Source organism: Pan paniscus, chromosome 16, assembly GCF_029289425.2.
Source record: "Pan paniscus chromosome 16, NHGRI_mPanPan1-v2.0_pri, whole genome shotgun sequence".
NCBI lineage: Eukaryota > Metazoa > Chordata > Mammalia > Primates > Hominidae > Pan > Pan paniscus.
In genome coordinates, this window is record NC_073265.2 from 66,316,644 (window position 1) to 67,470,076 (window position 1,153,433).

Below are 1,153,433 nucleotides of genomic sequence, written 5' to 3' on the forward strand. Positions count from 1 at the left end.
TCAATTTTACCTTCCACATTTTCTACTGTAAACAGGCATTATTTTTATAATCAATCAGAAAAAGCTGTTAAAAATTTTTTTAGATATGCCACCTTAGGTTATTTCTCTTGTTTCTAGAAAGCTTAAACATTTGGGTTCTTCTGTGACTTCTCTGTTCTCATCTATTAGTGTTTTATGTTCCTAATGATTTGTATCAGCTCTTTATAACTCAGAATTTTAATCCTATGTCTGTTATATGTGTTGAAATCTTTTTTCTGGGTTATTTACTTTTCAATTTTGTTTCTGCTGTTTTCCATGGACAAAGGTTTATCACCTTTAGTCAAACCTATTGATCTTTCCCTTTCAGACACCTTCCACCGTCTCTTAGCTTACAAAGTCCTTTCTCAACAAGAGATAAAACATGCATTGACTTGGCATTCTTCTAGTTCTTGAGATTTTTCTTTCCTTTGTGGCATGTAACTCTGTTTGATCTGTTTGGATTTGTATTAGCTTATAGTATGCAGATTAATATTTTCCAAATAGCTAACCAATTGTACCAGCACATTGGATAAACTTCCTTCCCTTCTCATATAGTGATGTCTTACTTATCCTATATTACATATACTAGTTTCATACTGATACTATTTTTAGGTTACCTATTCTATTACATTGATCTGTTTTTTCTTGTACCTGTATCACACTGTTTTATTGATCATAGCTTTTTCATATGCTCAATTATGCCTTCAATTTCAAGAATTTCTGGGTTTTTCATGTATTCGTTCCTCCAACTGACTCTGAAAACCATTTTGTAAAGTTTTTCACTCCAGAAAAAAAACCCATTGAGATTTAAAATTCAAATTTCACTAAAATTTGAGACAACCTGATAGTTCATCTCTGTATCTGTGCATCTCCTTTTATACTTCTCAGTAGTTTCTCATATTTTGTTGTTTAGTCATCCCTATGTGACTGAACACCTGAAGAAGTGGAAATAATAATAATAAAATTTGTATATATGTATGTTATGTAATGCTATTATTTTTAGTGCGAGAAGCTATCTTTTAAGAAATACTTTGTCCATGATTTTTTTGTTTTTGTTTTGAGACAGGATCTCACTTTGTTCCCCAGGCTGGAGTGCAGTTCACGGCTCACTGCGGCCTCGACCTCCTGGGCTCAAGTGATCCTCCCTCCTCAGCTTCCTGAATAGCTGGGACCACAGGTGTATGCTACCACACCTGGCTAATTTTTGTATTTTTTTGTAGAGATGGAGTTTCAACATGTTGCCCAGGCTGGTCTAACTTCTGAGCTCAAGTGATCCTCCCAAAGTGCTGGGATTATATGCGTGAGCCACCACACCTGGCCAATGATATATATTGTTAAGTAAGAAAAGCAATTTGCAGAGTATTGTACACAATAAGATCTAATGTTTGTAAGAGAGTGGAACCCTACAGCTATATGCGTATGTCTTGTATATATTTGCTCAAGCATAGAGCTCTTAGGGGTTGAGGACTTTACAACCCTGATTTACCATGACAGGGTGGGAGTGGAGGGGGTAGGTGAATGGAAAGCAGATTATTAACCAAAAAGAAAGAAAAAGACAAAAAGGAAAAGAAGGTTGTCAGTTGCTCTGTGGCAGCTGTTGGCCACTTAGTTGCCTTTGTGGTTCCAGAAGCAGTCCTGGGAGGCCCCTCTGTAGGGAAGATGGAGAGCAAACAGGCAAGTCTGCTCAGGGGCCTTGAGAGGAAACGTCTCAAAGACGGCCAGTGCTAATGCCTTGTGTTGGCCTGGCGATCCCATAGGAGTTCAGTGAAGGTCTGACAGGGAAAGGTGCTGGCCCTACAGGGAAGCTACAGATCTGACTGCTCAGCCTAGCCAGCGCTTTCTTCTCACTCACACTCTCTGCCCACATCAGGAAGCACTCCTTGGCTACCCCAGTCTGTCACAATTGGAGCAAACACCCATAGGCCTGGGCCTATCCGCTGGCACAAAAACAAGCCAATAGACAAAGACTCGTATGGTGGTGGGGAGAACTGGCTTCAAGCCTAGGTTTGAATCTCAGCTCTACCACTTACCAGCTATGCAGCTTTAGGCAAGTTTCTTACCCACTCTGAGTTTCCTCATCTGTAAAATGGCTGTAGTGGAGAGCAAATGAGGTTAATGTGTGGGAAAGCCTGGACCAGGGCCTGGCCCAGTGGAGCAGCCAGGGGTGGTTCTCTTCCTCCTCTCTTCCTGTTAGTTGAGTCAGACACCAAGGACAGCAGGCAGAGCAGCTAAAGCCATGGCCTCCCTGGAGGAGCTCACGAGAAGGGAGGTGCACACACACAGACACACACACACCAGGCCAGGAGCTGAAGCTGGGGAGTGAGTTGGTGATTTCAGATGGCTATCATCCCAAAAGCTTCTTGGCTGAATGGGGCCCTGAAGAACAGAGAGAAAAAGAACAGGAACGATGCGGGCGCAGTGAATTTCAATGCATGTCTCCCAGGCCAGCCTGGAGAGTGGGGCTGCTCCAACATCTGGTCATCAATAAGCATGAGAGGTGGAGGACACAGACTCAGCAATTGGATTTTTCTTCTTTGGACACCAAGAAGCCACTGATGATACTGGGGTGACAGCTAGAGAGTGAGGGAGGACTGTCCCTCACTCCAGGAAGCTGGGAGGTGGAGTATGGTTGCTGGATGACAAATCGTAGTTCCCTTACTAAGGATCTGGGGCAAACAAACCCTCTCTGGCTTGTTTTCACAAGGGTAAAATGGGGATAATTCTAGAAACCACCTCACCAGATTGTGAAGATAAAATTAAGCTGTTAAGCTAGTTCATGGGAAAGCACCCCCAGGGCTGGCTTTCTAGAGACAGACTCCTTCACCCTGGAAGAGGAGCATCTCAGCTCTTCAAGGCATTCAACTTTGCCCCTCCCTGGGGGGCCTGGTGACTTTATCCCTCCACATTCTCTTTACCTGAGGCACAATTTGCCTCCCATCCCCCAACCCTGGGCAAAGATGAACCATGGGCTTGGAGTTTTTTGCTCTATTTTTGACTCCAGCTCAAGTGTGGGCTGGTGAGCATTGGGTGGTCCTGGTGGGGAAAACCCAAGTCCCTATACCCCCCCTTCCTGCATGAGAGTTACTTCTCTAGAGGACCCTGGTCCTTATAATTGCAGATTCCTCAGAAGCCCTCACAGCATTATCACTCAGCTTTCTGGTTGCTTCCATGCACCTCCCAGAGGGCAAGGGAGCCATTAGTTGGTGTGTGTGTGTGTGTGTGTGTGTGTGTGTGTGTGTGCGCACATACCTGTACAGAGGTTTATCTGGGATCTCAAGGAAGTCAGTTTGTGTCCAAAAAGCCTATTTCCTTTTAGAGGTTTGCAAATTTGAGAGAACTGGATCTTGGCAACAAATTCCCTCCTACCCCCCCACCCAGTGTGAAATCCAATTTTTAAGTTTCAGCTGTAATTGCCTTGAGCTGCTCTTAACAACAACTTGTGATCTGCCAACTGCAGTTCTTGGCTCCTATGGCACTAATGAAGTTCTTTCCCTTGTAGAAGAGAGTGCGAACTCACTTAAAAGGAAGCATAATTTGCTAGGCCTTGGAGAGGAGGCAAAGAGTTCCTGGAGCAGAAGGTACACACTTACAACCCCAGGCAATGGAGAGCTCCCCATACCAATTCACTCCGGGCAGGAAAGAAATCAAGATTCTCTGTGGCTTAGGTTGAAAGACAACACTCTGCAGGCATGGAGCTGCCAAAGGCCCCATCCAACTGTCAGTGGCCCATCACCTCTGGACAACCCAGAGTCAGACAGGATGGCATCACTGAGGACCACTAATGGAATTCTCAGGAATGAATCCCACGCTGGGTGATGTGATGGGGAAGGGGAATAGGATAATTTATCTCCAGGCTCTCCAGTTACACCAAAGGACAAAGTGATCCCACTGAAGAATAGAAACTCAGTGTTTTTTCTGGCCTTGTTCCACCTCACCTGGAGTCTGGCTTGGGCAATCCTGAACTGGTCCCACCATCCACTGGCCTGTATCCTTTCAGGGCTCCGGGTGTTTCTGGACCAAACTGGGGGTCAGGCTGCTTATTTTTGCGGCCCAGTAACGAGATGCAGATGAACTGGGAGAGAAGGGAGTTTTTATTTCTGTAACCAGTTACAGGGAGAAGGCCTTGAAGTTATTGCCAGATCAACTCAAAATTACGGTTTCCCACATCTTATATACCTTCTAAGCTATATGTCTACGTGTAAGTGTGCATTCATCTAAAGACATAAGTGACTATTTATTTATTTATTTTGAGATGGAGTCTTGTTCTGTCACCCAGGCTGCAGTGCAGTGGAGCAATCTCGGCTCACTGCAAACTCCACCTCCTGGGTTCACGCCATTCTCCTGCCCCAGCCTCCCGAGTAGCTGGGACTACGGGTGCCCACCACCAAGCCCGGCTAACTTTTTTGTGTTTTTAGTAGAGACAGGGTTTCACCGTGTTAGCCAGGATGGTCTTGATCTCCTGACCTCGTGATCCGCCCGCCTCGGCCTCCCAAAGTGCTGGGATTACAGGTGTGAGCCACCACATCCGGCCAACTTCTTTCAATCTATAACTAAGGTCTGAGTCTTGAAGACCTTCCTCTGGAGCCTCAGTAAGTTTACTTAATCTAAATGGGTCCAAGTGCTGGGGTGATTACCCTTAATCTTGTCTCCTGCTAAATCATGGAGGTATGGGGAGTTCCTTCAGACCCCCGATAAACTTGTTTAATCCTAAACAGGTCCTGTTAAGAATTCCTTCGCTATTTTGTCATGCTTCAAGGCCCAGGAAAGGTCTAGGCAAAACTCCCAGTGGAGCTTTTGTTACATTTCAGCCTTCGTATAAGGGCACTGGCCCCTTCAGCTTTTAATATTTAATTTAATCACTCAGTCAGTACTGAAACAGTTGTTATGGAGTCCTGCGTTAGTGAGACCTGGCCTGGCACACAGGGTGACCACTCAGGCCAGCAGAGCTTCACACAGCAGCCCGGTCCTGGCATGCTCTGTTTCTGTGACCTCCCAACCCCAACTGCCTACTTTTTTCTTTGCTTCCTTTCCCCCAGAAGCCAGTGTGTTGTGCTGACAACTAGAAGGGAAGTTCCCTAGGCTCTTCTCCAGCAAGCAGGCTACACAGCTGCAGCAGGCAGGGCCTGTGTCCCTGGGGATTGTCTAGTCAGGCTTGCTGTTGACCCTTCCTCCTGGGCCCAGGCAACACACAGAGAGCTTTTGGGTCCACACCAACATGGGTTCTGTTATGTTGCTCCTCAGCAACATAAACCTCAAGTCTGGCAGCCACTCTTCTGGGGTATGCCTTAAAAATAGCATCTGCAAATTCCAGAGTGCTTGCTAGTGGAGAAGAGCAGAGACACTGGGTTGGAGACAGTGTCCACTGTAAAGGGTTTGGTGCTCTAAAATCTGCTCTAAATTTAGAATCTACATGTTTGCCTTTTCATCTATTCTCCTCTCATAATGCGGCAGTCGTTGCTACCACTGCTGACTCTTCCTGCTTAAGCCAGGAGGCCTCCTCTGCGCTGCTGAAGTGTCCACACATTAGCTTGTCTGCCTTTGTGAGGCCCCTGTGTATCACTGTGTCAAAGGCATGCGAATCTTGCAGATGATGCAGTACCAGGCCCTGCCCCCGCTCGTATTACCTGAATAGCTCTGATTTCCACGGAGAGGGTCAGCCAGAGCCAGCTAACCAAGCCTCTCAACACGCAGTACAAACCCAGGAAGCCTGCAGGTGACTGCTCACCAGGGGGCGATCTCACACAGCAAACCTGCAGCCTTCTGAGGTCTGGCAAAAGCAGAATGCCTTTGCTTTCTCTTTGGGGCCTGATTTCCTCAGATTAGACAGGGAATAAAGAGAAATATAATCCATGTCAGCAGGGGATGAGGACCCAGAGTGCAGAAGGCACACAGGCTGAAAGCCATCATTTCCTGCGTTATGGACAGGGCACCTACCCTGGGGGGACAAGACATAACCATGTCTGCAACCAAACCCTCCCCAGCATGTCAGTGTGGAAGAGTCGCCAAAAGGACAAGCATTTGTCTGTTTTTTAGTGTGTATTAAAATGAATTTATTTACACAGTAACATGATGCCACGGAGTACACAGCAAAGTACCACAGCAAACCAAAGGGTGGCACCACTGCTGGCAGAGGGGACCTTTCAATGATAGATTTATACAACTTTACAATATGTAAGTAGAGGGGTGAAGCTCCGGAAAGAGCAAAAACAAGATTTTCAAATATAGAGTGTGGGCAGGGCCAGAGAGAATTAAAGAGAGATTGGAATGAGGACTGTCATGATTCAAATCACCAAGTAGAATGAAATCTTGCTTCTGTATTTGCCTCATGCCAAAATGCCCTGCATATCCTCAACAGAAAATCCCAACCCAGTGCGTTCATACATCACACTCTTTAGTTCTAACTGGTAAAGGAAGGGATAACCAAGTAGTATTTGGAGCAAGTTCCTGAAACAGTGTGGTTTAACCTTTCAAAAATGAACCCTATGTCTGGTTCAACATTCAAGTTATCATGAGTGTGGACACACACATACTATCCACACACTAATGGGCAAAGTGGGTTTTCTGTACTACAACAATATTTGTAGCAAAATATATGACTCTGTACTTCTGCTAGGTTAAAAAATGTCCGACCTCTTTTGATTCCCTGAAACTTTCTTGATTTAAAAAACAAAACAAAACCAAACCAAACCATGGGGGTGGATGGGACACGTCAAGATAAAAAGCTGGAATAAACCCAGAGACTTTCTGGAGTGGGAAACATGTAATGGGATGTTGGGAATGCAGGCCCTTGCAGCCCACCTAGGTGGGGAAAGCTTCTAGCAGTGGGTGATGCAAAAATCTATTCTAATTTTAAACAGTTGCAGGGAGGGGGTGTTTAACGGCTGTATAGCACCTTGTACATTGTGGGCACTTACAGATATTAAATGATGGTGATGACGAATGGTACACAACTCTGTAGGAAGGTTTATAAAAACAATTACAATTTGTTAAGAAATTTCCCAAGAGTTCTTTAAACAAACCTATTTAAACTACCATATCTCTTTAAAAAAATCTTCCGCTCTCAGTATTATATGATGTTCTCAAGCTGAGGTTTGGGCAATAGCCACAGTCATGTCAAGGGGACATGGAAGAGACCCTTCTCCTTAAATACTGAGGAACTTTGTATCTGCCAGGGCTTTCTTCATCTTCATCATCATCATCTTCTAATATACAAAATGGACTTTTTAAAAAGGTGCTTTTCTGAGGATGGATTTATCAGCTAAATGCCTTGACATGGAATGTATGTGAACTCCCCTCCCACAGCATCTGTCACAGCTCACCCTCATCATCTTAGAAGCATCAGGATAAAAAGGCTTGATTTCTTTGGTATAATCTCTCCCAGGATCTTGCACCGCAACTCTTCTGGCTTCCCTTATGGCACCGTTTTTGGTCCATGGAATCCCCACTTTCGGCACTGCTGTAAGCACGGACAGCTGGACTTCAGTGCGCACTTCAGCAAGAGCAGCACTTGGATTTGTCTCGGCACAGCACTTCGGGCCTTTGAGAATATGAGCTTCGATGACATAAAGCTAATAACTTGGTTTTGTGGGCAGCCATCCTGTTCACTCATTAGGCTGGAGCAGAATTTTCAATCCTTATCAACTAGTGAGGAGAATGAAAAACATGCCAGGGTTGGCCCAGCAAGTCCAGTTTGTCTCACCCCTCTCCAAGAATGTTCATACTATATTTACACATCTAGAATCATTTGAAATATAGTGTAGTATCCTAAATCCATCTCTATTTCTGTGACTAGCCTGTACTTTTTCAGATCACTGCTGGTAAAATCTAGAAGAAATCCTAATTGCAGTCAAATCTAGCGAAAACCCTAATTCCAGCAAAACCAAATGTCAGGTTACTTCCCAGAACCAAAGTATTCATAACTCAAAATTGAGACACTTAGTAGGACCCAAAGATCTTTCCTGGAAACTTTTTTTTGAGACGAAGTTGCTCAATCTCCCAGGCTGGAGTGCGATGGCGTGATCTTGGCTCACTGCAACCTTTGCCTCCTGGGTTCAAGCGATTCTCTTGCCTCAGCCTCCCGAGTAGCTTAGATTACAGGTGCCTGCCATCATGCCCGGCTAATTTTTGTTATTTTTAGTAGAGATGGAGTTTCACCATGTTGGCCAGGCTGGTCTCAAACTCCTGACCTCAGGTGATCTGCCCACCTCGCCCTCCTAAAGTGTTGGGATTACAGGCGTGAGCCACTGCGCCTGGCCTGGGAACTTTATACTACTAGAAACTTTTAAGATATAATTTTTAGTAGTTTTACTCCCAGAAATGTCATTAATATTTCTAGAGCTTTAGATCTCTTGGCTTAGACTTTCCCATGTTTACAAACTTATTCTGAGTTTGGAAGCAAAACTGACCCCCACTTAATCTGATAATGGGAGGCTACTCCAACTGTTAAAATCCTAACCAATATGTTTTACTTCTAGCTCCTCAACAGCAGCAGGGTAGGTAGGATGAGTGCTTGTGCCCTCACCTCAACCCATACCTCACCCAGTTCATCTTCTGAGGGTAAATCTTGAAACTCATTGCCATATTCCTGGCTTCCAGTTCTAGCTCAGCCTAGGGGTTGGTGATTCTTACGTTGTTGTTCCACAGGTTACAGTGACTCTTTTTCTCATCCTGCTGTTATTCTTCATGAATTGGCTTCTAGGAAACCCAGTAGTGTACATATACCAAAAGGGCTCACCTCAGCCAGCACAGGAGGCTTCTTGAAGTTCTAGTCCTCTTTATGAAACATCCACTGAATTGCTTCCAAGACTAGGTTACCACTCTAACAAGGCACTCTGCTATACATTCAGTCTTGCTCTTGGCTACTTTAGCCACTGTTGTGTTTCTCTAGCACCCAAGTGTCACAGAGATTGTTCATGCTCATGTGGCTTAAGGAAAAGTTCCAATAGGAGCTTAATTGTTCAAACTCTCAATATAAATGGAAAACTCTACAGTATAGACTTCAATAGAAAACAATTTCCAATCAATATTGAAGGCAATAACTTCCTGTTACTTGAGAAAATGTAAAGTGCTATACTAGTCACAATTCAAACATTATATATATATATATATATATAAATGTGTGTGTATGTGTCTACAGAGGGTAGGATTTCTTTCCAGTTGATGAACAAATTCAAAGGTCCTACCACAATTAAAATGAAAAATATTTGTGATAATGTTAAACTGACTGAATTTCATTTTTTTTGGAAAAATATTCTGAAGACCAACTCATGTAGTACTTTTTGCCTAGAAATATAGTTTCTTTCTCTATTCTGCTCTAACCTGTAACACCCCCTTCCCTCTCTATCTCACATTCTTTGGCCATCACCCAGAGAAAAATTAATCTAGCCACCTGTCTCTGGGAAGCCTGAGGCTTTTCTCTGGCTAGTTTGCATTCATCTTTTGCCCTTAACAAATCTGAATATAAAAACAGTACTAAAAACATCTGATATGAAGAGGTGCTCGGTTTACCAGTGCTGTAAGATAATGGTAGTGGAGGTGTCCATGCTTATTATACCATAGAGTTAAAGTGAAGACTGGATCCAAATCATAACAGAAAAACAGAAAGAAAAAAAAAAGATAAGTAGAGACATAACAAATAGAGGGACCAGGAAACATTCGGCATTAAATATGTAACCTCATTAAATAGTCAACATTCAAATTTACATGGGCAAGGCACCACGAACATGACATTGAGAAGGTATATCTCAATATGCAAGACAATGCAAGATGGGAGGTGGGGGAGGTTAAGGGAATGTACTGGCTGACATGGTCAGTGGTCTGTGTGCTGCCCTTCAGTGCATAATCAGGCAAGGAGTTATGTGCACATGTTCTATGCTAAGATGAACCAAACACCAACCTTCAAGGCAAGGCGCGGCCATGCCACAAGACACCAAGAGCAGACTGCTGGCCTGCAGCAGCATGCCCACTCCATGGCCATTCCTAGGAGCAGAGCCCTGCACTCTGGCTAGAGGAGGCAAGACTCTTTGTGGGCTAACCAGCCTTCTTTCCTGTGAGTCCTATATTGCTGGCCAGGGGATAAGGGACATTCTCCAAATAGAGCCTCACATATTACAATCACTTAAAAAAGTAATAAGAGCACAATAAAATACATTATTTTCCTTTCCTGATCCTCTTTGATATACATGAATCACATGAAAAGCTGTTAAAAATGTTAAAAGTTTAGAAATTTCCAAGGCCACTAATGTGCTATGTAAGTAATACTGCACAGTCAGTCTTGGCTTTAAGGAAACTCTGCACTGGTAGATGAGGGGCCTCAGGGCTCACTCACTCACTAGGCACAGAGAACATGTCTGTCAACCCCGCCACAGGTTGCTTCTCTAGAGGCCTGGCCTCTACTTCCAGCATGCGTGTGCACGCACACATGGGCACACAAGTGTACACACACATTGTTCGAGTGACTCTTGGGATTTCAAGGTCAAAGTAAACACATACTCACAGTTTTGAATAAAACAAGCACAGGTGAACATGTGTATACATACACACACACACACACACACACACACACACACACAACCCCAGTGGAAGGAACGCTCATCTCTTAGCGCAAATATGTGCCAAGGGAAGAAGGGGGAAGGTTTCTGTAGACTCGCTTCAGGTGAAGTTGCAATATAAACACTATAATATACAGCTAAAAAAAAATACATACAAAAATTGCACATATATCCATAGAAGGGGAGCACAGGCTGCACACATGGTGAACAGCTCTCAATCACCCACCTCAGCAATCAGAATTCCTGTGAGCTGTCCTCCAGAGCCATTTTACAGAGAGTCAGAAGGAGCAATGAGCCACTTAAACACTGGGAGGCAGTCTCTCTAGAAGAGGTCAACATTCTGAGGAGGTCAGCAGTCTCATCAGTGGCCTTCTTCCTCTCCCCTGCCTACGGCCATCCCAACAGCCCACCTCACTGTGCCCTCTAAAGGAGATCTTAGAGCTCCACTGACAGCTATTTCATTCAGGGCAATTGTTTACAGCATTTGGTAAACTAGTTAACACTGGCTACTGATAGAAGGGAGCTGGCCAATTACTGCTCGGGGAAAACTGCAAATGCTGACAGTTCTGACAGTAATCAAAGGGTACTTTAAACTCTGTTTCCTGATGGCCCCTAGAGAATTGCACATGCAAGAAAATCATCTCCTCATGCCCTGCCAGCTATTTATAAGCTCTGAACTGCACTCCACCCTGCTGAGGCATTGGTGACACCACCTTGGGTCAGCTCTGTAATGGGCCACAAGTGGCTGATAAATCCAAACTTCACTGGCAAGTGGGGACAGAGTGGAGAATCAGGCAGTGGCAGCAGAGGGGAGACTATTAGGGCTGTCCTCCATGCAGTGCACATACTTACAGATAATGGCAATGAAAATGGGTCTATGACCCAAGGATGGGATCTCTCCTTTTCTTTCTACTCTCTCCTGGAACAAAAGATATAGTCCCTGGTAACCAAAACTGGGCTGATGCTAAGGATGGCAGTTCTGCCTAGTAAGTCAGTTGTTGACACCTTAAAGGAAGAGTCTGTTGTCAGAGTCTACTGGGTCATGGTAGAGACTGGTTAAGTCTGTCTACTCTTAGTGAGAATAAATACTTGGTGCTAAAAAGATAGGTGATATCCAGAATTATGGAGGAAATGGACACAGCTCACTGGCTCACTGAGTTCATACCAAAGAAGCTGTCCCTTCAAGAATATGGATTTTCATTTTTACCTGCATTTATGGGACTCTTAGGATAGAAGGTGTTTCAAGGGAAGGCAACCGCAAGTTTGTGCAGCTGAATTTCTGTAAAGTTAAGACAGACTCAGCTTCTCATTCAATCTGGGGCAGTGGATAACCTTTCTGAATGGACCCACTTGTTCATGGACAGGGATAGAGGTTTGTCTTTCTTCTTTCCTTGAATCTGGAGTGAGCACTAGGGAGGGGAAGTGCATGGGTGACATGAAGAAGGTGAAGATGTAGTAAAAGCATCATCCAGGTACACATTAACGGTGCTGCAGAATTTTCACAATACAACTGAGGGAGTCTGTAGTGGCAAAAGCCAAATACTGAGCACAAAGCCAGTCCTCAAGGCTGATTCCACCTTCCCTGTCCAGGGACTTCTCAGCAAACTTGATCATGAGCAGTGTTCGCTTGATGTCTAGCCAGTTTTGGAGCAGGGTGTTCCTCTGTACTAGGCTAGGGCAGGCGGTGAAAGTCTGGAAGAGATCTTCGCGGGGGCCCCAGAGCAGACACTGGAGGATGCCTTTGGCGTCTGAAATGAGGATCCGCTCAGAGGGGTTGGGATTCAGGAGGCAGCTGGCCAGCTGCTGCAGACCCCGGGAGTAGGGGGAGCGGAATGGGATGCGAGGCAGGTCTGCTCGTGTGTATTCCCTCTCCTTCAGCTCTGGGTTCTCATCAAAGGGGTTGGGTAGGTGCAGCATCTCATAGATGAGGATGCCTGTCTGGAACTCGTCACACTTTTTATACTGGGTAGCTGTTATGATCTCTGGGGCAAGGCGAGACTGGTCCCGGAGGATCTCGGGGTCCACCAGATGGCTCTTCTGCTTGGCCTGAGAGAAGTTGCTCACTATAAGCCTAGTGGGATAAGATGAGGTGGGGCTGGGCTCTGCAGGCCCAAAGCCTTGAGCAGTCCCCCCAGGCTGGTAGTGGGCAAGTAGCAGGTTCTCTAGGCGTAGATCGCAGTGAGTGACATGGTAGGGTTTGAGGTGCTCAAGACCAGAGCATAGCTGTAAGAGCAGCAGACACACCTGCCTCTCATACAAATCAGGGCTTTTCCCATGCTGGGCCAGAGAGTCTCGCACAAAATCAGCCACAGTAAGACATGGAACCTCCCTGGTGATGACCACAACATGGCTCCTCTGCTTCTTGCTCATGACTCCCTGATTCTCTTTCTGGGATGATGCTGCTTCAGAACAGGGCTTTGGGTTTTTCCCATCCATTTCTCCTCTGGCGTCTTCTTCAGTCTCTTCCATGTCATCCTCATCCTTTTCAGGGTCATCTGGATCCTCCCAGGGAAGCAGACGGTTAGGGACTTCAGCAAGGAAATGACCACAGTCCTGCTGAATGTTAAAATGGACAGCCAGACTCTGCCGGACAGCCAAGCTGTGATAATACTGCTGAGATTCTTTAGCTTTGCTCTTACAGATCTGAAAGATAATAAAACAATTCAAAACTCACACTCTCATAACCAGGTTTACGATGTATCAGGGAAGATTAACTGGAAGGTGACTGGTTAGGGACAAACGATCATATAGTAAAGTTGTTAGCAAGGCTTGCCCCATGTTAAGTGACAATAATAATGGTGGTAACCATTTCTCATGGTTGTCTACATGCCAGGCTGTGGTGAGCACTTTATGTGTACCATTTTTAGTCCTCACATTAACCTTTCAAAGTAGATTGAGGATCTAAGAATTTAAAAAAGAAAAAAAGCCCAGGGTTATGTGTGCAAACCTAAGTTTGTTTAATGCCAAAGCCTGCTCTTTCCACTATAACCTTGCACCTCATCAGAACAACAACAATGAAATAATTTTTCACTTACTTCTGTAGAGGTTTGTAGCCCAGAATGATACAGCAGGCCAATGGACTCAAAATGGAGACCAAAATACCTTATTTCATCACCCATTGCCCTTTGTGTCAACATCTCACAGCTTAGGAGAGTGATATAACATTGGCCAGGTAAACTGTGGGTTTTCCTAACTTTTCAATGAATGTCATTGTGATGGTCACAACACTGGCACTCATGGTTCACTGGTAGGGTTGAGAGAGTCATTGGTCTGACCTAGTCAGAACAAAGCCAACATTTCAATGGTGGTTTTCTGAGTTTTATGCTTTCTCTTAACAGGCCTCATTTAATACCCACTATTGAGGCAATAAAACCTTTCATAAAGAACTTTACTAAGTGGTTATGGATCAAGGAAGAATTTTTTGATCAAAAAAAGTTAGCCAAGAGTTCTACATACTGTGATGATTTTATTTCTACTCTTAAGGGGTTATCAAAGCAAAAAGTAAGTAAAACCACCCCCAAATGGGTTATTCTCATGCTATAGAGAGGCTGACCGTGGAAGACTGAGTCTCTAATACTAGTTCATGGATCATAATAGTCTGGTCTGGAGTCTGCTCCACAGCCCTGTTAACTGAGGGTCATTCTCTGCTCTCCCTCCTCAGCAGGGGCACACTGACACGTTACAAATATCAAAGGCTCCCAGGAACATGTACTCTCTGTAGTGTTTACACTGCGTGTTTATTACAATAATACAGAAAAGCAAAACTTAAAAAAGCAATTTCTAGTCATTTTTATTTAAAAAGAAAAATGTATACATTCTTAGGAAGATTCAGATAGGACCCAGTTCTGAGAAGCAGCACATTCTGATTTCCATTCAAATAGATTAAAAAAAAAAAAAAAAAGATCAAAGGCAAGGGAGTCTCAGCGGAGAAAAGCATCTCTCTCTCTCTTTCTCTTATTCTTTAGTTTATCATATTTATTACAGTTAAAGAAGCCTGATATCAGTGATCAGTGCCATGGAAATCAATCTATCTATCTATCTATCTATCTATCATCTATCTATCTATCTATACCTGAGCACAAGTTCCTTCAAGTCTTCTACTACCTATTTAATTCAGTTTGAGGATATACTAAGTATTTCTTTTTTAAGCAAACTTCTGGTCTTGAACAGACATCCCCAGCCTGAGTTCAAGTTCAAACATATATCTTTCAGAAAATATTATCTCTGGAAAGCTCTCGAAGTCTTAGTATATGCAGTATAATATATAATCCTATATGCTCATCAATCATAACATTTGTTATTTTTGTAACTGCACTGTTGGCAATATTTCACATTTAAGTGTTACCAGGTATTTAAAAATTCTATACTAGTCATTGTTTAGTTGTATAGGAGTTGGATCCAGCACATGGCACCATTATCCCCATTGCCAGTTAAATTTGCTCAATATTATATTGTCTTCTGGAATGAAAGCTCAAGGGTCTCAACTCTTCATACCACTAAATTTGGCTGAATCAGATTGGATGGTTAAACTCTAGCTGTTACATTATAAAAAAGGACACTCTCCAAGGGCTTGGGAGGCCTGGGATTTAGCTTTGCTACTAGCTGTATAACCTTGGGCATTTCACTAATTTCTCTGGGTCTCAGTCTCCCTATTAAAGGAGACAATATGAAGAACACTGAAATCTACTTCACAGGGCAGTTGTTAGGATTAATTGGGATCAAGTATATAGCGTACATCTGTAAACTACAAAGTTGTACAAATGCAACACTGATAATGACTAAAGCAGTTAACAACTTGCAAATGTCAAACTAATGCAATCTTAGAGAATCCTAATTTTTTGAAACAATGAGCAAAACAGAAAAATAGATCTTTATTTTGAGTCCCGACAGCCACCTGCCACAGCAGTGAGGCTCTCTGACCACAAATTTGATAGAGGACAGACAAAAAGAAACTGCTAACATTCAATACCTCCAAGCCAGGGTCAGCCCTGACAAACAAGTTAACACCAGCAGTATGTTAGAATCCAAGACAGGGCAACCTAAAGCTATGAGAGAGAATTATTTGGCCAAGTCTAGTTTTTAACTATGTCAAGTCAGGCTGGAAAAAAAAATTGTGACCTTGTAGTTTAATATTAGAAGCAGAGAAGGTATTCTAATTGTGACTCGTATTTTAATTGTGATATTCTAATTATATCTAGACATTCACACAGACATAAACATTTTTATGAGGTCCTCCAGAGCTTTGTGAGTAGACAAGAGTGTGGATACTACAATAAGAATTTATGTTTAGCTTCACAGATCTACTTGAGATAAAGGATCAAAGTGATTTATGAAGAAGAAATGATAAATTGTTTCACGATTTTGGATGCTCTAAAGGAAAATGGTCTCCCTAGATAGCTAACCTGAGTGGGCAGCACTTCCTTATCTCTTCATTTTATAATACATAGACAGGTTGAAGAATAATGAGTCACTCTAGCTTTAAGAGCAAAGGCAAAAGGGAGAAGACTAGAGTGTAAAAGAGGAGGGAAAAAGAGTGATTTTACTTGGTTCATAACCCTGAAAACAGTTACAACCCAAACACAGACCAATGGAGATTTCCATAATAGGATTTTGCTTGATGGGTATCTCATAAATCTTTATTATGGAGCCTGCAATGATGTTAATTTAGGTAGGAGTATTATATTATTCTAGGTACCACATTGTAGCCATTTTTCAAATATTAATAACTCCTTTAGTTAAAAAAAAAAAACTCAAAATGACCTGACTTCAGATAACAAATTTCTAGTTCAAAAGTTATTTCAGAAAACAAACCAATTTTTCAGAACAAATGGATAGGGTTCTTCCTGTCAAATTTTTTCCTTCTGCCCTTACCCAGTATTTTCTCTACCAGGGATTAAAGTAACTTCTTCTTGGCTCTCATTATCTTTCTTGAAAAGAATTCACATTCCTTCTTTATAAAGAGTAGCTGGCATCTCAAGAGTAGCAGGAGGAATCTCAAGAAAGATTCTACTTGTTCATGCCAGCTACTCTTTAATCTATAAATGATTACTTCAGGACTCCTCCTAGGACCCCCAAAATTTAAAAATAGGAATAAAAATAAACTAGAACTGGAATGGTCCCACATCTTCAATAAACATTCCCTTTTCTAATAGGGGAAAAATCACCTCATATTTGCCTTGGCTATGTTTGGGGAAATCTACTTAAAATGCTGTGAATTTGGCAGATTCTGTGCTGTCTATATTTTCTGAAAGGCAAGAAAAAATGCTATGAGAGCCTGAGCCACAGTGACACTAGAGGGAGCTGCAATATCAATATCCAGGAGTCATTTACTTATAAACTGTGCAGCAGGAGAACAAAACCAGGCTGCTGAAGGTTGAATCTTCTTGTAAAATACACCATAGGGCCTCTTTCTGGATAAGTTTTTGCTTCTATGATGCTGGCAATACCAAATGCATGCCAAGGGAACTCCTCGTGTGAAGAGCACAGACAGGAAGAGAAGCCCATCCTGGGCACAGTGACCCTCGCCCACTTGCCAGCTCACAGAAAATGCCCGCTTGAGCTATTCTCCAAAGGAGTCAGAGGAACATCAAAAGGGACAGCCAGTCAGCTAGTATATACATATGCACCAACATGAATAATCTACAGTTGCAAAAACAGGGGCTTGAAGGGAAACTGGGTGCTTGTCTGGGTTAATAAAGATCAGTGAGGACAGAGAAGGGAAAAATATTAATTCATTATCAATTGATCATTCAAACAAGTATCTCATGGCTCCTGAGCACTTCCCATCTGTAAGACACAGCATCCTGAAGCATTCTGACCAGATTCCTAAATACAGGGGGTGGGGACCCTTTAACCACTGATAAATCATCTGTTGGAAAACTGGGGTAGAGGGGAAACAACATATTGTCTTCCAGAATCATAGCCAAATTACCCTCTCCTGAGACCTTCTCAGACTCGGGTCAAAGAACCCAACATTTACAATTTTAGCAGGGAAACAGAGCTTGAAAATGGTTCATCATGCACAACCTGAAAAGTTTAATTCCAAACATACATTTCAGTTCAGGGGCTCATTTTCCATGTTGCTCATGACAACTGCCCTGCATACCTTTGAGGCAAATTTGTCATTAAAAAGCATTTATGTTTGTAGTAACTTCAACCTAGACAGCTAACTTCTAAAAAGTAGACCATCAGGGGCTTTGACTGTAAAGTCCCATTAAAAATAGCTGGGGAGAAGATAGTGCTGTCTAACACTACTGAACCTTTCAGAATGATCACAAAGCCTGGGACCTGTGAGAGGACATACCTCTTGATGCTCTCTCAACAACAGATACTCTGTTTAAGGCAACTAAGTCAGAGGGATAGGGGGAAAGGTGGACCTGTGCAAAACTGGATGATATGACTATGGAATTAATCTGTCGTTGAATGGCATGGTGTTACCCATTCTTCTTCATTGACCCTTTTTCCCAAAGGTTCTGTGAAGTGCTGGTGTTTGGAGTGCCTGCTCTCCATCCTAGTTTTTCATTGACAAACTCTCTTCAGCAAGCTTGCTCATAGCTTCAACCATGTCATATACACTACTGACTTCCGTGTCTACATTTGTAACGCACCCTTGTCTTTGGGCTTTAGGCTCATCTATACAATGACCTACTTGATTTCTTCCCATATATGTCCTAACCCATAGATTACTTAAACTCAACATAACCAAACCTGAACTCTTCGTCCCACCAAACTCACTGCTTTCCCAGTACTCCCTCTCTTGATGAATGGCTTTGTTACCTGGATGAGAAACCAAATTCACTTTGGATTTCTCCTGCATCTTCACTCCCTATGGCGAATTATCAACTCTCATTGACTTTTCTTCTAAATAACTTTCAAATTATCCTCTTTTCTCCATCTCTATTGCTACCTTCATCACTTGCCTGGACAACCACAAAAGCTTTCCAACTGGTCTGCCTGCCTCTAATGTGATCCCCTCAAATACATCTTCCACATGGCTACAGAGCCATTAAAAAACAACAGCTGGTATTTCCTCCTTATTTAAATTTCCTAGCGGCTCTGCTTTATCCTCATAGGAGAAAGTCCTGGCCTTGCCTCCCTTTCCAGTCCTACTTCCCACCTGTGTTCCATTTGCTCTTACTATATTGAGCTATCTGCAGCCGGCCACCCACTCTACCCTCCAGGTGTTCTCTCAGTTTGGGGCTCCTTGTCACCCCTCATCTGCCTGAGGGATTCCTACTTCTTTTAAAGCCCTTCTCAGGCATTACTTTTATCAGAGAGAGGAAGTGCTAAATACCCTAAACCCCCTTTCTGTGTTACTTCTATATCTTGTACATATCTCTATTATTGCAGTTATCACATTTTTTATCTTTAAAAAATTTTTGTTTTTTATAATTTTTTTCAATTTTATTTTAGATTCAGGGGGTACATGTGCAGGTTTGTTACCCGGGTATATCTCATGATGCTGAGGTTTGAGGTACAACTGATCCCATCACCCAGGTACTGAACACAGTACCCAACAGTTTTTCAACCCTTGTCCCCTTTCCTCCCTCCTCCGACATTTTTTTGTCTATCTTACAAGCAGATACTTGTATCTTTAGGGCCTAGCACAGAGCAAGACACGTAGTACTTGCTCCATATGTCTGTAAAAGATTCTGAGAAAAGGCAGCATCTGATCCAGTGCTGCCATAGGGCTTATTTACTCGGAACAGGTAGAATATATGAACAGCTTTTATGAAACAGATAAAAGTTGGCAAGGTGATGGGGTGGGGGCAACGGCAGATAAATCTGAATAATAAACACTCATGAATGACCTGACTACACAAATGAGTGAAATCTGATCAGTGAGGGCTGTCTGTTGAGTCCAGGCTGCCCTGGGGGCTTGCTGATTTTGTACTGCACAAAACTATACAAAACAACATGGCTCTCTGTCATTCGATTCAATTTTCTCTCCTTTGCCCCAAAGAAAGCAATAATTACAAAATATAAGATTCTTCAAAAATATTCTACATTAGCTCTGATTTTTCCATTATGGGCCCAGTATGCCTTCAGCCTACTTCCACTTTATCAGCAGGGAATCTCATTTCCATCTCACTCTATGCATTCTATAGTGCCTCAGTGAACCTTAAGTGAGATGGATGCTATAGGGAATGAATTGTGGAGGGACAAAAATGAGAAACATTAACAATCACACACATTACACCATCTGTGCCATTTTGTCATATCACACAAAAGTACAACTTCAAATGGGATTGAGCGTAGAATGAAACCCTGCAACTTCTAAATTGATATCCAGTATTTGGTATAACCCCACTCTAAGAATACAGGCTGATCAGTGATTGACCTCAATTCCTTGATCTGCCTAGGAGGAGTATTGCTATACTTGCTGCTACAGAGCTAAGACCCACACACACTCAATGCTGTTACAACTATATTCAAAATAGATTAAGTGTTTAATATATAAAACGCTGTGTGGGCCCAAAGTACTCAGGACTCCATGTTGTAGGAATCTGCTATGAGAACTGTTGGGTAGGCCAGATAATTTACAGCTTGAACTGCTGCAAAAATGTTCACATGCCTAAGAAAGTGATTTTGGATCCTAGAAGAGAAATTCAAGAAGGTAACTATGTAAGATTTCACCATTTTATTTGTGACTTGTACTCACCAAAGCTTTTCACTCTCCCACTCAGCATGTGTATCCAATGAAAATAACTTGTGTTCCTGAGCCAGTAATTTAGGCTGACAGAATGATGCCCAGGATGTTCACACTAGAGAAACTGAGGCACAGAGTAGTCCAATAACCAGCTCAGGGCCCACATTAGGAATTCAATTAACTTGAATTCCAACTTGTGATTCTCAACTATATCCTCTCACCTCATTAATTAAAGCCATGCTCCCTTTTCCCACCAGACAACTCATTTTGATTCCAGGTTTACACAAACATCCAAAACCTCTCCTTTCTTAATCAATTCCCAGTTGAGACTCAGGTGCTTCTGTATGCACTGAGCCTGAAACAAAATGGACACCAAACTAGGATGGCCATGAGTATGTGTAGTTGGCTGCTGATCAATCACTTTCTGTAAAGTTTCAATGTTAAAAATATTTATTTTGAATCATGAAAGTGGAAGTGGTTTCCCCTCTAGTTTTTTTCCTCACCACTAAGCCAGTAATTAATTGCCTGTATATATAGTCTGAACTAGTTGTAAATTCCTACCAATCATAGTTGTTCCTGTAATGCTTTTTCATTTAGTATCTTGTTTTGTCAGCATCCACCCAAATGAGATAAACGGAGACTCTGGAGTCAAAAATGCAGTAAAAGATGTTGGTCTCCACAGTTCACCTCTACATTATTACAAGCTTTTAACAAGATTCTGGCATAGCCGGAAGAAAGGAAGCAGCCCCACTTTTGTAACAGGGAAGTGTACATCTTTACTGAGTTTTGTGTGCTCTATCCTTGAGGACAAAGACTGGGACTACTTTAAAGATACCTACTATCCCAATTCTGGAACTGTTGGAAAATAACTAAAAAATTTATACTTTTTGCTTATGTGAAATTTTTAGCATCCTCTTCAAAGTAACTGCATCCAAATTTCCTCTGTGGTCTCGCATGGTAGTACTTTTTATAAAATGATCTCATAAGTGCAATGAAAAAACAATATCTCAGTGATACTAAGCCATAATTTTGCCAACTGTCCATCCTGATTCTAAGCAAAAGGCTGTCATTTTTCCATCAAGAAACAACACTGAGACACAGCAAGGTCAGTTTACTGCTTCAGGCATGAAATAATAGGAGAGGTTCTACCTAGGAGTCAGGAGGTAGCCTGCCACGAAGCTGGTGTCCCCATGCAGAAGTGATTGTTCCTCTCTGGCCTTAGTTTCCCACTGTGTAGAATGGTGAAGGCCCTTCTAAAATTGGCTTTAGTCTACTATGAGGATATGAGGGATTAGTCTACTATGGATTTAGATATGAGGATTTAGTCTACTATGAGGATATGAGGATTATGTACTTGGTCAGTGCTTACCCAGATTCTTTGAAAGGGAAAAAGCAAGGTAGATTTTTATTTAGAGAACAGGGAAGATAAGTTCAGGCTTAAGTTTATGTTAAGTTTTACTTTGCGAGCAGGAATATTTAAGTTAACGGCAGAAGGCCAGCCAATATATAGCCCACAGAGACAGACAATGCAATCTGGGTGGTGGCTCACCAAATGGGGAAGAGAGGATAAAAGAAGATATGGATGAAATGGAAAATGGGAGTTGAAAATTAAATATTGTTTGGAAATCAATTTGGCTCTTCTTTCACCAAAACATTTATTTAAAAAGTAGGCTGTGCTCACTGCCTCCACAGCTTCCTCTTCCTATTCGCTCTTTAACTCACTGTGTCTGGCATTCACCCCAATTATTACCAACACTGCATTTTCTTGAGGCTTACAAGACATTAAATTCTTGCCTTCTTCTGAGTCTTCATTCTGCACAAGCCCTCTGCAACCTTGGACTCTCTGGCCTGTAGGGCCCTGCCTTTTGCTACAGATTTTCCAATTGCTCCTGCTTTGGGTCACTTAGATGTGTGGGCCTTTTCCCACTTAGCAGACTCTTCCACTACAATCTCATGTAGTCCCACAGTTTCAACTAAATCAAGTCTATGACCACATTTCTAGGCTTGAGCTCTCTTCTGAGTACCAAACCCATATTTTTACCTGGATCCTGGGGTTCTTTCAACTTGGCTGCCCTATGGGCATAACCCATTGAGATCTCATCTTTCTGGCTTTTCTGATTCATATTTCAACTAATGGCATCACCATTCTCTTGGAGGTTGTTCTACCTTGAAATTTTAGCATCACTGCCCTAATCCCATACTCACCAGACATGGTCTACTGCCTTCCTCAGCTCTTTAGCCATCTGCCCCTTCTTTTCCTTTGCCTTACATCAGGTCTCATTTTACCTGGACTACTGCAATAGCATAATGACTGGCTTCCTTGCTGCCAGTCCTTCTGACCTCTCTTACCATAGTTGTCATCCAAAATCTTATGTTATTTCTGTTTAAAAATACTTAGTGGCTTCCCACAAAACACAAAATAAAGTCTAACCTCTTAAGCTCATCACTCAAATCTCTAAATTTATTCTCTAATCTCTCCGTAGCCTAATTTTCCATTATTCTCTCAATGTACTGCATTTACCACAAAGAATAGCAAAGTGGATACAAAAGGCCCTTTCTTATTGGCCCCAAGATAAGTGTTAATAACTTATTTCATTCATTAATCTTCATTTATCTTTACATCTCTGCATACCACTCTGAACTTTCATTATAATCTGTTTTAAGAGCTATTATTTATGCCTTTGTCTTTCTTACTGGAATATAAGCTTCTTGAGGGCAAGGCCTTTGTTTCATTCATATGTATTTCTGTAAACTACAACAAATATCACAATGTTTTATACAGTAAACATTTTTTGAAGGGTCAAGAAATATTTATTGAATGCCAGCTATGTACATGATATTATAATAGATGCTAAGGATATAAGAATTAATAAGCCATGGTCCCCGCCATGGAAAAGGTCAGGTATAATAGTGGGGAGAGGGGAGAGGAAGCATGTTTTTGTTTAATTATACAACTGTCTCATGATAATGCAATGATTAAGAAATCCAGTAGGTATAGTGTGCAACATGTGCTCAGAAAATTAAAGAAGAAAATTCAGAGCTGGATTCTTTAAGAATACATAGGAGCTTTCTAAGTATGTGAAAAGGAAGGAATAACCAACTTTTACTAAATGCTTAACTTTGTGCCAAATGATGCTCTCAGCACTGTATGTGTGTGTGTGTGTGTGTGTGTGTGTATATCACTACATACATATTAACTTCTGTGATTTTTTACAATGGTTTTAAGAAGACCTGAAGTATTTTTTCCATTTTACAGATAAAGACACTGGATATAGAAAAGGCAAGTAATGGCAAAGGTAACAGCTAATATGTAGCTAAAGCACAGATTTAAACCCAGGTCTGTCTGACTTAAAAGCCTAAATTCTTAGCCACTTTGTTAACAGTCCTCACATTTTGTACATAGGCACCACTTGGGGTACTTGCTACAAATGCAGTTTCCAAGGCCTTACTGCCAGCCATTCTGATTCTGTAGGAAATGACATTTTTAATGAGGATCCCTCAGGTGATTCTGAAATAGGTCACAGCAGATCACAATGCAGAAGTTCTTTATTGTATTATATTGCCTCCCAGGAGAAGAGCAGTCCAGAGAGAGGAACCAGAGTGTGCAAAAGCCGAGTAGCATTAAACAGGTGCTGGTTATAATTGGTACTAGAGGATGGGACTACAGAGATGAATAACTAAGGATACCTGTTTTTAATAAGCTTAGTGTTAAATGATCCAAAATCTGATTCTTGTTTTTTTAATTGAAAAGACATTAGGACATCATTTTTTAACTAATCAAAATAACTGTTACCACCTTGACATAGGAATTATTTGAGTATTACCATTTTGTAGGTCAATTTTCTTAAAGTTATGATCATGTTATTGGTATTCTGCTACTTTCATGTGACATTTAAAAAATGTTTTTCATAATTTTACATAGTCTTCATAATTACTGCTTTTAGCAGCTACGAACATTCCATTGGACTTATGTGCCATAATTTATTATATTGGTTCCTTAATGTAAGGTACTTAGTTTGTTTCCAATTTTTGGAAATATTTAAATTCTTGAAGCTGTCTGTAGCTTTCTCTCATAATTTTAAGGAAAAACAAAGATGTTTACATCTCTGAAGTAAAGAGAAAGAATACCTAAGTGCAGAACCTATCTAATATGCTCAAGCCAAAGCCTAATGTTAAGAAAGAATAATAGTGAGTGATCTATAAGATGTTGAGCAGCAATTTTCCATTATTGTTAATAACAATAATGCATTATTTTATATGTACTTTACAGTTTATAAAACTGTTTCACTACATAAACACATGTACTATAACAATCATCTGAGGTAAGTAGGGCAGTTAATATACACTGATGTGAAAACCAAGAGAGGCGCATGACTTGCATAAAAATACACAGTGATATCTTCAGAACTTGGACCCAGGTCAGCTGACTCCAAAGCTCTTTATTCAGTGCTGTGATGCCTTTTCATTTAAGACCAATACAAATAATAAAGCTAATCATGTTGAATGAAGATTAGAATAAATATGAAAGAGGAAAACCTTCAAATCCAGGAAAAGTCCTGAGTTAAAACCACTTACTTTATAACAAAGACAAACATGACACCTGCTATGGACAGAATTGTCTCTCTCCCCAACCTCTTCATATGTTGAAGCCCTAGCCCACAATGTTACTGCATTTTGGAGACAGGGCTAACAAGGAGGTAATTAATTAAAAGAGATCATAAGAGTGGGGCCATGATGTGACAGGATTAGTGTCCTTCTAAGAACAGACACTGGGGCGTGCTTGCACATGCTTCTAGTGTTCTCTCTTGCGCTCTCTCTCTCTCCCTGTCATGTAAGGGCACAGTGAGAAGGAGGCTATCTGTAAGCCAGGAAGAGAGCCCTCACTAGAAGCCAAATCAGCTAGAACCTTGATCTTGGGTCTTCCAGCCTCCATAACTGTGAGAAAATAAATTTATCCTTTTCAGTCTATGGTATTTTGTTATGGCAGCCTGAGCAGAATGAGATTTTGATAATGAGAAGTGGTGTGCTGTTGTAAAAATACTTTAAAAGGTAGAAGCAGCTTTGGAATTGGGTAGAGGCTAGAAGAGTTTTGAGATGCATGTGAGGAAAAGCCCAGATAACCATGAACAGACAGTTGCTAGAAATATGGATGCTAGGGGCGATTCTGATGAGGTTTCTGATAGTAACAACGAACATTATTAGAAACTGGAGGAAAGGGAATCCTTGTCATAAAGTGGCAAAGAACTTAGCAGGACTGTGTTTTGTAGAAGACAAAACTTGCAAGAGATGAAATTGAGATTTCTAAGCAAAGTGAAGGAGTGGCTTGGTTCCTCCTGACTGCTTATAGTAAATGTGAAAGGAGAGAGACGAACTGAAAAAGGAATTGTTGAGCAAAAAGAAACCAGAACGTGAAGACTTGGAAAATTTGCAGTCTATCCATACTGTGAAAACGGTGAGGCCAGGCGTGGTGGCTCATGCCTGTAATCCCAGTACTTTGGGAGGCTGAGGCGGGTGGATTATCTGAGGTCAGGAGATTAAGACCAGCCTGGCCAACATGGTGAAACCCTATCTCTACTAAAAATACAAAAAGCAGTTGGTGTGGTGATGGATGCCTGTAATACCAGCTACTTGGGGGGCTAAGGCAGGAGAATCACTTGAACCCGGGAGGTGGAGGCTGCAGTGAACCGAGATCGTGTCACTGCACTCCAGCCTGGGTGACAGAGTGAGACTCCATCTCAAAAAAAAAAAAAAAAAAAAAGGGAAAGCTTGTTCTAAGAGAATACCAAGGGTGTGGCTAAACAACTATTTGATAAAGAGAAGATGGATATGACTTATGGACTTAGCCAGCCATCTCAGCACAAGTCAGGGATAATAATGGGATTATACCAGCAAAGACATTGCCAATTTGAATTAAAAGGGACAAAGTGGGACAAAATAAAGGAAGGCTACTGAACTTGGATTCTACAGGACTAGCCCAGAGAGCTATTTGGCTGCAAACATGTACTGTTCTTCAAGGAAAGGGAAGAATGATCCTGAAAGTGATATAGAAACATCAGGGCTGCTTTTCCCACCAAAGGACCAGTAGGCAAGGCTGTTCCATCCTCAGTTTCAAAGGGTGAAGCTGCCTCTTGAGATCTGGTAGGCTAGGATAACCATGACCAGTGCCTCAGTATTGCGCCACTATGCAGAGCCATGGTGGTGATGGTGCCACCCCAGTGGGCTTGCAGGGGAGAGTATCAAACCAAAGAGGATTATTCTTGGGCCGAAGATTTAATAAAACTTGACTTGCCAGGTTTTGGAATTGCTCAGGATTTATCACTCCTTCCTTCCTTCTGATTTCTTTCTCTTGGAATGGGAATGTCTATCCTATGCCTGTTCACAGTTGTATTTTGTAAGCATGTAACTTGTGGTTTCACAGGTTCACAACTGGAGAGCCTCAGGACAAATCATACCTTGAATCTCACCCATATCTGATTTAGATGATATTTAGATGAGACTTTGGACTTTAGACTTTAGAGTTGATGCTGTCATAAATAAGACTTTTGGAGCTGTTGGAATGTGTTTTGCATGCTATAAGGACAGATATTCTGAGGCAGGATGGGTTAGAGGTAGAGTGCTATGGGCTAAATTATGTGTTCCCCACCACCAACTCATATGTTGAATCCTTAACCCCCAATGTGAGACAGTACCTACAAAGAGGTAATTAAGGCTAAATGAGGTCATAAGGATAGGGCCCTGATACAATAGAACTGGTGTCCTTATAAGAGATACCAGTGCATAGCCTCTCCCTTGCACTCTCTTCCTTCCTCTCTCCCTCACTCCTTGCCATGTGAGGACACAAAGAGAAGGTGGCTGGCTGTAAGCCAGGAAGAAAGCCCTACCCAGAAAGCAAATAAGTTGGAACCATGATCTTGAATTTTTTAGCCTCCAGAAATAGGGAAAATAAATTTCTGTTGTTTAAGTCATATAGAATATGGTGTGTTGTTACGCAACTTGAGCAAACTAAAATAACATACAGTTAGTACTCTATGACTGCAGTGGATTTGGTATTTAAGGAGGAGGGGTGATATCCTTTGGCTTTCAAGTTGCTAAATTCTACCACTGATTTTTTTTTTTTTTTTTTTGAGATGTTGTCCCACTCTGTTGCCCAGGCTGGAGTGCAGTGCCTCAGCTTACTGCAACCTCCGCCTCCTGGGTTCAAGCAATTCTCATGCCTCAGCCTCCTGAGTAACTGGGATTACAGGTGCCCGCCACAATGACTGGCTATTTTTTTTTTTTTTTTTTTTTGTATTTTTAGCAGAGACGGGGTTTTGCCATGTTGGCCAGGCTGGTCTCCAACTCCTGATCTCAGGTGATCCATCTGCCTCAGCCTCCCAAACTGTTGAGATTACAGGCGTGAGCCACCACGCCCAGTCTACCACTGACTTTTTGTTTGCAACATTTTAAAGAACTTTTAGTCTCTTTAAGAGACAGTTACACCCTTTAGACTATTATAAATTCCCTTAGTATGGGAAGGGAATTTAAGAAGATAAACAGAAAAAGTTGTTTGTGTGGGCCAACTGTTAGTGTCTTTTGCTTATCTCTGCAAAGACAGGGTTCACAGAGCCCTAATAGTACAATCAATTGGGCACTTCTGGAAATACCAGAGGGTCTTAAAAGAGACATTTATATTTAGCATTTAGTGTAAAATATCCTTTTCCAAACCTGCCAACAACTCCTAGTATATAACCACTTGCCATCTGTTCTTTGGAGATTGGTTTTACATCATTATAAGCAAAGAAATCAATACCAGACCACTGATTTGGGAAAGAGACAAGATTCCACGGCAATAATACATAAAGTTAGTCAAGTCCTACTTCTCAATTGTTTTGAAAGAACAGATAGTTCAATGTCCCTTTCTGAAACAGGTACTCATCCTGCATTGGTGATTTTGCAGCAATAAGGGCCCAAGATAGATAAGGCACCATAACCTCAATTTATATAACAGCTCTTAAGTGCTATATAGAATCTCAAAATACCTTTTTAAACTCAATAGTAATGTATTAACTTGAATCCAGATCCCCCTCCTTACAGTTTATCCCTCAGTTTAATTTAAAAAGTGTGGGCTGGAGCACAGGGTTACTCTGCCAGTGACATCAGACAGTCAACTGGTGTAGATACTGTAACTGCAGAGGGTAGCTAGCTGAAGGTCTGTTTCAAACATACATTCTGTCTTGACAGACAGGTAAGGCCAATCGTTTACCTTATCCATTAATTTGCTAAGATACCATCTGGTCTTTCTAAGCCTAATTAACATGTAAAAGTCATTTAGATATGTTAATTGGTTTTGAACCAGTGAATAGAATCAGTAAAAAGGGACTATGGGAATGGAGGACACTACCTTAAGTTTACATATAGGGCTTTGTGTTCTTCAAAAACCTTTCATATGCATTATCTCACTTGATCCTACACTCACTGTAAACATCTGAAAGAGGAGGAAATTGAGGCTCAAAGATTGTTACTCTCTTAAAGTAACCTAGGGAAGAAGCTAGTGGGTAGTTAATGAAATGAACAGTTATTAGGGACATTTTGTTTTCTTTTAACCAAACAACAGCTCCATAAGATGGGTGCCATTATTGACAAAGCTACTAAGAGGCAGAACCAGGATCTGAACCCAAATCTTTTGGACTTCAAAGTCCACATTTTATTTATTATATTGATGAAACCTATGGCTTTCTGTTACAGTGAATGTAACTGGGTAAGAATTCTTGATGTCAAGAGTTTAGCTGTCTTGAAGAAGTGGGTTATCTGAAATAAGCAATCTACATGTAAGAAATTGATAAGTGGCACAATGGACAAAATGCAGCTATGGAGTCAGAAATATTTGTGATTAAAACTCAGCTCTGGCCAGGCATGGTGGCTCACGCCTGTAATCCCAGCACTTTGGGAGGCCAAGGTGGGCGGATCACGAGGTCAAGAGATTGAGACCATCTGGCCAACACTGTGAAACCCCATGTCTACTAAAAATACAAAAATTAGCTGGGCATGGTGGTGCATACCTATAGTCCCAGCTACAAGGGAGGCTGAGGCAGGAGAATCGCTTGAACCCGGGAGGCAGAGGTTGCTGTGAGCCAAGATGCGCCACTGCACTCCAGCCTGGCAACAGAGTGAGACTCCATCTCAAAACAAAACAAAACAAAAACAACAACAAAAAACTCAGCTCTACCACTTGCTAGCTGTGTGATCCTAACCAAGTAAGCTTACTTCTTGGAGCTTCATTTTCCTCATATGTCAAATGGAGAAAAAGATCTTAATCTCATAAAGTTGATGTGAAGATTAAATTACATAACAAAAATAAAGTTCCAGGAACATCAATAAACATTAGTTATCCTCCTCTATAAAAATGTTTCTCTAGGGAGCAAAGGAGTTACAGAGCAGAGGTAGACAAGCATTTCTTAGCTGGTAAAGGGTAAAGTCAGAAACATAGACCAGGTATGGTGGCTCATGCCTATAATCCCAGCACTTTGGGAGGCCAAGGTGGGAGGATCACTGGAAGCCAGGAGTTTGAGACCAGCCTGAGCAACATAGTGAGACCACCACCTCTACCAAAACCAAAAAAATCAGTCATGTGGTGGCACACACCTGAGGCTGCAGTGAGCTATGATCATGCCACTGCACTCCAGCCTAAAAAAAAGACAGAAACATGCAGTGAAAGGTACATAACAGACCTCATATTTATAGGTAGCCCTTGCAAAAAGCAAAGCTCAAGGGTTACCTACTTTTTTTTTGAGACAGGGTCTCACTTTGTTGCCCAGGCTGGAGTGCAGTGACCCGATCATGGCTCACTTCAGCCCTGACCTCCTGGGCTCAGGTGATCCTCCCACCTCAGCCTCCTGGGTGGCTGGGACTACAGGCATGAGCCACTACATTTGGCTAATTTTTTCTATTTTTTTTTTAGAGACAGGGTTTCACCACGTTGCCTAGGCTGGTCTCGAACTCCTGGGCTCAAGCTATCCACCTGGTTTGGGCTCCCAAAGTGCTGGGATTATAGCCATGAACCACCATGCCTGGCCAGGTTACCTACTTTAAAAGGACTTCTTTGGCTGGGCATGGTGGCTCACACCTGTAATCCCAGCACTTTGGGAGGCCAAGGCGGGAGGATCACCTGAGATCAGGAGTTTGAGACCAGCCTGGCCAACATGGTGAAACCCCATCTCCACTAAAAATATAAAAATTAGCGGGGCGTGGTGGCAGGTACCTGTAATCCCAGCTACTCGGGAGGCTGAGGCACAATAATTGCTTGAACCTGGGAGGCGGAGGTTGCAGTGAGCCGAGATTGCACCATTGCATTCCACAATGGGCAACAAGAGTGAAACTCCATCTCAAAAAAAAAAAAAAAAAGACTTCTTTGACTTCTAGAGTTTGGGTTAAGGTATCTCCAAGATCCCATAGAATTCTTGTTTACCTCTATCTTTGCATGCAGTATACTGTTGTAATTCTGTTAAGTTACGTATCTGTTTTCTTTAAATAATAAATAAGCCCCCTGCTTAATCTAGTATCTGGTAAGAGGTAGATGCTCAATAATTTGCTGAATGGAGGAATGAAGGAAAGAAAGGAGAAAAGCAGAATGAATCCATCCCAGTAACAATGTACTGGTTAAGACTTAACATGAGATTTATAATATTTTCTTACCTTGACTGCATAGTTATTAAGTGGATCTTTTGCATATGAAGCAGTATAGTAAACCGCATCACCTGCCTCACAACATGGTTTGTCACTGGTTAGCCTGAAGTCTGACCAGCTGTCCACTCCAAAACGGAGCTGGTCTTTCTGCCCAGCCATGAAAAGGTCTTCACATTTAACAGCCAGTTTCTTCAAGGCATCTGTATGAAGGCTTCGGATTTTACCCACTACTTCCTCCCGATTCTCAAGTCCTCGATAAAGTGCTTGTCTCTGCGGCTTCTGGATGCCTCGGCCCTGTCTGCAAGAGGGCCCACGCCGGCTGGAGAGGGATTCCATGCTGTTGGAAAATCTATCCTTAATACTGAGAGTGGTTAAGCTGGAAATGCTGTTTGCTGCTGAGGGGACAGGTCTCTCCTTGCGCAAAGGCCTTTCCAAGGAGTCATAAGATTCAATGTCCAGTCCTTTGAGTTCATAGCTGATGGAAGAACCAGCACTGCTGGCATCCCAGTTGGGGTCGATATCATAGGTGGGATTAGCCATGACACAAAGACTACTTTCCATGGATTTTTGGAGGTCCTTGGAGATTGGTTCTGTATTGGCTCTTATGATCATCTTCTTTGGCAGTGGGGGTGGTGTAGGTTGGGAAGCATTGGGTGCTTCTTGGTCTGTTTTCCCTCCAAAGGCGATGGCATCGTCCACAGCTCCCTTGGGCTGTCGTGGCTGCTTGGGAGGTATCATGGCTGCTCTAGATTGCCCTGTATTGTTTTTAAAGCAATAAAAAGAAAAGAGTAAGTAAAGTTTTCAATCTAATTTTATAACTGAAACTTGAGCAGAAATGAGTGAGGTAGCCATGGGAATGTAAGAATAAGTCAACTCTTTAGTTCAAAATGGGAAAAGAGAACAACCAAAAAACAAATACCTAAACATTGAAGTATCCAAGCCTTGGTGGGAACGACAAATATGCATAATGTCTTGGCCTTGTCTAGGAACAGGGCACTGGTTTGGGTGATGAGTTTTGTTTTCAAAAAGGAAACCAGATTCTCCAGTCCCACCCTTCAGAGTGCTATATATTCACCACACCAGAATATTAAGGGATGACAGACACTCGAATATACTTGGATTGTGACAGAGTAGAGATGATAGCATTGTGGATAAAGAAAATACTTGGGAGCGTTATTACAAACAGAATTGAAACTAGCAATGTGACCATTAGACAGGGGCTCAGAAGATACTATTCTGTTCTTTTTATTCCAAAGTTACATTGTATCATATATAGCACTTGTCATGCATATAACATTTTCCAACACATGAATACAATTTCAAAAGCCATGCTATTTATTTTACTATAGAGATGGATTCTGACATTGCTTAAACTGGTCTACGTAAAAGATTCCTGTGATTGTGGTAAGGGGAACAGTGTATATGAGCAGTCAACTTCTGTTCTGAACACGAATTCCCAAACTCTTACGTGATTCTCTTTTATTCTGGTGGGCATATACATTGTGATTTGAGAGATACTATCTTTCAACATCTTTTATAAGCCCTAGTTAGAGAACCATTCATCTGTGCTTAGTTTCCAGCATTTATGATTAGAAAAAGATAAAACACATGTGTGTTTGAATATACCTTCAGGGCTTATTGTATAACAGAGAGAACACATTATTTTTTAAAGACAGAAAAATATACATGAAACTTCTATAAAGGCTATTAAAAATTAGTTCTGTTATTAAAATGAGGCCTCTACTCAAGATCTCAGAGTTATAAGGCTCTGTTATGGGTTGAATTATATCCCCCAAAAAGGTATGTTGAAGTGCTAACCCCTGGTACCTATGAATGTGACCTATTGGAAGTCTTTGTAGATTTAATAGTTAAGATGAGGTCATTAGGATGGGCCCTAATCCAATACGGCTGATGTCCTTATAAGAAGAAAAAACACCATGTAAAGACAGGGACAGAGAGGGAAAACACTACATGACATTGGAGGCAGAGTCTGGAGTGACACAGGTGCAGACTAAGGAATACCAAGCATTGATGGCCACTACCAGATGCCAGACAAAGGCAAGAAAGGAATCTACCCACTGTCTCAGAGGGAACACAGCCCTGCTGACACCTTGATTTCAGACTCCTAGCCTCCATAACTGTGAGAGAATACATTTGTGTTGTTTTAAGCCACCCATTTGTGGTACTTTTTTACAGCAGTCCTAGGAAACTCATACATTCTCCTACTATTGTTCATATAGAGTAGAAGGTGCTGGATGGTGCTGAGGATGACAATGAATAGGGGTGGTGGTTTGTTTTGTTAAAATCACGTCCTTGCAGCATGTCAACGGTAAGCACCAATATAATCTGGGATTGTAATAGTAAGTGTTGCTTATGACAGGGATAAGTTCTGAGAGAGTTAGGCAATCTCATCATTATGCAAAAATCATAGAGTGTACTTACATGAACCTAGATGGTACAGCCTACTACACACCTAGGCTATATGGTATAGCCCACTGCTTATAGGCTACAAACCTGTACAACATGGTACTGTACTGAATACTGTGGGCAATTATAACACAATGTTAACTACTTGATATGGTTTGCCTGTGTCCCCACCCAAATCTCATCTTGAATTCCCACATGTTGTGGGAGGGACCCAGTGGGAGGTAACTGAGTCAGCACAGGTCTTTCCCGTACTGTTCTCATGATAGAGAATAAGTCTCATGAGATCTGAGGGTTTTAAAAAGAGGAGTTCCCCTGCACACATTCTCTTTCTTTGCCTGCTGCCATCCACATACGATGTGACTTGCTCCTCCTTGCTCTCTGCCATGATTGTGAGGCCTCCCCAGCCATGTGGAACTGTTAAGTCCAATAAATCTCTTTCTTTTGTAAATTGCCTGGTCTCGTGTATGTCTTTATCAGCAGTGTGAAAATGGACTAATACAGTAAATTGGTACCAGTAGAGTGGGGTGTTGCTGAAAAGATACCCGAAAATGTGGAAGCAACTTTGGAACTAGGTAGCAGGCAGAGGTTAGAACAGTGTGGAGGGCTCAGAAGAAGACAGGGAAATGTGGAAAAGTTTGCAGCTTCCTAGAGACTTGTTGAATGGCTTTGACAAAAGTGCTGATAGTGATATGAACAATAAGGTCCAGGCTGAGGTGGTCTCAGATGGAGATAAGGAACTCGTTGTGAACTGGAGCAAAGGTGACTCTTGTTATGTTTTAGCAAAGAGACTGGAGCAATTTGGCCCTGCCCTAGAGATTTGTGGAACTTTGAACTTGAGAGAGAAGACTTAGGGTATCTGGCAGAAGAATTTTCTAAGCAGCAAAGCATTCAAGAGGTGACCTAGGTGCTGTTAAAGGCATTCAGTTTTATAAGGGAAGCAGAGCATAAAAGTTCAGAAAATTTGGTTTGGCGCAGTGGCTCATGCCTGTAATCCCAGCACTTTGAGAGGCTGAGGCGGGTGGATCACTTGAGGTCAGGAGTTTGAGACCAGCCTGGCCAACATGGTGAAACCCTGTCTCTACTAAAAATACAAAAATTAGCCAGGTGTGGTAGCAGACACCTGTAGTCCCAGCTACTCAGGAGGCTGAGCCAGGAGAATCGATTGAACCTCGGAGGTGGAGGTTGCAGTGAGCCGGGATCATGCCACTGTACTCCAGTATTGGTGACAGAGTGAGACCCCGTCTCCAAAAAAAAAAATAAATAAAAATAAAAATAAAATAAAAATCAGAAAATTTGCAGCCTGTCAATGTGATAGAAAATAAAATATCATTTTTCTGAAGAGAAATTCAAGCTAGTTGCAGAAATTTGCAGAAACTTGCATAAGTAACGAGGAGCTGAAGGTTAATCCCCAAGACAATGGGAAATATTTCTCCAGGGCATGTCAACGGTCTTCACGGCAGCCCCTCCCATCACAGGCCCGAAGGCCTAGGAGAAAAAAGTAGTTTCGTGGGCCAGGCCCAGGGTCCCCTTGCTGTGTGCAGCCTAGGGACTTGGTGCCCTGTATCTTAACCACTCCAGCCATGGCTGAAAGGGGCCACTTGTAGAGCTCAGGCCGTGGCTTCAGAGGGTGCAAGCCCCAAGCCTTGGCAGCTTCCATGTGGCGTTGAGCCTGTGAGTGCACAGAGGTCAAGAACTGGGGTTTGGGAACCTCTGCCTAGGTTTCAGAGGATGTATGAAAACACCTGGATGCTGAGGCATAAGTTGGCTGCAGGGGTCGGGCCCTCATGGAGAACCTCTGCTAGGGCAGTGTGAAAGGGAAATGTGGGGTCGGAGCCCCCACACAGAGTCCCTACTGAGGCACTGCCTAGTGGAGCTGTGAGAAGAGGGCCACTGTCCTCCAGATCCCAGAATGGTAGATCCACTGACAGCTTGCACCATGTGTGTGGAAAAGCCACAGACACTCAATGCCAGCCCCTCAAAGCAGCTGGGAGGGAGGCTATACCCTGCAAAGCCACAGGGATGGAGCTGCCCAAGACCATGGGAACCCATGTCTTGCATCATCATGACCCGGATGCAAGACATGGAGTCAAGGGAGATAATTTTGGAACTTTAAGATTTGACTGCCCCGCTGGATTTCGGACTTGTGTGGGGCCTGTAGCCCCTTTGTTCTGGCCAATTTCTCCCATTTGGAATGGCTGTATTTACCCAATGACTGTACCTGCATTGTATCTAGGAAGTAATTAACTTGCTTTTGATTTTACAGGCTCATGGGTGGAAGGGACTTGCCTTGTCTCGGATGAGACTTTGGACTATGGACTTTTGAGTTAATGTTGAAATGAGTTAAGACTTTAGGGGACTGTTGGAAAGGCCTGATAGGTTTTGAAATGTGAGGACATGAGATCTGGGAGGGGCAAGGGGTGGAATGATATGGTTTGGCTGTGTCCCCACCCAAATTTCATCTTGAATTCCCACGTGTTGTGGGAGGGACCTGGTGGGAGGTAACTGAATCATGGGGGCAGGTCTTCCCCATGCTGTTCTCATGATAGTGAGTAAGTCTCACAAGATCTGATGGTTTTAAAAAGAGGAGTTCCTCTGCATAAGCTCTCTCTTTGCCTGCTGCCATTCACATAAGATGTGACTTGCTCCTCCTTGCCTTCCACCATGATTGTGAGGCCTCCTCAGCTATGTGGAACTGTAAGCCCAATAAACCTCCTTCTTTTGTGAATTGCCCAGTCTTGGATATGACTTTATCAGCAGCGTGAAAATGGACTAACACACTACTTGTGTATCTAAATGTAGAAAAGGTACAGTAAAAATACAGTATAAAAGATAAAAAATGGTATGCTTGTATAGGGCACTTACCATGAAAGGAGCCTGCAGGACTGGAAGTAGCCCTGGGTGAGTCACTGAGTGAGTGGTGAGTGAATGTAAAGGCCTTGCATATTATTACCATACACTCCTGTAGACTTTATATATACTGTATACTTAGGCTATACTAAATTTATTTAAAAATTTTTCTCCAATAATAAATTAACCTTAGCTTACTTAACTTTTTAACTTTATAAACTTAAATTTTGTTTAACTTTATAAATTTTGTTTAACTTTTATAATAACACTTAGCTTAAGATACACTGTACACTATTTCAAAATATTTTTTCTTTGGGCCAGGCACAGTGGCTTATGCCTATAATCCCAGCACTTTGGAAGGCCAAGGTGGGTGGACCACTTGAGGCCAGGAGTTTGAGACCAGCCTGGCCAACATGGAAACTGTGTCTGTACTAAAAATACAAAAATTAGCCAGGCATGGTGGCGCATGCCTATAGTCCCAGCTACTCAGGAGGCTGAAGTAGGAGAATCGTTTGAACCTGGGAGGCGGAGGTTGCAGTGAGCCGAGATCATACCACTGCACTCCAGCCTGGGTGACAGAGCGAGACTCTGTCTCAAAAAAAAAAAAAAAATTGTTTTTTCTTTGTGTCTTTATGCTACAAATCTTTCCCTATTTAAACAAAACTTTTTTTTAAATAAACTTTTTTGTTAAAAACGAAGACACAAACACACATATTACTAGTCCTAACCCCTGGTACATGTGAATGTGACCTTATTTGGAAATAAAGTCTTTGTAGATGTAATCAAGTTAAGATGAGGTCATTAGAGTGGGCCCTAATCCAGTATGACTGGTGTCCTTATAAGAAAAAACACCATGTGAAGACAGGGACAATGATGACAAAGGCCTACACAGGGTCAAGAATATCAATATCACGGTCTTCCACCTCCACATCCTGTCCCAGTGGCAGGTCTTCAGGGGCAGTAACACACATGGAGCTGTCATCTCCTAAGATAACAATGCCTTCTTCTGGTATACCTCCTGAAGGACATGCCTGAGGCTGTTTTACAGTTTTTTAAAAAATAAGTAGGAGTACACTTTAAAGTTATGGTAATAGTACAGAAAATGCATAAACCAGTAACTCAGTAGTTTATCACCAAGTATTATGTACTATACATAACTGTATGTGCTATACTTTTATGACTGGCAGTGCAGTAGGTTTGTTTACACCAGCATCACCACAAACACGTGAGTAATGCCTTGCGCTGTGATGTCACAATGACTATGTCACTAGGTAACGGGAGTTTTTCAGCTCCATCATAATCCTATGAGACCAGTGTTGTTTGTGCAGTCCATTGTTGACCAAAACATCATTATATAGCACATGACAATATCCATTTCCCATGCACACTACTTTCTTCAAGAATATCTAAGAATTTATATAAGCTACAGCAATATATATTGCAAACTCAAGGACCTCTTTTCTCCACCCATGTCATGTAGTAATATTTTTATAAGTAATAGAACAATATTAAATATAAACAAACAACAACACACATATATATACACATATAATATATATATATAAATTGTGTCTATATATATATATATTTAGAGGGAGGGAGGGGGAGAGAGAGAGCAAGAGAGTAAGAGAAGAGAAAAAATATGAGAATGCTAAGCTTCAAGATGGCCAGAGCTTTTGTTTTATTCACTGCTGTAATCTCTGTGCCAAGAACAAGGTCTAGATAGAATCAACAATAACAACTTCTTGAATGAAGGAATAAGTATTTACTACTGACAGACAGAAAGTAGTAAAATTGTATAGATATCTATAATAAGGAAAGAAATTGAATTAGTATTTTAAAAAATTCCCACAAAGAAAAACCCAGGACCAGATGGCTTCACTGATGAATTCTACCAAATGTTTAAAGAAGTATTAATACCAATCCTTTGAAAACTTTTCCAAAAAATAGAACAGGAGGAAGGAATGCTTCCCAACTTGAATTCAATGGAGCCAATATTACCTAAATACTAAAACTAGACAAAGACATAAAAAGAAAACTAGAGACTAATGTCTTTTATGAATACAGATGTGAAAATCTACACAATATGCTAGCAAACCGAATCCAGCAACATATAAAAAAGGATTATACACCACAACAAGGTGGGATTTATTCCAGGAATGCAAGGTTGGTTTAACATCTGAAAATCAATCAATGTAATATACCATGCCAACGGAATAAAGGGGGAAAAAAGCTCACATAATCACCTTAATAGATGCAGAAAAAACATTTGATAAAACCAAACACCTTTCCATAATAATAACACTCAATGAACTAGAAACAGAAGAGAACATCCTCAACCTGATAAAGGAAAGGGCATCTTTGTAAAAGAGCTAACATCATACTTAATGATAAAAGACTGGAAATTTCTCCTGTAATATCAGGAACAAGACAAGGATTTGCGTTCTTGCCATTTCTTTTTTTTTCTTTTTCTTTGTGTCTTTTTTTTTTCCAGACAGGGTCTTGCTTTGTCACCCAGGCTGAAGTGCAGTGGCACAATCTCGGCTCACTGCAGCCTTGACCTCCCAGGCTCAAGTGATCCTTCTACCTCAGTCCCCCAAGTAGCCAGGACTACTATTTTTCATAGAGACAGGGTTTTGCCATGTTGCTCAGGCTGGTCTCAAACTCCTGAGCTCAAGTGACCTGCCTGCCTTGGCCTCCCAAAGTGATGGGATTACAGGTGTGAGCCACTGCACCTCACCCATTTCTATTCTACGTTGTACAGGAGGTTCTAGTCAGGGATATTAGGAAAGAAAAAGAGATAAAGACATCCAGATTGTAAAGAGGAAAGTAAAACTATCTCATCATTCACAGATAATATAATCGTGTATATTGAGAAGCATAGCGAATCCACACACAAAAAAACTATTAGAATGAATATACCAGTTCAGCAAGTTTACAGGATACAAGATCAACATACAAAAACCAATTCATTTCTAAACATTATAAATGAATGATCCAAAATAAAATTAAGAAGACAATTCTATTTACAACACCATCAAAAAGGATAAAGTAACCAGAAATAAACCTAACAAAACTAGTGTAAGACTTGTACTTTGAAAACTATAAAACATCGCTGAAAGAAACTAAAAAGCAAATGGAAAGATATCTTATGCTCATGGATCAGAGACTTTATATTGTTAAAAGGGAAATATTCCCAAAATTCATCTACAGATTTAATGTAATCCCTATCAAAATTCCAGTTAGACTTCTTGCAGAAACTGGCAGGCTCATCCTAAAATTCATATGGAAATAGAAGAAACCTAGAGTGGTCAAAGTCTTTAAAAAGAATAAAGTTGGAAAAGTTACACTTTCCAATTCCAACTTATTACAAAATTATAGTAATCAAGAGTATGTGGTACTGGCGTAAGAATAGAAATATAGATGAATGAAATATATTTGAGAGCGCAGAAGTGAACACTTATCTTTAAGGCCAACTGATTTTTGACAAGATTGCCAAAACAATTCAACAGGGAAAGAACAGTTTCAAGCAAAATAATGATATTGAATCCCTACCTCACACTATACACAAAAATTAACTAAAAATGTATGAAAAATTTAAATGTAAGAGCTAAAACTAAAAACTCTTAGAAAAAAAGTAGGAATAAATCTTTGCAACCTTGGGTTAGGTAATGGTTTCTTAGATATGATACCTAAAGTATAAGTAACAAAAGAAAAAGTAGATTGGAAGTCAATAAAAATTATAAACTTTTATGCTTCAAAGGACATCTTTAAGAAAGTAAAAAAGACAACTCACAGAATGGGAGAAAATATGTTCAAATTACCTATCTGATAAGAGACTTATATTCAGAATATATAAGGAACTCTTTTGAAAAAGATAAATAACCCAAGTAAAAATGGGTAAAAGATTTGCATAGCTATTTCTTCAAAGAAGATATATAAATGGCCAGTGTGTGTGGAAAGATGTTTGGCATCATCACTCATGAGGTAAATGCAAACTGAGACATCATTTCACATCTACTAGGTTAGCTGTAATAAAACACACAGGCAAGTGTTGGTGAGGATGTGGAGAAATTCAAATGCTTATACATTGCTAGTAGGAATCTAAAATGGTGCCACCATCTTGTAAAATATTTTGGTAGTTCCTCAAAAAGTTAAACATACAGTTACTATTTGACCCAGCATTTTGACTCCTGGGTATATACCCAAGACAACTGAAAACATGTCCACCAAAACTTTATATGCAAATGTTCATAAGCAGCAGCATTTATAATAGCCAAAAAGAAGAAACAAACCAGATGTCCATCACCTGATGAATGGATAAATTAAATTTGGTACACCCATACAATTGACTATTATTCAGGCATAAGAGGAGTGAAGTACTGATGTATGTATGCTAAAACATGGAAAAACCTTGAAAACATTATGCTAAGTGAGAGAAGTCAGTCAAAAATGACCACATATTATATGATTCCACTTATATGAAATTTCCAGAAATATATAAAGGCATAGAGACAGAAAGTAGATTAGCTGTTGTAAGGGGCTGGGGGAAGGGGAGAAGGGACAGTGACTGCTAATGGGTTTCTGTTTGGGATGATGAAAATGCTCTGAAATTAGACATTAGTGATGCTTGCAAAATTCTGTGAATATACTAAAACTAACTGAATTGCACACTTTAGTAGGGTGAATTTTATGGAATATAAATTATATCTCAATAAAGAAAATCAACAATCCATTCTTAGAAACAACCATCAATTCAGTTTCCAGTCTTATCTTCTCATTCCTCTGTGCCCTTAACTAAGGATGTAGGGGCTTGGCATTTACTGAATGTTTCCTGTGATGGTGGGGTCTCCTTCCCAAAGCTGCCCCAGCCCTATTTTCTCTTGGCTAATGTGAGACGTCAGACCATGGTTTATTTACAAGACAACAGAAGTATGCTTTGTAATAAGTCCTAATTTTTCAGTTACTTACCTAGACCTTTCAGAGATGAAGCACCACAGAGAAGGTTAGAAGCAGTGAATTGCACCAGCTGAGGCCCTATCATCCTTGCCTGACAACTGTGACAGTCTCCTATTATTGCTGTCTCCAGTTTTACCTCCCTCACCACACAAACCACTAGAGAGATGTTTTTCAAACGCCAAAGCATTTCATGACACTTCTCTGCTTTAAAAAATTCTGTCCTAAAGATCGTCTTCAAGCAAAGAAAGTGAGCCTTTCATGATCTGGCCCCGATATACCTGTTTCTCGTCGCATTTCCTCTTATATCCTAAGTCAGAGCCACCAAACTACTTGCGGTTTCTCCAGCACTCTTGGCCAATTTTACGCTTCCTTTGTGCTTTTTGTCTTTGCTCATGCTGATCCTCTTCCAGGAATAGTTTCCCACTCCTCTCATCTTTAAATATTCTGCTTCTAGGGAATATTTCTTACTCCACTCCCCAGAATTGACCTTTCTTGGGCCCTCAGATAGACCCTGTGAATATTTCTCTGTAAGCACTTACAACCCTTGACTTGTGTTCCGTTCTGAATTCCCTACTGGTTTGCTCATTGAGGAAATGGACTGTGTCTCATTTGTGTACCCAACACCAAGCAAAGAATCTGGGCTGAGAGCAGAATGGAATAAATAAGAAAACTAGAACATGAACCTATTCTTACCTATTCCAGTGTGGGCCCTATAAGAAGCTTTATGGGCAGCCATGTTCTACCCATTTCTCCAAATTAGAAGAAACAAAAATAATCACAGACATGAGAGAAATGGAGAATTCCAAAAGTACCTTTTTTTCTTTTATAACCTCAGAACTGACAAGGGAGAGAAGGTCTATCATCATCAGCAGCTCTTTAATGCTTATCAGAGGAGGTGAAGAACGGCTGATCGTGTGACTTTCTGCCAGCTAGAGAACGAAGTTCAAACTCCTCAGCAAGTTGGTCAAGGTTCTCTGTCTTATCTACCACTATTTCTCATCAACCCTTCCTATGAATCACTCATTTCCTGTTAATATGTTCCATATTTTTATTTTTACATTTTTGCCTTAGCAAGGGTGTCTGTCCTTGGCCTAGCTCAAATGGCACTTACCAAATGAAGCCTTCCCTACTCTCTACTCCTCCACCTCAAACTGGAAGCCATAGCTTCTTCCTCTGTGTTCTCTTAGCACTTTTTGCTTTACTAGAGCATTTTTAGCCTTTTATAAAGTGTGTGTTTTTACATCCCCTCAGAACCTGATGTGATGTAAGGCGCACAGCAGGTATGCAGTAAGTGGCTGCCTGACTGAGAGACAGAGTCAACAGAGTTGGTCATCAATTCAAAATGGAAATGGACAGCCAAGGTAGCAAGGAAATAAAGATAAGTAACGTGGCTTCTCTTCCCAAATAGCAGGATACGATCTCCTGGGAGCTAAGGAGATTTCCACATGAGAATGAGAAACTTATGCGTTCCAAATGAAACCACAAACATTCCACAGCCCGTGCAAGTAGGTCAAGCCATTCTCCTAAGTCTAAAACTGGTTTGTGCTTTTAGTTTTTTTCCTCCAAGAAAGACAAGTTCTCCTAACTGAATTCCAATCATTTGGGTCAATGTTTTAAAAGCTTGGTATCTTAGCTGTTTTTATTTTAAACTTTTAATCCTGTACATTCCTGTCAAGCCCCTGGGACCAGACACCAAGCTCAGCTTTCAGCAGGCCTAATATAACATCACATACTCTACATTTTTGTGGCATACCAGTGTTCTAAACAGAAAAAAATAGATTGTGTTCTAAATCTTGCCTTGCTATATGCTAAAAACATTCTTTTGGACAAATATGTTTGACTAAACCACACTCAAAACTTACTTTTCTCTTTTTCTGAGCTTCCATAATCTACCTCTTTACTTTCTCCCCACTTAAAAATGTCTTCAGGCTGGGCGCGGTGGCTCATGCCTGTAATCCCAGCACTTCGGGAGGCCGAGGTGGGTGGATCGCCTGAGCTCAGAAGTTCGAGACCACCCTGGGCAACATGGTGAAACCCCATCTCTACTAAAATACAAAAAATTAGCTGGGGGTGGTGGCATGTGCCTGTAGTCCCAGATATTCGGGAGGCTGAGGCATGAGAATCGCTTGAACCTGGGAAGTGGAGGTTGCAGTGAGCCACCATCATGCCACTGCACTGCAGCTTGGACTACAGAGTGAGATTCCATCTCAAAAAAAAAAAATGTCTTCAGACTGACGGGCCCTATATCATGTTCTGGAAAGCAAACAAATGTTTGCTTATGACCTGGTAGGTAATCATTACAGTCTTAGGGTGCTAGGGATAAAGAACACCAACAATGACCCACTTGTGCAGGAGTAGCATGATTTCCTGGTTGATCTCTCTGCCTCCTGTCATCTCATAGGTAGCTCACAGAATCTTTTAAAAAATCCTGATTGTGCCTCTATTCAAAATTCTTCAGTGGCTCTCCATTTGCTACAAGTAAAAGATATGCCTTTTGTGACCCTCTTCCAGACTCCTCCAGGCAAAGGCTTCCATTAAACCTTTAAATATCTGCATCACAGCAACTATCATGGTCCTAAGAGTCCAGCCCCATGTCTATCTCTCCCAAAGATCAGAAGTCCTTGAAAAATACATTAGTATTCCCAGCACTTAGCCTGGTACCAGGGAGATAGTTGGTGTTCAACAAATGTTTGCTGAATAAAAGCATTAAAACCCAAATAAATAGAACTTATCTTCCTATTTAAACTATAATTTCAATCTTCGTCCCTAATTTTCTCCCCAGGGCTCAAAACAAGTAATACAGATGAGAAAGAGAAGGGAGAACAAAATAAGAGACCATCACCTCCACTAGTGCATAGCGGGGAATATGAAGAGTTTATAAACCACACACCATCACTGTGCAACAGCCTTGTCAAATGAATAGGGTCTCTCACTGGCTGAACCTAGCCCTCAGTGCATCATCCCCCTCCAGCAGGCATCAGCAGCTTAGGAGGAAGAGGCCTAATCTACCTAGGCATTATTACTGTGCTGAGGCCTACCATAGTCAAATATAAGCAACAACTGGCAAATCACAGGGGATATCAACTTCATGCCAAACAATAAAACAAACCTGATTTCCAAAGAAAACTTTGGGTTTAGCCTCAAATAAACAGATATAAAGACCATTTTAAAGAATGTCAGTCGTATAGCAGCTGGCTGACTTAATTTTTGTAAGTCCTCATTAGTGGAAACCTCTCCAAAAACAGAGATTATTTATTTGGGGGTAATTTATCTACGTAATTTAAATACTGCACTCTCTCAACTAATCCTAGTATATGGAAAACTATTTTTAAATGGGAATGCAGCTAACTTCGGGACAGAGTGTATGATTTCTTTTTAAATAGAAATAATTACAATTTTAGGAAGTACAACTGCTCAAACAAATGTTCAAAGCTCTCAACCTCAGTTTTTTATTTTTTAAGCATCTAAATGATCTAAAACTGTGCAATTCTTTAGCCATTGGTTCAAATCATTAGCTATGCAGTGTGTGGAATAATGTCTGCTCAATAATTATTTGTTGAGTAAATGAGTGAATGGTAATGTAATCCTCAGAATAATTTTTTTTAAAAAGCTGGCATTTATAATGACATTATTCTATAATTACAACATCAAGGCCAGCAAGGTAATGACATTCTTTTAAGTATATCCACCCCGTAAAATTTAACACTAACAATCAATATTAATGCCAAAGGAAGTTCTGGAGACAGAAGACTTATGTGTTTTCTTTCAGTGTTTGAAGGATAAAGCCTAAAGGAGATGCTCAAAGTAAGTAAAATGAGAAAATGTGCACAGTTTCTTGTGTTGATCTATAGAAAGGAAACAGAGGCATGGTTTACATAACTCCTTAATTAGGAAACCTATGGACGAAGCCTCATATTAGAAAAAGAAAAGCCAGCTGATTAATGGAGCACATAGACTTGAAATTTTCCTAGATGAACTTTCCTGAGCAGAGCCAGATTTTCCTAATCTGGTAATCTTCTAAAGTCAAATCCAAAAGTCATTTTTAGCTCGTTCACTCAAACACATTCTTAGAACCTACTGTGTGTTTTAGATAATGCTCTAGGATGTTGGGATGCAGAAAGAGGAACAAGCCAAAAATCGGTTGAATAAAGGGAGATATTATAGATCTTTCTAAAAAGGAATGTAGAAGATATGAGTACTTGGTTACAAAGTGATTGAAGGAGAGCTATCTCATTACATGCTCCTGATTTTAGCAGTCTGATAAAGCAGTCATATATGCCACATTAAAAAAACAGTGATCTCTGTCTATTTTGAGATAAACACAGAAACACAGGGAAAATGTTCAAGGTCTGATTCAAACAAATTTTATTACTTCTTTGGGGAATCATTTTGGGGGACAGACACTCTATAAAATTCAGCTTGGGGTCAGTTAAGGTGTTACAGATCAGAGTTCATTAAGTGATCTTATATGATCACCACCCAGAGTAAAATCATCATTCTGTGAGGGGCAACCTTCTTAAGTTGTCAAGTTGCATAAAGACCAATGTGATTTTTGTGCAACATAGAAGACAATATAAATCCCCCAAATAACACATTCTTTAAAGCAGAGCTGTTCAATAGAACTTTGTGTAACAATGGAAATGTTCTATATCTTCACTGTCTAATGCAGTAGCTACTATCTACATGCGGCTACTAGGCATTTGAAATGTTGTTAGTGAGACTGAGGAAGTGAATTTTTATTTTTATAAATTTATATTTAAGAAGCCATATATGCCTAGTGGTGACTGTATTGAATAATAATTAATTCAGTTATGAACAAAATAAAGTTTGCATTATTTACATTAAGGACAAGAAGAATGACATCTGAATTAATCCTGGAGGTAGATGCCTAAAGTAAAAAAGAAAAATATATGGGTTGCATAAATCAGGAGCTCTTTGTGGGAATGGTTCAATCACAACTCCTATTGCACCACAGTGGAAGTAATAAGATGGCTGAGAGGGTAGAGGACTCACGGGAGATTCTGAAGGAGGGTAATCAAGGCCTATTCCAGTTGAGTTTTTTTTTTAAATGGAGTTTTTTAAAACTATATAAGAAATGTGAGAATTACACAACAAATTGTCCATGTCCCTTTGTTTTGTTATAATTGGCAGATCTTAAGGAACTGGATCTGCACAGCTGTTGCTATTTGTCACCTCTCCTCTGTTCCCTGTTAGCTACCTTGGGGATCCTGTAGTCTGTTTTTCATTTCACATCTTTGGTCATGAGTTGTGCAGGAAGCCCACAATATTTTAGATTTACATTTTGTTGTTCTGCTTATTTAAGCCATTTAATAAGCATTTTAAATCCTTTCCACTTTACATTTTCTGGCTACCATATCTAACATATTTAAAGGAGATGGAAGCCAGGTATGGTGGCTCACCCTTGTAATCCCAGTGCTTTGGGAGGCCAAGGTTGGAGGACTGCTTGAGGCCAGGAGTTTGAGACCAGCCTGGGCAACATAGGAAGACTCTATCTCTACAAAAAAAAAATTAAAAAATTAGCTGATCATGTGGTGCACGCCTGTAGACCCAGCTACTCAGGAGGCTGGGAAGGGAGGACTGCTTAAGCCCAGGAGTTTGAGGCTGCAGTGAGCTATGATAGTGCCACTGCACTCCAGCATGGGTGATAGAGCAAGACCCTGTCTCTAAGAAAATTTAAAATTTAAAGTATTTTTTTAAAAGGAAAAAGAAGAGTATATTTTTGGGGAGAAATAAAGGAATTCACAACTAGTAAGGACTTCTATGTACCAAGTACTTCTCTGCCACTAGCTCTATAAAGCAGATGTCACTATTCCTTCATTTTGGATGAGGAAATTGAAGCTCAGGGATGTTAAATAGCCAGCCCACAATCATGCAAGTGGGCAATGACACAGCTGTTATAGAAACCTAAATCCCATGGATCCGTCAAATCTATCTTTTCTCCTGCTATAGTACACTGCTTCCTAAACCTGCTTCACAATGTAATTTTCAGAAACAAATTCCACAGTAAAAACGATGGTAAGCCTTGAATTTTTCCCCCTTAGTTTCTTCCACATCTGTCAATCCATCCACTGCCTTATTAAAGAAACAAAGAAAAGGAAAAAGAGAAAGTGGTCTTTATGGACTGGTTCTGGAATATTTAAAAGGATCTAAAGCCATTGCGTTAGGAGGTTTTGCTGTCTTTTAGTTTTTAAACACACCATTTTTAAAAGTTATCAAGTCTTTAAATCATAAAACATTACTGAAAAGAGTAGTTTAAAACTGCATGCAAATGACTTGTTGAACGTATTAAAAAAGCAAATTTCCAAATGCCATCTAAAATACTTGTTTCATTAGGAAAAATAACAAAACAAAACCCCCTTAGCTTAGAACTATTGGAGTCAACTTTATTACCTTTCCAAAGAAGCAACCTTGTATCATAATGTATTATACCCTATAGAGTCAAGTATATAGACACTTGAGCACTTAAGGAAAACTGGACAATATCTTATTGGCATCACTTTTTTTTTTTTTTAAGACAGTGTCTCCCTTTGTCACCCAGGCTGCAAAGCAGTGGTGCAATCTCAGTTCACTGTGTCCTTGACCTCCTGGGCTCAAGGATAATCTTAACTCAGCCTCCCAAGTAGCTGGGACCACAGGTACGTGCCTCCACACTCGGCTAATTTTTGTTATTTTTTGTAGAGATGGGGTTTTGCCATATTGCCTAGGCTAATCTTGAATTCCTGAGCTCAAGTGATCTGCCCACCTTGGCTTCCCAAAGTGCTGGGATTACAGGCGTGAGCCACCGTGCCTGGCAGCATCACATACTTTTAAAAGGAAGGCAACAGGTAGAGAGAAAGCTATCTTTCTGATAGGGCATCTATAATCATTTTAAGTTTTTGAATGCAAAGTGATGATGATTTTTTAAGTCTTAAATTTTATGTCTGAAAGTACATGACTTCTTTTTTTAAAAAAAGGAAAACAGTAGGAGCCGTTCAGCATTTTACAAGAATTTAGTGATTAAGGACATTAAAGTCTAGTGGCTAAGATTGACTGGATTCCAGCTGGTTAAACTCCTACTGGTTCTGTGACTTTAGGCAAAGCACTCTGCCTCACTTTCTTTATCTGAAAAATGGGGAGAATAACTCTTAGGATGGTTGTGAGGATTAAAAGAGCTAATATATGTTAGGCACTTAGAATATTCACAGAGGCAATGCTTTATTTTTTTTCTACCGGTCTTCATAACTGAGAATACAATGAAATAAAATAATTATTTATTTATTTATTTTATTTTTATTACACTTTAAGTTTTAGGGTACATGTGCACAAAGTGCAGGTTTGTTACATATGTATACATGTGCCATGTTGGTGTGCTGCACCCATTAACTTGTCATTTAACATTAGGTATATCTCCTAATGCTATCCCTCCCCCCTCCCCCCACCCCACAACATTCCCCGGAGTGTGATGTTCCCCTTCCTGTGTCCATGTGTTCTCACTGGCCAATTCCCACCTATGAGTGAGAACATGTGGTGTTTGGTATTTTGTCCTTGCGATAGTTTGCTGGGAATGATGGTTTCCAGTTTCATCCATGTCCCTACAAAGGACATGAACTCATCATTTCTTATGGCTGCATAGTATTCCATGGTGTATATGTGCCACATTTTCTTAATCCAATCTATCGTTGTTGGACATTTGGGTTGGTTCCAAGTCTTTGCTATTGTGAATAATGCCGCAATAAACATACGTGTGCATGTGTCTTTATAGCAGCATGATTTATAGTCATTTGGGTATATACCCAGTAATGGGATGGCTGGGTCAAATGGTATTTCTAGTTCTAGATGCCTGAGGAATCGCCACACTGACTTCCACAATGGTTGAACTAGTCTACAGTCCCACCAACAGTGTAAAAGTGTTCCTGTTTCTCCACATCCTCTCCAGCACCTGTTGTTTCCTGACTTTTTAATGATCACCACTCTAACTGGTGTGAGATGGTATCTCATTGTGGTTTTGATTTGCATTTCTCTGATGGCCAGTGATGATGAGCATTTTTTCATGTGTCTTTTGGCTGCATAAATGTCTTCTTTTGAGAAGTGTCTGTTCATATCCTTTGCCCACTTTTTGATGGTGTTTTTTTTCTTGTAAATTTGTTTGAGTTCATTGTAGATTCTGGATATTAGCCCTTTGTCAGACGAATAGATTGCAAAAATATTCTCCCATTTTGTAGGTTGCCTGTTCACTCTGATGGTAGTTTCTTTTGCTGTGCAGAAGCTCTTTAGTTTAATTAGATCCCATTTGTCAATTTTGGCTTTTGTTGCCATTGCTTTTGGTGTTTTAGACATGAAGTCCTTACCCATGCCTATGTCCTGAATGGTATTGCCTAGGTTTTCTTCTAGGGTTTTTATGGTTTTAGGTCTAACATGTAAGTCTTTAATCCATCTTGAATTAATTTTTGTATAAGGTGTAAGGAAGGGATCCAGTTTCAGCTTTCTACATATGGCTAGCCAGTTTTCCCAGCACCATTTATTAAATAGGGAATCCTTTCCCCATTGCTTGTTTTTGTCAGGTTTGTCAAAGATCAGATGGTTGTAGATATGCGGCGTTATTTCTGAGGGCTCTGTTCTGTTCCATTGGTCTATATCTCTGTTTTGGTACCAGTACCATGCCGTTTGGTTACTGTAGCCTTGTAGTAACCAAAAACCTCTGTTCTTTTGGCTTGGCTTTTGACTTGGCAATGCGGGCTCTTTTTTGGTTTCATATGAACTTTAAAGTAGTTTTTTCCAATTCTGTGAAGAAAGTCATTGGTAGCATGATACGGATGGCATTGAACCTATAAATTACCTTGGGCAGTATGGCCATTTTCACGATATTGATTCTTCCCACCCATGAACATGTAATGTTCTTCCATTTGTTTGTATCCTCTTTCATTTCATTGAGCAGTGGTTTGTAGTTCTCCTTGAAGAGGTCCTTCACATCCCTTGTAAGTTGGATTCCTAGGTATTTTATTCTCTTTGAAGCAATTGTGAATGGGAGTTCACTCATGATTTGGCTCTCTGTTTGTCTGTTATTGGTGTATAAGAATGCTTGTGACTTTTGTACATTGATTTTGTATCCTGAGACTTTGCTGAAGTTGCTTATCAGCTTAAGGAGATTTTGGGCTGAGACGATGCGGTTTTCTAGATATACAATCATGTCATCTGCAAACAGGGACAATTTGACTTCCTCTTTTCCTAATTGAATACCCTTTATTTCCTTCTCCTGCCTGATTGCCCTGGCCAGAACTTCCAACACTATGTTGAATAGGAGTGGTGAGAGAGGGCATCCCTGTCTTGTGCCAGTTTTCAAATGGAATGCTTCCAGTTTTTGCTCATTCAGTACGATATTGGCTGTGGGTCTGTCATAGATAGCTCTTATTATTTTGATATTTGTCCCATCAATACCTCATTTATTGAGAGTTTTTAGCATGAAGCGTTGTTGAATTTTGTCAAAGGCCTTTTTTGTATCTATTGAGATAATCATGTGGTTTTTGTCTTTGGTTCTGTTTATATGCTGGATTACATTTATTGATTTGAGAATGTTGAACCAGCCTTGCATCCCAGGGATGAAGCCCACTTGATCATGGTGGATAAGCTTTTTGATGTGCTGCTGGATTTGGTTTGCCAGTATTTTATTGAGGATTTTTGCATCAATGTTCATCAAGGATATTGGTCTAAAATTCTCTTTTTTGGTTGTGTCTCTGCCAGGCTTTGGTATCAGGATGATGCTGGCCTCATAAATTGAGTTAGGGAGGATTCCCTCTTTTTCTATTGATTGGAATAGTTTCAGAAGGAATGGTACCAGTTCCTCCTTGTACCTCTGGTAGAATTCGGCTGTGAATCCATCTGGTCCTGGACTTTTTTTGGTTGGTAAGCTATTGATTATTGCCACCATTTCAGAGCCTGTTATTGGTCTATTCAGAGATTCAACTTCTTCCTGGTTTAGTCTTGGATGGGTGTATGTGTCGAGGAATTTATCCATTTCTTCTAGGTTTTCCAGTTTATTTGTGTAGAGGTGTCTGTAGTATTCTCTGATGGTAGTTTGCATTTCTGTGGGATCGGTGGTGATATCCCCTTTATCATTTTTTATTGCGTCTCTCTGAATCTCTTCTCTCTTTTCTTCTTTATTAGTCTTGCTAGCGGTCTATCAATTTTGTTGATCTTTTCAAAAAACCAGTTCCTGGATTCATTGATTTTTTGAAGGGTTTTTTATGTCTCTATTTCCTTCACTTCTGCTCTGATTTTAGTTATTTCTTGCCTTCTGCTAGCTTTTGAATGTGTTTGCTCTTGCTTTTCTAGTTCTCTTAATTGTGATGTTAGGGTGTCAATTTTAGATCTTTCCTGCCTTCTCTTGTGGGCATTTAGTGCTATAAATTTCCCTCTATGCACTGCTTTGAATGTGTCCCAGAGATTCTGGTATGTTGTGTCTTTGTTCTCATTGGTTTCAAAGAACATCTTTATTTCTGCCTTCATTTCATTATGTACCCAGTAGTCATTCAGGAGCAGGTTGTTCAGTTTCCATGTAGTTGAGCGGTTTTGAGTGAGTTTCTTAATCCTGAGTTCTAGTTTGATTGCACCGTGGCCTGAGAGACAGTTTGTTATAATTTCTGTTCTCTTACATTTGCTGAGGAGTGCTTTACGTCCAACTATGTGGTCAGTTTTGGAATAGGTGTGGTGTGGTGCTGAAAAAAATGTATATTCTGTTGATTTGGGGTGGAGAGTTCTGTAGATGTCTATTAGGTCCACTTGGTGCAGAGCTGAGTTCAATTCCTGGGTATCCTTGTTAACTTTCTGTCTTGTTGATCTGTCTAATGTTGACAGTGGGGTGTTAAAGTCTCCCATTATTATTGTGTGGGAGTCTAAGTCTCTTTGTAGGTCTCTAAGGACTTGCTTTATGAATCTGGGTGCTCCTGTATTGGGTGCATATATATTTAGGATAGTTAGTTCTTCTTGTTCAATTGATCCCTTTACCATTATGTAATGGCCTTCTTTGTCTCTTTTAATCTTTGTTGGTTTAAAGTCTGTTTCATCAGAGACTAGGATTGCAACCCCTGCCTTTTTTTGTTTTCCATTTGCTTGGTAGATCTTCCTCCATCCCTTTATTTTGAGCCTATGTGTGTCTCTGCGTGTGAGATGGGTTTCCTGAATACAGCACACTGATGGGTCTTGACTCTTTATCCAATTTGCCAGTCTGTGTCTTTTAATTGGAGCATTTAGCCCATTTATATTTAAAGTTAATATTGTTATGTGTGAATTTGATCCTGTCATTATGATGTTAGCTGGTTATTTTGCTCGTTAGTTGATGCAGTTTCTTCCTAGCCTTGATGGTCTTTACATTTTGGCATGTTTTTGCAGTGGCTGGAACCAGTTGTTCCTTTCCATGTTTAGTGCTTCCTTCAGGAGCTCTTTCAGGGCAGGCCTGGTGGTGACAAAATCTCTCAGCATTTGCTTGTCTGTAAAGTATTTTATTTCTCCTTCACTTATGAAGCTTAGTTTGCCTGGATATGAAATTCTGGGTTGAAAATTCTTTTCTTTAAGAATGTTGAATATTGGCCCCCACTCTCTTCTGGCTTGTAGAGTTTCTGCCAAGAGATCAGCTGTTAGTCTGATGGGCTTCCCTTTGTGGGTAACCCGACCTTTCTCTCTGGCTGCCCTTAACATTTTTTCCTTCATTTCAACTTTGGTGAATCTGACAATTATGTGTCTTGGAGTTGCTCTTCTCGAGGAGTATCTGTGGCGTTCTCTGTATTTCCCGAATCTGAATGTTGGCCTGCCTTGCTAGATTGGGGAACTTCTCCTGGATAATATCCTGCAGAGTGTTTTCCAACTTGGTTCCATTCTCCCCGTCACTTTCAGGTACACCAATCAGATGTAGATTTGGTCTTTTCACATAGTCCCATATTTCTTGGAGGCTTTGTTCATTTCTTTTTATTCTTTTTTTCTCTAAACTTCCCTTCTCGCCTCATTTCATTCATTTCGTCTTCCATCACTGATACCCTTCCTTCCAGTTGATCGCATCGGCTCCTGAGGCGTCTGCATTCTTCACGTAGTTCTCGAGCCTTAGCTTTCAGCTCCATCAGCTCCTTTAAGGACTTCTCTGCATTGGTTATTCTAGTTATCCATTCATCTAATTTTTTTTCAAAGTTTCTAATTTCTTTGCCATTGGTTAGAATTTCCTCCTGTAGCTCAGAGTAGTTTGATCGTCTGACGCCTTCTTCTCTCAGCTCGTCAAAGTCATTCTCCATCCAGCTTTGTTCTGTTGCTGGTGAGGCACTGTGTTCCTTTGGAGGAGGAGAGTGCTCTGCTTTTTAGAGTTTCCAGTTTTTCTGCTCTGTTTTTTCCCCATCTTTGTGGTTTTATCTACTTTTGGTCTTTGATGATGGTGATGTATAGATGGGTTTTGGTGTGGATGTCCTTTCTGTTTGTTGGTTTTCCTTCTAACAGACAGGACCCTCAGCTGCAGGTCTGTTGGAGTTTGCTAGATGTCCACTCCAGACCCTTTTTGCCTGGGTGTCAGCAGCGGTGGCTGCAGAACAGCGGTGGCTGTAGAACAGTGGATTTTGGTGACCTGCAAATGCTGCTGCCTGATCGTTCCTCTGGAAGTTTTGTCTCAGAGGAGTACCCGGCCGTGTGAGGTGTCAGTCTGCCCCTACTGGGGGATGCCTCCCAGTTAGGCTGCTCAGGGGTCAGGGACCCATTTGAGGAGGCAGTCTGCCCGTTCTCAGATCTCCAGCTGCGTGCTGGGAGAACCACTACTCTCCTCAAAGCTGTCAGACAGGGACATTTAAGTCTGCAGAGGTTACTGCTGTCCTTTTGTTTGTCTGTGCCCTGCCCCCAGAGGTGGAGCCTACAGAGGCAGGCAGGCCTCCTTGAGCTGTGGTGGGCTCCACCCAGTTCGAGCTTCTGGGCTGCTTTGTTTACCTAATCAAGCCTGGGCAACGGCAGGCACCCCTCCCCCAGCCTCACTGCTGCCTTGCAGTTTGATCTCAGACTGCTGTGCTAGCAATCAGTGAGACTCCGTGAGCATAGGACCCTCTGAGCCATGTGCGGGATATAATCTCCTGGTGTGCCATTTTTTAAGCCCGTTGGAAAAGCACAGTATTAGGGTGGGAGTGACCCGGTTTTCCAGGTGTCGTCTGTCACCCCTTTCTTTGACTAGGAAAGGGAACTCCCTGACCCCTTGCGCTTCCCGAGTGAGGTAGTGCCTCGCCCTGCTTCGGCTCGCGCACGGTGCGCCGCACCCACTGTCCTGCACCCACTGTCTGGCACTCCCTAGTGAGATGAACCCGGTACCTCAGATGGAAATGCAGAAATCACCCGTCTTCTGCGTTGCTCATGCTGGGAGCTGCAGACTGGAGCTGTTCCTATTCGGCCATCTTGGCTCCCGAAATAAAATAATTTTAACTAATGTCAGCTAATAAAAATTTATAGAGATGCCATCAAATATGGTACAATTAGTAAAAATTAAATATTTTACTGAGGCTATCATGAAAGAAATTTTGGTTTAATAAGAATGTCTAGAAGATATGATAATTTCTGATATATTATGCTGTCTGAGGGTATACAGTAAACAGTACATTTTCATTTTATAATATGCCTCACAAAATATCAAATAATGGGAAAAGTCCAATAAGCTGTTTGATGATAAAATCTGTTCCAACTTGAAAACGGTATCCAAGATAGTAGTTTAGGTAAACTATAGTATGTTTCCCCTACTCCCAAATCACAGAAAGCTTCTGGAACTTAGAATGGAAGTCTTCTTCTTACGAAATGTATTTTCAACTGCATATGGGTTGTTATGATTGAGTTTCCCAAAAAGAGATATTAAAGTATTATCTCCCACAGTGTTACCATAATCTTCTGGCCTTCTTAGGGACTCCTTTATTTCCAAGTACACTAGCTAGTGTTAGAATTATTTTTCCTTACAATAACCTGACAAAGGAAAAGGACAAAGAAGAAAGGAGATGAGAAATGAGGTAAAAAAAACTTCAATGATAGATGCCACTGGTTTCCAAACAGTCTAAGGATTGGTCAGTGGTTCATATGAATCTTGCTTGTGCTCTGCATGTAGTAGTCCAGGCTACTCACCTCTCTCCTGACTTCATGGAAGAAGAGCACTGAGAAATCCTTATTCTGCCTCAGGCTTTGCTTTTCAGAAGGAAGGAAAGTGTGTGGCACTCAAGGGAGACAGGTAAGAAGTCACTGAGCATTCAAGGAAGACGAGTGAAGATGATCAGAGAATTGCAGAATCTTTGCATTGGCAGGCACCTCTGAAGTAATTTAGCTCAACCCTCTTTGCAGTGCAGCATCCTCCTCACAATATCTCTGAGAGATGGTCCATCAGCCTCTGCCTATATACCTCCAATGACAGGGATCTTTACTTTTTTGAGTCTGCTTGATCCAAGCCAGAAATCTGGGATACATTATAGATTCTTTACATTATCCAATCTTGTGTATTTTTCGTCTTAAATATCTCTCAAATCTGTCTACTGTCCCCACTCCCACTATCTTAGTTGAGGCCTCCCTTTCTCATGCCTTTGTGTGATCCTGCAATAGTATCTAACTACCAAATTTCCTGCTACCAAATAATCCACATACACATGGCAGCCTGCAGGATGGATGTTTTAAAAAACAAATCTAATTGTGTTATTCCTCTGCTTAAAAACCTTTGATGGCTCACTAACATAAACAGCAAAAAGTCTAAGGTTTTAGCCTGAAATGCATGACACTGGCTAACTCTCCACTTCACATTTCAGCAACACTAAATGTTTGTGGTGCCTACATGCATCTCCATGATTTTGCTCATATTGTTGTCTCTGATTGGAATGTTCTTTCTCCCCTTTGTCAGCTAGTTAAATCAGTTCAGGAATTATCTCCAGAAAGGTATCTTTTGACACCCTCCTCTGTGTAATATTAAAAATATACCATGTATATATCTCTATCACTGTATTTATATTACACTGAAATAATTAACAAGTTCACCTCTTTCCCCCCAGGTGAGTCCCTCAAAGCAGTGTTAATAACCCTTAGCACTTGGCACAGGGCTCATGGGTGCAGGTGTTTAATACATGCCTAGTAAACATCAGAACGTTTTTCTGATGTAACTTAAAATTTGTAACTCCAATGGTCCAACTTCTGCTTCATGGAGCAATAAAAACCATCTCTCCAAGAAAACAGAACATTTGGCTAGTACAGAAAAAGGCAAAGTTTAAATACTACTTATTGGACATTTGCACTTACCTAAGTTGCTGTATGTTGCACTACAAGGGTTTGGGTCCATAGGATCTGAAATGTCTTCTTTTCCATCTTCCCTTTCCAGTTCAGGTAGGGACAATGCTGTTGTGACTGAAGTGCAGCCCCTGCCATCTTGCTTCCCAACAACAGTTCTTGGATCCCGAGGAGAAAAATCCTCTGTTACTTCATGGGTCATGTGACTGAAACAAATCAGACCACTTGTCACACTGGTATTGAAAGGTTATACTAAAATTTAGATTTATGGAAGGCATATACTTCCCATAAATGTAAATAACTGGTCCTATAGTCACAGTAATGGGTCATAAGCCCCAATACACTTGTCTGAACACAAGGCAGTACTTCATTTAGGCAGATACTTCTATTTACCTTGATTCACACATATTGAGAACCCAATTTGATAGAGCAGGTATGGTAGCCTGCAAGGGAACTTGAGAATAACAGTCAAAGAGTGAAACATTTTATTTAGGTGGGAGGTGGTGATGTTGGTGGTAGAAGGAGCTGAATGTTTAACTGGCTAAAGACAAATATACTCAAGTATTTAGTAAAGTATTTACTATACTTACTAATTATAGTATTCTAATACTATGGTAAATATCAAGTACTTTACTACATAGTTTTAATTTATATATAGTATTTAGAACACACTTTAGTGTGTACTAAATCAGGATCAGGAATAAAGTTGAGATTAAACTATCTGCATAAGGAAGTTAAGCCATTGTTTTAGTAGGTACACTGAGGCCAGGAAGGTCTTGTTGCCAAGAGAATAGAAGCATCAACCTTTGCCTGTCTGCATGCAGCAGGGAAGGCAAATGGAAAAGAAAGTTCGTAGTCTAGTTAATTTCATTTATTAAAATGAATCTGAAGCATCCTCCTGGCTGCATACCAGTATATGACCAATCTTGTTTTACCATTGCCTGCTCATATGCTTATAGCTACTTCTTCCCATCTTCCCCACTCCCCAATCTGCCTGAACTGTGCCAATTCTGTTGCTGGTGGAGAAAACTGGCCTAGTTAGAAAATCTCAATGGACTGGTCAATTAAATTAATTCAAAATCATGCATCTTTAAAGTTTGCTGGGCCCACTGAAAAGTATTCCTAGATTATCACACATTCATTAGCTATTTTTCCTGGTTTCTTTATGAAAAAAAGAAAGAAGGAAGGAAAGGAAACTTATATATGATTACAGGTTATTTGTGGATTTTCAATTGGCAGTGAGTCATGGTGACATTTACCAGTTTCTTTAAAGAGGTACTTTGTTTGATCGTGTGCCATCAGAACATATATCGCCTGTGGATTTAAGGGAGTAGATCTAAAGGCAAAGGAGTACCCTCTTATCAATTTTTCATTATGGAAATTATGCATGTGCCTGGACAGAAAAATAAGCCTTGATGTCTGCTGGATATACAACTTCAAAAATATCCTTTCAAAGTTGGCAGAGCCTGAGGTCTCTCTATACTGGGAATAAGCAATGAGCTGGAAGTTCCATTAGGGGATCTGGCTCTTGAGGACAGTGGTGAGGTTGGAAGGAATCACTTTTCTAGCAGTCAAGAGAGTAGTATATATAAAGGAGGCCTCACACAGTAAAGCATACTGCCTCTTCTCGATGGGCTGCCCTCGGTCATCAACCCAAAAGAGGGGCTCCACACAAAGCTGGTTTCTCATAATATGGAGCACCATAAAATCAAGGTAACATGGGGGATCTATCTCTACGCATTAGGGAAGACAAAACAAAGTGACACTTCCAAGACACTCAGGCACCACTTCGTGTCAAGAGTGTATATTACTGAGTAGTTATCAACATGCTTCAAGAAAGGAAAAATGTTTTCTGGCAAAAGTTAATAGAAACCGTTTCTAGTTTCAAAGCAATAAATATAAAGTCCCTTAAAAATATCAGCCCCCTGGCCAGGTTCAGTGGCTCGCACCTGTAATCCCAGCACTTTGGGAGGCTGGGGCGGGCGGATCATGAGGTCAAGAGATGGAGACCATCCTGGCCAACATGGTGAAGCCCTGTCTCTACTAAAAACACAAAAATTAGCTGGGCATGGTGGTGCACGCCTGTAGTTTCAGCTACTGGGGAGGCTGAGGCAGGAGAATCTCTTGAACCTGGGAGGTAGAGGTTGCAGTAAGCCGAGATCGTGCCACTGCACTCCAGTCTAGCAACAGAGTGAGACTCTGTCTCAAAACAAAATCAGCCCCCACACTTGAAAGAAAAAAAAAAATGTTAAAGCTCCAGACATTTCTTGCTCTAAAGTCAGCTTTAGAGGTTTCCTGAATAGCTGTTTCTTGGCTCCTAATCTCTTCAGACTTACTCCTGCCTTCTTTCTTTCTCCATCTCCTGGTTATTACTAAAAGAAAGTGTTCCTTCCCATTTGTCAAAAAGGGTTGGTGAAGGGTTCAGAAGCCACTTGCCTGTTTTCATCCTAGGCAATGGGCTATTAACAACAAAGCTCAGTTATAGTGAAAACCACAGAAAAAGCTGCTGCTATTAACCTATGAGGAACTCCCTGGGCCCGCTGCACATGTGTACATATAACACAGCTCTGTACTCTGAAGGGCTTCACAAAATAAAACATGAATACTTAAAAGCAAGAAATATTAGAAAACTCACCCGCTGTGCTCACTAACACAATTCCCCATTAAAGGAAAATTTCACAGGGCCTTCTCGAGTCTGTTAATCATGCTCTGAAACTCAGATAAACCATAGATTCCACTGAGTTCTGGAGAGCTACAAGTTAGGCAAACCATGAGAAAAGGCTTGATTCTGTTCCTTAATATCACTCACTGCACCTTGACCCTTACCTTACTGGTTTGGTCTGGGAAATGTGCCAAATTACCTTTGGGGAACCAAGCAAAGTGAAAGCTAGTTTTATTAACCCTTTGCAAACTAAGGCAGCACAGCCTATATTCCAGATAAAGATTGGTTTTTATGAGCACATTTTAAATAAGTGCACTGGAATATTAAATCATCAATTAAAGTAATTGTCAACTCTAAAGAACTACGCAAATAGAGTTGATAAAAGTAAAATCACATGGATTTGCAAATGGATGCTAAAACGTTTAATCTGCATTTACAGTGACAGCAGTCTCTAAAAGGAGTAAGAATTTTAAAAATGCATCAGTGATATGTCATGTCTTAATGCTTAAAGGAAGAATAGCTCTTTGTATGATTAAAATGATAAAAGAGGCCAGGCGCGGTGGCTCATGCCTGTAATCCCAGCACTTTGGGAGGCCGAGTGGATCACGAGGTCAGGAGTTCAACACCAGCCTGGCCAAGATGGTGAAACCCTGTCTCTACTAAAAATACAAAAATTAGCCGGGTGTGGTGGCAGTTGCCTATAATCCCAGCTACTCGGGAGGCTGAGGCAGGACAATTGCTTGAATTCAGGGGGCACAGGTTGCAGTGAGCAGAGATCACGCCACTGCACTCCAGCCTGGGTGACAGAGTGAGACTCTGTCTCAAAAAAAAAAAAAAAAAGATAAAAGAGAGACAGGGGAAAAGGGAGAGGTTCTCAGAGTTCAAGGTTAGATATAACAACATACTATGACTAAAAAATAAAAAAAATTGAGAAAAGTATCAGAGAAGGTTGATTCAGTCACTAAATATAAACAACATAAACAGACAAATCATTCAGGAAGAAAGAAAAAAAGGAAAATCTCTGATTAATTTATCATTAGGCACATTAATTTAGTAAGGGAATTTAAGGCTGGGTGCGGTGGCTTAAGCCTGTAATACCAGCACTTTGGGAGGCCGATGCAGGTGGATCACCTGAGGTCAGGGGTTCGAGATCAGCCTGGCTAACATGGTGAAACCCTGTCTCTACTAAAAATACAAAAATTAGGTGGGCGTGGTGGCGGGCGCCTGTAGTCCCAGGTATCGGGGAGGCTGAGGCAGAAGAATTGCTTGAACCTGGGAGGCTGAGGTTGCAGTGAGCCAAGATTGTGCCACTAACACTCCAGCCTGGTGACAGAGAAAGACTCCATCTCAAAAAAAAAAAAAAAAAAAAAAAAAAAGGATTTACCATTGATTTGTTCCATATTTGGACATAAAATCAGAAAACTCAAATACTAAAGTGATACTTTACAAATATCAGCTTTATCTCCTAACAAAATGTTTTACCACCAACATTTCATTAGGAGATGTTTAATGTGATGGAGAAAACTATAAAATGGGAATTCGAACCTGGGTACTGTTTCTCTATTGCTTTGATTTTCTGAACAAACTTGATGGCATCAAGAAAGAGTTAGTGGAAAAAATAAAAATTTCCCCCATTTCATCCATGAGACAGATGGTAAAAAAATTATTTAGAATGAAAATTACAAGAAATCTGTGAGAATTTCTTATATACTATATGTTAGCATGTCTTAAAATGGCAAATAATGACCAGTGTATCTAATTTTTTTTCAGCCTAAGTACAATTTGATATTGATTACTATAAAACAAAATTGTTAAGTGACAAATGGCCCACTAAGAGGAAGTTATGGTTTTTACATTTCTGCTATTTTAATTCATGCTGAAACACTCCTACTTCCGTAATAACTATGGTGTTGATATCTAGGTCCTTGATCTTCAGGTTGGGTCAAACTCTGACTTGGCCTACTTTTTGTCCTGAACCTTCAGCATTCCTTCTGCTTTCACAGACAGACAACATAGAAGACAACATATGTGTGACTATACTTTAAATTCTTCAACCAACTTTCCATTAATGACCAGTTTTTAATTGAGATTTGGTATGTCTGACCTAATACTTAAAAAACCATGTCATAATCTCCACAAAGACAAATCATTTTCTGAACATGCAGAATGAATACAAGGTGTTCAAAGGAAATAGTTACATTGTTACAGATTTGTCTGTTATATAAACAAATCCCTTGGAAGGTTATATCTCATCAGTCTGCCATATTCATACATAATTCAAAGCTGCAGAAGCAATCTCCTATGGGAAGCTCACTTGGTTTACCCAGGTGGTAGAGATTAATCATTACACCACCTAATGAAATAATCCTTTTTTTGTTTCTCTGGGATATTCGTTCAAGACAGATTTTTGTAAAAATTCTGTTAAATGTCTGAATGTACTTTTTAAAAAGGCAAATCAAATTCCACATTAGAACAGGTTAAAGGCCTTTAAATATCCAAGTATTTCCACAATTTCAGTTCAATCCTATCTTCAAATTCAACCACCTTCACTCAGCTTCAGATGGGACAATAAGTGAAATCTGACTTCTAGAGACTACCTGCCTCTTGGGGCAAATGTTATTCTGAATTCCATTTGTTAGCTCTGTTCAGCAGGTACACATGTCTCTAGTTGCCCATGACAGCCAATAAGCAAATGTGTGACTTTTAAAACCTCCTTTTACCCCGAAAAATCAGACTAAAGCACATTAGAAACAAAACGTCATGGTTTTGTTACTGGTTTCCAGAGCTGCGTATTTCTGGGGTTGCTGGGGATAACGCAACTCTGCAGATGTGGGATCTACATTAACACATGAAAAGGAGAGTTCAAAGTTATCAAATCTCACACCTTTGTAATCTACTGAAAGGGAGAAAAAACAAAACAAAACAAAACACTCCCATTTCTTTTTGTCTCTCTACCTTTAGGACCTCCTACGAATGTGACATTTCTTAATCTTTAGTTTCCAGCTCATCAACTTGATTTTGCCACACTTTCCAATCATTGACATTCTCAGATAGAGAAGTGTGTGTCTACTGATCACTATCTAGTGTCTCCAATTTTCTGCTAAGCCTTCTGTAGTCTTTAACTGAAAACGTTGAACTTCTTATCCTGAACTGAGATTAACCTTTATCTGATATCTGATGAGTTCTGCTAATATTTCTAACACAGTCTGGTCAAACAAAGGTAGCTCTTACTGGTGTGAATGAAGTAGCTAGGTCTCGAGATGGGGAAGACTGGCAGCAATGTGCAAGGTCTTGAATGAACTCTAATTTTCTGAAATTGTACAGATCCACTTTTTTTAAAAAACAGACTCAAATAGCAAATTAAAAGTGTCTTTAAGGCACCAGATTACAAGACAACAAAGCATATAAAAACACAGACCTCTGTAAATCACTGTCACTTTCACAATACTAAGAAAAATTACAGTTTTAAAATCCTATGAAATACAAAGTCAGAATGGCATCTGTGCAAATTAACAGAAAAGATCAATTAATTTTGGAAAACAGCAATAAAATATGGTTGCCATTCTCAATAAGAATAACATTCTCAATAACAGAAGTAGCTCCTTAGCATCATAATTTTGGCCTTGATTCACTCTAAAGAATGGGGTGAGATACTGATATGCATTTCCTGAAAAGGCAAGGTATTAGAAGAAAACACCCATAGCCTTCTCCAAGGGGACTAACCCAGGAAGGATGTTGAACAGGCTTTCTTTCTTTTTTTTTTTTTGAGACGGAGTCTCGCTCTTGTCGCCCAGGGTGGAGTGCAATGGCGTAATTTCTGCTCACTGCAACCTCTGCTTCCCAGGTTCAAGAGATTTTCCTACCTCAGTCTCCCGAGTAGCTGGGATGACAGGTGCCCACCACGCCTGGCTAATTTTTGTATTTTTAGTAGAGACGGGGTTTCACTGTGTTGGTCAGGCTGGTCTTGATATCCTGACCTCAGATGATCCACCTACCTTGGCCTCCCAAAGTGTCGGGATTACAGGTGTGAGCCACTACGCCTGGCCTTTTTTTTTTTTTGAGACAGCGCTCTGTGGCCCAGGCCGGAGTGCAGTGGCACGAACTCAGCTCACTGCAACCTCTGCCTCCCGGGTTCAAGCGATTATTCTGCCTCAGCCTCCCAAGTAGCTGGGACTACAGGTGCCTGCCACCATGCCCGGCTAATTATTTTGTATTTTTAGTAGAGACGGGGTTTCGCCATGTTGGCCAGGCTGATCTCGAACTCCTGACCTCAGGTAATCCGCCTGCCTCAGCCACCCAAAGTACTTGGATTACAGGAGCGAGCCATTGCGCCCGACCCTTGGAACAGCCTTTCTGGGGCCCTGGACTTTTTTTCCCGAATGCCCAGAAGCAATGGAGAAGCAAGTCAGTGCACCTTTTTTCACTTTCCTCTTATCTCCCTCTGCTCTTTGAGTCACAGTAGGGAGATGCTGAGAAATGATTACATACACTTAACTCCAAAAACACTGCAGGCTGACCGAGGAAATGGATGTAGGGCAGGAATGGGACCTATAGGTACTCAGAACACACAGCTACTCAGCACTGCATAAGCTGTGCATTTTTCCACTTAATTCATGAAAACTCTTCAGGAGGTAGATACAATAATTCTCATTTTACAGATGAGGAAACTGAGATTGAAAGAAGTTAAATCAATTGCCTAAAATTACATGGGTAGTAAGGTGGTGGTAGAGTTGGGATCTGAATAGATACCATGCAACTCTAACGTAAATGTTCCTTCCACCACACTGTTAAGATAAGGCAAGCTTGGCATACTGCAGAAACCCAGCAATAAATACTTGATTGTGAAGATGAAGAAATAAAACTGCTTTTACTTTTAGTTAGAAGAAAAAAACAGCTATTATTGAAAGGTAGGGTATTAATGATTACAGATGTATTTTACTTTTGAAAATCCTAAATAAACAAACCAAAAAAGTTAGTAATTTACATTTCCAAAAAAATTTTCCTTAAATTGAAGCTGCTCTAGCTATAGAATGACTGTGTTTCTAGATATTTGGCTTCCTAATAATAATCACTACCACCACTATCCCTACATTTACCGAATGCTAGGCACTGTGCTTAAATATCTTCAAACAATAACACTGAGTAAGGCTTATTATTCCCATAACAGCAAATAATAATAGTGGCCAAAATTTACATAGTGCTTATTATGTGCCTGTTTTAAGCCATGCTTATCAAAAGTGGGGCTATTGACATTTTGGGCCAGGTGATTCTTTGTTGTGGAGGGCTATCCACATGGCAGGATTATAACAGCGCTTCTTGCCTCTACCTGCTAAAGGCTGGATGTTGGAATTACCCCCTGCCTCCCAGTTGTGACAACCAAAAAAGTCTCCAGACATTGTCAAATGTGCCCCGGGGGGGAATCCCATCCCCCTTTAAGTCTCACAACAACTTACTAGGCAGGCTATTTTCTGTGTTTTATAAATGAAGAAATTATAGCCCAGAGAGATTAAGTTACTTGCTTCAGGTAACACAGCTAGTAACTGGTGGAGCTGAGATTCAAACCCTGTAGCTTAACTCTAAGTGTTTGTCCTTTAAGCAGTTACATTATTTGCTTCTCAGTTTCTAGATGAGAAAACTGGTAAGCAGAGCTCAAGTAACTTATCCAAGATGACACTAATGTGACAAAAGCAGGATTCAAACCCAGGTCTTGGTGACTTCAAAGTCTACGTTCTAAAATATTATGCCAATGGCTACCAAACTTTCATGTACCTAAGAATTACCTGGGGAGCTTGTTAAAATTGCAGGTTCTCAGCTCCCATCTCTAGGGATTGATTTAATAGCTTTGGGGCATTGCCCAGGAATCTACATTTATATACTCCAGGTGATGCAGTTGGTCCCAGGAACACATTCTGAGAAACTATTTTTCACTGCCTTCCTCCTCCAGAAAGAACACAAGAATAAGTATACAAGCAGCAAGGTGTGAAAAGTGAGTAGAAATATTTTCTTCAGAAGTGATATAAGCAGGAAAGGGCAAATAAAATAATTTGAATAGTCACAGATGAGAAATTCATAATGAACTATGAAAAAGCAGGGAGGGGGTAATAATTTGGAACCATTCCTAACCTTCTGAGGTTTATTCTTAGTCAGTTTACTTCTCTGGGATTATATTACCTCCCAAAAGGAAAAGAAACAAAGCTGTCTGAAGACTACCCCATTCTGGTACATATAAACATAACCATACTGTATCATTCCATGATTACGATAAAGTAAGACATTTATCAGTTTTCTCTAAAACATGATTATTTAAAAATTTAACAGTAAGGACTTCATGAACTCATCTTAACTTTAGGAAAAATGTGTCAGCAAATGTAGATGTGATTTTTATAAGTGCTGATAGTCCAGAAGTTTCTTTATAGCAAAATAACATGTGATCAGGAGAGAGAGCAGCTATTTTCAGCTTCTGTTTTCAATTATTTTCTCTTTATGAGAAGTAGAAGTTTGATCTTGGGGCCAGTTTCGTCCTAAGCATGAAAAGACAACTTTGATAGGATTCTCTTAGTAAAAAGGAGAGGTAATGCAAAATTTTTTTCTTTTTCATTATACTTTAAGTTCTAGGGTACACATGCTCAACGTGCAGATTTGTTACATATGTATACATGTGCCATGTCGGTTTGCTGCATCAATTAACTCGTCATTTACATTAGGTATTTCTCCTAATGCTATCCCTCCCCCATGCCCCCACTCCACGACAGGCCCCGGTGTGTGAGGTTCCCCGCCCTGTCTCCAAGTGTTCTCATTGTTCAATTCCCACTAATGAGTGAGAACATGCGGTGTTTGGTTTTCTGTCCTTGTGACAGTTTGCTCAGAATGATGGTTTCCAGCTTCATCCATGTCTCTACAAAGGACATGAACTCAAGGGAGAGGTAATGCAAATTAAGATATAACTGGAGCAAGCATTAAAACAATTGAAGCTTCTAACTGAATTTTCCAGAGAGAAGGATATGACATTTTACCAGTCTAAGAAGTGCTGGGATTTTCATTTTCCATACCATATGTACATGCACATATGCATGTGTGCACACATACACACACACACACACACATATTAATAGGCCTATACTGGTTACTATAGAGAGTACCAAACCTTTCCAGTATTTGGCTGGAATGGCTGTATGTCACTAACATGCCTGACAACCACAGACAAATCTGATATTATGGCTTACCAGGGGTAAGCGAACTTCTGTAAAAGGCCACATGGTAAGCATTTTAGGCTTTGTGGGCCATATGGTCTCCACTGCAATTACTCAACCCTGTTGTAGCTTGAAAACAGCCATAGACAACATGTAAAAGATGAGTGTGGCTATTTTCCAGTATAACTTATTTTACAGAAACAGGTAACAAGTTGGATCTGGCCCATCGGCCATAGTTTGCCAACTCCTGGTCTACACCCTTGAACTCTGGAGTGGATTAGGGGGCTCTCAGGATTGACTCCTGGATTACTGAGGAATACAGTTTAGCTATGTAAGGTCTTTGAGAAGATCCAAAAGGACTTGGAAGGGTAAAGGAAGGCTGATACAGATGTATAGCATTCCTAAGTGTGCAAAGAAAGGTATGTCAAATTCAGTCTGCCTGTCCAAACCAGAAGTTGGGGTTTGGACAGAATCCCAGCTGTGCTAGACATAGTTGAATTCCTGAGATGATTCTGGAAGTCCTAAAGAAACGACTTACATCGTATCCCAGATGTACATGCCGGGGGTCTTTGCTAATTAGCAGCATGAAATTCAGGGGTGGTAGATTTAGAAAGGTTAGCTAAAGGCCATTCAGGCAGCAAATGATACCCTTAACTTTGGCTGGAGTGTTACTTTTATTTTCTTAATGTCTACATTAGATTTTTCTCATTAGAAAAAAACTGTTTTAAATTTTAGTTCATATTTTAGAGATGGTGAGAAGGGGGCCTTGCTATGTTGCCCAGGCTGAACTTGAACTCCTGGGCTCAAGTGATCCTCCTGCCTTGGCCTCCAAGTAGCTGGAACTACAGATGCACACTACTAGGCCTGGTTGAACTGAAAATTTAAGCACAGATTGGCAATAGGTCTTGTCAACCAAGTATGAAAACAATTATTTACATAAGAGTGAGACTAAGTGTCTAAACTGGGCAATTTGTGTTGGGAGGTATTCTTACATTGAGGAACATAATTTGGACACAGAATTTATGCCTGAAAACTAAATTAACATGCAAGTAACTACGGCGCATTGGCCATAGTTTTAATCAATAACCAAGTGTTATTGGTTAAATAACACTAAGATAACCATGATTTTAGTCACTAACCAAGTGTTTACCACCACGGCTTATTGAAAGAACCACTAAAAATGGTATTTGTCAAGAAGAAGGAAACTGAACCCAGAAGGCAGGAGTAAAATGAAGAGGGTACTTGGCTGTTCTAAAGCGATTAGGTTACCAGGGGCAAGAGATTAGGCAGAGAGCTCAATCAGGAAATACATTAGTAAACAGGTCAGAGATGATGGTAGTTTGGACCAAGGTAGTAGAAGCAGAGGTTAGAGAGAAGTAGATAATTTGGAATATATTTTGGAGGTTGAATCATCCAACATTTTGGATGTTGAGGGTGAAGGAAACAGAAGAATCAAAGATGACCCCTAATTTTCTGGCTTGAGCAACTGAATGAATGGAGGGCCATTTACCAAGAAGGGAAGAGTTGTGATGGAACAGATTTGTAGGGAAAAATTAAGAGTTCTGTTTTGGATATGTTTCATTTGAAGTGGAGATATCAAGTGGAAAATTGCACATGATTCTTGGGGGAAGAGATCAGGGATGAAGATAATAGGGTCATCCGAATATTTATAGTTTAAAAATTTTTGATACCCGATGATGTTTAGCCAGGGGTTAGCTACTAGGGTTTAAAGAACCCCTTTTTCATATATGACTATAATGGAAAAAAAAAGTTGCTTCAAGATAATGGGGGGAAGTGAATAGAGGCAGAGACAGAACAAGATTGGTTATAAATTGGTAACTGTTGAAGTGTGGTTTTGTGGTAAACGGTGTTTTACTATACTAGTCTATCTACTTTTGTACATGTTTAAAATTTTCAATCATAAAAAGTTTAAAATAAAATGAAAAAAAAAGAGAGGACCAATTTTAAGATAGTCCCAATTAAAAGGTAATCCAGTAGAACTGATTGCAAAGTCAATATTATAAACAAGGCATTTAGAAGAAAAGGAAGCCAGAATAACTACAGGTTCATGAATAAGAAGATAAGATTAAGCCCAAAATGTTAGGATTAAAAGGTAGGCAAATGCCACATATGTAGGGCCTTCTTCAGTGTGGGGAGTGTGGGGATATAACTAGATTTACATTTAAGAAAGAGTAGGCAGCTGTTCTCAGAATATATATCAGGGGGCAAGATATTAAGCAAGGATGATATTAAATTCTGGTTCCTTAGGCATAGTTTTGTAATGAGGTCAACTCCTATTGCTAGATATTATGCTGACGTTTTACAGATATTATACATTTAGTACTCAAAATATGTCCGTAAGGTAGGTATTATTATTCTTATGGTATAGGTAGGGAAACTTTAGCTCAGAGATACTATGTCAAAAGTTACAACTACTCAGGGTAAGTCAGAATTCAAATCTTTGACTACAGTGCTGGCATTCTTCCCACTGTGCAGTATTATTCCCCCATGTGATGGACACCAAAGAGTTGCAGAGATGGTAGGTAGGTAGGTACCATTTTAAAAATGATAGTTGAGAAATTCCTAACTGGTCACAGACCAGGTTAACCACCAAATTAGTTTCTCTGAATCCAAACTTGCCACATAGAAATGATGCCTGGGTACACGTTCTTGAACTAAAATTTGACCCACTAGTGTCCCATCTTCTAACCTATTTTCAATATTAGTGCCAGAAAATATTTTATTTAAAAAATCAGCTACTTTCCTGCTTAAAAACTGTTTCCTCTACAAAATCTACAAGATAAAAGCCAAACATTTCAACATGTCATTTACAGCCTGTCTCAGCACTTCTCAAACTTTTTGGTCTCAGGATTGCTTTGCACTCTTAAAAATTGAGAATCACATGGACTCCTATTTGTACAGGTTATATCAACTGACATTTAAATGAGAAACTGGAACTGAGAACATCTGAAAATAATTAATCCATTTTTTTTAAAAAAAAACTTGTTTTGTGGCAACATAGATGGAACTGGAGGACATTATGCTAGGTGAAATAATGCCAGGAACAAATGTTAAACACCACATGTTCTCACTCATATGTGGAAGCTTAAAAAAAAAAAGTAGATCTCACAGGAGTAAAAAGTAGAAGAGAGAATACAACAGGCTGGAAAAATGGGGGAAGAAAAGGATAGGCAGAGATTTGTCAAAGGACACAAAATTACAGCTAGATGGGAGAAATAAGTTCTAGTGCTCTATGGCACTGTAGGATGACTATAGTTAACAGTAACATTATTATATAGTTTCAGATAGCTAGAAGGAGGATATTGAATGTTGCCAACGTGAAGAAATAATAAATGTTTGAGATAATGGATATGCTAATTTCCCTGATCTGCTCACTTTACATTATATGTATTGCAACATCACTACGTACACCATAATTAAGGGCATTATGTATAATTTAAGTATTAAATAAAAATTTAAAAATTAAGGAAATAAACCCAGTAAATAGTACCTAAATAATACTTTTTTCAAATCTTTTTAATATCTGGCTTAATAGAGGACAACTGAATTGCCTTATTTGCTTCTGCATTCAATCTGCTGTGATATGTTGCTTTGATTAAAGTATATGAAAAATATCTGGTCTCACCCAGATTCATAAGCGGAAAAAGGAGGAGTATTTTAATAGCTTTTTAGATAACTGTAGATATTCTTTGGTACCATACCAGAATTTGGTAAGTGGTAGTTTCTTAAAGGTTAGTTGCAATGTGAAATCTGAAACCATATCAATAAACTTTTTGTACTCAGTTACATTCAAAGCCATTGATCTATCTTGCAGTTTGAATGGATTTTACTCACGTATAATTTTATAATATCATGCATTGGGTTATTTGGAAATTATTGGTTTACTGAGTTAATGCAGATCCTCTAAATGTTGACATATTTCATTATACAATACTTTTAAAAGTTTGCAAATTCAACCATCAATCTCATCAGAAGAATGTTTAAGTATTAGGAAGCTGTTGAGGTCATGGTGGCAGATATAAGTTTTTAAAAATTCTTATTTCTGCTTGAAAATTTGGATTTTATATCACTGACAACAAATACAGTTAGTTGTTTTCCTTGAAGTAATAGGTTTGTTTTGTTCATTCTTAAGAAAATATCTGCCAAACACTCTCAGATTTGAATAACCACAGTTTGTCTGTCAGTTGTTCTTTCAAGGTGGTTCATGAAAGAGGGGGCTAGTTCAGCTTCACAACTCAAACTATTTCACAAGTATTTTTCTTTGAGAAAACCATCATACTTTGTTACACAGCAGAAGTATTCTACGTGTACTTCCCATTTAATTACGCAGAATTTTTAAGAAGACAGGTACTCCTGGGTTGAGATTTAATTTACTACATCACCAAGGGAATTCTTACAGGGTCTCACCCTGTCACCCAGGTTGGAGTGCAGTGGCGTGATTATGGTTCACTGCAGCCTTAACCTCCTGGGCTCAAACGATCCTTCCACCTCAGCCTCCTGAGTACCTGGGATCACAGGCACACACCACCATGCCCAGCTAATTTTTAAAATTTTTAGTAGAGACAAGGTCTCATTATGTTACCTAGACTGGTCTTGAACTCCTGAGCTCAGGTGATCCTCCTGCCTCAGCCTCCCAAAGTGCTGGGATTACAGGCATGAGCCACTGTGTCTGGCCCACCAAGGACATTAAGTGAAACTCACTTAAAAACAACAACAACAACAACAAACTCTCCTAGTACAACATGGTGCCATGGCTTTGATTTATGCTAAGATGCAAGTAGTTTTAACCACTATTGTTTATGCACCAACAATGCAACTGTCAACACAATGAAAAAGACAAGTGTCTTTGTATTATAAAAATAGTAATGTTGGCATGATCACTATTTGACCTTACATGGAACATACTTTAAGAACCAATGGACTATTTTTAAAATTTAATTTAAAAAATTTTAAATTAACAAATAATAATTGTATATATTTATGGGGTACAATGTGATGTTTTGATATATGTATATGCTGTAGAAGATTAAATAAAGTTATTAACAAATCTATCACCTTACCTATTTATCTTTTTTTTGTGGTGAGAACATTTAAAATCTACTTTTTTAGCAATTTTGAAATATGTACTATGTCATTATTAACTATGGTCACCATGCTGTACAATAGATCTTTAAAACTTACTCTTCCTGTCTAACTGGAACTTTGTACCCTTGGCAAACACCTCTCCTTTCCCCATCAACCCCACCTCACCCAAAAGCCTCTGGTTATCATTGTTCTATTCTTTCCTTCTGAGTTTGAATGTTTTACACCCACTGGATTATTCATTATCCTTTTCTAGCCACATGTCCTGCTTCTGTTTGCCACCACCCTCACCTCTGTGACTTTGCATATATTGTTCCTTTGGCCTACAATGTCTTTCCCAACCAGCTGGCAAAATCCTATTTGTCTTTAAAGATCTGCTTTGGATTTTATTCCTGAGAAGTCTGCATTAAGCTGAATTAATCACTCTGAACACATTGTTTTAGCATTTATCCATTGAGGGTAGAGGGCCTACTAACATTTTTAAGCACTCAATGTCTGCCAGACCCTGGGATAAGCTTTTTATATGTTTTCTAATGAAATTTTCAAATTACTTCTATGTGATAGGTATCTTTATAGCCTTGTACACTGAAGGATCAGACACATAGTTGAAGTTCAACCCAAGTCCGTTATTTCAGGATAATGTTTCCCCCTATTTGTTCCAGGGCCTGATGGCAAATACATGGCACAGTTAAGATACTCAATTTATATTTCCTAAACAGTTAAATAAATGAACTTAGTAACAATCTAATCCCATAATGAAGGGCTCTATAAAGTTCCTCATCTTTCAGAGCCTGGGGTCTGGCCTTTAGTACAGTATTTTTTCGTTTTTCATTCTTCATTTCTTATATACAGTTTAGACTTCAAATATTCATTTATTTATAGAAAAACTGTATTTTCATTTCTTTCAGCAGTGTGCTCCCAGCCGTGGGGTGGTAATTTAATGATCACACTGCCATCAAGCCTGAAACACAAATGTTGACATTTGATGGTAATGTTTTCCTTATCAAAGTTGCTTCAAGTAAATACCAATGGTGTATCCAAGTAAATGAGGCAATTATTGAAAACGCAAATGGTATATATTTTTCAATGTGCATATTCATGTTTTAAACTTTTCAAAAAGTTAAAAAAAAGCTACTGAATACCTCTTTTTCTACTTAGTCTGGGACATTATGAAATGTGAAAACTCCAATGTGCCTTAAAGAAAAGTTTAATATCTCCCAAGGTAATTTACAGATTCAATGCCATCCCCATCAAGCTACCAATGACTTTCTTCACAGAATTGGAAAAAACTACTTTAAGTTCATATGGAACCAAAAAAGAGCCTGCATTGCCAAGTCAATCCTAAGCCAAAAGAACAAAGCTGGAGGCATCACGCTACCTGACTTCAAACTATACAACAATGCTACAGTAACCAAAACAGCATGGTACTGGTACCAAAACAGAGATATAGATCAATGGAACAGAACAGAGCCCTCAGAAATAACGCCGCATATCTACAACTATCTGATCTTTGACAAACCTGAGAAAAACAAGCAATGGGGAAAGGATTCCCTATTTAATAAATGGTGCTGGGAAAACTGGCTAGCCATATGTAGAAAGCTGAAACTGGATCCCTTCCTTACACCTTATACAAAAATCAATTCAAGATGGATTAAAGACTTACATGTTAGACCTAAAACCATAAAAACCCTAGAAGAAAACCCAGGCATTACCATTCAGGACATAGGCATGGGCAAGGACTTCATGTCTAAAACACCAAAAGCAATGGCAACAAAAGACAAAATTGACAAATGGGATCTAATTAAACTAAAGAGCTTCTGCACAGCAAAAGAAACTACCATCAGAGTGAATAGACAACCTACAAAATGGGAGAAAATTTTCGCAACCTACTCATCTGACAAAGGGCTAATATCCAGAATCTACAATGAACTCAAACAAATTTACAAGAAAAAAACAAACAACCCCATCAAAAAGTGGGCAAAGGATATGAACAGACACTTCTCAAAAGAAGACATTTATGCAGCCAAAAGACACATGAAAAAATGCTCATCATCACTGGCCATCAGAGAAATGCAAATCAAAACCACAATGAGATACCATCTCACACCAGTTAGAATGGTGATCATTAAAAAGTCAGGAAACAACAGGTGCTGGAGAGGATGTGGAGAAACAGGAACACTTTTACACTGTTGGTGGGACTGTAGACTAGTTCAACCATTGTGGAAGTCAGTGTGGCGATTCCTCAGGCATCTAGAACTAGAAGTACCATTTGATCCAGCCATCCCATTACTGGGTATATACCCAAAGGATTATAAATCATGCTGCTATAAAGACACATGCACACGTATGTTTATTGCGGCACTATTCACAATAGCAAAGACTTGGAACCAACCCCAATGTCCAACAACAATAGACTGGATTAAGAAAATGTGGCACATATACACCACGGAATACTATGCAGCCATAAAAAATGATGAGTTCATGTCCTTTGTAGGGACATGGATGAAATTGGAAACCATCATTCTCAGTAAACTATCGCAAGGACAAAAAACCAAACACTGCATGTTCTCACTCATAGATGGGAATTGAACAATGAGAACACATGGACACAGGAAGGGGAACATCACACTCTGTGGACTGTTGTGGGGTGGGGGGAGGGGGGAGGGACAGCATTAGGAGATATACCTAATGCTAAATGACAAGTTAATGGGTGCAGCACACCAGCATGGCACATGTATACATATGTAACTAACCTGCACATTGTGCACATGTACCCTAAAACTTAAAGTATAATAAGAAAAAAAAAGAAAAATGCTAACAAATAAAGTTTTACATTTTTTTTTTAAAAAAGAAAAGTTTAATATCTCAATCACTGCTTTACTCAGACTATAGCATGTATCTTTATAATGGTGGTGAGACCAGCAGTTCTAAGTGTGACCCAAGGACCAGCAGCATCAGTATCACCCAGGAACTTATTAGAAGTGCAAATTATCAGGACCCACCCCAGACCTACTGAATAAAAAACTCCAGGGGTGGGGATCAGCAATCTGTGTCTTAACAGCTCTCTAGATGATTCTGGAACATGGTTAAATTTAAGAACCAATGGGCAAATGAACTGTGCTATTTGGATTCATGGATGTTAACTTCAAAAAACGGATACATTTTGGAAGACCTGACTGGCCTATGTATAACCTAATTGTGAAAATAAAAGCTGTATAGTAAGAGGTCTGCCAAGCCCAGGGCCTGGGCTGCCCTCAAGCCTATATACTGTGGCATGCAGCCAAAGGAGGGAGTCTCTTTCCTCAGAAAGAAGCCGAACATTTCTTGACTATGCCTTCTAAGATGTGGATAAATACACTACAGTGGTACTTAATCAGGAATGACACCATGTAAGAACTGTCTACCATTCCCTCCTACGTAACTCCAACCATTTACTGTTTAAGCTGCCTCTTTTCTAAATAAATCAGGCACCTGAAATACATGTTTTTTGTTTTTTTTTTTTTTTTGAGATGGAGTTTCACTCTTTTTGCCCAGGCTGGAGTGCAATGGTGTGATCTTGGCTCAGTGCAACCTCCACCTCCTGGTTCAAGTGATTCTCTTGCCTGAGCCTCCCAAGTAGCTAGGATTACAGGCGCCTGCCACCACACCCAGCTAATTTTGTATTTTTAGTAGACATGGGGTTTCACCATGTTGGCAAGGCTGGTCTCAAACTCCTGATCTCAGGTGATCCGCCCGCCTTGGCCTCCCAAAGTGCTGGGATTTCAGGTGTGAGCCACCACACCCGGCCCTGAAATACATGTATTTTATTACTACTGGAGTACATTCTGTCATTGAATACCTTACCATGGAATATAACATTCAACTACCAATGACAAGACTGTTCTTTCTAGGACTACCATCCTAGTTGCTTTGTTACTACATGGATTTAAGGAAAACAGAGACTTGTTAGCATTTTGACCACAATTTGGAGGTATGTAAAAAGCTCATTTTAGTAAAGAATGTGTATAAAACTTCCTAGCATTTTGCTAGGAAAAGTAAAAGCATTAAGTGTTCACTTCATTTTTTATTATACTTTTCTAAAGAAAAACGGGTAAATCTGCCCCATCCATCAGAATTTGCTATGTTTGTAAGAAAGAAGGGCAGGCCCTTCTTTCTTTACTTCTTACTTTAAGTAAGGAGGGAGAAGGACTCAGAATCAGATGAATGGAGTACTCAGGGCATATCTTTAAGAATAAAAAGGACAGGAAGCATAGGGAAATCATCCTATTAGTCACAAACTTGGGATAAAAGTTCCTTGTTTTTACTGGCAGTTAATTCATTTTGTTTACAATATAAATAAGAAAGAAAAACTTAGGCTTCCTAAACATATGTATTTATGTGAATGATTACAAGTGAGAATATAACAATTTTTATCGATCTTGTGTTTAAGAATGCAAAATTATAAGGAGGATACATGCTTTAGAATGAGAGATCGAGGTTTGAATTCCAGCTCTGACAAGCACTAGCTTTGTGACTCTGTTCAATTCTTAACTTCCCGGGTTTTCAGTTTCCTCATCTGAAGAATATAGCAAATTTATAAGGATTTGAGATAAATATTTATTATATACCTTGCACAGAATAGGTGATCAATAAATAGTTATTAAGGTATTCAAGAAAATGAATGCCTAGAGAACTGATTTGGGTATGCAATCTGTCTAGCTGATCTGAATATTATACTACTGGGTCTCAGTCTCAATACTCAACTTCTCCTATTTCACCCACATGCTAAATAATTATAAATTGCTTGCTTACCACCCTCCATTTTTTTCCACAACACTTGGAAGGAGGACAGAAAGAGACAGCAATAAAAAAACAAATATTCCCTTAAAACAAGTAATGCATATAGAGATAACACCTTCATAAAAAACAAAAAGAATTGCTGGAAGAGCTTTATTTCATTTACAGTGAGGGAAAGAACAGTACCACCATTTATTCATTTGATCCTGTTTCTTCCTCACACTACCATCACATTCCAAAACAACGTATTATTTATTGATATTAAGGTGTTATGGATTTGCTTTTCTATGCTAAAGTTCCTCTGCATTCACCAGAATGCAGTAGGCTACTTAAGCCAAAGATCCAGGGCTATAAACCTTGTTCAGTGCAGTAAGATCACTTTAATACTATTCTAATCTTGGAATGCAGTTATAAAGATAGATGATGGCCACAGAGTGCTACTTACAAACAGAAATGGTTCTTATGCAATCTTAAAAGATATAAAAAACTTAGCACCTGAAAATGTGTTAAAAAATTCCCATATTCTGCCAGTCTGTTTTACATACCTGAGAATCTTTTTAGGAATCTGTGATGGAGAAGAATGACTCTTCTTCTTCTCTGAGTCCTGTAGTAATGCATTCTCTGCTCTACCCTTCTCCATGACTGCTGCCTGGTCTGTCCTAGCCTTGCTCTGATCCACACTGAGCTGGCCTTGAGCAGGGTCGCACCTGTACATGAAGACAATGGCTGGTTTCTCACTGGACTCTCCTTTTGCCTCTGTGAACCAGTGATGGCGCTGAACTGGAGGAGGAGGCAGCATGTGAATGACTGTGCCATCCAGGCCCACCAGTTTCCCTTTCTCTCGCTCTTTCTCTTTGTCATCCTCCTCATCTGTTTTCCGACGGCGGAAGAAGCTTTTAAATGATATCCAGCGCTTAGGTTTTGCATCAGCTGCCCGCCTGCTGCCTTCAGAGTGCAAAACTGATTCAGCTTCTGTTGACCTGGTAGGGCTGGTTGGCTTGGTCCAGTTGGTGAAATGCCTCTGCAAAAGGTTACCTGCATGGTAAGGAGAAGAAGTAGAGCGTGGCGGGGGAAATGGAGGTGGTGGCTCACTTTGGGGGCTAGTCACTAATTTGGAGGGAGAGGGGGTGACTGGCTTTATGGATGGGTCTTTCTGTACTTTGGTGGTAGGACTGTCTGTGGTCTGAGGTGCTTCAGCCTCACCACTAGGCTGAGATGTAAAGAGAGATTTGGGCCGGACTGGCGTACTCTTAGGTGTGCTCTTAGCAACATCAGCATCTGGAGGAATGGCATAAAGCTCTTCCACACTGCAAGCTTTAGGGCCAGATTGAGGTGTTTCTGGAGGAGACTGTGGGGGTTGGATTGAAGCCACAATCTGAGAAAGCACTGTGCTTGCTTTCTCTCTGGTGCTGCTGCTGCCCACCATCTGAGACTCCTGAGTGCCTTCTATTTTGGCCACAGGCTCTTGAGTGGCTCTCTGGATCTTTGCTGGGGAGCTGTGGCTGGAACTATAGCTTCTCTGTGGTGAAGACTGACCTCTGTTGAGACAGTTGTTAAACTCTTGAACCTTCTGAGCCACTGAGCCCCTTTTATGCTCTGTGCTGTTTGAAAACCCTTTAGTTTGAAGACAGTCAGTGGTTTTGCTAGTGGTGTTATCAGGCACTTTGCTTTCTGTTTCTATTTCTTCATAAGTATGGCTTATTACGCTTGTGGTTTTTTCCTTCACTGAGAGTTCTCCACTTGTTCCCAGAAAACTTTTGTAGATAGCTAGATTGTCATATGCATTTGGATTGATAACAATGGGAACTTTGATAGCATTTTTGGAACTCCGAGCATAAGTTGGCTCGTCATGAATGATAATTGGAAAAGGTGGCATACCAGCATTGTTATAACTATTAAATTTTATTTCAGACAAATTAGGTGACTTAACAGGGATGGTTTTGGAGGAAATGTTTGTAGCTGTGGGTGATGTAGGTGCTGATTTGTGACAGTTTTTCCTTGGAGGAACATTTGGTCCAGTTCCACTAGTAATTAGTTCTACTTTAGGTATCTTTTGTCGTGGACTGGTGCTAGAAGTCCATACTTCTTGGTATCGAATTGCACTGGATTTTTGGAAATGGGCACTTATTTGTCCTGGTGTCAATGAAGATGATGTAACTGGAGAGTTTGGAGTAGAGGATGAGCTTTTCATCTTGGGGCTGTTAACAGGGCCCTCGAGGTGCTCACTGGCCATGGCTGCTGACACATCCACAACAGTATATGGCTTGCACAATGGCTGTTCCAGATTCACAACTCGGTAAGGTTTTGCTTGCTCTTCTGTGGGGACAAGGTTTATGGTTACTGCTTGCCCAGCAACATCTGTAGAGGCTTTACTTTCTTCCTTCTCAGTTTGTACAGCAATCTTGCCATCTTTCTCTTCTAATCGGAGAGCAAGGACTGCTTTGTGGGTCTCTGGAACTTTTATTGAGCTTTTGGAAGCTTGTGATGAATCTTCATCCTGATTATTACTAGAGGGACTTTCATAATTGGGCTCAATTTCCTTCATGTCCTTAGAATCTCCTGGGTTACCAGGAGATATTCCCCCATTACAAATCTTCTGGGATAAACTACTGGCTGTCTCAGAACGCGATTCTTCTGTTAAAGAAGAATCTGGTGATGTGGAGTCAGATGACACCATGCTCTGAATGCTTCCTTGTCCATAAGAGACCACAGAATTTTCCTCATAACCATTCAGGATTTCATCATAGCTGTCATCATAGTCCACAGCACAGATTCTCTGCAGAGACTTGTTTCGCAGGGGGATGGTATTCCATTTTTTGTCCACAAAGAATCGAACAGGAGACAAAGTGTTTGCTCTGAAGTTGGCAAAGCGAGGTTGCCCTCTCATGCGAATCTCCATGGCCAACAGCTCTTCATCACTCTCATCCCAACTCTCGTGCTCCTCCTCCATGTTACTGAAAAGCACATCCTCTTCACTCTCCTCGCCACTGGAAAACTCTGGGTAACAGAACCGGCCCCCTTCATTACTAATCACTTCTGTGCTCCCACTCAGAATAACATGCTTGCCCTGAGTTTCCTTTATCCCACCTATCATGCAACTTGGTGGAAGCTTTCTTTCCAATGATCGTTTATAGCAATCATTTATTCTTCCCAAGAATGTTTCTCTGGAGTTTGTTTCATTTCCTCTTATCTGAGGGGCAGTATCCAAGCCTGCTATCTCCTTTAACACTTCAGTTAGTCCATTATTGTTATTTGACATCTTCTTTGCACTATCATTATTGCCATAAGGCTTAGGAACATGGCTAATTCCTTCATCATCTTCATTATTATTGTTAAGTGGTTTCTGACTCAAGGCAGCTCTGTTTCGGTTCCACCCTATGATGACAGGTTTGTTCTCACAGTGTTCTTGGATGCTAAGCTCACCACATATACTTTGCCCATCTGCCACTATCATAGTGGGCTTCACAGCTATAGTGGGTTTTTTAGCCACAGGAGGCCGGAAATTGCCCGTGTTCCTGATGCGGTGGTTGTTACTGTGATTGGCATTAGTTTTCACATTGCCATGGGTGATGGGTGCCTTCTCAGGGTCTGGGGGAAGCTGGTGCAAACTTTTAGGTTTAAAGCAATTCTTGCATTCACCAGGTTTCCAAACATGTTCAGTAAAGGTGTTACAAGCAGACATTTTTAAAAATAGAACTTCACAGACAATGCTTTTCTTTCAGTGCATGACAAAACTTTCATCTGTTAGTTTTCACTTCCCCTATGTGTTACAGCAGCTCTTCTAAGAATGATCAATCTGTGGAGGGGAAAAGAAGACAAAAAATCTGAATGAAAAAGGCACATGAGACTTACCATTATTAGTGACTTGAAAAGACTGACTCCATTCCAAAATTTTTCCTTGAATTAAAAGACTGAGAGCTAAACTAATTTGTGTACTTTGTAATTTCCCTTTAGCCAATCAGCATTTGGAAAGTGAGCTTTTTAACTATAATTTTATGCACTCTTATCTATCCATACATAATCTTCAGCTTGATGTCTCTGTTGCAATGATTCTGTGACCTTCCCTCCCAGAAATGCCTTTGATACCACTCCTTCTGTTATCCACCAATTTCTCTAACACTTCCCAGCCCACTATAGATTCCTCTTCTTCCACCTACCCTTGAACGTTTTAGACATTTCGTAGACTCCTCAAACTCAATGCATTGAAAATGAAGCTTCGGGGCTGGGTGCAGTGGCTCATGCCTGTAATCCCAGCATGCTAGGAGGCAGGCCAAGGTGGGAAGATCCCTTGAGCCCAGGAGTTCAAGACCAGCCTGGCTAACATGATAAAATCCCATCTCTAAAAAAAATATAAAAATTAGCTGGGTGTGGTAGCACACACCTATAGTTCCAGATACTCAGGAAGCTGAGGCAGGAGGATTGTTTGAGCCTGGGAGGTGGAGGTTGCAGTGAGCAGATTGTGCCACAGTACTTCAGCCTGGGTGACAGAGTGAGACCTTGTCTCAAAAAAAAAAAAAAAAAAAAAAAAGGCTGAAAAGGAGACCAGGGGCCAGATCATGCAAGGCCTTTTAGGCTTTTAAAGATTATAGAGTTTATCCTAAGAGCAGTGGGAAGCCACTGAAGGGTCTTGAATAGGGGAAACAACATAATCCAATTTGCATTTTAAAAAGACAGCTCTGACCAAAACCCATGAAATTCTTAGGTATATAAGTCCAACAAAATATGTGTAAAATCTAGAATCTATATGAGCAAAACTATAAAACACTGATAGATGAAGGGGGGAAGAAGGGGGAAAGGTAAGCAAATTATAGCCCAGAGGCCAAATGTAGCTTATTCCTGTTTTTGTATCCCGAGGTTAAGGATGCTTTTTATGTTTTTAAATGGTTGGAAACAAATCAAAACGAGAATAATGTTCTGCAACAAGTGAAAATTATATGAAATTCTAAATTCAGTACCCACAAATAAAGCTCCATTGGAACGCCAGTCACACTCATTTGTTTACATACTCATTTGCCTATGGTGGCTTCTGTGCTACAATGGAGAGATGAGTAGCTACGAAATGTGTGACACACAGACTGTATGCTTCACTTTTACTGCTTTGTGGCACTCTACAAATTGCAGGATTTCCACTGGTGCATCTATCAGCTGTGTGAAATTACATTTTTCAAAGATAATACATAAAATTATAAAATAAAATTATGAAATACATAAAATTTCATTACAGATATGAATTAATAGATGAACATTTGTAATCAATTTTGATGAGAGGAAGTACTAACTTTGAACCCCCATCAAGCACAATGTTATCCTCCCCAAAATGGAATTTCATTCTTCTCACTAGCAAACCTCTGTTATAAAATATTGTACCTAAATATATTTTGCATTTTATCAAAAACATTTGCAAAAAAAAAAAAATGACAAGAGAATGAAGACAAACCCCAGAGTAGGAGAAATTATGTGAAACATTCATATCTGACAAAGGACTTTGTATCTGGAATATATAAAGAACTTTCAAAACTCAACAAAAAGAAAAACCCAATAAAAAACAGGTAAAAGATTTGAGCAGACACTTAACCAAATATATATGATTTTTGATCTTTTTTTTTGAGACAGGATCTCACTCTGTCACCCAGTCTGGTGTGTAGTGGTATGATCACAGCTCACTGCAGCCTCAACCTCCCTGGCTCAATCAAGCCTCTCACCTCAGCCTCTGGAGTAGCTGGGACTATGGGCACATGCCACTATGCCTGGCTAATTTTTCTATTTTTTTTTTATAGAGATGGGGTTTCTCCATGTTGTCCAGAGTGGTCTCAAACTCTTGGGCTCAAGGGACCCAGCTGCCTCGGCCTCCCCAAAATGTTGAGATTACAGGCATGAGACACTGTGCCCAGCCAAAGTTACATGGATTGCATTTAAACAATATAAAAATTGTAAATATAATTTACAATATTTATAATATTGTAGTAAATAAAATTTATAATATTGTAAATATAATTAGCCACATGGAAGTGCAAATTAAAACTACAATGTGCTACCACTACAAATTTATTAGAATGGTTAAAATAAAATTAAAACAAAAACAATTGATGCTAGCGAGGATGTGAAGCAATTGAAACTCATATATTGCTGGTGGGAATGTAAATGGTTCAGGTATTCTGAAAAACAGTTTTGCAGTTTCTTATAGAGTTAATCATAAACTTACCTTGGAGCCCAGCAATCCCACTCCTAGGTATTTACCCAAGATAAATAAAAACTTTTGTTTACACTAAAACCAATACACAAAGGTTTACAGCCAAAAGCTGGAAACAATCTAAATGTTAGGTGGCAGTGGTTACATAACTGCATACATTTGTCAAAACTCACAGAACCGGCAGGTAGGCTGGGCGCGGTGGCTCATGCCTGTAATCCCAGCACTGTGGGAGGCTGAGGCGGGTGGATCACTTGAGGCCAGGAGTTTGAGACTAGCCTGGCCAACATGGTGAAATCCTGTCTCTACCAAAAATGCAAAAATTAGCCAGGCATGGTGGTGTACGCCCGTAATCTTAGCTACTCAGGAGGCTGAGACATGAGAATTGCTTGAACCTGGGTGGCGGAGGTTGCAGTGAGCCGAGGTTGCATTGTGCCACTGCACCACAGTCCAAGACTCTGCCTTGAAAAACAAACAAACAACTCATAGAACTACACACTTAAAAAAAGTGAATTTTACTACATGTAAATTTACCCTCAATAAACCTGACTTTAAAAAGACAGCTCGCTGCTATGTAGAAAATGGACTCGGGAAGAACAGGACAGGAGGCTTAAAAGACTGACATAGGCAAACTAAGATCTGATGAGGATCTGGATTAGGATGTGGTGTCAGGGAAGGCAGAGAAAGATGCAGGAATGACTGGATTTTGAAGAGTAAAAGGTATTGAGGTTTTAGGTTTATGTATTCAAATGATTATGGAGCCATTTACTGAGATGACAACATTGGAGGAGGTGCAACTTTTGAAGGGAAGATTATGAGTCCATATTTTGTCACCCTGCATACAAGACAGTATACGAATTTAGGAGTCTGAAACATGGATGAGAATTCTGTGGTTCTCCTCTGCTTAGGAATTACTAGTATAGAGATATTTAGGCCGAAAAGAAAATAGTGAGCTGAGGAGGTGGCCTTGGTGGGTGAACCAGGGAGAAGGGGCTACTTCCTCTCCCCTAACTGAAAACTAACAGCCAAGGTGTGATGACACAGAAGCCAGATGAGGAAATGTCATGAAGGAGAAAGACAATAACTATTTCAAATGCTGCTGAGAGGTAACGGAAAATGAGGACTTACATACATGCCCATTGGACTTGGCAACATGAGCTCATCAGTGACCTTAGCATGAACTATTTGGTTCAGTGGTGGGGATGGAAACCAGACTGCAGTGAGTTGAAGAGTGAGATAATAGAGCAATGGTAGATAACTTTTGGAGAAGAGTAGGCAGGAAGGAGAAGCAAGAAGGAGCTAGGAGGATGGGGGTCCAGAAAGGATTTCCTTATTTTAAGATGGGAAGACCTAGATAATGTTGAATGGTAATATTGGGGAAAGATACAGGCCAGGGTGAGAGGCTGAAAAAACAAGAAAGAGGAAAGAATCACAATACTTAGAATGTTAAAACTGTGCAGGTTTCTAATTCAACTGTGTTTTATGGACAAAGGAATCGAAGCCTAGAAGAGAAAGTGACTTTCCTAAGGACACACAGTAAATAAGAAAGACCCAGAACTGGGACTCAAGGCTACAACTACCTACAATATGTTTTGTTTTTACCTTTTTTGGTAGATGTTTTTTTCTTTTGTTGTATATGCTTACTGTGGAAACTCAGAAAAGCATAAAGAAAATAGAAACCATATGTAAACTTATTATTCAGAAGTAACTTTTATTAACAGTTTGGGGGCAGTTCCTGTCAGTCACCAAGAATTTAAATTAAAAAATTCCCTGTGTACTTAGCACTATGCAGCACTGAATACAAAAAAGAATAAGGCATCTTGGCATAATATCTTGTTAACCAAGTTAAACAGACTCTGATAAGAGTGGGATTAAGTTTTCTCTTTGTAAGTAGTACAATATATTTGCTTTTTCAAAGACTAGTAGATAATAGTAAAAATAATTCCCCACTTTGAGTAAAAGTAAGTTAATTCAGTCAAAAGATGGCTAAGTTGATTAACAGCTATCACTTATCAACAGAATAGCCAAATGAGACTCACCAGGAACACCATTTGCTTATGTCAGTGTTGTGTGCACTAGAAACCCATGTTGCATATGACATTCGTTTACAAGTTTGTGTCCATCTGTATTCATCTGGTTTAAAACCGAGACACGTATACATATGTAACAAACCTGCACATTGTGCACATGTACCCTAAAACTTAAAGTATAATAATAAAAAACAAAAAACAAACAAACAAAAAAACCGAGACATGAACCAAGCAAACACCTTTAGCAAGCACCAGATGGAGCTGCTGTCTAAGCCACAAAACCTTAACCACGAGGGCTTCATTTTAAACACTAATTATATTTGGAGACAAAGAGGTGCACTTAAAGACACTGTCAAAACTATTTTAACCTACAACAGTCTTATAGAGGGGGAATCTGTACCAGATGCAGGTCTGTCCAAAGAGCAATCCTTGGGTTTTACAGCTTTTGTGAAATGACTTCAATGGCAATCAATAACTAGCAGCTTTCCCTGCTCAACACCAACGCTCCCCAAATGGGAAACTCCAGTCTCCAAAGTTATGCTTGAGAAATAAGAAATGTGTCTCCTGAGGCACTTACACAAGGAAATAAAACAGTCTATCCTGGTGTCTTCTATTTATTTGCCAGAACAGGTCTGATACAGAGCACCCAAATGGAATGTTTGATAAGAAAAGCTCATTTACCTCCACATTCCTTATAATCTCAAAGCAAATCTTCCAGATGAAATAGTCTATGGGAGAGTTTAATGGCTGAAGCTGCCCCTAGGAGGTAGCCAGGATTCCATGATCTAAAATCCTATTTCATATTTGACAGTTTTCAGGACCAAAGCCCTTCAGGCTATAGATGAAGCTATTCAAGAGTGGCCTATTTCACTTCAAGTCATGACAGCTTTTTAAGAACCTATTACTGTTTTTTATTCTCTCTACTGCCATACAATGACAATAATTAGTTTGCTTCTAGTCCAACAGTTTCAGGCAGATTTGATACCAAAAAAACCCCCACAAAAATACAAAAAAACAACAAACAAATCCACAATGGATTTCAATCTTGAAATAAACTGGCCAGCAGAAAGAGCTGGAGCTCCTCAAGCTGGATTCAATTTCCGTTAGTAAAGAAAAGGAAAGTGTGTAGGTGGGAGATTAAACACCATATATACAGCATTTCCTAAAGGCACCCAAGGAGAATCTGTTAATAATAAAGGAGGATGGAGAATGAACTGCTAAGCTCCTCCAATTCTGTGACTCCCGAAGCCCACCATCTCTCTCCATAAAATCTGTCACATTGCCATGGAGGCAGAGTCAAGAATCCTCACTGCTGTACGTGGGCTTTTAAGGACACTCTCAGTGAGGATCTATTGCCTATATGTCATCCCACATATTAGTCCATCTCCAGGATGCTAGGGGACAATTTACAAGTCAAGGTTCTCACTAGGCTTTTGTTAAAGAACATGTGGGTCACTTTAAAAAAAGGAAAGGAAAATGTGACAACCATACCCACGTCACTGTTCCCAACCTTTCCTTCTTCCACAGTGAAAAATGCTGACCTGACACCTCAACCAGCTGCCAAACTCTTCAGTATATGACTAAAAGGGTGGGGAGAGGAAGTGAAAGCAAAGCTGCAGGAAGAAGTTTTGCAGAAGATAAAACACAGCTTAAATTTGGTACACAAATGGAAATTCCATGAGTAAAAGGGACTTTCTTGAGATCTGACCGAAAAAAAAAATTATCATTCCTTGCTATCACAAGAACATGAGGTTCTCCTATCTAAAGAAGAAACCGAAGTAAAATCTGCTTAATTTTGGAAACTTAATGAAATCTCCAGAAGCCCATCCAGTTCCAATTGTTCTAACCACAACAGTTTTTCTAACAATTCACTGCTCCTGTCACATGGTAGTCATCTCAGGATAAGAATCATGTAACAACAAATGCACCCCTGCAAAGCAGCACTGCTCAGTTCCAACTAATTTTTAAATTCAAACTCTTTGACGAATCAGTTAACTACTACTAATAATAATTATTATAAACTTGGTAATAACTAGTTATAAGATTAGAAGTTCCAAAATGTTCCCTGAAACCACTTTAGACCCCTATTTAAGAAGGTATACATCAGAGAAGAAGTTAAAATATTATCTAATAACAGCCAAGACTCCATAGTCTTTTATAGTTTTATTTTATTCACGAGCTTTTTCTTCTGCTTGGAATGTATTTCCTCTAATGCTGTTCCATTTGTTGAAACCCTATTTATCCTTCAAGATGCAGTTTAAATTTTACCTCTGTGATGAAGTTTTGCCTAACTCGATTATACCACATTGTTTTGTAATTATGTAAGTCCCCAGAAGGCAGGTCTAAGTGCTTTTCCTCTCTATATCTCTTGAATTGTTTGGAATACATTGGATACTAAATAAATGCTTGCACTCAAGAATAATTCTAGTTAGCATTTACTACTAAGTACCAGGCCCTTTACCCATAAAAACTCGTAATTCGGCCAGGTGCGGTGGCTCAAGCCTGTAATCCCAACACTACATTTTGGGAGGCCAAGGCGGGCAGATCACCTGGGGTCAGGAGTTTGAGACCAGGCTGGCCAACATGGTGAAACTCTGTCCATACTAAAAATACAAAAATTAGCCAGGCGTGGTGGTGGGCGCCTGTAGTCCCAGCTACTCAGAAAGCTGAGGCAGGAGAATCACTTGAACCTGGGAGGGGGAGGTTGCAGTGAGCCGAGATCACGCCACTGCACTCCAGCCTAGGCAACAGAGCGAGACTCTATCTCAAAAAAACAAAACAAAACAAACACCTCATAATTCTCACAAAACTCTATGATAGACATACTATTATTTGCCCTACTTTACTGACGAAGAAACTGAAACTTGCCCAAGGTCACATAGCTAGTAAATGGCAGAGCCAGGATGAATGCATGCATGCACGTATGCATGCATAAATGGTATAGCTTCATGGCATCTGGAGGCTGCTTTAAACATAAACATGGCAGTGTCTGAAAGACAGTCCACACAGCAGCAGCAGCAGCAGCACTGTCCACCATAGTGGAATTCCACCATGAATGAAGAAGTGTAAGAAATAGGCACACCCACACCTTCCCCTCCTCAGCTCTAAGATGATCAGTCCAGGTGCTCACTGCAGAATAAGCCAGAAGGAAACAAACAGGCATAAACTTAGCTAGTAGGCTGTCTCAAAGTTGTGTTTTTTGTGTTTCAGAGTGTTGAGGAAGTAATATTACGAGGCAAATTAAGCATGATCTTTCATCCAGCTCTCCAAGTCAGGAACCATTCTGATTTGGAGGGGCCACTGAAGTGGCTGGTTGAGAGTGAGTTGGTGAGATGTTGCTATCAGTCACCTTGCTCTGTTCCTCCTCTCCATTGCCCTCAACCTCAGAGCCAACTGCCAAGTGAAGAAAGCTGGACTACAGGCTAAATTAGGGAGTCACAGCTGATTGAGATGTGAGAAGACAGGGAATAAGAAAGAGACTAAATAAGGGCAGAGCAAAATTCAAATAAGAGAAGGTGGGAAAAAGGAAATTGGGAAGGAAGGAGAAATAAGAAAATAGTTAATGATTCTAAGAAAAATCCTGCTTGAATGTTTATAGCCACATAATCAGAGTGAGCAATGTCATTTTCTACCACTCTTCACTCATTTTTGGAGGCTTTATTGTCTTGTGTTACTTTACGTTTGGCAGGAGGCATTATTTTTCCAATTAAAAGAAATTTTACCTTTCCCAGCTATAGAAAAGAGTGAACAATACATACTGTAAAACATTTATAATTTAGACTTTTAAAGGGAAAAAGTACTTCTAAATTAATGAAAGTCTGAATTACACAATACTTTGAAGAAGTATAGATTTATTGCTTTTGAGGAAATACCATAATAAACTAGTCTTTCCTAGTGCAGATATTTGGACCTGTTCTAATAAATAAGTTGGAATTATTTTCTTAATGGTTGTAAATACATAACTTAAAATGCAGTCAAAGAATACTTCTCACACTGGAATCCGGGATGTGTTTTCAAGGGTCTATGAGTTCTCCAAAAGAGCTGAATATTAAACTGAAAGTAAAGTTTACATCTAAAATAAACTAATGTAAACACAGGCAGGATCATTGCAATGGCCATATTAACTAAGCACAGCAATATAATTTCCAGGACTACAAATACCTTTCTGTTTCTAATATGAGCTGACACCAAGCACACTACTTTAACTGTAAGAAATAATGAGAAAAGAAAGGCTCACTTAATATGTAGATGATACAGTTCTACCAAGTAAAGACCAAAATGACATCATGGTGCAACCACTGTGTATTGTACCAATCTTGAATTTTCAATACCGTAGAAAGAAATGTGGCATAAGAAGACAGCCAATGGTAATGAAAACTGTAAAGAAAACTAGGGTGGCTGGCAGCTCCTTACCCACACAGTAAGCAGCAATTTAGTTTCAGCAAAACTTCATCTATTATATTAAATTGCTGTTAATTTGCATTTCATTAGTTTTGCAGGGTTTTTTTGTACTTAACTTTCAAATTTGTTTTATAGCTAAATGACAACTATAAGCATAAAGAATTTATACCTAACTTTATGTTTTTTGTATTTAAGTAAAATTATAATAATGTACGTCAACACTGACAGAGCACAGTTATTTTTTTCAGTTAAAAGGAGGTCTATAAATTACCAAAGTTTGAAAAGTAGTGCTTAAAAACAATAATCTCTTATGTCAGGTAAGCATTCCTCTTGTGATCTTATTCACATTACTAATTTGCTAAGAATCTGTTAAAGGAGTATAATAACTACCGTCAACAAAGCTCTTATGAAAATGAATTAAGATAAAATATATAAAGTGCCTAACTCGAAGGCTGATTCATGGTAAGCACTTAATAAATATTAGTTCTTTTCTCCTTTTATTAAATTTCTATATCCAGCGGAGGCCAGGAAGGGGTATGATCCCTCTAATCTCCTCCACACATAACCACACCCCATCTTGACATACCAATTGGGCACTTGGGAAGCTATTTCAATGGGAACACTGTTAACTATGCTTAGGTTAGACTTCAGTTATCACGGATGATTTAATTGAAAGTTTTAGCTGCCTTGTAAACCTGTTTAAGACTTATTGCTTCTACAGGGAAAACATACTCCAAGTTCTGAGCAAGTGACTTGCAAGGAAACTTTAGCATTCCATCTTGGACTTGTGTTTTGCATCAATTTCAAGAGATGCTGTCAGATTCTATCAGGAAGGAGTTGCTGAGCAATAAGGTTATGTGATACTATTGTGCTTTAAGAATTCAGGTGGAAATGGAAAGAATATATTGACAGGAGGCAAGGTGAAAGGTAATGTAGTTGTTTCAACTAGTATAATACTAGTCCAGAGAAGGCCCCAAACTAATATAGTGGCAGTGGGAATTAACAAGCAGGGGCTGATGTGAGAGGCTAAACTGATAATTTTTATCAACCAGTGGGATAATAAGAGTGACTAAAGATGACCCTGCGGTCTGTATAGATCAAAACCCAGGATCAGTTTCCCAGAGATACACTGAAATGTGGACAATCAAGCTAGCACCAACTGCACTACTTTAACTGTAGAAAATCATGAGACAGATGATGTCCGAATGGAAATAACAAACACATTCTAAAACAAAGTGTGTGATTTAAAATTCTTCCCATTGAGAAATATCCAGATCTTTAATTACTATTTACTTATGTAAACCTGACTCTAAACCTTGACTGCAAGTGGTTTAGTGAGAGCAGTAAAGAAGATGCAGGATGCTGAGGTGGATGGGAGAGAAAATGAAAAAGGCAAAGTGACAATTCTTTAGTTAGTTTTATTTTATTACAGAATAAAGTTAGAAAAATGAGACTTGGGTTTAGTAACTGAAGTGATGAGGCCAGTGATGGACCATGAAGGATGGGAACTGTGACCAGGGCATTCGAGAACTCCAGATGTGCATGAGCACATGACAATAGGTTTCCACAGGACTGTTCTCAAGAAAACAGCAGAAGCTCAGACTCTGGGGAGTTACTGGATATTAACATATAAGGAGACCGCAGTCTGACAGAGGAAAAACTAAACTATCCCCCAATAAAAATATGCTGGGTCTTAATTCTCCTCATCAGTGAGATATCTACCTGTAGTTTGTATCACTGGACTACTAAAGCGAGCCCAAACACCTCCCAGTGGAAAGTGAGAGGTGGAATGCCAGCCATTCTTGAAGAGGTGCTGGGCCCCTGGCCCTTGTGGGTGCCAGAGCACTAGGAGTATTTCCATTCCTATCGTAACCACTCACCAATTAGGAGAACCCTCAGAGGCACAAATGAACAACACTCAAGGCCATTGATAATAAGATTTGTAAAAACAGACAACTTACTCAAACTCTCTAGGCCGAACGGTCCTTACCTTTTTTTTTAAATGAAAAAAAAATTCTTTATATTATACAAGTAATCAGAAAATAAAAATATGCAAAAAGCAATGAAGAAACCCCCAAATCTGACTATACTCTCTTCTGTGTCTTTTTTCTGTACACAGATCAAGGTGTATACGCACAGACACACAGACATATTTCACAGAATGAACATGCTGTTTGGTAACAAGAGTACCTTTAAAGTCTTTCCCCAAATTTACAATCTATTCAAAACATTATATACATGCAAATTTGGGTTAAAATACCATTTTGAATTATTCAAACAAATTTAACGAGACAAATGAAGTTGGAGTCAGAGATCTTTAATAACCTGAAACAAAAATAATTCTCACATATAAGAAGAAACACCTCTTCTCTATGGATATAGTTATCTGGCAAGATTACCTATTCAGGATACAGCTGAAAACTGGACAAAGTAGGAAAGCACCTTTTATAGTTTCATTTATAGACTCATTTTACACACAAATTTAATTTGATCAGCTTAAATTAGTTTTATTGATCTTGTTTGTACAGAAATAAAGGTGAATGCTCTACTTATAATTTAATGAATTATAGCTGTCTCTCTCAGGCTGCCTTATTTGTATATCCCCTGTCCACTTTACTATGAACCAAATGAGACTCTAATGTTAATTTGAGTGGAGATACGTGTCCACCGCTCCTTTAAAAAAGGTACCCAAATGTCCTTTCCACAATTACCCTTTTAAAAAGACTGTCGACCAGGTGTGGTGGCTCACTTGAGGTCAGGAGTTCGAGACCAGCCTGGCCAACATGGCGAAACCCCGTCTCTACTAAAAATACAAAAATTAGCTGTGCATAGTGGTGCGCGCTTGTAATCCCAGCTACTTGGGAAGCTGAGGTGGGAGAATTGCTCGAACCTGGAAGGCAGAGGTTGCACTGAGCAGAGATTGCACCACTGCACTCCAGCCTGGGTGACAGAGTGAGACTCTATCTTAATTAAACTAAACTAAACTAAACTAAACTAAACTAAACTAAACTAAACTAAACTAACTCTCTAGCCATCTCTTCTGTGATCTTGTCTATTCCCAAATATTTAAGGGTGGAACAACTTTCCAGAGTTTGCCATATAACATATACTTTATAATCTATATTCCAGAATTATACCTCTTGCTCCTGTCGTCTGAAGCTCCAGACTTCGGCTGCCTACTAGACCTTTCCAAACACAACTAATTACATCTTTCCTCCAAAACACAGTATGCTCAACCTTTTTCTAGGTACCATAACAGTAAATGGTATCAAAACATGGGCAGACATTCAGACTGGGTCAACTTTTGACTCCTCCTGGTCCTTCTCATGCTATATCCAATCAATTGTCAGGTTTTATCTTTCCTAATCTGTCCTCTCCCTTTGACCCATCTAGCTATAACTTGAGTCCTGGATTTTCATTGCTCTTTGTCTGAAATACTGAGATAGTATATTTTGTGTCCCAGTTCCTCTAAAATACAGCTCCTTAACTACTTTAACTCTTCATAAAGCCATTAATTGTTCTCAGTTGCATATATAATACATTTAAACTCCTTAGAATAAAATTTAATGCTCTTTGTGATCTGCTACTGACTTACCATTTTTAAAGCAGCCATTACTCCTCCATGTCCACTCATATAGCAATTGTTCAAAATCCTATAGATCTTTTGATCCTCCAGTCAAATTTTAATTCCCCTGTGAAGTCTCACATCCTCCTCTTAGAATTAACTGCTCCCTTCCCCAGATTCCCATCATATGGCTTTTGCATACCTTACTCCACCCCCCGACCCCCACTAGTCTTAGCTCCTTGAGTGCAGAAGATATATCTTATTCAGTCTTGGCACTGTATGTTTCTTGAACAGATGAATAAATGATGCTCTGCTATCTGGTTTCATAGACCAAAATAACTTAGAAGGAGACAGCAGCATTCAGACAGAAGTGGCAAGTGACAAGTGACTACCTGACAGCAAAGGGGGAGAAAGAAAAATACAAGAACCAAACTTAAGAACTGAAAAAGCTTTTCCATGTGGGCAAATAGCCCTATATCCCTTAAGGGCATCACTATATTTTAGAATAGCACTGTAATTGATGTTGACACCAATTATAGCAAGATAGCAAGAAAATAGTAAATTATGTTCGGGGTTCTGTGTTTAAGAAGGGAAGCAAACAACTAAAATGTGAAATGTATTTTGGAAAGATTTTTAAACAACTTATTTTATTTACTATAAGTTTATTTAATTATAAAATAATTACTCTTTATAGAAAACTATAAAAATAAAGACAGAGAAAAAAAGCACCCTAAATCTTAGTATGCATTTTAAAAACAATTTAGGTCACATAAGCACCAAATGACTATTCAAACTAAAAATATTTTAATGCTTAAAGAGCTCAAACCCACAGTTATCCAGAAACTTCGGCCAACTAGAATTCATTCTTTCAAAGGAACATAGAGAACTAAAATTTTACTGTATCATTAAAGTTATTAACCCAACTCTCCTGTCTTAACTAGTGACTGGAAAATGATGAGGTGGGGAGGAGATGAGGAAGTGGGGAACAATAACAAAAGATAAAAAATAGAAGGTGAGAGAAAAAGAAATGAACCCAAAATAAATAAAAGGTAGGAGGACAATCAAGACAAGTGAGAGGAAGAATAGAAAAACAGAGAGAAAGCATAATATCTGAGCAGACACATTCAGAAAAAGGACAGCTCTTCTTTCATTTTCCCCTCTCTTGACTTCTTTTGTTCTAATTGACTTCAGGCTGATGTGTGTAACCTTAGATGCATGCTGAATTCCAATGAAGTCCTCCTACATGTATACTTTATACCAAAACAATTCAGTTAAAAGGATTTTAATTGGTGTGCACCATTCCCTGCAATTTCAACATTTTAAAAATGAATAGTCTCACTAAGTACCAGATGGTGACATGTACTAATTAATCAGGCCTATTCAATGAATGAGCATATTAAAATGAATGCACCTATTAGACATGTGTTGCCGACGCTCCATCCTGAGGAAGCCTCCCCTCAAATGAGTGCCCACGGAAGGTGCAGATTTACTGTGCAATACTCACAAGTGTCTTCTGCAATTATTTGCAGTAGCAATGCCATCACTCTTGTGTCTCCCTCCAGATACTCAATATTTCATGCTAAGCAGCTGGTGAGCCTTGCTATCCCTGTATAATCTGTTTAACCTTCGTAAGCAAGAGCCAGCTAAATATTGGGTCTATAGTGTTTCTACTAAAGAGAAGATCTTACAGACTCATCAAGGTCATTTGTTAAATGGACAGTGGGTGAAGGACAGATCAAATGAGGCTCTTGATCCAACTCCCTTCCTCCTCAATTTGTCTGTCAGCCGGTGAAAGCCTGAGCACTGCTAGCTGAAGGAATAAAATAGTGCAAATGGCAATCCTGCACGACAGGTTGCCATGCTCTGATTTTCCTCAAATGTTGTTAGCATTGGAGAGAAAGGTATATAATAACCTACTGGTAGGTCTCGGAATCCTACTAGGTACTCTTTTTTGAATGTGACAGAAATCTTAGAAGTCATTAGTTTTCTTAGCTCCTCATACTCATCACTCTTCTATTTTATACTATCTTGGATCAACATAATTTCAAATGTATTCTAATAGTAGGAAATTCCCCAAATCTCTCTAAATTTACTGAGAAACACTGGTTTCTTATTTGTTGAAGGCACTGAAAACTGAGCAGCTGATTAGGTAGGGAGACAGCAAGGCATACATAAAACATGGGCTTTGGAGAAAAAAGGGTGTTGTGAGACATGCATGTTAACTGGTATACAGCAAGCACTAACAAATGTTAGTGTTTTCCCCCAGATAATAGCAAATGGTAGGAAAAATAATCAACTTGGAAGGAAACATCACTGAATAACAGCCTAAATATGATTACTTTCAGAGAAACTGAGAGGTTATAATAGAAAATGTGATTTTTTGGTATACTTTAAAAATTAAAGACAATATACTTTAACCTTCTAAGACAGCTTAATTAATTAATTAATTAACTAATTTACAGACAGGGTCTCACTCTGTCACTCAGGCTGGAGTGCAATGGTGCGATCATGGCTCACTGCAGCCTCAACCTCCCCAGGGTCAGGTGATCCTCTCACCTCAGCCTCCTGAGTAGCTGGGACTACAGGTGTCTGCCACTATGCCTGGCTAATTTTTTTTTTTTTTTTTTTTTAAGATACAGGGTTTTGTCACATTTCCCAGGCTGGTCTCCAACTCCAGGGCTCAAGTGATCCACTTGCCTTGGCCTCCCATAGTGCCGGGATTACAGGCATGAGCCACCACACCCAGACTAAAACAGCTTGGAAGACAGAATTTTGAGACATTTGTGCTTGTTTCTGATACATGGCAATAGATATTGCTTAAAATTAGAATATCACCCAAAAGAATGCTTAGGGAAGGAAAGCCAATGACAGAAACAACAAAATTTGTAGTTACCAGAAAAGCCTCCTTCATGACAAAGGCCATTTTATTACTTTCCTTGGGATCTTGCCTAAAAACAAGAGGTGAAATTTATATATTATCCAAACAGAATTTAATTAATTTGACATAATTGAAAGTCCAAAATAGCAAGAACATATACATCAAGAGGTTTCTATGCAATGATTAAATAATCTTTTGAAAGTTTCTGATACTTTGGTCTAATAATTTTTGAAAGATTTCTGTTATTTTTAAATTTTTGGTTCTACCTTTACCTTTTTTCTACCTTAATAATATTTTGATACAGCATCTAGCATAGAAGTAGGTTTTTATAAGAGTCTTGTGTTCTGAGATAAGACAAAACCCAGGAAAACAAGACATCAAAACCAAGTGTAATTCCTAGCCCAAACATTTAAAAGAAACCATGTTAGGGAACTAAGAACTCTGACTAACTGAAAGGAAAGCAATGATTTATAATAATCTAAGTAGACCACGACAATTTTCAGACTACAGTTGACCCTTGAACAACATGGGTTTGAACTGCGCAGTTCAACTTACATATGGATTTTTTCAATAAATATATTGGAAAATTTTATGGTGATTTGTGACAATTTGATAAAACTCGCAGACAAACCATGCAACCTAGAAATATTAAAAAAATTATGAAAAAGTTAGGTATGTCATGAATACATAAAATATATGGATAGTATATTTTATCATTTACTATCATAGAGTATATACAAATTATAAAAAGTTAAAATTTATCAAAACTTAAATGAGAGAAATGTAAACAAATATAAAGATGTAGTATTAAATAACTGCATAAGTATATGAATAACCACATATTATAATACATACTATACTACTGTAATAATTTTGTAGCCACCTTCTGTTGCTACTGAGGTACACTCAAGTATTCTATCTCCTTAAAAGGCCATGTGATGCTAATCATCTCCACATGAACAGTTCATCTCTCCAATAAATTGTGTATTATAGTAAAAAGTGATTTCTTGAGGTTCTTGTGTATTTATCATATCATGTTTATTTTTAGTGCAATGCTGTAAACCTTAAATAACACATAGGACCCATATGAAATGCCACCAGTGATGCTGGAGGTGCTCCCAAGAAGCAGAGAAAAGTTATGACACTTTAAGAAAAAGCTGAATTGCTTGTTATGTACTGTAGTTTGAGGTCTGTAGCTTTAACTGCCCACCATTGCAAGATAAATGAATCTAGCCTAAGGACCAGTATAAAAAACAGAAAATGAAGTTCATGAGCCATCAATGCAGCAAGGCTAGCAGGCATGAAAATCTTGCACTTTTTGAGAAATACCTTTTTGTATCATATTGAAAACAGCATTTGTATGGGTGCAGGATTGCTATAAGAAAGGTATACTTAGAGACTGTAATATTATTCAAGAAAAAGTGAGGTCATTATATGACAACTTAAAGCAAAGGGAAAGTGAAGGAGCTAGAGAATTTAATGTCAGCAAAGGATGGTTTGATAATTCTAGAAAAAGATTTGGCTTAAAAAATGTCAAGATAACAGGAGAAGCAGCTTCTGCCAACCAAGAGGCAGCAGATAAATTCCTAGATGCTATTAAGAAAATCATTGAGGAAGGATATCTGCCTGAGCAGGCTTTTAGTGCAAATGAAGTGCCCTATTTTGTGGGGGGGAAAAAGCCACCAAGGACATTTATTTCATCTATTTGTATGGAAGAGAAGTAAGCACCAGGATTTAAGGCAGGAAGGGATAGGCTAACTCGACTGTTTTGCACAAATGTGGTCAGATTTATGATTGGGACTATCCCTATCTATAAAGCTAGTAATCCCCAAGTCTTGAAGAGAAATGATAAGCCCCAGCTGCCACTCTTGTTTATACAGCAAGAAGGTCTGAATGAGAACCCTTTTTCCAGATTGGTTCCATCAATGCTTTGTTCCTGAAGTCAGAAAGTACTTTGCCAGTAAGAGACTGCCTTTTAAAGTTCATTTGGTATTAGGCAATGTCCCTGGCCACCCAGAATACCATGAGTTCAACACTGTAGATATCGAAGTGGTCTACTTGCCATCAAACACAATGTCTCTAATTCAGCCTCTAGATCGGGGGCCATAGGACCTTTAAGGCTTATACAAAGTTCCATGTGGAAAGGACTGCCAACATTGTGAAAGAGAGCTCTGATAGAGAGAACACCATGAAAGCCTGGAAGGATTAAACTGTTGAAGATGACATTGTTGTTACAGAAAAAGTTGTGAAAGCCATCAAGCCCCAAACAATAAATTCCTCTGGAAAACTCTGTGTCCACATGTTGTATATGACTTCAAGGGATTTATGACAGAGTTAATCGAAGAAATCATGACAGAGACTGCGGATATGGCAAAAATAGTGTAGGGTGTGTGTGTGTAAAAGGTGTCGAGATATGGCTCTTGGAGACACTGAAGAGCTAATATACCTCACATCAGAAGAATTTACGGAAGATGACTTGATGGAGATGACTGCTTCCAAACCAGCGCCAGACAATGAAGATGAAGATGTAGAAGAAGCAGTGCCAGAAAACAGATTGAGGTTAGACAATCCAGTAGAAGGATTCGGACGATTCAAGACTGCTATTGACTTCTTTTACAACATGGTAGGGAAATGGTTAAATTTCTTCTTTCTTTCTATATTTTTCCTTCTAACTAATTTTAGATAGTTACTACATATAGACTCATACTTTACCATAACTTACCTCTGGAGTAAAATATGTTATTTAAAAAATTTCTTCATATACTGTGATGTGAGCTCTTTATCAACTATGTAGATGCTACCAAATGTTTTAGCATTTCTCCTAAGATTTACATGTCATACACTAAATGCATCAAGTTGAGTTCAAGCAACTCAAGATTAATGTTATTGATTTCAGGGAACAGATTAGTAAAAAGGGGTTCTACTACTCAATGTCTTTCCAACTTTAAGACATATATCAACCCTTAGTTTTATTGTATAAATTGATAAGCCTTTGTGTCTTTTTTTTTTTTTTTTTTTGAGATGGAGTCTAACTCTGTCACCCAGGCTGGAGTGCAGTGTTGAAATCTCAGCTCACTGCAAGCTCCACCTCCCGGGTTCACGCCATTCTCCTGCCTCCGCCTCCCGAGTACCTGGGACTACAGGCACCCGCCACCACACCCGGCTATTTTTTTTGTATTTTTAGTAGAGATGGGGTTTCAACGTGTTAGCCAGGATGGTCTTGATCTCCTGACCTCGTGATCCTCCTGCCTCAGCCTCCCAAAGTACTGGGATTACAGGAATGAGCCACTGCGCCCGGCCCAAGCCTTTGTGTCTTAATGCCACTGTTTTCCTATTTCCAAACATCATAGGCCAAAGTGGCTAATCAAGAAATTAAAGAAGATTTATCTCATAAAAAAATGATCATTTCTGCCTCCCTTTGATTAGTCAAAGGCTCTTTCTAGTGTTGATATGCTAGATATACTGCTTGAAGTTCTAGCATATCCCAAATATTGCTTTTTCATCATTTTGGTATATCATATGGGAAAAGCTAATTCAGAGTTTGTTTTTATGTTAATATATTTATGGCCACATTCCAAGGAATGCCTAGCACCTTGGAATACAGCCTGTCACTTAGCTAGGGGCATAAATGACTAACTCAGCATTGTAACTTAAAGACAGAAGCAGAAGCAGAATCTCCAACCCTAACTGTGTTAGATGTCATACTTAGATCACACTGGCTCCCTTTGTGCATCTGATTCATCTGCTTTTTGTCAAACTTGGTATTCATTTTAGACTCCAATATTGTTCCAAATCAGGCTAAGTTTTAATATTAAAGCAGTCTTCTAGTTAAAGCTGCCTGTAATCTAAGACTGGGTGCAGTCTTAGATGCAGTTTCACATTTAGTCTTTTGGATGCAGTTTCACATTTAGCTATTTAAAACCTCTATGTTCAAGAAGCATCATATTTTCTGCCTGGATTTGTGGGGTGTTGCTCAATTGTGTACCTTGCAATTTAGCACTAGATTATTTCTCAGATCCTTGAACAACATGGGTTAGGAGTGCCGACCCCTCATGTGATAAAAAATCTGCATATAACTTTTGACTACCACAGAACCTAACTACTAATAGCCTGCTGCTGACCAGAAGCCTTACTCATAACATAAACAGTTGATTAACACATATTTTGTACATTGTATGTACTATATACTGTATTTTTACAAAAAAGTAAACTAGAGAAAGGAAAATGTTATTAAGAAAATCATCTTTGGGGCTGGGTGCGGTGGCTCACGCCTCCTGTAATCCCAGCACTTTGGGAGTCCGAGGTGGGCGGATCACGAGGTCAGGAGATCGAGACCATCCTGGTTAACACGGTGAAACCCCGTCTCTACTAAAAAAAATACAAAAAAATAGCTAGGCATGGTGGTAGGTGCCTGTAGTCCCAGCTACTCAGGAGGCTGAGGCAGGAGAATGACGTGAACCCGGAGGCGGAGCTTGCAGTGAGCCGAGATCATGCCACTGCACTCCAGCCTAGGTGACAGAGTGAGACTCCATCTCAAAAAAAAAAATGAAAATCATCTTTGGGAGGCCGAGGTGGGCAGACTGCTTGAGCTCAGGAGTTCAAGAGCAGCCTAGGCAACATGGCAACACCCTGTCTCTACCAAAAATACAAAAATTACCTGGGTGTGGCGGTGCGCACCTGTAGTCCCAGCTACTTGGTAGGCTGAGGTGGGAGGATGGCTTAAGCCCAAGAGGCAGAGATTGCAGTGAGCTATGATCATACCATTGCACTCCAGCCTGGGCGACAGAGCCAGACCCTGTCTCAGAAAAAAAAAAAAAAAAGAAAAACATAAAAGAAAATGTATTTATGCATTAAGTGAAAGTGGATCATTGTAAGGGTCTTCATCCTCATTGTCTTAATGTTGAGTAGGCTGAGGAGGAGGAAGAAGAGTAGGGGTTGGTTTTGGTGTCTGAAGAGTGGCACAGGCAGAAGAGGAGGTGGAAGGGGAGGTAAGAGAGGCAGGCACTCACAGCATAACTTTTATTGAAAAACATCTGCATGTAAGTGGACCCACGCCGTTCAAACTGGTATTGTTCAATAGTCAATAAAACATAGAGACAATAAAAATCTGGGAAACAGTAGCTGTGAAAATTTAAAAATCATTTATATTATTGCTTGAATAGGTAGGCAAAGCAGAATACAATGATGAAGTTTTACTCTTGTGTTTTAAAATCAAGAGCACAACCCAAAGAATAAACACAATTTTGATGAAGAGCAAAATTGGAGGACTGACATTACCCAACTTCAAGACATACTATAAAGCTACAGTAATCAAGACAGAGTGATACTGGCAAAAGAACAGACAAATAGATCAATGGAACAGAACAGATAGACCAGAAACAGATCCATACAAATACAGTCAATTGATCTGACAAAGGAAATTCAGGGGAGAAAGCATAGACTTTTTCACAAATGGTACTGAAACAACTGGACATCCAAAAAAAAAAAAATCTCAATACAGATACTATATCCTTCACAGAAATTAACTCCCAATGAATCAATGGCCTCAATGTAAACCATAAAACAATAAAACTCCTAAATGATAACATAGGAGAAAATATAGATGATGGTGAGTTTAGTGATGACTTTTTAGATTTGACACCAAAGGCATGATCCTTGACAGAAAGCGCTGGTAAGCTGAACCTCATTAAAATTAAAAACGTCTACTCTGCAAAAGATACTGTGAAGAAAATGAGAACACAAGCCACATAGTGATACGAAATATTTGCAACACGTATCTGCAAAGGGACTGTTATTCAAAATACAAAAATAACTCTTAATTCTCAACAATAAGAAAATGAACAACCAATTTAAAAAGTGTGCAAAAGACCTGAAGAAACAGATAAAGACAATATACAGACAGCAAATAAAAAGATGCACCATATCACGTTATTAGGGAATTGCAAATTAAAACAGTAAGGTACCACTACACACCTATTAGAATGTATAAAATCTACAATAGTGACAAAACCAAATGACAGCAAGGATATGGAGCAACAGAAACTTATCCATTGCTATCGGGAATGCAAAATGGTACAGACCCTTTGGAAGACAGTATGGCAGTTTCTTGAAAAACAACATAACTCTTACCATACAATCCAGCAATCATACTTCTTGGCATTTACCCAAAAGAGCTGAAAACTTATGTCCAAACAAAACCTGCATGTAAGTGTTTATAGGAGCAGCTTGGGTGGTGAGAGGAGCAGCAGTGTCCAGGCAGCCCAGCTTCACAAAGGCTCTCATTGCGCCGCAGCCTGCAGGCACCAGGTCATACCCTCCCCACTGCCAAGATGCCCAACTGAAGGAAGAGCCCAAGGAGATTGGCCTGGTGGTCAGCTAAATCTGCTCCTGCAAAAGTGGAAAGGAAGCCAATCCCAGCACTTTGGGAGGCCGAGGCAAGTGAATCACAAGGTCAGGAGTTTAAGACCAGCCTGGCAACATGGTGAAACCCCGTCTCTTCTAAAAATACAAAAAAATTAGCTTGGAGTAGTGGCGAGCACCTGTAATCCCAGCTACTCAGGAGGCTGAGGCAGGAGAATTGCTTGAACCCAGGAGGCAGAGGTTGCAGTAAGCTGAGATTGTGCCACTGCACTCCAGCCCCGGCAACAGAGTGAGACTCTGTCCAAAAAAAAAGGCAGCAGGAAAGGACAAATCTTCAGACAAAAAAGTTCAAAAAAAGGGAAAAGGGGAAAAAAGGGAAAACAGGCCAAAGTGGCTAATCAAGAAACTAAAGATTTACGTGCAGAAAATGGAAAGACTAAAAACGAGGCATGTCCAGCCTTTGATGAAGCCAGAGAGAAAGAAGCCAAGTCTGATTAATATCTTATAACATGTCTTATCAGTGGTCACTATTTCTCTTCTTGTACAATCCAGAGGAATATCTTTATCAACTATTTTGTAAGTGCAAGTTTTTTTAGTAGCTCTAGACACATTTTCAAGAAGCATGGAATCCCATCTCATCCCATTTTTTTTTTAAGATCAAATGCTTTTTTAAAAAAAAAAAGTTAAATAATTTGCTAGTTAGTTTTTGGTACAACAGAAGATGGTGTAGGATATTGAGTTATGGGAGGCTCTGACTGTCTTGGGTTTCAGCTTAACATTCCATAGATGAAGGGTTAGTTTTAGGATATAGTTATATCCTATAATACAAAGCATACTAACTGGCAATATGGAGCCACAGTTCTGCATTTAATCTCTTGAACATTTTAAATTACTCCTATTCCCATGTTGTTTTATAGCAGAATTGATTCCTAAAGAAAAACACTCCTTGCTCATGGCTCTCCTTATCAGAATTGTGTGCACTCTGTAACATCTTTGGTTGTGGCAGTCCTGTTTCCCTAATAACTGTTAATGTGCTGTGAAAGACGAAAACTTTGAGTATATAGTGTATATGCTATTAAATTGTGAATTGGTAGGATGTATGTAACAGCTTATGAACATGTGAAGATGCTTGATAGCCAGTACTTGATAGCCATGTAAGGAGACTGCCTCCAAATTTTAAGCTGGGAAGTCACTGGAATAACTTTATTATTTTTTTATTATTATTTTTTATTATACTTTAAGTTTCAGGGTACATGTGCACATTGTGCAGGTTAGTTACATATGTATACATGTGCCATGCTGGTGCGCTGCACCCACTAACTCGTCATCTAGCATTAGGTATATCTCCCAATGCTATCCCTCCCCCCTCCCCCCACCCCACCACAGTCCCCAGAATGTGATATTCCCCTTCCTGTGTCCATGTGATCTTATTGTTCAATTTCCACCTATGAGTGAGAATATGCGGTGTTTGGTTTTTTGTTCTTGCAATAGTTTACTGAGAATGATGATTTCCAATTTCATCCATGTCCCTACAAAGGACATGAACTCATCATTTTTTATGGCTGCATAGTATTCCATGATGTATATGTGCCACATTTTCTTAATCCAGTCTATCATTGTTGGACATTTGGGTTGGTTCCAAGTCTTTGCTATTGTGAATAATGCCGCAATAAACATACGTGTGCATGTGTCTTTATAGCAGCATGATTTATCGTCATTTGGGTATATACCCAGTAACGGGATGGCTGGGTCAAATGGTATTTCTAGTTCTAGATCCCTGAGGAATCACCACACTGACTTCCACAATGGTTGAACTAGTTTACAGTCCCACCAACAGTGTAAAAGTGTTCCTATTTCTCCACATCCTCTCCAGCACCTGTTGTTTCCTGACTTTTTAATGATTGCCATTCTAACTGGTGTGAGATGGTATCTCATAGTGGTTTTGATTTGCATTTCTCTGATGGCCAGTGATGATGAGCATTTTTCATGTGTTTTTTGGCTGCATAAATGTCTTCTTTTGAGAAGTGTCTGTTCATGTCCTTCGCCCACTTTTTGATGGGGTTGTTTTTTTCTTGTAAATTTGTTTGAGTTCATTGTAGATTCTGGATATTAGCCCTTTGTCAGATGAGTAGGTTGCGAAAATTTTCTCCCATTTTGTAGGTTGCCTGTTCACTCTGATGGTAGTTTCTTTTGCTGTGCAGAAGCTCTTTAGTTTAATTAGATCGCATCACACTACCTGACTTCAAACTATACTACAAGGCTACAGTAACCAAAACAGCATGGTACTGGTACCAAAACAGAGATATAGATCAATGGAACAGAACAGAGCCCTCAGAAATAACGCCGCCTACCTACAACTGTCTGATCTTTGACAAACCTGAGAAAAACAAGAAATGGGGAAAGGATTCCCTATTTAATAAATGGTGCTGGGAAAACTGGCTAGCCATATGTAGAAAGCTGAAACTGGATCCCTTCCTTACACCTTATACAAAAATCAATTCAAGATGGATTAAAGATTTAAACGTTAGACCTAAAACCATAAAAACCCTAGAAGAAAACCTAGGCATTACCATTCAGGACATAGGCATGGGCAAGGACTTCATGTCCAAAACGCCAAAAGCAATGGCAACAAAAGACAAAATAACTTTAAAAAAGAACTGCAACACATAAGCTTTTTAGATTCTTGGTATGTATGTTAAGAATTGTGTACAAATTGAGATATCTGTGGACTGGTCCTCAACACAACCAACAAAATCTCAATTATGAAAGGAAAAATGCTTACAGTAGTTTTAGTCATAATTGCTAAAACTTGAAGTAAGGAAAGTGAATGGACAAACTGTGGTATACCCATACAACAAATACTATCTAATGACAAAAATGAGTTACCAAGCCAAGAAAAGACAAAGACATAGAAGAACCTTGGATGCACATTATTAAGTGAAAGAGGCCAATCAATCTGAAAAGGCTAGATATTGTATGATTCTAAATATATGACATTCTGGAAAATGCAAAACCAAATGTTGAGATAGTAAAAAGATCAGTGGTTGCCAGGAATAAGGGGGAACGGAGGAATGAATAGGTGGAGCAGAGGGGAATTTTAGGGCAGTGAAACTATTCTATATGATACTATAATGGTGGATACATTACACAGTTGTCATTATACATTTGTCAAACCTCATAGAATGTACAACAAAAAGAGAAAATCCTAATGTAAACTATGGACTTCGGTTGATAAAGGGGTTCTAACAAGAAAACCATGTTTTACATTTCCAGTTAGGCTTCCAATTTTTCTTTCAAGACTCTCACAGTGCTCCTGCTCAGCTCCAGGCTCATACAGGTCTAGGAACAGGTTGGGCTAAAAACGGATCCATGCTACTCTGAAATAAGGGACAAGGCTCTGAGTGTGGCTTTTCCCCAAGACTTTCAACAGAGTAGGTGAGAAAATCCAACATTAAGCAAACTGTGCTTTGCATCTGCCCGTCAACTTAAATCTGTTGCTTTTATCTTTACAGCTACTATATACAGTGCTTCAGGTACTACTATGTATGACGCATCTTTAATTCAATACAATAATCTTGAGGGGCAGTAACTATCATCATTTTAGTACACTTTAATAAAATGGCAGATTGAAGATATTCAATTCCTTGTGCAATGCTATACCACTTTTAAGTAGTATGCTGGGATTTGAACCCAGGCCTGACTCATTACAAAGTCCCACTCAACGCTATGCAATCATGCTGTTTCTATAATCTTTGGTAACCACATATCTTCTCTAGTTTCTGATCTCAGGACATCCCATTCCTCTCTGTACTTGACCACTCCCTTGTCTAGAGTCACTAGTATCTTTGGGAAAACGATACCGTCACTCTCAGTATTGTTTCCACAGGACTTATATCAGTGAGGCCAGCAACTTCCTCTTAGGGCGAATAGTATGTTCATCTTTTCCTCTACTTTCTTAATTACAATGCTTACATTAACTAGAAGAACTATGAATTCTAGGCAATGTTGTATAGGGAAAAAACACCATTCTTTCTGCCAAAGTAAAAAAGCTAGGAAAATGAAACAAAAAAACCAATCTTCTATTTAGAATAAAACAATATAAAATGATGGGTTATAAAACAGCTAAAGCCTAATGTGTGAAATGTGTGAAAATACCTGGTTTTGGTAAGACAGAAATACTTAACTATAGAGAACTAACTCACTGGTGAAAAACTGAAAGACTGGCCTCAGAAAAATAGGAAGTCATGACCAATTATTAAATAATAATATTTGTCTTTACCACCTCCATTACTGCTTTGTATAGCAGCAATAAAACATAGATGTTATCTAAAGGGTTTCTTTCCATTGTACTAATTTTTGAAGGACTATCTCCAGTCTGTTCTTAACTATTTTTGGAAGTTAGGGAAGATTTGTCTACAGACTAGCAAGTAAACTGACAGTATAGATTCAACTACTTACTGGCATAATGGAAAGCCAGGAAATGAGTGTTGAAAAAAGTTCTATACAAAGAAAATTGAAACCAGATCTAAAAAAGTCTAGTCTAAGATAACCCTTTTATGTCTCTTTTTTAATATAAAAGAAAAAAATTGTTTGTGACATATAAGAGAGGATATAGAAAGTCCAAGATTTCCATATATGTACCTTCAGCTATTGAGTCTAAACACTAGCAAACGGAGATTTTCAAAGTAACCCGAATGAAGTCAAGACACTGCATCCATTTTATCCTGGGCTTATTTCTTTATCCTTCAGGAAAAGATGTCTTTTATACCAGAAACTATCAAACAAGCTAACAGATGGCAAGGGCACTGAATCAAGTCTAATTTGGGTTGAATTCAAATTTGATTATCTAGAGACATGAAAGCAATATACCTATATTAGCATCAGATGCGTAATGCTGATAAAAATGTTATGGAAGTATGATACAGCAGAGAGCTTTCTGGACTTAAAAGATCCCTTTGGGCTAACTAGTTAGAAAACTCTGGCAAAGTCACAAATTCCTTCTGCCTCAGGATCCTTTACCTGCACAATGGGATGATAATAACTGGTCTTCCTTTCTGTGAGATGCTGAGAGGATACAATGGAATATTTTTAAAATTTTTTCTTCACTGGGTGTGGTAGGCAGAATAATGACCCCACAAAGATGTCCAAATCCCCAGAACTTGTGAAATTGTTACCTTATATGGATTCTCCCTTAGAGCCTTCTGAAGGAATGCAGCCCTGCCAAAACCTTGATTCTAGCCCAGTGAAACTTATTTCAGATTTCCGGCCTCCTGAATTCCAAGATAATAAATGTATTGTTTTAAACAATTACGTTTATGACAATTTGTTACAGCAGTAATAAGAAACTAACACACTGAGTTTGGTCTCAGCTCTGACACTTTCCCTTTCTATGTATCCCTGGGCCAGTTACTTATGTCTTTGAACTTTAGTTTCCTCATCTGTCAAATAAGAATTAACAATAGCAACTACCAGTTGTTACAGAGATCAAATAGGATAACTAAGTGCTATAGCATAAGTGATTAAAAATGGTAACTATCCTTATATTTACTTCTTATGTTACACTAAGGCAATATAATGCAATTATTTTTACACAACCTACATTCAACTTATACTTTCCATATATACCACAGATGTATATTAAAGCTTCTATCACTAAAGTTATTGGTAATATATTGATGGACAAGTCATTAGTTTGTTCTTGCAGATCATAAAGTTGAAGTTCTTTTAGATCTCAAAGTTCCCAAAAGGAAGAAGCAATATATATGTAATTCATTTGAAACCCAGCATTTTAAATCCAGTAAAAAGTCCATTTTAAATCCAGTAAAAAGTCAAGACTCTACACTGATTTTGTCCTTAGATTACCTCCATATCCTTCAGGAAAAAGTGTCTTTTAAACCAGAAAACTTTTGATGACCAAAGATAAAATTTAAATAGGAATCTGAAGGAATAGGAAGAGAAATCATTGATTAAGAAAATAAATTCAGGCTGGGCGCAGTGGCTCACGCCTGTAATCCCAACACTTTGGGAGGCAGAGGTGGGCAGATCACCTGAGGTCAGGAGTTTGAGATCAGACTGGCCAACATGGTGAAACCCCATCTCTAGTAAAAATACAAAAATCAGCCAGGTATGGTGACAGGTACCTGTAATCCCAGCTACTCAGGAGGCTGAGGCAGGAGAATCGCTTGAACCTGGGAGGTGGAGGTTGCAGTGAACCGAGGCTGCACCAATGCATTCTGGCCTTGTGTGCTCAGGGCGACAGAGCAAGTCTCTGTCTCAAAAAACAAAAACAAAATTCACAAGGAAGTTTAATGATTTGGTTTTTAAGCAATATTCAGCTAGTTTATGTCAGGAATGATTATCTCCAGGGTTTTCTACTTCTAGATCTGTGCTATTTTATTACAGTAGAGATCAGCAAACTATGTCCCATGGGTAAAATCTGGTCTGCCATCTCTTTTTGTAAAGAAAGTTTTATTAAAACAGGCAAACACATCCATTCACATACTGCCTATACCTGCTTTTGTGCTACAAAGGCAAACTGAGTAGTTGCAACAGACTATGCCCTGTAAAACCTAAAGTACTTAAAATTGGCCCATATACAAGAAGTATACTTTCCCTAGTGTTACAGCATATTACTTCACAAGGCATGTAAGCTTATTTTATCTTATAAGGTGTTTCAAAACAATAGATTTTTAAAATGAACTTTCAGCAAACTATTAAGTTTACACAAATAAAGGAATACTGTGGCTTGATGTACCATATAATATTAAACATGGATGAAATTCTGGGTAGTACAGGTTCTACGGCTCCACTAAGATACCATGGAGGTGAGTTCAATTCTGGCTAAATAATGTTGATTTATTAACAGCAAAATTACTCAGCATACAAATGCTGAGCAAAATAAAATAATGACTTATGACTGCTATAATTATTATTCAATGAAAGTGACTGTAGGCCAGGCACGGCAGTTCACGCCTGTAATCCCAGCACTTTGGGAGGCCGAGGTGGGTCGATCATCTGAGGTCAGGAGTTTGAGACCAGCTGGCCAATGTGGTGAAACCCCATCTCTACTAAAAATACAAACATTAGCCAGGCATGGTGGCAGGCACCTGTAATCTCAGCTACTCGGGAGGCTGAGGCAGGAGAATTACTTGAACCCAGGAGGCACAGGTTGCAGTGAGCCGAGATCACGCCACTGCACTCCAGCCTGGGAGAAAAGAGCGAAACTCCATCTCAAAAAAAAAAAAAAAAAAAAAAAGTGACTGTAAAGATGTTTGATCATAATTTATATTCAAAATTTATCATGATTAAAAATGCAAAATACTGTTTCCTTCTCTGGTGTTTTCATAAAACATTTATTCATTATTATTTACTGAGTTCCTCATCTTATCCTTTTATAAGACTCATACATTATGTTTTCTTTATGATCAAGTATGGGAAAGAACTAATAACTATTGGATATGAAGATGTTCTAGAAACTAAAATATATAATCATTGAATTTTCAAAATAAACTTATAAAGAAATATTTTTCATTTCCATTTTATAGATGAAGAAACAGACTCAGGGAAAGTGAACATTCCCTCCAAGGTTAAGCTATTAAAGCCATTAGGGTGCCTGAGCTGGGAATTCAGCCCAGGTTTTTTAGTGGCCAAGGTTCTCTTTTTAGTACTTTTCCTAATTCATAATATCTCAGATTCGATGACCTCTTTGGTATATTTGGTATAGAACTGTTGGTCCAGTTAACTACTTGTTCAAGTTATTTGGATTTAAAGCTCCTTTTGAGAAAATAAAAAATTAGCCTTGCTTACTTGGGGAAGTGGAATAGCCCTAACTTTCGGAAAAAAGGTAAGTCAGTCTCCCAAATTTTAAAATAAATATCAACTCTGCTATTTATACAATTGTGTCATCTAAAGCACATGGATCTCCTCTGGACTCAACAAGACAAAATACAGACATACCGGAAACTCATAACAGAATTTGATAAAGTTTTATTCAATCAATTTTCTTTCTAAAGTTTGCTTGTTCCTATTCAACATAGGCCAAAGGACATTTTATTTATCTGCTCCCTTCACTAAACTCTATACTTGTATGTAGGTCATCTATAAACAACAAACCAGGGCAATATTATCTCAAAAGTCCTATGAAAAAGTCATAAATTAATTCAGATTTAATGTTATGAGCCTGGCTTTTTATAGAGTGATATAAGAAACATCTCATCAGAGAGCATTTCTAGCTCTTTTACAAAATCCCAGCTTGAGATATCTGAATTCTTATACCTGATGTCCCTTATATAAGGATCAATGTAATACCTCCTAAAGTTCAGTGTTAGCAAAAGTGAATTTTTCATTTATTAGCAATAAACATCTTTTTAAAGGAACACATAAGCTTGAAATCTGAAAAAAAATCTTTTGAATAAAGAAAATTCAGAAAGATCATAATTCCCTAAGCTGAATGTATTCTGAAAGCAGTATGTTTGCAGTCAGAAAAGACTGAAATCCAATTAACTGGAACCCTTCATTAACTGGAATAATGTTCTATGCAATGCTTTTGAGAAAAGGAAATAGAAAAAGACATGCAAAAATCAGGCTTTGGGAGAATCAAGGTAAAATAAAAAATGGTCCCTATACACAAAGAAATTAGCCTAGTAGGGGAGTAGAAATATATACATAAAATGACAAAACACAGAAAATGATAATTAGGACCCTAAGATTTACAGATAAAGAGTTCTGGGAGTTCAGAGATCATTTCTACATGGCTTCCAGTAGAAAAAATAAAGGTTTTGAAAACAGATGGCAGCTGGACGCGGTGGCTCATGACTGTAATCCCAGCACTTTAGGAGGCCGAGGTAGGTGATCACGAAGACAGGAGTTCAAGACCAGCCTGGCCAAGATGGTGAAACCCCATCTCTACTAAAACTACAAAAATTAGCCAAGTGTGGTAGCAGTTGCCTGTAATTTCATCTACTTGGGCAGCTGAGGCAGGAGACTCGCTTGAACCTAGGTGGCAGAGGGTGCAGTGAGCCGAGATCGCATCACTGCACTCCAGCCTGGGTGACAGAGTGAGACTCTGTCTCAAAAAAACAAAAACAAAAACAAAAAATAGGTGGCACAAACCTGGGCTTACATGATGAACAGGATTTATTTATTTTCCTTCTTGTTTATTAAGACATTATTTACATAAAATAAAATTCACCAATTTTAAGTGTACAGTTTGATAATTTTTGTTATTTGTATACAATTGTATAACCAACATAACAATGAAGATATAGAACAATTCCCTCACTCAAAAAGTGTCCTTGTGTCCCTTTGCACTTGATCCCTTCTCCCTAACTCCTGGCCTCAATAACCACTTTAATCTGCTGTCAGTCACTATTGCTATTCCTTTTCTAGAATTTCATATAAATAGAATTATATACTACATAGTAGTCATGTTTGACTTGCCTCACTTACCATGTTGTTTTTGAGATACATTAATCTTGTGTGTATCATTATTTCGCTCCTTTTTATGGCTAGTATGATTCCATGGAATGGATACACCACAATGTATTCTTCACCAGTTTTCAGCTATCATGAATAATATTATTATAAACATTCATGAACACATTCCTGGGTGGGCATGTGTTTTCATTTCAGTTGGGTAAATACCTTTGTATCAGTCCATTCCCATAACTCTATAAAGACATACCCAAGACTGGGTAATTTATAAAGAAAAGAGGTTTAGGCTGGGCGTGGTGGCTCACATCTGTAATCCCAGTACTTTGGGAGGCTGAGGTGGGCAGATCACGAGGTCAGGAGATGGAGACCATCCTGGCTAACCCGGTGAAACCTCGTCTCTACTAAAAATACCAAAAAAAAAAAAAAAAAAAAATTAGCCGGGCATGGTGGCGGGCGCCTGTAGTCCCAGCTACTCGGGAGGCTGAGGCAGGAGAATGGTGTGAACCCAGGAGGCGGAGCTTGCAGTGAGCCAAGATCGCACCACTACACTCCAGCCTAGGCGACAGAGCAAGACTCTGTCTCCAAAAAAAAAAAAGAAAGAAAAGAAAAGAGGTTTAATTGGCTTATAGTTCTGCAGGCTGTACAGGTTTCTGTTTCTAGGGAGGCCTCAGGAAACTTACAACTGTGGCAGAAGGCAAAAGGGAAGAAAGCACATATTCATATGGCCAGCAGGAGAGAGAGAAGTGAAGATGAAGGTGTCACACACTTTCCAACAACCAGATCTCTCATGATAACTCTATCATGAGAACGGCAATGGGGGAGTCCTCCGGCCTCATGATTCAATCACCTCCCACCAGGCCTCTAACACTGGGAATTACAATTCAACAAGAGAATTGGGTGGGGACACAGAACCAACCATATCAACCTTAAAATGGAATCGCTAGGTCAAATGGTGAGTGGCTTAACTTTATATGGTATTACCATATTGTTTTTCAAAGCTGTGTACCATTTTTGCATTCCTACTTGCGATATATGAGAGTTCCAATTGCTCCATAACCTCATCAACACTTGGTATCGTTGGTCTTTTGCTAAAATTCACATTTGTCAGATAAGTGATGTTAAGCGTCTCCCCATGTGCTTACTGACCATTCATATATTTACTGTGAAGTTCATGTTCAAATCATTTGCCCATTTTAAATTGGGTTTGCTTACTGAGTTGTAAAACTTCATGTATTCTAGATACAAGATCTTTATCACATAGGCTTTGCAAAAATTTACTCCCAGTTTGTGGATTGCCTTTTTAATTGTCTTTCGAAAAGCTAGTTCCTAATTCTGATAAAGTATAGCTATCCCTCAGTGTCTGTGGGTGATTGGTTCTGGGACCCCTGAGGATGCTCAAGTCCTTTATATGAAATGGTACAGTAATTGCATATAACCTATGCACACTCTCGTATACTTTAAATCATCTCTAAATTACTTATAATACCTAATACAATGTAAATAATTGTTACACTGCACTGTTTAGGGAATGACAATAAAAAGTCTGTACATGTTCAGTACAGACACAACCAACCTTTTTCAGAAAAATATTTTCGATCTGTGGTTGGTTGGTTGAATCTACAGATGCAGAACCCATGGCTATAGAAGGCCCACTGGACATTTAAACGATAACTTCTTTTAGTTTGTGCTTTTGATTATCTTTTTCTTTTTTTGAGATGGAGTCTCGTTATGTTGCCCCTGCACCTAGCCAATGATCTTTTAAAGAAATTTTTGCCTAACACGTGTAACAAACACATTTCCATATGGTTTCATGTACAAGTTTAATAGCTTTAATTGTTACCTGTAGATTTATGATCGATTTTGAGATACATTTTATATTTATATTTATTTTTGTCAATACCAGACTGTTTTGATTACTACAGCTTTACAGTAAATCTTGAAATCAAGTAATTTGTCTTCCAACTTTATCAAAATTGTTTTAGCTATTTTAGGCTATCTTCCCATATAAATCTAAAAACAGCTTGTCCATATCTTCAAAATACCTGTTGCAATTCTGAATGAAACTGCAGTAAATTTATGTCTATTTGAGGAGGATTGCCATCTTAACAATTTTTGAGTCCTCTGATCAATGAAACAGTACACTGCTCCATTTATTTAGGTCTTCTTTAATTTCCCTTTGGAACATTTTGTATTTTCAGTGTGTAAGTCTTTAATATGAGGGATCTTCGAAAAGTTCATGGAAAATGTGTATTATGGAAAAACTGCATGGATTTCCAAATTTTTCTGCACCAAATAAACTCATACTAAGTTGTGATAGCATGTCTGAATGGGATCTAGTTTAAGGTGTTAAGAAGAATAAGACATCAGTTTGAAAAGAGTCCCTATCAGAGAAACATTAATTCTGCTAAAATTGAAGCAAGAACAAACATCAACTTTATAGTAAAGCTTGGGTGGAAGCATGGTGAAGTAACTGATGCCTTATGAAAGTTTATGGGGTCAATGCCCCAAAGAAATCAGTAGTTTACAAATGGATAACTTCTTTTAAGAAGCGACAACACGATGCTGAAGATAAAGCCTGCACTGGCAGTCCATTCACACTTATTTGTGAGGAAAAAATTAACCTTGTTCTGCCCTAATTGAAAAGGACTCATGATTAGCAGCAGAAACAATAGCCAATACCATAGACATCTAATTAGTTCAGCTTACACAATTCTGGCTGAAAAATTAAAGTTGAGCAAACTTGCCACTCAACGGGGGCCAAAACCATTACTCCTAGATCAGCTGCGGACAAGAGCAGAGATTTTAATGGAAATTTTAAACAAGTAGGATTGAGATCCTGAAGCGTTTCTTCGAAGAATTGTACAGGAGATGAAACATGGCTTTACCAGTATGGTCTTAAAGACAAAGTACAGGCAGGGTGCGGGGGCTCACACCTGTAATCTCAGCACCTTGGGAGGCTGAAGCGGATCATTTGATCCTAGGAGTTCAAGATCAGCCTGGGCAACATAGGGAGACCCTGCCTATACAAAAAAGAAAAAAAGAGCTGGGCATGGTGGCATGCACCTGCAGTCTTAGCTGCTCAGGAGGCTGAGGTGGAAGGATCACTTGAGTATGAGATGTCGAGGTGGCAGTGAGCTGTGCCACTGTACTCCAGCCTGGGTGACCAAGAGAGACTCTGTCTCAAAAAAATAAATAAATAAATAAAAGGGCAGGTTGTGGGGAGCACAAAGTACAGTTGAAGCAATAGCTACCAAGATGTGGAAATGGTCCATTCAAAGCAAAAGTGGGCTGGTAGACAGCAAAGGTCATGACAACAGTTTTTTGGGATGCTCAAGGCATTTTGCTTGTTGACTTTCTGGAGGGCAAAAGAATGATAATATCTGATTATTATGAGAGTGTTTTGAGAAAGTTAGCCAAAGCTTTAGCAGAAAAATGCTTGGGAAAGCTTCACCAGAGAGTCCTCCACCACAGCAACGTTCCTGGTTCATTCTTCTCATTAAACAAGAGCAATGTTTTGACAGTTTTCATTAGGCATCTACCTCATAGTTCTGGTTTGGTTCCTTCCGACTTCTTTTGGTTTCCTAATCTTAAAAAAATTGGGCAACTCATTTTTATTCAGTTAATAATGTAAAATATACCGCATTGATGTGGTTAAATCCCCAGGACCCCAGGTTCTTTAGGGATAGACTAAATGGCTGATATCACTGCTTATAAAAGTGTTTTGAACTGGATGGAGCTTTTGTTAATAAATAAAGTTTATATATTTTTTCATTTCCACAAACTTTTGGAAGTCTCTTCATATTTTTTGTTAAATTTATCCTAAATACTTTGTTTTTTGATGCTACTGTAAATGGAATTGCTTCTTAAAATTTCATTTTCCAAATGTGTATTGCAAATATATAGAAATGAAGTGATTTTTGTCTATTGACTGTGTATAATGCTACCTTGCTAAATTTATTTTAGTATCTTTTAAAAAATTCCTTAGCATTTTCTACATATATGATCACGTCATCTGTAAATAAGGCTAGTTTTAATTCTTCCTTTCCAATCTGTATGCCTTTATATTTTGCCTTATTGCACTGGATAAGTCTTCTAGAACAATGTTAAATAAAAGTGGTAAAAGTGGACATCCTTGCCTTGTTCCTGACATTAGATAGAAGGCACTGAGCTATTCATCATCAAAGATGAATATAATGCTATCTGTAGGTTTTTTTGGTAGATAACCTCAATCAGGTTGAGGAAATTTCTTTATAATATTAAAGTTTCCCCATTACTTTGATACAAACATTTTATCATGACAAGATGTCATTTGACTTTGTCAAATGTTTTCTCGCATTTATTGAAATAATCATGTTTTTTTTTTTGGTCTCCTATATTCTATTAAAATGGTGAATTATGTTGATAGATTGTCAGATGTTAAACCAACACTGCAACCCTGGGATGATTTTATTATTCATTTTATTTATTGTTGGATTTAGTTAGCTAACATTTTGTTAAGGAATTATGCCTCTATTTTCATGAGGAACGTTGGTCTTTAATTCTCTTTTCTTTTTTTTTTTAAAGAGATGGGGTCTTACTAGGTATCCTAGGCTGGAATACAGTGGTTATTCATAGGCACAATTATAGTGCACTAAAGCCTTGAACTTCTAAGCTCAAGTGATCCTCCTGCCTCAGCCTACTGAATAACTGGGACTAATGGCACACACCACTGCACCCAGGTATATTTTGCATTATTTTTTTTTCCCAGTTTCTCTTTTCTGATTCACTAGACCAGAAAGGCTATATGTTTTTCCATGTGTGGGCCATTGCTACCCATTTCACACTGCACAGACTGCACTTAGTTCCTGGTTGCAAGTGAGTGTGGGGGTGGTGTGGAGAAAGGAATGACATACTAAACTGCTCAAGGAAAGGTATGAAGGTAAGAAATCATATGAACAGTGAGATGCAGTGAGATGAACAATAATATAATTTGAAGTCAGGATTAAATCATGTAAATTGTTGAATACCAGCTAGATCTAAGAGTATGGCTAATGAAATATATATTTTAGACAGAATGATAATATAATCATATCTATATTCTAAATTAAGATTAATATATGTATACTGTATATAATGAATTGCAATACAGACAATGAATGGAGGTAGGAGAATAATAAAGAGGCAGTTCCAGAAGTGCAGGTGGGAGGTAATGAGGTTTTAACTAGGCTAGCGGCAGAAAGAATAGAAAGGAAGGATTGGAAATGAGATGATTCAGCAATGATTGATGACCCCGAAATTTTTCAATAATCTGAATTATCACAAAAAGATAAGATTTTTAAAGTTATTTGGAGGGAGTGTACACATTGTTTATTTAATAGTGAGGGCTATTATACAAGCAAATCAATGTAAAATAATCCCTTTATATGTATGAGCATAGTTAATTTGGTAAACAACAGACAATTACATACTGTGATCATAAGGACTTTAGTATCAGTTACCATATAGCAGGTACTCTTTAGTCAGGATATACCTATATAGGTGCTAAATTAAAAATCAACCTTATATCTCAAATTTACTTCCTAGTAGAGTGTAACGCTGCCATAATTGCAAGCCTAATTATGGGGTTGTCCATACTGCAGTCCCATCAGTACTCATACACCAAAGGGTCGGGCCTGTGAAGACTGGAAAAAGAATAAAATATCTTTTGATTGAGATACTACAAGCAAAAATGACTTTCTGGCTACCATTACTGCAAAGAACAAAACTCAACTGATAACTATATGTAGCAATTAAAAAATACTCATTATCTTCAAAACACACTTTTTAACTAATTGAGACTCTAAATTCATTGGTTCTACTATAATTTTATACCCTAGTAATTTTATATGCTAAAATTCATTTATTAATAGGCCATACTTTAGTTGAATAGTTGTTAGTTTTATTTTGACTCATATGCAAATTTTTAAATACATATTGAGAAGCATGCAGACATCAACATTTCCTCCCTCTTCCACAAAAAGAATTTACAGATGTTAGCAATTTAGGTATGACAAAAGCAAAAGATACTTTGTTTTTCAAAGTGGGGCAAGACGGGAGGAAGAAAAGATGGTCATAATTAGCTAGTAGATAAAAGAGTAAAAGTGTGCTCCTCAATGAAAAGACTGTCAGTTAAAATTCTTCATGAGAAACTTGGTAAAAAATGATGCAGTCTTGGTAAAATTATTTGGTTTTAGAGAGTTGATTAACAAAAATGTACTATGCATTGAGGTTTGATTTACTTAAAAGTTGCAACTTTTACTCAGAAGCTTCAAGGCATTTCAGAAAAAATTAAATGTCTTTTAAAAGTTGCCTTCTTACCACTTAGATGTTACTTGACTACGGAATACATCCCTTTTATCAACATATGATTGGAGCTGATAGGTATATGAGAAATTACCTGAGATACCTTAGTAAAAATAATTATAATGTTGCCAATACAATAGCTCACTACAATTCATACAAGCTAAAATTCAAAAAAAAAAAAAAACCGTGAGGAACCAGTTAATCATCTATCAAACTGCTTTTAAAATAGGCAATATGTATCAAAACATCCCCAGGCAAAAAAAAATGAAACAAAGTAAAAGCAAACAAAGTACATTAAAAATTCACATGTCTTTTCATCTTGCAATTAATTTCTAGGAATTTAAATTAAAGGAAGGCAATGATATGTTCAATGATTAATCTATATGCACGAATAAGTTTCCTCAGATATTTCTTATGTGTTTTTTATGACAGGGAAATGACAATCTATATGTCTCACAGACAGTATAGCAATAGGCGAGAATATTATATAGTTATTGAAATGGAGATGATTACTTAGTTGAAAAATGTTCATAAAATATTACTAGGTTTAAAAAGTAGATTAGAGACTAAATACAGAAAATCCTAGTTTTGCTAAAAACAATGTATATAAACAATAAAAAAGATTGAAAGACTAATAAATAACAAGATATTGAATGGAAATGTATGTCTTCCAAGTATTCTACTATGAGGATAGAATTCATTTAATATTTATTGTTTTCATAATCAGAAAAAATAAGTTCGAGTTACTAAAAAACTGTAGCATATGCCCTTTACCCACATGCAATGTACTCTAAATATTCTAGGTCTGATGGTTATACATAAACTTTCCACTCTGTCATTGCAGTCGTGAATGAGCCCAGCAAAGATCATTCTAACATCTATCACGTGGTCAGTCACTTGGGAGGGATTATATAAAATTATTATGAGTTTGGGGACCTAAATGATTGCCCTGTTGTAGACCAACACTAAAGTAAGACTATGGATGTCCTAGGCAAGATTTCTTCTCTAGAGGTGAGAGGGTAGTGCATTAACCAGGTTTTATATTAAATGTCTTCATCATTTGTGAGCAGCCAGATGGTTGGTAATACGTGTAGATATTTTGAAACATAGGCTGGCTGATTTCAATTAGCTTTGAAGTGAGACAAATGATAGTATTGCTAAGCCCAGGGGTACTGAGAGAATATTTTCTTACAGATGAATATCCCATCAACTAGAGTTCCCATTTATATAATATAGCTAATAGGTTATCCTGGAACACATGTGCTGTTGGAAAAAATCTCTTTTATGAAGCACCTAACTGGGCAAACATTTTAGGCACACTATAAGAAAACCAGTTAATGTGAGAGAGAAAAAGGAATTTAAAAAACCATTATAGCCTATATGCTTGCATTTCAGAATGTACTAAGAAGTTTTGTGAAGGGTTTTGGCTGCAAATAAAAATACTTCTATGATAATCTGCAGGAATTTTGGGCCGAATCAAAGGCTCTGCCTGAAAAGATTACTAACCGAACAAATGTTGGCTTGCCCAGGTTTAGCATGCAACTCCAATTTTAAGTCATGCTCCTCAAGGTGCCAGCTGTGTTCCTGATGATTCTCCTCTATACTATACTCAGAAAAAGAGTACAGTAAGAATGTCACTACTGGGGCATATCTTGGCCTCAAAAATTCAGGTGAGTTAGGATGGAATGGAATTAATTCTTTTTTTTCTTTTTCAAAATAAAGTTGAGGATCTAAAATTTTTCTGAATCACAGGAATTCTAACGGACATTCAGAAGAATGATTTGACTCAAGTTTTCCAAAGGAATCTAATGAATAATTTTTTAAAACATGAAGTAGAAACATAAAAAAATGAAAACATATGTTTAACCTTTTTCTTTCATAGAAAACAAATCACAAAATTTGTTTCTCCTTCTTTCTCTCTTCTTGTTTGCTGCCTTACAAATGAAATGCCTCACACTGAGAAAATTAAACAGTTTTTAATGCTTGTTTCATTCCACTCAGTGACAAGGATGCTTGTTATTAACTATTAAATGCCTACTATAATGCAGACAGTATACTATCCAAGTGTTTCATATATATTACTGCTAATCACTAATTATCCCAATGACCTTATGCATTTTACAGACTAAGGAATTTTCATTTTATTTTGATTTTATAGACTAAGGAATTGAGAGTCAAATAAATTAAGTAACTTGACCAAGGTCACACAGGTTCTACTGCAGAATCCACGCTCCTTTCACATAATGATAGTTAAGTGGGAAAATCTCTGTTAAACAACTGGTCTTGGTGATTGATTTTTCTTGCAAGCAGAAACAATGAAAGGCTCTTCTGGGTCCCTTCACTATAGCCCTCTGGACAAACTCCAGACAAAGCCTGCTGGAACTCCAGAGAAAGCATGGAGTTCCCACTAATAAAAGGGCATGTCTTCCAGAGGCTATTTTCTTTGCCATAGAAAGCATAGCATTATGAAATAGTTCAAAATGGCAAAATAAAGCGCAAACAGATTTAATCTTACAGGCGAAAAGTCAAACAGAGTAAGAAGACAGGTGACACAGGTAACAAGGACAACTCTTTAGACTTTTGCCACTCAAAATACAGTCCACGAACTAGCAGCATTGGTAATACCTGTGAGCTTGTTAGAAATGCAGTGTCTCAGGCCCCACTCCAGATTTAGAATCAGTCCGTGCTTTAGTATGTATATGAAAATTTGAGAAGCAATAATTTTAATTATAATTAAGTCACTAGTGACTAAATGACGGCCAAAACTGGTCTAAAGAGCTAGAAATTAGCCTATAGCCAACAAAGCTTCCAGAAACAAGATATTCTAATGCATTTCCCTCATTTGATTAATACTGTAAATTGTGAATTCACTTGCTAAGAGCGCTTTTGAAGCAAACTTGGAAGTCAGTATTCTATTATTTCAGTTCTACCTGGTAAGAACTTAGTTTCATTTGCACCTTTCACTCACTCACTCATAGCTTCCACCCAAGTATAAGCAAAGCAGCAGCACATGTTTAGTAGAGTTTTACCTTAGAGTAATCAGAGCCAAGATATGTTTTGTGGGGATAAAATGCATTTGTAAGCAAGAGCTGTCTTCATCAAAATTCAAGGTTTTCCACATGTTTTAACTATCATAGCAAGCAATCTGGATATTACCCCACAAAACACATTTGTGTGTGTGTCGACAGTAGTCTCTAATACTGTGGCTAGTGGAAAGGAGTTATGGATTATTTTGTCAAGACAAAAGGTCTTGTAAAAATAACTTACTTCTCTTAAATAGCAAGCCAATACTCAAACTATTAGACTAGTGGGAAGAATGGTAATGCATTTGACCATAGAGAGAATACTTAATTAAATCTGCTAAGTGATTGATGATACTACCACTGTCCTGTTATATAAAACTAAAACATCAAATCACTGTTGGATCCCTCTCTTCACTGAAAACAGTAGCTCTGCCAGATAGTTAAAAACAATTTCTGGAAATATCTGACCAGATGATGAGTTAATTTTGAAGGAAACCAATAGCCTCATTTGAGAGATTTTTTTTTTTTTTTTTTACTTATTTATTGCTTACATCTGTTAGGTTTAGAAAACACTCATATGGAACAACAATGAAGACTGCTGTCAAAATCTGTCCCTTTGGTTATATTTTAAGAGAATCCTCTTTTAAACAAATTTTATTCATTTTCATATTTTTTTGGACAGGGTTATTCTTTATCTCTCATAATAATTTAAAATATCTGAATCAAAATCCTCAAAATGTTTACAAAATAAGTAGTAGTTTTTTTTTTTTTTTTTCTACTTTAAGAATCTAACCAAAGGAAAACAAATTCAGACCAAAAGACCGAGATATTTTCTGGTTTCTAATTAGACTCTTCTACTTTATAACCTTGTAAACTAACATTCTTAACGTTCCATAACAAAAAGGGCTGAAAAAAGGTTGGTTCACACAGATACTATCATAATGCAGGAAAAGGATTTGTGATAGAATTCAATGTTCACATTAAATAAAATTTTCTTAATTATCTGGTTTTTACTAATACACTGTTCTTTTGTCTGATGGTGCCTTTCTTTCTGTGCTTTCTTTTCTCTTGCACTGACTGTCAACCTTGCTTAGAAGAGGACTGATTTGTCTCTGACTTATCAGATGGTTAAAGTCTGCCTTATTTGAGTAAGCTCTTTAAAAATGCTGTTTTAGAAAGGTCAATTAGTTCTAAACAAAGATATTCAGTTCAGTAAGCAACTCCTATAGAGACACTTCCTACAGAGATAAGCCAATATTTCCTGTTGTGCTCTAGTGTACAAAGGAGCAAAGGAAGCTGTAAGTGAATGCACACTGTATCAGCTGGAGTCCCCAGAATTTATAATTTCTCACAGCACTTACGGGAGATTTCCACTGAGCTGCTACACCAGCATTTTCTAGAATTTTGCTGAATTATTTCATTTGTATGGAGAGAGGTGTTTCAAAATACATCCAATCTATCATGAAATCTGGATGATTTTTTTTCTCTGTGGTGATTTTTGGTTTTGCCCATCTCTTTCCATTTCCACAGCTGCACCTTTCACGTCTAGTTTGTTCTGGTGGTCTCCTATCTAATGTCTTTTCCTCTAGGTCCTCCCACTCCATCCATATGCAATCACAAATACAATGTTCCTCAATTAATTTCATCATGTGACTTGCTTGTTCAAAAATTTTAAGTAGCTCCCTATTTTTCAGCATATCAAACCCACATTTCTTAGCTTAGGTTTCAAAATCCTCCACATTTCAAATCAATGGTTATTTTGCAGATAAGAAAACGGAGGCACTTTGAAGTAACTTGCCCAGGGTTACATAGTTAGAGGAATTGAGATCTCAGCTCAGGCAATCTGATTTCAGAGTTTAGGCTTTCAAGTATCACACTACATTATTCCTGTTAAGAGTCTGGTGTGTAACTGTTATGTTGCAATTGCATTGTATTTGTCTCCAGATATTTCCCCAACCACATTATTCTGAGACAGTACATTTCATTTGTATGTTCACACAAAACCTATATATAGCAGACAATTTATTTCATTAACTGGTGCTATACTAGAATAGTTTTTCAGATAAACCATAATGCCAAGCTTGCAACTGCTTGGAGTCAAAGATCGATAAAGATATAGGTGGTTAAAACTGTTTCCATCTATTTATATCCTCATCTGCTGCAGTTTCTGCTTAAAAATAGTTGTGACATGAAATTTTCCTATAAGGTGTTCTGGTCCAGAAGTAAGCGATGGTGAAATCTGAGCAAGACTTTCTATAGATATGTGTGTGTGTGTGTGTGTGTGTGTATAATTTATATATATATATATATGACAATTCTAGAAAGAAGTAGAAAGGGTACACCAAGCATGAAGTTATGTAATCTCTAACACTCGTAATGTTTACATTTGAAATAGTTAATATACTGTTTTTCAATATATGACGAAACACACAGTCATAAAGAAATGGCCCCTTCACTGAGAAGATATTGTGAATGTGTATTTCATAAGAGAATGCAGCTAGCCATAGTCTTGTTAAATGCTAGGCAAAGTTCATGTAAATGAAATGTTTATGCTGAGCATTACCCTCTAAGTATTTAATCGATCCTTAACCAAGAAAAAAAAATCAATGCTTTCTTTTTAATTCTGTCAAAGTCACAGCAACTGAAAATAAAGGGATATATATAATATATATATATTACACACACATACACACATATATATGTGTGTAATGTAATACAGACAGGAAAGACCATTACCAGGAAACAGAACAATAGTTCTCTTTTCTCTTGTGGCTTTTTGCATTACATTATCAGTTAAACATTCTAAAGATATTTCAAGAAAAAAAAAAAACCCTGTCTTTGATATTTGATCTGAGATGTTTGAAAAGAAAATCTGAAACATTATCATTTACAAATCCAGACACTGACAACATAAACATACAAAGATGAAGTTGCCATGATAACGAATTAGGTATTCATATGTTTCACTGACAAAAATCCATTGTTCTATGGTTTTGCAACTAGTAAGTTTATGTCCCAAGTTCATGATATACCAGTATATCTGTTCTTAATATAAGACAATGAATAACTTTGTAACAGGGTCCAGAAATAATTAGCCACTCCAGAGAGTGTTGTGGAATTTGAAAACCGAGATGCCATGTATTTTCTCTGACACTATTTTCTGAATAGTCCAAATAAAAACTTGGAGGAAAGTTCAAAGCCCAAAATAAATCTGTCTCACGAAAAGATAGCTTGAGAAGTTCTGCATATTCTTCTGGATGCAGAAAAGAGCTACTGTGAGAAACACCTCACTCTTCATAAGTCAAGATGAAAACTGAGGATAATGTCATGCTACCAGAATAACAATAGTTACCACTTAACATATGCCAGGCACTTTTTATCTACTGTTTCCTTTAATCCCTCTACTTCCTTATAAAGTATTACCACCCCTATTTTATAGACAAGGAAACTGAAGTTCAGAGAGATTTCGTGATTTGCTCATAGACCTAGGACTGGATCATACACTTAGATCATGGTATGTCTGAACTCTGGACTTAGATCTATCTAGCTCCAGAGTCTACAATTCTATTTTACAGTATGGCAGTTGTCCTCAACCTTTAGTGCCTGTCACAATCATCTGTAATCTTTATTAAAATACAGATGCATGAGTTGCATTCCCACAGATCCTAAGCCAGCAGGTCTGAGAGGGGGCTCAAACATCTGAAACAGTTCAGGTGCTTCTGATGCATATCAAAGGAAGAGAACTTGTATTTATTACTAGACTGGAAAAACAAAAATGGCAATCTAGAATAAGTTTATCATTTTGTAATTACTTGTTTTTCAGCAAATTTACCATTCTTATTACATATTTTGTAGGCATCCATTAAATCATCCCATTTTCTAACACATGATATCCCTAAACAAATAAGGGGGGTGGAGTAGTATAAGTAACACAGAGGCACATTGACTATAGTAGGAAGATCAAACAGGGGCTGATGGTTTTCTACCCATAATATGAAAATGAACAACATACAGACAGGAAAAGTAGAAGTAAGAGCAATATTGCTCTAATATATTAATATAGCACATACTTAGGATTAGACCAAGAAGAATAAAACCAAATAAATATACAGAAAACAACAATTTAGAAGAGTTCTGGGCTTAATCTTCAGAAGTTTACAATTTATAGAAATGAGATTTAAACACTTTAGATACAACCATCTCCAAAATGTTTTATGCTGTTTTGCTGCAGAGAATAAATAAGAAAAAAGTCCTATGATTTAATAATTTTTCTAGTAAATATATTTTTCTCTTAAGAAAATGAGGCTGGGCACAGTGGCTCATGCCTGTAATCCCAGCACTATGGGAGGCTAAGGCAAGAGGACAACTTGATCCCAGGAGTTCAAGACCTTCCTGGACAATACAGCAACGCTCCAGGTCTACTAAAAAAAAAAATTAGCCTGGTATGGTGGTGCTCACTTATAGTTCCAGCTACTTGGGAGGCTACTCAAGAGAATCACTTGAGCCCAGGGGTTCAAGGTTGCAGTGAGGTATGATCACATCACTGCGCTCCAGCCTGGGAGATACAGTGAGACACTGTCTCAAAAAAGAAAAAAGAAAAGAAGCTAATATTCTACATATATATTTTATCTATTCATAAATATTTGTTGGACACTTACAACATATAAGGTATTTTACTACTTCTTTTTTTATTATTTCTATTTTTTATTTATTATTATTATTATACTATAAGTTTTAGGGTACATGTGCACAACGTGCAGGTTTGTTACATATGTTTACATGTGCCATGTTGGTGTGCTGCACCCATTAACTCATCATTTAGCTACTTCTAATCTTTTACCAGTTGCATTATAATACCACGACTCTCATGTTCTAACATTTATGAACATGTACTTCCGAGTGGGCTCACAAAAATTATAGGGTGGCTAGCAGGCCTGTTCTGGGTCCCTATGGGTCATCAAAGATATGAGTTGACAATAAAATCATGTTAGATAATTTGCTTTGGCCTGGAACTTGTGCAGAGCTTCTGATGCAGGACTTCATTTAATAAAGTTTGACCTGCAAGGGCCCTTAATGTTGCCTGGTCCACAGTCCTCATCAAACAGATGAAGATATTAAAGTGTAAAGAGAGAGAACAACTGGATTAAAATATCACCTTTGCCCAGAACTTGCTGCTCTTTCACAGTCTAGCACAAACCCTGAGAGGATGGGTAGGTCCCAGGCAGGGCCCAATTATGACTTTTGTGGGCTTTTGATACTTGTCTTTTTGGTGCTTTCCCCATTAAAAAAATTAAAAACTATACTTTATGACTACTTTGGTATGAAGACAAATATATTAATGTTATATATTAAAATACTTTGTTCAACAGTAAAAGGTATTTTCCTTCTAATTTTAAAAGACATTAAGTATTTTCATGTGCCCCTGAAAGTATTGAGGACTCTAGGTTCTAATGGGATAAGCTAGCCCTGGTTTCAGGTCCTTCATTTGACAGTCTGAACAGCTTTACTCTCCTCTAGAAGACTTAGTTCTGCCATAGGGGACTCTTTATGTGGCTTCTCTATGACTCAGGATGTATTGGCCCTAGAAAGTTTGGCCTTTTATTATCAGGCTACTCCAGAGGTTCTCATTCCAGCAGCCAGTCAGGACCTACTTCCCCATTCTGAACCACGCAGTCCCCTAGAAAACCATTCCAAGAGACTGTGGAGTACTCAACAGAGATCAGGTACCAAGTCCCTGGGAAAGAAAACAATCTCCAGGGCCTCAAATAAGATATACCTTTCTTAAGGCCTTTCTACTACATTTGAAAAAAACATGAGGCAGAGTACTTCATTGAAGTTTAGCACCTTTCACAATGTGGCTAGTAATAACCTGCAGAGACATCCTTACTCTAAGAACACAATGAAGATTTTCTGCACTAGGTATGATTTTGTTTCCAATACATTCAACTGTGTGAAAGGCTGTATCATTCATAAAATGGCAAGCAGGGAAAAAATAAAATAACAAATTTCCTCTATTTACCCAATTTCAGAAAACTGCCATCTTAAAGCAGAATTTATTATTCTCATGGCACTCATCATTCTTACGGGTTTTACTTTAGGGTCCCCATTGCATGAGGCTCAGCTCAAGTCCTCTCCTCTCCAGTAAATCAACATTAATAACTTCTCTCATGACCAGAGGTATCTGATTCCCGACCATTTTTGTTACATACATTCCTCTTCTTTAGCTGTTTCTTTCTTTTCTTTCTTTCTTTCTTTTTTTTTTTTTTGAGATGTAGTTTCGCTCTTTTTGCCCAGGCCAGAGTGCAATGGCACAATCTCAGCTCAAAGCAACCTCTCCCTCCCGGATTCAATCTATTCTCCTGCCTCAGCCTCCTGAGTAACTGAGATTACAGGCGTCCACCACCATGCCCAGCTAATTTTGTATTTTTAGTAGAGACGGGGTTTCACCATGTTGGTCAGGCTGGTCTCACACTCTCAACCTCAGGTGATCCGCCGGCCTTGGCCTCCCAAAGTGCTGGGATTACAGGTGTGAGCCACGACGCCTGGCCTTTCTTTAGCTGTTTCTAACCTTTGATTCAACAAATATTATTTTGTGATTAATATGTGCCACCTATGACATGGTATATACAAAGATTAGTAAAACAAGACACCATTCTCAAAGAGATAATTTCAAGTGAGGGGGAGAATAATATAAAATATACCAATATTTAAGACAGGGTAAACATTATAAATGCTATTATAAAATACTTATTGGGTGAAGGAAGTGTCTGGAAAGACATCATGCAAGTGACAGCATTTGAGATAAGTCTTTTTTTTTTTTTGACACGGAGTCTTGCTCTGTTGCCCAGGCTGGAGTGCAGTGGTGCGATCTCAGCTCAATGCAACCTCCACCACAGCTGTTCAAGTGATTCTCCTGCCTCAGCCTCCCAAGTAGCTGGGATTACAGGTGCGCACCACCATACCAGGCTAATTTTTGTATTTTTAGTAGAGACAGGGTTTCACCATGTTGGCCAGGCTGGTCTCGAACTCCTGACTCAAGTGATCCACCCGCCTCGGCCTCTCAAAGTGCTGGGATTACAGGCATGAGCCACTGTGCCCAGCCTGAGGGGAGTCTTAATGAGGACAGATTACTCAGAATTGGAAAGAAGGTGGAAGAGAAACAGCACAGAAGAGACACAGAAACAATGAGTGGGATCTATTTATCAAACAACAAGAAGTGAGCTGGGCACAGTGGCTCATACCTGTAATCCCACCAATTTGGAAAGCAAGGTGGGATGACTGCTAAAGGCCAGGAGTTTGAGACCAGCCTGGGCAACACAATGAGATTCTGTCTCACTGTGGCGGGAGGATCACTTGAGTCCAGCAGTTTGAGGTTACAGTGAACTATGATTGTACCACTACACTCCAGCCTAGGAGACAGAGTGAGACCCTGTCTCAAACAAGACAAAACAAAACAAAAAACCAAACCAACCACAAAAACCCAGTAAGAAGCATAATTTGGTTTATAGCATGTAGTACTAGTATGAAGAAGTAAAAACCAAAAATTAGGGGATAATATACACATCTAAAAGGAAAAAAAAAGATCTGAGACTTTATTGTGTTTAGTTTGTATTCTCTATAGGACCAGCCCAGTGTTGGGTGTAATATATAATATTTGATGACTGATTTAAGCTGTCATAAAAAGCATCAACAATGTATACAATAATCCAAAGGCATCTAATAATCACAGTAAATAAACAGTGATATGAGGTACTTGAAAAAAAGGCCCCCACCAAATTCATAATAAAACAGCTACAGTTAATTGAGAATAGATGTGGGGGAAACCATTCTAACCTTTCTTGCAATATAAATTCAGTAGTTAAAAAAAGTATAATAGGCTCCACTAATTTCATGATGTTTCTTCAGTGAAGCTCAGAAATAAATGCTACATATAAGTGGGTTTCAATAAAAAAGGAATCTCTACTGGTTTAACCTACTCTGTCCACTTTTCATCAAGTCTTTCAAGACAGGTGCAAATTGAATTTAATAAGAAAATTGCAATAGCTTTGCAACAAAGGGAAGTAGCTAAAATTAGACAAAAGTTTTACTGAGAACAAGTTGCACTTGCAGAATTAGGTATAACTCAGGTAATTAAAGATGACATCTTCCCTTTGGTTAACTGCCCAAATGAAACTGAAAGATCAGAATTTTCTTGTAAGTAAAAAAAAGTTTTAGAGTATAATTTTCTTTTCAGATATGGTCAAAAACTTCAAATTTGAAAAATAAATACAGATTCAAACCTCCAGAAATAAATGACAGGTTAAATATTTGAGTAATTAATTGCATATGAAGTTGTAACATATGGAGGTAGAATGCAACAGCTGTTCATCTAATAATATATTTTAAAAGCTAAATTTATATGAGAATAATTGTTACACTCATTTCCTCCAAGCAGTAGTCTATTCACTTCTGAAGTCTTGATAATCAGTATCTTCCTACACACTCATACAAATTCATTTTCTTAAAAGTACTTCTGACTATGTTTAAATAGATAGACAGTGAAATTTGAAAAACAAAACAAAACAAAACACAGGTATTACTTTAATACTACTATTATGACCCAAAGCAATTCTGAAGGTTTCTTCAAGAGTGGCCCACAGCCCACAGGAATCACACTCACCTGAGATGTTTGCTTAAAATGTAGAGGCTTACTCCAACAATTCTTGGATCTCACTGAGATACAAAATCATTGCCCTTATCATTTTAATCAGTATTCTCATTTCGCTCTTTACCCATATTAAATGCCATGAACAATCATCATGTTTTCCATTTTGCAAACACTCTCTTGACTCTCCTTCCCTGTCTTTACTAGTAAAATGCCAACCCAACCATGAGCTTACACTAAGCCTGCTTCTGAGCAGATGAACAGTGTCAGGAAACACACACACACACACACACACACACACACACACACACACACACACACACTGTGCCAACTGTGCTCACTTAAAATTTATTATCACAAATCTCAAATGGGGATTTAACACTGTCAGATACAGAATCCAATCACTTCTTTCTATATATTTACCTTTCCATTTTGAGATAAGAGTTTCACCAACCTTCTAGTCTTCTCAAATCTCTAACATCCCTTCCCCAGGTCACTTGCTACTTAGCCTCATACTTCAGCGGAAAAATAGATCCAACCAGATGAATTTCATCTCATGTTCCCCAAAATTCTACCAAACTAACTGCATCTACTCTCACACACACTGCCTTTTCTACCTTTACAATGGAAGAAGTGTTCATGTTCTTCTTTAAGGATAACCTTTCTACTTGTGGCCAGGATCTCATCCACTTGTGACTTCTCAAGGAATGTTCTTGAAATACCTTTCTTCTCTCTCTCTTTGTTTTGTTTTTAGATGGATTCTTGCTCTTGTCACCCAGGCTGGAGTGCAATGGTGTGATCTCTGCTCACTGCAACCTCTGCCTCCTGGGTTCAAGCGATTCTCCTGCCTCAGCCTCCTGAGTAGCTGGGATAACAGGCACCTGCCACCACACCCGGCTAATTTTTTGTATTTTTAGTACAGACGGGGTTTTACATTGTTGGCCAGGCTGGTCTCGGACTCCTAACCTCAAGTGATCCGCCTGCCTCGGCCTCCCAAAGTACTGGGATTACTGGCGTGAGCCACCGCACCCGGTCCTTTTTTCTCTTTTGCATCATCAGTTTCTCCATTCCAGATAATTCCCACTAGTGTATGAATGTGCCATAATCCCATTCATCTTAAAAAACAAAATAACTTTCCCTTGTACTCCGGTTTCCCTCTAAGTACCACTGCATTTCTCCATTACCTTCGAAAGCAAAACTACTTAAAAAGAGTGCCCTTCACTTTCTACCTTCCATTTTCTCCTCAATCCACTTAGTTCAGGTTTTTGTTCCCATCGGTTCAACAAAACTCTGCTAATTAAGGTGTCCAAAGACTGTATTTCCCCTAAGACCACTGGCTAATTCTCTGTTCTCACCTTATCAAACCTTTTATTATCATTTCATATAGTTGATTACTCCATTCTTCCTGGAATATTTCCTTCTCTAGCTTCTGGGTTACCACACTTTTCTGGTTTTCTTTCCAACTCATTGTCCAGTTCCGTCTTAGCCTATTTCATTGGCTTCTTCAGTACTAGATTTCTCAGTGTTGGAGTGACCAAAAATATCCCTATCTTCCTTTTCCCATCTTTATCCATTCTCTTGCCCTAAGGGATTTTATCCAATCCTGTGTATATCATCTAATTTATATTCTTATTACTCCCAAATTTTATTTCCAGTCCATTTCTCTCTTTTGAACTCTAGTATTTTTTGTATAACCGTCTTCTTGACATCTCCACTTGGATATCACACTTAACAACAGTTCCTTCTTATAATTATTAATTCAGAGTTTTTACCATTCCTTATTACAATTTGAATAAAACATATTTTTCTGAAAACTACCCATTATGTCTAAGCATTCATGTTTATTTTATTAAACCTCTCTTTTTTTTGAAAGACATAGGGTCTCACTTTGTTGCCCAGGCTGAAGTGCAGTGGCATGATCATAGCTCCCTTCTGCTTCAAATTGCTGGGCTCGAGTGATGCTCCCACCTCAGCCTCCCAAGTAGCCATGACTACAGGTGGGTGTCACTGTACCTGGCTAATTTTTAAATTTTTTGTAGAGATGGGATCTTGCCAACTTGCCCTGGCTGGTCTTGAACTCCTAGACTTGAGTGATTCTCCCATCTCAGGCCCCTCAAAGTGTTGAAATTACAGGCGTGAGCCACTGTGCCCACACAGCATTCACATTTATTAGTGTAAAACTTACGCATAAAAGTTCTTATAATTTTACAAATGTCTGTAGTTTTAGTTATGCTTCCTTTTTAAATTACCAATATCAATTAATATATTTTCTTTCTTTTTCAGACTTGCCAAGATTTATCTATTTTATTTATCTTTTAATGAACACTGCTGTTGGATTTCTGCATTCATCCTTATTAATTTGGTCCTTTATTTTCTTTGAATTATTTTGTCATTCGTTTCAAAAATCTTTAACACAATTGTTTACTTATTTAAGCAAATAATTTAATTTTTATAAAATAAAGCATGCTTCCATGAAAAGTGTAAGAAATACATAAAAGCACAAAATAGTAAAAGGAATAAATCAACCAATGTCCCATTACCCAGAAAGAAAAGGTGTTAATATTAGTGGAGTACCATTCCACACATCTCTCTAAGTATACACAGAAATGAATGGATGAACACACAGAATTGGAGAGATACTGAGATTACAGAAAAAAATTTTTTTTAATATAAAAAAATTTGTATAAGATCATAGCTCACTGCAGACTTGAATTCCTGGGCTCAAGAGATCCTCCTGCTTCATCCTCCTGAGTAGCTAGGACTACAGGTATGGACCACCATGTCCAGCTAATGAAAAAAAAAAATATATATATTTTTGAGATAGGGTCTTGCTCTGTTGCCCAGGCTGGTCCTGAATTCTTAGCCTCAAGAGATCCAATCCTCCCTTGAGAACTGGATCAAGGGGCGGTTTCCTCCATGCTATTCTCATGATAGTGACTGAGTTCTCATGAGATCTGATGGTTTTATAAGCATCTGGCGTTGCCCTTGCTTGCACTTCCTCTCTCCTGTCACCTTGTGAAGAAGGTGCCTTGCTTCCCCTTCACCTTCCACCATGATTTTAAGTTTCCTGCAGCCTTCCCAGCCATGCAAAACTGTGAGTAAATTAAGCCTCTTTCCTTCATATATTACCCAGTCTCAGGTATTTCCTTCTAACAATGTGAGAACTGGCTAATACAATAAATTGGTACCAAGGTCATGGGGGACTGCTGTAAAGATACCTGAAAATGTGGAAGTGACTTTGGAACTGGGTAAGAAGCAGAGGTTGGAACAGTTTGGAGGGCTCAGAAGAAGACAGGAAGATGTGGGAAAGTTTGGAACTTCCTAGAGACTTGTTAAATGATTTTGACCAAAATGCTGATAGTGATATGGACAATTAAGTCCAGGCTGAGGTGGTCTCAGATAGAGATAAGGCTTGGGAACTGCAGCAAAGGTGACTCTTGTGCATTATGCCTGTCCTAGAGATCTGTGGAACTTTGAACTTGAGAGAGATGATTTAAGGTATCTGGCAGAAGAAATTTCTAAGCAGCAAACTGTCCAAGAAGAAGCAGAGCATAAAGGTTTGGAAAATTTGCAGCCTGAAATGTAATAGGAAAGACAAACCCATTTTCTGGGAATAAATTCAAGCCAGCTGCAGAAATTTGCATAAGTAATGGGCAGCTGAATGTTAATCACCAAGACAATAGGGAAAATGTCTCCAGGGCACGTCAGACCTTCAAGGCAGCCCCTCTCATCACAGGCCTGGAGGCCTAGGAGGGAAAAATGGTTTTGTGGGCTGGGCCCAAGGTCCCCCCTGCTCTATGCTGTGTTAAGACATGGTGCCCTGCGTCCCAGCTGCTTCAGCTCCAGCATGGCTAAAAAGGGCCAAAGTATAGCCTGAGCCATTGCTTCAGAGGGTGCAAGCCCCAAGCCTTGGTGGCTTCCATATGGTGTTGAGCCTGTGGGTGCACAGAAGTCAAGAAATGAGGTTTGGGAACCTCTGCCTAGATTTCAGAGGATGTACAGAAACACCCGGATGTCCAGGCAGAAGTTTGCTGCAGGGGCAGAGTCCTCATGAAGAACCTCTGCTAGGGCAGTGTGGAAAGGAAACGTGGGGTTGGAGTCTCCACACAGAGTCCCCACTGGGCACTACTTAGTGGAGCTGTGAGAAGAGGGCCACCATCCTCCAGACCCCAGAATGGTAGATCCACTGACAGCTTGCACTGTGCGTCTGGAAGAGCTGCAGACATTCAGTGCCAGCCTGTGAAAGCAGCTGGGACAGGGACTGTACCCTGCAAAGCTGCAGAGGCAGAACTACCCAAGGCCATGGGAGCCCACCTCTTGCATTAGCGTGACCTGAATGTGAGACGTGGAATCAAAGGAGATCATTTTGGGACTTTAAGATTTAATAATTGCCCTATAGATTCAGACTTGCATGAGGCCTATAGTCCCATTGTTTTGGTCAATTTCTCCCACTTGGAATGGGTGTATTTACCCAATTCCTGTTCCCTCCATTGTAACTTGGAAGGAACTAACTTGTTTTTGACTTTACAGGCTCATAGGCGGATGGAACTTGCCTTGTCTCAGATGATACTTTGGAGTCGGGCTTTTGAGTTAATGCTGGAATGAGTTAAGACTGGGGGACTGTTGGAAGGGTAAGATTGTCTTTTGAAATGTGAGGACATGAAATTTGGGAGGGGCCAGGGATGGAATGATATGGTTTGGCTGTGTCCCCACCCAAATCTCATCTTCAACTGTAGTTCCCATAATCCCCAGGTATCACAGGAGGGGCCTGGTGGGAAGTGATGGGATCATCGGGGCAGTTTCCCCCATGCTGTTCTCGTGATAGTGAGTGAGGTCTCATGAGATCTGATGGTTTTATAAGGGGGTCTTCTCCTTTCACTTGGCACTTTTCCTTCCTGCTGCCTTGTGAAGAAGGTGCTTTGCTTCCCCTTCGCCTTCTGCCATAATTGTTAAGTTTCTTGAGGTCTTCCCAGCCATGTGGAACCGTGAGTCAATTAAATCTCTTTCCTTTATAAATTACTCAGGTGTGAGCTGCTGCACCTGGCTAGAAAATAATTTTTTTTAAAGTGGGCTTATACTATGAATGCAGTTTTTACAATAAGGAGATTTAATTTTACATGAATTAAACAGAAGAAACAAGTAACACTGAAGATATTAGTTACTTTTGGATAAATGTTTCACTAAGAAAGATTGTAAATCCTAAAATATTTCTACAAGATAAAGTACAAAAAGTTATAAAAATGATTAAAAATTTAAATTTCTCTAATATTCTAAGAAATGCATTAAAAACTGTAAATTTCTTCTGAGTAAATTTTGACACCATCCCACAGGTTTTCATATGTAGGGCTCTTGGCATCATACATTTCTAAAATGTTTGTTATTTCCCATTTTTACTTTATTTTATTCCTGCTATTTAAACTTTTTTTTTTTTTTCAAATATCCAGTTTTACCTTCTGTGGTCTGTGAACATGGCGTCTATAATTTTGTTTCTTTTAATATTTGTTTACATTTTCTTGTGTTTTAATATTTGATCAATTTTTGTGACTGTTTCTTGTATATTGAATGTTTATCTCTATATATCAATTACATTAAGCTCATTAACTGCTCATGTTACATAAATATATGTATTTATTTTTTTCTACTTTGTTCTGTCAACTTCTGAAAGATGTGTGCTAAAATCTCCCACTATGATCTTGGTTTTTATCACATTAAAAAAAATTATTAGATTTCTTCTGTTTATGTCAAAGCTATATTGCTAAGTGAATTCATATCTATAAAACAATTTAGCAAGATGATAATGAAATATCTCTTCATTTCTTTTAACTGAATGAGTTTTTGCTTTGAATTCTCTTGCTATGCCTACTACTTTTTATTTGCCTGATTAATCTTTTTCTCAACCTTCTAGTCTATGTTTTATGTGCTCCTTGTAAACAGCAAACATTTTTCAAACCGATTTGAGAGGCTACCCTTTAATAAGTGAATGCAACCATTCTACATTGTATTTCTATTTCTCATGTTTTCTTATAGCTTCTGTATTTTCTTTTCCAGCTATATGTTGCCTTTACTGAATTTTCTATGTTCCATTTTTCTTTCTCCCTAATGGTTTTGAACGAAAATATTGTTTCTTTTCGTCTAGTAATTATGCTTATCATGAGTACTGCATGTCTAAAAAACGTCAGTTTTATAATTTGGGCAGGTATTGAACTCTTAAGTACAAAATTATTTTCCCAAAGAATTTTAAAATATACTATCCCACTATCTTTTTGCATCCAGCATTAGTAATTATAGGATTATTGCTGGTTGCTACTCTTTCTGTCTATCCTCAGTATCTCTCAACTCGCCTTTTTTTCTTCCTGTTTGTCCTTTCTTTTGAATTGCTAACTTCAAAAAGCTCTAAAGTTTTCTTTTTTGATGAATGCAGTGTCATCCTGCATGTCTCTGAGGACAGTAATTATATTTATTCTAAAACTCTTGTTTTGCTTTCTTTATTAACTCTTATCCCTTGGGCATTAGTTCTTCCATTTATATAGTTTGGTACTCTCCTTCATGATATTAGTTTTCTTCAAATATTTTGTGATTCTGGGTTGTGACCCTATCTTTGTTTGGACTTTAGAGATATCCTATTAGTCTGTGATGGCTGTATGTGATTACAGTAGCATGAGTCGGGGGAGAAAGATGTGCCACCGGGTAGTTAAAATGGATAGTTAGTGTTCTAGGGGTTTCCTATCTGTTCTGGATATTGACAGCATTGGGAGTACTCCCTTGGCTTTTAAATCACCCAAATTTCTTGTTTTTGCATGTCAAACACCAAGAAAAAACTGTAAAGGTAGGGAGAGGTAGTTCTACATGTCTCCTTGTCCAGGAGGCTAGACATAAAGAATCCCCAAATAGCCATTCATACCTTTTGCAGTATTCCAGTCCTACACATATTTTAGATTATAGTTCTTATCTGCATTCCAATGCCATTTATCAAGGGCTCTCCATGGTTTTTGGAAGTTTTGCTGTTTCCTATCACAGTTGTATTTAATTGGTACTATATATTCTATAGAGAGGGAGAGGAGGATTATTTTTAGGAATGTGTAGTAGCAAGGAGAGGCTGCAGCATGTTCTCAATGTACCATCTTGTACTGAAGTTTCAAATAGATATGTTTTGGCAGAGATAAATGGACAATATTGTACATACTTTTAAGGGAAAATGTGCTTTTTTACTATACATTCCCTTCTACTAAAATATGATCTCATAATAGTAAGAAGGGGGTGTTTATCCAGTAGTTTCTAACTCTAGATGCACATTACTCAAATATCAAAGTGTAACCCCAGAAATTCTATTTTAATTGAACAAGGGTAAGAAACACTGGTACAGTAGCAGAAAAACTGCAGGTTAGGGATCAGACTAATTTGAGTTCAATCACCACTTACTAATTATATGACTTTAGGCAAAAACAACATTTTGAGCCTTAGTTTCTTCAGCTGTAAATTGGGTTTACAAAATTGTGGTGAGGACTAGAGATAATATAAGAAGAGAGACTAGTATCATGCATGGCAAACAGCATATGCTTATTAAATGTTAGCTCTTCTAATGCTATGTATAAGTAAGTAGATGAAAAACATGGCATAAAGGAAGATCAAGTGAAATAGGATGTCCCTTCATACGTCAAAATCTTACAATGACTAAAATTTAATTCCAGATGTCACAGGAGCTGACAATCATTACCAGATTTACAAACTGAGCAAGATTATGGGATTTACAGAGTATTCCTGTCACATATTACATACCTCCTGGGCTCTTTTAACATTCTTTTTTCAATGCATCTTTCAAAGACCACTCTCTAGGAAATCACACAACTGCTCAATTCCACATTTCCAAATTTGAGAGAGTAAAATCTGTCAATAATAATGGCAACCTAATTATATGTTTCTGTTTGTATTTTTTAAAATACTATGACAAATAGATGAGCACTTTTAAGTTGCAGGAAATAAGAATAACTAGAAAGCTGTGGATCCCAGAAATTAAAGAAACTTTAGTGTCTTCCAGGCAGGAAATTATCCAAACCTAATTACAACCAGCTGGAGACAGCTCCATTTTCAGGAATGCTTAGATACTAGCAAAACACAGTGATGCCCATTTGCTGACAAGTAAATGCTCATATCTTTATCAACTGTGTCATTCAGAAACATTCATATGCCACTTGGCAAAACAACTTCTTAATAGGTAATATTCATTGAATTCTTATAAAAGTTTTAATTCATTTCCAAATACAACTATAATACTTCACTATTTCATCATTAGAGAAAAATTATTTTCTCTTGTTTCTTTACAAATGTTTTGTTTGGCTGGGTGTAGTGGCTCACACCTGTAATCCTAGCCCTGTGGGAGGCCAAGGTGGGAGGATCATTTGAGCCCAGGAGTTCAAGACAAGCCTGGGCAACACAGGAAGTCCGTCTCTACAAAAAATAAAAAAAAAATGAGCCTGGTGTAGTGGCTTGTGTCTTTAGTCTCAGCTACTTGCGAGGCTGAGGTGGGAGGACCTGCTTGAGCCCTGGAGGTTGAGGGTGCCGTGAGCCTGGGCAATAGAGTGAGACCCTGTCTCAAAAAAAAAAAGCTTGTGTTTATAAATTATTAATGATCATATACATTAAACAATATGGCCTCAGTTTTAAAAACTTTATTGTAAAAGTAAATCTACGGGTGTAATCATAGTAAAACTGACACCACCATCTTCATTTAGAGACCTAAACTAAACCTTAAGAGGGCCCAACTCTGGCTGAATTCAATATATATTAACATAGTAAGTCTGACACTAATCCTCAAAAACAAATTCTGTGGCCAATAAGCACATGGAAGAGTATTCAATGTCATTATTCTTCAGTGACATGCAAATTAAAATCTCAATTCTGAACAGTCTATTCCAGAAGAGGAAGATATACTTCCCATTCATTTTATGAGATCTGCTTCACCATGATGCTAAAATCAGGCAAAATGTTTGGTATAATTTGTTTGGCAGAAAAAAAAATTTAAAAGAGGCAAAACAGTACTAAAAAAATCAATAAAAACTATACACCAATATCTCTCATAAACATAAACACAAACATCTCAACAAAATGTTCCTGTTGTATGTAAAAAGCATAATGCATCACAACCAAGTGCGGTTCATCCTGGAATATACAGAAAGTCCAAAATTTTTTTAAAAATCCATAAATGTAAACTACTATATTAACAGCTCAAAAAATAAAATCCATATGATCATATCAATTGATATGGAAAATCTGACAAAATCCAACAGCTATTCATAATGAAAACTCTCAGCAAACTGGAAATAGAAGGGAACTTCAACATAATTAAAGGGCACCTACAAAAAAACTACAGCTAATATCATATTTAATAGTGAGACTGACTGCTTCCTCCTGAAAAGGGTGCAAGACAAGAATGCCTATACTACCATCATTCCTGTTCCACGTATCCTGAAAGTTTTAGTGCAATAGACAAGAAAAAGAAGTAAAAGGCATATATATTGGAAAGGAAAAAATAAAACTGTACCTATTTGCGTATGACATGACTATGTATGTGAAAAATCCCAAGGAATCTACAAAAAACTTCTTAGAATTAATACGTATTTTAAGATTGCAGGATACATGGTCAACATAGAAAAATCAATTGTATTTCTATATACAAGCAATGTACTAATAGAAACCAAAATTTAAAAAAATAACTTTCAGATCAGCTCCAAATAAAAAAAAATTTTAAATAAATCCTTGGGTATAAATCTAAGAAAGCCAAGTATAGGAGGGGTATGCTGAGAACCATAAAATGCTAATAAAAGAAATCAAAGACCAAAATAAATGGAGAGATAGACTATGTTCATCAACTGGAAGACCCAACATAGTAAAGATGTCAATTTTCTTCAAACTAATCTGTAGATTTAATACAATTCCAATCAAACTCCCGCTTTTTTTTCACTGAATAATATATAACAAATATTTTTCCACATCAATATTTTTCTATAATATTTCAAATAGCTATACACTCAATTTCTGGATTTATCCTAACATTAATTAACCATTCTTTTGTACTTGATGTTGAATTCTAGTATTCACAGTATGTTCCATATTTCTCTATTATAAACAGGGTTTAGTAAATATTCTCCTAATTCAGTATTTGCACACATCTTTATTTCCTTAAGGTAAATTGTTAGAAGTACATTTTTTGGATCAAACAGTATGCACATAAATACATATATATTTATGCATGTGTGTGTACATATATATTTTTAAAGTTTTGATAATACATGTTGTTAAAATGCCCTCTAGAAAGGTCTTTCACCTTTTAAATTTTGACTTAAAACTTAACTCCTCTGAAAAGCCTTCTCCAATTAGCCTTTTCCCACCAATCTCTATTTGGTCTTATTAAATTACTGTATCATTTATTGCACTATTTAAACAATTACTGCTTTAATAAGACATTAAGCCTCTAGGCTATCTGATCAAAGTGCATGTATTTGAGGAAATGTAACAGGAGAAAATACACAGGATGATAAACTGATGGGCTATGAAATCGCTAACAAAGGTGGCATGAAAGGATAAAGTATTAGAGTTAAGAGGGTATCACTTTTTTTTCCATGAAAGGGGTCTATTCTAATTGTTTTTAGATTTTCCTATTTTTAGTTTGTGTGCCCATTAAAAGGCAGTAGTTGCAGGTATGGTTTGCATTTTCTGTCTTATCCTTGGAATCAGTTACTGAAAAAAGTTCAAGCTATGGAAAATTTTGTCAAATTCTCCATATCCTCAAAATCCATGTATGCTTTCTCTAGAATTCTATCATGCCTCACTTATAACACATGAAATTGAAGTCAGCTGATGTCTTCCAACAGGAAAGTATAACAATCATTCAGAAACACTGCCTATTGTGCCTTACTCTACTTATGAAATGAAATCACATATATTAAATAAGAATAAACTATCAAACTATGCATATTCAGCATTTGACATCACTGACAATTAGCCTGTACCAATTAACTAGGCCCAACATTGTGAATATGTTTCAATTAAGAAAAATTAATTACCCCTGTTAATTATGAAAGTCACAATGGGATTGTGCTGCTATCTTTTAGGAATTATTTGCTGAGAAATGCTTTCCCTAGTTTATTTCTGTGCTTCCAGTATATGATTTTAAAACATGGCAGCCAGTATATTGCTAGATTCTTGCAAATATTAAGCAAATATACTAAAGCAGGAGCATATTTTACATAACCATATGTGTCAGACTAAATTTGAGCCAAGAACAAGAATGAATGCAACTCATATCTGATTTATATTTGACAAATACAGAGATATCATAAGCTCCTGTTTTGAATGCCTACATGTTGTTTCCATGGCAACTGCATAAACATTTTCCTCATAAAACACAGCCATCTTCATTCTTTACATCCGATTATTTATTTCTTTCCACTCTCAGGAAAAAGCCTAATTTATTCCCCAGGAAAAATCGATCAATGATTTTCTTAATCAGTAGCATTTGAACAGTAGGTGGCACAGTTATTTTTATGGAAAAACAATTTCCACCAACGCTCTTGCTATGTGATAGAAGGCCGAGGGAAAATAAAAGTAGTTCTTGCTTTAAGCAAAGTGTGACTACAAGCTGCAATGAATAATCCTTCAAAGAGGGATGAGAATGTGTATTAGAAACCCACAGATGGGCCAGGTGTGGTGGCTTACGCCTGTAATCCCAGCACTTTGGGAGGCTGAGGTGGGCAGATCACCTGGGGTCGGGAGTACTAGACCAGCCTGACCAACATGCAGAAACTCGTCTCTATTAAAAATACAAAATTAGCCGGGCGTGGTGGCACATGTCTGTAATCCCTGCTACTCGGGAGGCTGAGGCAGGAGAATCTCTTGAACTTGAGAGGCGGAGGTTGCGGTGAGCTGAGATCGCGCCATTGCGCTCCAGCCTGGGCAACAGAAGCGAAACTCTCAAAATAAAAAAAAAAAAGAAAAAGAAACCTACAGATGGTTGGCAAAAGCGATCACATTCAACTCCTACTTCTCTTTTCCACATCTGTGGAATATGATGAAGACTCCTTTATGAAAAAAATTATCTTTCATTCCTACAGAGTTTGGTAGTCTTAAAAAAAATACCTTTGCTGTGTGATAGAGACTGTATAGAATGGCTAGCAACTACAGGCAAGAGAAAGACTAGCCCACTTTAAATAGATCAAATGACAGCAAAAGGAGGAGAAAAAGAAACCACATCAGGTTGTTTCACTTTATCTATTATTTGAGACTGAGGTAATTATCACAGATTTCAGTGGCAGCAGATGGAAGAGATCCCATATTGGAGTTTAGCTATCAAATTAACAACAATTTCTCAAAGTCCTCAAAGGGACAGTGGATCTATTAACATTTTTCAGTGCTCAGAATACTCCAGCCTTTACTTCCCTTCTGCACTTGGAGCTCATTGGGCTAGCTAGGGAAGCCAATAGGGATGAATATAGGTATTTACTGCCCTCTCCTCTGGGCTCTCCTGGTCCAACTATAATAGCATTTATCAGTGTTTGTTATTACTTATATATGATTTCCTCAAGGGACTTTTCTTTTTCTTTTTCCTTTTTTTTTTTTTGAGACAGACTCTTGCTCTGTCACCCAGGCTGGACTGCAGTGGCACAATCTCGGCTCGCTGCAGCCTCCACCTCCTGGGTTCAAGCAATTCTCATGCCTCAGCCTCCCAAGTAGCTGGAACTATAGGCATGCGCCACCATGCCCAGCTAATTTTTGTATTTTTAGAAGAGATGGGGTTTCACCACATTGGGCAGGCTGGTCTCAAAACTCCTGATCTCAAGTGATCCACCTGCCTCAGCCTCAGATGTGAGCCACCATACTTGGCCTCAAAGGACCTTTATAACACCCTCCCAATCTAACAAAATGTTATGTGAATTGTAAGGTGCTGAATAAGCTAGTGGAATAAAAGAATATTTATTCATAATGTATACACATTTTCTACAATACATAATGCCTCTCAGTCAAAACACTGAACTGTCTTCCAATAATTCCCCCTACCACTTCAATGTTTCAATTCTCTTCACAGTCTTATTTCTTCCCCTACTTCTACAAAGTGAATCTCTTAATAATCTACTCTTTTTCATTTATTTCCAAGGCCTACATCAAGGTATAGGCCAAGTATCTTTCGTATGTTTTTGTTTTCGGTCTTAAATGGATGCCTATTACCTGGGCATGGTGGCACATGCCTGCCATCCCAGCTACTTTGGAGGCTGAGGTGGGAGGATCACCTGAGCCCAAGAAGTCAAGGTTGCAGTGAGCCATGATCATGCCACTGTACTCTAGCCTAGGCAACAAAGCAAGACTCTGTCTCAAATAATTGAAAAAAAAAAAAGGATGTCTAACTCTTCTTGTACCATTTCTTGAAAAAACTAATCTTTTTGGCCAGGCATGGTGCCTGTAATCCGAGCACTTTGGGAGGCCAAGGCAGGCGGATCGCCTGAGGTCAGGAGTTCAAGACTATCCTGGCCAACATGATGAAACCCTGTCTCTACTAAAAATACAAAAATTAGCCAGGTGTGGTGGCACACACCTGTAGTCCCAGCTACTTGGGAGGCTGAGGCAAGAGAATCACTTGAACCCAGGAGGCAGAGGCTGCAGTGAGCCAAGATTTTACCACTGCACTCCAGCCTGGCCTGGGAAACCGAGTGAGACTCCGTCTCAAAAAAAAAAAAAGAAAAAAGAAAAAACTCATCTTTTTTCATAGATTACCTCTGCATCTTTGTTAAAAATCAATTGAACATATGTGTGTGTCTATTTGTGGACTATTTATTCTGTTTTACAGATCTATTTACCCTTTTAACGACAATATACTGCTCAAGTACTGCAGTTTGATTAGTAAGTCTTGAATCAGGTAGTGTGAGTCTTCCCACTTTGTTTCTACTCAGAATTGTTTTTGGCATTCTAGTTCCTTTACCTTTCCAAAAAAATTTTAAAATCAGTCTGTTGACTCCTATAAAAAAATACCTGCTAGACTTTTTTTTTTTTTTTGAGAAAGAGTCTCACTCTGTCACCAGGCTGGAGTGCAGTGGTGTGATCTCGGCTCACTGCAACCTCCGCCTCCAGGGTTCAAGCAATTATCCTGCCTCAGCCTCTCGAGTAGCTGGGACTACAGGCGTGTGCCACCATTCCCAGCTAATTTTTGTATTTTTAGTAGACACAAGGTTTCATCATGTTGGCCAGAATGGTCTTGATTTCTTGACCTCATGATCCGCCTGCCTCGGCCTCCCAAAGTGCTGGGATTACAGGTGTGAGCCACTGTGCCTGGCCCCTGCTGGACTTTTGATAGGGATTTTATTCAATCTATAGAACAATTTGAGAGAGCTGACATCTTAATATTGACTAAGCATGGTGGCTCATGCCTGTAATCCCAGCTACTCAGGAGGCTGAGGTAGGAGGATCACTTGAGCCCAGGAGGTTGAGGCTACAGTGAGCGGTCTGGACCTCCAGCCCGGGTGGCACAGTAAGACTTTGTCACAAACCAAAAAACAACTCCAATATTGACTCTTCCAATAGTTGAGCACAATATCTCTTTATTGGGATTTTCTTTGATTATTTTCATGAGTGCTTTGTAGATTATCAGCACAGATGTTGCACATTTAAAAAAATGTATACCTATGTATTTGTGTTTCATGGTGCTATTATAAATGCTATTGTAAATTTTATAATTTCAATGTCCAATTATTAATTGTGTATAGAAGGACCAGGCATGGTGGCTCACGCCTGCAATCCCAGCACTTTGGGAGGCCGAGGTGGGCGGATCACGAGGTCAGGAGTTCGAGACCAGTCTGGCCAACATAGTGAAGCCTGTCTATACTAAAAATAAAAAAAATTAGCTAAGCATGGTGGTGGGTGCCTGCAATCCTAGCTACTCAAGAGGCTGAGGTTCAAGAATCATTTGAACTTGGGAGGCAGAGGTTGCAGTGAGCCGAGATCGTGCCAGTGAACTCCAGCCTGGGTGACAGTGTGAGACTCCGTCTCAAAAAAATATAGTGTATAGAAATATGATAGATTTTTATATAATTATTGTGAATCCTGTGACTTTACTAATTCACCAGTTATCATTAGTTCTAGTACACTTTTTGGTAGATTCTCTGGGATTTTGTGCATAGAAAATGATTTCATTTGCAAATACTGAGAGCTTACTTCTTCCTCTTCAATCTGCATTCCTTTGATTTCTTTAATTTTTCTTTTTTTGCTTAACTGAACTTGCTATGACTACCTTGTCTTGTTCTCAATTTTAGGAAGAAAGCATTCACTTTTTCACCATTAAGTGTTACATCAGCTCTATGATAGTTATCTTTGCCCTTTACTAGGCTGAGGAAATTCCTTCAATTCCTAGTTTGCTGAGATTATTTATTATGAATTAATGCAGTATCTAACCACTGAGTAATTATATGGGTCATATGGGGTTTTTAATTTTTTTTTTCTCTTTTTTCTTTTCTTTTTTTTTTTTTTTTTTTTTGAGACAGAGTCTCACTCTGTCGCCCAGGCTGGAGTGCAATGGCACAACCTCCACCTCCTGGGTTCAAGAGATTCTTGGGCCTCAACATGCCCCAGAGTAGCTGGGATTACAGGTGTGTGCCACTACGCCTGGCCCTGAAACAGATATAATTAAATAGGTACACTTAAATCAATAACAGAGAGACAGGGAAATCTGATCACTTTCTATGTATTATCTCACCTGCATAAGTTAACACTTAACACTTTAATTTCTGCAGTGTTTTAAAAGTTCCTTTCTTCAACAAAAAAAATTTTTTTTAAATAGTTGAGAACCAGAAAGAATTTACTGGATATTTTAGAAGGGTGAATGTGGCCACATGTCTACCAGTGACAAGGGCACAAAAAAGCTCCAATAATGCCACAAGTAGAGGTTTAACCCACAATTAGAGATTTTTTTTTAAAGAAATCACTGTTAAGACATATAGATATATACACATACATATATATATACATATATATACACATACATATATATATGTATGTGTGTATATATATATATATATTTTTTTTTTTTTTTTTTTGACAGAGTTTCACTCCGTCACCCAGGCTGGAGTGCAGTGGCATGATCTTGGCTCACTGTAACCTCTGCTTCCTGGGTTCAAGCAATTCTCCTGCCTCAGCCTCCTGAGTAGCTGGGATTACAGGCATGCGCCACCACACCCGGCTAATTTTTGTGTTTTTTTGTTTGTTTGTTTTTTGTTTTTTGAGACGGAGTCTCGCTCTGCTGCCCAGACTGGAGTGCAGTGGCGCAATCTCAGCTCACTGTAAGCTCCACCTTCTGGGTTCACGCCACTCTCCTGCCTCAGCCTCCCGAGTAGCTGGGACTACAGGTGCCTGCCACCATACCAGGCTAATTTTTTTTTATTTTTAGCAGAGATAGGGTTTCACCACGTTAGCCAGGATGGTCTCGATCTCCTGACCTTGTGATCTGCCTGCCTCAGCCTCCCAAAGTGCTGGGATTACAGGCGTAAGCCACTGCACCTGGCCTAATTTTTATATTTTTAATAGAGATGGGGTTTCACCATGTTGGTCAGGCTGGTCTTGAACTCCTGACCTCAAGTGATCCGCCTGCCTTGGCCTCCCAAAGTGCTGGGATTACAGGCCACCGTGCCCCATCCAAGATATTTTTAATCAAGGTTAATGTTAGTACAGGGAAGAATAATTAGAACATTCATTCTTTGGTATATAATTTCTCCTGTCTCATATTTATCAACATGAAACAGGTTCTGCATTCCTTAGAATTATTCAAACTAGAACATGATGCTATTTGATTGACTTTTCATATCTCCTGCATTTCAAAGCAAGAAACTAGTTTCGGTCTATCATACCCATTCACTATCAAGACATAGTGACTCAAGCAAACAAATGATTATCTCTCAAAATCAAATTAGTAGAAATCCAATGAATAAGAGTTATAATTGTTCACTAGGATTTCAAGTAAAAAATTGGAAATATTTGAATCTTTACAAAACATGCATTGAAATAATTCTGGTCTAGGACTAAGAGGATTTAAGAATGATAAAGGATCTTAAGCCTTCATATAATTGCTTTCTACACTACTTGAAATCAAATAGTATTTTCAATTTCACAAGAAGAAAAAATCTTATAATCCTTCAAAATTTCCCTCTCCTTTACTATTTTGTATTCTTGTCCATTTTATAACTCCCAATTCTTTCAAAATGATTTTCAAAAGGTAGAAAGAAAGAAAGGCAAAAGAGTAAATAAAGATTATATTAAAATAAGATCTCTAGAAACTAGATGTCAAGTAAGGAAAATAAAACAAGAAATAAAGTTCAAAAAATAACACCAAAAAATCCTTTGCATATTAAATAGGAACTACTACCTATGTTGCTTGATTATTTCTATGAAACGGAAAAATAATTGTTGAAGGATGTGAGGTAGGAGGCGGGACTTGACTCCAGAGGTGGGGCTCAGACACTGGACCAGATACAGGACTAGCTAAAATGGGGACGTCAGGGGGGACAGCAGCCTTCAATCATGCCATGTGAATGTACTGTTGCCATGGCAACACCCAGAAGTTACCGCCTCTTTCCATGGTAATGACTCAGTGATTACTACCCTTTCCCTAGAAATTTCTGCATAAATCATCCCTTAATCTGCATGCAGTTAAAGGAAGGTATAAATATGACTGCAAAACTGTCCTGAGCTACAAAGTACCCCTACAAAGTACCCCTGCTCTGCAGGAGCAGTCAAAGAGCTGTGATACCACTGGAGCTGTAACACTGCCTGTTCAGTAAAGCTGTTTTCTTCTACCTCTGGCTTGCCCTTTAATTCTTGCCTTCGCAAAGCCAAGATCCCTCATGGGCTAAGCTCTGCTTTAGGGCTCACCTGCCCTGCATCAGATGGACTTATAAATATACTAGTATTTTCCATATTCTTTCTCAAATAATCTTACATTTCTAAATTAAGTTTATAACTAGGGGAAAAAATTCTTTTGAGCAAACATTAAGGACCAAAGCCTGGTTATGCTAAATAAGTTATAAAATGTTCAGCTTTATCTATAGTTTGGCATTTAAGTTAAACATTTAAACTTAAAAAGAAATTCTTTCCAGTCATCTAAAATTCTTGGTGGAAATGTAACATGTTAGGAGAATTCTGCTTACTGTTTAAATCTGAAGCACTTCATTCATTCTGGTGACAAAGGTGGTTTTAGCAGCTAGCAAAACATTCCTTCCAAATTTCAAGGTGCTTTGGGTCTTTCCAAGATGAATGTCCTTTCTTCCTTGCCTCTCATTCCTTAATTTCTGAAGATAGCAATGTTTACTGCAAGAGAAAAAAAATAGAGCAAAACTGGAGAGTAATATAATTTCAAATATATTGGACATCTTTTCTTAGATATTTCTAATATCACCCTCACTCAACAGTTATAATTCATCTAATTCATTTAAGAAATATCTTTTCTACTTAGGTGGAGACACGCATAGAACCTCACACACTCAAGACCTCCCCATGGCATACCAAAGAACCAGAAACTTACAAGAACCGAAAGAGCACCGATGCACTTGAGATTTTCTAAGTCTTCATTTGATTGTTTTTGTAGAGACTTATTCTACTGGAAGTATATGAATACTAACTCAATGACAAGTCATTAAACTCAAACTTTATAAAAATATGATTCTAAGGGCCACAATGTCCAACTTCAGTATAACCTCTCTAAAATATTGAAAGCAGGTATCTCCAAATGTAAATATTTCACTAGCCACTTTGCAGTTTTAGTTTAGGCTCAAGTATGATTTTTAATTTCGTTTTTAAAAATATCACCCAAAATTAAATACATGTCTACCTATTTCTGATTCTTGAGCATCTATTTTATACATGTTCAAAACTGACCCAACCCCTAATTTGTTTCACTGTAACACCAAACACAAGAAAAATAACTGAGTTATTGTATACTATATACAAGAGGATGTATATAGATTATATGCAAACACTACATTTTATATAAAGAACCTGAGCATCTGTGAATTTTGGTATGTGTGTGTGGGGGAGGTGGTGGTCCTGGAGCCAATCTCCTGAGGACACATCAAGGATGACTGTAATTCCATTTATTATAATATTCTTTTGCTAGTGTGATCATATATTATACCTCTACATATATTACAAAACCTCATAATGATACCATTCAACTTTTGTTTTAAAAAGTCAGCTTTCTTTTAAAGAAAGTGACAGAGGAAAAACAAAAAGCCATTTGTATTTATCACCTTGGTGGTATTCATTTCTTCCTGTAGAACTGAGTTTCCATCTGATATCACTGCCTTTCAGCTTAGAAACTCTTAGTAGTTCTTATATTGTATGTCTATTAACAATAAATATCTAAGTTTTTAAAATGTGAAATTGTCTTACTTTACCTTCATTTTTGAATGATATTTTCATTGGATATTGCATTGTGACGTAAAGGTTTTGTTTTTTCTTCTTCCTTACAACTTTTTACTAATGTCATTCCATAATTTTTTGTCTTCGATTTTTCTGATAAGTCAGCTGTCAGTAATATTATTGCTATCCTGTATTTAATGCTTCTTTTGTTTTCTGGCTATTTTGAAGATTTTCTCTTTATCTTTGAACTTTATTTCTATTTTTTTGAGATGGAGTTTTGCTCTTTTGCCCAGGCTCAAGTGGCACGATATTGGCTCACTGCAACATCCACCCTCTGGGTTGAAGCGATTCTCCTGCCTCAGCCTCCTGAGTAGCTGCGATTACAGGTGCCTGCCACCATACTTGGCTAATTTTTGTATTTTTAGTAGAGACAGCATTTCACCATGTTGGCCAGGCTGGTCTCAAACTCCTGACCTCAGGTGATCCACCTGCCTTGGCCTCCCAAAGTGCTACAATTACAGGTGTGAGCCACTGCGCCTGGCCTCTTTGGACTTTAGTAGTACGACTATTATATGTCTAGATTTGATTTTCTTTGCATTTATTCTACTTGGAGTTTACTGACCTTCATTCTGTGAGTTATGTTTTTGCCCAATATGGGAAATTTTTAGCACTTATTTCTTAAAAAAAAATTGTTCTGTCCCATATTCTCCCTTCCTCTTGGGGATTCCAATATACATAAGTTTGACTGCTTATTATTTCACAGGTCATTGAGGATATGTTCTTTTTTAAAATTTTTTTCTCTTTATTCTTATTTTTTATTTTCTAACCAAGTAAGCAGCAATGAGTATTTATTATTTTTTTTGTTTGTTTAAAAGGCAGGGTCTCACTCTGTCATCCAGGCTGGAGTACAGTGGCATGATCACGGCTCACTGCATCCTTGACCTCCTAGGCTCAAGCAATCCTCCTGCCTCAGCCTCTTGAGTAGCTGAGACTACAGTCACATGCCACCACGCTCTGCTAATTTTTACATTTTTTGTAAAAACTGGGTCTCACAACATTGCCTAGGCTAGTCCTGAGCTCCTGGGCTCAAGCTATCTTCCCACCTCAGCCTTTCAAAGTACTAGAATTACAGGCGTGAGCCACCATGCCCGCTGACATACTTTTATTTATGCATCCTTCTAGTCAACCACATATGAATTATATACTTAAGAACTACTGTGTGAAAGGCAGTGTTCTAAGTACTAGAGAAACAATAAAAATGCAAGATCTCTGCTCTCACAGAGTTTACGTTTACCTTCTAGTACAGAAACATGGACAAATAATAAACTGATTTCAGAAATCTTCAATGCTCTGGAAAAAATAAAATTGAGTGTTACAAAGAGAATGGGAAGGTGAAGATGCTGTTTTAGATAGCATATAAACTAAAACTCTCTGAGGAGATGATGCCAAGTTGAAATTGAATAAAATGAGCCAGACATGTAAAGATTTAGGAGTAGAATTTTCCAGATATAGGGCACACATGTCATAAGATAGGAAGGAGTACCTAATGCTCCTAGAAAAAATGTTTCTAAATTATCAAAACAACGAATTAACAATTTGTGAGAAGATATCTTGAATATCATACCAGTACCATGCCCAAAATTTAAAAATTGGCCTGATTTTAAACCTACTAATTATTTATTCCTGTGTAATAACAACAATGAAATGACAATTATTTTAAATTGTTAACTTATTTTACTAACAATGGAAATTGTGTTTGGGTTCTGACTCTCCATTTATTCCAAGCTTCTGCCGGTACCAATCCTTATTTTTATTTCATATTTGAAAACAAAAGTTCTTCTCTCCCTGCATTAGAAAAGAAAGAAGTTACCTTTCTGTTTTATTTCTTGACAATGTTACAACGTTTTGGGAAAACATCATGAAGGCATGCAAACAAGAAAAATATTCCCAAAATATGCGGCCATATGCAACTATGTCACCAACCATTTATGATGCAATAGCAGCACTCACCTAAATTAAACCTAAGCCCTTTCTTCCAGAACATTCATAGTACTGGATTTTGGCTACTGGTAAAGAACAACATCAACTATACACCTTAAGGAGGAAGGAAAGAAAATACACTTATGGTTATAAACCATGAAATGCATAATAATTCTTCTAAACTAGGGACTGAATTAATGTTATGGATATAGCACCAAACAAAATAGTAGGGCATATATTTCAATCCTGCTTCAGATAGATATTAGATAACAAATTCTGAGCATTCTAACAGGGGACTGACCAGTATGCTAAGGCACATCAGGTAGAATAAAGAAAATATGCTTTGAAATGTATTTTGTGTTCTAACTGGGTAATAGGGTCATGTGAAAGACATTATAGACACACAGGTAATGCAGAAAAGAAGCTATTGTCTCAAGATTGTGAACTAAGAGGAAAAAAATTCAAGATCTTGTAGGTGGGGATAGCATGAAGTTAAATATAAGGTGAAGGGACTTTCTGTTCATGAGTACCCAGACAACTTCATCTAAAAATGACTAAATTCAGGATAAAGAACTATGTACTAATTTGGGAACACTAATAAGATAAGCATAATAAAACAAAAATAGGGAGGAAGGAATTAGCCCTGCATGACTGAAAAATATAAAATGTGCAGGCTTGATAGTAAGATAAATTAGACACTAGCCTCAACTCCCCAATTGGCTGAAGAAACTCAGACACTATAAATGATTTCAAACCTTTGACACTATATAATCTTTCAAAGCCCTACAGGCTAAAATTGGTGTGATCGTATTTACTCTGCTATTTAACTTAATAGTAGCGAATAGTTTCAGGTAAAAAAAAATCATATAGAATGGAAATACAAAGGTCTACTAGGAATCTGATAGCTTACTGAGGAGATTTTTAATCATAAAGTAGGGGTTGTCAAGCCTTTACCCATAGGTCAAATACAACCTGCCACCTGCTTATATATGGTTTGCTAGGTAAAAATAGTTTTTACATTTTTAAAGAGTTGAAAAAAATCAAAAGGAGAATATTTTGAGACATAAAAACTAGATGAAATTCAAATGTCATGGTCCATAAATAAAATTTTATCAGAACATAGCCAGTTCATTTGTTTATATATTGTCTATGGCTGATTTTTTTTAAATTTTATTATTATTATACTTTAATTTTTAGGGTACATGTGCACAATGTGCAGGTTAGTTACATATGTATACATGTGCCATGCTGGTGTGCTGCACCAATTAACTCGTCATTTAACATTAGGCATATCTCCTAATGCTATCCCTCCCACCTCCCCCCACCCCACAACAGTCCCCAGAGTGTGATGTTCCCCTTCCTGTGTCCATGTGTTCTCATCTTTCAATTCCCGCCTATGAGTGAGAACATGTGGTGTTTGGTTTTTTGTCCTTGCGATAGTATACTGAGAATGATGACTTCCAATTTCATCCATGTCCCTACAAAGGACATGAACTCATCATTTTTTATGGCTGCATAGTATTCCATGGTGTATACATGCCACATTTTCTTAATCCAGTCTATCATTGATGGACATTTGGGTTGGTTCCAAGTCTTTACTATTGTGAATAGTGCCACAATAAACATACGTGTGCATGTGTCTTTATAGCAGCATGATTTATAGTCCTTTGGGTATATACCCAGTAATGGGATGGCTGGGTCAAATGGTATTTCTAGTTCTAGAGCCCTGAGGAATCGCCACACTGACTTCCACAATGGTTGAACTAGTTTACAGTCCCACCAACAGTGTAAAAGTGTTCCTATTTCTCCACATCCTCTCCAGCACCTGTTGTTTCCTGACTTTTTAATGATCGCCATTCTAACTGGTGTGAGATGGCATCTCATTGTGGTTTTGATTTGCATTTCTCTGACGGCCAGTGATGGTGAGCATTTTTTCATGTGTCTTTTGGCTGCATAAATGTCTTCTTTTGAGAAGTGTCTGTTCATGTCCTTCGCCCACTTTTTGATGGGGTTGTTTGTTTTTTTTCTTGTAAATTTGTTTGAGTTCATTGTAGATTCTGGATATTAGCCATTTGTCAGATGAGTAGGTTGTGAAAATTTTCTCCCATTTTGTAGGTTGCCTGTTCACTCTGATGGTAGTTTCTTTTGCTGTGCAGAAGCTCTTTAGTTTAATTAGATCCCATTTGTCAATTTTGGCTTTTGTTGCCATTGCTTTTGGTGTTTTAGACATGAAGTCCTTGCCTGTGCCTATGTCCTGAATGGTAAGGCCTAGGTTTTCTTCTAGGGTTTTTATGGTTTCAGGTCTAACGTTTAAGTCTTTAATCCATCTTGAATTGATTTTTGTATAAGGTGTAAGGAAGGGATCCAGTTTCAGCTTTCTACATATGGCTAGCCAGTTTTCCCAGCACCATTTATTAAATAGGGAATCCTTTCCCCATTGCTTGTTTTTCTCAGGTTTGTCAAAGATCAGATAGTTGTAGACATGCGGTGTCATTTCTGAGGGCTCTGTTCTGTTCCATTGATCTATATCTCTGTTTTGGTACCAGTACCATGCTGTTTTGGTTACTGTAGCCTTGTAGTATAGTTTGAAGTCAGGTAGCATGATGCCTCCAGATTTGTTCTTTTGGCTTAGGATTGACTTCGCAATGCGGGCTCTTTTTGGTTTCATATGAACTTTAAAGTAGTTTTTTCCAATTCTGTGAAGAAACTCATTGGTAGCTTGATGGGGATGGCATTGAATCTATAAATTACCTTGGGCAGTATGGCCATTTTCATGATATTGATTCTTCCTACCCATGAGCATGGAATGTTCTTCCATTTGTTGGTATCCTCTTTTATTTCATTGAGCAGTGGTTTGTAGTTCTCCTTGAAGAGGTCCTTCACATCCCTTGTAAATTGGATTCCTAGGTATTTTATTCTCTTTGAAGCAATTGTGAATGGGAGTTCACTCATGATTTGGCTCTCTGTTTGTCTGTTATTGGTGTATAAGAATGCTTGTGATTTTGTACATTGATTTTGTATCCTGAGACTTTGCTGAAGTTGCTTATCAGCTTAAGGAGATTTTGGGCTGAGACAATGGGGTTTTCTAGATATACAATCATGTCATCTGCAAACAGGGACAATTTGACTTCCTCTTTTCCTAATTGAATACCCTTTATTTCCTTCTCCTGCCTAATTGCCCTGGCCAGAACTTCCAACACTATGTTGAATAGGAGTGGTGAGAGAGGGCATCCCTGTCTTGTGCCAGTTTTCAAAGGGAATGCTTCCAGTTTTTGCCCATTCAGTATGATATTGGCTGTGGGTTTGTCACAGATAGCTCTTATTATTTTGAGATACGTCCCATCAATACCTAATTTATTGAGAGTTTTTAGCATGAAGGGTTGTTGAATTTTGTCAAAGGCCTTTTCTGCATCTATTGAGATAATCATGTGGTTTTTGTCTTTGGTTCTGTTTATATGCTGGATTACATTTATTGATTTGCGTATATTGAACCAGTCTATGGCTGATTTTTTACCATAAAGGTAGAGTTAAGTAGTTGTTACAGGAACTAAATGCCTACAAAGCCCAAAATATACATTATTTGGCCCTTTAGAGATAACATTTACCAAATTTCTAATACAAACTACATTCAAGATGGCTATTTGCTAAAATTTTAGAATTCATATTTTAAATGACTAGATCAAATGGTTTATTTTAGTCCTTACACTCTGGTAATGCCATTCCTTCATATTTCTAATGAATGTTAATAATTTTATATTTAAAATTAGTATCTCATAATAGAGACGATTTTTATATTCTCAAGAAATCAATTTTCCTAATTCATAAAATTTATTAAGTATGATATATCCTTTTCTTCTGATCAGTTTCTGATTTAAAGTTTGTAATGGGCTCTCTGATTTGAAAAATAAATAATAGTTCCCATAGCAGACACAGTTCATTTATAACAATACTGAGAAAAAGTACATCAGTGGATAAGTGTTAGGAAACAATTTCTTGGGAGCTTCTGAATTCTGCAAAGGTGTTAGCCTTAAAACCTATTCTACAATAATTCAACTTCTGCTTCTGACCATGAGGGAGTAAACAGTTCCAGGATGATCCTCTCACCATAAACAATTAGAATACAGCATAAAATACTGGAAAGGACTATTTTCAGACACAGGCAATGCAGTATTATGATCCCTAAGAAAACAGAAATAAGGGGAGTCCTACCAGCAACTCAGGCTCTCAGCCAAAAAGAAATTTACCACTTCAGTAGAGGGAGGAAGAACTTAAACAGAGCCTGGCAATCTTGTTTACTTGGAGAGATAGAAAAAAGTGCAAGGAAGCCAAGAAGGCTAGAATTTATGGAGCAGAATTCCAGAGAAGAGGGAGACAGCTAAAGTAATCTGAATAAGGGTTCTCCTGAGCATTTAGCTAGATAAAAACGTTACATTAAGAAGGGTAAAATTTTTTTTGAGACCAGAAAAAGAAACTAAGGAAAAAATGTTACCAGATAGTTGCAATACAAAGATTCTCAGAGCTGACATAGGACCAAGAATTCAACAAGCTCCCTTCCGCAAGAAGAGAGAAACCCAAATATACAAAGCAATCAGCAGGGTCCCCAGAAGGGACAAATCACTGAGGGAGGGGCCCTAGAATAAAGGCCACTCTAGATATGCCTGAAAGAAATGTTTAAGCCTAGAACTGAACAAACTAATCTGTACTTAACAAAAATGCTTTTCAGGAAGAAGTCCAACATTCTTTAAAGATACAAAACAAGATTAAGGACTCAAATATTTAAATTCATAAATATTTATCATTTAATAAAAAAATTACTGGACACAGTAAGAATCAGGGAAATGTGGCCCATAACCAGAAAAATATCAATCAATAGAAAGAAACCCAGAAATGATAGAAATGATAGAAATGGAAGGCAAAGACATTAAAAGGGCTGTAATAACTATGCTCTATATTCAAAGACATAAATGAAAAAAGCAATATAATGGTGACAGAAATAGAGGATTTTCAAAAAGAACCAAAAAATAACTTCTAGAGATAAAATATATAGAGACAAATGAATATTTCACTAGATAGATAAACAGTAGTTCATACATAGCAGAAAAAGAGGTGGAGCCAAGATGGCCGAATAGGAACAGCTCTAGTCTACAGCTCCCAGCGTGAGCGACGCAGAAGATGTATGATTTCTGCATTTCCAACTGAGCTTTGAAGAGAGTAGTGGTTCTCCCAGCATGCAGCTTGAGATCTGAGAATGGACAGACGGCCTCGTCAAGTGGCTCCCTGATGCCCAAGTAGCCTAACTGGGAGGCACCCCCCAGTAGAGGCAGACTGACACCTCACATGGCCGGGTACTCCTCTGAGACAAACCTTCCACAGGAATGATCAGGCAGCAACATTTGCTGTTCACCAATATCTGCTGTTGTGCACTCCGCTGCTGATATCCAGGCAAACGGCATCTGGAGAGGACCCCCAACAAACTCCAACAGACCTGCAGCTGAGGGTCCTGACTGTTAGAAGGAAAACTAACAAACAGAAAGGACATGCACACCAAAACCCCATCTGTATGTCACCATCATCAAAGATCAAAGGTAGATAAAACCACAAAGATGGGGAAAAAACAGAGCAGAAACACTGAAAATTCTAAAAATCAGAGCGCCTCTCCTCCTCCAAAGGAATGCAGCTCCTCACCAGCAATGGAACAAAGCCGGATGGAGAATGACTTTGATGAGTTGAGAGAAGAAGGCTTCAGACGATCAAACTACTCCAAGCTAAAGGAGGAAGTTCGAACCCATGGCAAAGAAGTTAAAAACCTTGAAACAAGATTACAAGAATGGCTAACTAGAATAACCAATGCAGAGAAGTCCTTAAAGGAGCTGATGGAGCTGAAAACCACGGCACGAGAACTATGTGATGAATGCACGAGCCTCAGTAGCTGATTCGATCAACTGGAAGAAAGGGTATCAGTGATGGAAGATCAAATAAATGAAATGCGAGTTTAGAAAAAAAGAATAAAAAAAAAGAACAAAGCCTCCAACAAATATAGGACTATGTGAACAGACCAAATCTACATCTGATTGGTGTGCCTGAAAGTGACGGGGAGAATGGAACCAAGTTGGAAAACACTCTGCAGGATATTATCCAGGAGAAGTTCCCCAATCTAGCAAGGCAGGCCAACATTCAGATTCGGGAAATACAGAGAACGCCATAAAGATACTCCTCCAGAAGAGCAACTCCAAGACACATAATTGTCAGATTCACCAAAGTTGAAATGAAGGAAAAAATGTTAAGGGCAGCCAGAGAGAAAGGTCGGGTTACCCACAAAGGGAAGCCCATCAGACTAACAGCTGATCTCTTGGCAGAAACTCTACAAGCCAGAAGAGAGTGGGGGCCAATATTCAACATTCTTAAAGAAAAGAATTTTCAACCCACAATTTCATATCCAGCCAAACTAGGCTTCATAAGTGAAGGAGAAATAAAATATGTTACAGACAAGCAAATGCTGAGAGATTTTGTCACTACCAGGCCTGCCCTGAAAGAGCTCCTGAAGGAAGCACTAAACATGGAAAGGAACAACTGGTTCCAGCCACTACAAAAACATGTCAAACTGTAAAGACCATCGAGGCTAGGAAGAAACTGCATCAACTAACGAGCAAAATAACCAGCTAACATCATAATGACAGGATCAAATTCACACATAACAATATTAACTTTAAATATAAATGGGCTAAATGCTCCAATTAGAAGACACAGACTGGCAAATTGGATAAAGAGTCAAGACCCATCAGTGTGCTGTATTCAGGAAACCCATCTCACACGCAGAGACACACACAGGCTCAAAATAAAGGGATGGAGGAAGATCTACTAAGCAAATGGAAAACAAAAAAAGGCAGGGGTTACAATCCCAGTCTCTGATAAAACAGACTTTAAACCAACAAAGATCAAAAGAGACAAAGAAGGCCATTACATAATGGTAAAGGGATCAATTGAACAAGAAGAGCTAACTATCCTAAATATATATGCACCCAATACAGGAGCACCCAGATTCATAAAGCAAGTCCTTAGAGACCTACAAAGAGACCTACAAAGAGTCTCCCACACAATAATAATGGGACATTTTAACACCCCACAGACAACATTAGACAGACCAACGAGACAGAAAGTTAACAAGGATACCCAGGAATTGAACTCAGCTCTGCACCAAGCAGACCTAATAGACATCTACAGAACTCTCCACCCCAAATCAACAGAATATACATTTTTTTCAGCACCACACCACACCTATTCCAAAATTGACCACATAGTTGGAAGTAAAGCAGTCCTCAGCAAATGTAAAAGAACAGAAATTATAACAAACTGTCTCTCAGGCCACAGTACCATCAAACTAGAACTCAGGATTAAGAAACTCACTCAAAACCGCTCAGCTACATGGAAACTGAACAACCTGCTCCTGAATGACTACTGGGTACTTAATGAAATGAAGGCAGAAATAAAGATGTTCTTTGAAACCAATGAGAACAAAGACACAACATACCAGAATCTCTGGGACACATTCAAAGCAGTGCGTAGAGGGAAATTTATAGCACTAAATGCCCACAAGAGAAACCAAGAAAGATCTAAAATTGACACCCTAACATCACAATTAAAAGAACTAGAGAAGCAAGAGGAAACACATTCAAAAGCTAGTAGAAGGCAAGAAATAACTAAGATCAGAGCAGAACTGAAGGAAATAGAGACATAAAAAACCCTTCAAAAAATCAATGAATCCAGGAGCTGGTTTTTTGAAAGGATCAACAAAATTGATAGACCGCTAGCTAGACTAATAAAGAAGAAAAGAGAGAAGAATCAAATAGACACAATAAAAAATGATAAAGGGGATATCACCACTGATCCCACAGAAATACAAACTACCATCAGAGAATACTATAAACACCTCTATGCAAATAAACTAGAAAATCTAGAATAAATGGATAAATTCCTCGACACCTACACCCTCCCAAGACTAAACCAGGAAGAAGCTGAATCTCTGAGTAGACCAATAACAGGCTCTGAAATTGAGGAAATAATTAATAGCTTACTAACCAAAAAAAGGCCAGGACCAGACGGATTCACAGCCGAATTCTACTAGAGGTACAAGGAGGAGCTGGTACCATTCCTTCTGAAACTATTCCAATCAATAGAAAAAGAGGGAATCCTCCCTAACTCATTTTATGGGGCCAGCATCATCCTGATACCAAAGCCTGGCAGAGACACAACAACAAAAAAAGAATTTTAGACCAATATCCCTGATGAACATCGATGCAAAAATCCTCAATAAAATACTAGCAAACCGAATCCAGCAGCACATCCAAAAGCTTATCTACCATGATCAAGTGGGCTTCAACCCTCGGATGCAAGGCTGGTTCAACATACGCAAATCAATAAACATAATCCAGCATAAAAACAGAACCAACGACAAAAACCACATGATTATCTCAATAGATGCAGAAAAGGCCTTTGACAAAATTCAACAACCCTTCATGCTAAAAACTCTCAATAAATTAGGTATTGATGGGACATATCTCAAAATAATAAGAGCTATCTGTGACAAACGTACGGCCAACATCATACTGAATGGGCAAAAACTGGAAGCATTCCCTTTGAAAACTGGCACAAGACAGGGATGCCCTCTCTCACCACTCCTATTCAACATAGTGTTGGAAGTTCTGGCCAGGGCAATTAGGCAGGAGAAGGAAATAAAGGGTATTCAATTAGGAAAAGAGGAAGTCAAATTGTCCCTGTTTGCAGATGACATGATTGTATATCTAGAAAACCCCACTGTCTCAGCCCAAAATCTCCTTAAGCTGATAAGCAACTTCAGCAAAGTCTCAGGATACAAAATCAATGTATAAAATCACAAGCATTCTTATACACCAATAACAGACAAACAGAGAGCCAAATCATGAGTGAACTCCCACTCACAATTGCTTCAAAGAGAATAAAATACCTAGGAATCCAATTTACAAGGGACGTGAAGGACCTCTTCAAGGAGAACTACAAACCACTGCTCAATGAAATAAAAGAGGATACCAACAAATGGAAGAACATTCCACGCTCATGGGTAGGAAGAATCAATATCGTGAAAATGGCCATACTGCCCAAGGTAATTTATAGATTCAATGCCATCCCCATCAAGCTACCAATGAGTTTCTTCACAGAATTGGAAAAAACTACTTTAAAGTTCATATGAAACCAAAAAGAGCCCGCATTGCGAAGTCAATCCTAAGCCAAAAGAACAAATCTGGAGGCATCACGCTACCTGACTTCAAACTATACAACAAGGCTACAGTAACCAAAACAGCATGGTACTGGTATCAAAACAGAGATATAGATCAATGGAACAGAACAGAGCCCTCAGAAATGACACCGCATGTCTACAACTACCTGATCTTTGACAAACCTGAGAAAAACAAGCAATGGGGAAAGGATTCCCTATTTAATAAATGGTGCTGGGAAAACTGGCTAGCCATATGTAGAAAGCTGAAACTGGATCCCTTCCTTACACCTTATACAAAAATCAATTCAAGATGGATTAAAGACTTAAACGTTAGACCTAAAACCATAAAAACCCTAGATGAAAACCCAGGCATTACCATTCAGGACATAGGCATGGGCAAGGACTTCGTGTCTAAAACACCAAAAGCAATGGCAACGAAAGCCAAAATTGACAAATGGGATCTAATTAAACTAAAGAGCTTCTGCACAGCAAAAGAAACTACCATCAAAGTGAATAGACAACCTACACAATGGGAGAAAATTTTCGCAACGTACTCATCTGACAAATGGCTAATATCCAGAATCTAAAGTGAACTCAAACAAATTTACAAGAAAAACACAAACAACCCCATCAAAAAGTGGGCGAAGGACATGAACAGACACTTCTCAAAAGAAGACATTTATGCAGCCAAAAGACACATGAAAAAATGCTCACCATCACTGGCCATCAGAGAAATGCAAATCAAAACCACAATGAGATACCATCTCACACCAGTTAGAATGGCGATCATTAAAAAGTCAGGAAACAACAGGTGCTGGAGAGGATGTGGAGAAATAGGAACACTTTTACACTGTTGGTGGGACTGTAAACTAGTTCAATCATTGTGGAAATCAGTGTGGTGATTCCTCAGGGCTCTAGAACTAGAAATACCATTTGACCCAGCCATCCCATTACTGGGTATATACCCAAAGGATTATAAATCATGCTGCTATAACGACACATGCACACGTATGTTTATTGCGGCATTATTCACAATAGCAAAGACTTGGAACCAACCCAAATGTCCAACAATGATAGACTGGATTAAGAAAATGTGGCACGTATACACCATGGAATACTATGCAGCCATAAAAAATGAGGAGTTCATGTCCTTTGTAGGGACGTGGATGAAATTGGAAATCATCATTCTCAGTAAACTATCGCAAGAAAAACCAAACACCGCATATTCTCACTCATAGGTGGGAACTGAACAATGAGAACACATGGACACAGGAAGGGGAACATCACACTCTGGGGACTGTTGTGGGGTGGGGAGAGGGGGGAGGGATAGCATTTGGAGATATACCTAACGCTAGATGACGAGTTAGTGGGTGCAGCGCACCAGCATGTCACATGTATACATATGTAACTAACCTGCACATTGTGCACATGTACCCTAAAAGTTAAAGTATAATAATAAATAAAAATAAAATACAATAAAATTTAAAAACTAATCAAAGAACCAAATAATTTTACTCCTAGGTATTTACTCCACAGAGTGGGTATCATCAGAGGCCTAGTACGAAGCTGAAACTCCCAACTCGGCCCAGAACAGGAGCCTCCTGCCAAGTGTCACTGGAGGATGATTAGGACCCTGAACTTACTCCTCTACCTGACAGTAATGAGGCAACATCCTTTCCCCCTGCCAGGATACTATTTAAAGAGACCTGCCAAAACAGAAGACTTAAATGAAATGCAAAATCTCATGACATAATGTCCAAAATGTCTAGGTTTTGATTGAAAACCATTTGCCATATCAAGAATCAGAAAAATCATAACTTGAATGAGAAAAGACAATCAATGGATACCAACACCAAGATAACAGACATAAGAATTATTTTACAAGGGAGGAAAAATGGTAGATAGAAGGCAGGACTAACTTCAGCTCCCAATTGGATGGTTACAGCAGCATGTAGAGACCCATATCATGAACTTCTGCTCCAACAACTACCACAAGAACATACCAGGAAAGCCGAGATAATCCACAGACCCTTTGAAGGAGCTGGATTGCTGCTGTAGGCTCTGTGGGACAGCCAAGGAACTCTGAGTCAGCTTGTTTTCTCAGTGGGGAGGCTTGTAGCCTGGGGCAAGTTCTCAGCCCTCCTCACTGGTTGCCTGGAAATCAACTCTGTGTTGTTGGTGGGGGTGGGGGCAGGGGCACAGTGGGAGTGGGACCAGCCTTTTGGGCTGTGGGATGCATGGGAGCTGTGTGAGGACTCTGGCTGCCGGCATTCTCCACTTCCCTGGCAACCTGTGTGATGCAGCAGAGGCAGCCATAATCTTCCTGGGAACATAATTGGGAACATAATCTTCCTGGGAACGTAACTGCATTGGCCTGGGAAACACACCCCCATCCCCTACAGCAGCCACATCCCTGCCCAAGGAGAGTCTGAGTTCAGACACACCTAACCCTGTCCACATCTGATGGTCCTGCTGGTAGCTGAAGACGAAGGATATAGCCTCTTGAGAGGTCTATGGTCCCAACCTTCTCCTCATCCTCCCTATACTACCACAGCTATTATGCTCTTGAAAGCCCCACCTCCTATCTGAAGGCCAATCAACACAAAACCAGCTTGTGTAACAAAAATACAACCAGGAACCCTCATAGTATCCACTTCATGCCCCTGCTACCTCCACCAGAGCAGGTGTTGGTATCCATGGCTGAGAGACCTGAAGACAGATCACATCATAAGACTCTTTGCAGATACTCCCCTGTACTAGCCCAGAGCCTAACAGCTCTGCTGGGTGGCTAGATCCAGAACAGAAATAACAATCACTGCAGTTCGGCTCTCAGAAATTCCCATCTCTATGGGAAAGGGAAGAGCACCACAGGAAGGGAGCAACCCGTGGGACAAAAGAATCTGAATAGCAGCCTTTGAGTCTCAGATCTTCCCTTTGATATAGTCTACCCGAATAAGAAGGAACCAGAAAAACAATTCTGATAATAGACAAAACAAGGTTCTTTAACACCCCCAAAAGATCACACTAACTCACCAGCAATGGATCCGAACCAGGAAAAAAATCTCTGAATTGCCAGAAAAAGAATTCAGAAAGTCGACTATTAAGCCAATAGAGGAGGCATCAGAGAAAGGTGAAGTCCAAGAAATAAAAAAAAAATGATACAGGATATGAATGGAAAAATCTCCAGTGTGATAGATAGCATAAATAAAAACTAATCACAACTTCTGGAAATGAAGGGCATACTTAGAGAATTGCAAAATGCACTGGAATGTCTCAGAAATAGAACTGAACAAGTAGAAGAAAGAATATCAAGTTTGCAGACAAGGCTTTGGAATTAACCCAATCTGATAAAGACAACAAAGAAAAAAGAATTTTAAAAAAATGAACGAGCCAGACACAGTGGCTCATGCCTATAAGCCCAGCACTTTGGGAGGCCGAGGTGGGCAGATTACTTGATGTCAGGAGTTTGAGACCAGCCTGGCCAAGATGGTGAAACGCCGTCTCTCCTAAAATACACAAATTAGCTGGGTGTGGCGGTGTGTGCCTGTAATCCCAGCTACACAGAAGGCTGAGGTAGGAGAATCACTTGAACCTGGGAGGCAGAGGATGCAGTGAGCTGAGATCACACCATTCCATTTCAGTCTGGATGACAGAGCGAGACTCCATCTCAAAAAAAAAAAGAACAAAGCTTCCAAGAAGTTTGAGATTATGTTAAATGACCAAATTTAAGAATAATTGGTGTTTCTGGGGAAGAAGAGAAATCTAAAAGTTTGGAAAACATATTTGAGAGAATAATTGAGGAAAACTTTCTTGGCCTTGCTAGGGATCTAAACATCCAAATACAAAAAGCTCAAAGAACTCCTGGGAAATTCATTGCAAAAAGATCACCACCTAGGCACATAGTCATCAGGTTATCTAAAGTCAAGATGAAGGAAAGAATCTTAACAGCTGTGAGGCAAAAGTATCAGGTAACCTATAAAGAAAAACCTATCAGATTAACACAGATTTCGCAGCAGAAACCCTACAAGCTAGAAGGGACTGCAATCCTATCTTTAGCCTCCTTAAACAAAATAATTATCAGCCAAGAATTTTGTATGCAACAAAACTAGGCTTCATAAATGAAGAAAAGATATGGTATTTTTCAGACAAACAAATGCTGAAAGAATTTGCCACTACCAAGCCAGCACTACGAGCACCACTAAAAGGAGCTCTAAATCTTGAAACAAATCCTCCAAATACACCCAAATCGAATATCCTTAAAGCATAAATCTCACAGGACCTATAAAACAACAACACAATGAAAAAAAAAGGTATTCAGGCAATATATAGAACGATGAATAGAATAGTATCTCATATCTCAATACTAATGTTGAAAGTAATGGGCCGAAATGCTCCACTTAAAAGACAGAGAATGGCAGAATGGATAAGAATTCAGTAACTAAGTATCTGCTGTCTTCAAGAGACTCACCTGACACATAGGACTCACATAAAGCTAAGGTAACAGGGTGGAAAAAGATACTCCATGCAAATGGGCACCAGAAGCAAGCAGGAGTAGCTATTGTTATATCAGACAAAACAAACTTTAAATCAACAGCTGTTAAAAACGACAAAGAGGGATACTACATAATGATAAAAGGTCTAATACAACAGGAAAGTATCACAATCCTAAATACATATGCACCTAACACTGGAGCTCCCAATTTATAAAACAATTACTACTAGACCTAAGAAATTAGATAGGCAGCAACAAAATAATAGTGGGGGACTTCAATACTTCACTGACAGCACTAGACAGGTAATCAAGACAAAAAGTCAACAAAGAAACAATGGGCGTAATAGACATTTACATAACATTCTACCCAACAACTGCAGAATATACATTCTATTCAACACATGGAACATTCTCCAAGACAGACCATATGACAGGCCACAAACTCTCAACAAATTTAAGAAAATCGAAATTATACAAAGCACTCTATTAGACCACAGTGGAATAAAATTGGAAATCAACTCCATCTACACACTGCTTTAAATGTGTCCCAGAGATTCTGGTATGCTGTGTCTTTGTTCTCACTGGTTTCAAAGAACATCTTTATTTCTGCCTTCATTTTGTTATGTACCCAGTAGTCATTCAGGAGCAGGCTGTTCAGTTTCCATGTAGTTGAGCGGTTTTGAGTGAGTTTCTTAATCCTGAGTTCTAGTTTGATTGCACTGTGGTCTGAGAGCCAGTTTGTTATAATTTCTGTTCTTTTGAGGAGTGCTTTACTTCCAACTATGTGGTCAATTTTGGAATAAATTAGGTATTGATGGGACATATCTCAAAATAATAAGAGCTATTTATGACAAACCCACAGCCAATAGCATACTGAATGGGCAAAAACTGGAAGCATTCCCTTTGAAAACTGGCACAAGACAGGGATGCCCTCTCTCACCACTCCTATTCAACACAGTGTTGGAAGTTCTGGCCAGGGCAATCAGGCAGGAGAAAGAAATAAAGGGTATTCAATTAGGAAAAGAGGAAGTCAAATTGTCCCTGTTTGCAGACGACATGATTGTATATCTAGAAAACCCCATCGTCTCAGCCCAAAATCTCCTTAAGCTGATAGCAACTTCAGCAAAGTCTCAGGACACAAAATCAATGTGCAAAAATCACAAGCATTCTTATACACCAATAACAGACAAACAGAGAGCCAAATCATGAGTGAACTCCCATTCACAATTGCTTCAAAGAGAATAAAATACCTAGGAATCCAACTTACAAGGGATGTAAAGGACCTTTTAAAGGAGAACTACAAACCACTGCTCAACGGCTAAGTTCATAGGCTTAGGATTGACTTGGCAATGTGGGCTCTTTTTTGGTTCCATGTGAACTTTAAAGTAGTTTTTTCCAATTCTGTGAAGAAAGTCATTGGTAGCTTGATGGGGATGGCACTGAATCTATAAATTACCTTGGGCAGTATGGCCATTTTCACAATATTGATTCTTCCTATTCACAAGCAAGGAATGTTCTTCCATTTGTTTGTGTCCTCTTTTATTTCGCTGAGCAGGATGTAGGCATGGGCAAGGACTTCATGTCTAAAATACCAAAAGTAATGGCAACAAAAGCCAAAATTGAAAAATGGGATCTAATTAAATTAAAGAGCTTCTGCACAGCAAAAGAAACTACCATCAGAGTGAACAGGCAACCTACAGAATGGGAGAACATTTTTGCATTCTACTCATCTGACAAAGATTCTGTATCCAGAATCTACAATGAACTCAAACAAATTTACAAGAAAAAAACAAACAACCCCATCAAAAAGTGGGCGAAGGACATGAACAGACACTTCTCAAAAGAAGACATTTATGCAGTCAAAAGACACATGAAAAAATGCCCATCATCACTGGCCATCAGAGAAACACAAAACTAAACCGCAATGAGATACCATCTCACACCAGTTAGAATGGCGATCATTAAAAAGTCAGGAAACAACAGGTGCTGGAGAGGATGTGGAGAAATAGGAACACTTTTACACTGTTGGTGGGACTGTAAACTAGTTCAACCATTGTGGAAGTCAGTGTGGCGATTCCTCAGGGATCTAGAATTAGAAATACCATTTGACCCAGCCATCCCATTACTGGGTATATACCCAAAGGATTATAAATCATGCTGCTATAAAGACACATGCATATGTATGCTTATTGCGGCACTATTCACAATAGCAAAGACTTGGTACCAACCCAAATGTCCATCAATGATAGACTGGATTAAGAAAATGTGGCACGTATACACCATGGAATACTATGCAGCCATAAAAAATGATGAGTTCATGTCCTTTGTAGGGACATGGATGAAGCTGGAAACCATCATTCTCAGCAAACTATCACAAGGACAAAAAACCAAACACCGCATGTTCTCACTCATAGGTGGCAACTGAACAGTGAGAACACTTGGACACAAGAAGGAGAACATCACACACTGGGGCCTGTTGTGGGGTGGGAGGAGCGGGGAGGGATAGCATTAGGAGACATACCTGATGTAAATGACGAGTTAATGGGTGCAGCACACCAACATGGCACATGTATACATATGTAACAAACCTGCACATTGTGCACATGTACCCTAGAACTTAAAGTATAATAATAAAAAAAAAAGGAAATCAACTCCAAAAGGAACCTTCAAAACCATGCAAATATATGGAAATTAAACAACATGTTCCTGAATGATCACTGAGTCAAAAATGAAATCAAGATGGAAATTAACAGATTATTTGAACTGAACGATAATAGTGACACAACCTATAAAAACCTCTGGGATAAGCAAAGGCAGTGCTAACAGGAAATTCATAGCATTAAATGCCTACATTGATAAGTCTGAAAGAGCACAGACAATCTAAGGTCACACCTCAAGGAGCTAGAGAAAGAAGAACAAACCAAACCCAAGCCCAACAGAAGAAAACAAGCAACCAAGATCAGAGCAGTACTAAATGAAATTGAAACAAACAAAAAAATACAAAAGATAAATACAACAAAAAGCTGGTTCTTTGAAAAGATAAATAAAATTGATAGACCATTAGTGAGATTAACCAAGAAAGAAGAGAGAAGATCCAAATAAGCTCAATTAGAAACAAAATGGGAGATATAACAGCCAATACCAAAGAAATACAAAATATCATTCAAGGCTACTATGAACACCTTTATGTGCATGAACTAGAAAACTAGAGGAGATGGATAAATTCCTGGGAATATACAACCCTCATAGATTAAACCAGGAAGAAACAGAAACTCTGAACAGACCAATAACAAGCAACAAGCATGAAATGGTAATTAAAAAGTTACCGACAAAAAAAGTCCAGGACTAGATGGATTCACAGCTGAATTCTATCAGACATTTAAAGAAGAACTGGTTACCAGTCCTATTGACACTACTCCAGAAGATACAGAAAGAAGGAATCCTCCCGAAATCATTCTATGAAGCCGGTATCACCCTAATACCAAAACCGGAAAAGGACATAACCAAAAAAAGAAAACTACAAACCAATATCCCTGATGAACATAGATGCAAAAATCCTTAACAAAATACTAGCTAAACGAATCCAACAGAGATAAAAAAGATAATCCACCATGATCAAGTGGGTTTCATAACAGGGATGCAGGGATGGTTTAACATCTGCAAGTCAATAAATGTGATACACCACAGAAAAAGAATTAAAAACAAAAATCACATGATCATCTCAATAGATTGCAGAAGAAGCGTTTGACAAAATCCAGCATCCCTTTATGTATGATTAAAACCCTCAGCAAAATTCGTAAAGAAGGAACATACCTTAAGGTAATAAAAGCCATCGATGACAAGCCCACAGCTAACACTATACTGAATGGGGAAAAGTTGAAAGTATTCCCCCTGAAAACTGGAACAGGACAAGGATGTCCACTTTCACCACTTCTATTCAACATAGTACTGGAAATCCTAGCCAGAAAAATTAGACAAGAGAAAGAAATAAAGGGCAGCCAAACTGGCAAAGAGGAAGTCAAACTGTCACTGTTTGCTGATGACATAATCATATACCTAGAAAACCCTAAAGACTCATCCAAAAAGCTCCTGAACTAGTAAATGAATTCAGCAAAGTTTCAGGATACAAAATTAATGTATACAAATCAGTAGCCCTGCTACACATCAACAAGAACCAAGCTGAGAATCAAATCAAGAACTCAACCCCTTTTATAACAGCTGTTAAAAACAAAAACAAAAACAAAAACAAAGAACTTAGGAATATACTTAACCAAGAGGTGAAAGTGAAAGACCTCTGCAAGGAAAACTACAAAACACTGCTGAAAGAAATTATAGATGACAAAACAAATAGAAACACAACCCATTTTCATGGATGGGTAGAATCAATATTGTGATAATGACCATACTGCCAAAAGCAATCAACAAATTCAATGCAATTCCCATCAAAATACCACCACCATTCTTCACAGAACTAGAAAAAAAATCCTAAAATTCACATGGAACCAAAAAAGAGCCCACGTAGCCAAAGCAAGACTAAGCAAAAAGAACAAATTTGGAGGAATCACATTACCCAACTTCAAACGATACTATAAGGCCATAGTCACCAAAACAGCATTGTACTGGAATAGAAACAGGCAGAGAGACCAATGGAACAGAATAGAGAACCCAGAAATAAAGAGAAATACTTACAGTCAACTGATCTTTGACAAAGCAACAAAAACATAAAGTAGGAAAAGGAAACTATTCAACAAATGGTGCTGGGATAATTGGCAAGCCACATGTAGAAGAATGAAACTGGGTCCTCATCTCTCACCTTATACAAAAATCCACTTGAAATGGACCAAAGATTTACATCTGAGACATGAAACCATAAAAATTCTAGAAGATAACATTGGGAAAAGCCTTCTAGACACTGGCTTACGCAAAAGCTTCTGCACAGCAAAAGAAACAATCAGCAGAGAAACCAGACAACCCACAGAGTGGGAGAAAATCTTTGCAATCTATCCGACAAAGGACTAATATCCAGAATCTACAAGGAACCAAATTAGCAAGAAAAAAAAAAATCCCATCAAGTGGGCTAAAGACATGAATAGACAATTTTCAAAAGAAGATATACAAATGGCCAACAAACATATGAAAAAGTGCTCAACATCACTAATGATCAGGGAAACGCAAATCAAAACCACAATGAGATACTACCTTACTCCTGCAACAATAACCATAAAATAAAATAAATCATAATCAAAAATTAAAAAACCAAAAATAAAAAAACTCATAATCAAAAAATAAAAAAACATAGATGTTGGTGTGGATGTCATGAAAAAAGGAACACTTTTACACTGCTGGTGGGAATATAAACTAGTACACCACTATGGAAAACAGTATGGAGATTCCTTAAAGAACTAAAAGCAGATTTACCATTTGATCCAACAATCCCACTCCTGGATATCTATTCAGAGGAAAAAAAAAGTCATTATACAAAAAAGATACTTGCACATGCATGTTTATAGCAGCACAATTCAAAATTGCAAAAATATGGAACCAGCCCAAATATCCATCAATCAATAAGTGGATAGAGAAAATGTGGCGTATATATACCATGGAATACTACTCAGCAATAAAAAGGAACAAAATAATGGCATTTGCAGCAACCTAGATGGAACTGGAGACCATTATTCCAAGTGAAGTAACTCAGGAATGGAAAACCAAACATAGTATGTTCTCACTCATAAGTGGAAGTTAAGCTATGAGGATGCAAAGACATAAGAATGATACAACGAACTTTGAGGACTTGGAGGAATGATAAGAGGGAGGTGAGGGATAAAAGACTACACATTGGGTACAGCGTGTACTTCTAGGGTGATAGGTGCACCAAAATCTCATAAATCACCACTGAAGAACTTATTCATGTAACCAAACACCACCTGTTCTCCCAAAACCTATTGAAATAAGACAAAATTCCAAAAATAAAATAAATATGTACATCTTGGTAACGTACAGTCAATCCTTAAACAACATGGGTTAAATCAAGTGGGTCCACTTATACACAGATTTTAAGAAACAAATGAGGCTGGGCATGGTGGCTCATGCCTATAATCCCAGCACTTTGGGAGGCCGAGGCGGGTGGATCATGAGGTCAGGAGATTGAGACCATCCTGGCTAACACGGTGAAATCCCATCTCTACTAAAAATACAAAAATTAGATGGGTGTGATGGCGTGTGCCTGTAATCCCAGCTACTCAGGAGGCTGAGGCAGGAGAATCGCTTGAACCCGGGAGACGGAGGTTGCAGTCAGCTGAGATTGCAGTGCAGCCTGGGCGACACAGTGAGACTCTGTCTCAAAAAAATAAATAAATAAATAAAATTTAAAAATTTAAAAAAAGGAAAAAAGAAATAAATGTATTTTTTTAAAGAAAGAAAAAGAATTATCTCACAAGGATTTTAAGGCAGCCACCATTAAAATGCTTCAACAGGCAATTACCAACACGTTGGAAACAAATGAAAAAAACAGAAAGCCTGAGTAAAGAAAGTCTCAGCAAAGAAATACAGAATGTAAATAATTAAATTACAAAACCAAAATTACGATAACTGAAATCAATGTCAGTGGATGGGTTCAATAGCAGAATGGATGTGACAGAAGAAGGAATCAATGTACTAAAAATAAAACAGAAATTTGCCAGTCTGAACAATAGGAAGAAAACAAACTAAAAAAACAAACAGAACTTTGGTGACTCGTGAAACTATAATAAAAGATGAATATTCATGTCATCAGAGTCTCAAAAGGAAAGGAGAAAAAGGACAGAAAAATAATTTGAAAAAATATGAACTGAAAAGTTCTCAAAAGACATAAACCTACAGATTCAAGAAGCCAAGTAAACCCCAAACAGTGTAAACCCCAAATCAATCCAGGCCAAAACACATCAAAGTCAAACTTCTGAAAACTGAAGACATAGAAAAAATCTTGAAAGCAGCAACAGAAAAACAACATTTTCCCTAGAGGGGAAAAACAGTTTAATGACAGTAAATTTCTCATTAAAAACCACGGAAGCCAGAAGGAACTGGCAGGATATCTTTCAGGTGCTAGGAGAAAAGGCTTGTTAACTCAAGAGTTCTTTAACCAGCAAAAATATCCTGCAGAAATGAAGGAAAAAATAAAAATATTTATAGAGAAAGGAGAATTTCTCACTAGCAGATCTGCTCTAAAAGAATAAAGAAAATTCTCTAAACAGAAAGGAAATGAAAAAAGATCTCGGATAATCCAGGAATCATGGATAATGAGGAAGGAAGGATGACAGAAGGAGGAAAAATATGTATAAACACAACAGATTCCTATTCCACTTGAGTTCTCCAAATTATGTTTGACTGTTGAAGCAAAAATTATAATGCTGTATGATATGGTTCGAAATGTATGTAAAGAAAATAAAACCATTAATACACATAAAAATATATATAAACATGCATGTAATATACACATATACGTATATTAGAAACATATAAAAATGTTAAGATAATTAAATGGGGGGACTAAAGGGAGCAAAAGTTTCTATACTTTACTGGAAGTGATAAAATGTAGCATCACCAAGTAGCACTGTAGTCCAGCCGACTATGACTTGTTACATACAAAATGTAGTATCTAGAGTAAGGACAAAAAGGCCATACAAAAAGATATACTTTAAAACACTGAATTCTAAAAGGTATTCAAGTAACCTGCAGGAAAGCCAGAAAAACAAACAAACTGTGACACATCCATACCATGGAAAACTAACTATATCAGCAATAAATAGGAATGATTCTTGACATCTCAACTTAGATGGATCTCAAGGGCATTATGCTGAGTAAAAAAAGCCAATCTCAAAGATTTTATACTACATGATTCCATTTATATAACATTCTCAAAATGACAAAATTATAGAGATGGTTACCAAGGGTGAGGGATGGTGAAAGGGAGTGGGTGTGTGTGTGACTATAAAGAGGCAGCACAGGGATGTCATTGGGTTAAGGAATTCTGTATCTTGGTTGCAGTGTTGGTTACATGAATCTACACATGTGATAAAATACCAAAGAACGATATACTACTTGCTTTACACCAATGTCAATGTACTGGTTTTAATATTGTTCTATAGTTACATAAGATGGAACTAATAGGGGAAACTCGGTGAATGGTACAGTAAATATGGTACTTCTCTGTACTATGTTTTCAAATTCATGTGAATTTATAATTATTTCAAAATAAAAAGTTTAAAAAGTGAATTAATTCTGTGAATCATTTAAGAGCTCACTAATAGGATCACCATACCTGTAAGTAAATATTTTTGTTCTGTCTAATAGAAAAAAATTATAGCAACTTTATTCATAACAGATAAAAACTGGAATTAAGAAACCAATCTGAAAAGGCAGCATAGTGTATGATTCCAACTATATGACATTCTGAAAAAGTTAAAACCATGGAGAGAGTAAAAGGTTCAGTGGGTTGCCAGGGGCTGGAGAAGGAAAAGGGATGAATAGGCAGAATGCACAGGATTTTTAGGGCAGTGAAAATACTCTATATGATACTAGAATGGTGGACAGCTGTCATTATGCATTTATCCAAACCCATAGAATGTACAACACCAAGAGTGAACCCTAATGTAAACTATGGGCTTGGGGTGATTATGATGTCTCAATGAAGGTTCATCAATTGTAGCAAATCTACCATTCTGGTGGGGATGTTGATAATAGGGAATGCTATACGCTCGTGGGCACGAGGGTACGTGGGATATCTCTGTATCTTTTTCTCAGTTTTGATGTTGAACCTAAAATTGCTCTAAAAAAATGAAGTCTTTTGAAGAAACACTGGAAACGAAATGTTCATGAACAGGTGATTAAGTACATTGTGATATAGTCATACAATGGAATACTACTCAGCAATTAAAAGAATGAACTACTAATACACACAACATATGAATTTCAAAAAATTAAGCTGAGAGAAAGAAGCTAGATTCAAAAGAGTACATAATAATTCAATTTATAGGAGCAGTGTGAAGAAGAAGCAGGGAGAACGACCCCCAGACTGACCAAAGCCCACATAACACACCTATGTCCTACCACATCGCCAGCACCATGCCCAAGAGAAAGGCTGAAGGGGATGCTAAAGGAGATAAAGCCAAAGTGAGGGACAAACCACAGAGAAGATCTGCAAGGTTGTCTACTAAACCTGCTCCTCCAAAGCCAGAGATCAAGCCTAAAAAGGTCCCTGCAAAGAATGGAGAGAAGGTACTCAAAGGAGAAACGGGAAAAGCTGACACTGGCAAGGAGGGGAATAAGCCTGCAGAAAATGGAGATGCCAAAACAGACCAGGCACAGAAAGGTGAGGGTGCTGGAGATGCCAAGTGAAGCACGTGCATTTTTGATAACTGTGTACTTCTGGTGACTATACAGTTTGAAATACTATTTTTATCAAGTTTTATAAAAATGCAAAATTTTGTGGGTTTTTTTTTTTTTTTGAGACAGAGTCTCACTCTATCGCCCAGGCTGGAGTGCAATGGCATCATCTCTGCTCACTGCAACCTCCGCCTCCTGGGTTCAAGCCATTCTCTAGCCTCAGCCTCCTGAGTAGCTGGGATTACAGACACACGCCACCACAACTGGCTAATTTTTGTATTTTTAGTAGAGGTGGGGTTTCACCATGTTGGTCAAGCTGGTCTTGAACTGACCTCAAGTGAACCGGCTGCCTCAGCCTCCCAAGGTGCTCGTGTGTGTGTGTGTGTGTGTGTGTGTGTGTGTGTGTGTGTGTTTCAAAGCTATGCTGTTAGCACACAGAACACTTACTGTTGTTTTTGGGGGAAGGGGCATATGTCACTAATAGAATGTCTCCAAAGCTGGACTGATGTGGGGAAAATACCTTTCCCTTCTAGTTTTGAGAGACTTCTTGGATCTCAGGAGGAGGGATTCCCTGACTTAGATACACAGGGCCTCCTTGGCACAAAAGCCTGTGGGATGGAAAAACAAATTTGTTTTTATGTTCTTTTCTCCCTTTCCACCTTTCAGCATAGACTTAACTCCCTTTAACCCAGACATGTGCTGGGATCTGACCCCCAATAATTGGTTACCAGTGTGTCAGACAATCTGGATGTTCCAGTGATACCACTGAGATGGAGCCCCTCAAAGGAGCAGTGGTTCCATTTCCAGATTGTGGATCTTCAGATAAATTCTGTCATTTTCATTTCACTTCCTGAGTCAGGATCGGCTCGTGAAAAGTTGTTAAACAACATTCTAAATGTGAAATGTCAACCCTCACTCTAAACTTTCCCTGTTCAGAGCATCACATGAAGACTTCACTGGGTTTATAGTGGCTTTCTGATTTTTGGCAGTCCATTGAAGAAGGGAGTTTGAAAGTTGTTGTATGCTGTTAATGATTTTCTGCCCATGTCCTGCCTGAAATACCATGATTATTTATGGAAGGTATCTTTAATAAAGCTGGATACAGTTTAGCTAGGAAAAAAATTCCATTTATACAATATTCTGGAACAGGTAAAACTATAGTGATGAAGTACAGATCAGTAATTGTTAGATGTAGGGAGAGATTTTGACCAAAAAGGGAAAGCCAGAAGTTTTCTAGGGTGATGGGACTGTTTGTTTCCTGTTTGTAGTGGTAGTTATATGGATCCGAACATGTGTTAAAGCTCACAGAACTTATGTTAAGTCAGTTTTGGGCCGGGCATAGTGGCTCATGCCTGTAATCCTAGCACTTTGGGAGGCTGAGGTGGGTGGATCACTTGAGGTCAGGAGTTCGAGGCCAGCCTGGCCAACATGGTGAAATCTCAGTCTCTAGTAAATACACAAAATTAGCTGGGCATGGAGGCAGGCATCTATAATCCCAGCTACTTAGGAGGCTGAGGTACAAGAATCGCTTGAAAACGGGAGGCGGAGGCTGCAGTGAGCTGAGATCATGCCACTGCACTCCAGCCTGGGCAACAGAGTGAGACTCCATCTCGAAAAAAAGGTCAGTTTTACTGTATGTAAATCCTAAAAATTAACAACAAAATAAAATAATTTCCCATCAGAACTTTTCAAATTCTATCTTCAATTATTTAATAGATACATAAAGTGTATTCTAGTCTTAGTTCTGTTACCACCTATATAACACTTGAGGATGTAGCTTCACACCCTTAGTTTCACTTTGCAAAATGTAAGGGGATAATCAAATGATTTCCTTTTTTTTTTTTTTGAGCCTTTTCTTATTCTAAAACCTATTCCTATTCCATGTTTCTGTTAAATTTTTATTATTTTAGAATTAACAAGGAACACAAAATATTTTAATGTACTCAAGTTGACTCCACAAACTTCCTTCAAACAGTGTGGGCTGGCTTGCAATATTCTTCTTATTGGTTTTATGTGATCTTTTATGAGCTCTAAACATTTGACCTTACTTAGTAGCTTTGTTTAGATGATTATTAGATAGCACTCTCATCTTTAGAATAATCAGGCTTCTGACTATAAGAGCTGTACAAGATTTCTATTTCCTGGCTGGGCATGGTGGCTCACATCTGTAATCCCAGCACTTTGGGAGGCCGAGGCAGGTGGATCACTTGAGGTCAGGAGTTTCGAGACCAGCCTGGCCAACATGGTGAAACCCCATCTCTACTGAAAATACAAAAATTAGCCAGGTGGGGTGCCACCGGTAATCCTAGCTACTCACCTGTAATCCCAGGAGGCTGAGGTCAGAGAATCGCTTGAACCCAGGAAGCAAAGGCTGCAATGAGCCGAGATTCGCCATTGCACTCCAGCCTGGGCAACAGAGCGAGACTCTATCTCAAAAAAACAGTCTATTTCCTTTATTATATCAGACCATGTCTATATTTGCTGTAAAAAAGTATGTGAACTGCCATTTCTGCCAGCCAAATGATGCCTATTGTTATTAATGTTTATAAGACATGGTATTCATATTGCTGGAGAAAAGAAAGTAAGCCATTGTTACTGAATTCATTCAATATAATCAAAAAAAATTTTTTAACCCTACATAGAAAATCTGGAGTCCCCAAATCTTTTGCAAAGATCTTCATTTCTCCTATAGAAGAGCTGCAGACTAGCAATGTATTATACTACCAAATCTTATATTAAAATGTTCTGTTTATATATAAGAATAAGCAAAGCTATTGAGGAAGTTCATACAATTTAAGAATCAAATTTAATAACTTCATAGAAAACCCTCATTGCAATTAGCAACTTTTCATTTAAATTTTTTTGGAGATGGGTTTTCATAAAGGAAATAAAAAGACCCAAGAGCAAATTATTATCTCTTTCAACAATACTCTCAATTTTGTACAGGAGAATAATTTTTGAATATTTATGAAAATCATCCAAATTTCTCACATTGAGAATTAAGAAAAATAAACGTGGCATACAAAAGCTAATGAAATATTCAATAACTACTTGAATATTTATACTTACTTGGTACTATTTTTCTCCGATAAATTCAAATAACTGGGCAACTCAAAGTGGACTGATCTTACAAATGCAGGCCAACAGATTCTGTAATTCTCCTTTATTACCTATACTTCTATTTTTTAAAACTCTGAATCGACCCATTTAATTCTTTCAAATACAGCATGAAGAAATAAAACGAAGCCCTGAGCTACATCTAATCATTTAATTGCTAAGCAGCAATACACTTACAAAAGAAAAAACCAATCAATATTTCCATATAATTCTATCACCATGTTAAACTTTAAAATAACTTGGTCAAGAAGGAAGCTATAAATCAAATTTATTTCCTGTGTGTTTAGATCACACACCCATATATACACATACATACATATACACACAAATCAACAGCTCCATATTTCCCTTATTGCCATCCTGAGGTTTACTGAATATGACATCAAAGAGTTCCTTGAATTTCCATACATCTAAGAACTTATCTCATTTTTAGAAAATATCCTGGCACAGAAAGCAGACTACATAGAAATAAATCTACATTAAAACTAAATAATCAATGGCTAGGAAAAACACTTAATTTAATGCTAACGAATTTGTCAACATGACTCATTAAAAAAATTTACTGTTTCAGCAATTTCTTTATTGAAATAGTTTAAAAAGTTAAAAGGCTTTGTGTATTAAAACCATGCCTTCTGAATCACAAGGCCATCCACGTGTACAAAGGGAATGTTTTAATAAGAATGGGACACCAGCCTGGAAGCCTGGCTTGCTTGCAGTTGACTCTAGATCAGGAATTCTTTAAGCCTAAAGCCAAACAAGAGAAACTCACAAATCACAGGAAAAAGCCCAGTCATCTTGAAAAATTCTAAACCCTCAGTTAAATGTCATAACTTTTTTATGAACACTAAATCACAATGGGCCAATGAGAAACTAACAGTAGTCCTTAAAATGACTACAGTCTGGGTTAGCAAGACACAATCATATTATAATAGGTATAATTTAATGAAACTGTGTTAGGAGTTTGAAGTTTCCAGGAAACTAGCTCCTGAGTTATCTCAAAACAAAAACCAAAAAATTAATTACTATGAAGGGGCCTCTTCATCTTTTCCTTTAAAGCACCATTAAAAAGTGGCTGTAAAAAAAACCTTTGCATATGTTTTGAAGTCATACATAGAGCTGAGAATTAAAAACTAGCTCTATTCAAGTCTGCATCAAATATCATTTTGAATTCCATGGATCTGTGATGGCATGAAAATGGGTACGCAATAAGAGGTAGAGCTCTGGGCCGGGCGCGGTGGCTCACGCCTGTAATCCCAGCACTTTGGGAGGCCGAGGCGGGTGGATCACGAGGTCACGGGATCGAGACTATCCTGGCTAACACGGTGAAACCCCGTCTCTACTAAAAATACAAAAAAATTAGCCGGGCGTAGTGGCTGGCGCCTGTAGTCCCAGCTACTCAGGAGGCTGAGGCAGGAGAATGGCGTGAACCCGGGAGGCGGAGCTTGCAGTGAGCTGAGATCGTGCCACTGCACTCCAGCCTGGGCAACAGAGCGAGACTCCGTCTCAAAAAAAAAAAAAAAAAAAAAAAAAAAAGAGGTGGAACTCTGTAGGGCAGGGCATCAGGAAAGAACATCAGCAGCTAGGCAAGAGAATCTTATAATGGACTCTTAAGAAAACCAGACTTCAGAAAGGAGATAATACCTTTTTCTTCTCTAAAATAAGTCAAATCTCAAAATGTTGCTTTCAAATTTTGTTGTATATCAACGCCATCCTTTGCTGTTTTCCTTATTTGATTAGAACCATCTGGGAGATCCTCCTTTCTTTTATTAGTTCTACAGAAAACATGCAGTTAATCATCTTAAAAAACAGTTTTTAATATAGAACAACAACTGGAGACTGTATTAATGATCAAATTTTCATATCTGCAGAGAAAGCACCATCATACCATGTGGTCTAGAAAGTCAGTTTCTTTTAAAGGAAAGACAATTTAGAAAAAAAAATTGTACAAGAAAAACTGCTCATACCCACATACTAGTTTTAAAATTATTTTCTTTCCAATTAAAAAAATACTAAAAAGTTACACAGAAGTTGTAGCTCTACAACTACAAAGTGGAAATAAAAAAGAAAACCCACTTCAATAAAGGCAATGAAATAATTAATTTTACGTAGAGCTTAGCTTCCCATGCTTATTTATTCAAAGTATCCTTCTAAATTAACTGAAATTTTCCTTAGCTCACCTACAATTTATGAATACTTTATTATAAAGTATGATTTCTCTTTGCATTAGTCAGGATAACGTATGTGATTGATAAACACAAGGATATTAAAAGTCAATTATGCTTATTCTTAATCCAGGAATAAATGAAAACCAAAATTAAATCAACTCATAGACCTTATTACTTGCCACTTCCTTACCTCTTTGTTACTGTTATTTATATAGCTGTAGTCATTACTACTTTCATATTAGAAAATGTTTGTTTCTCCTTCTTGGATTTTTTCATAAATCACTGAATTCTCACTTTCTCACAAAATAGTACTTCATTGAAGGATGTAATTAGTCTCACTAAAGCCAGAAAACATGATAAACTTGGTTGAGAGTCACAGAGTCACTTAGTCTAGCCCAGCTATATGACCAATTCAATCTGGTCATGTAAACAATGAAGAGAATGATATTTAACCCACAAGAGTATGGTGATGAGGCTCACATGAGATTAATGTATGTAAAGAGCAAAGAGCTTTGAAACGTTTACAGTGCCATACAAATGCGAAGGTCTCAGTCTCACCATCTTCACATGGCAGGATTCAATGAAGTGATCTCTAAAGACTTATCTCGCAACCAAAAATTCTTAAGCTATTCACATGTGAAGCACATTTTAAAAATCTACTGATAGGATAATTGTATTACTGTAAGGGACTTGCGGAACAATGAAGTCAATCTTCTCATCTTACAAAATGTATGAAAACAGGTTAAGATACTTGTAGAGCACATGAGTCAGTAGGAAAGCTGGGAATTGAAAGAACCCAGATCTGAGCCCCACCTCAAAGTCCTTTCTATCATATGTTGCTGTTCACTATTCTGTGAATTTAAAATCTCTCTTCACCATAGGATCATGTAACCTAAATTACTTTTTCAAACTGGTTACAATGAAAAGCTTGTTAAGATGGAAATATTATTTTGGTGAGGCGATTTAACTGCTAATAGTTGAATTAAGAATGCTTACAAATGACACTAATAGCAAAAGGAGCTCAGACTAAATTGTCCAGCTATTTGTTTGGTTTGTGTAATATTAAATTTTAAGTCAGCTGGGTGTGGTGGCTCAAGTCTGTAATCCCAGTACTTTGGGAGGCCGAGGTGGGCGGATTACAAGGTCAGGCGATCAAGACCATCCTGGCTAACACGGTGAAACCCCATCTTCTCTACTAAAACACACACACACACACACACACAATTAGCCAGGTGTGGTGGCACGCACCTGTAGACCCAGCTGCTTGGGAGGCTGAGGCAGGAGAATTACTCGAACCTGGAAGGCAGAGGTTGCAGTGAGCCAAGATCACGCCACCGCACTCCAGCCTGGGCGACAGAGTGAGACTTGTCTCAAAAAAAAAAAAAAAGTAAGTCAATAGACATGGGTTTACAAACCCTATCTAACCTTTCCCAATACACGGTTTTGAATCTGCTTTTGGTACTTACTAGCTATGTGATCTCGGACAATTTGCTTATTTCTTTGTTTTAAAGATTAGTATGTCACCTGGCTGTCGTGAATTAAATAAGTTAGTTCACGTTAAGTCCTCACAATAGTGTCTAGCACACAGTAAGTGCTTATAAACGTTAGTTCCCATCTCTAATCTTCCAAACTTTTGAGGAATAGAGAATACTCTCCCCCTTTTTACTTCATCAGAAAGTAAATGAAATAAATTCCTTAAATGAAAGTAAATTCCTTATATGAAATACATATGTCCTCCACCCTCTACTTCAATAATCAGCAGTTGCACAACAACTAAACCTAAATAAAATAGGGAACATTGTGACATAATGGAAGGCAAATACAGTTTGGAGTCAACAGATATGAGTCTGAATCCCAACTTAACTCTTTAAGAGCTTCTGACCTCAAGCAATTTATCAAACCTCACAAAACTTTCCATGTTAAAATGAGATTGCTATCTAGCTGTTTATAATTTTGTCTTTCATATTCATAGTTAAGTTGCTAATCATTTGATATCCCCTATGTCATTTTTTTTTTATTGCATCTATTTGATTCTTCTCTCTTTTCTTCATTAGTCTGGCTAGCGGTCTATTTTGCTGATCTTTTCAAAAAAACAGCTCCTGCATTCATTGATTTTTTGAAGGGTTTTTCGTGTCTCTGCCTCCTTCAGTTCTGCTCTGATCTTAGTTATTTCTTGTCTTCTGCTAGCTTTTGAATTTGTTTGTTATTGCTTCTCTAGTTCTTTTAATTTCGATGTTAGGGTGTTGATTTTAGATCTTTCCTGCTTTCTCTTGTGGGCATCTAGTGCTATAAATTTCCCTCTATACACTGCTTTAAATGTGTCCCAGAGATTCTGGTATGTTGTATCTTTGTTCTCAAAGACCATTTGGTTTCAAAGAACATCTTTATTTCTGCCTTCATTTCGTTATTTACCCAGTAGTCATTCAGGAGCAGGCTGTTCAGTTTCCATTTGGTTGTGCGGTTTTGAGTGAGTTTCTTAATCCTGAGTTCTAATTTGATTGCACTGTGGTCTCAGAGACTGTTATGATTTCTGTTCTTTTGCATTAGTTGCAAATAGTTTGAAAAGGGCATGTCTTATTCACCTTTATCTCCTCCATACTACTATGGCAAGGTTTAAAATTATTAGATTTTTGCTGAAATAAGACAGGAGATTAATAAAAGAGATTTTAGACCAGAATAAACATGTTACATTATGGAAAGAAAAAGTACAAACCTGGTTTAATTGGCTCCAACTCTGGGCATTATGTTGTTGCTTCCTTTTCTTTCCTTACAAATGGATCTCAAGTATTCTTTTCCTATTAGAAGATGCAAAGTGGGGAAGATATATTAATAAAGGGCATTTGAATCACTCTTTAAAACTAAGCATTCTTTAATTCACCATAAGGCAGAATCAAACTCTTACTTATTCTATTTGATGAACTTATTTTTAAGCTATAAAATCACTAAGAGGTGTTTTAATTGGTTAATACAACAGAAACATTATAGGCTTAAGTAGCCAAAAAGTAAACATATATTATAGTGCATTAAAATAAATTTGTTCCTTACTTCAAAAAATTACTTTCAAAGAATAGCAGTACCTCTGTTAAAGATAACTTCACTATTCAGGGGTTGCATGAAACAGTGTAGTTTATTATAATACATTACACAAAAATACTTCTGGTTCCTACAGTTCTTAACCTTTTGGGTGGAAGGTGAGTGGTGAGTTATATAAAACTTTGATAATCCAAAAGAAGCTATAAATTGCATCTTCATAAAAATGTGTACATATGCATCATATCTTGCATATAATTTTAGTTGAGTCATGAAACCCAGTCATGTACCCTGTAGATCTCTAAAACCTGTTGGCAGACTCTGTTCTTGAGTTTCTAAAAATGAACAGACTTAAGAAAATGAAGAAATAGTGACCCAGAGAGATGAAAAAGATTAAAAGGGCCACACTGTACTCAGGAAGAGAAGGATGTTCAACTACCATATTAATCCACATAAGACTGACCATGCAAAATTTACTGTAAATCAGTGCCTTCGGGTCAGAGTAATTCTTACAACAAAACCAGAATAGGAGACTTCATGGTGCCTAGTACATAGCAGCTCATGAAATGATACGAATTAAAAAATATTTGTCAAGTAATGAAAATGGATAAAATATAAAAACGCAATTTCCAAGTAAATGAAATGTTTTCCAGCTGACCAAATAAGTGGCAAACTTAAACGTTTATTATCTACTACATAACATTATATAATATCCTACTATTCAAGAATGCTTAAATTGTGATTCAAAAAGGATAAAGTTGTCCTCCTTTTAACAGTAATTAGGCAAAGACATAGAACTTCTTCCTTCCCAGTTTCCTTTTTGGGTTCCTCTTTTTCCCTTTCCTCCTAGGGTTCAGTGTTTTGCCCACTTCACACTCTACTCACATTTTCTGTATTCCTCCAGGACTGGGAGGAACTCAAATGAAAACCCTGAATCCTAACCTTTCACCTGAGCCTCAGACTCCTACATCCAGTTGCTTGTTGGATGTTTCTAACTGAAGGTACTATAGGCAAAAACTCAATATATCCCAAACCGAGCTGTTCATCTTTTCCTAAAATCTGTTCCTTTTTAAAGTCCCTGTCACAGCAGAACAACAGCCCCTTAACTTCTCAAGCCAAAAGTCGGGCAATCATCTCACACTTCACCAGTCATCTTCAATTCTTATTGATTTCTACTTTAAACACTTTCCAAGTCTATTTCCTCAATTCCATCCCTATTAATAGTATCTAAATCCAAGTTATCTCTCAATATGACCAAATCAGTAACCTAACTCATCTCCCCATCTCTAATTTTATCCTACCTCAAATTTATTTACATACTTCTGCCAACATGATTGGTTTAAAATAAAAATTTTGCCACATCAAGCACTATCATATATCAAACCCTCATTATGCCAAACTCTTCAAAGCAACCCAGCACTAACAGAATAAAGTCCTTTATTCAAAGAATAAATGTCCAAGTATGACATATAAAGTCCTCAATGACCAGGCTCATACCTATCTCTTCAACTTTATTTCCTATCTCCCACTTTATTGCACCACTGACATACTGAACTATTTGTCAATCCCATATATTCTCATGCTGTTCTCTTTGCCAGTATATCTTTACCTACCTTCCACACATAGGAAATTCTTACTTATTCAGGTACAAGATCACTTTCTCTGGAAACCCTGACCACAGCATACTTCTCTACACCACCAAGCTCACATATCATTGCAACAAGCACTCAGGAGATATTTAACTGAATATTAACGAAACTACACAAACTAATGACAAAGCAGCATACAATTTATATACATAAAACCAGTGAGAAGGGAAACGAAATGGATTTTAGTAAGTCTTTTTGGAGAAAAGGTCTTAACCTGGTGGATCCAAGGAGTAATTGTTCAGATTGTTGAAGAGAAGAAATAAAAGTATTTCAATGAGGCCGGGCGCGGTGGCTCATGCCTGTAATCCCAGCACTTTGGGAGGCCGAGGCAGGCGGATCACGAGGTCAGGCGATCAAGACCATGGTGAAACCTCATCTCTACTAAAAAAGACAAAAATTAGCCTGGTGTGGTGGCGGGCGCCTGTAGTCCCAGCTACTCGGGAGACTGAGGCAGGAGAATGGCGTGAAACCAGGAGGCGGAGCTTGCAGTGAGCCGAGATAGTGCCACTGCACTCCAGCATGGGCACAAAGCAAGACTCCGTCTCAAAAAAAAAAAAAAAAAAGTATTTGAATGAGTAAAACAGAGATGGAAATGAAGACATTCATAGGAGGCTAAGAAGACATGTATTGCAAGGTTTGGAGGAACAGTAAACAGCAAATATAAATTAACAAATGCAGCTATCCCTATAAAGAGGGTTAGATACTATAACCAATAATTCACCAAAGACCTTCAAATATTTTTTCCTGAAAACATATGGCAAAGTTGACATTTAGGTACTATCCTGTACTTTCATTAGAGATATATTAGAGAAATATTTTCATCTTTTAGTCACTTCCCTGCATCCTTATAGGTTTAAGAAGGTATCCCCACTGAATTAGCACTTACTGAAGAACTTTACATAAAATTCTCAAATTATAACACATCTCTATATTGCATAATAGTTTATTGAAATTGGAATAAGGTAACATAAGACTCTATTTCAATTAGGTCAAGGGCTGGTTAATCTTACAAAACAGTCTTCAGTACTAGAACATTAGGTTGCTCCAAATAAGTAGGGAAAGTGAAAATATAGTATACTTGATGTTAAATTCACAGATGATTTCAACTGCAAACACTTTGCTTTCTAAATGCAATATAATTAAAAAGCATCAATCCTTAAACTTAAATACACGACCAGGTGCAGTGCCTCATGCCTGTAATCCCAGCACTTTGGGAGGCTGAGGCTGGCGGATCACCTGTGGTCAGGAGCTCGAGTCCAGCCTAGCCAACATGGTGAAATCCCATCTCTACTAAAAATATAAAAATTAGTGGGGCATGGTGGCAGAAGCCTGTAATCCCAGCTACTCAGGAGGCTGAGGCAGAGAGAATTGCTTGAACCCAGGAGGCGAAGGTTACAGTGAGCCGAGATCGTGCACTCCAGCCTGGGCGACAGAGCCAGACTCTGTCTCAAAAAGAAAGAAAGAAACCAAAACACCTAAGATAATACACTAGTCATAGTGCAGAAGAATAAATCTATGAGGTATTTCCATGTGAAGAGTGAATATTAAGGTCATCTACCAAAAATAAGGAGAAAAAGATGCTGTTATAATTACTTTTTTTTTTTTGAGACGGAGTCTCATTCTGTTGCCCAAGCTGAAGTGCAGTGGCATGATTCAGCTCACTGCAACCTCTGCCTCCCAGGCTCAAGCGATTCTCCTGCCTCAGCTTCCCGAGTAGCTGGGATTACAGGAGCCTTGCATCACGCCCAGCTAATTTTGTTTTGAGACAGAGTCTCACTCTGTTGCCCAGGCTGAAGCGCAGTCCACAATCTTGGCTCACTACAGCCTCCATTTCCCGGGTTCAAGCGATTCTCCTACCTCAACCTCCAGAGTAGCTGGGATTACAGGTGCCCAGCACCATGCCTGGCTAATTTTTGTATTTTTAGTAGAGATGGGGTTTCATCATGTTGGCTGGTCTCAAACTCCTGACCTCAAGTGATCCACCTGTCTTGGCCTCCCAAAGTGTGGGATTACAGGCATGAGCCACTGTGCCTGGCTAATTTTATATTTTTAGTAGAGACAGGGTTTCACCATGTTGGCCAGGCTGGTCTCAAATTCCTGACCTCAAGTGATACACCCGCTTCAGCCTCCCAAAGTGCTGGGATTACAGGCATAAGCCACCTTGCCCAGCTTCTTCTTTTTTTTTTTGCTCAGTTGCCCAGACTGGCAGACTGGAGGGCAGTGGCGTGATCATGGATCACTGCAGCCTCCACCTCCCAGGCTCAAGCAATCCTCCCACCTCAGCCTCTCTGGTAGCTGGGACTACGGGTGCACACTACCATGTCTGAATAATTCTTTTCTATTTTTTTTTGTAGAGATGGGGTTCTGCCTTGTTACCCAGGCTGGATAACTACTCTTGATGACATAAAATCTACTGTTTGCAGTAAAGACAGAAAGCATTCACCCTAATACCTTAGAAGACTACAGAATCAGTCAGAAGAAGATCAAGTCAGAAACATAAGCAGCACAAATAAATCAGCCACCCCAAACTGAAGAATCTCTAAATGTCGGTCTGTATCATTTTTATTTTAAGCGTTTAACTATATAGCCATATAAGACAATAACAAAGGCATATTTTCTATACCAAGGAACAAGATGATTAGGAAACAGATACATGCTAACAAGCACAGAATCACTTTGAAGTGTAACAGTCAATGCATGGGGTTGTATGATGGCTTGTCCTTGACTTTGTAAATGCCAATTCCCTGCTTTCAGATTTGCAGACAGTAAAACGTGAGATACAAAGCTGAATGTTAATTTTCAACATAACACTGATATGTCAGAAAGTAGGGGTAATTCTCATTCTCACATAATACCTGTCATTTTAAAACACCCCTACTGATATGAACCAACATTCGTGAATGAAAGGTTAAAAAATGCTTTTGAGCTGTCATATTCAAGCAAATTGACAGATATGAATGCACACACACACTAGTCTTCGATTATGAAATCTCCTCACACATAAACACTATTATAAAATAAATTTCTTTAAGAGAAAAGCGACTGATAATGTTACAAGCTTGCTAAAGAGAATAACATCAACCATAAAAGAAACTGGCGGCCCACCAATATGATGCTGACAACCACATTATGCTCAAGTGTGCTATAGAGGATCATTTAAATGCTGTCAATGTCACCTGTACTCCTTCAATATTCCATTTTATGAAAAACCTTCTGACTTAAGGAATATGGAATCATCCATCTGGTCTAAAACAGCAAACTGTTTTCATCTTGTATGCATTTATTTTTCACTAAAAAAGAGAGTTATGGCCAGGCGCGGTGGCTCACGCCTGTAATCCCAGCACTTTGGGAGGCCGAGGCAAGTGGACCACGAGGTCAGGAGATCGAGACCATCCTGGCTAACACGGTGAAACCCCATCTCTACTAAAAATACAAAAAATTAGCCCGGCATGTTGGCGGGTGCCTGTAGTCCCCGCTACTCAGGAGGCTGAGGCAGGAGAATGGCGTGAACCCAGGAGGCGGAGCTTGCAGTGAGCCGAGATTGTGCCACTGCACTTCAGCCTGGGCGACGGAGCAAGATTCCGTCTCAAAAAAAAAAAAAAAAAAAAAAAAAAGAGTTATATATTTCTTGTGATCACAATTTCAAGTAAAATTAGGACTAATGCTTACACTGTACAAATATAAGGGTTATTTGTAAAAGAGTAGCAGATTTTCTACACATGCACACACACACAATGATTCTTGTTATCTGTGGTAGTTATGGTCCATTAAATTGCCACAAACACTGAGTTAGTGAACACTGAACCACTGCTTCTAGGGAAAATGGGAAAGAAGGTTAGGTTTCTAGGAGCCTCTGGTCACAACATTTTCATCAACTAGCCAAGACATAACCTTGTTTTATCTGTATTTCTGTTTAAAGACACCTTACTTAATATATATTTACTCATTAACACTGAAATCATGGCTGAAAGCATAACTCATGATTGAGAGAAGCTTACTTAACATACATATTTCTTGCATAGATATATCACAGCTTTCTTGCACTTAGGAATATTACACAGCACTTTGGCACAACACTGGGGGCCATTTGCTTAAAAAAGCAAAATTACCAAAAAAAAAAAAAAAAAGCACAGAAAATGTGAAAAATGTGGCATTAAGTAGACTGCAAAAGGGATGTTTGTTTACAGTATAAGAACCGAAACAAGAAGGCAGAGTATCAAGAGTATCACCTTGTGCAACTACAGCTGAGAATTTGCACATCAGGTGACTCAAATTTTTTTACCACTCTGAGTGTGCCTGCAAATTATTACAAAAGCACCGTAAGTACTGATTTAGGGATTACAGATAAATTTTAGGAAGTAGGCCAATTTGGAAATACGCAGTTAGTGAATAATAAGGATTAACTTATGTATGTATATGAATGTATATGAATGCTTACATATATATAGTCTTATATATACGAACTTGTGACATATGACATACTTAGCAGGAAAGACAAGTTATAGAACTCCCTAGTGTGAGATTCTCTTATGATCCAGTTCTATATCTCCACTTGGCACAATGAATACTCTACCTGAATGACCTATCAGCACTTCAAACTTAAAATACTAAGCTCATCATATGCCCTTATTCCAAACCAGTCTTCTGCTGTATTACTCTAATCCTGGCATCATCACATCTATTCAAGTCATTCTATGACTATCTCCCTTCTCCACATCCTCGCCAGGCACCAAATCATGTTGATTCTTCCCCTGAATTATCTCTTAAACTTATCTCCCCCTGCCTAAAACCACTACTGTTATCACCAAATGCCTTTCTAATTACTTGAACCATTGGCAGTTTACTGCCTTCCCTCTTTATCTCATACTCCAAAAATGTTACTGCCACTGTTCTCTTTTAAAAACCCAAACCTAATCATATTCTTCATTTCCTGGTACCTATGTAATAAGCACCACATTTTTTGATATATATGTCCATTCATGATTTGGCACCAAGCCATCTTTTTAGAATCATACTGACACTCATACCTGATAATCACTATATTCCAGCCACAGTAATCTATTTCCCCCTCTTTGAATATGCCATGCTTTAAAAAACCCTTTATACATGTTAGTCCTCCCACTAGAAATGCTCTTTCCATTCTCTACTTGACCTTAAAGCTTCTGCCAATGCTACCTCCTCTTTGAAGCCCCTCCAACGCTGGCCACGTTAGTCAGTCTTCCATGTGCTTCCACAGTATTTTCACACACTTTTATTATAGAATTACTTAAACGTAGTTATAATTACTAAGAGAGAAAGTGCAAGAATGTAAAAGGTTAGCTAAATATTGATTACTATTATAACTAGGTGATGTGGATTTGTTATATTATTCTCTAGTCTAGTGTATGCTGAATTTCCATTATAAGGAAGTAAAAAATATAGAGACAGAAAATATTTGTCTACAATTAATTGAAGCTCTGATTTATGTATGACTTTAAAAAACAGGGCATTATTTTATTTCCCCCCCCACAAAATGTGCAGAGGTAGGTAGTCTAGGATTAGTACAGAGGCTGAAGGGGTCATCAAGTCCAAGGCTCTTTCTATCTTTTTGCTAAGTGTGTTGATTTGTTGCTTCAAAGCTGTTTGCTTTAGATATAAGCATTACCTCTGCATTCATGGCAGGAAAAAGGACAGTGCCAGTCACACATTTACCCCCAAAACAGGAGAAACAAAAGCATTTTTCCAGTGCCCTCAGCAAATTTGGCCTATATCACACTGTCCATATCTGCTGGATAAGACAACAGTGTCTTGATGGCCTGATCTCTGAAAGCTGAGACTGGCTTTGTGCTTTAGCAACCAATCCAGTACCTAGAACACACAGGTACTTTGTGTCTACTGAATGTATGAGTCTAATAAAGGAAACTACAGTAAATATATAACAGAAGAACTCTGCTTTTATAATTTTATTTAAATAATATAAAAGGTATTTTAAAAATTATAAGTACTATGCAAATAAAGATTTGTATAGCAGTTTGACATCTACGATTATGAAATAATATACCATTTTACTGCTCTCTGTAAAGATTCAGATAGAACATTAACAAGTTATCGAGAGGTCTGAATTTTTGTCTAGGCAAAACATTCAATCTTCCTGAACCTTGGTTTACCTAAAAGATAATGCTTATTTATTTCTCAGGGTTGTTCTGAGAATAAAGGAAATATAACAATATGAATGCACATTGAAATGTGTAAAATGCGATAAACACATGCATTATAAACACAACAGCCCTTTCAGGTCCTGAAAGGAAATTTGCAGTCTTATGTAGTATGCATAGAGCATCTGGCATACCAATAATATGAATTAAAAATTAAACACTATCAATACCTAGTATAGATGTTGGACATTATAATATGTATGGTTAGATGAGTTTTTGAACTTGATCTTTTTTCTTTCATTGCTATAGGAAACTAAACTAACTGTAACTGATATTTATACCTCATTAAGGAAAAAATGCTTTATAACATAAATCTGGTTTCTCATTGCAATGATATGATATATACAATTTAAAAAGGAGAATATGAAAAATAAAATAAATGGGTTAATACAGAACAGTTGACATCAAATCTCAATTCAACAATTAATATTTACTACCAATGGATGAATGGCACTGATGTAAGTCAAGGTCCTAAAGTACTTCTAAATTAAATCGAGTAATAAATAAAACAGTAGAAGCATTGAATATTAGTTTTCCTTTGGCTTTAATAACCTTGACTAAGCTTATAAAAAGTACCACTCAGGGTGACCTTATGGCTCATGTATATATGCACAGGCCACAGTGGTAGTCAGAACTAGTTCTATAAATGATAACATGATGGCCTGTTCTCTTGAGTTTTTACTAAGCTGTGTAGGTCTTCATTTATAAGAGTGTTATATTAAAATAAGCATGGTATATACAACATAAAACAGTTGCCAATACTAAGGAAGAGAAAAAAAGACATTTTAAAACAAAAAAAATCCTTATAGACTATTACAGTGAGAAGTGATCTTCACTTTTACTAGATTTGTGGACTACGGATGCTTTGAAGAACATGGTCTTTTCTCAAGTCTTTTAAATTAACTCTCACTTCTCAAATATTCAACTATCTCAACCTTATTAATAAAGTCTCATCATACTCTGATTCATTTAAGCAGAAACTCTTTTCCATGTAGGTTACCATGGAATTACTTGATACTGAAAACTGATTCATCTTAATGCAAAACACTACCTCAAGACTGTAGGCCAGTAAATTCCAACACAGTATTACATAATGCACTATCAACCGAAAAATTCCAAACAGTGGATCAGACTTCTTATCTTATAGTTGCGGAACATCTATTTCAACAAGAAGTAAAACATGTCCAAACAGTAAGAATGAGCTTATGTTTTATAGCTATATCCACCCAGTTTCAACTACATAGATTTTTGTTTATAAACGAGGGGAGAAAGAATGTTTCTCTTCCTGTTTTATCTGCTCATATAGCTTCATCAGCTGAAGCTTCAACAGTGAATATTTCTTCTACAAAGAAAATTTGGGGTACCTGGAATAAGCAAGAAATGATACGTCAATGTGCTGATGTTTCTAAAATTAAAAGATGTAAGTGGTATTTTAATATAAAGAGCTATTTCAAATATTTAACTTTGTAGATGGAAAAGGAAGTGTATTAATTTAAAGATTCACTGCTGTTTAAAATATTCCCCTTATTTTCTTTCAATAAAAACTAAAAAGAGGAGGGGAAAGAAAGGCACTAAGAGAGCAACCTAGACAGTGAAAATGAGTCACTAGGGAATAAAGAGGTAAGGATGCCTTATTTTCTTTGGCTCATGAATTACCCTTACCTAAAATGGTAAAGGAGATTTGATTATATGAATATTGAATTATTACATATGCCCTGAAATTATGTACATCTAATATGTATCAATAAAAATAAATAAATGGGACCAGGCAAGGTGGCTCACGCCGGTAATCCCAGCACTTTGGGAGGCCAAGGCAGGCAGATCACTTGAGGTGAGGAGTTCGAGACCAGCCTGGCCAACATGGTGAAACCCCCATCTCTACTAAAAATATAAAAAATTAGCCAGGTGTGGTGGCAGGCATCTGTAATCCCAGCTACTCGGGAGGCTGAGGCAGGAGAATTGCTTGAACTCAGGAGGCGGAGGTTGAAGTGAGCCAAGATCACGCCACTGCATTCCAGCCCGGGTGACAGAGCGAGACTCTGTCTCAAAAAATAAATAAATAAAATAAAATAAATGACAAATTGAAAAAAAAGTAAAATGCAGGTATCTAAATCTGAAAATTGAAATAAAATAAAATAAAATGGTAGAGGACAAGTTTATCCTAGGGCAGATTATTAACTATGATCTAGGATTGTTCTTAGGAGGTCTCATGTTTAAAGAGGCCCATATTTTTCTTTTAACACTGAAAAATTAAGAAAATATTAAAAATGAAGAAAGGGATATAGGGAGAGAATGAGACAAAGGAGGGACAAGCACACACACAGAACTTTGGCCCAAAGTACCAAGTACTACAGCTTAGAGAATGCCCCAGGAGATCAATCACTGTCACATTATGACATCAGAGATCGAAATTCCCGTTTAGTCTAAAATGACCAAAATTGGACTTAATCAGAAATAATCAGCTGTAAAATATGCAGATCTGAAAGGTTCAGACTATGCTCCACTGTCATTCCCAGTTAGGATATCAAATTGAATTTGCAAGTTTAGATGATTTGTATTTGCTAAAATTAGGTCTCAGGATACACAGAGAATGTGAAATGCTCCCTGAAGCAGCTGACTTGATATATGCTCTGAGGAAGTACTACTGCCATTCACAGAAAAAAGCATATGTTTCATAGCAGCTACTTTAAAATCAATGTTTTCACTGCCTCTGATAGTAACAGAAGTAAAATATTTGTATTTCAAACTCACTCCAAGCTGAAAATTTAAAAAATGAATCTTCTTATAAACTTGTGTTGGCAAAGTATATGCTACTAACACCTGTGACTGCCTCTTCCCCAAAGCATATGTCACTTCAGCTGACATAACAGCTTGTCCTCCTTGGAGGAATTCAATCACCTCATCAATAGTACTGGTCAAGCAGATGAAAATATTTCTCATGGGGCAGTTTATCTTAGTGCAATAAGATGTTTCTAAAACTCTTTAAAATCTGTAAGCATGTGAAATCTGGTGAAACCTCATTTCTACTAAAAATACAAAAATTAGCTGGGCATGGTGGCACGCACCTGTAATCCTAGCTACTCAGGAGGCTGAGGCAGGAGAATCGCGTGAATCCGGGAGGCAGAGGTTGCAGTGAGCCGAGATGGCGCCACTGCACTTCAGCCTGGCAACAGAGTGAGATTTTGCCTCAAAAAAAAAAAAAAAAAAAAAGATTGTCACAGTATTTTAGGTCAAGTCACAGCAAATAATCTGCCCTCTGATCTTTATTATTAATGAAAAAAAAAGTCCTATAGCTTCTTTTGTTTGGTATCCTTAATTTCTTTTCTTTTCTTTTTTTTTTTTTTTTTTGAGAGGGAGTCTCGCTGTGCCGCCCAGGCTGGAGTGCAGTGGCGCAATCTCGGCTCACTGCAAGCTCCGCCTCCCGGATTCATGCCATTCTCCTGCCTCAGCCTCCCGAGTAGCTGGGACTACAGGCGCCCGCCACCACGCCCAGCTAATTTTTGGTATTTTTAGTAGAGACGGGGTTTCACTGTGTTAGCCAGGATGGTCTCGATCTCCTGACCTCATGATCTGCCCGCCTCTGCCTCCCAAAGTGCTGGGATTACAGGCGTGAGCCACCGCGCCCGGCCGGTATCCTTAATTTCAACTTTGAGGAGACCCAACAACTATCTCTCACCACATTTCTTATCTAGCCTCAAATTGCTGGACGAAACATTATAAATTAAATGGTGCTTTAAAGATTATCCTTTCTAAAAATTTTTATTCACAGAGTCCATGTGCCTTGAGATGTCAAGGATCATAGTTTAGGGGTAGGAAATTAGTATACTTGGATTTATTCTATAAATTCTATTGTGTAATTTTCTTTTCCTCATCTCTGGCAGGTTCTCCTAAGTTAATGTACAAAATCAAGCTCCTTCTACACCTCCAAAAAACTGTCCCTCCTCTCCGTTTCCTTAGCGTTACCAGGGCCTAGCGGTAGCTAAACTTCCACTCCATCAAGCAGCACCTAGGCAGAGGTGCCTAGGTGGGGAGAAGGCCAACTGGCACTACCATATACCCTCTTGTGGGTACAAAGTGGTGCTAGTTGGCCCTCTGCCCTCTAATCCCTGTGAGACCCAGCTGGATGCTAAACTTTCACTCCCACACTTGGCAATGCAACAGGCCAACAAAAAGCAATAACTACCAAATCTCACCCAATATAAAGTTTCCAAGGTTATTTATAAGATTCTTACAATAATTCTTTCCACAATCTCTTTCTTCTAGAATTGATTTTTTATCATCAGTCTTTCCCTTTAATATCTTAATTTTCTTCAAGGTCTGGAGATATTTCATTGATCAGATGTATTCTTAATGAATGTCTCCTCTTATCCACTCAACTCACAATGGCTTTTATTGAAAGCTTTAAAAATTAATTTTAAAAATAATTTCAAACAGAAAAGTTCAAGAATGGTTTTTTCCCCAATTTGAAAGTTGCTGACATTATGTCCCATCATCCCTAATAACTTGTTTATAATTCCTCTAAAAATATTCTCCCAAATAACCATAATACGAACATCAAAATTGACAAATTAACAATGATACATTACTAGCCTGTGAAGTTTCACCAATTATTCCACTAATGTCTTTTGTAGCAAAGGCATCCAATAGGGTATTACGAGATGTATTTAATCGTCAAGTTTGTCTAGTCTCTTTAAATCTGGAATAGTTCTAAAGTTTTTCCTTGACTTTCATAATCTTTATAAATTTGAACGTTACACACTGGGTATGTTGTAGAAAGTCTCTCAACTTGGAATTCTCTTTTCTTCAAAATTAGATTTCAGTTATGCATTTTTGAAAGAAGTGTCATAGAAATGCTACTGTGTTCCCCACTGCATCCTATCAGCTAGGAATCATGGAATTAGAAAGATCACTGATTACAATAATTGGCAAATGGTGATCTTTCCATTATTCCTTTTCTTCTCCCCACTAATTTATTAGATCACTGTGGTCTCATGAGTTCCTATTTTATTCAAAGAGCTATGATTTGATAGTATGACTATTTAGTCTGATGCTCAAACTGTTCAAGAATTGGCCAGTGAGTGCCCCTTCAAGGTGGCTTCTGCATCCTTTAGATATAATCCCCTCATTCTTCGAGCTCTACTTTACTTTCTGGCACAGGGAGATGTGTCCAGCACATCTTGTCTTATGCTTTCCCTGTCCCAGCCCTAGAATCAGTCATTGTCCAAGAAACCCTAGCACCTACACCTTCCTGGGCCCTGTCTTAAAACTTTTAGACTGAATTATTCAGGAAGGAAGGTCAGTAATACGAAAGCCAAAGGGCTAATTTGTTTAGAATGAATAACTGCACTGATTTCTGCTGTAGCTGAAGAGGTCTGTTTTCCCAATGGTCTCATCTGCCTTGAACAGCAAGGTTGACTACAGGATGTTTGAGGAAGAGAGGAGTACTGTTAGTAGGCAGGCTTCCTCCAACAGATAATTGCCAAAGTAAGAAAACTCTTGCTTTTGAGGGGTGGAATATTCTGGTTTCATTTTATTCCCAGGAAAGGTATCTATTCCTTTTCTTTCTTTTTTTAAAAATACAACTTTTATTTTAGAACAGGTTTAGATGTATAGACAAATTGTGAAGATAGTACATAGAGTTCCCATGTATCCTACACCCAGTTTCTCCAATTACGAACATTTTACATTAGTATGATACCTTTGTCACGATTACTGAAACAATATAAATACATTATTAACTAAAGTCCATATTTTATTCAGGTATCTTCAGTTTTTCCTTAATGCCCTTTTTCTGTTTCAGGGTCCTATCTAGGGCATCACATTACATTTATTCTCCTTAGGCTAGTCTTGGTTGTGACAGTTTCTTAGACCTTCCTTGTTTTTTATGACTGTATTCGTTTCCTGTTGCTGTTATAACAAATTACCATAAATTTGATGGCTTAAAAAAACAGCAATTATTTATTTATTTATTTATTTATTTATTTATTTATTTTGAGATGGAGTCTCCCTCTGTCACCCAGGCTGGAGTGCAGTGGTGCAAGCTCGGCTCACTGCAACCTCCGCCTTCCAGGTTCAAGTGATTCTCCTGTCTCAGCCTCCAGAGTAGCTGGGATTACAGGCATGTGCCACCATGCCCAGCTAACTTTTGTATTTTTTAGTAGAGATGGGGTTTTGCCATGTTGTCCAGGCTGGTCTTGAACTGCTGACCTCAAGTGATCAGAAATTTATTTATTTTTATATGGTTCTAGAGACGAGAAATCAAAGAATCAAGTAATTAGCAGGGCTGCACTCTCTTAGAAGTCTCTAGGGGTGAATCATTCCTTGACTCTTCTAACTTCTCGTGGCTGTAGGGATCCCTTTGCTTGTGGCTATATCATTCTAATCTCTGCCTGACTTCACATGGCATTCTCCTCTGCCTGTTATCTTCTGTGTCTTATAAGGACACCCCTCATTGGATTTAGAGCCCAATAGATAATCCAGGATGATCATCATATCAAAATCCTTAATGTAAAGACATCTGCAGAGGCACTTTTTACAAATAAGATCACATTCACAAGTTCTAGAGGTTAGGATGTGGACATAATCTTTTAGGGGAGCGGGTATCATCATTCAACCCATCATTATGACCTTGACAGTTCTGAGGATTACTGGTCATATGTTTTGCAAAACTGTGATTTATTTGATTTCTCATTAGACTGGGATAATGTGTTTTGGGGAGAAAAACCACACAGGCAAAGTGTCATTTTCATCATATCTTATCAAGGACACACGACATCTCTGTTGATGCTGACCCTGATCATCTGGCTTGAGGTACAATTTATCAGGTTTCTCTATTGTAATGTTACCCTTTCTGTACTGCACTCATTGAAGGAAAGTCACTATGAACAGCCTAATGTATGGAGTGGAGAATTTTGCCCCACTCCATTGAGGGTGGAATGTCTAAGTAAATCATTTGGAATTCTTTTGCATGGGAGATTTATCTATTCCCTCCCAAGGTCAACATCAACCATTTGTTTATATCAGTAAAGATTCGTAGATATTTACTTTATACATTGGATTATGATCCAACAATACTTTTATTTTGTTGCTCAAACTGTTCCAGCTTTGGTCATTGAAGAACTTTCAGTTGGCTCCTGTGTCCCCTTGACATACTCCTATCATTGTGTCTTGTTTTGTTTTTTTGAGTACTTTCTTATTTTCTGTCACTCCGGAGGCTCCATACATCTTGTATATTTCCTACCCCAGGGCTAGAATCAGCCACTTCTCCAAGGAATCCTGATTCCTAACATTGGATAACCCTGACTTCTACTCCCCAAGATCTGAGGACTAGGTATGATAATTGCTACTGGAGTTTCATTGCTTCTAGTACACATTGACTTAGTGTACATTGTAAATATGTACACTAACCTGTGCATATACATATATCTATAAACATTTCCATATGCAACCATGTGTATCTATACATTAAGCTAAATGAGTTCATATCAATGTCTCCAACATGAATCCATTACCACATGGATCATTTTAGCCTCTCATTGCTTACCTGTAACCAACACTACAACAGTGAAAAACATGGCTTCTAACAACTGCCACCCATTTTCTTAATTGTTCAATTCCAGTATACATGCATGGTAATTTCAACATTATTAATCCATACCTTGTTCCCCATGGGACAGAACTTTATCAGTAGAGTACAGGGCTTATGCATAGTTCCTTTAGTTTAAAGTAAGTACGGTAAGACTAAACAGTCATACAGATGCCACTCATTTCCAAAGTTACTTAGATTAGCAACTTGTTTCTTCACTCCCTTCAGTGAGATTATTGGATACATTTATAATACATTTAGACTCTTTTGCCACATTTTGCATTCCATCCTGGAAACTCTGACCTCCTAAGTAAGTTTTCAAAAATTTGTACACATTAAGATCCACTCTTTCTGCTATAAAATTCTCTGAGTTTTGGCAAATGCTTAATATCTCATATTCATCATCACAGTATCATACTTATCACCCTAAAAAAGTCCTGGTTTTTCACCTATTCAACCTTCCCATCAACTCCTTGCTCCCGAGTCCCTGGCAACCACTGATCTTTTTACCAACTCTCTAATTTTGCCTTTACCAGAATGTCATATAACTGGACTCACAGAGCATTTTCAGGCTGATCTCTCTAACTTGGCAATGTGCATTTTTAAGATTCATCCATGTCTTTTCACGATTTCATAGCTCATTTCTTTTTAGTACTGATTAATATTTCGCTATATGAATGTACCACAGTTTATCCATTTACCTACTGAAGGACATCTTGGATGCTTCCAGTTTTGGTAATTATAAATAAAGCTGCTATAAACATTTGTGTACAGGTCTTGTGTGAACAGAAGTTTTCAAATTAGTTGGGTAAATACCTAAGAGCATAACTGCTGATTTGCATGCTATGATCATGTTTAGTTTTATAAGAAACTGCCACCAAAGTGGCTGTAACATTTTACATTCTCACCAGCAATGAATGAGAGTTCCTGTTACTCCTGTTACTCCACATCCTCACCAGAATTTGGTCACTGTTTTGAATTTCAGCCAATTGGTGAGTAGTGGTACCACATTATTGTTTTAATTTGCAATTCCCTAATGACACACAATGTTGACCATCTTTTTAAGTGCTAATTTTGCCACCTGCTTATCTTCCTTGATGGGGTGTCTCTTCAGATCTTCTGCCCATTTTTAAATTGGGTTATTTTCTCATTGTTGAGTCTTAAGAGTTCTTTGTATATTTTGGATTCAAGTGTTATATAGGTGTTTTACAAATATTTTCTCCCCATTTATAGCTTGTCTTTCCATTCTTTTCATAGAGTATTTCACAGAAGTTTTAAATTTTAACTAAGTCACAACTTACCAATATTTTTCTTTCATGTATCATTCTGATGTTGTATTTTAAAATCTTTTACCAAACCCAGTATCATATATGTTTTCCTCAATAAGTTTTATGTTGTATATTTAGGTCTATGCTCCATTTTGAGTTAATTATTGCATAAATTATAAGGTCTGTGTCTAGGTTCAGTTTTGGATATGGACATCCAATTGTTCCAGCACCATTTATTGAAAATGTCATCTTTTGTTAAAAATCAGTTGACTATATTCATGTGAATTTATCTTAGACTCTCCATTCTGTTCTATTAATCTATGTGTCTATTCTTTCACCAACACCATAGTATCTTGATTATCGTGGCCTTACAGTAAGCCAGGTAGTGTGAGTACTACAACTTTGCCAATTTTCTTCAGTATTCCATTGACTATACTATGTATTTGGCTTTCCTTATAAGCTTTAGAATCAGTTTGTTGACATCTACAAAATAGCTTGCTGGGATTTTGATTTGGGACTGTGTCAAGTCTATAGATCAAATTGGAAAGAACTGACATCACAACAATATTATTTCAATCCATGAACACAGAATCTCTCTCCATTTCTTTAGATCTTGTTTGATTAGTGCATTGTAGTTTTCCATCTATAGATATCTGTATGTATATTTTTTATCAGTGCCTTACAGTTTTCTAACTGTAGCTCCTGTATACATTTTTTTTTTTTTTTTTTGAGACGGAGTCTCGCTCTGTCTCCCAGGCTGGAGTAAAGTGGCATGATCTCGGCTCACTGCAAGCTCTGCCTCCTGGGTTCACGCCATCTCCTGCCTCAGCCTCCCGAGTAGCTGGGACTACAGGTGCCCGCCACCACGTCCGGCCAATTTTTTTGTATTTTTAGTAGAGCTGGGGTTTCACTGTGTTAGCCAGGATGGTCTCCATCTCCTGACCTCGTGATCCACTGCCTCGGCCTCCCAAAGTGATGGGATTACAGGCATAAGCCACCACACCTGGCCGATCCTGTATACATTTTCTTTCATTTACACCTAAATATTTCATCTTTGGGAGTGCTATTGTAAATGGTACTTCCTGGGATTAAAAAGTTTTAGAACAACTTTCATATACAAATCACCTAGCCTACTTGGACTTGAGGTTTCCTATCTGTACAATGTGGATCATTCCTGCATGCATTACTGTAAAGGGCACAAAGATGAAGTACAGCCTGGGCAACAGAGTGAGACCTCATCTCTACAAAAGGTAAACAAAATTAGTCAGGCATCTTTGTGTGTGCCTGTAGTCCCAGCTCCTTGGGAAGCTGAGGTGGATCTCTTGAGCCCAGGAGGTTGAGGCTATAGTGAGTTGAGATTGAGCCACTGCACTCCAGCCTGGACAACAGAGCAAGACCCTGTTTCAAAAAAAGGAAGGAAGGAAGGAGGGAAGAAGGAAGGAAGGAAGGGAGGGAGGGACGGAAGGAGGGAGGGAGGGAGGGTGGGAGGGAGAGATGGAGGGATAATATAACAATATATGGAAAAATTATGAATAAATTAGAAATCACTAAACAAATATAATGGCCATTAAATCCACTGTCCTCCATATAACAACAAGGAAACAAAAGAGCAGAGAAATTAAGTCATTTGATAAAATTTTATTAGGGGCATGGAACAACTGAAAGTCTACATAGCAGCTAAAGGATATTAAGGGAACAAAATTGGCCAGAGGCGAAGGTCTATAAAGAGGGGTGGAAAGGTATTTAGAGAACCAGAGCTCAGACTGAATTACATATGTAATGAGGAGCCACTAAAAGTTCCTGACCAGGACAAAAGAAGAGATAATTACTATGGAGTTTTTTGGAAATTAATCTGACTGGTGGATAGGGTGGAATAAAACAGAGAATGAGTAGGACATGGGGAGAACAGTACAGTCTCTGTGCTATAGTTATCTCTCATTATCTGTGGGGAATTGGTTCCAGGACCCCTGTGAACACTAAAATCTGCAGATGGTCAAGTCCCTTACATAAAATGGCATAGTATTTTATATAACCTGTGCACATCTTCCCGTATACTTTAAATCATCTCTGGATTACTTGCTATGTAAATAGTTGTGATACTGTATTTTTATTTGTGTTATTTTTATTACTGTGTTGCTATTTTTTATTTTCAAATATTTTTAATCTGTGGTTTGTTGAATCCACAGATATGAAACCCACGGACATGTAAGGCTGACTATTAGGTTACTGCAGAACCAATTGTGGCTTTTGCCATTACTTTTAATAATAGATTAGGGTCACGGCAAGAATTTCAGAACACGAAAGGTACTTAGACATATAAAACCCAAATTTTATATACACTGTAGGTTATTCTTACTAGCAAAGATTAGTACATATGGCACAACCCGTTTTGCTCTCCTTGTAACGGCAGTTAACGTGCATTTTTGCTTGGTCATTTCTCTTTTCAGTCCTGAATTTTTAAAAGTATATTAAGAAAGATGATGGAGGAAGACTAATTAGTCAGGAAGAGTTTAAAGGACTAAGAGTCAGGAAGAGTTTAAAGGACTAAGAGTTTAAAGGACTCAGTAAGACCTCTTAAACAATTCAAGTTCTAAACCCTCCTTTGGACATAACTATGGAAATTCTGAGAACACTTTTGTCCTTTCACTTTTATAACACTTGCATTGTTTTTCAGAAATTATTTGGTTTACCTGCATACACTATTTCCTGGATAAGGCAACTAGAAAAAGGCTGATAGTAGGTGCAGGATACTTTCCTATGCCAATCAGAATTAAAGTGTATTTCTAGTTCCAGAGAAAGAATAGTTATAATCACTTAAAATCCCAGGAAATGGCCATGTGATAAAATTTGGCATTTACGTTTTGAACTGCCTAATCATTCCTTTTATAGACTGGCTGAAGGTTACTTTGTCTTTGGCATTTTCTTATGTCTCAGCTGCTTTCCTCTGTCATCCAGGGCTCAGTTTCAAGGCAGAAATACATTATGATAATCACAGTCAACCAAAGGCATCCCAATTCCAAACTCTCCATAACTTGATGCTTTTCCCATCAATTTTCCTTCAGTTAAAAGGCCAGTTAAAGGAAGAATGTATGAATAAATCTGAGCTTACAAGTGCTATTGCCAACATTAGCTCACAGATTAAGGCTTTTTATTAAATTTGCTGTCTTTCCACTATATTATACATTAGAAACATAAACATGTACATAAACATCTTTTGAAATTAAGTGACTCCCCTTTAGAAAGCTGAACCTTCTGAATTAAAGGTTCCATATGTTTTACCTAAATAAATTATTGCCCATAAGACTATGTCAAATATTTCTATTACTTCATATTTCCTCAATCACTTCTCTCTTAAAGCCAATGAAGAAAAATAGCAAATGGAAACATAAATTATTTTTATTATTAAACCATACATAACCTTCATGCATTTTTCAACTAGAGATTCAGGACAGAAACCATGACTAATAGCCAAGCCAAGTCCCAGGTCTGATGCTTACTGTATCTGACATTAAGTGTATCACAGCTTATTTGGACCTTAGCTTCTCTATGTGTAAAATGAGGGGACTGGACACAATGTTTGGTTAAACCGTCTTAAGTAAGCATAAACAACTGAAACTTCTAAACTTCTAATGCTGACATTTTCACAAAGAACATAGAGTCCTTTTGAAAACATTACCAGAATAAAAGATCTACAGAGATCTACTGTCGTAGATAACAAAGGAAAGAGAAGCGTAATCAATCGATAGACACAAACATTTGGGTTAATAAAATTTTAGAATCATCACAAAAGCCTTCCCTTAGCTTCCTTACTAACCAGCTTTCGCCTTCTCTTAACAATCAGTTTATTTATAAAAACCACTCCTCTTCAGGAGGTCTTATGCTAACTACCTCCTCTAGCTTTCCACTGTATACAATTTCCTCTCTATCAAGGCATTTCAACAAGACTATAAACTCTTTCCTTATTTGTGCTTGTAAGCTGGATCATATAGAGTAAATTGGATTATGCATTTTAGCTTTTGCATGTACTTCCCCCTCTCAACAGAAGGGATACAATTTGGAAAGGATCTGGCAAATAGTCCAAGTACTGGAAAAGAGAACCCTGCTCTCTTTGATCCTGCTCTCAAATTTTGAGTATATAGGCTGGGGTATTATACCTGGTAAACTCTGAGGAGGAAGACTCAGTGGGAAGGAATCAATAAGACCTCTTCAACAATTCAAGTTTAAATCCTCCTTTAGACTTAACTATGGAAATTCTGAGGATACTTTTGTCCTTTATTTAGTTACAGGCTTCATAATACTTAGTGTTAGGAATATACTAGCTGCTTAACAAATGTTGAAAACAGAATAAATAAAAGGTTAAAAATTTAAGAATTAACACGGCACAATTGAGCTTTTCAGGTATACTAACAGATATTCAACAGAATAAATATTTTAAAGGCTTTTTAATATAAGCTTTCATCTAATAAGCAGTTTGAAGTACTAGAAAGAGCACAGGCATTATCATACACATCTATGTGACTTAATCTCTCTGAGCTTCCTTCCATGTCTTCATTTGTAAAACTGGAACCAACTTAGTTTACAGAGTTGCTATAAAGATTTAAGCTAATGGACAGGAAGCATCTATTAGTCCATGCCCATGTAGGCGTTTGAAATATATATGGCAATATTATGTGACTTATTCCTCAGGGTAACTTCAGGCTTAATAGAGATAAAACCTTTTCCTCTGTGCTTTACTTTCAACATACCCCTCATTTGTATTTAAGTCCCTTCTGATCTCATTCCAGTTAATAAATTTCAGTTACGTATGCTTCTCCCAAATGTCAGCTTCATTACAAGTTCTATTAGGAGGAAAGCTTTCCATACTTTAACAGTAGAGAAAAATCAGTTTTGATATTTCATTACTTTTCTGAAGTCCTAGAACAGTAATAATATTTATGACACTGAGCACCGAGGTTTACGAAGCAGTAAATAGCTTTTGTGGCTGATTAAGCATCTCTGTTTCACTTCACATACTCTGGTACCACAGGCATTACCCCTTAATTAAATGCTTGCTAATGTTGCACAAGGACTTTTCTTGGTCCTGTACCTTTCAACAGATGTTACAATGAGGGAGAAGAAAAAACAAGCTAAATTATTGAGATGCTGTGGATACTAAAACTTCTGCTCAAAGCTGGGTCAATAACATGACATCATGAAAAATGTTACTGTATACAATACAAAATCAAAGCCCAAAAAAATCCAAAAAAAGCAGTACTTTGGAAAGGTTCTATTTGAAATGTCTGCATTTCAGGAGTATGAGTAAAACCACAAACATCAGGTAAAAGGAGGAGAATATTCCTTTTCCAATGTTTGCTGCATATAAAATAATTAGTATAAAGTCATTTTATAATTTTCTTTGATATTAATACTTTAGCACCTGAGTGGCTAAAGATCAGAAAGGAACAAGTTTGTGCCATTACCAAAGATGAATATGTCTTTTCTCATTTATGGAGGTTTTATCCCAGAGTAAGATAAAGGAAAAGTAAAAAGAGAAACCTTAGAAACCCCTGACAAATTATGCTTAGGACTTTGAAGTTCATAGAAAGTTCGGCGGCCACCATTGCTTTTGACTCTCCTAATTGAAGCAAGTAGTAAATCTGTATTCTGCACAGACAGAGGAATGACATATAAGGCTGCCACAAGTTTTATAATTAATGACAGAATGTGCATTTTCCAGCAAGGGAAAAAAAAACACCTTTACAGCTTCCAGAAAATCAACAATCTACATGTGGTGGTTGCAAAATGCTGAATACATTGCATTTCTAAAATTAAACAGCTGATCACAGGTTGAAAATGATAGTAATCTGCAAATGTAATGGTGTAATAAAGTGAAGGAAGTGGTCACACATTACATAAATAATCACCTATTCCAGTTTCCTTCAACTATCCTCTGTCCCCACCCTTTATTTAATCCAACAAAAAAGCCTAAATAGCTTTTTAGATCTGTGAGCTAAACACCAAGTAGTATTTCAGTCTCACAACTAATTTGTCATTGCATATTTTTTATTTGCCATAAAAAACTATTAACTTGTTTTATATACAATCACCTTTATTATTTATACTAATAGAAAAGGACATAGTGGTGAGTAATCCAAAACATTCAAACAATCAAAACTTTAAATATTCAAACAGGACAATAAAAGAACCTTAAGTCATGACATATGAGGAACTGTGGCTATTCTTCCTGGAGAAAAACTGTTTAGGGAGAACATGGTAGCTGTCTTCTCATACCTGAGTTGTCATTTCACAAACAGTGCTAAGAACCCAAACTAGTGGACTAAATTTGTAAGGAGACAGGTTTCAGCTCACTACATGGAAGGAAGACAATCTCTTATGTATGGGTGGTAGAGAACACTCAGAAACCAACTGACATTGAATAGAGGTGGCTGGACTAAAACTCAGTAACTCTAAAGCCTCTTTGAATGCTTGAGCCTACGACTTTGTGATATATGTTTAAACTTATGGCCAAATCTGGATGTTTTTCAGGAGTTCATGAAGTCATACAAAAGTTTGAACTAATAGGTTTAAGTCTGGGGTCCCTGAGTCACTCCTTTTACAAGTCTCTTATGTTCCTAGCTTGGTCATAGCACTGTTTAAGCAGAACTTAAATTACTTAGAACTTTTCTGAACAAAGTAAACTGCTTTCTCTGCAGGTTTCATATCAAAGCACAAAAAATAAACCACAACTAAAAATTAGAGAACAAATGGCTTGGGCTGTAAAAAAGGTTTTGAGCAAAAGAACCTAGGGTGCTGACAAGAGCCACATTTAAGTAGTTTGCACCATGAAGTCCAAACAGGACAGGAGTCTAATGAGATGAGTGAAATGACCAGTTGCATACAAGTGAAGGTTTCTAGAAGGGCACATGCAGAAAAGCTACTTTTAGATGGGAGCTACAACCAATGTTGAAAATTAAATGCAACTATGTGCTTGTCAGCTTGCTCCACTATATAAGTTTATGCAAAAGACATATGGAAAGTAAAACATACAACAAAGGAATCTGACCTAGACCTGGCTTGGGGATAACTTAAAGAAGCGTTGAGATCTGAAGGATGAAATCTAACTGATAAATGTTTCAGACAGGGGAATAGCACATGCAAAGGTTCTGAGATGACAGGGAGCATAGTATGTTTAAAGAACTAAACAAACAAACAAAAACCCAATGAGGCTTGAGAAGTAAGTAGATAGGAACAAATCTATGCAGGACATTTTAGGTATTAAGTTTACAGCCTAAGATCATTAGGAAACCAGAGAACATTTTTTAAACACAGGGCCATAATGATCAGATCTGTAGTTTGAAAAATCACTGGATACTGGTTAAAGAATAGATTTCACAAGTTATTAAAGTAGGTGCAGACAGACCATTTAAATAGGTTATTATGATGGTAGCCTAGAACAAAGTGGTGGCAATGAAAATGGAAGTAGATGAATTCAAGAGGCATCTCCCATATGATAACTGCCAGAGTTATTATGCAATAACAGAGGCTGGGTACAGGAATTCTTGACAGGGATAGGTTGAGAATTCAGAAGTTTTCTGAATGACCAGCTCTAAGTCTTAATTAAGGTCTAAAAGGCATTGGGAGTAGTAAGAATTTCAGGGTTGAAGGAATGTTCAGAAATAAATGAGGACATAGAAAACTAAAGGCAGGCCGGGTGCAGTGGCTCACACCTGTAATCCCAACACTTTGCGAGGCAGAGGCGGGTGGATCACTTGAGGTCAGGAGTTCAAGTCTAGCCTGGCCAACATGGCAAAACCCTGTCTCTACTAAAAATACAAAAATTAGGCGTGCTGGCGGGCGCCTGTAATCCTAGCTACTCAGGAGGCTGAGGCAGGGAGAATTGCTTGAACCCAAGAAGCGGAGGTTGCAGCAAGCCAAGATTGCACCACTGCACTCTAGCCTGGGAAACAGAGCGAGATTCCAACCCCCCCAACCCCCACCAAAAAAAAAAAAAAAAGAAAAAGAAAACTAAAGGCAGAAGTTGTTAAACGTTTGGAATGAGATAAGGCGTGCGTCTGGTGGGGGGCACTGTGTAATGAGGACAGTGCCATAAGGTGGAGCTGGATAGCCAGGCAGGTTCAGATCCTGGAGGGCTTTCACAAGAGAAAAAATTTGAACTTTACACTAGAGACTACGCAGAGCCAATATACAATTTTACTGAAGAGAAAAACAAGATTTTAAAGTGCCTTTAGAAAGACTGCCTAGTTAGTAGTGTGGGGAGGGATGAACACTGGGAGTAGGGATACTAGGTATGAAGAGTTGTATGAATCATGTGAGAGAAATTTATGACAGTCATAATTAGTGCAGGAGTAAAGGAAATAAAGAAAACAGACCAAAAAATTTTTACAAGGTAGGAAAAACAGGGCGTGGGGAGTTAGAGAAAATAAAGGGACTAGTACTACTCCTGGGTTTCTGTTCTGAAACTAGGTAAATAGTGAAACTTTTTGCTGACACAGAGAATACAATAAGAAAAATAGATTACAGTAACAGATGACAGGTAACTGCGACCAACTAAGTGACACATATTACTATATTCCATTTTTAATTATAGTTACTCATGTAATTATCCTATTCTGTACATCATTATTAAACCTGGGTTCAGAGAGTACGGAGCCAATACTGACTGATAAGAGTTTCTTTGTGCTCCATTTTATGGAGGCTTACACATGGTAGGTCTTCAACAGGTATTTTATAAATAAACAAATAACAATTCTGCCAACCAAATAAATAACTGAATTGGCTAAGACTATGTGTGGGGCTACACTCACAGAAAAACCAGGTAACAACAATTTAAACACACAGGATTTTATTTTAGGCAATCAGCAGTCTGGGGCTGGGCAGACCAGGAATGGTTTGACTGCAGGTCATCAATGACATCACAAAACAAAGTCCTTCTATCCATCTGCTGTGCATTCCCTCGAATTTGTTTTCATACTCATGATGAACCTCCAGGCATCAGTTCCATATTCCTGGCAGGAAGAAGGCTGAAGGCCTAAAAATATCTCCCATAAGGTTTTGATTTTTGATTATGGAAAGAAAGCTCTCCCCAGTGGACTTGTACTTACATGTCCCTGGCCAGCACTGTGTCACAGGGCCAACCCTAGCTGAAAGATGTCTAAAGGGAGAAGGAAGGGAAGGACAAGGTAGTTAGAAATGGATAATCAATGAGCCAAAATACATTTAACATGGTAGAATTTATATTTGGCTTATCAGAAGCCTTTTAAAATAAAAGGAAAAACCAGAAGTAGGAATAGAATATTAAGCAAAAACAAAATAATATCTAGATTTTGGTTTCTTACACTATTCTCTAATAAAAGGAAGGCTCTTTGGCAAAAATTGCTATTTCTAGGGCTATCACAGGAAATACACAAGATAAACCTGGGGCATTTTGTAGTGTCAGAAAATTTTTTAAATGCTTAAATACACACACAAAATATTGTTGATATGGGTATGTCAAAGGGGTGCAGGAGGCAACTGAAAGAACTTCCAATGGTTAAAGCTGAAACAATATGAGCAATAAAATAAAGTAATACTGGATTAAAATCCAAAGTATAAAATAAGTCTTCAAGTTCATACCAATATAAATAATTGAGTAAGTAAATAAATGAGGAAGAATAAACAAATTTCCTAGGCAGAATAATCAAATAGTTTATTCACTTCTTCTAGGAAGTGCAACCTAACATAGGCTGTGCACAAATACTTCCTTTTATTTTATTTATTTATTTGTTTATTTTGAGATGGAGTTTCACTCTTGTTGCCCAGGCTGGAGTGCAATGGCGCGAACTCGGCTCACCGCAACTTCCACCTCCTGGGTTCAAGCGATTCTCCTGCCTCAGCCTCCCGAGTAGCTGGGATTACAGGCATGCACCACCATGCCCAGTAATGTATGTATGTATGTGTGTGTGTGTGTGTGTGTGTATGTGTATATATATATATATATATATATATATATATTTTTTTTTTTTTTTTTTTTTTTTTTTTTTTAGTAGAGATGGGATTTCTCCATGTTGGTCAGGCTGGTCTCGAACTCCTGACCTCAGATTACCCACCCACCTCGGCCTCCCAAAGTGCTGGGATTACAGGTGTGAGCCACCGTGCCCGGCCAAGACTTCCTTCTAAAGAGTAGTATATGGAAAGAGGGGAAAAGAATAACTTTACAATGGAGAAACCTGGCAAACACTACCTCAGCCAGTGAGCAAGGTTAACATCAACAGCGATAAGTCATGCTGACAGTATATACCCTTGATATGATGTGATGAGAATGGTACTTTATTTCTGTGGTCTTCCTTTCAAAACTTGTGTCACTGATGTATTTTAAAACTTTTGTTTAAAGCATTACAGTATTTTTCTGTGACCATCAATTAATATGAGGGTTTGTGTTATAAGAGTTAAAGCATATGCTATCACTGTATTCTTTAAGAACCTTATTTTGATAAAATGTAAATTTGTTGAACCCTGCCACATTTAGTATCCCCACCCTCAAATCCTGTTCCAATGAAAAAAGTAAAACCTGATACGAAAAAAAAAAAATTCAGTTAACCTATTTTGGGTCTGTAGGCTGACCTCAACCCTGTAATATAACCCATTAAAATGAATTTTCTTTTTTTTTAAGACAGAGTTTCTCTCTGTCACCCAGGCTGGAGTGCAATGGTGCGATTTCAGCTCACTGCAACCTCTGCCTCCCCGGGTTCAAGCGATTCTCCTGCCTCAGCCTCCTGAGTAGCTGGGATTACAGGCACATACCACCACGCCCAGCTAATTTGTGTATTTTTAGTAGAGGGGGGGTTTCACCATGCTGGTCAGGATGGTCTCGAACTCCTGACTTCATGATCCACCCACCTCGGCCTCCCAAAGTGCTGAGATTACACATGTGAGCCACTGCGTCCTGCCTAAAATGAATTTTCTAGATGATTGAATAACAGTAGTCCTCTGGTAGGAGATAATGACTTGGTTGATGGCCTTAATATACTACTTAATTACTTAAGATGTTTATTAATAGAATGATAAATGTACAGAGTAATGTATAAGCATGACATACTTTTGCTTTCCGTAGTTTCATGTAAAGAAAAAAACTTGAAAATAGTAATACCTGAGGACCCATGGGAATAATAGACACTGGGGAGGTAGGGTGTGGAGTGGGAGCAAGAGCTGAAAAACTACCTACTGGCACTCTGCTCACTACCTGGGTGACAGCATCATCCGTACCCCAAACCTCAACATCACACAGTATACCCAGCTAACAAACCTGCCCACGTGTTCCCTGAATCTAAAATAAAAATTGAAATAATTTTTTTAAAAAAGAAAAAGACAACAGTATTACCCATGGGACAAAATTTGTACTAATAGCAAGAATCATTTTGTGTCTCATTTAGAAACAATTTGACTTTTGTTCCAGTGTTTAAACTTTGACAAAAATGGTTTTGAATAGATCTTTATAACCTGATGCCATAAATACAAGATTCTCTGATACTTTCATTTAATATATCAATATTGGGCCTAAAACAGTATTCTGTAAAGCTTAAATTGGTATTAACTATGATCATCTTGATGTCTACGATAGATAATAAACAAGGTCATACATACCTTACTAAACAACTTTGGTTTTTCACCAACATTTTATTCTTTAAAAGATTCAGACTAACAGAATTACTTAGCATTTCGAGTTGTGTGCTTTATTTAGCAAGTGAGTAAAAATATTGGAATATTTAAGTATTTGCATAAAAAATCAAATGGTAGTGTTTTGTAATCTCTACTGTATTTCCTATTAAGGTTTTATATATTACTTTCCCATTGTTCCTGAATTTGTTATCCCATATATAAACAGAAACACGGATGAGTAAAAAAAATAAAATACAATAAAAAATAAAAAAATAAAAATCAACAACTATATATATTAAATATGTACAGGAAAAAAACCCATGAGTCTAATCATGAGAAAAACATTGGACAAATCACAAAAGAGGGACATTCTACAATATCCCTCACCAGTACTCCTCTAAATTGTCAAGAACATAAAAAATAAAGAATATCAGAGAAATCATCACAGCCAAGAGAAGAAGAAGAAGACCTGAAAACTAAATGTAAGTGTGGTATCCTAGATGGGTTCCTGGAACACAAAAATGATACAGGTAAAAACTAAGGAAATCTGAATAAACTATGAATTTTAGCTAATAATATCAATATTGGTTTATTTATTGTAACAAATGCACCATAAGATGTTAATAAATATGATAGGGTATGTGTGTATTGGGGGGAGGGCATATGGAAACTCTTGTACCATCTTCTCAATTTTTCTATAAATCTAAAACTGCTCTTAAAAAGCCTGTTTAAAAATTCAATAGCTAACTGTAATGCCACCACAGCATTAACACTGTGAGATATATTTTATCAGTTTTGTTTTTCTTTACGTGCATGTGTATTCACATACCCAACAGGTTTAGTTTTTCTATTTTAGTCAAATGATAAATACATGTTCAACATAGAAAAATTAGAAAATAGAGACTTTTAAAACTTCTGTAATGCCATCACCACAAATAAATATGATTGCCATTTTGACATACAGCCTTCCAGCTGTATATGTATATATCTATTTATCTATGTACTATTCCTTCATCACCCATTTCCTAATTCTTACATAAACATACTTAGATTTTATCACAAAGTTATTTTCTCTGGAAAATTCTCCCTGGTTCCCAAAGCAGGTTAAGTCTCTCTAATAAGCACTTACATAGCTCCCTGTACTGCTCTTTCCTAGTGCTTATAACATTTGTAATCAAATGGTCAATTGAGAAATTAATCATCATTAATGCCTGTCTTCCCACAAAAATGTAAGCTTCATATATTATTCATCGTAGTTTCCCCACCATGGTGCCTTAAACACAGCAAGTATTCAATGAATAATAGCTGACGAAATGAATGAATACTACATGTACACAGTGAAGTAACAATATAGCTATTAAAACTGTATGTATACCTATGGAAAAATGTTCAACATAGCTTAGTGAAAAGTAAGATGCAGCCGGGTGCAGTGGCTCACACCTGTAATCCCAGCACTTTGGGAGGCTGAGGCAGGCAGAAAACCTGAGGCCGAGAGTTTGAGACCTGCCTGGCCGACATGGCAAAACCCTGTCTCTACTAAAAAAAATACAAAAATTAGCTGGGCGTGGTGGCGTGCGCCTGTAGTCCCAGCTACTTAGGAGGCTGAGGCAGGAGAATTGCTTGAACCCAGGAGGTGGAGGTTGCAGTGAACCAAGATGGCACCACTGCACTCCAGCCTGGGTGACAGAGCAAGACTCTGTCTCAAATAAATAAATAAATAAGATGCAAAACAATATGCACAGCAAATTCTCATTTTCTGTTTCAATAATAACAAAAGCTTACTATGTGCATAGAAAAAAAATACAACAAAGAGTTCAAAATCGTTAAGTCTGGGTGGGGAATTTCAGTAAGTTTTTATTTCCTAGTGTAAATATCTGTCATGTTTCAATTTTTATTAAGTGTGCATTATTTTTATGAACAGAAAAACAAAGATAAAATATGCCTTCATTATGGAAAAATTAGAAAAGGCAATTCTTTTTAAAAAAACTAAACAACTTGTTATTATCAATCTCATTATACCAGACACAATCAGTTAATAATTCAGTATATTTCCTTTTAATTTGTACCTTGCACATTTATTTTTGTTTGACATACTATAGGTAAATTTATATTTTGACTTTTATGTCTCATTTCATCCTGACAATTACCTTATCAGGGAGACAACCCTTGGCCACATCAGCAGCAGCACAAATGAGTTGAATCATGAGCATGTGTTCCCAGAGCTGGTTAAAAACAGACAGAAGAATGGGGTCTCCTGACTCTCAGTCTTTCACTCCTCGTTAGCCCTCACAGTTCAGCAACAAATTATCAAAGTTGAGATATCATATGTACTATAAAATGACTGAATTCAAATTGAACAGCTCTACAAGTTTAATCACTTTTACAGTATTTCAAATGTTCATATAGTTAGGCAAATGTTTATTGTAGTCTTAGAAGGAAAGATATCTGTAATTATTAAAAAGAACACCAACCAGCATAACTATTGATATACGTAACAATTTGGATAGATCTCAAGGGAATCATGTTGGGTGTAAAAAGCCAATCTCAAAGGCTATATACAAATACTGTATGATTCCATTTATATAGCATTCTAAAAATGATGACATTTCAGAAATGGAAAGCAGATTAATGGTTGCCAGGGACCAGGAATTGGCAGGGGGAGGGAAGATTGAGGGTAACTATAAAGGGGTAGCATAAGGGAGATCTTTGTAGGTATGGAACAGCTTTGTATCTTGACTATTTTGATAGTTAGACAAATCTACACAGGTAACAAAATTGCATGCATGCATGCATACACACACACACACACACACAAATGTATATAAACTAGTGAAATCTGAATAAGGCTTATGGATTATATCACTGTCGATTTTATGGTTTTGCTATTATAATACAGTTTTGTAAGATGTTATGATTGGGGGTAACTGGTGAACAGCAGACAGGAGATCTCTGTATTATATTGGCAACTTCCTGTGAATATTTAACTTAAAAGTTTTCAAATGGGCAAAAAGGATAAATGACACAAAACCTCATAATTAACCCTTGCCAGAAACCCCTTATATTAGGGTTCCATAAATGTTTGAAACACACAGTAGTAAATGTATGGGAAGAAAAATACCACAGAGGAGAATTTCTAACAGAGCTGTCCAACGACAGAGTGGGATCTCAGGCAGGCAGTAAGCTTCTCACTGGAGGTATGTGAACAGAGAGAATGATTTTCTGAAGAGGGATATGGTAAGAATGACTCATTAATTTATAAGTTATAATTTATAAGTCATAAATTATAAATTAATGTATAACTTATAAAATATAATTTATAATTTATTAATTAGAATAAATACCTATTCTAATTCTCCTTTATGAATTTAGCAAACATGTGGTATAAGTAACACAAAACCCACTCCCTCTCTCCCCAGCTTGCAATCATGTCAGATGCTAATAGATGACACCCCTCCTTACCAAATGTCCCCTATAAACCTCCTAATTCTGAACAGGTGCTTCAGGTAGCTACTGCAGTCGGAGTTAGTATTTGCTTTCCTGAACCACGAACCACCTAACAACGTGGTCAATGTTCTACAAACTCTCTGAAGATGGCAAAAGTATAAAATGCTAATTCAAAAGTAAAGCTTTGCCACACCTTGCACTAGAACCAAGAAGACAACCTAATAGGATCCAAAGAAGACTGTCTCCAGCTGTAACAATATTCATAATCACTATGATATAATACTTTGAAATTTAGTAACTACTTTGATCTAATGTCCTACTAGCTCTTACCTTTTAAACTATTCTTACAGAAAAGGTGGAGAAATTATTCTGGTCTATAACAGGTGAAATTCTGGCAAGCAGAAGGTAAGAAATAATTTGCCCCAAATGTAGTTAAAAAAAAAAAAAAAGCGTGCCCTAGCACCACTTATAAAACTCAAGGCTTTAAATCTTTTCAGTGATCTACAAACACCTTTCTTTAAAAAGGAGCAAAATTATTGAAGAAAATATCAAATATAAGGAAAAATAAGTGTATACTGATTATACTCATTATCTCTGAAGTAACCAAAGAGTTAATCACTGATTTTTAAAGTTATTAAATAAAAGAAAGTAAACAAAAACTGGTTGTAACTGCCAGACAGGAAATTTCTGTTGGATGCAGAGAAGATTCTAGGAGTAGCTTGTGATGATAATGGAAAAGGGCACTTTGGCTAATAGACAGACCTAGAACACTGAGATAAAAGGTTCTCTGAAGTGTTTTACTTTTTAATAGGTTTTAAGGAATAAGAACACCAACCACTTCAACTAGCCAATATATAAAATAAAAATATTGAATGTAGACCACTGTTTTCTAATTTTGTGCACCATCAATCCCTCTTAAATAGTTCTACCCCACAAGGCTATCTGTTCTAATGTTATAGGCCTTCTAATACCAAATTTTTAGATGCACCCATTTAGAGCAGAGCAAATTCATCGCTGTTTCTGGCAATATCACTGTGGATGATCTTTTACTCTTTCTTTGTTTACTTTCTTCATTTGCAAAGTGGGAAGCTGCTCCCAATGAAAAATATCGTTAAAAGGTCAACTACAAAGCAGAACCAACATGAGATTTTATTATAAATAACAAAATGCCTTCTTTGTAACAAAGATATTCTTGTGCTTTAAAATTTACTTTTGTTTTTCTCTTAGTAATCATCACTGAAATTGCTAATATATGATGTAGAAGTAAAGAGCTTCTGAAAGATTCTCCTAGGCAGAACTGGCTGCCTCCTTCAGTCATCCAGGATTTTTGGCCTGGTGACCTTAGTTTCTCTTTATTGCCCAGTGTCCCTGTTACCTGACCTCCTTAGTTCCTCTGTACTCCCTAGTGTCACTCCTACCAACAGAAATCACTTGGTACAGAATTCAATAATAAAATGTCTATCCCCACCATACTGTAATTATTTGCATATATAGCTGTCTCCCCCACTGACCTCCTCAAGAATAAAACACTCTATCTCATATATTTTATATCCCTAGTGCTGATCATGATGCTTACAAACAGTAGACCCTGGGGAAAAGTTTATTAAAACATTGAGTAATGACTACCAAACTCTCTAAGGAGAAAAAATTCCACTGTTTACTAGAATCTTACTTTCAAGGTTTTCTAGACAAAATAAAATAGAATATCCACACCAACAATTTATGCCTTGCCTTGGTAGTTCATTGTTTTTCATATCTGGGAGTTAAATGACTTTATCTAGAGCAGCTAATTGAGCCTCACATTTCTCTGTGCCAAAGTTTAAGACTTTATTTATTTTTTTCCCCCAGCATTTTTTAAATTATACTTTAAGTTTTAGGGTACATGGGCACAACGTGCAGGTTAGTTACCTATGTATACATGTGCCATGTTGGTGTGCTGCACCCATTAACTCGTCATTTAACATTAGGTACATCTCCTAATGCTATCCCTCCCCCGTCCCCCCACAGCACAACAGGCCCCAGTGTGTGATGTCCCCATTCCTGTGTCCATGTGTTCTCATTGTTCAATTCCCACCTATGAGTGAGAGCATGCGGTGTTTGGTTTTTTGTCCTTGCGATAGTTCGCTGAGAATGACGGTTTCCAGCTTCATCTATGTCCCTACAAAGGACATGAACTCCTCATTTTTTATGGCTGCATAATACTCCATGGTGTATATGTGCCACATTATCTTAATCCAGTCTGTCATTGTTGGACATTTGGGTTGGTTCCAAGTCTTTGCTATTGTGAATAGTGCCACAATAAACATATGTGTGCATGTGTCTTTATAGCAGCATGATTTATAATCCTTTGGGTATATACCCAGTAATGGGATGGCTGGGTCAAATGCTATTTCTAGTTCTAGATCCCTGAGGCATCGCCATACTGACTTCCACAATGGTTGAACTAGTTTACAGTCCCACCAACAGTGTAAAAGTGTTCCTATTTCTCCACATCCTCTCCAGTGCCTGTTGTTTCCTGACTTTTTAATGATCGCCATTCTAACTGGTGTGAGATGGTATCTCCTTGTGGTTTTGATTTGCATTTCTCTGATGGCCAGTGATGATGGGCATTTTTTCATGTGTCCTTTGGCTGCTTAAATGTCTTCTTTTGAAAAGTGTCTGTTCATATCCTTTGCCCACTTTTTGATGGAGTTATTTGTTTTTTTCTTGTAAATTTGTTTAAGTTCATTGTAGATTCTGGATATTAGCCCTTTGTCAGATGAGTAGATTGCAAAAATGTTCTCCCATTCTGTAGGTTGCCTGTTCACTCTGATGGTAGTTTCTTTTGCTGTGCAGAAGCTCTTTAGTTTAATTAGATCCCATTTTTCAATTTTGGCTTTTGTTGCCATTGCTTTTGGTGTTTTAGACGTGAAGTCCTTGCCCATGCCTATGTCCTGAATGGTATTGCCTAGGTTTTCTTCTAGGGTTTTTATGGTTTCAGGTCTAACATTTAAGTCTTTAATCCATCTCGAATTAACTTTTGTATAAGGTATAAGGAAGGGATCCAGTTTCAGCTTTCTACACATGGCTAGCCAGTACTCTTCAGCAAATGTAAAAGAACAGAAATTATAACAAACTGTCTCTCACACCACAGTGCAATCAAACTAGAACTCAGGATTAAGAAACTCACTCAAAACCGCTCGACTACATGGAAACGGAACAACCTGCTCCTGAATGACTACTGGGTACACAACGAAATGAAGGCAGAAATAAAGATGTTGTTTGAAACCAACGAGAACAAAGACACAACATACCAGAATCTCTGGGACACATTCAAAGCAGTGTGTAGAGGGAAATTTATGGCATTAATGCCCACAAGAGAAAGCAGGAAAGATCTAAAATTGACACTGTAACATCACAATTAAACGAACTAGAGAAGCAAGAGCAAACACATTCAAAAGCTAGCAGAAGGCAAGAAATAACTAAGATCAGAGCAGAACTGAAGGAAATAGAGACACGAAAAACCCTTCAAAAAATCAATGAATCCAGGAGCTGGTTTTTTGAAAGGATCAACAAAATTGATAGACCGCTAGCTAGACTAATAAAGAAGAAAAGAGAGAAGAATCAAATAGACGCAATAAAAAATGATAAAGGGGTTATCACCACCGATCCCACAGAAATACAAACTACCATCAGAGAATACTATAAACACCTCTATGCAAATAAACTAGAAAATCCAGAAGAAATGGATAAATTCCTCAACTCATACACCCTCCCAAGACTAAACCAGGAAGAAGTTGAATCTCTGAATAGACCAATAACAGGCTCTGAAATTGAGGCAATAATTAATAGCTTACCAACCAAAATAAGTCCAGGACCAGATGGATTCACAGCCAAATTCTACCAGAGGTACAAGGAGGAGCTGGTACCATTCCTTCTGAAACTATTCCAATTAATAGAAAAAGAGGGAATCCTCCCTAACTCATTTTATGAGGCCAGCATCATCCTGATACCAAAGCCTGGCAGAGACACAACAACAACAAAAAAAGAATTTTAGACCAATATCCCTGATGAACATCGATGCAAAAATCCTCAATAAAATACTAGCAAACCGAATCCAGCAGCACATCAAAAAGCTTATCCACCCACCATGATCAAGAGGGCTTCATCCCTGGGATGCAAGGCTGGTTCAACATATGCAAATCAATAAACGTAATCCAGCATATAAACAGAACCAAAGACAAAAACCACACGATTATCTCAATAGATGCAGAAAAGGCCTTTGACAAAATTCAACAATCTTCATGCTAAAAACTCTCAATAAATTAGGTATTGATGGGACGTATCTCAAAATAATAAGAGCTATCTATGACAAACCCACAGCCAATATCATACTGAATGGGCAAAAACTGGAAGCATTCCCTTTGAAAACTGGCACAAAACAGGGATGCCCTCTCTCACCACTCCTATTCAACATAGTGTTGGAAGTTCTGGCCAGGGCAATTAGGCAGGAGAAGGAAATAAAGGGTATTCAATTAGGAAAAGAGGAAGTCAAATTGTCCCTGTTTGCAGATGACATGATTGTATATCTAGAAAACCCCATTGTCTCAGCCCAAAATCTCCTTAAGCTGATAGGCAACTTCAGCAAAGTCTCAAGATACAAAATCAATGCGCAAAAATCACCAGCATTCTTATACACCAATAACAGACAAACGGAGAGCCAAATCATGAGTGAACTCCCATTCACAATTGCTTCAAAGAGAATAAAATACCTAGGAATCCAACGTACAAGGGATGTGAAGGACCTCTTCAAGGGGAACTACAAACCACTGCTCAATGAAATAAAAGAGGATACCAACAAATGGAAGAACATTCCATGCTCATGGGTAGGAAGAATCAATATCGTGAAAATGGCCATACTGCCCAAGGTAGTTTATAGATTCAATGTCATCCCCATCAAGCTACCAATGACTTTCTTCACAGAATTGGAAAAAACTACTTTAAAGTTCATATGGAACCAAAAAAGAGCCTGCATTGCCAAGTCAATCCTAAGCCAAAAGAACAAATCTGGAGGCATCACGCTACCTGACTTCAAACTATACTACAAGGCTACAGTTACCAAAACAATATGGTACTGGTACCAAAACAGAGATACAGACCAATGGAACAGAACAGAGCCCTCAGAAATAATGCCACATATCTACAACCATCCGATCTTTGATAAACCTGACAAAAACAAGAAATGGGGAAAGGATTCCCTATTTAACAAAGTTTAAGACTTTAGAGACAGACAATGAGATCCTCAGGACAGGAAACATGTCTTATTTATCTCTGTACTCCTAATACTTGGTTATGGAATATGCGCTCAATAAATGTTTGCTGAGTGAATGCATTATTAAGTTGATCCACATTGCTGGGTGTGATGGCTCACGCCTGTAATCCCAGCACTTTGGGAGGCTGAGGCAGGCAAATCACTTGAGGCCAGGAGTTCCGAGACCAGCATGGCCCACATGGTGAAACCCCCATCTCTACTAAAAATACAAAAAATTAGCTGGGCATAGTGGTGGGTGCCTGTAAGCCCAGCTACTCAGGAGGCTAAGGCACGAGAATCACTTGAATCCAGAAGGCGGAGGCTGCTGTGAGCTGAGATCACACCACTGGGCGACAGAGTGAGACTCTGTCCCAAAAGAAAAAATAAAATACTGTTTTTATACCAGCTAAAAACAATGTATTAGGCTGTTCTCACTTTGCTATAAAGAAATAACCGAGACTGGGTAATTTATAAAGAAAAGAGGTATATTTGGCTTATAGTGCTGTAGGCTATACAGGAAGCACAGCAGCATCTGGTTCTAGGAAGGCTTCAGGAAGCTTACAATCATGGCAGAAGGCAAAGGGGGAGCAGGCATCACACATGGCAAAAGCAGGAGCAAGAACGGATAGGAGGTGCCACACACTTTTAAATGACCAGATCTTGCAAGAACTCTCTCACTATTGTGAAGACAGTACCAAGGGGATGGTACTAAACCATTCATGAGAAATTTGCCCCCATGATCCAATCACCTCCCACCAGGCCCCACATCCAACACTGATGACTACAATTCAATGTGAGATTTGGATGGGGACACAGATTCAAACCATAACAAACAACTTCTAATATCAGACCCACAATCCATGTAAAAAAAACTAGACATATTTGTCTCACTAGTGTTTATACAGTAATTTGAAGCAAACAGTGATGTATCAAATTGAATTCAGTTCTTAGGTCCCAAGTAGAGTGAAATATAAAGATAATGTGGAAAAGAAACAAAAACAAAAAAACAGCTAGAATACATTCTCTCAAAACCCTTCCCTTGGCTGGGTGTGGTGGCTCATGCCTGCAATCTCAACAATTTGGGAGGCCAAGGTGGGAGAATTGCTGAGACTGAGTTTGGGACCAGCTTGGGCAACATAGGGAGCCCTGTCTCTATAAAAATAAATTAGCCAGGTGTGGTGGCACACACCTGTATTCCCAGCTATTCAGAAGGCTGAGGTGGGAGGACAGCTTGAGCCTGAGTGGTAGGCTACAGTGAGCTTTGATCGTGCCATTGCACTCCAGTCTGTGTGACAGAGCAAGATCCCATCTCAATAAATAAATAAATAAATAAATAAATAAATAAAATAATTAATAAAACACTTTTTCCTTGGTGTGACTATGCCAAATAGGTGGAAGTCAGCTGTCAAGCGCTTTTATATAAAGAGGGTAAATTAGCAGTGATGGGGCCACTGAAAAGCCAGAAACAGTTCATCTCCTTGTAAAGTTTCCATTTTCTTGGCAAATGAAAGTTCCCAAGAGTAAGTGCTACCTTTCTATTTTGGAACTGATTTTAAAAAAGATGTTTGTGAGGTCTTTGGATTTAGTTTCTCTCAATAATATACAAACCAAATTTCTCAGCTGATATATTTAATGATGATTTTCTAACTGGGATCTGAAAATCCAGCTGTGCCATACCCACTGCTTCCTTATGCCTCTCCCTCTTAGTGACTAAGATTCTTTGATATGAATTTAGGTCATCCTGAAATATAATAAATTTTGGTTACCTTATATAAAGTTAAAGTTGGAGAATGGATTAAGATTTTAAAATAGCTACAAATGTAAGGTGACCATATAAATATAACAGAGAACTAGTACAAATTTAAAAAAAAAACATAACCATAGACTAATCTAACTTCTACAATTTAGAATCCAGCACCATATAGTTTGAATTTGTTTACTAAATGTTCTAAATTGTAAGAGAAATCTGATCTCAAATAATCTCCATAGACTATAAGCAGTTAAGTCTCCCCATTTGCTAAGCCATTTTAGCCATCTATCTTGAACAATTAACTTCCCCCTCCCGCTACTCCCTTCCCCCAACACACAGATTCATCTTTGGATTTTAAAGAATGACATAATGAACTTTCACATTAGGGTCTATTAACTTTGATAAAGGAGATGCTCAAAAACATCAATAAACACTTTCAACTACTATCTTGTGATGACAAACCATAATACTTGGTCTTGATAATCTTTCAAATAGGTAAGTAAAGCCAGAAATTTTAAATTAGGAGAAATAAAAGAAAGGACATAAAATACCTCCAAAGAAACAGAAATGCCAAAATCATTTTAAAACATTCATAAGAATGAGAATACACATTTTCTACTGTCATAAATCTAACAAAGCTAAAAAGCTCTCTTCTGAGACTCCCTCTCCTTATTTCAGTCTGCACTTTCCATCTGATGACAGCATTTTCTGGATACAAGGAATATTTCTCTCATCACAGAAACTGCCTGACTTGTAATCTAAGAGAAACAAAAATAATTCTTAGCTCTTAGACCCAATATCCTAGCAATGTTGGAAAAACAACTCCCTAAGATGTTAACATGTTTCTGAAACTGATTGTCTCTCATTTTCCACCAAACACAGAATTAATCAGGGTCTATATTCTTGATACTATTCTATTTAGGAAACAGCTTGACATGTGGGATATACATATATGAAAAAATACTGGTGACAAAGAGCTCGTGCTATAGGCAGGCAGACAGAAGAAAACCTATCTCATGTACCATATTTAAAATCTTCAGAAATTAAGTTTAGCAAGGTAAAATAATGCCAAAAGGGCCCACTATTATTTGCCTCAAGTAAACATATTCAACAACAAACCACATCCAAAAATACTTAGCAGCCTATGATGTTTGACTATCATTTAAAGCAAGGCTTTAGAATATGTAAAGAAAATCCAAACATTTCTGATACTTACCTGCTTTCCAAAGTAACTAATAATACCACTGGACAAACTACACTTTGAAAAGACCATAAATGAGTAACCTGGATTTTAGAAATAAGAAAATATTCAAAGTTTTCATACTAAAAAGTATTCCCAGATGATTGTCAACATGATGGTAATTAGTATATTAATGTTTTAATAACTACGAAATCAAATATTTGGATGTTAGGTTGAGGTTGTCTCTGCACTCATCAGATTATGGTTCTAAATAAAGTAAATCATTGTTGGGGCAAGGGTATGTTTAAACTGGAATCAGCCAGTTAAATAAAGAAACAACCCAATGAATCATTGTAAACTCCTATGCCAATAAGATAAAAACTCACACTTGGCACTAATGTATTCTAAACATCTGTCTGTATTTCTTTAACACTCATATTTCATGTAAATAACAAGCAGATAACTACGAAACAAGTTCTCTTTTATAATGTATATAAATATATATGACAAAAGATCAATATTAAGCATTAGTGGAACATTATATCAACAATAATAAAATATACTAAGACCTAATCTTCCTTTTTAACAGAAAAGAAGAACTAGTTATAGATCATTGTTGTTGTTGTTTTTTTAACGTGAACCCTGAAAAACTAAAACACTAAACCAAATGTAAAAAAAAAAAAATCCATACCCACGCTAGATTTTCCTTTTGATATAATTAGAATCATTAAAAATACTGTATAAGGGGGAAAAATGCAACGTTATTGCAATATCCAAAGATAAAGTGATGAAAATTAAGGAAGATACTCACATTTTGAAGATTTAAGAATTAATTGATAAGCCACATTATGGAAGAAGAAGGAAAAAAAATAAAAAAACCTTAGTCAAAGCACCCTGAAACAGTAACAGTGCATGCTGACTTCAAAGATGCCTCCAATATCACAAATAATAGCAGTAGCTCAACTCCCTCACAGCTTCTTGACAACCATTACTCTGAAGTCCCAATGGAGACTACTCTGATCTGATAATGGAACCTTCACTCTCCAATGGCAAAAGATCACTTTACAGTATACCACATGTATTTTAATCCATTGACTGGCCCATTAGTACATAAACATTTTTAAAAGCTTTCCTGATATGATCCTCAATTTCCCCTTCAATAAAAAAGAAAGTATATCTACCTTATATAGTTGTGAGGATTAGACAAGGTATACAAAGCTTCTAGCACAAGGATCTTGCAGGATGTTCTGGCACAAGTACTTATTTTGAATGTACCACAAAACTGTATAATAAGCATTTTTTGAAAGAATGGAAAAAAGCAAGGCCTCGACTGAAGCTCTGACACCATGCAGACCAAATTTAGTAACTGACATTCTTTTCATTCACCATTAAAAGTGCTCTTTATATAAATTACCTTAAACTGTATTAAAATTACCAAAGGTTCTATTCGATAAAGAAGACAAACAAAATATAAAGGAAGGAAAATAGAAAGAAGTAATACTTATTGGCTGTCTACCATATACTAGGCATAATGCTAGAGGAACACTGTAAGAAATCCATAATGTAGTCTGATTGGTGAGGAAACTGAGGCTCTCACAGCTATTCATGCAGCTATTACATGACAATGTTGGGATTCAACCTGGTCTGTGTGAAGGCAAAGTCTACTTTTCTTTCCACAGTGCCACACACAATTCACAGAAAAGTGATGGAAAAATTCAAAAAACATAAGCATTATAAACCACATAGTTGTTTTTGGAGCAAAGGAATTATTTTCACTGAAACATTCAGGAAGCAACAACAAACACATCCATCCTGGATCACTAAAAAACTGAACTGAAAATCTACATGCCAATTAGGTAAACAAAGAAAAACAAGTCAAACATGATAAAACATTTATCCACCATATAAATTGCTTAGTAGGCACAGAAAGATACAGAAGGTATAGAAAGCTTTATATTTAGTTCATGTATTACATTTCTTTAGAATCTACAGTCTAAGATGATATATACTTTCTCTATTTTCATGAAAATGAAACAAAGCACATTTGTTTTTAATTAATGGGCTAAGATACAACCAACAGGCCATGAAGTAATTTTGTTGTTTATAGAACAAGTCCCAATACAAATCTGCAATTTACTTGTAAAACATGATTCAGAATCAAAATGCAGAGCAAAACAAAATTTTATCTTGTCCTCTCTTCATGTCACCTGGAGGGGTTCTTCTGAGAGTAAAAAGCCAGAATCTCTATTTTCTAACTAATATTACAGGATTCAACCTTACCACTGAAAGCAAGGATTACTATTATTGACCAACAGAACACTCAAGTTAGGCTTCCAGATAATTAAGGGTTTTGTTTTGTTGATTCGTTGTTTAGGAATGCAATCAAATCCAGATTGTCTATAGCCATGTCTGAATTCCACCCTGACTTTTAATCCCCTCTCTGCCAACCAGCATGCTCTGGACCACTAGACCTCACACCTAAGTTAGAGTAAGCAGGTTTATGAGTGTCTTACTATTTGGTGTAATCAAGCAAATCAGAAAGATAAGTCAGAGGAAAAAAATCATATTTTCTAATAATACATACAAATGATTTTCAGGAAATCAATGATATACCTCTCATTCATTAGCAAGGATGACCTGGACATGACCATTCTGTTGAACTATATTGCACAGTTTTTCATCACTGAGCTATTCTGCATTAGTGATGAGGTAAGAACAGCAGAATACATAAGAAAAAATTGCTCCTTATGGCATTGAATTTATCAATATATGAAAGTGGGTTTCTAGAGTTTACAGAGGAAAACAAGAATGACAGGGAAAATGCTGAATACAGTCCTCTGTAGTGGGGGGAAAAAGTGTAATTTCCTTCCTTGATCAATTACACTAGTCAGTTAACTAATATCTTGGTTCTAATTTAAGAGCTGGACCTATTCACCCTCTGAATCACAAGACAGAAGTGACTGCCTAATAATAAAAAGAAAAAAAAATTCTTAAAATTTTAAATGCACATAATACTCTGAAATCAAGAAAAAAATACAAAAAAGTAGAAGTCATTTTAGTTTTTTTTTACTGCTTTTAAAAGTAATAATATAGAAATTTTGAAAAACATTGGTCTGTATAAAGAAACACAAATCACTAGCAATACTACCAAATAGAGATTAACTATTGACATGTTGATATACGTATTTCATTATTTCTTTTAACAAGGCTTTGTGGGCAAGAGTTGTAAATCCAGAATCAAACTACTTCTCATCATTGGTCTAAGCTACCATCATCTCTTGACAGGGTTATTACAATCACCTCTTATCTCCATGATTCCATAACAGCTCCTCTCCAGTCTATTCTACACCAAACCACTAAAAAGATCTTTTAAAATATCAGTCATATTTCATCCCTCTGCTCAAAACCCTACAATGGCTTCTCATCTCATCAATGTGTGAGTCCAAAGTGCTTACAAAGGTCCTACAAGGTCCTCCATTTTCACCCCTAACCTCCACTTCTCTCACCCTGTTTCCCATACATTCTCCTCCCTGGTTTAACTGTGCTGGTTAAGCTGACCTCCTTACTCTTGCTGGAATACACACAGTTCCCTCCACAAGGAATACTCTTACCCCAGATGTAAACATTGCTCTCTTCCTCCCTAACTTTCTTCAGGTCTTTATTCAAATATTTTTCAGACACTTCCCTGACCTACGGTATATAAAACGGCACTCTTTCCCTTTCCCTCCCTTGGTACACCTTATCACCCTACTCTGTTATATTTTTCTCCAATTATCACCAACTGACAAATTATTTGTTCACTGTTCTCTCTCTACTAACTAGAATGTACGTTCCATGAAGGCAAAGAAATGACCTGTTTTGTTTTTTCCTCACTCAATGCTCTATCTCTTGGTTCCAAAACAATTCCTGGGATACAGTAGGTACTAAGTATTTGTGAGTGAATGGCTGAGTAATTAGGATCAAAGTATATCTAAAATTTATACTCAACTTTTGTCATTTACTATTAGCATTTCTAATTATTGCATAGCATTCCATTATAGACATATACTATGTAGTAGATTGAATCAATTTTCTATTTTATTATGTTTAAAATTTTTACTTATTTATTTATTTTGAGACGAAGTCTTGCTCTGCTGCCCAGGCTGAAGTGTAGTGGCATGATCTTGGCTCACTGCAACCTCCGCTTCCTGGGTGCAACTGATTCTCGTGCCTTGGACTCCCCAATAGCTGGGACTACAGGCATGTGCCACCATGCCCAGCTAATTTTTGTATTTTTAGTACAGACAGGGTTTTGCCATGTTGGCCAGGCTGGTCTCAAACTCCTGACCTCAGGTGATCCACCTGCCTCGGCCTCCCAAAGTGCTGGGATTACAGGCATGAGCCACCATGCCTGGACAATTTTCTATTTTAAATATTTAGGTTGTTTCTACATTTACTGTATCATAAATATCCTTGTATACACAGAATATCTTTGAAATACATGTCTTCCTGCACAGCTCTGATAATTTCTCCAGGATAAATTATTTTAAGTACAATTGTTGGATCAAAAAGTATTTAGATCATGAATGCTTTTATTTATTTACTTACTTATTTTTTTTGAGATGGAGTCTCATTCTGTCGCCCAGGCTGGAGTCAGTGGCACGATCTCAGCTCACTGCAACCTCCGCCTCCTGGGTCCAAGCAATTCTCCTGCCTCAGCCTCCCGAGTAGCGTGGGACTACAGGCTCGTGCCACTGCGCCCAGCTAATTTTTGTATTTTTAGTAGAGACGGGGTCTCACCATATTGGCCAGGCTGGTCTTGAACTCCTGACCTTGTGATCTGCCTGCCTTGGCCTCCCAAAGTGCTGGGATTACAGGCGTAAGCCACTGTGCCCAGCACTCTGAATGCTTTTAATACATTTTCTAAACTGCTCTAGAGGCTGGGTGAGGTGGCTCACACCTGTAATCCCAGCACTTTGGGATGCTGAGCCGGGCGGATCACTTGAGGTCAGGAGTTCAAAACCAGCCTGGCCAACATGGCGAAACTCTGTCTCTACTAAAAATACGCCACTGCACTCCAGCCTGGGTGACACAGCAAGACTCCATCTCAAAAAAATATGAAAATAAACTAAAAAATAAGTTGCTTTAGAGAATAGCTAGTAATATAAGCTTACATTTCTCCTCACTAACAATGCATATGTGAGTCCTTTTTTGACAAAACACAAAAAGTTGATTTTTTTCCCCCTGAAACTAAACAGGAATACCTGGTCACCATATATTTTTTGTTTGTTGAAAAATTTTTTGGCCGGGTGCGGTGGCTCACACCTGTAATCCTAGCACTTTGGGAGGCTGAGAGGGGCGGATCACGAGGTCAGGAGATTGAGATCATCCTGGCTAACACGGTGAAACCTCATCTGTACTAAAAATACAAAAAAATTAGCCAGGTGTGGTGGCGGGTGCCTGTAGTCCCAGCTACTCGGGAGGCTGAGGCAGAAGAATGGCGTGAACCCGGGAGGTGGAGGTTGCAGTGAGCCGAGATTGCACCACTGCACTCCAGGCTGGGCAACAGAGCAAGACTGAGTCTCAAAAAAAAAAAAAAAAATTAATAGGAAAGTTAGAGGAAAATATAAATTTTATTAGTTAATGGACAGTGGTTGTTTCCAAGCACCCTGTCCCATGGTGGCATTATCATTTTTAAAAGCTTTACCAATCTGGTAGATTTTAAAAGGTACTTCATTTTTTTTTAACGGTACCTTATTGTTTTATTTTCCATTTCTTTGTTTACTAATGAGGTTGAGGATGCTTTCCCACATTTATCAGTAGATTTTAAAAGGCATTTCATTTTTTAATGGTATCTTATTGTTTTATTATCCATTTCTTTGTTTACTAATGAGATTGATGATGCTTTCCCACATTTATTGGTTGATTTTGTTTTCCATGACAAACTGCCCTATTCATGACTGCTCCTTTTCCTATTCAGGCATTCATTTCTTATTGACTTATAAGTGCTCTTCATACATTAAAGGTGTTAAATTTTTATCACATGGCATAAATATTCCTTCGTATTTGACATTTGCCTTTCAATTTTGTTGATGGTATTTGATACATAATTTTTTGTGCAACTAAATCACTTTATTTATTTATTTATAGCAAAGAGGTCTCACTTTATTGCTCAGGCTGGTCTCGAACTCCTAGGCTCAAGCCATCCTCCTTTCTCAGCCTCCTAAAGTGCTGGGATTACAGGCACGAGCCACTGTGCCGGATTCAATCACTTTTTGTGTGTTATTCTTCGTTTAATTTTGCATTTAGAAGAGCACTTCTATATACAACCAACATGCTATCAAGTTAGAAACCAATGGTGGTTTTGTGGTTTCTGACTGAGTAGAAGTCTGGGTATTTTTTCTTCTTTTTGCTTGTATATTTCTTTTCTCTAACAACTATATAAGCTTATCTAAGAATAAATATTTTCTTAAACATTAAAAATAGAAAATAATTTCTCCACTACTTGATTATATATTTACACACACACATTTCCTTATGTTTTTATTCTATTTTAAAATGTTTTCATTATTTCAACCATCTGAAATCTTAGCTCATGGCATGAAGTACAACTCTAGTTTTATATTCTTGTGATAATTTTAAGTCAATATTCTTACCACTTTTGTTTACTAATTCATTCTCCTAATGAATTGAAATGGCTTCACTATCATACATTAATCTGTATTTTTTAGGACTCTACCTTGTTCCATTCTTAGTCAATATCATATGGTTTTAATCATTGCAGATTTATAAAAATCTTCTAATATATGGTGGTGCAATTCCAACTTCATAATGCTACTCCTTCAAAAAGTTTCTTTTAAACTTATTCTAGAACAATTTCAGACCAATTTTGTTAAATTTCCCTATTTCATCCCACTTCTGAATCAAAAATGTTAATTAGATTTTGATTAGAATTGCATCAAATTCATAGATTTGGGAAGAATTAATATAAGACTGAGTCCTGCTTATTAGAAACATGTTTAATCTCTGTACTTATTCAACTCTCTTTATGTTATCCTGTAAGGTTTTTAAAAAATAATTTGTACTTGTTTTATTGTTTCTAAATACTTAAGAGATTTTTTTTTCTCCATTGTAGTTTCCAACTAAGTATTCCTTGAATATTGAAAAAGTACTGACTTCAGTACATTTAGACGTAACTAACCACATAATTTTAGTTCAAATAGGCTTGCAGGTAATTTTCCTAGATTTTCTGGTAGATAATCGATCACTTGTGCATAATAGTAATGCTGTCTTCTCTTTTGAAATGACTGCCCAACCATGTAGTGTTTCTGGTCCTGACACCAGAAGGAAGGCCTTTTATTATTCCAGGAAGAAGAAATATTTTCCAGATGAAGGTCTCCCATCTTGCCAGGCTTCTACTTGTACCTGCTTATCCTTGTTTCCGAGAAGTAGAGGAGATTTAGTCAGATTTATTCAGCATCTCTTCCACTAACGACCCAGGCAGTTTGCTCTTTCATGCGAGAATTTATGGGTTGGTTCTCTATACCTCCATCAACTCGGTTCCTTTCATATTGTCTCTAGCATAAATGCCTCCAATTACGAAAAGTCCAGCAGGAAATATTTTCATATTTTTATTTGTATTACTTTTGGATCAGCATCATTTCCATCTATTTTTTTAACAATGTGTGTGCTCCATCTCTCTCTTTCTGAAATTCTTGCTGTTTGTACAATACATTTTATCTCCTGTACAATACATTTTATCTCCTGACCTGTCTTCCTTTTGTCTTATTTTGTCATTTTGATTTATTTTTGCAGTGTCTAATTTGCTATTCACTGCATCCAGAGATTTTAATTTGGCAACTGTATTTTCATGCCTTCAGAATCCTGTCAGATTGCTTCCTTTTTATTACTGATATCCAGCTTCCCCAGGTTTAATGACTAAACCTTTTTGAGAACACAAATCTCAACAGATTGCTAGTTGAGCTATCCAGCAATCTGAACAGGGTTTGAGGCAGGAGGGTTGGTAGCTGGGAACTTAGTGACTAGGCCACCTATGTGGACAGGCTTCTTCTAGGGAGGTGCTATAAGCAAACTCTAGATCTATAAACAGTGTTCACAAATGCTTCTGGTCAAAGAGCCAAGAGAGGGATTTAAACACTGTGCTTTGTAGGAACATGCATTAAGTTTACTGTCCCTCCCAACTTAAGAGTCCTCTCTCAGAAAGATTCTCCTTGAGGGGCTCCTCCTCAATTACTTCTTTCATTCCAGGCCCATAAGCAATGCTGCCTAACAAAGATTATTCTGGGTTTTCTGGCGTGAGTGGCATTAAGCTCTAGCTTCTAATACACATGCAGTGTTTTTCCCATTCATCTATGTATCTAGTGGTCTTTTTAATGGAAATTTAGATGGGTGAAGATAGGAAACTGTTTTTTCTGCTATTTTGCCCAATACTGTTATCTGTATTCTTATCACTATACATCACGTTGATGCTTACTACTTTTTTTCAAGAGACAGGGTCTGGCTTGTTGCCCAGGTTGGATCACAGTGACATGATCATAGCTCACTGCAGCCATGAAGTCTGGGCTTAAGCGAACCACCTGACACAGCCTCCTGAGTATCTAGGACTACAGGCGTGCACTACCACATGCAGCTAATTTTTTGCTGCTGTTGTAAAGACAGGGTCTTGCCCAGGCTGACCCATGTTGCCCAGGCTGGTCTCAAACTACTGACCTCAAATAGTCCTCCCACTTCAGCCTCCCAAAGTGCTCAGATTACAGGTGTGAGTCACTGTACACAGCCCTCTCACTACTTTTAATTAATCCATGCTTCTAGGTAATAGTTTCCAATCTCCATTTTACCAATTCAAAGAGACTTGACAACATGCCATCCCTCCCACCCCAATCATTGCACTTCAGGAAACAAATGCCACAATAAGAACTCCTATCTCTTTCTGGGAAATCTTTTACCAGGTTAGGTATAATGATGGACTAGTAGGACTCCAAATGGTCAGAGTTAATAGACCCAGGTATCTCTGTGTCTTAATTTTTGAAGGTAAGATAACAAGAATAACAGTGCCATTAAAAGACTGCTATGAAAGACTAAACAGTGAGTGCCAACTTCTCTGAGAAGAAGCAAAGGGGTCTCTCCAAAAGACAGATGAGCACAAGACCTGCACCTACTTGTTCTACAACCACAGAGCTTCAGGGGCAGAGAATCAGCCTCATTCATGTTTGCATTCCAAGAACCACAATGGACACAAAGAATCTAATCATTTACATCTTGCAGAACTAAACTGTCCACATGGCTGGTAGGCAGAGTTACTTGCAACGAGGGCTCACCCTCATATTCTCTCACCAAAAAGTTCTCATTATAGAGACGTTTACTAGGAACCAAGGCAGCTTTTCCACTCAGGAGTCCCTTCTGAGTGAGGGGTTAATGGTAACCTACTTTGGTTTTATATTATTCACACATAAATAATTTGGCCGTTTGCTAATCATGTCTATAAAAGCAGCTCTTCAGTTGCTTGTTGCTTGTTGCCCACATGAAATACAGAGTCTGTGAATCCTCATGCACTGCTCAAAGCAGTAAAAACTATCTAGTCATCCTACAGAGCAATCTGGCAATACTTAGTGAACTTAATAATGGACATCCAACAACAGATCAATCACATTCTTGATTATATATCTCTATAAAATAAAATGAAGATTATCACTGCAACATTATTAATGGCACATGGAGTTGAATACACCCAAGTGCCATCAGAAAAATGTATAAATAAGACAAATACACAGTATACATGGATAAGAGTGTGTACATGATATAATACTGTAGAGCAGTCAGAAGTAATGAACCAGAATTGCATATAGCAACAAAAATAGATTGTTTAAATATAGGGCTAAATGAAAAAAAAAAAGAATAAAATGGGATGTACAGACCAAGGCCATTTGTGAAAATTAATAACCTATATATATATGTACGAAACACTATATAATATTTTCCAAAGATACAGAAATATCCAAAGACATAAATTAACTAGATTATAGTAGGTGTTTATGGAGGAAACAGAATGAGTAAAGATAGGAAAAAGAAAAAAAAGACAACAAAGTAACCAATCAAGATGCGGGGCTAGCCCTCAAGATGCCAACAGTAAGAAGCATCATTATATCCTACCTGTGCCCATGAAGTTTGAGAAGCAGGTAGAGGAGTAAAAGAAGTCCAAATAAACTCAGCCAAGACAAGATAATACAGACATGAAAGCTCCACTAGGGAAAAAAAAAAGGTTCTAAGTATGCCAAGACAAGAAGTTTATTTTGAAAGGTGCCAGGAATGGTATTTCATTTATTTGAGAGGAGAAACCATCAGTGAATATTTATTTTAAAAATCAAGAAATAATCATTGAAGATTATAATAATGTAAAGTAACTACATGATCAAACTAAGAATTTGATGATTTCTCTGAAATTAATAGGTCTGTAACATCATCCAGAGATTAATCTGAATTCATCATCCTGACATACAAAGATCCTGAACACAAAATACCAAACAGAAGATAAGACGTAGTCTGGCAGAGATTCCACACCAACAGAATTTTTAACTTTCACTTACCTCAGAGATATGCTACAAAACCTTTACCATGGATTAATTCCCATGAATGAGATGAAATCTAAAACCATGGCATATGCAAAAAATTAACCCGGAAAAGTCATTTGTCAGTAACCCTTTATTATTATAGCACAGTTATGAACATAATGTCACTAGAAGAAGAGCTGGGGAGACAAAATCTGGAACACATTTTATCCTTGAGGAAGACAGAATGGAAAACGCTACTTTAGCGTTTCATGCAATAGAGCTAAGAAGAGCAAGGACTTAAGAAAAAAATCAATTCCCTTGTCATATTAGTCTGTTCTCATTAAATTACAGCTGAATCTGTCAATAATTTGGGGGTGCTGATAGAAAAAAATAATCTGAATTGGAAGTACCATCATACCACTTTCTGGAACCTATAATAAATTATCTTGAGGTAAAAAGAGGTCATTATTTTTCAAATGTGTAAAGCAGTAAAAATTTGAGCTTTTTTAGCTATTGGACTCAAACTGTATACCAATGAAAGGGTAAATAAGCAATGATAATCAAATCAGCAGTGACAGATTAGCATGCACGATTAATACAGCAGACAATGGGAGTAGCCTTCTCTAAAGACTGCAATCCTGTATGGTTCAGATTTAATTTAGGCCACAGAAGATTCTGCAAACATCTGCTTTTGCTGGATGAAACTTGCTGCATTCATCAGCATAAATAATTAGGTTCAACTCATCCCATCCCAAGCAAAATCAAGTCACTTTCCTCTTGCTGAGGGAGGAAGCTATGCCTTTACCTCCACCTTGAATTGCACAGATTATCTGATTAAATCTATAAATTGTGCTCTCAGAAACTGATGCTTAAAGAAAATCTGTGACTTTAAAAAAGCCCCAGAAAGAAATCTACAAAAGGTACACTCCCCAACTAACAGCACATTTTGTAAAAATTAAGTATTTCTACAATAGCTTCTGTTGAGTATTCTTAACAGACTAGCTATGGAACAGCATATTAATCTAATCTCAATTGTATATACATTCTAAAAGACATACACCACATGAAAAATCTTTAAAATATATATATATATATATATATATATATATGTATCTAGCTATTTAGAACCAATTTAGTAAGGCTCTACAAAATGAATCCCACAATAAAATTTAAAGATATGTCTTTAAAGGATTGAAAAACTTAACCTTCAGGTCAGAACTAAATCATAGTAAATTCCAGAAAACCATGCATTTCTATCTAAGCTAATGTAAGAAACCATGATAAAATTAACACTTATAGTAAATTGATTATTTAACATTAAATTGCTTTAAATTAAAATGTTTTTCCTTACAGTAAAAAAAAGTGTCTAAATCTCAAAAACAATGCTGAATTTTGAAATAAACAAGTTGCAGAAATACATGTAATGTTAAGATGAAATTTTAAAATTTGTAAATTGGTTATTTCTGAGAAGGGGAGAGGGATGAGATAAGGAGGAATTCACAAGGGAGGGTCTCAACTGCATTGATTTTACAATCTGTAGATTAATAAGGTAAAATGTTAAGACTTTTTTTTTTTTTTTTGAAACGGTCTCATTATGTCGCCCAGGCTTGAGTATGGTACTGCAATCATGCCTCACTGCAGCCTCAACCTCCTGGGCTCAGGTGATCCTACCATCTCAGCCTGTGGGGTAGCTGGGACTACAAGCACATGCCACCACACCCAGCTAGTTTTTTTGTAGATATGGGGTTTCATCATGTTGCCCAGGCTGGTCTAGAGCTCCTGGGCTCAAGCAATCCACTGCCTTAGCCTCCCTAAAAGCAAGACTTGATAAAGCCATTTGGTAAGTACTTTAGATACAGGTCATTATATTAGTGTTTATATCTAATTGTATGTTCTAAATATTTTATAATTTTAAAAATGTAAAACAAAATTCACGCAAAATTAAATTCATACATAATTAACTCAAAATGGATTATACACCTAAATATAAAACATAAAACTATAAACATTTTACAAGGTAACACAGAAAAACATCTAGGTGACTTAGGTTTGACAATGACTTCTTAGATTCAACACCAAAAGCACTATCCAAGAAAAACAAACTGGTAAGTTGGACATCATTAAAACTTCTGCTCTGAAAAAGACATTGTTAATGAAAAGACAAGTCACATACTGAGAGAAAATATTTGCAAAAGACATATCTGAAATCAGGTTGTTATCTAAAATATACATAGAACTCAAACTCCACATTAAGAAAACAATCTGATTAAAAAGTGGGCCAGTGATCTGAGCAGACACCTCGTCAAAGAAGATATATATATGAAAAATAAGCATATGTTAAGAGGCTCAATATCATATATTATTAGGGAACTGCAAATTAAAACAAGGAACTACCATACCATACACTTATTACAATGGCTAAATTCAAAACACAACACCAAATGCTGGCAAAGACATGGGGCAACAGGATCTCTCATTCAGTGTTGCTGGGAATACAAAATGATGCAGTAACTTCGGAAGATAGTTTGGCAACTTCTCACAAAGTTGAACTTAGTCTTACTATATGATCCAGCCATTGCATTCTGATTTGAGAACCAACGTCCACACAAAAACCTGCATGCAAATGTTTACAGAAGTTTTATTTCTTAACTGTGAAAACTTGGAAGCAAACAAGATGTCCTTCAATAGGTATGGATAAAGTGTATTAAGTCCACTCATTGGGATATTATTCAGGAATAAAAATAAATGAACTATCAAACCACAGAACATATAGGAAGCTTGAACTAACACAGATAAGTGAAAGAAGAGACTACATACTATATAATTCCAACTACATGACAGTCTGAAAATGGCAAACTTATGAAAACAGAAAAGATGAGTGGTTGCCAAGGGTTCAGCGGCAAGGAAGGAGGAATGAATGAATGGAGCACAGATGACTTTTCCAGCAGTGAAAATATTCTGCTTGAATGGAATATCTACCATTACCACTGTAATCGCAGATAGATGCTATTATGAATTTGTCAAAACTCATGAAACTATACAATATAAGGAGTGAACCACAGTGTAAATTATAGACTTTACTTTAAAATAAGGGATCAATATTGGTTCATTAATTGAATGTACCACCATTCTGTTTCAACCGTAACAGTGTATACTGTAATTCAATTCTGGCACTAACCATCCAGTGTTAGTGTAGACCCTACAAGTTAAAGGGTATGATCCCAAACAATATTGCTCTTTACTTTAGAAACCAGCTGGACTTCAGGAGTCTCCAGACCACCTGCACTCTGACCAACTAGCCATAAATTCAGAGGTTTCCATGACTCCCTCAAGTTCAGAAATTGGCTAGAAAGATTTACACAACTCAGGAAAGTACTATACTTACAATTATAGCTTTTTTTTTTTTAATACAGGGTCTTGCTCTGTCACCAGGCTGGACTGCGGTGGCACAATCACAGATCACTGCAACTCTTGATCTCCTGGGCTCAAACAATTCTCCCACCTCAGCCTCTTGAGTAAGTTATAACTTTACTATAAAAAATACACATAGGGCAAGGTCTTAGAGGGTCCGAAGTGTAGAGTTTCTATGCCCTTTCCCCATGAGTTAGGGCACTTACCCTCCCAGTACACCAATGTCTTCATCAACCAAAAAGCTCTGCTTGGCTGGGTGTGGTGGCTCACGCCTGTAATCCCAGCACTTTGGGAGGCGGGTGGGTCATCTGAGGTCAGGAGTTTGAGACCAGCCTGGCCAACATGGTGAAACCCTGTCTCTACAAAAAATTAAAAAATCAGCTGGGCATAGTGGCACATGACTGTAATCCCAGCTCCTCGGGAGGCTGAGGCAGGAGAATCACTTGAACCCAGGAGGCAGAGGTTGCAGTGAGCTGAGATTGTGCCACTGCACTCCAGCCTGGGTAAGAGAGCAAGACTGCATCTCAAAAGAAAAAAAAAAAAAAGCTCCACTGAGCTTTGGTGTCCACAGTTTTTATTGAGGGGTTATTACATAGGCATGATTGTTCAAATCATTAGCCACACAACTGGACTCAAACCCTCCTACTCCCACCAGGTCAGGCTGGCCTAAAGTCCCAACCTTCTAATCACATGGTTGTTCTTTCTGGTGACAGCTCCCATCTTGAAGCAATCTAGGGGTCCACCATAAGTTACCAAGTTTACATAACAAAGATACACCTATCACTTCAGAAATTGCAAGAGTTATAATTTCCATGTAAAAAAGTCTAAGACAAAGACAAGACAAATTATTTATTGTACCACAAGCATATTAATGCAAGATGTTAATAAGGGAAACTGTGTATGGGGATGGGGAGGCTCTGTACTGTCTGAAGTGTTTGTAAAAATCTAAAACTGATCTAAAAATTAAGACTTTATTTTTTAGAACAGTTTTAGATTTTTACAATAAATAAAATTTAAGAAATAATAATATTACACCTCAATGCAGCTGCATTAAGTTACATTGATTTAAAGGACTTAAGGGCTTTTAGTAATCTTTATATCTCCTTAGCCCAGCAGTAGGCAGAACACAAAACAACCATTTAATGAACAGTTATTGAATGACTGGCTTCATTTCTTTCATTATGGTAAAAAAAACACACACACAACATAAAATCTTCACCATCTTTAAGTGTACAGTTCAGTAATGTTAAGTATATTCACATTGTTGTGAAACACATCTCCAGAACTTTTTTATCATGCAAATCTGAAACTTATACCCGTTAAGAATTCCTCTTCCCTCTCCCTTCAGCCCCTGGTATTCTACTTTCTGTTTCTATGAATTTGACTACTTCAGATACCTCATATAAGTAGAATCATACAGCATGTCTTTTTTTTTTGAGACAGGTTCTTGCTCTGTCACCTAGGCTGGAATGCAGTGACATGATCACAGCTCACTGCAGCTGCAATATCCGGGCTCAAGTGATCCTCCTGCCTCAGCCTCCTGAGTAGTTGGGGCTACAGGCAGGAGCCATCATGCTTGGCTAATTTTTAAAAATTTTTTTGTAGGAAAAGGGTCTCACTATGTTGCCCAGACTAGTCTAGAAGTCCTGGGCTTAAGCAATCCTCCCGCCTTGGCCTTCCAAAGTGCTGGGATTACAGGAGTGAACCACCACACCTGGCTTGCATATGTCTTTTTGTGACTGGATTATTTCACTTAGCATAATGTCTTCAAGTTCTTCCATTTTGTAGCATGTAACAGGATTTCTTTCCTTTCTAAAGCTAAATAATATCCCACTGTATGTATATACCTCATTTTGTTTATCCATTCATCTGATGATGGACATCTGGGTACCTTCCACCTCTTGGCTATTATAAATAGTGTTGCTATGAACATGGGTGTGTACATATGTCTTTGAGAATTTGCTTTCAATGCTTTTGAAAACTTACTCAGCAGTGGCATTGCTGGATCATATGATAGTTCTATTTTTACCTTTTTGAAAAAATGCCATACTGTTTTCCATAGCAGCTGCACCATTTTATATTCTCATCAACAACAATGCACAAAGGTTCCAATTTATCCACATCCTTGCCAATACTTGTTTTCTGTTTTGTTTTCTTTTTCCTTTTTCAATAACAGCTATCCTAATAGGTGTAAAGTGGTATCTCACTGTGTTTTGATTTGGATTTCCCTAATGATTAATGATGTTGAGCATCTTTTCATGTGGTCATGACTATTTATCTTTGGAGAAATGCCTTTGATCATTTTTTAATTGAATTGTTTGGTTTTTTGTAGTTGTGAGTTATAGGAATTTTTTTATATTCTGGATATCAATCCCTTATCAGATATGTGATTTGCAAATATTTTCTCCCATTCTTCATAGATTGTCTTTTCACTCTGTTAATAGTGTCCTTTGATGCACAAAAGTTTTTAATTTTAGTAAAGTCCAACTTACTTTTTTTTTTTTTGAGACGGAGTCTCGCTCCGTTGCTTAGGCTGGAGGGGAGTGGCACAATCTTGTCTTACTGCAACATCCACCCCCTGGGTTCAATGATTCTCCTGCCTCAGCCTCCCAAGTAGCTGGGGTTACAGGCACACACCACCATGCCCGGCTAATTTTTGTATTTTTAATACAGATGGGATTTCACCATGTTGGCCAGGCTAGTCACAATCTCCTGACCTCAACTGATCTGCCAGCCTTGGCCTCCCAAAGTGCTGGGATTACAGGTGTGAGCAATCGCGCTGGCCTTATCTATTTTTTCTTTTGTTACCTGTGCATTTGGTGTTACAACTAAGAAATCACTACAAATTCAATGTCATGAGGATTTTCTCCTAGGACTTTTAGTTTTAGCTTTTATGTTTAGGTCTTTGATCAATGTTGGGTTAGTTTTCTGTATGTGGAATAAGGTAAGACTCCAACTTCATTCTTTTTTCATATGGAAATATAGTTTTCCCAGCACGATTCGTTGAAAAGACTGTCCTTTCCTCATTGAATGGTCTCGCCACCCTTGTTGAAAATCATTTGACTATATAATCAAGGATTTAGTTCTTGGCTGTCCGTTTTTTTGTTTTTTTGAGATAAGAGTTCCACTCTGTCGCCCAGGCTAAAGTGCAGTGGCGCCATCTCCGCTCACTGCAAGCTCCGCCTCTCGGGTTCACGCCATTCTCCTGCCTCAGCCTTCTGAGTAGTTGGGACTACAGGCGCCAGCCACCACGCCCGGCTAATTTTTTGTATTTTTAGTAGAGATGGGGTTTCACCATGTTAGCAAGGATGGTCTCGATCTCCTGGTCTCGTGATCCACCTGCCCTGGCCTCCCAAAGTGCTGGGATTACAGGCGTGAGCCACCGCGCCTGGCCAGCTGTCTGTTTTATTCCACTGGTTTATATATCTGTCTTTATGCCAGTATCACACTACTTTGATAACCATAGTTTTTGCAGTAAGTTTTGAAATCAGGAAGTGAGAGACCTCCAACTCTGTTCTTCTTTTCAAGATTGTTTTGGCTATTTGCAGTTCCTTGAGATTCTACACAAATTTTAGGATACATTTTCTATTTTTACAAAGAAGTCATTGGGATTTTGATAGGGATCTAATTGAATCTATAAATTGCTTTGGGTAGTATTGACATCTTAACAACAGTGTCTTCCAACCCATGAACATGGGCTGTTTCCATTTACTTATGTCTTAATTTCTTTCAGTAATGTTTTGTACTTTTCAGTGTTCAGGTCTTCCACCTCCTTGGTTAATTTATTCATAAGTGTTTTATTCTTTTTGATAGAATTGTTTTCTTCATTTCAAAACCATTTTTGGATTAGTCATTGTTAATGATTAGAAATACAACTGATATTTGTGTGTTGATTTGTATCCAGAAACTTTGCTGAATTGTTTTAATTCGAACATGTTTTTATGAAATCATCAGGGTTTTCTACATATAAGATCATGTCATCTGCAAACAGAGATAATTTTACTTCTTCCTTTCTAGTTTTGATAAATTTTTTTTCTTTTTCTAATTGTTGTGGCTAGGACTTCCAATACTATGGTGAATATAAGTGGTGAGAGCAGGCATCCTTGCCTTGTCCCTGGATCTTAGAGAAAAACCTTACAGTTTTCCACCATTGATTAAGATGTTAGTTGTGGCTTTCCATATATGGCCTACATTATGTTGAGGTAGTTTTCTTCTACTCTTAATTTGTTGAGTGTTTTTTATCGTGAAAGGGTGTTAAATCTTGTCCAAGGTTTTTTCCACATCTATTGAGATACATTGTGTGTTTTTTGCCCTTCATTCAACTGGATAGCTTTGTAAGGCATATCTCATTCATTCAAAAACAAAACTAATACCCCCATTTTGCATAGTTTCTCTTAATTTTTGTAACAAAACATTTAAAACAGAATTTAGTGACACAAACTCTTTGAGTTTTATGAAAGACCAGAGGTTTCGAAAGGATAAAAAGGAGATATTGAGTAGAAGGCGGCTTTTAAAGGGAGAACATTGCACAACTAGCTCACACTGGGAATTACATCAGATAAAACCTACCAAAAAGGATCAAGGTGAACCAACACTTCATTTGATAACACTGCGGCATACATCAATATACAACCCAGAATTGGTATACTGTTTATATAACACCCATTGATTAATAGCACAGTAGGGAACTTAGAGTTAATAACAATTTACTGTATATTTCAAAATAGCTAAAATAATTTTTTTTGTATTCCCAACACACACAAAAAGATAAATGTTTGAGGTGATGGATATCCCAATTACCCTGATTTGATCATTACACATTGTATACAGGTATTAAAGTATTACATGTATCCCCAAAATATGTACAATAATTACATATCAATAAGTAATTTAAAAAAATCAAACTCATTTAAAGCCTACACATACATATTAATTATAGCACATAGCAATGGCAAAGGTCTATCATGGTCAAAAAGAATACAACTGAATAAATTAATACCTGGGGAAATGAAATGGAAAAGAAATCAAGTAGTATTCATTCAAAAATGCCTGTCCCTTTCCACAGAGTTAATTGAAGGCACAACGACTATGCCATAAACCAAAGTTCCAACCAAGAGTCAAAACTATATTTTATAGAATTGCCACTTTCCTCACCAATACCAATAAATAAATTATTAAATCTACCCTTTTGGCATAATAAAGTCATTTCAATAGAACTAAGAGTGCCACAGTTTCAATGTCATCTCTTCTGAAAATAAATGTTGCTGTCTTGACTCAGAATTCAAATTGCAGCAGCAGGTCATTATTTTGTTCTATTCTATTGACATATTTTAACTCATTTTGTAAACCTGGAACTTGTTCCTGTTCTATAATCCCAGACAGAAAAATGTTTATGAGAAGGCAATTTCATTTTGCTAGGATGACAGTGGTAGTCCCTTGGGGGAGAGGCCAACTCAAGCAGGACTGAAGCAGCTGTTAGAAGCCAATTTTCCTACCTGCTAATTGCTTTTATGACTAGGATGTACAGGCTCAGACACCCACCTGGCAAGCAGAAGATAGATGGAAACAGTCACATCTCAAGAGGTTTTTCCCTTCTTCTAAAAGAATTCAACTAGGAGACAAAACAGCAAAGAAACAGAAAAATGTCAAAAATACAAAAATATTAATTGCAAAAACATTAATTGTATCTTCCTGACTACCAAAAGGAAAATGAAAAAGAATGAAAAGACATTTGTACGAATAGCTGGTAGAAAAAATATTCATTCATTGGTCACTCAGTAAATATTTACTGAAATGCCTATTATGGCAGACACTACTGTAGGTGCTAGAGATACAGCAGTAAACTAGACACAATGTCCCTTTTTCCCCATCAGAGGAGATTAATGAGAAATAACAGCTACCAATTAGTGATCTGGTACTAAGAGGAAAACAAAATGCAGCCATGTAATAAAGTGAGTTGAGAAGCACCAATTTACAGTGAGTTGTCAAGGAAGCCTCTTTGAAGAGGGGACATTTAAGCTGAGACTTAAATGACAAGAAGAATCCAGTAAACCACCAGTCTGAGGAAAGACCATTCCTTGCAGAGGGACAAGGAGTAGAAGACTTGCAAGTTGGAATAAACTTGGTATATTCATAGAAGACAAAAGAAGGCCAGTGTAGCTGGAGTTTTGTGAACAACGTTAACAACGGCAGAAGATAAGATCTCTTCAAAGTGCCACGGCCATTTCAAAGTTATCTGCTGAGAAGATAAAAATAAAACTACGACCCATGAACTATTCATGGAAATTCACTTTTGGACTAGTAATGACCACCAGGAAACCTTCAACAAAAAAAAGATAAGCATGAGTTGAGAAATGCCACAGAGGAAGAGGTTTCTGAATCAGAAAGAATCGGCATCAGAGTACTGGCTGAATCAGTGCTGTCAGGAACCCCAAAAGCAATATTGTTCTAGATAAGATCAACATCTAGGGCTGGCACACCTGGACAAGGTGATATCTGAGGCTTATAATAAGAACTGTTAAAGCACAGCACTCATAAATGAACTCCAATCACAAAGGAATGTTTCTGGATGTATTTGTTCTAATACTTGTTTGACCTACACATTTGAGATAGCCCAGAGACTTTAAAAAAATGTTAATGTAAATAACAAATAAAACAACATAAAACAACACCCTCCTAAAACAGAAATTTTTAGAAATTACAGAAAATATTTCCATGTTTAAAACTCTTCCTAGGTTACAAAATAAATTAGGAGTTTTTTAAAAGAAAACAAATTTAGTGAGTATATAGATCATCCGTTTTCCTTCTATAGCAAGCACAAAACTGTGTTTAAGTTCAAAAGCATCTACAACATTAAACAATGCTACATTTAAAAATAAAATATACCTACTAAAAAAAAAAGTAGCTCACCTTAATTGAAGGATAAACTTTATTTTTAAGCACTGAATGATTCCCAAACATACTGTATATGTTGCATTATGCTAACAAGACATTTTGTAATAGTGCTATAATGTTAAAATTCCCAAACTATGCACATAGCTATCAAATATTTGCACTTTTCTACAAAAACATTTTGGTCAGACATTATTCATCTGGAGAAAAAAAGAAAGAAAAAACAATGGAGATCAAAAACTTGCTCTACATGAGGTATATGGCAATGTGTCTTCACTTAAGCCACATGCTAAAAAAAAAAAAAAAAAAAAAAAGAAGACTGGGATCAGAGACCTACCTGTACTGGAATACCACCTCTCACACTAATTAGCGTACAACATCCCTGAGTCTCAATTTTCCTCATCAGTAAAATGAGTCTCATGCCACCTACTCTTACAAGATTGATAGGAATATTAAATAAAACAGGTTAAATTTAAAGGAATCCCATCTTATTATTTGGTAATTATACTATAAGCAAGGGAAATGTCTTTAAAAAACAGCTGATTTTTTAAAAAGAAAAAATAATAAATAATAGGTTGTAAAAGCTAAACACAATGTAAACAATACTCAAGTTGAATATACAGGCCAAACTCCTTTATTTTACCTATGAAGAAATAAAAGCTTGGCAAGCTTAAGTGACCAGCCCAGAGTTGAAAAAGCAGGCAGAAAAAGGGCTAAAATCTTGCTTAATTCCTAAATGTGGTATACATTTTATAGAGCACTTTCATGTATAAGATCCAATTGATGTCCATGATAAAATAGTTAATCTGACTCATGGGAAAACCCAAGGCACCAAAGTCAGCCAGCTTCTTTAGTTATAGAACTGTGACTAAAACCCGATGATGAATATCTTTTTTTCTGTTTTGTTTTTGTGGGGGAGGGGGCGGGCAGGTGGGGGTAGAGTGGGGGTCTAACTGTGTTGCTCAGGCTGGTCTTGAACTCCTGGGCCCAAGCAATCCTCTTGCCTTGGCCTCGCAAAGTGCTGGGATTATAGGCATGACTTACCATGTATGGCCTATGTCTCTTAAAATCGAGATTTAAAGCCTTTCTTACTTATAATTTAACTAATACAAAAAAATGCCTTAGCAAGCAATCACAATTTTATTCAGTCAATATTTCTTTTTTTTGAGGCGGAGTCTCACTCTGTCGCCCAGGCTACAGTGCAGTGGTGTGATCTCGGCTCACTGCAACCTCCACCTCCTGGGTTCACGCCATTCTCCTGCCTCAGCCTCCCGAGTAGCTGGGACTACAGGCACCTGTCACCATGCCTGGCTAATTTTCTGTATTTTTAGTAGAGACGGGGTTTCGCCATGTTACCCAGGATGGTCTCAATCTCCTGACCTCACAATCTGCCCGCCTCGGCCTCCCAAAGTGTTGGGATTACAGGCGTGAGCCACCGCGCCCAGCCTCAGTCAATAATTAATTTTTAAAGTCACACTACAAAGACATAAATGTTTCCATGTTGTATTTAAGAGAGTCAATCAGCTTAACATAAAAATGTTCATAATAGGAGCAAATTAAATTGACAAAGACACATTTTTAGGCCTATTTCCCAAAGCTCAATTGATATTGGCTTAATATAATGTAGCAAGACTTACTTTTATTCTGTTTGTTCATAGATTATTTAAACCAGATAGTTGGGTTAGGGAGTCACTGAATATATGCTTGAGTATGATACTGAATCCACGTTTCTATCATTAATGACTCTAATATTCACGTACTTTAAAATTACTTAATCAATCCTTTACATTGTCCTTTCTTCACGTAGGATTTTCAAGCTAACCCTTCTATAAGTAGGTCAATCGTTCTTAGACTTAAGTTGAGATGATTCACTTTCACAAATAATTAGGTTACAAATACTGCATTGTTTTGCAGCTGAGGGGACAGCCAGGCTGGAAAACTAATTAAAAGAAAAGGATTCAAGTGGAGAGGAGCCAACTGAACAATATGGTATCTAAAAAACAGACACATTTACAATACATGTTTCTGAGTGTCACGAAGAAAATATACATCTGCTCCATATTCCAAATTCTTCCTTTAAAAAGGATCAAGCATTATAGGAAGATTTCTAGGTTTAAGAAGAAGACATAGAACAGCAATGTAGGAAGTCAGGGCTCAGCCACCATGATAGTTTTCAGATCATTTGTGCAAACATAATAAGAGCATACCCCCAAATAGGTCTCTGTTCAAAGCCACTTCGAAAGATGTGAAAATGCATGCACAAAAGTAGTCTCTGAGTTTTGCAACTACTAACTGGCAACACTGTTGTTGGGTAGGTGAGAACACAAAAGAACAATAAATCAATACACAAATTAACAGTAACCACTCACACTAATTTCATATGAATTAGAAGAATCAATATATAATTTGGGTGGGAATCCAGCACTCTTGAAATAGTCATGGCCAGAGAGTAGCATCAAATTAACCACTTAGCTCAGTTCACAAGACTTCATTTGTGCTCAGCAAGGACTATCACTGAATAGGGAACCGCCTGAATGTAGCAAGCTTTCCATTGAATTAAGATAGTGTATATACCTTAAGGTATGTTGCTTGTCTGTCTTCTAAGAATTTTTTAAGCTACATTTGAAAAAACATGATAATACAATTGTGAGTCTCCTTAGTGTTAAATTTATAATTAGATAAGCAAAATAGTAAGTGTACGTGTGTTAGAGATTCAAGTAAAAAAAAAAAAACAAGGCCCAGCTTGTGACAAAGCATCACTACAGATCCCCCTACAGCTCAGTTCCCTACAGCTTCCTCAGCCATAGCTCTAAACAAGCCACAGAAATCAGAATGATCATGCTGAAGCACCTTATGGATTAATAAAGACAGATCAATTCTGTATAACCTATTTTGTTTTTTATTCAAATTATCTAAAATTGATAATTTATAATTGGCTGTTAAGAAACATAATCAATTACTGGAGCACTCCATTTCTCAATCACCTTGGATACGCAGGCATTTACTACAAACATGGCCCTCTATTTAGAGCAATTCACATGTAAAGCACTCCATTAATTACACTCTTCATTCAATACACATCTATTAAGCACTATTGTGTACTAGGCACTATTGGTATTAGAGAAATACCATGCTGAATCAAATCAGCCCCTGCCTTCAGAGGCAGAAGGCTTTGCTTACAGACATGCAAACATTACATAATGAGACAAGTGCCATAACAACATGTATACAAACCACTATGGAAATACACAAAGGGAAGGACTTAATTCTTCCTGGGGAGGTGAAGAAAAAAGGCTTGTCAGACTACCTAATATTTAACTGAGTGTTAAAGGGTCAGTATAAGTTTGTTTGGTAGATATACTAGAGGTTGTTCATGAGAGAGGATGTGACAGACCCACAGCCTGTGCAAAGTTGGGAGGGCAGAAAAGAGTACTTGCTTGGAAAGACAATAGAGCTCGGTAATAGGTAAGAATGAAAAAGTAAGTATGATCAGAATGAGGCAGGAAAATATGGTCTGGAGGCAGGGAACATAAAGCCAATTTACACTTCAGCTATAACAGGAAATATCCTCTCCATAGGGTATATGCCGTAAATGACTTTGTAACTTTACTTCATCCTCTTCATTTACATAGGGCGCACCCCAAGTAAAGGGTATTTAAACTCATGAAAAACTCTGTAACAGGGCCTTTGAGCCCGTATGCTCAGGCCCACTCCCACACTGTGGCATGTACGTTCATTTTCAATAAATCCCTTCATTCCTTCCTTGCTTTGTTTGTGCGTTTTGTCCAATTCTTTGTTCAAGGTGCCAAGAACCTGGACACCCTCCACTGTTAACAAGAATAGGGCACAGAGGTTCTCCAACAGGCCATGTTAAGACTTTATCTTGATGAAAATGTGGAGCACTGAAAAGTTTTGAACACGGGTGTGGTAACAGTTTGAGTTTTAGACAATTATTTCCGGGCATACAAGAAAAGGACAGACCAGAAAGAATAAAGTCTAAAGGTAATGAAGTCTGGTAGACCTATTATAAGATTATTAAAATCAGCCAGGTGTGGTGGCTCATGCCTATAATACCAGCACTTTGGGAGGCCAAGGCGGGAGTATAGCTTGAGCCCAGGAGTTCAAGACCAGCCTGGGTGACATAAGGAGACCCCATCTCTCCAAAAATTTAAAAATTGGCCAGGCATGGTGATACATGCCTGTGGTTCCAGCTACTCAGGAGATTAAGGTGTAAGGATTGCTTTAGCCTGCAGTGAATTATGATCACCACTGCACTGCAGCCTCCAGCCTGGGTGACAGAGCAAACCCTGTCTCAAAAAATTATTAAAATCACTACTATCCTTAGATCCCTGTCTCAAAAAATTATTAAAATCACTACTATCCTTAGATCAAGGCAATAGGATTTGGTCCTCCTAGCCATACCTCTCCTCCAGGAAGTGAGCAGTGCAGAGGGCCAAATCGAAGTGCCTTACTCGATCTATCTCCAGAAATCACTTTCTATCTACCTGAAACCTCAGAACTCTGCTCAAATGGCCCTGTGTCCACTTCCAAGACAGGTCCTCATTCAGATACACGCACCACTAGGCCTGAAGGGGAGATGAGGGACAGCTGTTGAGAGGAAATGGGGGCTATGGAGAGAGCTTGGCCATTTTGCCAAAATTTAAAAATACATACATTTTAAATTTAAAATATATATACTTTAGAAATATGTCATATTTTTAATATATATAAAACTACAAATTGAGAATTAGCAACTTCATACCATACTCATGAATAACTGAATATTTGTGCCTAGAAACCTAAGGTTGTTTATGATATAGAGTATTAACCTGAAATTTTTAAAAATTTAATGTTTCAAGAAGATTTGAAATAATTATTTAACAGACAAAAAATATTTTCCCTATAAGACAGACATACAAAAGTCAGGATCAACTTCTCAGAAAGTCAAAGCAATTTGAAGATAGATGTGCCAAATAGGTGTTCATAACAGCTTTGTTAAAAAAAAAAAAAGACATTTAGTGAAGGATCAATGTGTGGACTAAAGGCACATATTTGCTATACACAAATGAGCTAATATATTGTACTGCTCTTCTCATTAGCTACAGAGATGCATTACCCTCACATTAAATACTCAGTGAGTAAAACACTCTGGCAAGCATCTGTTGGCTAATAACAAAGAAAACCATGAACCCTCTGAGGCCAATTTCCATCCAGCTGCAAGCATGGAAGCAGCAAACACATGCACTGCTTTTCAATATCAACCCCAAATAACCGTGAAAAAGAAACTCCTCGGCTATTCTGTGGCAAAGGCATTCCAAGTATCGATCGTGTATGCTAAACAAGACACTTGGAAAAAGTTAACTCCCTAAATCCAGGCTGGCATTTAACTTGCTTGTTACCAACAGACTGTGGTAGAAGTGACACTGAGTGACTTCCAAGGTTATGTCGAGAAAAGCCATGCAGGTTCTGGGACTAAGTTTGGGATGGCTGCTATACAGCAACGTTGCCAGACAGAATTTGGTATGTGAAACTGGGATGCTGACATAACAAAAACCTAAAAGATGCGACACTGGTTTCAAGACTGGGTGGTGGACCGAAGCTGGACCCTGGCTTGAAGAGCCTGGTAGAAACTATTGAAAAGGAATTAAAGGAGAGTTAAATGTTTTCAGAAAGACCTTGTTATGAAGTGGCAGAAAACTTAGCAAAACTGTTGCCTGCGGTAAGGTAAAAAAACAGAAAATGTTGGTAATGAACTACTACTTCTACCTAAGGCAATTTCAAAGCAGAATGTCCAAACTGTCAACTGGTTTCTTTTATATGTATAATATAAGGTAAAAAAAGACATGACCTAAAGAAGAAAGTACTTTTCCAGCAGAATTTGGGGGAAATACAAAGAAGTCAGCAATTGCTGGGTCCAAAAATAAAACTATTTCTCATCCACAATGTCTCCCAGCAGAGAATGCTCAAAGTAAGAAAAGGTCTGAGGACAAAGATCAAACGTAGGATGCAGAAAAGAAAAATCTCATCTCAAGGTAGAGACGAAAGCCAAAGGTGTTACTGTGAAATCCTTTGTTACATTTCTCTCCTGATTTCTTCTTCATGATCTTCTTCCCAGTTCCTTTTTCTGCACTTGTCCACTAAATCTAAATGTCCCTGAGGATTTTGTCCTCAATCCCGGGCAATTCCTTCTTCAATCACTCTCTAAAATCTATTAACCTCAAAAACTCTCTCTCCCTTTCAAGCCTCCACCTCCCTCTAAGAACAGCAGACAGATCTGTACATCTCCACTCAACTATCTCAGAGAAACATCAAACTAAATATTACAAAATCCTATCTTCCACTCCAAAAGTTCCTTCTCTACCTGAATACACACTGGAAAGGAATGACTGGAAACAAGTAGTGCCACACCCATTAAATTGCCCAACTTGAGAGTCATCTCTGATTTCTACACTTCCTTCTCCTCACCCAACACCAATATTTAATTAGTCACCAATTTCTATGAATTCCACCTGCTAAAGCTTTCTGGCATCTGCCCCTCTTCAAGTTATCTCCTATCTGGACTATATATAGCCTTCTAAGTGGTCTCTCCATTCCAAAATATCTTTCATACTACTCTCGAAACCATCTTCTTAAAATAAAATATTAGCCATGTTAATCTCCTGGTGAGAATCCTTCAAGAGCTCCCAATCAAAACCCTTTGATACAGCTTACAGGTAGGTACTTTGTGATCCGGCCTTTCCCTGCAAACTGTCCCCACATATCATTTATTCCAACCATGCCAAAAAACAGGACTTATACTCATGGTGGTTATGAATACATAGTTTTCTCTCTGCCTAGAAAGTGTTGTCTCCGTTATGAATACTAAGTACATTTTTGTCCATTAATTTAACAGTTTTAGAACACTTAGTAGGGCCGGGCGCGGTGGTTCATGCCTGTAATCCCAGCACTTTGGGAGGCCGATGGTGGAGGATCATGAGGTCAGGAGATCAAGGCCATCCTGGCTAACACGGTGAAACCCTGTCTCTACTAAAAATACAAAAAATTAGCCAGGTGTGGTGGTGGGCACCTGTAGTCCCAGCTACTCGGGAGGCTGAGGCAGGAGAATGGCATGAACCCGGGAGGCGGAGCTTGCAGTGAGCCAAGATAGCGCCACTGCACTCCAGCCTGGGCGACAGAGCGAGACTCCATCTCAAAAAAAAAAAAAACCACTTAACTCTGTGGCAAATCTGGCAGGCAAGTGAAAATAAATGAGAAACACTACCTGCCTCTTCTCTGGAAGCACACTGCCTAGAAAGAAAGAAAATAAGTACAACACAGGGATTTATAACGGAAAGTAGCATGGTATAGTGGACTGATTTCTTGCAGGAGGTGGAGAGATACGATTGACAGACAGTAAGCAAAACAATAGAATAAATACAATATGATCTCCTGGATCAGCAAGTTTCCTTGATATAAGTAATTTAAAACATTTTAATACTATTATACATACTTATTATAAGTAAAATACAAATTTACATGAAAGATGCAATAAAAGACTTAAAAATTCATGGGCCATTCTGGGCAAGAATGACTGTTCAGATTAGAATTTAAAGTAAACACTAAGCAGAAGAGGAGCGACTTTAAGTCAGAGAGACCCTTTCATAATTGCGCAAGTCACAACACATTTGAGTTGCACATTGAGTAGGCCCCGCCTACTCAAAAAGCCATCCCTAGTTCAGTTCAAGTTCAAATTCAGAGAAGCAATACTGAAAAATCAACAAGATTCTGTAGGACCCTTTGCTGCAGCCAGCTCATACCTTTATACGGCCCTCTATGAAGGGCTACAGACCTGGCATGGAAGAAGGCTTACTCATGACCAAGGAGTCTTGAACTCATCCATTTTGGGGGGTCCAGATTAAAGTTGCCTGTAATTATGTAAATCAGGTCTAAGAAGGCTGAGAAAAAGTTTACCTTGATTCCAATTCCTGTAGAATCGGAATTATAATAGAAAAACTGCTGACCCCCTCCCAGAATATCAGCCCTGGAAAAGTTACAACCCTGGAAAAATGGAGGGAACTCAGAAAAACCCCTGGGTTGACTAGGACCCCTATGTGTGGAATGGTGGCTTAGGCCTGAGACAAGAGGCAGTCCAGCAAAGCTGTGGGATAACAAACAAGAAAAAGAACTACTAAAGTTCTATTTTGCTTCTCTTTTATCCCAGCGCCCATGTGCACACGACCTGGCCCCAAATGTGCATTACTCAGTGATAAACATTCAGAACAGTTGTTCCCTCTGGTAAGGGATAAGAATGTCAAGGAAGAAGTCTGAAGGAACTTAAGGGGTAATAAAATGTTTTGAATTTTTACAGCAGAGTAGCTACATGAGTATATGCATTCATCAAGTCTCACTCAACTATATATTTAAGAGCTGAGTATTTTATCATAAAATTGAAATTTATACCTCAACTTTTAAAAGTTTTTCTTAAAAGATCACAATAGATACTACTTTAGATCATTCAACTGGCAAAATTTAAAAGTCTGAAAAAAAACAAGTATTAGAGAGGCTGTAAAACAACAGGATTTCTCATACATCGATGGTAGGAGAAAAAAATTGCATAAGCCCTTTGGAAATACACTTCGTATTATATCTTTAAGTTTAACATTCATTACACTATGACCCAGCAATTACATTCATAGGTGTATACTCAATAGAATCTCTTGCATACGCATAAGAGATTGACAAGAGTCATGGATAGTAATGTTTCTTGCAGCAATATTAAAAATTGCAAACACCTGAAAATAAGATTCTTATTCTTAATCCCAGGAATAAATTGAGCATGATCACTTTCAAATATTTAAGTTGTCTTTACATTTCAACAATAACCCAGTTTTTATACATATTATCGTTTGCTCAAGGTGTGCATATATAGAAATCCAAAATTAAGGCACAGAATTAAGGCATTATAATGATTTTGTATTTTTAAAAGATGGAATTTATCTATTCAACATGACTTTTACAGGAGTAAAGATAGAATTCATCTAAATGCTGGTTACATAAATTATACTATAACCACACACAAAATATCCTGTGGCTATAAACACGAATGAAGTAGATCTACATATATAGAAAAATCTCCAAGATACAGAAGTAAGTTTAAGAAGCAAAAAGTAGGCTAGGTCCAGTGGCTCACGCCTATATTCCCAGCACTTTGGGAGGCTGAGGTGGAAGGATTACCTGAGCCCAGGAGTTCAAGATCAGCCTTGACAACGTAAGAAGACCCAGTCTCTAAAAAAGAAAAAAACATACATCAGCAGCGCATGGTGGCACATGCCTGTAGTCCCAGTTACTTGGGAGGTGAAGTGGGAGGATCATGTGAGACGAGGAGTACGAAGCTGCAGTGAGCTGTGATCATGCCATTGCTCTTCAGCCTGAGCGACAGAGTAAGACACTGTTTTTGTTTTGTTTTCTTTTTTTAAATGAGACAGTCTTACTCTGTTACCCAGTCTGGAATGCAGTGGTGCAATCTTGGCTCACTGCAACCTCCGCCTCCAGGGTGCAAGCGACTCTCGTGCCTCAGCCTCCCAAGTAGCTGAGACTACAGGCATGTGCCATTACAACTGGCTAATTTTTGTATTTTTAATAGAGATGGGGTTTCACCATGTTGGCCAAGGCTGGTCTCAAAAGCCTGACATCAAGTGATCTGCCCACCTCAGCCTCCCAAAGTGCTGGAATTACAGGCATGAGCCAAGACCCTGTCTTAAAAAAAGTAAGAAGCAAAAAGTAGAACAGTAAATTCTCACAGATCAAAATAAACTCCATATATATTGATGCATATGTATGTTTGCAAAAATAATTTAAAAGTAAATAAACTGCTAATGTTAGTTTCTTTTGAAAATAGAGACAGAGGATCTAAGATGAAAGATTTAATTTTGTACATTTGCACTATCTATGAATCATTTTATACTATCTAAGTTTCTGACCACATAGCTTTTCTATTTTTTTAATTACAGAGAAGAAGAGACAGAGGCCCTCGAAAACTTTTTCTATTTCTAGTAAGCAAACTCTTCCATGACCCACAGTAGTTATTCCAAACCTTTACCGCTCCCCTCAAATCCCGTTATCTCAGTCCTGTCGCCTTTTCCCACATAGCCAAGCCAAGGACCTTGTCCTCTGCTTCAGAGGAAATGAAAACTCCCTAAATTTCCTAATTCACATCCACAAATTTGTCACTAGTTGCATCCATGAGCACTTCCTTCCCTCAGAAGAAAGAAGCCATTCCCGGCAAATCTTATGTTCTATCATGTGTTCTACATGCAATCTGCCATTTCTGCAAGGAGCCTGTTCTATTATTCTCCTCTCTCTCTCTACTTCCACAATTTTGCTCTTACCTGCTTCCTTTTTCCCCTACCTCTGTATATATGCATGTTCAAGCCTCTCCTATATTAAAAAGTACCCTATGTTCCCCTCTATCTAGCACCCTAAACTCATTCCTTCTGTTCACAGTTAAACTTCTCATGAGAGTAGTCTATACTCTTTGATAGTCTCTTCTTCATCTCCCATTCACTGCTCAACACACTAGAATCTGTCCTCTGTCTCCACTGCTACTAAAAACAAAAAACCAATCTTACTAAGGTCACTAAAAGACCAAACCAAAAGTCATGCTGTGAACTTTATTTTATTTGAACTTTCTCTGTAGCATCTGACACTAATGACCACTGCCACCCTTTTCGAAACACTCTAATCTCTTTGCTTCTGTGATATTTCTCTCTCCCGGCTCTCCACTGAGCATTGGGGGATTTAAAAATGAAAATGACAAAGTCCCTGACTTCAAGAAGCATAGTTTCTAAAATGAGAAAAACATATACAAACAATCACAACATAGTGAAAAAGTACAAAGTGCGGTGATAGCTTAGCAATCAACTATATATGGGGAAGCGAGAGAGCACTTTAGGAGGAGGAAACTAGCATGTACAAAGTAACATATAAATCAGTATGGTTTGTACAGAAATTTTAATGGATAATGACTGAACACACAAGTTTTGAAATAAACAATCTGGCTGTATCTATTCTATCTGAGGATAAAATAACAGTCTTTACCTCACAGGACTACTGTGAAGATTACATGAAATGCTAAATATAAACCACTTAGCATAGGGTCTGGCATATACAGAAAGATCTCAATAAGCGTTATCTCATATACTTTCTGACAAAAACATTCAACAAACTATGACTAAAAGAGAACTTCCTAAACCTGATATTGGGCAGTTATGAAATACCCATAGTTAACATCTTACTTGATCCTGAAAGACTGAATGCTTTCACCCTAAGATCAGAAACGAGACAAGGGCTGAGTACAGTGGCTCACATGTATAATCCCAGCACTTTGGGAGGCTAAGGCAGGAGGATCACTTGAGCCCAGGAGTTTGTGACCAGCCTGAGCAACATGGCGAAACCCCATCTCTTCAAAAAAAATACAAAAATAAGCTGGGTATGGTGGCGCCTGCCTGTAGTCCCAGCTACTTGAGGGGCAGAGGCAGGAGGATCACCTGAACCCAGGAAGTCAAGGCTGCAGTGAGCCATGTTCACACCACTACACTCCAGCCTGGGCAACAGAGTAAGACCTTGTCTCAAAAAAAAAAAAAAAAAAAAAAAACGGTTTCAGCCAGAGCAGTTAGAGACATGAAAGGGATCTAGATCAGAAAAGAGGTAAAACTATCACTATGACACGATGACATGATCTTACATATTAAAAAGCCCTAAGTAATCTATAAACAACTATTACAATTAACAAATAAGTTCAGCAAGGTTGTGTGATATAAAAATCAATTATATTTCTATATACTAGCAATGAATAATCCAAAAATGAAATTAGAAAAAAAATTTCACTTAGAATACTATTAACAAAATAAAGTACTTATGAATAAATTTAACAAAAGAATTATAAGACATACACTGAAAATTATAAAACACTGAAAGAAATTAAAGAGGCCTGAATAAATGGAAAAACATCCAGTGTTTACAGATTGGATGACTGACTGTAAAGTCCCCAAACTGATTTAAAGATTCCTGCCTCAGATTCAACGCAATCAAAATCTAGCTGGATTTTTTGTAAAAATTGACAAGCTAATCCAAAAATTCATATGGTAATATAAGCAATCCAGAAGAGCCAAAACAATCTTGAATAAAGTTGGAAGAACTTACACTGCCCAATTTCAAAACTTTATTACACAACTACAGCAATCAGGACAATGTGGTACTGACATAAGGAAAGACAAATCAATGGAACAGAATTGAAAGTCCAGAAATAAACCCCTACATTTATAGGCAATTGGTTTTCTTTAAGGGTGCCAAGATAATCCGATAGTCAGAGACAACTGGATATCTACATACAAATGAATGAAGTTGAACCCCTACATTACACCATTTATAAAAATTAAGTGAGAATGCATCACAGACATAAAAATAAGAGGTGGAACAATAAAACTCCTAGAAGAAAACATGAGTATTCCCCAGGACCTTGAATTAGACAATGGTTTCTTAGATACAACACCAAAAGCAACCAAAAAAAAAATAAGTAAACAAACACTTTTGTGCTTCAAAGGACAATATCAAGAAGTGAAAAGACCCACAGAATAGGAGAAAATATTTGTAAATCATTTCTCTTAAGAGATTTGTATCCAGCCAATATATATATACATATAAGTTGATCCTTGAACAACATAGGTTTGAACTGTGTAGGTCCACTTATATGCATTTTTTTCAACCAAACATGGATAAAAAAAGACAGCATTCATGGGATGTGACACTCACCTATACAGAGGACTGACTCTTCTTTATAGGTGGGTTAGTAGGACCAAATGCAGGACTTGACTATGTGTGAATTTTGGTATACACAAGGGTCCTGAAACCAATTCCCTGAATATACCAAGGCACAACTGTATTTCTATTTAATGTAAATATACATTTATATTATATGTAATATAAATAAACATATATATACAAATAACCTAATTTTAAAATGGCAAAGGATGAAAATAAAAATGTCTTTAAAGCCCCTACCTCTCACCCTATACAAAAATCAACTCACAAAGGGATCAAAGACCTGAAACAATAAAACCACTAGAAGAAGACATAGGGGAAAATGCTCCAGGACACTGGTCTGGGAAAAGATTTTATGATAAGACCTGAAAAGCGCAGGCAACTAAAGCAAAAGAAACAAACGAGATTACATCAAATTAACTTCTGTACAACCAATGACACAATCAACAGAGTGAAAAGACAGCCTGTAGAATGGGAGAAAATATTTGCAAACTACTCATCCCACAGGAGATTAATATCCAGAATATACAAGGACAAACATATCAAAAGCAAAAAAAAATCTGATTTAAAAATTGGCAAATGGGCTGGGCGCGGTGGCTCACGCCTGTAATCCCAGCACTTTGGGAGGCCGAGGCGGGTGGATCACGAGGTCAGGAGATCGAGACCATCCTGGCTAACACGGTGAAACCCCGTCTCTAATAAAAATACAAAAAATTAGCCGGACGTCGTGGCGGGTGCCTGTAGTCCCAGCTACTCGGGAGGCTGAGGCAGGAGAATGGCGTGAACCCGGGAGGCAGAGCTTGCAGTGAGCCGAGATCGCGCCACTGCACTCCAGCCTGGGCAACAGAGCAAGACTCCGTCTCAAAAAAAAAAAAAAAAATTGGCAAATGATATAAATGAACATTTTTCAAAAGAAGACATATACCAGCCTGGGCAACATAATTAGACTCCATCTCCGCAAAAAATTTTAAAAAATTAGCCATCGTGGTACATACCTGTAGTCCTGTCTACTTAGGAGGCTGAGGCAGGAGGATTGCTTGAGCCCAGGAGTTTGAGGCTGCAGTGAACTATAATCATGCCACTGCACTCCAGCGTAGGTACAGAGCCAGACCCTGTCTCAGAAAAACCAAAAACAATCAAAAAAAGAATGAAAAAATGCTCAACATTGCTAATCAAGGAGATGCAAATAAAAACCACACTGAGGTATCATCTCACCCCAATTAGGATGGCAGCTGTTATCAAAAGACAAAAAATAACAAATACTGGTGAAAATGCAGAGAAAAAGGAACTCTTATATACTGCTGATGGTAATGTAAACTAGTACAACCACTATGGAGAACAGCAAGGAGGTTCCTCAAAAAACTACAAATAGAATATCATATGATCCAGCAATTTCACTACAGTGAATCTATCCAAAGACAAGACTATCATTATATCAAAGAGACATTTGCACCTCCGTGTTTACTGTAGCACTACTGACAATAGCCAAGATATGAAATCAACCTAGATGTCCAACAAAGGATGAATGGATGAAGAAAATCTGGAATATATATATACCAGAGAATGCTATTTAGTCATGAAGAAAAAAAAAAAAAGAAATCCTGTCATTTGCAGCAACATGGATGAGACTGGGACGTTATGCTAAGTAAAATAAGCCAGAAACAAAAAGTTAAATAAACACTGCATGTTCTCACTCATTGGTAGTAGGGAGGGAGGGACAGGGAGAGATTTGTTAAAGAATAAAAAATTACCAATAGATACGAGGAATACGTTCTAGTGTTCTATACCACAGTAAGATGACTATAGTTAACAGTAATATGTAGTTTCAAATAGCTAGGAAGAAAATCTAAAGTTAACAGTAATATGTAGTTTCAAATAACCAGGAAGAGGATATTGAACATTCCCAACACAAAGAAATGATAAATGTCTGAGATGATGGATATGTTAATAACCCTATCTGATCACTAACATATATGTACTAAAACATCACTATGTACCTATGAATATGTACAATTATTATTGTCAATTAAAAACTAAAAAAAAAAGAAAAAGAAAATGTTCGAATGGTCAATAAGCATATTAAAAAAGTTCATAATAAGTCACTAGGGAAATACAAATCAAAACCACCATATACCACTTCACATCCACTGAGTGGCTATATTAAACAAAACAAAACAAACCCAGACAATGTTAAGTATTGGCAAGGATATGGAGAAATCAAAACCCTCATTCATTGCTAGTAGGAATGTAAAAAGGTACCGTCTTTTTAGAAAATAGTTTGGCAGTTCCACAAAATGTTAAACACGGAGTTATTAAATGACCTAGCCATTCTACTGTTAGGTATATATCCAAGAGACATGAAACCCTATGTCCACACAAAAACTTATACACAAATAAGTGTTCACAGCAGAATTTTCAAAATAGCCAAAAAAGTGGAAACAACCCAAATGTCCAACAACTGATAAATGGATAAATGAAATATGGCATATAGATATTGTGGATGAAAAAAAAGAAAAACAAGTGTGACTTTTTATTTTATTTATTTATTTATTTTTTTAGACGGAGTCTCACTCTGTCACCCAGGCTGGAGTGCAATAGTGTGATCTTGGCTCACTGCAACCTCTGCCTCCTGGGTTCAAGCGATTCTCCTGCCTCAGCCTCCCAAGTAGCTGGGATTACAGATGCTCACCACCACACCCAGCTAAATTTTGTAGTTTTAGTGAAGACAGGGTTTCACCATGTTGGCTGGGCTGGTCTCGAACTCCCGACCTCAGGTGATCCACCTGCCTCAGCCTCCCAAAGTGCTGGGATTATAGGCATGAACCACCATGCCAGACCACTTTTTTTAGCTTGATCATAAACAATTACAGTCTTTACCTGGCAGGCTTCACAGGAGAAAAATGCCCTCCCCACACCAGATTTGGTGCATACCTGGTGCACTGACATCTCTAAAGCAAGCTGCAGTCAAGACTCAGGTATTCCTAAATGGCCATGCTCTTTACCGTATCTACATTAGTAGCCCAGGTACCTTCATTCAGAAGTCTCTGTGGCCTTTAACTGAGGCCTTTCCTTAGGCAACTATGGAGAGGCCTCCTCAACAGAGGGACAACACTAAAAACACTTTCCTCCACTCTGATTCAGTACCTTCCTCCACTCCTAGCCTTTGCACCTTTTCCTCTAACCCACCCCAGATCTATAAAACAGCAGGAACCTTTTGCTGGGGGCTCCCTCAGCATTGAGAAAATCCCCACCTCTGTGTTGATCCACTTGACAGGAGGGAGCCTGCACTTTCTCAGCTTTAACTTCTTGCTTATCCTAATTCGGTAAGTGATTAAAGTAACTCAGCTCTGTGTCCCCAGCTAAGCTCCTGACACTATGGAATATTATTCAGTCATAAAAAGGAATCAAGGTTCATCCATGCTTCAACACGGATGAAGCTTAAAAACTTTATGTTAAATGAAAGAAATTAGTCACAGAAGACAACATATTGTGCAACTCCATTTACATAAAATGTCCACAATAGGCAGAAAATAAATTAATAGCTGAGGGGAGGGAGGAATGAGTACAGACTGCTAATGAGTACTTTTAAGAGTGATGAAAGGCCAGGCAGGTGGCTCACACCTGTAATCCCAGCACTTTGGGAGGCCGAGGTGGGAGGATCACTTGAGGTTAGGAGGTCAAGACCAGCCTGGACAACATGGTGGAACCCTGTCTCTATTAAAAATACAAAAATTAGCCAGGCATGGTGGCACACACCTGTAATCCCAGCTACTGGGGAGGCTGAGGTAGGAGAACTGCTTGAACTCAGGAGGCAGAGGTTGCGGTGAACCAAGATGTTGCCACCGCACTCCAGCTTGGGCGAAAGAGACTCCATCTCAAAGAAAAAAATGAGTGATGAAAATATTCCAAAATTAGACTGTGGTGATGGTTGCACATCTCTGTAAATATAATAAAACTATTGAATTTTACACTTTAAATGGGTGGAATTTATGGTATGGAAATTATTTCTCAGTAAAGATAAAATATTAATACATGATGTTAGTGTTCATATCATATCTAGACCACTATTGCTCTGTAAATGAGTTTGTAAAATCATCCTTAAGGAATGTAGATACTGAAGGACTCAGAGTAGTAGACTGACAGGCTGACATTTTTTTAAAGAAAAAAAAATCTGTTGACAATGATAAAAATGGCTGACAGAGCAGTCAGACTCAAGGTGGAGAGACTTAACAACGGTGTATTTGGAAAAATTTTAACAAGAAGAGGACTTGAGCCAAGACAGGTAAGAAACGGGAAAAGGCTATGATCCTACCTTTAGAGTGGAATGCTATCTATAGAAGCTTTCTGTAAAAGGGAAGCTTTCTATAGAAGGCAACTATTAACCTATATCCTTATTACAGAGGCTCCCAAACAGGGAACTACAGAAAGTCATCAAGTCCAAGAGAGTAGAGTGGTAGAAAGCTCTTAATAACGGCCCATTAAACTAGCAGTTGTTTTAATCTATGATTTAACTAATGGAAGACTTGTCTTCAAAAATATTAGATTATAATGCCAATATATTCTCAAGTGTATCAGAGAACAGTAGTATGAATTTCGTCTTTGAGTATTAAAGATAAAGAAAAAATTCACTCAAAAGTATTTTATCACTAGAACAAGTTTCATTTATTTCAAATGTCTTATAAACATGCTTAAAAGTAAGCATACTCTATATGTAGTTTTATAAGTTTCCTATTAAAACACTCAGAGGAAAAGATATTTGATATTGCCTTAATTTTTTTCAAAAACAATTCTTTCTCATTATAAAATATATATTAAAAGGCAAATGAATTAATAAATTATCTCACCTTTGGTTTTTAGATAAACCACAAAGAAATGTCTACAGCATAAGTTCCAGTTTGGGCAGATACCTGAATTGTAAAAAACAAACAGAAAAAGACATGGTCAATATGGTTGAATCTGAGTATGGAAATTTAATTATTTCAATAGAACCCTAACTTGATCATTTACCTCCTAAATTTTTATGTCCAAGCTGTTCTTTAGATATCTATAGAATGTCAAGAATTAAGAAATTCTCCTGGACTTTCTATTGCCTTTGATTAATGTTGGTATTTCTTGAAATTAAAAGTATATCAAAACAGGCCGGGCACGGCGGCTCACACCTGTAATCCCAGCACTTTGGGAGGCTGAGGTGGACGGGTCACCTGAGGTCAGGTGTTTGAGAGCAACCTGGCCAATGTGGCGAAACCCTGTCTCTACTAAAAATACAAAAAAATTAGCTGGACATGGTGGTGTGTGCCTGTAGTCCCACCTACTCGGGAGGCTGAGGCAGAAGAAACGCTTGAACCCGGGAGGCGGAGGTTGCAGTGAGCCAAGGTCATGCCACTGCACTGCAGCATGGGCGATAGAGCAAGACTCCGTCTCAAAAAAAAAAAGAAAAAAAAAGATATCAAAACATGTACTACATAAACAGGAGAAAAAATCAATCTCCTTCATCAACTCAATTCTTCAAAAGAAAATATTTTCTACAGTTTACACTCCCTATATTATGATTGCCCATCCTCATAGAAAATACAGAATTTAAAAATCTGGAAATGTAAAAGTAAATCAATAGCAAATGTTTATAAAACCTAAGCAAATAAGTAAATTAAATAAAACCAATGTCTACTAAGTATGAAAAATGGAAAAAATGTTCTCTACATTAGCAAAGAAAATAAAATTAAAATGAGATATCATCTTTGATCAATGAAATTATAATTGTTTTAAAAATAAGATTATAGTCATTGGCACCCTTCCAGTTCTTCTCCTTACCAGACTCATGGTAAGATTGCACCTCACTGCACTCTTTCAACTTAGGTGTAGAAACATGACTTGCTTTAGCCACTGAAATGTACACAGATGTGATGTTACACATTTCTAAGTATAAGCTTTAAGACCAACTACACAACTTACAGACCTCCCAGCTACTGCAGTCATTATGGAGTTCACTAAATGTCTCTGAAGAGAAAAAAACAACCCTGCTGACATGTATTAGACATGTAACATGAGCAAGAAATAAACTTTGTTGTATTATGCAACTGAGATTTTTTAGGACTGTTTGTTACTACAGCACAATCTAGGCTATACTGACAGCTACAAGTGATAACGTAATATAATAATATATATTATAATAATGTAATATAACAGGCATTTTTGTACACCGTTCATAGGAATTTAAATTGGTAAATTTGTTTTTGTTTTTTGGGTTTTTCTGAGACAGGATCTCACTCTGTCACCTAGGCTGGAGTACAGTGGCGTGATCACAGCTCACTGCAGCCTAGACCTCCCAGGCTCGAGTGATCCTTCTACCTCAGCATCCTGAGTAGCTGGGACTACACAGGTGCCCACCACCAAGCCCTGCTAATTTTTGTATTTTTTGTAGAGATGGGGTTTTGCCATGTTGTCCACCCAGACTGGTCTTGAACTACTGGGCTCAAGCAATCCACATGCCTCAGCCTCCCAAAGTGCTGGGATTACAGGCATGATCCATACGCCCAGCAATTGGTAAAATCTTTCTGGAATCCCAGCACTTTGGGAGGCCAAGGCAGGTGGATTATGACGTCAGGAGATGGAGACCATCCTGGCCAACATGGTGAAACCCCGTCTCTACTAAAATACAAAAAATTAGCTGGGTGTGGTGGTGTGCACCTGTAATCCCATCTACTCAGGAGGCTGAGGCAGGGAAATCGCTTGAACCCAGGAGGCAGAGATTGCAGTGGGCCGAGATCGCGCCACTGTACTCCAGCCTGGCAACCGGGCGAGACTCCATCTCAAAAAAGAGCTAGAAGCAAACTAAAACTACAAATGATTTGCTAAATAAGCTAGAATATTAAGCAATCATTAAAACTGCTTATCAAAGATGCTTAATGACTAACAGAAGAAACTGTGTAAAGGGCATACATAGGAACTCTCTGTACTGTCTACTCAATTTTTTCATGTATACGATTCAAGAACAGGTAAAACTAACTAATCTCCACTGACAGAAAGTAGGTAAGTTATTGCAGGAACCAAAGGTTGTATGAAAGAACTGACTGCAAAGGGGCTTAAGAGAAGCTTTTAAGAGTGATTAAAATGTTCTATATCTTGATTATGGCGGTTGTCAACAGGATATACACATTAGTCAAAACCCCTCAAACTGTACTGCACATAAATAATTTTACTAAAGTGGATTTTAAAAGTAAAATAAAAATGCTTAATGACAGGAAAATGCTCATCTGCTGGGTAATTTGAAATGTGTAATACATAAATTTGCATAGAAGAGGCTACAAATACATACAATGTTAATAGTGCTTTGCTTTGCATAAATATTACATAGGTAGTTTTCATTTTTCCTTAAGTTATGTACTTTCAAAATGCTCTAAGTAAGTACGTATTTTTATGTTTATTTGGTGGTATTTTATTGAGAACCAGAGCTTAAGCCTAGAATAAGCTTGAGGTTTTAATAATTTATTCATTCAGTATTCATTACATGCCTCCATGTACAAACAGCATTCTAAGTGGTAGAGGGATATCTCCAAGCTTGGGTATGTTTCTCCAAGGTTCAGCTAGATGGGCCTTTCAAGTGATCACCATTGCCAGTGAATGTGGAAGCATCAACTATCATCTGTAAACCACATCTGTTTATAATCTTTACGCTGGCAAATGACAGGTAAGTTGTGACTATAAAAACTGTTTGGATTCATGATTATCTGTTTACCTAATCTTCCTGAAAATAAGCTTAAATTTCCTACAGTGTTTAATATGTAATATATAACATATATTTAGAATGTATTATAATGTGTGAATGTTTATAAGAATCTGTATTGATAACTAATCATTTTAAAATGTTATGAGTTTTGAGCATTTATTTACTTAAAAAATTAAAAGTTTTGGGCCAGGCGTGGTGGCTCATGCCTGTAATTCCAGCAATTTACGAGGCCAAGGCGGGCGGATCACCTGAGGTCAGGAGTTCCAGACCAGCCTGGCCAACATTATGAAACCCCGTCTCTACAAAAATACAAAAAAAATTAGCAGGGCATGATGGCAGGTGCCTGTAATCCTAGCTACTAGGGAGGCTGAGGCGGGGGAATTGCTTGAACCCAGGAGGAGGAGGTTGTAGTGAGCTGAGATCACGCCACTGTACTCCAGCCTGGGCGACAGAGCAAGATGCCATCTCAAAAAAAAAAAAAAAAAAGAGTTAAAAGTTTTACCACTATAAAAACTGCTTGAGGGTTTAAAACTCTAAGAAATTGTAGAAAAATATAAATGAAACATAGAAAGCAATAAGTAAGACAATGGAGACAAAGCATTAAGCAAAGAGCAAGAAGTATTTGATTAATCAAATAGAAATACTGGATACATATCATTAACAAATTGTAATCAACAAGTAAAAATATAGTGAGAAAATACTTGTTTCGTGTTCAGCAGTGAGTGTAGCAATTCAAGATACTGGGCACAAGGGATTATGACTATATGCAGGGGACTATATGCACTAACTTCTCATGACAGAAAAATCTGAGATAACTACTCCATTATAGGGAATACACATGAAGCAAAAGAGAAGGAACACATATAGAAGAATCTAATCCAGAACTGATTTTAAACCAGTGATCACTGAAATTAAATCACTGTTTAATTATAACTATACAATATGTTGCCTTCTCAAGTTTGACATTTGCACTTACATGTTGTATTCAAAAAGTATAAAACTTCATAATTTACAATAAAATACAAATAAAATGCACTATTTATACTGATAACCATTAAGAAGCACTAAAATAATGTGTGCTAATCAGGTTACAGCTAGTAAAGATGAGTAAAATAGTCTCAGACATTAAGGATACAACACAGAAAATATGTGTATGTGAATCACGGTACAGATAGTAAAGATGAATAGACTCAGACACCAGGAAGTTTTCATAGCACTTAGAAAGATAGCACAAACCCAAAACACAAAATTGCCAACACTACAGGAATGCATATGGAGAGTTCTTGTTAATTAGCTTCTCGACCCTTAGAAAATACAACCTATGAGTCGTCACTGAAAATACAGACAGATGGGAAAACACCATCACCAAGTTGGTCTTGGTTTTCTAAATTCTAGAAACCATATGTGCAGGAACAAGTACCCTAATCAACTAAATCAGTGGTCAAACTATAGCCTAAGAGCCAAATCCAGCCCAGGGCCTGTTTTTGTCTGATTTATGAGCTAAGAATGGTTTTTACATATTTAAAGGGCCATAAACAAACAAGAATATGCAACAGAGGTAGTATATTGCCACAAAGTTTAAAAGTTTAAAGGGGATCTTTACAGAGGTCTGCTGACTTCTGAACTAAATAATTCATAAATGGATGAAACAGGTCTTAGTGGTGGCTCTGATGCAAAGATTTGAACTGTGCCATGGCATCATAGTATATTAGAACTGGAAGGAGGCATGAAGACCATCTTTCCTTCCCATGATATTGCAAAGGCGCTGACTATGGCTCATAGGTTTCCATCTTCTGGATCTACTGTATCCTGGGTCAAAAGTGCTTTACATCTCACCACAACACTGGCTCCCTTTTCCTTTAGTGAAGTAATCTGGGAATTAAAAAAAGAGGTACAACAGAGTAAGTACACTCTCCTCCAACTCTCCACTGAGCCTTTCCTACACACAACTAATCAACTAAAAGTGAAGTGCTGATGACCTTCGTATTTTACTAATTCAGCATCAAAGATCATTTCCTATTCTCCCCACTTCATCTCCCCACTTCATCTCCCTCTACTCTACTTAGATATACTCTAAACCAAGCAAATTAATCTACTAGCATTCCTGAAAAAGCATCTGTTTTGTCCTATGGACCTTGGTCTATGTGGTTTCTCTCCTATGGACATGACTTCCTTTCTCCACCTATCCAAATTCCTTCCATCCTTCATGGCCCAATTTGACATCCATGATACCTTCGGAAAGCTTATAATCCAATAGGAAACAGAGCTCAGGTACACACAAAAAAGTTTAAAAAATCTTGAAAGTTGTAATAAATAAAATGTTATAAAATTCCAAGAAGCAAAATGTCACCTCAGGGGAAAATGTTTAGGTACCACCTTGGGAAAGTCTTTGAGTAAGATATGAGAAAGAGCAGAGAAGAAAAAGGGACGTTCCAGGCAGTGGAAATGAGCAAAGGTATAAAAGGGATAATTTCTTATAGTAGTGATTCTCATGTTTTTGTTTCCCTAGATTTGCCTCTAACCAAGTGATGACACAGAGAATGCCCTCAATTTCTAAAGTCCCTTGCCTACCCATAATTTTGAATGTTACCAAAACCCACAGATTTAATGTGCTAATCAGTTAATCAAAATTCAATGGAGACAGTCTATTTCTGCATATGTCTTCAGATAACTTTTGTGAACATAAAAATCCAACACATCGAGCCAGGCACGGTGACTCATGCCTGTAATCTCAACACTTTGGGAGGCTGAAGCAGGCGGATAATGAGGTCAGGAGATCGAGACCATCCTGGCCAAAATGGTGAAATCCCAACTCTACTAAAATACAAAAAATTAATCAGGTGTGGTGGCCCACGCCTGTAGTCCCAGCTACTCAGGAGGCTGAGGTAGGAGAATCGCTTGAACCCAGAAGGCGGAGGTTGCAGTGAGCTGAGATTGCGCCACTGCACTCCAGCCTGGCAACAGAGCAAGACTCTGTCTCAAAAAAAAAAAAAAAGAAAGAAAGAAAGAAAGAAAAATCCAACACATCTACAAAATCAAATATAAATTCTGTGACTTTAAGGCTGAATTATGTTATTTTCATATTATTAATCAAACCAAAAGGGCTGAAAGTAAAAACTTCATTATTTTGGTTACCTTTTTACTAAGTAATTTTATTCTATGGATAGCAACCTTTCACATTCTGGTTCACTCCAAACCTAGGGCCTAGTAGATGCTACCTAAATACCTGTTGAATTAATGATATTGGAACATAATATATATTTCACTGAAAATATTCCTTCCTTTAATTATGCAGTATAATAGAAAGTAGAGAGAAGATAAGGAACATTAATTGAAAGTGTTGTAAAAGTGAAACCATCAAAAAACTTAAAACAATTATTTCAAAACCATCTTTGAAGCAAATAATCTATTCACATGTAACTCAGATATTTATTGTAGCCTTTGTTGTAACACTACACACATACCACCACCACCACCACCACCACCACCACCATCATGACATTTTTTTCTAAATACAGCTTGAGGAAGGAAACCATATAATTTGATTAACAGAAGCTGGGCGCAGTGGCTCACGCCTGCAATCCTAGCACTTTGGGAGGCCAAGGCAGGAGGATCACTCGAGGTCCAGAGTTCAAGACCAGTCTGGTCAACATGGTGAAATGCCGTCTCTACTAAAAATACAAAAATTAGCCAGGCGCAGTGGCACACACCTGTAATTGCAGCTACTCGGGAGGCTGAGACAGGAGAATTGCTTGAAGGAGGTGGAGGTTGCAGTGACCTGAGATCGCGCCACTGCGCTCCAGCCCGGGAGACAGAGCAAGACTCTGTCCGAAAAAAATAAATAAAACTAAAAACAAAACAGAAAACAGTCACTTATTCATCTTTGTATTTCACGTAATTCCTAGCACATAATGGGTATTTTAAAATCACTCATTGAGTTGAACAGTCATAGAGAAAATGTTTTCTCTGCTCTCCATGACTTCACTGTATTTCAAAGGTATAAGGCAACAACTCTGGCAATAAAAGCAGAACTTACACTACTATGAAAGCCTGACTTATTTCAAGAGTTCTCTGATACGAGAAGAGATATCCAATAGATGTGTTCCCTAATTACACAAGTATAAGAAGATGCATTGCTCCACTGTTGTCGATTTGCTATATTTAGTAGGCTCTGAATTGAATTATTCAAGCATGTACAAATATAACCTTAAAGGTGTCCACATACTTGCTCCTGACAATCTGGATACAAAAGCTGCCATTCAGATAAAAGATGACAGGCGACAAGAATCTGACAGGCCAGCAATTTACTGCATTTTCTGCACATTTGAATTTGTAGCCCTCCATAGCCATTAAGCAAAATTAGTTTCATGATGTCAGCCAAAAAGCCTCATGGGCAGCAGTTTTATGTCATTAAAAAAACTACCATCCTCAATCTGTTTGAATCTGTGTTTGCTCATTAGAAGCCTCTCAATGAATCAGAAGCGAGGGTTTAATCACACTCTTGCTCTATGAATGTTTAGTATAGCCCTGAACTACAACAAATTCCTATTCTACCTTTCCCTGTATCTAAAATAGTTTAGATATGGTTGAAGAACCTAAGTATCAGACAGGCTAGCAGTTCTCAACTGATATGGTTCGGATATGTGTCCCCGCTCAAATCTCATGTCAGACTGTAATCCCCAATGTTGGAGGTGGGGCCTGGTGGGAGGTGATTGGATCATGGGGGCAGTTTCTAATGGTTTAGCACCACCCCCTAGTACTGTTCTCATGATAAGAGTTCTCACAAGATCTGGTTGTTTAAAAGTGTGTAGCACCTTCCTCCTCTCTCTCTCTCTCTTTATGCCTGCTTCCCTTGGCCTTCCGCCATGATTATAAGTTTCCTGAAGCCTCACCAGAACCCTAGCAGATGGCCAGCTTCCTATACAACCCGAGGAACCATGAACCAATTAAACCTCTTTTCTTTATAAATTACCCAGTCCAGGTATTTCTTTATAGCAGTGCAAGAATGAACTAATACATCTATCAAAAATGGAGCAATTTCAAAACTATAAATGTGATCTTAATATGTATTTATCCAATTTAAAAAGCAAGTGTCAGAGAAAAACTTCATCCTCTCCTGCTCCTAACTGTTGATCTCTGAATCCACTATGCTCTCTTATGCCCCTATGCCTTTGAAATTGTTATTTTCCCCTTTGCTTGTTTAGAATCTCCTCCTTAAACCTGTCTGGCAAGTTTCTACTCATTATGGAAGTCTTCCCTGGTTTTCCCAAAAAAGATGCATGCAATCTTCCCCTATGCACATTTATATACTTACATAAGTACCTCTCAAACTATATCATAACTGTCTCTTATGGTTAGAGAACAGTAAGCTCTCTACAGGCAATGACTGAACACCTCTTGGCAGAACTAATATTGAACTGGTACACACCAACAGAGCCTGAAGGGTCATACTTAAGTACTGAAATACTTCCATAACATAGTCTGGTAAAGTGTCACTGCCTCAAACTCCACCAGTCCTAAGGTGCCTACTGATGGCCCAGTCTCCCCACCACCACTACAACCCAGCAGGTAAAACAAGAAAGCCTGACACAGCATAAAGGATGAAGGGGTTCTTCAAGATCGTGATCCAGTGCTACAGCCATCTTAACTGGTTGGTGCCTATTTTGTACTTACTGGTAAATACTTTAAATATCACTCCTGCCTCTTCATAGCCAAAGCACAGGACACTGCCTAGCTTATCACGCTTCTAATTCTTTGGCAAAATAATAAATGAAGACATACCAGGTTTATCAATGGCCCAGGGTCAATGGGCATGCTGTCAAAACTATGCAGACAATGATCAGTGATCAGACTGTCAAGAAAAATCCAGATACTAAAGTACTAGAAAAGAAAATGGCCAAGTCTGTCTATTCTCTGTGTTTGCCTTCAGCATTTGATAAAATAAATGCTTATCTTGATAATGTGCAAAAAAATCTTCAATGTGATGCTTTATAGAGAATATAACTCAAGTATTTTTAATGTTTTTAAATAAAGTTTAAAAGCAAAGTTTCTATAAAGTAAGTCTCCATAACATACCACAAACAGTGATCATTAAACTCTAATCAGTGTCTTGGATAGGAACACAAGTATCACTAAAGGAGGAGCACAGTGATTAATTCAAATGGAGAGGAAAAGGCAAGAATGAGAAGAGTCAGCTAATTATAAATGGCATGTCTAATTACAGATTTTGCTAGGGGCTACAGATACTTCTAATTAGTTTTACTAGGTATATTAATTATAAACAGAATACCATCAGAGAATTTTCTAATCACAGAAATGTACCTAGAACGTAAAATCAGAGTTTATCTTTATAATTTAATAATTAAATGTTCAATAATGTATAATTATTTTGAAAGTCATCAATAAAATACGTATCACACTAAAATCAAGTTACTCAGAATATTGCTAAGGTGGTGACAGCGTCTTTAAAACATCCATAGGGGAGCAAGTGTGTAGCTGAAGGAAGGATGAACATGTAGCTTCAATAATAAGAATTTTGAACTTATAAATGGTGATATAACCATCTTTTTAGGCTCCTTCCTTTCTGGTAAATACTTTAAATATCACTTTTTAATACTTTAAAATTTTCTGGTAGAAAAATTGTCTTTTATTCATGCTGTAGGCAGTTTCAGAGAGCCATATCATTAAAATGTTAAAAATAAAGATGGAAGGGATAAATAGCAGCAAGAGAAGCTTATCTAATTTCAACACTATCTCATTAAGATCAATCTTTAATTTAAAACAAAAACAAAACCCTGCTGTGCTATATACTATATTAATGAAAAATTCTACAAGGTGACAAAATCTCAAACAGGAAGCATAATGTGTTTAATACGGACAAATTAATAAAAACCATTCTGATTTTTTGGTATTTGTATTAAAGTAAAAACTTAGAAAAGAGGAGAAAAATTAAAGACCATGATGTATTTCAACTTTAAGAAAAGCTTTTAAAGTCCCACTAATCTTAAATTAAAACAATCAGGTAAATTATTTTGGTTATTAGCACTAACATGAATTTAAGCAGAAAATATATACAAAGAAAATGTAAGTAATAGTTACAGTATCTATCATTTATTGAACACCTATATACTATCCCAGGCAGAATGCAAGGTGCTTTACCTAAATTGTTAATTTTCACAACCATCTAACTTGGCAGATACTATCATCCCTACCTTACTGATGATGAGTTGGTATTAAAAATAATCTCGCCACAGTCGGCTAGTAAGTGGCAAAGATTCAAACTCATAGTTGACTACCCAACAGCCTCTGTGCTGGCCACTACACCCCACTAACTGACCAGATGGCCTCAATGTAGTTAAAGTAAGCCAAGGTAGCACTGAAGTTCCATGGTGTATAAGCTGTACTAGATGGATGAAGTTAAGGCTTCAATCTACTATTCCAATGAATGTGACTATCTGAATATCTAAGGAAAACAATATAATTTAGTAATTACACTTCTGACCCTGATTTGGGAAATCAAGGATGTAGCCAGTTAGCTTAAGAGCTATCACAAAATTCTATTTTCATTAAACTCACTTTGATCCAAAGATCAAAAATTAAGCACTTAGATCCACAAGTAAAAGGATTCAATCAGGACCGACATAAGTTAAAAATAAATGTAATAACAGGCCAGGCGCGGTGGCTCACGCCTGTAATCCCAGCACTTTGGGTGGCCGAGGCGGGTGGATCACGAAGTCAGGAGATCGAGACCATCCTGGCTAACACGGTGAAACCCCGTCTCTACTAAAAAAAACAAAAAAAAATTAGCCGGACGCGGTGGCGGGCGCCTGTAGTCCCAGCTACTCGGGAGGCTGAGGCAGGAGAATGGCGGGAACCCGGGAGGCGGAGCCTGCAGTGAGCCGAGATCGCGCCACTGCACTCCAGCCTGGGAGACAGAGCGAGACTCCGTCTCAAAAATACATAAATAAATAAATAAATGTAATAATAAAAATAAATGAGTTTGATTAACACTATTTAAAAAAACCTTTCTCCAACTTTTTTGAACACATATAACAAAAAAGAAAATGTACAGTTCACTTAAAGAAATCAGGCAACTTGAAACTCTTCTGAATAAATGAGCATGAATAAAAAAAATTACCATATACCTAACAAAGGCACACAACAAACATTTAACAAACAAGTTAATGACTTGGCTAAATGAAGATTAAAAAGTGAAAATGGGGAAAACAAGGAAAATTAAGGGAAGAGTTGATCTTTCTCCAAGTTCCTTCTCACATAAATACTACCTGCTCTATATTTCCCAGGAAGTTGGTTAAGGGCGGGGGGGCGGGAAGTACTTGCTCTTGAGGTTCTTTACTAAAAACAGTCCTTCAGAATATACCTACCCTAGCAGAACTCTCCTCCTCATATTGTGGCTAAGGAAATATCACCTCTCTCCTAAGAGAAGGTCTAACATCCAAAATAATATCCTTCCTTGCCCTGAACAGCCTCTTTCTGGAAACATTTTCAATCCCTCTACATCCCACAGCATATTTCAAAGATACACTTTTCTGGTTTTCTAAATTGAATATTATTTATTATTTAATCATCATAATGAAAAATTTAAAGAGTGGTTTATGATATACAGAAACTCTGACACAATAAGGATATTTGATAGTGCAAATATAATTCTCATTTTAAAAACACAAGCATCCTTCACAAAGATTGTTCCATTTGAAAAGAATTTTTTAAGCCCTTTTTATGTAAGCTATTTTCTACTTTTTTATTTGAAAGAAATCATGCCTTTAACAAAAGCTGTATTACAGTTACACATCTCTTACCAACAGGGATACATTCTGAGAAATTCATCAGTAGGTGATCATTGTGCAAACATCGTAGACTGTATTTACACAAACCTATATAGTATAGCCTACTATACCCACAGGCTATTTAATAGAGCCTATGGCTCCTAGACTACAAACCTGTACAGCATGTTACTATATTGAATACTGTAGGCAATAACAATGGTATTGGTGTATCTAAACACAGATAAGGGGCTGGGGGCAGTGGCTCATGCCTGTAATCCCAACACTTTGGGAGACCAAGGTGAGAGGATCACTTGAGCCCTGTTTGAGACCAACCTAGGCAACATAAGGAGACCCCATCTCTACAAAAATGTTTTAAAAATTAGCTGGGCATGGTAGCACACGCCTGTGGTCCCAGCTGCTCAGGAGGCTGAGGTGGGAGGATTGCTTAAGCCAGAAAGGTGGAGTCTGCAGTGGGCAGTGATTGAGCCACTGCATTCTAGCCTGGGGAACAGAGTGAGACTCTGTCTCAAAAAATAAAGTAAAACACAATTACAGATAAACATAGACAAGGTATGGGAAAAATACAATGTTATATATACTCTTTTTTTTTTTTTTTTGAGATGGAGTCTCACTCTGTTGCCCAGGCTGGAGTACAATGGCACGATCTCAGCTCACTGCAACCTCCAGCTCACTGCAACCTCCACCTCCCAGGTTCAAGCGATTCTCCTGCCTCAGCCTTCCAAGTAGCTGGGACTACAGGTGTGCACCATCACACCTGGCTAATTTTTGTATTTTTAGTAGAGATGGGGTTTTACCATGTTGGCCAGGCTAGTCTCAAACTCTTGACCTCAGGTGATCCGCCCACTTTGGCCTCCCAAAGCGCTGGGATTACAGGCATGAGCCACCATGCCAGGCCAACAATGTTATACTCTTATGTGGTCCTCGTTGACCAAAACTTTGTTATTCCATGCATAACTGTATTTACAACTCTTACCTGGTTAGTGCCTGGAATAACTTCCTGAATCTCATCTACTGCATCACCTGCTGATTCAAAAATCACCTTAGAGCCCAACTCCTTTACTTCACCTAATAAAACTTACTGAGCTTGGACATGTAAAAACCACATGTGGTATATTTTCTTCCAGTGCAACAATGCCTATGAGACTGGGCAAGTTGAGACCAAGAGTGATCTCTCCTCTTCATACCAAACGACTAGCCTATCATTTGAATATGCTATTATTTTACACATGAGTTTAAAAAGAAAACTATGCCTGACTATCACATTTCCTAAAACTGTAAGTTTCTAAGGACTGCACTGACTCTGTATAACAATATTATATATATATATCCCATAAAAATAAAGCAAGCAAGCATTTTGTAATTCTTATTTCACCTGTAAAACGGCCAACCACATGACAATTTTACGAAGCACCTCATTTCTTTAGTAAACTACTGAAAGATCATCTCCCTCTCTTTGACATACACGGACAGTGGAAGTCATAAGCAAAAGCTAAATGAAATGATCCTCAAAAATTCGTGCTTCTTACAGAGTACAGAATTCAATAGTCTAACTGCCAGGAATCTTGCTACTTCACGGTATTATTTACATATTACAAATTATATTTAATTACAGTTTGTTATTTGTTCCATTTTAAAGGTATTGGAAAATAAAATATTTCCCTTTGCTGACATACTAACACATTCTTTACTATATACTAAAACTTTATAACATTTTATGTCTTAGTGGTTTTTGGAAGGTCAATACCATTGCATACTTATATGCTGAAATAAATCCTTTTAAAAATCACATTGTCAATTCTCTTTGGCTTCAGAAAATAGACATGTCAAAAACTCAACTGGAAAGCAAATAAATCACAATACCTTTGAAGTGTTATTAAATAATCCTGAAGACGAAATCTGAGTCAAACTACAAAAAGGCCCTCAATCTCTGCTACCAAGAATTGTGTTGGATTCATTCATATATCATTTATAGAAAAGAAGTAATCAGCATGTCTTTAGCCAAGCACAAACATGTTTGTTGAGATGGACTGTGTAAGTCCGAGGATTTTGCTCGCCACCCCTATATTTCCTTGGTCTACAAGAAACAACTGTAGTTCAGCTGAGACTGTCTTTAACTGGTTTGTTTTTAAAGAGCTATATCTGCGGAAATGAGATTGCCTAAAAGCACTGCAATCCTCTCCAGTGGGATTACAAGTTATATTGGTAATAAATGTGTTCACTTAGGTAACAAGAAAGAAGAAAAAGGCAACCTACAAATAGTGCTGAAAATCTGAAGTTATACATTTTCTCCAATGAAATAAAAGTAGTTGAATACCATATATTTCAAATAGAAACTCAAAAATCTGGGGATGTCCACAGCAAGACCTTCCCATAAGGAGCAAAATTATCTAGCAGTCCTTCTAAGAGGAACCTGAATTAGCATTCTCTATTGAACTAAAAAGTCGTAAGAGAATGTGAGTCACCTTTGAAGAGCTCATTGAAGAATAAAATGAGACTTTAAGTCTTTAAAGAAACTATCTAGAAATATATACAAATCCTAAGTTGAATACAATGTAACAAAAATAACACTTATCAAACACCCTCATACTTACAATTCTATACCCTCTGGGAAGAACGGTATACATGGAGGGAAGCCATTTTCTAGCTGGACATACTAGGCTAGGGTTCCCGAAATCCAATATATAGAGATTCAGGGGTTTGCTGCAAATATTCTAGAAGTGTATATCCAGAGTAAGAACTGTTCACTGCCAACCCAAGGGCCCATCCAACATAGACTACACCAATAGGGACCCTTAAGAGGATTGGTTAGGTCCAGGACCTTCATAAGAGATCTAATTAGCTTTAGAAAAGGGGCCAGAAACTCTTGTAACAGGAAACTTTTCCGTTTACAGCAGGACTTGCCTACAACATACCAAGACTAAATGCTGTTTCACTAGAATGGGACTTATTTCAACCAATCATATACAGATCTATGAATTCATGCCATCCTATCCAAAATGCTGGTTTTCAATCCTTAATTTGGATAACTACCCGAAACCTACCCTAACCACTGCTCTTTTCTAGTACTAAAATCCAGACTTTTCTTCCTCAACAATTACTCAGTGAATTTCTTTACTATATTTCTTTACCTGGCAAATGTAAAATCCTTACTATATTTCCTTACCTGGCAAATAAATAAACTCAGCTTTGTTTTGTCTTGTTTTTTTAGCTCCATTGGTCTTTGTTATATTCTTTGACATACTGATTGTCAAGAATATTTTCATTCCTTTTCTTCCACCAAAAGCAAATCAATACTGGCCTGGGAGCTAGAATCGGTCAATAGCATGACCTGCCCTGGTAATCAATAATACAGGCTGGTTATGTAATAATACAGGCCGATGGTTAGGTCATGCCATTGGCGTACCTGAAAATCTGCCAGATAATTAGAATCACCCTTTCAGCAAAAACAGCAACTCTCTGAGTACTCTGGTGGTACTGATCAGTGCAGTTTTGGAAGGCTGGACATAACTGATCTTTAAAGGCAAGATCCCTTTTTATTCCTCTTTCTGCTTATTATGTACGTGGTCCACTGTCAAAGAGATATGAGAAAATCAGTTTTTTGAACTTTTTGACACAGGTTCTTACTCTGCTACCCAGCCTAGAATGCAATGGCACGATCACAGCTCACTGCAGCCTCGACCTCCCAGGCTCAAGTGATCCTCCCACCTCAGCCTCCCAAGTAGCTGGGACCACAGGCATGCAACACTATGCCCGGTTAATTTTTGTACTTTGTGTAGAGATGGGGTTTCACTATGTTGCCCAGGCTGGTTTCAAACTCCTGGGCTCAAGTGATCCACCCACCTCAGCCTCCCAAATTGCAGGGACTACAGAAGTGAGCCACCATGACTGGCCAAAAATCAGTTATTATGCAACAACTATTTGCTTGACAAGCATCCCCCTCTCTCCCAAATGGCAGAGTAAGTGTTGCTGGAAACCCTGGTATGTCACTTTCATCAACCCAAAACTATCTACATTTAATACACAATCTTTTAGGAGGGACTTATTTGTCAGGTAATTCCAGAGTGAAGCATAACTGCCAGGTAAAATAAGTTTTATTTAGACAATATGAGCTAATAATATGATTTGCCTTATTAGGTCAGCCTTGGCTCCCCAGCACTTCCCAAACCCTGCTCTCCCTCTTCACAGAGAATATCCCAGAGGCTCTGTGGAACCCAAACAGCAAAATGCTATTATGGAGTTTTAAATATGGAGTAACATGCTAAAAATCATGTTTTAAGATTAATAACCTAAAAAGCTAATCTAGGACTACAGTTGGGAGACAATGGAAGCAAGGAAACCAACTCAACATGACATAATTGATCCTTAAAGAATACAGCAATGGCCAGATGCAGTGATGTGTACTTGTAGTTCAAGTTACGTGGGAGACTGAGGCGAAAGCACTGCTTGAGGCCAGGAGTTAATGGCTGTAGCGCACTATGATGGGGCCTGTGAATAGCCACTGCACTTCAGTTTGGGCAACATAGTGAGACCCTCTCTCTTAAAAAAAATATTTTTTTCTTTAAAAGAATAAGGCAATGGCTCTAAGAACAGTAAAGAAGAACTGAATCTGACATTACCAACAAACTTTATCTTTTCCATTACAGATTCAATTCACTGAGTAAACAGAAAGGTTCACTTGTAAGGCATAGAGTCATTTTTATCCATCCAGGTTACAGAGTGCTGAAATTCAACCACCAGAAAATCATCCTTTTCAATTACAACACTCTACTCTCCCAACATTTTCTCCAAAAATATTCTAGAAGGAGCAATTTCAGAAGTACTCATTTAGCCATTATCGCTGCTTTGATGGCAATTAGCTTGCCTGCTTGCCTTCTCCAGGCACTTTCACCTCTACCCCAACCCCAAAGCACACCATAGTATCCCCCAAAGCCACCTTGATAAAAAGGGATAGGGCAAAAACAAGAATCTAAGAACCTAACTGTATCTGAACTGGAAGTGGGACTAAAAGAAATGAGATGCTTTGCCAAAATTTGGAATAAAACCAGAGTTAAGTTTTTAAAATTCTAATGTCAGGGTTCTAAGATAACCTTCATATTTTCTCTGCCTTTGGATACAATATATCAAAAACCAAAAATCCTTGTAAAATTAAAATTCACAGAAAAGTTTCAAGCTAGACTCCATCCATGTCTCTCTCTCTCTCTCTCACTCTCACACATACCCTCCCTCCCTCCTCTCTATCTATCTCTATCTCTATCTTTAACTTTAGTGGGGCAAGAGTGGTTAATAGAAACAGCTAACAAATCAAAGAGCTTCCTTCAGGGATTCCCTGCCACCATCAGGGCAAAGTTCTGACTTGACAGCCTGGTAACATAAGGCCCCTAATATTTGACACCCAACAGTCCTTTCCAATCTCATCCTTCACCATGCTACTTTCCATTTCCTCATTCACCAATCATTTCTACTGAATGTCTATAGATCCCCAGTCTTTAATGTTGTCTAATACTTCCATACCTTGGCTCATTCTTTCACCTTGTCTGATACTCTTTCGCCTTGTCTGTGTGGCTATGTGAGGCTCGAGTTCTTCTCTTAGAAATATTTCCTGACATCTTTCCTCTTGGGCCCTTCAATATACCCCTCCCTAACCCACACCAAATCTGCATTAGGCTCCCTCCTTCATACACACCTCTATCAAACTTCTTAGAGGGTACTGTCAATTCCAAAACTAGGGAATGCTTGCCACATTATAGGTACTAAAATGGTCATTAGTTTCCAGTTCTGTGTTCCTCCTAGAGCAGAGTCATTTTTCTTTCTCTTCTTTTCCTTCTATTTTGTCTAAGAATCCTCAGTATTGTTCCTATCAACTTGACAGTTTTATGCACATTTGGAATATGGCTATTAGCTTTTTAAAGGGGAATCCAAATGAAATTAAATACACAAGGAAGTTTTTCCATACTGGGTTCAATGAATCAATCTGACCCCAAAAATGAACTTTTATGAATATTCAGACTACTACTAAAACAAAGGAAAAAATAACTTTTCTTAAAATGTTTATTGATCTACTTTGAAAATGTATTAATACATCAGCTTCTGAATCATCAAAATGTTGAAATATGAAATCAGTTTGTATCTCCTTTTTTTTTTTTTTGACACGAAGTCTTGCTCTATTGCCCAGGCTGGAGCGTAAGTGGTATGAGCTCAACTCACTGCAACCTCCGTTGCCCGGGTTCAAGCAAGTCTCCTGTCTCAGCCTCCCAAGTAGCTGGGATTACAGGCTCCCACCACCACGTCCAGTTAATTTTTGTATTTTTAGTAGAGATGGGGTTTCACCATATTGGTTAGGCTGGTCTCAAACTCCTGACCTCAGGTGATCCACACCTCTCAGCCTCCCAAAGTGCTGGGATTACAGACATGAGCTACCATGCCCAGCCAGTTTATACCATTATTTTAAATAGAGAAGAATATCCACACTGCAATAGGAAATCTGCCTTGAGAAGAAACATCAGAGTTAAAACTTGCAACATCTGACTCCACGTTCCTTTGATCTTTTTAGGTAGGATAACTGTTAAAGGATACATAAAAATGTGATAACCCTACTTGTCAGAACTCTGTTCAAAATCTTCCCACTAGGGATTCAGATTGGGGACTGCATGACATCCTTATGCTATCAGTGTGAAAAACAAAAAGAAAGCTTTGAGCAAAAACACTACCCAAGGCTATACCCAGTTATAGCCTCAAACTGGCATCACCCCCATATACAACATCATTTTTATAATAATACTTACTAGATTTAGGAATTCTACCAAATTAATGGTTCTAATAAAAGCACAGAAATGTGATCTAATATAAAATACTCATGTGGGTCTTGCTTTGCTTTTTAGAATGACTTTGGTCAATCTAAACTTTTCTATTTCTTAAGCTCTAAGATGTAGCAATTATAAAGTCACTATTTTAAAATGTTTTCTAAGCTACCTGGTGCACTTTAACTCAGTTACTCTCTCTAGCTCTAAAAATCAAACTACCCGTTCACGGAAACATACTTAGGATTAAACACTGTAAAATATAGATTGCAAATAAAAACACCAGTCAACTTGAATCAAAAGATTAAACTCTAACAAAATGATTTACAATTATACCTCAATAATAAAAATGTAAGTGAATTCAATACTAATTGTAATACAGTGGGGTTTCCCTTATTTACCTGAGGGAGGGTATGGAATGTAGAAAATAAATTAGGTATTCTGAAGATCAGAGTAAAACAAAACATAACCTAGCTAGATCTGAAATTTAGTGCAAAAAAAAAAAAAACAAGCTCACAAACTATTATATTTTTGTCCTTTACCTTTACTCCTTCCCTGCTGCCAGCCACCTGTTTTAGATAATCTCATGCAGAGAAAATAGCAACAATGCCATTTTCCTTCCAAATGCAATCAGGTTTTGGCAAACTTCAGTCAGTATGTCAGTTAAAAACAGAAACAACCCAAAATGTGATTTGGCAAATAACTACTTAAGTATTGAGTAGTTCCTCCCCTGAATGGTACTGCACTTTCCATTTATCATTTTTAAATGTACAAAGAAAACTGAAAATCTGCACATGTAGCTGGACAAGTAATAGTTTCCAAATTAATAATACATTATGCATTACTCTATTAAGCATACATTAAGAGCAAAATTATGCCATTTGGGAAACAGAACTCCTTGTGAGAGTGGTCCTTACTGTTGTGGTATTTCAAACCACTGCTTTCATTTTTATATAAACCTTATTGACACCTTTTTAAGTTAGTATTCAAATTTGCCAGAAGTTTAAACAACTGTTTTCATCAACATGTGTGCCAACTGCCTTCCCTTGGCCCTCCACCAGATCCATTTAGGATTCTCAAACTAAGCCTGCCTAAATAAAGTTTTATTTTAATAGTCACACCCATTTGGTTACAAGTTGCCTATGGCTGCTTTTGCTGTATGTCAACAGTTGAGTAGTTGTGACAGATCATCTGGCTCTAAGGAAAAAGTCTGCCAGCCCAGGACTTTTTACAAATAAACTTGATAAAATCCCCTCACCACTGTCTTCACTGTTCATCTATGAAATAAAGGTGAAAGAGTGCTTACAGAATTTCTCAGAGCATATGCAATTAACTTTTTAATATTTATACTACTTGGAACCCATGTATAAGATACTTTCCTGAAATACTGAGTTGATTCAGCAACTCGGGTGAACCTAAAATCTTCTCAGATTCAAAATGTAAAATGCCTACACCCAAAACCACGCTAATTACTATTACTCAGCAATAAGTGTAACACCATCATAAGGAAGTTGAGTAATGACAGAAGCCTATTTGTCTGTCATTATTTCTGCTAAAGAATTTTCAAGTGAAAATAAAAAACAAAACAAAAATGGTTAGAGGTGGTTAAAACAAATGTTCTTTAAACTTTTGCAAATAGAAGACAATTGTTTTATTTTCAATGATGCTGTTTCACTCTAAAGCCATTCTAAAATTTTCCAGCAAAAAATAAAAGGACTAAACTTCAGATTAAAATGTCAGATAGCTAAATATTAAATAAATATCTGAGGAATAAAGAGAGCTATGGGGATGCTCTGGTTGTTAACTTCATTGCAATTATTTTGTGTATTACAATTTTCACTCTGTAAAGGTAAGGACATAGATATGGCAAAGGAGTCTTTTTTCTAACCCAGCCCAGATACTTCGAGACCACTATAAGGAAGGCTATCTGGGGACTGGGTGCCAAGGCTGCCTCAATCTGCAGAGAAGATGAACAAAAGGAAGTCACACTGTATGAAAATAATTCATGGAAAACCCTGAAGTCTGAAAGGCACATTTCTAAAGAAGAGTCACATCATTTTATCATGGTGATTAAGAGAGGCACTTATTTAGATGCCACCTGAGCCTTTGGTCTTCTAACACCAACTGCCTCCTGACTAGTTAAAAGCATTGAGAATTTCCAAAGGACCACGCTTAGGGCAGAATATATGAAGAAGGAAGGAGCCTTAGTTTTAGAATGAGTCAGATAAACCTGGTTTGAATCTAGCACCCATTTTATATGTGACCTTGGGCCAATTATTTAGCCTCTCTGAGTCTTGGTCTCTTCATGAGGATAAAAATGGTACTATTTTCATAGAACTGCTATGAGGATTAATGGAGCTATTATAGGAGGGACTGACTCCTGGAATGTAAAAATAATTAATAACAGCAGCTAAACATATATAGAACTAAAGGACAGGAATATATTCCTCAGCACTTATTCCTCAGAAAATCTATTTAGTAGGTATTATAACTTGTCCAAAGTCACAAAACAAGCAAGTTGCAGAACCAGATGTGGACCCACGAAGTACGTCTCCAACGTCTTTGTTCTTAATTACCTCTTATACTGAAGTTATTATTAGAATGAGCATCCCAAGTATTCCTAAGAATGGCTCTATGTACAACAAAGTATGTGAAGCCTTCTTCATCAATATTTGAATTTTCATAGATTTCTAGTTTGGAAACAATCCTGCTTTGTTGTTAAAATGCTGTTGGTAGCACAAAGCTATTAACATTATGGTCATAAATTCAGTATCTGTTTAGGTCACTTAATTACAATCAGAGGGAAAAAATTTTCCAAAACCCCAATCCATTTAGGCTGGCTTTGTTCATACCCATCAGAACAAGGACTACATTAAAAAAATAGAAAGGGCTATGGAACAAACACCTCTTCATGAGGAGCTCAGAAGGGATTCTGGTGGCATCATAAAATGAGAGACTCAGAGATAGAAGGACCTTGATTTAACTCCCTTATTTTACAGAGTGAGAAATGAAGCCAAGAGAGAAGTGTTGCTTTCCCCATGTCCCACAGTTGGTTATCCATCACATCAGACCATGTGCAAGAAGATCTTCCCACGACACCACTATGTCTAGATTCCTACTGAACTGCAAACTCATGCCTCGTTAATACCTCAATTGACAGGCATGCATAGCTGGCTACTACACAACAGAAATATATTGGAAATCAGCAGATGGAGAGGGATCCTCTTACCAAAGATCTTTAAAGAATTTCTCTAATACAATTATTGTGTATCCATAGTAAAAAAAAAATCTATTTAAACAAGACATAGTAAACTTGTTAACTCAATAAAGTGCAGACGTATAAGTTTGTAAACATTCCTAATACACTTCTGAACTATTTCTGTGTTCTCAACATAGACTAAGTCTCCAACAGAAATTATCTCCCTCCTTCTAGAATCTCTCACAAGAAAATTCCCATTAAGGCCTGATTACAATCTTGATAATCTTTTCTACAAAAACACTTGCTCCCTTAAATTAGTAAGTTATTAAATTCTCTCTTCCTGGACACAAACACATCAACAGACTTTTAAAATGGTAAGTTATTTGATGCTTTACTCTCTTCAAAGACTGGCTGTTCACTGCCTAGGTGTAAATATAATTAGCCTGCTCCTAAAATAATTTTGTAGGGTAAGAATTCCCTCATACTAGGTTACAAATATTTGTCTTTATGCACATCTTACCTTTTGTTTAAGGCAAAACAGATGGATTTGTTGTTCAAATTCAAAACAATCACATAAGGAAAGTGATTTGCTCACAGCTGATGCTTTCAACTCCTTTTATGACAAACCTAACTAATGTGTACGATATCCTCTCTTAGCAGAACTGAGAATTACATCTCCAATAGGGAAGTAGCTCTCCAGTGACATACCTAAGCAGCCAAACTAAGGTTACATAACTAAATTAAGCAAAAATGAAAAAGCATTACCCAGGAAAATGTGTTACAAAGTTACTTGAGGAAGTTATGAGAATTCCCAAAAAAACAAGCAATAATTATCTTTCCCTCTACAGCAAAAAAATTAAAAATTAAAAATAAATAAAATAGTGACAGTGATGGGAAAGGAACAAGCCATATATTCCAAAGGAAGAACTACCAGACTTGGTTAGATATAAAGATGAAGCACTCAATGAATAAAAAGTGACTTCAGCATTTTGGTATCTGGCCAACTATGTGGATGGCAGCCTTCTTGACAAACCCAGAAGTTAGAGGAGAGTTGGTTGGTAAGGAGGGGAGGTAGGGCCAGTTTTACCCTGTTGAAGTGAATGTTAGCAAGTGGGTATACTTAGTATGTTCTAAGTATAAATAGCTGAAATTAGCTGGGCGTGGTGGTGTGCACCTGTGGTCCCAGCTACTTCTGGGGCTTGAGGCAGGAGGATCACTTGAGCCCAGGAGGTAAAAGCTGCAGTAAGTCATGATAGCATCACTACACTCCAGCCTGGGCAACAAAGCAAGATTCTGTCTCAAAAAAATAAAAACAACTTGAAAAGTATATGCAACTGGATCACGCGTAAACTGAAGGTACAAAACTTGAGCCTCTTGTAGAAGTTTAAATGTGAAAATGTTTAATTACCAATGTGGGCTTCATAGGTAAAAGGTAAAGCCTCAGAGTGACAGATATGACATGCTAACATGCAGCTAATGAAATCTGTATCAGAACTTTTAGTGTATTACAACACTTCCTCAGATAGCTGCAGTTGCTATTCAATGTCTGCCTCCTTTTCCCCTGCTTAAACACTCCAAATAAAAGAAGACTCATACTGGCATCTCATTTACAGAAAAATATAATTTAATACTATGGCAACTAACTCAGGAAATATTAACTCCAGAATGCTTACCTGAATCTTCTCTCCGTGTATCAAACAATACATGCAATTTGCCTTCTCTGAACCATATCTACATATAGCTATCACTTAGAACATATATCTTCAACATTTCATGTTGATCATTGTTTTCTGTTAAATATACATAATGTTTCTATTTCTACATTTTCCTTTCAACTGCTAATATTCTCTTCATCCTCTCTTCTACAGTTTCAAGTATGAATTCTGGGTCTCCAAGTTAAAACTTCACACTACCAAAAAAAAAAAAAAAATACTCCATCAAACAGGCCTTATATGAATTGTTTACCAGAGATACTTGAATAAATTTGTTTCCATCCTATCTTTTATGTTCTACATTTATTAACTTAACTTTCTTCATACCTTCTTTCTGCCTGTCTACCTTCTTTTGCTTATTTATTTTTTTTTTTTTTGAGATAGGGTCTTGCTCTGTCGCCCAGGCTGGAGTGCAATGGTGCTATCTTGGCTCACTGCAACCTATGCTTCCTGGGCTTAAATGATCCTCCCACCTCAGCCTCAGCTAGGACTACAGACGTGCACCAACTTTGGCTAATTTTTAAATTTTTTGTAGACACAAGGTTTCACTATATTGCCTAGGCTGATCTCGAACTCCTGGGCTCAAAGTGATTCTCCTGTCTTGGTCTCCCAAAGTGTTGGGATTACAGGCATGAGCCACTGCATCCATTCTCTTTTTTTAGTTGTATCATTTACAAGTTTTTATAGGAAAAATTTTGACCCTAATTTTGGGATTCAGCTTTCTAATTCTGAGCAAAAAAGGAAAAAGCTGTAGAGTGAATCAACCCTGTGTGTCACTAGACAGGTGTGCAACCTTAGGCAAATTATTTGACCTTTCTGAGCCTTGCTTTCCTAATTTGTAAATGGGAGATAATACCATCTCTCATGGAGGGATGTTTTGCAAGTCAAAGAAAAAGAAACGTAACAAAGCTAGGATGATAACTTGTGGTTATACATGAAATTTTATAGGTTATTATGAAAGTAATTATCTTAGAGGCCATTTCAGAACTTAGCTACCAAACGTACTGGATGCACTTTCTAATTCTGTCTTCAATTCAAGGACAGAGTACAAATTAGATTACTGCAGTTTTATTGGAGGAGGCATCAAGGGGTGCATGTAATAGAAATCTAGGGTTACTACCTTTTTGTAGAAAGGCTAGAATACAAACACGGGAAAGCCAAATCTCAAGGTTTACTATGTTCCACCATCCCTGTATACCCTAGAAGGTAGTAAAATCGTGACTGCAATTGGAAGGTTTACAGTATATTTCAAGCAGGGAACTGCTACATTGCATTTAGACTCACAATTCCAAGCAGAAATGGGATTAGTGTAGTCTGTATTTCATTGCTGATTTGAAACAGAATGATGATAATGGATATATTAACTTTACAACTAATATTACATGCCACGTACTATGTTAAGTGTTTTGTATTCATCATTAATCCTCACAACAACCCTATGAAGTGGATACTTTTATCCCATTTGACAAATGAAAGAAAACTGAAGCTTGGGAGAGCTGGGATTCAAACCCAGATAACAGTAAAAATTTCAAAACAGTGAAAATGTCAATAACACAGCAACAAGTTATGTGCTGACAGTAAGATACCAATATTTCAGCAGTCAGAGCTATTTGAGTATCTGTGTGGGAAGTGGAGCATCATATTCACCTAACTGTGTAAGTAAGAGCAGGAAAGAGGAAGAAGAAAAAGAAAGGATTACATCCAGAGCAGCAATTCTGGAATTTTCAAATATTAAAAATCATGACACTGTCAAATTGAGCATAGCCTGCTTTGAGGATAATTAGGGCTTTCCAGAGCTAAAGTTCTCCACCTGCTTTCTACCTGACACATGGTGATGGGTGACGGCATTAGAAGCTGATGTTATGTGCTATCATATGCTCAACACACTTCCATGGGCACAGGTAGGCCTCTGTAAAATTCCCAGAACATCAGCTGCACCTCTGTGGCTTCTCATCTTCCTCAGGAAAGCATATTAGAATGAAAATGAGTAAAAGAGGTATGAATTTTATCTGTATCAAATATGTACATGTTAATATTTACTGAACATTGGTACTATGTGCCAGGCATGTTCTAAGCCCTTTGCCTCTATTAATCCACAAATGAGACTATAAATTAGATACTATTTTCATTTTAAAGATGAGATAACTAAGAAACAAAATAAGTAATTTGCTGAAGATCACAAATAAGGGAAATCACAGTGCCAGGATTTCAACAAGGTGGTCTGGTTGCAGATCCCCAGCTCTTAAACAGGACAATAAACTGTCAACTTTTCCTGGGGCACAATCCAGTAGACAGACGCCCTGGGAATTCCAGAAACTCCTTGCAAGATGACACAACCAAAAAGAAGAACTTTTGCCTCTGTAGAATAAGTTCAAAGGGCTCCCTAGGACTGTGAGGGTGCACTGTCCCCATCAGGATTTTAGTTTAAAGTCACAGAGACCTTGAATCCCAGCCCCACAGACTTAGAAGACTCTATTTATGACTCTCCTTATTCCTGGGTAAGCTGGGCAGTAAGAATCTTCTTAGTTACCCCAGCAAATGATACTGGTTGAGGCAGCCCAGACCCATGGTGCTACTGCTGAGCTACACAGTATCCACATAGTTTCACATAAAGAATAGGAATACAACTCCTTGCTCTGAAACAAGAACTGTGCATTAAAGATTCATTCAGTCTTCTGGGTAGCACTGTTCACATACCATTCATTCAACAGTATTTACTGCAAGCTGCTATATACCAGACACTATTCTAAGTGCTAGAATACCTCTGTGAACAAGAGGAACCCTGCTCACAAAGTTTATATTCTAGCGGGACAGAAATATAAAGGTTAGATTTAAATACAAGAGGAAAGGGTACTGGCACCAACCTAACTCATGGCAAAAAAAAAAAAAGAGATACCAGGGAAAGGGGGCACTATTTACTCTCTATGGTACAAATGCTAGAATCCTTTCAACTCGAGAACACCAGGCCAGACTACTGCACTGCTATTAAAGATGCTGCCAACTTGAAATGAAAAGCAATATCATTTGATGGCACTATTTCTGGCTCAGGCTAAGATAACAGTACCCACCAGCAAGTATCCAAAAGAAAAAGTGTAAAGCACAAAGATACAGAAGTCTGAATCACTGTTTTTTAGTATCCCTTCCCAAAAAAGGGAAGAGAAATCACTATCAAAGGATCCTAAATTCTGCCAACTCTTGACATTGTATACTAACAGTGTGCAAACTAATACAAGGAAATAAGATAGCAAACAAGCTAAAGAGTTCTCTCTTTAACCAAAAAATTAAACAGGGGAGAAGAGATGATCACATACATACTAATATCCGATTATTCACCTGTAAGTTCTTAAAAAGTGATAATACCAGAATGTGAAGCATGATGAACCATTAGAAATACTTTAAACTCTTAGCCTATAAACTATCTCTATATCAGAATGGTCAAATTAACACCAAAGTGCAAAACTATGGTCCTGTATATACCCCTATAATTGTAGTTGACACGTAGCATTGAAATTATCTTCCTGGGCAGTGAGATACAGGAAGGCCAGACTGTAGTTCATTCATTTTTGCACCCACAGCATTTAGCACCAGGCTTGTCACAAAGAAGGCATGCAGAAAATGTTCGCAAAACTGAACTAAAAATCAGAATCTTCAATATGGAAATAATAGAACCACTGGTGGGATACACACTAAACAATATTCATCACAGTTGTTCACTCTGAATGGTGTGGCCAAAGTTACCTGTGTAGCTTAGATCATAACTTAGATAATGATAATCTATGTGAAAAAAGAGTAATACCTCTAATAGAATAAAGTAAAATATAGCAAGAGAACAAAATAACTCAAATTTTGATAATATATCAAAGAGCTTAACTGCTCAGAATTACAGAGGTATTAAGACCAATGCAATTCAAGGCAATCTCTGCAGCCTTAACTGCCAGGTTATTTTCAACTCATGGCCCAAAGATTAATATGCATCATACATATGGCATTTATACATTCATCTATTCCTACATCTTCATGTCTATGCCATATGAGATATAAAGAGAGGTACAGGGGATCTAACTTTGAATAGGAAAACGCAGGTTTTCTACCCTCATGGACGGTCTTCTTTACTGCTCTCATTCATCAAAAAAGATCCAGGTCTTGTTGAAGCGGCGGCGGAGTAAGATGGTCAAATAGACGCATCCACCAATCGTCCTCCCTGCAGGAACACCAAATTGAACAACTATCCACACAAAAGAGCACCTTCATAACAAGCAAAAATCATCTGATTTTTTAACTTCATATCACTGAAAGAGGCACTGAAGAGGGTAGGAAAGACAGTGTTCAATTGCGGACACCATCCCCTCCTCCCTCCCCCATCCTGTGTGGCATGGAGAGGGAAGCTGTGCACTTGGGGGAAAGAGAGCACACCGCTTGTGGGACTTTCCATTGGACCTCAGTGCTGCCCTGTCACAGCGGAAAGCAAGACCAGGCAGAACTCAGCTGGTGCCCACAGAGGGAGCAATTAGAGCAGCCCTAGCCAGAGGGGAATTGCCCATCCCAGCAGCTGGAACCTGAGTTCCAGAGAGCCTTGCCACCATGGGCTAAAGTGCTCTGGGGTTCTAAATAAACTTGAAAGGCAATCTACGCCACAAGGACTGCAATTCCTGGGCAAGTCCTGGTGTGGTGCTGGGTTTGGAGCCAGTGGACTTTGGGGAGTACACAACCTAGTGAGACATGAGCCAGGGCGACCAAGGCAGTGCTTGAACTCCACTCCCCACACTGCCCCCCACAATCCCAGGCGATGCAGCTTGCAGTTTGGGGAGAGGCTCCTTCCCTCCTTTTGAGAAGAAAGGGAAGAGTAAAGAGGACTTTGTCTTGCAACTTGGATACCAGCTCAGCCACAGTAGGACAGGCCACCAAGCAGGCTCCTATTCCAGGCCCTAGTTCCTGGACCACATTTCTAGACACACTCTGGGCCGGAAGAGAACCCACTGCCTTGAAGGGAAGGACCCAGTCCTGGCAGGATGCATCACCTGCTTACTAAAGGACTCCTTGGCCCTGAATAATCAGCAGTGTTAGCTAGGCAGTACTTGCCAAGGGCCTTGGGTGAGACTTGGCTTCAGGCATGACCTAACACCTCATACATTCCCAGCTGTGGTAGCTACAAGGAGAGACTCCTTCTGCTTAAGAAAAGGAGAGGGAAGAGTAAAGGAGACTTTGTCTTACAGCTTACCAGTGCAGCCACAGTGGAATACAGCACCAAGGGGGATCTTGCAGGGTTCCCAATTTCAGGCGTTGGCACTTAGATGGCATTTTCAGATCTGCCCTGGGCCAGAGGGGAGCCCACTGCTCTGAAGGGAGAGTCCTGGGCCTGAAAGCATTCATCACAAGCTGACTGAAGGGTCCTTGGGCCTGAGTGAACATCAGCAGTAGCCAGGCAGTACTCACCACGGGCCTGGGACAATGATGGCCATGGGGACAGAATTCTCTGCTTGTGGAAAGGGAAGGGAAGAGTAGGAAGGACTTTGTCTTGTGGCTTGAGTGCCAGCTCAGCCGCATTAGAATAGAGCACCAGCTAGATTCCTAAGGTTTCCAACTCCAGGCCCTGGCTCCTGGATGGCATCTCTGGACCTACCCAGGGCTAGGGAGACCTTGCCACCCTGAAGGGAAAGACACAAACCTGGCTGGCTTTGCTATCTGCTGATTGTAGAGTTCTAGTATCTTGAGCAAACACAGGCAATAGGCAGGCAGTGGTTACCATGGGCCTTGAGTGAGAGCCGGTGCCATGCTGACCGCAGGTCTGACCCAGCACAGTCCCAGTAATGGTGGCCACAGGAGTGCTTGTGTCACCCCTCCTCCACTTCCAGGCAGCTCAGCACAGAAAGAGATTCCATTTGTTTGGGAGAAGGTAAGGGAAGTGACCAAGAGTCTTGGCCTAGTAACCCAGAGACTTCTTCTGAATCTTATCCAAGACCACCAAGGCAGCACCTCTATGAGTCTGCAAAAGCCAGTGTTACTGGGCTCAGGGTGCCCTCTAATGCAGACATGGCTGCAGTAACTAAAAACCTGGATTACAACACCCAAGTCCCTTCAAATACCTAGAAAGTCTTCTCAAAAAGAAGGGGTACAAATAAGCCCAGATTGCAAAGATGACAATAAATACCTAACACTTCAATGACCAAACACCAACGGACATCCAGAAGCATCAGGACCATCCAGGAAAACATGACCTAATTAAAACAAACTGAATAAGGCACAAGGAATCAATCCTGGAGAGACAGAGATAATGTGATATTTCAAACATATAATTCAAAATAGCTGTTTCAAAGGATAAATGTTTGAGGGATGGATACCCCATTCTCCATGATGTGACTATTACTCATTCTATGCCTGTATCAAAACATTTACTGTACCCCATAAATGTATATAACTCCTATGTACCCATAAAAATTAAGTTAAAAATTTAAACAAACTAAAATTGCTATTTTTGAGGAAATGCAATAAAAATCAAGATAAAATAGAGGATGAATTCAGAATCCTATCAGATAAATTTAACAGACTAAAATAATTTAAAAGAATCATGCAGAAATTCTGAAGTTGAAAAATGTAACTGACATACTGAAGAATGCATCAGAGTTTCTTAACAGAAGAAAGAGTCAGTAAGCATGAAGACAAGCTCTTTGAAAATACACAATCAGGGGAGAGCAAAGAAAAAAAGAATGAAAGACAATGAGGCACACTTAAAAGATCTAGAAAATAGCCTCAAAAGACCAAATCCAAGAGTTATTGGGCTTAAAGAGGAGGCAGACAGAGAGAGGCAGGGATAGAAAGTTTATTCAAAGGGGTAACAGAAGACTTCCCAAACCTAGAGAAAGGTATCAATATTCAAGTACGAGAATGTTATATAACACCAAGAAGATTTAACCCATGTAAGACTACCTCAAGACATTTAATCATCAAACTTTCAAAGGTCAAGGATAAAGAAAGGATCCTAAAGCAGCAAGAGAAAGGAAACAAATAGCATACAATGTAGCTCCAATAAGACTGGCGGGAGACTTTTCAGTGGAAACTTTACAGGCCACGAGACAAGAGGTACAACATATTTAAAGTGCTTAAGGAAAAAAAAACCTTTATCCTAGAGTAGTATATATCTAGTGAAAGTATCCTTCAAACATTAAGGAGAAATAATGGCTTTCCCAGACAAACAAAAGTCAAACAAAAGGGATTTTATCAACAACAGACCTCTCCTATGAGAAATGCTAATAGGAGTTCTTCAATCTGAAAGAAAAGGACTTTAATGAGCAAAAAGAAATAATCTAAAGGTACAAAACTCACTGCTAATAGTATATAGAAAAGCACATAATATTACAACACTGTAATTGTGGTGTTTAAATTACTCATATCTTGAGTAGAAAGACTAAGAGATAAACCGATCAAAAATAATAACTATAACTTTTAAAAACACAGTACAATAAAATATAAACAGAAACAACAGAAAGTTAAAAAGCAGGTGGGATGACGATAAAGTGTAGAGTTTTTATTAGTTGTTTTCTTTGCTTGTTTATGCAATCAGTGTTATCACCAATTAAAAATAATGGGTTATTTAAAACCCATTATCAAATATCTATCTATAGATAGGTAGGTAGATAGCTAGATAGATATTATATGCAAGCCTCATAGTAGCCTCAAACTAGAAAACATACAACAAATACACAAAAAATTAAAAGCAAGTAATTAAAACATAACACCAGAGAAAAATCACCTTCACTAAAAGGAAGACAGAAAGGAAGGAAAGAAGGAAGAGACGACCACAAAACAACCAGGAAACAAATAAAAATATGGTAGGAGTAAGTTACTTACTTATCAGTAATAATATTGAAAGTAAATGAACGAAACTCTCCTATCAAAAGACACACAGTGGCAGAAAAGATTTTAAAAAACAAACAAAAAAAGTCCCAACTATCTGTTGCCTATAAGAAACACACTTCATCTATAAAGACACACATACTGAAAATAAAGAAATGGAAAAAGATATTCCATGCCAATGGAAACCAAACAAGAGCAGGGGTAGCTATACTTATTTGAGACAAAACAGATTTCAAGACAAAAACTACAGACAAATAAGATGATTAAATAATGATGAAGGGGTCAATTCAGCAAGAAGATATAACAATTGCAAATATATATGTACTCAACACTGGAGGACCCAGATATATAAAGCAATACTAGAGCTAAAGAGCAAGCGAGCAAGCAAGCAAGAGAGAGAGAGAAAAGTAGAGTTAAAGAGAGATCTAGATCCCAAGATGCTAATAGTTGGAAACTTCAGCATCCCATTTTCAGCACTGGACAGATCATCCAGACAGAAAAGAAACATCAAACTTAATCTCACTTCTGTAACAAATGGACCTAATAGATCTTTACAGAACATTTTATCCAATGGCTGCTGCATACACATTCTTCTCCTCAGCATATGGATCATTCTCAAGGACAGGTCATATGTTAGGCCACAAAACCATTCTTTAAAATTCAAAAAAAATGAAATTATATCAAGTATCTTATCTGACCACAATGGGATAAAACCAGAAATCAATAACAAGAGGAATTTTGTAAACTATATAAACACATAGAAAGTAAACAATATGCTCCTGAATGACCAGTGGGTCAATGAGGAAATTAAGAAAAAATTTAAAACTTCTTGAAACAAATGATAATAGAAACACAACACACCAAAAATCTATAGGATATAGTGAAAGCAGTACCAAAAGGAAGATTTACAGCTATAATCACCTATATAAAAACAACAGAAAAATTTCAAATCAGCAAGCTAACAATGCAACTTAAAGAACTAGAAAAGCAAGAGCAAATCAAACCCAAAATTAGTAGAAGAAATAATAAAGATCAGAGAATAAATAAATAAAATAGAAACAAAAAAAATCAATGAAATGAAATGTTGGTTTTTTCAAAACATAAAATTGACAAACCTTTAGGAGACTAAGAAAAAAAGAAAGAAGACTCAAATAAATAAAACAAAAGATGAAAAAGAAGAAATTAAAACCAATACTGCAGAAATTCAAAGGATCATTAGAGGCTACTATGAGTAACCATATGTCAATAAATTGGAAAACCTAGAAAGTACAAATTCCAACACACATACAACCTACAAAGATTGAATCATGAAGAAACCCAAAACCTGAACAGACCAATAACAAATAATGAGATCAAGGCCAGGTGCAGTGGCTCACGCCTGTAATCCCAGCACCTTGGGAGGCCAAGGTGGGTGGATCACCTGAGGTCGGGAGTTTGAGACCAGCCTGACCAACATGGAGAAACCCCGTCTCTACTAAAAATACAAAAAAAAAATTAGCCAGGCATGGTGGCACATGCCTGTAATCCCAGCTACTCGGGAGGCTGAGGCAGGAGAATTGCTTGAACCTAGGAGGCGGAGGTTGCGGTGAGCTGAGATCGTGCCACTGCACTCCAGCCTGGGCAACAAGAGCAAAACTCCATCTCAAAAAAATAAATAAAATAAAATAAAACAAATAATGAGATGAATGCTATAATAAAAAGTCATCCAGCAAAGAAAAGCTCAGGACTCAATAGCTTCACTGCTGAATTCTACATAATATTTAAAGAAGAACTAACACGAATGCTACTCAAACTATTCTGAAAGATAGAGGAGGAGGAATGCTTCCAAACTCATTCTATGAGGCCAGTATTACCTTGATACCAAAACCACACAAAGACACATTTAAAAAAAAGAAAAAGAAAAGATACAGGCCAACATCTCTGATGAACATTTACGCAAAAATTCTCAACAAAATACTAGCAAACTGAATCCAATAACACATTAAAAAGACCATTCATCATGATCAAGTGGGATTTAACCTGAAGATGCAAGGATGGCTTGACATATGCAAATCAATCAATGTGATACATCATATTAACAGAATGAAGGACAAAAACCATATGATCATTTCAATGGATGCTGAAAAAGCATTTGCTAAAATTCAACATTCCTTCATGATAAAAAAAACATTCAAAAAACTAGGTACAGAAGGAACATACCTCAACACAATAAAAGCCATATATGACAGAACCACAGCTAGTATCATACTGAATGGAGAACAACTGAAAACCTCTCCTCTAAGGTCTGGAACACACGGATGCCCACTTTCACCACTGTTATTCAAAATAATACTGGAAGTCCTAGCTAGAGCAATCAGACAAGAGAAAGAAATAAAGAATATCCAAATTGGAAAGAAAGAAGTCAAATTATCATTGTTTGTAGATGACATGATCTTATATTTGGATAAACCTAAAGATTCCACCAAAAAACTATTATAACTAATAAATTCAGTAAAGTTGTAGGATACAAAACCAACATACAAAAAAAAGTAGCATTTCTACATGCCAACAGCAAAAAATCTGAAAAAAAAGTCAAGAAAGCAATCCCATTTACAATAGCTACAGATAAATAAAATACCTAGGAATTAACTTAACCAAAGAAGTGAAAGATCCTTACAATGAAAACTATAAAACATTGATGAAATAAGTGGAAGAAGACACTAAAAAATGGGAAGATATACCATGTTCATGGATTGGAAGAATCAATATTGTTAAAATGTCCACACAACCTAAAGCAATCTATAGATTCTTCATGGACTGGAAGAATCAATATTGTTAAAATGTCCATACTACCCAAAGCAATAGACAATTTAATGTCTATCAATATACCAATGACATTCTTCAGAGAAATAGAAAAAAAAATTCTAAAATTTATATGGAACCACAAAGACCCAAAATAGCCAAAGCTATGCTGAGAAAAAAAGAACATAACTGGAGGAATCACATTACCTTACTTCAAATTATACTGCAATGCTATAGTAACTAAAACAGCATGGTATTAGCATTAAAAATAAACTCACAGATCAGTGGAACAAAATAGAGAACCCAAAAACAAATGCATACATCTACAGTGAACTCATTTTTAACAAAGGTGCCAAGAACATACATTAGGACAGTCTCTTCAGTAAATGGTGCTGGGGAGACTGGCTATCCATAGGCAGAAGAATGAAACTAGACCCCTATCTCTCACCATACACAAAAAATCAAATCAAAATGAATTAGAGACTTAAATCTAAGACCTCAAACTATAAAACTACTACAAGGAAACACTGGGAAAACTCTCCAGGGCATTGGACTGGGCAAACATTTCTCGAATAATACTCCATAAGCACAGGCAACCAAAGCAAAAGTGGACAAATGGGATCACATCAAGTTTAACAGCTTCTGCACAGCAAAGAAAACAATCAATAAACTGAAGAGATAACCCACAGAATGGGAGAAAATATTTGCAAACTACCCATTTGACAAGTGATTAACAACCAGAATATAGAAGGAGCTCAAACAACTCTACAGGAAAAAATCTAATAATCTGATTTTAAAATGGGCAAAAGATCTCTATAGACATTTCTCAAAAGACATGCAAATGGCAAATAGATCTATGAAAAGGTGTTCAACATCACTGATCATCAGAGAAATGCAAAATCAATCAGATATCCTCTTACTCCAGTTAAAATGGCTTTTATCCAAAAGACAGGCAATAATAACTGCCGGCAAGAATGTGGAGAAAAGGGAACCCATGCACATTGTTTGGGGAAATGTAAATTAATTAGTACGATCACTATGGAGAAAGTTTTTGGACATTCCTCAAAAAAAAAACAAAAATAGAGCTACCATATGATCCAGCAATCCCACTCTCAGGTATATACCCATAACAAAGGAAATCAGTATATCAAAGAGATATCTCCACTCCCATGTTTACCGCAGCATTATTCACAATAGCTAAGATTTGGAAGCAACCTATGTCCATCAACAGAAACGGATAAAGAAAATGTGGTACATATACACAATGGAGTACTATACAGCCATAAAAAAGAATGAGATCTTGACATATGCAACAACATGGATGGAAATGGAGGTCATTATGTTATGTGAAATAAGCCAAGCAGAGAAGGAAAAACTTTGCATGCTCTCACTTACTTGTGGGATCTAAAAATTAAAACAATTGAACTCATGGAGATGAATTTATCAGGACATAATCCCATTATAAGTTGAGGAGCATCTATATTTAATACTGAGATAGGAGGTAGAATGTAAAACAACATATGCAATATATTAAAAATACAGACACAAAATAAAACTACATATATACACTACAATGCTTGGAAAGATATCATAGCTGACTGCAATGATTACCTCTGGAAGGTAAATAGAAAAATACTGAAGGAAGATTTGTCTTCTTTTTCAATATATTGTTTGAATTTTTCTGAGATATTATTCTTCTATCACTTGCTCAATTTAAAACATTTTTCTAATCTCTAAAATGAGATAAATAATCAAGATTTTGCATTTGGTCCTTACTATTTCAAACACTACATAACAATCTTGTGTATTGTTTATGTCAGAATAACTGACAAAACATTTAGATCCAACAAAACCCAATATGTACAATAAATGGCATAAATTTAGAAATCTTAAATTTTAAAAGGGGTACATCAGAAGAAAAAACTCTTACACTTTAAAAACTCACATTCTACCCACTAGAAGTAGGCTGGATACTATAAAAACTGCTTTCACACATACCCTGTAACTCATTTATAATAAATGTGTCTTACAGATTAATGGTTCACAATAATATCATCAAACTGCAAACTACTACCTCCAAAATAATCACCATATAAATGAGCAACTTTTCTTCTCCCTTGCTTTTGCTGTACATACTATTTCCTTTCCTGATAGATGTCTAATTTGCTGGCAATTTAAGCAGTGGTTTAATTTTAGCACTAATTAAGAATACTTTTTCTTGTTCTTTCAACATTTTCCTAGAAATGATACCCAAGGACCAGACACCATGACAGTCAATCTGCACTAGTCATAATACAATTTTTAAGGGTATAAGAAGAACAATACTCACCTAAAATCACATTTCTTTTGTTTCTTAAAAAACTCAACACAAAAATTGTAGCTCATAGCTCAATTAAATTCCCAAATCAGCTACGAACATATCTTTGTATTTTCCACAGAATGTTATTCATTAGAACTTCAATGGACATTGCCACGAAAGAACTCAAAATTAACCCAGAGCATAATGTCAAATGCATGAAATGCAATTTGGTATACATTAAAGGTGCCAGTTTTACTTTCTTAGAGAGCTTTTGCTGATCTGTATTGGAATTTTAAAGTTCCAATAAAAATTATTTACAACATGATTACAAGTAGCCATTAGGTACATCTTGCTTTATTATATTTTCTGTGCTAAGAATGGGCAGAAGCAAGATACAGAAGTAGCAAGACTAAAGAAAAGGAGGGCCAGGCGCAGTGGCTCACGCCTGTAATCCCAGCACTTTGGGAGGCCAAGGTGGGCAGATCACCTGAGGTAAGGAGTTCAAGACCAACCTGGCCAACATGGTGAAACCCCAGCTCTACTAAAAATACAAAGATTAACTGGGCGTAGAGGCACGCACCTATAATCCCAGCTACTATGGTGGCTGAGACAGGATAATTGTTTCAACCCGGGAGGCAGAGGTTGTAGTGAGCCAAGAGGGACACTCCATCTCGGAAAAAAAAAAAAAAAAAAAAAAGGGACCAGATTTCAATCCTCTTCCCTTGTGCCTAAGTACAACAACAAACAGTAAAATTCAGAATGGAACAGAAACAAGCAGAGGGTTTTCAGTAATAGAATTGCTTTAAAATGCATATCTAGACATCGGGGAGAAAAGGAGATCAAGGGAATAAATCAAGGGAAAAGAGGCAAGCTCCTTCTTCCCCTCTTTAAATGAGACCAATTATTTCATTCAATCAACATATCACCCATTTAGTTAGCCAAATGGTCTTCAATGTCACTGCATATCTTTTAGTAACGTGCCATATTTTCTCAATATTTAAAATATTACATGTTAAAATTATTAGTATATAATTATCATGTGAAGAAAAAGAAGAAAAAAATCAAGTTTAATCTGATTATCTTTCTGTCATCAAATAACGAAAGATATGCTCCAGTTGTGAATGAAGGTACAAAGTGGGGGAATATAATGAAAACAGAAAACTGTGCCAACTACTCCCATAGCGTATCGTTTAGTTAATGGTTCCTAGTACTCTGATAATATTCAACTGCTTTCTAAAGTTCTTCATTTATTCCCAGGAAACAATAAAGCAGACTTTCATACTGCACATGCCATTTTATATGAATCTTGCTTACTTCATTCAGGATAGATAAAAGCCACGTTGTATGAAAAAAAAAATACCCTAACGAATGGGAAATATCTAAACTTTCAATTGCTACAGATGACTCAGTGAGTGGGCAGTTGCAGAAACTCATAGCTGAGGCCAGAAAAAGCTTATGTTTTCATGAAGATCACTTTGAAATGCAGTTCTGGGTAGACATTATTTGCTCTTGCATTATGATTTTGTTATACTTCCACTCTAAGCAATGATGAAATGTTGCATCCCATTGCAGAAGAAAAAGATGGAGTTTCTCTCATCATTATAGAAATAAGAAACCCTTTCTAAATTGGAGCCTTTTCTGGTTACTAGAACCATATTACAGGATTTAAAATACTGCTACTTTGCCTCTATCATCTTGGTCTCCAATGAGATTGTATTTGTCTCTCAAACTGCTGATTGGGTATGGTGAAAGCAGTCAAGTCTATCTCCCAATACCAACAACAAGATTTCAAATTGTTTACTCTGAAGAAAAGCAGAGACATTTAAGTGCTAAACATGTCTTAAAATAAGATAGTAACATATTTTTAGAAATATATTTATTTACAGCCAAGATATAATGAATAAAATATTACGGGTAAGTAAAAATACAACGATGATAGGCAATCTTATATATTGATTGTAAGGGTAAATAATTATTAAAGAGTTCTCATATTCCAGTAGAGAACTTAAATAAGAAATAGTACAAATCAAGCACAGTAATAATAGCTTCCACTGGTAGCATATTTATTTATTTATTTATTTATTTATTTTTTTTTTTTTTTTTTTTGAGACAGAGTCTCGCTCTGTCGCCCAGGCTGGAGTGCAGTGGCGCGATCTCGGCTCACTGCAAGCTCCGCCTCCCGGGTTCACGCCATTCTCCTGCCTCAGCCTCCCGAGTAGCTGGGACTACAGGCACCCGCTACCACGCCCGGCTAATTTTTTGTATTTTTAGTAGAGACGGGGTTTCACCGTGTTAGCCAGGATGGTCTCGATCTCCTGACCTCGTGATCCGCCCGCCTCGGCCTCCCAAAGTGCTGGGATTACAGGCGTGAGCCACCGCGCCCGGCCCCTGGTAGCATATTTATTTAGAAAGTTCTTTCACATATATTCAGCCTCTGAGTCTAATATTTATTGGATGTTCATATATCATACCCTATACTAAGTCCTGGGGACATGAAGATGAATAAAACACATCCCTTTAGTTTCCATTCATCTCATTTGACAATCAAAACCATATTAAGAAAAAAGGGCAGGATTATCTCCATCTTACAGGAACAAAATAAAGCGTAAAATGTTAAGGAATATTTTTCACATGACCACAAACTCAATTTAAAAAAAAAGCTTATTCAATTCTATTCTATTATATCCCTAACCTTTATGCCCATGCCACATATTTATTACAATGCCACAAATTCATTTTAGAAACAGAATGACTTTTTTTAATTTCCAACTTTTAGGTTCAGGGGATACATTTACAAGTTTGTTGCATGGGTAAACTGCGTGTCACAAGGGTTTGGTACAGATTATTTTATCACTCAGGTAATGAGCATAGTACCTGGTAGTTAAAAACAGAACTTCAGAATATAGAATCAATTTTACTGACCATTCTGAGAGTTACTGCAAATAATATATCCAGTAGGCCTTTAGACAACTACAAATTTAACACTTGTGTGACACGAAGGTCCATAAATATAGAAATACCTAATTTTATTGAGGCAAAGGTTTAACATCTTGTGAGACAGCAAAGTGAGTGTTCAGGATCCATGGTGTAACTTGGCTTTGCTGTTTTCTTCTCATACACCTCTCCAGAATACCTGCAAAGTGATATTTTATTGCATCTTCTGGGGGGAAATTCCATGTTCTAGGATTGTGCTAATACTAGCCACCTGTGGCTACGAAGCATCTGAAATGCAGCCAGTCTGAAGTGAAATGTGCTTTAAGTGGAAAATATACATTGGATTTGAAAGACAGAAAAAACAGAACGTAAAATATCTCAATAATTGATTACATTGATGGCATGTTGCAATATACAATTTATAATAGAATAAAATATATCATTAAAATTAATTTCACCTGCTTCTTTGTACTTTTTAAAATGTGGCTACTAGAAAATTTGAAACTACATATGTGGTTTGCACTATTTCTATTGGACAGCACTGCTGTAAGATATACCCAAGAGATTTGAGACATATTCTTCGAGACTATAAAGAGTCTGCTCTACTAATATATTCGGAGAATGATCATAGGAGGAGTAGGAGGTAGGATTTATTAATGATAGTCTATGATATATTATCAGAAAAAAAGAGCAGGTTATCAGATTATTAAAGGTACTGCTGCTTCAATATGTATTCAACTTATCGAATGTAACTTAGCAAAATGAAAAAAAGAAAAATGCCAATACCTGCAGTGAACATAAATCTGCTCTCTCCTCAATCAGTCTCAGCTCCTGTATGCCTTTCACAGTGTGACCACTTTACTGCATTCATTATAACTGATACACAAACTACATCCCTACTATATGTAGTATAAGGTCAATTAGTTTTTGTTTTGTTTTGTTTTGTTTTGTTTTGAGACGGAGTCTTGCTCTGTCAGCAGGCTGGAGTGCAGTGGTGCAATCTCGGCTCACTGCAACCTCCGCCTCCCGGGTTCAAGCGATTCCCCTGCCTCAGCCTCCTGGGTAGCTGGGACTACAGGTGCACGCCACCACACCCGGCTAAGTTTTTGTATTTTAGTAGGGATGGGGTTTCATCATGTTGGCCAGGATGGTCTCGATCTTCTGACCTCGTGATCTGCCCGCCTCAGCCTCCCAAAGTGCTGGGATTACAGGCGTGAGCCACCACGCCCGGCTGAGGTCAACTAGATATTTTAAGATGTATATATACACAAAAAGGCTGAGGAGAAGGGCATTACATTATTAGCACTAGTTATCTCTGGATGGTAGCATGACAGATTTTCTCCTTTTTACTTATTCTACATTTTCCAACTTTTCTACAACAAAAATGAACTATATTCCTATCATAAAAGCTATTAATTTTTAAAAGATGTGCAGTATAATATGTAATATCAAACTCCACTTGAGATCTTCAGCCAAAAAGGACAGAAAAAATTAGAGGGAAATCGTTGCATATAGCAGGAGTCAGTCTCCTAGTAAGACAGCAAGCCCATAAAAATCCAGACGATGAAGGCCCATAGAAGATAAGAGAAGATCGGCATTCACATCTTAATAAAGCCCTGCCACTGCCTTTTACAAAAGAATACAAAACATATCCATTCCTAGGGACAAGATTTTTTGCTAGACAACTGACAACTACAAGTTGCATTTATGAGATTCAAATTTTATTTATATATTTAATTTTAAAATATGTGAATAAAATCTAAGTCAATAATTAAGGAATTCAGAGGTCTAACTCCCTAAAAATCTAAGTCAATAATTAAGGAATTCAGAGGTCTAACTCCCTAAATTAGAAACCATTGTATCTATAAATTATTTCTATGCTGCTTATGGTGTGATTTACATATTCACTGATAATATTTCACAAGCTGCGTTTGTATGGGCAGAGGTATATAAGACACCATTTAAATTTGCTGTTATGCTGCATAGAAGAAAATAGATTTTTATAGGTTTTTTGTCTTTCTCATCACTCTTAGATTATAATAAATTCCTCATTGAATCTGGAAACGAACAAGCTCTTTTAACTTCAGGAACAATAGCTGAATTAAGACCCAGCGGTTTACCTGAAGTCTTTAGTTTTGAGGTTTAGCAGTATGGATGCAGCCAGATTCCAAAAGGCAAATAAATGAAAAACAGCCTAGCCTAGCCAGAGCAACCAGATAAGAGAAAGAAATAAAGGGCATCCAAATTGGTAAAGAGGAAGTGAAACTCACTGTTCACTGATGATATAATCGTATACCTGGAAAACCCTAAAGACTCATCCAAAAAGCTCCTAGGTCTGATAAATGAATTCAGTAATGTTTCAGGATACAAAATCAATGTACACAAATCAGTAGCACTGCTATACACCAACAGCGGCCAAGCTGAGAATCAAATCAATAACTCAACCCCTTTTATAATAGCTGCAAAAAACAAAATAAAATACTTAGGAATACACCTAACCAAGGAGGTCAAAGTCCTCTACAAGGAAAACTATAAAACACTGCTGAAAGAAACCACAGATGACACAAATGGAAACACATCCCATGCTTGTGGATGGGCAGAATAAATATTGTGAAAATGACCAGAGTGCCAAAAGCAATCAACAAATTCAATGCAATTTCCATCAAAATACCACCATCATTCTTCATAGAAAAAATGATCCTAAAATTCATATGGAACCAAAAAAGAGCCCACATAGCCAAAGCAAGACTAAGCAAAAAGAACAAATCTGGAGGTGTCACATTACCCAACTTCAAACTATACTATAAGGCTACAGTCACCAAAACAGCCTGGTACTGGTGTAAAAATAGGCACATAGACCAATTTGAACAGAACAGAGAACCAAGAAATAAAGCCAAATACTACAGCCAACTGATCTTCAACAAAGCAAACAAAAAACAAAGTGGAAAGAGGATACCCTATTCAACAAATGGTGCGGGGTAATTAGCTAGCCACATGTAGAAGAATGAAACTGGATCCTCATCTCACCTTACACAAAAATCAACTCCAGATGAATCAAAGATGTACATCTAGGACCTGAAACGATAAAAATTCTAAAAGATAACATCGGAAAAACCCTTCTAGATATTGGCTTAGGCAAAGACTTCATGTCCAAGAACCCAAAAGCAAATGCAACAAAAACAAAGATAAATAGGCGGAACTTAAATAAACTAAAAAGCTTCTGCACAGCAAAAGAAATAACCAGCAGAGTAAATAGACAATCCACAGAGTGGCAGAAAATCTTCACAAACTATGCATCCGACAAAAGACTACTATCCAGAATCTACATGGAACTCAAACAAATCAGCAAGAAAAAAAACAATCCATCAAAAGTGGGCTAAGGACATGAAAAGACAATTCTCAAAAGAAAATATACAAATGGCCAACAAACATATGAAAAAATGCTCAACATCACTAATCAGGGAAATGCAAATCAAAACCACAATGCAATACCACCTTACTCCTGCAAGAATGGCCATAATCAAAAAATCAAAAAATATTAGATGTTGGCACGGATGTGGTGAAAGGGAACACTTTTTACGCTGCTGGTGGGAATGTAAATTAGTACAACCACTAAGGAAAACAGTATGGAGATTCCTTAAAGAACTAAAAGTAGATTTACCATTTGACCCAGCAAATCCCACTCCTGAGTATCTAGCCAGAGGAAAAGAAGTCATCATATGAACAAGACATTTGCACAGGCATGTTTATAGCAGTACAATTCACAATTGCAAAAAAAAATGGAGCCAGCTCAAATGCCCGAGTAGATAAAGCATGATATGTATATATATACACATATATATACACATATATATACATATATACACATATATACACATACATATACATATATACACACATATATACACATATACACACATATACACATATATACATATATACACATATATACATATATACACACATATATACACATATACACATATATACATATATACACATATATACACATACACACATATGTACACATATACACATATATACACACATATATACATATATACACATGCATATATACACATATATACATATATACACACATATATACACATATAGACATATAGACACATGTATACACATATATACATATATGCACATATATATACATACACACACACACACACACACACACACACACACCCTGGAATACTACTCAGCCATAAAAAAGAACAAAATAATGGCAGTTGCAGCAACTTGGATGGAATTGGAGACCATTATTCTAAGTGAAGTAACTCAGGAATGGAAAACCTGAGAACTTACAAGTTTTCACTTCTAAGTGGGAGCTAAGCTATGAGGATGCATAGGCATAAGAATGATAAAATGGACTTTGGGGACACGGGGGGAAGGGTGGGAGGGGGGTGAGCGGTACACATGGGGTACAGCGTACACTGCTTGGTGATGGGTGCACCAAAATCTCAGAAATCACCACTAAAGAACTTATCTGTGTAACCAACCACCACCTGTTCCCTGAAAACCTATGAAATAAAAATTAAAAAAAAAAAAAACAGTCTAGGAATACTGCTGCAGAAACAGTTTTTCAAATGAAGTAGAGAACTGGCATTAGGAAGATATTTTCTACTGTTTCTCCAATGCCTTAACTCTTCTTTCACACAAACCTCCACAATTAAAAAACTACTTCATACTCAAATAAAATCTACAAATATTGTAGCACGCCTAGAAAGAAGGCAGTTTTTCAGCATTTGAAATATTCAACTAATTATTCCAAAATACTTAAGAATTGAAGCAGGATGTGAAAGCTCATGCCTGCAATCACAGCACTTTGGGAGGCTGAGGAGGGAGGATCACCTGAGCCCAGGAGTTTGCGATCATCCTGGGCAACACAGGGAAACTGTCTCCAAAAAATAATTTTAAAAATTAGCCGGATGTGGTGGCATGCCCCTGTGGTCCCAGTTACTCAGGAGGCTTAGGTGGGAGGATCGTTTGAGCCTGGGAGGTCAAGTCTGCAGTGAGCCATGATCATGCCACTGCACTCCAGCCTAAGTAACGGAGTGAGACCCCATCTCAAAAACAAACAAACACAAAAATATTTAAGAGTGGTACCATGGCATCTTCCCTTGCGATAACAAAACTGAATCTACTTTGAAAATTAAGAGGGGACCCTAACTTTAAACAATGAAAGTGCTCCTGTCAATGTGGGTGAAAGTATAAATGTACTGGAAAATTAAAATCTTTATTTTTAAATGGAATATTTCTATCATCTTTTATATTATGTAGCACACACATGATACTATGCTTCAGGTATTATTTTAAGTACTTTTCAAATATGAGCTCATTAAAAACCCTCTGAGGTTGATGCTATCACTTCCCCCATTTTACAGATAAGAAAACTAAGCCACCAGGAAAGAAAGTGATTTTCCCAAGGTCACACAGCTAATAAGTGGTAAAGATGAGATTCAGCTCCAGGCAGTCTGGGTCCCAAATCCATGTTCTTAACCACAATGTTGCTTACTCTCAGAAAGTAACATGCTCATGAAAGCCCAGTGTTTGACTCATAGTTAAGCATTTAATAAAAATCTGTTCAACAAATAAAAGAAAAAATGGAGATGGCAAAAAGCAGAAAACCCATTACTCACTGTCTCAACATATCATTATGAGTATACTGGTACACTTTCTGTCAGTGTTTTTTCTTGTTCACAGAGGGATTTGTTTTCCTTTAACACTCAGCATACGCAATTTTGAGAAAATAAAAAACCTTAAGATACTAGCCTCTTAACATTTTTAGAATAACAGTTAAAAACTGAACACTTGTATATATGCATGACATATATTCTAATTTCACCTCACAACCCCATAAAGTAAGTACAAGTATTATCCTTATTTTACAAATGAGGAAACTGAAGCACAGTTAAGAAACTAACATAAAGTCATATGGCCAGGAAGTGGCTGAGCTGGTAAATTCAAATCCAGGCAGTGTGACTTCTGAACTAGAATTCTTGACTATTCTTGGAGGGCAGGTTATGAGCTACTTGAAAGACAGTAATCGTGGTTTTTTTGTTTTGTTTTGTTTTTTGGTGTGTGTGTGTGTGTGTGTGTGTGTGTGTTTTTTAGACAGAGTTTCGCTCTTTTTGCCCAGGCTGGAGTGCAATGGCATGATCTCGGCTCACCATGATCTCGGCTCACTGGAACCTCTGCCTCCCGGGTTCAAGTTATTCTCCTGCCTCAGCCTCCTGAGTAGCTCCTCAGCCTCCCGAGTGATTCTCCTACCTCAGCCTCCCGGGATTACAGGCATGCGCCACCACGCCCAGCTAATTTTGTATTTTTAGTATAGATGGGCTTTCTCCATGTGGGTCAGGCTGGTCTCGAACTCTCGACCTCAGGTGATCTGCCTGCCTTGGCCTCCCAAAATGCTGGGATTACAGGTGTGAGCCACCACACCTGTCCGTGATCATGTTTTTACAAAGTGGTATGATTTGTTTGGCTTGGCCTAAAATGAGGATGTTACCTTACAGATTTATTTTGTTTTACACTAACTCTGACTTAAACAATGAAAATTTTTAATATCTTCAGCTTTCTTGAACAAGCTAAATAAATCTTCATGTCTTAAATTTTATAAGGGTAAAGTACCTTATTGAAATCTTTCATTCAACAAATATTTGAATATCCACTACTTGTTAGGAACTGTGCTAATAAGATACAGTCTTTGCACTCAATGCATTGGCTCTTTCCACTCAGCATATAAATATGCTCAGATTTCTCACAACTAATAAATACAACACACTGGTCCATAAACCTGGATAATAGCTTTGTCAACTATTCGGAGGTAGAAATAAGAATGGAATCCTGCAATTACCTGCCCCCTATCCTACAAAGTAGATACACCTGTTATTTTTCTTGTAGTTCCTAAAGAGTGACTGACACTTAAATAATTACTAGATAGGTGCTATTTGCCTGCCTCATGCCATACTACCACCTCTTATCAGCTGGCAATGAAAGCCTACCTATTTTTAATGCAAAGGGGTTGAAATTAAAATGTTTTACTAAAACTTTGCCAGGCTACATGTTGTAATTATTTTTAAAATTCTAAAATTGTTATTTTGGGTTTGACTTTAATAACCAGATGATAAATGTGAATGTCTAAGACCACATGTGAAAGAAATAGTTAAAAAAAAAAAGGTGGGGCAAATTCACGGAAGATGGTAAGGCCAACCCTGCTTGATTTACAACCCTGCTTGTAAATGGAAACATTTGATTGTATGCAGTCTGAAGTTAACTCCTATTGATTGTGAAAAGGTAGCAGAGAGCCAAAAATTAAAAAGTCGAGGGCAGCAGAAACACTCCTCATCAGTTCACTGAGTGGCTTAATTGATAGCCAATGACTACAGGCACAATTAACAACCCAAGACCTAATAATGGAAAGGGAGTAAGAACAGAAACAACGTCCGAAACTAATGTTAACATATGGAGAAACTTCTACTGGTTGATAATTACTAGTGTGTACATAAAGCCTTGACAAGTTTCTTGACGGACACGTGCTTACATCGGTGTTTAAATATAGCTGACACATATTTGAGTTCATAGTTTCTTATGTCCACATTCTCTAATAAGCTTCATTAGTACTTCATACCTTTTTTTTTTTTTAATACAGTCTTGCGATGTCACCTAGGCTAGAGAGCAGTGGTGCGATCATAGCTCACTGCAGCCTTGAACTCCTGGACTCAAGTAATCCTCCTGCCTCAGCCACTTAAGTAGCTAAAACAGGCATGGGCCAGCACACCCAGCTAATACTTTTTTACTTTTTGTAGAGATGGGGGTTGGGGGTGGGTCTCACTACCCAGGCTGGTCTCAAATTCCTGGCCTCAAGTGATCCTCCCGCCTCATCCTCCAAAAGAGCTGAGATTACAGGCATGAGCCACCACACCCAGCCCCTAGTACTTTATATCTTTATCAGGTATGTGGCCTTCTACTGCTATTCTCTTTTTAAGTCTGTAATTTGTCTTATAAATTTATGGAGGGAGTGATGTTAACCCCAAACACAACTTGATATCTTGCAAATAATAGGTATTAAGTGTTTATTAATGATATGAAATCCACCCTATAACCACACCTCAGCCCTTATCATTATGTAGAACTGCTCCTCCTTATCTCTCTGACTGGAATGCCCCATGGGCCAGTCCTTAAATTTCTTCTCTTCTCTAGCTACCCTCACTCCTCAGGTGATCTAATCTATACTGACAAGTCCCAAATGTAACCTGGACCATTCTTCTCTGAACTCTAGATTCCCATGTTCAATTGCTGACTTAATATCTCTATTACTTAGCATGTCTATTAGACATCTCAAAAACTTAACCAGTCTAGAACAGAACTCCTAAACTCTCCCCAAAAACCTGCTCTGCACCGTCCTCAAGTCTTCCTCATTTCTATTAATGACAACTCTATCCTTCCAGTTGCTCAAGTCAAAAACCTTGGAGTGATCCATTACTCTTTTCTTTTCACATTCTACAACCAATCCATCAGTAAATCTATTTGTATCAAAACATATCCAGTTAGAGTCACAGACAATCAGTATATTTATATTTTTATATACAGAAATACAGATTTTTACATAATTGTACATGGATACGTGGATTAGTATACATACATGCATTTCCTAGTTCTTTCCACTGAGAAAGTCTAGGAGCAATGATACTCCACAGCAATGAGCACACTTGGCATTCCAGATCTTGGCTTCAAAATATCATCCTCCAATGAAAGGAACCAAGGTTCCTTAGAGAAATAATTGATTCTAGGGCTGAGGTAGGAAAAAAAAACAAGATGAACCTGAAGCATGTGGTAGTGTCAGAGAATAAAGAAGTGTGCATGTACATACGCATAAAAAAAGGATAGAAATATGCCAAAAGGTCACAGAAGTAGACCTAAAAGAGATCCCAAGGCCCAAAACTGGAATAATTTGAGCAACAAAATAATGATAGCATTTAATTCTAACACTAAGAATAAAATAAATATCTATGAATTTGAACTGAGATAAATGATTAGATAGAAGGGAAAACCTTCCTTATAGAAGAATTCTAATTAATAAATGTAGAAAGAATGAGGAAAATTTAAAAAAGTACCTTCAGAAGCCACAGCAATAATTGCTGCAGGCAAGATCCACTAATGAATGCTAAAATTAGTGGGCAGAAACAGGATACTGGCAAAGCCTCAAAGTAGCTCTCTCAAAATATTTACCAATTACTGTGGTGGTTTTAATATATGTCCACAAATTCTTTTATACTTCTCCCTCCAGGAAGTGGAGTTTAATTCCCATCCCTTTAAGTGTGGGCTAAACTTAGCAACCTGTTTCTAGTGCACGGACTATGGGAAAGGAAAAATAGTAACTTTACAGTGGACAAACCTAGCAGAAACCACCGTAACAGAGTGATCACAAGTGATAAATTATTTGATATCATGCACCTCCTGTATGAAATAACAGGGGCACTTCACCTTGCGGTACTCTCCCCCAAAATCCATAACCCCAATCTAATCATGAGAAAACATCAGACAAACCTAAACTGAAGAACATTCTACAAAATACTTGTGTCAAGGTTATAAAAGATAAGAAAAGACCAAGAAACTGCCACATATTGGAAGAGACAAAGAAGACAACTAAAGCAATGCAATATCAAGGTTTGGATAACAGAATGGAAAAAGAATACTAGAAAAACTGGTAAAATATTAAAGCAGTTTGAAGCTTGGTTGAAGCATCGTACCAATACTAATTTCTTAGCTTGATAAATGCACCATGGTTATGTAGGATGTTAACATTAGAGGAACCCAGGTGAAGAGTATATAGCAGCAGTTTTTCTGTTTGTTTCTTTGAGACAGGGTCTTACTCTGTTGCCCAGACTGGGGTGCAGTGGTGCAATCATGGCTCACTACAGCCTCTACCATCCAGGCTCAAGTGATCCTCTGACCTCAGCCTCCTAAGTAGCTAGGCCCACAGGCACATGCCACCACACCCGGCTAATTTATTATAGTTTTTAGAGATGAGGCCTCCCTATGTTGCCTAGGCTGGTCTTACTCCTGGGCTCACACCATCTTCCCACTTCAGCCTCCCATAGTGCTGGGATTACAGGAATAAGCCACCACACCCAGCCTGCATTTTCCTTCTTTTCTTTCTTTCCTTCCTTCCTTCTTTCTCTTTCCTTCCTTTCCTTCTGTCTTTCCTTCCTTCTTTCCTTCTTTTTTTTTTTTTTTTGAGACAGGGTCTTGCTCTGTCACCCAGGCTGGAGTGCAGTGGCACAATCACAGTTCACTGCAGATTGAACCTCCCAGGCTCAAGTGATCCTCCCACCTCAGCCTCCTGAGTAGGTGGGACTACAGGTGTGCACCACCATGCCTAGCTAATTTTTTGTATTTTTTTTTTTTGTAAGAGACAGGGTTTCACCATTTTGCCCAGGCTGATCTTAATGTCCTGACCTCAACCCACCTTGGCCTCCCAAAGTGCTGGGATTACAGGTATGACCCACTGTGCCAGGCCCAATTACTGTATTTTCTATCTTATCCTCTGACTTGAAACGAACATGGTTTGGACAAGAAAGAATGGGCTTTGAATCCTGGTTCCATCACTTGACAGGGTGTGTCTGAATATGTTATTTAACCTTTCTAATCCTCAGTTTCTTCATCTGAAGGAGAACAAAGGAAATAATATAAGGTAAATAACAACATTGTTGAGTTAGTGTTAGGATCAGAATTAGGTATTAAAGTGTCTAGCACATAGGAGGTACTCCACAAATAGAAGCTAGTATTATTTGCTCTTCATTTGCTCTACAGCTTCACACTGACTTCTAGCATTTCATGCTCCTCATTTTCTCCCAACTGGATCACCTCCTTACAGGCTTCCAGCTCATAATCCAGGAGGACTCCATAGTTCTTCAGTAGAGCTACAATACTCAATATCATTAATTCCCTCAACCAACTGTCCTTCAGACATCTCTACCAAACAGATATCTACAAAGCAGCAGATAACAGCCTGGGCAGAATTTAAACCCAAGCTGTTCGTCTTACAAACAAGGAGAGTAACAGTAACAATACATAACTCATAAGGTTCTTGAGAGTATTAAATAGTTTCTTCAGATAGTCTGATCACTCACTGCTGGAGAAAAATCAACCACGCAAATTGGTAATGTGAGGTCTACAATCTGAAATAAACAGGTCCTCAATGCTAACTAACAATCCTTCTTCAGTTTCCTAGTCATGTGTCTGTCTACCTCTCTCTCCCTTACCTCCACCCCATCCACTGTTAGCCATTCCCTTGGAAGCCGTTTACAAACAGTATGTATAAACTACAGACTATCTTTTTTTCCATTCCTTTCACAGGGGTGGATTAATTTTACCTGGCTTTTTTGTTTGTGTGTGTGTTTTTTAAGAGATAGGGTCTCATTATGTTGCCCAGGCTGGCCTTCAACTTCTGGGTTCAAGCGATCCTCCTGCCCCAGCCTACTGAGTAGATGGGACTACAGGCACATGCCACAGCACTTGGCCTCACATACATTGTTTAAAAACTCCTATTCTACCACGTTCCCTTTACTCTTAGCAGATGATCAAAAATTACACAAGACATGTCATCAACTCTTCCTTCCTGCCCTGTCAGTTACAAACTTATTTACATTGCCATCCATCTCCTTCCTTTCTGCTCACTGGAAAAGTGAGACTACCTTCTACTTAAGACCAACTTCTCTGCCTACGCCCTGGATCCCATTCCTTATTACCTTCAAATCCTTGTCTCCATCCACCAGCCAGTCTCCCACGCCCACCAAACACACACATATATACTCTTCTTCAGTTTCTCCTCTCCAGTGGCTCTTTCCAGGCTCACATTAAGCATGTCCAAGATTCTCTAAATCCCAAGTATCTCCCCCTGCTTACAGACTCCTTCAGAGTCCTTTGTTGAAAACATTGTACCCCTCTCAATTAGCTACACTTACAGTTGTCATTCACTTTTCAACACCCACCCCCATGCATTACAATGTAGCTAAGTGCTCTAGCTGAAGTTATAAAAGACATCCTAATCACCAAGTCTCAGAGACTTCATTCGGTCTTTATCTTACTTTTCCTTTTGGAGGCAGGATACAGTGTTGACCACTCCTAGCCCTTGAAATAATATTCTCCCTCAGCTTCCATGACAAATCTCTATTTCCTTTTTTCATCTTTGGTCTGTCTGGCACAGATGGTTGGCTTCTCTTCAGCTGCTTGCCCAATCTACTCAGCGGATCACAACAGAAATGTAGGAATCATCCAAAATCTTCAATCTTGCTCAATTCTATAATCTAAATAGATTTATCCTGTCCCATTAATAATACTTCCCAAATCTCTCACAGAGCCACTCCCTCTTCTACACTCTTCATCATTTCTCACCAGGAATAGCTTCCTAACTGGTCCTTGCTTCCAGTTTTGTCCCTCTCTAATTCAATATTCACTTCACTGTCAAAATGACAGGTCTAAAATACAAATCTGATTCTACCACAGCATAATTTTTTTTCCCCACTAAATCCCCGCAACTTTTGGAATTAAGTTAAAGTTATTAACTTGGTTCACAAGACAATCATTGATTTGGCTTATTACTTCATCCACCCCTGTTCTAAAGCTGTGCTGCTGCTGTCCACTCACCTGCAGCTATTGAGTATGTGAATGTAGTTGTCCAAATTGAGATGTGCTATAAGTGTAAATTACACACCAGATTCTGAAAACAGTAGAAAATTATGCACCAGATTCTGAAGACAGTATGAAAATGGAAATGTCATATTTCAATATTACTTTTTATACTGAATGCATGTTGAAATGATATTTTGGATATACTGAGTTTATATTATTAAAATTAATTTCACTTTTTACTTTTTAAAATGTGGTTACTAGAAAATTTTAAATTGTATATGTAACATATTTGTGGCTTGTATTAAATTTTACAGGACAGCACTGGTATAAGATGTACTTTCCCTCTTTCTGGACCTAGTTAACTCTTACCTATTATTGAAGATTAGCTCAGGTAACACTCTAAGATGCATTCTAGACACCCTCCACCCATCCCCCCAAGTCTGAGTCAGCTACCCCTCCTCTGTGCTTCCATCCATAGGAATGTGTGCACGCCCCTGTCATACTATAATTATTGGTTATCACCTATCTTCTCCTCCTCAACTGTAAACTCCTTGCAAAAAGGAATCTCATATTCTATAATACTCAGGTCCTACCTACCACCATGCCTGGCACTTAAAAGGTACTCAAACATTTGTCAAACAAATGTAAACTATCTATTCCTGGCCTGAAGGTTACTAGGATTTCTACTTCACTAAGGAAAACAAACCAGCCTTGAGGGAACCTAGAAAGTACCAGGAGCTTTAGTAATGAAAGGACTAGGAAGGAGAGTGGGGTGGGGGGATGCGGGGCCGGGGGGGAGAGGGGCAAGAGGTAGGAATCACAGTAAAGAGATCAGCAAATGACAGAATGACGCTCATCACACACATCTGCCTCTTACACTGAAAACAGGGATTTGCAACACTGATATGGAGCCTTGTACTCACACTTGGCATGCCAGGGGCCACAGTTTGGTTACTAAATTACTTAAACAACCCATCCAACAAAAGGGTATGATTTGGCAGGTATCAACAGAAATGGCTAGGGCCCAGCACCTGTTCCACTTAAACAGCACATCAGTACAGTTAAAAAGAACAACAAATCTCTCTCATGAAGCAAATGCTAATCTCATGATGCTTCACCACGGAACAATTTAGAAGAGTTATTATATGAAATGTGCCAAAGCATGAATTTATAGCTGATGCTTATTTGGCAAATATGGTTGGCACTGCTAGATGTTGAAAAACATGTATGCAAATAAGCAAATAAAAGTTTTTAAGCTCTCAGACTTAAATATTTACATTACCATAAATGTACAAAGATAAATGTTTATATGAGTACACGTTTAATGCATTCCAGGAACATATTTTTTAATGTGATTGTCGGCAAACAGTTATGAAGTGGCATTATTTCTTCATGGGCCTTCAGGGTAGACTCTTAAAAATGAATTTTGAATGTTAATAGGCTACAAACATTATTGTGAAAGTTTCTGTGTACTATCAACTGGATAAAACGAATAGTTGAGGTATCATAATAGTTCAAAGTGATCTTATCTTTTTCTTTCACCAAAACACTTCTCTTCCAACCCTAGAACACAGCCACACATAAATTTTAGCCTCTAAGTTGGGACAGGAGTGGGGGGGTAGTGAGGGAAAAGAAGGAACACACATTAAAAAGCCTTAAAGAAAATAATTTGACATTTTTTCCCACATAATGTAGTCATGTTAGAGAATCCAAAATAAAGACATGATAAAATATTTCCCTTTCCCCCCCTACAGCAATGAAAAGGGGATGTTTGTTTTTTCACATAGTTTGTGAGTTGGTCATATCCAAAATTCACTAGCAATGCTATGACTTCTACTTCCATTGTTCATCTCTGGGCTGAGGCTATAACCCTCAAATATCTGCCATTACAGTTTACTAATAAGTCACCAAAGAGAAGTCCCAGGCAAGTCAGAAAGTAATTAGGGTCGTCAGTGAATTGAGCTATCTAGAAATGCTCTGAGATTACGAGAGAAGCCATCATGAAGTGAGTATCCAAGATTGCTCATGGAAAGTTTTACCCCGGTGGATAATTCACGTTTTTCACTTCCACACTGCAGACAGCAATATGGGTTCTCTGACTACACACATCACTACATCACTTCATTTATCGGGGGAAAAAAAAAAGACGCTGTGGCTGAACAAAAATCAGTAAGTAGGCCCCAAAACAGAATCCTCAAGGCAATCCCAATTCAGGTGAAAAGCTGTTCACGTACATCATCCAATGACCTAAAAATAGTCTTTTATGTAAGTCTCTAAGTATTTAATTCAACGTATGATCTTACCACATTCAACAGAAGCAGAAAAAAAATGAATTAGGTTTTCTATAGCAAGGCCAATAAAGATGAAATCATAGTTTTCCTCTAACTCATCACTACCCCCTCAACGCCAGCCTTCCAATAACTCCATTCCACAGCTCTCAAATTCCTGAACTTGGATCTTTAAAAAACAACGAATCGCAAAAAGTAACATTTAACAGGCCAGAGGCAGGCGGGGGAGGAGGGTCTCTCCCGGTGCTCTCAGCAATCTTTAACGTAGCCAAAGGAGGAAAAAACGAAATCAAGCTCCCAGACGGATGGTGCATGCGACGAGAGGGGAGGGGGCAGACGCGGTTCAGACGGCAAGTCCCCATCGAAGGAGGAAAGAAAAGTTGCAAGAACGGATGAGTCAAAGGGCAGAAAAGAAAAAAACTGAGCAGCAGAACTACTCACAACCCCCAAACGACCCCGCCAGCCCACACGTTCGCGGGCTCCCCAGCTGCGGCGCGAAGGGAGCAGGCAGGGAGCCACCCGGCTCCGTCCCGACGCTGCCGGCGAGGCTGCGCCGATGCTCCCGGGTGCGGGAGCGGGCTGACCGTGTGGACCCGGCAGGAGCCAGAGAAGCCCTTCCTGCCCCGGCCTCCCCGCGTCCAGCTCCTCCAGGCTTCACTTTCCCCCGCAACCTCCCAGCCGCGCCCGGGGGCGTCCCTCGCGGCAGGTCCCAACTTTCCTTCCTCTGGGGGGCGTCGCGCTCCCGGGGCCGCCGCCGAGGGAGGGGGCAGGGGCGGCAGTGGGCGCGCGGCACCGGCGGGGCGCGGGGGTGGCCGGGGAGCTAGAGCCCGCGCCGGGCGGGACGCACCGGCCGCCAGAGCCTCGGCGGCGGCGCCACCCAGAACCCGCGCCGCCACCCAGAACCCGCGCCGCCCCGCCCGGATTCCCCCGGGTCAGCGCCCTCAACCCGCGGCAACCCTGGTCCCACAGCCGGCGCGTGAGTAGAAGACAACCGAGGGGACGCGGACAGCCGGGCCGCTGTTACCTGAGGGGCGCACACGCCGCCGCGGCGACCACCATCACCGTCCGTCCCGTCCCCTTCCTGGTGACCACGGCCGCCGCCGCCGAGCAACTGACACTGACTAACAACAACTAACTAACTACTCGCCGCGGCCGAGTCCACCGCGCGCTCCCGGCCGCTCGCCGCCCGCCCAGCCCACCAGCCTGCCCGCCTCCTCTCGGCCCCGCGCGCCGCCCCTCCGCGCGCGCCCTCGCCCGCTCGCCGCGCTCCTGGAGCCGTGAGCACGCGCGCGCTCACGGACCCCGGTCGTCTCCCAGGTCTCCCTCAGCCCCAGCGGGAGGAGTCACCGCCAGGCCCCTCCTCTCTGCCTTCCAACCCCCAGAGGACGAGACCTAAAGGGCGCCTGATTGGCTGCGGAGGGCGGGGCTAAGACAAGGGGCGGGGCTGCCGAGACCTTGGGCCCGCGTGAGGGAAAATTTGGGTTCGATTAAGCCGCAGAGGAAAAGACCAGGGGAGTCTGGGCCCATTTGGGCGTCGGGGCCCGCTAGATCAGCCGTCATCGAATACAGAATATGTTTTAGAGGACGCTAATATGTAGTCATGACCAATTTCAGTTCTTCTACTTTCTGCGGGCCTTCGCAATAAAAAAAAAAAAACTACATCTCCCAGAAACCTCCACGAAAATAAGGCTCACCTTGCGTAACCACGTAGTCCTTCGCCTCATTGGGGCAAAATAATCCCTTCATTTTTGTGAAGGTACCGTGGAAAATATATCATTTTTCTCCTCACCGGAGCAATTGTAAATGCTATGCGGTAAGAGGAGTTACCTGTGGAAAGGTGGTTAAGAGATTAGGTAAAGAAAAGGAAAGGACACCAAAATAAAGTGCTGCGGAAGAATTTTTGTCCAGCTGTGAGACGACGAGTGCGTGAAGTGAAGGCGATTGAGAGGGGCTGAGGGAATTGTCCTCTGTGCGAGGGACTTTCTTTTGGCCCTAGGCCCCTTCCTGCCCCTGTCGTCAGCAGGTCAGTAAGCAAGGCGAGCTTGGGGGTGGCCCCAGTCGAGATGCCCTTCACCCCTTGAAGATCACCCCTCTTTTGGTGGTGGTGGTACTGGTTTGTCTCGGTTGGAGGCCGGCTGAATGGGGGCGCCTCAACTTCCGGTTGGGGGAGGGGAGGAAGGCCGTCCTGGGGAGGGGGGACACCCTCACTTCCTGTGGGGGGGTGGTGATGGTTTGGGGGTGTCCAACCCACTTCCAGTGCTGGTGAGGGCTTGAAAAGGTGGTGCTTGGTGCCATTCGCGGAGACATTATCTTGCAGCTTGGGGATTGTGTTTTATGTGAAAAGTTAGATTATTCCAAGTTGTGCTGAACACCAACCTGCAGTCAGAATTTATGAGTTTGTTTCCACGTGGAAGATGGAGCATTTCCTCCCCAGCAAAATTGTCTGTCTTCTTCAAAGAATTCGAAAGCCCTTGTTAAAAATCTCTATGCACCTCTGCAAGACGACATAGCTTGTGTGACTGATGAATTGCCAACACCTGCACCCCTTCTCAAGTCCAGCCTTGGCTGGGTGAAGTGTGGTGCCCTCTGCCTTGACATGCAACAGGAAATCTAGCTTCTCTTTTAAGGAGATAACTTTTTATTTAGGGGACTGAATATTTTACATAAAATCTGGGGCATTTTCATCTTAGCAAAATGAAAGTATCACACTGAAGTACTCAAATTTGATGTTACCTTAACTGATAAAATTGACATCTTAAATTATTAGGCCTGTTGATTTTGGGCTACAGGTTTTGCCCTGTGCCTGAGAACAGCTTCTTCAGCCTTAAAAATTCTTATGTGTAGCTTACACGTAACATTTGTGAAAGTTGTATTTTATTACATTTTCCTCCTTTGTAATTTAATTCATCACTGATTTTTAAATGGTATCTGTTCTTTGTGGTTTTAAAGTATAAAGCAAGGGTCATGAGACTCAGCTCAGATTCTAAACAGGAAAAAGTTGGCTCACAAAGGACAAAAGATCAATAAGAACTTTCTGGTTTTCAGTAGCTCATTTTTAATAAACTATATGTGAGGCGGTAATAAACACTCAATAATTTTGATTCCTTGGCTTCTGTTGTCAGATAACACAATACTTAGAGGGGTGTGTGTCTGTGTATTGAAGGAATCAATCTATTTGAAGCTTACTTTGTGAAATCTGAATAATGTTAGTAATTTTAGGATATATATCAGTGAACCTAGAACTGTATTGTCTTGCAAGAATTTTTGAAGTAATAAGGCCTGTGTACTTTTTCTTTTGGGATTGTACTTAATCTAGCCTCAGACTCTGCGATTATTTTAATTCTATAATAGTTTTTTTAAAAAGCTGGTTGGTCACGCCTGTAATCACAGCACTTTGGGAGGCCTAGGCGGGCAGATCACAAGCTCAGGAGTTCGAGACCAGCCTGGCCAGCATGGTGAAACCCTGTCTCTACTAAAAATACAAAAATTAGCTGGGCATGGTGGCGTGCGCCTGTAGTCCCAGCTACTCAGGAGGCTGAGGCAGGAGAATTGCTTGAACCCGGGAGGCGGAGGTTGCAGTGAGCCAAGATCGCTCCACTGCACTCCAGCCTGGGCGACAGTGAGACTCCGTCTCAAAAATAGATAAATAAATAAATAGCTGTTTGGGTTAGAGTTCATTAGAAAATATGTTTTAAACCAAATATTACAGTAAAAAAAAAATACATGTTTTAATCTTCTGTGGTCACTTTTAAAAAAGAATCTAAGACCTTAAAATCAAGTATGATTTATATTTTGAAAGACCACACAACTGCTGCAGTAGTTGACTGAAAAAGCAAGACAAAACATTGTCTTTGTGGTTATTAATAGGTTAGGAACATGTAGACTGCCCGAAGTAAGAATTAATTGATTAAAGAAAAAGTGTTCACTATCTTCTATATTAATGTAATATAGAAGAAAATATAATATGGTCACCCTGACAAATGAAACTGTAGTGTTAGGAATTATTGAAGTATGGAAAGATTGTAGAACTAAATGAAAAAAATAGAGAATATCATGTTAAAATACTGATTGAGATAGAGTAATATTGCCTTTTGGAAACTGTCTTTATTAAATTGGTCTTTATGATACTCCATGGAAGAAATACAGTGTAATAGAAATAAGAAAAATTGCTGCAGCTGAAAGACTTGAGCAGCTTGAAGAACTATCTGTTTAGAAGAAAGCAATATATAAAGTACCTATCTGAAAGAAGATATTTTGTGATAAGTGGCAGTTATTCATTGGTTCCATCAAAGAAGAAATATTAGAAAAGCTTGTGAAAAATAGAGAGGGAAGGTCCATAGAACCTGTTTTTATTCTTTTTAAAAATGTTTCTTTAGAGAGGCTTGCTGTCCTCCAAAGGTTTTTTTTTTTTTCTTAATGCCCTTTGTGCAGTTTTCTTTGCATGTTGAATAGAAATACAGTATCAAAATTTAAAGAATTAATATTTTTGTACATGTACTGTTACTTCAAGTTAATGAATTTGAGATTTCATTCCATTACTTGCCATATATATAACAAAGAAAGTGTCAAATCTTTTTTTCAAATACTTGGATTAGATAACCATTTTCTTTTCCAAAGACAGTCATTGGATACACTGCTCACAGCAGTTTGAAATATTAAAACCGTAGGTCACAATTCTGGATTCCATCTGACTGAAATTCGATTATCCACAGAGATGTTATATACATAATACAGAAGTGTCTTTTCATTCTTTCATCTACTTTTCTTTGTAAAATCAGGCTAATGTTTTGCAACTGTTGCTTTCCTTGTTTGTCGTTTTGGTGGTGGTTTGTTTTTGTTGTTGTTTTTGGCGTAGGGTTGAGGATTAAAGAAAGTATCTTAAGAACCTGAATGGTTTTTCACCTTACTGCTTCGCTGTCTTTATTTCATAGCCTTCACAGGTATTCAAATGAGAATACCCCTTACGTGACTTTTCATTATTTAAGCAAAAGTTTAGAGTGTCTACTATATGCCAGTCACTGTTCTCAGGACTTTGAATACAGTAAATACAGCCAAATATTCATATTCTCTGTAGTTTACTCTCTAATTTACAAATTAAAACTAGAATTTTGCTCCCTTGGTATTCCTAAATAAGATCTATGTTATGATCGTTGTTCAGACTGGGTAAAGAAGCAGCCCTAAACTTGATCTCTCCTGGTCTTAATCTCTAAGCCATTCTAAACCCAGATTTGAATGTTTCAGCCTAATTTTTCTCCAGACCATAGAAGCCCCTGTGTTAAATATGCAGTCCCTTTCATTGATACATGTATCATTTTCCTACCATTCTAGCTTCTTTTGTATTGTGAAAACAAATGAGAGTGAACAGTGGGGAAAATATGGGATCAGATAGGCCCAAATTCAGCACTGGTCTCTGCATTTTACTGGCTGAGCTTACTAGCTTGGTAACCATGAGCAATTTATTTGACCTCCCTAAGCCTCAGTTTTCCTAAATCCAAATGGGGTTGTTTGGTGGAATCAGAATGTTGTATGTAAATCTCCTGGTCCAATGCCTGGTGCCAGAAGCTTCATTAATGCAATTATCTTACCCCCAATCTTGCTTCTGCTATTCTGGCTATTGTGATTTGCCCACATGTCTGTTTTAAGCTTTACATTTTCCCCACAGTATGGGATGCAGTGGTAGACTGACTGAACTTCAGCCTTGTCCCCCTATCAGCATGCTCACATAGTTGTCAAGATTTAATTTTTTTTCCTTGTGGGAAGGAGAAATCACTAATTTCCATGATTAGAAGATATACAAAATAGAAAAGTTTCAAGAAAAGGAATCTTAATCTTGGCACAAATCACTAAGGTAATTTGAATTGTTACAGGCAGACTTTCAACTCATTCTCCTAAACTTATTTAAATACGAAAACCAAAAATGAAGACCTTTCACACTATGATCATACCTCACATTATTCATCTACACATCCAAACGGGATCGCCTCTGGGGGGGAAAAAATCTGTACTGCACCCAGCATTAATTTTTTTTTTGCTCATGCTATTTTCTGCCTGAAACACTCTTTTTTCCTAGGAATCCCCATCTATCAAAATGCCACTTTCTTTGAGGTCGTTTCTCAAGTACCATATTTAAGAAATATTTTCTGATATCCATCCTCTTCTACACTCTCCCAAACTGTACATGTTCTGTCCATTAACTCTCCAGAGCATTACACCTTTCTTACAGCACTTACTGTCCAGTGCTCCTCTTGTTTGTTTTTATTGCGTTGTTGTAGGTAGAGTTTATGCCTTCCCTAAAAGGCTGCAGACTAGATCTTATTCCACTCTGTGCTGTCATACCTGGCACAAGACCATTCACATCATAGGTATTCAGTAAATATTTGTGGACGTGAGCTGGCTCTTGGAGTATGACAAAACTGATCAATAACTTTTGTCCACAATTATGCCCAGCATCAGCACAATGGCTACCATACATTAGACACTCAAATATCTATAAAATGAAAGAGTGAATAGTAAGTCATCATTCTCTCATTTGGGAGCTTCTTAGGGTGTCAGATAAGCATATATTAAGCACCTCCTATATAACTGGAGCTGTAAGAACTGATCTCTGCTCCTCAATTTAATTGGAAAAAAGTAAATTGTTACTAATATCTGCAGACTTTGAAGATGGTAGGTGTTTGAGTAGGGATGGCATGGAGAGCTTAGTATAGAATTGTTTGCATTGTGAGAGATACCCTCTGCTACCTGAACTCAGAAACCAAATAGATTTTTATATCAAATATTTGGACACTTAACTTGTATTTCCACCCCTAGGTGTATATCCAAGAGAACTTAAAACATGTTCACACAAAAACTTGCACACAAATATTTGTAGCAGCCTTATTTGTAAAAGGCAAACTCAAATGTCCATTAATTATTGGATGACTAAACAAAATGCGATATAGCCATACAATGGAATATTATTCAGCAACAAAGAGAAACAAAGTAGCAATACCTGCTGTAACATGGATAAAACTTGAAAATATTAAAGTGAAAGAAGTCACATACAAAAGGCAACATATTGTGTGATTCCATTTATTTGAGATGCCTAGATTAGGCAAAACTAATAGAGACAGAAAGTACTTTAGTGGATGGGAATGGGAGTGACTGCTAGTATGGAGTTTCCTTTGGAAGTGATGAAAATGTGCCAGAATTAGGTAGTGGTGGTGGTTGCATAACCTTATATACTAAAATATCTTGTATACTAATATACAGTTGACACCTGAACAATGAGGGGGTTAGGGGTGCTAACCCCTGTGTTGTCAAAAATCCATGTATAACTTCTGACTCCCCAAAAAGTTAACTACGTAAATAGCTTACTGTTGACTGGAAGCCTTACCAATAGCATAAATAGTTGATTAACACGTTTTATATGTTGCATGTACTATGTACTGTATTCTTACAATAAAGTAAGCTAGAGAAAGAAAATGTTACTAAGAAAATGATAAGGAAGAAAAAATATGTTTACTATTTATTATTCGTTAAGTGGAAGTGGATTATCATAAAGGTATTCATCCTTGTCATCTTCACATTGAGTAGGCTGAGAAGGAGGAAGAGGAAAGGTTGGTCTTACTGTCTCAAGTGGTGGAGGCAGAAGAAAATCAGCATATAAGTAGACTCATGCAGTTCAACCGATGTTGTTCAAGGGTCAACTGTACAAAAAAAATCCTGAAATATACACTAAAGGGGTCAGTTTTATGGTATGTGAATTATATCTAAAAGAGAGAGATACTTAGACTTGAAGAATAGAGAATTTTGAATGGGGCCAGAAGAAAGAAGCAAGAGGTGTGAAAGCAAGGAAATGATCATTCTTTCTCAGATCCTAGAGAGAAATATAAGCAGCTAGGTACAGGGCTAAAGGTATGTTAAGGATCAGGTGAGGATGGATATGAGGATAGCTTCTGGGTTTTTGTCTTAATGTAGCAGGGATTTTGGTAAATACTTAGACTACAGAGGTATTAACAAAGGAGAAAAACATCTTATGACCTTGAAGGAAGCTTCAGATTTCTTCTTGATTAGGTCAAGGATGTGGTATATGGTCTTTTTGGTTTCTGTGTTACGGTCAGCTGAGTTTAAAGAGTGGGAGTATTCTAAGGTAAGGAGTCTAGTAGCAATCAAAACAAAGTTACTGGGGAAGATGGGAGAATAGAGACTAGACAAAGATGTTAGAATTTGATTCTAAAGCTCTCCTCAGGTAATAAAAATAGATAAATCTTAATGAGAAGGAACCAAGGGCAGTGATTTGGAGAAGTCAGTACAAATAAAGGTATTCATTTGAAGAAATATTTGAGTGCCTTTTATGTGCCAGGCACTATTAAATAAAACTATAGCTATTTTCCTTATTTGACTTTTTTTCTGAAGATAAAATCTTATGAGTGTGATTAATGGTTCTACAAGCATGGGTAGTTCTAGATATGATACCTACATTTCCCTAAAAGATTGTACTGATTTTTAATGATAACAGCAATGTATAAGGATGTTGTTTTCACCACGATTTTACCAGCAAAAATATTTGGCTAGTTGAACACACATAAAATTATTGTTCTCTTTGCTTATAATCTGATAAGTGTTTCCATACCTTGGAACCTGGATCTGTTGGAACATGAAGGAATTCAGGACCCTTATACATGTTACCCCATATGACTTCTTTAAAGGATATGGATTTTTGAGGATCCTAGAAATCAAAATTCTCTAATTTTATTCAGCTCAAAAAAAACTTTTATTCAGTGCTGCTGTCCTTATTTTCTGAATAATATTCAGATTCAGACCACACTGAGCCATAATTCCAATTCCCACTTGACTAACATTTATGTAGTATTGTGCTAGGCACTACATGTTATCTTAATTCTAATAATTTGGCATTTTTCCATATGAGAAAAATAAGATTTAGAAAGATTAGGTTACTTGCCCAAAATCACTTAACCAGTAAGTGGTAGAGACAGGATTTGAATGCAGATCCTCTAAGGCCCGTGTTTATTCTCATACTGCATGATCCCTCAGTATCACTACTAAAATTTACTGGAAGATAATGGAAATTGGAAAATCTGAACTGGAACTTGGGACAATCAAGCACTGACTTACCTGTGTTCATAATGAAGCATTTAGCAGAGATGTTGTTTGTTGTTTTGTTTTGTTTTTACTGGGGAGGCTATAGTACATAAACAGAGCGAAAGATCTTGGTATAGTTAAACCCACATTTTCAAGGCCTTCTGTGTTCTCCCTGATGATCAGGTACCTACTACCCCAAAATCTGTGATGGTAACAAAGAAGGAGGAAGGCAGCTGTAGAAAAGCAACTGCCTTTGGGTATACCTAGTAAGATTTATGTGATTGTAGAAAGAGCAGGCAAATGGCTTGGCCTTCAGAGAATCCCACAAAGTAAAGTAACCTTTTAAAATAGTAACTTAAAGTCTGACATAAGATTCTTAACAGGATATTCATCACAAGATAAGATATTCAAAGCATAGCATGTAAGACATTCAAAGCATATCAGCAAAAAAGGAGAGATTCCTTCATTTTTATTGAAGTATGGTATACTCACAAAACAAATTTAATATCAGGAATATAAAACAAGAGATACGATGTTCCAATTCTGGCTTTAGTCGGATATTATAAAATTTAATCCCAATTTATAGATAAGGCAATTCAAGGCTCGAGATTACACACCAAATAAGTGGACTCTAGGCTGGGTGTGGTGGCTTCTGTAATCCCAACACTTTGGGAAGCCAAGGCAGAAGGATCGCCTTAGCTCAGGAGTTTGGGACCGGCTTGGGCAACATAGTGAGATGCTGTCTCTACAAAAAATAAAAAATAGCCAGACATGGTGGTATATACACATGTGGTCGTAGCTACTCAGGAGGCTGAGGCCAGAGGATCGCGTAAGCCCAGGAGTTCAAGGCTGTGAGCTGTTATCGAGCCACTGCACTCCAACCTGGGCTACAGAGCAAGACTCTGTCTCAAAAAAAAAAAAAGGAGGGGGGAGCCTCTAGAACATAGGCCTTTAATCTGTGTGGTTGTTTTGCAATTTATATGTATAATTTTTAAATAATATGTTGGCCAGGCACAGTGGTTTGTATCTATAATCTCAACACTTTGGGAGGCTGAGACAGGAGGATTGCTTGAGGCCAGGAGTTTGAGACTAACACAGGCAACATAGCAAGACCCCATCTCTACTAAACAAAATAATAATAATTTAATATGGTGGGTTTTTTTGTTTTTTTTGTTTTTTTGAGACGGAGTCTTGCTCTGTCTCCCAGGCTGGAGTGCAGTGGCGCTAGTGAGCTCATGCAATTCTCCTGCCTCAGCCTCCCAAGTAGCTGGGATTACAAGCGCTTGCCTGCTTCAAAAGAAATGATTTCCAGCACCCCATTTTTTCTTTTCCAGCCTCAAAATTCATATCTCCTTTTTTTTCCACCACGTCCACATGTCCTTCATTCCTATACTTCATAGCTTTAATTCCTGTTCTCTTGATACAAACCTTCATGTTTGTTGCTTGGTGGCATCATAATTATCATAACTTTTTGGCTTAATAACAGTAGCAGTTATATCAACAAATAATAAAATGTTCATACTTTTGAGCCAATAATTCCACATATAGAACTTTATTCTGAGAAAATACTTTAAATAAGAAAAATAGTTAAAGGCACAAAATGTTAATAGCACTGATATCTATACTGTCTAAAACTTGAAACCTTCTAAATATTCAACAGTATAATAATGCCTAAGCAAATTATTGCCTATCTACTCAGTGGGCTGTAAGACATTCATTTTTCACAATAGCGTCTTTAAGAATACATTGAAAGATGTTGTAAGAATGTTTTTGCAAAAATGAAAAAGAGAAACATCAGAAGAAAACAAAGTAGAAAAACTAATGTGATTGGTGTCTATTTCTGAAGCATTTATATTTTCTATATAATAATAATTTACATTTACTGACCACTTACTGGTGTCAGGAACAATATTCAAGCAACATTATAGAAGCAACAATTTGTAGTTATTGAAAACTGGTGTTCTAGAATCAAATCTGAGCTTCATCACTTACTAATATGTGGTCTTGAAAAGGAAATGGAGGATAACTATGTCTACATTAAATTATTAAATCTATATAAAGTATTTGGCACATAGAAAACCTACAATAAGAATGTTTTTGTTATCAGACATTTTATAAATATGTCTCATTTAATCTTCACATCCTCACAGTAACCTCATTAGATAGTGTTAACGTTCATTTTACATGAAAGAAAATTGAAACTTCAAATGTTTAAATACTCTAGGTTAAATAACTTGCCGAATCACTTAACTAATAAGCAGTAGAGTTCTTATTCAGAGCCCAAGCTATGGTTTCCACTTATGACTCTGAGAGATGAGGTTGCTGCAGACTAATGCTTTTGCTAAGAACAGGAAAGATGAGAATTAAAAAGAAAAGTGAAGGCATCAGAGACCTGCTGAGGCATCCAGGACTTAAGAAACCACAACCATAGAACCAAAGGAGCTTCAGAGAAGTGGGCTGATGTTCCGTGCTTCTCTTTTTTCCTAGGAATTTGCTAATTCTTAGAGCATGACAAGATGCTGTGAAACTTAGCAGAGGGTTTCTTCTAAAAGCAGAGAAGCTGTTAGTTTTATGGGGCGGAGCAGACAAAACTTGGATTTTAGAGATCCCCAGGTAGCTAGTTCTTGGGTCAAGATCCCTAGAGAAGGACAGTACCCAGAAACTATTTTTTAAAACTTGTTTTCCCCTCACAGTGTTTGCTAGGCAGAGTCTAGAACTGTAAGAAAGTTAATTTGTATTGCTTTAAGCCAATAGCTTTGGATAACTTGTTACAGCAACAATATGAAACTGTTACAGAGACATGAGGAAATGATGAAGAAGTCTAACATACATATGACTGGAGAAGAGAAAGTTAGAAGCAGTAATATTTTAAGAGACAGTGATTGAGAATTTTCTAAAACCGATGACAAATATCAAGCCATGGATTTGAAAAGTGCAAGAAACGACAAGCAGAATAAATACAAGGAGTACCACACTTTCATTCTTCATAGTAAAAATAAAACTATTGAAAGTAACCAGAGGAAAAAAGACACATCATCTTCAAAGGAACAATTAGACTGACATCTGACTTGTCAACAGAAATAATGGGGGCCAGAAAACAATACGATGTAACTTTTTGTTTGTTTTTTTGCTTTTACCTACTTGGTTTATTTATTTTTTATTTTATTTTGAGATGGAGTCTCCCTCTGTCACCCAGGCTGGAATGCAGTGGCGTGATCTCAGCTCACTGCAACCTTTGCCTCCTGTGTTCAAGCGATTCTCCTGCCTCAGCCTTCCAAGTAGCTGGGATTACAGGTGCATGCCACCACACCCAGCTAATTTTTGTATTTTTAGTAGAGACAAGGTTTCACCATGTTGGCCAGGCTGGTCTCGAAGTCCTGACCTCAGGTGATTTGCCCGCCTTGGCCTTCCAAAGTGCTAGAATTACATGCGTGAGCTACCATGCTCAGCTGGGTTTTTTTTGTTTTTTTAATTGACAAAAATTATATGTATTTATCATGTACAGCATGATGTTTTGAAATATGTATACATTGTGGAATAGCTAAATTGCGCTAATTAACATATGTATTACCTCACACAATTTATGTGGTAAAAACACTGAGCATCTACTCTCTTAGCAATTTTCAAGAATATAATACATTGTTATTAACTACAGTCAACATGTTGTACAATAGATATCTCAAACTTATTCCTCCTATCAAACTGAAATTTTGTGTCCTTTGACCAACATCTTCCCAGCCCCACCCCACCCCTGGTAACTACCATTCTACTCTATAGTTCCATGAGTTCAGGTTTTCTAGATTCCACATATGAGATCATATGGTATTTGTCAGTGCCAGGCTAATTTCACTTAACAGATAATGCCCTCCAGGCTCATTCATTTTGTTGCAAATGACAGGATTTCCTTCCTTTTTTTAAAGCTGAATAGTATTCCATTGTGCGTATATACCACATTTTCTGTGTTCATCTGTTGATGGATACTGAGGCTGATTCCATATCTTGGCTATTGTGAATAATCTGGCAATAACCCTGAGAGTGCAGATATCTTTTCAACATAGTGATTTCATTTCCCTTGGATATATTCTCAGAGAATGCAACCTTTAAGTTCCTTAAAGAAAATAACTGCCAATCTAGAAATCACGATGGCAATTAGAACGCATTTACAACAGCATGATTATGAAAATACGTGTGAATCAGTTAAAGATATACTCAATGAAAAATTTATAACCTTAAATGCATATATTAGAATAGAAAAAAGTAAAAAATCAGTTATCTGAATACCCATCAAGGTAGGAAAAGAACAGCAAATTAAACCCAAAGTAAGTAGAAGAAAGGAAATAATAAAAAATAGAAATCAATGAAATAGAAAACAAATTGTTGGCCAGTTGCAGTGGCTCACGCCTGTAATCTCAGCACCTTGGGAGGCCGAGGTGGGTGGATCACCTGAGGTCAGGAGTTTGAGACCAGCTTGGCCAACATGGCAAAAGCCCATCTCTATTAAAAATACAAAAATTAGCTGGGCGTAATGGCAGGTGCCTGTAATCCCAGCTACTCAGGAGGCTGAGGCAGGAGAATCACTTGAACCCTGGAGGCGGAGGTTGCAGTAAGCCGAGATCGCGCCATTGCACTCCAACCTGGGCAACAAGAGCGAAACTCCGACTCAAAAAAAAAAAAAAAAAAAAAAAGACAAATTGGCATTAGGAAATAACAAGACCAAAAGTTGGTTCCTTAAAAAGATTAGTAAAATGCGTAGACCTCTAGCAATATTGATAAAGAAAAAAAAAAGAGCATAAATTACCAATATCAGGAATGAAAAGGGAAAATTTCTTTACAGATTCTACAGATGTCAAAAAGGTAGGAAGATACTATGAACAACCTTATATAGACAGATTTGAAATTTTAGATGAAATGGACAAATTGTTAAATGCTTTATTAAAATTGGCATATAAAAAATTGACATGTGAAGAAATAGAATATCTGAATACTGTTTTTATCTGTTAAGTAAATTGAATTCAGTATTTAAAATTTTGGCTGGGCATGGTGGCTCATGCCTGTAACATCAGCACTTCAGGAGGCCAAGGCTAGAGAATCATTTAAGTCCAGGAGTTCAAGACCCTGTCTCTACAAGAACATTTTAAAAATTAGCTAGGCATGATAGCGTGCACCTATAGTCCTAGCTACTCGGGAGGTAGGAGGATTGGTTTAGGCTAGGAGTTCAAGGTTACAGTGGGCTGTGATTGTGCCACTGCACTCCAGCCTGGATGTTAGAGACCCTGTCTCTAAAAAAAAAAAAAAAAAAAAATTCTTCAAAGAAAACCAGGTCTACCTGACTTCACTGGTGAATTCTTACAAATATTTAAAGAAGAAATAACCCCAGTGTTACTCAAACTCTTCAATAGAATACAAGTCGTTTTATGAGATCATCTAAGCCTTAATGCCAAGAGCTGGCAGCGATATTTTGAGAGAAGATATTTACAGAGCAATCTCTTTCGTGAACCTAAATGTGTTACTTGGGAATATAGGAACTCTAAAAGAATCTATAGACAAACTATTAGAATTAATAAGCAAACTTATACGAGCAACCAACAGTTAGAAAGTGAAATTTTTAAAATGCCATTTACAATAGAATCAAACAAATCAAATTTAAGTCTTGTAAGATCTTTACACAGAAAACTATAAAACATAGAAACAAGATATAATAGGTAGTCATAGATTGGAAGACTTGGTATTGTAAAGATATCATTTCTCTCCAAATTGCTCTATAGATTAAATGGAATCCTAATAAAATCTCAGGTGATTTGTGTACATGATGGAAGGAGGGACTTACAAGTTGATTCTAAAATTCACATAGACATGAAAAGGACTAAGTAGTCAAGACAAACTTGAAGAACAAAGTTGTAAGACTTTATCAGATAACAGGATTTATTATAAAGCTACAGTAATTACAATGTGGTAATGGCGCAAGGATAGACAGATCTGTGGAACATAATTGAGAGCCCAGAAACGATCCCATATGTGTGTAACCAATTTATGACAACAGTAGCATCCACCACAGTAGGGGAGGGATGGATTTTTCATTGAATGGTGCCTGGTTGTGTGTGGAAGGGGCAGGGAATGAATCTTGACCCCTTACCTCACAACATACACAAAAATCAGGTCTAGTTGGATTATAGAGCTAAATGTGAAAGAAAAATTTAGGGAGAAACTGGAAAACACCTTTATGATCTTGGAGTAGGTAATGATCCGAAAAGGAAGGAGTTTATGAAATTTAAAACTTCATAAACTCATGAAATTGGAGTTTATGAAATTAAAAACTTATCTTCAAAAGACATTATTATGAGAGTGAAAACACTAGTCACAGAGTGAGAATACATATTTGTAATACATGTATTCAACAAGGGACTTGTAGAGCTCTTACAGATAAATAGGAAAAAACAAATAATCAAATTTTGAAAAGGACAAAATACTTCAATAGGCACTCCACAAAAGAAACTATCCAAAGGCCAATATGCACCCAGCTACTTTATTTACATCAAATAAGTGCATATTAAAGCCACAGTGAGATACTTGGGACCTCTCAGTATCTTGAGGCCTCTCACTACATCCCCACTGAAATGGCTAAAATTAAAAAGATTGAGAATATCAAGTATTGATGATGTGAAGACACTGAAACTCATATGTTTCTGGTAGGTGTGTATATTTTTACAGCCATTTTGGAAAACAATTTGGCCGTATATTCCAAAGGTGATCATACACCCTCTGACCCTCTGACCCAGCTGTTCCTAGGTATACACCCAACAGAAATTTATATGTTCACCAAAAGACACAAATGGACAAGAATGTTCATAGTAGCATCATTCTTAATAGCCCAAATGTCCATCGAAATAGAATGGGTAAACAAATGTTTCTTGTATCTACATGGATGATCACCAAGCATAATATCGAGCAAAAGAAGCCAGATAAGTGCATGTAAGTACAAATAATTACATAGTATATGAATAAAGTTCAGAAACAAGCAGAACAAATCTTAGAAGTCATAGTAATTACTTTTACAGGGATAGTGAATGGGAAGGGGCATAAGGTGGGGGATTTCTGCTTGTTGTAATATTCTGTTTATTCTGATAAGGCTACAGATGATACAGTCTATGAAAAGTTGTCAAGCTGTACACTTAAAATTTGCATAATTTTTGTTTTATAGTCTATTTATTTTGGAGACAGTCTTCTCTGTCACCCAGGCTGGAGTGCTGTGGCGCGATCTTGGCTCACTGCAGCCTCCGCCTACTGGGCTCAAGCAGTTCTTCTGCCTCAACCTCCCAAGTTGCTGGGACTACAGACGCGTGCCACCATGCCTGGCTAAATTCTTTTATTGTATTTTTTTTAAGTAGAGATGGGGTTTCACCATGTTGGCCAGGCTGCTCTCAAACACCTGACCTCAAGTGATCCGCCTGCCTCGGCCTCCCAAAATGCTAGGATTACAGGTGTGAGCCACTGCACCCAGCCATTTGTTTTGTACTTTAAGTTTACTTAAACCCTCCACTCCCTCAATGACTTGAAGGACTGTATTATTTTTCTCTACATTCCCTATACACAAACCATGTAGGTGGTATGCTTCTACCCCACCATTCCATCAAAAGGGCTCTACTAGGTTACTAATAACTTCCATGTTGTCGAAAAACTTGGGCATCTTTTACATTCTCATTTAATCTCAGTAACATGTAGGTGCATCTTTTTTTTTTTTCTTGAGATAGTCTGACACCACGCATTCCTGGCTCTCTGCCTACCTCTGTTCATGTCCTTTTTGCAATTCCTACTCTACTCATCTTCTAACTGTTGAGTTCCTCAGAACACAATTCTAACTCCTTTTAACCTATTATCTCTCCTGAGGTTATATCATACATTCATGCTTTAAAATACTATCTACTATACTTGCTGGAAACTCCTAAACTCCTGTCTCCATCTCAGACTTTTGTTCTGTATACAGAGTACAACTTGATATTTTATCTCAAAGGCATCTTAAAATGAACATGTCTAATCTTAATACTTTTTCTACTTCTACATCTCGAGTATTCCTTATCTCCATAAATGACAACTCAGTCTACTAATTTCTTCGTTAAAAATCTTGGGCTCATTCTTGAGACCTCTTACTAATCCCCTTACCCGTTCAACACACACACTTACACACACCCCTATCCAGACCACTGCAAGATTCTATTGATTCTACCTCCTAAATATATCTCAGATCCACTCTCTTTGCTACATCTCCACTGTTGTTATCCTTTTCTAAGCCACCATCATGCTATGGTGGACTGGTGGACTATTGCAGTAACTACTTCCCTACTGATCTTTATAGATCCATTCTCTTTTTTTTTTTTTTTCCTCCCCCAAGATGGAGAGTCTCACTCTGTTGCCCAGGCTGGAGTGCAGTGGCATGTTCTCGGCTCATTGCATCCTCTGCCTCCCAGGTTCTAGCAATTCTCCTACCTCAGCCTCCCAAGTAGCTGGGGCCATGGGTGTGCACCACCATGCCCAGCTAATTTTTGTATTTTTAGTAGAGACTGGGTCTCACCATGTTGGCCAGGCTTGTCTCAAACTCCCAGTCTCAAGTAATCCACCTGCCTCAGCCTCCCAAAGTGCTGGGATTCAGGTGTGAGCCACCACACCTGGCCTCTAGATCCATTCTTACACATCTATTCTTTACACAGAAGTCAGAATGAACCTTTAGAGAGCATAAATGTCACATCATGCCCCTCCTTAAAATTTCTCCTTAAAATTCCTCAGAGGTTTACTCTTATACTTTGGGGAAAACCCGGATTTCTGACATGGCCCCAGATTTGTTCTGGATTTGGTTCCTGTCTACCTGTCTTTGTTGCTTTCCTCTCTGGCTCATTTTTCTCCAGCCACAAGCCGCCTTTCACTTCCTCCAAAGCATCAAGTTCTCTCTCACCTCTGGGTCCTAATAAGCTAATTCCTCAGTATGCAATGTGCCTACTTAACATTTAGCTCTCAGGTTATGTGTTCCTTCTTCAAAGAGGTCCCCTGTCTAAATGAAATCTCCCCTGTTATTCTATAGCTTTCTGTTCTTTTCCTTCAGAGCATTTTAAACAAATTTAAGAGTTTATTTATTGGTATATTTGCTGAACGTCTTTCACCTCCAACTGTAGTTTTTCATGAGGGCAGAGACAATTTGTTCACCATTGTATTGCTGGTATCTTAACCATGTACCTGGTACATATTATTGAAAATATGTAATGAATAAGAAAATAGATCATGCCATCCTAGGTAAACTATAGGTAGGGAAGTACTTCATAGGTGTGTGCTGTGCCCTGAGAGCATGAAGGGGTTGCTTGTTTCCTCTGGTTTTTGATGTTTTTGAAGTTTTTGCTGATTAGTCTTCTCAGTGCTAAGCTAAATTGGCAGTGTGTGCAGATTTTATTTAAGCCCCCACAGAGGAATACACCTACCCACATTTTTTAGATTGAAACTTTTTTTTGTTTTTTGAGACGGAGTTTCACTCTTGTTGCCCAGGCTGGAGTGCGGTGGCGTGATCTCAGCTCACAGCAACCTCTGCCTCCTGGGTTCAAGCGATTCTCCTGCCTCAGCCTCCTGAGTAGCTGGGATTACAGGCATGCGCCACCACACTTGACTAATGTTTGTATTTTTCTAGTAGAGATGGGGTTTCACCATGTTGGCCAGGCTGGTCTTGAACTCCTGACCTCAGATGATCTCCCTGCCTCGGCCTCCCAAAGTGTTGGGATTACATGTGTGAGCCACCGTGCGCAGCCCTAAGTTGAAACTCTTTAAAAGTAAAGGTAGAGAGTTCTCAGTAGCAGTCTTGACTAAATAACTTTGTCTTCTTTTCTAGAACTACAATTTTGTTCGTTTTTTTGAGACAAGATCTGGCTCTGTGGCCCAAGCTGGAGTGCAGTGGCATGATAACTCACTGCAGCCTTGAACTCCTAGGCAAAAGTGATCCTCCCGCCTCAGCCTCCCAAGTAGCTTGGACTGCAAGCTCATACCACCACACCAAACTAGGTTTTTAGTTTTAATTTTTTTTTTTTTAGAGACAGGATCTTGCTATGTTGCCCAGGCTGGTCTCAAACTCCTGGGCTCAAGCAATCCTCCCACCTTGGCCTCCCAAAGAGCTGGGATTACAGGTGTGAGCGACTGGACCCAGCCAAACTACAATTTTAAAAAAATATATAAGGGCCCTACAAAGAAAAGTTAGTCTAATCGCATTTGGTTACTCCTGAGATTTACAATATTGTTTGTAAATATTATTAACTATCTTAGTCACATAAATATGCCATAATGCAACCACAGTAAGTATATGACATGTCTTTTAATCAGAATAATCAGAATAAAGCAAAAAATGACCATATTTCACAATATTAATGTATTCACGTGTTTTATAGGTTATACACATCTATTATGATTTGATATTACAAGATATTCTGCATTTTCTTATATAGCTTGGGTTTGCTTTCTCCATCTTAGATGTAGTTTTTAATTATTGTTTTTGAAGCTGGTTTTAATACAATAAGATGCTTAATTGTACGTTTGGTAGAAAATTATAAGCACAACAATTTGAAACAGCTTTCAGGCTACTAGCATTTCCCAAAATCCATGAAAAAATGCCTGTTTACTACCAATTTTAAACCAGATAAATTTCATTTCAAGAGAAAATGTTTTCAAGTTTCTTTTTTTTTTTTTTTTTTTTGAGACGGAGTCTCCTCTGTCACCCAGGCTGGAGTGCAGTGGCGTGATCTTGGCTCACTGCAAGCTCCGCCTCCCTGGTTCACACCATTCTCCTGCCTCAGCCTCCCGAGTAGCTGGGACTGCAGGCGCCTGTTACCACGCCTGGCTAATTTTTTTGTATTTTTTTAGTAGAGACGGGATATCACCGTGTTAGCCAGGATGGTCTCGATCTCCTTACCTTGTGATCCACCTGCCTCAGCCTCCCAAAGTGCTGGGATTACAGGCGTGAGCCACCACAGCCGGCCGTAGGTTTGGAGTTCATTATAAAGAAAAACTTTACAATTGTCAGAGCTATTGAGAAGTGGGAGTAGATATTCCCAAGAGAGACTTTCAGGTTGGGGGCTGAGCCTTGGTTGTATGATTGGACTCAGTGATCTTTGTGGGACCTTCTAATCTTGGAATTCTCATCTTAACCAATGCTGCTTTTTTTTCTTTTACTTTTTAAAACTGTGGTACATACAGTAAAGTACAAAAATCAATGAATTTTTACATAGATACATATGTGCCTGTGAATATTTTCGTCAGTCTAGGAGCCTCTTCAGTCATTACCTTCTCTCTCCCCACGAGAGATAACCACTATTCTGATTTCTGTCACTATACGGTTCTTTTACTTGTTATTGAGCTTCATATAAATATATTCATAGAATATTTATTCTCGTGGGTCTGGCTTCTTGGCTCATCATTATATCTATGAAATTCATCCATGTTGCATGTAGCAGTAGTTCAATCTGTATAGTATTCCACTGATTTCATTGTAGGACTATATCATAACATATCCATGCTACTGTTGATGGACACATGGGTTGGTTCCACTTTGAGGCTATTATTTAAAAAGCTGCTATGAACATTCGCATACATGTCTTCTGTTGGTTATATACACTCATTTCTCTATGATATATTACTAGGAATGGAGTTGCTGATTCATAGGATAGGTGTATTTTAACAGGTATTGCTAAATAGTTTTCCAAAGTGATTGTCCCCATTTAGATTCCCAGTAGCACCGTCAGAGAATTTCAGCTCCTCTCCATCCTTGCTATCACTGTGTATTGTCATTTTTTTTTTATTTTAGCCATTCTGGTGGGTATATAATACTGTCTCTTTTTCTATAGCTATTGATCATTTGGATAGTCTCTTTATGAAGTGCTTGCTTTGTATTTAGCCCCTTTTTTTAAAAAAATGGGTCATTTATTTTTAATCTTAGTGATATTTAGGAGTTCTTTGTATATTCTAAATATGAGTCTTTAGGGAATATATGTATTACAAATATAATTTCCCAGTCTGTGGCTTGCCTTTTTACTCCTTTAACATGATCTTCTGATGAACAGACATTCTTAACTATAGTGAACTCCAATTTGTCACTTTTCTCTAATGTGGTTAGTGCTTTGTCCTCTTTAAGAAATCTTTGCCTAGCCTAAGATCATGAAGACATTTAGACCAGCAATTCTTAAATTGTGGTATTAAACTAGATAATAGTGAACTTTTGTTGGTTTACACACACAAAAAGAAGTAAATGGATAGAAATGTACTGTTTTCTCCCATAATTTATTTTGAAACCTTGGGTATTAACTATAAATAAGTAGATAATGATGTTACTTAAATCTGAAATTTATTAACTGAGAAAGTGTCAGTTAGGATAGGCTAGGTTATTGCTATTTATATTGCTGTGGTAATAAACAACCACAAAATCTCAGTGGCTTTCTTTTCTCACTTATGCTATTTGTCCAAAGTGGTTCAACATGGGGCTATGCTATTTGTGGTCACTTAGACAACCAGGCAGATGTAAACTACATTATAATATATACTTCCACAGTCACTGTATTCAGGGGAAGGAAACATGGCAAATTGCTTATAGACTCATATTTTTTGCCCAGAAGAATCATATGTCACTCACTTTCATTGCCCATGAGTTACAGGGTCCTTGTGTCTTCTCTGAGGCAGTGAGGAAGTTTCCTCTTATGTTTCTGAAAGGAGATCAAAATATTTTTGAATAGCCATAGTGACTATCACAGTAAACATTTGTAAGTTACTTAACCCCTCTGTGGATCAATTTGTTCACTATAAAATAGGAGCTAATGATAATATCTACCTGATAGGGCAGATGTGAGGATTAAGTGGTATCATACACGCATAGCTCTTAAAATAGTGCCTGGTACTTAGTAAGCAATAAATTCTTGCTGCAATTATTGCTATCATTATTGTTATTAGGCTCTTACTATATGATGACACCATACTACCTGCTTTATTTACACAGATTACTTCTTGAGATAACTTCTATATAGTATGTACTATTACTCTTCTCATTTATAGGATAAGAAAACCTTGGTTTGGAGCTTTTGACTAGCTTGCCCAAGTTCCACAGCTAATACGTAAAAGATGAGATTGGAATCTAGGCAGTCTGACTCCAGAGCCCTCAGTATAAACTGAGACTCCCTCCCAGATAGCAAATAAATATGAACAGAATTCAGAAATGCATACCATGCTTAGAGAACTCTGTGTTTGTTTGTGTACATATATGTTTATGTTTGTGATTTTATATTGAATTTTTAATATATTCCTATTTTCTGCTAGTTTGTTAGTGTTTCTAGTTCATATAATTAAATATACTGTTTCTCAGTATTCTATGTAGTCTGACAGCTAAACAAATTTGAAGTTGATTTTGTTCTTCATGAACAGGTGAAAAAACTTGAGCCAGAGTCATTTAGTGATCCCAGAAACCAGTTAGTTGGTAGCATATCCTGAACTCAAAGTCAGATTTCCTGACTTCGATTCAGAGCTCTTCCTACTGCCTCAGGTTGTCTCCTTGTAGTTTATGCTGCACATCATCCTTTATCAAATATTTGAGATGCTTTTTGTCTCCAAATTTTGAGTGAATTTGTTGTAGAAATCACAGTTAAGCTTTTTTTCCCTCATAGCTCACATTACTACATCTTGATTGTAATTTATCAACTTTGTCTTTTAAATATTCTAATGTTACTAAACACCCAGGGCCAAATTAAATATTTGGACAGAGTTTCTAGTAAGAATAAATGCCGCCAGAGAAGCTTCTGTGGAAAAATATTGTAATGATGAGCTTGAGAGTACCAATAACTTTTCTTTTTCGTGTAAGGCAATTTAGAGTCCAATTTCTGAAGGCACAGAGATGCCAGTGGAATTAGAGATGAATCAAACACATTACATTTTAGGTTTATCTTAAGGTATATTGGCAAGAAGTAAAACAACAACTTACCAAAAGCTTGTTACTTTTCCTGCCAGTGACATAAGAATGTACATATAACAACCTCAGATATATTGTAATTTTCAGAGTTAAACCTCTTAAGGAAATGCTGAGCTCATTTTCCTGGTCTGTTTTCCCATAATTAAATGGTATTCTTGTTTGATAATTTCAGTGTATTTTCATGTAACTTATCTGGAAAGTTAACAGGACATAAATTGGGTTAGAACTTCTCAATATATTGCTATATAGTGGAGATATTCAATAAGGAAGTCACAACACTTTTTTCCCCTCAGTATCAAAATATGTCAGTTATCTGTCAAGAAAATGAACTGAATCTGTGCTGTGTGTTATTGCACTCATGGGGAAATACTGTTTTGAGGCTACATGATCCTTGTCCTGGCCTCGTGCAATTTAAAACATTAATTTTTGTGTTAAAATAAATACTGCTTTATAAAACTGACTGCAGAATTTAAGGGAATTTTTAATATAAAGCATGAGGTTTATAAATTGTGCCCTTACTCTCCCTGCTAGACATGCTTACTCTTCTCTGCCCTATAGTCCTAATTCTGATGAGAGAGAGAAAGAATATATCATTAGCAACTATCTTTAAGGCATCTTTCAGCAATAAGCTGGAAACTCTTTGTTTGTTTGTTTTTGAGATGGAGTCTTGCTCTGTCACTCAGGCTGGACTTAGAAATCCTTCTAATGGTGTTTTTCTGGAAAGGGGAGTATGGAGAGTCTGGCAAAAAGGGAATTTTAGCTCTACGTGTAGCCATATTTTTTTTACAAAAAAGAAACTAAGTATTGCATGTGAAATTAAAATTTAATTTTAAAACATCTGTGATCCTTGATGGCACTTTTCCTCTTTCTTTAAAGTAACAAAACCATACTGCTGAAGGTTGAGTTTAAAACAAAGATTGGAAAGTAATTATTCATAATTTCACCACCCTGACATAACTACTTTGAACTTTTTTTTTTTTGAGACAGAATCTCGCTCTGTAACCCAGGCTGGAGTGCAGTGGTGTGATCCCTCATCACTGCAACCTCCACCTCCCAGGTTTAAGTGATTCTCCTTCCTCAGCCTCCAGAGTAGCTGGGATTATAGGCTCCTGCCACCATACCCGGCTAATTTTTGTATTTTTAGTAGAGACAGGGTTTCACCATGTTGTCCAGGCTGGTTTTGAACTCCTGACTTTAAGTGATCTGCCCACCTCGGCCTCCCAACACTTTGAACATTTTGATGTGTTTCCTTCCAATCTTTGTTCTTATATATCTATTTTTGATGATGATGATGATGATGATGATGATGATGATTAGTATTATTATTGTTAGGGTCTCACTCTGTCACCCAGACTGGAGTGCAGTGGCACGATCTCAGCTCACTGCAACATCCACCTCCTGGGTTCAAGCCATTCTCCTGCCTCAGCCTCTAGAGTAGCTGGGATTACAGGCGCCCACCACCATGCCTGGCTAATTTTTGTATTTTCAGTAGAGACAGGGTTTCACCATGTTGGCCAGGCTCGTCTTGAACTCCTGACCTCAAGTGATCCACCCATCTCTGCTTCCCAATACTTTGAATATTTTGATGTATTTCCTTCCAATCTTTTTTCTTATGTATTTATTATTATTATTATTACGACAGGGTCTCACTGTGTCACCTAGGCTGGAGTGCAGTGGCACGATAATGGCTCACTGCAGCCTCAACTTCCTGGGCTCCAGCAATCTTCCCACCTCAGCCCAGCCTCCCTACTAGCTGGGACCACAGGCGCGTGCCCCCATGCCCAGATAATTTTTGTATTTTTGGTAGAGATGGGGTTTCGCCATGTTGCCCCGGCTGGTCTCAAATTCCTAAGATCAAGCAATTCACCTGCCTCAGCCTCCCAAAGTGTTGGGATTACAAGTGTGAGCCAACATGCCCGACCTGTATCTATTCTTTTAATATACTTATAATCCATATACTTTCTCATAAATGTTTCATCGATAACTTTGTAATATAATTTTTAAAATAGCTTTCACATTCTTTTATTGTATGCAGAGCTTGTAAAGAAATATTTGATCCTCACGGTATCCCTTTGAGGTAAATAGAATAAGTTTTAGCCCCATTTTACATATAAGGGTATTGAAGCAGATGCTCATATAACGCCTCTACTTGGTACTGTGGTAGACTTCTGTTCATGACAGAAGTACTTGCTAACACAGGCAAATGAGTGCATTTAATGTTGAAAGAACAAAACAAATCGTTCTGTAGATTCTGATTCCCTGGACTTAGTCCTTCCTTCCTGGGCTAAGTGAACCCTTGAACAGCACTAGGCAATGCTGAAAATACAGATTTTGTCAGATTTTAGTAAGTGCTCTAAACACCAAGAATCTTGAAGTGATATAATGAAAGTTACAGCTAATGTAGTTTTAAACTTGTTTTTTCTTTGTTATTTCACCTTGAAAAAAAGAAACAATCAGTAGCTTTTAAACAAAAAAGATTAAATCTAACCACTTGTTCTGAATTACTATGGTAGGGTGAGAACTGAGGCTCTGTGTATGGAAGTTGAAGTTTTATCATGTTGAGTAGGTTATCAAAGGAGAAATGTTCCTAGGAAACTGATCTTGTAGAGCTTAAATGTGTCAAATTTGAATTCTGTGGCTATGTGTAACTTTCTGAAGTCCTGAGCATTGTTATTAGGTTTCAAAGGCAAAATATAGCAAAATAATTCTGAGTTTTTCAATTTCTTTCTGTTTAAACTGTAAAGCATGTTACAGTTGTGCCTATTCATCTTGTGAAGAAAACTCTAAATTTCATCTTACTGTTCAGAGTAGTAAAGACCACTAACTGCTTCGCCTCCCTGTAACTAAAGTTTTCTGTCTTCAGCTTTTGGCTGAGGAAATTCCTCTGCTATCGAGCATCCTCTGTTTTTCTTTTAGGAAATCTTCCTAGGAAGAAAATTTAATTTGTAAGTCAGTTGATTAAAATGAAAAACACTTTGACGGGATTAGTTTCCATTTATTACACTATAGTTTTTATAAATGTTCTTCAATTTTCCTTCTCAAACATGTCATCCTTTACTTGCAGTTTTCATTGGCTTTTGAGAGGGTAAACGATTTAGGATTTATTGCCTGTAAAAGGAAGAAACATTCTTTCTACCTCCTCTCTTCAGCGTTGTCTCACAGCTGCAGGTTTGAGCTGAAGAGCTGTGTAAAATGTAAGAAAATAGAGGAGCAGTGTTCCTTGAACCAATAAGGACCCTTTCCCTGGAATTGTTAACTATGAATTTTATGTTTGGGTTCAGATACTAGGGACCTTTGTAACTTCTGCTTTCTCATACAGTAGTTCCCCTTTATCCATGGGGGTACATCCCAAGACCCCCAGTAGGATGCCCGAAACCATGGATGGTAACAAATCCTATACATATGGTACACATGAATTTCTCCTTCTTCACAATTTCACAGATTTATCTTTACTGTAGATCTTAGCAACCTCAGCATTTGTGATTTTTTTTTTTCCTTTTGTTAAGTCGGGAACTTTTACCTTTTCACTTAAAGAAGCACTTTACAGCTTCTCTTTGGCATATCCAAACTGGCAGCCTCACTTCTCTTCTGCTTTGGGGCCGTTGTGAAGTAAAATAACACCAGCCCTGCGATACTGCGACAGTCGATCCGATAACCTAGAAGGCTGCTAAGTGACTGATGGGCAGGTAGTGTATACAGCATGGATATGCTGGACAAGGGGAAGATTCACATCCTGGGTGGGATGGAGCAGGACAGCATGGGATTTCATCACACTACTCAGAACAGTGTATAACTTAAAACTTATGAATTATTTCTGAAACTTCCCATTTAATATTTTTGGACTGCAGTTGACCATGAGTTAACACACTGGCAAAGCAGAACCACAGATAAGGGGGGACTACCGTCTATGCTGATTGAGTTGCTTTTCGCAGACTCCAGCCTTGAATTATATTGTTTTAGAGCTACCTACCTTAGTATGAATCTGGATTTTCAAACGTGTAAGGACCCAGAGCTGTGTGATCCTTCTCAGGTGTTTTCTCAGCTGGTGTTTTCTGTTTCCTTCAGCTCTCCAGTGCATCTGTGAATGTATTAGGATAATTAACAATTACCTTAGCTGGTTACCCAACCCATTCAATTCTTCTTTCTCTGTTTTTCTCGTATATTTGAATAAATACCGTTATACACATCAGCCATTACCCTCTTTCCACGTCCCCTACTAGATTATGAACTGTAAAATAATAAGTGTTGTTGGGTTTTTTAAATCTTATTTACCTCTGTATCTTTGATGCCTAACATAGTGACATATGATAAACTGAAAAACATTGTTTTTCAGCTTTAAAAAAAAACTCGTGTCTCCTCTTGATAAATACATAAATTCCCTTTTCTGATATACCCTGCATGTGAATCACCAAGATGTGAGTAAAAAGTATACATATGTGGCCGGGTGCGGTGGCTCACGCCTGTAATCCCAGCACTTTGGGAGGCCGAGGCAGGTGGATCACAAGGTCAGGAGATCGAGACCATCCTGGCTAATACAGTGAAACCCCATCTCTACTAAAAACACAAAAAATTAGCCGGGCATGGTGGTGGGCACCTGTAGTCCCAGCTACTCAGGAGGCTGAGGCAGGAGAATGGCGTGAACCCTGGAGGCAGAGCTTGCAGTGAGCCAAGATCACGCCACTGCACTCCAGCCTGGGTGACGGAGCGAGACTCCGTCTCAAAAAAAAAAAAAAAAAAAGAGTATACATATGTGTCTTTACCAAACAAGAACATTAACTTTTTGTGCTTTGTGTACTTAAAACAAGCTTGGTTTTGTTTTTTGTTTTTTTCCTCCAAATAGAAAATTGACTGTCACTGAAAACACCTTTTCATATATCACAGGCCTTCTAGAGGGAGTAAGGCTTTACCAGCATTCCCCATCCCAGCTTATATGGACCCACCTTTTTACCGTTTCATAGTACACCCATGTCCCAGGAAATTGGGGAAGTACTCTACACTAAGGAAATAATTCCAGGTTTTATTGGATTACTTTAACTCTTAGTTCAGGCACTGGTCCAGAAGTTGTCTTACTTGGGCAATCACCTCCTTGTTTACTAATAATAAAAGCAGTGCTTAGATTGCCTCTGTAGGAGGGGCAACTTGGGACCAACAGGCACCATGAAAAAGCCAACGAGGTGGACTGTGACCTCAAAAGGCAACACTCTGCTTGTAAAATGACAAATTTTGCTTTGGAAGAGGAAGTGTTTTTTATTTTCCCTGCGTTATCACCGTGCTTTACAAAAACTGATATAAAATACTATTCTTAGATGTTTTGGTTTTGTGGAGTTTTTTTCTTCACAACACATTTTCCGTCCTAATATTGACAGTTCTCCATCAAGGTTCCATTGAGGGGGCAAAAGGCATATACAGTGATCCAATTGTCTAGCAAGAAATCTGAACTGTGCCAGTCTCTTTTGATGATCTAGTACTTCTGTGGTTTTTAAGAAGATATCTGATTTAAGTTTCTAAATTTTTACTTCAAAAAAACATGTACTATCACATAAGGAATTTGGAGAAAAAAATCATAACGATAGAAGATTAATTTTTGTTTCTAACTCTGGCCTCTTTTTCTCCCTTTTTATTTTTCGAAAACAGAGTCTCTACAAGGAAGATAACGGACTGTAAAATTCTATAAAGCAAAGCTACACATCACTTGACACCATACACCATCTTGGTTACATAATGAAGGTGATCAACAAATGTTTGTTGAAATATAAACTCTCTAGGCATTTGCATTAGATGGAGCCTGGATTATTTCTTTTGTGGCCAGAAAACCCCGCTATATTTAGCTTCAAAAAATTTGCAAGTAGTATATTGTTAGTACAAGTCACCCTTTTTTACTAAACTGATTACAAGACTACAGTTAAAGTATATGCAGGCCACAGTTTATAGATTCTAGTCCTGATGTTTTTTCCAGTTATTTTGAACTTAGAAACTAGCTTTACCTTCAAAATATATTAAGAATCTGACCACTTCTCACCATCTCTACTACTGCTATTCTGATCTAATTCTTCCAGCTGTTTTGTTGCAGTTGCTTCCCAAATGATTTCCTTACTTTCCCTTTTCCCTCTCCACCTTCATTCAGTCTGTTCTCAAAATAGCAGCCAGAATGATCCTATAAACATGTTAAATTTTATGCCTTATCTGCTGAAAACCTTCCAGTAGCCCCAGTTAGCTTTCAGACCTCATCTCCTTTTCCCACTAGTTCAGTCCAGCCACATTTGCCACCTCCTCAGTCACACCAGGTGGACTCCTTTGCACTAGTTGTTTCCTCTGCTAGGGCCACTCTTTCCCCACATACATGCATAGTTCTTTCATCTCCTTCTGGTCTTTTCCTAAAGATTACCTCAGTGAAGCCTTTCATGGCCTCTGTATATAAAATTGCAGACACCGCATTTCCTTGAACTGTTCCTAACCTCTTTCCCTGCTCTGTTTTTTCTTGGTACTTCAAACTATGTATCATTATTCATTTTACTTATTTTATCTTGTTTTTTGTCTGTTCCAGTACACTGTGAGCTCTATAAGGGCAAGGATCTTTCCCTGTTTTGGTCATTGCTGTATTCCCAATGCATAGAAAATGCCCAGGATAGTAGATAATATTTGTTGAATGAATGGATCAGTTTCTCTATAGTTTGGTTCCTAGGATAGCCTACCAACATTTTAAAAATCAATAATAAGGCCGGGCGCGGTGGCTCACGCCTGTAATCCCAGCACTTTGGGAGGCCGAGGTGGGTGGATCACAAGGTCAGGAGTTCAAGACCAGCTTGGCTATGATGGTGAAACCCCATCTCTACTGAAAAAAAAAAAAAAAAAAATTAGCTGGACATGGTGGCAGGCACCTGTAATCTCAGCCACTTGGGAGGCTGAGGCCGAGAATTGCTTGAACCAGGAGGTGGGGGTTGCAGTAAGCAGAAATCAAGCCACTGCACTTCAGCCTGGGCAACAGAGTGAGGCTCGTCTCAAAAATAAATAAGTAAATAATAAAATAAAGATCAATAATAGTCATAGGAGCCTGGGCTATCAATTTTAGGTCTAGAGAGCCATATTTTCTGTCCACCCCCACCCCAGTGCCCAGCCAAACACACCGCTCCTTATGCCCTTCTCTTGAAGCAGCAAGCCTTATGTTTAGACCCTAATTGCCTCTCCCTACCTCAACCCTCCCCTAAAACCTAAGTACTTAATTACTCCTAAATTGCCTCTTCTCTCTCCTCATCTTTTTCCCTCTCATCTCACATATAAAAACCTATGGTGAAAGAGTTTTTAACTGAATTTCACTTAACTGAACCCCAGTTAACTGCCTGGCAGGATTAGCCAGTGTTCTCATTCACACTGTAAAACATATTGATTAATGTCCACAGCCCACTGATTGCTTTTAGCTAAACGTTCACAGCTGGTAGACTACTCTCTAGTAAGCCTCTTTTCCTTCCTCCAGTTAAATTGTATGCATATCAAAGTCAGTTGTGTTTATTCCCAAACCTCTTTATACCAGTTCTCTGGCATAATAAAATACATAATTATAATATTCTAAATATATAATATGGCAATTTTAAAATGAATGAATGTTATATTTTAGAGCGCTTTTAGATTCACAACAAAAATGAGCAGAAAATACAGAGACTTCCTATATATTCCCTGTCCCCCCCCCACACACAGCCTCCCCAACTATCAATATCCCTGGCACCAGAATGCTACATTTGTTACAATCAATGAACCTATATTGACACATAATCACCATAGTTTAGATAGTGTCCATCACTCTTGGTGTTGGACAGTCTGTGAGTTTTGACAGATTTATAATGACATGTATCCACCATTGTATCACGTAGAAAGTTTCACTGCCCTAAAAATGCCGTGTTCCACCTATTCATCCTACTCCCCTGGCAACCACTAATCTTTTTACTGTCTCCATACTTTTGCTTATCCAGGATGTCAGATAGGTGGATGGATTCACAACATATGAGTTGAGTTTCCCTTATCCAAAATGCCTGGGACCAGAAGTGTTTCAGGCTTCAGATCTTTTCAGATTTATTTTTTATTTATTTATTTATTTTTTTGAGACAGAGTCTCGCTTTGTCGCCCAGGCTGGAGTGCAGTGGCACGATCTCGGCTCACTGCAAGCTCTGCCTCCAGGGTTCGCGCCGTTCTCCTGCCTCAGCCTCCCCGAGTAGCTAGGACTACAGGCGCCCACCACCACACCCGGCTAATTTTTTGTATTTGAGTATTTGCATACACATAATGAGATATGTTGGGGATAAGACCCAAGTCTAAACAGGAAATCCATTTATGGTGTATCCATTTACCTTACACATGGCTTGAAGGTAATTTTATAGCAATGATTTTATTAATTTTGTGTATGAAACAAAGTTTGTATACATTGAACCATGAGAAAGCAAAGGTGTCACTCAGCCACCCACATGTACAGTCTGTGATTGTTTGGCATCACCATTATTCCTCATTCAGAACTCATGTGCTACCAATAAGCAAATCATTCTCTTACACTTATTTGCACATAAGTACTTAACAGTAAAAAATGTGACATACCATTAATACAATGAAAAAATAATGTGTTCGGGGTAAGCAGTACAGTAGCATCACCAGTGCACCTGTGCGAGCTGTTAACAACAAACAATGGCAAGTTGAATAAACTAAGTATCGTGTTTTTATTGTGACCCATTACGTGAAGTCCCATGTGGAATTTTTGTATTTTGTATTTTCATACAATGAAGGAGAGCTCTTGTTCCACATCCTTGCCAGCATTTGGTGGTATCAGTGTTTGGGATTTAGGGCATTCTAATAGGTGTGTAGTGGTAGCTCACTATTGTATGAATTTCCTCTTGGGTCATCAAGTGGGCACTCAGGAAATTTCAGATTTTGGAGCATTTTGAATTTCTGATTTTCAGATTAGGGTTGCTCAATTTATATAGCCTTTTCAGATTGACTTCTTTCACTTAGTAATATGCACTAAGTTTCCTCCATGTCTTTCCATGGCTTCATAACTCATATCTTTTTAGCAGTGAATAATATTCTATTATCTGAATGTATCACAGTTCAGCCACTCACCTACTGAAGGACATCTTGGTTATGCCCAAGTTTTGGCAATTATGAATAAAGCTACTATAAACATCTGTGTGCAGGTTTTTGTGTGGACGTAAGTTTTCCATTCATTTGGGTAAATATTAAGGTAAGAAGTGCGGTTGCTGGATTGTATGGCAAGAGTATGTTTAATTTTGGAAAAAACTTCCTGTCTTTTGAAATGTCTGTACTGTTTTGTATCCCCACATAATGAAGGAGAGTTCCTATTGCTCCGCATCATTGTCAGCACTTAGTGGTGTCAGTGTTTGGGATTTTGGCCATTCTAATAGGTTTGTAGTGGTAGATCATTATTGTTTTAATTTGCAGTTATAGTTGGCCCTGTGTATCCTTGGGTTCTGCATCCACAAATTCAGTCAGTTTGGGGTGGAAAATACAGTATTCGAGAGACACAGAACCTATGGATACAGGGCCGACTTTTTGTAATCATGGGTTCTGCAGGGCCAATTGTGGGCATCTACAAATTTTGAGCTTGCAGTGTACTGGAACAGACAAAAAACAAGATAAAATAAGTAAAATGAAAAAAGATACATAGTTTGAAGTACCAAGAAAAAACAGAGCAGGGAAAGAGGTTAGGAACAGTTCAAGGAAAGGGGGTGTCTGCAATTTTATATACAGAGGCCATGAAAGGCTTCACTGAGCAAAATTGATGTTAAAGATTCAATACTTAGACATGAATATCTAACGTGAATGGAAAGTTGAAAATTCCAATACAGAATATACATCAATCGGCCATGTTCACTAAAGTAGACATGAACACTGACTCTATTGTTTGAAGATAGTCTCACTCCTTACAAATAATAAAGGAGAATGCATATATGAGGAAACATTTAGAGAATATATTGAGTGTCCCCCAGTTTCAGAGTTAATCCATTTAAAAGACACATAATCTGCAAAAGTGCCTTGCTTGAGCAATAAATAAATACTAATTGAATGAGGAGCCTCCTTCAGTTGAGGGGTAAGGTGTGGCTTTAGGCAAAGTCTGGCCACAATATTATCATGAAGCTGTGAAATACATAATTGTATTTGCTCATCAAATGCATATTTAACAAATGCCCATGATATGCTCAAAACCAGGCTGGGGGAAATTTAAAGGTAAACAAGGCACTGTTTATAACCTAACAAAACATATAACTAAGGGTTAGAAAAGACAAGTGTAGTACAGTGAGTCAAGTATTATGATGGGTGTTTAGTACAGAATGCTCTGGTAGTACATAAAAGGGGTATCTGATACATTCTTGATTGATCCAAGAACACATGCTGAAAGAAGACACATCTGAGATGAGATGTGAAGGATAAGAAAGTATAATTGGCCAAACAAGAGAGACTGGGGTACTAGGAAGTATTCCAACCAAAGACAACAAATGGCAGTTGCAGAGATGTAGAGGTCAGAGAATATGGTGCATTTTCTCAGAATGAATCAAAGACATAAATGTTAAGAGCTAAAATTATAAAGCTCTTAGAAGAACACATAAGGGTAAATCTTCACAACTTTGATTAGGCGGTAGTTTCTTAAATATGACACCTAAAGCACGAGCAACCAAAGAAAAAAAATAGATAATTTGTACTTTAAAGTTAAAAACGTTTGTATTTCAAAGACCACTATCAAAGTGAAAAGACAACCCAGAGAATGGGAGAAAAACATTTGAAAATAGTATATCTGATAAGTGTCTAGTATCTACAATATAAAAAGAACTCTTGCAATTTTGCAATAACAATACAGTTTTAACCCAGTTTTAAAAATGAGCAAAGGAGGCTGAGTGTGGTGGCTCACGCCTGTAATCTCGACACTTTGGGAGACTGAGGTGGGTGGATCTCTTGAGGCCAGGAGTTTGAGACCAGCATGGCCAACATGGCGAAACCCTGTCTCTACTAAAAATACAAAAATTAGCTGGGCATGGTGGTGCATACCTGTAATCCCAGCTACTACTTGGGAGGCTGACGCACAAGAATCGCTTGAACCCAGGAGGTAGAGGTTGCAGTGAGCCAAGATCACACCCGTGCACTCCAGCATGGACAACAGAATGAGACTCTTATCTAAAAAAAAATAATAATAATACAAAACACAATTTGAAATAGGATTTGAATAGACAGTTCTCCAAAACAGATAAACAAATGCACAATATGCATAAGAAAAAATGCTTAACAACATTACTCATTAGGAAAATATGAACCGAAATCACAATGAGATACCACTTCACATCTACTAGGATGGCTCTAATAAAAAAGACAATACCAAGTGTGCTGAGGATATGGAGAAATTGGAACCCTAATACGTTACTGGTATGAATGTAAAATGGTAGAGGTGCTTTGAAAAACAGTTTGATTTTCTCAAAATATTAAACATGGTGGTACCAGATGTTCCAGCAGCTCCACTCCTAGGTATATGCCCAAGAGAACTGAAAACATGTCCACACAAAAATTTATACACAAATGTTCATAAGCAGCAGCATTCATAATAACCAAAAAGTAGAAACAACCCAAGTCTATCAACTGATATGTGGATCAACAAAATGTGCAATAGCCATCCAGTATTAAATTATTCAGCCATAAAGCAGAATGAAATTCTGATACACGCTACAATGTGAACCTTGAAAACTTTATGCTAAGTGAGAGTAGCCAGACACAAAAGGCCACATATTGTATGATTCTATTTATATGAAATATCAGAATAGGTGCATTTATAAAGACAGAAAGTAGGCAGGCATGATGGCTCACGCCTATTATCCCAACAGTTCGGGAGGCTGAGGCAGGAGGATTGCTTGAGGCCAGGAATTCAAGACAGCCTGGGCAACATAGCGAAACCCTATCTCTACAAAAAAAAAAAAAAAATCAAAAATTAGCCAGGCGTGGTCCTAGCTACTCAGGAGGCTGAGGCAGAGAGATCACTTGAGACAAGCAGTTTGAGGCATCAGTGAGCTATGATTATGCCACTGCACTCCAGCCTGGGTGACGGAGCAGGACCCTGTCTCTTAAAAAAAAAAAAAAAACAAAGTAGATTAGTGGTTGCCCAGGCCTAGGAGGACTAGCAGGAAGGGAGAATGGGGATTGTTTGAATGGGGATTGTTTGCTAAAGGATATTGTGTTTCTTTTTGGGGTGATGAAAATGTTCTAAAATTGGTTAGGGTGTTGGTTGCACAACCTTGTAAATATATTAAAAACCACTGAGTTGTATGTAGTAAAGGGGTGAACTTTATGGTATATCAATTATATCTTCCAAAAAAAGCAATTTAGTATGCTTTTTGTCGTGAGTTGGGGTTGAGGAATGTGAAAAGATAATGCTGACTGAGTTGGAGGATTTGGGTGAGTTTGGTTGAAAAACTTTGACAGAGATAACATGGCAGTTGGGAAATATCCTAAGAACATACAAAGTGATTACTAAGAGCATAGACGGCCCAGTTGTGATTGGATACCGTACATTTATAGTAATACTCTTTATTTTGTCATTTTTTTCCTCCACCATCTTGAGCCAAAACTCAGCGTTGATCTACTTCTAGTGTATAGAAAGATGTAGTGCAAGGGAATTGAGTGTTGGCAAAAGAACATTTGCAATGTAGCCATCGAATCTAAGCTGGACAGAGAAGGGAAAATCAAGGGCCAATGAATAGAGGTTTGTATGGTTCAAGGTGAGTTGTAATAGGAGAATTAAGAGAGCTGAAATGATAGGAGATGGTGGCAAGAGATTTTTGGGTATGAGGTTGATATAACCAAGGAACCTGATGTTTTAAAGGAACCAAGGGTTTTGCATAAAGGCTGTAGTATGGAAAATGAGATTGAGATGGGCAGAATCCCACCTCTCAATTATGAAGTGTATGGTTGGAGAGGGAGTGGTGCAGAAAGAATATGCTGCATCTCTATGAAAAGACTTAGGGAAGTGGGGTTAGCATGTGTAAAGTAAGAAAAGGGCACTTGAAAAGAGCCAACCCCAGAAACCAGAAGTACAAATATGCTTCCAGCACTGTCCAACACATTTGGAATAACATAGTCACATTGGTGTGATCATCCCTATTATTGGGAAAGATTACTAGAGCAATCTTAGTTGAGGAACATTTCTTAAGTTCCACCTAATTTCCTTTGTTCTGGCCATATATTGACCATAGCAATGTTCTGATTATGATCTGGCCTACTAGATGACTACAGAGAGAAAATGTGTTCACTAGTTATTAAATATCTAGTACGCTTAATATAATTCTCATTACAATCTTTATAATCATCATTAAAATATTTTAAATTGGCACTCTTTTATATGTCAGGTTTTTTTCAGTGAGTGGTTAGTGTTAGAGGGAATTTTGGGATTTCCAAAGCTCAGGTCCAGACCCTGGTTCAAAGTGTTCTAAGTGGCAAAGTAATACCATTTTTGTGAGGCTTCCTGGTAGAAGCCTTCACTGGATAAGTCCCCTCTACTAGGAAACATCTGCATGATAGACCTGTTTATATAAAGTGCAGTGAAGAGCCAAACTTGTATATTGCTTTGCCTTTGAACAAATTTCTCCTTTCCTCATTTAGAGCAGCATTCATTACATTTCTTAAGTGCTTTGCATAAAATTTCAAAGTTCAGTGTGACCTCTGTACTGGGACATCATCAGGCACAGATGCTACATGTGAAGGGCTTTTGGCAATCAGTGGCTTGGTAGCCGTGATTCCTTTTGAATCACTCCCTCATGGACCATATGAAATGCATTCTCCCAGGATCCCAGACATATTCTTGGGAATCATTGTATTTTCCGACTTACTGGACTAGTTTAGAGGCCTTTGGGTTTCACTGCACTTTTCTTCATTTCCTTTTGTTGATCTTGGCCCCTTAACCTTCCACCCACTTTATTACTCATTTCTTAGGGACCTGACTACTCAGTAACACTGAGAAAATATATCTGAAACCATATGGGTTTGAATACAACAAACTTAAGAGAGGGAAAATAAAAAAGGAAAAAATGTGTGTTCTCTGAACTTCCTTTGTTTATATGATCTGTTTATATGTTGTTAAGGTTATGTTATCCAGCTGCCTCCCCACGTTTCAGAAATGACTAAAGATATCTGGAAAACACTCTAACAGGGTCATGTTGGCATAGTGGATGAAAAGACACTTCATTTGTCCCTCACCAGATAATATATCTTCTTTTGAGGCATGGGAGCAATGCCAGGAGCTTTAAATGCTGAATCTCAAGGTTCTTGAAAGGCCATTGACTTCTAGGGATACTTTTAGAAAGAAGCCAGTCAATCCCAGGCGTAGTGGCTCACACCTGTAATCCTAACACTTTGGGAGGCCGAAGTGGGTGGATCACTTGAGGCTAGGCGTTCAAGACCAACCTGGCCAACATGGTGATACCCCGTCTGTACTAAAAATACAAAAATTAGCTGGTGTGGTGGCACGTACCTGTAATCCCAGCAACTTGGGAGGCTGAAGCGCAAGAATCACCTGAACCTGGGAGGCGTGGGCAACAGAGCGAGACTGTCAAAAAAAAAAAAAAGAAGCCAGTCAAGTGAGTTCCTTAAGGTATATACCTGGCCATTTGAATGTTTGCTCACTATGGTTAGTCTGTATGGTATCTAACAGATATTACAGTTTTCTTTTGGTAAAATGAACATTGACATTGGTGTGAGGTGATGTTAGCAGCCCAGGCTTTAATCTGGCCTTTGTATTGTATAATGTGAATTAAAACTTAAGTACACTTGAGTCAGGGTTATTCAGTAAAACATGTGGAATGGAATTTTGTGGTATTTATTAGAGCTATTCCACTTGTAAACACCTTATCTTGAAGGAACTGAAAAGAGGTGGCAAGCATTCCTGCAGTAGAATAAAGTGCTTATGCTGGTTGAGTGAGAAGTTCCTCTCTACCTTCCATGCTCTACCTACTGTAATGGGTAATATTTGTACAGAGATGTATTTTTCCCATCAAGCTGTTTATGGAACTTGGCCTGCTAAATAACAAACTTAGAAGTGAGAATAAGTAAGAATAAGGAATAAAACATCAGTGTTATCTTTTGGAAATAAATCACTCCATTGAACATGGAGAATGTGGTCCTTGTGTCATCGGCATTTTCTTCATATTTCCACCTCAGTGGAGTGATCCTGGCTCTGCTTTGCTGCTGTGCTTTCCTTTTAATTGCTGTTTCACCAGGTCTCCTTAGCAGCAGCAGCGCCTGAAATAACTCCTGAGGAAGCTCCTAAGTGAATTCTCATAATTTGCTTCTCAATTCTCCCAGTTGATTGAGGCACTCTTTCTTGAGTGCTTTGCAGTTCTATGTAAGTGGCTGATGTTTGGGGTCACTGCTGAATGTTTTGTTTGAATATCCCTTTCATGATGAAGGGAAGACTGCTGCTTTTAACTACATGGGGTGATGCCCTTTGTGGTAAGCCTTGAAAGGCAAAAATCGTTTTTCATAGTGATATGCCGAATGAAATTATTTTCTTTGTCACTTTGTCCTTTTATCCTTTCAGTCTGATAACCTCAGTTCTTGTGATTTGTTTGTTTTCTTCAATTAAGCTTAGTTGTTTCCTGTACCCAGGTGCATGCTATTTCTGCTGTTGGTTATGATGGTGTGTGGAGCATATTTCTGACCTGGAAGTGTGGTTTCTTTGACTGAGAGCCACATCAGCATGCCTTCCATCCTCTACTCCCTTTGCATTATTTCCTTTTGGAGGGCTCAGTTTGCCATCATTTAATCTATAGATGATTCATCTGGGACTGAGAACTGGTAATGCTGTAATAACAATATCTTTCTTTATATAATACTCAATGCACTTACTACCTTAGATTTTCTCTGTTTATGGAGCACTTTCATTTTAATCTCTCACAATAACCCTTTGGGTTAAGTCAGCAATTTTGTCTTAGTCTAAGATGGTGAAATTGTAGCTCAAAGAGCTTAAAGAGCTTGCTCAGAGTGGCAGTGCTTCTGAGTTACCCTGCTTAACAATTTCTACAGGAAATGAATACTTTTGAAGATACTCTGGATAAATAAAAAGGAATTTTCCAAACCACATCCCATTTGTTAAAACCTAACTTGTTTTCAGTCTGGTCAGTTGATAAGACCAAGGTTAAAAGGCCCATTTACCATACAGTTTAAATTGATGTGTCCAAGTCAAGAAAATAAATATTTAGGTCAGTTTTTATTCTGTTGCTTATATGATAAAGTTCAAGAAGGCTGGCTCTTAAATTAGTGGAACTTGAAATGGAAGTAATTAAGCCATTAATTTTTTTTTATTCTCTTTTCCTTTCAGAGAGATGGAAAACTTGATGACTAGCTCCACCCTACCGCCCCTTTTTGCAGATGAAGATGGTTCCAAGGAGAGTAATGATCTGGCTACCACTGGGTAAGCAGCTGCTTTAGGACACTGGACTTCTCCATAGGCCTCAAAACAAAACTTCTAGCAAAGTAAGAGGTCCTAAAGAGGCAGTTTTATATCATAAGAATAGACGGTGCACTTGTTTCACTTTGCAAAGAGAGTGACAGCCATCATAAACCACTTTGTAATCTGCATTCAATTATCTTTTGCAGTGCTCTGGTTTTTGTGAACTGGTACAACAATATGTGGAATCTAGCAAACACTGGTGACTCCAGTTAAGAAAATTATATAGTCACCATTAAGGAAATACCTGCCACAGAGCTAGCTCTAAAAAACAAATGCATTTTTTCTGTTCAAATTACCACAGATATTAAAATAGTTTTTTCCCAAAGATCAGATTTTTTAATGTGGTTCTTTATTCAAGATGCTTAGTAAATTTAGCTGACTTCTGTTCCTTTCCCCATCCCACCCCCTTCTCCTTTCTGTGGGATCTTTTGACAAATATTTAAAGAGATATAGAAAAGGGTTAATAACAGTAGTCCACCTCTTCCCTTGAAAATCTCTGTTCCACTTGAATTTTTATCTTTTCTAGATGTTTAGAAGTTATTTGGCAAAGAGAAAGTGTGTTCACTAATAGACTGAAGTGCTAGCTAATCCCTAAGATGAATTATTTTAATATTCTTTAGAGCTCTTTAAAAAATAGGCTATACTTTGTAATTCTGTTTCCTTCCCTCACATTTATGTCTCACCTCGTTGATATCCGCCTTTGACCTCACTACTCAGATGAAAGTGTTCTCCAAGACTTTTCTAAAGACTGCTTAGTTGCTATATTTATTCAGTAAAAACTTTCTGAGTATCTGCTATGTGTCATTGTTCCAGGCATTAGATAGAAAGCATTGATCAAAATAGATAAAAATCATAGGCCTTTTAAAGTTCAAATTCTACTTGTTGAGTCAGACAATAAACAGGATAAATAAGTAAAACATATACTATGTTGATAAGAATTATAGTATAAAAAAAGAAAAAAGTGGAGAAAAGGGATAGGAAGGGCTTGGGGATGCAGTTTTAGACAGGATGGGCCAGAAAGTGTTTAATGAGAAAGTGACTTGAATAAAGACCTGAAGGAAATAAGGCAACTGGCATGCAGTTTTCTGGGGAAGATTATCCTAGACAGAGGGAGCAGTAGGTGCAAAAGCCCTGAGGCAGGAGAGTTTCCATCTTATCGAAATAGCCAGGAGGCCAGTGTGACTAGAGCAGCACATAGCAGCAGGAGAGGCAGTAGAGGACTACATCAGTCCTCCTCAAACATATGAATTGCCAAGAGAGCTGATGAAAATGCAGATTCTGATTTAGAAAATCTTAGGACCAGAGATTCTACATTTCTAACAAGCTCCCAGAGAATGCCAGTTCTGCTGGTATGAGGCCCATACTTTGGGTAAGAAGAGACTAGATCATAGGGATCAAAATATTTAGACATCAAAATAAACCCTTTAACTTTGAAGTGGAATAACATTGGAGGGTTTCACGCAGAATTATATGATCTGACTTACGGTTTTATAAGATCCCTCTGACTGTTGTATTGAGAATAGAGTGAAGGGAACAGGGGCTGGAACAAGGAGACCAGTTAGGGAGGCTCTTAAAATAATTCGAGAGACAGATGATAGCCTGAAGAACCATCATCTGGTGACTTTCACAAGAGTGTTTTTGGTGGAATAGTGGGGGTAAAAACCTCATTGGAGTGTGTTTCAAAGATAATGGGAATGAGGGGTAGTGAGAAGTATAGAATTCTAGATATATTTTGAAGGTATACCAAACAGAATTTGCCTGAAAGAAAGGATGAGCGCAATGTAAGAAGGGAGAAAAAAAGCAGTCAAAGGCAACTCAAAAGTTTTGGCCAAAGCAACTGGAGGGATGGAGTTGCCATTAGCTTAGATAGGGAAAACTGAACAAGTGTGGGAGGGAATTGTAGGAGCTCAGTTTTGGAAATTTTACATTAAAGATGCTTATTAGATATCTAAGTGGAGATGTCAAATAGGCACTTTGATATCAGGTTCTGCTATTAGGGGAAGTTTAGGCGAGACAGAGAAAGTTGGGACTTATCAGCATATAACATTCAAAGCCATGAGACTGAATGAGATCACCAAAGAAATGAGCACTCTGTAGATGGAAGAAAGAAGAGCTCTAAAGCCTGACCTCTGGGATACTCCATCATTTAAAAGTCAGACAGAGGCCGGGTGCAGTGGCTCACAACCTGTAATCCCAGCACTTTGGTAGACTGAGGTGGGTGGATCACTTGAGGTCAGGAGTTCGAGACCAGCCTGGCCAACATGGTGAAACCCTGTCTCTACTAAAAATACAAAAATCAGTCAGGTGTGGTGGCACGTGCCTGTAATCTCAACTACTCGGGAGGTTGAGGCAGGAAAATTGCTTGAACCCAGGTGGCGGAAGTTGCAGTGAGCTGTGATCGTGCCACTGCACTCCAGCCTGGGTGACAGAGCAAGCTCCATCTCAAAAAAAGAAAAAGAAAAAAAAGTCAGAAAGAATAGGAAGAATCAACAGAGTCTAAAGTGAGTTGCTAGAAAGGTCGCAGAAAAGCCAGAAGAGTGAAGGGTCCTAGAACCCAAGTGAAAAAAAAAAGAATTTCAAGGGAAGGGAAAAGATCAACTGTGTCAGATGCTTCTGGTACATCAGGTAAGATGGGGGCTGAGAAATGACACTGGATTTAGCATGGGTGTCATTGGTGGCTTTGACAAGAGTTACAAGCACATATCTCCTTTGAAGTGGACTTAAGGGAGGAGAAGTCAATAAGTATAAACAAGTTATTTCCAGGGGTTGTGCTATAAAGGAAAGGAGAAAAATTGGGACCTTAACTGGAAGTGGGATGGAGTTTTTTTCTTTTCATTTTGTTTTGTGTTAAGAGAATTAATATCATACGTATATGCTGATTGGACTGATCCTGTAGAGAGAAAAGAATTGGTATTGCCAGAAAGGACAGAATTGCTGAAAATCTGCCCCTGAGTAGGCAAGAGGGTGTGAGATCAAGGGTGCAAATAGAAGGGTTGTTGGCTTTAGCTAGGAACATGGATAATTTATTCATGGTAACAAAAGATCCCCCTTTTTTCCAGTCTTCATCCAACTTGTCATCAAGAAGGCATGTGATGCCTTTGGCCATTCCTGTCCACTTAAGTCAGGGATTCATGGGATTGTGAATTCCCATGTGAATTCCCAAGTGATTCCTGTCCACTGAAGTCAGGGATTCATAGGATTGCTACTCTTTCCCAAACCTAGTTCTCATATTTTACCAAAATAAGAATTTACAAGAATTAGTAACTTAAAAATTGATGGCACAGTTGAAATGAAAATGACAGTGAAAGAACAAGTTGCCTAACACATCTAAAATGATTGAAATATTTGGAAAACAGCACTGCAGAGATCAAACTGGATCTCGATGGTACCTCTTTTCAGAGAAAATGATTGGCATTGATTTCATAGCTTCTTTTACTTACTCTTTTTTAAAGGACCTCAAAAATGTAGGAACCTCCTGCTAAAATCATCTATTATGTTTCCTAGAAAGGGTCAGAAAAGTTTAATTTCTTTCAGTCCCAGGACAGTCTGCTTCCTGTTTTCATCCATTTCTCGGTCCACTATAATCTGGAATTTATTCTCATAATTCCACTAAAACTATACTTAACTAAAATTGCCAGTGACCTTCAGGTCTTCAAATTTAGCAGACACTTTTTGGCCTATCTTATTTAACATCTGCAACTTTTTACTTGATTAGCCACTACCCTTCTCAAAAGTCTTCCTGCCTTGGCCTCTGCAATCGTCTTCTCTCCAGTTATCTTAATGCCCTTCTCAGTCTCCTTTCCTAGTTTTTCTACCTTGCTCATACAATGATATTGCTTCAGCTGAGTTCTATCCTGACTTTTCCTTCTTCTCACTGTCTTTCTGGAGAATATCTAGCACTGCCCATTATTTCCATGGGCTAATGCTTCTCGAGTCTATCTTTATGCCCTTTTGTTCCACTTCTGTTCTCCTGGGGCATGTTTCCAGTTGTCTGTGGTACATTTCTACTTAATTATGCTACAGGTGTTTCAAATTTATCATTTTCTTGTGTGTCTGTCCACACACACACACACACACACACCCTGTTTTTACTTTGATTAATATTAAGTACATAATCATCAATTGGAAACCTCAGAATTATCTTTGACTCTTCTTTTCTTTCACTATTAAAGTCAATCGGTCATTAAATTCTCTCCATTCTACCTCTTTTTTCTTTTTCTTTTTCTTTTTCTTTTTTTTTTTTTTGAGACTGAGTCTTACTCTGTCACCCAGGTTGGAGTGCAGTGGCATGATCTTAGTTCACTGCAACCTCCCCTTCCCAGGTTCAAGCGGTTCTCCTGCCTCAGCCTTCTGAGTAGCTAGGATTACAGGCACTGCCATCATGCCCAGCTAATTTTTTTATTTTTAGTAGAGACGGGGTTTCACCATGTTGGCCAGGCTGGCTTTGAACTCCTGACCTCAAGTGATCCACCTGCCTTGGCCTCCCAAAGTGCTGGGATTACAGGCGTGAGGCACCACACCTAGCCATTCTGCCTCTTAAGTATCTCTTAGCTGTCCTTCTGCTCAGAATCCTGCCTGCCTTTGTCTCTCACTTAATCTATTACAGTAACCTCTTGATAGTCTCCCTTTCTCCTTTTATACCAAGTTCTTTCTATCTGGAATCGTGTTGTTTACCTTGATGAATACATACTCATCTTTTAGGACCTCCTCTATAAATTCTTTCTTAACATCCCTCCATACATATAAAATTCATCATACCCTCTACCATACCTCTATGGTACTTTTAACAAGCCTTTATTTTAGTACTTATGTTGCATTGTAATTATTCCCTATAACACTATGGGTTGTGCATTCTTTCAGAATAATGACTGAATATTACTCTATTATCCATCTTTCTACCGCTCTTGACTTCCCAACTCCTCCTTCGATCAAAAACAAAAACAAAAATACTCACTAGCACATGGTGTTACCTTTCCTTCTATTCCTTCGTCCACATGTAATAAGATAAGTCCATCTAAGACCCTACCATTATCTGTACCTTCTTGTGTTCACTCTTCAGAAGGGTGAGATCTGGTTTGCTAACTCATCTGGAATAGTATAGTGGGAGCAGGAAGTAAGTACATCTGTCTGATTTATTAACATGTATACCTGAACTTACTTAACTTGATAGTATTGTTCTTAGATGATCTGATTGTCACTAAATGCTATAATCCAAGAAGAAATAGCCAATGAAATGTACCGTTAAGAGATTTTTCTTACACCCTTTAAGAACTCTTTTGTGATAGTTGGCAAACTGCCTCTACAACTCCCATTGCTATTCACTTTTTTCATTAATAGTGTTTTCCCTTTACATTGGAGATACATGAAAGGTAGCATGTAAAAGTCAGATTCTACTGCATATTCAGAGCTAAAACATGAAGTCTGTGTTGAGAGGAGATCATCTTTTTGGAAGAAGATTATAGTTGTTTTTGGTAGGAGATGTCTCGATGGAACTGACCTGGTTTAATCAAGCACTGAAACCAGTTTTTTTAAAACGCCCTGTAACGTCTGTGAATACGTTGTTTACATTTATACAGATTATTGGGGGAATTAATTCAAGGACTGGCATGTGCTTTTGCTGGCAGGGAAATTTATCTAGAACCTTAGTAAATAGGTGGAGTTTTTGTGTTGTTGATACTTCTGCCTATTATTCAGGTTAAATCACCCAGAGGTTCCATACAGTAGTGGCGCCACATCCTCCACCAACAATCCAGAATTTGTGGAGGATCTCTCCCAAGGTCAGTTGCTTCAGAGTGAGTCTTCAAATGCAGCAGAAGGCAATGAACAGAGGCATGAAGATGAGGTAAGCTGAAGTATCTCCTTCTGTTCCTATCCTCTGAAACTTCTGAAGAAGCAGTCACAAGGAAGGTATGTTGATCAAGGTGTTCATATGACCTTCTTATATTCTTAGGCTGATACCTGCAAAATTTTGTTTTCTATTTCTTGTTTTATACGGAACCATATTAATAATTTTAATGACATAGACAGGTAGACTCTTTTTTCCCTGTTCCCTAAGAAATGTATACTTACCTCATATTAGATGTTGAACAAATACTTGTTGAATGAGTGAATGATTTAATCATTAATAAGTAACTAATGAGAAGTGTACATGCCCTTGCTCAAGGCTCTGCTCAGCAAGCCCTGCTGCATGGAGCCCTATGTGCCCAAAGGATTCATACTACTTACCAAATCTTTCACCCTCCCATAGGGGGTAACTTTCCTTAACTCACACAAAGGCGTATGAGCCTGGGCAGTCATGCCCTTGTTGGACTTTCAGTGTTTCTTACAAATAACTGATTACATTGTCAGTGTTTTAAGGCACTCTTTTTTTTTTTTTAAGCCAATAAAGAGTGCCACCATTGATATTTGTCTTTTTTCTTATTTTAAAAAAGCTGGCCGGCCATGGTAGCTCATGCCTGTAATCCTAGCACTTTGGGATGCCAAGGCAGGCGGATTACCTGAGGTCAGGAGTTCAAGACTAGCCTGGCCAACATGGTGAAACCCCGTCTCTACTAAAAAATACAAAAAATTAGCCAGGTGCAGTGGTGTGTGCCTGTAATTCCAGCTGCTCAGGAGGCTGAAGCAGGAGAATCTCTTGAACCCGGAGGCAGAGGTTGCAGTGAGCCAAGATAGCGCCACTGAACTCCAGCCTGGGCTACAGAGCGAGACTTCGTCTCAAAAAAAAAGAAAGAAGAAAACAACTAATATTTTTTTTATCTATCCTATTGGCATTTTTAAAGATTATAATGAATGCTTAAAGCTTCTTAAATACCTTGAAATTAAATTGTTTTGTTGTTTTTTTTTTTTTTTTTTTGAGGTGGAGTCTTATTCTGTTGCTCAGGCTGGAGTGCAGTGGCACAATTTCAGCTCACTGCAACCTCTGCCTCCCAGGTTCAAGCTGTTCTCCTGCCCCAGCTTCCCAAGTATCTGGGATTACAGGCGCATGCCATCATGCCCGGGCAATTTTGTATTTTCAGTGGAGATGGAGTTTCCCCGTGTTGACCAGGCTGGTCTCGAAATTCTGACCTCAAGTGATCCGCCTGCCTTGGCCCTCCAAAGTGCTGGGATTACAGGTGTGAACCACCGTGCCAGCCCACAGTAGCTTTAATGTAACTAGGTTGTAAAAAAGAAAAACCTATACCAAATACATAATTCGCCCAGTGGTGAATTATACCATTTTATATATATTTGGAGGAGTAGAGTACTACAATTAGTATTTAGATATTTTTGTCCTTGTTTATTTATCTTTCTCTTGTCTGAAATAAGAATTCTTGTATCCATGAAATATTAACTGATAGGGCTGTGTGTATTTGTAAAATTATGAAGTAAAAATATTATGTACCTTACATCTTATTTAAAGGGCCAAGAAAAAAGGCTGTGGTGAAACATCAGTGGTACCTCAGTCCTTTTCACTTCTTTAGTTTTTTTCAGAGGTGATTCAATCTTTTGATTTACCTGGTAACTCAACATATAAAGACCTCTGACTATAAAATGTACATCTAGGCTGGTGCAGTGGCTCACGCCTATAATCCCAGCACTTTGGGAGGCTGAGGCTGGTGGATCACCTGAGGTCAGGAGTTCGAGACCAGCCTGATCAACATGGCAAAACCCCATCTCTACTGAAAATACAAAAATTAGCTGGGTGTGGTGGCACATGCCTGTAATCCCAGCTACTTGGAAGACTAAGGCAGGAGAATCACTTGAACCTGGGAGGCGGAGGTTGCGGTGAGCCGAGATAGCGCCATTGCACTACAGCCTGGGCAAGAAGAGCAAAACTCTACCTCAAAAAAAAAATTAAAATAAAATATACATCTAAAGGAACAAATTGTCAAGCCAAAGACCTCGTCTTCATTTCAGATATATTATACTTACTGAAATTTTTCTGAGACTTAGATATTAATTTAGTATCTATCTGCTATGCTATGCTATCTGCTATCTGCTATGGGAAATAAGCTAGTCTTTGAAAGTTATCAATGAGCAACTCCCATTGTGAGTTATTTTTAATTTCTGCTACAACTTGTTTCTTCTTTTGCCTGGTGCACGTGACACCATCTTACTCTAATCTAACAACGTCTGCCTCCCTGCCACAATGCTGCATGTGCTGCTGTATTTCCCATTTGGATACTCTCCTGTCAGGAATCAGGACCTGACAGTTGTCTGTGGGACAGTCATATGCATATGAAGGTCAAAGCTGAGTGATCATGGCACCTCTTATTCTCATACATTGAGATTAGCACAAAAATAGCCCTTTAGTGTAACATTTTGTAGTGTGATACATAAAAGAGGTTGCAAGTGAAGCATCTGGAGTTCCTCGAAAATTGCATTGCTGTCATTTGTATATTACCTACAACAGATATGGAGAGCTTTGAATATCCAGGGCCAAATTGCAACTCTTAATCCTGTTTTGTTTGTTGTTGTTTGTTTTTGTTGTTGTTGGGTTATTTTGGGAGATGGTTGTTGTTTGGTTTTTGGTTTTTTATTTTGTTTTGTTTTGTAGCAACGAAGTAAACGAGGAGGTTGGTCCAAAGGAAGAAAGAGGAAGAAACCTCTTCGAGACAGCAATGCACCCAAATCCCCCCTTACAGGATATGTTCGGTTCATGAATGAGCGTCGAGAACAACTTCGAGCAAAGAGACCAGAAGTCCCATTTCCAGAAATCACAAGGATGTTAGGCAATGAATGGAGTAAACTGCCTCCTGAGGAAAAACAGGTAATTGTTCCTATTCCTGACTCTTTGTTTGGTTTTGATTATATCTCAGAAATAACTTATATAAGAAAAGCAAAGAGGATGGACAGTTGATTCTGCAATTTTGTCACAGTGCCTAGGAGACCAGAATAGCAGGGTCCATCATAGCAATTTTCTCTAGCCTAGTGATTTTTAAACTATTTGCTAGAGGGGTGTGAGCAGGGAAGGAGTCTAGGACTCCCCTCAACCAAAGCAGCACCACTTTTTATACGCTGAGTTCACATAAGATTGTTTTAAGTGGTTCAGTATTAAGAAATCTCTCAATAAAATGTATTCCACTGAGTTAAATGAAAAGTCATGAATTAAATGAGAAAAAGTCACTTGACACAATTCTGCAGTTCACATAAGATTTTTAAGAAAAAGTGTTACTGCTTTAATACTTTTTTTAACTAGAGTTCTGGCAAATTAACCTACTATTGAAAATAAAGCAAGAACAACTTGAATTCTTTCTCCTCTAAGACAGAAACTAACCTGATGGGCAAACTGAAATGAATCCGTTCATTAGAGAGATTTGAAAGGAATTAAGGACAAGATAGCCATGAGCTGGTTGAAGTACCACTAAAGCTGAGCAGTGGTCATGGTTGTGGGAGCTGCTTTGGGTTAAAAGTTCCCAGCATTCCCAGCATCTGAAAGATATCTGTATTTCTTTTACGTCTTAAACTATTTTATGACTTACACTTTTTAAAAAGGATTCCAGACACACTAAAACCAAATGGAGAAATACTCTCCTGGGAATTAATTGAATTCAGAAATTTTCAAAGAGATCAGATTCAGTTGCAACTTTTGAAGCTCTTTGTTTGTGGTAGCAAGCTAGTAGAAAGCAGTGAATATCATCCATTGTTTTGGCGCTACTGTATAAAAGGATAGTGGGCTGTACATACTATGCTATTCTTTTCTTTTTTATTTTTCTTTATTTTAAAATTAATATGTGCTCATTATTCTCTTTTCAGAGAATACAGAAATGTATAAACAAAAATGTAAAAATAACAGTGCTTATTTCTTGGGATAACCACTATTACGTAGGACAAAGGTTTTGTGTTTGTTTTTTTTTTAACTTTTTTGGAAATAATTTCAAATACACAAAAAGTTACAAACATAAAAATAATACAAAGAACATCCCAACACTCTTTACCCAGATTCACCTATTGTTAACACATTTTATTCCATTTCTCCATTTGCATATGCACTTATATGCTCAGTCTTTCTTATACTTTTGCATGCTCAGTCTTTCTCTCTCTCTCTCTCTCTGTCACACACACACACACACACACACACACTTGCATGTGTACACCCAGACACACACAAAATTTTGTTTTAATCATGTGAGGATAAATTATATACATTGTACCCCTTTACCCCCAGGATATTTCAGTGTGTATGTCAAAGAATATTTTCTTATATAACCATAGTGTAGTCATCAATTTCATAATTTTTCATTAACAGTGCTTTAATCTGTCATCCATATGTTGACTGAATGTCATTTCTTTATAACATTTTTCCCTTCCAAAACAGGTTCCAGTCTAGGGTCAGGTTTTGTGTTTAGTAGTCAAGTTTCTTTAGCTTAAACTGGGATATTTCCATAATCTTTCTTTTTCTTTTATAACATTGATTTTTTTAAAAATACAGTTCCCTTCTGCTTCCCCCGCTGCTTTTACCTTTAACAGAACATTGCTCATTGTGTATTTTTCAGATGTTTCCTTGTGATTAGATTGAGGTTGCGCATTCTTGGTGGGATTACTTGCATAGGTGGTGGTGTGCTCTCAATATGTCACATATGCAGGCACACAATGTCCTTTTGTTTCTCACTAGTAATGTTAATTTTGCTTACCTGGTACATTATTTAAATTCTCCTTTGTCATTAATAAGTAATCTGTGGGGAGACGATTTAAGAACATGCAAACAGCCTGTTTTACATCAACATTTTCCCCTAGATTTAGCATCCATTGATTATTTTTGCCTGATTTAATCTTTATCATTATGGTTACAACGTGATGATTTTTCCAACTCCAGCACTCCCTTCACATTTACCAGGTAGCCTTCAGCATTCTAATCTAAGCAAGATCTTGGCTTACTGCAACCTTGACCTCCTGGGCTCAAGCACCCCTCCCACCTTAGCCTCCTAAGTAGCACACACCACCAAAACTGGCTAATTATTTTATGTTTTGTAGAGATGGGATCTCACTTTGTTGCCTAGGCTGGACTCAAATATCTGGGCTCAAGCAGTCCTCCTCTTGCCTTGGCCTCCCAGCATCCTGTGATTACAGATATGAGCCACCATGCCCAACCCCCTACCCCCATTTATTTATTTGTTTGTTTGTTTGTTTATTTTTTGAGATGGAATCTTGCTCTGTCGCCCAAACTGGAGTGCAGTGGCACAATCTCGGCTCATTGCAACCTCCACCTCCCAGGTTCAAGCGATTCTCTAGCCTCAGCTTCCCAAGTAGCTGGGACTACAGGCGTGCACCATCACACCCAGCTAATTTTTGTATTTTTAGTAGAGATGGGGTTTCAGCATGTTGATCAGTGTGGTCTTGAACTCCTGACCTCAAGTGATCCACCCACCTCGGTCTCCCAAAATGTTGGGATTACATGCGTGAGCCACCACGCTCAGCCTCTACCCCCATTTATTGTATTTGTATGGTAACAAATCATTGGTATTGTGTCTGTTATAAATCATACGAATAATAGTATGAAGTTTTTTCTACTAGTTTATAATTTATTACTGTACTTAATTATTTTGGTGCTTAAATTGTACCAGATTTGGCCAGTTGAGTATCCCCTACATCTGGCTCTTACGCGGGACAAGGTGTTTAACATAATTTGAGTGTGTTTTCTGTTCATTTAGAAGCAGTATTTTTATACTTTCTTATACTTCATTTTGATGAATGAAAAGGGCAAAGCATTAAACAAAATAATCCTGGTAGATCAATGAACTTTGTTTAAATAATTAATAGCACAAAGCAATCAAAGCATGTAGATATAGGTTCTCTCAGAGTAGTCCATTTTTAGGTCCATAGGATGAGGTCATTATTTTTATGTTCTTTGTGTCTCCCAGCTTCATTGCTCCAACCTCCTGGCTCTTAAAGGGCCAATTGATGTATGACATCATCCCCTCAAAATGGGCTGGAGACAGCAAAACAAAGTAATATTCTGTTCCTTCCCCTGGGAAGACTAAGTGTGCCTATGTGGTGTGCACATTTCATGAGGATGACTCTAGTGGCCATATAGAGTTCTATCTATAGAGTTAGAAGAATAACTCTAATCATCTTCATGAATTTTTTATAAGAATGATCTCAATAGAACTTGTCTTCATTAGGTTAGAAAAGGCAATAAATATTCTAAAAACTCATAATGACCTATTTACTTTTATAATTGAGAGGTTATATTTTATTCTATTCATACAACTCTTGTTTTTCTGATTCTTTTTTAAGGCATATTCCCTATATTCTTTTCTTCCCATGTTGTAATTGTCCTGTTTTCTTCAAATAGGTAATTTAATTTTATTTAAATAGGATCTCATTTTCTTGAAAATAATTCTGTATTTCTTTCCTAGCGCTACCTTGATGAAGCAGACAGAGATAAGGAGCGTTACATGAAGGAACTGGAACAGTATCAGAAAACAGAGGCCTACAAGGTCTTCAGTAGGAAAACCCAGGACCGTCAGAAAGGCAAATCTCATAGGCAAGGTATCAAAACCAGAACCAAATGTATTTGTAGTTTGTTGTGGGTAATGGAGTGTCATAAAGCCAACTGTTAAGAGTGGTAACTATAAAAGATGTGTTTCTGTTTTTTCTCCACTATCCAGTATTCACTTACAAGCATTATCTTGAAATTTTATTAAAATCACATTGCTCTCATTTAGAAATTTCAACTGGGTTTCCATGTCTATTATCAATGATTTTGACTTGTCCTCCGAGACCCCTGTTAGTTGCCTGCCCTTCTTTTCCTGATTCCCAGTTTAGGCATTTCTCTACCTGTAAGCAAGCCTATCTACAAAATTATATCGGTAACTTGCCTTTAACACTTATAAGCCGATTAATAAAGCCTTAAGGAAAAATATCATATGTTATGAGAATCTACAAGCAGGTTTTATAGTTTGGCACAGTCGTATACTTGGGTTTTGTTATTGCTTTCTTTTAAAATGTAATGTTCTCTTATTCTTTTATATTTTTAGATGCAGCCCGGCAGGCCACTCATGATCATGAGGTAATTAGCCATCTGTCTACATATCATATATATGTATTTATAATAATGTTGCTTTTTGAAATGCTATTGGATTTTTTTTTTTTTTAATGAATGGCAAAGTATTTCCTATCTTGTAATTCAGATTAAATGAGATACTTTAGCTTGGGGGTTCTTAGCATATGGCAGACACTTATGTTGTGTGTCTGTCATTGAACTACAGCCCCTAACCTCAATCCTTTCCTGTGATCTAAGAATTTTATTGGCTTTAAATGCCAAAGATGGCTGGAATTTGGAATGAAGTATAGAAATGAGGGCTAGCTGAAAGCTATAACTTGACCATAGTTTATCATCACCAAATACTTAAATCTGACTCTCAGAAAAGTTGTTATTTAAAGAATCCAGCATTTGCTTAAAACGAACTGTTCAACTGCAATGTCGATAGAGCACAAGCGACAGTATCTCAGGTTTGTTTTTTGTTTTGTTTTGGTTTTTGTTTTTTTGAGATAGAGTCTCACTCTGTCGCCCAGGCTGGAGTGCAGTGGCACAATCTCAGCTCACTGCAACCTCCGCCTCCCGGGTTCAAGCGATTCTCCTGCCTCAGCCTCCCGAGTAGCTGGGACTACAGGCTCGTGCCATCATACCCGGCTAATTTTCTGTATTTTTAGTAGAGACAGGGTTTCATCATATGAGCCCGATGGTCTCGATCTCCTGACCTCATGATCCACCCGCCTTGGCCTCCCAAAGTGCTGGGATTACAGGCGTGAGCCACCACGCCCGGCCCAGTATCTCAGTTCTCACACCTCCTTTCCTATTCCCTCACTTCACTAGCACATGTTTGTGTACTGGCTTCTTTCCTCCCATTTGGTTCAGCCCCATTGTTAGGATTTAGGCCTGTGTTTCTGTGTGCGTATGGGATTTAGGTCTGTGTGTTGTTTCAAATTCTGTTTTCTCCTTCAAACTTTTCTTGTTTCCTCTAACTTCCTTTAACCCTCATGGCTCTCTATACTTGTGTTATGTGCTTAGCTGATCTGACCTAGGGGTTTTGAGGTAATTCAAGGGCTTACACTCTTTGGTTGTAATCTCTTTGTGGACATACACAGTCTAGTTTCCATCTTTATATCCAACCCCATACCACCTATCATGATACCTTTGCCTTGAGAAGGTATTCCACAAATGATTATTTTATGGAATCTATTCAAAGTTGACCTGAAATAACTGAGAATTTGAACAAAAAGAATTTTCTGATGTACTCTTTTACATGTGTTTGGTTTTTTACTAAATCAAGGAAATGTTGGTTACCTTAAAACATAGAGAAAAGATTCAGATTCAGGTCAAATAGACGTTACCATCTATGAATTATAAAGTGAGAAGCATAGTAAATATTTACATTTTATTCTTCAGATAAATCCTATATAAATGTAATTATATATGACATTCTATGCTCTAATTAGGATGAAATGTTATGTTGTTTTGCTGGAGAAACTTTGTGTATATTCTTTGTATTTTAAATCATAATAATATTGCAAACTTTTCATATTAGCAGACACTTGTATAATTACTTCTCTCTTTCTTTGCCTGTGTGCCCAGCTATCGATATCATGAAATTCCTGTGCTTCTTTTTTTCTCTATTTTATAGCTTCTCTATCCTTAACAGTTACCAAAGAGAATTTGGACAGTAACCTGAAACATTAGATCTCAGATTTTCTAGTCAGTCATCTGAATAGGTGTCAGTCATCTGACTCATTTCATCACTATGAATTTTGCTGGCCAAACTATATGTAGCATTTTTGTCTTCAGTAAACTTGATAGTTGCAGTCAGAAAAGATGTAGATTTAGTCTCTATCATAGAACCTGTTGCTGATTATTTGAGAAGTGAAGGTGTTTATTCAGATACATTAGTATGATATGAATTTCTGTAATTTCTGTGATTTGCAAAAAGAAGTGAGTCTCTGTATTTCCCTGTTACAGGATTAGACACGTGTTAAACCCAACAAAAAAAAGGAGTGAGTAGATGGAGAGCCAGCAGTTGTTTCTTAAAAGGTTATACAGTAGGTTCTGTAAATCCATGTGTTGGTATGGCCACAGCAGGATAAAGCTCCTTTAGTAAGCATGTTGACCCAATTAATGTCCCTTACTTCATCCATTTTTATTTTTCACTGAATAATATGTTTCCTAAATTAGATAATTTTAGAACAATTGCAGTATAAAAGAACTGATTTGAAAGTTTTAAAACTGTTTTTAAACACTGTTACCCAGTAATTTTCTTACATATAACTTCTTAGTATAATAGAAGTTCAGAAAAATAGTACTATGGGTGAAAAGCAGCCGCAGAAGGAGCCCATGGAAAGGAGTAATTGAATCAGGACTTAAAAATGACCTAGGTTTTGTGGGCATCTCAGGGTGGGTAAAATGGCTCGAGCAGAGGTATGAGTAAGTTTTTAATAAAAGAGCAAATATCTTGCAGTGTCTAAAGACCATAGATCCTAAATACATACTTATTTCCCTTTACTTATCCTATGAGGAGTAAAACACTGAGACTCAGTGATCCTCTCAACTGACCACCTCATTTTGCCAGTGAGGAAAGTGACTTGCCTAAGACAGTATATAGAATGGAAAGAATTTACCCAGAATCACTTACTGAATTAAATTAGAGGCAGAATTGTGACAGAAACCCAGGCCTTCTGTGTCATAGTCTAGCATTCTTGACAGCACAGTGCCATGCTACATAGCATAAATTACAGCGTTGAAAGTAAAAATGGGCCTCGTTGCCCAAGATGTCAGCAAAATGTGTTGCCAGTTAAGTAAACTATTTGGTTTGTGTATAGTAAAGAAACCTATTGTATTCCTAAATGAAACTTGGATCCCTAAGTCATTGTTACCAAGGCAGGTACTGGAGAGGGCATATTAGAGCTAAAGAAATGCTGACCTGAAAGCCATTCTGCATAGCAGTGGGGCACTTCAGGCTGGTACACAATGTTAAGAGCATTTCCCAAAGTAAAAGGCTCTTGAGAGAAGCACATATCACACTCTTTGAAATTCTGGCCCTGAGCCTAGATCACAGCAAAATAGGTTCAGTTCAAAAGGGCCTCTTTTCTCTTAACCTCCACTCAATATATAGAATGGAAACCAAAGTGAAGAATATTCTTGCTCCTCTCAAATCGAAAGCCAGCCCACTAGACCCAAGAGTTAGCGAGTATTACTCTCAAGAAAGTGTCTATATCTCATGTGAAAACTAAGATAGAAACAATAATTTTGTTTCTTCTTTAATTTATGAGAAATGACAGAATGACACTCAGCTTGAACAAATTAGACCCTTTCAGTGAAAGGGTAATCAGATCCTTATGATTTTAATCCCTTGAGCTATCCTTGGAGCAGCTTAAGTACACCCAAGCCCCCAGGAGGATCCTCTCCATGCCGTGAAATGTGCTCAGTAATGGAAGAGCGCTGATGGTTTTTATTACCACTCTTCCATTAAGTAGAATTTCTCTGTTACCTTTCAGAGACTGAACAGTTTCATTTAATTGCTTTAATGTTTCTTATTTTGTGCTCTGAGAATCTGTACCAAGGGGCAGTGTGTTAATGCACCTATGTGGTGCTGTCCTCTGCCCTTACATAATTAGCTTGATTTGGACTGCTCTGGCAAAGAAGAGAAAAGATTACCAGTCTGAGGAGAGTCAAGACTTTGGAGGAGAGGGATCTTTGTACCATGGTAATGGGAGCCAAGCGTCTCCACTTTACCCATCTAACTGGCAGATATTGAGACGTATAGCTTAGGTAACTGATCTCATGTAACTGCAGTTAAGTTGGAGATTGAATAAGATAGGATGATAATGTCCTAAGTCTTGATGCTGTCATCTGTGGACTTACGTTTATATCTGTTATGCCTTGTGCATGTTGGGATTGTATGTCATAAGTTTTGTTTTCCTGCAGCAGCCCAGTAACAGTTAAAGCATATGGGAAGCCAGCAAATTTGAGAGAAAGCCACTGCGAAATATGGCTAAGATTCCTTCTGGAACCAGCCTTTCTTGTTCATACCTTAGTTTCCATTGAAATCCCCTAGGAACTGGCTCGAGGTAGAGCTTTGCATGTTGAAACTTGGGACTTTCGATTGATAATTTTGTTGTTTATTTTCAAATTATTCTGGGAAACTTTGCTTTCTTTTGTTAGGAAGAAAAATACAAGTAGAAATTAAGTGCTCTGAAATTACATAGCTTTTCAGTGTCTTTCTTGCTCAGCTGCCATTGGCAGGTGGTTCACACAGCCCAGCCCCCTTACTAGGCGGCCACCGTTAGGAATACAGGAGCTCGGGTGTCAGATTTCCCTCTTAAGCTGTGAACTGCTTAGCTTTTCTACTGGGCACCAAGTCATTTTTGTGTTCAAAGATTTAAAAAACTAGTGGAGGCTGGGCACGGTGGCTCAAGCCTGTAATCCCAGCACTTTGGGAGGCCAAGGCAGGTGGATCACCTGAGGTCAGGAGTTCAAGACCAGCCTGGCCAACATGGCGAAACCCCGTCTCTACTAAAAAAAATACAGAAAATTAGCCAGGCATGGTGGTGGGCACCTGTAATCCCAGTGACTTGGGAGGCTGAGGCAGGAGAATTGCTTGAACCTGGGAGACAGAGGTTGCAGTGAGCTGAGATCGTGCCACTGTACTCCACCCTGGGCAACAGAGAGAGACTCCGTCTCAAAAAAAAAAAAAAAGCTAGTGGTGACAAGAGTAGGAAAGATACATTCTGTCTAGCTTTAAACAATTGTTTATAGGAATGAAATCTAGGTATTATGTTTGCATGTTTTTCATGTTATAAAGGTCCCGGGATCTTAAGATTTCACTAGCAGTTTCTTCATTTCTCACTTCCTGCCATTTTACCACCTTTGTTATGGAAAATTTTGAACATTATGCCAAGACACTTAAAATTAATATTCACAATGCTTTCAACTTCAAATTCATTTTAGAAACGACAGCCAAAGCATCTTGAGTTATTGACTTTATTCTTAAAGATCATTGTGGAATATATTTTGCAATGATCTTGTGAGGCTTTTTTATTTTTAATGGCTTATTGGTGAATTAATTTTAGGCTTTGTTATTCTTTTGTATCTCACATAATCGTTTGCTTTCTAATTTTTAGAGCCTGGTTATTTCTGATTTCTCGGTCTCATGTGTTTGTTTGTTTATTTTTCCTGTGTCTAAAGAAAATCTAAAAGACCCCAAAGATAGGCTGCCTCTCATAAATAAATAGAAGTACCAATGGAATATCATAATTATTGCTCATAGAAGTTACATTTCTGCTTAAAATTCTTATTGTCCACTCTGCAAATTTATATTGCATAATCTTATCTCAGGGAGCATTTTACATGCATAACCAACAAAAGTGACTGAAAAAAACCACTCTTTCTCAATTCCCACTGCAATCACTTTCACAACTGTATACTGTTGACTATTCAAAACACAAGGCTAAGAAATGGCTTCAAATTCTCCATTAGGGAAATTTACGTAACTTTGTTTTAAGGTTTCTAATTGCACAGTAGTTGTATACCTGAGAGAAGTGAATACTTTACCTGCTTAAGCTCTGTGAAAGTTGGATTCCAATGAAAAGATGAATACATTTCCCTCACAGACTCACCTGGACTGATTCCTGCTCACCCTATTCTTTCTTTAAAGAAGACATGATCATTGTCTTCAGGCACTATTATTTAATTTATCTTCTATTAAGAATTAACTGTTTTGTTCCTCTTGATTCACAGAAAGAAACAGAGGTAAAGGAACGGTCTGTTTTTGACATCCCTATATTTACAGAGGAATTCTTGAACCATAGCAAAGGTGATTACTGAAGTTTCTTTTTGTGTTTCTCAGATTTTTGACAGGGGACTTAGTTCTCAGAAGAAATTCATTGCTCAAAAGCAGTGGTAGTGTTATCCCTCCTTAGGACTACTCAAAGACCAGTGAAGGAAAGCTAGGGCATTGTTGTCAAAGCTTCTTTGGTCTCTGGATGAAAGGAAATAAATGCAAATCACAAATTCACTTGTCTTCAAACTCTTAGCCTGGAACCCCTTGCACAAATAAAAACTTACATGGGAGTCCAAAATATAAAATAAGTAAGAGCAAATCTGATCCCATTGTGGTAAAGATGGGTACCTACAGCTGTGCTTGGCCAGTCTCCCAGGATCCCCCTGCAAAACCCCTCAGGCTTCTGATTGTACAATTTAAAAAGCAAAAACTAACAAACAAAAAAATACTGAGAATTGAAACTGTTTGTTGCAATCTTATGTATGGAATGTGACTAGCTTTAAGAATTAAAATAGCTCTGGGGAGTCAGGCGTTTCGTTGCTGAAATTGCTATCTGGAATGCCATAATGAGAATAGGGAGATGAGGTGGGGTAGCTAAATTAGAGGCAGCTAAGCAGAACTTCCCTGTAAGAGTCATTGGGACTCCTCAGAGACTCCTTCTAGTGCTGCATGTGTTCTGTGGGATGTATGTCCTCAGCTCGGGAAGCAGAGCTCCGCCAGCTTCGCAAATCCAACATGGAGTTTGAGGAGAGGAATGCAGCCCTGCAAAAGCACGTGGAGAGCATGCGCACAGCAGTGGAGAAGCTGGAGGTGGATGTGATCCAGGAGCGGAGCCGCAACACAGTCTTACAGCAGCACCTGGAGACCCTGCGGCAGGTGCTGACCAGCAGCTTTGCCAGCATGCCCTTGCCTGGTAAGTCCTCCTGCCTGAGAACTGTCAGTGACAGGGGTGTGTGTGTTGTGTGGAGTGGGGTGCTGTTTATGTTAGTACTGGTGTGGAGAGATTGAAATCTCCTCCAGAGGAAAATTAATTAAACTACATTTTTTCTTCTCTGGATGTAATAGAATGTCAGTATTGGCTAAAATCGTCCAATGTTTCAGGCTCTCTGGTCATTCAAATTTTTGTCCATTTATATTTTAATATCTATTTTCCCCTCTTTTAAGCTTAATTTGCTATTCAGAACACTGGAAACTGAGTAGTAAATCTTGAGAGTGCTTCTTCTTATGTATGTTTGTTTGCTTTTTAGTTGTTTTTGTTTTAACGGGAAGGAAGGGAGAATGAACACTGGTATTTCTTATATACTCTTTCATTTTGAGGATAGTCATAGCAGAAAGCTGAGCAAGTCTAACCTTCTGTTACATGCAGCTGCTCATATATACTATACAGCAATTATATAGCCCATCTGTGTATTTAGAGTATGTGGACTAATTTCATTTCTTTGAGATCTAAAAGTCTCTGCTCTAAAATTAAAAGCATGTCTGTGGAGCAGACCACATTAGAATCACTGTTTCTTTGAAATTGTGTTTTATGGTAAAACTGAATAGGGAGGATTTTCTTACTTTCTTCTTATCTCACTTCAGGAAGTGGAGAGACACCTACAGTGGACACCATTGACTCATATATGAACAGACTGCACAGTATTATTTTAGCTAATCCCCAAGACAATGAAAACTTCATAGCTACAGTTCGAGAAGTTGTGAACAGACTCGATCGTTAGGGAATGGTGAGTGCTCACTGATAAATATTTATATGCCAGCACATCATCAAAAATAAGATGTCATCAGACTTTATCAATACTACTAAAACCCTGGGATTACATTGGATGAACAAGTTGGAGACTTGGTTAAGATTCCTGTTGCATGGTTGTTAAATGTAGTAAATAATATTAGAAAAGAGAATCACTGTAGTCCCAGCTACTTGGGAGGCTGAGGTGGGAGGATTGCTTGAGCCCAGCAGTTCAAGTCCAGAGAGATCCTGTCTCTAAAAATAAAAGAAAACAGACTCAAGACAGTTTTTTCTCATGCTTGCTTCAGAATGGTTTAATGGGAAAAGCATGGTTTTTGTGGCTTGACCTCATTTCTAGCTTTGTCACTTATTAGCTGTATTCTTGGGCATTAGTTTCCCAAAAGGTTTTGAAAAGTGAGTGGGAAACTTAGAAGAAATCATCCCCAAAACAGCACTCAGAACAAAATAAATATAACTTAATTTTTAATCTTCCTTTTCTCTGGAAAATACTAATGATAATTTAGAAGTAGTCAGTGAGACATTGTATGTATGTGAGCCTACATAAGTAGGAAGCTTTTATATTCACCACTCAATAACACAGTGACTGTTGTCTGTTAAATGTTGATGTGGACTCGCCATAGAAACAGGTAACTCCCTGGTTTTGATAGATTAAAAAATAAACTCTTCAGCCAGGTGCAATGGCTCACACCTGTAAGCCTAGCAGTTTGGGAGGTCAAGGCAGGCAGATCGCTGGAGTCCAGGAGTTCAAGACCAGTCTGGGCAACATGACAAAACCCCGTATCTACAAAAAATACAAAAAATTAGCCAGGCATGGTGGTATGCACTTGTGGTCCCAGCTGCTTGGGAGGCTAAAGTGGGAGGATCACTTGGGCTCAGAAGGTCAAGGCAAGGCTGCAGTGAGCCATTATCACACCACTGCACGCCAGCCTGGGTGACAGAGCAAGACACTGTCTCAAAAATTTTTTTAAATAAAAAATAAATAAACTCTTGGTGGGGCACAGTGGCTCACGCCTGTAGTCCTAGCACTTTGGGAGGTTGAGGCAGTATTGCCTGAGCCCAGGAGTTCAAGACCAGCTTGGGCAAAATAGTGAGACCCCTGCTTTAAAAAAAAATGAAAAAAATTAGCTGAGCATGATGGCGCACACCTATAGTCCTAGCTACTCAGGAGGCTGAGGCAGGAGGATCACTTAATCCCAGGAGTTCAGGTTTCAGTAAGCTAGGGTCACACTAGTGTATTCTAGCCAGGGTAACAGAGCAAGATTCTGTCTCAAAAAAAAAAACAAAATAAAAATATAAAATTCTCAATAAGCAAAAAAGAGAGAGAAAATAAGTTTTTAAAAAATATGTTCAACAAATGAGCAGTAGTATGTATTTTTTTTTTTTTTCCACAAGAGATCTACCCATGACACTTTTTGGTACTAATGGTCATTTCTCAAATGGAATTGGTATTTATTCATTCAAATTCCTAGAGATAGGATACCCCTTTACTATACCATCCCACAAAACTGGCATCCCTTTGCTCTATTGGTTAAGTTATTCCATACCTGCAGACATATAAACTGTGTGGAAATTTTAAGATTAGACTCTACAATGATGTGGCCATATATGGATACTAAAATAAGAGTCAACAGCAGGATATGTTCCTTAGAATGGTCATGGGTTTGAATCTTTATTTGTCCCGTGAGTACATGAGCACACTCATATACATAATTTATATTCTGGTTTGGTTTGGACTTAGAGCAACATATATAAAGATAAATGCCTAGTAAAGACAAAGGCAGAAGTCTTTATACTTCTTGGTGATGCCCTTGGATGGTAACTGTACAAGGCAATGCATTATATTTTAGCCTCAGCCATGCTCTGATGGGGAAAGGATTACTATCCTTCTAGTGAGTAGCCAGATGGAATGGACTGTACTTCTTAGAGATGGCTGGACTCCCTGCAGAATAAAGAAGTGGCATTACTGCTGCTGCTTATGAAGGGAACAGCTTGTAAATCTAGGCCTGGGATTTTCAGGAGCTCATCATCCTTCCCATTTTCATACAGTGTTTTCAATTAGCACTCTTGTAGGCTTGAAAAGTGACAGCTGGGAGAAACAGTGTGGAAGATTGTGAAAGAAAACATTAATTGATAACATCGTGTCTCTTCACATAGATACAGGGCAGCTAATTAAGTATTGACCCAAAAGTGGTTTTCCATTTTGAGCATTTTGCCAGTAAGACTCTCCTAAAGCTTTTTTCATCTCAAGAGTATAAACTATATTATTTGTTTTCTGATGAGTCTTTGAAAACTTAGAATATTACTATTATCCTTGATTTTAACCTACAAATATTTTGCCCCTGAAAAAATAGCTAAAAGTGTGAACTATTATATTACTACAGATTCTTACAGTCTAGCCATGCAAACATAACTAACAATAGATGGTTCCCCACACCCCCAAAACTGTCAAAGGAAACAATTACAAAGACTGTGATTAATACTGGTTTGGCCTCATTATACAAATATGTACAGACAGCGAGGCTGATGTCCCCAGCACTCATGATGCAATTAATTACTCTGACAAGAGTTTGGCAAAGTTTTCATCCGCTGTCAGGAGCCAATGAGTGAAGGGAAGCTAATGGTCTACAAGTTTCAGAGGAGCATATTAGGGACCTTTAGAAATATAACATTTTATATATGAAGAAACTGAATCCCAGAGAGGAGAAACATCTTGCTTGAAAATATCTGCGTAGATGAGTACAGAATCCAAGAGTAGAACCACAGATATCTAAACTCTCTCATTCATTGGGTTTCTAAAACATTGCTCTAAGGAAGAGGTGGATGGGGGAAGGGGAAAGCACTAAAAAATCCTGAAATAGAGCATTAAGATGCATAGGAAGTAAACAGAAAAAAATTATAATCCAGGAATTATAATGCTATAGAATTTTAGCTCATTTTAAAATTATTTTGATAAATATACAGTGGAAGAATTACCCTACCTGTCTGTCACCTTTCTTGTAGCTGAGTAGTACCTAGAGACAAGTGGAGCTAGGAGGAAGCCATGGGGGTGATTTTAAGTTGAAAGGTGACTACCTTATATAAACTACTAAAATGCATATGTTGCCTGATTTCAATGATAATATTTGGCTGTTTGAGTTTAGGGAAAAAAAATCTGATGTGACTGTATTTTTATTAATATGAGAAATGTTCTTGATTATATGCACATAATACATCTCTATACATGGAGATATCCTTAGTTAACACTTGAAGAAAATTGGTTTTGATTGACCATACATTCTTCAGACTAAAGTAGGGTACTCATTTTCCCTCCTCAGGTTTGTCCCTGATAGTTGCTTTTCTGTGTTTAGCTGATGATTTTCCTACCTCCCATTGTTGCTGAACTGGAACAGGGCCATGTTTCTCATTGAAATGTTATGTAAAACATCTCAATGAGGTTGCCTGCTTACAGCTTTATGAGTTCTTCAGTTTACATACACCCTGCACTCACTTTAACGCTTATGAAACCAAAGCATTTTTAAAATCCATAGCGCTAACCCCTTCCATTCAATACTTACTTTCTTGGTGTTATTTTCCTTGTTTGTTTTTGTTTTTGTTTTGTTTTGTTTTCCTGATTCTACAGGTCTTAGAACTCCAAGATGTTCCATAAGTGTTTTTACTTGTGAGGAATGAGAAGCCATCCATGGAAATTTGAACTGAGTGGGGGCAGAGAAAGAGTGCAGATCCCTTTGCTTGTGAAAGAATTATCAGTGAGTGAAAGGCTGTCACCCCAGGAAGCCAAATGAGGGAGCAGCAACATGTATATGAGCTTCCTATGGAATTGTCCTTATGTGAAGCTTTGAAGGTGTACAGCCACTCTCCCGGGTCTTCAGGTTCCTACCATTTCCATTTCTGTTAAAGTGGATCTGCATATCTTCAGCTTACTAGGTGACCCTGATGCTGACATCTGCTGCTGCAGAAAGGAAGACTTTTCATTGTAATTTCGCTTAGACCCTTTTATCAGTGGAGCTCCAGTTTTCTTACCTAGCTGTCACTTTTTTAAATGCCTCTGGGGGTTATTTTTGCTTTCCTTGGCCCCCACCAATTTATACATCTCCATTTTCTGACCTCTGGACTTTGTTGCTCAGCAAGGTTCTGAAGGAGAGTTTCTTGCATTGGACAGGCCCAATCTTCTCCCATCATTGCCCTGCTGTGACTCCAAAGAAAGGAGCTTCTTGCTGACAGTGCCCTGTGGAGCAAGGCTGTGTTTCCTACCCCACACGGTGCTCAGTGGGTGCCAGCCCTCAGTGTGGCTTTGTGATTGCTGCCCTAAAGGAGAATGCTCTTTCCTTCCTCACTGGTACTGCCTGCTGTTTTCTAAGCATTGCTCCTGCACAGACATGGAGTCCCAGCCCCAGCAAGGCTCTTCTGTTCCCATCTGTTGACAATGTCTTGTGGAGCATTTTTGCTGAGGAAAAGGTCACTTGTAAACAGAGGAGAAAGGGAAAGAGTACAAAGCCCTAAGTTTATTGTAAGTGAAAACTGAGGGAATTCCTGTCTTCTTTAGGAGTAATGATTCATAGATCTAGATAGGTGGAAATATCATTCAAAATAGTCACTTGAGCTCACAAAAAAAGCAAGGAAGAATTCTCATGTCCTTTGTCTTCCTTCTGTAGCCATTAACTGCTGAATCCATGTGAGGAAGACAGGCTTCCCTTCCTTCCCCCTCCTTAGTGATTTTTTCTTTAACAGCATGAGTAAAGAGGACTTTCTGGTTCATTTTTGTTTGTTTTGTTTTGTTTTGTTTTGTTTACAGATGAGGTCTTGCTGTGTTGCCCAGGCTGGAGTGCGGTGGCTATTCACAGATGCTATCATAGCACACTACAGCCTCCAACTCTTGGGCTCAAGCATCACGCCTAGCAGTTTCTGGTTCCTTTAACAGCAAAAGGAAAGAGAGGTTCTGATTCTTACCTCAGGGTTTTTTGGTTGTTCATTGTTTTTGTTTTTGTTTTTGTTTTGACACTGCAGAGCACAAGGCTAAAGGTTACAGCTGAGATCTTTGGAACCAAAGGCAGAGCAAGCAGAGCCCGTTGTCTGGGCCCCACACCACTGCAGGCAGGTGGATAGAAGTGCGGCCCCTCTCGTAGTATGCCCATAAGTCAGGGCATAGGGCGGAACTACCTGTCATGTTGCTACACCATCCTGTCTTCTCAGCATCTCCTTGCCTGTTTTCTTTATTAGTCCAAAGGAAAACAACAGCAACAAAATCTGTTTTTAAAATGTCTTATATGAACATATATCAAATATCCATGCGCTGAAACCCACATAGCATCACTTGGCAATTTTTTAGAATAAGACCCCATTATTATCTATTGCTATAAACCTAGCCAGTTCTCTTGCTCTTCTGTAGTTTCCTATTTCCCTGCCATCATCTGCTATTTCTGCCACTTCTCTTAGACTCCTTGTCTGCAAAGCCCAAGCCAGAACTCACTGTCTATGGCAGAAGGACATCCAGAGCCCATTCTGGAGTTTTGTTTTTTCCTTCTGCCAGATGCTTTGTGTCCTGTCTTCCTTCCTCCTCATATTTCTGTTTCTCATTTGTGTTCAGTTTTGTGCAGCATTGCTAGCACTGCTTTTGTGACCAGAAAAGGCCATAACATGGTCCAGGATCATCATTCTTCTGACTCTAGATGGGACACTTGACAGTGACTTGAAACATTTGCATATTCAGGAATACATGAGATCTCAAGAGAGCCTACAGTATGAAATCATTTTCACAAAATAAGCAGCTTGCTTCTGAAATGCTGTCTTTCCCAGTAGCTACTCACCTGCCTCTGGTGGCTGGGATTCAGATGCCACAAAACTGTCAGTATCTATAGACCAGGTCTGTGCCACCTCCTCTCTCCTCTGTGCTCAATGAGGAGGCAGTAAATGAAGTTACAGGCTAGCACAATACCTAATTCATGTTTCCCAGTACACCTGTAGATATTACTGTACTTTTATGTTCTCAAGAAATAAGCTGTTGCCTATTCAGTGTTACAGATTTCTTTGTTTCTTTTTAATTAAAATACAAGGAGCAGCTGAGGAAAGGGAGACAAGGTATTTTATTTCTGACTGATTTTAGAAAAAACTTGTGTACATGTGTTTGGAACTGTTGAAATGCCAAGTTTTCTGTATAAGTGTTTTTGTAATTAAACTTTCAGATTTTCTTTGTTTTTTAAGAAGTTGATGTGCTTGTTTGACATTTGTCTCATTAAAACTTTTCTACGTTGAATTCACCTGTTTCAATTTTACTTGCTTTGTAACAAAAAGTCCTACCTCTGGCCGGGCACGGTGGCTCATGCCTGTAATCCCAACACTTTGGAAAGCCAAGGCAGGCAGATCACGAGGTCAAGAGATCGAGACCATCCTGGCCAACCTGGTGAAACCCCGTCTCTACTAAAAATACAAAAATTAGCCGGGCATGGTGGTGCATGCCTGTAGTCCCAGCTACTCAGGAGGCTTAGGCAGGAGAATCACTTGAACTTGGGAGGCGGAGGTTGCAGTGAGCCGAGATCGTGCCACTGCACTCCAGCCTGGCAACAGAGCGAGACTCCGTCTCAGAAAAATAAAAAATAAATAAAAAAGTTCTACTTCTGTTTTTTCCTCTTAAAGACTTTGTCAACTCTACATTAATCATGACATCTGTTATGCTCTTAAAACAGTAACACATTCATTTTACTAATTGCTACTTCAAAATGTATCTTTACCGGTTTGAGAAGTCAGCTCTTTTAATGTATGCTGTAACAATACAGTGAATTCTAATTCATTTTAATATAGCAGTAGTATTCTGGAGACAACTTACAAGGATGTTTTTAAAGTCAGTGACTCTGATGTCCCCTTGATAGAAGATCATTTGATAGAAGAAAGGAGATGTGCTTAAATGCTTGCTTTTTTTTTTTTTTTTTTTTGAGACGGAGTTTTGCTCTTGTTGCCCAGCCTGGAGTGCAGTGGCACGATCTCGGCTCACTGCAAACTCCGCCTTCCAGTTTCAAGCGATTCTCCTGCCTCAGCCTCCCGAGTAGCTGGGATTACAGGTGCACGCCACCATGCCCAGCTAATTTTTGTATTTTTAGTAGAGACAGGGTTTCACCATGTTGGCCAGGCTGGTCTCGAACTCCTGACCTTGTGATCCACCAGCCTCGGCCTCCCAAAGTGCTGGGATTACAGGCATGAGCCACCACGCCCAGCCAAATGCTTGCTTTTTGAAAATAACTAATCAAAATATTTTTAAAGGAAATTTGTCACCTATTTCTACTATGCTTTTAAAAATCCTAGGGGTGAGGCAACCTGGTTTCCAGAGCCTGCTGCTCTCCAAGTAGCCAGTTGTGTGGCATTGGGCAAGTCTTGATTTGTTTCAACTCCAGTTTCCTCTTCTGACATAACACATGCCTCAGCAATCCTGTACTATTGTAAGAAGGATAGAGTAAGGTAACAGAATCCACCTTGCCTTGGAGGACAGGAAGATAGGAAGTATCTGTTACATGATTGCCAGTAACTATCAGGGTATCTCAGTTAGGACTGAGTTTGACTCTACATTAAGCAGAACTAGCAACAGCTTAAATAAGAAGTGTGTCTTTCTCATAGAAAACTATGCCAAAGTTGGGCAGTTAAAGGCTAGTATGGAGGCTCCTGTCTGTACCACAACATGATCTTTCTCAAGGTCACCCCGTGGTCCAAAATAGCCACTTGACCATCAGCCATCACTTTGAAATTCCTGGCAGCATGAGGAAAAGAGGGCAAGGACAAAATGAGCAAACCTAGCTGAGTCAGGGCCCTCTAAAGAGTCTTCCTGGAAATCGTATTCAACACTTTCACTTAATTTGGCCAGAACTCAATCATGTGACTATAGCTAGCTATAAAGGAGGCCAAGAAATGTCATTTTTGCCTGGACGTCACTGTGCCCAACAATACAGGTTTTAGTAAGGAAGAAGGAGAAAACGAATATAGAGTAGGCAACTAACGTTAATTTCATAACTATGTGTGACTTCATTTATGTACTCTAAGCCCAACCCCGCCATGCTAGTGAATGGAGTGCATTATCTTGCCTTTGTCTCTTGGCCATTTGAGAATGACCATGTACTTCCGTGATACTTTTTTCCCCCGGAGAGCCAGAAAGCCAAAAACTGGCTTCCATCTGAGTTGCCATTTCCTGTTCCCATCTAGCTCTTCCCCTACCCTGCAACAGCTGGTGGCCAGTCTTGTTTAGTAAAAATCAACATAAACAGGTGGTAATACTTCCCCTAGTTGTTTGTTCCCTTTCTCTAACTGCTCAGCATCTGCTGAATTGAAACAACACCAGGACAAGCTTTCCCTAAGGGTGGGGAAATTGAAGTATTGCTTAGCGGAAAAGCTCATAGCTACTTCCTGCCCTCTGAAAGAATTTCCTGCCTTGCAACTGAGAGTTCCAAGTCAGGGGTTTTTTCTTTGTTTTATTTGTTTACCTTTGATATATAGCCTGCACTCAAATATATACTTCAATATATATGGATATAAGCAGTAGTTTATATGCCAGCCCATTAAAGAAATCACGATTGAGAGTCAGACTAGGTGAAATTGCTAATGTACATCTGCTCATCCAGAAACCATTTCAGTTTAGTTTTCACAGGACTGTGTGTCTACAGGGGGAAACTTTTGCCAGAGGTAGAAATGTAAATTCTCTTAGCTTAGTGAAATGCAAAAGGAGGAGCCACAAGAAGATAGGAATGGCATTGGGAAATTAAGTGCATGGCCAGTGCAGATTTTCCAGATAGAAGGATTTTTATAAACCACCTGCAACACCAGATCAATGGGAGGATGTCTTATATGTTTATGTGGGAATATGTAAGATTCAGTGTAAGAGATTCTCTTATTTGAATCTCTCTCTCTCACACACACACCATCCAACACTTAAGAGCCAGAGTTTTTTATACCAACTTCTCTTCATTTCACTTTAATTCACCCTTTATTTGGGAATACAAAGATGTTTATAAAACATGGTTTCTGCCCTCCATAGTTTCTGATAATCTAGTGGGAAGGACAGACTTGTACATAAATATTTCTAACATAGGGCAGCTTGTATTAATAGTTTTAATAGAGACAAATAATTTTTAGAGAGTGAAAAAGTTATTTGAATCTTACCTGATGAGATATTTTTTCCATAAGTGCAAAAGAGTTTGCAATAGAGAGTAGATCTGAGTCAGGGTGGGGGATCAGTATCTTAACTAATTAATAAGGGCTTTATCTGGAATGTAAATGAAATATGAAAATCTGAACTGATAGCCATCAGAGTTTGTCTGGTAGAGGTTGAGGTAGCTGGAAGGTCAGAACAGTTGGATTAATTGTAATTTAGACAAGCAGTTTTTCAAAGTGCACTTTTGATTCATTCATAGATCATTAAATCAGTTGGTCAAAAACATTTTTAAAAATTAAAATGAGAAACTATCAGAATGCACTACAGGTAGTAAGGGTATTATTTTGTGAAACTTACACTTCAGTTACAGTCATATGTCTACATACACTTTTAATGTAAAATGTGTTTCTTACCATGGGATCACAATAAAGATAGTCAATGACTGTTTTATTACCTCTGAAATTGGACAACACTGCTGGGTTCAAGTCTGGATTCTGCTGCTTTCCTCTTATATGACCTTAGGCAAGTTGCATAAACCACTGTATGACTTAAGTTTTCTCATCTGTAACATAGTGATATTTATCATTTCTGTCCTGTAGAGTTTTTATGTAGATTAGTCAATCCATGTAAAACACTTAGAATAGTGCCTCTCATAGAGTAGAAGACACTTAAATATAAGTTGTTATAATTTGTGGAAGACTAAAGGGAAAAGAGAAATAACAGACATATACCATAGGCCACTCTGCTGTGCTTTTTATATAAATTATGTAATTCCACAACTTTACAGAGTAGGACTACTGTACTCATTTTTACAGTAAGTAAATTAAGACACAGATCTGATAAGTGACTTGTGCAGTTACAGAACAGGGAACAGGTAGAGAAATGGTTTATATCAAGATAACTGTGGCTTTACATTCCACTATAGCCGTACTGTCTTAGAGATAACTAATGAGAGTGGCATGAGTTCAAAGCCGTAGCATAGTATGGTGGGTCTGAGAACTGGAATTAGACCTATTCAACAATATTTGTTGAATATCTTTCTTGCGTTAGAAATTGTTCTGGGTCCTAGTCCCCATAGAGCTCTTCCCCTTGCTGGGGAAGAAGAGACTATAAACAAGTAACCTAACGAACTCATCTCAGCTAATTACCTAGATAAGAGGAAATGATATAAGCTAGGATAGAGAAAGGCCTTTCTGAAAAAGTATCTTCTGAAGAAAGACAAAATTGATTTGAAGGAGCCAGCCCGGTGAAGGGCTGAGGGTATACAAAGGCTGAAATCCTGAGGCAGGAATGAACTCTGGAATTTCAAGGCATAGAAAAAGCTGGTGAGGCTGGAGCAGAGTAAACGAGAGGCAGAGTGGCTTTGAAGTTGCAAGGCAGGCAATAGCAAGATCACGTAGATCCTCAGAAGTGTCGTAAAGAGTTTGCAGTTTGTCATAAGTGTAATGTGAAGAGAGTTCTACACAACTGAGTGACAAGATCTGATTTCTGTTTTTAAAGGGTCACTCTGGGCCGGGCACGGTGGCTGACGCCTGTAATCCCAGCACTTTGAGAGGTGGGAGTGGGCAGACCACTTGAGGCCAGGAGTTGGAGACCAGCCTGGCCAACATGGTGAAACCATGTTTGTATTTTTCTACTAAAAATACAAAACAAAATTAGCTGGACGTGGTGGCGCGCATCTGTAATCCCAGCTACTCAGGAGTCTGAGGCATGAGAATCCCTTGAACCCAGGAGGTGGGGGTTGCAGTGAGCCAAGATTGTGCCACTGCACTCCAGCCTGAGTAACAGAGCAAGACTCTGTCTCAAAAAAAAAAGTAAAATAAAATAAAGGGTCACTCTGGCTGCTGTATAGAGAATTGTGGGGTAGGCAAGAGAAGAATCAGAGAGACTAGGAGAAGGCTGGCATAGGAACCCAAGTGAGAAATGACAGTGGCTTAGCCTAGAGTGGTGGGAAAAGGCAGATTAATTCAGGATATAGTTTGGGAGTATAATGGACAGGAATTGCTGAGTGGGATGTCGAGAATGAAAGAAAAAGAAGAATGACTCAGTTTTTCCTGGGCACAGTGGCTCACGCGTGTAATCCCAGTACTTTGGGAGGCCAAGGCGGATAGATTGCTTGAGCCCAGGAGTTCAAGACCAACCTGGGCAACGTGGTGAAACCCCATCTCTATAAGAAAAAGAAGAAGAATGACTCAGTTTTTTTGGCTTGGAAAACTGGGTAATGGAGAGAGGTGCCATGGCCTGAGATTGCAGACTTAAGTATGAAACATCACGGAAGAAAAATCAAGGATTTGTTTTTGACTGGCTAAACTTGAAGTCCCAACAACAGATGAGCCCCTGGGCAAGACACACATCTCCCTGCTATCAGTTAAAAAGTTCCTTTCAGTTCCTAAAAGTCTGTGGTTCCTTGAGATTCTAAGTTCAGGTCAGTGTTTGCTAACATTCCTTCTATCCTCAGCGCATGTGCACACATGTAGATCCAGTTACTCACGTTGTACATTGAACTGTGAAATTAAGGAATGGTCTCCTTTTTAATTCTTGACGCTTCTTAGGAAAAGAATTTTTAAAACTTGCATCTGCATTTGTTTAAGATTGACATAAAGCAGCTGAATGTTCTAGGATATAAAAATCATGCCATAACCTGACCATTAGAAAATCCTGGGGCAAGAAATGGAAAGCGTCTGCTTAAAGGAGACTGGTCAAAAATATATTTGGCATCATTCAAAGAAGGGTAATGTGAGAAGACATCACTGATACAGTCAGAAGGTTTAAAGACTCAGCAAATGGGCTCCTGTGAGGGGTGCTTTTGCTATCTTCAAGGATAGAAGTCAACTGAAGGCAGCTGGGTCCAGGCACTGGAATGTAAGACAACAACCTATTTTTCTTGGGGCCAGTGGATTTTTGAAGTAGACTTATGTTATATTTATCAAAAGAATTTCTTGGTTTAAAGGACAAACTAATATAGTAATTATGGATTTTATTCATCCCTCAGAAGAATGAGTATTTTAGATACATTCATTTTTTCAAGCATTTCCAAGTACTCACTATGTGTTTTGGGTGTAAAGTTGAGGAAGTCCCTCTCCACTGGAAGCCCACAATGTAACAAAAAATAGAAACAAAAGCTAACTACAATAGGGTCTGATAAATGATCAAACGGCTGTGAGCGCAGTATTCTGGAAAACACAAAGGAAAGATTCAGTGGTTTTGCTTGGGGGAAGGCAAAAGAGCTTTACCAGGATAACATTTTGAGCTGGGCCTTAGAAAAAGAGTAGTTCCTTAAGATAAGCTAGAAATAGACCTAGAGATAGAAGTACATTTTTGGTGTACTCAAGTAATTCAGCGTGACTGGAACACAGGTTATATCCAGGGCACTGACCAAAAAGAAAGATAGTGAGGTATTCTGAAAATGGATTGTAAATGGGCCTTGAATGTCAAGCCAAGGGTTTTAGCTTTTGTTTTGCAGGCAGAGGGAAGGCCTCAAGGCTGTTTTTGCAAGGCAGTGACATAAGGAAAACTACACCACAGCCTCTCAACCATTTTTCTGCCACGAGCTGCTTTGGCAATCTGGTAAAGTCTATGGACCCTTCTAGGAATGTTTTCCAAGTGCATAAAATACAAATAAAATTACAAAGGAAATCCACTATATTAAAATATAGCTAACAAAATATTAACAATGTGTTATGTAGGAATACCTGTGCTTTTTGATAAAGCATTAAATAACATGATCTAGCTCTAATAATGACCATAATTTTAAAGTAGTAGTGACCATAAATAATATTTCAACATCTGCAATGGCTATAATATAGTATAAAAATATCTGTGATCTTGTTGGTGGCAAAGTCACAGGTCCTGCCAATACTACTGGGGCTTGTTGCCAATGTTTATAATCAAAAGAAATGCAAATTTTCAATTAGAGGTTTGTGAAAATCAAAATGTAATTTCCTCCCATCCATTATTGTGGCCCTTAGCATAAATACTCTTGAATTCAAGGCAGTATGGAGATAGACTGGTTAGGAGACTGTTAAAATAGCCAGGATGGAAGGTAAGAAGAGCATGCAGTTGGGGGCTGGGTATGGTGGCTCACACCTTTTGGGAGGCTGAGGCAGGAGGATTGCATGAGCTCACAAGTTCAAGACCAGACTGGGAAACATGGTGAGATCTCATCTCTATAAAAAAAAAAATTTTAATTAGCCAGGCATGATGGGGCTCCCAGATACTTGGGGGGCTGAGGTGGGAGGATTGCTGGAGCCTGGGAAGTCGTGGCTGCAGTGAGCCATGTTCATACCATTGCACTCCAGCTTGGGTGACAGAGCAAGACTCTGTCTCAAAGGAAAATAAATAAATAAAGAAGAGGAAGAAGAAGAGCATGCAGTGGGGATGGAGTAAAGGAGCAGAGGAGATTAGAGACATTTGGGAGTTTGACTTGGTTCCTCCCAAAGCTCAGTGAGGAATTCTTCAAGGAGGAATTTTGGGTAACTGTGGTCTGGTGGGGCGGGTTCACCAGGAAGGCAGTGTAAATACCCTTTAGGCAGCTCTCCATATGCAGTCTACTTTCATTACTTGGTTCAACTAATATGCATTACCCTCTGGAGCAGGCAATAGGAATATAGCAAAACAGATAACAATTCTTGCTTTCATGGAGCCTAGTATCTAGTGGAAGAAACGTGATTAAACAAACTTAAGTAGATGTGATGTTGCCATGTGGTATCAAATGCAGGAAAAGAGTAGTAGTAGCGTGTGTCAGCATATTGGCAGGGAGTGGGCAACTATTTTTTCGATGGTGGGGTCAAGGAAGGCCCCTTCAAGGAAGTGACACTTAAAATGAAAAACCAGTAGGACTTAGGGAGAGTCAGGAAAAGAGCACAAAAACCAGCTTTCATTGGGGATTTAGAGGAGCTGAAAGAAAACCAGGGACCTGGAGCAGGGAAATGTAGGGGAAAAACAGCAAGAGATAGGAGAGAGGCCATGTGCGGTCTTATCACCAGCCCAAGGATCTGGGATAGTCTCCTCAGTGCAGGGGGAAGTTACTGAAGGTTTCAGAAAGGGAAGTGACATCATCTAGTTTGTGGTTTTAAAAAATTATTCTGACTACTCTATGAAGCATTGAAATAGGGAGGTAAATTGTGGCTGTGGCTATAATCCCTCCAGAGGTGGTGGTATTATGGACTAAGGGTGTAGCAGTGAAGAATGATGTGGGGAAGAGGATGGAATACAGCCATTTTGGTGGTGGAAGGAACAAGATGAGTGACGGATGAGAGGGAGGCAGGAGGGAGAGAGCACCTACAGTGATCTTGTGCTTCACACGGATGGTCCAGATACCAGTTACTGAGACAACGACTAGAAGAGGAGCAGACTGGGGCGGGGGAATGGCTGGAAATCAGACAGCCTTGTGGGAATGTTTATTTGAGATGCAAGTGTTAAGTCAGCAGATGTAGGTGTTAAGTAAGCATTTATATTGACAATTCTAGAGCTTAAAAGGCGGGCCTGGACTTGGAATGACTTTTACCAAAGACTTCCAAGAAGACTTTTTTTATTAGAACTTTTCTCCCAGATCCTGGCACTGCTCTGAAGGCAGATAGTCAAACCCTACTAACTGCAGCCACCCTTGGCTAAAGATTTCACTGTTTTATTCGTTGCCCTAATGTTAACTTTTTTTGTTGTTGTTGAGACAGGGTCTTCTTTGTTGCCCAGGCTGGTATGCAGTGGTGTGATCATAGCTCACTAGAGCCTTGAACTCCTGGGCTCAAGGGATCTTCCCACCTCAGTCTCCCAAGTAGTTAGGACTACAGATGTGCACTACCATGCCTGGCTAATTTTTCCATGTTTTATAGAGATGGGGGTCTCACTATGTTGTCCAGTCTGGTCTCAAACTCCTAGGCTCAAGCAATCCACCTACCTCAACTTCCCAAAGTGCTGGGATTACAGGCATGAGTCACCATACCCGGCCCCTACTGCTAACTTTCACTATTCTTTCATCCTGCCCTTGACATCAGAACAACATCTGGACCCAAGTGAGACTTTTCCATTGGCTTAAATCAGTCAGTACCTGTAAAGATGTTCAGAATATTTAAACTTACATGAGTCTGCCACATGAGATTTCTGCAGGGGGAGCTTTGCAGCCGTAAAGAGGATGCTAAACATAGTGGCTTATAATGAAATAATATGTTTATCTTGGCTGGTTTTATAGCAGATGTGATTGGGATATTTACTGGTTGTTTCTTAGAACTAGATGAAAGCAATAGTTCAGACCAAATGAATTACAGCAACAAAACATGCTAACAACATAAAAAAAGATATAGATTATGGAAAATTATAAATTGTGATCATGCAAAGAGAGGTCTCACTCTAGCCTGAACACTGGTGACCCACAACTAAATGGGGCCAAGATTAATCATACCTCAATCTTATACATAAGCAAAGGGATCTTTTCTAAAGATCATGCCTATTAAAGCAGCAAAGACTTTTCTGCAAGATATATCATAATGAGCTCCAGACATTTAATGAGAGACAAGTGCTACGGATGAAAGTGGTGACCTTCAGCATCGAATCTGAAAATGAAGTAGGCCTGCTTGCTTTGCAAAATGAGGCCCCAATCCAGTCTGCTTAGGTGAAGAGAAGTCTCACATTTGTAGATGGTCTGTTGCAGGCAAACCTTAAATCTTCTGGGAAAGGGGGAAAGGCTTTTGTTTGTTTTTATTTTTCTAATTAGGTAAGGATTGTACATGCAAGGAGCAAGCAGCTGACTCCAGGCTGCAGGCCCAGTAGCTTCCAAAGGCAGTAAAGCCGGCAGGTGTGGTGGCTCACGCCTGAAATCCCAGCACTTTGGGAGGCTGAGGCGGGTGGATCACTTGAGGTCAGGCGTTCAAGACCAGCCTGGCCAATATAGTGAAACCCTGTCTCTACTAAAAATACAAAAATTTGCTGGGTGTGATGGCACATGCCTTGTAGTCCCAGCTACTCGGGAGGCTGAGGCAAGAGAATCGCTTGAACCCGGAAAGCAGAGGTTGTAGTGAGCTGAGATTGCGCCATTGCACTCCAGCCTGGGCATCACAGCAAGACTCCATCTCAAAAAAATAAAGAACAACAACAACAAAAGGCAGTAAAGTGGAAAACAGCATCAAGGAAGAAACCAGCCTAAGGAGTTTAAGATAGAGTGTCCCAAAAGCCTCTGGAAGAATATGCAGCACTCCAAGGCCAGGAGACCTCAGCTTCTATCTCTGTTGTAATGGCTGCCTCAAATGAGGACAATTGCCTGGCCAAAAAATAGCAGCATGAAAGAGAAGTGTCATCCCCCCTTATTCCTAGTTTTTCATCCCCTAGAAGCCCCTCATCCAAGGACTTGTGTAAAGTTGTGTCCGCCCCTACTTTGATCTGCAGTAGGAAATGCTGGGATGCATGTCCTGACCCTCCTTCCCCCACTGCAGCCCTCACGAATGGTAGGTGGCTGTCCTGCAGACAGGATGCTGCCTCACGTCCTGAACCTCGCCACAAATTCCTGCCCCACTGGCTGCTTCTGGCTTCCTCTTGCAATCCCAGGAGACAAAGGACTGTGAGGGAGGAAGGGAGCCGAGCATGGTCTCCCAGGCAGAAACCCTTTGGAAGATGCCGGAGCCTCAGCCTGCTTGCCCGGGTCTGCCTTTCTGGGTGGGAGGAGGGGCGGCCTCCCTACTCTTTCCAAATGTCCCTGTCTTAAACCCATGCAGCACAAAACAAGCCAGTTCATTGTGTTCTTGGATATAAATATTGATTCTAGGTGATGTTAACATTCTGTTCATAAAAGAATGTAACATATTTCTCCCACACCATATTAGACTGATGTGTTGTTTGGCCAAGGGAAGTACCGATTGCTGGCTTCTGCGAGAAAATGTGGACATTTAAATGCATGCAGCTTTCAGAAGTCTAGGAAGCAGCCTCAGAACAGCAACCAGGCCCCTGGGTTGGCTTCAGCTCTGCCCTCCTCCATCCAGTTTCTCCTTTTCCATCTCCATTGTTTGCACATGCCTTTGGTATTTCTGATAACTTGTAATTTAAGAAAATGCTTTCTTGGAATTGTATCTTCTTTCTCAAGGACCTGTTAATGTGGGACATTTGCTTTCTTCAGGAGGGCCCGGAAGGTCAGGACCAAACATTTTTAGTTTTCTTCCCCAGGGGAAAAGATCTGGGAGGTCCTGTCCTCCCGTTTACTTTTTCCCCCTCTCTGCATGTCGGAGGGAAGGGCAAAGTCTTCAGACCAGAGGTGGTCCCGCCAAGCGCTCCACCGAGGCCTGACCAAGCCCAGGACTCAGATGTGTTGGCCGCCTTGGCAAGGCAAATTCCCCACATTCCACAAGTGCTCTTGAGGGAGAAATAGAAGTAATGAGAAAATGGAATTCTTGATGTGTATGCGTGCTCACTCGGGTGCCAATTCATCCGACACAGACAGATCCCTGGCCTTATTTCGCAAGAGAGTAATAGAGCCCATTTCCAGATGTGCGGGAGGACGGCCCGGGACCCAGTGCTGGCAGGAGAGCTGGCGCCCTCTGCTGTCCCGGCCAGGAAACACTGCAATGGTGGGAAAGAACCTGGGGTTCCTGAAAGCCGGCAGCTCTGTTACAATCCATAGCCGACCCTCGCAAGTGTGGAAGGGGCCTGCAACTCCTTGCTGTTGAAATGATGAACCTGCAAGGGGCTGGATTCCCTCCTTCTAGCTGGCTCTCTTTGTGTTTCGTGGCTCTAAATGAGCCAGAAATGATGAGGATTTACAATAAAACCCCAGCCTCCCACAGCATCTGCTGGTCCCGTTCCCGAGAAGGTGAGGAAGAGTGGCACTGTCTCTGGCCTGTGAACCTGGCCAGCAGGCCTAGGCAAGGCGAGACAATGAGGGCAGCTTGCCCAAGAGGAGGCCTCCTGCTGATTAGCAGCCCTCGGGCCATACCCTTGCCTGAGAATGCAGCTTCTGGAGGCCTGGCTGGCTCCAAAGCTTCCAGCCGAGTGGAAGCTGCAACTGCTCCCACTCAGGCATACTGGCATCTCTAAGGGGCCTCAGAGCTGGCACAGCCAAGAGACTGGCTCAGCTTACAAGCTTAGACAGAGCTGCCACCCCCTCTGCCCTGCTGCCTGCCAAGACAGCAGCACAGCAGTGGGTCTGGGGCCAGGGCCAGGCTTGCTGCTGCAGGAGAAAGAAAGAGATATTAATAGAGAGAGAGAGAGAGAGAGAGAGAGAGAGAGAGAGTGTGTGTGTGTGTGTTGGTGAAACGTAGGGTGGAGATATTAGGGGGATGCAAGGGGGATGGCTGGTGAACTATACTTGGACAGCCTTTCAGTTCTGCAAAAAGGCACAAAACAATCAGTTTTTGTTTTCTGGAAGATTTTTAATTTTTTTTTTTTTTTTTGTAAACCAATCTCTTCCCTGCTGGGAGAAGAAAAACCCAACCCGCCAAGCAACCCCCTAAAAACAATGCCCTTCTCTCTCTGGGACCAATTTTCAGGCTGCACAGCAGTCCTGACAAGGTCAACAAGCTGGAGCTGTAAGTGGAAGATCTTTATCTAGGTGGGAAATAGGAAAATCATTTGACTGATAAAAGGAAATACAATAAATAGCATCTAAATTCCTGGCTGCATCCCCCAGGCCCCTCCTCTGCTGGAGAAAGTGCGTGGGCCAGGGATACATGTGCTGCTCCAGCATGTTTAAAAATAGCATGCAGCACACAGCCCTTTCTTACCTTCCAGAAAGACTTCATTACCGGATCCTCAGCCCTGAGCCTGCAGAGCGGCTGCCGGCACTTTCTTCTCCCTGCGCTGGATTTTTCTCTTTGGAAGCATTAAGGGAGTGCATGTGATACATTTTACTCACGGGCCAGCTCCTGCTCAGCTAGTTTCAATCTAGGCACGTCTAGAGCTCACGTTGAAAGTCCATTGTATTTAATGGGGTGTTAACTCTGTTTATTCTCTGGGACCTGTGCCGTAATTTTACACTCTGCAAAACTAGCAACTTGAACCAGAAATGATATTCCTCTTTCCCCATGCCCACCCCAGTGGGCTGCAGTCCCCAGGCACCTCTGGCCCTGCTTCCCAGGGTTCCTGTAGCTCAGGTAGCTGAAGAAATTCTGCATGCCGTGGGAGATGGGAACTCTGGGGTCCACATCCGGTTCTGCCGCTTGTTAGCACTGGTGCAGCCTGAAGCAGGTCTCTTCAGCTCCTGGAGACATTTTTCACATCTGTGAAATGGAGATTTTAATCTGCCCCATGTATCTCAAAAGGCATACAACAATCTCATAGTGGAAAAACATTTTCCTGGGTTCTACAAAGACACCGTCCTATTATTCCCAACTGGGCCACTTCAGCATCACCTCGGAAGCCACTTAACCCCTTCGGATCTCCATCTCTCCACTAAAACCTTGGGGATTTGAATAGGACTATAAAATCCACTAATCAGTCTGAATCTTCACCATGCTGTTGTGATTTTTTTAAAAGTCCATTATTCCTTCCACCTTTATTGGCTGGCATTCTACTCTTGGGAAGACTTTCTTGTCTCCCCACTTACTTATTCTCAGGGCCTGGCCCTAGAAGGTGCTGAAGACTTCATATAGGACTGGATGACCCCCTCTAGCTCTCAATCTCCGAGTCTCCAGGAAAATAAATGAAGCACATACTATTCTAATACATTCTACCATTCTGTGGGAACTGTGCCTTCCGTTATTCCCACCTGAGCTAAAATCCCGACACTTAGGGAGCTTCCAGGGTCCTTATTGCTCAAACATCATCTGGACCTTGGCATTCCTCCTCCAGTGCCAGGCCTTCCCTCCTGCATAAAACAGCTCAGAGCTGAGTCGCCCTTGCTGGAGTTCCTGATCTCTCTTTCCAGCTCCCTCAGGGCTTCTCCATCTGGCATCCTGCAGAATCCTCAACTCAATTTGTCCAAAATTAAATATGTATTCTTCCCAAACCCACATTTTCTCCAATACCTATCAGCTCAGTTAAAAACTCCACTGCTCTCTGAAGCTGGAGAGCCTGGAATCCTACACGCCTCTCCCCAGCTCTTTACCCTGCTCCCAGCCCTCCACATCTCATTCACAGAATGCTCCCCCCCTACACACACACAGAGCCCTGGAATCCCCCTAACAGCTGGCCCTTCTCAACACCTCCAGGACAGGCCTTTGTGGGGGTCTTCAGCTTTCAGCTCTCCTGGGGCTCTCCTAATAGCCCATTGTTTTGTTTTTCCTCTTTTTTGCTATTAACTAGTTCTATAATAGCCTTCTAACTAGCCTTAGTATAGCCAGTCTCATTTGTCCCCCTCTTAACTCCCCTCCACCAGTTCATCGTGCACACCACTACAAAAGCAACCTTTCTAAAATGCAAGATTAGTCTTGCAAATATCTTTTTCTTTTCTTTTTTTTTTTTTTTTGAGACAGGGTCTCACTCTGTCTGTCGCCCAGGCTGGAGTGCAGCAGCACGATCCAGGCTCACTGCAACCTCCGCCTCCCAGGTTCAAGGGATTCTCCTGCCTCAGCCCTCCCTAATAGCTGGGACTACAGGGGCACACCACCATGCCCAGCTAATTTTTGTATTTTTAGTAGAGACAGGGTTTCACCATGTTGGCCACGCTGGTCTTGAACTCCTGACCTCAAATGATCCACCCGCCTCAGCCTCCCAAAGTGCTGGGATTACAAGGGTGAGCCACTGCGCCCAGCCATATCACTCTATTTTAAATGAGATCATAGTTGTGGTAGTTGCTTTTGTTTTTAAGCCTTACAAAAATTCTATACGATAAGAATTATTAGCATGAAACTAAGATGAAACTAAGACTTAGCTAGGTTAAAGGACCTAAAGCCACATAGCTATTACACCTTGCAGAACCAGAATTTGAACTCAGGTCTGCTTTGTACTGCAAAACCCATGTTCGAAAGTATTTAAGGTACCTGGCACAGAGCAGGTGGACCAATGTTATATTCTTTATATGCCCCCTTTTCTATAAACTTCAGTCTCTTCAGCAGGGTGCAAGGGCCTATCCCATAGTGGGTGGCGTATGTCTCCAAATGCATCTCCTGTTACTGTGTGGCCCATCATCATCACTACCACTACCCATTAGGCAACATCAGACCACTCACTGTTCCCCAAACCCTCCCTGTTCTTTTTTTTTTTTTTTTTTTTTTTTTTGAGACAAAGTCCAGCTCTTGTGCTCTTGTCTCCCAGGCTGGAGTGCAATGACACGATCTTGGCTCACTGCAACCTCCGCCTCCCGAGTTCAAGCGGTTCTCCTGCCTCAGCCTCCCAAGTAGCTGGGATTACAGGTGCCTACCACCATGACCGGCTAATTTTTATATTTTTAGTAGAGACAGGGTTTCACCATGTTGGCCAGGCTGGTCTTGAACTCCTGACCTCAGGGGATCCACCTGCCTTGGCCTCCCAAAGTGCTGGGATTACAGGCATGAGCCACCGCGCCTGGCCCTCTCTGTTCTTTTTTAAACTTTCTTTTTGAAATCCTCTTTCCTACTGCTTGGCAAGGCTTTTCTTACCTTGTCCTTCCTGCTCTGCAAGCCCAGATCAGATAGCACCCATTCTGTGATGCTTTTCCTGATCCCCAAACTCAGAATTCGCGGCTCCAGCATCCCTCTTGCCAGCACCACTTGTTACGTATGCCTATTCTGATACTGATCATATTGGTGTGTGGCTATTCAGTCCTGTTTCTTCTCATCTTTGTATCTCCAAACCTGGCACTGTGCCTGGGACAAAGTAAGCACTCAGTAGTAAGTCTGTTGAGTTTAGTTCAGTCCTGCATCCTTCCCTGTGACTAATGCTTCATTTCATCTGTCTTGCAAAGGTTAGAATGTCTCTGAAGACTTGTTTGCATCACCTCCACTCTCTCTGATTTCCACACCCACCACCCCATTGAAGTTGCTCCTGGCAACTTCTTGAGAGATCTCCTCATTACCAGAACACTCTCTTGTCCTCACCCTCCAAAAGTTGCAGCAGCACTGGGCATGATTTCCTCCCTTCTTTTAAGTGACTCCTCTCCCTCGGCTTCTGCCATCACAGTCTCCTGCTTTCTTTTGCCTCTCAGGCTCTCTTGGGACTCCATCTGAGCCCTGGAAGTAGAGAACCTCAGAGCTCCGACCTGGGTCGCATTCTCTTCCCTCTACATTCCTTCCTGAAGAGACTTGTCTATTCCCATCATTTAAAGCAGGACCACTATCTTCAGCTCTCAGCTCTAGATTCAGATATGTGACAGCTGTTTGACATCTCACTTAGATCATCCTTAGGTACTTTGGGCTTGAAAGCCTAACAATTGACTCCCAGGTGTACCCCCAGACCCTTCCTCCTTCAGTCTTTCTCTGTTCACTAAAAGGCAACATAACGAAGGGTCCCCTTCTTGGGATGTTGGGAGCCAGTCTCTAGGAGGGAAGGTGCCTTAGAAGAGGGGGCAAATCTGGGGATATCTGAATATCATGCATTCCTACCTCTGACTTAACCTTAGAGAAACACCAGATGCCTTAACCATGTATTCAATGCCTGGCATGATCTGGCCCCAGCATCCCTTTCCAGGCCCAGCTTTCATCTCGCCCCTAGATCAGAAATGGGTGAAGTATGGTCCATGAGCCAAATCTGGCCCACATGTTTTTCTACCGCCTGTAAGCAAAGAATAATTTTTTATATTTTTAAGTAGTTGAAAAAAATCAAAAGAAGAATATTTGGTGACACATGAAAATTACATAAAATTCAAATATCAGTGTCTATAAATAAAGTTGTATGAAATACGGCCATGCTGGTTTATTTACTTATTATCTGTCTCTGCTTTCTAGCTACAAAGGCAGAGCTGAGTCGTTGGAACAGACTTATAACCTACAAAGCCTAAAATATTTACTATCTGGCCTTATACTGAAAAAATTTGCCAAGCCCTGCTCTAAGCCAGTCCCCTGTTCCCTAAACACACCTTGCAAACTTCTAGTTTGGCACACACTGATCTCTGCTCCTCTCTATCTAAATCTTACGTCTCTTTACCCCTTGCCAATCCAGCATCTTCTAGAATCTTCCTTGTCTCCTCCATTCAGTGGTTTCTCATCCTTCTCCAAATCCCTCTGCTAACACGTAAAGTTGGTGGACTTACCACCCAAGGCCTTAGATGACTATTAGTTTCTGGTGTATGTCACATGTCCTGTCCAGATTGGGAGCCACATGACGACAGAGATGGTATCTGTTCATCTTGTATAGCAGGGCCCAGCACAATGCTTAGCAATATCATAAGTGCTTAGAAAGTAGGTGTTAAAGGCTAGGTTCAATGGCTTATACCTGTAATCCCAGCACTTCGAGAGGCCAAGGCAAGAGGATCACTTGAGGCCAGGAGTTTGAGACCAGCATGGGCAACATAGTGAGACCCTGTCTCTACAAAAAATAAAAAAAAATTAGCCAGGCGTGATGGCATGCCCCTGGAGTCCCAGCTACTCAGGAAGCTGAGGTGGGAGGATCATTTGAGCCCAGGAGTTCAAGGTTGCAGTGAGCTAGGATCCCACTGGACTCCAGGTTAGGCAACAGAGTGAGGCCCTGTCGCAAAAACAAAAGCAAAACGAACAACAAAAAAATCAGTGTTGATGTACTCCTTTCTGAGTGGTTTCATCTTTCCTGACAATCCCCTATTTAACTCTGAAAAAGAGCCATCTACTTATTTGCTTAGGTATTCTTTTTTAAGGAAGATGCAACTTCTATCCAGCCTCCCTCCAGTTCATCCCCATGAAGTGCTGAAGACAAAGCATAGATAGATAAGTTGCAAGAACAACTTTACACGACTGCTAGAGCTTATGGGGAGAGGGGGCAGTGAGATGGAACTGGGCTGGACTCCAGTCCCAGCTCAGTCACTGATAGCAAAATCTGGTATCAAAACCATCAGTTTTGCTATTTCACCTGTCCTTCCTCAGTTTCATCATCTGTAAAATTGTTGACTGAAAGTTGAATGTCTGCTCAATCAAAGGAGTCCCTCAAATCCTTTCCAGCTCCAAAACCTGAGGATCCTGTTTTTCCTGTAAGCCCTCAGGGTGGTGAAAATTCCCAAGCTTACCTCCTGAAAGAGGCAGGCTTGTCAACCCTAGCTGACCCCACTTGAGCACTCTCCTCAGGAGACGCTCTCTGATGCTTATTCCTTATGTAAGCAGTGCAGCCACCCTAGGGGAGAGGCATTATATTCCCACTTGGCAGACCCAGAAAATGAGACCCAAAGAGGAGAAGTGATTTGCCCGAGCAGGAGAGCATGTCACACGATTCTAGGGGTGCTGCTCACACCCTGGTCAGTGGTGCTCCCTTGGATCGTAATACACCAGCGATTCTCCAACTTGGGTCTTTAAATCACCAGAGGATCTCGTTAAAACAGATTTTGATTCAGTCACTCTGGGGTAGGGCCCAAGAGTCTGTATTTCTAACAAGCTCGCCTGTGATATGTATGCTCCCGGTCTCTGGATCCCACTTTGAATAGCGAGGTAGCGCACAACCTGTACAGCTGCACATGGCAGCTGTACACACAGCTCAAAAGCAGCACAGCCGGGACTTAAATTTAGGTCTTTGGACTCAAAGTCCAGTGTCCTCTATGCTGAGCCAGAATTTTGCAAAAAGCACCTCTACTCTGGGCATATGAGTGCCTGGGGATCTGGAGGAGATTTGATAGGGAAAAAATATCTTTAGTAAAAGAGAAACAAAGTCCTGCCTTTGCTGACCAAGAGTCCTCAGCCGAGGCCTTCTGGGGCAGGCATAGACAGATGTCTGCATAAGTGGGGAGCCCTGTGGGAACAAAAGGAAATCAAGGGACCCCACACCTAGCCTAGTGGCAACCTGGGGTCCAGAGGAAGGAGGAAAGGCAGCTGGGCTCTTTGACTGCCGCTCCCAGGGTGGCTAATGAGCAGGGCGTTCTTCCTTGCAGGTGCTGAGAAGTGGGATGAGGCTTGTAAGGAGACAGAGTACCAAGCTGCAGTCTTGGAGGCCTTAATTCCCAGAGTTCTCCCTGCCACAGCTGAGCTGGCTCGGGGCCCATTTCTGTTTGCTTGGAACAGTCTGACATTTTGTAAGGAACCCTTTGCGCGGGGTGCGCCTTCTGGCCTCTCAAGGGTAATTGCCCAAGAGAAGCAGGTGCTCCCCGCTGGGGCTGGAGTTTCCGTTGGGGAAATCAACCTGACATAATATACTGGGGAAAGCTTTGTACACTATAGAGAGCTATGCAAATACCAGCAGTCCTGGGGTGGAAGGAGGGCCTGCAGTAAGGGGCAGTACTGGAGGACCGCTGGAGGGGCAGCGCTGAAAGATGGGCTTCTGTTGGAGATGCCTGTGAGGCCTTGGGGGAAGTTGGCAGCAGAGAACTGGGCATTACAAATGGGGGGATGCAAAGGGCAGTGAGCTTGCAGGTGGGAAACTGGGCTTCAGTGCTGGCCCCGCCACTCACCAACTTCAGATAAGTTTCTACAGTTCTCTGAGGCTCCATCATCTCCTGTGTCTATGAGGCAATGAAGCAATAGGGGCCATGACATGTCTGCTGTATTATTGTGGGATTTTAGCGTCCTTGGGGGTGCCTGGCAGTGTATGTTAGTTGACTCACTGAGGTTCGGGGTCATATGTGGCAGACCCCTGAGCACTGAACAGGGGATGTGAACACCTGTTTGGACACAGAATCCTGGACTGGCCTTGATCAAACACCTTCCTATCTTGAGGCCTTGGTTTCCCCCATGTGAATAGGAGGAAGCAGTGGAGTGACTGCCCACAAGTGCCCTTCCAGCCCTGGGCCTGTGCTCCAGATGGCTGCACGTCCTGGCCAGCAACGCATGAGTTGGGACGTCCACTCTGAGGCTTTGCCTCATCGACAAGGCTGAAGCAGGCAGAGATTTCCAGGTTCGAGGTAAAGGGCCTCAGCCTCAGCTTGGGCAGCTTCCCAGAGCTGATGCAGCTCAGACACATCTTTCCTAGGACATCTTCTTCAGTCAGGGGCCTCAGGATGGCCCAGTCACCAGATGCCCAGCTGGACAGAGCAAGAGCCTGGCAAGGTCGTGTAGGGACAGCATGCTGAGCCCGATGGCCTTGATCATAGGGCTCTGCCTCACCCTCTCTGCTCCCACACCCTACGCCTCCCATGCAGGAGAACCAGCAGGACACACTGGCTTCTGCATCCTCACCAGCCAGCACCTGCTCCTCCGCATGTTCAAGAAATACAGTGCAACCTGGGGCCTGGAGGAAGGAGGAAAGGCAGCTGAGCCCTTGATCTGCCGCTCCCATCACATTTCACCAGCTAGAGAAATGTGATGCATGCAAGGATATAAACCAGGCTGATGTGGGCTGCAGGGCTACAGGGCTGCAGGGCCGGAGGGCATGTCCATGGAGAACACCTGTGATTCACCGGTGTGCAAGCTCAGGGGCTCCCGGGAGTAGATGGCAGAGCCAGATCTGCAGCCCTGAGCTATGTCTTCCTTCTGCCATACCACTCTCTTCTTGAACAGACCAGGTAGCTGCTATTTCAAAATGCAACCATTCCATCTTCTAGTCTAACTCTCCCAGGACAGCCCTTCTGGAATTGGGAGCCAGTGCCCAGAGTCTGCCAGCTGCTGGGATAAACTACCTGACTTTCTTCAACCACTTTTCCCATGTAGGATTTCTACCCCCCACCTAGGGTTGGTAGAGTTCGCAAAAAAAAAAAAAAAAAAAAAAAAAAAAACCCTTTAATTAATTAATACAGGACACCCAGTTAAATTTGAATTTCAGATAAACAACAAATAATTTTTAAATATAAGTATGTCCCATGAAAAGTTCAACTTTAACTGGGCATCCTATATTTTATCTAGTGATCTCATCCATATCCCACCCCGATCCCAGCTAAGCCGTCTCTGGGAAAAGCTAGAGAAGGTTTCAGAAGGTCACGGGGCCTCGCATTAGGATCAGGGTGTCTTTAATGGGCAGTCCTCCCCTGTGCACTCCCCTCCCTCTCCGCCAGTTGCTGGTTCACGATGAAGCCGCCGGTGCCCCTTGCCTGCTCCGGAGGCAGTGCGTTCTCCCTGCAGGGCGATTGTGTTTATTGTCTCTGCACCGAGACAGACCTGGAGTGTGCGCCTGCCCTCTTGACTCCCTGTTCTTGCTATTCATTACCACTGCTCAGCCACTTTGCCTTTGTTGCTGAGCACCTAGAACACAATTTATTTTTCTCTTCCTCCCAAAGTAGGGGTTCTGGGAAGGAAGCCAAGGATTTGAGCCAGGGCCGCCAAAAGACAGAGCTCCGCCTCTGAGACTCCTGCCTGCCACACTGCGCACAGCCCACGTTCTGGTTTTCACGCCTGCGGAATGGGTGTGACCTGTTCCAGCCAAAGGCAGAGGCTCCCAGACCCTGGAGGGAGCCATCTGTGGAAACAGGAAATGTCCTTGCATTCCAGCCATGGCCCTTGTAGGCGTTTCAGTGCCCCTTATGCCAGTGGGGATGTGATGAAGAGAAGGAAGGTCGGCCAGCGCCTCCACACCACACTGCAGAGGCAAAGGCCTGGGCAGCCCTGGTGTGGTTCATGCTATGTGTCCACTTGACTAGGCCACCATGCCTGTTTCTGGATGAAATTAACACTTGAATCCGTAGACTGAGTAAAGCACAGGGCCCTCCTTCACGTGGGTGGGCTCCATCCAATCAGTTGAAGGTTCGAACAGAATAAACGCCTGAGTAAGAAAGAATTTCCTCTCTGCCTGACTGTCTTCAAGCTGGGATGTCAATCTCTTCCTGCTCCCAGACTCACACTGGAACTCACACCATCAGCTTTTCTGGGTGTGGACTCCTCAGCCCCCATAATCCTGTGAGCCAATTCCTTATAACAAATCTCTCTGTGCATCATGTTGGTTCTGTTTCCCTGGAGGGCTCTGAGTAATACAGGCTTCTTCCTTCCTCCTCCCTGCTCCCCGCTGTAAAAGGCAGAGTCTAGGCAGGTGCATGTACACACACCCCCCACACCCCTCCCAGAAGCAGTCAAAGGACAGGTCTCTCCAGGTGCCTCCCTCCGCTGTGCCTGGTCCTGAGGTTGGAGAATATCTTAGCTGAGGTTCCCCTGAGGAAAACTGAGTCTAGATTTATGTGAAAATGATTTCTTAGGGAGAAATCTAAGTGGGAAAAGACAGTAGAGGGACAAGGAAGTGGGATGCAAGCAAAGAGAAAGAAGCCAAGCCAGGGTGTGGCATCAAGCCAAGCCACGCGAAGGGCTGCGTGTCTCATACTCCAGGGAGCTGTGGGGACACTTCAGAGGTGCCCCAATCAGGGGCAAGCAGGCAGGGGCAGTTTTACTTCCTTGCCCTCCCCAAATGGAGCACATAAATGTCCAGGTACTTCCTGTTCTTCATAGGTGCGGGCAGAGTGGTTCTGGCAGCTCAGGGCCATTCTCCAACAGAGACAGCTGGCTGTTGGGAGTGAAGGCACAGGGGTGGGTAAAGATAGGGGGTTGGAGGAGACATGAGGATGGAAAGCATGTTGTGGGGGGGTGGTGCTGAGCGTAGGTCTGGAGAGCAAGAGAGGGGCAGGTTGGGGAGGTCTTGTCTTTGGGGGGGCCCACCCCAAGCACACCTCTGTGAGTCTGAGCTTCCCTTGAAAAAAAGCCTCCCTAAAGAAGCAAGTAGCCCGCTGCACCCAAGCTCTATGCACACAGTCTCCAGGCCAAGGCTATTTTTGTTTTCCTCTAATAACAATGAGCACATTGTGCACACTTCCTGACTAATCTGCTCAGTGAGGTTGGGAGGAGGGACGGGGAGGTCCTAGGACGGAGGGCCCATCTTAGGCTGAGAACTAAGCCTGAACCGCCCAGCTAAGTCAGGTGTGGGAAAGACCCCAACTCCCAGGTCCAGCCACTGCCCCTTCCCGCCTACTCAGCACCTACTTGTCTCATATGGCTGCTCGGGTTCTGCTGTCAGCGCAGAAAGCTAAGGACCCGCCAACTCCCTTCGTTGCTTCTTGCAGGTAATAGTTGCTTCCTGAGCACCCACTGTACACCAGATCCCGTGCTAGGCCCTTTGCATGTCAGATTTCATTTTCCCTCATGCTCAGCTCTATGAATAGTGAGTGTGAGCCCATTCATTCAGACAAGGAAGCTGAAGCTTGGAAAGACTAAGTGACTGATCCAAGTGTACGCGGCTGGTCAGTGGTGGGGGCCTGTTCAAATCCAGGCCTGCTGAACCCCACCCCTGGGGTGAGGGTCTTTCTGCACCTCTGAGACCTTGTGCCCAGGAATCCACACTGAAGTCCCTAAGAGGTAGTGGCACCAAGCCAGGGCTGGACGGGTCACTTGGCAGGCCACGTATATGCTTTGGCACCAGCAAAGCAGGGCACGCCCCAAATGAGAAGTTTTGGAGAAATTATCCATTTTTAAAAATCATTGCAGACTCAATGGGAAACCCCAGAATGCTGTAAGACTTCCTGACTCTTATTCTGTGGTTTAGGACTAGCTTTATTTTGATTTGCACATGGTAAGTGGGGGATACTTGATCCTTTTTCAGGCTTAGGGCCCTGAAATAAAGGTTTTCATCTGGCCCTGCCCAACCCTGCGGGGAGGAGCTGCTTCCCGTGGCCTCTTTGGCCCCTTTGTTAACTCAGCAAAGATGGATCATGAACCTTTTATCTGCCAGGACCTGTGTAAGAGGTAGGGACACAGCAGTTTCAGCTTCCCTGCCTGCTCTTGGAGATGACCACATCTATGGACATGCTTCATAAATTGTCAAATGCTGTAATGTGGTGAACTTCTGCTTGATGCTACTGTCATTAAGCTGAAAGCCTTGCCAGGACAGCTGGGAGTCAAGGGATGGCAGTCCAGCTGAGCAGTCACCTTCATTTCCTTCCTTCCTTCCTTCCTTCCTTTCTCTTTCATCTTTCTTTCTTTCTCTTTTTTGAGACAGGGTCTCGCTCCGTCACTCAGGCTGGAGGGCAGTGGTCATGGCTCACTGCAGCCTCGATCTCTCTGGGCTCAAGCAACCTCCCATCTCGGTTTCTCAAGTAGCTAAGACTATAGGTGCATACCACCATGCCCAGCTAATTTTTTTATATTTTGTAGGGATGGGATTACACCATGTTGCTCAGGCTGATCTTGAAATCCTGATCTCAGGTGATCTGCCTGGCCTCGGCCTCTCAAAGTGCTGGGAATACAGGCATGAGCCTCTGTGCCCAGCCTTTTGTGTGTGTGTGTGTGTGTGTGTGTGTGTGTGTGTGTGTGTGTGTGTGTGTGTCTTAAAGAACTATCCAGGCTGGGCACAGTGGCTGACGCCTGTAATCCTAGCACTTTGGGAGGCCGAGGTGGGCAGATCACCTGAGGTCAGGAGTTTGAGACCAGCCTGGCCAACATGGAGAAACCCCGTCTCTACTAAAAATACAGAAAATTAGCCAGGCATGGTGGTGCATGCCTGTAATCCCAGCTACCTGGGAGGCTGAGTCAGGAGAATTGCAGGAACCTGGGAGGCAGAGGCTGCAGTGAGCAGAGATTGCACCACTGCGCTCCAGCCTGGCGACAGAGCAAGACTCCGCCTCAAAAAAAAAAAAAACCTACCCAAATTATATATGTTTCAGGCCCCTAAAACCTGAATGCATCCAAGATCATGTTGGAAAGGCTGGCCTGTCTTTCTGGAAGGTTTGTACCAGGGTTTCCCATCATCCTTATCTTTCCTGTTTCCATCACTCACAGAGTGGCTGTTCTGTCATTCCTAGCCCCCCACAGGGGCATCTGCGGGTGTATGGGGCTGCTGCTCCTGCCCTTGGTGGGGCTTGTGACCCTAGATAGGCTTTGAGCTCCCTGAGGGTGGATTCTTCCAAACACTCACTGGAAGGCTCTGCACATGGCATGCCTCAGTGAGCTCTCTTGCCCACACCCCCAACCCTCGGGAGGTAGGCTGGGTACAGGGGCGACCTGGCTGCACATGGATGACTGAAACCTGGCAGTGGGCCTGAACCAGGGCTTCTTTAGGACAGAGACACTCCTCCCCCTTCCAGTGTCCCTGTGGTGGTGGAAGCCACAGTAGCAAGCAAAACCTTTCATATTCCAGGGGCCAGGATGAAAAGGAAACCTCTAAGCCATTTGTATTTGTAAAGCGCAGCTTAAATGCACTGGGGGAGAGGAAGCTGTACTCAGCTAAGAGCTTCTGCATGAGTTATGAGTCTCCTCCTGTTTCCAGGCTGACCTCCTGGGGTAGGCCTTGCCAGGTCCCCCTGAGGCTCAAGGCCCCAGCCTCCTGCCTGACCATGCTGGGTTCAGGGTTCTGGTCAGGGTTCAAGTGCTGGGTGGACCCAGGGCAACATTGTGGCCTCCAGCAGCTGCCAGCAGCTCCGGCAGTAGTCCGTCCTTGGGAGTGTGGAGGCTGAGCAGACTGGCTCATTATGGTCTGGTGGGCATCCCTGAGCCAGGGGCTGGCCCAGGAACTTCCCAGAAACACTGGAGCAGATGGGGCTGTTAAAAGGCACATCCCTGAGCTTTCAGCCCAATTACATGGGGTGGAAATGCGCTGAGGCCATCTGCAAACTTCTTCAAGATTCAGCCCTGTACTTGCTTGCTTCCTTCCTTCCTGAATAATTGAATAATTCCCTTAAAATTCTGTAGGACCTCCTTCCCTTCCCCCAACACTTCGTGAAAGCAGCAGAAGGGGTTAGTGGGAGCAGGGAGGTGGCCAAGTGAGGGCAGTAGCCTGTGGATTCAGGAGACTGGCTACATGCAAGGGCATTGAGCAATACATAAATATAGCGCGAAGAGTGGGAGCCAGGTTTCTTGTTGTTGGAGAAGGAAGTTGAAAATATGGAAAGGGGAGAAGTTTGAGTGAATCCTATGAGGATGGACTGGAAATAGAGGTATTGATGTGAACTTATGATTTTTAATTTATGGATCTAGAAATAAATATAAATATATGTGTATACACACACACAAATACACACACACATTCCTTGGCTCTGGCCACTGAGAAGGTCTGGGAGCAACAAGCCCCCAAAATAAATGAGCAAATCTACAGCCCAGATCTGCCCCCAAATCATTCGCCACTGAAAGGAATCAGGGCTCCTTGGAGAAATGACTGATTCCAGGGCTGGGGCAGGGGAAATAGAGCACTTGAAACATCTTGTTGTTTCAGACAGAAAGTGCTCAAAGAATGATGGGGACATGTCGAAAGCACATAAGATAATATCCAGAATATATAAAGAACTCCTGTGTCCAACAACAGAAGAAACAACCCAATTAAAAAGGACTTCAATAGACGTTTCTCCAAAGAAGATATACAAATGGCTGATAAGAACATGAAAAATGATCACCATCGCTAATCACTAGAGAAATGTAAAGCAAACCCATAATGAGATGCAGCCTCACATCCATTAGGATGACTACTATCAAAGAAAGAAAATAAGCATGGGTGATGATGTGAGAAATTGGAACCCTTGGGCACTGGGTTGGTAGGAATATAAAATAGTGCAGTTGCTGTGGAAAACCGTATGGCAGATCCTCAAAAAATTAAAAGTAGAATTACCATATGATCCAGCAAGTCCACTTCTGGGTATACATCCAAAAGCATTGAAAGCAGGGACTTGAAGAAATATCTGTACACTCATGTTTATAGCAGCATTATTCACAAGAGCCAAAATGTGGAGCCCAAGTGTCCCATCAACAGATGAATGGATAAACAAACTGTGGTATAACCATACAGTGGAATATTACTCAGTCTTAAACAGGAAGGAAATTCTGACACATGCAACAGCTTGGATAAAACTTGAAGACATTATGTTATGTGAAATAAGCCAGTCACAAAAGGACAAATACTATATGATTCTACTTATTTGAAGTACATAGAGTAGTCAAATTCACGGGCACAGAAAGTAGAATGGTGGTTGCCAGGGGGTGGGGGGAGGAGGCATTGTTTAATGGGTACAGAATTTCAAGTTTGTCAGATGAAGAGCCCTGGAGATGAATGGTGGTGATGGTTGCACAACAATGAGAATGTCCTTAATGCCATTGAATGGTACACTAAAGCGGTTAAGATGGTACATTTTATGTGTATTTTACCACAATTTAAAAAATAAAAATGTAAAATTAAAGAAAAAAGGACACAAGAGCCAACTTGAAGAGGCTCCCAATGGCCACATCAGGGACAATTTGAGCATCAAAATAATGATCTGTGAGTTAATATTAATACAAGTAAGTAAATGAATAAAAAATAGGGAGAAGAGAAACTCTTACTTAAAGTAGAATGCAAACTAATAAATGTAGAAGGGATAATGGAATTAGGAAATCACATTTTGTAAGCACTGTAGAAATACTTGATTTAGTCAAGAATCATTAATGGATACTAAACCTACTGGGTAAATTTTTGATGAGAAACAGGATATTTACCTAATTTCAAACTTACTCTATATAAAATATTAATTAATTAATTATAAGTTAATTAATAAGTATAACATACTCATTAATTTAACACTGGTGAAGCCTGGTAGATACCATCTTAGCCAAGGACTAAAAGTTAATATCTCCAGTAATGGGGCAAATTGACCACGAATAACCTGACAGGATGCAATGCAAAGAACACAGCATTACTTTTGTACATTCCTGCCCAAAACACGTTAACATCAGAGCAACTTAAATTGTGAGCCATTCTACAAAACGACCAGCCTGTAACTGTCCTAGGTGTCAAGGTCATCAAAGTAAAGATGAAGGAACTGTCTAGGACTGAAGGAGAGTAAAGACATTTGACAATTAAATCAACATGTAATCATGGATAGGACCCTTTCGAGATAAAGGACATTATTGGGATAATAATGAAATTGGGATGGAGTCTAAAGATTAGACGGGAGTAAGAGAGCATCCTACCTTCACTGGCTGCAATGAGGTTTGGGAGAGTGTATCTGCTTGAACTTCTTCTCAAATGGTTCAGAAAAAAATAATTCCTGTCTCTTTCTCTTTCTCTCTGTCCTTCTATCAATGCCTCTACCCTATGACCCACTCCTGGGGACAGAGCCAATAGAAAGAAGTGCTTATGTTTGCCAAAAGTCATGTAGAAGAGTATTTATAGCAGCTGTGTCATAGCCCTCAATTAGAAACTACCTGCATCAGTCCGCCTGGGCCACCTTAACAGAATGCCACAGGCTGGGTGGCCTAAACAACAGACATTTATTTCTCATAGTTCCGGCGGCTGGAAGTCCAAGATCAAGGTGCCGACCGGGTTGGCTTCTGGTGAGTCCTCTCTCTCTCTGGCTTGCAGATAGCTGCTTTCTCACTGTGTCCTCAAATGGCCCGCTTGGTGTCTCTTTCTCTTCTTATAAGGACACCGGTTCTATTAGACCAGGGCCCCACCCTTACGACCTCATTCAACCTTCACTACCTCCTTTTTTTTTTTTTTTTTTTGATGGAGTCTCGCTCTGTCGCCAGACTGGAGTGCAGTGGTGCAATCTTGACTCACGGCAACCTCCACCTCCCGGGTTCAAGCGATTCTCCTGCCTCAGTTTCCCAAGTAGCTGGGACTACAGGCATGTGCCACCATGCCCAGCTAATTTTTGTATTTTCAGTAGAGACGGGGTTTCACCATATTGGTCAGGATGGTCTCGATCTCTTGACCTTGTGATCTGCCCACCTCGGCCTCCCAAGGTGCTGGGATTACAAGCCTGAGCCACCACACTCAGCCTTTTTTCCTACTGTCTACATAATTGCAAAGTTTAATTACTTCCTTAATGGTCCTGTCTCCAAATACAGACACATTAGAGGTTAGGACTTTATTCCATAAAATCTGTGGACACAATTTAGTCCACAACACTACTCAAATGCCCATCACCAGTAGAATGCATAAACAGTGGTGTATCTATACAATGGAAGATTCCACAGCAGACAGCATGAATTAATTATTAATACACGCAACAATGTGGGTGAATTTCACAGACATAATCTTAAGCAAAATAATCCAGGCACAAAAGAACATATACTATATAATTTCATTTCTATGAAGGTCAAGAACAGGCAAAACTAAGCTATACCAAAGTAGATTTAATGATTGGTGGGTACTGCCAGAAAGGCACATAAAGAAGATCTCGGGGATACTGAAATGGATAGTGGCTACACGCGTGTTTGCATATATAAAAATCATTCAAGCTGTACATGTAAGATGTGGATGGTTTACTCTATAAAAGTTACACCTCCTGTTTCAAAAAGTGAAGTGTGGAGTGAAGTGTTGAAGGGAACAGCGTGAACTGAAATAAGGTTAGTGTGTATGCCATGGAGAAGGACGAGGTGTGGGAAGAGCCTAGGGAGGGAGGCAGGCCCTGATATTAGACCTTTGTGGAATTTGGATTTTGGGGGAAAATGGGAAGCTGTGGAAGCTATAGAAGGGGTCTAAGAGGGAAGCGACATAATCACATTGCATTGTACAAAGGCCTCTCTGGCTGCAGAGGGTGCAGCAGCTTAGAGGGGCCCGAGTCGGGGCAGGCAGACCAGTCATGAGGCTGCTGTGGTCCCAGCTCAGGGTGGCGGTGGCTTGACTCTGCATGTGCTGTGGGGATGCAGAGCAGCAGGCAGCTTTGCAGAATTGTCAGGTTGATGATAAATCGTAGGTGGGGCAAGGGATATACAAGGAGTCCTAGAAATGTCCAGGTATTTTCCTTGAGTGACTGGGCAGATTGTGAAGCATTTTCTGAGATGGGGAATATTGGAGGGGAGGAGGTTTTGGGGACAGTGGAGGAGGATGTGGCTTGGTCATGGTTGGGTTGAGTTTGAGATCCCCATGGAGGCAGTAGGAAATAAATCAGGAGAACCCAAAGACAATGGGCTTGAATGCCTGCCCTAGGGGCAAGACGGGTACACAAATGAGGGGAGTGGCCAGTGGGTACAATAGACAGTGGTGGAGACTGTGGAAAAGGGGGAGTGTATGTCTTTTGTGAAGGAGGCAGCCGCCAGCTAAAGCTGATTTAGGATAAACGCCCAGCAGTACTGGCCTTCCAAGTGTTCAAGAGAGGGTGGAAGTCTGGATTTCGATATGAAATCTGCTGTTTTTTTTTAAAAAGTTATCCTATTTTTAAATATTTATTTATTTATTTATTTGAGGCTGGGCTGTGAGACTGGCTAAGTTTTGTATTTTTGGTAGAGATAGGGTTTCCCCATGTCGCACAGGCTGGTCTTGAGGTCCTGGGCTCAAGCGATCCTTCTACCTGCTGCCTCCCAAAGTGCTTGGATTACAGGCATGAGCCACCATGCCTCGCCTGAAATCTGCTGATTAAAAATATATATATTTTAAATGGAAGGATACATGCAGAAAAACATAAATGTTAAGCACACAGCTTGAAGGGTGATCACGAAGTGAATTCACTCATGCTGATTTTCAAAACACTCTAAACATTGTAGGCCAAACAGAACATACCTGCATGTACGTGGGGCCACCATTTGGGAAACCTGAGACAGAGGTTTGAGAAGGAATGTGGCTGGCCTTGGGGGCAGGGTTGTGGGTGAGACAGAAGGAGTAAGTGGATAGTGAGGGGGAAAGAGTGGCTGTGGATCTGTGAGCAAGGCCAGATCCGATTCAAAGGTGTGGGGAGAAGAGGAGCCTGCAAGGGTCCCATGACACCCTCCAGGGGCCCTTGGTCTCTAGTGGGCTGATGCTGCAAGTTGCAGATGTGGAGTTGGGCCACCCAGGGAGGCATCAAGGAGGAGGTGGTCTCACACACTGAGGGGGAAAGCCTAAAGTTCCCTTAGGACCCCCTAGACACTGGGCAAGGTATAAATACTGCTCAAGAGGAATTGGATTAGAGAAATTGATGGTGCTCTGATTTCATTTTCTCTCTTGATGAAAAATGTATGACTTTTACACCGTGGCAAAACAAGAAGCACACGGCTGGCCATGGTGAATGGCCAGCACAGTCATCGCTGGCATCGATGGCATGCATAGTCAAGGTTGTGAACTTTTGCCAGCTCACCATTTCTCACAGTTAAGATAGTTATTTGAGCCGGGTGCAGTGACTCCCACCTGTAAGTCCTGGCTACTCGGGAGACTGAGGTGGGAGGATATCTTGAGTCCAGGAGTTCAAGGCTGCAATGAGCCATGATCGAGCTGCTGCATTTCAGCTTGGGCAACAGAGCAAGACCCTGTGTTTGAAAAAGAAACAGATATTTTTCTCCTCTAGGATGCGATGAGGTCACACATCCTCCACTGTACCACCCCTCCATGTGTGTCCCACTTGTGGCTCCAAGACCCAGACCCTCCCCAAAAGACAAACCAACCAACCAGCTCAACATGACCATCCCCCTCAAGAGTCCCCAGGGGAGATGTCTGAGTGGTGAGGAGGGCACTGAACTCCACCCCGAGGCTTTGCAAAGAGGGGAAGGCTAAGCTGAGCCTTAAACAGAACTTCCCAGGGGAAGAAGGGGAGTGGGGTGTGGGTATTCCGGGAAAAGGGGACAGCAAGAGCGTAGGCTAGAAGTGAGACACAGCCTGGTTGTGTGGGACACAACGGGCAGCTGAGCTAAGGGTGTGTGACACTAAATAAGGGGACTAAGGCCAGGTGCCAGGCAGGGGCACTGCTGCAGGACCAGCAGGGTGGAGGCTGCTGTGATAGGCTGATAACTTGTCCCCCTTGCGTCCCCGCAGCATGGCGGCCTCACCGTCCCGCACATGTCAGTCCCTCGTCCAGACCCCTGCTCAAGCCACTCTTGGCACCTGGAGTTCCCTTCCCCTCCACCAATGCTCACCTTGGTCCTAGAAGACCTAGGCTCCTTGAGGCCCTGGCCAGGCCCACTTGCCTGTCTGAATCCCTATGGGGATCCACGGGCATCCCTATCACTTAGCCTACTCCCACCCCTGCGGAGACCATCAGGGGTTGCCCCAAGCCTCTGTCAACTCTATCACATTGCAGAGGTCTTAATCCTCTACAATGTCTGTTTTTCTTTGTAGCCACTGAGGATCTCGTGGTCTACATGGGTTTCATCCACATCTGTGTTCCCAGTGAGCAGCACAGAGTAAGTCCCATAGCAGGTATTTACTGAATGCTTGTTGAATGAATGGTGAACGAGTCAACCCTTTGCATGACATGGCATCCAGTGTCTGTGACCTGGAGATAGTGATGAGAATATTGCTTCACAAATGGCAGTTCGAGGGATTCTACGGCAGCATTTTATTTAAAAGCATAAATGCTGCTGAATGGATGCCATGCTTCAGCTTGTCAGGGAGAGGAAAACAGAGGATTCCAGAAAATTGTCTCTAATTTGAGCACAATTTCACTCTTTCTGTTGACATCTCCTGGTGTACTTTGAAAAGACTGCAATTCTGTACCTTTAGCCAGGAACATCCAGTCGGGGAGATCACCAGAGCAGCTCTGTGGGCGACGGCATTTGAGGCCCAGGCCTCAGAGCTGCATGTCATGGGGCAAACGGGCACTGGGCTCAGACGACCCTTCCCCTCCCACCCAGCTTCCTGGAGACACTTAGCATACACTGTGCCTGGGGCAGCAGAAAAGGCTCAGGTTTTGCAAACACAATCACTTACTATGTGGATAATTTAGTCTGCCTAAGCCTCCGTTTCTTCTTCTGTAAAATGGGGAGAATGCCTTCCTAATAGGGTTGCTGCAAACAGTAAATGAAATATTGAATGTCGGATACTTAATATAATGCCTGTCATTAGCAGATGTTAAAAAAAGTCCCTTCCCACCTATCCCTGTGTTCACTCTCATCAACACTAGCCTGGCCCCTGCCTCTGGAAACAAACCTCCCTAAGGGTCTTGGGCTGAGCAGCTGATCCCATCAAGGATGGAGCTGGCACCCAGAGTTTTCACTTTGTGAGGATTTCTTGGAGCAGGAAAAGTCTTTGGTTCAATAAGGAAGAGAGTTCAAATAGTGGAAAGCGGTGGGGGAGCCGATAGGGGAGGCTCTGTGAGCTGGGGACCTTCTAAAGGTGAGCATCTGTGATCAGCTGTGATTCTACCATGCCTGCACCAACCCCTCTCATAAACACCAGTGGTCATTATGCACTGGATAAAATCCCAGCCTTTCAGCCAAGTTTTCAAGCCCACCTGCCTTCATTCATTCACTCCACGAACATGCCCCAGGTCCCCATCTCCACAACTGTACACAGGCTGGTCCCTGGACCTGCTACACCTTCCCTCACTCTTACCTACATTACTCACCAGCCCTTCATGTTAGAAACCATCTGTGCCCCTCCAGAACTTGGTCCACAGTTGTTTATGCTTGTGCCTTAGCTTCCCCATGGGCTCTAGGCATCTGTAGTCAGGGTCCACAACCGAGCCATCCTGAGGACACTCAGGCAGAGCCTTGCCTCTCGCTTTGCACCACACCATGGCTCAGCGTCTTCTTGGAGTGAATAAGGGACTGGGCTTCTCTACACTCAAGTCATTCCCATCTCAGAACAGTCCAGGTGCACTGAAGGAGGGAAAGCTGGGAGCACACTCCTCCCACAGGCTGTCCAAAGGGATTTGAGAGTCCCTTTGGGGGTGCTGTACTTTCTTTGCCACACAGGCATGTGGCAGCTATTTGCATGTCTATCTGGCATCCTAAGTACACAAAGATGGTTTGTCTATTTCCCATCTGCTAACCTGCTTGGATGACCTCCTCCTCAGCACAGCACACAAGAGCACTAAAGTGCCCCAGGGATGCTGCAGGCAATGTCTATACCCCATTTCCTTTTAGAAACCAGCCCGGGTCACGCAGCAATAGAGCAAGCCAAATGCAAATGGCCACCTCCTGGGTCCATCCATTGTCCCTTCTGGCCTAGATCCTGCCTCAGTGATATAGAAAAAAGATGAAGGTGATCTGGAAGAGGAAGCCCTGAGATGCTGTCAAAGGAGGAAAAAGATCCAGGGTAGAAGTAGGGGAGACGACTGGCATGTGGGCAACAAACCCTGTCTTCTAAAAACACCTGTGCCCTTGAAGTAGGGAGACAAGCCCCGAAGAAAGTCCTGGAGCTCCACCAACTCCAACACCAGTGTGCGCCTACTGCAAACGCAGGCCAAGGGTTATTGTTCCCACTTACAGATGAGAAAACTTAGATAGATCATGCTATGGTCTGAATGCTGGTGTCTCTCCAATATTCACATGTTAGAACTTGATCCCCAGTGTGATAGTATTAAGAGGTGGGGCCTTTTGGAAGTAATCGAGTCCTGAAGGCTCTGCCCTTATGAATGGGATTATGTCCTTATAAAAGAGGCTCAAGTGAGCTCCCTGGCCTCTTCTGCCACATAAGAACACAGCAACGAGACGCCATCTATGGAGCAGAAGGCAAACCCTTACCAGACACCACATCTGCTGGGGCCTTGATCTTGGACTTCCCAGCTTTCAGAACTGCAAGCAAAAAAATTCTGTTGTTTATAAATTACCCAATCTAAAGTATTTTGTTGTCATGGCAGGAAAGGACTGACAGGTCAGTGTCACATAACTCACCCAATCAGAGTGGGCAGGGTAAGGTCTTCTGATTCCAAGGCCAGAGCCAAGGGGACTAGTTTGTTAGTGATCCTGGGAAAAAGTGCTATTTGCTTATCCAGGAAATACAGATTAAAACCCCAGTACATGGGGCCAGGCACGGTGGCTCATGCCTGTAATCCCAGCACTTTGGGAGGCCAAGGCGGGTGGATCACAGGGTCAGGAGATTGAGATCATCCTGGCTAACATGGTGAAACCCCGTCTCTACTAAAACTACAAAAAATTAGCCGGGTGCGGTGGTGGGCGCCTGTAGTCCCAGCTAGTCAGGAGGCTGAGGCAGGAGAATGGCATGAACCCGGGAGTTGGAGGTTGCAGTGAGCTGAGATCGCGCCACTGCACTCCATCCTGGGTGACAGAGCGAGATTCCGTCTCAAAAAAGTAAAAAGAAATAAAAAAATAAATAAAACCCCACTACAACACGTACCCTCAGGATGGCTAAAATGAGTAAGAGAGATTTTAAAAATTTGGTGTTGGTGAGGATGTGCAGCAACTGTAACTGTGCTTTTTATGGCTGGTAAGAATGCAAACTGGCATATCAACACTTTGCAAAAGCGTCTAAAGATGCCTACCAAAGCTAACCATATGCAGACCCTATAACCCAGCAATTACATTTCTAGGTACCAAAAGCATTCCAGGTACTAGAATTTTCATAGCACTAACTATAAAGCCAAAAAGCTGGAAATACCCAAATACCCATAAAAAACATAGGGTTTGGTTTGGTTTTTTTTTTTTTTTTTTTGGTTTTTGTTTGTTTGTTTGTTTGTTGTGTTTTTTTGAGACAGAGTCTCACTCTGTCGCCAGGCTGGAGTGCAGTGCTGTGATCTCAGCTCACTGCAACCTCCGACTCCCTGGTTCAAGTGATTCTCCTGCCTCAGCCTTCCAAGTAGCTGGGATTACAGGCACGCACCACCACGCCCAGCTAATTTTTGTATTTTTAGTAGAGACGGGGTTTCACTATGTTGTCCAGGATGGTCTTGATCTACTGACCTCGTGATCTGCCCGCCTCGGCCTCCCAAAGTGCTGGGATTACAGGAGTGAGCCACTGAGCCCAGCCAGAAAAACATAGTTGATAAAAATATTGTGGTATAAGGCCGGGAGTGGTGGCTCATGCCTGTAATCCCAACACTTTGGGAGGCCGAGGCGGGTGGATCACGAGGTCAAGAGATCGAGACCATCCTGGCCAACATGGTGAAACCTCATCTCTACTAAAATTACAAAATAACTGGGCGTGGTGGTGTGCGCCTATAGTCCCAGCTACTCGGGAGGCTGAGGCAGGAGAATCACTTGAACCTGGAAGACAGAGGTTGCAGTGAGTCGAGATCATGCCGCTGCCCTCCAGCGTGGAGGACAAAGCGAGACTCTGTCTCAAAAAAATAAAAAAATAAATAATATATATATAGTCATATAATTATAGAATATGAATGAGCAAGCTATAATTACACATAGCCATGGATAAATGTCACAAACATAATGCTGAGCAAAATGAGTCAGACACCAAAGAGCAAATATTATATGAACCCATTTACACAGCTTTCAAACCAGACATTCATCAATGGTGTTACAAGTCAGGATAGCGGGGTCCCTTAATGTGGGTAGGGACAAGAAAGGATTTCGGTGATGCTGGTTGCATGAGGGTGCTACAGTTATGTGGTGGTGGTTACATTTTTCACGAAGTGAAAAATCATCAAGCCATATGCTTATGACTTGTACATTATGGTTTCGGTATGTATGCTATTCTTCAATAAAAATGTAAGCTTACAAAAATTAAGGACAATCTCTACTAACTGAGATAGAGTGAATCCAGGATGTATTGTTAAGTTTAAAATATTAAAGTGCAAAACTATAACTCTAGAATGCTACTTTGTGTGTAAGAAAGAAAGGGAAATAAGAAATTATTACCCTTTTATATATTATGGAAGGGGGAATATATAAATTTATATTATATATTTATAATATATTATATTATAGAAGATTATTTTTGCAAAAAGAAACACAGGAAGGATAAACGAATGAGATCAGTTACCTACAGAGGTAGGGTGGGAATGGGGTGGAAGGGATATGAGCAGAGAGCTATTTTTTCTGAGTATAAATGTTTTGTATGGTGTTGGCTTTCAGAACCACATCAGTGCTTTACCTGTTCAAACAACAACAATAATAAAGGATGGGGGAAGTCTCTAAAATGTAATACAATCAGAAACAAACAAACCTAATACATTTCAAATGAATAACAACCACACTAAAAGGAGGGGAAAATCTGACCCAAGGGCATTTTGAACACAGTATTTTACTATATACGCCCAGACAAAAGATAAAAAAGATCTGCAAAAATGTCAGACTCTAGTTAGCAGGTTTGTTTTTTGCAGCGGTATGGTTTAGCCATTCTGAAACTTCTAGGCTTCAGCATATGAGTAAATATAATGACAATCACAGGGTCCAAGTTTCTCACTGTTGGAGAAGTGAGTTACAGGTATTGGAAGGGAGAAGACAAAAATGTACCCTTAGGTATTAAATTGAAATTGGAGGTAACCATACAAGCACATGGCTTTATATAGAGATGTTAATATAGATATGGTCATGGATATTCTACCTCCCAGATCATTCTCTCCTAAAATAAATAAGGGATCATTGGAGAAATAGCTGATTTCCAGGACAAGTACGTGATGAACCTGAAAGTAAGAAAATGCTCAAAGAATGATGGGGAAATGTCAAAAAGACACAGGGGCCGGCTTGAAGGAGCTCCCACTGGCCAAACCTGGAACAATTTGAGCACCAAAATGAATAATGATAAGAATGAATTACAACCCACTGAATAAAATAAGAATCTCTGAGTCCATACAGAGATAACATAATAAGTATAAATAAATACATGAGGAAAAGAAAAAGCTCTTCTGTATAGTAAAATTCAAACTAATAAAGAGCAAATTCTGAGGTTAGAAAATTACATTTGACCAGCATCATAGTAATAATTGATTCAGGCAAGAATCATCAATAGATCCTGAAATTAGTGGGTGAAAAATCTGACAAAGAACTGGATATGTATATAGTCTAAAGGTAACTCCCCACAAAGTACTTTTTTCTTTTTTTTTTTTTTTTTGAGAGAGAGAGAGACAGGGTCTCACTCCTGTTGGCCAGGCTGGCATGCAGTGTGGCACAATCACAGCTCATTACAGCCTCAAACTTCTGGTGGACCCAAATGATCCTCCCACCTCAGCCTCCAGAGTAGCTGGGACTACAGGTGCATGCTACCACACCTGGCTAATATATACATATACATATATATGATATATATAATCATATGTAAGTTATATACATCATATCATATATGTAGATATATGACTTATCATATATATATAGATATATGAGATTTATCATATATGTACATATGAGATATATATGATATATATATATATATATACACACACACACATATATATATATGACTGGGTCTCACTATGTTGCCCAGGCTGCCCACAAAATATTTATTAAATAGAAATGGAAAAATAGTAACTTTATAGTGCTAGACCACACCTTAACCTGTGATCCAAATTAGTATAACTAGTAATAGGACAAATAGACATCATGTACCTCCTGAGATGATGCACCAAGAAGGACACAACTTCACTTCTGTGATAATCCTGCAAAAATCAATAACCTGCACTTAATCATGAGGATACATCAGACAAACCCAAACTAAAGAATATTTATGTATTTATTCATTTATTTGAGATACAGTCTCGCTCTGTGGCCCAGGCTGGAGTGCAGTGGTGCGATCTCGGCTCACTGCAGGCTCCGCCTCCCAAGTTCAGGCCATTCTCCTGCCTCAGCCTCCTGAGTACCTGGGACTAAAGGCGCTCACCACCACGTCTGGCTAATTTTTTTTTTTTTTTTAGTAGAGATGGGGTTTCACCCTGTTAGCCAGGATGGTCTTGATCTCCTGACCTTGTGATCTGCCCGCCTCGGCCTCCCAAAGTTCTGGGATTACAGGCATGAGCCACCATGCCCAGCCAAGAACATTTATTAAACTAACTGGCCCACACTCTTCAAAAATGCCAAGCACATGAAAGACAAAGAAAGGCTGAGGAACAATTCCAAATTAAATATGACTAACAAGACATGACAAGTAAATGCAACCTGGGATCCTGGATCAAATCCTGGACCAAAAAAAAAAATTAATAAAGGATATTCTTTGAACAATTGGCAAAATTTGAATAAGAAGGCATATAGATCAGAAAATATAATTATTAATGTTAATATCCTGATTTTGATAACAAAGACAAGAAAATAACCTTATTCTTAGGAAATACACACAACTATTTTGAGCAAAAGGGCTATGATATCTGTAACTTACTTTTGAAAGGCTCAGAAAACAATGATATGTAGGACATATACATAATGTATGTATAATTATATATGCATGAAGAGAGAGACAGGGAGACAGAGAGAAAGGATGATAAACCAATTGTGGTAAAATGCTAGTTGTTGGGGGATTTGGGTGAAGGGTAAATGTGAATTCTTTGCGCTGGTCTTGCAACTTTTCTGTAAGTGTGCAATGATTCCAAAATAAAGATTTAACTAACTGACTAAAAAAATTCCATGCTTATTTTTATTATTTACATACTAGATAAAATTGACATGCAACCTTAAGTGTACAGTTAAATGGGTTTTGACAATTGTCTATGTATCTATCATCCAAATCAAGATACAGAACACTTCTTTCATGTCATTCCAGAAAGTTCTCTCACGTGTTCCTCCTCTCACCCCCTCCTTCCTCCCCATCTGACCTCTACCACCAAGATCTGTTCTGCTGCCTGTTCTGGATTTTCACATGGTTGGAATTGTGTAGAATGTATTCTTTTGTGCCTGGCTCCGTTCCCTCAGGATAGTGATTTTGAGATTTATCTAGTTAGTTGCGTGTACCAATAGTTCATGCCTTTGTATGGCTGAGTAGTATTTCATTGCACCAATGTACCACAGGAATCCAGGCACCTGCTGATGGACATCGGGTTGTTTCCAGTTCTGGGTCACTACGAACCAGCCTGCTGTGGGTATTCTGACGAGTCTGTGTGTGAACTGCTTTTCGTGGCACCACTTGCCTCCCTCCCTCGGAAATGCCACCTTCCCCTTGACCTCACTATGCACACACGCAGGTGCCACAGGGCCATGGGCTTTATGGATACCAAAAAAGCTTGCTGACCCAAATGATCTATTCTGTGAATGCCTGAAACTCCACCACTGGCTGTCCCTTCTTTTGAGGCTACCCTCACTCTGGATGGTCTGCAATTTTATCAGAAGGAAGCTTACAAAATATCTTTCTTCTGGCCAGGTTGGGCCCTGGATAGGGCTATGGAAAGTGAGTGAAAGGAATGGAGAGAAACTTCTCCCATTCTACTATTTTCTGGGTGGCGTATCCTCTCTTGCCTTCTCTGTGTCCTCCCTAACAGTTCGTACCTGGGGTCAGACACCCCAAATCTAGTCAGTGTAGGAGCTTGGCTGCCCAGGCCTGTCTATCTCCAATACTCAGCAGTTCTCCTGGAAGGAGGGAGGGAGGACCACGGGGAGTCTCCGTATCTCTGAATCTACAAGGATTCCTGGAGGCTCGGGGGTGAGGGTAATGAGGGGTGTGTGTGCTGCAGAGAGTTGAGCGACAGCCACACACAGGGGTGGATCTGCTGGCCTCATGGGAGAAGCCTCTCTCTGGATCAGTGGAATAAGCCAATTTGTGCCCCAACCACTCTCCCCCCCGAGGAAAGAATCAGCAGGCTTTGTGTAAAGGGATTAAGGCATTAGCCTGCTCAGCAGGGAGAAGGGCTCTTGACTCTGTGGCAGTGTGGCCACGTTTCCATGTGTCCATGTGTCCATGTGGGCTGCTGTAGGCCCTGGCGCACTGGTCCCAGGGCCTGTGGCTAAAAGGAGGCATTGCTGGAGGCCTCTCTTGAGAGGTGGGTACGTGGGCCATGCTACCTATGCCCTCCTCAGGTCCCAAGAAGGAGCACTTCCAAGGGGTGCTGAGTCGGGGGAGGTGGGCAGGAAAAGATGCCAGGGAAAGCTCTGAGCCCAGGTAGGAGTGACAGTGATGTGTGGTGGAGATCCTACAGCCAAACGAGGAGCAGTTAACAATGCCACTTCAAAAACAGCGCCTGAGGCTCAGAAAGAAGGTGTATCTTGCCAACCATCACACAGCAAGTCACCAGCAGAGCTGAGACTGAACCCAGGCTCCTGGTCCAGGGCTCAGTCATTGATTGTTCCAGCCACACGTGGCTGGTGCCAGGGGCCTGTCCTGTCTACTCCCTGCGGTGACTCTTTCTCCTGCCTCCCAACTCCAGAAGAGGATCCTGCTGGGAAGCCTGGGGTGAGAGCCCAAGAGCCTTTCCGTGTGGACGTGGACATAGTGGGGTAGGTCTAGAGACCAAAGCAGGATTCTAACAGGCCTGGACGTATGTCATGGGCCATCAAGACCATCTGCATGAAGGTCTTTTGCTACAAAAGTGAGGTGGCTTTTTGCAGCTGCTCAGGAGAACAATCTGGCGTAAAAGTGGGAAGGTAAGTCTGGGTCTTTCTGGAGTACGATTGGCCCTTGACCAGTCTCAGGGACGTGTGTGTCCAGGCCCTGTGAGGAGAGGGACCACAGGCAGAAGGGGCAGGAGTGTTGGAGCCAGCCAATGGAGCTTTGAGTCCTGGGTGGGGTGTCGTTCCCAGTGGAGGCCTTCCCCCATCTTCTCAGAACCCAGCATGGCTTCAGCACTGTGTGGATGACAGGGAGCTGACTTTGTAACTTTGGAGGAGATTGGGAAACAAGGCCCTTTGGGCAGAGGACATCACAAGGGGCCCAGAGATAGAGAGGAACAAGTCCTGCGGCTCTGCCTGCTCCCTGTCCCCCGCACTTCACTTCCCCTCACCTGCCCGAAGACAGGTCCAAGCTAGAGGCCTGGTCAGGCCCTGGAGAAAAGCTGGGGGGTTCGGGAGGAGAGGGTGGAGCAAGATTGGCCCACACTACACTGCCTTCCCCCCATCCTCGCTTGCACCTGCCAGGGCCTGCGTGAGCCTCCTCAAGGGCCTGGGCTCAGGACCCCAGAGCCAGCAAGGAGCCCTGCGCTCCATTTCTGTGTGACTGGCCTGGGAAAGGCCTCTGTCTCCTCCGCTGTAAAATGGCATGTGGAGGGGGAGAGGGAGGCCAGGACTAGACGCCGTCGTGGGTCCCTCCTAATAGACCCAGCCTGCCTTCCCAGCTCGAGCCCCTGAGACAGCCCCCATTCGTCTCCCCTTTTCAGCGGACCACCTCGTACCACGTTCTAAGATCAAACTCTCGGTACTTGGGAAGGACCTTAGAAAGCAGCTGATGTGCCGTGTCTGTTGTTCAGATGGGGACAGTGAGGCACAGGAAGGGTTGGCCTTGCCCCTCTAGGGAGTCTGTAGCAGCGCTAAGACCAGGGCCCTGTGCCCTGGTGTCGGGCCTGCTCTCCCCTACCCCTTGGCGCTTCTGAGCAGGAGGCAGACAGCATTTTCTCTAATCTGAGCAGGGGGCGTGGGGGTGGGGGTGGCTGCCTCCTCCCTCAGGGGCCCCAGGCTAGTCCAGACAGGCTCGGCAGGAATCTGCTCTGGTTGGAGCCGCCTCCCTGAGGGCTGCCCCAGGCGGGGCCCGGGGCCTGGAGGTCCTGGGGACGTGCTTTCTGTTTACTTTCTGCCCGGCTTCCACAGCGTTGTGGTTTCCACTTGGAAGGGCTGCAGTGGGAACTGCGGGGCCTGCTCTGGGGGCTGAGCTGCATCTGTGGGAAAGCTCGGGCCCTGCAGCCGCTCTGCTGCTGAAAGTTTGGAATTCAGCAGACCCCATCCCTGAATTCCCATGCGGTGGGCTCAGCCCTGGCTCTTCCAGCTACTGGCTCTACCCGGGCCAGTTTAGAGTGAGAGGGTGGTCAGATCCTCCTGGGGGTGAGTCAGAGAGATCTTCCCATTTAGAGAGGATCATCACCTATTTCACAAATAGGGAAACTGAGGGAGGAGAGGGGCAGGAACTTGTCCAAGGCCACTCCTCATCCATGGCAGAGCTGGGACTGGAACGAAGCCACCTGGTTCCCAGCCCAACTTGAAATCCCCTCATCCCTTTGGGCTTCTCTGGGGTAGGGTGGACACTCCGGGATTCCTGAAGCCCTTAGTTTCCCATGACTTCCCTCTGGGCTGGGGCATGGTGTGTATCCTGGAAGGGGCCTGGCCTTCCCCACTGTGCCCTGGCCACGACCCCGGCCCTGGGTAGAAGGGGAGCTGGGAAGAGGCTGCCCTCTGCTCTTGTTCTCCCTGGAGTCTCCTTGGCCTGTCTGCTGGGGGAGCCCCCCCCCAGTCCCTGAGAATGTGACCCGCTGCTGAGAGGCCTATAAGTCTCCTCCCCATGCCGGCTCTGCAGTGCCCAGGTCTGGGAACCAGAACTTGGATTTGAATTCCAGTCCCTCTGTCTATTGGCTGAGGGACCTGAATTTCCTAGTCTTTAAAACAGACATATACCACTCCCCGCCTTACAGAGGATAATGGGAGTGAAGTGCCAGGTGAGCTGTGAGGGGCTCAGCCTACACACTAGACTTGAGGCCATTGGCCACCGGCCTGCTCACTGCAACAGCTAGGAAGGGGCTGAAGTCCCATCTTGCCTAGACAGGCCTGCCACCACTGGGGCTGTGGCAGAGGCCCCCAGAAGGTGGGGAGGAGGGCGGTGACAGTGCCAAGCCCTCCCTGCAGAGTTCTTGCCTTCTCTGGGGAGCGCCGAGGCAGTGTGCTGGGGTGCGGGTGGCCTGATGGGCGGCCCCACTTTGTAAGGCCCATCTTATTCTGTGCTCTCTGTGAGGGGAGCTGATAATTGAGCCATTTCTCAGGGAGATGACCCTGATTTTTATGACTCTGCAGGACGAAGGAAGCAGCGCTGTCCTGCTGGGGAGACTGTGAGAAGGAGGAGATGAAGGGGAAGTTGCTTATCTTCCCAGTCTTTCCACTTGGGAGACTGCTTGGCGTGTGACGAGGGAGGAGAAGCCGATTTGAAGCCTCTTGGAGGAGGTCTCTGCTGTTGCTGTCCCTGGCACAGCCTTGCCCCTCATCCTCTCTGGCCACCTGCCTCTTTAATCCATTTAACGCCTCTTCATCGCTGTTTTTTTTTTTAATACTTTTCCTGAGCTGGGGCCCTGAGGGCCTCCTTGATGGCGAATGGTCTCGGCAGCCCCTGGGCTGTTCCTGGGAAGGGACAGGCTTCAAGGTCAGGCTGCTGCTGGCTGACCTTGAAAGCTTCCGCAGGCAAGCCCCTGACATGCCTCCACTCTCCAAGCTCAGCGAGCTCCATCACATTAAAAAGCTGTTAAAAGCGCCCGTCTGGTTGGCTGCCTCTGAGGCTCTGCGGCCAGTGGTGGGGAAGGCAGCCTCAGTTCAGGGATGAGCTCCGCTAGAGGCGAGGGTCTGCCCTGGGGACCCAGGCCTGGGAACCGCCTGGCAGTTGCCCACCCCTCCATTCTTACTTGAGGGACGGCAGTGGGAGGATGACACTTATCCTGAGCCACACAGTAGCCTAAGTGCTTTTAGATGGGTGAGCTCACTTCATCTTTACAGCCACCCTGTAAAGTAGGGCTATTAGGAACCCCATGTTGCAGTTGGGCTCAGGAAGGTTAAGACACTTCTCTAGGGTCACACAGCGAGTAAACAGATGAGGAGACCCTCAGCCCCTGAACTCACTGGCTCGGGCCTCACCCGAAGGGTTCTCAGCGTCACCTACCCACTCTGCACATCGTGCCCGGCCTGGGCCTCACCTGTGGTGGCCTTCTCTGGGCCGTGGCTTGCCCTGCACTCATGGGCACAGAAAGCTTCTCCCCTCTGGAGATGACCGGGGCTTTGGCCTCGGTTGCTGTGTGGCCATGGACAAGCCCTTGGGCCTGCCTTTCCTCAGGTCAGGAGTCTGGGAGGGGTGTGGAGAGTAGGGGGTGGTTATGGCTGGGCTTCAGGGCTCTTTATTCAATTCGAAATAAACCTAGCTGTAGGCTTCCATGGTGGCTTCATAGGCCTCCCCAGGCCTTTTGTTTGCCTGCTAATGGTTTCTAGTGCCCCTGCAGGGCCTGGCAGCTTCAAAGCTCACTCAGACTAGCAGCCAGCAGACTCCTAGGCTGGGAAAGGCTATGGACCTTCCTCCTTCACCCGGCCTGGCCCAGTCTCCCTGGGGACACACCACAAGCATGAGGTGGGGTAGGGGCAGCATGGGGTGGCACAGGGTGAGGGTAGGAGAGGTGGAGGAAGAAGACTCCTCCCAGGGGAGGTGAGAGGGCTGGATGCCCCCACTCCCACTCTGCTTCTGGTTGTGATGAGCCCCATGTGACTCCATCATTTGTGAGACCTTCAGATTTGCCCAGGAAGGCCCATCTGCCCATGGGCAATTTTAATGCCAAGGCATGATCTGTTCCTCTCTCCCCACCTTTCCCCCATCATCGCCTCCCACTCTTCTCCCATTCCTCTGCTCCAGCCACACCAGGCTCGCTGCTGTCCACAAGCACCCCAGGCCCACTGCTACCTCAGGCCCTTCGCACAGGCGGCTCCTCTGCTGACAGACTCCTCCCATTCGGTCCACATGGCTGGCTCATTTCCCCAGCTCCTTCAAGTCTCTGCTTGATGTTCATCTTTTTTTTTTCTTTTTTTTTTTCTGAGATGGAGTCTCACTCTGTCGCCCAGGCTGGAGTGCAGTGGTGCGATCTTGGCTCACTGCAACCTCTGCCGCCCGGGTTCAAGCAATTCTCCTGCCTCAGCCTCCCTAGTAGCTGAGATTACAGGCGCATGCCACAACGCCTGGCTAATGTTTGTATTTTTAGTAGAGATGGGGTTTCACCATGTTGGACAGGCTGGTCTCAAACTCCTGACCGCGTGATCCACCCCCCTCGGCCTCCCAAGGCGAGGAGGGTGGAATGTGCTGGAATTACAGGTATGTGCTGCTGCACCCAGCCTGATGTTCATCTTCTCACCAGACCTGCCCTGAACATTCGACTTTAAACCGCCTCTGCCTGGCCCTCCCCGTGTCCTGACCCTGCTCTGTTGCATTCCACAGATGTATTGCTTTCTGGCACTTTAATAAACTTACTTATGTTGTTTCTCCTTCTCCTGCATTAGAATATAAACTCTAGGAGGGCAGGCATTGTTGTTTGCTTTGATAACACTGAAACCCTCCCCAGTACTTAGCACAGTGCCCAAACACAGTGTAGGTCCCTGAGAAACACCTGCGGAATGAGTGAGCAGATGAGTGGATGGGTTTCAGTACATCTTAAAGCAAAGTATCTGTAACATTTGTCTCTTTAGGGACTAGAGAATGGGGCGTTGGAAGACCTGAGTTGGAGCCTCACCTCTGCCCTATCTTCGCTATGTGACCTTGAGCAGGTCACTCTAACTCTTGCAGCCTCAGCTTCCTAACAGCGCCCCTGCCCGGCCTCTCTTGCAGGCCCACAGAATGAAAAGAGAGGAGTTCCAGGAAAGGGTTTGGCAGATGGCATCCCTGCAGGACTGCCTCGCGGCGCTCTGCCCCATCCAGCCCCTACATACTGGCCATGTGACCTCAATGTTTGATGGACTCACTTGGCCTCTCTGAGGCTCGCTTTCTCCATCTCTAAAATGGAGGATGAAGCAGGTTCAGCCCCATGGGCAGGCAGCACTATGCCAGGGACATGGCGAGCCCTCTGGAAAAGTTCACCTGATCCAGACGTTGCTGGGTCAACGGGAAGGAATGACTTTCACTCCTCTGCTTCAAACCACCAGACTGTCCTTGGCCCTCCCTAATAAAGGAGCAGAGAACAGCAGAGTGGTCAGGGACCTTGGAGGTCAGCAGGGTGGCTGCTGAGCCCGGAGGCAATCGGGAGCTTGTCCCAGGGTGTGACAATTCAGAGTCAGCCCTTTACTGAACATTCGACTTTAAACCGCCTCATGCCTGGCATGAGGAAGGCACCGTGCTGGAGGGTTTCACCACGGTTCTCTATGTGTCTCTGGGGAGCTCACTGTCCTGTCTGAGGCCCGTCCGGGGTCCGGACAGTGGAGCTTTCAGGTTTGTGCGCACCCTCTGCCTGCCTCTTCTCCCTGTCAGTAAGGACGTGGGTGTGGCTGGGAGGCAGACCCTGGGTGGAGAACTGAGCTCCTGGTTCTGAACAGTTTGAGGGTCTGGAAGTCCTTTAAGAAGATGGTGAAAACTATGGACCTTCTCCCCAAAGAGAAGCACACATCCACATCCAGAGGCAAAAACCCCATCGCTCAGAACCCCGTGGATGAGGCAGTCATTATCCAGTGGTGCTGTCACTATGGCTGGGGCTGGCCTTGATCTCTGTTGCTTGATTCCACATGTTCATTCTCTCTGACCACATTATCAGATCTCTAGCTCCAACATCCTGTGTGATACCAGGATGGCCATTGCCATGATCTTGTCCACGGGTCCACTTTCAGCAGCTGGGCCCTGGAGGGCAGCACACAGCTCATGATTGGGTTGGAGATGGGGGAGTCAGGGGCAGATGGTGGGAGCTGTCCCCAGCCCTGCCTCTCTTAGGACCCTCCTGGGACTCAGGTACATAGGGTCCCTGAGAAAGACCCAGTTTGATGAGACAGGCAGGAGGAATAAGAAAGAGTGTAGTTTAAGAAAGTTTTCTCCAGCTCTGGTTCATGCATCAGTCCTGAAAGAAGGCAGGGAAAGGATTATTCACCCATTTCACAGATGAAGAAATTGAGGCTTGGAGAGGTCACGGAGCACACAGAGCAAAGAAGTCAAAACCAGGATTTGAATCTACTCTGATTACCTCCAGAGCCCATGTCTTGTCCCAATGGATGGAAAATTCTTAACTGTTTAACTCAATATTGAGCAGCTACTGTCTACAGAATTCTTGCCAGACAGCTTGGGAGACACAGACCTACAGGGAGATATAGTTCCCACTGGAAGCACCCAGGGCAGTAATAATTATCATCATAACAAAGGAATAATAATAGCTAACATTTTGGAGCGCTTACTAGGGACCAGCATTATGCTACACAGTTTTCATGGATTATCTCATTTAAGCTCTCAAATATTTTGGGGTGTAAATAACAGTATGCCCACAATTTTTGTTTGTTGTTGGTGTTCAGAAGTGTATATCCATTTTTGAGAATGGAGGCTCAGCGAGATTAGGAGCCTTGCTCTCAACGAGGGAGGAATTCTGGCTGCGACTCTGTCCCTTACTACCTGGGCATCACCTCTGTCAAACCTGGGCAGGTGCCACTTAGACCTGGCTGAGGTTGGCTGAGGCGGGGAGGATGGAGAGGTTGTGGGTAGGCAGCACCTATTCATACCCACAGTCCAGGGACTGTTCTAGAAGAATCATATTCCCTGTGCCCTTGCCGCCTCTGAGCCTTGGTGTCCCAGCCTTTCGATCCTCTCACTTCTGATGTCCTTGAGCCATAATCTGAGCCATTCTCTAGGATAAGGAGATGCTTGAGGTCGAGTGAAAGGTTGACATTTCTGCAGGAGCAAAGAATGACTTGATGCAGGAGAGAAAGGCTGCGGGGGAAAGTGAGTGAGGCAAATCCCCAAGGCAGAGCAGAGCCTTCCAAAGGGTGCAGGGGAGAGTCTTGGCGGAGGGGGCCAGCCTTGCTCAGCAGCCCCAACCTCAACAAGGACCCCTACCCAAGAAGGCCTGCAAAATAGCAAATCAACGAAGACAGCAATGAAAGCAATGAGGAGGGAAGAGGGACCAGAATCCCAGCCACATCATCACCCCTCACCCCTTTTTCTGGCCTCAGTTTTCGTTTTGTGAACAGAGAGAGCTGGCCCTTCTGTCATTTGCAGGATTTTCATCTCAGGCTGGCAGCAGGAGCTGGAAAAGTGAGGGAGGTCCCTCCCTTCCCCGGCCCGGGGTCTGTGATTGGCAGCACCTCCTCCTCTCTTCCTCTCCTGTCCCTTCCTTCCCCTTCCCTCCCCTGCTTTCCTTTCCCTTCCCCTCCTCCCCTTCCCTTCCCCAGTCTTCCCCTCCCACTCTTTCAAGCCCCCAGCGTGCTGTGCAGTTATTAGTTTAGGTTCATTTAGAATCGGCTTAGCAACCCCACACCCCTGGAACCTGGAAGCTTAAAGCACAAGATGTCTGGCAAATGGAAATTCAATTGCTTTAATATAGAGACTATTTTGCTGCAGTCGAACTGGAGCCTCTTATTAAGAATCTGATGGAATTTCTAAACAGGGAGAGAGGTCCCAAGGAGGGGGCATCGCCCATCACACACCAACATTGCTCTTGACATATTTATGGCTCCAATAAAATCTCACATCTGGTATATTTTAAAATAAAATTGAAAATTTATCACTTTCCCTGAGTCGGTTTGTCGCTCTCCCAAGGAGGAGATAGCCAGCCTGAGATTACAGGCGAAGCGGCAGCGGGCGGCAGGCGGGCAGAGAGGTTAGGCTGGGCTCTGATTTAAATTTCAATACCTTCCCCATTACAGCTGTCTGGGCTGGGAAAATTACTAGGGGAAGCAGGCCATGTGCTTCTCCTATTTCTCTGGACATCTACTTGGCTGTCTCTGCCAGGGTCCACATACTTGGTCTGCTCTCCCCACTACTTAGCAAGGTTTGGATGAACCACAAAATGGGAGGAAGCCCCATCCTCCAGGCCTAGGAATCAGCATCATCCATTTGTACCTCTCTGAAGCCCAGTGGACACCTTTGGGTGCTGCTAGATGGTTCGAGAGGGCCCCTCTTTATCAGGACTCAGAGATCAAGATCAGGGCTTAGGCTCAGGTGGGGAGCAGGGTTCAGTCTGTAACTAGCATTGGGGTTCAGTCTAAAACTAAGATCAGAACTTCAACTCAGGCCAGGATCAAGGCTCAGTCTGTAACCAAGGTCAGGGCTCAGGCTCAGGATGGAATCAAGGTTCATTCCATTAACAAAAACAGGGCTCAGATTTCATCATCATAGAAGTCAATTCATATCTCAGAGCCTCGGTTTCTTCTCCATTCAAATGTGGAACTAGGTATTGCCCTGCTTGCTTCACAAGGCTTTTTAGAGGAATGAATGAAAACAAGAGTATTGGGCCGGGCACGGTGGCTCATGCCTGTAATCCTAGCACTTTGGGAGGCCGAGGCAGGTGGATTGCCTGTGCTCAGGAGTTCGACGCCAGCCTGGGCAACATGGTGAAACCCCGTCTCTGCTAAAAATAGAAACATTAGTCAGGTGTGATGGCACGCGCCTATAATCCCAGCTACTAGGGAAGCTGAGGCAGGAGAATCGCTTGAACCTGGGAGGCGGAGGTTGCGGTGAGCCGAGATCGCGCCATTGCACTCCAGCCTGGGTGACAGAGTGAGACTCTTTGACTCAAAAAAAAAAAAAAAGAGTATCTTTCTTTTCTATAACAACTTACACTTTATAAATTGCTTGCACATACTTTATCTTGTTTGGTCCTCATGATAACCACCATTTTAAAGACAATAATACAGGCTCAGAGAGGTTAGGAAGCTTATTCAAGGCCGCACAGCCTGTAGACACAGGCAGGAAGTAGGGGCTGGGCCCAGCTGGTCCTGACTCCAAGCAGTTCCTAGAATACTGCAACGCAAAGAAGCAGTGACTGAGACTGCACTTGTCCACCCAGGAGTCATGTTCCCCTTTTTTTTTTTTTTCTTTCTTTCTTTCTTTCTTTCTTTCTTTCTTTCTTTCTTTCTTTCTTTCCTTCCTTCCTTCCTTCCTTCTTTCTTTCTTCCTTTCTTTCTTTTCTGTCTTTCTTTCTTTCCTGTCTTTCTTTCTTTTTTTTTTTTTTTGAGACAGAGTCTCACCCTGTTGCCCAAGCTAGAGTGCAGTGGCGCGATCTAGGTTCACTGCAACCTCCATCTCCCAGGTTCAAGCTATTCTCCTGCCTCAGCCTCCTGAGTAGCTGGGATTACAGGCACTTGCCACCACGCCTGGCTAATTTTTTGTATTTTTAGTAGAGATGGGGTTTCACCGTGTTAGCCAGGATGGTCTCCATCTCCTGACCTCATGATCGGTCCGCCTTGGCCTCCCAAAGTGCTGGGATTACAGGCTTGAGCCACCGCGCCCGGCCATGTTCCCATTTTTCTATGGTAACAGAACCCTTATTCTATTCTGGGGAGCAAGGTGTCCACCTAAAAGACTACATTTCCCAGAGACCCTTGCAGCCAGGGGTGGCCAATGAGATATGAGCAAGAGAATTGTTGGGCGAGGCTCCAGGGAAAGTTCTGGAAAAGGGAGACAGGTAGAGAGCATGGGTTTTCCCCCTTTCCTCTTTCTTCTTGCCTGGAATACAGATAGGATGGAGCCCAGCTGCCACTATGAACCATGAGGTGACACTGAAGATAGACAGCAGTGCTGAGGATGATTAGCCTGGAGATAGAAGGTATTTCAGACATTGAAGGCATGGTGAAGCCACCATCCCAACCCTGGGCTGCTGACCTCTGTACAGGGGAGAGTAAAAGACACTACTAGTTTGTTTAGGCCACTATGGCTGGATCTCTGTTACCAGGAGGCAAAGGTAACTTCTGATTCAAAGGTGCTACCCTGAGAAAAAGTATGCTCACATAAGCTTGGGAAATAGCAAGTTAAACAGAATCTTTCTTGCAGGACTTCCCAAAGCCTTTAAATGCTAAACAGTTTTGGGAATCACCAAGTGGGGGAGGTACTACACCATATTTCCAGAGCTCACTTGTCATGGCACACTGTGTGTGTGTGTGTGTGCGTGTGTGTGCGTGTGTGTGTGTGTGTAGAGAGAGAGGGAGCAGGAGAGACTAGGGGTCTAGTGCTGGGAGACCACCTCCTGATGTCTGATGGGGGCTGGAAAGTGCTTTGCTCAATGCCCTCATTATTAAAACAATTGAAGACACTGACTCCTTTTTCGACTTTCTTAAGCTTCAACTAGCATTCATGATTTCAGTTCCTAAGTGTCTAAGGGATGTAGGGCCAAGCAGGGGAGGGCTAATTTGGGGACAAAGCTAGGAGAGCTGTTTGGGGTAAGAGAGTCTCCTTGTAGCTGCTGGAGCCTTTGTGGATTGGGGTTTGGCTCACAGGCGTGGGGGCTGCTACAGGGAGAAGAGGACCCTGGCCACCCTTCACATCATATATAGGGCATTAGCAGCCCTGTTCCTCCCCTCTCCCCACCCTCAATAAAAGAGGGAAATAGAGGCATGGAGAATGAAAGGGGCTAGGCCAGCCAGGTCCACAGAAAGAGTGGGTGGCAGAATGGGGTCTGGAGCCAGCTGCCCATACTCCCTGCCCTTCCCCAACCTACCCCCTGCCCTCAGCTTTCTGGAAGGCTCTGGCTGAGTCATATGCCTGACACCCAGTTTCTGCCTCTGCTGCAGTGGCCGCCTTTCAGTCCTCTGTGGGGGTCCCATTGCAGGCTGTAAGATCTTGACATGCCCTTTCAATGCCATTTTAAAAGACTCAGAACACAATAGCAGTAATAGAGGCACCTGCTGCCTTGCTTGGTAATTATTACATCCCTGTGGGGGGAACTGTTGACTGCCTGGCAAAGGGGTGAAGTCTCCCCTCACTTCTTAAATAGGAGTCCTCCTTGAAGACCGTGGGCACAGCTGAGGGTGGTTAGTCACCAGTCTGTGCCCAGGAGGGAGTCAGGGAGCACCAGTGTGGCAGCCAGGTAGAGGAAATGGGGGTAGAGGGAGTCGGGGTAGGCGGTGGGGGGATGTGGTGTCCAGAATCCCAGACTGAGGATGGAGGGCTTGAGGCTCTTTTCCCCTGTTCTGTGTGGCTAAGTCCAGTTCATTCCCCAGACCTCAGTCTCTCTCTCTGTGCAATGGGAAATTGGATCAGGCCTCTAAGAATTTGTCCAGTGCATAATTCTAAGGTTCTGCTTTTTAAGGAGATCGTAGGGAACTGAGGACAGAACAGAAAGGTGGGAACTCCTTGAGGGCAGGAAACTGGCTTGTTTCCTCTCTCAGACCCTGGCATGGTTGGGTGGAAGACCCCATCCCAGACAGAGCAGGAGGTATGGTGGTGTCCTAAGAGGGAGGGAGGAGCCAGGACAGGAGGAGAAAAGGAGGGGAGAGGAGTGGGGGAAACAGAAGCGTGAGGCCCCATCTGAAGAAAACCCAATATCAAAACTTTAACAAGAGCTTCGTAACCAAGAAATGGGCCTTTGACTTAGGAGGTGAAGGCTCATTTAAATGGCAAATTCCCCTTGTGCCTGCAAGGGCTTGTTTATAGAATGTGGAACTGAGAGTGCAGGTGGTCCCACACAGAAAACTGGAAGCTTTTCTTTTTAAACTCCCTGAAGATTCATCTGCAATGCAGATGAAGCATCTTAGAAACAAGAATGAAAACAGCGTTTGATTTTTACAAAAGCCAATTCAGAGGCTCACTTCCTGTCCAGCCCAGCTCGCCAGCATCTGTGTGTAAGACCACTGTCCCCAGCCGGGTGGGGGCCTGCACGGGTCTTGCCAAGGTCAAATGGGTGTGCACACATGACTACACGTGAATTCACTGCACATGTGTGTACACACACACATTTACTCGGATCCTCAGCAGAGTTATTTTGGATTTGGTCTTCGTGGAAGGTCCAGTCTGTGCCTAGATGTGGATTCAGAAAATTCATAGACTCTGCACAGCTACTGGTCACTAATAAGAGCCTGGAGCTGGGGATACCATGATGATCAAGAGATAACCTCTAAAAGAACTCACAGACCAGCTGGGGAGACAGGTGAATAAACACCTGGAGAACAGAGCATTATGGGAGCATCTGGCCCAGGCTTGGGAGGTCAGGGAAGGCTTCCTGGAAGAGGTGTTATGTTGGAGCTGCATACTATCCAATATGGTAGCCACTAGCCACAGGTGGCCATTTACATTTAAATAAAAAACAAACAATTCAGTTCCTCAGTCATACTGGCCACATTTCAATTGGCTAGTGGACAGCATGTCGAATAGTGCAGAAATGGAACATTTCCATTGTCCAGAAAAGTCTACTGGATGGCGCTGTGAGGAGGAACAGACCCTCTCCAGGTGAGGGCCATGAGAGATGTTCCAATTCTAGGGAGCAGCTTGTGCAAACGCCTGGAAGTGGATGGCAGCATGCCCAGGGGACTGGAGCCCTGAGCACAGGTGTGAGGAGGAGGGAAACAGTGACAAGCGAAGCTAGAGAGAGTGGAAGAATTCAAATGGCAGTTAAAGGCTCTGCTTGTGTTGGCAAGGAGCTGGGATTTTGTCCTGAACGTTTGGGGAGCCTTTGGAAGGGTTTCAGCTGGGAGTGGCAAGGTCAAGGTCCGGTTTCATGTTAGAAAAGCTTGCTTGGAGAAGGGACTCCACAGGGACGGGGCAATTGCCAGCAGCCAGGTGAGAGCCAGGTGAGAGGAGGGACTTGACCTGGGAGTTTAGCTGGGAGGGCCTGGAGATGAAGTGCCTGTGTAGGGGGCACTAGAGAGAGGGGCTTCTGGCTTCAGTGCCAGGGTGGCTGGGGCTGCCCTTTGGGCTCGGGCTGTGCTGAGTGCAAGGGAAGAGGGAGACCTCTGCACCTGGCAGGTAGGTGAGGGCACCTGATCCTTTAGGAAAAGTTTAGGCTGAAACCACTGACTGGGTGATCATCAGTGAATAGATAGGGGTGCAGGTCCTGCAACGGGCTGAGGTCTCAGGAGAGTCCTCAGTAAGACAGTACTGGAGCCCTGGGAAGCACAGGTGAGTCAGTGGCCAAGAGAGCAGAAGGAGCTGGGTAGGCCAGATTTCTGGAGAAGAGTGAGGAAGGCCAGCTGTTCCCTGGAGGCGTCATGGCTGTGGTTGTGATTCCGACCCCTGAGGTGTGGGAGCTATAGCTTTTAATTCAGGCAAGTTTCCTGCAGGGGACAGTGTCTTGGTACTGAGGGGCAGGGCTGGGAAAGGAAGGGAATGGGGGCGGCTTTCATCACAGCCATGGTGAGGAGCCACAGGGCAGCTTGCACTTTGAAGATGGCTCCAACAATCTCCCCTATCCCGCAGGCCCTTCTACAGTGAATTGACTGTAGGGGGCACTAGAGACAGGGTCTTCTGGCCTTTCTGGCCCCTCATCTCCTGAAGATGTAGGCCTGTGCTCCCCCTCTTAAAACATGGGCGGGGCCGGGCACGGTGGCTCATGCCTGTAACCCCAGCACTTTGGGAGGCCAAGGTGGGTGGATCACGAGGTCAGGAGATCGAGACCATCTTGCCTAACACACGGTGAAACCCCGTCTCTACTAAAAATACGAAAAATTAGCTGGGCGTGGTGGCGGGCGCCTGTAGTCCCAGCTACTCGGGAGGCTGAGGCAGGAGAATGGCGTGAACCCAGGAGGCAGAGCTTGCAGTGAGCCAAGATCGAGTCACTGCACTCCAGCCTGGGCAACAGAGCGAGACTCCGTCTCAAAAACAAAAAACAAAAACATGTGGGCGGGCTTGTGACTGCTTCGACCAATAGAGTATGGCAGAAGTGGCACTCTGGGTCTTCCAAGAGTGTCATAAAATGCAACACAGCTTCTACCTTACGTGCTGAGACACTCACCCTTGGATCCCTGAGCCACCAGGTAAGATGTCCTCCTAGGACAGAGGCTGCTATGCCATGAGGAAGCCGGGGCCTGGTGAATGGGTCCATGCAGGTGTTCTGGGGGACAGCCCCAGCCTAGCTCCCAGCCCACAGTCAGCATCCACCGTGTGTTCACGCGTGACTGAAAAGCCTCTGAATGGTTCCAGACCCCAGACATCGAGCCCCCATCAGCCACTGGTGCCTGCTGTGTGAGGCCCCAGATATCACAAAACAGATACAAACCGCCTCTTCTGTGCCCTGTCCGATGCCTGACCTGCAGACTCCATGAACAGAAGAAAATGGTCAGTGTTTTGTGCCACTATATTTTGGGGTGGTTTCTTGCACAACAATGGTAGTTGCAGGCAGAAAGGGAACTGGCTAGGCTGTGGCTGTGTGGGAGGGACAGGGAGCTAACTGGCTGGTGGGATGGAGCCTCAATTGCTCGGGCAAGGGGTGAGTTTTACCCCTGTTGTCAGGTTAGGGGCAGAGGAGGTTGAGGAGGTTGAATGGAGGTTGATGCTAGGAAACCAGGGAGGGGTTGCGGGGACATTTGGGGAGGAGGCTTGAAAATGACACCTAGTTCTGGCCTGGGGGTTACTCCAAGGGCAACATCAGGGAGGTCCTGGTGGGAGCAACAAGAGGTGGGGAGGGCTTTGGAGTCTTACAGGGTATGCTTAGTTCCCAGCACTTTCAATACCCAGCTCTCTCTGAGCCTTGGTTTGCTGGCCTGGAAAATAGGGGTACAAATCCCCCGCTAAATGCAAGGTGAATGTGACTTCCTTTGATCACGTTTTTCTCCTTTATTTCTTATTGTCTTAACAAGCACCCCCCGCCCCCAACATTGCACGTAGACAACTGCTGATAAACGTGTCCAAGAGCAAGGTTTTTTTTGCGCCATTTTATAGACACAGAAAATGAAGCTGAGAGGGGCTGGGAGTGCCCACGGCCTTAGAGGACTCAGCCTTCAGTGTGCACTTTTCCTGTTCCTCCCCTGGACTGAGGCAGCAGGAGGGGAGGGCAGGCCAGTGCCCCAGCAGGCCCGGGTGTGGCCTCCAGCGCTGGCTGGATTAAGCATTCCTCCCCAGCCCTGCCCCGGTCCCAGCCTCACAACTGCTTGCGCTCTGGAGTCCCAGACAAATTGTAGCCTGGAGAGCGGCTGTGGGGAGCTTACAAATGTGGCTGGCCCAGCCCTCCCCACCTTCCTCCCACTCCACATGCCTGCCTCTGGGCCCTGGGGTCAGAATAGCCACTAAGGAGCTCTCACCAGGGCTCCACACACACTTGGGACTCCTGGGGTTCTTGCCAAATGGGTACCCCCGCCCCCAAGCCCTAGGAGCCTTGGATCTGCTGCCTGGACCCCAGCTCCCCTCCTGCCGCCCTCCTCAGCATCTGGTTCCTCCTCAGAATGCAATGCTGTTGCCCCTGGCAACCGAGCTCCAGGCCAGATCCTGGTCCTCCTTCCTCCTCCTTCCCTTCTTTTCCTCCTCCTTCTTCTGCTTCCATATTCCCATCCTTCCTGCCCTCCCCCAATCTGCCGAGACAGTGCCTGGGGCTGGAAGACTCCCCCCAAATCCGATGCCAGCTAGGCCAGCCAGCCAAGTCCCCTGGCCTTTCTGGTTGCTCGTTGGCTGATGATGACAGTCAGTACTCCCTGCCTGCCCATGGGACTGACTACTGCAGTCTTGGGCACCCCAGCGATGTCCCAGAAGACTCTGAGGCAGGGCTCTCAGGGTACCCCAGGCGAAGAGCCAGGGACTGTAGAGAGACAAGAGACTTAGCAGCTGAAGAAAATTTCTCCCCATTAGAGCTGTTTGAGGTGGTGAGCTCCCCAAAGCCGAAGGCATGCAAGGAGAGGCCTTTCCAGTGATGATGGTGCTGGCACTGGCATGGCACAGGGCAGTGAGGGGCTGTCTTGGAAGGAAGGTCGATGTGGGCTCGGCCTATGTCTATCCTGGCCGTCTCCTTTTCCCCAACCCCTGAATTCCCAGAACCTTTAGGAACACTTGCTCCCCAACCCCTTCCCTCCCAAGGACTCCTCATTTTTCATCTGGGCTCTAGAGAGGAGGACAGCACTAAGAGGTGGTCCCGGGTCCAGCGACATCAAGCACCATAGGGCAGGTCCAACGCCCAGCACAGCTGTTTAGAGTGGACAGAAATGGGCTCAGCAGGGCAGGCCACATGCACCCTAGCCGCCCTCACGCATCCCTTCCAGAGTCTCCGCTCACACTCCTGGATCCCCCTCCATATCCTAGGCTTCTGTCACCTTCCTGCTCTCCTGCAGGGCCTGTGGGCCAGCCATGCCCAATTCACAACTCATTCAACCGACTCCCACTCCTTCGTGCCCTGCACCAGTTCCTCCCTGTCAGGAATACACTTCTCCACCTTTCATTCTGAGTCAGCTCAGAGGCCCCCTCCTTCAGGAGGCTTCCCTGGACTGCCTGGGCTGTGCCCACTGCCCCGCGGGGCTCCCCACCCCGGGCTTGCCTCCTAGAGCTCTCTCACCCACGGCCTGGTCACCATCTGCACACGGTTTTCCCGAGTGCATCATAAGGACCTTGAGGCAGTGACTCTGTGCCCCACATTTGCTAACAAATACTAGTGAGAACATCAGCACAGCCCTGCCTCTCTCTGGGCCTCAGTTTCCCCCATCTGAGGCCCCATGTCTGGGCCTTGGCTTCCCCCAGGGGTCTTTGAGGATCCTCTTTTGGCTGAGAAGGGTGGCCACGCCCGGGCTGTCAGAACAAGATAGAGGCCAGTCCGGGCAGCTCTGCCCTCCTCATCTCCGGGGGCGTCCCCTCCAGGTTTCAGGAATGAGCCTCAGGAACTGGGGTGTGGGGGCCCGCACGGGGAGGTCCTGGCACTCCCCGAGGCTTTGGTTCTCGTCTGCCAAATGAGGACACTTATCGGGGCTACCCGCCCCTCCGGCTGCCGTGAGGCCTTGGAGATGGCAGCCAGACCGGACTTTCCCATCGGACCCGCCAGAACCCAGGTTTCCCAAGGCAGCAGCTCCCGCGCAGCCGCCGCCCGCTTCTGGCAAGCCCAGCCCACGGGCTCAGGGGTCCCTGGGGCTCTGCTGCCCTCCAGTGGCCGGAGGCCCCTGGGCACTTAGAACCCGTGAGCTCCGGATTAATTCCATGGGCTTCCGTCTCCACCTAGGACGGACAGAGATGGTAGCAGGGACTTGTTGAGGTCACTCAGCAAGCCAGGCGCGGTACATGGACCAGGACCTGGGGCTCCAGGGCCCCAGCACTTCCATGCCCAGGGAGGGCTTGTCCTCTCGCAGGAGACCAGCCAGGAGAGGGAGCTGTTCCCCACCTGCCCACGTGTCTCACCTGGGACACCCTCTGTGCTGTAGCCCTTCCCTGCTGGCCACTCTCAACGCTGGCCTAGACTGCCCCCCGTCCGGAGAAGTGTTTCTAGTGCCTGCCCAGGGGTCATCCCCAATACGTGGGCCAATGTTGGGGGCTTGGAGGGGTGGCTTAACCCCTTTCCTCCTTGATTAATCAAATACTTAAAATAATGGCCGAGGTCATGATTGATGGACAGAGCATAGCTAATTACCCTGGAGATTAAAACGACCGTTTCTGTTTAAAAAGGCTGCAAATGAGTTAATTATTTCCTTTGCTCACCTCTCTAACCTCGTTACACTTCTAAATGAATAGCAATATTGATCTTGGAACTGATTTTGGTGTTACACCGCCCGAGCGGGTTTAATTAGGGTTTGAAAATGCTGCAGTGCCTCCTCCTTCTGACCGAGGAAATTAGCCTTGGGTTTTACTTACATTTCACAGCCGTGTCCTCCACACAGATAGAAGGGCTGGAACATGGCGCAGTGGTGCCTGTCATCCCCTGCCCTGCCCTGCCCTGGCTCCCAGCTCCACTCCCATCCAGAGCAGCACAGACTGACCCTTGCTTCTCACCTCTCAGGAAGACGTGGCAGGAAGGCCAGTGGGGTCAGCTTGTTTAGCCTCGTCTGGTCACAGATGGGGCTCGGAGGCTCGGATATGATAGGACAGAGCCTAGCATCACTTGACTAGGTGGGGGCAGGCCTAGGACCTGAACTATCACAGACTCCCAACTCTGGACCTTGACGGCTCCCTGACTGAGTAAATATTTCCTCTCTGTCCCTCCTCACTTCTCCAGATGCCTACGGAGCCTCCTGGTGCTCTACCCCACCTCCAGCTCCCTCCTGCCTCTCCTCTCCTTCTTAGAGCTCCATGAAGAAAGGCCCCAGCTCGATGAAGGTGGGGAATGAGAGGGGGAGCAGGGCCCAGGAGACCAGCACCCCTGCCCTGGATCTGCAGCTGACATCTAGGTGACCATGCCCTGTATCTGGGCCTCCCTACTCTGAATCTGACAGTCTGTCTATATCACTCCCTCCCACCTCCCCCAGCCAGAATTTTCAAGAGCAAGTAGCATCTCTGGGAGCCAGAGCCAGAAGGGTAGGGTAGTGAGAGTGAGCAGGACAGGCTTGGGCCAAGGATATAGGACTGAGTGGGTCTGCTCCTTCTTATTCCAAATAAAACCTTCCCTTGACCCTGGCTCTCCTCTGCCATGGCCAGATCTGTCCCAGTCTCACTTCTTTTTTTAATTTTTCCAGAGACAGAGTCTCCCTCTGTTACCCAGGCTGGAGTACGGTGACAGGATCACAGCTCACTGCAGCCTTGAACTGCTGGGCTTAAGTGATCCTCCCACCTCAGCCTCCCCAGTAGCTAGGACCACAGATGTGCACCACCATGCCCGGTTATTTTTTAAAAATTTTTGGAGAGATGGGGTCTTGCTGTGTTGCCCAGGCTGATCACAAACTCCTGGCCTCAGGTGATCTTCCCACCTTGGCCCCAGTCCCAATTACTGAGAGTTGTGTACATTCACTGCCCCCCTCTCTGACTTCCTCCCCACGCCTCTGCCCTCTGTTTTTTATGTCTCCCAGATAAAACGATTCTTACTGAGGTCACCAGCAACCTCTAAGTTGCTGAACAAAGTGAGCGCTCTGTTCAGGGGATCTGGGCATGGATCTACCTGACAGCTTCTCTCCTTCCTGCAGTGGCACTGGCTCCTGGGTTTCCTCCTCCCTGCTCCCTCTTGGGACTGGGTACTCCCCTCCCATCCCTGAAGAATCTCAGGGTTTGGCTTAAGCCCTCTTCTCTTTCTTCTCACTTGATGCACCCTCCCCTGGTGAGCCCACCTCTCTCGTGGTTGTAAAGTGATCTATCCCAAATTACTATCTTAGCTCAGCCCTCTCCCTTGAGTGCATGTAGGTCCAGCCAGGGAGTGACATGGTTAGACTTACACTTTAGAAAGGCCACTGTTACTGTAGTGTGGCAGGAGAGGATAATGGTGGAGACAGAGGAACCCCTGAGGTGGCTGTTCTAAGTCTCAGCGGAAAAACATTCAGGCCTGTGGCTGAAGAAATGGGGAGCAGGGGGTGATCCACTGGACGGGGAGGCTTTGGGGATTGATTTCCTAGGGGCACGTTCCAGGGCAATGTCCCATTGTCAAGTTGGACCACTGAGTGCCTTTGGCTGAAACTGGCGACGTCAGGGAGAAGCAGGCTTCCAGGGAGTGTTCAGGCTGTTGGGTTGAGTTCAAGGTGCCTACAGGGACATTCAGAAGGAGAAGGAAGGTAGGTGACTCCCCCAAATTGCTACAGCCAGCTTGTAGCCCTGCCACTCAGGGTAGAGGTCATCAGCATGCAAGGAGCTAGGCGGTGACTGCATGCCCAGAAGCACTGCTACAGGTAAGACAGCCAGGAGGATGTGGGAGAGCAGAAGGCACTGCATTCGACCCTGGTGATTCATGACTAATTTGGCCAGTGAAATCTGTGAGCCAGACCACATGCCCTGCCTTGTCAAACAAGGAAAGAAGTGTGGAGATTGAGGGTCAGAGACTCTAACTGAATCCCAACCTCACTAATAGACTGAGCCCTGATCCTGCTCACAGTCTGAGCCCTCATCCTTGTCACAGTTCAAGGAAACAGGACTACCCAGCTGGAGGCTCTTAGGTAACACCTTCCTGTTTCCATTCCCCCTTTTCTCCCCTGAGGTAAGGATGAAGGAGAGGGAGCTTAGTAGTGCCAAGGAAGCAAGCCTGGAGTACTGAAGGCAAGATAGAGAAAGCACTTCCAATGTGCATGCCCAGGAATCCTCAGCTTTTTGGGGGTTCATGGCATACATGTGAACACTGGAACTTTCAGTGGCACCATTGAGAAAAGACTCACTGGGCACAGTGGCTCACGCCTATAAGTCCAGCACTTTGGGAGGGCAAGGAGGGTGGATGACTTGAGCCCAGGATTTCAAGACCAGCCTGGGCAACATGGTGAAACCCTGTCTCTACAAAAATTAGCCAGGCGTGGTGGTGCACGCCTCTAGTCCCACTTACTCAGGAGGTTGAGGTGAGAGGATTGCTCGTGTCCAGGAGGTGGAGGTTGCAGTGAGCCATGATTGCACCACTGAACTCCAGCCTGGGCAACAGAGTGAGACTCTCTCTAAAAAAAAAAAAGAAAAGAAAAGAAAAAAAAAAAGATTCAAAACCACCCTAAAGGAGCCAGCGGCACTGTCCTTGTGGTCATCACTGTGGCATCAGATGCTTCACATGCTCGCAAAAGCTCATCAGTTACTACTGAGCTGTCTGGGTCCTCAGGACACAATTGCCTTTAGATGGAGCTATTTACTGTCCTGGATATACTGCTGTCCCTGTATCACTGCATCCTGTGATATACTGGGCATAGACAGAAGAGTTCCCTTAATGAGTTCTAGGGTGGTGGTTAGGAGTTCCAAGCTCTGAGTTCCAGACTGCCTGGAATTCAAATCCTGACTCTGCCCATCCCAGCTGTGCGATCATGGGCAAGCTGCTTCACCTCTCTGTGCCTTAGTTTCCTCATCTGAAAGTGGGGGTGATAATAGCACTTACCCCTTAGGGAGTTCACTTATATTAAGTGCTTAGTGCCTGGCATGTGGTGAGTGCTCTCTTAGGGTTGGGCATTGCTATAACTTTGCTTATTGATGCATGCTTGGCTCATACTGTAAAGATCACAACACCTCAGAGAGGCCAGTATTCAGGCTCTGGGAGACCAGTACAGTTCAAGGGCGATTAATTGCTGTCTGCTCTGTGCTGGGCGCTGGTGACACAGAGAGAAAACTCCACATTCCTGCTCTCAGGTGGTATACTGTCTGTGAAGAGATCGTCCTAACACACACTGTGTGTGCTGTGTTGGGGGGAATGTGAGTGAGATGGACTCTGTTGGGGGGATGATGGGTGTTCATAACAAATACATTTATTGAGTGCCTACTGCGTACCAGGCCCTGCTCTGGGGACTTTACACATATTACATAATCCTTACAAGAGGGTAATATATAACATTATCATAATTTTCATCCTCGTCTTATAGATATCTTTGAGGCTCAGAAAGGGTGGGACTGGAGAGGCCTGAAGCTTTTCTGTGCCAGGCAATGTTGTGAGCAGAGGTGTGACTGAGGCTTGGGGGCCCGGGGGCTGCCTGGCCGAGGGGGCCTATGCCAGGCGTGGGTGTGGGCGAGAGACTTGATAGAGGTCTTCAAGGTCAGGCCGAGGCACTGTGCTTACTGGTCACTTGCGCTTGAACCAGGCAGGGCTCCAGTGTGGAAGAGCAGGGCAGGGACTACCATTCCCCCAGGCCTAGCCCTGAACATCAGGACTAATCGTGAGTGCGTCCTATACCCCAGAGCTCTGCGATGAGTGTGAGTCCAGGTGTGTACACGGATAGGTATGCCAGTGTGGGCAAGGTGGGCTTGTCTCCTTAGGGGTCTTATCCCTTAAGTCCCCTCCACCCATAGACCCAGGCGGGGCAGGGCTCAGGAAGGAGGGCACCTTCTTCCTGAGGTTGGGAGGGGTGGGCAGGGTCAGAAGAAGGGGTGGAGGGAAGATGCTGCTGCCATGGGAGGGCCTAGAGGCGGAGCGGGCGGCCTGGGGACTTCCTGCTCAGCTTTCTGCTTGGCCCCAGGAGCTTCCTCCCAGCACTGCGGCCCCAGGACCCTGACAACCTCCACCCTCAGACGGGAGAGGAGAGGCTGAGTGCCAGCTACCAGGCAGGAGGTGGGGACGCTGGATGCCTGTACCTCCCGGCGCCTCCTGCCCCCCACTCACCTCCCCTGCACAATTAGCGGGCTCTTGTCTCTAATTGATTCCTCTGGTACTCACAGGACAATCAGAATTTAAATTGCCTTTTACAAAGGTCACAAAAACATGATCAAAGAGGAATCTATTAGAGGGGCGGGGGCCGCTTCTCCTTCCCAGCCTCCCAGAGCCGTAGAGGCAGAGGCCAGGCCTTTGAGGAGCCATCACCACGTGTGCGGGGCCCTTCTATCACCCCACAGTCTTCCCCAAGCCTTCCTGGTCCCGGCTGTGTGAAGGGTGGGGGAAGGGTAAGTCCAACCCCCGACTCTTTCCCCACCATGGGGGGTTTGAGGCCTCATCTCTGCTCCTCCCACAGCTGTCTCCTTGTTCCTTCCTCAGCCTGCACCCTGCTGGCCCCATGACATTGCTCTGTGCTTCAGATGGCCAGATCCTGTCCCTCACCAGCTCTGTGACCTTCCCTACGCTACCTGCCCCCTCCAAGCCTCAGTGGTGGCATCTGTGAAACGGAGCCAATGGGTTCTGCTTCCTAAGGGTGGGAGGTACCACAGGAAGAACTCCTGCACCCCTCCACCTCGGAGCGTTGCTTCTCTCCCTGCACGTCTGCCTCCTCCAGGAAGCCGGCTCTGGGGCTCACACTCTGGCTGCTGCCCGGCAGCTACTGTGGCCTGTACCTGCCCAGGGATGAGGAGGCCGCCCCCATGCCAGGGTACAGGACGGGGACTGCCCACTCCTTCCATGGTATCCCGCAGCAGCCTGCACAGGGCTAGGCACATGGGGAGCGTGGAGGTTTGGGGCGTGGATCCAAGAGACAGATGGGGAAGTTGGCTGAGACAGCCAGGTCCCCACGCCAGGAGCTCCCCCTCTGGCAGGATAGATAGCATCACCAGCTCACATGGGGTCAGGTCTGGGGGCTGTTGCTCTGCGTTCTGGCCTCCCCAGGGGCACCACAGGGGCACCACAGGTGCTTGGCTGGGTCTCTGGCAGCCACACTGACTCAGATTCTCAATCTTGGGTACTCTTGGGATTGCTGGGGTGGGGTTTGGGGCTGGAGGAGGCTGGATGGGGTGGCCTTGGTGTGTCAGGAGGCCTCTTTTGGACCAGCCTAGTTGTTGAGGCCAGCTTGGCCTGGCTCAGCTGCTGGGGTTGGGGGTAGGGTGGACAGCAAGGGGCCAGGAGGAGCTTGGCTTCCTGGAGGCCTCCAGACCCTGAGCCCACGCAGCTGGGTCTGAGAGGATACCTTGGCAGCAGCCCCAGCTCCACCCAGTTTCTTCCACCCAAGCCAGGAGGGCTGCCCCTGGAGAGCAGGTGACAGTGCCCATCCTGCCAGACTGGCTAGTGGAGGGAAGTGGGGACAAGGCACAGCTGCCTTCTAGACCCTATCAGACTTCAGAAAGGGAGTGGGGTCCACTGGGTATCTGCAATGTGCCCGTCCCTGGCTGCAGGCTTTAGGAGTCTTGCCTCACAGAATCTTTCCAGCAATCTTATAGGTCACCATTTCACAATGAGAAAACAGGCTCAGAGAGGCTGAGCATCTTGCCCAAGGTTGCACAATGAGGGAAGAACAGAGCTGGAATTTAAACCCCGGCTTGCCCAGTTCCACGGAGAAACCCTGGATGGCCCAGCTCCGTGGCTGGTACTGGTTGTAAGGAATCTCATTATTTTGGGACACAAAACCAGCATCAGGAGCAGCACAGGTGGTAGAATCTCCTGAGGCTCCACTTGGGAGGGTGGGGTGGGGCACGGAGCCCAGCACGGAGTCTGTGTGGCTTTGGGGAGGGGTGGGCAAGGCATCAGTATTCCTGCTCACTCTACTGTGGCCCCCAAGGTCAGGAGACATCATCATTCCTCATTTAGAAGCGGGCAGGGAGCCTCAGGGCAGGGAGGATTACCCAGGTAATCCAGCCTGATTACCAGACCTAGCAGAACTTCATCTGGATGCTGGAGGAGGCAGCTGTGGGGCTGAGGCCGGCAGCACAGTCAATGAACACCCAGCCCCCTGAGCTGGGGTGAGCTGGGGTCCACTGCCAGCCTCTGAGGAAGTCCCTATTAAAGAGGAGAGGCAGGAGGGGTGGGGGAGGACAGGACCACTCGGGATCCTCAGAGGAGGCAAGGGAGGCTGCCCTCCTTGCCAGTGCATCTCAGGGTAGAAACCTGGCAGAGCCATCTGTCCACACCCCTGCCTTAGTCCTCAGTCCTGCCCTGTTAGCAGAAGGGAGGTGTTTCAGAGTGGGGTGAGATGCTGGGGCTGCCCAGGGAGAGGACAGAGGGGCTGCTCTTGTCTGTGGCACCCTCACTGGCGGGGCTTCTTGCTCTAACCCTGCGTCTCTCCAGAGCTGGGTGGGGTTGGCCATTCCACTAGTACTTGAGGCATGAGAAGGTCTTTCCAGGGCCATAAATCCCATAGGCCCAGGCGAGCAGGCCCGCAAAGCTGTTGTGACCTCAGTGGTTAAATTAAGTGGCCGTCTTGGAGCCAGGCGGGGCAGGTTTCCTGAGCCAGGATTTATGGCCTCCCTGCCCCATTGACTGCCCATGCGGCCTGCCTGAGGGAGGCCCATTCACAGCCACCGGGAGCTCCTACCATGTGGGAGAACCAGCTGGGGCTGCTGTGCCTGGGCCACGGGAACTGGGGGCCTCTGAGTGCTGGCATCCCAAAGCCGCACCACTGCCTGCTTTTGTCCTCAAAAGAGGATCCCAAGGCCCAGGGAGGGCATGAGATCACATGGGGCCTGGCTCAGTCTTAGATTCCTGAACGATGCAGCCACACTGCTCTGTTCAGGATGTTGCTCAGGCGTGTGGCCTCTGAGGCCCTGGCTGGCCTGGCCGGAGTGAGGAACTCTAGGTGTAGGGTTCCTTTACCTTCTCACAACCTTCTTGGGACAGGTGGGGTCCTTCTGACCCCGGCCCCTTAGGCCTTCCTTCTCTCCTGGAGTCTAGCCAGTGGCGACAGAGCAGGAGGCAGGGGCTGCCCCTGCCTGGCTTCATCCTCATATGCACATGCCTGTGTCCAAGCACGTGTGTTGGGAAGCAACTTAAATGTGCCAGCATCTCAGGTCATGTTAGGGTGAGACACTGTGCTTGGGGCATTTCATCTGTAGAACTCACTGACCTGGACATTGTTAGATATTTACTTGGAACAAACAGAACATCAACAATAACAATAAAGAATCAATACACAAAACATAAAACATGTGGGATTGGAGTCCTCCAAAGCAGCCTTGAACCAGTCTGTTCCAAGCAATGGTGTGGACTTGGCCCCCTAGGTCCACAAGACATTTCAGCTAATGAGTCCAGAAGGGTGACACCCTCACTCCACCTCCCACCCCGAACCCTCAACAGATTTATGCCCAAGCTGGAGAGCAGGACCTGCCCCTTCCCTGGTGCTCATTGCTGGGACCCTCCGAAGTCACGTTAACCAGGGGAAAACTGCATTGTGGGTGGCCAGTGACCACTACTCAAATAATTAAGTCATATTCGCTTGAAGATGTCCTTGAGCAGGAGCACAGGTGGCACTGGGGAGTGCCACCTATCTCAGGAGGGCTGTCTGTGTGGGCCTCACCTGCAGGGCAGCCTCTAGGCCCCAGACAGTGTCTGGGCTGTGCTCCTCAGGTGTGACCCAAGACCGTGCCACACCCTGCTCTGGACAGCTCTTACCTGTCCAGGCCACACCCTGCTCTGGACAGCTCTTACCTGTCTTGGCTCTCCGAGGTCTGGAGGCTGCAGGTCTCAGTCAGATTCCCTGCTGGAGGTCAAGGCTGTCAGGAAGGCCAGGAGGGGCTCCCTGTCACCAGAGCAAGGGCTCAGCCTGGCTCCATGTCACTTCAGGCTCAAGCCCCAGCCAGCCTTTCCATACCCTTCTCCCTCTGTGCCTCAGTGTGCACAAGCTCAAGGACTTGCTGGTGTCATTTGGACCTCGTACTTTCCGACTTCCTAGCCTTGGCTGAAGCTGTTATGTCCTCCTGGAAGGACTGCCTCCCCCAACCCCTCCACCGCAATCTCCACCTTTTCTGGTCCTCTCCATCCACAAGGCCCAGGGCTACAGCCTGCTGTTCCTCCCTGGAGAGGATCTGGCCCTCACACTGCGGGGTGTGGGGTGCTGGGCTTTCCCTGCAGTTCAAAGAACCCTGGTCTGGGATGAGTATAGACAAAAGGCCCATTTTACCCTGTGGGATCCTCGGTGGCCTCATCTATAAAATGGAGAGAATAGCCTTGCTCCTCCCCTTGCTTCCGCCGCCCTCCATGCTCTGCCCTGTCCACTGTAGTCCTCAGGCTTAAAAAAAAAAAGAAGCCAGCAGGGGAGGGTGGGGTAGCCTGGGGCAAAGCAGTGCCTGGTGTGTAAGGATGCAGTTCAGAGGGGAGGGGAGGGGACCTGGCTGAGGCAGGATGGTCTGTGAGCAAACTGGAGGGGTTAGAGGGGAGAAGAGTGGGTTCTGTCTGCTTTGGGGCCCGTGAATGCTGACGGTTTGGTAGGCAAAGGCAAGGAGGTGAGAGCTTTTGCTGCCAGAGCCTAGGGAGCAGGCAGGGGCTGTGTGTACATCTGGTATGTCTGTGTGTACATGTGTGTATGAATAGTGTGTTGTATGGCTGTTAATTGTACGGCATGCAAATATGACCATGCATATGTACCCATGTGTATCTGTGCCTGTGTGAGCATGTATATGTGTCTATGGCTATGTCTGTGGTGTGTGTGTAACATGTCTGAGTTTGCATGTACATATGATGTGTGTATATGTATAATATGTGTGTGTGAGTTGTGTGATTTTGTGTAGGGTGTGTGTAGGGAGTGGGCATGTGTGTTTGCTTTTGTGTGTGTGCATGTGTGTGCATATGTGTGTGTATGTGTGCATGTGTGTGTATTTGTGTGTGTGTATTTGTGTGCGTGCATGTGTGTGTGTGAGAGAGAGAGACGCATGTCCTCGTTCCCGTGATCATCAAGGCTCCTTACCCAGCACCCTTGACCCTGGATCTGTCCTGTGATCCTTCACAGCCCACAATTGCCCTAGACATGTGCAGAGACCACCCACTGCCCCCCGCCGGCAGCCTGTCCCCTCCCACTGCTGCTCCTAGACTGTCCTGGATGAACCCAGAACATGGGACCCATTGCTTCCCTCCCTCTGGTGCCCCACTTCTCTTAACAAAGCCTGACGTCTCCAGAGCATAGGTCATTAGGGTGGCCTTTCCTCCTCCGAACTCTGTCCCCCGTCCCAGACCCTGCACAACTCTCTCATTCCAACCCTCTTGCTGGAAGGAGCCGGGTCCTATTGCCTAGAAAGAGAAGCAGAGAGGCAGGGGACAGAGGTTCAGGCAATGATCTGCATCTGGCGGCCGAGAAGCGTCTCCAGGGAGGTTGCCCATCCTTGACTCAGAGTGAAACTAGTTTCAGGCCCATCTCAGGGAGCCTGGGCCTGTCCTCCTGGGGCCCACTGCCCTTCGAGTGACTGCCGGCACCTCCAGCCTCTCTGTTAGCTCTGCTCCAGGCCTGCTGCCTCCTGCTGCCTCACGGGAGAGATGACGAAGAAACGACAGACAGGTCAACCCACTCCTCTTATCCCCGCTGCCTTGATCTCATGCTCCTGATGGGCCAGCCACCTCCACTCAGGGGGGTCCTGGGCCCTGGGCTGAGGCCCTCTTGTGGTTTTCTCCCTCCCTAAAGTCCCAACTCCAGCCTCCAGGAGTTCCTGTCGGCTATAACACCCACTTTTCTCCACCTGCTTCCCCAGGTCCCCATTATTCATTCACTGGTGCCTAGCCCTGGCCCGCCCTGCTGGGGCACAGCAAGAAAGCAAAGCAGGCTTTCCACTGTGGGGACCAGCCTGAGGGCAGGGGAGAGGGACCCAGGCTCTGACTTCCGGGTGTCTCCTTGTCCTGGGAGTCAGAGGCCAGCACATAACACACATGTGCGCACACTCACCCACCCACACACATACACAGACACGTGCATAAAGCACAGTGAGATGATGGGGAAATGAGCCTGGTGGAGGACTTGGGTTGGGGTAGAGCCAGCCCTTGGGCAGCGAGCGCAGAAGGACAGACCCCCCTGGAACCCCCTATCCAGATCAAGGGCTGGTGGAGGTGGAGCTTCCTGGCCAGGGCTGATCCTGGGGGCTAGGGCTGAAGAGGGAGCAGAGAGGGGCAGATGTGGAGATGAGAGCGGGAGGGGGCTCAGAGGAGGGAGCCAGATGGACAGTGTGTGAGGGAGCATGTTGGGAGGGGCCCGCAGCTTGGGGCAGTGGGGAGGGAGGAGGGGCTGCTGCTGGCCTGGCCAAGTCAGCTGAGCCGGACATCAAAGCTGAGTGTTCCCAGGATGCTGGTCTCCCTCCCACAGAGAGACAGATGTCCCTTTGATGGTGAGAAGAAAGGATGTTGTACAGCAAGGGTGGGGAGGGGGCAGGGGAGACCGAGTCTCCTCTTTGTGGCCATCCAGGCAATGGAGAGTCCATCATGAATGTCACGTCCTCCACTTCCAATGGACACTGAAGCGGGACCCATCACTGGGGCTCCAACTGCCAAGGGAATGGCAGCTGTCCCGGGATCAGGGGTCGCCTACTGGCTACTTCCTCGCAGCTGAAGTCCAGTGGGGCCACTGTCCTGCTGGCTAAATGGGGGTCAGCCAGTCCTGCAATGACAGGAGAGCCTTGTATGTTGGGAGCTAGAGCAGAGTAGGAACAGTGATCACTTCCCCTCCCTGCGGCTTCCTTGGCTATTATGTGTCTCACTAAGCCCATGTGTGTGTGCACACGTGTATGGGCCTCAAGAACGTGCATGCAGTGCCTCCACCCCCTGCCCCAGCTGGGCCTTCACTCCAGCAGGACTCAGACACTCTGCCCTTTCGGGCTCTGGGCTCCTCTGAGTCCTACCTCTACTCTGGGCTCACCTAGCTGCCCTGCCTGGAGCACCTGCAGCACTGGTGCTAGGCCACAGGATACCCTTGTAAGAATCAGCAAAGGCACTCCTTCCTCCAGACGCTTTTCTGCCAGTCTGCTGAAGAATGTCATGCTAAACATACACATCTAGGATGACCACAGTGCGGGCACCGCACTCTGCGGTAGTGAGGTGAGGGCCTTGAACCTCTCCCTGCCCCTTCTCTCAGCAACCCAAATCTACCAGACTTCTCCACAAAGCCCTTTGACCTCCAGCCTGGGGCCTGCACAGCACCTGATGTGAAGCCTGCATCCCACCCTTGGTGACAGCAGTTTTGGGCTTGGGCATCCCATCTAGGAGCCATGGTTACACAGTAGGGGACACTTTCACCAGTGGGGAGGTCAGTATTCTCTCCTCCACTGTCACACCCCAGAGAGGGCCCACTCAGGGAGACCCAGCCAGGTCTCCATCAGTGCTTGAGGGGCCCTGGGGTGCAGGCAGCAGCCGGGTCACAGGCAGGTCCTGATGGATTTTAGCCCTTTGGCAGGGTGGGAAGAGCAGGCTCCTGCCAGCCATCTAGGGAAGAAGAGGGCTTGCTTCATGCTCCAGCTCAAGAAGAAAATGCCTTAGAAAGGTCCCTGGTGCAGCTGAGCAGGCTCTGAAAGCCACAGGGCCTCTGCGGCCTTCTGAATCCAGGCTCTTTGGAAAGGCCCCTTTTGTATAGAGGGGAGCCTCACCACACCCTTCTGTCCACACCCACTGGGAAGGCAGATCCCATGTCCCTTTTACTCGTAGTTCCCCCCATCCTACCCACCATACCAAGGTTCTGCCAGGCAGGTCTATGGAGATCCACAGACAGGCCCCTCACCCCAATTCTGCTGTGCTTTGGCACCTGCTTCTGGGACTCCAGCCTGTGTGCCATCAGCCCCTCCAGGCTCTGCACACAGCACCCCCACCATGTACCATGATGCCAAGCTGTTCCAGAGCCCCCTGGCTGCCCTCGCATCTCCCCATATAAACAGAGGCTTGCACACTGCAGCATCCGCACCTGCTCCCAGACATGCCCAGACCCCGGGGGGCAGAAACTCAGCAGAGCTCCTCTTCATGTCCGGAGGAATTCCTCACCACCTTCCACTTGGGCCCAGGTTCCCTCTGCAACCTGGCAGAAAAACCCAGCCAGCCCCCCAACCCCCACCCTCAATCCCGTGGACTCAGCTCCCACCTCTTGGGAAAGAAAGTAGGAAATAAAAGGGAGGCAGGGGAGGGGGAGACATTGGAAAAGACATTTCCAAACCCTGTATGTGCTGGTGACATCCCAACAGCCGCCGCTGACGTGGATAAATAGAAGTTGCTGGCTTGTTTTTTCGCCCTCTCTTTCTAAATGATTTGACGTTTTATTCCCCCCCATCAAACGCTCTATTCTCTGCTAATGGCAGAATAATAAAAAATTATCCCTCATAGCATGTGAGTGAGAGGCCAAGATGGGAGCCCAGGAGAGGGAGGAAGGAGAGAAAGAAAAAAGGTTATTATAAATGTGTCAGCCTTGTTTATGGCCCTTTATCAGTGAGGGAGAGATGGGGAGGGAGAGACACAGTTAACGTGCACTTGCAAGTGGCCTGCCAGTTGGGTTGGGGAGTGTAAATAATTTTTATTTTCAGCTGCATTTAGATATTTTAAAATATACACCCGCCAGCCATCGTGGGGAACCAGTTGAGCCTGCTGGGCCATGAGGGATGGGGGCGGCCTGGCTTTCGGCTGCTTTGATGGGACCGTGCTTGACAATTAGGGCTTTCAAATGCAGTGTTTGCTGATAAAGCCTTCCCTCCCAAGGAGCACAGAGAGATAGTGAGGCCAGCCTTGGTGGCTGCCAAACTCCCCGGGAGGCAGGCTCTAGGCAGGATTTGGGAAGGTGGCGCAGGGGCCCAGTGTCCTTCTTGATAAGGCCAGCAAGGGCACAGCTGCCCTGGGCCAGCATTCCACCCTCCCCACACTGCCGGTGCCACATCTTTGTCCCGGGCTTGCAACAGACTGTGTAGCCTCAGACCCTCAGGTTCCATTCATGCCATCACTCACTGGTCAACATTTACTGAGCACCTACTGTGTGCCAGGATCATAGGGGTTCAAGGGCAGGGAAACTTAGAGAGATTGTGCCACTTAACTGGTTGTTTAAGCCCTCTTCCTTGAGTACCTCCTGAGACCAGTCCTTCACGATGTTCAGTGTTAGTCCATTGCACTCTGGGCTTGAAACAGCTGCCCAAAGGCAGTGTGATACTGTGGTTAAGGGAGGCACCCCACATGTGAGTTGTGGCTGTGAGACTTTAGGCACATGACTTCCAAGGGCTGAGCCGCCATCTCTTCTTCTGTAAAATGAGATAATAGCATTCCCACATATGGGAATGGGGGTCAAATGAGATGATGAGTACAGTGTAAAGCCTTTACTATCTGACACACTAAACAATGTCTCTTGTCATTTGCTGTGTACAGCGATGGGACTATCAAATCCCACCAGGAACCCCTAAATGTTCCAGTCTGCCCAGTGTGGAGGTCAGGTTCAAGATTAGGCTGCTGAAAGCCAAACTCTGTCTTCTGGGAGCTTGCAGGCCAGGGTGGACAGAGGGGCTGTGAATGGCACAGGCTCAGCTTATCTGGGCAGGCTCCAGAAGGGTCCTTGAAGGATGGAGATGGGGTAAGGAGGGGCCTGGCCTGGCTGGAATAGAGGGGGTGGTCAGTGGCCAGATGGCCTGACTTCACCATATTGGTTCCCAAAGCAGCTCAGAGAGGGCTTTTGACATTCATATCCCATGAGAGTTGTGTAGGAGGTGTGCGGCCAGCACATTACTGGCCCCCTGTGTCTTAGGCCCATTGAATGCCATCTCTGATAGATGCAAGGGTCAACTTGCCATGTCCTACATGTTCCTCTGGACTCTCAGAGCTGGGCCAGATTGACACTGGCAGACAGTGGGCATGGACAGGCTCAGAGAAGCAAACGAGAATAGAACCAAATTCCTAGGTCTTCTACTTTGCTGGTCATGGGAAAGCAAACTCTTTAAGCACAGCCCCTGCCACCCCCCACAGTAAGTTCCTTCTTCTGACTGGAACAGGGATGACTGGAAGGACAGGCAACATCAAGCTAAAGAGTGACTGGATGTTTAGTCCTGAGTATAAATTTAAACAAATATGCTGAGCTGAGCAGGACCAGACCCAGGACTGTACTAGGCCCTGCAAGGAGGGCAAGTACAAGAGCAAGCCAGGAAGGCAAAGCAGGTGGGAGAGAAGAAGAGGAAGAAGAAAGTATGGAGAGGGAGCAGACAGGGGCTCTGCACCTGCCTCCCTCCTCTTGTCATTGCCTCAATCATTTACACCACAAACACGTTGCTGCCTGCTGTAAGCCTGGACCTCAAGGTGCTCACAGACCCAAGAGGGAGGAAGATATGTAAACAGACAGGGAAGAGTCAGCATATGAAGTGGCGGTTTATGGTGGTTCAAGAGTGGGGAGGGGAGGTGGGCATCAGGGAAGGAGGCGCAGAGCAGGAGAGACTTGACTGGGCATCAGAAGTAGACACAGGAGTTTCCAAGTAGACTGGGTGGGGAGGACATTCCTTGTAGAGGGTCAGTCTGAACAAGGGCCTGAAAACCAGAGGCCACATAGACCACAAGGGGAAGTACAAGTTCGTAATATCTGGGGGGGAGACTATGATGTTACTCCTTATATCGCAGGGGGTGTACACCTTGCTGCGATATTTTTTGTAATATCCAGGGAGGGAGAGGATGATATTACTCCCTGTATTGCAGTTGTTTGTAATATCCAGGGGAACAGATGATATTACTCCCAATATCGTAAACACCCTGAGCGTACACCCTCTGTGATATTGTTCATAATATCCAGGGGGAAGAGGATGATATTACACCCAATATCGCAGGGGGTGTACACCCTCCTGTGATATTTTTCATAATATCCAGGGGAGGATAGAATGATATTACTCCCAATATCGCAGGGGGTGTACACCCCCATGTAATATTGTTTGTAATATTCAGCGAGGGAGAGGATGATACTACTACTCATATTGTAGGGGGAGTACACCTTTCTGTGATATTGTTGGTAACATCCAAGGGGGGAGAGAATGATATTACTCCCAATATCGCAGGGGGTGCAAACCCCCAGCGATATTGTTTGTAATATCCAGGGGTGTGAGATGATATTACTCTTAATATCGTAAACACCCTGTGTGTACACCCTTTTTAATATTTTTCATAATATCAAGGTGGGGAGAGGACGATATTACTCCCAATATTGCAGGGGGTGTACACCCTTCTGTAATATTTTTCATAATATCCAGAAGGAGAGAGGATGATATTACTCCCAATATCTCAGTGGGTGTACACCCCCCTGTAATATTGTTCATAACATTCAGGAGGAAAGAGGATGATATGACTCCAAATATCGCAGGGGATGTACACACCCCTGTGATATAGTTTGTAATATCCAAGGCGGAATAAGATGATATTACTCTCAATATCGCAGGCAGTGTTCACGCCGCTGTGATATTGTTCGTTATATCCGGTGGGGAGAAGTTGATACTACTTTCAATATCGCAGGGGGTGTACACCCACCTGTAATATTGTTCATAATATCCAGGGGGGGAGAAGATGATATTACTCCCATTATCGAAGGGGGTGTACACCCTCCTGTGATATTGTTCTTAATATCCAGCGGGGGAGAGGATGATATTACTCCCAATATCAGAGGGGGTGTACACCCTCCTATGATATGGTTCGTAATATGAAGGAAGAGAGAGGGTGATATTACTCCTCATATTTGTGGGGGTTGAACAACCCCCTGTGATATGGTTCGTAATATCCAGTGGGGGAGAGGGTGATATTACTTTCCATATCGTGGGAGATGTACATCCCCCGTGATCTGGTTTGTCATGTTCTGAAGGGGATAGGGTGATATTACTCCCCACATCGTGAGGGGTGTACACCCGCCTGTGATATGGTCTGTAATATCCACGGGGGGAGAGGCTGATATTTGTCCCTATAACTCGGGGGGTGTACATTCATGTTATATGGTTTGTAATATCCAAAGGGGGAGAGGGTGATATTACTCCACATATCGCGGGGGGTGTACATTTTTCTGTGATGAGCTTCATCATATCAAGGGGGGAAGAGGGTGATATTACTCCCTATATCACAGGGAGTGTACACCTCCCTGTGATATTGTTGGTAATATCTAGGGGGGCAGAGGATGATATTACCTTCAGTATATCAGGGGGTGTACACACCTCTGTGTTATTGTTTGTAATATCTTGGGGGGAGAGGATGCTATTACTGCCAATATTGTGGGTTGTTTTCATCCCCCTGTGATATTGTTCTCAGTATCAAGGGGATGGAGAGGGTGATATTAATTTCAATATCACAGGGGGTGTATACTCCTCTGTGATATTGTTTGTAATATCAGGATGATATTACTCCCAATGGGGGTGTACACCTTCCTGTGATACTGTTCTAAATATTAGTGGTGGAGAGGATGATACTACTCCCAATATTGAAGAGGTTGCACCCGCCCCGTGATACTATTCGAAATATTAGCTGGGGAGAGGATGATACTTCTCCCAATATCGCAGGGGGTGTACACCCCCCTGTGATACTGTTCGAAATATCCAGAATGGGAGACGACGATATTACTCCCAATATCTCAGGGGGTGTACACTTTTCTGGGATATTGTTTGTAATATCCGTGGTGGGGGGAGAGGATGATATTACTTCCAATATCACAGGGTGTGTACATTCCACTGTTATATTGTTCGTAATATCCAGGGGGAGAGATGATGATATTACTCTCAATATCACAAGGGGTGTACACCCCCCTGTGATCTTTTTCATAATATTCAGGGGGGTAGATGATATTACTTTCAATATCATAAACACCCTGTATGTACACCCTTGGTGATATTGTTCATAATATCCAGGGTGGGAGAGAATGATATTACTCCCAATATCTCAGGAGGTGTACACCCCCTGTAATATTGTTCATAATATTTGGGGGGGGTGATGACATGTCTCTCAATATCGCAAAAGGTGTACACCCCTTTGTTCTATTGTTTGTAATATCCATGGGGAGAGACCCCTAAATTTCTGGGCTGAGGCTGGGGAAGGCCAGGCTGTTGGGGCCAGAGGCAGGAGAGAGTTGGGTTAGCCCCTATTCAGGCCCCCTGGGTCTTCTACAGTGATTGTCATGATTATTTTTTCCTTGACTTTTGAGGTTGGCAAGTATTCATAGCAGATCCTGACCAGGCTTCCAAGAGAGCCAGTGGCAGTATACAGAAACTCTTCAGGTGTATGCTTGGGACTGGCTCAGAGCCACTGCCACCACATTCAATGGCCAAAGCCAGTCCAGATTCAAGGGATGAAGAAACTGACTCCACCTCTTAATGGACTGAGCTGCAAAGTGACATTGGAAAGGGGTAGATACAGGGAGGTGTGGGGCCACTTTTGTGATTGATCTACAAAGAGGCAGTTAGAAGCAATTCTGTGAGGGACACCATTCTATTCCATGAGGCTGGGATTTCTGTAGATGGCAAAGGAGAGATGAGGGGGTGCTAAGGTTCTTGCATTCTTGAGGGATGGTGCGATTAACTGCAAAATTGTCCCCCAAAGTTTGTACCAATTCCCACTCCCACCAACCCCGAAGCAGATAAACTGGGAGAGGGATGAAAAATCTTTACAAAGCCTTCTTGTGTCAACTGATTCACCCCAGGATCTGTTACTGACACTTGCCAACCTCAAAAGTCCAAGGAAAAAGTAATCATGACGATCACTGTAGAAGACCCAGAGGGCCTTACTAGGGGCTAATCCAACTCTCTCCCACCTCTGGCCCCAGCAACCTGGCCTTCCCTAGCCTCAGCCCTGATATTTAGGTCTCTGACCCATGTTGAGATCATTTTTGTGTATGTCACAAGGAAGGGGATCCAGCTTCATTCTTTTGCATATGAACATCCAGTTGTCCCAGCATCATTTGTCAAAAAGACTATTCTTTCTCCCATTGAATGGTCTTGGCTCTCTTGTTGAAAGTCAATTGACCATCATGTGAGGGTTTCTTTCTGAACTCTCATTTCCACTCCATGATTTATGAGGACAAGCTCAAGCTGGCCTGCTGTAGGATGAGAGACATGAGGAAAAGAAGTGGGTCATCCCAGGTGAGGCCATCCTAGACCAGCAGCCCCGGTCAATCCTCCTGCTGACCACAGACTTGTGAGGGAGCCCATCTGGGAGTCAGCCCAGCCCAGCCCAGCCCACGGCTGCCCAGCTGACTTGGAGACTTGCGAACATAATAAACGCTTGCTTTAAGACGCTAAGCTTTGGGTTGTCAGGTAACCATTATTTATTCTGCCAGAAAACAGATACAGCTCCAAACTGAAGATAGCCCAGATGTCCCTCCGTGTGGGGCTGGTGGTCCTGCAGTACAATGGAGCACCCTGTGGCCATTTAAAAATTGATCCTTTTGTACTGACCTGGAAGGTGTCCATGATATATTGGTGAGGGAAAAAAGCAAGTGGCTGATCAATATGTATGCCATGATCCAATTTTTGTTTTTTTAAAAAAGTCTGTGTATAAAAATATATAGAACAGGGACACCTCAGAAAAAGCTGGCAATGATACACAGTGAAGCATTCACAGGGGTTGCCTCTAGGGGAGACAAGAGGGAGTTTGACGTTTTTTGCTTTCTTTCTTGTAATTTTTTAAAAATGAAGATTATTTGGAAGAAAAACAAAGTTAGCATTTTCAAAGACTGTGTGTGTTGAAATGGAGGCCAGCTGCCCACACAGGGATCTCCAGCTTTTTCTCCTCTGCCCTGGCTCCCTGGCTCTGCCTCGACTCCTGGCCCAAGCCCACCCCTCTTGCTGCAAATCCCACAGCCTAGACTCCCCACAGCCCCATAAAACCCCTCGATGGCTTTGCCATCCCTCAAGCCTTTAGGGGTTCACTTTCAATACTAGAGCAGGAAGAGCCTTCAGGATCAAGACTCACCTCTTCATGGCACAGATAGAGGCAAACTGAGGCACGGAGGAGGGAGGGGTACACCGGAGGCTTCTGTGAGGCTGCATTGGAGCCAAGGTGAGATGCGGGGTCCTGAGGACCTGCCCCCATCTTGGGTGCCCAAGACCACCCCCTCCCAGCACAGACCTCTGCTGGGACCCATTTCCCTCAGAGGGGGCCTGGAGGATGAGGGACAAGCTTTGTCCCTCTTGGGAGGAGATGACGAAGGTACTGTGAGGGAGAGTAAAAGGGACAGAGGCAAAGAGGAGGAGGGATAGGGTGGGGTGGGCGCCAGTGCCGGCCTCAGCCCAGAGCCTCTGGCAGCAGCCAGATAATAAGCAGGAATAAAAGAGGAGAGAAAGCGAAATGTCACACACGCTCTGGTGCCATTAGCCACCAGAGAAGGGAAATATCACAGAATTAGGCCAGCCTTTGTTTGCCTTTGTGGAGGAGGAGCATGAGGGGGTCTTCGCTGTGGGTAGGTGGGACTGTGCCTCTGGGGATGGGCCTGTTTTCCCGGGGGAGGGGCAACGAGAGGAGGATTTCACGGCTGGGGCTCTGGGACCCTTGGGCCTCCCAATCCCCAGTTACTGGGCCGGATGCGACTCAGAGAGGGGTGGTGGGAATGGGGACAGGGGAGAGATGGGACTTGTTCCACTTCAAAACAGAGACACCGAACTCAGAGGCCTCCTTGCTAAACTGCCTTTGCTGTTGTTTGTTTATATTTCCCTAGTTATTACCCAAGTCACAGAAACACCCGGGTAATAGCTGTAAAATTACACACTCGCAGCTAATTTGGGTACGACTCTTGGCATAGCAGCCGCGTTTTAAGGAGAAATAAACAAGGCCTGAAATAAAAGTCGGCAGGAATACAAATCTGCAGCAATGAGGCTAGCTCCCCCTTCCCCACGCAGCAGCCAGCGCGCACGTCACTCCTTCCACACATGCGCGCTCACACGCACCCACACATGAGCCCACCCCAGCCCTTCCCATCCATTCCCTCTGCACCCTGACCCCGCTGCCCGCAGAGCAGCCGAGGGGGCTCGTTCCACTGTCCGCCCCCTCCAACCAGAGCCACGTCCCGGGCTAGGCCAGGGTCCTTGTCTTTGCAGATCCAGGCTGCCCTCCCTGTCCCCACTCCCGTCCTCTGTGGGTGCCCATGTTCCACTCTCTTCTAGCCAAGGAGGCTTACCATTCATTCATCCACTCATTCATTCGTTCATTCAAGTGTTTCTTGAGCAACGACTTTGTGCCAGGGACAGTGCTCTAGTGATCGGTAAAATAGACGTTGGTTTCTTCTCAGGGCTAATATCTGTTGAAAGAGATGGATATTAGACAAAAAAAAAAGGAATAAATATGTAATAAGTTAGGATAAGTGCTCTAAAGGAAGAGTGTAGAATGAGAAAGAGAAAGGGAGGAGCTTTTGGGGGTTCAGGAAAACGCTCTTTTAGGGGAAAGGAAAGGCCTGGGTTGAGGCCTGAAGTGGGATCTTGCTGGGGGCACAGCAGGGATATTTCAGGTGGAGGGAACAGCCCATGCTATTCAAAGGCCTTGAGGCAGCATGGCCAGTGTGGCTGGCAGGCAGGGAGCTGCGGGGATGTGTGGTGAACCGGCCCAGAGAAGCCTCACAGGTGCTATCAGCCACCTTAGGAGCTGGGAAGGATTATAAGGTTTTAAGGGAGGGGTGGTGGTGAAATGAGATCTGATTGATGGCTTTGAAAGATCTCGCTGCTTGGCTGAGAGAAACTTGCAGAGGAGTGAGAGCGGGTGAGTAGCTGGGGGAGGTTGTTGCGTTCATTCTGGGGAGAGATGACAGCAGCCTGGGACAGGATAGTGGTAATGTGGACACGGAGAAAAGGAGGGGTTGAGAGAGATCCTAAAGGCAGACAGGACTTGGAATTCGGGGTGAGGAAGAAAAAGGAGTCAATGAGGGGCCAGTGAATAGAGGAAAATTTCCTGAAATGGGAGAGAGTGCAGGAGGGGCAGGTTTGGGACTGTGTCTGAGGAACATAGAGAGGGTGTTTGAGGCCCCACAATGGACAAGGCTGCCTGGGAAGACAGAGAGAAGAGGTGTTTGGACATGTGTGACACCTAGCTCAGACTCTCTGTGACCACACCTCCCTCCCCACTGTCACTAATAAAATAAGAATAAAAGTTGTAACCACAGTTTGCTGAGAGGATGAAATGAGCCATGTCAGGTGTCATCCCGGTTGCATCCCATTGGACTCTCCCAGGTGCGCATGCAGTGGGGCTGCAGTTGGTCCCTGGAGGGAAGCAGAGCTGGAGCAGCCCCACTGGCCAGTGTCGATAGTGCCCTCGGGATCTGCTCAAAGCCAAGGGTCTGTGGCCTGGGAGGTTTCAGAAAAGAGTGCTCCACATGGCAGATGGAACCCCAGGGAGACCCCCAGAGCTCACCCCCGAGACGGGAGAGCTGAGGGTTGAGGGGGTGGGTGCAGGAGGAGGGCAGAGAGAGAAGATCGTGGGCTGGACAGGGGGCACAGCCACGACAGCAGGCAGGCTGGGAGTTGGGCCAGGCCACAAGGGGGTCTCCTATCTCTGCCAGGCCGACCTGGGCTGCAGAAACTAATTAGCACAGAACAATGTCCTAACGTGGCCCTCTGACTCTAGCTCACGCCCACACCATGTGGTGTAAGGGAGTGTGGGCATGCAAGCATGTGCTAGAGGCGGGGTGCAGGGCTTCCTCCCTTCCCCGATTCTCCTCTCCCCTTGAGAGACCTGGGGGCAGGTGAAGGACCCGGAGCTGGGAAGTAGGAGGCTCTTGTTTGCCAGAGTCCCCAACTCTGCCCCATCCCAGCCTCCCTGTCTGAGGATTCGAGGGCCCACCAAGCTCCACTGTACCCCCTGCTTGTCTACCTGTGTGCGTTGAAGGACATTTTGTTCATATGCATGTACTTTCCATGTTCCTGTGTCCTTGGGCACATATGGAAACACACACATCCACGATGTGTTTGTGCATGTTTGTTCAGGCTTGCACATGTGTGTGCACATACAGGTGTGAGACCATGAGGGAAGGGGTTGGATCTGCAGCTGAAGTGATGAGTAGCAGCCTTCGAAGCCCCAGCTCAGCCCCCTCCCTTAAGGAACTCCCACCCATCTACTCCCAGTACATGCCCCTCTGTCCCCATGCTCCTGCAGCTGGAATTGAAACCACTGTGCTGGGGCTGACCACGGGCACTCTCTGCAGGCCTCAGGCTGACCACCAGCTGCTCTGGAAGAGGTAGAAGTTCTCCCTTGTCTTTGTCAGGCTAGGCCCTAGGAAGCCTGCTGTGCACAGCAGTGATTAGGAAGCTGAGTTATGCTGGGGCAGAGGCCCGAGGGTCCCCAGACCTGCTGGTGAGAAGCTGCTGATGCTTTGGGACAAGTCCCCATGCTGGCCTGAGGCTGCTGAGGAAGCTGTGTTCTTTAATAACACCTAGCAAGGCCCTGAGGACCTGGGACGGAGTCTGGCTCTAGTCTCCTTGTCTCTTGGCGAAGCTCTGGGGAGGACAGGCTGCTGGCTAAGCAACCTCCTCATCACCAAAGACATCTGGATACAGGAGGGCTTGCCATGCATTGGAGAAAGAAGTTTGGTTTAAACATCATAAACTGATCTAGGTTCCAGGACCAACCTTGCCACTGACACGCCCTTTGGTGCTAGATAACTCCCTCGGGACTGGGTGACTTCCGAGGGCCTGTCTGGCTCGAATGCTTTGTTACTATGATCGAGGCTGAGGCAAGCAACCCTAGGCCATGAAGACCAACCCAGCAGCATGGGTTGGGGGCATGGGCAGGAATTCTGAGGGCACAGTGGGTGTAAACAGTCGTAGGCCCCTACCTGTTATGAATGTACTTGTACGACCCTGTCATTGCTCGGCATCTGCAGTATGGAGAGGCTCTCCCTAAAACACTCAGGATTGTTTAACAACAATGCGCTCCTCTGAGCTCTGTGCTTTCCAGAGCTCACAGGCCTGCAGGGAGAGAGGCACACAAACAATCACAAGCCAAAGCTGTGATGGAAGTTGGCATGGACAACTGGATCTCCCCTGCCCCCAGCTGGTTGCCCCCAGGCCAGGCCTGGTTTTATACCCTCCTCAGTTCCCTTTGGCACCCAGACAGGACTAGGGAGACAGTGGCCCCAGAAGCAGTTTAAAATTTTTTTATTATTTTGAAAAGGGATTACATTCACATGTTTCAAAATCCAAACAAGATAACACGGCATAGAGAAAGAAGCCTTTCCGCCTTCCTACTCTGTAACCCTGCTTTTCGTTTCCTGTGTGTCCTTTCAGAGCTCCTTTTGCTTTCAAAAGCAAATACAAATACGGGCAGCTTCTGAATGGATGGCCAAGTGACTCTGGAGCTTCCGCGCTGTGTGAGGGCTGGGCTTTCTGTCCCTGTTCACCCTCGAACCCAGGCTTCAGCCACCGCACGGTGAGTATCCATTGGACACTTTCAAATATTTATGAAACACTGATGGATTTTCTCAGTCCGGAGCTGTAGCTTCCAAGGAATTTGGCTTTATTAGCCAGAAAGTCAATATTTTCCCTGGGCCACCGCAGAGATGCACATACTTCTATCTTGCCTCCGGCCCCGTGGGCCCGGCTGCTCTGCCTGGTCAGCTTCCTGCTGATGGATCACGACCTTTCTGCTACTGGGAGCTGGCAGGGAAGGACTCAGACAAGCCAAAGCTCAGGGCTGGAGCAGGAGCTTGGGGTGAGGCAGAAGTTTTGTGCAGACTCACTGGAGGTATTGGACAAACCCTTTCCCTCCCTGAGCCTCTGTTACTCCACCTGAAAACGAAAGGTCTGGCCGATCGCCGAGTTCTGTTGCCGCTTGTTGCGCAAGGGGAGTCTCCCGGACTTCCCAGACTGGGGCCTCCTAAGTGCGGGGCTGGGTCTTCTTTTGCTCCTTTCTCACCCCCAACCTCCCACACATAGGGCAGTTTGGCTTCGGGCTTTTTCGTCCTCATAGTACAGCAGATTTATGGCTTTGTTATTCTGGGAAGCAGCCGTTTTTCCGTGGGATCTAAGGGGGCCACGGCCTGAGAGCCAGGACCCCCAGGCCTCATCCCAGGTTGTCCCTGGCTCGTGGCTTCTTGCTACAGCCTGAGGGAGCAGCTGTTACAAAGCTGATGGGATTGGAGTCTGATCAGGGGAGAGGGATGGCCATAGAGCATGGCTGATGGAAGGTTGTGAAAACAGAGCTGACGTTTCCATAACCCTGAGGTCAGAACAAGGGCAGCAGTGAGAACTAATGAGCTTGGCTGTGATGGTGCGGGGAGGGGAGCTGGGGGAGGGAGGCAGCCAAGAGCAGCCAGGCAGGGGGTCCACCTGGCACCAGGGGAGCTGTGGTAGGGCCTCCAGACCCCTATGCAGCCTTTTGAAATGTGTGTGTGTGCATTCAATTTTATGATCTTAGGATCTTAAAAAAAATATTTACACATGTATTCATGTAATCCACGAATACATTTTCACCACAAAAACTCAAACAATCAGCACATTACACAGGAGGCTCCCTGTCCTTGCGGAGCACCCTCCACCATTTCCTATCATTAGCAGTTTGACATACACCTGGCAGACTTTCCCCACATATCATATTAATATACAGAATACTGGCCGGGTGTTGGGGCTCAGGTCTGGAATCCCGGCACTTTGGAAGGCCAAGGTGGGCGGATCACTTGAGGTCAGGAGTTTGAGACATGGCGAAACCCCATCTCTACTAAAAATACAAAAATTAGCCAGGCATGGTGGCGCCCACCTGTAATCCCAAGCTACTCAGGAGGCTGAGGGAGGAGGATCGCTTGAACCCAGGAGCCAGGATCGCACCACTGCACTCTAGCCTGGGTGACAGAGCAAGACTGTCTCAAAAACAAACAAACAAACAAAACCATACAAAATACCTACATGTGCACAGATATGGTGTTTTTTAAATAACATAAATAGGGTCCTACTGATATATCTTGCTCTGGAATTTGCTTGTTCCCCATATGTTTAGGAAAATTGTCCTATGTTAAATATAGATCTATAACTGCTTCGAGGTGTTTTTTTTGTTTGTTTTTTTGTTTTTTTTTTTTGAGACTAAGTTTTGAGCCTAGGCTGGAGTGCCATGGCAGGATCTCGGCTCACGGCAACATCCGCCTCCCAAGTTCAAGCGATCCTCCTGCCTCAGCCTCCTAAGTAGCTGGGATTAGAGGCATGCGCCACCACACCCGGCAAATTTTGTATTTTTAGTAGAGATAGGGTTTCTCTATGTTGGTCAGGCTGGTCTCGAACTCCTGACCTCAGGTGATCCGCCTGCCTCAGCCTCCCAATGTGTTGGGATTACAGGTGTGAGCCACCGCGCTCGGTCGCTTCAAAGTATTTTTGTGCAAATTTTTTTGGGCCTTCGTTCTTTTAACAATTTTCCTATTAATGGACATTTGAGTTGTTTCTGGTTTTTGCTCTGACAAACGGTGGTGCTGGGAACATCCTTGATGATCCTGTCTTCTTGGCCCAGCTCAGACGTTCCCTCAGCCCCCAGGTGCACAGGGCCCACCTGGACAAAGGACAGCGTCTGATCCACACACTACCCGAGTAGGAAGGGGCTGAGGCCTGCCCCCCGCCCCCTAGGGGAGGAGCAGAATGCTGAGCCCAAGAGCTGACGCATGCGTGGTGGCATTTGGGGCTGTGAGATGCCAGTGGTGGGCTCATCTTGTTACCCCTCACATCATGCCATGCCTCTAACTGCCCACTGTCTCCGGTTCTTGCCCAGGGCAGCCTCAGAGGAGGAATTTTGAGGATCCGAGGGTGGATATGGCACCACTGGCTGCAAACCACATTGGTCTGAGGGGAGCTTGGGGCTTGCCTGGGACGTCCACGATGGGCACCCTCCAAGGTCACACAGCCAGGGTAAAGAGCAGGCAGTTCACCTTCTCTGAGTGCTTGCTTGGTGTTGGGCACTGTGCTGGGGCATTTGGATATGATTTTACTTCAAGCCTGGGTAGTAGCAATGATTCCATTTATCGGCACTGGTAATGCGGCCCAGAGAGGTGAGGTGACTTGCCCCAGGCTACACAGCTGCTTTGCCTGACTGCACAGCCCAAGTCTTCCCATCTTCCTTGGCTGCCTCCCTTTGGCCTTTGGCCCCCCACTGAAGCCAGGTTTAGAGCCGCACAGGCCTCTTGCCACCCTGGCAGCTGTTGGGGGAAGCGGTTAGCGGTGATGGACCGTCTAGGACCCTTGGGCTGCCCGGGCTTCTCCCATCGTGGTGTCACTTGGCATAGCAAGAAGCATCCCCCAGGATCTCGACTGGCATTGGAGTGGTGTGGGGCCCAGGTAGAGTTGGGCCAGCAGGTCCAAGTCTGGCTTTGGGGTCAAAGGGCAAGGAGAATGGCCAGAGACCCTGTTGGTGGGGTGTGAAAAGTCAAGGCCGTTCCTTGACTCTCCGTGTGAGGGTCTAGGGCTTTCTTCATATTTTCCAAAGTATCTGGGACCATAAAAGAGGTTCTAACTCTGTGGACTAAGGCATATTCTCTGGTGCAGGGAGAAGATGGTTCAGACCGCACCTCTACCCTGACTCAGCACACACAGCTGTACCGTCAGGGGCTGCAAACCAACATCTCTCAGGGCCTTCCTGGAAGCTGCAGCTGGACTCCCTTTGTACTCCAGGGTAGCATCCCTGGAGGCCCAGGTCGGGGCTCCTGGAGGGTCCCTGGGCTCTGGGGGACAGAAGAATAGGTGAGCTGGAAGCTGTTTTGGGGAGCAGGAGGTATGAGGGCAGTTGGAGGGTGGCACAAGGCTAAGTCTCTTGTTTCTCTCTCTCTCGCTCGCGTTTCCACCAATGGCACTTGGCAGGGAGGAAGAATCCAGATGTGGCTCACTGGGCTCTGTGGATCTGGCACTGGAACAGCTGTCCAGGCTTTGGGGCCCCCGACACCCCTGCTGCTCTCCCTCAGGCCCCAGATCTGCTTGGGCCCCCAGTGGGCAACCGCTCGGTGCTGGCCCACCACAGGGAAATATTCCGGTGGAGGTAAGCTCTGTCCTGTTCTCAGAGAGCCCTGGCCAGGCCTGGTAGATAAATTCCAGGCCAAGCCATAGGATTTGGACACTGGGGCTACAGGAATTCAAGAAAGAAGAATAAAGAAGCAGCCTTGAGTATTAGTCAGTGAATGTGGCCTGACATTGGCAGATGGCTTTAGCACAGCCTTCCTGGAGGAAAAGGAGGAGGGAGACTGCACTGAACGGGTTTCTGAAACTTGTGCCCTGACGCCAAGCATACCACCACATCACTCATAGGATGTGCAAGTATAAACAAGGGATTTTGCCGCTCTGCTCCACAGTATCCTTGTCTATGAAATGGGAGTAATAATAGATTCGAACCCAGAGGGATGTTGGGAGGATTCCAAACGTTTATAGTGGCGCCTGGTGCAAAGCAATTGCTCAACCAAGATGAGCCACTGGGTTGCTGTTTCCATCACTGTGATTAGAGGATGGGATGAATAGGAAACGGTGGAGAAAAGAAGGGCAGGCGGCCCAGGTGGCTGCCGAGGTGGGACTAACAGCACCAAGGCTGAAGGAATCTCCTCCACCTCTCCCAGCACAAGGAGGGAAGCACAGGCTTTGAAGTTGCTGAATTATCTAGGGTCCTGCCCCAGCACCCATACTCTGGGGACCAAACTTTGCCTGCTTTTAGCCCCAAGTTCTCTAATGACTGATGCCGTCGGTTCTAGGTACGGTGAATGGATTGGGAAAGATGTCTGGGGCCCAAGGCGGAGTACGAAGTAAGTGCATGTTTGCCTATTGTGATCATGCAGAAGACCACCTCTTCAAGGAGGTGACGGGTGGGTGCACCAGGCTGAGTCGGTCCACAGAGCCTCAAGAGGCAGGACAGGTCCTTTCCAGCTTTGGGCCTCTCTTTTCCTCATCTGTGCAATGGGAAGGTGTGGCTGGACCAGGTGACCAGAAAGGCCCAGCTGTGAGTGGCTGTCCCTGGGCTGGCAGTCCAGGGCAGGAGCCAGAAGTGGAGGATGGGGGGGTGGGCCTGCCTTTGAAGAGGCCCCCCCAGAGTGGAAGGGTGGGCAGAAGGCTGGGATAGGGCAGAACCTGTCCCTCCCTTCTTGCTGCCTGGCAGGTGACAGCTCCTCCACTCCCTGAACAAGGCGAGGCTGACTGACGAGAAGGCTGCAGAGCCAGGCTGTCAGCAAGTGCCCCCTGCCACCTTTGCATGACTAATTTGCATAATATTTGCACAAATCTGCATAATTTAGGAACCAGCCAGTGCTCATCTCGGGTAGTACAACTGGCTGTGATTTTATGAGCTTTGAAGTGGCCCTTTCTTCTCCTGCCCACAGCCCCTCCTACCTTCCTTTGCTCTGAGTCTGGCCTGTCATCCTGTTGTCTGCCTACCTCTCTGGGGCTGGTGGATGGGCCTCCCAGACTTTCTTGGGTCCCCAGAGAGAGCCTTCTGCAGCTGCCGAGTGGAGTTGCCTGTGAACTGTGACACTGGTCTCCATGCAACCCTCCAAGGGGCCATCATGAAGGAGATTTGAGGACCCTGAGAAAGCTCTACGTGGTTCATCAGGAGTAGGTGAGGCCAGAGTGACCAAAGCCTCTTTTCTGACAGGGCATGAGGAGGCAGGTGTCTGCGCTCCCATGAGGCTTTGCACTTGATGCTGGTGAGGCTGGGATAGTGCCCTGAGGATCAAGGTGCAGGACAGGGCAGAGACTGTGACTGCCTGGTCAAGCAGCTGCCCCCAAGGGAGCCAACTCACAGTTACTGTCAGTCCAGGTGGATGTCCCTATAGCAGTGCCACAGCGCTCTGTCCTTGCCCTTTCAACATTTTTATTCTTAGGTTAGTTAAGGTTTTCTTGGGTACAAGTAGCATGAACTCCAAGTGGTTTAAGCAAAAGAAAAAAAGAGAGAGGATTTACTCTCTAATGTAACTGAGAAATCCAGGGGTATATGGGCTTCAGGCACAGCTGGATCTAGAGGCTCAAACACTAGCATGAGGACATTGTCTCTCTCTGTCTTTTCTACCCTGCTTTCCTCAGTGGTGGCTTAAACTGGCTCCCTCCCTGCCATGGCCCCTGGAAATGCTAGTGTTATGTCCTACTGGCTCCAAGTCCAGGAGAATCAGAACATCTTCCCACCAGCTCCAGCTAAAATCCAGAATTTAGTGGTATTGATTTAGCTTGGGCCGTGTGCCCAAAGCTGAACCAAGTGTTGTGATCAGAAGCATGTGGCCCTTTCAGTGGTCAAGCCCCACATCACATGCCGACCCTTAGGGGCATGGGAGGAGTCAGCCCCACTACAAGGACTGAGGGAAGGGGGAGGTTCCTTGGGGAATACTAGGGACTCCTCCCAGAAGACAAGGAAGTGGAGAACTGAGCTGGCAACCCCAGCTGGCCATGCAGGGCCTTTCTCAGATGAATCTGTGGGTACCAACTCCAAGCACGGGGATCTGGAGATTCGGAAGGGAGAGGTTTGTGAGGACTGATGAGTTTATGGATGGGGCCACATGGTGGGTGCCTGGCGATGGGAACTTTCTTCCTTCTGTGAACAAAGGCAGGGCTTGGGCGGGATTTGAACCCAGCCCCACAGTTCCTGAGCACTTGGTGGGGCACAGTGGTACGACTCCCAGTGATGCAGAGCCCCGAGCCACCCACCTCTAAAAAATGAAGACAATGAGCAGAAGGGAGGGCGGTGGCCACTGGTATAAGGAAGCGGAGGCGCTGGAGTTGAGCTCTGAAGGAAGGTAGGCAGGGCACCCTGAGTTTCCTTCCAACAAACGCTGAGCGAGCCAGGCCCTTTTTTTAAACAGGGAGACTGAGAGGAAGGGAGTCATTGCAGACACAAGAAACCCCACTTTAGCAGAATCCCTCATCAACTGCCCGGCCCTCCATCCCATCCCATCCTATTGGAGGCCAGAACTGCTGAGTCTGCATACCTGCCTCCCACCTCCAACAAGCTCAGCACTTTCCCTGCTCACTCAGGTCCCTGGCTGCCCAGTCCAGGATTGAGGCTGCAGCTCAGGCCCCGAGTTCCCCGCCCTGCCCACACCCTGTGCTGCCCGGCTTCATGTGGGGCCCGCAGAGCTGGACTCCTCCTCATTGAGATTCTGCCCCAGGGAAGGGCCAACACTTACCAGGCACTCACGATAAGGCAGGTGCTGGGCTAAGTGCTTTCACTCATTAATTAACAACTCGATGAGAAAGATATGATTATCTTCCTCCCTGCTTTACAAATGAGCAGGCTGAGACCCAGAGAGCTTGAGCAACTTGCTTAAGGTGGCACAACTAGCAAATGGCAGGGGGGTGTGAACCTAAGACTGCAGACCCTGGGTTCTTTACGTTGCAGCCTGTCCCCTCCTCTCCCTGTGCCTCAGTCCCACCATCTCTTCAATGGGCAGAATATCACCTGTGTGCCATGCTGCCAGAGGTATGGGAGAACTGAATAAGATTTTAGAAGACAGGGCTTCAGCAAAGGTCCTTTAAGCCAGAGCCCTTGTCCTCACTGCCAGGGAGGAGCAGGGGGAGGCTGGAGCGCACAGCCCGCAAAGACTTGGGCAGACAGAATGTGTGAAGGAACATGGTCAGCTGTGCCTCATGCTGGAGGAGGAGGAGGAGGGGGAAGAGGGGGGACAAAGGGGAGAAGAAGGAGGAGGAGGGGGAGGAGGGGGAGGACAGGCCTGTAGGGGTTGAGACTGAGACCTTTGCTGGAGGCCTTTGGTGGAGGTGAGCGGAAGGCAGCTGTCCAGGCTGCACGGAGCAGGCTCATGGCAACCACGTGTGGAGGATTTCAGCTGGAAGGGGAGAAAGGAAGGAGGGAGGATGGAATAGAGTGAGGAGAGGGCTTTCTGATGCCAGAGGAAATAAGGCATGCTTGGGTCAGAGCAGGAGCCACCCAGAGAGGGAAAGGGGACACCTCCTCATCTCCCAGTCACACAGCCCTTGCTGGTGGCTCTATGACCATTAACCATTGCCTGCTCGCCATGGCCCCTGCAGTATTCATGTTGTACCCATTTTACAGAGGAGAAAATAGAGGCTCAGAGAAGCAAAGCCTCACTGGTTCTCCCAGCCTGGGGGTGCTTGGTCTGGAGTTCACAGGTTCTGCTCTCTGCCTGCCCACCTGCTCTCTGTGATTAGAGAAGTACAGGTAGAGGTCTTACTTTTTGTACATTGTCACACTATTCTCCCAGAGCTTGGCCATTGAGCCCTCCTTTGTGGGCTCTTAGGGCAGCAGGAAAGCCCACTTGGGTCATCACAGCCTCATATGTGACTGGTGTTCCCATAGCCCCTGCCTTCCCACAGGGGAAGAGTCAAGCTCAGGCTCAGAAACATGCTAGCAGTTATTGCTGTCTCCAAGATGACAAAATGCTTCTGAGGGTGGTGCTCTCCCCAGCTCTCAGGATGTGCACGCAGAGGCTGGTGCTGTCTCGGCCTGGGCTAGTGTGGTTGGGATCGCTGCCCTGCATGTAAGGTGTCCTGGCCCCCTCCGATGTCCTTCCCAACTCTTAAGGAATTCCATGCCTAATCGTGGAATTTCCAGCAGGCCAGTTGATCAGAATGGGTGCGTGGGTGTGTGTGTAGGTATCCTCTCAGAGTCCCTCCAACCTCACTGTGTGGTGGGCTGCCTCCTCTCTCTATGTGCCTCTCCCTGCCCCAAGTTCTCCCTGGGCATGGGATGGGCAGATCCTCATAGAGACAGCCAATACTCCCTTGTGGGTGACCACAGCAGCTGCCCAGAACAAGAGAGGGAGAGAGAAACCAGGGCCTGGGCATGGAGCAGTGAGCCGGCCTCCCCCTCTAGGCCATGCAGCTGGAGCCACGTGATGCTCATTTGTGCAAGCCGGCTCCTGCAGCCACTGGGTGTCCGTAGGAAGCTGCTAATCCCATCTCACGCCTGTTCTCTCCTGGGGGCCAGCTTCCGGAAGATCAGCCTGCCCACTCTCAGGAGACATTTGGGGTGCTTCCTGGCTTTGCCAACTGATTCCAGGCCCCTGGTGGCTGTGTGAATTTCCTTCCAAGTCCTCGTTTCCACAGATGCCAGCTTGCAGGCCGACTGGTGGTTACCCAGCAACACGGCAAATATTTGGGCCAGCCAGGCTGGTCCATGCCCCCATCCTCGATTTAGTGAGACCCTAGAAGCATGCAACCTTGCCAGCTTTGCCTACTTTGAAAATATCTGGGCACTTAGTAAAAATAACTCCACTCAGCAAAAACCTTTCCACTGACCCCTTACTCCAGGGCTTTCTATCTGAGGACCTGGATGGGTAAGTGGGGGACTGGCAGAGATAGAGGGAGGAGGGCGAGAAGGCTGCAGGGGCCAGTGGAACGAGGAAGCAAGAGCTGAGGGGTGAGAAGGCCCAGGTTTAGACCTGGCTCCCAAACCTCTGACGGGTGGGAATGGCAGACTGCACACACCGCTCAGGCAGGTGTGCCCCAACTCACCCTTGTTTCCCTGGCCCTCAGATCTGTTCTGCTTCCAGGGCTCTGCCCCACATCTCAGTCCTGGGCCTGCAGCATCCCCACTTTATCCATCCCGCTAGAACCTGGCTCCTCCCTCCTCACTCAGGAAACATCTGTGTCCCAGTGGTCTTCACGCCGCACGCCTTAACTCTTGCCCCACTCCAGCACTCCATCTCTCAGCTGGGGGCCTTAGTGGTCCTCTTGGCTCCTCCAATTCAACCTGCACACTGGACCCAGAGCCTGCTCTAAAATGCAAACCTGCTGCCCTCTGAGATCCCGTTTAGAATCCTCTAGGCTTTCCTGTGTCGCCTGCAAGCCCCCCAGCTGGGTACTTGTGCCCTGCCCCTTTCCCCAGTGCCTGCTCCCCCTCCCCTCCAAAACCCCCATCCAGCCATGCTGCCCAGACCTCTGGGCCCTTGCCAGGGCTGTTTCCTGGTACCACCCCCACTCCCCACACACCTCCCAACATGAACCTGGCTACTCCCAGCACCTTCTTGGGGATGCTCAGATTGGGCCAGCTCTTCCTGCATTCCTGGCCTGACCCCCGTCAGTCCCCCCAACACTGAGCAGTGATTTTACCTTCACTGATCTGTCTCTCACCATCCAGGCCCCAGCCCTAGTCCTGGTCCATCCACCACCACTAAGGAGCTCCTCCTGGCAGGGACCAGGGCTGCCAGCCCACACACTGCCTTTGTGAGAATTAGAGACACCCTTCTCCGGGTGGCCACAGCCTCACATTGTGGTGCAAGGCTTGGCAAGTGGAGCATGGGCTAGACTTCAGCCCCTTCCCCCTCGGCTGGGCACGGTGATCCTGGAATGCACTTATCTTGACTGTCCCTGGGGCTGGCTGGCATAGAGCGGGCACTCGAGGGAGTGGGCTGAGTTAAGGAGGAGTGAGCCCTGTCCCTCACAGGGGCCTCTCGTCTTGAGCCTTCTGCCCCAGCTGGTCACAGCTCCCACAGCGGGTTTCAGTTTTCTTCTTGATCTTGGGTGCTTTCAGCTGTGTCTGTGGCAACAGGGCACTCACATGGATGGGGCTTCCAGCCTGGCACCTGGCTAGGTCCAGCTGGCGCTCTGTCCGGCCTCGAGCATGCTCATTTCCCCAGGGAGTGTACTGATTTCACTCCTGCTCTTGGTGACACTGTACAAACAAAAACCACTGTGGGAGGCTGGGCGCGGTGGCTCACGCCTGTAATCCCAGCACTTTGGGAGGCCGAGACGGGAGGATCTCTTGAGCTCAGGCATTCAAGACCAGCCTGGGCAGCACAGTGAGACCGGGTCTCTAAAAATAAAATTATATTGAATTTAAGAAACCACGGTTGGAACTGACAAGCTGGGGTGTCCCAGATAGGGAGGGCCTGGAAACAAGAGCCAGGAGAGGTGGCTGGAACCTGGGACAGGGAGGGGCAGATGCCGAGGCAGGGCTGCCATGCAGTCTTGGGGCCTGGGGCCTGCTCAGCCTCACCCCCACCCCAATCCTTCCCTGCATCAGGCTGTGGCTGCCTCTGGGGATTTTCCTGAGAAGAGCCAAAAACTGGCACGTCCATCCTGTCTCAGGTGGGGAGCAGGTACCAGGCTCACTGGGGCTGGGAAAGGCACAACAAGCCCCCATGCAGTCCAGCGTCTGGCGGGGAGAAGGCTAACCCTGCGAGGCTCTGTCACACTTGGAGAAAAGCGCAAGTCCTCACAGCAGCCTACATGGTCATATTGGTTCGGCCCCCTCTCCTCTCTAACCTCAGGGTTCATGCTCCCTCCACCCCCAGCTCACACTGCTTCCCCCATGCTGGCCTCGTCCATGCTCCTTCTGCATGCCAGGCACATGCCCGCCTCAGGGCCTTTGCACTTGCTGTTCCTGTGGCCTCAGATCCTCTTAGCTCAGGCCCCCCCAGGACTCACGGCTTCACCCTCTTTGCATCCATATTCAAGGACCATCTTCTCAGTGGGGCCTTCCTTGACCACTTCTTTAAATTACAGCTCCTCCCTAGCACCCCCAAGTCCCTGCTTAATTGTTTTCCATAGTGCCTATCACCATCTGAAATACAATTCATGGGTGGGGATGATGGCTCACGCCTGTAATCCCAGCACTTTGGGAGGCCGAGGTGGGAAGATCTCTCGAGGTCAGGAGGTCCAGGCTGCAGTGACCTATGATTGCACCACTGCACTCCAGCCTGGGCAACAGAGTGAGACCCTGCCACTTATTTCATTTGGTGTTTGTTTCCCCTCTAGAATGTAAGCCCCATGAGGTCAGAGACTTTTCATTGCTCTATCCCCAGTGCATAGGATAGTAGGTAGAATGAATGAGAGCTTATAGAATAAATAACGGAATGACCAAATTACAGTAGTAATAATAACAATAGCAGCTGTCATGTTTGGGCACCCACCTGTGCCAGGAACTTTGCGTCTACTATTTCTTTGAATCCTCTCATGCTTCCTATGGTGAGAACGCTCAGGCTCAAGAGGTGAAATGACTTTCCCAAGGTCACCCGGCCAGTGGGGGACTGAGCCAGGCTAGTTGTACCACACATCCTGGAATGTACCCACGACATGGCTGCTAACAGCAGAAAGGGGCTGCCTCCAAGGCCTGCCCTCAGCTATCGCCATCTGGAGACTGTTGGCTTTGGCCCTGAGACCCCAGTGCACCCCCAGACCCTGACATTCCTGACCCAGGAATGGGTCAGCGATGGACCAGAGGCTTGGACTGGGAGAGATATATGAGTATCCACCCTTTGCTCCTAAAGCCGTGGACCCGCACTGTTCTCTGTCCTCTGCCAGGCCCTCTGCCAGGGCCATCCGACATCTTCTCATGGCTGGCCCATGTCAATGTTTCTACTTGCAGCTTCCTAAGAGTATGACTTAAAAGGCATGGCTTTTAACCTCCCTGCTGCCCGGCCTGTCCCCTACCGACCATTTCAGCAGCACACGAATTATTTTCCACCTCAACCTCTTTCTAAATCTGCTTGTCACTAGCTCTTCTCCTATTAGCCCCCCAGCCACTCAATCCCCTGCCATTACCTCCTCCAGCAGGATCCCCAGGGAACGTTGTGTATGAAATTATTTTGTGAAACCCAATAAAAATTTTAATCAGGTCAACATCATTAGAGGAAAAGGAAATGATGGATCTTCTCTGATGCAGAACAAATGTGGAGAAGAACAAAAGCCCACCAACCCAGCAATCCATGCCCTTGTGAGCACTCGCATCCACACACGCACTGCCCCCACTGTCGCGCATGGGTGCCCTGCACTTGCACACACTCGTGCATGCCCACGGGGTTTTGCACATCATTGAACAAGCCCCTGCCTCCCTCTAGGTTCTAGTTTTGTCATCTGTACAATGGAGGCTTGATTGCTGAACAAGTCTCTCCTGCCAGCTGGTGAGACTCCGTAGCCTGGTGCCTGCTGGCAGCTGTGCCCTTAGTCACTCTTTGCCGCCCACTGCTGAGAGATGTTACCTCAGAGCATAGGGAATTCCTGTGTAACGCCCCAGCCCCTGCCCCGGCCCACACCTAACACTTGTGAGGTGTGGGGTAATGGTACCAATGGAGGCCCACACACCATGTATCTAGATATTTAAAGGTTATCAATCAAGCCAACAAATTGTTAAATAAAACACGTTCTGGGCTCCTCCCTTGCCAAGCAGCAGCCTGGAAGGCCAGGCTCAGCTATGGAATTGTCGGGAAGAACTGACCCTCAGACCCCAGCCCCAGGCCCTGGCCCAGCCCCTCCCCTATTACCCTACCCTGAGCTCTGTGCCACCCTTAAAAGGACCTTGTTCACATATGTGGGGACAGACACCCCGGCTGACAAGGCCAAGCTCTGCCCACTCCCTCCCCGCTGCACACACCCCCAGGACACCCCTCAGGACTTGAGTGTGCACATTGGCAGGCCGAGGGAAGAAGCCCGTTTTGGCAGAGTTCCAGGGTCCTCTGAAGTGCAGGGCTCAGGCAGGGGCCTGTCTCACCTGGATTGAGGGTGGCTGACCACCCCCGCCCCCGCCATGGGGGTGAGTGGAGGAGAAGCAGCAGAGGTCACCCCCGGGTCCTGACAAGGCCTGGGCCTCCCACCCAGCAGCCAGCCTTTAGTCCCCTCTTCACCTGGACCTCTCTCCACGGTCTTCTTCTGTGGCGAGCGTGCAGCCGCATTTAAGGGGTGTGTGCCAGGGAGACGTGACGGGAGCACAGACATGCCCCGGAGTGGGCAGGAAGTTTCTCTGCACCTGCTCAGTGCTGTGAGCTTCCTCCTTCAGGGATGTGGGTGGGGATGCGGGTGGAGAGGGACACCAGCCGGGGCACTCATGTTGGGGAGAGGACCAGGTCAGTGCAGCGGGAGGACCCCTCGCCACTCTCCCGGGGGCTCTGTGGGTGCTCTCGGAGCCCTGCCCCAAGGATGCCTGAGGCTACTAGGAACCCCAATTAGTGTCTTGCAGATCCTGGAAGACAAATCCACTAACCCATTAGTGCCACTATTACTCTCTTGCAAGGGGAGCCCTGAATGCAATTGAGGGGAGACAGCCTCGCTCTGATTCATTTTCCGCCCATAAAAGGGGCAGTGACAATGGCTGTGCTGGGGATCCTAGGCCAGTTGCAGGGGGCTGGCATCTCTGGTGTGAATAGGGTGGGGACAGAGAAGATAAGCGCCCACCAGCCTGGCTCCCCACTCTCCAGCCCGGCCCTCACTCCTCCTGGCTGGAATGCAGGAAGCTGCATAAACTCCCCTGTCTGGCTCTCACCCTTCTGATATTTACAGAAGCCTCTCCCTCCTGTCCTTCCAGATGACATCTGAGCCTCCATCTGGGCCAGCAGCGTAGTCTTGAGGGCAGGGCCAGGAAGCTGCTTGGCCTGACTCCCTCTCAGGGGACCCCCAGGCTGATGTGGAGGGGAAGTAGAATAGAGCCAGAGGGTTTGTGGGGGAGGCTTCCACTCCATGGAGTCTCTCCTGGGCTCCTCCCCAGCCTCCCTGGTAAGGGGGCACTGACCCCTCAGCAGACCTGCTGTGATCTCCTTGGCTTCTCACCAGGAGGTTTCTTCTGCAGTCAGGGCCCAGGATTGCTCCATGTTCTGCACAGTCTACCTCTCCTCCTCCCTGGCCTTCCTGGCTTTGGTGCTGTGGCCTCTCTGACAATCAGGATTTGGGATGGGGAGGGGACAGGGCTTGCTCTCTATGGGCCCCCAGGCTCCCGGGTAACACCTTGCAGGCCTCTCTGCCTATGTGCCATGGTCTCCCCCATGTTTGTCTCCCCCAAACTCATATGTTGAGACTTAATCCCCAGTGCAAGAGTATTAAGAGGTGGGACCTTTAGAAGGTGATTAGATCATGAGGGCAGAGCCCTCACAAGTGAGATTAGTGCCCTTTAAAGAAAAGCCCAAGGAAGCTTGTTTGCTCCTTCCACCATGTGAGGACACCATGAGAAGGGGCTATTTACGAGGAACAGGCCCTCACCAGACACTGAATCTGCCAGCACCTTGATCTCGGACCTCCCAGCCTCCAGAGCTGTGAGCAATAAATGTCTCTTGTTTGTAAGTCGCCTAGTCTAAGGTATTTGGCTACAGCAGCCCCGATGGGCTAAGACACCATGCATGAACAGTGGTACCAGAGTAATGGCACTACTGGTGCAAGGAGAGGCCCAGGAGGAACTGTACTCCCTAAGAGGACCAGGTAACCATCTTAGTGGCTTTGGAATAAGCACAGGAGAATAATCACTGATGTCTTTGTTTATAGGCCTGGGGCTCTAATGTGGACTGTGGCTTAGGCAGTCATCAATGACCCTACCAGTGTATTTTCTTTTCCCAAAGCTCCAAAACAGCCTTGAATAGTCAACAATCTTGCCAAAGAAGGAAGCAAATCTTTATTGAGCTCTCCCTATGTGCTGTGCACTGTGCTACTATTATCTCATTTAAAGTTCAAAATAACCCTTTAGGGGAGTTGCTATTGTCTCTATTTTGTAGGTGAGGAGATTAAGGCTCAGAGATTACATGATGTTTCGACAATCTCTGTGTGGCAGGTGCTGGAGGGCCCTGCCGGTGCCCTCATTAGTCCTATGATTGTTCATCCCACGGCTTCCCCCTGCAAGCACCTGCAGTTCTTGCTGAAGGGCTACCTCTGACCCCTGGAGCTAGCTCAGCCCGTGGATGGGGTGCCCCAGCAAGGCCGGGAGCTGTCACTCCAGGAAGCAACCTCAACCGAGGCACAGGGAGGTGGTGGACAAATACTCCAGCCTGCTCTCCCAGTGCATAGGGCAGCTCGGAGGTGTGCTCTTTGCTGCCCCTCTGAGGCCCCCAGTGAGACTAAACTCCCGTGGCCATAGCAGTCGCCTTCTCATGAATGCACCCTGTACTGGCTTCTGTCCCTTCTCTGTCTCACTTCCCCCTCCCCTCCCATTGCTTCCTGGGGTCACTTCCCAAATAAATTACCTGCACTCTAACCCTTGACTTGGGGTCTACTTCTGGGGAACCCAGCCTAAGACCGTCATGCATGTGGTAGGTGCCTGCTGGGACTGTGTCTCTTGGGGAGAGGACATTTTCAGTCTTACAAAAGCAAACCCTGGGCTCTGATCTCATGCCTTCCTCAGGGGTCCCCATTTCCCTCAGGACAAAGTCTGGACTCCTGGGTGGGGGGTCCCCTCTGGCTCCCAGACCCTCGTGCAACATCTGAGAACTCACCAGACTGCGAGGCCCCAGGAGGCTGTGAGCCCCGGGGAGGTGAGAACAGGGACCCGGCCCCAGTGTGGCCCCCGGCAGATGCTTGGGACAAGGACCGGCTCCTGGAGTGAATGAGGGCGCTGGCCATGCTCTGGAAGCCCAGGACAAGGGCATGGTCACTTGGCTGGGGGTGAAGGAATGCCTTTCCCATTACCAGCCCAAGGGCGCTGCTGAGAGGAAAAGACGTGAATCGTGGAAACAACAATTTGGCGCTTGCTGTGATTATTGGAGCGTTGGTGCCACTCTCCTTTGCAATTTCAGCGAAAAGCCCTTTCTGCCAGAAGGGAGTCTCCCAGTTCTGTGGCAAGGTGGCCTTGGGCTCTGCCAGGGCCATCCCCCTGCAAGTGGCAGGAGCCTTAGAGGTGGCTTTGGGTGTACAGGACTGAAGGGGCAGGCTGGGGGAGAGAGCAGGGTGGTGGGGTGGAGGTGGGGGCTGTGAGAAAAAAGCAGCTGCGGGAAGGGGCAGGGCATGAGAGGGGCTCCTCCACTCCAGGTCCTTGGGGTATGTGTGCCCCCAGAGGAGGGCGGAGTAGTGAGGAGACCCTGGGCCTGTCACCTATGGGGGCAGCTTTGCAGTGAGTTTGTAATGTCTTTCAAATGAAGGACAGGAGTCCTCCCTCCCAGTCTGTTCTATCCTGACGTCTCCGTCTCTCTCTCTACAACACAAAGGGCCTGAACTCAGTGACATTTTGGAGAGAGCACAAGGTTTGAAGTCTGTCTCCAAATCCTCACTCTGCTACTTACTGGTTTGTGACCTTGGCCTTAATTTTCTCATCTGCAATATAGGAACAGTAATAGCAAAATCTGCTTCCCATGGCTGATGAGGGCATACGGTTCGCTCTTCCATTCAACACAAATTTGCTGAGCACTTTCTAGGTACAAAACAGACATAAATCCCCACCCTCATGAAGTTTGTGAGCTAGTGGGGAATAGTCAATAAATCAGATCAATAAGTAAAATCAATGATCTGTTAGATGTTGATCAATGTTAAGGAGAAAAAGAGGTTGGGAAGGAGACTCTCAGTCATAGTGGCTGGGAGGGGGAGTGGCATTTTAGGGTGATAGGAAGGGCCGCGCCAAGGAGGTGACGTTTGAGCAGAAACCTGAAGGAGGGGAGGGAAGAGACCCCGGGGAAAACCAACCATGCAAAGGAGATAGCAGGTGCCCAGGCCCCGGTGGGCTCATGGCAGCAGTCTGGGGACTGGAGTGGAGGGAGCTGGGAAGTGTCAGGAGGAGCCATTGAAGAAGAAATGGGGTCTCATGGTCATGGGAGGACTTTGGCTTTTTCTGAGCCAGGTGGGAGCCACTCGCAGTTTTGGGGAGAGGAGTGATGGAACCTGATTTGTTTTAACAAATTGCTCTGCACTGTGGGGAAGAGACAGCAGTGGAGGCAGGGAGACTATGAGGAGGCCGCTATAATAACCTTGGCGAGAGATGATGGCGGTCCAGGTGGGAAGAATGAAAGTGGAGGACCAGGTGATGACTGGTGGTAGCGAGGTGATTCTGGGTCACACGTGGACACGCCATCACGTCATCAAAGCATCACCTGGTTAGAACGTTACGCTGTTTTCAGTTGGTTTCAAGCCTTCTGGAAACATTGAGAACGTCTCTAGTTGGTGCTGGTAGGCCTTCAGCACCTCCAACTTCTGCAAACCTTCTCACCTTAACCAAAAATGACCAGACACTCAAAGACTCCTGGCTTCTCTGTCCAGTTAATATTTTAAAATGTGGTTTTGTTTCTATTACTTTTATTGTCTTTGGGTTTACATTGCCTTCTATTTGTGAAAATTGAGACCGGGTTTTGGGTACTAAGAGAAAAGTGCCTTTTAAAATAAACTTTCTAGATAAATAAGTTGATTTAAAGAATAATATAGATCAGCCGGGCAAGGTGGCTCACACCTGTAATCCCAGCACTTTGGGAGGCCGGGGCGGGCGGATCACGAGGTCAGGAGATCGAGACTAGCCTGGCCGATATGGTGAAACCCCGTCTCTACTAAAAATACAAAAATTAGCCAGGCATAGTGGTATATGCCTGCAGTCCCAGCTACTCAGGAGGCTGAGGCAGAAGAATCACTTGAACCCGGGAGGTGGAGGATGCTGTGAGCTGAGATTGCACCACTGCACTCCAGCCTGGCGACAGAGCGAGACACCGTCTCCAAAAAAAAGAATAATATAGATTGTGTGATGGTTTGGCAAAAATCATGAGATGGGCCTTGAATGACTGCAGTTTGGGAATCTCTGGGCTAAAGTGGAGGGCTCGTTTTCAGCTGCGCATGACACCCATGCCTCCCAGATGCTGACGTGCTAAGGCCCTGGGGCTCTCAGTGATGCTGTGTGCTTCCCAGGGTCTCCAGGCACCTACTGGCCCTTGAATCTGAAAATCACCTCCACACACCAACCCTGCTCCATTGACCCCTCCTCTCATCCTGCCTGCTCTGGTAACTACAGGTGCTATTTCAGAGGCAGCTGAAAGATTAATTAAGAGCTGGGAGATGGGGCTTCAGGCCAGAGAGGGCTGGCTCCAAAAGCAGGGGCTAGATCCCCTGGCTATGCCTTTGTAACAGGGGCCCAAGAGCCTTTGCCACCTGCTCCAAAGGAGGGTCCTGGCGGGGGTGGGAGGGGAGGAGGCTGGGGAGGACTGTAATCACCATGGCTGTCACGCCCCTGAGCCAGCCTCCCGCTCGTACCTGCCCCTTGGGAGCTGAACTGTCGCCACATTTTCTTAGCTCTCTCTTCAGTCTCAACTTGCCCTTTCTCCACGTGCAGCCCATAGATCATCCTTAAAGGTTGGCGTGAGCTAGGAGGGAGGGAGGCCAGGAGGGGAGCAGCCTGCAGGGATGTCCCCAGGAAAGAGGTTTCTTTTGGCCCCGGTAGTTTTCTGGTGGCTCCAATCAAGAAAGATCGATCTGGCCAGTCCCCTACCCAGCTCAGAACTGGCTGGGGCCCTCTTGCCCTGCTCAGTACAAGTATGATCCAGCCAGATCGGCCTAGCCTGGGGCTGGTCATTTTGAGCAGGGTCATTGTCACAGCTCTGGCCCCACTGCCCTACCCATTTGTTCTGTGCCGTTTGCTCACTGGGGTCCCATTCTGGCCACTCTCCCGCTGGGTGCTTGCACTGGATCCCGAAGGCCTACAGGTCTGGATTCAGGAAGAGTGCACTGAGCTGAGCTCCTATACTCCAAGCAAGGTTCCGGGTGCTTCCACAGATAGCATCCTTTTAAAAAGACTCCAGGACTGTGTCAGCATCTCCACTGGAATCTGACCAGGCCAGAGAAGATCGAAGTGGCCTGGTCAGACTGCTGCTGCCTGCTTCCGGGCTAATGTCCCCGGGCCCAGCCCCTGGCCTCCCTCAGGGTCAAAGTCCCAGGGTGGTGTGTAGGTTCTGGTCCTGGATCCCCTGATGGAGTCCACCTGGGATGCCCACATCCCAGAAGGACCAGGAGGACAGAGGACACGTGGCTTCTCAGGTGCCCTTACTTGGCACTTAGGCACCCAGTTGCCCACCCAGGGGCACCCCCGTTGACTCCTCTCCAGCTGTCTGAGTTCCCCCATGCCTGCCCCTCCAGCTGGGACCCATTTCTAGCCTTGGCTCTGCCATCCACTTACTACATTACCTGGGGACGGGGAGGAGTGGGGATGGATGCTGGACAGATGTGTCTGCTCAGAAACCCCAGGATGGCTGGCCTGGCCTCCCCCACCTAATTCTAGTCTTTGTCTGGGGCCAGCTCAGGCCGGTTACTGAGGTCCTGGATGGCACCCTGGAATGCATCTTAAGCAGATTTTGTAAACTACGTGGGGAAGGAGGGGTACTCTTCCTTCCTGGCCCCAAAACTTGACCTACGAGGCTATGTCGGCAAAGAGCAGGGCTGGTCAGGGAGGCTGTCCTGCCAGCTATGTGCCCTTCACTCTTGGAGCATGGGTGCCTGGCTGCCAGCTTCTTCTGGGCGCTGGCTGAAGGAACTCACTGCTCCTTTGCTGTCTTCTTCTGGGTTAGCTGGGAGACAATCTGTCACATTTCTAGGGTGTTTTGGAGCAGCCCTTCCTGGACATCAGGAATGACAAGGAGAATTTCCAGGAGCCCCCCTCTTCTAAGGAATGGGGGTGCACCAAGGCCAAGAGGCTGGGCAATGGGGTTGTGACAGGAAACTAAGCCCAGGACAAAGGGAGCGTGGGAGCCGGGGCATGAGCAGCTGTGGAGTCCTCACTACAGCACCCCAGGTCCCAGGGCTGAGAAGTCAGACATTCACAAAGGCACATGTCAAAGGCGTGCAAAGGAAATAGGTCCCAACTACAGCCCATTTGGATGGGAAGTCCTGGGATGGCCCCAGATCCAGGCAGATCACTTCAGCTATAGTTGAGCCCCCTGCAGAGGCAGCAGAGGAGAGGGAGGTGAGGGCAGCACGTTAGTCCAGCTCAGGTGGGAGCTCTTCAAACGACACGTTTCTAAGGGACTGATGTACTTACACACTTTAGTTCCAGGCATCTTTGCAACACCTAAATTGGAAAGATCTAAGACATGACAGTAATTCTGTTTGTTTGGTTTTTTTTGAGACTGAGTCTCACTCTTGTCGCCCAGGCTGGATGGAGTGCAGTGGCGCGATCTCAGCTCACTGCAACCTCTGCCTCCCAGGCTCAAGCGATTCTCCTGCCTCAGCCTTCCGAGCAGCTGGGATTACAGGCATGCACCACCACGCCCAGCTAATTTTTGTATTTTTAGTAGAGATGGGGATTCACCATGTTGGCCAGGCCGGTCTTGAACTCCTGATCCCAGGTGATCCGCCTGCCTCGGCCTCCCAAAATGCTGGGATCACAGGTGTGAACCACCATGCCTGGCCAGATGTGCTGATAATTCTAAGGAGTGGAAGATTCCAAGAACAGATTGGAAGAGTACAAGAGTGAGGCTTCCCAACTCTTGAGGCCCCAGCAGCTCTGTCTTGCTGGCTTGTGCCCAGGGGTCGGCGGGGGGCGGTGGGGGGGGGTGCACGGCGTACTTCCCTGGGCTTGATTCAGGGCATGGGGGCAGTCACCGTAAGATGTTGATTGTGTTGCCTTTGAGCTTCTGATGTTTCTGAAGGTGAAGCACTGATTTGTTTGGAAAGTGTGTCCTCTGCTTGCTGAAGGGACAGAGCCATTTTCCTCCTTTCCCTGGACTGGGCCAGGCCAGGCCTGTTGGGAACTGGCCTTGGGCTTGTGCCAGACTCTGAGGGGGATTAAGGCAATAGCACGCTTGTTACGAGGAGTGAGGAGCGACTCAGCCCAGGGCAGCTTTCCCTGCCTGCCAAGGGCGCAGGGGCAGGAGGGGTGAGGGGGCCTGGGTCAGGGACACCTACTCTCTGCTCACCTGTGCCTGGGTTCTCCAACACTCTGGGGAGAGGGCCAGGGCTGCCTCCAGCTTGGCTCCCTCTTCTCCCCTACAGAGACCCCCAAGTCTCGGAGCGGCATCTGCTAGGGACAGGGAGAGAAGAGTGAGCAGGGGATGGGTTTGCGAGGGACTCGGCCTCCTCCTGCCTGCTCCCCCATCCCCCTTACGTGCCTAGACCCCCAAAGCCAGATTTTCCAGGCTCTAACTCCTGTGTGCTCCCCCATCCCCCTTACGTGCCTAGACCCCCAAAGCCAGATTTTCCAGGCTCTAACTCCTGTGTGCTCCCCTTCCCAGAAACCCCCAAAGGCGGCAGGGAATGCACCTGTTACCTTACATTCTACCCTGAGGGTTTTCTCCCACAGGTACCCTGCTTGAGTGAGTTCAGAGTGCCCTGAAAGCAGGAATCCCAACTTCTCCTTTCCCAGAGCATTTTAACAGAACACAGGGTGCTACTCTCTACAGCTGCATTGTCTAATAGAGGAGCCACCCATATTAGACACATGTGGCTATGGAGCACTTAAAATATGCCTCATCCGAATCCAGATGGGCGATGAACATAAAATACACAAATACGCCTGTAAACCCAGCACTTTGGGAGGCCAAGGCAGGCGGATCACCTGAGGTCAGGAGTTCGAAACCAGCCTGGCCAACGTGGTAGAACCTCATCTCTACTAAAAATACAAAAATTAGCTGGGCATGGTGGCGGGCGCCTGTAATCCCAGCTACTCCGGAGGCTGAGGCAGGAGAATCGCTTGAACCCAGGAGGTGGAGATTGCAGTGAGCCAAGATTGCGCCACTACACTCCAGCCTGGGTGACAGAGCAAGACTCCATCTCAAAAACAAACAAACAAACAAACAAACAAAAAACCACAAATACGTCCTGGATCTCAGAAGTGCAGAACAATCAGACACATAAAAGATCTCATTAATAATATTTAATACCTATTGTTGAAACGATGATAGTTTGGATATACTGGGTTGAGTGAAATATATTTTAAAATTCATTGCACTTCTTTTTAAAATGTGGTTCACTGGGACCTTTTGGTGTTGATCCTGTGAACCCCAGCAGAGTTTCTGCCTGTTTCCTGAGAGCAAGTTCTGGGGTGTGTGGAGGCCACGTGGCAGGTGTGGCAGAGTTGCCGGAGGAGGGGCTTGAGGGCTCTGCCTGCTCCTGGTGAGGGGGTGTCAAGGAGCCTGTGCCCTCCAAGGCAGCCCTTAGCGAGGTCCCAACATACTAGGGCCCTTGTGCATACTGGCTCTGGAGCAAGCAGATCCAGAGTTCAAGTCCTAGTTCCACTGCCAACTAGCAGGTGGCCCTTGGTGCTCTGTGCCTCAGTTTCCTCCTGTTAAACTGCAGTTAATAGTAGTGCCTCCCTCACGGGGTTGTTGTGAGGATCAGATGGGTTAATGCAGGTAGAGAAGTCAGAACGCCTCTGGCACACAGCAAGCGTTCAGCACACATAGCTGGTGGCGTTGGTGAGCTTGTCTGGGTCACTCTAAGGAGGGAGGAGATGGGAGGTGGTGGCTGGGGAAGGCAGGCTTGAGTCTCAGTGTTTCCCGTTCACATGAGTGCGACCAGAGCCCCGGTGGCCCAGGGTCGGCGGGGGGATCCAGGGAGCATGTGTCTTCTCCTGGGAAGCTGAGCGGAAGACTGGAATCCTGTGCTGGCCTGGCCGGCGGGAGAAGGTGACCTTGAGGCCCGGCAGGCGGAGGCCGGCCAGGCTGGTGAGGGGCTAATAGCTGGAGGACCCAGGAGCCTCGGCTCTGCCAGACCCTCTGAAAGCCTGGTCTTAGCACCGCTGGAAATTCTTAAGCTGGGATTTCAGTTTAATTACATATTGATTAAATGGAACAAAGGCATGGGGGCTCCAGGGAGCAGGCTCGGTGAGCGCCTGATGGAATTTCAATCCTGCTTTTTCCCTGCCTCCCACTCGCTTAGAGCCTCGGAACTGTCCCTGCTGGGGAGGCCCGGACTCTGCATGAGCTCTGCGGGCATCACAGGCCCTGTCTTGAACAGAGGCGCAGCCGGTGGCCCTTGGCCACACAGAGCTGGGTTTGCTTGCCTGCCTCAGTGCCTAGCACACCCATCCACCTACCATCCCAAACCCAGATCAGGCCTGGAGGAAAGCCCATGACCTGGCCAAGGTCATGTCCAAGGTCAGAGGCAGATCTGGGACTTGTGCCCAAAGACAGTCCAATTCAACAAGTATTTATTGAGTGCCTACTCTGCACAGGTTCTGCTCTAGGCACTGGGAAGTGAGTCAGCTGTGGTCCCTGTCCTTTTTCATGGAACCCTCGAGCTGATTGGGGGACCAGGATGGTCTTCCTGAGGAAATGACATGAGGCTTAGGGGACAAGAGAAGGTAGCCAAGTAAAGGCAGGGAGGGAGGCAGAGGATGGGAAAAGCATTCCAAGGAGATGGAACAGCATGTGTGAAGACTCAGAGGCAAAGGGGGGCACTTTGGTGGGCCAGAGGAGGCTGGATCAGGGAGACTTAGGCAGGGAGTGGTGGCGTGGAGCTGGAGGCATGAGGCGAACCCATCACCAGGGGCATACAGTGGACACAGTGGGCATCACAACATCCTCCCCGGCCTTCCCCCAACAATGCAGTTTGGAAAACTGACCTCTGATCATGGGAGGCCATGTTGCCAAATTGGTGATTCTATTCCCTAACCAGTGATTGGTTCAGGAATAGGTATGTGACCCAATTCTGGCCAATGATAGGTAAGGAGGAATTACATCTTTGAGCTGCTGAATCAACCAGCCCTGAGGCCCACCTACTTAAGCATTCGTGTTTTGTGAGCCAATACGTTTCTTTATGGTGTAAGCCAGTAGCACCTGGACATTTTGTTACTTGCAGCCCAAAGCTTCCTGACTGATGCATCTGTGTAGACTGTGGTGAGGACTTTGGACTTCACCTTAAGAGCAATGGGGAACCATTGAAGAATTTTAACATGAAAATATTTCTTTGAAAAAAATATCACTCTAGTCCTGATGTGGTGGCTCATGCCTGTAATCCCAGCACTTTGGGAGGCTGAGGCAGGTGGATTACTTGAGCTCAGGAGTTTAAGACCAGCCTGGCCAACGTGGTGAAACCCCATCTCTACAAAAAACACAAAAATTAGCCAGGCATGGTGGCAGGCGCCTGTAATCCCAGCTACTCAGGAGGCTGAGGCAGGAGAATCGCTTGAGCCCAGGAGGCAGAGGTTGCAGTGAGCCGAGATCACACCACTGCACTCCAGCCTGGGTGACGGGATTGAGCCCCTGTCTCAAAACCAAATCAAACCAAACAAAAATATTGCTCCAGGCCGGGCGCGGTGTCTCACGCCTGTAATCCTGGCACTTTGGGAGGCCGAGGTGCGTGGATCACGAGGTCAGGAGATCGAGACCATCCTGGCTAACACGGTGAAACCCCGTGTCTACTAAAAATACAAAAAATTAGCTGGGCATGGCAGCGTGTGCCTGTAGTCCCAGCTACTTGGGAGGCTGAGGCAGGAGAATGGCGTGAACCCAGGAGGTGGAGCTTGCAGTGAGCTGAGATTGCACCATCATACTCCAGCCTGGGCGACAGAGCGAGGCTCCGTCTCAAAAAACAAAACAAAACAAAAAAACCAAAAATATTGCTCCAGTGATGAGTGTACTCAATACCACCAAACTGTACACTTAAAAGTGGTTGAGCTAGTACATTGCACGTTGTGTGTATTTTACTGCCATAAAAAAATTGAGAAAAAATATATCATTCCTGGTGCGAAGTCAAGAAGGAGGAAGGGGTGAAATCAGAGACACCAGCTGAGAGGAAGGGGCTGCCTAGCGGGGCAGTGAGCTCCCACTGAGGGGTGAATAAGTAGAGGCTGGATGGGCATCTGTCAAGGGGCTGGAAAGACATCCCATGCCCTGGGCAGGGCCTGCGCAGGATGCCATCTGTCAGTTCTCATCCGCTATAAGGTTCCACAGTGTGCAGACTTTCCTCCTGCTTCCCTGGGAATTACAAGATCCTTGGCCCTGAATGAAGTTCCCAGACCAAGGGGGCCACCCAGGAGTCAAAGTGACTCTTAAACAACACTCCCTATCCCCCTTCCTTATTTTCCCTCACAGCAGTTACCAATTTCACATATTTGATGTATTTTACTTACTTATCTTGTTTATTATCTATTCCTCCTATGAAACCTGTGTTGTCCGCTATTGTAGCCACTGGCCACATGTTTGATCACTTGAAATGTTGCTAGTCCCAGTGACGATATGCCGTAAGTATAAAATACTTTTGATAAATCTTCAAAATCTGGTTGTGCTTTAGTACAAAAAAGTAAAATATCTTAATTTAAAAATATTACATACATGTTGAGGTGATAATATTATAGATATATTGGTTTAAATAAATGATTTTACAAAAATTAATTCTCCTATTTAATTTTGCTTTTTTAATGTGGCTACTAGAAATTTAAAATTAAATACGTGGCTAGCATTATTTTTCTAATGGACAGCATTGCTCTAGACCAGGGGTTGGCAAACTGTGGGCCAGCTTCACACAGCAGCCTGTTTTTGTGCAGCCCACAAACTAAGAATAGTTATTACATTCTTCTTTTTTTTTTGGAACAGAGTCTTGCTCTTCTGCCCAGGCTGGAGTGCAGTGGTAGGATCATGGCTCACTGCAACCTCAGCCTCCTGGGCTCAAACAATCCTCTCACCTCAGCCTCCTGAGTAGCTAGGACTACAGATGCCCACCGTCATGCCTGGCTAATTTTTTTTATTTTTAGTAGAGATGGGGCCTCAGTATGTTGCCTAGGCTGGTCTTGAACCCCTGGGCTCAAGCAATTCCCCCGCCTTGGCCTTTCAAAGTGCTGGGATTACAGGCATAAGCCACCATGCCCAGCTAATTACTACATTCTTAAATGGTCGTAAGAAAACAAACAAAGATAAATATGCAACCAAGGCAGTATGTAGCCTACAAAGCCTAAAATATTTACTATCCGGCACTTTACAAAAAATATATACCACTTCTATGTGAGATTGCAAGATCGACAAAGGCAGGAACTTTTGTCAGTTTTGTTCTTCAAGATGTCCCCAATGCCTACAGCAGTAAGTGCACTGCTGGGCACACAGTAGGTATTCAATAAACATTCAATGAATGAATGAATGAATGAATGAATGCATTGCCAAACCTTGCATGGCTGCCTTTTGTTCCTGCCCTAGCTGCTGCCTCCCCAGCCGGCCTGGCTGAGTCCCGAGAGCAGAGATGTGCCTTTTCCTGTGAGCCCTGCCACACAGTTGAACATTGGGTAGAGCCCATGGGCCAGGGGCAGAGGCAGGAACACACTCAGGGCAGCGTGCTGCCTCCTCCCATCCTTCTAGAGGCCAAAGCCACCACAGTCCATTCCTGTTGCCAAGAGCCTTGGGGGTAGGGGAAGTAGACAGGAATTCACCACTCCTTAAACCAGAGAAGTCCAGAGTCCTCTGAGGGACAGGGCTCTTGATGTTCAGAGGGAATCAGCCTCGGCCTGGGGAGGCTGGGATTTGGGTGGTTTATTCTTCAGCGTCCAGTTCTTCTCCAGGGAGTCTCTCAGTGACAGGAAAAGTGACTCAGAACCCCAGAGCCAGGCCTAGTGGACACTAGGTTCTGCCTGTCCCATGGAGGGTGCTGTGGCTTTGACAGATTAGAAGTCAGGACTTGGCCATCATGACTACATGCTTTAAAAAATATGAGTTTTCTTTTTTTGTTTTGGGTTTTTTAAGGCGGTGGGGGGCTACTTTGTGTTTAGGTTTTACATCCTTTGCAATAAAGTTCCACCCATCCAGCTTGTGCAGTGAAAAAGAGGGAAAGGACTTCAGTGGCTTCGCCTTGTCTATACATGGGCCAGAGAGAAAAAAGGAAGAGGGCTGGGCGCAGTGGCTCACACCTGTGGTCCCAGTACTTTGGGAGGCCGAGGTGGAAGGATCACCTGAGGTCAGTAGTTGAGACCAGCCTGGCCAACATGGCAAAATCCCGTCTCTACTAAAAATACAAAAATTACCTGGGCATGGTGGTGGGCATCTGTAATCCCAGCTACTCCAGAGGCTGAGGCAGGAGAATGGCTTGAACCCAGGAGGCATAGGCTGCAGTGAGCCGAGATCATCCCATGGCACTCTAGCCTAAGGGATAGAGTGAGACTCTGTCTCAAAAAAAAAGAAAAAAAAAAAAGAAAGAAAGAGAAAATGTGTTTCTCTTGCTGGGCATCAGAAATAATGGTGCTGGGCACCAAGAGGTGCTCCAACCACGGGTGGGGTATTGATCCCTCCCACAAGGGAGGCTTGCTCATGTGGGACGCTGTGTGATTTTGTGAGCAGTGCAGACTTTGCAATCAGACCCCCTCATAAGGGGAGATCACTTAATCTTTTGGGCCTCAGTTTCCTCCTCTGCAGAATGGCTTAGGGTGAGGGTCAGAAGTAGTGGGTGAGCGAACTGCCTGGCAGATAAAAGACCCTCAAAAATGGCCATTGTCATTGATTATTTAGGAGATAATTCCCTCCCCAGGAACCAGAGAAGGGAGAGGCCTAGGCAGTTTCTATTTGCTTAGTACGGTCAAGAAGTTCTCTGTGGCCTGGAGAGGACCCAGTGCATCATGTCTTAGCACTTAGGGGTTGGGCGGTGATGGTTTAGGGGAGGAGGGTCATAGTACCCGCAAGAAAGACAGCAAGAGATTGAGAGAGTGAGCTGTTCTCCAGCCTGAAAGCCTCTGTTCCTCCCTCCCACCTCCTTTTGTCCTGGCTCAGAGCTCCTGAAATGTGGCAACAAGAGATTGGCAGCTTTCTTGTACTTCTTCCCCTCCCTCCCTCCCTTCCTCCCTCCAGTTTATTTATTGTTATATGGGCTGTAGTTAAGGAGGAAAAATCTGTAAAAATTAAGTGATTCGAAAGGTGCTGAGCAGGGACAGGGTGGGGGGTGGGGAGGGAGCTGGAGAGGGCTGTGCCCTTCCCTCTTGCTGAAAACCTTTTGGAGAAAGGGTGCCAGAAGGAGCACCTGGAACTACCCCTCATTGCCTGTTCTGGAAGCCCAGCTGAAGAAAGCGCCTACTGTGCACCAAGCCCTGGAGTGAGACAGACCTGGGCTCTGGCTTCACGCAGCGGGTGGGCAGCCTGGTGGGCGAGGCAGACACCGAAATAGGCAAGAACTCTATTGCAGATGACAGAGGGAAGCAGGATCCCTGCTCCGGACCCCTGTTCTCTTCTTGGCTTGCTGAAGAACAAGCTTTCCTGGGCAACTGCTCATGGCGAAACTGGAGATTCTTTCAAATTTTTCCAAAACATAACTTCCCTTATGAGTGGTTCTCTTGGGTGGGAAACAGACCCCAGGTTGGAGGCAGACCGCAGCGCACAGTAGGCACTTTCCCCAGCTGGACTTTCAGAACGGGCAATGGAGGGTAGTTCCAGGTGCTCCTTCTGGCGTCCTTTCTCCAAAGGGTTTTTGGCAAGAAGAAAGCGCACAGACCCCTCCAGCCTCCCTCCCTGAGCAGACCACCTAAGCCAGGCTGGGGTGGGGACGCGTCAGGGAAGCCATCCTGGAGGAGGTAACTGTGTCACAGGGGTTTGAAGTCTGCTCAGGAGTTTAGCGGTCTGGGGGCAGGGTGAGGGAGAAAGAAATGAATTTCCTGTTAGAGGGAACAATGTGTGTGAGGGCTGGAGACACACTGGCGCCTGGTGCATCCTGCTGGCTGTGTGAGCACATGAATCTGTATGTGGGGCGGAGGGGCCTAGGGAGATGGAAAGGAGCTGGGTCAGGAGGCCTTGAATGCTGACCTCAGCAGCCTGCAGATGATGAGAAGCCATCTGAGGGGGACATTTATGCCCTGATTTACAGGGGAGGGCCCTGAGGCTCAGAAAGGTGAAGGCCTTGCCCAAGTTTCCCAGACTGTGGGTTGGGCCTGGAGGACAGGCGCCGACCTCTGCCTGTCTCTGATACCAGTGTTAATGACTCTAATTCACTTTGGTCCATTAACAAGTCTTCATTGAGCACAAGCAGGCGCCAGGAGTGCGTGGGTGTGAGGTGCCATGTGGGCGTCCCAGAGCCCTGCTCCCAGAAAAGATGGCCATCTGAGCCTCCCTGGACAGCCACTGGGAGGCTGAGATACGGCCCCCTGCCCCCATCTCCACCCTTGGGCTGAAGTGCTCCCAGATGTCGTCCTAGGCTAGTGAAGCCTTCATTCAGGGAGTAAATAGCAGACAAGGAGGTGGGCGGTCACTGCAATCGCTTGTGATCTAGCTGCAGCCTGGACCCTCTTGGGGTCCAACCTCGGCCTTTGGGGATGTGGTGCAGGGATGTGCAGCAGGACTGGCCCAGTGGACACAAGCATCGCTTCCCACCTGGAGGAAGGGTGCAGGTGTGGCCAGAGAAGGAAAGGAGTTAACCTGGCATCTGGCTACCCCCCTTTTAGCTTCCACTGGAGGCTGGGATGGGACTGGGGGTGGGTTGCTAGTGAGCTGCTGGTAAGAGGGAAGCCTGAGGCCCAGGAACAGGGCGGACAGTGGGAGTCCTAGAGCACAGGAGGGCCCCTGTGATGAGGAGGTGCTAGCTGGAAAGTTCCACCTAGCTCAGCTTAGAATAGGAATAACCACGCATATGCACAAGACCTCATGACTGTGCATGCTAGGAAGAAGCCCAGAGGCTCCACGGGGCTGGCTCAACTATGCTTGGGACAAGACAGGGTCCCCAGCCCTACCACCCCTGTGGCCCTAGAACCCTGGCTTATACAGCTGACAGCTGTTGAAGGAGCAGGAACCCCAGTTCCTGCCTTGGTTCTGCTCCTGTCTCTGCTGTAACTCTGAGCAAATCACTGGCCTGCATTAGGCCTCTACTTTCTCATCTGTACAATGGTGATAAATCGCTGCCTAAACTGCCTCCAGGGGTTGTGCTGAAGGTCAAAGCCAGGCAACAATCATTACTTGGATTGGATTCCCCTGGAAAGTTTAAGGGGCTTTAAGAGGCAGGGGTTGCCCAGGTTCCCAAAGAAGCATTCCTACAACATGAACCCTTTTCACAGATGCAAAAACTACGGCCCAGAAAGGTGGAGATGCTTGACCAAGGTCACACTAGTGGATTGTAAGCCTGTGGCCTGGTCCTTGCCCTAGTTGACGTTAGTACCCTGGACAGGACCGCTTCTCCCCAGCCTGGTACCTATGTCATTCCCATCCCTTCGCCAGGGCTTTTCTGAGCCATTTGTTTTTATGTCTGTACGTCGGGCGGCCCGCGAGCAAGGCTGGCGTCGGCCTGTGAGTATAAAAGTGACAAGAGGTGCTGGCGGAGTGTGGAAACTGTCAGCAGAGCAGCCGCCTGTGAAATTAACATGATATCGAAAGCGTCAATGTTTATTTACTGGAAATATCTGGACAGGATGCAAAGCAGGCCTGCAGCTGCTGCCTAGGGGCTGAGGGTGAGGGTCACCCCTGCCCATCCCTCCTCGCCAGCCACTAGGCACTGCTGGCAGAACCAGCTGACCCCCTGGCTGAGACCCCCAGCCTCTTCTTGACTTGCTGAAGAACAAGCTCTCATGGAGGAAGTGGGGCTTCATTGAAATCTGTCCAAAGTAACGTCCCTCATGTCCCAGAGTTCCAGCGATGGTGTCCAGGAGCTAGTGAATAAGGTGGAGCCTTTCTGAGGCCCATAGTCTCTGGCGCCTCCAGGGTAGAAGTCACTACCCCCAGAGCTTACTATGCTAGTCATTGCTTCCCTCTCTCCAGCCGGGAAGGCAGCTAGTTCTCCACGGCAGCCCTCCCCCAGCCCCCGCTGATTGGGCCAGGCTGAGGCCACTTGACTCAACTCAGCCAATCAGAGTGCGTCTCATGGGAATTTGCAATCAGGGCACAGAGATTAGGTTAGCTGCAGGGAGCTGAAACACAAGGTGTGTTGGCTCCCGGCAGGGGCTGCCATTTTGGGGTAGTCAAGCTCAGCTAAGCTCAAGTTGATAAATGAAGGAGAAGAGGGGACAAGGAGGAGAAGGGAACAGATATTCAGAGGGAAGAGAGAGGAGAGACTCTGCAGCTCCAGGTGGAGATAGACACAGATAGGTGGTTTTCAGTTTGGGAGAGGGAGGCCTGGCAGTTCATTCTGCAACTGTGCTTCCTAAAATTTCTCTGTAACCTTATATTCAAAGGGCACTTTGTTTGAGAAGGACAGAAATCCACTGAAACTGGCCTTAAGACAGAGACTGACACCAGGACTGAGGTGACCAGAAATAGACCCTCAGATAAGATGTAGAGTTAGCTGGGAAAGAATGAAGGGGGGAGTCTGTGATCCGTGGTATGTGATAGCAAAGCCGCTAATTATGCCGTGCCCCATAGGTGTTGGGTCCTAGACCTCAGGACCTGCTGGAAGCCAGACTCAGGGGACCACAGAGAAAAGCAGAATCAGCGACTCCCCCTAGCCTGGCTCTGCCCCTCCTCACATCCTCTGTGACCTGCAGACTTGGCTCTCGGTAGCCCCCAGGCTCACCTTTCCCAGCCCCGCTGCAGAGAAAAACTCATAGTGACATGCTCCGGTTCCAAGTTCAACTATCCTAGGGAAGGGCTCTGTTTAGCAGCACTTGAGGCAGGTGCCAATTCCTTGTCCACGCATAGCAACAAGGAGATGTGGGTGTGATTGACCCAGCTTGGGTCAGGTTCCCTCCCCTAGACCAGGCCATGTCCAGGGTAGTGGGTTTCATAAGAAGACAGCAGTTTCTATTCATGTTGTATGATTTGGGGTGGCAGGGCAAGGAACACCTCACATAAACAGGGGCCCTTCTGTGCAGACACACACAAAAATGTCCACTCTTCTTTGGCACAGACATCTGGGGAGGTCAGGCCTGCTCCTACCACCTATTGCTCTCAGAAAAAGCGGAAGGGCCTGGTTGGCCTCTGTTGATGACAAGTGTGTAGTGTTGGCTAAAAACTTAGCATCCTCCCTGTTCGGCTACCCAGAAGTTTTCATTGCACTTGGGCTGACTTCCTCCCATGATCTTATGGCAGGTGTGTTGATAGGTAAAGCTACCACTTAGCCCAGTGTTCCCCAGCTTACTTGGTGACAAGACTCACCAGGGGTCCTTCTCAGACATTTTGATTCACAAGAGCTGGACTAGGTCTAGGAATCAGAATTCTGACTTTATCTTCGCTTGTGACTGGCCAGGAAACCCTGATTTAGGCCATGGAGGGTAAACCTCTCACCTGGCCTGAAATAAGACCAAACTAGAGGAATGAATGCCATTTGTGGCATGGACTCAGTTACCAGGAGGTCTTTAAAGCAGTGGTCTGTACCCTGGCTGCACCATAGAATCACCTGGGGAGATCTTGAAACGCTTATTACCCAGGCAGCACCCTGCACCAATGAAATCAGAATCTTCGGGAGTTAGATATCCGTATGTTTTAAAGCTCCCCTGGTGATTACAACATTCAGCCAGGATTGAGGACCACTGGTTTAGGGAAAGCCATCATTTTCACTCTACCCACACTCCTATTGCAAGATCCTGCCTCTCCCACAACGTGGAAAAGATGGCTTTCCCGACCTTCTGTCCTGCTTCAGCTAATTGGACCAAGGGTGGACACCCGACCTAATCCTGGCCCATTGTAGTTTCTCTTGGGAATTTGGAATTGAACACAGAGGCTAAGTTGCTCCAGGGAGCTGAGGCTGCCATCTTAGGGTAACTGTGCTCAGTTAGACACCTTGGGCAGAAGAGGAAGCCACTCCTTCTGCAGAGAGGGACAGGTGACCTGAGCCGATGTGCAGCCAGAAGCTGAGCCAAGGGGAGAGAGAGGGAGTGCATCCCCAACCCCCAGGCTGGCCTGGGCTTCCCTGAGACTCTATCCTTACAGAAACCTCCCTGTTAGAGGATGTCTTCAAACACTGTTCCTTGCAGTCAAATAGTTTTGGATACAGAACACTGAAAGCTAAAACTTGTCCCAGCCCAGAGCCCCACACTGCATTCCCTGGAGGGCCCAGCACAGGGCAGCAGCTGGCACCTATTGGGAACATCCACAAGTCAGGTGCTTTCCATGGGCATTGTGTACAAGTTTCCCAACAACGCTGTAAGGTGGGAATGATTGTCCCCTTTTGTAGAGAAGTGTGGTAATGTGCCCCGGGGTGTCTGGCTGGTTAGTGCAGAGCAGAGACATAAACCTGGGTATGCCAAATCACTTCCAATGGATCTCACTGGAAACCAATTATGCAAAACAGAGTAGAGTGGAGGTCCTGCTGCAGTAAGGGAGTAGGGGGCTGCTGCTTGCCTGTCCCCAGAGTGGGGACCAGGTGTGAGAGGAAGGCAGGGCTGCCCATTGAGGACAGCTCCACTTGGGCCCAGGCCCTGAGAGATGCTGCTGAAGAGGCAGGGCCCACAGTCCACACACACGGCGTGCTTGGAAGCTGAGACAGGAAGCTATGATTACTCACATTGTTACTGTCGCTGTCATCCAGGCTAAAGAGCACTTGGTGAACCACAGGGCCTGCTCCTCTGCCATCCGGCATGGTTTCTCATAATGCCAGGGACTGGTATCCCTGATCACAATTTTCAAATGTGTATTGCTTGAGTGATCCCCTCTTTGGAGTCTGTCTCCCTCTCAGACTGTGAGCTCCCTGAGGGCAGGAGCTTTGCCTACCTTGTTCCTCATAATATTCCCATGCCTAGCCAGTGACTAATGAAAGTAGGTGTTCAATGAATAAGTGGGAAGGAGGAAGGGAGACAGTGTTCCAGAGCAAGAATCATTACATCATCTTATAGATGGGGAAAGGAAAACTCAGGGAGGGGAAACTGATGGGGATCACAGAGAATGACAGCTGATCTGTGCTAGAACCTGGCCCAGAGCCAGGAGAAAGGAACCAGAGAGAAAAGTAGGAGTGAGATTCTAAGATGGGTGAGGTATGAGCAATCTGGGATAAATGTATAGATACAGACTGGGTGTGGAATGAAGGAGCGGTGAGGACACCCTCAGCAAAGCCCCTTCCTGCAGCTGAGACCACACTCTGGTGAGGAACAGCCTCCCATTCCAGTGGGAGCAGGAGGAATGGACAGTGATGGCTCTCTCTGAGGCCCGTAGCGGCAGTAGATGGGCCACGAGCTGGAGATTGCAAAAGGCCTGCAGGGTCTCAGCACAGGGCCTGTTAGAAATCATCCTTGCCCATAATATTCCTACAGAGAGAGACAGATAAGCTTGTCCATCTAATGTGGTCAAAGACAGTTATGACTGGTGGTCACCACAGACTCTAACTTTCTACCCCAATGAGACAAGTCTCCCTTTTGGACAGGGCACCTGGTGTTGGAATGGGTCTGGCTGTGTGGCAAGGACATGCCCTGCTTGCCCTTCACCGTGAGTCACCTGGTCTAGGGGCCCACGACCGTTCTGAATGAAGTCTGGGGACTGGAAGCTGAGTGAGGAATTCCCAAGAATAATAACAGTAGAAGCCAACATTTATTGGTCACTTGCTCTGCACCAGACACTGCGATGAGTGCTTTGCGGGAATGATCTCACTTACTCCTTACATGTTACGTGGGCAACTTGCCCAAAGTTACACAGCTGGTAGGTTGCAGAGCCAGGATTTGGACCCAGGTCATCTGGCTCCAGACCCCATGCTGTTAAAGCCGTGCACTTAGCTGCTTTGACCAGCCTCCACCTCAACATATGCCTTGTGTTTCAACATGATCAAAAACTCAAGGACTGGTAGTGCCTAGTCCCCATTTACACAGGCCCTAAACCAGGGGACTGATTTTGAATATGTGTGTGTGTGTGTGTGTGTGTGTGTATGTGTGTGTGTCCTATGCCATGAGCTGCAGTTTGCCAGAAAAAAAGTGAGAGTGTGTGTATGTGTGCGTGTGTGTGAGATGGGGGAGAAAGGGTAGGGAACTTTCCGAGCAGAGGGAGGAACACATGGTGAGGCCTGGAGGGAAAGGAGCTTGGGCATCTGGGGAAGAGAAAGGAGGTCAATGTAATCTCTTCAGAATCCTGCGAAGGTGACAGGATTGAGTCACAGAGGCTTCCTGGAGGCTGAGCCAGGTCCCCTGGCAGCCACACAGTTCACCTCTGGCCAGGATGTGCACCTGTCCCCGGCCCATCCACAGGGAAGGGCATCTCTGGGATTCATTTTGGGCTCATTATCAGGCGCCTCTGAGGTACCCCTGCCACTCCTGCCCTCAGCCTAGCCCCATTCTAACCCTTTGAGGATGAGGGTCGAGGGCACAAGGGTCGCGAGTGGTGCGGGAGGTGGGACAGGGGTCCTGTGGCCACGCCCCTCCCTGGCCCCTCCCATCTCGTAGCCTGGCAGCTCCAGCTGGTCGCCTAGGAGACAGTGCCCGGCGCGCTCTCATTGGCCAGCCGAGGCTCCGAGGGCAGGAGCGAGGCTTCCGGGGGCTGCCCCCCTGCAAGTCCGTGTGTGTGTGTGTGTGTGTGTGTGTGTGTGTGTGTGTGTGTGTGTGTGTCTGTCTGTCTGAGGGGGAGGTGAGCACTGAGCCCAGGGGCCAGCCTGGCCGCGCTGTGATTCCAGGAAGGAGAGAGGCCGCGGCATGGAGACGGGCATGCGAGTGTGTCTGCGCCTCTGTGTGTGTGCAGGAGGGGCTGCTCTGTGGGTCTATGCATTCGTGTGAATGCAAGGGTGAGAGTGTCGCGTGTAAGTGTTCCAATGTAACAGCTATTTATCTGGTGTATATTGATGGTTTGTGCTTGTATGGGTGCCTGTGAAAAGGTTTTGTGTGGACCCGAATTGCTGCCTGGCTTTGTGGGAGAATATGTGAGGCTGTACATATGTGAGCTCCTCCGTGTGCCCACTTGTGCTTGCCTGCACACAAGGGGCATTGTGTGTGTGAGCATAGAGGTGTGCATACTCATGCTAAAGAACAAGCCTTGGCCTCTGTCTCCTCTGTTCCCACACCTCAAATCTTTCCTCCTTAGATTCTGAGATGTGTCCCTCTCATGCTCAAGCACCCACCATAGCTCCCCATTGCCTGGGTGGTGCGCTACAGAACACCCTGCCTCAGCTTCCCTAACCACCCACACTCATCCTACACTTCACATGAGCAGCAAGAGCCAGAAGGAGGGGGCAATTCTGTCTCTGGCACAGGGGAGTCTTCAAGGGCAAGGATGGAATATTCAAAGCAGATTTTCCTCATCCTAAGCCAGGGAACTGGAGCTAAGGGCCTGGGGACACTTGCAAAGCTGGTGCCTGCCTTTGATCTCCTCTCTCTACATGAATGGTTACTATCCCTTCACCCCCACTGCCTGTGGGACACTAGGCTCCATGGCTTCAGGGTGCTTCTGGGGTGTGGTCCTTGTCTTCCCGTAAAAGTGTTTGGAGAGCTTTCTATTGTGGGGGTGGGGCTGGAGGCCAGCTGGAGGGCACAGCTGGGACCTGGGAACCCATCACAGGCTGTCCTGGCCCCTGCAGCTTTTTGCCTCCACACAGAACAATTCCCCATCTACCCCACACTTCCAGCAGTCCCTCCTGCCTCTGGATGACCCTGGGAGCCCATCAACCTTCCAGCATCCCTGTCCCTTCCAGCTGCCCTGCAGGAGAAAGGGAACAACTGTCCTCCTGGCTCCTGGCCAGCCAGGTGCCAGCCAGTGGTCAGGCAGTCCTGCTTCACGCTTCTGGCCGCAGGGCTTCGCCACAGTCCCTACTTCCCAGCTAGGGGCTCTGCCTGGACTCACCATGGGCAGAGGACCTTGTTATTCCCCAGAGACCGTCTTGTCTGGTTGGGATCTCAGAGCCCGTTGTACCCAACTCTGGCTGTACAGAGAGGGAAAGTGAGGCAGAGGGTCGAGGACTCCCCCCAGGTGGTAGACGTTGGCAGGCTGCCTGAGAAGGACACAGGAAGACTCCAGAAAGGTGACCTCTGGGTGGAGGGGAGTGACTGTTCTGATGGCAAGGATCCTGGGGGCTTTGGACATCCTGGCTCTGGACTGAGCTGCGCTTGGGAAATGGGCAAGAGGTGGTCCTGGGGTGGCCAGGGTGGGGCAGGCGGATGGGTCAGCAGACCCCTTGCTCTGTTCCAGGAGACTGCATGGCGTGGAGGGAGGGATTTATGGGCCCAGGTATAGGGCTGGGCCATAAAGGTCATTCTGCTAGAGAGGCTGTGACTCTGCCTCACTTTGGCAGTGGCGTGGGGGCAGGGAAGTCAGATAGGGGACACCGCTGAGGCCTGGGGTGAACCCTGAAGCTGGAAGAATGTGAGATACCTAGTGTAGGCTTCTCCTAGGCCCTTGGGAGGGGTCAGTCCAGAGATGCTCAGGGTCTTATACAAGGTCACACCACCTCCTGGCACAGGGCTGTGGACAGAGCCCAGGAAAACAGATGCCTTGAAAGCTTCCCCCAGCCCCAGCTCTGGGTGCTGCGGAGGGGCAGCTGCATACCTCCTCCCATCCAGGTCTGCTCCCTGCGCCCTTGGAGTGTCCTGCAAGAGGGCTGGCAGTCAACGGGGGAACGAGGCTTTCCCGAGCCGGCTCTCTCCTCTTTACGACACCATATTTTTTAATGAGCTATGTAAATGTCTGCAAGTCAGACAGCAAAGGCAGGAAGTCAGAGCCTCCAGCTGCCGCCCCCGCCCCTGGGAATGGGTGGCCCCCTGGGGCCAGTCTGACCTTGTGTTTCCCATAGGAAGGTTTTCTGGATGCCATGGAAATGGCCACCTCCCAGTTCAGCTGAGTCAGAACTGGTGCTATTGCCGACTAACTTGTTTTGTGACCTTAGGCCTGTCACAAAATGCTGTTCCTCAGTTTCCCCTCACTGTACCTCAGTTTCCTCATTTACAGAATGTGTGCACACAAGGGGCATTTTGTGGTTTCTGAGGCTCCATGGCTTAGCCATGCAACTTGGGCAGCGGCTGGGCCTCTCTGAGGTTTGTGGTTCTCATCAGCAGAATAGGGAGCCGGCCATGCTGACTGCTGCCTTTGGGCTGAGCTTGGACCGCAGGAACCAGGAGGGATGCATCACGGGCAGGGCCCGCCTATCCTCTCTCTTGCCTGGCTTTCTCTTTCTTCTGCCTCCAGCTTCCTCCTCCTCTGTTCCTCCGGAACATCCTGCCACCCCAGCCACAGGATTGGCTGTCTACGTGGCTGTGTCACAGTCCAGACCGGGAGTGAGGGGGCGTAGGCAGTGGGTGTACAGGGAGAGCCAGACCTTGGGTCCCTGCTGGGGTCACATATAGGGCATGGAGAGGCCTCCTGGGTTGGCCTGAAGGCTGGGGTAGGAAGGAGCTGGGGCTGAGCACTGGGGCATCCCTCAGTCTCCGTGGCCCCTTCTCAGACACCAGCACTGTCACTTGGCAGGATGACAGGGCCTGGGCTTGGGCCACAGGACGAGCCATAATAGGCTTAAGGGGAGACTGTAAATCCCTTTCCAGGCTGAGCAATCAGCTCCTTCAGGCAGGCAGAGGCTGGAGCTCCCGGGGGAGGGCCCTGTACTCCTAGGGATGTGTCATGTGGTTGCTGTTCTTAGACTCCTGCCCCATGGTCCCTAGTGGCCCAGCAGGGACCAGGCCAGGCCTAGAGTGCCAGTCCCTCAGAGCAGGCTGCGGGGCCTGGGTCTCAGGGCCCTACAGGGATGCCAGGTGGGTTGGGGGCCAGGATGGGGGAATTGACTGGCAGAAGCTTAGAGCACGCCCCCACCACCATGTGCTCACCCATCCAGGCTACAGCACACTCTCCTCCCCCAACTTCCACAAAGAAAGGAGGCCGTGCCTGCTTCACAGATGAGAAGCCTGAGTCTGGAGTGGTTCGGGCCCAATGTGGGGCTTTGTTTCAGGGAAGTATTGATGCCCTAAGTATGAATCCTGACGTCAGCACCTAGCTGGTCGTGGGCCGCAGATAGTCACTTCTCAGTATTCTCATCTGAAAGGGAGCCTGTAAGCCCCTCCTCCTGGGATGATGAAATAAGAGAAGGCACATAGAGCATCTGGCCTGGGGCCTGGCACAAACCCTCAATGAACAGTAGCTATTGTGATTATTGCCATACTTCCCCCCGTACCCTCACTATGGAAAGGGACTCAGACTGCACAGCAAACTTGGGTTCAGGTCCTGGCTTTTTCCTTACCAGCTGTAGATCACTGGGACAGTCACCATCTCTCTCTAAGCCCCCTACTTCTGAGCAAACCATACAGGGCTGTGCACCCGTGAGTGGTTCCTCAAAGGAATAAGGCACCACAGAGGTCCCTGTGACTTCCAGGGACTTCCAAGGTGACTTCCAAAGGTGGCCGTGACAACTCTCACACCCTGAGTGCCCTTTTGCGTGTGACTGCATCTTGTCCTAGTGAGAGCTGGGCTCTGTCCTCCCTCTCGTTGAATCTAGGGGGATCTGAGACTGCCTTGGCCAATAGAATGCAGCCAATGTGGTGCTATGGGTCTGCCTGGCCTCGGCCTCGAGAGACCTGGGAGCTTCCATTTATGTCATCTTGGAGTGCTGAGTTACCTTAAAGAAGTCTAAAACTCAGACCATGTGGAAAGAGAGGAGCCAGCGGCCCTGCAGTCCTTCCAGCCTCCCAGCTGAGGCAACAGACATGGTCAGAAGCCACCTAGGACCTTCAGCGGCAGTGAAGTCTCCCCAGTCGACGCCACACAGAACTGAGATGAGCTGTTCTCACCAAGCTCTGCCCAAGTTCCAGAGCTAGGAACAAATAAACAGTTGTTTTAAACCACGAAGTTGTGGGCGTGGTCGTTATGCAGAAATAGATAACTGATCCAATCCTTCATGCTTTCTGCACCATCTTCACCCCAACTTGGCTTGTGCAAGGTTGAGCTCCTTGGCCCCAGCTGATTGGACAAGGGGATGGGCACCTGACTTCAAGGCAGCCAACCGATTGGCTGGTGAGTGACCATTCAGCCTTTTTTTTTCTCTGGAGACTAGGAATGAAGAAATCAAAGGCCTTAGCCAGACTACAAAGGAGGCTGGAGCTTGGGGTTTTTGAATGGGAGCTGGGGCAGGGGTGGGTGGGTGACTTTCAGTCCTGTACAGGCTGTCATGTCATCAGAGGGCACCAAGTTGGGGAAAGAAGCAGGAAAGGTGATATGGAAGCAGGTTCTCTGAGGGTTCCATAAATCACTTAGCTCCAAGTGGGCTGTGCTCCCTGTTCCTTGTACCTCATGAACCCTGACTTCAGGCCCTAAAATACTCAAGGGCCCTTGGCCAGCTGGTGGCAGAACTTCCCCAGGGGCTCCTGATACCAGCCAGGGGTCTACACTCCTCCTCTTACCCCTTCTCCCTTGCTCTCTGTGACATATTTCCCTGTCTCCTTGTCCTCCAGGGCCCCAGGGCACAGCCACTCTCTCTCCTGGGCAAACAGGGCTCATGAGCTGGAGTCTGCTTCTATCCTCTCCACACAGCCCTGAGGCCTCCAGTGGCAAAGCAGAGGGTATGGCCAGGTTTGGTTTCTACCCCAACCCATTTGCCATCCCTGTTGTGTCCCGCACAGTCCCTTACCCTACCAGTTCTTGAGTTCAGCTACCACTCCCTTGCTTGCCCATAAAGATGTCATGCTAGTAACAGTGGTCATTAGTGTACCCAACAGGTGCCACACCCTGTGTAGGTGGGTACTTTACAACACTGTCTTCGATCTTCCCAGACACCCTGTAAACATAGGAGTTAACCCTATTCTGCATGTGGGACTCAATGGTGGAGGTGGGATTTGAACCAAGGTCAGCCTGACTCCAAAGCTCACATTCCATCTACCACTCTGCTGTATGACTCTAGGCAGGTTACTTTCCCTCTCTGAGCCTTGTATTCTGACTTGTGAGGGGTAAACCAGGGAAGGGTCCTGGTGCTCACTGCTCCCTCTAATACTCATCTTCCTGGTGCCACCCTCGGGCGGGTCCACTTGAATGTCGAAGGTGGGTTCCCAGTCTCAGCATCCTTTCTGGTTCCGGCATGTCTGCCTCATAGAGGAGCAGGCCTGGAGGCTGTGCTGCTTTCAGTCTCCTGGAAAGCAGGCTGGACTCTCAGGATTCAATATCTTGCCTTTTCCCCAACAGCTTCTTCCAACCTCATCCCCTTGGCCCCAGATTAAAAGGTGAGCAGAGCAGTGGGCTCCCAATAGGGTTTGAGGCAGCAGGGCGTCCTGACTCCAACACCCCATGGGGTCTGAGGCAGAGCAGGGCCATCAGGGCTCTGGGGGAATGTGGGTGGCCCAGGAAGGCTCCGACCCTTCAAACCACCTCTGGGCTCAGGTTCCAGCTGTGTGTGTGCCAGGGCAAGGCAGTATCTGCTCCTCCTTTCCCCGTCTCAGAGGCTGTCCAGGCATGAAGAAAGCAGCCTCTCCAGCCTGGCTTCCCAGACGATGCCCTTTAAATCCAGCAGTGCTTTTAGCAGCAGTTGAGTTCACGACCCTCTTCCACAGAAGGTTACACAGCTCTGAAGGGGCTGCACCTGGACTAAAACCCACCTGGGCTCTGCCCAGTCCCCAGTCCTCTCTGCTTGGGCAAACCCAGTCCATGGGTCCTGGGCACTCACATTCCCCCAAACTGATCCTGCCCCCATCTGAAAACAACCTAGTAATTTTCTCATGTTCTTGAGTTTCCTCAGGGGGCCGTTCTCTCCCAGTAGCCAGGAATAAATTGGCCCCTTGACCTCCCTGCTCTTACCAGCCTTGAGGCATCCCAGAGGGGTTAGTAAGAACCCATATAAGCTGCCTCCTGCAGAGGACGGTGCCAACTGGGCTTCCAGGGCTGGGACGATGGAGGGGGCCCATGCACCAGTCTCTCCTGGGAGGAGGGGCAGGGCTGGGACGATGGAGGGGGCCCGTGTGTCGGTCTCTCCTGGGAGGAGGGGCAGGCTTGTGGGGTTTTTGAAGACTCACTTGGCCTCCTATTGTATACAGACCCAAGGACCCCTCCCCCTGTCCCTCGTGCTCCTCTGAATGCTCTCCTGCCCAGAAGTGGCTCTGAGAAGCCTTGAGTCAGTTTTAGAAGTCTGTGGCTCTGAGAGTCTGGAAACAGGCCCCAGATCGGTCACTTAGAAGCTGTGCGATTTAGGATAAGCTGCCACCCTCTCTGGCCCTCCCCCTCTGCATCTGTGTAAGAGTGGGGTCATCACCACTGCCACTTGTAGAGGACTGACTGAATGGCAGGCACTGCACCAATCCACAAGCCAACCCACGTGCCTTCATTTCATCCTCCTGATGACCAGAACAAGTAACATCGTCTGTTTTACAGGCGAGAAGTCTGGGGCTCAGAGGAGTTAAGTAACAATGCCGAGCAGCTGGTAAGTGCTGGAAATGGAACTCAAACTCAGACCTGACCTCAAACCTTACAGCCTTATAATCACAAGTCTAGGCTGCCCACAGGGACCCTCAACCGTTGCACACCAATAGTCCTGGACTCAGGATCCTATGGGGAGAGGATCCTGTTTCTTCTCAGGGGATAAAGCCTGAGAAAGGGGATAGTTCAGAAGGCTTGAGCCTCCCCTAGAACCAGGGACAGTCTTAGGTGGTGGTTGGGAGATGGGGGAGAGGGCAGGCTGGCCCAGCTATGGCTACCAACTGCTTCAGCTGGAACCAGGAGGCAAGCAGCCTCTCAGAGATGCCTTTAGATTGAATGAATGAATAAGTGATTGAGTGCCAACTCCATACAAGACTCCGCCCACCATGCCATCCCACCAGAGGCTTGGTTTAGAAGGTGCTAGGCATGTAGCTGTGCCAGTTTGGGTGGGGGCGTGGGCCCTGGGAAGAACCCTGGTGGGAGGAGCTGCATCCCGGAAGTCTCCTGCTGTGAGGGCTGACTTCCCTATTGCTCCCCCTCCACGTTCAGCTGGGTCTGTGCCCATTGATTCTCGCATCGCTGGAGTTCTCCCCTAGCCGGAAGAATGAGCAACAGGATCGCCCTGGGTCCACTATGGGGCTGGACCCAAGGAGTTCCCAAGGAAAGAGGGAACCTGGAAGGGAGAAACCAGGCCTCCCTGACCCTGAAGCCCCTCCTTCCTGACAGAGATTGGGGGTGGTCTGCTGGCTGACCTACTGGCCCAGCTTTTTGGGTCAAGGTCCATGGCCGATGGGAAACTTACAAGGTGACTGCCTGGCTCTTCACACTGTGTTGTCAGGGGCATCCCTCTCCAGGGTCAAGTTTGGAGCTGCTGGATTTGGTTTGAATGGGCACGGCTGGAAGCAACGGGTGGGGGGTCTGTTTTCTGAGCCTCCGGGTCTGCTCATGTGCAGGTGGATCCCAGCCCCAAACACAGAAGCCCTAACAGCCCAGGACAGGCTCAGAGCATGGCCTGGTGGAAGATGGGACCAGACTGGGCCTGGGAAGCCTCAAGGGCAGCCCCAGAACTGCTTCTCCCAGTCCCCACAGCCTGGGCACTCTACATGGGAAATGGCATACAGTAGGTGCTTGATAAATGCTGTGCAAAGAAGGCTTGGGGAGAGCTGATGCTCCCAATCCTTGCATCAGTCTAGGCCAATGCTGTAGGGGGCCTCCAGCCTCTGGGGAGCTAAGCCTTGAGCCCTGTAGAGCTGTTACCATCAGGCCTGGCAGTCAGACCCACCACCAGACCAGAGGTGAGGGACTCTCTATGCCCGTAGCCTCAGGATCCCCTTCAGGTCTAGAGCCCCCTTCTCCAGCCAGTGCTGCCAGCCCCAGCCCCAGCCGCTGTCCTAGGAGGAGCCTCTGGAAGTCCCTGGAGCAGCACTCCCCCTGACACCCCCCCAGCCCTACCCCCATGGAGGGCCCCTCGGCAGCCCCATCCCCCACAGTGAGATAATAATGACCATAATGAGAACAGTCACCCACACGTGTGCACAGCGCTTTACAGGTTACAAAGTGTTTCACATACATCATCTCATCAATTCCTCACAACAGCCCTGTGAGGTAGGCAGGGCAGGGGGTAATGTTCCCATTTGTACAGATGTGGAGACTGAGGCCCAGAGAGGCCAGTGACCTGCTTGAGGCCACACAGCAAGTGAGCAGCAGAGCTGGGACCAGAGGCTGGGGTGGGCCCCACCTCCAGCCCCTGGCTCTCTCCACTGACTGTGCTGTCCCCCAGGAGGACCCCAGCCCCTGTCCAGAGTCTCAGCCACACCCGAGCCAGGCTCCCACCCCTTGCAGTAGTGCCGCCTGGCAGCCCAGCAGACAGGCTCCCACCCCCATCGGCAGACCTGTCCCCTCCACCTGCGCCCTGCAAAAAGCCAGCCCGGAGCTGGGCCCAGGCCTGCCCCCTAGCCTGCTCCTGATGGTGCCTGGGGCGGGGTGGGCAGGTGGGTGGGGCTGGAACCTCCTTTCCTGTTTTCCTGAGTGATCCCTCCCCACTGGGGAAGAGAAGAGAAAGGAGGAAGAAAAGGAGGAGGAGGAAGAGAAAAACAAGAAACTGAGTTGGAAGAGGGCCCTGGAGCAATCAGGACGTCAAAAGTTTGCATTCCGACTAGCTATAGGAAATAGTTTTTTTCTCTTTTTATTATTTCAAGTTTTCATAAAAATCCATAATTATTGAAACCCAAGTTACAGAGAAAGTTCGTAACTTTTTTATTGAATTATTGACTCTGCCGCGTGTCGGTTCGTCGGCTTTCAACTCCAGTCTGTCAATGCCCCTGTGTAGGTGGGGTCCCCAGGTCTGGGCTTCTGAGGTCCTGGTAGAAGGAGGGCAGGTGGTGAGGGCTGGCGGGGGGCAGCAGGGGACGGAGGCGGGAGGGAGAAAGAGAACGTGTGTAGAAGGGTAGGGAGGAGGTGGGAAGGACTGGAGAGTGAGCAGGTGGCGGCCAGGCCCCTTCCCCTGCCCGGCCGCCCGGGGGTCCCTGCCCCCCGCCCCGGCCTCATATCATCTTCATGTTGAACTTGCGGGGCGCGTCGGCGGAGCTGATGCCTGCGTCCGACTTTCGGGGCACATACTCGATCTCAATGTTGTGCTTTGTGTTGCCCTTGCCCCGGCTCCAGAGAAACAGCAGCACCAGGCAGAAGAGGACGACGCCCAGGAAAGAGATGAAGCCCATGGTGGTGGCGATGATGAGGGTCTTGATGTCGAAGGGGAAAGGCACAGTGGCGCGGGTGCTGTTGGCCTCTCCCTCGCCCGGCTGGTTGGAGATGAAAGCGAAGGTCTTGTTGGGCTGATGGGGCCAGTCGGGCGAGTAGCTGCGCACATGCAGGTGGGCGGGCATGGAGTCGTTGCCGCCTGCGTTGGCCGCGATGCACAGGTACGTGCCGTTGTCCTGTACCTGGGCGTAGCGCACCTCCAGCGTGCCATCAGGGAAGACTGTGAGCCGCCCATTGCTCTTGGCTGAGACCAGGTGCTTTCGGGGTGAGAGCCAGAGGATGGCGGGCGGCGGGTCGCCATCGGCCCGGCACACAAACTGCACCGTGTGGCCCTCGTCCACAAACACCTGCTGGGCCTTGCGGTCCCGGATGCGGGCGCGGCGGCAGGTGAAGTAGTTGGGCAGTAGCACATCAGGGAAGTCCTTGAACTCCTTGCCCTGGACAAACTCCGGCGTGGCGCACGTGGGCTGCTGCCGGTTGAAGTTGAGCCGCCAGCGGCGCCGGAACACCCACAGGAGCCGACAGTCGCAGGCCAGCGGGTTGGAGTCCAGGATGAGTGTCTCCAGGTTGCCCACCGAGTGGAAGACTGATTCCTCCAGTGTGGTCAGCTGGTTGCCAGAGACATTGAGCACGCGCAGGTAGTTGAGGCCGCGGAAGGCATAGGGCTCCACCACGGCCAGCTGCCCGCCCACCAGCTGGATCTCCTGCAGCCGGAGCAGCTCATGCAACATGGAGCCCTCAATGGTGCTGATGGGGTTGTAGGAGAGGTTCAGGAAGCGGAGATAGACTAGGTGGCGGACGGCCAGGTAGGGCACAGCGGTCAGATTGCAGTGTGTGATGGACAGGGACGTCAGGTTGAGGCCGTAGAGGCAGTTGGGTGTCATGGTGTCCAAGTAGGGCCAGTGGGAGATCTCCAAGACCTTGAGTCGGTACAGCCTCTTGAAGGAGTAGTCCCGGATGGCATTGATGTTGAGGTGCCGGAGCCTCAGGACGATGAGGCCGTGCAGGTGGGACAGCGCCTCGGTGGGGATGGAGGTCAGGTTGCATTTCTCCAGCGTCAGCTGCTCCAGGCTGTTGAGGCCGCTGAAGGCGCGGTGAGAGATGTAGACGAGGTCATTGTCGCCAACCTCCAGTGACTTGAGGTTGTACAGGTCCTGAAACATGTAGTCCAGCAGGATAACGATCTTGTTCTCGCTGATGTCCAGCTTGGTCAGGTTGCTGAGGCCAGTGAAGACGCCTAGCGGGATGAGCTTCAGGCGGTTGCTGCGGAGACCCAGCGTCCGGAGGTTGAAGAGGTTGTTGAAGGCGCCGGGCTCCACGGCGCTCACGATGTTCTCGTTGAGCTCCAGCTCCTCCAGGTGCGGGAAGCTGGCGAACTCGTCCTGGTTGAGCGTTTTGATGCGGTTCTTGCCTAGGTCCAGCAGGCGCGTCTCGGTGGGGATGCCCTCGGGGACTGCCACAAAGCGCTTGCGGTGGCACAGCACAGCGCGGTCCTGGGCGGAGCACTCGCAGCGGGGCGGGCAGCCCGTGGCCGAGCCTGACAGCACTGAGCCCAGCACCAGCAGGAGGATGGGCTGCCAGCAGGCCAGGAGGGGGCTGGGCATGCTCCTCACGCCCCCCGCCAGCATCCTCTTGCTCACCTGCAGCCGGGAGCAAGCACAGGACAGAGGTGGCAGTTAGGGGGCAGTGTGTGTCTGGACGCCACCCCAAGCCACCTGGGCCCCTCCTGCCCTGTCACGATGACCCTGATGCAGATAGAGAGGCAGGGTCCAGATGCCCAGGCCAGAGGGCTTCTGGCCTCCTCATGCTGCCCCCTCCTTGCCTCTTACCCTGCCTGGAGTCTTCCCAAAGGACCCTCCCAGCATCCTTGGAATGGAGGGGCTCAGGGAAGGGGCGGGTCACCTCAGACAGCCTGGCATTGGCACCATCTCCTTTACATTTCACAGGCGGTTGACTCCAAGCACACACCCTGCCCTGAATCACAGCTCCCCTGGTGCTCATCAGGGATAAAACCAGACCTGCTGAGCCGCCCTTGGGCTCACAGTGGGGATCAAAGGGGCTCAAGGGCTGAGGCCTCTAGGAACAGCCCCCAAGAAGCCGGAGCAGAGCAACCAGGAGTGTGGCTACCCCTAGCCTGCACGGCCAGGGCTTCTGAGGCTGCTGGGGGCCCCACTCGCTCAGCCCTGAGCCCTGAGTCTCCCCAGGTGCAGACGCCATGCCCCCTCCCCATCAGCTCTGTGGCTGGGTCTGCAGTAAACCAATGGCACCTGACACTGTTCACGGGTCTGTCACCCATGGGGTTCCTGGATTGCTGGGGGACACCCTCATCCAGAAGGCCCAGCCCTGAAGCTGCCCTCCCTCCTCCCCCTGCACCTGCAAATCCAAATCCAGCCTGGACTCCTGGTGGGATCTGTGACTCTCCACTTCCTCTGGGTCCCATCGGTGACCCAGCTCAGGCTCCTGAGCCCAGGGCCCGGAGAATGTCTTTTCCTGCCTCCTGGTCTTGACTCCTGCAGTTCTTTCCTCTGGCAATGCCCCTTCCCTGGCTGTTGAAATTCCATCCACAAGGCCTAATTGAAGTCCGCTGCTCTAAGAAGTGTTTTCTGTTACCCAATAAGAAGTGAAGTGTGCTCCCCTTAAAAAGACCCTCCAGCCGTCACCTGTCTGTCTCTCAGGGCTCCCACCACCTTCTTCCTAGTACCAGAGTTCTGCACAGCTGCTAGTCTGAGGAAGGCACCATCAGATTCCCACAGGCCAGGACAGCCAGGCAACCCTGGAGGAGTGTGCCCCAACTACAGCACCGAGGCTTGTTCAAGCTGGGCCCTGAAGCCATGCAGGGCTTGGGAGGTGGTGACATGAGAAACCATGCCAGGAGCAGGGTCCAGCTTGCATATAGGCTGCAGGTGGAGTGAGCAAGGGGTATGCGGGAGCCTCCGTGACCCTCTCCCACCCCCTGTTCAGAGACCACTGGTCCCTACTTCTGCCCCAAACTGCCTCCCATCTCCTCCTTCCCTCTTCTCTCTCCATCCACCCCCATGAGAAACTGGCCTGGCAAATAGGGTGAGTAGGGGGGTTGGGGGAGGGTAGGTCAGACCCTAGGAGCTGCTCCAGGGGTGGATCAGATGGCCTCTGGGAGCCAAGCTGCAGTCATCTAGCTGCTGGTGGGGTAAAGACCCATCCCTGCTCCTCTACTGCAGCCTCCAGTGCCCCTAGGGCTTTGCTGCTGTGTCCACACCCTGTACTCATGGCCCGGAAGGGGCTCAGTGCAGGAGGGGGAAGCCCAGACCGGATGTCCCACCTCTCCACCCTAGCTCAGGCCCTTCTCCCACCCCTTCCCATACCTCACACAGCCCCTGCTTTCATGGCCACAGGCCATCCATCCTTGTCATCCATGCATCAGCCATTAAGGCAACTGAGGCTCACAGAGGCTGTGGCTGTCCAAGGTCACCCAGCCAGTAGAGGGAGCAATTCTGGGATAGGAGCTCTGGTCTGTCCACAAAACCACACACTTGCAAATGCTCCACCAGTCTCCCAGGACTGACGGGAGCTTCGTGGTTGTTGATTGACTAAGTCACTGATTAAGCAGAGAGGATTCAGGGTGTCACTGACATGTTATGGAATCTGCAAGGGTTCTGTTATCCCCAAGGGCTTTGTCCACCCTGACCCTCCCTTCAGCCCCTCTCATCCTCTCTCCAGGCTCTTCTGCAGTTCAGCTTCTCCCCACCCCACCCCCACCAGGCTATTTTCCACAGTCACACACGCTCCAGTGACCCACCAGAAAAGCAAACATCCTGACAGGCGATCAATAAGTAATTGGGCTGGCAGCTGGGGCTGGCGCGGGTGTGAGGCTGGGGACCTCAATAGGTAAATAGGACTTTTAGCATCCAGCTCGGGGCCAGGCTGGCGGGTTGGGGGAGCTGCTGGAGAGAAGGCTGGGGAATGAGGGGGGCTAGTGAGGACACGGGCCACCCCGAGGTGCTGGTAAGCCCCTCTTATACAGACACGAATCTGGCACACAGGAAGCTTGCACCACCGGGCCTCAACCTGCCCACCCACCTCTTTTCCCACCAGTCCCTGAGCAAAGCCACCTGGGCCTCCCCACTTTGTCCTGCACACTCCTACCTCTAAGCCATCTTGTTCTGGAGAACTGTCCCAGACTCCTGCCCCAGCAGACTTTGCAACCTTCCACCCCAAAGGCCACCTCCTCCAGGAGGCCATCCTTGACCTACTCAGTCAGATATCACCTCTTGTCCCCAACATTGTTATTCTTATAGTAGTGATTTTATGAAACTGGTATATAGCACACCTCATTCCCATAGTGATTTGAACCAACTGACAGAAAAATTATGCTACAAGATGATAAGAAGATAAAAGCTAAAAAAGGGAAGCCAGTCAGGAAAGAATGCCACCAAGTCCTGCCTAATGACGAAAGGTGAGAGCTTCCTAGTGACCTTGAGCAAAGAGGGAAATATGCTCCAAAGCCTCAGCATTTGGCATCTCTCCTGTAATGTATGTTTAATCCTGGTTCAGTCACGGGTGTGTGTGTCTCACCTGCTAGAGAGTGAGGTACCCAGGGGCAGAGAGTATGTCTGTAGCTCAGAGTGAAGTGTGACACAGAACAGACCCCCGTGAATGTTCTCTGAAAGGAAACATGCGCATGAGTGAGTTTTTGCAGGAGTGGAAGCCCTGCAGGTGGGGCTAACCCTATATCAGGCCCACTGAGCAATGAGAGACCTGAGGAATTGAAGTATGTTGGAAGCCGGGCATGGTGGCGCTGCAATCCCACTGTTATCCCATTGTAATCCCAGCTACTCAGGAGGTTGAGGCAGGAGGATCACCTGAAGCCAGGAGCTCAAGACCAGGCTGGGCAACATAGTGAGATGCCCATCTCCCACAGAAATTTAAAAATTAGCCAGGCATGGTGGGGTGCACCTATAGTCCCAACTACTCAGGGAGATTGAAGTGGGAGAATCCCTTGAGGCCAGGAGTTTGAGGCTACAGTGAACTGTGATTGTGCCACTGCATTCCAGCCTGGGCAACAGAGCAAGACTCTCCATCTGTAAAAACAATAAATAAATAAAATAAAATAAAATAAAATAAAAAAGAAATACATTGGTAGAAAAGCTGGGTCAGCCTTGCCCTGTACAGCTGCCACCCCCAGGCCTGGCAGTTGGTCCCACAGAGCCATGGGCCATGCTCCGTGGGAGCAGGACAGCTCTGGGAGGGTACGGGCTCTGAGATGCCTCATCTCATGCCTCTTACATGCGGCTGCCCTAACGGTGGGGAAGCTGAAGGTTGAGAGAGGCTAGGATGCCTGCCCAAGCTGGCACAGCAAGGGCACAGTCTCCGCTGGGCCTAGTCTCCTGGTCTCCCACCCCCATGGGGTCCCTGTCATCTAGGGATGCTGGCAGAGTCACGTCTGAGGGGTCACCCAAACTGCTGAGTGGGCAATGTGCCGCTCCTGCCATCCTGGCACTGTTCATTCTGCTGGCTACTCCTGCAACTGTCAAGAAAAGGTATTTTATGCATTTTAATCAGTGTTTTATTTTGGATCCTTGCCCCCTGAAGGGCTTCCTACAAGGGTAAGAGTTTAAAAATTGAACCAATAAATACTAAGGAAATAAAACATCAAAGACAGGCAGGTGGGCAGGCAGCAGAGAGCTGTGCCTGGGGCACCACACACAGAACCTAAAGCATCCAGAGTCCTTCCCAGGCTCAGACAGTGGGGGACGCTGAGCCATCAGACCAGCACTGCAGAGGGCAGGCCCTAGGCTCTACGCTGCCCCCACAGTGGGAGGGACAGGCTGCTGGCCACCGGCCACACCCTCCTTCATGTCCCGGGGCAGATACGGCCTGGTTCAGGCAATGCTCCCTGACACATGCAGTTCTCTGTGGCCAGCCTGCTGTGTGACCTCGGCAATGCCTGCCCTCTCTGGCCTGCACAGTAAGGGCTCCACTTCAGTGTCCCTGAGGGTGCTGCCACCAGAAACTAGCCTTTTTCCAGCTGGAAGGTCGACATCCTCAAACCTTGCTAAAGGGTAAAGGGGAATGGGAGGCTCAGACCCAAAATTGCACTTTCACTGGGGCTGGAAAAATCTCTCTGTGGGAGGGGGGCTCAGGATGGTGGGCTCCCTTCCTTGGGGCATCACATTCAGGGTGTGCCCCCAGGGTCTCAGGGTGAAGGAGGGTAGTTAGGGGAGATGGAAGGGGCCTGGGATCACCCATGGACAGGTTCAGAGAACACTGAGAGGGCTCAGGAATCACTCTGTGCCATAGGCAGCATCTGGAGGTCCAGGGGGGCAGGGACGTGACTCCCCCACAGCATCCTCTACAGGCTCATCCACCAGACACCTTCTTTAGAAAAGGGAAGGGACTAACACTTGGACAGTCCCTGCTATGGGCCAGGTTTGGGGCCTTTTTTTTTTTTTTTTCTTTTAGATGGAGTCTCACTGTGTTGCCCAGGCTGGAGTGCAGTGGCGAGATCTTGGCTCACTGTGACCTCCACCTCCCAGGTTCAAGTGATTTTCTGGCCTCAGCCTCCCAGATAGCTGCGATTATAGGTGTCCACCACCACACCAGGCTAATGTTTGTATTTTTACTAGAGACAGGGTTTCACCATGTTGGCCAGGCTGGTCTTGAACTCCTGAACTCACGTGATCCACCCACCTCAGCCTCCCAAAGTGCTGGGATCACAGGCATGAGCCACTGTGCCCAGCTGAGGTTTGGGGCTTTATACCCATTGTCTCAGAAATGCTTTCAAAAGAGATCTTTCTTACCCATTTTACAGATGAGAAAAACAGAGGCTCTGAAAGAGAATTTGCTTGCCCTGGGCCTGGGTCACAAAGCCAGAGGGGGGCAGAGCTCTGTGTCTCCTAGTTGGGCTGCCTGCTCCCAGAGCTGCCTGGTGCCACACAGGGCTTAGACTCTGCAGGCCAGGCCAAGGGAGGGGCTGTCCTGTCAGGGTGGTGCTAGGGTGAGGCCCCAGGGCTGAGGGAAGGCCCTAGTCCTCAGAGAGCTACACCCAGGCATCTGCCCCCAAACCCGACAAAAGCCTTTCCCCAACTTCCAGAAAACGGGGTGTTACACGAGCCACGTGTGCTCAGTGTTTTTCCACCACACTCCTTCCCTGTGCCTGTGGCTGCTGCCTGGGCCTGAATCTCACCTAATGTGGGGCTGGCTGAAGCACAGGATGGCAAGTTTAGTTATTCTAGGTTTATGGTATCAGTATTTCATGGTGCTCCCACTCAGCATTCCTCGGGGACCAGGGGGACCCCCTGCACACACAGGCATGCGATCTGGCATGGAGGCATCTGCCCCACGAAGGCTGGGGCCCAGGGTCCTCTGGGTGCTCAGCCTGGCTGTGTGGCCAGGGCAGTTCCTCACAGGGAAACGAGGTGGGTGTGCACGGTCCTCGTCTTGCCTTGATGCCCGCCGTGCCCGTGACTGATTGGGCAGCAGGAGAGATGGAGCGGGGAGGATGGCAGGCCTGGGAAGGGGGCTAGAGCACTTCGGAAAGTCTGCCCAGGGCTCTGCCCAGATCCACTGCCAAGAAATGATGGGGAGAGCAGGAGAGGGAAAGAGAGAGAAACCAAGAGACACCCAGGAGACACGTGGTGGGTGAGGCTGCAGAGGAGAGGAAGAGAGAGGCAGAGAAAGCAGAGTGGGGGGAGGGGAGAAAGATGGGGACACAGGCTGGGGGCAGGGAAGGGAGAGACAGAGGCCAGAACTTGTCCTGCAGGCACAACTACTTTCCCAGCCCCCACCACCTGTGCATATCAGCCTGGGGCCTGTTAACACAGCCCCGTCCTGGCCACTCCACCAGGTGAGTCTGAGCACTTGCATATCTAGCTGGCGGGGGAGACTCAGAAAGGTGAGGGGACTCACGCCGGATCACCAAGGAAAAGAAGCAAGGCCCAGCCTGGGCTCCTTGTGACTTGTCCTCTCCCCAAGTCCCTGCCTGCCTGAGGTCCCTTCTTTGCTTCAGCTTCAGTATGCGGGATCCGTTTCAGGAAACGATAAAGCGTGTTAGCGGGAACTGTGCCTGCTCAGAGATAACTGGGGTCAAGTGGCCAGGAGTGGGGGCGCAGTGGGGCCCATCTAGAGACGACTGTGATGGTCACCCCAGCCCGGGTTTTTCCTTCTGTCGCAGCGGCCAACCATCCGTTCCCCATGCCTAGAGGCCTCCTACTCGGCCTTCAGAAGCAGCTCAGGGTTTCTCCCTCAGTGGCTCTCCTCTAGCTTGAGAAGAAGCGACAGCCTCTGGCGGGTCCCCTCTGGATCTCCGGCCACCCTCTGCCCACACTGCTGCTGGGCTTCTCCCAGCTCCGCTGGCACTTCTGTGGCCTCCTCTCCTGTGGCCCCCAGACTGACAGCCTCCGAAGTGGGACCGGGCCTGATACAGCTCCACACTCCCAGGCCCTGCCTGCAGACGCGCCCACCTCAAAGGAACAGAGAGAGCCCACCAGACAACTGCTGCGAGGGGCAGGACTCGCACTCTGCTGTCCAACTCCCAACCTAGCTCTTAATGAAGGAAGGCTTCGTGGTGAGGGGGAGGTGCTGTGTGAGCTCAGGCTGAAATACAAACATTTTCCACAGGCCAAGGAAGAGGCAGGGGGAGGGCATTTCCACAAAGGGAACAGTGAGAGCAAAGGTGTGCAGGGGGGAAGGGACTTGTAGCCTGGTCAACTTGAGAGCATCCTGGGACTCCTAATGGCTTCTCTCTTAGCCCAAATCCTGACCCCGGTCCCTGGACTCCTTTTAAAGATGCTCCATTCTGGCTTTCCAGGGCTAATCCCCGCTGAGGTGTGAATGGCTGATAATGGCATAAGGTAGGAGCTGCTAATGGGAGAAATAATTCCGTCGCTGGCCAGTCTAATCTGGGGGGCTGCCTCCTGGCCCATGGGGAGGTGGTGAGGCAACCCTGAGAGTTGCAGTCCTGCGCCCAGGCTGAGCTCCTGCAGGAGAAAGCCTGGCGGACTGTGCGGCTCCACCAGCCGGGGCCAGGCAGCCAGTGTCCGCCGTCTCCCCGGGGGTTGGTCCGCCTCGCCCCCACCTGCCTCCCCTTTCCCCTCCTCCTCCTCAGACCCCCATGGGGACAGAAAAACCAACGTGGAAGAAAACTGAGGTCATGTCCTTTGTCGTGTATAATTATTTTCCTCTTGCTCTCGGTTCTGGCAAAAAGTTGTTGGGCCCCCGGGGTGTCTGTGTGTGAGTGGCCTGTGTGTGTGAGTGTGGTGTGTGTGGCCTCTGTGTGTGTGTGTCTGTGTGTGAGTGATGTGTGTGTGGACTCTGTGTGTGACTGATGTGTGTGTGTGGACTCTGTGTATGTGTGGTGTGTAAGCAGTCTCTGTATGTGTGGCCTGTGTGTGTGTGTGATGTGTGTGAGTGGCCTTTGTGTGTGTGGTGTGAGTGGTCACTGTGTGAGTGTGGTGTGTGTGTGAGTGCGGTGTGTGAGTGTGGCCTCTGTGTGTGTCTGAGTGATGTGTGTGTGTGGACGCTGTATGTGTGGTGTGCGAGTAGTCTGTGTGTGTGGCCTGTGTGTGTGATGTGTGTGAGTGGCCTCTGTGTGTGTGTGTGTGATGTGTGGCCTCTGTGTGTGTGTGTGTGTATGTGTATGGTGTGTGAGTGGCCTCTGTGTGTGTGTGCTGGTTGCCTCTCCTCCCCCACTCCCCGGCCCCCAGCTCCATCGCTCAGGTGCGCTTTGGGAAGCTCCATCCTCTCCCACATGTGCTCACTGGCCTCAGTGCCTGCTGGAGGATGCCGACTGGGCATGGTGTGATTGTCTGCCTGCTTGTCCTGGGTCACCCTAGGCATGCACTCGGCCACCCTGCACTGAAGGGAGGAATGCCCCTGCCCACCTCACCAAGGCACAGCCATCTTGAGAGCTGCCAGCCTTCCGGCCAGCTCGCAGCCCCCGGCCATTTGCAGGATAAATTATGAATTTTAATTGTCAGAGCATCTTAGTGTTTAAAGGCTTCTATATATAGGCTCTGCCCTCCAGGAGCAGCAGGCTTGGTGGAGAGGAGTGAGAGTCAGGCAGGGCTGACAGGAGGCCCATTCTGGATGAGCAAAATGGGCTCCAGCCAGTGCACCCCACCCTGCTGTGTGATCTCGGGGGAATCCTGGACCACTCTGGGCCCTTCCTGCCCCTTGCACAAGGTTGCCCAGTACCCCCAGTTGGATGGGAGCTGTCCCAGAGCTGAGGTGGGGCAGGCAAGTGCCTATTCGGGGGGTAACCTGAGAGAGGCCCAAGGACAACCCCAGTCCTGCACCCCAGTATCTCCTTTCTCATGTCTTGAGATGCCAACCCAGGCTCTCGGGGACAGGAAGATGCCCCTCAAGGCCCCCAGCGCCATCCCCTGCCCAGGCCAGTGGCCCCTTGGGACACGCTTGCCTCATCCCCACTCGTCCTCTCACACCTTCCTGGGGCCCCCAGGGGGAACCCTCTCTGCAGCCCCAGCCGTCAGGGCCTCTCTATTTGGGAACAGCTCAGGCCTGGAAACCAGCCAACCCCCGCCTGGGAGAGCTATAGGCCTTGTGCTTGGGGTGGGGGGTGCCACAGCCTCACAGACTGAGGCTGGTAGTGAGAGGCTGAGGGGTGTGGTGGAACTAGCCTGGGATTTGGGATTAGCCAGAGAGCTAAATAGAATGACGATGAGAATGATGATTGGTAAACCCCTCGTAGGTGGCCTTTGGTGTGCCAGGCATTATTTCAAGCACTTTGCATATAAAAATTCATTTAATCTCACACCAACCCATTGAGGTAAGTGCTGCCATTATCCCCATTTTGCAGATGGAAAAAGAAGAAGCACAAAGAGGTTCCATAACTTGCTCGGGGTCAGTGTTAGCATGATTTGAACCCCAATGGTTTGGCTCCAGAGTCCATGCTCTTCATCACTTCCCTATAGTGCCTCTTTTTTTTTAAAGCTAACACTAACATAGCATTGGCTATGTGCCAGGCATGAACCTGTTTGATCTCCATAACCACACTAAGAGGCTAGTATTATCCCCATTTTACTGATTAGAGAACTGAGGCGCCAAGAGGTGATGCACCTTGCCTAAAGTCCCGCAGTGATGAGTGGCAGACCTGGGACTGGGCCTGAGGCAGTCAGACTCCCAGCTGTCCTGCCCACTCCTGCATACTGCCTCCCTCTGATTCAGGTTCAGGGGCCTGCTGAGCTGTGTCATCTTGGGCAAGTGGCTTTACCTCTGGGGACCACAAATTCCTCCCTGGGAAGTGGGGACGGCAGACTTCACACTGCCCTCACTGCTGGGGGTGGAGAGTTCAGGGAGAGGGAAGGGAAGGGACATTCATATCGAGCACACACACTAAGTGCTTTGCTGAACAACCCCACCAACCCTCACCACGTTACACACCCACTTCACTGATGAGGAAACTGAGGCTCTGAGCCATTAGTTCACCTGCCTGAGGTCCTGAGCTTGTCTGGCTCCAAAGGCATAACACCCTTAGAGACCCTCACACAGATGAGGAAACTGAGGCCCAGGAGCATCAGGGACTTGTCCAAGGTCCCACAGCATCTCTGGGCTAGGGCCTAGGAAGGACCCCAGCATCCCAACCGCAGCCACTTTCTCTCCCCAACATCATACAAGGGTCACATGGCCACCCCATGGCGGGGCTGGGTCAGGGACAGGTGAGAGTTTGGGTTATTTCTGCCTCAAAAGGGGAAAAGATTGAAAAATAACCCTCTAAAACATCACAAACCAAGGTCCAGTGAGTTCTGTATAACATGGACAGGCAGATTATAAATAAAACACTTGCCTCTCTCCTAGCCCTGGCAGTTCAAAGCCCTCTCTACTCAAATTAATCTTGGCCACGCCACTGCCAGAGTCCATTTTTCCAACCTGGTAAACTGAGCCCAGTATCCAGGAGGTGATGGAGCCTCCAGTCAGACACATACAGGAGGAATGTCCTGTTCAGGCACAATGGATGCCACTACCCGGCTGCCCGTTCATAAGAAGCCCAGACTTGGGGGAGGAACTAGCACCTCCGCAAATCTCTAAGGAGCTTATCAAGGCAGAGGCTGCAAAGGTCTACTGCAGGCCCAGAGAGGGGAGCCAAGACCCATGGGTGGGCTCACAGGGAGGCCCATTCAGCTCAGTGTGAGGAATCCGATGAGACATTAGACGGCTCAGGACAGAAGGTCTGCCTCGGTAGTAAGTAAGAAGCCCATCATGGGAGGCATGCAAGCTGAGACCATGGATCAAGGCGACTGCAGGAGGCCTCCTCTGCTGGGATCTACACCTCAGTAGCCCCTCTCAGCTCTGAGATGCCCCCGTGTTGCATCCAAGTAAAGGGACTTGAGATGGCCAGTCCCCGCCCCCCCAACCCCCCATCCGCAGCCCTGCACTGGGCTAGGCAGAAGAAGCATGCTGGCCAGGCCCCCAGCCCCTCCCAGAGGCGAGAGCAGGTTCTCTGCAGAGGGAAGTAGAGGAGGTGGCAGAGAGAGATTAATTCCCCGAAAGGGGAAAAAATAGAAAAACACACACACCACACACCCTAATAACATGTAATAAGAGGTTGGAGACGAGGAACAATGCCCTGGTAATGTCACCCTGGCGGCAATCAATTTGGGTGTCACATGAAATAGGCATAATTATTCCCCCAGCCCCGGTGCTCGTCTTTAACCAGCTCCAGGGGCCCAGGCCCAGGCAGAAAAGGCAGCGTGGAATCAATCGTTGGTGTACCAGGCTGGCAGAGGGAGCTGCTCCAAATTAGCCTGCCAGCACCCAGCTTCTCAGACCCTCTGGGCTGGCAAGGATCTGGAGGGCCTCGCGGGTTGGGGCCCTGCAATGCCCCGGAGTCACCTTGCTCAGCCACCCCTCATTCGATCCATGAGCAAAAGCAGTCAGAGAGGACTCCCCAAGGAAGTGAGAATGGAGGAGGAGCAAGCACACATTTGTTCCATCCGGGGTTCATTCCCTGGGTCACCAAACTCTTATTAAGTGCTCAACAATGCCAGGCTTCATGCCAGGTGCACAGGGGGGCTGTGCAGGAGGAGGGGATGCTAAAATAATGAAACACAGGCTCCCTCCACCTCTTAAGCTAGGACGACTCCTTCCCATCCTGGGGTAAACACAAAGCCTCTGGGGTTCCTGGAATTTGCTGTCCTTTGTTTGCATTAAACATGCAGGGACTTAAGCCCTTCTTGCTCCTCCTTCATCCTACTTGCTTGTGGAGTCCTCCCTGATTGCTCATATCCATCCCAGACTTCAGGGATGGTAGAGACAGCATCCCCACAACTGGGGGAACGGGTGCCAATGGGATGACTGCTTAGTGAGCACCTAGTACACACTGGCTGCTGCCCATCTCAACCCACATTTCATATACCAGAAACCTTGAATTCCAGAAATGCAAATCAAGGGCATCATGAAATACCATCTTACATTCATTCAATCAGTAAAAATCAAGGCCCCTGACAATACCGAGTGTTGATCAGGATGGGGTGCAATGGGAACACTCATCTCCTGCTGGGGTGATGCAAACTGGTCTAACCAATTCGGAAAACACTTTGGCAAATATCCTAGTTACGAGTGAATGCGAACATGCCCTACAGGCCAGCAATTCTGCTCCTAGCTGTGTGCCTCAGAGACACTGCATGTTGCCTCAGAGATGGGATGAGAAGGTTCCTGGCAGCATTGTTTGTAAGAGCAAAAAATGGAAATAACCTAAATGTCCATTGGTAGGAGAATGTTAATTACACTTTTAGGATCACATGACAGAACATTATACATCAGTGAAAATGAGCTATATCTACTATTATTCACAACAATATAGATGAAGCTTAAATGTGATAAAGAAAAAAGGCAAATTCCAGAGGACTGCATATAGTTCATACTCTTTTTATAAAGTTCAAAAATAACTAAAACTGAACTACTTATATATGTTAAAATATATAATTTTAAAGAGGCAAGGGATTGTTAAATACATAATTTAGAGCAGTCATTGAAAAAGAGGCAACGGGACGGGGTGTGCAGGAGCACATGGGGAGATGTACATCATTACTGGATTGCTGGTGTTTAAGTTGGAGCGTAGGGTAACAATGTTCATTATAGTATTATTACTACTACTACGATTAATAATAAATGCCTCGATTAATTAATTAACAGGCTGGGCCTGGATTAGTGAGTAAGAGCCCCAGCCCAGAGGTCAGGAAGAAGGCATTCTAGACTGAACCGGAGGCTTGCAAGCTGGGGACTTACAGCAAGTCACTCGCCACCTCTCTGGCTGTGTTTTCTTGGGTATAAAATCAAACCTCTGCACCTACCACCTACAAGGATAAGATCATGAGCATATCACTGATGTAAACTATGAGTAGCTAGCACTTATTACAGGCTTACTGTGTACCAGGCAGTGTTCTAAATGTTTTGCATATGTTAGCACACCTAATTGTCACGACCTCCCTTCAGGTGGATACTATTGTTACTCTCACTTTATAGATAAGGAGACAGGCCCAGAGAGATTAAGTAACTTGCCCAAAGTCACAGAACTAGGCAGTGGTGGAGCTGAGACGTAAGCCCAGACTTTTGGCTCCAGGGTCCACATTCTTAACAACTTCACTATGAAATAACATTGAAGAAACTGAACACACACAAGTAGATTGTTGTCAGCACAGCTCTACTGAGCCCACAGCACCCAGGGATATTCATTCGTTCGCTTGTTCGTTCGTTCATTCATTCATTCATTCATTCTTCCATAACTAAACAAAGGTCAGCATCAAGAATGCCTTAAATGTATTGGGAAATGAACCTGCCTTCTCACACTCTTTCTACAAAGAAGCTTCCCTGATTCTGGAGTCCCCTGCTCTCTGTGTCTCTGCAGTCTGCTACTTCCCTAGGACTTAGCCAGTCTCCCTCTCTTCCTAAAGCACCTCTGACAACCTCAACCCCCAGGGAGAAATCTCACCCTTCTCCGAGTGCCTGTGTGGGCTACTGAGTACCCTGTCTGTCTCTTCTCAACCCCTGCCTGGGGCATCTTTGACATCATCTAGCTCTGTGCATTCATGCACAGGTAGTCCTTGCCGCTAGCCAATAGCTACTCCCTTGTACCTCCAAGGGTCTGTCCCATCCCAGGGGCCAGGCAGGAGGGCAAAAGGAAGGGTACTAGGATTGCTCAGCGTGTTCAAGGCAGATCATGCTTAGCCCAGAGCCGAGCAGGCAGCTTGGCTAGGATGTGCAGAACAAATGCATGTGTGACTGGGCTGGTACAATATTCAGTGCAAACAAGTGTGGTTCTATGCTGTGGGTGACTGGAGAAGGAGGGGCAATGACTTGAAGCAGGCAGAGAGGCTTCTTGGAGGAGGGGGTCAGGAGAAGGAGAGGAAAGGACCTTTTGTGAGGGGATGCAGGGCCAAGCCAGGTGAGGATTGGGGGATACGTGGAGGAACTGGTGGAAACAGAACAGAAAGCCTCCAGAGACTAACCATGGAGGTGGGTGGGGCTGGAAGGCCACTTCCACAGAGTGCCACACACAGGACAGCTAGCCCAAGAGACTCCAGCCAGCAAGCTAAGGCCCTGACTCTGAAACCACCACACCTACTGCCCACCGCCCCCCACCCTTCCCTGGCTCCACTTCCTCTACCCTCCACTGGACATGCTGCCTCATGCCTCCGTGGGACCCTGCACGAATGACTGCACTGCCTTATCTCCCAACAGGAACACGCCCCAACCCCAATTGTGCTTCTCCAGATATCTGCGGCTGAAGGCGCCTGAAGAGCAGCACCACACATGAGCCCTCACTGGCACCAGGGATCCCGTCTAGCCTCATGCAGAACAACCACCCACCTCCACAAGAGGTTGTTTTTTGGGGGGTTGGGGTGGGGGAGGTGTCCCTCTGGGAGTCTGGGTTTTAGAAAACAATACCCAATATAGGAAAAATGGATGCCCAGAGGACAGAGGATGAAGATGAGCCCAGATGAAAGAGGACTATCGCAAGGGGTAAGTCTCTCCACCTCCCTCCCAGTCACACAGGGCCCTTGGCTTTGAGCACATGCCCATCCCCCTAAAAGCTGGTTCCCACTCTTTAACTCCAGACCCTGGGGAACACTGCAGCTTTAACTAAGCCCTACCCAGGGGCTCACACTTAAATTGTCAGGGGGTGGGGAGGGGGGCAGAGACAAGAACACCACAGGGTGCCTGTCCCTGCCTTCTCTAAGCCCCTTCCAGGAGGGGCAGCTGGGTGCTGCTGGGATCCCCGATGTGAGTCTGTGCCCTCTTTCAGCACGGTTCCAAGGAGTTATTGGTCTCTCCCCTGTGCCACCCTATACCCTCCCTCCAACCTCGGGCCACGGGTAGAAAGCAGGAAGGACAGGCATGCCATCCCAGTAGACCTGCTGCTAGTGCCTTCCCAGAGGCATGAGGATTTTGAGCTCCTTCCTGGCTTATACAAGGACAAAGGGTCTGGGAGCAGCTGGCCCTCTTCTCACTGACACTCTGCGCTGGATCTGGGGAAGCCCCAGGCTCTCTGCCGCCTGGGTGTCCCGGCTCATTGCTCCCTGGGCATGGGAGGCACCAGTGCTGAAGCCGCTGGCATAATGACCAACAGGGTTGAGCCCAGAGCCGCGGGCCAGGCTGGGCTATGCGCCCTCTGGCTGCCCAAACCAAGCAGAGGACTGAGGGAGGGCTGGGCGAGCAGGAAGGGGCTGTCCAGATGCCACAGCCCCCACCTCAGGGCCTCCTGCACTCCCACCCCCTCAGGGCAGAGCTCTTCCCATCCTCTCAGGCCCCCTTCTGCCCCACCCCAACCCCAAGGCCTCTGAGAACAAAGAGGAGGTGCAGGCACAGTCAGGCTGGACCGGGCTGGGCTGCGACCCCAGCAGGAACCGGGAGGGGGCTGCCCACTGGCCTGGCCCCACCCCTCCTTCTCAAAGTGGGATCCGCCCGGAGGGTCACATCTCCTGGTATGCCTTGAGAGCAGAGAGCCCACAGCCCACCCCGAAAAGGGCGTGAGGGGGAGCAGGAGGCTCCCTCCTTACCTCCCTCTTCTCAGCTGGTTCCCACCTCCCACCCGCTCTGCCTTAGAATGAAAAGTGGGGCAGGAGGAGGTGAGAAGCCCGGGCTGAACGCAGACAAAGGGGAGGCCCCTAAAGGGTTCCTGGGCGCTCCTGGTCCTCAACTCCCTTCCTTCCACTCTCCCTACTCCCCATCTCCTTTTCACTGGGCAGGAGCTGGAAAGGGGCGATGCTTGTGTGTGGTGGGGAGCTGCCATCCAGGCTGGAGCTTGTGGAGAAACCCAGCCCCTGACCTGTGTCCACCAGCTAGGGAGTGTCTGGTGCTGGTGGGGGCTGCCTGGGGGTACCTGGGGTCCACGAAGGGAGGTACCCACCCAGGGCTGAGCAGGGGGCTTACCCTCTAGAGTGACCAATACTCAGAATGGGAGGGGGGACAGGAAGGGGAGACCAGAGCAGGGCTGGGACACCCGTGGGGGCCCCTCCCCAGCTCCAGGCTCCCAGCTTACAAACCCGGAATTTGTTGGGGTTGGAGAGAGGGGAGGTGGAAAAGGAAGAATTTTCATTTCTGAGGCTTGAGGGGAAATCAGGCCTATGACCCCAAAGGAGGTCTGGGTGGCACCGAGGTGCCCTGCAACCCCAGGAGGGCGCAGCCAGGGCCGATGGCGGCCCCCAGGGGCACTCGCCACGGGGCTGCCCGCTCGGGGCTCGGCCGCGGCCGCCTGGCTCACCTGCATCTCGGGCGCGCCTTCGGTCCGCTCGGCTCGGTCACCAATCGCATGTCTCTCCAGCCGGCCCGGCCAGGCCCCAGCCCCTGCCCAGCCCCCTCCTCCGTTTCCTCCTCCTCCGACACCTCCGCCCGGCAGTCCGCGCGCCCTCGCGGGGCTGGCTGTCCGTCTGTCCGCCCCGCGCGGGCGGGAGCCGAGCCGGAGCCGGGACCGGGGCTCGGGAGTAGGGAGGCGGGAGGCTGCGGCCCCGGCGGGCGGAGGGGCGGGCGCGCTCAGGCCGCGCGACAGGGGCTGCGCGAGCCTGCTTCTGCCCCCTGGGCCGGCCCGGAGCCGCCGCCGCCGCCTCTGCCGCTGGGGCCGGGGTCGAGGCCGGGCGCGCTCCGCCGCGGGGCCGGGGCCGGCGGGCAACGGCCGCGCATGCTGCTCGGCGCCCCGCGTCAGGAGAGGGGCCGGAGCGGCGCGGGTGGGGACTCCGCGCCCTCCGGGGCCGGGACCAGGACCCACCGCCGCCGCCGCCTGCGCTGTCGCCCGCCGCCCGCTCCGGCTCCCGCGCCGGCTCCCGCTCGGGCTCCGCGCTCTGCAGCGGCGCGGGGAGGGAGCGCTAGGAGCGAGCCAGGGAGGGAGGAGGGATCGAGGGAGGAGGGAGCGAGCGAGCGGCGGGAGCCGGGCGGGGGAGGAGAAGGCGCGGCCGCAAAACCTGGTGATGGTGGTGGTGGGGTGGGGGGTGGTTCGTCTCCTTTCAGCGGAGGGGGCGGAGAGCGAGGGGCGCCCCAGCCGCTGCCCTGCACGCTTAGGGCAGCGAAACAGGCAGGGGTGCGCAGGCGAGGGGCGCACCAGCCAGGCGCTCCAGCTCTGCACACGGCCGCGCCCCTCCGGGTCCGGGGCTCTGGGCGGGTCCCGGGCCAGCCGGGTCTCGGGGAGTCCGGCGTGCGGTCCTCCCTGGGTGTATGCGCGCACACCGTTGTGTGTGATTTTGTGTTGCCACATGCGTGTGCATGTGAGCGCGCGAGTGTGTTTACACGTGTTAACTGGGCTGTGGACGAACACACGCACGAGGACGGACAGGGCTCCCCACACGAACAGGGTTGTTTGGAGGGCGGCATGGGGAGGCCGACCGGGAGCCCCCGTCCTGGCCCTGTCCCCTCCTCTCGAAAGTCCGCGAGGCTAGAGGGCCCACATTCTAGCGCGGGAGGGCGAGGCAGGCAGAATGGGAAGCTCCAGGGGACGGCGAGGAAGCCGCGCTGGCCCGGCAGCTCTACCCAGGAGCCGGGGTCCCCGCCCAGCCTGGCTTCCTGCCCAGCAGAGGGCGGCAGGCCTCTCTGGCCCGCTCCGTCCGGAGGCCCTGCACCCAGTGGCCAGCAGAGGGCAGCGCAGAGCCTCCGCCTGGGCTTGACTGTTCCCTCCTCCCGGAATGGTCCCGGGGATCCTCAGCTGGGGCCACAACTTCAGATGGGCCCAAGGAATGGGACCTCTCCTCGGAGATCCAGAGCCTCCTTGATCCTCAGATACAGAAACTAGGCCAGCAGGGATGTCTTGGCAAAGCCTGCAGAGTAGGTTACCACCCTCAGGACCTCACCTTTTTCCCTATACTACCCCCTCCATCTCCTTGAAGCCAGATGCCCTTTACCACCAAGCCAGTTTTATTAGAATAACCATCAATGCTGACACCGCCCGGCACGGCCATCCCTTCTCCCCTGATGGGAACAACCCATTAGCACATGAATACTCCTAATAGCTTGAGTCCACAGGGGCAGCTGAGGCTGGGGGAGGGGATCTAGCCCAAAGCCTCTCGGATTCTGGGGCAGACGCTGGAATCCCAGTTCCAGTGACACCCCCTCTCCCAGGAAGCCTGCGCAACATCATTGCAGAGATGCCTGGTTGCCACAGAGGGACCTCTCCCCACCCCCAACAGCACCTTGTTTCTCCGCTGTTCAGCCTCACACACAGCCCAAAGGTTTGCACAGACCTTCTGTTCCAGCTGCACCATTTCTGGGTACTTCTCAGTCTCTCTGGCACACCGTTGCTCTGGAAAGTCCTGTCTGGAGCACTTTCTCCTGTCTCCTAAGTCTATGCCCATCCTCAACCTAGGCCTAGCTAGAGCCCCCTCCTAGCAGGTGTCCATGCTATGCTCTACTGTGAACTGTACGTTCACCCTCCAGCAACTCTAGGGGAGGCACTATTGTTCCCCTGTGACAGAGGGAGGGAAGCCCAGGCCCAGAGAGGTTCCAGGCTCTGCCCATGGTCACACAGCCAGCAAGCCACGGAAAGGGAACTGGACTCGTCTTCTATGGCTGAATGGACCAGCAGGGGGCAGGCTCGGCAGAAGGACTTACAGGTGGGAGGTGAAGCAGGGAGGCCAGCACAGGAGTCCCCCTCCCTGCCAGAGCCCAGCGCAGGCGACTCCCCGGTCCCTCAACTCCGCGCTGCCTGGACCCCTCCCCAGACTCCCCAGCACCCCCACCCCGGCTGTTTGTGAGCTACCCGTGCGCTCCCGCCCTCCCGCGCCGCCTCCTCCCACCAGCCCGACAGGAATAGACGCTCGCTGGCTCCTGCGTAAAGGCTCCGCCAGGCACCCGGCGGGCGCGCAGACCCGCTGGGGGGCGGGGGCGGGGGCGAGGGCTATTCCTGGTGCGGTGACTGACGCAGGCAAGGCGCGGCCACCACATCTCTCCGCCCCCGACTCACCTGGTCCCTGCCTCAGTGATCTCGGCGGAGAAATGGGGGAGAGCCCACTCATTCCACCCCGCTAACCCCCAGGTGCTACCGGAGGAAGCTGGGGTCCTAGGGTGGGGTATTTTGGTGCCCACAATGATCCCTCCGCGCCTCGGAGGCAGCAGGGATGACCACGGAGCTGTGTCTGGGAGGAAGAGCCTCTTGGCCTCGGTTCTCCACTGTCAATGGCATCCAAGCCATTCCCCCTTCCCTTTGTCTCCAAAAGACATGACCCCTCCCAGCTCTCCCTGTTTTATTCCAATGGAAACGACCAGGAGCTTTGGGGGAACAACTTGGAGGATAGGCCTTTTTGAGGGTCTAGTTTGGGCCTGGTGAGAGTACGGGTCCCTGACATTGTCACCTAGAGACTCCAGGAAAAGGGGGTCTGTCACTGGGTCCCCACCCAGTTACCTCTGCATGAGCTGTGGAACAGGCATCTCTCCTATCCTGCCGGGTGGGGTGGTTCCCAGCAGAGTCCTCTCAGGGGTCCCAGGGCCATGGAGAATGTGACACACCGGGATGGCCTAGTCCAAGTGTTCTCTGGCACAACCAGGGGATCATGTCCAGGAGCTACAGTTGAAGAATGTTCCCCGCACCCCAGGCCTTTGTGCCTGCTGGACCACCCTGGTGGCGTGCCTTTTCCCTGATTTCTACCTGTGCTTCAAAACCCAACCAAGACCCATCTCTTCTATTCCTGTCTCCTCTCCCCAGACTGAAATGACATTAGAGGCAAGGCCCAAATCTTTTCCCTCTATCCTCAGACTAGGTGCTCCCAAGAGCAGGTCTGAGACTGCGTGTCTCATAGGTGGGCACACAGCAGACCCTGGCTGCAGGCTGAGAACTCAGCAAGTCCCAATAAAGCAGGAGCCAGTGGCTGGAAGGAGCCAGCCTGACTGCTCACTGCAAAGTGGAGAAGCTGGAATGGGTTTGCCGGGGAACACAGGAGGAGGGGAGAAGGCCCTCCACCATGTATTCAGCCCTTACTATAAGCCAGACTCAGCCACACTTCACATCTTCGTCTCTCTGCAAGATTGGCATTGCTGTTCCTACTGTACAGATGAGAAGACTGAGGCTCTGGGAGGGCTGGTGACTTGCTCAAGTTCACTCTGTGCACGAGTTAGAACTGGGCTTTGAAGCTCTGTGTGTATCTAATGTTAGTCCTGCTCTCCTTTCACTCTGAGAGGCTAAGGAGGCAGGAGGTGGAGCTGGGGCAAGGACCAAGGGTCCCCCAGGCACAGAAAGGAGAGGGTGGCACACACAGGCCTGCCTCCATGCCTGCTCTATGCTGGTCCTATCCACTGGCATCCCAGCAGCTCGCAGGGTTTTACGATGATGATTATTTCTGAAGGCACTTGAAATTAATGACGGCTCTAAAATGGCTGGGACAGCAGAGTCATTGCTGAGACCTCTAATTAGCAAGAAAAACGGAGACCAGGAGCCTTGGAGGTGAGTGGGGGTTGGGCAGCTGGCATTGGGCATGGAGCAGGGCTGGGGGAGTGAGGTGGAGCCAGCATCCAGCTGGGGGGCCCTGTGGAGCTGGGTGCTCAGGTGGACCCTGTGTTCTACTTTATGCCACAAGTTAACTTGTTAACTTGCTGTGTGACCTTGAGGGGGTCACAGCCACTCCCTGGGCCAAAGTTTCCCCAGCTATGCAATGAGAGGTTGCCCTGGGGGGGTCTCTAAGCTCAGGGCTCCTTGGACGACCCTGATCCCCTAAAAGGCTGAAGTCCAGAAGGTGGGAGCCATGTAGCCTCCAGAAGCCACCACAGAGACCCACAGCCCTCCATGATGGGGTTGCTGAGGCCGCTGTGTAATGAAGTACTAGGCTAGAGTGAAGTGGATTGAGAAGTGGCAGAAAATCCATAGGTCAGGCCCTGCGCTGGTGCACTGTGGAGGCCAGACAGGGATGGAGGCACCTGAGGGGGCTAGCGGGACAGTCCCTTCTTGGAGGTGGTCCTGGAGATGTGGCTCGGTATAGAGCCTTCCTGCCCCCTCCTGACCCCCTCCTCAAGAGTCAGAGCGGACTTGGGGACACCAGCTTCCCATGTAAGCATGTCACAAAGGGTCAGGCCTGAGTATCTTAAAGGAAAGTCCCTCATCCAGTGCTGCCCAAGTCTGGATCCTCCACATCCTGCATGGGGCAGCCAACATGGGGAAGGCACAGGGGCTCACCTGGAGGGGTTCTCTCCCCACAGTGGCTGGCCCAAGTTGGTGTGGAGATATGCAGGTTCCCAGGGAACATCCATGGTGGGTGGAGGCTGAGGCCAAGACTCAAGGGCAAGGGTGTGTGGGAGGCCCACCCCCGTTAACTGGGGCATCCTCTTCCCTGGCATTTACTTCATGCTTGTCTTGTCATCGATAGCTTTCTCAGCCCCTCAAATCCTCTCCCCTTCCAGTTCAGGTCCCTGTGTGTCCCCCTCCTTCCAAAAACCTGCTGAGAACCTCACCTTCCCCTCGGGCGGGGCTGTATGTCCCTGGACACCTTCCTGAGTCTCAGTTTCCTCCTCTGTAAGATAATGTCGGTTTCACGGGGTGGTGTGAGGGTCTCATGGCTTAACGTGTGGCTGGTATCTACCTGATGCTGATGTAGTAGGAGCTTGATAAATGCAGGTATTTTTAGGTGATCATACTGACTGTCATGGTCACTGACTGCCTCCTGACCCCTTCTCTTTAAAGTCAGGGCTCTATCCTAAGGTTCCTTTCAGCATTCCCACTCGGAGACACCTGGACCACATTCTCTGTCGCCTGAGAATCAGGAACACCCTGAGGGCATGGATTCATCTTGTCTCCTCCAGTTTCCACAGCCAGCCCACAGCCCTGATTCCAGAGGGTCTGATGTCTGCAAATTACACCTGACTGAAGTCTCTTAATCAGGAAGGCCCAGTAGATTCCCCTAGAGAGGAGGGCCAGGGCATGGGGGCAGGGATACTCTTGAATCCATACTTCTTACTCCCTCTCACCATGGGGCACCCATGCCTCCAAGGAAATGTTTCAGCACCAGTGACAGGTCACTTGTCTAGAAGCAACGTAGTCAGCAGCCTCCCCTACTGGGAATCTCACTGGGAATCCGGGGAGGCCCAAAGGCTCTTGGAGAACTCAAGACAGAAGCCCTGGCAGAGAAATGAGGTCTGGGCCTGGCCCCCACTCAGTGCTGCCACGGCCCTTCTGCACTGGGTGGCCTGGCTGCTGTGTCTACAGTGGCTGAGAAGCAAGAAATTGGTCTGGGACCAGTCCGTAAAGGGCCCCTCAGCACTACCCCCACCGAAGTCCCCCCAGGAAAACACCCAGTGTTCCTGACCTTGAGTTACTGTGGGATGCAGTTAGCTGTTCTTAAGAAGTCAAGGAAGTGTGCACTCCTTTAAAAAAAAATTAGATTAGGAGCAAAAACAAAAAAACAAATAGAAAATGTAAGATCACTCCCTGGCTCCATGGGAACTTGGGCTCTGTGCTTGGCAGAGAGGCTCCTCCTGAGAGCCTGGCTTGGCTGTCCCCATGGATCATGTCAGGGGGAATTTGAGCTAATGTGTGCAAACAGGCAGCACTATTAGCAAATCCATTCATTAAACGCTTGCCTTAAGTTCTGTTGTGCAGGAGACTTGTTTATTAACTTAAGTCGGAGCCTGTTATTAAGTCAAAGGCAGCATAGTGGCTCGAAAGGTGCCCAGCATCAGGGCCAGGCAGTCTTGGGTTCCAGTTCTGACTCTGTCTCTGACTCCTGTGTCACCCTAGGCAAGTCACTTTACCTCTCTGAGTCTCAGTTGCCCAGTGATAGGCAGCCCCTAAGAGGACTCCCAGTGGTCCCTGCCTTCTGGTATTGCCCTGCTTGTGTAATCCCCTCCCCTTCAGTGTGGGCTGGATCAGTGGACCCACTTTTAGTGAATAGAATATGGCAGAAGTGACACAATGTCACTTGTGAGATTAGATTACAAAACAACTGTGGTTTCCATCTTGGGTACCTTTTCTCGATCACTTGCTTTTTGCTATGAGGAGGGCCAGTTGCCATGTTATGAGAAGCCCACATAGAAAGGAACTGATGTCTCTAGTCAACCCCCCATGAGGCCCTGGGACCTTCCAATCGCCACTTGAGTGAGCTTGGAAACAGCTCCTCTTTGAGTTGAGCCTTGAGATGACTGAAGCTCCGGCTGATGTCTAGATGGGAGCCTTGTGAGAGGCCCTGAGCTACAGGTACCCAGCTAAGCCTCACCTGGATTCCCAACTTACTGAAACTGGGAGGTAATAAATATTTGCTGTTTTAAGCTAAGTTTTGGAGTGATTTGTTAGGCAGCAATAGATAATTAAACTCATGCTCCATCTGTAAAATGGGTATAGTAACTCCTTTCTCCCAGTGTGGCGAGGGTATTGAGATAAGGCAGGCAAAGTGTCTGCTCTCAAGGGGGGCAAGGAATGGCCCGGCAACTTGGTGGTTATCCAGTAAAGGTGGAAAGATGCACACCCTACGACCCAGCAGTTCCCCGAGGCATGAGCACACGAAGGCAAGCAGAGGAGTGCGCATGGCAGGATTGTTATAGTGAAAAACAGGAAATGGCCTAAGTGCCCATCATCGGGAAAAGGAATGTACAGAACACGGTACATTTGCACAATGGAATACTATGCAGCAGTGAAAACAGCTATGTTGGAGTTACTTGCATCAGCATAGGTGATCTCATAAACACGATGTGGAGGAAAAAACATATTGTACAAGGTATACCATTTATCTCAAGTTTAAAAACAAGCCCCAAGCCCTATAAACTGAATATGGATACCTACGAATATAGGAAAAGTATTAAAACATGCAGGACAGTGATTAACACCAATTCCAGAGGACTGTCACCTCTAGGGAGAGAGAAGGGGAGGTGGCAGAGTCAGGCCTATCCTGATCCCCACACTTTGAACCCCACACCATGAGCAGCACGGTGGTTCTAAGTGTGTTATCCACTCACTCAGCAACCCGCTCAATCCTCTCAGCAACGCTATGGGCTCCCTTCTATTACTATCTCATCTTACAGTGGGGAAACTGAGGCACACAGAATCCAGGGAGATATTCCTGGGCTTTCCAGCCTAGCGGGAAGCCAGGACCTGGTTCCTCACTCTGTCATTAACTTGGAGGAGTCCACATTATCTCCCTGGTCTCAGTTTATTTTTCTGTGACTTGGGAGACACTCACTCCTTTCCCTAGATAGGTGTGGCTTGAGAGACTCGCAAAGTCTTGATTAATCAACCTGGAATATTTGCAGAGACCCTGTGAGCCAAGCCTGGTCCCAGCTACATGGCAGGGGAGACTAAAAACAAGGAAGTGTGGACGAGAGAAGGCGTAAATAAGACAATTCAATCCAAAGTAATTCAGTATGGTTCAATTTCACATGGGCTCAATTCACGGACAGACAACGGGTGAGGTTAAGGATATTACTTGACCACCTCTGGCATGCTAGGCCACATACTAGGTGCTTTTACAAATTATATAAGCCTCAATCACACCCTGTAAAGTAGGGACTGTTATTATCCTCATTTAGCAGTTAGGAAACAGGATCAGGGAGGGTGAGCAACTTCCCCAGGTCACACTGACAGCTGAGATTGTCAGGATGTACCCTCCCTCCATTCTGACCTGTCCTCTGTTTGGTGTTGGGGACATAGACGGAGACCAGGCCTTGGTGCCCACTGGGGAATCTCAGCACAGACCAGGAGAGTCTGGAGGAGTCCAGAGGAGGTGGAGCAAACAGGAGAGGCTTCCTGGGGGAGGAAGGTGAAGGCGAATGCTTCAGTGGGCTCACTGGTGGTGAGGCAGGTGGAGGCATCCATCCATTCCCCTCCTCATTCATTCATTCATTCATTCATTCATTCATCAAATGCCAAACATTTGCCACAGTTTTCTCTAGGCTCCAAAGCCCATGGTCTGGCAGGCAAGACTCAACCTAGTGTGATCCAGGCTGAGGTGGGAGAAGTGGGGGTGGGGCTGCACACACACAGCAGGCAGGTCAGACATCCAGGAGGAAGCAATGGCTGAGCTGAAATCAAAGGATGAGTTGGGATCAGTCAGGTACACGGAAGGTAGAGGCTGGTGCTCCAGGCAGAACAGCAGGTGCAAAGGCTGGGCCCTGGGATGGAGGGGAGAGACAGCCAGCCCTGAGGAAGGCCGCTGCTGGCCAAGGAGGTGCCAGCTCAGCTGAGAGTGGGGTGCGGGGCTGAGGCTGCCACCACCTCTCGCCCAGGTAGGGTGGCTGCCTGCCTTCTTCTCCAGCTGATGGGTCCCCATGCCATCTCAGCCCTGTTGGGTAGGCTGGGTCCCTCTCCAGAGAGATTAAGAGCAGGGGAGTTTGAACCATAACGGTGCATGTAATTATGTGCAAAAACGAAGGAGGGCTCCTTAATAATTGATGGTGGGAGAGAGTAAATATCAGCAGAGGCACCCGGCTGCATCACCCCGGCCCGTCTGGCTGGGACCCAGGGCGGCTGCTTGGCCACTAATATGCCTATAAATTATTGAAGTTATAAAGAAGAAAGCAGGTGTCATGTCACACCCATAAACAGCTTGTTAGCTAAGACTAACGAAGGGGCGGCCGGCCTCTTGGCACTGCATGGGCTCCCCCTACACCCTCCCCAATTACAGAAGGAGACAGATGAGGAGTGGGCGTGGTAGGAGGCTGAGAGCCTGACTGGCCCCACACCCCGTCTCCCACCATCTTGACCCACTGTGGAGTCAGGTGGTGCTGGGAGAGAGAAGAGGCCCAGAGACACAGAGAGCCAGAAACGGGGCTGTGGCTGTCCCAGCACTGTGGGTTCAGATAGCAGCTGGACAAACCTGCGACAGAGGATGTCAGAGGTCCTGCCCAGCCTGATAGGCTGAGGCCAGCTGGGATGCTGGGAAGAACTAGACACTGGGGTCAGACACTCAGGTTGCACATCCCAGGGAAGCCACCTGTTGGCGGAGTGGTCTTGGGTAAGTCACCTGCCCTCTCTGAGCCGCTTTCCATTCATGCCACCTGGGGATACTCATGCCTATCTTGGAGGGTTGTGGGAAGGGTTCTAAGAGCATATGCATGTGACATTTCTTGTGGACAGTAGGCCCTCAAAAATGGGGCGCTCCTCCACCTGTGCCTTCCACCCCCATATCTCAGGGGCTCCTAATTAGATCAGGCCTAATGAGGCTTCCCTCTGCCTGGCTGTTTACGCTCCATTAAGACCTGAGTCCAGGACAGCAGTGGGAGGGGAGACAGCTGCGGAGGGGGAAGGTGTCCAGTTGCCAGGGCTTGGTTCATCCTAGGCTTCACCATGCATGGGGGACACCCACCCCCAGGGAGTGGAGGGGGGAAACAGAGGCAGGCCTCTCGAGTCAGAGCTGCCAACAGGGAGAGGCCCCATGGTGTGGGGAGAGGGAGAAAGGAGGATAGAAAGAACAGCTGGGAAGGTTGGCATTTTGGCTCCTCTATGTGAAGAGCTTGGAAGCCCACTTCCCCTCAGGCTGGGGGTCTGCAGTCTCTGAGATGTTCCCTTCCAGGCAGCCTAATTTGGACACTTAGGTGCCCATGGAGTGCTCAGCTCTGCCAAGGGCCACACGAAGGCCAGGAGGGCAGTCTGGGCCTAGGGAAGGTGCCCCTCTCCCCAACCTGGCCCTAGGAAGCCCTTCAGAGCCCCCATAGTCTGCTCCATACCACACAGGGAGCAAGGCTGGGACCGGCACTTGGGCTTGGGCAGCAGACAGGTTCATCTCCGGGTCCGGAAATCCCCCAGCAGGGCATTACTTCTGCAAGTGGTTCCCTTCTCCCAGAGGAAAAGAGGGAATCCCGAAAATTCTTATCAAATACGCTTTGAGCCTCTTCTCCCAGGGGTCCTCTCTGCACCCCTTATCTCACTTGTGCAGCCTTGGTCTATCCCGCTGAGGCCTCTTTGCAGATGCACAGAGAGGTGCCTTAGCTGCCTGAGGCCATGCAGCGAGTCAGCACGGAAGCTTGTGGAGCCTGGGCTTGGTGCCTCTCCCCACACCACTGGACTTAGCTCTGGGAGGAGACAGAGACTCACACTCAGCGCACTCTCTGACAGCCACTGTGGTGTGGTGGTGTGGCATTCCCAGGAGCTCTCTTTCTGCCCAAGAACTCCCCGTGCCCTGGACACCTCCCTGTCTGTCACCTGCTTATCAGGGTGAGGGCAGCTGGGGCTGGCACTTACAGTATCAGTTGGGGCGGCCTGGTCAGATAGGGGATGGAGATGTCTTTCAGGTCCCCTGGATGGTGCTGGGAGCAGGACGGCTGTGTGGGCTGGACCAGGCAGGAGAGCAGGGCTGTCCACAGGGTCAGGGGAGACCCAGGGCCCTGGGGCAGGACTGGGGACAGAGGCAAACCTCAGGGTAGGGAGGTCCGCAGTGGGAAGGGCCCTCTCCCCTCCCCGTCTAGGTCAGACCTTGAGAAGGGCTGCTGGGACACCAGCAATGGTCCGGTTACAGGGAGGGGCCGAGAGGCCCATGGGGCATCGGGGTTGGATGGCGGGAGGGAAAGCTGGGAGCCTCAGGCCTACAGAGCTTCTGCAGGGGCTCTCCTGGCTCCTTGGCCTGCCACCCCCTTCCCTGCCATTCTCGGGCATGCCATCCCTTTGGTTATGGGCAAAGTATCCGAGAAACTCCCTCATCACAGGGGTGGCATGGAGGTGGGGGTACTGAAGGTGGCCACCCCAACACCATGGTTCAGGGCTTAACCCCCAGAGGGCAGCACCCACAGCCCTGGCCCAGGGGCAGCAAACCCAAGGGAAAGCTTCCTTCCCGAGTCTGGTGCCACCTCCAGGGAGGACACTTTTCATTCCCACCTCTTCCTGCTCCAGCATGGGAAAGGGCAGGGGGTGACAGCTGTAAACAGGGAAATGGGGGCGGGGGTGCAATGGCTCAAGGACCTCCTGAAATGTGGACTCCTCTGGGCAGAGCACTTGGCCAAGTCCCTCCCCGCTCCGCCCTCATTCCTGAATGTGGCACCTGCTCCAAAGAGTGGTGAGGACACGCTGGGAGAATCCATCAGAGCCACGGGGCAGGGCTCGGCACTCAGGAGCCCTCCAGGGGAGAGTCCTTGTGACCGTGAATCTAGCTGGGGCAGCGGCATCTGCTTTGCGAATGTATCTACGCTGGGGAGTTTAGGAAGGATACGTAGCTGTGTTGTGTTGTCGAACTCTGTGGTATGTGTCATGTTGAACATGTGTGTGGTGTCTCTGTCGTGTGTGTCAGGGTAGGTGTCCCGAGCAGAACTTTTCTGCAGCTCCTTCACCAGTCCACAGGCAAAAGCCCCCATTCAGTGTTGCCCAGCTGTGCCGGAGGAGCCACAGCTGTACCCGGGCTGTGCCCTCTCTCTCTATCCCTTCTCTGCCCAGGCCATCCTGGAAGCACAACCCCCTCAACATGGCTGCCCTGAGCCTGCACGGGAGGTGGCCGAGGAGGGGTACCCTGGTTCCAGGGGTCCCCAAACAGGCTTGAGCATCTACATGCTTCTTCTGAGCCCACCCTGTGGTATTTCCGTCACCTGGGAAATAAGGATGGCATTGGTGGAGGTGCTAGCAATACCAGGAGAGCAAGACAGAGCCCAGGATGTGGACCCAGAATATGACAGGAAATGGGCCCCAGAGCAGAGCTAAGCCCAGGGGCAGGCTGAGCCCAGGTCAGCCTCTCACTGGCCACTTCGGAAGCTGAGGGACACAGCGCTGGCTGGCTCCCTCAATCCCTCCAGCAAACACAGAAGTGGCTGCTGTGCCCATTTCACAGACGAGAAAACTGGGGCTAAGAGGGGTGAGGTAAGTCGCACTGGTGGAGCCAGGACCAGCGGCCAGGCCTGGCCCTGGTGACGAGTGGTTTAGGGTTGGATAAAGGGCCCCTGGGTGGGCTCTCCTCTATGGGATAAACAATGTGGCTCAGGCCAGCAGCCCGAGGTGGAGAGATCTAGAAGGCCCCAGACGATAGGAGGGCTCCCCACACTCTTAAATCAAAACATGGGCGTTTACACTCAGACACAGTGTGTTCACACCACCTGCTGAGGCGTGAAAACCAGCCATAAATACCTGCATGGTGGTGGTGGCTCATCAGGAGTGGGGAGAGAGGCCTGGTGCGCTTTCAGGAAGTTCCCAGTGACTCACAGGCTGTGGACCCCTCTCTGCACTTCCAGACACCCCTCCTCCCAAACATACACACTCAGAACGGGCGGTGCAGGGAGCAGTGCCCACCCATTCCCAACACCAGGGGCTGAGGGCACTGGGAGGAAGGAGCCCTGGCCAGACAGCTTGTAGGGACTCCACACATCACAGCCCAAGACGCTGGGACAGGAGGCCCCAGGGCCCACAGTGGGGTGGGTGGGATAGGGTGGAAGCATGGCCCTGAGGCCCACTCCTTATCACTGCCTCTCTCCCAAGAGCTACCCAGGCCACTCAGTAGACCAGTGCCCAGCTCTCTTTCTAGGCTTAAACTTGGCAGCAGAGTCACATTTACTTAACGTGCTGAAGGTAGAGCGAAGTGGACGTGCACGCCTCATGGCTAAAGATAAATGCCAGCTAATGCCTGAAGTGTGGAAAACATCGTGAACAAATTCAGGGCTACTGTGTTCATCCTCCCATCCCTAGGCCAGTGGGTCTCTGACTGGTGAACACAGGGCTGCTGCCTCCGTGGGCCTCAGTTCTGAGCCTGCCCGCACTCTGCATCCCATACACGTCTTCCCAGTCCCACCAGAGAGCTGGCTCCAGACCCGCTTTAGAAGAGCTGGTGGCCTTTCCTGAAGCCAGCCGTGTGCACTGGGAACTGAAGTGTAAACAGGAGCAAAGCTCAAGGCCTCGCTGGTAATTCTCCCTTTGTGGTGGACATTAGCTAGCCTCACTCACGAAGGGGACAGCCCAGGGGTGTAAGATCCCAAGTGCCCTTAGACACCTCCACTGCCTGGGGGTGCCAGGTGGCCTCGGTGTGGCTGGCAGCCCAGGGTGAGTCCTGTGATGAGCAAGTGCATGAGCAGGCCTGGCTTTCTCCATCTGCAAAGCAGGGATGGTGTCTGCCTCATTTAGAGGCTGGGGAGTGGGCGAGATAAAAGGGTGGTTGAAGGGGCTTCAGCATGAGCCTGGTGGTGTGTGATGGAACAGACACCCAGCTGCCAAGGGGCAAATACATCCATACCCCTGCCCCACCTTCTAGGCCCAGTAAAGTAGTAAAATAGTAAAGCCACCAATTGTCCCCACCTGTGTCTAGCTGCACATCAAGGAAATGTGTCTGGTCCAGGCATTGTGACCTGTAAGGGACTCCACCCCGCCCTGCCACAGAGCAGTGGGCGGGGAACCCGGACCTACATGGAGGCGCCTCCCCAGGATGGACATGGCACCCACATTGGCACCCTCTGGTTTTGTCCCCACAGGAGTCCTGCCTCCCAGCACCCCTCTGTCATGGTGATCAAGACGGCTTAGGGGGCAGGGAAGGCAAGAAGAGGGAGAAGACTCTGCTGTGACTCATAGCAAAGTGAGAGCTTCTTCCCTCCTCTCTGCACCCCAAATACGGTAAGTCTGTAAGCAGGTGGGGCACACACAGGCAGGAACCTGGGGTTTCCCCCACTTCCAAGAGGGACAGACCAGGGGCCAGCCTCTCTCCTTGGGGCAGATGTGGCAGAGCATAAAACCACCTTGTCCCCTGTCAGGGTCTGCCCCGATTATTCGCTCATCTCCATCCCCACAACCTGGGGCTTCTCTGTCCCCAGGAGCACCCCAGGAAGGGATGGAGCTTTGATAGTCAGAAGTGACTGGACGGGATTAGCTGACAGCCAGGGAGGGTGGGCTCTTCTCAACTGTGCCCAGAAAGGAGGCCTGGGAAACATTAATAATGTCTAATATCTATCAACCCTTTCCCCTGGGTCAGCAGACACCAGGGCCGGCCTAGAATCTAGGCATTTACTCATTTCATACTCTCAATGGCCCTATGAGGAAGGTTCTGTGAGTATCCCCACTTTACAGGGGAGGGAATGGGCATGGGGAGGCTAAGGAGCTTGCCTAAGGTCATGGTGAAGTGAGCAGTGGAACTGGGACGGGCCCCCGGTATTCACTCTAGCTAACGAGTATGGAGGTGCGGGAGGGCTCGGGGCTGGGGAGTGTGGGGTGGGGGGCTTGGAGCTCTTTGGTCCACTTGCCTAGTTTACACGCACTCCCACTGAGGCTGGAAGGGCAGTGTCAGGAGCTTCACTGGTGGAAGTCTAGGGATGGGCAGGGTAGCTCTCGGATCAGGTCCTGGTTATGCCCCCTGGGCTGTCCTGCTCCTGACAGGAGATATTAGGAAGCTAGGGATGAAAGGGTCAGTCTGCCAGAGCACAGTCCAGGGGAGAGGTAGACCCAGCTCACAGGAAGATCTGACCCAAGGTGGGTGGTGACCAGAGCTGGAAGAGAAGGGAAAGGCAGCTGGGGGGTGGTGGGGGGATGGAATCCCAGGGGTCTCCCTGGAGGAGACAGTCTTGCAGGAGTCGTAGGATCCTGACAGGCAGAGAGGGGGTCAAACATTCTAGCAGGAAGGAATGGCAGGTGTGAGTGTAGAGGCTGGACAAAGTGGAGTCTGCACAATTACAGTGCTAAGGATCACAGTTGCCTTTGAACCCAGGTTCCTGCAGGGTGGGCCTGCTGGCAGCTGGCAGGTCAGAGCAGGGGCTGGGTCAATGGCAGCCTTGCTGAGTGCTGTTACAGGCAGCCTGGGAAAGGCTCTGGCAAAACCTTGCACACCTCTGTGCTCCCCCGCCCCACGCCCTTCTTGTCCCTAACTGCTTTGCCCTTCCCTCTCACCCCTCTCTCTCTTCTTTCCTTGTCTCTCTCTCATTGTTCCCTTTATTTTCTTTTTGGCCCTCAGCACTTTTCCTGGAAGGGAACAGCTGGGCTGCTGGAGTCACAGAGGAAATATTTTTTTTGGCTACATTGCACATTCCCCTTCCCTATGACAATTGGTGCCACCATTGGTAACTGATGGATGGACAGTGAGATATCTATTTCCTTGCCTCCTTCTTTCCTCCCTCTCTCTGGGCTTTGTCCTGAGGCATCTGGAAAGGAAAGGGCAGTCAGACAGCAGCCACAGGGAGAGGGTGGTAAGTGGGGAGGACTTTGGTATCAGGTGTGGATAGCTGGGGCCCTCAGTATCATCATTAACCCCATTTTACAGATGAGGAGACTGAGTCCCAAGATCACCCAGATACAATAATAATTGTAGTATTAACATACAAGTTACCATTGAAGGAGCACCGGCTGCGTTCCAGGCACTGTGCTAGACACTTCACATGCAGTGAACCTGTGAGGCAGATCCATGACTGGCAACATTGCACAGAGGGGAAAACTGAGGCTCAAAGAAGGCAAGTCACTAGCGCAGCTACTGTCACACAGCCAGGCCAGTAGAGCGGCAATGTCCACTCACACAACCATGCACATGGCCACTGTGTCAGCTGCGTGCCTTCCCCACTCCCCAGCTGGCTGAAAACTGGTGGAGCTGAGATCTGAACCCACATTTATCCATGTTCTTACTCCAAGGCTGGGCTCTACTCCCATGTTCACTGCTGCTGCCAAGAGAACTTTAAACAGCAGTTATAGCCACAGCAGGACCCAGCCTGATCCTGGCCCCAACCTGTGGCCAAATGGGACAGAGATCCAGGCCCAGCTTGTCTCAGCCTCTGGCCTGACCTCTCTGGGCCTCAGAGGCCTTGCTATGAAAGGGGGAGCTGTAGGTAGAATAAATGAAGTGGCACTGAGGCCCCCCGGGACCATACTGACTCACCCATGGTGGCCCAGGGCATATCCATTTCCCAAGGGTCACCCCTTGTGCACCCTGTTCTCCAGGGCTGGAGACCTCAGGCAGGCCCCTGATTCTCTGGGACCCCAGTCTGCTCCCTGCTGCCCTGCTAAACAGAGTTCCCAAAGAGAGAGACAAAAGGAACCCAGGCCTTGTTCTCAAACCTGCAGCCACACACCCCAGTGGCCTCCAGGAATCCTGCACACACATCCCAGAACCCCTCAGCTCTGCATGTGCTATTGTGGGTTCTGGTCCGTGGAACCCCAAGTCCAAACGTAGGGAAGTGCCTTTCAGACACATCCAAGAAATGACCCTTAATCCTCCAAGCTAAGAGAGATCATCTGGACTAGATGTGGTAGTGACATAGGCTAGCAGTCTGTATTGCCTGCAAACCCAGAACTGTCCTTGGCTGGCCAATGTAAATGTGTTTTAATAGCCACACACACAGTCATATAAATGGGAATGTTCTAGGTAAATGTGTGGTCTGTGTAAATGTTCATAAATTCAAAGTAAACATGTTGGGTGGTGACGCCTGTATACAATGTAAATGTCCATTCTTTGGTAAGACAGAGGACTTTATGAAAGATACGTCTGGCTGATGGAGACACACACATGTGCAGTCAGTGGGAATGCCTGTTTAGTACAAATGTAAGGTTGAGACAAATACCCACATGAGTCTGTAATATGGGACCAACCATCAGAGATGGAAGTCACCATGGAGAAACAGCAAGGTCATTTCCACCCAGGGACCAGAAGAGCAAAGATTCAGGGGTACCACATGGAAAGAAGAGAGTGATTTGGAGGAGGAAGGGGGTTCAGGAAGGAGCTGAGGGGTAGGGCACTCTGGCTTCTGGGTCAGGGTGGAGAGCTGGGTCAGCTGGGGATAGGGGTACTGGGGAAGGTTTCTAGCTGGAGGACAGAAACCAAGGGAACCCAGAGGGCAGTTAGGGGCTCTGGAATCCAGTGTGGCAGGCAGGACTCTTGCTGAGGCTGGACTCCCACAGCCTGCCCCCCGAGTGCAGCAGCCCCCAACACTGCTCATGGCTGGGCAGGTGATGGCCACCAAGGGGAGAGTGGAGATGATGAAAGGGTGGAGATCTTTCCCCCCCGACTCCTACCACCAACTCTGTCACCCCAGGGGGTTGGTTATGGCAAAACAGAACTAGAGAGCCAGCAAGACTTAGTTCCAGGTCCACCCAGCCACTGGGTAACAATGGCCAATGCCCCCCAAATCCCAAGCCTCAGTGTTCTCCGTGGAAAATGGGAGAGGTGATAAATACCACCCACACATTCTCACATAAGCTCAGAGGTAAAAGGGCTTTGCAAACTGTTAAGTGGTGAACAATGTGAGATGAAGGTGCTTTGCTGGCCCTGGGGCTTTGTTGCCAATTAACAGGCACTGGGGTGACCGATTTGATGTCTACGGCGTGGTGTGTAAGCCTGTGCACGGCATGTACATGCATGTATGTGTGTATGTGTTTAAGACTCAAGGCTTTCAGAGACTATGCCATGGAGGTTTGGAGTGAGGGGGAAGAGAAGGAATAATCTTAAAAGCAAATATATATATATATTATGTGTCAAAAGGAGTGGGGAGGCTTAAATGGCTCCCAGGTGGGACACAGAATAAAATAGTCCCTGCTATTATTTTGTGATTGTCTCCATGCAGGGAAGACTAGCAGAGGGTCGCCATAGCAACCCTGGGCATCCAGCAGGGGGCAGCCTGGACCCCACAGGTTTGTCTGGGCTGAGCAGTGTGAGTCAGCCCATCAGAACCCAGAGGCCAGGGCTGGGTTCAATCTAGGCAGGACCCTTGTCTGTCATGGACTCCCACTTCCTCCTGTTCTGCAAGCCACACCTGCAATGGGGAAGAGGGCAGACTGGAGTTGCCCAGTAGAGGGGCTAGGCCAGGGTAGGACTGCGGGCTGCATCCAAAGTTGGAGAATCTCAAGATGGGGATGGGGTGAAGGCAGGGGCTGAAGGTATGCTGGAGGCAGTGAGGAAGTCCTGCAGGGTAGTCACAGAGGGCAGAGGCTATATATGGCTAACACAGGTGATGGGATAAGGACTGAGAGGTGGGATATGGGAAAGAGAGGGTGGGAGAGTCTGGGTGCTGGAGGACAGGGCACTGTGTGGAGGCTTGGGTTTGGTGGCTCTCCCAAGCCCATCCCTGAGCCTTTGCTACTGCAGGGCAAGTAGACATTTCAGAGGCTAGGTCCAGAGTGGATCTGGCCTCACTGGTAGGCTTCAAAGGTAGGGGTCAAGCAGAAAAGGAGTGTAGAGAAGGAAAATCCTGATGGGAAAAAAAGTAGCTATGGCAGATTCACGCATTTGGGTGCACAGGCAGAGGCCACTTTTGGTGGAAACTGCATTGTAGGGAAGAGAGAGTTCTCTGCTTGTGGAAAGGTAGTTGTGAGCTTGCTGTCTGTTTCACTGCTGTATCCCAGAGCCTGCCATTCAAGAAATATTTTTTGAATAAATGAATGAATGACAGAAGACTGAATGAACAGTGTTCAGAAAGCTACATGGAAGCTCTAAGGAGGCGTTAACATCCTCTTTCTGAAAATTTGCAGGCTGCATTAGAACTAAGCAAGCTATTGATACCACACTGACCTAAAAATAGCAAATGGCGAAGTCACTGGCCTACGAGGCTGGAGAATCTTAACACCAGGTGGCCCAGGGCATACCCAGAGCTTCTGGCAACCGAAATCTGGAAAAAGTGGTAACAGTTCCATCTGGTCAAATGACAAAAGCCTAAATTTGTATCAAGTAGTGGCTGATAACAGTCAATTTCTACCTAGAAGGCACTACGTTGGATCTAGGTGTTCAGGGTTCTTTAAGTCATGCTCTGAATGAATAAGCAATGATTCCAAAGTATGTGAAGCTAGCCTCACAGTTTGAAGTCCTTGAAATCACATTTTCCAAACAGCTTCAAATGAAGAACAAGCTCATACAAACTCAAGAGTGCTTGATCGATGAGCAACTCCAGCAAGTGAAGACATCACAGTCTGGGGCAGTGCACGGCTGACCCCTTTACCTGTTGAACTAGCTGCTTTGGCCCTTGTTTCAAGGGAAAAGGGCTCTAGAGGAATTGGGGGTTTGGTCCTCTTAAGGTCTGAGGTCTTTGGGTCTCTGGGTTTGGTCAGGCCCTTAGGGACTGTGGGCTTAGGCTGAGCAAGGGTAGCCTTGGGACATGTCTCAAACTCTGGTGAAGTCAAGAAAGGCCACAGAGTGGAAAATCCAGAATCTACATCCCATTCGTGCCAGAGCCCTGTTCCATCCACTCTCTGAGCAGATGTCCCCCTACGAAGGCCCAAGGGACTCCTGAAAAGCAGGCATGAATAGACCACAGAGTTAAACAGTGCAAGGGCATGCTGTGGACCCACCCACTTTGGGTAAATCTTTTGACTTCTCTGTGAATCAGAAAATCAATGGGATAGACTATGCCTCACAGGGCCACCCTAGGGATCGAATAAGATGACGGATACCAAAGTGCTTCATTAACAATAAAGTGCCAAAAAGAGTTACTACTATTCTTGTTGCTATTATTGATTCATTGGGTAGAAGGGGGGTCTGTTCCCAGACTCCCCAGGGACTTGAAAGTGTCTCTGGGGCTTCCAGGGACATCCCTTCTCTGCACTATGAAATTATGACTGACAGCTCTTCCGTCTTCCTGAGCAACTCCAACATCTCTTACCTACAGCTGCAGCTGGGGAGGGAGTGTGTGTGTGTGTGTGTGTGTGTGTGTTGCCAGAATACGGAAATCACATTTCCCTGTGTCAATATATCCTCCAGGTGACGTCTGTCACTCACACCCACTCCAGACATACCCTACCTCTCAGCTGTTGCTCCTGCTGTTCTCCACCTGGAACCTGCTCCCATCTCTGCCCAGCTAAGTGGTTCAGGGTCCAGCTTCCATTCCTCCTTCACCAGGGAGTCCTCCTGGATTTTTCCAGCCCAGTGGTGGTCAATGGCCAGCACAGTGCGGGAGGAGGGAAGGAAACTGGGCTTAACCTACAGCCTGTCTGGTCTGTGCCATGGCTGGCAATCAGTGACCCTTCCTGGAGGGAGTGTGCCTCTGTCGCCCCACCTGGCTTTTGTGTTTCCTTCCCTGACTGTGAGCTACTGCCGGGGAGTACATGGTTTGACCCTCAGGGCCCAGCCCAGTGGGTGTAGGGCCACACAGCGTGGATGGATCAGGTCTCTCTCCTATTTGAGCCACCTCAGATTGGGAAGGGGGAAATGCAGATTGGCAAAGAAGCTCTCAGAATCCCGATGTCAAAGGTGGGGACACGGACATAGGCCAACCCCTTAATTGGGGGAGACTGAGTCCCAAAGAGGAAAAGTGACTTGCCCAAGGTCACACAGCCTTGTGGTTTTGGACTCAAGGTTGATGGTCAAGGTGGCTCTGGATTCCAGGGGTCTCGAGGCTCCATCTGCTGCTCCAGGTTTCTGTGAGCTCAAGTGACCCCAAAGTCTTTAGTCACTGTCCTTGCCTGCTGTTCTCTCCCCACCAGGCCTTGGCTACTCATCTTGAACTGACCTTAGACTCTAGGGCAGACCTGTGGCCTCCAGCCAGGGAGGCTGGTATCTTCCTGAGGAATGAGGGAAGTTGCTGAGTGACAGGGGCCTCCCCAGCCTGGTGGGCCATCCAGACTACCCCAGGCCCTCTTGGTATTGAATGGAACATTTGTTGAGTGGAATTGAATTAACTGTTCGATTGCAGGAGATGTAATTTGATCTGGATCTTATGAAGCCCTTAATAAAGTCAAGGTATTACTGGTATCTGCTGCTTTTTCATCTGTTAAACGAGGCACGGGACCAGGGGCAGGTTACTCAGCTGGGAGTGAGGGTGTCCATCCCCTCTTCCCGCCTTAGCTGCCACCATGCCATGTGCCCCTCGGGAAGTTGCTACTTGTCTCTACCCCAGAAGCAAAAGTCTTCCTGCTCAACTTAGGGAGTGCCTATCAACCCTAAGAGTCCATCTGAAAGAGATGGCTCGGAAAGGAAGAGGGGTTGGATCTCTTTGGAGCTGGGGGTGGAGGGGAAAAGAGTAACATTTATTAGGTACCTTCTGTGTGCCAAGCTCCCATTCCCTTCAGTTCACTGAATGTTCACAGCATCCCTGTGTGCTAGTTGCCTGTGAGAGTCATTAAGGAATGTTAACTAATATACCAATTTTCTTCCTCTTAGGCACTTGGTGTGGAACTGCAGTTCTCTGTCCCCTTTAACATTAGGTATGGCCATGTGACTTGCTTTTGGCCAATGACATGTTAGTGGAAGTTACAAGTGTCACAAGAGAAGGCTTTGAGACCCAGGGTGGCCTTGGCCTCGCCTCTTCCTGCTACCATGGTAACTGATGCACAGGTAGAGATGGTAGGCACTTCCTCAGCCTGGGGTCCTCAATGAGGAGTGGATATCCTGTGCTTGGAATGGGGGTGAGAAATTACCGTGAGTTGTTTGAAATCTCTGAGATTTTGAGGTTGTTTGTTACTGCAGCAAAACCTAGCCTAGCCTGACTGCTCCAGTGCCACTATTTTCTGGATGACAAAAGGGAGGCTCAGAAAGGTCCAGAAATTTGCTGGGGGGAACCAGGGTAAGTGAGTGGCAAAGTTAAGAGTCAGTCTTAATCCATCGGATGCCAAGACCATGCTCTTCCCTAAGTAGAGGGGTCCTGGGGCTACCTCAGGCTGGCTAGGTATGGTTAGAGCCCAGCTGGTGGGGATTGGGGCTGGGGTCTCAGCACCTATTTCTCCTAATTTCCAACCCATCACTGAGCACAGTGCCCCTGAAATCCTCTCTGTGGCCCACTGGAGATGCTAGATAGGGGCCTTCAGTCTGTGAGAGGTGGAGGGAGTCACGGGAGAGAGACCTGGAGAGGTCCATGGAAAGGGCTCGAGAGCTGGACAGCGCTGAGTTCTAACCCTGACTCTGCTGCCACTAGCTGGGTAATCTTGGGTAAGTTACTGTCCTTTTCTGAGCCTCAGTCTTTTCATCCCGTGTTACATGGAAATAATGCTACTTCCCTGGTTATTGTAAGAACGAAATGAGATGTAAAGATCTTGGCACAGAGTAGGACTCAATACTTGGGCTCTGTTGCTATTGGAGGCACCAGCCAGAGCTGAGGTGGCCCTGATGCTCCACGCCCCCGCCCTTTCCTCTCTGCTCAAGGGAACAAAGCCAGACTTCTCTCCTGTTTTCCCTAGACACACCCTAAAGGAGGCTTGCCCGTTCATCTCATGAGTTCCCACTCAGCCCCTAGGGGAGGGAAAAACAGCCATCCATAACCCCATTTATAACTGGGAAATGGCAGTCCAGAGGGTGTCACACCAAGGAAGCTCTGAGAGAGCAATGTCACAGTGCTGGCCTCTCTTCATGGCAGCTCCATCTACAGGGTCGGGAGGGAACTTCCTGGAAGGAGGGCTGGTTGCCCCAGACACAGCAGGTGAAGTTCCAGGAAGAGGAGCTGGAGAAGAGCTAGAGATTCCATGGGGCCAGTTCTGCTTTAGAGCTGCCCATGTGGCCTGGGTTGGGCCCAGGTTGGTTCTGCCCCAGCTCCCAACTGCCTACTTGTCATTCATAGACTTCTTCCTCCCATCTCACCTTCTCCTCTGCCAGGATAGCCCCTCCCTACAATGCCACCTCCCCAAACATGGACACGCTGGGTCCTACCGCCACACCTCTGCTCAAGGTGGGCACTCCTCCGAGATCAGGACCACATCCGTTTGCTCCTCCCTATGTCCCCAGTGGATGCCGGCAACCGTGACCTGGGTGACCATACCAATAGCAGCTGCCATTTAATGACAGCCACTCTGGCCGCTCCACTGGCTGCACACCACTGGAAACCTTCAAGGTAGGTACCACCATACCCATCTTACAGACTGGAGACACTGGGGCCTAATGAGCTTCATTTGCCAGGGGTATGAAGAGATGGAGCCAGGTTCACACCCAGGTCTGTCTACCCCAAGCCTGTGTTCTCAGGACACCCAGCCCCAGCCCCTGACGAGACGGTGGGGCTGACGGGTGGACGCCGGCCTCTCCTGCCAGCTCCCCACCTTCTCGCCCTCCTCCCAGCTTTCTCCTCCCCATTGCTTGCCTCTGTGTAGTTTCCTGTTCTCCAAGCAGCCTTCCACTTCTGCCCCGGCCACGTGGAGTTCCACTGCCAAGCTACTAAAGCCCAGGAAGTCTGCTGTGGACTAAGGTTAGGGTGGACTCCTGCCCCTGCTGGGACTCTGGGAGCAGGGTCTGCGTCCTCTACCCTCTGCTGCTTCCAGTGTGGCTGCCCACAGGGCTGGGCACTCAGGGGACAGGGGTGACAGTAAGGAACTCAGAAAGGGCCCAAAGAGTTGACTTGAATCTCAGGCAGGATGCAGGGCTGTGTGTTTTAAGGAAGAGGTTTACCCAAGGCCTGGACAACGAATCAGAGAGAACTCCAGACCCCACTTTGGCCCTGGACTGAGCTTTGGGGAAAGGAGGTCCCTGATCAACCCTTGCAGCCCCAGACAGCTCCGCTGCTCCCTCCTGGCTGCCTCTGACTCTCTCTCTCTCCCTCCTTGTCTTTTTCCACCCCCTTCCTCTGCCCTTTTTCCCTTCCTAAAAAACACAGAGAAATGGGATTCAGAAGCCTACACCGCCTGCGAAGTATGGTTCAGCCTCCCCAAAAGAGGAAATGCCAGTGTGCGGGTTCTCATGGCAACTCCAGCTCCTCCCCCCGCAGCCGCCCTGCGCCCATATGGTGAGACTCGTGTGGCACCGGCTCAGAGGGGCCTTGGGGTCTGGGGCTTGGGCTGCAACGGGGGCCATGTTGGTTCCCTCGGCTGCCCTGTCCAGAGCTCACCCTCTTGGGCACACGAGACCACCTCCTGCAGGGACTCCCAGTCCTGTCCTTGGCCCTTCCCAGGATGCAGATATGTGGGGTGATATTCAGAAGCTGCCCCCAGTGTTTTAGGCACCCTCTGCCTCCCCCGTCCCTCTGGCTTTGTCCATGATACATGCCCTGGACTTTGGGAGTTCCATGTTAGGTGTGGAGGGATGGGGAAAACAGGAGTGCAGCCAGGAGCCGGTTTCTTTGTCCCTGGCAGTGGCACCCTGGCTGCCAGCCCCACCCCATCCCAAGCTACTGCACAGGTGCCCAGCAGTCCTGGTCTCTGAGCTGTGGAGTGAGGGAGCAAGGCTTGAGCCCTCGCTTTGGCTGAGCTGCCACAGGACACTGCCCCTTCATGCCCCTAAACTCTCCCCGTGCCCACCCAGGGCAGCTCCTACCAGCTGTGTGGACTCTTGGTTTTCGAGGACAGTTGGCATTTCCATGACATATAAAATGGAAGCTAATGCCAGGCAAGCTTGGGGACTGGAGGGATGGCAGCTGAGGAGCAAATCTTCTAAGGCTTGATACTCATCCTGCCTCTTTTTCTAGGGCTCAGACAGGGATGCCTGGGTCCCTGGTACTGCCTGGCTCCTCCTCCCTCCCCTGACCTCAGGTAGCTGCCCCAGACCTCAGCTAGTCATGGGGCATCTTGAAAGAACCACCCTGGGCAGGCTAGGTGGACGAGGGGCCGGGGGTGGGGGAACGCAAGCCCCAAGCCCGAGGGCAGTGAAGGTTGGGACCCACTCAGTGTTCATGAATGTGGCCCCTTCACCAGCTGGGGCCATTCTCTCTGGGTGTCCTGAATCCCCAAACTCCCCATCTTGATCCCTCCTGCACACTCCATTTCCAACTCTTCTCCCCGGACATTCCCATGACTATCAGAATCAGGGAACCCCAAAGGGGATAGGCTTGACCCCTAGGAGCACACAGATGGGGCCCAGAGAGGGTTAGAGCTCTACAAGGTCACACAGCGAGCCTGGGGTAAAGCCGGGCCCAGAAGTAGGTCCCCCGCCTCCCTGCCCAGGGTCCTCTGAAGGGCCCAAGCCGCTTCCTCTGAGGATCTCTCCCCCTCAACTGAAGGAAGGAGGGATGGATTTAGGGGGGCAGGGAGTAGAGATTCGGGAACAGATGGGCTTGGAGGCTCCGCCGCGGGGGCTTGAGGGAGGGGGAGGAGGCCCGGAGAAACTGGAACTGTTACAAAGTTGCGAGTTAAAACATTCTTCACACTCCCGCCTCCTTTACTGTTCTGATGCACCAAGACGTGACAAAAATGTGTCAGATTTTTAAAAAACCACACACACACACAAATGCCAGTCCCTGTCTCTGCCGCCCGCCCAAGCTTGGGCCATCTGTTTCCCGGGGGTGGGAGGGGAGTGGGGCTTGGCAGTCGGCACCATCACTCTGGATGCCCCCAACCCGGGGTCTGGACCAACGGCCTGGCCCAGAAATGGCCCTCAGGTGACGGCGGGATGTCTAGGAAGGTGAGGGCTGTGACACTTCCCCGTCAGCAGGGCCGCCCTGCCCCGCCCACCCTGGAGTCCGGCGCACTCCCAGCCCTTCACACCGAGCTGGGCAGTAGCTCTTCTCTTCACTTGCTGCATCTGGGGGCACTGGGGCTTGGAGAGCCCTCTCTGGGACTCCCAAAGCCCACCCTTGTAGTACAGATGGGAAACTGAGGCCCAGAGAGGAGAGGAGAGGCCAGGTCCACAGCGAAACAGTCTGTGTACACGCTTCACCCATTCGCTCAACAAACACTGACCAGGCATGCTCTGGTGCTGGTGCTGAGCACCGTTCTCACCACACGTGGTTCTGGGCAAGGGGGACTCAGTGCTGAACTGGCAGATGCAGGCTTGTTCTCCAGCAGCTCAAGGCCAGGGGAAGGCAGCCGATCCGCGAGTAATAACAGACTGACAAACTGGGACTTCCAACAAAAGAAAGAGGAAGAAAAGAAAGCAGGCAGGCCTGGCAGTAGGGACTGGAAAGAAATGAGGGTGACCAATCATCCCCATTTGTCTGGGAATGTCTGCTTTCAGCACTAAGAGTTTTGCATCCTAGGAGACACCTCGGTTCTGGGCAAACCAGGATGACTGTCACCTGAAGGCTACTTTAGGTTGAGTACACTTGAGCTGAGTCCTGAACATGATGAAACCAGCAATGTGAAGATCTGGGGGGCAACAGAGGAGCTAAGACTGAGGGAGGATGGAGTGGGAGAGGAGCAGGGGAAAGGGAGGCAGTCAGATCACAAAGGGCCCGTGGGCCCTGGAATAGAGTGGAGTGGAGATTTTATCTAGTCACAGGATTCAATTTTATTGTGGTCATTGAGTCAAACTAGGGAGCAGCTTGGTGCAAAGGTCACAGATTGTAGAGAATTTTAAAAATTCATTAAGGTTGGAGCCCTGGGGGCAAGGGCAGTAGCTTGGGTGCCCGGAGAAGCTGGCCGGGACTAGATCTGAAGCTTCCTCAGGGAGCTGGGACTTCAGCCGTAGGGCAATGGGAGCCACTGAAGCGTATAAGCAGGGCTTGATGGGGTTAGATTTGCAAGGAAAAAACCCTAATGCTCTGGGCTGGTCATGGCTCTGTACAGGACCCTTTCCTGCCGTCCCCAGAACACCATGCACCACTGTCCCCACTCCCAAACCTTAGGGAGTCCTGTCATCTTCCAAGACCCAGCCCAAATGCCACCTCTTCTAAGAAGTCTTCCCTGACTTGCTGAGAGAGACAATCATGCCCTACCTAGGACTCCCCCATCTAAGGACCCTCAAGCAGAGGTCTCAAGGGAGCCCTCATCACAATGGACACTCTTTCGGTTCCCACTTTGTCAGAGTGGATCCTTAAGGCCATCTCACCAGAACCATGTTCCAGTTCTGAACATGGAGGCTGAGAGAGGGCATGTAGTTTGCCTGAGACCACACAGCAGTTGAAGTGTGAGGTCAGTTCAGAACCATGTCACCTCTGTCTGAGTTCAGAGTCCCTGGGCTCCTGCCTACAGGGGTAGTGGATGGGGAGAAGCAAAGAGTGGCCAGTCACCTTCCCACACAGGAACAGAGGAGTGGTCATTACCATGGTGGGCTGGATGGGATGGACCGTGGGGCGTGCCACCTGGCCAGCTGGCAGATTTATAATGGAAGTCTCCCAGATCAATTACTGTATTACCAGGCAGCCTGACCTTGAAAGCTGGTGGGGCGGGAGAGGCTGGGGTGGGGCCAGCCTAGAGCAGCTGCCTAGCCTTCTCCAGCAGAGGGCACCCTGGGAACCAGGAGACCTCCTGGTGGAGAGGAAAGGGGCGGGGCCTGAAATCCTACCATTATTGCACATTCTTCTGTTTAAAATAGTGAAAGTCCTTGTTAGAATGCAATAAACCCTTCCCTACACTATGCTCCAGGAAGAGATCATCAGACCATTCTGAAGAGGAGGAGTTGGCACAGTTATTTCTCCTCTCTGAGCCTCGATCTCCCTGCCGGCAAAATGGGGATCCTTGTCCCAGCTCCACTCACTCTATAGGGTTCGTTTGAGGCTCATGGTAAATAGGCTTAGAAATGGGCCCTCGGGCATGTCCAGCCTGGAGTAGAGTCAAGGGTGTCCAGGGGGCCAGGCGGAGGTTCAGCCATGGTGAGACGTGGAGGGGTGCCGAGGCCTCAGAGGACATTACTTCTGATTCCTCCTACGGTCTGTGTGATGATACTCAGCGCCAAGGGACTTTCTCAGGGGTGCTCTGAGATCCTGAGGGGAGGGTGCCTGGCCTGAAGCCCCACCCTTACAGGCACCTCATGGGAGAATGGTGAACCCTGGGGGGAGCAGAGTCTCCCTTGCCCTCCCCAGGCGACCTCAGCAGATGCCTGACATGGTTTGCAGCAACAGCTGGGCTCTATTCTCTGTACCAAGTGGGAGCAGGGATGGAGCCCTGGAGGAGGGAGAAGTTTGCCTCTTGCTCCCTCAGTTTCCCTTTGTCAACATTTCTCCTTAAACTCCCACCAATTAGAAATTCATTCGGGCTAGTGGATGAATTAAGGGACTTCATACATGCACGGTGTTTAGAACAGTGCCTTCCTGGCCTGGGTGGACAGGCAGAGAGTGGAGGGTGAGTAGCCTTCAAGGGCTGAGAGTCTGTCTGTAGTTTTCCCAGTGTCTGGTTTGGGAGTAGAGGAATGCACAGAGGCAGGGATGAGATCCCTGCCTGGAGCACAGGCCTCTTCCCAAGACAGGCGGGAGGGATGAAGGGAGGGCTGCGGCTGCGCCTGAGCCTGGCTGCCTGCTCACCACAGTGCTGGGCACTGCAGGGAGAGTTTGGGGAGACAGGACAGGGTCAGGGGGTGATTATGGCCAAACAGAGTGGAAAATGAAGGCCTTCAGCTGGCAAATGAGTTTAACAGAAATGAGATGGGCAGAGGCTGTGATGAGAATTGCAATGCTGGGCAAAGGCGAGCCGATTTTCAAACTGGCCTGGGTGGGCAGGCTGGGATGGGTTAGCTTCATCCCTTGCCCTCAGGAGCCAGCCAGGTTGCAGGGACAGTGCCTGAGCCCCCAGACCCACCCCACACCAAGAAGGCAGAGGGACAGAGAGACCTTTGGATTGACAAGATCCCGCATGAGTGGTGGGATGAAATTAAAGCAGGAGGGACTGTGGTCAGACTTGCAGAAGAAGTTCTTGGACAGCGTGGGAACAAACAGGGAAGGCTGGGAAGTCCTGGGGACAAGCTGCCCCCAGTGCCCACCCTCCCAGAGGAGCTACTCCCAGCTCTGCCTCAGGCAGCAAGCAGAGCCTCCTCGCTGAGGGTATTCAGCTGTGGAAGGCCTCCCAGAGGCAGGCCTCTCTTTGGGTCTCAGTTTGGATATCTATGAAATGGGAATGACAGTGCCTTGCCAGTTCATATGAAGCCCCCAATGAGACTCAGCACCAGACACTACCTGTTTCCTGGGTTGGGCCACCATCCCTGAGAGGGCAGAAGGCAAGACCTTCTCTGGCCCGAGGGCTCAAACACTGCTGGGTAAACAGCCTGAAGTGTGCCTCACAGCACCCTAGACCCTTGTCCTCTTTCCCCTACTGATCGCCCCACCCTCTGCTTCTTTTTCCCTCCTGCCCTTCCCAGCGGGGCCTGAGCAAACAGAGACAGCATGGCCCACATCTCACACAGGCACAGGCCAGCCCTCTACCTTTGCTGGGCCTCAGTTTCCCTGTGTGGACAAGGGCTGTGCTGACCCAGAGAGTCTTGGAGACCCTTCCAGGGCCCATGTTCTGGAGGGGAGGATGCTGTCTGTGATTCTTTCCCAATCCTCATGGGCCACTCCTGCCCAGGATGCTGCCTGTACCCACCCTGCCCGACTCCCCTCCACGGGAGCTTCCATGACCTCTGGATGGGGCAAGAGGAGATGGTAGGTAGGTTGAGGCAAGAGCCACTTTCAGTACAATAACTAATAACTGGCTGACAGATTGAATTAGACCTTTTCCAGCTCCATACCCCATTGATCCAGGAGGACCCACATATGTGAGTGTGTGTGGCCCTCGCCTACACAGTTCTGGGGCCCCAGTGCACAGCCCCAGTCAGGTAGGGTTAGCAGAGGGAAGGCGTGGTACTGGTAGCTCCTACCCCCACCCCACCCTGCTCAGCTGCCCCAGCTCCTGCCCAAGGGGCCTCTGAGCACTAAGTTACAGCTTGGCCTGGCTGTGGGGAATGAGAGAAGGGCGGTCAGAGGGAGGAAGGATGGGGTTGGCTGGAGCCCTTGGGGATGAGGGGGCAGGAAACCCTTTTCTATGAGGTTCTCAAAGAGGGAACAGGCTGCCCAGCCCCAACTGAGAACGTGACCCCACCCTCACCTTCTCTCAAAGCCAATACCCTCCACCCTCTCTTGAAGCCTTTCCAGCCCCCTTTAACTCCTCTTTAGCAGCCCCCAGCTCAAGGCCAAGGACTAGCTTCCTTGGCCCTGGGTTTCCCTGAATGCCCAGCCTGGGGGTCTCTACTCCATGAAGGGCTGGTGGGTGAAGGGAGGCCTGCCTGCCTCTCTGTGACCTAAAAATCAATCCTTTTAGCCCCTTCTGAAGCCAGAAGGTCTCTGGTTCTATATTTTAAAATACTTTGAAGTCGATGGACTGACTCCTGAGCCATCCTGTGCACATGTGCCCTCAGCTTGGTCACACGCAGGCACACACACAGCACATGTGTATACCAACAGATGCACACGATGACAGCAATATTTCAGCAGCTGACCACCGCACAGAACCCACACTCCCTGGGCTGGGAAAAAGACAGGCACTGCAGGAGGCTCTGGGACAAGCAAGGCCCCTGCAGGAAGGAAGCCGGTGCTTCACCACACTCGAAAGGCAGGACTCCGTCTCTGGGGGAAGGTGGGGATGCCGGGGGTCACCCCCAACCTGACAGGCTTTTTGAGGATCAGCCTCACCTCCATAGACATCCAGTCCAGGGCTAAGTCTGCCCCAGTGGCATCTGGAAGTCCTTCCTAATATCTAACTTAAATCAAATCAACCATCTCTTCCTGCATTCAGTAAACATTCTCCACGCATGGCCATGCCCTGGTAGAAGGAAGCAGAGATGTGCTGGGTCACCTAGAACCGTGTGCGGTGCGAGGGCGGAAGAAGAAAGCGGCTTTGGTGTCTATCAGTGGTTGGGGGTGGGGAGGCTTCCAGGATCCCTGGGTGGCTTAAACTGTGGTCATTCCCCATGATTCAGTTTTCTTGGCTAAATAGGGCCTGGTTCAGGCAGGAAACCCTGCCACCTCCCCCTGCCACCCAGTCCAGTGAACGTCTGCCTGAGCTCACTGGTGGGGTAGAACTCCACCCTGGACTTTGGTCCTGTCTAGGGGACCCGTTTAACCACTCAGGGCTTTAGCTAAATCCCCACCCAAGATGTATCCTGAAATGGCAGTGACATCTTCAGGTATTTATCTGCCCTTCTCTCAGAAACTCCTTCCCACCTCTGAGGCATCCTACCCAGACCCCCAGCCCCTGCCCCACTGCCTGAAATCCCACCAGTAGGGGTCCTTCCTCAGTGTTTGGGTGTTCTCTGCGTGGGGGTGCGCTTACACGCCCCCAGTTCCAGAGATACGGGCCTCCCCTACCACTCTGCCCCTCATATCCCAAGTCCCAGGGGCTGAAGCTGGAGGGTCGAGTGGGGGATAGGGAGAGCCTCTGTCACCCTCCATGCAATCAGCTGAGTGTGGCATAAATGACCCATGAGTCCTGGGGCCTGGCAGAGGAAATGCTCAGGCCCAAGAGTGAGGTCACCTGGACAGGGAGGCCCAGGGAGGGGCTAAGCAGGGCAAGCCTGGGCTCCCAAGGCAGAGCCCCTCTGGCAGAGGCTGGGGCAGGACCCGGGCAAGCCTTGCCTTCGGACCTTGGCTGAGCGTGCAACACCAAGCATCTGCTGGGGAAGGTGGGGAGCTGCCACAGAGCCTTCCCTGGGAGACTGACCCAGATTTCTCTCTCCCTTCCTCTCTTCTGCCACACAGGAGCAGTGTGTGTGTGTGTGTGTGCGCGCGCGCGCGCGCGCGCACGCGTGTGCATGCGTTTGCGTTCTCAGCCCTGGCAGGCGGAGGGGTGGAAAGGGAGAAGGCTTGCTGAAAGCTCTGGGAAATGAGACAGAAATCCTCCCCAAATCCCTGGCCACTGTCACTAATAGCTGAAATACGCTCTTGACAACAAGGTGAAAGTCCCTGGATGCTGGGGCCCGGCCTTGCCACCAGGAGCTGGTGCCCCAGGCCTGTCTGTTATGGGAAGGCCCTAGGCCTTGTGGATGGTTGGGGGGTCATGGCTAAGCCCTGACCCCATCCTCTGGCACTCCTGACATCTCTTTTCGAGGCAATGTCCCACAGGTTCCCCAGGCGCTTCCCTGGGAAGCAGTGAGCTCCCGGTCAGGAGAGCAGTGTAAGTGGCTGGGGAGGGTAGGTCAGCATCCTGTGGCAGGCACTCAGGTATGTGTGGGGAGGTGGCTTGCACAAAAGAGAGCTGGAGGGCTCCTCCCAGCCTGAGCTGTTTCTTTGATGCCTACTTCTATCCACCAGGAGCCCCTACCCGGTCCAAGTTGGCTGGCCTTGTCCCCAGGAGGCCAAACCTCAGGACTCAGGGGGAGGGCCTTGAGATGGGCCAGGGAGGGCTGGACCCAGGCCTGAGAGCAGCAAGTTCCGGAGCATCTGACTCCAGTGGGAGGGGAAGGGTGTGTCCCCGTGGGGCTGCTGGCCGTGGCAGGGGCTCTTGTACACACATACAGATACAGAATTGTACTTGAAGGGACAGCTCCTTCAGACTTGTAAACACACAGCTGTACACATGTGACACACATACAGAGATCTGCATGTGCAAACAGAGGCATGCTTGTACACACGTGTGCCTGAGCTCATACAGAGGTGGGCACACATCTTGGTAAACAGGTCCCTGCCTGTGCACATGTGGGCAGGGACGCCTGGTTCCCTTGTGGGCTGTTCTGAGCCCCATGAGGTGTATGAGAGACATTTTCCCCAGAGACTGTCCACAGGATGTTCAAGCCAAATCCTCGAAAAGCTTCCAGAGGTGACTCCAGAGGCAAGCCCTCTCCTCTGCCAGCACTCAAGGCCCCTTGCCCAACCCTCAGCCTTCTGGTGGGCTCTGTGTCATGTCCTCTCCAGCCAGGCCTTTCCTGCCTTGCTCCATGCTTGGCAGATACCACGCTTTGCCCTGTACCCTGAGAGCTAGAGCCCTGCTCCTTGTCAAGGACCCCAACATCCTGCTAGAGGGCAGTGGGAACCTCCTGCTCACCCACTGCTTGTGTGTGACCCTGGGTAGGGTTCTGCCACTGCCTGGGCCTCAGTCTCTCTTCTGCCTATTGGAGGGGCTGCTTTGAGGCCTGGGAGCTCTGAGAGCTGGGAGACCCAGCACAGATGAGTGCAACCATAGTTGCGAGTGCCCTTCAGGCCAGCCCAAGCCCAGGTGGCCCTTTCCTGAACCCAAGGAATATCCTTTGTCCTCACACATCCCCTCCACAGCTAGCTGGCTTAGTCGCCATGCTGGGAATTCCACCCGCCTGCAGACGCTGACCTGCCCACACCGCACCCTCCGCCAGGCAGGTGAGGTGAGATGCTGAGCTGACCCGCCTCCAGGCTGCCCTGCATGTGTCCTGGGCCCTTTCAGACCCAGGGCCTTTGCACAGGCAGTTCCCTCTGCCTGTGGTACTCATTCCTCTCCCTCAGCCTAAAAACACCTCCTTTTCCTCAGTGAAACCATTCAAGTGTTTGCTCTTCTGTGCAGCCTCTCTCCCCCATCCCAGCCACCCCCACACGGTGCTCTGGTTCTGGCTCACTGAGCAAGTTTTCCCCAGCACTGGTGAGCCCTGGCTATGCTTCCCCACCACCAAGGCCATGGGCTCCCCCAGGGCACAGCGAGGACCTGTTTATCTCAGTGTGCTTGGACCCTCCAGAGGGCCTGGCTCAGAGCACACAGCATCCAGCAAGTGTTGGCTGAATGAATGAATGAATGAATGAGTGAATGAATGAATGACATGAACATGTGGACATCTCTGCCAAGTCCTGTCTATGAGCTGAGACACAAGTTTCCGAGGTCCCCTTTGAGTGGGTGTTCCTTGGTGGGCAGGGCTGCCTCTCTCTGCCTCAAGGAGTCTTGCAGTCAGAGGCTCGCCTCTCATTCAGCAAACAGCCCTGGTGGAGGCCCTGTTGTTAGAAAGTGTGCAGCGCTCCTGGGGGCAGCAGGCACACATCAGAGAACATGGGAGGGAGCCATGGGGCCTGCGTAATATGGGGCTAAGATGAGTGTGCTGTCGTCACTACTACCCTCATCTGCTGATTACCGTGAGCTGGCACTGGGTGAGGGGCTGGGGATTAGCCTCTGCCTGCCCTGGGGAGCACACAGGGGAAGAGATGCAGGTGAAGGAAATGACTTAGGGGCTGAAGCTGGAGGCAGAGGAGGGTGATGGCTCAGTAGAAGAGCTTGGGAGCCACACAGCCTGATTCATGCTGCCCACCACTTAACAACCTTGTGATCTGGAGCAGCTAACTTAATCTCCTTGCATCTCAGTTTTCCTTATCTATAAAATGGAATGCTAAGTATATTTGCTCCATAGCATTGTTATGAAGATCAAATGCTTGTAAGATGCTTTTAACAGTGCCTGGCACATCATAAGCACTCAAAAAACAAGCCCTGCCACTATGAGTTGTTGGATCATTAGTTCAGAGCAGCCCCAGACTAGGCATGTAGCAAATGGGCAGGCTGGCAGCACAGGAGACAGGCAGGTGGCAAGGGCTGAGAAACTCAGCCTCTCTGAATGATAAGTGGCTTGGCTTCTCGTGTTCAAGGAATGAAAAGATCTAAAGAAGTCTGGCCAGAGGGACACTGAGATGAGCAATGTGGTTGGAGGAGAGGATACTGACCCAAGAATTCTCTGGATAAGAAGAAGGAGGAGGGGAAGCCTGAAGTGGATGGGCAAGGAGGGTCTGGGGTCTGGGAGTGCTAATCCTAGCCTTTCTGATCCTAACAGTGCATGGATGAGGGGGCATGTGTTTGCCTTGCTGTGGAGGTCAGCACCAGCAGAGCTGTGCAGATCGGAGTGTGGCCGGGGGCAAGGGAGGGGAGCGCATTCTCCCACTGGAGGAGCAGAGCAGAGGGCTGAGGAGCTGCTCTCCCACCTCCGGCTATCTGGATGGCCCTCAATGGAGCCCTTCTAGGCTGCGGGTGCTCGGGCTGAGGTTTGTGGATCTTCCCAGGGATGTGGAGCCTGCTCTTCAGGCCAAGCCATCCTAGCAGAATAGGGAGGGGCAAGGGGCCATGGAGTGAAGGAGACAGCTGCTGAATATGTGAGATGAGGGGTGCTCTCAGGGGACTGGGCTCGAGGACAGCAAGTCCCTGGTGCAGGAGGGAAGTGGGTGGACTTTCTTCTCTTGCTCAGCCCCGCTGCGTCTCTTGCTGTCTACCTAAGGCCACCCCCTCCTATCCTGCCATCAGCCTTGTCAGTGTGACATTAATGGGCTGACATTAACAAGCCAGAGCTCCTCCACTTGTCTGCCAGGTCGAGCCTCAGCCGTGGAAGAATTGCTAATTACAGCCACCATAAGGAAATATCAATGATGGACGTCAATATTATTGCCTCCTGCATCCCTGCCTGTTTACTTGGAGATGAAAAGCGCCCTAGGGTCGTCTCTCCAGGACGAAGATGAGGGATGACAGAAGGGAGGAGAGCTGCACATGGAGAAAAGGGCATCCTCCAGCTGGATTCATTCATGAAACCAGGACCCATTTCCTCTGGGCAGAGTTCTCTCCACTGAGGGCCCAGGGCTGGGGCTGAGGGCAAAGGAACCTGCACAGGGAGGAGGAACTAGTGATCCTGCTCCCAGCCCTGGTTCACCAAGTGACTGCATGTATGCCTCTTTGTGCCTCAGTTAACTCATCTGATAAATGGGTATGACAATTCCAGTCCTGCCTACCTTGTGCATTGTGAGGAAGTGAATGAGGTGCAAAATCAGGGTTTTAGAAGGACGACCCATGGTGCAAATGCAGGGGCTTCGTGGGCTGGAGGAGACACGTGGGGTAGCTGAGCAACTGGAAGGCACCAGCAAAGGGATGCACATGTCCCAGCTCAGTGAACTCTCTGAAGCAAATATCCTCCCAACCATCCCCTATCAAGCACTTTGATGGAAATCAAACAAACACTAAACACAAACACTAAAGCCAGAGAGAAGAGGGTAAAGCTTGACTCAAATGTGCAGTTGGTCTGGTGTCTCTGAGCCCCTGAGCCTGTGGGGACTTGCAAGGCTTCCAATCCACACCCTAAAACCTGCATGTAATGCCAGTCACAGGCTGAACTGTCACGCAGGGCAGCCCTTCATCCGCTGAGAGAATCTCCCAGGCGTGCACACCCCTATTCAGAGAAACAGGGGCCCAGTTGAGAAGCCCCTTTAGAGACAACCTGGACTGTCAGAGAAATGCACTTTACGTGCCAGGGTCACGATGCATGCACAGGAATACATCCACATGGCAAGTTCATGAGAGTGTGCAGAGACTAGAAATAGGCAAGCACACACACACAGAAGCACAGCCCCAGAGACACACGTGGAAACACATACATTGTACGGTATTCAACACACATATACACACACACAGGGGAGCTGCCCTGGGGAGCTCACGGGGGAAGATACACACACACACAGAGCATCTTAGGCCCCAAACTGGGTTCTTCCTAGCCCTTGGGAACCTCTCCCTGTTGAGAAGGAAATAAAAAATCCCATGTGGTCTTCAGACACATGTGGCCTCTCAAGCCACGGACAAGCCAAGCAGCAGCAACTAGACGCTGGGAAGCAAAGCCCAGCGTGGCCTGAATATTTCACAGGAGATTTTGCTTCACAGAAAATCCCTTCTTCGCCGCTGTGCATGTCAGGGTATAATTACCTGTTAGGTAGCAGAGCAGAAACCTGGGAGGATGTGTGCACAGCTTCTGGCCTGGGCCGCCACTGGGCCTCTGCCTCTGCCTCTGCTGCAGGCCTGGCAAGGGCCATCCTGTCTCTCACCTGCTCCCACCAGGGGCCAGAGAGAGGACAACTGGATGCCACTTTGGGACATAGAGTGTCCTGGCTTAGGGTCGCCTCTGCTCCAGGTCCTCAGACTCTGCCAGCCCCTAGCTGAGGAAGAGCCAAAGTCCCCCATCCCTTTGCCTCCCACAGCATCTCCCCCAGCTCTTCAGCAAGAGCACAGAGCCACATCTCATCTCACTCCTTCATCGTCCCCCTTCACCTCGCTAGCCCATCGAGGTGTTTGTAGTCCCCTGAGTGAATGGCAGGGAAAACCGAGAGAGGTACACACCAGAGGAAGGGAGAGAGGACATCCTGGCTGGGCCCTGGAGACCCTGGAACACTCTCCCTCACTCCTTTTGTCCTAGAAAATGTCCACACAGGCTAAGCTAAGCTCAGATTGGATCTCCTCCAGGAAGCCCTCTGGGACTGCTCCCAGGGTCAGGAGCCTTCTCTGGCTCCCATAGCCCACTGTGTTCCTCTCCATCACTGTTCAGTAATCAAGGGCTGAAAACATAGATGCCTACAGGGGCCAGGGAGGGAATGAAAGTGAGTGAAGGGGCAAAGATAATGCAACAGCGAGTGGGCAGAACTCACAAACTGGAGAGCATGCCCCTGTCTAATGCCTTTCAAACCACATCGCCTTACGGCCCAGCAACTTAGCACCTAGAAATCGACCCAGGAAAATTGAAAACACTTGTGCACAAATATTCATAGCAGCATTATTCATAAGAGCCAAAAAGTCAAAACCACCCAAATGTTCATGAATGACTATATAAACAAAATGTGTGATAGCCATACAATGGAATATCATTCAGCCAAAAAAAAGAATGAAGTACTGATACACACACACTAGAACATGGATGAGCCTTAAAAACTGTGTGCTGAGCAATGGAAGCCAGGCAGAAAAGCCCACATATTGTATGATTCCATTTCTATGAAATGTCTAGAATATGCAAATCCAAAGAGACAAAAGTAGATTCGTGGTTGCCAGGGCCAGGGAGGAGGGGAGAATGGCGGGTAACTGCTAAAGGGTACAGGGTTTCCTTTCGGGGTGATGAAAATACTCTGGAATTAGATAGTGGTAAGGGTTGCACAATTGGGAATATGCTAAAAATCACTGAACTGTATGCTTTAAAATAGTGACTTTTATGGCATGTGGATTATATTTCAATTTTTTAAAACCAAATTGTTTAAAATGGAACAACACATCCACAAGCCACATGTCTGTCTGCAGCCTCTAATTTTCAACCTCTATTTTACACATTTGTTTCCCTCACAAGAGTGGAAGCTCTGGGAGGGTGGGGCCCTACCCGAGGCACAGCCGTGGTCCCCAGAGCTGGCATCTCAGGGCAGGCACTTGAGCCACAACAGTGACCACAGCACCATGTTAACACAGGGCACACTTCATACTCTGTAAAACCTCTGGTCCAGAGCCATGGCCCCAGTCTCAGGTGAGGCCACTGAGGCCCAGGCTCAAGGTCATTTGCCCTAAGGTCACTTGACAAGCTGGAGGCAGAACTGGGCAGAGAAGCCAGGCCTCCAGACTCGGTGCAGCAGGACCCAGGGCGGCCAGGGGCCAGCTGCTGCTGGGCAGGGAAGATGGGCACAAGAAGGCAGGCAGCTCTGTGGCTGTTTCCTGCCTCAAAGCCCCCAGATCCCTGGGGCCTCAGAATCAAGTCCACCTGCTGGATCTGGCCTCAATCCCCTTTGATGGACAAGCACCACCCCTAGCGCCTCCAGCCCAGGCCCTGTCTATCATCCCTTTGCTCACACAGCCTTTGCTCACATAGGGCCCGCTTCCTGGAAGGCTTTCTCAGGCTTCCCAGGCACCAGGCACAGTTCCTCCCCTCCCAAAAGCCTTACTTCATCACCACCTGACCCTCCCGCAGGGCCCCTCCCCAGCTGAGCCCTTGCAGCACCTCTGGGAGGGTGTGCAGGTGAATACAAGGGAACAGCGGGACTTGTGCCTGACTGTGGGGCTACCCAGGACATGGGCCAGCCTTGAGCTAGAAGCAAGTCTGATATCTCAGGGTCTGACTGCCAGCAACTAGGTGCAAGGCCAGGATTGGCTGGCAGGGAAAGGGAGGGAAGAGGGGAGAAGAGGGAGAAGGTAGAGGGAGAGAGAAGGAGAGGGATAGGGAGGAGAGGGGGTGAGAAGGGAGGAAGGAGGAGAAGAAAAGAGGTGGGGCAAGATGGAGAGGAAGCACGGGCTGCTCTTGGCCCCAGGGTCCCAGGAAGGCTAAGCCAGAGCCCAACACAGTGATGACGCAGTTGGGCAGCCGGTTACCTTCAGACACATGACGACACAGATGTCACAGATCAGTGCCCCGGGGCAGAGTGAAGCTAGGCGGGGAGGAAGCCCCTTTGGGAGAGAGGCCCCAGCTTTAGACCAGCGGTCCTGTCTCCTTCCTATTCTCCCTGCCCCCATGCAGCAGTGAGGTGGGGAGCAGCGATGGGCAGGAAGGCGGTCCCCGCCTGGTACCCACCTGGGCCTCCTGCTGTGTCCCAGTTCAGCCTAAGGAGCTCAGCCACCCTCCTGGGTGAGACTTCCAGGGTCAGACCCTTCTGACTGTGGTTACAGACTGAGCCTTGACCCTGGCAGGGTGGACTGGCCCCCAGGAAACTGGAGGAGGCCCCAGATGCCTCACTATCTCCTCCTACGCCACAGGGCTGGGTGACGGATCTGGTCTGTGGGTGTCAAGAGACAGGTCCTGGCTCTGAGTGACTGCTGGCAGCTGGGCCCGAGGTGGCTCATGGGCGGCTGATTTCCTGACCTTCCTAAGACCAAACACATGACGAGCCTCTGCCTCCTCCTCCTCCTCCTCCTCCTGAGGCCAAGCACATGGGTACGGGAACACAGCAGGTGTCTAATAGATGCCAGTTCCCTCTCTGAACTCCAGCCCCAAGTTTCCTTAGAGAAGCTGCCACTCCTGTCCCCACCCCGACCCCCACAGTGCTCGCTCCCCAGCTCTCCCCACCTCCCCTCCACATGGACTCAGTGCCGCCTCCCTCTCAGGCCCGGGTGAAGCTGTAGATTGCTGGGTACCCAACCCTCCCCTTTCACCCCTCCCCTCCCTCCTGGCCTTTCCCAACCCAGATACACATCACACCAGCCCCCACTCAGTGTCCTCAGCTGGCTGTCAGCTAATGCCTGCAGAGGTGTTAACTGATAATTAAGATGTTAGCTGTAAACTTAACGTGTGATTCCCTGCCAGGAGTATTTTGGTCTTAACAGGTTGCTTTTGGAACGGGAAAACCTTCAAGACCCAGCCAAATGGCAGGCAGGGATGCAGAGTGGGGTGTCAGGGGGCGCTCTGTGCCTGGAGACCTTCCAGCCTCCAGAACCCCCTCTTCACCTCTCGCTTCACTGAGGACAGAAGGCAGGCATGGGAACCCAGAGCTCTGCCTTTCAGTGTCAGCCCCACACCTGTGAGGCGATGACCCTGGACATGAGATGAAACCTCTTGGAACCTCAGTTTTCTCATCTGCAAATGGTGAGACAGAACGCCGACCCTGAAGAATTGTAGTGCAGGCTGACAGGTAAGGCCCCGTGTGCCTAGCACACAGGAGCCCTTAGAGCTCCTGTTGTCCCCGACTTCCCTTTGCCTCTTCCCACACTGAAGGTAACTGTGTCAGCTTCCACCCCTTCCGCCTCCTCACACCAACTCCGATCAATCACCAAGTCTATTTTCTCAACTTCCTAAATCTCTCCCCAGGCAAAGATCAATGGAATCAAACAGCGAGGTCTGGACAGACATGAGACTTTGGGGACATTTCAGCAGATGACAGGAATGGAGCTTCAGAGCAGCAGGGAAAGGACGCTTACCCAACAAACAGTGCCGAAACAACTGCAAGTCATTTGGGAAAAAACCACTTAGATCCCTACCTCAAACCACACACAGAAATACATTTCAGATGAACTAGAGATTTAAATATTTGTGAATATCATAAACAACCAGAAAACAGTATAGGCCAATATTTTTAAAATTCTGCAGTGGGTAAGGCCAGGAACTCTAAAGGAAAGGAGTGATAGACTTGAACACAGGACAATCTAAAACTTTTAAGGGGATAAATACATCCCATAAACTTAAATGAAAAAAAAAAACTTGTGAATAATGATTTGCACATATGCCAAATAAAGAGTTAATTTCTTTAACCTCTTCTAAATCCACCTGCTCTTGCAAATCAATAAGATGCATTTCACCACCCCAATCGCTGAAACTACGGTCACCTGTGACCTCCCCGTTACCGAGGCAGTGACCAGTTCTCAGTCTGCATCCTTAGCCCCATTTGACACATGCTTGAAATGCATCTTGCCCTTGGCGTCCAGGACATACATGCCTGGTTCCTTTTCATCTCACTGGGTGTCCCTTCTCAGTCACCTTTTCTGTTCCCCCTCAGCTCCCCACCCTCTAACTGATGGAGGTCTGGGGGTTGGGACATTGGTCTTTTCTGTCTACTCTCCTTCCATGCTCTCATCCAACCTCATGGCTTTAAATACTATCTTTATGCTGATAGCCCCAAATTTGTATCTCTAGCCCAGACCTGTCCCCTGGACTCCAGTCACATACATCCACCTGTCAACTCCATGGTTCTGCCAGGCTGTCTACAGGCATCTCACAATTTACGTGTCCACTGCCAGGGCTGGCTCACAGATGTGTGACCTGGGCTGTGCACTCAGAAGGGCCCCAGGCTTCCTTTAACGCTCTATTGTCACCTCCCACTTTGAAATTCTTAATTTTTTTTTAGCAAAAAGTCACCCGTTTTCACTGTGCTCTGGGTCCACACATTATGTAACCATTTTTTCCAAATGACTCACGGTTGTTCAGCACTCCTGTCCACCACTGAACCACTCCTCTCCCCTACACCAACCCGCTCCTCTCCGATCTCCCCATCTCCATCTATGGCAACCCCACCCTCCTAGATGCTTAGGCCAAAACCCCTGGAGTCATGGTTGGCTCCCTTCTCTCTCTCTCACACACCACCTCATCCAATCTGTCAGCAAATCCTATTGGCTCTACCTTGAGCATACATGTGGAATCCATCCACTTCTGCCCACCTCCACCAAGACTCCCTGGTTCAGTCCTCCATTGCCTCCTCCCTGGATCACTGCAACAAACAGCCTCCTGTCGGATCTCCCTGCTTCACAGCTGCCAGAGGGATCTGGTTAAAATGTAATTCCAATCATGCCATGTCACTACGCAGAACCTTCCATGGCTTTCCCCACTTCATTTTGGGTAACAGTCAAGTCCTCCAGGCGGCCTGCAGGCCCTGAGTGATGAGTGCGTGGTCCCTGTTTGGCTGCATGGCCCACTCTCTCCCTCACTCACCCTGTTCCGGCCACACCAACCAGCCTTCTTGCCATGTCCCCACAAGCCAGGTCTGCTCCTGACTCAGGGTCCTCAGACCTGCTGTTCCCTCTGTTTGGAAGGCGCTTCCCCACAACATCCACCCAACTCAGTCTCTCACTTCTTGCTGGTCTTTACTTAAATGCCACCTCTCGAAGAGACCTTCCCTGACGACCATGTCCAAGTTGCCCAACACTTCCCACCCCCCTCCTCTGCTTGATTTTTTTCTCCTTAGCACTTAACACTCCCATACGCATGCTGTATTTTTCCTTGTCTGTCTCTCCTCCATCACAGCTTACATTCCTTGGAGCAGGTATATTTCGTGAGTTTTGTTCACTGTTTGGTCCCTAACCAAAACAGTGTCTGACACATAGTAGGTGCTCAGTAAATACTTCCTGAATGAGTGGATACAGCAGCAGAGGACTTGACATCAACAAGCAACTTACAAGTGAAGAAACAGAAATGGCCAACAAGCATATGCAAATATGCTCAACCTCATTAGCAGTCTAAGAAACATAAAGTAAAATCATTTTTATCTGTCAAATTGGCAGGGATTAAGTGATTAATAATTCCTATGATTGGCAAGGGTGAGGGAATGGGGCATTTTGCATACAGTTTGTAGGAGCATAAATCAGCTCAGCCTTCTGCAGGTTGATCTGGCTGTCCAGAACAAATCAAATGTGGAAATGTGGATGCCCTCTGACTCAGGAAGTCCATTTCCAGAAACATTCCCAAAAGAACTACAGCACAAGCACACACAGATGTGCAAACCCAGAGGTTCCCTGAGTGAAGTTTATAAATAGCCAAATGCCAGAAACAACCTAAATGGCTGCCAACAGGATTAATAATTGATGAATGATTTGCAGACCATCATACAAGGGATGTAAAAGGGTGGGGAAGAACTCTATGGAAGGACCCGGGATGATCCATATGACATTGTTAGGTAAAAAAATCAAGTGCTGGAGCAATATAACTAATATGAGCCCATGTTTTTCCTTTTAAAATACGTTGATAAGTACATAGAAAAAAGTCTGGAAGGGGACATATCAAACGAGTTATCCGTGTTAGCTCTTGGGAGGAAAAGACTACAGAAGGGGCTTGAACTGCATGCTTTAAATACTGAGAGATAGATGGATAGACGGATGAATAGATAGATAGATACATACATAGATAATAGGTAACATATAGAGAACATATTACCTTAATAATCAGAAAAATGATTCTGCTTAGGGAGAAAATACCTTCTGTGACTCCCCAGTATTAAAGGGTGCAGAAGTAAGCCATTCCAAGCCCTCCATAACCCGTCACTGCCTCATCCCTGTTACCCCCACCCCCACTCTGGCTCCCCAAAGTGCTCTGGGTTCCAAGCTCATGAAGCAATTTTCTATTCCTGGTTCCTTTCACAGCTCCATGCCTGTCTCTCAGCTCTGTTCACAGGCACAAAGGCCCAACCCGCCCTGTCCCATGACCTCCTCAGCCTGGACTCCGCTGTCAGAGAGCCAGAGGGGGGAAGACGAGGAACCTTACAGCACTCCCAAAGACCAGGACTACTGCCCCAGACCCCAGGTCTCTGTCCTAGGGACAGCCTGCGGCAGCTGGGGGATCAGGAAATGCCCTTGATTGTGGCCTGGGCAGGCTGGCTGCCCCTGGCTCCAGGACACCCGCAACAGCCACTGGAGGCAGCTGATCTGAGGAGGCCAGGGTGAGCCCAGCAAGGAGGTCTGGCCAGAGGAGAAGGGAGACTGGGGGTTCAGCCCCCCAACTTGGGTTGCCAGATTTGGCAAATAAAATTATATGTGCCATGTAATATCTGAGATATATTTACACTGAAAAATTATTTGTTGTCTATCTGAAGTTCAAATTTAACTGGACAGCAGTATTTTTTTTCTGGCAACCCTAGCTGCTACCCCATCCTATTCCTTGGGGGATTTGGCACCAGGCCGAAAGCCTTCACCTGGGATGTCCAGGAGTGGCGCAGAAATGGCCTATCTCAGGCCCACCACAGAGGGGGACTGAAAGTTGAGACAGGCTCGTTCCGGGTGCTGACGATGTCCCACAGAGAGCTGGGAACTTCCAGAATTAGCGCCATCAGGCACTGCACTGGGCAGCGGCGGTGAAAAGGCAGGTGACGGCAAAGGGAGACGAACCTGGGAGCAAAACCTCCTACAGCCAAGGCACTCGGCAGGTGTGTCGCGCAAAACAAAGCCTGAGCAAACACAGACAGTGAGCATGGGACAGCAACGCTGGGGTTGCAGGGATGGTGTGTCCCAGTGCCTCTCAGCATCCCGGGGACACAGCCTGGTGAGGAAGAATGGCTGAGGCGTGGCCTTCCTTCTCAGAGGTCAGGAACTCCTCCACAGGAGGCCCCTCTGCTTCTGGGGCCTTCAAACCCCACACTGTGTCCCCCACCATGGCCCCTGGCAGGGGCTCATTCGCTAAACGCCAGCCTGAGTCAGGGGACCTGGTCCTCACACCCAGAGCCTCCCACCAAGCACAGAAGCATGAGGCAGGGTGAGACTGCCTCACTCTCCCCTACCTGGGTCAGATGGCGTTGGGAGGCAAACAGACTGGCCTCTGGGGGCCTGGGGTGCGGCAGCCTGTCCGTCGCGGTCCCAGCATGCACTGTGTGGGAAGAGCAAGAAAGTCAGTGGGGCAAAGACGGGGCTTCCTGCTACCCCGGGTGAGGCCCACCTCAGCACAGCTCCCCACAGTGGATCCCCATTGCCCAGCCCAGCGGGCCTCAGGTGCTGCCTCCCAGCACAGCACATGCTCCTCAGTGCCATCCCTACCCACTTCCCAGCACCCTGGAGTGGCCAGCCCTTAATGGATCACACCCTCAGGAGCATCAACTCCCTGGCCTGGCATTCAAGGCCCCGTCTAAGCCCCTAAACTTCTCACTGTCTCTCCATGTCCTCCAAAGGTCAGCCCACCTCTGCAAGTTTTGTTCACGTGCACAGATACACAGATGGACAACCCCACCCCATTCTCTCTGAGACTCCCATTGCTACCAACAAATGTGTCCCCTGCCTCCTGGAAGCTTCACTTACATGTCCTCAGCCCCAGCACCGCTCAAGATCCCCAGCAAGGTCCCCAAGGACCCCATCACACCCCCAGCTCTCCCGCCTCAGCCTGTGGTCTCTGGCAGCTGACCCTGCCTTGGGAAGACTCTCTCTGTGATACCCCGATCCACCCTTCCTCATTCTTCACTACACCCCCATCACTCATCCTAGACATGGCCACAGGTGCTGTCTCCCTTCCTCCCTCCTCCCTCCTCCCAGACCATCCTGCCCACAACTGTGCTTCAATCACCCTCTGCCTATGCCCTCAGTGGCAGCCACCATGCCCAGAGGAGGGTGAAGCCCCTTAACCTGGCCCACAGGGCACTGCCCAACCCAGCCCTGACCTGTGGGCCACCCTCACCTCCCCTCCAGACCACACAGCCACCTGCCACCTCCTCAGAAAGCTCTGTGACCACCTCCTTCTCACAGTCTCAAATGTCCTCCACAGGTGACCCTGGAGGAAGCCATCCTCACCGTGTCTCACTGCCCTGACAGACTGACTTGTTATTTGGTTTTCCTTGTTTCAATAGTCCCACAGCAAACTTTTTCCATCAGGTTTATTGAGGTATAATTACCCCACAGTAAAACTGACCCTCTCTAGTGCACAGTCTATGAGTTTTGACAACTGCGTGTGGCTGTGTAACCACTATGGCCATCAAGGTACAGAAAAATCCTGTCACCCCCAAATCCCGGCATGCTGTCTCTTTGTAGTCAACTCCTCCCAGCCCCTACCCCTGGCAACCACTGATCTGTTTTCTGTTCCTGTTGTTTTGCGTTTCCCAGAGTGTCATACAAATGGAGTCATCTAAACGTAGCCCTCTGAGTCTGGTTTCGTTCACCCAGCATAACGTACTTCACATTTATTAATATCTGTGTTGCCTCTTGAATCAGAATGTCTTTCTTTTTTGTTGCTGCATAGTACTCCATTGTTTATCCATTCAGCAGTTGAAGGGCATTTGTGTTGTTTCCAGTTTTTGGAGATTATGAATAAAGCCACTATAAATATTCACATACAGGTTTTTGTGTGAATGTAAGTTTTTATTTCTCTTGGTTAAGCACCTAACAGTAGGATTGCTGAGTTGTGTGGTAAGCCTATTTTTAACTTTATAAGAAACTGCCAAACTGTTTTCCAAGTTGGCTATACCATTTTGCATTCCCACTAGCAACCTAGGAGAGTTCCAGTGGCTCTGTACCCTTGCCAACACTTGGTATTAGATATTTTCAAAGTCAGTGTAATGATATGTAGTGGTATTGCATTGTGGGTTTTTTTGTTTTTTGTTTTTGTTTTTGTTTTTCTTTAAGATGGAGTCTTGCTCTGTCACCCTGGCTGGAGTGCAGTGGCGCCATCTTGGCTCAATGCAACTTCCACTTCCCTGGTGGGGAAGTGATTATCCTGCCTCAGATTCCTGAGTAGCTGGGATTACAGGTGCCCACCACCACACCCAGCTAATTTTTGTATTTTTAGTAGAGATGAGGTTTCACCATGTTGGCCGGGCTGGTCTCAAACTCCTCACCTCAGGTGATCCACCCGCATCGGCCTCCCAAAATGCTGGGATTATGGGTGTGAGCCACCGCACTCGGCCTGCATTGTGGTTTTAATTTGCATTTCCTTAATTACTAATAATGATGAACATCTATCTGATTTTTTTTAGTGCCATCACTATTGGAGATTAACATCTTAATTTAATTATTTAAATGATTTACCTATTTACTTTCCATCTCTTCCATCACGTGTGAAAGCAGAGACCTTGGTATTTATTCCCCCAATACCTAGAATAGCATCTGGTACTGGATAATGATGATGACGATGATGGTGGTGATGACGGTTGTGGAGGTGGTGATAGCTAACATTTACAGAGCCCTTAGCACTTGCCTAGCACCATTCTGAGCGCTTTACTCATAGTAACTCACTTAGTCCTCACAACCGCCCCAAAAGACAGAGATGCTATCAATACTCCCATTTTACAGAAGAGAAAACTGACATAGAGAGAGGCAACTAGCCCAAGGTCACACAGTTAATAAGGGGCTGAGCCAGTCCTTGATCCCAGGTGTCCTGGAGTCAGAACACCTGACTAGGTCCTTGGCCAAGCCCTAAATGCAACACCCATGGAGGATCCATTGTCCTTGTAAACTCTGTATCTGGAAGCTCCCTGATGAGCTTCCCACTAGAATCCATCCTCTTCCTCACCTTCTGGACAGTGTAGATGTAATCAGGATATTACATAGCCCATAGCAACCACTCGATATGCCCCAGGTGGAGAGAATAAACAGGAGTCACAGCCGTGGCTCTTCTGAAACCTGGCTCTGAAAATGGTCCCACAACAGCCTTTGTACCAGAGAATTTTATTGCTCACTGAATGTCAGCACATTTCCTTGGCATTTCCTCAGCCTCTTTAGAGTTAGTTGGGCCATATGAGAAGTTCTGCCCAACGGGCTGTGAACAAAAGCGATGCGTGTCATTGATGAGCCAAAGCATTTCAGAGCCCATGCGTGACCTCATCATTGTCTCTTCTCTGCCATGGTGACTGGAGGCCACATGTTCTGGAAAGGGCTACAAGATGATGGAGTTCCTGGCAGCCTAGGTCACTGAGTTATTGTGTGGACCAGAGCTCCACTACCCTGCCCATATCCCACACCGGGCATGGAACGTGAGTTCATGTGGTAAACGGAGGAAGGAAGACAGCCTTTGTCGCATGAAATCACTGAGAGTTCAGAGAGTACCGGTTAGTGCAGCACAACCTTGCCTATCCTACAACATCCCCACTGCCCCTTTGGGGGCAGGTCACCTTGCTGCATATGTTGTTAGAACATGTTTGGGTGACTCTCTGAGTGAGAGAACTAAGTCCCATTTGGGAGCCTCTAAGTAACTAAAATTTCAGTGGGGGTAGAATAATCTCACTTCCCAAATTCAAGAGTTCCCTATCCACGAGGAAAAGGGGGAGCTTCCAGGTCCTGCAATGGGCTCCACCAGCAGGACCTTCCCCACATGCAGAAGGGAGGTGTGAGCTGAGGCAGGTAGTGGCATCTCCATGAGAGTTGGGGCCTACGCCTACATTCGAGGGCCTGAACTTGACTTTAGAGCAAAGGCTGGGGCATCTCCAGAGCTTTATCCTTGACTTGGGTCCAAGACCAGCTCCCAGAAAGGCTCTGGGACCCCCAACTCATCTGTCCACAACTCAGGGGGATAAGGAAAACTCCCGCAGGGCCTTGGAGCTGCAAACTTAATTGCTGGTTTATATTTTGAACTTACTGGTGTTTTACTTTGGCAATTATCACCTGAAATGTTGTGTGCTCCTGTGGGACAACACGAGGAACAAGGAGAAGATGCTACCCCTTAAGATAACAGGGGCACTAGCAGGCAACCCAAGGGAAAGCCCTTCCTGTTGATAAACGCCCCTGCGACTTCTCACTTTCCCCAATAAGTAAGACTTGGCTGCAGCGGAATCCACCCACCAAGAATCAACAGGTGTGACTGATCCAGTGCAATCAAAAACAAAGTCATACCAGGAAACAAGCAGTCTCTGCTCTATTCTTTGCCTTGAGCATCTATCTACTTGGGAGTTAATTTTGATGATGAGAAATTCAAAATGGTACATTTGGTCATTTCTGTGGGTTTTTTTTTCTTTGTAAATGAGACCTGTTTAATTGGGTGCAGGCTGAGGTTTTCATCCTGCTTGAACACCTTTTGCATCCACCATCATGGCCATAGCATTTGCTCAGATAAGCTTGAGATAAGGAACTGGACAGGGATGCAAGGATGGCTCCTGGCTACAGTGGAGTTGGCTGGGCTGGGGTCAGCTTAGACTCTCAGCTCCAAAGTCCAACTGAGCATCTCACTCAGGGAGGAAGGGGTTGTAGGTTTCGACTCTATGGTCTAATTCACAGAGGCCCAGGCAATGTTGTGATGAATGCACAGGCTCTTGGAAAATGCCTGACTAGAATTGCTTTGAGGGAGGAGTCCCTGAATGCAACATGAATCGTTTTCCCTTGAATGGTTTTTGCTGATTGATTGGGCTTTAGTTCACTGTCTGCCAAGGGTGTGGGGGGCTGAAAACAGAGGACAAAGGTTCAGAGGCAAATGGTGAAGGCAGCACCTATGGGAATGGAGGAAGAGCTGGCACAGGAATGAGGGGACAGGTGGAGGGAGGGTGGAATGGAGGGGAGTGGAGGAGGGAAAGTGGCAGACACCCAGGTGAGGGGTGAGCACCATTGCCACTGTGGTTGTCATAATCATCACGGTCCCCATAAATCGCACCCAATGAGCCCCCTGGGCTAAGCACTTTCCTTCTGCTAACTCATCTGCTTCTCACACACGCCCTCGAGGCGGGTACCCTGACCATCCTGGTTTCCAGGATGGGGAAGCTGAAGCATGGAAAGGTGAAATGTCTTGAGAGGAATGGGGTTGTTTCAAACCCAGGCAGTCCGGCTCCAGCACTCGTCCCTAAGAGTCCCTGATAAAACCACAGTGGTGAGGTTGGAAATGAATGGAAGCTCCTCCTTGATGCCATTGGCAGAAATTCTGTCTGTGGGTGGTCAGATCTAAGATGGTGAAAAATTCCTCTTTCTGCCACTTACTAACTCTGTGACCTTCAGCAAATTACCTACCCTTTCTGGGACTGGTTCCTTATCTCTAATGCCATACTTATATGGCAGTAGAGATTAAAGTGTGTGTGTGTGTGTGTGTGTAGTGTCTCGTCTCATACAGTACTTGGTAGAGAATAGGCACTTCACAAAAACCAGACACCCACGGGGCCACGGTACAGAGGCACCAATCTCCAGAATTTCCAAGCATGTACATATGTGTGCATGTATGTGTTCCTATGTACATGTGTCCCTGCCAAGGTGACCACTCATGTGCACCTGCATGCATTTCGCTCCCTAGTCCTGTCCCCAACTAAGGGTGGTGGTGGCATCAGTCATGTAGCCCCCCAAGCCAAACACCCAAGCATCACTCCAGAGTCCTCTCTTTCCCTCTTTCACCTCGCATCCTATCACCACAGTCAGCCGATTCCTGAATATTTCTCAAACTCATCTTCTCCCCAGTTCTCCCCACCCCCTTCTGGGCACAAAGGTCTCAGCTGCTTCCTATCCTCCTGCCTGCAGTCCCCCAGCCACCCCCATCCACACAGTGGCAATCAGAACGGCCTTTCCCAGTCACAAATATGACCTCATCCCCGCTCCACTTAAAACCCGCCCAGGAAGCCTCGCCAGGCCAGACGCGAAACTCCGAAGCCCTGAGGAGCAGCCTGACAGATTTGACTAAATAAAGATCTAAAGCTTCTCTATGACCAAAGATACCACAGACAAAGTTAAAAAAGACAAACAGCAGACTAGGGAAAGTATCTCCAACACACAAAACAGACAAAAGTTTTTAAACTCCTAATGCACTAAAAGCTCTTTTATATCAATAAGAAAAAGGCAAAAAGAAAAGAAAAATGGGCAAAGGACGTGAACAGTCCATTCACAGAGGAAGAAACACCCATGGGCAAAAACTGCACGAAAAGATGCTCAGCCTCGCTGGGGAGAAGCAGAGTGAGTGTGGAGATCATAGTGAGATATTTTTCTAGATCGGCAACTATCCAAAAGATTGAGAATGTTCAATGTGGAGGATGGTATGGGGAAATGGTCACTCTCAGATACCAAGGGGGCAGCATCAGCTGGCCCAACCTTGGGAAGAGCAAGGTTGCTATAAAAACTGAGCAAGCAGACCCTTCACCCCGGCCACTCGCATCTAGAAATCTATCCTGCAGAAAGGCTTACGGGTGTCAGCAAGATATATATAAGGATGCTCCCCGAAGCATTATTTGCAAGAGTGAAAAATGGAAGACAATCTAAATATCCATCAATCCAGGACTAGTTACATAAATTATGCTTTGTACAAACAATGGAATATTAGGCAACGATTAAAAAGAACACGGCAGATCTGGGTGCCATGACATTGACTGATGCCCACAATATACTGGGAAGTGAAAAATGGAACTGGTGGGGTAATGTGCATAATATGATTCCGTTTCCTTTTTTAGCAATACACAATAAATATGTTTGCAATAGCACAGAAAATGTTCTGAAAGGAAACATACCAGGCCAACAGCAGTGGGACATGGGCAGAGTGGGCTTTAAAGGCAAAGAGGGACTTTCCTACTTTACAGGACACACTTGTATATTGTTTCCGTTTTTTAATTTTGCTTGAGCAAATACTGCTTTTATGGTAAAAAAAAAAAAAAAAAAAAAAAAATTCCTCCTCCCATAACCCCTCACAGGCTGCAGGACAAAGTTCAAATTCCCTGGCGTGGCACCCTAGGACCCTGAGGACACAGCCTCTGGGCAACCCCAGCTCTGGTCTTCCCTTTTCCAGCCTTACCTTAAATCCAGATGCTCCCAACTCCCTTACATGTCCCCCAGGCTGCCTCTAGGCCTTTGTCCTGTATGGGTCCCTCTTCCTGGAATGTCCTTTCCTGCCTTCTGTGCCTTGCCTTTTAAGTAACTGCTCAGGTGTCACCACCTTCTGGAAACTCTCCCCAAACACTCCCCCACACTCTGCCTTGGTGGGCCCATTGCTTCTGTAACATGTAACAGTGGTGACAGTTGACATTTAGGAAGTGCACCTCGTTCACTGGGGGCTGTGCAACGTGCCTTGCATTGTATTGACTCATTGAATCCTCCTAGCAACCCTCTGAGATAGGTTTATTATCATCTTATTTAACAGATGGGGAAACTGAGGTACAGAGAGGTTACGTGACTTGCTCAAGCTCACACAGCCAGTAATTAGAGGGGGTAAGTGGACGTAGGCAGAGGGTCTTATGCAGCCTTCTACTAGTGCTTAGCACACAGGGCTGGAAACTCCTGGTCCCTGTACCTGCCAGGTTCCAAGACTGCCCTGTGAGCACAAAGCTGGGATTTGCCTTCCCCTGCAACTGCTCCCCCACCACTGCAGAAGCTGGGTACGGTGGAGGGTGCACCAGGGTCTGCTGGGGTCAGAAGCCAGCCCCCGTCCCAAGCCAGCCAGGACTAAATTAGGCTCCTCGGGGCTGGTCTCCTGGGTAGGGGGCTGGGCTGGGGGTGGGGACCAGTCCCAAAACAGCCAGATGACCCAGGATGGCCAAGGAAAGGGATGGGTTTGTAGAGGTGCAGTCCCTCCCCAGGCAAGGACCCCAGTGACCTCCCATGCACCCACTGTGTGCCAGGCCCAGGGGGCAACTGGCCCAGGAAGCTAGGGCAAAGAGACTCTCCTGCCCTCCATGCAGCTGCCAAGTCAGACGCAGGGAGGCCAGCAGCCTACAAGGGGCTGGGCAACAAGCTCGGGGCGGTGCCCGGGGAGGGCTCTGGGTTCTGACTGGGTGAATGCGCACAGGGTCTCCATGAAGGCAGTGGCACCTGGGCCCAGCCTAGAAGGATGGGGGGTGTGGACAGATAGAGTTGGGGGAGGGAAGCTCCAGGGACCAGAGGCAGCTTGAGCAAGGGCCTGGAGGGGGTGGGTGTGGGGAATGGGGGTAAGAGTCATTGGTTGTGGCTGGAGCAAGGTGGGAAGCTGCAGGGGATGGGGTGGGTGGGTATGCTAGAGGCCTCTGGAGAAACACGGAGGAGGAGCTGTGCCTCCAGCCCAGCAGGGAAGGGGTGATCTGTGGAGGAGGCAGCTTGACCGAGGATCTGAGGATCTGAGCTTGTCAGGCCAGCTCCACCTTTGCAGTTAGCAGTGTGGCTGTGGCCTACTTCCAGGACCTTGGCTCCCTCACCTGTGGACCAATAACCCAACCTCACAGACTGCTGAGGGGACTAACTGAGACAGTGGTTTATGGCACCAGGAACCCAGGGAGGCAGTGGACATGTCTGGGGTATGGTGCTCCCTGGGGATGTCTGCCTGTGTACCAGTGAACTTGTGTGCACACACGCCCCTGAAGGCCTCCCATCCCAGAGTAGGTATTCAAACACGTAGAATCCTTGTTTAAAGTATAACTTTAGGCAGGGTGCAGTGGCTCACACCTGTAATCCCAACAGTTTGGGAGGCTGAGGTGGGAGGATCACTTGAGGCCAGGAGTTCGAGACCAGCCTGGGCAACATAGTGAGACCCTGTCTTAAAAAAAAAAAAAACCAGGAATGGTGGTACACCTGTAGTCCCAGTTACTTGGGAGGCTGAAGTGGGAGAATAACTTGAGCCCAGGAGGTTGAGGCTTTCGTGAGCCAGGATCACAACACTGCTCTCCATTCTGGGTGACACAGTGAGACCCCATGTCTAAAAAATAAATAAGTAAAAGTGTAAATTCAAGATAATGGGATTTCAGACTCTTCCCCTTAAAGCAATGCAGGAGGCAGAGCCCCACGATCCTGAGCAGGTCACTACTGTCCTGGGGCCTGGGCTTCCCCAGGTGGGTGGTGGGCGGCTGTCTGGGTGGCTTCTCCAGCCCGGCTATTTGGAAGCAGCTGGAGCATGGCAGGAGGGCAATGGGTGTGAGTGCCTGGAAATCCAAAGGGGTGGGACCGGGAATGGGGAGGGGAAGGTGAAGGAGGCAGAAGATCCTCCTTTCTGGGCTAGTCCCAAGCCCTAAGTCTGTGGTCGGAGGCCTCAGCCTGATGTCCCCTGTCCCCCGCCCAACTGAGGCCCTCCTCACTCCCCCTGCTCCGAGAACCTCAACCGTGCTGGAAGCCCTGCACCAGCCCTGGATGCCAGGCTGACTGGCCCAGACTTCCCTGACTGGCTCCCCTGCTCCCGCCGATGCTCAGGCTATGTTCACCCAGGCGAGAGTGGAAGAGTCATAAAGAAGCCCCCAGCTCCTACTGCAAGTTCACCCCCAGCAATATCAGCATGCAGGCCTGGGGGCAGGCAAGACCCGGGAACATGCCCAGCCTGGCTACTTCAAGCCAAGGGGCATCAGGCAGTGCCTGTGCTTCTGTTTCTTCTTCCATGGAAGGGATACATGTGCCTCCCTTGCAAGGTGTCATCATCAGCCCAGTGCCCCCACCGTCAACCCTCTCACAGGTAAGTCCCTTGGTTCACCACGAGCTGCGGTGGTCTGGGGGGTCACAGTCAGTTATGCTGGGAGAACACTTACCCTAGACTCCCTAAACTGCCCATGGGCACCATCCTTGCCTCTTTGGGGACCCCATCACAGCCTCCTCACTGGCCCCTGCCTCCAGCACCTCCATCTCCCACCTGCTGCCAGAGGAACACTCTGAATGCACAGCCATGTCCCTGCCAGTCCCCTGGGCCTCCTCCACCTCAGCTCTGATCACTTGGTGCTCTCATCACCTGTTTGCTTGTGCCCCCACTAGCCCTGTGGGCAGGGATCATGGCTAATTCATCTAGGCAATCCCAGAGCCTAGTGCAGGGCCTGGCACAGGAGCCTTGCCCAGAGACAGCAGACTTGGCAGTGGGAATGGACAAACAGGGCCATTTACCCCTTCTACCCTGGCACCTGCTTTTCTACTGGCATATCCACGACAACGCTGAGCTCAGTGTGGGGCCAGGATCAGGGCTCGGTGTAGGACCAGGATCAAGGTTAAGTCTGTTCAGGATCAGGGCTCAGTATGAGGCTAGGATCAAGGCTCAGTGTGTGGCCAGGAGTCAGGACTCAGTGTAGGACCAGGATCAAGGTTCAGTCTGTTCAGGATCAGGGCTCAGTGTGAGGCTCAAATCAAGGCTCTGTGCGTGGCTGGGGTCAGGGCTTAGTGTAGGACCAGAATGAAGGTTCAGTTGATTCAGGATCAGGGCTCAGTGTGAGGCTGGGATCAAGGCTCAGTGTGCAACTGAGGTCAGGGCTCATTGTAGAACCAGGATCAAGGTTCAATTTGTCCAGGACCAGGGTTTAGTGTGGGGCTGGGGTCAGGTCTTAATGAGGGACATTTTCTGTCCCCCCCTGTGAAAAGCCCAGGACTCTCTACCACCTTACCTAGGGCTTTGACAATTAACATAACCTGTCCCCCAGGGGCCAGGGCCTGTCTCCTGAGCCCCTACTATGCCTGCCTTCTATCCTGGTTAGGCTGGTCCTATGCTCCACTCCAGGCAGCTATGCTGGGATTCCCAGATTCCCTCTGCCCTAGCAGAAGTGGCTCAAGCAGGGAAGCTCTTCCTTGCCTCCCCACCTAGCCTTCAAAAACACAGCGAGGACAGTCAGCCTTCTAGCGTGGATGTACTCCCAAGCCAAACTGAAAAAGTGCTTTGTGGGTTATCCACCCACTGCCACCCACTGCCCCATTCTATTTGCCCAGGTGATCCAGTGCCAGTGGAGGTAAACCCAGGTCTGGCTGAACATGAAAGTGAAGGTGTTGGCTGGCACATGGCAGCATTGAGATGCACGACCCAAAATACCTCCTCCTGTCACAGGGCCTGAAATCCCTTTTTTCCAAAAGAGGGAAGCAGAATAATACTAGTCCTGACCTTTGGAAGGCAGAGTGGGCACTGTCTTGGGGCTACCACCATCAGGCTTCAGTTTATCCTTGCGGACAGGGTCAACCCAGCGGCTCCTTGCTTTTAAGCCACCTTGCTGATGCTCCTGTCTGAAACCTCCATCCTGGTTCAGTTTTCAGCTCTCCAAGAGCATGGGCTGTTGGATCCCTGGCCCCGGGTGACCCAGGTTTGACCCAAGCCTACTCACTTACAAACCTCAGAAACAAGGACTAATTCAGAGACTGGCCTGGATGGACATCAGAGCTGGGCTTGCCTCTGAAGACAGCAGGGCCAGGGCAGGAGGCGGCACCTGCCCCCGAGCCTCCCAACAGCCCAGCCAAGCCCCCCACTCTCTCTGCTACTCTCAAGCAGAGGGTCAAGTTGGTCTGCTGGCAAGACACATGGCTCTCATTTTAATTAATTAAAGAAAAATCTAATCACTGCATTAAACTTCTCATTACTCCACTTGAATACCCGTTAAGTAAATTTAATTACCAGAGGATTGGGTTTCCCAGCCTCTTTCATTAGCTTCTGATAAGATGGGGAGAGGGAGGGAAGAGGGCGGGCAGCAGAACAATGCTAGTCTTGACCCTCGGAGGGCAGAGTGGGCACTGTACCGGGGCCACCGCAGCAGGCTTCAGTGTTGCTTGGGGACAGGCTCAACCCTGGGCCTGGGGGAGACCCTCCCACCCGAGATGCCCCTAGGAAAGCAAGGGCCTAGCATTTGGCTGCAGTCGGCACTGAATGCTTCATTTCCCACCACTGTTGGTTATTTATACCCCACCTCCCTCCAAAAGAATTGGAGGCTGCTGAGAACAACAGAAGCAGCACATGCTGAAAAACAAAGGAAGAAATCAGGACAAAGGAAAAATGAGAAAGAAGAAGCCACAGACAAGGTTATTAAGCAACTGCATGCCACAGCATCCTGGGCACTTATCAGAAATAGGCCACAAACTGACTATGAGCTTCCTGGCAGTCAAGACAAAGACAGCAATGCACTTTGGTGCTGGGACGCAGTGACCAGCAGAGTATGAATGAGGCAATGCGCACTGGGCCTTGGTCTTTCAACTGCGAAAAGGGTGGAGCTGGAAGATGGACTAATGCAGAAAACCACGGGCCGGAGCAGTCAGCAGAGGTTTCCTGGAGAAGAAGGGACCTGAATTGGGCCTTGAAAAGCAGGAAAGGGCAGAGAGTGAGGAAGGGCATAATCGGCAGCGGGAACTGCAGGTGAAGGTTGAGAGAAGAGGAATCACTAGAGGAGAAGCAGCAGAGGCGGAGGGCAAGTGCAGAGCCTGGGTGTGGAAGAGGTTTCTCCAAAGAAGGGGCCAAGGTCCCATCCCATCACCAGCCCCCAGGATGGCTGCCAGCCCCCTATGGTAGAAGGCACCAGGGGCAGGAGGAACAAAAACCAGAGAAGACAACACACTCAGGAGGTCCGGAACTGTCCAGGCTGGGACACAGGTTCCGCCTCCCTGAGCTAAAGGGTGGGCTGCCCAGACGCCCTCTATGGCCGGTGCGCTACCCTGTCCCCCAGCTGCCCGGAGGGTGGGCTGCTGCAGCTCAATGCTCCCCCTTTTCTAGAGAACTGCCCTCCACAAATGGGGGCCACCTCACCTGGGCCATCCAGGCCCTCCCATGGGTGGCTCACGGCCAATGACTGATTGATACAGGGGCCCAAAAGCCCGACCTCCTTGTGGGGGGTGGGAAGGGTAATTCTGTGTGTGAATTATGTTCCAGGGTTCCCTGGACCAGCCCAAGGCCCATCTTTGCCTGCGCTATCATTCCTACCCCGATTTCTTCTCTTCCTCCCTTTCCCTGAGGCCCTGCCCTCAATACAGCTCGTGTACACAAATCTTCGTCTCAGGCTCTGCCTCTAAGGATTCTGATCAACAATACACCCTTCTAAGTTCAAAAAAAGAAACAAACAAAAAAACCAAACGAGCGATGTCCCAAACTTCCTGGAGGGGGAAGCAAGAAGGGGAAGGGAACAAGGATTTACTGAGAAATTGCTAGATGTCAGTCCTTTCTGTACATCATCTCAGGGAGTTCGCTCAGCATCGCTGCCAGGTGAGATTCATTATCAGTTGAGAAAACTGAAGCTCAGAGAGGCATAGAGATTTGTCCGAAGACACACAGCACGTCCACATCCATCTATGACATCATCTAGAATGATTATTTGTTATTTGCCTTCCCTAGTTGGGAAGGGGTCTCCTTTCTCCTGTCAGCAGGATCCTCAGATTCCTTTGGGAAACACTCACCCCTCATTCCTGGTCACATGGTTGGGGAAGGACAGACCCTGACCCCCAGCCCATCAGTGTTTCTAAGTCCTGTGGACCCAGTTAAAGGTTCAGGATGAGCTGAATTGAGATCAACTCGAGGACTTTCATTTGTTCTATCAGGGAAGATTTTGTCTCCACCCCCAACCCTAGTTCTAAACCTAGAAGCATGTTACCACAGAAACTGCTGCCAGGCATCTTTTGACCATGTCATGCCAAATGCCACTAAGCATGGAGCCATCACCAAGGAGAGGAGTGAAGGAATACAGACAAAAACCAGGTTCTGGTTGCACCATTTGACTCACTGGATCAAGCCCTGCCTGAAGCCCATCTTACCACTAAACACTTTGGTTACAAGAGCTGATAACTTCATTTTAATGAAATGGGGTTTGTTTTAGTTTTTGTACTTTGCTACTTACAATCAAAGGGATCCTGACAGATACAGTGTACAGAAAGGTATCCCTTTTGTTCTGGGGATCAAGAAGGCTTGGGTATCTCCAGGAGCCAGGGAATGGGTAGAGGGGGGATGCCACCTACCCTGACTGCTGCTGTGTCCTGCTGGGTCCCAAAGCTTGAGAAGTCCCCTTGGCCCAGGCTGGGGTCAGGAGTAGACTTGGGAGCTGGTCCAGGAGCTGGATAGAGTCAGAGCCCTGGAGATGCAGGCTGAAGGCTGTGTAGCCCCACAGACTCAAGGTAGCCAGGTCATGGTCATAAGATCCCTAGAAAGGAAGAGAAGCAAGAGTGAGCGGTAGGGTTCACAAGGGGCCTGAGGGGTACAGGAAGTAGGGCATATGGTGCCCACACCTTGGTGAAGGTGAGACCAAAGGAAGATCCCTGGAAGCACCTCTAGACCAGCACTGTTTGACAGAACTTTCTACCACAATGACAACGTTTTGCCTCGGCACTGTCCAATATGGCAGCCACCAGTCATATGCGGATATTGCAATGTGGATAGTGTGATAAAAAAACTGATTTTTAATCTTGTTTTATTTTAATTAATTTACATTTAAGTCTAAATAGCCACATGTAACCAGTGGCTACCACACTGGACAACACAGCTGTGGATCAACCCTTGCCTGCCTCCTGGCCACAGTACATGGGAAAAACTGAGGTCCAGAGAGGAGAAGGGATTTGCCCGAGGTCACACAGTGAGAGGGTGGCAAAGGCAAACACAGTTCCTCCAACTCCCAGCCCTGATCCTCCATAGTACCCATTGCCCTTCCCACCATGGCCTCGTGTTTTCCCATCATGTTCATCGCCAGCAGTGTCTTGCTGTCCTGATACCCATGCTGCCATCCCTAGGGAAGGGATGTCCCTGGGGAAGGGTGTCAGGCTACCCTTGAAGGGACCTACCTCCTCCAGCCACTGCCACTGGACCCTCCCTCAGCCCCTCTAGCAAAGCAGCCCCAATGCATGTCCTGAGATTGTCCCAGAAAACTGTCACTCAGAGGGGAAGACTCTTGGGCACAGAGCTGTTATTTATAACAGCAAGACACTGCAGGCTGCCTAAACACTCCAAGACAGAGATGACGGAGCAATTCACGGCACCCCTGCCAAGAGAGTATTACACAGCCATTAAAAATGATCAAGCAGAGACCGGTAGTGACGCTGAGTAATGTTTTCGTGACAATAACGAGGTAGAAAACTTAGAAAATGAGTGCAGGTGGGGGTTGGGTTGCAGGATGTACGAGGCCCACTCCCATCTGTCACCCCCACCCACGCTGCGGCATCACAGGGTCCAGATTACAGATCCATTTTACAGGAGGAGCGGGTGTTCAGAGAAAGCAACCACATGCGTGCTCCTGGCTCCATGGAGAGTGTGGGCAGAGTGGGGCTTGAACCCTTGATTTCTGATGCCAAAGACAGACTTCTACTGCTGCCCTTTGTGCCATGATGGCAGCATTATGGCTGCCCTTTCCTTCTTACTTACTCATCTTATGTAAACACATATGTGCATCGTACTTATTAAGTGCCAGGAACCTCCCTCAGCACTTGACAAATTAAAAGTTAACTCATGGAATCTGCACAACAACTGGGTGAGGGAACAATGATTACCTCTATTGTTTGGATGAGGAAACTGAGGCACAGAGAGGTTAAGTAACCTGGGGCCACTTCTACTTCCCAAATATTCTGCAAGGTCTAGTACTGTCATCACAGGAAGAGGACAAGGGGGCAGGGAGGGAGTGGCTGTTGCCATGGAGGAGTGGAAACACGGACAGAGAGTTTTTCTCCTTTTTAATTTCATGGCAAATCTTTTGTATGGCAATTGAACGGAAAAAGTTCAAGAAGTAAAATAAAGGTAGCAAGGAAAAGGTTTTTTAAAAAATAAGCACACAAACAAAAATTAAAACTTATCAGATTGAAGTTGCGGATGCATCCGAGAGACCTCGACTGTGAATGTAATACACCTCCCAGCAGCAAAACTCATGTCCCTAGGCTTTTCTGCCAATTTCCCGACCTGGGACCACTCCCTCCTGCCTGGGTGAGATCCTCACCTCCGAAGGCAGCAGGGAGCAGCCCTGGGCAGAGGTAAACTTCAATAAACACCTCCTGGCTCCCTCCCGCCTCCAGGGCCCCTGCTGCCTGCAGTGCTCCAGCCACCGGCAAGTGCTGAACCTCAGGACGCCATGGTATCCAGGCCTCTGCCTCTAGCCCCAGCCAGCCCCATTCCACAGGTGGAGCAACGGAGGCCCAAAAGGTGAAAGACTTCACCAGAGGTCATACTGCTACTGAACACGAAACGCCTGTGTGTGTGCTTATGAGTGTGCATGAACATGGCCCACAGGGACACGTGTGTCTCCTACGCACGCAGGGCTTCAGGCCCAGGTGATTAAAAGGGCAGGTGATTCCCAGCTTACACACCCATGTGCACGCGTGCACACACACACACACACACACACACAAAACTGTCACATCATTAACTGCTACTACAGCCACAATGGCATCATCTGCTATTTCTTCTTGTTTTCTGTGTTATTTTTCATTCATGCATCAAATACTTATTCGGCACTTACTATATGCTAGGTATATTATAGGGGCTAGGATTCACTGGGGTACAACACAGACAAGTTTGGTACTCTCATGAGGACAGGGGATACCGATGATAAGCAAATAAATAAGCAAATACATAAACAAGATAATTCCAGAGTGACATGCAATAATGATCATAAAACCTGGTAATGTGAAACAGAAGACTTGGGCTGGGGCTGGTGGGTTACTCAAGCTAGAGGGGCAAGGAAGGTCTTTCTGAAGCGGCCATATTGGAATTTATTCTATGGGAAATGAAGCTGCAGAGGAAGGCTGGGGCCCTGAGGGCCAGGGTAAGGGCTTTGGATTTCATCCCAAATGCAATGAAAAGTAACTGGAGGGTTTTAACCAGGTAAGTGCTATGATGTTTTCTTCATTGTTAAGAGTTCTCTGGAGCTGCCAAGTGGAGATTGAACTCAAGGGGATCAGGCCTGGGGCAGAGGACCAGTGTCACAATCGCCCAAGGACAAGAAGACAGGCTTAGCCAGGGTGATGGCACAGAGAGGGAGGAAACAGATTCGGGCAGTGTGTTGTGGCAGAACCAGCTGGCTGATGAGCTGGATGTGAGGGGGTGGGGGTAAGACAAGGAGAGTAATGAAGGAAGACTCGTGGAGCTTCTACCATAGACAAGGACTGCTTTCACAACCAGACCCCACCCCTCAAGAAACCTCGGGGGCCTGATCAGGACTTCCGGTCCCTAACGAACAGACTTGGCATGTGTGTGTCCAGAGAGCAGAGCTAGGCCTAAGGAGAAAAGATTCCAGGGAAACAGATCTCTGTTCAGCATGAGAAGCAGTGAGTCTCCTGTCCCTGGAGGTATGCAAGCAGAGGTCTGGGGACCATGTGTGTTGGGTGGGGATTTGCACTAAAAGGGGAGGTTGATTTCTGCCATGAGCTTCTTCAATTCTGTCAATACATGAATCAGGGCTAGATTGCACGGATTGAAGTGGGTGTTACAGAGAGTCAAGGGAAGGCAAGGTAATGTCCAGCATAATAGTTATTATTATTATTAGGACTTTACAGATCACAGAACGCTCCCACCGATTCTCTACCTGGATCTGCAGCCCACACTGTGAGGCAGATAGGGCAGCATGATCAGCCCAGTCTAACAGATAAGGAAACAGGCCCAGAGAGGGAGTGGGATCAGCCCAGGGTTCCACAGCACATCAGCCTCAGATTCTCCGTGGCCTCACACTCTCTGTGGCCTCACACCTAGGGACCTTCTCCTCCCTCATCCCCAGTAGTCACCCCACCACCCCTGCCCCGGAAGACGCAGGAATCTCCCCACTCCACCCAGGCTTCCATCCAGCTGCCAAGACTCCCATCCCTGGAGGTTAGAGGCACTCTTTGCCCTCTGCCCCAAAACTTGAGAGGGGGTCTCAGCCTAGAAGATCTCCCCCCTGGTTACACAGGCCCTGATCCTCCACTCTGTCCCCCTTTACCCCTGGTGGTTTTGCCACAGCCCCTTAAGTTGGTCCCTTCAAATTAGACCAGTACCAAATACTAGGCTTTGCCCAGAAATGAAATAAAGTAGGGTCCCTCCCACGAGGCGTCGTTCTTACCCCACACCTACAGCTGCTGTGGGCCAGGGGCAACCAGAGCCCACCTGACCACCTTCTGACCACCTTCCCCTTTCCTACCAGACAGGCAGAGAGGGCACCTGGGCAGGTAGGAGTGTCAGGAGGTGGGGTCTCCCCGGGGGGCCTGGGATTGCCAGGTGGGGAAGCTGCCACCCACTGGCACTACATCATACACTGAACACTCGGGATAATCTTTTTTTTTAAATTTTTGACCAGCAGTTTGCCCTGACAGACCCCAGGATAGTCTTGAGGGCCAAGTGGGAGCATCTCACTTTTCAGGTGAGGCAGTGAAAGCTGGGAGAGATTAAAGAACCTGTCCAAATTGAAAATATTAAATGGAAACAAACAGCTTGTAAGTGCTGGAGCCAGAATTTGAACCCAGGGCCGACTGATTCCAAAGGTCCGGTGCTGTCCCCTGCTCCCTGCTGCCTCGTGGAAGTGCCAGGCAGTTCGAAGAGGCAGCCCGGTGAGCAGATGGGGTGGGCAGGGGGAGGCAGAGAGAGGCGGCGGTTATGGGGTGGGAGGGAGAAGGCGAGACAAAGAAAGGATAAAGAGAGCAGCAGAGACAGCTGAATGGACATGGGAACCCTGCAGGGGCCAGAAGAAGGCAGCTCTGGAAGCCACCCTCCTGATCAATGCAAGGCCTGCAAGGCCACCCTGGTGCCATCTGCCCCTCAGACCTAGCCACTAGTGTTCCCTGGGCTCATCCCCAGATGCCCAGGCCCAAGGAGCCCCCAATCATTGAGAGTGCTCCCCAATCATTAAAGGCATCCCCCACTCGTTGAAGGCCCCAGGTCAGGCCCTGTGGGCCAGCCCTGGGGCAGGGAAATGGGTTGAGGGAGTAGAGGGGCCAGCTCTGGCCCTGGGCAAGGCCATCTGCCCAGCCTCCCCCTGCCCCAGCCTGGCTGGAGTGTCCAGCCGCCCAGGCTGCCCACCATGGCGGCCGATCTGTGGCTGAGCTCTGGGCCAGCCAGGTGTTCCCGAGGCCGGCTGGCAGCCCAGCACCATCAGCCTGTCCCCAGAGCATGCAAGGTTTAAGCAACAGCCTTTCCACTGAACATTTTAGAAGAAAAATATCTTTTTTTTTTTTTCAAGAGAGAGAAAGGGAGGGAGGAGGAAACTGGCAAGGGAGGAGGAGGGAAGGAGGAAGGGAGAAACCTACCCCATCATTGCAGTCAAGGTCACAGGCACCGGCACAGGGCGGGCTGGGCAAGGAGCCTTTAATCTGGGAGTTCAGGCTGAGGAAACTACACGCTTGAAGCCGGAGTACATTACTGCCCTGAATGATCTGTCGGCTTCTATTAGGCTAAATATCTCTGTATAATGGGGAATTATCCTCTGAAGAGGCAAACTGCCGGCCTCTCCAGGGAGGGGGCGGTGGGAACCTCGCATCGTGAGGGCTCTCCCACGGTGGGGAGGGGGGAGCAGGACCGACTCAGAAAGCCAACCCCGTCCCACACCCCCACCCTGGAGAGTCACAGCTAGCAGCTGCTTTGATGTTTGTGGCGGGTGCCCGCCTCCCTTCCCTCCACCCCGGACTCTCCTCTTACTCCCTCCATAAGAGCCTGGAATGATGCCAGACCTGGGTGGAGGCCTGACAAGGCCACTGGTCAGCCAGGTGACCCCGGGCAAGTCCCTGAGCCTCTTGGAATCTCCGTCTTCCTGTCTCTTAGATGGAGCTAATAATACCCGCCCGAAGGCTGGCTGTGCCGGGGGTGAGCGCGAAGCTGGCATGGAGCCCAGCACAGAGTGGACAGCCTGCTCTGCCCACCGCGGAGGGCCCCCTTATCCTCCTCATCCTCACTGGCTCACCCAGGGCACCACCACCTCCTCCAGGAAACCCTCCCTGCCCCCTATCTCTGGGTGTCTCCCACCCTGGGCACCTACAGCCAGAACCCCACCTCCGGGCCCTCCGTTTCCATTGGCTGAGTAGGAGCTTCAGTTTTAGGAGACTCCCCTGAGCAGAACTGACCCCTCTTCATCTTCCCAACCCCCACCCACACACTCAGGACTGGGTACCGGGGCCTGCCCCAATTTGCAGGCTTAGAGGCAGGGGTTAGGGTGGCACCACAGGCATGGGCGGGGCCCACAGATGGGTGACACTCATGGGAAGGTGGTCAGCACCAGGGTAGCCGGGCCAGGAAGCCAGAAATCCCAGGACAGGGGTCTGCGAGAGCAGGGTAATAGCTGGACCATCAGCAGGACTGGCTAAGGCACAAGGCAGGGCTTGGGGCCAGGTCAGAGGAGCAGAGAGGAGGGGAGGAGCTTAAGGCTGCAGTGAGCTGTGATCATGCCACTGCACTCCAGCCTGGGCAATAGAGCCGGGGCTCAGTGCCAGGTTCCTGGTGCAGGGCTGTGTAGGGGCTGGAGCAGCTCAGGCCAGGAAAGGTCTTCAGGGTCAGGTGGGGGCAGAACTGACCTGTGCGTGTGTCAGATGATGGTGGCAGGGTGGGGATCAGGGCACAAGGTGACAAGGTTCTGCAGACCCCAGGCTCTGTTCTCAGGGCTCCTATGCCACCCTCAACCTGTAGTAAATCCCTGGAATGGTTCAAAACCCCTTGCTGCAGATGCAGCCACTGCTGTTGCAGGGCCTGCGGGTGGGGACAATTCCAGGGTAAGACGCCTAGAGCCCAGTAGGACACACAGAAAGGAGGCCAACTCCAGGACAGGTCAGAGGCATGCTGTGTTACCCACTCCCCTCAGTAGGCCCAAAGGTCCAGCCCAGAGTTCCCACAGCCTGGGGGAGCTGCCAGTTCACTCATTCATTCACTCATTCATTCAGCAAATGCCCTCTAATGCTTTCTGTGAATTAAGGGTACAAACACCCTGAGCAGGGTGTGGGGTGGAGCACAGGAAGGTGAGAGATGACAACTCGGGTGCTGTGTGAGAGCGGGAGCCTGAGGGGCTGTGGAAACAGGGTAGTGGGCATCTGATCCAGGGCTGGGGTTTGGGAAAGGCTTCCGGGGTGAAAGGATCTTTGAAGGGGTATTAAAGGAAAACGAGTTGGGTTTGGAAGCAGTGGGGAAGAGCACCGCAGACTGCACCAGTGACAAGGCCCAGTGTCTGGAGAGGGAGAAAGCCCCCTCCTTCAGGCAGGGCCTAGTAGGCACCAAGAGGGATGGAGCTCTCATCCTAGGAGCCAGCAGGAGCTTGAAGTTCTAAGTGGGGAGTACCCAGAGTCTGGATTCGTGCTTCAGAAAGATCATTCCAGCCGCCACCTGGGGGAGGATGGATTTCAGGCAGGCGGAAGGACAGGAGGAAGTGAGTTAGGAATGAGGCAGTGGCCAGGGGAGAGGTGGGGTACAGCAATATAGAGGAGGGCGGATGAGGGAGGGTTCTGGGAGGCGGAAACTGCAAAGTGAGGACGGCAGTTACAATCCACGGTGCCAGCGTCCCACTGAGCATCCCCCACGCCTTCTGTCCAAACAGCATCTTTAACTCTGTAAAAAATCCATTAGTTACTTTGATCTGCACAACACTCAGGTGAGGCAGCCAGGCCAGGAATTCACTGCTTACTTAGTTCATTAATTCAACAAGCATGTGTTGAGTGCCTACTACGTTCCAGGCACCATTCTGGCCCACCCAACAGAAGGAAAAACTAAGACTCACAGATGCTGCCCAAGTTCTACAGGAGTGACCAGGACCTACTACTGGTTTGGGAACCCCGATGCCCCGTGTAGTTGGGGAAGGGGTGGGGTCACACGCCAGGCAGGAGCTGTGGAAAGGGAATGCCTGACAGTGGGGCTGGCTCATGGTCCTCCGGGGCAGGGATGAGCCTCAGTCTGGAGGAGAAGCACCTCTTCCTCCAAGGCGGGAATGGGAAACCAGAGAGACATAGTGGGGTGGAACGAGGCACAGTCGCTGGGAGAGGCTGACCTTCATGGGCTGGAGGCTGGAAAGGGTGAGGGGACACAGATCAGGAATGGCAGGGCCATTAGGCCCAGCAGACTGTGGGCAGGGCCAGAGGGTGAGAAGGGTCGGGTGAGCACAGCAGGAGGATCGGGAGCAGGGCTGCCTCTTTGAAAGTGCCTGCAGTGAGAGGGGAGAGGTGGAGGCAGAGTCCCTGAGTCCCTGCGGACAAGAGCAGGCCCCTGGACTACCCTAGTGGGTGCCCCGTGCAGTGGCCTTAGGCTGCTCTGTGCTCAATGGGAGGCTACGGAGCCGAGAGAAGGAAGACCTTCCTCAGAGGTGGCTCCTAAGGGTCCAGGGATGTGTCAGGAAAGGCCAAGGGCAGCCTGACTGCCTCCTGAGCTCACTCACGCTGCCACGACAGGAGCTGCTGGTCAACTCCTCCTCTCCATTTCCCCCAAGTCCAGCCCTATCTACCCCCAACATTAGCATTCGCTGCTGAGGACCTTGGTAGTCCCCTCATTTCCCTGGGCCCCACTCTCTTCATTAGCAAACTGGGGTGGCTCCAACCTCACCGATGGTCAGGAAAGCACGAGCCCAGACCCTGCACACAGTAAGTGCATACTAACCGTCATCCCTACACACAGTAAATACATACTAACCATCATCCCCCGCACACAGTAAGTGCATACTAACCATCATCAGCACACAATAAGCACATACTAACCATCATCCCCACACACAGTAAGTGCATACTAACCATCCCCACACATAGTAAACACATACTAACCACCACCTGCACACAGTAAGCACATACTAACCATCACCTCCACACACAATAAGCACAAACTATCATCCCCACACACAGTAAGTGCATACTAACCATCCCCGCACACAGTAAGCACATACTAACCATCCCCGCACACAGTAAACACATACTAACCATCATCTGCACAAACACATACTAACCATCATCTGCACACAGTAAGCACATACTAACCATCGTCTGCACACAGCACATACTAACCATCATTCCCACACACAGTAAGCACATACTAACCATCACCTGCACACAGTAAGCACATACTAACCATCACCTGCACACAGTAAGCACATACTAACCATCACCTGCACACAGTAAGCACATACTAACCATCCCTGCACATAGCACATACTAACCATCACCTGCACACAGTAAGCACATACTAACCATCACCTGCACACAGTAAGCACATACTAACCATCACCTGCACACAGTAAGCACATGCTAACCATCATCTGCACACAGTAAGCACATACTAACCATCCCTGCACACAGTAAGCACATACTAACCATCACTTGCACACAGTAAGCACATACTAACCATCACCTGCACACAGTAAGCACATACTAACCATCACCTGCACACAGTAAGTACATACTAACCATCCCTGCACACAGTAAACACATACTAACCATCATCTGCACACAGTAAGCACATACTAACCATCATCTGCACACAGTAAGCACATACTAACCATCATCTGCACACAGTAAGCACATACTAACCATCATCCCCACACAGTAAGCACATACTGTCATCTGCACACAGTAAGCACATACTAACCATCATCTGCACACAGTAAACACATACTAACCATCATCCCCACACACAGTAAGCACATACCATCATCCCTGCACACAGTAAGTGCATACTAACTGTGATCTCTGCACACAGTAAGCACATACTAACCATCATCTCTGCACACAGTAAGCACATACTAACCATCATTCCCCCCCTCTACCTCCCTGGTGGCAGGGCCCCTTAGAGCCCAGTCCTCAGCATCCCCAGTGTCTCAAACACACTAAGTGCTCAATTAACTTTATGGGCTAAGTTTACCTGCTAACCAGCTGTTAGCAATGTGATCAGGTCAGAATTCTGCCCATTGGACCCAGTAGGGAAGGGGCTGAGAGGAAGGAGGACTTGACAGATGCCTCAGGGGGCAAGGAAGGAGTCAGCAGAGGCCAAAGTAACAGGGACGGTAGAGGCCCTGCTGTCACCACACACGTTAGCATTCTCAGTGTTTCAGGAGGTGGCTGGGGAACCAGCAGAGGGGAGGGCTGAGGGCAGGGCACTCCCAGGTAGAGGGTCCCTTGGCAGATTGGCCTCCTGCCCATCAAACCTGCTCCCGGCCTCCTCAGGGCACCTTCAGCCCTGAGAGCTCCTCCCCCCAACACACCTCTCCCTACCTTGGAATCTATCCCACTGTCTACCAAGCTCTCCCCTAATAAGAGCATCGCAGAGAAACTGAAAAAAGTCAAAAGAAGTTGCCTACTCTGGGAGAAGGGGCAGAGCTGGGAAGATTTCACAGAGGTGGCAGCTTTTCAACTGTGTGGGCCTCACCTAGCCCCTCTGTGAAATGGGATTTCTCTACTATGATGACAACAACTCTTACTACTACTGCTACTAATAGTTAAAGCGTTTTGGGCACATACCCTGTGCCAGGCTCTGTGTGAGTACTCAGACGAATGGAGGCAGAGCTGAAGCCAAACCTGACCCTCCTAACTCTTAGTTTGGCTGGACTGGCTGGTGGAGGAGGTGACTGGGGCCCGAGCCTTGGGCCAGCTGCAGGCGGGGTGGTAGGTGGGGTCGGTGTTACCAGTGGTCAAAGTCTCCGAGTCGTATTACTCCAAGTGTTTTTCACATCACTGCAAGTAGCTGCTCCTGCTAAACCTGGGTGAGCAGGGGCGGGTAGGGGAGGGAATCTTCCAGAACCAAGCCAGAGCCAGCAAGGTCGGGGTTGCAGATGGCTGCAGCAGCTCAGCTTGGTCCCCTCACAGTGTTAAAAACACTGGTGCTATGTGCGGCCTGCTACCCGCAGCCTCTCCCTTCCTGTCTTCCACAGGACAACCTCACCCACGGACCAGGCTTCAGCTCTTGGTCTAAACAGGCAGGGGTGGGTGGGAGGCCAGCATCACCATGGAAGAGGGACCAGGGGCAGGAGGAAAGCGGCAGTGTCCCCTGCTATGCGCACTCCTACACTGAAACCACACACTGTGGGATAGGTGTTCTTATTCCCACTTGACAGATGAGGAAACTGAGGCTCTGAGGCATATGTCCCTTGCCCAAGGTCAGGGGAAATGACAGAGCTGGGATGCACACTTAGCACTGTCTGGTTCTAAAGGACAAGGAGATGCCAAAGGCTGAAAGGTGAATGACACAGGAATTGGGTGCATCTCAAACATAACCAACAGGCCTGGGGGGTCTTTTTGGGGGAACCCTTCCTGGCTCTCCTCTCAGTGGCTACAGGTCATCCCAAGCCCAGGGCCAAGGTGGTCTGGCAGCCTGAGGAGATGAGGAGAAAAGAGGCAAGGGAGAGTGAGAGAGGTCTCTTCTTTGGCTTCCAGCAGCTCTATACCCACCAAATTCCTGCCCCAAAGCATCCCACCTCCCTGGCGGGGTGGGAACCCCGGAGGCCCCAAGTTGATCAAGAGGCCTGAGAAGGCTTGTGATATAGTTTGGGTGTCTGTCGCCTCCAAATAGCATGCTGAAATGTGACCCCCTGTGTTGGAGGTGGGGCCTGGTGGAAGATGTTTGGGTCATAGGGGCAGATCATTTATGAATGGCTTGGTGCCCTTCTCGCCCTCTAACGAGTAACAAGTTCTCACTCTATTAGTTCCCATGAGAACTGATTGTTAAAAAGAGCCTGGCACCTCCCTCCACCCATGGCTCCCTCACTTCCTTTCTCTTGTCATGCGATGCCAGCTCCCCTTTGCTCTCTGGCACGAGTGGAAGCTCCCTGAGGCCCCCTCCCCTGATGCAGATGCCAGCACCATGCTTGTACGGCCTGCAGAACCATGACCCAAACATACTCCTTTTCTTTATAAATTACTCAGCCTCAGGTATTCCTTTAGAGTAACACACAAACAGACTAAGAGAGCTTGCATGGGGCCAGGAGTTTGGGGGTGTGGTTTAAGAGAGATGAAGGCCCAGCTGAGAGCTAGGACCCAAGCCACCTGGGGGCTGAGGCTAGTAGAGGGGGTCAGGGAGGCCCAAGAGAACAGGTGTCACAGATGGTGCCTGAAGGCCCACACTAGAGCTTCATTCCTTTGGGTGCTCCAAGGTGTTTAGTTCCCCCAAGGCTTTTGCACCTGGGAGAGGCAACAACTAGGAATATTGGCAGTGGATGGTAGGGCTGTGGGGCTCCACCCCATCCTCTACTAACACACTGTTTCTTGGCTCAAGTGTCTTGCCCTCTCTGGTTCCTAGTCATCCTGTCTGCAACATGAAGTGTCCAGGCCTACAGGCTGGGGGACACCTGCATCAGGCAGGTGGAAAGGCTCCAGACAAGCTGCCTCTCCCCATGCCAAGGGGAAGTGCTGACCCTGTTACAGCACCTGCCATTCCTGAGGGATCATGTGCCTGGGGTCAGGTATCACAGATGACCCCACCCTCCACCCCAGGGGCCTGGGGAGGAGGCTTTGCCTCCTTCAGTTGGTGTTCCCATTTGGAAAGCCTCAACAAAACACAGGCTGCATGCTCAGCACAACATGCCATGGCCTTCCTGCACCCTCTCAATGAGACCGTGATGCAGGTATCAGTATTCTAATTCTCTAGGTAAGGAAACTGAGGCTCAGACCAAAGTGGCCAGAAAGAGTTGCAGACCGGCCCCATGGTGGTGGTTTGGTTCAGCACCTCGGACAGCTGCCTTCCTGATTACCTGACTACCTCCAGTCTGCCTGGGCTACACACACACACCAATGGCTAAGCTTGCTCTTCCCAATCCCTGATCCTATCTAAACTCCACCCAGCTTTTCCCAGCAGCTTCAGCGGCATGGCTGTGTTCTGTGCCATACAGCACTGAGACTTCAACAATGCAGCTCTTGCTCCCTAATACTTCTTCTGACTTAAATCTCATTCTCCCAGCAGCTCCTGGAGGGCAGGCGACAGTCTCTTTCCTTCTTTCTGTGACACAGTCCGGCCACACAGAGGGGACTGGAGAGAACCCACTGGCTTTGGACCAGGCAGATGTGAATGAGAACTGAGCTGGGAACTGCTGAGCACATTGCTTTGCCTTACTGAGCTTCAGATCCCCCAGCTGTGAAGCAAACTGCTCTGTCCATCTCGCAGGCTCGCAGATAAGCCACGGCAAGGGGCTACTCCTTCTTCATGTCAGCAGGGGCCTCCTTCCAACTCTCCCTGAGTCCCTTCCTCCTGGAACTTCACTTAAATTCTGGACCAGTTCCCCCATGAAATTTTCCAAATGACTCACAAATGGGGGGATTCTTGTAACTGAGAAATGTCAGGAAGGCCCAAGAGAATAGCTGGTATAGTGCCTAGAGTCCCACTCTTAGAACGTGATTGTTTCGTGTCCTCGTGGGTTTTCAGTTCCTACGAGGGTTTTGAGCCAGGAGGAGGGAACACCTAGGAATATTGGCAGTGGGAGGTAGGGTTCTGGGCCCCTCCACTACTAACACACTTTGTGTCTTGGAACAAGTGTCTTTCCCTTCTCTGAACCTCATCTGCAACATAAGGTGTCCAGGCCTACAGCAGGAGGGGTGGCAATCTTCCCACCACTTCCTGGAAGCAAAGGAAGAAATGCTTGTGGGGTGATGTCAGGGATGCTGGGAAGGACCCTCCAGAGCTCCAAAATCCAGGACCACAATGCTCAAAATGCCTCCAATGGGGCTGACACATTCCTTTAATCTCTAACAGAGAAGCCCGATCCTTGGGGTTTATGGGACCCTACAGACAGGCTATGCCCAGTCCCCAGCTGCTGGTGACAGGACCTGCCTGCATGCCTCAGACCTTGCAGGAAGGTCTCCTTGTCCATCCTCAGGCCTAGTTGGCCTTCCTAGGAAGTTTTGGCTTAAGTAAGGCTGAACTCACAGTCCCCAGTCTAGGCAGAAAGAGGAAGAAGATTCTATGGGGGACCCATAGGAAGAGAGCTCTGCCAAAGGTCCCTCTACCCCAGGGAGAAATGCTGAGGGACCCTGAAAAGGAACAAAGGGACAAGGAGTTTGAGTCCGGGCTCTCCCACTTAACTAGCTGTGACCTCAGAAAGACACTTTATCTTTTGAGTTCCAGTTTCCTCATCATCCTGTAAGATGAGGGCAATAATACCCACCATCAGTCCACAGGGTCCCTCAAACATGGCAAGTTCTGAAGGATCTGCAGAAGCTACGACCATTCAAGCTTCTGCTCATCAAGGCTCAGAGAGGTGGCATCGGTCTTGAGCACTTGACTAACAGGCCCCATGGGAGAGACAAGCAGAGAGCTCAGAGGGAGTGTGGATGAGGCAGGGCCTCCAATCTGCCCCTGAGGCTACACATAGAGCACTATGCTGAGCTCCAACCATGGCCACACATTAAGCCCCGACCCTGGTCACACACTGAACCCCGACCCTGATCACAGATTGAACCCCAACCCTGGCCACACACTGAATCCCGACCCTGGTCAGACACTGAGTCCCGACTCTGGTCAGACACTGAGCCCTGACCCTGGTCAGACACTGAGCTCTGACCCTGGTCACAGACTGAGTCCTGACACTGATAACACGCTGAGCCCCAACCCTGGCCACACACTGAGCCCCAACCCTGGTCACACACTGAGCTCCGACCCTGGTCAGACACTGAACCCCGACCCTGGTCACAAGCTGAGCTCTGACCCTGGCCACACACTGGTCCCTGACCCTGGTCAGACACTGAGCCCCGAGCCTAGTCACAGACTGGGCTCGGACCCTGGTCATACCCTGAGCCCCGACCCTGGTCACATACTCTAACCCTTGACACATTAAGCAATGGTCACACAGTGTGAGCCCTAACACCAGTCATAGACTGTGTTCTGACCCTGGATACATACTGAGCCCTGACTGTGCACACACTGAGCCCTGGTCCCACCCTGAACCCTGTCTCTGGCCCCACAGTGTAAATCCTGACCCTGGTTGCACACAGCCCTGACAGTCACCAGCCACCATGCCCAGTTTGCACCAGAGACCAGTGTCATGGTCTAGGCCCTAGGGAGGGTGGCCAGGCTCCCATCTCCTTGTGGAGAAGTTGCTGGGTTAATCTTCTGTCATATAAGCCGGCTCATCCCTGGCAGGGGCATGGGGAACCTGTGGGCCCATCCTTCTCGTTCCCAGTCCACACCCTCCCCACACCTTCCCTCATGCCACTGGCCTCTGCCTGAAGATACCCCCCTCCCCCTGCCATGACACACACACACACACACACACACACCCACACACCAGTCCACTTCCAGCACCCTGGACCTTGCTTTCCAGGTTCCCCGACCAGTTTTATTCCCTGACCACAACTCCACAACCCAAGCCCTGGAGATGCTCCTTGGCTCCCACCTCAGAAGATAGGAAGGTGGGATTCCTGGAATGCCGGAAGGAAAGGGTGCTATGCCTCACTCGTTCCCGGGGCTCACTGTCCAAGGGGAGACACTGAGGTCACTGGGAGGTGCGTGGTGGCCCCAGGGCTCCCGTCCTGGTCCAGGGCTCTTTCCACCCAGTCCTCTGGCTGCCTAGGGGTTTCCCTCCTCTCAGTGCTCCCACCGCCCAGCTGGCAGAGGAGGGCCCCTGTGGTGGGGACAGGCAAGTGCCAAGCACCCTCCCAAGACCAAGAAGGTGAGGTGGCAGGGGCTGGCAAAGCCTCGGGGAGCCACCCTGTCCTGGGCACTGCCACGCTCGGAAAGCCCTGACTTGGAGCTAATTTTTTACTTCTTCTCAGGCTGAACAACGGGATATTCTGGATCCTCTCAGGCACAATGGTGCCAAGGGGCTGAGCTGTTCCCAGGCTTGCAGGGTGGCTGAGGCCTTCTGGGCTGTGTGTCCTAGGGGAGAGTCAGCCACTGACTCCAGACACAGCCCCAGGTGAAGACCACCATGGTCACAATGGAGGTGAGGGGCCCACTGATGCCTGAAATCCCACCACTCATTCACCCTGTGGGGCAAAGCACTGCTCTTCTCAAATGCAAGCTGAGATGGGGGCCAACAGCTCTGGGTCCCACCCTGGCTTGGAGTGCTGCCAGCTGTGTGGCCCGGGGTGGGCCGCACTTTACCTTTCTAAGCTTTGGATCCCTTGTCTGTAAGATGGGGATAATAATATATAAATCCCATTGTTGTCACAACTAAGATCCTGATATCCTCGCCATCTCCCCTTGATGTCCCACAAACACCTCATCGTTCCTCGTCCCCAAACCACTCCTTCTCCAGGGCTCCTGCCTCAGCAAACATCTCCACCATCAACCCAGCTGCCCAAACCAGAAACCTCGCCTCCCTGTGATATCCCCACCCAACCCGGCACCTGTCCTGGGCCAGGCCCACCACGGCCCGCCAGACCCCCTGGAGTGGCCCACCTTCCTCTTCTGTGTCCCTGTGTCCCTCTGCTCTTCATCCAGCAGCCAGGGCAGCACTGTTGAACCCTAAGTTAGATTAGGTCCCTTCCCTGCTTAAAACCCTCCAGCAACTTCCTCTTTCTCTTAGACCAAAACCCACCCACCCTCCTCACTATCGGCCTCAGGCTCTGTCTGACCCAGCCCTGACCACCTACCCAGCCCCACCTCCTCTGGTTCTCTTCCTGTTACCCCACAAGTTTCCTTCCAGCTCCTGAACACACCAAGGTTCTCCAGGACATGGATTGCTCTTCCTGCTCCTTGCACACAGCTCCTTCTTATCCATCTGATAATGGGATAAGACGCCTCCTCAGAGAAGCCCTCCCAGACTGCCCAGTCTCAGTGTGCCAGAAGCCCATCCTGACCCCAAGAAGAACTGTGAGCTTCACTTGGAAAGGGGCCAGGGCTGCCTTGCTCACTGTATGCCTAGCCCCTAGCACAGAGCCCGGAACATAGCAGGTCCTCAAGAAGCAGGAATCCCTGCTGAGGAGCAGACCAGAGACTCTACCCTCTCTGCTTCCCCAGCCAGATCCAGAAGCTATAGCCAGAGTCCCAGAGGAGATGCTGGCAGGAGAGACACATGGATAGGCATGGTTCTGCCTCCGTGGGCAATGCCCATGGCTGTGGCTGTGCCAGGATGCCACACGGATTCCCTGTAGGAGACAGTACAGCTAGGGACTGAGCAGAGAAGGACCTGCAACTACTGAGACCATGCCAGCAGCTGGGTGTTCTCAAAGCAAATTGCCTCAGCAGGTGGCAGGCTGCAGGCTGCAGGCAGGGATGCTGGAGGGGAACAGGATGTGCCATGTCTTCTGATGCTCCAGGAGACAGAGAGAGAGAAGGAAGAGGGAGAAATGGTGGGGAGGAGGAGGAGAAGTCCAAATGGAAGTCTGCTCCACCCCACATTAGGCAGAGAGGAGAAAGAAAAGGGTCTCCATGGTCAAGCTCCCTTGGAAAGTAGAAGCAATGTAGGTTCACTTCCTGCTACATGCCCAATGATGGGCACCTGAGGCCTGTGGCCACAGACCCTACTCACCATGACTCTTGAAGCACAAATGATCCCAACCATTCTGCAGATGAGAAAACAGCTCAGAATGGCCACATGGCTTGCCCAAGGTGGCACCGCCAGCAAGAGATGGAGCTTAAAATCAGGTCAGCACTGGGGCACCAGGGATTTTAGCCAGACATCAAGAAAATCCCCTAAACAGGTCAGGGAAAAACCCTGATCCCAGGAAGGGCTACGGTTCCCCAGAGGCTGCTGGGCAAAAGGACTGGACAAGTGGCTGAGGGCAGGAGGCTGAACCTATTGGCCTCCAGAGTCCCACCCAGCTGTGACGTTCTGCAACCACTGGGCAAGCTCCAGCAGCCTCCAGGAGGGCAGACTCGGGAAGAGGCTGGGCAGCCCTTGAGAACCCCTGGGGGAGGCTCTGACCATCAGGGTTTGCCAGGATGCCAGGCAGGAGCACAGGCACCAATCCAAGGTGGTTCTATTCTCTGTGGGAGGTCTTGACCTTCTAGGGCCACCAACAGAGACATGGGTGACCACAGGTCCCAGAAGAAAAGGGGCTGGAAAGGATGAGATGAGAGAGAGAAAGAGCTCTCTCCTATGGCCAAACCAGCCAGCGGGGAACCCTGTCCCACAGTTTTGACAGGCACCAGGCACCAGCTTGCCCAGAATTTCTGTCTTGCACAAGGTAATTACAGTTCTTCCTGTGTAATGAGATGGTTTTTAAAGGCCATTCAAAAGAAATTTCCTATAATGAGGTGAAGGGGTTTATAGTGTTAGACATCAAGGAAGCTGGTAATTGGTGGGACCCAGGCTGAGTCCTGGAGTGAAGCGACGAGTTTCCACATATAAAAGGCAAGAAGAGCAGGAGGGTGGATGGCAAGCCCTGGGAAGGAGGACAGACACTTTACCAGAAAAGTTTCTGTGACACCAGCAGCCCGGTGTGCCCTGAAGAGCAGAGTGGGGAATCGGGAGGCTGGAACCCTGTTGGGGCAGAGGAAACTGATGGAGCTGGGGCTGGTCAGGAGCAAGGGAAAACCCACAGGGGTGAAGCCACAGGGTGGAAATCTGGGCCCAGAAGGAAAATGAAGGTACTAGGTTGAATAGTGTCCCCCCAGATTCATGTCCATCTGGAACCTCAGAATGTGACCTTATTTGCAAATAGGGTCTTTGCAGAGGTAATTAGTTACAAGGAGGTCATACTGGAATAGGGTGGGTCCTGATCCAACGACTGATGTTCTTATATAAGAAGTCAACTTGGCCGGGCGCGGTGGCTCATGCCTGTAATCCCAGCACTTTGGGACTTTGGGAGGCCAAGGCAGGCAGATCACCTGAGGTCAAGAGTTCGAGACCAGCCTGGCCAACATGGTGAAACCGTCTCTAATACAAAAATTAGCCAGACATGGTGGTGGGCACCTGTAATCCCAGCTACTCGGGAGATTACTGGGTTCAAGGCAGAAGAATTGCTTGAACCCAGGAGGCGGAGGTTGCAGTGAGCAGAGATCGTACCACCGCACTCCACCCTGGGTGACAGAGTGAGACTGTCTCAACAAAAACAACAAAGAGGTCAACTTGGACGTAGACACACTCAGGGGAGGAGGCCACATGAAGATGGAGGCAGAGGCTGGAGCGATGCATCTTCAAGCCAAGGAATGCCAGCAACACCAGGAGCCAGGAGAGGCCAGGAATATCCTCTCCTAGAGCCCTCAGAGAGAGCACAGCCCTGCACCTTGATCTCAGACTTCCAGTCTCCAGAGCTGTGAGAGAGTAATTTCTATTGTTTTAAACCACCAGGTTTATAGTAATTTGTTACGGGAGCTCTAAAAAACTAATACAATAATTGTTCTAACAACTGCAACTATCTGGCCATGGAAAATGGCCTCAAAATGGGGTGAGCCTCCCACCTCCAGAGGTGTGCGAGCAAAGCTGGAGCATCCCCAGTGCCCCCAGTACTGTGGACAGCTCCCAAGGCAGGTTCAGTTAGTCTTCCATTTGACCTCACTGTATGCAGGGAACCATACAGACAGGGTCATCATTCCCCTCCCACCGATTTGGAAACTGAGGCCAAGAACCTGCTCAAGAGCACAAAGTGGCCAGTCAGGGACAGCGGCAGGCCTGGAATCCCAGCATCCTGACCGCCAGTTTGGGGCTGCTTCAGGCTCACTGCCCTGGGTCTTCCTTTTGTGCCTTCTCTGTCTCTAGATTCAACTGTGGTTCAACGTCCTGGAAGGCAGAGAAAAACCCAGCCTTCCTGCACCCGGCTGTTCCAGACTGAAAGTGGCATCACTGCTGAAAGGTCTTTCCCAACTCTCTCCTGAAGCTTTCCAGTGGCGCTGCAGGCCCACTGCTTTGATGTGCCTGTCCTGATGGAGCCACAAGCTTCTCAGACATGACTTGGCTTATGGAGAAGCTACACTGGCTGGCAGTCCCTTGATGAGCACCTACTGTGTACAAGGCCCTGGTACAGTGAAGGGCGGGGGTAAACACAGGCAAGGTGGGAGCCAACATATCAGGGACTGAGTCCGTGCATATCAGACCACCCAGTGAGACCCCACACGGTGTCCCCAGACCTAGTTTGGCTTCTGACTGGGTATCCCAGACCCTCCTCAGGAGGATGGAAAGAGATGGCAAAAGGGTGGGTCTGAGAAGGGCACTGGGGAGTTGGAGCAGAGAAGAGGAGTCCCCGTGGAGGAGGAAGGGAGAAGAGAGGGTGGCAGAGGGAAGCTGCAGCTCCTATGGCTTCTCCTGCTCCTTCCAGGCCTCTGGAACCCCAGGGGGGCAGGGGCTGCTGTGGGCTGTCCCTCACCCCCACCAACACCCGGCACTCAGCTCCACCCTCCACGTGTCTGCCTGCATTGCTGGAGAACTTAATGGAGGCCCCTCAGCTCCGACACCAAATGAAGCAGGAGCATGGCCAAGCTTGCCAGCCCAGGCGGCCCAGCTCTAAATGCTGGTTAATTGGCGCTGAGCGGCAGAGGGACGTGAGGAATGGGCTTTGAAGTCACCTGGTGGGACTTGTCCAGCAGGAACAATGGGCCACCCGGCTGGTAGAGAGTCTCGGCTCCTAATTAGGAACCGCTTTGAACATAGAGACATCAGATTAATGAGGTTTACAGCGCTCAGTTTCACGGTGTGGCAGGCTGCCTCTGTTCTCTGATCGCAGTTTGATGCCAAAACCTTGTTCTCTAAATCAAAGGTTCTCCAGAAACTCCGTTTTCTGACACGCCTTGGATTTCTGCTGGGCGTCTCTGCCAGGGAGCTAAAAGCCTTCACCTCCATTCCTTCACTTTGCCGCGGTGCTGGCTTTTGTTTCGCTGAAGAAGACTTCACAGAGCTGGAACACCTCACACAGCCCACCTGCGAGGGAGGACGGGGCGGCTGGGGTAGCCCCATTTAGCAGAGCATGCTTGCTCAAGGTCACACAGCGAGCTGGCCAACCGTGCCGGGCCGCCAGGCCCCAGATTGCAGGGCCTCTCTGCTCTTGGCAGCTTTGATGGTGCCAGGCCATGGAGGATCCACTGGCCAATTTCCCGCTGTTGGCATCTGTTCACAGGCCTCAGGGGCCTCTGGTTCACCATTCTTGGGAGAAGATTGAGACGTCTGCAGGAGGCAGCCCGCACGGCCTTGCTTTCTGCCTCTTCTGTTCCAGTGGGGCACCTTCTTCCCCAGCCCCCTCTCTGAGCCTTTGCTCACCCAGAGCCCTCCCTTCTTCCCCTCCAGAATGTCCCCTCCCTGATCCATTTCATTAAACTCGCACCTCCCTTCAAAACCCAGCTCAACCCTTGCTCCTCCTTTGCCACCACAGTCCCTGGATCTTTCTCTTCTTCTCCAAGAACTTTAGCCCCAAATCCCTGTTTCCTTGAACAACTGCTTCTTGCCCTATGTTCCACTGTTTAACATTACTATATTTGCTTATTATTTTGTCCTGTCTCCCCTATGAGACTGTGGCTTAAAGAGAGGCATGGTGCCTGTGTCACCTCTGTGTCCCCGACAGTGAAGACTGGCTGATAATGAAGATTCCATCCTCTGGCACTCTGGGGGCCACAGGGAGAGAAGACACCTTCCTGCCCTGTTTCCCCAACTTCCAAGTAGGCCTGAGGCCTGCATCCTGCTTCCTTCATGAGGCTGCTGAATGAGTGTGGGTAAAGATGGCAGCCCTGGGGCAAAGACAGGGAGGCTGAGGAACACTGAGGCTTGGACAAGTCAATTCCTCTCTCTAAGCCTCAGGTTCCCTATCTGTAAACAGGGTTAGCCCGAGGATTCACAGGATGCATGCATTAAAACTCAATCCTCACATCCACCTTGGGAGTATGTACTGTCATTCTGCTCTATTTCACAAATGAAGAAAGGCCCAGAAAAGTTGGAGGAGGCAGTACTGAAACCTAGGCAACAGGCGGCTCTGGAATCCAGCCTCCACCACACCACTGACTTTCAAGCAGACCCTCTGCATGCTTCAGCGGAGCTTGTTCCTTCTGAAACGTGCTTACCCTCTCTGGGCCTCTGTTCTCTCCTCTGAGGGGTGGGCACACAGCGACATTCTGCAGATGATTTCTGCTCGGCCAGGGCAGGCTGATGTGCTCCCTGCTCCTCGGGGCTCTTCCAGACCTCAGGTCCAAATTCCTCCCATCTACAGTGGTTCTGTCCCTGTGGGACCTAAGAGGTGGCTGCGCCTCCCCTACCTCTGCCTTCGAACTTCCTGGCCACTTCCCCTCACCCACAGAGGGCTCCTGTCTGTCCTTCCCTGCACCTCAACCCTTGCATCCTTCTAGGTGACTTCCCCATGCTGGGGGTGCCCTTACCGCCTGCTTCCAGTCACCTTCAGCTGCCATTCCCTGCAGCCTCTATCCCAGGCCACACCCTGGCCCTGTCACCACCATGGCTCCTGGTCAAACCTCCCAGCTGGCCCTCCAGCTCCTCTCCTTACAATCCTCACTGCACCGAGACCTTCGCACCTCACCTTCCATCACTGCCCTTCCGCCCTCACTGCCCTTGGTGAGCTTGAGTTCCATGGTACATCAGCATAATGGATGCTCAAATACCTTGCCCCCTCCCCCTAAGCAGTACTTTCATAAAACCCCAACCTGGATGAACCCAACCAACATCTTGGCACTTATAGCTGGGAGGCCAAATACAGCTAGAGAAATGACCCCACCGTGGAGGCTGTGCCCTCTGTGAGCTTGAATCCCAAACCTGCAGCAATTCCAGCACTGCCCAGCAGTCCCAGCTCCAGCCACCGGCCACCTCACCTCCCCACTCTCCAACCTGGCAGTGGCCCCACCTCCACTCTCCTCCTGCCTCCCTTCCTCCATGTGACCCATCACTCTCCACTGAGACCTCACTTTGTTTTCACTGGGGAAGCAGAAGTCAGCAAATAGGAACCCCAGTCCTCTGCCCCTGCACATTCTAGAAGCCCACCAGCTTCGGCCTGCACCCCCCTTCCTGCCTGATGAGGGGTCTCGCTGCTGTTAAAGGTTAATGGCTCCACTTGGACTCTGAACCCACACCTCATCCTCAGGAATTCAGCTCCCTCCCATCATTACATTATCTTTCAACATCACCTGTCTCTCCCTCTTTTCTGGGTCTTTTGTTCTTCCCAGCAGCAAACAATTGTGTTCTGGTATCTGCCATCCTTTAAAAATCCCCTTCCTTCATTATGCTGGGGTTTTGGTTTTTTGTTTGTTTGTTTGTTTGTTTGTTTTTTGAGACAGGGTCTTACTCTGTCACCCAGGCTGGAGTGCAGTGGTACAATCTTGGCTCATTACAACCTCCACCTCCCAGCTCAAGCAATTCTCCCACCTCAGCCTCCCAAGTAGCTGGGATTACAGGCACACACCACCATGCCCAGCTAATTGTGTGTGTGTGTGTGTGTGTGTGTTGTAGAGACAGGGTTTCACCATGTTGCCTAGGGTGGTCTTGAACTCCTGAGCTCAAGTACTCTGCCTGCCTCGGCCTCCCAAAGTGCTGGGATTACAAGCGTGAGCCACTGTGCCCAGCCTATGCTGAGTTTTAAAAAAATCAATCTCAGAAGGTGATATACTGTATGATTCCATCTATGTAACACTCATGAAATAACAAAATTACAGAGGAGGACAAATTAGTAGCAGCCAAGCGGGAGGCGTGGGAGCAGGGTTGGGCGGGGAGGGGTGTGCTGGCACAGGGAGTCTTGTAGTGTGGTGCAGATCTACGTCTCCATTGTGGCGCTGGATACACACACAGGACTATATATAAACACACACATACACACACGCGCACACACACACGAGTGTATGTATAACTGGTGAAATTAGAATCAGGTTTGTGGACTGTGCCAACGTCAGTGACCTGTCTCTGATATTGTCCTGGAGTTATGCGAGGCTGGGTAAAGGTATACGCGTCATCATGCCCGCAGCTGACTGAGTTTGCCCTTCCTTTAGGAACCCTCTCCTGGCTTCTGGGATTCCACATCCTTTTGGCTTTCCTCGCACCCCCTAGGTGTGCCTTCTCAGCCTCCTGTGAAGGTTCCTTCTCCTCCCTCAACTCTACATGGTGGTGACCCCAGCGTCCACGACTTGGTCCTCTCTCCACCATCCACGTCACTTCCTGGTGGTCCTTGGCTTTGCCCAGGTCTTTAAACACCATCTACAGCTGCTGGTTCCCACGTCCCCATCCCCTATAAAGACCTCTCCCCTGAGCTCCAGGCTTGTGACCACAACTGTCAATAGGACACCTCTGCAGAAGGAGGTGGTCAAAAACGAACTCCTGATCCTCCACTGCACCTCCACATCTCAGAGGATGACCGCAGCGGCTCAAGCCAGGAATTGAGGATCCTTCTTGCCTTCTCCATGACCCTCTCCCTGTCCCCAGTTCTGCTGCCATGATGCGGTCTGCCACCCCCATCACCATGGTTACCATTTTGACCTAGGCCTCCATCATGTCTGCCTCACTCTCTTTCCCTACTTGGCCCTTCCTGCAGCAGCTGGAGAGATCTTTTTTAAAACTTAAATCAGATTGTCACCACCCTTTGCTTAACTCAAGCTCATTCACTGCCCCCTGCCCCTTGGAAAATATCCCACGGCCCCAGAGTGCCATGCAAATGCCCTCATTTGGCCCTCTCTCCCCCTGCCACTGCCCTTTGCCACACAGCCTCCTCATCCCCCTCACCGGTCCTCCCACAGGTGCTCCCTCACCTGAGGGCCCCGTTGCCCAGTCTTACCAGCTGTCCCTATTCATCCTATCACTGCACCATTAGCATTCTCTGTTTGCCCCAATGGCATGAGAAGCATGCACAGCCAGTGCCTGGAGCGTGGCAGGCACTCAGTAATGTCTGTGGAGTGAATGGGTGAGCTCTCCCTGCTCTCCTCCCTCTCAGCAGCATCCTCTCTTCCTCCCGCGATAAGCCTGGCTTGCCTGGGCACGGGGGAGGGTGCGCACGTCTCTACGTGCCCACACACTCCACTTTCCCCCAAACAATAACTGATACCCAGATGACTCGATGACATGATCATTTCCCCACGTCTTGGCTGGGAGCTGCTTCCAATGGTAAAAGTTTGCTGTTTTATGGTCCCAAGAAGACATTAGCCATAACATGCTAAAATTATCACCTAGTCGAGTCATCTGTTTAAATACTCTGGAAACCAAATACTCCAGGGCTGAGTGCTATTCCCAGTGGTCCTGGATGCCAATGGTGGGCCTGGTTGTCTGGAACACTGAGCTCTTGGGTCTGAGCCCACCCGAGCTTGGCCAGCCTACTCTGCAAGGTGACTGTGGTCACACGTGGGATGTGGCAATGCGACACTTCATGGCTGGCATGCTGCACGTACCCCATATGGGGTACTCTCCACCCCTTTCACACATCCATGGGGCGCTAGGAGGAAATGGGGCAGCCCAATCAGCGTGGGCCCAGCAGGCAGCCTCAGGGCTGAGCAGGGCGTGGCTTGGGGGCCTAGGAGGGGTCTGAGGAGTCAGTCAGTTGTGACAACCAGATTTGGGCCCAGCCTGAATATCACTGTTAGAATGAGTGGAATTACATGAAATGTCATTAACTGTCCTGAGAGGTAGTGAGCTCCCCATCACCAGCAGTGTCCAAGCAGAGCAGGGCATTTTAGGAACAGAGTCTCCAGCCCTGTGATGCTGGGACTTGGGCCACAAGAAGAGTGGAGTTCCAGAGCCAAACAGACACAAATTCAAATCCCACCTGTACCACTGACAGCTTGGGTAACCCCGGGCAAGTCACATAACAGTACTCAGATGCAGTTTCCACAAAGAAATAATGGGAACAAGATGTCTGCATGCAGTAGGTGCCTACTAAACACTAGCCCAGCCCCTCCTGCGCTGGGGCCTGTATCATTTCCTACTTCCTCCTCATAAATACCTCCACCTTGGCCTTAGTATTCTCCAAATATCCTTTCTGCCTGTCCCCAACAGGTGCCCAGGGCCACCCTCCTCTCCATTCATCTCAGGACAAGTGCTGGGACCACTTCCTCCAGGAAGGTGTCCCTGGCTGCTCTGAAGGGGGCTGGGCTCCTCTCCACTGGCACGCTGTGCACATCAGGTGTTTGAGGCTGGTACGGCTCTGGTGTCTCACGGTCAGCTGAGGGAGGGAAACATACTGTGTGTGAGTGGATGTGTCCTGCAATAACGACGACAAATACTTAACATGCATTTACTAGGTGCCAGCCACTTAACAGGCGACCAGCTCATTCAACCTGCACAACAAGTTATGAGGGAGGCACTCTTCTTATCTCTATTTTATAGAAGGGGGAACTGAGCACAGGGAGGTTCAGTGACTTCTCCAAAGTCTCACAGCAATAAATGGCAAAGCCAGATTTGTAGCCAGGCAGTGTGGCCCCAGTGTCTCCATTCCTCTCAGCTTCTCAATACAGACACTGCTCCCCACTTTGGGCTCTTTTCTTTCTTCTTCTTCTTTTTTTTTTTTTTTTTTTTTTGAGACAGGGTCTCACTCTGTCACCCAGGCTGGAGTGCAGTGGTGTGATCACAGCTCACTGCAACCTCCACCTCCTGGGCTCAATCAATCCTCCCATCCAAGCCTCACAAGTAGCTAGGACTACAGGTATGCACCAGCACACCCAGCTGGGCCCTCTCACTAGTCCTGCAGGGAGTCAAGAGTCATCCTAGGTGTATGGCTATGTACACTGTGATCCGGAGTCCAAGACACGTGCAGGAATACACACACACACGCACTCATACACACACACGTCTATGCAGCATTAGTAACACAGACTCAGGCATACACAACATGAGTGAAGAGCCATCTACTACCAGTTCATCGCCTGAGTGTCTCTGTCTCCCAACTCTCCTCCTCCCAAGCCAAGATGGGCAGGGAGCGAATGGTGGAGACTCAGGTACTGTCCACCTCCACTACCAAGTCTGTCCTAGATGTCAGCATTTCAAACCTCAGTCCCCCCACGTGATAAGATCCCTTTGTAATGGTGGCAACCTCGAGGCTCAGAGAGGGTTGGACACTCCCCTCAGCTCACACAGCAAGTCAGGGCCCAGGGAGTTCCCAACAAATGCTTCCCCATGCCTTCCCAGGGTCACCTCCAGAATCTCGGATTCCAGCCATTTCCCTTATTCTCACTTGCATTTAGTAGGACGTAGATAAAAAGAGAAGAGAAAACAATAAGAGAAAGAAGGGAAACAGGAGACAGGAGAGAGACCCAGGAGGAGAGGAGATGAGGAGGAGGGGAAGCCTGAGCCGCGGGGTGCTCAGCTCAGCACTCTGCTCCCCAGTGCCCCTTGCCCACAGCTGCCACCCAGAGGAGTGCAGCAAGGCGGGGGTTAACTCTCTGCCGTGGAGCAGAAAATGAGGTTCCAGTTATTAGTTGATTTATTGCTCTGTCCTCAATCTGCGCTCAGGTCCTGGAAGGAAATGTTCCACTCGAAAGCATTAAGCGTCTTCAAAGAGCAGAGGCATTAAAAATTGAAATCATAAAATAGACACGTAAATACAGTGGAGGTGAGGGGGGGGCAGCCCCCAGGCGGGCAGAGGTGGGGGTGGCAGGCCCAGGTGCCAGCCAGCCTGTGGGGCCGCCACATGCATGTAGGAGCCAGTGTGTCTACCAAGGCGAGGGGGGTGTTCCTGCCCAGAACTGGCACCCCAGCCCTGCTCACAGTGTCCAAAAGCCCTCCACTGGCACACCACATGTGTGAGGATCAGAACTGTCCTGCCTGCGAAAGCACGTTTCCCTCTTGGCAGAGGGTCAGAAGCTCAGCCCCGATAGCTGGGGAGGAATGGCAAGGAGAGGCAGACAGGCAGGGAGGGCTCAGCCCACTTCTACCTTAGCTGGCACTAAGAAGGAAGATGGCCTCGGGAGCCTGGGCCAGGGCGGCCCCCACCAAGCCCAGGCCCGGGCTGTTCTGCACAGGAGGGAGCCTCAGCAGACAGGGTGCAGCGGAGGCCCTGCTCAGCACGGCTCAGACCCCACTGGAACCTATGGTCTGGCTCCACTATGGTGGGGAAAGGCCCAGCCCAGCCAGGCTGGACCTCAGAGGGGCCCAAGGGGGCCCGAGTGGAGAAGGAAGGCCCCTGCTCCATCATCAGCTCATCTGGGCAGTGGAGTCATGAAGCAGGTGATACAGCCTCTGCTCCCTCCGCACAGGCAGAACTTTCCCAGGGCTGGAGGCCCAGGGAGCTGGGAGCAGGGCCGAGGCCTGCCCAGAAGCTGGTGCCCAAGAGGATGCTCATGAGCAGCTACAGAGACAGCGCCATCCCCCATGGGAGCAGGGCTCCCAGCCCAGGCCTGAGCTCACATCACTGACTCGCTACCACCCACCTAGGGAGCCACCTTCTTCCAGGGCCCACGGAGGGGTCTTGCCATGGCCCTCAGCTTCACATGCAGACCTACGCAGGAAGACACGTATGTGTGAACATGCAGGGACAGAGCTGGAGAAGTGCAGCACCCCAGACACACGGGTTTAACAGCCACATGTATGAATGCACACGCTCATGCATACCCACGCCCATCCCATGTATACAGAGGAGCATGCCCACACATGGCTGTGCATGTGATATGCACACAGCGCCCACACGTATACACATACGTGTCAACATGCACACCTGGACGAGCTCACACACGTCCATGTGTGTATGTGTATACAGGACCACACACATGTATGTATTGCGTGCCTACACATGTACAGACTCACACATCCACGCATATTTGCATGGCACATGTCCACACACACGTCCACAGGCAAGCCTCTAGACCCCAATATCGGACCCCAGAGATGCATGCTGGGAGCCAGCCTGCAGTCTTCTCATGGGAAAGAGGCAGGGGTCTAGGGACCCATTAGCATCACTTTCTCTGGCAGTACAGACCCCTTAGTCACAACTGCGTGGCCTTGGTCACCCTCATAACCCCCTGGGGTCAGGATGCCTGGGCTCTGTGCCTGCCCCAGCCCCTGGTTCCCAGCTGTGTGACCCTGGCCCGAGCCCCCGACCCTCTTGGTCCATGTACTCTGTGGGCTACCGGGGCCTCCCTGACTGCCACAGCATCTTCCTCAACCAGGTGGTAGGGCGAGAAGAAGCTCCTAACCTTATTTCCTCATTTCTAGCAGCAAGAAAGGCTGGGGCTGGGCTGGGGTGGAGGGAACTGGGGAAACCAACAAAGCCTCAGTCTGTGTCTGGGGCAGAGTGTGGACCTGCCTGAGCAGCACAGCAGCCAAAGTCCTCCATAAATGAGGAGCTTGTCCAGGCAGGGCGGAGGGTCCAGAGAGAACTGGGGCCTCCAGGAGGGGGCCAGTTGACTGGGCAGGCAGTCAACTCTCCCTCCCAGGGGCACCTCCTGGGACGTCCTCCTCACTGCCTCTTTGAGAGTGAGGCCAGGTTTGCCTGAGCCCCTCTGGGCAGTGACAGGACTGAGCGGCTCCCCAGGCCTGGGGTGGCTGGGCGGTGGAGTGAGGAACCCCACAAAGTCTCCTGCCAGCACCAGCACCAAGACACTTCTACTCGGGGCTTCTGGGACCCCATCTCCATTCGGTCCCTTTAGGAGAAGGGATGGTGGTCAACTGAGTGCCCCTCCTCCATGTAAGATCATCCCCCACCTCCACCCTCACAGGCAGATCAGAGCCACACAGTGCCACGAAACCCAAACGCCTCCCAGGTCAGGCTGGCATGGAGATGAGGACGGGGAGGTCACGGGAGACACACGGGGGCAGCCACCACGCAGCACTCGGCTCCTGCCGGCATATGCTTGCTGGGCCTCTGACTTTTCAAGAGACTCCAGAAGCCAGATTTTGATAAGAAACCTCTCAATCTTCCAACAATCTGTGGGCTGAGGTTTTTGCCACACTCTGTGGCTAGAACACATACACACACACATGCTCTCATACATATGTGTACTCACATTCACGCACATATATACAATCTCATTCACACACTCACACATTCACACACTCACACATACACAAACTCACATTCACACACACATGCACACTCACACGCTTTCATACACACATATGTACTCACACACACGCAGACTGGCACTTATACACATGTGCACGCATACACACTCACACATACACACACACACACAACTATGAGACAGATTCTGCCTCTGAGCCACCACTTGTGACCTCTAACTTAGGCAAAGAGAGGAACTGAGGCTGGGGACAGTGAAGCTATGCTCAAAGCTCTTGTTCCCTTCCACTCAGTCTCCCTGGCAGTGAAGCCCCTGCCTCACCACCCCTCCCGCTGACTTGCATCCACCTCTTCTAGCACACACACCACCACCCCCTTGGCTTCACCAAGGACCCCTGCTCCTACCACCAGCCCCACCCCACCCCTCCACTCCAGTACCGATCCTGGCCCTGGCACCTCAGTCCCCCACATGTAATTTTTCTTAATTGGGAGCTCGTTAATTATCTCCATGCTGTCCAGAGGAAATAAACAGCAATTAGAGGAGTAAGTGGTGTTTTTATTCTGCAGCCGACTCTGCCAAGCAGTGCCCCGGCCTGTCCCTGCCCCAGTGGCCAGTCCCGCCGCCCGCCAGGTCCACACGCCTGCCCCTCTGCCTGCATCCGCCCCCACGTGTGTGAGCGCAGTGCCTGCCACCAGGCCACCCGGCAGCAGGTCGCCTCTTGGAATCTGCATGAAGAACCATAAATTGTTGAGAAAGGGCCTCCTTCCCCATGCAACAGAAGGTTAGAGTGTTTAAAGAGAGCAGTGGAACTGTTTTTATTAATCAGAACTGCTGTAAAGAAAGCATTTTAATTAACATAATTATCCCGATTGAGAAAAGCAGTCCTTACCCCATAGATACTTTTCAGACTAAAGATGTAAGCTGTCACAATCAGTCATAATTAAGCCAAGCAAGCTATTTTTTTTTTTTTCTTGAGCTCCCTTCCCCTCTCGGGCACCCGCTCCTCCTTGGGTTAGATCTCAGAGTGGAGACCAGGCAGACGTGACAACGTCCGCGTGCTCCTGTGCTCACACCCCAGCTGCCTCTTCAGCTGCCTTCCAGACAGGGAAGGCCCCAGGCCTGGGGCCCAGCACCATGACTCCCTCCACAGCTGGCTCAGCAAAGCCTCCCCGCCTCCCTCATCCCTCCACCCACGGCTGAAGGACTGTCCCTCCCAGACACCTTCCGGGACTCTCCTGGGTCAGCAGGCCTGGAGAGGATACAGGGGAACAACAGAGAGCCAGAGGGCAGCCTGACCAATACCATGGTCTGAGCCACCGCCCCTCCTGCCTCAATGCTCACATTCACCCCTACCCACTCCCCAGTCCACTCCTGACTCAAAGCCAAGGTCGTTTCCTCCTGTGACAGCCAGAAATCTGTCCATACCACAAATCCAAGTGTCTAACCCTCCCGCCCCAGTCACCCCGCTTCATGGCCCTCGTTGAGACCCGGCCCTAGCCCCCTCCAGCCATACCTCCCCAAGCTCACTCCACTCTAGCCACACTGGCCTTTCAGAATCCCCTGGAGCCTCTGCCACGGGGCCTTGGTATGTGCTCTTCCCTTTGCCTGCTGCCCCTCTTCCCCCAGCCACTGCCTCCCACCCTCTCGGCTCACACATTCATCCTGCAGTGCTCAGCCCTGGTGTCACCTCCTCCCAAAGCCCTTCCCTGCCTCCCCGACCTGGTGGGTCTCCTCTTAAATACCCTGACAGCACCCCACATCTGCCCCTTGGTGGTAGATACACCGCAGCTTCACGACATTGTTGGCATTCTTTATTTGTCACCTCCATTCAACTACAGAAGCTCCATGAAGAACCCGGTTTGATTGACTGTGTTTTTTATTTGTTTACTATTGTATCCCCAGTGCCTACCACGGTGCTTGGCTCCTGGTCCAGGCCTGCCCTAGGTCTGGGAAAGTCTGTTTTGAGGTGGGATGAGAAGGCGCAGAGGAAGACAGGAGCACCTCCTGCACAGCGCTGGCCTTGGGCTTGGGGACCAGGCTTGGGGCAGCTCTCAGGATGTATGACCTCACAACTTCATCCTCCCACCCCGGGCCTCAGCTTCTCCATCTGAAATGGGCAGCCTGGAGCAGGTAACTTCCCCTGCCCCCTAATTATGCCCCTATCCACCCCAACCTCTAACATGACCCCCCAAAGCATGACCTCCCTCCTCCCGCTGCAGAGCCAGAAATGCTGACAAATCCACTTGCTCATCAAGTACCTGCTCACCTTCCGAGGCTGCCTGGTGGGGGGTGAGGCTGGGTGCTTGATGCTCCCACCCCTCTCTGCACCTGCAGGGTGACATGTGTGTAGGTGACACCACGGACATATTTCACCCCGACATGCTGCAGTTTCCTCCCTGAAAAGGTGCTTATTTTTTAGTACATCTGAAATAGGAGCCTGCAAAATGTGTTGTCAGCGCTTTTTAAATGGCTTGTTAATGCCCCGGTAAAGCTCAGCACACCGGCCAGGGAAGACAGCTCACTCGCAGCCCGTCTCTGAGTACATAACCTGGCTGAGCCTCTGGGCTGGACTCTGGGTTTATCAGGAGGCCCAGGAACTAGACTGTCCCCCAACAAAAATATGCCAGGAGCTCCTTGCCCTAGGGCCACAGGGTGTGGCAACCCTCTGGAGATGGCAGGAGGCAAGCTGGGGCCCTGCCTGGCAGAGGAAAGAGGAATGAGCACTGGCTTTAGAGTCAAGTGGCCCAGGTTCAAATCCCCACTTGGCCACTCACAAGCTATGTGAACTCAGGCCAGTGACTAATCCTCTCTGGGCCTCAAGTTTCCTCATCTATAAAATGGCGATGCTAACTCCTACCTCAAGGCAATTTTTAAGAGTGATGCAGGAAGTGGATACTGTGCCAGGTAACATTTAATTTTTAAGGTGTGGTAATGGTATCACGGTTCTGTCTTTTAAAGGGTCCTCATCTTTTAGAGATATGCACTGAAATATTTATGGAAAAAATTATACAACATCAAAATAACCTGGTGGTGGTGGAGAGTGCGTGGGTGTAGAGGAAAGAGGGCCGGTCATAAGTTGGTGCTGGTTGACAGAGCATGGAATTTGAGAACCATCACACGGGCACCCGATGGATGCTCAGTAACCCAGGGGTGCACTCTCCAGCCCCTCACGCAGTAACCCGGGGAGGGCAGCAGCAGGGCTGTGGAAAGCACCAGCAGGGCGCTCCGGGGCTGGACCTTCACAGCGCCCCTGGAGGCTCCTGCAGTTCACAGAGTGGAGACAGACAGGTCAGGGGCCCTCAGGACCAGCACACTTGCAGGCTCCGCCCCAGCTGTGTGACCCAGGGCCCATCACTTTCCCTCTCTGAGCTCTAGTTTTCTGTCTGTCGTTAAAATGGGGATGGTAACAACATCCCATCCTCACCTTCCATCCCATTCCGCCCCCACCCCCAGGCAGGCACTGAGGGGAGTCAGTGTGAGGACCAAGACAGCCACAGAGCAGTGAGCGCGGCCTGAGGCAGGGGTTTCATCAACCTTAGAGCCCCCTGCCTTCCTCTGCGAATCTAAATGCAACCGTGTCATCTATTGAATGCTGCTGTAAGCAGGCGGGCCTCCCGCTGAGCACCATGATGCAGACCTGCTAAGAGTCATCCTGCCCTCAAGAAGCTCCTAGAGGAAGAGTCATTTCTGTGGCCAGGATGAAGGCGGTGGATAATTAAAATAATAACAATGACGACAACCGAGGCTGACGTCTCTGCGTGCTTCTGACGTGCCCGGCACGTGTCCCAGGCTTTACCTGCGCCTCTCCATCAACCCTTAGCACCACCTACGAGGCAACTGGTATCACTGTCCCCTTTTAGTTGGGGAAACTGAGGCTCAGGGAGATGAAAACAAGTGAGTGCACAGCCAAGTCCTGGACCCGGGCCCCACCCTAGTCCAGGCTCAGCAGGGCAGGGAGGGACTGCCCCCCAGGCCTGGGCATCCTGGAGGGATGAGCAGCACAAAGTGCCACACCCAAGCAGGCCCTCCCCAGGACTCAGTTTCTTCACCTGTGACATGGGGATGGAACGACCCCAGCCCCAGCTGGGGGGCATCAGGGGAAAGTGGCACAGGTGGGGGAGGGGACAACAGTTCCAAACGGAGCCGAGGCGGCTGTGAGGTAAGTCGGGGCGCGGGGGCGGGAGGCGAGAGAAAGAGACAGATCTCTCAGGCTCAGCTCAGGCGTTGTGATATTTTTCCCCAGGTTATATTTTTAGATGGACTACTTTCTCTCCCCTCCCCCTGCCTCAGTAGGAGGAGGAACACAGAAATAGCCGGGCGTGCGTGTCTGAGCTGGGCTATATATAGTGGGCACAAACCCAGTCACCCGGGGCTTCTCCCACTCCTTGCACCCGGAGCAGGAGCGGGGAGTGGGGAGGGGGGCCCCTTCCTCTTATCCAATGGCCCCAGGGTCTGCTCAGCTCTGCCCGCTTCCTCCAGGTACCCCCATCCCAGCACACACCTGTGCGCACACATGCACACATACAGATGCACACGTGACTGAAGCCTATCTGCACCGACTCAGCATCAGGGGCTTTTGAGGGGTCCAGAGCAACCTTAGGGGTGTGAATTGGGCAGGGAGGGTGGCGTGAGCCAGGCCAGGAGATGATTTTGGCTATGACTCTCTCAGCCTCGGTTTGCTGATCTGCAAACGCGGGGACTTATCAGGTCTGTGGGCCCTTTACCGCTTCAGAAGACGCAACTAATGTCGAACACATTCCCCCAGCTGCGCCCGTCTGTGTCCCCGTTGTTGAGATGAGGAAACTGTGCTGGCACTGGCCAAGGTCACCAGCAAGCCTGCAGTGGCAGAGGCACTTTCTAGTTTCAACCTCGCCTCTCCGGGCTCAGTTTCCTCATCTGTGAAGTGGAGATAATAAGGTCAGCACCCACTTCATGGGCTATGGTGAGGAATGGATGAGGGGGAGGCACATAAAGTGCCTAATGTGGGCTTCCATAACTAGGGAGAGGGCCACGAGCACCCAGGGCAGTAAGCACCCCCGAGTCTCCCTACTACCTCCCTTGGCCACAGCCCACCACTGGGCCAGGCTCTAGCCTCATGTTCAGGGGCTGAACCATGCCCTCCCCCACAGTCTACCTTGGCAGGCCTTCAAGAAAAAGCCCACAGCCAAATCACCCACACCCAGCCCAGGGCAAGTATCAGCAACTGCTTCCCAGACGGTGTGTGGACCCGGCCACCGCCCCACCCCAGGAGAGCCTGAGATGAAGGCCTGGCCTCCTCCCAGGCCTCCCAGTGCTGGTCACACTAGCCGTGCTGAAGGATCAGAGCAGAAGGACCTCACGCCCATACCCACCCTTTCCTGATGGTGGGGCTCCCTTCTGGGTGTCCAAGCTGGTTTGGGTGTGCCCAGTCCAGAGGCAGGTCTACACAGGCTCTGCCGACTTTCTGCCCCAGGACCTGAGAAGCACAGAAAGCCCTGAAAGGGGAATTCAGCCATGGGGGTTGGGGGTTTCAGTTTTCCCATCGGTACTTATTCTCCACAGAGGAATTTAAATCCATCATCTTGGCTGGGCGAGGTGGCTCATGCCTATAATCCCAACACTTTGGGAGGCCAAGGCGGGAGGATCACTCAAGCCCAGGAGTTTGAGAACAGCCTGGGAAACATATCGAGACCCTGTCTCTACCAAAAAGAAAATAAAATTCTCTAGGCACAGTGGCATTGCACCCAACTACTGTAGCAACCACTGGGGAGGCTGAGGTAGGGGGATCACTCGAACCCTGGTGGTCGAGGCTGCAGTGAGCTATGATCACACCACTGCACTCTAGCCTGGGCAACAGAGCAAGACCCTGTCTCCAAATAAATAAATAAATAATCAATGATCTTGTTTAACCCTCACAACTTCCCTGAGAAAGGTACAATGGTTATTTTGCAGATGGAGAAACAGAGGCACAGGGTGGGGAAAAGGCCTGCCTGGATCACACAGAAAGCGACAGGCAGCTCCTGTGAGAGGTAGAGCCTGCATCTGCCAGACCTGGGAAAGCCAGGATGTGAGCCTGGAAGGTGGACTCCTGTGTTGAACAACTGGCTTGGAAAATTCCTGAATATGTGTCCATGGGCTTGAAAGAGAGCTGGTCTGAGATGGCTCCAGCATAGCACGCCCAGGGAGCGTACATAGAGCGGCCGCCCCACCACTACTCCTGTATCCATCCCCTGGCCATTGAGTGTTTGAGCCCAAGTGCAAAACTTCATTTTCCTGGCTGCAGAGTTCCATTTGGTTGGTAGGTTTCAGCTCAGAGCTTCCGCCAGCTGAGCACCCACGGTGAGAACTGCCTCTCACTGGCAAATGTGGGACTCAGCACCTTCATCTGAGTCATCGGAAGATTAGGGCAGGAGGAGGCCACAGCCCTAAGCTGCCCCACTGAGACCTTTTTCTCCCCCAGACCAGTGTCCAGTGTTGACCCTTTGGGCTGTTGACTCTACACAAGTCCTCCTGAGTGAACTGAGCACCTGTGTCTCCGCCCCTGTGTCTGATGGAGTTCCTGACCCTACCCAGAGGTCCCCAAAGCACCGGAGATGGGTGAGGAAGAAGCCTGCATCCCTGCAGTGGGCTGCCTACCCCACAGGCACCCCATCCTGCCCGACCTGGCCTGGGTACAGCAAGACCCAAAGACCCAGAGGAGGAAAGACTCAGGGCCAGAGCAATAGGCATCATCAGGAAGAAGGAGCACAAGTCCTGTCCTCATTAGGGCACCCAGATATCAAGACCCTGCACAAGAAAGAATGAGCTTGCAGTTGCTATGGCCTCTGCTCAGTTTCTGGATTTCCACAGGCAAAACAAATGAAGCTGGACTCTTACCTTACACCATATACAAAAATTAACTCCAAATGGGTGAAAGACCTAAACACAAAACCTGAAACTATACCACTCCTAAAATAAAACATAGGGGAGAAGCTTCATGACATTGGATTTGGCAATGATTTCTTGGACATGACACCAAAAACACAGGCAACAAAAGCAAAAATAGACAAACGGGACTACATCAAACTTAAAACCTTCTGCTTAACAAAGGAAGCAATCAACAGAGTGAAAAAGCAACCTACGGAGCGGGAGGAAATGTTGGCAACCCATGTATCTGAAAGGGGTTAATATCTAGAATACATAAAGAACTTCTACAACTCAACAACAAAAATAATCCAATCAAAAATTGGCAAAGGACTTGAATAGACATTTCTCAAAAGAAAATATACAAATGGCCAAAAAGCAGATGGAAAGATGCTCAGCATCACTAATCATCAGGGAAATGCAAAGCAAAACCACAATGAGGTCTCACCTCACCTCAGATAGGGACGGTCACTACGGAAAGAAAAATAAGTATTGGCAAGGACATGGAGAAATCAGAACTTTTGTGTATTGCTAGTAGGAATGTAAAATGGGGCAACCACTAAATTAATTGTAAAAATTAAAAATAGAATTACCATTCGATCCAGCAATCCCACTTTTGGGTGTGTGTATGTGTGTGCATATATATACATATCATAATTGAAAACAGGATCTCAAAGAGGTATGTGCACGCTCATGTTCATTGTAGCATTATTCACAATAGCCAAGAGATGGAAACAACCCAACTGTCTATCAACACATGAACAGATAAACAAAATGTGGTGTATACAGATGATGGACTATTTTTCAGCCTTAAAAAAGGAAGGAAACACTGTCACATGCCACAGTATGGATGAACACGGAGGACATTATGCTATGTGAAATAAGCCAGTTACAAAAAGACACATATATATGGTTTCCTAGTATGAGGTACCTAAGGTGCTCAAACTCTTAGAAAGTAGCAGGAAGGTTGCCAGGGGCTGTGGGGACAGCCAAAGGAGCGGTTGTTGTCCAGTGGGTACAGAATTTTGGTCATGCAAGATGAAAAGGAATCTGGTGTACAGTAAGGGGCATACAGTTCACACTGCCTTACTGTGCACTTATACATGGCTAAGATGATACGTTTTATATGGTTTTTTTTACCATAATTTAAAAAAAGAAAGAAAAGGAAAAAATGAGCTTCATCCCCATCCTATAGATGAGGAAACTAGCACTCAGAGAGGTGAAGTAATTTCCCCAAGGTCACACAGCTGGCAGGTGGCAATGCGGATTCAAAGCCCTTTTGCCTGGCTCCTGGGGACGCTGCACATTCCTTTGAGAAAATGTCCAGGGCTGTCACATGGGCACTCTACAACAGCTTTTGGAGGAGGCAAGTCTTAACCATGCATCTTAAAACAGGATAAATGGCTTTGCAGCACACTAAAGGGCCGTCCCTGGGAGAAGAGGAGGAGTCCCCTCTTACCAGGCCTCTTCTGAGAGCCCCAGGTCAGGGCTGTGTCTCCTCCCCCAGTCCAGGCCTCTTCCCTGACTGCCTGCCTGGCAGAGATGGCCCCTGGCTGCCCTCAGCCTCCTGGCCCGGCCAGGTCTGGCGGTGATCGATCCTGCCCAGGTGCAGGCATTTTAGGCAGCTGCCTCTCCCACTGCCTGGCAGTGTGATTAATGCTCACCCTGCGAAGAGCCCACTCATCACGGACATGCCACATGCCCACCAGCTCGAGGCAGGTGGGCTGCACCAGCGTCTGCTGAGTCCCAACCCCCAGAGCTCACCCTGTTCCGGCCAGGCCAGAGACCAAAGCCTCGTTCATCTCGGCTGCTGAGGGCTGGGGGCTGGGAGTGGGTGCCACACACAGGGGCCACACCTGGAAGGGGGTTTCCTGTGGCCCTCACAGCCTCACTCCTACCCTCTCCTCCCAGCCTCCAGGGAGGGGTCTGAGGGCAGCTCCAGCTCCAGCTTGGGGATGGGATGGAGCTAATGGGAACCCCGCCTCATCCACTCCCTCCTAGCTGTGTGACCTCAGGCAGGCCTCCTTGTCTCTGGGCCCGTTTCCATGTCTGCAATGTGGGCATCACACTTCTCCCTCACTAGCCCTTGGGAGGAGCCATGAAGACAAATGCTTGGAATGTAGTCCAGACTGCCGAGGTTCAAATCCCCACTCTGCCACTTTAGGACTGTGTACTTTTGGGCAAGTTTCTCATCCTCTGTCTGCACTTCAGTTCTCTGTAGAAACAGCTCATGGACTGTAGCGAGGATTAAATAAATAACTATTTGTAAATTGCTTAGCACAGCGCCTGGCACATAGCGGGCACTGAGGAAACAGGAGCTGTTATTACTCTGGGTCTGCTGTTGCTGTCCTATTTCACAAAGCTGTTTTGAGGTCTGGACTTGGCCAAGTATTTGCAAGGTATTCTGCAAAGTGGAAAACCCACTCTCTGCGATGACTGAATGTCCATTCTCTTTAACCCTCCTTCCCTGCAAGGCTTATGGCACCCACACCCACCCAAGCGCCCAGTTGGCACTAGGAGGGCCCAGCCGGCACTGGGAGGGAAGCTGGGAAGACTCCACTCTGCCTCTGGGCAGCTCAGTGCCAGTGGGGAGATGATGGAGGCACATCCAGGTCAGAGAGCACTTGCAGAGTTGGGCTAAGGAAGGGGGTGCAAAGAAGCCCCAAGGGCTGAGCTAGGCTCAGGATTAGAGATCAGAGGCCAGGTGCAGGGAGGCGCAGCTGATTATCAGCCAATGAGGAGACACTGAGGGTCCTTGAGGAGGAGGGCAGAGCAAGCAGAGCTGGTCTCAGGCCCAGGACTGCAGATGTGCAGACCCAGCTTAACCCTTGCTCCTCCCTGTGCAGACCCAGCTAGACAGAAGAATCCAGAGCTGGGAGGGCTGGGAGCTGGTGGAGGGAGAGCAGGGCAAGCATCAGGGGCTGTGGCCCAGTGGTCCTTGTCCTGGGCCCCAGATCACTCTGTGCAGGAAGAGGATCTCCCTGCCTGGAGTTGGCCAGCCCTCTGACCCAGGTCAGAGATCTGACCTCCACTCTCCACACTCTGAGCTGCCGTGGGCTGCAGAGATGTTTGAATAGATATGGCTCCCGCTCCTCCGGGAAACCTACTCCTTCTCAAGGACTATATGCTGTTTTGCTCCTGTGGACAGCACAGTTCTCATAACTGATAGTTCCCTTTTCATTCTGACTACCAGGAATCATAGAACCAACTATTCAGCCCAAGATTGGACCCTCTGTATCCGTGTTCTAATGCTCCCCAAGCTTTTCCTTGCTATTGCATCCTATTTTCCCCTGCCTTGAATTGTCTACCTTGGTATCACAATTATGCTTAGCTCTCACAAATACTTATTGGAATAAGGTAGGTATAAATATAAAAATAGTTAATGTGCAAAATGGCAAATCCCCTCCGTCCCCCACATTTACCTGCTCCCCAGGGAATGAAAAACTCAGGACTGGAGGTCCGGGGTTGGGAGTGTTGTGGGGGGAGTAGGGGGAAGGCTGAAGCAGGCCCCAGCCCTGTCCCTCTTGGCTCTGGCATCTAGTTGCACATAGGAGGAAGGCTCTGCTTTCAACCTAGAATGTTCTATAGCCCTGCTAATAACAATGACAACTTTGACTAGAATTTACTGAGTGCCTACCACATGCCAAGTGTCATTCCTAGTGCAGTACCTGACTATGCCATTTATCCCCTAACAGCCCTGTGAGGTGGATTCTGCTATCATTTTCCTGTTACCCAATGGGAAAACTGAGGCCCAGAGAGCTTAAATAACGTCTAAGACCACACAGCTGGTAAGTACGGGAGCTGGGACTCATGCTATGCTGTCTGATGCCACAAACCAGGTTCTCAGTAGCTACCCATCTTGCCTCAGGGGCTCGGGCAGTGCACATGACTTTCTGAGACTGAGATGGTCCAGCGCCTGCCCCGTACCCGTCTGTGCCGGGCTGCCCCTGCCTCTCTGTCCCTCTATATCCAGACTGGTCCAGACTCTCTTTCCCTCTAGCTGCACAGGCAGGCATCAGGCCTGGGCCACAGCATCAACCTGGGGGAGACACAGGCAGAGGGCATCAGTAGACGCTCTGGAGCAGCAAGGCAGGGGGAAAAAAGCCAGACTTTGGCATCAGAGTGGCATGGGGCCCTCTTGAGCCTCAGTCTCCACATCTGTAACATGGGAACAGGAAGGACCTGCAGGCAGGTTAGACTGAGGGGAAGTGTGGCCCATGCCTCCCTCAGGCCTGGCCACAGAAAGGCTGGTAAATGACAGCTGGGGCAGGGTCCTGGCTCTTCAGCACCTTGAGGTGCTGTCCTGGGACTGCCCACTGAGAAAAACCACAGCTGGGTCCCCCAGGACCTCTGGCCACCATTAGGGTCAGAATCCTGCCCCACAACTGCCTAGCTGTGTGGCCTTGGGCAAGTCACTCTACCCCTGTGGCCTTGGATAACGGGAGAATGATGTTTACTCATGCTTGGCATTCAATGTCTTAGCTGAGAATTATTTTTATTATTCCGGGTACCTTCCAGCCCCCCAGACACCCCTCCATCCTGGCAGGCAGGCTGGGGTGGGGGCAGAGTCATGGGAGGCACATGTGCGGGAGAACAGGCTGGGCCCAGACACCAGGCTCCAATGTAGAAGCCGCCCCCAGGTGCCAATACTGTAGGAGGTGGCAGAGAGCCGCCCCACTGCCCTAGTTTCCCAGAGAGCTTCCTTGCTGAAGTGGGGAGAGACTCGGCACACAAATGCACATGCACACACATGCACATCCAGACCCACGCGTGTCCCCTGCCCGGGACAGCCAGAGCCTGGCACTAGAGCCTGCCCCACTCCTGGTGCCCTCAGCCCCTTCAGGGCACAGGACATGGGGAAGGGGATTCAATCCCAGCTCTGCCTTTTCTGTGACTTGGGTCAACTCAGCTTCCATATGTGGGCCTCCATTTTTCATAGGGAAACAGGGATCATGGCTTCCCTCTCCTGCGTGAGAACCAACGATGTTCCATGTGTGAAGAGCCTGTGCCAGTTCCTTCTCCTCACTCTCCTCCCTGCCACCATCCCAATGTGCTAGGCCTCTCCGCTCAACCCCAGCATTGCCACTGCTGCCTCTCTGTGCCCCATTAAAGCAGCCTCCTTATTTCCTCTAGGCTCAGAGATTTCATCCCTCTGTGCCTCCCCTACCCAGGTGGCTGAAAGCTCCTGTCACTGAAGCAGGGACAAGCTCTCTCCAGCTGCACACCCAGCTCCCTCCTGTCCAGCACTATCCCTGGCAGCCCTCAGTAACTGACACCCAGAGGGAGACAGCAGGGAAGAAGCTGGAGTCGCCTCCCCCACCACAACCACAGCAGCCTGGACACAGGAACCCGAATGTCACTCAGTTCAGACTGAACTGGCTCTGCTGCCCACCCCACCAGCCGCCAACCATGGCAATGACAATCACAACTCCACTGACAGGCCCTCACCACGTGCCAGGTCATGCATCATCTCATCTCATCTTCCCAATATGCCTATGAGAAAACAACTGCTGTGCCCATTTTACAGATGAGGAGACTGAAGCACAGAGAAACCATGAACCCAAGTCTAGCTCAGGACTTGAGGTCTGCACTCTACACTTTACTGCTAGGTCCACCCACAGCTCCTCAGAAATGCCCAGGACCAGAGGGCTGGCAGAAAGAGCAACGAGGCCTCCCTTCTGTGCTGGACTGAGGTGAAAACCAACAGCAGCGTTTGCAGCAGACACATTCTGACCTTAAAGTTAAAAATTAAGTTCCCAAGTATAGGATGTTGTTTAGGGAACTGGCCTAACACCCACCCCCGTGGTTCTGCTCCCGTTTTAGAAATGAAGGTAGCGCTAGCTTGCGTCCGCATCTCAAGCTCACACAAAACGTCAGGCTGGTAAACTCTGGTGGTGATGATGGGGTGGCGAGAGGTGCCCAGCAAATGCACCCATCCAAGCAAGACCCTTTCCCCAGGCCTGCTGGGCAGTGCCAGGTGGACTGAGGTCCCTTCTGGAGTGGGCTTCACATGTGCAGTCCCGTCAGATGGGTGCTCGAGTGTGGCTTCCCCTCAGGCAGAGCTTCCGGCCAAGGCTGGCTACAGCCCACGCCAGCCCTGCCTGCACACAGACCCCATGGTGGCTCCCTGCTCTGCACTCGGACAGATGCCGTTGTTGTAACTGTGGCTCCCGGGTTTGCATAATGCCTCCTTCCCGGCTCCCATGCCCCCCAGCACGCATGTTCAGGCTCTGATCCAGCACACAGGCTGCTTTTATTTCAAAGATTTCAAGAGGCCATCCCACGAGTCATAAATAATCGAAGGTGCTCTGATGCTGCGTCCAGGTGTGTTGACTGATAGCCCTCCCCACCGGCCACGGCCGGCCTCCTGGATTGGAGCCTGTCCCTTCCCAGCTCTCCCCTGAATGGCATCCCTTCCACTGAAGCCTGTGCCTGTAGATCCCTGAATTGCCTGCCCACCCTCCTTCCTGTTTCCAGGCCCTCTCAGCGTGCAGCAGCCACCCCCACAGCTCCCCCATCTAGGTCGGGACAAGCGCCTGGAACTCATTCTCACTGAACCGAGTGGGGCTGGGGCCCACTCAGCCACCCACAGGATGGCAGCTGAGGGCAGTTACTGTGGGGTAGCTTCTCAGAGGAGGCACACTCCGAGCAGAGGGGGCTGTTAGTGTCCAAGTACGGAGGAGAGGGAAGAGGGCATGTCCAGGAAGGACGGACGTGCCCCAGAGACAGAGAACCCGAGAGACTAGCCCAGGGGCTCCCTCTCACAATCTTGCTGGCTGTGGCTGCCTGGTCCACACACACATCTTCATGGATGCAGCCTCCAGCTCCCACCCCCATGCCATGACCCTTGAGGGCCTGACCAGAGGATATGGTGGCCAAGGGCGTGGCCTCCAACCATAGCCCTCCTCTCAGGTGACCCACCACTGGGAGACAAAGTGTAGGGAGAGAGACGGATAGACCCATGGAACCTGGAGTAGAGACCAAGACCAAATCCTACCTCGCGACCGAGGCCTCAGGAAGGGAACAAAGTGCTCCCTCTCATGGGTTGCTATTGCTAAGATTAATGAGCTAATTAAAGTATGAAGATGGTTTCTTGTACACTTAAAAAGAGGTGATCAACCAACACAAATTAATCACAATTAGCAACCCTCCTCCAGGCAGTCTGCCTGGATTAGGTCCACTGAGTGTAGTTTCTCCTCTCCCAAATGACAGGAGGCTGCACTGGCCCTTGCAGGGGCGTCTGAGCTGCTGAGGGCTGCACTTCTCCGATCCCCAGAGTCCTTCAAACTCCTTCCAAGACTCTGCTGCAAAATGACTGTGTGTTTTCACATCTGTTGAGCACCAACTGTGTGCCAGGCTCTTCGTACTTGGCCTTCTACACACGACACAGTGCTCAGGAGGATAAGCTACGAGGAGCTCCCTTTTACAGATACGGAAATTTGAAGCCAGAGCCCTAACTCCCGATCTCAGTTAACCCCTGCCCTGGGCCGTGCGGCAAGTTAGGCCAGGGGAGGGTGGAGGATGGACAGCCACACCCCTCCAGCCCCCACTACTTCAAATCCGCTAGTGCTGCTGCTGCAGGCTTGTGAGGAGGGGTGCCGTCTCCCCAACTTCACACCCCTTCTGCTCCCTCCTGAGCACACAGGTAAGGCTAACTCGGAAGAGACGCCTGGGCCCTTGACACCAAATTAAAACCAGAATTCCGGAGAGGGAGGGAGAGCATGGAATTTTTTTTTTTTTAAATTAAAAAACAAAACAAAACAAAACCAGAAACCCTCCCTGTAATCATTCCCAGGACAGAGTGTCCTTGGAACTGAAGTCGAAGTTGGGGGCTACTGGGGTCAGCCTTGCCGCCCCTCATCTAACAGTGATCCCCAGATAGAGCAATAGTGTCTGAAAAATGCTCATCACAGAGTACAACCAGGCCCTAAGGTCAGAGCCTGACCACCCAGAGCACCCCCTGCCCCAACAGATTCCCTGGCCTGTCCCCCACAGGCCGCCCACCTCACCTGGGTGGCCCACAGCTCTGCTCCTCCTCCAGGAGGAGCCTCCAGGATCCCCAAGTTCAAGGCTGGCTGGTGCCTGGGTCAGGCACCCACACTCCCCAGGGCCCCAGCAGTTGCTCTCCAAGGGCCCCCAGCGCCTATAACCCTGACCCATCAGACCAGGAAGCCGCCTTCCTCCTTTTTGCTAAAAGCTGATCTCCAAACCTTCCCACCCCCTACCTCGCCCAGTGACTCAAAAGCGCCCCTCCCCAGGAACATGGCTGGGGAAGGGAAAGGGGGGTCCAGGAGATGGGAGGGGAGAATGAGGTGGCAGAGAGAGGGCTGCTGCTCTGCACAGACCCCTTGGCCCTGCTGCATCCACCAACACAGACAGCAGCTGCTCAACTCACTCAAGCATCGTCTCAGGGCTCAGGGCTCCGGGCTCAAGATCAGGGCCTCCTCGGTGGGACACCTGCAAAGAGACAGCAGGGAAGAGGTGAGAGGACAGTCAGATCGGGGCCTGCAGACCCGTCCTGTAGTCAACCCCACCCAAGTCTCTGCCCAGCCTGGGCTTCCCTGTGTACTGGGCCAGATAGAGCAGGAGGAGACCTGGACCCTGCCCTCTGGAAGCTTGTGGGCAAGCCTAAAGATGCCACATTCATTCCAGAGTCAAGATTGCACTTTCGGTAAAGCAAGGGCCTGGGCTACAGCAGGCTGGGATTCAGGCACCCGCACAGCCCCGGAGGACACACAAACTAGACTTGCAGCGCAGCCCCCACCTATCCAAACCTGTGTGCAGTGGAAGTCACAGTTCTCTGGTTCCTGGACACACAGGGCTGAACCTCAAATCCTCCCTCCTGAGGCCACGTGTGGCTTATGGTCCCAAGGAGCACAGAGGAGCTGGTGGGAAGGGAGTACCCAGGGCCACCTTCCCATGTCTGCCTGAGGTCTTTACCTGGGCCCAGTCTCAGCTTTGTCACTGGCTCACCCTGGGACCCTAACTGTGCCTCCCATTAGTACAGGCAGGTGCAGCAGAGTTGCTGGGACTTGTGCAAACACAGCTTGCTGGGCTCCACCCCGAGAGTTTCTGACCAGTAGGTCCTGGGGGTGGTGGGGCCTGAGGATCTACATTTCCAACAAGCTCCCAGGTAATGCTGATGCTGCTGGTTGGGGATCACACTTTGAGAACTGCTGGCCTTGAAGATGTGTCCAGCCTGGAAAGTACAAAGCCCACACCCTCAAGGAGTTCACAGGCTAAATGGGAGACCACTCATACACACACATGCATGTGTGCACACACATCTCACTCCCAGCAGCCATAGTGGAAATGTGGCTTCTGAACACTAAGGCAATCTGACAGGGGAGGGTTGTGGGCTGGTGCAGTCACGGAAGGCTTCCTAAAAGAGGTGAAGACCTAAATGACTACCTTCACATATTATGGCCTTATTATGCAAATAACACATGAAAGCATTCTCTTTTTAAGAGGTTCAAATACAGTAGTCTGTAGAGTAAACACTCTCATTCCCAGTCGCCTCTCCAGAGGTACTGACTGCCATCCCTTTGGCATGAAACTTTAACTGTGCATTTGTACACATGTGCAAATGTGTGTGCAATCCTACCTGAAGGGGTAGGATCACTTGAGGTGCACACAGACATAGGGGTATATACCAGGGAGCACAGCCCCTGTGCTTGTGTGCACCTGCATTCCTCACAACAGATTTTTGAGACCTTTCCCTGTCCATACATAGCAATAACCATGCTTGTGCTCACTGAGCACCTACTGTGTGCCAGACCCTGGGCTGAGTGCTGTACCTCTTAACTCGTCTGATCCTATTAATAGATCCCTAAGTGGGTGCTGTGTTGATCCTCATTTTGTAGATGAGAAACTGAAGTGGGCCAGATGTGGTGGCACACACGTGTAATCCCAGCACTTTGGGAGGCTGAAGGGGTAGGATCGCTTGAGCCCAGGAGTTCAAGACCAGCCTGGGTGACATAGCAAGACCCTGTCTCTACAAAAAAAATAAATTAATTTAAAAAATTAGCTGGGCATGGTGGTGTGCACCTGTGGTCCTAGTTACTCAGGAGGCTGAGGCAGGAGGATCACTTGAGCCCAGGAGGTGGAGGCTACAGCGAGCTATGATCGTGCCACTGCACTCCCGCCTAGGTGACAGAATGAGACTTCATCTCTAAAAAAGAAAAACCAAAAAGAAAGAAAAGAAAAAAGAAAAGAAAAGAAAACTGAGGTGCAGAGTAGAGTGGTGACCAGTAAGCCGCCTGAGTTTACAGCCAGGGCATAGTGGAGCCAAAGTTTGGATCTGGGCTGTGAAGTTCCAGCATGTTTTCCTAACGGACTGTCACAGCTTAGCTTTCATGGTGCTGCACTGAGGCATGCCACGTGGGGTGTACCCTCACCTGTGTAATCAGGCCCCCAAGGATGAGTGCTTAGGTGTTTCCAATTTTTTATTTCAAACATTGCTGGAAAAAAATATCCTGTCTCATTGAACACATGTGTAAGTATTTCTCTGGGTGCCTTCCAAAAGGGTAGATCAAAGGGTATACACGTTTTACATGTAGATACTTGCTGCCAAGTTGACCTCCACAAAACATCTGTACTGATCTGCAACTGTCCATTTCCCCATGTGAGCCCTAAGTTAGAACAGTTCCCATTTACTCAGCACCTGTTGTGCATCAGATCCAGTAACATCTGGGTTGTCACCTCCATTCTGCAGAAAAGGAGACTGGCTCAGAGAGGTTATGCTGCTTGCCCAAAGCCACAGAGCAGAGCAATTTGCCTCAATATTGTAAAAGAAAGAGAAGGGAGGGAAGAAAGGAGAAAGGGAGGAAGGGGAGGAAGGAGAGGGAGGAAGGGGAGGAAGGAGGGAGAGGAAGAGAGAGAGAGGGAAGGAGGGAAATTCCTTGACCTCACATGCCCTCCCATTTCTCTGCTTCCCTTTAATAGCAAAACTCAAGAGCTATCTCTACTGTCTCCACCCCTTCACTTCCAGTTCCCTCTCCAGTTCTGTCCCCACCACTCCACAAAACTGCTCTTATCAAGGTCCCCCAGAAACCTCAGTTTTGCCAAGCCCAATAGTCATTCTCTGTCCCCTCACTGGTCCCTGAGCTCTCAGCAGCATCTGACATGGTTGATTGCTTTCTCCATCAGGTGACATTTTATCTCTGGGTTTCCAGGACTCAGCCTCTCCTGGCTGTCCTCCTACACCTTCTCCCCTCTTACCTAACTTCCCTCCAAGCATCCAAGGCCCCAGGGCTCACCAGGACATCCTCTCCATCCCATCCTGTCTGCACACTCCTCAGCTTAAACCCCTGCTGTGCCCCCAGGTCCCTCTCACCAGCCTCAGCTCCCTCCTGAATGCCAGTTCGTGTTCAGAGGCCTATTTGTCATCTCCGCTTGCTCATCTAACAGACCTGTCCAAAACAGAACTCTTCATTTTTATCCCCAAATTATGTTTCCCTCAGCCTTGACTTCTCTCTTTCTCCCTCGGCCCATACCCAAGCCATCAGCAAACCCTATCAGGTCTATCCCAGAACACATCCAGAACCTGACTGCTTCCCCCAGCTCCTCTGCCCCGCCCTGGCCAGCTCTTGCCTGGATTATTGAAACAGCCTCCTCCCTCACTCAGCTTCTTGCCTCCACCTCTGGCCCCAAACTATCAGAGCAGCACGATGACGGACAGAATCAGGCCCTGTGGCTCCCTGCCATAAGCCCATGGTACAGACTGAAGTCCAAACTCTCTCCAAAGCCTTTGAGGCCCTGCCCACCTCTCAGAAATCATCTTCCACCATAATCGGCCTCCTTCCCACACGGGCCAGTCTCAGGGTTTTTGCCCTCTCGCTCCTTCTACCAAAGGTTCTTCCCCCAGACTTTCTTACCATCCCATTCAAATGAGCCCTCTTACCATCCCTAGGCACCCTAGGTAAAATGCCCACCATGCACCCCAGTCTCTCCCAATTTTCTAAGCATTTCCTCCGCCTGACATTATATTGTCTATTTATGTGTGGCCTTGTTTCCTGTCTGCCTCCTCATCACAACATAAACTCCATAAGGCAGGCAGGGCCCGAAACCACCTTGTTCACCTCTGGATTCACCTCTGTACTATGTGCAGTGCTTGGCACCAAGGAGACAGTCAATACATATTTGCTGAAGGAAGGAGGGAAGGAAGGAAGGAAGGAAGGAAGGAAGGAAGGAAGGAAGGAAGGAAGGAAGGAAGGAAGGAAGGAAGGAAGGGGCACAGCCAACTCTACCAGACTCCGAAGCCTGTGTTCTTACTCCCTACATGAACTGCCTCCCATATGAAGAAGCAGGCAGGAGCCAGAGGGCACGCCCAGCAGGCAGGACACACTGCAAAGGCAGGGAGGTGGAAGCGAGACTGAGGTCCGGCCAGCTGGCGCAGCAGCGCACACTGCACAGCAGTGGGGCCCCAGCCTCCCTGGGATAACAGGCCCAGCAGCCCCCACCCCAGGGAGTCTGCGGCTCTCACACCTGCCAACCTGTCCCATTCAGGAGGGAGCCTTGGGGGCGGCCGGCAGCTGAACGCAACTGGCGGGGGGCCAGGATGCCTGCCAACAGCTGGCGCCGCTGCCAGGCAGCCCAGTAATTGTGTTCGCAGCGGAAATTGGTCCAGGGAGTTTTTTCCTTTCGCCTTCCATTTTCTTTCTCTTCCCTTCCCCCCTTGGAGCTGCAAGACCCAGAAGATTGATCTTTGCCTGAAACGGAGGAGATAACTCGATATAATGAACTCCACGGTCCCTCTTGCTGTTTGGAGCTTTTAAAAAATTTAAAAGGGCTAGGGACAAAAAACCAACACCTTGGGGGCCTCAGGGGCTGCTTCCCCTCCCTCAGAAGCCCCTGGTCCTACTTCTGTGCCCCTCTGCAGCTCCCCATCTCCTTCCTTTCCCCTCCTTTTTCCCTTGGGATGCCTTGATGGAACAAAGGTTAAAAATACCCCTTTCTCTTGCAGGCTTTAAAAATAATTTTGGTGAAGTCAGGGCTGGGTCCACCAATCACCCTACCTCCCAGGCCCCTGCCACTGTGACCGCTCCCTCTCCCAAGAGTTACCAGCCAGCCTGGGGGTGACAAGTTGGCTCAGTCCACCTGTTCTCAAAGCATTTCAGGAGGCCCAGCCCACCCACTGAGGTGCTGCCAAAGACAGCTTCTGTTCCTGCAAGTGGTTCTTTAAAGAGCCACCTATGATACACAAAGGGAGCACAGCGGTGGCTGGGACGGCTGGAACAGAGGAGCTGCCCCTGCTTCCTGGAGGTCTGTGCCTCCCCCCAACGCATCAGCCAGCAGCCCCTCCAGCCAGTTGCTCCTGGGCTCTGTGCCCTGCATGCATTCACATATTCAGCCAGCATTTATGGAGCACCTATCCTGTGCCAGGCACTGAGCTGAGAGCTGGGGACCTAGGGGACCACTAAACCCTTCTGATTCCTGCCCTCAGTGGCTGTAAAGCCTGGTGGCAGAGGCAGTCATTAATCAATGGCCACACTTGGGTGGGAGACACATTGGGATGAGGGCTTTAAAGGAAAAGCCAAGGAGCCCTGACAGCATGGACAGTGTGGTCAGGGAGGGCTTCCCTGAGGAAGTGTCCTTGGAGCAGAGGTCTGAAAAACAAGTATGAGACCGCCAGACAGAGGATGTGGGTGGAGGGCTCCAGGCATTATGGGAAGGGTCTGCTCCCAGGAGTGTGCCATCCAATTAGAGCCTCTCCCCTGGTGCTCTGCCTGCAGAAAAAGGCCAGGTCCCCAAATTACTTACCTGGCATTCAAGGCCTTTCCTAGCCTGATGTCTGCCCCCAAGACCCTCTTGTCTCCAGCTTCTCCCTCCAAGATGCAGCACAAATGTTGCCTCAGTGGCTCCACGCCTGTGCTCCTCCCCACCCAGCACAGACCACGCTGGCCTGTTATGGGATGTTACAGGCTCACCTGCCCACACAGGTCACGCTGTGGGGCCTCTGCATACCTGGTGCCCCACTCACAGCCAAGGGTGTGTGTCAAGGGGAAGACAGCAACTGGAAGCACCCTCAGGAGGTTTTGACTCCAATCAGCGAGGGCTGGAGGCATCAGGGAGAGCTTCCTGGAGGGGCAGGGTGGGGCTTTGAATACACAAAGATTTGGATAGTAGGGTGGGGAGTCCAGGGCAACAGGGACAGAGGCTCAGAAAAGACCTGCAGAGGTGGGCACCTAAAGACCGAGGCTGCCCAAGCAGATCTCTAACCTTCAACCCCCAAAAAGGCCAGGAGGAGAAGGAGAAGCTGAGGTTCCAAGAAGGCAGTGCTTCTGCCGAGCTACGCGGCCTGGCAACAGTGGCCAAAGGTGGCAGCAGCCTCCCTCCTGTCCCTAAGCAGTCATTGTCCACACATGTCCATCTCCTGGGGCTCAGGCATTCCCAGCCCCCAGCCCTGCCCTCGCCCCCAAAAGAGCTCACACACCAGGAGTCAGGCAGCTACCCTACCATGTGGCCAAGGAAGGGAACCAGGAGCCTGGAGAAGCCCAAACCTAGGCCAGCGGGGGCAAGAGACACCTGAAGTGCTTCTCCAGGAAGGAGACATTGGCTGGGCTGGGGAAGGCACTCTCAGCAGGGGACACCCTGCAAAAAGCCCCAGAGGTGCCCCCTCTAGATTTGCTTCTTTGCCTTCTAGGCTTCTGGCCTGGCTGAGCTCCTGGGAACATGAGTCAGCAGCACCCCAAGCCTGAGCCTTTAGGGAACCAACCCCCGCCCCACCCACATTACACTGTCCTGAGAGGCTGGGAAACTCCTGGAATATTCCCTGGCCAGTCTCAGGTTTTCCACCCTCTGCTTTTGGGCCCTGAGGACCCCTTACCCCAGCCACCTTTAGAGGATACAGCAGAGGCCAGGGCTCTTGCCCCAGGAAGGCCCCTGGCCACCCTTCCCTGGTGTCCTCAGGAGCCTAGGCCCCAGCATCCCCAAGAGCAGCCCTGGAAACAGGGCCTGGCCACCCAGGAGGGGCAGGCCGCAGGCCCCACAGACTATGCTGTGGCCAGCCGCTCTCCCCAGGGCCCACCACTGCCAGCAAAAAACAAAACCGCTTGACCTTGTGGTTCCGCAGACAAGTAGCTTCCCGCCTCAGCTTCCCCAGTGCAGTCCCCTGAGGCTGCAGGCTCTGTGGGCATCAGGTACAGTTGGAGGTAAAGGAAGCTCTGTGCAACCAGCCCTGCCTTGCTTCTGGGGGCCAAAGAAGCCCTTGTCCCCATACATACTCAGAAAGCCTGGCCTAGAATGTTCTCACCTAGAATGTCGAAACACAAGACTTCCCAAGACCTCAGCTGAAACCAGAGAGGAGAGGGGCCAAGAGGAATCCTCGGTTCAGATGGAGAGAAAGAGATGGGGAAGGGAGAAGGGCAGAGGGGGGTTGGGCCATCCATAATGGGCAGGGCCTCCAATGCCAGGCAAAGGTGCTGAGCATCACCCTCTGTGCCCAGGAGCTCCATGGACCCATCCAAGCAGGGCGGGGCCTACTGCCAGGCACTGGTAAGATGAGAGGCCAGGCAGAGGGGCCGCTCCCAGGGAGCTAACGGACCTGGCTGAGCCCCACAAGCCTAGCTCAGACTGGGCCAGAGAAGCTGTCGGAGACACGTGTGGAGGAGAGTGTTCTCTCCAAAGCCTCTGAAGGTGAGAAGGCCCAGGCTGGCCCCCACCCCGGCTTGCAGGCCAGCCCAGCCAGAGCTGCTCCCTGGCCTTCCTCCCCACACCCTCTGGGAGGCAGAGGCACAGTGAACAGAGCCTCACAGAGTCACTCGATGGCCACTTCCTGAGCACTTCCAGGTGCCGGGCACATCAGCTCACCTCCCTCTCAGCAGTTCACTGAGCTGGGCACCAGTATCCCCCTTTCCAGAGGGGAAACTAAGGTGCAGGGTGGGGATGACTCACCTAAGGCACACAGCCAGCACCTGGTGGAGGCATAATTTGAACCCAGATCTGGGTAAATCCAAAGCTGTTAACCATGAGAGCCAGAGACAGAGGGATTCTGCCTCATCCAGGATGTAGAAGCCACAAGAGAGCATCCCTCCCAGCTAACAATGAGAAAAAGCTGGATATTCTGCAAAACCATAACTTTCATTTAGCCTGCTGGAGAGCTGGTGTTACAAGGCAGTCAGGGGGACCGAATTCCAAAGACTGGTGTGCTGTCCAGGGAGAGTGGGAGCACGGCCAGCTTCACCTTTGGCAGAGACTGTAGAAGAGAGCCTGCCAAAACAGCTGGAAGGGTAAGAAGGAAACAGCTGGAAGGGGAGGAATTCTCAGCAGCTAGGTGTGGACCAGCCCTGGCAGTTCCAGACACAAGGAGTCCACCCTCACAGCCAGTGCATTTCCACGATGCTCCAAGAAAGCTTGGGGTGTGGTGAGAGGATGGACAGAACCCACGGTGGTGCACGGGTGCACAGGGCCCCCAGCCCGACGCCCAACCTCACCTTCTCAGAAATTGAGAAGAATCTGGTGAGGAAGGTGGGAGAGATGGAGTGACTGAAAGGGTGGGGGGTGGAAGGAGAGCCCTCCTGGGCTCCATGCTGCCTTGGCTCTCCTGACTACCCCCTATCCCATGCTCCCCCTGCCAGGAGGGCCTCACTGAGGAGTCGTAGGCAGCACCTTTCCCTCCTCCCTCCATCCACCTATGCCCACCTCCAGCACACCTTCACCGGGAACCCACTCTGCTTGGCACAAGCACCCAGCATTCTCCAGGGGCAGGGCAGAGGGGACAGAGAGCTCCAGGTCCCCTATGTACTCTGTAAAAGGAGGGGCATGACTCCTTTCCCCCATTACAGGGAGTCAAGGGACTAAGAGGGGCACAGATTCTTGAGGGGACAGCATCAGAGCCCAGGCTTCCTGGCCTCAGGCCTGTGCCCCGTACCCTACCTTAAAGACAGGTAGGCTGCAAAGACCCCCAGTCTAAAGAGGGTTGGGAGGTTTTGCTCCATCCCTCCTGGAGACAGAATCTACTGTGGGCACAGAGTAGGGAATGATTTTGCATTTCTCTCTTCTTTAAGAACCTTTAGACAGTCAAATTACAACGCAATATAAAAGCAGAGGCAAAAGCATCGTGTTCAGGGCTGGCTGGGGAGTTATTCTCGAGTTAACAAGCAAGCGGGGAGAACCCAGGGACGCAGGAGGGATGCTGAAGATTTGCCTCCTAGGGAGAGGCAGGCAGCTGGGTGGGCATCAAAAGGGCTGAAGGGGGTGCTGCTAAAAGCCAGACTGGGGGGGTGGGGGAGTCCTCCCAATCTGGAACAGAAGATGGAGGTGTGAGAGGCTCCCACAGTGAGCGCCAGAAGCCCTAGGAGCAACCAGGTAACCCTCCCTGCCTTCATTTATTGATCCATCTGTAGCCAAGCCACAAGTATTTCTTGAGCATCTACTATACGCCAGGTCCTGAGGGTCCCCAGTGGATACAGAAGTGAGTGAGACAGACAAGGTCCTGCTCTTAAAGAGCCTCGGGAGAGAACTCACCGTGGGCAGAGCCTGCTTTAACCTCTTCCCAAATGAGGCCTGGATTCTGTCTGCACATCAGGCACCTCTGGCAGACACCAGGGCTGCCTGGAGCAGAGGAAAGAGCATAGGTTTGGAATTAACAAGCTGCGTGTCTATGAGCAAGTCCCTAACCTCTCTGACCCTCAGTAAGAATAACAAAAGCCAGCCTGGCACAGTGGCTCACGCCTGTAATACTAGCACTCTGGGAGGCCAAGGTGGGCAGACTGCTTGAGTCCAAGAGTTCAAAACCAGTCTGGGCAACATAGTGAAACCCTGTCTCTACTAAAAATACAAAAAACTAGCTGGTGTGGTAGCGCTCATCTGTAATCCCAGCTACTCGGGAGGCTGAGGTGGGAGAATCACCTGAGCCCGGGAGGTTGAGGCTGCACTGCGCCAAGATGGCACTACTGTACTCCAGCCTGGACAACCAAAGTGAGACCCTATATCAAAATTAAAATAAAATAAAATAACCAAAGCCGCTAACTTGTATTAAACAGTTAATATGTAGTCAGCATTATTCTAAACTTTACATGTATAAACTCATCTAATCAACACGACAAGACTGTGAGCTAGGTTCTATCAGTATTCCCCTTTTCAGAGGAGGCAATCAAAACACAGAGAGGTCTAGTGCTTTGCCCAAGGTCATGCACATAGAGCTACTGAGTACAGCCAGGATCACAGCTGGACAGGCTGGCTCCAGAGGCCTCACCCTTAACCACTGCACCTTGCTTAAGAAGCTGTTTCCTAGCCGGGCACAGTGGCTCACGCCTGTAATCCCAGCACTTTGGGAGGCCAAAGCAGGGGGATGACTTGAGGCCAGGAATTTGAGACCGGCCTGGCCAACATGGTGAAACCCCATCTCTACTTTAAAAAAAAAAAAAAATAGCCGGGCATGGTGGTACACGCTTGTAATCCCAGCTACTCAGGTGGCTAAGGTACGAGAATTGCTTGAACCTGGGAGTTGGAGGTTGCAGTGAGTTGAGATTGCACCACTGCACTCCAGCACTCCAGTATGGGCGAGAGAGCAAGACTCTGTCTTAAAAAAAAAAAAAAAAGGCTGGGCACGGTGGCTCACGCCTGTAATCCCAGCACTTTGGAAGGCGAGGCAGGCGGATCACGAGGTCAGGAGATCGAGACCATCCTGGCTAACATAGTGAAACTCCGTCTCTACTAAAAATACAAAAAATTAGCCGGGCGTGGTGCTGGGCGCCTGTAGTCCCAGCTACTTGGAAGGCTGAGGCAGGAGAATGGCGTGAACCCAGGAGGTGGAGCTTGCAGTGAGCCGAGATCTGGCCACTGCACTCCAGCTGGGCGACAAAGCAAGACTCCGTCTCAAAAAAAAAAAAAAAAAGAAAAGCTGTCCCCAGCAGAGACCCTTAGCACCATTCCATGTGTCCTGCTGAAATCCAGAATCACTACCACCCCAACCTGGCGGCTCTGCCCACTGAGCGTGAGCTTCTATTCATTTGCTGGAGACCATCTCAAATGTCCTTTCTTCAGTGAAACCTGCAGGTCTTTTTCAGGATAAAGGAGGAGACCCACATGCATTGGGACCCTGCTGCGGACGAGACCCTGTGCCAATCACCTCATACACAATTGCTCATCTCTTCCTCACAACCCTGGCAGGCAAGACCAGCCATCTTTATTTCATAGAAGGGGAAACCAAGGCTCAAAAGATGAAGTGGCTTATCCAGGGTCGGGCAAACTTTGCCATATTCCGCATGCCTCTAGCAGGGATGGATGTTGTGCGGGACTGTGTGATGGAGGCTGGGGTGGGGTCACCAGATAGTTCCTGAGCCACTTAGGAAGGGTAAAAGAGCACCTGAGTCTGAAAGAACAGGAAATTATAAGAACCAGGAGCTGGGCACGGTGGCTCACATCTGCAATCTCAGCACTTTAGGAGGCTCCCCAGGAGTTCAAGACCAGCCTGGGCAACAAAGTGAAACCCTGTCTCTACAAAAAAAAAAAAAATTATATGGGCATGGTGGCATGCACCTGTGGTCCCAGCTACACAGGAGACTGAGGCAGGAGGATCACTTGAGCCTAGGAAGTCCAGATTGCAGTGAGTTGTGTTCATGCCACTGCACTCTAGCCTGGGAGAGAGAGCGAGACCCTGTCTCAAAAAAAAAAAAAAAAAAAAAAATGAACTGGGGACAGGATCAATCAGTCAGTCAATAAACACTGTTGCCTGGGTAGCTTTCATAAGCAAAATGGGTATAAACAACATGAGTGTAAGCATGGGACCTCCCTCACTTTGTTCCATGAATTCCATTCCTCCCTCAACGCCAATACTGAAAGCACTTAGTCGTCTTTCCACCTGTCCACTTCCTGCCTAGATACATTTTTAGGTCTAAAGCCAGTACTGCCACCTCCTTCAAGAAGCCAGCCCTGATTGCCCCAGAACTCCTTAGAGCACCCTGAACCTGTGGTCTGGCTGGGGACCAGAGCAGACCTAAGGGGTAGAATTGCCCCCATGCCACAGAAGTTGATGGGCGGTCAGGTGCAGGAGCAAGGCTGGGAGCTGGGGGCTGGGGGCGAGGAGCCCTGCCTGGAGGATAACAAGGCACCCTATCCTGCAGGAGGCTCAGGCAGGAGCCAGCCGCGCCATTGGCAGCAAAGCTAACATGATGGATGGCACCATTCAGGAAGAAATAAATCTAGAGGCTCATGTGCCAGGTGAACTGGGGGGTGTATCCATCTTACAGATGCTTAATGAATGTGCTGGCCAGAGCACACAGCAGCACATACATCTGCCTCCCACCCCTCTCCAGCTCCTTGAGCTCCAGAGACCACCCCCCACTCCCAGGGAAGGAGGGTGCTGAAAGGGGCCATAGATTAGCTGGCCCAGACCAAAACCCCCATTGGACAGATGGGAAAATTTAGGCCAGGAGAGGGCAGGGACTTACCCACAGTCACACAGGAATCAGCTGCAAAATCTGGACTAGAACACAGGCACCTAGGCCCGGCCCATGGACCTCTCCCTCGGGACCTCTTCAAACCCTCCCTGCCTTTAGCTCCACTGAGTTAGCTAAGAAGAATACCCAACCACCCTATCCGCAGGCCCAGGACTGCTCCTCCAGAGCTCCAGTCCCCTGTCCCTTGGTCCCCCGCCCAGGCCTAGCAGGGGGCCACATCTCCTCCTCCTCCTCTCCCCTGGCAACACAGCCAGGGTTTGGGAGCACTTCTGATAGCACTGAGTGGATGAGGGGACATTGCAAGTCATCTGGAGTGCAGACAGGTCCTGGGGGTGGGGTGGGTGCTGTCTTAATGAACAGATAAGATCCATCATGCTCAGCTCAGCATGCCCAGGGACTCTTCCCTGGGACAAGACCTCCAGGGTTCCCCCAAGCAGGTCAATCACTCCCCCTGCAAGCCTCTTCATTACTTTTTCTGTAACCTCTCACTGCCTAGAAGAGCAGAGCTCAGGCTGGCCCTGTCTGTGTCAGAATGCCCACCAATTCCCAGTCTGGGCTTCTAGGAGCTGTAGAGTGAGCACACTCAGAACAGATCCCTCAATCAAATTAACAAAACACTGACCTGCCTGCAAGAGAGCAGCGTGAGCCCTGGGGGAGGGGAGTGGAAGAAGGGCCAGAGAAGGAGGCTACACCAATGCAGAGCCAGGCGGGCCCCCGCCTCCAGAATCTCCCCACGGCTGTCACCATGCCTGAAATGTCACCATTAAAGGGAAACATCGTTCCGCTGGGGTTCGGAGGCATTAAAGTCTCTTATTAAAGTGAAACCATCCCAGAGAGAATCATACCCTCAGTCATTACCCACCTCCACACGTCAGTGGAGGAAGGAGGCAGGGAGGAGGAGGGTGGGTGGGTGGTACCACGTGTGTGCTGCGTGCCAGACAGCAGTGGCCATGCTGTGGGTCAGGGGTCAGGTGGTTGGCCAAAGGGTGCACAGCTGGTGTGTAGCAGAGCCAAGATTTGAACCCCGGTGCGACAGAGCCCAAAGCCAACCTTTCTCCTTCCACACAACTCTAAACAGGGACTGTGGTTGCCCCTTTGAGGCACCCTCTCCAGTGGGTTAAGACTCTGGCCACACCAACAGCCCTGCTGGGCCCCAGCGGGTGTGAACACCAGGACTAGAAACCCTTCTCAGCACCACACTCTCTGAGCTGTTCCTAAGAGGGCAGTGCCTTCACCCTGCACTCTGACTATGCCGTCCTCCTCCTCCCCACCTTGGGCCACCAGAGTTTGCCAGTGGGCAAAGGAACTGTCTTTGGAGTCAGATGACCAAAATTCTAATCATGTCCCTCAATCTCCCTGAGCCTCAGTTTCCCCATCTATAAAACGGGGATAGTAGCACCCACTTTACAGTGTCACTGCAGGGATTCCATGAGAGAAGATCAGGAAGAAGCCCAGCACAGAGCCTGGCTCAGGGCCCGCCCTCAAGGTAGCCTCTGGGCGTGGCCAACCCCTTTGATGCCCTGCAGAGCCCAGGAACCCTGAGGTGGCACCAGCATAGTGGGCGGGACCAGGACAGCATGGGAAGAAGCAATACATGGAGGAAGGCGGGCCCCTGCCTTTTCCTCCCCACAACTCTGCTCCAGGAAGAGGTCATGGACCCCAGTCCCAGCTCAATTTCTTTTTTTTTCTTTTTCTTTTTTCTTTTCTTTTATTGGGGGTGCGGTGCAGGGGAGAGACAGAGGTTTGCTTTGTTGCCCAGGCTGGTCTTGAACTCCTCGCTTCAAGCAATCCTCCCACCTCAGCCTCTTGAAGTGCTGGGATTATAGGCAAGAGCCACAGTGACTGGCCCCTAGCCTTATTTATTTATTTATTTATTTATTTATTTATTTATTTTCCTTCCTTCCTTCTCTTTCTTTCTTTTTTTTTTTTTTTTTTTTTTGGAGTCTCGCTCTGTCTCCCAGGCTGGAGTGCACTGGCGTGATATTGGCTCACTGCAACCTCTGCCTCCTGGGTTCAAGCTATTCTCCTGCCTCAGCCTCCTGAGTAGCTGGGATTACAGGCGCACACTACCACGCCCAGCTAATTTTTGTATTTTTAGTAGAGACGGGGTTTCGCCATGTTGGTCAGGCTGGTCTCGAACTTCTGACCTTAGGTGATCCGCCTGCCTCGGCCTCCCAAAGTGCTGAGATTACAGGGGTGAGCCACTGCGCCCGGCCCCCCAGCCCAATTTCTATGGGGTCCCTAGAGAGAGGTCTGAGCCCAGCATCACCTGCCTGCTCCATTCCAGGCTACTCTGAGGCCCCTGCCTTCAGCCTGGCCACAGGAAGCACTGTCAGAAAACTAGCCCCATGCCATTCCCCAGGTGGGCCCAGTGAGTACTCAGCACCTCCCACCAGCCCCATCTCCAGGCCTTAAACCTGCCTGAAGCTCTTCCCTGGTTTTATTGCTCAGTCTTTTACATCCTGGCCTCACAGCCCTGGTAAGAAAACAAAAGAGACTCAGCAGGGGCTACCAGCTTTCCCAGACTCTCCCCAGCAGAGTGGGTCTGGGTCTCTAACTCCTGACCTCCTTCCTCCAGAGCCACCATGTGGCCCATGCCATGGACCCTTCTTAGGAATGTGTCATCCCCTTTGCCCACTCCCACGGCTGCTGCGTGGACTGCTCCCTGCTGCCCAGTGAAGCTGCTCCCGCCACCAGACCACCCTCCAACCCAACTCAGCCCTCCAGCTCTCCTAAGGGATTATCCTCAAATAAGGGGAAGAAGTCAGTTATTGGCCATAGAGTTAGTCAAACATCTTCTCTCTGCCAATAAGCTGAGGGCTGGCTGGGCATGTCTGGAGCCCAAGGGCCAGCTTGAGGGCTGGTAAGAGGAAGTAGGGTGCGGAACCGGACTTTCTGGACAAGCTGCCATGGGGCAGGCCGGCTCTCTCCAATTTAATCCTCCCAGCAGCTCTCAGGGTGGGGGTGGGGAGTGGGTGATAGCACTTTACAGGTGGAGAAAGTGAGCCTGTGAAGTTAAGACACATGGATTTGAACCTGGGTCTACCTGACTCAGGCTGGGCTCTCTCCATGACTCCCCCTCACCCACCCCTGGGGCTGAGTGAACACATGCCCTGGAGTCAGAGCAGGGGCCACGTCCCCGATGCCCCCCGAGACAGCCTTGCCAATGGCCCCTTCCTCACTGCCCTCAGTATCCACCCCTGAGCTGGGCCCACCCCAGGGTCGGGGGACACCAGCTGCCTTCCCGTGAGGCCGCCTCCTGCTCCCTTCTCTCCCCTACTCTCACTAGCAAATGAGTAAGAAGAATAGCATTACAGTTTGGCTACATGAGAAGCAGAATTAGCAGGATTAAATATAAATAACTATTAAAAGTGCCTTATAATTAAATTCATTTTCCAGTTATTTGTTTTACACACACACAGCCGCCCACACGCGTGCACACACGCACGCGCTCCAGTCCCCAGCTCCACATGGAGTAGGTGTCAGGGTCCCCAGCTGCAAACCAGCCTTCTCCCTGCTGTTGCCTCTTCCTGGGAGTTCCGGTGCGTGCCTGCTTCTCTCCCTGTCTATCTCTCCCACCTCCTGGGCCTGCTTCTGGTCTGGTCCACCCACCCAACCCCTTCCAGAAGAATGGATGCCAACAATTATGGCTTTTGCCATTCCCCTGTGCTGAGCCTACTATGAGCCAGACACTTGACACCCTGCACCACCTCCTTTCCACCCAAAGATATTTTTTCACTCAATAAATATTTGGTTGAGTGCCAAGTACTTCATATACATGGTCTCATTTAATCCACACAATGACATTTATTCCACCACTAAACAAGTATTAGGTGAGCCCCTACTATGTGCCAGGGCTTGGTAAGTGCCAGAAATACTTTGGCCAATGAGACTGGAGCCTCTGCCTGTGAAGCCTACACTGAAGGGACTCCAGAGTCAGAGGCAGGGCCAGTCCAGTGGGAAAGATGCAGCTGGCACCTCTGAGTTGGGGCGAGGAGGAGGTCAGGAAGAACGAGGGCAGCGTGGAGGGTATTCCGCGGACCATAACCTGCTTGAGGGCCTGAGTATGTACCATCTCTCTCTCTGTGTCCAGGGCGGGGCACAGAGTGGGCACGCCACCGTGATTGTCAGCCTAAACTGACCTGAGCCAGGTGTGAGCACAGGTGTGAATCTCTGCCTTTACTCATGCTATGCCCTCAAGAGGCCCCTCTCCCATTCAGGCCTCAGCTTCCTTCTCCGTAAAATGGGAGTCAATCCAACCCTGTCTACCAAAAGTAAGGGAGTGATCCTTGCAGGGTGCCTTGACCTGTGCCTGGCACATGGTAAGTCCTCGGCAAGGCTGGCTGCTTTTAGGATCATTACCTTGAACACCATGACTACTGCTCCTACTATTATCTACCTTGCCCGTGGGGTTCACGAGTCACAGGTATGAGAAATTTAGAATACCAGAAAGCCTCACAGAGATGGGAGTGAGCATAAGACCTGTGATAGTGGGGGGCAATGCCCTGGGAAGAACACAGTGAAAGCCTAAGGGGTAGGGGGGACACAGAGAAAGAGCACCTCCAGCCCATCCCTGGAGGGCTTCCTGGAGAAGGGTCAGTGCTTCAGGCCTTTCCATCCTGGCCCTCCCTCCTCTGATCACTTGGTCTGATCTTCAGCCCCTTCTCACTAGCCCCAAAGCCTAAACTGTAGGGTAAGGAGCACTTCAAATGCTTTTACCTTTGAATCCAGCCATTCAACTGGCCCCACTGCCTCCCAGTCCCTGGGAGAAGTTAGGGAAGAAGATCTCACCCTTCTACGGGGTCAGACGGGTGGAGAGCGGGATACTTGAGCTCTAGATGAACAAGGCCCGAGCCAACAGCAAGGTAAGGCTGTGATCCTAAGTAATGAACATGAAGCCACCCACATTTCCCAAGTCCCCCCTGTGTGCCAGGTGCTTTGTTCCATCATCTCACCAAGCCCAGGAGCCGCCCTCTCACATGTGACCATGCATCCTTCTTCAGAGAAGGTGACTCGAAACCCAGAGAGTCAGCTGTGTCTTGCCCAAGGCCATGAGGCCCGCAAGTGGCAGGGCTGGGGACAGAACCAGGATCTATGTCATCCCAAGGCCTTTCGTTACCCCATGCTGCACCTGTGCCAGGAAAACGCTGCTGGGGGACAGAAGGCCAAGGAGATAGCATCCCTGGAAAATGTCGGCCCTGCCTGCCCCAGCCCCTCTCATCCTCCCATTGTCTCCCCCAAGGTGGACTGCCCACCACACTGGCTCCCCGCAGAGCCCCACCACTCAGCCAGCGACAGGAGCCTAACAGTAAAGACTTTTGTCCTAAAAGTAGGCAGCTGAGCTAATTAGCAAAGGCTTTCTCCTTTCCTTGGTGAAGACATTATTTCATTATCCAAAGCCAAACACAGCCCCATGGTGTCCGGCAAACCCACTCAGGCAGCTGGCAAAAGCAACACAAATCGATGGGCAGCAAGAGGCCTTCTCCGGCCCAGCCTCCCCACAGGGCTCTGGGGCTCTGTCCCATCTTTTTGACAAATGCCAGGGAAAAGAAAGGAGCCTGTGTTGGATGGGAAAGATTACAGGTTGGGCAATAAGGCACAAAGGCCCCATAGACAACCACAGCTTATTGTCACTTCCAGATGGAATCAGCCAACCCTAGGTAAAGGAGTGAAGGAGAGGTAGGGGCTCGGATTCTGACACCAGAGCAGGCTGTAGCACTGTAGAGGGGAGGGGAATCCCACTGTGTCCCTGTGCTGGTCAGCCTTCCCGTGTGCCCACAGGACAGAGGCCAGCCCCTCATAGGGCACTGCAGACCTTCCCAGGCTCACTGCCACCAGCTGCCCTGAGCCCATTGGATCGACTTCTCACCATCACTCATACACAGACCAGCTTCATTCCAGCCCCTTCTTCAGCAACCAGCTTCCCCCTCCCTTCTGCCTCTCTAGGCTGGGTGCCACTTCCTCCAAGCAGCCTTCCTGACTGCTCCATCCTACAGGGACCTGCTCTGACTCACATCTCTCAAGTACTTCTCACAGACACCACAAAATCAAGCACATACATAGTGTCATATTTGCCATCCCTGGCTTTCTTGCCGTTGTCATGGCTGTGGCTGTTGTTTCATGGGTCCTGCGTGCTGGAGAGAACAGAGACCTGACTGCCTCCAACTAACCTCCATCACCGAACCTGGTATAGAGGCAGACACACAGTAGGTGCTTGCCCAGTGTTTGCTGACCAAACACTAGGAAGTCCTTCTAAAGCCTCCTTGTAATGCAATGGGGAGTTCAGAGACCAGGGCTGTAGGTCAGCTCTAAAGCTAAGCTTCTGTGGGCCCTTGGATAAGTCACTGGCATTCTCCTGGCTTTGGTGTCTGGCTGTGGAAGTAGGACTTGGGTCAGAATGACCTGTGGAGGCTATGTTCAGCTGGGAGGAGACTCTGCGGGCCTGGCTGAGCCAGGCGCTGTTCGTGGTGCTGAATCTGGGAGCAGCCCTCCCTGGGGCTGGTGGGCACAAAAGATGAACATCGCCATGGAGACAGAGGACTGGGGGTAGGGGGAGGGAAGTAGGGTGCAGCTGAGAGAGAGAGTTTATTTGGATTGCTGTTTCTGGGCACTGCCAAGGACTGTCAGCATGGGGCCGCTTGCTCACTCAGTCTGGTGGAGGAGGGTCAGCCTCAGCCATCAGGGAACCAACAGCCAAAGACACAAAGCCATATTGAGAACACGGTCTGAGGGAGGAGGGGGCTGGAGGCACACACACACCAAGTGTGCACACACAAACACACACACGATGTTTATCTAAACAATGTATGGCAGAGCCTTACAGGTGTGAAGCTTGCAACACAGAGAGTGCCCTCCTGGGCATTGCCACTCACCCAAAGAGGCAGGGAACCCCTTATGCACCCATTTAACAGAGGAAAAAAGTGAGGCTCAGCTTCTGGATCCTTCCCACTTCCAGTGAGTGAGAAGCTACTGCCCAGTCTCTTCCTTCTCCAAACCTTGCCAGGTGCCTGTCTTCATGACAGAGAAGACAAAGAAGGCATTTGTTGTGGAAAAGCAGGAAACAGGCCCAGAGCTGGGAGAGGGAGTGGGAGCAGGGATGGGGGAAAGGAAGAGCAGAAAGGCAAGGGGGAAGGAAAGGGGGAAAAGGGAAAAGGAGGAAGGGAAAGAGTGGGGCGGAAGGGAGAGGGAGGGAGCAGGAGCAAGAGGATGGAAAAGAGGGAAGAAGGGAAGGAAAAGAGGAAAGGAGGAAGGGAGGGAGTGAGGGGGGAAGGGGATGGCAAGAAGTGTGGAGGGAAGGGACGGAGGGGAGAAGGAAGGAAGGGAGGAACGGAAGAGTGGAAGGGAGGGAAGGAAGACAGATTCCCCCATTCTTGAGAAGCAGATCTTGGCAGGGCCCTGTGCTGGCCCAGCCACCGTCCGCTTCTGAATAATTTCTCCGGCAGAAACTCCATAATTATGGATAATAACAATCACTCTGATTTGCATGTATTGAGCACCTTTCAGCCCAAGTTCTCCAAGTGCTTTGCCAACATTAATTAATTCATTAGGCACACCCGCCTCCCAGGGACAGGGCGACAGGACGCTCCACCCAACTCAGCACAGCTGCCTCTGGAGTGCGCAGTGGGTGGCAGTCCCAGCCTAGGCTGTGCTGGGGGTTCTGGGGGTGGGGCTCTGAGAAGGAAGAGCCTGCAGAGTGGCCCCTCCAGCCCTAGGCCCTGCCTCTGGCAACCTCCTCAGAAGTCAGGGCTGCCCTTTGTGCCCCACAGTGCAGCATCCTTGGCCTGGCCTGTCAGGGCCATGGTGAGGGTAGGTCCGGTAGGCAGAAGATGGCCTAGCCCAGCTCTGCCCTCAGTCACTGAGGACCCTGGGAAATTCACAGGCTTCCATGAAACTCAATGTCTTTGCCTATAAGATGGGGCCTGGTGGTCTCCAGCTCCCAACGCTGTTGTGAAGCTTGAGGCAGGCCATGCAGGTAAGACACTTTTTGACTTATCTGGGGGCTGTGCACACAAAAGGTATGGCCTCTCCCTCTGCCAGCCACGTCTGTAGGGAAGGAGACCAAGCCACAGATGGATGCACAACTCCCTTGAGGCCAAGGCCCTCCTACTAGGACCAGACTGGAGCACAGCCAGGTCCCCACTCAGTTCGCTTCAGGAGCGCAGCAACACGCCTCCCTCCAAAAGGCTCTTGGTACTCTGCTCCTGCCCATCCCAGGCCTGGCCCCATGCTGGCCTAGGGGAAGGGAGGTGGCCCCAGGGATCTGATGGGGAAGGAGGAAGCTCCCCAGGCCAGGCACAGAGTCTTACTCAAAAGAGGGAACTCTGGGGTCAACAGGCTCCAGCCCCAAAGCAAGCTAAATATGAAGTCCTCTCTTCCAGGCCCTCATGGTAGAAATGAGGAAACTGAAGCATGGAGGGGAAGCAGCACAGGCTTTGGCGTCAGACCTGGAATTGAATCCTAGGACCAACATTGATTTGTGCTGTCACCCTGAGCAGGCCACTACCTCCCTGACCCCGCATTTCTTTATCTGTAAAATGAAATAATACACTGGGATAATGTGTGTAGGGTGGCAGGCACAGTGCTGCCTGCACTGTAGGGGCTTAGGAAATAGAGTTGCTATCATTGTTTATGTTACAGTTACACCTTCTGGTTAACACCTTCCCAAGGTCACAAGGAAAACTCCATAACCAGACTCCCAGCTGCATTTCAGATATTTCCTGGGCACCTACTATGTGCTGGGCATTCTGCAGCCACCTCTCCAGCTCTGCGCCTTTGTCAGTGGCCCCACCCCACCTGGCTGCCTCCCTGTCTCCCCCACACTCCCACCTCCTTCCCGATGCCACACATCTGCCCTTGATGTTTCCTCCTTCCTCCCGCCAGCAAAGCTAAATTCCCCTTCAATCTTCCAAAGGCTGATCCAGCCCAATGTGGTTTAACATTTAACTGCTCCAAAGTTCTTCCTCATCTTGACTCCTCGGTGGGAGCAGGGTCTCCTCCCCATCCTGTCTGGACAGTGTGGCTCAGCAAAGGCTTGCTGGTGGGAAGTAGGGGGGTGGCAGGGTGTTGAGGCCAGGCTAAGGCAGGGCTGGAGAGGCTAGAGAGCCTCAGCAACAGGGAGGGCGTGGGCCCAGGTACATGCAGAAGGGCCAGGCAGGCCCAGGCTAGACCCTGCCCCATCCAGCCCACTTTCTTCACTGCAGGGTCCTGATCTCTGCATCCCTCCTCCTGTGATCGCAGCAACTGACCCATCACATGTGGACAATGCTTTACAGTTATGGAGCCCATAACTCTCATTAAGGTCCACAAGGAAGACTGGGCCCAAAAAAGCTCGGACATTTTGACACCCACAGTCAAAAACATGTCCACACACAGAGGAATGACACAATCAAGCATGCATTCTCAGACATACACACAATGACACACACTCACAAATGTGTTTATACATGGTTTCACAATACACTGACATACAATGACAGACAGACACACACACACACACACACATTCCTGCACACAAGGTACCATAAACATACACATAAATACCATCAAGGGAGGGCCAAGCCGGGGGTGGGAGCCCAGGCTCAGCAGCCCTGGTTGGTGAGGGAGTGAACGTGACCATTTTCCCGCATCTGGCGTCTAACTGTCTGGCTTTCAATTACTTCTGCACATTTTCATCGCAGTGTTAAGAACATCAACATGCTAACTTGAAAGACAATTGCAAAGGTGTCACTTTAGGAGAACGTGCTCAGGGGAATGACCCTGAACCACCATGCCACCCACTCTGCCTCCCTAGAGGGCACTGAATGTCCCCACGTATATACACCCTGATACTCCACCGCCCCCCAATGCCAACGTGCACCACCTCGCACACAGACTCATCCATGTTCACACACTCATCCCTCAGGGACACCTTGGAGCTCAGCCTTGGGGAGGGGCCCCCACCTCTGCTGTGCAGGTTTCCCCACCCATACCTTCAGCCCCTACAGTCTGGGAGAGGGAGAGGGGCAATAGGAAATGAAGCCCAAGCCTGGGAAGGATCCCACAGTCTTTGGGCAAGGTTAGATACTGGAGGCCCTACTGCCCCACTCCTTGGCCAAGCCACCCTGCCTTCCCCTCCCCACCAGTGTCAGTGTCCCTGATTCAAGGGCCACCTCCTCTAGGAGGCCTCTCTGGCTCCTCAGGGATCATCTTGGTTTGACATTTGAGACTCTGATATCTTTGAGACGGGTTTTCTTGGGCAGTCTGCCGCAGGGGCCCAGGCTCTGGTCTGACAGGACAGAGTATCTGAGCCCCCAGAACAAGAGTGGCCAAGGCTGGGCTTGTCAGGCACTGACCATGCACAGGGTTTGACTCCAGCATCATATGGGGGGGGTCCACTCAGCCACAGAAATACTGAGGTGGCTGTGGGAACACCACAGAGGCGGAGGCTGGGCCCCCACAGGCTCACAGGGATTCCTTTCCATTTTCCTGCCTCAGTTCCTTCATTGGTCGATGGGGATACTGTGAAGACCAAGTCAAGGTGTCTTTTAATCTAAAAATATTAATACCACGTAGATGTCATGGTCTCATGGTATTTTCCTTGCAGGGTTCTAGTCCCTCCATGGACCGTGAGCCAGAAAGATGTCATTTCAAGTCCCCAGATAAGAGGAGACTGGGTGCGGGGACAGGGCAAAGAGAGCCAGCAGGGGCAGGGAGTTGTCCTAAGGGACAGATGGAAGAGGAGGAGGAGAAAGCAAGGCACCATAGGCCTCCTAGCTTAAGCAAGGGCTGGCTGGAATGCCCCAGAACAGGGGCTCAGTCCCCAGCCCTGGCCCAGGCGCCAGGCATAGGCCCCCCATAAGGAGCCCAACCTCCGGCTCATTAGCCCAGACCTGCTCGTTAATCACCGTGGGCCGCCTTTCCCTGCCTCGGCTGTGTCAGGCCATAATAATATATGAAGAACACTCATTTATTCACCAACTTCCCACTCAGGAAAAATATATGACACTGTAGGAATGGATTTATCCTGACACCCAGCTTTCAGCAAAGTGAGGCTAATTTAAACATTTAAGTCAACAGCTCGCCCCTCCCTCACCTCCCAATTTTTGTTTTAATGGTGGGAAGGTGAAGGATGGGAGGGAGGTTGAAAATGTGCAAGCCTGCATGGTTCGAGGGTTAGAGGCAAAGGAAAGGAAAAGGGGTCTTAGCCAGGCTCCCCTCTGGTCTCTCCCCCACCATGCATCTGGGCCTGTCTCTGAAATAAAATCAATGCAACAAATAGGTACAGAAGAAAGAGTGCTGGACTGGAGGTTGAGAGTCCGGCTTCACCCCTCACTGACTGTGCACCCCAAGGCGGGCGCTCCCCATCTGCAGGCCTCCGTTTCCTTTCCAGCTTCCAAAGCCAACTCACTTGACCTCTCCTGGGTATTTCCTCTACCTTGTGGCCCATCTGCAAGCTCTGAGAGGAGAATGGCCAAGACAGCCACCCTGCAAGAGAGAGACAGCTATACCTGGGGCAGTTCAGAGCCAGCAGGGGCAGTCAGGGTGTGCTTCGTGGAGGAGGCCAGGCTTGAGTTTGGGCCAGGAGGACAGCCAAGCCTCGTATTCTTGATGAGCACATTCTCTGGAGTGAGATGCCTGGGCTCAAATCCCTGCTTTCCCATTTACTCTGTGACATTGGCAAACTGCTTACCCTCTCTGTGCCTCAGTTTCCTCATCTGAAAAACGATGAGACTGCCTCCTATATGGGGGTCTTGGGAGGATCAGATGGGGCCACCATCTATGAAAAGCCCCTCACACCATGCTTGGCACAGAGGAAGAACTGTGGCAATGAGAGGATCACCATTGTCAAGGAGGGGGCGGTCAGAAGCGGGGGGAGGAAAATAGTTGGGTGAGGTCCCGAATCTCCCCAGTGCTATCCCCACTTCAGCCTGGGCCTGTCTGAGGTGTTCCAGAGTGGGGTCCACTCCACTCAGCCCATAGGGAGCCCACAAGGCCCCTAACAGAGAGAGCACCTGAGACCAAACCACCCCACCCTCCCTGAGTAAGGAGTAAAATCAGGGCTTTCTCTGAAGACCTGGAAAGCACTTAACAGCAGGGCTGGCAAGTAAGTAGCAGGCACCCAGGGGATGGGCATGTGACCTATGCAGATTAAATGCCCATGTGTGTGCAGCCACCCATGCACACACACATGCATACCCACACACTACCTTGCACATTGCTTCCCCTTCCTTCACTGGCCTCTGGCTTGAGGTTACAAGCCCCCTGTGGCCCCTCAGCACCCTTGGGCCTGAGAGTGAACTGGCATGGAGGAGAGGTGTGGACTGGAAAGCTCTGCCCAGACTGAAGGCTAGAGGGCAGCTGGGAGGGAGGCCAGGGGCCCGCAACGCCTGCTAACTCCCCAACTGCCAGAGGCAACTCGGTCCAAGTGGGCCTGAGGCAGCAAGCTGTGGGCAAGTTTCTCTCAGTTTCCCCACCTGAAAAAATGGAGCCAATTACACCGACGTCACAGGGTGGCTGTCAACAGTAAGTGAGGTTGTATATCGAAGCACCAGGACCAGTGCCCAGCACACCATAGGTGCTCAGCAAGCGTCACCTTCACCTCGATGCCCCTTCCCCTAACTTCAGAAGTGCAGGGGAGCTGAAAGAAGTATTTGTCTCATGCCCAGCTGAGAAAGGAGACCACATTAGACAGTGACGCACTGGAGCCGGCGACTGGGGAGAAAGGTGCCAGTTTACATGGGGGCATCTACCTCTCTGTAAATCTTGCTCTAATTGAGTGTCCTATTAAAACATGTTGATTGGTAATACAGCTGTTTTAATAAAAGAGTCCCTGTGTTATTTTTTAAAGTCATAAGTGAACAAACATGCTGAGCGCTCTGCCCTGGCCACGGCCGTGGGGAGCCTGGCACCTGAACCACACCTATAACCAGGGCACTACTGCTCACCTGGTGCCAGCCAGGGCCCACCCCGGAGGGAGGGGATGTGGCCCGGAAATAAACTGCCAGGTCTCAGAGCCCCACTCACCGCCTCTCACAGTGGGCCTCGGTGACGATTCTAAGGAGGCGGCTTTTTTTTCCTCCTTAAAAGACAGCGCGGCAATGACTCATGCCTGTTTCCCTGCAGCAGCCGTGTTTCTGGTTGTCATTCCACACACCTGATGACTCTCTCCTCCGTGGTGAAGGTAGCGGGGTGCCTGCTGGGGTTGGGGTAGGGAGGGGAGGGGAACATCTAACAGCCCAGGCTGAATATGGAGAGGCTCAAGGAGGTGGGAGACCAGGGGGCCTCTGGAGTGAGCCCAGCCACTAAGGGTGTCCAGGGTCCTGTCCCCCAGCCCCACCAGGCTTCAGTCCCTGTCTGCAAATGCAGGGGCTGAACCAGCAACAGGGGTTACGAACTGAGCAGCAGAATGTTTTGTTTGGCCTGCTCAGTGGTTTTTTAAAAGATTAGAATCAGTTGCCAACTTTTGCAAATTACATAGGAATCTGGATTTCTGGTTTCTCTTGGAAAAGTTGAATCTGGCCACACAGGGCCTGCATTTATTTCCACATGGGAGCAATCCGCTGGGGCTGATGGGTGGCCCTCCAGTTATCCACAGTCCTTATCAACCTGCTTTGCTCATTTCCAGCCCCTTTGCCTGGCCCCTGGGGCATCTGAGTTTGAGACCCATAGGCTAGCTGCTCACTGGGAGCCAGCCTCCAGTTCTGAGGTTCCAAATATCTAAATCTCCCCCTATGTCCTGCCTGGGGCTGGAGGAACTGGGACACAGGAGGAGGAATAAGTGAGTACATCCTGAGTGCTGGGAAAGGAGGTGAGGGTAATAGGACTCACCACTGGGCCCAAACTGGGAATACGGCCAGAAACAGAAACCACAGAAATTTGCTAAAAAGCTTTATTTTGTTGTGATTGTTAATAAGTATCTTTTTTTTTTTTTTTTTTTTTTTGAGACAAGGTCTCACTCTGTCACCCAGGCTGGAGTGCAGTGGCATGACCTCAGCTCGCTGCAACCTTTGCCTCCCAGGATCAGGTGATTCTTTCGCCTCAGCCTTCCAAGAAGCTGAGACTACAGGTGCGTGTCACCATGCCTGGCTAATTTTTTTTTTTTTTTTTGTATTTTTAGTAGAGATGGGGTTTTGCCATGCTGCCCAGGCTGGTCTCGAACTGCTGAGCTCAAGTGATCCACCTGCCTCCCAAAGTGCTGGGATTACAGGCGTGAGCCACTGCGCCTGGCTCAAGTATCCATTTTTAATTCACACCTTTCTATTAAACCAAAAATTTGCTCCAGTGCATTGGGTGGGGCAATATAGGGACCCACCACCAAATTGTGAACACAATGCAAATTGTGAGGAACAAGGCCACAGCAGCCCAGTCCACAGGCACAGGACCACTTGCAAGCAAGCAAAGGCTGTCCTCACAGTCTTGCTGATGGCGCAGGAGTTGGGACAGGCATTCTTTATTTTCATATATGGGGACATACCAACCAGTTTAAAGGGCTGAGTTGTAATTGTTCAAATACACGTAACGGTCTAAAGGGCTTTTTTCTCCGTGACTGTGCTCCTTTGAGTTAAGATGTCTAGACTACAAATGCCACTAATCTGGTCCAAGTCAGGTACAGGACATTCCAGGTAACTCATCTCCCACCATAACTAAGTGCTCAAAGGAGAGATTCTGACAGGAGTTGCAGAAGAAAAGGCCCCAAGGGCTGGGAAGCCAAGGCAGCTTCTCAGCTTCAGGGACATGGAGTGGAGTCCCCTCACTACGTGTCTGTAGCCTCTCTGCAAGGGTCTCCTCTCCAGAGGAATGGCATCAGAAGAGATGACCCAAAGGAGCTCATTGAGGCCCTGTCACATGCCCAGCCTCTGGAGCCTCCATCCCTGGCATATAGTCTCTTTGAGCCTCAGTATTCCCATCTGTGGAGTGGACGTGAGTGATGGAGTGAGGCCGGGATGTGATGTGCAACTCCACGCCAGGCCCTGACCCTTTCTGGCCCCATGTCTCCCATCTCTAAATGGGGCTTTATGACCTCTTGGGTCTTTTGAGACCTAGAGTTTGATGATTCGGCCCTTAATTCACCCTGGCAGGTTTGGCTGCAGCCAGAACAGCCTGAGGCTTCCTGGTACTTGAGGGTGAAAGAGAACAAGGAGAGGCAGAGGCAGCATTAAGCAGTCCTTGCTGGGGGAAGGCACAGTGGACCGAGGCATGGGTAGAAGCTGTGGCATGAGGACAGTGTGTGCAGGCCAGTCTTTCAGGCTCCTGGCTATGGTGGTCAGGCCTGGAGGGTGGGGCCATGGCACACACCAAGCACATGTGTTTGCTACGCTCAGAGACTCAAATGCAAGAGCAAAATACAGAGTCTCATAGCTCCAGAGGAGCAGGCTGTGGAGAGGCCTCCTCCAGGAAGCCTATCCTGACCACCTTCTTCCCTGGATTGAGACCAAAGACCCAACTCAATTCCTAGCCAGGCCCTCAGAGTAAGATGGAGTGAGGCCCTAAGAGGAGCAGATACCTGCCCAAGGCCACTTGGTGGCCCTGGGCAGAGCCAAGGCTCTCTGAGGAGCCCCCTAAATTCCTGGGCTTCAAGGCTAAGAGATCTGGATTAGAGAGGGAAAGCACACAGGGGTCGAGGCTTTGAACACCAGGTCTTTGGCCAAGCGGGACCACCCTCCACCCAAACTCTCAGCCTCCTATCTATCTGGTGAATACTTTTCCACTTTCAACACTCAGTCCACAGATCACCTCCTCCATGAAGCCTTCCCTGACCCACCACCCGAGAGACAAACCACTTCCTCTTTGGGACCACCCGTGCCTGCCAAGCAGCCCCCCACACCTCTTCCCTGCCCCAGGGCCTTTGCTGCAATACATACTTACAAACCCACCTCCCTACAGGGCAGGGAGCTCCCTAAGGGACTGAGGCTGATTACCCTCTGTCACCCCAGCACCAGCTCCAGGACTGTGCCTGGCATGTAGTAGGTGCTTACCAGATGTCTGAGGAACAAATGGAAGACCAAAAATGAGGAGCCATCAGAGAACTGCCGAGAAAGGGAGGTGCCCACCCCGCCCTCGCCCGGCTGGTGGAAGATGCAGAATTAAGCACAAGTTATAATTAAGACGGGATGTTTGAAGAGAAACATAATCCCCGTTTCTGTGGGATCGGCGGGCACAACAGTAATTAACGTCTCATTAACATTCGCCTAATTAAGCAGTTTATGAAAGTGTATGGATTTACATACTGCCACGCCAGGCTTGCTCAGGCGCCTCAAAATTAACCCCTCAGGCCTGGGTGTGCCAGGAGGTAGAAGGCCAGCCTGGGGCCTGGAGAGGAGGAGGGACAGGGATACAAGTGAGAAGGGGCTGGGGATGGGGATGGCCCCCCGACTCTGGGGACCCAGTACCTCCCCCAGCCCTCACCCATCCCCTCTCCCCAGTCACTGGACCAAGGTCAGTTTCTCAAAAAGGACCTTTTACAAGGAAATGAAAGGCACTGGATCCCCCCTACCACCACTGCAGGCTTTGCCCACCCCCCACTGACTGACCCTCGAATATGTCCCCATGCAGCCCCACTGCTCTGCCATTCTCCTGGGTGCCCACCCTTCCCCCATAGCTCTCCTCAGGGAACAAATCTTCCACCTGAGAGCACCTTTCTGGCTTCAGGAACTCTTACCTGCATTATCTAACTCAGCCCTCCAGCTCCCCGAGGGCTGCATCTGCATCATTCCCTTTCTATCCAGGAGGAGACAGGCTCAGAGAGGTCCAGAGCCTGCCTGAGGGTCCGGAGCTGTTAAGAGGCAGCACCCAGGGCTCTGTGATCCCAAAGCCCCTCCCACTTCCCCAGGCAGCACAAACACCCCATTGCCAGCAAAAACACAGGACTTCTGCCATGGGAAAAGGTGGCCGCTCATCCCCCCTTCCCCTGGACACTAATTAACCACCCTCCCCCAAGTCTCCTCAACTCTCAGCCCAGACACCTCGGCTGGAGCTGAGCTTGAATCAAAGTCACCTGTGACCATGGCGGGAGGCCTTAGTTCTCCAAAGGAGAACAAAGAAAGGGGCCTTTTAGGAGGGTGTCAAGGATCAAGTAACGCATTTTCCCCCACAGCACTTTGAAGCCTTGTGCACTGTACACATTTTAGTTATTCATTAATTATCCCACTCCTGATCCCCACTCCGTCTGCGTTCATGCCCACCATATGTGCACCTGGGATGCCTGTCATCTCTCTGCCCCTTCCAAGGGCAAATTAGGACAACTTTTCTCAGTGATAATTTAGCCATACACATCAAGAGCCTTAAAAATGCTCATCCCCAACAAGTAATAAAAAGCATAAGCCATAAAGGTGAGAAAGTTTACTTTGTTACCATTTAAATCATCCGTTCAACAAAAGACATTACAACAGGAAAAGACAAGCCACAGACGGACCAGAAGAATATACCTGCAGCATAGATAGCTGACGAAAAAACTGTTTCCAGGCTATATAAAGAATTCTGCAAATCAATAAGAAAAAGACAAATCAACCACTTTTTTTAAAAGGCAAAGAATAGGAACAGGCAACTGGCAGAAGAGGAGCGCTGAAGGGCCAGTAAACACATGAGAAGGCTTGCTGAAGCTCAGCAGAGTTCCGAGAAATGCCACAATCCTTCACTCATTAAGTTGGTGGACAGCTAAAAAGCCAGAGAGTGCCAAGCATCGCTGGAGCAACACCAACTACTCATACGTTGCTGTTGGCCATGGAAGGTGCTGCAAGCACTGGGGGGAACGATTTGACCTTATCTTGTGAAGCTGAAGATACATGTATCCTACCACAGAGCAGTTCCACTCCAAGAGTCTCCCACATGCACAAGGGGAATGTCCACAATGCTCAGAGCAGCCATGTTTGTAAGAATGAAAAGGAGGAATGCTGCAGATATCCACCAGCAGGAAAGGAGGTCCATGTGGATGTGCAGATGAACCACGGCAGATTGAAGGCATGCATTGCATTTACCTCCACTTCCTTCCAAAACCCCATCACAACAGTGAAGAATCTTTTCTGTGCATAAATCCACAAGGACCAAGAATGAAAGAAGAGGAAACAGCAACATGGTTTTGAAAGTTGGAGAGCAGATGGATGAACGGTGATTTGTCTGGCAGAACTGGGAAAGCAGGCCTGGCATGGTGGCTCATGCCTGTAATCCCAGCACTTTGGGAGGCCGAGGCGTGCAGATCACTTGAGGTCAGGAGTTGGAGACCAGCCTGGCCAACATGGTGAAATCCCGTCTCTACTAAAAATACAAAAATTAGCCAGCTGCGGCGGCGCACACTTGTAATCCCAGTTACTCTGGAGGCTGAGACATGAGAATCGCTTGAACCCAGGAGGTCGAGGCTGCAATGAGCCAAGACCGTGCCACTGCACTCCAGCCTGGGCAACAGAGCGAGACTGTGTCTCCAAAAAAAAAAAACAAAACCAGAACTGTGAAAGCAGAGTCCTAAGCCCCTCTCCTATTAACTGGTAGAATCCAAGCTCAGGAACTGGTAGCACCAGGCACCCCTAGACACAGGAATGAAAGACTGCTTGGAAGTCTGTATGAGAAGCAGACAGACCCCAAGGAGCTCCTTCTCTACCTCTGCCCAGGGAAGACTGGTAGTGAGTTTTTTCCAGTGGGGAGGATCAAACTGAGGGTCTCTGGCCTGGAAGGCACCCAGCCCACCCAGCCTGGGTGGAGAGTGGGGACCCATACTGAAAACCGAAGGAGTAGTTGAGTTTGTACGCTGAATTTCAGGTCCAGATCCCAGCCTTCCTCTCCCACTCGCTCCAGAAGAATCAGAGTCCTTCTAGGAGATGCTGCCATTGGGGCTTCCCTGTGAACTGGCCCAGGAAGATCAGCCATGGGGCAGCCATCGTTGACAGGCCCACCCCCGCACAAGGGACACCAGCCTTTAGCACCCCACTCCTAAATAGAAACAACCCACTGAACATCGTCAAGCATTTGGATGTCAGCTCCACCAGCTCAGGGACTTCTGACCATTTGTTCAGGGCTAGAGAATGGAGCTGGCACATAGGTGGTACTCAATAAATGTTTGCTAAGGGAATTAACTGAGGGAATCTCTAATATGAAAGACAGAGTTCCAAACAGGGAAGCAAACAGAAACAAAAGTGCAATGTGAAAAAAACAAGTGGCTGGGTCAGCCAGGCATGGTGGCGTGCACCTGTAGTCCCAGCTACTCCAGAGGCTGAGGCAGGAGGATCGCCTCAGCTTGGGAGATAGAGGCTACAATGAGCCATGACTGCACCACTGCACTCTAGCCTGGGTAACAGAAGGAGACCCTGTCTCAAAAAAAAAAAAAAAAAAAAAAAAAAAAAAAAAAACAAAAACACAAACAGAGAGAGAGAAAAGAAAAGAAATGGGCAATGCAGATAGAAGGAACTCAAAAAAAAAAAAAACCTATCATTTTCCACAAAAAAACCCAAAATATGGTATCCATGAGTAAGAACTGATTGCAATACATTTTAAAGAGAATTGATATGATTTGGCTCTGTGTTCCCACCAAAATCTCACCTCGAATTGTAATCCCCATAATCCCCACGCGTCAAAGGCAGGGCCAGGTAGAGGTAATTGGATTATGAGGATGGCTCCCCCTTCATTCTCGTGAAGTGAGTGCGTTCTCATGAGATCTGATGGTTTTATAAGCATCTGGCATTTCCCCTGCTTGCACTCACTCTGTCCTGCTGCCTTGGGAAGAAGGTTGACTTCTGCCATGATTGTAGTTTCCTGAGGCCTTCCCAGCAATGCAGAACTATGAATGAATTAAACCTCTTTCCTTTACAAATTACCCAGTCTCAGATATTTCTTCATAGCAGTGTGAGAATGGACCAATACAAGAATATTCACCAAATAAGAAAGAAGCTTTGAAATGTAATATTGATAAAGCAGAATTTTTTTAAAAATCCATTGGAAGGACAGATTGATAAAATTGAGATTTCCCAGAAAGAGGAGAAGAAAGTTTTTTTAAAAAGTGATAAAGGAGGGAAAAGATAAGGGAGCCAGAGTTCCCTCCAGGAGGCACAACATCTGGTTAACTGGGGTTCCAGAAAATGAGAAGAGAAAAACACAGAGGTTAGGAAACATGAAAGGAGCAATTCAAAAACTTTTCCAGAGCGAAAAACATGGATTTCCAATTTGACCCTCATCAAGACAGAGAGCACACAGTGAATTATCAGAACACGGGGAGAAAGAGAAGGTTCTAGAAGCTTCCAGAAAATAAAAATTCCCAGTAGCTTGCAAAGAATCAAATGTCAGAGCAACTGTGATTTCTTAACACCAGCACTGTAAGCAATGACTTTAGAGAGAGGGGCCCCTTTAAAATTCTGGGGGAAAAAAGATCTCCATTCGGAATTCTACACCCAGTCAGACTGTCAGGATTCAGGAAAGAATGAAGAAGTTTCCAGATATGCAAGGTCTCAAAAATGTACCTCCCAGGCAACTTTTCTGGAAGCTATTAGAGGGTGTGCTTCACAAAATGGGAGTGTAAACCAAGAGGAAGACGTGGGGTCCAGGGAGCAAGAGGGCCAATGCAAGAGTGGTGAGAGGAATCCCCAGGGTCATGGAGATGGAGATCCTGCATGTCTGCTGCACAGAGGATGTCAAAATAAACCAAATCAGAGCAGCTCAGAGGCTCAGGAAGAGAATTTCTTCAAGAAGATAACATTGGTAGAGGCTTTCATGTATTATGTTGAGAGGAGTTGTACTCAACTGGGGAAAGTTGGGAACCGAATTAGTGATTTTCAAAAAGCCTCTCTCCACCCCCCGCTAAAAAGACAGTCATTAACTCCGGGGAAAACCCAGTTGTGAAGAAAGGAAAAGTAATCAGAGTACATTACATAGCTCAGCCAATCAAAAATGTGGGTGAGTGGGGTGGAAGCTAAATCCTCAGCTTACATAGTAAAGGTCAATAGTTAATGCCTGAAAAAGGAAAACCAAAAAGCAGCAAATAAGCCAGTTATTTAGACGTAGGGAAGTAAACACTCAAACAATCCACAAAAATTGTTGGAAGAGGTTGCTCCAGAGGAGTAGCAAACGGCCCAGGGAAGGACAGAAGACTGTGGGTTTGTGACAAAGCAACACAGTGGCCTCCCCTCCCCTCTGTGGGGCCACCCCGGGCTCCTAAACACCTGCTTTCCTGCCCTAACCTGCAAGTGTTCACTGTCCTGTGTACACCCACCCACCAGGACCCCAGCCTCCCAGCAACCCCTGCCTCCACCCCTGTGGGGTTTCCAGGGAACACCTGGGCCCCTCCCCTCCCTTCTCATAAAAGGGCCAGATGCAGGGTCCCCTGGGCAGACAGGAGGCCCTCAGCTTCCTCCTCCCTGATTAGTGCCTCCTGAAGGTGAGAGTCTGCCCCCGCCAGAGGCCTCCTGAACTTTTCTATTTTTCATGTAACAAATATTTTTCGAGTGCCTCCTGCGTCCCAGGCACTGGGGACAAGACTACAAAAAAGGCAGCCGGCCACAGCCTCTGTCCTCACATTAAGCAAGTAAAGCAATAAATACACATTGTGAGGAGAGCCATGAAGGAAGAGAACCAGGTCTGTGACAGGGGAGCCCTGGTTTACTCACAGGGACACTGGGGGGCAGGTTGGGACAGTGACAGAGACCTGCGTGTCTGGACTTGGAGGAGGGAGGAAAGGAACATATGGGGGAGAGAGGCTTATGAGTGTCCCTACCCCCACTCTGTCCCTACCTCCCGACTCTGTCTCTCTTCCCCGCCTTTGCTCCCCACCCCTCTCAGCAGCCAAGCCCTGGGCCTGTCAGAGGACGGCAGGAGAGAAAAATTCACGACCCAGCCCTTTAATGGAAATCGATGCCCACTCACCAGGGTAATCTACACCCTGGATTCATCCCCCACTCAGGGCAGATGAGGCACTGCAGCCTTGTGGGGCAGCAGGGGTGTGGCCACAGGTCCCCCTGCCTGGGGTTTCTCTCAGCCCACTGCAGCCCCATCACTGCAGGGCCTTCTGCCCTGTCCCCTCCATAGAACCCTGCTGTCATCCCAGCCTCCACTGCCCAGGACCCTTCAATGGCTCCCACTGCTGTCAGGGACAATTTATGGGCCCTGGTGTGCAACCCTTACCTGAGTCTCTGGCCTCCCTCCTCCAGACCCTGGCCGCAGCCAGCACCACGCCAGGCTCAGGGCCACAGAGCCACAGAAAAGGCTATCCATGACAGGGTGGGGCCCAGGGTGGGAAGCCCCCATTGGCTGCCTCAAGGCAGCAAAGGCCTCCAGCGGAGCTGTGCCAAGGCTGAGGCTTAGATGAGCAGAAATTTGCCAGGAGCTCAAAGAGAGGAAGAAAACCCCACTCGTCCCATCCCCACCTCTGGCAGGGCCACCTGCCTTCTCCTACCTACCCACAGTAATTAGCTTCAAGTCCTGCCAAGGTCCTCCGCCAGCCTCCCCTGTGACTGGGCCCTTTCTTGCCTCCCACTCGCACCCCCTGGGACGTGCTCTGGCAGACCTGATGGCTGATGGAGTGGCCAGGGTCAGCCAGGGAGTGAGAAGGCACGTTCCCATGGGAGGAGCTATCAGGGTCTGACTCTCCCCATATCCAGCCATACCCCAGGTTGAGCTGGGCAATGTCAAAGCCAACTGGAGGCAGGAGGATTGCCATGGAGAGAGGCTGGGGGAAGACTGCCAAGCACCTCAGCCCCCACCCACCCCTGGGGGACAGGGCCCCCACTCGACAGTGCTGGACGGCTGTTTATCTACTCACCTCGTGCCCCAACCCCACCCCATGGGCAGAGGCATTCCCTGGAAAAGGAGACGGGGAGGGAGGACCTGAAAGAGCAGCCATCAGCAAGTCTCTCCCGGTGCGGGTACCTCACAAAGACCTGCCATGTCCTACACGTGCAGCACACGTGAGCCTGTGCAATTCTGAGACCTGATCTGCCCTATTTTCTGGTGAAGAAACCGAGACTCAGTGTGGTTTTGTGACTTGTCCACAGAAACACTGCAGTAAATGGTGGGCCAGGACCTGGGGCCAAATATGCTGTCCTGGGGAGCTCTTCTTCCCGGGGTCCACCTGAGATGGGGGTCCCTGGGATAGAAAGACATAACTTGGGGCCTGAGTCCCAGGAAGCAAACAAGCCTTAGTGCCCTCAGCTGGAGAGGAGGACCCTGTGGTGTTCCCAGGCTCACCCCAGAGCAGCAGGCTCTGAAACCAATGCCTTCTTTCCAAGGAGAGACCATACTAAGTACTAGGCACTGGGTGGGGCTCTACTGACTGGATCTGGTTGAATCCTCACCACTGCCCAGAGGAGTGGATTGTTGCTACCACTTAAAGATGTGGCAACTGGCTGGGTGCGGTGGCTCAAGTCTGTAATCCCAGCACTTTGGGAGGCCGAGGCAGGCGGATCACCTGAGATCAGGAGTTTGAGACCAGCCTGACCAACATGGAGAAATCCCGTCTCTACTAAAAATACAAAATTAGTCAGGCGAGGTGGTGCATGCCTGTAATCCCAGCTACTCGGGAGACTGAGGCAGGAGAATTGCTTGAACCCAGGAGGTGGAGGTTGCGGTAAGCAGAAGATCGTGCCATTGCACTCCAGCCTGGGTGACAAAGCGAGACTCTGTCTCAAAAAAAAAAAAAAAAAATGTGGAAACTGAGGCTCTGAGATCTTAAGAAAGTCACCTAGGCCTCACTCCAAGAAGAGGGGGTTTAAATCCAAGCCTAACTCCAGATCCAGGGACCCTTCAGGACACAACGCATCCTCCTCACTTCAGCAGGAATCGACAGGCCCTTCCTAAGCCCTAAACTGGCCAAGGCCAGGGACACAGGAGAAGGGAACTCCCAGCCTGGCCTGGCAGGCTGCCATCCAGGGCCGGAGAGAGCACCCAGATGCCCACCGCCTACCTGGCCTCCTGCCTAGGCCAGTCAGGGAAGTGGGCGCGGAAGCAGTGGGCTGGTCCCCATCTTCAGGACCCTGAGTAGTGACTGTGACCCTTCTCGGGGCTCAAATCACTCAGAAAGCTGAACCCCACCTCTGACACAACACCTCTCCACACACCAGCACCTCAAACTGAGGCAGGGTCAGAGAGAGGAGGGGTCAAACAGAGATGGGATGACAGCATCACAGACCTTGGGGAGGAGAAGCCCTTCTCGAGGGAGTTGAACCCGCAGCTCTTAAGGTTCCTCCCGACCTTCCCCTGGACCTCCAAGTTTGTCTGGGATTCTAAGATATCATGATCCCGGGAATTTTATATTTGCAACCACTTTTGAGCACTGACTACACATGCAATATCATTACAGCATCACATTCACACCTTTCCCAACTCCAGCAGGACATGGCCTTATTAACCCATTTTCCAGATGAGGGAACGAGACTTGCCCAAGGTCCCCAGTGATAAGGGCCAGGGCTGGGCTCTGACTCCGGCACATTGATGTGGAGCCACTGGACACTGACCCCACAGTCTAGTGTCCCCATGCTTCACACTATCCCAGGTCAGGGCAAGAGTCTGCAATAGACTCCTCTGACCTAGAAAACCAAGGGTCTGAGAGCCACTGGATCCCCAGTCCTAGGAGTCTCCACAGCAAGTTCTCGGATCATGGGAAGGAAGCCTCCAACCTGGTCCCGGCCTCCAAGACCCCCAGCAAGTTCCGTAGATAAGTCAGTGCTCATGGGGACACCTGAGGAGGAGGAGACCCCTGGAAGCTAGGCTAGGAGGCTGGGGTGGGGCCCAGGAAGGAATGGGACTCTGGGAACTCCAGAAGCCGTGGCCACCCCCCGCCTACATGTCGACAGGGTGTTGTGGGCAACTCCACAGGGGCAGCAACTAGGGAAGGGGCAGGCCTGGGCTCAGCTCCGCATGCCTGTGGACAGGATACCTGCTCCCCTTCCTGACTCTGGTCCTGGCAGGCCCCGAGGTCGCCTGCCCTCAATGGCCCTGAGTTTCTCCTCATTCAGAGGTTGGGCCATCCCCCTCCAGCCTGGCTCCAAGGTCTGGTAGACTCATTGGAGGGATCACTCTCTGATTTAGAGACTGCAGGGAAGATGGGACACCCACCTCCACTGTGAACCCCACCTCTAGGCCTGCAGCAAATGCCATTCAAGCAGTACCCTCCATACAGAAAGAGGAACCTTGGGCCTCCTCCCAGGCCAGTGCAGCCACAGGTGCTCCAGGGCCAGGGCTGGCCAGGGCTGGTAGACTCTACCTGGCTTATCTAACCTGAGCTTCCTCTCCCTGTCCCTGAGAATGACCTGGGTGGATGGTCTCCCACCAGGGTCAGGCAGTGAGATGAAGTGCTAAGAGTATGGAGTTTGGTGTCAGGCAGCCTGGGTTCCAACCTCACCCACCAACCCTTAAAATTCCAGGGCAATTTGGGGCAAGTCTTTTAACTTCCTGTAACCTCGGTTTCCTCATCCGTAAGAGGAGGGTGCAAGCACTGGCCTCCAGCATCCCCGAGTGTACAGGAGCTCAGCGTGTGAGTAGGCAGACGCTGCGGCTCAGAGGGTGGGAATTCTGACTGCTCCCTGAGCAGTCGGCCTCCCTAGGTCCTGCCAACCTGACACCTTGGCTTCTGCTGTCAACGCCCCAAATCCACAGACTCGGCTGGGGGCTGGGGTGGGGGGTCTATGGTTTAAAATAAAGCAGAATCTACCTCTCATTAAAATGAAATTTGTCACCTCTATCATAAATTGTCCTTCTCAGCTGCAGAAACAGGTCCATTAACACATTTTTTTCCTTCTCCAAATGAGGTGAGAGTGGGTAAGTTTGAAAATCCCTGTGGACAGTAATAAAGCCAGAAAAGCCCTCTTTCCCCCCACCTCCAGCTGCCTGCCCCCAGCAGCCAAAAACGTCATCGTAATTATCTGTCTGGGAGCAGGCTCAGGGGGAGCGCCTTAGCATGGTTCGTTAAGGCGCTAATTAGCAGGAACCAGCTTCGGCTCTGGGGACTGGGAGGCCAGGGGAGTGGGCTTCAGTCTCTCCCTCCCCTCCTACCATCCGTCAACCTACTACCCACTCAGCCTCACCTGGTCTATGGGCATCTGCTCTTGGGTGACACCTGGTCGAGAGCCAAGGCGGGTGTCCCCCATGGCAACGGAGAATAGGCTCATGGAGGGAGGAGAAGGTGGCTGTGGAAAGGCCAGAGAAGAGGCTGCCAAAATGGAGGCCCCAGAGCCCAGGTCCCTGCCATAGCCCTATCCTATAAGGCCTCAGTCTTCACATCTGAGCAATGGGAGGCTGGACCATGTGACTGCTGAAGATCCATGGGACTCCTGGGAGGCTTTGGCATGTTGCAGCAGGCTGTGGGGGAAGGGAGTTGCCAGGAGCTCTGAGCAATTTCAATTCCAGCGTTATAACAATGTGGCCAGCATGAATGAACACCCACTGTGTGCCAGGCTTGAGTGAAATGACTCACTTGACCTTGACACAGCAGCCCCTGATGTTGGCAGAGTCCCGACTTTACAGATGAGGCTGGTTGCAGTGAAGTTAGGTGACAGCTAGTAGGTGAGATTTGAACCAATGCAGGCCAAACCGTGCCTGGCCTCCTGTGCCCCTCCACCACCCTGGAAGCCCATCCCTCCCAGCCCCGGAGTCCAGCCCCAGCTCCCTCTCCACGCAGGAAGGCAGGCATGACTCCAGCCTGGGCACCTCTCAGCACAAGCGACCCTGGAGACAGAAGCTGACCAAGGCCTCCCAGCACTGATACACAGGCTCGAAGGCACTTGCCTGGGGTCATACTTGCCTGGGGTCACACAGCCTGGGCAGTGAAGATTTTAAGCATATGACCTCTCTCTGACTTTGCCCAGGGCAAAGCTTCTCCTCCAAAGCCCTCAGCCTGGGGACCTTCCCAAGGAGCAGTGGCCTTCTCTGGCTGTCCTACCTACTCAGGGGTCTCTGGCCCCCTACTCTCTCCCTTAAGTCCTGAGAACATCCCCTCAGGCTCCTGCCGGTCCTCACAAACAACATCCCTCCTCAGTCCCACACCACCATGGCTCCAAAGGGGACACTGGGTCAGGAGTTCCTGGAAGGGAGCAGCAGTTGCAAGTCCCCACATGGGGAGCCCCTACCCACCCACTGCCCTCCTTGGCTGCACAGCTCCTGAGGACAGGGGCTCCAGGGATGCCATGGGCCTGTCGATGCCCTCCACAGGGAGAATGGGTGAGCGAGGCTGGAGAGCCCTACACCTCTCCCAGGTGCGGGGGCACAGCCTAGAGCGTGGTGAGTGTGCACGGAGGAAGTTAACTCAGATCCACAGGTGAGCGGGGGAATGGGGGTCTTCATTCACATCAAACAGCTGGCACTGGCCTCGCCCAACTGCCAGATACCCACTTCATCCCCAGCCAGACTCTGCCAACAGCCCTCAGCCCTCCGCCCACCTCTCCCAGGGCCTATCTCCCCTCAAGCACCTTCCGATCAGATTCCCGCCTCAGAATCGAGAAGCAGCCCCCACCAATTCCACTCCCAGCCCCCAGACACCACAGGCAGCGGGGCACCCTACAGGAGCCCTCTCCAACTCCGCCAGGAACCCCACGGGAACTCCATGGGCTGCCTTGTGGGATCAAGCAAGGCTGCCCACACTTAGTGCACACACACAATCCCAGGTGCCTGATCCCCAGCAGGGCATGAGCCCAGTGGCTCAGCCCACCCACCACACAGAACCCATCAGCCCACCCACCACACAGAGCCCATCAGCCCACCCAGTTTGGGGCCCAGGGTGGTGATGTCAGTAATGAGAGCAGCAGTCTAACAGGGTTGATGGCCATGCAGCAGAAGGAGATGAAAAGAAGCCTCCTGACCCTGTATTGGGTCCTGACCCTGGTCATGAGGTCATCAGTGGGTGCGCCTGGATTTCTATCCACGTACAGAGAAGAGTGCCCAAAAGGAGCTGGACTCGGCACCCAGCCTCAGTGCCCAGTGTTCTCCCTCCACAGCCCTGCACCTTCACAGCCTCAGTGCTCCTGCATCCTGCCCCGGAGAGGCCAACAGCTCCAGCTAAATTCACACAGCAAGTCAGAACCTGGCTGGGACTAGAACCCACGTCTCACGTCGCCTGGGGCTGGGCCTCAGAGGCGATGCATGTTGAGGGTGGCAGAGCCACAGGCCTGATGCTCAGACGTGGGTCATCCTATTGCAGGGAACTGGGGATGGCAGCACCTCGGGGCTAGAGGGACAGGCCTCCAACCCGCCCCTTTCTCCACCAAGAACTCCCTCTCCAGTCTCCTTGGCCATGGCCTTCAAGCCCCTACTTGATGATAGCAAGGTCACCTCCACCCAAGGCAGCCCATCCATCTGCAGCTCTAATTGAGATTCCCCTCCCTGGACCTGGCTCTGCCCTGCAGCAGTGGGTGCCCACTGCAGGCCCAAGTCTGGGGCAAGGGTTCCAGGCCCTTAGACTTTCCTAGACAGCAAGTGCAGCCCCTGAGCCTACCACTACCCAGTTTGCAGGTCCCGGTCTCTCCTGCCTGCCACCTCCTGTTACTGTCCCTGTGGGCTTAGGTGGGGCTCAGAGTGGAGCATCAACTGGCTGGGTGACTGAAGGCCAGCTCCTCCCTCTCTCTGAAATGAGACAACTTAAGGAAAGCCTCGGCCCCAGCAGCTCTGGTAGTGTGGGCCCACCACACCCAGCTCTTGACAGGGTCGTGCACAGCAAGCGTGACTGGGCCATCCTCTGCTTCCTATCACACTCATTGCTCCTTGTCATACAGCCTCCCATGCCTGAGCCGAGGCTCTCCAGGCCACCTCCCTCTGTGCCTCTCTAGACCCGGCCCAACATGGCTAAAGAGTTAGTTTCCTAAGTCTGAAAATTTCTCCCAGCCAGCTTGGCCTGTCTCTGAGGTTGGCCCTGGGCCATAAGCCAGAGGCTGGAGGGTCTCCCCAAACCCCACACAGCAGCGGGCACCCCACTGCCCCACACACACGCAGTTCCAGGCCTTCGTTCCTCCGTCAGCATCCCCCCCATGCCCTCATTAGCACAACCTGATGTCTCTGAGCCCCAGGCCTGGTGAGTTACAGCCCATCCATCCCTCTCAATGTCCTCGTCACCGCCTCCATGGACCCATATTACAGCATGCACATCTGTCAGCCTGTGGCCGCCACCACCACGGCTGTTTCCAGGGAGACAGTCTCCGTTTATGACATTACCCAAAAGCCCAGCCCCTCCCTCCCCCTCCCAGCTCCTCCCCTTGCCTCCCTTTATGGGGACAGAGATTTGGGCTGTAAATATTACCACGTCTTCCCTGCAGATTCTAACAGGGCCTGAATACACTGCTGTTCCCGAGGTCGTCACAACCACGAATGCACTGCCATAGCTGTTTGGGCACATTAAGGCATCACTCTGACTGCCCTGGCCACACCCCCTGCCATGCCCAGGGCCCTTCCAGCACCCCCTCCACCATGGATTCCCTCCTGCCCTGCAAGCCTTAAGACAGAATCTGCTTACAGTGGAGGTGGTCTTGGGGGCAGGTCACCTGTCCTGGGGCTTTAGCAGGAAGGCAGGAAGGCAGGAAGGCAGGAAGGCAGGAAGGAAGGCAGGAAGGCAGGAAGGCAGGAGGGCAGGAGGGCGGGAAGGCAGGAAGGAAGGAAGGAAAGAAGGAAGGAAGGAAGGAAGGAAGGAAGCTGACTCTGGCTGAGCCCTCAACTTTGGGGCCGCAATATGACAGGCCTTTGCATATCAGCCACCATGTCTTCCATGGCTGTGCAGGAGGCTGGTGTTATGAAGAAGAAAACAAGCCTCTTGTCCAGGGTCCCACACCCAGCTTGAGGCAATCTGGGATTTGAAACCAGATCTTTGGACTGCAAAGCTCCTTCTACCGCAGCCTTGGCCCTCAAGGCCAGAGGGTTAAGAGCTGACACATTCTAAGCGTTGTACGTATTTTAACTAATATAAGCCTCATTAGACCCCATGAGGTCAGCACTGCTAATACACTCATTTTACAGACACGACACTGAGGCATAGCCAAGGCCACCCAGCTTCTAGGTGGAAAAGCAGGATTCAAAGTCAGGCAGGCTAGACCCAGAGCCTGGCTCTAAAGACTTTGCTTAAAGCCACTACCAGCCTGGCCAGGTGGGGTATTCCCACCATCTAGGCAAATCTTAGTCCCGTGCCAGGGCCCACCCTGCAGAGATGACCCTCATTGCTGACATAGCACTACGGGAGGAAGCTCAGGAGCTGGGCCTGCCACATGGAAGGTGCTCACCCCAGCCTTTCCCCAGCCCCAGCCTCAATTACAGGGGATAGTGAGGATCAAATATTTACGGTGCGGTCACCCAGCCAGTGGTATATGGTGGTATTATTGATTACTGTCGTTGTTATCATGGTGGGGGGTCCAACCCCATCACTGTAGGCCTTCTGACTTCACACGCCACAGCACAGGTGCACACACTTGCCCCTCCCATACACACACACACGCATACACATATACACACACAAATCACACACCACACACACATATGGACACACACACACAACTAGGTTTTGGCCCAGTGAAACAGATTTTGGACTTTGATACAGATTTTGGACATATACACACACGCGCGCACACACACACACACACAGCCTCAGAACACAGTGCGAGTGCACGCCATTCACTCTCCCTCCAGGCCTGTCACTGTATTAGTGTCCTAGTGTTGCTGTAACAAATCGCCACACACTTGGTGGCTTAAAAACAAAAAATTTTATAAACAGAAATTTATTCTCAGCCAGGCTCAGTGGCTCATGCCTGTAATCCTAGCACTTTGGGAGCCCGAGGCAGGAGGATTCTTAAGGTCAGGAGTTTGAGGCCAGCCTAGGAAACTTAGACCCCATCTCTCCAAAAAGTAAAACAAACTAGCCAGGTATGGTGGCACAGACCTGTGGTCCCAGCTACTCAGGAGGCTGAGGTGAGAGGATCACTTGAGCCAGCCAGGTTGAGGTTGCCATGAGCCATGATTGTGCCACTGTACTCCCTGTCGGCAGCAGAGCAAGACCTTGTCTCAAAAGAAAAGAGGAAGGAAGGGAGGGAGGGAGGGAGTAAGGGAGTGAGGGAGGGGAGGGGAGGAAAGAAGGAAAGAAATGTATTCTTTCACAATTCTAGAGGCTAGAAGTCCAAAATCTGTTTCACTGGGCCAAAACCAAAGTGTTGGGGGGACTGGTTCCTGCCATAGACTCCAGGGGCATATCCATTCCTGGCCTCTTCCAGCTTTTGGTGACCACGGTCATCCCTTGGCTTGTGGCCACATCACTCCAATCTGCCTCTGTGGTCACACGGCCTTCTCCTCCCTTGCAGTCAAATCTCCCTCTGCCTCCCTCTTATATGGACACTAGTGATTGCATTCAGGGCCCACCCAGGTGATCCAGAATCATCTCCCCAGCTCAAGATACTTAACCATCACTCTGCAAAGACATTTTCCACGTAAGGTAGATTTCACAGGTTCCAGGGTTGCGGGCCTGGATATCATTGAAAGCCACTGTTTTGCCTGCCACAGATACCTGCTCAACACCGCATCCCAGACAACTAACAGGCACATCAAACTTCACATGACCACAGCTGAGTGCCTCATTTCACCCCAGCTGATTTTGCTGACTTCCCCTCTCAGATCAGATAGGTTACCCCCATCTTTCCAGCTGCCCAAGCCAAAAACTGTGGGGCCAATTCTTTCTCTCATCCTGCAGCAGATCCGCCATCAGCAAAGCCTGTTTGTTGAACTTTCAAAATCTATCCAGAATCAACCACTTCTCACCACTCCACGGCCACCACCACAGACCAAGCCACCATCTCCCTCTGGGATTATTTCAACAGCCTCCTCCTAGGGCTTCCTACTTCTGTCCTGCCTCCCACAGTGTCCTCCACATAGCAGCCAGAGGAATCCTTAAAACCCAAGTCATGGCATGTCACTCCTTTGCTAAAACCCCGCGGTGACTCCAGTCTTACTCAGAGCAAAAGCCAAATCCCTGAGAGCGATCTCCAAGTTCTGGACCCATCTGCTCCTTGACAACAATTCCTCCCCCTCTCTTACCACTCACCCCCACCGCCTTCTCCACCCATTCTGGCCTCCTCCTTCTCCCCTGGCTACTCCTCACACAGGCCAGGCACACGCCCACCTGGATGCCCCTGTTTCCTCTGCTTTGAATGGTCTCCCCAGGCTTCCATATGGCTCCCTGACCTCAACACCCCACTTTACCTAAAAGTCTCCTTCTCAGGGAGGCACCCCCACTGCTGACATTTCCTTTCCCCACTTCTCCTTGTATTTGTTTCTCCTTGACATGATCACTACCTAACACAGTACATATTTTGCTTATTTATCTTGTTTAATATCTCTCTCCCCCACTACAGCAGTCCCCAACCTTTTTGGCACCAGGGACCAGTTTCGTGGAAGACAATTTTTCCACAGCCCAGGGTTGGGGAGATGGTTTTGGGATGATTCAAGTGCATTACATTTATTGTGCACTTGATTTCTATTATTATTACATTGTCATATATAATGAAATAATTATACAACTCACCATAATGTAGAATCAATGGGAGCTTTGAGCTTTTTTTCCTGCAACTAGATTGTCCCATCTGGGGATGATGGGAGACAGTCACAGATCATCAGGCATTAGATTCTCATAAGGAGAGTGCAACCTAGATCCCTCACATGCGCAGTTCACAATAGGGTTCTCGCTCCTATGAAAATCTAAAGGCTCCACTGATCTTATGGGGGCGGAGCTCAGGCCGTAATGCAAGCTATGGGGAGTAGCTGTAAGGACAGATGAAGCTTCACTCGCTCACTGCTGCTCATCTCCTGCTGTGTGGCCCAGTTCCTAACAGGGCCGGTCCCCCGGGGGTTGTGGACTCCGGCCCTACTGGAAAGCAAGCTCCATGATGACAGCCTCCCAGATCCTAAAACAGCGCCTGGACTAGGAGGGGCTCGATAATATTCACCCATCCATTCACCCTGTAGGCTAGCATGGAGCCAGGCACCAGGATACTGGAACCCAGTGGTGAGCCAGACACCACCCCTGATAAGGACTATCCAGGGTCTTACACACAGTGACGGGGAAGCCCAGAGTGCCACAGAAGCTCAGAGGAGGGAGAGATCAACTCAGCCCAGGGGGCTGGGGACAGCCATGCTAAGGAGGGCTTTACAGGATAAGTAGGAGTTCACTGGCTCGAAGAGACAGCTTCGCAGTTGGCAGGTGGAATGGTAGGTATGAACACCAAGAACAAAATAGTAGAATGTGTTCTTGACACAGGGGAGGGTATAAGAAGTGAGGCCAGTGGGCTGGGCAGGAAGTACTTGAGGGCCTTGGAGAGCAGGCCAGGTGAGTTGAGCTTCTCTCCATGGACAATGGTGGGCCACTGAAAGGGAGAACATGGCAGGCGTGTGGGTCTGAAGGCTCCCCACTCAGATGGCCAACACGCAGCCTAGGCATGGGGAGAGGCTGGGGTACAGGGCCCACCTATCATACACCAAGGTAAGGGGTTGGAAATGCCCCCAAGTGCAGCCTTATCTGGGAAGCAGCTCAAGCTACAGTGTCATTATAGAGTGTCTAGTATGCCCAGGCCTGTGCTGGGAGGAGACCTTGCGGAATATTAAACCAAATAGTTTGCAACACAATGCCAGCCTGTGTGGATGCAATATAGCCAGGGGACAGGAGTGCAGGGGTGGCATTATGGACTAAACTCTGTCCTGGCAAATTTATACATCCAGGTCCTAACCCCTAGTGAGATTGTATTTGGAGTAAGGAGGTAATTAAGGTTAAATGAGGTCACAAGGATGGAGCCCCAATCTGAGAAGATTAGTGTCCTTATAAGAAGAGGCACCACATAACACTTGCTCTCCTCCCCCCACCCCCACCATGTGAGGACAAAGCAAGAAGGTGGCCATAGGCAAGCCAGGAAGAGAGCCCTCCCTCTGACCCTGACCATGCCGGCACCCTGATCTCAGACTTCCAGCCTCCAGAACTGGGCTTGTGTGGTTCAAGACCCTGAGTCTTGGTATGCTATTGTCACAGCCCGCATGGACTAAGATAGATGAAGAAGTCAAGGAGAGCTTCCTGAAGGAGATGAGGTTTTGGGCTGTCATAGCAGAGAAGACAAGCCTGGGCTGACTGTACCTTGGACACCACAGACCTGGCCAAGGCCCATCCTTCAGCCAGCCCACAAATCCTCAGTGATTTCTTTGGGATTTAATTTCTCTGCTGAGGAGCACAGGGACAGTCCCCAGATTGATGGAACTTTTCATCTTGCATAAAGTCCAGCCGGTTCCCTGAAGGCATGGGTAGAGGGCTGGAATTTCTGGCTCCTGAGCACTGGATTCCAGTTTTCCTCTTCTGCCTCCAGCAAAGGTAACTCAGCCAGGCCGGAGCCAGCCAGGAATCAATGTGCAAAAGCCTCCCTCTCACCCAGCTCCCACGCCGAAGGAGGCTGCTTGGAAGTGGGGATCTGAGCTGGGCTCTGAATGGCAGCAGTGATCAGGAATGCAGTGAGAAGCTCTATAAATAAATATACATTTTCATAAGACATGTTTAATTAAAGTGGATTAAAATTAATTTGCTTTAAGAAAATTAGAAGTGCCCTAGAGGATTTCAGAAGCAGGCCAAGAGTCCCTGAATCTAAAGGCTCCTTAGAAGGCTTGGGGGTGGGAGGCCCCCCAGTCGCTGCACGTGGTGCCTCAGAAGGAAGCAGCTCACATCTACATCACACTCCGCACTCCGTACACCACCAGGCGTGTTCACATGGAGATGGCAGGTGTGATCAGCCCCATGTTTGCCAGGAAGAAACTGAAGCTCAGAGGGGGTAGTGACTTGCCCAAGGTCACACAGTGGTCTGTGGCAGGCCCAGTGGGGAGCTGCCGGTGTTTTCTGCCAGTCCTGGACATTTCATTCATGCTTCGCACACCGAAAGCCTCTCTCGCCCTCAGGGCCCCCGGCCGGAGCTGCCGCCTCCCAGGTTCCTCCCATCTGCAAAATGGTAGCCCTGGAGCTGTGACAATCTGGCTCCTCAGAGGCCCCGCACGGGAAGGCGGGAAGGCAGAGGGAAGCAGCCTGGGGGTTGGGGACAGGAGCCAGAAAGGGAAAGGACCCGAAATCAACAAGCGTTCCAGAATTTTAAGCAGTTTTTGGAGGAAAACGAGGAGCAGGTTCAGCTGTAGCAATTTGCTCCAGGGGAAAATTATGTTCCCGTGCTCTATTATACAGAACAGAAGGAACATTTGGTGGGTTGAATACTTGTTAATTTATTTCTCTGTTTGTTAATGGGCTCCACACGATGCTCAAGTGTGCGCACGCATACACACACACACACACGTGCCCAGATACACATGTGCGTCAGCAGGAGGTGGCTCTAGGCTCCCACTCCCCGAGTTTCCCTGCCACCTTCCTATCAGGCACCACTCAGGGTCTTGCTTTCTCCGCTCCAAGCCAGGGATCTGAAAGAAGGCCACGTGCAGTCTAAAGACTGCAGTGAGCCCCTCAGTGTCCTCATCTGAAAAATGGGCTGGCAATGAGATGACCCACATATTAGGGCAAAGCCTTTGACCTTGGACCAGAAGTGAGAAGGTCCCCGATGCTGACCGAAGGCCTGATGCTCCACTTGCTTGGCTTACTGGCTCCTCAAACCCGGCAAGTCCAAACCAGGATGCCTGTACCTCCACCTGCGCCATATTCCCCATCTCAGAAAACGGTGCCACTTGGGCCAAATTGACCCCGCCCCGACCAGGACTCTCAGCCTTCCCACCCCATGGCCACTCTCCAACCCCTTCCCCAGCCACCCACTCTTCGCCATCTGCACCCCCACCCTGTGGCCACGACTCCACCTCTCTCCTGGGTCCCTGCACCCACCTCCCCTCAAGGGTCCCTGCTCTCCCTGCCACGGCCTCTAATCCATTCTCTCCACCCAGAGGCCAGAAAGGAATTTGGAAAGCACAAATCAGGCCCTGTCACTCACTGGCTTAATCCCCTCCAGAGCACCCCCCTGCTCCTCAGCAGGGCGGCTAAGGCTGTTTCCCACCCCTGTCCCCGCTCTCTCCCTCACTCCCCACCCACCAGCCACACTGTCTTCCTCCTGGTCTCCAGACACAGCCAGCTACTTCCCACCTCCCAGCCTTTGCCTTGACATTCAGCCCCTTCAGCCTCAAAGTCACCTCTTCAGAGAGGCCTGCCTGGATGCCCATCGCCTGGATGCCCATCGGAGCCGCTCATTCAGCCCCAGCCACTCCCTATTCCACGGCCCTGTCGTTTCCCTCCCGAGCTCAGCACAGTCTGAGGTTACCCAAATTACCTGTTTGCCGTGCTGTCACTCCCTCAAGATGGGAAGCTACCTGAGGGGAGGAGCAGTGTGCATAACGTTCTAGCTGCTGGGGATACAGTGCTTCATAGGTGTTTCATCAAGTGATGAGCGGGTGAATGAAGGTGTGAATGAAAGGGCAGGCTGGCTCCAAGCCAGATGGGAGAGGTGAGAAGGATCAGGGTCCCTGCTCCCAAAGTCTCCTGCCCCTACCTTGGTAGGGCCTCAGCACCTCTTCTGCTCAGGAAAGGGAGCAGGTGGGGCTGACATTCATGGAACAGAATCTATAATCAGGGCCCTTTTCTCTAAACAACTTCATGAAGCAGCTACAAGGAAGCAGAGAGAACCAGGCTTCACCCCTCTGAGCCCGGTTTCTTCGTCCGTTTAATGGGGATAATCCCAGGTCCCAACTTCTAGGACGGCTGTGTGGATAGATGAGACTGTATCTCAAAACCGTGAGATGCTGCTGCTGCTGCTAAAACGAATCCCATGTCTTATAGAGGAAGAAGCTGGAGAGATTGTGGGAGTTGCCTGGAGTCCCAGAGTCAGAAAGCAGAGAAGCTAGACCCAAATCCAGGCTTGCCTGACTCAGGAGCCAGTGCTTTTTTTCCTCGGTGCTGGACCCACTCCAGCCGGGAGTGGGAGGCGGGATACAGGAAGCCTTTCTCCGTTTGCACCTCAGTGGTGTTCATTTATGTTCCTGGGCGCAGACTGACTTTGCCTCGCCTTTCCTCCAGGTTTGGCACAGAGACACTAGGAAGCTGGGAGGGCTGGCCAGGGAGGACGGTGCTGCTCCCACCCCACTCATCCCCGAGGCAAGGGAGCTGGGGAGGAGGCAGCTGCCCAAGCCTGGGACAGGTAAACTGAGGCATGGTGAGAGACAATCTGTCAGGACCCTCCTTTGGGTGGTCTGAGGTGGGGGGACTGGCAGGCCGGGGTCTCCGGGAGGTCCCAAAAGGAAGAGTTGGTTCGCATAGCAGAAGAGGAAGAATTGGCCTCCAGCCAGCACCTTCCCCACCCTAGCCAAAGGCACAGAGCCAGCAGGAGAGAGCAGAACTCAGAAGGCCATGGGGCTCTAACGACACACGCAGGGCCCACTCAGTCCCACTCAAGCCAGCTTGTGAGGTTGGAAGGTTGTCACTGAAGGCCAAGAGGCTTACAGGTAAGGCTGCCCTAGCAGAGACCCTGCCCAGCAAGCGGCTGATGAGGGATCGTGCTGCAGGCAGCCAAGGTAGCTTCCCTTTGCAGCCAGTGCACATTAAGAATTATTCCTCCTGTGAGCAAACAATTTGTTACAATATCCACTGCGCACTTTTCCCAGCTGGGCGCCCTCCCATACATCCTGAATTAATCCCTGAAGTCACTCCATTCATTTAGGACATGCCTGAGTGTGCCTCTCCTTTTATTAGGGAAATTTTTCATTGTTTTGAGGAGCTCATAGGTTTTAATTTGGGGCTGAGATTTTAAAGCCTCTCTCAGTGGCTCAGAGGCATGAGTAGTCTTACACCTGGGAAGGTCCCCTGGGTTCTTAGACCTGGTAGGGCTTGGCTGGGGCCACCAGACCCCAGGGAGAAGGGATCATGGCACATACCCTCCAGGGAGCCAGGTACTGCAGACCCCAGCGCTGTGTGGCATTGGATCACTCCCTTGACCTCTCTGAGCCTCCCTAAGAGAGGCAAAGCCAAGGAAGACTGCATACTTGGGTATAGCTCTTCCAAGCCTGCCCAGGGAAGTCCGGGGTTATCACCTCTAAAATCCACAGCCCTGGGGAGTAGCATGGGGCCACTGAAAAAGCATGATGTGTGGAGTTCGATTTGAAACACGGCCAGGGCAGGCCAGTCATTTGCCTCTCCCAGTTTCCAGCTCCTTAGAATGAGTCTAAGAGCCGGCGCCCTCTCCAGGCTGTCATGCAAATTACACAAACCCAAGTTGGGAGTGAGTCTGACTCAGGGCCTGGCACACAGTGGGTGCTCCACAAGGGTGAGCCTCCCAGCCCTCTCAGCCCACTGCAGAGCCCTCCCACATCTCCCTCTCTTGGCCCTCAAGCAGCCAGAGCCCCTAGTTCACACATTTTGGCTGAAGGCGGCCCGCAGGCTGATCTCCACAGGTGGGGTCCTGCCAGTTTGGGCAGCAGCCACCAGCCTCTTCCCAGGCCTTACACAGGCCCTTGCACTTCCCAACTGAGGCCCTGGAGTGTGGGCAGTCCTGTCCACAGACCCTATGCTAAATCCTGCCCCTCCCTGCAACCCCCAGGTAAGGCTGTGTCCCAGGACCGTGGCTGCATGTTTGCTGTCCCCCTGCCCTTAGTCAGGAGACAGTGGTCCCACCCTCAACTCCTGGTCCTCTACCCCTACCAGGGCTCCAGGGCTGGGACCTCTCAGGGCTCTGACCCCCAGCCCCCAGCAGCTCTCAGACAGCTCATGCCCTGTCCTGGGCTTGCTCCTCCTGCCTGATCTTTGTTCACACTATTCCCAACCACACGTGCTCTCTGTCACTCTCTCCCACCCCCAGCTTCCCCAAATCCTCCCGAGCTTTAAGGACCAGACACCTCCAGGAAGCCCTCCCTGACTTCCCCAGCTTTTATCTTCTTCTCTTTCCTGAGGCTCACAGCATTTCTCCTTGATCCCTCTAACTTCATGTTGCTATCCAGAGGCAAGGACCATGTCACCTACTCATGATGTGGCGGCCAACCCCAGGCAAATCCCACTGTGTACCTAGGGAGGACAGGCTCATTCAGTGAGGCGGGGGAAGGGCACAGAGAACTCCCACTGAGGGAGTACAATGCCTCCGTGAGGTTGGTATCATTATGTCCATTGTGCATATGGGAAACTGAGACTAGGAGAAATGAATCACTTGCAAGAAGCAAGCAGGGCTGGGACAGGAACCAGCACCACCAAACAGTGCCGTTAAGACACAGCCCACAAATCCAGGTTCCACACGCAAGACCCACCAGCCCTGGGCCCAGCAGGTTCACCTGTGCCATCCCAACTGATCCTCACCACCCCTCAGGGAGGTTACTGTGCCACTTGGGAGGAAAAAGAGGTCCAGAGAGCCTGAGTCACTTGCTCAAGGCCACCCAGTAAGTGGCAGGGCTGGGACTTGAATCCAAATTATTTCAGCTCCCACTTGGTCAGGGCAGCCAATCAGGACACCTCACCTCATCCCGCCCACCACCCCTGGGATCTGCAGGACCCATTCTCCCCTCCCTGGTGGCCCAGACTGCTGGATGGTCCCCAACCCCAGGCCTCTGGGGAGTGCCTGCGTGGCTATTTGACCTTTCAGAGGGGCCGGGCTCCTACAGTTCTGGATATTTACAGACGGCCTCGGCTGCGATGGTGCCTGGAAAGTAGGCCATGCAGAGGAGGGAGGGGATGGCAGGTATGGGCTACAAACACTCCCGCCGCCCTCCATGCCGCCTGGACAGAGGAGCCACCCGTGGCACCATCTCCTCGAATGACCTTGGCAACTACTGGGGCAGCCTGTATTGGGGCAGAGTCAAAGCCTGGGCTGGCCACTGAGGGGAGGGGCTTGGCCAATGTCTCCAATTCCTCTTTGCTTAGTGACCTGGAGGGCCCTGGAGGACACAGGATGACAAGTCCTTTCAGCAAGAACCCCTCTCTGCATAAAGGGTCACCTCACTTCACAAAGCCTCTGCTTCCTCTTCTATAAGAAGGGTGGTGGTAGCTGCCTGTCAGGCGCTGTGAAGATGGGAAGCACCCAGCCAGACCTGGCACTTTCAGGGCACTCTGCACACTGGTCAGCCCCGCAGGACCTGAGGCTGAGCCTCTTGTGGGACACCCGCAGACACTCAGCTCCAACTGGGACAGACCCAAGAGTCTCCCAGGAAACCAGCTGGATCACACTGGGTGGGGGTGCCTGGCTGAAAGGCAGGTAGACACACCCAACAAACAGCAACAAAACCACCCCTGTGAGAGCATAGCATAGCAGGTGTGGCATGGGCACCAGGGAGCTGGGGTCTCAGAAGCCAAAAGGACGCTGCCCCCATCCAGAGCGCACGGTCGGGCCTGCGTCCACTGCCGCATACCATCCTTAGCAAATCCCAATTCGCCTCTCCCACCTGCCCCCTCCTCTACCCTGGCTTGAGGGGAAGAGCCAGAGGAGCCTGGCAGGGTGCTCCTGGGATAGCTGAGTGTCAGGAAGTGGTCAGGCACTGATAAAACCGAGAGCCAAGCAGGACAAGAAACACAGCTGCAGGGAGCCTCCAGGAAGTGTGCAGAGGCTAAGCACAGGGTGTGGGCCAGAAGGACACAGGGGTCCCGGTGGAGGGTTCCCACGCATGCGGCTCAGGCTGGGGACTGGAGGGGGCTTCAGGGCTGTGCGGGGTGGGGGTGGGAACAGTCCCCTCCTCTTTGCCCTCCCCATGCCAACCTCCCTGCCAACCGCTGAGCGGAAAAGCGTTCCACTCCTTTGCCACCCCATCCCACACGAGGCCGGTGTGCCCATCTTCAGCGTCCCCACCTCCTTGCCGGCAGTTTAGGCTCCACTCCAACCCCAGCTCAGCCTTTTTATTATTCAGAAGAGCCTCTTGATTGAAAAGGCCTCTAAGGCATCTCACAAATAAGAATCCTTTAATTGGGAAGTTGTTAACTTCTCAAAGAGGAATTTTAATTTTGCTTCCTCACCATCTCCTCTCCCCAGAACCTGCAGACTAAATGCAAAGGCTAACAAAGCCAAGCACCAGGCACCAGCTGCCAACCTCCCGAGACGTGGAGCTGTCCAGGGGCAGAGACAGAAGAGGCAGCCTCGTGCCACCGCATAGAACCCCGGAGCCACACAGACCCCTGGAGCCCCACCAACTGTGAGAAGGCTCCTGCCTCTCCCCGTGGGCATGCCTGCTCCATACCCCTCCTTACCACCCCAACCCACAGCGAGACACCTGGAGTGGAGGATGGCAGGTAGCTCAAAGATGAAGGCGATGATAGCCCCGCCCTGCCCTGCCTGGGCCACCATGTTTGTCGGGTTCCCAGAGCCTAAATTCAATGATTCAATGATTGCCCCCTATAACCCCCTCTGCGGCCCTCTATCATACTCCCCTGGACGGGCCACTCATATTTATCAGGCATTTACTATGTGCCAGACACAGCTCTAAGCCCTTTACATGCCTCAACCTACTTTATCCACGCAAGGTAGACGTTCTCATTATTCCCAGTCGGCTGACGAAGAGACTGAGACCCAAAGGCCTTAGGGAAATTGTCTAAATTCACACCACTGATGCGTGGCAGAGCTGCAACTGAGTCCCGGGAGTCTGGCTCCAGAGTGGTCATAACTTCAACTACCACCTACACCTGCTGCCCCACCGATGGCCTCGGCACTCCTTGAGGGCCAGGACCAGGACCATCTCTGTGTCCCTGGAGACAGCACAGGGACTAGTATGCAGCTGAGCTTAATAACTATTTGCAAAGTGAATACATGAAAAAAGAACAAAAACAAAGCACCTTCTTATTCATTCTCTCCTGTGAGCCTAACCATAGGCCTGTGACAAAAACAGGCAGGCAGACTAGTCCCCAGTTCAGTCCGGTAGACCAAGGCCCAGAAGTCGAAGCCACTACCCGAGGGCACCCTGCTAAGAGGCGGCAGAGCTCAGGGGTTCTTCCTCCTAACCCAGTGATGGGAACCTGCCTTTCACCCAAAGGATACGGGGATTGGATCACGACAAGTACACACCATGTACCATGTTCCTGGGCCCCGATTAACATCCCAGGCTGAAACTGGTCTCAGGGAAGCCCTGGTCCTGGCCATGAGGTAGGAACCTCCTCTCCATGTCCCTGACAGCTTGGGGCGGCCTCGATACTCCTCCTGTGCACCCCACGGCATGAGATGCTCACCACCGCTAAGGCTGCCAGTGGACAGTTCACTGCTGTGAAAATCATAGCTCTAGTCGCCTGCTGTTAGGGATTGAATTGTGTGCCTCCAAAAATGACATGCTCAAATTCTAACCCCCAATACCTCAGTATGTGATCTTATTTGGAAATTGGGCCATTTGAGATATAATTAGCTAATTAGGAAGAGGTCATACTGGAGTATGGCGGCCCCTTAATCCAATACGACTATTGCGCCCATAAGAAGGAGGCATTTGGAGATACAGTCTAAATTGTTAAATACTGGCTGGGTGCAGTGGCCCACAGGCAAGTGGATCATCTGCAGTCAGGAGTTCAAGACCAGCCTGGTCAACATGGTGAAACACCATCTCTACTAAAAATACAAAAATTAGCCGGGTGTGGTGGCGCATGCCTGTAGTTCCAGCTATGCAGGAGGCTGAGGCACGAGAATTGCTTGAACCCAGGAGGCAGAGGCTGCAGTGAGCTGAGATAGAGCCACTGGACTCCAGCCTGGGTGACAGAGTGAGACTCCATCTCAAAAAAATAAATAAATGATTAAATAGTTAAATATTGTATGGAGAACAATTTGGCAATGTGGCCATGTAAAGAGACACGGGGTAGCCATCTACAAGCCAAGGAGAGAGGCCTGAAACAGATCCTCCTTCACAGCCTTTGGAGGCAACCAGCCCTGCTGACACCTTGGGGTTTGGGGATTTGGGGCTTTGGGGTTTTTTTTGAGACAGGGAATTGCTCTTCACCCAGGCTGGAGTACAGTGGCTCAATCATAGCTCATTGCAGCCTCAGCCTCTCAGGCTCAAGCAGCCTCCCAAGTAGCTGGGACCACAGGTGTGTGCCACCACGACCAGCTATTTTTTTTATCTTTTGTAAAGACCATGTCTCGCCATGTTGCCCAGGCTGGTCTCAAACTCCTGGGCTCAAGCGATCCTCCTGTCTCAACCTCCTAAAGTGCTAGGATTACAGGCATGAGCCACAGTGCCCAGCCCCTGCCGACACCTTGATTTCAGACTTCCAGCTTCTAGAACTCTGAGACGATCCATTTCTGTTTAAGCTACCCAGTTTGTGGTACTTAGCTATAGCAGCCTAGCAAACTAATACACCCACAGACCTGGTTTTAGTGCTGACTTGGCCCCTCACATTGGGACACTGGACACACCCCTGCCCCTCTCTAAACCCTAGTTTGTTCAACTTATCCCCAGAACACTGCTTGGCACAAAGTAGGTGCTTAGTAAATGCTGGCTGGAAGAATGAACAGGAATGGCAGCACCCACCTTCCATGTGGCTGTGATAAGGAGGAGATGGGATGTAGGATGGGCTGTGTTCTGGAAATACTAAAGCTCTCGACACCTGTAGCAATGGCTGGAACAACAGACACACAGAGGGGCTGGGTGGTGTGGCCCCAGCCAGGGCCTGAGGGTAAGGGCCGGGGTGGGGGGTGGTCTTCCAAGCCCTGCACTGCTCCATGAGTTCTCTTCTTCAAGAGAAGACTGGGGAGGCACAGATGAGAACAATGCCCTGGGGAGGCCCCAGGAAGGCAGGGGTGGAGGGAGGCAGGTCCTCCACCAAGCCACAGACATTGCTGAAATCCCCACCACATGCTGGGCCCCCCACTGGGTTTGGGGGGGTGGAGAAGGAGAGCTTCCAGATGCTAAACATAGCTCCTGCCCCATGTGGACCCTAGAGCCATCCATGGAGACTTCAGGGAGGCAGATTCAGCTCAGTCAGTATAAGGAAGAGCCATATAAGAGCTCCCTCCAGGCCTGAGCTGCCTTGGAGAGAGTGAGGTCCCTGTCCCTGAAGGTGTGCAAGTAAAGGTCAGAGGACCACGATCTCAGGGATACCTATACTCCCTCATCATGAGCTTGGGTTGGGCCAATGGGTCCCAACCTGGCTGACCATCAAAAGGTGACTATGGGGCTTGTGAACCATGCAGATTCCTGGGTTCTCCCAGCAACCCTGGATCAGGAGGTCTGGGTGGACCCCAGATGATTCCTGTCTCTAATAACATCCCTGGGTGGTCCTGATGCAGAGCCAGGCTTGGACACCCTGGCCCACAGAGCACCATGGTTTGAATGGGATTCTGTTTGGGAAGAGCTTTGACAACAGTACTTGAGGGTGGGGCAACAGGCAGACAGGAGACATGAGGGACAAGAGGATGAGGAGGGCAAAGAGGAAGACAAGCTGAGGATCATGACATTGCTGAGTTGGGGTGACCAGACAGGATAGCTTACCACAAGCCATGAGGCCTGGGGGAACAGGCGAAAGGCACACGTGGACATGCAAAGAGGCCGAGGGAGGCGGGGGGTCAGGGAAGACATTCTGGAAAATGTGAGATTTGCTGGTGGTTAAGAAAGCATTCTACATGGAAGGTGAGGCTGAGCCTGGTGTGTGGGGGATGGAGGAGGAGAGTCACCTGTTGGAAAGAAGGGCGGGGAAGAAAGTGTGGGCTTGAGGCAGACCATGAAAGGCCTTGTACAAGCAGGAGAAGGATTCTGGATGTCAACCTTAAACAACAGGGAGCCATTGAATGTTCTTGAGGGGGAACATGACCTGGAGGAAGGCCTGCAGTAGTCCCCACTAGTAGGGCTCAGAAGGGCCTGGCCTGCTCCAGACTCACCAGTTAAGAGTCCCTTACAAGAGGAAAGGGTGAGAGGATTAGGCCTAGTATGAGCCTCACACTTCCTGCTGACAGCAGCCCTGACAAGTGTTACAGAATGATGGTGCCAACCATTAGGCCACTTGGGAGGAGCAGCTGGGAGGGCGAGCTGGTAGCAGTTTCTCCAGGCTGGTAAATCAGGGGACCTTGTCTGCAAAGTTAGAGTAACAGCCCACCCAGAAGCAGGAAGCTCCCCAGGGCTGGATTCACCCCAAGCAATGAGGCCCAGATTTCTTCTCTACATCATCTTGTCCAGGCTCAGAGGCTTCAGATACCACCCAGATGCTGACTCCCCACACAAGTGCCTCTCCAGCCCAGCTCTTCCCGCAGCTGCAGGCTTACAGTCTGTGCAGCCTCCCCTCGTGATGCCGGCACCTCAAACACTTCCAAGCAGGATCTTGCTTCTCCCTCCAAACCCACGCTCCACCCCTGTTCCTCGGCTCGGGCCAAGGCTCCAGTGCCCGCCCCGTTCCCAGGCTGGCCCTCTCCCAGTCCACAGCCCATCCTTCAGCAACGCCTTCAAAGTCTCCAAACGCAAGCCCTCCTCCCACCCAGGCCCGGCCCCACCACCTCTGGTCTGGACTGATGCTGGGGTCTCCCACTGGCCTGCCAGCTTCTACTCTTGCCCACCCACCCTACAGTCCCTTCTCCAGTAGGCATCACTCTGTAACTCCTGGCCCTGCATGCCTCGTTTCTCAGCCCCTCTTCCTCAAGGGCTGCCCAGCTGTGAGGGCCTCTGTGCTGGTCCCAGCTCAAAGCCCATCCAGAGCTCCATAAGGCCTACTCCCTTTCCTCAGGCCTCTGCTGAAATGGCCCCTCATCCGAGAGGCCTTTCCTGAGAAGGGCTCCAGAGAAGGGCTCCAGAGAAGAGCTCCGATTTCATGCCTGCCCCCTTTTCCAACCTTATTTTTCTCTGTGGCATTTATTACTCCCTAATCTTATATTATGGATTTACTTATCTGGTTTCTTCTGTCTACTCTGTTACAATTTAGGCTCTATGAGGGCAATGCCATGGTCTAACCTATTCGCCCATGGATGCCATGCTGGGCACAGAGAACAATGCCTCATGTGTAGCAGGCGCTCAGTGAGTATGCGCTGAAGGAAGAATGAACAAACCACTGCACATTCATCCTTGGGAGAAACAGGCCCACACCCATGGGTGATCCCAACCCAGCACGACAGCAGTGCTGGGGCCAACAGATGTGCACAGGGAGGGTGGCACTAGGGAGAGGCCACTAGCTCTACCCAGAGGTCAGGGGAGCTTCCTGGAAGAAACGACAAACCACCTCCAGCCTCCTCCCTGGCCCTCCAGGGTCCCTGTCATAAGCCACCCCCCAGTGAGGGGATGAAGGAGAGGCTGGTCTGACCAGCTGTGCTGACCCAGGAGTCTATAAGTATTCAGAGCTGGTGCCTGCATCCCTCCTGCCTGGCAGGAGGAGACCTGGGCAAGGCTCCCCAGAGAGCAGAGGGGCTTGGTTTAAACACCACGGATCCCACCACTGAGGGAGAGGTCATCTGGGATCCCCAGCTTTGCCTGCCCTTTCCTCCCGAACACACAGCATCCTGCCTCTTCCCCTCTAATCACTGGAGCACCGAGGGAGGGAGCAACAGAAGCAGGGGCAGCAAGGACAAACCTGAGCTTCCTCCAGGAGTTTAGAGCTTCGCTGAGTGAAGCTCCAATTCCTCAGCCTCCGGTGCAAGCCTCCGGTACTCCATGCCAGCCCTGGCCCCGCCACTCCCCAGACACACTCCAAACTCCCCTACCACTGCACCTTTGCTCAGGCTGGGCCTACCCTGCCGCTCTAAACTTTCCCTGCCTGTCACAACCCTACATCCATGACTTTCTTCATCCAAGCATTATTTATAATGACAGAACATCAGAAACCATCAAAATACACAACAGAGAATTGGCTAAACGCACTATGGTACACGCAGGCTGAAACATTACACTGCCATTAAAAATCACATTATAGAAGAGTATTTAATGATGGGAAAATGATCTTGGTATGGGATTAAGTGTAAAAGGCAAGTTAGAAAACAGTAAGTACAGCTTGATCCCAATTATGTCATAAATACATGTTTTGTAGAAGACTGACGGGCTAAACACCCAAGCGCTCACACTTTTCTATAGAGAACACACATTACTTTTTTTATAACCAGAAAAATAAAATGTTTGAAAAGCACCTTACAGACTTCAAGGCTTAGCCCAGGTGTCACCTGTTCCAACAAGCCCTGCCAGACCCCCAGCTGACTGTGGCCCTCCTGCCCTGCGTCAGCTCCTGCCTGCATCTCCCCGCCCACTGAGCTCCCAATGCCCCCAGGCTGTGGTGCCTGTGGGTGCTGCCGTCTGCCTGGGCAGTGGGGAGGCTGCTCACGCTCCTGCCCCCTGCCCTTGTCACCCCAGTTGCTGCACAGACAATCCTGACGCCATCTTCTCACCCATCACTCAGCAGCAATTACAGGTTAAACTGGAGGGACTAATTAGCTGCTCATTCTACCCAGAGCCAACTAATTAGCAGAAACATATATATATATATATGTATGTATATATATACATATATATACACATATATATGTATGTATATATACATATATATATACACATATATATGTATGTATATATATACATATATATGTATGTATATATACATATATATGTATGTATATATACATATATATGTATGTATATATATACATACATATGTATGTATATATATACATACATATGTGTATATACATATATATGTGTATATACATACATATATACATATATATGTGTATATATACACACACATATATATATATATATATATTTTTTTTTGAGACGGAGTCTCACTCTGTCGCCCAGGCTGGAGTGCAGTGGCGTGATCTCGGCTCACTGCAAGCTCCACCTCCCGGGTTCACGCCATTCTCCTGCCTCAGCCTCCCGAGTAGCTGAGACTACAGGCGCCTGCCACCACGCCCTGCTCATTTTTTGTATTTTTTTAGTAGAGACGGGGTTTTACCATGTTAGCCAGGATGGTCTCGATCTCCTGACCTTGTGATCTGCCCGCCTCGGCTTCCCAAAGCAGAAATATTTTGATGGTGCTAACTGGGCTTCGGAGCAAGGCCTAGTGCCTGGGAAGGAAATCCAGGCCTCCGCTCCCACCAGTTTCCCAGTGTGAGGACAGGGCTGGCTAAGCCTCAGCCACATACAACCGTCACCCTATCCCTCAGGAGAAGGGAGTCCAGGCCTGCCACCAGGCTTCTTCATCTGAAAAATGAGGACAATACGCCAGGCCAGCCTGCTGCCCTGAGCCCACCCCACCGTTCCCTCTGTTTAGCAAAGTCCCTCTGCAGCCCTCTCATGGGTGACAGAGGCCTGTTGAGAACAGGGGATTGGCCCAGATATGGGGTAGAGGTGACTTGTCCAAGGTCATGAGCGAGCCAGGGGTCAAGCCAGGCAGCAACCCAGGTCCCCCTCCTTCCCCATCTCCCACTTCTCTGGGACATGCTGTCATTTCTCCACATCCCCTCACACGGACCATGAAGTGAGAGGACCTGTCACCTCCCACATTCTGGGGGTCCTGCTCCTCGTGATAAAGTCCAAGAACACATCTCCTCTGTTCACAGAGAGCCAAGGTCACCTGGCTGCCAATGCCTGTCGCACAAACACACCTGGGGTCTGAGCCTTATCCTGCCCTGAAGGTGTCTAGACCCTCACGCTGTCTCTGGTGTGGAGCCCTGTTAAACTCCACACATTAGAGCCAATGTCAGCCTCTTGACAGTTTCTTGGACCCTGCTTGTCTCAGTCCACATGTTCTGGCTCCCTCCTGACCTAAAGTCAGGCACACATTTGGTCAACAATGTGACAGGACCAAGGACAGAGCCCTGCAGCCTGCCTTTAGAGACCTCCCATGCCACGCCGGAACCCATTAGCCGGCACTGTCCGTGAAACCCACTTGCTGGGAAGAACGCCCCACGCTTCCAAGCTGCCTGCCGGAGCCCTGCTTCAGCCAGGGCTGGCAGCAAGTGGCACCGCCACAGCAAACCTCCTGGACGTGGCTGCATGTGGGGAGGGAGAGATGAGGAAACCCCCAGAAAGATGGCCCCATGACAGCCTCCCCTACAGACCCCACACCCTCCATGCCCTGCCACCCAGAGTGGCACCTTACCTCGGGTTGGGTGGGTGTCTGGGGAGTACAGCTGGGCAGGGCTCAGCCTGGGCTGGACTCAGTCGCCCTCTCTGCCTGTGGGCACTGGAGCCTCAGGGCCTGTGGGTGCCGGAGGCTGTGGGGAGAAAGAAGAGGTGGCTGTCAGCTAGAGCAGGGCAGCAGGTGGTCGGGGTGCAGCGGGGGCCACGCCTGCAAATGGGGTCTGATCCCGCCTGGCTGAGCCATTAAAAACTCATACATCCCCCCCACACACACTCTGACACGCACTTGCACATACTCACACATGTACTCTCATTCACTGGCAAACTCATGCTTACACACATAGATGTGTTGTCAATTGTGCATGCCCACATGTACGTGCGGGCGTGCACACACACACACACTCGTGGCACTAGCTGGGGGCAGGCAGGGCTCTGGGAAGCGCAGAGTTTGTGGCCCCAGGCAGGCTGGAGTCTGACTATGCCTCTCCCACCATCCGGCTCTGTGGCCCTGCGAAAGCCACTTCTCTTATCCATAAAAGAAAAATACCATCTCTCCTGCCAGGACTGCTGGGAAGATAGAGAGAGAAGGGACACATGGCCTGGCTCACAGTAGGTGTGCAGCCAATGTCACTGCCTGCCTTCCTCCCCAGCCAGTTCCCAGGAGGCAGGCCCCAGGCTGACCCCGAGAGGGGATGATGGGCAGCACCGGGGTGCCTCCCTTGGGCCTGAGCCTCAACTTCCCAACCCCCATCTACTCACCCTCCCATTCCCCAGCCTCTCCTGCCTTTTTTTTTTTTTTAAGAGGCAGAGTCTTGCTCTGCCACCCAGGCTGGAGGGCAGTGGTGCCATCATGGTTCACTGTAGCCCAAACTCCTGGGCTCAAGCAATCCTCCCACCTCAGCCTCCCAAGGAGCTGGGACTACAGTTGTGTGTATCACCACACCTGGCTAATTTTTAAATTTTTTTTGTAAACTATGTTGCCCAGGCTGGTCTCAAACTCCTGGCCTCAAGCAGTCCTCCTGCCTTGACCTCCCGCAGTGCTGGGATTACCGGCGGAGCCATCATGCCCAGCCATCCTACTTTATTTCTTCATCATATATTCTCCAAGGGTTCCTCTAGACCAGACCCTCCATCCTCTGTGAGTAGGGGAGGGCGCTAGGAAGTTCTGGTTCCTTGGCAAGGCTCTGAGGCGTCCATGGTGCAGGACATAACCTCAGTTCAAAGTCCAAGGAAGTGGGTTAACTCCTAGCTCTCCCTCCTTCTGGCCAGGTGGCCCTGGGGAAAGCTTCTTCCTCTGTACCTCAGTTTCTTCAACCTCTCAGATCAAGTCCCAAATATCTTTCTGAGCTGCTGCAGAAAGGTTTCAATCAGATCTGTGTTTCCCAAAGTAGGAGACACATGCTTCTGGGGGTGCACAAGGGGATTTCATGGTGTGCAGACAAATGTTTTCATTTTCATAGCTATGTGTTTCTCTGTGTATTGGAAAAAAAAACATGACAGGCACATCACAGGTGTGATTTCCGGATGTGTGCTTGGGGAGCATCGTGGTAATCCACCTTCAAACGAAAGTCAACACGAAGACAAGGATTAAGAAAACACAAGTGCAGGTGGTGCCCAGGGGTGGCTTCAACCGTGATGGTGAAAGGGAAGCTCAGGAAGCTGGCATCGAACCAGCACCTGGCTCCCAGCAGCCCTTGAGAGGGCAAGCAGCTTCCGCCTTCCCTGGAGGGCCAGACCAGCCCCTCCTTTCTGCTCGATTCCCTGTTGGGTGCCGTCCAGCACAGGCCTAGGACCCCAGGGGCATTCACAAGGCCTTCCAGATGGGATAGATGGAAGGATGGGTGGATGGGGCTCCAAGGTGACTGCTATAACGTGGGCAGAAGATGGAAAAGCCCTCAGGGTCCCTCCCAGAATCAACATTCTATCAAATCCAAGATGCAAATGTTGGAATTTCTAGCTGCGTGGTAGGTGAAGATGTAGGAGATGCTTTGGGGCCAGGGTCTTCATATATTATGGGCTGCAGACTTCTCCAAGGAGGCAGAGAAGTGGGTGCTGAGCAGGCTCCAGGGCCCACTTTGGCTTTCCAATCCTGACAACAGAGCCACAAAGCAGCCCAGACCAGTGAAGAGAGGCCTGCCCAGCCCCACGGTTCACCAGCCCCAAACTAGGCCCCTGTTGCCAGCTGGCCCTGGGTGCATCTCCCACTGGTTGTTGATCCTGGAGGACAGGACAGAACATAGCGGTGCCAGCCTGGGACACAGGGGTAGCAGAGCCTGGGCAGCTCCTCAGGCCCGGGTACCCCAAGCCAGGTCTAGTCAGACAGGCGCACTGTCAGCGGCCTCCCGAGCTGGATCCCGATAGACTGGCACAAGCCAGCCAGGCCCAGGCCAACCCGGGCAGCCCTGTCCCTGGAAGGCCTCCAGACCACCTGGCTGGCGGCCCTGAGCCCAGCTCCACCTGAGCTGGCAGGGTAAGCCATCCCCACAGTGCCATTCCGGGCCCCCGGCTGCCATGCTCCAAGACAATGAATGGGCCTCCCGCTCCCTTCCCCTCAAGCCTTCCAAACTTTCCTAAAGCTCCCACTCTCCTCTGTGGCATCACAAGGAGTTGCTATGGAAATGGGACCACAGGCAGAGCATGACAATGATTTGGGGCAGGGGAGGAGACGCAGTGGGAGCCGGGCACTCTCCTGGACATGAGGTCTGCCAGTGTGCCAGGTCCCAAGAAAGACATGAAACCCCAGCTGCAGGCCTCACAGCCAAGGAGGGTGGAGGGGGCTGCAGCCAAGGTTGGGGGCCTCCTACCTGCCCTCTTGGCTCCTTGCCACCCCAGTGCAGCCCAGGGAGCTCTCAGCCTGTGTAGTCTGTGTGTTCAGCAGAATGAACAAATGCCCCGGAGAATGTGAGACCTCCACAGAAACAGCTCTTCAAGGACTCTGACAAAATGGGTTCAGCACTGAGTGGGGCTGGCACCCAGTACACACTCAGCAAACACTGATCAGAAAGCAGGGCCCTGGTATGTGTGCTGTGTGGGTATGTCACGTAGGCCTGTGACTGCTCTGGACAACATGGCGCATAATCACAGAGCTTGAGAGGCCCACGCCCACTGTACAGATTGGGAGACTGAGGTCCAACCAGGGTCAGGGTCACACAGAAAGTCAACCAAAAAGCCAAGCCCAGAGCCCAGGTCTCCTCTTCCCCAGACCTGAGCCCTCTGATCAATACCCCTAGCTATTTCCTCATTATTCATTCTACTTTTATTAAGGACCTACCATGTGTTTGGTCACTGGAACAGAGAGATATAAAGGACACTGCTCTTGCTCAGAGGAGACAGACCATCATGATCAGAGGGCGGGCGCCAGGCCAGAGGGCCAGGGACTGCAGGAGCCCAGGGAAGGGTCCCTCAGAGTTTTAGGTTATGCACTTCTGAGCCATGCTTCTAAGAGACCTCTGAGTTTCCCCAACTTTTCTCCCAGCTGCTCCCACAGCCCAAGGCCCCCTTACAGTCCACCTGGGGCCCACACCTCCAGGAGGTAAAGGGTGGTATTTCTCATTAGCACCCCAGGCCCCAGGAATGAGGGACTGTGAGGAAAGTGCCTTGCTACCCAGAAGTAACTCAAAGAATGTGGGCCCCAGCCCACAGCCACAGCCCTCCTCCTCCCCCAGCCTCAGCAGCTCCCGCTTTGCTCATTAGGTCCTTGCCCTTTCTCTCTCTCTTTCCTGGGCACCTCCCATGAGCCAGGCATGACACTGAGCCTGGGGTGAGCAGAGAACCAGTGAGCCCTGCTGGCCACCATTCTGACGGAAGGAACACAAGTCCCTATCTCTGTCAGCAGCATGCAAGCTCTCCCCTGTGATTTTTGGTGGGTTTTGTTTTGTTTTGTTTTGTTTTGTTTGAGGGATGGGGCTGTATTGAGAGAGTAAGAGGGAACACCTTCCAGAGTTTGGCTTGGAAGACCCGCCAGCTGTGTGTGTGCCATGCCTCCCAGCGGCTGTGACAGCCTCCCAGGACCTACGCTACACAGGTGGAAACCAAGGCCCTGAGAGGTGGCCAGGTGGACTCCAGGAAGCTCAGCACTGAGAAGGCAGGACGGGGAAAGAGCCACAAGGAAAGAAGGGAGGGCCAGGTCCAGAGCTGTGGGAAGGGAGGAAGAAGCTGTCTTGGAAGGCTTCCTGATGGAGGAGGGACTAGGATTGGCTCAGAGCCCTCCCTTGGGCTCTGGCAGGAAAAGAGTCTCTTCCAGAGAGAGAACCAGGCCAGGGCCTCCTCTTCCAGCCCACATGACTTGGGGCTAAGCTGGCAGGTGGAGGGCAAGGGGGGCACATTCCGTGACAGCTGCCATCCTGTCCCCAACTCACTAAGGGCTGCCACCACTGCCACCTCACGTCCCTAGTTACTGCTGTCTGATGGGAAACCAGCTGGGGACGGGAAAACAGCAGAGACAGAGGAGTGGGGGCAGGGCATACGAGAGACAGAGGCTCTGAGAGAGACACAGCAGCAGTGACCCCAAAGCCAGCTGGACAGAGGGAGAGTAGAGAGCTGAAGATGGATATGGAGCTGAAGATGGAGATGGAGCATGGACGGATGGGGCCACCCCTCCCCTCCCCCAGAGCCAGGCCTGCAGCTGCCGAGAGGAACAGACACACAGCTGGGAAGGAGCCTACAAACCAGGGCTTTGCAAAGATTTTTCAGCAATAAAATTCTTATTTGAAATGAAATCTGATGCAGTGGAGGAAGTGTTTCTATGCCAGACATTAAATCCAGAAGCCATAAAGTGAAAATTCAACAAATCCAACTACTGTACATAAACGTGTAAAACATCCGTACAGCAAAAGACACATAAACAAAGTTAAAAGGCAAATGAGACAATGGAAGAAAATGTTGCTAATATGCAAAGAGCCCCTACAAATCAATAAGAAAAAAGACAAAAGAAGAGAAAAATTGGCAGTGAATTAGAAATCTGCAGAGGAGGAATTAAATTGGCCAATAAATGCATGAAAAGATGTTCTATCTCACTAGCAATCAGGGAAATGCAAATGAAAGTGACATGCTACCATTTTTTGCCTATCAGATTGGGAAAAATTTAAATGATTGATAACAAGCAGTGCTGGCAAGGATGTGGGGAAGTGAGCACTCCCAGACCATTGGATGGAGGGGGAATTGGCTCAACCTTTGGAAGGGTAATTTGGCAACACTGATTAACATTTTAACCCAAACACTCTACAACCTAGTAATTCCACTTCTGGGAGCCTCTCCCATGAAATAATAGCACAAGCATTCATGTATACAGGCTCAAGGATGCTCATGGAAACATTGCTTGTAAGACCGAAAAAGAAATTGGAAATGGCCTAAACGTTTATTGATAAGAGAAAGTTCAAATAAAATATAGCATGTCCACACTATGGAACACTCTGTAGCCATCTGACAGAGTGAGGCACGTCTATGTATAACAATAGAGAAAAAATCAAGCTGTAAAATGCTATTTCAGCATGAGCCCATTTCTGTAATTAACGATTTGTTGCTATATGCCCCAAAAGGCTGGAGGACAGCACGCCAAGCTTTACAGCAATCACCTCCGAGCAGTGGGACAAGTGGGCTTTCATGGCCTGTTTTCCACAAATGTATTGTTGGGTCTTCTGTTGTAATCAGAAAAACAAAATCAATAAAGAGTTAATGGGTTTTTTTTTTTTTAATCCTTCTCAGACCCTAATAGGAAATGCAGATCTAAGCAGGGCTGCTCTGGCTAAAGGGGGAGGAGACCAACATCCATCCATTCAGCCCCATCCAGTCCCAGCCCCACCCTCATATCCTGAGGCCCCTTCTGGAAACGCTAGGGCTCTAGGACCAGTTTGAGAACCTCAGCTGGAGACCGTGGAACCCAGCCTACGCTCCCCCAGGCCAAGGTCGACAGGGGCAGAAGGTTGCTCAAGATACATCGGCAGCCAGGGCCTATGACTCCTCAGCACGGCTCCGGGCCTCCCAGGCGAGGGTCAGGGGTTTCTCTAGGTATCCAGAAAACCCTGAGATGGTCACAGCCCTGGGGAACCCAGAATTGGGGCTGAGGGATAAAGGGAACATAGGAAGGGCCTTTACAGAAAACTCCAGGAAAGGGGGCTTCAAGGCTCCAGTGCTGCAGGAAGGGAGAGGGAGAGGGAGGAAAAGAGGGAGAAGCTGGGGTGTGTTTCTCCCTATACGTACAGAGAGTGGGGGGATGAGCCCATGGGGTGCGTGGAGGTGACTGGGGCATGCAGGTATGTGGTGCTTACAGATAGAGGGCACATGTGGGTCTGCGGAGGTGAACTCTGGAGGGTGTGTGGGTTCCAAGCGGTGCAGAGGCGTGTCTGTAATCTAGAATCAGTGTGTGTGTATGTGTGTTGTCACTCTCGGGGATGACAGCAAAGAGACAGCATGTGTGTGTCTGGAGGGAGAGGAACACAGCAGACCCATGTATATGTGTGCATAGTGTGTGTAGTATGTCCTGTGCCCCGGGGTGTTCCCCCAAGGTGTGTGTGTGTGTTTGTGTGTATGTTAGGAGGTATAGGCAGCCAGCAGGCCTGCAGAGGGGCCAGGAGCAGGTGGCAAACTGCAGAGATCAGGCCATTCTGGAAATGCCCCTCCCACTTATGAGTCAATCAACAAATTCAGAGAAAACTGCCCAGAAGGAGCATAAGGCCCCCTGCAGTTCCAGAAGGCCCCCTTCCCTTGAACAATTGTTTGCACAGCTCGTGTTCCACCTGCCTCCAGGAAGCAGGGACTGCGGGAACCAGCAAACTCCTCCTAATGAGTGGTGAATGACACTCTCTACCTGGGTCTGAGCTGCAACTAACACAACTTCCTGGAGGTCTCCTGTCCCCACCTCCACACTCACCCATGTTCCATCTGCAGCTGCCACGGGAGCACTCCAAAATGCAGATCCAACCACATGGCTGCCTGCTCCACACCCTTCTATGGCTCCCTATTGCTCCCTGCCCGCACTCCTTACTGGGACCACCAGGCCCCCTGGGGCCCATCCCCAAGTGGCCTTCAGCTTCATGTCTGACCCCAGTGCCTCCCAATACTACCCTCCAATCAGACTGGGCCTCCTGTGTTCCTCAACAGAACTGAGCCTCCAAACCTTTGCACCTGCTGTTCCCCCTGGGGGATGCCTGTCCTCCCTGACCAGTCCCCACCACCCTCTAAGAAGCCTCTCCCTACAGGGCTGGAGTGAAGCCCCTCTGGTACACTCACCCTGTGCTCACCTCTGTCCCACCCTCATCCCCTAAGCTGTAACTGCTGACAGGTCTGGCTTCCCCAGGGGTAGGGGCTGGGTGTTGCTCTTCTCTGTACCCTAGAACCCAGCCTAGGCCTAGCACAGAGGAAGCATTGGGCACAAATGTTATAGACTGAGCCAGGAGTGGTGGCACATACCTCTAGTCCCAGCTACTCAGGAGGCTGAGGTGGCAGGATCGCTTGAGCCCAGGAGTCTGAAGCTGCAGTGAGCTAAGACCACACCGCTGCACTCCCTGGGTGACAGAGCGAGACCCCATCTCCAAACAAACAAACAGACAAACAAAAAATCTGAAGGAAAAAAAAAAAGATGTTTATAGAATGAATGAATGGGTTCTCACAGTGATATAGTTTGGATGTTCCCTCCAAATCTCATGGTGAAAGGTAATTCCCAGTGTTGGAGGTGGGGCCTAGTGGGAGGTGGCTGGGTCATGGGGGTGGATCCCTCATGACTTGGTGCTGTCCTCGTGATAGTTGAGTTCTCAATAGATCTGAGATCTGGCCGTTTGAAAGTGTGTGGCACTCCCCCATCTCTCACTCCTACTTTCACCCTGTGAAATGCCTGTTCCCGCTTCACCTTCTGCCATGAGTAAAAGTTCCTGAGGCCTCCCCAGAAGGTGAGCAGATGTTGCCACCATGCTTCCAATACAGCCTGCAGATCCATGAGCCAATTAAACCTCTTTTCTTTATAAATTACCCAGTCTCATGAATTTCTTTATAGCAACACAAGAACAGCCTAATACACACAGTTCTCAGCCCCTAAGCCACGCACAGTGGGCCCTTCTTAAGGCAGCAGGGTAGAGCAGAAAGGGTGTGGCCTGGGGGCTGGGACACCTAGCATCTCATCCTAGGTAGCACAACAAGTGACATTAATCATGTCACCTGGGGAATGAGTAAAGCAGGAGTTCCCAACAGGGTTCACAGGGAGGGAGGACTACAGAGGTCTGTGAGCCCCAAAACTGCACAAAACTGGCTATGATGATTCACATGCAGGAGGGGCTGGGCCCCCATCTCTAACACAGGGCCATGGCTTTCATCAGATTCCTCCAGGGGCCCCCAGCCCAAAGATCCCGAAGCACCAGGCAGGAACAGGGCAAGGCTCACCCCCAAAGGAATGCAGACTCGCACGATATGCACCGCACAGCAGGAGAGAGTGCTGAGGGGAGGGACTAGTGCAAGTCATGTGGCCCTGGGTCCCAAGCCAAGATCCCTGTGTGAGTCCCTAGAAGTAGATGGCCAGAGAGGGGAGGGAGCTGTCCGAGGCAGGCAAGCTGTCTGGGTAAGGGGTGAGCTCCCCATCGGGGAGGGCGAGAGCACAGACTGGATAGGCAGAGGTCAGAGTGAGTGAGCGACAACCCTGAGTCTCATTCTCAGACTCTTGGCCTCAGCTTCTCCATTTTACACCCGGGGCTAGACAAGGTGGTTCATGTGAGTCTATCTGAGTGTGTGCAAGGATGTGCAGGGGTGTGGCTGGCCTGGCCCCGGCTCCAGGCTGCAGGGCTGAGAGGTCTGTGCAGTCTGCCCACCCAGCAGCGGCCTGAGGCCCACTTCTCTCGTCCTCCTGCTTCCCAGCTGCAGCAGGCTACTGGCTGCCTGGGCTGTCCCACACTGCTAAGTGAGCCTGCAGAGCCCCAGGTCCCTCCTGGGTACTGCGGTTACCACCTCCCACGTTATAGTGACCATAGAAATGACAGGAGTGAGAGGGTTCATTATGAGCCTGGGGCCAAGGGAGCCCAGGGGCTGGATGGGAGTGCTGAGCAGGGCTGGCAGCCAAGCCCAGGCCACATGGTCTCAGTGCCCACCCCACCAACTGCTCCTGACCCCTCCAGGGGCCTCCCTCAGCCTGGCCTGGGTCACACAGGGAGTTGGTGGTATATTTGAGCCAGGATCCCAGGCCTCGCACCCTTGGCTGGGCTTACTCTGAGCACCAATGCACCCTGTCCCCCTTGGATAACTCTGTGCATGCCTCAGCACCCCCTAATCCTGCCAGAAAGACATGGCCAGCATTGGGGTTCCAACAGACTAATTCAAATGCAGGCCTGCGGTGTTCCCTGGATCCAGCCACCTGAGCCTCAGTTTCCTCCTCTCTAAAACAGAGTACAAAAATTGCCCTCCTACTCCTGCTGGGAAGATTAATAAGGGCAGGGGTGCACCATATGACAGAACAGAACAGAGACCTTCCACCCACCCTCCATCTCTGGGCCTCAACTTCCCCATCTCTAAGCAAGAGGGTTACTCTGAATGATACCCCAGGTCCCCAGAGTCTGATGCTTTGTGGGAGGCCTGCCCAGGTGCCCAGCCCATGCCTAGCTGGGCCTGCCGTGGAAGGACAAACTGCAGGGCAGAGACCGTGGCCTACCCTCAGGGGGCTCTCTGCTAGTTGGCAGATGAGAGCTGTGGCTGTGGAGCAAGGGCACTGTCTACTTGGCAAAACTGTGTGGAAGTGCCCATGGCAGGGCTTCCAAACTGGTGGTCTCGGTGCCTCTGTGTTGCCACAGTCTCTACCACCCCATATTGCATCACACCCAGCCAGCTCCATGCATTCCCTCCATGCATTTCCTGCCGGGCCCCTGTAGGCTCCAAGGGCCACAAGAAGCTTAAAAATGGGAACAAGTGTGAGCTGGGCATTGATCAAGGAAGGTTTCTTGAAGGAGACAGGACAAGAGGGCCAAGGACTCACAGGAGGCCTTGAATATCCAGATGAGGATCACACAGACACCCAGAACCACTGATGGTCTTCCATGTACCCCCTCTCCTCAGGCAGGGATACCTGACCCCACCCGGGGCTGACCTCAGAGCTGTGACCCCCCAGAGGGCTTTGGCGGGAGTGGGGAGCTAAGCTCGAGGTTCCCTCCACCTCTCCTCGGCAGCTATGGACTGTGAGTCCATCCCGGAGAAATCAGTCCTGGTTGGTGAGGTCCAGCAGCCGCCGAAGCCTCATTGCAAACAGCGATGCCACTGGTGAGTGCCATCTGACCACGGAGGGCTTCCCAGCAGATTAAGAGCAATGCTGGCCCCAGACTCATTCATATTCCAGTCTGGCTGCCGGCTTCAATATGGCTGAGAGACGCGAGGGCAGAGGCGGCCCTCCGAGAATGCCCAGTGATGATTCCTCTCCGATTCCAATTTATTTTCTATCATTAATGGTTTTGAAAAGCCCCACATTCTCTGCAAACAGGAAGAAGCATAGGGCTCAGGAGGAGAGGCGAGGAAGAGGGTCGAGGGCGGAGGGGTACTCGGCAGAAGTGGAGCAGGCAGCAGCCTGGGTTCAAATCCCCTCCCCAGCTCCACCTGCCTTCAGGGCCCTGGGGCGAGCTTGACCTACATCTGTCCACAGGGGATGGGCATCCTGTTCTGCCCACCCCAGGGGACTGTTTTCAGATCTACCTAGGGGTCAGAGGTGAGTGGGCTTTACAAACTGTAAAGGGCTATACACTTGAGGAAAAGAGAATGAAGCAAACCCGACCATAGCAGCAGAGGCCTATGAACTGGACGCCTGCTTCCTCAGATACTCTAGGGGACCCCGACCCCCCAGTCCAGGGAAGAACTGGAGTGCCTCTCCCCACAGCACAGGCAGAGGAGGTGAGCGCCAGAATCTGGGTCTCCAGGCTTGTCTCAAATTCACACCACTATCCTCCCATCTCCCCCCAGGCCGTGGTGACCAGCCTCCCAGCCAGCATCTCTCCTGCCCCATCATCCACACTATGGAGCCAGAGGGATCTTCCCTGCATGAGTCTCCTGCTTGGAACCCTTCCAGGGCTCCCCGTTACCTTGAGATCAAGTCCAAACTCCCCACCTGCCATGCAAAGCTCTCCCTAGTAGCTCAGGCCCATCTGGGCAGCCTCGGCTCCAGCCACACCCAGCTTCTCAGAGGTCACCCTTCCCTGCCTTCGCATGCTGTTTCCTGTCTGGAATTCCTTCCTCCTTGACCCAGTTCATCCCATCTCCTACCCCTTCTTCAAGGCGCAGTCCAAATGCTTCTCTTTCCTGCAGCCTTCCCCGAATCCCCCGGCATGCCCTGCTCTGGGCTCCTCATACCCAGGACCCACCTGTAGTGCAACTCAGTAATGTAGTGATTATGTATGTGTGGTGGTGCCCCCTCTAATCAGTGAGCTCTCCTGGGCAGGGGCTGCTTCGGATTCATCCTGTGCATTCCCAGTGCTTGGCAAAGTGCCTGGCTGCCCGTGGAGCTGTTTATCCAACTGGCCAACCTTAATGGAACACCCATTATGTGTCAGGCTCTGTCCCGGGTGCAGCAGCCAGTCCTGGCCCTCAAGTTGCTTCAAACGTATGTGCTCAGGGAACCTCTAGGGAATGAATGAACGGACATATAATCACTCTGTAATGGGGAAACTGAGGCACAAAGAGGCAAAAATGCCCTGTTCATGGGTGTTCCTGCCTCCCTGCGCACGTCTCTTCTACTCCATTTCTCTCCCAGGACCACAGCAGCAGTGCAGAGAACTCAAAACAAAAGGTTAGAGTCAAAACAGGGGGAAAGAAAGGAAGAAGAAAATCTGGTGGATTTTCCCCTTTCCTCCATAATGTAAAGAAAATTGCTTTTGCCAACTATCACAGCTTAAAAGCAATTAGAGTTTTTGGAGGGGACTCTGGGCACGAGCAGAAGCAACAGAGCGAGCGCCCGGCACGGAATTTTTCCAGCGTTCGTTTGTATCAAGCAAAAGAAAAAAGGCGTTAAGAGCAGCAACTTCCAGCAGCAGAGATGGTGAAGACAAAATATTTACAGTCTCTGAGGGAGGGGCCTGGAAGGGGCCAAGGACCTCCTCTGGTCCCCACCCAGCTCCACATTCTAGGAGGCAGGGAATGGGGTGGAAAAAATCAAAGATAAGGAGATGAGCCTTACCCATGCAGGCTTGGGGCAAGGGGGAGAGAAGCCCCCAGCTGCCCCCTGCTCGCTCACCCCTTCCCCACCACCCATGGCCCCCAGCCACCAGAGATCCATTCTGTAAACCTCAGACCTGGACACAATTCTCCCCTGTTCAAAATCCAGAGAACATCCACCACTGCAGGCTGGCACTGGAGGCCTGCACAGCCTGGGCCCCTCTCCAGCCTCATCTGCAGATGCTCCCCAATGTGGCACACTGCCCTGACTGTCTTCTGAGAAGCCACAGTCAGTTTCGCCGCAAGGCCTTTGCCCAGATATAGGAGCATAAGCATGCATTCCTGTATCGGGGCAAAGGCCTTGAGAGGGAGGTGAGGCAGGTTTGAGGATCTGGATCCAGTGCAGGGAAGCTGAGCCAAGATCACACAGCCCTAGACCCGAATGCTGGCCTGCCAGCCAGGGCTCTGCTGCTGAATCCCTCCTTCACCTGGACTTTCGCTGGACTCTTGACCTCCTCCCTCCAAATACAGAGCAGACACCTCTTCCTGAAACCACACTGCCTTCGTCCCAGCTGCAGCACAGACTCCCCTCTGTCTGGCACACAGACACAGCCTCCTGTAGAAGCAATGCTCCTATGTTCAAATGCCAGCTCCTCCATTCATTAGCTGCGTGATCTCCACCAAGTCCCTCAATCTCTCTGAGCCTCAGTTTCCTCATCTGTTAAATGGGGATAGTAATAATGCACAGCTCATGAGGTTGTTGTTAGGATTAAATGAGGTAATACAGGTAAAGCATCTGGCACTGTGCCCAACACTTAACAGGGGTTCAGTGAACTCTCCTCTGCCCTATTTCACGCTCAACCCTCGGGTGTGACTCCCCAGGCCTCGGATGGCCCATATATGCGCACTCAGGCTCCCACTCCACATGCAGTCACCCAACAAATGCTCACTTGGAAGGCACGTGCCGGCTAGGAGCAAAGGGCACTGGAGGCTCTAATGAGCCTTGCACACACATGGAGGCCCAATCCCTGAGCACAGGGCCAGGATCCTCCCATTTTGCTTGGCTTAGGAAGGATTCCTCCAAGAACGCTGGTAAGCCTCAGCCAGAGCCCTTAGAATCTGCCAGGCCAGGTGGAGGAGGTGAATGGAGGTTCAGCCTCCCAGAGGGACGAAGAGCATGCCTCCCCTCCAGCCCGAGGCCTGCAGGTCAGCTCTCAGCCATCCTCCCAGCCCTACTGGACAAAGGCAAGCACCAAAACCCAGCAGGTAGTGATGAGGATGAGAGCAGAAACCAGGCCTCAAAGGCAGCGGGATCCGGGGAAGCCAGGCAGTCCTGAACTCAAATCTCACCCCCACCCCTAACCAGGCGGGTGACCACCCTGAACCTCAGTTTCCTCATTTGTAAAATGGAGTCGATAATGCCCACCTTGCAGAACAGCTGTGCACACAAATGAGGGTAACGTTCTTCCAGGTCCCTCTGGGATCTAGCATATAGTCACTGTGGGAACACACAGAGGCTATGCCCCGCCCCGACCTGATTCCTGGACTATAAGCATGGTGCCCTCCCCCAACCCCCACAGCACTGGGAGAGCAGAGGGAAGGCCTGGTGGGCTGAGGGGACACCAAGGACCCGTGCTGTTTCCTGTGACCCTTCCAGTCTACTTCCTGCCTGGCAGGGGGGTGAAGGACCAACCTACAGCCAGCCATGACCCGTCCTCCCCACCTGGCTCTCAGAGCAGAGGACGCCCAACCTCTGCCTCGTTTTGCCAGGGAAGAAACATTTGCCCAGGAGAGGTGGCAACATGCCCCTGTCTCACAGCTCCCATTGAGCCACTCGTCCGAGGTGAGGTGGCTTCCTCTCCTTCCCCAACCGCAGAGAACAGACAGGCTTGCTGTGGGTCTGGTGGCGCTGCAGGGCTGGAGAGCAGGGATCAGGAGGTGTCCTGATGTCTCTGCCTTTCACTCCCACTCTGGCTGCCTTTCTCCCAGTGGCCTCTCCCACCCTCCTCCCCCAATGACCTCAAGAATAAGCCCAACAGTAAGCCTGGCACTAATCAGGGCACTCCTCCTTGCTGTGGGGGCTTACTATGGACAGGAGACCAGTCTCGGCCCCAGATGGCTGAGCCTCAGGACACTCCACTGAGGCCTCCTCCCTAACCTGCACAGCTCTTCTCTTCTCGGGTAAGTAACTAGGCACACACACAAACATACACAATCACACACACGCATACACATGCACACACTCACACACACATACACAAGCACACACACACGGGTAAGTAACTAGGCTCACACACACACATACACATGCACACACACACACATGCACACACACACACACACACAGAGGAATCTAGGGAAGAGAGGGAGAGGGACAGCGAGGAGGGCAGACTCTAATAGGGGAATCCTAGGCCCATCCCCCAGGATGACTGGCAGCCCTTCCGCAGCTGATCCAGCCTCCCGGCTCTGTACCCAGGGGAGCACTAGTGGGTCCTGAACGACAAGCCCATGTGGCCTGGAAGCAGAGGATCCTGGGACTGAGAAGCCAGATGCCTGACTTATTGCCAAGGCTCTGCAGTGCTTCACCATGAGACACGAGACAGAACTGGCCACTCCCTGTGCCTCAGTTTCCTATCTGGAACCTAGAGGAGGAATGAGATCATCTCTAAGTATGCCTTCTAGTTCCAGCATTCTGTGACTCCATACCTGTGACCTCTGGGACCCCTCAGGGAGTCCCAAGCATCGTAGAGTACTGGGGGAGGAATCACCCTAACCCCAAGGAGGCGGGGAAGCCCAGGGAGACCTGTAGCTACCTTGGGCTGGCAGAGGGCACTCATTCTGCCGCAGCCTCCCAGGGAGGAGTCCAGGCTCGGGCAGGAGGCTGGAAGACAGAGGAGAGCTCCTCAGTAGGGCCTCAGGCAGCCCGAGGCCCTCCCGGATGTCCACATATCCCCCAGAAGCTCACCCCCTTGAGTTTCACTTCCGATCTGTTCCGAGGTTACAGAGTCTTTGGTCCAGCCCAGATCTCAGGTGCAGCCCCAAGCCCCCAACACCCCCCAACCCCAGTTCCCACAGCTGTCCAGACCGGATCCCAACCCCTCCTGCCAGGCCAGCCTTCCCACCACCTTCCCGGTTGCTCCCACAGGGTGGCCGGTGGGGGCAGCCCAGCTGCTTGTGCCAACAGAGGCTCCCCTGGCCCTGCATGGCCCAAGCCTGATAACATTCTCCTAAATTAAACAATAAACAAGAAGTTGTTTTAGATTTTCCTGACGCTGCAGTTCCTGATTAATCCTCACAGCAAACAAGAGAGATAATTAACCTAAAAGAGGGTCACTTCCTGTTTCCAGGTGGACCCTCCAGCCTAAGCCAGAGGAACCTGTTCAGAGGGGTCCAGCTCCAGACCACCTCTCCCCTCCCCCGCCTCTCCTGTGTCTGCCCAATCCTGGGCCACATCCGCAGCCTGCCTCCTAGATCCCACCTAAGCAAGTTGGGAGCAGGCACTCCAGCCTGGGGTTTTCCTGGCTGTGCCTGTGGCTTGCTGGGCAGGGGTGGGTGGGGTGGCCGGGGCCTCAGGGCCTTTGCAGAGGACCCTCCCCTTCACTGCTATGTGACCTTGGACAGGCCAAGTCACTTCAGAGGCCTCAGTCCGCTCATCTATCAGATTCTTTATCTCCCAAGGATAAAATGAAAAAAATTTGAGACCACTTACGATTAGGCAGAAATATTTTATCTTATTTTTTAGAGATGGATGCTGAAATGTTTAGGGGTGAAAGGGCTTGATGTCTATAATTTAAAATACTCTGGAAAAAACAGATAAAGCAAAATGTGGGAAAATGTCAACAATTGTTAAATCTAGATGAAGGGTATACGGGAGTTCCCTGTACTATTCTCTCTACTTTTTCGTATGTCTGAAAATGTTCCCAACAAAATTAAAAAAAAAAAAATAGCACAGTCACGTGAGCCAGGCAGGAGCCCCACACATAATGCCTGGTGCTCCTGGTATGCCTGAAAGGCAACTGGGTCTCTGAAGTAGGTTAAACATCCCCCCGCCATCTCCTTTATGTTGTTTCCCTAGAAATCGCTTTTCACAAATTCCACTGAGCCCTAGCTGCACATTTAAAAGCCTTAACACATTCAGAAGCCAGACGCTGCCCTTTATTGAGGTGACTGCTGTCTTGTGACCACACCTCCCCCACCCACCAGGCTCCCCATGCCCTCTGCAGAGCAGCCCAGGGCTGGGGGTCCTGATACTGATTCCATCCTCATGCGGCCACCATCCTCTCGGAGCCTCAGAATACCCCTACCGGTGGAGCAGAAATGATGACAAGTCAGTAACTGCCCGGGCATCTCATTCAAAGGCAAAGTGTCACCGGACAAAGAGACTGAAATCTCCACTTAACAGATGGGAAAGCTGAGGCCCAGGGCCAGAAGAGACTGGAAGCAAAATAAGGAAGGTGGAGAATAGAGGGTGGAGGAGGTGGGCAAAAGCTCCCCAGCTGCTCCAACTCCCCCTCCTCCCCAGCCCTCTAGCCCCACCCTGGCGGTGTGGGTCACAGACAGGGGGGCTTGCGTCTCTTTCTCTGCCTCCTGTTTATTGAGCTTCCTGGTCAGAAATAAACGGCCATGATTGCAATCTCCCAGCCAGGCCCAGCTGACCCTCGCCAACAATGGCCAGGGTCACCTCCGTGGATCGATAATGGAGATTTATCAGTACCCCAAATGATCAATCACTAATTGCTGAGTGCCGTGCAATTCATCGGGGAGAGTTATGTATGGCCAGTGACTGGGTGGCCCCGCCCCATCCTGGCACAGCCATCAGGGACAGGGAGGGCCGTATCTATGATGAGCGTCTCAGGAGCAAAGCAACCCATAACTCGGGAGCTTCTCAAACAGATGTTTTGGGCCTAGCCCAAATCCCCAGGCCTAAGGGACTACCCAGGGAGGAGGTGTCAGTGGCCACAGAGGCCCCAAGGGAGGCACTGCATGACCCCGATCAGACTAGTTGGCCCCCAGGCACGCCCAAGGAACACAAGATGGATAAGCCCAGTCCCTGCCACCAAGGTGCTCCCAAGTCAAAACAAAGACAAACCGCCCCCAGGCCTTGCACATAGTGGGTACACAGTAAATAATAAATGTTCCCTAAATGTAAAGCTGATACACTGCTCTCAGAGTTCTGAGGAAGGATGGGCTGCTTCCAGGAGGGGTGGCCAATAGAAGGTTTTCTTTTTAATGAGGCATTTAGGCTAAGCCTTAAAAAGTGGGTGGGATCTCCATGGACAGGGATGGGGGAGAACTCTCACGTGGAAGGACCATGGAGGAGGACAGCGACAGCCCATCTGATTGGCTGGAGCCTGGGGACACAGAGAGGTGCTTGGGAGAGAGGGCTGGGGTGGGACATAGGGTTGGGCAAGGTGCCGAGGGGTCAGAACGCCAGCCTGGAGGTAACAGGGAGTGCTGGGAGGGTGTTGGGTGAGAGCGTGACAGCCAGCCTGGGCTTGGGAAGGTCTGTCCATGGTTTCCACCAGGCTGCATGCCCCAAGAGGGCAGAGGCTGGTCCTACTCATCTCTGTCCCTATAGCACCCAGAACAGCCAGGCCCAGAGGAGGCACCCAAACAGTGATACGTTGAATGATCATAGATCATCAAACTGCAGGACAGGGGAGTCCTGGAATTACAGCCGTGAAATAGCATGTTTTTATAATGCCCTGCCATGTAGAAAAATACGTATTAGAGCCTCAAAAATAGCCTTGTAAGGCAGGCAGGGAGATCATTTTGTCCCGTGTCCAAAGGGGAAAGCCGAGGCTCAAAGAAGACAGTGATCTGTCTAAGGTTATACACCTTACACAAAGAAAGGGCCAGGGCCCAGCGCCCTCCCCACCCTGCCCCAGAAGGCTCAGGCCTGCTCACCTTAGCATGGCCAGGGTTGCCTGGGAGGTGAAGGTCCATCCCTCACTCATCCCTGGGCTCTCCTGCCCCCTAGGAAGCCCCCCCAATCTCAGCCCCTCCCTGTGCTGGGGCAGATGAGAAATACAGCAGATGCTGCCTCATTGAGCATCCCTCATTCCAGCCCCAGCTGAGACTGGCTACCAGTCCATGACAGCCTGTCCTTGTACCTATAATGGAAACAGGGCCAAGAAGGGAGTCTCTAGAACCCCCAAGTTGGTCTAGACAGAAGACAAAGCCACTCCTCCCCCAGTCTCCACCCCAGAAGTTTGGAAAGCCTCACTGTGGAGCAAGAACACTGGACCAGGAGTCCAGAGACAGGGTCAAGCCTAACTCACTGTGTGGCTTCTGGAGACTCACTTCCCACCGTGCCCTCAGTTTTCTCATCTGTGAAATGGAACAATGTTGTCTGCCTACTTTATTGGAACTACCATGAGGACTAAACAAAAGAAGGAGTATAAAAACACAAAATTATAAAGCAGATTTTGCCTTGGAAAATAATAATAATAAGGCTCCTCTTTACTTCTACCTGGACATTGAAACTCCAACCTGACCCACTTCCCTTTCCTGCAGAGGGCAAAACATCAGCTAACATTTACTGAGATCCTACAATGCCTCTGGCTAGTGGCTGCTTTACATGCATTATTTCCAAGTGGGCTATGGTAGACATCATCCCCGCATGACACCCATGAGGAAAGTGAGGCTCAGTAAAGTGACTTGTCCAAGCTCACCCAGCTTGAAGCAGCTGAGCCAAGATTCAAACCCATTTCCATCTGGCATCCAAGCCCAGGTCCTTTGGATTCACCAGACTGATTCGAGGAGCCACTCCATACCCCAAAGTCTCAGAGTTTCAGAATCAGCGCTTAGGGTGTGGGGATACGTCACATACACACACACTCCACTGAGGCCAGTGACCCTGACATCAGAGGCACTGTGCCACCCCATGGTAAGGCCATCAGAGCTGGGTGGGGCATGTGAGGAGGGTGGCTGGCACAGCTGGCCTTGAGCTAACTGGATCAGTCCTGGGCATGGAGCTGCCTATCCGGCTGCCCTGGCAGATGGGTGCTGGAACTGGGCCACCTGCCAAGGCCCAGTCTCCATGTCCAAACCAACCTGGACACCGAAGTTCCACTTTAGCCTCCTCTCGCCCTGACCCTGGTGGCTAGCAGTGCCCACATAGATCCAGAAGACCATGGTGGCAGCTGCTATCCCTCCTCCAGCGGCTGGCACCTCCCCTGATGTGGCCATATGGCCCCATATGCTCTCCGACAGCTGGAGTGCTGAAACAACTGCCTAAGGACGTCCTCTGCAGAGGCCCTGAGGCCCCGGCCACCCCACCCACCCCTGCCCAGCAAGCACAGGCACAGCCAGAAAAATCCAAGACTGCAGTGCCCACTCCCAACTTGCTTAGTGACCTTGTGCTAGCCACTGCCCCGCTCTAGGCCTCAAGCTCTTCCTCTATCAAATAGCAATGCCAAACAGCCCTCTACCCCTTTTCCTTCATAGCCCTCCTCCGAGGTTACAAAATCCCACTCAAACTCACTCCAGTTATCCATGGAGACAAACAAATGTGTCCACTTTACAGACACAGAAACTGAGGCAGACCCATGGGCCTCAGGGGCTTACTGAAGTACACACAGTGGCAAGGCCAGTATTGGAGGCTGCATCTATGACTTCAGGACACTTGCCACCTCTGTATGCCCAGGTGGTGGGACTGGCGAATCCTGAGCCCTCGCCGAACTCTGACGACCTAGATCACCCCACCCAGGTCTTCCCAGCACCTGGACAACCCCACCCAAGACCACCAGAGAAGTGGTTTATATCGCACATCTAATTGTGTTCCTCCAGAACTTCAACGCTGCAAGCCCTGAATTCAGAATCAGCCCACACTCCTCAGATGGGCACTGAGGATCCTCTTCTGTCTGGTGCCAACCTTCTCCATGCCCCCGTGTGAACTACTCCACTGCAAACACGTTCTACCCTTGCCCAGCGCTTCCCACCTCCATGCCTTTGCCAGCGCCGTGCCATCTTCCCGGAAAGCCCCCACTCACGTTCGCGTTCTCCATTCACTCATTTAGTCAACAATTATTTACTGAGCATAGATCAAGTGCCGGAAAATCTCAGCAGGTCAAGGCCCCACCAGTCCCCTCCTTCTGAAACAGCCCCTTGCCACTCCCCCACTGAGCCTCTTGGTTACCCAGCCGGCTTCACTAACACTCAGAGGTATGGGTCCAAATCTGTTTCCCCTTTGAGAGCCCATCCGGGGAGGGGCCCAGGCTCATCACTGGTATCCCCAGCACTCAGTCCAGGTCTCAAGCCAGAAGATACCTCCAAATGTGAAGCGAGGCTCCAGGCCATGGAGAGTAACAGCCAAGGTGTGGTTCCTGGGAACAGGGGTCTGGGCCCCAGAAGCCCATGGAAGAAACTCTGAGACTGGTCAGGGTAGCCCTCAGCCCCCACAAAGCTATGCCTGAGAGGTCAGGGGCAGCTTTTCCACCTTGAGCCACCCCAAGGCCCAGCCCACTCAATAAATTCTTATCACTGGGTTTGTTAGAATATCTTTACAATTTAAAACACAAATATAGCAGGGTCAGGTCTTGCCTGGGGAGGGAAATTAAGGGGGTCACACTGGGCACTGCTCCCTCCCAGTCAGGAGGCTGGGGTGAGGAAGTGGCTGTTTTTTCCTAAAGGGAGCAGCCAGTAGGGGTGGGGAGCCCCTGGCTGGAATTTTCATCCCCGGCAGAATAGACCAGGGGCCAAATAAGTGCCCCTGGTCTCCCCCTCACCATGGCTTGGGACCCCAAATGAAGGGTTCATTTTGTGGAGTTGGTTGGGGTGGGAGTGGAGGTACCAGAAGAACCGGGGCAGGGGTTCAAGCAGGCATGGATGATAGGGGTGGAACCAAGCTAGGCGTCTTGCCATGCTCCAGCCACCTGGATGTCAACCAGAGCTTTGGTCAACACTCAGGAGGCAAAAGTCTGGAGCTTAGGGAGCCACAGGTGAAGAGGAAGAGGAGCTGAGAGAGAGAGAGAAGAAAAAAACAATGGCAAAGAAAGGCCATTATCAGCCAGAGCCAACAAGGGAGGAGCAGGGAGAGGCAGAGAGAGGCCACCCGGGACGGGGAAGCCAGCAAAGGCTGAGGAGGCCACCGCCAGGATCCAGCAGGCCCAGCCCCACCCCCAGTGGGAACTCCCGGGCAACAGCTCTTACCCCGAAGGCCCTGGGGATGACTCCAGGCTGCCAGCAGGACTGAGGGAAGTCACAGAAGCCTGCCTGGGGCTGACAGCTCTGACCTCCTGTTCTTCAGGTGGGCCACCTGGTGAGGAAGTGACCACAATAGCCACCAGAGTCCCCTCCAATTCCCCCAGTGCACATTTAGATCTCCACGGGGCATCTTTGGCCCACAGAGAGGCTCTAGGATGGAGAGGGTAGGAAGGCTTTTGGGGCCCAAACACAAGGACAATGCCAGGACCCAGCATAAAGTGCCAGGCTGGGCGGGAGTGATTCGGATCCCTGGGATGGTAGTGAACTCCCAGAGCTGTGCAGAGGATGACAGGAGCCAGGCTTCCAAACCATTGAGCAAAGCACTGACAGCCTCTGGCCCCAAATCCAGGAAGCACATATTTAACCAAGCTAGGGTCAAAAGGTCCCACAGGTCAGGAGCTTTTGTTCAACTGCCTCCAGCTGAGAACAGCCGCCAGCCCAGTAAACGTGCCACACGCAGCAGGAGCCCGCCTGCCAGGTCAATAAAGAAGGCCTGGGTGCCCTCCATGCCTCACCAAAGACCAGGGTCAGCGGATACCCTCGCAGTGGAAAACGGCTGTCCTAAGACTTAGAAAACTACCTCCATCTCTGCCACAAAATCCTCCTCTGTGAAATGGATAAGCAACTTGCCCACCGGTCCTGCATTCTCACAAAGTGGCTGAGAGATTCCAGAAGGATAATGGAGGTGGAAGTAAGGTTTAAGCCTGAAAGCTGATATTACCATAGACATTACCATACTCCAGAGACCCAGGTAGATACTGACTGGTCCAGCCACCACACCCCTCCACACAGCATCCAGGCTGAGATCAAGACTTCTAACCACACAGGTTCACAGGTGAGTGGCAGGAAAGAAGGCATATGGATGGGGGCTGCTTGGGATCCCAGCAGTTACAACCCCAGGGAAGTCCAAGCTGGAAGGACTCAGGAGCAACCAGAGAAGGCTTCCTAGAGGAGGAAAAACCTGCCCTGGAAACAAGGAGGATGAGGAACCTGCAGGAGTCCTGACCCCAGATCCTTCCTTGGGCCTCTCACTCCAGGAGACACGGGGTTCTCTCCCTCTCAGAGGCACCATCTTGGACCACAGCTTTCCATCCCATCTTCCACAGGACTGGCTGGGTTGGCACTTAGGGGTGTGGGGAGGTTCCCTCAGGCAGCCAGTACAGGTCCAGAGTGTGGGAGGAGACTCACAATGGGAGAGGGTACAAAGCACAGCCACAACCTCAATGCAGAGTGAGGCACGCGGGGGCATGGCTCCAAGCACGTATGGGGCACCAGGCCGGCAGACCTGGAGACGCCCCCGGCCTCTTGGGAGCTCCTGAGGGTCCAGGTCGGGTGGGGCGCGCCTTGCGGCAAGTTCCCTTCTTCCAGCCACCGTCCTGAGGAGCAGAAGGCGCGGGGACACACACATACACGCCCGGGCACGTCGCCGCACTCCCCCAACTGAACCTTGGTGTCTTCCTCCTGCCTGCAAAGACATCCCAGGCCCTGGGCCTGGGAGCTGTCCCCGCGCGGTCTTGCCTGACCCTAGCGGGGTCATAGTAGTCTGGCGCCCGGAGCGGCTCCAGCGCGGCGCCGCGGGCCTAGGTGGGTGTCCCAGAGAGCGGGCGGCTGCGCGACTGAGGAGCTGGAGGCGCACCCCTCCGCCCGCCAGGCGGCCCGGCCCACGCCCCCGCCCCACTCCCCTCGCGTTCTCTTCTCTGGAAAGGAAGGCCGGAGTTGCACCCTCAAAGCGCCTCCGTCCCCACCCCTCCCGGCCCGCCGCGCCCCAGGGGCTCCACAAAGTTGCTGCAAGTCGTCGGGGCTGCAGCTGCAGGTGAGGGTGAGGCGGGGCCGCGGCCTGGGGTGCCGAGCACGCCCCCTCCCAGCCCCAAGCGTGCACGCCCCCCACGGACGCGCACCCAGCACCCCACCCCCGCCGCTGCCCCCGAGGCTCCCGCCCAATCAGAGGCCGCGCACGCCGCGCCGCCGGCGGGCAGACACACCGGCTCCCCGGCCTGCGCCCCTGCGGCCCTGGCCCCGCTGCAGCGTCCCGGCCCGGCCACACTCACCGTCCCGGGCGCGCCGTCCGCGCGCGGCTCCGCTCCGGGCCGGCATCCCCCGGCTCGGCTGCCTCCGGTCCCCGCTCCGGCCTCGGTTCCCGCTCCGCAGGGCTCGGCTCCGCGATGGTGGCCGCGGCGGCGAGCGCGGCAGGGAGGGCGTGTGTATGCGCGTGAGAGCGCGCAGCGTGTGCATGTGCGTGTGCGCGGGAGGGTCCCGGCTCCCCTGCGCGTCTCGCTCCTGCCTCCTGCTCGCCACGCTGCGATGCCGGCAGAATCTCTACCGCGCGCCCCCACTGCCCGGCGCCCACACTCGCGCACACACGCGCACACCCAGGCGCGCACACCCGGCTCCGCACTCCCGACTCGCCCTCCTGGAGCGCTCACAAAGACCCCCTGCCGGGACGGCCGGAGCTTGCGGAGCGCGGCCCTGGGCCCCTCCGGGACCCGCCGGCCTCAGGTGCCCCGCTGCTCCCCGTAGGGACCCCGCGGGCGGCCCGGCTCCCGCACCCTGCCTGGCCGGGCCGCGGCCGCGCTCCCAGCCCGAACCCGGGCCCAGGTGCCGACTCGGGCTTCTCGCACTCCCGCGGGAAGCGCCGGCCCCCTCCGCGGCGCCGCCGCCCTTCTCCCCCCTTCCAGTCCGGCCTCTCCGGCGCCTCCCTGCCTTGTCCCACCTGCCCAGCCCGGTCCTCGTTCTCTCCGCTGCTCTCCGTCTGTCTCGCCGCCGCCCTCTCCCGCGCCCCTTCCTCCCCACCGCCCTGCGCTGCCTCTCACATTCTCCGCATTACAGCGGGTGCCGCCCGCCGCTCGCGGGGCCCAGGGTTCGAGCGCGCAGTGGGCGGCGAGGGGACCCGCCACGCCCGGCCCCGCCGCCCCCTCCGCTCTCCGCGGCTCCGCGGCTGCTAGCTCCGGCCTGGCGCTAGGGTGGCGACGTCCCGCGCTAGCCTCGGCTGCCGCTGACAGCTCTCATCTCGCCCGGGCTTAAAGGGATAGCGCACCCGGCTCGACCGGCCCCACCCGGGGGCGCCGGGGAGGGGACCTCGCTGCGCGGGAACAGTCCGGGGCGGTGGCACAGCCGGGGCCGTGCGGGCGACGCCCTCTCCGCCGCCGTGGAGCCCGGCCCTCGGGGCTGGAGGTGAGTCAAGGAGAAGGACGGTCAGACCACGCCATCCAGGGGGCGCTCAGCGGCCAAGCCTCTGGGCCGACAATGGGTGTGCGGCGGTGTAGGCTGAGCGCCCTGGACTGCGTGGCGGGGGATGGGGGTCAGTGAAGCTGCCGTCTGAGTCTGAACTCCAGGTGAAGACACCTGTCATGCTGGGAGGACAGGGCTCACGGGCTGGCGTCCCGCTCCTGCTGTGTGATCTTGGGCAAATGCCGACCCCTCTCTGCACCTCAGTTTACCCCCTTTGGGAAGGGCATGGCTTCCATCATTTCTGAGCCCATGCCCAGCTCTGATATGGTGTTAGGTCCCCATAGAAGGGGGAGTCCCAAGGTAGTCCCTCAGCCCCCAGAGTCCCACCTCCTTGCCTGTGAGAGCTGAGGCCACCGCTGAGACTGCAATCCTTGCCACCCCGGACACTCACCAGGACTGGTCTGCCTCTTCCTTCCAACTGCCTCATCAGGGAAACCAGGGAACGAGGTAAAGTTGAGTCAGTACAGGGACCTACCGTTTGCAGAGCTCCCTCACATCCAAGATCTCCCTGGACCCTCATGACACCCCTGGGAAGTAAAGTGCACCCCTACGCTCCCGGTCAGCCTGATCCTGGACAAGTCTAGCACGTGAGCATTTCGTCTTCAGGGCCCCCTCCCCACCCTTACTCCCACCCAGGCTGTCCCTTGCTCTCCAGAGGGATGCATTTTGCCCATTGTTCAGGAAGTTTCTGTCATATGCCCCATCCTGTGCTAGGTCCTGGAGACACAGATGATTTAGACACATTCCTAGCTTCAGAAAATAAGAATAAGGGAGGTATGATAGAGCTGTGGGGGGTGGAGGAGGTCCTGGAGGAGGTGACATTGAAGCCAGATAGTGAAGGATGAGTAAGAATTGGCCAGGCAGAAAGGAACACGAAGGGTATCCCATGCCAAGAGAAGAGCATGTGCAAAGACCTGGAAGTGGGAAACGGAGTGATGGGTGTTTCGGAGGGAAGAGAAGCTATAAATCCTTGATTTGAGGAGTTTCGACTTTGTTCTGGGGCAGCAGCAGAGCTGCCACTTGGCAAATCTAGGCAGCAGCGCCCACCCCCACCTTTCAGCCATCACAGAGGTATGGCTAAGGGCTTCCCAAACCCAGCAGCTTTTGCCAGAGGCCACCTCCTCTTCTGTTTCTCCCCTCTAAGCCCAGACCCACTTCTGCACCCATATCTACAGCCAGACGCAGCACAGCCTCCCCCTGCTGTCCGGAGCTGGAAGTAGGAGAAGCCCAGGCTGCGCTGTGGCTGTGATGTGAGTCCAGGAAGGGCCAGGCTCCTGTACCCACCCATCATGAAGGTGCCCTGTGAAGACCCTAGACTTTGGTATCAGGCAGATCCAGTATCATTTCCAGCCTCAGTGTCCTCCTTGGTACAATGGGAATAAAAATACATTGCCAGTAACATGACTGGCAAAGAATCCACGAGGGACGATGCTCAGGAATGGCTCAGCACACAGCGGGCATGCGGCAAATGGCCTTTTCTTCCCTGTGTCTGAGCTTGGCTTTGTGGCCCATCCCAAAGTCCCTGTTGTCTCCCCTCTCCCTCTTTCCCTGACCATTTTCCTTCTACCTCCCTACCAGACTTCCTAGGGGTCTCAAGGGAGATGAGCTCATGGCTGTTGCCTGCTCTGGCTCAGCACGCCTCCTGAGGAGTCTTCCCGGGGCTTCCAGGTGAGCCCTAGGGAAGCCACACAGAGACAAACAGCCTTTCCCCAGAGTCTCTGACATCCTTGCAGAGCAGCAATTTCAGCCTGCATCCCCATCCATTTCCCACCATCCAGTTCTCCCGCTTACTTCTGCTGTCTTGGAAGCCACACAGCCTTTGTGTCCGTGCTTGGGAATTTATGCCCAGCTATGCGGTGCAAACTCAAATAGGTGGCACACTTTCTCTGAGCCTTAACTCCCTCCCTAAGTATGGGAGCAAGCTGATATGCACCACAGGGATGACGAACCTGAGTCTATGTCATTTATTTTCCCCAGCAAGTCCAAGCCTAGGCCCTCTATCCAGGAGTTCTGCACAAAGGCAGTCATGTGCAGAGGCCTCTCTGGGGTCCCCTTGTGTCCTGCCCTTGTGCTGGTGGCCAGAGGCTGTTGCCACGTCTTCCTTCCAGCAGGCTTTACAGAGAGGCATGGCATGAATAATGACCAGGCCCACTCTACGGCCAGAGCAGTAGTAGCTGGGGGCCTGGGGCAGGGACCAGGAACAAGACCAGTTGGGCAGCTAGCTCCAGGAGGTAGCTCCTCTACCAGGGGCTGGTGGCTGGCTGCTTTCCACCACAGAGGCTGGGTCAGTGCCCCAACAAATGCCTGCCCAGGGCCGCTCTGCTATTTCCAGCCATCTTCATGGGCCAGTCATGGAGAACTTTGGCAGTGTTCCAGATCTAATCATCACGCCAGGTCCAGCCGAGACTGAGAGTGGCCCACATGGAATTCGAGGAGGCAATGGGCATTTCCCACCCACTTCCTCTGAAACCCCTGGTTTCCTAAGCCAGGCTGAAAAGCAGGTCACCAAGTGTTCAGAGAAATGCCCCACCCAGCTGGGCTGTCTCCTTGCTATCTCTAAACACATCCAATCTTCCCACCTCCACGTCTTTCCCCACCTGTCCCCATGACTTTTGGTTTCCACACGTCTCAAGTCCTTCCATCCCTAAGCAGCTGGCGTCAACCACCCCCTCCCCACCCCGATCTCCCTCTTTACTCTTGGCAGAGTGTGGCCAGGAGATTTTCATTCATTGGCTCACCCTCACACTGATCTTGGTGTTATCATTCCCATTTCAGAGAAGAAAAAAGCAAGGCTCAGGGAGAAGTTCCAGGATTTGAACTGAGAGCCAACATTCTTTATTCTTTCCATGAACATGCATTGTGGGCCTACTTCATGCCACACATTGCACCAGGCATGGGGAATACATGGTGGAGACCTCAGAGTCCAGATGAGACAGGGAGAAACCAAACCACCATGCAAACAAATGTAAAATGACAACTGGGACAAATGCTGTGACAAGGTCTGTGGGGACCTGGTCTAGTCTGGACTAGGGAGTCAGGAGAGGCTTCTTGCAGGATGTGACATTCAACGTAGCACCAGAAGGTGGAGTAGACAATGACCCAGAGAAGTGGGGACTCCAGAGAGAGGGAACAACGCTTTCAAAGTCCCCATGGTGAGAGGAAAGAGAGAAAGGCCATGTGGCCAGAGCATGAGGAGAGAGGATTAGAGATGGGGGTGCAGGTGGCATGGGTCAGGACAATAGGTTCTAGTGGGACCAGCAAGGAGTTGGGGTTTTAGCCTAGAGGCTCTGGGCTGGCCCTGGAGGTTCAAAGCAGAGGACAGTGCTGCCACTGTTCCTCCAACTGTCACCTCCCAGCCCACCACTCTGCACCCAGGGACCACTTCCACCCTCTTCTCTGATGCCCAGGCCCTGGCACAAGGTGAGACATCCTGGGGAGTCAGACTGGGCAGCCTCGTGAGGGAGCAGGAGGCCTTGGCCCCACCTCTCGTCAGATGCTAGCTGGATGCCTCCAGGCAGCACTTGCCCCTCTGTGTCCCCCAGAACTATGAAGAATGGACTGATTGTCTTCTGCCGTCTCTGGTTGATCCTGTAACAAGGGAATGGAGAAGATACAGCATGACTCCAACCAGGCCAGATTCCAGGGCCTTGGCCCTGCAGTGAGCAGAGGGGCTGCCTGAGGCCTGCTGCTGGCCTATGCCTTCCCATCCCTCCTCCACCCTTGAGCCTGCCTCACCTGGCTCTTCCCAAGGAGGGCACTCCAGGAAGCTTTCTTCCTCTCCCCACCCCAGACCTCACCTGCACCCTCACCCATGTCTCCACTATCAGCCTGGCAACTGCATCAGATGACTGGGAGTCCCTGTTGGCCTGTCAGTGCTCAGCTGGACTGTTGAGCCTCTGGTTTTCCAGCTGTAGAAGGGTGTCATTCTCTACTCTTCCTGTGTCCCTGGACAGGAGAGGATGGTGTGAACTGGAATTCTTGTCATAACCATCAGCTACTCTGCCAGAGTGCTCCTTCCTGTCAAGCATCCTCCTGAGACCCTGAAGTCAGCACCACTGTGGGCCACAGACATACCAGCTGACCCCATAAAACCTTCCCTGGAAAGTTGTAGCCAGCTGCATCCCCCGAGTAGGACTGTATCGCCGTCGTGGGCACCAGTGAGCAGAGACAAGATTATAGTGCCCATTAACAGTGGAAAATTGAGGCTCCAGACAGAAGGGGCTGGCCCAGGCCACCACAGCAAGCCCTCCTACCTCACCCCATCCTAGACTGCCTGGGTGGGTCCAGGGAAGCAGGACTATGTGGGGTGCCATCTCCCATCCCCCAGTGTTCCCTCGAAGGTTCAGAAAGCAGCTGCTCCCTCCCAGGTGACACTGCACCTTGCCATCTGTGTGAGGGGCCTCTTCTCTTGTGTGAGTTGCACTTTCTGCTTGGGATGCTGCCTTACCTTGTTAAGGGCCCTGCCTAAAGAGGCAGGGGTGGCCCTGTAGGAGCTGTCCCCAGGTCAGCACAGGGCCTTGAGCTCATAGAGCAGGGGCCAGGCCCGCTTGTTGAGAGGGCCGAGGTCAATCCACAGTCTGCCACATCAGCTTTTTCTATACTTAATCACACCTACCTGAAACGTGGGGAGTGCTTTGCTGTCCACAAGTCTAATTGTACGTGTCTTCTCAGGGAAGGCGCCCTACAGCCCAGGGAAGCAGGAACAGGGATTATCCGCATTGTACAGATAAAGAAACCAAGGTGCAGGGTTATGGCCATCTGGACACTGGATCCCTGCAGTCCAGCACAGTCACACAACAGGGCCTCAGGAAAGGGTGGTGCTGGAGGCAGCAGGGCAGCAGGAGCTGTGGGTGTCGGGGTTCTGGGCAGAGAGTGAACCTTGCCTGTTACTGAGAGATAGAGATAGGACTGAGCTTGCACTTTGGAAGGCCGAGGAGTGGGGTGGGGGTGGGTGGTGGGAATTTGGGGACCTGGGAGTATGCATAGTTTGGGGAACTGACTGGCCATGCAGTTCCCACTCACCATGGTGGGCCCTGTGCTGGGCCCATGGGGTCTATCCTTAGGGAACACACAGGCTGTGGGCAGACAGGCACATGGATAGCCATGCACACAGAGGAAGGCCAAGGTTCCAAGTTCTGGAGTGGGCACTGTGTTGGGGTGGGGGCTGGAGGCCAGCAGTGTCACAGAACTGAGAGTTAGGAGTCCGTGGAGCCTGGACCTGAGGAAGGGATGGCCTGGCGACGCATCTATGCAGGCATCAGCGGAATCTGGCTCTCCCAGAGAGGTGAGAGGCGATGGTTCGCTGGGCTGGGGAAAAGGGCCTGGGGCATGGGGAGTACCCTGGAGGAGGAAGCATGACTAGGTCCATGTCCCTTCTGAGTCCTCAACTCCCACCAGCCCAGGCCTGGCCTGATGCAGGGGTTCAAGGAGTATGTGCTAGCCACATGGATGTGTTTGAATGCAAGAATGCAAGAAAGAAGAGCAGGGAGAGGGAGAGAGGGAGGGAGGAGGGACCAGCATGAGCACAGACAGAAACCTATGAAAGTACCTCCACTGTTGGGGAAGGAACAGGATGGTGAGTGGGGTGGGGCTGGAGGGGACCCCCAGGCCTTTTCAGCAGATTAACTGTTTCCTGGGAGCTGACCCCTGCCAGGCTTCACAACCTTGTTCCAGGGAACCCTCACCCGGACACCTGCTGTGAGCAGTCATTGGATGCAGCTGCCCCTGGAAGGGCAGGAGTGCTGCAGCCTGAAGGGGCTCCTGGGCAGTGCCCTCCTCCCCTGCTGCTGGGTTGCCAGAGCTGATAGGCCCCAGGTGAGGACCCTCCCCCTGGCGAGGAGGCTGAAGAGAGAGCCTACTTGCCCAAGGCCTTACTCTTCTAGGGACAGCTGCATCCAATGACTGCTCCAAGCATGGGATAAAGGCTGCCCCTCTTGTCCCATCTCAGAACACCCCTGCAGAGACAGCTCGGATCCAGAGCTCCTCACAGAGTCTGCCTCATAAAGGCGTCATGGCCCAGCTCCCCCGGCCCCATCCTGCCTGCCTCCACGCGGATCTCCCTCACAGTCTGCTTCCTGGGGAACCAGCCTGTCCACACTGGCGTTATCATCCCCGTTTACCCATGAGGGAACTGAGGCACCGAAGTGTTAAGTGACATGCCCGTTGTGCCCAAGGTTGCCCAGCTGATAAGTGGCAGGTCAGGTCCCAGCTGGGGAAGGAGGAGACCAGGGCCCCAGGCTGGCTGGAGGTGGGTGGGAGAGGTCAGTCCCCAGGTAAGGCTGGCCCGGCCCACAGGCCAGCACTGGAACCCACAGGGACCTCTTCCATCTGCCCCCTCTCCCCATTCCACAGACAGAGAAACAAGTCAGAGAGAATAAGACTTGCCCAGGCTCATGACATCAGTTAATGATGGCCCCAGGAATATTCTCTAGAATATTCTGTCTGCCTCCCAGCCCAGCATAGGTGTTACCTTTGGACAAGAGTGATGTTCACTTTCTGCCTGCCCCACTTTCCAAACCCTGCACTGGGTCTCAGGGTCATGAGTCTGGCTGGATTGACCCTTACCAAATTTCCCATGGCTGGAATGAGGTGCCTGAGGTTCCCCCAAGCCCTTCGCAGAGACCCCTGCAGCTGCCTGAGCTGTCCAGCTCTGGCATGAGGATGGGATGTATTGGGCTGGGTGGGCAGGCAGGCATCTGACTGGCACAGCAGAGCAAACAGACGGGAAGGAAATCAATTTGAGTGTTTGATTAATTTTAATTTTTAATTTTCAGGGAGAGTAATGCACCCCATTTGACACCGCACACTCGCTGTGAGCTGCTGGCATTCACCATTGCTACTACCACTGCAGCCTGGTGTGCCCAGTGGCTCCCTGCCCTTCTGTCAGGCGAGCCTGTCCCCTGCATGGCAGACTGGCCTTCTGCAAAGCTGGGAGAGAGGGTCCCCTTGTAGGGTCGTCCACCCCTTCCGCCTAGGAGAAAAGGGTCTACTAAGTTCCCTCTGTGTGAGATGAGTAGGGCCAAAAATGTGTTCCCTTGGGGAAGAGCCCAGTTGGACAATGTCTATTCTAAAGTCAGGGTGTGTGAATGGACTTTCAGACTTGGTGGCAGACCAGTTTAAGGGGCAAGGGAGACTCTAAGCACACCTCGTCCCGCAGGGACTGAGTAGTTGCCCAGCCTACCTACATTCATGGACGGCCCTATACTTAGAGTCAGGTCTGTTTTAAAACTGGAACAGTCCTAGCTCTGTGTCCTGCCACTTTGAGAGTCAAAGCTCTGCTGTCTCTTTGTTTATTTGGAACTTGACCACGCGTGGGCTGGGGAAAGATGGCCTGACCTGGGAGAGACTAAGTCTCCCCCTCAACTCGTGGCTTCTCTCCCACTGCCAGGGCCCAATCCCTGAGAGCAGTGTCCTATGAGGTTGACAGCAGAGGCCCTGGAATGAGGCAGGCCTGGCCGGAACTGTGGCCCTGCCACTTGTTAGCTGTGTAACCTTGGGGAAGTCACATATTCTTGTTGAGTATAGCCTTCAGGGACCCTTCCAACTCTTCTCCTTCAGGACTCACCTTCTCTTGGTATCTTCAAAACGCAAGGGTCGATGGCCTCCTCCAGGAAGCCCTCCATGATGAAGCCTTCTTTTTTCTCCACCTCTACTATTTCCAGCTCTGAACATGAACTCTCTCTGGCCCCTCCTTGGCCCTCAGTAGTTTGACTTTGCACACCTCACCCTCTGCATGGGGTGTGTGCCAGAGACAGCATGGCCTTTAAAGCAGACATCCCTGGTTCAAATCCCAGCTCCGCTCTATGCTGGCCGCCTAGGCCCATCCCTTGAGCACCTCAAATGCAATGGATTCAAAACTGAACTTATCACCCCTCCCCGAGTCTACCCTTGCCCCTTTTTCATCTCAGTAAACGGCACCTGAGTTTACCAGTTTCTCAAGCCAGAGAGTTAGGAGCCATCTGAGACTCTCCCTCTCTCCTGCCTCATTCCCTGCATCCTATTCTGTCCCTGTCCTTGGCTACATACCCCGTGATGGGGCAGGCAGAGGGGAGGATGGAGATTCTCTACTGCCTTGCATGGCAGGGCTGGGAGAACACTCAGAGAACACCCAGTTCTCCCCTCCCATTTTATAGATGAGGACACTGAGGCTCAAAGAGGGTCAATACCTGCCCTGGGTCTGATGGTGAATTGTTCATAGCAGAGCTGGACTGAGAAGCCAGGTCTCCTGTGCAACCTAGGTGAGCATCTTGGTCAAGGCCAGGCCCTGTGACAGTGGCAGAAAGAGACCAGATTTCCTGAAGCCCTGGCCTACTTCCCCCTACACCCCAGGCCCAGAGAGTTTGCAGGGGAGGAGCGAGGGAGTGGGGTTGTGCTCAAGTTCCTGGGCAGAATGAATGATCTACCAGTGAGAGTTCATGAAACCAGACATCACAGTATCCAGAACCACATCATCATGGGTGATTCTGCAGCCCGGCTCCTGGGAGTCCTGCTTGAATCTGGCCGCAGGAGCAAGCGAGGAGAAGCCTCAGTCATGGAGCCAGTGGCCATCCTCTGTGTCCCCCCACCCAACTCTCACAGTACCTGAAATTCCACTGCTGCGTCTGGCCCAAGTGCAAATTAATACATTCTCTGACCAATGGAAGAGCTGGTACAAGGGTGGGAGAGAGGGCACGAAGAGGAGTCAGCCAGGCTGAGGGTCCCATGGGGCATCCAGGATGACAGGGCTTAGTCCCCTTTATTTTTTTATTTTTATTTTTATTTTTTTTTGAGACAGAGTCTCACTTTGTTGCCCAGGCTGGAGTGCAGTGGCACAATCTCAGCTCACTGCAACCTCCACCTCCCGGGTTCAAGCAATTCTCCTGTCTCAGCCTCCCAAGTAGCTGGGATTACAGGTGCCCACCACCACGCCCAGCTATTTTTTTGTATTTTTAGTAGAGACAGTTTTCACCATGTTGGCCAGGCTGGTTTTGAACTCCTGACCTCAAGTGATCCACCCACCTCGGCCTCCCAAAGTGCTAGGATTACAGGCACGAGCCACCACACCCGGCCTAGTCCCCTTTATTGAGCACCTTCTGTATGCTGGGCACGATGCCAAGTACTTTGTAAGCTTTAGCTCAATTCTTCTTCCCTGTAGCTCCAAGGTTTCCCACCATGAGGCCCAAGCATCACCCAAACTTTCTGGGTCTCACTGTCCGCCCCTGTAAGATAAAAGTATAATCATATCTGACTGACTCACCTGGTATCCACAAAATTTTTTAAAGAAAATTTAAGAAATGAAATTAATAATAACCACTTCTAGAGGCTGCTGGATGATTAAACAAGAACATGTGTGTAAAGTGCTTCCTACAATGCTGGACACAAAGTAGAGGCTAATTAAATGCTGATTATAAATGAACTAGCTCATGTGGTAAGGCCCACAACTTGCTCAGTTCATGCTTGTCAAATCTGAGCTGTTAGTAAGGTAAATGCTTTGCCACTTTCTCCTGGAATGGGGCAGAGCTGGGCGTAAAGAGGGGTGTCTGGCCAGGGCTAGGGCACAAAGGAGTTGTCCAGAAATCCAGAGCACTGACACTAAGACAAGGCAGAGAGAAGGAGTGAGGTCACAGGAAATGAGCCACAATAGACCAGCCCCCGATCTTGTCTTCTAAAAGCCTCTCTCCCTGAGGTTTGAGTCTGGGCGGGCCAGATCCAAAGTCTCCAAGTTCTCTGGTGCTTCCAAGCCTGGAAGTCAAGAAGAAGGAAGGAGAGCCTCACCCACTGGGAGGGAGAGGTGAGTGGAAGAGACCCAAAGTGAGACAGAGACGTCAGGATAACAACCACGTGACAGCCACCACTACGAAGCACTTACAGCATGCACATGTGCTCAGCCTGCACTACGTTTTCTCATTGTAATCCTCTAAACAACCACATCAAGGATACTGTTAGACCCATACACAGATGAGACTCCAGGAGGCTAATTATGACTCGCCAAGGTCATGGCCTGTAAACCTCAGAGCCAAGATTTAAGCCTGGATCTTTCTGGCTCTAAAGACCATTCTTGGAACCACTATGAAAAAGAAGAAAGAACGGGGAAGTTGGTGCCAAGGTCCAGCATCTCAAGGTCCCAGACTCCCCGGCCCAGGGCAGTGGGGCCTCCAATCTCCCAAACTAATACTTCCTTAGACAGCCTTGCAGACACTCCAATGGCTTACGAGCCCAAGGAATATCTGCCTATTCCCAGCCTTTGACCCTGGAGGTAAGACCAGGTGTACCATGGGAAAAACCTGGCCATGCATCAGAGCTGGGGCAGAATGCTTGGGGTTAAAAATAACATTTTTACAGCAATAAGTCCATGCCAACCACTGCTCTAAGTTATATATATATATATATATATATATGTTTAATTCTCACAATAACATGTAGAAGTGAGTATCATCCCCATTTTATAAATGAGGAAACTGAGGCATACAGTGCTTAATGCACCCAAAGTCTCACAGCCTGAGTGGCAGAGTCCAGGTTTAATTTCAGGCAGTGAGGTTGCAGAGGCTGTGACTATAATCATTCAACATCCTGCCTATAAAAACAACGAAGGGCTGCTCTCAAGCCCAGAGCCATGCAGGATGGTGTTGGGGATAAGATTTGACTTACAGCTATTACTTGCTCACAATTTTTAGAATGCAGAAAATAAGACACCTGTGTCTTTGCAGACTTGGCATAGAGCAGCAAGCTGGGCTGCTCCTGCTCTTGCCTTTGCTTAGAGAGATATAGCCCCAGGCAGTGAGGCTGACCCACTGAATGACTTGGGCAAGTCATGTTCCTTCAGGGCCCAGCACCCCCTCCCTTTTTTTTGATACAGAATTTCGTTCTTATTGCCCAGGCTGGAGTGCAATGGCTCAATCTCAGCTTACGGCAACTTCTGCCTCCCAGGTTCAAGTGATTCTCCTGCCTCAGCCTCCCAAGTAGCTGGGATTACAGGCATGTGCCACCACGCCCAGCTAGTTTTGTATTTTTAGCAGAGATGGGGTTTCTCCATGTTGGTCAGGCTGGTCTCAAACTCCTGACCTCAGGTGATCCACCCGCCTCCATCTCCCAAAGTGCTGGGATTACAGGTGTGAGCCACCTTGCCCGGCAGCACCAGCCAGTTCTAAAAAACCAGCCTCCTCATTCCACCCACCTCCTGGAGTCTGAGGCACTCTTCAGGGTTCTGAAATACCTCTCCTGGCTGTAGGCCAGTGGTCTGGAGACCCTAAAGCTGACCTGGTTCTCTAAATACGTTCTTTAAATCCAGGCAGGAAAATCAACATTGGACATGGACTGTTACTCTAAACACACAGGGGGAGCTGTTTCTTAGATCCCCCCACCCCGGCAAGAAGGGTCCCTTTGCGAAGTTCATAAATCAGTGCACCTCTCTCTCCTCCCTGTGGATGGCTCCATTCGCATCTGAATTTCCATGTGATGGAGGTGCCTTAATGAGATGGGCTGTTCTGTAACCCCAGAATTGGGGTGAGTGCAGCAGGAGGTGTTTAGCACGGGGCTGAGTAAATGTCATCAGCTATTGTCGTCACTACCACTATTGTCATCTGCCCTGGGCAGCCCCCTCTTCTGGGACAGCAACCACACCCTGTTGTGCACCCCCAACTTGCAGCTCCAGAAAGCACACCCAGGAAGAAGGCAGTGGTCTTCATCGCTATCTTAGAAAGGTGGCCAGATGGCAGTGTTCTGGGAAAAGGGGAGGAATCTCTCCCTTTAGAGGCTGCCAGCTGGGACACAGGACCTCATTAATCAGTCTCCATTGCAGAGTAACCATGCTGGCTCCACCACTGGATTCAAGGGCCTTCAACTCCTTTCGGAGATCCCCTTTGTGCTAAAGCCCCCTGCCTTGGGGGACCTGGAATATCCGTGTCCCTCTTGTGCTTTCAAACGAAAACTAGGTAAAGGTCTAGAGAGGCTGTACTGTGAGGTCCTGGAGGGGCAGCCCCATGAGGTAGCTCCATGACAAACTGACTATGAGGCCAGCTGTTTCCTCCACGCTCCACTTCTCTGGGCCCCCAGGCTCCCCATCCCAGTTGGAAACCAGGCAGCCACATTCTAGCTGTTGAAGAAGGCAGGGGCCCTCCCCATTTAAGAAAGGGGCCCAGCTCATGGGGAAAGGGCTATGCACCCACAACAAAGGTGGGGGGTAGGGAGAGAGGAGAAACTATGCCTCTTCTCTTTGCTTCCTCACCCCCACATTCTCCCAGCTACCCCAGCTCAGAAGGGGCAAGGCCCAGGGAAAATGCCCCTCACTCTTGTCATCATATCTAGCCCCAGCCAGCTGGGACACAGGACCTCGTTAATCAGTCTCCATTGCACAGTAACTATGCTGGCTCCACCACTGGATCTGGGGACCTTCAACTCCTCCTTTCAGAAACAGAGTACCAACTGTGTTCCTGACCTGTACCAGGCCATTCTCTTACACACTTTTGATCCCATTTGATCTTTATGATAGCATGTGGAAGTAGAGATTTTACAAATGAGGAAACAGGCTCAGAGAGGTCAAGGCATTTTCCCAAGGTCACACAGCTGAGAAGGGGTGAATCTGGAAACTCCAGTCTGCCCTTTTGTAGCCTGATGAGAGCAGCTGTGCCAGCCCTGCCCCAAATGGTTGACCCCACAAGGTGGCCACAGCACCTCTGCCTGAAACCTACATTGAGGGGTCAAGGGGAAAAGGAATGCCTGGCCTGGCACTGCTTACACCTGCTCTGGGAGAACCTGTCCGTCTGGCTCCCTGGGCCTTCAGAGAAAATGCCGTGTGGGTAATGGTCAAGGTGTTAGATTTTCCTGGAGAGGAAAAGCAGTCACCCCCCAAGGCACAACTTCTTCCTTGCTCCCTGCTTGGCAGGGAGTCGGGCACCCAGCACACTGCCAGGGCTGAGAGTGGGAAACAGAGAGGGAGTGTGCATTGAGGGGTCCAGGAGGCAGCTGTGCCCTCCTTCCCACCCACTTGACCACGGGCCACTCACTTGACTGGGCCACTGAGAAAGATTCATCAGAAAATGTTAATATGTTCTAAAAGGGTCAAGGGTCACAAGTGTCACCCATCCCCCAGGAGTTAGGCAGTTAAGAGGAAGTGGGCCCACTGAGGGGGTTAGGGAAGTGCCACCCCACATGGGCACACAGTCTCAGGACTGCCAGGCCTCCCGATTTTTCAAGAGAAGCCAAAATTCAGACTTTGTGCAGAAAATGCCCATTTTTTAAAGGTTGGCCACTAATTCGATTTTTTTAAAGTACCATGTGGGCCAAACATCTTGCTTCTGCCCTTAGATGTTCCCATTGACCCAGGCTCAGTGGATATCAGCACAGTGTAAGCCCTTTGCTCACACAGGGCTCCCCACCATGGACACCCTCCCCTTCTTTCTGAATCTTCCCATGTCACTTCTTGGGTCCTCTCCATCCCCAACCTCCGGAGCCATAGAGGGGTGCCTGGACCCAGGCCCAGCACTTCCCAGTTCCCAGAGCCCCTTTGCTGTGGTTTGAGTATTTCTGTCAACTCCAAAATTTATGCTGAAACTTAATTCCCAGTGCTACAATATTGAAAGGTGGAACCTTTAGGGAGGTGGTTAAGTCATGAGTACTCTGCCCTCATGAATGGATTAGGGCCTTTAAAAAGGACTTGTGGCTGTCTGGGCCCAGTGGCTCATGCCTGTAATCCCAGCACTTTGGGAGGCCAAGGCAGGTGGATCACCTGAGGTCAGGAGTTCGAGACCAGCCTGGTCAACATAGTTAAACCCTGCCTCTACTAAAAATACAAAAAATTAGCTGGACATGGTGGCACACACCTGTAATTCCAGCTACTTGGGAGGCTGAGGCAGGAGAATCGCCTGAACCTGGAAGGCAGAGGTTGCAGTGAGCCCACATGGCGCCACTACACTCCAGCCGAGGCAACAGAGCGAGATTCAGTCTCAAAAGAACAAAAAAAGTGGGGGCTTGTGGTATTTGTGGGCGTGGGATCACCCTCTTTTACTCCTCTACCATGAAAAGAAATCACATTCTTCCCATCAGAGGATGCAGCCTTCAAGGCGCCACCTTGGAAGCACAGAGCAGCCCTCACCAGACAGCAAAACTGCCAGCACCTTGATCTTGGACTTCCCAGCCTCCAGAGCTGTAAGAAATGAGTTTATGTTCTTTATAAATCACCCAGTCTCAGGCATTTGGTTAGTGTGGCACAAACGGAATAAGACATCCTTTCCATACACTCGCATCTGAGCCTCAGGCATCATGGTCCCCTTCTAAAGATGTAGAAACTGAGGCTCAGAAGGGACAGAGTCTTAAGTGGGTGGGCCCTGACCTCAGCCCAGGCCTCCTTCTGCTGCCCCAAGTCAGTGAGCTGATCCCTCCTGCAGCCCAGGGAATACAGGCAAGCCCTTTCCTCCTGCGCTCCACCAGACTGAATTGGCCTGAGCACAGATGAGGACACCAGGCTGTTGTGAAGAGCAAGACACCAGGATTCTGGGAGCAGAGGAAGCACTGATTTTACTCAACTCTCCATCCTCAGTAGGCCTTTAAAAAAAATTTTTTTTTTTTGCAACAGGGTCTCATTCTCTTACCCAGGCTGGAGTGTAGTGGTGCGACCATGGCTCACTACAGCTTCCACGTCACAGACCGAAGTGATCCTCCCACCTCAGCCTCCTGAGTAGCTGGGACTACAGGTGTGTGCCATCACTCCCAGATAATTCATTTCTTTCTTTTTTGAGACAGCATCTCACTCTGTTATCCAGGCTGGAGTACAGTGGTGCAATCTTGGCTCACTGCAACCTCTGCCTCCCAGGTTCAAGCAATTCTCCTGCCTCAGCCTCCTGAGTGGCTGGGACTACAGCTGCGTGCCACCATGCCCAGCTTTTATACTTTTAGTAGAGATGGGGTTTCACCATGTTGGCCAGGCTGGTCTCAAACTCCTGACCTGAAGTGGTTTGCCCACCTCAGCCTCCCAAAGTGCTGGAATTACAGGCGTGAGTCACTGCGCCCAGCCTTAATTCATTTGTTTTTTATAGAGACAGGGTCACTATGTTGCCAGGGCTGCAAGTGAACACTTTTGATTGACATTCTGTGGTGGAGCAGGGCCCCAGTCCCCAGAAAGGGCCAAACTAGGCTGTAGGTAGGCTGCTAGTGGCTTTGGTAGTGGGAATGGATGATGGACTAGTTGGATTTTTCTCCATTTGGAGGTGATGCTGGCTCTGTTATGTGCAGTCTCATTGATTTTTTAATCAAGAAATTGCTCCATTGGTGGAGTAGGCAGGGATGGGAACTAGGCTCAGGGGCCTAGGCTCACAGAGAGCTGGGGCTCAGGACCCAAAACACGGCTCGTCATGGGAGACTGGAGAGGTGAGGAAATCCACAAGCCTAAGACATGAAAGAACCGATGTCCTTTCTCTGTGTTTTACACATACGCACACACGTGCCCAAGGCATGTATGCAAACACCAGCACATGCACACACATGCGTAAACAGGCAGATATACACACAAACACACTCATAATCCTCCAAGCCTTTGCTCACACAGGGCTCCCCACCTGGGACGCCCTCCCCTTCTTTCTGAATCTTCCCATGTCACTTCTTGGGTCCTCTCCATCCCCAACCTCTGGAGCCATAGAAGTGTGCCTAGACCCAGGCTCACACTTGGGGTAATACCCATACCTAACCCTCTACAGGAGTTCTGGGTGTTAGTGGGGTGAGGGCTGGGGGAAAGGGTCCTGAAGCAGGTTCAAGTCCAGGGCCCAGGACAGTCCCAGGACTGACAGCGGGGCAGGGAGGCATCCTGAAGCTGCCAGGATGGGAGTGCTGAGCCTGCTGGCAGGGGTCTGATGAGGCCCCTCTGTAAGGAGAAAAGAACAGCCCAGGCTGGGCCAGGAAGGGCCTGAAAACGCCTCCTTCAGTGCCCTCTCCTGGAAGCCCTCCAGGACTGCCAGCTGCTCTCTCCTTTCCCTGAATTCCTCAGCCCCGACTATTGGCAGAACCCACTGGATACTATGCTCAGGGAATTTTAAATCAATCTTCCTGGAGCCCCCAACCTTTGGGATCAGCTCAGACCCAGGATTGGACTTATAAAATCCAAGCCCCTCAGCAGTGAGGAGGCAGCCTCCTGCACCTAGCAACGGATAAACCAGACCAAATATGATTGGTCACTTCCCTCTCATGGGAGGGAATGCATGAGCTGATTGGCTGGTGATGCTTATAAAAGGGAGAAGCCAGTGGGCTCAAAGAAGCAAACCCGTGCTAAGAGAGATGGTCGGGCTTGGCTGTCTTCAAAGAGGACAGTCCCAGCTCAGAACTCCTCCGTTACCCAGGCAGGCCAGAGCAGAGAACTATCCAGTGGAGGGGTCCCGTTTCAGCCACACTTCCAGCAGATTTCAACCTTGGTATTCCCAGGAAGGTGGGCCCAAACTCTCAGTCTGCTCATGGGGCAGAACTATTTGCAATGAAGTGAAAGGTTCTGGCACTCGGAGGGTTAAGCCTAGATTAACCAGAACCAACCTATCCACGTTCCCCAGAGGGCCCCAGCACCCATAGGCGAGGGTGTGTTTCTGGAAGGTAGGCAGGGGTCCAGCCACATCTGGGAGAAGCCAAGAGCTTCCAAGCTGGAGGGGCTTTGGGGATGATGTAGCCCAGTTGCTACTACACATATCAGGAAACAGTGGCCCAGAGAAAGGGAGGCAGGGGAGAATTTGTCCTTGGTCACTCAGGTACTTACAAGCAGATGGGACTGGGACCCAACTGGTCTGTCCAGGGCTCTTTCCCCTGCACCACTCAAGCCTGCAGATCCTGTGTTGGGCCCGGCTCTTGTTTACCTTCCTGCCTTTGCATATACGCCTGGGATGCCGTTCCCTCCACCTCCACCAGGTAAGCCCCCACCCACTCTTCAATTTTCAACCCCAGGATCACCTTGTCTAGGAAGCCCTCTCAGGTGCCCTCTTTGTTCATCTTTGTGCTCCCGAGGCCTCCTGCACACCCAGCTCTGGTCACACTGGACTCTCACTGTGTGTTTACATGTCTGTCTCCCCACAAGGCTGTGACCCCTCGAGAACAGGGTCTGTCTGCTCCATCCTCATGTCTCCGCCAGCCCGGTCAGGTCCAGGGCACAGCTAAAGGCTGATAAGTAAATGTCTCTTCAGTAGAGGAATGACAGACTTTGGTATTTTAATCTCACAGTTTTCTTCCAACATGATTCCCGTTTTCTGTGTGCCCAGCCCTGTGCTTGGTCAGAGAAAGAGGGGGAAGAGCAGAGGTCCAAGCCCCACTCTCAAGAGCTCCCAGTCCGGATCAGGGCAGATGTGTTCAGTCAAGGGTCCAGGCATCGTGAGCTTGGGGTTATTACTTAGAGACCTGGGTGCCAGGAGTGGGAGCACTAGATGCGGCTGAAACTGGTTTTGCCCTGGCCTGGGTGCGCATGCAGCAGGCAGATCCTAGGAGGGGGCTGTCTGCTTCCCTAGGTCTTCCGGGCCCATTGTAAAGCTGTGAGACCACTGCTCTGAAGAGCTCTCAGGCCCCATTGCACAGCTCCAGGGGGCATTTCCTATGTGAGCAGCACACCCCTGGAACTCTGCTTCATAGACTACAGTGTGAATGATACCCACCCCCTGCCCCCCCAACCCCCGCAGAGCTATGTGATGCGGTGGCCCTTGGGGGCTCAGGGCACATGAGCTGATGGTGGGCCCCAGTGGGAGTCCTTAGCCTCACCTCTGCAGCATCCCTGTTGGTGGCCACGGATGAGGGCTGATGACAGACTTCCAGCTGAGACGCCCCCGCCCAGGACGGTCTGGGTGCTCCCAGCTCTGTGTCTCTTCCCAGCCCCTGCTCTCAGCCTCCCACCTCAGGCTTCATCCTGCCAGAGTGGAGGTGGCCAGTGGCCCTCTAGCTGAACAGGCCCCTGGATGGCAGCCACGCAGTGGTTAACCACAAGATGTCTAGCTACTGCAAGGCCGTATTTACATTTTCCAATATCAGGCCAAGAAATGGCTAATGTAGCAAAAAATGGTTACTCCATGTAATAGTGGCACCACCAAGCCATTGTGTGCCAGTCACCATACATCATTCCTAACTCGCACATAAATTCTGGGGAAAATGTGTTATTAGTCCCATGTCGCATATGAGAAAACTAAGGTTCAAAGAGGCTCAGGCCACACTGTGTCATGGCAGAGCTAGGACTGAAAGGTGTCCTGCCTGACATCAGAACTTTCCACCTGTCCCCTTCTACCCCGACCCCCAATCACCCTCTGGCCTCAGGAACTGTAAAGGCAGCAATGGATTGGGTCTGAAGTAGCTTTGGCCAGTGTGAGCAGAGAGCACTGTACAGTAAGGGGCCCCTACTCAAGGCTGTGGACTACCCTCTCCTGCAGCGGACAAGAGCCGTCTTCTGTGTACTGCATGTCAGTGTGGTTGCGTGTACATGTGGCAGTGTGTACATGCGGTTGTGCATACATGTAGCTGTGTGTACATGTGGCTGCATGTGCATGTGGCTCTGTCTACATGTGCCACATGAAACAGTTATGTGCCCTGGTCCCAAAAACACCAGCATCAATTTCACTCATTCACACAGGCACTAAGAGCAGGGAGCCTGGGAGTCACACTGCCTAGGATCATGTCCCAACTCTGCCACTTATCTGTGATCTTGGGTGAGTTACTTAATCTCTCTGTTCCTCTGAGTCTTCATCTGTACACTGGGGATAATAATAGCTTCTAAGTGGAAAATCTGCAAAGGTCTCTTGAATGGCCAAGATGTCTGTGGAAACTCACAGGATGTGGGCAAACAAGGCATTGAATCCTTCCTCACAGAGTTAAATGAGTTTCTATCCAGGACCTGTGCCTGGTAAGTGCTATATGGGTGTTAGCCACTGTATTTTTCAGCAAAGGCTTATTGAGCACCTACTGTGTGCCAGGGAGCATGATAGGGGCTGGTCTACAATGCTAATCAAATTGACAGGCAACAATCCCCACCCTCAAGGGGATCACAGTCTTTTGAGGCTCCTCAAAGCAGTCTCCTTCCTTCATCCACAAACATGCACTGACGGAGGAGACAGGCGATGACTGAGGCCAACGCATCTGGGAGGATGGAGGAGGGAAGAGGTGATGTTGAGACTTCACCCTCTCTAGTTTTCCTCCTGTCCTCCTGGCCGCACCTTCTCAAACTGCCCTTGGGCTCCCTGTCCTCTGCCAGCCCCAGTCCTGTGGGGTGCCCAGGACTCTGTGCTCCGGCTCTTCTCCCTTTCTGCCCACCCGCACGAGCCCACCCACCTTCTCCCATCTCCACACAGATGGCCCCTACATCTCTGTTCCAACCTGGCACCCCCAGCCACTCAGTCACCCAAGCCAGTAGCCTGGGAGTCCCCTGTATCCACCCCCATGCCCACCCCACCCAACCACTCCCTAAGTGCTATCCACTCTACCTCTGGCACTGCTCTTGAATCCACCCATTTCTCTCCAACCCCACTAGGCCCCTGCTCCAGTCCATCTGTAGTAGGTGCTGTTGATGCCTCACCCAGACCCCGTTTTCAAGCCAGGATATTTGTCTACTAGCTGCGGGTGGTGTTGGCTGTTAACAACTCACAGCTGTGCCCTTCTAGGGAGCAGTGCCCTCAGCCAGTGGAGACCAAACTTTGGTCATCAGGAAATGCCTGGGGGTGCCTACTCTTCCCCAGGTGCAACCCACGGTCAGCAGGCAGATCCAGGAACAAAAGCCGCCCCTCGTGCCCTGACAACTCTGCAGTGCAGTGCAAGCACCAGAGCTCCCCAGGGGATTGGGTCCAGACCAGACTTTGGCTGAACCAATTCCTCACCTTGGTTCTGCCCCTGTCCCACCCTGCTCCCCTCACCCCTCATGTGTGTCACTGAAAGCACTCAGATCCCTTTCCAGGCTCTGCCTTCCAGGAACCCAACCTAAGACTCCATCGCCCATGTAGGGCCAGTCACAGTGACATCTCCAGGCCCTGGGAGGCAACCCAGAGGACAGGTGGGGCCCAGGCTGGGGCAGAGGGCCACTGGGGCCTGGGGAGGCGAATGCCAGGATGCTGAGCCCCCAGCCACCTTGCCCCCAGGCTGCCCTGAAGGAACCAGCCAAAGCCTACCTGGCCTCCCTGACACTGTGATTAAGTTTTGTGCCAGACAACGGGGAGCTGGAGCTTTCCCTCCTCCCTTTTTCTTTTTCCCTTTCTCTTCTTTTCAAAGGCTGAGCCCAAGTTAATCAGATAAATTCCTCAGCAGTCGCACCAACAATTTTTCTAAGGTTCAGTCTCCCCAGAGCGACTCATAATTACTCCAGACTGAGACATTAAAGCAAAGGGGAAAGAAGAGTGGGAAAAAAAGATGTTTTTAATTAAAAAATTAATTTTTCCAACACTGATGGCTGCCCAGCTGTGGCACTTCCCCACTCAGGAGACCATCCCCTCTATCCCTCTCTTCCTCATCAAACCTCAAGGTTGGGGGGTGGGCCTGGGAAAGGCAGCCCCCTCCCTGAACAAAGTCACCTCCCCCTCCAGCGGAAGCCTCTCTGTCTCCCCTCCCTCACCTGCAAAGTAAGTGGTAGGACTGCAGGATTCTACATGGGAACCGCAGACAGAGGACACAGGCTTTGGCGTTGGGCAGACATGGGTTCCAGCTCTGTCACTGAGGATGCATGTGGCTTGCCTAAGTCCCCTCACACTTTCTACTCAAGTGAGGTCCTCAGGCCAGCGGCGTGGACATTACCTGGGGGCCTGTTAGAAATGCAATTTGGACCCCATCCCAAATCAGCTGAATCAGAATCTGTGTTTGAATAGGATTCCCCATGACTCATACCCACAGAATGTTTCAAGAAGCACTGCTTTGGTCAATCCAAGCTTCAGCTACCTGGAAAGTGGCTTAGTTTGCAAAGATTATGAAGTTGTGCAAGAAAACAGTTTAACAAGCTGTAATGCAGGAATCTTAAAAAAATATTCACGAGTTGTTAACCTGGGCCATTCCAGTGCCTGGAATCAAACCTCGTATCTGGTTCAGGAGCTTGACCCCATGAGCCAGAAGCTTTCCTGCTCTCTTGAATACTTTTCTCCCTGTATCTGGGGCCCAGCCAGAAGTTTCCTAAAGGAACCAAAGAGTTTGCAATGCAGGAAATCTTGACTGGAGAAAATAGCCGCCCACTGTCTGAAGCACTGACCATTGTCCAGGTGCCTCCCCTGCTCACTGCGTGCTGGGGCTGCTGGTGGGGTTAGGGCTGCTGTGGGTGAGGGGAGCTCACACTCCAATGCCATGAGGATGGACCTGTCCACTCTAGACAGATATCAACAGCCACGGGCTCCCATTCTTACCTTGCCATTCCTTTCTGGGGTCTTTCCTAAGGACACAATCCGTAATATGGACAAGTTTCACACCAAGAAGATTCATCAGGTTACCTTAAATAGGGAGTAAATATAAATAACACTGAGGGCAAGGCTAAGTGATTGTTAGTAAGGATGTTTCAAATGATATTAAAGACTTTGTAATGACAAGAGAAAATGTTTATGATGTAATATGGGATACAGAACAGCTATACACTCATCTATGTTAAAAAAAAAAAAAGTGTATGTACAAACACATCCTTATGCTGAAGCCCTAACTCTCAATGTGATGGTATTAAGAGATAGGACATTTGTGAGGTAATTAGGTGTAGATTAGGTCATAAGTGTGGGACCCTCATGATGGAATTAGTGCCCTTATAAGAAGACAAAGAGATATCTCCCTCTTCCTGTACATGGTTGCTCCGAGGAACGACCACGTGAGCATGCAGTGAGAAGGTGGCTGCTTACAGCCAGAAAGAGAGCCCCCATCAGACACCAAATCTGCCAGCACCTAGATCGTGGACTTTCCAGCCTCTAGAACTGTGAGAAATAATTGCCTGTTGTTTAAGCCACCCAGTCTCTGGAATTTTGTTATAGCAGCCCAATCAGACAGTAGTATATTTTAAAAGAGATAAAACCAAGATAACAATGAAAAAATCCAAAAATGGATTTAAGGCATGGTTTTGTACTGGAGACTTCAGAGGACTAAGGGAACAACTGCAAAACCAATAGTTACAGGGACAAGAAGAGAAAGAGAAACTCTCCCTCAAGATGACTGTGCAGAGTAAAATTTTAAAACACATGAAGAAGATTGATGCCAAAGCAAAATCAACAGTTAGGAGGCTTATTGATTGCAGAAAAAGTAAACAATAGGGAAATATTTAAATGACTCAATAGAAGCCTATTTGGACCCCTTAAAAAACTGAAAGAAGGCTGGTCATTGTGGCTCACGCCTGTAATCCCAGCATTTTGGGAGGTTGAGGCAGGTGGATCACCTGACATCAGGAGTTCAAGACCAGCCTGACCAAAATGGTGAAACCCCATCTCTACTAAATACAAAAAATTAGCTGGGCATGGTGGTGCATACCTGTAATCCCAGCTACTTGGGAGGCTGAGGCAGGAGAATTGCTTGAACCCAGGAGGTGGAGGTTGCAGTGAGCCAAGGTTGTGCCATTGCACTCCAGCCTGGGCAACAAGAGTGAAACTCCATCTCAAAAAAAAAAAAAAAAAAAAAAAAAAAACTGAAGGAAGCCAGGCACTGTGGAGCATGCTGGTAATCCCAGCCAGTCAGGAGGCTCAGGTGGGAGGATCACTTGGGCCCAGGAGTTTCAGTCCAGCCTGGGCAATGTAATTAAACCTTGTTCTTTAAAAAAAAAAAAAAAAGACTCAATAATTGGACAAATTTTAGACTAGACCTATCCAAAGAAAAGTATAGTGAATTATAAGCTTATATTAAGAAATTTACACTCACGCCTGTAATCCCAGCCTCACACCTGTAATCCCAGCACTTTGGGAGGCCAAGGTGGGCGGATCATGAGGTCAGGAGATTGAGACCATCCTGGCTAATGCAGTGAAACCCCATCTCTACTAAAAATACAAAAAATTAGCCAGGCATGGTAGCGGGTGCCTGTAGTCCCAGCTACTCGGGAGGCTGAGGCAGGAGAATAGCGTGAACCCTGGAGGCAGAGCTTGTAGTGAGCTGAGATTGCGGCACTGCACTCCAGCCTGGGTGACAGAGCAAGACTCCATCTCAAAAAAAAAAAAAAAAGAAAGAAAAAGAAAAAAAGAAATTTACTCAGAAAATAGTATAAAAAGATAAAGAGATGAAAAATATGGAAGCTTCATTTAAAAGAACAAAATCTAATAGGAGTTCGAGGAGAAGAGAACCAAAGGATGAAAAAGAAGCAATAGCCGAAGACATAAAAACAGATCATTTCCCAGGATTAAAGAGAAAGATAAGTTCTAAGCTTGAAAGGAAAGTAAACATTGAGTGACTGTGCATCATAAACACAGCCAAGCCACTACGTGAACACATGGTAGTACACTGAAGAATATAAAAGACAGAGACAAAAACTTAAAGGCGACCAAACAGAAAAGACCATTCATTCACCAAAGAATGACAAGTAATATGGTTTGGATCTGTGTCCCCAAGGAAATCTCACACAGTTTTTGTTTTTTTTTTGTTTTTTTTGTTTGTTTGTTTGTTTGTTTGTTTGGTTTTTGTTTTTGAGACAGAGTTTCACACTCTTGTTGCCCAGGCTGGAGTGCAATGGTGCGATCTCAGCTCACCACAACTTCTGCTTTCCGGGTTCAAGTGAGTCTCCTGCCTCAGCCTCCTGAGTAGTTGGGATTACAGGCATGTGCCACCATGCCCAGCTAATTTTTGTATTTTTATTAGGGATGGGGTTTCTCCATGTTGGTCAGGCTGGTCTCAAACTCCTGACCTCAGGTGATCCACACGCCTTGGCCTCCCAAAGTGCTCGGATTATAGGCGTGAGCCACCACGCCTGGCCTCATGTCAAATTATAATCCCCACTGTTGGAGAAGAGGCCTGGTGGGAGGTGATTGGATCATGGGGGCGGACATCCTCCTTGCTCTTCTAGTGATAGTGAGTTTTCATGATATCTGGTTGTTTAAAAGCATATAGCAGCTCCCCTTCTCTCTCTTCCTCTGCTCTGGCCATGTAAGACATGCCTCCTTCCTCTTTGCCTTCTGTTGATTGTAGGTTTCCTGAGGCCTGCCAGGCTGTGCTTCCTGTACAGCCTGCAGAACCATGAGCCAATTAAACCTCTTTTATTTATAAATTATGCAGTCTCTAGTAGTTCTTTACAGCAATTCAAGAAATGAGTAATACAGAAAATTGGTACTGGGAAATGGAGCATTGCTGTAAAGACACCTGAAAATGTGGAAGTGAATTTGAAACTGGGTAATGGGCAGAGGCTGGAACAGTTTGGAGAGTTTAGAAGAAAGAAAGAAAGATTAGGGAAAGTTTGGGACTTCCTAGAGACTTGTTAAATTGCTGTGACCAAAATACTAATAGTGATATGGACAATGAAGTCCAGGCTGAGATTGTCTCAGATGGAGATGCGGAACTTTTTGGGAACTGGAGTAAAGGTCACTCTTGCTATGCTTTAGCAAAGAGGCTGGTGGCATTGTGCCCCTGCTCTAGGGATCTGTGGAACTTTGAACTTGAGAGTGATGATTTAGGGTATCTGGCAGAAAAAATTTCTAAGCAGCAAAGTGTCAAGATGTAGCCTGGCTGCTTCTAACAGCATGTGATCATATGCATGAGCAAAGAGGATCTGAAAGTAGAATCTATATTTAAAAGGGAAGCAGAGCGTAAAAGTTTAGAAAATTTGAAGCCTGACCATGTGATAGAAAAGAAAATCCCATTTTCTGGGGAGGAATTCAAGCCAGTTGCAGAAATTTGCATAAGTAAAGAGGAGCCAAATGTTAATAGCCAAGACAATGAGGAAAATGCCTTGAAGGCACTTCAGAGACCTTAACAGGAGCTCCTCCTATCACAGGCCTGGAGGCCTAGGAAGGAAGAATGGTTTTGGGGCCAGGCCCAGGAACCTGCTGCCCTGCGCAACCTCAGGACACTGCTCCCTGTGTCCTAGTCACTCCAGCTCCAGCTGTGGCTAAAAGGACCCCAGATACATCTTAGGCTGCTGCTCCAGAGGGTACAAGCTGTAAGCCTTGGCAGCTTCCATGTGGTTAAGGCTGCAGGTGTACAGAGGGCAAAAATTGAGGCTTGGGAGCCTCTGCCTAGATTTCAGAAGATGCATGGAAATGCCTGGATGTCCAGGGAAAAGTCTGCTGCAGGGGCAGAGCCCACATGGAGAATCTCTTCTAGGGCAGTGCAGAGGGAAAATATGGGGTTGGAGCTCCCACACAGAATCCCCACTGGGGCACTGCCTACTGGAGCTATGAGAAGTGGGCCACCATCCTCCATACCTCAGAATCATAGATCCACTGACAGCTTGCACTGCGCACCTGGAAAAGCCCCAGGCACTTGATGCCAGCCCATAAAAGCAGCCGAGGGGGCTGTACCCTGCAGAACCACAGGGGCAGAGCTGCCCGAGGCCCTATGAGCCCATTCCTTATGGCAGTGTGGCCTGGACATGGAGTCAAGGAGATTATTTTGGCATTTTAAGATTTAATGACTGCTCTGCTGGGTTTTGGACTTGCATGGGGCCTGTAGCCCCTTTGTTTTGGACAATTCTTTTGGGAAGGGAATATTTACTCAATGCTTATAACCCTATTGTGTCTTGGAAGTAACAACTTGTTTTTTATTTAATAGGCTCATAGGCAGAAGGGACTTACATTGTCTCAGAAGAGACTTTAAACCATGGACTTTTGAGTTAATGATGAAATGAGTTAAGACTGAGGGACTGTTGAGAAGGTATAATTGTATTTTGCAATGTGAGAAGGACATGAGATTTGGGAGAGCCCAGGGGTGGAATAATATGGTTTAAATTTGTGTCCCCACCCAAATCTCATGTCAAATTATAATCCCCAGTGTTGGAGGAGGGGCCTGGTGGGAGGTGATTGGATCACAGGGGCAGACCTCCTCCCTGCTGTTTTCATGATAGTGAGTTCTCACGAGATCTGGTTGTTTAAAAGTGTGTAGCACCTCCTCCTTCTCTCTCTTCCTCCTGCTCCAGCCACGTAAGATGTGCCTCCTTCCTCTTTGCCTTCCACCATGATTATAAGTTTCCTGAAGCCTCCCCAGCCATTATTTCAGTACAGCATGCAGAACTGTGAGCCAATTAAACCTCCTTTCTTTATAAATTACCCAGTCTCTGGTAGTTCTTTATAGCAATGAGAGAAATGACTAATACAAGTTATGCAGACCTTGTGCCAAGGAGAAAAGAGGCCAGAAAGCCATGGAGCAAACACTTCAAAGTACTGAGTGTGAAAAAATGGAGGGTAAAATTCCATTTGCAGCTAAATAATTACTCAAGATTAAAAAGGAAATAAAACCATTTTCATACATATAAAACTGGAAGAGTTTATACCCAAGACATATTCACTGAAAGAAGTCCTAAAGATGTACTTTGGCAAAATAAAAAGTGAACCTAAGGGGAAAATTAGAGTGTGAAAAAAAGGAGTGCAAAATTGGTAAATATATAAATTGAGCTATTGGCAATAAAATAATAACAATGATTATAATAATAATAGCTATAGCTGTGTTTGAAAAAAAGATACTACCAAGATTCTAGAAAACATTTTAAAAACTTCTTTACTTGTCCACAAGGATGATAGAGATATTGAATATCCTTGGACTTCATTAAAAGAACTTATAATTATATGTATATTGAAATACAAGTGACTTTAATATCACACTGTCAATGAATGGAACAACCAGAGAGAAGGTTAAGTAAAGAAATAGAGGACTTAACACAATAAACCAACTAGTTGTAACGGATGTATACAGAACACTCTACCCAACCACAGCAGCATACACATTCTCAAATGCACATGGCACAATTTCCGGGATAGACCATATGCTAGGCTACAAATAAACTCTCAATAGATTTTAAAAGATACACATCATGGAAAATATATTCTCTGACCACAACGGAATGAAGTTAGAAATCAATAACAGAAGTAAAACTGAAAAATTCACAAATTTGTGAAAATTAAACAGCATACTCTTAAGCAACCAATAGATCAAAGAAGAAATCACACAGGAAATTGGAAAATACCTAGAGATGAATTAAAATGAAAATGTCACATAGAAAAACTTATGGGACAAAGCAAAGGCACTGCTAAGGGGGACATTTATAGCTACAACGTTTACATTAAATAATAAGAAAGGTCTCAAATCAACAGTCTAACTTTACAACTAAACCCAAAGCTATGAGAAGGACGAAAATACTAAAGATTAGAGCAGAGATAAATTACAGAAGTGAAAATCAATGAAATCAAAAGTTGGTTCTTTGAAAAGACAACAAAATGGACTGACCTTTAGTTAGATGAAGTAAGAAAAAAAGAGAGAAGACTCAAATTACCTTATAACTAAACCCAAAGCTATCAGAAGGAAAAAAAAAATTCTAAAGATTAGAGCAGAGATAAACAAAATAGAGAATTAAAAAATAGAGAAAAATCAATGAACTCAAAAGTTGGTTCTTTGAAAAGATAACAAGGGCTGGGTGTAGTGGCATATGCCTGTAATCCCAGCACTTTGGGAGGCTGAGGCAGGCGGATCATCTGAGGTCAGGAGTTCGAGACCAGCCTGAGCAACATGGTGAAACCCCATCTCTACTAAAAATACAAAAATTAGCCGGGTGTGGAGCCAGGTGCCTGTAATTCCAGCTACTGAGGAAGCTGAGGCATGAGAATCGCTTGAACCTGGGAGGCGGAGGTTGCAGTGAGGTGAGATTGTGCCACTGCATTCCAGCCTGGGAGACAGAGCAAGACTCCGTCTCAAAAAAAAAAAGAAAGAAAGAAAGAAAGTAAAGATAAGATAACAAAATTGACAGAACTTTAGCTAGATGAAGTAAGAAAAAAAGAGGACTCAAATTACTAAAATCTGAAACAAAAGTGGGGACATTACTACTAATTCTACAGAAATAAGAAGGATTTTAAAAGAGTATCACGAGCAATTGTGCACTAATACTGGATAGCCAAGATGGAATATGGACAAATTCCTAGAAACACAAAAACTACAAAGATTAAATCATGAAGAAAGAGAAAATCTGAATAGATTCATAACTAGTGAGGAAATTAAATCCATAACCAAACATCTCCCAACAAAGAAAAGCCCTGGACCTCGTGGCTTTACTGGTAAATTCTACCAAATATTAAAATAAGAGTGAACATCAAATCCTTCCAAAACTTTTAAAACTGGAAACACCTTTTTTTAATTTAAAAAAAATTGTTTTGAGACAAGGTCTTGCTCTGTCACCTAGGCTGGAGTGTAACGGTACGACCACAGGTCACCATAGCCTCACCCTCCCAAGTAGCTGGGACCACGAGCACATGCCTGGCTAATTTTTCAAATTTTTTGTAGAGCTAGGGTCTCCTTATGTTGCCCAGGCTGGTCTCAAACTCCTGTTCTCAAGTGATCCTCCCACCTCAGCCTCCTAAAGCACTGGGATTACAGGCGTAAGCCACCACACCTGGCCAGCCATATCAAATCCTAAGGAACCCTAAATAACCAAAACAATCTTGAAAAAGAAAAACAAAGCTGTAGGACTCATACTTCCTGATTTCAAATCTTACTGCAAAGCTTCAGTAATCAAAACAGTGTGGTACTGGCAAAAAGACAGACATATAGACCAATGGAATAGAAATAGACAGACATATAGCCCAGAAATAAACCCTTGCAAAAATGGGAACATGAGTTCTGACAAGGATACCAGGACCATTCAACGGGGAAAGGACAGTCTTCACAACAATGATGCTGGGAAACCTGGATATCCACATGCAAAAGAATAAAGTTGGACTGTTATCTAACATCACCTACAAAAATTAACTCAACATGGACCAAACACCTTAATGTAAGACCTAAGACTGTAAAACTCAGAAGAAACCATAGGGCGAATCTTCATGACATTGGTTTTGGCAATGATTTCTTGGCTATGACAATAAAGGCACAGGCAACAAAAGAAAAAAACAGGTAAATTGGATTTCATCAAAATTTTAATACTTCTTATATCAGAAAACATTGTCAACAGAGTAAAAAGGCAACCCATGGAGCAGATATTTACAAACCATGTATCTGATAAAAGATTAATAGCTAGGGCTGGATGTGGTGGCTCACACCTGGAATCCTAGCACTTTGGGAAGCTGAGGTGGGTGGATTGCCTGAACTCAGGAGTTCAAGAACAGCCTGGGCAACATAGTGAAAACCCGTCTCTACCAAAATACCAAAACTTTGTGAGGCATGGTGGTGCGTGCCTATAGTCCCAGCTACTTGGGAGGCTGAGGCACAAGAATTGCTTGAATCTGGGAGGTTGCAGTGAGTCATTGTAGCACTGCACTCCAGTCTGGGTGACAGAGCGAGACTCTGTCTCAAAAAAAAAAAAAAAGATTAATAGCTAGAATGGGCTGGATGAGTTGGCTTACACCTGTAATTCCAGCAGTTTGGGAGGCTGGAGTGGGTGGCTTACTTGAACTCAGGAGTTTGAGACCAGCCTGGCCAACATGGTGAAACCCCATCTCTACTAAAAATAACAAAAATTAGCCCGGCCTGGTGGAAGGCGCCTGTAATCCCAGCTACTCGGGAGGCTGAGGCAAGAGAATCACTTGAACCCAGGAGGCTGAGGTTGCGGTGAGCTGAGATTGCACCACTGCACTCCAGCCTGGGCAACAAGAGCGAAACTCCATCTCAAAAAAAAAAAAAAAAAAAAATAGAAATAAAGAAACTATGACCCATGCTACAATTTGGAGGAATCTTGAGAACATTATGCTAAGTGAAATAAACCAGCCAAAAGAGCAGATACTGTATGTTTCCACTTACATGAGGCATCTAGAATAGTCAAAATCACAGAAATAGATATGTTAGAATGGTGGTTGCCAGGGACTTGAGGGAGGGGGAAATGGGGAATTATTTAATTGTACAGAGTTTCAGTTTTACAAGATTAAAACAGTTATGAATCTGAATGGTGGTGACAGTTGCACAACATTATTAATGTATTTAACAACAACAACCCTGCACTTTAAAATGGTTAAGGTGATACATTTTATGTTAGGCGTATTTTACCACAATGAAAAAAATTGGAAAAAAGTAACCACTAAGGGTTATAAATACAATTTATAGCTTGTGAGGTGCAGCTAAGGCAATATTTGGAAGCAAATGTATAGCCTTCAATGAATTTACGAAAGTAGAGAAAAGATTCAAAGCAAATATCAGTGATTTAACTCAAAAAGGAAGAAAAAGAACAAAAGAATAAGCCCAAAGAAAGTAGAAGGAGGAAAAGAGAAAAGAAAGGAGCAAACTTTTTTTTTTTTTTAATTGAGACAAGGTCTCACTCTGTCACCCAGGCTGGAGTGCAGTAGCCCAATCTTGGCTCACTGTAGGCTCAACCTTCCGGGCTTAAGCGATCCTCCCACCTCAGCCCATCAGTAGCTGGGACTACTGGTGCACACCACAAAGCCCGGCTAATTATTTTTGTATTTTTAGTAGAGACAGGATGTCACCATGTTGCCCAGGCTGGTCTTGACCTCCTGGGCTCAAGCCATCTGCCCGCCTTGGCCTCCCAAAGTGCTGGGATTATAGGCATGAGCCACGGCACTCAATGAAAACTTTTTAAAATTAGAAACAAACAAACAAAAAAGAGAGGTAGAGAGGTGAAACAATTTCATCTATCACAACCGAACTGCAGAGTCTTATTTTACATCCTGTAAAAACTTTTCATTCTGTGTCTATCTTTGAAAAGTTATAACTTGTTTGGGTAGTCCCATTATACCTGATTTTTTTGGAGATTTGGGGATGGACTTTAGATAGAGGCATGAATGTGTTGACCAAGGGGCTGGGGGAGAAATCTTTGCCAGATACTTTTAGGACCCTAGCCTCATGTTTATCCTGTCAACACCCAGGGAAGTGGGGAGTGGCTGAGGGTCAGAGAGGCAAAGGCGCTTGTCTGTGGTCACGTGATGATTAATGGCACAGCTAGAAATGGAACGCAGGTTGCTTCCCCTCACCACCCCAGCTTTTCCCCTCTCCCCAGACCACCCCCAAGATGCAGGGAGATTGTGAAGTCTCCTTCCTGGGGCTGATTCAGACCAATCTTGTGTACGAGACCTCGTTCCCCAGGCCAGAGACAGGCAATGCCAATGCCCCAGGGGATGCTGTTTAGCAGTCCAGCCTCCCCTCACTCTCTCTTGGGGAGTCTGACAGATCTTAGAACCAGACGGAGCTGTGGCATTGATGGACAGAGCACTGTCTCCATCACCTGGTGTCTGAGGCTCACCTTTACTCGCAATCAGCAGGGAGGATTGTCTTACAAGACCAGAGATAGAGCATTCAAGGTGGACAGAAAAAAAGCTCTTGTTAGAAAATCATCATTCTTCTTTGCAGCTGCTTAAAGTGAGGCCCAGCCATCCCTTAGTTAATATCTCCGCCTACTTGGGAAGAAAGGTAAATCATTGACAACTGCTCATGAGAGTGACTTGGCCCAGCAGTGCGCTTATAAAACCCCGGACTGGTAAAGTCCCTCATCTGTGAAATGTCCTTCCCCAGAGAGCTTCTAGAGTGCACAGGCATCCAGCGATCTGTGGGCACAATTAGAGCAGAGGCTGGATGCAGCTCTGGGCTCTCTGCCAGGCCAGCTCTGCCACTTCTCTCCCTTTGTGGGCTCCCATTGATTGAGTCAGGATGGCATTGGATTCCCCCACGATCTCTGACCTAATGGGTTGGACTCTAAGGCGGCCTTGAAGAGAGTCACCAGCCCACCGGCCTGGGGCTAGTAACACGTATCCCAAGGGGAAAGAGGAGTGATGCCCCCATTGCCTGGAACTCCCGGGGAGTAGAGGGAAAGCAGATCCCACCCAATTCCTTCACATTGTCACAGTCTTAGAAGAAAACATTGTACAAATTCACATCGAAGACTCAAAAATAAGTCACGGAGCAGTCAGGGCTAAATGAAGCCTCAGAGCACATTAGCTCAATCCCCTTATTGCTCTGGGCAGGAGATGGAGGCCCAGAGAGGGTGAGCCCCCTGCCCAAGCTCACACAACAGGGAAGCGGACCTGAGTCTGCAGCCTCCAGAGTTGCAGCAGTTGCCGGCACCTCACAAGCTCGAGGCCTGTGGCAACGGGGACCGAATCTCCACTGCCCAAAGCGGAAGCCTCAGGAGCAGAAGAGAGAGGAAAAGGAGGGGAGAACAGAGCGCAAGGGGCAGGAAGGGGCATGAATTTGCTCAGTCCAATTGCAGCTTGATCAATTACAAACGGGGTGTGGCAGCAGAGCGGCTGCTGGAACCACAGCTCCCCGGAGCCCCATCAGTCAGCGATATAGTAATAAAGTGGCCAGGGCTGGAAAAATGCTATGAGACTCCAGGGAGTTCAGTCTCATCCCGCTGGATTATAACCCTGTTATCGACATCCCAGGGACTTATTCTGTTTCCTTCAACCCAGCTCGGGAGATGAAACCTTCCGGGGGCGCTAGGGGTGGGGTGCTGGCTGGTGGGATGCAGCCCAAACCCAAAGGAACGGCTGGGAGCAGGAGAGGCAGGAGCGGGAGTGGGCTCCGCCAGAGGCACGTCTGCCAGACATATCTGGGGCGACCCTTCTCCCTGACCCCCAACTCCAGTGTCCACTGAGGCCTCAGCTATGCACTGGGCTGTGCTGTGGGGGTCAGAGGGAGGAGAAGCTGGGGGCCTGGCCTGGGAGTCCCAGAGTGCCTGGGGCACAGTCCTCACATGCCAAAAGATCAAAAAGAATAGCAGATACTCAGCGGTTCAGCTGCTGAAATGCACAAGACAGAAAGCGCCCTGGAGGTTTCAGAGTGCAGGACAAGTTTCCTGGAGGAGGCGAGGCCACACCAGCGTTCAAAGGGTCATAATTCTGTTGCTGAACGTTGGCCACAGTTTTCTGCAGGCCTCCACCTCCTCCTTTTCCTTGCATCCAGGGTCAGAAACTGTCCTAAACAGCAGGTGTTCTCTGACTATAAAACTCTCCTGGCAACCCAATGCGTCCAGGAAGAAGTCAGAATTCCATCACATAATAATAAAATTCAGCCATAAACAGAAATGAAATTCTGATACATGCTACAACATGGGTGAAACTTAAAATCGTTATACTAAATGAAATGAGCCAGACACACAAGCACACGAGGACAAATGTTTTACGATTCCACTTACATGAAGTATCTAAAATAGGCCAATTCATAGAGACATGAAGTAGTATAGAGGTCACCAGAGGCTAGGGGAAGGGCGACAGGGACTAACTGTTTAGTGGGTACAGTTTCTGTTTGAGATGATGCAAAAGTTCTTGAAATGGATAGTAGTGATGTTTTGTTTGCACAACATTTTGAATGCACTTAACGCCACTGAATTGTACATTTAAAAACGGTTAAAGGCCTGGAGTGGTGGCTCACACCTATAATCCGAGCACTTTGGGAGGCTGAGGCAGGAGGGTTGCATGAGCCCAGGAGTTCGAGACCAGCCTGGGCAACATGGCAAGATCCCCTGCAATGGGCTTCTGTCCTGGCCACTGCAAATAACTCACTGCCTCCTATTGGCACCAGGTCCTGTCATGGCACTGCACATGCTATTCTCTTGTCCTGGAATTCCAGCTCTTCTCCTCTTCCTGGATAACACGAGCTGGTTCTTCAAGACTCCACTGGTACACCACCATCTCAGTGAATTCCCCTACCGACGTGTTCCCTACACAAGCATAGTCAGAGGCACCCTCATCTGGGGACCCACATCTCCTGGGCTGCCCACATCAAGGTCCCTAATTTGTGGGTACATACAACAATGCCACCCTCTTGAAGTGGGGCTGGACGAGGCAGCCCAAGACATCACAATAAAGATTCCAGCATGCCAGGCGCACGCCGATAGCCCCAGCTATTTGGAAAGCTGAGGTGGAAGGATGCTTGAGCCCAGGTGTTCAAAATTAGCCTAAGCAACATAACCAGACCCTGTGGCAAAAAAATGAAAAGATTCCAGGATCACTTCCCATAGGTATTCTTAATTAAAGCAGCAACAAGCCACAAGACTGATCAGAGGTAGGATATGGGTTCTTTCTCCAGCATTTCAGATGTGAATGTAAGCCATGGCTCAAAAGCAGTGGAAGCATTGCTATAACATTAGGGTCAAGCTGAATATTAACTTCCCAAGGGAATGCAGGGATATTTTGGTCCACCAGCAACTGAGAATAAAAAAAAGAAGATAAAGACCTGGAGAAGATCAAAAGCACATCTGAAAGCTGCAGCCAGCCTATCTCTCTAGGGAAATTTTAAAGTGACCCAACTAGAAGAATTAAAAACAGGTATTAGCTCAGGAACTTTATGATCTATAAAAATAATACCCGTCAATCAAGATCTGGTTTCTCATTCTATCCCAGTATAGATGATGCCAAATTTACGTAAATAAAATCATGTTTATTAGATAGGCAGAGAGAAACATAGAGGCATATATGACTAGACATACTTAGATTTATAAAATCGCAATGAGACTTAGACACCTGCACATCTTATATGTCAGCAAAAACAGTGATTTATTTATGTCTCCGTTTCCTCAACTTGACTATGAGCTCCTTGAGGGCAGGTCCTTTATCTTTGTGGTCCCACTGTAACGGAGTACCACACATAAAAGGAAGGAAATAAATGTCTGCTTTGTAAATGAATGAGTTATTCTTTGCATCTCCAGCACCCAGCACAATGGGTGTTTCTCAGAGGAAGCTTCACACCTGACATGCTGCCCTCACCTGCACCCCAGCTCTGCCTCCCATTGTTAAGATGAGAGCAGCAGGAAGCAGAAGTTGCTGCACAGAGGGGAGGGTTGTGCACTGGCTCCTTGCTCAGCTGGCTGGGAGGGACCACAGAGAATTGAGGAGCCTCCACCCTAAGAGGCCGGACTGCCTGGGGCCTGGGGCCTGAAGACTGAGGCAGGAGCTGCACAGAACTCTCAGGAGCTGCAAATAGCTCAAAATCTGCAGCTTGGACTGATGAAATCAAAATGAAGTTGCAAGAAGAGACCACTCACAGGAGCAGTGTCCATTACAGCAAACAAATTAGAACAACTCAAATGCCCTTTGAAAGGAAAATGGATACATGGGGGCAGAATCTTTCCATGGAATACTGTACTGCAATGAAATTGAAAAAAAAAAAACCACTATGTACAATAGTATGTGTGAATCTTAACATGATGTTGAGTGAAAAAGTAAATCTCAGAAGATCATATATAACACGATGCCTTTTTATAAAGATCACAAACAGCTCAAATCAGCAATGTATTGCTTAGGCATCCACAGATATGTGGTTGTGGCGGAATTACCCATGTTCAATGAGTCTTCTGGTTCTTCCTTCATTTTGGAAGGCATTTTTCCTTCATGCCCTCTTGAAATTAGGGATAGCCTTGGGAAGAGCTTTGGCCAGTGAAATGTCAGCAAAAGTGCTCGGCGTCACTTTTGAGCAGAAACGTCTAAGAGCTGGCACATATTTCTTATTCTCTTCCTCCCCCAACCAAAGCAAACCCCAGAACTTAGAGTTGAAATGGCAGTATCATTAGATAGTGGCTGTGCCATCCACATGCCTGGGTCCCTGAGTGCCTGCAATGAGCACAGCCTCTGCCAAACTGCATTGGCAGAAAAAGAAGCCTCTTTCAGGGCAAGCCACTGAGACTGGGGGTTGTTATTGTGGTGTAACCTAGTTTATCCTAACTGATACAGAAACAAATTTAGGCCGGGCGTGGTGGCTCATGCCCATAATCCTAGCACTTTGGGAGGCCCAGGTGGGCAGATCAGTTGAGCTCAGGAGTTTGCAACCAGCCTGGCCAACATGGTGAATCCACCATCTCTACAAAAAATACACACACACAAAAAATAACTTAAAAAGTTAGCTGATCATGGTGGTGAGTGCCTATAGTCCCAGCTACTCACAAGGCTAAGGTGGGAGGATCATTCGAGCCTGGGAGGTGGAGGTTGCAGTGAGCTGAGATCGTGCCAGTGCACTCCAGCCTGGGCAACAAAGCAAGACTCTGTCTCCAACAAAAAAAAAAAAAAGGAAAAAGGAAAAGCAGAGATAAATTTATGTTTGAAAGGGCAAGAGGGCCTGGACATAGTGGTTCACACCTGTAATCTAAGCACTTTGGGAAGCCAATGCAAGAAGATCACTTGAGGCCAAGAGTTTGAGGCTTCAGTGAGCTATGATCACACCCCTGCACACCAGCCTGGGCAACAGGGAGAGACCCCATCTCTTAAAAAAAAAAAAAAAAAAGATAAGGGAGTAATACATACAAAATTCAGCATAGTGCTGACCTCTGAGGAGGCGGCAGGGAGAAGGGAGAGGGACAGAGGGAGGGGCACAAAGGTAGCTACAAATATTGTTAAGGTTCCAGATCTTGGGTTGAGCTCTGAGTTTAAAGGTGCTTGCTGTGTTATTGCAAACACATTTATTAATTACAGTGGCCCTGCATGAGCCAATAGTAACAGTGCATCCTAACTAGGGGGTGTGATTAACTCAATTGTGTGTACCTGAGGTTCATTTAAAAAGGAAAAGAAAAGGACTATTGCTCAACTATGAGCTGGAAACTCAGTACTGGGTGTGCCCAAGGGGAGCGTGCAATCTCATCTTGTAGGCAATGGGCACCCACTGAGGTTATAGGGGAGGGCAAGGGTGGGGCTCAGAGGTGTGTTTTTTCTCCTAATTCCCTAAGGTCCAGGACCTGAGATTCCATTCCCCACAGCCCCTCCTCCAGGCCCCCAGGAAACTCTCACTCTAGCCAGCTGGTTAGAGGTGGGAGACAGGATGATCAGAGACTTTGTTCCTGGCAGCTTGTCAAACCTGCCACAAAGCCTCATTTCAATGTATTTGCATGAAATGATTTTATCCCAGCTGCCTCCTCGTCCCTGCCCCCACCCCAGGGGCCCTTGCAGGCCTGGCTCCCAGGCAGTGACCTTACAGGCCCCTGGACCAATCCCAGACCCCCTTTGATTATATCAAGTTTATTGGTAAGAATTCTGCTTTTCCTGCATGCTGGGAATCATGAATCTTACACAACTTTCTCTCCTTCATGATCATTGCAGTCCATGGGGAGCCGCTGAGGAGTTGTAGGCGAGGGGGGACGTGGTGGGATGTGCAAGGTGGAAGCTCACTCTGGCTGACAGGGAGGGACAAGGGTGGAAGTAGGGAGACCACCAAGGCAGGAAAGGGAGGACATCTGGACTGGGGAGGGACAGAGGGACGGAGCCATGGAGCAGATCTGAGAGCCACTCAGAAGGTAGGACCACGGAGCTCAGCAGCGAGTCCCAAGCCCAGCTTCATGGCCACGGGGAGGAAACAGAAGCAGTCCTGTCCCCCGGACTCCAGGCACCACAGGTCACAGCTAAGGCTGAAGCCAGATTGGATGTCCAGTGCCAGAGAGAGGAGTATGGGGTCGGGGGGCAGGAGGGAGGCAGGGAATAAGTGACTATTTGTTATTGGACCTTTAGAGCTATTTGAGTATATTAATTTGACCCCAAGATTTCAACGAAAAAAAAAAGAAAGCACATTAGAGTCAGACTGCCACGGCCTTGGACATTCACTATCCACACCGCACAGGCAAGCTGCAGGCAGTTCACGACCCCTCAAGATTGTGCACCGAGTTGGTTATGTGGATGCAGATTTTTTCTGAAAAGTATGTTCTATGGAATTCTCAAAAGGGCCTGTGACCTGGCAATAATGATAATACTTAACATTTAAATACACTAACATGGTATATACCATATGATATAGATACAGACATAGACATACAGACACATACACAGACATGGATACAGATACAGATCAACTCATTTAATCCTCTCAATGGCTCAAGGAGGAACATTGTATTGTCATGTCCATTTTATAGATGTAGGGACTGAGGTACCAGGAGGTTCAGCGGCTTGCTGAAGCTTGCTCAGTTAGTGAGATTTGAGTCTAGAGTTTCAGCCACAACCCTGGCCCCATCTGGTCTAATACTGAACTTGTCAGGTAGACAAATGAGACCCCGGGGCACAGAAGGGTTCACCCCGGGTTCCACCAACAGAGAGTGCTGGCCCCTGTGGACTCACAAACATCTGTGCTCCCAATCCTTCTTGGGCCTCTCACTTCAAGAGTAATAGGAAATCTCAAGGCCAGGTGCAGTGGCTCACGCCTGTAATCCCAGCACTTTGGGAGGCTAAGGTGGGCGGATTACTTGAGGTCAGGAGTTTGAGACCGGCCTGGCCAACATGGTGAAACCCCATCCCTACTATGAATACAAAAATTAGCTGGGCGTGGTGGTGGGGGCCTGTAATCCCAGCTACTGGGGAGGCTGAGGCAAGAGAATTGCTTGAACCTGGGAGGCAGAGGTTGCAGTGAGCCAAGATATCACCCAAGGTCCAAAGAGCCTGGGCAACAGAGCAAGACTTCACCTCAAAAAAATACAAAAATAAAAACACAACAAAACACACACAAAAAAAGAGCAATAGGAAATCTTGGTCCCTCCCCTCATCCATGCCCACAGCTGGGAAGGTGGTTTGGTGCCAGGGACATCTCAGGAGCAGGTGTGGAGCAGGGGAGAGCTCCCACCCGCCAGCACTACCGCTGCTACTGACAACCCAGGTCCCAATGCAGGGAGAGCCCAGCCAGGCAGCCCTCAGCAGGGACAGTGTATTAGCCTGTTTTCATACTGCTATAAAGAACTGCACGAGACTGGATAGTTTGTGAAAGAAAGAGGCTTAATTGACTCACAGTTCAGCATGGCCAGGAAGGCATCAGAAAGCTTACAATTACAGCAGAAGGTCAAGGGGAAGCAAAGAACCCTCTTCACAAGGTGACAGAAAAGAGAAGTGCTGAGCAAAGTGGGAAGAGCCCCTTATGAAATCATCAGATCTCGTGAGAACTCACTCACTATCACGAGAACAGCACGGAGGAAACCGTTCCCATGATCCACGAATTACCTCCACCTGGTCTCTCCTTGACAGGTGGGGAAAATGGGGATGATAACTCAAGATGAGATTTGGGTGGAGACACAAAGCCTAACCATATCAGACAGGGATCCCCGTCCTCCATAACCATCCCTACTGTGTCCCTAGTCTCTCTTCCCCACCTCCACCCTCCGCTCCATCTGAGACTGAGGAAAAGGAGCGGGCTGGTGACCTTGGGTGGGGCCTGGCACCTGGAACCTCAATTACCCTGCCTCTCCTCCCTGTAGTCCCACCCCCGAGAGTGTTGGGCCCTGCCCACTGGGATGTGTCCTCCAAGGCCTTGCCTGAGTCTGGCCCTGCCTCCCTCAGGAGTGTGTGAGCCCCTGAGCCAGGCTAAAGGCCACCTCCAGGGAACTGTGGCAGAGGCAGGAGCCTGGAGAAGAGGAGGGGGAGAGGAGGCCCATGGGCAGATGCTGGGCCCCCAGACCTCTGAGAGGGGCCTGAGCCAGTGCTCACGCCTGGGTCTGAGAGTCCCCTGTAGGACTCCATGTGGGGCCAGATGACAGGATATCACAACAGGGTATAAGTCAGGTGCCAGACCTTGAGTCTGCAGAGGCCCAAACAGGACCAGGGGCTTGCTCAAGACACCACAGAAGGTCCAGCTGCACCAGGGGAAGGGAAGCCTGGTGTCCCTGGATGGCAGGGGAGCAGGGATTGTCTAGGGCAGGGATGGAGCTTGGAGGAGGGCTAGAACTCTGAGAAGGAGGAACAGAGGGGCTTCCTGGAGGAGGAAGACACAGGAGGGGTCCCCAAGGTAGGGGTGTTCAGACAGGCTTAGAAGAGGAGGGCCACGAGCAGGACAGGTTCAGGCGAGGCAGGAGGTGGCCAGAGTCAGACCTCCTGATGGGGGTGTGTGGGGGACTTTGGACCAGAGCCTGTGAAGGCCCCATTGAGTGGAGAGTCCACTACTGACCTACTCCTCCACCCAGGACAGAACCGAAACTGGTGCCAGCCTCAGCCTGGCAGGAAATTCCTGTTATCCTAACAGTCGGGGGAGGTTGGTCTGGGCCCCCTCCCCCCACTTCAGACTGGGGCCTGCAAGTCAGGGTTCTGTTTCACCATGGTCATCCCAGGGCAGGGCTGTGGCCCTCCATAGCCCCATCCCACCCTGGGCCCCAGCAAGCAGCCCGGAACCAGATTTCCCCAGGTTCCAGCCTCCGTCAGCACAGAGCGGGCTATTCGTAGAGGGCTCTCTGCAGCAGCAGGCTGGCTCAGGGGTGCCAGCATGGTCGGCAGTGTTCTCAGCTTTTCACTCTTGCAGGGAGTGGTTCTCCCACCCAGCATGCTCCAGTGAGCAGGGTGACCTGAGCAGCTGTGAATCTCCTCATCAGCTGAGCCCCCAGGTGGTCACAGGAGAGGAGGCTGCAGCAGGCCCTCCCTCTGCCTCCCACAGCCCTGCTGACCCTGGGCCACTCTGGCCCCCTCGTCATGGGAACCAAGGGTAATGATGGGGTAGCCCAGTGGACCTCATAGCCTAGATTGCATCATGTACATGGTGCTTCATGGGAGGTAAGGAACGTGCTGGAGCCAGCGAGCCCCACCTGCCTCAGCCCCTCAAAGAAGGACCCCCAGAGGAGGGTGGGCCAGGCATAAGTCACCATCATAAGGAGGAATTTGTTGAAGAGAGCCCCATACTCCCCTTGAAAGAGGTCAGAAACTCCAATGTTTTGGGGGGCTCAGTGGGCGCCGGGAGGGACACTGTCTGCTTGCAGGTTGGGTGTTTTGCTTGTAAATGGCTCGTGCCATTCTTCGGCTCCACAGAGGGAGAGATGCGCACTGTGTTGATAGGGCTCCTTGCATTTTAAGAGAACTTTAAAATGCAGAATTTGTGGTGGAATCTCTCAGGTTTTGTTGTTTTGTTTTTTTTTTTTTGAGGCGGTTTCTTGCTCTGTCACCCAGGCTGGAGTGCAGTGGCGCCATCTTGGCTCACTGCAAGCTCCCACCTCCTGGGTTCACACCACTCTCCTGCTTCAGCCTCCCGAGTAGCTGGGACTACAGGCACCCACCACCGCGCCCGGCTAATTTTTTGTATTTTTAGTAGAGACGGGGTTTCACCATGTTGACAAAGATGGTCTCGATCTCCTGACCTCATAATCCGCCCGCCTTGGCCTCCCAAAGTGCTGGGATTACAGGCATGAGCCACTACTCCCGGCCGGGATCTCCCAGGTTTTAAATGTTGACAACCAGGTCAAATTTCAAAAGAACGTATGGTTTAAACAAAACACATCCAGGAACCACACTGCGGGCCAGGAGATGGAAGCAAGGCGTCCATGGTGTGGCCCAATTTTCCAGGGCTTCCTCGGCCCCATATCAGCAGGTGCGCTTATGGGAGCCCCTACATGCCAGATGGGGGAAGCAAGCCTCAGGACCCCAGATCCCCAAAGACAAGGCACCACACTTTACGGCCCCTCCAGCATTTTCCAAAGGGTGGTCCAGAGAAACTTGTTCTTGGTGTTATTCATAGACGTTCCTTATTTAGAGCCAAAACACTCTGGGAATCTCGGGGTTAAATAAATCAAAACAGACTTCTTTACTCCAGGACCTCTGGGAGCCTTTCACCTGTTACAGTGCCTTGTAAGTATCCAGGAGGCAGAGGCTGTGCAGCGCTTCCCAAACCAATTCCACATGGAACCCATTTTCAAGATATACCTGTTAATTCCAGAAAGACGCTACTGCCCCATAGAATGCAGTTCTAGAAGCGGAGCTCAACACACCACCCACCCATTTCACAGACCCAGCCACCCAGGGTGGTGGGAGCCCAGGCTGGGGTAGGGAGGGGCAGAGGAGCTGCCAGACTGTCAGGCGCTGGTCAGGAGCAGGGCTTGTCCTGAGGACAGTGGCAGCACCCAGGAGGAGCAGACTGAAGGAGTCAGACCCCCTAGGAGGCCCCTGCTGTCATCCAGGGGACAGGGAAGGGGTGGAACCAGGCCTGAGGCAGGGAGGCAGATGCAGAGTGGATGCCTCCCAGGGAGATTTTACAAGTGGAAGGAACAGTCAGAACTTGGTGACTGGAAGCCTGTGTGGAGTGTGGGGGAGGGAGGAGGTGAGGACGAGACCAGGTGAGCGCCAAATGGGCAGAGCTCAGATGGAGACTCTGGGACCCAGGGGAGGGGTGCTTAGAGACCAGGCTGGGGACTGGTTCCCTCCACGTCCCCTGACCCACGGCCCATCTCAGGGAGCTAGGCTCAAGCAAACTTCAGCCACCTGGAGTTCCCATGGCGACCACGGGAGAGGAGTCCCAGAAGACCTGGGCAAGAAGGAGGAGGAGAAGTGGGTCAGGGCACTGGGTGCTCAAAACCCGACCACCCCTCCCTCAGGATCCAGCAGTGGACCAGGGGGTGGCCAGGAGAGAGGCAGGGCCCTCCTGCTGCAAGCTCCTGTGCCCCAAGTCAGGCTGGAGGGGGGCCCAGGTTCCTGCTGCTGTAGTGCCCCAGTGCCGCCCGGGCCCAGGCCTGGCTCCTTTCTGCCTCCAGCCGTCCTTCTCCCTCCCTCTGAGAGGAGAGGCGGGGGTGATTCCCGTGATTGTCTCTCCCGCTGCCCCCACAGCCACCAGGCTAATTTTAGCCCTGCCATCAGGCTGCAGCCAGGGGCGTTGGGTTGGAGAGAGCTGTGTGTCTGCCCAGTTCTGAACACAGGCCCTGGGGGCCCAGCAGGAGGCCCTGATGGGTGGCCCTACCCAGACAAACGGCTCAGCCAAACAGGCCCTCCCGACACCCCACGCCACCCTGCCTCCCTGTGGGCCTTCCTCCTCCCACGGGGACCCCTCTGGGGCCTCCCGCTGCCTGCCAAGCAACAGCCACACCCTGTTCACTCTTTGGTTAATCCCCACTGCTCTAGGCATTCTCACTAACTAAGTTAGGCTGGTGGTTAGTCGTCAGCTCCTCCCGCCCTGCTGCCGAGCTGGGCCTTTGTTCCCATGGTTCTATCTATTCTCCCCAGGGTGTTTCCAGCAACCTTGGAACCAACCACACATTAAAATCCCACCTTGTGTTACATGTCAAATATCCCCCACTCCGTGAAGCATCCCCAACTCCTCAGCCAGAGCTGAGTTCTCCCTTCCCTGAGCACCTCGTGCTCCTTACAGCCGGGTATTCGGGCATCTGAGGACTCTCTGACTCCCACATGAGACCCTCATCTCCTCGAGAACAGGGTCTGAGTCCTGTTCATCTAGTTGCCCCATAAGCCCAGCCTGGTGCTGGGCATACAGCAGGCATTGCTGCAGCCTGGGCAGGGTGGTTGGAGCTGGGGTGAGGGTCGCCTCTGGGCGAGGCTGCTGATGCCATCTCAGTCGCTAGTTTGCCCTGTGGTTGAGGTCCCTGCCCGCTTCCCACCCTGATCTAAGGAAGACTGCCTCACCTCCAGGCCCCCATGGCTCCCGGCTGCCCTGCAGAAGGCAATGAGTATCTGACCCCAGAGGCCAAGCCTGGGACATGCAGAACCTCTGGCCTGATCATAAACGACTCAGGCCAGACTGTCACCCTAGTAACTTGAACCAGGACCTCCCAAGCGATGTAGTTCATTCATGCAGAGGCAGAACCCAGATCACGCCTCTAGAGCAGCTGAATGCAGGTCAGGGCCACATGGGGGGACCCCGAGTTATGGGGGAGCAGAACCCCAAGGAAGATGAAGAAGCCCATGAGAAGGGAGGAGAGAGCAGAGGAGACCCTGGGGCGCAGCCAGTGGGGAGAAGCCCCTGTTACCACTGCAGCCAGACGCCTGGCTGCGCACACATGACCCAGAGAACAGATTCGGTGAAGACCATTCCATTTAACTGGCAAAGTGGGATCATTCCCGCAGAGTGGAAAAGAGCTTTTCCTGCCACCCAGAGCCAAGGTGGGGCCCCCTCCAGGAAGAACTGAGGAACAAGGGCTTTAGAGCCGTTTTGTGGAGCATCCCGGGAGTTCCAGGACAGCCAGGCTGCCGAGGTGATGGGGGAAGGGCTGAGAGGAGGATGCAGATCCAGAGATGCCCTGAGCTGGAGCCCACAGCCTGCACTCACTGCTGTGCTCCTGGAAATGCCACTGAGCTGATGCTGGAACCGCTGAGAGGCACGTGTCATGCAGGTACTGGAGCCTGCCAGCACCTCCTCGTGGAAGAACTGAACCAGGAGCAGCATGCAAGGGGGTGTGGAGAATGTGCCCCGCAGATGTCTATCCTGCTGCCCAGACAGCACAGAAGGGCCAGCGTGGGGCCCAGAACCAACAGCAAAGTCACCTGGGGGAGACCCAGAGAATCCACTGTGGCCTGTGCCCTCGCACCCGACACGAGGACTAGGACAGACAGGAGAGCCTGGCGGCGGGGTAGCGGGGGCTGGCGGCTGCAGTACCTCTCACTTTCTGCAGCCACAGGAGAGCGGCCGGCCAAGGCTGCGGCTGGCCAGGTGGTTGGCCTGTGGCTGTCCATCCAGGCACCTGGATGCCCTGACCTGTGGGTGTTTCTGGCAGAACAGGCCTGGAGGGCAGGGCCCGGGCAGGCATCACTCACTGTGAGGACTCTGCCTCAGAGAACCCCTGTTGACAGTGGGGGAGGGAAACATGAGAGAGGCAGGCAAGGAATAGGAGGCACGGTTCTGCTACCCCCACCTCAGCCTCAGCCCTCCCTCCATGGAGCCCCACCCGCCCCCATCAATGCTACCTGACTCCACCCCCACCCCTGCTCTGTGCAGGGCCCCGGGGCCACTCAGCCTGGAGTGTTCATGATTCACTGCCTGCATCCTACACAAACAGATTCCACCGCTCGGCCCAGGCAGCAGGTGGCTGTCCAGGCCCTGCCTCCCAGTGCAGGCTCCTGTTCAGGGCAGGGAAGCCCAGCCTCCATTTCCTGGGAAGAGGAGACTCGGGGACCCTGGAAGGGAGAACGCTCCACACCCCCCAGTAGAGGCTGGTGGCTTTCCGCTGTGGGAAGGTGGGTGCCCTGAACACAGGGTCCCAACCCAAAGAGAAAGATGCCCCTCAGCATGTGAAGGTGGCAGGAACCAGGGTGCTCAAGTCTGAGCTCCAGCTCTAGGAGGAGAGGCAGGGAGTTGCCTTGGGGCCTCCATTTGTGTACCCGTTGAGAATGAGCACATTCCTTAGATGGTGGAAGGGTCTGGATAAGCCAGCATGGGGCAAGACCCATGTCCTCTCTGGAGGATGTCAGAGAGAGAGCTGCCTGCCAGCGGGCCGTGACCTCCACCCCGGGTCCTGCTGCTTCCCTTCCAGGCTGAGGGCTTTGGGTGTGCTGGGCTGCAGCCAGATTCTTGGAGGCCACCATTGGCCATGTGCCTCTCCTCTCTGGCTTCTGGCCTGCTCCAGAGTGGACCCAGGTCTTGCCCCATGCTGGCTTATCCAGACCCTTCTACCATCTGTTTCCCTTGAGTGAGTTCCTAAGGGCAGGACCTAGGGTGTCATCTCTGCTTCGCAGCTCAGAAGCACCCATGGGCAGGATTGGAACGCCTCTGATTTTATCCAAGTGCACCAGGGCTGGGTACACACCAGGCCTGACACAGATGTGGTTCCATCCCTCCCAAGCAAGGAGATGCTGGAGGAGGAGAAGGTGGGAGAGGCCCCAAAGGCCTAGGACGGAGCAGGCCTAGGAATGATACCCCCTGCCTTGCCCCACCTCACCCCAGCCGGCAGATCCCAAGGAGCCACTTCTCCAGGAGAAGGGATCCAGGTGGCCACTGGCGGTCATAAAGCCATCTGGAAAAGCCTCTTGATGGCCAAGCACAAGTGCCCAAGCCCCCGCGGGTAGCAGAGCCAGTAAATTACGGCTGAGGGCTGCACACCCTCCCCTCTGTATTTATATCTGCCTTGGTGCCTAAAAATGGATATTTATGCATTTTCAATATTCAGGGCAAACGCTCCATCGCTCCATGCTCATGGCTGCAGCACATGACACCAGCCCCACAACAACTTTCCTTTCACCTGGTTTGCCCACTCAGGGCCCTGGAAGGGAGCCCCCCACCCCCTTCTGCAGGCCTGCATGACTCAGAGGGGAGTAGAGGGAAGAAAGGGACCGGGCCAGCCTCCCTGTGGAGCCTCAGGGCCCTCTCGGAGACAGGGCCGGTCCCCCTGCTTTTTAGACCAGCAGCTGAGGCTCAGAGAGGTGGGGTGCCTGGGCGGGGTCACGCAGCATCCTCTCTAGGCCAGGGTCACGCCCCAGGCAAGGTGACTCCCTCCTGACCAGGGAGAGTTGCAGAGCCCGGCTGCCTTTCCGGACCCTCAGACCTTTTTTGTTTCTCTGGTTCTCTCTAGCGTCTTCTCTGTGTGTCTCCGGGTCTGACTCTCACCATCCCGGCCCCTCTCACATCTTTCTCCGTCTCTTGCTTAGTGTCTCCCCATCTCTCTCACTGCCCCCCATCTCCCTATTTCACTCCCACCCCGCCCCACCTCCCCTCTCTCCTGACTCACATCCTCCCTCCCCCTCAGAGCCCCTGTCCTTGTCCACCTCCATCTCCCTGACTCTGTCTCATTGCTGAGGTCAGGGCAGGGGTGGGAGGAGCTGTCCTGGTGCCCAGCAGGGGCCTCCCTGGGCAGCTGTGTCGCCCCCACCCCGGACCTGTGATAGGAGAGTCCCCAAGGCCCTAAGCCAATGCAGGCACAGAGCAGAAGTGGGACTGAGCGTGGGAGGTTTGGGGTTGGGGGGCAGGTTTCCACTCGGTGGGAGCTGGTGAAAGCTGTGCGTGCCCCATCCCCAGAGCTGTGTGGAGGGGGCACTGCGGGTGGACTTCTGTGCCAGCCCCACCACTTGACCTTGAACGTCCCGTCTGGTTCTGGGATTGGGGCTGAGTGATGAGGTCCCTGGGCCTGCCCTAAGCTGAAAAGGTTAATGCCTCTGGGCCCAGGGTCCCTTAGCCTCCTCACTGCCCACACCACCTCCTTCACCTTCACCCTCCTGCTGCCCCTCTCCCCTCTCCTTTCCTCTCCTCTCTCTCTCATTTCATTCTTCTCTTCCTCCTTCCCTCTTTTTCTCCCTCTGCTGGGAATGAGAAGAATTAATTAAATGTGTCCTCAACTCCAGTCTCCTCACTTCCTCCAGGGAATTAGCCACTCCCTGCTCCTTGGGCCTTGTTAGATTCCAAGAAAAAAATAACTGGTGTGTGCTCTGCATGCATGTACGTGTGCACGTGGGCCTCCCTGCACACACAGTGGTACGCCCCGGGCTGGTCTGCAGGTTTGTCAACATGTACTCATGTGTGTACAATTCCATGCACACTCCGGAGTCTGGAGACAGGACTGTATGTTTGTGCGAATACACGCGTGCATCTCCTGGGGTGCACGTGCACCTATGTTCCATATGGGTCTCTATACGTGTGCACTGTGGGGCTTCACACTGAAACCCACCCCTGTGTGTACACGTCTCTGTTGGATCCGTGTGCTTGCACCGTGTGTCTGGGGAGTTGCGCGTTACCGTGCAAGTCTCTGTGTTGTGTGTGTGTGCGCTAGACCTATGTGCACACCTCTATTAATGCAGTATGTGTGTACACGCATATGAGCATATCTGTGTGCCGGCGTCTGTCTGTGTGTGCAACATACACGCACCCTTGCCACCCTGCACACATCTCCTTCCTGGCTCCCTTGAGCTAGCAGCCTTGTCCCCAACAGGAGGCCCATCGTGCCGCATCTCTGGAGTGATGGCAGTGGTGGCAGTGGCAGTGTGGGTATCAGGAGCCTGCAGGTGGGAAGGTGGAGGTGGCGCAGGGGAAGGTGCTTGCTAATGAGGCCACCTTCCTTGCCAGCCTGAGAGTCATTGCCACTAATGATCTCTTCAGTAAGCAGCTCCCTGGGGAAGGGTTGCTGCCAGAGCCCTGCTCTCTCCCTCCCCTGGGACTCTCCTTTCCCCACTTCCCCGAATCCCGAGGCGCTGCAAGAGCCATGAGCACCAGGATAAAGCATAGACAGAGCCAGGGGCCAGTGCCTGGTCCCACCGGGACCCAGGAGACTGTTCGCCTGCCCGTCAGCCTGCCATCAGGAAGCCCACCTTGTGATGAACCCTCTGTGTTAGGGCACAGTCTCCAAAAGGCCTCTGCAAGTCCACATATGCTTCTGGAGGAAGGGGCCCTGCACACCACAGACAGGGAGTGTACTTCTGTAAAAGGAGCACTCAGCTGGGAGTCAGGCAGGCTGGCCACTAATCCCAGTGCTGTGTGACCTCGGGCAGGCCCTGCACCTCTCTGGACCTTGGTTTCCTTGTCTGTAAAATGGGGGAAGGCTAGAATGGCTGGTAAATGCTCAGCTCTGTGAGCCATCTGAACCTGTTTTGTTTCACCAATAAGGAATCACCCATAATGCGGGGAGAATAGAGCCACTCTAAACCTAAAACAGGATTAGATGGTACATGGAGCTGAGCATTTGCTATTTTAACTTTGTGTTTACTTTCATGGATATATTTCATGTGTATATTTTCACATATATGTGTATACGTATGTATCTGTGTGAGCGTGTATGTGCACATGTGTATGTGTACATGTGTGCGGGTATTTGACTAGTACATCAGACCCTGATTTCACAAATATGGCTAAAGACGAGGCTAAAACACACACTTAAATTTTAAAAGTAAGCTGATTTTTAAAAAACACTAAGTAAAGAAGAGTTCCAGTGGCATCTGAGTGTAGCAAAAGTCCTGATGAAACATGACAAATGGCTGCAGCCCTGGCCTGAGTGTCCCTGTCCCCTTCCTGCCTAAGGGGGCCCCAGCCTCCCTGGAATGAGAGATGCACAGACTGGGCCCTGATCTCCCACCGTGTCCTCACAGCCCCAAGACAGAATGCCATGCAGATTGGCAGGAGACCTCGCTGTGGGGTTGGTGGAGCTGACCCTCCAGGCCACAGGCCCCATGAGATCTCTGAGGCCACAGAGCGTGTCCACACGTGTGACCTCCAGGGTGATGCGGGCCAGGGCACACGAATAGCCCAGGCAGAGGTGGTCTGAGCAGAGGTGGCTCGGGCTGGGCCTGAGGCATCCTGGGGACTCAGCATCACATCTCCTCAGAGGGGCCATCTGAGACTGCTGGGCCCATGAAGAGGCTTCTCCCCAGTACCCACCTGTCCAGGGGAGAACAGCCAGCCCCACAGCCCCAAATGTCTCTGTCCTCCAAGAGGCCGGATGTGAATCACAGGAATTTACAGCCTGGCCTGGCATGGGATTTACGAGTCTGCCTCCAGCTGGGGCTGGCGGGGAGTGGCCGCTGTCAGCCCCCCATTGCCGTGATGGATGAGGCTGTTTCCTGCAAGACAAACTCCCCTCTGTGGCAGGCAGTGGAGGGAGAAGCATCCAGGCCCTAGGGCCAGCCCCATACCTGTCCCAAAGCCAGATTGCTCATGCCCTCCCTTGGACCTGCCCAAGATGGGACATACCACACTCAGAGCCAGAATGGATCTCTGAGGTAGCCCAGAACACACACACACACACACACACACACACACATGCATATATACACACACGTGCGTGCATGCACATACACAGTACACAGATGAGAAACCAGGGTCCAGAGAGGAATGGGCCTTGCCCGAAGTCACCCAGCAGCACAGTGGTGAAGCTGAGACCCCAGCCCACAAGCCCCCTGGACTGGTCATTTCAGTGTCCGGTCACAGTGGACTGTCATATGGCCACGGGGGTAGTTTTCACCTCCAAACACGGGCGTCTCTCCAGAGAACAGACAGTCCTGGGTTTGAGTCCATGCCCCACCACTCTGTGTGTAAAGGTCATAAACTCTCTGTGCCCGTTCCCTCACCTGAAAAATAGGGCTCAGAATAACCCCAACTTACCAAGTTTCTTAAGAGGTTCAAGTGAGAGGATGCAGGTAGAGCCACAGGACAGAGTGGGCCCCTGGCACATGCTCCCTGAGTGGTGACAATGGTTCTCCACCATCTCTCGTGTCTCAAGGGGCCCTGCTGCCTGATTTGCGCAGGCAGGAGGACAGTCATGGTTGGGTGGAGCAGGAGGAACAAGGAGAGTTCGAGTGTGGGACTGCAGGGCAGGAGTGAGGCCACTTCCTACTGGAGGAGACCCTGGAAGTCTCCCTGGAGGTGGTGGCATCAAGCAGAGGATGTAGAACTCTGTTTCTCTTGCTCTGAAGCTGACTGGAGGCTTCTTGAGTGCCACAGGGACAGAGGGAAGCACCCTACACTGCACTGAAAGCCCAGCCCAAGCTTCTGCCCTGGATGACCTGAGGAGGAGTCCCTCCTTTCTCTGGGCATCCGCGAAATGGGGCCAGGGAGGACCAGACAACACGCAAAGGCGCCTTTCTGCTCTGGCCCTTGTGCAAGCTGAAGAAGGCTGTCCAGACTCACCCTCTGCAGTACCCAATTATTGCCACTGGGCAGCAGCAGGGAGTAAATCTGCGGTATGGCCTCCTTTCCCTGCCGGCCAGTCCTTCCCCGCGCACCTGGTGATCTTTGCTCCTCCACCCGCCAGCCAGCTCGGCGGAGAGCCAGAGCTGAGGGTCCTTCACATCCAGACATCTGATGCTCCCCACAGCCCTGCAGAGAACCAGCATGCTGGCTGCATTTCAGATGGGGAAACTGATGGCCAAGAGGTGAGGACTTGCTCAAGGTCACGCAAGAGCCAAGTGTGCCCACAGCAGAGGCGGTGTGAAAGGAGACTGCGGTCACACGGACCTGGCTGGGATCCTGGTCCCCTCACCTCCGGCTGTGTGTCATCGGGCAGGTCACCCACCCTCTCTGAGCCTCAATTGATATAAGTGCTGAACACATGAAGCCACCACTTTCTTTCCAATAGAGTTTATGCCCCAAGAGTGCAAAGACATGTCTGTCACTCACCTCAGCGCCCCCAGAGCCTGGCACAGGGTGGGATTCAGAGAATAGCGCCTGCCTCCCGGGGCCTGCCTGGCACTCAGCAGATGCTGTGTCTCCTCAAAACCCCCAACGGCCCTGGATCAGCGTCGCCTTGTTCCCCTCCCATCAGTCCTTCCTGCAGGACACCGACCCACCCGGCCTTGAGGGGGGCTCCTGCTCACCTCCCCACCCCATCCCTCTCGGCCCCCTTTCTCTGTTCTGGCCTCTCCCTTGTGTCCCTCTCTCCTGCCAAGCCCCCACTTGGCTCTACACTGTGTTTACAAGACAACGATGACAGTTTTTATTTCTCTCTTTTGTCTCCCTTCCTCCCCTGAAGGGAAACGTGCTTCCAATCTTCCAGGAAAAAATGAAGGCTCCGGATGAGAAAAAGCAAACAAAGGACAGTGGGACCATGGGCGTCCCCACCCCCGCCACCTGCAGGCCCCACATGCAAACCAGCGCCCGTGCCCACGCCCGTGCAGCCCTCCTCCGCCAGGCCCCAAGAACGGCTCTGTTATTTTGGGGGTAATTGAAAATGTCGATCTTTATTCTAGAGGATAAGCAGGTCACAGGGACACAGGGAGCCAGAGAGACAGAGAGAGAGAGAGAAAGGAAAGCCAGTCATGGGGGAGGATCTGGGGGAGAGAAAGGCCAGATGGGAGGACGTGGGCACTGAGAGGAAGAGGGAGCGGGAGAAACGGCAGGGGCGGGCAACTCCCTGCCAGTGAGCAAGGCCACGCGGCCCCTGACCCCAGGACTCAGGGGGATGTGTCCTCCCACCAGCCCCCGACCCCACCCTGCAAGGAGCTGGTGGCAGGAGCTCCTGTTTAGTCCTCCTGTGCCTGAGCAGCCCCGAGGGTGGGCATCTCTGAGTGCTGGGAGCAGGAGTGGGGACCTGGCTTGTCTTCATGGGGGTGCCCTCTCATGACCACTTGCACAGCACCAGAGGCCAGGCCCCAGGCTGGAGGGCTGAGAGCAGCCAGCGGTCCCCTCTCCTGGGGGAATGCAGGGACTCCTCTGACCTCCCTCCCATCAGCCATCCCACCTCTCTCTGCATGTGGCGGCATCTCATGGTTTGTGGACTTACTTCTCCAGGGCAGTAGGGGGCGCCAGTGAGCCTGGGTGGGCGCATATCTGTGCAGGAGATGAGATTCCTGGGAGAGAGGGACGGGGTGGGGTGGGGGGAGTAAGAGGTGTGGCTGTGCATGGCGTGGGGCCTGTGCGCATGTGTGGTATAAGCGTGGGTCGCGTCTGCTTTTTCCCTGTGACTAGCATGAAGCATGCGTTTGAAGGCAGTGGTGGTACCAGGTGTGTGTGTGTAGAGTAAGGTGTGGGTCTGCGCATTTGTGTGTGTGTCTTGCTCCACATGTGTGCGGTAAGGGACACGTGTGTGTGCACAGCCCCTACCTGTGTGCCTCCAGATGGTGTGTCCATGTGTCCCTGAAGGCAGGGCCCCTCTTCTGCTCCTGGCCCAGGGCCACCATCCCCCCATGTCCTGGGAACCAGAGTGGCAATTGGCCTTGGGGTTCCCTCCAGCAACAGTGGAACAACAGAGACCAGGCCCCACCCCAGCCAGTGTCCAGGAGGCTCGTGGGACTGCGGTGTCAGCACCAAGCCCTGGCTGAGGTAACCCAACATGGAGCCAGGGCTGTCTTGCCCCCTAGAGAGAAGGGAGGAACCTCAGGTGGGCCTCCTGCCAGGCACCGAGCCTCATCCACCCTCCAACATCTGCTCGTGGTGGGAGAGGGTGAATTCCCACCCTCTCACTGACACAGCCTCAGACCTCCTGGAGGCCAAGGCTCCAGGTGAAGACCAAGTCTTCGTATCCCCGGACCCAGCCAGAGCCTGGCACAGGGCAGGAGCTTAGCAAATGTTTGTTGAATGAATGGATGGATGGATGGGGGCTTTGTGTGTGATCAAGTGCCAGGCTCTGGAGTCTAGTGACCTGAAGATATGGATTCAAGTCCTACAAGGATCAAACCAGGGCTTCCTGCAAGGTCAAGCGAGAACCCCCTGAGTTGTTCAGAAGGGGCCACGCAGCAGTTGGCCAGACCTGGGAGGCCGTGCCTGACCTTCTGCAGGTCACCTCTCTGGGGGCACTACCATAGGAAAGGCAACGTCAAGCGATGGGACTGCTTCAACCAAAGGTCAATCCCAAGCTAAACGATGCTGTCATTTTGCAGGCCGAGGCACAAGGGAGGCCCCATTCATCTTCCCTGGAGTCGGCATCCCTTTCATGGCGGGGCCATCTCTCATCTGAACATCTTCACCCCCCAGATATTCCCTCTGAACCCCCCATCCTCCTTCTCCCCTTCCCTTGGGACCATAAACCCACCCCAAGAGTGAGTCCTAGCTCCAGGGCCAGCTCCCAATCCTGCCCCTGTCTGGTGACAGCTGGGGCCAGGCTGAAGGTCTGTCCTAGACTGAGCCGTAAAGGCAAAAATAATACTTAGTCCTAATAGAAGTAAAGCACTTCACCCCAGACGAGCCCTGGTCCTGGTCACCCACTGAGCCCTGGTCCTGGTCACACACAGAACCTAGACCTTTATTTAGAGATGGGCCACTAATCTGTCACGTGGGCTGGGCATGGTGGCTGAGGCCTGTAATCCCACTTTGGGAGGCGCAGGTGGGAGGATCACTTGAGGCCATGAGTTTGAGACCAGGCTGGGCAACATAGCAAGACCACGTCTCTACAAAAAAATTTAAAAATTAATCAGGTACGGTGGCGTGTGCCTGTAGTCCCAGCTACTGCAGTGAGCCAAGATCGTGCCACTGCACTCTGGCCTGGGCAACAGAGCAAGATCCTATCTCAAAATAATAACAATAATAATTGTCATATGACCAAATTTTTTTTCCAGGCTCTTAGCACCAGCTTCCTCATCTTTCCAACAGAAGGTCTTCGCCTGGGCTAAGTGTTAAATCAGAAAACCCCTATTCAGAGGTTGGCCTGCAGTTCCCTGACCTGGTAATGCTGGGGAGCATTGGCTGCTGTCACCTGCCAGCTCCCACCCCCACCCAACACTTACAGACCAAGCATCACTAATTTTTGCAGCTGCCGTGATAAATGGCACTGTCGGCAAAATGACATCTTTCTAATCTGCCACAAGACAGATGAGGCCCTGAGCTCCCACAGCCTCCTGAGAGCCAGCCCAGGCCAGCCTCGTTGAGATGATGGGCAGACACAAAGCCCAGGGCCTGGGGGCAGGTGGGATGGAGAGGAGACCTCAGCGCCCAGAATCAAGAACATCCCTAGAGGGGTTTACCACAGGCTGTTTCCTAAATATTTAGTAGTATGTGTGCTTTTAAAAATATTCCAAAGAATATTATATCCTCTGTTCCTTTCTGACCAAAGTTAGGTCTTCAATTCAATTTTCTTTTCTTTTTTTTTTGAAACAGGATCTTGCTCTGTCTCCCAGGCTGGAGTGTGGAGTGTAGTGGCACGATCACAGCTCACTGCAGCCTCCATCTCCTGGGCTCAAGCAATCCTCCCACCTCAGCCTCCCAAGTAGCTGAGATGACAGGTGCCTGCCACCATGCTCGGCTTATTTTTGTATTTTTAGTAGAGACAGGGTCTCGCCATATTGTCCAGACTGGTCTTGAACTCCTGGCTTCAAGTGATCTGCCCACCTCGGCCTCCCAAAGTGCATGGATTACAGGCTTGAGCCACCACACCCAGCCTCAATTTTCACTTTAAATTAAAACCTGGAAATTGTTCAGGTTTACAAGGATGAGCCATTAGACACCGGTTCTGAAGCAGTGCTCTCTTCCCATCTCCCTCTGCTCTGCGGAACAGCATGCCTCTGCCTAAGCCATTGGGTCTGGGGGCTCTTCTCACCCCCCTCCTCCCTCCCACTCCCTCCATGGTTCCCACCCTCCCTCCCAGCCCCTCCGCTGACCTCAGCCGCATCCCCTCCATGCCTCAGGCTGGCCTCGGGCTGCCAGGTCAAGGTAGAACTCCCCTCACACCTTCCTGTGTCCAGGAGTAGAGGTGAATTGGGGCTCTGGATGCCAAGAACGGAGGAAGGACAAATGCCAGCCCCAGAGACCCTCGCCTCCTCAAGACCAACAGGAGCTGGCGCCTGTCCGCCCAGCAGCAGCAAAGCAAGAGCGGGTGCTGGCTGGGGTGGGTGGGCACAGGCCTGGGCTTGAAGATTGACGTAACACTGCCCCCTCCTGGCTAATTCATGGCTGCTCCTCTGACAGGCACCGCCAGGCTAAGCTGTTGAGGCTGGGGACATAGCGAGTGACTCTCCAAAACAGCATGTGACAAGCTGACCCTTCCCTGCAGTCTGCCCAACCGAGAGCTGCCTCTTGCTCTGCCCATCCTGCCCGAGCTAACAGCAGCCCCGCCAGCTTGCTCCAGCTGTCTCTTGGTTGTCAGTCTTGCCTCTCCTCCAAGGGACTCGGGGGAGTCACAGACAGCAGGACCCTGGCATAAAAATCATCATAACCACCAGGCACTTCAGAGTTTATAAAGCTCCAGCGCTTCTGTTGAAGGCCATCATCCAAGCACCTCGGTGGCTGTACATTTTACGGATGAGTAAAAGGGGACAGAAAGGTGAAGTGACTTGTCTGGGGCCACATAAAAAAAGGCTTGGCAGGACCGGGCTCCTGGCTCCTGACCCCACCTTCTTTCCACTGCCCTGCCCAGTGGCCAGCTCAGACCCACATCCCCTGACATCTACTGCAAGCCTCATTCCCAGCCCTAAGCAGGTATTTCTCACCCTCCTTCTGGGAGCCCCAAGCAAATATATTCACAAATTTTTCATCCAGGTGGGGACTGTCCACTCTCCTTCCAAGAGGCTCTGTCTGCAGGCAGCCGGCTGTCCACTGGGGCAGCACAGCAAGGGTTAACAGCAGGAACTAATATTTAGAAACAGCACTACCCCAGAGGAGTCAGCTGTGGCCAGCTGGTCACAGCCACTGAAGCCACCAGCCTTTGTGAGTGTGGTATGGAAGACGAGTGCCTGCTCCTGGAAAGCAAAGGCTCCAAGAGGGTCCTTCACCACCCCCGGCCCTTGTCCTCCCAGCACAGCTTGTGTGTGGCTCAGAGGCCAGGGCAAAGCCCTCCACCGGCCTCCCTTCCACAGCTGGCTCCTGAGGGTGGCAAACATAACTTTTCAGCTCCCGAACTGTGTAATTGTTGGGACTGGCTGCTCCCTCCCCTCCTGAGCCTGGCTGCCTGTACTTGGAGGAGCCCTGTGTGTGCCTCTGCCAGAAGCAGGATCAGGACCACTCCTAACAGAGGCCCCAGGTCAAAGGCCCAGGCCCAGGGCCTGCTGCCATGGAGCTCTTGGCCAGAAAACTGCAGGGCCACTGAGCCAGCGCCTAAAGCCCGTGCCCTCTTGCACAGTAGTGGCCTAGGTTCTGTGACCTTCATGGCAGAGGGCCAATTCCCTGAGGGCGGGCCCTGGGCAGCAGGAGCACACCCCTGCTTAGGCACCGCCCCATCTAGGGCACAGGCACACACCATTTCCCAGCAAGCTGGCTTTGGCCACAGGCTCCTTGGGTGGGGCCCAGGCAACGAGGGTGCAAAACACCCTGGCCAAGGGTGGGGCCAAACCACAGCCACTGCCCAGAGCGGGGACTCTTAGTCCAAGAAGCACTGGAGGTAGGAGTGACCAGCAGTGCCTGGCCAGCATGGTTGGGTGAATTCTGCTGGCAGGGAGGTGGGTATTACTGGGCCCTCTGTTGTCTTGTTCTCCAAGAACAATTGGAGAAATGGAGGCAGCACATACCACAGGTCACTGTAGCTTCAGAGAAGTTTGAATCTTCTTTTGCCCCTGGGTGGGAACATCCTTCTTCCTTCTTATAAGTGTGTTCTAAGCCTCCTTCTTTCCTCCTCCCTCCCACCCTGTGCCCTGTCCCATGCTTGGCTGGGGAGGCATGGACACACACCTCCTGACCCAGCTAAGCAGGCCCCAGGTGAAACTAGGAGAGCTATGGAGATCAGGATTCCAGGGAATCTTTTGAAAGAGAAGTCGACGAGCACGAAGGAGGGCTAGGAGGGCTTGCTGGAGGAAGGTGAGATGTGGCCAGGGAGGTAGGGGCAGTCAGGGATGGCCACCAAGGATGCCTGGCCAAGCCATACCAAGGAAAGTCATGGCAAAGGTTGGAGGGCAGAAGGGAGAAGGCTTGAGCCAGACCTGAGGATGCCAGAGAGGCCCAGGTCAGCTCTGTTCAGCACTGAGGCTTCAGGGCCTCGGGGGAGCTTGCTGAGGAGCTGGAGAGGGGACAGTTGAGGAGCAGGCATGGCTGGTCCAGCAGCCTTTGTTACAAGACAGTGGGAGGTGGTCAGGGGTCAGTTCCAAAGGCACACAGGGACCTCGACTTTCTGCCAGTCTGCCTGGCATGATGCTGCTCAGCATTGGTCCGGAGTTCCAGCCCTAGGTTACGGCTGAGCAAAGGCCAGGCCTGTGTGCGCTGGAGCCGCAGCATCCCTTTTTCACTGAGAGCCTCAGTTTCCTCATCTGGAAGCAGGGACACAGTTGGCCAACACATATGCTTCCCAAAGTTGTCAAGAGACCAGGTGAATGTTTTTTGTAAACTGGGAAGCCCCAGCAGAGATGCGCCAGCTGGGTTATTACCGCCGTGCTGGTTGCCATTATTTTCCAGGCCTGTGTTTCTCTGCCCAGCTAGCAACAAGGCAGGGGGAGGCTCCCAGCTAATCCAGACTTGAATCTCAGCTGTGGGTGGGAGCGCCCTGTCTGGAGGCTCCAAAGACATCTGTGTAGGTGGGGAGCAGGGAAGATGGGGAGGGGGAAGGGCGGGGGAGATGCGGCCAGCGGAGATCTTCACCCAGATTTTTGATTCTTAGAGCAAAAAGCCTTCTGTCTTACTTTTTCATTCCTGAAAAGAAAGCTCTTTTCCTCCAAACACAGTCTTCCAAGCAGCACCCCCAACCCCAGGCCCACAGTTGGCCAGTAATTAGCCCCTAACAAGGACCAGGTGTCCTGCTGACTTGAGGAGAAGGAAAAACAAGGGACAAATTGTGGAATCAATGGCTTTACCACCACTGAGGCCAGCCTGGCACAGTTTTCATCCCAGGCCTCCTAGGGCACATGGATGGAAGCTCTTAGGTTTGCCAAAATCCCCACAGAACAGCAGCAATTGGTTTCTTAGTCAACTACAGCAGGCATTTATTGCACACCTACTGTATGCAGCAGCCTCTGGAGGGGAAAATTGAAGCTTTGCAACAAAGGAAGTGATATGTGTAAAGCTATATGTAAACCATGAATCACAGGGATGTGCAGGATGACAGAGACAGAGGAGAAAAGATAAGCATTTATTGAGCACCTACTGTATGCCAGGTCCTGGGCTAGGCACTTGAGGTACATTAAAGCATTTAATCCTCATCAACCCAATTTTACAAATGAGGAAACTGCCACAGAGAGGTGAGGTGACTTGTTCAAGGTTTGACAGCCAAGTAGGAGAGCGGGGATTCGAACCCAGGTCTCTCTGGTTTCAAGACCAGTATTCATAACCCCCGCATGGATCAGTCACCATCACACCTCGAAAGTCCTGACACTCAGCCAGCCGGGATGCAGTCCGCGCCACAGCCCTCACCTCCAGCCCCTGCCCTGGCCCTGGCTTTGACCCTGACTATGTTGGCCAGACTTGCATCCGTGGGTGAGTGAGGGGCCTGAGACCCTGACCCAGCCTGGCAGAACTAGAGGGGTTCCTCAGGGAGGGAAAAGGGACAGGAGGACCCAGAAGTGGCCCCCAGATCAGAAGTCAAGCAGGCTGCGCTTCTCCCACCACTAGCTGGGGTCGCCAGGGGTTCAATCCTGGGGCGGACACGGGACCCCGCTATCTCAGGTTATGGGGTTTCTAGCTAGCCAAGGCTGTCCAGTTAGGGGCGGGAGCAGGCGCCCCAAGCATGGATTGCCTAGGGCGTGGCTTTGCCCGTTTGGATTGTCTGAGACACCAGTGGGGCCACCCCAATGCTGGCCGAGCTTTGTTTGCCAGGCAAGTTTGGGGTGAGTATGTTGGGGTCCAAAGGGACCCGGCGACAGTGAGAAGTGGGTCCTCCAGCTTCAGATGCCCTGGGCCAGGAATGGGGAGTGCTACAAGGTGGGAAACGAGGAAGGAGCCACCCTGCCCTCCCCTGTGAGGAGCACCCCCACACCCCTCCAGTTGCCCCCCAGCTCTGCCCCTTCTCCCCTCCTCTTGCTTCCTTGCAGATCCGTCTGTCTATCCACCACCTCCCCTCTTCCTCCTGTCCTCCTCTCCCTCCTCCTGTTGGTGACAGGCAGGACCCCCCACCCACCACCCACTCTCAGCCTCCTAGAGGGAGAGCTGGTGCCCCTCAGATACCCTGTGCCCCAGCAGGGGCTTGTCCTACAGATGGCCCTGGACCACCCCCTGCCACACCTCCTCATCCCAGCACTGATGCCTGACCCAGCAGAGGCTGAATGGAAGTTCGCTTTCAGAGAAGTGCTGAGATATATCCCCTCTCTGTCCCGATGCCAGAAACCCCAACATGACAGCATTCTTCCTTCAGCGAAGGCAGCTCTAGTTATGCCATAAGAACTGTGGCCTTAGGGCCCATCCATCATCACTACCCACGTGTGATTCAGTGCTTCAGCTACACCTTCGAGATCATTCCCAAGAGCAGCATGGAGCAAAGGCAGGGCCTGAGCCTCCTTCACAAGGGCCCAGGCCACACCCTTCTCCCCTTCAAAGGGAGAAACCAGCTCTAAAAGAGGGCATCACATGGTTCCCAGAAGGGAAGTGAGTCAAGGGAGGACCCCCGCGGGGTGAATCAGGGCTGGATCCCCAGGCTCCCTGTTCCTGCAGGGACCAGATCCCCTAAGATCTTAGGAGCTGAGGGATGGGCTGGGCCGCCAGGGAGATGGAAAGGGAGCATCCAAGGTGACCAGGGCGGTCAGCTCATCCAGGCCCCAGCCTCCAGCCAAGGAGGCATTCCAGTACCCCCACCTCCTTGGGCTTCAACTGAGAGCCATTCTCAAATACCTTCTTAGCCCTGACAGCATGCAGGCATGGTGCTAGGCTCTCAGGGGCACAGGAAATTGAGAGGCTGAACTGAGACTCATTCAGGAGGCAGAAAGGCAAATTAAATCTCAAACAGCAAAGATCTGGATGAAAAGTACGGAGGGGAGAATATCAGGGGCAAGCTGGGTCAGGACACAGGGTGGTCCTCAAACAAAGCCTTGGTGGATGGGAAGGGAGTCTGTCCTCCAGGCAGGGACGCTGACTCAGAGGCACCGAGGTGGGGGTAAGCAGAAGGGTGTTGAGACAGGAAGGCCAGCAGCCTGGCTGGGAGGCATATTTTGAGCACAGGCCAGGGAGAACCACTGGGCTGGGGCATGGAAGCCTTAAATGGCAAAATGAACCCCACAGCCCTATGCCCTGTTGGCAAAGGAGATGCCACAAGGGTTTTAGGGCAAGAGAGCAGCATGGTGCTGTGGGGTTTTATAAAGTTACACCATCCCCTGCCTTTACGACCCGGAAATGAGGAGGGGGTGGGAGAGCTCCCGTCCAGCAACCCATCTCTGTCACCACTCCTGGTCCAGCTCCCTGCCCTGATTTCTGCAGTAGGGGCAGCCCCTGCCTGAGGAAGGTGTCCCTCCCACCCCTCCCGGATGCCCCTGGCCGCAAAGGCCCTCGTCCTCCCATATCCGAATGAGGTGTGTTGGGAGGCTCTCCCTCTACTCATCAACATTTGAGGCATCCGGGTCAGGGGGCCTGGCAGTCAGCACCCTAGAGGCCATCTGGGCCAATCTTCCACTTGTATAGAGAGGGAAACTGAGGCCCCAGAGAGGAAGAAAAGTACTCTGAGTTCCACCAAGAACCCCAGCAACCCAGGAAGAGCCCCCAGCCCTGCTTCGAGGGTGCTCCCAGCCTGCGTCGGGGCCTAGGCTTGGGCCACTGAGACAGTGTGGGTGACAGATGTGGTGTCCAGCTCCTTCTGAGCTGTATGGGAGGCCCCAGCAGAGAGCCAAGCATTGGGGGAGATTGGATTTGAGCTGATACTGGAAGGACAGGCAGAGAAGGAAGGAGGTGACATTCTAGTCGGGGGGTCACAGTGAGCACAGGGCAGGCAGGGATGGTGGCTCCCACACTTCTTCCCTGGCATCGCTGACTGAAAGGCAGAATGTGAGGGGTTGAAGTGGGACCCAAGTGGGGGAGTACCTGGCAGGGAGGGCTTGTGTGTTACCTGCGTGGGGACTCAGAACTGATGGGGGTATCTTAGTGAGCAGGGCCACAGGGACACCAGGTACAAGAAATTGAAGCAGGGTAGATCCTGCTGCCTCTGAGGATGGTTTGGGGGGACCGATGGTGCTCGGGACAGGCACTGAGCCTTGTGTGCACCTTGTGTGCCACCCCAGGCCTCCGGAGCAGGGCAGGGCCCAGGGGCCAGAGCCCTTGGCCCAGCCCACCCGGACTCGAGAAAAACTGTTCTAGAGCAAGTGTAACGGAGCCTCCCTCCCTACGCCTGCCCGCCCGGGCAGGACAAGAAGGGCCTTTTAGTGCTGCCCGCCTGGGGGGCCTGGGGTGGGCCATGCCAGGTGGGCCAGTCGGCTGTCGATGATGGCAGGAGGGGAGTGAGGTGCGTGTGGAGCTCGCGGAGGAAGTGTATAGGCTGTGCTTGGGAACTGGGAGTGCTGCCCAGAAGGGGTGGGCAGGGGAGGGGGAGTTGGAAATAGCCCTGACATCCACACTTACTGGCGCACACAGATGTGGGCACACACACTTGCACACGGCCACTCTCACAGACCTGGACGAGCATGGCTACTGCCTCTGTCTCCAAGTCCCCTACCTTAAAGATCTGGGCCAGTGGTGCTTGCGAGGAAGGAAGTGAGCACAGGATGGGGACGGGGTGCCACCCTGAGCTGTGTCTTCTATTCAAGGCCAGGAGAAAATGAACAGGGGCTTGTGGGTCTGGGACTGGAGACTGGCCCCTCCCTGGTCCCTCTGCTCCTTCACCGCCTTTCTCCCGGACTCCTGCCCCATCCAGCTCTCCTCTCGCCTCCAACATGCCCTCCGCCCCAGCATATGTCAGTTCAATAGAGCATTCCAGAGTTAAGACTCTTCCTCCAGCTGCAAGCTTAAGACAGGTTTCAAATTTACTGTTTTACCATTCCTACTGAGTTTGTATGAGGAATTTTTGAATGAACTGAATTTGTATGAACAATTTTGTACTTGGCTCCTCCATGGGGCAAGGGTATCTAGCTCTCTCCGCTTCTCAGGAGGGTCCGTAACTCCAAACAGGAGAGGACAAAGCTGTCTTATTGCTGTGCTTGCACTAGAGGTACGAGCTGGGTGTCCCATGTCCCAGGGTGCGCACTAACCATGTTGTTAGTCCTGCAGCCCCACAGCAGCCCTGCCGGTCAGGAAACAGTCACTGCAGCCTCAACCTCCCAGGCTCAAGCGATCTCCCCACCTCAGCCTTCTGAGTAGCTGGGACTTCAGGCATGTGCCACCACACCAGGGTAATTATTTTTTGTAGAGACAAGGTCTCACGATGTTGCCCAGGCTGGTCTCGAACTCCTGGGCTCAAGCAAGCCTCCCACCTGGGCCTCCCAAAGTGCTGGGATTATAGGTGTGAGCCACCATACCTGTCCAACATTCCCATTTTACAGATGAGGAAACTGAGGCTCAGAGAAAAGCAGGGACTGCCTCAGGTCTCTCTTTGGGCACACAGGCCATGGTATTCTCACTCACTCCAACAGCAACAAGTTTCCCTACATCAAGCCAGGTGGACAACCACCCACCAGTGGGCTCAGGCCCCAGCAGGGGAAAGAGAGAGGTCTGCAGGGACAGACAGCTCCCTGAGGACTCCAGATGTTTGTTCCTGTCTCCCCATCCCCCACCAGCCAGCGTTCTCTCCCTCTCCAAACCCTCCCCACTTTCTCACAGCCTAAGCAAATCCCCTTCAAAAAACCCTCTCCCCCCAAGGCTAGGGTTGCCAATGAAGCCACTTTTGTCTCTGATGTAGGGCGATAGTTGTAGGGCGGCTGTCAAGGTGGCCTGGTGGCAGGGGTGGGCCCCATCAGGGACAGTGCCTGTCCTGTTGAGCATTCCTGCCTCTCGCTCAGCTCCTTCCCACACCCAGGCCGGCTCCCAGCCTGTGGAGGAGCCCGCTGGCTCTGCCGGCCCTGGCATGCGTTAGCCAGGCCTCTAGCCATCGCTCCTGCTTCAACACTTCAGTGTGTGGCTCTCCCGCGGCCTAAGGTTGAGGTGTGTCAGTGACAACTGCCTCCCTTCCGGGAACTTACTGCAGAAACCCCTGACCCCAGACCAGCCCCCCATGGATCCTGGGGAAACCCGGGCTCAGACAGAGGAGCCTGCTTGTTCAGAGTCACACAGTGAGTCCTCAGCAGATTAGGGGGAGGGCTCCCTACTCTTTGGCCCTGGTTTGGGGGGTAGCTTCACCCTCAGGACCAGCAGCTACCCGGGAGCACACATCCCACTTGCTTTGCTCAGGAGTCTCCCCCATTGTAGGGCTCACAGCCTGGCGTCCAGAGGGGTGTAGAGATCACTGAGCCAACCAGGGATTTTCCGACTGCGCTCCAGCGCACCCCAGGGCTCTGCAGCTGAGCCGGCCTGGAGGCGGCTGAGCTTGGGAATATGGGACGCCTGCCCCACCCCAATTCACGCAGAGCCGCTCCACAAACCTGTTTATAGATTGGGTTCCATGAAGATTGGTACTAAGGGTCCTTGGAAGATGTCCTTCCCCAAGTCTGGGAGCCTGGAGGCCGGGAGCAGAAGGCAGTCCCAGCTTCCTCACAGCAGGCCTGGGGCTGCGTGGCCTCTCCTGCCCCAGCTTCCCACTCCTGCCCGCTGCCTGCTGGCCCTCACTCCACACTGGCTGAGTGTCCCTTATCTGAAACGTTGGGGACCTGAAGTGTTTCAGATTTCTGAATTTTTTTTGGCTTTTGGAATATTCGCTTATATATAATGAGATATTTTGAAGATGGGACCCAAATCTAAACATGAGATTGATTTATGTTTAATATACACCTTATACACATAGGCTGAAGGTAACTTTACAGATTTTTTTTAAAGAATTTTGTGCCTGAGAGAAATTTATGTTACATTCTTACGTGTGGAGGCCAGACGCGGTGGTTCTTGCCTGTAATCCCAGCACTTTGGGAGGCTGAGGCAGGCAGGTCACCTGAGCTCAGGAGTTCGAGACCAGCCTGGCCAACGTGGTGAAACCCTGTCTCTACTAAAAATACAAAAATTAGCTGGGCGTGCTGGCGACACCTGTAATCCCAGCTACTCAGGATACTGAGGCATGAGAATCACTTGAACCTGGGAGGCAGATGTTGCAGTGAGCTAAGATCGCGTCACTGCACTCCAGCCTGGGTGACAGAGTGAGTGAGGGTTCATCTAAAAAAAAAAAAAGAAAGTTCTTATGTGTGAGATTTTCCACTGGTGGCATCCTATTGGCACTCAAAAATTTTGGATTTAGCGGCATTTGGCTTTTGAATTTTCAGGTTAGGGATGCTCAACTGTGCCGTGCTATGTCCTTCTCTCCCCAAATATATCATCCTCCCTGGTCAAGGTGATCCCGTGTCCCACGGACTGGCTGATCAGATAGAACTAGGCCATCAGATAATAATCCACAACCGCTGGCACCTTTCCACTTCTGCTCAAGCTGCTCCATGCAACCGGCCTTCCCTTTTCCCCCATCCTCCAAGGCTCAGCTCCAGTATCGCCACCCCCAGGAGCCTGTTCTAACCACAGATTGCTCTGAGACCCATGACCTGGACGGCCCCTCTCCTGGGGCCCTGCCCTCCATCTCTGTGGGGTTACAGGCCTTTCTTCCTCTACCCTCACCTGGCCTCTGTCCCCGGTTCATGACCTTCTTCAGCCTGACACCCAGTAAGTGCACATGCGTGTGTGTGCACACACACACTCACACACACACACACTCACACATACACATTCACACACACTGACACACACACACATACACTCACACACACATACTCTCACACTCACACACACACACACATACACACACACAGTGTTGCTCAGCAGGCAAGGAGTGTCCCTCCCCTGAGCCAGCAGCCCCAGGGAAAACTCCCCCAGGGCAGGCCCTCTGGCCTGGGCCAGTCCACTCTCTGGGGAGTCAGAGCGGGCTGGGCAGAGGAGACCAACTTCCGTTCCCACCTAAGAGCAGCCCCTTCCCCCACCCACATTTCAGGGAGGGGCAGCTATAAATACCAGTGGGACCAGGGTACTGATTCCCACGACATCCACTTCTCCCTGCCCCTTCCCTGTGCACAGTGGCTGGGGCCAGACCAGCTCTCCTGCAGCTGGAGGCCAGCCAGGCAGGCCTGAGGCCTAGCCACACACACACACACACACACATACACAGACAGATACACAGACACACACATACGCAGACACACACAGAGACACAGACACACACACATACACACACACAGACACACACAGAGACACACACACATACACACACAGAGACACACAGAGACAGACACACACAGACACAACACACACACAGACACACATACGCACACAGACACACACAAATACGCACACAGACATATACACACACATACGCACAGACACACAGACATACACACAGACACATACACACACACAGACATACACACAGACACACACACACGCACACAGACACACACACACAGACATACACACACAGACACACACACACACACACAGACACACACAGAGACACAGACACGCACATACACACACAGATACACACAGACACACATGCACACACACACACAGATACACACAGACACACATGCACACACACGCAGAGACACACACAGACATACACACACACAGACACACATAGACACAGACACACATATGCACACAGACACAGATACACACACAGACACAGATACACACAGAGACATACACACACAGACACACACATACGCACACAGACACAGATACACACACGCACGCGCGCGCACACACACACACTCTCTTACTTCCCATCCTGGTCAAGGAGGAGCAAATCACCCTTTTTGGGAGTCTGCGAGCAGCTAAGAGGGAGCCCCTCCCCTGCCCCTCAGCCCTGACCCAGGCCCCATCTCTCCCTCCTCTGAGTCCTGAGCTGTGGGAACCCACACAGGGAAGCAGGAGGCCAGGCACATGGTGGTGAAACACGGCATTAGAGAGCTCAGGTTGAATTCCAGCCCTAACACTCCATGCGTGACCTTGGGCAAGTGACTGTTTTTCTGAGCCTCAGTTTTCTCCTCTCTAAAATGGGGATAAATAATTTCGACCTCTTACGTCGAGGATTACGTGTGAGGATTAAGCAAGACACTTTGCCTGGAATCAATGCTCGGTGGACGTCTGCTCCTGAGGCTGCAGTCACTCTGCTATTAGCATCTTCTTCCCAGGGTGGAGTGACCTGGTGACATGGGGACTTCTGCTTAGGAGTCTTTCAGGAAGATTCCGAGGCAAAGGCCTAGAGGAGGTGGCCCCGTGAGTCTGTGTGGGACCAAGTGACGTGGAAAAGGAGAGGTGGGCTCTGGAGAGGGTATCAGCCAGCAGCTGCCTGCCAGCCCAGGACCCTTCAGAAGGTGGGAGGGGGTGGGGGTCTGCATCTCTGTGGCTAACTGGGCTGAGGCCCACACCCCTCTCCCAGTGCTAGAAGAAGCAGGGACAGCCCCTGCCTGGCCCTCCCCAGGGCCTGTTTCTCCCAAGCCTAACAGCCCCTAGGATGGGGCTCACTGGGCCGGGGCACAGCAGGAACCCCCTGTCCCCAGAGCAGGTGAGTGAGGAGAAGAGAATGAGCAGGTATCAGGACCTTTTATGGGACGGGGGACCCTAGAAGCCTGTCTTTTCCCTGCTCTCTACCAACCCCTCGCGAGTCCCTCTCTGGAGGTGGGGGCTGGAGGCCAGGGCCCAGGGACGCAGGATAGCTCACCTGCCAGAGTCACCATGGGGCTGTTACCACCACTCATGACATAAGCAGTGGTGGCTGCATCACGAGGAGCAGAAATCCGGACTGAGGGAGGGGACAGCCCTCTCCGCTCTGGGCTGCTAGGACCCCTCAGGGGTATGGGTGTATGTGAGCTCAGAGTAGCGGGAGGTGTGGGCAGGTGACTGAGGTGACTGCAGAGTGGGGTGTGCAGCTTGGGGCTGGGACACTGGAGGGACCCTGGACAAGGGCCGGCCCGTGCCTGAGCCCTCAGGCCAAGATCCCATTGTGCAGGCCCCCACTGCCTTCACTCACGTAGAGGTGACTCTTCTCCACAGACCCCTGGACAGGGCCCAGACAGGCCCCCCACCCACATGTGCTAACAGAATCCAGGTGGCTGCCCCTGGCCGAGATTCCATCTCTGGGCATGTGGGGCCCGTGTGTTTCTGGCCACCCACCTGGAGCCTGGCTGAGCCCCTCCAGGGGTGGGTACTCAGACGGGGGCTGTCCTTCCAACCGTGGACAGCCCTGGGGCCGGCGAGATATTGTAGAGACCTGAGCCAGCTGGCTGATGGTGCCACAGCCCTTGGGCTACCTGGCCCTGCTGTGTGGCCTTGGGGAGACCCCTGGCCCTATCTGGGCCTCTGGGTGGAATCTTCAGTCTCCTAGGTCAGCTCTAAATTCTGAGCTTGAGCCTCTTGGGAACAGGACAGGGGCCTCTGCCTCTATCTAGAGAGAGCCAGCTGCTTGTCCTGGGCCAAGCAGCAAGGCAGGCTAGGCCTGGAATGGGGCTGAGAAGCAGCCCAGCCTGCCAGGACTCCCTGGCATTGGAAAGCCACTTTCCTAAGTTGGCATGGAGCCCTGGGGCTCCCCCCGGGATGAGAGCAGCGGCTCCTCTCCACCCCCGGTTCCTATCTTCCACCCCCTGGCCCCAGCCCCGCCCTGCCAAAAATAAACCCAGACCACCCCATCTTGTACCAGCCAGACACACCCAGCCCCTCCAGAGCCAATTGAGTCACCACTCAGAGCTACTCCTTTTTTAACTGTCTGAGTCACTGCTTGTGGCTCCATGACACATGCCCCAGGCTACAGTTACCCCACAGCCCCCTACAAGCGCAGCCAAGGGAGGGGTCTGCGTAGAGGCTGGCAGCAGGTGTGAGTCCAGGCCATAGCCTTAGCTTGTGAGCCCTCCAGGCCTAGGGAACTCACTCCATAGCAAGCCAGAGACCAGACCTGTCCCTCAAGGTCCCGGCCGTGCCCAAGACAGCCCTTGGGGATCTTGGTGACAAGGTCAATCTGGGCTCTGCCCCACCGCATTGTGTTGCCTCCAACAGGCCTGGGCCTTCCCCGCGGAGACTGCCGGGACGGAGGGTCTCCAGCCCCTAGACCCTGGAGGCTGGGGGTGGGCGAGGCCACAGAGACGCCTGCTTCCTCCCTCCTCACCAGCTCCACCCGGACTCTGACCACGCTGCCTGGAGCACCATGAAGACTCTATGGGACGGAAGCCACACTTCAGTCTCCCCTCACGGCTTCTGTCTGCCCCTGCGCAGGGTCAACCGGGCTGCAGAGCACCCCCCGTCTCTCAGTCCATCCCCCCATCCCGCTCTCTCCATCTCTCTGTCCCTTCCCACCCCTGGCTGTGGTTCCTCCATCTCTTTCTGTCTGTCTTTCCTACCCTGTCTCTCTGTCTGTCTGCCCATCTCTCCAGTCCTGCTCTGTTCTCCTTCCCTTCTCCTTTACCGGGTTCCATGGCAGTCAGAAGTGCTCCCTGCCGCCAGCACTCCACCCGTCCCCAGGGCCCTCTCTGCCTTCCCAGTAGACATAACAGACCCTCACCTCCTCCCATTCCCACAAGGGACTCTGGGCCCCAGGGACCAATGCTGAGAAATGTTCCGCCCCCCTCACCAGTTCCTCCCCTGCCCCAAAGTGCAGGCTACATCCTGTCCCAGGGAGTGTCAGGATCCCACAGGCACTTCCTTGGGGGTTGACAAAGGCAGGCAGGGGGGCCTGGGAATGGCCCCACCTCCCAGTCCATGCTAGAGCAGGGGCCTGTAAGCCTCAAACCCCATCCGTCTCCTGTCTGTGGCTGTGGCCTCCGGCTATAAATAGGGGCTCAGATTCTATTTTCTTTAAAAACAAGCACAAGACTGTCATCACAGGCCCAGAAAAGCAGTTTCTGGCTGGGGCAGTCCCTCCAGCCCTCCCTGGCCTTTATGTCCAGCCCCCTGCCTCTGAGCCCTGGGGCCCTGGAGAGCAGAGGAGGCCTGGAAAGGAGCCTGGAGGTAAGACAAAGTGGGGAGGGCTGGGGCGAGCTCCCAGAGGCAGCCCCTCCCTCCTTTCCTTTCACCTCCTGTCCCCAAGCAAGGTCAGTCTAGTCCCCAAGGCTCACAGTGTAAATGGAGAGAGGTGACAACAGCACAGCCCCCTGGGCCACAGTGAGTGTCTTTGCACCCCAAGGACAAAGAAGGCGCTTTGGGCTTTTTTCCTGAAAGAGCATGAGGACATTTCACAGGCGGACAGGAGAGAAGAGCTGGCCCAGCAGCAGGCCCAGCCTGAGCGAAGGCAGCAGGTCGGCCCTGCTAGGTGTGCACGGAGTCAGTGCAGAGTCTAGTGAGACGGAGGCGTGGAGTGTCCGTGGAAGAGAGCAGGAGACCCTGCAGGCAGGGCCAAGGGCACCCTGGCTTTCGTCGCCACCCAGGGGTGGGGGCCTGACCCTGGGGCAATGGGAGCCACCAAAGCCAAGGGAGGCTGAGAGAGCGGCTTTCAGTTTGGGTTAACTGGGGCTGCTATTAGCAAAGGGAGTCAGGAGATTGATTAAGCCAGACCAAGGACGGTGGCTAGCCGCCTTATGGATGGACCAGGGAGCAAGAGAGGAAGATGAAGTTGAAGGAGAATTTGCGGACTGGATGGATGGAACCTGAGTATTAATCAGCAGTGGCCGTGGGGAGGGAGGAGGAGGAGAGTTGAGCACGACCCTCAGATGTCTACTCAGCAACAGGTGGACAGTCGGGCCTTCACGGGGCTGGCGAGCCGGCTGTAGGGGAGAGGACACTGAGTCCTCCTTGCTTTGGGTGGGGTTGGGCTTGGGGGTTCCTATGGGTGTTCCTGCCGTGGACATCTGAGGGACACTGGCAGTGGGCCTGGAGCCCTGGAGAGTTGGTGCCAGTGAGAGAGACGTGGTGCATTAGCAGAGGCTGGGCCTGAGGCCGGGAGAGAAAAGGAGGGCCAGAGGGAGTGTGGTGGCGGTGGGCACAGCTCCAGGGGGGCCCACAGGCTGCAGGCTTCCAGGCAGTTGGCAGGTGGGGGTGCTAGGCAGGAACCTATTCCAGGAGGAGCCAGGCCTGCCCAGGAAGAGAGGTCTCAGTCTCGGGATCTCTGATGGGCCTGGGTAGCCCAGAGCTTCACTAGCAAGGACACTGAGGTTTCCTGGTGCACCCCCCGGCAATGCCCTCCCGCTGGAGCACCGCCAGTGCTGGGGCTTGCTGTGGTGGGACAGCTCTGCCTGATAGAAAAACCCTCACACGGGGCAAATGCCATCTCATTTGATCCTTTCGTTCCCTTAGATGCTGACGTCACCTCCCTCATCACAGGTCCATGGGCCTCCTGGCTGCACTGGGCAGGAGATGTGGGCCCTGGTCCTGTCCTCAAGAGCTTCCAGTCTGGCCAGACCTGTGGCCATTTAGGCCAGAGATGGCTCTACTGTACCCACGGTAGTGGCCACACCTCTTTCCAGTCTGCTGGGCTGGTCAGAGGCCAGATGTGTGTCAGTCCCTCTATCCAGGTCCCCTTTTACAGATGGGGACACTGAGGCCAGGGAAAGCATGGAAGCACATGGCTCTGAGCCCTGTGTGTGTGCTGGGGGTGTGAGCCCTGACCCAGGCATCTGCCCTGGACGTGGACTCTGTCTGTGGGGTGAGCCCACCCTCTGCCCTGTATTCAGATGGGGGAACTGAGGAGGAGGCACACAAGCCACTGTGCACAAGTTGTGCCACCAGATTTCGGGTCCAGGCAGCCGTCCAGACCCACAGTCACCGTTTCCTCTGTTCTTCCCCCATCCCAACTCACACACTATCTCCAGACCCAGCCCGCCAGGCTGGGGAAGCCCCGAGACGCCGCCCCGACAGCCCTGTCTTCGGCAGTTTCTGCTGCCAGAGCCAAGGGGAACTCAGAGATGAGCCATGGGCTGCCTGGTCCTGGACACTGCCCAGGAGAGAGCCTGGCCCTCAGCCTCCTGGGGGCAGCTCCCACCCAGACCCCTGTCTCTTCACCCTCCTCCCAGACCTCCAAGTCCCCAGTGGGCAGGGCTGGCACTTATCACTGGCTTCTGGACCTAGTCATCCCTTGCCAGCCCCTGCAGAAGGGCCCTCCCTATTCGGCCAGCCCCAGAGCCACAGAGGGGGGGCTGCCAAACCGCCCAAGGAGAGCAGATGCTTCCATTCCCTCTTCGCTGCCCCCTCCACCCGGCCCTGACAGAAGAGTCCCAGGGGACAAGAAGGGAAAGAGTGTGTCTTCCCCAGGCTGGGGTCCAGCTCTCACACCCTCCTCCCACTGGGGCCATTGGCAGATGCTCCACTTCCAATTCACAGGCAGCAAGCAAACCCACCATGTCTCTCTGGGTGCACACACGGTGCATGTGCCCTGCTGACACCCACAGCCCCTAGCTCTGGAGCCACACCCGCGGGAGCTTAAGTCCCAGCCCTGCCACTGCTCCACAGGCTAGCACGGAGGACTGCCCTCTCTGAGCCTCAGTTTCCTCACCTGTAACATGGGAGATGCCTCCCAGGAGCCTGCTGGGCCTGGGGGGCTGGGCAGCACCAAGTGAGGGTCCTTCACTCTTCTCTTCCCTGCCAGAAACCCTACCCCAGCCTGGGTCCACTGAGTGAGGGTCCCAGGTCCACTAGGGCCAGGAAAGTGGGGGAAAGGAGGGTACGGAAGGGGCCTGGAAACCCACCCATCTCCCTGTATAAGAGGGAAAATTATAAGGCAGGTAAAAGCCTCTTGGAACCGCTACCCACCGCAGCCACCCCACCCTCCTCGCCTGAGGCCTGGGGAGCAGCAAGGCTTCCACAAAGACACCATTGAGGCCCCGCTTCCTCCTTCCCCCGGCCCAGCCCTCCCGCCTGGATGGACTCTGGGCTGCTTCTTCCCTCAAAACCTCTCATTTCCCCTCCTGCTTCCTCTGTGCTCCACAAGGCCCCAGGGTTGGGACATGTGGCTGGGAGCCCAGGGCGCAGCCCCTATCAGCCTCTGTGGACCAAGCTCAGCTTCTCCCACCCCACCTGCCCCTGCTTCCACTCATCTTCCAGACGGGTTCCCTCAACTGGAAATGTTCCCCAGTACATGCCCCTCTACATGGGTGACTCAAAGCGCTTGGTTAGAGGACGGTAGCTGAGGCCAGTGACAAGGGTCAGGGCCCAGCCAATAGCTGAGGAAACTGTTTTCCTCCCTGGCCTCCTTGGCCTTGCAAGGGACCAGAAAGGCAACTAAACAGAAGGTCAGCTGACCTGAGTGTGCATCTCTTGGCTCAAGAGTTCTTGGGGCAAGGAGGGATGGGGCTGCCCTGACCCTGGCAGAGGCCTCTGCAGCATTTAGACGTGGAGGCAGTCACCTGAGCAGGTGCCTGACACTCCAGCATCCCCCCTGGGATAAAGCAGTGTCTCCTGAGAGGATGGCTGCTGTTGTAAGCTCCATGGGATTTGGAACTAACCTACTGTTTTGTTTTGTTTTGTTGGCAACAGAGTCTCGCTTTGTCTCCCAGGCTGGAGTGCAGCTCGGGTCACTGCAACCTCTGCCTTCTGGGTTCAAGTGATTCTCCTGTCTCAGCCTCCCAAGTAGCTGAGATTACAGGTGTGTCCCACCACACCCAGCTAATTTTTGTATTTTTAGTACAGACAGGGTTTTGCGATGTTGGCCAGGCTGGTCTCGAACTCCAGACCTCAGGTGATCCTCCTGCCTCAGCCTCCCAAAGTGCTGGGATTACAGGCACGAGCCACCATGCCTGGCCCTTAACTAACGTACTGTTGTCTGCATTTTGGTAGCTCACCGGACAGGAGAGGAGCAGGCAGTCTGTGGGCTGCGGGGATGGCCCTGGGTGGTGGAATCCCAGTCTGGAAGCAGCCAGGAAGAGTGGCTAAAGAGCAGTGAGCCCTGAGGGGTCTGCAGGTGTGTGAGTGTCTCCCAGGCAGCCCACCCTGGCCAGTGATGAGTCATCTAGCCTGGGCCCTGGTGACCCCAGTGTCATCACTGGGCAGGTCGCTCCACTTAGTCTGACCTTAAGTCTCCCCTGTAACCTACCCCCTTGTTACCCTCAAACTAACAGGGTTGGGGGAAGGTGATAGCTCAGTGTGGGTGGCTGAGCCTTGGGGGTTTTGCTGGGAGGAGGTTTGAGAGGGGCCCACCCCTGAGTAGGCACACCAGACAGCTTCTCCCTTGCCTGAGGAGCCCAGGGAGACCAATGTGCTGGGGAGGGGACCCCCAGTAATGGCTCAGTATCCAGGGCCCACAGTGGGGCCAGACCATGGACCCAGTGCATGCCCTCCTCGCGTGCCTTGCCGCCACACACGTGTGTACATGTGACACTGACCCACACTCCCGCACACACTCGCCCATGCCCTGCCTTCTGGGTTGGAAGTAGATTGCTGTCGGAAGTAAAATCGGGGAGTCCCTTGAAGGTGCAAGGGGAGGGAAACTGACCTGAGGTCTAGAGGGCCAGGTGACCTCAGGGAGGGTCCGCTGCTGGGGAAGCGCACCTGGCCCGTCCATGCTCTCACACAGCCGGCATTCAGCCCCCAGGTGGGCCACGACCCCACCCCTGCCCCGCCACATACACACCCATGAGGGGAGACAGAGAGCCCTTCATCCCGGCCTTGGCCCTCCCAGAACACCCCATCCCACAGCCCCCTCAGACTCCCTCACCCCTGCCTGCCCAGACCTGGAGCCAGGATCTCCCCCCGTGGTGCCAAACCCCGAGGGGCGGTGATGGAGAAGTCTGGCTTCGTCTTGGAGCAGGGCCCTCCCTCCCCAGCAGGCTGGCTGGGCGTCCCCTCCTCACTCCTGTGCACAGCAGCAGGCTTGCTGCCAACGTCCCGCCTTCTCTGTCTCCCTCGAGTTTTCCTCCTCCATCCCCTTCCTCGGGCCTTGGTCTGTATGTGAATCCAGTCTTTATGGAGGAGGGCATCTTGATTTCTCCTTCTCAGTTTTAGTAATTTTCTCCCATGTTAGCTGTCTTCTTCCATTCCCATCACTGTATTGCAGCTAAGGCCGGGCGAGAAGTCGAGCACAACACCTGCTGGCCCAGGTGCTAAGCCCCTCACTGCCCGGGGCGGGCGGGGCCGGCCAGCTGCTCCGAGTGCGGGGCCGCTGATCCCACGCCCACCCGGAACTCGGAACTCGCGCAGCCCCGTTCCCGCCCGCGCCTCTCCCTCCACACCTCCTGGCAAGCTGAGGGAGCCGGCTCCGGCCTTGGCCAGCCCAGAAACGGGCTCCCACAGTGCAGCGGCGGGCTGAAGGGCTCCTCAAGCGAGGCCAGAGTGGGCGCCAAGGCTGAGGAGGCGCTGGGCTGTGAGGGCTGCCAGCAGGCTGTCACCTCTCACTGGGACCCGGGCAGTGCTCAGAGGCAGCACCATACAGCAGAACCATGAGGGTGCGCCAGCATGGACCCCTTTCTGCAACCCACCCGTCCCTCTTTGCGGCACCTCGCCTCCTCCAGGCAAGAGTCTGAGCCTTGACCACAGCTCCCTCTCTCACACAGCTTCCTTCTTCGGTGAGAACCACCTGGAGGTGCCTGTGGCCACGACTCTGACTGACAAAGACCTGCAGCTGCAGTTTTCCACGTCCCAGCCCGAAGCCCTCCTTCTCCTGGCAGCAGGCCCAGCTGACCACCTCCTGGTGCAGCTCTACTCTGGACGCCTGCAGGTGAGTGACGTCCCCCTGAGATCTGGGCGGGATTCGGGGTGGGATTCCTTCTCTAGCTTTGAGTGAACCCCAGCTGGCTGTGTGACCTTGTGTAAGTCACTTTTATCTTGAGGTTTTAAGTTCTCCACTGTGGGATGGGCGGCAGCAGCCCAGAAATGGTAAATCCTTCATGAACTGGCTCTGCCCACCGGCTCCCTCCAACCATGTTTCCCGCCACAAGCCCTCGCTGGCCCTTTGTGCTCTGACCACCCTGAACTGCTTTCAGTTCCTGGCCATCTTACAGTCGCTTGCTGCCAGGCTCTTGATGCACACTCCTTCTGCCAGGTGTGCGCCTCTCCCGTTCCCTGCACATGCCTAACTCCAGCCTCTCCTTGAAGTCTCAGTGTGGGCATCCCCTCCTCCTGGGCTAGGCCCCCTCCTGAGCCCCCATGACCCCTGTGCATTCCTGTGGCACTGCACCAATTTCTCTGCAGCACCACGGTCTGTCCACGACAGTAACAGCACCAGTACTGCCTCAGCTTCCTCATTTTTCCATTTCATCCTTCAAGACACCACAAGCTTTGTTAGCAAGGAGTCTTGTGGCTTTCTTGAGTCTTCCCCCAAGCCATGAAGAGTTTAAGAACCCAGGGTCTTATTCCAAATTTGTGCCAGGCTGGGTGCAGTGGCTCATGCCTATAATCCCGCCACTTTGGGAGGCCAAGGTGAGAAGATCACTTGAGCCTAGGAGTTCAAGACTGGCCTGAGCCACACAATGAGACCCCATCTCTATTTTAAAAAGAAAAAAATAAAAACAAATTTGGGTCAGCCATCTCCTTCCACACCCCAGTGGGGAGAGGACTAGGGCTTGGTCAGTCTGCTGCTGTCATTGCATTCCCAGTTCCCTATTATTCCAGGGCTGAAATCTAGGTTCCGAGACAATATTTCTGGCACCTCTCACTCAAAGAGAGAGGAGGAGAATTTAAAAATACAGGTTGGATTTCTAGGAGAGCATCTTGCTGTATGTCAGTTCCTTGTGGGCAAGGACGACATCTGATTCACATCAGAGTCCCCAGAGCCCATCCAGCCCTGGCCCAGAGTTTCCTTTGGTGAGTGTTTGGAGGATGAGTAAAGAGATGGCAGGATGGCAAGAGGAGTGGCACCAGAGGCCCTTGTCCTAGGTTTTCTGCTCTGGGGCACCAAGAGTGGGGAACCCACTATGCTTTTATAAGGGAAATGATGGATTCCAAGTGCTGCCCCCCATCTCCCACTCCCCATCTCCCACTCCCCATCTCTCTTCAGGTCAGACTTGTCCTAAGCCAGGAGGAGCTGAGGCTGCAGACCCCAGCAGAGATGCTGCTGAGTGACTCCGTCCCCCACACTGTGGTGCTGACTGTCATAGAGGGCTGGGCCACATTGTCAGTTGATGGGTTTCTGAACGCCTCCTCTGCAGTCCCAGGAGCCCCCCTAGAGGTCCCCTGTGGGCTCTTTGTTGGGGGCACTGGGACCCTTGGCCTGCCCTACCTGAGGGGAACCAGCCGACCCCTGAGTGGTTGCCTCCATGCAGCCACCCTCAATGGCCACAGCCTCTCTGGCCTCTGACTCCCGACGTGCGTGAGTGCTGTGCTGAAGAGTTTTCTGCCAGTGATGATGTAGCCCCGGGCTTCTCTGGGCCCCACTCTCTGGCTGCCTTCCCTGCCTGGGGCGCTCAGGACGAAGGAACCCTAGAGTTTACACTCACCACACAGAGCCGGCAGGCACCCTTGGCCTTCCAGGCAGGGGGCCGGCGTGGGGACTTCATCTATGTGGACATATTTGAGGGCCACCTGTGGGCCGTGGTGGAGAAGGGCCAGGATACCGTATTGCTCCACAACAGTGTGCCTGTGGCCGATGGGCAGCCCCATGAGGTCAGTGTCCACATCAATGCTCACCGGCTGGAAACCTCCGTGGACCAGTACCCTATGCATACTTCGAACCGAGGAGTCCTCAGCTACCTGGAGCCACGGGGCAGTCTCCTTCTCGGGGGGCTGGATGCAGAGGCCTCTTGTCACCTCCAGGAACACCGCCTGGGCCTGATACCAGGGGCCACCAATGTCTCCCTGCTGGGCTGCATGGAAGACCTCAGAGTCAATGGCCAGAGGCGGGGGCTGCGGGAAGCTTTGCTGACGCGCAACATGGCGGCCGGCTGCAGGCTGGAGGAGGAGGAGTATGAGGACAATGCCTATGGCCATTATGAAGCTTTCTCCACCCTGGCCCCTGAGGCTTGGCCGGCCATGGAGCTGCCTGAGCCATGCGTGCCTGAGCCAGGGCTGCCTCCTGTCTTTGCCAATTTCACCCAGCTGCTGACTATCAGCCCACTGGTGGTGGCCAAGGGGGGCACAGTCTGGCTTGAGTGGTGGCACGTGCAGCCCACACTGGACCTGATGGAGGCTGAGCTGCGCAAATCCCAGGTGCTGTTCAGCGTGACCCGAGGGGCACACCACGGCAAGCTCGAGCTAGACATCCCGGGCGCCCAGGCACGAAAAATGTTCACCCTCCTGGACGTGGTGAACCGCAAGGCCCGCTTCATCCACGATGGCTCTGAGGACACCTCTAACCAGTTGGTGCTGGAGGTGTCAGTGACGGCTCGGGTGCCCATGCCCTCATGCCTGTGGAGGGGCCAAACTTACCTCCTGCCCATCCAGGTCAACCCTGTCAACGACCCACCCCACATCATCTTTCCACATGGCAGCCTCATGGTGATCCTGGAACACTTGCAGAAGCCACTGGGGCCCGAGGTTTTCCAGGCCTATGACCCGGACTCTGCCTGTGAGGGCCTCGCCTTCCAGCTCCTTGGCACCCCGTCTGGCCTCCCCGTGGAGTGCCGAGACCAGCCTGGAGAGCCGGCAACCGAGTTCTCCTGCTGGGAGTTGGAGGCCGGCAGCCTAGTCTATGTCCACCACGGTGGCCCTGCACAGGACTTGACGTTCCGGGTCAGCGATGGACTGCAGGCCAGCCCCCCGGCCACGCTGAAGGTGGTGGCCGTCCAGCCGGCCATACAGATCCACCGCAGCACAGGGCTGCAACTGGCCCAAGGCTCTGCCATGCCCATCTTGCCCGCCAACCTGTCGGTGGAGACCAATGCCGTGGGGCAGGATGTAAGCGTGCTGTTCCGCATCACTGGGACCCTGCAGTTTGGGGAGCTGCAGAAGCAGGGGGCAGGTGGGGTGGAGGGTGCTGAGTGGTGGGCCACACAGGCGTTCCACCAGCGGGATGTGGAGCAGGGCCGCATGAGGTACCTGAGCACCGACCCACAGCACCACACTGACGACACCACGGAGAGCCTGGCCCTGGAGGTGCAGGTGGGCCAGGAAATCCTGAGCAATCTGTCCTTCCCAGTGACCATCCAGAGAGCCACCATGTGGATGCTGCAGCTGGAGCCACTGCACACTCAGAACACCCATCAGGAGGCCCTCACCACAGCCCACCTGGAGGCCACCCTGGAGGAGGCAGGCCCAAGCCCCCCAACCTTCCATTATGAGGTAGTTCAGGCTCCCAGGAAAGGCAACCTTCAACTACAGGGCACGAGGCTGTCAGATGGTCAGGGCTTCACCTAGGATGACGTACAGGCTGGCTAGGTGACCTATGGGGCCATGGCACGTGCCTCGGAGACAGTCAAAGACACCTTCTGTTTCCATGTCACAGCTCCACCATTCCCCCTGCTCTGTACCCTCTCCATCCACATTGGTGGTGACCCAGACGTTCACATCCTCACCAATGTCCTCCTCGTGGTGCCTGAGGGTGGTGAGAGTGTCCTCTCTGCTGCCTACCTCTTTGTCAAGAGTCTCAACAGTGCCAGCTACCTCTATGAGGTCATGGAGCGGCCCCGCCATGGGAGGTTGGCTTGGCGTGGGACACAGGACAAGACCACTATGGTGACATCCTTCACCAATGGAGGCCTGTTGCGTGGCCGACTGGTCTACCAGCATGATGACTCCGAGACCACAGAAGATGATATCCCATTTGTTGCTACCCGCCAGGGCGAGAGCAGTGGTGACGTGGCCTGGGAGGAGGTACGGGGTGTCTTCCGAGTGGCCATCCAGCCGTGAATGACCACGCCCCTGTGCAGACCATCAGCCGGATCTTCCATGTGGCCCAGGGTGGGTGGCGGCTGCTGACTACAGACTACGTGGCCTTCAGCGATGCTGACTCGGGCTTTGCTGACGCCCAGCTGGTGCTCACCCGCAAGGACCTCCCTTTGGCAGTATCATGGCCATGGATAAGCCCACGCGGCCCATCTACCGCTTCACCCAGGAGGACCTCAGGAAGAGGCGAGTACTGTTCATGCACTTGGGCTGATCATGGCTGGATCCAGCTGCAGGTGTCCGATGGGCAATACCAGGCCACTGTGCTGCTGGAGGTGCAGGCCTCGGAGCCCTACCTCCGTGTGGCCAACGGCTCCAGCCTTGTGGTCCCTCAAGGAGGCCAGGGCACCATCGACATGGCCGTGCTCCACCTGGACACCAGCCTTGACATCCGCAATGGAGATGAGGTCCACTACCACGTCACAGCTGGCCCTCGCTGGGGACAGCTACTCTGGGCTGATCAGCCAGCCACCGCCTTCTCCCAGCAGGACCTGCTGGATGGGGCCGTTCTCTATAGCCACAATAGCAGCCTCAGCCCCCGTGACACCATGGCCTTCTCTGTGGAAATGGGGCCAGTGCACACGGATGCCACCCTACAAGTGACCGTTGCCCTAGAGGGCCCACTGGCCCCGCTGAAGCTGGCCCGGCACAAGAAGATCTACGTCTTCCAGGGAGAGGCAGCTGAGATCAGAAGGGACCAGCTGGAGGTGAGGAGTTGGAGGTGGTGAGCGGGGGTGTGGGCCAGGTAGAGGGCCTCCCGCCCAGCCTCCATGCCAGGAACACATGTGACTTGGGCTGTGGCTGTGGTGGCTCCAGGTTGCATGTGTGCACGTGCCTCAGATGTGCTCCCGTATATGTTGTGCTCCCAGGAGTTTCTGGGGAGCTTGCTATACACCCATCCTCCTGGGAGTTGTGTGTGCCTCCAGAGGTTGTGTCCACTCATGTCCATGACATGGCTGAGCATGCAGATTCCTGGACCCCACCCAGCCCTACAGAATCTCTGACGTGGAGCCCGAGAATCTCCATTGCAGTCAGTTCCCTGGGAGGACATCACGGGTCCTGAGCTTTGGGGACTGCTGACCGTGGAGGCAGGCAACTGCTCCTCAGACCCCCGTGTCCCCCGCTCTTTTCTCAGAGCCCAGACCAGGACTAGGAGGTCTGTCAAGGGCTTCTGCCCACCCAGGAACCCCACAGAGCAGCCACGGGCCCTCCAGCAGGCTCACAGACTTGCCCTGTGACCTCAGGCCAGTCCTTGCCCGCTCTTGGCCTTACTCTCCTACACTGCTCATTTCGGAGACCCTTCTGGTCTGCATGTCTGGAGCTTGGGGCCGACAGCAAGCCAGCAGATCTGGAGTCAGGAAGGCCTCGCAGAAGGAGGCAGCGTTTGGGCTGGGCTCTGAAGAGCACAGGCCATCGGGGGCAGAGAATGGGGAGTGGTATTCCAGGCAGAAGGAACATTCCGGGCAAAGGCATAGAACAGGAATGTGAGTTTGGGGGTGGTTGGCCTCTTGTGGCTGGCCCATCAGGTGAGGGAGCCTGTGTGGCCTTTGGGGCGTGAGCTCTGTAGGGCCTGAGCTGAAGGCGGCTGTGCCTCCAGGAGGGGTGGGGCCGGGCGCCCTCTGATGGTCCTGGGTGGTAATAGCAGGGGCTGGGGAGGTGCTGCCTGCAAACCAGCCACAGGCCTGAACGGATCCTGAGCAGGGGGGCCTGTGTGTGTGTGTGTGTGTGTGTGCGCACGCGCATGTGTACATGTGTGACCGCGTCAGCATATGATGAACTCGTGTGTCTGTGTCACTGAGTCTGGGGACATGTGATTATGCACCTCCCTGAGGGAGTGCATCTCAAGCTGTGTGACCGACCCCCTGCAACCGTGTGTGGGGTGGGCATTAACATGTGACCAGCAGCCGGGGCAACCCAGTGAAACCCCATCTCTACATAAAAATTTAAAAATTAGCCAGGCACGACCAGGCGCGGGGGCTCATGCCTGTAATCCCAGCACTCTGGGAGGCCGAGGCGGGCAGATCACGAGCTCAGATCGAGACCATCTGGCTAACACGGTGAAACCCCATCTCTACTAAAAATACAAAAAATTAGCTGGGCCTGGTGACATGTGCCTGAGATCACAGCTACTTGGGAGGCTGAGGTGGGAGGATCCCTTGAGCCTGGGAAGTTGAGGCTTCAGGGAACTGTGATCACACCACTGCACTCCAGCCTGGGTGACAGAGTGAGACCCTGTCTCAAAAAACAAAAACTGTGACCAGCTGCATGTCTGGCGGCTGTGTGTGTGAACCCACTTGTGTGTTTGTGTGTCTAAATGAGCAGTGATATCTAGAGGAATAAGTGGGGCAAGATCAAGCCTGTTCCGGCTGCTTAGGGCCACAGTGGACCCCTCTGAGACCCCCTCTGTGGCCCCCTGTGAGTCCTCATGTCCTCTTAACCAGGCAGCCCAGGAGGCAGTGCCGCCAGCAGACATCGTATTCTCAGTGAAGAGCCCACCAAGTGCCGGCTACCTGGTGATGGTGTCGCGTGGCGCCTTGGCAGATGAGCCACCCAGCCTGGACCCCATGCAGAGCTTCTCCCAGGAGGCAGTGGACACAGGCAGGGTCCTGTACCTGCACTCCCGCCCTGAGGACTGGAGCGATGCCTTCTCGCTGGATGTGGCCTCAGGCCTGGATGCTCCCCTCGAGGGCATCCGTGTGGAGCTGGAGGTGCTGCCCACTGTCATCCCACCGGAGGTGCAAAACTTCAGTGTCCCTGAGGGTGGCAGCTTCACCCTGGCCCCTCCACTGCTCTGCATCGCCGGCCCCTACTTCCCCACTCTCCCGGGCCTCGGCCTGCAGGTGCTGGAGCCACCCCAGCATGGAGCCCTGCAGATGGAGGATGGACCTCAAGCGCCTTCTCCTGGAGAATGGTATGGCTGTGAGAGAGGCCCAGGGGCTGCAGCCCGGCTCTGGGGGCAGAGTAGAGGGAGCCCCAGGGACTCCCAGTCTGGGGGTTATACACAGAGAGGAGATGGGGAGTCACATTTCAGAAGCACCTATGCTTTAAATACTGTATCTCCTTTCTTCCTTACAACTCCTCTGGGAGCCAGAACTTATGGTCCCCATTTTCCACCAATGGAAGCTGAAGCCCTAAAAGAGTCAGTCTCCTCCTGCACCCAAAGGCAGGGCATGAAGGGTGCTGCTGAGGCCTGACTGCCATCCCTGGGCCTGCCCCCAGGTGGAAGAGCAGCTGATCCACGTACGTGCACGACGGGAGCAAGACACTGACAGACAGTTTTGTCCTGATGGCTAACCCCTCCGAGATGGACCACCAGAGCCATCCTGTGGCCTTCACTGTCACTGTCCTGCCTGTCAATGACCAACCCCCGGTCCTCACCACAAACACAGGCCTGCAGGTGAGAGTATTCCTGGGACCACCCCCCATTTCTGCTTCGAGAAAGAGGCCTGCGTCCCCTACTTCGCGGCACAGAGCTCCCCCAGCTCTGATCCTGTTTCCTCCTCTGCAAAATGGGGACGCTGCCGCATGCCTCATGGGGTTGTTGGAAGGGGAGATGTGAGATTGTGCTGAAATAGAACACAGGTGGGAGATTTTGTTACTGGACACTTGCAAGTGCGGTAGGCAGACTTCTGAGTGGCCACAGGTGGCTCTGCTGTTCCTTCTCCTGTGGCTCAGAACCAGAACACCTGACAGAGTCTTTACAAACCCTTAAGGGCAGGCGTCAGGGTGGGAGCCATTAAGCTTCCCACCTTCACCCCAGCAAGTGAAGGCCATGGCTTGGCTCCCCAAACTCCTGCCCCTTGTGCCACAGCAGAGCAGGGCCCCCATTTTGCAGAGGTGGAAGTTGAGGCCCAGACGTGGGATAGAACTTCTCCATGGTTGCAAAAGTAGTTCTGGTGGAACAGAAAGGGCATGGCTTTACAAAGCCCACATGGCAGGGCTTTGAACCCCAGCTTCTGGGGTGTGTCCTCCCTGGTCAGCAGGAGCCACTGAAGGTTCCACAGGAGGGCTGACTTGGGCTGTCTCTGACCTGGGGCACCGAGGGAACTTTGGTGGTCTAGGACGTGCCCATAGAGGGTGGCCTCATGGTGCAGAGGCCACAGAATAGTGGGACACAGCACCCTAGAACCACAGGCCAGGACGGCTGTGTGGCAGCATGGCCACCAGGTGGTGCCATCCACCGGTGTTTGCTCCGGGAGCCCAGTGCAGGGGTCCTGCCCCCCACATTATGGCCCCTCCTGCCAGGGCTGGGCCTGAGGGCTCCCTGGGGCCGGGGGAGGAAGCCCAGGAATGCCAGAAGACTCTGTTTTCCAGGCATGTGAGTCCCAATGCAGCTCTGCCCGCAAGTAATTGACCCAGCAAGACTGGTACCAGGACCTCAGGAACAGGCACCTGCTCTGCTTGCAAGTGGGAGGCCTGAAAAGGGGTCCCCTTTGCCCAAAATTAGGAGGGCCCCTAACTGCTCTGGAAGCACCTGGGCCCATCCCACGCTGATTCTGTGCTGCAGAACAGTGCCAACCATCAGCCCCCCACTCTCTGCGCCACGCACCCCTCCCTTAGCTGGAAGGAGGGCCCATTTCTAAAATCACCATTCCCACCTGTGCCCAGCCCCGGCCAGGCACACACGGAGGCTCTGAAAGGAGACCCCTGCCCCACCAGTGAGACAGATTAAGGAGCACTGTTGGTCAGCGCTGGGGGTTTCTGGGAGTGAGAACTTGGTGAGGGTAAGAGCTAGGGCCTTCCTGGGTAGGGGACATAAGCTGGCCTTGAGGGACACGCAGGACTAGGGCAGATGGAGAGCAGGGAGGCTGGGCCTGGAGGGTGACCTTCCCTGGGGCCTTCCCTGGGGTGACAGGGAAGGTGAATGCGGGAGGCCCTTTGTGCAGGGGAGCCAGAGTGGCGCCAGCCTCGATGCCACCCGAGGGCCTGAGCTGCAGCAGGACTGGAGCCCTGGTGGCAGCCCAGGGCCAGGGAGGAAGGGGTGGGTGAGTGTGGCAAGGCAGAACCTTCACAGGCCTGTGTCCCCAGATGTGGCAGGGGGCCACTGCGCCCATCCCTGCGGAGGCTCTGAAGAGCACGGACGGCGACTCTGGGTCTGAGGATCTGGTCTACACCATCGAGCAGCCCAGCAACGGACGGGTAGTGCTGCGGGGGGCGCCGGGCACCGAGGTGCGCAGCTTCACGCAGGCGCAGCTGGACGGCGGGCTCGTGCTGTTCTCACACAGAGGTGGGTGCTGAGGGCCGGGCCTCGGGTTCCTGCTGCCCACGGGGGTGCCCTGAGATGGGGAGCTGGCTCGGGCCAGCCGGACCCAATGCCCCTGTCCCCAGGAACCCTGGATGGAGGCATCCACTTTGGCTTCTCTGATGACAAGCACACTTCCTCCAGACACTTCTTCTGAGTGATGGCCCAGAAGCAAGTGCTCCTCTTGCTGGAGGGCAGCTGGACACTGACTGTCTGCCCAGGTGGGTGTGCTGATCATGGGCGTTCCTGGGTGCCGGGAGCTGGGGCGGAGCTGAGGGTGGCATGCCAGGGTCATGCTGCCTCTCTGCAAACACAGGCCTGGGCCTGGATCTCAAAGGGTGATGGCCCCTTGTGCCTCTGGCAGGGTCCATCCAGCCACTCAGCAGCCAGAGCCTCAGAGCCAGCTCCAGCGCAGGCACCGACCCCCAGCTCCTGCTCTACAGTGTGGTCTCGGGCCCCCAGCTGGGCCGGCTGTTCTCACCCAGCAGGGCAGCACAGGGGAAGCCCTGGTGAACTTCACTCAGGCAGAGATAAGGGCCCCACTCTGCAGCTACCACTCAGACGCCCCCAGCCTCAGGTGGCCGCTGTGCCATGGACATCATGTGGACATGGGTGCCAGCTCCAGCATCGCTGGCAGCAGACACCCCCAGGCTGGTCATAGTCCAGGCCCTGGTGTCCTGCCCTCCAGGAGCTGCCACACTGGCAGGGCAAGTTCATGTTCCCAGAAGGAGGGAGAAAGATGCAGGAAGTCAGGGATACAGGGCCCTAGAGCAGGGCTGTGGTCTTGGGGTGTGGCTTCCAGAAGGAAGCTACAGCCAGACCCGAGGGTCTGGAGAGGGGGCACCATGTGGGGGCACTAGTGGCACCCCAGTAGCTGGCAAGGGGTAGTGCTTGGTGGGGGATGGAGTTGGAAGTGAAGCAGCTGCTGGGCCTGTGGGCAGAGGTGTGAGCCTGGGGCTCAGGTCCGGTGCCAGCCAGAGGCAGAGTGGATCCTAGGGGCAGATGAGCTGATGAAAGGCAGCTGAGTCGGTCAAGAGGGTGAAGCCGCTGTTCATCCGTCCTGGTGGCTTCAGAGACCACCAGGAAGAACTAGAACTCTCAGCCATGGGTAGCAGCAGACTCTGTGATAACTGTGCCATGGGGACCAGCCCAGTCATCGCTTAAATGAACACCTCTCCCTGAAGGCACAACAGGAGTTGTTCCATAGCAGGGCAGAGCGGGGCAGACTCTTCCATGGGCCGTCCTGGGCAGGTGGTGCACCTGATGCTCCCACCAGGAGGCTGCGTGGGCATCTGGACCCAGCACATGACAGTGAGTTCTGGGTAGGGCGCGTTCTTGCGGGTGCAGAGCTGACTCTGTCACTCAGGAGCCACGGCATGTGATACTGCCCCAAGTACCTCCAGAGGGGTCCCCCCGCCAGCCCTTGAAAATGGCAAAGCCCACCCCTAGCCCCCTTTCCTAGCTCCCTTGCTGGGCAGGGACCTCGTGAACCTGGCACTCTCCCTCCTGAGAGGCGCAGATGGTATTCAGCAAGTGCAAAGCCAAAGTCCCCACCCAGCAAGTGGCTCAGATGGGGAGCCTTTGGACAGCTGGAAGGAGGTGGCTTTGACAGGTGGAATGAAGTTTCTTGGGCTTCTCACATCAACACCCCCCAGTCCCGGGTTCTGTATTTCCCTGGCTCCCCACTCCTGCTATGGCCCCCTCCCCACAATGAGATATTTGTCGGGCTGGTGTCTACAGCTGCGTACCCTCAGTTGCTGGGAGCCTTTGTCAAGAATGCCCAAGAATGGGGAGGGCACAGGACCAGGCCATCAGCAACCCTCTTGCACTCTATAGTCCCACGTTACTCAGAGCTTCCCCGTGCCCCAGAAATATGAAGGACTAGATTGAATGGGCACCGGGGGGCCAGGCTGGCAGTGCCACCCAGGAAAGCGGGGAAGAGACTATGTGGGCTACCTGGCCCACTCAGGGAGGAGGGCAGGACTGGGTATTGTCTTGACAGCAGCCCTGTCCCACAACACTGAACTGGGCAGGGAAGGGGTCAGGTGTCCCCCTGACATGGGGCTGGATTCCAGAGCATTGGACCTGGCCACCAGAACTGGCCATCTCCATCCGAGGCACTGGGGCCATGGATGCCGGAGCCACATGTGGCTGAGAGCTGGCAGAGCCTGCCCCCCAGGGAGCGCTGAGTCCCAGAGGTGGTCATTTCTGGGGAGGGGGCTGTGGGGCTCGTCCCACCTGCCCCCTTCTTTCCAGCACTTGCATGGCGCTTCCCTCTATTTTCACTCTCGGCGGCCGCCCCACACGTTGCATTCCTCCTCGTTTCTTCTTCCTGCTGTCCTCCATCCTCCATTCCATCCAACTCCTCTCCCAGCCCCTGGGGAGCCTACCTCAGGTCAGAGAGTCTGAACCCCAAGATGTTCTGGGTGTGTGGATTTCCTTCAGCTACCCTGATGTCCCCACTTCCAAGTCCTGACTCCTTTGAGCCATCCCAGGGGGTGTCTGGCCACTGGCCCACAGGAGGAGAGGCCAGGCTGCGACTGTGTGAGCATCAAGGTGTGTGATGTGTGTGTGGATTTGCACACGAGTGTGAGTGTAAGAATGGCACCAGGCCTGGGCTAGGACAGAAGCAGCTGGGGAAGGAGCCTGGGGGGCATGGGCAATCTGATTTTTCCTCCAACCCCGCCCCCGCCCCCGCCCCACCCTACCCGGTCTAAACCAATGTGGTAGGGGTGGCTGCAGGGGCAGGGACGGGAGTGTCTGAAGCCTGTTTCACTCCCAAAGATTTCTAAGGAAAAGCGTTCTGCATCCTCTGGCTTGGCCTTGTTGGCCCATGGCCCTCTTTCAAGGACATTGACTCTGATTCCCAGTGTGCCATATCCATTGGCCACGTTCTCTAAGAAAGAACAATAGCATCTGTTTTTGTCTCCAAATGACTGTAGGGTAGGGCCGTGGGTTCAGCGCCCATAAACCAAAATGAGGCAGGGATTGGGGCTTGCCCTATGATGTGCTGATGAGCAACAGAAATGGGTAGAGGCAAGCAGCATAGCACTGGGCAAGAGCACTGGACTGGGAGTCCAGAGACGCTGCTTCACCCTGGGGCTTTAGGCAAGTCCCTTTCCCTCCCAGAGCCTCAGCATCCTTTCTATCAAATGATGACTTTCTGCCTTTCTCCCAGGGTGGCCGTGCGGATCAAGGGAGACAGTGGCCATAGGGACGCTGTGTTAACTGCAGATGCGGCCGTAGGAGCACTTTGCTAACTGCCAATGTGAGTTCATACTCTTCAGAGTATTTGACACCCAGGTTTATGGTGAGGTGTGCCATATGGGATATAAGGTTTGATGCCTGCTCCGACTCCAGTCTTGCTAACACATGCGAAACATTTGGCAAATCATGACCCTCCCTTGGGGAAAAGAGCAGTCTGGGAGAGCTTCTTCAAGGCAGCCTGGCTTCAACGCAGTCCGGGGCATGACTGAGATAGAATTATGTGGCGAGGAATTGGAGGGTATCTGGGTACAGAGCTGCAGTGTGGGCAGAGGTGTAGTGTGGGCTGCATCCAGGACAGCCACTGGCCAAAGCAGGGAACAGACGGAATGAGGAAGAGCTCTGTGGGGAGGGTGAGGCATAGGGTGGAGGACCTTCAAAGTCCAAAGAGTATGACTTGTTGGGGCTCAATGCTGTAGGTAGTAGGGAGCCATGGAAGGCTCTTAGGTGGAGAAATGACAGCTGGACATTAGCGAGCAAGCCCTGTCTCCATGAGCAACACCGGTGGTCCTCTGAGCACGCCAGGCATGAGTGTGCAGGGAGCTGCTGCAAATGCCTCGGTGTGTGGGTGAGCTTCCGTGTTGTGACTCTGCCCATGTGTGTGCTTCAGTGTGCTGAGTGGCTGCACGCCCAGATCTGTGCTGCACGTGCCAGCCAGTGAGGGTGCATGCTGGGCACCGGGAGGTGGCGGGGAAGGAGGCGTATGTGTGTTGTGGACATGTGTGTTAGCGTGTGCATGCCGACTGTGGGGCCTCACAGCATGTGTGTGCACACCCCGGCATGTGCATGTGTGTGTGTTCCCCAACCTGCCCCACCCATGCATGTGACCTGCCATGTTGATCTGATGCTTTCAGAATCACTATCAGTGGCCCCTGAGGAGCATCAGCCATGGTAGGTACATGCCTCACCGCCTGCTGCATGAATGGTGTTCCCGCCCCGCTGCACCAGCTCCACACGGGGGCACACCTGGGACCTCAGATCCAGGCTCCCTGCCCCTCCCTTCTGGAGCTGCAGATTTGCTCTTTCCTCTTTCTGTCCTCGTGCTGCTGGCTCTCTCACCTCCCTTCCCTGCAAGCCATGGGACTCAGCGTCACTGCCCAAGGCCTCCATGGCTGAGCCTGGGGGCTCTTGGAACAGGCTCCATGCCCAAGCTGGCAGACATGGGTGCTCTCTGGAGCTGTCAGAGAGGGCAGAGAGCTTGTGGTTTATGGTGTAGGGGCTGGGAGCTTGGAGGGCGTTGTGTGTGGGGCTGGACTCTGAGGCAGCCAGAGGTCTAGGAATGCTGTACCTGTCGTGCAGTCTGAGTCATGCTGCCAGGTCAGGGTATCCAGCTCCCAGCCTGGGAGTGCTGAGAGCCAAATCCACTGCAGAGCAGGGGTGATAGTCAGGGTCCCACCTCATCTATCTGTCGGCAATCCAGTGGTGATCTAGGATAAAACCCTGAGAGTCCCATACACACGGTCATCCCACAACACACCTCACAGGCCAGACAGGGACACACAGCCCCCTTCCCTCCCTCTGAGGTACCATCATAGTGACCGAAGGCAGGGTCCCTGGCCCCCGCTGAAGCACTATCGCCGACCAGCAGGCTCACGCACCTTGGCCTGTTGCTCCTAGGGGTTGCCTGTGCTATTCAGCCAAGGGGACCACAGTGCCTGCTGACCCAGCTGAGCTCTGCCTAGCGAGCCCACCTGCCTCTCCTGCCACAGACTCTCCCTCTTCTGCTTTTCACAGCAGGAAGGACCCAGCCTCAGCTATGAAACCTGCAGCCCCCCCCCCACCCCGCAACCAACTGAGGCTCCCCTCTTAGACTTATAAGTCTATGGCCAGTGATCCAGCTACCTGCCCTCCCTGCCTTCCCCAGGGTCCCTTCAGAGGACCCTGGACATTCTCACCGCCCAGAGGGGCCTCTGGCAGTCACTCCAGCCATCCAGCCCTTATAGCTTCACCATTTTGGTTTAAGCAGTGTTCCTTCTCTATCAGGCCTGGTGGCTGTTGGGTGGGGCTCCCCAGGCAAGAGGTGGCCCTGGGCCAGTGGGTTGGAAGAGAGGGTGAGCAGAGAAGAGAGAAGCCCAAGGCGGCTGAGCATTAGTCTGAACTCTGGGTGCACTGCCTGGGTGCCGTGGGAGAGGCCAGTGTGTGTGAGCTGGGGAGGGCTGCCACAGCCCCCAGACACTACCTGTGAAGCTCCGGCTCCTCCCTCCATCTTCCTCCCCTTTCCCTTCCAGCCCCTGTTTTCCAGGAGCCATTGCTACACCCGCACCTGCACCCTCCCCACCCTGGCCCTCCCACAGCTGCTGCAGCCTGCCCGCCCATACTCTGTGCTTGCCTCACCAGCTCTCTGCTTGCTTTTCTCTCTCCTATTTTCTCTCTGCTTCTCTCCAACTGCCAGCTGATTGGGTCAGGCAAGTCCATCCCGTCCCAAGAGCCCCAGCCCCACTTCGACCTCTAAACAGATCCTCCTCTTCTCGGAGGCCTCCCTTTCCAAGCCTGCCTGGGCGGGTGTCCTGTGACTTGACAGTGGCTCCCCAGACCCAAAGCCAGCCCCCTTCATCTGTGACTTAGTCTGTCGTAGTGGTAAGCTGACATATCCAGGTGTGACCGTTGCTGAAAACTTGGGCCCCTTCTGTGGTATGCCCCTGCCCTGTTCTATAAATATCTATAAATACTCATACATATATATACACCTACACATGGCTGACCGCCTCGCCTCTAGCACTGGGAATCAGTCACCATACTGTCCTTGTGGAATCTTGTGGCCCAGCAAGAGGAAGCTCTCCCCTGACATTGCCCCTCCAAAGTGTGCCACCTCCAGTGAGCCTCCCTGTCATGCCTGGCCTGTGGACAGCCAGCCCCTGCCATCCCTCCCACCCCCCACCAAGCATGGGGGTGCTGTGCAGGCAGCTGTGTGGCCTACAGTCTCTACCAGTCCTGGTGTCCCTTGGCTGAGAATCAAACCCATTTCTGGATGATGGGGAATGTGTCCTCTGCTGGCTGTGTTCTCTGTGGAGCTCAGGGGAGGGAAAAGGCCAAGCCATTTCTAGGGTGCTGTTGGGAGTGGTAAAAAGGCCACACCTTTTCCAAGGGACACTTTTCCTGGAAAGCCCCTGGAGCTTAGCTGGCTCTTATCCTGTGAAGCTGGCTCTGGCCACTAGGGGGCAGGGCCATGAACTCAGCCTGGAGGGAGCCTGCAAGACAGCTGACACTCTAGAGGGACAGACAGAACAGGCCACCCTGTGCAGACAGGAGAGGGAGGCAAGGGGACGGAACGGAAGATGCCTGGGGTGGATGGAAGTCAGTGCCCTTCGGTGCCGGTATCTGTCTTCCCGGCCACCGCTAGATCAGGCTTCTGAGCCTGTTGGCTGTCAGGGTCGGACTGTGCCCCATAGGCGCCATGGCAGTCCCCATGCAATCCACCAGGTGTCACCAGGCAGCATACAAGTAACAGGCCTGGAAGGTCCCCAACAGCCCAGCTGGACATGCTCACTCTGGGGCTCTTCATTCAGTGGCACAAACTCCAGGACCCAGTAAGGGAAATGGGAACCCACCAGGCTGAGCAGTATGGCTAAATCCATCTATTCCAAAATGGAAAGCAAAATAAACAGGAGTCGCATCACCAAGGCAGCCAGGACCCCATCCCCTCCTCCTTCCTCTGTCCTATGCTATCAATAAATAAGTTTCCCAGCCGTAAATAATGATTAGAATCTCCTCCTCATATTCCAGCTCCAACCTCCGCTAGGTACAATACAGGGGGTGGCCCTACCACCAGGAATATACAAAATGTTACACAGATACTATATGTACACTGGGGAAGGGGGGGCCACCACAGCAGCCCATGCCCTCGCCTGCTCTACGGTTAGCTCCACTGTCCTGCCCCAGCTGCCTCTCTGAATAAGATGGGAGCCCCCTGAGGGAAAAGTTGCTTTGGTGAGAGTAGGGAGGCCATCAGGCCTCCTCCAAACAAACCAGCTCTACCAGCCTCTGGCTCTTAAATAATAATCATCATCATCCAGAAATTTAAGGACTCAGCCCTGGTCAAGGTGGCAAAGGGTCTGTTTTTCTCCCCCCATTAGACAGGGGTCTTATCTTGCTACCCTAATGGTAAAGGGCTGACTGGGAAGGGGTGGTAGGAACATGGTAGGGATGGAGACTCCAGCCCCACTTCTCCGGGCTTATGCTGACAGAGACCTGCTTTTATTTTTATCCCATGAGTTTTTAAAAAAAAATCCAGTAACTTTATTCATAACTTTTTCAAAAACTTTTCATAAAACATTTTTCTACTTTTTTTCCACAACTTTTGCCACAACTTTTCCACAGCATTTTTTATCCCATAACTTTTTCATCCCACAACTTTTTTTAATTCCCGTAACTTTTTTGTTTGTGTTCTTTTAATAAACAAACTTGCATAGTTACATTAAAATTTTGTAAAAATAAAAACCGATTATCTCATGCCAAGCATGCCCAGCATTTGCGCAGTCTCAATACATTTAATACTATAGTTTTCAAGACACACAAAATTTTAAGGCAAAAACAGCACTTTGCAACAATTTAATAATTTATTACATTACAGTAGCATCACAGTAGCAGTGAATAATGCCACTTTAGGCAACAGTGTTTCAGTATTTCCATTATACATTCTGTTTACAGGAATTCATCAATTCGTAAAAGTCATTCTAAGAAAACTTGGCAAATAAAGCCTTGCATTGGAATTGGCATTTCTCTACTTTTCCTTTCCCCAGTTTCTTTCTTTTAAACTACAGTATTCATATTTTAAAATGTTTTAACTTATTTTAAAACTTAAGATAGCAGTTACATTTTTGAATAGTTATATTCTTTTAAAATGACTCTTTAAGATAAAGTTTTAGAGAAACTATATTATGGATAGCACTGATTTACATTTTCACATTTTCTACATATCAGCTTTGGTTTTAGAACTGACTTTTTTTCATTTCTGGAAAGCCTATCAGATTTAATCAAATACTTTAAAAATGATTACATATTGCAATCTTTAAATAGGTTTTTAATTCTTCCTACAGAAATTCAAATTTATTCAGTTAAACCCACACTTTAAAATTCTATGTTTCTGATTAAACTCTACCCTTCTAATGTTGCCTTCTAAGCAAATTGAAAGCTGCATGAGGAAGAGAACAAATACTTGGCTGAATGAGGTATTGCAAAGGACCACATGCACTTTGAAGAAAGACTTACGTTATTCTCATACGATTTGCATTCTATTTAATTTTTCTTAAGTATATGACAAAATACCTACACAAAGAGTGGTATTTCAGTTAATATAGTACATTCATTTTCCAGACTGACATTCAGCTTAAATATGCCAGTGTGTGATTTAATCCACAGGTACCTGATGAACACATTCTTGTCAGATTGGTTACAGGTGCTAAAGGCTATCTGAAGGTCATTCCTAGTCGTTTATCTTTATCAGGGTAAAAGTGAAGATATAAAAATACCTTCAAAATAATTTATCAATGTATTAGGTAAGCCCAGCTTCAGAATTACAAAGAAAAACTGTTAAACCAAATAAGGTGGCTAATTAACAGTGATATGATTTCTAGCCCGAGGGTCTAAATTGAACTTAAACTGTCTTTAAACTGAACTCAAAGAACGCAAAAGCGGCAAGTTCAGAAAATAAAAGGCAAGAACAGGTCTTTAAGTCCATTTTAAACCCTCGGGCTAGAAATCATCCTACTGTTAATTAGCCACATTCGTTGGTCTAACAGTTTTTCTTTATAATTCTGAAACTGAGTTCATCTAATGCATTGATAAATTCATTCAATTTGGAAGAGTCAGTCGAAGTCACAAGGACTTAATATTTGCACTCTTTCAGTGAATGCAGGCACATCTGTTATTCTATCTGTAAAATCGTATTATTGCTCTCCTATTAATGTCATATGTATAAAAGTATCATGAAGATGCCAAATGCTAAAAATGGAGATGGTCTAGTAACTAGAAATGCCCACCCCAGGGAGCGCACACACATCTCTCCCTGCATCCTAATAATGTGACGTATTTTGGAACACAGACATTAGAACTTCATGAAATTTTAGCTGTTGATTCTTTCCCAAGCATCTTCAAGTTATGACTTAGGCAATGTATGACTGAAATAACTCATTCACCATGTATAGGCACATTAACATAAATATGGCACAAAATATGCCTCTAACTGAAACTGAGAGGTATAAAAACATCTTTCACTCTTTGTGAAGAACTTTGTGAGGAAGCATAACTCTGTGATTGTATAGACACTTTTCCTCATAATACTTGGACATTCACAAACATTAGATTGCACTGCGGCTTGTAAACATTTTAAGTTGCATAAACTTCACCTTGATTTTCATATGTAGTATAATACTGTCTACTACAACTCCTTTTTGTTTCAACTAAGTACTCTCTCATATATTGGTTTATAATAATGGTTGTTATTATTTTTAAAGTGTTTTCCATTCAAAGAAAAGAAGTAAATTCCTATGTCAGAGAAACCAATGTGGCTGAAGAATAGGTATTAGCCAGAGAGGTCTAGATGATAAAATCAATCTTCTAGCCTCAAAGAAGCTCCATGAACATAGAGGAAGGCCAGGTGTCACACAGCTTTCCTTCACTCAAATTCATTCTTGAGTAGAGCCTGTATGCCTCTTCCAGGGACATTTAAACTCTTAAAGGATTTCTTATGATCTTTACTAAATACCTTAAGAAGAATGCCAACCGGTGCCCTTTTGTGTACTGGGACATATACTCATGTGATTAAAACAGGTAACATGAACTCTGACTTTAAAATGTATTGTAGATATAAATGCTCTAAGCTAGAAAAGGTTTTCCACATCCACAGTCAATGATGGGAGCCTTTCATTCCTCAGAAATAATCCCTTTTTTGGTCATCGAGAAAGGGTACAACTGCAGCTCATGATGCAATATCTTCATGAGCCCAGAGCACACACAAATCCTAAGGGATCCACCATAGTACAGCGCTCATTCTTGGCACCAGAACAAATGAAACACACTGTATCCTGCACACACCTGCCAGAGCAGGCCACTTTCCTCTTCTGTGAGATTTAAAAAGCTCCCCAAAATGTTATGACTCCCATCCCCAATACACAGAAAATAGGGGAAAGGCTGTTTCCAGTTCTCGGCCTTTAAACAACTCAAAATGTCAGTACTCACAGTGGCATATTACAAAGTAATAAACGGTGCGCACTTGAGGGCAAACCACATATTGAGCTAATGAAGAGCTCACTGTGGTTAGGATTCGATCAAATGTAACAGCAGAACATAAGCACATTTTATCTGAATTCTGTAATGAATATACATGCTGCAATAACATTAAAAAAGCATGGCAGCCTGTTCCAAACCAGCCAGAATAGTTTTGTGCAAATAGTGCGTCTTTGTGTGTTTGAATTCCCAACACCTAAGGGCAAACTCGATATGCGTGCTAATGACCTACAATTATCAAGTAAAAAATAAAAATGCTAAAGGATGCCAGAAAGAACATCAGGGAAAGACCAACTCTCCCTTAACTTTTTACAAATAAATTTAAACGGTAAATTAGAAACACAAATAAATGTGAGTGGCTCTAGCATTCAAACGGAGTAAATGAATTGTGTAGGAGATGAACCCCGTAACTTTTTGTTGTGGTTGTTGTTTTAAATTTCTTGACCAGCTCTTAGAAGATGATGATGTTTATCTCCCTGTTCTCGGCTGCCTGGTAAAAGAATGGCATGCAGGGTTTGCTGGGCAAGCCTGGGTGCTCCTAGGTGTCCTGCATTACAGGAGACAGCTGCACGATCTGCTGCGCAGTGGGGTTGTCATGGGGAGAACCCTCCCTGGCCGCTCCTGGTGCAGGCTCCACGTTGTTGTCCAGGCTCACTTCATAAAAATCTTCGGAGAGAGGGAGGCGGGGGTCTGAGTACAGTGCGAGCCTCCCCTGCTCCTGCCTGCCCACTCCGCCTGAGAGCTCTACTCACCATCCTGCTCACCGGCAGCCCCAAGTTCCTGGGGGGCTGGGGCCCCTGGAGTGGGCTCATCAGCAGGGTTCTGGGCAGCGGTGAGGAATTTGCCATGCCCCTCATGGTTGCCCACAAGGGGCAACACCAGCTCTTGCAGCTCCAGCAGATTCACCTGAAGGGAGGGGTGCTCAGCTCCCACCCTGGAGCCTGCGCCAGTGCCCATGCCCACCCCCACCCCCACAGAGATGTTGCACGCCCTACCTTCATCTCCTCCTCCTTCTGGGCTAGCCTGATGACATCCTCCATCTCCTGGTGCCACGTGTTTGGCACTGCCCCCTGGCTTTCATATACGGTGAAGGACTCTCCTGCAAGAGGACACGGCTCAGACACTAGGGTCCCTCTGATGGCCCTGCAGCTCCCCGTGCCCATGCCCTGGCCTCCTGCTCACTCATGCCATCTGTCATTCCAGAAGGCTGGACGAATCCAAGTTCTCGTCCCTCCACCTGCTCCGTCCCGTCCGCCTTCTCCTTCGGGAGGTCCATAAAGCTGCTCTGGAGCCAAAATAATGGGGTCACATCTCGGGAGTGACCTGTTCTGCCCCGCCCCCACTTTTCTTGGCCCATGCCAGGACTCACTCACTTTCAGCTTCACCATGGCCTCCTTCAGGGCCCGGTAGCTCTCCCCACACACAAACTCATCTCCAGTCCTCCCTGGGGCTGGGGCCTCTGCCTCTGGCTCCTTCCAGGCCAAGGCCACCAGATGAGCCAGGTGCAGGCAGCACAGCCTTCGCACCTTCCGCTGCCCACATAGCCGTGCCTGCTCCTCCTGGGAACTGGCTCCAGCGGAGTTGAAAAATGCCACTTGAAGGCAAGAGGTGAGTATTCTTGTAGGGGCATACACAGAGCAAATGAGGCAGGAAGTTGGAGCACAGTCCCTTCCCTTGGGGCCTCAGAGAGTGCACCTGTTGGTCACAGGTGACAAGGTGTCTGACCACTGCCTCCCAGAAGAGGTGAGGGGCCACAGAAATCAGAAGGCAGGAAAACCAAGAGCATAAGGGGCTCTGGGAGGGACCACAGAGGAAGGTGGCAAAGCGGGGCAGGGAAAGTCAGGCTCACCGTGGCCTCCCGGCTCTCCAGGTCCTCTGGGATGTTTGGTGTGGACCGAGGCGCCTCTTCCTCCTCACTGTCCAGATGTTCTCCTCCATCTCCTGTGGGGAGGTGGCCAGAGGGGTCCTCAGACAACCCAACAAGGAAGGTACTGTGGGCCCACCTCTGTCCTCACCCTCAATGTGTAACCCTGAGCCAGCCTCTCCCCAGAGGGGAATGAGCTGCTGTTCTTTATTTTTCCTTTTAAGAACAAGATCTTGCTATATTGCCCAGGCACAGTCCCACTACCAGTCGGTGCGGGAGTCCTGACCTGCTCCCTTTCTGATCTGGTCCAGTTCATTCATCCTTAGGCAACCTGGTGGCCCCCTGCTCCCAGGAGGTCACCATATTGATGCTGAACTTAGTGCGGACACCCGCTTGGCATAACGACCAGCTGTTCTAAAGGTCTCTTCCAACCCCTCAATCCTATGCTGCTAACAGTCCCCCCTTCCTCCTGGGGCTCTCTCCTCTTCCTCTGAGTGGTCTCCTGTACCTTCTCCAGGGAGAGCCATGAGGCTCAACTGAGTCTCCAGCTGTTGGTCCTGCTGGCTGGCAGCTTCTAGGTGCTCCTAAGGGGACGGGAAACAGAGTGAGAAGGCACGGAGGTTGCCAGGTCATCCCCCTTGGGGCCCCGTCCTCAGCAACTCCCTCCCCTGGGTCTCCTGCAACTTTTGGTGGGCCATCTCAGCCACCGCTTTGCCCCAAGCTTCCTGCTGCTGCAGCTGGTCCACGAGCTGGGTGTGCAGCAGTAACTGCCTGTGCAGCGCCTCCTTCTCAGAGGTCAGCTGCTGATAGGTGGCCATGTACTGCTGCAGGTGACCCAGGTACTAGTCTCGCTGCTGCTGCAGACTCTGAGACTCTTGGCTCTTCATCTCCACCTGCAGGAAGACCCTGGGCATGAGGGCACATGGTGGCTGGCTTCCAGGTTCTGGGCCCATTAATAGGGTAGCTAGGGCACTGTGGGGCTCTGTCACCTGCCCAGGACCCTGGTCCCTTGCTCCAGGCCTAAGAGGCTTCCTCCCTTGCCTAGAACCCCATACCTCCTTCCCCAGCCTCAAATCTCATGTCCTTCTTCCCACCATTTAAACTGTAGGCCACAGACTGGTGGAAAAGCAGAGGGAGCCAACCACCATCTGCTAAGTGTGCTACATGCCTAATGCTTTCCAGGTATTCTCTCATTCAATCCTCAGCACCTCTGCAAGGAAAATACTAACTTCCTTTTGAAGTCACAGAAACAGAGACTTAGAGATGAACAGTAGTTGAATGGTGACCGGTGGAACCCAGGCCAGAATCCAGTTTGAATCTAAGGAGGCTTTTTTGTTTTGTTTTGAGACAGTGTCACTCTGTGGCCCAGGCTGGAGTGCAGTGGTGAAATCTCAGCTCACTGCAACCTCCACCACGTGGGCTCAAGCAATTCTCGTGCCTCAGTCTCCTGAGTAGCTGGGATTACAGGCATGCGCCACCATGCCTGGCTAACTTTTTGTTGTTGTTGTAATTTTAGTAGAGGTGAGGTTTCGCCACGTTGGCCAGGCTGGTCTCAAACTCCTGACATCAAGTGATTCTCCTGCCTCAGCCTCCCAAAGTGCTGGGATTACAGGTGCGAGCCACCGTGCCTGGGTAAGGAGCCTCTTGTACCACTGTCTCTTCCCCTGTGACTGGGGGCTCCATGCCTCTAGCTGGGATGATGATGTCCCGATCTGGGAGGAGCCCAGGGCTACCCACCTCTAAAAGTCAGAGGGCAGGAAGCAAGAAACAGTCATAGGGCTGCCCTGGAGGGTGCTGGGGTCACCTGCCTCCCAGCTGGAGCTGCCTTTGGCCTGGCACCTCCCCTCCCCAGAGGCTGGTGCCCGCCTCCCAGCCCTTCTTGGATGGGGTGGAGGTTACCATCTCCTTCACCTCATCTAGCTTCTCCTGCAGCTCCTTTACTTGCTGCTCCAGCTGCAGTGTGCTCTTTTTCTCGTTGTTCTGGACAGAGAGAAGCAATCAGTGGCCATCCACTGCAGCTGGAGACACCAGACCTTGGTGTCTGCCTCCCATATCACCAGGAAGGGTGGAGGCAGGTTAGAAAAATCATCCCTTCTCCCCCACAGCCATCAGAGCAGAGCCTGATGAGCTGTAGCTCACAGGTGCCTTTAGAAGTACAATTTCATATGAGGGCTACACTGGCCCATTTTACAGGTGGGGAAACAAAGGCCTGGAGGGATAGGGATGAGGGCAGGCTCCCCAGGTGGGGCAACCCACCAGATCCTCGAAGCTGCACTGTGGCTCGGCCAGCTGCTTGTTGAGCTTGTGGTTCTGGAAGGGCACGAGCCTCTCCTCCTGCTTTTGTAGCCTCTCCTCCTTCTTCCACAGCCTCTCCTCCTGGTCCCACAGCCTCTTTTCCTGCTTTTGCAGCCTCTCCTCCTCCTTTCGCAGCCTCTCCTCCTGCGTGTGTAGCCTCTGCTCCTGCTTTCGCAGCCTCTCACCCTGCTCCTGTAGCGTCTTCTGCTGCTCCCGAAGCCTCTCGTTTTGTTCACACAGTCTCTCCAGCTCCCGCACCCTCTGCGCCTCCTGCTCTCGGATCATCTCCTCCTGCTCCTGGAGTTTCTCCTCCTGCTCCTGGAGTCTCTGCTTTTGTTCCTTGCTCAGGACACTCAAGGCCTGATTGTTTTCCACCTGGGATTGGAGCTTTTCCTCCAGACCTTCCACCTCCTGCCTCAGGTGTTTGGCCTCATCTTGTAGCTGTTCCACCACAGAGGTCACTGCTGGGGGCACCAGGGATAGGGGCTCAGCTGAGAAACAAAGCAGACAATAAGGGCCTCTGGATTCCCCAACCCCTCTACCCACCCCCACCTCAAAAAAAAAAAAAAAAAAAACCTCCTCTTGATGCACAGCTCCTCTCAGGCTTCCCAAACTTGGCCTCACTGCTAATGATTCCTCGCACCTGATGGTAGCCAGTTTCCAAGCCACTTTCACATAGAGAGCACTGTGGGTGGCTGACAACGGGCACTCCTCCCTCTTTGCTGATGGGGACCCTGAGGCTCATGGAGATGACAAAACTTGCCATCTCCTGGCACAGACCTCTTTCCCTCTGCCTCAAAGCCCTTCCATCCACCCACCTCCCTGGGGCATTCTAAGCCACCCCCACAGACCTCTGATGCCAGTCCTGCTCCCAGGTCACACCAGCCCCATCTTACCCATCTGGTTTTTGAGTTCGGAGAAGCTCCTCTTCAGCTCCTGTATCCGATGTATGTCACGCTTCTTCTCTTCCTTCAATGTTCGAGCCTGCCCAAAGCACAGGGGAAAGGGCCCTGGAGAGAGGGGCTGGTGGCTGGATAGGCTACCATCTCACTCTCTGCCCCCATCTCCACAAAGCCCAGACCCATGACCACCTCTGGCTGTACTATTCCCATTTTACAGATGCCCAGAAAGATCCAGTGACCTATCTAAAGTGCGGGCTGAAGGGTCAGACCTCACCTCCACCGACATTTTCCACATCCTCTCCTGCCACCGGGCCCTCTCTCCTTTTATGTGTTTAGCATATTCGTCCTGCTCCAGCTGGACTTGTTTTAGTGACTCTGTCACCTGCAAGAAATGGGCAGAGAAGTTAGGAAGGGCTGTCACTGGTCCTCACCTGCTCCTGGCCACCTGGGGTCATCTTCCTTCCACATCCCTCCCTCTGCAAAGCCTCACCTGTGTCACGTGTGCGTTCAGCAGTGCCTGCTCCTTTATGGTCTGCTGTAACCGCCACTGGAGGACCGCTTCTCTGCAGCTCAAGGACTGGATGGTGAAGAGTGAGAAGTTTCGATCTGGGGCGCTCAGGCAGTGCCCCTTAAAAGGGCTAGGGCTAGGCTCAATATACATCTCGGTTAGTAAAGGTCAAGGCATTTCCAAGCCCGTGGCCTGGTTATTAAAAGAACTCAGTAAAGTTGGAAGGGAGAGGGAAAGAGATCGAATTTACAGCTGGCTAACAGAGGCCCAGAGAGATCAGATAATATTGCTATTGTTATTACTGTTATTACTACCACTGTTTGAACCATTATGGAGTGCTTCACCAGGTTCCATGCTAGCAATCCCATTTAATCCTCACAACCACCATATGAGACAGTTACTAGGATTACCTCTATTGTGTAGATGAAAAACATCGAGTGTTCGAGGTTAAGTGCTTGCCTAAGATCACTTAGACAGAGCTGGGATTTGAACACCCAGGTCTATCCTATTCTCTAAGCCCATTTTTCTTGCTGGGGGTGGGGACACAGATAGGAAGGGGGAAATTAATCTTTTGTTCACTTTTTGAAAGGATGATACATTCATATAGTCCAAAACTCAGAAGGTACAGAAGGGAGGTGTCTCCCAGGCACCCTGTTACTCTCTCCTGAGTTTTTTATGAATGCTTGCAGACATGTTTTTGTATATTATCATAGTACACACACACACACACACACACACACACACCCCTTTCCTCTCTCTACAGAAATGGTAACATACTAAAGGTGCTCTTCTGTACCTTCACAGAACAACTATCCAATACCCCACCTAGGACTTGCCCAAGGCCACAGCCAGGAAAGGGCAGGGCAGGCACTTGGCCTCTGAGCTCTGCATCCAGTGCTCACTCCCCATAGTGCCCCCCAACTCACCCACAGCAGCTGACTCAGCCCCAGGCTGCCTCTAACAGCCATACACAAAAGCAGTGAGAAATGACCATGCTGCCTTCTGGGCAGGACACTCCATCCTGCAGAAGGGACCTTTAGGCTCACTCCTCCATCTGGGAAGCCAGGCTGCCAGGGGATGGGGCAGCTGGTTGGACTCACCCTGTCCTCTTCCTGCTGCTGTGTACACACAGCACAGAGAGCCCGCTCCAATTCTTGAATACGCTGTAAGGCGTATTGCAGGCGGCCAGCCAGATCCTTGGACTCTTCTGTAATGAGAGAGGTTGAGATGGAGCCCAAAGGACTCCCCCTAAAGACCTGTCAAAGTGACAGGTTGAAGGATGATGGGGTGCCCAAATTCCCACCTTCGAAGTGTCGGGCAGCACGTTTAGTATGGTAAAGGGTGGTCTTCAAGTCTGCCTTTTCCAATGTGAGGATGTTGATTGTCTGGAATTGAACGTTTGGGAGAAAAGCCAAGGAAATGCTGAAAGAGAAGGAAAGAAACATTCTCCAGAGGACAGGAGAAAGCTCCCCACCCTCCACTCACCTCTAACTGCTCCGTTTGTGCTTTGTGTATTTCATTGTTTGCTTTCTTTGCCTATAGGAAGAGGAAGACAGAGCTCTTACCACAGGGAGGCCGAGATGGCACAGCAAGAGGCACGCCCCCAGAATGCCACCAATGTCCCAGGACAGGCCCACCCATGGGACCAGGTTATCAGGGACCCTATGGGGATGGGGTGGAATCTGAGGGGTGAGCCTTCTTCCCCAGGCTGGGAGTGGGCAAGATGAGACTGGCACCTCTGCATCTGAGTGCCCCCCAAACCCAGCAGTCATGTTGTAAGCAAAGAAATCACGTTACTTCTTCCAGCTGATGTTCCACTTGTTTCTTCTGTTGTTTCTGTGGGGAGAGTCAAATTCAGGTGACTGAGAGTGGCCCCCTCAACTCTATTCCCCAGACCTGGAAGTGGTAGGCAGGAACCAGGAATGGATTTTAAAGGCAACATTCTCAGACCCAATGGCGACACGAACTGGTCAACCCTCTTCAAGCACCCAAGGACAGAGGATTTGGGTCTTTGTTGGTTTTTGCCCAAAGCCACAGAACTCAAAGTCTGAATCTGGATTATCTCAAAAGGACAGTAACATAAACCTCTAGAGAGGGAGTCTCAGGAAGGCCCACCCTTCTGCCAGCTTGTGATTTAGAAAGGTGCCTTCATTCAACAAACAGTTACTGAGCACATACGGGCAAGCTACGGTTCTTCACAGCAGATATAGGATGGAAAAGGACAGACAGGAGCCCTTGGCCCTCAGGTTTCCATTCTAGGGGCCTTTAAATCTCAGACTCTCAGAGCTAACAGAGAACTTTGATGCTCTACCTCCTCCGGAAACACGAGCCCAAGGAGGACAGGTGGCTTGTCCATACTCAAAGCAAATTAGGGACTGAGTCAGGGCAGAAATACAGCGCCCCTGACAACCAGTCAGGCTAGTGCTTCCCTGAGAGGTGACAACCCCAGGGCGTGTGTGGCAAGGACTGGAGCAGGGGTGTCTGGAGAAGAGAGAGTCGGCAAAGAGGGCAGTGACAGAAGAGCCATGCTGCATGCTCCTTGCTCTGGGGTCCCTCCAGGTGAGGCCTGGGTGCTCCAGCTCCCCATTTGCCCTTGGCACCAGGGGCCCCCAGCCCCTTTCTTCAGGGCCCCAAGGGGAAACTAAAGCCCAGGATTGGCAGCATGGAATCAGGGGACCCCACTGGACTCTTACCAATGATTCTATGTTTTCATTGAGTTGATCGATTGTCACGGAGCTTGACTCCAGGGCTACTGCTAGTTCTTGGTACTGGCTCTGAGGCGCATGCAGACAGGAGGAGTTGGAAGAGGATTGTGGGGAGAGGTAGAGAGAACAATCATTAGGGCTGGGGTGTGTGTGGGCTGTCTCAGCTGGCAGAGGGTCACCCAGCCCCCACTGTGAGAGGAGGTTGGAGGGCTGGCCTGCAGAGTCACTGCACCTCGGCCCAGGGCCTCTTACTTCCAGATCCTTCAGGGTAACAGATGATGCAGGAGTAATAAAAATGAGAAATTAAAAAAAAAAACTTACATGGGAAATAGTTATGTATATAGAGAAAGTATAAAAACAGCAAGGAGCCGGGCACAGTGGCTGACACAGGTAATCCCAACAGTTTGGGAGGCTGAGGGGAGTGAATCACTTGAGGTCAGGAGTTCAAGACCAGCCTGGCCAACATGGTGAAACTGCATCTCTACTAAAAATACAAAGATTAGCCAGGCGTGGTAGCAGGTGCCTGTAATCCCAGCTACTCAGGAGGCTAAGCCAAGAGAATCGCTTGAACCCAGGAGGCAGAGGTTGTAGTGAGCTGAGATCACACCACTCCACTCCAGTCTGGGTGACAGAGTGAGACTCTGTCTCAAAAAAAAAAAATAATAATAATAATAAAAAGGCCCAAACCCCACATGCCTGCTCTGTACGTTATTCCCAAATTACTTTTAAACTTTTAGGTCTCACCATTTCCAAGATGATAAAAGATGCGGGGAAGGAAAAAACCCAATCAATCAAGCAGGTGAAGAAGCAGACAGAAACAGGCTGAAGGTTAATGGCAGCAACATAAAACAAGGCAGAGGTCAAGTATTCCCCAAACCAGAGAAGCCTCAGGGCCATGCATAGCTGGAGACAGCAAGCCAGAGAAGGGTCTTGGCACTGCCTCACCTTCCACTTGTCCAATGGGGGAGTGCTACCTCACTAGAGTAGTTAAGGTTGGACACCAGCACCTGTAGAATGTCCTGAATCTACAGGAGGTGACAAGGGAAAAACAAGGGCAGGAGGTGAAAGACAGAAGTGGCTTAGAGAGAAGCAAGAAAGTCAGGGTAGGAGGAAGATGTGGGTTCAGGAAAAGGAAATGCTGAAGAAAAGCGGAGGAGATTAAAACCATGGCCTGTGCCATTCTTCCAAATGGCCACCTGCTGCCTTGCCAGGGGCAGGAACAAATAGATGGAAAAGTCCCCTGAGTGACGCAGTCACAGAGTGGAGTCAGCTGACCAATGCAGCTCTTAATACACTCACTGGACCCCTCTCCTCAGGCCCAGGACATGGGCAATGAATCTGGTAGAGCTCCAGACCTCCACCTCCATTAAAAAAAACAGACTTCTGAATAAGAGCTCACTTGAACTAAGGGGACTCCAGCTAAAAAACAAGTTTGAAAGACACTGATCTTATCCAGTATCATCTTACAGAGGAGGAAACTGAGGCCCAGGGGAAGAAGTGATTTTTCTGTGGTCACCCAACAAGCTGGTGGCAAGTTAGATCTTCTCTTGCTCCTAGTGCCTGGGGCTCTCCTCACCACACCCTGGGCCCCCTTCAGTGACTCCTAAAGGGACAGCCTGATGGCAAGTGGCTGTACTCATTAGCCCAACTTCCCCTTGAGAGTGGGGATCAGGAAAATCAAACAACAATGATCATTTCCTGGGTATCCTGGGTGTTTACAGCAGGCCACGTACTAGGGGTTAACATGAAAACAACAACAATAAGGAATCTCATTTAAACTTCACAAATGGAAGTCAAACAATACTACCCCTATTTCACAGATGTGAAAAGAGAGGCTCAAAGAGCTCAAGCAACTTGCCATAAATCAGATCGCTAGCAGATGAAGAAGCAGGATTCAAACCCAGAATTCTTAACCAGTACCCAGCAATCTCAACAATTACCCTCTACTGCCCCTTGGGCCCCCTGTCCCCAGGAGCCTGGCCAGCCAAGACTCACATCCCCAGGTGAGTGGCAACCACCAGAAGTGGTTGTCTCAGGGCTACTGCCAGTTTTTTTCTTTTTTGTCTTTGCTCCTGCTGGAACACCAGGGCTCTTCCTTTGCTGATATTCTTTTAGCTGTGGGAAAGAAGAGCAGTAATACTCATGAGAACTACCAGCCCCTACAGCCACACCCTCCTTACAGTTTTTGCAAAATACTCTTATACACCATCTGATTTAATGCCACCAACAACTGTACAAGGTGTTGTCACAATCACTTAGTGATTGAGAGGGATGGATATTATGGCTAAAAAAAAAAGTTGGGGGGGTAATAATGGAACTTAAACTCGGTCTTCTGACTCCAAGCTCTGGGGTTTTGCCATGATCAGCAGCTGCCGGGGACCAAAACCAGACGCAGAGGAAGAAAAGTAAACATTACATAGGCAGGAACTACACGCTGTGTGGTTTAGAGTCACACATCCTCACATGTCTGTTAGTGTGAAGAAGTGCACCAGTATCTCTCAAACTTTTATATCAATGTGTCCTCATGGCAGAAGGCAGCTTTTTTGTTAAATCTGGGAATTTATCAGAAAGAGGACAACCCAAGTCTCATTTCAGAGAGAAGTCTGATATACTCTTAGAAACCTATGTGAGGGTCATCCCTAAGTACATTAATGCTTTTTCTCTCTCAAGAGAATCAAGGGAAACTGATGCTTCAGAAAGATCTCCCACATTTATCCTGTGGCACTCAATGTACCCCAAGTTGAGATGATATGAGGAAGATTCAAGCTGTCAAGTTCAGTTTCCCAAGATCTGTTCCACAGAAGATGAGCAAATCTCACTTCAGAGACCACTGATTGAAGGGCAGTCTGGTCCCAGAACCGTGGAGAATTAGAATATGAGGTGGAGAACTCAGAAAAAAATGTTAAAGTCTCTCTGGAGAGTAGAAGCCTGGGAGAAAACCAAACCAAACCCATTCTCCCATTACCACCCAGAGATACTGTCAACGTTTTGAGCTCACAGGGGAAGTGTAGGCTTTTCACACTGTCGATGTCTATGTGAAGGGAGTAAGGCAGCCTGAAACCTCTTGCTCCTAGGTCCCATAGTCCCCATTTCCCCTCTAGCTGGAAATTTGTGCTGTGACCAGAGGAACCAGAAATGGGGTGAGAATGCTTAGGGGACTGGGTTGTAAGATCAAAGGCCAGTCTTGCAGCAGTAATGACAGTTCCTAGGGGGACTGTGACATCACTACATTCCACTCCTCCTGGGGGTGGGGGGAACCTCATCAGTGCAATGGCTGAGTTGCCGATCCACGATGGGGGAGGGGGGATGTGGGGCTGGGACCCAGGTCCTTGGAGATGCCAGTCCAGAGAGCCCAGGGAGGTTGGGCTTGGGTCAGCAGGAGGGGAGAGCAGAGTCTGCTCAGGGAACCCCAGGAGTCACCAGCCCAAAGTCACCCCGGGATGACTGGCGATGCTGGGGGGTTGGGGCTGGGGGACCCAGGTCCTTGGAGAGGTGAGCCCAAAGAACCCAGGGAGGTTGGGCTTGGGGCAGCAGGACCTGAGGGCTGAATATGGAGCAGGGAGCCCCAGCAGTCATCCGCCCAAAGTCACCGCAGGGTGATTGGCGAGGGCAGAGGCCGGGCTGCTTGCTGAAGGGGCGGGGCTGACTGACAAGACTCTGGTGGGGGGAACCCAGAGGCGCCGGGGTAGGGGGGCCCAGCCCGGTGTGCCTCAAGAGTGGTATGGACTCTGAGAGTGGTCTTGTCCTCAGAGGGGATCTCTGGCTAGGTTGGGGGGCCATGACCTTTTTCTTGGCTTTTTACCTTTTTCTTGACTGCTGCTAATTTGTTCCATCGAGTTTCTTCTGGCATCATGGGGTCGGGAGGGAGGTAGGGTTGGGGCCACATCAGCGAACACCTCCAGTCACCTACAAGGCTGCTGTGTGACTGAGCCAGAGGAGGCGTAACCAGGGCCACACTAGAATGCAGAATAGGGGTGTGGCCTTAATGCTCCGATCCCATTGGTCAATGAGAAAGATGAAAAGGAAAGGAGGTGTGGCCAGGCAGCAGTGTGTCCAGAGGAACCTGTGACACCACAAGGAAAGCTGCCCATGCGACTGCTGTCCCCGCCCACTCGGGGAGAGGGGCGGGGCCTGCCTACTCCGGGAGAGGGGAGGACCGGCTTTTGCTTTAAAATGTTAAAAATAAACTTTAAAAAATATATGTGTTTATACTTTATATATATGTGTGTCAGTGTGTGTGTGTCTACATGTTCCTCCAGAGCTGTCTTCATTATCCAGCTTCTATGCATGGTCTATGATTTTGGCCTACATTTTTCATCTTCAGATGGAGTATAAGAATTACCAGTATTACCCCAGTGAAGACACAAATCCTATAAAAATGGAAAATCCATAGCATGTTTGATGATTAATGAATGAAGTGGACTATATTATCCAACATTCCAATAAGGTAAAATAATCACAATGATTTCTCGGTTTTGGAAAAAACATTTCTCTTATTCTCCTACATTATTAAGATTTTTTAAAAAACAAGAAACATGTCTAATATCTTTAAAAACACAAAGCTTTTGGGCCGGGTGTGGTGGCTCACACCTGTAATCCCAGCACTTTGGGAGGCCTAGGTGGGTGGATCACCTTAGGTCAGGAGTTCAAGACCAGCCTGGCCAACATGGTGAAACCCCGTCTCTACTCGAAATACAAAAACTAGCCAGGTGTGGTGGTGGGTACCTGTAATCCCAGCTACTCGGGAGGCTGAGGCAGGAGAATCACTTGAACCCAGGAGGTGGAAGTTGCAGTGAGCCAAGGTCATGCCACTGCACTCCAGCCTGGGTGACAGACTGAGACTCCATCTCAAAAAATAAAATAAAATAGTCAAAAATAAATAAAAACACAAAGCTTTCCATTTAATAAACACTCAAAGCTCTTTACTGGTTTAAAGCAAATACAAGGCCTATTTTTCTAGAATCACCTGGCCTCTCTAAGCCTTGCAAATGAAACTGAATTTCTCACTTGATACTTGGCTATGACTTGCAATCATGATAACCAAGAATTGTGTTATGTCACTGTGTATTGATTGTTACCTGAATTCCACACGAGGCTGGGATCAAGGGTTGAATCTTTCATGATTTGCTCCATAACCTGTGAGCTTCTTTTCCTACACCAAACTAAGCTTTGTTCTAGAGTTCTACAATTTACAGTTAGTAGACAAGAGTGGTTCTCAAAAATGTAGCCTCTGGACTAGCAGCACCAGCAGAACCTGAGAACTTTTTATAAGTGCAAATTCTCAGGCCCCACCCTGGACCTGGTGAATCAGAAACTCTGGAGTAGGGCTCAGCAATCTGTGCTGCAGTCATCCCTCCAGGTGTTCAAGAACCTCTGGCATACGGCAGGTAGAAAAATGTGTTTCCTTCTGTAGGTCCAAAGCCAGGGATACCATATGTTCTGTCTTGATGAGAAACAATGACATGCAATTAAAAGACATAAATCTCGCTCTCCCTCTCCCTCTCCCCACGGTCTCCCTCTCCTTCTCTTTCCACAGTCTCCCTCTCCCTCTCTTTCCACGGTCTCCCTCTGATGCCGAGCCGAAGCCGGACTGTACTGCTGCCATCTCGGCTCACTGCAACCTCCCTGCCTGATTCTCCTGCCTCAGCCTGCCGAGTGCCTGCGATTGCAGGCGCGCGCTGCCACGCCTGACTGGTTTTCGTATTTTTTTGGTGGAGACGGGGTTTCGCTGTGTTGGCCAGGCTGGTCTCCAGCTCCTAACCACGAGTGATCCGCCAGCCTCAGCCTCCCGAGGTGCCGGGATTGCAGATGGAGTCTGGTTCACTCAGTGCTCAATGGTGCCCAGGCTGGAGTGCAGTGGCGTGATCTCAGCTCGCTACAACCTCCACCTCCCAGCCGCCTGCCTTGGCCTCCCAAAGTGCCAAGATTGCAGCCTCTGCCCAGCCGCCACCCCGTCTGGGAAGTGAGGAGCGTCTCTGCCTGGCCACCCATCGTCTGGGATGTGAGGAGCCCCTCTGCCTGGCTGCCCAGTCTGGAAAGTGAGGAGCATCTCTGCCCGGCCGCCCATCGTCTGAGATGTGGGGAGCGCCTCTGCCCCGCCGCCCCGTCTGGGATGTGAGGAGCGCCTCTACCCGGCCGCGACCCCGTCTGGGAGGTGAGGAGTGTCTCTGCCCGGCGGCCCCGTCTGAGAACTGAGGAGCCCCTCCGCCCGGCAGCCGCCTCGTCTGGGAAGTGAGGAGCCCCTCCGCCCGGCAGCCGCCCCGTCTGGGAAGTGAGGAGACCCTCCGCCCGGCAGCCGCCCCGTCTGGGAAGTGAGGAGCCCCTCCGCCCGGCAGCCGCCCCGTCTGGGAAGTGAGGAGCGTCTCCGCCCGGCAGCCACCCCGTCCGGGAGGGAGGTAGGGGTCAGCCCCCGCCAGGCCAGCCGCCCCGTCCGGGAGGGAGGTGGGGGGGTCAGCCCCCTGCCCGGCCAGCCGCCCCGTCCGGGAGGTGAGGGGTGCCTCTGCCCGGCCGCCCCTACTGGGAAGTGAGGAGCCCCTCTGCCCGGCCACCACCCCGTCTGGGAGGTGTATCCAACAGCTCATTGAGAATGGGCCATGATGACAATGGCGGTTTTGTGGAATAGAAAGGGGGGAAAGGTGGGGAAAAGATTGAGAAATCAGATGGTTGCCGTGTCTGTGTAGAAAGAGGTAGACATGGGAGACTTTTCATTTTGTTCTGTACTAAGAAAAATTCTTCTGCCTTGGGATCCTGTTGATCTGTGACCTTACCCCCAACCCTGTGCTCTCTGAAACATGTGCTGTGTCCACTCAGGGTTAAATGGATTAAGGGCGGTGCAAGATGTGCTTTGTTAAACAGATGCTTGAAGGCAGCATGCTCGTTAAGAGTCATCACCACTCCCTAATCTCAAGTACCCAGGGACACAAACACTGCGAAAGGCCGCAGGGTCCTCTGCCTAGGAAGACCAGAGACCTTTGTTCACTTGTTTATCTGCTGACCTTCCCTCCACTATTGTCCTATGACCCTGCCAAATCCCCCTCTGCGAGAAACACCCAAGAATGATCAATAAAAAAAAAAAGAAAAGAAAAGAATAGGTGAAATTTTATGAGGTTAAGTGCAAATAATGAATATGACCCTCTTTGCGGTTCTTCCTCAATCTTCTATTCAAACATAAACTCAGTTCATAAAGAATGAAGTTTGTGGCATTGCTCAAGAAAGGCAGGATTCAATAAAATCTTTTTAGGGCCAAATGAAAAAAAAAAAAGACATAAATCTCCTTCCTACTCCCACCCTCCATCCAATGTGTTTTATTTTTATGAGTTAAATAAGAAAACAAATGGCAATCAGAGATTCAGCCTAAAAAGTATGTTTACAAGTGTCAGTTCTCATCCAGCCTGATCTTACACAATACCATTTACACCCTCTTACCTCAAGTTTTTTAAAAAGTGTCTTCACAATGTAAGTCTCAGGCACACTAGCACTTCTATAATAAAACACCAAGTAGATCAGAATGTCCAAACTTACTAGAGAAGAAAAGTGGAATCACTGGCTGTATTTTCAAATTGCATGCAACAGGAAATGTAAGTTTTGAATTCTTTTCACCTTCACACTTCCAAGTTAATAGCATTAAATCAGAATACTCCATTCTTCCAAAGCCTCTAGCCAGGCAAAGTTTTACTGTATTACTTCTTGCTTTCGATAGATATAAAGCAGAGTCCTGGTAGGCACATTTTGTATGCCTGCAAAGATGCAGAAGTAAACAGTTCCATCTATTCAATATTAAAACAAAAGTCCTGCAAACCTCGGATGGTGAGTGTAATACTTCAGCACTAGCACCAAAGCCTCAAATATAAAAAGATACCAATATCACCACTAGCAAACAAAATGAGCTCTCGGCCGGGAGCAGTAGTTCACGCCTGTAATCCCAACACTTTGGCAAGCCAAGGTGGGAGGATCACTTTAAGTCAGGAGTTCAAGACCAGCCTGGGCAGCATAGTGAATTCGCATCTCTACAAAAAATTTCAAAAATTAGCTGGGCGTGGTGGCACACACCTGTAGTCCTAGCTACTTGGGAGGCTGAGGTATGAAAATTGCTTCAGCTCAGGAGTACGAGGCTGTGGTAGCTATGATCATGCCACTGCACTCCAGCCTGGGTGACACAGCAAGATCTAGATAATTACAGTCTGTCCTGCTTCTGTTTATGTTAAAATGCTTTCAATCAGCAGGATAAAAATTAAGTGAAATGTGACTTGGGAGCTTGGCCAGAAAATAGGCAATGGAGAAACAGGCACTTCCCACAAGAATAAAAATGGCCAATAAGCACATAAAAAAGATTCAAGGCCGGGGCCGTGGCTCATGCCTGTAATCCCAGCACTTTAGGAGGCCGAGGTGGGTGGATCACCTGAGGTCAGGAGTTTGAGACGGGCCTGACCAACATGGTGAAATCCCATCTCTACTAAAAAATACAAAAATTAGCCAGGCATGGTGGTGGGCATCTGTAATCTCAGCTACTCGGGAAGCTGAGGCAGGAGAATCGCTTGAACCCAGGAGGCAGAGGTTGCAGTTATCCGAGATTGCACTGTTGCACACCAGCCTGGGCCATAGAGCAAGACTCCATCTCAAAAAAAAAAAAAAAAAAAAAGTTTCAAAAGCACTAGAAACCAAAGAAATACAATGAAAACAATGAGATTTTCTCCTTAAATATCAGCAAAGAGGACAAATGGAAGGGGGACACTGGAGCTCTGCCCCTGTTGGGAGTATAAACTGAACCAATTTTTCTGCAGGATAATTTGAAAATTTCTATTAAAAATCTTAAAACTATTTTATGTTATTTTCCTCCAGAAATTCTACTTCTATGACTTCAGCCCCAAAATGCTTGCTTGCATCCATTAAAATATATATATAAGAAAATTTACTTCTGGGGTGGCAATGATTAACTTAATATACATCGAGCTTTTAAAAAGATGACGCCAAGGATATATTTACTGCCATAGAAATATGCCCAAAACATAGTGACAAAAGACTATATATTACGATTCTACTTTTTAAAATGTTCATATGCATAAAAAAATATAAAAAGCAACAAACCAGAATGCTTTCAGTGGCAAAATTAAAGACTTTTCTTCATATTTTGTCTTCCAAATTATTACAAAAAGAAAGCAATTTTCTTTATAATCAGGGAGAAGTCGTATTTTCATTTATTTACATATAAATTTCTTTTCTTTTCCTTATTTTTTCTCATGTATGTATCACATGTACCCTAGAGAGCTTGAATCCCTACCTCTTGAGGTAAATCAGACCATTTCCATCTCTATCAACTTGCCTTTTTTGGACATTTCAAATCAATGGAATTATACAATATGTGGTCTCATGTCTGGCTTTTCTACTTAGCTAATGTTTTTGAGGTTGGTCCATGACATATAACAGGTTTTGGTAGTTTGTTCCTTTCATTACTGAGTAGAAGTCCATTGATGGATATATACCACATTTTGTCAGCAGAGAACATTTAAACTTTGCTTTCAACTTCCCGTGGTCTAAATGAAACCCCTGGAACACAGGACTTACAGCGAAAGCTGCTGTGCATGTCCAAAGAACTACTTATTAGAACCAGCTTTGTCATCAGGAGCCTGAACTGCTGCAGAAATTTTTATCATTTTGCAACTTCCTTTTTACAAGCAGCTTTTGTGCTACTACACATCAGGACTTTTGAAGCATCTGATACCTCCATCTAATAAGTATGAGCATGTGTCTGAGTGGACAAGTAAAACCATCTATGCTACATTGCATATTTTTTCCTCCCCCAGACTGGACCAGGGAATCTCTCAACTTTCTAGAGTATCCTATCTCCATTGACAAAGCTGAACAGTATTAAAGATGCTGCTGCCTTTGTTAGGCAGATTTGGAAGGGAGGCCCAACAGCAAGGGTGGAGAGGAAAAAGAGAGAGGAGCTTGTGGAACAGGAAGCCCCCTGGGGTCTGCGCATGGCTGCCAGCTGTTGAGGATGTTGTGGATGGGGAAGTGCTGATGGTGTCCCGAGGCAAGCCTAGCACCTGCACTGGGCCCAGAAGGTCTTGACTTTGGCCCCTTACCCACGTTCCAGAAGTGTTTACAAGCTGGTTTTGCTTTTCTTCTTTTCCTAAATAATCATTACTTGGTAGTTAGTTACTAACCTTTCTTTGGGAGAGGGATGGGGCTTTAAAACTGAAGAACATAATTTTCATTCAAATATCAAAAATGGAAAAAAGTTACTTTGTAAACAATTTGCTATACAAACCAAATGGCAGCTGTTGAGAATCTCAATAAAATGTTAAATGCATTTGCTGCTGTTAGAAGAAATACAGAAAAAAAATTTTAAATAAAGAAAAAAATGCATTTGCTGGCAGTGGTACCATTTGCCCGAGGTTGGGTCGCGGTGCCATCATACTGTGGTGGGGGTATATGTGGTGTATATGTGTGAAACTTTTCATCTCAGGATGGATCATAATGTGAGCTGCAGTTTTCCTTCCAAATAGGGTTACAAAGTAGTAAAACATGGGCTTGGAAGTGACAGACCTGAGTGAATCAGCCAAGCTTAAAGGAAATAATAAAAAATTATTAAAAACTAACTTTTAATAATCCTGAGGTTGGTTTTTGAAATGATACAATGATTTACTCTAAGCATCTGGTTATGATTTTCAATTAGTAATACATACTGTCTCGACCCTTTTTTTTTTTTTATGGAAACAGAGGTTTCACCCAGAAAACCCCAAAACAGTGCCTTTTTATTTTTTTAAGACATGGTGTCACTCTGTCACCCAGGCTGCAGTGGAGTGGTGGATCTCAGCTCACTGCAGCCTCGACCTCCCACCTCAGCTTCCCGAGTAGCTGGGACCACAGGCACCACCGTGCCTGCTAATTATTGTATTTTGTGTACAGATGGGGTTTTGCCATGTTGCCCAGGGTGGTCTCAAACTTCTAGGCTCAAGCCATTCACCCACTTCAGCCTCCCAAAATGCTGTGTGTACAGGTGCGAGCCACTGTGCCCAACCTGCAGTGACTTTTTAAAACATAAGTTCAAGCATCTCTTCTTAACTCCTTTAATTGGAGGTATCTCTTCTCTCATTCTCCTCATCTTTGGTGTTCCCCCACAGTTCACTGCTGTCCGGATGTACAACATATATTTCAAAGTCAAGGCTGGGCTGGGTGCAGTGGCTCACGCCTATAATCGCAGCACTTTGGGAGTCCAAGGCAGGCAGATCGCTTGAGTTCAGGCAAGGTAAGGCAGGCTCCCAAGGCAGAGACTGAGGCTGACCCCTGCAGCCCCCTACTGCAAGGGAGGAACACCGGGATAGGCAAGGGTCTTAACCTAGAAAGCTCCAGCAGTTCCTGGGCCCATCAAGACACCATTGAGGCTTGGCGGTGGTGGAACCCAGGAATGGTCTTTGAACCCACCACCTGGAAGGGGAGCCAAGGATAGTCCTGGCCCAAAGGCTCCCCTACCTGCAGGCAGTGGGCAGGCCCAGTGAGCGGACCCCAGGAGCCCAGACCATGAGCTTACCTGGCCAAAGACAGCAGCCAGCAACAAGACACCAAAGAGGGTGGGTAGAAAGATCTTCACATCAGGGTTGACTGCGGCCGGCACCAGGTTCCTCTGTACTTCTGGAACACACAGGCCTCTCCTTCCTATCCCTGAAGTGCCCCTGCCCCTACCCCAGCACCCTGAAGACCAGCCTAACATAGGCATTTGTCCTGGGTCAGCCCCACTGTCCAAGCAACTGCAGTTTCTCACTAGAGAGCCAGGGCAGGGCAGGGTATAGGAGGGGTCCCTGGAAGATGCCACCCGGAATGCCCTGATGCCTAAAACGTTCCCCGTTGGGCCTTCTCAGAGAGGGAGGGTTAAGACAGCCTTGTTCTCTCCAGCTACCTCCATCACCACTGGAGCCCTTACAGGCATCAGGGGAGAGAATTGGCTCACTGGAGCCAGGAACAGCATGGACACAGCCCTGGGGCTGAGGCTAAGTGGGCTCTGGGAGACCATCACCCTGTCTTCAAGCTTTGGTCTCCTGGCCCTGTACAAGCCAGGCTGTTTCAGGCTTTGCATTAGGCCTTGCACAGAGACAGAGTTCAAACACAGCTGGTGGACACAGTGGGCTTTAGGGAGGTGGCACATACCTGGGGGTGGGGGCTGGGTAACAGGGAACGGAGGCCCTGGGGCTAGCATGGCCTGTCTGGAGGTGGCACAATGGGACCTGCACCACATGAGGACAGAGGGTCCACCTGGAAGACTGGACCAGCCAGATGGCCACCAAGCTGGATGGCCACCACCAGAGCCTGCAGGACAGCAGAGGGGGCTGGGAAAGGACAGAGGATAACTGAGGGGCAGGGAATGTGGGTTCCTCCATACAGACACGAGTCTTCCCTAAGTGGATCTTCCCCGTGGGGGTGAGGGGGCATTCAAGACACACCTCCAGCCCACCTCAAACCATCTCAGGAGGCCACCACCAACTCACACTGGCCAGTTGCATTGTCACAGTGACCCCAGAACAGCACAGCCCTGTCCTTCAGATAAATAAATGGAGAGAGTGATGCATATCACAGCCAGGAGCTGGGACTCAGACCCAGGTCCAGCTGCAGTGCTGCCTCAATGGCTCCGCCTGCACCTCCTCCGGGACTCAGTTCCTGCTAACAAGTGAACACTTGAGTATGGGTGAAATAGGTGCTATTATCCCTTCTGGCTGCTGGGGAAAGGGAAGCAACGCACAGATGACTTGCCCAAGGCCAATGTATCATGGCTGGCTCAACCCCATCTGTCTCAGCCAGCACATCCCCATGGCAGAGACTTTACTGTGATCCAAACCCCGAAAGTGGAACTCCTTCCACTGTCCCACCCAGGGCACAGAGCATGCAGCCCTATGTTTGAGGAGGTGACTGGGTGGGGAGGTGACAGTGTGGGAAACAATCTGGCTAGGCCAAGGCCTCATGGAGCCCAGGGTTCCCTAGGGCCAGGAGAGCACTGGAGCCCACCCCGACACCCATTGGAAACCTGGAATCCACACCTACAGGAGATCAGGAGAGGGGTTCAGCCTCTGATGCACCTGCAGCAAGGTGAGACAGGCACAGGTGGGCGCCCTGCTTCCAACCAGCATCAGGAGGGCAGGAAGCAGATCTCCTGCCTGACCTTCCTCTCCTGCCTCCCCCAAGCACAGAAGAAGGGGCAGCCGCCCATCACGTCATTGCCTAGATTGAAGCCGCTGAAGCCAGGTCCCAACAGGTGAGTGTGACCCCTTGACTATCCCAGGCCTGGCCCAAGGCAGTCATGTCTCTGGTGAGGACCTGGTAGACAGGAGATGTGATGTCCCCAGTTGGCTCTATAAACCTCTTGAGGATAATCAAGGAAATGGGCAAGACCATCACGCTTAGCCAAGAACCTGGCAGGCACAAGGGGGAACAGGGGCAGGTAAAAGTCAGTTTGGGTTCAGGCCTGGCCCCTGGAAGGATGGTGGATGAAGGGCCAGCCACGGTGAAGGGGAATGGATGGCCATGGGCTGTGTGGCCAGGACTGTCAGCTCCTGCAGCCCCTGCAGAACATCCGCCCAGGCCTGGCTCTGCGCTCAGCCTTCTGCCTGGAGCCACAGGTGCCTGGACACCAGCCTCAAGTAGGGATGGTGGTAGGAAAGGCACTTGTGGCCACATGTGGGCACCTAAGCATGGGACAGAGGGGTATCATGCCCTAAAGAAACCATAGAGGCCAAGAGCTTAAGCATATTTGACACCATCAATAAATCCCCTTGTCCTGGGTCACATCAATTAAGTCAGTGCCTACCCTGACCCTGAAGCTGCAGCTCAGTCTGGTTGAGACTCACAAAGAGACGTTAGTGCTGGGCAGGGGGCCTGGCCCAGCCTGCGATGTCCAGCAAAGCTGTGGGCTGGACAAGAATCTCTGAAGATTAGTCCAGGACAAGAAGAGCTGTGTCTGGGCAGGGAGTGGGGGCAATGCCCAGGGGGCAGGAGACCTGAGGACCTTTAGGTAGGGTGCCAGGTCAGGACGTGCAGAAGAGAAGGTGGCATGGCAGCTGCCCGAGGCCAGGCTATAAACCTTGGGGCCACCCTGTCTACCCTAAACCATGCTGCCACCCAGATGCTATCCTTCAAATGTGAGGCTGGGCTGGGAGAGCCCCCAGACCCTTCATCCCTTTCGCCCCAAGCTGCTTCCCATCCCTCACCAGAAGGAAAGTGAACTCTTCTACGGGGCACAGCCTGCCAGGTTCTCTATCACCTGGTGGAAGGGGCAGGTGGGAGGGGGAGCTTCAGCTGGGTGAGAAAGAACCCAGGTCTCACTCTGTCCCTACCTGACAGGTGACCTCAGGCAAAATGCTTTCTTTGCCTGGGGCCAAGGAGAGTCATAGGGGAAGGGCCAGGTTAAGAGGGCTCCACCCTGGAGCTCAGAGCTACCCACAGAGAAAACCTCCCATCCTCCCAATTCTGCTCCCAGCTCACACTGCTGGGATAACATCCTCCCCATCAGAGAGGCTGTGGGAGGTAGAGGCTGACCCCTGCTCCTTCAGGCACCTCAGCGGGTTTGGGTCCGCCTTCATCATGATCAGGGAGTGGGTCCCTGGGATCACAAAGGTGAGGGGCAGCTTCTTGGGCTCCAGGTGCTCCAAGGTAGATCCTGCAGGGCACCAGAGCTAGAAGGGTGTTAGGGAGGCCGAGTGCAGTGTCTCAGGCCTGTAATCTCAACATTTTGAAGGGCTGAGGTGGGTGGATCATGAGGTCAGGAGATCAAGATCATCCTGGCTAACACAGTGAAACCCCATCTCTACTAAAACTACAAAAAATTAGCCGGGCATGGTGGCATGTGCCCGTAGTCCCAGCTCCTCGGGAGGCTGAGGCAGGAGAATCACTTGAACCCAGGAGGCAGAGGTTGAACAGGGCTAGGACCTGAGCTCTGCCTGGTCATGGTGACTCTGAGCCAGGTAACACTACGTTAGTCTCAGTCTGTCACTGTGTCTCACGGGGGATGTTAGCATTACCTTTGGAGTCAAAGTAGGTAAGCCAGGGTAACCAGAGGTCCCAGCAGGGACCAAGACCAAAGGGTGCAGGGGTTGCGCCTGTCTGGAAGGTCAGGCTGGACGAGGGGCTCCATGAAGCTGGGGCAGCTGAGGGCCTGCCCTTCAGGTTACAGGCATGTGGGTCCTGGTCTAGACCCCCATATGCCATCCAGAGACCCAACCCTAGGGACAATTCCTCCCAGGCTGGTAGCAGAGAGTCAATCCTTGTACTCACCCTACCAAAAGCTCTGAAATGAGGGGCCCTATGGGTGGGGGAAAGACTCTTCAGAAAAAGGTTCTCAGGGGCAGGGAAGGTTTGAGCTGGGCCTTAGGGCAGCCAGAGAGGTAGGTGACAGGTCCCCTCACAAAGCCTGCCAAACAATGCAGGAGGAACACAGGTGTAGTGGTGGGAATGTTCTGGAAGACAGCAGGAAACCTCCCACTCACTGATGGGGCTGAGTGAGGTCAGGTCCACACACCAGTAGGTGGTGGCATCCACACACTGGTACACTTTGTTTCTTGTTTTAGAGACAGGGTCTTGCTCTGTTGCCCAGGCTGGAGTGTGGTGGTGCAATCATAGCTCACTGCAGCCTTGACCTCCTGGGCTCATGTGATCTTCCCACCTCAGCCATCTGAGTAGCTGGGACTACAGGCACATGCCACCATGCCTAATTTTATTTTTTTAGAGACAGGGTCTGGCAATGTTGCCCAGGCTGGTCTCAAGCGATCTTTCCACTTCAGCCTCCCAAAACACTGAGACTACAAGAACAAGCCAGCACTCCTGGTCATGCTGGTGGATTTTGGCTGCCATGGTGCACAGGAGGTATGAGCTTGGGGGCAGACTCTGCTCCTGCACCTCTACCCAGGCCTGACCCCTGGGCTGCAGGGAGCAGGTGTGGAGAGAACGCAGCAAGCAGAGCGGGCTAGCCCATGATGGAGACCCAGGCTAGGACTAGGAGAGATAGGGCTCCAACCCTTGGGCTAGTGGCCCTGCCCAACCCCATGGGGCCAAGATGACTTCCTAGGAAGCCAGGCATGGAAGCCAGCATGCCCCTGAACTGAAGACGGAAGACTCTGATGAGAGGGAGGGGGAGGCCTCTGACATAGTTTGGATACTTGTCCCATCCACATCTCGTGTTGAAATGTGATCCCCAATGCTGGAGATGGGGCCTATAATGTGAGGTGTTTGGGTCATGGTGGGGGATCCCTCATGAATGGCTTAGTGCCCTCCCCATGGTAATGAGTGAGTTTTCTTATTTTTTATTTTTTATTTTTTTATTTTTTGAGGCAGAGTCTCATAGCCCAGGCTGGAGTGCAGTGGCATGATCTTGGCTCACTGCAACCTCCACCTCCAAGGTTCGAGTGATTCAATGAGTGAGTTTTCTATTAGTTCACAGGAGAGCTTGATGTCTCCTCTGTCTTGCTTCTTCTCTCACCATGCGACACGTCTGCTCCCTCTTTGCCTCCCACCAGAGGTAAAAGCTTCCTGGGGCTTCACCAGAAGCCTAGCAGATGCTTGTACAGCCTGCAGAACTGTGAGGCAAATAAACCTCTTGTATAAATTACCCAGTCTCAGGGCCAGGAGCGGTGGCTCATGCCTGTAATTCCAACATTTTGGGAGGCCGAGGTGGGTGAATCACTTGAGGTCAGGAGTTCAAGACCAGCCTGGCCAACTTGGTGAAACTCTGTCTTCTAAAAATACAAAATTTAGGCAGGCATGGTGGTGCATGCCTGTAATCCAAGCTACTTGGGAGGCTGAGGCATGAAAATTGCTTGAACTGGGAGGCAGAGGTTGCAGTGAGCTGATCACACCATTGCACTCTAGCCTGGGCCACAAGAGCGAAGCTCCATCTCAAAACCCTGTCTCTACTAAAGATACAAATTAGCCAGGCATGGTGGTGCATGGCTATAATTCCAGCTACTCAGGAGGCTGAGGCAGGACAGTAGCCTGAACCCAGGAGGCAGAGGTTGCAGTGTCCTGAGATGGTGCCACTGTACTCCAGCCTGGGTGACAGAGCTAGACTTCATCTCAAAAATAAATAAATAAATAACCCAGTCTCAGGTATTCCTCTAGAGCAATGCAAAGTGGACTAATACAGTGTCCACTGGACCTGACACTCATGGAAGGGCTGGTCTTGACTCTGCCGTTAACAGTCAGACTATGACAGAGTTGTTCCCCTGCTCTGCCTCAGTTTGTCCTCTCTCAGCTGAGCAGGGCAGGGATAATTGCTTCTCATGTGGGCCACAGGACAAAACAAAGCCCTGAGTCCCACAGGAAGGTAGGTGGGCTATGTCCAAAGGAAGACAGGCCTGGGGCAGAATTTTATGTTCCCAGGGTGGCAGAGGGACATGGAGAAGATGCCTCCTTTGTGGGCAAAGGAGAAGGGAAGATGAGCAGAGAGGCGCCAGGCACCCGCCTCGCCCCCACCTCCCCCACCCCACACCAGGCCCATTCCCACTCAGCCCCCAACTCAGGCTGCACCATTCCCCTTACGGTCAGCGTGACTTCCCGGCCAAGCTGACAGAAGCTGACAGCTTGGATTCATCAGAGACAGCACGTAGCGTAGATGATGTGCAGGACGGAAGTGGAGAGGGGACATGGGAGCCGTGGTGTCAGGTCTGGGGCTGCCAACATGGTACCTGCCCTGGCCATGGGCAGACCATGCTGGTCCACCCTGCCAGATGTGGCCTCTAATTCTAAGGTCTCCGAGTTCCAGGCCAGGACTGGAGCCAGACTCCCCTTGGGGACAGGGGACACAGTCCACATAGACATCACCTGGGTTTTGGGCAAAGCCAGCTGGACAAATGAATGAAAGGGGCCCTGCTGGAGGGTAAAACTGGGCCTGGACTACTCAGACCTGCCTCTGGGACAGCACGGTCCCATCCTTCCAGTCAGACTCCTGAGCTGGAAGCCCACCCAGCCAGGGAGTGGGGAAGGGGTGGCCTGCAGTCTCCCTTGAGTCTGTAGCCCCTCCCACCCACGGGAGCTCCATTAAAAAAGATGCAGAAACACCACGTGCTCCTCCCAGCTGCTGGCTGCTTCCTGGCATGGCCTCCAGGACCCTGGATGAATCAAGACGGGGCTGCCAGCAGCTGGGGGCAGGGGGAAGCTGGGTCCCCAGGGTGGATGCCTAGCAGGAACATGCAGGAGTTGTGAGTGATGGGCCCTCAGGGCTGAGCTCCTTCTGCCCAGGGGACCTTGGTGACACACCTGCTGCTGAGCTCAGCTCAAGGAGTAAGGGCCTGGTGCCAAGTAGCCTCTCTGCTTGCGAAGACAGTCCTGGGATCGTTACCCCTCTGCCCAGGGCTCAAGTATCCAGGCTGGGGAAGGGCCAGCAGTCAGAAAGAAGGAGGCCATGCGTGTGGGTCCCCTAGCAGTCAGGAGCCTTGGTGGACTAAGCCCCTATGAGGGGGATGAGAGGGAAGGGAGACTGAGCTGTACCACCTACCCTGAGATCTGTGGTACCAGGCTCCAGAGGGGGCCCCGGGGGGAGACCAGCATGACAGGAACCGCTACGATGCCTCTGGGCACCTACTCTGCAGGGCTGGGCCAGCCTGAGATTGGCAGCAGAGGGGTGGGCCAGGCACCACCAGGAATGAAGCTTCGTTTGGTAGAGCTGTGACCCTCTTCATCCTCTTCTGACCCCCAGCTGACCCTCGTCCTCAGATCTCTGCAGAACTTTGACCAAGTGGTGGTGGGGGAATTCCGGTGGGTCCAGGGTGGCCCTGGGTGACCCAGGGCTCAGACCAGCATTGTGGGGTTGAGGACAGGAGGCTGGAAGAGATGACCTCCCCTAGTCCCGCAAGGCTGCACAGCCCCCTGAAGTCTGTGATAATCCTCTCAGCAGGCCGGACCCACTGACCGCCAGAGTGGGTGCCACCTTCTTCAGGGTGGCGCCAGCCCAGGCCGTCGTGTGGGACTGTGCACGCCAGGGTCTGCACACCCTGTGGGAGGCAGAGGGCCTCTTGGTAGACACGGTCATCACCTCCTTCCCTCTGCAGGCCCGCCTCCCTCTGTCCCTCTGCCTCCTCCCTTGGGCTCGCTGCCTCCACATGCCCTGATCTGAAGCCTGCCTCCCCTCCTCATGGAGCCCTCCAAGGTGCTCCTAGTCCCAGCTCTCTGGTCCCGCAGCAGCTTCTGGGCCCAGATTCTGTCTTCTTAGAAGTCTGGGAGGCAAAGCCCCGCCAGGCCATGGCCTTCTTGCTCTGCTCTAGGCACTCCCAGCCCGAAAGCCTCCAGCCTGCTGGATGCCTTTATCTCCAGCTATGCTGTGGCTCTCCTCATCCTGGGCCTCCTGCTCGTCACAGTTGCCCTTGTCCTGGTGAGCGTCTGGCTGGGCCAGCTCTCCTTCCTGAGTCGCAGGCTGAACCTTTGACGCCTTGAACCTTTGAGCCAAGCTGAGGGGTGAGCGGGCCCCTTTACACCCTTGATTCCCCCATCCAAGCTCAGCATCTCCTCATCCTCCAGCTGGGGCCGTGGGATTTGGGGCCAGAGGGTTGGGCCTGATCCCAGTGTCCCCGCCCTTCTTGTCAAAGTGCTAAACTTGAGGGCATGCCTTGGGTGCTGACTTTCCCAGGAACTCAGCCAGAGAGGGCCAGGCACCAGCCTGAGGTCACACAGCCATGGGCTTCTTCCCTCCTAGACCCATAAGGATTGGATTTGCAGGGCTGGGACACATGTGGGGTGGGAGAAAACAATGACTTGTCCACCCACGCAGGGAGCCCCACTCCCATCCCCAAGGTGCATAAAGTTGAGGAACACCCCTGCTCCCACGTCCATGCTCACTGCGTCCCTGCTCCAAGTGCTTGGCACTCACACCAGCCTCCTGTCCTCCATGCCACAGGTATCGGTCTCATTTACAGAGGGGGAAATGGTGGCCAAAAGCCTCCCCCAGCACACACAGCTAGACCACACAGAGGTCTTAGGTGCAGCTGAGGGGTCCACAGTCTCTGCTGTCCCTTCTGCCACTTGTGCTGCCAGGGACCACGCTTTGGAGAGGGAGGAATGAGAGTGAGCTGGGTGCTCACACATGGGGCACAGGGGACTAAGGAAGGGTCAGCCAGGAGGAAAGGGCAAGGTCTGATCCTGTACATACACATCACAGAGCCCGCGGAGTCAGGAGACCCAGGGCCAGGTCCCAGCTCTGCGGCTGCTTGGTATGTGACCATGGTTAGCTCATCTCCCTGGACTCTCCATGCACTTTGTGTGCTGCGTGCACCTTCTAGAATGAGCCTGGACCCTGGCTGGCCTCATACTTACTGCATAGGCTGCAGACCCGCAAGTGCTTCTGCAAGGGGCTTTGCTTCTCCTCATAACAGCAGCACAGGCTGGCCGCGTGCTCTGGGGGTAGAATGGAGAAGCTCTGGAGGTAGCAGGTGGGGGCTGGGCTTGGGTTCCTGGCCCAGACAGGGAAGGGTACACCTCAGGTTCACAGGGCCTGGCCCACTCTCTAGCAGAGCTTGGCCCACAGGCTGCCCAGCTGCCCAACCACAACCCGTACCTTTGGGCAGCCCCAGCTGCTGCAGTTCACTGGCCAAGGATTCGCCATCGACACTGTGCTTGGCAGCACCGGAGAGCATGAAACTCAGCACTGCCACTGTGGCCTTCACATCGCCTGACCCTGAGGGACCCATGGCTGGGACAGGGGGTGTCACTGTGGCTCCAGCCACCTCCCAGTTGCCCTATTAACTTCAGCTCAAGGCCCCAAGGCTTCTTAAGGGCTATGGGCACTGCTACTGCTCCATCAGGAGCTGGCAGAGGACAGGAAGGTGGGACTGTCAATGTCTTTCTTTCCCTCATGCTCCTCCACTAGGGAAGGCAGGTTAAGGATGCTGCTGGGAGGGGTGCGGGGACCCTCTGTACCAGGCACCAGGCCAAGGTCCCAGGGTTGCCTGGGGCCTGTGGACTCAGTGGGGTACTCACCAAACTTAGTGTCAACTGTGAGCTTCAGGATCTTCTCATACTATGGGGAAAGGAGACCTTCAGGGGGTGCCAGGCCCCTGCTCACCAGCCCCTCACCTACAGCCTGGATCCTGCAATAAGGAACAGACCAGCTGGAAAGAAGTATGGGAGGTGCCCAGAGAGGTTGCGAGGCCGGGTCACCCGTCTCCCTGGGCCTAGTGCAGTTTCAGGGCAGGAGGGGTCATAAGGGCATGGGACAATGGGGTGCTGGATCTTGTACTCACATCATTCCCCTGTCCCAGCAGCTCTTTAGTACCTGGCTGCAGAGCAGCCGCAACTTCACAGAGGACTGGAAGGGAAGTCCTTACATCAGCCAGGCTGGCAAACCTCACCCCTCCTTCCTGGGGACTGGCTCAGAGCAGGTCAGCCACTGATCAAGGTCACAAAGCATGGTAGCACAGGCTGAGAGCACTGAGGCCCTAGCCCCAGAGAAACCTCACCATCATCTACACCCACAATCCCCACCCCCAACACCCCTCCTCCACTCAGACTACACCCTGTGCACTCAACCATCTTGGCCAGCGTGCTGATCTCTGCCAGCACCCAGTCGGGACAGTCCAGATCACCACAGAACCAGAACCTCTGCAAGGGAGGGAGGCAGGTAATCAGGCTGGAGGGAAGGCTGAGGTGTGGCCAGGATCCGTGTGTCTCCCACACTGCTGCCCAGCAAGGACCCCTGGTCCCCATCATAGATGGACACCCTCTGGCCATTTGTTCTCCCCTGTCACCAGGCTGTTGAGGAAACTCTCTCCCTGACCCACCCTGCCACCAAACCCTGCTCTTTGGTCTACTCCAGGCATTCATCTGCTCAGCAAACATCAATTGAGCACCTTTCTTTGTGCTAGCTCCCACTCTAAGAGCTGGGGGTACAGCAGGAGATAAAACAAAGTCCTGTGCCTCACACAGATGAGTGACCTCTCTCCCCTCTTCCCCATACCCACACAAGTCCAGCCACTCCGGCTTCCCTGCTGCTGCTCCGGGACACCAGCCTCGCTCCCACCTCCATGCCTGCTGCACTCTCTACGTGGCTTGCTATCCTTTATTTCATTCCACTCTCTCCTCAAGTGACACCTCATCAGACCAGCCCCTCTTTTTTTTTTTTTTTTTTAAAGATGGAGTCTTGCTCTGTTGCCCAGGCTGGAGTGCAATGGCACAATCTTGGCTCACTGCAACCTCCGCCTCCCAGCTTCAAGCAGTTCTCCTGCCTCAGCCTCCCAAGTAGCTGAGACTACAGGCACGCGCCACCACACCCGGCTTTTTTGTATTTTTAGTAGAGACAGGGTTTCACCACGTTGGCCATGCTGGTCTCGAACTCCTGACCTCAGGTCATCTGCACACTTCGGCCCCTCAAAGTGCTGGGATTACAGGCGTGAGCCGCTGCACCGAGCCAGGCCCGCCCTTCTTGATTATACTTCCTAAAATAGCCCCTCACACAAGGAAATTTTGGGGGCCGGTGGATATTTCATTATCTTGATTGTGGTGATTCAACAGTCAGGAAGATTTGGTCTTTACTTGTCCAGCCTCATCCTTCCCTAACCTGCAGATGATACTCTCCCAGCTATGGGAAATGCATTCATTCCTGGGGAGTCATGCGCTCTCTAACCTGAAGTCTCTGCACATGCTGTTCCCTGTCTGAAGACACACGCCTCCCATCCTTGCCTCCCAACCCCTGGTACACAAACTGTACTTCAGCCAGCCAGCTTCTGCCATCCATCCGCCTTTAAGGTTGAAGGCACCCTCAGGAAGCCCCCTTAGCACTACACACAAGGCGCAGTTAGGTCTCTGCCCCTGGAGCCTTGACTATGACTCCAATTCAAGCCTCCGATTTCCCCTTCCCTCGGCAGCTCAGGTCCTCCCAGTGCCCAGCACACTTCATGGTATAGACTAGGCGCTTAGAACGTAGGGATGGATGGACTGGATGGATGGATGGATAAGTCTCAACCCCAAAACTACTACTTTCTGGCTCTGGAAAGAGCGAAGGGGCTTCCTAACAGTGTGGAAGTGTGATCCTGATTCTAAGCGCGTTCTTGTCTAAGTCCCACAGCAGGGCTGGGGAAGGGGGTGTCCTTGGGAGGTCCTCTTGTGGCTGGGGAAGACCCGAAAGGACTCCCAGCTCCAGACAAGCCCTAGTTCCTGCCCCGGGAGGCAGGGGCCCTTCCTTTCCCCAGGGAAGCACGGGGACTCTAAGCCGGCCGGCCTGCGCTGTCTTACCCGCCCCTGTCTCGGGAGCGGAGTAGCGGTGGACTTTTCTCACGCCCGCACACACTGTTTGCGGAGAGGCCAGGGCAGACAACCTCCACCCGTTTCCGGAGCCACTGGCGCCCCCTCATTCCCGCTCCAGCAGCCCATGCCTCGCTTCACCCCTGGTGCCTCATCATCGCGCCAGGAAGCCAGGGCCCGGGGATTTCTTTTTCCGGTCCGACGGGGTCAACTGAGTCGACGATCACTTGACTTGGACTAACGGCCTCTGGGAGGGCGGGGCCTGCTCGAGTGAGGCCGGGAGCGGACCGCAGCCCAATCGAGGGGCCGGGGGCGAAATGCTGGAGTCTCCTCCTCCGTCTCCCAGAATCGTTCCCTGGAAAAAAAACAGCGCCCACCATCAGTTTAACTGAGGACCGAATTAAGGCATTAGGAAGGACAGTGGAAGTTATTTCATTTGTTTAACTTAAGGGGGTAGGATCCTGGGAGCCAGGGGGATTCAGGTCATTGCCATGTTTTTCACTGTTAAGCGAATAGCATTATACACAGCTGCGGGCTGTGGCAAAAGACATTTTAAAAACTATTGAAGTCTACTACACATACAGAAAATTGTACCTATTATAAATATAAAGCTTAATAAGTTTTCATCAACTGTGCACCTCACATAACCAGCACCCAGATAAGGAAATAACCAGATAACTTCTTCAAGCGCATGGGTATTTTATTTCATTTTGATGAATCGTCTAGGTGCCTAACAAAAAGGGCTGTCATAATTACTTGCTCAGGAAAACTCCCTACAGCTTCAACATCAACAGATGCTTAATTTTTGCCAATCTGATGGGGAAAAAAATCGGTTGCTTAGGTTGCAGTGGTAGTCTGCTTACTGGTAGCTCTGAGCTAATGGTAGCCTGGAACAACTAAGTTTCCGACATTGACTTGCAGAGGCAAAAACAAAAAGACAAAACAACAACAAAAATACATCAGAGAATAAACTAATAACCAAAGAAGAAACTGAAGACAGTCATCCCTTAGTAACTTCAGGATATTGGTTCCAGGACCCCAGAGATACCAAAATTCACTGATGCTCAAGTCCCTGATATAATATGGCATAGTATTTGCATATAACCTATGCACATCCTTCCGTATACTTTAAATCATCTCTAGATTACTATAATACCTAATACAACGTAAGTGCTTTGTAAGTACCTGTTATAAAGTATTTATAACTTTTTGCTTTTTATTGTTTTACTTTTTCCAAATATTTTTGATGCACAGTTGGTTAAATCCAAGGATCTTGAACCCGAGGATACAGAGGGCTGACCGTAGTTTGAACTCTCTCCTCAATTCCATGCCCATCCCATGCACCAGGTGCAGCTGGTTTTATTGCTGCAGGCTTTCAAGTTTTCAAAAGACAGAGCTCATGGCAAGTAAACTTCTCTATAGAATAGAAAGAAATGGAAAGTGTCCCAATTCGTGGTAAAATTGAGCTCATTTCTGAAGAGTTCTTTTACAAATCATAAGCGCTAGCCTGTTGAAAACTTAACAGTATGTTAAGTTACTAGACTATCCTATACCATGTCAAAGAAAAACTTTAAGAACATAAGACCTGTAATCATAGCACTTTGGGAGGCCAAGGCCGGTGGGTCGCTTGAGCCCACAAGTTCTAGACCAGCTTGGGCAACATAGGGAGACCCCGGTCTCTACAAAAAATTAGCTGCTTCTGCTGGTGCACACGTGTCGTCGCAGCTACCTAAGAGGCTGAGGTGGGAGGATCTCTTGAGCCTGGGAGGTGGAGGCTGCAGTGAGCCATGATGTCGCCACTGTACTCCATCCAGCCTGAGCAGCAGAAGGAGACCGTCTCAGAAAAAAGAAAAAAAAAAAATGGCTGGGTGCAGTGGCTCATGCCTGTAATCCTAGCACTTTGGGAGGCTGAGGCAGGCAGATCACTTGAGGTCAGGAGTTGGAGACCAGCCTGGCCAACATGGCAAAACCTGTCTCTACAAAAAAAAAAAAAAAAAAAAAAAAAAAGTATTGGGCGTGGTGGCAGGTGCCTGTAATCCCAGCTACTCGGGAGGCTGAGGCACGAGAATCGCTTGAACCTGGGAGATGGAGGCTGCAGTGAGCCGAGATTGCACCGCTGCATTTCAGTCAGCTTGAGCAACAGGGTGAGACTCCGTCTCAAAAAAAAAAAAAAAGGTAAGAATGGTTCAACTTTTACTTCATCCTATCAATAGGTTAAAGAAGAGTAAAATGGACAGATTTGGAAAACCATTTTTTATTTAAAAAGAGAAAATTAGGAACAGATGAAAACTGTCTTAAGAGTATTTGAGAAACAAAACAGCAAATTTAACATCAGACAAAATATCGAAATTGAGAAATAAAGTTAAAAGGTGGATGGTGCGCCCTTTTAATATCATACGGGAGCATTGTTTCATAGATACTTGTTTTACTATTAAAGATTGACTGTTTAGAGCCGTGGTCCTCACACATTAGAGTGCATCATCATCCCCTGCAGGGCTTGTGAAACCGGCTGCTGGGCCTCACACCAGTTTCTAACTCAGTAGGACTGAGGTGGGGCCTAAGCATTGCATGTCTATGTTCCCAGGTGACGCTGATGCTTCCAATTTGAGACCATGCTTTGAAAAGCAGTAGTGCAGGGAAATATACTACAGAATATGTTGTGAATATACTGGAGAATATGTATATATGTTAACTTACAGAATTCTGTCCAGTAGAAAAGATAACTCCCAAAGATGACATTTTTATTTCCCAATATGATTTTTTTTTTTAAGTCAGAATCTTGCTCTGTCGCCCAGGCTAGAGTGCAGTGGGATGATCTCGGCTCACTGCAGCCTCCACCTCCCAGGTTCAAGTGATTCTCCTGCCTCAGCCTCCCAAGTAGCTGGGACTACAAGCGCCCAGCACCGCACCTCGCTAATTTTTGTATTTTTAGTAGGGACAGAGTTTCACCATGTTGGCCAGGCTGGTCTTGAACTCCTGACCTTAGGTGATCCACCCACCTCGGCCTCCCAAAGTGCTGGGATTACAGGCGTGAGCCACCATGCTCAGCCTGCCTATAGGATATTAACAAGTTTTGTCTCTATCTCAGAATGCATTTCGGAATGCCCTTCCTGGAGCACTACAGACACTGTCTCTCAAAATGCTCCTCTAACTAGCTTCACCGGTTGCTGACTCCCTTGTAAATTAAAGAAAATATCTTATACATATTCCTTCATTATCTGTATGAAAGTCAAGCTTTTCACCTTGTGAAAATTATACTTCAGGCTGGGTGCAGTGGCCCATGCCTGTAATCCTAGCACTTCGGGAAGCCGTATTGATGGGATCCCTTGAGGCCAGGCATTTGACACCAGCCTGGCCAACATGTTGAACCCCATATGTACTCAAAAAAAAAAAATCAAAATTAGCTGAGTGTGGTTGCACACACCTGTAGTTCCAGCTACTTGAGAGGCGGAGGCACAAAAATTGATTGAACCTGTGAGGCAGAGGTTGCCATGAGCTGAGGTCGTGCCACTGCACTCCAGCCAGAGCCAGAGCGAGACTCTGTCTCAAAGAAAAAATAAAATAAAAGAAAGAAAATTATACTTCGATACAGTATGCTAATATAAAGGATATGATATGGTTTGGCTCTGTGTCCCCATCCAAACCTCACCTTGAATTGCAATAATCCCCACGTGTCAAGGGTGGGACCAGGTGGAGATAATTGAATCATGGGGGCGGTTTCTCCCGTGCTGTTCTCGTGATGGTGAATGAGTTATTACGAGATCTGATGGTTTTATAACAGGCTTTCTCCTTTGATTCGCTCTGCTTCTCTCTCCTGCTGCCCTGGGAAGAGGTGTCTTCTGCCATAATTGTAAGTTTCCTGAGGCCTTCCCCAGCCATGCAGAACTGTGAGTCAACTTAAACATCTTTTCTTTATAAATTACCCAGTCTTGGGTATTTCTTCATAGCAGCATGAGAATGGACTAATACAGTGTACTAATAACAGCCCAGACAGTAGTATACAGGTACTACTATGCTTTGATGCTAGAGGTATTCCCATTAAGGTCAGGAGCAGTATGTGCTATCATTACCATGATCTAACATTGTTCCAGAGGGTTTTAGGTCAGCAGTTCTCAACTGGAGGTGATTTTGACTCCCTGGGGGATATTTGACAATATCTGAAATCATTTTGGCTGTCACACTGAGGAGTGCTACTGGCATGTAGCAGGCGGAGGCTGGGGATGCTGCTAAACATCCTGCGAGGTGCAAACAGCTCCAGAACAGAGAATTATCCAGCCCTAAACATCAATAGTGCTGCTGTGGAGAAACCCTAGTCTAGACAAATAAAACATGGGAAATCCATTAACATAAATGTGGGAAGATAATAAACTAGTATTTGCCAATGGCAGTCTAGCTAAGAGGTCCAAAAGAAGCACCTGAAGAACAGTTAGATTTTGCAGGGGCTGCATGGTGGCTCATGCCTATAACCCCAGTGCATTGTGAGGTCACATTGGGAGGATTTCTTGAGGCTAGGGGTTCAAGACCAGCCTGGGCAACATAGTGAGACCACATCTCTACCAAAAATTTAAAAATCAGCCAGATGTGGTGGTGTGCTCTGAGAGTCCCAGCTGCTGAGGTGGGAGTATCACTCGAGCCCAGGAGTTGGAGGCTATGGTGAGCTGTGATCAAGCCACTGTACTCAAAAAATATTTTTTTTGAAATAGGGTTGTTTTCCATTGCATACAGGGTCTTGCTGTGTTGCCCAGGCTGGTCTTGAACTCCTGGCCTCAAGCAGTCTTCCTGCCTCAGCCTCTCAAAATGTTGAAATTACAGGCATGAGCCACTCCCCCTGGCCTTAAAAAATAAAAATAAAAAAATAAATTACATGGTGTTATGTGGCCAGTTGAAAGACATTGGAAAACAGTTGTGCATGTGACCCAGCTGTAACCAGTTATAAAAGTATCAGGATCATTAAGAAATGTACTGCATCTGGCTTTCCCAAGTTTAGGTTCCCGCTGAAAGAATGAGATGGACCTTTTCTTCCTCCCCTCCTCACCTCCCTGCAAGAACCAGGATTGTGCATTTTGACGGGCAGGCTCTTACCTCTGGCAGGCCACAGGGGGCATGCAGAACCTTTCTGCGTGTGTTTTCTGGGCACTCGGATAAAGACTCCCTGTCCAGGCCTTTGTTTAGGATATTTGGCCCATGGAGGAATGAGGCTGGAATCACCTGGGAGGGGTAGAGGCTTCGACTGGAAGGAGGAGTGACCTGAACTCCAGGTTGTGGGCCTACACTTTGTTCCCATGCAGCACCCCGTTAGTAGTGACTGGGGCCTGCAAGTCAGGGACCTTGGTGACCAAGTGTTGGGTGGACAGGAGGAGCTAAGGGAGGTGAGGGGCATCTCTCCAGTACTGCCCCCTCCCCTGTCCCCAAATCAATGCCCTCTGTTGGCTCAGAGACAGCCCAGGCCAGCAGCAGTGCAGGTCAGGAAGGGCAAATGCACTCAGCACGGATCTGCTACATAGTCTCCCCCTCACTTCATCTCGGGTTGAGGGGAGTGAGTCCCCGCAGCACTGATAGGATATCCTATCAGCTGAGAACATTAAGCTTGATTTAGAAAAGGTGGGACATCTCTTGGGCATGGTGTGTGGAGCACTGCCATCCCTCTGTGGCAGCGAGTCAAGCAATAAACCAGAATGTGCAAAACCTTCGTCCCGGAATTACCATTCCTGGAGGAAAAGCCTATATTGTCAAGATGCCCACAACTAAATTAACCCAAACATTCCACCCAGCCTCGAAAAACCAGTAGAACTTTGACATTAATACACTAACCCTCAGTTCTATACGGAAATGTGTAAGAATAGCCACAAAATGTAACGTGCGGTCATTGAAAGAGAGGAGCCCGTCAGAACAAATGGAACCAAGTCCAGAAACATGTCTGTCTAGGCGCAAGATGCCAGCATGTGTGTCAGCCAGGGAAGCAGACCAGGAGGAGATATTAAGATTTAAAACTGGACTCTGTAGCTCAGGCCTGTAATTCCAGCACTTTGGGAGGCTGAGGTGGGAGAATCACTTGAGCCCAGGAGTTTGAGGCAGCAGTAAGCTATGATCGTGCCACTGCATTCCAGCCTGGATGACAGAGCAAGACCCCATCTCAAAAAAAAAAAAAAAGTGCTCAGATGCACCCTTAAATGAAGCCACCTTTGGCACAGCTTCCAAGACTGGCCAGGCCTCACTCAGGACCATGGGTCCCAGCCGTAGCTCAAGTTTCCACTGCCTGAGTGGCACAGAGTCCTCAGTCCAGTCTCTGTTGTGTCTCAGATTCCCTGATCATGCCCCTTCTGCCCAAACTCTGCCCCATTATGGCCTCCACTGACCGCAGCCTCTTCTACCCTCCCAAAGGGGCCCCTGCTCATGTTCTCCAGCCCATAGGAGCACCTGCTTCTTCAGGAAGCCCACCCTGCTAGCTCTGGGCTCTATGTAGAAGAGCTGGGAAGGCTGGATCCTGCCACTGAGTTCAGTCTTGGGGGTCTCCACCCATGCTAGGCTTCCACTGATGGGACATAAGTGGCCTGAGGGTCCTTTACATCCACACAAGAGCCCCATGGTGACCAGGAATGGGGTTCTGAGAGGTTACATGACTTGCCCAGGGCCCCAGAGCTGGCTAGAATCCTGCACTGCCATGTCCAAGGCCTCCCACTTGGGGGCCCGGACACCCCTCTGCATCTACCAGGCTGGGAAACACGTGTCTGCTGCAGCTTCCTCCCAGTGACTTACAGCAGCTGCAAATTTTTGGGGGGCCTTCTGCAGGGCCCACCACAGCAGGGAGCCAAGAACTCTTAACAGAGCCCTGTGTTCTCTCTCCGCCCGCTTCAGCTCCGAACTCATGTACTAGCTGCTCTGATGTAAGAACAGGCCTTGGTGAGGATGTTGGGACTCTGGTCAGTAGCCCAGGCCTTCAGGAATCAGGTGATGTCAATCTGGAGAGGAGGTGCCTGCTGCGGGGAGCAAGCATGGGCCAGGGTCCTGGCCCCCTGCAGGGGCAGCCCCTCTTCCTTCCCAGGGTCCCCTGAGAATCTGAAGGCATCCAGCGTAGAGTGCAGTGTTCAGCTGTGTTCTGGGGTGCAGGAAAGCCAAGGAAAAGTTGCTCCACTTGCTTTCCACCAGGCACCCCAGCAAAGAACAGCCTCAGCCCACCCCAGCCCAGCACCAGATCCCAGGGACTAATCCACCTGTAAGAGGGCAGCATGAGACTGCCCCCATTGTCCCCAGAGAGTCCCCTCAGTCATGGGCTCTGACCAGGATGCAGGTGGGCCCAGCAGGCTGGCCCAGCGTGGGTGTGGCTGCCCATTGGTCCTCTGAAGAGCCTCAGGGGCTTGTGGCAGCTGGTGTATGTCTGGGCTTGGAAGCAGAGGATGTCCCCCAGCCACAGGGCAGGGGACACTTGTTTTGAATTTCAGTCCTCTGCAAGGACAGGGACCCCAGGCTTTGGGCACCCCAGCTCTGCCTGCCCTACCCACAGCCTAGCACCATTTGGCCCAGGCAAGTCGCCCCAGCTCTGAGAGAGGGAGCCACCCTTCCCACCTCCTGATGTTTGCCCACCCCAGTCAAGTTCCATTCTGGAAAAACCCCCCACATCCTTGGGAAGGCACCTCCTCCTTGACTCCTTTCCAGAGCTATCATCCCCACTTCCATTTTCTACCTATCATTTGATGCAGAGACCAGCTTCTTCCCTGGGCCAGGGCTGCTCTGGAGGCAGGGAGGTTGTGACCAGGCTGTGGGGTGTAGCAGAGCACCGGGTATAGACCAGGCTCTCCAGGCACACCTGGGCAGAGATGTCAGAGACCCACAGGTGAATGCCCCTCTTTCCATCCCCACCCACCTCACAGGCAGAAAGAGGGAGGCTTCACAAGGAGGTTGAGGTAAATAGGGAGCCCGGGTCACTGCATTCCAGCCTGGATGACAGAGCTCCTGCCCTCCTGGGACAAAGCCAGAGGTTGGAGCTGGGAGGTGTTGAGGGCCCTGGCCCAGCCCTGGTTTCACTGATGAGGCTGAGGGAGAGGCTGGGTCAGCCCAAGTCACTGAGTCCATAAGGGAGGGTTCTGACCATAACCCAGGACCCTAGAGCTAGCCGAGGCCACATCCCTTTCCCACCTAGACGAAGGCAGAGGCATGAACTGGCTTCTGGCTTCTAAGTTTGAGGCCCAGCACACACCTCCCTCCCCTTGCCTGTAGCTGTCATCACACATCAAAAGTGAGTTTTTCCCTGAGGGTCTGGAGGCGCAGCTCCTTGGGCTGGACCAGGTGGCCAATCCAAACAAGTACCTGTGTGTCCCCCCCAGCCAGGAATTCTCATGCCACGCAGCAGCTGGGGGCACCAGGATACCCTGGGGAATTCCAGGGATGAGTCCTCCCCGAGGCTCCCACAGCAGCACTGCCACCCCCAGGCCCGCCACAAGCCCCATGTCCATCCAGCCTTCGAGAACCTGGCCCATCACACACACCTGCCCCACTCCTCACACCTGGCTTTCTTGTGAAATGTGGAACTGGTTCCACCTGGGCCAGCTGGAGAAGTGCCTCAAGAAATCACCATTTAGGGGATTCATTCCAATCATTCATTCATTTATTCACCAAATACCCACTGTCCACCTTTCTGTACCAGGCCAGGGGTGATGGGTCAAGCAGAACACATGTCCCAAGGAGCTTTCCTCTCTTTAGAGACAGGCAGGCAGACTCTCAGACTGTGAGATGCCCTCTGGGCCAGGGGGTTCCCAGCGCTGGATGCAGGCGAGGGCCTCGTCCACAGGAGGTGCTGGTGGGTACTGATGTGGAGGCCACCATGGGGTGAGGGTGTCCAGACAGAGGACCTAGCATGTGCCCAGGCCCAGGGTGTGACCGGGGGCAGGTGCGGGGCTGCTGTATCTGGAAGGCTTCCTGGCTCTGCCAATGATAGGCTGTGGCTGGATCAGGCTTCATGTCAATTTTTAACATTTAATAAATTTTGATTATGTAACTAAACATTGTGATAAAAATTATGAAATATAAAAGTTAAAAACACAAAAAACCAGCAAACCCCTTCTCTCCCCAAATAACTACTTCAACAGTATTTTCAGACTTTTTTTCCCATGTATCTGCAGCTATAAACTTAAGTTGCACAAGATAGTATCCTTCCCCATATTCTACTTTGGAGCTGGATTTTTCACTCAGCAGTGAATAGAGGCAGGCTTTAAACAGGCCAGGCATTGTGAGGGCCCTGGGAAAGGAGACTGACCATGTTGCTGGGTGACCTTGGGCAAGTCTCACCCTCCTCAGAGCCTGGATTTTCTCAGTCCAGTGAAGGGCAGGAAGGGCTGCAGTAGGACTACATCAGCGCTTCCCAAACTCAGAACTGCCACGTGGAGCTGTGTGAGCTGTCACTGCATAACCCTAGGGGCAGGAGCATTCTTGTCACAGCCTCTGTGAGTGGGGCTCCTGCCCAAAAGTGTGCTGTGCCAACCTGGGGCCCACAAGAGGATTTTAGGCGATATGCAGATGCATTTATTTTTACCATTACCTTCTATTTATAGTAAATGAGACCAATTCTCACCGGGAGGGCTTGTTAAATCACAGATCACTGAACCTACTCCTCAGAGGTTCTGATTCAGGAGGTCTGGGACGGCGCCTGAGAATCTGCATTTCTAACGTTCTCAGGTGATGGTGATGCTGATGCTGCTGGCTCAGGGACCACACTTTGAGAACTACTAATCACAAGTTTCCTTTTATTCATGTATTTATTTAAGGCAGGGTTTTGCTCTGTCACCCAGGCTGGAGTATAATGGTGCAATCACAGCTCACTGCAGCCTTGACCTCCCAGGCTCAAGCAATCCTCCTGCCTCACTTCTTGAGTAGCTGAAACCACAGGTGCATGCCTCCACGCTGGATTTTTTTTGTTTTTTGTAGAGACGGAGTTTCACCATGTTGCTCAGGCTGATCTCAAACTCCTGGACTCAAGCAATTCACCTGCCTTGGCCTCCTAAAGCAAAAGTTTCCTTTTTAAATACACTTATTTAGGTTTTAAAAATGAGTTGACTTAAAGCACAGGAATAGATCTTCAACACTAACCACTGGGGAAATGCAAATTAAAACCACAGTAAGATATTACTACAGATCTATTAGAACAGCTCAAATCAAGCATAGTGATAGTATCAAATATTGGCGAGGATGCAGACAAAACTAACTCTCATACATCGCTGGTGGGAATATAAAATTGTACAGACACTCTAGAAAATAGTTTGGCAGCTTCTTTAATTAAACATACACCTCAATATATGACCTAGCAATTGCTTCTGGGCATTTGTACCAGAAAATAAAACTGATTTTTGCACAAAAACTCATACATGATTCTTCATGGCAGATTTATTTGTAATAGTCCCAAACTGGAAACAACCAAATACTCCCCAATAGGTGAATGGTTAAGCAAACTGCTACATCTATTCTATGAAATACTATTCAACAATAAAAAGGGAGCCAGGCATGATGGCTCATGCCTGTAAACTCAGTGCTTTGGGAGGCCGAGGCAGGCAGATCACCTGAGGTCAGGAGTTCAAGACCAGCCTGACCAACATGGTGTAACCCTATCTCTACTAAAAATACAAAAAGTTAGCTGGACATGGTGGCGGGCACCTGTAATCCCAGCTGCTCAGGAGGCTGGGGCAGGAGAATTGCTTGAACCTGGGAGGCAGAGGTTGCAGTGAGCCGAGATCACACCATTGCACTGGGCAACAAGAGCAAAACTTCAACTCCAAAACAAAAAAACAAAAAGCCAGCTATGATGATGGGTGCCCATAATTCCAGCTACTCAGGAGGCTGAGGCAGGAGAATTGCTTGAACACAGGAGGTGGAGGTTGCAGTGAGCTGAGATCGCGCCACTGCTTTCCAGCCTGGGTGACAGAGTGAGACACCATCTCAAACAGAAAAAAACAATAAGGAACATGCACAACTTGGATGGATCTCAAAGGGCATTTGCTGAGTAGAAAAAAAAAAAAAAAAGCCAGTCTCAAAAGGCCACATACTGTGTGATTCCATTTATACAATGTTCTTTTCTTCTTTGGTTTTGTTTTGTTTTTGAGACGAAGTCTCACTCTGTGACCCACACTGGAGGGCAGTGGCATGATCTCGATTCACTGCAGCCTCTGCCTCCCGGGTTCAAGTGATTCTCATGCTTCAGTCTCCCAAGTAGCTGGGAGTACAGGCACGCACCATCATGCCTGGCTAATTTTTGTATTTTTAATAGAGACAGGGTTTTGCCATGTTGGCCAGGCTGGTCTCAAACTCAAGGCCACAACAGTTCCACCTGCCTCAGCCTCCCAAAGTGCTGGGATTATAGGTGTGAGCCACCGTGCCAGGCCTTCATTCATTCATTCATTGAGAGATTCTGACCCTGTCTCTCAGGCTGGACTGCAGTGGCAGGATCACTGTAGCCCCCACCTCCCAGGTTCAAGTGATTCTCCTGCCTCAGCCTCCCATGTAGCTGGAACTACAAGCTGGTGCCACCACGCCTGGCTAATTGTTGCATTTTATAATGTTCTTGAAGTGAAAAGATTATAAAGACAGAAAGCAGATTAGTGGTTGCCAGGAGTAGGAATAGTGGAGGGGAAGAGCCAGGAATGAGTGCAGAGGAATGGCAGGAGGGGGATTTTCATGGTGGTGGAACAGTTCTGTATCTTGATTGTAGTGGTGATTAAAGGAGTCTACATATGTGATAAAATGGCATAGACATGACATTGTTAGATATTGTCCTACATTTATACAAAATAGAACCTTTGGAGGAAACTGAGTGAAGAGTACATGAAACCTCTCTGTACCATCTTTGAAATTTCCTCTGAATCTATATTTCCAAATAAAAGGTTAAAATTTGTAAAGTTGCTTTAGACAAAAATATTAAAAATAATATTGATTCTATGCAGGTCTGGCAAACCTTTGACACATTGAATGACTGGCATCTCTAACCCATCCAATGCACAATTGCCCCTGGCCAGGCCCTGTCCTAGGCTAGGTCACCTGCTGGAAGATAGGACTCTGGACTCTCTCCTGCTTGGCTTTGGGGTAGAGATGCTAGATAAAATATAGGACACCCAGTTGAATTTAGATTTCTGATAAAAAATCAACTTTTTTTTAGTAAGTACGTACCATGCATATTTAGGACATACTTATACTAAAACTTATTTCTCTATATTCTTTTTTCACCATCCTTCACAGGTGTTGATATTTCTCTAAATTCTTTAATGTATGTATGTAGTTACTTTAAAGCTCTTGCCTAATAATTCTAATGTGTGAGCCATTTATGGGTCTTTTCTTTTTCTTTTTTTTTTTTTTTTCTTTTTTTTTTTTTTTTTGAGATGGAGTTTTGCTCTTGTAGCCCAGGCTGGAGTACAATGGCGCCATCTCAGCTCGCTACAACCTCCACCTCACCTGGCTGGTCTTGAATTCCTGACCTCAGATGATCTGCCTGCCTCAGCCTCCCAAAGTGCTGGGATTACTGGTGTGAGCCACCATGCCTGGCCCTTTTTGTTTGTTTGTTTCTTTGAGATAAGGTCTCACTCTGTTGTCCAGGCTGGAGTGCAGTGGCATGATCTCAGCTCGCTGCAACCTCCACTTCCCAGGCTCAAGCCATCCTTCCACCTCAGCCTTCCAAGTAGCTGGGACCACAGGCACGTGCCACCAGCAGTCCTGGCTGGTTTCACGGAAGACAATTTTTCCACAGACGGGGTCGGGGGTGGTGGTTATGGTATGAAACTGTTCCACTTCAGATCATCAAGCATTAGATTCTCCTAAAGAGTGTGAAACCTAGATCCCTCGCATGTGCAGTTCACATTAGGGTTCACACTTCTATGAGAATCTAATGCCTGCTGATCTGATGGGGGTTGGCGGGGAGCTCAGGCAGTAATGCTCGCTGCCCACCACTCACCTCCTGCTGTGCAGCCTGGTTCCTAACAGGTCACCGACTGGTAGAGCCCACAGCCTGGGGGTTATGGACCCCCACACACCACCACACCCAACTCATTTTTGAATTTTTAGTAGAGATGAGGTTTTGCCATGTTGCCCAGGCTGGTCTCGAAGTCTTGAGCTCAAGTGATCTACCTGCCTTGGCCTCCCAAAGTGCTGGGATTACAGGCACGAGCCACCATGCACAGTGGGTCTGTTCGTATTGACTGGTTTTCTCTTAATTTTAGGATGTATTTTCTCACTTTTTCACTTGTCTAGTATTTCTTGATCTGTTGGACATTGTGAACCTTCATTGTAGAGATGTGGATTATGTTATCCTACTCTAGTGTTGAGTTTTGTTTTGCAGGGAATTAAATTACTGATGGGTTAACTTGATCATGTGTGTCAAGGCTACATTTTAGGCTTTGTTAGGGTGAGCTGTTTTTCAGTTTTGCCCTTATTCCTAGGGAATCTTCCTTAATCCCAAGGCATGGCCTTCTAGGCCCTCTGTGAATGTCTGGGATATTCATCAAGACCTGAGATTCCAAGAGTGGAGACTCTGGTTGAGCCAGAATTCGGGTGTATCCCCAGCACTCTGTGACCACTGAAATCGATGTTTAGCTTTCAGCTCCCCATCGGCTGTTCTGTGCTGGGCCTTGCAGAGTCTCAATCCACACATTCGTAGTTTGGGATTTGGCCAAGGACCTGCAACAACCTCTATAAGATTTCTGGGGCTTCTTCTCTGCAACTCTGTCCTTTCTGATACTCTGCCACACACATTTTAGCAGCCCTGAGTGGCAGTCCCTGTTTCCTCCACCAAACAAGACTGATCCTCTTGGCTTGGACTCTGCTTCCTCATGCTGTCATTGAGGGTTTGGAAACTTTCCCCACCAGAAAAATGTAGCAGTCACTTCATGTGATTCCCTTCTCTCAGATTGTACCTGGAACTGCCTATTGCCCAATGCCTGAAGACAATTTCTTCATGTACTTTGTCCAGCTTTGTAGTTGTTTATGCTGGGAGACTATCATCAATACAGGTACTCCATCATGGCCACAATTGAAGTATGATTAATATCATAATCATTCTATTCTAAAGGTAGAGAAGACAAAGACCAACAATTCTAAGAAAAATTGAAAAAATATATGAAAGTTCAAAGAAAAACGCAAATGCCACTGACACACAGGAAAAAATGTTTAACTTCACTGATAATAAGAAAGATACAATTTTAGGCTGGGCGCAGTGGCTCACACCTGTAATCCCAGCACTTTGGGAGGCTGAGGTGGGAGGATCACTTGAGGCCACGAAGTGTAGGTGGCAGTGAGCTGAGATGGTGCCACTTGGGGTGACAGAGTGAGATCCTGTCTCAAAAAAAAAAAAAAAAAATACAAACAACATCCTGCAACCTCTACATGTGGCCATGATTGATAACAGGGACCAGATTTGCCTCCCACCTTGAACAACTAGAAAAATGGAACAGCATATATAAAACAATAGTTTTCAGACATTGGAGAACAGGTCGAGCAGAACTACAATCCCTAAAAGAAGGTGAACCCTACAGTGTCCTCAGTTTACTGTCGGAAGCAATTACAGGCTCCAACACAGCGGGGGAAATCCAAAGTCCAGTGACGTGTACACCACTCTTGAGCTGTTTTCTATTAACCTCCAGGTCCTTCAGGCCAGCCCTCCTGGGGCTCTGCCTTGGGAATTGGTATTGGTAACAAAGGGAGTAGAGAGGAACATGCATAGAGCTCTCCATTTAGACTGACATATTCACACTGGGTTCCAGTTTCAGCTGAGAGACTGTAAGCACATCGTTAGCCCACTCTAATCCTGTATCCTAGCTGTGTAATCACCTATTTCCCATCAATTGCAAGGCTGGAGAGAAAAGTGCCCACTCTGGCCAGTACACAGTAGGAGCTTAGTAAGCTTAAGCTCGCTTGCTTCCCCACTATCCTAACGTATTAGGGGAAAGACAGAGATGTGGGGAATGGCACCTGGGAGGCTCCAGCTGTATGCTTCACAATCCTACCAATGAAAAATCTGAATTAGGCTTCAGTTTCCCTTCTACGAAATGAGACAGGACAGGAGTGGGTAGGAAGAGGAGGAGCTGGGCTTTGTTGGTTTAAGCTGGGCCCTTCTGATTCTGTAACGTGAACTTCACTGTCGGGTCCAGCCCATTCCCCAGCCGGGGCTTCGCGTGCTCTGTCTTTTGGCCAAGTCCAAGGCTGTCCAGGGTTGGGGTGGGGAGAAGCAGTTCCCCCATATAACCTGCAGGTGGCACCAGAGCCGCGCGGGAGCCGAGGGTTCTGTTCCAGCCTTCCTGGAGACTCGGGCAGGGTGGGGTAGGGCGAGGCAGAGGTGGTGCACACCGCTCAGCTGGGCAGCGGCACGCAGCTGTGGATCCGCCCACACCGTTTAAAATGGACACATGGGTCGTCTGGCTAATTTCCTCTCTTTGGTAGGGTGAGCATATGCTTTATCATCCAAATCCAGACACTTCGGAAAGTGAAAGGGGGCACTATCATAATTGCACCAGGATAGTCATAACCTTAGCTGTACCTTGCAAACCAGAACCTCTGGTCACCCTACTGTCTGATCACTTTTTCTTCCTTGTTTCTATTCTTTTAATTGTTTTTTTCTTTTTAAACACACAGCGTTTTCTTTCCCCAAGCCCCACTGCTTTTGAAAATGCCTTTGCATTCGTGATATTTTCGACCAGACAACATCTGCCTTGGCATCTTTGAGTCTGAACAGTCTCTCTGAACCCATCCCAAAGGCTAGTTTTAGCTTCCAGTCAGAAGATTCTGTTCTTGGCTTGCCATCTCCATGACTCAAGAATTAAAGATGTCAGACGTGGAACAGTGACCCTTATATCAACTCTGGTGCCTCTTTGCTACATTTATTCCTGCAAATTTGTATTTGTTTGTTTGTTTTGAGACGGAGTCTCGTTCTGTTGCCCAGGCTGGAGTGCAGTGGCGCAGTCGGGTCACTGCAACCTCCGCCTTCTGGTTCCAGTGATTCTCATGCCTCAGCCTCCCAAGTAGCTGGTACTATAGGCGTCCACCACCACGCCTGGCTGATTTTTGTATCTTTAGAAGAGATGGGGTTTCACCCCGTTGGCCAGGCTGGTCAGAAACTCCTGACCTCAGGTGATTTGCCCGCCTCAGCCTCCCTAAGTGCTGGGATTACAGGCCTGAGCCACTGCACCCGGCCATATTCCTATGGTTTTGTTCTGAGTGCTCATGTCCTTTGTCTCTTTGAATTTACGTATATTGGTTTGTTGAATTGCAAGTAGACAAGTCCCATTAAGCGCAATTCTTATGTTTCCAAGATCATCTCATTACTCCATTCAACCCCAAATTAGCATGCCATTTATCCCCTTGTTTCTGAAACCTCTTCACTTAATAGTCTCATAAACATCCATCCATTGCAAAAAGGACTCTTAACTTTTCTCACTTCCATTTTTAGTTGATTCATTGCTATCCAAGTAATGATTTGTCTGGGGGAGTCATTAGTAGAGTACAACTCTACATTGAGTAGAGAATTGTGCTCTTAAATTTATTTTTATAGTTGGATTCTGCTAGTTAATAACTCTCTGTCATTCTCACATTGCAACTAATGACTATGGGTTTCTGTCTCAACCTAAAATCTAGGTTAGAAATTTGGTTTTATCTGAATAAGATATTAATAGATAATGTGAGAAAAAAATTAACTTACTGAAACTTTTCTCAGTTAAGAATGACATTCGTGGTCACAAATATGTATGTAAGCAAGTGGAAAACTGGGCTGTAAATATATAAACTGAAGATATTATGTTTAGAGACAAGATTTTTCTTTTTTCTTCTTTTTTAGTAAAGTATATTTGCTATGGTTGGAATGATTGTGTCTCCTCCAAAATTCATGTTGGAACTTAAACCCCAATGTGATAGCATTAGGAGGTGGAGTCTTTAGGAGATGATTAAGTCATGAGGGAGGAGCCCCCACATGAATGGGATTAGTGACCTTATGAAAGGGCTTGAGGGAGCTACCTACCTCAGTTTTCTTCTTTTTCTGTCCTTTCCACACATTGTTCAAAGTGCCATATTGGCAGTCCCCAAAACATGGCTAAATCTCACATGATTCCATGGATTAGTTTCACCTGTTCTTGAACTTCATATAAATGGAATCAGTATGTGCACGTTTGTGGCTGGCTTCTTTCATTCAACATAATCCTGTGAGATTTAACCACGTTTTGGGTACTGGTAGTTGTTTATTTTTCTGGTTGTGTAGTTTTCCATATTTCATTTATTACCCTGCTATTTTTGTCTCTAACTCAGTGTCTTGTGGAGTCTTGTTCCTTTTTAGCTAGATTGATATTAAGCATCTTCTTATCAATGGAGCTTAGGACATTTTAGAAGATGAAAGCCTAATAACCCCAAGCCCCCCAATCTTAAGTCAAGTTTCCTTCTCACGCCTGCTTCAATTGCTCTTCTTCATGTGGTATTTTTTCCCTCAAAAAACTGATGGAAATTAAGAAACCCAAAAGCTCTTCATCATGTTATCAGCTTAGGGATGCTTGTCATCTGAATAACAGGGTAGATATTTATCATCTGAAATGTTAAAATAACTAGAGCAAACACTTATATAGCACTAACTGCTGTTCACAGTGCTTTACATATATTATTTTCCTCAAAACAGCTCTGTGAAATAGACACTATTATTGTCATTCCCACATTTTAGATGGGGAAATGGAGGCACAGAGAGACCATGTAACTCTCCCAAGGTGGTAGAGCCAGGACTTGAACCTGTGTTTTCTGGTTTTAGAGCCTGCACCCTTCACCACCACACCATATTGTGTAGCATGATACTTCCTGTGGTTAAAGTGTTTTCTTCTATTACCTTGGGAGCATTTTCTGAATAATTTGAATCTTAGAAATTTGCTTCAAAGAATACAAGTAAATTGAACTGAAAGATCTAATATAGAATGTGTGGCATTTGTGAATAAATTATAGGACTCTCTGGTTTTAAATAACAATTATTTGCTTATCTTGTGACTTTTGTCGGCAGGGCTGTAATGTGCTCACCTCATTTTCCTCCTCTTCAACAGGAGGAGATGGGCTCAGAGACAGGCACAATTTATCATAAAATCTCGTCACACTTTCCCTCACCATCTGGAAGCTGGAGATAGGTTTGTGAAATCTTGATTGAGAAAGAGTTGAATGCCACTTGTAGCATAATAAGTTTAAGAAGATGGTTTTGGCTGGGCATGGTGGCTCACGCCTGTAAGCCCAGCACTTTGGGAGGCTGAGGCAGGGGGATCATGAGGTCAGATCGAGACCATCCTGGCTAACGTGGTGAAACTCTGTCTCTACTGAAAATACAAAAAATTAGCCAGGCGTGGTGGACACCTGTAGTCCCAGGTACTCGGGAGGCTGAGGCAGGAGAATGGCATGAACCCAGGAGGCAGAGCTCGCAGTGAGCCTAGATCGCGCCACTGCACTTCAGCCTGGGCAACAGAGCCAGACTCTGCCTCAAAAAAAAAAAAAAAAAAAGATGGTTTTACTCGCCAGTTCTGTTGCACAGAGTCCTGCACGTTTGGGCAGTTAACATATGTGATCGACAGTTATCATGGTTCTAGAAGAAATTATTTTCCAGTTGTATTCTGCTGCTAAAGTGCTATATTTCTTTATAGATGAACTAATTAATTCTTGGTCACTTGTTTTTCATCAGATATTTCTCTGCCTCTTTATGCTGTGCTTTATGTCTTTTTATGTCCAGCCCCAGGTTTCTTCTTCTAATTGCAGGAAGATCATTGAAATTTTCTCTCTCTCTCAAACTCCTGGGCTCAAGTGATCCTCCTTCATCTGCCTCCTGAGTAGCTGGCATTACAGGTGTGCACCGCTGAACAGACACACACATATGCAGCCATACTTATAGACAAACATCCACATATATACACAAACACACAGAGACATACACATATCCACACATACTCATTAGATGTACATTTACACACACAAACACACATGTGCGCACACACACACACACACACATACACACCTTGTTTCCATCTTCTCAGGACTCGGGGCTCTCAGAGAGTGGAAAGAGTCTTGTACCATGAGTCCAGGATCGACTGTGCAACCTTGCCCAAGCGTCTTCCCTCTTGAGATCTTGTTTATAATAATATCCTTACCCACCAATTAGGGTTATTTTGAAGACAAAACAGAAAGGATAACAGAGTGATGGCAATGTTGTATAGTTTCAAATAAAAATTAACGTTGACCAAAAAGAGGTCTGACCTTTGTCCTAGACTCCTGGGAGGTAATCTTCGACACATAATGCCTAATAGGAGTATCTTTGCGTGGGGATCTTGGATCATAATGGATAGTCTAATAATGAGATTTAGGGTGGGGTCTAGCCAGGCCAGGAAATCCGACTAAGAGATTTAGAGTCCGGGCTTGAGGTCACCCCTGGAAGGACTGGAAACTGAAAACTGAGAGGATCCACATGGACAATCAAGCATGCCTCTGTGATGAAGTTCCAGTGAAAACTCTGAACACTGAGGCTTGAGGGAGTCTCTCTGGCTGGGAATACTCCATGTGTATTGGCACATATCTAAGCCGGGAGGGTAATGCACTGCCAGACTGAGAAGACTACAATAAATACCTAACTCTTCAATGCTCAGGCATTGAATATCCACAAGCATCAAGACCATCCAGGAAAACATGACCTCACCAAACAACCTAATTAAAGCACCAGGGACCAATCATAGAAAAACAGAGATATGTGACCTTCCAGACAGAGAATTCAAAATAGTGGTTTCAGGGAAACTCAAAGAAATTAAAGATAGCACAGAGAAAGAATTTGGAATTCTATCAGATAAATTTAACAATGAGATTGAAGTAATTAAAAAGAATCAAGCAGAAATTCTGGGGATAAAAATGCAGTTGACATAATAATGCATCAGAGTCTCTTAATAGTGGAATCAATCAAGCAGAAGAAAAAATTAGTGAGCTTGAAGACAAACAATTTGAAAGTACACAATTAGAGGAGACAAAAAAATTTTTAAAAATGAAGCATGCCCACAAGATCTAGAAATAGCCTCAAAAGGGCAAAGCCAAGAGTTATTGGCCTTAAAGAGGAAGTAGAGAAATAGACAGAGGTAGAACATTTATTCAAAAGGATAATAACGGAGAACTTCCCAAACCTACAGAAAGCTATAAATATTCAAATCAAGAAGGTTATAGGACACCAAGCAGATTTAACCCAAAGAAGACTAGCTGAAGGCATTTAATATTCAAACTTCCAAAGGTCAAGGATAAAGAAATGATCCTAAAGCAGCAAGAGAAAAGGAACAAATAACATACAATGGAGCCCTAATACATCTGGCAGCAGACTTTCAGTGGAAACCTTACAGGCCAGGAGAGAGTGCCATGATATACGTGATGGGCTGAAGGGAAAAAAAAAAAACTTTTACCCTAGAATAATATATCCAGCGAAAATATCCTTCAAACATGAAGGAGAAATAAATTTTCCCAGACAAAAACAAAAGCTGAGGGATTTCACCAGCAGACCTATCCTATAAGAAATGCTAAAGGAAGGTCTTCAATCAGAAACAAAAGGACATTAATGAGGAATAAGACATCATCTGAAGGTACAAAACTCACTGGTAATAGTAAGTACACAGAAAAACACAGAGTATTATAACATTGTAATTGTGGTGTGCAAACAGCTCTTAAGTAGAAAGACTGAAAGATGAGGCCAGGCACAGTGGCTCATGCCTGTAATCCCAGCACTTTGGGAGGCTGAGGTGGGTGGATCACGAGGTCAGGTGATTGAGACCATCTTGGCTAATACGGTGAAACCCCATCTCTACTAAAAATACAAAAAAAAAAAAAAAAATAGCTGGGCATTGTCATGGCATGCGCCTGTAGTCTCAGCTACCTGGGAGGCTGAGGCAGGAGAATCACTTGAACCCAGGAGGTGGAGGTTGCAGTGAGCCGAGATGGTGCCACTGCACTCCAGCCTAGGTGACAGAGCAAGACTCTGTCTCAAAAAAACAACAAAAACTAAAAGATGAACCAAACAAAAACAATAACTACAACAACTTTTCAAGACACAGACAGTACAATAAGATATAAGTAGAAACAACAAAAAGTTAAAAAGCAGAGGGACAAATTTAAAGTGTAGAGTTTTGGTAAGTTTTCTTTTTGCTTGTTTGTTTGTTCCTTTATGCAAGCAGCGTAAAGTTATCAGTTTAAAACAATGGGTGAAAGATAGTACTGCAAGCCTTGTGGTAACCTCGAAAAAAAAATAAAAATACGCAATGAATACACAAAAAAAACAAAAGCAAGAGTTATTAAATCATACCACCAGAGAAAATCACCTTCACCAAAAGGAAGATAGGAAGGAGGAAAGAAGAAAGAGAAAACCACAACCACCAGAAAACAAATAACAAAATAGCAAGAGTAAGTCCTTACTGATCAATAATCACCTTGAATGTTAATGGACTAAACTCTCCAATCAAAACTGTTATGGAGCAGTTCTCCCCGTCCCCACCCACATCATTTTTCATCAACTCTAGATGAGCTAAGGGCCCCCAAATGCCTTAGGCTTAGCATTCCTTGGGGCGAAGTCCCTTCTTGCTCAGAGTCTAAAGACAAGTAGTGACACTGTTTCTGCCTGATAGGCCTTCAGTCTCCAGAGCGGAGAATCTGCCTTTGTGTGAGGTCTTAGTAAGAAAAGCCAGGAGCCAGATCATATCCTCTCTCACCCTGCTGCATCCAGGGAGTGTGCATGTGACTTAGACTCAGCCAACCCAATGCTGTTTCCTTGCACGTGGAAATTTGAGAAAGGTGGGGAGACAAGAGATGGCTGTAGTACCGCCAGAGGTCATGGGGTGGGGAGGCTGAACTGTTTCTGCTAAGAGACTTATTGTGGTTCTTGGGGCCTTCCTCTTTGTTTCTTGGGTCCTAACTGTTCTCAAGCCTGATCCATCAGCTCGCTTCTATTCTGTCAGTTCCCTGACAGTCTTTCAATAAGTCCCTTTTACTTAAGTTAGCCAGATTAGTTCTCAAGCTTTTAACCAAGAATGCTTCCTGGTGGAACAGAGCCTCTCTCACCCCTGTGGTTTGGCCAATAGAGAAAGGAATCTCTTGGGGGAGCAACCTTGAACTTCGCTTTGTTTCCAGGCTTGCCCCACTGTGGCAGGCTGGTCTTAGGGTACTGCCTCAGCCACCAGGACCCTTCTCAGTAGGATCATTCACCATATATTGGTCTTAAGTGTGACTTTCTCTCTGTCTCATGTAGGATAGTTGACACTGGCAAGGACCAGCTTCCCAGAATCAGACACAGAGGAGATGGCTAGTGCCAGTTCTTGTGGTGAAGGGTTGACATAGTTTAGGAACAGAGAGGTAAATGAACTCTTGGACTGCTGGAAAGTTTCAGCTGTGCATCCCCATCCTCCCCTGCATCTTTTCCCTTTTGCATACATATCCATTCCTGGTAAGGATGGACACGTCGGGAAACCCATCTTTGTTAATATAATGTCATCCCAAAAAAAATCACTGGAGGGGTTGTGGCCTGGAGTTCTGCATCCGGGGGCTTAGTGCAGATTTCTCAGGCTGGCCTGAAGGTGGTGCTGTTTGCATGTGGTCAGTCTGGACTGATAAAGATACTACCAGGGTATTGGATAAGATTCACTAGATAAACTTCACTTTGCATTTCTGGATCTGGATTAAAGAGGTTAATTAGTGAAAAACACGTGAATTTCACTTCTTTGGAGTGGTGCAGAGGATTTTCTAACACAAAACTCAGATGTTATAAAAAGACAAGATTAACAGATTTGATTGCATAAAAACTTCCAATTTCTATAGCAGAAAACAGCAAACTGAGAAATAGTAGCAACTATTGTGACAAAGAGATAATTTTCTTAATATACAAAGAGCTCTTACAAATAAATCCAATTAAAAATGGGAAAAGGACCGGGCACGGTGGCTCATGCCTCCCAGCAATCTGGACCAAAGTAAATGTGAGATGCAAGTGGGGCAGCAAGGAATGGTGGACACAGACATTGCCTGTGTCTCCTCTGCTCACACACAGGCTCCTTTGTCCCTTCAGACCTTGCTTACTGGCCGGGTGCGGTAACTCACGCCTGTAATCTCAGCACTTTGGGAGGCTGAGGTGAGTGGATCACTTGAGATCAGGAGTTCGAGACCAGCCTGGCCAACATGGTGAAACCCCTTCTCTACTGAAAATACAAAAATTAGCTGGGTGTGGTGGCAGATGCCTGTAATCCCAGCTATTCAGGAGCCTGAAGCAGGAGAATTGCTTGAACCCGGGAGGCAGAGGCTGCAGTGAGCCAAGATCGTGCCACTGTACTCCAGCCTGGGCAACAAAAGCAAAAAAAAAACTCCGTCTCAAAAAAAAAAAAAAAAAATAGAATATGGCAACAGCAGAGCATTGTACACCTGCCCCACTTCTCCCCACTCTACATTGCTTTTTCCTAGGCAACCACCTTCAAACTTAACACTGTTAGCTTTTTCTTGTATTTATTTTCCTATTTCCAAAAAGCATTGCTAGACTCTCATTTATTGATTTTCCAGTTTAGATATTATCTGGAAGGTTGGGATTTAGCACCCTTGCATCACTTCCTGTACGTACATTTGTCCCCTCACCTTTCATCCCAATTTTGTGTTAACATATTTGGATTAAGTCCACATTCCACGTTTTCATTATTATGGCTGTAAATCTTGATGGCTGAACTAAGTGTTGTAATAAGATGGCATTTCTGTTTTTTGAGAGTCTCATTCTGTTGCCCCAGCTGGAGTACAGTGGTGCAGTCTCAGCTCACTGCAGCCTCCGCCTCCTGGGTTCAAGTGATTCTCATGCCTCAGCCTCCCAAGTAGCTGGGATTACAGGCACCTGCCGCCCCCACTCAGCTAATTTTGTATTTTTAGTAGAGACGGGGTTTCCATGTTGGCCAGGCTGGTCTCGAACTCCTGACCTCGAGTGATTTGCCACCTTGGCCTCCAAAAGTGCTGGGATTATAGGCATGAGCCACCGTGCCCCATCTAGATGGCATTTCTTTTTAAGAACAGTTTTTTTTGTGCTTTGTTTTCCTTGCTTCTCCAGGCCTTCCAGATCCTTTAACAGTTTTATAAGATGTCTCTTAATCCAGTTTTCCCAAAGGTAATCCCTACCAGATAATCCAGCAGTTCCCTTCTTTCCTGGACCCTCCTCCCAACTTCCCTCTGTCCTCTAGTTTAGACTAGATGCTTTCTAGGCCTGCCCCAAAATATTTATGGAGGGTCTTCCTGTTTCTGGGATCCCATGCTACTTTTTTTATGGGGAGGTACCTTTTTTTTTTTTTTTAATTTGTTTTGGTGGAGCACATCCTCAAGTAGCTTTCTGAGAAAGAGTGCATGGAGGTAAATGGTTTGCCCATCTCAAAGTGTCTTTATTCTTTGCTCACATCTGATTGATATTTTGATTTGATATCAACTTCTGAGTTGAAAGTGACTCTTCAGAATGTTGAAGGCATTTTTCTGTTGTCTTCTAGCTTCCAACATTGCTCTGAAGAGGTCCCATACCATTCTGATTTGAATGTGACCTTTTACAAAATCTGGAAGCTTTTAGGACTCTCTTTCTCTCTTTTTGGTGATTTTAAATTTTACAATATATGCCTTGGCCTATTTTAATTTGAGGGAGCACTCATTGGACTGTTTTAATCTAGAAACTTGTGCCCTTCGGTTATTGAATTGTTGTTGTATTATTTATTTGATAACTTTCTTACATTTTCTCTTTTTGGAACCCTTAATATTCACCTATTTTCTCACTTTCTTATTTTTAAATGTTTTATACTTTTTCATCTTTGTTTTCCTTTCTCCTTCCTTCCTTCTTCTTTCTTTCTTTTCCTTTCCTTTTCTTTTCTTTCTTTTCTTTCTTTCTTTCGAGACAGGGTCTTGCTTTGTTGCCCAGGCTGGAGTGCAGTGCCACAATCATGGCTCACTGCAGCTCGAGCTGCCAGGCACAAAAGATCCTCCTGCCTCAGCATCCCGAGTAGCTGGGGCTACAGGTGTGTGCCACCACACCCAGCTAATTTTTTCAATTTTTTGTAGAGATGGGGCTTTGCCATGTTGCTCAGGCTGGGCTTGAACTCCTGGACTCCTCCCTCATCCTCCCAAAGTTCTGGGATTACAGGCCTGAGCCAGCATGCCCAGTCGTCTCTTTCTGTCTTCTAGGAGGTATCTGATTCATCTTTACTTTACAATCCTATTAAATTTTTGAATTTTTTCATTGTACTTTTAATTTCTTAAACTTTCTCGTTCACTAAATACACATTGAGTTCACATATCTGAAATACTTGGGACCAGAAGTGTTTTAGATTTTGGATTTTTTTTTTATTTTGGAGTATTTGCATTATACTCAGCAATTCAGAATCCCCAGTCTGAAAGTCCAAAATCTGATGTGCTCCAAAGAGCATTTCCTCTGAGCATCATGTTAGTGCTCAAAAGTTTTGGATTTTGGAGCATTTGGATTTGGGGATTGGAGATGCTCAATCTGTGCACCTTTTGATCCTATTCTTGTTTCATGGGTACAGTATGTTCTCTTATCTCTGTGAGGTTATTACTTACATGGATTTGACTTTTTTCTTCTGTTCCCTGAAATGTTTTTCTTTCCTTTGGGTTATTTTTAAAAAATATATTTGTTTCATGTTAACAGTTTTCTTGTCCAGGTGCAGTGGCTTATGCCTGTAATCCCAGCACTTAGGGAGGCTGAGGCAGGCTAGCCCGGCCAACATGGTGAAACCCTATCTCTACTAAACAAAAATACAAAAAAATTAGCCAAGCACGGTTGCTGGTGCCTGTAATCGCAGCTACTCAGGAGGCTGAGGCAGGCTAGCCCGGCCAACATGGTGAAACCCTATCTCTACTAAACAAAAATACAAAAAAATTAGCCAAGCACGGTTGCTGGTGCCTGTAATCGCAGCTACTCAGGAGGCTGAGGCAGGAGAATCGCTTGAACCCGGGAGGCAGAGGCTGCAGTGAACCGAGATTGCGTCACTGTACTCCAGCCTGGGCAACAGAGAGAAACTGTCTCAAAAAAAAGTTTTCTTAAAATGCATTGGCTGTATTTCATATATAGCAAGGAGATGCGGAGACACTAATTGAGCAGTTTGTGGACTTGGGCAGGACTCTTCCAAGTCTCTGCTGAAAGACTGGTTCAGATGGCGCTATTTTGGGGAGATCCTCTAATGTCAGTCTCTGAGGTCATTTTTCTGAGTGAACCAGTTTCCCCAGAGAACAATCCTCTCGATTTTTCCTGGGAGAGTGTATGTCTGGCTGCAGCATCCAAGTGGGGAAGGGGCTTGGCGTGTTTCTTACCCTTCAATGTGTAGACTTTTGCTTGTCCCCTTTTCTCTGTAGGTCCTTCTGCCTTGGGCCTTCATGTATGTCTACCATTCCTGGGCCAGAGCTTCCTGGTTCACCCTCCCCAGGGAGTGATCCCTGGCCCTCTGCTGGGGGGCAGGTGGCCGTCACTTGGCAACTCAGGGTTGGGGAGGGGATCTAGGGTCTGATCAGTTCTTACAGACTTTCAGCCCTACTGTCTTCAGCCCTCCTGGCCCTAAGGCCCTGAGGGGTCCCTGGAAACTCCATTCCTGAGCCTTTCCAGGCTTCTCCTTCTGGGTGGTTCCTCCCTGCAGGCACTTGGGTCTCAGCTTTCATCACTCTACCAAATCAGCTACTACCTGGCCATCTGCTTCCCAGCTTCCAGAATCTTGTTGACATCCTTCATTACCCATCATCACCCCTTATGGATTTATGCCTTGTTTATTTCCTCCACTGTCATCATAGTGGAGTTTTGGAAGGAAGCAGCCATAAATCTGTCTGTTCAACGTGCCATGTTTTTCTAGAAGTCCACTCACTATGGGGCTTAAGCAGGGATGTGACTAGGTCCATTAGCGATGTAAGAGCAAGGATGCTGGCCTCCAGTGGAAGAGGCAGTACTGGGGTGGGGGGTGGGATTGGAAGCAGAGAAGAGTTTTGTTTGGTGGTTAGACTGGCCATGCACAGTGGCTCATGCCTGTAATCCCAGCACCTTGGGAGACTGAGGCAGGCGGATCCCTTGAGGTCAGGAGTTCGAGACCAGCCTGGCCAACATGGTGAAACCCCGTCTCTACTAAAAATACAAAAATCACCTGGGTGTGGTGGTGCATGCCTATAATCCCAGCTACTGGAGAGGCTGAGGCAGGAGAATTGCTTGAACCTGGGAGGCGGAGGTTGCAGTGAGCCAAGATCATGCCACTGCAGTTCAGCTTGGGCGACAGAGCAAGACTGTCTTGGGGAAAAAAAAGAACCTAGACTGTGGCCCAGGCTTCTACCTGTGTTGGCAGACAAGTTATATTAGCTCTTAAGCCTCAAAAAATGGACATGATGATGGGCCTGCCTTGTGCATGTGATATGAGGAATAAGTGAGAAAACGCGTGCAGTGCTTAGCACAGTGCCTGCCACACAGTAAGCATTTCACGCACGCTCGTTACTATTCCTTCCACTGTTACCAAGTGATAGATGGGATGGACTTGAACCAGGGAAGTGGCCTGAAGGTGGGGAGGAGGGTGTGTCTCCTTCCAGAGAGAGGCAGAGAATGAGAGAATGGCTTCAGAAAATCAGAATAGTAGCTGCCCCCACAGCACCCCCAGGGCTTGTTCCCAGCTGCCCCGACCCAGGGTGCTGCCCAACAGCCTGGCTCTAGGACAGACAGACAGACAAGTCTCTGTCCTCATTCAGCTGCTGGAATGCTTGAGGGACTTGGCTCGGGGCCTGGGGTGAGGGTGGGAGGACAGGGTGAGAGTCAGAGCCAGCCGGGGCCTCCCAGAGCCTTGGCACCGGGGAGAGCCAGACAGAAGCAGAGCAATACGTGCCTCCCCAGGGGAGCGGGCCCCTCCCCAATGGAGGGGCGTTTGGGAGGAAGAAGAACCCCTTCTTCCCAAGGTCCTTTCGCACTTTCACCTTTGCATCCTGGGAGTCAGGCAGCAGGGCCCTCCCAAGGCCCAGGAGGTGGAAGGAAGAGGGTGTGCGGAGGTGGGGAGGGTGGCAGCAGCCTGTCTTCCAGCCTGCAGCCTTTGGTCTCCTTGCTGGGGATGGGACAGGAGAGAGAGGATGGGCCCCACCCAAGCAGGTTGGGGGACAGAATGAGTGAGATTCACTGGAAGTGCCAAACGGTCAGGCAGTATTTCTAGGACTTGGGGGTGTCGCAGAGACACTCACAGACCACCCTCTCATCCTGGCTGGTCCTGAAGCCCTTTGGCTTCCTGCATATAGATGCTTATCCAGCCAGGTAGACCCACAGGGCTGAATCCAAACTCGTTCTTGCTGTGTCCACAGACTCCATGTCCATCAGGCCCTGTGTGTGGGGACCGTGGTAAAGGAGACAGACCTCCAGGTGCCTGTCCTCCAGGCCCTCACAGCGGGGGGAGACGGACAGATGACAGTTGGGGATGATTGGCACTGAGGCATGCAGTCCTCGTGGGTCTGTAGGAATGGGGAGAGGGGCACCAAGCCCTCCTGGGGTCAGGAACAGTGACTCGGAGAAGGAGCCTGCCTTCTAAAGGCCAGCTTCCATGCCGAGGAAGAAGGGTGCTGCTGTAAGTGGAGGGCAGGCTGGGCAGAGGCCGGGGCCATGCGAGTGTAGGGTGGGGCAGAAGAACCCTCAGGAGGTGGTGGGGGGGCGCTGGAGGGTAGCTTCTGGAGCTTGTCCAAGAGGGTTGACCTGAAGAACTCTAAGAACCTTTCCGGACTGACAGGTGCTTTAAGGGACCCTGGGGAGAGGTCACAGCATTTCACCAGTGTCAACTTGGACCTGGGTGGGGAGGAAGGGAGGCCCTGGTCCCTGCTTTCCTCAAAGCCAGCATTTCTACAGGGAGAGAGGCAGGCTGGGTCACATGTGGGGTCCTTCACTTCACCCCATGGACACCCCATTCAGTGACTCCATGACCAGATCCCAGGGGTGGCCAGGGGAGCGGGCCCACAGGTCTCTCCTGTCAGTGGCAGGCAGCTCTTTGCAGTCTCAAGGTGAGAGAGAGGCTTCTGACCAGAGTCACCTACTGTCTGCTCTGACCTCTTGTGAGACTGCCCAGCCCCGCTATAATTAGCTTAAGGAGGGGCGTGGAGGGGAAGGGCTGACGGGTTTGGGGATCCGGGTGTGTCGGCAGCGCAGAGGACCTGGCAGTGAGCCTGCCAGAGGAAGGAAGGGCTGGCTGCCGGCCGCCTGTGTGATTTTTCCCAAGAAGACACTGCTATTTATACCCCTGTAGCTTGGGATCAGCCTCTTGTAGATGAGGACGTGAAGGCCCAAGCCCACACAGCATCTACAGCCAGGCAAAGAGTAGAACTTGGGTTTCTGACTCCCAAGACAGCACCTCGGCCTGATTCTCACAGTGGATTCTGTGAGGGTCGCCTCATGCTCCCGACTTCTCCCACACACCCAGGGTGGGCTGAGAGGTTGTTGTGGCTTCAGCTGCCCAACAGCAGGCCCGCAGGAGCCACATGTGCAGCGAGTCAGCACTGGGGCAGCCAGGAGGCAGAAGGGCTGAGCTGCAGCCCAGGGACTGTTGGTGCCGGGATGAGGTGCATTGGACCCCTCAGCCTCTGGGTCAGAGGACCCCCTGGCTGGGATGGGTGAGCCCCCAGTCTACCTCCTCGAGCCACGGAATGCTAGCGGGAAGGAGGGAGCCCAGGGCCAGCTGACCCCACCACCCGCCGCTGACACTCTGCCCCGGGTGCAGGCCCAGGAAGGCTCAAGGAGCCCCAAGCCCCAGGAGCACTTGGGACACTCCTTTCTCCCCGCCAGGCCTCACTGCCATGGTTTTGAACTTGTATCTGGGGTGAAGTATTTGAGGCCAGGCTCGCGGTTGAATGGGAGGAGCCTGGCACTGCAGGCAGCCCAGTGAGTAGACACAGCCTGGTGCAGGCAGCCTGGGCCTGGCTTCAGATCCTGGCCATCACATCTCTCTTGTGCGACCCGGGGCCAGTGACCTATGGGCCCTGAGTGCGTGAGGGGAGATGATGGTAGAGTCTGCCCAGGATGTTGTGAGGAGCAAATGAGAGGGTATGCACCCGGGACCAGCCTGGCACGTGGTCATCTTGGGCACTAGGACTGCATCCAGCAGCTGCTCATCTGCCAACGCCCATGTTAGAGGATCTGTTTCCAGCCAGCATGGGCAGTCTGAGTGATTCCAGGAGGATTGCAGGGTTCTCAGTAGAAGTCTGGTCACCTTGGCTTTCTTCTCCGCAGCTCTGGGCAGGGCCAGGGGCCTGTCGCTGGTCGGGGGACTTAGGAGACCACGCAGACACCCACTCCACCCTGGGTCTCCAAGCTGCCAGGCCCCCTCCTCTGAAATCTGGGCTTCGGGATTCCATGGTCTGATCCACCCTCCCAGCCTCTCTCCACACCTGCCTTCAGTAGTCTTGGCCCTGTTTCCTGACCCTTTTATGTTCTCCCAGCCTCTCCACATCTCAGAGTGTCTCTTTCTCTCCCTGCTGGACTCCAGAATCCATCACCTTTGCCCTTCTTCCCTGTGCGACCCCCCCACCCCCGTCCCAATCAGGACTGTATGCTCATCCTGGCCCTCTGGCCTGGCGCCACCTGCCCTAAGGCCACCCAGACTGGAGAACTGGAGGGTTGGTGCCTCCCCATCTCCCCTGCCTGGCTAGAGGCCCCACGTCCCACGGGTCCTGCCTCCCTCTATTGCTTCTGCCCAAGTCATGGCTGCCTGGGTCATCCCCAGCCCTGCATGTCTGCGTGGCTCAATTCTCCCCAGCCACTGCTGCCCCCAGAAGGCCCCAAACCTTCCTCCAGTTCCTCCAGGACAGCAATGAGCCGTGGGTGGGGTGGTCAGCATGCCAGGGCACTCCTGCTGCTAAGCTGTAGTGGTACCCACCTAAGGTCCAGCAGGGGCAGCAGGCTGGTCACTGGTCCCAGAAGCAACAGCATGCCCGAGGGCTGTACAGAGTGAGGCAGGGGCAGAAGCATGTGCCAGCTGGGCCTGGGCCGCCCTCCCCAGGGCCCCCGCCTCCATGCTCACTGCCTCGTGGTGTTGGGGCTGGGCGGCCTTGTCTTCGCCACACCGCAGCAGCAGGAGTATGTGGTGGATACAGATGGCACCTACTCATGTCTGCCAGTTTCCCCGCCACTGCTGCCAGGGAATGCCGGCTGGAAGAAGGCAGGAGTAGATAGGGTATGACAGAGGCCGGAGGCCAGCCCTGTTGGGGAGTAGGGGAAATGGGACAGGCATGGCTGCCCTGGGCTCTCTCCCAGGGGAGGGGCTGCTTTCCAGACCTCGCCTTTCCACAGATGACCCGAGGTCTCTGCCTGGGTGGGGCCGTCGGAGGCTCTGTTGTGTCAACTGTGATGTGATGTTCTCTGGATCCTTGTCGGGCCTGGTTTCCAGGATCTGGGCTCAGACACGGAGGTTGCAGGGTCGGAGAGCAGGGCCACATGACGGCTTGGCGGTCCAGGAGGCCTTCCGAGGGAAGGGCCCTGGCAGCGTGTGCAGAGGCCTGGGGTTGGGGTTGGGGTTGTTTAGCCAGCTGGAGTGCCCAGGAGGTGAGATGACAGAGGCCGGGAGGGCCTGTGCTGCTGGCTGCGGGTGGAGGATCGGCTGAGCCGAGCAGGGAGGCTGGAGTTTCCTACAGTTGCAGGGCTCTGTGCCCCCTCCCGCCTCTCCTCCTCTCCCGGCCCCACCAAGGCTTCTCTGATGGGTCTCACAGGCTGCGCCCCCCTCCATCCTCCCATCCCATCTCTAGCCATGGGTGGGGCCTGTGCCTGGACGACCCTCCTGCCAAGGACATCATCGACTTCCCCTCGGTGCCGCCTGGCATCCCCTATGCTGTGAGCCACCAGTGCCACCTCCAGTACGGGGCCTACTCTGCCTTCTGCGAGGACATGGATGTGAGTGGGGCCGGTGTGGGTGTGGGGGTGTGGGGACCCGGCAGGAGGGCTAAGGGGACAGCTCTCACCAGCCGGTGGATGCCAGCCTGGGCGCAACCTCTCCTGGCCTGCGCCCCCGAGTGACACTGTGAGACATCAAGTGGCCTGTGGGAGAGGCCAGGGATAGGTGGCCACAGACCCAGCTCTGAATTCTGGGTCAACCATGGACTGACTGTGACCCTTCGGGCAAGTCCCTTCCCCTCTCTGGAGCTGGCTCATAAGAGGGAAAAGGAACCCCTGTGGAGAGGGTCTGTTTATCCTGGCGAAGATCGCCTGAAGTGATCTTCTAACAGGAGTGTTTCCAGAGGAGGGGCTGGGCCGGGAGAGGTGTGGACAGCTGGGGACCGCTCTGAGCAGCGCAGCCCCGGGCGCCCCACACCACCACATGGTCTGGGGAGGAAGGTGGGAGCAGGCACACAAGAAGGAAGCTCTGGGGGTCTGTGGGCCCCTGCCATGTGGAGGGGTGCCCAGGGGACCCTTGGGGACAGGGAGGGGGGCAGGGTGGGTGGCAGCACTGGGTAGGGTGTGAGGGTATGGCCCATGCCCTCCTTCTCACGGAATGTCTGCCACACACTCTGGTGCTCTGTGGGGACCACCTGTCACTCCAAGCTGGATGCAGCCATGGACGGCACCCGGTCGGGGGTGCCCCCAGTCCCGGCGGTGGGTGTGTGAGAGGCTAGACCTCCTGCTGTGGCCGGGCCCTGGGGTCAGCCTCGGCTCACAGTCTTGCCTGTGCTTGTAGCAGAGCCCCAAGCTCTCTGCAGCCCAAGCCCCCGTCTGCAAAGTGGAGGCATTGGGGCCAGGGTTTGATTCCATGATTCCCCAGGGTGTCTTCAGCTGAGTCAGCACGTGGGCTGTTTTACTCCCCGCTCAGCGCCTCCATGTGGCCTGGGTCACAGATGATCGTGATGATTGTGAGGGGGCCTCTCTCACCTTCCATCCTTCCCCTCTGTGCCTTTGGCAGCCTTCCCACCCACCTTGTTCTCACTAGGGTGAGGATGACTGATAGGCTTGGGGGTGGGGTGGCTCTACCTCCGTCTGTCTCGGTAGTGGTGTCTCAATGGGGAGTGCGTACCCGTGGGCTTCTGGCCCGAGGCCGTGGATGGTGGCTGGTCCAGCTGGAGCGCCTGGTCCATCTGCTCACGGAGCTGTGGCATTGGCGTATAGAGCGCCAAGCGGCAGTGCATGCGGCCTACGTGAGTGTGGGGCCCAGGGTGCCCTGGACAATGGGACAGAGGGACCCAAACAGTCAGCCGATTGCAGGAGCTTGGCTGTGTCCCAGCCCCTGGCTCTTAGAAGTGTCCTGATAATGGTCAGTCCGAGTGTCCAGGCCACCTTGAGTCACTTTCAAGGAGTGTTCTGGGGGCTGACAGGGTCCCCACTGCTGACCCCTTTGCAGAGACTGCTGACCCCTTTGCAGAGAGGGGACACTGAGGCCCAGAGACTGGAGAGACTCATCAGAGGCCACATGGCAAAGCAGTTGCTGGCTGGAAGGAGGCAGGAGAGGGCAGTGGGGAAGAGCATGGGCCCTGGACCTTAGATGGCTCAGGGTTCGAATCCCCTCTTCACCCCTTCTCTGGGCCTCCATTTCCCCATCTGTATAATAGCAGTGCCCATCCAGTAAAGTTGTAGTCAGGGGCAAATGCGGTTTACGCAGGCCAGGTCCTCAGCCCTGCAGCTCATCTGTAGTGGGCACTCAGCGGGAGGGGCTTCTTGGCCTCAGGGACACAGCGAGAGTCTGAGATGAGACTGGGGGCAGCTGGGAGGATGGGACAGCACTGAAGGGGTGGCCTGAGGTGAGTGACTTCACTTCTCTGGGCCTCTGTTTCCCCATCTAAACGGGGGGGTGCAGGGGGTGTGAAGATCTGGTGAGAAGCAGAGGCCAGTGGTACTGTAGACCGAGGCACTACCCGGCTGATCTTCACTTCAGGAGGCCACCCGGGGCAGGCATGGGGTTCACAGCCAGCCCCACCCAGGGCCCTGCGCTTACCCAAGACTGGCCTGTGCCCCTCCCTGCCTCCTGGCCTCCAGGTCTGAGCTGGGTGGGGGCCAGCTACCCTGGCCTAGATGCGGAGGATTTCAGGAGCTGTGCTAGGTCAGACCTTTCAGCTGGCTGGGGCCCTAGGCACTTCCTTTAGACCCGGGCTGGGGGTACTGCCACCAGGAGGAAGGCTGAGGACTCAAGGGCTCGTTAGGATGCTGGTATCATGGGCTGGAGACTCAGAGCAGTCCCTCCAGCCAGTGCTAGTCATGCCTGCAGCTTGTCCCAGCTTCTCAACAGCCCTCTGCAGAAGCAGCCCCAACCCCACTTTATACATGAGGAAACTGAGGCCCAGAGGGTGGCCGAAGACTTGCCCACAGTCACACTGTAGGTTGGGGGCAGAGCTCAGGCTTCCTGCTGCCACCTCCCCGCAGGTCCTTACAAACAGGGAGGGTGTGTCTGGGCCAGAGGGTGGGCAGCCCAAGGGAGGGGAGCAGCGTGCACAAAGCTGGGTGGCAGGGATCTTGGGGTGTGGGTGCAGGAGGAAGCTGCTTGCTCTGGGCTGTGGCCATGCAGTAGCACTCACTGGGCCCTCACTGGGGCCCACCCCGGTTCTCCCCATAGGCCCAAATACAAAGGCAGATACTGTGTGGGTGAGCGGAAGCGCTTCCGCCTCTGCAACCTTCAGGCCTGCCCTGCTGGCTGCCCCTCCTTCCGCCACGTCCAGTGCAGCCACTTAGACGCTATGCTCTGCAAGGGCCAGCTGCACACATGGGTGCCTGTGGTCAATGACGGTGAGTGCTGCCTCCCATGGAGACACTGAGGCTCAGAGGGCTGGTGGGGGTGTGGGTCCAAGGTTACCCTGTGATGCGAGCAGGAGGGCCAGCCTCCAACCCAAGCCTGGGCCGCTCCCACTGTCCCCTGGGGCTGCTGCTCACCCTTAGCTCCCCAGTCTGCAGCCTTGCAGATAGCTACCAGCCCAGCCGGAGCCTCCAGCCTGCCATGGATGTGTGTCACTCCTGGCACTGGGGACCCTCCCAGTCAGGCCTCGCCCCCCTGCGTCTCCTTGGATGCCTCCACCAGTACCGCCCCAGCCAGGAAACCAGAGCCCAGGCAGTGGCTTGACCTCTTGCTGCCTGGCTGACCCCAGGCAGTGGTTTGCTCCCTGATAGAAGGGATTAAATGAGGTGGCACAGATGACACAAAGGGCTCTGAGCCACGAAGAGTAGCCCTCAGTGTTTGGTAACAATTTCTATTATTTTTAATAACAACAACGGCCTCTCCTCTTTGCCCATGTCCCCAGCCACCTACTTGTCCCTGCTTCTTGCCCTCTAAGCCTCTGGAGTATCAAGGCCTGGGCTCCGAGGAGGACCCAGTGCCTTTGACGTTGAAATTCCCTGCATGCGCTGCTCAGGAGCCCGTGGCGTGTCAGATCCCCTGCCTGCCCGCAGCCTTTACAGAACTCGTCCCTTCTCTTGTCTCATGTGATGCTCATGACATGCCTTTAAGGGAGGGGTGGGTCTCCCCGTCTCACATCTGAGGAAACTGAGGCTTAGGGAAGTAGAGAAGTTCACCTGGGTCAGAGGCACAGCTGGGATGGGGCAGGGCCAGAGAGAGGCCTCCCGACCCCCACTCCCAGCTTTCTCCTCCTGACCCTGGCTGGCCCCCGGGGCTGGGGCCACAGAGGGCTGGCTGCCAGCACCAGGGGCCTCCCCTCCTCGTGTGTTGCAGAATGTGGGCTGTGACTTCAAGATTGACTCCGGTGCTATGGAGGACCGCTGTGGCGTGTGCCACGGCAACGGCTCCACCTGCCATAGCGTGAGCGGGACCTTCGAGGAGGCCGAGGGCCTGGGTATGGGGTGGGACCACTGTGGGGAGGGGTGTGCTCTTCATCTGGTGGCCCCTTCCCTATCTCCCCTGGGCCCATGTCCTTGGCCTCGTGGTCCCCACCCAGCCTAGAGACAGCTAAGCAGGGAAGCCTTGCTGGGGTGGATTCTTGCAGGAGTCAGGGGACCCCTGGCCCACATGCAGAGACCTGCCCCCATGGGGAGTCCTCCTGTCCCAGAGACTCAGCTTGTGTGTGGCCCCTGGGCCTTTCCAATAATGGTAGTCTCCTCCTGAAGCTTCTGAGACCCCAGCTCTGTGCCCTCACCTCTGGTCTATTTTGCACACGTTGATCAAGTACTCACTGTGTGCTAGGTGATGGGGACATGCAGGTGAAGCACTTAGTCCTGCAGGGGGACAGAACCTTCTGGTGTGACCAGTACAGTGGAGGGAGGCCCAGAGGGCTGTGGGAGCACTGAGGAAGAAGGTCCTGGCCTGGGGAAGTCAGGGAAGGTTTCCTGTAGGAGACGGAAGTCGAGCTGAATCATAAAACTCAGAAGAGATGGAAAGGGCATTCCAAATGGAGGAAAGAGCTTGTGCCAGAGCCTGGAGGCAAGAAGGGAAGGCAGGGCCAGCTATGGGGCCTTGAGTGCCAGGCTGAGAAGCTTAGATTTCATCCCAGAGATGCAGTGCAGTGTGGTGGATAAAGCACTGGCCGTGGAGGCTGCTCATATCGCAGCAGGACACTCATGTACGTTACTATCCCCATCTGCCTCACTTTGCTCATCTCTAAAATGGGGATAACAATAGTACCTATGCTATAGGGCCATTACCCATGAGCTTACACATGTGAAGTGCTGAGAGTAGTGCCTGGCATGTGATGGGTGTGATGGAAGTGAATGAATAAAAGCAGGCCGCATGGGGATGAGGAGGGTGTCCCAGGAGAAAGGCCTGGGCACTTTGGCCTTTTTAGAAAGAAGATGCCAGCCGGCCCTTAGAGTAGGGGATGGATCCAGCCTTGTGATGAGACCAGTTTAGGTCCCCAGGAGAGGGGTGATGGGACATGGCCACGGGGTCAGGATTTTGTGGCACCTCTGCGAGGTTTTGGTGACCCATGACAGATCCGAGCAATTTAGGGAGCTCAGACTTTAAAGCTAATGGCGAAATCTTTGGCATCAGCAGGCGGAGGCAAGTGGGGAGAGATATGAGGGGAGCGGGTGGGGATAAGCAACCTTCTCACCCTGGGCACAACCTATGCACAACCCTTGGCTGACAGGGTATGTGGACGTGGGGCTGATCCCAGCCGGCGCACGCGAGATCCACATCCAGGAGGTTGCCGAAGCTGCCAACTTCCTGGCACTGCGGAGCGAGGACCCGGAGAAGTACTTCCTCAATGGTGGCTGGACCATCCAGTGGAACGGGGACTACCAGGTGGCAGGGACTACCTTCACATACGCACGCAGGGGCAACTGGGAGAACCTCACGTCCCCGGGTCCCACCAAGGAGCCTGTCTGGATCCAGGTGCCTGCCTCCCGTGGCCCAGGCGGGGGGAGCAGAGGTGGAGTCCCCAGGCCCAGCACCCTAAATGGCAGGTCTTGTCCTGGAGGAGTGAGCCCTGGTTCAGTCACAGAGCCTGGCTCTGAGCCAGGCCCTCCTGCTGCGGCCTCTACCTCAGTTTCCCCATCTTTAAAATGGCCCAATCTTGTAGCTGCAGTTCACAGAAGTGGCTGGCATCGGCTCCTTTAGGACTGGGTGGATGGAGAAGACACCTCATGCTCGTGGGCCCCCGCCTGCCCACCCAGCTGCTGTTCTAGGAAAGCAACCCCGGGGTACACTACGAGCACACCATCCACAGGGAGGCAGGTGGCCACGGCGAGGTCCCGCTGCCCGAGTTCTCCTGGCACTGTGGGCCCTGGACCAAGTGCATAGTCACCTGCAGCAGAGGTGAGAAGTGGGGCAGGCACAGCCCCACCAGCACGGGCTTTGTCTCTAGACAGGGACACTGGCTTCAGCTCCCAGCTCACTGCTGGGCTACCATGGGTTTGGAAGTTTGCCTCTCTGAGCCTCAGTTCCCCATCTGTGAGATGAGGCTAGCGATTGCCCTGTGTCCCAGGCCCGCTGGGAGGGTAGATGGATGAGGCAGGTGGGTGCTGGCTCGCGGTGCGTGCTCAGTGTGCTCCAGCTCTTGGTGTTCTCCTTCTAGGGGACACAGCTCCCCCTCAATTTTGTCCTTGCTCAGTTCTGGCAGGTCTTGTGCCTGCATTTCTGCTGCGTCCTGGAGACCAGCCCAGGCCCCTCACCACACTGACTTATTTCCCTGAACTGTTTATAAAAAGTAGGGCAATTTCACTAACTCCGACTCTTCCTTCCCGTATTTCCCTGTCTCCCCCCATGCTCCTCAGTCTCCCCCTCTCTGTCTCTTTGTCTCCTCTCCACTGTTCCTCAGTCTCTGCTCTGCCCCTCCATCTCCCCCCATGCCTCTCAGTCTCCCCCCCCGCCCCCCAGTACCCCCCACGCTCCTTGGTCTTCCTCCCCCAACTCAGTCTCCCCTGCCGTTCCTTGGTCTCCCCACATCTCAGTCTCCCCCTTTGTCTCTTAGTCTTCCCCTTTGTCTCTTAGTCTTCCCCTTTTCCCCTCAGTCTTCCCATGGTTGACACTCAGTGTCCTCAGGGTCTCAGAATCAGGAATCTGAGATACCGACATTTGAGCATTCCTTCAAATGCTATTACGATGACAAAGTGAAACTGGAGAACTGGGCAGATACCTTCCAAAGCTAGGAAACCCATTTTATCTAATACAGCTGTCTTTATTTATTTATTTGATTTTATTTGAGATGGAGTCTTGCTCTGTTGCCCAGGCTGCAGTGCAATGGCGTGATCTCAGCTCACTGCAGCCTCCGACTCTCAGGTTCCAGCAGTTCTCCTGCCTCAGCCTCCCGAGTAGCTGGGATTTACAGGCACACGCCACCATGCCTGGCTAATTTTTTATTATTAGTGGAGACAGGGTTTCACCATGTTGGCCGGGCTGGTCTCGAACTCCTGATGTCAGGTGATTCGCCAGCCTTGGCTTCCCATAGTGCTGGGATTACAGGCGTGAGCCACTGTGCCTGGCCTAACACGGGTGTCTTTAAATGGACAAACTTGAAAACCAACAAATACATTTGCAGCACTAGACATTTGGGCAATTGTCTTTCAGCAAATTGGCTGCTTCGCAGGTGGACCACTTGGGAGCATCTGCAGAGGCAAGTGCCCTGTGGTGGCTGGAACAGACAGGGGTTCTTTGTCTCAGGCAGGAAGTCCCAGGTGCACAGTCTAAGCTGGTGGGACCTGGAACTGACTGGCCCTCAGCCACACCGTCCTTGGCACAGCAGCCTCCCCTCCACTCCTGCTTGCCACAGATGGTGTCCTCCCTTCCAGGGCTCTTGCAGTGTTCTGGGCAGGAAGAAGGAGAGGGGAAAGGGCTGACTCCCAGCGAGGGACCTGTGCCTTTTTCTCCTAAGCCAGGACTGTCCCAGACCCCCCTAGGTGCAAGGGAGCGTCAGTGGGGTGTGTTTTCAGCAGGTCCCATTGCTGCCTTGAGCAAAATCGGAATCTGTTGGTGAGGAAAGAGGGGAATGAGTGTGGGACTGGCAGCTCAGAGGAGGGACAGCTTACTCTCGGGACCACGGGGCAGGGGGTGGAGCAGAGAAGGCAGAGCCACCAGCAGAGGGGGTCCTGCAGCTGGGCTTCAACAGGCAGTATGGAAGTGAGTGTCCAAGGTGAGGAGCGTGGCTGTGCAAAGTCCCCAGGGTGGGCGGTGGCAGAGGGTGTGAAGGACAGGAGCAGTGCCAAGGCTGGTGTGGGGGTGGGGAGCAGGGGCTGTCCCTTCATGCCCCATTTCTTGTCCAGACGTTCTCTGAGCCATTGGGAAGGGTGTGGATGGTGGGACGGCCTTGATGCCACGGCTGGGTTTGCATGCTAGCAGCAGCTGGCATGGATCGAGCTCTTAAGATGCGCCGGGCACGGGCCGAGCCTACACATGCAAGAACACACGCAGTCCTCCCTCCAGGGAGGCAGGATTGTTGCTCCCACTTCACAGAGGAGGACACTGAGGTTCAGAGAGGCCAAATGAGCTGCCCATGGTTTCAGCTAGGAAGCAGAGGGTCTGGGCACCCAACCCACTAAACCTCCACACTCTGCCACCCCTCCAGGGGCAGCCAGAGGGGAGGCTACATAGGAGAAAGGGGGTGTGTGAGAACCAGGAGGACAGCGAGGAGGTGACGGTGGAGGTCTGTCTTCATCCTGACACAGGCAGTAAGGCGCTGTTCTGGGAGGGTTCTGGCAGAGAGAGTGTCTTTGGGTCTTGGGCGGTGGGCACCTGGGTGCCAGTCCCAGGCTGAGCCCCATGGCCCCTAGGTGTGCAGACGCAGTGTGTACTGCTCAGAGCGGCAGGCAGGACCTGTGGACGAGGAGCACTGTCATCCCCTGGGCCGGCCTGATGACAGCCAGAGGAAGTGCAGCGAGCAGCCCTGCCCTGCCAGGTGAGCCCGCCCCCGCCCCCCGCCAACTCCCCGCCCCCGCCCCCGCCCCCGCCCCCCGCCAACTCCCCGCCCCCGCCCCCCGCCAACTCCCCGCCCACTCCCCGCCCCCCGCCCCCCGCCCCCGCCCCCGCCCCCTCCCCGCCCCCCGCCCACTCCCCGCCCCCCGCCCACTCCCCGCCCCCCGCCCACTCCCCGCCCCCCGCCAACTCCCCGCCCACTCCCCGCCCCCCGCCAACTCCCCGCCCCCCGCCAACTCCCCGCCCCCCGCCAACTCCCCGCCCCCCGCCAACTCCCCGCCCCCCGCCAACTCCCCGCCCCCCGCCAACTCCCCGCCCCCCGCCAACTCCCCGCCCCCTGCCAACTCCCCGCCCCCTGCCAACTCCCCACCCCCAGGCATCCTGGGTCTGCCACAGGCCCCTACATCTGGGTCTCTGGAGGCCCCGGGGAGGAGCAGAGGGAGCTGGGCTTTCATTCTCTTCCCAAGGCTGAAGCCCTAACCCCAGGTCACCCCTCACCCCAGGTCACCCCTCACCCCAGCCTAGGCCAGCCTGGACACCTGTAGTCCTTCTCTTTGGATCCCTGGATGTGGAAATAAGCCTCAGGTCATGTTCAGTTTCCCTGAGGGGAGGGTGGCATGAGCGGAGGGGCTGTGCCATGTTACCAGGCTTTGAGGTCAAGAAACTTACCTGGGCTTGGAGCTCTGGAGAATCAACCACTGGCCTCAGTCCCAGCTCTACCTAAACCCTGAAGGCCTGGAAGCCCAGCCTGGCCTTCCCTGCTGGTGAGCCTGCTGATGCCACCCATCTGATGCTATGCTGATGCCACCCATGTGCCCCCGCCAGGTGGTGGGCAGGTGAGTGGCAGCTGTGCTCCAGCTCCTGCGGGGCCTGGGGGCCTCTCCTGCCGGGCCGTGCTCTGCATCCGCAGCATGGGGCTGGATGAGCAGAGTGCCTTGGAGCCACCCGCCTGTGAACACTTTCCTCGGTCCCCTACTGAAACCCCTTGCAACTGCCATGTGCCCTGTCTGGCTACCTGGGCTGTGGGGAACTGGTTTCAGTTGAGCGTGGGATGGGAGAGGGCCCACCTCCAGCTCCACCCTTGGTCTTCGGCTACCGGGTGGCAGACAGCCTTCCTGGAGCCCTCGTGGGTGGGAGGGAGTCTGGGCATTCCAGGGTCCAGCCCCTGACTAAAGCCTCAGGGATCAGGAAGCCCCTGGCAAGCATGGTCATAGTCATGGCCTTGAGCTGGGCAGGGCCGGAGAGGGCTGGCTGGGGTCTCTGCCACTCTTAAGTCCCCTCACCCTGGCTTCCCCTGCAGTGCTTAGTGACATGTGGGGAGGGCACTCAGTGCTGAAATGTTCTCTGCACCAATGACACTGGTGTCCCCTGTGACGAGGCCTAGCAGCTAGCTAGCAAAGTCACCTGCTCTCTGTCACTCTGTCAGTGGCCCCTGGGCACACTGGGCCCTGAAGGCTCAGGCAGCGGCTCCTCCAGCCACGAGCTCTTCAATGAGGCTGACTTCATCCTGCGCCACCTGGCCCCACGCCCTTCACCTGTCTCATCACCCAAGCCAGGCACCATGGGCAACGCCATTGAGGACAAGGCTCCAGAGCTGGACCTGCCGGGGCCCGTGTTTGTGGACGACTTCTACTACGACTACAATTTCATCAACTTCCACGAGGATCTGTCCTATGGGCCCTCTGAGGAGCCCGATCTAGACCTGGTGGGGACGGGGGACCAGACACCCCCACCACACAGCCATCCTGCTGCGCCCTCCACGGGTAGCCCCGTGCCTGCCACAGAGCCTCCTGCAGCCAAGGAGGAGGGGGCACCGGGACATTGGCCCCCTAGCCCTTGGCCCCCTAGCCCTTGGCCCCCTAGCCCTTGGCCCAGCCAGGCTGGCTGCTTCCCATCCCCACCCTCAGAGCAGACCCTTGGGAACCCTTTGATCAATTTCCTGCCTGAGGAAAATGCCCCCATAGGGGCCCCAGATCTTGGGCTCTCCAGCCTGCCCTGGCCCAGGGTTTCCACTGATGGCCTGCAGACACTTGCTGCCCCCGATAGCCAAAATGATTTCCCAGTTGGCAAGGACAGCCAGAGCCAGCTGCCCCCTCCATGGCGGGGCAGGACCAATGAGGTTTTCAAGGATGATGAACCCGAGGGCCGTGGAGCACCCCACCTTCCCCCGAGACCCAGCCCCACACTGCCCCCTTTGTCCCACCGGCAGCACCCACTCCTCTCCTAGTCCCGACGCGGCGGAGCTGTGGACAGGAGGGACAGTGGCCCGGGAGCCAGCTCTGGAGGGTGGCCTGGGGCCCGTGAACTGTGGCCCACTGTTGGGGTGGCTCCTCCCCCTCCCCCTCCTCCCCCTCCTCCCCCTCCTCCCCCTCCTCCCCCTCCTATAGCCCCTCTGCCAGAGATGAAGGGCAGGGACAGCTCCTGGAGCCAGGGACTCCCACCTTCCCAACCCCAGGACCAGGCTCATGGGACCTGCAGACTGTGGCAGTGTGGGGGACCTTCCTCCCCACAACCCTGACTGGCCTCGGGCACATGCCTGAGCCTGCCCTGAACCCAGGACCCAAGGGCCAGCCTGAATCCCTCAGCCCTGAGGTGCCCCTGAGCCCCTCAGCCGCCCCTGAGCCCCTCAGCCCCTCAGCCCCCCCTGAGCCCCTCAGCCCCTCAGCCCTGAGGTGCCCCTGAGCTCTAGGCTGCTGTCCACACCAGCTTGGGACAGCCCTGCCAACAGCCACAGAGCCCCTGAGACCCAGCCACTGCCTCCCAGCCTGGCTGAAGCGGGGCCCCCCGCAGACCCGTTGGTTGTCAGGAACGCCAGCTGGTAAGCGGGAAACGAGCGAGGCAAGTGTGGGCTGGGCGGGCAGGGAGTTTGCGCGGGACCTTGGTGACTGTTTCTTCACTGAAAATGAGCAGGGTGGGACACGGGCCGTCTGTCTCGCCTCCCTCAGGGAAGGGGTTCCCAGGATTAGGGGGATGAGGGGACCCCGGGGCCCATTCCTGGGCAGCACAGGGGGCCTCAGGGAAGGCAGGGGCAGGCACACTCTGGCAGCACAGCACGCCCCAGGATGGAGCTGGCTCAGACAGCTGTGCAGTGGGGAGGGTCCCCGCGTAGGCCCCGGCCCCGGCCCCGGCCCCGGCCCCGGCCCCGGCCCCGGCCCCGGCCCCGGCCCCAGCCCCTGGGCCCAGCAGGCAGCAGCTTCCCTGAGGTTCTGCCTGGCTCCTCCAGGCTGGGCTCAGCCCACTGCCACCTGGCTCCGCCCTCCTCTAGCAGTGACCTGCAGGGGTCTGAGCTGCAAGAAAGAAGCTGGCTAGTGCCCCTGGGTCCCCAGATGGTCACTGCAGAAGAAGCTTCTTTTCAGATCCCTAATTTGGAGGTGGAAAGGGGTAGGCTGAAGCTTTACTCAGCGATTTGGCTGCTGGCACCAGGACCCAGCCTTCCTTCCCTGGTGCCTTCCTTCCCTGGTGCCTTCCTTCCCTGGTGCCTCTGGGAAGCCATTAGGATGGTCAGGATAGCTGGTCAGGGGTGCCCACAGGGTCCCCTCCAGGTCCCCTCCTCCCGCCTCTGCACCAATGACGCTGGAACACAGGCTCTTTGTCCCATGTGAGCAGGGATGGTTGGTTGTTGGGGGGATTTGACTTCTCATCCTCCCAGTCTTCCTGGGAGGTGGGTGGAGGAGCCTATTTTGCAAATAAGGAAACTGAGGCCCAGAAGAGGGCCCCTGTCCTGCTGAGGTCTCCTGTCCTGCTGAGGTCTCCTGTCCTGCTGAGGTCTCCTGTCCTGCTGAGGTCTCCTGTCCTGCTGAGGTCTCCTGTCTTGCTGAGGTCTCACTAGCCTAGGTGGGTAGTTTCCTGGCTGTGGAGGCCTGGTGGGGATGGGATCTGCCTGGCTTTCACGGGTCTGTTCCCCGCAGTGCTCTACCACCTGCGGCCTGGGTGTGGTCTGGAGGCCGGTGCGCTGTAGCTCCGGCCGGGATGAGGACTGTACCCCCGCTGGCCGGCCCCAGCCTGCCCGCCGCTGCCACCTGCAGCCCTGTGCCACCTGGCACTCAGGCAACTGGAGTAAGGTGCGTGAGGATGGAGCCAGGACAGGCATTCCCAGGGTATGGGGTGTGGAGCCCTGGTTCCCCACGGCCTGGGGTGGAGCCCTGGTTCCCCACGGCCTGTGTTCCGAGAGCGGCAGGGAAGGGGAGGGCTCCAGGCTGCACGTCTGTGTGCCCGATCTCACTGGATTCCGAATCTCTTGGGAGTCTTCTCATCTTTGTCTGGCTTGTCCTGTCTCCTTTCCTCTGTATCTTTGACCCTATCTGGACTTGTCTTTCACTAGCTTGCCTTTGTTCTTCCCTTTCTCTGTCTGTCCCAGCCCATGGCAGTCTCTGGCCATGCCACCTTTTGCCTGGGGCCTGCCAGCCTTGGCCTCTCGCTGGGGTTCTTCAGATATTTCCCCGGGCTGGGGCGTGGGCCTGATGCCTTTCCCGCCACATGCCTCACAGGGTCACACCCATGGGCCTGCACGTGGGTGTCTTGGTCCCCAGTGCTCCCGCAGCTGCGGTGGAGGTTCCTCAGTGCAGGACGTGCAGTGTGTGGATACACGGGACCTCTGGACACTGCAGCCCTTCCGTTGTCAGCCCGGGCCTGCCAAACCGCCTGCACACCGGCCCTGCGGGGCCCAGCCCTGCCTCAGCTGGTACACATCTTCCTGGAGGGAGGTGAGGTCTGGGGGTTCAGATCGGGGGAGGGGATGCCCTCAGACCCTGGCTGTGCCCTGACTCCTTCCCTGCCCACCCAGTGCTCCGAGGCCTGTGGCGGTGGTGAGCAGCAGCATCTGGTGACTTGCCCGGAGCCAGGCCTCTGCGAGGAGGCGCTGAGACCCAACACCACCCGGCCCTGCAACACCCACCCCTGCACGCAGTGGGTGGTGGGGCCCTGGGGCCAGGTGAGCCGGGCTGCGGGGAGGAGCAGGGAGCAAGTGCTTGGTGGTGCCTGGTCAGTCCTGGGTTGGGTGAAGGAGCTGTGGAGTGTGTGCTGTGAGCCAGGCTCTCTGTGGCCCCTGCACATGCAGCAGTGACTGGACATAGCCCTGCCATGTTGGCGCTCACACCTGCCAGGGAAAAACGGACAAGGAAAGGGCACATGTGTTATGATGTCAGGGAAGGCCTTCTGAGGAGGGGCCTGGGGTTGACACCCGAGAGGAGGAGTCAGTGATGCCAAGGACACGGAATCGAGGGGACAGCAGGTGTGAAGTCTGAGGCAGGAATGTCGAGCTTGGGGCGATCAGGGAGCCCAGCAAAGGCCAGCGGCAGAAGGGGGCGTTAAGAGGGGCCTCGGATGGGCAGGATACCTTCTGCTGGGCCTGTTTGGAACTGAGGGGTTCAGAAATCTCAGGTTTGGGCCCTGAGCTGGGTCCTGGAGTCAGCTGGGCCAGCGTTTGAGTCTTTGGCTGCTGAGTGACTGGGCAGGTTGCTTTGCGTTGCTGGGTCATTGTTTTCTCATCTGTAAAACTGGAACAGCTTAGGAGAAGGAGGGTCAGGAGGATTAAATGAAGGAACTCAACGAAGCACAGGGCCGGGCACAGCACGACACTGGCACAGACTCAGCGCATGTTCAGGGCTGATAACAACGAAGCCTGGCGGGCTGGGCCCTGGCTGTGAAACCAGGCAGGTCCTCTGCCATGTCCCTCGGGCACAGTGGTGTCTCGCCCACATCTCTGCCCACTGCTGCATCAGGGCTCCATCCCGCGGTCCCTGCCCAGGCTTCTCAGGCATGTCCTGTGTGAGGGGCTCACTGCCCTGCAGCCCCGAGGGCTTGTCCCATGGTTGTCATGCCCCTTCCCTCTGCAGGAGCCAATCCCACAAGTGAGAGTGGGGTTCCGGCACCAAGTGGGCTCTAGGAATGGGACCAGGTCCTCCAGGAAGCACTGAGGGGGCGGCTGGGAGCAAGGCCAGGCCAGTCAGGCACCGGGCGCAGGGACGGTTTCCCAGAGGAGGTGTCCCTGCCCCCACTGCTAGGGCTGGCCCTGGAGACACTCATTCCTCCCCTGCTCCCCCCAGTGCTCAGCCCCTGTGGCAGTGGCGTCCAGCGGCGCCTAGTCAAGTGTGTCAACACCCAGACAAGGCTGCCCGAGGAAGACAGTGACCAGTGTGGCCACGAGGCCTGGCCTGAGAGCTCCCGGCCGTGTGGCACCGAGGATTGTGAGCCCATTGAGTCTCCCCGTGAGTCCCCTGACCCCAGGCTCCCTGCTGAAGTGAGGTAGGGTGGGAAGGGTGATGGGGAAATGGGGTCGTCAAACCATTGTGCCCACGGCACTGGCTGGTTCCATCTGTAGTCTGGGCTCAGGAGCCACATGGCCACTGAAAATCCTGATGCTACAGGATGCCTTGCCGGAGGCTGGGCTGTGCTGGGAGTCAGTCAAGGGGTGTCCCAGCCACACAACATCCTGCAGGCAGCTGTCTGGCCTCAGGGGAGAAGAGGGAGTGGCCCTGGCCCCTGAGTTGCTGTGTGAACCTGGGTAAGCTCTTTCTCCTCTGAGTCTGTCTTCCCACAGTGAAGCCAGGGATGGCCCTGAGGCTGTGTGAAAACAGCCTGGGTGAGACCCTGTCCTTAACCCTGACCTATCTATTCCCTGGCTAGAGGACTGCCTAGAGTGAGCAATAGAACCACATGAAGGGCCTCCCTCCCCTGCCCCCAACACGCACACACACACACACTTCCTCCAGCTGCAGCTGCTCCCAGCAGTGCTGAGGGCAGGAAACGGGGTGGCCCTGGAGTGTCACCTGGGATCCCCTCACCAGCTGTGTGGCCTTGGGCTCCCATTTCCCTCTCAGGGCCTTCATGTGCTGAATAAAGGGGCTGCCAAGCCTCATCCTTGCATAAATGAGGTCTGGGCATGAAGGGCACAGCACTGTGTGGGCATCCAGGTGGTGCTCAGGGAAGGCAGCTTTCTCCCCTCCCCCATAGCCACTGTCATCCCCAATTGCAAGGTCAGGAAGAGGGCCTGGGGCTGACCCTGCCAGTCCAAGGAATCCAGAAACTGTGGCATGAAGAGCTGCGTCCCCTGTGCTATTGGCTGTCTGCTCCCTGACCCTAGGACAGAGTCCTCAGCCAGGGCACTCACGCTGACATTCGGGGCCTCCTGCGATCTCCCCTGTCTGCCTTCTCCGCTTGTCCAACGCAGTCTTCTTTACCTGCACCGGCTCCTGGGCAGCCCTCATTCGGGCTCAGAGTGGCCCCTGCCATGCCTCGCTGCCCTGCCTCTGGCAGGGGTGGCCTTCCTGCCTCAAACCCCATTACCTCAAGGTCCAGTGGCAGTGCCCCCACCCTGTCCTGCCTGCCCTCAGCACGCACCCAGCCAGCATCTCAGAGCACTCCTATGTGCTGCCTGAGCTGGGTGCTGGCACCACGTCTCTCACCTTCATGGCTAGGGCTGGCCACAGGGAGTGGGGTGGTTATGATCCCAGTGGGGGAGGACCAGATGGGGCAGAGAACAGGAACTGAGGCCCCTGGGGGCCTAGAACCAAGGACGGATGGCCCAGGAGGCTCTGGGCTTGCAAGGTCTCCCAGGAGCGGGTGTGAGTGGGCTGCAGGGAGTGGGCTATGGGGGCTGGTTAGGTGGCTGAACTAGAAGCTGTCCTAAGTGAGTTTTCTGCCATCAGTGAACAGTGGAGGGGTGGTTGGGAAGGTGTCCTGGACTTTGAGGTCTGGAATTCCCAGATGTTCTGCTGGTCTGTGGGACAGTTGGTGGGACATGTGGAAAGCCGGGAAACGCGTGTGTGTGTGCTCACTGCAGTGACACAGCATGGCCGTATCCGTTTGCTGTGGAGGTGGGGTTGACAGAGGAGAGAACCGAGGCCCAAGAGGTGAAGCAGCTTGTCTGAGGTCACCCCGGGCGACCAGGATGCAGGCCTGCAGATGTGCACTTTGGAGCTCTGCCTGGAGCTGGGGTGGAGGAGCCTGCCTGCTGCCTCGTGCCCTCTGCCGGGCCTGGGGGATGTCCCAGGCCCAGGACTGGCTGCTGTCCTCCTGCTCCTCTTGCTGGAGTAAGCAGGGCCTGGGGTTTGTTAGCAGCGACGGCAGCAGCAGGAGCAAGGCTAGGAGGCTGGAAACAAGCCACATCCCAAAATAGCTCTGATAACCATGGGGCAGGAGGGCTCAGCCAAGCCTCAGCCCTGACAAGCACAGCCTGCAGCTGGCCTCCCTCCCCATTGGGCCTGGGCTCAGTCCCTGGTTTCCACTGATGGCCTGTAAGGCCCACTCACTCTAGGCTTTGTGGCCCACCTGAGAAGTGGGAGGCTGGCCTGGGAGATGGGACCCTGTGACTCAGAACCCGAGGCTGAGTACAGCCCCCGTGGCTGGAGGTGGTCACAGAGGCCTGGCAGGATAGGTGCACTGGAGCAGGGGGAGGTGGTGGGAGTGGACGGCAGAGGTTGCTGCAGGCTGGCAGGAGGCCCCTGGGACCTCAGTTCTGTGCCAGGATCTGTCGGGGAACACCAGGGGTGAGCAAGGATGGAGACGGGGTGGCAGGGTGTCACCCTGGGCAGGCTCTTTCATGGGCATGTGAGGGTGTCAGGGTGGGGTCTCAAGACCTTTCCTCCAGAAACTTCAGCCCAGCAGCACCCGTTCTTGAATCCTGGGGTTGGCCATGAGCAGGTGGGACAGAAATAGCAACAGCTGGAGACGTGTGACCTTGGTTCGGGAACCACTCCAGAAACCGGGGCTCTCTGCTTGGTGGGGAGCTGCTGGAGCCTCCTTAAGGTGGTTGGGGTGGGGAGCCAGGTTCTGGGTACCCCAAACCACTGGTTCTGATGCCCCCCCCGCCCCCCACCCCCCACCCCCACCCCCCCACTCCCTCCACTCCCCCCACTCCCCCCACTCCAGGCTATAAGCGGGACCACCTGTCCTTCAGGTTCTGTGAGACGCTGCACCTACTGGGCCGCTGCCAGCTGCCCACTGTCCACACCCAGTGCTGCCGCTCGTGCTCTCCACCCAGCCATGGCGCCCGCTCCCGAGGCCATCAGCGGGTTGCCTGCCACTGACCGTGCCAGGATGCACAGACCGACCAACAGACCTCAGTGCCCACCATGGGCTGTGGCGGAGCTCCTGCCCCCTACGCCCTAATGGTGCTAACCCCCTCTCACTATCCAGCGGCAGGCTGGGGACCTCCTCCCCCTTCAAAAAAGGTATTTTTTTATTCTAACAGTTTGTGTAACATTTATTATGATTTTACATAAATGAGCATCTACCATTCCAAAGCACAGCATGACTTCATCTTGGATTTGGAGGATCTTAAAAGTGAGAAACAAGTCTTCCCCCCACTCCTCTGCCCAAAACTCCACCGCCGCAGCACCTCGGCAGGCGCAGCTTTTCACCTGCTCCTCTGGGGCAGATCTGCAGGGTACAGAGCAGCAAACAAGTCTGTGAGAGCATGGCGTCTGGTGAGGCACGGGCCTTGGAAGCTGGGGTGCTGCTGCCCAGGGAGGGCTGTCTGCAGAGGGTGGGGTTCTGGGGGCAGGAAGGTCTTCCGGGCAGGGGCACAGCTTGGCCCTTACTTGCTGCCTGCCTCTAGCTCAGGCTCCCAGCTTTCCCTGGGGCCCCACTCTGTGGTCCTCAGAGACCTGTTCCACAGGGATTGGGCCCACCTTGTCACTTGCAGGACTGCCCCTTGGAGTGATGGGGACTGGGGCCCCCAGGGGCACCTCCCTGGCCCTGTTGTATCTGTTGACTCTTCTGCAAAAAGTAGACGGAGAAGAGAGCAGGCTGGCCCGCTGTGCCCTACTGTGTCTGTCCCAGGACTTGAAAGGTAGGGAGGGAGCGCGGCCAGGGCGGCTGCCTGCAGGTGCGTGTCCTGCTGCTCCCCAACTCAACATGCTCACCTCATTTCACACCAACAAGCCCCATCCTCAGAGGAGGAGCCTAAGGCTCTGAGAGGAAGTAACTGGCCCAAGGGCCCATGCCCTGGTGACACAGGCCCATTCTAGGCCCTGACTGCTCACCTCCAAGTTCCAGGCCACCCTGAGCAGGCCCCAGTGGTGGCTTTGCACAGAGAGGGCAGCCTGCCAGAGTTCATACAGGAAAGCAAGTTGCTGGGCAAGCTAGCGTGAGTCCCAGCCCCGCTGTGCTGCCCGAGGGTAGAGGAGCGTCAGGCGTGCTTCCTGTCTGTTTGCAGCAGCCCAGCTGGCCCAAAGAGACTCTAGGGACCCAAGCTCTGAGTCATGGCTTCTCAGGCCTTAGTCAGAATGGCCCCTGGTGGCACTCCCTTCCAAGGGGTGGGGAGCAGGGCCTGTCGACTTGCTCCTGACCCACACACCGAGCCAGTCCCTGTCCCAGCTCTGCCGCTGCCGCTCTGCTGCGTGACTCCAGGAACCCCCAGCCTCGCTGAATCCATGTCCCCAGAAGAGAAAAGCCTGCCAGGCCTTGGTCTGCCCTGTCTGGGAATCCTTGCTGGAGCCACCCCGAAACACCCCTATGGGAACCCCTTTGGTCTTTATCATTCTTGGGTGTTTTCCACTGATGACTGGGGGTGTCCCCAGTGGCAGCTAGGCCTGAGCTGTCAGCCCAGGCAGGAGACAAACAAGCCTGTGACTCAGGCAGGGCATGGCACAGTTGGCGGAAGGAGGCATGCCTGTTCTTTGTGGCTGGGCGGGGGGTTATCCGGACACAGGGAGTCTCCAGCTTCCGGCTTTCCCACCTCGGTGCCCCCAGCCCACACCTGCAGCTTGGCCATGGTTCTTGGGGCCTCCCAAGGCTGCCCCTGCTGGCAAAGGCATCCTGACACACCCGCCCCAGGGTGAGCCAAGGGCAGAGACACCCAGAAACGCCAGGCTGGAAGGTCAGAGAGCCCCTCCTCGCCCCCCGCAACACCAATAAGCCCTGCCCCACACTCCAAGCCCTTGGGGTGAGCCCCATCACCAGTGACTATAACTGAATTTCAAAGCAGAATATTATACAAATTAGTAGTTTATTTCTTCCTTTAGTATTACAGTTCCAAAACGTAACTTGAAGGTCAGCACAGGAGCTGCTGTGATATAAAAGGAGTCACCTGGCGCCCCCTGCAGTCCTCCAGTTGCCCAGCAGAGGTGGGATGCTCAGTGGCACACACTGGGTCTCTGTATGGCCTCCCACCTGCAAGGACTTCCCCGGGGTGGGGGGAAGCCCCGGAACACACAGGAAGACAACACTATAGGATGGCAGGTGAGGATCTGTGCAATACAAACATGTAGCTAGAAAACCCAACCGAGGATCTGTCTAGAATACTTCCGATATCAATATACCGTAGTTGAAACCAGAACCGTCTCCAGCTGTCAGCAGTCTTGGTGGCTACTGTACAGCTGTCAGCATGACTACAGGCAGCGCCCGAGGCTACCTGGGGTAAGAAGTGGGCCCGCACATCACATCGGTGAGTCAGTGAGAGGGCCAGAGGGAAGAGCAACTCGAAGGCTGAGGCTGGCACAGATACACACAAGGGAGTCACACACATAACATAAGAACTTGTTATATAAAATAGATATGTGGAATCTAGAAACACCTTGAGAAAATAGCCTATAAAAATATAAACTGTAGTGAGAGTGTACAAAAGTATTAACAGAGGTTCAACCCATAAACAACCCCATCCATTTAAAAGTTGGCAATTCCTAGCAGGTGTGGGGAGGGAGCTCCCCTCGGTCCTGGTGCACGCATTTGGACAGGCCTTTGGGTTTCCCAGCTGGCAGGGTCCCCCTTGCAGGGGCCACGGGCTGGGTGTTGGGGTGAAGGTTCAGAGGAGGAACAGCAGCATGGGGCAGCCCCTGTCAGAAGGGCCCCCTGCCATGGCAGCCAGTGGAGGCCAGGGACCTTCAGGGCACTGGAGGGGGGACAGAGCAGCTCTTTCCTCAGTGACCCGAGGGAGGGGAAGTGTTAGCGCAAAAGAGTGGGGCCCACAGTCCTGGAAGGAGGAGTTGGCTCCGTCCCGTTCCCAAACTTTAACCAGGCGGAGCTGCCCTCTCTTGCCTTCTGGACACGCATCACTTGATTCCAGGCAGGAGAACCTCTGAGAAAGTGTCCCCAGTCCCTTTCCTCCAGGAACTCTCCTGCTGTCACACACACACACTGCCCGGCAGCTGCTGACAACTGCCTGGAAACACTAACATACCACCGTGGGTTGCAGCCACGACGGGCCCCTTGTCAGGTGCATCTCTCAGGGCAAACTGGACAACACGAGCCTGTCCCTAAAGGCAGCTCTTAGCCCCAGGACATGGCAGTGTGTGCTGGCATGTTCCAGGGGCCATTGGCTTGGAAAGTAAAACCTGAGGGCCCAGCCCCATTCCTGCTGCACCTCCTCAGCAGCTGCCCCCCAGGCTGACAGCTGTCGTTTCACGATGGGCTGCGGGGGGGGGGGGGGGGGGTTCCAACACTTGATTCGAGCAGACTGCAACGCCCAGCTCACAGGACAACTAAAGGAGTCAGACCTCAAACTGCTGCTCTCAAAGACAAAGACAATGACAAAACCCATTTTTGATGCCTGAAAAGAGGCAAAGGCTTCTGGCTAAATATACAGGCCAGCTCTATCTACCCAGTGAAACATTAACCAACTCCACTAAAGCCACAAAGCCGGAGCTCACTCTAGCATGTGCTGAAACACCAACTTTGCCGTGGCATTGCCAAAAAGTTGACAGGAAAAATACTTCTTAAAACTGCATTGCTTCAATTCTTAGTCTCAGTGTGTTCACAACAAAGGATGATTTCCAGTTTTTTCCGGGTAATATGAAACATTCCACTGAGACCATTTCTCTTGTATTTTCATAACACTGTGCCAGAAAACATCCTCTCACATCTACACATCAGGGATGGTCTAGAGGGATTAAGCAAAAACAAGCTCCTTGCTCAAAGCCTCTCCCCAGCCTTCAGAAAGGCAGTCCTCTGAGTTCCCAGAAACTGTTGTGTCAGAGGCAACAGTGCCCCTGCATCCTGGCAGAGAACAAGGATGCTTCCAGGCAGTGGTGGGGTGGGCACATATCTGGGAGAGCTCGCCCAAGCCTGCCCCAAGCAAAAAAGTTTCTCAGCCCCAGGCACTGGCAGCCGGCCTCCTGCACAACCCAGGCAGGTGGAGACACCAGGAGCACTGGCCATCCCCGAGGAGGCCATGGTTTTCAGCTGTCCAAGAGCGTTCATGCTGCGGCTGCACCACTGCCCTGCAAAGCACCCCCGAAAACATTCCTCCATCCCCTCAACCAAGGCCAGCCCAGGCGTGGGCCTGCTTTGCAAAAATGACGGTCCCCTGTTTACTTGGAATCCCATCCCATCGTACTTGGTGAATGATTTCCACAAGTCAAGAAGGGCATTCCACAGAATCTCTCAGAGCCATGCCTGGCACGGGGCAAACTGGGGACAGAGCAGCCCAGTGATCTGCAAACACAGGCTGGCCATGAGAAGTGAGGGTGGGTGTCTGGGCAGCCAGGCCCTCCCCATGCAGGCTGGAAGACACATGATGGAAGGGTTGCGTGTGGAAGAGCAAAGGCTATTCTAGAAATGGGGCATGGCTGGCAGCTTAAAGCCACTGGTGGGAGGTTCACGGGCTTTCTACAGTGGCCATTTCTGAACAAGGGATGTGCCTGCTTTTCTAAGGCAGCCCCTTTTCATACCAACCTTATGCCTGAGGCAGCAACCCTCTGGCCTACAGGTGCCTGAAGCACAGCTGGCATCCTTTATAGCACTGCCATTCAAAACCACACACCACTGCCCACTATGTACAGGAGAGAGAACATGGGGAGATGCCCAGCAAAGCAAGGTTTCAGAGGGTCAGAGCACCGACAGGCTGACGGAGGCTGGAAACAGGCTCTTGCAAATAGCCACTGGTAAGCCTGAGGATCCACCAACCAGGCAGAAAGCGTGACTGAGATACGTGTAACCAAAAGCATGGCACGGAAATGGCTGTAAACAGATTAGACCTCCCACCCCTGCCCCCCGCACAGTGGGAAATGAGGAAGGGCAGCCTGGCTTGGGACATCTGCCCAGCAGATCCCCAGAGGCCACACACGTTACATTCTGGCTTTTAAGTGCACTTTCACCCTTTGGGCACACTTTGGTTGTGAAGGAAGGAAGAGCAGCATCCCGGAGCCCACTCAGGTATCCTCCTCCTCGTCACTGACCAGCTCACCCTTGTCAGGGCTGGTGTCCCGCTCACGCAGGAAGTCCTCACGGATGGCCTCCAGCTCGGTCAGCTCCAGCCGGACTTTCTCCAAGTGGTAGGCGCGTCGGTTCCGGATCTGGCGTAGGGGGAAAGGGTTCAGGTCCCCAAAGGAGATACTGATCAGCTTCCTGGCAGGGCACAGGGGAGAGACGAGAATCAGCGGCGCTCCAGAGAGTGCTCACACACAGCCCTCACAGGCACAGCAGGTGGCCTGAGGCAGGGTGGGAAGAGCGCTGGCCAGGCTTGGGGCCTCATGTAGGGGATGAGGCCCACCTTCTGTAGAGAGGTGACAAAGCACAATGGCCCAGCCAGGGGCAGGCTCAGAATGACGACCTGGACTCCAGCTCTGCCACGTGCTTGCTGTGTGACTGAAGTCACCCCCCTTTTCTGGCCTCTGATCTTCATCTGCACACTGGGGTAACAGTAGTGCCACCTCCTAGGGTGTGGGATTACTCGTGTTCCCACACATAAGCGCTGAGAAGAGCTCCTGGCACTTGCATGGTGATGGCAGGTATGTCTTCATCCTTGGGCAGGCATGAGGCCTGGCACCGGGCACGAGTCCGGGACGTCTGTGTCCCAGGACTCATTGACTGGGAATGAACACAGGCCCAGGCAGTCCTGGCGATGACTGTCAGACCCAGTTGGCAATGTGACAAGTGTCCAGATGCAGTCTACAGAGAAATGTGCAGCTTGTGGGTTTCACATCCCCAGGTCAAGGCTCCAATTTTCAATAAAAATGTTAAGGTTATGATCCACTTGCTCCTAACCACTGGTCAGTGGCTTAATAAAAACAAAACCAAAAGCTGTCCTGAGGCCTGGCTATGGATTTGTAGCACTAATGGGTCAGCCACACTGGTCTCTGGGGATCACAAAATAGGCCAGTTCCTAGGGCCACCTTCTTCCCCTCTCTGGATTCTGCCAGGCCCCAAATGCTTTGTATCCACCAACATGGGCTCATGCGCTTCCCTGTCAACCAAAGGCCCAACAGACTCACCAGCCCCAGGAAAAGCTGTGATGAAACAGAAATGCCCCGAAGGACTTCCTGCCTGTCCCCATCAGAGCAGGCCATTTGCTCCTGCTGCTGTCGGCTGCGTGGGCTCCTTTTAACACAAGGCACACACGAGGGTGCAACCTTTTATGTTTCAAAACACCCACTACTACCTGGACATGCTTAACTCTCGTCCAGAGGCTTAAGGTCAGAAAGGCCAGCTTTATTTAAATTCCGAATTCCCCAGTGTGTGTTCTGGAACATGGGAGCACCAGAGAACAGAGAACGCCCAAGCACAGGGGTCCCCGCGTGTGGATTTCTCGGGTTCCGCCTCCTGCCTGGCTCTGCAGACCGGGCTGCCAGCCCCAGCAGGCGGGAGGAGGCTCCGTGTGAACGGGGCACAGGGTCCCCACCACCAGTCCTTTCTCCCCAACAGCTGTCAGCTCACAGCCCCCACAAACCCCAAACCTACGGCGCCCAACCCTCCTGTGCTGCAGAACACGAGCCCGAAGTATAATTCTTCATTTGCTCCTCAGTCAGGAGCTGACAGAGACCCCTCAGCCCAGGCTGGCACCCGGGAAGCCAGACCCCACCTCTGCCTCAGGCCTGGAAGGTTCCTCTGGGAGATGAGAAGGTGCCCCATGGTCAGCTAAATTTGGGAGACGATGCTCAGCGCCTTAAAAGGCTCCTAGAAGTCCTGCTGCACAACGTGGTTCAATCCTGTGTAACTCCCGTCTCCTGAATGCAGCTGACCACACAACTCCCTCCCTGTGTTTCTGAAGGCCGATCGCTGTGCTGCAGGACTGGCCTCCTTGCAACCACTAGTCTGGGGAGCTCATTAAAACACTGAGGCTCCAGCCCAGAGGCGGGTTATGGGCCCCTGCAGTCTTGATAACAGCGGGGAGCCTGCCGCCGCCTTGGCACTCCTTAAAGCACCTGTTGGTGTGGCGACCCTGCTTTCTAAAGCAAGCTGCAGGAGACCATACCGCGAGCCGCTCAGAAGGAGGCGCTGCAGGACCATGCAAGGCCCAGCAGTGTGGGAGGGGCCAGGTCGGCCTGCGGTGCCAGGGAAGGGCGGGCACTCGCCAGAGCCACGCCCACTCACCTCCGCTCCTCCTGGCAGTGCCTGGGACCCAGTACAGAACTGAGGGCAGCGGCGCTCCCAACACAGCCCTAGCTGTTGGCATGGGCGAGCTCACTCCCTGTCACTCTCGGCAATCCTGACCCAACACGAGATGAACAGAAACCCTCCAGGCTCACCCCAGGACTCAGAATCAAACTTTCCCCAGCAAATATGATTCCCATATCCTTCCTCATTTGGCAGAAATCAGGGCACTGTTGTTGGTGCTATTAGTAAGCCTGAAACTATTACAAACCCACTCCCCAGTAAAAGACTCTAAAAATAGTGACGACCTCCAGGAAGCCTGGCATGGCCTCAGCCAGCACCTCAGCTCCCACTGTCCAAATCGGCTCTCAGGGTCAGAGCAGCCAACAGCTGCAGTCCAGGGGACATACAGACGAGGATGGCCCAGAACAGGCAATGACTGTGTGGTCAGGGAGGGTTCCTGAACACCTGGCCTCCCAGGCCAGAAACTCAGGGGTCCTCCAAGTCAAATTCCTCCCTCCCTCTCTTCAATCTACCCCCCTTCTCCATCTGTGGGACCACCTCTCTCCAGGCCACCACCTCTCTCCCTAGAGCCCTCTAACAGCCACCAGTCCTGCCCCAATCTGACCTATCTGTCTCTTGCCTAACCCTGCAGGACTTCCCAGCACTCAGGATGAAGCCTCAAGTCCTGAGCGAAGTCTGCAATCACCCTGACAGCCCAGCTCTGCTATGGCCCAGCCACACTGGCACCAGCCGGGCTGAGCTGCCTCCACACTTCCCCAAACACATGTGCCCCACAGCTCTGCGCCACCACTCCTGAAGGACCCCCTGTCCCCATACTGTTTCCTTGCTGCCCCTTGCCCAGCTTATTTGGCCTTTCTCCGGCCTGGGATCCCTCTACCACAGCATGGATCAAACGATGCGCAACAGTGTCCCCAGCAAGGTCTTCCAGGACAGGCCTTACTCTCCATCTGTCATCCTCAGTGCCCAGCACAGACCCTACCACGAAGCAGGTACTCAGTAAATGCTTTCTAGACAAATGAAACTATTGCTGTTGGTTGTTGGGATTTATGTTTGTAGGATAAAGGAAAGAATCCTCATCTCAGTTCCTCCTAGGTAAGGCTACTTGGGGCTCACACCCCTTGCTCTCTTTTCCCTGGAAAGCAAGGCCCTCTCCAACACTGTACACCGGGGATGGCTCTGAGTTGGAAGACAGCAAGGACAGGCTTCTCTCAAGGAGGCAGGGGCCAGGCTTCCTGCTCTCCTTGACATCTGAGAACTCCCCAGGACTCACCTAGCATCAAGGATAGTGCGAGTGAAGTAGCGGAGATACTTAAATATAGACATCGAATCTTGCAATTTCAAAATCTCCTCTTCCTTGTACTTAAAAAGTGCCAGAGCAAAACGGAAAATAACCTGTGGAATAAACAGGGAAATCTGTTAGTGGAAAAACCCTGTGGGTCCAGGCACAAGGCTGGACTCCAGGGGGGTGCTGGCCCTACTGGGGACAGGGGGACATGGCTTGCACGGTCCCCGCCCTGGGGAAAGACTATTGACCTGAGGGGCAATTTTCACTGGCTAGGCCAAGACTCCTTTATTACAGGAAAATAAACCCTGCTGGTTTTCAACAACACATCAGCCCAAACCAAAAATCTCCTTATAGGAGATCTTTGTGGAATCCTTTCATACTCAGAAAACACTTCTAGTCAATAAAGCATAAGGAACAAACATAAGGAATCATTTTAAAATAAAACCAAAATCAAGGTTTTCTGATTCTGAAACTCTTAGAAAGTCCCACCTACAGAGGCTGTTTCCATCTCAACTGGTGCACTTTTGAAGATAGCGAAGGAGTTTTTTTTAAATTTTATTTTTATTTTTGAGATACAGTCTTGCTCTGCCGCCCAGGCTGGAATGCAGCAGTACAATCTTGGCTCACTGCAACCTCTGCCTCCCAGGTTCAAGTGATTCTCCTGCCTCAGCCTCCTGAGTAGCTGGGACTACAGGCGCCCGCCACCACACCCAGCTATTTTTGTATTTTGAGTACAGATGGGGTTTCACCATGTTAGCCATGATGGTCTCCATCTCCTGACCTCATGATCCGCCCACCTCGGCCTCCCAAAGTGCTAGGATTACAAGTGTCAGCCACTGTGCCTGGCCTTTCTTTTTTTTTTTTAAATTTGTGTTTGGGGTACATTAGAGGTTAGAGGGAATGGACTCCTGGTAGTCTTGCAAGTTCAAGCAGCTTTGGAACAAACTGCTTTCCCCGTATCTAAGGGCCTGTACTTTCTCTAATTTAGTTTGTTTTCTGGGTCTTGCTGTGTTGCCCAGGCTATATTTTAACTCCTCAGCTCAAATGATCCTCCTACCTCAGCCTCCCAAGTAGCTGAGACAATTGGCACATGCCACTGTGCCCGGCTAAGGTAAAGAATAAATTGAGAAGAGTAACTAGAAGACTAGGGAGGGGCCTCCACTCCATTACAAACACCTGTTTATACAATTAGGGTTTAATATGTAAATATATTCCTTATTCAAAAACTGATTTTTAAAAAACATACAACAGAGCGGGTGGGAGGCTCATGGGCAGTAAGGCTCTGAAGTTGGCTCCCCCAAGTTAGTCCCCCTCATTAGCCCCCCCAATCCCCTGCTTATTAGATCTCTGGGCCTCCATCTCCTCCTCCATATGATGGGGTAACACCACCAGCCATTTGACAGATGGTGAGGCTCAGGCTCAAACTGTAAGCCACAGCTCCCAGCGCCTATCACAGGGCTTGATGTGGGTTGAATGTTTCTGATACATGAACAAATGACTGTGGTTTCCTGATACCCTGGACCCAGATCTAGTGCAGGCCGTGCTGAGATCCCTTGGGCACCATGGTAACCCTCATAAGTTCCAGGTGAGCCAGCCGCTCTACCGCCACCAACGCTGCTGACGGTTGTCAAGTGTGTATATCTGAAAATAGCTGAGCTGAGCTAACTCACCTTTGGTCCTTCATAAAGGAAAGAGTCCCATATTTTAAAGAGGATGTCACTAACGACACTATCCACAAATACCACCAGAAACCAGTTGAAAGTGATGAGAGTGTAGTCGACTTTGTACTGTTCAAAGTGGCCATGCAACCGAGGCAGCTTCTCACTCATAAGGTCTCTGAACACCCGCTGGTCCACCTGGAGAGGGAACAAAGGGGAGAAGTGTATCAGGCCTGCCAGGTCACCGGGTAAGCAGACGAGCAGACGCGCAACCTGAGAGCCTGGGGGTGGAGCCCAAGTGACAGCAGCACAACTGTTCCAAATGCACCGTGGGGCCCATCACGGAGCCAGACTACTATGTTCCAGCAGCGCTGACCTCGTGCACTGCAGGTACACACCGAGTGTCCGCTGAACAGCATGCTTTCCACAGGGCATGGGAGTAGGGGAGTCTGTAACCTGAAACCAACTCCTGCACTCAAAATGCCCTGGGAAATAGGCCACTGCAAGCAGCAGGTGGGACAGTCAGCCTTGCCAATCCACAAGTAAGTACGTGAGATGTTGACACAAAGGGCCACAAACTAGAATCCTGGGCAGATGGGAGTCTTGAGTCAAAAAGGAAGCAGCATCACCACATCCATTCAACAAACATTTGCTGGGCTGCATGTGCAGTGGGGGTGGCGAGGACTCCGGCGTCACATGAATCTGAGTCTGAATCTCAGCTCTACCACTTACTAGCTGGGTGGCTTTTAGCAAATTATGCTCTAAATGGCTCTGTGCCTCATCTGGAAAATAGTTAATTACCTCTCTCTTACTGGACTACTGTGAGGATTAAATGAGGCTTATATAAACTACCTGCGCACGACAGACGAGCAATACCTGGTTACTGCCACTCTGTGTCAGGCACGGGGCCAGTGCTGGGCAGAGCGTTGAATAAAGTTCAACCCTGACCTCAAGGAGTTAAAAGATGAGAAGGGAAGGCCAGACACGTGGACCATCCTAACCATGGCCAGGCCCTGGTAACAATGTGTTCATACAGCCCTGTGGAACCATGGACAAGTCCCCGCCAAGCACTGAGGAGAAACCGCTCCTACAGCTAGAGCTCAGGCTTCCAGGCAGGAGGGCTGGGAGGTGAGGCAGCACAGCCAGGCAGAAGTTGGTCACAGACACCCCTGCGTCACACTGAGGAGTCAAGACGCTATCCTGTCAGCCAGGGGCTTTCCTAGCCTTTGTCTATGACTCACAAAAAAACATGCATCTTCAACCATCACCCACTCCACGTGAACCGGTATGCACGTGTACAAAACAGAAACAAATGTTTCACAAAACAATACTTAATCTCACACAGTGGACTACACTTTGATGCTTTTAATTCTAATCAATTGGATTTTATGGGAAAAAAATAAAAATAAAAACCTAGTACCAACCTACTAAACCAATTTCTCTATCCATAGTGTAAAAAACAACTATAGTCATCCCTTGGTGTATACACAAAAAGCTGGCCCTCCGTATAAGAGGGTTTCACATCCTGTGAATACTGTGTTTTCAATCTGTGTGTGGTTGAAAAAATCCACATGTAAGTGGACCCATGCAGTTCAAACCCACGTTGTTCAAGGGTTAACTGTACATATTTTCCTATACTTCATGCCCAGCCAGGAGCTGCCTTTAAGGAGCTGTAAAGTGGCAAGGGAGATGGACAGCTCACTGTAAGACCAGCTAATGATGATGTAATTCATTCAGCCTGGAGTATCCAGCTGCAGACGTCCAAGAGGGAGGGGCATATCAGCTGGCCCTGACATGGGAAAAGATCCTTGTACACATCTCTTCTCCCAACTAGGAGGCAGACTGTGCCTCACTCTTAAGGCTGCCCGGGTGCTTGGCGGAGGGCTGGTGTGGAGCAGGCTGCCAGGAAACGCTTGCTCTGGCCTCTGTTCAAGCTCCCTCCTCCACTGAGCTCTGGAGGACATGGAATGACTGTGTCATTCATCTCTGTGTCCTCAGCACCTAGCAAGGTCCTGGCACAGAACACGCACTCAAAGGATGGAATGAATGGAAAAGCTGACAAGCATGTGGACTGCAGTAGCAGTGGGCACGGGGCTCGGGCACTTGGTTCTGGCAGGAGGCAGTTTGACAGTGATTGGCAAAGCCCAGTGCTCAGGGTTGACAGCACACACAAAGCTATCCGCATTTTAAGAGCCACCTTACGCAATGGCCATCGATAAGTGGGAGGATAATTAAACACATTCTAGCACCCACCTGATGGAATATTAGGCCACCAAATAGGATGGGTACACAGTATAAAATGACATGGGAAAATGCTCATGCTATAATGTGAACAAGCCAGGATACACTGTGCTCTCAATTTGGATACCTATGTGAACTAGGGGGAGAAAAGCAAAAGGAAATACATCAAAATGCTAACCACGGTTCTCCAGTTGGTAGAATAACAGGCAATTTTCATTTTCTTCTTAACATCTTTCTATATTGCCTGACTTCTGTTTAGTGATCATCTATTACTTGTATAGTCAGGGGGGAAAAAGTCTCCTTAGATTTTACATTTATGTTTATGTGACAATGTGATGCAAATTTTATCTTAAATCCAGACATTTAAAATAGGTCTTCCCCTATAACAATACTACCAACTTTTATTGAGTTTTTACAATGTTCTGAGCATTACATTCAACTTTTTTTAATGCATCATCTCAATTCAACCTCAAAAGTCTATGTGAGGGGGGTATTACTCTCATCTTACATATGGGGAAACTGAGGCACAGAGCTGTTAAATGATGTGTCCAAGCTCCACAGCTCACAGGAGGTAGGGCCTGGGTTGTGACCTACTACATGTGACCCTCCCCCCAAGTTCCTAACCAATGTGCTTGACCACACCTCAATGGAATTAAGAAAGATCAATGCTTCATTTTCCTTATTCTGAAACATTGAGTCATTTGATATTTTAAATTTGAGTCTTTGAAAGCTATTAGCTTTCAGGTGCCCATGAACACACAAAACTTTCTTTACTGACCCTCTAATCCCACCCGACTGACTGCTGCCTCTTCCCGTTGCTGTTCATTTCCTATACACCAACGCAACAGAACAATACATTTCTTGGGTAATTAGCAAGTGAAGCAATCACAGGGAGACCAGATGAGCTTCTCCTGGGATCCACTGACATCTGAGAAACTGGGACAGGGACCTGAAGGGGGCAGCTGTGGCGAAAGCCCACCCTCTGGGAAGGTCAGAGCTCCAGCTCTCTTGCCATCCTCCTGTGATGTTCTAGGAGGCCGTGGGCAGAGACAGGCAAGTTTAGGCCCAGAGTTGCAGAGGCCTGAGTTCAAACCCCAGCTCAGCCCCTCATCGGTGGCACCTCAGGCAAAATGCTTATTAGTGTCTTCGGCTCCCAGTTTTCTCCCAAGTCAAATAGGGATACTGATGGCTCAAGTGTGCAGGCTCTGTGCAGTTGTACAGCTGCTGGCACGGGGCCAGGGCTCAGTAAATGCCAACTCTCTTTCCCTGGTCAAAGAGTGGCTCATGTAAGTTCAAACATTTACTGTGTGGGGTGCCAGGCATACAGGAAAAGGAAAAAGAAAGAAAAAGGAAAGACAAGGCCGTGGCCCTCAGGTACCACTGACTAGCTGGAGGACAAGCAGGCACACAAGGATGATCCAATCAGGTGGCCACTGTCCCGGAGGCCTGCACCCGAGCAGCGGGAACAGCAGCAGGGGCCCATGCCTGCCTTGGGGCGGGAAGGACCACTCACAGAGGAGATGGCCTGTGTGCTAAGGCTGCACAGGAGCTTCCCAGGGAGATGAGCGATGGGATGTTGTTCCAGTAGAGGGATTATGTAGGAGAGTACCCAGAGGATGGGCATGCCCAGAGAACACACGCCCCATCAGCGGGCAGGAAGGAGGGCCCTGGCAGCGTTCGAAGACATCTTTACCCTGAGGAGCCCCAGACACCAGCAGCAGAGGGATGAGACTGAATACCTGAGTGAGACAGAGGTTAAACTGGAGCTGTGGGTGAGTGACAGCAGGAAGAAAGGAGAGAGGCAACTGCAGTGATGGAGACGGGCCGGTGGCCCCACTGTGGTGAAAGGGACAAAAAGGGGACACAGATGTAAGCTTCCAGGCAGGCGGCAGCACTAGAAATGGTGACGACAGGGATACAGGGGAAGGAGGCAGGAGTCCAGGATGGCTTGAGTTTCCAGACTGGGGAGCTAGAGATGTGAGGAGCACAGGCGGAAACAGGAGGCAATAATGAGGACCCTCCCTCCAAAGGCAGAAATGCGAATGCAAAGAACACTTGCTCAGGGTCCAGCCAGGAAAACAGAAATCCCTCTAAATATGTGTCACAGAGTGAATGTCATCCAGGGGCTGGCCACACTGGTGAGAGAAAAGCTGAGAAGCCAAACAGCTGACAGTGAGGCAGCCCAGAGTTATAGCAAGGGCAGAAAGCCACCCTGCGGGGGAGCAATGAAGGGAGCCGGTGGGGTCAGCTGTTGGCACAGAGGACCCACTGGACAGGAGCTGGGCACAGAGGAGACAAAGCCACCTTAAGAGGCAGTGCCCGAGATGGGGAGAGGGAAAACCCCTTCAGTCCCTCCTGTCACCCTTCAGTCTCCTGCCAGCACCTCCCGCTGGCCTGCGGGGCCAGGCCTTGCGACACCAAGTGGTGCAGGAGAAGGGCAAGGAGAGGCTGTGAGCAGGCAGGCCAGGCGGGGGCACAGACCTGGAGAAGAGACACGAGACAGAGCAGGCACACACGGGGACAGCTGTGGCTAAGAGAGAAGCTGCCTGAGTCTGGGCCACATGAGAAGGGCTGGCTTACGGGGAAGCCAGTGCTGGCAGCCCAGCCCAGCCTAGGGATGATTCAAGGGCCAAGGATCTGGTCCAGGGCCAGGACTGTCCCAAGCAAAGGCAGAAACACTGGGCTCTCCCAGCCCTTATCACTCTGCCCTGGCCCCTGGCGTCAGACTCCAGGTGTGGATGGCATGAAATGCGCCACTCAGACTCCCACTGCAGGAGGTGACTGCAGGCCCCGCTGCTGCCCCTCTGGTGCATCACCACGTTCATTCCCAGCAGCAGGGCATGGGTGCGGCAGCGGCAGGAATGCAGCCCATCTGTGGAGGCAGGTGCCTTGGTCACTGCCCTTGGCTTGAGGGCTCCCCACTGGCCCTGCCCAGACTTCCTCAGGACTGCCTGGTGGTCACTGCACAGGGTCTGGGACTCTCCTCCCCATCCTCCTCCCTTCCTGGGGCTCGAACTTCTCTGTCCCTTGTCCTCCACAGGGGCTTCCCCCCGCCGAAGTCTCTGGTTTGTCTCATTCCAGCCTGACGTTGCTTCTTGAGAGCCTGAGCTAACACACCAGTCACCCAAGCACACCTGGATTATGACTCAGCCCGCTGGTAGGCCTGTGTCCGGGGAAGACAGTGCAGAGCAGTGAACACAATGTTAGGCCTGCAGGACGGGTCTGTCTCTGCTGGTTTGCAGAGGGCTGAATGAGCCCAACTCGGCCTCAGTCACAAACAGCAGGCCATGACTGGGGACAGCCTCTGAGATGTGGCCTGCTGTCTTCAGGAATCAGTCTCTGAAGTCACATACACAAAGCAACCCCTCACCCTGACCGCAGGTTTAATTCAGGTCACATTTCAGCTGCAATTCTAAAAGTGGTGACTAAAACACAGAATTTTCAGAACTACCTGGGATCCTAAAAGAGTCTTTGTATAATAGTCTCGAGGCATGAAAACTTCCACTATGGTAACGAGACACCAAAAAGCATCTTCTTGTTCCAGGTACAGGAGGGCCACTGCCACCAACCTACAAGCAAAGGGAGGACAAGATGAGAGCCCAGGCACAGACAGCTGCTACCACAGTCTCCACAGAGACCATCTGCTTTAAGCCACTTTTTCTCTCATGGCCAAAATTATTTCTAGTTCTCCAATAAAGAATAATAAGGACCTGGCTTAATGGCTCACGCCTATTATACTAGCACTCTGGGAGGCCAAGACAGGAAGATCGCTTGAGTCTAGGAGTTTAAGACCAGCCTGGGCAACATAGCAAGACTCCATCTCTAAAAAAACAAAAAACCAAAAATCAGCCAGGAGTAGCGACGCACACCTGTAGTCCTAGCTACCCAGTAGGCTGAGGCAGGAGGATCACTTGAGCCCAGGAGGTGGAGGCTACAGTGAATGATAATCGCACTACTGCACTCCAGCCTCTGCAACAGAACGAGACCTTGTCTCATTAAAAAAAAAAAGGGGGGGGGGGTGCATTTCCTAAAATTTGAGAAGCAAAGCTACTTTTCCCCACTTTCATTTGGTTTTTGTTCAAAGATGAAATTGTTTCCCAATGATCAGCCAGCCTTATTAAAAAAAAGTTTTCATTATAAGATTTTTGCGGCTGGGCGCAATGGCTCACGCCTGTAATCCCAGCACTTTGGGAGGCCGAGGCGGGCAGATCACGAGGTCAGGAGATTGAGACCATCCTGGCTGACACGGTGAAACCCTGTCTCTACTAAAGATACAAAAAAATTAGCCGGGCGCGGTCGCGGGCGCCTGTAGTCCAAGCTACCCGGGAGGCTGAGGCAGGAGAATGGCGTGAACCCGGGAGGCGGAGCTTGCAGTGAGCCGAGATAGCTCCACTGCACTCCGGCCTGGGCGAAAGAGCCAGACTCCGTCTCAAAAAAAAAAAAAAAGATTTTTGCAAATGCAGCTGATTCTTTGAGTTCATCAAGAAGTTCCAAATAACCCTTTTATGCACAAAAATTCCAGATGTGAATGTAAGTAACAAAGAATACAGAATGGTTTAAAACAGCTTTCCCAACACCATCCTGCTTCCAGGCTGAAGGAATAAAATGGGCTGCAGATGAGGGCACCCCAAAGGAGCTAACAGCGCTGTGCCCACTGCATGCACAGCAGGGGAAGAGGACCATGTGTCTCACTTGCTTTGTTGTTCATACTGGAAACTGGGGTCAGCTATTTACATGCTGTCACTAATCAACAGCCCTGGTGTGGCTCCAAGCGGGAATCTGGAGCAGCAGGATGGAAAGGAAGAAGTGAGAGAAAGGCCTCCCTCTACTCAGCTGAAACCCAAAACTTCTGCCCATCACACGAAGCTTATGAGCAACACTCATGGGAAAATCCCTGAAGCCATTTCTCAGAATATTTTTCTTAGATAAAACTATAATGAACTCATCTCAAATTAAATGGAAAAAAAGTCCAGGAAGGGGATGTCTCAAGTATGCAGGGATGGGATGGAAAGGAGAATGGTGACCACTGGCAGAGACAGAGGAGAGAAAAACAAGACACGCAAGCAGAGACACCAAATTGAGAGACAGGACTCGATGGCGCCAGGAGAAGGGGTAGAGAGTCTGAAAGCGACAGAGCCTTTGAGGACATTACTTAAATTCACCAATATTCCAGATGACAGGTCTGAATCACCATCATCTAGACAAGGCTACAGTTGTCCTTCTAAAGTTCTGGGTGCTCAGAAGGCATGGACATGTACCAAATACTGTGAAGAAAAAAATCCCAAAGAATTACAATTCAGAGGTTTTAACGGTGGTGAGGGCGGAGGTGTAGACAGAAAGCTTTAATTATCTGGAAGTGTCATTTATGTAGGAAAAAACTGATTCCATGACAATGCCAGATAAATGGAGCATTACTGTACCCCAAACAGGCATATTCAAGTCCTCACCAGGACCCTGAGTTTCACAGGTTTCCAGCTTCCAGGAATTTTTAGATTGAGTATGCAATGTGAATGATGGCTTTAAGCAAAACAAAACTGCTTTATTAGGCAGGATCCTACTTACAGGCTTTTTAAAAGTGGAGACTGTCTAGGAGTAGCTATAGTCCCTTTCACCTTCTGAGGGCACATAGAGAGGCTGCCCTATCCTCACCACCACAGAGACAATGACTTACTGAAAACCATTTGGTTTCAGGTCTTAACCAAATAACATTCCAGCTTAAAATCCTTTCTTCCTGCAGTACTCTCATTTCAGACACAAATAGAAAACCCTTACCTGGAGGTCAATACCTGGCATGGAGCAGGAGCAAAAAAAGCCTGTGGGCAGCCATAACAAACGTCAGCACTCAGAACTCCAGCTCATGCATGGCTTACAGAATTCCTAAGGTACACATGCAGAACTTTTTCATTCTTACTTTATATATATCTTTTTTTTTTTTTTTTTTGAGACAGGGTCTCACTGTGTTGCCCAGGCTGGAGTGTAGTGGTGTGATCACAGCTCACCGCAGCCTCAACCTCCTGGGCTCAAGCGATCCTCCCACCTCAACCTCCCAAGTAGCTGGGATTAGAGGCACATGCCACCATGCCCAGCTAATTTTTTGTTTTTTTGTTTTTTTAGACAGAGTCTCGCTCTGTTGTTCAGGCTGGAGTGCAGTGGTGCAATGTTGGCTCACTGCAACATCTGCCTCCCGGGTTCAAGTGATTCTCTTACCTCAGCCTCCCGAGTAGCTGGGATTACAGGCATGTGCCACCGTCTGGCAAATTTTTGTATTTTTAGTAGAGACAGGGTCTCACCATATTGGCCAGGCTGGTCTTGAACTCCTGACCTCAGGTGATCCGCCTGCCTCGACCTCCCAAAGTGCCAGGATTACAGGTGTGACCCACCGCACACAGCCAATTTTTTTGTAGGGACAGGGTTTCACCATGTTGCCCAGGCTGGTTTCAAACTCCTGGGCTCAAGCGATCCTTCCACCTTGGCCTCCCAAAGTGTTGGGATTACAGGTGTGAGCCACTGCACTGGACCTTTATTCATATTTTTAACAAGCTTGCTTACCTACTTTCATTACACAGAAATATAAATGGACAACTGCAAGGACAGCAGTAAGCAGAAAGCGCGCCAGCCAGGTAAGAAGCAGTCAGAGCAAAGTCCAGTGACAGGAAGAGCTTTGTGGGGAGCAAACCTCAGTCCTCCTGAGGTCTTGTCCCATCCCTGCACAGCTCAGGAGGATGAGTCTACATCACCCAGAAAACATGAGAGGCTTTTCGGCGTCCTCTGCCTATGGAAGTAGGGAAGTAGGCAAGACCTGTTAAAAGTTCTAGTTTAAAAGGAAACAAGTTTAAGTCCATGAAGGACTAAGTTTCAATCCGCTGAATAATTGTTTGGGGCAACCTCTTGATTCACAAAAAGATCCTGTATACTGCATAAACAACGGGTGACCACCAATTTCCACTCCATGCATTACAAACTAATAAAATCAAACTTCTGATCAAAACCCGAGTGTGATGAGAACAAACAGGAAAAAATGAGACTCCAAGTAGTTTCAAATGAATTTAACTCTTGTGTTCTTAATACTTTCTAAAAGCATGTTTTTTCTCTCAGTTCTTCTAGAACTGGGGATATTGTGTAATGAAAACTGGCTTGCTGCAACTACTTTTTTCTCTTAAAATATTGACTTTTCTTGGCCAACCAGGAAGGGAGGGAGCTGCCAGGCAGCACCGGTGCCTACAAGTTGCCTAATGGCAAATGGGAACATTTTGTGCTGTGCACCCACCTGTTTAGGCCTTGACAGTAGCCGATATCTGGATTCCGCCAGGAGAAGGCGAGGAGGACATTGCGTAACTTCTGTATGCCTTCTGAGGTGGGGCAGGAGTAATGTTTGTTGTTGGGCAGAGTTCGCAGCAAGTCCAGCTCAATCTGCTTGGAGGCTGGGTTCTGTTTCTCCAGCGCCTTCTGCAGCAAGGTCTGGAAGTGGCCAGGCTCAGTGTTGTCCTTGAACTTTCTGGTGTGACGGTCCACACACCACTTCCACACCTTGGAACGGTGCTCGTGGGGAATGCCCGCACGGATGAGGTTTTTCAACTCTGGAGAGCACATCATCTCCCTGTTCACTGTACTTGCAAAATAGTTTTCCCACTTGACCCCAGTGGAGACTTCCTGGTTTTCTGTGAGGTAGAGAGTCTTCAGATCCAACGCGCGGACCTTGGCAACCAATTTCTCTTCCTCATCATCCTCAGGTACAGTCCTGAACCCATAAATATCATATTCACTGTTGATAAAAACAAAAGGAAAAATTAAAATGACAAAGTTTTAACAACAAAGACCAATGCAACAGAAATAGAGAGTCTAGAAACCAAATCAGGCACACGTGGTACTTTGAACTATGAGAAGCATTTCAAATCAGTGAGGATATAATCGACTTCTCAGTATATAAAGCTAGGAGGACTGGCTATCTATATGCAAAAATTAAATTAGATATCTACTTGACACTATACAGGAAAAAAAACAATCCCAAACAGTTTAACACTGAAAATATGAAACGCATGGAAGAAAACGCAGGCAACAGCACAAAAACAAGATTGATAAATTTGGCTACATTAATGTATGTGTATGTTTCTTTATCATATGTATACACTACATATGTATAACTTTATGCTTAAAAATATCATTTTAAAAGATTTAAAAAAACCAAAGAATGTATTTATAAGCTATTAGGGATAAGGATGTTCACGTCCCTGTTAGTGGAACCTGTGGCTGTTTTACATTACATGGCAATAGGAATGTTGTTAATGGAACGTTAATGCAGTTAAGACTACAGAACTTAAAACAAGGAGATTATTTGGGATATCTGGGTGGGCCCAAATATCCTCATGAGCCCTTCAAAGTGGAAGAGTCAGTCAGAGAAACGTCAGGCAGGAGAGACGGGAGGTGTGAGAGGGGCTGGACCTGCTGCTGCTGCCCCGAAGATGGGAAAAGGGGCCACAGGCCAAAGAATGCAGGGGGCTCTAGAAGACGCCAACCACAGCTGACAGCCAGCAAGGAAATAGCGACCTAGTCCTACGAATGACTGCAAGGAACTATATTCTGCCAACAACTTAAATTATCCCAGAACCTTCAGAAAAAAATGCAGCCCTTAATTAAACTTGGATTTTAATCCAATGAGACCCATGTTGGGCTACTGACCTACAGAAATACTAAGTGACAAATTTGTGTTGTTTTAAGCCACTATGTTTATGATGATTTGTTGTACCAGTAAAAGAAAACTACTACAAAGGCCTTTCACACACTGCTGCTGAGCGTAAACTTACTCAAGCACTTTGGAAATCAGATCCAGCAAGCAGAGTTAAAGGTATGTATTTTCTGTACACTAGGAATTCCACTTCCAGTCTGCACCCTAGAGAAACTCTCTCACGTGGGCACATGGGAATATGGACCATGATGGTCCTTGCATCACTGTAACAAGGAAAAATGGAAAGAACCTAAATGTACTCCATGAGGGGAAGGAATAAAGACACCATGGTAGATTCATACAATGATGTTCTACAAAGAAGGTAAACATGCTCAGTCATGTGCATCTGTAGTCCCAGCTATTTGGGAGGCTGATGTAGGAGAATTGCTTGAGCCTACCAGGAGGTCGAGGCCAGCCAGGGCAACAGACTGAGAGACCTCATCTCTTAAAAAAAATAGCTCAGGAGTAACTTGTATCAACCTGGATAATTTCAGAAAATAATGTTGAAGGAAATAAGTTCAAAATGATATGTATCTGGGATTAGTATGTAAAAAGGTATCATCAGTCAGAAATACACACTGAAGTATTTACAGGTGGAATGACGTGACGTCTGGCATTTGCTTTAAAATATTCCAGAAAAGGCTGGGCACGGTGGCTGACACCGGTAATCCCAGCACTTTGGGAGGCCGAGGCAGGCAGATCACAAGGTCAGGAGATCGAGACCATCCTGGCTAACACGGTGAAACCCTGTCTCTGCTAAAAATACAAAAAATTAGCCGGGCGTGGTGGTGGGCGCCTGTAGTCCCAGCCACTCAGGAGGCTGAGGCAGGAGAATGGCGTGAACCCGGGAGGCGGAGCTTGCAGTGAGCTAAGATTGCGCCACTGCACTCCAGCCTGGGCAACAGCACGAGACTCTGTCTCAAAAAAACAAAATAAAACAAAACAAAACAATAAAATAAAATAAAATATTCCAGAAAAAAACTGTGGGGAGTGAGGAGGTAAAATGAAACTATATTGGCAAAACATTAACAATTGCTCAAGTTAGTTGCACACAGGGGTATATGTTACATAATTCTGTCTACTTCTTTGTATGTTTTAAATTTTCCATAAGAAAAAGTTGAAAATAAACCAATATACGTGGTTATTTCACTTATATATAAAATTTGAACACACAATATAAATAGTAAGAGCACAAAACGCTTTTGCATGGGAAGAACACACAGCACGTTTAGAAGCGCTCCAAGAGCTCACAGAAGTTAACAGCCACCACGATGAGCAAAGCAGCAATGCCCAGCGTACAGGTGGCGCTACTGCACCTGGGAACCCGACTATCCAGGATGAGGGCCTGTCCTCACCACTCACAGGCTGGGTGACTCTGGGCAAGTTATATCACTTCCATACTCCGCTTCTTCACTTGTAAAGTAAAGTGAGGATAAAAACACTCACCTCACTGAACATTAAGTACAACTCTGCACATAAAACCCTTAGCACAGTTCCTGGCACATGGCAAACATCCACAAAAGTGTTTAGTAAAGATGGTGTTGGGTACTTTCTGAGCATATTTCTGTCATCTGAGTAGCCCAAACAATGCAGGCTGGTGCTGTAAGCTCAGAGAAGGGAAAGGTCATGTCAAACTGAAGCAAGGCTTCACCTGGGCCTACAGGGGTGGGGCAGGAGAAGCAAGGAGACTGCAGTAAGCAAGGCCTAGACACAGGGCTGGTCCTGAGTCGTGGGAACAAGAGGCTGAACTGCGTGAATCTGTAGATTTCTCCTGGTTCAAGTATTTCATGAGTCTCATATTTTTTAGAAGACAGGTTATGAGAGGGTTCTTAATCCAAGATCCATCATTGGCTTCCAGATTTAGTGCTTTCCCCAAAAATATATGGGGTGTGTGTGTGTGTGTAAGCTCAGTTCCCCACTTAAGGGTCCCTTTGTTTTGAACCACCTGTGGGTAGGGCTATGTTTTAGGAGAAGGTTCCTATTCCTTGGAAGACTGGCTCCTCCTGAAGTAAGGAAGGATCAGAAGGAAGGCTCCCTTACTTAGACGAAAAATAGGTCTTGCAATCAGAAGACCTGTGGTAAGTCCCCGCTCTATGACTTGATTACTAGGGGAGAATGAAGACATTACCGTTCTGCTGACCTGACAGCATTTGTCATGAGCACCAAATGAGACACACAGTTGTGTACGGCTCTCTGCGAATGGTTCCTGCTGTTGAAAAAGGGACTTCAGAAATGGGGTGCACTACCCCCAACAGTCACTAGCACATTTACCTGACAAGATGAGGTTTAACAAATGCTTGCTCCGGCTGCTCTTGGCTCTCAACCTGCAGAGCATCCTCCAGCAACTGGGCTATGACCTCCCGGGTGGGCCCCTGGTCTTCTGAGCACACGGGTGTCTTCATTTCTTGGAGCAATATCAGGTATTTACTTTCTATCTGGCAGAGCTTGGCTTCCAGGCTAGAATACTGCAGAGAATGTGGTGGTTACCTCCATTCAGACAGAGACACAGGAAGAGCAATCTTTAGGTACTCAAATGACCAGTGAACAACAAACCCAAAACTATTAGGAAGTGAGCCAGAGACAGACTGTAGCAAAGACAAGAAATTAATTTATGCCACAGACCACCTTTCATGTTTAAAATGGCCTGCAGTGGGTTCCTCTCTTCCTTATAGAAGGAGTGCTGATAATCAGACCTCTGGATGCCAACAAATGCATCACCTCTGGACAGAGGTGGAGAGAGTAGCAGAAACCAGGCTACATGCCAATTACTGAGGTCCAGCTCGGTGCCATCTGGCACATGGCCCATGAGTGGCCACTCCATGCTATACCCATTCTTTCTTAGGACACTGTGGTCCAGGACTAGCTCCCATCTGCCACCTTATCAGACAAATCAAATATACCCTAGAAAACATGCAGGAATAAGGTCTGGGAAGATGCTTCAAGTTCTGTTCAAAAAAGTATATCAGGTATATAACAGCTGTTGACAAGTATCATTTGATTACAGCTCATTTGATGACAGCTGAAATGTTTGTGGTCCCATTACACTTTGTGCAAAGCCCCTTCCAGCCATAATCATATCTGACTTTCACACCAACCCTATTGGGTTCACAGAGGAGGCATTTACCTCACCATCTCCATAAATACAAAACTGAACAGCATAAATCAAAACCCAAATAATCTTAATTTAGGTGACCTTATAATTATGTACTTACTTTGTTTTCTTCAAAATCTATTAAAAATGCTTATGAACAAAGGTAACACACAAAGAAAGCAATACCTTATGTTCTTTTTTTAACTAGAGAAACTGAACACATTTTCTGTAGCTTCTCATTCTTACTTATCCAGTTTATGTGAAAAACTCACATCTCAGGGCATTTATCTTTGTCTTCATCAGAGATAATAAAATGAGACTAACTATACAGCTCTATGTACTATATGTATTTTAAATATATTTTGTTATCAGTAACCACATCTCTCCAAGCCTGGGAGTTGAACCGCTTTGTAAAGCATGCTTATTTTTAATGGTTTCCTAACCTTACTTCCCACCAGGTAATAGAATCCACCTATCCTGACCCACCTTTGCCATCAGATCCCTCTCTCTCCTTTCTGCATTTCTTCGTAGAGCTGAGAGTTCCAAAATCTCCTTATTTAGAAATTTGTTTTGGGTTTTGTACCCCTGTAGATTATCCTGTTAGAAAAAAAAAAAAATCCCTGAATTCACATTGGTTGAATATTGACTAATTAATTACCCTATGTAGTCAGTAGCTTGCTGCTTCACCAATCAAATAGCCCTGCTAAGTTAGAGTAAGTTCTAAAGAACTAGAAGTTGTTAAAAGGCACTTCCTAATTAATCTTTTTGGCCATTTACAGTAGTAGAAGGCAGGCAGGCATGACCGCCGTAACGGAGATGGAGAAGATATTTTTATTTAATTGTGGTAGTTTTTCTCAACTGATGACAGGAGAAATAAATATGACATATTCCTAAATCTATGCAAATATTTTATCTATCCATATTCCATATTCATTGAGGTGGTTAAAAAAAAGCAATACCTTACTTTTTTTTAAACTAGAGAAACTGAACATATTTTCTGAAGGTTCTCATCTTCACTTATCCAGTTTACGTAAAAAAAGTCTACATACATATACAGCCCATAACTAAAAATCACTCTTAATAACAAATCCTATGACCTAAAACGTATAAGGCACGTAAGAGAACATATTCTTCAACACTGAAAAATTTCAAACTTACAGAAAAGTTGAAAGAAAAGTACAATGAACACAATATAGCCTTCACCTAAATTAGCCAATTGTTAACCTTTGCCTATTTGCTTTCTGTCTATAAAAGAACATAACAAGCTGGTGACAAGTTCTGCCGAGTCCAACTTTGAGAGCAGGTCGGGGCAGGACACATGTCATATTGGCTTCAGCCCTTGAAACTCCAAGCAAGAAAGCTGAAAGGATCCAACAGCAACAAAAAGCAAACCAAAAAGGGGGTGAAGTGTTTTCATGTAAAACACTGAAAATGAAGCTCAGAAAACTTCCTTAGACTTTCCTAATAATAAAAACAATGAACTGAAGAAGCTGCTAAGGATACTAAACCGAATCACCTCTGAGCAGTGACTTCTAAATGTTCTTTACAAATTTAGTCTTTTATAAATGTGTCTCTTCTCCCCCAGCTTCTGTTTCTCTTTTATAATCTGACAGGCTGGTGTGTGAGGTTCCTAATCTCCCAATCACAGAAGAAATTATGTTCAAGACAGCTCAAACGGCAGGCCAGGGTAGTCAAGACAGACTCTGGTGATATCACAAGCAGGAGACTGCTGCCGCTCCCCAGAGATGCGGCTACAGAAATTCCCCATCGCCAAACAAGAAACCACCACGGGATTATACCACTTCCCCCATAAAATGCAGAAGAACTTAAAATGGTTCAATGTTCCCTTTAATCACTAACATTTATGGAGCACTTGCGATGGGTTACAGGTGCCCCGTGCTAGGCATGTGAGATTCCTAATCTTGTTTAAAACTCCAACTCTTAGGCAGCCATTCTCACCATCTTTATTTTTGAGGTGAAGAATTGAGCCATAGAAAGCTGCCCTATTACTGTCTAGCCTGCAAATCAGACTTCTGAGAGCCAGACCAGTGGGCTCTTAGCTCCATGGTCTCAGGCCCGACTCCCACTAGAACTTCGATAGGCATCATACTCAGCCTGAGCACATTCAAGTACTTGTCACGTCATGACAAGTACTTGAAATGTTGAATGTTGGACTTCCTTTTCTCACCTGAATCTCCTTTCTACTGGTGTCTTAAAAGCTTTTTTTTTTAAAGAAACAAGGTTGGCTGGGAATGGTGACTCATGCCTGTAATCCCAGCACTTTGGGAGGCCAAGGCAGGAGGATCACTTGAGGCCAGGAGTTTGAGACCAGCCTGGCTAACATGGCGAAACCCTGTCTCTACTAAAAATACAAAAAAAATTTAGCCAGACGTGATAGCGCACACCTATAGTCCCAGCTACCCTTTCTGAGGCATGAGAATCACTTGACCCCAGGAGGTGGAGGCTGCAGTGAGCCAAGATCATGCCACTGCACTCCAAACTGGGTGAAATAGTGAGACTCTGTATCAAAAAAAAAAAAGGGGGGGGAGACAGGGTCTCACTCTTGCCCAGGCTGGAGTGCAGTAGCATGGTCATAGCTCACTGCAGCCTCGAACTCCTGGGCATAAGTGATCCTCCCACCTCAGCCTCCTGAGTAGCTAGGACCAAAGGCATGGCCACCACACCCAGCTAATTTTTTTTGTAGAGATGAGATCTCACTATGTTGCCCAGGCTGGTCTCAAACTCTTGGCCTTAAGTGATCCTCTTGCCTCGGCCTCCCAAAGCACTGGGATTACAGGTATGAGCTATTGCATCTGGCCAAAGGTCTCATATTTGGAAACATTAAGCAAACATATTACTAAAAGGCAGGTCAGCCAAAGGAAAGCTGGCTAGAGGGCAACTGAAGAAAACATTCAACAGTGATGGATAATAGAGACTGAGTGATACAAGGTGGGTCAGTGAAAGCAAGTAACATCAGCCGCCATGTATGTCTTTAACTTAAAACTTGTGTTACAGTCTAAGTAAGTCCTGATCATTTATATTACAGATACTTTCTCTAGAACGATGATGATCACAGCAACAACACCTAACAGTGAAGACCTTATGAGGAGCCAGGCACTGTGTGAGGGAGGGCTTTACATGGATTACCGCCTGTAACCCTCACAATACCTATGAGGAAAATAAGCACTATGTCACAGACAAATACACTGAGGCAGAGACATGAATTCACCTGGCCAAGTCAGAGGTCCTAAGTGGTGATCTGGGTTTGAATCCAACCTGGGCTGGCTCCAGAGGCCATGCTCAATGTAAAGCATCACCCCACGCTGTTCCACATCCCCTTCCCTCCTGGTGCTTGCTCCAGTTGTCATTTTGCTTTTCTGTTTGTGCCTCTAAACTAAACTGTGAGGCCCAGGAGTGCAGTGCCTGTGTACCCGTGCAGAGTAAAAGGGTGGGCACACAGCTGGATGCATAGATGAGCTGGAAGAAGGAGAAGCTGTAGGCACGGAGGTATTCATGGAACAGCAAACGCAGGAAGAAAGACAAGGATGAAGTAAGTGATAACACAAAGGATGGACAACACTGAAATCGCTAATGAAAGCAACATGGAAGTGCTGGGGCCACAATGTTGAATGGAACAATCCGAAAGTCCATATACTTCAAAAATGGAAGAATTACGGAAACACAGAAAAGGATTGGAAGGAAACATGGAGAAATAATGACTTAAATCACTAGGGTGGCAAAATCCTAGGACCAATGTTTATTCCTGCCTCGGAATACTATAGAAACAAAAAGCATTAGACCACACCAAAAAAAGTTAACAAATTCCAAATGGCAGAAATCTTTACAGGCAGCATCCACTGACAATAAAGCATGAAAACTGGTCAACAACAGCAATAGCAAAAAAGATATATAAACATATCTTTAAAATTAAAAATATATAAAATATACTTTAAATAAATACATCTTAAATATATATATTTTTCCACTTAGACATTTAAATTTGGAATCAGAAGTAGGAATCAATATTTCTTCCTCAACCATACCCTGTCTAGAGCTGAAGGGCTATGAGGGAACACACACGAGAACACCCACTTCTGTCAGTGCGCTCCCTCTTTCTCCCTGGAGCCTTTCCAGTTCTCCCAGTGCCACTGCAGAGGAGACCTGCGTGAGGTGTGAACACCTTCTGCATTGCAGAGGGACCCCCAGCACTGGCAATAACAGAGCAATGTCAGAAAGCATGAGGTCATGGATCCAGGCAGGCCTCAACTGTCTCACCTGGAATCCACCTAACAACCACTTTGCCTCTTCATCATCTGTCGCCACATCACCTCACAGTTGTGATATGTTGGGGCCACAGGCTTGTTAAGTTGTTAAAAATTGCTAAACTTGTTAAGTTGAGAAATGTTGGAGGAAAAAAACTTCATGGCTCAAAACCACTCCACCCATTATGCTGCAAAAAGAAAAGAGGAGGGAATGTCCTGTTCTGATCAGCGCTGTATCCCGATCAGCTCCATTAGCTGTCTACAGAAGGAGCTGCATAGTCGCGACAGCCACGAAGCATAACCTCCACGCACACCCTGGCTCGCTCCCCGGGAAAACCTGCTCCACACGTCTCCCCCACTGTCAAGTGTCACGCACGCCCTGGAAACCCACCACTATAGTATTGTTCTACGCACTACAGAAACAGACACACTTGCAAAATAAAAATTTCACCTGTCTGCTGGATGCAATGGCTCATGCCTGTAATCTCAGCATTCTGAGGCCAAGGCAGGCAGATCACTTGAGCTCAGGAGTTCAAGACCAGCCCGGGCAACACGGCGAAACTCTGTCTCTACTAAAAATATAAAAATTAGCTGGGTGTGGTGACATATGCCTCTAGTCCCAGCTACTCAGGAGGCTGAGGCTGGAGGATTTCTTGAGCCAGGGAGGTTAAGGCTGCCGTGAGCTGAGATTGCACTACTGCATTCCAGCCTGGGCAAAAGAGCAAGACACTGTCTCAAAAAAAATAAATACATAAAAATAAAAATTTCTGTTTTCATTAAGTAATCCCAAAATGTGTATCATTGATGGGTATATATTTAGGGTCATGTATATTCAATGTTGTGTACATTAAAAAACCCAACTTCCATTGGCAATGCTAACCAAGACCTCTTATTAAAAAAACAAACAAACAAAAACCACAAAGCCTATTTTTTTTTTCTTGCAACGGGGTCTCACTTTGTCATCCAGGCTGGAGTGCAGTGTGAGGATCTCCGCTCACTGCAGCCTTGCTCTGCTTTCCAGGGCTCAAGCAATCCTCCCACTTCAGCCTCTTGAGTAGTTGGGACCACAAGCGCAAGCCACCATGCCTGGCCATTTTTTTTTTTTGTATAGAGACGGGGGTTTCACTATGTTGCCTACACTGGTCTCAAATTCCTGGGCTCAAGCAATGTGCCCACCTCAGTCACCCAAAGTGCTGCTATCACAGGCGTGAGCCACTATGCACAGCCAACTTTTTTTTTTTTAAATAGTAGATATAAGTGTAAAGTATTGAGACCAGAGGTTTTCTTGTTGTTTTGGATTTTCTCATTCATAAATCCTCTGGGCCTCACATATCCAATGGGTGTTGTCAGTGAGAAGTGGTCACTATGGGGACCATGTACATATTCCAGCCATGCTGCCATGATTCCGGTGTTTTTACTTCTGTTTTGGAATTATCTTCAGGGTCCCTAGCATGCCCATCATTCCCTCACTCAATGCATCGCCTGAAAGGTACTGCTAGGCATGAAGCAAATACTCAGTAACAACCTGGACAGTAGCAAACCTCTGCCCTCCAAGGACAAGCTCCATCCAGAGCCAAACACCCTCAGAGACACATTATTTGCAAGATGAGGGTGGCCAGGTGAGGGACGCCTTGGGGCTAGGTGAGACCAGTAGCTACAGACATGTCTGGGGTCTGCTGGGGTCAAACAGGCTATACTTGATGCCCCATGTCCTGGGGGCCACTTGTCCACCTAAAACCTCTCCCACAAAGTCTCAAGAACCGGTGGCAGCAAGAATGTTATGATCCTCCCTGTGGCCTCCCCTCTGAATCATTAGGCTTCTCTACAGGCAAGAAGAGAAATGCAGGCTGCCCCCACCTCTCACAAATGCTGTGTGTTCCTCCTACTGCATCAGCTGGTCACCACCCCAGGCATGACTAGGAGGGTCACTTCTGTTCAGGCAATAGCCTCCCAGCCTAAGGGCTAGCCCAGAGAAGGACACAGGGAGGAAAGCTGTCCTTCCTACTAAGTGTCAGGACCCTCCCATCTTGGGTGTTGGGGGCACTGACTCTGAACAGGCCCTCTTCCCAGGCCTACTTGGAAGCTGGAGTCCGCTTCCCCAGCTAACCCCATACTAGCTGTTAGGAGCAATGCTCCCAAACCAGGCATCCACTAGGTCCTGCAGCAAGCTGTGCAAATTAAGTTTGTGTGTGATTTCACGCACACAGGAGGCAAGAAACAGCCTCCATATGATACAAGGGATAATGAAGTACTAAGGGTGGTATATATAGAAAGAGAAGTCTTAGTTGCCTGAAAACAAGGGAGGGGAAGGATTTGAAACTGTTCAAAGCAACAGCAAGAGTTTCCTTTTCCAAGGAAGCACCACAGAAGATTAATGATTATTTGATGGTAAGTCCTGTTACACTTGTGGGGAAAAAAAAAAAAGTGTGCAGCTGTTCTGCCGTCACACCAAATCAGCTCACGGAGGCCAGGCCTCTGGGGTGACATCGGTGGTCTCTCATGCCAATCACCAGAGCCCCTGCCCCACTCTTACTTTCAGCCTGTCCAGTTCCAGCTGGTCCCTGGCAACAGGCACAACCGAAGGGGAGCTGGGCGCCACGGTGGGAGGAGGCCCATTGCCCTCGCCCTCGCTGAGCTTGATGATGACCTCGTCCTTGGCTTGGATGGTCTCCATGAGCATTCCCAGCTGCTCGTTGAGCTCGCCCACTTTGCTCTTCAGCGTCCTCACTTCCTGCTGAAGACTCTCCTTCTCCAAGCTGAACCTCTCCAGCTGGCTGGTAAGGCCCAGAATCTGATCATCCTTTTGGTGCAGAAGCTCGAGCATGTCCTTTGGGACCCCCTCACAGAGCCGGCTGCTTGTGAAATACTTGTCATACTGGGATGACCGGACTGTCTGCTGGAGCAGTCGAACAAGCTCCTGGGAGCCAAAAGGAGAATGGAGTGAAGGATGAAGAGAGCAAGGAGAGGAGGAAAAGCAGAAATCATGACATTACATGGAGTAATCGACAGAGTTTGAGGAAATATAGAAACTTTACTGGAAACATTTTAATACTGAACTTCCTCTTGAAGGATCTCAAAAATAGAGGAAAAAAATATTTACTCCATAAAGACTGTCTGTAGAGAACAGTAATAGGAAACAGGAAATAACGGACATGTCCACTATAATTAGCAATGGTATCCAGTAAATGTCATGGGTATTAAAAAACCTGTGCTCTAAGAGTCACTGAACTGCTGAACAATTAAATGTAATTAGATCTGATTAGTTCAAGAAACCGTTGTTGAATAGGATGCAGAAACTCTTTTTAATGACTGTTAAAGAACTCTGGGCTGAAACTGTGTTTAGGGAGATTCAACCTCAGGGGCAGGACTGGGCTGTGGGTGCAGACAGCAACCTCCTCTGTCCTCCTTTGAGAGATCTTCACTCTCCTTGCAAATGCAAACACCTCTGAACCAATGATCAAGCACAGCAGCTGTGCCTAGATGACCGCCATGGCAATATGAAACCTCCAGGGGAAAAGCAACTCCTGGGAAACAAAGCTGTCCCCAGAAAGACTCAGGGAAACATAAATTGGGCTTTACTCCTCCCGTCCTTGGCCTGCTGAGGTGGGGTAAGACAGAAGCCAGAAGAAGAAGTTACCTTCTGACTGGACAGGTCTTTCTTTAACTGTTCCAGCTCTTCCTGCTGGCTCTGGACCTGCAGTTGCATTTCGGAGGCTGGCTTCCTGATGCTGACGCTGCCACTGCCTGATGTGCCTTCACTTGAAGGGTCACCACTGCTGTGACGATTTTTGTACGATCCAATTATGTCTTTCAAAGGGCGCTTTCCTTTGTAGGGGTTACGTCCAAAATCAAAGGGGAATCCTGAGCCAGTTACTCCTACATAAAAATAAAACTTGTATTTTATTATTATTATTATTATTTTTTTTGAGACAGAGTGTCGGTCTGTTGCCCAGGCTGGAGTGCAGTGGCGCAAAGTCGGCTCACTGTAAGCTTCGCCTCCCAGGTTCATGCCATTCTCCTGCCTCAGCCTCCCGAGTAGCTGGGACTACAAGCACCCGCCACCATGCCTGGCTAATTTTTTGTATTTTCAGTAGAGATGAGGTTTCACTGTGTTAGCCAGGATGGTCTTGATCTCCTGACGTTGTGATCCTTCCTCCTCGGCCTCCCAAAGTGTTGGGATTACAGGCGTGAGCCACCGTGCCCGGCCAAAACTTGTATTTTAAACAAAAACCACATCTTCCTTTTGGAAACTATAACAAAATAAAGCATCCCCACAAATCATCCTCCAGGGAGTTTGGCATTCACCACCTTGAGAACTACAGGAGATTGATGACTCTGCCCCCACTGCATTCTAGATAGTAACCAACATGCTTCAGCCAGAGATGATTGATTGCCCCCACTGGATCCTTCCTTGGAAGACTGTATCACAGGATCATTTTTCATGGAAAACTAAGACATACTAAGCATCCTATTTTTGCTAATTTGTCCTTAGCAAAAAAGCAAAAACACTCAAATGTATGTTGGTTTTTGTTGTTGTTTTTCTTTTTTAACATACAAACATTGCTATACTTTGAATGTGTCCCCCAAAGTTTATGTGTTAGAAATTTAATCCTCAATGTAACAGTATTGGCAAGTGAGGCCTAATAACAGGTGATTAGGTCATGAGGACTCTGCCCCTGTGAATGGATTAATGTTGTTATCACCAGGGTGGGTTAGTTATCACCAGAGCAGGTTTGCAATAAAAACAAGTTTGGTCCCCTGGCTCTCCCTCACTCTTGCCCTCTCTTGCTCTCTTTCTCTCTTGCCTTCCACCAAGGGACTATACAAAACAAAAGCTCTCCCCAGATGCCAGTGCCATGCTTTTGGACTTCTAGCCCCAGAACCATGAGCCAAATAAATTTCTGTTCATTATAAATTACTCAGCCTATGGTATTCTGTTTTAACAGTATAAAACAAACTAAGACATGCATATTTTAAAGCATAACTAGATTCCCCTTCTTAAAAAATGGGTATTTGGGGATAGGCATGGTGGCTCACGCCTGTAATCCCAGCACTTTGCGAGGCCGAGGCAGGTGGATCACCTGAGGTCGGGAGTTCGAGACCAGCCTGACCAACATGGAGAAACCCTGTCTCTACTAAATATGCGTGGTGGTGCATGCCTGTAATCCCAGCTACTCAGGAGGCTGAGGCAGGAGAATCACTTGAACCCGGGAGGCAAAGTTTGCAGTGAGCCAAGATCACGTCATTGCACTCCAGCCTAGGCAACAAGAGCAAATCTCCATCTCAAAAAAAAAAAGAGTATTCGGGAATACTGTCAGGCCAGGCACAGTGGTATGTACCTGTGGTCCCAGCTATTGGAGGCTAAGGCAGGAGGATAGCTTAGGCCCAGGAGTTCAAGGCCAGACTAGGCAACACAGATACTCCATCACTAAAAAAGAAAAAAAAAATACTATGGGATCTAAATAAATTTTAGTGTAGATAGATTGAAATATATATACTCACATTATAAAGAGGAGACACAAGGGAGTATATAAGTGTGATTTATATAAAGTTAGGAAACAGGCAGAACCAACCTGCACTGTTAGGAATCAGTACAGTGGTTCCCTGGGGCGGGGTAGTGACTGGAAAGGGCACGGGGATGGCAGCTGGTTCCTAGGGTGCTGGCATCGTCCTCTTTCTTGAAGTGAGTGCTGGTTTCATGGGTGTATTCAATTTGTGACAATTCACTGAGCTATACATTTCTGATTTGGGGACTTTTCTGTATGTTATACATCAATAAAAAGTTTACTTAAAGATAGGGGAAAATACAAGGAAGGGTAGTTCACTTTCTGTGAATAACATGGACAAGTTGGAGGGCTGATTATTGGAGCCATTTCAGGAAATACCCATGAAGAGAGTAAGATCAAAGTCTAGTGACATCTTTGTCTCTCCCTCTCTATCACATAAACTCCCCTCAAAGGGGATGAAGGGCTAGGCAGAGGGCTAAGAAGGCTGTCATCCGTCAAGAAAACAGTCTCCAAGGTGCAGGGAGTTTCTCCTCCCGTCCCAACTCACTAAGCACTCCCGATTCTTCCTCCCCAGTCCTGCTCACATTCATCCTTCTATTTCACCCTCAGTCTCTACTGGAAGTCACAGCCAACAGTACTTATTTTCAATAACCCAAATCCCCAGTTTTAATCTCTTTTTTTCCAGGTAGCATTATCAGCTCATACTGAGCCCCTCTTCTGGGCACTCCCACTGGCCTTGCCATGCATTAGGTAATTCAGCACATTCAGCGTGGCCACATTCTACACCATGTCACACTGGGCCAGTGGGTTCTACACCAGGATCCTATGGAGCACAGGTAAGCTCCCTCTCACAGCAAATCATGACAGTCCTTTTCCAGGAGACAGAAAAAATATTTCCTTTCCTAAGTGCTTACTCTCACAATAAAGGTTTCCTCAAATCCTGCACCCTATTCCTGCTGGCCCATGCTAGAATCAGGCATAAGATGGAATTTCAAAATTATTTATTGTTATTTTATGTTTAAAACACCAATATTCTCCTGGCCGGGCGCGGTGGCTCACGCCTGTAATCCCAGCACTTTGGGAGGCCGAGGCGGGCGGATCACGAGGTCAGGAGATCGAGACCATCCTGGCTAACACGGTGAAACCCCGTCTCTACTAAAAATACAAAAAATTAGCCGGGCGTGGTAGCGGGCGCCTGTAGTCCCAGCTACTCGGGAGGCTGAGGCAGGAGAATGGCGTGAACCCGGGAGGCGGAGCTTGCAGTGAGCCGAGATCACGCCACTGCACTCCAGCCTGGGCGACAGAGCGAGACTCCGTCTCAAAAAAAAAAAAAAAAAAAAAAAAACACCAATATTCTCCTAATGAATTAATAAATCTAGGACTGTGGCCAGGCACGATGGCTCACGGCTGTAATCTCAGTACTTTGGGAGACCGAAGTGGACAAATCACCTGAGGTCAAGAGTTCAAGACCAGCCTGGCCAACATGATGAAACCCTGTCTCTACTAAAATAAAAAAATTAGCCAGGCATTGTGGTGGGCACCTGTAATACCAGTTACTCAGGAGGCTGAGGCAGAATCGCTTAACCCGGAAGGCGGAGGTTGCAATGAGCCGAGATCATGCCACTGCACTCCACCCTGGGTGACAGAGCGAGACTCCATCTCAATAAATAAAATAAATAAATCTAGGATTGTAAATGAATGTTAAAAGCATCAGGCAAAAGGCTGATGGAGAATTTTATGAATGAATCAAGATGACAACCCTAAATCCTGATCAATCTTAATATCAAAAGAGAGAAACCAGACATGATGTGGCTTCAGATGCGATACGATAGGAAGCACGCAGCATCTCTCCACCAAAACAGCATTCCTGTCGAATCAGAAGTCAACCCTGAATCTGGGCAGCCCTCCGGCTCTAACTGCCAGTATACAGGAATTACATGGGACAGAGAAGCATGTTAAATGACCCCACAGAAATACAATCAGCAAACCCAGATGTGGGAGACTCCTCAGCACGAAGACCTGGTTTCTTCAACAAATGTGGCAAAGGAGGGGGAAAGGAAAAAAAGCCAGGGAGCTGTTTAGATTAAAAGAGACCTAAGAAGACATCAATTAAATACAATGTGTGGGTCTTGTTTGAATCCTCATTTGAACAAACTGGCTGTAAACAGACACTTAGGGAACAATTAAGGAATTAAATAATACTAAGGATTTATTGTAACTGTAAATATAATAAAGAAGTTGTGGTTATAATTTTTTTTTTTTTTTGAGACAGAGTCTCGGTCTGTCACCCAGGCTAGAGTGCAGTGGCGCGATCTCCACTCACTGCAAGCTCTGTCTCCCAGGTTCACGCCATTCTCCTGCCTCAGCCTCCCAAGTAGCTGGGACTACAGGCGCCCCCCACCACACCCAGCTAATTTTTTTGTATTTTTAGTAGAGATGGAGTTTCACCATGTTAGCCAGGATGGTCTCGATCTCCTGACCTCGTGATCTGCCCACCCTCAGCCTCCCAAAGTGCTGGGATTACAGGCGTAAGCCACCACGCCCGGCCAGTTATAATTTTTCTAAAAGATTCATTATCTCTTAGAGGTACATACTATAGCATTTGCAGATGCAGTTGCAGATTGCAATTAAATAATATTAAGGATTTACTGTAACTATAAATATAATAAAGAAGTTGTAGTTATAATTTTTTTTAAAGAGTCATTATCTCTTAGAGATACATACTGAAGTATTTGCAGATGCAATGGATTAATGCCTACAATAATAATCCAGCTGACAGTGGGTGCAGGGAGGTGCAGGAGCTTAGAGACGGAGAAGGAAGAAGAGAGACCATAGTTCACATTGTAGAAGCTGGATGATGTGTACACCAGAATTCATGAGACTATATTCTCTTCTTTTGTGTACATTTCAAATTTCTATAAAGTTTTTTAAAATCAGTATTTCCATAAAGAGGATCATGACTTCCAAGTCTGCTATCTCCCTCAAAAAACTGAGCCATTGGACTAGACAGTCATTTATTTCTTATAACGTTTATTAAATAATTTTTTAAGCTTTTATGTTTTAAGTCCGACAAAGAGAATGCAAGCCCCCATTGGTCCTTATGCTTCTCGAAATACCTGCTAATAATGTGTCTCCACATCACTGGTGGTTAACAGATGGCAGTACAGAGAATGACAGACAACAGGAAGTACATTGATACCTTTGTTTCCTTCAGGGGTCAGCTTCTTCTTTTCTTCCTGTACTATGGACTCCTCTAGGTCCTTAGGGGTTGGGTCTAAAAGTTCCCACTCTTCATTGGTATAAAACACAGTCCTCCGACTATCATTATGTCCTCTCCCAGGACGGAAAGAAGACATCGAATTCCTATTGGGAAAAACAATATGTGTTATTAACAAAAACAAAAGTAAAACAAAACGTAATCTCATGTATATAGGATTGGCAAAAATTTAAATATCTAATGATACCAAATGTTGGTGAGGATATGGAGAAATGGGGATTCCCTTTTTTTTTTTTGAAATGGAGTCCCCCTCTGTCACCCAGGCTGGAGTACAGTGGTGCAATCTTGGCTCACTGCAACCTCTGCCTCCTGGGTTCAAGCAATTCTCCTGCCTCAGCCTCCCTGAGTAGCTGGGATTACAGGCTGCACCACCATGCCCAGCTAATTTTTTTTAAAATTATTTTTAGTAGAGATGGGGTTTCACCATGTTGGCCAGGCTGGGCTCGAACTCTTGACCTCAAGGTGATCTGCCCACCTCGGCCTCCCAAAGTGCTGGGATTACAGGCGTGAGCCACCTCACCCAATCGAAATGGGGATTCTTATACACTGCTGGTGGGATTATAAATTGATATTATTACCATGCAGAGGAACTCAGCAAGGTACTGTTAAGTTGAAGAGGTGCCTACCCCTAACACCCAGTATTTGCTAAAAGAAATTCTTACATATGTGCACAAGGAGACACAAGCAAAAACATTCACTGCAGCATTGTTCATATTAGAAAAAAATAAAAAGGTACAACAACCTAAACATTCATGAACAGGAGAATAAACTGTGGCATATTCATATAGTCAAGTACTATACAGCACTTAAAACTAACTCATTCATCCACCAATTATTGATTGAGCCTACAACATGCCAGGCAATATTCTAGATGCTTGGAATATTCCAGTGAACAAAACACAGCAAGATTATTATTCTTGTGGAATGTACATTTCAGCCAAAGCTATACGTATCATAGGGATAAACATTTTTTAAACACTGAAAGAAAAAGAAAATGGAAGAATTATAGGTACAGCATGATACTGTTTTATACCTTCAGATTATACTATTAACAGAGACTACTTATGGATACATATATATGTAGCAAAACTATTTTTTTAAGTCCACACATAAATTACAATTATCAAATACAGAATATTGGCCACCTCTGTAAAGGTAAAGAAGAATAGGATCAAGAAGAGAGGATTTAGCCAGGTGCCATGGCTAATGCCTGTAATCCCAGTACTTTGGGAGACTGAGGTGGGCATATCACCTGAGGTCAGGAGTTTAAGACCAGCCTGGCCAACATGGTGAAACCCCATCTCTACTAAAAGTATAAAAGCTGGGCATGGTGGCACGCAGCTGTAGTCCCAGCCACTCAGGAGGCTGAGGCAGGAGAATTGCTTGAACCTGGGAGGCAGAGGTTGCAGTGAGCCAAGATTGCACCACTGTACTCCAGCCTGGATAACAGAGCGAGACTCTGTCTCCAAAAAAAAAAAAAAAAAAAGAGAGAGAGAGAGGATTTTAGTAATGTTCTGTTTTTAAAAATGCAGTAGAAATATGACAAAACTATAAAAATGAGTCATGGCTATCTGAGTAATCAATATACTTGTCTGTGTGCTAAAAATATTTCATTAAAAGTTTTAAAAAGTAGGTTAAGATTTCTGCTTCCAGTGAAGATGGAATAACAAGGACTAGATTTACCCTCCCCGGTGAAAACTAAAGAACTGAAAAAAAACTTAAAAATACAGGAAACCATGGTTTTCAGACATTGGCCATCAGGCAGCACAGGACAGTGATCCTGAGAGAGGGAAAGCCAATGAGGTAAGCCCACCTTACTGCCTGGAGACAGTTTCCAGGCCAGGCTGCAGGCAGAGAAAACCCAGGAGGAGCCCAGCATCTCTCTGAGATGAGAAGATAGAGTGGAGACTCTCAAGGCAGTTGCAGCTCATAGAGCAGAGTACTAGAGAGAAGAGAGCTGCACAGAGGGAGTGTCACGGAGATCTTAGATGGTATCCCCAAGTCTTCAACTGAGTACTGATTGTGGCTTCGATGTAAGAAAGCTATCCGAGGACAGGGAGAGAACCAACTGAGAGAAGCAAAGGAAACCATCCCTGAGCCTCACACAGGACCGGGAATAGTGCCTAGTCTCACCAGTCAGAGTGGAAAACCTCATAATTCACAGGGCATCAGAAAGATTACTGAGAAAGGCTACTGATGGTATCCCTAAAGCCTGTGCTCATCCTACCAAGCAAAGCTTAAAAGCAAACTTCAAAAGGATCAAACTGTTCCAGAGTCATTTAATACATCCGAGAACAAAGCCCAATAATATTTATAGCAATACAAAAAATATATATATATATATCCAGCACACAAAAAGGTAAAATTCACAACATCTGGTATTCAATTTTAAAAATGACCAGGCATGCACGAAGTGGGAAGTACAAGTCACAATGAGGAAAAAAAATCAATCAACAGAAACAGACCAGAAACAACAAAAGATAAAATTAGCAGACAGGTACTCTAAAAGTTATAACTGTATTCTTTATGCTCTAAAAGCTAGAAAAAAAAGAATAAACATCTTAGAGACATAGAAAATTAAAAAAAAAAAGATTTAAATAAAATTTCCAAAGATAAAACTACAATGCCTACGATGAAAAACATGCTAAATGGGAACAAGAGCAGAGTAGGTATTGTGGAAGGAAAGACTAGAAAATTGGATGACCCTGCAATAGAAACAACCTAAAACGAAACAGAAATATGACCTAAAATGAAACAGAAAAACAACAAATGAAAAAAAGGAAGGATGGATGGACCAATGAGTCGGTCACTGAAGGAGACGAGAAGGGGAAGAGATGGAATAAAAGTATGTGAAGAAATAATGACCAAAAATTTTTCTAAATCTGATGTAAACCATCAATCCACAGACAAAAGAAGCTCAACAAACTTCAAGCACAAAAATCATGAAGAAAACTGTATCAAGGCATATCATAATCAAATTGCCTAATACAAATAATATTTAAAGTTTTAAGTATAACCCTAATTTGCAAAAGAAATAAAGGAAGTCAAATTTTTATAGTTAAACTGTCAAAAGGTAAGAGGCATGTGTTCATTATGAAGAGACATCTTAACTTAATTCATTTGAGCAGTCGGTAAGTGGAGTGGTGAGGAGAGGACATGCTCACATGAACCACCTTACTTATAGGCACACACACATACATACTTATATTCTCTTACTTAATAGATCCATCCTTATCCCTAAAGCAATAAAAGGAATGAAATACGAAAACACCAAACAATATAGGTAAGTCTCCAAAACGTTATGTTAAGTGAAAGAAGACACACAGGAGACTATAAGGAGTATGATTCCATTTATATAAAAATTTTTAAAACTCAAAGCTATAGTGACAGAAAGCGGATCAGAGGTTGCCCAGGGCCGGGTATTAAGGGAAGGGATCAACCGCAAAGGAACGTGAAGGAATTTTTAAAGGTGTAGAAATGTTCTATTTTTCTCTATTATGGAGGTGTTTACATCGCTGTGTATAATTTCTTAAATTCATCAGCCTATTCACCTAAAATAGGTGAACTTATTGGAGATAAATTATAACTCAATGAAGTTATTAAAATAAACATGCAAATAAATAAGGAAGAGGAAGAAATGTATCATTTGGTGTTTTCTGAGGTGGATTAAAGGAAAGGGGGGAAAAGGTGGCTTTACCTCTAGTTTGAATCAGACAGATGATATTCTCATGTAAAACAGTCATTTCTCAATGTGTTTTTTAAAGCATATTGTTTTTCCTTTTTACTTGTACTTTAAACATTCAGAAGAATACAGAGAAATTATATAACACGCTTATGTTCTCATCACGCTATCACAGTATATGGATGTATGGCCTTTGGCTAACTGCTTTAACAAAGAGTCACCAGAAACCAGCAATTATGCCTGTTTAGAACTGACACTCACTTTCTCATAGTTTATTTACTTAGGACCAACACGGAGCTGGTAAACGACGTATAGCATCTTGCACATGCTATTTATTTCCTGTCTCTTCTAGAGCCTGGCACTGTGCCACACATCTTCACAGACAACTGCATAGAAGGATTCTAGTCAATTCCCCATGGTAACCCAATGAGCAAGATACTGTATAAAGTCTGATTTTATAAAAATTATAAAATTGTAGAGAAAACTATTTCAAAATAGCTGCTCAAAAAGAAAACTCTCATAAATGCTGGCTATACTTCTGTTCATTTTTTTGAAATGACTGGTTCATCACTTCACAGAGCACTGGGGCACCGCTGGACCCACTGCACCATGACTTTTCAGTGACCCTGCCTACAGCAAGGATCTCACAGGAGCCTTCCCTCAGGTGGCATGTGACTACCACCACCGTCAATTTTAGGAGCTAAATTCTCCTTACCATTTGCCCTAGCTGTCAAACTGTGCTCCTCAGCTCTGGTTCCTAAAGGGTGAATGCAGGAAAGAGAAATAAGAGCAGGGACACCCCCACACGGCCTGGGGAGAGAGAACAGTAATTTCAGTGACTTAGAACTGCCACACACCCTCCTTCCTCCCACTGCGGTTTTGGGTTTCCAGCCTGTTGCAAGCCTGAGTCGTACACTGCCGTGCTCTCACCTGCAGCTGAGGGACAGCCTTGCTGGAGGTGCGGTGCTACTTGTCAAGTCCTGGATAAGAGAGAAATGGAATCAGGCTCAAAGTGAAAGCCTCTTGAAGCTGAAACAGTACATAGCCAATTCCTGTTTTTGCTCTTATGTGGCAAAACCCAATTCTAGGACTGTGCAACAAGGGGGTCATTACAGTGCAGACTTCTCAGACACACTCACCCTGTCTGCTCTGGCCCACAGAGGCCTCGGTGGCAACTACGTGTCCTGCCTGTGTACTCCATGAGGAGTTCACAGCTGGTTTAAATGGAGGCGTTTTTTTAGCTGGTGTTAGAGGCTGTTCTATGACAGTATTTGCTGTTTAAAGACCCCAGTCTCATTTGACAGATCTTTGAGAGGCCTACTGTGTTCTCCCAGGCAGCGTGCCAGGTGCCCACCTATAAACACTCAGCTGCTCTGATCTGAAATAGAAAGTGAGGCACCACCAAGCAGCAAAACAGCACCTTGTTAGGGGCAGTGGTCAGCCTGAGCTTTTTAAAACAAACACCAGCAATCTGTATCATCGTTAAGAAAACCTCTTTCCGGTGGAGGTCTGCACAGTTTAAAATGTCTAACTAAAACAGTAATAACTTGTTCGACATTCATTTGGATTCTGATAACCAGCTAGAATTTACAAGTTGACAGAATTGTTGGGAAATGTTCCATCAAATTTCTTCCAAGTTAACCCCTCCACAAACCGCCTGCACAGCCAGGTTTCAGGCAAAACCACAACCTCTTCAGCAGGTGGACGACACTGCCAAGGCAGAGGTTTGCACTTGCCAGGACTTTGTGCACAGGAGGGAGGCAGGCTACCACTGCTTCCAGCTCCTTCCCTCCCTCCAGACTACAGGCCCTGTTAAGGGAAACAAAGGTGGCGGGGCAGGGAGGAGGTTGTGTGGGGGGGTTTCCTCTGACTGGCAACAGCCTTCTCAATAAAGCTGACTCAGTATTTCCTCCTCTACAAATTAATTCCTCAAATATATTCTCACAAGGGCACAGAGACGTATGTACAAGAATATCAGAACAATGCTATTTGAAATGACAGAAAAGTAGAAACAAGCAGATGTCCATGGCTAGGAAACTGCTTAAATAACTTAGGGCACATTCCTATAACTGAATTCTGTTAGAACAAGAGCTCTAGTAAGGGCTAACAAGTTTGGACATTCCAGATAAGTGCCTATATAATGTGTCAGCTCAAAGGGGCATGGCAGGTGGCCCTACACTCTCCACCACTGCTGACCCCTCCTGACCCATCTGCTGGTGAGAGCACAGCTTTGGTGCAAGTGGGCCTCATGACATGGTAAATACAGAGAAGCCATGTCTGAGTGAAGAGTGAGCATTCTAAGTCCCTGAAGTAGCTATGCACTGACATAGTGGATACTGTACGATCCCTCTAAGTCACATACACACAGAGCGAAGTTCAGGGTGCAGACATAAGTAACTTCAGTTCTAGTGGTGACTTCTGGGAAGTGGACTTAAAAGGACTTTCATTTTTAACTGTGTACCCCTCAGCAATGATTGATTTTTCTTTTTATACGCATGCACGCTTATTGCAATGAAGTACAAACACACAACTAAGAAGGCAGGCCAAATGGGGAAGCTGTCAGGTGGCAGGCCTGCAAGCCAGGTCACTTGCTATGGTTTGAATATCTCCTCCAAAACTCATGTTGAAATGTAATTATCATTGTGACGGTATTAAGAGGTGGGACCATTAAGAGGTCATTAGGCCATGAAGGCTCAGTCTTCACGAATGGATTAACACTGTTATCTGGGGAGTGGGCCTAGATTCAACTACAGAAGAGGAGACAGCAATGTGGCCAAGGAAGCAGTGATTTACAGCAAGGCAGCCACAGGCCAAGGAATACCAGCAGCCACCAGAAGCTGAAGGAGGCCAGGAACTAACTCTGCCCTGGAGCCTCTGAAGAAAGCAGTCCTGCCAACACCTTAACTTAGGCCTAGTGAAGCTGAGTTTGAATTTCTGGCCTCCCAAACTATCAAACAATAAATAGGTGCTGTTTTAAGCCACCAGTGTTATGGTCACTTGTTATAGCAGCCAGAGCAAATTAACACAATTACTCTCTAGTAAGCTATCGTCCTTCAAACCAAGGACTTCGAGAGGCTGCTTTCTGTTGTGGTCCAGGCTTCAGCCGGCATTCAAGTTTGGAGCATTAACGTCCAAAGTCAGAATATATTTACCTCTGATATGATGTCTTTTGGTCCTGAGGACCTGGAAAGGTGTCATCAGAAAGACCGTTTCCAAAATACTCTAGACATTTACCTGGACAGATGAGTACATCACCCTTCCAATTCTAAGACATCAGAGCAAACACCTAATAAACATGCACAGCCTCAAAGAAACCAAACATCTAAGAAACAATATTCTTACTGTAGAACTTTCAGACAGGTACAGCTCCACAGGTTCCCTACTGTCCAAAGGGCAGACACCCCTACCCCTTCACCCTGGGAGTCCCTGGCCTCCTCAGCTCCTCTTCTATCCTCACCCCCTTAGCACCCTACGCACCTGGCACCAGAACCCATGCCACTCTTGAGACACACCCTGTTCTGACTTCCTTGCCTCTGCATGGGTGTCCTTGCACTTGCATTCCCCTTTGGACAGTCCCTCTCCATCTCTCAAGCCCTTTAAGCCAAAACTCATCTTCACAGCAAAACCATCACCAGCCTCTCCCACAACCCACACTGCAAAGAATAAGCACTTCTTCCTGGTGTGCCCAGGTAGGCCGTGACATACTGGGTTCAGCCTTGAACCGCACCCTACAGCCCCTGTGGCAGGACTCACGGGCTTGCCTGCCTGTCTTCCTGAAGACCCCTAAACAGCTGACAGTGGGGAGGGACAGCCTCTTACACAAGGGAACATCCTCAGCCCCATCCCATAGTGGAGGGGAGAGGAAGATGCAGCAGGGAGGGAGGGAGGGCCAGCTGCCCAGCCAGGCAGTCCTGCAGAACGGGCTTCTCAAATGCAGGTGATGACCCACTGGGGGCCAGGACATCAATTAAGGAGTGAGGAAATCAATTTTGAGGGTCATGACAAGCATTTTTTTAGTATTAGAAGAGAAAATACTATTTAGCTTTAACTACATGTAGCAGTGGAATTTTTCTTTCAGTTTTATTTACATAACAACAGTATACATTTACATACAAAGATGTATATTTTCTGCTGTCAGTTCCCAGTCAAAAAAGTGAACAATGCTGTGTCAGAAGGTAACATCCTGCCCAGGAAGCCAAACAGAAAGAAAAGTGCTGAGAGGAACTGTCGTCCTGCTAGGGAAGGGAGTGTGGCACAAGGGCAGGTGGGTGTGGGCAGACCCCCCATGAGTATAAAGGGCAGAGGATGAGAAGCCCCCAAGCAGCGGGAGCAGGAGCAGCAGAGCACCTCTGCCCCTGGAAGGGTCTGGAGCCTTCCCTCATCACTCTTCCTCAAGTCGGTGCTGGACACCCACCACGAGCCAGGCAGTGTGAGGTGCTGGGGTAAACCAGAGACAAGACAGATAGGGTCCGTGCCCCATGGAGCTCCCAGCCTTGCAAGAGAGCTGGACCACAGACAAGTACACAAAGAAATACAGAAACTACAGGGCTATGAAGGAGAAGCACGGCAGTGAGGAGTGGGAGGAACAGAGAAGGCTTCTCTGAAGAATGAGCAGAAGTAACCAGAGAAGACAGAGCCCTCCCTGCAATGGGACAGCCTGAGGCAGGGCCTGTTGGGAAGACACACACCTGAAGAACTGAAAGAAGTCAAGTGGGCCTGCAACAGAGGAAATGACAGGGGTCAGACCCCACGGGACCCTGAAGGCCATGTTCAGCAGCACAGCCTTCAGGCTAAGGCAATGAGAAGCCTCTGAAAGGCTGAGGCAGTCGATTGAATTGATTCAGGTCCCTTAGAATTGGGTCCCTGCAACAGGTGGACCCAGCACAGGCACAGGATGCAGACAGGTGCCCTTCCTCAGCCCCCAACTCTAAATACAACCGGAGACATGGCCCAATTGCTCCCTTGCTGGCCCTGGACAAGACATTAAAGTTCTCTGAGCCTCGGCTTGCCATGCTGAGTCATGGTGAAAGGTCTCCGAGTCTACGGGCCAAAGCCACTGGTCCTCTCATGACCGCAGTGATTTCCATGGAACAGTGTCATACACCGACGGCCCTTCTGATATGTGGGCCCCTGGGAGCATGTGAATGGATCAAGACCAAGAGGACTACTGGGACATAATTGCTAAGCACGACTTCATGCTCCTGGGGGCTATCAGAAAAGACCAGGTGCCATTGCACCACTGCAGAAACACACACACACCCCAGCCAGCTTCCCGCAACTGCTGAAACTCCATGGGCCAAAGAGCAAGTTGCCTTCCTTCCTGCTTCCTTCTCCAGAAGGCCTGGCTTAAAAAATGTCTGTGTGAGGCAGCAGCATGGTGACTACATGCCTTGTCTTTCTTGGCAGACATAGCTGTGCCTTCCAACAAGGAAAATCACAAGTACCACATTACGGCTCCGGGACAGGAACAACTTCCCCTAATTCACCAAACATCCAGGTGCTTGCTTTGGGCTGCGCCGGGCCCTCTGCTACGAACTGGGGCTGAAGAGAGGAGTCACTGTCATGACTTTACGGTCCTAGACACTAAAACCATAATAGATTCTTGCGAACCCCCGCCATGCTCACAAATAACTCTTTCTACCAGGCCTGAGGGAGTCAAGAGAGAAGCAAAAACAAAGGATCAGAGCGGGGCCAACTGCAGGGCCTGCAGAAGACCTATGGGAGGCAGGCCTGGAAGGATGAGCACACCTTCCCGGCTAGCTCAGCCCTTACACCTGCATTGAGAAAGGCACCCCATCCACCTGACTCAAGGAAGTGGAGACTCACTTCACCTACTGGCTCAAAAGAGACAGGGTAATAACAGTGGCAGCAATACCAGCAGGCCTGGGTTGTGTAGCCACCATTTACTGAGCACTTACAATGACACTATGCTAGGCAGTTCTTATTTATAACCTTAACACTCACTCCCACCCATCCAGTAGAGGAGAGGCTTACTACACACACACACACACACACACACAGACACACACACGCAATTTACTGATGGAGAAAATAAAGCTCAGAGAAGTTAAGTCACTAGCTCAACATCACACACCCAATAAGTAGCAGGACTGGGATTCCAAAACCTGGGCTGACTGCAATATCCACAATGTGACCCCACTCTTGAACAGAACTAGAGCTGGACCCCAGGAGCCAGAGGTCCACATCAGGCCCAGCCTAGCACCCAGAGATGGGCGCACAGTCCAGGCCACAAAGCCACAGAACTTTGCTGACTGCTGTCAGCGCTGCTGCAGCCTAAGCACACCTCCTACATACACTGAAAACACGCTCAACCGCCACACAGGCTTCCGATGCACGCTCACACGTGTGCTCAGGCATGCGCTTTCTCACTCGTGCTTGCGCACTCCCACCCCTGAGTATGCACATACACACATGGACTGGCCAGAATTTCAGCAGAGACCTAGTTCCTTCACCTGGTGTGATTTGGACTGTTGATAAGTTAAATGAAAAATGTGGTTAAAGCAGGAATCCATATAAAAGGAACTTAAAACAAACACATGCACCTGTAAAGGTGTATGTAAATGTGCACTCATCTGCCAGTCTACTGATACACACCAGCCAAAGCCTCTTCTTGGAATCTGGGGATACTGGGCGTGGTGACACGTGCCTAAATTTCCAGCTACTCGGGGGGCTGAGGTGTGAGGATCACTTGAGCCCAGAAGTTCAAGGGTTCAGTAAGCCAAGATCGTGCCACTACACTCCAGCCTGGGTGACAAAGTAGAGACCCTGTCTCAAAAAATGAAAAAAGAAAAGAAAGGAAAGGGGAGAAAGAAAGAGAGAAAGTGAGAAAGAGAGAAAGAAAGAGAGAGAGAGAGAAAGAAAAAGAAAGAAAGGAAGAGAAAGAAAGAAAGAGAAAGAAAAAGAAAAGAAAGAAAGAAAGAAAGGGGGGGAGGGAGGGAGGAAGGAAGGAGAGAGAAAAGGAAGGAAGGAAGGAAAGAAGGGAGGGAGGGAGAGAGGAAGAGAGAAAGAAAGAAGGAAGGAAAGAAAGAAAGAAAGAAAGAAAGAAAGAAAGAAAGAAAGAAAGAAAGAAAGAAAGAAAGAAAAGGGAGGCAGGGAGGGAGGAAGGAAGAAATCAATCTGGGGATACTAACTGCAGTTCTCTGTTATCTTTCTCGGGCAAATCACATCCATTAAGACATCAGCTAACTTTCCCAATTTTGTTTGTTTCTTATTAAAAAGTGGAACAAGGCCTAACAGTTGTGAAACAATCTAAGCATAAAATCTTACAGGCTTTTAAGTTTTTTTTTCTTTGATTTTTCACGATCATGTCACCCACATCCTCATGGCAATTTTTTTAGTAACTCACCTTTATCAAATTTTCCCTAAGCATTCAACTTATTTTTCCTAGAAACAACAATTCCTTTTTATATTTCATGGGTTTAGTAAATATCTCATTGAATTACATAATTACAATAATAAGTACAACGGGCATTAACCAGCGAGGAACAAACCCAGCTGATTCTTGGTAGGTCTGTAGCTCAGCTGGTGGGGGCAGCAGGGACACAGGTGCCCTGAAGTGGCCCATTTGGTCTCATGCAGTCAGTCAGTGAGGACCATGGCTCTACTGAGGAACCTTAAAATGTCAGTTCATCAGGGGAGCTAGTTAAGAGAGTTTTAACTATACTGATAAATAGAATAAAAGAATAAACAAACCTTCATTTATCTTTTAAGCCTTGACCATAATGTTGATAGCATTTTGAGTGCATTAAAAAATACAATTTTTGAGCCATTCATTTATAATACAGTAATCTATTTTAGGGTCATTAAAGTCTGTGTGTGCACCTAAGGCATTTTATTTAAAACTTCATAAAGCATGCCATAAGTAAAAACAAACAAAAGAAAAACAAAAAACCATAAACACTTAAGATTCATATGCCAGTCAATAAGCATTAGTGTCTACAGAAAGTGGTCCCAAAAACCTCTGTGAAGAATGGCTTTGTCATGAGCTGTGCCTCCACCAGCAACAGCAACAACTAACACTCACCTAGTACTTCCTAAGTGCCAGGGACTGTTCTAAGCAGTTTACACATATGAATTCATCATCATGCTATCAATCTCATGATGTATGATTATTATCTTCATATTACAAATGAGAAACAGAGGCACAGAATATTAAGTAACTTGCCCAAGTTATCCAGCTACTAAGTGGCATAGCTGGGAGTTGAACTCAGGCAGCCTGGTTCTTAATCACTGTGTTACACGGCAAAGGCACAGCTGATAGAAGATAACTCCTACACTAGATTTTTCACCCTGAATGTGATCTGTCAGCTGTGACAGGGAGAAGTGACAGGCGTTCACTTTCCTAGGCAGGAGGCACTCAATCATCATCCATGTTCCTATGCTCAAGGACATGGAAAACACCCAGCATTACAGGTCTATTTCCACCTCATTCCATTATCTCACTTTGAGGGCAGATGACACAGCTTAGGTATGAAAATCTGGCAAACCAATAGTCCCCCAAATGTGTTCTTATGATGAAAGTGGGAAGGAGCACTGGGTCCCCAGTTAGGAGACCTGGGTGTGTGTTTCAGCTCGGCCACACACTTGCTATGTGATCTTGAGCAAGTCACTTTACCTCTCTAAGCCTCAACCTTTTAACATGTGGAATGAAGAGAGGCTCTCAGTGGTTTTCTGACACTTTTAGGAGCACAGATCCCTTTCTTTACTGAGAAGCCCAATACTTTGAAACAGAGGAAATCAGTGGTTCTCAAGCTGCAGGTACCTAGGGAAGGCAGCCCCACTGTGCCTCCCGGCTGACCCCTCCCCATCCCCTGGGTGCTGGGAGATGACTGGACTTAATCAGATGGCACAGGGCAGACAGGCACATGGTGAGCAGAGGTTCTGGGATGAAGAGGAAGGCACAGAACGGCCGGAACACAGAGGCTCACAAAGTGCTAATACTGGGAAGCAGCTGCCCAAGGAAGAGACTAATGTCATATCGTTGAGAACCTCAAATATCAGACCAAAGAGTTTGGAGCTGCACTTGCAGGCTGAGGGCTATCAGCGATGCTTCTGACGTAGGGAGATGACATGATCAGAGCTGACTGAAGAGAGAAAACAGCGAAAAGCCGATGAATGGGAGCAGAGCAGGACCAAGAAGGTGGGACTGCAGCCACAAGCCAGGATGAGGAAGGAAGGCAGGGCCCACTACAGTGATCACCCTCACAAGTGCTGGTCTTCTGAGGTCTGAGTACCCCTGACATTCAGCTCCAATATAACCTATATATATCCTATATATCCCACTCAGCTTCAATATAAACCTATGCCTTAAAAACTAAAAACACACAGAAAATAACTTTATCATACTGAATTCAACCACGAAGGTACAAAAAAGAAAGCAGTTACAGCAAAAGAGGCTACTTTTTAAAACAGTGTGTCCTTGGATGGTAGCTTCTAAGAACACCCCAGCCCCATCCTGAAAAACCAGTGGGACCCCTTATGGAGCTCAGCTGGCCAACTGCATAGTGACCACTGGCTTGGACTCTACAGGACAGCAAGAAACTTCCAAGTCTCCCACAACGCACTGCCACTACAACCTTTCTCTTATTTCATTTTTTCTTTTTTTTGAGACAGGGTTTCACCCCGTTGCCCAGGCTGGAGTGCAGTGATGCGAACTCAGCTCACTGCAGCCTCGACCTCTTGGCCTCAAGTGATTTTCCCACCTCAGCCTCCAAGTAGTTGGGACCGCAGGCATGCACCACCACCCCAGCTAATGGATAAACAAAATATGGCACATTCATATATGGGAATATTATTTGGCCATAAAAGGAAATGAAGCACTGATAGTTGCTACAACATGGATGAATCTTGAAAATATTATGCTAACGGAAAGAAGCCAGACACAAAGGTATGCACGGTGCCATTTATATGAAATGTCCACAATAAACAAATTCATAAGCCGGGGCAGTGGCTCATGTAATCCCAGCACTTTGGGAGGCCAAGGTAGGATTGCTTGAGCCCAGAAGTTGAGACCAGCCCGTGCAAGATAGAGGGACCCCTGTCTCTACAAAATAAATAAATAAATAAAATATTAGCCGGGCATGGTGGTGCACACCTGTAGTCCCAGCTACTCTGGAAGCTGAGGTAGGAGGATCGCTTCGTTCAAGGCTGCAGTGAGCCATGAACCACGCAACTGCATGCCAGCCTGGGTAACAGAACAAGACCTTGTCTTAAAAAAAAAAAAAACCCCACCAAAAAACAAATTCATAGAGATAGAAAGTTGATTAGGAGTTGCCTACGGCTGAGGATTGACAGAGGAGAAGGGGTTGGGGGAAATGAGAAGGAATTGCTAATGTAATGAGTTTCTTTTTGGATCGATGAAAACATTTAAAAATTGATTGTGGTGATGGAAGCACAACTCTGTGAATATACCAAAAATCATTGAATTGTACATTTTAAATGGGTGAATTGTACAGTGTGTGAATTGTATCTCAATGAAGTTCTTCTTTAAAAAACAAGTCAACCATAGTGGCACATGCCTGTAGTCCCAACTACTCAAGAGGCTGAGGCAGGAGGATCACTTCAGCCCAGGACTTGAGACCAGCCTGGGCAACACAGCAAGACCTCATCTCATAAAAACCAACCAAACGAACAAAAACCAACCCACCTCTACTCTCACTAGCCCATGCACAAACAGAGAATGGAAATCCAGAGCACAGGACGTGGCCAGCCTAGTGTCTTGGAGAGGGGACTAGGCCCTAGGCACAAGAAACCCCAGCTCTGCAGCCTGGAAGAATTGTGACCTCAGACACATACTCTCCTTCAGCCAGTTTCAGTCTCTGTAAAATGTCAGCCATATGACCTACTTCACAGAGTTGAGCAATTAAATTAAACCGTTTAAGTGTGAAACTGTTTGGCACAGTGTCAGACACAGAATAAGCATGTAATACAAGCTAAAACCACAATGATCTATGGGAAAGTATGATGTAAACAACAAAGGCCTTTGTAAGTGTAAGATAGTTTTATAACTTCATTTATAAAATTATAACATACATTATCAGAAACAACCCACTTTCAATTTCATATGCTGCTTTCTAAAGACTCACTTGAGCTCATTGCCCCACTGTTTCAAAGAGTAAAAATTAATGGAATTTGGATGCCCTGGGGCGGGCTGATTTGCAGCTTGTTCTCCCACCAGCTCTCCAGGCACAGTCTCCACAGCTAGGACATTTCTGGCTTTTTCTGCAGAAGCATTTGGGTGTGGGTAAATTAAATCTGAAAAAAAAGGTAAACAAATGTCAGTTACTCAAAGCTTCCACATGAAACTTGACATCTCACATAAAACACTGACTTGACATACTATATAAAAATCTAAACTATGTAATAGTATATTTTTAATGTATACTACATAAAAACATAATCTGTGGGTAACTCTGATGTTCTGAAACCATCTTCATCTAAACAGATCCATGTTTCTCAAAGGAAGGTTGTGACATGCCTCAAACCACCAAGTATTAACAGTGTTGGCCCAGAGAAAGCAAAGGCTAGAATTTTCCTCCAGTACTGCAGACCAATAACCCTCACCATAAACCCGTCATCAAAGTCCAATCACCTGTACTGATAAGAAACAATTTCCAGGATAAACTGTTATATAAGAAAAGCAAGGTGCAGATCAGATTATACAAGGGTCCCTTTTCTCTAAGAAAGTGGGAGAAATACAAATATAAATGTATTTGCTTGTAAAGAGTGACACTGAAAAAATAAAGTTTGCACATCACAGAATAGCAGTTCAGTAAATTCACAAGCAAACATACTGATGCTAAAGCATGATGAAACTTCACAACACATCTTTAAAATGTAAACTTTTGAAATAGTTAAGGTGGAAATGATATGATGGTCAGGATTTACTTCAAAATAGCAATATTTTGTTACTTAACAAATACATAGTAATATTTGCTTCAGGTAACATGTTATTTGCTTGAAAATAACAAAGCAGGGTATCAATGAAACGAGGGGTAATTACTGTTCCAACTACCTAATAAACCTAGAGGTAATATTATGTTATTCTTCGTATATATTTAAAATTTCCCATAATAAAAAGTTACTTAAAATTTTTTTTGTTTTTGATAAAAACATTTTTCTTTTTTTTTCCCCCATAGACGGAGTTTTGCTCTTGTTGCCCAGGACGGAATGCAATAGCGCGGTCTCGGCTCACTGCAACCTCCTCCTCCTGGGTTCAAGCGATTCTTCTGCCTCAGCCTCCCAAGTAGCTGGGATTACAGGCACCCGGCACCACACCTGGCTAATTTTTGTATTTTTAGTACAGATGAGGTTTCACCATGTTGGCCAGGCTGGTCACGAACTCCTGACCTCAGGTGATCCACCCTCCTCGGCCTCCCAAAGTGCTGGGATTATAGGCATGAGCCACTGTGCCCGGCTGATAAAAACATTTCTAACTACAAATACTTTGTATTCTTCCAAATAACATAATCTGCACTGGTATTTCAGTGGTAGAATTATCCCATGCCGAATGGCATAATCTCTCTGAGAATAGGACATGCTTATAAACAGAATTCAATATTACTTTACAATAATCAATTTGATCTACACTTCTTTTTAAAATATCTCTATATCAACAAAATCAACCATCTCTTTCTGTGAAATCAGAATTGACTGCTGACCACCGATATTCAAGAAAAATTATTTTCTCTTTTTTTTTTTGAGATAGGGTCTCAGTGAACACGACTCACTGCAGCCTCAACCTCCCAGGCTCATGCAATCCTCTTGCTTCAGCCTACCAAGTAGCTGGGACTACAGGCACGCACGATGCCCAGCTAATTTTTGTATTTTTTTTTTTTTTTTTTTTTGTAGAGACAGGGTTTGCCATATTGCCCAAGCTAGTCTTGAATGCCTGAGTTCAAGCAATTCTTCCACCTTGGCGTCCCAAAGTGCTGGGAATACAGGCATAAGCCACTGTACCCAGCCAAGAAAAATTCGTTTCTAATCAGAGAAGCACACAATCGGAGTCAGCAAGAACAGGTCTCTGGTAAAGGTCACTGAGCACTGGTAAAGGAAACAGAGAGCAGGCATTCCTGGGCTGCGCGGGCTTGGAGAGCAACGTCCTGAATGCCGCATGATGGACCTGCACTGTGTAGGCAGGTTCTGACTTGACCACAATCAGTGTAGGAAGGGCTTCAAGAACACACTGGGGAAGTATCTTGGGCATGGCATGAGTAAACAAGTGCTGTGTATCTATCAGGGTAATTTGGCTCTGGCCAGGAGAGTCAATGCATGGCTTACAGTAGGGTTCTGACTAAGAAAAGCAAGACGGTGTGCTGGGAACAGAAGAATTACAGACTTGGTAACAGAGTATACACTTTTTTTTTTTTTTTGAGACTGGGTCTCACTCTGTCACTAAGGCCTGGAGTGCAGTGGTGTGATCACGGCTCACTGCAGCCTCTTGAGTCAAGAGGCAAGAAGTTACAAATAACCACAGATCGCCAGTTCTTGGTTTTACTATCATGTATTAAGCACTAGGCACCGAGGGCACAACAACCAATGAGACAGAGCTTTCCCCGTAAAGGAGAACACATCCAGGAGAGAGACATAAGTAAAACAGTAACATGTCAAGCTCCAAGTCACCACAGAATAAATACATTGAGTCGTTGGGATCCAGACCCTTCCTCTGAGTCTTAGGGTTCCAGGAGATGCCTGGGGGACTTCTAGAGGGAAAAGAGGATGGGGGCCCCATGCTCAGCTTCATCCTCAGCAGTTCCTCCTTCACTCTTTTATATACTGGGGTTGCCTTTAAGATTTCATTTGGAAAAGAGGTTCCAGTAAACAAAAGAAAAAAAAGTTCAAACACCACTAATCCAGTCCAGTCTCCCTACCTACTTTCTCCATCAGGACACTAGAGTCCAGAGCCAGGGCCAGAACCCAGACACCTGCCCCTGCAGTATACAAATATTGCAAGGCAGGTAGAGATGAGTGTACCTACTAGAGGAGAGCACAGTGTCTGGAGTAGGGGGCAGGGGGTGCTCAATGTTGGTGACAGCATGTGTCAGTCTACAGGCACATGGGGTAAAGGCGCAGCTCAAACTCCTTTACTTCAAAGGCTGGTCTTACAATCATCATCACAATTCTAAGCCAAGTCAGGAAATAAACACAACAAACTGTACAGATTTCTGTTACAGGCTGAGTCCAGCCTCTTCTTCCTGTGTGGGCTAGTAGCAAGGTGATGAACGGCCCCTCTGCGAGATTGGACTGTCAAATGCTCATGTGGCAAAGTGCCTATTACCAAGAAAACCCCAGGCCTTGCAGCAACCCACAGCCCATACTGGAAATACTTCCTGAGGAACTCAGAGGCCCCAAGGAGGGGTGGAGAAAAGGGACCAGAGACCAGGGAGGAACATGTTGGAGGAAAATTTCTAAAAGTAATTATCTGACTTGAAAAAGAAGCTCTTTTCCAGCTTAATACATTTTTGCTGTTACTGTTATTTTTGTCTGGTTTTTGGTTTTTAAGAGACTACGTGAGATTTACTTAATGAAAAGCAGAGCTGCTGGCTTCTCCTCAATACATGTCCTAACATTAGCATGCAGGGAACCGCCTCAAGGAGGACACTAAGGGAAAACACAAACTAGGACATGGCAACATTTCCTCGAAGATTTTAAGAGGCTGGACTGGTGTTCATGAACATGTCTTTTGTCTTACAGCTTCAGTGGGGAAAGAAAGTCTGTGCCTGACGGTTTTTGGTGTTTAGACCTCTGTCTTTTTTAAACATTTTCAAATGCCTAAATGAAAACTCTGAGGGAGTTTCCAACTGCATTGTTCCCATTTCCTAGGTTCTGATTCCAGCACTGCCTCTAAATCCAGTGTGACCCCGGGCAGTCTCAGTCTCCCTGGTCTCCAAGAGCCCTTCCCACTTACTGCATTCTAACACATGATGCTCAAAGTCTCCTCCTAACGGGACTCCCCGCACAGGGGCGGCTCCTGCCTACAACTGGACTGCCTCAGTGACTCTTCCCTCTCCTCTCCTGCTGTCTCAGTCAGGCCTAGGTGCTCCGCCAGCAACCTCTGCAGAGCACAGAACTGTGTACAGTGGGAGAATTCTCATAAAACTCAACCCAGGCTTGCAGCTGCATCCAAGAAAGGAGAAAAGAACACTGGGAAAGGGTTGTACCCATATGCATCAAAGCACACAGCAAACGAAAGTCTGGGTGTCAACACTGGGAGTTGGAGGAAGACAGGGTGGGCTTAATCTGAAAAAAATTTTTTTATTTATCAATGTGAGTTTTAATACAGATTGTGAAGGACCCAGTCAGGAGGAATAGAAATATCTTCCAAGTGAGGACATAGCATGCATCTAAGTACCAGAAAAAAGGGGCAGCCAACCACCAGGTCCTGAGAGGCCCCAGGATGGGCCAGTCCATATGTCTGGTTAATTGCTCATCTGCCTGTCCCCTACCCCCATCAAGGACACAACTCTGTGAGAACTGAACCTCTATCTGATTTGCTAACAGCTGCATATCCAACACCTAGCATACAGGAGTGACTTAATAAATATTGGTTAAATGACCAAATTAATCCATAAAAGACAAGAACTTGCTAACATGGCATGGGACAAAAGGCCAATTGGGCAGAAGGCAGCAAAGGCCCCTGCAGTTCTTGAGTGGGTTTATACTCATCATACTTCCTGACTTTCCTCTCTCCTGCCACCTTGCCTCTGACAGATGCCCTGAATTGGGGTGGGGGTTTCCCTGGGGTGGGGGTTTCCCTCTTTTCCTTTCCCATTCCTCCCTGTTCTCCTGCAATCTGGCTCAGCCACCACTCCGCCCCCATTCACAGCCACATCAATCCCTGTATTCACCTGCACCAAGTCCCACCAAATCTAGGCTGAGGATGTCTCTGCTGACACCAAATTGCAAGCCTGTTCCAGATAGACTCCTTTCCGACCCTCTCTAGCAGGCTCCTCCGAGACAGAACTGCAATCTAACCCCACTCAGCATCTCCCTCACATCCTCCCTCCCACAGTCACATTCTTTCACAACCTGACTTTCACAGAACATTCAAACCAGAAGGAACCTGGTTCAGAGAGCATCTTGCTTTACAGATGGGGAAATTATGATGTGCTCAAGGTCCCATAAGCTCTCCCCATGCTGCCTCTCAGATAAAACACTGGTAACTACCATGACTGATACTTCACAAGAACGCATGGTATTTTGCAGCATTTTACAAGGATTACACAAAAGCACAGCTTCCTTGATCTCTGTATGGAATCACGACATTAAAGGATGATGTGTAATTCCTGTGGCACTGCCAACGCGGGGCCTGCATTCCACCTGATGGCTTTCCTTCTGGCAGCTCTCTACACCCTGCATCCTGCACTGAGAGCACTGCTCAGGCTGCCTGAGGACTGAAAGTTACAGCTACTCCTCCCACGCCATCCCCTTGCACACAAGCTGTTAAAAGTGTAACAGTTCAACTAACCAATGCAACTGCTTCAGGGGAGGAAATGTGTGGTCATCCTTCAAACTGTCTTCACAATACAATTTTCTGCAAGAAATACCATCCATATTCAAACAGGCACTTGGGTATTTGAGCCTGCTATGACCATGAGTGCTTTAGTACTCATGAACTTTCAAGAAGTTTTTTAAAAAAGCAGGGTGTTGTTATCCCTGGTTTGTTTTCTTATTAGTTTATGTGGGGAATGAAGTAAACGGAATGTGCTAGACATACATCCTGTAATGAGGCTATTAGCCATTTATGGGCACCTCCTTTGGGTTCTAGCTACCTCATTCTCAACAGCTATAAAGGTTTATAGACACCTGATTGTATCTTTATGCAAATTACTCTTTTGTGTTGAAACTAGGTCTTTATCCAGACACAGAAGACAATGTAGAATGGTATTTGAGGCATGGCATGCCTTCAGAGGGCAGGCTACAAAATAGAGGGCAGACAGAACAGATATTGACTAATAATAAAGCTGCAAGTTCCAATCACACAGGAAAGTCTCTTACTCAACACAGATTCTAGAAAAAAAATTAATGTAAGCAACTATGTGACAGTGCTGGCTCCTTAATGAATATTCAATCCAGCTTTTCCTTACTTATAGACCTTGGTTTTGATCGTGGCCATATGCTCAGCTAAACTACTTGGCTTCCCAGACTCCTTCCAGCTAGGAATGGCCATATGACAGTTCCAGCTAATGATGCATAAGCCACAGGTTTCTGGGAAAGCATTCTCCTTTTGATGTAAGTGCCACCCCCAGGGGCAGCTAGCATGAGCAAGAAAGCTAATACACTCTAGCAATGGAAAATACAGAGTCAGAGACAGCTTGGGCCCTTCAGTGGCACTAGTGAGTAGCTATGCCAGCCACAAACTGCTTATCATGTGAGACAAATTACTCCCTATGTGTAAGTCCTTATTAGTAAGGTTTCCTGTTAATTACAACTAAACATAATGCTAACCCTTTCAAAATGATATCATCTCATATATATGTATACAATATATATGTGTATATACACATACATATGGCTCTTTACACTTAACAATGCAGTTTCCCATTTGATCTTTATAACAACTATGAAGAGGGGTGAACAAACTTCAATTCCCAGAGCCACAGTTTCCTAACCCTGTACTACAGGATACGTGACTTACTTAGAGTCTGGCAACTAGTAAATATCCCCAAGACTCACAGGCCCACAGGGCTTCTTCCACCAGGTAGAGCTGCCTTCTAAGATATCCAACTAGCTATCAGTGCAAAACGTTAATCCCCTATATCTTTCTCCATATTGACTTTAGGTGCTAGGAGGGTCCTGATGGGTGACGCCCACTAGACTACAAACCAAAATGTTCCAAACAACTGGGTGACTACGAGACAATACTAGGAAAAGTTTTATTTTTAATGCAAATCAGTTATAAAAACATTCTTCTTTAATTCTTACTAGAGTAGGCTAAGCTGAGCAGATAACGACAAGCATGGCTTTAGAAACTTCACAGAGCACTGCCATATAACACATCACAATTTATCTTTGAACCAGATTTTATCTCTGACGATAAAACAAAAGGGGCTAAAATACAGCCTTTTCTTCTTGACTTCCTGCTTTAGATTTTTTGACTTCCTGAACCATTATAGTCTCACATACTGCTCTGGGGCCCAAAGTTTCATTCCTTGTTCTTCGAAACTATCTAAAAATTAACAGAAGTCTAATGTTACAGTCATTTCTATCTATAAAATCTTCAAAGGCACTCCACTGCTCTTAGGTTAAAGTCCAAAATCCCAAGACCAGCAGTCTAGGCTCTCCCCCAGCTCTGGCTCTGGGTCCCAGGTGTGCCCCCAGGTTCAGCTCGCTCCCCACAACTGCTTCCAGCCAGTAGCCATCCTGACCGCAGCTCTGGGAAGGCACCGCAGTTCAGCCCTGTCATCTGACTCCCCTCCTTTCTACCTAGCTAGTTCCTGGCCATCCTCCAGGCCTTGGCTTAGATGCACTTCCTCAGAGAGGCCCTAACTGCCAGAAACTATGCACAGCCCACTTACAGCCCATGGTACCAGCATGCACCCTTCCCTCACATTTCTCTCATTTTTTCTCTGCACAACCACCCTGCTTGACTAGAAATTCTGTGAGGAGAGGGACAAAGCTCATCTTGAGTGCCGACTTTGCTGAATGAATGAGTAAATGTCAGATGGCATTTAAGCAAATGCTAAATTCCATACCTGGAGTCCCCATATCAAAGGAGGAGAAACAAATATGGGCTTCAGATGTTTTCTCTGGCTCTCTAATCACAGCATTTTGGCTTAGAAGGAGGAAGGACAGCTGTTATAAAGAGACTATAGGGCTAGGCACTACTTCTTTGTCCTCCTTTCGGTTTAATATCCCTGAGTCTTTGCTAGAAAGAAGCACTTGGTGCCCTCAGAACAAAGGAACTGAGGCAAATCAAGCACCTCCTGTGCCAAAGGCACTGGCTATGCTCATGAACACTGCCTGTTCCCACAGGGTTTCCAAATGTTCCAAGTGACTGAGACACTCAGTTAGGAGCTCCTTTTGAGTGAAAAGCACTATAAGAGTGGCTTTCAAAACAACTCAGTTAACAGTGACTCGACCCTGAACTAAACATAAGGGCGCATAAAGTTGAAAATAAAGGCATGATCTCAGAACCTGGAATAGTCAGAGCGCTAAGACAGTCGTGAAAGTGACTCAAAAACTCTCACAGAAAACGTATCAATAGGTACAAAGCATATATAGTAATTTATCACTGATAAGAGGGTTAACCTGCTGAAAAATACTGGGACAAGTAAAAACAAGACTGACAAATTTGGAGATGAAAAATTCATCTAAGAATGCCTTTGTTTCTGGAGTAAATCAGCCACATGTGCCAACACCATCCTTGGTGGGACAGGCAACTCGGATGCAGCCCTGTGTTCTGCTGAGCAGAGGGTCCCACGGGTTTTAGGAAGTGAAGAAATCTCTTTATGAAACTGTTAGAACTAGTCCTTACTGTTGTCTACTCCTTTTAATGTACGCTCTGTGTGTCTTCCAAAAATACTAATACAATGGCCTGGGCTTTTTAGACCTTACTTCAGAGCTCAGGAGGCTGTTTTGTTTGTTTGTTTGTTTGTTTTTCTGGACGTGTTATTTTCCCTGTATGAAGAGTGGGGGCCAAAAAACAGTCCCATCTCCACAGTCTTTGCAGTGGGGTAGGATGGGCAGCAAATAATTGTTGTTCTGTTCTTTCTAGAGGTTATCTCCATGCTGCAAATGGCCAGGGATTACCCTGAGTTATAGAAATGCCATGAATCCAGGATAGAATGAAATCAATGTTTGAAGGTTAAAGTCTTCCTAAGAAACACTAGAGAATTACAAGTGGAATGATCCGAGAATACCTTCCTAGTGTATACAAACACCTGTCAATCTTGGCAAGTCTGCCCAAGCATGACTATCTAGGCATGAGTGCTTCATCATTAGGTGTAGTAGAAAGGCTGGCCCTGCAGTCAGAACTAGACTTACAGCACCACAACTTACCACATGCTGACCTTAGTCGTATCTTCCATATGCTTGGCACTGGCCCTGCCTGATTCCAAGGCTGTCACTGGGCTTGCATAAGCTTTGTACATGGAGGCGCTGGGTAACTGTGGAATGCTGTCCACTCATAAGGTAGCATCATTATTATTTTCTTTCTAAATTCATTTTTATTCACTGCTAAGTTCATGTGTGGTATCGAATGGCTTACACAAAGAACTGACCCAGCTCCCCTTTATTTCTGCCTTACCGGTGTTATCTCTGGCTACAAGACCCTTAGGAAAATCCCCGGGAGTTGGAGAGGTCCTGCTGTCCCACTTGACCATGTCAAGACTGTTACAATATTCCCATCTCTTCTGCTGAAGCTCCTGTAACCAGTAAGTCATGAGTTGACGATTGGGAGCCTAGAAAGAGGGAGGGGAAAAACATGTTATGGCCACCAGTAATATGAAGAGCTTAAAAAATATTATGTCTCATGAGTAGACTGTTCAGCTTGCCATGTGAGAGTTAAGATGAACAGATCAAGGAAACTTCAGTTACAAGATTAGTAGCTTTTGCTCATGATGAGTTGGTCGAGCAAATAGCAATTGTAACATGAAGAATTGAACCCAATTAACAAGAAGTCTTTTTAAATTCTAAAATTAAAGAATAATGCAGTATAACATTTTCCTCAAAACCGTTTAGGAAGATGTGATAATACTGCTGCTCTTTTACTCTGAGCAACTACAAATTCCATCTTCAGAAATAAAATCTGACATAGGTATGAAAGACGGCCTTGCCAAATCACATCAAATAATGATATTTAAACTCCATCAGCATCTGAGAGTATACAAAGAAAACTGCAGATTAAAAACTAGCTGGCACTCCTATTAAAATGGCTAATATTTCAAAAAGTTGACAATGCCAAGTGCTGACAAGGGTGCAGGGCAGCTAGTACTTTCATAAGCTGCAGGTGGAATGCAACATGGTGCAGCTACTTTAGAAAACAGTTTGGCAATTCCTTATAAAGTTAAACATACACTTACCAAGTAACCTGGCAAGCCCATCCCTACATATCCACCCAAGAGGAATGAAAACATATTCACACAAAGACCTGTATGTGAATGTTTATAGAGGTTTTATTCATAATTGCCCAAAAAAATGAGAACTTTGTCTGGAGAAAGGATTAAAAAAAACTGGTACATCTATACAATAATATACTATTTAGCAATAAAAAGGAGCACACTATTGATTCCTACTACATGGATAAATATTAAATGCATATTGCCAAGTGAAAGAAGCTTGACCCAAACGGTTATATACTGTATGATGCCACTTATGTAACACCCTGAAAAGGCAAAAATTGTCAGGACAGAAAACAAATCTGTGGTTGCCAGGGCTTGGCAGGGAGGGGAGCAGCTGACTACAAAGCGGCAGCACAAGAATTTGTGGGTGACAGAACTGCTATGTATCATGGTTCTGGTGGTAAAGTCATGATTCTACACATTTGTCCAAAATCACAGAATTATATACACAAAGAGTGAATATCATTAAAAAAAAATCAACCAAGATGGGAGAGAGGACCCAGAACAATGAACCTAAATATAAATAAACTAGACTGCAGGTATCGGTCAAGGTCTCCAGGCTGCCCCCAGCAAAGGAGTCCCAAGAAGAAGGAAAGCTGCCATGACACGATTATGGGAACTTCATCAACACTGGCATCCAGTGACATGTGCAGACATCAGACACAGTGGTTCCCAAGATCAGAGGCAGTGAAGAAAATGGCTCTGCAGGCCTGACAGCAAGAGATAGCCCTAGACCAAACTACTACTACCTACAAGCAAAGGATAACCTGTGGGTGCTGTGGCCACAACCTGGGTCTTTTTAGTGATACTTGCATACCTGGCCCCAGTTAAAGAAAATGATCTTTGGGTATTTTCATTACAGGATCTTTGGGTATTTTACAGAAAGTTCTTCCAACTATACCAGCCAAGTTGCCATTTCATCCATTCATTTAACCAACATTTGCTGAGCACCTATCAGGTACCCAGACCTGGGGCCTGGCCTAGTGAGAAAGACAGGAAAAAACAACCAGTAGTTTCCATGTTGCATTAAGTGCTATGACAGAAAGCAGAGCAGGTGACGCGGGGCTGGCGTGACTGGAGAGCACTGGGGAAGGACACATAGCCAAAGAGGGGAGGTGCAGCAAAGGACAAGGTACTCAAAGTTCAGGACACCTGCCATAGGCAGGTTCAAAAGCTTCAAAGTATAGGTTTAATGTCTATCTTCTCCAAGAAACAAACTCCAAGTTGTCTCCATTTCTCTAGCATCTAGCTCAGTGTCAGGCACATAGTAGGTCAGTATTTACTGAATACATATATGAAGGAATAAGTGAATGAATGAATAATCAGAAAATGATAGAGGAGAACTTGGTCTTAAAGGGGAAGCAGGCAGTGGCCAGAGGAAAAGAGATTCCAGGGAGAGAGAGAAGTGTCTACAAAAGCACAAAGGTCAGAGAGCAAGAGTGAGGTGAGGTCAGTGAGTGGCAAGGACCTGGCCCTGAAGGGACTTGTGTGCCTTCCTAAAGAGATGGAATGGGGAACTTAGCAGGGCACTGACATTATTAGACAAAGGTCCTGCTGGTGAAAATGGTGGTGAGGGAAAGGCAGGTGCACAGTTTGCATAGGAGGAGATTAGTTCAGGCCAGAGGCCGTGAGCCCACTTGAGAGATCCATGAATTGCAGCCTGGAGTTTGGGAGGCAGGCTGGTTGCAGTGCAGACACAGGAGCTCAGCCTGGCCCTGGGGCGGGGCAAAGAGCACACAAGCACTTCCACAGGAAGGGAGAGGAGAGTCACTAGGCAAGTCAGGAACTGAGAGACACAACCAGAGCCAAATTCAGAGCCCAAAGCCCACCCAGTCCTCCTCTTTTTTTTTTTTTTTTTTTTTTTTGCAGATGAGGGGACAGAGGCCCAGAAAGGGAAGTGACTTGTCTAGGTCATACAGGGAGTCAATACTGTGAGCCCAGTCTGCCAAACCCCCAACCCTTAGAGGCAAGTGTGTGTTTGGGTGGGGGAATGTGCGTGTGTGGTCCTCCCACCAGCTCCCTGACTACCTGGCCCCTCCATTCCCATGCCACAGGTGAGCTAAGCACCCTGGGAGCCTTCTGCTCCAGCCAGGGAGGTGCCCAGACACTTCCTCTTGTTCAGCCTGCATACGCAGCTGTGTTTCTATTTATGCTCGGGAGCCACAGGCTGCTAGAGAAGCTGGCACATACTCACTAGGGCATATCTGAACCAACCTCTCCAGCTGCCTCTGACAATGCAGGCACCATGAAAAATCTGCTTTTTACAAGAAATCCTTTTCACTTTAAATCTTTGAGTATTAAATGTAACTGGGAAACAATCAGTAACCTCTGAGTCATCTCTCACTAAATTCCTGGGGCAAAACTTTTAGATCACATGCTTTCAATGACTGATATTTTATCATATTGTAGAAATTTGGTCAATAAGATGGGCAAAATCTGGTTAACAAGTCAGTTAATCAAGACACTGATTAACTGGGTTTGTTTCCTTTCAAAAAAAAAAAAACCTAGACAGGCTGCTATAGTAGCTCACACCTGTAATCTCAGCACTTTGGGAGGCCGAGGCGGGCGGATCACCTGAGGTCAGGAGTTCGAGACCAGCCTAGCCAACATGGTGAAACCCCGTCTCTACTAAAAGTATTTTTATTTTATTTATTTTTTTTTTTTGAGACGGAGTCTCGCTCTGTCGCCCAGGCTGGAGTGCAGTGGCGCGATCTCGGCTCACTGCAAGCTCCGCCTCCCGGGTTCACGCCATTCTCCTGCCTCAGCCTCCCGAGTAGCTGGGACTACAGGCGCCCGCTACCACGCCCGGCTAATTTTTTGTATTTTTAGTAGAGACGGGGTTTCACCGTGTTAGCCAGGATGGTCTCGATCTCCTGACCTCGTGATCCGCCCGCCTCGGCCTCCCAAAGTGCTGGGATTACAGGCGTGAGCCACCGCGCCCGGCCTAAAAGTATTTTTAAAAATTAGCCAGGCATGGTGGTGGGTGCCCGTAATCCCAGCTACTTGGGAGGCTGAGGCAGGAGAACTGCTTGAACCCAGGAAACGGAGGTTGCAGTGAGCCGACATGGTGCCACTGCACTCCAGCCTGGGCGACAGTGAGACTCTGTCTCAAAGAAAAAAAAAAATCTAGAGATCACTAGAAGACTTTTGACTTCAATCCCCAATTAGCTAGTAAAAGGCTGGGGGCAAGACTGTCTGAAATGGCTCTGGGGCATGTGCTTTGACAGAAAAGCCCCAAAGGGCCTTTTCTGAAGACAGCTGAAACCCAAAGACAGAAACACACACAGGTTCTAAGACTGAGCACCACTAAAAGCACAACACAGCAAAATCAGCAGAAATCCAAAAAGCCTCTGCGTTTTTTATCTGGTATCTTTTAGCAAAGGACTAAATGGAGATTCGGCTCAGGCCTAATTAAATGTATAATCACAAACCAGCCTCTTTATCGCCCCAGTCCCAGGAAATTGGTTCAGATCTGCCCTGTACCAACACAGTAGCCCTAGCCAGAAGTGACTACTGAGCACATGAGAGATGGCCAGTGCCACATAAAATCTTTTGGATACACTGAATAAATACAATAGTATTAAAATTAATTTTACTGGTTTAATGTGGCCAATTGAAAATTTAAAAGTATATATGTGGCTCACATCTTATCTTTACTGAACAGTGCTGGTCTACACTACAATGGCAAATACATTCCATTTTGAGAGCCAAGGTTGGTGGGAGATCTGGCTTGGCAGGAAACAGTACCTCAGGATTATAACATAAGCCAAGGGCATGGGGTCCATGGGGGTGTGGGGCAGCCAACACCATTGCCCTTCTACAGCACTTTACAACTCAAGATAACTTCTCTCTTTAAACAGGCGCCTCCATATCTCCAACCACCCCGTGGTCCATTAATGTCCAAGGAGAGGCCAACATTCTTTAGGAACCCAGGCATCTGATGGTCTGGCCCCAGCTATAGTGCCTTTATTCAGTGCTCCGAAAGTGGGGCGAGTAGGACCTTTGAGTGATCTGGCTGCACAGACAACGCCTTGCTAGGTCTATCACCAGGAGTTCCCTCCGCCGAGCCTCAGCTCAGCTGGTGACAATGAGCCAGTCAGCGCAGGAGCTAATGGCCAGGACCACACAGCATTCACCAAAGACACGCCCGCCGGAGAAGTGAGGACCGGGAAGGATCACCATCTGCCCCCCACCCCTCAGAATGACCAAAATGCTGTGGTCCCAAGTTCTGGAGAGCCAGACAGGCATTCCACTCATGCTAGAAGAAACAGTGACAAGGCAGAGCTCCACAGATCAGCAGAGAATTGGGAGCCAATGCCAGGCAAGCACCCAGCAAGAAGCCAGGTGCTGGTGTGTGCTGTCTGATGCCTTACCCAGGCCAGCTCCTGAGTATCCCCTAATACCAGTCTCTCCAGCTCCTTCCTCCTCACCCTTCAAGGTCCAATGCAAAGGCCACCTCTTCAGAGCAGGTTTCCCTGACCTGGGTGTGCATTTTGTCTCCCCTAACACCAGTCTCCTCAGCTCCTTCCTACTCACCCTTCAAGATCCAATGCAAAGGCCACCTCTTCAGAGCAGGTTTCCCTGATCTGGGTGTACATTTTGTCTCCATTCTCTGAATAGGGAGCTCAGAGAATCTTGTAGCCCAGGTAACCCTCCCATGGAGGTGAGGGCACTCCCTGCATGTTCCTCACTAACCCAAGTTCCTTAAAGGCAGAGACCAGACCTGCTGGTCTCAATACGATCCAAGATGCCTTGCACAGTGTCCTGAATATAAACACTCAAATATCTGACTCATCCTCTCATGTTCAATTGTTGCTACTTCCTCGACACTGCTGAAATCCCAGGTCAAATATGGCACCAATCCCAATATGAGACCAAGCTGAACATCTTGGAAAGCCATTGTAGTTGTCTCCTACATGGCTGCATGAACGTCCTGGGTGAGGGAGAGGGGCAGACAAGGATTGGGTGGGCACAATTCTACATGACAGCCATCTGCTGCCTTTGGGTGCCAAGACATGAGGCACCAGCTCGGAGAATAAAAGCAAGCCATCCACATTCTGCTTGAGGTGGGAATGCAGTCCTTGACAGCTGGCTGAGAAGTACCATGTGATGCCCCAGCTGCTCCCACAAGCTGCTGTCCCCAGGTCTCTAGTAGCTCAAAACCCAGAAGCCCACTCTTGTGTGAGACAGGCCCTGGCCACCTGTTCCTCCTCTTGGGCCCCAGAGACTCCCCTCAGCCTCCCACCAGCTCTCAACTTGATGCTTAGACAAGTCCCACAATAAAGTTGTTTGATTACAAGTTAACTGATTTCAATACACGTATATTATGGGCCCACTCTCAGCAGGAAGTACATGATTGTGAGGACAGGGGCTGGAGTAGCAACCCAGCAGCATCTACAGGGAGTCGGGCCTCATCATCTCCACTAAACAACAAGTTTATCTAAGCTTTTATTTCCTTTGGTAAACAATGTCCACCTATCAAAATTTACCACATTTTAGAAGCTATAACAATGTTCTCATTCTTTGACCCACAATTCTATTCCTGGGAATGTAGCTAAAGTAGTCCAAAAGAGGAAAAAGGGACAACACCATGTACATAAAGTGTTCATTTGCTTGACAAATGTTTATTAAGAGCCTAACTTGGGCCAAGTCCAGTAGTTAGCACTAAGAATACAGAACTGGATATGATCTGGTTAATTCCTACCTCTGAGATATTCACCGCAAGCAAACATTTTCCTTTATGCCAACAATAAACAGTGGGAAACAAGTTTATAATTACAATCAACATAAAATGCCTAGGTATCCAATTAAGAAATCCAGAGGCCAGGCGCAGTGGCTCATGCCAGTAATCTTAGCCCTTTGGGAGGCCCAGGTGGGTGAATCACTTGGGCTCAGGAGTTTGAGACCAGCCTGAGCAACATGGTGAAACCACATCACTACCAAAAAAAAAAAAAATTAGCCAGGAATGGTGGCGTGTGCTTGTAGTACCAGCTACTCAGGAGGCTGAAGTTAGATGATCCCTTGAGCCCAGGAGACAGAGTTTGCAGTGAGCCGAGATCTGTACCCAGCCTGGGCGACAGAGCAAGACCTATCTCTTGGTTGGGCACTGTGGCTCACTCCTGTAATCCCAGCACTTTGGGAGGCCGAGACAGGCAGATCACCTGAAGTCAGAAGTTCGAGACCAGCCTGGCCAACATGGTGAAACCTCGTCTCTATTAAAAATACCAAAATTAGCCAGGTGTGGTGGCACACTCCCGTAATCCCAGCTACTCGGGAGGCCGAGACAGGAGAATCGTTTACACCCAGGAAGCAGAGGTTGCAGTGAGCCGAGATCACGCCACTGCACTCCAGCCTGGGCAACAAGAGTGAAACTCTGTCTCAAAATGAAATCAGAAGACCCTGTCTCTTTAAAATATAATAATAATAGGCCAGGCACAGTGGCTCATGCCTGTAATCCCAGCACTACGGGAGACAGAGGCAGGCAGATTGCTTGAGCCCCGGAGTTCAAGATCAGCCTGGGCAATATGGTAAAACCTCGTCTCTATTAGAAATATAAATTTACCAGGTGTGGTGGCACACTCCTGTAATCCCAGCTACTTGGGAGGCTGAGGCAGGAGAATCATTTAAACCTGGGAGGCAGAGATTACAGTGAGCCAAGATTGTGCCATTGCACTCCAACCTAGGCAACAAGAGCAAAACTCCATATCAAAAACAAAACAAAAGACCCTGTCTCTTAAAAATATAATAATAATAGGCCAGGCACAGTGGCTGACACCTATAATCCCAGCACTTTGGGAGGCAGAGGCAGGCAGATCGCTTGAACCGAGGAGTTCGAGACCAGTCTGGCCAACATGGTGAAATCCCCTCTCTACAAAAAGTACAAAAATTAGCCAGGTGTGGTGGTGCATGCCTGTAGTCCCAGCTACTCAGAAGGCTGAGGTGGGAGAATTTCTTGAGCCCAGGAGGTTGAAGCTGCAGTGAGCCATAACTGTACCACTGTACTCCAGGCTGGGTGACAGAGCGAGACCCTGTCTCCAAAAATATATGTATAATTTATATATATTATATATATAATAGCATTAGGACAACTGGTCAAATACCTGGAAAAAAAATAAGTGATGCCCTGGGTGAGAAACCTATCATCAGAGAAAATAATTTCAAATTCAATTCATGATTTAATAAACTAATGAATTTAATAAAAACCATTAAATGAATGAATTTAATAAATTTAATAAAAACCATTAAATTAGAAAAAAAAGCCTGTATAATTAAAATTAAGTTTCTATCTCTTTCTGCCTCTTACAACAACAGTTGTATAGATTTCCACCAAATTATAAAGGTATGGAAGGGATGATAGGACTTAAATCAAGCAATGTGGCACAGCAGAAATTCACATGGGAAGGTTTAGCTAAAACTGAAGTATAAACAGCAGCCACAAGACTCTATGCAGAAAATGAATGCCATGTACACCATGATGCACTAGACGAGGAAAACAAAACACTCTTTCAAGACCGAGCCCAAAACTGAAAGCTAGAAGGACAGACACTTCAAACTGTAAGCCCCGGAGCTGCTTCTCCCATGGGCAACCCTGCAAGCCGTCTCCAGGCAGCAGGGAGTCACTGATTATAAGAGGGCTGATTAGTCTCCCCAGCAGCACAAGAAACTGCTGCCCTAACACTTCTATTCTCTTGGAAGGTAAAGGGCTTTCTAAACCCACAAAGAAAGCAAAGCAAAGAAAATATGTGTCTAAAACACTACAAATAAATTAATAGACAATGACGAACTGAAAAAAGACCAAACAACTTCAAAGTCACTAAGCATGGTGTAGAGTTTCACACCACTATAGCTTTGCAGGGCTCTTCACTCTTCCTGGACTGTGGGAAGTCCTGTTTCTCTGGTGAGATCCCATTAATCTTTAGTTTAAAAAAAAAACAACATATTTTAGACTTATATTTCAAATAATAACAATCTACATCTGCTGAGGAGAATTTGGAAAACACAGGAAAGCAAAGAAGAAAATAAAATGAACATAGCTGCATCACCAGAAATAACCTCCATCAATACTTTGGTATTTCCAAACATCTTTCTACCCATAAATGTATAGAAAATTCTCTACCCATATATTTTCTACCAATTTTCTAGCCAATTGGTAGAAAACCAATTTTCTTTATAAAACTGTATTAAAATTATATAGACTCTTCCATAATCTATATTTGCATATTATATTAGACACCATCAATTAAACAATTACTGTGTGCCAGACACTATGCTTTCGCTTTATACACACTGTCATTTAACCCTCGTAACTAACTCTCCCCAAACAGTATCATCTGCTTGCCCATGGACCCTGGAGCCTAACTACCACGGTTCAAATCCCAGCTCTGCTACTGGCTGGCTATGTTAGGTATGTTACATAAATTATCTGGGCCTCGGATTCCTTGCTGGTAAAATTGAAATAATAATAATAGGAACCTACTTCATGGTATTGAAGATTAATGAGTTAACATGTGTTAAGCTCAAAAGGGTGTTTGGCACAAAGTACTCATTAGGTATCAACTATCTATATTATCATGTTTACCCATAACCCACTTAACATGTGTTAAGCTCAGAAGAGTATTTGGCACAAAGTACTCATTGTGTATCAACTATCTATATTATCATGTTTACCCATGATAACCCACTTAACATCTGTTAAGCTCAGAAGAGTAATTGGCACAAAGTACTCATTGTGTATCAACTATCTATATTATCATGTTTACCCATGATAACCCACTTAACATCTGTTAAGCTCAGACGAGTATTTGGCACAAAGTACTCATTGTGTATCAACTACCTATATTATCATGTTTACCCAAAATCTCATAGCCACTTGGCACAGTCAAAACTCAAACCTGAGTCTGCATTACTTGCTATCAAGGGGAAGGATGAGAGAGCATGTCCAAGACAAAATCAATCCTCTCAGCATTTTAGCAGAAATCACAAGTTCCTCTATGGTTTTTCTCAAATATTGAAATGCTGATGGCCTCAATCAATAGCAAAGTTCAAATAAAAGCCTCTAGGCTGGCTTCAGGGACAAATAAAACTATATCAGATGCTGGTCCCCACATCAGTAGAGAAGGTCCTCTGGACATTAAATCTAGAGGGGTCAGCATAGTGTCACTGGGAGAGGGCATGACCATCAGTCTATGATGGCCAACATGGTTCCACTCTTAATCACAATTCTGCTCTAAGGGTGTTTCTCAAAAATAGACTGCTGTGAGCAATAACAACACCACACACAAGCAAATATGGAGAGGACAGAAACTTCTCCAGCCCGATATAATAGAATCGCCAGGTCTCCTATTCCTAAGGACTCCCTTGTCAGTCTCTCAGATTCATGCATCCTGACAGTCTCAGAGTCATCTACCCCTGGGCCTCTGGGTCTCCAGATTCATCTACTCCTGGGCCTCTGCAACACCTTCCTAACTGGACTTGCTGTCTCAGTCTCTCCTCTCCAAACTCTCTTCTGACACCAAGCCAATGAAGTCATATATGTCGCATGCTTAAAACTCTCTCATGGCTTCCAAGTGTCAAGAAATCTGGCCCACACTGCCCCACACTCCACAGAACTATAACCTTTCTCCCACACAAAAGGCCCACAAAAGCCTTCACAATCTCTGCTCCTACTGCACTAACACCTCCCTAACAAATTCCCACTCACTCAAGACCCAGTTCAAACATCTCATCTGTAAGGCCAGCCAACATCCCTTATACAACCAAACGATCATTCCTCCAACACGCTCTATGTGATGCACACCATCTCAATCACCCACTTAGGGTTATGAACTCTGGGTTCCTTCCCAAAGGGTCAGGTCCTACCATGTTTATTAGCCAAAAGAACAACATAACCAACAATCACGAAGGAGCCACAGGAAGGAAAATATATATACAGAATAGGTCAAGTCTGCATACCTTCTAGAAAGCAATTTAAATTACATGGATAGTTTTGGGTATCCATTTCTGAAAAGAATGCAATGGCTGCTCATAATGAAGGAATTTTTGTTTCTTAAACTCAAGGAAGGATATCTGGATCTCTAAGAAATGTCTAAAGTAATTTCTTCCATAAGCAATAAAAAGCACAAGAATATTGTAAGCAGCCTGGTAATACAAAACAAAATTCAAATGGAAAACAGACTATAACCCCGAATCTGATAAATAACTCTAGGTTCCAAATTTTTTCCTGAGTGTTTCAAAATCATGAGCCTGGAAACAATCTCAAGGGATCTGGCCCAGCACCAATGGAAAAAAAAATGTATTTTTTTCCCCGGGAAGGTTTTGAAATCTTCTGTTTCAGCCCAGCAACAGAGACTAAGAAGGCAAATACTGGATCTCCTGGCTCCTTGGAAAATGGAATGCAAGGTCACAAACCTCCATTCCTCTACTGAACATAACAAATTCTCCTTTCATATCTTTTAAAATTGCTATCTTAAAATTAGCAATCATATGTCTTACAAAATAATTGTATCTTATTAAAATAGTTCTAATCTAGCCCCTTTCAAAGGCTGAGCACACACCTAGAACCCATAATCAATTTCCCGGAAGAGTCTGCGTTGAGGTGGGCAGTCATTCCCTGGGAAGATGCCACATTCATCATCCATTCTGGTAGGTGGTGGTCTGAGGAGTTCTGCCATCTCTAACACTCAAGCACCCCTTTTAAAAAGCAAACACCTTGAGAGAAAAGCCATTTCTTAAACCCATATTCAGCAAATACATTTTTAAGCAAATACCATTTAACAGAGATTAGCAACTAAGGGTAATGGACTAGAAGAATAGGGCCTACAACTAGAACAAAGAAGAGCAAATGTGAGTTCACAGGAAAGTGGGCAATGAAAACAACTGGGCTTGTGAGGGATCTGGCCACATCAAAGCCTCTCACAGCCCAGGCCACCCAGCTGGGCTGAGCCACAGATTTCATCAAGACAAGGGCAAGGACAAGGCCACTCTCCGGACATGCTCGTCCCTACAGGAAATGTAGAAGCCTGTCAAAATACTTTCTGTTTCAGAGAGAAAGGGAGCACGAGGCCTCCAAGTGACCACAGGGCTACATTCCTATGGTTCCCTCTCAGCTCTGCCATTGCACAATGTGAGAGAGCCAAGGATGAGCTCAGGATAAATAACAACTCCTGCAGCCACAGCCTGTAGCCTATTGGATGGTCTTGCTCCACCTCTGCCCACATTGGCTTCCACACACTATGCAATACCACATTATTCTGCTTGATGTTTTTCAACTAAAACTAGGGCAAAAGAATGACAGACTTAACATGAAGTTTTAGGAAACGGAGTTGGGACAGGTTCCCAGGCTCCACCCACCAGAGATTTGGGAGGCAGTGGAGCCAGGTACCAGGAACCCGCCTAGTCTTTCAGTGAATTTACAGGCATGTTTGGGAACCACGGTGATTTCTAACAGTGTTTTAAGGTGGAGTTGGTGTCTCAGGAGTATCAGATGGTCGTCCTATATCATTGTTACCCACTTCTCTCTGGTGAAAAGCTGAGGGATCTGAAAGTACTTACCAGCTCTTTGGTGGTGGTGATCATTGCAATTCACCCTCCCAGAAATACCGAAAGATGCCAAGTGAACACTGTTCCCTCCTGGAGCCTCCCTCTGAATGCTCAGGAAGGAACCCTAGCACGTAGGGTCTGCCAGCCACCATGATCAGCAAAGGAGACAGAAACCTTGGGGCCAATGGAGAATTGGGCCAAAAGCCACTCCTCTGCAGCATAGAAACTCAGAATGCAAAGAAGATATGCAGCTATAAACCACAGAGAGTCAACTCGAGGATGGAGGGCTCACACTTCACTGGTCTTCACACAAGCAGTTTAGTTATTTCTAGTCCACTTAGAAAGCCACCATCATACAGGGTCAGTCTTTTCTTCATAGCCAAAGAGAACATTCATCATCGGGAGGAGAGCAGTGTTTCACAGGGAAGCCACAGAGATCTGCAGCAGAAGGGCTGGGATGCTGGAAAGAAAGGCAGATTCCTGAGGCCCACTCTGGCCTGCCAACTAAAGCAGAATCTCCAGGGGACGAACCCCACAATCTGCATTTTAACAGAACCCAGGAGGAGTCTTTTCCACACAAAATTTAAGAACTGCAGTTCTGAGGGAGATATTTTCCTTTAAAAGACAGAAACAAAAAAAGTCTTATCAGCATGTTACCTCTACGACAGTATATACAAGAGAGCTGTGTAAACAGTATAAAAAGTGGTTCACTTCTAAGGCCAGAGGGTATGCCTTACAGAGCAGAATGAAAAGATACAGCCATCTGCCAACTGCCTGTTTTCCTTTGACGAACCAAAGAGAAAACCAAAGCCACCTCCAAAGAGAAGCCCTTTCAAAAGGGATGCACCAGGCCTCAATCTCTGCCAGGGAAACATCACTGATGCCTCCTATTAAGTCAACCCCCACTGGAAGTTTATAACCTATGCTGTTAATTTCCAACCTCCATGTGACTAAACTTCTTAAATCTGTGCCCCAACACAAAATGGTTAAAGGTACAATTTGAGTCTCCATATACAACTACTGAAAAAAGAATAAGCCCAATTTTCTACTAATGGATTAAGACAGATATATAAAGCAAGTATCATCAAACTGCTGGGTTTAAAATGGTAAAATATCGTTCATGTGTTTGGAGAAGGAGAAGGTTTCAGTGGTAGGGTAGCTAGCTGTGGGACTCAGTTTCCTCTCTGTATCACACATGGGAAGGGGGCTGATCTCTGAGGGCCTCTCCAGTTCTAACTTTGGGATAATGACCCTTGAGCAAAAATAATGAATGCCTTCCTCCAGCTCCCAGAGCCACCTATTGACAATGCCCTAATCACACCCAAAACAGACACAGAAGCTCCCTGAGGCCAGAGGCAAAGCTTGACTCCTGCTCAACAAAGTCTGTTTGGTGAATGGCCAGTTGGCTGCATCCATTTAGAAAGCTGGCCACCTTCTCTGCAAGCACAGCCTCTCCTGAACACCAGAGAGCTGGAGAGGAAAATGAATACTGGGCTTGCTGCCTAGAAATAATTCCTATAATCCAAGATCAACATCTCTGATAACATTAGCCTGCCCACCTCCAGGCCACGGCCAGGCCTGCCATCTGACACTCAGCGACACAAGTCCCAGCCCAGGGGCAGTCTGCTCAAGGGAAGTCTGCTGGTACAGTAGCACTGGCCTAGGAAAGGGGCAGAAAGAAGCAGCACACGGGATCTCAGCTACCAAATCCCCACTTCTCACACTGGATTCTAGTTCTCCCAGGCAATCTCTGCAAAGGCTAAGAAAATGGCCAAGCATGCAAACTCATTAGAAGATGGTGATTCCCAGCTTACAGGGAACACATGTTGCTGATCAAACAGGAACTAAGTCTCTGAGCAGCTACGCAATTATACCAACATTTACTAACTCCCTTGTCCCATCTTCTTCAGGGAGCTTTCTTGATAATCAGTTATACAGAACTCTCCAATTCTGCAGTGTTCACCAAAATTATTACACAAATCACAGATTTCTGGCCCTGGGCCATATCCAGATTAGTATTTTACATATGGATGCCCCCTCCCCTTCATTTACTATGGAGAAGTGCCAGACTTCTCAGAATCAAAAAACTTGCAGACATGTGATATTTATCTCAGTGCTGAATACTACAGACAAACATGGTCCTCTTCAATGTTTTTTTCAAAACTCTTACAATTCTTTGATTATATCAGATGCTAAGCTATTTTTAAAGTTAACACTACAGTTTCTTAAATCAATGGAAAATTTTCACTGCTGTATTTGCAGCAAGAAGCATAGTGCTTAGAATATGATAGATGCTCAAAAATATTTGCTGAGTATATGGACACTACAAACGTCCGTTTCACCATGAAATGAAAGCACACACACCACACACACACACACACACACACACACACACACACACACACAGAGGATATGAGGGCCTAAAGCATGCATTTAGCCAACAAGCATCTAACAGGTGCTGGGATCCTCTAAGTATGAAAGGCACAGTAGTGAAATACACTGACAAAATCTCCTAGGAGGTGATGCTCTGGTAGGACACAACAGCAGACACTCAAAGACTAGACCAGGAGCAAAACCATCCTGAATCTGTAGCCGACTGAGGGCCTCCTGTGCTGGCTGGTGAGCTACTGCCTGCTGGACAATCACGAAAGCCACAGTCTCCCCAGGGATCCTCTCAGCTTCTTGCCCCTCACATGGCCTCACATATCCGAGTGCTCAAGATGTTTACTGAACTGAGCACTCCAGGCAAAGTACTTCACAGAACACTAGTTACAAGCCACTAACTAGTCACCACTACCCAGTTTACCATTTCCACATTGCATTCACTCTGTGAAAGCAAACAAAACCCAGCTGAGGGCTGGCCTGACAGGATATGGGTGAACACCCGATCAAATGTCATTAAGATCCCACTACATAAATACCAGAACCGAAAATTGCTAATGAAAATGCCTCTCCCTCTCCCAAACTGACAGTCACTTCTACAATGGTGGGGTCTTTTTCTTTCTTTAGAGGAAGGGGGTGTTACTGTTTGTATTTTGTTCTGACTGGAGGTGGGAAGTCTGCACCCCAGTGGCTCAAAGGTAAAAGCAACGGATCGAGGAGACTGGTCCACCCCCCTCAGACGTGAGGTGGGAGCTGGTACATCTGAATACTCCTTCCATTTCTCAAGAAATCGTCATCTCCACGGAGGAAGGAAACTGGTAATGTGCATATGAGCAAAGCAAGTGCAGCAGGAGAGAAGTCAATGCCGGGGGCCATTAGGAATGCTTCAGGAAAGGAAGTCCACCAGGGCAGGCCGGCCCTAGCCACACACACACCTGCCAAAGCGAGCTTCACCCATCACAACACCCACCACTCAGAAACAAAATTAAGAAGCAACTGCTCAAGATAGGTTCAGCTTTGCATTTATCTACTTTTAAATCTGTTTGCCAGTACATAACATATAAATACATCAACCCTTCGTACCCAACACGATAATCCTCTAACTTAGTTACATAAAAATACTAGGCATGACCAAACCATCAGTGCCACAGTCCAAATGTGTGTCCCTGCAAAATTCACGTGTTGAGACCCAGTCCCCAAGATGATAGCATTAAGAGGGAAGCCTTGTGGGAAGTGATTTAAGTCATGAGGGCAGAGCCCTCTGGAATGAGATCAGGGTCCTTATGAAAGAGGCCAGAGTGGTAAAAGGAATTTGAGGAGAAAAATACATTTAGATAGATAGATACATACATACATATATACAAACATACATAGATGGAGGCCCCAGAAGGAACTTGTCTGTCCCCTTCTGCTATGAGGACACCACTAGAAGGCACCACCTCTAAAGCAGAGTGAGCCCTCACCAGACACCAAATCTGCTGGTGCCTTCATCTTGGGCTTCCCAGCCTCCAGAACTATGAGAAATAAATTTCTGTTGTTTATAAGCTACCCTGTCTATGGTATTTTTTCACAGCAGCACAAATGGCCTAAAACAATCTATCTGGGAGCAGAAGAAAGAAAAAAAAAACCTATTTGTCAAACCCTGCTTAAAACTCTCTACTGACTCTAGCTCTTAAGATGAAGACCAAAATCCTGCCCTGGCCCAAGGCCTGCCTCTTCCAAAGGCTATGTCCCCTTCACTCCTAGTTGCCACCAGGCACTCCTTGAGTCCCACATGCAACCAGCACCCCCACCTAAGGGCCTCTGCTTATGCCATTTCCTCTCCCTACAACACTTTACTTCCTCCTCTCCACCCCCACCCCCGCTCCAGTCAACACCAACTCATCCTTTGAGTCTCAGCTCAAATGTCGCTTCTTCAGGAAAGTCTTTCCTAACCCTCCACCAACCATAAACCAGATCAAGATCCTGAACTATACATGCATTGCATATCTTTCCTTTCAAACTTCCTAGCACTGGTTGGTGTTTGTTATATTTTATTAACGTCTGTCCCCCCCACCTACTGAAAGCTCCAGGAGGACAGGGACTGTTTGTCTTGTCCAGTCATATCCCCAGTGCCTAAGCACACACAGTGAGTGAATGAGGGGGAAGCTCCTGAGGCCTTCCTAGAACACAAGTCAGTGAACTACAGCCTGCGGTCATTTCCAGTCTCTGCCTATTTCTGTACAATCTACAAGGCAAGGGCAGTTTTAACATTTTTATTTTGCTATTTTATTTTTTTGAAACAGGGTCTCCCTCTGTCACCCAGGCTGGAGTACAGTGGAGCAAACACAGCTCACTGCAATGTCCACCTCCTGGGATCAAGCAGTCCTCCTGCCTCAGCCTCCCAAGTAGCTGGGACTAAAGACATGTGCCATCATGCCTGGCTAGTTTGTTTTTTGTTTTGAGACAGAGTTTCGCTCTTGTCGCCCAGGCTGGAGTGCAATGGCGCCATCTCAGCTCGCTGCAACCTCTGTTTCCTGGGTTCAAGCAATTCTCCTGCCTCAGCCTCCCAAGCAGCTGGGATTACAGGCATCCGCCACCACACCCAGCTAATTTTGTATTTTTAGTAGAGACAGGGTCTCACCATGCTGGTCAGGCTGGTCTCAAACTCCTGACCTCAAGTGATCCACCCACCTCGGCTTCCCAAAGTGCTGGGATTACAGGCGTGAGCCACTGCATCCAGCCACGCCTGGCTAGTTTTTTTTAATTTTTGTAGGGATAGGGTCTCACTTTGTTGCCTAGGCTGGTCTCGAACTATTGGGATCAAGTGATCCTCCCATTTCGGCCTCCCAAAGTGCTGGGATTACAGGAGTGAGCCACTGTGCCCAGCTAACATTTTTAAATGGTTGAAAAAAATCAAAAGAATATTTTGCGAAATGTGAAAATTATATGAAATCCAAATTTCAGAGTCCATAACTAAAAGTTAAAACACAGCTATACTCATTCTGTGGTTGTTTCTGTACTACAACAGCATAGTGACAGATGTGGCAGAGTGCGCAAAACCTAAAATAGTATGTGGCCCTTTACATAAAAAGTTTGCCTCTGCTATAACAGTGTCCTTGGAGTCCTGACCATGGGCATGAAATATATGAGACCCGAAAATATGGAACTGACTGTAAGCTCTCTCCTCTGGGGAAGGGTGAGTCATAACCCCCTTTTGGATTCCTGATGTCTGTTAAATTCAGTGGGCATTCACTGAATGGCTGCCACCTCCACGACATGAGGCAAGAATGGCATGTAATACACCTGTATATTTGGGAGTTCTGGCTGATCACTTCTAAAGGGTCAGGGCTCACACCAAAACCAGTGCTTACTGGGTGACCATTTTCTATTCATTCATTCAAGAAATGTCTACCTGGGCACCTTACCTTAGTAGGTTCAGGCTGTTATAACAAAAACACCACAGACCGAGTGGCTTAAACAACAGAAATTTACTCAGTTCTGAAGGCTGGAATGTCCAAAATCAAGGTGCTGGTCAATTTGGTTCCTGGCGGGGGCCCTCTTCCTGGTTTGCAAAGGAATGCCTTTTTGCTGTATCCTCATAGGTGGAAGGGGAGATCATCTCTCCAGGGTCTCTTTTTATAAAGGCACTAATCCCATTCATGAAGGCTCCACCCTCATGAGTTAATTACCTCCCAAAGGCCCCACCTCTAAATATCATCACACTGGGAGCTGGCACTTCAACATACGAATTTTTCAGGAACACAAACACTAGTTTATAGCATGTCTCCTTTGTGCCAGATACTGTTGCAGGAGCTGAGGATACACACAGTCCTTAGGGAGCTTACCCTCTGGTTAGCAGGAAATAGGATGGAGACTCCCCTGCAATGAGGACTGTGTGAGGCAGTGGGAGAGGGAGATGGAATGCCACTGTGATATCACAAGCACAATACTGGACTTGCCTTGAAGGAACTTACTAATTGGAAAGCCATGAAAAGTTAAATTCCCATGACTTAAAGAGTTAAATAATGCTTCAAGACTGAGCAGATGCCCTAGGGCAGAACAGCTTAGAAGAACCAAACAGCAAAGGAGGCTGGTTCACCACATCTATTTTGCACTGAACACAATATGATTACCCAAGCCGACAAATGTTTGTCATTAAGAGAAATTTCAACACCAGGGAATGTGCATTCCCACAAAAGTGGTTAAGAATAGGGGTACACAGCTATTCAGTTACATGTGGCTCAGAAACCAGTACACATGTCTATTTAGCACCAAGCACCTACAGAGGGAGGAATTCATTTGCTGACGGTCTGATGACGCTCTCTTGCTCCAAAGACTGCAGAGATCTGGAAGATCAAGGCTGTTTAAGCTTCACCCTCGGTCAGTCACATGCTCTCCTTCCCCTAAGTGCCTCAGATTCCAGCAGAGCTCTGTGAGAAGCCTCCAGCACCCCTACACACAGAGAGAGACGCACACAGGAAGCATCAGCCTCTGCTAGACCCTTGCAGCAGTTTCCAGACATGTCCAGCAAAAGGTACTAGGCATCCTGGTAAAGAACTGGGCAGTAAAATGTTCCCTTGTGATACTCACTATCCAAAAAGGACAGATATTAAATGCAATAAAAGGAAAGACTACTACTACGCCTTATCCGATCCCCAACAAAGTCAAAAAAAAGTAGACTTGTCAGAACAGACAATACAATTAGATACTACACATTTTAGACATTCACTGTTCCTGCAGCCTCTACTTTCAGAGAGGGTCTGAGTCTAGCTTCATAATGTTGGCAAAATCACATCCCCTCTCTAGCCTCTATTACCTTATAAGGCACCAGATCAAATCCCTAAGTTTGGGAATAGAGGAGTTTACCAAGAAATTCCTGTATCAGCTTTCATTAAGACTTACATAGAAAAACATTTTGAAAAAGCCCAACAAAACCACAGCTTCTCCAGAGAGGGCTGAAAGACACTTTTAAATAAGAAAAACATATGATAATACAATAAGAAAAGTGCTGATTTTTCTTTACTTTTTAACCCTCTGTGATAAGAAATGGTATTTGTAAAATTATACACAACTAGCTGAAGTCTGAGCAGGGCTAAATCCTAACTTAAAATCCTTAGAAATCAGGGTCTCCTCTATGGCTGGGCAGCCCTAAAGTGAAACATTAAGGCTTAAGGGACTCAGTTCTTGCATTTGAAAGACGAAAAGGAAGATAAATTTGTAATTTCCATACTTACACCATAAAGATTTTACTCCTACAGCTCAAAAGAAATAACTGTACAATGAAATTTAATTTTCTTAAAACACACGCCTGGCTGGGTGCGGTGGCTCACATCTGTAACCCCAGCACTTTGAGAGGCGGAGGCAGGTGGATCACGAGGTCAGGAGTTCGAGACCAGCCTGGCCAATATGGTGAAACCCCGTCTCTACTAAAAATACAAAAATTAGCTGGGAGCGGTGGCACGCGCCTATAGTCCCTCAGCTCGGAAGGCTGAGGCAAGAGAATTGCTTGAACCCGGGAGCCAGAGGTTGCAGTTAGCAGAGACTGTGCCACTGCACTCCAGCCTGGGCGACACAGCAAGACTCTGTTTCAAAAAAAAAAAAAGAGAGCAGGGTTTTAGAGTCGGGGTGTTTTCGCTTGTTTGTTTGTTTGTTTGTTTTTAAGGTGGAGTCTCACTCTGTCACTCAGGCTGGAGTGCAGTGGTGTGATCTCGGCTCACTGCAACCTCCGCCTCCCGGGTTCATGCAATTCTCCTGCCTCAGCCTCGCGAGCAGCTGGGACTACAGCGTGCGCCACCATGCCCAGCCAATTTTTGTATTTTTAGTAGAGATGGGGTTTCACCATATTGGCCAGGCTGGTCTCGAACTCCTGACCTCAAGTGATCCACTCGCCTCGGCCTCCCAAAGTGCTGGGATTACAGGCATGAGCCACCACGCCCGGCCTTCTCCTCCCTTCTTCCAGAAAGCCTTGCCTGATTTCCATTCCCATTGTTGTATATAGCCAACACTCGGTACTATCTTATTCTGTGACCAATTTAATTTTACATGTCAAAATATTCCTCCATTGTCAGTAACCCAAAGGAAAATGTATTTCCTTTCTTTAAAAAAAGAAATATTCTGAACCTACAAAAAGATGGATAGCATAATAGGACAAACACTGATATACCTATGACTCAGTCCAAGAAATAAAACATTGCAAAACAGGAGAAGCCCTGAGGCACCCATTCCCAATCACATCCTCCCTCTTCCCATCACAGGCAACCACTACCTGGAAACCAGGGCTCATCAGCCCCATAAAGCTCTTCCCCTCGCGAAAGAGCATACATCCTTATGATCTGTAGTACTGTTTCACATGACCTTCCTAACCTTTCTATAAGTGGTATCATTCTGAACACAATCAGTGTGTAACTTACTTCTTGTTCAATTTTATTGTTTGTGAGAGTAATCCACGTTGACACCTATAGCTCTAGTACCTTTGTTTACTACTGCATAATATTCCACTATATGAATACACTACATATTTGGCCAAAGACACTGCTTGATGTTTCATATGCCATGTAGTGCCTACTATTTTCCATACCACTATGGAAAATGTGCCAGCCATTTTCCATAACATTCTCCAGAATCCTCACAGCCACCTAATGAGGAAGGTATGATTCCCACTAGACCAAAGAGGAAACTGGAGCAGGGAACTGGTGTAATTTGTCCAATATGTGTGAGCAGCAGACTCCTGCTTCAAGTTCAAGTCCATCGAAGTTTAAAGCCACACTTCTGACAATGTGCCTTGTAACCATGCTTATGTAGATTCTGATTTATTTATTTATTTATTTTTTATTTTTTTTTGAGATGAAGTCTCACTCTGTCACCCAGGCTGAGTGCAGTGGAGCGATCTCTGCTCATTGCAAGCTCTGCCTCCCGGGTTCACGCCATTCTCCTGCCTCAGCCTCCCAAATAACTGGGACTACAGGCACCCGCCACCATGCCTGGCTAATTTTTTGTATATTTAATAGAGATGGGGTGTCACCGTGTTAGCCAGGATGGTCTCGAGCTCCTGACCTCGTGATCCACCCGTCTCGGCCTCCCAAAGTGCTGGGATTACAGGAGATTCAGATTATTTTAATGAAAAAAACTGATAGAGTTCTACAGTCATCTGGGAAAAATGTGAAACACGATGCTCTATTTTCTTTAACAAACATCCCACAGGAAATTCGTCCGACACAGGGACAGCCCGTATGTACACTGAGGAAGAGCCTCTGCCTTTGGCAAAGGTCTCCCACTAGGGTCATTACCAAGTTTATACAGGCACTCTCTAAGTAAGCCTGTGTAGGACTGCAACCCGAGTTGGTTTTCTTTGGGGAAACAGGCTGTCTGCACCCACTTACAGACAGGACAGGGGAGCCCAAGAGAACATGGGAATCAGATCCTGCTTGAACTGGCAAAAGCTGAGTCAGCAAAGCTCTAAGAACATCTCCAGGGAGCAGCTCCAGCTGTTAGCAGCTCTGGGGGTCTGAGGAACAGTCCTCAGCTCACAAGGCCAGGAGTTTGCCTACTCTGCTCTCCGCGTGGCCAGCTTTGAGAGCACTTTCATACATCCCAGCCCAACCCTGTTGCTCTGGAGAAAGCCCAACTTGGAATACGGAAGAGGAGTGAGAGTGAGGGTGGAGACTCACAGAAACCAGGCAGGGAGCAAAGCCTGGAAAAAGGATACCCAGCTCCAGGCCTGGGCCCAGATCCCTCCAGGTGCTCAAAGCAGGTGGGCCCCTAGGAGGTGACAGTCTAGTCCCCCAGAACTCCCAAGGACAGGGGAGGCCTTTCAGCACCAGGACTCCTGACTCTACTCTCCTGCTTCTACATTGTATCTCTCATTTTGTCTGTCCACTGGAGGATTAAGGGAGCCTCAAAGGAGCAAGGCATAACTGGCTGAAAAGACCTCCTCCCACCCATCCTGGACAAAGCAAGGAGGAAGAAAACAGGATCTGCCACCTACTGGCTGTGTGACCTTAGCTGGAGCATCCCCGTCCACTCTGGAGGAAAATGTAGTGGACTGTCTCTAAGGGCCCTGCCATCTGACTCTGTCTACAGTGCTAAATGCACTCTGGCTCACGCCTGGCATCCCAGCACTTTGGGAAGCTGGATGGGGAGGATGGTTTCGGCCCAGGAGTTCGAGACTAGCCTGGGCAACATAGTGAGACCCCGTTTCTTTAAAAAAAAAAAAAAATTTAATTAGCCAGGTGTGGTGGCCCGCACCTGTGGTCCCAGCTACTTGGGAGGCTGAGGTGGGAGGATCTCTTGAGCCCAGGCATGGAGGCTGCAGTGAGCCGAGATCGCACCCCTGCACTCCAGCCTGGACAACAGAACAAGATCCTGTCTCAAAAAGAATAAATAAACAAATAAATAAAAGCACTGACATTTACTGAGCAGTTTAAAGTATAATTCATTTAATCCCAACACCCCATGAGGTAGATACTACTGCTATCCCATTTTACAGAGGAGGCCGCTGCAGCGCAGAGCGGTTCACTGAGGTACCAAGGCTATGCATAGGCAGAGTTCTAAAGGAGGCCCCAGGGGTAGAAGCCTACGCTCACGGATGCCTGGGAAGGCTGCACAGGACATCCACGGGATGGTGGGGGTCGGGAGACACCAGAGACGGGCCCGAGGTTAGGCGCAGAGGGAGATAATGGGTCAAGGTGTCTGAGGAAGGAGACGGGGCTTGGTAGCCCCAGCGAGACTGGCCGAAGCCCAGATAGAGGGGAGGAGATAGGAACGAGGGCGGGATGTGGAGAAGCAGGGAAAGGCAGGCCGACGTGGGCAGGGGCGAGGAGGCCTTGGAGGAAGGAGGGTGGATGGCGCAAGCCAGTGGCCGAGGCAGGGGACGCCGGCGGAAGCGCGCGTGCGGCTTTGGGGCGCGCGGTCCAACCTTGAGCACCGTGACGGCTCCCGCGCTGTGCACCTGGAAGTGCGCGGGCGGCTCCGCGCCCGGCTCCGCCGCCTCGTCGGGGCCCTGGTAGCTGAAGCAGGCGTCCGCGATGTCCAAGTGGCCGAGGGGCAGCGCGTCCTGCGGACTCTTGAAATAGTAAAGGTAGCAGCGGCGCGCGTCGAACACGAACCAGCGGCTGCGGTAGCCACGCAAGGGGCCCTTGCCCGACAGCTTCTGCAGATAGCCACACAGCCGCGCTGGCTCCCGCGCTGGACCCGCCCCGGGCTCCGCGGCCGCCCCCTGCGCCGCGCCCTCGCCGCCGCCGCCGCCCTCCTCCGCCCGGGCTCCGGCCCCCGGCATCGCTACCGCGCGCCAACCGTAGGCGCCCGCGCCCTGCGCCTCCGCGCCGCGGCCGCTGCGCCCCCTACCCACTCCGCACCGCCCCTTCGCTCCGCACGGCCCGCGGGCGCGCAAAGCACCCTGGGACTTGTAGTCTCGCCCCCGCCCGCCCGCCGGCCGTTGCCCCCTCAGCCCCCGGAGGCAGGGTCCTGCGACCAGCACCCCGCGGGTCAGTTGCCTTCGTGCTACCTGGGCTCCAAGTCCTCGCCCTGCCGGATGAAGCAATGGTCTATTTCTTTATGGCAGTGTAGGTACATGGGAGTGTGCATCTCTCAAAACCCAGCGGAGTGTCCGCTTAAAACTGCATTTCACACTGTGTATCTTATTCTAAAAACTTGATATTTAAATCTCCCTCCTGCCAGAGTCTCAAGCTAATATTGTAAAAATGAGACAGCCTATTGCCTGGTGCTGAGTGGGTGCTCAGTAAATATTTGCAGAATTCATGAAAGCCAAAGCGTTTCCTGCCTCTCCAGACCTCAGTTCATTTATTGAATTCAACATATATTTATTGAGCGCCTTCTGAATGCCGGGTACGGTTCTGTATGCCAGGCCCTGGCGGATACAGCAGTGAACAAACCAATCATTCTCCTGCCCTCGTGGAGGTTATATTCTAGTAAGGCAGGGAGGTGACACACAAGAAAGCAGATAAAAGTAATGTGTGCTATGTTGTATAAACGCCGTGATGACATGTAAATGATTACCGCTTAAAATAGCACCTAGTATTTATCAGTGCTTTATAGATTAACTTATTTGAACACTCACAACCTGAGAAGGCAAATCTATTGCTTTGTAATAAAGCAAAGAGAAAGAATGAATAAGACCAAGTATTTGCTAGCACAACAGGGTGACTATAGTCAAAAATAATATAATTGTACGTTTAAAAATAACCAAAAGAGTATAATACAGGCGCGGTGGTTCACGCCTGTAATCCCAGCAGTTTGGGAGGCCGAGGTGGGTGGATCACCTGAGGTCGGGAGTTCGAGACCAGCCTGACCAACATGAAGAAACCGCGTCCCTACTAAAAATACAAAATTAGCTGGGCGTGGTGGTGCATGCCTGTAATCCCAGCTACTCGGGAGGCTGAAGCAGGAGAATCTCTTGAACCCTGAAGGTGGAGGTTGCAGTGAGCCGAGGTTGCGCCATTGCACTCCAGCCTGGGCAACAAGAGCAAAACTCTGTCTAAAAAGAAAAAAAAAAGTATAATAGGATTGTTTGTAACACAAAGGATAAATGCTTGAGGTGATGGATACCTTACTTACCCTGATTTGATTATTATGCATTGCATGCCTGTATTAAAATATCTCATTTAACCCATAAATATATACACCTACTATGTTCCCACAAGAATAAAAAATAAGTAAAAAGCAAAGTGAGAGGATGAAGTGATGGGGGGCAGGTAGCAGGCTGCTGCCCCAGGACAGGCAAGGAGGCTGGTCTGATCCTGTGACATGGAGCACAGACCCAGATGATGGGAGGGACAGGGGCAACCAGAAATGTGGGTGAAGCATTCCAGGGAGAGGGAATAGTGAGTACAAGAGCTCCCTTTATTCAAAGGAAAAAGGAAGTGTATAGCTACATAGCTACATTTGTGAAGGCCCAAACCAAATATCTCACCCTCATAGATTTGCATGTTTTATACAGACACACTGAAAGACCTAGGTGGAAAACTGACCTTTCTGAGCTGGACAGGGACACAAATTAGACTGCCTGTTTGGAGCCACCCAGGTAGGAAGGGCAGGTTCTGGGTCCTCACCCAGCCTGCCGACTCTCTGCAGGCCCTACAGTGGCACCACGCAAGCATTCCTTTCCTGGGGCCCAACAGAGGTGTGGCTGACCTCTCCACCTGTCTTTGAGCACAATCAGCACAGTGTTAAGGACTGGGCTCTGACTTCACACTGACCAGATGTGTCTCCTAGCTCTGCCACTTACCAGAGGCATGACCTTGGGCAAGTGATTTAACCTCTCTGGGCCTCAGTCTCTTCATTTATAAAACAGGGTTGATAAATACAAGTAGCTATCTCGTGCTGTTGTTATTGAAAGTGTTACGTGAGAAATGCATATGAAAGTGCTTAGCATGGTGCCTCACACATAGTAAGCACTCAGCACATATCAGCTGTTATTATTATCATCTTGCAGTTAACACCGATGTCTTCCTCATCAGTCAGCAGATTCGGAGAGGGGGAATCCAACAGTCAGACCGGGCCCAGACAAGGGAGGCCAGACACTGCGGTGCTGCAGGAGTGGAGTGGGCTGCTCTCGGGAGCAAGGGGTCCAAGTTTAATTTGGGCCTCACCATGTATGTAAAAGGGGCTGTGACTAATTGGCTTGTGGGGTAGGCAGTCAGGGTGGGGTCTGACCTTGAAATACTGTGGGAAAGGGAAGAGCTGGGAGAACCCGGTCTGTATTGCCATGGTACAGGGAGGCAACAGGACAGGGGAGGGTGTAGCCCATCTCTCCTAGATCTATCAGTAAGTTATAAGGAAGTGGGGGTGGCCATGACCTGTGGTCCCAGTGGACAGGACCAAGCCCCGTGAGGTGTCTCACGGGGGCCGATGTCTGCCAGGCCCAAGGAAGGCATCCTTCACAGGCACAAGCCACGAACCCCGCTCCTGGACTAAGAGTCTGGGCTGGCTGGCCAGGGCTAGGCAGATGGGATGGGACAGGGGTGCTGTTTTAAGTGGTAATCATCTACATGTCATCACGGCATTTATACAACATAGCACACATTACTATTATCTGCTTTCTTGTGTGTCACCTCCCTGCCTTACTAGAATATAATCTCCATGAGGGTAGGAGAATGATTGGTTTGTTCACTGCTGTATCCGCCAGGGCCTGGCATGCAGAACCGTACCTGCTGTCTGTGCCCCTCAGTGGGCAAGCTGGACTTCAGCCTGACTCCCCTACACCTGAGCCTCCAATCCTTCCCTGGTCACCCAGCACAGATGAGCTGGGGCCATTTTAAAATGCTTGCAGGGCTGAGTGTGGTGGCTCACGCCTGTAATCCCAGCACTTTGGGAGGCCAAGGAGGGCAGATCACAAGGTCAGGAGTTTGAGACCTGCCTGGGCAACATGGTGAAACCCAATCTCTACTAAAAATACAAAAATGAGCCAGGCACGGTGGCACGTGCCTGTAATCCCAGCTACTCAGGAGGCCGAGGCAGGAGAATCGCTTGAGTCTGGGAGGAGGAGGTTGCAGTGAACCAAGATCGTGCCACTGCACTCCAGCCTGGGTAACAGAGCAAGGCTCTGTCTCAAAATAATAATAATAATAAAAATAAATAAAATGCTTGTAAGCCACTGCCCTCTTCCTTCTGGAGGCCACACCTGACATCATATCAAACATATTAAAATGCTCTACATCCCGTAGTAAACATATACATAATTTTTGCTATAAAAATGTTTTCAGGAATATCCATAATTGTGCTCTTGATATTATCTAATTATGAGTTTTCATTTTCATTTTTAATTGGCTGATTTCTTGGCAATCATCGTGTCTATGTGGGAATTTTGGCCAAGTGAGAGAAACCTAACCTAGAAATTGTTCTCAAATGTAATGACCTTTTTTTTTTTTTTTTTGAGATGGGTCTCATTGTGTCACCCAGGCTGGAGTGCGGTGACGCTACCTCGACTCACTGCAACCTCCCCCTCCTGGGCTCAGGCAATCCTCCCACCTCAGCCTCCTGAGTAGCTGGAACCACAGGTGTGCGCAGCACCACGCTCAGCTAATTTTTGTATTTTTTGTAGAGATAGGTCTCTGCTATGTTGCCCAGGCTGGTCTCAAACTCCTGGTCTCAAGTGATCCTCCCACCTTGGCCTCCCAGAGTGCTGGGATTAAGGCATGAGCCAAGGTGCCCAGCTCTGTTATGACATTTTTATGATGACTATAAAGGTGACATGTTACATTTGTAGACATTTAATTAGATGTTCATTAATTCTAATTTTGCTGTTTTTCTTGGGTTTTAGAGCCAATACATTTTTCTTAGGCCACAAACATTTCACAGGCCTCTCAAGCAGGCAGGCCCAGGCACTGAGCCTTTTAGTATATTAGGGGATAAACTGGCCTGGCCCCTGCCTCGGTCTGGCCAGGTCCAGAATATGGCCCTCTGAGGAGGCTGCACAGACACAGGCCTGAGTCCCCAGTGAGAGTGGTAAAGTATGGAGGCCTGAAAGCCAACAGCAATGTCTCAGGAGGGTCCCCTGGAGGGCCCTGAGTCTCTGTCTACCCGACCAGGCTTAGGAAGTGGCCCAAGCCTTCCAAGGATCCCTAGAGCCTCCAGAATCAACCCTAAAACCCTCTTGACTCTCTAGACCTCCCCCAGGCCCCTCTTCCCCACTGACTCTCTCAAGACCCTGCTGAAATGCTTTTTATTTCGTGAACAAACCCTTCTCCCCTCATTCCTAGGGCCATGAGCTGAGGAGAACTAGGCAATGGGGCTTTATCTCATCTCTCTTAGTACCTCCATCTTCAATTTGGACAATGTTTGTAGTTTATGTAAATAGATATAGCTTCAGTTCTTCCCAAGGGCCTCCTACATGGAAATGTTGGGGCTGTCTCTGGTGGCTCCTAATTCCCTGAAACCCTTCGTAAATGGTTTGTTGACATCTGCAGTTCCTGAGGTCTCTTAGATTAAACAGCGATGTCCTGTGGTCAGGGCCAGCTTTATACAGCCTGTGTACCTTCCCTGCATCTAGTACAGGCATGAGAGGTGTTGAAGGGTCTGCCCTGCATGCCCATGTAAGCCCCTGCTTCCTCGAGCCGTCCAGGAACCCAGTGACCAGAAGGAAGTAACCACTCAGGAGGAAGTAGCTGGTGTTTACTGAAAAGGGGAAATTTGTGCAGTAAACTTGCTCCTACATGGCCAGCCTCTGGGAAAACCCTAGGGGAACACAGAGCCAGTGACTCATCCTAGGTCAGTCTCCCCAGAGCTGGTAGCATGTGCCCAGAGGCCTCTGAAGAAGCACTCACTGCACATTGCCTTTGTAGCTGTCAGACTCCAGGGAGACGGAGCTGGCCGAGATGCTGACCTCCCGTTGGAGGAGTGCACAGATCTGCAGGAGGCCCAGAGAGGAAAACAGCCTTATCACCTGTATGCTGTATGTCCCCGGGCATGTCCCTGCCCTCTCTGGGCTGCAGTTTTCCACCTGCACAACAAGGAGACGGATGGCTAAGTGATGTCCAAAGGCCTGCCCCTGCCTGCTCAGAAACACAACAGTGGCCTGAGACACAGCTGTGAGGGCCTGCAGTCATTCTTCCCACAGCTCTGCAGGCCAGTGGAGGCTATGCTCTTTTCAGTCCCACTGCTCAAAGCCCTCTGGACTGTTGCAGCCATCACAACCAAGCTGCCCCCTCCCCTCAGGGCTCCACTCCATCTACAGGCTTGGCTGCCCACTGCAGTTGGTGCAAACATGACCCCTTTGAGGTGACACTTTTGCATCCTATGACCCTGGGCCCTGAAGGAGAAGCAGCCCTAATCGTCACCCCCATCCGGGGCACAAATGAAGGCCTTGTGTCCCTGAGGCAGACAGAAGCAGAGATAGCTGTGTTACTTGGGGGTTGGACAATGCTGTCCTCGTAGGGCCTTGTGAAGGAAGTTGGCCTGATGAGGAGGGGATGGGGTGGGTGAAGAAGGTTGGGGGACTGGAGCTGTGAATGGGCCAAGCGTTGGAGGGCTAGGGGCAGGGCAGAGAAGAGCAAGGCCATCCTCAGAGCAGAGGATGCTTTGACCAGAGCACACAGCTGCCACAGGGAGACCCCAGACCAGAGAGAGGGCTTTCCAGGTACGTCTGCAAAGCTCTGAAAGGGGGCACCCTGCACCAAGCCTACTGCCCTGGTGGGAGGTTGTTGGGGGGACTGGGGCAGGGGTAGGGTGGTGGGGGAGTGGTTTCAAAATAAAGAAGGGGGCTGGGTCTGATGGCTCACACCTGTAATCCTAGCACTTTGGGAGGCTGAGGCAAGTGGATCACTTGAGCTCAGGAGTTTGAGACCAGTCTGGGCAACATGGCAAAACCCCATCTCTACAAAAAATTAGCTGGGCATGGTGGTGCATGCTTATAGTCCAAGCTACTTGGGGGTCTGAGGCAGGAGGATTGCTTGAGCCCAGGAAGTCAAGGCTGCAGCGAGCTGAGATTGTGCCACTGCACTCCAGCCTGGGTGACAAAGTGAGACCCTGTCTCTAAGTAAATAAATAAGGAACTGTGGGAGCTTGGGCCAATCTCCCAGCCTCTCTGTGCCTCAGATTCCTCATCTGTACAATGGGGCATAATAACATTTACCCCTTAGAGCTGCTAGGGGCTTAAATGAGCCAGTAAATGCAAAACACTGGACACAGTCGCTGACGTACAACAAGTCTCAGTTTGGTAACTAATTCATTTAACAAACATCCCTGGCTCCTGCTCTTTGCCTCTGGCTGGTGATGGGTGGTGCTGAAAACTCACCACAAGACTAGGCCTGGCCCCACTGCAGGAAGCTCTCAGTTTTGTCAGGTGGGACAGCCTCAGAGAGAACAGCCCCAGCAAGGGAGCCCAGGGCTCTCAGACCATCTTGGACTGTGGACTCTGGCTTCCAGTAGGCCTCTTTTCCCTACCAAATTGGCAGTCAAATTTGCATACCTCCTGGCTCTTTTTCTGAGAGGGAACAAATCTGAGGTGCTGGCTAATCTCCCAGCCCTGGGCCCAGGGGACCGAGGCTTGGACAGATAGAGGCCTGGGTGGCTCTGGGAGCTGATAGAGGGTAGAGGGTTGGCAGGGGCTTGGTGCCAGGCAGTCAAGTCCAGCATGGGAGATAGGGAGAGTCACACTGCCCCAGGAGCAGGGGAGCACTAGACCCTGAGGAGGCAATGGGCTGCAACTGCAGAGGCCCTGTGTCCTTCCTGTTACCACCCTGTTCCCAGGGCCTGGCGCCCGGCAGTCAAGTCCAGCATGGGAGATAGGGAGAGTCACACTGCCCCAGGAGCAGGGGAGCATTAGACCCTGAGGAGGCAATGGGCTGCAGCTGCAGAGGCCCTGTGTCCTTCCTGTTACCACCCTGTTCCCAGGGCCTGGCGCCCGGCCCAGCACAGTGTAGTCCCCTCTGCCTTCACCTTTCTGCTTCCTAGAGGCCCTCATGCTGTCCCCTTCCCAGTGCCCCCATCACTCAGCCAAATCTGATCTCGGACACTTCCACCCTTCCCACACAAGCAACAGGGACTAAAACCTACTTTGAGGCCAAGTCTGGGAGGTGGGGCATTTTAACTGACAGCTTAAAGAGATGCTGTTCTGATGGTGGAAGTTCAGGCATTCTTCTGGTTGGGCGAAGGGGTCTACGAAAGGAGTTTACAGCGTACTTACGTGAGCAAAGCAATGAAGAGGGAAGCAGGAAGAAGGCAGTCAGGATACATGAAGACAGGCACAGAAAAGACCCAGAAGAAGTAGATTCTGGAGTGGGAGGAATGTTTTTAAATGTGTTTCTTATTTGGAAGTTTGACTACATTGACTATTAATTTTGAATTAATGCATTTTTAAAGTATTTAAAGAATTTGGGTAGCAGGGAAAATGGCTGGAGCAATGGCATGGGAGGAGGATGCAGCATGTATGGGGGAGGAGGATGGGGTACGAGGTTCTCGACTTGGCCCTGCCATGGACTTACTCCTTGTCTTGGACAGGCCATTTCCATTCTTGAGTTTCAGTGTCCCTGTCTTTATAATGGGAAAAAATGGGGACAGTAATACTACCTTGTATACCCGCTATAAAGATGAAAGGAAATCATGTATGTGTGTATGTGAAGTACTTGGCACCTGGTAAGGGCTCAAAATCATTAGGAATCTACGGAGGACCTCTGTTTTCCCAGCTGTAAAGTGAGGGGAAGGGAGACAGGGATAGGACTAAATTGAGGAGCAAGCCCAGGGGCCCCAGCTGCCCAAGTTGCTAGGTGTACCAGGTCTCTGCAGCTGGGCCCCACGGTGGCCATCTGGCCTCCAAAAGGCTGTAGAATGAGGGTTCTCAAAATTATGGTCCTTGGCCCCTTGTCTTCCCTATCGTCCCTAAACTGATCCCAAAATCTCGTCCCTTCTCCAGCTGTCATGAGCAAACAGCGAACAACTCTGAAGACTTTCATTTTTACATGGGACTCAGAAATACTCACTAGTGAGTCTGGATTATCTATAGCGAAATTAACTTGCGTCTTGTTCTTGCTGCTGAAACTGAGAGGTACACTGACAAGGGAGCCTCTCTGATCTGAGGGGTGGTTTTCCGCTCTGGGCTGTCAGGAGCAGAGACTACAGGCCCAGAGCACCCCAGACGGGTGCTTTATGGCGCAGATGAGGTTGGCAATGTTTTTAAGACCGTGGTAGGTCCAGGGCACTCTCACCTTTGGAGTCTCCTTCTCACTACTATCAAATATGTGTAATTTTTAAATGGCATGGCCATATTTTACAATAAAAATATATATGTCTTTTGCTTTAAGCTTTTTGGAAAGGATTATTCTTATGATTTTGCTTTTGAAATGATTTGGCCTTGAGGAATTCATTTCACTTGCAATTGGTAATGATTTCTTGGCAGTCTTCTTGCACACTTGAGGATTTTTGTGAGCTAAGATAATCTGGCCTCCAAACCATTTTCAGATGTGATGAAACTTTTATGAATACGAAATGAAGCTGATGCAATATTACATAGTATAGACATTTACTTATACATTTATTCATTGTGACTTTGCATTTTTCTCCTTTTGAATTTTGGAGCCAATACTGGTTGTTTGTTTGTTTGTTTCTTCCAGGTCTCAGATCTTTTTATAGGCCCTTGGAAAGTTCCCAGCCCAGTACCTGGCCATTGTCCTATGGATAAAATAGAACCACCTGTGTTTGGTGGGAGAAGGGCTGAAGGAGACCTCTCTGGACACTGCCCTCCCCAACCAGCAGCCATGTAGAAAGATGGCAAGACGAAGTCACTCAGTGGCCTTGAGGGACCAAAAGGATCACGATAACATTGGTGACTTCTCTGGACCAGCCATAGCCCTCTCCCCTGGTTTTTCTTGCATGCTGGGGGCCTCAAAATGACTGAAATTGAAAATATTATTCATTCATTTATTCAGTATTTACTGAGCCATAAATCAATACAACCCTTAACAAAAGCAATTTGACATCATCTGTTAAAATGACAACGGCAAATACCCTTTGATTCAGCGATTCCACTTTTGGGAATGTGTTTCATGGATGTATTTATTCTTACACTTAATCAAATCCATATAAGGTTATCCATTGCTGCATTTTCAGGAATTAAAAAAAATTGGAAACAACTCAAATGACCATCAATAGAGGACTGGTTACAAAAATTATTATGTATTCATACAATGGAATAATATGCAGCTGTGAAAATAAGAATGGCACCCCTCTCTTTAGTCTTGTGGAAGGAGTGCCAAGATACACTGTTGAATTTTTTTTACAAGGCAAGGTGCAGAATGCTGTATAGTACTCTATCTTTTATGTAAGAAGGTGAGGAAAATAATATACACACTTGGCTGGGCACAGCAGCTCATGCCTATAATCCCAACACCTTTAGTCCCAGCTACTCAAGAGGCTGAGGTGTGGGAGGATTGCTTGAGCCCAGGAGGTTGAGGGTGCAGTGAGCTGTGGTTGCACCACTGCACTCCAGCCTGGCCAACAGAGCAAGGCTTTGTCTCAAAGAAAGAAAAGAAAAGAAAAGAAGAGAAGAGAAGGGAAAAAGAAAAGAAAAGAAAAAATATACATACTTATTTGGATGTACATAAACCCAGGAAGGACATTCAAGGAACAACTAACAGTGGTTATCTATGGGAATGAAATGCGGTTAGTAACTGGGTGGATGGGGTTAAATGCCTGGAGGAAAAATATTTTTACTGATATCTTTTTATATTTGTCTTTTTAAATATTATGTTGATTTATTGTCTACTTGGATAATGAATTAAAATATATTTCCTGAAGGCCAGGTATGGTGGTTCACGCCTGTAATCCCAGCACTTTGGGAGGCCAAAGCAGGTGGATCACCTGGGGTCAGGAGTTTGAGACAAGCTTGGCCAATGTGACAAAACCCCATCTCTATTAAAAATACAAAAATTAGCCAGGTGTGGTGGTGCATGCCTGTAGTCCCACCTACTTGGGTGGCTGAGGCAGGAAAATCGCTTTCACCTGGGAGTTGGAGGTTGCAATGAGTCAAGATCATGTCCATTATACTCCATCCTGGGCAACACAGTGATACTCTGTCTCAAAAATAAAATAAAATAACAGCATAAAATAAACCTACTGAGCATCTACCTGTGCCAAGCACTATTCTAGGTAAGGAATACAGTGGAAAATGAGATAGACAAATTGAGAAAAAAGAAATAGGATCATCCATTCTTCACTCCCCAATGTTATAGAACTAATTCAGGCCTATTAACGAAACAACTTAGCGCTATGAAAATGTAATGTGCATAGACTAACACAGGCACATGACAAGCATTTACGGAAAAGTCCACTTAGGTGTTCGATCACCAGGCTCTGCCGGCAGCACTTGGCAATGAACATAGCTTCTGCACAGGCTCAGAAAGAGAAGTGAGAGAGTCAGTGCTTGGTTAGGGCACATTCAGTGGGCCTTCATCGAAATGGCTGGAGAGACACTACCTCTGAGCAGCTTTCTGGAGAAACCTCAACCTGCTTCCTGAAAGGGCAAGCCAGGCTGAACACCTTCAGTAGATAGTCATTTGTGGGATAATCCATTACCATCTATTTGCGCTATAGGAAAAGCAGCCTTTTGAGAGAGGAGAACTTAGGACAGGGAAGTTTTGCTAGGGACAGGGACTTCGAATTCTGGGGACTTCCCAGTCCCGGGGATGACTTGCAGCTGTGGGTGAATCATGATGGCCACTGATATCTATTGCATATGCGCTGAGCCTCCCAGCCACTTCACTGCATAGATTAGCTCTGAGAATTCCTGAAACCTACCAGGTATGTACTTTTTCTCCCCTCTATTTTTATAGATGAAGAAACAGACACAGTGAAGTCACAGAGCCAACAAGTAAGGGAGCTGGGATTCTAAGCCAATAAGTCTGACTCCAGAGCCTGAAGTCTTCTACTCCCTCTCCCTGTACCTCTGGGCCCCAGGTGGAGAAGGAGAGCAGGACTACTGCAGTGTTCTTTCTATGCCCAGGCCTCAGCACCCAGTAGGTGACCACACGTATTGAAATGAACAATGACACAAAGAGCACCGTCAAGGACAACCTTTTCCTACCCCGACCCTTCTTCATGGAGCTCACCTGGGCCTTGCCCCTCCCCAGCCCCACATTTACACTGAGTATAGAGACCTGCCTTATTTGCCTGACTTTGGAATCTGACCTCTGGCCCGTAGCCATCCTGGGCTCTGCCTCCTTTTGTACATAAAGCCTTTGTCTTCTTAGGAAAATGAACAGGTTTTGCCCATAAAAGTATCCAGCCTGAAAGGAAGGTGGAGAGAGAGTGCATCATGGAAAATTATAGAAATGCATTTCTTTGCATTTGAATACTTATAGGACCTCATTTTTGGCAGCAAACCAACTCTGGGTTAGACCCCAGCATCCTTAGCCTTTTTGTGCCATGGACCTCTTTGTATGTGACGAAGCCTATGGACTTATCAGAATAGATTTTTTAAGTGCACAAAATAAAATACAGAGAGCAATGGAAATAAATTATATCGAAATAGGGTTTATAAAAATATTTGTGATATTACATGATATGTTTTATTGGCACATTAAATAACAAGATCCAGAGTTGGGTCTAATTACTGTAATTTTGAGGTAATGATGAGCAAAAATGATATCCCAAGAGTCCACAACAGCTGTAGTGTAATATGAAAATATCTGTTATTTCTGTTGGTAACAAAGTAGCAGGTGCTACTAACCTTAATGAGGTTTGTTCCCAGCATCATTCACCATGGAAGGAAATGCTGAATTCAATGAAAGGTTAGGGAAAATCAAGATGTAATCTTCCTCCTCCCTGTCTTTCCCAGTTTTTTTGTTTTTTGTTTTTTGTTTTTTGTTTTTTTGCCATGGTCTTGCTCTGTTGCCCAGGCTGGAGTGCAGTGGTGCAATCATTGCTCACCACAGCCTCAACCTCCTGGGCTCAAGCGATCCTTCCACCCCAGCCTCCTAAGTAGCTGGAACCACAGGTGTACACCACCACACCTGGCTAATTTATTTTTATTTTTATTTTTTTAGTAGAGACGGGGCCTTGCTATGTTTCCCAGGGTAGTCTTGAACTCCTGAGCTCAAGCAATCCTCCTGCCTTGGTGTCCCAAAGTGCTGGGATTATAGGTGTGAGCCATCATGCCCAGCCCCCTTTCTCATTTTAAAGAGTTCCAGTCCTTGTCAGCCCAGGCCTGGGATTTCCGTTCTGATGCCATTATATCCCTGGCTTATGTTTGTGACAGGGAAGACCAATTAGCAAGCATGCGAATGATGGTTCCCTTAGGATGTCCCCTGGCAAGAGTTGACTCCTTCAGTGTCAAGGCTGGGAAATAATGGTTTATAAAAGTGATGTTCCTAGTAGTAGACCCTCCAAGAACACTTACTGTGTGCCTATGTGCTTGTCCTTGTGAGAAAAGCACTATCTGTAGTATTTCACCCCATCCCCAGGTGAGCTAAGTATGGTTACCCTTTTCACAGATGTGGAAAATGTGGCTGAGAGATGAGAAAGAGCTCAGGAGATCAAGACCATCCTGGCTAACATGGTAAAACCCCGTCTCTACTAAAAATACAAAAAATTAGCCAGGCATGGTGGCATGCGCCTGTAGTCCCAGCTACTCAGGAGGCTGAGGCAGGAAAATCGCTTGAACCCAGGAGGCAGAGGTTGCAGTGAACGGAGATCGTGCCACTGCATTCCAGCCTGGGCGACAGAGCGAGGCTCTGTCTCTAAATAAATAAATAAATAAATAAGATGAGAAAGAGCTGCCCAGATTGAGGTCACAGGTTTGCCTCATGTCCTTGCGTGTTCTCTAAACTATAAGCCTCACACACACCCTCACAGGCATTTTTATCTTGATTTCAGTTAACCCGTGATGATGTTGTAATAATAACAATAATTATAATTATCAACAGGTGCGGACCTTCTGTATTTCAGAATCTTGCATCACCATCATCATCATCATCATTATCATCATCATCATCATCAAATTAATAGCTAATCCTAGTCACTATGTTATTCCACACACTGTTCTAAGGATTTAACTCATCTAACCTTCCTAACAGCAGGACAAGTTAGATCATTTGGTTAAGGTCATATAGCTAGTATGCTGGAATTTGAACCAAGGAAATCTGGCTGTAACACCCTCATTTTTTTAAACTTTTTCATTGAAGTAGAACATAGACATAGAAAAATGCATGAACCATGAATCTTCACACAGTGAGCACTCTCACTCAACTCACTCAATCCACACTCACTCAACCCACCAACCAGATCAAGAAATAGAACACTGTCAGCACCAGCAGCTTTTCGCTCCCCACCCAGTCCCCAAGGTAACCACTATCTTAACTTCTATCGCCATTGATTAGTTCTGCCTTTTTCTTTTTAGATACAGGGGCTCACAATGTTGCCCAGGCTGGCCATGAACTCCTGGCCTCAAGTGATCCTCCCACCTTGCGCTCCCAAAGTACTAGGATTACAGGTCTGGCCTGAAGGAAAAATGAAACCAAGCATCTCTGTCTTACTGCAGAATGAGTTAGACAGAGATAGTTATATATCAAGTGCTTTAAGCAGGGGAAATGACAACAAATCACTTCAGTCATATTGTAACAGTACCTGCATCCTATTTTTGAACTTATATAAATGCCCCTTCATTATCAACCATTATGCCCTTTCACTTAGTCCTCATAATGACCCTAGAGTCTAGAAAATAGCTTTGCCTCATGCCCATTTTACAGATGAGGAAATTGAGTTCTCTGCAACAATTTAGTAAGTTTCTTGAGACCCCACGTCAGTCCCAGCTACTTGCCCAGGGTGGTCTCACATCAGTGTGTGGTGGAAGTGGGAGTCTCACCAAGATCCTTGAGGCTGACTGCACCATCTGCTGCCTCACCATCCACCCAGCCTGGATTTCTGCTAGGAAACTCAGAAACGCATTAGATACTCAGGGATGTTTGTGTGAACAAATGGTCCCATTGCCCTTACTGCTCCAAAGCTTCCCACCACAGGCCTATCCCTGCCTTTCCAGGGGACCCATCTACTCCAAAGTCCCCTCTCTGTTAAAACGACATGAGCTTCTGGTTTTTCTTCAAAATCTGCAACAAAGTCCCACCTCTTCGTCTTTGCACGTGCTTTCCCCCTGCTGACAAGAGTCTACTCCCCCAGGTACCTGCTTGGCTTCCTCCTTCACTGTTCCAGTGTCACCTCCTGGACAAGGCTGACCCCGAACCCTGACTCTGTTTCTGCATAATGCAGCCCATGTGCTCTCTTGTTCTTCTGCCTTTGTCTTGGAGTGCTTATTCCATTTGACTCTATATTCTACACATATATTTGTTTGTCTCCCTCTAGAATGTATGTGCCATGAGGGCAAAGTGCTGTTTTATTCACTGCTTTATTCCCAGGGCCCAGATTTACATGGCACACAGTAAGGACTCAATAAATCTTGAGTGGATGGAAGACTTAGTTAGCACAGAACTTCTCCATCAAAATAAAAATAGCCTCCATGAAGGAAGGATACCTAGAATTTAAATCCACTGCTTTGCTCCCAGGGGCAGTGCTGTGGACTTTTGCCAGGGTCTGATCTTTAGTTGTGACAAAGACCGGAGGTTGTGGGGAACAGGGCCAAACCCAGTGAGGTAGCTTATCTGCTGGCCAGGAAGCCACGGAGGGCCTTCCCTACCCCTCTCAGGCTGCTACGGTGATTGTTCCCCCATGTCTGCAGCCAGCCAAGGTGCCCCACCCCAAAGCATCAGAGGAGAGAACCAGCCACCAGCCCAGAGGTGACAATAGGGCTGCTGTGTGCTATGGGCCCTTGGGTAGGGCACGGGTTCAGGCAAATGAGCCAGAGCACACGCAGATATAGAGGCATGTGCACTGGCTGCGCTCTGCTTCTACTCCGGTGCCTGCCAGCATGGAGGACAGCCTAAAGCAGCTCAGCCTGGGGAGAGATCCTGAGGGGGCAGGGGACAGCCAGGCCCTGGCTGAGCTCCAGGAGCTTACCCTGAAGTGGTTCATGGAGACACAGGCCCCCTTCATTCTGCAGAACGGTGCCCTGCCTCCCTGGTTTCATGGATTCATCACCCGCAAGTAAGGCTGCTTCTACACACAGGTCCCTCATAGCCCACAGCCCCTTGGGGCTGAGAAAATGGTCTGGGAACTCTGGATCAGATTGGTTCCCATCCTTTCCCTGGGCTAGGCAGGGGCCCTTGGAGGCAGGGGGCAGGGGAACAGACTGAGGAGCGCCACATCCTCTGGTGGTGGCTTCTGTAGGCAGAGTCGGGGAGGGCAACGGCCTCTACTTTAGTACAAGTTGAGGATGGCTGGGGCTGCCAGGCTGCCAGAGGACAAAAAGAGGGCCAGGCCCTGACTTGAGGTTGAGTAACTAGGGGACCATATCTTTTATCATCCAAACCGGAACACTATTAGTAACTAAGCTAGGAGAACCGTCATAAATGGGGCCATCCCAGGCAAACCTGGACGCATGGTTATCCTAGGTATAAAGGCCAAGATACAGGTTTGGCTTTCTATTTGGGCTGGGTCTCCAAGCAGCCAAAACACCTGATGAAGGAATGACAAATCCAGCCAGTCCTTAGGTCCTGGCACAGCACCTGCACAGAGCCAGGGCCAGCTTTATGGGCACTGACTCGTGCAGCAGCACAGGGTCAAAAGGGCTGCACATTTGGTTTAATGCTCTGCTGTCACTGTCTGGAAACTCTAAATCATTTTGAACCAGGGGCCCCATGTTTTCATTTAGCACCTGGCCCTGCAAATGATTTAGCTGCATAGAACAGGCGCTCGGTATTTGGTGAGTAAGTGAGTGAGGGAATACGTATCTGGTCTGTGTACTGCCAAACCACAAGACAGCTGGAACTTTTCACCATGCCTCCAAAATATTTGGCACCATGTGGAAAATCTCTGTAACTGCCTGGGATTGAAGGGGACAGGAAGAGGAATGAGTCCCTTTTAGCTGCTTCAGACACAGCAGCATCTTCTCCCTGCAGAAGCTTGTGTATAGTGCACATCCTGCAGCACTGTACACAGTGGTTCTGAGGGAGAGACTCCCCACTAAACCTCAACATCTCCAGCTGTGTGGATTTATTCTTGCTACACAACCATCCAGGTGGAGAGTGGGTGGCCAGGGTCGGCAACCAATGTGCCTGCTAGTGAGGCTGCAGTGGGGAGTTGAGGGGGTGCATATGGCTTCAGACCCTGACCCAGCCCCAGACAGTCTTGAACTTAATCATTTGGGCCCAGATAGGCCACATGCTGAGCCCTGACAGGCCACAGACCCATCCACAGGTCTGAGCGGCTCCTCTATAAAGGGTTGGAGGTCTGGAACCCAAAGGCATGGCCAGCAGGGATTCCGAGAGAGGCCTAAGTCAGGCTGCACCTGCTGCCATTAGGGCACAGACCCCAGCTAATGGCATGTCTTCTGCCCAGGCAGACGGAGCAGCTACTCAGGGACAAAGCTCTTGGTTCCTTCCTTATCCGCCTCAGTGACCGAGCCACTGGCTACATCTTGTCCTACAGGTAAGAGGGGAAGCCCTCTGGGCAAGCAAGCTCATCCTACCATAACCTAGCCTTGCAGATTAGTGCAGAGGCCCCACTGGCCCAAATTGCCTAGATTTCCCTGGGTCCTGACTCCTGAATCCCTCAATCATCCATCACATGCTCAGCAGACACTTCCTGAGCAGCACTGGCCATATGCTAGGGATGAAGACACGGCCTTCAAAGGAGGTGAGTGGGGTTCGGGGGAGGCTTCACAGAGGTGAACTTTGAGCCTAGGATAGAAGGAAGAATACAAGTTGCTAGGCAGAAAGGAGGGTGTGGTTGGGGTTTAGGAGGGTATCTCTGGTAGATGGAACGCCATGTGCAAAAATACAGAGGCATGAAAGACAAGGGTGCTGGGGGAGCTGCAGGTTGCTGGGTGCAGCAGAACACTTGGTTCCTTTGGAGGAATGCCTGGAAGGGAGGGTGGAAAAAGCTTAGAATGGCCTTGGATGCCTGGCTAAGTCTGTAGACCATGAAGGATGATCTGGTTCAATGTATTTGCATAGGTCCTTTAGGCAGCCTATGGAGAGAGGACTGGAAGTCAGAGCTGGAGGTGTGGGGGCACTGGGGACTCCTGCAATTGCCTGGATGTGAGATAATGAGGTCTAGGCTAGGGTAAGACAGTGGGGATAGAGAGAAGGAGACAAGGTAGCGAGGACAAAGGCAAAGATGGTGATGTCAGATCTTGTCCCAAGAGTAGGTCGGTCAGGACGGGGACTTCAGAGGAGGTAAGAAGGCTTCCCTAAGTAGGGAGGGAGGCCAGGGCTCCAGAGTAAACTTAAAAGGCTTCAGATTCTGATTCAAAATTGTCACATATTCAGACTGCCCCAGTTCAAACCCTTACCTTGAGCAAGTTACTTTGCTTCTCTGTTCCCCCGTTTCCTCATCTGTAAAATGGGAATATGATAGTACCTGCTTCATAGGCTTGATGAAAGTGTGCAATCAGTTGATACGTTTAAAACTGTTTAACACAATGCATAAAATGTAGTAAGGACTTTAAATAAATGTTAATCATTGTTAAAATATTTTTATTCTGTGTGCCAGACACTGTGCTAGGCATTTTGAAATATACTAACTCAGTAGTTTTCAAATGTCTTTTGAGCTTTGGGGATTTTTTTATTTTCTTTTGTTTTGTTTCTTCCCAGGTGAGATCTTAGGGAGAATACTAACTTATAAAAGAGACCAAAGTGGGACCGCCCAAAGGTATACAAATAGAAAAATTAACAGACTAGAGTCCCAAAATAGTCCCAAATGTTTGGTTACCAGATTTACAACAGAGGCATCACTGCAATTCCGTGGGGGAAAGGCTTGTTTTTTCAATAATTGGTGCAGGAGCAATTGGATATCTAAATGGAAAACAATTACTGCTACCTCATACCATACATGAAAATTAATTAATTCTAGATGGATCGTAGATCCAAGAAAGAAAAGCAAAACAATACCATTTCTAGAAGAAAACAGGAAAACATTGTCATAGGTAAATGAAAATGCCTTTGAAAATGAGAGGCCAAGATTTTTTAAACAGGACACAAAAAGCGCTAATCTTAAAAGAGTGATTAACTTGATTCCTTAAAATTAAGAATTTTTTAAAATTTATTTATTTATTTACTTATTTATTTTTTGGAGACAGAGTCTCACTCTCTCGCTCTGGCTGGAGTGCAGTGGCGCGATCTCTGCTCACTGCCACCTTTGCCTCCCGGGTTCAAGCAATTTTCCTGTCTCAGCCTCCCAACTAGCTGGGACTACAGGCACATGCCACCACACCCAGCTAATTTTTGTATTTTTAGTAGAGATGGGGTTTCACCATATTGGTCAGGCTGGTCTCAATCTCCTGACCTTGGGTGATCCACCTGCCTCAGCCTCCCAAAGTGCTGGGATTACAGGCATGAGCCACTGCACCTAGCCAAAATTAAGAATTTTTATAATTCTTATAAAAAGATAATATTAAGAGAAGAAAAAGGTCAGGGTGCAGTCTTGAAGAAGTTATCTATTAGAATACAAATATCTAACAAAGGACTCAAATCCAGAATATATAAAGAACTCCTACAAATAAATAAGCAAAAATAGATAATTCAATAAGTAAAAGCAAAAGAACTGAGCAGGCACTTTACCAAAAAGAAAAACCCAGAAGGCCCATAAGCATATGAAAACATGTTCAGCATCATTAGCTATCAGGGAAACACAAATTAAAGCCACAATGGATGGCTATAATGGAAAGACAGAATATGTGGAACAACTGGAGCTCTCATACATTGCAATAATTTTATTTTATTTTTGAGATGGAGTTTCACTCTTGTCACCCAGCTGGAGTGGAATGGCACAATCTCGGCCCACTGCAACCTCCGCCTCCAGGGTTCAAGCAATTTTCCTACCTCAGCCTCCAGAGTAGCTGGGATTACAGGCAACCACCACGACACCGGCTATTTTTTTTTTTTTAATTTTTAGTAGAGATGGGGTTTCACTACATTGATCAAGCTGGTCTTGAACTCCTGACCTCAAGTGATTTGCCTGCCTCGGCCCCTCAAAGTGCTGGGATTACAGGCATGAGCCACCGCACCTGGCGCATTGCAATAATTTTAGAAAGCAATTTGGCATGATTTACTAAAGCCAAACACAGGTGTACCCTTGACCCATCAACTCTACTCCTTGGTATATTCTCATCAGAAATGAGTACATATTCACCAAAAGATATGCACAAGAATGCTCACAGCAGCTTTATTTATAACAGCCCAAATCTGGAAACTACCTAAATGTCTATCATCAGAATAGGTACATGGTGGATTTTTCATTAACTAGAATACTACATATAAATGAGAAAAAAAAGAAACTAATTCTACTTGGACATGAATCAATCTCCAAGATATAATGTTGAGTGAAATGTGCTAGACACAAAAGAGAAGTATTATACAAGTTCTCTAATGGGCAAGACTAATCTATGCTGATAGGCGTCGGAATGGTGGCTACCTTTGGGGGGCATTGACTGGATGGGAGCGCAAGTAGGTCTTCTGGGGGCTGGAAGGGTTTTGTATCTTGACCTGAGTGGCAGTTACATGGGAGGGTTCCTATATGGAAATTCATCAAGCTGCACATTTATGATGTACACACATCACTGTGTAGAAGTTATTCTTCTAGGAAAAAGGAAGATGAAGAGGGTAGGATCTTAGGGTGGGACTTTACAGGCCGAAGAGGGAGTGGGAGCTGGAACTCCATCATTGCAGCAGGGTGGGGAGTAGGGTGAGGTTGAGTTGTACAGGTGCAGGGTTGGATCCTGGTGTTTTGTTCATTGTGGATTTTTAAAATACATTTTGATTTTCTAAAATACTGCGTTATTAGTTTTCTTTATTGAGTTTTTTGGTGCCCCTTTAAATTTCGCACCTAAGATGAGTGCCTCACTTGCCTCACTCCAGTCACAGCCGTGCCCTCCCTGACTCCACCAGAGCAGGCTTAGGTACTTCCCAGGATCCCAGGGCTCCACGGTTTGAAAACCTCTCCGTAGCTTCCTGATGAACACACCATGGCTCCAAGTGGGGTACAGTGGCCCCAGGTCAGGCAGGTCTGTTCTGGATCAAGAGCTGGGACCCCTCACCTGCACCCAGGCACAGAGCTCAGACCCTGGGCCAAGGCTGGGCTGCCTGTGACCAGCAGCCCCAGACCACAAGCACTTGTGTTGCAGGGGCAGTGATCGCTGCCGACATTTTGTCATCAACCAGCTTCGAAACCGGCGTTACATCATCTCAGGAGACACCCAGAGCCACAGCACCCTGGCTGAGCTTGTGCACCATTACCAGGAGGCACAGCTCGAGCCCTTCAAAGAGACGCTGACTGCTGCCTGCCCCCGGGTAGGCGCCCCACTTCCCCAGGGTGAGGGTGGCAGGGCAGAGAGCCCAGGCCTGGGGTATCCATCACTCAGACATACTCCTTTTCAAGCCCTCCCTATTTACTATCATCCAGGGGCACTTGGTGTGGGGTCATGATCCCTATTGGAAAAAGGGAGACTGTGGCAATGTCTTACCTGAGGTCAGAGACCTGGTGGGAATGTTGCAGTCTCTTACCAGCAGTCTCAGGCAGGCAGCTGGAGACTGGCTGGGCATGTGTGACCACATACCTGCCGTATCCGCATGCTCCCAGCCAGAGGACAATGATCTGTATGATGCCATCACCCGGGGCCTCCACCAGACCATCGTGGACCCAGAAAACCCGCCTGCCACGGCATTTCCCACAGTGGTCCCCGACAAGGCCGCCAGCCCCTGCTCTTCTCCAAAGCCCCAGGTCTCCTTCCTCCATGCACAGAAGAGCCTGGATGTGAGTCCCCGGAACCTCTCCCAGGAGGAAAGCATGGAGGTGAGGAGCATTATGGGCCACCTAGAGTCAGGGTTGCCAGACCAGGGATGTGGGTGCCATGCTCCCAGTCAGACCCTGAGGCCAGGCCAGCCACTCCCTCTGGCTGTGGAGGGTGAGCCAGGCCCAGAGGTGCGGACCCAGCTTGGAATCACCCAGGGTTCACCCGTGCCATGGCCTGCCTGTGGCCAGTTAGATTTGGTTCAAGCCTTGGCTTGGCCATTTTCTAGCGATGCGGCTTTAGGCGAGTCACATAATTTCTCTGAGCCTCAGTTTACCATGCCTGAGGTTCTTGTGAAGCTTGAATGAGAAAATGGATATGAAATGCCTGAATATCCCTTAGTAAGCTGTAGCATGGGGTGCCTGTGAGTCAATATTTTATTCTTCTCCATAGCACCCCATGAACTCAGAAAGATTTTTCTTTTCTTTTTTTTTTTTTTTGAGACAGAGTCTCGCTGCAATGCCCAGGCTGGAGTGCAATGGTGCAATCTCAGCTCACTGCAATCTCCGCCGTCTCCTGGGTTCAAGTGATTCTCTTGCCTCAGCCACCAGAGGAGCTGGGATTACAGGCACCTGCCACCACACCCGTCTAATTTTTGTATTTTTGGTAGTAACAGGGTTTCAACATATTGGCCAGGCTGGTCTTGAACTCTTGACCTCAAGTGATCTGCCCGCCTTGGCTAAAGTGCTGGGATTACAGGCATGAGCCACTGTGCCCAGCCATTTTTATTTTTATTTTTGAGACAGAGTCTCGCTCTGTTACCCAGACTAGAGGGCAGTGGCACCATCTTGGCTCACTGCAATCTCTGCATCCTGGATCCAAGTGATTTCCCCTGCCTGCGCCTCCTGAGTAGCTGGGATTACAGGTGCACGCCACCATGCCTGGCTAATTTTTTTTTTTTTTTTTTTTTTTTGTATTTTTAGTAGAGACGGGTTTTCGCCATGTTGGCCAGGCTGGACTTGAACTCTTGACTTCAGGTGATCCGCCTACCTCGGCCTCCCAAAGTGCTAGGATTACAAGCGTGAGCCACCGCGCCTGGCCGAAGGATTTTTCTTTATATCAGATCACAGCATGCCAACAGCTTCTCTTCCTATTTAGAATAAAACCTAAACACTTCACTGGGGCCCACAAGAGCCTCACCAGATGCCCTGCTACCCTCTGCTTCTTCACTGGAGGCTTCAGTGAGGACTTTTCATTGGCTTCTTTGGCCTTCTAGATCATCCTTGAACATACCAACCTTGCTCCCACCTCAGGGCCTCTGCACTGGCTCTACCATCTGCCTGCAATGCTCTTCCTACAAGATATCTCCATGGCTTACACTCTAACTGCATTCCATTCTCTTCTTAAATATCACCTCCTCAGAAAGGCCCACCTACATGACAGAAAATGTTGCCTTCCCCACCTGCCATTCTCTCTATCCCATGACCCTGCTTTGTTCTTTGTAGCACTGATCATGCCCCCACACTCCATTGTCTTGTGATATATTCACCCATCATATAGCACATCAAACCATATTGTGCTACACAGTGCAGCAGTAGGCTGCCCATCTCCCAGATTAGAATATAAACTCCCAAGAGTTAGTCTTGCTCACCAGAGTCCTTGGCACCTAGGACACTGTCTGGCACATAGTTGGTGCTCACTAAATATTTGTCAAATGAGTGATGGACTTGGAGATGGGCCATTCTGAAGGGAAATGCAGCAGTGAGTGGGTTTGGGGCCACTGAGGGACCAGTGGACCACAATGGAGGTGGGAGGAGCACAGGAAGGGAAAATTGGGTGGGAGTGCTGGTGACCCAAGGCCTTGAATGCCAAGGTAAAGTACGAGTCCTAGGCCGGGTGTGGTGGCTCACACCTGTAATCCCTGCACTTTGGGAGGCTGAGACGGGTGGATCACCTGAGGTCAGGAGTTTGAGACCAGCCTGGCCAACTTGGGGAAAACCTGTCTCTACAAAAATACAAAAATTACCTGGGCATGATAGTGGGAGCCTGTAATCCCAGCTACTCAGGAGGCTGAGGCAGGAGAATAGCTTGAACCCAAGAGGCTGAGGTTGCAATGAGCTGAGATTGCACCACTGCACTATAGCCTGGGCAACACAGCGAGACTCCATCTCAAAAAACAAACAAACAAAAAGAACAAGTCCTAGAGCATGAGCGCTGGAAGGGACCCTGAGTGTCAAGTATCCAACCCTTGCATGTACGGGCAGGAAGACTATAGCCAAGACAGGGGGCCTCGGCTTATCTGAGAGAGTTTTTACTGGAGGGCATCTTAGTGATGGGCTGCCCCTTAAGAGTTTCTCTGTCCCTGTCTCCCCAGGCTCCCATCAGAGTGTCTCCACTCCGTGAGAAGAGTTCCTCCCTTCTGGAAGAGTCTTTTGGAGGCCCCAGTGACATCATCTATGCAGACCTGAGGAGGATGAACCAGGCACGGCTAGGCTTGGGCACAGAGGGGTCCGGCAGGCATGGGCCAGTTCCAGCTGGCAGCCGGGCCTACTCCCCAGGCAGGGAGGCCCAAAGGAGACTCTCAGATGGAGAACAGAACAGGCCTGATGGCCTGGGGCCTGTCCTTTCTGGGGTAAGCCCAGACCAGGGTCCCACAGAGTCTCCCACTTCCTGGGGATGTTCTGATGCCATGGGATCCCTGGGGGCTACCTGGAGGCAGGAGTTTCCAAAGCTGAGCCAAGAGGCTCAGCCCTCCTCCCAGGGCAGCTCTGCAGATATCTATGAGTTCATCGGGACAGAAGGCCTCCTGCAAGAGGCCAGGGACACACCAGACCAAGAAGGCAGCACCTATGAGCAGATCCCAGCTTGCTGGGGTGGCCCAGCCAGGGCCCCACATCCTGGGGCCAGTCCCACATATAGCCCATGGGTCCATGGCTACAAGAGGATCTCAGGGACCCCAGAGCTCTCAGAGCCTGGGAACACCTATGAACAGATCCCAGCAACCAAGAGCAAGGAGACTGGACGGACACACAAGGTGAGCTCCATGATGGGGTGGGGCGGCTCCCAGCCCTTAGAGAGCACCTGGTGGTAGGAGACAACCTGTAGCCCCCAGGCATAGGCAGGTCAGGTCACCGCCACTGCCTGGGAGTACACAGAATTTTCCAGCCCTAACATCTACCTAGAAGTGGTGGTGGTGGTGGTGGGAGAGGCAGCTGCTAGATTTGGATGTAAGACAGGGGCTTCCAGGCCCTTCTAAGGGCATTCTCTACAGCAGATCAGGGTTCCCATCCCCTCCGTCTCAGCCTCTGCAGGGGTCTTAGCGCCTCTGGGAGCAGGAGAATGGCCCCTTTGCTCCTACTCCCTCGCCTTGTAGCTTTGGGCAAGACAAATTCCAGGACAACCAGTTAAACCTGAATTACAGATAAACAACAAATATTTTTGAGGCCAGGCATGGTGGCTCATGTCTGTAATCCTAGCCCTTTGGGAGGCTGAGGCAGGTGGATTGCTTGAGCTTGGGAGTTTGAGACCAGCCTGGGCAACATGGCAAAATCCCATCTCTATGAAAAAATACAAAAAATTGCCAGGCGTGGTGGCCTGTAGTCTCAGCTACCTGGGGGGCAGAAGCAGGAGGATGGCTTGAACCTGGGAGGTTAAAGTTGCAATGGGTCAAGATTGCACCACTGCACTCCAGCCTGGGAGACAAAGTGAGACCCTGTTTAAAAAAACAAACAAAAAACCAAACCAAAACAAAACAAAAACCATTTTAAAGTATGTCTTAAATACCACAATTATTCCTTTGTTTATCCGAAATTTAAATTTAACTGGGCATCTATATTCTTGTTTAGCAACCCCACCCAGGACCTCCATTTCCTCATCTGTAAAATGGGCTGATCCTCTGCTTGTATCCAGGGGTAGGTGCCCAGAGGATAATGCTAGACACCCTCTCCTGCTCAGAACACAGCCCAGAGAGGGCTCTTGATGAACAGAGCTATTATTCTGAGGATCTCTGGGGTGGTGGTGGTGGTAGTGGTGATGGTAGTGTTGGTGGCAGAGGCAGCTGCTAGATTTGGGTGTAAGCTGGGGGCTTCCAGGACCTTCTAAGGGCTTTCTCTGCAGCAGACCAGGGGTCCTTTCCCCTCCCTCTCAGTTTCTGCAGGGGTCTGATAAGTAAGGAAGAGAGGGGACCAGGAGTGTGGAGAGCGGTGGCCAGGAGTGGGGCTGGTCCAGGGTTCTCAGGGAGGCAGATGAACTCTCTGGAGCCCTCGGTCCCAACTACACTCTGCCTATACCCAGAGACAATAAAACCTGAGAGTCCCTTCCCCATGGGCAAGTCCTCTGATCTCAGTCAGGGACACGCGGATCTTCCTGCCTGGGCTCCTGGTGGAAAGATCTTCCCGGGAAGTGCTGACGGCTCCTCCCTCAGGGCAGGGCTGTGCCCACACACCCCATGGATAGCAGCCTTTGAGATCCTGACTCCCTGGGGACCACAGACCCGGCAGTGGAGACCCTCAGAAGCCACATCCCATGTCTGCTCTTTCCCTGCGGCTGCCCCATGTCCTCTCCCATCTCTGTGGGCCTGGGTACAGCTTCACCCCACCCTACCTCGGACACCAGTGCATCCTGAGGCCCCCAGCTGTGGGTCAGGGGAGACCAGGGCACTCCAGGGAGGTAAGGTGAGGCTCGCCACCCTTTCTACCCTCCTTCTTCCCCTTCTCTCCTTAGCCAGAAGAGGGTGAACCCTGCATCTGAAATTGGGGAGCTAAAGGTGGGATTTCGGGCACTGGGAGAGGCTTGTGGAATCAACCATCAGAATTCCAACCTGGCCTCATGTCCTAGGCTTGGGCCCCCAACCCAAGGTCAATGAGGGGTCCTCGGAGCCTGGGTCTTTCCCTCCCTGTCCAGCGACCCCAGGCCCCAGTATCTCCTCCTTCCTTGCAGCCTGACAAGCTTCGGAGGCTCTTCTTCACGTACAGGAAGCACAAATTCTGAGGGCCTGGCATCCAGCAGCCCACCAGTGGGTTTCCTGGTACCCAGGCCATGCCAGGGGTTATCGCAAAGGCCTCAGCTCACTCGAAGGCACCCTTTGGATCTTGAGACTCATCCAGCCTGCTACAGAACTAGGCTCCGAGACAGCCGAGGTGCCTGCCTGAGAGCAGGTGGAAGAGGACCTTGCAGGTGCCTGCAGCTCCTGGCTATGTCCTGCTTTCCTTGTGCCTCCCATCCATGCACAGGAGGGAATCAAGACTGGAGAGGAATGAGATTGGCCAAAGGCAGGGGTCACCACCCCCATTTCCCAGATAAGCATGCTGAGGCCCAGGCAGACTGACTGAACCTGCCTCCCACTACTGAGCACTTACCGAATGTGTGGCAGGCTGTGTGCTAGCACAGACACCTTTCTAACTGGCCAAGTGACATCATGCAATTGCTACCGAGAACAAAACCAGTTCCCCTCCTTGTGGCCCCATCAGCGAAAAGGAGGGGAGGGCCAGAAGCCACATCCTCTGCTTCAGGCCTCTTCGCTCCAGCTGTACCCTCAGGTCAGGCTGGCTCTTCCTGGAACTCTGTCCCTCAGGAAACTTCCTGTTTTGTGTGTCACTTCCCTTCCTATCCACATGTCCCCTTCTCTATAAGGGTGGACAGCTGGCTTGCTACCCCACTTCCAACAACCCCCGGGCCTGGGATGCAGAAAACAGGACTGATCATCTCCAGAGAGAACACCATACGTGCCCCTCCTCCCTGCCCTGACCCTGGGTAGAGCGGGCTCAGGTCGCATTTGTGGGAAATCTACTCTTAGTGACCACTTGGCTATGCAGCTTTTCCTGAAATATAGGCCTGTAAGAGTCCCTCCCTCCTTGGGGGTTTAAGGATTGAGACTGAAGCAACTGTCCCTGTGCCTGAGTGGTTAGCACTCCCAAATGTTAACCAGAGATACTATCAGGGAATTCATGGAAGGTTCGGGGCATGGATGTGTTTTCCTCCCGATGGCACACGCACTGAAATCAAAGTTAGTGCCTAAAGCAGGAGGCACTGCCTAATGCCGAGAGGTGAGACGCCAATGGTGGGATTTCAAGGATCAGAAGCAAAGGTACCCTCAAACATTTCCTAACATTAGCATACATGGAGAGCAAAGGGATGCAAAAGTGTTTTACTACCAGGAGTTCACAAATCTGTGGACAGCACACCAGTGAGGATTCCACGGTGTTGGGGAGGCAGGCAGGGTGGTACTCATGACCCAGAGGCAGAGACAGGAGCAAGAGCCCTTGGGCCCACTGCACCCACAGCTTCACATTGTGAAGGAGGCCGGGAGAAGGGGAACAGGCAGGGGTGGGAAGCAGCCCAACCTTGGGTTTTGGAAAAAGATTGCATAGCTCGTTAAAACCCTGACCTCTTTTTTTTTTCCGCTCTGTCCTGGGTGACCAGGGTGTCTGCCAGCACTTGGACACGTCAGACCCCACCACCTCCTGTTGGGTTATCTGCCTTTCCCTCTGGGGGGGTGGGGAGCATTTCTGGAGTAGGAAAGGACTGGGGCATGGGGCGGGGTGCGGAGGGCCTGGAGAGAGGCCATGGGTCCCGGGGCTGGACCACAGCGGGGCTGTGGGAAGGGTCCTAACCTTCACAGGCCCCCTTCCTGGTTAAGGTTTTTTTTTTGCTGAAAGGGCCACAGGATATATTTGTGGTGCAAACCCCAGAGGCTGCCACTTTCCTGGGGAGCTTGGAGGCCACACCCATGTGACTGCAGGGCAGGATGGTGGACTTCTAGGCCCCTGCAGCCTCGGCAGTGTCCTCAGATCCGGATGTGGAAAGTGCTAGAAAGAGAGAAAGGGCAAGAGAGGGTGAGAGGCCCTGGGTCAGGTAAAGGCTCCTCAGGGAAAAGCACAGCAGGCCCCAGCCCCATGCTGGACAGTGCCTCATTAGGGAACCCTGCATAGTGGATGCAAGTAATCAACACTGGGGGAAGACGGAGGAACAGCGGTGCCCAGGGAGTTCTGCCCCCACTTATCACTGAAGGGGCCCCCAGGTCTTCAACCTTCCCCCTGCAGGGGACAAAGGCCAGTCACACGTCTAGGGCAAGGGTGGCTTGAATGTGACCTCCTGCTTCCTGGCCGCACACCACTGCTCACAAATAGCGAGTGATAGGGGCCTCAGCCCCAACATCCCGGCCTGCCCTGCCCTGCCCTGCCCTGCCCTGCCCAAGCCCGGCCCCTGTAGTGGCAGCACCTGAGGAAGTCAGGGGCCTTGGCAATCATGTCCTCGAAGTCAGCAAAGCCCAGCTTGCCGTCACCGTCCAAGTCAGCCTCCTCAATGACCTTGTCGCACACAAGCACCACCTCCTCCTCATCCAGCTCTGACTTAGTGAGCCGGGCCAGCGTCAGCTCCAGGTCCTCCTTGCAGATGAAGTTGTCAGTGTTGAAGTCTGTAGGGCAGGGGTTGGACACGTTCAAGTCCGGGCTGCGTGCACCCAGGGACCCCTACACTATAGCTCTTCCTCCTAGCTGGCCCCACTACCTCCACCAGCTTCTGATGTCCCCAGAGCATCTCCATGCACACTCTTGGGATACTGGATCCCTGCCCCCAAGATGGCTTACCCACCAGGCATCGCTTAAACACCCACATCCACCACCAACAACAACCCCACAATGACTAAACCACATCCTAAAGCAGGTCAAAAGTCCAAATCTGAGGTTTCCTGAGAACTTCAGGCTTAGGCCAGATAGCCCTTCCTGGCCTTAGCCCACAGTGGACCCTGTGTTCCCTTTAGACTTCTAGAGCTAAGGAAACTAAGGCCCAAAAAGGCCATGTGATTGAATCAAGGTGGGAGAGCCACTCGGAGATGGAGCAGGGATTCTGACTGGGGCCTATGGGACTCTAAGACCCATGTTTTCTAAACTGCACCCCGTTGCCTCAGTGGTGTGTGACCAGAAGACACGGTGGGTCAGGAGACTCAAAATCAAAAGACCCTTAGAGAGGGGCCTGTGCCTGGCCTTTGTGCACACAGAGCAGGGAACATGGTTTGATTCTACCCAGCAAAAGGCACTACCACTGCCCCAAAGCACAGCAAAATGGTTCAGAGGACCGAGCCATGCCTGGCCACATCAAAGTGAACTCTCTCTTCTTACATTTTGAGCCCAACTACCAGATCTGCGCATGTGCTGTTTCTTCTGCCTGGGGTCCCTTCCCAGCAAACTCCTGGTCATCCTTCAAATTTTGGCTCACACATCACCTCCCAGTGGCGGGGCTTTCTAGCGATAAAGGTCCTCTTCCCCGCAAATGAGCTTCTGTTGCCCACTGGCAAACTCCGACATTAATGGTAGTGACAAAGACCCATCATGTGAGCATTATATGCTCTTTCTCATTTAATTTTCAAAACAAGACTATGAGGCAGGCACAATTGAATCTCCACTATACACATGAAGAAACAGAGAGGTGGCCAGGCGCGGTGGTTCACACCTGTAATCCCAGCACTTTGCGAGTCCGAGGTGGGTGGATCACGAGGCCAGGAGATTGAGACCATCCTGGCGAACACGGTGAAACCCCGTCTCTACTAAAAATACAAAAAAAAAAAAATTAGCCGGGCGTGGTGGTGGACGCCTGTAGTCCCAGCTACTCAGGAGGCTGAAGCAGGAGAATGGCATGAACCCAGGAGGCGGAGCTTGCAGTGAGCTGAGATCACACCACTGCACTCCAGCCTCGGCGACAGAGCGAGACTCTATCTCAAAAATAAAAAAAGAAACAGGGAGGTGAAAAGGAGAGGTACCTGCCTGAGGTCACATCCCGGTCATTGTTGGACCCTAGAGCCCAAGCTCTTGGGGTGACTCTGCCCTGTCTATCTCTGCAGAGGCCTGGGCACAACTCTAGGGTATGCGTCAGGGGGTATTCATCTCTGCCCATGGCATGGGACATAGCAAATCTCTGGAAAGATTTGCTGGCTGGCTGGCTGAATTCCTGTGGCCATTTAACCTGAGTAAACTGAGGCTCAGAAGTGAGATGATCCTTGTTGCAAATGAGGCCCCAGGCCTCCCCAGCGCCAGACTAGGAGGGCCCTGGCTGCCTCTCCCCACTCCACCCCCAGCCTAGAGCAGCAAGGAAGCCACAGTTCTTCCATGTGTTCCTGTGCCCACCCGGTCCATGCGATCTGCACGCCCCTGTCTTGGGCAGACAGCAGCCCGTCCCAGGAGCAATGCTATGGGGTCCAAGACCAGGCGGATGTTGGGTGGAATCTGAGAAGCTTTTTACATGAGCCATGTGGGCATAGTTTGTGGAGGGCAGACTGGCAGGTATTTTCTTTCTAATATGCAAGCAAAACGTGGGTGCACAGACAGAAACCAAAGTCCTCTGAAATAAACATGATAACTAGAAAGTGAAACGTCAGTCTGGGCATGGTGGCTCACACCTGTAATCACAGCACTTTGGGAGGCCGAGGCAGGCAGATCACCTGAGGTTGGGAGTTCGAGACCAGCCTGACCAACATGGTGAAACCCCATCTCTACTAAAATTACAAAAATTAGCCAGGCATAGTGGCGGGCACCTGTAATCTCAGCTACTCGGGAGGCTGAGGCAGGAGAATCGTTTGAACTTGGGAGGCTGAGGCAAGAGAATCGCTTGAACCCGGGAGGCTGAGGTTGCAGTGAGCCGAGATCACACGATTGCACTCCAGCCTGGGCGACAGAGTGGGACTCTGTCTCAAAAAAAAAAAAAAAGAAAGTGAAATGTCAGCCCCTGATAGGCCCTGCTGCCTTGGGATCCAGTGTCTGATCAAAGGTGCTGAGGACAGGAGCTTTGACCTTGACTCTTCAGGTCCAAGTTGGGTCCCAGCCCCTTCCTAGGCCTTAGGCATCTCAACTGAGGTCTATCTGAGGATTTGACACCAGTCCCCATGGGTCTGTCAGGCCAGCACAGGGGGTGAGCTCGTGGGTATGAAGTTTTCTCCCTGTGGCTGTGGGAGAAGCATGAGTCCTTGGCTCATGAGTGCCCGCCGCCCTCTGGTGGCTGGTGAGACAGCAGGCCTGAGGGCAGAGCTGGGCGGGGTGAATCCAGGTGGCCCTATCTCAGGCAGTATTGGGGGGGGCTCCAGAGGCCCCCCTGCAGGCCTGGCCTTACCACCATGGCCTAGGCAGCCTCTCTGGCTCCTCCATTTTACACCTCAAAGCTGCTGAGTGATCCTTCTAGAAAACAGAGCTGCCCTTCCTCACTGGAAACCTTGCAGTGGCCCTGGTGTCTGGATCACTAGGTCCAAACTCTGTGGCTGGCTCCCACAGCCTGGCCCCAGATTCTCTCCAGACTCATACCGCCCCCTGTCCCACCACCTTCCAAGTTCCTCCCATCTCCTTATCAAGCTCTGCGCTTCCCTGTGTCTGCATGGGCTGCGCCCTCTGTCAGGTCTGCCAGCCCCCTCTTCTCCAGTCCAAGCCTCTGCTAGTCCCTGCTTATAGGTCATGCCTGGGACCCCTCCCACACTAACCACCCGAACTGGGGTGGGCGAGTCCCTCCCTCCTTCGTTCTCAGGACCCTCACAGATGTCTCTCAGGGACTGATCATCTCCCTTGGCCACCCCACTGGACAGGCACTCTTCAGAGGACAGATCAGCTTCGCTGTTCTTGGTGTCCCTAGGGCAGGAGCCAGCAGTAACCAGACAGGCTGAGGGCCCCACATGTTCCCCCCCACACATTCACGACCCCCTCCTCTAGCCCTGGTTACCATAGATCTTGAAGGCATAGTTTGCCTTGAGCTCTCGGGGAGCTGACTCGCAGAGCACGGAAAACATGTCCACAAAGTCGTTGAAAGTGAGGTTCCCCTCACCATCCTCGGAAAACGCCGCCACGATCCTTTCTTTGAAGGGATTCTCCTGAAGAAAACACACACAGCAATCACTGTGGGTGCAGGATAAGCAGGAGGGCCCCGGAGCCAGACTGTGGACAGCCTGTGTGACCCTGGAGGAGTGACCGAATCCCTCTGAGCCTCGGTTTCCCCATCTGTAAAAAGGGAATAATAATAACACCTTCTCAATTGGGTTGTGATGGGATTAAATGAGCTAAAGTATGTAAGGTGTTGGTACCAGGCCCGGCATGTGTAAGAGCTCAGGAAGCATTCTATTGGGTCATGTCACATCATTAAGATGGGCACAGACAGGGACAGTGGTGCACACCTGTAGTCCCGCTATTTGGGAGACTGAGGTGGAGGAATCACTTGAGCCCAGGAGTTTGAGGCTTCAGTGAGCCATGATCGTCCCACTGCACTCCAGCCTGGGCGACAGAGCAAGACCATGTCTCCAAAAAAAAATGCTGAGCACAGCCAGTGTGTTCTCACTGGAGGCACTGCCTCATCTGAAGCAGAAGCACAGATTCGTCCTGTTACCCAGAAGAGCACACAGAGGCTCTGCCTGGATGTGTAGGGCTCTGTCCCCAGCAGAAGAAGATGACAGCCCAGGGCACTGGTGGCCCTCAGCTCAGGCCGTGTCAGGCCAGGATCGTGGGAGGTGGATGTGGGGTCAGATAACTGGACCAGTCAAGCAGCAAGAGCCATACAGCCAGTTCAGGCCCAGGCCTGCCGTCACTCTGCTCCTGTGAATTCTCCCCTAGACCACCTTGGATGCTGCCTCTCCCAGGGAGCTGTACACGGATGCCTTCCTAGATCCCCAAATCACTCATCCTGCAGCCCTTCCATCCCAACTGAGCTAGCGCTTGGCTAGCGCCATTCCGTGCCCAGCCCAGGCCAGTGCAAGAGGCTCAGAGACAGACCACTTGGGTCCTACCCATGAGTGTCTCACCCGCTCCAGCAACCCTCTGAGCCTGCTCTTGAGCCCCTTGCTGGGCCAGATGGGGTGCTGGTCCAGGGCTGAGCCTGGGGCCCATTGTCTCTCAGGACTGAGGTCACAACCAGAGTGCAGGCCCCAAGTGGATGCCATATAGCACTCTGACTCCACCTTCAAGCCACACATCCCAGGCCTGGCAAGGGGCTACTGACGAAGTCCCACTGCAATGGGGAGTTGTGCCCCAAATGCCTTCTTAATGTTGAATGCACTTTACATATTATGGATAAGGAACTCATGAAACGAAACATTCAAATATATATGGTCTGAGGATCAGCAGCATCAGTCTCACCTGGCAGCTTGCTCGAAAAGCAGAATCCTGACTCTACTCCACATGTACTGAGCCTGAATTGGCATTTGGACAAGATCCCCGGGGAGTTTAAAATTAAATTTTAACAGGTACGTTAAAGTCTGAGAAATGATGCTATGGATGACCACCATGCTGACCTCAGTGAGAAGCCACAGCCAGACAAGGGGGAGACAGAAAAGTTATCTAACAAAGCAGACACAGGTCTGCCAAGTACAGCAGGCTTGGGGCCACTTAACAAAGGGACAAGCAAATGAGCACAAGCCCATGGCCTGCAGTGGGGTGGCCACTGATGTACAGCACCCTTACAGAGCCCACATAGCTTATTTATTCAGAGTACAGATGAGGAAACTGAGGCACAGAGAGGTTCTGTGATCTGCTCAGAGCCACGCAGACACAAAGGGTAGAGCTGGGTTCAGCCCAGACCTGGGGGCCTCTGCTGCTGGTCCAGAGGCACAGATCCCCTGCTCGCCAGCAAGAGGTCCTGCACATACCCGGAGCTCTGGCATCTGGATGATGAGGCTCATGGGCACGTGGACGATGGGGCTCTTCCTGTAGTCCATTGGGACGAGGTTGGGGGCCAGCTCGTAGAATCGCGAATGCAGCCTTGGAGGAAAGCAGAGAAAAAGCGCTGGAGGGGGTGCCATCCCTAAGCCCCAGCAGCCCGGTGCTGTCCTGCCTAGGCCTCTGCCTCTGCAGAACATCCTCAGCCAGGACCAGGTGAGGGGCCAATGGGAGGCTCTCTGCTCTGCCCACAAGGTATGAAGTTGGGAGGGAGATGAGTTCTGCCCAGACCTCTGTGCTGATAACCAGGTTGTGTCCAGGCCTCCCTATTTCCACCACACCCACCCCATCAGCACCACCACCATCACTCCTTGGGCCTGCGTCCAAATCTTTTAATTTTTTCTCCTTTGGGCTCTCATAAGGGTTTTCTATGCTGAGGATACTGTGCTAAGCACTTAACACATCACCTAATTTAATCTTCCTCCACATCACTGTGCAGACAGATGCATCCTGACCCCAGTTTACTGCTCAGCAAACAGGGCTGAAGAGGTTAAGAGTGATTTGTCTAAGGCCACATAACTAGAAAGCATCAAAGGCCATAGGTTGAGCCCAAGATGGGAAATCCAAGCAGAAACCCCTTAGCCACTCTTCTCCTGAGGGTCCATCAAAGCCTGGGCCCACTTCGTGGCCCCACCACCCCAACTTAAGCCCTGAGGGTTGGGTCTCTCTGGGAGAGCTCTCAGCAGTCCTCACACCCTCAGGAAGCCCCTATGAATGGGTCACCCATAACCTCTCTAACTGGGGGCCATCGGGACCCAGCCTGCTACCCTGGTGGGCCTGGCCCTCCCTCCTCACTGATGGGTCAGGTCCCTAGCTCCTGTCCCAGCCTCCAGGAAATCAAGCCCACCTCAACAAGCTGCATGGACCCTCAAAGGTGTAAGGCATCCTGGCACTGTCTCACTTGGAAGCTCCCTTCCTCCCCGCCCCCTGCCCATTATTCAGTCTTTCTTTGCCCTATGTCCACTTGTCCAGGTCCCTGTCATCCCAGAGAATAGCCCCCCATCCCAAGACAGGTACAAATTGTATTTAGATGACATTGTGAGCTGCGTGTGGTGGCCTATGCCTGTAAACCCAGTGTTTCGGGAGGCTGAGGTGGGAGGACCACTTGAGGCCCAGAGTTTGAGACCAGCCTAGGCAACACAGCAAGACCCTGTCTCTACAAAAATGAAAAAAAAACATTAGCTGGATATCGTGGCTCAGTCATAGCTACTTGGGAGGCTGAGGCTGGAGGATCACTTGAGCTTGAGCCCAGGAGTTGGAGGCTGCAGTGAGCTATGATTGCCCCACTGCATTCCAGCCTGGGCAACAGAGCGAGACCTTGTCTCTAAAAACAAAAATTGTGTCCATTAAGTGCTGCCATGGGTGGGACAAGTGTAAGGGGCATTGACTGGGGGCTGAGGTAGGTAACCTGCCTAAAGTGATGTCCTAGGCTGCTGGCGAATGGATTAGGTATGACCCTGTATCTCCCAGGCTTGGGCCGGCCCTGCCACCCCCAAAGCCAGATCAGCCCAGGTCTCCTTTTAAGTGGCTTGACCCTGTGACACACCCCAGGCCCACCTTTATCAAGCCATTCAGCACAGCCACCCAACCTTCCTTGGGTTCTACCAGTTCTTGTGGTCCTGCTGCCTACTGTCCTTAGCAAGGCACCTGACTACTTACCCAGCTCAAACGGATAATAACACCAGCTATCATTTAGCAAGTGCTTACTCTGTGCCAGGCCCTGAACTAATCTTCTCTGTGGATTGCTTTACTCATTTTAATCCCCAAATCACCCTGAGAGGTAGATATTAGTCTCCCATTTTCAGGTAGGGAAAACTGAGGCTCAAGAATCAAGTGTCTTCCCCATCCTACACGGCCAATGAGCAGTGGGAACAGGACTTGAACCCAGGACCTCTGGACACCAACCACTTGGCTCCTCCCTGCAAGTCAAGCCCTGGTAAGCACATCATCTGCTGGTTCAGAGCCTGTCCAGGGCAAATGAACAGTAAAATGCCACATGCCCACTTTGCCAGTCGCACATCCCTATAAAAGGGTCTGAAATTACAAGGATGTGCCATGACTTGGAGACAGAGCAGGAGGGGAAAACCCCTAAACTTGTACTTTGGGTGGGAGGAGGCTCAGCAAATGCCAGGGCAGTGGGATCAAGCTGAGACTCTCCACAAGAGGGCACTCAAGGACTTTCTTTGCTCCTATTTCTTGCATAGAAGAAAACTACTTTTTTTTTTTTCTACACTGTCCCCAAATAAGGAACAATCACTTGTTTCAAAATTCATGTATCTTCTTTCTTTCTTTCTTTCTTTTTTTTGAGACGGAGTCTCGCTCTGTCGCCCAGGCTAGAGTACAGTGGCGCGATCTCAGCTCACTGCAAGCTCAGCCTCCCGGGTTCAGGCCATTCCCCTGCCTCAGCCTCCTGAGTAGCTGGGACTACAGGCGCCCGCCACAATGCCCGGCACAGTTGTTTGTACTTTTAGTAGAGATGGGGTTTCACCGTGTTAGCCAGGATGGTCTCAATCTCCTGACCTCATGATCCGCCCACCTCGGCCTCCCAAAGTGCTGGAATTACAAGGCATCTTCTTTCATAATTCATGCATCTGGTACTTTGACATATCCATTGTGCTTCCAACTGCTACATTTCCCACTTGAGCTTGACCCCACCTCACGTGTGGCGGTGTGATGTTGGAGTGTTTCTAGGGGTTGGCCTACACCTCTGAAGTTTTGTGGGATGGCTGCAGCAGGAGCATGAAGTCAGGCTGAGGTTGGAGCCCTGCCTACACCTCTCATTAGCAGTGTGGGTAAGTGGGTTAATCCACTGAAGGATAAGTTTCTCTATCAGTAAAGCAGGGGCTATTCTACTGTTCTCACCCCTGGATGTTCATAAAACCACTGGCCTTCAACTGGCAGCTTTTAGCATGCTGCCTGCCACGTCAGAGGCTCCCTGGAAGGGGTGGACTAGGGAGAGAGGCTATGGGTGCTTGGCAGGGTTGAGGAGGTATCCTCTGGGGTGGGAAGGCCAGCTTCTACCCTGGGACACAGATCTGTTCTAAAACAGTAACTAAAATCACATTGGAATTTTTCTTTAAAGAAAAATCCAAGGAGAATTTGAAAACCCAAATCACTGTGAAAGAAACTCTAAGCATTGTCAAAGAACCACATCTCTGTCACCTCTCCCCCAATAAAGGGCACTGAATTCAAGAAGAGTTATATATTAGTCCTACTGTAACATCCAGGACCAGAAACCATACTTACGCTACTTGAACTGCCCCCAAGTATGAGGCAAGAAATGTGAAAACTCTCACTTTATTTTACAAAGTTAACAAGAACCCTGATACAAGAACCTAATATGTAGCATCCAGAATGGACCAATGGCACTTGCATAGATAGATGAAAAAGTCTTATAAAATAACATACTGGGGGCCAGGCACAGTGGCTCATGACTGTAATCTAAATGTGCTTTGGGAGGCCAAAGTGAGAGAATTGCATGAGGCCAGGAGCTTGAGACCAGCCTGAGCAATGTAGTGAGACCATGTCTCTACAAAAAAAAAAAAAAAAAAAAAATTAAAAATTAGGTGGATGTGGTGATATGCATCAGTAGTCCTAGCTACTCGGGAGGCTAAAGTAGGAGGATCTCTAGCCTGGGCAACAGAGTGAGATCCTGTCTCTAAAAAAAAAAAGATACGTAAAGAAAGAAAAAAATAACATACTGGTAAATCAAATCTAAGACTTTAAAAGAATAATATGTTAGGATCAAGTAGGATTTATTCCAGAATGCAAAGATAGTTCAGTATTTGGAAATCTGTGGCTACAAATCATATTAAGCAAAAAACATTTGGACCAATTTGATAGATGCATTTATGACTATATATGTGAATACAGAAAAATATCTGAGAAGTTATATACTACATGTTTACACTGATAGTCCCTGGGAGGTGGGAGTAGAGAAATGTGAAAAGAAGGAGGCTAACTTTTACTTGTTATTTCACCTACTTCTCAATTATTTGAAATTTTAGAAGTAATTAATTAATTATTTATTTATTTTTTGAGACAGAGTCTCGCTCTTTCGCCCAGGCTGGAGAGCAGTGGCGCAATCTTGGCTCACTGCAACCTCTGCCTCCCGGGTTCAAGTGATTTTCTCATGCCTCGGCCTCCCAAGTAGCTGGAATTACAGGGGCATGCGACCACACTCGGCTGATTTTTTTATATTTTTAGTAGAGATGGGGTTTCATCATGCTGGCCAGGCTGGTCTTGAACTCCTGACCTCAAGTGATCCACCACATCATCCTCTCAAAGTGCTGAGATTACAAGCATGAGCCACCGCACCTGGTCAAAAGTATTTTAAAGTATACGTTATTTTGTCAATAAAAAAAACTTAAAATTCTTAGTAAAACAGAAACAAAAGGAGTTTCTGCTTAGGAGCAGAAACAAAAGGGTATCTCCTTCTCTTTTTTTTTTTTTTTTTTTTTTTTTTTTGAGTCTTGCACTGTCACCCAGGCTGGAGTGCAGTGGCTCAATCTCAGCTCACTGCAGCCTCCGCCTCCTGGGTTCAAGCAATTCTCCTGCCTCAACCTCCTGAGTAGCTGGGACTACAGGCGCCCGCCACCACACCCAGCTAATTTTTGTATATACTGGGGATATACCCATCAATGTGGGATGCCTATAATCACCATTATTATATAACATTTCTCCCCAGGAGCACTAATCAATGTACTATTCGCCAGCCAGGTCCATGAGTTCTGCATACGTGAGTCAACTGAAGACAGAAAATATTTGGAAAAAAGAAAATTGCACCTACACTAAACATGTATAGATTTTTTTTATGTCATTATTCCTTAAACAATACAGTATAGCAACTCTTTACACAGCATTTACATTGTATTAGGTATTATCAGTAATGCAGTAATGATTTAAAGTATACAGGAGGTGCCGATTTAAAGCATATAGGAGGGGCTGGGCACGGTGGCTTACACCTGCAATCTCAGCACTTTGGGAGGCCGAGGTGAGCCAATCACTTGAGCCTAGGAGTTTTGAGACCAGCGTGGGCAAAACAGTGTCACCCTTGTCTCTACAAAAAATATATATATATAAATTAGTCAGGCATGGTGGCATGTGCCTATAGTCCCAGCTACTTGGGAGGCAGAGGTGGGAGGACCACTTGAGCCCAGGAGTTTGAGGCTGCAGTGAGCCATGATCGCACCACTGTACTCCAGACTGGGCGACAGAGATCCTGCCTGACAAAAAAAAAAAAATTATACAGAAGGATGTGCAAAGTGGATAAGGTTATATGCAAATAATATGCCATTTTATATCAGGGACTTAAGCATTTGCAGTTTTTGGTATCCTTGGGAGGTCCTAGAACCTATCTCCCACAGATACTGAGAGAGGAATGTAATTAGTTAAGACAGTAAAATAGTACACTTAAATACTGGAGAGGAGGCAAGTTACCATTTACTGGAAAACCAAAAATAATTAGCTTAAAGACTATTTGAAATAGAAAGAGTTCAGAAGCCTTTCTACACAATAGTTTTTCTATTATGTATTAACATTAGCCTTTTCAAAAGTAGGATTTGGCTGAGTGCAGTGGCTCATGCCTGTAATACCAGTGCTTTGGGAGGCCAAGGGGAAAGGATTGCTTGAGGCCAGGAGTTTGAGACCAGCCTGGGCAACACAGTGAGACTGTTTCTATAATTTTTTTAATTAAAAAAAATGAATTCACAATTTAAAAGAACCAAAAAAAAAACCACAACTAAGTATAAAATTGGTATAAAATGTACTAATTTTGAAGTATCAAAAAAACCATGAAAGTTTAACAAAAGATATAAAAATATTTTAGGTACTTAAGATAACTATTGTGCATTCCTGATCGGAAAGACTTAATGCTGTAATGATGACGATGCTCTGTTCATTTTTCTGTAAAATGAATATGACCCTAATCAAAACCTGCAAGTGATCTATTTGGGATCTAGCCAGCCCAATTCAAAAGTTTGTTTGGTTAAGTGTTTCTTCAAGCTACTGGCAAAAAAATAAAAAAATAAAAAATAAATAAAAAAAAAAGTTTGTTTAGAAGAATAAATATAGGAGTGTTGCAGGGGAACCCTGAAAAAAAGAGAAACTGGGGAAACATTTGTCCCTATCAGGTATTAAAACAGTTTAAAGCTATAATAAGGACAATGTATGAAATAGACATTGGCATTTACAAGGCAGACTAGTAGAAGTGGTAGATCCCAATGTAAATGAGAATGAGCCCACGACACAGCATTTGAAATCAGTGGGGAAAAGATTAATTCCTCTGAAAGTCACAAACCAGCAATCCACCAGTCATGCCTAGTTTCCATATAGCATTTTAAAATAATTAAATTACGTTGAAATAATAAATTTAGAATTTTGCTGCCACCATATACAGATTGAAAGATCTTACACTATAAACCTGGGTTTCTTAATCAAGATGGTCTGAATTCCCCCAAGGCAACAACTAGCTGGGGCTAAGGAGCAGCTATTTCTGCAGGTGTCTGTTCTAAAGAGTTCCCACCCGACTAGACAGCTTCATTTATTTACAGTGCATGCTGGCCCCCCTGACAGGCAGCTGAGCTTCAGACTCTCGGGTTATTCACTGAATGATCTGGGGTCAGAAGACAAAAAGCATATAACAGCAGTGGGAGGAAAAAGCAAAAGTCTTAAAAATATCCATTATCTTTGATCAGGAAATTTGTTGGAAATACCCAGACATGTGCAGTTATGTGAATGGTACCACAAGAATATTCACTGAAGTACAAGTTAAAATCATGAAAAGTTGGAAATCTAAATGTTCAACTCTACAAATTAAGAAATATCCATTAAATGCAGCCATTTAAAATATTATATCAGAATATCTAATGATATTGAAAGTTGTTCGCAAGATGTTAAATGAAAAAAGCAGAAGCTACAGTATAATCCCATTTTTTTTTTAAAAAAGCTTGTATATATTTATATACTCACGAAAAGAAAGACTAAAAGGAAGGCTGGTCACTAAAATGTTAGTGATTATCTTGGGTAGTAGGGGGACAGTAAGATCTTTTTTCTTATCTTTTTTTAACTTTAAAAATTGTGATAAATGGCTGGGCAGTGGCTCACGCCTGTAATCCCAGCACTTTGGAAGGCCAAGGCGGGCAGATCATGAGGTCAGGAGTTTGAGACCAGCCTGACCAACATGGTGAAACCCGTCTCTACTAAAATACAAAAAACAGCCTGGCCTGGTGGCGCGTGCCTATAACCCCAGCTACTCAGGAGGCTGAGGCAGGAGAATTGCTTGAACCCAGGAGGCAGAGGTTGCAGTGAGCCGAGATCGCGCCATTGCACTCCAGCCTGGGTGACAGAGCCAGACTCCGTCTCAAAAAAAAAAAAAAAAAAAAATTGTGATAAAATAACAGAAAATTTACCATCTTAATTATTAGTTTTTCTAAATCGTGCTAAAATGCACATGCCATAAAGTGTACCATCTTAACCATTTTGATGGGTACAGTTCAGTGGCATATTAAATATGTTCACATTATTATGCAACCATCACCACCACTGATCCACCTCCAGAACTCTCTCCATCTTCCAAAACTGAAACTCTGTACTAATCAATAAGTTCCCATTCCCCCTCCTCCCAGCCCCTGGCAACCACTATTCTACTTTCTGTTTCTAAGAATTTGACTACTTGGCTAGGCCTGGTGGCTCATGCCTGTAATCCTAGCACTTTGGGAGGCAGAAGCGGGTGGATCATTTGAGGTCAGGAGTTCGAGATCAGCTTGGCCAACAAGGTGAACCCCATCTCTACTAAAAATACAAAAATTAGCCGAGCGTGTTGGTACACGCCTGTAATCCCAGCTACTTGGGAGGCTGAGGCAGGAGAATTGCTTGAACCTGGGAGGCAGAGGTTGCAGCGAGACACAGACTTTAAAAAAAAAAATAAAAAAAAAAAAGAATTTGACTACTCTAGGTACCTCATGTAAGTGGAATCGTATATGTCATTTTGTGACTGCTTATTTCACTGTGCATAATGTCCTTAAGGTCCATCCATGTTGTAGCATGGGTCAGACTCCTTCCTTTTGCAGGTTGAATAGTGTTTTATTGTCTATCTATACCATGCTTGGTTCATCTATTCATTTGCTGATGGATTGCTTCCACCTTTTGTGAATAATGCTGCTATGATTGTGGGTGTACAAACATCTCAAGACTCTGCTTTCAATTCTTTTGGGTATATACCCAGAAGTAGAATTGCTGGATCATGTGGTGATTTTATTTGTAAGTGTTTGAGGATCCACCATACTGTTTTCTTTAGCTTTCTTATCTACTTTTACAATTTGCCTAAGGAAAAGCAATTTTAAGCATATATATACTTTTTTTTTTTTTGAGATGGAGTCTCACTTTGTAGCCCAGGCTGGAGTGAAGTGGCATGATCTCGGCTCACTGCAACCTCCGCCTCCTGGGTCCCGGTTGAAGCAATTCTCCTGCCTCAGCCTCCTGAGTAGCTGGGACTACAGGAACACACCACCATGCCCAGCTAATTTTTGTATTTTCAGTAGAGTTGGGGTTTCACCATGTTGGCCAGGCTGGTCTTGAACTCCTGACCTCATGATCCACCCGCCTCAGCCTCCCAAAGTGCTGAGATTAAAGGAGTGAGCCACTGCGCCCGGCCAATTTTAAGCATATTACAAAACAATACCATCTGACTTTTTTTTTTTGAGACAGAGTCTTGCTCTGTTGTCCAGGCTGGTGTGCAGTGGTGCAATCTCAACTCACTGCGGTCTCAACCTCCTGGGCTCCAGCACTTCTCCCACCTCAGCCTCCCAAGGAGCTGGGACTACAGGCACACACCACCAGACCTGGCTAATTTCTGTATTTTTTTTTTTAGAGACAGGGGTCTCACCATGTTGGCCAGACTGGTCACATACCCCTGAGTTCATGTAATCCACCGGCCTCGGCCTCTCAAAGTGCTAGGATTACAGGTGTGAGCCAACGTACCCGACCACGATCTGACTTTTTGATAAACACATACAAAAGAAAAACACTGGCATAATATATACCAAAAGATTAACAGCCTTATTTCTGGGTCATAGGCTCACAGGTAATTTTTTTTGTCTTCTCTTGACTGGCTTCATTTTCTAATTTTTCTACAATCATTATGTATATGTGTAGTAAGTAATTAAAATAGGTTACACAAAGTTTTTAAAAGGTTGAGAAAATAAACAATAAAATAACAAGTAGGCAAATACCTTGGAGTGCTGGCTGGGTGGGCCTCTCTGTGTACCAAGGGGACAAGGACTACTGTCCCACTGATTAAAGAGCACAGCCTAATTAGGGCACAAGGGAAGTCGAAGTGCTAAGCTCTTACCTATAAAAAGCAAGGTGACTGAATAGGGTGGGCTGCCCACTCGGGCTCAATGTGGGAATGCAGGAGCTGTGTCCTGGGGAGCAATCGGATCTACCTGGGTGGGGGCAGGGCAGAGGGAAGGAGAATTGGAGGCAGGCTATCTGTGACTCGGTATCACTGCCCCAAAGTTGCCACAGAGCTGGGCCCCAACCTGCAAAGAAAAACCTCCTGCTCAAGTTTCCTCCTCGCCATCTGGTCAGTACTCAGGGAGCAGCTTACCAAGAAAACCATCCTGGTGGGGGTGGGGAGTAGCAGCCCTGAAAGGCCCTTGGGAGCAGGGAAGATGAGCATGGCCTGGGGCTGGATAGCCTGGCTCTGCAGCTGACCTTGCCCTCTCTGGGCTCCAGGCCTCAGTTTTGTCACCCGGACCTGAGATGTGAACAGTGGAGAGGGCTCTCCTGGAGGGGCAGTCAGTCATGCTGGCCTCTCCACAGAGAAGGCTGGAGAAAAGCGAAGGGGGGTGAAACCGGAATTGAGCCATCATGGCCATGCCTGTTCCCTCTAGGGACAGGCAATCCCGAATCTGTCTTGTCTTAACTACCCTTCCCTGAGGGTGGACAGGTGGGCAGCAAACTCCAGGTAGCTCTTTTCATGTTTAATAACACCATCACCCAGCCCTCCCGGACACAGGGGCCTGTGAGAAAACAGCTCCTGCAAGCAATGTCATCCCCATGCTGCAGACGGGGCCTCAGGCTTGGGTTTTGCTCTGGTGTTGAATTACAGAGCCTAGGGTCCTGATGCGTGCAGAGGGGTGCAGGCCAGGGCTGTGGGGAGCCAGGACGCCTCTCCTCAAGCCCTCTCACCTGCCTGGAGCCCCTCATTTTCCAAGGGGCCAGGGATACCCCTGATACGGTTTGGCTGTGTCCCTACCCAAATCTCATCTTGAATTGTAGTTCCCATAATCCCTACGTGTCATGGGAGGGACCTGGTGGGAGGTAATTGAATCATGGGGGCAGTTACCCTGAGGCTGTTCTCATGATAGTGAATTCTCATGAGATCTGATGGTTTTATAAGGGGCTTCTCCCCCTTTGCCCAGCACTTCTCTCTCCTGCTGCCATGTGAGGAAGGATGTGTTTGCCTCCCCTTCTGCCATGATTGTAAGTTTCCTGAGGCCTCCCCAGCCATGTGGAACCGTGAATCAATTAAACCTCTTTCCTTTATAAATTACCCAGTCTCAGGCAGTTCTTTATAGCAGCATGAGAATGGACTAAAACAACCACCAAAGGCCCATCATATTGGATCGGATTCCCGGACTGGCCTTCGAGCTCCTCTCTCCTCTTCCCCACACAGGCAATCTTGCTGCTGTCAATGAGACCACGGGAGGATGGGGGTGGGAGTGGGAGCAGGAGAAGCTGGCCTGTGTCTCACCTCTGCTACTCCCCAGCCTGGAATGTTCTCCCTCAGCCAATCCTACCTGTCTTTCACCCACACACTCTTCATATGGTCACTGGTGGCTAACAGGTGCCATGCTCCCTGTTAGTCCTGCCTGATCGCAAGTCTGGTGGGGAGCTGGGCCCCTGGGTCCAGGAACCCAAGGAGCCCCTAACAGGCTGTTAGAGCAGCTGGGATAGCACTAGGATGGCAGGGTGTTGGGGGTGCTTATAAAGGAGATGATTCTGGAGTTGGGTCTGGAAGGATGCATAGCAATGCTGTGGGCAGAGGAGAGGCGAAGGACACTCCAGGGAGTGGAGATAGCCAGTGCAAAGGCCGAGGCAAGGGGCTTTTGTTGCCAGAATGAAAATGGCCGTGGGCCTCAGAAGGCAGGCAGCTTGGGCTTGGCATCTACAAAGGTAGGGAACCCGAAGCTCCCTGTGAGGCTCAAATGAGGCTCCATGCCAAGAACTCTGAAAGGTAAAAGGTGCCACAAGAATGCCAGGGGTGACAGCTTTGTTATTCCAATACCGAGAGCCATCCTGTCGAAATGGGGACCTCACCCCTGACATCTCTCAAGCTACAGGGCAAATCCCACTTATCAAACACTATACCCCAGTGTTGCTGCCTCTCGGCAATGCTATGAGGGTAGGTTTCACTATCCCTATTATACAGAAGAAAACTGAGGCTCAGGGAAGGTCAAATGGTTGCCCAAGGCCACAGATGCCAGGTCTACTGATGCCAGGCCTGGAGGCTTTGCCCCTTGCTCAGACTCTCTAAGGTGGTGGAAGTGGGGTATCCCCTGCCCATGCAGGTGACAGGTTGGAATAGCAGCCTGGGTAGAGAGGAAAGCCGAGAGGCACTGCCTGAATGAGCAGAATGGTTAGGGCAGTGACAAGCTGCAGCACAGCTCTCTTGGGAAGCTGCAATGGGCTCTGGTCCCAGCCTGACCATCGATCTCCAGGGGAAGTGATCCTGGGACTTTGCTGGCTTTTAGTGCCACCTGATAGCCCAGGCAGAGGGGCCTAGTGAGGCCCGTGGGGCAGTTTTCTTGGTATTCAGTGATTCCTGCTCACCCACTGGTCCTGGGGTTCTGAGGCTGCCGATCCCCTTCATCTTTCCCATCCAGGTCCACCCCCACCCCCATCAACACCAAGGAGAAGGGCTGTCCTGGGAAGAAGCAGAGCCCTGATGAATAGCTCAGGGGTGGTGGCCATGCCCTCAACTTTTAGACGTCCTAGGAGTGGAAGAACATCAAAGCTAGAGCCAAAGGGCCCTTAGGGACCCCTGGTCTAACAGACAGGGACTCCCTGCTATACCAGGACCCAGGATGCAGTGAAATAGCAAGGGACCTGGAGTCAGAGGCTGGGTCTTGAGTCCCTCAAGTTGCTAAGCTCCATCTGTCAAATGGGGTTAAATGGATTCTCTTGTTACAAGGTCACAATGAGGATTAAATAAGAATGTGCCGGAAACTACCCACCTGAAAGCTCATAGTAAGTAGATGTTCATTCCCCAGCAGGAGGATCTGGGCCCTGGGAGGAGTGGGAAGCTCTAACTCCATCCTAGCCCAGTGGCCGAGTGGGGACCTGAATGTGGCTCCTGACACATGCTGATGCTCTGCCTCAGCCCCAGGAGCACAGCCAGCCCATGTGGGGTGCCCCAGCCTCACCCCGGCCCCAGTCCCAGTCCCAACAGGGTGAACGAGAAGCCACACTTACTTGAGGATGTCCTTCTTATTGAAGAAGGTGCAGTCCTGTTGAGGGAAAACACACAACACACAGTCAGTGTGCGGCTCCCAGGCTTTCTTCCTCAGAGGCCTCGATGCCACAGGGCTCACAGGGGATAGCTCCAGACTGGGGACAGAAGAGTCACTACTATCCCTTTCCACCTTGCCCTCACCCACTGGGGACAGCTGGCTCTAGTAGGTATAGAAAATGCCTCCCAAAACCTTTGTCCATCCTGGGCTAGGCCTAAGGAGCTTAGTGCATGGTGGGGGGCTGTAGCACGCTTTAGGGTACACATGTAGGAGGAAGATGGATGCTCACAGGTATGCGTGGCTGATTTGAGTGCCAGTGGGATACACTGGGGGATGACAGGGAGGTGGCTGGGAGACAACTCCGAATGAGGACCCACAGGGCCACCTCGTGTAGCTGCATGGGGTGCCATCCTCACTGTAGCCCTGAGCATGGTGCTAGGGGGGTTGTGCAGTCCCAGGCTCAGAGACCGAGAGTTCCAGGCACATAGACTGGGGAAGCATCAGTATATACTTGGTGTCTGAAGCCAGAAAGGGATGAGGTCACCCAGAGAAGGGAGTGAAGAGGCCAGGGAGATATGGGAGGGAGAAACGTGGGCAAGGGGAACCGGGTAGCATCTGGGGTAGAGGTGAGGGTAGGGGCTGCTGGGGACCCCCAGGTAAGCATTACTCCAGGTGGGGGCAGCACTTGGCTCCTAGGGCCATCCAGATGACAAACTCATCTCGGAGGGGTCCTGTCTTTGTTTAGATGAACTGCCTCTATCCACAGCTTGGCCTGCCCAAGGTGAGTATCAACCACTGGGAGTCAGTGACAATGGCCACTATGCCAGGCCTTGGTGAAAAGTATAGAGGTGAAGAGGACCCAGCACTTTGTAAAATGCCCAACCGTAAAGGGCTTTTGTGCACCTCCCCTGCTGTTTAGCTCCTCCACCTTGGTCCACTGTTACAGCATGAAGGAAGAAGGCCTCCTAGGTCTGCAGAGCCCAGAGCCCGTAGGGCCTCCTGGGGCCATAAGCTGACCAGAGCCAGCTCTGATGAGGAGTGAATGGCTGAAACTCAGGCCTGCAAACAGCCAGGCTTGCCCTGAATGAGACCTGAAGCTGCTGGACATCAGGGCAATTGGATTGCGTGTTGAGAGGCCCAAAGAGAGGACGCCTGCAGGATGCACACAACATCTGGGGTTTCCACTGGGTGCCTTCAGGAGAGCTGAAAAGGGGAGAGCTGGTGGGAATTTCCAGGCCCCATTTGGCCCAACAAGTCTGTCCTTCTAAGCTGCTGCTCCCTGGGAGTTAGACTAAGGGTCCATGCTGCCTTCTTGGAAACACGAGGGGTTCTCCTGGGGGTCTCAGCTTTGCTTTTGACAGTGGTTCCTCTGTAGGAGCCCAGAAAGGCTCAGGCTGGGGAAGCAGTGCCCCCTGCTCCTCACCCAACACAGACAGAAAACTCCCTACTTAGCAGGCCTCAGGCACAGACAGGCTGGAGACACAGTGGGCTGATTTATCAGCAAACTCCAGAAACATGGAGCAGAATGTGGACTTCCCTCCACCCCAGGGCCGTTTCCATGGTCTAAGGTGCCCAGTGAGAAGGGCCAGGGCTCTCCCACCTAGCCTGGAGGAGGCAGTCAGCAGAACTGGAAATGGGGAGAGGTCCCAACTCCTGCTCTCTTCCCCCCGATCTGTCCTCCTTCCCCTCCCCTCTTCTCTCTCCTATCCCGTGTGTTGGAAAGGAACTATCCAGGTCCTGATTCAAGGGTTCTCCTGACAAAAGATGCAAACACTTCCCCTATAACCCTGCTCCCTGTCACAATTACTTACACCTCCCTATATCAATGGTCCTCAAGCTGTGGCTCCTGGACCAGCAGCATCAGCCTCACTGGGAACTTGGTGAAAATGTAGATTCTTAGGCTCCACTCCAGATCTCTTGAATCAGAAACTCTGTGGGTGGGGCCCAGGGATCTGCACTTTAAAAAACCCTCCCAATGATGCTGATGCATGTTGAAGTGTGAGGAAGACTGCTCTAGAGCAGAATCACTTGGGAGGCTGTTTAGGATACCTGTGTCCCCCATCCCTCAGCAGACCCCAGACAAATTGTAGAGAAATCCCCAAGGATGGATCCAGGCATCGGTGGTTTTCAAAGCCACTCAGGTGGTCCCAACGTGCAACCCAGGCTGAAAACCACATCACAACCAGTACATGATGTACCATGCACCTAGCACCTGGGGCTCTAAATATCCAATTTTTCTTAATCCGTATCATTAGACAATGGGGGTGGGCATTATCTCTCTATCTTAAAGATGGGCAGCTTGAGACTCAGCAAAGTTGAGTAGCTTGCCCTAAGTTGCACACACAGCCCAGGAGGGCTGGGAATGGAACTTAGGCCTCTGTGCTTCCCTTTCCCCTGCTCCCCCATCTTTTTTTTTTGAGACGGAGTCTTGCTCTGTCACCCAGGCTGGAGTGCAGTGGCATGATCTCAGCTCACTGCAACCTCCGCCTCCTGGGTTCAAGTGATTCTCCTGTCTCAGCCTTCCAAGTAGCTGGGATTACAGGCATGCGCCACCAAGCCTGGCTAATTTTTGTATTCTTACTAGAGATGGGGTTTCACCATATTGGTCAGGCTGGTCTCGAACTCCTGACCTCAGGTGATCCACCCAACTAGGCTTCCCAAAGTGCCGGGATTATAGGCATGAGCCACCATGCAAAGCCTTCTTTTTTTCTTTTTAAGGGGAGTAGACCTTGGGGCCCTCGCTGGCAAGGAAGCAGAGGCAAGAAAAGATCCTCTGTGCTTCTTGGCCACTGCCTATGACTACAAACAGAGCCATGACCACTGTACACCAACCACTCCATGTCCTGCGTCTGCTGTGTATTCCTACACTTATACATAGCAGGTGCTTAATACAGGCTTGTGGGATGAGTGACCAGACTTTTCCATGTATGCCTTCCACAGCAGTTACATTATTTCAGTGGCTGCAGAGTCACTGCCTAGTCTTAATCTTTCTTCTCTTTCTGAACATTTAGTAACACCTATTTCTTGGTTTTAACATCACTGACAAAGCTGCCATGAACCTGCTCATCAACTGATGTTTCACTTTTTCTTCTGTTCACTTGTTTCCCTGGGACTCACCCCAAGGAGGCAGTGCACAGGTAGTGAATATGGCAGGTGTTCTTAAAAGCTTCTCAGGGCTCAGGGTGGCCTAGAAGTGTGGCAGGGGAAAAGGTTTGGTAGTCAGGGTCAAATTCTAGTCTAGCTTCAGACCCTTAGGCAAGTCATTCTCCTTTCTGAGCCTCAGTTTCTGCATCTGTAAAGTGGAAATAGTGCCTCTCTGAAGGGGACAGTGTGAAGAGCAAATGAGATAAGGTACAGGAAGTCTATAGGCCCCAGCTGATAGGAAACAGTGCAACAGCTCCATCCACCACCCAAGGTCCCAAAGGCATCTCCCCAGAGTCGGTAGCTCTGCTGTCTTTCCCTTCTCTGGAGTCACCAAACACCCTGCCCACCACTACACCCTCAGCTGCCCTGGGAGCTACAGCCCCATGTCTGAAGGAACCCTTTCTTATACTTTTGGAGAGCAAGTGCCCCATCACTGCTTAGTTCCTGACAGTACACAGGGACACAGGGACAGGTCTTCCGGCAAAGGTCAGGTCCGGGTCATGAGGAGTGGAAGGGAGGGAAGGAGAGAGGGGGCCTAACCCAGGAGTGATGGGCCCTCAGAACATTGGCAGCAGAAAACAGGACAGGCTGGGCTTTTACAGTAGAAGCCCAGATGTTTTCCCAGTTAAGGCTTGAGTTCTGCCTCTGAGCCTATATTCACCCTATTCCCCAACTGGAGTGCCCTCTCCTCTTTCTCCAGGTTGTCCAAACCCTTTCCTTTCTCCAAAGCTCAACTCAAGGGTGACTTGTTCCAGGTAACCCACCTGCCTCCCATCTCCTACATGCCTGGTCTGCCTGTGCCAGCTGTCAGGAGCCGAGCCATGGGCCCTCCCAGCTCTAATGGAAATGGCTCTCCATCCGGCTCTGCCAGCTCAGGCCTCAGCACTGCCCAGGGGACCATCACATGGCTCAAGGTCAGTCTCCAGTGATCTTAGTTGATCCCCACAAGAACCCTGTGACATGAGCACAGCTGGGTTAGTAGTTCCCATTTTAGAGGTGGAGACACTTAGGCCCAGAAGGGAACAGTGGCTTGCTAAGGCCCACAGCATCAACTACCCAGCTGACTTGAATCTAGGGCTTCAGAATCCTTGTCTAGAGTTCTTTGCTCTCCTGGAGCCATGCCTTAACAAATATTTGTTCATTCATTTGACAACATCCTCCAAACATCTCTTTTGTGCCTGGACAGAGGCCATACAAGAAGGAAGATGGAGTGTAAACAGTGAGGTGCCCAGTATAAACCATTCTGTGGCCACACAAGGGACCGGGGATGTATATGTGTCAGGCTCCCTGAGTACTCCCAGCTGAATGGATTGGTGGGGAGAGAGTCAGGGAGCCCGTCCCAAAGAGGTGAGGCCTGCCCTGGACAGAAAGATGGGCCAGACTAGGTTAGCAAAGGAGCAGGGAGAGCAGCAGGAGAACAAGGGCCAGAGGTGAGGGAGGGCTTGGCTAGAAGCCCTTCAGTGTGCCTAAAACTTGGGGTGCAAAGGGAAAGGGAGTAAGAAATGAGGCTGGAGGCCGGGCGCGGTGGCTCACGCCTAGAATCCCAACACTCTGGGAGGCCAAGGCAGGTGGATCACCTGAGGTCAGGAGTTTGAGACCAGCCTGGCCAACATGGCAAAACCCTGTCTCTACTAAAAATACAAAAATTAGATGGGCATGGTGGTGGGTGCCTGTAACCCCAGCTACTTGGGAGGCTGAGGCAGGGAAAACTGCTTGAACCTGGGAGGCGGAGCCGGGATGCAGAGGTTGCAGTGAGCCGAGATCACACCACTGCACTCCAGCCTGGGTGACAGAGCGAGCGAGACTCCGTCTCAAAAAAAAAAAAAGGAAGAGAAAGAAAGAGATGAAGGAAGAGTGAGAGAACTAAGAGGGCGGCTGGCTGGAGGGGGATGGGCAGGAGGGGCGCAGGAGGGAGCAGTCAGACCTCCAGTTTGCAGGAGACTGAGCAGGCCTAGCCCAGGGCTCTGGCTGTGGGGATGGAGGAGGGGACCTCCAGGTGACCCACAAAAGAGGCTGAGTCACAGGCCTTGTTCTTAACTGAAAACATGGGCTGAGGGAGAGCAGAGAGTTGAAATGGCTGGAGGAGCAGCAGTGGGTGTTGGGGAGGCTGTGACCCCTGTTTTGGAGTTTGAGGGGTCTGGGGGATGGCCGTACAATGCAGAGGAGTGGTCTGGACAGAAGCTTAAACGTTGGGAATCACCGGCACCGGGAACCAAGAGGGTGCACCCTGCCCAGGAAAGGTTAGACTACCAGGCTGGGAGGTCCCAAGAAACCCTAGGTGTCACTTAGGGGAGAGGGTGCTGTAACTCAGGCTCACCCCCACTCAGCCCTGGCTGACACATGGCTGGCTGGAGAGCCAGAGGGAAGGAGATGTGGGGCTCTCAGGTTTCACAGCTCTCATTTCTCCCACCCCGCCTGGCAGGGTCTAGCTAGGCTCTGGCAAAGGATCAGAACCTAACACTGGGACTGGCTCCGATGAGTAACCCAATGCCAGGCTGGTTGGAGTGGGAACCTGGGCTCCCCACCCCCATGAAGCTACTCCTCACTTCTGAGCATGGCTTGCCTGCTTGCCCCTGCCCACTCCCAAGCCTTTATCCACGCTGTCCCCTCCACCTGGAATGCCTCCTCTGGGCCCCACTGGGCAAAACCCCACCTATCTTCCCAAGGCCTGCTCAAGTGCTGTATCGTTTCTGGACTTTGTCCCCCTTCCCTGCTGGCCTCCCGCTGCCCACTAGTGCCCTTCCCTAGAACACACTCCACCACCTGCCTCTATCACAAGGGCCACACACTGGAGGTGAGAGTCTGTCTCTGAGTGTCTGAGACTGAGTGCCTTGGGGACAAAAAGCACACATGGCCCAGCCCAGCCCACTCCCAACTAAAGAAGTGAGCCTAGGAGTCAAGATTCGAAATCCTGTGTGAGTCCTGAATGGCTCCTCAGCCTCTGTTTACACGTCTGTAAAATGGGCTAATAATCCACCTCACTGTGATGATCAAGTGAGTTGATGCATAGAGGGCATCAATTACTGTGCCTGGTACACAGCAGGTGCTCCATAAATGTGTCTCCCCTCTTCCTTCCCAGGGCCTCACCTGGGGAGCTGAGAAATCCATTACTGACAACTAGGGCTTCTAGGAGGAGAAGGGGCCTTTGTTTTACCTTCACCCACATCAGAGGACCCACACTTCACATCTGCTTTCCTTCACAGCCAAAGTAAGCACTGATGAAGGCAACAAGTGCCTATGGAGACCCTGTTGGTGTTCCTCCTGCCCAGTTACACAGGCCACAACACAATCCTGCCCCCTCCGCCTGGGGAGTCAGGGGAGAGGCATCAGATGTGGGACTTGAAGGGTGAAAGAGATCCTTTGGAGGGGGGAAAGGCATCCAGGCCCAGGAAATGGCATGGGCAGAGGGAGAGAAGGAGGGAGGAATGAGCCTGGTGAGCTGGAGCAACTGCAAATGGTTTTAAGGCGGCTGCCATGCAGAGGGCAGGGAAGGGACCTGGGGAGACTGGGGCTGCAGAGATAAGCTGAGCAATTGGCCAGGGCTCTGGGTAAGCCAAGGGGTTGGGCTTCATCCCGCAACCACAGCAAAGTTTTTACCTGGGTGGGACGGTATTGGGATTCCAGATCTGGAAAGCTGGCTCTGGAGGCAGGAAAACCTAGAAAGGTCTAAGGAGGTGGCTACTGAGGGCCTAAGGGAGCTGGGAGAGGTGGCCCTGGAAGGCTGCTACCGGGCTTGCGTTCTTGCTCCAGTTATCTCCATGCTGGGGTCAAAAGGAGCGAACCCCAGCAGATAAACAAGACAGTCCCAAGGGAAGACCGCATGTGGAGACTGATGCACCCCACTCCTAAACCAGACAGGACGCCAGCTCTCATTTTTGCTTTACAGAGACTCGCTCTCCTGGGCTCCTTCCTGGGGCTGGGGGGCAGGGAGCGGGGAGGGCGGTCCTCTGTCCAGCCTAGTTTACTGACTTCCCTCTCCGGGCCAGGTGGGCGCTGGAATGGGTGGCTGGAGAGGGGTTCGGGTCCTGCCTAGGGCGAGAGTACCTGGAGAGACGCGCGCCTGAGAGGCTCTTCCAACTGGAAAGAGCTCTTATTCCACCGGTGGGGAAACTGAGGCACGGCGAGGGGAAGTCACCGGCCCAAGGTCACGCGGCGACCTGAAGGCAGAGGCAGGGTTTGAACCTGGGAGAGCTGGCTCTCGGGAGGCCTCGGCCAGCGACCGAGAAAAGGGAGGGGCGGCGGGGCCTGCGTTGGGGGCCGGGCGCGCCGAGCTCACCTGGTAGTTGTCTAGCTGCTCTTCGGTGAAGATGGTCTGCTTGTTCCCCATGGTGGCCGCCGCGCCGCCGCTCGCCCGCCCGGGCTCCGCCTCCCATCAGCGGCCGCCAGACCCGGAGCCAGCGCCCCGTGCCCGCGGCCCTCGGCAGCCCCGCGGCTGGCAGCGGCCCACGGTGGCCGGACCCTTCCCGCCCCGCCGCTCGCCCGGAGGAGGCGCGCGGGGGTCTCGGAGGCGGAGACGGGAACCCGGAGCGGCAGCGACTCCGCCCCCGGCGGGAAGAGGGGCGGGCACCCGGCTCCGCGGCTGCAGCGCGCCCGGGTCCCGGCAGGAGGCGACCTGGCCCTGGGAGACGCTGCCCGGCACGAACCCTTGGCTCCCGCGGCCGGAAGTGCTGGGGGCACGCGGGGGTCTCGGAGGCGGGGACAAAGACCCGGAGCGGCGGCGACTCCGCCCCGCAGCAGGAAGAGGCGTGCGCCCGGGTCCCGCCGTGGGAGTCCAGGTCGCACGGCGTGAGGGTGCGGGGCCTGGGAAAAAACCCTGTCGAGGCGGGCAGTGGGGCGAGTGGCGCCCCTTGACCTGGGGCGGGGGCGGCAGCGAGGACTGTGAGTGCGTGGATCTAGCTGGGGCCGGGCTCCGCCACCGTCTCGGCGTCGCGACCTTGGTCAAGCCCTTACCCGGGCCCTGTCCCTCTGGGGAGAAGGAGGGGGTCAGTCAAGCTGACATCTGAGGCCCTCCCGGCCAGGCCTCGGGAAGCCCATCTGGCCTTTGGCCGCGGCCTAGGCAGGGCATCTCAGACCTTCTGTGTTCCTTAGGGAGCAGGACAGGATTTACTTGGCTTTCTCTGAGCCCTTGGTTACAAACGTGAGACTTGAGAGGATTTAAAGGACTTGACTGTGTCCACAGAAGTGTGACAAAGGCCAAGACATTTTTTGGAGCTTTTAAGCAGATGCCATTGTAAGGGAAGCAGTACTTTACCTCTGCCCTCCTAGGGTCTTTGGCTGGGCTTGAGAATTAATTTGGCATAAGACAGATTAAGGGGAGAAAAACAGATTTAATACAAGTTTTACATGACGTGGAAGCCCTCATAAGGAAATGAAGACCCTGAGAACTGGCAAAATCTAAATACTTTTTTTTTTTTTGAGATGGAGTCTCACTCTGTCGCCCAGGCTGGAGTCCAGTGGCGCGATCTTGGCTCGCTACAACCTCCGCCTCCTGGGTTCAAGCGATTCTTCTGCCTCAGCCTCCCCGAGTAGCTGGGACTACAGGCGCATGTCACCACACCCAGCTAATTTTTTTTGTGTACTTTTAGTAGAGAGAGGTTTCACCATGTTGGCTGGGCTGGTCTCGAAATCTTGACCTCAGGTGATCCACCCGCCTCAGCCTCCCGAAGTGCTAGGATTAGAGGCCTGAGCCACCACGCCCGGCCAATTTTTGTATTTTTTTGTAGAGATGGGGTTTTGCCGTGTTGCCCAGGCTGGTTTTGAACTCCCAGGCTCGAGCAATCCACCCACCTTGGCTTCTCACCCAAAGTGCTGGGATTATAGGATGTGAGCCATCATACCCGGCCTCATCTGTTTTTTAGAAAAAGAAGGATGATCAAGAGTGTCCTTCTTGCATCTGCTACTTTTCAAGTGCCTTTAACTCAAATACTCAATATGCCAGAGCAGCATATGTTGTGGTGGCATGTTCTGAACTCCTTCCCCATCTACCAAATGGAGTCACCGCTATCTTTCTGGGGTCCAGCCCATACAACTGTTATTTCTAAACTCAGGACAACTGAATCAGTAGGTATTATCTCCATATTATAGGCAAAGAGTTGGGCTGAGAGAGGTTCAGTAACTTGCCCAGGGTCCCACAGCTGGGAATTAGTAGAACCTGGACTGGACCCAGGCACTGGCTCAACATACCATTCCACAACTGCCAGTGGACTTTGAAGAGATCAGGATTTTTTTTTAATTTATATATATATATATATATATATAAAATAGAGATGGAGTCTCACTATGTTGCCCAGGCTGGTCTCCAACTCCCAGGTTCAAGTGATCCTTCTGCCTTGGCCTCCCAAAGTACTAGGATTACAGGCGTGAGCCACCATGCCTGGGCGAGATCAAGACTTTATGCTTTAAAATGCGTGGTTTGTTACTTTAGGATAGTGGTTCTGAAACCACCTGGGAGCATGTATCAAAATTACTTGGGAGGCTGCACCCCTAGAGTTTCTGATTTAGAAGGTCTGGGGTGGCTAAGAATGTGGGTATCGAAAGGGTTCCTGGGTGACACTGATGCAGCTGGTCTTGGAACCATACTTTGAGAGTGATTGCTTAGGCTGCTGAAGCTTGTGGGTTCTGATGGGAACAGGGCTTCAAGTTTGGCAGATGATCCCTCATGCTTTTAGTTTTCTTTTATATCTGAGGCTACTGGTTGGGGTTTTCCAACCTTACTTTGCCACTCCCTGGTGAGAACAGCAGCCATCAGCTGAACAGACATGTCACCCTGTTAAAATCACAAGAGTCTTCAGAGGCACCATCAATTGCTATCAGAGGGGTAAGAAGCAATTCATTAGCCTGGGGATTGGTGACCAGCCTTCAGGGGTCACCTCACCATCTTTTCATCATTGTGGACACATGCAATAGGGGCCTAACCCATGGGAAAGAAGGCAGGATGTGTCCCCAGAGATTCGGAGAATGTGGAATTTTAGAGCAGAGAAGGCACATTTAAAAGATTCTCTCTTCTGTACCTCCCCTTTTTCCTGTGTTGGAGTTGGGGAAAAGGAAACCATTTTGAAACCATATAACCACTATTACACAAGTTTTCCTTCTTCCCATCTTAGATTCCAGACTGCATGAAAAAGCCAGAGTTCTGTGTGTTCAGATCCTGCTCTGGCGCATTCTTGTACAATTGCTAACATGCTGCTTATTTGCATACCAGGTGTTCCAGGTAGAAAATCTGGAACCTATACAAAGAGGACTGTGTTTTCAGTCCCAGGAGCCCTTCCTCTCATAGGAGAGAAATAGAGATAACCAACTGGACTAGAAAATTCCTCTCAAAAATCCTTTTAGGCCAGGTGCGGTGGCTCACACCTGTAATCCCAGCACTTTGGGAGGCCGACACAGACGGATCACCTGAGGTCAGGAGTTTGAGACCAGCCTGGTCAACATGGCGAAACCCTGTCTCTGCTAAAAATACAAAAAATTGGCCTGGCGTGGTGGCGTGCCTGTAGTCCCAGCTACTCAGGAGGCTGAGGCAGGAGGATCACTTGAACCCGAGAGGCAGAGGTTGCTGTGAGCCAAGATCGTGCCATTGCACTCCAGCCGGGGCGACAAGAGCGAAACTCCATCTCAAAAAAAAAAAAAAATCTTTTTAGATCATTATTACCATTGCCTATCTGAAGCTCTCTGTCTTGAGCAATGCTGTGAGGAGGGGCAAGGGACACAATTCCCATGTTACAGATAAGAAACCTGGGGCTCAGAGAGGCCAAATGACTTGCCTGATGCCACCCAGCTGGGAAGTGGCAAAGCAAAGCTCTAACCTCGTTCTCTGATTCCAAATCCTGTGCTTTAGCTGCTCCCTGATGTTGAGTGTGGTCCCTGAGGAGCAGAGTGTGTGTGTTTGCTGGGAGGGAGGATGGGCCGAGGGAGAAGAATAAAACATTACTGATTACTTATCTAGTGCCCAGAATTGTATTGGATGTGCTATATTTACTGAATTTGATTATTCCACAATAGCCTCCTCAGTCTGTGGAGTTTCATATTATTATCCCATTTCATAGATGAAGAAATAGTTTCAGAGAAGGTGACTTGCCCAAGGTCACATAGCTGGTAATAGGTAGATTTAAATCTGGGCCCTGACTCTTTTCTTTTCTTTTCTTTTCTTTTCTTTTTTTTTTTTTGAGACAGTCTTACTCTGTCGCCCAGGGGCATGATCTCAGCTCACTGCAATCTCTGCCTCCCGGGTTTAAGTGATTCTTCTGCCTCAGCCTCCTGAGTAGCTGGGACTACAGGTGGGAGCCACCACACCCAGCTAATTTTTGTATTTTTAATAGAGACGGTGTTTCACCATGTTGGCCAAGCTGGTCTCGAACTCCTGACCTCCTCAGCCTCCCAAAGTTGGGATTACAGGCATGAGCCACCGTGCCCTGCCAGACTCTTCTCTTGATCACACAGTCTAGGACAGGGAAACGTGGTTACCAGTGTTTAAAGGGGGCTGACTCCTTGTCAATTGCAGTCTTGTAAATAACAGGAAAAGGCAGCAGGGGTGCCAGATACTCATTAAATGTTAGCTTATTTTTTTTTCATTTCTGATTCACACAATGAAGTTTATTTTAAAATTTGGAAGGAAAACAGGAATAAATGCTACCAAGTGCTTCTCTGGGATGAGAGGTCATCTTGACCTGCTGCCCAAGTGCTCGTTTGTGATGATGATGCACTTTGTGATCAAGATGACCTCTCATCCCAGAGAAGCACTTGGTAGCATTTATTGCAGAACAACTCAATCTGCAAGTTGTTTTTCTAAGACTTAGAATCTAGGTAGATCTTTTTATTTGTTTGTTTTTGTTTTGTTTTGTTTTTTTGAGACGGAGTCTCGCTCTGTCGCCCAGGCTGGAGTGCAGTGGTGCGATCTTGGCTCACTGCAAGCTCCGCCTCCTGGGTTCATGCCATTCTCCTGCCTCAGCCTCTTAAGTAGCTGGGACTGCAGGCGCCTGCCACCATGCCCAGCTATTTTTTTGTATTTTTAGTAGAGACGGGGTTTCACTGTCTTGATCTCCTGACCCTGTGATCTGCCCGTCTCAGCCTGAATCTAGGTAGATCTTAATGACAGAGATGGAAGATCCCTGGGCCCAAGGTCTGGGTGGGACCATCTCTTAAAGTAAACGAAGCCTGCAGCCTGTCTTCTAGCAGCTCTGTGGGCCCTGTAAGTCATTCCCCAGTCCTCCACTCAAATCCTTTACTATCCCACCTCTACTTTTTATCAGCTCAGGACCCCACCTGCTATCTTGGCTCATGGGAATCTTCTCTATCTTAGGGGCAATTCAAATCTTACTCTTATCTTTACCTATAAAGCATTGTCATCTTGGCGTCTTCCCTGACATGGCTGTGATTTATAGTGTGTGAGCAGTTACTAGGTCTCCCTCAGTCTCTCTCTCTTTCTCTCTCTCTCCCTCTCTCTCTCACACACACACACCCTGCAACCCCTTGTTTAACCTGGCCTATATCCTAGCACTGAACAGCTTGTCTCTGTTTCTCTAGCATTTTGCACATAGTAGGTTCTTAATGAATATTTGGTGGATAAATAAATACACACCCTGGGACTGTTTTTTTTTTTTTTTTGTCCTGAGGAGGGTTATTTTTCCCTCTCAAACACTAAGAAACAGGAGGGCTGGGACCACATGTTCGTCTGTATCCCCAGACACAGAGGAATCTCCCAGGGTCTAGCACATGGTCTTAGCAAATGTAAAATCAACACCCTTTAAAAGAGTACATTTTCCTGGACCTGTTCATACATTTAATCAACTAGATCCCCAAATATTCTGACTTGAAAAAGATTTTCTTACTGGAGGATTTAGTGACCAGTCGTTTAGTGCAGAGCCAACAGAATGAAACCCCTTTCTCTCTTCCAGGAGCCTGACCTGCCCTAGAGCCTTCCCCAGAAGCTACTCTGGATGTGAGAAGTTATTGGATGGCTCAAATGGGACCCCAACTGGATGGTGACTGTCCTGTTGTTGAGGGAGGAGGGGGTCAATTTCCTCCACAAATCTGCTTCTTCTGGATCGTGTCCCACCCACCTCTTGGATGCCTTTGACATCTTTGGAGGCACCCTTGATTTCTCTCCTTTCCTCAGACCCCTCAGTCCATTAGCACAGCCAGTCATATCTAGAAGCCAGCCACTTCTTAGCACTCCATTGCTATCACTGTGGTCCACGCCCCCCTCACCTCTCTCCTGTTATGGCCATATCTATCATGAAATGACCGAAACCAATTCATCCACAACTAGGTTCATTTTACTGCAGATCTCAGTAATCTCCAGTAATGAGTGGTAGGTAGGGATGTTGTGTTTCCTTCCACAAACCTTGCTATGAGGGGGTCTGAGGCAAGCAAGTCTCAGACTGAAGTCCACACCTTGTACCATCACTTATCAGCAAGCAGGTCCCCAACAGTCATATAACCTTCTCTATGAGCTCAATGAAGGCCTAGCTCCCTGACCTTTTGCATATTTCAATACGCTTTCCTCTTGAAAGATTTAGTTCAGGCTGGGTGCAGTGCTCATGCCTATAATCCCAGTACCTTGGGAGGCTGAGGCAGGAGGATCACTTGAGCTCAGGAGTTTGAGACCAGCCTGGGCAACATAGTGAGAACCCCATCTCTTAAAAAAAATACAGAAAATAGCTGGACATGGTGGCACATGCCTGTAGTCCCAACTACTCAGGAGGCTGAGGTGGGAAGATCACTTGAGCCTGAGGGGTTGAGGCCGCAGTGAGCTGAGATTGCACCACTGCACTCCAGCCTGAGCAACAGAGTGAGACTCTGTCTCAGAAAATAGGGGGGAGGGATTTCATTCAAGGAAGTTGCAAACAATATTTAAGGAGCAAGATTTGAACAACCTTCAATTTGGGATCAGGCAACTGCATCCTTACTCAGAAGCTTGAACCTGACCAGACGGACTCCTAAGACCTAGACCCCATCAAAACTCCCTAGGTTTTTGTGTCCTGTCTGTCTGTGTAAGGGCAGAGGTACTTGAACAACCCTTCACATATCTAAAATACCACTCATTTGATCAATGGACAATTATTTCAGCCATCCATTTTGCTAATGAACAGACCCTCTGCTGCTGGAATGGCATCAAGACAGCTGAAGCCCTTGTAGAAGGGTCTCTGGAGTGTGGGCTTCTGGGTAAAGTCCCAACTGCTTCTAGAATGGCCTCTCTCAAAGTGTGATCGTGGGTCTTCTGGGGTCTCTGGGATCTTTTCAGAGAGTCTGCAAGGGCAACAATATCTCATAATAATACTGAGACATTATTTGCCTTTTTCATTCTCATTTTCTCACAAGTGTACAGTGAAGATTTCCAGAAGTTATATGGGTATATGATATTGCAACAGGTTGAATGAAGAAGCAAATGTGAGAATCCAGCAGTTTTCTATTTTGTTTTTGTTTTTGTTTTTTTGAGACAGAGTCTCGCTCTGTCGCCCAGGCTGGAGTGCAGTGGCGTGATCTCTGCTCCCTGCAAGCTCTGCCTCCCGGGTTCATGCCATTCTCCTGCCTCAGACTCCCGTCTGGCTAATTTTTTTGTATTTTTAGTAGAGACAGGGTTTCACCATGTTAGCCAGGATGGTCTCGATCTCCTGACCTCGTGATCCGCCTGCCTCAGCCTCCCAAAGTGCTGGGATTACAGGCGTGAGCCACTGCACTCAGCCCGAGCAGTTTTCTATTAAGCCAAGCTCTAAAGACATTTGCAAGCATGTAAAACAATGCCACTCTTCTCACTAAATATTTTTGTCTTCAAATATATGATTATTTTTCATAAAAGTCTGTTAACTAAGCCAACATATAATGGTTTTGTCTTTGCAGTGGGTAGGAAGAACCCATCGGGTGATTACACTTGCCAAGCTTTCAGTATCAGAGAGGAAGGTGGGGGTGTCCGTAGGGTGAAAATAGCACCCTAAATGTCTTAGATCCTCATACTTTTTTTTTTGAGATGGAGTCTCACTCTGCCACCCAGGCTGGAGTGCAGTGATGTAATCTCGGCTCACTGCAACCTTGGCCTCTCAGGTTCAAGCAATTCTTATGCCTCAGCCTCCTGAGTAGCTAGGACTACAGGCGCCCACCACCACGCCCAGCTAATTTTTTTTTTGTAGAGATGGGGTTTCACCATGTTGGCCAAGCTGGTCTTGAACTCCTTACCTCAGGTGATCCGCCCACCTCGGCCTCCCAAAGTGCTGGGATTACAGGCGTGAGCCACCGCACCTGGCCAGATCCTCATACTTTTAAAGAACAGGCTGCTTTCATCATCAAGAGGAGCTCTTCATCACACTTAAGGTGGTTCTGCAAGACCTCTGGGAGAATCCCAGTGAGCTGGGGTCCCTGTGTCTGTAGAGGCCTGGCATCATGGTTTACACAAAAGGAACAAAAGAAACTACCTGGGAATCCCTTAACCCTTCCCAAGCTCTATCAACTCAGGTCACATTGATGTCTCTGAAGCATCTTGTCATAACATGAACTGTCTTCCAGAGCTATCTTTGTGGTTCTCCCAGGCTACTATGGGTTCCTCAGAGGCAGGCCCTGAATGATTAGATGTTCATTTCTGTGTTTGGAGGATTGTTGGGAAGTTTGTGTAGGGAGGGTTCTCATTTAATCAGTTTCCCTGCATCTTCTGATCTGATCAGCCCAGGAGAATGGGAGCTTCAGCAGGTCTGTGTGACCGCAACCATTCTTGTGTTGCTATAAAGAAATACCTGAGACTGGGTAATTTATAAAGATAAGAGGTTTAATTGGTTCATGGTTCTGCAGGCTGTGCAGGAAACATGGCTTCTGATGAGGCCTCAGGAAGCTTTTATTCTCGGCAGAAGATGAAACAGGAGCTTGCGTAACACAGGTGGAAAGCAGGAGCAAGGGGGAGGTGCCATACACTTTTAAATGACCAGATCGCACTATAACTCACTATCACAAAGACAGCACCAAGCCATGGGGGACCTGGCCCCAAACACCTTCCACCAGGCCCCACCTCTAGCATTGGGGATTACACTTCAACATGAGATTTGGGCGTGGACAAATATCCAAAGTATATCAAAGTCTTTTGTCATTCTATTAGCTTCAGCTTACTCAAACATCTTTAAAGATGTTATAAGGTGTCACATTAATCAGAGAGTCTTCTGAATTCTCCGTGGGAGTGTTAATAACTCCATTTTACAGGTGAGAGAATGGAAGGTCAAATTCACACATCTGGAGAGTGTCAATGTGAGAACTGGGACCCAGGTTTGCCTGGAGGATGTTCCACTATTGCCCTGGCACCTATACTGAGAATAAATGTTGTCCCTTTGAAAGGGGCAGCTAGTTCCTCTGTTCACCCGAGAGACTATGAGAATAGGCTTTCAAGTATTTACTCCATTAACCTTGCAGCCCAAGGCTCAGCTACTCCAGGAAGAGAGAGGGACTGGGAGTCAGTATCTGCTTTGAGGGAAGTTTTATCACTTTTTATAGCAACCTCTGAACTTGACCCATGGACTTAGGCAGATAGAGCAAAGCCAGTCCCTGCAGTATAAACAGATGGGAGATAAGTCAGGTCAATTTGATTTGATCAACACCCCTGATTGCATTTATTTCCTTATTTCTAGGCTGGCTCCAGAGATGCTATCCCCAAATGGGCCTCTGGAGGACAAATCTTTTGGTGAACATTCATTAAGCAAAATAATGCACTTATGAGTAAAGCACATGGTGACTTGGATGGCGTGCCATTACCTCCCCAGGACACAGTCCAAACTGCTTGCCATGATAGGTGCATGTGGTCTGGATCCTGCCTTTCTCCACTGCTTCCCACCTGGCCCTTTGTTCCTGGTATCCTTTCTGCCTGGCACTCCTTTTCCTTCCCTTCTTTCTGTTTGGAAAATTGGCCTCCCTTAAGTCTTGCCTGCTTGTCACAATCTCTGCTTTAACCCCCATGACACTCTCATCTCCCCTAGTTCTTGAGGTACCCCAGGCTTAGAGGACCCACAGACCCTGGAATCCGTATTACAGCATTTGTTTCAGTGGATTGGGATCAACTGTTTGAATATTTACCCTCTAGATCAGTGTTCGTATGGGAGGGATACTGCTCCCTAAGGAATGTTTTGAGCTGTATGGGTGTTTTGTGGATGCAATGACAAGAGGGTACTATTTCCACTTAGTGCCTGGGTTTTGGGGATGCTGATGTTCTGTAATGCCGGGACAATCCTGCCCAGTGGAGAATGTCTCATGTCCTGCAGGACCTTGAGGAGATCAACCAGATACTCCTGTAGGAAACAAACCTGTTTATAATGACCTGAGCTTGGAACCCAACTCTGTTTTATAAATAAACTCCTTTTTGTGTGATCTTAACATATGTTCAATTATCCAGGAATGCAAATCAAGGGAAGACTGAAATTTACTTTGTTCAAAACTTTAACAAGACTCGATCACCATTTTGGAGGTAACATCGGAGATGGCAACATGACTTGTGATTGAGAAAGAAGAAATTAACCCAGATGCCTGTGGCAACTAAGAATTTTGCTTGACGTGGCCTGGTGCAGCGGCTCATGCCTGTAATCCCAACACTTTAGGAGGCTGAGGCGGGAGGATTGCTTGAGCCCAGGAGTTCCAGACTAGCCTGAGCAACATAGCAAGACCCTATCTCTACAAAAAATTAAAAAGTTAGCTGGGAGTGGTGGCTCATGACTGCATTCCCAGCTACTTAGGAGGCTGAAGTAGGAGGATTGCTTGACCCTGTCTCAAAAAAACAAAACAAAACAAAAAAATTTTGCTTGACCCTATACAACACACCTGTATTCATCTGCATTTGTGAACGTCACCATCACTGTGATTCATGGTCTATTAAGATCTACTTTTTTAGCTCTTATTTTTAAATGTCAAAGATAAAAACTGTGGCCTGAATATTATCATACCTCTCTCAAATCCAAACTTACTTGTTATAAGTAGGTGCAAGCATGTGACTGCTTCATAATGTCTTTTAGAGTTTAGGCCTGAGCATTTATGTATTGAAACCCATTATTTTATTACAGTATTCCTTTTATTTCTCTTTCATATTACAGTAGCAGCATTGTATTGATTTTGTTTTTTCATTATGTGTATAAGTGGTTTAGATTATCCATGAATTTCGTTTCAGTAAATTCATGGTAAAGAGGATATTCAAAATATTTGTTATAAAAAGGGAGCATCTGGCAGCATTGAGAACCACTCTAAGGTTCAGGAGGCAGGGACTTTGCCTCCCCTGGGTCACTCCATTCTTCTTTGTGCCTAGCATAGGGCCTGGAATATCACAGATGCACAAAGAATCTTTTCTGAATGAGTGATGAAGGAATTGAGGCTGAACTCTGGTTTGGTAACCACCTAGGTAGGTGATGAGGCCCTCTGCTGAAACGGGAACACAGGAGAGAGGGCAGGTTTTGGGGAGAGTAATGAGTTCAGTTTTCATTGTGAAAGTTTGGAGAGCCCTGGAATTTCTAGGTGGAGGGGCCTGAGGCCCAGGGCTGTGTGGGCCTTGATTTCTCTCTCAAGGCCACAGAAGAGTGGAAAGTGCAAAGTCGTAGTAACAGTTCATCTCTTTAGTCAGTAATCATTGCTGAGTCTCTCCATGCAGGATGAATAGACCAGTGAGAGCTGCCCATGAGGTGTCTCCCTCCTCCTGTGGTGATCTGTGTACCTGCCCAGGCCTTCAGAGGCTAGGAGCTCCTCCAAGGTAGGGGATAGAAATCCTTCATCTCTAGCCCCTCTGACTTCCTGCCCCATCCTGACATAGTAGGTGGCTCGGCAATGATAGCTGGAGGGACCACGCAGTAAAACCCATCTGTGGAAACACATGTATTCAGAGCAACTTTTTTTGGCCTGAAGTCACTGCAGTGGAACATTTGGGAGCAAGTTTCCCCAGGGCCCAGCTCCTTCCCGCTAGGCTCTGCCATGCCTCCTGTTTATTAACAGGGAGGCGTGACAAAGGGAAAAATCTCCTGATTGAAGACTCATCTCAGACATCTTTTCACTCCTCTAGGGAAGGGTGCAATTCTGGGCTTTAATGACATATGACGGGGCAGGCAGTGGAGGTGTTGCGCATTTTAGGCAATACATGTGCTGCTAGAAAGTTGAGGTATAGGGACTTTTTAGGAACACAATTTTTATTGACAAGTAACCTTTCAAGAACAATAAAGAAAATCAGAAAGAAAACCTATGTTCATAGCAGCATCATTCATAATAGCAAAAACAACTCAAATGGCCATCAACTGACGAACGTATGAATAAAATGTGGTCTATTCATGTGACGGAATATAACTTGACCGTCATGAGGAATGAAGGACTGATGCATGCTATCATATGGATAAGTCTTGAAAACATCATGCTAAACAAAAGAAGCCAGACACAAGAGACCAGATATTTTATGACTCCGTTTATATGAAATGCCCAGAGTAGGTGAATACATTGGGATGTAAAAGAGATTGGTGGTTGCCAGGGACTGGGAGAGGGGAGATGGGGAGTGGCTGACGGAACAAGCCATATGGAAAAGCATTCCAGGCATTGGGAGCAGTAAGTGCAAAGGCCCTGCAGTGGGAGGAAGCATGGCCGATTAAAGAACAGCAAGGAGGTAGGTCGGCTTCAAGGGAGACAGTGGTGGGGGAGAAGCTCAGAGAGGGGCTAGCAGGACTAGACCCTTTAGGGCTTTATGGGGCACTGCCAGGGCATTGCCTTTTACTTGGAGAGAGACAGGATGTCGCTGGCAGCTTTGGGCAGAGAAGGATGTATCTGTCTTATGTTTGAACACAATCCCTCTGGCAGGAGATGGATTTTAAGGGGTAGAAGTAGGGAAGCCAGTTTGGGGGCCACTGTGTTGGTTCAGGCAAGAGGTAACTCTGACTTGGACCCTGGTGGCAGCAGCTGCCAAGGGGAAAAGTGTCCAAAACTGAACCTATTTTGAAAACAGCTCATCTTCAAGCTTTTGGCCTCAGCAACTAGAAGGCTAGAGTTGAATTTTATTGGGTGGGGGAATTCTGTGGGAGGGAGCAGGTTTCCTTCTACTCTTTGTTCACATATAAAAAGAAGTTATAAGAGAACATAGATAATAGTTTAAATTTTGATTTTTTTCTGAACATTCAACCATAAACATTTACCAAGATGCTAAAGTCTTCATAATAATCACTTTAAAAATGTTTTTTTTTGGCCAGGCGTGGTCGCTCATGCCTGTAATCCCAGCACTTGGGAGGCCGAGGCAGGCGGATCACAAGGTCAGGAGATCAAGACCATCCTGGCTAACATGGTGAAACCCCGTCTCTACTAAAAATACAAAAAATTAGCTGAGCGTGGTGGCGGGCGCCTGTAGTTCCAGCTACTTGGGAGGCTAAGGCAGGAGAATGGCATGAATGCAGGAGAATGGCGTGAACCCAGGAGGCGGAGCTTGCAGTAAGCCAAGACAGCGTCACTGCACTCCAGCCTGGGCGACAGGGCCAGACTCCATCTCAAAAAAAAAAAAATTATTTTTTAATTTTATTTTTAGAGATAGGGTCTTCCTCTGTCATCCAGGCTGGAGTGCAGTGGTGCAATCATGGCTCACTGTAGCCTCTAACTCCTGGGCTCAAGCGAGCCTTCCACCTCAGCCTCCCAAGTGGCTGGGACTACAGGTACATGCCACCATGCCTGGCTAAATTTTTATATTTTGTAGACACTATGTCTTGCTATGTTGCCCAGGCTGGTCTTCAACTCCTGGCCTCAAGTGATCACCTCGGCCTCCCAAAGTGCTGGGATTGCAGATGTGAACCACCATGCCAGGCCATTGATCACTTTTGAAGGCTGCATGATGGTCCATTTCATTCATTTCCCCTAAATTACATAACCATTTCTTCTGTTAATCATTTAGACTGTTTTTTTTTTCTTTTTAGTTTTCAAAATTAAGGATAATTGTATAATGAATATCTTTGTGTTGATGGCTTTTTCTTTCTGGATTTTTTTCCCCAAGAGTTTAATTCTCAGGAATGGATTTACTAGGTGAAAGAGTAAGAACAGTTAATGTCTCTCTTAAGACACATTGCTAAACTGTTTTCCAAAGAGATTGTGGAAATGTATAAGGCCAGCCAAGCAGTGCGCCATAAATTGGATGGTATAAGGCATTGCATTTTATTAATATTTTTAAATAAAAATAAATTTTTTTTAGAAATTTGTATGCATTTGACTATTGTTAATATTGAACATTTATTTAAAAGTATATTTGGCTGTGAATTGATTATTCAGGTCCTTTTCCCGTTTTGTTTTGTTTTTTTTTCCCGAGACGGAGTCTACTCAGTCACCCAGGCTGGAGTGCAGTAGTGTGATCTCGCCTCACTGCAACTTCCACCTCCCAGGTTCAAGTGATTCTCCTGCCTCAGCCTCCCCAGCAGCTGGGACTACAGGTGTGCACCACCATGCCTCGCTAATTTTTGTATTTTTAGTAGAGAGGGGGTTTCACTATGTTAACCAGGCTGGTCTTGACCTCCTGACCTTGTGATCTGCCCGCCTCGGCCTCCAAAAGTGCTGGGATTACAGGAATGAGCCACCATGCCCGGCCTATGTTTTTTGTTTTGTTTTGTTTGAGACAGAGTCTTACTCTGTCGCCCAGGCTGGAGTGCAGTGGCACGATCTCGGCTCACTGCAACCTCGGCCTCCCAGGTTCAAGCAGTTCTCTGCCTCAGCCTCCTTTGTAGCTGGGATTACAGGTGCCCGCCACCACGCCCAGCTAATTTTTTGTATTTTTAGTAGAGGCGGGCTTTCACCATCTTGGCCAGGCTGGTCTTGAACTCCAGACCTCGTGATCCACCCACCTCTGCCTCCCAAAGTGCTGGGATTACAGGCATGAACCACCGTGCCCAGTCCCCTTTTCCCATTTATTTACTAAAGTCCTAATACCTTCTTTACCAATTTGTTGGATCTTTTCCTAACTTAGAGATAGGGATGAACCCTTTGCCAATCATATCTTTAATGAAAATAATATTTTAAATAAAGTAGGAAAACTGTTGAAATGAATTTGTTTCTTTTGTAACAAAAAATAAACATTTGGTATGTGAATAATGTATATTCTGTTTTGCTGATTTACTCACTTAAAAATTGCTATCTTGATTTTATTATTTATTTATTTATTTATTTGTCACAGAGTCTCGCTCTGTCACCCAGGTTGGAGTGCAGTGGCGCGATCTTGGATCACTGCAATCTCCGCCTCCCGGGTTCAAGTGATTCTCCTGCCTCAGCGTCCTGAGTAGCTTGGACTACAGATGCACACCACCACGCCTGGCTAATTTTTGTTACTTTTAGGAGAGATGGGGTTTCACCATATTGGCCAGGCTGGTCTCAAACTCCTGACCTCAGGCGATCCACCTGCCTCGGCCTCCCAAAGTGCTGTGATTACAGGAGTGAGCCACCGCACCTGGCCTCTTGATTTTAAAATCTTTTTTTTTCCTTAGAGTGAAGCACACCTGGATTGGATAGTGCTTGTTATTACAGATAAGGGTGCACTTTCTAGATTCTTCTCCTGAGTGGCAAAGTTTTCCCACCGTCTTGTCCAAACATACTTTGCTGATGGTATCTCTGGGCACTACATAGTGCAAGGGACAAGGAAAAAGGCCTTTTCCAGAGGAGAGTGACCTGCATCTTGGAGGAACTCTAGAACATGTTCGAGGAATGGTGACTGGGGCTTCTGGAGCCAAGGGCTGACTCAGGGAACAGATCTCAGCTCAAGGTGAGGTCATTTCTGTTTCCTGCATGTCCCTCCAGCTGCTGACATTTTACCTCTTCAAGGACTGACTCAAATGCCATCTCCATTGTGGAGTCTTCCTTGATCACCCCCCAACTTCCATCTGAGACTTCTGAGTTTCTCCCTCACTAGATCTGGAGGGTAGGAGTGGGTCTTGTTCATTTTTTGTTCTCACAGTGCACTTGCTAGAGACTGGCTTGGGAAGCCTTTGTAGGATTGGACTGGCCCTCAGCGAAAGTTCAGCAGTTAGGAGAACTGCCTTAGTACTTAGGAAGCTTCCTAGGGTGAATGCCAGCATCATCACTTACTAGCTGTACTTCAGTTTTCTCATAGGGTTGTTGTGAAGATTAAATGAAGATTGGACAAAGTCAGTCAATGTTTATTTCACAATCACTGAGCAGCAAGTATTCCTTGTGTACCAGTCTCTGTTCCAGAAACAACGTCATAAGAGATCATCAAGATTATCTCTGGACTTAAAGCATATCTTCTCTCTCTCTCTTTTATTTTATTTTATTTTTTTGAGACAGAGTCTTGCTCTGTCACCCAGACTGGAGTGCAGTGGCATGATCTCGGCTCACTGCAACCTCTGCCTCGTGGGTTCAAGCGATTCTGATGCCTCAGTCTCCTGAGTCACTGGGATTATAGGCATGTGCCAACACGCCCAACTAATTTTTGTATTTTTAGTAGAGACAGGGTTTTGCCATGTTGGCCAGGCTGGTCTCCAACTCCTGACTTCAAGTGATCCACCTGCGTCGGCCACCCAAAGTGTTGGGATTACAGGCGTGAGCCACCACGCCTGGCCCAAAGCTTATCTTCTCAATGGCACACAGCAGAAGAGAATGTGATGTTTCCCAGGAGAGGTGGGAGCCAAGTGCTAGAGGGCTCTGAGTAAGGAGAGGGGGACACATTCGTGGGTCTTGGGGGCTTTTACAACTTTTACTACTTCCCAACATGTAAGCTGAGTCTTGACAAGGAGCTAGAATTTCAGCCAGTAGAAGTGGGGCAAGAGGGCATTGAGGCTGAGGGAATGGCACGACCATAGGCACGGAGAGATAAAATATGGGAAGCATTTGGGGGCTGGCCAGCAGTCCTAGTTGGCAGGCGCTCCAGGTCTTTGGGGCTGGAAGGAGTGGTGGGAAATCAGGCTGAAAAAAGACAGTGGTGTGAGAGGAGAGTGCAAGGGAGAGCCAGGAGGTTTCAGAGCCGGGGCGAGCCCTGGTCAGAGCTGTGCCTGAAGGGGAGGGCAGGTTGGCAGGTGAAGAGGCTGTTGTAAGAGCCTGGGCCTGAGGTGGTCTGGCCCGAAGGAGGGCAGGAGTGACATTGGGGATGGAGGAACTGTGGGAGAACACTTCAGGATGGGACTGCCAGGGCCTGATGAGGGGAAGGGTCCCAATGGAAAGGGGTTGATAAAAGCCCTCCTTCCTGACAAGGCCACAGACTTAGCTGCAGTTTATTATTTAGGTCATAAAAGCCCTTGGGATCACTTCTCTACTGCACTCATCACCTCTCTGGGTGGGTAGGCAGCTCCTCTCTGGATAGAACCCTTCCCAGGGTAGGGTAGCAGAGACCTGGTTTAAACACCTGACCTCCCCTGGCACCCAGCTAGAGGCCTGGCCATCAGCAGGAACTCAGGAGTTTGTGATGGACAGGGAGAGGACAAGGGGAAAGGTGAGTATGGATGTTATTTCTTCAGAGAAGCATTCCCCGACCTCCAGGTTAGGTTTGAATCAGGTTGCCTGATTTTGCCTTGCCATAGCTCCTTGCTCTTTTGCTTCTTGGTGCAACAGTTTTAATGACGTGTGTGACACTTGATTTATGCCTGTCTTTCCTACTGGACACTAAGCCCCAGCACTTAAAACAGTGCCTGACATCTAGTTGACCCTCAGAAATATTTGTTGAGCTAAATAGACAGATTAGTAGTTGCCTGGGATTGAGGACAGGAGCGGGATTGACTATAAACGGACACAAGGAACATTTTCATATGCTCAAAAACTGGATTGTGGTGATGGTTGTGCAACTGTTTACATTTACTAAAAATCATCAAACTGTACATTACAGTGAGTAAATGTTACTATATATAAATTATACCTCAATAAAGCTGGTAAAAAATAAAATTCGGCCAGTCGCAGTGGCTCACTTTGTGAGCCTGGGGCAAGCAGATCGGTTGAACTCTGGAGTTCCAGACCAGCCTGAGCAACATTGCGAGGCCCCATCTCTACGAAAAAAAAAAAAAAGAAAAAACAAAGTTGGGCTGGGCTTAGTAATTACTTGATCCCAGGAGGTCGAGGCTTTGTAGTGAACCTGTTCGCGCTACGGCACTCCGGCCTGGGCGACAGAGCGAGACCTGGTCTCAAAAAAAAAAAAAAAAAAAAAAAATCAAAATTTGTGGAATAAGAAAATTATGTGTCTTTCTCCACGGGATTGTAAACTCTATGAGGAGCGCTATATCCCCAAGATCCTAGAAGATTAATCAGCACCTAGTAGGTGTGGAACAAACGTCTTACCTTAACAGCGAGTCAATGAACCAGGGAGGGGAGAAGGAAGCTTTCCCGGAGATCCCGGCCCCGCAGTTTCCGGGTCCGCCTGGCGCTCAGCCAGGCCAGGCACAGAGAGACGAGCCCGGCGATTGGCCAGCGGAATGTCCAGGGGCGGGGCAGCGAGCGAGCGCGAAGCAATCCTGAGGCGGTCTCGGGGGCGGGGCGCTCAGGGGGCGTGGCAGTGCAGGGGCGGGCTCCGAGCGTGGGGTGGGCGCTTGCGCACTGCTGCTGCCGCTGTTGCTGCGGAGCCAGGAGGGGAAGCGATGGCTGGGTCCGCGTGGATCTCCAAGGTGAGCGCTGGCAGGCCGGCGTGTGGCAGGCAGGCTGGCCGCGAGGGCTGGCAGGAGAGCCGGTCGCGTGCCGGGTGTGGGCGGGCGCGTGGGCCAGACAGGGAGGCGGTGGCGGCCCGCGGGGACAGCTTGGGAGCCGGTCCTGGTCGCCCATGCCCCGCGCTCCGTGGCCGGCTTGCAGTGTATGGGCCGCCCCGGGCCGGGTCAGCAGCGCAGAGGCGGGGACGGCGTCAAGGTCAAGGCGGGGGGGGCGCCGGCCCTGCTCCTGCCGAGACCCGGCTGCCGTCACCCGCATCCGCCCCGGCCAGAGCCCAGGCTTCGCGCCGAGCCCGGGAAGGTCACGGGAGCCTCTGTCCCAGCTCCGCCATCCGGGCCGCTTCCCCGGCTGCGGCCCTGCTGCGGGACTGATCCCCTCAGCACCGCCCAGACCTCTCATCCGCTGTCTGCGCGGCCCTTGGCCGGGGAACCGCAGGTGCCACGGGCACTGGCGTTGAGCTTGGGAGGTTTTCCCAGGTGAGAGAATCCTGGGGCCCTTTTCCCTATCAGATTGTTTTCCCTTTGGCGCTCTTCCCAGTCAGACCTCTAGTGCTCTTGTAGCTATTTCCCCTTCATAGGACATAGGGCATCTTACACCTTGGAATTACCGTCTGAACCTTCGGAGAGAGAGACCAGCAGAGCCTTCCTTTTACCTTTCATTGGTGGGAATCCTGCAATCTGGAACGCTTTAGCTCTCCTTGACGCTCAGATGCCAGAACTGGAAAGGGTTTCAGATCATCTATGCAGTTCCGTAGGTTCTCAGTGGAACTAACCTGTGCCTGAAGAAGAATTTGCTCAAGGTCACACAGGAGGTCGGTGTCAGAGCAGGGAGAGGAACCTAGGTGTCTTGGTTCCCATTTCCCAAGGTCACATAGCAAATGATGGGTACAGGCCATCAGGCCTCAAGTCTCCTGTTGCTATGAAAGGGTGGTCCCCTAGAAATCTATAAACAATTTAACGTTTTTCTATAAGTTTGATACTACTTTTCTGCCTTTTTTTCGGTTTAAAGAGAGGTCCAGAGATGCACTGTTATTTAAGGAAAAGATCTCTGTACTGGAATTTAGGAGTCTCAGATTTAAATCCTAGCAATGCCACTGATTGGCTGTGTGACCCTAAGCAAATTACTAAACATCTCTAAGCCTTAATATGCCCATCGGTGAATATCTATACTTACATCACAGAATTGTTTGAGTATTAAATAAAATAATGTATGTGAAAGCACTTGGTATGTACAGAAGGAAAACAGAAATCTGAAGCTTTCTTATCAATATGTTTATCTGTCTCCAACAGACAGTGGTTTTCATGGGCATCATTAACTGGTTTTTTTGTTCAATAACTAGATTCTACTTTGTCACCCTCTTCAGACCCAGATTTGCTTGTGATGATAACTCTTATGTCACATTTGCTCCTAAAAGTAAAGCAACTTCTGTGTCACTGTGAAAACTGAACTCAGTCCTTTAATCTCTGAACTTACATTTAACACCCAATTCATCTTTGGTAGGTACATTTGCCTTCACAGTGAGGCACTAAAGCAACACTTGGTAATGATTGTGCTGGTAAATTTGTTTTGCCTTTAGTGTGATCTGCATGAAAAAACCCTCATAGTAGGTATTCAGAAAGTGGTGGGTTGTGGAGTCAGAAGATGAGGTTCTCTGACATGCACTCCCTGTGTGACCTTTGGCAGAGTCATTTGACTTCTGGGCCAGCTTCTCACTTTAGGGATTGGAGCAGAAGGTGGCTCAGAGGCTGACCCCAGGTTGGTGGAGGTGCTGAGCTGGATGCCGGTTTCAATTAGGACAGTTTCTCTGTTGAGTTTCCATTTCAGATTGTGGCCAGGCATGGTGGCTCATGCCTGTAATTCTAGCACTTTGGGAGGCCAAAGCGGGCGGATCACTTGAGGTCGGGAGTTCAAGACCAGCCTGGCCAACATGGCGAAACCCCATCTCTACTAAAAATACAAAAATTTGCTGGGCGTGGTGGCGCACACCTGTAATCCCAGCTACTCGGGAGGCTGAGGCAGGAGAGTCACTTGAACCCAGGAGGTGGAGGCTGCGGTGAGAGGAGATCATGCTCCTACCTGGGTAACAGCAAGACTCTGTCTCAAAAAAAAAAAAAAGATTTTTTTTAAAAAACCCATCTCAGAACCCGTGTACAACACTATTTACATGTTTTTAAGTTAAAAAGGAAATGAGTTGTGGATTAAGATGGCCCACGACCTGAAGTCCAAAGTTCAGGGTTTTGGTCCAGGCTTCATGAACCTGGCCTCAGTTTCCTCATCTGAAAAGTGCCACTAATGCCTATCTCTACAGGTTTTATATAAATAAAATGATGTGAGATATATATATATATATATATATATATATATGCATATGAGTATTCTATAAAGTAGAAGTCCTGCCATCTCAGCCTTCCATGTAGCTGGGACTACTGGTGTGTGCCACCATACCTGGCTAATATTTAAAATTTTTTTTGTAGAGGTAGGGTCTCACTCTGTTGTCTAGGCTGATTGGTCAGGTCTTCTGTCACAGAGACATAAGCTAGTTTTGTGTGAATGTCTTTTCCCTCTTTTTTGGGCTGGGAGAGGAGAAAGGACTCATGTCAATTTTTTTTTTTTTTTTTTTTTTTGAGACAGAGTTTCGCTCCTGTTGCCCAGGCTGGAGTGGAATGGTGAGATCTTGGCTCACTGCAACCTCCACCTCCTGGGTTCAAGCGATTCTGCTGCCTGAGCCTCCCAAGTAGCTGGGATTACAGGCACCCACCATCATACCCAGCTGATTTTTGTATTTTTATTAGAGACAGGGTTTCACCATGTTGGCCAGGCTGGTCTTGAACTCCTGACCTCAGGTGATCCACCCACCTCAGCCTCCCAAAGTGCTGGGATTACAAGCGTGAGGCACTGCGCCCGGCCTTTTTTTTTTTTTTTCTTTTTTTTTTTTGAGATGGAGTTTCGCTCTTGTCACCCAGGCTAGAGTGCAATGGCGCGATCTTGGCTCACCACAACCTCTGCCTCCCGGGTTCAAGTGATTCTCCTCCCTCAGCCTCCTGAGTAGCTGGGATTACAGGCATGTGCCACCACGCCTGGCTAATTTTGTATTTTTAGTAGAGACAGAGTTTCTCCATGTTAGTCAGGCTGGTCTTGAACTCCTGACCTCAGGTGATTTGCCTGCCTCAGCCTCCCAAAGTGCTGGGATTACAGGCGTGAGCCACCGCTCCCGGCCTCATGTCAGTTTTATGCTCTGCTTGTCACAAAGTAACCTTTAAATGGTGCTTTGGAAAATTTTATTTTACTTAAAGTTCTGGGTCGTTGTGATGACTTAGGTGCAGTACTGCTTTATTCTAAGATCATGCAAGAGAGATGACAAACATGGAAAAGACTGGCCATTAAAGAAGATCATTGCAAGTATTAAGGCTACTTGTTGGGTTGGAAACTCTTCAGATAGAGATGTGACTGAGGCTGGACTCAGTTTTGTTTGATTTTTTTTTTTTTTTTAATTGTTGAATACCTTCTATGAGCCAGGGACTGTTCTAGACACTAGATACAACAGTGAACAAAACACAAATCCTTACACTCCTGGGTTTACATTGCTGCCCCCAGCATATGCAGGTAGGATGGGTTTACATTTTAAAATCAGTTGTTTGAGTCGGGTCTTTTTCATTCTTTCTTTTTTTCTTTTTTTTTTTTGTCCATTACCTAGGCTGGAGTGCAGTGGCATAATCATAGCTCACAGAAGCCTCAAACTCCTGGGCTCAAGCAGTCCTGAGCTCAAGCCGACTTAGCCTCCCATGTAGCTGAGACCATTGGTGTGCACCACCGTACCTGGCTAATTTTGTAGAGACAGGGTCTCACTTTGTTGCGCAGGCTGGTTGGTTGGGTCTTCTGTCATGAGGACATGAGTTTTGTGTGAATGGCTTTTCCTTCTTTTTTGTTCAGGGAGAGGAGAAAGGACACATGTCAATTTTCTTGTCACAAAGTAGCCTTTAAATGGCCTCCCTTCCAATAGCCCACTCGCTGGTGGATGAATCATGCCCTAGGATTAACATTTTGGCCAATGGTTTTGGCATTCTTTTGGATTTGGCCCAGTCTTATTTTCAATGCAGAGTCATGACTATAGATACCAGAAGATTAGAGAATGAAATTCATTCATACCTTTCTTGGCTGTTGGTTGTTACATGCCAATAAATATTTCAGCAAAGGTTCAGACCCCAGAAAAAAACATCAAGATAGGATATAACAAATGTGTCTTTGCTCATGTATCTAGCAGGAGAAAAAGTTACTTTTTAAAAAATTTAATGCAGCCAGGTGTGGTGGCTCACGCCTGTAATCCCAGCACTTTGGGTGTCCAAGGCAGGTGGATCACCTGAGGTCAGGAGTTTGAGACCAGCCTGGCCAACATGGAGAAACCCTGTCTCTACTAAAAATACAACAAGATTAGCCGGGCATGGTGGTGCATGCCTGTAATCCCGGCTACTTTCGGGAGGCTGAGGCAAACCCAGGAGGTGGTGGTTGCAGTGAGCCGAGATTGCACCATTGCACTCCAGCCTGGGCAACAAGAGTGAAACTCTGTCTCAAAAAAAAAAAAAAATTAATGCATTTTAATACCTTTGGTCTATGTACCCAGTTTCTTTTTTTATATTGTTTATAATAATGTAGTATGACTTTGTACCAGTTCTCAAGGACTAAGTTATTAAAGTTTATAATAAACCTCTAAAATTTATATTTCTGGTATATAATAATGTTAATTGGAGAGAGAAAAAAAAACACATACCAGTGGTAATATCTTGGTGTGGTGGAATTACTGGGTAACTTTTATTTTATATTTTGTATCTTTTCCTAGTCCCAGCAAACTGACAGTAATGACCACATTACCTATATTATCAGAAGCAGCAGTAATTTATTTAAAATCTTTATTCTGTATGGCATGGGCATCAGATGGTATTAAATAAACTTTCTTAGATTTTACTATAAAGTGTAATTTCTTAATATTCACAGAATAGATATAATGTATAATTGAAGGAGCACTGGACCAGGAGTCAGAAGACCTGTATGTGGGTTTCCATTTTGCCAATTATTCGCTGTGTGACCTTAGGCAAATGCTTTTCTTTGGGACCAGCATCTCCGCTTATGAAATAAGCAAGTTGCCAGGTGTCGTGGTGCACACCTGTAATCCCACCTACTCAGGAGGCTGAGGCAAAAGGGTCACTTGAGCCCAGGAGTTGGAGGCTGCAGTGAGTTATGATTGTGCCTTTGAATAGTCACTGCACTCCATCCTGGGCAACCTAGGGAGACCCCATCTCAAAAAGCCTAAAACAACAACAAGAAATAAGTGAGTTGTGCTCTGGATTTCATGAGGAACATCCTGGCTCTAAAATTAATGGTAATTTTCTTAGAATATAGGTTACCCCTAAATTGACCTAATGGTCAAGAATGTTGGCACAAAATGATCCACTCATCTGAGAAGAATCTGTATGTTTGAGCTGAAAAAGTAGTTTTATTCTACCTTCAGCATCTTTTATTTGACAACTTATATTCGTTAAATTGACTTTGAAAATATACAGTACTTAAGTTCTCAATCTAAAGTAAAAATCTGAGTATTTAGGCTTTCAAATCTGAGATGGCTTGCCACATTGAGCTAATACATGAGATTTGTATTCCTGGGAAGCTACTGAATATATCTGTGCCAAGTTGCAGCAGTACCATCCATCAGGACTTCCTCGCTCTTGTTTACTGTATGTGGTTTAATTCTGTGTGTGATATTTCTCTGTTGATATTAATATAGGTCTCTCGGCTGCTGGGGGCATTCCACAACCCAAAACAGGTGACCAGAGGTTTTACTGGTGGTGTGAGTATAATTATGTCTTTTATTTTTTCCTTTTAGAAGTTTCTCAAGAAAGATGCTCTAACATATTTATTATATAGCATTTTATCTCCATTCATTTAGAATTTGGGAAAATTGGCCATATTTATAATGTATGTTGAAATTATTGGCTGACATGCACAAATCTGTTAGGTTACTTGCGCATTTGAAAGAATTATCTTACAGCTGGCTATGTAAGTTTGCCACATTAATATCTTGAGGGAGCCTTGTTAAAAATAGAAAGTATCCTTGAGCCTGTTATTTTATTTCACAATCTCATTTTGGTGAGACAGCTTTTTTCAAAACTAGTACAAGTTGAGAGAAAATTGTTGAGAAGCTTCAAAACCTGCTTTGCATTTTTATTTTATGAGCTTCCCTAAACCCAGTAGATCAAGTGCCAATTAGGAATGCCTCGAACATCTATAAGCCTTGTAGGCTTATACTTGCCTTATATAGGCTTTGTAGACTATCACAGTAGTAGATCATCTGTTGTTCATTAAATCTGCTGCTTTTAGAATTCCCAGCATCAGAATTCTGTGCTTTAAAAGCTGATACCACATTTTTGGAACATTCTTAAGACTGTGGCTCAGTGACTTCCTATTTGTTTTGATCCCCACCCCGCCTTTTATGGAATCTGATTTGGATTTCATAATTCCTATACTCCCATATAACATCTATGCCGTGAAAGATTTATAAGACCATAGTACATTTTTTCCTCCATTTACTTTCTGTATTGTGGAAGAAAAGCAGATTTTCTGGTGACTGGATGACATTTATTATTACATGTTGGGAGAACAGGAAGAAGTAGCCAAAGCGTTCTTTTGGCTCTGCTTATGCCAAAAATGCAGGATGGGGCTTGCACTTCAAGCTCAAGGATAGCCGTGCTAGCATTTCAAACGCATTCTGAAAGCTAATAAGATGATCATTGCTCTCTGCTATTATTTAATTTTCAGGCTATTTATTTGAAAAAAAAATTAGCTTGATGGAGGAGGTTATTTTTGAAGAAATAAGAGGATGTATTAATCTTTTTAAAGATTTCTTCAACCCAAGAAAACTGGTATGAGCCTTAGCCCTGGCTAAGAATGAGGTGGGAGATTTGCTTAAGGCCAGGAGTTCGAGGCTGCAGTGAGCTGTGATCATACCTGTGAGTAGCCACTGTGCTCCTGCCTGGCAATGTAGTGAGTCCTCATCTCTAAAAAATAAAAATTGAAAATTAGAAAAATGAAAAAAATAAAAATGTTTCTTCAGTTGTACAGAAACTAATCAGAAATAATTAGTCCACGTATCTGGGCAGACATCATTGGAAGGCAAAGGACCAAGGAAACTTGAATTAGTGACTTTTTAAAAATGCAGTTCCAGCAACTAGAATTGAAAAAAAGCCAAGCCCCTAGGTGGGGTAAAGTCCCAAGATAATAAAATATATGGTTCCCAAATGGAAAAAGAGGTGCTGATCTTCTCCCTTACATATTTTTATTTCTGCATTTGAAATGCTGGCTTCGTTTTGCCTGAAGCCTTAGAATAAATCATTGCTGTTACATTATAAAAACAATAATTGTCATTCTAAGTGTGACTCAGGCTTTGCAGGTATGATGACATATACTATTCTTTTTGGTTGCAGATCAACTTTGCCAAGCTTATGTAGATTACTCTTAGATTTAAGCAGACAGTTTTATAGAGGAACTAAGAAAAAAATGGAAGCTCTCTTGATAAAAAGTCTGATTTTCCCTGAGTACCAAAACAGACCTCAGTAATATTTTGGAAATGTGTCTGAAAGTGTTTTGCAAGACTGAAGAAGTTGCATGAGAAGCTTTCCAGGATCACAATGGAAAGGAAAGGAAAACACTTGCCTTCATGAGAAACCCTCTAAATTTTAGTGAGAGAACATTGTTAATTTTTTGTTGTTGTTGTCTTTGGTTTAAAAGATTTGAATTAATTGGTCTCTTTGCAGCTTGTCTGAAAAGAAATATCAATTAGGAAATCTACTTGGTAGTTTAATTTATTTTCGTTTTATGTAAAGAGTATCATTTGGGTTCTTTTTAAAACCTCTGAACTCAGGTAAAGAGTAGGATTGCAGAGTCTCTCCTCTGTTGATTCCGGCCTCCCCTTTGATGACCCCCGGGGAGGTATGTTTGTTTTCTTAATAGCATTTGAATCTTCTTGAGACATCTCATAAAGTGGATTTCTCTGTCAAAATATTCTTAAGCCTTCAAAAACAAAAATTCTTACTGTCTTCTTTGATGATTTCTTATGTTCAGGTTCAGACAGTAACTTTAATTCCAGGAGATGGTATTGGCCCAGAAATTTCAGCTGCAGTTATGAAGATTTTTGATGCTGCCAAAGTAAGTGGGCTTAAAAAATACATTTAATGATGACTCACTGAAAAGTTTTCTTAGCCAGTTGGATTCTGTGAACTTTTAGGATGCATTGCACCCATTTCTATGAAATTTAGTAAGGTCTGTTGTTAATCTCCACCGATTGTCACTTTAACAGTGTGTGTCTCAGTGTTTGCTACTGCCATTATTTCTTTCTTTTTCTTTTTTTTTTTTTTTTTAATTTAGAGACGAGGTCTTGCTCTATTCCCAGGCTGGTCTTGAACTCTGGGGCTCAAGCGATCCTCCCACCTTCACCTCCAAAGTGCTTGGATTATAGGCGTGAGCCACCGCACCTGGCTGGCTGCTCCTGTTGTTGATAGTTCAAACTCCTGCATTGGCATCAGTTATATGTAAAGTAATCAAAGTAGTACAGTAGTATTTGTGGATCTTTAAGTCCTGCTTGGGTTTAAGATCTTTTAAGCCCTGCCAAATCACCCACCTTTTTGCAAAAAGTAAAATAAAATAAGACTAGAATTGCTGTTTCCAAAATCTATACAGCCGCTTTTGAAATAATCTCTTTAAAATAAAATTTCTGATGTGTTATCAAGAATGGAATGTTATTACTTCTAACAGCTGAGCCTTTGATACAGGTAGATAATTTAAAAATTCTGTAAGTGAATTCAGCTGTAAGCTGCTTGTGAACAGCACCGTGTCTGACTGAGCTTGTGTCCTAGGACATGTTCAGTGTGCTAGCTGTACACACATGAAGGATGTAGGTAGAGAGAAAGGAATGCTTGTTTATACCTCCAACTGGTACATTCATAGGTTATGCAATACATACATACATATATATATATATATATATATATTTTTTTTTTTTTTTTTTTTTTTTAGACAGAGTTTTGCTCTTGTTGCCCAGGCTGAAGTGCAATGGAGCAATCTCGGCTCACTGCAACCTCTGCCTCCCGGGTTCAAGCCATTCTCCTGTCTCAGCCTCCCAAGTAGCTGGGATTATAGGCGCATGCCACCACGCCTGGCTAATTTTTGTATTTTTAGTAGAGACAGGGTTTCATCATATTGGTCAGGCTGGTCTCGAACTCCTGACCTCAGGTGATCTGCCCACCTTGGCCTCTGCACTGGGCCTGGCCTATATATATTTTTTAAACAATGTAATATTGTTTTTTAAAAACAGCTTTATCGAGATATAATTCATCCTTTTATTTATTTTTTATTTTTATGTTTCATTTGTTTTGAGACATTGTTTCACTCTTGTTGCACAGGCTGGAGTGCAATGGCATGATCTTGGCTCACTGCAACCTCCGTCTCCCAGGTTCAAGCTATTCTCCTGCCTCAGCTTCCCGAGTAGCTGGGATTACAGGTGCCTGCCACCACGCCCAGCTGATTTTTGTATTTTTAGTAGAGGCGGGGTTTCACCATGTTGGCTAGGCTGGGCTGGAACTCCTGACCTCAGGTGATCCACCCACCTTGGCTTCCCAAAGTGCAGGGATTACAGGCGTGAGCCACCACGCCGGGCCTAATTCATCCTTTTAAAATGTACCTTTGAATCCAGTGGTTTTTAGTACATTCACAGAGTTATGCAACCATCACCACAATCTGATTTTGGACCATTTTCCTCACCGAAAAAGAAACCCCATACCCTATGCAGTCACTCCCCATTTCGTCTCTCTCCCTCCCTACCCCCTCCTCCTTTTTCCTCCCCCACCCTAGGCAGCCAACCACTCATCTACTTTCTGTATCTGTAGGTTTGCCTATTTGGGACATTTCATATAAATAGAATCTTATAATATATGGTCTTTTATGATTGGCTTCTTTCACTTAGCATGATGTTTTTAAGTTTCATCCATGTATCAGTACTATATGATGTTTCTGTGAACCATATTCCTCTGCTACTTATGATATTCTAATTATAGCCACTGTTAAGAGCCCTTGTGAAAAAAAATAAGTGGGCAGGTGGTAGCTGGGAGTGATGACTGGGCACAGATAATGTAGAGAATCCCTCTGGGCCTGCTAGAGAATGACATCTCTTCTTGCATGCCAGGAACTTTCTGGACCTTTATTGTTTTTAGCAGTCACATCCAAAGTTGAAAAAGGGCTGGGCCCGGTAGCTCACGTCTGTAATCCCAGCACTTTGGGAGGCCGAAGTGGGCAGATCACCTGAGGTCAGTAGTTCGAGACCAGCCTGGCCAACATGGTGAGACCCTGTCTCTACAAAAAAAATACAAAAAAATTAGCTGGGTGTGGTGGTGGGCACCTGTAATCCCAACTACTCAGGAGGCTGAGGCATGAGAATCGCTGGAACCTGGGAGGCGGAGGTTACAGTGAGCCAAGATTGTGCTGCTGCACTCTAGCCTAGGTGACAGAGCGGGACTCTATCTCAAAAACAAAGTTGAAAAAGTTTGTTCATCATTGCAGTATGAATGTCAGTTTCCTTTAAGTCTCTCTAGCTCACTGTGCTCTGTGATGTGGCATCTAGGCACCTATTCAGTGGGAGGAGCGGAACGTCACTGCCATTCAAGGACCTGGAGGAAAGTGGATGATCCCTTCAGAGGCTAAAGAGTCCATGGATAAGAACAAGATGGGCTTGAAAGGTAGCACTGAAGTAGAGACGGGGGTTTTTACAGATTTCCGCTACAGGGGTTACATAGTTTTGAAAAATTATGCATTTAAACTGAATAAGGCCTGGCCATCTGTGAAGGTAACGCCATTCTTTTATGAAGTAACTACTCATAGTAAGATGTTTTATTCATTTGGGACATTTTTTCCCCCAGTAAAAACATTAAAATATTACTGGATGATGCCAAATAACAGTATCTCTATTTAATCTTCAACTATATATATCTTTTGCTTAATTTTTACATTTGTATATTTATTTATTTACTTTAATTATTTTTTTGCGACAGAGTCTCGCTCTGTCGCCCAGTCTGGAGTGCAGTGGTGTGATCACAGCTCACTGCAGCCTTGACCTCCTGAGCTCAAGCAGTCCTCCCACCTCAGCCGCCCGAGTAGCTAGGACTACAGGTGTGCCACCATGCCCAACTAATTTTTTAAAAAGTTTTTTGTAGAGATGGGGTCTCACTATGTTTCCCAGGCTGATCTGGAATACCTAAGCTCAAGCAATCCTTCTGCCTCTGCCTCCCAAAGTGCTGGGATTACAGGCCTGAGTGAGCCGCTGTGCCTGGCCTACATTTTTATCATTATTTTAATTAATACATGTTTAAGGCCATGATTCAAAAATACTAGCATGTGGTAGATTTAAATTCAGCATAGGCTTTATTTTTATATTTTTTGAGAGTCTTGCTCTGTCACCCAGGCTGGAGTGCAGTGGCGTGATCTCGGCTCACTACAACCGCCGCCTCCCGGATTCAAGCTATTCTCCTGCCTCAGCCTCCTAAGTAGCTGGGATTACAGGCACACACCACAACGCCCAGCTAATTTTTGTATTTTTAGTAGAGACAGGGTTTCCCCATGTTGGCCAGGCTGGTCTTGGACTCCTGACCTCAAGCGATCCGCCTGCCTGGGCTTCCCAAAGTGTTGGGATTACAGGCCTGAGACTGTAGGCCAGAGCAAGCATAGGCTTTAAAGCCACAGACAGAACCAACATTGAATCTCATCCCTGCTACTTACTGGCTAGAAGGCTTGGGCAAATTTTTTATTCTTAGTTTATTTTTTCTTTTTTCTTCATTTTTAAATGACAGTAACAGAGTTGCTGTTGTACAGGGTGATGATAAGGATTATATCATGTCAAGCACCTGATTACAATGCTTGATCCTCAGGAAGTTCTGAAGATAAGAAACGCAGTTAATGTTCCAGAAAGCTCCCGTGAGGAAGTGTTCCTCCTTCATTTGAATCTCAGGTAGAGAGTGAACTAGAGGCAGAACACATTTCACAAGGTAGCCGAGGTGGGTTAGTAGGTCACACGTGAGACCAGAATGCCTTCTAGTGTCATCTGGGTTTTCTTCTGTATAACAGGCCCTTTGAAGACCCCAATAGCAGCCGGTCACCCATCTATGAATTTACTGCTGCGCAAAACATTTGACCTTTACGCGAATGTCCGACCATGTGTCTCTATCGAAGGCTATAAAACCCCTTACACCGATGTAAATATTGTGACCATTCGAGAGAACACAGAAGGAGAATACAGTGGAATTGAGCATGTGGTATGTTCACTCCAGATTCTTTTTCATTCCTGCTTGGACTGCTTTCTGTGCATCTGGGACCCCAGAGACAGATCTGCTTTATCTCTGTGAGGAGTTGTGGGTGTTTGTCTTGGTGCTGGGTGTCTGGCTGACAGTACTCAAACAGATGTAAGGCATGGTGGTTCGCGTCACAAGCTTGGGAATATGCCCTCTGAATTTTGAATCCCCCACTTCACAGGTGCGCTGTTCCGCAGATGACTGTCTCTGCATCTCAGTTTTCTTCATCTGTGCAGTGGGGCTCATAATACTTACCTCTTAGGGCTGGAGTTAACATGAACCCCATTGTCGTAGCAGTGTGTGTGATTAGTCATGCTAGCTGGCACTGTGCAGGCCTGCCACAAATGTTACTGTCTACTCCCCACCCTCCGTCTCCCACTGCGTTGCTGTCACACTCTTTCCAGCGAGGTGGGACTTCCTGTCTTGCAGATTGTTGATGGAGTCGTGCAGAGTATCAAGCTCATCACCGAGGGGGCGAGCAAGCGCATTGCTGAGTTTGCCTTTGAGTATGCCCGGAACAACCACCGGAGCAACGTCACGGCGGTGCACAAAGCCAACATCATGTGAGCTCCTTGCGGGGGCCGGCACCCCATCTTGCTTTGTTGTGGGAGAGCAGTGACAGGGCTTCCCTTTCTCCTCTTCAGCTTGCTCCTTGATTCCTAATATCTTTGAAAAAGAACTTTGTAACAATCCAAAGATACGGCATCTCTCTTCTGTCGGAGTCTCCTCTTTTCTCCTCTTTGTTTTTTTTTTTTTTGAGACGGAGTCTCTTTCTGTTGCCCAGGCTGGAGTGCAGTGGCGCGATCTTGGCTCACTGCAACCTCCGCCTCCCGGGTTCCAGCAATTCTCCTGCCTCAGCTTCCCGAGTCACTGGGACTACAGGCACATGCCACCATGACCGGCTAATTTTTGTATTTTCAGTGGAGATGGGGTTTCACCATGTTGGCCAGGCTGGTCTCAAACTCCTGACCTTAAGTGATCCGCTCGCCTTGGGCTCCCGAAGTGCTAGGATTACAGGCATGAGCCTCTGCGCCCGGCCTGGAGTCTCCTGTTTACTGCGCCTCCCTGGGCGAATGACAGGAGCAAATGAGGAGGGGATGGTGATTCAGGTCCTGGAAGCTCAAGGAAGGACTGAGGGTTATCAGGAAAGGAAATTGGAGCCTCGGGGTCCCCAGATGCTGTGGCCATCAGCAGAGGCCACATAGCATACGTTTTAGAAGTGGAATAGTGGGAGGCTTAAAGTAGTGCTAACAATACCTGATGTGTTACTCCAGCAACTTAAATTCTCATCCAGAGGCTGTTAAAGTCCTCTGAATATATTAACAGTTTTCCTAACTAAGAAAAGCATTGAACATGCAAAATAGTAAAACTATTTAAATTACTATGTTAACCTTTTAAAGCAATTTTAATAATATTAGTGGGTATTTCTTCATTCTTGTTAGATAACACTATGAAAATATAGTCTTCTCTATTATGATCAAACTATTTTACATTTTTACTCTTTTATACTTTCAGAAGGATCCTAAAACATTTTCAGCTTATATTTTATTAACTACCTAAGAAATAATTTTATTGTAATTGGGATCAGGTAGCTTGGCTTCTGGAACTTAAATGTCTTGAACTTACTTTACTTCTTTGATTTGATTCTTTTCTTTCTGTAAGACTTTTTTTTCAGCAGTTTTTATTTGATTAAATACAGGCGGATGTCAGATGGGCTTTTTCTACAAAAATGCAGGGAAGTTGCAGAAAACTGTAAAGATATTAAATTTAATGAGATGTACCTTGATACAGTATGTTTGAATGTAAGTATATATTCACACTTACCTGCTACTTTTTATGGTGAATGGTGTCTGTGTGTTGTGGGGATGCAGATTTTGATTACTAAATGCACAAATGTATTCCTTGTAGATGGTACAAGATCCTTCCCAATTTGATGTTCTTGTTATGCCAAATTTGTATGGAGACATCCTTAGGTGAGTCTGGCCGCAACCTATTTATTTTAGCCTATGATTTACTTATAAACATCCTAAAATAATTATGGCTTAACATTTTCAATTGAGTATTGTAAAATAGAGTATTTGTTGTAATATATGAATTGAATTCTAACAGTTCAGGTTGTGATAATGAATGATTACATGTTGGGTGGCTTTTTCCTTCATTGATTTGCCAAATCATTGCTGGGCTCTTTCTCTCTAATCATTATTAGCTCACTCTTCCCAGTTTTTAAATGTTTGATTGATTGATTGATTTCAAGGTTTTGTTATGTATAGCTAGGTAGGTGGGTGGTCATTGTTACTATTTTTTGGTAACTTTTGACATAATTTCAGACTTACAGAAAAGTTGTAAGAATAGTACAAAGAATTCCCTTGTACTCAGCACCCAGATTCCACATTCTCCAGATGTCAGCATTTTATCACATTTACTTTATTACTCCTTCCCACTTTCCCTCCCTTCCTCTTTCCTCCCTTCCTCTTCCTCCTCTCCTTTGTCTGTGCTTCTCTCTCTCTCTACCCCCCCCCACACACAGACATAAGATGTTGGCCAAATGGTGATTTTCTTTCTTTTTTTTTTTTTTTTGAGGTGGAGTCTTGCTCTGTCGCCTAGGCTGGAGTGCAGTGGCACAATCTCGGCTCACTGCAACCTCTACCTCCCAGGTTCGAGTGATTCTTCTGCCTCCCCTGAGTAGTTGGTATTATTACAGGTGCACACCACCACACCTGGCTAATTTTTGTATTTTTAGTAGGGACGGGGTTTCGCCATGTTGGCCAGGCTGGTCTGGAACTCCTGACCTCAAGTGATCTGCCCACCTTGGCCTCCCAAAGTGCTGGGATTACAGGCATGAGCCACTGAGCCCAGCTGTGGACATGGTTTTCTGTTTTATTCAGTGATATATCCATCATCATAATCATGAATATTGATGCATAGGTTGTCCTAACTTGGCTGATGGGGGTCCCTTCACCATGTCTTCTGTGTCCTTTAGACACGGCCCTTCGTTCTTTGAGCCTTGCCTTGCTTTCTGACACAGTAAGATGCTCGAGGCTCATCTGTATTTTCCTAACCTTTGCCCTGGAATCAGCCATTTATCCAAGGAATGCTACTTCCTTTTAGTGGAGAATGATAATTAAAAACTAAAATCTGGGTGCTAGGTGAGATGTTTTATTTTTAAAAACATTCTTTGAAATGCTTTTCTTCCGCTAGTGACTTGTGTGCAGGATTGATCGGAGGTCTCGGTGTGACACCAAGTGGCAACATTGGAGCCAATGGGGTTGCAATTTTTGAGTCGGTAAGGACCCTGACACCTGAAACAGAACTCAGGTCAGAACAGCGTGTGAACTCAGGAGGAGTTGTCTGTATAAGTATGCTTTAACTCCAGTTTTTCAAATTGTCAAAACAAAATGATGCTTTTTTTTTTTCTCAAGACGGAGTCTCGCTCTGTCACCCACGCTGGAGTACAGTGGTGCGATCTTGGCTCACTGCAACCTCTGCCTCCCAGGTTCAAGTGATTCTCCTGCCTCAGCCTCTCAAGTAGCTGGGATTACAGGTGTGAGCCACCACACCTGGCTAATTTTTGTATTTTAGTAGAGATGGGGTTTCACCATGTTGGCCAGGCTGTTCTTGAACTCCTGATCTCAGATGATCCATCCGCCTTGGCCTCCCAAAGTTGCTGGGATTAGAGGTGTGAGCCATTGCACCCAGCCTATGTTTGTTTTTATATATATGTTTGGGTATATATATATATATATATATATATATATATACACACACACACCCATATATAAACATATATATACGTTTGGTTTATCTCTTCATTTCCCTCCAGATATTTATTATGTATCCTTCCTTACTTAAAATATTTTACCAAAAATTGACTGAAAAAGATTGTTGGTCCATATTTTTATACTTAAAAAAATTACTTTAGCTCTTTATTTCTCCAAGTCTTTATTTATTTATTTATTTATTTTTGAGTTGGGGCCTTGTTCTGTCACCCAGGCTGGAGTACACTGGTGTGATCATAGCTCACTGCAGGCTTGAACTGCTAGGCTTAAGCAATCCTCCTGCCTTAGCCTCCCAAGTAGCTGGCACTGTAGTCAGGCACCACCATGCCTGGCTAATTGCTAATTTTTTTGTAGAAATGGGGTCTCACTCTGTTGCCCAGGCTGGTCTTGAACTCCTGGCCTCAAGTGATCCTCTTGCCTTGGCCTATCAACGTGTTGCGATTACAGGTGTGAGCTATCACGCCCAACCCAGACTTTATTTCTTCAGTCCGTATCAGATAAATTGCACGCAGTAGCTTTCAGTGCATATTTTGTATTGCTGAGGAAAGATGGTTAAGACTCCAGCTTCCCCAGAAGAGGACTGTTAGTTTTTGTCTCTCCCTTGATGATGCTACTTTTCCCGATGTGTAGGTTCATGGGACGGCTCCAGACATTGCAGGCAAGGACATGGCGAATCCCACAGCCCTCCTGCTCAGTGCCGTGATGATGCTGCGCCACATGGGACTTTTTGACCATGCTGCAAGAATTGAGGCTGCGTGTTTTGCTACAATTAAGGACGGAAAGGTAACAGGAATCTTGATTTACTTGTGCTGGGTAAAATGCATTGCTTCCATGTGTTTTATCTGAGTGAAAGGGACAGTGACAGATAATAGTTCTCAGGCGGGCCCAAGCATTTGATGTTGAACAAGGATTCTTAACGTGGGTCCCAGATTGAACAGGGTATGTGTGCACATGTGTGCATTTTCTGAGGTAAGGATCTAGATATTTCATCCAAAAAAAGTTAAGAAGCACTGATGTATAGACATCAGTGTACAGTGGAAAGGTCAGTGGTTTGGGAGGCAGCATCAGGTGCACGCCCAATTATCCTATTGTTAGCTGTGTGACCTTGGCCAAGTTCATTGATTTTTTTTGAGACAGAGTCTTGCTCTGTCACCCAGGCTGGGGTGCAGTGTCATAATCTTGGCTCACTGCAACCTGTACCTCCCGGGTTCAAGCAGTTCTCCTGCCTCAGCCTCCCTAGTAGCTGGGATTACAGGCGTGTGCCACCACACCCAGCTAATTTTTGTATTTTTAGTAGAGATAGGGTTTCACCATGCTGGCCAGGTTGGTCTCGAACTCCTGAGCTCAAGTGATCCTCCCGCCCCAGCCTCCCAAAGTGCTGGGATTACAGGCATGAGCCACCGCACCCGGCCAAGTTCATTGATTTTTATAGACAACTTTTTACTCTTCACAACAAACGTCTGTTGAGTGTACCTTATAAGGTGTGAAGAGTAAAATGATGAATAGGGTAAGATGCTGAGCCTCAAGGAGCTGGGAATCTAGTGGCAGATACAGATGTAGATGTACCTCTAATACAATAGTCTTATATGTTACACTGTGTGCATCTGTAATACAAAAGCAATACAGAAGTTTTATAAAAGTAATAACTAATATTAATTGAATACTTATGCAACTTTTAAGTTCTTTGTATATCATCTCAGCAAAGTTTTTCTATAACTCTTTGAAGTAGATGCTATAATTCCATTTTATAGATGAGGAAACTGAGGTACAGAGAGAATAAATAATATGTCCAAGGTTTTACAGCTCCTAAATGACCCAAGTTGGGATTAACACGCAGTCTGGGTCTTACCCAACAAGCTCCACCGCCTCTGTAAGCAATTGTGGCCTGTGGAAGAAGTGTCGCGGGCTATTCCGAAGTTAGAGGAAATAATGTACTTGAAGACTCATCCCTAATTTGAGGTCCTTTTTAACAAAAATTGTGAAAAATATGCATAACATAAAATTTGCCATTTTAGCCATATTTAGGTATACAGTTCAATAATGTTAAGTACATTCACATTGTAATGTAACCATCACCATCAATCATCTCCAGACCAGTTTCATTTTCTCAAACTGAGACTCTGCACCCGTTAAACAGTAACTTTCCCTTCCCCCTCCCATCCTCTGACACCTGCCATTCTGCTTCCTGTCTCTATGAATTTGACTACTCTAGGTACCTCATGTAAGTGGAATCATACAGTATTTGTCCTTTGAGTCTGGCTTATTTCACTTAGCGTAATATCTTCAAAGTTGGTCCCTTCTTTTAAAAAAATTCTGTAATTTGAAATTATATCGTGTGGCCAAAATACAAGAAATTCAGGCTTGTTTTTAACAGCCTGATAGTCACATTGGAGGTCATATGATTTTCTTATTCTTTACAGTTATATTTGGGAAGTTATAATCTACAGCCCAGTAGAGAGGTGCCTGAATTACATAGTGGGCCCTTTTATTGTGTAGGATGGAAAGATAAAGAGAATTAAATATATTGGGGTCTGTATGCAGGAAAGAAAGGATAAGCTGGTAGAACAGATCAGTTGTATGGGAGGCTTTCTTTCCTAAAGAGGGAGGTTTAAGAGTTAATGATTTAGGCAGGTGTGGTGATGCATGCCTGTAGTTGCAGCTATAGGCTGAGGCAGGAGGATCACCTTAGCCTCTGAGTTCAAGACCAGCCTGGGCCACATAGTGAGACCCTGTCTCTTAAAAAAAAAAAAAAAAGAGTTAATGATTTAAATATTTCTTTCGTATTTGTTTCCCAGCCTCCAAAAATAGATCAGATACAAAAATTAGTTGGGTATGGTGGCATGCACTTGTAATTCCAGCTATTCAGGACGCTGAGGCAGGAGAATCGCTTGAACCCAGGAGGCAGAGGTTGTGGTGAGCTGGGATCGTGCCACTGCACTCCAGCCTGGGCAACAGAGTGAGACTCCATCTCAAAAAAAAATAATAATAAAAACAAAAATAGATCAAAATATGTCTCAGGTCTATTCCTGAGACATATTTCCCAAGGATTTTTATGAAACTTCTTATTTAGATTTGCTTTTATTTAAATATCCATGACCAACTAATCTGTATTAGGGTCTATTGTGTGAACAAAGGGAAAATTTTGGTAAAGCTCCCTGCCTCCCTTTGCATCAAGAGCACCTTATTCTTTGCAGAGTGCTGTTGTATACACTATGAGATTGGATCCCGATCCTCCTGGGCTGGGTAGATGGTGGTGGAGTGGTTCCTCACTTTGAAATGAGGAACTAAATGAAAGAGCAGCCGAGTAACTTGCCCAGGTGGCATCTCACTGAGGGCTTTAAAATCTCCTTGGTTTAGTTTAGTTTGCAGATACATCTTTTATTTTTGCTTTTTCCTTTTCTCAGAGCTTGACAAAAGATTTGGGAGGCAATGCAAAATGCTCAGACTTCACAGAGGAAATCTGTCGCCGAGTAAAAGATTTAGATTAACACTTCCACAACTGGCATTTACATCAGTCACTCTAAATGGACACCACATGAACCTCTGTTTAGAATACCTACGTATGTATGCATTGGTTTGCTTGTTTCTTGACAGTACATTTTTAGATCTGGCCTTTTCTTAACAAAATCTGTGCAAAAGATGCAGGTGGATGTCCCTAGGTCTGTTTTCAAAGAACTTTTTCCAAGTGCTTGTTTTATTTATTAAGTGTCTACCTGGTAAATGTTTTTTTTGTAAACTCTGAGTGGACTGTATCATTTGCTATTCCAAACCATTTTACACTTAAGTTAAAATAGTTTCTCTTCAGCTGTAAATAACAGGATACAGAATTAACAAGAGAAAATGTCTAACTTTTTAAGAAAAACCTTATTTTCTTCGGTTTTTGAAAAACATAATGGAAATAAAACAGGATATTGACATAATAGCACAAAATGACACTCTTCTAAAACTAAATGGGCACAAGAGAATTTTCCTGGGAAAGTTCACATCAAAAAGAGTGAATGTGGTATATTTCTAAATGATATGGAAAATAGAGACAGATTTGTCCTTTACAGAAATTACTGAGTGTGAATAAAAACTTCAGATCCAAGAAATATATAACGAGAGATATAATTTTTGTTAATAAGACAAAGGTAATATATTGGATACAAAGATACAAATGTATTGTGTGTTCAATTATTTTGTTGTCTTGAGATTTAATATTCTTTCCAAGAGCTTTTAATGAAGCAGAGAGCTAGTACTTCGTTTTCACTGGATACATTTTCAGCATCATGAGTTGTCACAGCCTCTGAGCCCCTGATCTTAAGCCAGAAGGGCTGAGTGTATTGTAAACTTATTCTTGCATGTTGCTGTCTGGGAATGGACCACACTACAGCAGGTAGTTCTGGGGGCGATACTGCCGAAAGGCCTGAACACATGTATTTTGGCTGCAATTGAAGAACTTGGGATGCTATTAATTTTGTATTTCAGCAACTGCCCCTTCTCGTATCCCAAAGCACCAATTACTGCCCTCTGCCTCAGCAGTACCAGTATAAGATGACATTCCAAAGACTGGAGGCAACTCAGCCTGAGTTAATTCACAAAATTATGCCATGCTGGGGCTTGAGCTTGAGCTTGGGCTTAGGCTTGGGCTCAGCTTTTGACCCTCAGGCATCTCCTTTCCCTTCCTGTCTTCCTCTCCCTTCTCCTCTGCTGCAGCCTGATTTTCTTAATCTTCAGACACTCACTATTTTCATGAACAGTTACCCTCTGTCCCCACAACCAAAGACAACTCATGGCCTCCTTTGGCCCTTGTGTAACATTGCAAACCTGTGGCTTTGCAAAATGTACCCAGGTCACAAGGGGATTTTTTTTTTTTTTTTAGCAATGATATCCCTGTCTGGGTCACTTTTTAAGCTTGTAACCGCCCCCCCAGACTTATAATCTTAAATGTATTTTCCTTTGTTTAAGCTGCTGCTTCCTCTGTTTCATTGGATTGTGCCAGTTATCAGTGGCTCTTGGGTTCAAAGTAATAAAGAATTCCAAAACTGAGATGTTTGCTTTCTCTACCTGTTTCCTGTTCAGATGCCTTCGGTCATTTTGGCTCAGCTTGCTACTGAGAATGGCTGCTTCCCGTATTCAGAGTGGAAGTGGGGTGGTCTGGTGGCGACAGGCTAACGTAGAGCTGGCTGCTTTTATGAGAATGCGCCACTTGACCCCATCCTGCACCTTTGTTTATTCCAGGGCACTAATGGTCACTCGCATGCCTGCTGTGCACAGTCCTGTGAGTTAGATGCCCACTACTCTCTGCACTGGTCCTACCTGCTCAATTGACAAAAAAAATCAGGTCCTTGTTGACAGTTCTGTTAAAAGGTTTAATATTCAAATTATACATTAAATAGAATCAAACAGGCAGCAGCAGTTTTATTAAGCATCAAGTCAGTTGGCATGTGGGTGGCGGAGGAGTGCCTGGTAATGGAATAATAGGGTCGGCGATGCCCACCAAGATTCCAGAGTAAGTAAGTCAGGTCGCTAGGTGAGTTGTGACTGATTGCTTTTCCTGCAGCGCACGTGAGCAGTATCAGCCATCTCTCTCCTACCCCCTCCACAGCCTGCTGCTGGCTGTCCTGTATGTGAGCTAGCAGCTTTTTAATCTACCTGGAACTAAGGCCAAAAATTATCAGCCCTTTTGTTCTGGAAGGAGAGCTGATCTCATTTGTCACCCGAACAAAAAGCAATACTTAAACTGAATTAAAACTACCCACACGTGAAGCTTCTTGGAATTGTCAGCTATTGTTGGCGTAAGACCTGGTAAATGTAGAGCCAGTGCTGTGCCCTGACCTGGAGATCTAACAGACTTGCCAGAAATGCCTGTGCCCAGACTGAAGAGACCTGGGGCTCACGAAGAGGCTCGGAACGCCTGCCCTCTATTCTATAGAAACTGCAGGCATAGGCCCTGATTACATTTTTTGCTCTTGGTAAAAGGAGTCAATGATACCTTTGTACTTCTCCAAAACTGTGAGCCGTTTCAGTTTCATCGTGGGACCTAAAAGCGAAATGAGAAGAAATGAGTGAGGCCCAGGCTCTGAGAACTCTGAGAATGTGTGTGGTAAAGACTCACACTCAGTCCTATATATAACTCAGGAATTAAGCCAGATAATCAGGACAGTCAGTAGCCAGCCTCCAAGACAGTGATCGCTCCTGGTATTCATATGGCTTGTGTGTAGTCTCCTGTGTTATACCACTGGTTGTGGCCAGTGGAGTATAGATGAAGGGTTGGTGTGTCACCTCTGAGAATAGGTTATAAAAGATCAGTTTCTTTTATACACATAGGAAAGTAGTGTAAGCTACATCTGCCTTTTCCTTGACCTGTACCCAGTTTTGACCCTCAGTCCATTTTCTCTGAAATGGATTTATTTGTTCCATCTCTTGAATGAATAAATTGTTGAAGCAATTAAAAAATAGACTAGGTTTCTGTCTTGGGCTTTCTCTTGGACCATTCTTCCTGGGCAAGTCGGCTGCCATGTTGTGAGGATACACAGGCAGCCCATGAGAGGCCCACTGGCCACACACACGGATGTTTCTGGCCAGCAGACAGCAAGGAGCTGAGGCCTGCCAACAGCCACGTAAGTGAGCGCAGAGGTGAGCCTCAGCTGCAAGTGACTGCACCCAGCTCACATTGACTGTAATCCCATGAGACCCAAGCCAGAACCACTCAGCTAAGCTGTTCCTGGATTCTTGACCCATAGAAATGTGGATAATAAATGTTTACTGCTTTAGGCTGCTACATTTTTGGGGTCATTTGTTACACAGCAATGTATTAGATAGCTAGTACACATCATCTCTGCATTTTTGTGAACGTTTATACAACGTTGGACATTATGCTTTGATGGTTGTGATGGGGGTAGGGGAAGCCCAGGTTATGGGGAGCCTCTGCCATGGTCTTTATGAGAGGTCTTCCCCTAATTACTTTTCTTAACCTTGATTTATCCCCCAAAAGCAAGTTTGAAAGAGCTCTGATTTGAGGTCCTGGGTAGCTTAAAGTGCCTAACTCACTCTTGACTGTGTAACTGGAAACTTTCTGTGTTAAAGTCATTATATTAACTGCTTAGTGAAGACATCTTCTGTCTCTCTGACCTTGCGTTCAATATGCTGGCAGCAGACAGCCAGATAAGCTCAAGGTCTCTGATTGCAGCTCAGCTTTGCTGTAGACAATTGCATCTGGGTTCAGCCGTGATGAATTTGAGGGAATCACACTGGCATAACCATTTCTACCTCTCCTGTTCTATGAACATCCCATGAACATCTCTTGGCTACAGCTAAGAGTGACTTCAGCTGAGGCTGCACCAGAGCCCTCTCCTGGTTCTGTGGGCAGTGGTCCGGAACAGCCTTATCCCTTTGTCACACAAGCTGACTTTCCAGAAGATCACAGTACTCTCACCCCTAGAACCACGTGACTCCAGCCTGAACACTAGCAGGGCCTTGGTGTTGGCCTGGTAGTTCCATTGTGATTTTCGGAGAAAACAGTCCCATAGTCAAGGCCAAGTTAAATGTCATGTTCAGATTAGAAAGTTCTAGCACATATCAGCCGGGCGCAGTGGCTCACGCCTGTAATCCCAGCACTTTGGGAGGCCGAGGCGGGCGGATCACCTGAGGTCGGGAGTTCGAGACCAGCCTGACCAACATGGAGAAACCACGTCTCTACTAAAAATACAAAATTAGCCGGGCGTGGTGGCCCATGCCTGTAATCCCAGCTACTTGGGAGGCTGAGGCGGGAGAATCACTTGAACCCACGAGGTGCAGGTTGCAGTGAGCCAAGGTCGCGCCATTGCTCTCTAGCCTGGGTGACACAGCGAGACTCCATCTCAAAAAAAAAAAAAGGAAGTTCTAGCACATATCTTATACATTCAACAGACTCCACATAACCACAAGCCCATGCACGGAGCCATCAATGTCCTCTAACAGGAAGTAGATGGGTGTCACCCAGATTCCTGCCATGACCTTCTCTTTGCCGTGGCTGCTTCCTAACAGGCACCTCCTAGGCACTGCCATGGCCTCTGCCTTCCCACACAGCCCTTGCAATGGTGAAAAGGAAAAACCTACCCAACTCTCCACCCGAAATGGAGAAGTCTCTCTCGAGAATGGCCCACTTCTGGATGTGGTAGGGCCGGGCCGCCGCGTTCATGTTGACCCTCCGGATCCCCTCTTCGATGGCCTGGTACACGGCCTCATCCTTCTTCTCTACGATCTCGGACACTGTGGTGGCTCTGCTGCCCACCCTCTGGCAGAACTCCACAGCTTGTTCAGTCAGATTGTCAGTCTGGTCAGAGGTGTCTGGGTCCAGAGTGCACTGAAAAGCCAGAGATCAGATGAGGACCAAGCCTTACCCAACAAGACGTAAGCCCTGGTCCTGGAGGAGGTCTTACTGCTGTTGGCAAGGGTGTGAATCATGTGAGCTCTGTTTCAAAGAGACGGTTCTAGAATGAGTAGCTGCTACTGTGTTGAGCCTCGTGTTATTGTGGAAGGAGCAGTGATCTGAGAATTAGAAGAGCTCGGTCAGTGACGTCATTGTCTGTAAAGCAGGGACGGTAACTCCTGCCTGTCTACCACCCTGGGGTCCAAGTACCTGCAGAGAGCAATGAGGGAGGGCAGCAGCACTTTGTAGACGGGAAAGTGCCAGTAACATGTAAAGGATCATCACGGTGGCTTATGTGGGACAGAAGGAATTTCCACGTGCCACAGTTTTTCCTACAGTGCAGGCAGCACGGACTTGAGTCATTCCAGAATGAAGCCATGAGATCTGGATGTGCCCTGTGCTGAATGTGGCTTCTGCCAGCCAGACCCACAGACCCCCTCACTGTCTGCTCCTTCTGAGCTGGAGCCCCCCAGACACACCTTCAAGGTGAGCAGCATGGACAGGAACTTCCTCTGGTCCCCAATGAGCATGGCGTTGCTGATGATGGGCAGCTCCATCTTCACGGCCTCCTCGATGGGCACAGGGGGCACATTCTCCCCACCAGCTGTGATGATTAATTCTGGGGAGGCAAGGCCAGGCCCCCGGCACAGAATGTAGTCCAGGTGCCCCAGCTGAACCACAACCCAAGCCTCAGCCACAACCCAGAAGCCTCAGCACAGCTGGAGATGCCCCCTTTCTGGGAGCCAAGAAGCAGTGGCAGGCCCTCCAAAGCAACTCACACCTGCTTGGGGGCTGGTGGCAGCACCCCGACGACAAATGCTCACCCAAGTTTCCCTCTCCTCGGCTTGTCATCCACGACTCAGCCTGCTCAGACATCTCATCCATGGCCCCCTTCTGCCAGTCCCAGTTCCTGCCCCCAAATAGCCCGTGTCATTTCCCTTCCCTGCCTTTGCTTAATAACTACCATCCCTGTCACTCACACAGCACTCACCACCATGCTAAGCACTTCACATGCAGTAATTCATTTAACTGTCACAATAAACCAATAATGAAGCAGACACTCTTATTGTTTTGCAGATGAGGAAACTGAGGCACAAAGACGTTCAGTAACTTGTCCAAGCTCACATGCTAATAAGTGGCAGAGCTAAGGTTTTAAATCCAGTCCATTTCCAGAGCCCATGCTCTCACCTGCCCTGCTAGGATGGCTCTCCCCTTGCTTGTACCCTTCTCCCTGGAAGGTCCTCTCCCCTTCTTTCCTTCTGCCCAACAGACTGCCAGGCACTCAGTGCCCTAGCCTGCTGTTGTCTGATAGTACTGATGGCTTACTTCTAGGCTAGATGGCAATAAATTCAATAAAATAAATTTAACGAATGTACATTGACTAATTTTAGTGAGACTGTACTCCTGTCCCTGATTTCTATCTAATTCAAAAAAGATTAATTGGTCACATTCTGTGCACAGGTCCTGTGCTGACATCAGGCACAGAATAGAACAAGGCTGCCCATGGCTGCAAGGAGCCCACAGTGCAGGGGGGCAGTGAGACAGAGGGAGGCACAGGGGCTGCAGGGCCAGGGCAGGGAGGCACCAGGCCCAGCTGCATGCTAAACATGAACGGGAGTTGGCAGGCAGAGGGCAGGACAGAAGCTGAAGCTCACAGGCCTTAAGGGAAGCAGGTAGCAAGTGAGGCAGAGGCTGGAGAGGAGCAGGGAAGATCTTAGAGGCCTCCAGTGCTGGCTCAGGAGCTGGATTGTGAGCAGGCAGCTGGGAATTACTGAATGGTGTGAGATCAAAGTTTTAGGGTACTCTGGTAGCTGGGGTGAAGAGTGGTTATTCAGGGACAGGCTGGCTAGAGAGGAATCTATGGCAAGTGTCTATATGATCAGGGTTTATCTAGGACAGCAGAAGTCAGGTGAAGAGGAGAAGACAGACTCTGGAAATGTGGGAAGACAAAAACCCAGCCTCCCCAACATATGCCTCATCATTGCTACCTCATTCCTGCCCTTTTCTCCTCACTACGGCCCTCTGCATTCTTACCAGCATCTGTTACCATTAGTAAATGATTAAAAAAACCCTTAGCAAACTAAGGCTAGAAAGGAACTTCTTTAATCAGATAAGGAACATCTAAAAATTTTTACAGCAAACATACTTTTTTTAAGATTTAATAATTTTTTTTAAATAAATAGAGACAGGATCTCACTATGTTGCCCAGGCTGGTCTCAAATTCCTGAGCTCAAGCAATCCTCCTGCCTCCGCCTCCCAAAGTACTGGGATTGCAGGTGTAGGCCACTGTGCTCAGCCAAACATACTTAATGATAAGTTAGTGAATGCTTCTCTCCTGAGATCAGGAACAAAACAAGGATGACCACTATCACCACTTCTATTCAACACTGTCCTGGAGGTCCTAACCTGTGCAACATGGGAAGAAAAAAATTCATCTGCTATTTGCAGATGATATAGTTGTGTCCATAGAAAATTCAAAAGAATATACACATTACTGGATTGAATATGTGGTCTGATCAAATGATCCACAAAAGGTCATTTGATACAAGGCCAATATGCAAAAAGCAGTTGTATTTCTATATACCAGCAGCAAACAAATAGGAGAAAAAAAATTTTGCAGCAACATCTGAGCTGAAAAAAAAATTTTAAGTGATATTATTTAAAATACCTTAAAAAATTCTTAGAAGTAAATATAAGGAAAGATGTGCAAAAATCTCTACACTAGAAAACATAGGCTGGATGCAGTGGCTCACACCTATAATCCCAGCACTTTAGGAAGCTGAGGCAGGAGGATGGCTTGAGCTCAGGAGCTCAAGACCAGCCTGGGCAACATGGCAAAACCCCGTCTCTACAAAAATAAAAAATTAGCCAGTTGTGGTGGCTTGCACCTGTGGTCCCAGCTACTTGAGAGGCTGAGGCTGGACCGGAGGATCACTTGAGCCCAGGAGGTAGAAGTTGCAGTGATCCGAGATCACGCCAGTGCACTCCAGCCTGGGCAACAAAGCGAGACCCTGCTTCAAAAATAAATAAATAAATAAATAGGTAAATAAATAAATAGCACATTATTGAGAGAAACTTAAAAAGACCTAAGTAAATGGAGAGATTTATCATATTTGTGAATTGGAAGAGACAATACTATAAACATGTATTTTTCTCACCAAATTGATCTATAGATTCAATGAAATCAAAATCAAAATTCCACCCAGTTTTTGAGGAAACATATAATGATTCTAAAATTCATATGGAAATGAAAATGGCCAAGAATAGCCAAGGTCATCTTGAAGAAGAAGACCAAGGCTGTAGGACTTAGCCGGATATCTATCCCTGTCACAAAGCTATAGAAATTAAGACACTGGGTATTGGTGCACGGATAGGCAAATAGACCAAGGGAACAGAATAGAGTCCACACATAGACCTCTCATAGACAGTCACTTCATAAAGGACAAAGGTATCACTGCAAGGCAATGGGGAAAGGATGCTGTGTCCGTTGGATATGTATTTGGAGAAAAGCTATTTGGACCCTTACCTCTCACTATACTAGTTCTAAAAGGAGGGCCGGCTCTGGTTGAATTTGGTTTTCTGGCTACTATCCTCCCCCGTGCAGGGATGTGGGTCCCCTCATCGGCCATTACAAAGAGGCACACTAGGCGGCGCCCATGGCACATCCAAGCAGTCACCTGTTGCTCCCGGGGTCTCACTGGAGGGTACCTGCCAGGGCTCATCAGCCTGCACATCCCAGGGCCCAAACGCCACCGCGACCTTTTGTCCCTCCCTGGGGTGGCCGAGCCTCCATGGCCATCAGTTGGGTCCTGGGCACGGTCGCACACTGCCTGCATGATGTCCACAAAGTAGTTTACCCGCTCAACTTAGCTTCAATTTCCCCCATGAAGCCCTGGTGCAGGATTCCCACGTGGATGCTGCGGGCATGACACCAACTTGGGTGAAGCAGGCAGAACATTCTTCCACAGAGGCATCCCCAACTATTTCTGTCTCTGTGGGAAGTTTGTCTTATTTTAAATTTTATATCCAATTTGCATTCTATTCCCCATCATATCCGTGTTTGCATATAAAAATACATAATACTTACGCTCCTGAATCTTCTGGAAAGACTTGCCTTGTTTCTCTAGGGGTCTGATTTCCAGCTCTGCCATTTACTAGCTGGGTGACCTTAGGCAAGTTACTTAACCTCTCTGGATGTCCTCATTAGCAAGTTAAGATTAATAAGTACCTGCCCCATAGGAGAGTGGAGTAAATAAAACGATGTCACTAAAGGTGCCATCTTAATAAAGGCTCAAGACCAGCAGCTGGTGTAAACAGTGCTGGCAGTGGAATTCCTGCCCCCACCCCACTGCAGCTGTCCAGGGCGCTTGCCTTTTTTTGTTTGTTTGTTTTGGTTTTGGTTTTGGAGACAGAGTCTAGGTCTGTCTCCCAGGCTGGTGTGCAATGAGGCAATCTCAGCTCACTGCAACCTCTGCCTCCCGGGTTCAAGTAATTCTCGTGCCTCAGCCTCCCGAATAGCTGGGATTACAGGTGCATGCCACCACGCCCAGCTAATTTTTTGTGTGTTTTTAGTAGAGATGGGGTTTTGCTGTGCTGCCCAGCGTGGTCTTGAACTCCTGAGCTCAGACAATCTGCCCGCCTTGGCCTCCCAAAGTGCTGGGATTACAGGCATGAGCCACCGCGCCTGGCCTGGGGTGCTCACCTTTGAGGCGCCCAGTGATGTAGAGGAAGCCATCGGCGTCCAGGCGGCCAGTATCACCCGTGTGCAGCCAGCCTTCCTCGTCGATGGCCTCACAAGTCTTGTCCTCCATGTTCAGGTAGCCCATGAATATGGTGCGGCCCCACAGGCAGATCTCGCCAATGCCCTCTGCGTCCTGGTTCACCAGCTTCACCCGACAGCCGGGCACCAACTTGCCTGAGCTGGCGAGGGAGGGGCCGGGAGACTGGTCAGAGGGAGCCGTCTCCTCCAAGCCCCCACTGGGGAGCCGGGGTCCCAACTGCTCGGTCTTCACTGATTGCTAGAAGGTATCCCCTCACAGGGCTTTTGTATTTTTACAGGGGACTTAGAGCTGAAAGGTAGAGCCAAGTAAAGGGTTTTAGGGAACGAAGGAAGGAAGGAACAAATGAAATGGTAATGGTAGAACTTGGAGCACTGTGATAGGCTGGCAGGGAGAGGAGATATTTAATCATAATAGATGATCCTGCAAATCAGTCCCCAGAACTGACCGCCCTCACTGTCCATTAGGAGGCTGGCCTGGTCCCCCCAACTCCTACCCCAGCTGGCCCCTGGGCCGTCTGCTCTCCTAGAACACACTGGAGCACACCCCACTCCAAAAGAGGGAGGGGCCAGAGGAAAACTGCTCCATAGGTTCAGGGGGCACCTGGGCTATGCAGGCTGTTTTCAACCACAGACTCACGACACGGTGGCAGAGGCCACTCCCACTAGACTGAGGATAAGCTAGGGACTTGGCCCAAGATGGCATTGTTGGCTTTCAGGGGCTCCATAGCCCAGTGGCCAGGTCTCTGGGACCCAACTGGCATGCAAAGAGAAGGGGATCCCCAGGGCACTCAGCAGGCGGGCACAAAGTACCAGCAAGGGCGCATGGGTGTGCATGTGTGCGGCAGCCTCGAGCCTCACCTGTACAGCCGGTAGTTGTAGGGACTGGACATGAAGTGGGGGCCTGAGGTCTCACTGAGGCCGTAGCCCGCATACAAGCGGATGTTGAGACCCAGGAAGAAGTGCTGTGTCTCTGCCATCATGGGGGCCGCTCCATAGAAGTTCTTCTGACACTTGGCAAATCCCAGTGCCTGGCGAACCTTGGCTAGCACCAGGTAATCTGCCAGTCTGGTTGTGAAGGGCTTCAGGTCGCTGGTGGGAGAGGGAGAATGGTTCACAGAAGAAATCACACACACACACACACACACATTAAAAGGGTGGTATGGTGGTATTCAGTGAGAACACCCTGGCTTGGCCATTCCAGTTGTCTGTTCCAGTTGGTTGGTTTGAATATTGAACCTGCCCGTGAACTTGCATGCAGATGTAGGTATGCAGGCACATGGTTGTGTGTAAATATGTCTTGACCCAGGAAGTCAAACAGATTCAGCTGTGTACAGGTGTACGGGCAACAACACAGACACATGCCATTTTGCACACACAATACACATGCACAGAAACTTGAAGTATGTATTCATGTATACACATGTACAAATGTGGGACCCCAGTGAAGCCCACAAATGCTTTGTTCGTGCATGTTCATGTTTCGTGTCTGTGCAAATGAAGCTGTGGATGCACAGATATGTACACACATCTCATGAAATATACCATTTCACAGGCACATGGGGAATGGAAACTACTTCTAAATTGAAACCAAGCCAGCTTTACGTCACTGACCCTCCATAGAACTATGTGGGAATTTTAAAAGCTATAGAAAGATAGAAAGGGCAAAATATCTGAGGGGTCACTTGGGATGCTGAAAAGGCCGGAAAGGCTAAGTCCTGATCACTGTGGCCCCTTCTCCAGCCACCTACTGAGGTCAGGAGACCTCAGGAGATTGTGCCAGAAGCTGCTCCTAGGGAGGTGAATTTCACTTCAGAGAAAGCAAGTTAGTCCTCCCAGTCAGAATCCAAAGGTGGAGCGACTGTCCCCAGCAGGCCCTGGGAAACGCATAGGAGCTCAAGCCCAGTCATTGATGGGGCCTCTGCACGGGGTCTCCAGAGCTGCCCGGCCACTGGAACCGGGACAGGCATGGCGTATCAGACCCTCACTGTGTTTTGGGTTATGGCCCAGCCCACTCTCTCCCCAGGCCTCCCGCCCGTGGGCCCTCTGTACCTGCCGGGGCAGGTGAGGTTCTGCTCCAAGGTCACCGACATGGCCCACAGCAGCATCTTTCGCCGGATGAAGCCAGATTGAGCCGCCACCTCCTGGATGCGCTCCATGATCTTCTCCCACACCCGGGGCACCCCCATGTGTGATGTGGGCTCCACCTCCCGCAGCGTGTTCACCAGGCTCCCCTGTTCACACCAGAAGAGGCAGGCCTGTTGGGTCAGGGGCATCTGGGGCCCAGGGGTCCCCTCTTACCAGCCAGGCATGCCGGTGGGACACACATGCTCCAACGGGCACCCACACACACCTGCACGCAAGGTGTGGCACATACGGTTTCCTCAATGGCTGTCGCCTTGCTTTTTGCTCACAGAACCCTGGTGGCAGGCAGCAGTCAGGCAGCCAGTGCTGACCTCAGTCTCATCCCAGCCCTGAGCATGGCAACTCTCCATGAGTCTAACTCAGACACAAGAATCCCATTCCCCTCGGCAGCATTTGGTTTGAGAACAGACAGGTGACACTTTGGGACACTGAGATGCTGGTGGAGGGAAACTTGCTGGGAGGTTTCTGGGAAAGTTTTCCTCACAGTTAAAATAAGGGTCCAAAGAACAGGTATATCCTGTGAAGCTGGGATTCAGGGAAGGGCTGTAGCCTTCTGGTGATACTCTGAGGATGCCCGTCCTTGATCGTGTCACAAGTCCCGCGAACCACTCTGACTCGACCTTATGTAATGGCATCAGGTTTCCTTTTTTTTTTTTTTTTTTTGAGACTGGGCCACGCTGTTGCCCAGGCTGGAGTGCAGTGGCGTGATCTCGGCTCACTGCAAGCTCCACCTCCTGGGTTCACGCCATTCTCCTGCCTCAGCCTCCCTAGTAGCTGGGACTACAGGCACCTGCCACCACTCCCATCTAATTTTTTGTATTTTCAGTAGAGATGGGGTTTCACCGTGTTAGCCAGGATGGTCTCGATCTCCTGACCTCGTGATCTGCCTGCCTCGGCCTCCCAAAGTGCTGGGATTACAGGCGTGAGCCACCGTGCCCGGCCTAGTTTCCCTTCTTGTTTGGTCATTCGAGTCAGGCTGTGCCCACTGCAGCTGACAGAATTCTGACTGATACATGCACAGGAACAGCACACACACAAATGCACTCAGGGCCCACGGACACATGGACGTGGCCTGGCACACGGGCTCAGACGGACACACGGTAAAGGCAGACTGACCTTCAGGGCGTCGGGTTCGGCAAAGCAAACCTGGGCCCCCCACTGGATGCCTGTCCACAGGTCATAGATCTGGGCGGCAATATGGCTGAGGGGCAGGTAGCTGACTACCACCTCCTGCTGGACTTCTGCCGGCCGGATGTCACCGGCCTGGCTGCCGTACCGTGCCGTCCACGTGATCTGGAGGACAAGTAGATGGATCCCAGCAGCGTCCACAAGCCAGCCCTGGCGGTGCTCACAACTGTGGCCACCCTGGGGGCCAGCCCCAGTGTGGTGCCCCCTGTGGCGATTCTGCAGGCTCTGAAAACCCCAGGACAGGCCTCCCCTCCCCCTTGCTGAGCTCAGTCTGGGCCACAGATTGATGGGCTGTTCTACCTATCCCAGCTCCTAGAGCAGAGGGGCCCAAGGAGCTTTCCCAGGGGCTACTGGGGCAGAGCCATGGCCCAGATTCACCCATAACCCCCTTGCACCCCCCCCACCCCACCGGGCATCTGTCCTACATTGTCTTGACTCAGCATCACGCCCTTGGGGTTCCCAGTGGTGCCGGAAGTATAGACTAGCACACAGCACTGGTTGGGCTGCTGGGTGTCAATGATGGCGTCCAGGGCTTCCTCAGGCACTTCATTCCCCAGCTCCATGAATTCCTCCATCTGTAGCCAGATGCAGGGAGCAGGCAGGCTAGGTCAGCTGGGTGGGCCCAATAGGCCCCACCTGGCGCCCAGGGCCCCACTGCCCATACCGTGTACACATTGGCCATCTTGTTTGGAGGAGGTTCTTTATATATCACGACTGCCTTTAGATGTGGCAACTGTTTCCAGATCTGCATTGACAGGAAAAATAGATCAGGTTTCAGCAAGAGAAATGTCACCTTCTAAAAAGTACCCCATCTCCCTGTGTGAGTCGGCTTAGTAAAGGTCTCTGGGTGCCCCGTCTCTGACCTTCGACCCCAGCAGGACAACTGCCACCCTTCACCCATAGTTTCCCTCCTGAGAACTTGGGAGCAGTAAAGGTGGGGATAGCCAGGGGACTGGGGATGACTCCCCATTGAAGGAAAACCACCAAACAAGCTGGGGCTTGGTTGAACAAACCATGATCCAGCCACACAATGGAGTAGTGCTATGTGACTGTAGGAGAAAGAGGGAGAGGAGCAGAGGGCAGAGGAGACAGGGAGAGAATTCTATGTGCAGAGAGTGAGTGGTTTCTAGGATATATTATTAAGTGAAAAAAGGAAGTTTACAATATGCGCATAGTATGCTATATTTGTGTAAGAAAGGGGTGCAATGTAAATATATGTATGCAAACATGTATTTACTTATGTTTACAAAAAGAGGCCGGGTGTGGTGGCTCACGCCTGTAATCCCAGCACTTTGGGAGGCCAAGGTGGGAGGGTCATTTGAGGTCAGGAGTTCGAGACCAGCCTGGTCAACATGGTGAAACCCTGTTTCTACTAAAAATACAAAAATTAGCCGGGTGTGGTGGTGCATGCCTGTAATCCCAGCTACTCAGGAGACTGAGGCACGAGACTCGCTTGAGCCCGGGAGGCAGAGGTTGCAGTGAGCCGAGATTGCTCCTGGGCACTCCAGAGAGAGACTCTGTCTCAAAACAAACAAACAAAAAGAAACTCAAAGGTTAAACCAAAACCTGATTGAATTCACTGTGTATAGGCAGAGCGGGAATAAAGGGAAGAAGAAAGGGATGGAAGCAAAAATTCTTTGAGTGTTATCTCACATGATTTTGACTTTGGAATCATGTAAATGTCTTAACCATTTGAAAAATAAAGTTATATGTAAAAGGAAGTCAGGTGTGGTGGCTCATGCCTGTGATCCCAGCTACTTGGGAGGCTGAGGCAGAAGGATTGCTTGAGGCCAGGAGTTTGAGACCAGCCTGGGCAATATAGTGAGGCCGTATCTTTGGGGCGGGGCGGGTGGGGCGGGGAACACTATAAAATTTTTAGAAAGGGAAAAAATGAGTTCCTAAAACTTGAAAACACTCTGAAAGAAATAAGTTAGCCCAAGATCAAGGAACCAGAAGAAAAAAAAAGAAAGAAATGAATTAGACCACATACTAAGTTAGTAACATAACCACACACACACAGAATTACATCAAGATCAAGGAATTTTATAATAGTACACTTTGATTCCTCTTTTTCAGTGGCACTTACTCTAAAGGCAAAAAGGAATTTCAAATTCTATGCAATAGTCTTATTGGTTTCTGGGGTTTTGTTTTGTTGGTTTTGTTTGTTTTGTTTTGGAGACAGGTTCTTGCTCTATGGTATGATCATGGCCCACTGCAGCCTCAAACCCCTGGGCTCCCATGATCCTGCCTCAGCCTCCCGAGTAACTGGGACTACATGTTCACACCACCACATCTGGCTAATTAAATTTTTCTTTTTTTTTTGTAGAGACAGGGGGGTCTCACTATGTTGCCCAGGCTGATCTTGAACTCCTGGGCTCAAGAGATCCTTCTGCCCTGGCCTCCCAAAGTGCTGGGATTATACGAATGAGCTGCTGCACCTGGCCTTATTGTTGGTAATAATATTGATACTACTATTTCAAAATTATTTGATATATACTGTAGGATTATGTTAATCCTATTAGGAACTAAGATTTTAAGGTAAAATACAAGAAATACAAGAATAAATAAAGTAAGCTAAAACCTCACAATATAACATTTGAAAAGTTATAGAAATAACAGAAATATCAGTGTGAACTCCTGATTTTTTGCTAAAATATATATTCCTGAGACTTCTGATTCTGATCACAAGGGAGTAACATCCATCGTTGCACTGTAAATACTAGGAAACTGGACAAATAGAATAGCTGGGTGGGCCCAGCAGGCCCCAGCTGGCGCCCAGGGCCCCAGTGCCCATACGGTGTACACATTGGCCATCTTGTTTGGAGAGAAAGCAATTGTTTTCAGATACTGGACTACAGACAGCTCAGGACTGATATCCCTGAGAGAGGGAAACAGATGGGGTGAGCCTCTAAGTGTGCCCCAGCTTTCTGCCCAGGGGCAATTTTTGAGCTATGGGAGAGACAGACAGAGGGAGAGAGAGGGAGAGAGAGGGAGAGAAAGGGGCGGAGGGGAGAGGGAGAGAGAGAGAGAGGAATACAGAACCCAGTTGTCTTACTGAGTTGAGGTGACCAAGATCAGAACTCAGGAAGGCTGAGGCGGCTAGAATTTGGGAGATAGAATACCAGCAGACAGGAGAGAACTATATAGAGAAAGAGTTCTAGAAATTCTTTTAGGGTCTTTGATTGACTCCCCATCTGCTCATGCATAGGGTGAAACTCCATGAAGCTGGAGGAAGACCAATGACCAGGGCTGGAAGTCAAACAGCAGCTGATGTAGGAATTGCTCATGTTTCCCCCCACCAGCATGGAGGGACCCCATCAGGCATTAAGCAGAGCCCAGAAGGGTCATGTCTTAGTGATGAGGCTAAATTAGCCTTAGAGTAAAGGCTACCTAAAGGCCTGGCCTAAAAAGCCTTAAACATAGCCTCAAAATAAAGTTCAGAAAGAAAAAAAAATGGAAAAAAATTACCTGTGGGACAATATCAAAAAATCAAATATACATGTAATTGGAGTCCCAGAAAATTTTTTTAATTGAAAAACAGTCTGAGAAATTTTCAAATATAAATTGGTGGATTAAAACTATAAATCTACCAATTTCAGAAGGTGAATGACTCCTAAGCAGAATAAACACAAAGAAAACCACCTTAAGATACAACATAACCAAATTGCTGAAAATCAGCAAAAAAGGGAAAAAATCTTAAAAGCAGCCAGAAAAACAAAACACTATGTGGAGAGGAACAAAAATAAGATATCGTAGACTTCTTGTTAGAAATGATGCAAATAGAAAACATTGAAATGAAATATTTAAAGTGCTGAAAGAAAAAAAAACCCACCCTGTGAACCCATAAATCTAAATTAGATAAAATGACTTTTAAAAAATGAACAGAAAAACAAGCACCTTTTCAGACAAAGACAAGCTGAAAGAATGTATTGCCATCAGACCTGTATTATAAGAAATGTTAAAGAAAAGTTCTTAGTCTCTTTGTAGGTCACTCAGGACTTGCTTTATGAATCTGGGTGCTCCTGTATTGGGTGCATATATGTTTAGGATAGTTAGCTCTTCTTGTTGAATTGACCCCTTTACCATTATGTAATGGCCTTCTTTGTCTCTTTTGATCTTTGTTGGTTTAAAGTCTGTTTTATCAGAGACTAGGCTTAGACTCCCACACAATAATAATGGGAGACTTTAACACCCCATTGTCAACATTAGATCAACGAGACAGAAAGTTAACAAGGATACCCAGGAATTGAACTCAGCTCTGCACCAAGCGGACCTAATAGACATCTACAGAACTCTCCACCCCAAATCAACAGAATATACATTTTTTTCAGCACCACACCACACCTATTCCAAAACTGACCACGTAGTTGGAAGTAAAGCTCTCCTCAGCAAATGTAAAAGATCAGAAATTATAGCAAACTGTCTCTCAGACCACAGTGCAATCAAACTAGAACTCAGGATTAAGAAACTCACTCAAAACTGCTCAACTACATGGAAACTGAACAACCTGCTCCTGAATGACTACTGGGTACATAACGAAATGAAGGCAGAAATAAAGATGTTCTTTGAAACCAACGAGAACAAAGACACAACATACCAGAATCTCTGGGACACATTCAAAGCAGTGTGTAGAGGGAAATTTATAGCACTAAATGCCCACAACAGAAAGCAGGAAAGATCCAAAATTGACACCCTAACATCACAATTAAAAGAACTAGAAAAGCAAGAGCAAACACATTCAAAAGCTAGCAGAAGGCAAGAAATAACTAAAATCAGAGCAGAACTGAAGGAAATAGAGACACAAAAAACCCTTCAAAAAATTAATGAATCCAGGAGCTGGTTTTTTGAAAGGATCAACAAAATTGATAGACCGCTAGCAAGACTAATAAAGAAGAAAAGAGAGAAGAATCAAATAGACACAATAAAAAATGATAAAGGGGATATCACCACCAATCCCACAGAAATACAAACTACCATCAGAGAATACTACAAACACCTCTACTCAAATAAACTAGAAAATCTACAAGAAATGGATATATTCCTCGACACATACACCCTCCCAAGACTAAACCAGGAAGAAGTTGACTCTCTGAATAGACCAATAACAGGCTCTGAAATTGTGGCAATAATCAATAGCTTACCAACCAAAAAGAGTCCAGGACCAGATGGATTCACAGCCGAATTCTATCAGAGGTACAAGGAGGAGCTGGTACCATTCCTTCTGAAACTATTCCAATCAATAGAAAAAGAGGGAATCCTCCCTAACTCATTTTATGAGGCCAGCATCATCCTGATACCAAAGCCGGGCAGAGACACAACCAAAAAAGAGAATTTTAGACCAATATCCTTGATGAACATTGATGCAAAAATCCTCAATAAAATACTGGCAAACCAAATCCAGCAGCATATCAAAAAGCTTATCCACCATGATCAAGTGGGCTTCATCCCTGGAATGCAAGGCTGGTTCAATATATGCAAATCAATAAATGTAATCCAGCATATAAACAGAACCAAAGACAAAAACCACATGATTATCTCAATAGATGCAGAAAAGGCCTTTGACAAAATTCAACAACCCTTCATGATAAAAACTCTCAATAAATTAGGTATTGATGGGACGTATCTCAAAATAATAAGAGCTATCTATGACAAACCCACAGCCAATATCATGCTGAATGGGCAAAAACTGGAAGCATTCCCTTTGAAAACTGGCACAAGACAGGGATGCCCTCTCTCACCACTCCTATTCAACATAGTGTTGGAAGTTCTGGCCAGGGCAATTAGGCAGGAGAAGGAAATAAAGGGTATTCAATTAGGGAAAGAGGAAGTCAAATTGTCCCTGTTTGCAGATGACATGATTGTATATCTAGAAAACCCCATTGTCTCAGCCCAAAATCTCCTTAAGCTGATAAGCAACTTCAGCAAAGTCTCAGGATACAAAATCAATGTACAAAAATCACAAGCATTCTTATACCCCAATAACAGACAAACAGAGAGTCAAATCATGAGTGAACTCCCATTCACAATTGCTTCAAAGAGAATAAAATACCTAGGAATTCAACTTACAAGGGATGGGAAGGACCTCTTCAAGGAGAACTACAAACCACTGCTCAATGAAATAAAAGAGGATACAAACAAATGGAAGAACATTCCATGCTCATGGGTAGGAATAATCAATATCATGAAAATGGCCATACTGCCCAAGGTAATTTATAGATTCAATGCCATCCCCATCAAGCTACCAATGACTTTCTTCACAGAATTGGAAAAAACTACTTTAAAGTTCATATGGAACCAAAAAAGAGCCTGCATCGCCAAGTCAATCCTAAGCCAAAAGAACAAAGCTGGAGGCATTACACTACCTGACTTCAAACTATACTACAAGGCTACAGTAACCAAAACAGCATGGTACTGGTACCAAAACAGAGATATAGATCAATGGAACAGAACAGAGCCCTCAGAAATAACACCGCATATCTACAACTATCTGATCTTTGACAAACCTGAGAAAAACAAGCAATGGGGAAAGGATTCCCTATTTAATAAATGGTGCTGGGAAAACTGGCTAGCCACATGTAGAAAGCTGAAACTGGATCCCTTCCTTACACCTTATACAAAAATTAATTCAAGATGGATTAAAGACTTAAACGTTAGACCTAAAACCATAAAAACCCTAGAAGAAAACCTAGGCATTACCATTCAGGACATAGGCATGGGCAAGGACTTCATGTCTAAAACACCAAAAGCAATGGCAACAAAAGCCAAAATTGACAAATGGGATCTAATTAAAGAGCTTCTGCACAGCAAAAGAAACTACCATCAGAGTGAACAGGCAACCTACAAAATGGGAGAAAATTTTCGCAACCTACTCATCTGACAAAGGGCTAATATCCAGAATCTACAATGAACTCAAACAAATCTACAAGAAAAAAACAAAGAACCCCATCAAAAAGTGGGTGAAGGACATGAACAGACACTTCTCAAAAGAAGACATTTATGCAGCCAAAAAACACATGAAAAAATGCTCACCATCACTGGCCATCAGAGAAATGCAAATCAAAACCACAATGAGATACCATCTCACACCAGTTAGAATGGCAATCATTAAAAAGTCAGGAAACAGCAGGTGCTGGAGAGGATGTGGAGAAATAGGAACACTTTTACAATGTTGGTGGGACTGTAAACTAGTTCAACCCTTGTGGAAGTCAGTGTGGCGATTCCTCAGGGATCTAGAACTAGAAATACCATTTGACCCAGCCATCCCATTACTGGGTATATACCCAAAGGACTATAAATCATGCTGCTATAAAGACACATGCACACGTATGTTTATTGCGGCACTATTCACAATAGCAAAGACTTGGAACCAACCCAAATGTCCAACAATGATAGACTGGATTAAGAAAATGTGGCACATGTACACCATGGAATACTATGCAGCCATAAAAAATGATGAGTTCATGTCCTTTGTAGGGACATGGGTGAAATGGGAAATCATCATTCTCAGTAAACTATCACAAGAACAAAAAACCAAACACCACATATTCTCACTCATAGGTGGGAACTGAACAATGGGAACACATGGACACAGGAAGGGGAACATCACACTCTGGGGACTGTTGTGGGGTGGGGTGAGGGGGGAGGGATAGCTTTAGGAGATATACCTAATGCTAAATGACGAGTTAATGGGTGCAGCACACCAGCATGTCACATGTATACATATGTAACTAACCTGCACATTGTGCACATGTACCCTAAAACTTAAAGTATAATAATAATAAAATAAAATAAATAAAAATAAATTTTAAAAAGTAATTGGCAATAATAAGTTTTGGTCTGTACATTTCATACATAAATGTGGGATGTTGAATATAAAAGAACAAACAGAATAGTTGTAATAAAATACTAATACAAATCTTAAAAAAAAAGAAAAGTTCTTAAGGCTGAAAAGATGATATCAGATAAAAACTTGGATCTACATAAAGGAAGACAGAGTATCAGAAATGGCAAAAATGTGGGTAAATATGAAACATATTATTTCCTTCTTTAAAATTTTCTCTGAAAGATACTCAGCTGGACTGGGTGCAGTGGCTCACGCCTGTAATCTTAGTACTTTGGGAAGCCGAGGTGGGCACATTGCTTGAGCCCAGGAATTTGAGACGAGCCTGGGCAACATAGCAAGACTCTGTCTCTACAAAAAATACAAAAATTCAGCTGTTGTCGACCATTTTACTTCTACAGAGGTTATAAACCCCACAATACATTGTTATTACTCTTGATTTCAACAGTTGAGTATCTTTCCTTCTTTCTTTTTGTTTTTTTAAGACAGGGTCTAACTCTGTCACCCAGGCCAGAGTGTAGTGTTGCAATCATGGCGCACTGCAGCCTCACATGCCTGTAGTCCCAGCTACTTGGGAGGCTGAGGTGGGAGGATTGCTTGAGCCCAGGAGGTTGAGGCTGCAGTGAGCCATGATTGCACCACTGCACTCCAGTCTGGGTGACAAAGTGAGACCCTGTCTTAAAAAAAAAAAAGAAAAAAGAAAGAAAGATACTCAACTGTTGAAAGCAAGAGTAATAACAATGTTTGTGGGGTTTATAACCTCTATAGAAGTAAAATGGATGACGACAGCTGAAAGGATGGGAGGGGAAGTGGAAGTATACTGTTGTATGGTTCCACATTTCATGGGAACTGGTATCTTGGAGAGTACACTGTGATAAGTTAAAGATGCATATTGTAAAATCAGAGCAAACACTGATATAGTAACAAAGGATAGCTAATAAGCCACTGAAGATCAAATGGAAGACCAAAAGAAAACAAGATGAAAAAGACAAAAAAGTCAGGAAAGAGGAGAAAAGGAACAAAGAATAGATGGGACAAATAAAAAAATAGCCAAATGGTGGCTATTTATACAAATTTCATCAGATTGGATAAAAGGGCAAGACTCAACTATGTGCTGTCTACAAGAAACTCACTTTAAATATAAAGACACAGCTAGGTTAAAATTAAAAGAACACAAAAATACATAATGCAAACATTAATTATCAGAAACCTGGAGTGGCTATATTAATTTGAGGCAAAATAGTTTTGGAACAAGAATTATTACCAGGGATAAGGAGGAACATTTCTTAATGATCAAGGGTTAATTTATCAAGAAAACATAATAATCTAAACACGTATATGCCTAATAACAGAGCTCCAAAATACATAAAGCAAAACCTAATAGAACCGGAAGGAAAAATAGATGTCTACCATAATAATTGGAGATTTCCACATTCCCTTTCTTAGTATTTGATAGAGCAAGAAGACAGAAAATCAATAGAGATACAGAAGACAACATTAAAATACTACCAACCAACTTGATTTAATGAACATTTATAGAACCTTCTAGCCAACAACTGCAGAGTACACATTCTTTCAAATATGCATGGAACATTCACCAAAATTGATCATTATTCTATCACACCTACTCTGTACAAACAGAGTGTCTCAGGTACCAAAGAGCCCCAGGTAATGAGGGAAAGTTCTTTCTTTGGAGAATGCCAGCCAATGAACTAGAAATTCAACATTTTGCTACCCCTAATAAAATAATTAATTTCAGGCAAACATCATCAAGGGATGCTAAAACCATCAGGAGAAAGGTTGATGGGGAATTTCACAGTGGAAGAAGAGAAGGTGGTCGTGAAGAAGCCCAACATAACTGAAAGTAGTACCACCTACCATCATGTGCCTCTTGAGGCGGTGCATTATGAAGGACATGGTATCACCTATGGGGTGATATAATGATTTAAAAGCACTTATATGGTCTGCCATGGGTTGAATTGTCTCCCCCTCCACAACCCGCCGCAAAGAGATATGCCAAAGTCCTCATAGCTGGTACCTCCAAGTGTGACCTTACGTGGAAATAGGGTCTTTAAGGAGGTAATGAAGTTAAAACAAAGTCATTAGGGTGGGCTCAAATCCAATATTCCTGGTGTCCTTATAGAAATGGGAAATTTGGACACAGAGACAGACACAGAAGGACGACGACGTGAAGACACTGTGAGAACGCCAGCAGAGGATGAAGGCAGAGGCCTGGGTGATGCATCTACAAGCCAAGGAACACAAAAATGGCCAGCCAACCCCAGAAGCCACCCTTTTCCAGCAGCCTTGGCAAATGAATACAAGTGCCCACCAAGAGTCAGACACTGGTCTAAGAGTTACCCCCATACCAGCCCTTCCAGGTGACCTCTGCAGCTGTCACCATCCTCCCCAAGGCCACACTGCATTTGAGCTCTGGCAGGTCCAGCCCAAGTGTGTGTGTTCACCCACTTCTCTACACCACCTCTGGGTTTAAACCCTGCTCAGAGGCCTTTGTACGTCTAGCCAGGCAGCTCTGAGGTCTTCCCGGGGCTTCATTTTATTTTGCCGTGAGCCAGAAGTTCTTGGCCTGGGCTGCCCACAGCCTCATCTGAGGCTATTTTCAAACTCACTCTGATTTGGGGATGCCCTCCAAGAGGTTCTGCCTCAAGGGTCTGGGCTGCAGCCTGGGTCTCCCCCAAGGATTCTGGCGCTGCCCTGCTGGTATCCCCCAAGGATACTGGCCCCGCTTGCTTTTCTCTTTCAGGCTTCAGGAAACTTCTCCACTAGAAATGAGGATAGGCACCTGCTCTGGCTCCTCTGGGGATCCAGATCGCATAGTCTTGGAAGGTTGGAGACCATTTGTCCCACCCTCGGGCACAGATGGAAGGTGTGGCCCAGGTGACATCTCCAGAATCACAGGCAAGCCAACAAGTCAGTCTCTGAGGCCTCCCTTGGGATGCAGGGAGCCCTTGAATGCCTTAAAGGCTGTTGGGTTCAGCTGGGAGAGAGAGGTGTCCCCAGGCCACCACACCCCAGTATGGTGCATGCAGGGACAGAGCCAGTTAGGGGTGTGCCTTAGATCAGGAGGCATCATCAATGCTCCAGAAAAGCCCCCGCTGGCTCTAGAGGCACTCTGAGCTCCTGCTCTGCCCAAACTGTGTCTGACTTGGCTCAACCCCCACCCTGTGGCAGCCCTCACCACCCCCCATCACCCTGTTCCTCACCTAGACTTGAGTGCTCAAGATGTCACAGCCCTAAGCCACTCACCTGCACATAACCCTTCCACTGCCAGAGGACCCCGGCCCCCACAGCTCTTGCTTCCCCTTAGGGGAGACCCTGTCCCAAAGAGAAAGCCATGGAAGGCAGTGGCTGGACAGGAGTCCTACCCAAGGCCTTATCACCACTTCTGGGGCATGTCCCTTGAGCCTCCATTTCCTTGCCTGTCAAATGGGTAAGTAGCCGTTGCCCTGCCTTGCTTGCTGTGTATGCGTTAGAGGGTTGCTGTTGAGGATGAGGACACTCTGGATGGAGGGCAGGAAGGTTCTGTGTGAGTTGGAGTGGAGGTGCATGGGGATACCCAGCGTCTGACCCCATGCCCACTGCCTCTTCCCCAAACCTTCAGGATCTTCTCCAGCTGCTTCTGCGTGTCGACCACGATGACATTGGCGCAGCAGTCATAAGCGATGTACTGGCAGGCCTCTGGGGAGCTGGTGGTGTAGATGCCAGTGACGATGCCACTGTAGGAGACCCAGGAAGATACACCTTAGGGGAGGTGCAGAGGGGCCACCCCCTTCCCCCACCCCCACATCTGTAGCCCCCAGACCCAGAGAGCTCCCATAGCCTGGCAGGAGGGGCTCCCAAGGCACCTGAGCACCTCCTCCCCTGCAGAGAGGGCGCCAGATGCAGGTCCACCAGAAGGCCCCAGGGAGGAGGCAGGATGGTGGGGAGTGGGTGGGGGCTGCTAAAAAGAGATAAGGACCCTCCCCTACCCTCTGCCCACTGCCAACCCACTGGAGACCCCGTCCCTGCCCCCGCCACTCACCCTGCAAATACTGTGCCCACTGCCGAGAAGAACCACTCCGGGGAGTTGAAGCCGAGGATGGCCACACTGTGGGCCTGCTTCAGGCCGAGCTCCAGGTCAAAGGCAGACAGGCCAGGTCAGCCGGGCAGGGACTGGGACCCTCATGCCCCTCTCAGAGCCCCCACCCAGACTGCAGGGGACCTGCAGGCTCCACCCTCCCAGGGTCCCCTCAGTCAGAGAATCCCCTTGGAGGAGAAGGGGTTGGTCACTCAACAGCCCTCACTGCCCCTCCCAGGGCCTTCCCAGGGAGTCTGTCCGGCCCCTCAGCCCAGCACACTGGGCTTCCAGCCCGCCCTGAATGTGATCACAAATGAAAAGTGAGTAACAAGTGCTTGGCACATGGTAGGGGCTCAGCAAATAAAAGCTCAGTACGGGGCCCAGCATGGAGTATCAGCCCCACGCACAATGACAGCTTTTACAGTTATTGTTCCTAAGAGCCTTGCCCAGTGGGCAGTTGGAGAGGAGGCCTGTGAGGCCCAGAGCTGGGAGGCACATCTGGGGAGGGGCAAGGCCTTGCCATGAGGGGCCCCCTTACCTTCAGGAAGCCCTTGGCGGCTCTGCGGGCGAGCAGGTAGTATTGGGAGTAGGAGATGTGTTCCCACTTGTCCTGGCGCTTGAAGCCCAAAGCGATGAGGTCCCCATACTTATCCAGGGCCTCGTAGAACATCCGATGCACAGTGTAGGGAAGCTGTGGGCAGCTGGGGTCTATGCGCAGGCGCACCCGCCCATCGGCCCGAGTCGTCCACAGCGCCTCCTCTGTGGGGTGGGGGAGACCACAGCTTGGATCATGCCAGCCTGGGGACACTTGTCCTGCCCTGGGCAGAGCTCGCAGCCCTTCTGGTGCTGACAATGCCTTGGGTCCTCGGCCTTGAGGCTGGCAGGCCAGGGTAGACTGGGGTAGACTGGGGTAGGCTGGGAGACCGCCTAGAGGAGGAGGTCTGACTCAGCCTTGAAGGAAGAGCAAAGTTTAGGGATGCAGCAAGGAAGAGGAGAGGAAATAACTGGAGGACAGACGGAAGTCCTAGACACTCTGTTCCTTCTTTTATCCCAGTTGGAATTTGCCTCCCAAGGTTGGGCAGTGGAACTGTCAGATCTCCAGGTGCCTTCAGGGTATCTGTCTTTCCCTGCTCTCCTGTGAACAGGTTGGGGACAGATCCAGCTAGACAGAAGGTCAAAGCACCAAAGAGAACGACCCTCCCGAGGGTCTGGAGGAGACTGAAAACCATCAGCCCTGCTCTCCAGCCTGAAGTCTCCCAGTCTCAGGAAATAACAACAGTCTTTGCTCATTCTCCCCCTACAAATGAGGTGTCTCATTTAGTCTTCACAGCATGGGTTTGGGGAGCTCCATTGCACAGATGGGGCAGCTGCAGCTCAGAGAGGTTCAGTCATTTATCGAAGATCACACATCAAGGAAGTGCAGGGTCAGGATTTGAACTCAGGTGTACCTGATTCCACAGCTCACACTTAGGACATTGTCTGGGGTGCCACCCTGCCTTTAAGAGTCAGAGGCTTACTCTGTGTATGGTGGGTGGGAACACTTAGTATGGTAGACCACTAAGAGGTCTACCACTTAGTATGCAAGACTTGGACAAGCCACTGAACCACTGAGTCAATTTCAGGGGAAAGATGAGGACTCAGTTCTCAGGGTGGACATGAGGATCAAGAGAAAGGGTGTATATGAAGAAGCTTTGACCTATGGCTGGTGCTCCATAAATGCACATTTTCCTTCTTCCTCTTTTTTCCAAATTTGCAAAGGAAGCTTGGATGGGTGGTCTGGACCCTTTGGTCCCATGAGACGTCCTTTCCTTGGGGCAAGGGTGGTGGTTCCACGATGATGGTGGGAAGGGATGAGGGCTGGCCAGGACAGGTGGGGCTGCCCTGCCACCTGCTGGCCAGACCCACCTCGCCTATTCTCCTGTCACCGGTCCTTCCGAGGCAGACAAATGAACTAGATGAGCTTGTTCCTCCTCTTTGACACTCTTAGGTTGCATGCAGACTCTGAGGTTGGCAGAAAGAGGTAAAGATCTGGGGGCTGGGACAGGAGAGCCCATTCCTCCTCCTGTGGAGGGCCGGAAGTAGGGATGACAAGGACATATCCAGACCCAAACGGGATACATGGCAGCCTGCAGGAAATGCAGGCGGGGCAGGGGAGGGTGCCAGAGAGGTGCTTGGCGCCTCTGTATGGCAGAGGTCAAGACCTTCTGGGATGGATGCCCCTGCCACTGGCCATGAGGGAGCCCTGAGCCTTCAGGTAGTGGCGTGAGTCAAGGGCCCCGTCCAATCACTCCTCAGACCTCTCCAAGCCTTGCCCCATATCCCGGGATGCTAGCCTGGTGGACCCCGCTGATCTGCCTCTTCAGAGCCTCTACCTGTTGCATTTTGCTAAAGTCCATGCCCAGACCAGAAAGTCAGGTACACCTGGGTTCAAAAACCTCAATTCTGCCTCTGTGTGCTGTTTGACCTAACAAACCATTCTCTCAGCTGCATCTTCATCACCTGCAAATGTGAGGGGTTGATGAGGACATGGGGACACAGAAGCCCTCATACAGTGCTGGTGGGAATGAGACGGGACAGCCATGTGGGAAAACAGGTTAGCAGTTTCTTAAAGAGTTAAACATAAAACTACAGTACGACCCAGCAACTCCACTCTTAGGTATCTACCCAAGAGAAATAAAAACACATGTCCCCACGAAGACTTACACACAGATGTTCTTCACAGCATTGTTTATGAGTCAAAAAATTGAAACAACCCAAATGTCCACTGACTGGTAAATGAAAAACAAAATGTGGTCAGAGAGTAGAATGCTATTCAGCTCTGAAAAGGAACAAAGTGGCCTGGTGCAGTGGCTCGCACCTGTAAACACGTGAGGAGACTGAGGCGGGGGATCACTTGAGCCCAGGAGTTCAAGACCAGCCTGGGCAACATAGTGAGACCCTATCTCTAAAAAAAAAAAAAAATGAGCAGGGCATGGTGTTGTGTGCCTGTATTCCCAGCTACTTGGGAGGCTGAGGTGGGAGGATTGTTTGAGTATGGGAGGTCAAGGCTGCAGTGAGCCATGATTGTACCACTGCACTCCAGCCTGGACAACAGAGTGAGACCCAGCCTCAGAAAAAAAATTAAATCAAATTAAATAATAAATTTAAAAAATATAAAAAGGAATAAAGTATTGATAGAGGCTACAACATGGATGAAACTCAAAAACATGTTCAGTGAAAGAAGCCAGGTGCGAAAAAGGAAAGGCAGAAAAGATAGAAAGCAGATTAGTGGTTGCCCCGGGCTGGAGGTGGGAGTGGGGAGTGACCGTGGATAGGCACAAGAGATCTTTTTGGGGTGAAGGAAATGTCCCAACATTGGATTGTGGGGATGTTTTGCAACTCTGTAAATTTGCTAAAAATAATCAAATTGTGCACTTAAAATGGGTAAATTTCATGGCATATAAATTATAGCTCAATAAAGCTACTTAAGAAAAACAGAGAGAGGGCCCGCATGGTGGCTTACGCCTGTAATCCTAGCACTTTGGGAGGCCAAAGTGGGTGGATCACTTGAGGCCGGGAGTTAAAGACCAGCCTGAGCAACATGGTGAAACCCTGTCTCTACTAAAAATACAAAAATTTGCTGGTCGTGGTGGTGCACATCTGTAATCCCAACTACTTGGGAAGCTGAGGCATGAGAATTGCTTGAACCCGGGAGGTGGAGGTTGCAGTGAGCTGAGATCGCACCACTGCCCTCCAGCCTGGGCGATAGAGCAAGACTCTGTCTTCAAAAAAAAAAAAAAAAAAAAGAGAATGTTGACCCCCCACAAAGTGGTGCAAGAATCCTGTGCAATGGCCCTCAGAGCACGCCCAGGGCCTGGCATCCAGTTGCCTCTCAGTGGTTATTAGTTCTCTTCCCTCCCCTGGCACAGATTCCTCCTAGGCCTGGACTACAGAAAAGGTGACTTTCTCCCGTGGGCACATCTAGAAGCTCACGCTCCTCTGTATTCACCTGTTCACCCAGGTTGCCAAGAAGAGCAGAGGTGAGTCTTGGGATCTCCAAGCCAAACGTTTTAACTTGAGCATTTATAATCTCTTTTCTCTTTCCTTTTTTTTTTTTTTTTTTGACATGGAGTCTCACTCACTATATTGCCCAGGCTGGAGTGCAGTGGTGCGATCTCGGCTCCTTGCAACCTCCACCTCCTGGGTTCAAGCAATTCTTCTGTCTCAGCCTCCCGAGTAGCTGGGACTACAGGCATGCACCACCATGTCTGGCTAATTTTTTTTGTATTTTTTGGTGGAGACAGGGTTTCACTGTGTTGGCCAGGCTGGTCTCGAACTCCTGGCCTCAAGTGATTGACCCGCCTTGGCCTCCCAAAGTGCCGGGATTACAGGCGTGAGCCACCGTGCCCAGCCACTATAATCTCTTTTTTTGTTTTTGAGACAAAGTCTCACTCTGTCACCCAGGCTGGAATGCAGTGGCACGATCTTGGCTCACTGCAACCTCTGCCTCCTGGGTTCAAGTGATTCTCCTGCCTCAGCCTCCCAAGTAGCTGGGATTACAGGTGCCCGCCACCATGCCTGGCTAATTTTTGCATTTTTTAGTAGAGATGGCATTTCGCCATGTTGGCCAGGCTGGTCTTGAACTCCTGACCTCAGGTGATCTGCCTGCCTCGGCCTCCCAAAGTGCTGGGATTACAGGCATAAGCCACCATGCCTGGCCTATAATCTCTTTTTAATGACAAAAATATGCATACTTGTTCCAAGAAATATGAAACAATTTAGCAGTCTATGACAGAAAAAGTGATAGGCCCTCTTTCTACAAATATTCATACAAGGACTTAGGTTTTATTTTGTTGTTGCAATTGCTTTTTATGAAAAATAAGGTGGCAGGGGAGAGAGATCATCTTATTAATGTATTAATCACAGGTAGCAAACCCAAAATGCTCATGGGACCAGGCGGGTAGTGTATCAGCATCATAGTAAATAATGTATAGTAATACATAATAAATGAATGAAGTGGCCCAGGATTTGCAAATGAAACCAGAGGCAGTCTTCTTTTCCAGGAAGAAATGAGCTCCCTCTCATTTTCCTTTAGACACATGGCCCTTGGAGTCCACCTTTTGTTTCTCTGCTTTTTAGAGAGACATGGAACAGCGCAATATTTTTCTTTTTTCTTTTCTTTTCTTTCTTTCTTTTTCCTTCCTTCCTTCCTTCTTTTTTTGAGACAGGGTCTCATTCTGTCACCCAGGGCTCAAAAGATCCTCCAGTCTCAGCCTCCTGAGTAGCTGAGACCACAGGTGCACAGCACTAAGCCCAGCTAATTTTTTTTGTATTTTTGGTAGAGACGGGGGGGTTAGCCATGTTGCCCAGGCTGGTATCGAACTCCTGAGTTCAAACGATCCTCCAGCCTTGGCCTCCCAAAGTGCTAGGATTACAGGCATGAGCCACTGTGCCTGGCCATATTTTTCTATTATGCAAAAAACTACAGGCCAAGTGCAGTGGCTCACGCTTGTAATCACAGCACTTTGGGAGGCCAAGGCAGGATTGCTTGAGGCCAAAAGTTGCAGACAGCTTGAACAATAGAGAGACCTTGTCTCTACAAAAAGTAGATCTTATCTCTACAAAAATTTATCCAGGTGTGTGAAGTATATAAAGTAACGCATATGCTAATTAGATCAATTTAGCCATTCCACAAAGTAACGGGGACCATAGGTGCATGCCACCATTCCCAGCTTTTTTTTTTTTTTTTTTTCCTAGTAGAGACAAGGTCTTGCTATGTTGCCCAGGCTGGTCTTGAACTCCTGGTCTCAAGCAATCCTCCTACCTTGACCTCCCAAAGTGCTGGGATTACAGGTGTGAGCCACTGCGTCCAGCCAAATATATGTTTTAAATCATATGAATCAAATCAAACCTAGCCATTAGCCAAATCATCCATCTTTAACGTTGGTGATATTAACATGCCTGCCTCATTGTGTGCATGCTGTGTGGCTGCGTTGTACTCCATGGTTGGGCCCTCTCATAATTTACTCCGCCACTCTCCACTGAAGGACGCTCAAGTGGTATCCAGCCTCCAGCCCTCCTTCTCGGTTTAGATTATTAGAAGGAGGTTTACCGGATCACGAGAAAAGAGTGTTTAAAATCTTGATGGACATTTTGGACAGAATTCTTCACCTAATTTCTCCTCTCCCATCAGCTACATGGTTCTGTCTTTTTCCTGTTTCCTCTTCCATGGAGCCTGTGCTTTTGTGTCAGGTCATCTCATATCCTTCCTGGAAGGAGGGAATGAGGCATGGGAAGGGAAGGAAGGTTCATAGGTCTGCAAGGTCAGTCTCCTATTAGTCCAGCTGTTTCATGACAGGGACAAGAGCCCTAGCCCTGGAGGACCCCTTGTCACCCTTGGGAAGGGTGACAAGGCCTCCTGGCCAGCTGCATGACCCAGCCCTTTCTCTGCACAAGCTCAGCTGGGCCAGCAGGACCTGTCTGAGCCCCTAGACCAGCTGGAAGAGGAGATTCTGGTGGGAAGGAGGCTGCCCCTGCCCTCGCTGAGGCCCCGATCATCTCTTGCTTACTGCTTACTGAGCCCCTGCCATGTGCTATGCCATTCTTTGCCCATCACCACTGTCACCTCCCAACTAAAGAGTTGAGTGGCAGAGCTGGCATCCAAACCCCCACGGTTCCATACCCAAGTCTGCTGTTCCCACAGGGGTGCTGCCTCTCACGGTGAACTTCAAGGAAGACCCCGGCACCACATCTCCCATCTCCTCTGGGAAAGGACTATCATGCCTCCCGCCAAGTCCTGTGACAGGTTCAGGCTGGGTGACCTTGGGCAGCCATGACCTCCAGCCACCGGCCTTTTCCCACACTCCTGAGACTCCCAGAGTGACCTTGCTAAATCCAGGTCTGACCTGCTCAAAAGCCCCCGATGGCTCTCATTGACCACAGGGAGACGTCTATACCAGGGCTTCTAAGGCAGGCCCTCCCCAAGGGGCTCGCTTACCTTTCCCAGCCTCAACACACACCTTTCCTTACAGCCAACCTGAACTGCTCCCAGTTCCCTTTGGTTCCCCGTCTCTGTGCCTTTGCCTGTGCTGTGACTTTGCCTGCAATGCCCTTCCCTCCATCACATGCCCACACTTTACCGCTCTTCAAGGACCACGTGGTGCCTCCTCACTAAAGACTCCCATCCTGAGCCTAATGGAGAATGGGGTCATGGTCAGGGCTGCCTCTCCCACCAACCTGGAGCTCTGGAAGTCAGATTCCCTCCTCTCTGGGTCCTGGCTACCAGCAGCAACCCGGCCTCCAGCAGAGGCCAGGGGCCTCTTCTTTGGGGAAGAATGAGCTGAACTCTGCCCCACCCTAGTCCCAGGAGGGCTGGAGACCCAGTGACTGTGTGTCCAGAGGACTCAGGCCTTCATCTCTCCCCCACCTCACCCTTGCCCCCCAGGGAGGCCAATGAGGACACAGGACACATTGTGCTTAAGCACAGAGACAGGCTCACAGAGCGGGTATCTACCCAAGCAGGACACGCCAGCCTCCTTTCCCATCTTGCACCCCTGAGAGACTTAGGTAGGGCCTGCCCTGCTCATTGTCCTTCTGACCTGGGCCCACCACAGCTCAGTGGCCTCAGCCTTGGGTGCCAGCTGCCAAGCTCACTCCTGCCCTTCAGAGCTGAAAGAAGGGAAGACAGATGCATCTTCTAGCCTGGGGTGTGCAATCCTCCCCCTTCTTCTCATGTCCATGTGTTCCCACCTGTGGGCTCTGCTCACACCGTGTCCTCTGCCAATCTCCCTCTCTATAGAAGAAGAAGTCTCTGGACAATGAGTTAGAAGGGCTGGGCCTGGGTTTTAGCTACTGGCAAGGTGTGCCAAATGCAAGGCAGAACGGTCAGAAGGGGTTGCCCACAGCTGTTGAGCCTTGGACATTGGCCCTGCGACTCCGACCACATGCATGAGACCGGAGCTGCAAGCCCTGGCCAGAGGCTCATGAGGTTGCTGTGCAGGAGCACTGCTCAGTGGGAGTGCTCCCTGTAGGTGGTGACAGAAAATTAGAGTCTCTCTCCTGCAGAGTTTGGAAGCCACTTGCAGAGATCAGGATGGCTGAGCTGAGACAATGGGGTGGTGGAAGTCACAGCATAGTGAGTGGAGTGCACAGAAGCAGGTGGTGGCAGCAGGGCAGGGAGAAACTGAATTGCAGCAATGCTGGTTGTCACCTGAGCAGGGAGCCAGGAAGGTCCATTCTTCCCATTCCCTGCTAGACTTTTTCTTTTTTCTTTTATGTTCTTTCCTATTATTATTATTATTATTACTATTTGAGACAGAGTCTTGCTCTGTCGCCAGGCTGGAGTGCCGTGGCACTATCTCGGCTCACTGCAACCCCTGCCTCCTGGGTTCAAGCGATTCCCCCGCCTCAGCCTCCCGAGTAGCTGGGACTACAGGTGCGTGACACCACGCCCAGCTAATTTTTTGTATTTTAGTAGAGACAGGGTATCATCATGTTGGCCAGGCTGGTCTCGATCTCCTGACCTCATGATCTGCCCACCTCAGCCTCCCAAAGTGGTGGGATTACAGGCGTGAGCCACCACTCCCGGCCTCCTCCTAGCCTCTTTCTAAGCTTCTTTTCTTCCCTGCCTTTCCTCACAATAACCCACATCTCCTGAAGCCATCTGAACTCATCTCCTAACCTCCCTCTCTCCCTAGGTTTCTCCTAAAAGGAAAGAACTTGAAGCAGCAAAAATACAATCAGGCAAACAGACAATATCCACTGTCTGGAAGGTGCAGTGCAGTGCAGAACATGAACTGGTACAGCTTTGTTGGGGGCAACTGGCAATATATATCCAAAGGCTTGAAACAGAAACATCCTTGCACTTAGCAATCATACTTTCTGGAAGTTACTCAAGGGAATCAATCAGAGACATGTACAGCGAGAATGTGGAGATGGATATCCATACAGCAACGTGTCTATTAGCAAAGCCATTGGAAACAACCCGAATGTCCAACAGGGGACTGGTCTCTTATTCAGTTCATTATGGTAGAGCCGTATCATGGATTCCCATGCAGCCATTAAAATAAAGTACAAAAAGAATATTTAATGACATATGGAAATGTTCACAGTATAACATCAAGTGAAAAGGGGAGCAAAAAGGGCATACAGAAATGCATAGACCACACTGAAAAGATCTGTATCGAGAGACTTAGGAAATCAGGATGACTGCCAGTCCTTAAAGTAGTCCTCATCTCCCCTTTGTGCTCCACCAACAGGGCACAACCATCAGCTCTGTCCCATGCCCAAACTAAGATCACTGCAACCATCAACTCTGTCCCATGCCCAAACTAAGATCACTGCTGTAGTAACAGCCAAGAACGGGGCCAGGACACAATCAAGGTCTCTGTTGCCCAGCAAGGCACCCAGATCCCAACAGGAGCTGACTCCAAAAGGCAACCAACGACTAGATCTAGAGCGCAGTGGAGAACCCAGAAAGCTCACTGCCTGCTGCCAATGCAGCACCACCAGCACACTGCCCGCCCACCAAGTGCCAAGTCAGCTGAGAGCTGGGGGTAGGCTTTCCCAGGCAAGGTTGGCACTCTCTGCCGCCTCCCTCTCCCTCTGCCGCTTCCTCCCTCTGCCACTTGTCTTGGCCTGACCCTGGCTTGTATCTTATCAATCCACCCTTTATGCTGGGGGCCACTGGGCAGGCAGGGAGCTGTGTTCTCTGGGGTTCTGGAATAAAGGCGTCTGAAGAGCAAAGGCAGTCACTCAATTAGCCAGGAAGGAAAACAACACAAGAGCAGAGAGCGGGAGGCTGGGGCTGTTTTCCGTGGTCTGTGGGAAAGGCTGCAGGAAAGTAGCTTCTTGTGCAGATGAAGGAATAACTGGTGTTGAGGAAGAGATGGGTCTCAGGCCTAGGACAGATCTCTCTCCAAGAACGGTCCTGCAGGGCACTGACCCCAGAGGCCCTCCTCCAAAGGCCAGGCAGGAACCAGCCCCAGGAGGGCCCCTCTCTCCAACACGGGACCCTGTGCTGAGGGCCAGCCCAATGCAAGGCACTCTCAGGGATACAGAAGAGGAAGAGGCCACATTGGCCCCAGGACATGAAGAGAGATAAGAACAAGACCTAGCACAGAAGGGTCTGTCAGCTGTTCAGTAGTTCCTCTGTGTCCGAGGGGAGAGGGCCCCTGCAGCTGCCACTCCCGGCCTTCTCAATGGGGACTGAAGAGCTCTGAGTTCTGGCCACCACAGCAGAATGACCCTGGGCCTCAGTTTCCCCATCTGAATTACAATTGGGGTAGACAAGATGTTCTCTATACGCTTCTCCATAGTCATTGTTTTAGCTTTTTAAAATTGCCTCTAGGATTCCACTTGTCCAGGCCTGGACCACCGGGGTAAGGGACCTGAGATGGGCTTTACCTGCCCCTGTAAAGGTGAGCATGCTCAGTAGATGTGCAGGAGACCTCAGGCTGGGTCTCCATCCGCTGGAGAGAAGCCGGGTCTGAGCAAGAACCCAGGCATCCCAGCCAGAAGCCCTGGGCTGGCCTGCCCCAGACCTACCCCACATGGCAGGGTCCTAGGAGGGGACACCCAGGCAGTGTCTGAGGCTGTCCAGGCAGGGGCTGGGTGGGTGCCTTGACCCCTGCGGAAAATGTTTCTCTGAGGACCCCCAGAGGTTCCACTCATTTTGGCTGGCAGGGCCGGGATTACCTGTTTCCATATCATGGAGAAGGAATCACTGGCACTCATTTCCTGACCCTTGGAAAGCCTTTCCTGCCGGCCCCCATCGGAGGCTGCGGGGACAGGCAGGTCCTCTTGCCTTCCACTATCCCAACGGCCTCCTCCTGCTACCCGGCCTCAAACTGTGAGCTTCTTGAGGACAAGCATTGTATCAGGCCTCTTTCTGGCTCCCTAGCTCATAGCTCCAGCCTGAAACACCACCCCTTGCAACATTTGGGAAGGGTGGGAGTGACGAACCGAGGGAGGCCCAGCAAATCCCTTGACCCACAAAGGGCTTCACTGGACTGGAGACAAGTGGGGCTGAGCACCTAGCTTCCCAATTGCAAAAGCTCCTTAGTGGGTGTGGGAGTTTCCTAGGGAGAAAGCGGGTGGGGAGCCAGCCCTGGCCAGCACCTCCAGCAGTTTCATCCCCAGCAGCTGCTCACCCCGGGTGCCCTCCCCTCTCTGTGGTCTCGATGCTGCCCTTCTCCTGCTGGGCTTCAAGCTCTATCTAGAAAGGCCTAGAAAGTAAAAAGTAATGTGTCTCCAGGGCCCAGTACAAGGCTGCCTTTGTGTGAAGGTCAGATTCCAGTGTCTCGGTGGCCTGACTTCACACAGCTGCTCCCTGGGAGTACAGCCATCTGGAGAGCTCAGAGCTTAGCCTGGGGACCAGAGCTCAGGACCTCAAACTTTTTGGGACCTCAAAGAGATCTGGGAGCCTCCGAGGGCTCCAGAGTGAACCCTGATTCCTGTGTACAAGACTCAAAGAGCTCCCCAGAGGGGCTGCCAGGGTCTGCAGTTAGATGAAAGGGAGGCAGGGGCTGGCCAGACTTGTGGGGGCCAGACCTGGAAGACCAGACTGCATGATGCTATATAGGTCCCAAAGAGGCAGTGTGGCCAGTTAAGAGTTCCACCTCTTACCAGCTGTGTGACTCTGAGAAAATCACTAACCCTCTCTGAGCTCCATTTCCTCTACCAAATAGGAGTGATAGATTTGCTTTCCCTGCTGCTGATATGAAGATAAAAGGAAAGAATACAAGAAAGTCCCTTAGCACAGGGCTTGATTCTTCTATTCAGGGCACAACTGTGTGAGGAAGGAGGACTTTCAGCTCTCCTAATCCCACGAATCCCTCCTCCCCAGCAGTCTTTGATAGGGATAGTTGGCTTTTCCCAATCTTATCGAAAATGCTTTGTGAAAGGGCAGCTTCAAGACCCCTCCCAATCTGTGCCAGCCCCAATCCCCCTTCTTGTACAGAGACTAGAGCCCAGGGCTCCCAAGCTTCTAGGGAGTCAATGAGAAAGAGTCCAAGCTCCGCTCCAGGCCTGGCACGCGGTGGACACGCCATCCATGAGAATCTGGAACTCACCCACGCTGTAGTGCAGAGGCTCCCCCTCCACCCCCAAGGACACCAGGGCTGCAGGACAGGGTGCTGGGCAGAGCATGGCCCCCGAGCCAGGTCTGTGGGAGCCCATGATGCCTGCTTAGCACTGCCCTGGGAAGCACCTGGGGTCCCTCGGTGGCCTCCGCTCTGGGCGCCTGCTGACAACCATGGTGCCTCCTTAGCCCCTCCCAAACCGCCCCTTTCTCTTTGTCACCAGCCCTGGAAGCTGAACTCCCAAGGGCAGAGCACTCAGTCCAGACCTCTAGGCCTAGAGGGAGCTTGAGGTTCTGAGGACAGCCACAGGTCCTTCTAATGCAAGAGGCCCACCTTGCCCCCACAGCTCCCAGAGAGCAGCCCTCCTTCCTCAGCCTGTCCCTGCCCTTTACAGAGGACCTGTCTGCCCTCAGACTGGGGGTTCTTTGAGGGCAGGAAAGAAGATTGTCCGTCTCAGTCTCCTTCACAGCCCAGTGCACAGGGTGGAGGATCCTGGGGCACGCCCACCTTGGCTGTCCCTGCCAGTTTCCCAAAGTCCTGATACACTAGATCGTGATGGCCTTGTCACCTCCCTTACAGTTGCCCACCCAGGCCCTGCCTCGCCATTAAACTCAGGGCCTTCTCCCTGTCCCTCATCTGGCCCCTGTCTGAAGGGACCCTCCCTGGGACTCCCTACCCTGCTTGTTTAAAACCTGCCCATGCTGCGTGTCTACTGCTGCACGGCTGCCAGACGACAGCCATTCAGATGAAGCCACTGAGGCCCGCAGGGCTGGGGATTATGTGTTTCTCCCTCGGGATGCCAGATGCTTTTCTGGGGCTCCAAGGGACACGGAGCCTCCCCCCCAACTGGCTCCCTTCCTGCCCCTCGAATTGCAGGAATGCCTGTGCCATCACTCATACTCAGGACTTGCTGAGCTCCAGGGTTTTGCTGTGGCCCAGGCCCCTGGTGCCAACACCTGCTCTTTGAGCACCCCAGAGAAGGGATTATAAAGTCTGGGGTGTCTGAGCCTAAGTGAGTTGGTGGGACCTGCCCCAGGTGGCTCAGCAAGTCAGCAAGATGCCTTGGAATCCTGGGAGGATGAACGTGGGAGGCTCCCGGGACCAAGCTGTCCCTGTTCCTGGCCTCTCTCCGGTGTCTTTCAAACCATTCTCAGAAACCAGTTGGTCCTCTTCTTGGCCCAGTCCCTTCTCCTTTATCTCTGAGGCGAGGGCAGGGGGCATGAGAGGAAATACCCACCCCCACAGCTCAGGCCAGATCCCTGCCAAAGCCACCCAAGACACTCGGCCTGGGAGAGCGGCAGCTGGTCTGGCAGCAGTGACCCTCTGTGCTGGGTATCTTGTTTTCTTTTTGTTTTTAAATTTCTGTTGTTGCTACAATGTTGTTGTGCAGCCAATAAAAGTGCACAAAAGCTGTATTATTATTATTATTATTATTATCATTTTGATGACTCTTCAGAGTCAGAGTAAATAACTCTGCCTTCCTTAAGGCACAATTATTTGATGGTGGAGATCAAGAAGATAACATGTAATGTTTCAAGCCTCCAAAACAAACCTTTCTAGCCTGCACCCGTCTGCCTGCCCCTTGCCCCAGTTAACCAGGCCAAAAATCCCAAGGCATTGCTTATCTGGGCTTTCTCCTGTCCCTCAGCAACCCTTTGCTGGAGCCCCAAGTTCCCAAGGCCTGGGCCCAGATGATGTCCTACCTGTCTCTCTATCTCTGGCCTCTCTTCTTCCCAACTTTCTTGAAGAAGAAATCTCCCCATCCCTCATTCCTTTCCATCACGCCTGGCCCTGATGGCAGCCATGAAGAAGGAAGGGGCTTGGTGGGGTCCCTGGGAGCGTGGAACCAGCAAGATCCCCAGCTGCTCCTTCCCGCAGTTCTGTGTGGTGGTCCCCCACACCACCCACCCCTCCAGCACACCCAGCACAGCACAGTTTCCCACCCTGCCCCACCCTATCACCACCAGCTGGCTTACCTGGAGCATCCCACTGGGCATTATTCACCTTCTCTGGCACTGAGAGCTCGAGAGCATGGTTCAGGGACTCTTTGGAGAGTGGCTGCCTGTCAGTCAGTGAGCTGGGGTGGTGAGGGGACCAGGAAAAACATTCATTAGAACGTGGGGGACCGGCCTAGGCTTAGGGACTCCGGCCTGGCACACATCTCAGCATCCCCAGGGGGACACTGGCACCTCTGTCTCCTGCAAATACTGGGGCCATCCACAGAGGAGACCCCAGTGGGAGTCAGGGGACAAGACCTCAGTAGTTGTAGGGGCTGACCCTGCCCCCACCCAGCCTCCCTCCAGGCTCTAAGGGCTCAGGAGAAAGGGAATTCAAGGCCTTCTGTGCTCTACTTTGTGGTGTGACCCTGGGCAAGTTCATGCCTCTCTCGGGGTCTCAGCGTCCCCACCTGGATGAGGACGGGGCTAAGGTCCGCACTGGAGGATTCTGAACACCACTCCTGGAGAGGGCAGACTTTTGGGGCGGGGGTTCCCCCATCTGTCACTCCCTGTACCCACCAGTCCCCAGCCATGCCCAGAAACTGAGTGGAGCTGCAGGTACTCATAGGGCTCTCAGGGGTCCTATTCCGGCCCCCCAGTGAGGGCCTCCCCTCTTCCATGTGCTTGTGGGTGCACCGTGCACCCCATGTCTGTTCACTCCATGGAGAAGACAGACATAGACGGGTCCAGGGAGACCTGAGGCCCAGGGCCTGACCCAGATCCCCCTCGCCTCCCAGGCTCGGTGACCCTGGCTAAAGGGTCTCCCCTTCTGGCCAACCCGAGTTTCATGGGTTTCTGGGCTTTCATTATCCTTTCAGCCTGACTGCCCTTCAGCACCATTTTTCCTCAGGGTTCACCTGGCCAGACCTCAACCTCCTAGATGGCTGAGCAGCTGGATTTCAGTACACACTTTAGGACTGCAGCAGGATTATAGAACTCCAGAGACACATTTCACAGTCAACAACTACGTAAACAGAATCCGCTGGAGTTGTGCAGCATGCAACCTGTGCAGCTGGTCATGGTGTCCCTGAGGGTAGGACCCTGGCTCCAGGGAGCCCTGTCTGTCAGTCAGGGTGGGGCTAGCCCCATCCCTGCCCAGTTCCCAGGAAGCTGGGCCAATTACCTGCTTCTCACATTCAGCCTCACTCCTTGTCGGCACTGCAGGTTCCGAACAAAACTAAGTTTGTGAACACACCTAGGCCCACCTGGCAGCCATCTGTTTAAGAACCTGAGATAGGTTTTAAAGCAAAAGATATCAGAAGGTTATGAAGGGAGGGGGACGGGGAGAAGGGGGATGACTGGGGAACCAAGGTGGCGCCGTTCTTGGGAAATTTGTGAGCAAGGCCTGGGCCACAGGCCTGGAGCAGCCCTTCCATTGCTATGGCGACCCACTCCAGGGAGGTTGTGGAAAAACTGAAGAGATGGCAACGTGTGCTTCCGGGGCGAGGCCTCCTGTGCCGGGCAGACAGAGGCGCGTGAATGCTGCAGAACTCGTCCTACTGACTTTGGATCCTTGGTTACAGCTCTCAGGGATAGCCAGGTAGAAGCTGCCTCCACTTTGGGCCGCAATGTTACCAAATGGCCCCTGAGCTCTGGGTTCAGGCAGTGACGGCAAACGAGGGATACGTACACTGCTAGGCTCAGAGGCCTGCACTGTGATCATCTAGGGAAGACTGTGAACTTGGTTGATGTCCCTGCCCCATCTCAGCCTGTGTTCTCAGAAGACGGTGGACAGCACCCCAGGTTAGAGTTAGCAGCTCTAATCAGCCTCTGAGATCACCAGCTGGGCGGCCAACTCCACATTAGCCAGGCAGGAGGCTGTCCTTGGCTGTAATGTCCCACCATCTGAACTGCTTCCTCACAAACAAACCTGTTTTTAAATCCTCCTAATCAAAAGGTATGGGCAGCATTTCTCTCCCCACAGAAAATTAGTGTAAACTGGTTCTGGTTTTAAAATAGCTACACAAAGACTAAATGAAAAGACAGCCACCAAAGGAAGCCAAGGGTCAAGCGTACTTATCGTGATTAGAAGCTTCTGTTTATAGGGACGATGAGGCTGTTGGCAGCACCTTCTTGCTGCGGGTGGGTGCCTTTTCCTGGAGAGGCAGCACCCAGTGCAGTGTCAAATTTCTTGTTGCTCAGACACTGATCTTGTCCAGCAACCATTGTCAATGAGAGGGTGGACCCTGGCCCTCTGCCAGCATCAGTTTAACAAGAACACCTTCCTTATCCCTGTGGCTGGCTCAAGGCACTGATTCAACTCTCTATGCCCTATGCTTACAGAATTTGGGGCGCATGATTAAGAGAATGTCAAAACCTAATTCTCCAAATGAATTAAGCCTGATCTTTTCCTTACTAGGGGCTTTGAGAGGTGGTCCCTTTGAAGAGATGTCATCCGAAATAGAATGTGCTAAACCTCCAGTAACTTCCTGCTCACGCAGAGTTATAACCAGTAACAGGCTTTGCTGACCTGACTTGTCACACAGAAACAAGTGAAACTGCTCGGGCCATCTGCCTCTCCTCATTGTGAGTGCTGTCTCACACTCGTTGTTGTTCATAATGGTCGTCTTTCAGTTTTTATTTTGTATATATGTATTTATTTATATTTTGCAGACAGGGCCTTGCTCTGTTACCCAGGCTGGAGTGCAGGGGCACAATCACCAATCACTGTAACCTCAAACTCCTAGGCTCAAGCAATCCTCTCATCTCAGCTTCCTGAGTAGCTGGGACTACAGGCCCGCACCACAAAACCTGGCTAATTTTTGTATTTTTTGTAGAGACAGGGTCTTGCTATGTTGCCAGGCCTGGTCTCCAACTCCTGGGCTCAAGCGATCCTCCCGCCTTGGCCTCCTAAAGTACTGGGATTATAGGCGCAAGCCACCACGCTCGGCCATTTTTTAGTTTTTAATCCTCTCCTCTGTGACTAGCAGTCACTTCTTGCTACTTTCAGTGTGCTGGCTTCTAGCAATTCATCTCACTCCTACATTGCCATTTCTTTTTGTAGCAGAATAGAAAACAAAACAGCCAAGCTCGTTAGAACTGTAGGTTACATTGGGGGACAAGTTCCACAATGGAACCTATCATGTTTTCTTTGAAGAAAAGAAGCTGAGGTTTGGGAAGCCGCCCCTACTCTGTCTTGACTCCTCAAAAGCATTTGGGGCCCTTCTCCTGATTCTTGCTGCTATTCCAGGAAGGACAGGTGGCTGTAAATGATCCTACAGGTGAGTTGATATTACTGTCATTGTGATCATCATGAGCACGCCGAAGGCGATTAACGTATTATTCCTGTCATTCTGGAAAATTATGCTCCTTCTGGAAGGCAATACTCCAGAGGTTGGCAGAAGTCATCTAACATGATTAATGACAATAATGGTGGGAGAACGGCCTGAGGAGGCTGACTGGCTTCTGTCTGCATTTTGAATTCCCAGGAGGAAGAAGAGCTTACAAGGTTGGCCCTTTTCACTCGAGTTTGAGGACAAGAACAAGGATTCATTCTCTGACCTCAGCTCACATAAGCACACTTTAAGCTCATTGCCTTGCTCTCCTTTCACAGAAAACAAAAACACTTTATCAGCAGCTACCCAGCAGCATGGGAACAAGAAAACAAAGGGCGTGTTTGAGCAAATATGATATAAGATGTGTGTGGGGGGCAGAGGAGCCTGGGAGCGTCTGCACTGCGCCTTTCTCTTAACCATCTCTTGGTGGATTGGTGTCTCCTTACTCCTTCTACCTTGCCAGAGGAGCTGATGGGAACCATTTGCACACAGAACCTCCCAAGCCTCCTTCAACTCCTCCTGCAGGAAGCCCTCCTAGATTTCCCCAACACCGTCTCACCCCTATGGCCCTTGGATACTCAGGTTTGGGCTTTGATGGTCACACATGGCTTGACAGCTGGGGCCACTTCTGATTCAGCTCTGTCCTCTGGCCATGAGTACTCACTGTTGGAGCTCAGTACATGTTGGTTGGACCTAAACCTTCTCAAGTTGTCACTATGTGTGTGACACATAAATTGAGGAGGACCCTCATTTCCCATGTGAACGCTTCATGGATGAGGATCCGTTTCCTATTTATTTCTGTTACCCTTTCTTCTCACTCAGCCTTCAGCAGCCAGGCCACTGTTGTGTATGAAGTAGGTGCTCAATGAATGCTTTCTTGAAACAGGATAGCATCAAAGTTCACCAGTCTGTCTGCCTGCTTGGGCACAACTCACTTTACTAGCTATGTGGCCGAGTCACGATTCCTCTCTGGCTCTCGGTTTTCTGCCCGTATCCTGTGGCTACTGCAAGGAGAAGGTGATATATAAGAAGTGCTTAGTACGTAGTCAGCTCTCATCATTATTACGCATGAGCTTTCATGGATCTTTGGGGGCTCAAGAAGAAAAAGATAACTTGGCAAGATTGAGAGGGTGACCAACAGAATGAAAAAACCCTAAACCCAAGTCTGGGGGTCCAGGTTGCGTGCCAACTACTTTCCCTGGGAGACTGGCTGAGGGGCGGGAGGCGGGGGAAGGTGGGCTCCTTGTTCCTTACACAGTCCTCAGGATGGAGCTGGCAGACCTGAGCAGGAGCACCTCTGGCATGGTGCCTGGGGGGTGGCTGCAATCTGTGAGCTCGCCCAGGAGAGAGCCAGAACCTCAGAGAACATGTCACGGAGTCCCCCCGGGAGAGCCACAGCAGCCCCAGAGAGGCCCGGCTCCACCGGACCGCCCTGCAACAGAGATACAGCGTGAGTCACCGCTGGCAGCCTGGCTGGGCGAGGGGACAGCTGCCCTTTTTCCTGGCTATGACTCATCTGCTCCTGGGGTGGGACACCCTGCTGTAATTTATGGCCTCATAAGCCCAAACACCCTCAGATTCAATGGAGAATGCCTCGCAGGAGGTGGCTGCCTTGGGGCTGTGGTCTCCATTCCCCACAGGCAACTGATGAGCAAATAAATCAAATCTCCAGGACTCCTGCTTTGCAGAGACTTCTGGCTACCATTCACCAGCCTCCCCATCACTTCTGGTAGTTCCCACCTCTCTCTGCTCAGCGGGCAAAGCAGAACTGACTCCCCAATGGCTGGAGAATGTTCTCCATGGAAGGTGTTGCCTAACTAGTTCCCCATATCCTAAAAACCCCAAACAGGGAGAGCAATGCCTCCTCCAAACCCCACAGTGCTAGTCACACAGGCCTGTGCACAGCCTGATGCTCCCAATAGCAACAATATAGTCTGCAATGGCGATTCACGCTAGCTTCCCCATCACCCTGCGCGGCGGACCCCACGCCCCCTGCTTCTCTTTAGTCTGCATGGACTGCCTCACTTCAAAGATTGGGCCTCTGGCAGCTCTCTCCTAATTGCCAATTCCCAGCCTGAAGACCCCCATAGAGACTCACGGTAGAGGGTGTGCCTGGGGGTCTGGCTGCCCCAGGGTTCTCACCTTCCTCCTTCTTGCACCTGGCAGGCACAGGGCTCAGCAACCCCTCTGCTCCCTCAGCTAAGGCATGCTGAGTATGGGAGCCAGTCGCTGTGGATGCCCCAGGTTCCGGGTGATGAGGCAGTGGGGTTGGGCATGAGTGGGGACCCGCCCCAGCCTGCCCTAGGGCTGCTGTTGAGGTGTAGCCCCAGATACCTCTGACCTATATGGCACGGGACCCAGTTGCCCACCTGTGTGGCTCTTACATAAGAAGGGTGGGCGGCAGGAGAGGCAGTTTTTTGGCCGTCATCCTTGGCAGAGCCTTGGGAGACAGTTCCTGCCACTGGGTCCCCCAGGGCTGGGCGAGAAGCTCGTCTTTTTGTTTGGTTTGGTTCTTTACTAAGCACATGTACTATGCCGAGTGCTTTGTGTTGGCTTCTCCCATTCTCTCCACGGCCCTGCAATGTAGGTTTTATCTGTAGTCGCATTTTCCAAAAGAGGTGATAGAACGCTAGACTTGCTCAGTGTTGCCCAGGCAGCAAAAGACAGAGCCAGCATTGTGAACAGGGGTCTCCACGGCCTGCTCTGAAGCCAAGATGCTATGTACACAAGGTTTACCCAGTATGTGCATGTCATAAAACTCAGCCAACCATCCCAGCTCCCCCCATTCCCACAGGAGCCCCTGTTCCATGGTAACAAATATCCCTGCACCTTGCGCTGTGCCTTCTAATACCCCCTCCACCCTCTACCTCCTCCTTCACTACAGGGACTAGCCGGTCTGTGGCAGCAGCCAGCCCCCACCAGCATTTTCCTGCTTCCTGGAGTTTCCTGGGGGCTGTCCCTGGTGATCTGCCCACCTCTCAGCCCCCTCTCCCACTTAGGGAGCTCACACACTCCCTCATCTTTATTACCTGCAAGCTACAACTCCCAAATTCCAAATTGCCTCTGGCATGAGTGAGGGTTGGATGAGGTGAAAAAATGGAGGCAGCCCTGGCTAGTGTTAGGTGGAAATTTTAAGCCCTAATTATTATTATTATCTTTTGAGACAAAGTCTCACTCTGTTGCCCAGGCTGGAGTGCAGTGGCCCGATTTTGGCTTATTTCAAACTCCACCTCCCAGGTTTAAGTGATTCTCCTGCCTCAGCCTCCTGAGTAGCTGGGATTATAGGTGTGCACCACCATACTTGGCTAATTTTTGTATTTTTAGTAGAGATGGGGTTTTGGCCATGGTGGCTAGGCTGGTCTTGAACTCCTGACCTCAAGAAATCTGCCTGCCTCAGCTTCCCAAAGTGCTGGGATTACAGGAGTGAGTCACTGCGCCCAGCCTCAGCCCTAATTTTAAGGCCAAGGAGCAGGGCACAGAGGCAGCAATTGGGACAGGGGTTGTTCAAGGTCCTCCACCTAGTCAGATGGCAAACGATTGTCAGATTGTTACCCTAAACTGGTAGGTCAATGCCAGCACTCTAACTTCAAAAGAATTCTACCCTTCACCAAATTTCAATTACATCTCAGCAATTCTTGCCTATTGACACTTCAGGACACCCTAACAGTTTGACTCGAATACTGGTCCTGAGCCTCTGATGCGTTAGGACCCCTTTTGAGAAGCTGCTGGGAGCCCCCCCATAGACCCCCATCAATGCACTTTGCACCCCAATGCTCTCTTGCTGTTTTTTGTTCTCACAGGACTTTGGAAGCCCATGCTATATTAACGACCCCAATCCTAGTGAATCCCAGAAAGGAATTCAGACCTCTCCTTTGTCCTGAAGAGCTAAAGATGAACTTGTTTCTCTTCTCCTCCTCCCTCTTCTGGTGAGGGCTGAGTCATGATGTTAATGAATGGAATTGTCACTGATACTTGACGTTGGTAGAGAATGACAATAGAAATGTCCTCAAATGTCCTTCAAGGCTAGCTCTGGATGCAGTGTCCAAATTGATGAGGTTTGAAAACCTCAACAGTGGCCAGGCATGGTGGCTCATGCCTGTAATCCCAACACTTTGGGAGGCCGAGGCGGGTGGATCACCTGAGGTCAAGAGTTCAAGACCAGCCTGGCCAACATGGTGAAACCCCGTCTCTACTAAAAATGCAAAATTAGCTGGGCGTGGTGATGCATGCCTGTAATCCCAGCTACTTGGGAGGCTGAGGCAGGAGAATTGTTTGAACCTGGGAGGCAGAGGTTCCAGTGAGCCGAGATTGTGCCATTGCACTCCAGCCTGGGCAACAAGAGCAAAACTTCGAAAAAGAAAGAAAAGAAAAAAGAAAAGAAGGGAAGGGAAGGGAAAAGAAAAAGAAGGAAGGAAAGAAGGAAAGAAAGAAAGAAGGAAAGAAAGAAAGAAAGAAAGAAAGAAAGAAAGAAAGAAAGAAAGAAAGAAAGAGAGAAAGGAAGGATGGAAGGAAGGAAGGAAGGAAACTTCAACAGTTATAATGCCAGCACATGGATCATTCCAAGATCAGGAAGGCTTGGGAAATGTGTAATCTACCCTTTCGTCTCCTTACAAAACCCACTAGCTGACCTGCTGTGGTAGAGCCGCCTATGACACTCTTCAAAGCTCGCCTTCTCTGGGAGGGACCTCAGCCCTCATGCTTCTTCCTGGAGCTGCCCTGGCTGATCTCCTCCCAAGGCACTCAGCATTTAGAAACTGGGTATTGCTTTTTTAAAAAACATAATGGACTGTCATGAAATAAAAATATGAATTAAGTCCTCATTCCCAAAGTTGGAATTGATTTCTTCCTGCCCCAGTGACTGACAGTTCCCTGAGGATCCTCCTTCCTTCTATGAGTATTGATTTAGCACCTCCTCTGTGCCGGATGTTGCATGGGACGAGGGGGTAAAGTGACAAAAATGGACACAGTCCCTGCCTCGAAGATTTAGAGATGATGGGATCGATTAACAAAGATGCATTCTTTGCAGGGTTGCTGGGCCCAGGCTTGGGGAGGGGGTATAATGATGTTAAAGGAAGAAAGCTGGCAAGGAGTAAAGGTCTGATTATTTCATGCGAGACAGCATGGGAGGCTAGCGCAGAGGAGAGGACTCAAGGCCAAGGTGATAGGCATGGACTGTGGACCATCCCCAGTCTCAGTTTTCCAGCTCACACGGGTGGGGTTTTGGGCTGAGCAGAGATCCGCTAGGGACCTATAATCTTTCAGAAAGGGTGAGGGCAGGGGTGGTTTAAGACATATCCCCCTAGAATCCACTAGGAAGAACATATTTGGAGCAGGTACCCTGGAGCCCTTGACTGACTGAAGCCCCCAGCCCAAGACCCCAAAGGAAGTGTGTTTGCTGAGAGGCCTCAACCCCCAAGGCTCATCTCAGCTCCACCTTGGCTCCTGCCTGGGTGGGTGGGGCAGCCCAGCCAGCTCACTTCTTACCCAGTTGGCAGTGCTCATAGTGTCCAACTCTGTCATGCCAAATCCCACAGCCTGCTGTATACAAATAAATGTGTCAGACATCAAGTTCCACTCCAAAGCCCTAAAGGAGTTGGCAAGCAGCCTGGCCGTACCCAAGACAAAGTTCTCTGGGCACCAGAACATCTGGCTTCTAGCCCAGGCTCTGTTTCAGTTTTGTGACCTTGGGCAAGTCCCTGGTTCATTCTGGGACTCTGTTTCCTCAGATATCACAGATAAAGGGCCTTCTCATTTTCTATCTGTGACTGGTCATCTAGGGCTCTGGGCTGGAATTCTGCTGCATCAGGTAGGGACAAGGCTGCAAAGTTGGGTGCTGCCAGGCCCCCCAGGCCCAAGGATGCAGAAGAAAACCAGACAGGAATAATCTCAGTACTAGCTAGTAACTAACACATACCCAGCACTGCGTCTCAGACAATGTTTTATGCACCTTACACATGCAATCTTCGTAACAGCCCAATGAGGTACTATTACCACCCTCACTTTACAGATGAGGAAACTGAGATACAGAGAAATTATGGAAATTGACAAGGTCCTTTGGTTAGCAGAGTCACAATATATACTTGGGCAAGTGGGTTCCAGAGTTTATGCTCCTAACAAGCCAGCCATACCGAATAGTCTCAGGCCTGTTGGGTGACTGGGGTGGAGCAGGATAGGGACAAAGAATAGGGAGGTACAGAGAGTGAGGCACTTCAGGGTCCTCTAAACCCCTGCATCCAACCATTCATCATCAGACCCTTTTGGAAAAAAAATTTTTTTTTTTTGAGATGGAGTCTTCACTCTGTCGCCCAGGCTGGAGTGCAGTGGTGCGATCTCGGCTCACTGCAACCACTGCCTCCTGGGTTCAAGCGATTCTCCTGCCTCAGCTCCCCGAGTAGCTGGGATTACAGGCACATGCCACCACACCCGGCTAATTTTTGTATTTTTAGTAGAGACGGGGTTTCACCACGTTGGTCAGGCTGGTCTCGTACTCCCGACCTCGTGATCTGCCTGCCTCGGCCTCCCAAAAGTGCTGGGATTACAGGCGTGAGCCACCGCGCCCGGCCTGGAAAATGTTTTATATAAACAATGCGCATATATTAAATCATAATCCAGGTGTTTTCATATGTTGTATTGATGACAGACACAGAGAACGGCCAGCTGGTGGTTTTGGTTACCACAGGAAGGGCAGTGTGATGCTCAAAGCTGACATAATTTCAGCCCAAAGCAAAGGCTACTAGAAAAGCACCATCTCCCCATTGCTTGCCATTTTTATTCTAAGTACCACAAGCGTGACTTTAGGTACTCCTCTCCTAGGAGGGCCTTACTTAACCCATTTGTAAAATGGGGGAAGGGTGGATGGGACGGCCTGTAAGTCCCAGCTCTCAAGATAGGTAATTCTCTACCTTTCTTCCAGGGAGATGAGAAGAAGAAAGAACACTGCCCATTCCTCAGACTCCAGAGGAACTTTATGGGGGTGGGGGTGGGGGTAGGGGTGAAGCTGGGGTGAAGCTTCTGCCAGTGGAGGCATTGTGGGGGCATTGTGCTCTGCAGTGGGCTGGTTCTGGCTCACAGACTTGGTCCCTGCCATGGAGGAGCCCAGGGTTTAAAGAGGAAGATAAAGAAACACATACACAGCCTGTACACGTGAGAGGCAGCTCTGAATGTGGCAGGCAAAGGGGTCAGGCAGTGGGGACACAGAGCAGAAGGAGCCTGGCCTTTTAGGGGAATATTATTTCACTTTTTAAAAAGTGAGAACTAACATTTGCTGAGCACTTAGTATGTGCCAGGCACTGTTCCAATTGCTTTACACAAATTCATTCATTTGATTATCTCCTATCAAGTGGGTACTGAATTACAATCCCTATTTTATGGGGAAATGGAAGCATAGAGAGATGAAGTAACTTGCTAAAGGTTACAGATAGTAATGGGGATGGTTGAGTTTCAAATCGAGGCAATCTGACTTCAGATTGCATCTCCCTTTTTTTTTTTGAGACGGAGTATCGCTCTCCTTTTTTTTTTTTTTGACTGAGTATCGCTGTGTTGCCTAGGCTGGAGTGCAGTGGCGCGATCTTGGCTCACTGCAACCTCTGCCTCCCGGGTTCAAGAAATTCTCCTGCCTCAGCCTCCCGAATAGCTGGGATCACAGGCGCCCACCACCATGCCCGGCTAATTTTTGTATTTTTAGTAGAGATGGGGTTTCACCACGTTGGCCAGGCTGGTCTCAAACTCCTGACCTCAGGTGATCTGCCCACCTCGGCCTCCCAAAGTGCTGGGATTACAGGCGTGAGCCACTGCACCCAGCTGCATCTTCTTAACCACTACTATATGCACTGCCTGAATTTAGGTGAAGCTCTATGAGGTCCTTGGCACCTCTCCATACAGCTCAGCAACACAGGATTTCCTAGGAAGCAATCGACTGGAATTGCTTAGCACAGTGGCTAAGATACTTGGTTATTGTACATGGTGGTGCACACCTGTGATCCCAGCTACTTGGGAGGCTAAGGCAGGAGAATCGCTTGAACCTGGGAGGGGAGGTTGCAGTGAGCCGAGATTGTGCCACTGCATTCCAGCCTGGGTGACAGAGTAAGGCTTTGTCTCAAAAAAAAAAAAAAAAAGTGAACTTGAAGACAAAATAGTAGAAATTATTCAATCCAAAGGGTAGAGAGAGAACTATTTTTAACTTGAACAGCACAAAACATTATTGAATGAAATGAAGGAAGACCTAAATAAATGGAAAGACATCTCATGATCGAGAGACTTAATATTGTTAAGATGGCAATGCTCTCCAAATTTATCCACAGGTCAACACAATTTTAATCAAAATCTTAGCTGGCTTCTTTGCAGAAATTGACAAGCTAGTCCTAAAATTTGTATAAAAATTCAAGAGACCTGGCCGGGCGCGGTGGCTAATGCCTGTAATCCCAGCACTTTGGGAAGCTGAGGCAGGCGGATCATAAGGTCAGGAGATCAAGACCATCCTGGCTAACATGGTGAAACCCCGTCTCTATTAAAAATACAAAAAATTAGCTGGGCGTGGGGGCGGGCACCTGTAGTCCCAGCTACTCAGAAGGCTGAGGCAGGAGAATGGCGTGAACCTGGAGGCGGAGCTTGCAGTGAGCTGAGATCACACCACTGCACTCCAGAATCTGGGCAACAGAGTGAGACTCCGTCTCAAAAAACAAACAAACAAACAAAAAATTCAAGAGACCTAAAATAGTCAAAACATTCTTGAAAAAGAACAAAGTTGAAGGATTTGCACTTCCTGATTTCAAAACATTGAAAACCTACAGTAATTAAGACAAGGAGGTACTGGCATAAGGACAGATATATAGGTGAATGAAACAGAATTAAGAATTCAGAAATCAACTCACATTTAAAGTGAGCAGATTTTCAAGAAGGCTACCAAGACAATCCAATGGGAAAATATTTGTCTTTTCAACAAATAATGCTGGGACACGTGCCAAAAATAAATAAATAAAGTTAGATTCTTTCCTCATATCACACACAAAATTAACTCAAATGTATAAAAGATCTAAACGTAAATGCTAGAACTGTAAAAATATTAAAAGAAAATATTAATAAATCTTTGTGACCTTGTGTTAGGCAAGTTTTTTTTTTGATAAGGTTAAAAAGCGCACAGACAATAACAAATAAATTGGACTTCATCAAAATTAAAACCTGATGTGCTTCAAGGGACATCATCAAGAAAGTGAAAAATTAACCCACAGAATGGGAGAAAACATTTGCAAATCATACATGTGATAAGGAAATTATATCTAGAACATATAAGGAACTCTTACAACTCAATAAGAAGAAGACAAATAATCCAGTTAAAACTGAGCAAAGGATTTGAATAGACATTTCTCCAAAGAAGATATGCAAATGGACAACAAGCACATTAAAAAATGCCTGGCATCATCAGCCACCAGGAAATGCAAATCAAAGTCACAATTAGATAGCACTTCATGCCTGGTAGGATGGCTATAAATAAGAAAATAAGAACAGTGTTGGCAAGGATGTGGAGAAATTAGAAACCTCCTATACTGCTGGTGGGAATGCAGATACTTTGGAATACCATCTGGCAGTTCCTCAAAAGGTTATACATAGAGTTACCATATGATCCAGCAATTCCACTCCTTTGTATATACCCAGGAGAAATGAAAACAGATGTTCACACAAAGACTTGTACATAAATGTTCACAGCAGCACTTTTCATAATAGCCTAAATATTAAAACAACCCTGAAGGGGGCCCTGCCCCTCCACACCTGTGGGTATTTCTCATGAGGAGGGACGAGAGACTGAGAAAAGAAATAAGACACAGAGACAAAGATATAGAGAAAGAACAGTGGGCCCAGGGGACCGGTACACTCAGCATGTAAGGACCTGCACCGGCGCCGGTCTCTGAGTTCCCTCAGTATTGATTACTATTTTCACTATCTCGGTAAGGGGAGTGCGGCAGAATGGGGTGAACGGGGTGATGGTGGGGAGAAGATCAGCAAGGAAACATGCGAGTAACAGAATCCGTGTCATAAATAAGTTCAAGGGAAGGTACTGTGCCCAGACGTGCACGTAGGCTAGATTTATGTTTCTCTTTACCCAAACATCTCAGTGTAGCAAAGAGTAACAGAGCAGTATTTCTGCCAGCACATCTCACCTCCAGCCACAGGGCAGTTTTCTCCTATCTCAGAACAGAACGAACAGTCAGCTTTACACGAGACATTCCATTCCCAGGGACATACGGGAAACAGAGGCCTCAACTGCAAAGAGGCCTTCCTCTTTTACTAAACCTCCTCAGCACAGACCCCTTACAGGTGTCGGGCTGGGGGACAGTTAGGTCTTTCCCTTCCCACGAGGTCGTATCTCAGGCTGTCTCAGTGGGGGGAAACCTTGGACAATACCCAGGCTTTCTTGGGCAGAGGTCCCTGCGGCTTTCTGCAGTGCATTGTGTCCCTGGTTAATACAGAATGGAAAATGGCGATGACTTTTACCAAGCATACTGACTGCAAACATATTGTTAACAAGGCACATCCTGCACAGCCCTAAATCCCTTAAACCTTGATTCAATAAAGCACATGTTTCTGTGAGCACAGGGTTGGGGCTAAAGTTACAGATTAACAGCATCTCAAAGCAGAAACAATTTTTTCTTTGTACAGATCAAAATGGAGTTTCTTATGTCTTCCTTTTCTACATAGACACAGTAACAATCTGATCTCTCTCTTTTCCCCACACAACCCAAATGTCCATCAACTGAGGAATGGGTAAACAAAATGTGGTATGTTCACATAATGGAATATTATTTGGCCATAAAAAAATGAAGTACTGATACATGCTACAACATGGATGAATCTTGAAAACATTATGTTAAGAGAAAGAAGCCAGTCACAGTAGATCATATATTGTATTAGTCCACTTAAATGAAATGTCCAGAATAAGCAAATCTATAGAGACAAACAGTAGTAGATTTGTGGTTTCTTAGGGCTAGGGGGATTGAGGAGAAATAGGAAGTGACTACTAATGGGTATAGGGTTCCTTTTTAAGATAATGAAAATATTCTAAAATTAAGGTTGTAAGGCTGGATGTGGTGGCTGACGCCTGTAATTCCAGCACTTTGGGAGGCTGAAGTGGGAGGATCACTTGAGGGCAGGAGTTCAAGACCAGCTGGGCAACATGGTGAAACCCTGTCTCCACAAATAATAAAAAAATTAGCCAGACATGGTGGCAGGTGCCTGTGGTCACAGCTACTTGGGAGGCTGAGGCAGGAAGATCACTTGAGCCCAGCCAGTGAGCCAGGTTTATGCAACTTCACTCCAGCCCAGGTGACCAAGCGAGATCCTGTCGCAAAATAATAACGAAAAAAAGATAATATTTTAAAAGCAACCAAAGCAGACGTGAGGTGGGATGGGGTGGGGAGGACATATTACATAAAAGGAAACTGATAGAAATGATAACTGACTTTTCCTAAGAAACCATGAAGATCAAAAGATACTGTAACAGTACATTTTAAAGTACTAAAATAAGTAAATGATCAAGCAAGAATTCTTTCCCAGTAAATATATCCTTGAAACATAAGGTGAAAGAATGACATTTTTATTTAAATAGAAGATGGGAGGATTTGTCACCAGGAAACTGCTGAGGTGGCTTGAAATCTTACCTGCAAATTCTTTAACACTTGCCCCATCAATAGGTAGAATCTAATTTCCCTCTCTCAGAATCTGGGCTGGCCTTATGACTGCCTTCTAACTAACACAACATATGGGAAGTAACCTATATGGCTTCTAAGGCTAAGTCAAAAAAGCAATGCAGTTGCCACCTGACTCTCTCAGGGCACATGCTTTTTGGATCCCTGACCCACCATGTCAGAAGTCTGGCTATCTTGAACGCACGATGTTGGAGAGCATGTGAAGAAGCCACACAGAAATAGAGGCGCTGAACAATGAGAGCACATGGACATAGGGAGGGGCCTGTTGGGGGGTGGGGTGGGGGGAGAAAAAACATCAGGAAAAATAGCTAATGCACGCTGGGCTTAATACCTAGGTGATGGTTTGATAGGTACAGCAAACCACCATGGCACACATTTACCTATGTAACAAACCTGCACATCCTGCACATGTACCACAAAACCAAAAATTAAAATAAATTAAAAAAATAGAGACACAAAGGGCCCAGCTATTCCAAATCCTAGCTTAATGAGTCTATTTCAGGCACCAGATGTGATAAAGAAGACTTTGACAAGTCCCTAGCCTCAGCCACCAGCTGCCACGTCACAGACACTCAAATAGCTTATGGAGAGGCCCATTGGTAAAGAACTAAGGTCTCTGGCCAACAGCCACTGTGGTAAGTTGAAAATGTCCCTCACAAGTTATCCACGTAGTGTTACCATGTGACCCAGCAAATGGAAAGCTGTTAAAATTAGCTTATATGGCAAAAACTTGGAAGAGATTTGAAGATATAATTAAATGAAGGATCTTGAGACTGAAAGATTATCTTGTATTATCCAGTTGGGCTCTAAATTCAATCACATGTATTCTTACAAGTGGGAGCAGTAGAGATTTGACATGCACAGAAGAGAAACAATGTGACCACAGAGGCAGAGATGGGAGTGATGCCACTACAAGACAAGGGTGGAATGCTGGAGCACCAGGAGCTGGAAGAGGCAGGGAACAGATTCTGTCCTAGAGCCCCTGGAGGAAGAGCAGTCCTCCTGACACCTTGACTTTAGCCCACCGAAACCAGTTTTGAACTTCTGTCTTCCAGAACTGGGGAAGAATAAATATCTGTTGTCTTAAGCCACCAAGTTTGTGGTAATTGTTACAGTGCAATGGAAAACACACATCCGGTGAGAAACAGGCTTGTCAACAACTTCATGAGTGAGGCTGAAAGCAGGTCTTCCCACTCCAGATGGCTGTTACCCTGGCTGACATCTGGACTGAAACATCATGAGAGACCCTGAGCCAGAACCACTCAGCTAAGTTGCTCCTGAATAACTGACCAATGGAAACCATGAGCAACAATAAGTGACTGTTATTGATTTAATGCACTACATTTTTGAATGATTTGTTAAGCAGCAATAGATAACTAGAACACCTTCACTACAAAAAATGCTGTAGAAATTTATTCAAGCTGGGCCGGGCGCGGTGGCTCACGCCTGTAATCCCAGCACTTTGGGAGGCCAAGGCGGGCAGATCACAAGATCAGGAGATCGAGGCCACCCTGGCTAACACGGTGAAACCCTGTCTCTACTAAAAACACAAAAAAAATTAGCCGGGCGTGGTGGCAGATGCCTGTAGTCTCAGCTACTCAAGAGGCTGAGGCAGGAGAATGGCATGAACCCAGGAGGTGGAGGTTGCAGTGAGCCGAGATCACGCCACTGCACTCCAGCCTGGGCGACAGAGCGAGACTCTGCCTCAAAAAAAAAAAAAAAAAAAAAAAAAAAAAAAAAAAAAAAAATTTATTCAGGCTAAAGACACTTGTCCCTGATGAAAACATGAATATACAGAAAGGAATGGAGAGCACTATAAATGCTAAATATATTGGGAATAAAATAAGGATCTCCACTCTTATTATCTCTATTCAACATTACATTTGGAGATCCTAAAAGATGCAATAAGGCAAGAATTAAAAGGGAAAATGACTGGAAAGGAAGAAGTAAAACTTTTTATTAATAGCTACCAAAATTTTGAACATAAAAGTCTTAGGGGATCTACAAAAAAAAGTGTTGGAATTAATAAATAAATTTAGTAAGGTTGCAGGATATATGGTCAATATTAAAAAATCAATCATATTTATACTAACAGCAACTAACTAGAAAATTAAATTTAAAATACAGTTTTAGCTAGGCACAGTGGCTCACACCTGTAATCCCAGCACTTTGGGAGGCCAAGGCAGGTGGATCACCTGAGGTCAGGAGTTTGAGACCAACCTGGCCAACATGGTGAAACCCCATCTCTACTAAAATTACAAAAAATTAGCCAGGCATGTTGGTGGGCACCTGTAATTTCAGCTGCTTGGGAGGTTGAGGCAGGAGAATTGCTTGAACCTGGGAGGCAGAGATTGCAGTGAGCCGAGATCACGGTATTGCACTACAACCTGAGCAACAAGAGTGAAACTCTGTCTCAAAAAATAAATAAATAAATAAAAATAAATTAAAAAATAAAATAAATTACAGTTTTCATAGCAACAAAAACATAAAATTTCTAGAAATGTTTAAGAAAAAATGTGCAAGATACCTACACTGAAAGGTATAAAACATGGTTGAGACAAATCAAAGACCTTAATTAATGGAAATGCATACCATGTTCATGGATCAGATGATTCACCCAATTTGAAATATAGAGTCAATTTATTCCCAGTCAAATTTCAAACAGTCTTTTTTTAATAAACTGACAAGATGATTCTACATTTTACATAGAAGTACAAAGGATCTAGTATATTAGGAATCTATTATTATGTAACAAATATCCCAAAATGTAGTGGCTTAAAAAAAACAAACACTATCTCACAATTTCTATGGGTTAGGAATCTAGGCATGGGCTAGCTCTGGCTCAAAGTGTCTCACAGGGTTACTGTCAAACTGTCAACCAGGGCTGCAGTCTTCATATGAAGGCTCAGTGGAGGAGAATGAGCTTCCAAAAGCTGACTCATGTGATTGTTGGCAGGATTCAGTTCTTTGTAGGTTGTTGTCAATTCCTCCCTGAATGTTGGCTAGAGGTGTCCCTCAGGTCCTTACCACATGGGTCTGTCTTAGTGTGAGCAAGAAAGAAAATGAAAGAGAGCAATCAAAATGAAAGACACGGTATTTTTGTCGTCTAATCTCTGAAGTGAAATCCCATCACTTTTTGTAATTATACACTTTTAGTTATTTTAAAATGTACAATTAAATTGTTATTGACTACAGGGTTATTTTTATGGTCATAATAAAACTTATATAGAAATAAAAAAAAGAAATCCCACCACTTTTGCCATATTCTATGTTAGAAATGAATCACTAGATCCAGCCCACGTTCTAGGGTAGATAATTACACAAGAATCCAAAAGGCAAGAATATCAGAGGGCAAGAATCACTGAGCAATATCTTAGAGGCTGCGTACTGCACCTAGCATAGACAAAACAATCTTGTAGGGGGAAATAATTCATGAAGTTAAAGGACCAACACTACCTGATTTCAAGATTTAGTATAAGGCTGTAGTAGTGGGCCAGGTGTAGTGGCTCCAGCCTGTTCATCCCAGCACTTTGGAAGGCCAAGGTGGGAAGATCGCTTCAGGCCAGGAGTTCAAGGCCAGCCTGGGCAATGTAGCAAGACTCCATCTCTACAAAAAAAAAAAAACTTTTAAAAAGCTATAGAATGAAGACAGCATGATATTATATAAAGAAAGAGAAATAATTGCTCAATGGAAGAAAATCAAGAAATAGGCTGACACAAATGTGGTAAATTTTTGATAAAGGAGCCGAGCAATTTAATGTGGGAAATAGTAGAACACATAGAAAAAAAAAATATATATATATAATATATATACATGACCTTGAAATAGCAAAGATTTCTTAGAGAGGGCACAATAGCACTAACCATAGAAGAAAAAAACTAGGTAAATTGGGCTTTATTAAATAAAAAAAAAATTTGCTCATCAAAAGACACACCATTGGCCAGGGGTGGTGGCTCACACCTGTAATCCCAGCACTCTGGGAGGCCGAGGAGGGCAGATCACTTGAGATCAAGAGTTCAAGACCAGACTGGGCAACATGGTGAAACCTGGTCTCTACTAAAAATACAAAACTTAGCTGGGCATGGTGCCACACGCCTGTAGTCCCAGCTACTTGAAGGCTGAGCCACGAGAATTGCTTGAACCTGGGAGGCAGAGGCTGCAGTGAGCCGATATCATGCCATTGCACTCCAGCCTGGGTGACAGGGCGAGACCCTGTCTCAAAAAAAAAAAAAAAAAAAGATACACAATTAATAAAATGAAGATAAGCCATAAACTGGGAAAAAATATTTCCAATACATATATCTGACAAAATATAACCAGAATATATAAAGAATGCCTACAAATCAATAATAAAAGGATTAAGAACCCAATTACAAAATGAGCTAAAGATTTGAAAAGATAATTTACAAAAGAAGACATGGAAATAACCAATAAGCACATGAAAATATGCTCAATATCATTGATCATCAGGGAAATTTAAATTAAAATCACAGCAAGATATCACTATTCACCCACCAGAATGAAACTAAAAAGAGTAACAATACCCATTGTTGACAAAGATGTGGGAACTTCTGGCAGCTTCTTTAAGCACACACCTATCTTCTGATCCAGTAATTCTATTCCTAGGGATTTACCCAAGAAAATGAGAACATATGTCCACAAAAACACCTTATACAAGAATTTCATAGCAGCTTTACTCATAAAATCCTCAAACTGGAAACAACTCAAATGCCCATCAATAGATTAATGGATAAAAAAAACTGTAGTATAGCCACACAATGGAATTCTACTGAAACGTACAGACGAATGAACTACTGAGACACTTGGCAATACTGATCAATCTCACAAACATTTCGATGAGTGCAAGGAGCCAGACAAGTAACATTCTGTGTGATCCCAAGCACGCCATCCTCAAGAACAGCTGGAACATTGGCTGTTCAGAACAGTGGTTACTTATGGGAAAGTGAGGGTGGAGACTGATTAATTGACTAATCTCTTGCCTTAGCCTCCTGAGTAGCTGGGATTATAGATGCACGCACCTCCACACCCAGCTGACATCTAAATTCTTATTTTACAGCTGCTCGGGGCCAGAGTCTGAGCTAGGCCCTAGATGTCCTTCACATGGTCACAACCTTTACAGTTTCCAAAGCACCTTCCCAGCCCTGTTCTAAAGTGTCCCTCACAGGCTCCTTTGCAAGGAGCCAGAATTGTCTGGGTAGGAGGCCAGAGCTGGGAACCAGGGGTCTCTCACAGGACCCAGTGTGAGATAGGGTTTTTTTCTACCACCACTGGCCCTAGATGAAACTGTGCTTTTGCGGAGCTGAAGAGGTAAGTAGTGAGTTCCCCTTCCCTAGAGGTAATCAGGTCAGAGTAGATTGATAATATGTGAATGTTGTAATACAGTGGGTTGGACTTAGTGACCTAAAAAACCTGCTTGCCTTGTACTCTGCCATTCAGGGGCTTGCCTGGAGACAGTGGGTTAGCTTTGGGCCCAGATCCTGACTTCAGGTCAGTTTGAGCTCTGCTGCCCCTGGCTAAAATCTCTGCAGCTCCTGAGAGGACCACCACTGGCCTGGGCGGACTTGCATTCGGAAGTTATCCAGATCCGTACTCAGAAGTCTAGGACCAGGGTTGGTTTGCCCTAGAGACTCACGCTTTCCACGGATGTGCCTGACCCTTTGATCTTGGGCTCTTGACACCAGCACCTTGATTTCCTGTGGCTTTTACATGATAGTCCCAAATCTGCCCTGTTCCCACTGGCTTTTAGTCTCTTGAACACTACAAGCTCCATCCCACCTCGGGGCTTTTGCACATGCTGTGCCCATTTCCTAGAAAGTTCTTCCCCTAGCTGACTCCTACTCCTGTTTCATGTCTCAGTTTAAATGTTGCTTTACCAGGAGAGCCTGCACCAACCCTCAAGACCAAGTCAGATCTTCGTTATATTCTATTTTTTTTAATTACCGACATTTTAAAAAAATGTTTGTATTGTGGTAAAATACATATAACATAAAATTTTCCATTTGAAATGTTTTTAAGTATATAATTCAGTGGCATTGATTATATTCCCTCTTTTTTTTTATTCCTTCATGGCACCTGTCACAATTACAGTTTAATTGTATAATTATTTGTTAATGTCTTGTCTCCCCTGCAAGCATGCAAACTCCTTAAGGTAGAGACTTGTTTTTGTTTTCTGTTATATTCTTCAGTGCTTAGCGCAATGCCTGATTATTCTACAATAAATAATTTTGAATAAATGAATGCATTCTTAACAAAAACAAAGAAAAACAGTAAAGAAACCAAAACATGAAACAACTGTGTTTTTTATATAATGGGAAGTGGGCAGTGGGAGTGGGAAGAATTTCAGCACTAGAAAGCCCAGATAGTCCATGTTTAGGGACACTTGTGTTCTTTCAGTGACATTCGCCTTACGATTGCCCCTCGTAGGCTAGCACACCCCAGAGAGGCGGAGCGCACTCTCTGTCATCCTGGGAAAGCTCTGTCAGTGGGAACAGCCTTGCTCATGGGGCTTGTAGCAGCCTCCTGCGACCGTTCCACATCCCTGGCTCTTAGGGGGCTCCTCTCTGCACCCAGTCTTTGGGTAGGCAGCACCGGGAGAGTCAGCTAGGAGCCCAGAGTGAGTGTGGTCACTTCAGAGCCTGACAGCCCTCCCTGGGCCAGATGGGACCCTTGGAGCTCCCAAGTCCTGGCCTCCTGCCTCCACCTCACCCCTAGTCCAGCCTGTACTCACTGCTGCTAGATTCACAAACCCCAAACCAGGCTCTCCCCAGGCTTCTGCTGCTTGCATCCCTCCCAGGGTTCCTGTCTGCCTCCTTCTTTGAGCCTGGCTGCCCTTAGTCTGGCCACGTCAGCCTCTCTAGGCCCAGGAGTTAGCCGGTCCCCAACCTGACCAGTCTCATGGCCACCCGTAACATCTTCACAATCATGCCTTTGGTCAGCACAGCGCCCTGCTTGCCATCCGGGCATCCACGGCCTTTCAAACACAGGATGGACTGTCCTCTTCTGAGGTTCCTTCCAAGCCCTTCCTCCACAATGGGCTTCCTTAGGCTCAGGGAGACCGGTGTCTCCACTGGACAGAGGGCTTCCCAGCGTCAGGACCCAGGCCCTAGGCAGGCTCAAGGGGTGTCCCTGATGGAGGGCATGGTCTACAGCCACAGCCTCAAGGGCACAGAACACAAGCTGCCAGAGCAGGGCCAGTGTTAGCTCAGGCCCCACGGGTTTTGCCTCTCCTGGCCCTGGCCTGGCTGTTCCCTCTGGACACCTGCCCCAGTCACTGGGATCCAGCCCTGCAACTTGTGTGGCAGGAAAGGGAACTCTCGTGGGTCAGGCCAGGGTGCAAGCCCTCCTAGGGCTCTCAGCCTCCCCTTTCTTCCACCTCCTGTCTTCACCTCTGCAACACTGGGAAGCAGGGGGAAGATAAGCCCCTCTCAGGCTATGGAGGAATGCAGACCCACCTTTCCCCAGGAGCAGCCGCCATGGCCACGAGGTCAGGGTAAATGGGCAGGTCTGAGATAGAGCCCTTCTGATACGGTCTGGCTGTGTCCCCACCCAAATCTCATCTGGAATTCCCATGTGTTGTGAGACAGACCAGGTGGGAGGTAATTGCATCATGGGGGCAGGTCTTTCCCGTGCTGTTCTCGTTACAGTAAGTAGCACAAGATCTGAGGGTTATTATAAGGGGGAGTTTTTCTGCTCAAGCTCTCGTCTTGTCTGCTGCCATGTGAGATGTGCCTTTCGTCTTCTGCCATGATTGTGAGGCCACCTCAGCCACATGGAACTGTAAGTCCAATAAACCTCTTTCTTTTGTAAACTTCCCCGTCTTGGGTATGTCTTTATCAGCAGCGGGAAAACAGACTAATACACCTTCCCTCCTGGAGTTGGCCCAGAGGAGCAGAGAAGCAGAAAAAGGGGCATCACAATGGTCGCAACAATGATCTCTCTGCCTTATTTATCTATTTTTTGAGACAGGGTCTTGCTGTGTCACCCAGGTGGAGTGCAGTGGTGCCATCATGGCTTGACCTCCCAGGCTCAACTGATTCTCCCACGTCAGCCTTCTGAGCAGCTGGGACCACAGGTATGTGCCACCACATCTTGCTAATTTTTTTTTCTTTTTTTGAGACGGAGTTTTATTCTTGTTGCCCAGGCTGGAGTGCAATGGCGCGATCTCAGCTCACGGCAACCTCTGCCTCCCAGGTTCAAGCAGTTCTCCTGCCTTAGCCTCTCAAGTAGCTGGGATTACAGGCATGCACCACCACGCCTGGCTATTTTTTTTTTTTTTTTTTGTATTTTTTTAGTAGAGACGGGGTTTCTCCATGTGGGTCAGGCTGGTCTCGAACTCCCGACCTCAGGTGATCTGCCCACCTCGGCCTCCCAAAGTGCAGGGATTACAGGTGTGAGCCACTGTGCTCAGCTTTTTTGTATTTTTTTAAGCAAATTTTTGTATTTTTTTGTAGAGACAGGGTTTCAACATGTTACCCAGGCTGGTCTCGAACTCCTGGGCTTAAACAATCCACCCATTTTGTCCTACCAAAGTGCCAGGATTACAGGTGTGAGCCACTGTGCCTAGCCTATTTTTTATTTTTATTATTTTTTTGAGACAGAGTCTTGCTCTGTAGTCCAGGCTAGAGTACAGTGGTTAATAGCTCATTGCAGCCTCACACTCCTGGGCTCAAGCGATCCTCCCACCTCAGCCTCCTGAGTAGGTGGGACTACAGGTGCACACTATCATGCCTGGCCAATTTTTAAATTTTTAGCAGAGACAAGGTCTTGCTTTGTTGCCCAGACTGGTCTTGAACTCCTGCACTCAAGCAATCTTCCTTCCTTGGCCTCCTAAAGTGCTAGAATTACAGGCATGAGCCACTGCACCTGGCTCTCTCTGACTTTAGAACAATGTTTTACAAGAATTAAGTTCTTTTCTCACAGCTGCTCTGCAAGAATGTCAGAGCAGGTTTAGCTTCCCTGTTTGACAGATAGGGAAACTGAGGCTCAGAGAAGGTATCTTGCCAAGGGTCACAGAATGGGTTAGGAGCAGAGCTGGACTGGAACCCAAGGCATGTGACCTCCAGCCTGCTGCTAAGAGTGCTGCTATGAGAGTTACTATGCCTGTGATGGGTAACCCTTGTGCTTTGAAAACATTTTCATACACATTAGCTGATGGAATCCACCCAATTTTTCTGCAATGTCAATGAAGTTCAGGCGTTGTATATTTATTTGTACAGAGGATGCTATTGAGGCTCAGAGAGGTTAAACAATGTATCCAAAGTCACTCAGCAAGAAAGTAGTAGAACTGACACTCCAACTCTTGGGTTTTTAGCCTTTCTCTTTCCCTACGGGGTCCCAAGACCCATTGACCCTTTCAGGAGGGAGTCCTTCTCTGCACAAGCCTAGGGTTCTGCCTCAAGTTTGCCTACCTTCCTTCAGTGATGTCTGCAAAACAAGCCCAGTCCTCTGTGAGCTTTGCAGGGCACACAGGACCCTCTGCCACCCCTTTTTACCACAGGCCTGAGACACGGGCTTCTGTGGCCCTGAGCCCCACTTGGCCCCTCACTCATAGGGAGCAGAATACCCTGAGATCCTGCAGACCTTGATTTTGTTTTCAAAGACTCCCCTGGCCCTGGCTGTCCTCATGCCTGTCTACCTCTGCTCTGGACACATTTATTTCTTTTATTTCTTTTTTTTTTTTTTTTTTTTTTTTTGAGACGGAGTTTTGCTCTCGTGGCCCAGGCTGGACTGCAGTGGCACGATCCTGACTCACTGCAATCTCCACCTCCCAGGTTCAAGCAATTCTCCTGCCTCAGCCTCCTGAGTAGCTGGGATTACAGGCACGTACCACCACCTGGCTAATGTTTGTATTTTTAGTAGAGACAGTTTCATCACATTGGGCAGGCTGGTCTCAGAACTCCTGACCTTGGGTGATCCACCCGACTCAGCCTCCCAAAGTGCTGGGATTACAGGCGTGAGCCATCATGCATGGCCTCTGGACATATTTCGATGTGCTCCTCTGAGCATCTCGCCTGGCCTTCCTGCTCTCTGAGCCCACAGGCCCCAGGGAGGAGGGGAGGTGCCAGGACACCAGGGCCCAGAGGAGATCCTGAATCTGCCCTTGGGTGAGGAAGTCAGTCCAGCTTTCCTCCAGGGGCCCTTGACCCTCTGTGCATCTGACCTATGCCCAGGGAGGGGCTTGCCCTCATGCTCTTGGAGGCTTTGCAGGGAGGAGTCCCTGCTTCTGGAAGAACAGGAGTCCACTTTGGATTAGCAGGGTTCTCTGGAGACCCAGGGCAGGGCCCAGATGCCAGCCCTCGGAGGGGCCTCTGCATCTCTGAGGCGCATTAACATCTGTTCCCATTTCCCTCTATCTTCCTTCCCCATAACCTTCCATCAGGACAGGGGCTGTAGTCTTGGTAGCTCAGACACTGGCAATTCCTCCCCATTACTACAGAGGACTTGGACCCTGGTATTTAGCCCCTGTCCTCCCCAGTTCTATGCTTCCGCCACCCAGACCTCTCCCATCCCCAAACTTCCTGTCTTGCTTTGTTAGGTCGTTCTCTCTGCCCACTGCTCTTGGCTCCACTCTGACCGTCAAGGTTCATCTCAGGCGCCCCAGTTAGAAACCTCCTTCTCTCTGCCCCTTCGCCTGCGCCCCTCCTGGACACAAATCACAGATGTTGGGGTTCTGGAGTTCCGTGTGTGTGTGTGTGTGTGTGTGTGTGTGTGTGTGTGTGTGTGTGTGTGCGCGCGCGCCTGCCTTCTTCCTGCCTTCTGGCCAGGGCATCCCAGGGCTGGGACTGAGTCCCATCTTCTCAGGATCCCCTACTCCCTGGATGGACAGGGCCTGGGCCAGGGTGGGCATTGGTGAATGCCTGACACGTTGAATCCGCTTCCTCTAAATCACAGATTACTGGAATATATACAGTGGAACGGCTTTAGGGAAACCTCAGCCACTGCACTCATATTCAGACAGGGAAGCTACAGCCCAGGGAGGGCAAAGGCACTTGCCAAAGTCACGCAGCAAACTGGAGCGGGAACCTCTGGCTCCCCACCAAAACTTATCTGTCTTTGACCCCCGCAGGCAAAAGTCCCCCTTGAGGAGACAGGGAAACATTCTTGACTGAAAAATTCCTCCTCCATCCAACTGAGATCCAACTGGTCTCCAACTGCAGCCCCAGCTCATACCCCTGGGATGTGCCTCATTCTTTGATGAGCCTTTCTTAGCCATGCTAAGTAGCCCTCCAAATGACCAGTTCTTCCATCTTATAGATCGCCCAGATCCTTCCCTTCATTTCCCAGGTGAAGAAACTGAGGCTCAGAGAGAGAAGCAGCTTGCCCAAGTTCACACAGCAGAGCAAAGTCTAGAACTTGGCCCACAGGTGCAGTGTGCAGAAACCCAACCAATGACTTACCTGGTTTTCAATTTTTCTTGGGTGGTCCTCACAATCATGTCCTGCTGGCTCTCCTGTGGGGTCTCTCTGCTGTCCAGCATGCTGGGGTCCCCGTGTGGGCAGCCGTATCCAGCTCCAGAATTGCGTGGCATCTGCCTCGGGCTTCCACTGAAGACAGCTCAGTCACCCACTGTGAGAGGCTGGCCTTGAGTGAGCAGTGGGGGTGGGCATGGGGCAGGGGAGGCGGCAACTAGAGTGACCCAAAGAGGCTCATTTCCTCTCTATTTTTAGAAGCTCAAAAAAAAATTGCTCCTCAGTGAAGTTTCTCAGAATTAAAACTTTCCTTTTCTTTGTGGTTTTGTTTCTCTCAAGATGAGGAGAATTTCAATGAAGCCAGTGTTCTTTTTGATGCAAATCCGCTCCGCTTCTCCCAGGAGGTCTGGCCAATGGGCTCAGGGCTTCTGAGCCCCCAGAAAACCTCCTCACTGGCTTTAAAAGGTCATAGTGGTTCTCAGCACAAATCCAGACCCAGATCCTGAAGTGGCTGCTACCCCTGGCTGCATACACTCTGCAACCTTGACTTGCGGTCTGCCGAATGCTGCCCTGGGAGGGATCTCACCCACTCAGTCCACCTCCCCCAGGTCCTGCATGGAGGCTGGAGACCCAAGGAGGGAGCCCACCCCGGGGGAAGGAAGGAGACATTTCCAACACTGAGACCATGCCACATGGTCTATAGAAGCATTTGCACTGAAGACATGATAGAGGCAACTGAGGAATGTGACTTTCTAGGGACACATGAATAGAAGCCTGGATCTGCCCCTTCTTCTAAAGGAAAGAAGCATGTTAAGGGGGGCGGGGGGGTTTCAGGCAGCCATAAAGAGATGGGAAATTCACACAGGACAAGGCCTTTTTCTGAATACCAAAAGTCTCCCCTCTAAGACCGTGTATTCATTCCCCAGGGCTGCTGTAACAAAGTTCCACAAACTGGATGGCTTCAAACAACAGAAATGTATTCTCCCACAGCTCTGGAGGCCAGAAGTTGGAAATGAAGATGTGCGCAGGGCCACACTCCCTCTGGGGGCTGCGGGCAGACTCTTTCTTTGCTTCTCTCCCAGCTGCTGGGGGTCACTGGCCATCCTGGGTGTTCCTTGGCTTGCATGTGCATCTCTCCAGCCTCTGCCTCTGCCCTCACGTGGCTGTCTTTCCTCTGTGTCTATGCCTTAGTCCATTTTCTGTTGCTATCACTGAATACCTCAGACTGGGTAATTCATAACGAAAACAGGCCGGGTGCGGAGGCTCATGCCTTTAATCCCGGCACTTTGGGAAGCCAAGGTGGGAGGATTGCTTGAGCCTAGGAGTTCAAGACCATCCTGGGCAACATAGTAAGACTTTGTCTCTTCAAAAAATAAAACAAAATTAGCTGGGTGCCACGTCGTGGTGTGCACCTGTGGTCCCAGCCACTTGGGAGGCTGAGGTGGGATGATCACTCAAGCCTGGGAGGTTGAGACTGTAGTGAGCCATGATTGCACCACTGCACTCCAGCCTGGGCAACCAGAGTGAGACCCTGCCTCAAAAAACAAAACAAACAAACAAATTAAAAAAAAAAACAACACCAAAACACACACACACACACACAAGAAATTGATTTCTTAAAGCTCTAGAGGCTGGAAGTCCAATATTAAGGTGCCAGCATCTGGTGAGGGCTTTCTTGCTACATCATAACGTGGAGGGCATCACATGGTGAGAGGGCAAGAGCGTGGTGCCAGCTCAGGTCTCTCTTCTCTTATAAAGTTTCCAGTTTCAACATGGGACCCCGCCCTGATGACCTTGCCTAATCCTAATTACCTCCCAAGGGCTCCACCTCCAATCAACATATGAATTTTGAGGTTAAGTTTCCAACATATGAAATTTGTTGGGAATTTTCCCACCATAGCAGTCTATGTTCCTATTTTCTCTTCTTACATGGACACCAGTCATTGGAGTAGAGCCTTCCCTGATGCCAAAGAACCTCATCTTAACTAACTATATCTGCAGAGACCCTATTTTCAAACAAGATCACATTCTGAGGCTCTGGGTAGACAAGAATTTGCTGGGGGACGCAATTAAATTCCATATACATTGTGTACAGGAGGTGTTAGTGGGGATACCTATGAGATGTCCCCAAGAAGAAATAGGTCCAGTTGGGCAACAGGTGATGCTGTCTGGTGAAGGCAGGTGACTGAGAAAAAGCTGGGCTGCCTTCTAACAAACTCAGGGCACAGGCCACAGGCCCCCAAATGCTGCCTTCCTAATGCTGTTGAAGGTACACTGAGCAGGAGGTCTGGGGTCTGGCTGCAAGGCCTGAATCTCCCACTGACACACCCTCGACCACGATCTTGGGTGGATCTCTGCCCTCTCCTGGCCTCAGTTTTAACTGCTTGAATCATGAGGGTGATGGCCTGAGGTGGGCCAAAGTGGCCACCAGCTCCAACTGGACGTGAGAAGGTGATGGGTAGTCCTTTGCCCATGGGCTGATTGGAGGGATCGAATGAGTCACCACTGTAAGTGACAAGTCAGTGTCTCCCCACCCGAGGAGAACCATAATCAGAGAAAAAGACATAGAATGCTCAGCTCTGAAGTTCAAAAGCCTTGGTCAATATGAAAGCCCGGGAAGGTTTGGAAAAATGTGTAAGTTCTTCATTCCCAACTCCCCTTCCTTCCCCATCCCTCAGATCTTATAGATCCAGGGAACCAGGAAGGGGAAGAGAGTCCAAACAGAAGCAAGGCCCTGGGGAGGGCCTTAAGAAGACCTCCCTTGGGCAGATCTTCCAGGTCTGAGCATATCAGGGACCTGAGGTGGCCCAAGAAAGCGACAGGGCCCCAGAGTGCTCAGCACAGGCCACAGAGAAAAGTTGGCTTCAAGGAACCAAAAGCAAAAAGGCCCGGCAGACCCTCTCGCCAGGGCAGGCAGTGAACTGAGGGTCAGGTGGCTGCTGGAGGACAGAGTTGGTGGGCTGGCAACAGAGGCTGATAGGAACAAGGTCATTCTGCAGTCACTGCGAGGAGGGCTGACCCCACCTGGGAACCAGGACAAAGGCAACATATCAACAGAAGCTCAAGGCTGGGACACGGTGCTGAAAAGGTCAGGCTGTAGTGGAGTCTGATTTGGCTGAACTTTTTAAATGGTTCATTTCATTTTGAAAAATAAATACAAGCAATATGCCAGTTATGTCCAGATTCCCTCTCTACTCTCTCCCCTGGTTCTGTCCCCAGAGCTGCCCTGTGTGAGCCTCCCTTGGGCTCCCGGCCTCTGGCCTCTGGTTGTCAGGCCAATGCCAGGTGGTGGCAGGACAGCAGAAGATAGAAAGGTTGGAGTTTTTATTCCTCTCCTTCCCTCCCGGCTGGCCACACTTTTGGCAGCAGTTGCACCCTTGTCCTTCTAGCAGCAGCCCCTCCAGCCAGCTCTGGCCTCAGGGGGAACAGTTCCTCCCCAGCTCCTTCAGGTCAGAAGTGTCTACCTCCCTGCGGCTGCCTCACCATCCCCTGTGGCTCCCTTAACACTGTCCTCACCTCTCTGTCCCTTCATTTTCTTCACCTGCCACTTTTAAGGGGGCCATCTCTTTCTTGCAGAACCCTGACTGATACAGTGGAACATGAAAATGTACAAAGGGGACTAGCTGCTTGATGGGTATGGGGTCTCCTTTTGGGGTGATGAACATGTTTTGAATCTAGATAGAGATGATGGTTGCACAGCACTGTGAATGTACTAAATGCCACTGAATTGTACACTTTTTTTTTTTTTTTTGAGACAGGATCTCACTCTGTTGCTTAGGCTGGAATGCAGTGGTGTGACCGTAGCTCGCGGCAGCCTCAAACTCCCAGGCTCCAGTGATCCTCCCACCTCAGCCTCCTGAGTGGCTGGGGCTACAGGCATGTATCACCATGCCTGGCTAATTTTTAAATTTTTTTTTGGAGAGACAAGGTCTTGCTATGTTTCCCAGGCTAGTCTTGAACTCCTAGCCTCAAAGGATCCTCCTGTCTCAGCCTCCCAAGGTACTGGGATTATAGGTGTGAGCCACCATGCCCAGCCATGAATCCTACGCTTTAAAATGGTGAATTTAATGTTATGTGAATTTCACCTCAATACAATGTTTTAAAAAGTACAAAGGGCTTCATAGTAAAAATTAAATTTTCCTCCCACTTTTCTGTCCCTCTCCCCACCATCCTTCACTCATTTCTTTTCTCCAGAGCCACCACTGTTAAAAATTTCTTTTTTGCATCATTCTAGAAATATCTTGGATATATACAAATGCTAACATATGGCATACACAGTTTCGTATCTTCTTATATTTGACAACATTTGCTGGAGAACTTTTCATATTTTTGCCTAGAGAACTTCCTGGTTCTCTTTTTGTGGGGTAGGTACAGCATTCCATGGAAGGGCTGGCCCGAGATGCATTTCAACAGCTCTGTAGGATGAACATTTAGGTTGTTTTCAGTCTTTTGCTGTTACAGATGAAGCTGCGATGAATAATCTTATCCTTGCGTGGTTCGTACTTGAGCTAGTCTATCTCTAGGATAAATTCCTAGAAATGGGACGCTAGGACTTGACTAAGTTTAAACTTGAAAATGACAGAGTTTTTGCAAAACTCTTACTGGGTGGGGGGGTCCTTGCTCCCAGAGTTCCCAAGATGGTGGCAAGCCTTGTGTTCTGACCTGCGGTTCTTGGCCTCATGGATTCCAAGGAATGGAATCTTGGGCCATGTGGTGAGTGTTATCGCTCTATTAGAAGCCGTGGATCACGGAAGAGAACCGTGGAACCCAGTGACTAGCGTTCAGCTCGATTAGGACGAACCCGGGCACTTAGTTGTGCAGGAACAATGGCGAGCCTTTAGCCGGATCGGGAGCGGCAATGGGTGCCTCAATGGATCAGGAGCACAGTGGACACCCTGCCGGATCCAGACGGATGGCAGTCAGCAGCGGGTCTGCGACACTGGCAAACAGCAGTGGTGGACGGCGAGCAAAAGCTCAGCTCGAGCGGTAACAAACATGGACCAGAAGAGAATTGCAAGATTTTTTTTTTTTTTGAGACGGAGTCTTGCTCTGTCGCCCTGGCTGGAGTGCAGTGGTGTGACCTAGGCTCACTGCAAGCTCCACCTCCTCAGGTTCACGCCATTCTCCAACTCAGCCTCCCGAGTAGCTGGGACTACAGGCGCCCGCCACCACGCCTGGCTAATTTTTTTGTATTTTTATTAGTGACTGGGTTTCACCATGTCAGCCAGGATGGTCTCGATCTCCTGACCTCATGATCTGCCCGCCTCAGGCTCCCAAAGTGCTGGGATTACAGGCGTGAGCCACCGTGCCCCACCAGTTGCAAGATTTAATAGAGTGAAAACAGAGCTCCCATACAAAGGGAGGAGACCCAAAGTGGGTAGCCAGTTGCCGGCTGGAATGCCTGGGTTTATATCCCGATTGTTGTTCCTCCTGCTGTGCTCTCAGGCAATAGATGATTGGCTATTTCTTTACCTCCTGTTTTTGCCTAATTAGCACTTTAATGAGCTCTCTTTATTACCTGATTGGTCAGGTATGAGCTAAGTTGCAAGCCCCGTGTTTAAAGGTGGATGTGGTCATCTTCCCAGCTAGGCTTAGGGATTCTCAGTCGGCCTAGGAAATCCAGCTGGTCCTGTCTCTCAAAACCAACAGATTAAATGTCCTGCCATTAGGAGGAAGGGTGGAGAGCTGTAAAAAAAATTTTTTTTTCCATTGAGTTACAGAAAATAAAACCGCAGTTTTGCCCACCTGAGTTTGTCGATTGAGGAAGTTTGTGCCTGCTATGCGTGTAAGGCCAAATGCCTCTGCACCAGCCTCTACTGTCATCGAAGTGATTGCTGCCCTCACTGGTTTTCAACTTCAAGAATTGGCTGGGTGTGGTGGCTCATGCCTAGCACTTTGGGAGGCTGAGGCAGGTTGACTGCCTGAGCTCAGGAGTTCGAGACCAGCCTGGGCAACACAGTGAAACCCCGTCTCTACTAAAATACAAAAAATTAGCCGGCTTGGTGCTGTGCACCTGTAATCCCAGCTACTTGGGAGGCTGAGGCAGGAGAATTGCTAGAAGCCAGGAGGCGGAAGTTGCAGTGAGCCAAGATCACGCCACTGTACTCCAGCCTGGGCAACAGAGTGAGACTCCATCTCTTTTAAAAAAAAAAAAAAAAAAAATCAAGACCACTATTTTCCAATCAATTTCTTTATCACCTTCATTAGTTTTGCCATATTTGGTTTCCTCAGGGGTATAGTACATTATTTACTATTTTTCAACTCCATTTTATAATTTAAAAATGAAATAGCTTCATTCTAAGCAATTGAAGGACTTGTTATATAAATATATACAGATATTTCCCAATGCATGTTGAAATTAACATGAAACTACCTTTTCTTCTTTCTTTTTGAGAGATTGAGGGGGGTCTCATCATGTTGCTCGGGCTGGTCTTGAACTCCTGGGGTCAAGCAATCAGCCTGCTTCCCACAACAAAGAGATATTAAGTGTTTTGTCTTTGTTTTTAAAAGCCTTTAAAAAGGCTTGGGTGGGAGCGTCATTGCTGTATGTTTTCAGCATTAGCTTTTCTGGGCCACTTTTTTGTTATCATGCGTATGTATTACCAGGAGACGATTTTTTTTTTTCTTTTTAAATTTCAAAATACTGCACCTGGGGCTCTGGATTGAGGCCTCGCAGTCGTCTCTGGGTGCAGGACAAGCAGGAGAACAATGGGCCTCTGCTGACCCCTGCTGGCCAGAGCGCCTCCCACCCGCCCAGGTCTCCACAGGACGGGGACCTTGTGCCACTGCCTCCATCCCCAGAAACAGCCGTCCTTCCTCCCCTGCCCCCAGAAGGCCTCCGTCAGCCACCGCAGTGTGCTCTGGACATCGAGTCTGGGGCCCGGCTGGGAGACCCTTGTGCTCCAGAGGGCGCTGAGGCTCTGGGCTGCATTTGTGTCCCCTCTGGCCCTGTCTACATCGAGTGGGTGGGGTGTGAGTCCTGGGATCAGAGTATCCTCCAGCTCTACATAAAACCCGACTTTGGAAGGCCAAGGTAGGTGGATGACCTGAGATCAGGAGTTCGAGACCAGTCTGACCAACATGGTAAAGCCCTGTCTCTACTAAAAATACAAAAATTAGCCAGGCGTGGTGGTGGGTGCCTGTAGTCCAAGCTACTCGGGAGGCTGAGGCAGGAGAATTGCTTGAACCCAGGCGGTGGAGGTTGCAGTGAGCCAAGGTTGCACCACTGCACTCCAGCCTGGGTGACAGAGACTCTGTCTCAAAAATAAATAAAATAAAATAGATAAAACCCAGAGATTTTTGGAGATTCAAACTCCTCTCCCAGGGACTCACATTCTCTGAGCTATGGGTCACCAGGGCAGAGCTTTCCTGAGAGGAGGGGCAGAAGAACGTAGCACATAGAGGATTCTAACCTGCCAGGACTGAGCTGGGAGTGGGCAATGGAGACCACGGAGGATGGAGCCCTTTGGAGGATTAGGGAAGAAGGAGGAAGGGAGGGAACCCAGATGTCTGGGCAACCTCTGCAGAGGAGGCACCTTCTTTTCTCACCTGGAAAGACCTGGATCAAGGGCCACGTGACCCGTATTCTCCAGATCTGCACCATATAGGGCAGGGGTGGAACACACTGGTTTTTGGATTTGCACCATGACCCAAGCCAAGTCACCTCTCTGAGTCTCAGTTTCCTCCTCTGTAAAATGGAGAGTGCTGATTGCCAGGAGGCAGAATCCCTAACTGAAACCAGCAGAGACAAAAAGGACCACGAGATGATGGGTGCAATGCAGGACAGGGTGAACAACTAAACACAAAGGGGCGAGGGGTGCTCTGCCACTGGGAAGGATCCCCTCTCCACCTCCCTTATGAGGGAGTGAATCTCATGGCTCACTCTGAACTGGCTCCCTCCTGTGGAGAGACCGGGGATAGGAAGACAGCCGTAAGTTCCCCGGCTTTCTCCCCTCAACAGAATGGTTCAAAGTGCAGCACACACAACCTGTCTGGGTCACCCACATGACATAGCAAAGAGCTATGTTTCCTTGTGCAATGAAGAACAGCTCAGAAATGCAACTACCTTCTATTTATTTGCTTTCCTTCCTTTTCTGCCTCATGTCCTTTTTTTTTTTTTTTTCCTGATTCTTGTGCCCTAGAATTCCATTCCAATAAAGCCTTAGGACATAAACTTTGCCTTGGGCTCTGTTTTCTAGAGCATCTGGGATGAGATAGATGCTTATAAGCTGTTTGACCTTGGATACACAACTTAACCTCTCTGTGCTTCAGTTTTCTTATTTGTAAAATGGAGTCATGATTCCTAGTTCATGAGGTTGCAGTGAGTTAAGTCTACTGAAGGCACTTAGAGTGGTATGTAAACATCCAGTTAGAATTCATTGCCGGGTGCAGGGGCCTACACTTGTAATCCTAGTACTTTGGGAGGCTGAGGGGGGATTGCTTGAGTCCAGGAGCTTGAGACCAGCCTAGGCAGCACAGTGAGACCTTGTGTCTCTACAAAAAAAAAAAAAAAAAAAAAAATTAGTTGGGCATGGTGGCACATGCCAATAATCCCAGCTACTCAGGAGGCTGAAGCGGGGAGGACTGCTTGAGCCTGGGAGTTTTAGGCTGCAGTGGGCCAAGATTGTGGCACTGCACTCAGCCTGAATGACAGAGCAAGACCTCATCTCAAAAAAAAAAAAAAAGAAAAAAGAAAAAAAAAGTATTTGCTGTTTTTAGTATCCTGGGGCCTGAGAATGCTCTGGACATTGGGACAGAGGCAGCTCATTGGCAAAAAAAATGGAGATTTGAATGACTTTCTCCAGGGATCTCATCACGACAGAGCCACGCAGCTGAGGATATCTGTTGCTACCCAGGCTGCACCTTCCACGCTGGCTGCCCCTGACCTTAGGCAGTGGCCTGAGGCTGGGGAAGGAACACTGGATTGAGAGTCAACAGGACTTGGTTCCAGCTTGCATGACCCTGGGGGGAAGCCTCCACATTGCAGAAGCCCAGTTTCCTCACCTGCAAATGACTACATTGATTGAACACAAACCCAGTGAGCACTTAGCCCAGATGGGGTCTGTGAATGTCACACCTGGAAGGGCTTAGAAACACTTCTAGCATTCTGCCTTCCTTTTAGATGAGAAAACTGGGGCCCTGAGAGAGGAAATAACCTGGCCAGGGCGAGGGAGAGGGCTTGTGGATTAGACAGGGACAGAGGAGGTGTGGCAGGGGGAGGGGATATGCAAATTCCTTTCTCAGCGCCTGAGCGCTAGCCTGGGAATTGCTTCCTCTGGCACAGACCCCCAACATCAGGGACCTCAGAAAGCGGTATCTTTTCTGAATCTGGGGACCCCTCCAGGTTCTGCTTGGGCCAGCGGATGTGGCTGGGAATGGGGAGCCAAAGCCCAGGAGTCCTGGCAAACGGCCCAGACAGCCAGAAGCCAGGGCCAGCACAGGCTGGGGCAGATCAGTGCTGCTCACCGAGGGGCTGGACAGCCAAGCATGGAGAACTTGCTTCCCTGCTCAAACCCCATGTCCTACTTAATGACAAACTTCTAAGGCCAGGAAATGGGGGGCTGGGGGAACATCTTCAGCTGAGCCAGACTGGGGCCCTCTGAGATTCTAGCTGAGTGTTGCCCTCACCCTCCTTGTTGATGTCCAGAGGGCAATTGCTGGGAAGAAAAGAGTGCCCAGATGAGTTTGCACTCAGGTGTGAGAGGTGCTTCCTGGACTTCCAGAATAAGGGAGGAGAGGGGAAGGAGGAGACACTGGTGTCCAGAGCCATGCCAGACATTCACCTCCAAGGCTTCATGTGTGCTTCATGACAGTCCTGCCAGAAGGCATTATTATAACCCTCCATTGTGCAAATAGGGACACAGAGGGCTGGGGCATGCCAACGTGCCATAGTAAGCCAGTTTCAGAACATACACAGGGTGACTTCTGACCCAGGCCTCTTATCTCCAGGGCCAAGGGTGGGGCGAGAGCTCAGAGGAGGGCTCTGCAGCTACAGGGTGATGAGTGCGTGGTGGTTGTATTGACCATGGGAATGGGCCTTTCTCTGCTTGTTCTCAAGGAGGCCAGAGGAACTCATCGTGCAGGGCAGTTACAGCTGAATGAATTCGTGCTCTTTTCTGTCATGTTACCCAAGGCTCTAAAAAAAGAGTTTTTTTTTTCTTCCTTCTCCCCAAACAGGAATTTGATCACCCCAATAGACCACTCTTGCCTGGTAGGACTTTGGGAGCTTCATTATTTATGAGGGTCTCTCTCAGGCAGAACCCAGCCAGAACTTGCCCCCACTCCAAGATAGAGCAAAGCCCCTATCACAGCCTAGAGAAGAGCTGCCATCCTGGATGCTTGGGAACAGCTAGAGTCAGCCTTGATCAGCCCTCTCTGAGGACTCAGGAGGGTCCTTGGCAAGAAGAGTCGTCCCATCCCCAGGAACCATCAGCATCTCTAACTGACGTCCTTCAGGGCCTCAACATCTCGGTAAAGAACATTCACACTGCAGGGCCATGGAGGCCAAAAAGAGCGACACAAAGAGAGAGATGGGGTGGGGAGAGCCCTTGAGTTGCTACTTTTGAGGGCTGGGCCCAGGTAGAGATTGCGGACACCCCACTGCCTCCTCCCACTCCAGCTTCCCATATTTATCTCCTCTGGGAAGCCTTTCTAGACACCCCCGCATTCCCCAACTTCCTCATATAGTCCATGGAGACTCCCCCACCGCCTGCTACTCTCAGCTAAACTGCCACTTCTGCTCAGCTTGGAGCCACAGGAGCCTGGCTTCTCTGCTGACCTCGTGGTCTGACCACACTCAGACAGATGCGCATGAATAAATGTGACCATGTATCCATCCCTCCAACACAAATTAACAAGCACCTATGATTTGCAGGGAACACTTTGGGCGCACAGGGATGAATAATACTGGTGTACCTATATGTCCGGAATTGGTGGGTTCTTGGTCTCACTCACTTCAAGAATGACGCCGCGGACCCTTGCAGTGAGTGTTACAGCTCTTAAGGTGGCGCGTCTGGAGTTTGTTCCTTCTGACGTTCAGATGTGTTCGGAGTTTCTTCCTTCTGGTGGGTTCGTGGTCTTGCTGGCTCAGGAGTGAAGCTGCAGACCTTCACCGTGAATGATACAGCTCTTAAGGCGGCGCGTCTGGAATTGTTCATTCCTCCCGGGGGGCTCCTGGTCTCGCTGGCTTCAGGAATGAAGCTACAGACCTTCCAGTGAGTGTTACAGCTCATAAAAGCAGCGTGGACCTAAAGACTGAGCGGTAGCAAGATTTATTGCAAAGAGCAAAAGAATAAAGCCCCCACAGTATAGAGAAGGTGACCGGAGCGGGTTGCCGCTGCTGGCTCCGGCAGCCTGCTTTTATTCTCTTATCTGGCCCCACCCACATCCTGCTGATTGGTAGAGCCCAGTGGTCTGTTTTGACAGGGCGCTGATTAGTGCGTTTACAATCCCTGAGCTAGACACAAAGGTTCTCCACATGCCCACCAGATTAGCTAGATACAGAGTGTGGACACAAAGGTTCTCCAAGGCCCCACCACAGTAGCTAGATACAGAGTGTCGATTGGTGCATTCACAAACCCTGAGCTAGACACAGGGTGCTGATTGGTGTGTTTACAAACCTTGAGCTAGATACAGAGTGCCGATTGGTGTATTTACAATCCCTGAGCTAGACATAAAGGTTCTCCAAGGCCCCACCAGACTCAGGAGCCCAGCTGAGTTCACCCAGTGCATCCCGCACCCGGGCTGCAGGTGGAGCTGCCTGCCAGTCCCGCGCTGTGCGCCTGCACTCCTCAGCCCTTGGGTGGTCGACGGGACTGGGCGCCGTGGAGCAGGGGGTGGCGCTCGTCGAAGAGTCTCGGGCCGCACAGGAGCTCACGGAGGGGGTGGGAGGCTCAGGCATGGCGGGCTGCAGGTCCCGAGACCTACCCCACGGGAAGGCAGCTAAGGCCCGGCGAGAAATCGAGCGCAGCGCCGGTGAGCTGGCACTGCTGGGGGACCCGGTACACCCTCTGCAGCCGCTGGCCCGGGTGCTAAGCCCCTCATTGCCCGGGGCCCGCAGGGCCGGCCGGCTGCTCTGAGTGCAGGGTCCGCCAAGCCCACGCCCACCCGGAACTCCAGCTGGCCTGCAAGCGCCGCGCCGCAGCCCCGGTTCCCGCTGGCGCGTCTCCTTCCACACCTCCCTGCAAGCTGAGGGAGCCGGCTCCGGCCTTGGCCAGCCCAGAAAGGGGCTTCCACAGTGCAGCGGTGGGCTGAAGGGCTTCTCAAGTGCCGCCGGAGTGGTAGCCCAGCCAGAGGAGGCGCCGAGAGCAAGCAAGGGCTGTGAGGACTGCCAGCACGCTGTCACCTCTCACTTATAAGGAGTTACTAGGAACTCCAGCTAGGAAGTGAGCCTTAGACATAAACAGCGAATGAAACAATACTGTTTTGTAAATCAAGTTTTTCTTGTGTCCCAGGCTCTGTGCTAAAGCATTTTATACACATTCTCTCATTCAATCCTCATGCAACCTTATCAAAACCACTATTATCATTTTTTATGGACCAGGACACTAAGACACACAGATATTAACTTGCCTAAGGTGGCAAAAGGGGCAGCAAATGACAGAGCCAGGCTTTGCACCCAAGCAACACCACCTGTCAGAGCCACCAGCCGTGTATGGGACTGAGGAGAGACGGCCACTCTCACTGGCAGGATCAGGAGTGGCTTCCTGGTGAAGGTGACTTGTCAGTGGCGCCAGGATTGAAGGCACTGAGTTTTGGGCCATGAGAATTCTAGGAACAAAGGTAGAAAAGTGCAAGGCACATGGAGTGACTGAGGAGGACGGCGCCAGGCCGGGAGAGGAGGGTGTGGACCTGGATTGAGTGGAAGGACATGCAGTTTCATAGGCTAGAGGCCTTCCGCCAGGCTGAAGTTTGGGGCTTGTGCTAGGCAGAATTATGGCCCCAAAGATGTCCATGTTTGGCGGGTGCGGTGGCTCACACCTGTAATCCTAGCACTTTGGGAGGCCAGGGTGGGAAGATTGATTGAGCCCAGGAATTAAAGACCAGCCTGGGCAACATAGCGAGACCCTGTCTTTACAAAAAATTTTAAAAAGAAAATTAGCCAGGTGTGGTAGCGTGCACCTGTAGTCCCAGGTATTTGGAAGGTGAGGTGGGAGGATCGCTTGAGCCATGGTCGTGCCACTGCACTCCAGCCTGGGTGACAGAGTGAGACTCCATCTCAAAGGAAGGGAGGGAGGGAGGGAGGGAAAGAAAGAGAGAAAGAGAGGAGGCCATAAGCCAAGGAATGCAGGTGGCTTCTAGAAGCTGAAAAAGCAAGGAGACAGATTATCTATTCCCTAGAGCCTCCGGGAGGAATACAGCCCTGTGAACACCTTGATTTTTAGCTCAGTGAGACTTGCTTTGGATTTCTGACCTGTGTGATAAGTGTATGTTGTTTCAAACCACTAAGTGTGGTCATTTGCTAGAGCAGTTACAGGAAATTAATACAGCACTCTTACCTAAGCACCACTTGGGCACTGGGGCTTCCAGCAACATTGTCCAATTGGCATTTTAGAAAGCTGGATTCAAATATTTACCAAGCTTTCTGCATGCCAGGACCATGCTAGGCCAAGGGGAGATAGTGCAAAAGAGAGGTGCAGCCCCTGCCTTGGGTGGGGCTGTAGCATCATTGGAGGCCACTCCAGCTGCCACACTGGATTAGAAGACAGTGCAGGATGAGCAGATTATCACTAACTGGCAGCCCAAACAGAAGCAGTTCCTAACTGGCAGCTGCAGAGCTTTTGTTTAATTGAGAAAAGACTTATCTGAAGGGCTCAGAGGAGAGCACTTTTCAACAGCTGTGCCAGAGCCAGCCCAGCAGCCACGTGGCTACAGCAAATTTATGCCATGGCTGTCCACTGCTCTTTCTCAGCAGGGCAGCCTAAGGGTCTCATAGGAATGAGGGGTGGGGTGGGGTGGGGGTCACCTGAGGTTTCTCAAAGCACCAAGCAGGAGTCTCCACTGGTGGGAGTAGTGCGCTGGAAGAAGGTAAGAGGGGCATTGAGGTGCCACCCCCAGCCCATACCCCAGTTCCACTCCCAAGGGTATATCCAAGAGAACTGTGAACATACATGTGCTAAAATATACATCCCAGAATGTTTGTGGCAGAGTCATAATAGCCTCAAACTAGAAGCAACCCCAATGTCCACCAAGAGTAGAATGGGTGGCTAAAGTGTGGTATGTTCCTACAACAGAACACTGAACAGCGATGAGAATGAATGAGCCATCATGAAACCCAGCAACATTGATAATTCTCACCAACTTGATATTGAGCAAATGAAGCCAGATAGAAAAGATCTATTACATGGCTCTGTGTACTTAATGTTCACAAAGAGGCAAAATGAATCTGCATGCTAGAAGTCAGGATAGGGTTCCCCTGGGGCAACCTGGAGGGCATAGTGATTGGGAGATGGCACAGGGGCTTCTGGAGTGCTGGCAATGTTTTCTTTCTGATTCAGGGCGGGGGTTAAATAGGCATGTCTGCTTTGTAGCAATTTATTGTACTACACACTTATGGATTGTGCATTTTCTTTGTGTACCTTATATTATGTTTATTTTTTAAATTATTAATGAATGTACTACAGTGCTGGGGGTTATTTTGGTGGCTGTGTGATGTAGGAGGCATTGGCTTAGAGTTAGAAGGCCCAGGTCCCAGCCTTAACGTGCCTAGATTATGATGCTGTGCACACTGGGCAAGTTGTGGCCCCTTTTTGGGTCTCAGTTTCCTCTATCCATGAATTGGGAGGGTGTATATGTGGGTTATATGATTTTTGCAGAAATTCAGCAGAATGCTGGAACTGTAGCTAACCTGAGTCCTTATTTTAAAGAGAGAGAGAGAGAGAGCCCAAGACTTTGTTGGAACTGGAGATGTTTTCCTGCTTCCTTGTTACAGTGGTCATGCGATGATTTGGCTCCATTACTAACGGCCCAATTATTTGACCTTGGCCTCAGAGACAGGTGTGTGGTGGACTGGAAAGAACATGGTGGGTTTTGGCAGGGTCCCCACTTTAGTTGTTCCTGAACTTGGGCAAATTACTGCACCTCCCGCACTCTTCCTTCTGTTACTAGTAAAGTGCAGGCGCCCATGCCCACCCTACTGGACGGATGGGAAGATGAAGTGAAAAATGCCCCCAGCTGTTGGAAGCTGGGAGCCCTGGGAAAGCAGACCCCACCTTTACAGATCACAGGGACCTTATCCTGAGAGCCTCACCTCACCAAGGGGGGCCTCAGGCCTGCCCCTGCCCATGAGGCCCAGAGAGTGGGGGTTGGGGAGGGATCGCAGGGTGAGGCGGCTGCTCTATGGCCCTCTGGCGAGGGGCCTGGGCTAATGCCTTGGGGATCTGTCATCCCTTCCATGTGGTTTCCCACTGCCTTGTGTGAACAGCAGATGCCAGGAGAGCCTTGATAAGCTGAATGGAGGTCCAGCCTTTCATACTGCGCACAGCTCAGTATGAGAGGACATGGGAAATGGGTAAGGATCTTGACGTGTGAGAAACAGCTGGAGAAACTGCTGGAGTTGAAGCCAAGTCGCTCAGAGAAGACCCCAAGAGCCATGGGCCACTGCTTTTGCAAATCCAATGGACTCTCCGGATTCTCTGCCCTTTTGTGTGGAGGCTAGTGTTTCTCTGTCTCTGATTCATTCTCAGAGAATCCAAATCTGCTTATTTTAAATGGTTTTCTTTTCTAACTACATAAGGCACATATGTTCCTGTAAAAAAATTGAAATGCATAGAAAAGCAAAATAAGAAAACAAGGCTGGGTGTGGTGGCTCATGCCTGTAATCCCAGCACTTTGCGAGGTCGAGGTGGGTGGATCACCTGAGGTCAGGAGTTCGAGACCAGCCTGGCCAACATGGTGAAACCCCACTTCTACTAAAAATACAAAAATTAGCCAGGTGTGGTGGCGTGTGCCTGTAATCCCAGCTACTCGGGAGGCTGAGGCAGGAGAATCACTTGAACTGCGGAAACAGAGGTTGCAGTGAGCCGAGATTGTGCCATTACACTCCAGACTGGGCGACCGAGCGAGACCCCGTCTAATTAAAAAAAAAAAGAAAAAAAAGAAAAAGAAAGTAAGACTCAGCCAGGTGCAATGGTTCACGCTTGTAATCTCAATACTTTGGGAGGCCGAGGTGGGAGGATAGTATGAATCCAGGAGCTCAAGACCAGCCTGGGCAACATGGCAAGACGCTGTCTCTACAAAAAAAATTTTTTTTTAATTAGCTGGGTAGGATGAAGCAAGACTTCAGTCCCAGCTACTAGGGAAGCTGAGGCGAGAGGATCACTTGAGTCTGGGAGGTTGAGGCTGCAGTGAGCCATGACTGGACCACTGCACTCCAGCCGGGGTGACAGACCAAGACCTGTTTCAAAAGAAAAGAAAAAGAAAAGAAGACTCACTCATCATTTCATCATCTGGAGATTGCTATTGTTAACATTTTTGTGTATGTACTTCAGATTTATATATGTGATCACCAGGTATATTTGATCAGCCAGGATGTTTGGTTGCAGGCAACAGAAACTGGCTCTGGCTAGCCACATTAGTTAAGGCACAGTTGGCTGCTGTACTAGGAAAATCCCCAAATAACAGTTGCTTTATACAACACAAATGTATTTCTTGCCCACATAAAGCCCGACACAGGGGTTCCTGCTGGATAGAGGGGAGTGGAGGCAGCTCTGGATCACAGTCACTCAGTACAGGACCCAGGCCAAGGGTGGCCCCACCCATTCAATGCCTGGCTTCCTAGGTGACCAGCCAACATGTAGCTAGCAGGCGGGCGAAGACAGCATGCAGAGGATTCTGCGGACCTGAAGGGGTGTCCGTACTGTTCCTTCTCTTTCTGTTGACCAGAATTCAGTCACATAGCCATACCTAACAAAAGGCTTTTGGAGGACTCGCAGAATTGACAGGAGGCTGGGGCACCAGGCTTGAGATTGAGCAGTTTCCAGGGAGCTCCTGGGAGTCAGGAAGCAGGAAGCAATACACATGGTGACCACCTCGTCGGCCAGGCAGAGCCCACCTGTCACCCCCAGCCCCCTCACAGCTGCCAAGAATCGCCTCCAATTCCTCTTGGCTCCTCCAATTCCTCTTGGTGTCACTCTCTCAGGATCCGGTGTCCTAGAAGAACGCATCTATCTTGTTAGGAATCCCCAGATCATGCCCTCATCCCTGGCCGCACCAGGGCCAGGAGAGGCCGGATCTTGTCCCTGAACCTTGTCATGGGAGGCAGGCATTTCCTATGGCTGGGCTCACCCCTCTCCCTCCCCAGGAGAGATCATTTCTTTTTTCTTCCGGTTTTATTGCAGTAGAATTGACCAAAAAATGTATACATATTTAAGGTGTACAATGTGATAATGTGATATATGTATACATTGTAAAGTGATTACCATAATCAAGCTAATGAACACATCCATCCGCTCATATAGTTACTTTTTGTGTGTGTGGTGAGGACACTTAAGATCTACTCTTAGAGAATTCCAAGTATGCAACACGCTATTATTAACTATAGTCACCATTCTGTTCATTAGATCCCCAAAACTTATTCCTCTTACAACTGAAGCTTTGTACCCTTTGACCAACATCTCCCCTTTCCTGTCCCCCACCCCTCACCCCTGGCAACCACCATTCTACTCTCTGCTATGAGTTTGATTTTTCAAGATTCCACATATAAGTGAGTTAAAGCAGTGTTTGTCAATACTGACAAATAGACAATTTTCTGAGGGCCTGTTGAGAAAGAGGATTGGTGCTGGACAGTCAAAAATAACAATGTTTTCTATTATCTCACTATACTGTGTTATTGGGTCTGGGATCCTGCCCATTCTGCCAGTGCCCCCACCCACCCACGCACCTGCTGAGTGGCCATAGCTGTCCTGGGTTTCTACAGCCACAGAGAGAAGTCAGAGCACCTGGGAAATGGAATTGTCCAGAAGCCTCATGGAAAGGAGCCATGTAGAGTCCAGGGTGGCTCAAAGCTGTAATGTCCCACAAGGTTTCCATGTTAAGCCCCCAAATACACCAAGACAACTTCCCCAGCCCTCTCCATCACCAACGCAACCCATGGCTGACAAAAAGCAGTGAGAGGAATAGGAAGAGAAAGGCTACAAATGCAAATTTCAGTTTGGAGGTGTTTTGTCTTTTATTTTATTTTATTTTTTGGTAGAGACAGGGTCTTACTATGTTGTCCAGGCTGGTCTTGAAGTCCTGGCCTCAAGCAATCCTCCTGCCTTGGCCTCCCAAAGTGCTGAGATTATAGGTGTGAGCCATTATGCCTGGCCTGAGGTGTTTTGTCTTTAGGGAACCTCATTCCATGATTAACCAGGTCCTTGACACACTCCCAATCACTGTTTGAAACAGTAAGTGCACAAAAAAAATGCTCAACATTGTTGGTTTCTAGGAAAATGCAAATTTAAAAACATGAGCTATGACTACACATTCACCAGAAATGGCCAGAGTTAAAGACAGATGACCTAGTCCAGTGGCTCACACCTGTAATCCCAGCATTTTGGGAGGCTGAGGCAGGAGGATTGCACAAGCCCAGGAGTTCAAGACCAGCCTGGGCAACACAGTGAGACCCTATCTGTAAAAAAAAAAAAAAAAAAAAGGCCAGGTGCGATGGGTCAGGCCTGTAATTCCAGCACTTTGGGAGGCTGAGGCAGGCAGGTCACTTGAGGTCAGGAGTTCGAGACCAGCCTGGCCAACATGGTGAAACCCTGTCTCCACTAAAAATACAAAAATCAGCCAGGCTTGGTGGTGTGCGCCTGTAATCTCAACTACTCAGGAGGCTGAGGCACAAGAATTGCTTGAACCCGGGCAGAAGTTGCAGTGAGCCAAGATCGCACCATCGCACTCCAGCCTGGGTGACAGAGCGAAACTCAGTCTCAAAAAAAAAATTATCCAGGCATGGTGGCATGCACCTGTGGTCCCAGTTACTTGAGAGGCTGAGGCAGGGGGATCACACTAGCCCAGTAGTTCGAGACCAGCCTGGGCAACATAGCAAGATCCCATCTCTAAAAAAAAAATTATCCAGGCATGGTGGCATGCACCTGTGTTCCCAGTTACTTGAGAGGCTGAGGTGGGAGGATAACTTAAGCCTGGGAGATAGAGGCTGCAGTGATCCATGATGATGCCACAGCATCCCAGCCTGGGTGACAGAGTGAGGCCTTGTCTCAGTAAAAAATCTTGATAAATAAATAAAAGATACTCTGTAGTGCTGCCAAATATTCAGAGCAACTGGAACTCATCTACATGGCATACATATTCCATTGTATACAATGCAATAACCATTTTGAAAAACTGCTTAGCAGTTGTGAAATAATAAGAAATATACATATTGGTTTCTGCCCCCAGTTCCTGGCCCAGAGCTACTAAAACTCTTGTAATTTCCTTAGGAAAATAGGAGTGCCAGGAGGATCTTTTGTTCTAATATTTAGTCTTTGACCCAGATTCCTAACACAGAGCTCCTACATCCCAGGGAATGTCCTGGGTGATAGGACCGTCTTTTGTTCTAACAAAGTGACTCTTGATGGGCTCCTGAATTGCCTCAAGATGACAGCTGGTTGCCAGGAGAACCAACCGTGCGATTAAAGAATGGAACTCGGCCAGTGTGGTGGCCCATTCCTATAATCCCAGCATTTTAGGAGGCTGAGGTGGGAGGATTGCTTGAGCACAGGAGTTCAAGACCAGCCTGGGCAACATAGTGAGTGAGACTTTGTCTCTACTAAAAATAAAAAATTGGCTGCGTATGGTGGCATGAACTTGTAGTCCCAGCTACTCAGGAGGCTGAGGCAGGAGGATCACTTGAACCCGGGAGTTTGAGGTTGCAGTGAACTATGATTGAGCCACTGCACTCAAGTCTGGACAATATAGCAAGACTCTGTCTCTCTCAAAAAAAAAAAAAAAAAAAAGGAACTCCCAGCCCTGCCTCCCTGACCACCCTGGTGGAGGGCAGAAGGGCTGGAGATTAAGTTAATCACTGAGGCCAATGATGTAATCCATCATACCTACGTAATGAAGCCTCCATAACAGTTCAAATGGACAGGGTTCGGAAGAGCTTCCAGACAGCTGAACATGTGGAGGTTCCTGGAGGGTGATGCATGCAGGGAGGGCATGGAAGCTCTGCTCCCCTCCCCACAGGCCTCGCTCCGTGCATCTCTTCCACCTGGCTGTTCATCTGCATTCTTCGTAACAGCCTGTATAATAAACTGGTAAACATAACTAAAGTGTTTCCGGAGTTCTGTGAACTGCTCTACCAAATTAATTGAACCCAAGGAGGGGGTTGTGGAAACCCCAATTCATAGCTGGCCAGAGGCACAGGTTGTGATTGGCATCTAAAGTGGGAGGGCATCTAAAGTCTTGCGATACTGACCTGTGGGGTCTGAGGCTATCTCCAGGTAGGCAGTGTCAGAATTGAGTTAGAGGACACCCAGCTGATGTCCACTGCAGAACAGCTTGCTTGGTTGTCAGTGAGGCAAGACCTCACACAGCAGTAACACAGACACCTATTCTATGACCCGGTAAATCCACTCTCAGGTATGAGAGTGGATGAGAAATGAAACCACACATTCACACAAAGATTCATGCAAACAGCTTTATACATGGTAGACTGAAACAGTAAGCAACCCAAATGCCCATCATCAGGATAATGAATAAACACATTGTGGTATATCCATGCAATAGAATATTTCTCATCAGGACGAATGGACTAATGAGACAGACATGTAGGGCCATGGACAAATCTCAAATAGGTGTAATGAATAAAAGAAACCAGACTAAAAACATCTCCTACCATATGGTTCCATTTATACGGAACTCAAGAATAGACAAATATAGTCTGTGGTGACAGAACTCAAAAGAATGCGGAAACTTTCAGGGGTGACAGAAGTACCTATATCTTGATCCAGGTGGTCACATAGGTCTACACATGTGAGCAGCCCACTTAAGCTTTGTGCATTTTACTGTATGTGATTTATATATAAAGTATTATGAAAATTTAAAAATTAATATAGGTGGTCCCCTTTCAGGTTACAATGGTCCCTTTCAGTGAATGCTTACCTGTCCCAGGCCTGGCTCCCCAGGTCTGCCCTCTGGTTCCTGGGTGCGTAGGAGGATTGACTGTTTCTTCCTGGATGTTGGACCACCCAAGGTGGGGACACCTGTCACCTAGTCCCAGCTGGTCCTGATGGCCTGCTCTGTGAGGCCTGCAGCAGGTGAACATGGGGCATTCTTTCTCTCCACTGTACAGGGACCCATGATTCCCTTATTGATTCAGCTGTTCCTCGGTCCTCATTGGCAAAGAATGGTATCATGTATTGTCTTAATTGGCATTTCTTGGATTAGTAGTGATAGTAGTGAGGCTGAGCTTCTAAAATATGGTTACTGGACATCTTTATCTATTTATTTAGAGCCTGACTTTATTTATTTATTTATTTATTTTTTGAGACAAGTTCTCACTCTGTTGCTCAGGCTGGAGTGCAGTGGTACATTCAGGGCTCACTGCAGCCTCAACCTCCCTAGCTCACTCAAGCAATCCTCCCACCTCAGCCTCCCAAGTAGCTGAAACTGCAGGTGCACACCACCACATCTGGGTAATTTTTTCTATTTTTGTAGAGATAGGGTGTCACTATGCTGCCCGGGCTGGTCTCAAACTCCTGGACTCAAGCAATCCTCCTGCCTTCACCTCCCAAAGTGCTGGGATTATAGGTGACAGCCACCATGCCTGGCCAGAGCCTGACATTTTCTAGGGCCTGGTTCCACATAATGGTTAACAGTGAAAAAGAAAGGAAAGATGTATTTTTGCCAAGCAAGCATTTCTGAAGGATATATAT

General features: G+C 47.1%; 12 protein-coding genes, 3 long non-coding RNA genes and 2 pseudogenes across 77 annotated transcripts; 8 read left to right on the forward strand and 9 right to left on the reverse strand.

The window, feature by feature from the left end:
* Positions 1 to 6,043: 6,043 nt before the first annotated feature.
* On the reverse strand, positions 6,044 to 315,624 carry PEAK1 (pseudopodium enriched atypical kinase 1). 50 transcript variants are annotated; one of them, XM_063596859.1, is made up of 13 exons: positions 315,430 to 315,614; positions 260,208 to 260,270; positions 251,779 to 251,829; positions 241,216 to 241,285; positions 181,406 to 181,487; positions 179,941 to 179,988; positions 149,623 to 149,678; positions 147,119 to 147,278; positions 95,178 to 95,232; positions 76,647 to 79,897; positions 56,383 to 56,576; positions 30,889 to 31,634; positions 6,044 to 13,211 (listed from the first exon to the last, which is right to left on the reverse strand). In XM_063596859.1, the coding sequence occupies exons 10-13, from the start codon at positions 79,781 to 79,783 to the stop codon at positions 12,048 to 12,050; spliced, it is 5,241 nt and encodes a 1,746-aa protein (XP_063452929.1). In that variant the 5' UTR covers positions 79,784 to 79,897; positions 95,178 to 95,232; positions 147,119 to 147,278; positions 149,623 to 149,678; positions 179,941 to 179,988; positions 181,406 to 181,487; positions 241,216 to 241,285; positions 251,779 to 251,829; positions 260,208 to 260,270; positions 315,430 to 315,614; the 3' UTR covers positions 6,044 to 12,047. The 50 variants fall into 50 exon arrangements, with proteins under 50 accessions (XP_063452929.1, XP_054954384.1, XP_063452917.1 ...); XM_055098409.2 differs by lacking the exons at positions 95,178 to 95,232; positions 179,941 to 179,988 and adding exons at positions 235,649 to 235,794; positions 256,359 to 256,475; XM_063596847.1 differs by lacking the exon at positions 251,779 to 251,829 and adding an exon at positions 256,359 to 256,475 and having other exon boundaries at positions 179,941 to 180,061; positions 315,430 to 315,610.
* On the forward strand, positions 173,079 to 192,614 carry LOC100986727 (non-histone chromosomal protein HMG-17-like). The gene is made up of 2 exons (XM_055098436.2): positions 173,079 to 173,780; positions 191,383 to 192,614. The coding sequence occupies exon 1, from the start codon at positions 173,126 to 173,128 to the stop codon at positions 173,420 to 173,422; it is 297 nt and encodes a 98-aa protein (XP_054954411.1). The 5' UTR covers positions 173,079 to 173,125; the 3' UTR covers positions 173,423 to 173,780; positions 191,383 to 192,614.
* Positions 315,625 to 315,629: 5 nt separating the features above from the next.
* On the forward strand, positions 315,630 to 418,682 carry HMG20A (high mobility group 20A). Of its 2 annotated transcripts, none has more exons than XM_003811130.5 (10): positions 315,630 to 316,428; positions 353,807 to 353,899; positions 359,633 to 359,780; positions 362,475 to 362,687; positions 366,277 to 366,409; positions 366,898 to 366,929; positions 372,651 to 372,726; positions 373,391 to 373,606; positions 374,275 to 374,417; positions 378,060 to 380,690. In XM_003811130.5, the coding sequence occupies exons 2-9, from the start codon at positions 353,811 to 353,813 to the stop codon at positions 374,409 to 374,411; spliced, it is 1,044 nt and encodes a 347-aa protein (XP_003811178.1). In that variant the 5' UTR covers positions 315,630 to 316,428; positions 353,807 to 353,810; the 3' UTR covers positions 374,412 to 374,417; positions 378,060 to 380,690. The 2 variants fall into 2 exon arrangements, with proteins under 2 accessions (XP_003811178.1, XP_054954410.1); XM_055098435.2 differs by lacking the exon at positions 378,060 to 380,690 and adding an exon at positions 412,410 to 418,682 and having other exon boundaries at positions 315,769 to 316,428.
* Positions 392,019 to 714,037, reverse strand: LINGO1 (leucine rich repeat and Ig domain containing 1). 9 transcript variants are annotated; one of them, XM_055098434.2, is made up of 7 exons: positions 713,123 to 713,262; positions 689,782 to 689,896; positions 628,916 to 628,977; positions 609,630 to 609,848; positions 583,977 to 584,158; positions 570,260 to 570,345; positions 507,272 to 509,502 (listed from the first exon to the last, which is right to left on the reverse strand). In XM_055098434.2, exon 7 carries the CDS (start codon positions 509,488 to 509,490, stop codon positions 507,646 to 507,648), a length of 1,845 nt encoding a protein of 614 aa, XP_054954409.1. In that variant the 5' UTR covers positions 509,491 to 509,502; positions 570,260 to 570,345; positions 583,977 to 584,158; positions 609,630 to 609,848; positions 628,916 to 628,977; positions 689,782 to 689,896; positions 713,123 to 713,262; the 3' UTR covers positions 507,272 to 507,645. The 9 variants fall into 9 exon arrangements, 8 of the variants coding, with proteins under 8 accessions (XP_054954409.1, XP_008961741.1, XP_008961739.1 ...); XR_004666602.3 differs by lacking the exons at positions 507,272 to 509,502; positions 609,630 to 609,848 and adding an exon at positions 392,019 to 393,763; XM_008963493.4 differs by lacking the exons at positions 609,630 to 609,848; positions 713,123 to 713,262 and adding an exon at positions 713,885 to 714,037.
* On the forward strand, positions 420,737 to 429,255 carry LOC130540832 (uncharacterized). The gene is made up of 2 exons (XR_008954831.2): positions 420,737 to 421,486; positions 426,248 to 429,255. It is a non-coding gene; the product is annotated as an uncharacterized LOC130540832 (long non-coding RNA).
* A 71-nt stretch (positions 714,038 to 714,108) lies between the features above and the next one.
* LOC117976067 (uncharacterized) lies at positions 714,109 to 746,378 on the forward strand. Its single transcript, XR_004666603.3, has 5 exons — positions 714,109 to 714,245; positions 728,322 to 728,423; positions 728,851 to 728,968; positions 731,000 to 731,156; positions 732,853 to 746,378. It is a non-coding gene; the product is annotated as an uncharacterized LOC117976067 (long non-coding RNA).
* A 37,951-nt stretch (positions 746,379 to 784,329) lies between these two features.
* LOC100989774 (chondroitin sulfate proteoglycan 4-like) lies at positions 784,330 to 800,330 on the forward strand. Its single transcript, XM_063596499.1, is given in 18 exon segments — positions 784,330 to 784,372; positions 784,449 to 784,595; positions 788,636 to 788,799; positions 790,078 to 790,366; positions 790,369 to 792,858; positions 792,861 to 793,007; positions 793,010 to 793,109; positions 793,111 to 793,606; positions 795,341 to 795,788; positions 795,791 to 795,810; positions 796,119 to 796,139; positions 796,141 to 796,296; positions 797,928 to 798,126; positions 798,228 to 798,362; positions 798,506 to 798,616; positions 798,619 to 798,718; positions 799,326 to 799,452; positions 800,217 to 800,330. Coding segments are annotated over 18 exon segments (5,307 nt in total).
* A 7,796-nt stretch (positions 800,331 to 808,126) lies between these two features.
* On the reverse strand, positions 808,127 to 820,853 carry LOC100989423 (golgin subfamily A member 6C-like). 2 transcript variants are annotated; one of them, XM_055098710.2, is made up of 18 exons: positions 820,706 to 820,853; positions 818,899 to 819,018; positions 816,892 to 816,972; positions 815,996 to 816,034; positions 815,684 to 815,734; positions 815,502 to 815,583; positions 815,299 to 815,405; positions 814,181 to 814,267; positions 813,965 to 814,072; positions 813,685 to 813,772; positions 812,750 to 813,279; positions 812,405 to 812,473; positions 811,002 to 811,077; positions 810,479 to 810,570; positions 809,812 to 809,914; positions 809,625 to 809,728; positions 809,382 to 809,535; positions 808,127 to 809,295 (listed from the first exon to the last, which is right to left on the reverse strand). In XM_055098710.2, exons 1-18 carry the CDS (start codon positions 820,787 to 820,789, stop codon positions 809,168 to 809,170), a joined length of 2,103 nt encoding a protein of 700 aa, XP_054954685.2. In that variant the 5' UTR covers positions 820,790 to 820,853; the 3' UTR covers positions 808,127 to 809,167. The 2 variants fall into 2 exon arrangements, with proteins under 2 accessions (XP_054954685.2, XP_054954686.2); XM_055098711.2 differs by lacking the exon at positions 812,405 to 812,473 and having other exon boundaries at positions 808,616 to 809,295.
* A 16,154-nt stretch (positions 820,854 to 837,007) lies between these two features.
* LOC134728397 (COMM domain-containing protein 4-like) lies at positions 837,008 to 837,568 on the reverse strand. Its single transcript, XM_063596864.1, has 2 exons — positions 837,431 to 837,568; positions 837,008 to 837,270 (listed from the first exon to the last, which is right to left on the reverse strand). Exons 1-2 carry the CDS (start codon positions 837,561 to 837,563, stop codon positions 837,152 to 837,154), a joined length of 252 nt encoding a protein of 83 aa, XP_063452934.1. The 5' UTR covers positions 837,564 to 837,568; the 3' UTR covers positions 837,008 to 837,151.
* Positions 837,569 to 837,662: 94 nt separating this feature from the next.
* LOC117975938 (COMM domain-containing protein 4-like) lies at positions 837,663 to 838,898 on the reverse strand (annotated as a pseudogene).
* A 32,166-nt stretch (positions 838,899 to 871,064) lies between these two features.
* Positions 871,065 to 889,409, forward strand: LOC100992854 (A disintegrin and metalloproteinase with thrombospondin motifs 7-like; annotated as a pseudogene).
* Positions 889,410 to 891,293: 1,884 nt separating this feature from the next.
* On the reverse strand, positions 891,294 to 974,676 carry TBC1D2B (TBC1 domain family member 2B). Its single transcript, XM_003813798.7, has 13 exons — positions 974,258 to 974,676; positions 950,628 to 950,781; positions 941,467 to 941,635; positions 926,602 to 926,765; positions 921,533 to 921,771; positions 920,429 to 920,812; positions 914,120 to 914,230; positions 912,814 to 913,007; positions 909,088 to 909,582; positions 905,272 to 905,389; positions 899,592 to 899,777; positions 897,907 to 898,028; positions 891,294 to 894,647 (listed from the first exon to the last, which is right to left on the reverse strand). Exons 1-13 carry the CDS (start codon positions 974,615 to 974,617, stop codon positions 894,452 to 894,454), a joined length of 2,892 nt encoding a protein of 963 aa, XP_003813846.4. The 5' UTR covers positions 974,618 to 974,676; the 3' UTR covers positions 891,294 to 894,451.
* A 14,503-nt stretch (positions 974,677 to 989,179) lies between these two features.
* SH2D7 (SH2 domain containing 7) lies at positions 989,180 to 1,002,004 on the forward strand. Its single transcript, XM_034939230.3, has 6 exons — positions 989,180 to 989,883; positions 991,237 to 991,326; positions 995,021 to 995,186; positions 995,476 to 995,688; positions 998,001 to 998,660; positions 1,000,565 to 1,002,004. Exons 1-6 carry the CDS (start codon positions 989,708 to 989,710, stop codon positions 1,000,613 to 1,000,615), a joined length of 1,356 nt encoding a protein of 451 aa, XP_034795121.3. The 5' UTR covers positions 989,180 to 989,707; the 3' UTR covers positions 1,000,616 to 1,002,004.
* On the reverse strand, positions 1,001,757 to 1,028,377 carry CIB2 (calcium and integrin binding family member 2). 2 transcript variants are annotated; one of them, XM_003813802.6, is made up of 6 exons: positions 1,028,239 to 1,028,377; positions 1,020,781 to 1,020,815; positions 1,008,234 to 1,008,345; positions 1,006,322 to 1,006,469; positions 1,002,845 to 1,003,040; positions 1,001,757 to 1,002,432 (listed from the first exon to the last, which is right to left on the reverse strand). In XM_003813802.6, exons 1-6 carry the CDS (start codon positions 1,028,287 to 1,028,289, stop codon positions 1,002,411 to 1,002,413), a joined length of 564 nt encoding a protein of 187 aa, XP_003813850.1. In that variant the 5' UTR covers positions 1,028,290 to 1,028,377; the 3' UTR covers positions 1,001,757 to 1,002,410. The 2 variants fall into 2 exon arrangements, with proteins under 2 accessions (XP_003813850.1, XP_008964663.1); XM_008966415.4 differs by lacking the exon at positions 1,020,781 to 1,020,815 and having other exon boundaries at positions 1,028,239 to 1,028,376.
* A 17,975-nt stretch (positions 1,028,378 to 1,046,352) lies between these two features.
* Positions 1,046,353 to 1,067,727, forward strand: IDH3A (isocitrate dehydrogenase (NAD(+)) 3 catalytic subunit alpha). Of its 2 annotated transcripts, XM_055098812.3 has the most exons (12): positions 1,046,448 to 1,046,506; positions 1,048,368 to 1,048,623; positions 1,052,320 to 1,052,382; positions 1,054,653 to 1,054,736; positions 1,057,204 to 1,057,318; positions 1,058,700 to 1,058,887; positions 1,059,353 to 1,059,486; positions 1,060,623 to 1,060,725; positions 1,060,832 to 1,060,896; positions 1,062,122 to 1,062,206; positions 1,063,330 to 1,063,482; positions 1,066,104 to 1,067,727. In XM_055098812.3, exons 4-12 carry the CDS (start codon positions 1,054,713 to 1,054,715, stop codon positions 1,066,185 to 1,066,187), a joined length of 951 nt encoding a protein of 316 aa, XP_054954787.1. In that variant the 5' UTR covers positions 1,046,448 to 1,046,506; positions 1,048,368 to 1,048,623; positions 1,052,320 to 1,052,382; positions 1,054,653 to 1,054,712; the 3' UTR covers positions 1,066,188 to 1,067,727. The 2 variants fall into 2 exon arrangements, with proteins under 2 accessions (XP_003813852.1, XP_054954787.1); XM_003813804.5 differs by lacking the exon at positions 1,048,368 to 1,048,623 and having other exon boundaries at positions 1,046,353 to 1,046,506.
* On the reverse strand, positions 1,066,538 to 1,133,514 carry ACSBG1 (acyl-CoA synthetase bubblegum family member 1). Its single transcript, XM_003813803.6, has 14 exons — positions 1,131,568 to 1,133,514; positions 1,105,155 to 1,105,255; positions 1,091,658 to 1,091,878; positions 1,091,084 to 1,091,172; positions 1,090,658 to 1,090,778; positions 1,079,866 to 1,079,946; positions 1,079,627 to 1,079,776; positions 1,079,130 to 1,079,306; positions 1,077,921 to 1,078,102; positions 1,076,730 to 1,076,960; positions 1,075,794 to 1,076,011; positions 1,071,571 to 1,071,710; positions 1,070,779 to 1,071,025; positions 1,066,538 to 1,068,721 (listed from the first exon to the last, which is right to left on the reverse strand). Exons 1-14 carry the CDS (start codon positions 1,131,696 to 1,131,698, stop codon positions 1,068,636 to 1,068,638), a joined length of 2,175 nt encoding a protein of 724 aa, XP_003813851.1. The 5' UTR covers positions 1,131,699 to 1,133,514; the 3' UTR covers positions 1,066,538 to 1,068,635.
* On the reverse strand, positions 1,120,578 to 1,131,557 carry LOC134729096 (uncharacterized). Of its 2 annotated transcripts, none has more exons than XR_010109966.1 (3): positions 1,124,695 to 1,131,557; positions 1,123,606 to 1,123,756; positions 1,120,578 to 1,123,185 (listed from the first exon to the last, which is right to left on the reverse strand). It is a non-coding gene; the product is annotated as an uncharacterized LOC134729096 (long non-coding RNA). The 2 variants fall into 2 exon arrangements; XR_010109965.1 differs by having other exon boundaries at positions 1,120,578 to 1,123,189.
* Positions 1,133,515 to 1,153,433: the final 19,919 nt, after the last annotated feature.

Coding starts and splice junctions, on each gene's coding strand:
- PEAK1 (XM_055098433.2), bottom strand. CDS start 79,783: ATGTCTGCTTGTAACACCTTTACTGAACATGTTTGGAAACCTGGTGAA. Junction 56,577..76,646: donor ATTCCTAAAAAGATTCTCAG/GTATGTAAAACA, acceptor GATTTGTTTCAG/TCACATGACCCATGAAGTAA. Junction 31,635..56,382: donor TGCAACATACAGCAACTTAG/GTAAGTGCAAAT, acceptor AAAACAATACAG/GGCAATCTAGAGCAGCCATG.
- LOC100986727 (XM_055098436.2), top strand. CDS start 173,126: ATGTCCTACCACATCGCCAGCACCATGCCCAAGAGAAAGGCTGAAGGG.
- HMG20A (XM_003811130.5), top strand. CDS start 353,811: ATGGAAAACTTGATGACTAGCTCCACCCTACCGCCCCTTTTTGCAGAT. Junction 366,410..366,897: donor AGGCAAATCTCATAGGCAAG/GTATCAAAACCA, acceptor TTATATTTTTAG/ATGCAGCCCGGCAGGCCACT. Junction 372,727..373,390: donor ATTCTTGAACCATAGCAAAG/GTGATTACTGAA, acceptor GTATGTCCTCAG/CTCGGGAAGCAGAGCTCCGC.
- LOC100989423 (XM_055098710.2), bottom strand. CDS start 820,789: ATGTGGCCCCAACCCTACCTCCCTCCCGACCCCATGATGCCAGAAGAA. Junction 819,019..820,705: donor TAGCAGCAGTCAAGAAAAAG/GTAAAAAGCCAA, acceptor TCTTTCCCACAG/CTAAAAGAATATCAGCAAAG. Junction 809,915..810,478: donor TGGAGAGCCGGGAGGCCACG/GTGAGCCTGACT, acceptor TTTTGGCTCCAG/AGCAGCTTTATGGACCTCCC.
- LOC134728397 (XM_063596864.1), bottom strand. CDS start 837,563: ATGGGTCCCTCAGGGTCAGGCGATGTGAAGGCCACAGTGGCAGTGCTG. Junction 837,271..837,430: donor GCAGCTGGGGCTGCCCAAAG/GTACGGGTTGTG, acceptor TTCTACCCCCAG/AGCACGCGGCCAGCCTGTGC.
- TBC1D2B (XM_003813798.7), bottom strand. CDS start 974,617: ATGCCGGGGGCCGGAGCCCGGGCGGAGGAGGGCGGCGGCGGCGGCGAG. Junction 926,766..941,466: donor CAGTGGGGCAATGAGCTCAA/GTGAGTCTTTAG, acceptor TTTTCCCAATAG/GAATTCGATGTCTTCTTTCC. Junction 913,008..914,119: donor AGAGGGATCTGATGGCAAAG/GTGGGTCAGGAT, acceptor CATTCTCTGCAG/TATTCTAGCCTGGAAGCCAA.
- SH2D7 (XM_034939230.3), top strand. CDS start 989,708: ATGGAGGACAGCCTAAAGCAGCTCAGCCTGGGGAGAGATCCTGAGGGG. Junction 989,884..991,236: donor CATGGATTCATCACCCGCAA/GTAAGGCTGCTT, acceptor TCTTCTGCCCAG/GCAGACGGAGCAGCTACTCA. Junction 995,689..998,000: donor CCCAGGAGGAAAGCATGGAG/GTGAGGAGCATT, acceptor CTGTCTCCCCAG/GCTCCCATCAGAGTGTCTCC.
- CIB2 (XM_003813802.6), bottom strand. CDS start 1,028,289: ATGGGGAACAAGCAGACCATCTTCACCGAAGAGCAGCTAGACAACTAC. Junction 1,020,816..1,028,238: donor AGCAGCTAGACAACTACCAG/GTGAGCTCGGCG, acceptor TTCCCTCAACAG/GACTGCACCTTCTTCAATAA. Junction 1,002,433..1,002,844: donor AAGGCCCCTGACTTCCTCAG/GTGCTGCCACTA, acceptor CTCTCTTTCTAG/CACTTTCCACATCCGGATCT.
- IDH3A (XM_003813804.5), top strand. CDS start 1,046,480: ATGGCTGGGTCCGCGTGGATCTCCAAG. Junction 1,054,737..1,057,203: donor AGATTTTTGATGCTGCCAAA/GTAAGTGGGCTT, acceptor TGTGGCATCTAG/GCACCTATTCAGTGGGAGGA. Junction 1,058,888..1,059,352: donor ACAGTGGAATTGAGCATGTG/GTATGTTCACTC, acceptor CCTGTCTTGCAG/ATTGTTGATGGAGTCGTGCA.
- ACSBG1 (XM_003813803.6), bottom strand. CDS start 1,131,698: ATGCCACGCAATTCTGGAGCTGGATACGGCTGCCCACACGGGGACCCC. Junction 1,091,173..1,091,657: donor CCGCCAAGGGCTTCCTGAAG/GTAAGGGGGCCC, acceptor TTTGACCTGGAG/CTCGGCCTGAAGCAGGCCCA. Junction 1,090,779..1,091,083: donor GTGGGCACAGTATTTGCAGG/GTGAGTGGCGGG, acceptor GGTCTCCTACAG/TGGCATCGTCACTGGCATCT.